We start from the raw sequence: 1,142,004 nt of genomic DNA on the forward strand, positions 1-1,142,004 counted from the left end.
TCAGCACATGGCCCCCGCGTGGTGGCACTGTTTGTGGCGATTGTGAATCTTTAGGGTGTGGGGGTCTAGCTGGAGAAAGGAGGTTTCCAGGAAGGTGGGGCTTGGGGCATATACCCCAAACCCCTTTCCTGCCCGATCCATTTCTTGCTTGGTACTATACAATAAGCAGCTACCACATGCTCCCACAACCAAGGAGCCACCCGTCACCATGCCTTCCCTGCCATGGCACATTGTGCCTCTTCAAACCATGAGCCAAAACAAGCCCTCTTCCAATAAGTGCCGTCTTGTTAGGCTAATATTTGGTAACTGTGATAAGGAACTGATATATGCACTGTATTTTTACCCCTCCCCCGAAATCGCTGCCTTTGTCCATTTCACGTTGCTGTAACAGTGTCTGAGAAGGGGTAATTTATAATGACAAGGAACTGATTACTTACAGTTTTTACATTACTTACAGGCCAAGGGCTCCCACGTCTAGTTTGTTTTCTATTTCTGTACTAAAGGCCACGACCAAAAGCAACCTGGAGAAGAAAGGGTTTATTTCAGCTTACAACTCCCAGGTCACAACCCATCACTGAGGGAAGTCAGGGCAAGAATCTGGAGGCAGTACCTGAAGCAGAAACCATGGAGGGATACTGTGTCCCGGCTTCTTTCCCATGGCTTGCTCACCCTTTCTTTTTTTTGTTTGTTTGTTTGTTTGGTTGGTTGGTTGGTTGTTTTTTTTTTTTTTTCCTTTTTGTTTTTTTCGAGACAGGGTTTCTCTGTATAGTTTTGTTGACTGTCCTGGAGCTCGCTCTGTAGACCAGACTGGCCTCGAACTCACAGAGATCCACCTGCCTCTGCCTCCTAAGTGTTGGGATTAAAGGCGTGCGCCGCCGCCGCCGCCGCCGCCGCCGCCACTGGCTTCACTCTGTTTTCTTAAACCACACAGGACCACTTGCCCAGAGGTGGTACCACCTGCTGTTGTTTGCTTTTAACTCTTTTGGTGGGGTGCCCCGCCACTCAGCTCCCAAATAAATCACACACACACACACACACACACACACACACACACACACACACAAAGGCTTATTCTTAATTATGATTGCCTGCCTTAGCTTGGCTTGTTTCTTGCCAGCTTTTCTTAACTTATATTATCCTGTCTACCTTTTGCCTCTGGGCTTTTACCTTTCTCTTACTTCTGTAAATCTTACTGTTACTCTATTACTGGGTAGCTGATCCCTGGGGTCCTCCTTTTCTGGCTACTTCTTTTTCCCAGATTCTCCTTCTATATCTTCTCTCTGCCTGCCAGCCCCACCTATCCTTTCTCCTGCCTTGCTATTGGCCATTCAGCTCTTTATTAGACCATCAGGTGTTTAACACAGGCACAGTAACACAGCTTCACAGAGTTAAACAAATGCAACATAAACAAAAGTAACACACCTTAAAATAATATTCTACAACAGCCCACAGAAGTCTGGGTCCTCCGACTCCAAACATTGATCAAGAAAATGCCCAATAGGCCAGTCTGATGGAGGCATTTTCTCAGCTGAGGTTCCCTCTTCCCAGATGACTCTAGCTTGTGTCCAGTTGACAAAAAGTTAACCAGCACATAGGAAAAGGGCCTTCTGGGTGGTACATCATTCAGGGGTGGAAGAGAGAAAGGCATGGAAGGGAAAAAGAGATAGCACACATGTGCAAGAGGGGTGAGCTTGTCCTCTATGAGGGGTCCACTCATGATAAGTCTGTGGTGAGATTCCATTCGTGAAGGTGGTGCCTATTGCTCCTAATACCGCAGCTGGGACTGATTGCCAACACCGCTGCATTAGGGATTAATTTTTGCAACATACAAGCTTTGGGGAAACATTCAAGCTAGAGCACCTATAAATAAAAAGACATAAACACCTCACGAAAGACTTACTGATGGTCAGTAACAGGAAATGGTGTTCCATGTCATCTTGTTCAGGAAAATTCAAATTAAAACTGTTATGAGCTGCCAGTATATCAATTGGAAGATGAAGAATGGAGAGAAGCAGCCAATACTGGTAAAGTCTTGAAGTCCTTGAACTCTGCATGTTATGGTGGGGGTGGGCACTGGTGCGGCCATTGCAGATCAGTGTGTGCTGATTCCTCCATGATCCCAAGACCAGGCATTCACCCAAGACAAAAGGAAACCAGCTAGACATGGTGGTATATATCTGTAATCTCAGCCTTCAAGAGCTGAAGCAGGAGGATTTCCAGGCAAGCCTGGGCCTACATAGCAAGACATTATCTCAAAACAAAAAAAAAAAAAAATTAAGGAAAACGTAAGCCACCAAGAGGGCTTTTACAAGAACTTGTCATTTGTAACAATTCGCACTGTACAAAGGAATTCAGTAGTTCAAAACTGGCCATCCCCTTGTTCCATTGCCAGGGGAAGGCAGTGTGTTTTACCCATGCAATAGAGCAGAAAGGAAGGAACACAGATTGGCACACTCAGAAACATGAGTTCCAAAATACCATGCTGCATGAGAAAGTCAGCCCAGAGGGCATGTACCTTACGCCAAACTCAAAAAGTAACTAAAGCCATCTATGGTGATGGGAATGAGAACAGGGGGCTCTGAGGAGAATTGCCTGGGAAAGAACTCAGCAAGATCTGGGGAGGCAATGAAGGGGATTTGAGATGCAGACACAGAGAGGTGTCTAGTTTGTAAACGATTAGCCAAACAGAGTACAAGAGGGTATTTTGTGAGTCATATTTTATTCGTATGGTCTGAAGGTCTCCCCCAAACTTCATATATTGAAACGTAGTTGCCAATGTGATCATTCTCAAGAGTAGGGTCTTAGGGAAGTGATGAAGTCCTCAGGGTACCTCACTCCCCCTGCATGAATGGATTAGCATCCTTGCACACTTCTTCCCTTGCACTAAGTGAAGACACAGCCTGCCAGTCAACACCTTGGAGGTAGACATGGGTCCTCAGCGTACATTGTTCCTGCCTTGACTATGACTCTGGCCGACAGAACGGTAGGAAATTATTTGTTACAAACTACCCAGTGTAAGGCAGTTATTTTAGCAGCGAGAACATACGAAGGTAGTTATATATCAACGTGAAGAGGAGTTTGGGTAGAGTCTGATATCATTATTTTTCATTTTTTGAGGTCTCATGTGACCCAGGTTGGCCTCTAACTCCACATTGTAGCCGCAGAAGATCTTAAACTCCAGATCTTCCTGCCTCCAGCTCCTAGGGATTATGGGTATGCACCACCATGCCGATCTAGGTTGACAGCTCCCCCGTGCCCTCCTGCCACTGTGTTGTGTCTGTTTGGTGTGTGTGTGCATGTGCACACCCTATGTGTATTTGGGGATACATGTGTGTCACAGTGTACATGTGGGGGTCAGAAAGCAACATGGGGAGCTGGCCCTTGCCTTCCGCTTTGAGACAGTCTCTTGTCGTTTGTGGCTGCATGCACCACACTACAGGCCCATAGATGCCCAGAGATTCTCCTTTCTCTACCCTCCATCTTGCTGGAGGATCTGTACCACTTCATCCAGCTCTGGGTGGTTCTTAGCTAGCGTTTCTATTGCTGTGGGGAAACACCATGACCGGAAGCAACCTGAGGAGGAGAGGGCTTGTTTGGCCTGCACATCCTGAATCACAGTCCACTGAGGGAAGCCAAGACAGGAACTCAAACAGGGCAGGAACCTGGAGGCAGGAGCTGATGAAGAGGCCATGGAGGGGTGCTGCTTACCAGCTTGCTCCTCATGGCTTGCCCAGTCCACTTTCTTATAGCTCCCAGGACCACTAGCCCAGGAGTGGCATGCCCCATCAATCGCTAATTAAGAAAATTCATTATAGGCTTCCTACAGCCGGATCTTACAAAGGCAAAACCTCAGTTGAGCGTCCCTCCACTCTGATGACTACGGCTTGTATCAAGTTGCATAAAACTAGTGAACACAGGTGGGCTCTGTGGATCCAAACTTGGGTCCTTACACTTGTGTGTCGTGCGCTTTACCCACCCTTCGGCCGTCTCCTCAAGCCTGGACCTGTAATTTTTTTTTTAAATAATGACTGTATTTATTAATCCAATAGAAAATGTCCCTTTACTCATTGCAAACCAAGGCAAGAGTAAGATGCACGGCACAGGAGTTCCTCCTGCACAGGCCATTGGGATGTTCAGGAAACAAGGGTGGTGAGCTCGCTGGCCCTGCATCCCTCTCCTGCATCCCTCTCCTGAATGACTCTCCCCTCCTCGGTGCAGGATGGGGTCACGGTGTCACTGAAGCTCAGGTAAGCGTAGGACATGGCTGTTTTCAAGCCAGCCTGGGTGGCTCCTGCTGTTTCTGCCACTAGCCAGTGAGTGAACCCAGGTTGTTATTTACTCTCCCAGGACCTTCCCTTGCGGAAAAGAGGAAGTGATGGCTATCTGCTGGAGGGTCTTAAAGACCAAGGGCGTTACGTTGTTCCCTGGAGATGTTCCGAAGCAACCTCAGGTGCTGTAGGGAAGTAGAGCCTGCATCTACGTGTGGGCTCTAACCCCAGGCGTCTCTGTTATGAGTGGTGTGTTCGTAGTGGGTCCTAGGCTTCTCCACTGAAGAGATGGAAGGAGAGCCACACCTGGCACTGGTCTGTGTGTGACCTTGACTGGGCTCCGGTCCCTGGACCAGACAGCTGCCATGTCACTGTTGTAGGGACGTTGTTGTGGCTTAGGCCCATTATCATGTCACTTGACATGAAGGAGATAATGCTAGAGAATCATTCTGAAGCCTCCCCACGGCCAGAGAGAGTTCCCCTGTGGATGGGGGCTTTGACCTCACGCCAGACCCACGCTCTAGCCTCCTTTAAGTAACCCGCACAGGCAGGCCCACCACCTGCCCCACAGAAGCGGGGTCCTGGCCATGACGGTCTCCATGCTGCGCTTTTGCCGGCTAGGTTCCCCTGTGCCTTGGCTGACAGGCGTGCTCCCGGAATACCGACCCTGAATGTGTCTCACAGTGAAGGGAATACATGTCTGCGGTTGTTATCGGGTAGGTGTGGGGAGGACAAGGCAGGCTTTGGAATCAGATGCCCGAAAGCCGCCGCCTCCGCTGGCCTTTGCTATCTCTTGCACAGAGCAGGGTTACTACACCCTGGTGTAGACTAGAATGCCGACAAGGCATGGCTGGCTGGGCCTCTGCCTATAGCAAACAGCAGAGGGACATGTTAGGTTCACGGCCTTGGGGAACAATCAGCCTATGAACCTCTTGCCTACGAATCCTGGTAAAGACTGAGGTAGACACATCTCCCTCCAGAATTGCTCCTAGACAGTGCCCCGGTTTGTATGGGGTGCCCGGGCCTTGGACACACCCAAAGGGTGTGCTTATTCAGCGTCATTCTGAATTATACTTGGAGGCCCCCATATGAGTCTGTGGAACATGGAACCAACAGGGCACTTCCGTACAGAGCCTCCGGCGGCTCGTCAGGACTTGCAGTCTAGGCCTCTGCATACTCCCACAGAATTCAGAGGGTGGGGCATGCTGGAAGGATGCTGAAAAAAAAAATCCTATTCTCATATTGCAAATCCAGTCTTTGCCTCCGCACTGAGGTCCAATCTGGCCTCCTAGCCTCCACAGGTGACCTAACAAAACTTTCCCAGGAGTCCTGTAGATATACAGCTTGGTGACTGAAAGCCTGTGCCTGGTCACAGGCACTCAGCCTGGGTCCTTCCTACTCCACTGCAGCTCTTGTCCACATACCTATGGAGCCATGATGGGTCATCCGGGCAGGACCTCAGGCAGAGATGACAGCCTGAGAGCAGACAGTAAAAGACAGCGCCATGCTGCACGCCACACAGCCCCGTTCTGGGTGTCTACGGAGCTCTCAGCCCTTATGGAGATTCCAAACACGAACAACTACCAGGACAGAATCATTGCCAAGCATCGGTGGCCGGCAGCCTCTGAACGGCAGGAGCTATCCTAGGGAGGATCAGGTTTTGAGTGGGCAGGTGGTCCTAAGGACAGCATGGGGATGTGATCACCCAGGAGACACGTGGGTTTGGGTGAGAAGCAGTGCTCCCTCTCCTGCGCAAGTGACACCCACAGCCCTCTAAACTCACCGTGATGCACACGGAAGTCCATCTTCTGTCCCATCTCCCTCAAAGCCATGAGGACGGTGAGCTGAACCGCCTGGAGGGATGCCGTTTTTGTCTGAAAAACCTTTGGCGAGCCAACCTCAGCAAGACCAGGGCACTACTGCCCTGAATCCCCTGACTGTTCCCATCCATGGGAAATGAAGCTGGTGTGCTAGGGCTAAAATGTCATTATGTTCTGGGGGCCAGAGAGCAATGGGCACCTCTCCCAGTAGGTGACCCTGGGTAATCCAATAGCCATGTTCATGACATGGGTATCTGCTAGCTTGTTGGTGGAGGGCTTCTCTCCAGGTTCCCCAAGCCCCGCAGTCCCACAATCCACGTATAAAATAATCACTCAGACGCTTATATCACTTATAAACTGTATGGCCGTGGCAGGCTTCTTGCTAACTGTTCTTTTATCTTAAATTAACCCATTTTTATAAATCTATACCTTGCCACGTGGCTGGTGGCTTACCAGAGTCTTTACATGCTGCTTATCCTGGCGGTGGCTGCAGTGTCTCCCTCCTCAGCCTTCTGCTTCCCAGAATTCTCCTCTCTCCTTGTCCCACCTACTTCCTGCCTGGCAACCTACTTCCTGCCTGGTCACTGGCCATCAGTGTTTTATTTATATAGAGCAATATCCACAGCACTAGCTTCCCAGGCCAAGGCCAGAATCCCTGGACCGTAGGACCAAATGTCCCTGGATGCCACCTGCCAGACACCCTTGCTGACAGCCAGAATACCTCCAAGCCCTCTCCCTCCATCTAGCTCACGGAAGCTACCTCTGACGCAGCTACTCTTCATCTTCCCCTCAGGACAGGCTGGGGACACTTCAGTGGAGACAACAGGGGGTGGATGCTACAAGGAAACTAGGCTTCGAACAACAGGACGTGGACGCTACAGGCACGTTCAGACTGGGAAGGTTGAGCATACTCCTTGTGTGCCCTCCTAAGGGGTCATGCCGTTCAGGGATGAAGCCGCACAGCTTAAGTGGCCAGTCCCGCCTTCCACAGAGCTCTGAGCTTTATACAAGCCTCCTCTCCTGTACCCGGAGTCTCTGGGTGTGCCACCAGCCCGGGCTCTGATCTGCTCACTGATGCATGTTGGTGAGCCAAAGCATCAGTTCTTCTCCGTGTTCCAGGCAGAGGCGGCAGCTTGGCAGGTCACGTCCTTGGGTTTTCTAGCCCTCGAGATCTGTTTCTGTCCCTGCCCCAACCTAGTCTTCCTGTGATAGACGGAGGCCAGAGAGAAAAGGGAGGGATGCCGAAAATATGAACCAGAGATGACTTTGGGACCATGTAGATAAGGCCGGCTCTCACTGGGGCTCTTTCAGTAGATCTGTACAATGCCGTGGGAGAAGGACGCATTGTCCCTGTGGGAACAGTGACCTTCTGTTTCCAGAGCTTCTGTAACAACTGCCTGTTTTCTTGCTTTGCTCATTCAAACCGGGGGGAGAGGCAAAGAGCAGAGACACCCAGAGTAGCCAGTGACTCCTCAGAGGAACGAAAGTGCCCCTGCCGGCGTCGGGGTGGTGGTGGACAGACACCTCAACTAAACGTTTTCCATTTCTGACTCCTCATGGCCCAGGAAGGCTTTGAGGGACTACGCCCTCTTCACACAGGCACACCCCAATAGCCTCCGTCCTCCTGGCCCTCAGAGTGCCCCCCGGGTCCTCTGCTCTGTCCAGCCAGCCTCTGCCAGCACAGAACAAGGACTGGGCAGCTGGAGGGGGCAGTAGTGGGGGATGAAGGAAGGAAAGAGATGCCATAATACCCCTGTCAGAACCAGCAGAGTCCTCTGTACCAACAAAGCTGGCAGGAAAAACAAGCAGCCCGGGCAGGGCAGCCACGCTTAGCCTGCGGCAGGCCAAGGACAGACAGTGTGTGGTGTTTTCCGGCCCCATCGCCATGAATTCTCTGCAGCTCACAGTGAGGCAATCAGCTCCGGCTCTATCGTAGGCATACTTTCTGGAGAGAGATGACAGTCTCGGGGCCACATCTGTGATAAAGGTTCAGCAGACAGAGTGACTCGGACTTCATGGCTGTGGAGAATTCGAATGTCACAGACAGAGAGCCGAAATTATCGTGAGCTGTCTTTCGTCCCCTTCACAGACCCTCACTTCCACCCTCGGCAGCTGACTTAAACTCTGTGAGTTTAGCAGGGGAGACAGGACCCAACATCTTCTCACCAGATAGGATGTTAAAGGCAGACAATCTCACCCAAGTCTATCTGGGTGATGATGCCCCGGGTTTACTGGGGTTACTTCGAGGAGCATAGATGATGACCCGGAGGCAGCTAGCTGTACTGCTGACCTTCCACCTGAGCGCAGGGGATGACGACTCACAGCATCTGCATCCTTGGAGGCCCCTGCACAACCTGCAGGCAGAAGCGTTTCCTCTCTGCCTTTACAGCGCTGGAGAGAGGCTCCTTGACTCCTGTTAAGTTTCCTTGGCCGCTGGAGCTCTAGGACCTCCCCCCGCCCCAGAGGAAATGCTTCAGTTAGAAGGAAATACAGATAAAAGAGGTTAGAATGAGATCACCAGCGTCCACCAGTGCTAAAGCCAAAGTTATCCAGGAGCACCTGAAACCCCAAGCGGGATGTCCTGCCCATCTAATCGGGGGTCCCTGTCAACGCGTGTGGCAAATGCAACGATTCACGACTTCTTTTGTTCTGTGACAAAAGTTACTGTAGCCTTCTCCTACAAACCCGAATCTGTTTCCCTGGGCCATAGGATAAACTACTTCTTATTCCACTTTGAGGTGAGAGCTGTGTTTTGTTTCCATGCTGGGGTCACACGTGCACACCAGTAACCCTAATGATTCAGGAGTTACCAGAATCACATCGGCTGCTCAGGACCTTTCAGGAAGAGGCCCAAAGACAAGTAAGTGGCTTCTAACAGGGTGAGGAGGGCCACTCAGAATGCGGGGAAGTTCAGGGGAGGGCTCTGGGAGTTCCGGAAGTGGAAGTGTGCGTCAGAATGCTGGAAGCTAAAAAAAAAAAAAATATTCACAGCTTGAGAAGGCCCATAGCACAAGGGCTGACCTCTACTTCACCTCAGGAAACGGAGGCTGAGGTGTGGCCTCCTTAGTTATGCTGTAGGCAACAGGGAGCAAACTGTGTATCCAGCCCAGCTTGGAACATCCTTCTCCGCTGCATCCAGAGTCCAGCCTAGAGTTTCATCACCACCATTACGAAACAAACACACTAGCGCCTTACCCTTGCCCTCAGAAGCTCCCTGACTTGCTAATCCTCTATGTTCATACTGAAGCCTCATAGGTCTGTGTGTCCCTGACTCCAACGCAGGACCTGCCTTGGTCTGAGTTTCTATCAAATCAGGGCAGACATGGGGACCCTACTTGAACGCGTTCATTCAGCACATGCTTCAGTATTTCTGTTTTTAAGATATTCTGAAACAGACACAACAGGAAAACAATTTCCACTGACTTACTTCAAGAATTATTAGCTGGGGCTGGAGAGATGGCTCAGTGGTTAAAAGCACTGGCTGTTCTTCCAGAGGACCTGGGTTTGATTCCCAGCACCCACGTGGCAGCTCAAAACCATCTGGAACTCGTTCCAGGGGATCCACTGTTCTCTTCCAGCCTCCTTTGGCACCAGGCATCTACGTGGCACATAGAAGTGTGTGGTGGTTCAGATAGGAATGGCCCCCAGAGACTTACTTGTTTAAATGTTTGGCCCATAGGGAGTGGCACTATTAGGAGGTGTGGCCTTGTTGGAGTAGGTGTGGCCTTGCTGGAGAAAGTGTGCCACTGTGGAGGCGGGCCTTGAGTTCTTGTATGCTCAAGCTATGCCCAATGTGGCAGTCTCCTTCTGCTGCCTTCGGATCAAGATGTAGAACTCTCAGCTCCTTCTCCAGCACCGTCTGCCTGTAAGCCGCCATGCTCCCCGCCATGATGATAAAGGACTAAACCCCTCAACTGTAAGCCAGCCTCAGTGAAATGTTTTCCTTTATAAGAGTTGCCATGGTCATGGTGTCTCTTCACGGCAATAAAACCCTAAGACAGCATATATGTAGTCAAAATAGTCATACACATAAAAATTAATGAATCAATTAAAAAGAATTATTAGCTGGTTGTGGTGGAATATAACTATAATCCTAGCATGGGGATCCTGAGGCAGGAGGATGGAGCTTTTCCAGGCCTACCTCAATAAAAGCCCATAGCTTCTTAGAGGCTATTGCACTGTATTGTCTACAACCCTAGATCATTGTTAAATCACTTCACATTTCACATACACAAAGGAAAAAAATCATGAGCTGTATCTCCTACAAAGCCAACAGCACACAACTAGAGCATATCCGGAGGAATCTCAGTTTCCTTGCTCACTGCTCTGAGGAAACCCAGGAGACGGGCACAGGGGAAGGAAATGGGTTTATCTCCTTTGGCTCAGAAGGGGAGGGGACAGTTCCTAATCTTCACCTTGCTAACTGCAGTGTACCAAGGCCAGGAAATGCACATGTGTGGATTTAGCTGTAAACCTCAATTATCAGACCTAGGGGTATTGCTCACTGGGATGAGTACCCACTGATGCCACTAATTATCCTCATTCCCCCAAATGGAATTTTCTAGAGAAGCTCCGATCCTTATTATGAGTTCATAATGCCAGTGCCAGGACTCAGGGGCATCCAAATGACAGCCCTCCCCTGGCTTTATCTGCATGCCAACTCATGATCTCACCCACTTCCTGAGAATTCCCCAGAGCAAGGGCAGATCAGACAGACTATTCCACTCTGTTTAGGGAATTCCACACAACCTATGTCCAAATCACTCCAGCTGCTTGTCTTAATCAGGTTACCAAAATTACCATCACCTCTTCTGTGGAGGGTCAGGTCAGATAAAGACCTCTGACCTGACCCTCCACAGAAGACCAGACTTACATAGTACTCTAGTCAGAAGTGTGCCTTGAACTCAGCCTGACCAACATCACACCAACTAGAAGAGGGACGGCGTTAACCTCGCCAGCTGGTGCAGAGACTGAGGAACCACAGCAGGTTGACTGACACAGGTCACATGACTCATCGGCCCTGGAGCGGGAGAGGTGGGGGGTGGGGTGGGGACGGGACACGCAGGAAGGAAATGCCAGGACGGAATTAGACAAAGAGCCTGTACTCCAGCGGAGTCAGTGTAGCTACACGTGAAAATGTGTCTGTCCTTATGAAATAAGCACTGAGTATCAAGTTCAAAGCCAGAAGTGATGAACCCCAGTCGTCTCAGCAGGCAGGAGGGCTGAGGCAGGAGGATCCCTTAAGCCCAATTTGAAGCCAGCCTGGGTAATACAGAGAAACCTATTTCCAAAGAAAAAAGGGGTGGTGGGGAACAAAGGGAATTTCACAAGTTAATGACAAGGAGAAAGGAAACTGGGGAACAGAGGGGGGAGGCAGAGAGAGACTGGAGACAGACAGGCAGGAAGGACCTCTTTAACGTGGGACAGAGTGCTAGAAACTGGCAAATCTGAATGGGGGAAAAAGTAAATGAAAGGCATTTTGACTTCTGTTTTTATTTCCCCAACTTTTCTAATAAACAAAAGTGTCAGAAATCAAAGAAAACGAAACCGAGTAACTTGCTTAACTCAGCCTAGCTCCTGAAATGACAAAGGGAATTCCGAAAGGTCAGCAATCCCATCCTAGAAGTTTCCTCTGAGAGCAATTGTTCATACTGTAAGGGGCTGGTGCAGCTCATCAGCAAGCACATTCACATCCTGGGGGCGGGGGTGGGGAGGGGGTGGGATGGGGGAGGTGAAGGGGAGCCCTGTGTTGCTCTTAGTAGGGTAGGTGTCCAATCTTGCATCCTTTGTCACTGCCTGTCCCTCGGGCAGGTCCTTGCAGTGACAAGAGCAGATGGCCCTGCAGACAGAAAGGACCAGGAAATGGGGAGGCTCTCTGCTTTCCTGGCTCCCCTTCCTGTGGGAAGAAAAGCACACCATCCAGGAGCCCCTCCATGCTTGCTGGTCAGTTCCATGACCGGTGAACGAACACAGGGGCAGCCAGGGAGGCAAGGAACCACCACAGAGTGTCAACATGTTCAGTGTGACTGCACCAAGCAAGAGCCCCTGGATTAAGAAATGAAAGCCACAGTTTGGTAAACAGCTTCGTGGCGCTGTGCTTTTGAGCCAGTCACTAGCTAAGGAAAACACACGTGGGAGGAGCCTGCCGCCCATCTCTGGCTCAGCAGCGAGCTGGGGCTGTCTCTCCTCTGATGGTTTTGTGTGGAAACAATGTTTCTGGGTGGACCCGCGAAGTTCCTCGAGAGGAAAACTGCAGCTGACTGAGATGCGCTGTGCTGCTGGGATTCTGTGGCTCACACAGCTGTTTTGAAAACCAACACCGTCAATGTTATGAATGTTACAGGGACTGCAAGCAGTTTTCTTTTAAACATTTGGTGGGGATTCTTTTTTTTTTTCTTCCCCCCTCCTCTCCTCCACCTCCCCACCCCTAATCCATTCCTCCCCTGTAAAAGCTCAGAAAGGAAGCTGGCGGTGGTGGCACACGCCTTTAATCCCAGCACTGGGGAGGCAGAGCCAGGTGGATCTCTGTGAGTTCGAGGCCAGCCTGGGCTACCAAGTGAGCTCTAGGAAAGGTGCAAAGCTACACAGAGAAACCTGTCTCGAAAGAAATGAACAAACAAAAAACAAAAAAGCCCAAACAAACAAAAAAGCTCAGAAAGGGGCAGGCCCCCCCATGAGCTTCAGCAAAGTGTGCAGCTCAGCACATCAATCTTGGCAGGGGGTGGTTAGATGGGAAGACTTTGCATGTATAACTTTTAGCAATAGCTAAGAATCTTAGCACTCCGGTTCATTTTTGAAATATTTTGATGAGTTTGGGGCTGTTTGTTTTAGCACAGTGAACTAACAGGAAACGCAGAGCTTCCACCAGACTGGAGCATAACAATGAAATCACCAAATATAAATCAGCATGATGGCAAACAGAGGAGACGTACAGGGCCAAAGGTGAGTTCTCAAGGAAGGTTCCAAATCAGAAGCTAGAGCGCCCAGTGTCTGTGAGACATCCAGAACCCAGGGCTCCAGAGGCAAGCGCTCCAAGGGCTCAGGCTACACCGTGAGAGATGTCACGACAGAGGCAATCCCATCCACTTGGAGTTACCAGAGAAGACAATAAAGGTTTCTTTCTTTAATATCTATCCTCTATCTATCTATCTATCAACAGAGAGAGAGAGAGAGAGAGAGAGAGAGAGAGAGAGAGAGAGCGAGAGAGAGAGAGAGAGAGCTAGGCAAATACATTTTGGGTTGTCTTTTTTTTTTTAAACCCACTATTTTTTATTTGTGGTTCTGCGGCTGGAGCCCAGGGTCTATGGTGTTGAACTACATCCCTAGTCCTATGCAAGTAAAACTTGTATCAGAAATAAACATGTACATAGCATATGCCAGTACTGAATGTGGGGAGGGGTGTGGGGTTCACAAGGAGGAACACTGAATTAATATCCTGTGTTATTGAAAGAAAGAAAAAAATTTAGACACAGAGTTGACCTAAAAGTACCCAGTATTCATGACAATTGTCTTGTGTGGATCTACTGCTAGGTGAGTTAAGAACACGCCTTATGGGGGCTGCTGAGCAGAGATCATAGCGGGCCCTGGCTCCCTCCGGCAGCTCTTCTGATCTAGGCCTTTAGATGGCCTGGGGACCACAGGCAGCCACTGCTGAAGGAGGGCAAAGCTCAGGCATGGCTTGAGGCTAGAAGCAGACAGCCCGGTTCTCAGGCAGCCTGAAGACAGAGTCAGCAGCCTTAGCACCCACTCAAGGGGGCAGCTTCCTGCCACATAAGCAGTTTTAGACTATCCCCAGCTAACAGTCACACTATCATCAACCCAGAGCATTTTAGTTTGTAAATCACCTGACATGTTTAACAAAATAAGTATTTCCTAGCTGGGCGGTGGTGGCGCACGCCTTTAATCCCAGCACTCGGGAGGCAGAGGCAGGCGGATCTCTGTGAGTTTGAGGCCAGCCTGGGCTACCAAGTGAGTTCCAGGAAAGGCGCAAAGCTACACAGAGAAACCCTGTCTCTAAAAACCAAAAAGCTCAGGTAGAGATACGGCCTCTGGCTAGCAGCGTCACTGTGGGTGGTCACCAACCTCTCTGGACCGCGGGAGCAACAGGGCCTCCTGAGGAGCTCTCTGTGTAAGGAGGGCCAGGGCATCCAACCGACGTCACCAACAAAGGTCCGGGCACTGGCTGTGGCGCACCGAGTCCAGCACCACTTGGGGGAGCCTGTGGCACGCTGCACGAAGAGCTGGTACTAAATTAAAGGGGCGGGGCCAAGGCATCAGTGAGCGCTGCGGAAGACGCTGGGCCACTCGATACCCCCGATCCATCGTTCTCTACGTTTGAAAACAACTCGGGTGTACAGAATGTGTCCCCTTTGCAGTAGCTGAAGACAGAAAGCAGGCAGGGCCCCAGACAGGCTACATAAGCACGCTACCATCAAGCAATACCACGCCCTGTTCTAATTCCAAACAGATGATGCGCCGGTCTCGTGGGGCGGGGCGCACATGCAGCTGAACCTTGGCCCATGTGAGCCACAGAGCAGGCCAAGCCTAGGCTCACGTCAGCGTCCTCCTCACCATGCCCCTCTCAGAGACCTGTCCGGCAAAATCGTGGAAACCACAAAGGTGCTATACCTAGAAAGGGTGGCCGCTCTCCAGGAAATAAAGGCAGGGGCTCATGGTCACATCACCCCAGAGCCTTCTCATCGGACACTCTCGCCTCCAAAGTCCCAGGGGATGTGTGGGGAGCAACCAGGGGCCACTTGAGCTATGGCATGGCGCCCAGCTGACACACATCGAGACAGAGGAGGCAGTGTGAGGTCACGCTCCTAGTGTCGGCCAGAGAAAGTCTGCTCAACTTTCCAACTGTGTTCTGGTCATCTGAAGACATGCTCTGGACACGGAGTGTTCTCAGACGTTCCAATGGTGAGTCTGAGCTCACGGTAGCAGACAGGAACTGGTACGTGTTTGGTTCTGTAAACAGCTATAACTTTATTATGCTTCTGCCCAGTTAACTGTCAGGCCCGTGCCTGCACAAAATGGGTATAGGAGCTACAGGGTTTTTAGCTGATACTGATAAAATAAAGACCTTCGTAGAATGAAATAAATAGGCATCATACATCCTGATAAAGTTAAAAGCACTAGTATTCAAAACATGCTGTGAGGCCCACGATCCATGGCAAGCATAAGTCACACATGATTTTCAAGAGCAATTACCATTTCAAAGGTGGTTTTTGTACTTTAATTGTATACTTTTGGGGAAAGTTTCCGCGTCTGCCGATAACACTGGCAGCCGGTGTTTGGATGTCCCACCCACAGTGCGGGTAAGGACACTTGCCGATGGTCACATCAAGCAAGCTGCCTGTTTGTTCTGTGTTCTGGCAACTCGGGCCGAGCATCTCTGGGTACAGGGACCCCCTCACAGCCCACAGGGGGAAAGTCACTGCCCTGCCTTGAAATTGACAGAGCAGAATTGGGGGCTATGCTAGCCAGTTCGGTCAATTAGAAATAAGCTCGAAGATCCAGGAGGGACCACTCAGCTATTGAGAAAAACCTTTTTACCGGAACTGCGTCCTTCCGCCACTTGCCACTAGAGGGCGCCGCTGTGTCACGGGCTGAAAATTCCACGGGCTGGGAAATTGTAACGATCAGCAAAAATCACATTTTCTTAGGCCAGTTCTTTGTAATGAGAAAGAACGTGACTTCCAAATAAGGCACACAGACTGTGAGCCTGCTGACTCGTCCACACCCACCCGGGGTCCTTCCTAACGCGGTCCTTTCAAGTATTCAGGCTGGCCTCGTTTAGCAGCAGCTTTGCACACCTGGCCACCACAGCTCTTCCCCTGACCCTGGCCCTGGCAGACACAGCATGGCTGAGCCCACTCCAGAGGAATCAGAAGACGACCGTGACGGCCGAGACCTCCTGCAAGGCAGATCAACGTCCCAGTAATACTTCATGGCTACTTCAGAACTAACACTAAAGGACAAGTTAGTATTCACCTACGTAACGAGTGTCTTCACCTCGTTCACGAGCTCCTCGGGAAGAGTCACCCTCTGTGGAAGCCACGGGGTCCCCCGGAGCGCTAGAGCCTCTTTTTCTGAGGCACCTGGCCATTGGTCCTTTCCTGCCTGCTGCCCTTGGTTTCGGGCTGGGCGAAGTTCCAGTCCACGGGGTTAAGAAGCTGCTGGGTCTTTTTGTGCGTCCAGTAGGGGTTGAGGATGAGTGTGAGCAGGGCCAGCCCGCAGAGGAAGAGCGCAAAGTGAGGCAGGTACAGGCTGCCGACCAGGGCGCCCCAGTGCTGGAAGCACACCCACCACATGTGGTAGGTGAGGATCATGCGGCAGTGAAACATGTGGATCATTAACCACTGGTTGACCTTCCAGAACAGGGAGTCTGACCAGCCAGCCTGTGGACGAAGCGAACACGGTGTCAGTACGGGAGGCGACAAGGTTGTGCGCCCTTTACGCCCCATGAACTCGGATCAAAGCAACAACAGGCTTCTAGCCAGCGCCTGCTCTCCCGGGCTTAATTCTGAAGGAAGATGTGAGCCTGGGCCAGCGCCCCATCAGCGGGGCCTGCCTGTTCTGTTTACTTCCTGCTCCCCAAGGCAAAACTCAAACCTTTCTATCTTGAATTAGCACCTATCACAAAGCAAACGGGCCCCATTTATCTAGCAGTTTGGAGAGAATGTATGTCCTGGTTCCCTTAGCTCTTTCATCTCGGAGGGCCTTGACGAAGGCTAAAATGGACGTGCTGTAACACCGTGCTATGAGCACAGAGGTGAGTTTCTGCAGGTAGAGCCGAGGCTGAAGCAGCACTCGATGCCTTGCCATGAACATGAGGCCAAGCCTGGTCACTCCACATAGCCCAGGAGCTCCCTGGCAGCAGCCTTCGGGTCTCCTCAGACTGCCAACCCCAGATGCGGACGTGGCAGCTGTTCCCTCCTGCCAGGAGGAGACACGACCCTGTATGACAGAATTTGGGAACTCGGTGGCTGGGGATGGGGCTGCTAGACGCAGGGCCAGCTGGGAGAGCGGGAGGCTAAGGTGTGAGCTACTGTTCTAGAGGCAGGACCACTGGTGTCCGACTCAAGGCTCGCTACGAGGCTGTGTTATGTCACCTCCAGGTGGACCAGGAACGACCTTCTGAATCCAGCAAACTAATAAAAGGAGAGTTGCTCTCACACTGCCATAAAAATGCGTGCAAAGCTGGGCGGTGGTGGCGCACGCCTTTAATCCCAGCACTCGGGAGGCAGAGCCAGGCGGATCTCTGTGAGTTCGAGGCCAGCCTGGGCTACCAAGTGAGCTCCAGGAAAGTCGCAAAGCTACACAGAGAAACCCTGTCTCGAAAAACCAAAAAAAAAAAAAAATGCGTGCAAATGCTGTGATACACCTGAAGGCTAAGAGTCACCGATTTAAGGGGTGGCCTCGTGAGTGTCTGTACCATCACAAATAGCTCTCTTTGGAACATTTTAAGTATTGAAGTAAAACCATTCTTCCTAGGACATGTGACACTAGTGACTGGGTGTCCTAGGAGCCACTGAGCTGTCCTTTAACTCAATTTCGGGAAGCTGGAGTTCAGCCAGGTGATGTCTCCGCGGCACGGCTGCCTCATGGCAGGTGCCGGGGACGCTCCTCGGGGACACTCCGCAGGCGGCCACGGCACTCCCCACGTCCCCCTCAGGGAGCACCCACCTTCAGGAGCATCCAGGAAACGCAGGTGAAAGGTGTGCTCATCTCCAAGAGCAACGTGGTCATGGCCAGGTAGTGGCCGGCCCTGAGATTGACCGACGAACCCAGGAACCCAAGGAAGGCAAAGAGGTGGTGGACAGCCAAGAACGCGTCGAACGTCCGGAAGAGCAGGTTGGACAGGTGGACGGCCGCGTTCTCGAAGAGGAAGAACCCAGTGGCCGTGGTGACGTGAAACCAGCACCAGTTCCGCTGCCCCAGGGCCTTGTCGGCGTGGAGCACAGGGTCCCCCAGCAGAGCCCACAGGCCGGCGGCGGTGCTCTGCACCCCGAAGACGGCGCGGGTGGCCGCCAGGTTCCAGAAGACCTTCTCTTTGGCCAGCAGAGAGCGGTAGGTGGCATTCAGGGAGGACGACAGCTGGTGGCAGACCACAAAGACGCCCAGGTAGAAGACAAAGCCGGCTACCGCTAGGGTCGCGCGGATCTTCCAGGAAGCATAGTCCAGGTCAAAGATGCTCTCCGCCATGCCGTGACTGCTCCCAGGAGTCATGATCCTAATCTGGACGCCAGGGGTGTCCCCCCGGGGGGCCAACACCGGGCAGCTGGGCCTGACAGCGCTCCTCCCTTTCAGTGAAGCTGTCTCAAGGATCTTCGGCCATCCATCCTCAATCTGAAGAAAGAAAATTCACCTTGGGCTGACTCAGAAGAAGGGGGAAAGGAAGACACATCACTGCCTCCCTCCCACACACAGTCTACTCACGCCCACCTTCACCCCAGGACAATGAGTGGGGAGTATGTCTTAAGCTTTCTACCTCACTTTTTTTTTTTTTTTCTGGAGCTGAGGACCAAACCCAGGGCCTTGCGCTTGCTAGGCAAGCACTCTACCACTGAGCTAAATCCTCAACCCCTCTACCTCACTCTTAGGCTTACAAACATACATGAACCCTGCAAGAGACCTCCAGACGGCACAGGAAAAGGAAAGAAGATGATCCCCGGGATGCTCTGCCGTGAAGGGAGGCAGACACGTTCTAACAGACTCGGGCTATGCTCCTTCCCGCAGGGCTCCAGCCTTTGCTGCCGTCTGGAAATAAACTACATAATCCAGAGGCCGAACAGTGACACTACGTTCTGCAGAGGCCCCTCACCTCTGGAATCTGAAATAAGAATGTTTCCTTCCTGTTCTGGGTTTGGAAAAGCTGTTAATAAAAATACCAGGATCTCTGCCAAGTGCATGGACACAGACGGGGTCAGGAATACTGGGGTTCAAATCCTACTCCTGCCTATACTGGACATGTGACCTCTGGACATTTCTGGGACTCAGTTTCCCTAAGAGGAGAGGAAGACCATGGGCATTGGAGAGCAGCGGATGCTATGTATGGGATGGAAGCAAGGTCTGGTATGTGGTATAGGTTGAAAGTCCCTCATCTGGAACACCCTAAGAGTTCACTTCCTGAGATGGCTGTTAATTTGTTTTATAGTTCATATCAAGAACCTGTCCTGTGCTGCTTTTCCTGACTTTGGCTCCCCTGTTAAAGGACTGAGCAGGGCTTCCAGAATAAGTCTAGACTACTACTGCCCGGGTTTGAGTATGACCCACTTCCTTTCCCGGGCCCCAGCCTCACATTCTCCTGCACCTTGCTCCATGCTCTAGCTCTCAAGTCCTGAGTTGTAACCACCCTGCCGATGCCTCTGGGCCTGACCAGCCAGCTTAAATCCAGCTTCAATAGCTCTCTGGTCTGTGCAGAAGCACCACACACTGGGCCAAATATCCTTCGGACAAACCCACGTGCCCCCCTGCACTCTAGTGCTCGGCCCCAGCCTGCACACCACCAGCCCTCTGAGGCAGAAGCTCAACCTGCTCATCTTTATAACCCCACCGTATGGTACAATGGCTGGCACACATGAAATACTTGCTGAATGCATGCAGATTCCAAATTGTGCTTAGATGGCAAAAGGTACCTAAATTGGATCTACTTTGTGAAACTGTGAAAGTCAGAACGTTAAGACTGGAGGAAATCTAGCCAGGCAGTGGTGGCGCACACCTATAACCCCAGCACTCAGGAGGCAGAGCCAGGCGGATCTCTGAGTTTGAGGCCAGCCTGGTCTACAGAGCGAGATCCAGGAAAGGCACCTAAGCTACACAGAGAAACCCCGTCTCGAAAAACAAACAAAAAAAGATCGGAAGAAATCATGAGACCTGACGGGCCTTTCACTTCTAGAACCAGCTTAGCAGTCACAGAAGGCCAGTCCCACAGCAAGGGGGATGAACCCTGACCCTACTTCCTCAGAGCGGGGTGCTTCCGGACACGGACACACACTTTGGGGGATGGAGGCAGAACGTCACAGCAGGGCTGTGCACTCATCATCGTGGAGACCCGGAGCACTGTATTAGCTCCTACACTAATTCACTCGCTCTGTAGCCGCAGAAAGCCCCAGACCTTGAGTGCTAGGCCCCTCCACAAAGGACAAAGGACCCTGTAGCCCTCATACTCCTATTGGCTGTGGTCCCATAACTAAGGCCAACATCCTAGATGTGCTGGTTTTCCCCCAGATTTAACACAGGGACACAGCTGTGTGGGCACAGCTCTCATACCCACGTATCCCCCACAATCCGGGAGCCCCATGTCACTGTCCCCTGATGGTGGTTTTCGGACACACGGACATGTTCTCTGGAGATGACAACCTAGAGGCTGTTCTGTGCACAGCCCACACCGGTGGCTCATGCCTCCGCTTGGAACACCACCAGCTTATTTCACATTTCCCACGACTCCAATGTTACTCTGGGGGTTGGGGATTTAGCTCAGTGGTAGAGCGCTCGCCTAGCAAGCGCAAGGCCCTGGGTTCGTTCCTCAGCTCTGGGGGAAAAAAAGTTACTCTCACGCAAACAAAATTTAACATGGTCCCACAGGGCTGGGGCACTTGGCCTCGGTGTGGCTCTGCATTTCTTCCCTTTTTTCTTTTTTCTTAGAAAGAAGCTGGCTTTGAACTCATGATCCCACCAACACACACACACACACACAGCTGAGTACTTTACACCTTCTAACCCAGGCACATTAAAGCCTAGTATAGTACTACAAATGAAGGCAGATCTTCCTTCCTGAAACTGGAGAAAAAAAGGCCCCCATTCTGCACTTGTCTACAAGTCATGAGACAGGGTACAAGTTCCCGTTTTACTGTGATTACATCACTGTATCAGTGGCCAAGATGCCAGCTACTGTGGGGCCTGGACCTCGACTCTGAAAATCTCTATTAGGTCCACTTCCTAAATCAAGGGACATGAGAACTGTCTCACAAAGGCTCTGGTTTCGACGGAGCGGGAGGAACCCCAGAGCATCAAGATCAGTGGCTCAAAGACAACCGGGCTGAGTGGGTTCTCCCAGCTTCAGTGAGCATGGGGGCTGACCCCCGGAAACAAAACACACGGAGATACAGGACAGCGGAGTGGGAAGCACCCGCCATGTCAGGCACATCCAACGAGTCTGCTGCTTCTCCACCAGAGAGAGAATGGTTCCAAATCTTCAAGGCACCTTTTAGAGCGAGGGCGTCTAAGGAAGCACCCCACATCGGTCACTGACAGAGTTCCTGACCATTCCAGAACAGGTGCCAAATAGTTACAGACACCATGAATTAATTGTACCCCAGAACGCACACACCACGCTTCAACCCCTATCCCCACTTCCCCAGGCTGGTTCGGAGCTCAGCTCTCCATAAAGCACCTGGGCGGCCTGTGTTGTCTTGGCAACCAACATCACCAATCAGCATCCTTCATCTGGGGAGGCAGCAGCAAGGTAAACTTCAGCGTCCTCAGCCATGAGAATAACAGGCCAGATTCCCCTGTGTGGTGTTGGGGGTCCAGCTGGCCATCCGTCCCTGGGGTCCTGCAGAGCCCTGCAGGGTCCCTCTGCAGAGTCACAGCTGCGCCTTGTAGGCAGCTCAGCTGTGTATGGGACCAGCTCAGTTCTCTTTTCACATCTATTTCTGCTCCTCAAACTAACCACATCCCTCTCACATTAGAAAGGCAAAAAAAGGGACACCGAGGTCAGTCAGTCCCAACCATTCATTCCCCTTCTGTGTGCCTGCCTCACACCAAGCCCGACTTGAGGACCCCTCCATACTGCTACTGTCACTCGTCCCTCCAGGTAACAGTCAGCAGCCCTCGGTCTCCATGGAGACCAAAGGCAGGACCGAAGGACCTTGCAAGGGCTGCCCCCAGCCTCAGCCCGGAGCCCATTGCAACTCATCACCGATCCTTGGGAGTGGAGGGCGTCTCTCCAGAGCTCATCTCATTCTAGTGCAGCCCGAGCTTTGCTTGCACTGAACCTCGCCTTTTAAAAACAAAAACTCGCTGGGCGGTGGTGGCCCACGCCTTTAATCCCAGCACTCGGGAGGCAGAGCCAGGCGGATTTCTGTGAGTTCGAGGCCAGTCTGGGCTACCAAGTGAGTTCCAGGAAAGGTGCAAAGCTACACAGAGAAACCCTGTCTCGGGGGAAAACACACACACACACACACACACACACACACAAAAAAAAACCCTCAAACGTACATAAACAAACAAGAGTGTCAGTTTAGTGCTGTGACCAGAGGGCCACATCACTGGGAGCTTAGATTCGGCACCCAGAGAACCCTTCTGCTTTCTGTTGGCATCTGTGAGTTCCTCCAGACGGCCAGGTATAGCAGAATTTTTTTGTGTTTAGTTAGGATAATGGACCCCAAACTTGGAACTGCCATCAGAGGGAATAATGAAATGGCTGTGTATTTTCTTTCAGAACACCACCCAGAAATTACACCACGGCTAGGTCTCAAACCCGGGGACACAGGTGCCTATTAACACATCAAAGCTGATGCTGGCTGCTAGCTTCTCCCAGCAGTCCCTACCTGTTACAGGGTTCTCCTGGCTGGCATCCTCACCCCCCAGCCTAAACTTCTCCAGCCCAGGGGCTGGGCTGCCCTTCCCTATATAACTCAGCCATTTTGATCACACAGCCCTTTTCACCTTTCTGGTCTCCTGGTGTCCTGGCTCTCCTCTCTCCCCTCCCCTCACATGGCCTGGCTCAGGATCATGTTCACTCTGGACTCTCCCAGATGCCTCTGCTCTCCCTGTATCTACAATAAACCTTCTCCTCCACCATCCCCTCGGGGCAGTCATGTCTTCCTTTTTATTTCTTTTGGGCATCCAGCCATCAGATGCACTGTTTCCCACTAACAGAGCAAGTCTAGTCGCTTGACAATCTCCAGTCAGATGTGGCCTCTGTAAGCTTCCTTGATTTCTCTTCCCATGGGGGGTGGGGTGGTGGTGGTGGCGGCCACGGCCCCAAAGGCTGTGGTTTCACTGCACCCCAGAACACTCACCAGTCCTGTGTCTAACTCACACATCTTAGCTCACTCAGCACTTCTTTGGGTTCCCCACTGCAGAGACCCTCCCTTTGTTTTCTTTTCCACACCGGCTGTCACTCTCCCTTGACGTGATCAACAGAACATGCCCATGGACCATCGTATCGGCTGGAGAATTCCCCTAACACTTCCGGAATCACACACAGGTGGGGGGTGGAAATATTTTCCCAACATCAAAACAAATATATGTGCTTAAACAAAACTGACAAAACATAAGCCTGAAAATGGAGAAATGAAACCGTATTATCCCCCGAGCAAGCTCTAAGCAATACCAGTGAGTTTCTGGCACATGCTGAGTCAGTCCTTCCCTAGATAAAAAACATTTCCTATTTTTTTTTTTTTTTAAAAAAAGGGTGGGGGGAGATAAACGCATGTAAGCTGTTTACTGTTGCTTTGCCTTGAGCAGCACATCAGTAAATCCCCCTCACTGATCCTCTTCCATGAGGTTCTCGGTGGCCTAGGGGACACGAGACCAGGATGTGTGTTCATTTACCCATCCAGTGTCCTCCAGTTTCTCATTATCCTAAGATATTCTGTACCGAGTATCTCAGGGAACCTGTCCCGGGAGAACTTTCATGGGGCCTGGAAGGGAGGCCCAGGTCTAAGTGTTGTTTCCATAACAACCAGAGCCTGACGGCTAGGGCAGGTCTACTAGCGCTAACAGAAGACCCGGTGGGTGTGGAGGCGTCTCATATTTTCACAATATACGATGTTTCCTTAATCATGGCCTTTTCCAAATGCTCACATTCTTCCTGAAAAGCTTAAGTAAAAAAATACAAAACAAAACAAACAACTATGGAAACAAATCCAGTGTATAGCTACAGATTTCATATATTCAAACAAGGGAAGAAAATGAATAGTGACACATTCAGACAGTACTTAGCAACTGCCACCTGCTCCCAGCCACTCCGACAGCTTCTTAAAGCCTTCTAAAAGGCCTCAGGCACCCACGACCAAGCAGAGCTCCACCCTGTCCTTATCTGAAGCAGCACCCTAAGCCCCAGGACCTGCTATCTCCCGTAGTGTGTTGACTCCAGCTAGGTGTTCTATTCCTCTTCCCCCTCACTATATGCTGACACCACCCAGGGCCACCTCCTGCCCATCAGGCCAACGCCGCCTTTCCCCCTCTGGTCCCATGATGATCCATGCTCAAGCTCTCCAGTGCCTAGCACTGTGCTGACCTAGCCCGGCGTCCTGTCCCGCTTCGCCCCAGACTGGTCCGGCCCTTTGCTGCTCCTCCTCGTACCATGTTCTCCCGGCGTCGTCCTGTGCAATCGCACCCAGTCTGGCCCGTCCACTCACGCCCCCGCTGGCCCCATAACCTGGATGCCAAACCCAAAGAAATGCTTCCTCCTCGGGTGGCCAGGCTGACGGCAGCCCCACTGCAGGAAGGTGCACCCAGGGCGCCCTCCACGCCTCACCTGCATTCAGGTGAGCAGAAGGGGGGCACCGCCTCTTGGCCCATCAGCTGCTCAGACTCGGCGTCCCAGGAGCTCCCGCGCCGTGGACACTCCCAGTGACATGAACCAGACAGGATACCCGCCGGTGGGTGGCACCGGAGACCAGGACCCCACGCCCACCTGTGTCCCCGCCTCAGCTGGCGCCCGGCTTTCGGTCCGTCCCGCCCTTACCCCCGAGAATCACCTACGACACTGTCGCGAGCCGAGCAAACACTGCCCACCGCGCACGCGCGCCGCGGCCCACCGCAGACGACAAGCCCAGGCCCCGCCCCCGTGGGACACTACCAAGGCAGGCGCAGGGGTGCGAGCCGTACCACCCAGCAGCCGTGGGGGCGTCTGGAGCGGGCTGCGCCTTGTGCAGCGGGCTATGCTGGATTGGACTGTCGTGACTCAAGCTGGCACTGGAACCCTGAAGAAGGGTAGGCTGGGGTCCGTGGGGGAATTCCTCAAGAACACTCAACTGAGACCCTACTTCTGCGTGGACCTGCCCCCAAGACCGTCCCTACCTACATCCGCCCCATCACCCCGGGGTTCCTTGGGCCTCTGAGGTCCCAGATCGGTGGTGGAAGGCAAATGCCCCCGTGCGTCTCCCGGTTGGTGTTGCCGGGTTGTGGGCCAGCGCTCGGAGCTCCCGGCGAATGGTTCGAGCCAGCAGATTGCGCTCAGGCGGGCCGAATGGAGCACAGCGCGTCCCTTACTACAACAGCATTGTCTTCCAGGCAGTGGCACCCGGCTCCTGTCTACACAGTGGGTTCTGCCCAAAGTCAAGGACAGTTGAGGAGCTGCCCCGTGCTCCTGCCAACAGCCAAAGCAACTTGGCCCTGGATCCCTAGAGGCAGCATTACGGGAAGGGCAAAGACCTCCTGACCCAATTCACCCATGCCGTGCACCTACCAACGACCTGAGGCCATTCGGAGAGCAGTGGCTGGAGCAGAATCGGCCCCCTCTCTCTGAGCAGATGGCCCACCGTGGCTCTGGAGTCACACAAATGGCCTCAGCACTTCTTGCGCAATGCCATCTAGTCAGGTGTTCTCAAATTCTTATCTCTCATCCAGAGAGCGCAGCTGCCCATCCTACCCTGGTTTGTATCACACCTCACCCTGAGGTAGGGTAGCTAGTTAGAGAAGACTCTAGAGGGAATAAATTCCCGTACTTACCCCACCCTCCTGGTTCTGATTTTTGTCTCTGGACACAAGGAATCTCAACACAGTTAACTAGGCCACCTGCAAAAGAACCTTTGGGAAACACCACACACAAGATGGATAAAATGGCCAACGATCTGTAATTTAAGCCCTATGTCCCTGTGACTCGTGCATAAGAGTCCCTTTGGAAGTGTCGTTGAATCGTCTGTTCAGGAGAAAGATGTATATTGACACTCAATTTTCGTGTTTCCCCTTGATGTTTCATTAATATTTGTGGCACCCCTGAGCCCATGGTTAGCGCCTCAGTTGGTGCCTCCCTGCTTTACTGTGGTAAGCAACCACAGTAAAGACCATCCTGAGCTACATGAGACCCTGTCTCAAAATAACAGCAAAAAGTGAGCTGGGTGTGTCGGCATTGGTTTGTAATCCTGACCCTTTGGGAGGTGGAGATAGGATGACTAGCCAAGGCTGATGCCTCCTCTAAGTACTCTAAACTTCCTGTGGGCCAGGTGCCAACCTGCTCACTCATCCATTCAGACGTTACAGAGCCTGCCCAGGCACCGTGAGAAACACTCCAGGGGAGGAAACCCAGTGAGTGCTCCTTGACTGAGTCTCGAGGCTGCTGCCCTCAGAGGCTGTGCCACAGGCCGTTTGGAGAAGGCAAACTGGAATGAGTTTGACGGAGGTGGTGCTAAGGGGCAGTTCAACATCATTTCCTGGGATGGTAGCAAAGTGCGCTCATGCCACGTTTCATTGTTTCGAGACGGTTTCCTTCTACCACGTGAGTCCTGGGTATGGATGTCTGGTGTGGCATGCTCGGGAATACACACAAATAAAACAATAAAAAGGAGGGCCGGGCTGTGGTGGCACATGCCTTTGATCCCAGCACTCGGGAGGCAGAGACAGGCGGATCTCTGTGAGTTTGAGGCCAGCCTGGACTACACAGTGAGTTCCAGGAAAGGCCTGAATAAAAGGCAGGGGCAGTCAAGAAGCTGTGGAAGGGAAAGGGGTCCCTCACCCCAGAGTCTGAGTGAATTCATTGTAAAGATTGCCTACAATATTCCTTTTTATTTTATTTATTTATTTATTTATTTATTTATTTATTTATTTATTTATTTATTTATTGTGACAGGATTTCACAGTCCTGGCTGTCCTGAAACTCGAATTGTAGCCCAGGCTGACCTTGAACTCACAGAGATCTGCCTGCCTCTGCCGTGCCTCCCGAGTGCTGAGATTAGAGGCATGCTCGACCACCGCCTGGTGCAACATTCCTTTTCAATAGAGATATTGCAAACCACACTGTTAAGATAGCAATGAGCTGTACTTCAGGTCTAAACACGAGTGGTCTTGGAGTTTAACTTCACTCTTCTTCCAGCCACAAGCCTAGAGTTTCCTGGGCAGTTCACAGACAAGATTGTGAACTTTGTCCACAGTCAGGCAGGCATATGGCTTAACTCCCTTGTGTCCTAATAAAGATTTCTTCCACCCTTGTGACCTGTGTTCTTACTTTGTCAGGCTGTAATCTTGTTCACTGTTCCTCAAAAACTGTACTATGACTTCATTTACTAAGAGAAAAGTATAATCCCAGCACTTGGGAGGCAGATCCAGGACACCCAAGGCTACACAGAGAAACCCTGTCTTGAAAAACAAAACATTTTTTTTATAAGTACTTGACTATTGACACCCAAGCTTAAACCTATATGAAAGCATTTTTCTTGTTGATTTTTTTTTCTTTTTCTTTTTTCTGAGACAGGGTTTCTCTATGTAACAGTCCTAGCTGTCTTGATACTGGCTCTGTAGACCAGGCTGGCCTCGAACTCATAGAGATCCACCTGCCTCTACCTCCCTAGTGCTGGGATTAAAGAAATAAGCCACCATGCCCTGTCTAAAACATTTTTCTTAATAAGCCTACAATTCTGCTTTATACTGACTTGTTCTGAAGCTCTTTTCTTTCTTCTGTTATGACAATAGTGGCAGCCTCACTTTTGATGAGGCCAGTGCTCACCCCTTTCCTTAAGCTCCCTATTTTCCAATTCAAAATTTGCCTGAGACTCTGTACTCAGTCTGTCATTTTTTATTTTGCCTGCATGTATGTCTGCATACCACATGAATGCAATTCCTGAGGAGGCCAGAAGAAAGGGTCAGCTCTCTTGGAACTGGAGTTACAGACTGTCTTAGCTACCATGTGGGTGTTGGGAATGGGACCCAGGTCCTCTGGAAGAGCAGCTAGTGTTCTTAACCACTGAGCCCCTGTTATCTGTATAATCGCTGGGACAAGCCTCCTGACATCCAGTATCAGATGGAGCATTACACTGTTGGAACCCAGGTTTACGATGTGTCAAAGGCTCAGTCACGAGCTCCTCTTTGCACTTGGTCATTCCTAGGGACACATTCCAACCCAGTTCTCAGCAGGATCCTGCTTTGTGTTCAAGGTCCTGACCTTGGGCCAATTTTACCAAGAATTCCACCAAGCTGGTAAAACAATCCACCCTTGCTTTCAGATGAAATTCCTGCAAAAGGCAGCTTTATCATCACTTGGCCTGCCCTCAGGGAGAAGCCTCTTGAGTCCATGTAGCAAGATCAAAGCCCTCGCCTGGATCTTCATTTCTCTCTGTAATTTCCCACTGCAGACTCCCACCTAGTCCCACTGCCCTCATATTCAGCTTGAGTCCATTCTGCTTACTACAATAGAACCTCACCACGGGGTACCCCTCTTTCCCCAACAGACCTCTGGGGAAAGCCTCACTGACTGTTCCTATTTTTTTTTTCCTTTGACTATTGCAATTTTTTTTTTTTAAAAAGATAGGATTTCTCTGTGTAAAACCGGCTGTCCTGGAACTCAACTTTGTAGACCAGGCTGGCCCCAAACTCTCAGAGATCTATCTGCCTCTGCCTCCCAAGGGATTAAAGTTGTATGCCACCATCGCCTGACTGACAATTGCAAAATTAAAGCTCCTTTCAAAAAAAAAAAAAAAAAAAAAAGTCATATAGGGAAGCATCTCTTCCCAAAGCCTTCCTTCCAACTGATGTGAACATACACTGTGTCCATTTCTTTACCTAAAAGCATTGTCCTCTACAAACCTGATGAGTTCTGAGCCACCCATGAGGCACAGTGCCTGCAGCTGGGAATGGACCTTCAGGCAGGGAGTTACTGGTTAGGTGACCTTGTAGCACCAGAGCCTTCCTGAGCCAACCCTGTGATTGCAGGGTTGTTGATCTCCCTGGTGAGAGGAGGAGTGGTCTCGTGGCTCCAAACCCTTTGCCCAATGAATGTCAGCCACACGGCATGGGCGGGGCTCATGGGACGTGGGAGGTTCATGGTTACAAAGACATTGCCCTGTCAGTCAACATACATATCCTGACAGTGACTTGCACGGCTCTAGTCTGGGTGACTTACTCCTGTGGGGACATGCGTCCATATCTAGGGGCTTTTCTTGGTTTTTCACAACTTTGGAGGTAGGGTGGTGAGGTGGTTTCTGGCTTCCGGAGGGGAAAAGGTACCAGTGGTCCTAGAGTGCCAAGTCAATCCACAGCAGCAATTATCGTGGAGGGTAAAAAGCCACATCCAGGAAGGAGAACACCCCCAGCTTAACACTACAATACCACTACCACGTTTAGTGGTCATGCCATTTTTGTAGGAGTCATGGGTGGCAGAGGGAACCTTCAGTGGAGGACACTGTGCTCCAGTAGGAATTGTCAGGGGAGAACACCATGCTTCAGGGGGACCCATTAGGGGTGTGCTAGACTCTAGGAAGAAACTATGAGGATGGGTGCTGTACTCCCCGTGGGCTTTCCACTATCCCACAAAGGACAAAGGTCTGTGCTGTACTTCCTGGGAGGGCACCCACCAGGACTGGGACTCAGGAGACACAGAAGGTTTTCTTTGCTTTGGTTTGCTTTTTGTTTTTTGCTTTTGGTATGCATTCTTACACAAAGAATATATGGAGACCAGAGGAGGACACTGAGAGTGCCATTGGTCCTCAGATGCCTTGTGAGGGTCAAAGTTGACATTTTAAGTTTTAATTACTATGCCATAGAGATCCGTGAAACAAAAATACATCTGATGTGCAAGCCCCTTGCCCAAGGACAGAGTTCCTGAAACGCTGGAGGCTATCGATTATGGGAGATAACAAGCCACATGTGTTCACTCTCCTAAACAAGTTTGTTTGACCCATCTGTACCAGATGTGCTTGACCACATGTGGGCACAAGATTCACAGGCAGGGAATATGTCAGGATGTATGCTTGTCCCTGATTGGACCTGATGGGAAATACTTAAGCCACTGCAAACCAATTCAGGGCCACTTTCTGGAAACCCAGAGATGGACCTGGCCAGAATCCATCCACCAGGCCGGTATTTAATTAAAGCTTGCTTCAAATTAGGCTTTAAACTGTGGTAGTGGTCTTATTCTTGACCAGTGGGGTTAACAGCCTTCCACCTTGTATTTGAAACTGATTCTTCTTAATCTGGAAGTTTGGTACATAGGCCAGGCCAGGCTAGCTGGCCAGTGGGTGGATTGTCTCTCGTGTCATTATTGTTGAGCTTGTGGGGTATGTGCCACCACAGCTGGCTTTTTAACAGGGGCGCTAGGGATCCAGATTTTGTCCACATTCATAACTCAGGCACTTTACTGACCGAGCCAATTCCTCAGCCAGACCTAGAGAGGTTTGGGCCAATTTTCTTCTCTTTTTTGAATTTCTCCTTCCTCTTCTTTTCTTCACCAACTTTTTCCTTCTCTTTATTTTCTTTTCCCTCCTTCTCTCCCTGTGCCTCCTTCCATGATGCTGGGCAAGCACTCTCAGCCCCATTTCCAGCCACAGAAAAAACACATCATTTTCTTTTTTCACAGACAGGGTTTCACTGTCCTGACCAGGCTGGTTTCAAACTCCTAGGCTCTGTAAACCCTCCTAAATCCTTCTGCCTCAACCTCCTGAGTGCCTGTGATGACAGAAGCAAGGGCATATGAAAACATTTAGTGAATTACAATATAATACCTCCCCTGTGTCACGAGTTAGTTAGACTGTGATAAAGTAGGCAAGATCAAGAAACAGTAACAGGCCGGGCGGTGGTGACACACACCTTTAATCCCAGCACTCGGGAGCAGAGCAAGGCAGATATCTGTGAGTTCGAGGCCAGCCTGGACTACCAAGTGAGTTCCAGGAAAGGCGAAAAGCTACACAGAGAAACCCTGTCTCGAAAAACCAAAAAAAAAAAAAAGAAGAAGAAGAAGAAGAAGAAGAAGAAGAAGAAGAAGAAGAAGAAGAAGAAGAAGAAGAAGAAGAAGAAAAAGAAGAAGAAGAAGAAGAAGAAGAAGAAGAAGAAGAAGAAGAAGAAGAAGAAGAAGAAGAAGAAGAAGAAGAAGAAGAAGAAGAAAGATAACAGATGCTTCGGACAAAAAGGATTCCTACAGGAAATACTGTAACAACTTAGACTGGAATAATGTAGCAAAGATGTTTACCTAATGTTTAATGGCTACCCCTGAAATCAGAGCTCCAGTGAATAGTGCTTGCGAGGTAGAGTTGGCTCAGATTCTCAATCGATCTTCAGAGCAAACAGATGACCTCTAACCTCAGACCTGTATTCTCTCAGCCTTCCCCCAACTCTTAACAGCCCATCCATTTTCACACAGTATTCCAAATTCTAAAGAAAGGGGCGTCTGTAACACACAACACCCGATCCACCCGCAAACATTGACTGACAAAAAGTTAATGGGTCTAAATGGAAAAATTAGGGGCACCAACTCAGGAGGTGTGGGTTGACTTGATGTTCAAGGAAAAAGAGAGGAGGGCCTCCAAACAAGAGGAGAGACGACCTGGAGTCTAAAGGCTGCATAGAATGGGCTCCATTTCTTACCTATCGCCTCCATTAAAAGCACCCAATACCTAGCTAACTCCCCCAGCTACCCACCTAGAGGGGGTTTGAGATGGAAAACCGTACTTCATTGTCAAGATTGGACTTGGATAAACTCCCTTCCTTCCGTCCAAATATTTCCTGGTTTTCCGAGAGGCAGTGAGCAGGGAATATCCTCAAGCTCTTATAACAGCAACACACAGTTTCTTCTATTTGTTAATTGCCAAACTGAAAACTTACCTAAATGTTTTCTTTCCAGCTTTCTCATCACAGGCGTCTGCCTGGCCTGCGGGTTTGTAACTGAGGGATCATGCTGAACCAAAGCGGCTGACAAACCAGGAACCCAAATCCCAAACAATCCCAATGGTGGAGAGAAGCCAAGGCTCCTGATAGCCTCCCAGCCACCTGGAATCAGGGCATTTCCTGCTTCTCAGGAGGCTCACAGAACGAGGCAGGCGAGGTAATTTTAATAATGACTTTGTAGGCAGGGCTTCATCAGGAATGAAGCCCAAGTCATCCTACATGAATGAGCATCACAGGGTGCTCTAATAGGAAGCAGGCCTGTTACCAAGGGATGCAATCATGGCCTGCCTGCTGCTGACCCTCATGACGTGACCAGCCCGAGCCCAGTTGTCAGACCTGTTGTGTGAGCTGATCAAAGTAGAGACTGTCACATGATTCAGTGTGATCCAGCATCCTGTCAGACCTGTGTGGGCAAGCAGCCTCCCTAGACAGATGTGACCCAGTTGGTAAGTGTAGAGGGAGAGCCACACATCCCAGCAAGGGTACACACAATTAGCTGATTTCTAAGCACACAGCAACAACACTCTTTTTAGGGGTAGGGGGTGGGTAAATGCTGAAAGATCAGAGACAGAACAACAAGCCACTAGAGAAGCTTGTCACCACTACCCAATCCTCAGGCCAAAAGGGAAGATCCTGTCTCCACAAATCCTCAGACTGAATGCCCCTGAGTCCTCAGCTGAAAAGGCAAGATCCTGTTTCCTCCCACCTTATATTCCTTTCTCGGCCCTGCCATATCCCTTCCTGTCTTAACCTTCCTAGTGCTGGGATTAAAGACATGTGACTCGCAAGTACTGGGATTAAAGGTGTGTCCCACCACTGCTGGGCTCTGTTTCTCTTTTAGACTGGATTGGTCATGTGTAGGCCAGGGTGGCTTTGAACTCACAGAGATCCAGATGGATCTTTGCCTCCCGAGTGCTAGTATTAAAGGTGTGTACCACCACTGCCTAGCCTCTGTGTTTAATCTAGTGGCTGACTCTGTTCTCTGATCTTCGGGCAAATTTTATTTGTTAGAGTACAAACAAATTATCACCACAGCACCATGTCTGCTGCCATGTTCCTCACCATGAGGATAACTGAACTTCTGAAACTGTAAGCAAGCCCCAATTAAATGGTTTCTTTTTTAAGAGTTGCCATGGTCTCTGTATCTCTTCACAGCAATAGAACACTGACTAAGACACCCTGCAAGTCTGTCTTAGGGGGTCCCGAAGTGAGGTTAAAGTTTGAATAGAGGGCCAGAGAAGAGATATGCACATCCCGGCAGTCTTGGACAAGGTGTGATTCCACCCACCATTGACCCATGGTCTGGGCTTCAATCTCATCATGTATGGTGACATGTATGATCTGACAAGTTGTTGAAACTGTGAAATGTCTTTCTGGGATGCAAATTTTCCCTCCAGCTGGGGCTTTTTTCTCCACCCCGTATGAGATTCCTGGGGAAGTCTCATTAGGGGGCAACAACACTCTTATCAATACATAATTCAGCTTTTTTTTTTTCCTCCAGAAATTAACCATGGTTTATGTTAATAGCCACCAAGAAACAGGCAGTGTCTACTTTGTAGAAAACAGCAGGACAGTTCATGTAAGTGTTCTCCATTGCATAAGCCGTTCTCAGTTTTAGGCCTTATGTTGGTGTGATATTTGTACACTGGCTGCGGTTTTCAGGTTTTCACTTGCTGTGTTGTATGTGACTTCAGATATCCTTGTGGCCTGGCTATACACCCAAGTGCACAGAGGTGGGAAGATAACTAAGGGCTTTCCATAGGCACAGGATTAACCCAGAGTGATGTGATCTGCCCTGTCTATCAAGCTCCTCCTCCCGCCCCTGCTCTCTAGCTCCGCCCCCTGCTGCAGCCTTAAACCTTGGTCCCTATTCTCTGCCAACTTCCTTGTGCTTGCAGGCTGGCTGGGTGCTCCTTGTTACCTGTTTGGTGCAGTGTCCCTTCTGTTTCTGTGTGAATAGTTTTTTTTTCCCCCCCACAATAGTCTTCTATGCCCTTGTCCTGCCATATGTGTGAAAAGCAAACTCTGGGTACCTTTTTAAATGATCTGCTAGACTCCAGCAGTCTAGATCACCTAGAGTCTAGGTGAATGATCCTTGGCCACCAGATCTGAGCAGCGGTGGATGGACACTAGGTTCTGTGGGCAAGAAGACCCCTCGGTGGTCTAGACAGGAGAGCAAAATCTGTGCTCCAATGGCTGGGGATGGGGAACTCTGGAGCTCTGGACTGAGCCATGGGGGTCCAGGTCTCTTCTGTTGTCCTTGTCTAGTTAGATGTGGGAGAGAGGGGCATGGAGAGGCTGCCATGCACCTGCCACGGTCAGCTGTATGCCACACAGCAAACAGCACACTACCCGTCAGCCCTGGCATGCTGTGGATTCTGCCGGTGTGACTGGCTTCCACTCTTTGGGCTCTGTGAGGCTGCAGTCTTCCAGGGGCTCTTCACCTACACAGCTAGTGCACGTACCTAGGCCGCTGGGGGAGGGAAGGTGTCTCAGCTCTAACAACTCCCTCCACAGGATGGATGCCTGGTCTTCTTGCTATGTGGCTGCTGGATTCTGTGGGAAAGTAGTGTCACAGAGCAAGTACATATGGCCTGCTGAGACGGTCACACCATTCATTTTAAAATTCTTTAATTTTGTGGGTTTCGTATGCATGGATGTCTGTGTAACATTTACATACCTGGTGCCTTCAGAGGCCAGGAGTAACTATGACCTCCTGGAACTGGTGTTACAACAATTGTGAGCTGTCCTGTAGGTGCTGGGAATCAAACCTGGATCCTCTGGAAGAGCAGTCAGTGCTTTTAACCACCACACCATCCCTCCGGCCCCTACGCTACTTACTCTTTTAAATGACCAGCATGCCAAAGGCAGCCACGTGGCTAAGGCCTCAGTGGAGGGAAGGGATAGCATCAATGGACACCAATCCAGTCATCTTGTTAGACTCTAGGGGCTTCTTAACAGTTAGATGTTAGGAGTTCAGGCTACAGTCTCAATGTGTGCCTTTCCCCCAATCTCATGAAATCCTCACCTACAAGGTGAGGTACTGAGGGGTCTTTTTTGGAAGTTTTGAGATCAGAAAGGTACAGTTCCATGTTGGGATTAGAGTCCTTATGAAAAAAAAACCCAGGGGGCTGGAGAGATGGTTCAGAGGTTAAGATCACTGTTTGCTCTTCCAGAGGTCCTGAGTTCAATTCCCAGCAACCATGTGGTGGCTCACAACCATCTGTAATGAGATCTGGCCTGCAGGGATACATGCAGACAGAACACTGTATACATAATAAATAAATCTTTAAAAAAAGAAAAAACCCAGGATGGTCTTTGCCCCCTCACTGTGTGGGGACACAAAGAGAAGACAGCTGGCTGTGAACCATGAAATAGCTGTCAGCTGGAACAGGGTCTGCCATGCCCAGCTCTAGGGGGCCCAGCGTCGGAACTGTGAAGCAAATGCTTGGTACATAACCTACCGGCTAATTAATTCTATCTGATTGACACCGTGGGTTCGCAGAGGGTTGCCACCTTTTTCTATTACTCACTAGGGACATAACAGACTTGTGGCTCCAGAAGGGCCTAGAGGGGAGGGGATGAGATCCCCCTCTCAGGTCTGTTTCCACTCTCTCCCAGCCTTGCGGGGAGCTCTGTGGCTCACTGGCTGCACCATACTCCTGATGGTGGTGGTCTCTGGAGCCTACTGCCTACTCCAGCCCCTGGGAGATGGTCGGCCTCAGGAAGGAGCCTCCCTTCGGTCCTCAGCTATATAACCTTACCTCATGGATTGGCCTAGAAGCCCTGGAAGCCACATAACTCCTGCTTCCCCAGGATTATTCTCACAGTGAGCTCTGTGCACTATGAAAAATGAAAGTTGCTTAGGTGGATTGGCCGCGGTCTTCATAGGAAACCCTACAGGTTCCTCATATCTGGGCTTTTAGGCTGTTTCCGAGGGTCAAGCAGATGCCACCAGACGCTGTGTCTACAGACCCCGTGCTGAGAGACCCCAGAGTCCTCACACTGGATGCCTTGGAACCACTGCCCTGGGACCAGACAATCTCCGATGGCCTCTCTCACAGCTCCTCTGCCTTCAAGGATGCAGAGGCGTTCTCAGGAATGAGGATGCAAGCCTCTCTCCCTGTCTTCATCTGGTGTGTAGGCTGGTGATGGAGGAGTAGGTCTGGCTGGTATGGGGAAAGCCACCTTTGGGAGGAGGTCTAACCTCTGGCTTATTATTCAGCTTTAGAATGCGAGGCACCGGAAATGCCACGTCTCCAGATGTAATTCATGACATAGTTTTCATTCTTCTTGTCTCACTGCGTAACTCGGTAGCAGGACCGTGCAAATGCGAACTGTTTTTCTCTTGACGGCAGTGCTTTGGTTCTGTTCAGGGGAACTGCCTTTGGCATGTGTGTGTGTGTGTGTGTGTGTGTGTGTGTGTGTGTGTGTGTTCTCATGCGTGTGGCTACACAAGCATGCAGGTACATGTGCATGTGTGTGGCAGCCAGAGGTTTACACTGGTTGTCTTCCTTGGTCACCCTTTGCTTTGGCTGGTTTTTCCAGCCATCTTGCCCCAGGGATCCCCTGTCCTGCCCCACCGGTGCCGGGATTACAGGGGGGGGACGACACCCAGACCTGCCAGATGTTTCTATGGGTTCTGGGAATCCGAACTCTGACCCCCTCGTCTATGCTTCTATTGCTTTTTGTACTGAGCCACCTCCCCAGCCCTAGGAACTCTTTTTTTAATCTTTATTTTTTCATTCATTTTTAGGCATTAAGGGAACTAGTCTTTCTCCTGAAAACATCAGTATAAACTCTAGCACAATGGTCCTCAACCTTCCTAACACCGCGGCCCTTTAATACAGTTCCACATGCTGTGGTGACCCCCAACCATACAATTATTTTCATTGCCACTTCATAACTAATTTTTCTACTGTCATTAATCATAAGGTAAATATCTGTGTTTTCCGATGGTCTTGGGTGACCCCTGTCCTGACCTTGCTGACAACCACAATACCCCCAAGCCCTCTCCCCTCCATCTAGCTCAGTGTTCAGCAGTCAGGAAAATGCCAAGAGCTTTGGCAAAAAGCCCAAGAGCTTCCCATAGAAGGACCCAAGTCCCCAAAATACCAGCCGGAGTGCTCACTAAACAGATGAGCTAGTGGATGTCAGAGCAAAGCCAGAGCTCCGTGAGGAAGCTCCAGATGCCAAGATGATCTACTCAGAAGGGAGGGATAAAGTTTGAAAACACTTCCCAGAATTCCCAAGGAAACCTATGATAAATCAAGCCGGGGGAGGTCTTTAAGATCTTCTGGGCCTTATAGTAACCAGGATCCCTGCCCCCACCTGCTGTCACTTTATAGTGAAAGAAAATGATATCGTGTGGCACACAAAGTTCTTTGCACCATTATCGAGGACTGGGGGGGGGTGGGTGTCCAGATCCTCGATAGTACCCTCCCAGGGTCTGGGAAGAATCTACAACCAGCTGACAATTAATCTTTGGTGAGAAGAAATGAATCTATGTACACGAAACTCCTTAGTCCATACACTTCATTATTCTGTGCCAGTTCTCTCTCTGCAAGCTTCTATTCGCTTTTAGCTCCTTTCTTGCCTGATTTCTCTCTATATTTATCTACTGCTCCCTCTAAGTTCTATCTTAATTCTCTCATCTTAATTCTGCCTCATCTAGGTCCTTTTCATATTGTTCTTACCCAGCTAGTACTTCCTTATCTGACTCTTCCTCATCTTCCATCTCATCCACACATTCTCTCTGGTCAAAATCTTCCTTATCCCTCTCAGTTCTCGGCCTCTAGGTTCTCTCAGTTGTCTATGTTCCTCCTAAGTCTCCCCAAGTCTTACAGGAGTCCAATTATAAATCCAAGCAATAGCAATCCCCTGGTCCAGCAAGGTCACCAGGCTTGAATTCTACAGGGTCATACAGGCAGGTAAGAATTTTCCTCAGGCAGTGACCATCAGGCTTTCTTTTACAATTCAAAACAAGAGTGATAAAAGAGGAGGCCAGCTGGTGCTAATGACCAGTTAGTACATCAAAAAGGAGATCTATGTGCTCAGTCTACATTCCTAGAAGTGGTTAGGTAAGAAGTTGGGGGTCTATTAGTAAGGTTGTATAAGAAAGGTGGGTCTCACCCTAAATTGCACAAGAAATAAAGCTATCCATCTGACCTAGGAGACAGGTGTTGTTTTGTTTGGCCTTGGATTCTTGATAGGCATTTTAGATAAATACAATGTTAGGAGTTCTTAGAAGTACACAAGGAAATCATTTTAGGAACCAGCTAATATATATACACACACATATATTCATAAAAAGCTAAAATATCACCAAGACCTTCTTTTTTTTTTGTGATATATATTTTTTATTTTACAATACCATTCAGTTCTACATATCAGCCATGGGTTCCCCTATTCTCCCCCCTCCCACGCCCTCCCCTTACCCCCAGCCCACCCTCCATTCCCACCTCCTCCAGGACAAGTCCTCCCCCGAGGACTGTGATCGACTTGGTAGACTCAGTCCAGGGAGGTCCAGTCCCTTCCTCCCAGACTGAGCCAAGTGTCCCTGCATAAGTTCCTGGTTTCAAACAGCCAACTCATGGAATGAGCACAGGACTTGGTCCCACTGCCTAGATGCCTCCCAAACTGATCAAGCCAGTCAACTGTCTCACCTATTCAGAGGGCCTGATCCAGCTGGGAGCCCCTCAGTCTTTGGTTCATAGTTCATGTGTTTCCATTCATTTGGCTATTTTTTTCAATAATTGAGTAAAACTGAAATTTATTATATGCCACAGTCGTCCTAGGGACCTCCATGTTATATATATAGCCTCTATGGTTCTATGGGTTGTGGTCTGATTGTTCATTTTATATCTAGAATCCACCAATGAGTGAGTACATACCACACCTGTCTTTCTGGGTTTGGGTTACCTCACTCAGGATGATTTTTTCTAGTTCCATCCATTTGCCTGCAAATTTCATGCTTTCATTGTTTTTCTCTGCTGAAAGACATTTAAAGAAATGCTCAACATCCTTAATCATCAGAGAAATGCAAATCAAAACGACTCTGAGATACCACCTTACACCTGTTAGAATGGCTAAGATCAAAAACACCAATGACAACCAATGTTGGAGAGGATGTGGAGCAAAGGGAACACTCCTCCACTGTTGGTGGGAATGTAAACTTGTACAACCACTATGGAAATCAGTATGGCGGTTTCTCAGAAAATTAGGAATCAAACTACCTCAAGACCCAGCCATCCCACTCTTGGGCATATACCCAAAGAATGCTGATACATACCATAAAGATACATGCTCAGCTATGTTCATAGCAGCACTATTTGTAATAGCCAGAACCTGGAAACAACCTAGATGCCCATCAACGGAAGAATGGATGAAAAAAATGTGGTACATATACACAATGGAGTACTACTCACCAAGACCTTCTTTTAAAAAATAATGTATTTAACTTTGTTTTATGTACACCAATGTGAAGGTGTCAGATCTCTTGGAACTGGAGTTACAGACAGTTGTGAGCTGCTATATGGGTGTTAGGAATTGAACCCAGGACCTCTGGAAGAACTGCCAGTGTTCCTAACCCCTGAGCCATCTCTCCAGCCCCCCCCCCCCCCCCCCCGGCCATTTATTTTTAAAAATAAATATTCTACCACCTTTTGTTTGCTCATTCATAAGGGACGGGGTGATTTCTTCCTTTCTTTCTTTTCTTTTTTTTATTTTTTTAAAGATTTATTTATTTATTATGTATACATAGGAGGGCGCCAGATCTCATTACAGATGGTTGTGGGCCACCATGTGGTTGCTGGGAATTGAACTCAGGACCTCTGGAAGAGCAGTCGGTGCTCTTAACCTCTGAGCCATCTCTCCAGCCCAATTTCTTCCTTTCTGATTGTTCTGGACAGTGGTTCCATGAACATGGGCACATTTCTGATTCCCTGACTTCAATCCCCTTAGTTATATATCTAAAAATTCACCAAGACTTCTTAAGCCATGGCTTGACCTTTGGAGAAGTCCTTGAATTTTCCAAGTAGTAGCTTTTGTGATAGTAGCTGAATTCTATTACGTTTTCCTGTGGCTTGCAGCACACCATGAACGAATGGGACATGGGATAGTGTGAACTTTCTGAGCATGCCCAGCATGCCTAGCAGGGTACCGTCAGCAGGACTCTTGGGCTAATTCAACTGTTCCTGTGACTCTCCACTACTGGAAATGTAGGTGTTAGGAACAGGTTAGATAATACCACCTGAGCCTGGGATGTGGCTCAGTGGTAGAGAACTCATCCAGGCATGTACACAGCTCTAGGCTTGATACTCAGCAATGCAAAAATAAACACAGAAAGTGATGCCATGTGTAAACATTAAGTCGGACCACTGGGCTTCTGTTTGACAGTCCTATATTATGAGAAGAAAGGCAGAGGGGTGGGGGTAGTGCACACCTTGCCTTCAATCCCAGGACTAGGGAGGCAGATCTCTGAGTTTGAGGCCAGCCTGGTCTACAGAGTGAGTTCCAGGACAGCCAAGGCTACACAGAGAAACCCTGTCTCAATAAACAAACAAGAAAAGAAAGATAAGATCATAAGGGTTAAGTGAGAAGATAAAGTAACCCTGGGCCAGATGGAAGATGGAATTTCATCTCTCTCTCTCTCTCTCTCTCTCTCTCTCTCTCTCTCTCTCTCTCTCTCTCTCTCTCTCTCTCTCTCTGTATATGTGTCTGTCTGTCTGTCTGGATGAATGTGAGCATGGAGTACTGTGTGAGGGTGTTAGTGTGACAGTGAGTCTGTACATATGTCTTGAGATTTTGAGCTTACGTTTAAAGGTGTTTTTAAATGTCGGAATGAGCATGTAATGATGTCAGGGTGTGAGAGTATGTGTGTGTGTTTGAGGGTGTGGGAGGGTGAGGGTATGTGTGTGTGAGAGAGGGGTTGGGTGGGAGGGTGAATTGTGTGGGAGTATGGTGTACAAATGATGGAGTGTGGACATGTGTGAGGCAACAGGTTCTGTGCCACGGCACCCAGTCCAGAGGGCTCTATGGGAACGCTGCTTGCTTCTGGTTCTCACTTCCTTTTGCTGTGGTTTGGATGTGGTTTGGGTGTCCCCAGGGAGTCCTATGTTTTACTTCACTCTGCAGCAGGAGGTGCCAAGAGGGTAGAAATCTAAACTTAAAAGTTATATTCTGGAGGGGCTGGAGAGATGGCTCAGCGGTTAAGAGCACTGACTGCTTTTCCAGAGGTCCTGAGTTCAATCCTCAGCAACCACATGGTGGCTCACAACCACCTGTAAATGAGATCTGGTGCCCTCTTCTGGCCTGCAGGGACACATGCAGGCAGAACACTATGTATAATATATAAATAAATAAATCTTAAAAAAAAACCCAAACAAACAAACTCATATTCTGGAGCATAGAGACAAGGCTTTCAGGGAGGGGCTAGGGTTAGATGATGCCCTCCTGATTGACTCCTGCTGACTTTTGAAGGCACAGAAGGACCAGAGGACACTCCTGTGAGGGCTTCCTGCTTCTTAACCAAGTGGTTCCTTGAGCTGCCTGGGCACATTGTCACCTAGAAGTCATTGTCTGATGCAGCTCCAGACCTTACCAGAACTGTGACCCCAAATGAACTTCTTTCATGAAAATGTACCCAGTCTGTGGGGTTGTGCTACTGGTTACAGAACACACTGTTCCTTTAAAATGCAGCCGATGCCTGTGGAAGACTCTGGCTGGGAGTCTGGGCTCAGCACACAGTGGGTAGCGGGTTGCTGAACAATCTGAGAACAGAGGGTATACCCTATGAAGATGGCAGTCCTGGGGGCACCTGCCACAGAACACTGGGCAGGAGCATCCAAGGGCAGCAAGACCCAGCCCACAATTTGGTCCCAGAATTCTGGCTTCCAAGACTGGAAGAGAATGTGATTGTTGTCTCAAGCCACCCAGTATAGGACACTTTGAGGCTAGTTCAGTCTTCCTAAAGATAGGATTATGGAGAGGAATACACAGAACTCTTGCATGAGAGGCATGCGGCCCAGGTCTTTGTTCCACTTCTGACTTGAACACAGTGCGGCCATGTGGTTTCTTTCTGTGTTGGCTTCCTCATTGGACAGGTGTGGAGCTGAGTGTGGTGGGGCCACCCCAGGGTGTGGGAGGTTGAGTCAGGAGGATCAGGAGTTGGAAGCCATCCTGCCAAGTATCAAGATCATGACGAGCTTGTGTTACATGAGACTGTCTCAACAAACAAACAAAATACAGGGCTGGGATGTGGCTCAGTAGTGGAATACTTACCTGTTGTGAAGGGGCCTGTGATTCAATTCCAACCACTACCAAATAAATAAATATATATACATATGAAGGCCCAGCTGGGAATTGACGGTAACTGCTTCTGGGAGGTCCCCAGTACTGGGTACTCTGCTCTCTAAGCCCTTGCACGCAAGATTTAACTACAAGGAATTTCAAGACAGGCTGTCTAGAATCTGTGAGTAACATTTCAGAGACTCAGGGCCTCTGGAGACCTTGTCTACTCTTCAATTATCTTTTAACTATGCACTTCAGTTAAGAACTTAATTACTTCCACATTAACCTTCTGTCTACCCTTTTAACAGAAAACACACGAAGATTGAGTATCAAATCTTCTCTAACTTGACGGACTGACTCCAAACACTCAGGGAGGGCAGGGGAGGGTAGGGATCTTCTCATCTCCTCTCTGTGAGATACAGTAACTTGGACTCTGAGATTCAAGACTCCATGTATTTACCCATCCTTCCAGCATAGTCTGGTGCCTGAGTCCTGGGGACACCAGGAGTTCGAGGGAAATCAGCACCTTCCCAACTCAGGATCTGTGTCCAGAAGCCCCTGGTGAGAGCACTGTGTGTAATTAGGAATCCCTCACTACCACTGGCCGAATTTCAACTGGACCCTTTCCAAATGAGGTACAGTGGCTAGGTCTCCAATATAGCTCTTTTACGGTGCACATAATTGAACCATAACAAGGTTTTCATCCAAGTCCAGTGGCTTTCTGAATCCACACTCACCTCTCAATGTCCCATTCCATGGATTCATTAGATGAGGCTAAGGGCCCAGCGTCTTTCTGTGAAGATGGCTGCTCACATCTGCGCAAACTCAGCAAAATTCTGATGAGCAATCCCGTCTTCCGCTTCGCCACTACGCGATTTTTAACTATTGCCTACTTCCTTGGAATGCTAACATTCTTCTGAGACAGGGTTCCTCTGTGTAGCTTTACGCCTTTCCTGGATCTTGCTCTGTAGACCAGGCTGGGCCTCAAACTCAAAAAGATCCACCTGCCTCTGCCTCCCTAGTGCTGGGATTGAAAGGCGTGCGCCACCACCGCTTGGCGGAATGCTAACATTCTATAAATGCAGCCTAATTCTACCCATGTGCTTTGGAGCTGGTGTGAATGCAGTCTTTGTTGCTAATGTTGCACATCAGAGTTCTTCACTTACTGACTACCACGGTGAGTTCATCTTCCTCTCCAAACTCAGAGATTCGCAGGAAGCTCCCCAGGCAGCATCTTATGGGATGCTTATCCCATGACTTATGGGAGTCAGGGCGGGAACTCAAGCAGGAACTTTAGGCAGGCATTGAAGCAGAGACCATTGTTGTAGGATATTATTTTAAGGTGTGTTACTTTTGTTTATGTTGCATTTGTTTAACTCTGTGAAGCTGGGTGACTGTGCCTGTGTTAAACACCTGATGGTCTAATAAAGAACTGAATGGCCAATGGCAAGGCAGGAGAAAGGATAGGCAGGGATGGCAGGCAGAGAGAAGATATAGGAGGAGAAATGTGGGAAGATGAAAAAGAAGAAGCTAGAGAAGGAGGAGGACTCCAGGCCTCAGCACCCAACTACAGAGCAAGCCACGGATTAAGAGCCCAGAGGCAAAAGGTAGATGGGGCTAACTTAAAGTTAAGGAAATGTCAAGCTAAGGCCAGACGTAAGTAAGAATAAGCCTCCATGTGTGATTTATTTGGGAGCTGAGTGGTGGGCCCCCAAAGAGCAAAAACAAACAACAGACCATGGGAAAAAATGCTGCTTACTGGCATGTTCCTCATGGGTTGCTCAGCCTGGTTTCTTATACAACTTGGACAACTTACTTAGGGGTACAACTGCTCACAATGGGCTGGTCTCTCTCACATCCACCACTAATCAAGACACCGTCCCACCGACATGCCTACAGGCTAATTTGATTGAGACAATTCCTCAGTTAAGGTTCCCTCTTCTGTTTGGTGACTCCAGCTTGTGTCCAGTTGATACAGACCAGCGGTTCTCAACCTTCCTAATACTGCGGCGACCCTTTAATATGGTTCTTCATGTTGTGGTGACTCCCAACCATGAAATTATTTTTGCTGCCGCTTCGTAATTATAATTTTTCTACTGTTAGGAATCACAATATAAATACCTGTGTTTTCTGTCACCCTTGTGAAAGGGAGTTTGACCCCCAAAGGGGACTGTGGGCACCAATTTTAAACTTCAAACAAGTTGGTGAAGAGTAAGACTCCACACCCGCTATGCAGGGTATCGGAGTCAGGGCGGGACTCAGTGGGCTGCTTCTGATGGGACAGAAGTTGTAAGGGGGCCGAGAGGTTCTAGGAGGAGTGGCCACTCTGTGCGTCCTGTGAGTTTTTTTTTTTTTAAAGATTTATTTATTTATTATGTATACAGAAGAGGGCACCAGATCTCATTATAGATGGGTGTAAGCTACCATGTGGTTGCTGGGAATTGAACTCGGGACCTCTGGAAGAACAGCCAGTGCTCTTAACCTCTGAGCCATCTCTCCAGCCCTCCTGTCGGTTTTATTAGCTTAGTTCTGTGCCTTAAACTGTTTTTGTTGGTGGTGGCTTTTTTTTTTATTTTGTTTTTTGTTTTTGCTCCCTCAATGACAACAATCCAAGCAAAAGTATAAATGGTTTTTTTTACTAATCTCCTATTTTGAGACCAAACGCCCATGAGGAGTAAGTGGGAAATAAGAGTTTTAGATACTTTCCACTGTGCAGAAGGCATCTGACAGCTTTGTCTCCCCACCACTTCCTGTGTCTGCCTCTCTTTCTTGGTCTGTTGTTCCTTAACCCGTTATATCCCTGCTGTGTAGAATGGTAAAGATGGCTGGCACTTGCTGATGAACCCAATAAAATGGTTAATGACTCAGACTGAGACCTCAATCTAACCTGACCTACGTCACAGAGCACAGGGGCCTGTGTGGGGACTCCAGGAGGTACGCAGCAGCATCATCATCATGTGTGTGCATCCACCACACACCCCTGACAGACAGAGTGACTTCTCCTTGGGCAGTGGAGGATGCAGAGTGTTTGTCCTGGTCCAGTGCCAATTGGTAAGCATTTTGCACACACAAATTTTGCACACACAGCAGGGAAGATGAAAAAATTGATTAGTAATTTGTTGTTTTAAATCATGTATGTGTTGTATGTGGTTTTGGCTCCCTGTGCAAGTTTGTATAAAGGCTAGAGGTCAACATTTGGTAACTTCCTTCATTACTCCTTGATTAGACAGGGTGTCTTACTGAGCCCAGAGCTCAAGCTTAGCTAGGCTGGCTGGTCAGCAAGCACTGGAGATCTACCTGTCTCTGTTCCCTGTCACCCGGCTCTAGAGTTACAGACATGCACTGTACTGAGCTTTTACAGAGGTCCAGGTCCTCATGGTTGCAGAGTAGGCACTTTACTGGCTAAGCCCCTCCCCAGCAACCCCCCCCCCTTGTTGTTTCGAGGTAGGGTCTCCCTAGGTTGACCTTGAACTTCATGTATAACCAAGGGCACACTTGGATTCCTGATCCTCTGCCTCCACCTCCCAAGGCTGGAATCGTAGGCTTGAGACACCATACTCAGATGACTGGTTACTTTTGAGTAAGGATTAAAATGAAAACCGTTCAGCCACTCCTTACTCTGATGTACCATATTTATCTTCTTCTTATTCTCTCCTGAAACTTTCTATGTCAATGCCCATTCCTTCAGACAAGAATTGCTAGTTACTGGAGATACTCAATATTTCATACTTAGCAGGCAGCTGTGACTGGCAGCTTATATCAAAACCACTCATATTTAGAAACACCACGCTGTTTTATTAATCCCTGTTTATTCGGGATCTTTGAGCAAGACTCAAAGATAAAATCGGCTTATGTAAGTGAATTGTCTCAATTCCTGTTGTTGAATGAAGCAGAAGCAGAGGTATAAGAAAAACCCTTGGCTTGGGATGTTGGCACAGTGCCCTCTTGTGAGACATCTTCAGTGTAGCAGAGGTTTTTTTTTATTTTTTATTATTTTTTATTTTTTAACTTGCATCTAATCTGCACAGTCTAAATCAGTGGTTCTCAGCTTTCCTAACACTGCGACCCTTTAATACAGTTCCTCATGTTGTGGTAACTCCCCACCACAACCATAAAATTATTTTTGTTGCTGCTTCATAACTGTAATTTTGCTACTGAGAGGTGTCTCAGCTCCTAAGACAATCAGAACACGTGTTCTCCAATGGTTGTAACCCACAGGGTGAGAACCACTGGTCTAAGCAATTTCACTGGCCAGGGGCCAAAAACAGCCTTAGGCATCTATAATAAAATGTTTGACTTTAGAGATAAGTTGACGTCTATTTCTCAAGTTACTGGCCGCTGCTTATAGCTCTCCCTGACACAACTTTCTTGGTGCTAGTTACCAAGGTCCAGAGAGATGTCCCTGTGTCTCTTCATATTTATGAAGGTAAAGCCTAGTTCGGCATTTAAGAATGAGCTGGGCCCGGTGGTGGTGGTGGTGGTGGTGGCGGCGGCGGCGGCGGCGGCGGCGGCGGCGGCGGCGCACGCCTTTAATCCCAGAACTCTGGAGGCGGAGGCAGGCAGATCTCTGTGAGTTCCAGACCAGCCTGGTGTATTGAGTGAGTTCCAGGACAGCCAGGTTATCCAGAGAAACAAAAGAATGAGTTGGGTGGAGAAGGAGACTCAAACGCAGCCCCCTGTCTCATCTCTGAAAGGTTCCATGGATCATGCTTCAAACAGAGATGACCTAAGGATATTTCACGAGCAGTTCCTAGTGCCGCTCCTGTATATAAAGCCCCTAGAAAATTCTGGAGTGTCTGGAATAGCTCACGTCATTACGTTTTCAAAAAATACACTTAATACTTCCAAGGAAAAAGTACAAACAGCAGCAACAACAAAAACCCAACACAAACAAAATTTAAAACTCACCTCCCTGATACAGCTTGAATACCTTATTGTAACTAAGCTTTGGAAACAATGGATATTTACAGAATTCTAGGCTAATGTTCTTAGGACGCACAAGAGTCATTGAAGCCCAGGCTAGGGTTCCTCCTTCCTCTGCAAAGAGAGAGGAGGCCCACCGTGTATTTGAAGCTGGGAGCAGGAGCCCACACCTGCAATCCTGATGGTTAGGGAGGAGAGTGTCAAGTTGAAGACCAGCCTGGGCAGTGTGGTGAGTCACTATGTAAGTGTAAAAATGAAAGGACCAGAAGTGGAGTTCTAGATGTTAGTAAAGGAATCTGAAGCAATCATGGTAGTGCTTGCCTGTAATCTCAGCATTTGGAAGCTGAGGCAGGAAGACCAGTTTTTCTTTCTTTCCTTCTTTCCTTCTTTCCTTCTTTCCTTCTTTCCTTCTTTCCTTCTTTCCTTCTTTCCTTCCTTCCTTCCTTCCTTCCTTCCTTCCTTCCTTCCTTCCTTCCTTCCTCCCTCCCTCCCTCCCTCCCTCCCTCTCTCCCTCCCTTCCCTCCCTCCCTCCTTCCTGTTTTTCAAGACAGGGTTTCTCTGTGTAACAGCTCTGGATGTCCTGGAACTCCTTGAACTCAGAGACCCATCTGCCTCTGCCTCCCTTTTCTTTTTCTTTTTTAAAGATTTATTTATTGATTATGTATAGTGTTCTGTCTGCATGTATGCCTGCAGGCCAGAAAAGGACACTAGATTTCATTATAGATGGTTGTGAGCCACCATGTGGTTGCTGGGAATTGAACTCAGGACCTCTGGAAGAGCAGCCAGTGCTCTTAACCTCTGTATTTCAAAGCCAGCCAACATAGTGATTTCTAGGCCACCTGTGCCACATGAGACCTTATCTCAAAAACAAACAATCTGGGTCCTTGAGTATTTTCACTCTTGTGGTCCACGGCTGATCTTTTCTATTGCTTTGCTTTGAATATTGTTTCTACACTACTTTTCAATCTGTTTGGGGTTTTATTTCCTACTTGAATAAAATGCCAAGAACCTGGAAATATCTGGCCCAACCAGCTACCTGACCACAGTTAACATGCCCGTGCAGGAGTCATGATTTGTTTTTAAACTACAGTATTTTTAGTGTAGTGCTCGTAACATAAAAGTTGTTTAAAAAATGTTCACTGACTCAGCATCAGATCCCCAGGGGAATATCCTTTATATCCTTTCTGGGTAGGCTCTGTTGATGTCTGAGAAACCCTGCATGTGCCTTCAGGACCTTCAGACTTACCTTAATTAAGGTGAAGAAATAAGAGAGCGATATAAACAGGAATTCCATGATGTTCACAGTGGATCACACGCCAGTTAGCAGAAGCTTCCTGCGTAGTGGGATGCCCCGTGGCAGTCATCAGGCTGAGTGACACTATGCAGAGGTTGGAAGTGAGAAACTCACCTGTGGAAGGTGAGGATATAAGAGGAAGCCATTGAGGGCACTTGTTGAGTCCCAAGGACCAAAGCAGTGAGGACAGTTCTCCCAGAGTCAGGGCAGGATCCTGAGACTGACGGACAAAACACTCTGGCGACATGTCACAGCTAGGATGTGGAGGTAGTATGTGCAGGAGGAGGAGGAGGAGGAAGAGGAGGAGGAGGAAGAGGAGGAGGAGGAGGAGGAGAGACACGCTCAAATCTGTGACCTCCAGGAGGTACCACTGCAGCATCTCGGATCTCAGGCACAGCAAGCTGGCAGCGACTGGGACGAGGTCCATTGCAAGCTGCTGGTTTGGGAGTGTGAGGAAGGGCCAAGAGCCATGGGCGGCTGTGATCAGGATGCCAGGCAACCGAGGAGGGCCCAGCAGCTGCCTGGAGCGCAGGTGCCCACCCCAAGGCACAGTCTCAGTTCCCAAAGACTTGGGGACTCAAGATGGGTTCTGTGTTGAGGAGGCAGGAGGCAGGTGGTGCAGTGGCTAAACCAGTAGGACAGACCTTCAGAGACCCAGAGGAGGAGGCTGGCTGGGGATGTTGACGGGCCTACTTTTGGGCTCCTCCACACCAGAATGTCTGTGTATGCAGAGATGGGGAAACAGGACAAGGTCCAGCCAGCCAAAGGGTGGGGGCTGTGTAGTAATAATGTGAGTTTTAAATGTGGTCTGCCTCTTTACTTAATCCTGGGCATGCTAAATGTGTTGATAGAAGATTGAATTTCTCTCACTCCAAGTTCACGGAGACCTTTCCAGTGCCGTGAAATCATTCAGAAATGGGCTTTCATCTGTCTTGGACTCTAATTGTTTAGGCAAAAAAATCCATGCAGTCGATTTTAACTCTAACGAAGGCTGCAAGGAGCAATCCCAGGAACACGCCGTGGCACTGGGCTGCAGAGCTCAAGCCAGTAAGCATGCTCTAAAATCTTTTCCTCTTTCCCGCAGCACATCGGTGAAGTGCTCTCCACTTAATTAAGAAGCAAGTAACCATCTTCAGAGCGTAGTAAATGACAGTAAGGAGAGAGCTCGCAGGAAAGAAAAAAAAAAAAAAGACTAATAAAAATAGGGGCGAGAAATCCCCGGAGTCCTTGTCTTCACAAGGTAGCCTATTCAAAATGTCAGCTATCGGAAATGAGCGGAAAAACCTTGAAATTGCTGCAGGTGACATTTTCCAAACATCACCTCTTGTATTGTTTCTTCTATGCAATAGATCATTCATGTGGTGGCTTACATGTGTAATCCTAGCACTCAGGAGGTGGAGGCAGGAAGAACAAGAGTTTAATATCATCTAGGTGTGTGTGTGTGTATGTGTGTATGTGTGCACGCATGCATGCATGCGCACATATATGTACACACACACATGGATTAGATTATCTTTCACTAGAAATAGGTTAGTTCTACAAACAAATTGAGCAGAAAGGTCAAGGGGTGTTGGGGCCCACAGAGGCTTCCTAGTGAGATCTGAGCTTGCTTTACACAGCAAGGCTGCATTACGGCATGACTTGACCACGTGCATGGTCCAGGTGTCTGGATTGGTCTGCACTTGGCTGTAAGGGGTCTTTTGCCACACCCCATTGACATTCCTTTAGAAGCCCTTTGGCAGAGACAGTTGGGGCCCGGTGGATTGAGGATCCAGGCCCTCCCGAGGCTGTTCTGTGTTTTCTGTCTGTTTCTCTCCCCTCTAAATTTCTAATATTTTCTGCTGTTCCTGCTCAAGAGTACCCTGGGGGAAAGTGGGGATGGGATGGCCCCCCACAAAGTGGTTTCTGTTGACCCTTCTCTCTTGTTCTGATTTCATTCCTGTCGCTGTAACAGAAGGAAAACTATGCTAGCTCACACAGAGACGAGGGCTTGAAGCAGCTGGTCAAACCCCACCCCCCAGTCAAGAGCAGAGATAAATAAATGCACGCACACACTTAGTTTGTGTTTTCTACTCTCACATAGTTCAGGAGCCTAACTGAGAATGGTATGGCTCCCAGCAGTCCTGGTCACCTTCCCACCTCAATTAACACAAGAAAAATATTTCATGGGCATGCCAAAAGCCAACCTGATGTGATGATCCTTTCTTGAGACTCTTCCCCAGGGGATTCTGGTTATACCAGAGCTCTTGAAAGAAATACCATCCACAGTATATAGGTGTTCTGGACTTATTAGGTACGTCCTCAGATTTTTTTTTCTCTTCCCTTTTCTTTTCTTGAGGCAGGGTCTCATGTCATCTAGGCTGGCCTCAAACTTGCAATATAGCTAAGGATGCGTTTGAATTCCTGCTCCTCCTGCCTCCCACATGCAGGGGGTTATGGGTGTGCATCACCAGTTCTTCAACTCAATTTCTTACCTGCAAACTTTCAAAAATCATGATTGTAACTGAGCAAAATAAGCAGAAAGGTTTTGTTGATGGATTCATTTCCCTTACAGTCTCAGAATCCACACCCTTCATCCTCTTCTTGCTAGAAATTGTCAGCCAATTGCACCAATCTCATTGGAAGGGACGTCTCCACCCCTCTGACAGTCATCTACCATACCACCATCAAGCTTGGTGGAGTCTGGAAGAGGCCAGGACACTTCCTGTTGGGAGGGCTTTGGAATGGGTGTGGTCTTTCTCCAGAGCTGCTGGGTCATGGTGCCTTGGGGGCTGGAGAGTCATGATCAAGGCTTGGTGACTTCGATCACTAGCAATGGGTAGAAAGGGTAGGAGTCAGCAATCAGAATCCTCATTGGGTTGGTAAGATCAGCTGACAACTGGCAACAGGGAGAGATGGAGGGACCACACAGGGCCCAAGCAACTGGAAGGGATGGAGTCAGCACTTGGCAAGAAAAATGAACTCCATCTTCATCCCTTAGGAGAGACCTACACCATATCTGGGCAACTTGGGTCCTTGGGTAGGGGAGCCTTTCTATTCTTCTACACAAAGGCCTGGGCACTGTGCCACCAGCTCCCAGCCCTGTCTCACTGCAGGCAGAATGTATGGGTCTTTGTAGTTATGTGACCCTCGTCTGTTTCCCCTGTAACTTAGCGGTGTGTGAAAACCATTAACTAAACACTGCAGTGTTAGCTGCAGGATTACGTTAGCCCATGCCATTTCACACGCACATTAAATGCACAGCAAGGAGGAATGTCTAGTTCTTTTTATGCATGTGCATGTATGTATGTGGGGGGGGCTGTATGTGTGCATGTGTGTATGCATGCGGAACCCAGAGGTTGACACAAATGCTTTTCTTGATCAGTTTCCACTTTATATATTGAAGGCAGGGTCTCTCACTTGAACCCAGAGCTCACAGATTTGGTAGTCTGTTAGCTAGCCTGCCCTGGGGACCCCCTCCCCCCCCACATCTGCCTTTTAAATACCTGGCATTCACATGGGTGCTGGGGATCTGACCTCCGATCATAAAGCCTGCTTGGCTTCTAAGTTATCCCTCTAGCCTTCTATTTCATCTTAATAGATATATCAAGGATATTAAAAAAAATAATGGAGGAAGAGTGTAATTTTTTGAATAAAACCCTCTGATCTATATTTTCTGAATTTAAAATAACAAAGAATTTACTCCAAGAAAAGTAAATATTTCTTTTCTCAAAAAATTTAATCGCAGAACTATTTACAGGAGGTGAATATTGGCGATACAGACATCAAATGAAAGAGAAGTTATCAGAGAAGAGTTCCAGACAACAAAGCTTTTCCATGGTCACCTAAGAGTGAAAAGAAAAAAGTCACAGGAGAAAGAAAACACAAACAAAAGGAGCAGTCTTTTAAAAATGACTTAAAATAATGACAAACCCTTAATGAGAAGGAAGAAATTGTGTCGGTGACAAGAAATACATCCAATAGGGTACTGCATGCTGGGAAGTAGAATTTATCAAAAGAACCCCAAAAGCATGAGTGAGAGAATTACATAAAATAGTTCTGGTGAAGGTAACTCTGTACAGATTTGAATATTTGGCACTCTGTCGATCCTCATCGTGGGTATTATTTTGTATGTATATTTATTTATATATATATTTATATACTTTTAACCTTTAACTAAATCGCTAGTCTCCTGCTCTGGCATTCCTTGAATCCCTATAGGAGGCATTAAACTCAGTCCTTAGGCCACACCTGGGTATTTTGGCACGTAGTATGGAGGGAGGGCAGAGGGCTGTGTCTCTACAGAAGGGTACCTGGCCGGAGGTAACCGGCTTATCATTGGGAATAAGTATCCCCGTTCTCAATGCTCATTCCTGAATGCAGCAAACTAACCAAAAATGGAGGAAGGTGACAATTCTCTGGAGCCCTTTGAAGGTGACCGAGTTTTTGAGATGGCTGGAGTTGGGTGGGGTAGTGGAGAACTAGGGATTCTGGACAAGTGGCTTCCTAAAGTCCCACAACCGACCTTGGCTTCCATCCTTGAATTTGCAGACATGCATCTGAGTCCCCCCACGGAGACCACTGCTCCAAAGATAAACACGTGTTCAGGAATCCTGCCATAGCTTCCTCTGTGACCCTCTCTCTTGCACGGCACATGGGAAGTCTTGGAGCCCAAGTCTTTCAAATTCAGAATAAGCACCAATGATTAAGAGTCTCCTAAAATCTAAGAAAGTTGGGAGGTAAACCACTGTTACCTGGGTTTGTGTGTATACAAAATCCTTTAAAAAGTAGTAGTTTTGTAGGTAACTAATATGTCCTCAAGGAGTCAGCTGTCAGCTGTTGAGACGGAAGCAGGGTAATTTTTTTCTTTTTTTTCTTTTTTTAAACATTGGATCAAAACGTCAGAGTTAGGACAGCAACTCATAACACGGTGGTGTTTTTCGGTGTGGTGAGAATGGAAAGGCGGCTTCTCAGAGTGTGTGTGTGCTCATCTCTGCAGCGGGCAGGGGAATGATGGCAGAGTCAGGGGCTTGGGGCGGAATCCACACCGCGGCAGCGACTGTGGTGCAGGTCTGGGTCCATCCTGGTGCTCGTCACATGCACATCCTTCTGTTTCCCATGCTCTGTCATCACGTCTCCTTATAGATAACATCTGTTCCTTTCATCTAGGAGGGAGCTGAGCTGACGAGATGGTGAGAACGTCGCGCAGTGCTTGGTGGGGGTATTGGTTCTTGTTCGTGGAAGAATATAGAAAACGGAAGTCCCAGCCAGCAGGAAAAGAAGTTCCTGGCGCTTATACTTCATTTCTGTGCCCTTCTGCATTCTAGTTTGACCTCCTGCCTAGGCAGGACAGGACCCTAAAGCAAACGTCCCTGCCTCTTGTGCCCTGGCTGGCTCTACCAGCCTCCTGCACAGAGTGGGACCACAGCACACATAGTAGGGCCAGAGGATGAATCCCAAGCAACAAAACACATTCACCATACACCTCTAAGCTTAAAGATGCCAGAGGCTGTATGTCATCAATCCTTACATTGTGTCTGTCTGTCTATGAGGGAGGTAGGGACTGTAACACTAACGTCACATGGAAGAGAAAATGGGGGCCTGAGTGAAGACAGGTTACTAGCCATTGCATGCATACATTCTGGCAGCTTGGCTGGGCCTCGGGGCTTCTGGCACCTTCTTGCTGACATCTCAAACTTCCTGGAGCCACTCCATGTAGAGAGCATCTAGCCTGAGAGGGAAGTGCACAGCCTTCAGTTTGCGGCACCTTTCCACTCACCACAGGAGGCACACGCAGCTCGAGGGCACAGGGGTGACGTCAGCTGATGTGGCATGCTCATGACCGGCAGTTAACGGGGGATGAGTTAGTGCAAAGTTCATTGCTCACCCATGTAGCTGAGGCCACTGCTAATCAGAGGCCATTCTAGTCTCGCTCTCCTAGGCCTGTGATTGACTGGGTTTAGAACCCCGGGTTTGATCCACACCTACTTGGAAGTATCAACAGCGAGTGGGTAGAAATAAGAAACTTTTCCAAACTTCCAGCAAATATAGTTTGAAAAAAAACTATAAAAATGACAGGGGTAACCATGAAGGGAGTCATATGTTAAATTTGCAGTAAGAACATGAAGACGCCCAAGGCTGGAGAAGAAAGTGGCTGGGTGAGGCAGCGAGCACGCAAAAGCCCATGACTTGGGGCAAGTGTCTGTGCTTCAAGTCTGCAGCTGGTGGGGTGAGCATGGTGCTTCAGTACCCCCTCATGCCCAGTATTGCTCCAGACAGCCAGCTTCCTTCTAGCCAGATACAGGCCCTCAGGGGACTGCCACCGCCGCATCTCCAACATTTGAGGGAGTTCCTCTGCCAGCAACAGGTTCAGTCCTGCTAACCTGTCAGCCTGAGTCTATCTGAGCCGCCACGTGTCAGCGTCTGTCCCTGTGGACATCCTGGAGCTGTGGTCAGGGAACCCTGAGCAAGGTGACCAACACTGTGGGAGAAAGCAGCCGAGACCCGACCTGTGTGCCCCTCAAAGGGTGACTGGCTTCCAGGTCTTCAGAGACACCAGAGGGCCGGCTCAAACCTGATTGTCCCACCATCCATCACTAAGTCCTGTATGCCTCTCTCTCTCATTCCACTCTATCCCTGCTGCCTAAAGTTTTGGATCAAGGCTGGGTGTGATGGTGCATGTCTATAATCCCAGCACCCAGAAGAAACAGGCAGGATAATTGCAAATTTGAGGCTAGCCTGTACTATACACAGTGAGACTCTATCTTTAAAAAAAAAAAAAGGGTTGGCCCAAACCAGACAGCTGTTTCTAAGGCAGGGAATTCTATAGTTCTCCAGGCACGTGGGCCATGTGTCTGTGACATCACTGTATTTCCACAGAAATCTCTTCCTTGGGGCCCTGGGGTTGGGGGTGTGTGGTGAACACACAGAGGCAGCAGATTTAAGTTAGGATGGTTAAAAACAGTGCACGCTCAATATGCTAATCAAAGGCAGAAATCAAGATGGGGTGCACTGGGACAGACACCCCAAGAAACAGGATCCATCATATGCATTGCGTACTTTTGGTGACCTTCTGATCATAGCTTGGACATCTCCATAAAGGCGGGCTGGAAGTCGCCTCCACTTTGCAGCTTCTTGTTTTGGGTCGTTTTCTGAGGCAGTCAGAAATAATTTGTAATTTTTTTTTCCCTAAGGATTTACTTCCTATTAAATGCTTGAAGTCTTCAGATGTGGTTTGAAGTTAAAAGTGTGGGCATTTCCTTTTCAGTGAGATGATTTCTTGGTATAAAACAAGTTGGCTGCTTTCTACACTATTCTAGGGTGACAATAAAAATATGGCAACAATAATCACCGCAGGAACAGAGAGAGATGTGCGGGCAAGTACATGGAAGATACTCCTGTTGCTCAGTTTCGTTCTCTGCCCCTGGTCCTGCTCTTCAGCTGGGCCTTCTCTCCCACTGTTCCCTAAAGCTCAGCACTGCAGAGTCCACAGCAGCCCCAACGGTGTGAGAAAGGGATTCTGAAATGACAACACTCAAGTCTCTCAGGTTGTCGGAGGCATCTCTGGGAACACAGGTGTGCTGGGACAGACAACATGGATGGCACCGTGTTGCAGCCACGTCCTTGTACCAGTTTTTCATTAATGTCCTATTTTGGATGAGATGAGAGGACCACAGGAGAACGCCACACCATGACCCTCCTGAGCGCAACTGAAAGATAAAGGAGCCGGAGGAAACAGCGTGCCCACGTGACCAATGCCGCCGGCCTTGGCTCGGCTGACGCAGTGTAAACATGGCTTATCTTCTTGTCCCACGGTGGCATGTCACCCGCATGAGAACCGAAGGTATTGCACTTACGAGGGGACTCGAACAGCTAACACTCCATCAGAACTAGCAGCACGTGTTGGTTCGGTCATTAACGAATAATCTTTGGAACCTAGTGAACCAGATAGGGTACATTTTTTTTCCCCACTTCAAAGAGGGGCCACCATGCAACTCAGGGAAGGAAGATTTGTTCAGCTAGGGGAAGTTTAGGCCAAGACTTTGGGTAGCATGGGATGAACAATGAACATAGGCAACATAATTAACTAAAATCGAATGGATACTTTGTGCAAGTTGGGTCCATAGAATTTTGGGCTTAAGACAAGGATTGTCTAATGTTACAATTTGTTTCTATGTGTGTTGTGTACGTTTGAGGAAGTGATAGGGGAGGCTGCCAGAGACCTCATGGGTGTGGGCAGCAGGGACTTTTGCTTTTTGCATTTCCTTCAGCCAGGGGGTGTACATCAGACCTGCTTACCTCTGATTACTACTACATAGTTCCTCTAGGATACATCACTTTCAAAGTCTGAAGTACCAGTGCTTACAACATATATATATATATTTAGCACAGTGGCATGAATACAGGAGGAAGCATCGTTATTGTACTATTTAGGATTTACATATTTATTTAGGTAGAAAACGCTTTGAACACTCTGGGGAAATAGGGTTCAGTGATAGAAGAATATTTTGGGGAGTTTTTTTTTTGCATTTTTTTTAAAGGATATACATTCGTATGATTTTTGCTTCCAAATATATTTAAGGCTGTTTGGTAAAATATATACCAGATACAAGGCTCGATTTATAGGATTTTGCTATTACAGGGAATTCTTAACTACTCGGCTTAAAAAAAAAAGTAAAACTGTGAGGCTTGACATGCTGTAACATCAACCGTGCCCCCCCATGCGTAGAGGAATGGAGAGGATGAGGAAGAGGCCGGTGTCATCTTAGCAACGCCCCAGCTGCAAGGCTGCCTCGCTGGGTACCCACATGCAGTGACCAGCGATGCAGTCGGGCTGCAGAGGGGGCCCCCGGGGACCGTTTAAAGTGCAAGTCACAGGGAGAACACAGACGCTACAGGGATGTCGAAAGCTTTTCTCCTCTGGCTAAGTGCATGGTGCTCCTTACGTATTAAGAGGGGAGGCCTGGGATGGGGTGGGGCCCTGCCTGAACTTGAACAGCAGAGAACTCTGAGATCAGGGCCATGGGCAGTCTGAGCGCTCGGTGTGGCATCTGAACTTCTGTGCAGAAGTCTGGTAACAACGCCTCTAAACGTGTAGATATGATTTACACGAAGCCTGTCAATCAGAGCCAACCTTTCTCTTCTGAGCATCCTCAGAGTCATGACTACGGATAACCTTTCTTAGATTCCACGGCTGGAAATCACCATGCATGACCTTTTCCCCCCCTCCCATTTTCATGTCTAACACAGGCAAGAAATATATTCTTAATTCAGCAGTACTGCATAGGACCAAAAGAATTCTGGAAAAATACAAGTATAAACTAATTTTCTTCTTCTTTACCATTTTAACTGATATACTTACCACTCACATTCATATTTCTTATATGTTTTACAACATCACAACTGTCATCATAAACAAGCAAACTCCTTTAAAGGTACCCTGGAAAGTCAAGTGATAGCAGTTTGAGAACGCATGTAACATACATAAAAAGTACATGTAGCTTAAGCAGTGAAGTTTAAGAAAATGCTATGTGTAATGGTTTAGGTTACGAAGGGATAAAAATACCATGACTATTTCTTAGTTTTTTTCCCTCTTTGTATTCTCTGGGCTTCTGCCAGCCCTTTCCATGGGTTCCTCTCTTAGAGGAACATACAGCTGAGCTTTGACTATAAAGATTCTACGCTAGATATTTTTTGGGGGGGTGGGTGGGGTTCAGCCTTGTCATTTCCTTTTGGAGAACCACATGGTGGGGACCTTGGAGAGACCCTCTTCTGTCGTCACAAATGTCAACCAAGGAACCGAGTGCTTCCTGTGGTGGCGGGACCAGTGAGGACAGCAAGGTCTTGGGGCAACTGAGCTGGGGAGAGTAACTCAGATGGGAGGGAACAGGTTTGTCTGTCTTTCCTGCCCTTCGAATTGTAGCACCTTCCACTTGGATGTCTAATGCCTCTCGAGAGTGGGGAGATGCACCCGTTTGTAGTGACCTCTAGTTAATCACACAATTTATAAAAATATAAATAACAAAGTGAAAGCTAGGTTCCATCTCAAGAGGCCACTGGGCGGCCCTCTGGGAACAGGGAGGTAAGTCAGGGCTCACCCAGCCTGTTCCTCAGAGCCGATGTCCTTCAGAGTCAATCTTGCCATGAGCTCAGCAAACTAGGAATCCGAGTGTCCACTGTCTACGGTGCAGAGAACACGGCAAGGGCGAATCCGGTGGAGGGTGAGACAGAAACTACCAGGTAGGCAATAAACTGTACAAGCATTTTGTGTAAAAGACCAAAACCAGGCGCGTGTGGCGGCCACCTCTGGTCCTCAGAGCCGCGTCTGGGCCTCGGGGATGTAGATCTCAATGCTGTCTGCCCTCTCGGTGGCGGAGTTCTGGCGGAAGGAGGCGGCTCTCTTGGCTGCCATGAGCCGACGCCGGGCTTCTTGGCGCTGTCGGTCCGGCAGGTCCAGGGACTTTTCCCTTGTGATGGGGAATTTCCCCTTGGGGGGCTTCTTTGGTATTGGAGGGGGGATCTTCCTTTCTTCCTGAAAAGCATCACAAGTCAGACTAGGTCAGGGAAGGTCATGGAGAGGTCTCGGAGGCAAGTAGGAGGAAGTCTGGGGAAGGTTGGGGGAACATCAGGAACGAGAGGTGTGTGTGTGTGTGTGTGTGTGTGTGTGTGTGTGTGTGTGTGTGTGTGATGGGGAAGTGGAAGGAGGTCAGAGGAGAGATGGGAGGGGTCATGGCAAGGCCAGGAGGATCATGGAGAGTCATGAGAAGGTAGAGGGGAGGTCATTAGAGGTCAAGGGGAGGACTCAGTTAAGTCAGGGGGAGGTCAGGGGCAGACCAGAGGTGCCGAGTCCTGAAGCCCTGGTTCATCCAAGTTCTGTTGGATCTCCTGCCCTGGCAGGCACTGACAAATTCACCCCCACCGATACCCAGTGGGGCAGCTTCATCTTACAGCATTCACTTTTTTTTTTGGGTCACCTTCCTAAACTTGAGATTTTTTAGTGGAGCCTGAGGAGTTTAAGGCAGTGTCTAAAGATAAGAAAATAAGCTGCATCTCAACACAGCCATCCCCCTAGCTCTGGCATACTGCAGTTCCCACTCATCTCCATACTTTCCAAAGCACTGTCCTACCTGAGTGGCAGCAAATGCCTCGAGGGAGTGTGGAAGTGGTTGCCTGATGTTTGTGGGAGAGGAAGCATGTTCATGAAAACCATCTTATGTGGACAGGAGCCCCCAAGGATCCCTGGGCTAAATTCTCAAACCACGAGCCTAAACGCACACTGACTTTACTGTAAACGCACATATAATTACATATCTACGCAATACAGTGTGTCCCTTAGCTTCAATTCTCAATTCACATCCAAAAAATATACATGCATCTGGAGAGAAGGAATTTGGACAGATTGGAAACACATGCGATGCAGAAGGCTTGCGAACTTGAGCGCAGGGCTTGCACTCTGGGACGGTGTTCCTGAGAGCCAATCTGGACCTCCCCTGGCTGTCGTGAGATTCCTTCTGCCTAAGTAGAGCGATGTCGCCTGAGTCTCCATGTTTGAGCTGTGTGTGGTACAGGAAGCAGAGGGGCGTGTGCCCGTGCCCACAGTGGCTGGATGTTGGAAAAAGCGAAACGCTGCCTTGGTGTCTGAAATTTGTTCCTAAGGTCGGAAGCTATGGCCCACTCCTGACTTCCTGGTGTGCCTCTTAAGCTACTTAGAGATGCGGCTCTCACATGGAGGACACAGCTGTTCATCTCTCCCTCTCTCACTGTAGCAGAGGGGTGGGGGTGAGGTTTGATAAGGACCTTGCACGGCTTGGAACTCTGTCTTCAGAAGTGCCTAGAAGGGACAGGCTTTTCTTGAAGGTGTGGGACCTGCCGCTCTGCATTGGGGTGAGTGTCCTGAGCAGGAACACATTCCACAGGAGACTTGGTCCGTGTGGGCTTCTGCTTGCCCCTTGGTCCCACAGGGGCGGCTGCCTTTGTGTGGGCTGGATTGGGAGCACTGCTTTCCTGGGAGCACTACTTTCACAGGGAGCACTGCTTTCCTGGGAGCACTACTTTTCGTGGAGCACAACTTTTTGGGGAGCACAGCTTTCATCATTCCATTCTTGTGCCATCCTCTCATTTCCTCAGAATCCTGGGTAGTCTGGACTTTCTTCTGTGTCCCGACACCCCTCCTGTTATCTGGTGGGAGGAGTTTGATCACCGACCTCAGGGAGATCTATGGCTGTTGGCTTTCAGCCTCACTAGCCCCCGGCAGTGACTTTGAGGAAGTCCAAACAGTGAGTAGTGAGTGGCCTCACTGGCTTTCATTCTAATCACTTAGCTACCCATTCTTGCTCACACGTGGAACAGCACTTCCCCAAACTATGAGTAATCCGGTTTCCTTGTAACTTTGTTTTCTTTCATTTCCAGACAGAGTCTCACTATTTATTCTAGGCTGGCCCCAAACTTACAACCCTCCTGCCTCTGCTTCTCAATGTTGGGGATTCAGGCATATACCCCAACATCTAACTGGAACTTAAACATAGTTATTCAGCGTGTGTATGCATGCATGCTTGTGTGTGTGTGGGGGGGGCAGGGGTTGTACATGTGCCACAGTGCACTCGTGGAGATCGGGGGACACCTTGTAGGAGTTAGTTCTCTCCTCTCGCCAAGTAGATCATGGGGTCAGCCTCGGAGCTTCAGGGTCAGTGGCAAACACCTTTCTCTACCCACTGGGCCATCTCACCAGCCCCTGTAGCTGTAACTCAGTTTAATGGACAATGTCTGTCTAGAAAATTCAGACCATGATTACTTCTCTGGGGAGCTCGTAAGTAGGTGCATGTACTGCTGACTTAGACTGTCTTCCGGTGCTCTCCTGAGATGATCTCATCACGAAGCAGAGAGCAATATTCAGATTTAATGCAAATTTTCAGCCTAATTAAGGATGGGGCTCCATAGGAAGATCACACCCTCAGACTGCTTGGAAAGATTTAAATGATGCCTTGTCCTTCACTCCCAACATGCACCAGGGAGGTATATTTGACTAGAGGATTGTCATCTTAGCCAGACCTAAGATCTTACCAGTGGGAGATCGTCTAAATACAATCTAAGTAGAAGTCAGATGAAAATGAGCCAGGATTTATCCCTGGAGGAAGCTAGATGATAGATGTAGGGATTTTTAGTGGTGTGTCTGAGACGTTTGTGTACTGGAGATAGAGCAAGACACCACTGCTATTACCAGGACCCAGGACCCCATTCATACATACACACACACACACACACACACACACACACACACACACACACACACAGAATTCGATCCTGTATCAATGACTAAAGACAGAGAAACTGGCTATCATCCGGCACTACAGCAGATACCGGAAGCCCACAGGCACAGCGCTCAAGACCCACCCAGCACACCATGTGACTTCATTACCTTTCTCTCTGGTGACTCTATTATCTTCCAGTCATTGAGCTTCAGCTGGTGCAGTTCATCAAACTTCATGCTGACATCCTCCACAGACAGCTGCAGCATATCCCAGTAGCCAGCTAGATCCTGCGATGTTGGCCTTGGCATGGCGCTGGGGTCCTGTGGACACACAGGGACATTACGGGGCCAGCTCTTTCTTACTACGTCACTCAAGGAGTCCGACTAGGAGGAACTCCACTCATTTGAGACAAGGCAGGAGACGCTCCACGACCCCATAGAAGTTAACCTTAGCACAGGCATGTGCCAACTGCTTAAAACCAGGCAGTATAACCCTTCAGTGTTTCAGCTTGAAAATCCTGGAGGCTAGGATGTCGCTCAGTGGTAGAGGACTACTTGCCAAGTATTTGCAAACTTTCTGGGTAACACGCTTCAAACGGTTCGCAGCTCATAGACATAGTAGAGCCCCATGGCTTACTCAGAAGGGACAGAGCTGCACGTGTCTGGTGCTGAGACCACTGGGTTGCAGACATTTATTTCATGGTGTTTATTTTGATGGGTCCTAGCTCTAGTTCTGAGGATCAAGTATGACTTCAAAAGGTAATGTGAATGTGGTTTCCTCCCATGAAGAGCCAAGCCAATCTCTTGAAGGAACAGAGATTCAAGAACATCCCCTCCCCTGCAACTTAGCCTGCCCAAGGGGTACCACTCAGCTACCCACAGGCAGCTCCTGGTCTGGTTCTGAGTCCAAGATGCACGTTATTTCTGCAGAATGTATGGTCCAATCGGTTCCTACTCTGATAATCGAGTGCTAAGTCTGTGTGTGGTTCCCTTGATTCAGTGTGAGGCTGACTCCTACTGTGGTCTCACAAAATCAGACATTTGTTTGAATGATTAAAGTATCCAACTTTCATCAGTAGTTTGAGTGGAACATTGTTTGGCTCACAGTTTCTTTAGCTCATGTTGATGTTCACATAGAAATTATACCTGTTTAGGCACCATTGCAGTCTCACAGGTACCCAGATAACAGCTTATGGCCCCAGGGAGGGTCACAGGGGTGGGGCAGGGAGTGGGGATAGAAGGTAGAACTCACAAGGTGTCTGTCCCTTCCTCCTAAGTAGGATCCAGAGCTGGGCTTTGCTGTTTGAGCCTGTTCTTACATTGAACCACTAGAGGGCGACTTCTGTCCACACTGAAGCGGCATCATATACTTCCTTCTGAGATACTGGGGCTTTCTGTCTGTCTTTTTTTGCTTGAGTGTGTAGAGGGAAGAGCTAAATCACAAACTGCCCACACCTGCACAACTTCAAGACACATGTGTGTGTGTGTGTGTGTGTGTTTGTCTGGTTTTCCCTAGTGTTATTTCTTAGACTTCATGATTGGCAAACTACCTAAAATATCTACCACCAGCAGAATCCCCAGCAACTGTGAACCACAGCTTGGAGGGCAAATAACATTGCTCTGTCTTTTGCCTGTGTCTCCTGACACCATTCCTCAACAAGGGTCTTAGAGATCCCCCAAGAGAAGCCAAAAGAAAAAAAAAAAGAGCCAGCCAGATGCTTTTGAACTTGAGAGGCATCAAAGATGGTGAGGGTGGATCAGGTGCATCCAGTGCAGAAGGGGTGAGCATTTCATAAGCTGAAGGGTAAGCTTGGTCCTGATGCAGCAGGGGCTGTACCAAGACACCTCAGAGGCTGTCAGGCCACCCTGACCACAACTGCATGGCACACAGCATTCCTTACGATCCAACTGTTCGTCTTGCAAAGATAGTATGTTGAGGAAGGTAGCGCTACACATAAGAGCCAAACATTTATCTACCCAGCGTCATCTTTCAAGGTGGCAAACCTTCCAGATCATCCTTTAAATGTCGACCAAGCTTCACACCAAAGGTGCCATGTTCTAACTCTACACCTCACGATGACCTTTAATGGGCTAGCTGGAAAACGTTAGAGAAAACATTATCCTTAATGACCCCGATGAAAGACCTGGATCTGCAGCTCTGAGGGGCTGCACTTTGCATATGCAGCAGGACATGTAAGTTGATTGTCTGCACACACGCTAACAAGCAGGGCGCCGTCAGAACACCGGCTGCCTCGGCCATGACAAGCGCCGCAGCGGCTTTTGCCTTTATGGAAAGTGTTTGGCATTAAGTATCTGGATTGTAAAATTGCCTAGAATGGTGAATACGATTCAGCTGTTTCTCATGGAATTATATGCGTAATTTAGTCAGACAGAAGCCAAACATTGTGTGGGCATGCAATAAATGGGTATACATGCATGTGTTGGTATATGATGATTTGTATGCATGAACATACTTACAGGTATATAAACACACACACACACACACACACACACACACACACACACACACACACACACACACAGGGGTTTCTCCTCTCTTTTCCAGGAAGACCCAGCATCTATGCCAAATGCATTCATAAATCTAACTCAAGACACATTAATTTCTGTCCTGCCTACAAGATATGCAAAGACCAAACGACTTCTAAGATCTCTTCTTAATCTCTTCACATGAAAATGTCTTTGCTCAACATCCTCATAGATGACTTTCTTTACTTGTGACCTTGGCCATCATATGAATTTCCTACCTCCTCTTCTGGGATTTTTCTGGGAGAAGAGCCAGTAGTGGAGGTACACCCAGACTCTCTCTCTCACCTGAATGCTCTACTCAGCCCCAGCCCCAACCCCAGCTTCCAGCTGGGTCCTGGGCCTACCTAAGGTGTGAGTTGCTGGAGCCTGAATGTAGATAACTAGGGGTAGGTGTATGAGTCCCAGATGGGGTGTAGGTCCCTAGGGATGGGATGTTGGTCCTTAGAGATATGTGAGTCTCCAGAGCAGAAGTATGGGTCCCCAGGGCAAGATGTGTGGGTTTCTGAGGCTTGGGTGTGTCTCCAGGGCCAGAGTTTAAGTCCCCTGAGGTGGAGTATGGGTCCCTAAGGCTGGCGTATGGCTCATCAGAGATTATTTGTGGGTCTCCAGTGTTGGGAAGTGGGTCCAGGGCTGGGTTATCTTCTCTCTCACCCATCTTCCTGCTTAGGGGCATGTCAACCGAATGAGGAGTGTGGGGGTCTGAATGAAAACACCCCGTGGGGTCGGTCGTATGTTTGAATACTTGGTCCACAATTGGTGGAACTGTTTGTGGGAGGACTAGGAGGTGTGGCCTTGTTGGCAGAGGTGTGTCACTGGGGGTGGGCTTTCAGGTTTTAAAAGCCCGGGCCATTCCCAGTTGGCTCTCTCTCTGCCTCTAGCTTGTGGATAAGGATATATAGGCTCTCAGCTACTGCTCTAGTGCCCTGCCTGCCTGCCTGCTGCCATGTTCCCCAACACATGAACACGCCCTCTGAAACTGTGAGCCCCTGGTAAACGTTTTCTTCTACACATTGCCTCGGTCATGGCGCTGTGTCATGAAAAGTAACAAGGAGTCCGTGAGAATGCATGATGCATGCACGCCGCCACATCTCCCCCCCCCCCCCCCCCCCCCCCCCCCGTCCCCACCCCTGGGGGGTGGGACGACCATGCTACTTACCATATTCTGTTGACAAAGCCAGTAAAACTGCTGGAACTTCTGGGACATGAGCAGCTGGGCACTTCCCACGGCGCTCCTGATCTTTCCTAGAACTGTGAGACACAGGGCAGATCAGGATCCGGTCCGACAAAAGGGAGAGTGTGCGGTGTCCAGCGAGCTGGGACCAGCACGGCCGTCCATGCCTTTTTTCCTGGGCCTGGAGCTTAGGGTGGACCATGCTGAACACACCCATCAGCTGAAGTTTCCATTCCTTCCCAGCTCATGAGAATACACGAAGTTAGCCAAATGCCAGCTGTGAGGGTGTTATCACTGGGTCCTGGGGACGGTTTAGCTCACCAAGGCGGTGGGCACTGTAAGATCTTTTTTAGGCCCTGAGTTTGTTTAGCTCTGATGCTCAGGTGAGGCCTTGTTGAGGAGCCATAGGCTCCAGAAGACCCAGGGAATAATACTGAGATGGTCACTCCTCAATTTTGAGAAAAGCACATTGGTTATCTTCCATCTCATTGGGTTTCATTAAATACTCCAGTGAACTGAGGGTACTATCTCATGGCAATGACATGAGCTGTGTCTCAGATGCAGAGGAGCTACACAGAGGGCAGCCACACGTGAGGTCATGCCACACCTCGGAATCACCCAAAGGGTCATGAGTCACACAGTAGGTCAGACTCGCTGGCTTATCAGACCCTTGGTGAGGTTAACGTTACCTGACTAACCATGCCTCCAGCGGGACTTTGTAGCTTTGGGCTACAAAGGATTCCTGATCCTCAATGGCTTTATGTGGGAAGCTAAATATTAACTTTTAAAAATAGTAAAGAATGTGTCTTTATCCACGCAAAGGATTTAACACACGGCAATGGCTTCTAGATTTAGACTGGGAAAATGGAAGGCTTTGTCTAGGAAAGCATAAGGGACAGAGAAGCTATGGTTCTTGCCCTTGAACTTCCTCATTGTCCCTCCTCTGCTTTCCCGTGAGTGCAGCACCGTCCGGAAGACAGTTGCTTTGTGGACCCTGGCTCACATAGGCCTCAGAGTCATCCGGGAGCCAATGGGAACCTTTGTTCCTGTTGGACCCTTTTATCTCTGCCCAGCTTCCTTCACCAGCTCCCGCTCATACGCCACCCTCAGAACTCATACAGTGCAGTTTTCTAGACTTCTCTGTCTCTCTCTCTGTCTCTCTGTCTCTGTCTCTTTCTCTGTCTCTGTCTCTCTCTCTCTCTCTGTCTCTCTGTCTCTGTCTCTGTCTCTGTCTCTCTCTCTCTCTCTCTCTCTCTCTCTCTCTCTCTCTCTCTCTCTCTCTCTCTCTGTGTGTGTGTCTGTCACTACTTGATTAGGAGGCTTAGCCGCCATCTGTGAGTTTCTCCTTCAAGCTTCCATGCTGAGCACAGACATCCACCCCATTCCAAGTACTTGAAACGAATTGTTGCGGGTTGGATCCATTCTCCCAGGCTTTTCTGGAAGAGAGCTGTGATTAGCATCTGTCTGCTGTGTGCCAAGGTTGGGAGGGGCGTGGGGGACAGGTGTCCTGGAGGGAAGCATAGGCAGAGGACCCATTGCTATGCCTTGGAGGGCCGTGCAGTTCAACTGGCTGTTCAGACTCGTGAGGTTTTATTGAGTAAAGACAAAAGAACTTCCAGATCAGTGGGAGACCAGCAAGCAGAACCTAGGGCAGTCTATGGTGCTCCCTACCACCGCAGCCCAACATCCATCCCCAGGGGATGAAATTGAGGGCCAGAGACAGGGACTGAGTTACTGTAGTTTTACTCCCTGCAGCCAGCTCCCCAAAGACCAGTGGCGGCTACAACCAGTCCCAGGGCCAGTTATTGGAGGGCTGAGGATGCAGTCGGTGGAAAAGTCCACTGTTAGCATTAAGTGAGGAATGGCTTTGAGTACCAAGAACGCAGAGACAGAAAGAAACACCCTACATGTGCCCAACGCTGGCATCTGGCATCAAAAACTCTGACCCGACAGGCCAGCTGGCACAGCCGCTTCCACACTCTTTCCTGGCCAGACTTGAGGCCAGAAAGAGCGAGTGCTCAGAGGAATGTGTGGAGACTGCTGAAGACGATGCTTGCAGAAACAGTGGGCTGATAAGAGAGGGAGTGTAATGGCAGGTGACTCAGAGGGCAACTGGAGAGCACTGTGCAGAAGGCATCCTTCGCCTGTTCAAAGCCAGGGTCGACCGCTGGACATCATGTGCTCTTGAAAGTGATTAAACACTTATTTGGATGTGTTTTCTCCCTCCCTCCCTCCCTCCCTCCCTCCCTCCCTCCCTCCCTCCCTCCCTCCCTCCCTTCTTTCCTTCCTCCCTCCCTCCCTTCTTTCCTTCCTCCCTCCCTCCCTTCTTTCCTTCCTTCCTCCCTCCCTCCCTCCCTCCATCCCACCCTTCCTTCTTTCCCTCCCTCTTCCTCCTCCTCCTCCTTGTACATTTTTATTCTCTAAAAATTGATCACGGAAAATTCCACATTTGTGCAAGATCAGGACAAGGAGTCTAGCAAGCACCTCTGTCTGTATCTCTTACAGCCACAGCCGAGGCTGTGAGTGACTCATTAGCCACCTGAAAGCATGTTTTAACCCACACTTCACTTTCACCTTGTTGAACGGCACACATCCTCACTTCTCAGCACGGATTGATTGCCCGATAGGGTCTAATTCTAGATTGCTTCTAGGATGTCCAAAAAGGTAAACCCCAGAACATTTCATCAGTGGGTGAATGAAACCACACTGGTTTCCTTTCAGCTACAGGTCTTGATATGTGGATCTTCATCAGACTGTGATGGGAAGAAGGGAGGGGGAAGAAGGGCTGGGATATGGAGGCCCCTGGAGATGGTTCAGGTCCAACATCCCTTTTTGGAAATGCTTGGGGAAGGAGAGTGGTAAACTCAGATTATCTTGGAGTTGGGGATGTTTGCTTACACATAATGAGACATTGAGGGATGGGACCCAAGTTTAAACCACCAGATTCACTTAAGCTTTAGTATGCCTTCTCCGCATGGCCGGCAGGTGCTCCCTACATCATATCGGCATTCACGTTTTGCCTGTGGCCTGTCCCGTGAGGTCAGGTGTAGAATCTCTCACTTGTCAGATCATGCTATTGCTCAAGGTGTTTTGAATTTTTAGATTTGGGTTCAGGCCTGTAGTGGGGGGGGGAGGGTGTAGGGATAGAGAGGTGCGTGTGGGCAGCACTTTGAGCAGAGTCTCAAAGAAGTACAGAAAACACATCATCCCTCATTCACACCTGATGCCCTACAGGAGCATGATGAACAGTCTTGGTGTCCAGAAGATGAATGTTTTGCTTCTGGAAGGTGGAATTTCTGTTTCATTCTATCCTGTAGCACAAGTGATTGATAGTATTTAGAAGGGCTCATTTTAATCAAACTTGTGCTATAAAATTAAAGAAGCCATGAATGCATGTATTTGTTTTACTGACTTCCTTTCTTTAAATTGTAATAAAAAGCTGATTTGTTCTACAAAACTTGAAGCTTAAACACCTAATCTTTGTGTTCCTCTTAAAACAGAATTCTGCTGAAGTATCCATAAAAGACTGCGATTTATAATCTTTAGCACAGTGTGAATATATGGTGATTCTTGGTATGGATTAATGTGGTGCGGTTTTTGTCGCAGGTATAAATTAAACAGTGCCACAGAGATGAAGCATGGTGGAACGGGGCTAATGAGCAGCTGCTAATGGTAGGTGAACTTGGCCGCTTAGTGAATGGGGGCGATCCTATCCGAGGCCTATATTGTAAATAGCTTCCTGTAATTGCAGGGAATTTGAAGCGAAAATTCAATTTATTTTTTACCACTATACTTGCCTAATTTTGTCAGAGTTTCAACAGTGTCCTCTTAAGGGCTGCAGATAAGGACTGGTACTCATCAGAATGCAAATTTTCAAAGAACCTGATGTAACCCTGGCCTTTGGTGTACAAAAAAAAAAAAATGATTAGCTAACTTGGCTCTTTGAATTTATTTTTCACCTGTCTCATCTAATTTCTAATTCTATGAAAATTTCTTATGGAATACTGGCACCTCTCTAAAGATCTCAAGTGGACTTTTATAGAATTTGCGAAGTTGAAAAGGATCGTCTGGTGTTGACAGCCTCTCTGGGGATTCCCTGGCGAGTAATTTTGCAGCACTGGAGGTGGGCACTGCTCCCGAAAATTTCCCTTCAGGTGCCAGGCCTCCTCTCTTTCATGGCATGAGCATATAACTGAGTTGTTTAGTTCCTCAAGGTTCTCCTCACACCCTTAGTAAGACGCTGGCCAGCTGATGACATGGCCAGCCTGACCCCCAAGCTGGGCAGACTCTCTGGCCTGGCTCCTGCCAGAAGTCTATAAGCAATGGGTACCCCATCAGCTTATGCAGGAACTTGCATATAACATGCACGCATCCTCCCCATACTTAATGCGCTGTCTGTACCCCGGAATTTGGTTTGCACAGAGGCCATCGTTACTCTCACCCTCCAGTCTGTTTTCTCCCCCATCTGCTTCAGGTACCCTGGCCAAATGGAGAGGGGTAGAGTTTCTCTTCAGCGCTGTGCTCCTTACCCGTGTTCTGTTCGTCTCACATCTTTCCTGTCATTTGCTTGGTCCTGTGGAAATGTGCCCTGTAGCTGGGCATTCCCATCCATAGACCTTTGTACCCTTCATGGAACATGGCCCGGGAGACCCTGTGACAGGCATCTGATCCCACTGTGGTATGATGTGACCACACTGGTGGTCATTTGTCCTGACTATGACAGGGCATCGGAAAACTGATCTCTAAAGGTCCCTCTGATTGCCTGGAGCTCTCAGCCTCCAACGGGGGAATGCTCCAGTGAGCAGATGTTTGGGGTGGGAGGAGTCATCTAGTCAAGGAGCCCCGACACCCATCACAAGACCTGACTGTACACGTGCTTCTGTGTGTGTGGGGGTGTCTTGAGAGAGCCCCAGCTCCATGCAGTGACCAAACAAGGGATTTTTGTTTGTTTCAAAAGACTTAGTAAGTTTGGGCTTTGCTTCATATCCTTACCCATTTGGTTTAGTTAATACAAAAATACCCCCAACTCTAGTTCTCCAGCCCTTTCAGCAGCTCCTAAGTATTTCCATTTTTGTATTGAAAGTATGAGGCCTGCACGGCAGGACTTAACCCGAACCAGTCTGTGTTTGGCTCTGGCTAGCCTTTATTAGCCACACAGTGCTGAGTAAACTAGATCCATTCATTCAGTTCAGTGAACTGTGATTACAAAATTACAGTTTGGGCAAAAATTATTTCATGTAATGGAAATTTCAATATTCAGAGCTCAGAGTTTTGGCTTAATAAACCATTTAATTTAATCTTAATTTTAAAAGTGTGGAGACCAATGACTGTTGCTAAAATGAGAACTAGACTTGGAGGTTATCTTGCTTGTAAATATTGTTAGGGAAAGGTGAACTTGATTAATTCTGGGATAGTTGTATGGGCAAGTCATGCAGGTGGGAGACACAGTTAGTCATGTCATCTCTGCTCACAAGGAGACACAAGTGTCCAAGAGATTAGAATTTAGGAATGTATTAGAGTTTGCACTCCCTGTCCCCCATGCTCAAGGCTTACAGTGTTGAAGTCATGTTCAGCGGAGAAAAGAACATGTAAGTCAAAACCAATAGCTGCTATTTCAGGGTTAGGGCCATGTGATGCTCCCACCCCACCCCTGAGGGCACAAACCAATGCCCTGGCATTCTAGAAGTGCTTATAGAAGATGGGGAGGACCGTGAATGTTGCTGGTCATGAAGCTTGCCCACCTTCCCACCTTCTCTTTCTTCCCAATTCTTGTTTGCAGAGGTCTTTGTTAAGGTACCAAGGATGCGTACAACACACCAACTGTTGATCTCAGCATTCAAAGACCCAGAAATCTCCAGGGTGGTGCAAAGGCAACCCTTGAGAAACATCAGTCCCATCACGGTACTGACACTTCAGCCAGGCAGGTGTAAAGGGCAATGCTTAGAGTGGTGGTCTTTTCAGGAGCCAGGCTACAGCTTCCTGCTTCTAAGCTCCGTGTCTCTTTTGTGTCGGAGTCTCTCTCTCTCTCTCTCTCTCTCTCTCTCTCTCTCTCTCTCTCTCTCTCTCTCTGATCCCATCTGCTTTCTGGGCTCTCAGAGTATAACACCAGTCCACTTTGTCCACAAAGTCACCTAGGGGCTTCCACATGGGAAGCACCTCTTGGATCTCTGAGTTTTTGAAGTATTTTATCCATGCTTCTCTCATTGTCCTGGTGTCCTGCTCCTCCTGCCTATGGCTTCTCCTGGTTCTACTTCCCTCACCCCTACCTTCTATGCTGAAGCCTACTCATTCTTGTATCATTCTGGCCTACCAACAGTGGCTAGCCCATGTGAGTACTCAATAAACACCCAATGACCATAAACGTCACTGACAAAGAGTCTAGAAGATGACACTCAATCAAAGCCCCTTAAGTGTTAAATAGCATACTAAGAGAATGTAACCAGGAGGTAGGGGCAGTTTACTCTGATCTACAGTTGGCCGAGAGGGGCGTGCTTTCCCAGAGCCAAGGGTAGTCAGGAACATATCTCCTACACGGCACAACGGTGATGATGGATCGTATGGCCACTTCAGTTACACAGAAGCACTTTTGGGACACAACAGGAAATTCATAGTTTTCATGGATTCCCTCAGAGAGAAGAAAATTACAACCTGTGGACACGCCTCAGCCTGGACACTTTTCTTCTCAAGTCTTCATCCTTCATTTAAGAAGGAACTGACCTCCTGTCTCTGTATTATTTCCACAGCCCTGTTGCAATGACCTAGCAGCCTAGGCATTCTCCATGGACCACAGATGGTGTCTCCCAGCAGTGGTCAATCATAAAGACATATACTGTATTGGGGGTAGTGGCTCCATATTCTCTGAGACAGCAGAAGAAAGTGGACACAGTGAGGGTGTCTTCAGACACAGAGCATTGAGATTCAGAATTGTAAACATGCGATGCAGACACCCAGCATGGGGCAGGGTGGAAGGTGAGAGGGAACCCCCAGTGCCTTCCATGTTTTGCTGGTAACGTCATCTTCCATCTTGTAATGGTGAGCACTAAGACGAGTATGTGACATGGTTAGCACAGATCTTGGCAGGCAGTGCAGGTCAACAAGCATTGCCTTTAAAGAATGTCCAACCCTTGGGAAAAGTAAAGCATAGACTAAGCATGGAGAACAAAATAAGGAGGGACCTGTTATTCTACAAACAGAGCAACCACTGTTTCCACATCTGCTCGTGCAAAAGCAGATCGGACGGAACCTTGAGGAGGTACAAGAAGGGCGGAAGGTCCAAATGGTGCAATTGTCCTAGCAGGTGAGGAGATGTTCTAAAGACATGGATGCCCCTCTTTGGTTGTCAGATTAATGGACTCCAAAGAATTGAAAAAAAAAAAAATGTCCTAGGAATCCCATGATGGCAGAAAGGAAAGCCTGGAGAGCTGGCCGGAGGAGGACCTCACACACAGTTCTCACAGCCTACACGGGCACACTCACATCCTCTGGTCTTCGTTTCATCTTTTCTACGAATGTGACATTGCTACAGAAAAAGCTGAGAGAAGCCAGGAGCTCTCTCTTCTTGATTTGGCCAAATTAACGGAATCCATTTTCCTTGATCAACGTGCTTACTAACTTAAGGACGGGTGGGTTTATTAGTGTAGCTGCCTCATAACAACGTCAGGATAAAGTAGAGGTAAAACAACAGTTTCTGAATCCTGCTCTTTCTGTCCCCCCTTCTCCTTCCTTACCCCCTTTCCCTCTCTCTTCTCCCCCCCATCCCTCATTCCCTCCATGCCTTTCTCCCTCCCCATCTCATTCTTTTCCACCCCCTTCTCCTCTTCTCCCTCCTCCCTCCATCAATTTCTTTTCCTTTTCCCTTCCTCCCACCCCACCACCCAGCCTCTGGGGAACACATTTCCACCTTACATCACCTGATTCCACTTCTTGGTGGTGCATTTCTTCAAGTAAGAGAGAGGGAGGTGGAGAACGAGTCTTTAACTCTCTATGTGGAGAAGCAGGGACCTGAGAGCCTGAGGGTTTGGACAGGTCTGCACTGGGCATGCTCAGTGGAGGGTCCCATGGGTAGAGCCCTACTGCCCCTGTAGTGGGGAATTCTTGCTTAGCTTCAATGTTCCTTTAGCATAATGTTGGGGATTATAAAAATGGGACAAATAGCTGGGTGGTGGTGGTGCACGCCTTTAATCCCAGCACTCGGGAGGCAGAGCCAGGCGGATCTCTGTGAGTTCAAGGGCAGCCTGGTCTCCAAAGCGAGTTCCAGGAAAGGCACAAAGCTACACAGAGAAACCCTGTCTCGAAAAACCAAAAAAAAAAAAAAAAAAAAGGGACAAATAATAAGGATGCTGCAAATTAAGTGATCAGAGAACTGGTTAGTGGAATAAGAGGTGTAGCACACCATTAGGAGAGAGTTAGTGCAGTTAATCTCATACTCAACCCACCTAATGAAGCAAAAACCAGCCAAAGGGAGAGCATGTCCCTTGGAGCCCGAGAGCTGCCTTTCCTTTCATGGTTTATGTTGCTTCTCGGGATTGGGTGGGGGCAGCAGAGAACATTTTGTTTTCCTGGGCTCAAATGTGGAAGAGACATCTCCCTATTGATATATTGACATTTGTCCACTTGCCTCCCTGAGAAATCACCAGTCCGACATACTGTGAGGAAAGACAAACTCTTACTTTCTTCCGAGAGGTCATTCTCCTCCGCTTCTCTCTCCATCTCTTTACACCAGCCTTCCATCCTTTTCGTCTCCGTGTGCAGCAATTTCAGAAACCACGAGCCATCCCTGCGGCATGGAGACATCCTCCCGCTCTCCACTGTGTCCAGTGACGGCTCCAGCCAGGGATCGGGTGGAGGCAGGGTGGAAGTGTCCACCTGTGTCCTGTAGTCCTCCCTGTAACTGAAGAGGCCCTGCGTCCGCACAGTCCTCAGGGCCCCGTACTGGGTCGGGGTACTGGGCTCTGAATGTCGCTGGAAGGAGGATCCGAACTGCAGGCCCTTGTCCTCCATGGTGATGTGTCCAGGGAAGCCCTCCAGCTCTAGGTCAGCCTGCACAGCAGCTGTGACACTGTTCGAGCGCTTGAAACGACCGTGTCTGGAAAAGGAGGGGAGGAGAGAGAAAAGATGCGGCCTTCTTCCCAGACCTTTCACTGAACACTCCCGATCCCCAGCGCTAACACCGACTGACAAGTTCAACTCAGTGTGCTTCAGTGTCCCCGTGAGGAACACAGGGTGTGACAAATGAATGGACCCATTTACCATCCAAGTACACTGAGTGAATGAGAATGGTGTTCAATGGCTACCTTCTATCCAGCACAATGGTTCTCAACTTTCCTAATGTTGTGACCCTCTAATATAGTTCCTCATGTTGTGGTGATCCCCGCCCCCCCCCAACCATAAGATTAATTCTCGGCAACTTCATAACTGTAATTTTGCTACTGTTATGAATCATAATGTAAATATCTGCTATGCAAGATAGCTGATATGTGACTCCCCAAAGGGTCACAACCCGAGGTGGCGGGCCACTAGTCTAGTCTAGAGACATGCTATGTTTAAGAACTGCAACCTATAAACCTATATATATATATCTGTAGATCTCTAGGTTATAATCTGGATTTCTTGCCAGTTCACATCTTTCTGGTGGGGTCCTGAGACCCATCGGGGAGGACTGTCCCCAGCACAGTACCTAGGAGAGGGCACCTGAGGCTGTCAGCATAGAGCCTGGTACTCTTCTGCTGCTGTGTAGTTGGCAAGTATGTTCCTTGATACTAAGACAATCATTTTTCTGCACTGGTTCAAAATAATTCACCTAGCCAGCACAGTGGTGCACACCTTTAATCCCTGCACTTGGGAGGCAGAAGCAGGTGGGTCTCTGTGAGTTCAAGGCCAGCTCGGTCCACAAAGTGGGTTCCAGGACAGCCGGGGCTACACAGAGAAACCCTGTCTTGAAAAACCACACACACATGCACATAAAAATAATAATGTCACAGATGCACAGGTGTGTCCTATACTTTTAGGTAAAACTTGTGAAATGGAACAATTCCAGGACATGGCTGACGTCTGGCTTCCTCCTTCCCTTCTTCCTGCCTGTCTGTGTTTCTCTTTCTCCCTTATGATTTCCAGCATTAGGAGGCGAGACACACATCTGTCCTGCCTCCAGCCTGCTCTCCATTTGAGAATGGATTCTGGATAAAGGACTTTGACCTTCCAGGTCTGTGAGCTATGATGCAATTTTAATAGGTGGCAAATCACTTTGAAAAGAATTATTCCCTTCCCTCTTAGAAAGAAAAAAAAAAAAAACAAGACGTGACCCATGTTCATTCATACTTGAGCGACATAAATGGGGGAAAGCAGAAATGAATGGCCTGTCTCTGCAGGCAGCATGAATTACTGATGGCCGGTGCAGCGGGATCCGGACTCTTACAGCCCAGGATTAGCGAGCAGCTGGCTTGGGGGACACAGCCAACCTGGGGGGGGGGTCGGTGGGGGGTGGGGGAGTTACCGCTTTCCGTCTTCTACTTGTACACCAACAGAGTGGTACTCCCGTAGGCCTCTGCTCTCCGTGTCGGAATCCGTGGCTGTTTCTACCTAATTCAACACAGAACATCTCGCTTTAGACCTGAGGCGGGGGAGCTGTTCAGTGACTACATTTTTTCTTGTTCATTTGCTGTCATTAACTGTGTATTTGTTTATCAATGCAGAAATGCACTTGATCCAGTTAGAGAGAGAGAGAGAGAGAGAGAGAGAGAGAGAGAGAGAGAGAGAGAGAGAGAGAGAGAGGCGCGCATTCATTTTTGTATAATTATGTGGCTACCAGGGTTTCATTGAATTTTTACATAACTGCTTGAACTCAAGGCTGCACTTGAGTCTTTTAGACATATGCAGATAAAATTGCTTAGTTGAGCTCAGGCAAAAAAAAAAAAAAAGAAAAAATATATATAATATAAAAGTCTGCTGAGTGCATTGTCACAGGACGTGAAAGCTCTTATCACACTGTGCAGTGAAGGAGGTGAGGAGCGTGTGACCAAACGCAGCTAACAATGACAAATAAGCAGTCTCAGAGGAGTGGACCGATGGCTGCAGCCGCACACAGAACGACACAGCACGGGATGAGAGCACCTTCGGGGACGTGAGGAAGCCTTGTGGTGGCTGGGATGGCCAGCAGGCTGCTCAAGGTGACAACAGAGACAGGCGTCGTGAAGAGGATGCTCACCACGGCCCCTGTTTGCTAAGAGGTTCCCGCAAACCCACCAGGCATTTGAATGACTGTCAGCTATGGGAGGCTGTCACACAAGGGGTCCCCGTGGCAGGAATTCTGTGAGGCCAAGGCTGGTGAAGCCGTGGAGATTCTTCCAGACACCAGACAGCCTCCGCTTTACCCAAAGCATCATCTGAGGCATTGGCAGGATGGTTGAGCGCAAATCCAAATGTCATAATATAAAAACACATTTTCTTAAAAATCTAACAGTCACTACCAGGGAGTACAAAGCAGTCAGCATCTTGCCACTGTACCATGTGTTGAGGAGGAGAAACCACTGGTCCAGGGCTGACGGTGATCTGTGGCTGCTCCTCCAGGCCCCATGAGGCCAGGGGATGTAGTGGTCATGTTTGTGCATAATTTGCTTGAGTGAGTAGGAGCCAGATACTGACTCAATGTCCTAAGTTTTTATCTGTCTGTCTATCTATCTATCTATCTATCTATCTATCTATCTATCTATCTATCTATCTATCTATCTATCATCTATCTATTCGTCTACACAAAGACCCCAGTGGTGTTCCTAGAGGACCAGGAAAGGTGAGTAACTTGCCCAAGGGTACTCAGCTTATTGGAGGCAGTGCCAGGATTCCAGCCCAGGTGCCCGTGACCTCAGAGCTCTGCTCTGCACCCCTCATGGCCAAGGAAGTCTCAGAGCTCCTGCCATTTCTAATCAAAGGGTGGATTTGATTAGATTTCCTAGCCCCACGAGACAGCTTTACAAGGAGACAGATGCTGGATGAGAGAACAGTGGTGCCAGGTTCCGACAGCTGGAAGGAGGGAAGGATCAAATGCAGAAAGAACATTCTGGAATGTTCTTCCTGTTAGGGGGGTCACCCTTCTGCCTCCTATTTCTAAGTGATCATGGCCCTATTCAATTGTATGTGCCTTGCTGGCCATGCAGATTACTGGTACTTCACATGAAAGATCTTAATATAAATGAATATGTTTAAAATTCTATGTCAGGACACAGGGAGCTACCATTTATTCATTCATTTATTTTGCCAAGGGTAGAACCCAGGGGCTCTGCATACGCTAGGCAAACACTCTACTCCTGAATTCCACTCCAGTTCTGCCTTGTGTTCTGACTATCTACAATTCTATGCTGTGAATGAAACCTAATTTACTTATTTAGTCTTCAATGGGGGGATAATTTGGTTAGTTCTAGCTTTCTGACATTGTTTATGATGACTCATATAAATGTACTTGAGCAAACTTTTGAGAACATCAAAATGATGAGAACATCGTATGATGCTCTGTGGCTGTTGAGTCATTTTTACAGCTTTTGAAGATTTCACCACTTATTTTTTTGACACCATGGTCTTACTATGTCACCCAAGCTGGTCTCAAATTTAAGATTCTCTTGTCTCAGTCTCCCAAGTTCTGGCTTATGGGCATGCACCTCCACGTCTGGACTTATATTGCCAAATTTGAGAGATGAATAATGTGAGTGACATAAATTAGCATGAGTCCTCTCAGAGAGATTTTTGAAGTGGAAACAGCATACATTTTTATCATAAAAATATTGAAAATAGTTGTCTAATTTACTTCACTCCTGGGAATTCAGCTGAAAGAGATGGTGATACATTCTGACCCATGTGAGGTCTTCATCGCAGTATTATTTGTAAGGGGAAATATAGGAAAATAGAGGCTGCGAAAGGACTCTTTAGTAAATCATTATTTAGTCATGATGATGGATGTCCTGCAATTATTTAAATGATGGCTGTAAAGTTAAAAATATAAAAAATGCTTTTGATGGAGTTAGACTAAAGTGTATGGATTGGCAGGCATCACTGGCCACAGTATTAGGAGACATATGTACACACACACACACACACACACACACACACACACACACACACACACGGGGGGGGGGGGAAGAGAGAGAGAGAGATGCACACACACAGAGACATATCCTACATAGTGACCAAAGAACGATAGCCAGGCGGTGTTGGTGCACGTCTTTAATCCCAGCACTCTGGAGGCAGAGGCAGGTGGGTTTCTGAATTCAAGGCCAGCCTGGTCAACACAGAGAAACCCTGTCTTAAAAAACAAAACAAACAATCAAGGGGCTGGAGAGATGGCTCAGAGGTTAAGAGCACTGACTGCTCTTCCAAAGGTCCTGAGTTCAATTCCCAGCAACCACATGGTAGCTCACAACCATCTGTAATGAGATCTGGTGCCCTCTTCTGGCCTGCAGGGATATGTGCAGACAGAACACTGTATATATAATAAATAAATAAATCTTAAAAACAAACAAACAAAAAGAACAAGACTCCCCAAGCCCAAAAGGAACTCAACATCTGCCAACATCTGCCACCCCGGGAGGAGAAAGGCCGGGGAAGGAGAGAGCTGCTATGATCACAGTGAAGAGAAACCAAGGAGCTTCCTGAGGAAACTTGCTCACCAGTGTGGATAAATCAAAAACATGGTGCAAAACGTCTGCATAGATCCATGTCGAGAAGATCCCCCTAGGATGGAGAACTAACCCAAAGAAAGACGAATCAATAAAGCCCTTCTGAGTAAGGCTGGAGGCAGGAGCTGTATTGGGGTGGGAGTTCCCCAATTAACAGTGAAGAACACCACATAAACAATTCTGAGGTGACTGAGAGTACCTTTACACTCCTAGGAATGGCTACTTCCAGTTCTTGCAGGGCTCTATACAGAGGGAAGCAGTGAGCGGGGAGCCATGAGGCTAGGGTGAGCATGGCATCTGTGGATATGATCTGCTTGAGAAACAAGCAATTTGATGGAGATGGTCTACACGTGTCTCTGAGTATGTGCATGTATGCACACACTGTGTGGATGTCTGCAGGCCCAAGAGGAAAAGTGATAAGGCATAAGCCTAAGGAATTCTTTCCTATGCCCATGTTTTCTCTCACACCAGACCAGGTTTGGCACCAAACTGTGGCAAAGTAGTCTCAGCCTGAACTGCTGCTGGATCCTGAGGCAGAAGCCCGGAGTACACCTGAGCTCCCAACTGGAATCTTGGCTCTCCAAACAAGCTCTTTGGGCTCTATCTTGTAAGCCTTCCTCGAAGCAAGGCAGATGTATTGCTTTTGAGATTAAGCTCATGTTTCCTTCAGGGGTCCATTCTAAGTCCAGGAGCCAAACAGGATGGCTTATGGAAGAGCTTGGGGTTTCCAACATAACAACAATGGAAGCGTGTGTGTGTGTGCATGCGAGCGCGCGCCATGTGCTGAGTGGAGTGTAGGGACAGTCATCTCAGTAGGATCCCCCCCTCCCCCCACAGGAATTGTCCCAAAGGCTTCCGGCGATGCTGCTCACTGTGGCAGCTTGGGAAGCGCCTTGTGGTGATTGTTCCCGTGACAGAGATATGCCCAGGCCCACGGGAATGAAGACTTCCTACATTCTCCCAAGGTAGTTTCACAAGTACACACACCCACACAAAACGAAGACCTGTCCACAACAGACACTCCATACACTGATAAAACCGAAAACCAAACCAAACCAAACCAGACAAAAGGAAAGGGTTAAATAGGCCCTTCATGGTGAAGAGTGAGGGAGCCAGATGACAGATAGCTCCAGGTCTGATGACCTGTGAAGGCACTCCAGAGGACACAGCCTCTTCTTCTCACCCCAGGGCTGGAAAGGTCAGCTCCAGATCTGGTTTAAAGTCCAGAGCTCTGAAGAAGCGACCACATGTTCCTAAGGCTGAGTTCACTGTGTTGGGTCCAACCATCTAAGGAACAAGGAAGGGGTGTGGAGTGCATGTTTACTCTAAGCTGGGCATGAAGGGAGGATAGGGTGAGGGACGTGGCCATGGAAAGAGCACTACAGGAACCACACTGTGCAGAGCCCCGCAGGCTCCATTTAGATCCTGGAGCCTAGTCTTTAAACAGTGATCCTTTATTTTTAATTCTGTGTAAGTTTGTGTCTGTTTGTGCATGTGTGCATGAGTGCCGTGCCTGTGGAGACCAGAGGCGCTGGATCTCTTGGGGCTGTTCTAGGCTGCTGTGAGTTGTCTGACATGTTCCTATCCTCTGCAAGAACAGTGCATGCTCCTAATCACTGAGCCATCTCTCCAGGCCCCTGGATCTTAGTTTTGACTATACAGGGTCACATGATATCTGTAGACTAGGAGTGGTTACTCCAGGAGCCAATGGGTCATAATGTTCATCAGAGAGGGCGACGTTTACCAACTGTATGCTGTGTGCATTCACAGGCTCTGCCCAAGTTTCCCCAGAGAAGGAAGGCTCTGGGGATGATGGTTTAAAAGAAAATGGCCCCCAAAGGGAGTGGCACTATTAGGAGGCGTGGTCTTGTTGGAGGAAGTGTATCACTGTTGGGGTGGGCTTTGAGGTCTCTGTCCTCAAGCTTCACTGAGTGTGACAGTCAGTCGACTTCCTGCTGCCCCGAGTCAAGATGCAGGACTCTCAGCTCCTCCAGCACCATGTCTGCCTGCATACCGCCATGCTCCCCACCATGATGATAATGGACTGAACCTCTGACACTGTAAGGGAGCCACCTCTATGTTTCCTTTGTAAGAATTGCCATGGTCATGGTGTCCCTTCACAGCAATAAAACCCTAAGACACTGGGTAACTGGGCAGGGGTCTGGACCAGGCAGGAAGCAGTGCCCTTCAGAGCTGGACACCATGTGGACGGCCCTTCTCCACAAGCCAAGGACAGAGAAAGGCTGTTCCTGGGTCAGGCAGGGTGGATGATCCCAGCAGGGTACATGAGGGATGCTAAGGCAGGCTCCTCTGGTGCAGAATTACTTCCCAGTTTAGTTTCTATTCTCTGGGCACCATAGCTCTGTCAGGGCTGTGGGAGGCCACTTCCCGGGCTTCATCCATCATGGTGGCACTGCACAGCCATGTACTCTCAGGGCAAGGCACTTACCCTCCCTGGTCAACTGTTTCCTCTCCATTGGTTGGGAATAATGACACCTGGTCCACAGGGTCACTAGAGAGGATTAAGTGAGGACATGGCAGAGAGTCAGGGGCAGGCACAGGACACAAGCTTCTTCTCTATGTCCGCTTCATGCCCCCCAAGCATTGGCTTGTCTCTAGTGCCTGGATGCCTATGAAGGGTCTTTCACTTCTTTCAAAGGCTACTCCTCTGAGTCTTCACTCTTACTGGTGGAGCTGGGACCTGGCCACATCTCCTTGTTACTCTGACATTTATGTTTCTCCGACTAGATTTTGAGTTTAGCTTTTCAAAGGATTTTTATTTAGACACCTGTGAAGTTCCAGGTTCATGTAATTTTTTTTTCTTTCTCCACAGAAAAAGGAAGTCGAGTGAGTTTACCACCTGGTGTCATGGCGTTCACGCGTATCTCCACTAAGCATTCACCACCAATACAGCCAACCACTCCATACCCAACATGAACTGAGAGCTGGCTATGAGCCAGGCACTGTGCTAGGTGCTGGGGTACCGAGAGACAGGAGGCATGGGCCCAGCCTCCACAGAGCACAGTGAGGAGGACAGTGCCTGGAAACATTCACCGAGGCACAGACTTGGCCAGAGGTGTGTGTGGTCCAGCCCTGAGGAGGAGACACTGTGTGTGAGTCCAGGTGCAGGCCCAGCTAGGAGGAGCACCAGGAAGTGTTGTGTCCCTTTGGAGCATGACGATTCGTCTTTATAAGCTCCTTTTAGTTTCTCAGAGGTGGGACTTTCTCCTCAGTCCTAGGGTGGGCCGCGGATGGACAACCGTGGCAAAGAACACCAGGGAGAGTTTGAAGACCTGGTAGTGATATGTCCTGGTGTATCTGGGGAACTCTGGCTCCTTACTACAGATGTGCCTAGAGAGAGAGAGAGAGAAACGGCGAATGTCCCGCACTTTCCCTGTGTCTAGGACCCCTCAGGCTTTCAAGTTGTGTGTTTACCTGGGGTTGGGGCTGAGTTATACCTAAGGCTTGGCAGGGTTCTGTGCCACCATGTAAAGCACCCAGCAAAGTGCCTGGCACATAGAGCCAGGACAGAGAGGTGACGAGAGCAGTCATAGGAAGAATCCAAAGAAGAGAGAAGAAAAAAAAAACAAAAACAAAAACAACTTCATGCGAACTTGGATTTGGAGACGTTGGATACTTACATCTGACCTTGGGTAGGGTTGATGATCAGGGAATTCAGAATCCTAAACAAAACAACGAAGCCACAGTGTGGAGACCCGGCTCAAGGACCCAGGCCAGTGGGCTGACGCCCCCCTGGTTTCTGCCTGTCCCCCCCCAGGCCTGTATGGGGCCATTACTTCCAGCTCTGTGCACCGCCTCCTTGTAGTGTGTGTGTGTGTGTGTGTGTGTGTGTGTGTGTGTGTGTGTGTGTGTGTTTAGAATTAACCGTTATGACTTTAAAACCTGCCAGACACAGGCCGAGTGGAGGTGCAAAAAGCAAGAGGCAAATTCCGACAGCAAAGCTTGGCCTGGGCACCCAAGTCCACGAGGGCTTGGATGGAGGAGGTCACCTGAGGCCACTCGTGAGGCAGGACCCCTCCTATTCCGTGTTAAGTGTGCTTCCCTACACCCAAGCCAGGCTCCCTGAGTCAGTGGAAGAGTAGCAGGGCCAGCCAGGTGGGTAGGCCTAAGGGGACCGTGGGGCAACCTCGCAGGGTCTGAAATGGCAGGGTGTTGCTCTTATATGTAGAGGTCTCTGGGGCAGACGGCTGTGTGAGAAAGGGCCCCGCCACACGCCGCCCCAGTGGGGCACATCCTTCGCTCACCCCATAGCACCTGGATCTGTTTGCTTCATTATTCTCTACACTCCTTGAGGATTGGAAACTGAAATGTTTTCAACAGATCGCTGTGGCAGGATCCCCTCACCCCCTTTACAGGCATCTGGATAATCTATCCACATCCGCTACCTAGCCGTCAGCCCGGAGGGCCACACTTCCAGGGGTCCCTAGGTATCGGGGCATCTCCTCTCCGTGGACCCTGCTCTGGGCTCTCTCATGCTGTAGCAGGCATGGGTGGCCTCTCAGCCTTGACTAGCCTGCTTCTGTTCAGGGGCCAGACTTGGGGGCTGTGACTTGAATTTCGGCTCAGCCTACGCCGGTGCTAGAGAGGGTGGTCAGGGGAGACTACCTGGACCCCGATGGAGGAACAGCGGCTTTTGAGCAGTTCTTCAGCCTTGGACGCCAGGATCGCCTTGTCGCTGGTCCTCGTGGAGCTGCTCTGAGCGTCAGCGGCATGGCGCTGAGCGGCAGCTGTCTCCAGGGCCAGATTCAAGGCCTTGTTGCTGTCCAAACTGTCCATGGAGTTGTAGAGGCCACGGCTATCCTGGGGCCACGGGGACATCCTCTGGGCACGGCCGTCCTGGTAGGCATCCTGTGTGGATTCTGTGCTGCTCTGGGCCGTCACCGAAATCAGAGGCTTGGAGGTGGTCCGCGGGGGCACCGGGGGAGGTGTCTTCTTATAATTTGTGTAGGAGACAGCTGTAAGAGAGAGAGAGAGAAAAAAAAAAGGCTCAGTCAGTTGAATTCCTCCATGGAGCTGGTCTACAGCTCTGACATGCACGCTCCTCACAGCCCAGTTAGTCTGTTTCTGGATATCTGGCCTTAGGAAATCAGGCAAAAAAGAGGCAAGATTCTGTTGTGCTTAAAGATACCTGTATGGACATACGTAATGATAGAGAAAAATTATAAAAGTACCTAAGTATCCAGCAACACAAGTTAGAAACATGTGTGTATGTGTATGTGTGTGCCCGTGTGTCTGTGTCTGTGCAAGACAGAACAACTCTACACTACTAACGTCACAGAGGTCATGGTGTTGTGCTAAAACCCCCTTTTACCACACTAGGTGGGGGAAGCAGGCAGGGACCCACATCAGAGACAGAAATGCAGTGCACACGCAGGGAGTCCCTGGTGTGAGAAACCCATGTCAGGCAAACAGCTGAGTGACAATATCCGCCGTTTTCTCTCTTCTGATTGTGTAGTCTAGAAAGATCTTTATGATGAGTAGTTGTTACTTAACACCGACAGATGAAGTGTAGTGAGCTTATCATGGCAGCGTGTTAAAGCTGATGAGTGGGGATTTTTTTTTTAAAGAGCACTGTGGGAAGAGTCAGGATAGAAACTGGTAGAGAGATGGCTGCCACAAATCACCCTGAGCTTTGTCTGCCCCAGAGGAAATACCTGAAGTTCCTTTTCTTTTTCTTTTCTCCAAAGATCTTTTGCTCACAGGGGTTCATCATCCCTTAAGGAGAGGTATTAAACACTGAGAACATTCTTGATACCATTTTCAGATTCAGATACATACATGGTAAGATTCCTGCTCCACCCATGCTGACATCGCCCCATGGCTACCTTTCATACATACCCCAAGACTCACACTCCTCACGCTCTACTCTCTTGGCCCCAAACTGGAAGGCCCGTGCATGTGCGTGTTATTGTCTGCAGTACCATTCCCTGCCTGTGATTCACCCCGTGGGATGGCATCCCCCTTGGAGATTTTCTGGATGTCTCTTGGAATCCCAGCCCTCCCTCGCCTCACACTAAATTGGTTCTAAAGTGTGACCGAAGGAAACATCTGTGTGGTGTCTCTTTTGTGCCTCATTTCTCTGGTCGCAGAGTCTGGGGTCCATGTGACCAAGGGTCCTGGGATGGGTGGGATGTCTGGGCTTTTGAACCACTGCCCTGTCCCACATCCTCCCCAATCAGCTCTGGGAGCTTCCTGTCACACCAATGTTCTTCTCACTCTACTCCTTCTCCTTAGAATGTTTCCTTTGCTGTTTCCCGTCTCAACTCTGCCTCTGACAATGCTGTCTCCCCAGGCCTTTCCTGAGTCCCTCCACCAAAGACCAGCACCCCTCATTCATTCCCTCCTTTACTGGTGACCATTTGTTGGGGTCTGGGCTCTTTTTAGTCTTGGAAACACTGACCTTGGTTTCCTCTATGCCCCATGGGTGGAACATAATTACAGCCCAGATTTGCTGAAGATCCAATAACTTCACAGTACAGCCAAAGTCACCAAGCAGAAGACCACAGGAATCCCAGAGCTTAATTCTAAAATAGAAATGCTGTGCTCTCAATGTGGGACACAGAGAAAAGCCACATGCCTTGAAAGGTGATTTTTTTTTTTGTCTATAAAAATTTTGAGAATTGGTTTGTGCTTCTCAGATAATGAAGGTAAAAGGCAGTAGCCTCAACATTTTAAAGCTCATTCAGAACACGTTTGGGGGGACACGGGAAAAACACCACAAAAACGCAAAGTCCAGCTAGCCAACTGATTAGGCTAGAGAGGCTGGCGGCTGGAAACACACTGCTGGTGGGCATAGCCTTTGGCCTCTCTGAGTCTCCACAGGGTATGTGTGGTCCAGGAGAGTAGAGAAGGTGTAGGAAGGTGTGATCGGGTCCCGCTTCAGAGGTCACCCTGAAAAGGAAGGTCACCCACTCAAGCACACATAAGAAGAGACTTGGGTGAGCCGGGCTCTTCCCCATGGATTCATGGGGCTCGGTCACTGGCAGTTTCTGGGAGGAAGACTCCAGCATTTGTCAGGGGTTGGAGCAGAAACAAGCTGCTGGGCTAGCTGCTGGACTCTGAGAGCCCTATTCGGAAGCCTTAGACATCAGGCTCTATAACTGCTCTGGCATTGGTGTGCCTTGCCTGGGCTCTGGTCTCTGATCAGATTTAAGCTGGGTTAGAAGAAGGCAGGCGTGCACAGGTAGTGACCTGTCAGAAAGGGACTGGCCCAACTAGTAGGACACTTGGGGACTAGGCCAGGCTCCTCCTTTCATGAATATACAAGGGCACAGAACACATCTGCCAGCTACCACAGTCTCTCACTTGTGAACTTGAGTGGGATTTGGGTTCAGCGGATCTATGGAGAGGCAGGGCCACTGCCCTGTTGCCAGCTCACTTCGTGTGGGTCAGGGAAGGCCCAGAAGTTCTTGGTCAAGGTGCAAACAAACAAGGCCCTGTCCGCATGGAGCTTTCTGGATGGGTCTCCCACCCTTCCATGCTGGAAGAACGTATGTGCACAGATGTGGTGTGTCTGTCATACCTTTCCATCAGGTGACCTTGGGAGAGTCTGGTGATGCTTCTGAGGATAGAGATGGGGGGCTCTGGCATCTCTTAGATAGAGCCTACTGATACTTCTGAATACCTTGGGTATTTGGATCTACCCCACCATGGGGACTTCTTCAATCCAAATGTCAACAGTGATGAGGCTGAGGACCCCAGAGGAACCAATCACTCTGTCTTTCTACATGACTCTTGTGTTCTGAGGTCAAGTGTAGGGACACATGTGTACAGGCAAATCACACTGCCTCCTGGCTCTCAGCTTGGTTTACAATGGTCAGCATAGGTCTTTCCAAGTGTGAGCAGACTGGACTGGAGCACATTCATGCATCCTTGGAGGCCACAGTCCATTTAGAGCCTTCTTTTCATTATGCCCTTGATAGCTTTGTAGTTTATTTATCAAGGACACAAACACTACTTGCTCACACTCACAGGAGAAGTGGCAGGTCCACCTTGGAAGAGCACTTAGAGCAGTGATCCTCAACTTTCCTACAGCTGTGACCCTTTCCTACAGCGCCTCATGTTATTTATGGTGACCCCCAACCATACAATTATTTTCCTGGCTAGTTCATAACTGCAATTTTGATACTGTTGTGAATTGTAATGTAAATATTGTTTGGAGACAGAGTTATGCCAAGGGGATCATGACCCACAGGTTGAGAACCACTGACTTAAGCGTGTCCACATAAAGCACTGGGAACTAAGTAGCCATCTCCATGCCACCCCCTTTGATGTGGTTTGTGTTGTAGGAGGAGAGTTGATCCTTTCTGGGTGCATTTCTGTCTTGCTTGATCTCATGTCCCCACAGATGCTGATGGTGAAGAACACAGAATCATGAAGCATCAGGAATTGGCATGTAGGGCTGGTGAGAAGTCTCAGGGAGTAAACCACCTGCCATACAAACATGAGAACCTGCCTAATCCCCTAGGACCATCTAGACAAAAATCCAGGTACAGGGGATCATGCCTATAATCCTAGAACCTGGGAGGTGTAGCTACGAATCTTGGGGTCTAGTCAAATCAATGAGCTCCAGATTCAGTCAGAGATCCTGTCTCTAAAAATACAGTGAGTTGAGGAAGGCACTTACTTGCCTTCTTGTTTCCACATGGCTCCAAATCCACATGTGTATGCACATGGACACACACATGTACACATGGACAAACACATGAACACACACATGTGTATACACACGGACACACACATGCACACACGGACACACACACACTGTGCATATCAACACGGTTAAATGTTTGTGTCTGTCCTATAATAGTTACATTTATCTTCACACATGCTGGAGAATATCAAACCTCCTATCAGGCGAACTCCAAGAAAACGAAAGTTGCTTGCAGTCGGCCTTTCTAGGAAATTTGAGGAAACACTCAAATTCTACTTCATACCAATCCGAGAAAGCACCCCATACCCCAGCTCACAATGCAGAACCCACTGTGTGTGCTTAAGTAAAAACCAACATCGGAAAAACAGAACCACCAAAACTTGGTTGCTTCATGGCCCTTTAGCAAATCGGTAACATAATTATGGGGACTCTTAGGACAGACCTTAGAGAGCCCAGAGAAAGCAGGCACATGCCTTCCCACTGGTGACACACTGACTGCAGGGTAAAGATAGGAATCTTGAACCTGGCCCTGTAGAAGAGGAGCCACGTAGCATATGGGGCTAATGAATTAGCGGGCATCTCTCCCTGCTGAACCCGGAGAAGGGGCTGCTATGCTCTAGCAGGGAGGCAGGGGCGGCGACCTTTCCTGAGTGACAAGAAAAAAAAAAATAGCCTGGCAGCTTTCCGAGCTGTGTCTGTGCGCTGAAAGTCTGTGTGTCCCGGACTCAGGCTGGGACACAATGCCTGGGTAGAGGGGCAGAGATCATGTCTACCTGGGGCCGGTAACACAGTGTCAGGGGATAGCCTTGACTGGTTACAGTCAGAACATTTGAAGAGACGGCCTTCTTACTGCAGCAGTACAATGCATTACTTCAGCTACCATATTTTCCTATTAAACCTTTTTAAAAGTGAATCCAAACGCATGCGTTTTTAATTGCTAGAAAGTACTGCAGCAAAACCATATAATTACTAATTTTCACAGTCAATCTATACCTGAGTGCTTTTTCAACCTGCCTGAGACCATAGATGCCATCCCTGTGACATCCACAGACCCAGGTGAAGGGCCCAGAGACGCCTGAAATCTTTGAGGTTTATACAACAGGCCCAGACAAAAATGTCACAGACATCACATGTGGGAATTACGCTGTTGATTTCAGGAAACATTTTTGTAGGGCCCACGACCCTTCTGCTTTGATACAGTTTAAAATGTTTATTATTTTGATACCTTGAATTAATTAATTATTATAATTGTTCAGCATTTTGAGAATGACACGTTGTTTAATATCTGAGATTCACCTCCATGTAGTCACAATGGTAGAATGAGGACAAAAGACAAGTTATGACTGTTAGGCCAAAGCTGAGCCACCCTTCAAGTACGCTGTATACACATACCACCTTCAGCAAGGCAAGCTTCATGCACCTCCTTGCCCGTGCTGTGAGGAATAACTACACCATCCTTTCTACAGACATGAGATTATGTGGTCTTGCGGCCTTGGAGAAATTATCCCCTTTCATCTCTGTGCTTGCCTATGTTACTGTTAAGCACTCAGAAGACCATTGTTATTCCATGGTCACCTAATGCCTCTCATGATCCATATTCCTCAAGTGAGCAGGAAGAATAAATACCATGGCAACCTGGAGCTTGGTCTAAGTCCTTTACTTCTTCAGAGATTGCTATCAAGTTACTACATGTGTATTTATGAAATTCAATCATAAGAAAGAAAATTCTATCCATGCTACTAATGGGATACTTCCAAACACACACAACATGGCTCCCGAAGAACACCCTCAACACACACAGCATGCTTCCACTGGGGATAACCTCATACCAATGTGGCTCCACTTGGGATGCTCACACACATGCAGTGTGGCCACATTAGAGACGCCAGCATGCACAATCTGACTCCACTTGGCACACCTATGCATAACAGTGTGACTCTCTCCATGCTTACAAGCATAACTTCGCATTGGATTAACCAAGGTCTGGGAGGAGAGTTGAATCAACCCCCTTTGTTGGAAAGAAGTTAATCTGAATGAAATGGAACTAATGGCCCCATTCTCTTTTCCTATAACAGTGCCATATCCTAGCTTTCTAAGTTTATTTAACTATCAATCTATACCCAGACTCCAGGAGACCACTTCTGAATTCAAATCCAGAATGCCATTTGCAAGCCAGTTCTGGTGGTCTGTGGTGTGAAGCACAAATATATAATCAATGCAGAGCATATTCTGAATGGCAGGCATCACCATTCTGTCTGGATGTACACACCATCCTGTGAGTCACAGCACTTCCTTAATTAGATCTTTAAGTATAGCAGCATAAAAAGAATTACAGTAATCAAGCCCAAGACTGCCTAGATGAGAAGAGGAACTGGAGAAACCAAACTTTGAAGGGAAAAAAATTGACATAAAAGATTATAGACATTTTGACACTTTAATTAATGTTAGTCTCAAAACATAAGTATAAATCAACCAAGACATTGAAATCACTTCCCACAGGCATTTACACAATGGTTCTCCCTAAAGTTTTAAAACAATTATATGGCCACACAAGTTTTGGGGCCACACTGAGGGTTAGCAGCTAAGATGCCTGTTTAGAATGTGCTAATTAGCAAGAAATTATAGTGTAACCGGTGCTCGGCATCTCCCAGATTGGGAAATGAGGCGATGGCAGCTGCTTTACTGTTGAGACACTTCCTGTTTGCGTTTTAACTATCTGCAAATCAATCACACCACACAGAAAAGGCTTGGACGGGAATCTGTGATGTGAAGAACCAAGCAATTTTACTTTTAGTGTACAGAATCCACTAAGGGCCAGGTAACCCAGAAGGGACTTCACCAGCATCGCTGGCCAGCAAGGAACTTTGTAATGAGACCATTGCGCAAGAGAAGTTAAAATTGAACAAGCCACATACACTGTCTCCCTTCCAAACCTACAGAGGGATGAAGGTCATGGGTACAGACTAGAATGGGTAACACAGTGAGACTGTTTCAAAGAACCAAGGATGTTGAACAGTGGTAGTCGCATGGAAGGTCCTGGGGCTGATCCTCAGTGCTCACAAAGACCTTAAGCTTATATGGGAACATGTGAGAAAATAAACCCAGGTATAACCCACAGGTTGATAACCGTGACACATTAGGTGACAGCTGGGGTGGGGGCGTGGACTGTGTTGGTGACAAGTTTTGAACTGTGTGGTGGTCAATAGCCCTGCCATTTGTCTCACGGTGTGTATCGATGTGCACACACCTTAGTTTCACTCAGACCCTTAATATGAATGGAGTCTCTATTTGAGTGATTCTGGAATCCTATTTGTCTCATGGGAGTTTTGAGGGAAGGCTACTTCTGTGTGGATCTTTGCTGATTTCAACTCACAGGTGCTACTGACCTGCAGAGGCAAGTGTATCTAGATATTAATGTCTCTTAATTAAGGAAGAGGTGACACTCTACAGAATTCATGAACAATAAAGCAAATGCGTCTTGCATGGGCAGATCCAGTGCATACCTGACTTCCTGATGTTTCAGAGCAAAATCAACATTACCAAATAATGTCTGTTTGGAGGCCCGAAGCAAACACCAAGGACTGCATAGTCATAATTCCAAGGTGACTAGAATGGAAAGGAAGATACAGATATTGATTCTCCCTACGGCACAGGCAAGTGTTGATTAGTCTTCTGCCTCATTGAGACTGTCTGGGCAGACAGCCGATGTCAGCTGTGACAACAAATCAGTGTCCTTGGAGTGTGGTCCTCCGAGAATCTTCAAGGCCTGGGTGAATCAATACATGCCATCACTTTGAGATGGCCAAGCATGGCCGTCCAGTGGTCTGGAGGCCCACAGCTGTTAAGAGAATGAGGGTGCAGGTGTTGGAAGGCAGCTGACTTTAGACATCACAGGTATCATGGCTGCAGACACCTCACTGTGAAAGGTGAAGGGTCATGGCTCTCTTGCTGTATCCCACATGAAGTGCTAAGACAAACTCCGTGCAGATCTGGAGCATCCTCACAATAGATACTTTCTGTACCTTCCAGCTGTTCCTTGGCAATGGAAGTTTATAGGCTTAAAATTCTCTGCTCACTATGGCACCATGAAAAAAAAAAACCCAGGGCTTTTCACAGGATAGGCAGGTTCATCACACTCTCAGTCTCTATAAAGTCCAGCTCCTCCCTGGCCCAGGCAAAGGGGACTTGGGCAGAAGATGGAGTCCTGGAGACAGTGACTCATCATGGCTCTGCTTGGTATGGAACCTGGAGGCATGATGTATGGGCCAAAGTGGCAATTTGCTGTGCAGTCAAAGGGGCTCTTGGTGCTGTCTGCCAGCTGGCTCTCCTTATGTCGCAAATGTTATTCTTTATTTAAGAAAATCTGCCTCTAACCCCAGGGTATATAGAAACAAAGATGCGAATTCATAATGAACTATAAAGAATTTCTACAGAAGCCCACACACAGGAGTAGCTTACCCATAGCTAATCAGTCCACAAATCCCAACATATAAGGGCAGTCTACTGTATGCTGGGTGCTATAGACAGAATAAGACACTAGGTCTTCCTTTCTCTTGCTTCTCCTTACCTCCCATCCTCTTTATTTAGAAAACTTATCCTTAAAACCCACAGTACCTGCAGCTTATGCAAGTCTACACAGAGATGGAGAAATCCCATTCATTCATTCTTCATTCACACATTAATTTATTCACTATTTCATTAAGTAAATACACAAAAATTTAGTACATTGCTATAATATGCTACATGCTATTTCAGGTACTATGAATGTTGTTGCAAGAAACATCCTTGCCTCACAATGCTCAAATTCTAGTGGAGGAGAGAGAAGGTTAATAAAGAGGGTTAGTGAACTGTCTGTCCTAGGCTGAAGGACACATTGGAGAGTCCAAATGCTACTGCACCAAACCCTTGGCAGGCATAGGGCATGTGGCACCTTGCTGTCTTCCCTGCTAAGTAAGGGTCTGACTTACTGCCCAGTCAGTCCTAGATGAATAGAATTATTAAAGAAAGAAAGAAAGACACATGCTTTTCCCAGTTCCAAAGCTACTTGCCAGTGAAGACGTGATGAAGGAAACCACTTAGTTCCCAAGGCAAAAAGGGAATTAATTACCGAGCAGATGGCTCTACAACATGAGCTGGGTAGGCATGTTGGCTTTATGCCATGGCTTTATGAAGAGTTATGTTCCACATGAAATTTAGGGACTAATAAACATCTGGCCAGATGTGGTGCTAGCTTGTTTTGAGGTAGTCACACCCTGGAAAGCATCTCATCTTTTTCCTTTCTTACAAAACAAGTTTACTTCTGATAAGCACCAATCCAGACAGGGAATGGCAACAGAGCTCTCTCTATAGCTGGGATTTGTCTTGCAAAGCGGGTATCATTCCATGCTACTTGACACAGGAAAGACTTCATTTTTAGGAGTTGTATGCATGTATTAGTGGGCATAGAGAAGAAAAGCCACATATCCAAGCACCTGGTGGCCAGACAATGGCTCCAAAGGTTGTGGCAGGACATTTTCCAGAAGAGCTGTTTGCCCTGGGGACCACGTGTCTACTCCTGCTGCATCTACAATTGGGGACAGCGTGATGGAGCTCCTATTTGTATTCATCATGTTTATCTGGGATGGGCTCAGTCCCGAATACATCTAGGAAAGACAGAGATCCTATCAAGTCCTTATATGGAGCAAATGCTGGGTCTCTGAATGATCTGTGGGTTCTGGATACCCGTGAGAATGTGGCCACATGTGGATGTGCGGAGTATCTGGGAAGATGGGGCCACAGAACTAACGAGACCATGACTTTCAGCCACATTCTCTTGTCCTTCAGCAACTCTGGCTTCTTCAACACTGGCATGTCCTCAAAATGTTCCAAGAGTGTCCAGTCCCAAAGGTTTGTGAGGGGGATTTTCTGAGGTATTCATGATTCACAGCACCAGCAATAGGGGTCATGGCCTTGCTGGTTTGCCCTGGGCATCTTTCTAAAAGCATCCAGTGTTGCACCCCTAATGACCTACCATGCCTACTAAGTCCCAACAGCAAAGAAAATAAACCTCGGAGGAGCCTCACAAACGTAGGCCTGCTTTACTGCCTTAGGATTTCTATGGCAATGATAAGACACCATGACCAAAAGCAACTTGGAGAAAAGGGTTCATTTCATCTTACAGCTTGCAGTTCATTATCCGGGAAAGTCAGGGCAGGAACTCCAGGCAGGAACTGAACCAGATACTATGGACGAGTACCATTTTACTCCTCCCCAATGCTTGCTCAGTCTGCATTCTTCTGTACTTGGCACCACCCATAGTGAGCTGGACTCTCCCACATCAATAAGCAATCAAGAAAACGCACCACGACCTTGTTCACAGGTCAACACAGTGGGGACATTTTCTCAATTGACGTTCCCTCTTCCCAAAGGACTCTAGCTGGTGTCAAGCTGACACAGAACTTGCCAGGACATCTACAGAAAGGGGCTGGGAGGGAACACTTGTGTTCTTACAGTTAAAAAATCCACGATCTCAGCTCACCCTAAAAATATGCATAAGCAAAAAGAATTTTGACCACATTGTGAGTCCTAGAGCAATTTGTAACAATTGACATTAATTAGAAGAAAAGATTAAATGTCAGCCAGCAAGCATTCATATAGATGTTTCTGAAGGTAATGATTATTAATATATTTGTACATGTCTGCAGCTTCCAGATCTGTCTCAAATCTCATTTGGTTTCCTTTCATTCCATAGAACATCCTTGCAATATCTTATGGACATTAGGTACTAGGTAAATATTTGTAAATTTGATTCAATCAACTGTATGATTGATTAGAATGGCAGTGAAGCAATGACCTGCTATAAATCAACACAATGAAAAAGAAAATGTCAGCTCTCACTAGAGAAAGCGAGGAAAGCACACACTGGCATTTACAAACTCAGATGAGCGAGCTTGCTCATTTTTGTGGGCTGGGGCTTTCCTCCTGGATCTCAGCACCCCTTGTGGGTACCTGCATCAGCCAGGACCAGTTAGGTGCCTTGGATGCTCTTATTTATGGCTGGGACAACACTCATATGACTGATCAGTTCATTTTCCTTTCTTTTTTATTTTATTTTACAATACCATTCAGTTCTACATATCAGCCATGGGTTCCCCTATTCTCCCCCCTCCCACTACCTCCCCTTACTCCCAGCCCACCCCCCATTCCCACCTCCTCCAGGGCAAAGCCTCCCCCGAGGACTGCAATCAACCTGGTAGACTCAGTCCAGGCAGGTCCAGTCCCTTCCTCCCAGTCTGAGCCAAGTGTCCCTGCATAAAGACCTATATGGCAACATCAGAACCTAGTGGTTTATTTTTCTTTATTGCTTTTCTTACTCGGCACAAAAAATAAGCACATAAATGGACGGCTATACAGAGGTGTTATGAATATTCTTAGTGATGATTCCCTGATGCTTTTTCAAAGCTTCCCTAGCACTTGTGTTGAAAAGACACACTGTGCTACTCTGAGGTGACTCGGTCAAGGTGGAATAAATCGGAAGGCTCACTCTAACAAGGGCTGCTTCCCACGTGCCCACACACACCCCTTTCTACATAACTGCTTTCTCGCTTTGTCTTGCTGCCACCTTTTCTGTCATCAGGAAATATCAACCGTGGCACACATTTTACAACTCGAGTCCCTAAAACTGTTCACCAAGTCACCATGCATTGCTCAGCACTCTATGCATCTGGCGTTTCAAAGGGACTGAAAGACAAATTTCAGAGTAATCAGCCTCATTCAGCTCTTGCATCAGTCTTGGAAATACTAAGTTGGCTTGAGAGAGTCTGTCTTAGCTCAGTACTCTGACTGCCGTCAATAACAGCTGATACTCACAGAGCGTCGGGTCTGACATTCCCCATGGCTGTCAAATGCAAAAGGAAGTTATTATGGGTTTTTGTTATATTAATGTTTTTATTGAGACATGGTTTCAATGGAGTCAACAATCTTCTTACTTCAGTCTCCCACGAGATGGCACATGCCACCACATCTAGCTTAAAATGTTTTTGAAGCATTTGCTTAACTTTTAAACAAACATCTTTTGTTTTAAAGAAAAGCAGTTCAATCCAATTAAGTTCAGGCCTCTAAATAATTAGTACCTTTCCAGAGCATACACATGACATTTTGAAGGGTCTGAGGCAATGGTTTTGCAGCAAGGAGGCTACTATGAAATCTGCATCAAAACTCAACTCTGAGTCAAGAGTTAGAGTGGGCTGCTGTTCTGGGAAAATCCCTGCCTTTGACCTTTATGCTTTTGTGTGTCCCCGTGGAGTTGTACCTACCTCCCTCACCAACCTTCCCATGTCAAGTGGGATCAGGGGCTCCTCGTCAGTGTGCTCTTTTTCTGGGAAAGATGATGTCTGTCCTGGTGAAGATCACCTGATCTTTGGTGAGAATGCAAGGTTCAGTGGAGAGGGGAGAGACGTAGAGGGGGGAGGTGCAGAAAGAGGGGTCACAGAGGGAGGAGGCACGGGGGGAGGAGTCACGGATGGAGGAATCATGGAGGGAGGAGTCACGGAGGGAGGAGTCATGGAGGGAGGAGGTACAGAGGGAGGAGTCAGAGGGAGGAGGCACAGAGGGAGAGTCAGAGGGAGGAGGCACAGAGGGAGAGTCAGAGGGAGGAAACACAGAGGGAGGAGTCAGAGGGAGGAGGCATGGAGGGAGGAGGTACAGAAGGAGGAAACACAGAGGGAGGAGTCAGAGAGGGAGGAGTCAGAGAGGGAGGAGTCAGAGGGAGGAAGCACAGAGGGAGGAGTCAGAGGGAGGAGGCATGGAGGGAGGAGTCAGAGGGAGGAGTCATGGAGGGAGGAGTCAGAGGGAGGAGGTACAGAGGGAAGAGTCAGAGGGAGGAGGCATGGAGGGAGGAGTCAGAGGGAGGAGGTACAGAGGGAAGAGTCAGAGGGAGGAGGCATGGAGGGAGGAGTCAGAGGGAGGAGGTACAGAGGGAAGAGTCAGAGGGAGGAGGCATGGAGGGAGGAGGCACAGAGGGAGGAAACACAGAGGGAGGAGTCAGAGGGAGGAAACACAGAGGGAGGAGTCAGAGGGAGGAGGCATAGAGGGAGGAAGCATAGAGGGAGGAGTCAGAGGGAGGAGGCATAGAGGGAGGAGGCACAGAGGGAGGAGTCAGAGGGAAGGGATCTTGTGGACAATGAAGCAGGCTGGGAAAGGCTGCAGTGGAGCTCCTGTGTCTGGGTACAGCCCATGCAGACACAGTAGACTCACAGGGTCCCATGCAGAAGGAGGCACTGAGAGCCTAGGAAGGCTGCTGTGGCCAGTGGGCTAGAACAGGAGGTCTCCTTCGGCCTGGAGGCCTCCTGGGGCTCTCAGTGATGATGTCATCCTACATTCACCTGGGATGATGGATGCTGAGTTTCTTCTGGGGCTCAGAATGGGAATCAGGTGACTTATAGAAAATAGTCCTACACTGTTTCTTGAACATCATTGTCTCAGAGGGTAAAGTCATAGTCCTTACAAAGAGAGTCTCTAAAGAGAACAGCACACCTCGAGGTCTGAGACAACCACGAAGGACAGTGGAGTTTAAATACTTAAACACAGAGGGACCCACAGACAGTGTAAATCTTGGTGTAAGTGTCATTATACATAAATTTTCTTGTCAGTCACTCATCTTGCATCGTATGGGTATCAAGAGGAGTTAGTATACATCTATGCATCTTTAGAGATGTCTTTAGCACAGTAATGGCCTGCTTAGTGCTATGAGAGATGCTACCCCCCCCCCCCCCATTGATAAGGCCTGTGGCTGTGGGATGGATCATCCACCAGCCTGTGAACTCAGTATTGTTCAGTAATCAGAATGGGACACATTTTCTAAGTGGCCTCATAAAGCCTTGTAGATGGAGGCTGGATCCACAGCTGCTGGTATCTATAGCCAGCTGCTGGTATCTATAGCCAGCTCCTCACTATGGCATCCTCACCAGAAGCCAAATCCTGCCTTTGCACACCCAGGCACTTTATAGAAGGTGCCCTGAGACCTGGACACACACGGTATGTGTCCAGAGCTGAAGGACCTTGAGATGAACTCACACCAGTCTTGGTCATTCTATTCCAACACCCTTAGACTCTAGCAACTTTTTGTACAAATGCAACATGCTCCAGTCCTTAGTCCCATCCTTCAAATGCTTGGATAACCCTACAAATGCATCAAGATGGTGTTTATGTGCAGGAAAACGTGAATGACTTGAAAACAAGATTACACGGAAATGTAATGATTAAAATGTTTAAATTTCTGTGACACGTATGTGTACATTAATGTGGCAAATGAAGAGGTTGCTATGGACTGAATGTCTGTGTGATCCACTCAGTTAAGGTGCTGCAGTCCTCCTGAGCCAGGTGGTAAGGGAAGAGGAGCCATGGTGAGAACTGTAAAGTACTCACATGCACTGCCATGAGAACACAGGCTGGAGTTACAGGAAGGTTAAGGATTAAAACAGCGGGCTGGAGAGATGGCTCAGAGGTTAAGAGCACTGACTGCTCTTTCCAAGGTCCTGAGTTCAATTCCCAGCACCCACATGGCGGCTCACAACCATCTGTAATGAGATCTGGCGCCCTCTTCTGTATACATAATAAATAAATGGACTGAGGAATCTGAAGGCAGACATCCACGGCTGGTCCCCTGGTGGAGCACTGGGAGTCTAATTAGTGAGTAAGAAGAGGATTTATATGAGCGAGAATTGTTGAAGCCAAGGTTGGATAAAGCACCGGGACAAATAACCAAATGAATGGAAGCACAGGACCTATGAACCAAAGGCTGAGGGGCCCCCAACTGGATCAGGCCACCTGAACGGGTGAGACAGTCATTTGGCTTGATCTGTTTGGGAGGCAGCTGTGCATTGGTGCCAGGTCCTGGGCTCGTTGCATGAGTTGGCTGTTTGAATCCTGGGACTTATGCAGGGACACTTGGCTCGGTCTGGGAGGGGGGAATGGACCTGCCTGGACTGAGTCTACCAGGTCAACCCCGGTCCTCGGGGGAGACCTTGATCTGGAGGAGGTGGGAATGGGGGGTGGGCTGGGGGGAGGGGTGGGCGAGAGGGGGAGAACAGGGGATTCTGTGGCTATTATGTTGAACTGAATGGTGTTATAAAATAATAATAATAATAATAATAATAATAAAAAAAACAAAAACAAAAACAAAAACAAAAAAAAAACAAAACAAAACAAAAAAAATCTTAAAAAAAAAAGAGTTAAAACAGTAGATTCTGAAGCACTGAGGAAGAGGAAGGGAGGGACTGTAGATTTAGCTGATTAAACTAGACAGACAGGAGGACAGGGCTCTGGGCCAAAGATGAGAGGTCAGTTGGCCCCCAAAGGCCTTGATGAATACATGCAATGCACTATGGTCCTTTTCTAGATCCTTGCATCTAAAGAAGGTAATTATGACACATTAAATTCTAAATAAGGATGGCTTCTAATGAAGCTTCCACCTAGGAGGCCATCTCATCGACAATGAGCTAAATGTGAGGTAACCAAGAAAGATCACAGCTACATCCTAGTGGCTGAGACAGAATTATCATGTATCAAGCTCATCATGTGAACGTGAGAACATGGGGCTGCGAGGTTGGAGGGGAGTAATGCTGGCGGAGAAACTAACAGCTAGCAGATGGTCCAAGTCAAAACTGGAGTCACAGATGGACGGAATGGGGCTTCACCCACCCTACCTTGCTGGGAAGTGCATGCACAACACATTTTAATTTCTCTGGTTGGGCCAGAATGATGGGCATAGAGCACGTGGGCTCTTCATTGCCTTGGCCCACGGTAGCCCAAAGAACTAATCAGTCTCTATTAATAGAGATTTTTGTTAAGTTTCTGCCTTTGCCCCATAAAACCCCTAGGCATAGGAAATCCAGTGGCTTTTACTCCTTCTTGGAAATCTGTCCCGTTTCTTCAATTTCTCACCTTTCTTGAATAATTCTTAATCAAGTTTGCTTCCTCTTTGATTCCTGCCATGGCAGTCCATGTCTAATTTTCATTGGCATAAGACAACTGTCTCGCCGGGCGGTGGTGGCGCACGCCTTTAATCCCAGCACTCGGGAGGCAGAGCCAGGCGGATCTCTGAGTTCGAGGCCAGCCTGGGCTACCAAGTGAGCTCCAGGAAAGGCACAAAGCTACGCAGAGAAACCCTGTCTTGAAAAACCAAAAAAAAAAAAAAAAAAAAAAAAAAAAAAAAAGACAACTGTCTCAGGTTGATCCTTGATGACTACAAACATCTCTAACATCTTAGGTCCTTGGGTAATGTACAGCTGGGCCATGACCATCCCGAAGTGACGGTGTTAGGGGGAGACATTGAAATGAAGCCACAAGACTGGAGCTTCATTGTGGGATTAAAATGTTAAGACAGGAGTCCCCAAGAGCTGCCTTGATCTCTGGGCCACATGAGGGTACATATGTCATCTATGAGCCAGTAAGCAGCCCTCACCAGATGGTGATCCGGATGCTCCCTAATCTCAGGACCTCTCCTCCAGAGCTTTGAGAAACGTGCTCTGTTGTCCATCGGCTGGCAGTCTCTGGCCCAGATGGGACAAAGACAAAGACCTGACCATGATGTAGTAACTGCTATGACACTGAATTATGTATTCATGCTCTGAGTTCACTGCTGATGAGGTACTAGAGTTGGAAGAAGCTCAGGTGAAGTTCACAGTCAGCAAATGGGATATACACTTTTACCCTAGCTAAGCTTGGGTTTGTGGAGTCTTTGGGGGGATCTCTATGGAGTCTATAGACAGGGGTCAGGATTCAGTTCGGAAACCATGTACTGCTGTGAGCATGTTGTACTTTGGCTTAGCACAGCTGTTACTGCGAGTGTTGTGGTCTGGATATGAAGTGTCCTCCAAACGGCACATGTGTTAAGTTTGGCTCTTGTACTGTTGAAGCTGTTAGACCATAAAGGAAGGCTCTGACCCACTGTGTGACCCACTGAAGGGGGTGTATTGAATGGTCTCCTTGAAGGTGGGGTCTGGTTGGAGGAGAGGGGTCACTTGAGGTGTACCTTTGAATGGTCTATCTTGTCCTTAGACCTATCTTCCCTCTACTTCTCTGCCTCCTCTCCCCCATGATTCTCTGCTCTACCATGCACTCTCTGCCAAGATGTTGGATTTGGTCACAAGGCCAAAACCATGGGATCAAGAAACCCTGCTGAATCCTAAAACTCTGACCTAAAATAACCCTTCTTGCCTTTAAGTTGGATTTTTCACAGCAACAAAACCCTGAAACACAGAGACCTTCTTGGTAAGGGAAGCAGTCCCTGCACAATTATTTCTTCATTGCCATGACTTCTGAGCTCCTATGGCTGTGTCAGATGAGCCACGGCCTGAAGCCCGTGGCCATGGGTGCTGACCCTCCTCAGTGGCTGCTTCTCTCAGTCCCTGAGCTGCAGCCTCTTGCATCCCCCTCATGTGATGGATATAGACTTTCCCAGCTCACCCTGTCACATCTTGTTTCTTAGTAATTTCTGAAGGCCATGCTAACCCGTAGCCCTGACAACAGGACCTGCCTTGGACCTGAGTTCAGACACAAGAAAGCAGCCAGGTCCCTGGTCTTAAGTATATTTATCTAAACTTCAAATACAGGGGAGAGATTTTAAACACGTGTTTCAATACAATACAAAGATCCTCCCGGAGGCTTCTCAGGATTCCCAGAAGCGATTGGTGCTGGCAGCTTCTGAGAAGCCGAGAGGTGGACCATAGCAACTGCAGAGACACCTTGGACACCCACGGGAACTCTTTGGACTGCCCTCTGCATGGGGTCATCACTTCAGGGTCTATGATTCACCACGGACTTAAGCTGCAGGTAAAGGCAGAAGACCTGGTGGGGGCAGAAGTTCTGATAGCATGAGCAGGAGGAAAATATAAGAGTTTTACCGTGTGGGCTCTGACCTCACAGGATTTTAGGTTTTAATCCTGAGTGTATTTTCCAAAAAGAAAAATGGGCCCCTACATACGAGTGTGGGAGAGACAGCCACACTCACACTTGTTCCGATTTGCAGAAGACCTCATTCGTGCACACGCACACTCGCCTAATGTTTCCTGAAACATACTGAGTTAGACAGATACCTCCACCCCAAACCTGCCATGTCTACAACCTGGAGCCTGGAACTGTGCACACGGGGAATGGAACAGAGGTGACTAAGTGCAGGGTCTTGAGATGGCACATGGTGCTGGCTTACCTAGCGGCCCACTAACATTACCGGGTTACCACTTGTAGGGGATAGGAGGCCAGAGTGAGGAGGGAGCGGTGGCTATGAAACATTGAGGACCGTGTGGCTGGTGCTGCAGGAGGCAGGAGACTCCACTGGGTGAAAGGGCAAGGAGGGGTTCTTAGGTTATCATTTGGATCCTAGAGAAACAGTGTCTGGCTATCACCTTGAGACCCAAGTTAGATATGGGATCTCTACGGTGGTCATGGGATGGGTCTGTGTGGCTCTCAGACACATGTTAGAGCATCAAGGCTTCCTCAATCCCAGTGCCTTTTTGCTGTTCCGGGTCCTGCAGCTGTCCAAGAGATACTGGATGATCCCAGACTGGCTTCATCTCTGCAAAGATCTGCACTGTTCTACAGAGGATCTATGCTGTCCAGGCCCTTTTAGCAATCTTTCCGACTTGTCCCATTGCCAGAGGCCAGTGGCAACCTTGCCTCCTGGGTTGTGATGGGGGCCCTGTGCTCCTTCTGGTAGCCACATACCTATCTGTGAGTTCCCCTCTCTTGTAGATAGCCTTCAATGGTCTCAATGCATCGAAGCGGGAGCTCTCTCTTCTCTCACATTCTCTGCCTCTTCCTTGGGGCAGCTCCACGCTTCTAGACATCCACGCTTGTCACTGAGCATTAGGCCCACCTTGATGTGCCACTAGGGGATGTTGCGAAGTGTTCTCTATGAATTTAAATGTTCAGTTCTGGAGGGATTTCTTAATACTCAGAGAGAGACTAGAACTTCAAGGTTTAGGAAGTTACTGAAACACAAGATTTGTGAGATCCCCTTTCCCTTGCGCTATATAAGCAGTAATGACTGATGGAGATTCGGGGAGTGGGGGGCTCTCCTACCAGCTGAGCTGTCTGTGAGTCATGCAAGGGGCTCCAGGGACACAGCCTGTGTGAGCTGTCACCCATGCCGGGCTAAGCTTTTCTGTGATGCCTCTGCCTTTGAGTCCTCAACCATGCTACTGTAAGTTAACACCTTACCCACACTCCTCATAGGGAACCCCAACAAATTTCCTGGTTCACCAAGCTAGGCTTGGATGGATCTTTCTTTGGTCTGTCATTGGTGCTCTGTGTGGGGTGACGTCACATGTCAGAGCTGCCTTAGCTTTCATAGATCTCTCTCTCTCTCTCTCTCTCTCTCTCTCTCTCTCTCTCTCTCTCTCTCTCTCTCTCTCTCGTTCCTAGCCTCCCACTGGTGCTGTTTGGTGAGGGTACCATCTGTACCCAGCACCCAAGCTGTTCCCCAATCCTTGGCACACCCTAAAGGAATTCTCTTCTCAGGATGGAGCTAGCTGCTCCTTGTGTTCCATCCTGTTTCTGCACTCTGACACTTTCAGCCCTGCAGGGTGACTTTAAAAGAGGGTGGCAGTGGGCCAGCAAGGCCAGTCGCTGGATTTAGTTCCTCTCCTGTTTCCCTCAGCATCTGGTCTGTCTCCATTTGGAGCTGTAGCTCCTGCAACTACATCTGACAACTGGGTAATTCGTCTTCCTTGATGACATCATCCATGTCACCTGGCCAGCAGCCTTTTTGAGTCTCATGGGGACAGAGCTGGAGGCTAAAACTTCTTAAGTGTGTCCCAGACTGTAACCGATTATAAAGGAGCATCCTCCGTAGGCTGTCCCTGTCCCTGCTGCTCTGTGCTACCTAGCCCTTGTCCCTTTTACCTGTATGATTAGGTTTGGCAGTCGTCTCTAGAACTTTCTATGGCAGGGCAAGGTCAGACTCTTTTTTTTTTTTTTTGGTTTTTTTTTGGAGACAGGGTTTCTCTGTGTAGCTTTGTAGCCCAGGCTGGCCTCGAACTCACAGAGATCCGCCTGGCTCTGCCTCCCGAGTGCTGGGATTAAAGGCGTGCGCCACCACCGCCCGGCCCAAGGTCAGACTCTTTAACTCTTTTGTGAACATTGGCTTTGGCTGCATGAGAAACTATAGCCTTGGGCCATTTTTTTTTCCAACTAAGAAGCATGCACTCTGAAGTTAACGCACCATGGTTGGCTCCTCCTTAGGCTTCTTGTCTTGCCTTGCAGTTGACATTTTCTCTGTGTCCCCATGTTCGTTCCCCTGTGTCCTAATACCTTCGTCTCATAAGTTCCAGCCCTACTGGATAAGGGACACCCAGGTGACCTCATTCTAGCTTAAGTATCTCAGCAGAGGCCCATCTCTAGTCCCAAGCTAAGAGCTTGAAGGTAAGGGACTTGACAGAGTTTCTGGAAGACTTTACTCATACTGTAATTCTCTTCTGCTGGAAGTCACTCAGCCATCTCTGAACTGTGACAGTGCTGATCCACATTGCAGGGTACCTGCTCCACAGCTCCTGAACCCTTTCTGCCATGCTTGGTTCCCCTCTCCTCCTGCTCAGTGCTTCTGGACCCCTGGCATCGTGGACCTTCTTGGCTCCTGGCTTGTGTGCCTCCCTCTGCTGGCTCACACTACCCACTCTTGGACTTTCAGTCAGTCTCACTGCAATTGGAGGATTCTGGATGCTGCCATGGTGTCGCAAGCATCCCTTTGACTTCCATCACCTTCCAAACACATCTTCTTGATCTGAAGCTGGGGGATGCAGATGACTGGTGCATCACCTGCAGCTGTTCCCAGGCTTTATGTCTGAGGCTGACGCTCAGACCCAAGACAATTCTACATTCAAAGAAAGTTATCCATGACCGGAACATAGTACACACCTCATAAATGCTATTAATCTAAACATAGCACAATGTTTTCTTTGATTTGTAAGATGGCTTTATTTTATCTTGGACGTTTGTATCTTGAAATTGAAAGTGATCATCTGCGATCTTTTGTCAATGTTCTGTGATCATTTGTTTATTAAAGTATTTATGATTCTTCTTTACTTTATCAGGAAGTGCTTGGATTTGAGGAAGTTGGGGACTATGTCACAAAGCTCCAAGCAACTCTCAGGCCAGAAATTTGGCATACCTATCTGTAAAGATCTAATGTTCACACAACAGAGACGTTTGCAAAGAAGTACAGGGAAAAAATTCATAGCATGGAGAACAGTTTTCCCTCTGTCTAATATTCAAGACACAAAATATAAGGATTGCTTTCTTCTGGTGTGGTAGCGAAAATTTGTCTTGGAAACAGAGTTATTATGCACCCTGGAGAGAGAAGTCACTGTTGAAATATGAATAATAAGATAAAGTAGGTCTGTGCTGCTTCCTCTGTCATCCCTGTGTGGCTTTCCCTTGGTTCTGATGACTTCTAGAATTAGCTGTGACATGTGTGGAGACAATTTCTGACCCAGAGAAAAGCCATTATCACCCAATTTTATACTGCTTCCCTCCCCAGTACCAATATTGTTCCTTCCCTCAAAAAAAAAAAACCTGGGTGAAATGAGTATTTAGACAAGCAAATCTACCTGATAAATCATTTCATAGATGAGAGAGAAACCAAGTGTGAAATGGAAGGTAGACGTTTTCAAAACCACTTCATTTTAGGAGGGGGTCTATAATCAACACCCACTGCTTTTCATAATGAAAAGCATGAAGGCTGGGGATCATCCTACCTAGGGCCGTGTTCCACGCTTTCTGGGGACCACAGAGATAGATGAGTGAAGCTTGGTGGCTTGGACTCCCTGCTCCCCACATTGCAGGTGAGAAGAGAGGTGACCTGATGGGCACATGGGCTGGTAGCATGCACCCACCAGGGTCTAAGTTAAGCCTGTCTACTATGCTCTTAAAAATCTATAGTAATTCACTCACCTGTACGTTTGACATTTGATTTATTGCATGAGCACTGTGCTTCGAGATTTACATGTTTATAAGGTGAGAGAATCTAATACTGCCAGCCTTCATTTTTCAAGCCTCTGTAAAGAACATGTTTAAATGTATCTTATACTGCAAAACAATCACTTTAAGATGATTTTGAAAGTAGATTTTCTTGAGCCATAAAAGAAAAGCATTAAAAAAAAAACCCTTTCAGTCCTGGGGACAAATCCCAGAGCCTCCTGTACTCCAGATAAACAGCCTACTGCTGAGCTGTACCCCAAGTATCCCAGGATGATGTAAGAGTGTTGATTCACCAAAATAATCTCCCTTGTGAATGAAGGTAGCCATCAAATGCTAGTATAAGAGTTTACAAAATCAAGAATTACAAATAAAGTTACTTAAATCTGCCTGCCTTGCTGACGGGAAGCTCTGATCATAGGTGGAGTTCAGCTCTCACTATCAGCATGGGTAAAAAGAAGGCAGGAAGGAAGCTGATCTGGTTTGCCTGCCACATGAACTTTATTATCAAGTCCACAAGCAGCCATGTGTAGCCCTGAAGGGAGAGAGGCTGAGCCCTTGGGTCCAAAGAGCAGCTTGACAGGTGACAGAACTGTCATGGGTAGCATAAGGGAGATACTGAAGGGAGACATATGCAGTCCCAGAATATTGGAAGAGTTACAGTACCATGGCTGTAGGTGGCCATAATGGGGCCGTGAATGGAGAGGCAGGTGACTCAGATCCTTCCCTTACTTCCCTTCCGATCTATGACACAGGGAGTTTCTCCATCTTACAGATTCCCTGGGATTGAGGGTCGGGGTAAGTTCTGCATGGAAGTCACAGGGCAGGAAGGTGATGGGAACAGGGGAGAGAATCGGCTAGGCAGTTTAGGGTAAAGGACTATGCAAGTACACTTTTTCTTTGACTAAAAGTGACAAGTGTCCTCAGCCCCATGGAGACCCCCTTGCCCTTGCTACAGGCAGGAGACACTAGAGGTGCTTAAGTCAAATGTCTTTGGTTCTGCCTTGGCTAGAGACCTGGGATGGCAGAACAGCCTGAGTTTTCTGTATCTTACTACCTAAATGGGTATCTTTCCTGAAATCCACATGGGAGGGCATGGCAGAAACCCGCAGACATTGAATAGCTGAACTGGGCACTTGACTGACTGGCTCATCTCCCCTCCCATGCCCCCATCAGGTAAAGCCTTAATGACTCCAAGCCATTGACCTTCAATAGCATCCCACTCTCCGGGGATCTCTCCTGTCATCTTTCTTAAGCTCCCAACAATAAAATGCTTCCTAAAACCCATCTTCTTTCCAATTGGAAAGGCCAGAACCCGGAGGCTACTGACTCACTCCAAGTTCTGTGTGAACATGAATGTCTGGCACCCTAACTTCTGAGTGAAAAGCCCACCTAAGAGCTGAGAAAGGCTTTGTTGCTCTCCAAGACACCCCCAAATTTTCATGTCTCAAAGGCGCCAGAGAAGAGGAGAGTATAATTCAAGTTGTCTTGAGTTTTTGCACAGCTGCACGGGGCTGGAGAAGGCAAGGCCACAGCTTTCGTGGCTCGCCGGCTCTCAGGAAAAAGACTATTAGGGCTATATGAGGGCTAAGAGGTAGAGCTGCTAGGTCTGCAATGTAATAGTAAATCTGAATTCTGTGACTTGGAGAATTTTCCTCTATACTGCTTTTTCAGATGAGCAACAATCTTTGACATGGTTCATAATCTTATTAACCAGACCATGTCATGCGTCACTGAGCATCTGTTGAGTGAAAAAAAAAAATCTTTAGCATTTAAGGGGCTGTGCTCAGAGTGGCAGCGGTGGGTCTGGGGGTGCGCTGAGCTTTGGCTTCTCACAATGGTGCCCGTGCTGCCCCATGATGTCGGCATTCCTCTCGCTGCCCACCTTGGTGCTTACCTGACCCTCCCCCCCCCATTTCTTCCGTGAGGCGGATATTTATCCCATAGTCTACAAAAGATTTTGACTCGGTAACTAGGCCAAGATCCATTGGAAACTTTGAATAGAAACATTTAAAAAATTTATTTTGTGTGTGGATTTTTGGAAGGCGCAGTGTGCCTGGGAAAAGTGATTTACTGTGTACATAAATCAGAACTTCAGCCTGAGTTCGGTACTGATTCTTATATTATCTCTGTGAAATCTGTTCTATTTCTATTCTCTCCATAACGACAGCTCTAAAAACAGCAAAGCCATTTTCTACCACATAATTATTGTTTCAAAGCCTTTCTGAAGACCATGAAAATGCTTAATTGTTCATTTGCTTGTAGGGGGCACTCAACAAACACTAGTGAACATAAGTAATTCTCTTCAAAGGGGTTGCCTTTTGATTTAATTTTTTTTTTTTTTTTGAGACAGGATCTTACCAAGAAGTTCAGGCTAGTGTGGGACTCATTATGTAGCTCAGGTTGGCCTCAAACTCTCAATCCTCCTGCCTCAGCTTCTTGGATGCCAGGGTGACAGGACTACACTTCTCAGGCCTAGCTTCCAAGTGTTGCTTTTTAGTGTAGTGATTGCGAATCTCATTCCTTCACTACGTTTTTAATTAGCTCCATTATCACTTGTAGGTAGAGAATGAGCAGCAATCTATGACATCACTGAGGCAGAGGAGCACATGACACAGGACATCTGAGAGAAGAACCAAAGATTGCAGCTGCCAGTCTCAAGAATCCCATGACTGTGCCTTCCTGTTGACATGCACAGTTCTGCCTACTTCAGGTCACAGACCTGGGCTGTGTCTCCTGCTCTCCACAAAGCTCTGATGAGAATAGAGTGCCATGTTCCACTGGGCATCTCTCATCAAGGCCCAAGGCTTATGGTTCAGTGTTCTGAAAAGCCTCTGTTGGGGTCACCAGGCCACAGGAGAAGACAGTGAGTACAAGGAGTCTTTTTTCTGTCCTGACAGCCAGCTCTCAAATAATGGCATGGAGACTTCTTATTAATTATACAAGCTCATCCTATAGCTTAGGCTTGTTCCTAACTAGCTCTTGTAACTTAAATGAACTCATTTATATTCATCTATGTTCTATCACGTGGTGTTACGTCTCTTTGATCTTGCACCTCTTGTTTCCTCTCCACGTCTCCTGGCTTCTCCTGAGAGCCTAGATTCCTCCCCCTCTCCCTTTCTCTTCCTGGAAATCCTGCCTATACCTCCTGCCTCGCTATTGGCCATTGAGCTTTTTATTACACCAATCCCAGCAAATACATCTTCACACAGTGTACCAATCTCCCACAACAAGAGAGTTTCCCCTGCTTCTGTAGAACCCATCATGTTCTCTGGAACACGTTACTCATTGTTATTACTTCTTCTGAAGACCTCAACAACGGACTCAGAGAAATGAACAAGCCCAAGACCTCACCAAGGTAAGCAATGGAAAGAAACTTGAATCAGTTTATTCCTCATAGACTCCAGAAGGAAAGATTTCCTCCTAAAGTGCAAACCACGGCTCCGAATGTACCCCACGACAGAAATCCTTCAGCTTGTCATTTGGCAGTGTGCGGGTCCGTGGGTCCTGGCTCACATCAGCACTGAACAAAGAGGCCTGTCGTGAGCACCCTGCCTCCTGCCTTCTGAGTTCTTGTTCTCGGCACATCCCCTACCTGACTTTCGGCTCCTGACATCATCTAATGTGGACAAAGTACGCTCTTTTTCTTCTTAGGACTGTATTTTAAACTCTTTTGATATGGCCACAGCAGTTTGAATCTGAGGCTATCCGAGACACCTCGTTTTGTGACACCGGGATGTTTTACAGCTTCTCTCCCCAGCCTTCACCTGAGTGTGGCAAACTTTTACTGCTAACTGTGTTTTATGGGTTTCTCTGGGCCATGTATATTCATTGTGTTATATAAATAATAATTGTGCAGTAAACTAGTGGGCAGTGGTGTCTGGTCGAGGCGGTAAATCATCGAAGGGTGGATGTGGTTTTCCGTAGGAACTGAAGGAAACTGTGACAGTGAATCCTCCAAGCTTAAGTCAGTGAGGGAATTTACACTAAGCACTAACTGGCTTTGTAGTGATGAATCACAGTTATGGATCTGCTCCTGAGCGGCAGTGACTGGGCTCTGCAATGCAGACCCACTGCACGGGTCATTGCATATTCCACCCAGGCTTCACTCCAGCCTCCTGAACACTGGCGTTCAGATGCAAGTACTGCCCAAATGTCCGTACTTACAATCTTGTCTGCCACAGAAACCTTAATGAAAGTTTTACCTGATTGTTTTAAAGAGAAAGCTTGGTAATTTATAGAGTTCATCCTGAGAAAAAGGCAAGGTTATCTTTGAAAGGGATGCTTCAGAATGCTATTGTGAATGTCATTATGTGATGCATGATCATTTCAGTGAGTAAACTTTACCTGTGGGTGAAGGTATATGCCAGCTCCCTTCTAGGAAAAACACTTAAGCACACCTGTAGGTAGGCGAAAAAGGGCGTTCTCTTTACCTGCTGTTGACCTGATGGTTGAGGTCATGTTGGAGGGTGTCATCACGGGAATACATTCATCGTCTTGGGAGTAACCAGCTTGGATGGCTCGAAGGTAACTGTGGCTCCTTGTTCGGAAACATCCAGGAAGGTCAAGGGCATCCATGGCCTGAGATTCAACTTCACTGAAGACAGATTCACACACTGACTCGAACTGCCCATTGACCTCTGCTTCACTCATCTAGAAGAGCAATAGCACACAGGTGATGCCAGGTTCCATCAGGGTGGTCGTGCCCATGTCACACAAGAACCGGGGACAGAATGCACTCACAGTCCTCGGTGACAGCTTCCTAGTGTCGGCGCAGCTAGTTTTGAAATCCGCCCTGGGAATCCGTCAAGCTTGGGGGGATGGCTTCTTAGGTTCTTTCTTACGAAACAGGAAGGTACCTAACTGGCTACAGATGGATGGAAGTTCTGTGGACTCACCAGGCTGACAGCCATCACACAGACTAGGAGACAGGGCTGGCGAAAGCCTCCCCAAACACCGAGTATGCAGCCAAGGTCCACGCTGTCGGGCCTTCCTCCTTCCCCAGTGACCCTTCTGGCTTTCCCCAGCTACCTACCGCTCAGGCTGACTCTGGGGCGGAGGCTGGAGAAGTAAGCACACCCATTCGAGCGCATCAGCTACTTTTAGTTCATTTTCAGGACGTGAGAGTCAGCTGCTGCTCATTGTCATGGAAACGAATCCCAAATTTGGCAGAGGCATTCCTGCCCTCATCACCATTACAGCATCATGAGCAGAGTCAGGGCGGGGAAGACATGGCTGCCTGGGAGGAGTGCGGGGCGCATGAAACATGGTATGTGGACTTGAATCTCAGGCACGCTTCCCCCCCTATTAGCTTGAGACTTGCAAGTGCAACGGATAAAAGTAATAAATTTTCAGCTCGTGCCTTGAGTTGCGTATACCAGTTTACCGTAGGAACTTAACTTTCCCAAATACTCTAGAAGAAGCACCGCGTTGGGCCTGTCAGCCCTGGTGAGACCACAGGCTAAACTGACATGGCCTGAGCTGTCAGCTCAGCCGCAGGGACTCTGTTTAGGGTGGGCCGCCCAAGGAGACATGTTTTTCTTGACATGTCCTGATGGTGATGCTCGTATACACACATCATACACTGTTCACGGGCTGAAACTAGAGATTTTAAACTGGAAATTCAGTCAAGGGAGCTCCAGAAACCAGGCTGAAGGGTTAGGTGGGAGAGTGAACTCAGGGTTCTGTCCCGTGCTGGAGACAAGAGGCTGGGAGCTCAGTCTGTGTTCATCCCGGGGGGGGGGGGGGTGTTCTCCCCGCTCACTGACTCGGTTTTGGCAAATGTCTACTGAGATGGTAGACAGAATCTGGAGTCCCCTGGATAACGGGCTTCTGGGCGTGCTTGTGGGGAACTACCTTAACTGTGTTTATTGAGTCGGGGAGACCCACCCACTGTGGGCGGCACCATTCCCGGGTTTGGATCCTGGACCGCATTAATGGAGAAAGGAGCTGAGCAGCAGCGAGCGTTCACTGCTCTCCTTGCTTGTGAACCATGTGACCAGCTGCTTAAAGCCCCGCTGCCTCGACCCGTCCACAGTGATGGACTGCACCTTGCAGCCGGAACCAGAACAGACCCTGTCCCCTTGAAGTTGCTTCTGTCAGTGTGTTTCATCATGGCAACAGGAAAAGAAACTAAGGCACAGTTACCCTCGAAGTTCTCACACACTATGGGTCTCTCTCTCTCTCTCAGGCGTGTCCTTCTATATTGACACACATGTACAGATGGGACATTGGTCAGTGGCATGATGGGGATCTCTGGGGATGCAGCCAGCCAGAGTTCAGGACACAGAATGGCACCTCTGCTTGCTATCTGTTCCCCTATCTCTCCAGTTCCTCTTTCTGTCCCATCTCTCACACCATGAGCTTAGTGAGGACCTACATTCTGAGATCTGGTGTTTAATCTCAGTGCCTGATGGACACAGGCAGACCCATTTGTCTGTCTGGAGTCTTAGATGGCCATTCTCCATGTTGGCCCTCACCTTTTCCACTACATCTTTCTAGCTGACCATGACAGAGTCTGTCTCAGTGAAGCCTGTCTCAGAATCATGTCACTGCACACAAGTGTCTTTAGCTATGGTGATCAGGCTTAGAACAGATTCTTAAGTGTGGCTTTCCATGATCCAGATATGGCCTACCCCCATGCAGACTTCCTAGTCTACTCTAACTGAGCCACAGGCTAAGGTCATGAAAATATTCTCCTCTAAGCTCCTCCTCTCTCTTTAGTTCAGAGTTTGAACATGTCTCCCCTCTCTGTCGTGACCATCTCTGCTTCAAATGCCTCACTAGACAGTTGTAGACCTGCTGGGGTGTCACTTGGCCAGATCCAGGTCCACTGGGTTAGGATTCCCATGCGTTCCCCATTCCAGTGGGACGTCTTTGCTCCCAAGGCCAGGGAACTCTGGCTCTTCTCTATTCAATGTCAGGTCCAAACCAGATTTCATCCTGTCTTTTCCACCCCTTCCCTCCCCCCATCTTCCAGTGTTACCCCCTCCACAAACATACACGAACAGCTGAGAACTAAGATTGTTTTTCCCTTTCTTGTTCTTTCTGGTCCACTGCAGCTGGTCCACCACAGCTTCTCAATACTTGGATCATATGCTGGCACATAGAGTAAAGGAAGACCCTACTTTAAAAGTCTGCCCGTCAAAGACTCGGGGGCAGGTTGGGGGTGATTCATGAAGCCAGTTGTAAGAAGGATGGAATGGATCAGAGCATGGCTCACCATCAAGGTGCGTGATATCGATTAGAGACAGACCTCTCAGAGGGGACAAGCTACAGCATGCCACCATGAAAACTTCAGATCACAGCAAAGCAATACCCAGAACACATGGCTGAAACATGGATAAATCTGGAGAACAATGGGCTTAGCAAAATAAACCAGTCCCAGAAGGATCCCTGCTGAGTAGTTACACTAATGCCAGGTGTCTAAAATAATACAAAAAGTAGAATAGGGTGGTCATGGGCTGGGGAAAGGAGATAGGGCTTCAGTTTGGGATGATGAGAGCATTCTGGGGCTGAATGATGGTGATGGTCTGTGTGCACTGGAACATGGTTGAAATGAGACATTTCAAATTATGTGGCTCTATTGTGTAACAACATTCCCTTCTGGAGAACCCAGGGAAGCTCTTAAGACTCAAGCAACAAACAACTAACAAGTCTCAGCAAGTTCCCAAAACTTAAAAGATTTACAAGACTACTCAGCAAGGTTATATAAGTGGTAAGACTTCTCTGGAGGAGAGACTTTTTAATCTATCAAGCTGACTGCAAATTGTGCAGGGATCTCCAGGGAGGCAGCATTCCTGGGTCGTTACCCAGGCTGGGACAAACATTTTAAAGATGGGGTTGACTTTCAGCTACCCATGCTCTGGTAAGTAACTCAGATTAACTCAGTTTGTTCTCCAAACTGGATTTTGGCAGAATTGAAGGGCGGTACCCTTGAGTGTGGAGGAGACTTTTTCATCTCAGGTAAGTAACCCAGTAGTCAGTGATTCTAGGTCCCTGTCTCACAAATTTGAAAAATAAATTTCATGGAGAAATGACAGGTGGGTGAGACTGAAAGAGGACTTTTTTTTATTATTATAGAAAGAAAGTTTAAAAGAGACAAATTAAAGATTTATGGTTGAGTTCACGATTCTTCTGCCTCAGTCCCTGAGTGCTGAAGTTACAGGCATGTACCATGACCAGCTTCATAGCTCTACTAAAAATTGTATTTGGAAAGCTGGGCTGCAATGGCACACACCTTGAATCCTAGCACTCGGGAGGCAGAGCCAGATGGATCTCTGTGAGTTCGAGGCCAGCCTGGTCTACAGAGTGAGATCCAGGACAGGAGCCAAAAAACTACACAGAAAAACACTGTCTCAAGAAACAAAACAAAACAAAAATTGTATTTGGAGGGGCTGGAGAGATGGATCAGTAGTTAAAAGCACTGCTTGTTCTTCCAGTGGATTTGGGTTCAATTACCAGCACCCACATGGCAGCTCACAACGGTCTGTAATTCCAGGATCCAACACCTTTACACAGGTATACATACAGGCCAATGCCAATAAAATAAAAAACTGTATTTGGAAAATGAATTAACTGTAAGGGAAAGTGTTGTAAGCTGGGCGGTGGTGGTGCATGCCTTTAATTCCAGCACTCAGGAGGCAGAGCCAGGTGGATCTCTGTGAGTTCGAGGCCAGCCTGGTCTATGGAGCAAGATCCAGGAAAGGTGCAAAGCTACACAGAGAAACCCTGTCTCAAAAATCCCAAAAAAAAAAAAAAAAGATGGGAGTCTACCTCAGCAATATTTTATCCTGGGATGGGAGCTGTTACAGTGTATACCGACTTCACTTGACCTGTGAGTACCTTCCAAAGCCACATTTGACCCTTCTGTGTGGAAATGGGGAGCTTTGCTGGTGAGTTGGGCCACCACAGTAGCCTAATTCTTAGGATCTGAGCGTGTTCTAATAGAATGGCAGGAGTGGTAGTTACAGACATAGGGGTCCCCTTCCAGGCGGCCTGTGACTGAGGACATGTAGAACATGGGATTTTGACAGCTAAGCCCCCACATTCCTGACTAGCAGAGTAGGGGCAGTTCTTCCCATGTTAGTTTCCCATGGCAACACGACCTAGTTTCTAAGAGGAAACCATCACTAAGGTAGGCTAAAGTGTTAAAATCCTCAAATTAAGCACAAGGGCAAGACGCCCACCCCTCCGCCCCGCAACAGTGTTAGAGGAAAACCACCCGAGTGTAACTTTCTGAAGAGAAGGGGTTGTAGGAAAAGACTCATTACCCCTGGCTAGTCAGCACTGTCCATGGCCAGGGGGATGGATGTCTTAGTGCCTGGGTTACATGCCAGGGCGATTTATCATAGTCATAGCAACAACAAACAGTGCTGTTATCAAATGCTTACTGTTTGCAGGACTCTCCCCTCATCAATACTCAAGTCCATTGCCTTCCTTGTTCTGCCAACTGCAAAGAAGAGGGACCCCTGGGCCCAGGCTTTTCCGTTCCTTGGCAAGAAAATCGTGGGTAAAGCTAATGGTAAGTATAACCTCTGCCATTTTTCTTTCAAATTTTAAAATTATTAGAATTATTAGTTTTCCAGATGAGGCCTTGCTGGTGGGCTGGAATCTCTGCTCCTCCCACCCCAGCTTCTTGTGCACTGAGATTATTGGCATTTAACTTCTCTTTTTAATAGCAGTTCCCACGAGTAAGCAGGTGTTTAATCAAAGCTTGGAAATTCAGTTCTCATTTGCTGCACATCACAGCACACACGACACCAGCATTTCCTGCTAGTTATTAGTGTGTGCTATATGGTCTGTTTACCCAAGTGAAAAACCTCGTGCTTCTCCCTCTGCTGGGTCCAACCCCTATGACGCCGTGGAAACCCTGGATCCTGCTTTGAGACTAGGTATCTGGCGAGAGATAAGACCTGTCCCAGGAGCAAGTGAGACCCAGTTCCTCTGTCTGCAATGCTGGGCTGTTAGAAAACCAAGGCCTTGCCTGTGCCAGGAAGATGCCCTCTGTGGTGTCCCACTGCAACCTGTGACAACCACTAGATTGATGACTCTGTTAGGAAGGTGTAGCATAAGCCAATGAGGCCATTTTGTTGGAAGAGGAAGAAAGTCCACGCTAAATCAAGAGAAACGGTTGCATGTTCTTTGCAGGAAGAGCGCTGCCCATGGGTGCCTGGGCACTGTCTCCCCATGGAAGCCTCTTACTCAGCACAGCCCCGAGACTGCATCCTACATAGAAAAGCACAGAAGAGGCCCCACCTGGCTCACACAGCTGGCCTGGCTCAGGGTGCTCACGGCCCGCATGTAGCTCTGGTTTCTGGACCGGAACTTCGGGGAGTTGTAGTTGACTGATGGGTCCAGGCTGTGACCAACAGGCACCTCACTGGCAGCTTGCAGGTAGCTCTGGCTATAAAGACAGAGAAAAGAGAAATGTGGTCTGTGAGCATCCGGGGAAGGGTGGGCGGAGATGGCTGCCAGTCGACACCTCAGCTCCACACTGTGGCTGGTGACACTTCCAGCTGAACATCTTTGTATGGATGACTTTGCTTTATGCAAATGTTATAGGCTTTGCATCGACAGATGTGAATTCCGTCAAAAGTTACAGGGCAGGTAATTTAGCAAATTGCTTTGCAACCATTTTTTTTATGGCTGGGCAGTGAGGTTAAGACCATCGTTCGTTAAAGAGGAAAGAAAACAACAACAAAACAAAAATGGAAGCCCTCATAACTCAGACAGCAGAATAGCAAACTCAGTGTCTAGATTTAAGCCAGATTCCTCCAGAGCCTCATAACAATCTTGCTTGCTTACTGGCAACTTTACATACTTGGAATAAATAAAGGCACCACTTTAGTTTTTTTTTTTTTTTTAAAAGATATGTATTTACTTTTGTTTCTGTGAATAGATGCCTACCTGTGTGGGAATATGAGCACCCGAGTGAAGGTGCCCAGAGAGGTCAGAAGAGAATATTGAATTCCCTGGAGCTGTAGTGACTGATGATTGTGAGTCACTCAACATGGTTTCTGGGAACTGAACACCGCAGGAACAATAATGCTCTTAAATGCTGAGCCATCTCTCCAGCCCCTCAGTTACTTTTAAAGTGAGCAGATTATACAATACTAGCACAGAGGTACAGCAGGGAGTTTGGACCAATGTGTTCTCATGATAACCATTTCCCCCCCAAGCTTCTTTAAAAGCAACACTTTCCAAGTTTTCCAACTTGCTGTTTTGTAAAACATTCAAGCGTGGGAAAACACCGAGGATGTTCAGCAGCTAGATCTGCTTAGCTTAAGTTTCTGGAAAATTTGGTACCTTTCCTTTCAAATTCTTTTGTCAAATATTCCACTGTGCCATGAAAATTCATGGAGTAGTGTGGGAAGACATTATCAATCACTTCCCCCCTGATTTCGAGCATGATGGAGCATTTGGTTTGCCGGTGCAGTTCATATGCAGAAATACTTACAAATACTAAACAGATTCTGACCCCATGCCTGGGCAATAAACTAAATACTTTCTTTCTACGGTGACTCTTTATATAGCTTATTTTATTATTTATTTCTTTATAAGTGGGGCACCAGGTGCTAATGAGAAGGCTCAGCCAGAAGGGCTGGCCAAGCCCCAAAGCCTCAGTGTGGTCCCAAGACCCGCGTGGCAGAAGGAGAGAAACTGTTCCTACAATTGTCCCCTGACCTCCACATGTACCATGCATTCTCTCCCACAAATAACAAAAAACAGAGAAAACACGATTTTATAAAATCAACTTGGTAGCGCTTACTAATTGTAGACTTAAAGTAATTCTGTTAAAAGTAATTTCTTCTTCGTGTCTCTTTCTTCCGGAGTTTCTTTTGGACCTCTCATTTCTTACTTGTATGTCTACCAAATGCTCCTGGTGTCTTTTCCATTAGATTTCCCTACTGATTGATATCACCATCCATACCATCCAACCATACCATCACCATCCATACCATACCATCACCATCCATACCATACCATCACCATCCATACCATCCAACCATACCATCACCATCCATACCATACCATCACCATCCATACCATACCCATCACCATCCACACCATCCAACCATACCATCACCATCCAACCATACCATCACCATCCATACCATCCAACCATACCATCACCATCTAACCATACCATCACCATCCATAACATCCAACCATACCATCACCATCCATACCATCCAACCATACCCTCACCATCCAACCATACCATCACCACCCATACCATACCATCACCATCCATACCATACCATCACCATCCATAACATCCAACCATACCATCACCATCTATACCATCCAACCATACTATCACCATCCAACCATACCATCACCATCCATACCACCAAACAACCAGGTTGTTTCCAAGTCTGAGAACCATAAGAAGAATCAAGTCCTCTGGACCTTGGTACCCTCTGCTCCTAGCCAGTGTCTGGAACCCCAAATGAGTGTCAGCCTCACAGCATGGCCAGATCCCTGCTGGTGTCCTATACTAGCATCTAAGAACACAACATTCAGGATGCTGCAATGCTGTGTTTCAGATAAAGTTCTAAGTTTTTCCAAAGTTCAGTGAGCACCTGAAGAAAAGCAGCCACTGAAAAACATTTAATAAATAAATGTACAATAGTTACCATTTGCTACCAACTATCACAGCAGAATCTCCACGGGCATTTTTTTTATTTAGTTTTTTTGAGACAAGGTTTCTTTGTATAGTTTTGGTGCCTGTCCTGGATCTCATTCTGTAGACCAGGCTGGCCTAGAACTTACAGAGATCCGCCCGGCTCTGCTGGGATTAAAGGCATGCACCACCACCACCTGGCCTCCATAGGCATTGAATTAAGCTGTTAACGTAGGTCTAGAGACCACATTTCAGGGAAATGGTAAAACTAGACTCTGAGCCTGTTCAGGCTGGATGCAAAAGCTCACCTTTTACTCCAAAATGAAAGCTGCTGAGTCAGAGCCAGAGCACTGGGGTCCCGTCCTGTCACCACGTCTAGCCCTCCCTCTGCACCTGCAGGGAACTGGTCCCAGGACCCCAGGATGCCAAACTCCAAGGATGCTCCTACATATTTCCTTGTCCATTCACTAGTCATGTCCGATGACTTACATGCTGACATCATAGAAGTGGCCTGGCATCTGCACATAACATACTCACATCTTTCTATACACTTTAATCATCGTCAGATGAGTAACGTGCCTAACACAGCATAAATGCTAGGTGGCTGTCGGGCATCATTTAGTAATGCGGAGAAGTCTCTTTATGTTGGGCACAAGGGCTGTGACACAGGTGGCCACTCGAGCTGAAGTGTCAAGGGGCCACAGCAGGATGTGTCTGCTGGTCACTTCCCTCTCCCAGTTCCAGCAAACCACTTCCCCCGTGCTAACATTCAATTTTGCTTTTAGAACTTTCTGGAATTTTATTTTATTTTTTTTAATATTTCTGTCTGTGGTTGGTTGAATCCATGAATTGGAACCCAGGCAGAGAATGTTGATTATATTTTTAAGACAGCAATAAAACCCCCTTTAATCCCATTAGGGTTAACAGTGATTTTGAAAGTATTATAATGGTTTACCTTTGTATAATATTGTGCCTCAGATGCCACCATCAGGGTACAATGGCTCACGGTCTGTACCTCAGCACACTGGAGGCAGAGGCTGGAGGGTAAGGATAAGTTTGGTGCCAGCCTGGCAAGAGCCTATTTCATAAAACTAAAACCAACGAAACCCCAAACAAATAAAGAGACATCACATTCCTGAGGACTGAACACCATGAGCCCACCGTGGGAGGCATGGTGAAGGCTGAGTGCGCACAGGGGAGGGTCCTTTGCACATCATGGGGGTGGCAAGTCTCACGCTCTCTCTGACAAGGTCTTGCCATTGCTCATGCATGGGAGATTGTCCTGGAAGCCCTCTGACACTCTGAAGTGGACTTTCTCCCCCTTGGCCTATTCAAAGTGGGAATTTCTACTTTGTCATCTTGGCTGACAGAGCCTTGGAAAACAACTTCCTACATGGACGGGTGGTAGCTCTGGAAACTGCAGAAGGAGACCGTTTTTCTAGAATAATGTGGGATATTTTTGTTCTAGCTTTTGCCTTTCAAATGTTGCCCACATGAGATCATCATCTATGCATAAGTGAGACTGGAACCTCATTTTGGAAAACTTCAAGTAATCATCTGAAAGAAAATAATGGGCTTTCTAGCATTTTACCATATTTTCCCCCATTTGTAAAATTGTTCCAGGTTATTTACTGGATTGTAGGACCACACACTTCAACTGTAATTTGAGATCTTTGTAAAAATGAGTTTCCATAACAAAATATCTGTGTGTGCAAGCCTTTGAATATGGCTATTTAGACCCGGGTTGATATCCTTGAAATAAAGACAAAAGAAAACACCCTCTTCGAGTCACCTTAGAAAGCAGTCAGGGGTAATACTAAGGAGAAATATAAGAAAACAAACTTTCCGCACTCAGTGTATTCATTGCAGATGCAGAGAACACCTTTTCACGTTTATAAACGGAACAGGACAGGAATAGTACCCACTTACAAACAGCCACGCTTCCTGCGCTGCCTTAAATGGAACACATAAACAGCATTAGGTGTGAGTGGGATTCTTCCCAGAAAGCGGAAATTCCTCTGTCTCTTAGCACACATTTTAGAGAAACCCTAGGCAGTCCCGGTCGGTCCTCAGGCCATGGCATTTTCCTATATCATCCAGGCGCTTGCTGCACAGTTGGTGGTCGGTCCTGGCTCAGGGTCCCTGTGAGTCCAACCTGCCTGCTGCCACTTCACACGTGACCTCAGGTGAACTCTCCCACCATGGTGCTCAGGGAATTGTTCCACTGTTTTTGCTACCCTTGTGGGGCGTGTGGTGCACAGGTCACAGAGGGCCTGCTCATTTGATCATTGATCAAAATCAAATGCCTTGAGATGTGTGTTCTTTTTCCTCAAAAGACACACCCCTCCACTCTGGTGATGGCTGATCTTTGAGAATTGGGGCTTGCAGCACAGGACGAGGGCTCAGCCTCTGTATCTGGAGTACAGACTGGCTGGCCATGGTGCATGTGCGTGTACCTTCCCAATACAGAGGACTCAGGGACTCAGGCCATGGGCTCCACACTCACTGCTGGGACATCTTCAACAAGACTTGCAATAAGAGCATCCTGGGCCTGGGGGTTCCAGCTATGACCAAGGATGCTGTGACAGGAGGCCTCCCCAGAGGGACAGCAGTGGCTATGGGGTACAAATCCTTTGTAGAGCCATCTATGGGAGCTTTGGAGGCAGAGCTTGGAACTAAGGTTCCTGATCTTAGGTGGCGCCTAGACGAGTGTTGGAAGAGGCACTTCACCCTGGAAAGTGTCAGTGATGCAGCAACAGAGAGCCTCATGAGGGATGAGAACGGGTCTCCCTATGCTCAGCCCTACCACCCTCCCTACTGATGACCTTAACCCTAAGCCTGACCCTAAGCTTAAACCTACGTCTAACTCTGCACCTGAACAAAACCTTAACCTGACCTGAACGCTAACTCCGTCTCTCTTTGCTACACCTCTCTGGTGCTTCATCTCATCACCTGGCTGTCCTGTTTCTGTGCGTGGCATACTGTGTCACCCCCATCTCCTGTACATTCTGTTGCAGTATGCAGAGTCATCTGCCCCACAGAGGGAAATTCTGTAGAGTTGTCCTGAGCCGTGTGCTAGAGTTGTCCTGAGTCATGTGCCAGGCACGGGGCAGGGTGCTCAAAACAGCTGAAACCATAGAGGTTCCACAGGAACCCAGTTGTATTTGGGTTTCAGACGAGAGATGGATCATTTTGAAGTTCAGATGTTATCCCAAACATTGCTTCAAAAACGCCGCATAGTGGACATATTGATAGGATACAAAATGTGTCATTTTTTTCTGAAGTTTGAATTCACATGGGCATCAACCTAGAAGAACTAGGAAGGGAGGACGTTCTCTCTTCTTAGGGAGTTGTCACTGTGTTGGGACTCAGATGGGAACAACAACAAACAGAAGCTCAGTGTATACTGGCTCGGGGTGGGATGGGTATTAGGACAGCAGAAGTGTCCAGCAGAAGTGCCAGAAGAACACCATGGGAGAGAAGATTGGAAATAGGTGTGAAGACTACCCCAAGGAGTTTGAAATTCGTAGCAAAAGTAAGGGTAAATGAAAGTCCACACGTTCGCCCCCAGCCAACGAGTAAAGCAAGAGTGTGGGAACTCCTGTGTTGGTCCTGGGGTTGAGGAGGAGTAAGAAGAGGAGACGGAGACCCAAGAGACACCATGGGACCAAAGTTAAAGTCACTTCATACAGGACACTGCTTTGGGGACACCGAGCATATGAGAGTGCCTTGAACTAGGAGCTGACTGGCTGGACATCGAGGAAGACAGGAGATACTTTACATCTTCTAGAATTTCCCTAAGTGTGTGACAGGCACATCACAGGGAGAGAAGCAGGGCTGAGGTTGGACATCGTGAAGCATGCCCATTCTGTTGCAAGAAATATATATATAAAGCCTGATTATAGAAATTCAAAGGTTTTTTAAAAAGGATGTTAAGCCTTGCTTTCACTGTCTTTCCTTCTGTGTGTCCACATCATTAACCATCAAAAAATTGAGACAAGGAGCTTACGAACCTCTGGTTCAGGTTGACTTTTTTTTTTTAAACATTTATTTATTTATTATATACACAGAAGAGGGCACCAGATCTCATTACAGATGGTTGTGAGCCACCACGTGGGTGCTGGGAATTGAACTCAGGATCTCTGGAAGAGCAGTCGGTGCTCTTAACCTCTGAGCCATCTCTCCAGCCCCTCAGGTTGACTTTTGATGATCCCTGATTGCCCAGCACCTAGGGCCCTGAGGCACAAGCATCTGGGCTGAGAAAGGCCCTGTCTCAAGGATGTGCATCACACTCATGCTAATGGTTCCCCTTCTCACAATAGTCAAGTTATGGAATGAGCTTGGTTGGCTGTGTATGTGTCTCTACTGGTCACTAGCCAGGCATATGTGTACCTATCAATGATGGAGTATTATTCAGCCACAGTGAAGAATTATATCCTCCAATTTCCATCAGAATGGATGGCACTGGAAAACATATATATATTCAGTGAAATTAAGCAGATGTAGAAAGACAAATACCACATGCTCCCTACCATCCACTGAAGATTAAAAACAAGCTTACTTGGCGATAGGATAGCGAGTGCTAGAGCCGGCAGGATATCCAAGACCAAGATGGGTAAAGGAAGCAGGTAGGATCAGTGTATGTGTGTGTATGTGCTGAAATGCCACAGCAAACCCTAGTGAGTTAGACAGCTGATATAGCATGCTAACCAAAATAAAGCAATTAGATAACCTTATCCTTTGAGAGCTTCAACTATACAATGACTGTTTTGTATCCTGCAGGAGATTATAGCACCTACCTACCTTAGGGTTTTTCAGTTATTCTCAGATTTGTTTTGATTGGGCCCTTGCTTCCTCTTCCCTTCCTTCTTCCCTTCTTCTCTTCCTTTCCTTTCCTCCCTCCCTCCCTCCCTCCCTCCCTCCCTCCCTCCCTCCCTCCCTCCCTCCCTCCCTCCATCTCTTTTCTTTCTTCATAACAGATCCATTCGGTAGAGGATCTGGACTTTGTTCCTTTCTTCTTAGGAATGCTGTCATTCACTCTGGTGCCTCGAGCTCCCTGGGCTTGTGTTATGTGAAATACGTCTATGGGAGGCTCCCAGCGTTGCCCAGCAGACACTCACCATATTTTCATTCTCTATGGCCCTCAACTGAGTCCTAAACTTGGTTTAGTGACACACATTTTTTACATAGGTATTAGGGTCTTCTCCTGTGTGGTTTCATCTATCTGTCCATCTTCCTTGTCACTATGGCAGCCTGAACGCCATCCTTTAATATATTAGTCCAACAAGACAGTGGCTTCTGCTCAAGCCCTTGCTGCTTAAACTTCCTGAGAGAGGAAACATGCAGGTCTACGACTGTGGAGAGCAATGAGAGGGTAGGGCGTCTCTCTTCCAAAATAAGAGCACCCTCCCCTCCCTGCTTGCTTATGCTTTGAACCAGTGTGGGTGGATATTCCAGAGTTTGTCTTCTGTAGGTAGGTTAGTTCAACACAAGCCATTATTCTAGAATCCAATCTACATTTTAAAGCCATGTTGGCATTTGCTACTTGTTTGGGCGGCTTCATTTCCATTATTGGCTGGCCTGTTGTGTGCTGATTTTAGGGAAGCCTGTGCTGATTCCTACCATAGACTGAGGTGCTCAACGATTCCTTCTCCTTGTGGTGAAGTTTGGACATGTGTCAAAGTCCCGCAAGGTGTGTTTGTGCCTAGGCTTTGACAACTTGTCACATGAAACAGAATTTAGCCATTGATCAGAGTCAACACACACACACACACACACACACACACACACACACACACACACACACACACACACACACACTATGGGTGGCTATGCCACCAGCTCTCGCCTTTGTGTTCCTGTGTGACTGAGGCCAGCAACCTTCCCTGTGAGAACATCACCCACGCTGACAAACTGTGTACACTAAACCAACTCCAAGCTGACTGACTTTCCTGGTCCAAAGCCTTCCAGCAGGGCTGTCTATGGAGGTCCCTGGGAGTTTGCCGAGTCCATCACAGGGTCCTCTCCTGCACGTTCAGTCTGTTCCCTTTCTGCTTAGCATCCTGGCAGAGCCCACACGTGCTCCTGGAGGACATGTGTAGGGACCAGCTGGTTTCCTAGACAACAAGCTCTTGAGGAGGCAGGTAACAGCGGGCACTGTCTTGTCTTCGGAGACCCCTGGGCTCTGCTAAAAGGCTCCCTTAGGTCCATTTCCACTGAAAACACTGTTGACTCCAAGACCTTTTGAGTCAGGCCTCACAAAACCTGCCTCACCACTAATGCCTGTTGAGCCGAACTCGAGCAGAAGGCAGAAATTTAATCCTGTGACAGCCATTATTTCTGAGACATTTTGTAAAGATTCAACTTGTGAACAACTTTCCCTATAATCTGTTTTTCTAGGAAGGCACAACATAGAGAAGGGAGTTATTATTAAACTATATAGTTTCCTCCTTTGAGAGTGGATGTGACCTCAGTGGAAGCTATATCCAGTCTGATTTTGTAGAAAAGAATGGCTTCATTGAGAGGCGACCACATGGTTGAGTCCCTGAGCACAGAACAGAGCTGAGATTTTGCCATAACAACTGTGTAATTTCAAGTTATGTTTTCACACACCTGCAGTGGATGATCATGGCTACATGGTGAATTAATAACTTAATGGGCAGAGACAAGCCAGCAGGCTGTCCCCAGAGCTGAATGGTACTGGCCTTAGCTCACTCACTGCTGTTCCCTTCTCTGTGGCTACACACTCCATTTTCCCTTTAAATAGAAATGTTATGTCCTGGGTCATGGGTTTGCAGATGGAGTAGCCCTGAAATGACTGGGGCATAAAAATCCTAAGTTGCTAACTGAACAGTTCATCCCGAATGATACCCTAGGGCAAACAAGGCCACCACCTCTGCCTACAGCCAAGCATCTAGTGTGTGCTGTCTCCACTTGGCAACAGGCTGCCATACTAGTGAATTCAGAGCTTTCTTTACCTAGTGCCTAAGTGGTGAGAAGACCCTCAGGAAAGACAGAAGCTGCTTGATTCTTTGGGTCTTGAAAGATCATCTGAAAATCCATGCCAACGTCTGCTGGAATGTGGCAACCAAGTGCAGAATGGCTTAACTACGTTCCCTTCAAAGGTACAAGGAAAGGGACCCCTAGGGTGAGTCAGGGGATACGGGCAAATCTTGATCAGCAGTTCCAGATTCCAAAGAAGCCCACAGTTCCACAGGGTTTACCCGAGTCCCCCCTTAGGGTGCAGTTTTTGGGTAAAGTAAAGGTGATACTTTTCAACAGTGGAGGCTATGGAACTCCCACATTGCAGGGTGATGAGCTAGCTCTGGCTGGCCCTGGGACTATGGCTTCTGTAGACAGAGGTGTTGGCACCATACCATCTTGTCACAGGTTCTAAGAAGGAACAGGAAAGCTACAGTTCCCTGCAGCAGCACTGTGTTCAGGAAATCCTGTTGTCATACCAGACCTGCCATAGACACTTCCCACTTCCAGAGGGGACATGGAAGGGTATGGCATGCCCCCATACTCCTTCTTAAAGAGACATTGCAGGTAGTTTACAGACCAGACCACATGTGAGGAATACACTCTACTTAGATAGACTCCCAGGGAGCCACTTAGGGACTGTTCAGAGATCTAGATTTCTTTTTTTTTCTTTTTAAATCATGTCATCTACAAATCATAACAAATATGTGGAGTCTATTTTATGGTGTTGGGAGGTGAATTTTTTTTTATGCATTTATAGGAAACAATAATTCACTTAAGATGTTTCCCCTGATAGGAGAGCTACATTTCCTGGAGAGCATGCAGATCTGGAGTGGTTCAGAGAGCCACCACAGCACACGAAGGGAGGAGACAGCCACTGGCTGCCTCTCCTTGCTAGTCTATGCTTTGCTCTCTGCACTATCTGATCCAGCTCTGTCTCAGGCACCTGCAGGGAAGGTGGGCGCTGGGATACAGGCAGGGTTGATGGGAGTCTCCTGGGCTGGGAACACAAGACTCAGAAGACACTGCACACGGAAGTTTAATAACTCATGGAATCTCATCAAATATTAAATGATCAAATATTGAACCACAGCTTCCTGCCAGGAAACTCTTGATACAGAAGCTTCCTACCCCTCTCCAGGCCCGCTCCTTGAGAAAATATCACGGAGATGGGAAATCTGAATGGCTCGGATGTAGGAGCTGTGATCCAGGCCCATCTGTGTGTGGGACCCCAGGAAGCTGGGCAACCTCTGCTTCCAGGCTAGTGTGTGGATATAATGATGGCTCAGCAATGACATCAGTGTCTCATCTGAAGGCTGCCAGCCTCAAGCCAGGTCTCAAAGTGTGGTGAATCAGAACAGACGCACAGTGAGATATAGTTCTCAGAGCTCAGAAAGGCTGAGGGATGGAGGATTTCTGTGACCCCCATCCCTCCCTCATAACCATACTCATAACTGAGGGCAGCCACGGACAACCCTCAGTAGGTACTGCTGGCCAGAAGTCTGATGACATAAGCAGTTGTGAACCACAGTGGACAGGGGGATGAGCTCACAGAATACTTGCCCCTGATCTTCATAACTGGCTAGAGACTTGGGGTATCCACTCTTTCCATGTAGTTTGATTCCTTTTGACTTCATTCGATTTATAGTGAATGGCTTTGAAAAGTGTTTACATGGTCCCAACCAATACTTGAACCACAGACACAGTCCTAACCATCCTCTACCTCACTGTCCTCTGCATGCTGGAGGCTTAGGTATACTCCACTGTCTTCTGCAAGGCTGAGAAGACTATGTCCATCCCATTGTCTCCTCTTCGTGATGTCTATACCATTGCAAAGACTGAGACATAAGTCTACCACATCATTCTCTGCAAAGCCAAGGCCCCTGCCTCCCCATGGTCCTCTGCATGGTTGAGACCCCTGCCTGCTTCATTGTCATTTTCAGGGCTGAGACCAACAGCCATTCCACTGTCCTCTATAAGGCTGAGGTCCATGTCCACATTTCTGACGATGGTAAGACATCTGCAGTGTCTTCTCCTGCCTATTTAGGCTTTACAAACTGAGCCTGGGCTCCCACATTTCCCACCTAAGGTCTTTGATTCAGGGTCCCTCTATCTCTTGTTTTTGACTGAGGTTCCAAGCCTTGGTATCGTCACTGGTTCCTTGTTTCTTGCCTTCCTATCCAAGCCTTCAGGGAGGTCTTCTGGCTTCATGGTCACAGTATCCACAACACAATACATCCCATTTCTTTGTCGGCTGTGCTGGTGAGGACTCTGTCACATGAGGAAGTGGGTCTGTGTTACTGGGGACCCTACAGCTGGCTTCCTTGCCTCTGCCCTTGTGGTTTTCTCTAATATTTTCACTGGAAGACAGTTCCCATTATAATTGGAACAAGATGCTTATACCAATCTTCTCTAATCATTGGCTCCTTTTCAACCTCCAATGAAGATGGCCATGGGTATGCAAGAACAAGACCAACATACTCTGTTCTTCTACCTCCAACCTGCTGTGTTTATAACCATTGTCAACTACAGACTCCTTTGGGGGTAACTGTTCTTATCAAACTAGACTCTTCCTTCCTTGAATAGAGAGATATTCTTACCTTGGGTCACTGGTTACCATGGACTCTGACTCCCCTGAGCAGTGAGGCTCATTCTCAACTTCAGTCACTGGCCACATTAAACTCTACCTCTCATGAAAGATGAGGTAGGTTCCCACCTTGGGTCACTGGCCTTGCTTGACTCTGTTTCCCCTGAATAATGAGGAGTATTCCTATCTGAAGGCTCTGTCTTCTCCCTGGAAATATCCAAAGGCTCAGATTCCTGTGCTCAATGCCACCTATATAGTGAGTTCCAGCAAGACTACACTATCTCATACTTCTCCTTTCCATCCCACACACTCACTTGAGCTGGCTTGATTCCACCACTCTGGAGCTTTCCCCATGCACCTTTAGCTTCAGGATTCTCTGGACTCTATATGGATTGTTCCTATGTTCAATGCCTGTTACAGTCAGTGACTTTGATGGCCGAGATTTGTCTATTCAGTATATGTTGAGAGCACTCTAGCCTTTGTGTGACATACAGGATTTTCCAGGAGTCAGAACACTATGACACATAGGAACTGAGTGGATGCCTATGGAATGAAGGAACTAGCTGCTGCTCTTTGTCAGGGAAGATGTGCTCTGCTGTGTCAGTCTCTGAGCCTGTAGCCTGGTGTGGTAGTTTGAATATGAATGGCCCCCATAGACTCATGTTTTTGAATGCTTGGTCCATAGGGAGTGGCACCATTAGGAGGTGTGGCCTTGTTAGAGTAGGTATGGTCTTGGGGGAAGTGTGTCACTGTGGAGGTGGGCTTTGAGGTCTTACATGCTCAAGCTATGCCCACTGTGGGACACAGTTTCCTGCTGTCTACGGATCAAGATGTAGAACTTTTCAGCTCCTTCTCCAGTACCAAATCTGCCTGCACGCCACCATGCTGCTGCTTCTGCTTCTGCTTCTCCTCCGTCTCCTTCTCCTCCTCCTCCTCCTCCTCCTCCTCCTCCTCCTCCTCCTCCTCCTCCTCTTCCTCTTCCTCCTCCTCCTCCTCCTTCTTCTGCTGCTGGGCTAAATATCTGAAACTGTAAGCCAGCCCCATTTAAATGTTCTCCTTTATAAGAGTTGCTGTGGTCATGGTGTCTCTTCACAGCAATAGAACCCTAACTAAGACACCTAGAATAGTTAGTAGCACCCTGCCATGGCCCAGGCAGGTCCGATGAAGCAGAAGCATAGGCAAGAAGAACTAGGGCCAGGCAGCCTTGTCTGAACTAGGAATTCACACCTCCAGCTGCAGATGCCTTGGACAGTAGGTTGTAGGAGCTTGCCTGATTCCTACTTTGTTTGGGACTTTCATTTTCAGAGTCAAGAATCTTTTTTTTTTTTTTTTTTTTTTCCAGAGACAGGGTTTCTCTGTGCAGTTTTGGGGCCTATCCTGGATCTCGCTCTGTAGACCAGGCTGGCCTCGAACTCACAGAGATTCACCTGGCTCTGCCTCCTGAGTGCTGGGATTAAAGGTGTGTGCCATGACTGCCCAGCTCAGAGTAAAGAATCTTGATAATATACAACCTGTCTGGAAATGAATTACTTTAAAAGAAACCCACTTTCAATGACATCTACTGGCCACAACTTATCATTAATAAGAAATATCAACTGTTCTCTAAGAAAACAATACCCTACTCTTTATGCCACATAAATACAATCAACAAAATTTGCTGAGCATTGGCCATATGTTGTGAACACGCTGGGCCTCAAAAATCTATTAATTTCTTCTCTTCATACATATTGCTTATTTACTAAGAGCCTCAGTGCAGTCTACCTGGCTCCAGGTACACGAGACAAAGCAATAGACGTGACAGATGAAGTTTGGAGTGGGGTAGGTACACAAGGACAACCAATAACCAGGAGACTAGCAAAGTAGAACAAGCGAGCAGAGAGAGAGAGAGAGAGAGAGAGAGAGAGAGAGAGAGAGAGAGAGAGAGAGAAAGAAAGAGAGAACACAACAAAACTACTACTAAGATCTTTATGATAAATGGCCAAGAGCCACAGTTACTCTCTCCATGTTCCATTTACATGGAATATCATTCTCCACTCCTTCTTTCTTTTCTCTTTCTTTCTTTCTTTCTTTCTTTCTTTCTTTCTTTCTTTCTTTCTTTCTTTCTTTCTTTCTTTTTTTTGGTTTTTGAGACAGGGTTTCTCTGTGTAGCTTTGCGTCTTTCCTGGATCTCGCTCTGTAGACCAGGCTGGCCTAGAACTCACAAAGATCCACCTGCCTCTGCCTCCCGAGTGCTGGGATTAAAGGCGTGTGCCACCACCAACCGCCTGGCTAACTCTTTTTTTTTCATCCTTTCTCTGACTAAATTATTTGTAATGACTATGTTTTTGGATTTTGCTTGGCCTAGTCTGCTGTGGAATCCTCAAACAGCTTCAGTTCAGTTATATTTCATGATGCAGTTTTATGCGTTTTTTCTTCTTCATATGTTCACTTTGTTGAAAGTCACATTCGTTTCCCATTTTCTTAACTATGGTGATAGGCACTTTCATGACATGTATTTTGAATTCTCTGTCAAATAAATCACGTAACTCTTTTTCACTGGTGTTTGTTTCTAGTTCCATTGTTACTTTCACTTTTTGTTCCTTGGCTTTATAATTGGCATCCACACAATGTGTTTGTGTTTGTGTGTGTGTGTGTGTGTGTGTGTGTGTGTGTGTGTGTGTGTGTGTGTGTGTAGGGGGTGGGTAGGGCTCTTCTCCTAACCTTGACTCACATGAAAAGAACTTCAGTGGTCTTTTTGACCAGAGATTCTGAGAGCCTTAGCCAACCTTCCCTTTCCAGTGAGAAGCAGGTTCCTTTGGCCCTGCTTGCTTTCTGCTGAGTGGGAGGAAGGAGCCATAACATCGATTAGCTCAATTCATTAACTCTCTTCCAAGTTAGCTAGAAGTTGCTGGACCCACCAAAATTCCAAGTGTTGAAGAGAGATACTAGCCTTAGCAAAGTAGGAGCACTGGGAGCATGCGCCAATTCTGCTCCCCAGAGGAAGGTGATTGCTGGTATTGCTGCCATGTGCTTTTCGCTAGGCAGGGTGTGTGTGTGTGTGTGTGTGTGTGTGTGTACATTTATGCCCAATCCACCATTTCCATCTTCTCCAGGCAGCTGGATTATGTAGATCATTCAGATCTCCAAGGATTGCAAGTTAGAAGCCAGACCTTTAGGGAACCAGCTGGAGAAGCTGGGGTGGTGTCCATGTCAACCACCCCTTTTCTTTCCTGAGATGAGAGGCAGGAATCTCTTCTAACCTTGTAGTACTGTCAAGGGCAGAGATTCTAGGGAAACTCTTTCTACCATCCTCCCAGTTTGGTTTGAAATGTTTTTTTGGAGATGTTCAGACAACTTTCTGTTAGTTTCTGGATTTCTCATTGAGGGGAATTATCCATAAGTCACTCCAAGATTGTGTTTAGTATAGCGTTATTTAATGACAAATGCTGAATTTAATAAATAATTTGCATAATCCATACCACAAATGTAGGGGCCAACAGCAGGAACTTCCACCCATGCCTTCTACGTTAGATGACCAAGTATTCACTCAATATGTACACATTTAAGCTAAAATGCCATCGCATCACTATAGCAAAGCCACTATGCTGCTGTAGTCACTTGGCAATGCCCCTGAACATGACAGCCTGACAGTGACTGTGGGAGAGAGAAAGAAATGAGTGCACACTGACTTTACATCCAAAGAAGTATCCATTTCATCAGAAAGTAGAGAGAAAAACTAATGAGCCCAGCATGGCGCTGCAGAGCTGTAATCTTAACTCTTGGAGGCTATGATAGGAGAATGGAACATTCTAGACTAGAAGGACCCTGCTTCAGGAAAGAAAAGGAAAGATAGAAGGAAGACTCCTGTAACTAAAACACTACAACCACACTGCATGGAACACTAGGAGATGATAAGGAAATATTCACAGTAGAGACATCTCCTTTGGAAATCCTGTGTAAGAAACAAGGCCCTGGAAGGAAGCCCTTGTGGGAAGCCCCAGCTGAGGACAGGTGTTACTATCCTCAAAGCCATGCCTGGATGGGATTCTGAGATGCTAGGTTGAGCTGTGAGAGACCCTGTGCTGTGTGATCATTTTAGTCTCAGGGATGACTTTCTCAAGTAAAAGAGCAGGAGTAACGTCAGGAGAGATGTCATTTTGGGGGAGGAAGGAGAGAGGATTCTGGGACACTCATCATTCCATAAAGACTTGAGAAACTGGGGCTGGTTTCTAATTCCCTCATGGTGATGGAGCCAGGAGAGAGCTGGGGGGTATGGGCATCAAATGGGTCTTCCCACACTGTCTAGACTGTTGAAAGCCCTAGGTTCAATCACCAGGACCGGAAAAAAGAGACACATACAGAAAAAGAGATGATAGAGATAGAGAGGGGACGAGAGGGAGGAAGGGAAGAGGGAGGGAAGGAGAGGGGAAGAATGGAGAAAGAGAGGGAGAGAGAAAAAGACACACACACAGAGACAGAGACTGGAAAACAATGTGTAAAGATTTTGCACAGTTTTTTTCCCCCAAGACAGGGTTTCTCTGTGTAGTTTTGGTGCATGTCTTAGATCTTGCACTGTAGGCCAGGATGGCCTCAAACTCACAGAGATCCACCTGGCTCTGCCTCCTGAGTGCCGGGATTAAAGGTGTGCACAGGTTTCATGACTGGAGAATTTTGCTGAGCACAATTGACCATAGGGTAGTAAGAAAAGATAAAAAGGAGAATTTTGTGAAGATCTGTAATAAATACAAATTGGTTAGAACCAGTAGATGGAACAATCAGAGAGCTGTGACCACAAGGCCCCCAGCTGTTTGTGAAATCAGCTTGGTGTGTGCTGAGAAGCTGTGGCCAAGGGACCACCAAAGCTGGACACAGAAGACATCAGGCACAAGGGGACGTATATGGCTGGGAGGAAGAGGATGTGTGAAGATACACAATACATGGATCCACGGTACCATTAGGTACCAGATGGAATGAAGAGGGGAAAGAGTTCTGGTCTAGAAGGCCCAGGTGATGCCCATCTTCCCCCATCCATCCCATGGTCCCACTGTCTCATGTCTGTGTAAAGAGGTCTCTGCTCGTCTGTGAGACTCAGAGGCTCTTGGCGGTGATACTTTCCAGGGCATTGTTATCTCCAACCAAAGCATCATAATTAGGTATATAGATGCAAAAGTATAAAGCCCAGAACTATCAGTGTATGTTGACAAAGTGAATATAGGGTTCCCTTAGTTTGGTAAAGTGTATAGATCTGATCTTGAAGGTGAGCTGGGGTCCTGCAAGGTAGGTAGGGACAGGCAGGTGGCCATAGGTACCTGCAAACTTGTCTGTGTCCTCCAGGGCACAGCATCCCTGTATACATTCTACAGAGGTCACAAAGACACAGAAGAGTGTCTGGGTTTGAGCCACTGCCCCATCTTGCTGGGCCTAGCATGGTGCTGGGAGCACAGGACTCAATGATGCTAGGGGAGGGAACGCTGGAGGTAGCAGTCAGGAGAGAGGTGCTGGGCAGGAAGGAGAGAACAGTTTTCACGTTGGAGTATGAAGAGTAGGAGTGCTCAGGCGGCCATGCGAGCAAAAGACAAGAGACAGACACAGGCAGGTCTTGGGAGATGAGGCCAAGACTTGTGTGCTATGGCTACAGGGCCCTGCTGCTTGAAGGACCAAGAAGGATAATTCCTGGAGCCTGTAGAGGAGCTGGCACAAGCGCACCCAGACCTGGGGCATTGGGACTCCAGAAGTGTGGAGTCTATCCAGTGTAGATAGAGGACCATAGAGTAGGAGGGGCTACTCTGCTCAGCAGTCCCCAGAAGCCAGGATAGGCTGCCTCCCAAAGTGGTGGCCATGGAGGCTTCTGGCTCAGCCCCATCCCAGCGTTTATTTCTCTCCCAGGGGAGGCTACGGAGTCCCCGTTTCCTGGGATACACGTCTGTCTTTAGTGCTCTCGCGCTTCCACAGTGGTCTTGGGGACACAAAATGAGGCCGTGTCCTTGGAAGTCAATCTCGTTTTTTGATACTTCATCATACATGCTTTAGATGACAACTCTGCTCATAGCTTCTAAAATGTAATGTGACTGTCTGGGAAACATATTTACAGGTTACCCATATCTCAGAAGACAACAGTCTCCTCTTTAGTATCTTGTCTTATGTTAACACGACACACATTTTTGATAAAGTAAATAAATAAATAAAAATTAATAAAAAGGGAAAACAATGAAAAGGAAATAAAACTCACTGGCTAATTCACCACCCAAAGACAACCATGGTTGAATTTTGGTACCCATTTAAGTTGATTTCCTAGAGTCAAATATGATTTCAATAAAGCAGATGACCCTCTGGAATGGGCTGGGGGACTCATCCAATACTCATCAGCAGAGTATTTAAGAAAAAAAAAAAAGACTGGATTGCCCAAGCAAGAGGGAATTCAGTCTCTGAAAAGCCACTGGCCTTCAGACTCAAACCGCAACATCATTTCTTCCTAGGATGGCCAGCCCGCACCTACCCTGTGTGTTCAGACTTCAGCCTTTGATATGCACAAGTTTCTGGGCACATTTCTCTGGATGCACACTCACCAGCTCTGTGTGCTTCTGTCTCTCTGTGACAGTCATGCCACTGAGTGGCAGGTTCTAGGCTCTGCAGCCTGAGCTGATCTGTATAGGAGCTCAGTGTCGTAACCCTTTTCTGCACAGGATCAGGCTCCCTTAGGTCACACAGATGGGAAAAACATTTGCTTTTCTGTGTCCCCTCCCACTCACCAGTGAATATGGATGTACTACTTCACACCTGGTAAACCAGGTCCTTTCAGACCTAGGGACCTCAGATTTTTTTCTACTTGGACACACATCTTTGAGGCAACAGCAGTGGGACATGTTCTTCTCCTGTATGAATATCTACTTCCTCTCCGGCTGCCATGACAAGGCCAGGGTCCCCAGGACACTGCTCATATGTCCTATGGTGTACTGAAGGAGTTATTTCTGATCAAGATGCTATCTCTATCCTCACTGAGTACCCTCAGGTTCCCCAGTCAAGCTTTTCACAAAGCCTTCATAGTTCTCCCAAACATATCCAAGGTGATCAGCCCTTAGCAAGGTGGGGTTGATGGTATCCTCAATATAATAATGTCACAATTTTCTTCATGATAGAAATATTTAATGACCTTTGGAAATTGATCACAAATAAATGTGCCATCATTTCCTAGCCCAATGAGGACTAGTATTTCTAATTCTTTATCATAAATAACAGTGAGAGATTCAACTTCTGTTGAGATTTTCTGCTTTGCTTAAATATTTACTACAGTCTTCCTGCTTCCTTAGGATCCAGAGAGAAATTAAGGTGTGCATTTTAAAACACAGGTTGCCAAACTGCTTATTGGAAGAGACTTTGAAAGCAGTTTTAATTCAAGTCAAAACACTTACTTCACAAAGAGAGGCAATTATTAAAATTTCACTTTTTTAAAAAACTGTGAAGATGGCTTTTGTCATTTTTAATTGAGTATCTTGGTGTTGGTGCCCGGCTAGCGTTCCCACTGCCTTCACACTTCTTTACTGGCTTATTCACGTGATGGTTTATAAAGTCAGTCTTTAATGCATTCTTAGGTTCTGGATGAATAAATACATGAGTTGGTATAACTAGGTATCATACTCCAAAGGTGACAGTGAACTAACTACACAGATCCTGTTGTCTTGACCATTCAAGCGAATTCCACATAGTATGACTTGGTAACACCCACCACTGCTTCTAGCAGTGGGTTTACTATCATTCTGACTATGCCTTAATCTTATAGTTTGATGCTGAATCCTTTCTCAATGTCTTAGCTGGAATCTTGAGGGTCAGGCCTTCAATAACCATCAGGTTACAGGTCATTAATAGAAATCCTAAGTGCGTGGCCTCTGCCAGACATCGTGAGGGTCTGTGAAACTAGAACATCTCACATGTCACAGGTAAGGAATGTGGAACACTTCATCGTTTGATTTGACTATATGTATGCAGCTATCCGCCAGTCATCTTGGGTGAGCCTCCACGGGGCTGGGTCCCCTGGAGAAATATATAAGTTACTAGTAGATGAAGATAAGCCAAAACATGTTCACTGCATGATCGGTGGCACAGAATGCATTTTATAGCTGTGAGTGTCACATGAATGAAAAATTAGGACCTTGAGTTGGATCAGAAGAAGAAAGGGACATTTTATGTAATGTATCTAAACAGATTTTCCTCTGAGAGGGTTAAAAAGAGGCACGTATTAAACACATTTACATTTCTATTGGTAAAGATAATAAAAAAGAAGAGTTATTAAGAGTGGGGTACTTCCCCCAGTACTTCTAGCTCACCTCCACTTATTCATTTAATCCCTCAGTGAAAATGGACATCAAAATAAAAATTGCAGAATATCTAGAAAATAGAAGCATTGCGTGCCAGTGCATCTGAGATCTGCTAAAGATGTATCCCTAGGAAGATTTATAGTCTTTAACTTTTCATAACAAATTAATTACTAATCACTCACATCTGGCTGAAGAACAAAAGAGATATAAAGAATTCACAAAATGGGTAAATTAGGAAACGGGAAAACAAAAGAAAATTGGAAATTCAATCTGAGCTGGTTATGTGATGTGGTCCTTAGCACTGCTGCTCCTGGCCTCTCCCTAGAAGGTCACTTTTCCTCTTGGGATAACCTCTGAGGCTGACAGATCACTGCAACCAATGTTATCTCTCCTCGGAAGCAAGTGCAGAGGGAGGTTCAAGGCACTATTTTTTATTTTTTATTTTTTATTTTTTTTTTATTATTCTTTTGGTTTTTCGAGACAGGGTTTCTCTGTGTAGCTTTGCACCTTTCCTGGATCTCACTCTGTAGCCCAGGCTGGCCTCGAATTCACAGAGATCCGCCTGGCCCTGCCTCCCAAGTGCTGTGATTAAAGGCGTGCGCCACCACTGCCTGGCACTATTTTGTTTTTTATTAAGAAAATTTTCTTAATAAATTTAAAATTAGATTTTTTTTCAGTGGGAAGGGGCTTGGACCTGCCTAGGCTCAGTGAGTTGGGCTCTGCTGACTCCCCATGGGAGACCTTGATTTGGGAGATGTGGGGATTGGGGGGTAGCTTGGGAAAGAGGGCTGGGGGATGGGAGGAGGGTGGAGGGGGGGTCTGTGGATAGCATGAGTAAAAATTTCTTAATAAAGAAAAATAAAATAAAAAATTATAAATTTCTTTTTGTACCTGTAAAAAAATAAAATTAGAAAATTTAAAATTCTCTTCCCTCCTCTGCTACTCCAACCTCCCTTCTCCAATCAATCCCTCATTCCCCACTACAAGAAGGTAAGGCCTCCCATGGGGAGTCAGCAGAGCCTGGTACATTTAGTAGAGACAGGTCCAAGCCCCTCCCCTTGCCTCAAAGCTGTTCGAGGTATCCCATCGTAGGTAGTGAGCTCCAAAAAGCCAGCTCATGCACCAGGGATGGATTCTGATCCTACTGCCAGGGGACCCCTTAAGCAGTTCAAACTATACAACTGTCTCACCATGCAGAGGGCTAGGCACTGTTCTTAGGATGGAATGATTTCTATGGACAGATGAATTGGCAATGGGTTTCTGCAGAAGGACAGATATTATGTCCAAAGCTAAATGGCCTAAAAATTAAGAGATTCCCAAGATGCTCTTCAGCACATGTATTTCTAAGAAAGCACCTTGTTAGTGATTTCAGGGAGATAGGCAGTCGGCCAGCCTGGGATGCGTCTCCGTCCCTCTCCCTCAGGACTTCACAGAGACAAGGTGCTAAGCTGTGGATGCATTAAGCCATGTGGAATTGCTTCCAAGCTATCCAGAGCCTTCTCCCTTCCCCTGGCAAAGATGAAAGACTTGGAGGTAGACACACCCCAGGAGAATTCCTTTGTTGTGTTGCCAAAGGGAACTGTGCAGGTAGTAAGTAGGTCAGCATCATTCACAGCATCACTTGCAGCTCTGTGGGCCATCATGAAAACTTAGAGGCAGTTCCCCAGCAGTGAAGTGCGAACTTAAATTACAGCTTAGCTCTTCACTGAATCCAGATGGGGCGAGCTAGATTTACAGGCTGTGTGAGAAGGCTGCTCAGGGTTGTTGAGGCTCTGACCTTATGACCTTCAACTCTCACTGATGCCATCTACAAATGTGCCACAACTAGGTGGCCGGAGGGAAGACAACTAGATGTAACCAAGGTCCTAATCAGCAGACTTTGAAATAGAAGAATAACCCAGATCATCCAGGTGGGACCATTGCTCTCTCAGACACCCCGAAATCAGAAGAGGAAGACAGGAGAAGCAACATGGAGATGATGCAGGAGAGGTCTGAAGGGTAAAATGGGTATTCCCTCTCTAGCTGGCTGTGAGTATGAAGCTGAGGCCACCAGCCAGAACATGCTTCTGTGAGTGCCTCTACAAGTGGGGGGCTAACCCTGGGTGACTGTCAGCAGGGACTTGAGGGTCTCCAGCTTACACTGCAACAGCTTGACCCGAGGAAAAACCGGCCCCCTACCCAGAGCCTCCAGTAAAGAGTGAAGTGTACCGACACCACCACGGATGCCACCCAGTGGGAGCCGTGCCAGGCACAGGACCCAGCCTTTTCCGACGGTAAGTCTGCTTCGTGTTAAGTTGCTAACGTGGTAGTGTGTTGTAGTTGTAGCTGAAAGTTAATAAAACAGTGGAGAGGAAAACAGGGCACAGTACACTTATGATCCCATCTTAATTTTATAATTTATACCTGCATGTACATGCTTGCATGCACGTGAGAGCATTTGGTGGTGGGATCCATGGAATGTCAATGACACAGGCACACTCAACTTCCTGCAATTATGTTTGTGCGAGGCTTTTGCCATGAGTGTAATTAAGTTCACAATTTAAACAATTGATTTAATAGTTCATTTAGTTAGCTGGCTCATGTGTTCTGAAGCAGGCCCTGATATGGCACAGAGGGCTGACACTGTGTTGAAGAACTCTCATGACCTTGGGTTTCTTACAGACATCCCTTTGGGAGGATTTCTCACTGTGACTAACACATAGGACAGACTTCTTATGCTGCTCTTTTGGTTTGTCCCTGAGTCACACAATGGGTCAAATGTGACATGTCTTGACAGACTATAGGTCTGAAGTATGCATTACACACATGGGTTGGATAGTTAGTGACAACATCTGCTGTAATCAGTGCTGTGGCTTTCTTGTATTTTAAAAATGTTTAAATTGCATTTATTTATGTGTGTGTGTATGTGTGTGTGTATGTGCGCGCGCGCGTGCATGCGCACGCACACCAGTAGATGAATGGATAGTGAAAATGTACATTTGCACAATGAAATCTTGTCTCACTGTTTAATAAAACCAACATCAAATTTCAGGTAAAGGGATGGATGGAGTTGGAAACAATCATTTTGACTGAGGTAACCCAGACCCCAAAAGGCAAATGTTGAATGTTTTCTCTCATTTTTAAGATGTTATATTTGAATCTTCAGATGTGTGTGTTTCAGCTGGAATATTCATAGGGACCAGGAAACTAGTAAGGTGCCATGTGGGGGCTGTCAAGGGAGAGAAGATAGAACACAGTGATATGAAGGCGGGTAGGAAAATAATTGAGCTGAAGGTGATTAAAAAGGGTGGGGTGGGAAGGCAGGGTAGAGGAGGTAATACAGGGAGGGGCAATTAACATTAAATACCTTTAGACATTATCATATGGAAAACAATACTGCAGAAGCTTCCATATACATATGTACACACACATGCATCCATATATAAAAGAGATTAAGTAGAGTCACCCTATAACAATGTCCTTACTAGCTACCACAGGCGAACAAATAAAATACTGGGTATCAGGAATGATCTACCTCTTTTCAAGGTTTTGACAAGTGAGATTCTGTACACCCCTAAACATTACAGACGAGCGCCATCGCTCTTTGTTACCCTCTAGAACTCGATGGTAAGACTTATTGCTGGAGCCACCATCAACTTGAGTTGCCGAACATGGGAAGTCAAGCTGGTGTTCACCCTGTAGCTTCAAAACTACTGTCTAGCTCTCAAAGTGCTGAAAGCACTGTCACACTGCCAGAGGAGAAAAGGAAACACCAACCTTATCCAACAGTGACCCCCATGAGCTGTGACAATGACTGGCCTGGCAATACATGACCACTGGCACAATACTGGCATGAATATCATAAAAGTAACCAATTACTTTCTGATTGGATTTAAGACCTGCTTCACAAGATAAAATGTGTACCATTATCAGTCCAAGAACTTGTGGCTAGACAGGTCATAGGCACTAGAGGAGAACCTACTATTATTATAGCAAATGGCCATAGTATTAATTGACGTCTAATGTCTTATTGCTATACTCTTAGATTAATTCACCTCTCAAATCCCATTAGAAAGGCGAAAGTAAATGGCAGTTCACACAGAGGCCCACAGCTGATGAAGGTTTGCAGAATAAGACTAAGGAAGGTTCAGTCCTAAACAGGCTATCTCTAATATACCCCGCATCCCAAGGCTCCGAAATCACTGCATAAGAGAGAGAAGGGGTGCACATAAAAACTGAAGTCAGGAAGCCTGTGGAAGATCTATAGAACAACTGGAATAAGGTCAGAGCTATGCAGTCGGGATGCCTGGAACAACCAGGGGACGAGACCCTGGCAGCACAAGACCACATCCCGAGGTGCAGACCCAGTGTCACAGACTGCCAACGGTGCCGAGGCATTGCTTCCTGATGGCAGGGACCTGAAAGACATACGCCAAGTGCTCAGCCACCTCACAGAAGCCGTGTTCCTGCTGGGGTCATCATGAGCTGCCTGGCATCGGAAAGCTGGACTCAGAGACGCAAACATGGGCACAGAGCTGGCAAGAGCTTCACACGGCCTGGCACTGAAATCCACCCCGGTCTCCAACAGAAATTATGAATCTGGAAGCTATCAGATAGCCATGGAAACGTTGGGAGAGGAGCCTTCCACCGGGGAGCATATGGCTTCCTGCTAATTGAAACACTGCCGGTCTAAGGTGTGTGCTACCTGGGAGGCATCGGCTCCCTTGACTAATAGTACAGAGTGTAAGAAGCTGGCAAGTGTGGCTTGGATGCACAGGCTTCTCCTGTCCTGATGGTTACTGACAGGTGTCTCTAGTAACAGTGTATTAGTTAGGTTTACCGGCAATGGTCCCTGCATGTGATTTCTAAATTACTACTTTTATATATTCAGTAATAAGCTGAGCAATGAGCCTATGACAGCAATGCTGTAGAAGATGGTCCCCGCCCTCCTTGGTGTGTGGACTCAGGGGAAATGCAGAAAGCAGGTGCGCTGGTTAACTTTAATTGTCAACTTGACATGGCCCAGAGTCATCTGAGGAGGGCATCTCAATGGAAGAATTGTCTAGGTTTGCCTGTGGGTGTGACTGTGGGGGGATTACCCTGTTGGATAGTTAAGTGAGGCAGGAAGACCCACTCAGAATACAGGGAGCATCATGTCATGGGCTGGTCCCTGAACAGGGCAAGAATGAGGAAAGACAAGCACATAAGGGTGCAAGGATGCATTCATCGCCTTCGCCACTGACTCTGGATAAATTGCAGGTAGCTCCTTGAGTTTCTGCCTCAAGTTCCCCCAAATGATGGGATGTTACTTGGGCCCATAAGCCAAGTAAACTGATTTCTCTCCTCCATTGCTTTTGAACAGGATATTTTATCAGAACAACAGAGAGGAGACAGGATAGTGGATGGACATGACGGGCTGTGTTCCCATGGACTAGATGGCAAGGGAATCTCCTTCAGAGTTTCCAAGAGGACCATCCTGAGCTTGGGGTTGAAAGGAGTGTTCTCAGGAAACAGCAGGGATCAGGTTTGGCAATAAGGACGAATATCCCTCAGATCCTCGGAGGTCAGACAGCTCATGAAGAATCTGCCATGAATGGTGCAGGGTGCTGCTGGGAATGTGGCTGGTTAGAAACACAAAGATGAGAGATCAGCCTGTGATTCGAGTGTCAGGGTTGGGGGTACCTGGGGGCTGATTTGAACAAGGCTTTAAAATTTTTTTTTATAGACAAGAGATAGGATCTCATGTAGCCTAGGCTGGCCTCAAACTAGCTATATAGCTGAAGATGACCTTGAACTTCTGATCTTACTGCCTCCTCTTCCTGAGTGCTGGACTACAGGTGTGTACCACCACTACCCCCAGTTTACATGGTATTGGAAATGGAACCCAGGACTTTATGAATGGAGTCAAGCGTTCTGTCCACTGAGCCACATCTTCAGCTCTTGAAGGTGGCTTTCACAGCCCACATGTACAATGAGGACCCACCAGAAAAAGCAAGTGAGTCAAGGCTGTTAGAATTTTGAAGGGATTGCCAATTCACCATCCAGGACAGGGTCTGAGCCAGGGAGGAGTCTTTGCAAGGCTGATACTCAATCTGGGATGAAACCCTTCACTATTCATGGCAGATTCTTGACAAGCTGATTCTTTCTCAGCTTTTTGTTTTATTTTGATTCGGGAAGTCTTCATAGAAGGTAATTTTTGCTGGGTCTAGGATAGAGTATGTCTAGTAGACCCCCGCCCTGCCGTGCTAGAGATGTCTCTTCCATGCCTTCCAATCTGAACAGTTGGCCATGAAATGCTTGCTGCAATTCTTTGCTTCTCTGTGTTCAATGTGTCGGTTGTTTTTCGCCATATCCTTTGGTTCTGATACAGTGTGATGTGCATAACTACGCTGGGGTTTGCATGGGCTCTGGTGTCCATCAGAGATCCTCACATCTCACATATTTCTCTGTATCCTTTGGTTTTTGATACAGTGTGATGTGCATAACTATGCTGGGGTTTGCATTGGCTCTGGTGTCCATCAGAGATCCTCACATTTGTTGTATCTCATTAGTCTGGGGACTTCTCAGCCATTATTTATTCAAGTGTCCTCTGCCTCACTCCCTTTTTGTCTCTCTGGCCTTCCCACGGTGTGTTGGACCACTGCACGTCTCCCACATTTCCTACATGCTCATCTCCGCTTTTACACAAAGGCAGTTTTTCTCTTCCAGCTTGTTTGGTGATTTCTTTCTATTCTGTTTGTTAGGTCTCTGTACCCGCTCGCATCTGCTGTTGGAGGGAGCCTCTCTGATGACGACTGGACAAGGTATCGATTGATGAGTACAGCAGACTATCATTAAGAGTCATTTCACTGATTTTCTTTTTCCCAATTGTGTTTGGTTCTACCCTAGGTCTCTAGTCTATCCAGCCTCTGGTTCCTGGCCATCCAGGTAGTGTAGGGCATGGGCTCCCTCTTGTGGTGTGGGCCTCAAGTTAAGCCAGACTCCCACAATTCTGTGCCACCATTGCCCCAGCACATCGTGCAGGCAGGACAGGCTGTAGGTGGAGGGTTTTGTGGCTGGGTTGGTGTCCAGGTTTCTCTTCTCCCCACTTGCAGAGTACCCTCCCACACCAAAGAGACTAGAACATAGGGGTGAAGGCTCCACGTCTCTGAGTTCAGTGAGCTGTGTGGATGTTGACCTGGGCAATAGCCCTCCCCCAATCTGTTTAAAAATTATATGTCTGTATAGGTATGTGCACAGCACATGACAGCAATTGCACGTGGAGGCCAGAAGAGGGTGTCAGATGGCTGTGAACCACCTGATGCCTGGTCCAACTTGGGTCCTCTCTCTGAACAGTTGAGTCATCTCTCCAGCTCCTGTTTGGATGATTTCCTAGGTATCCCAACTCAGGTCTTCATGCTTGTGCTCCAAGCAGTCCATCTACCGAGTCATGTCCCCGGTTCATTTTCCCCTAAATTTTGCTGTCATTTGAGGAACAGAAAAGTAAGGTGAATGGTATTCATGCTTGGAGGTGGAAATGTCCCGCCCCCTGCTCTGCCAGGTGCTTGGCGCTTATCAATAGGAGACTCTGGCCAAGAGCTGAGCTGGTAGAGTATGCCATTCCTCGGGTATAGGAGCCAGCTTGCCCATTTCCCTGCTGGGGGCTACCCTGCTGAGGTTTGTCTTCAGCAGCACGCTCACCCACCTACCCCAGGATGTGCACTCAGGTATTCCAAAGTGGCTTCAGGAGCACACAGTCAAGCAGAGGACACTGTTATCTTCTTTTATGTTTTTATAATCTTTTATGTTTTTATAATTCAGAATAAATTTTAGGCCGGGTGGTGATGATGGTACACTTCTTTAATCTCAGCACTTGGGAGGCAGAGGCAGGCAGATGTCTATGTGTTCAAGGCCAGCCTGGTCTACAGAGTGAGTTCCAGGACATCCAGGGCTACACAGAGAAACCCTATCTCAAAAAAAAAAAAAGAAAAAAAAAAGAAAAAAGAAAAAGAAAAGAAAGAAAATAAATTTTAGGGTTTTCAGTTCCAAACTCTGTATTCTTCAGAAAGATTTAGTTATTTATACTTGTTTTTATATTAACTTCTTTTTTGATTCTAATTTATGTCTTTATGTATTAAGAATATGAGCATGTGACTTCCCATGAAAAGTTTCCTCCCAGGTTTTTTGTTGTCATTTAGCCTGGGGACAGCACTTCTGGTTTGCTTGCTTCTTTGCTTTGACCTTGAATAAGTTTTTAATTGTATTAAAGTTAATTCAAATTGGTCAGTATCTTATAGCTTTTTCTCATGTAAAATGTTTAAACATTATTCTCTAGTCCAAGGCTATAAAATGTGTGTGTGTGTGTGTGCGTGTGCGTGTGCGTGTGCGTGTGCGTGTGCGTGTGCGTGTGTGTGTGTGTGTGTGTGTCTGTGTATCTATATTAGGAATGGTCCTGTAAAGGGGCAAAACTAAAAGGAAATACATACACACACACACACACACACACACACACACATATATATTTGCCCATATTACTAATTGGCTTTCACATGGGGCTGGATAGTCCAGCAATGGCAGCCAAACGAGGACACTCAGTAGGTTAAAGGAAGTGCTGAAGGCCTGGAAGCTCCCAGGAGAGTCACTGGCGTTGAGCCCACCATGGAAGGTTGGAGAAGCTTGAGTCTGGGGTCTGTGAAGGACTGCTGTAGTCACAGACACGCTTGCCCAGGAAAGAAAGCAAGGCAGCTCACATGCTCTCCCTCAGCCTTTGCTTCCATCTGCGTTGTTTACTAGAAGTTTCCACCCACCTTGGGGTGTGGGGGCTGACCCTCCCAGTCACTGCCCCTCATGGCTGTCCTCACCAGTCCTAGTCATGTCTCAGTTCAGTCCCGTTGACCATTAAGACGGAGCCTCACGGGACTCAGGTGTCTCCGCAACCACAGGGACGCATGGGTGAAGACTGATGGAGTTCAGAGTGTGGCTCTTGAGTAAGCCTTCCTTTCTCTGCAGATGTAAAGCACTGCCTTCACCTCTGAATGGCTCAGGTAGGTTCAACATTATTAGATTTCTGATTTTTAATTCAACTAAGCAAAACAAAGCAAAAGGCTCAAATTAAATTATTAGCTCTACTTTTCATAATAACAGACTTGAATTGGTAATTCAAGTATCTCAACGCTGATACGTAAGCTAATTAAAAAGTGCAGTAAATTGGATTCAGTAGTAGCTTGGAATTCATATTTAAATGAATTGCTAAGAACTCTGGTTGGTACTCTGCACACAGCAGGGGCTGGCGTACAGATGGGCAGGCCTCCACCTGGCCTCAGGCAGACATTCGGATCGGTGAACCCAGAAGCCAAGAGACATGTGCTCCAAGGCATGAAGACAGTGGCAACAAGGATTTCAGTGGTCACTGTTGGTGATATTTTTCTTTGACGAAGACTTTCTAGGATCATGTTTTAGAGACATTTCTGGAGCTGTGAAAGTGCCTTTGTGAATAATGTGGATGCACTGTAACTCAGTAATGAGGGGACTGATTCACTCATGATGAAGGACAAGAGAGCTTTCAGCAGAATAATTCTGGTGTTGTTCCAAGAGGTACGGCCTCAAAAGCAGAATGTCCGTAGCTTTCACGGAGGGGATTTTCTATCACATAGCTCAAAAGAAGATGGATAACTGATCACTAGAGTCCCAGTCTCCACCTAGCCACCCCACCTTGGGCTAGGCAGCTTTAACAGCCTGCAGATACCTTCTAGTGTACGGGATTGCACAGCGATACAGGAAGTACCAGGACACGGATGGTCCCAAGAGTGCAGAAGGATGAAACCATGACAAGACTTAAGACCCTTTCCCAGCTAACTGCCAAGTTCATCCCACCATCACATTTGTTCTCTTAAACACTGCCAAAGGTAACCAAACTGCTTGTGCATAGAAGAGAACAGAATCTCACAGAGATGAGCAAATCCTTGTGCCCGTTTCCAGCCTCCGGATCACTCTGTATCTAGGAAGTGTTTGAGAGTCACTCCTGCTGGGAAATTCTATAGTGTGAAAAGGAAATAATGATGAGAGCCCTGTCAGACCCAGTTATTTACAATTATATTTTGAATGCCATTTTAGAATAATCAATTGCATTTGAAACAGTCTTTGAATATAAATAAACTCGAGAAGAAAGATGGTCTACTTATGTAGCTCATTAGAAAACAAAAGCTTTGGTTAACTTAAGTGGTTTCTAGGTCTGGCCTCAATGCAGCCTGGAGCACCCTCCTCCTCCATACCAATGGCTCCGCCCCCAACTCAGTTGGACCTGCAGGTAAGTTGAGGGACAAGGTTAGTTTAAATTACACTAAGCACCTCTATGTTCTTCAAGAAAAAGGGTTGCTCTTATGGGCCACCCCAGGCTGCATGGCTCCCCCAGTAAGATTCTGCGGCAATTCAACTTTTCAGTTTTCATTTTGTAAGCCAATGCTCCTGAGTTATTGGATTTAATGGGAGAAATGACGGTAGTATTGCCTTGTTATAGTGAGTCTCAGGCTAGGGGGAGGAGACACCAAGGTGATTCCTCTGATTAGAGCTTTGATGTCTCACTGTGCAGCGCGGAGAGCTACTCTAAGGACACACAGAACCCTGAGTGGCTTGTCACCTGTTGCTGTCACTCACACAGGACAGGCATCTATCTCAAAATAGGAAGTGAGGTGGCACCAGGTGCCTCTTAGATTTTACAACCAGACATCCTGGGCAGGCCATCAGGGAGGTGCTGAGAACAACTGTGGTTTGCATAGTTCAACAGCTAATTTCCCAAGTGGGTTTTAGCTGTTTATATTATCAATGGTATGCCTTTGAACACACAGACTAAGTCTACTGATCTTGTGTTTGTGAAAACAAGCCATTTCCTTCACCTTTACAAAAATCTGTTCTCTACCCATGCACTTCTGAAGTGAGAGTCTACAGAAAAGCCCCTGTTCAGATATACCCTCAGACATTCACACACCCACACTGTCATTTGAATAGACACATGTCCCTCTTAACGCAAACGTTGGAGTGATGTGTCAGGTCCTGATGCATAATGGATGCTTCAAATCAGACCTAGGTGGAGGTAGGAAGATCAAAAGTTCTGGGCCATCCTTGGTACATAGTAAGTTTCAGGGCAACCTGGGCTACATGAGATCCTACCCCAACAACTCCTCAAAAAACAAAAACAAAAACCAATCAGATACAAAAATTGCCCAAGCATATTTCCACAGTTATGAAATAAACAACCAAAGGTCTGATTAGTCATCCAACTGGTTATCCAGTACCAAATGATCAGCCCTTAAAACACACATACAAATAGCATTATATAAACTGAGCAGGTTGTACTTATGAAACAGTTAATGAAATCAGAGGGCACAAATTTGGAAGAGAGCAAGGAGGAGTATATGGGGGGGGGGTTGGAGGGAGAAAAGGGAAGGAGAACATGATACAATTACATTATAATCCTGCCAAGTAAAAGAAATAATTTTTTTAAATATTGTACTAAAAATATCATAAGATATCAACGTGACAAAAAGGATGTGGAAACTGAGGGCTCTAACACTGTCCACTTAAATTCAAAGTGAAGATAGCTCACCCACGCACGGCTAGCCAGCTATGAGGAGGGAGAGAGGAGGTCAGGAGAGAGAAGACATCTTTCTTACGTTTGGTGGTCTCCAAGTGGTCTCTGGACAATGGACTTCAGCAGGGGCTCTGGCCGGAGGGCCACCTTTGGAGATGTTTTGGGGCTGGAGTCTGACTCTCCACTCTCCTCATCACCCATGGCTTTGATGTAGCTGCCACTTCTCATCCTACGGCAGGGGATCTCTTCCTCTTTGCCACCTGTGGGGTACGCACCCCAATCATCCTGAGGCACCTGGGAGGGAGCAGAGACAGCACATGTCAACTGTGCCCTTGAGAAGTGTGTCCTACAAGTTCTTGGAGACATAGCTCCTTTGGCTATTTATCGTTTTTTAAGTCATGCACACAGAAAGATGTGCTTTTTCATAGTCTTCCAAATCCTGAAAGGTTCTTAATAGGAAGTCGTTGATTTTTTTTCCCGCTTTGTAAAAGTAAGAGATAAAAATTATGGAAAAAGTTGGGAAGGTACTAGGAACATAGAAAAAAGAAAATGAAGAAATGGAAGAGAAAATGATGGTGATACCTACATTATTGCTAAATGCCTTTTAGTGGTAAATGTTAATAAAGATGAGAATTAGTCCCCAAAGCAGAATCATAGCACATACACAGAACACATGCACTGGCCGATAAAGGAAGACATATCTATCCATCTTATGTACACAGAGCTTCATAACCCTGCACAGTGAATTCCAAAGAAGACTTAAAGTACGACAACTCCAAACTTTTCTCCTGTGTTCCTGGCCTAAAGGCTGACTTGGTCAGTAGTTGACCAAGCTGGTCAGCATTCTGGCTCCACACCGGCAACTCAAGAGTTGCCTGTCTCCAATAAGCTAAACCTCATAGGAGTGAACATGGTATTTCTCAAAACAGCAGTGCCCTCCCTCCACACCCCCTCCCACTCAGTGCAGCTCCTTGGTGAGACACTTGGCCCAGTGTGGGCAATTCTGCCAGCAGCTCCAAAGACTGGTAAAGGGCAACCCTGGCTGGAGAAGAGGGGTCTCAGCTGCTAGTAATGGAGGAGAATGATAAAACTCCACACTTAAAAAGTCTTCAAAGTGGTTTTTTTTTCCACTGTAAAACGTTTAGATTTTCTGTAATATTCTGAAATTGGCCTGTGAAGGATCCTGCTTTCCTTCCAGCTCCAACACTGCATGAAGCCAAGCACTCTGGCCTTCTCACAGGAACCCATATGGCTGATGGGATGGCAGACTTTTCAGCAGACGGGCACCAGGGTTCCTCCCTGGACAGCATGGTGTGTGTTGTGCCTGTAGATCTTATCACTGTGCAGATTGTTCCTACAGCTAGTCTCCACACCCGGAGTCATGGAGAAAGGAGGCTGCGGCCCATGCATGCACCAGCCCCTAGACTCTACATCTGTGTGAGCGCTGATGGTAGTCAACGGGCCTGTAGGGGTCCAGACCTAAGTGGGGTCATGATATCTTCCATGTTGGAGTCAGGACTTGCTCTGCATTCTTCTCCCAGGCTGTACCTCCCGTTAGGCTGGTCGGGCAGGACTTGCACTTACCACTCATCCTGTGTGGCTAAGAATAACATAACACTCACAAGGTCTAAGAGGGCATGGATGATTCAGCTGGCTCTCCCTGATCAGACAATGAAGCCCACCAACTCTGTAGCCAGGCTCGGCACTGCTAGATGCAGCTCTTGGATCGAGGAGAGGGCTTAACAGACAGAATGTTGTGGCCTCCCTACAGGCCTGAGCTGGGGTAGGTGCTGCTGCTAATAGGTTAAACACTTCAACACTGTCATGACCTGGTTCTGTGCCACACTATGCACAGGTCTAAGGGAGAATGCAGACCATCCCAAGAGGGCTTGGAAAACATTTAATGACCACATCAAACACCAGCCACACGGATCGCACGCTGGAGCAGCTGAAGTTTTAGGCAGACTGACCTGGAGGCCAATGACATAGAGGGATTTTTGTTCAGCATGTAATAGGTATTAACCCACCCATGGAGAACCTTGGTTTGTAGGGAGATATCATGTCCTGAGAGTGAATATGCCTCAACACTGGGAAAATGACACAGGATGTGTGCAGAGTTCACTCTTGGGGCACCTGACAGCTCTTATCTGATGCTGTCTTACTCAAGGCCTCTTCAGTAACCGTACACTGGAAATCCAGGCAGAGGAATGTCATCTCTGTGGCACTAACCAGAAGACCAGGATGTTCACACGATGACCAGTGTCCCTGTTTCTCTGGCAAAGTGTGGCAGCCCATTCAGGCTCTGTGTAAACCTTGTGAGTCAGTCACCAGGACAAAGGGGAGAAGCCAGGATGGTAGTCCGTCCTCGGGAACGGCTTCACATGAACTCTATTTGAATTTCAGAATAATCTGTCCCAAGCTCTGGAAGATGGTTATGAAGGCATCATGGTCTGTTGACTACCCTGTCTCTGAATGTCACAGATGCAGTAGATTTTAAAGAGGTTGATTCAATATGTAGTTCTGGAGGCTTAGAAGTACAAAAGCATGGTGCTGGCATCTGTTCAGTCTCTGGTGAGGGCCTTTAGTGAGATGGGGCAAGCAAGCCTCTCCTCTGCCTCTTCTATACTACTAATTGCATCATGTGTGTCCTATGGTCATGGCCACACCCAGGACAACTTATCGCCCCAAAAGGATACCTCTGAATACCATCAGCATGTGAATTTGAGAACTCACTTTCCAACTCATGAAGTCTTGGGGATGTATGCAAACGACAGCCGGGGAAACAGAAAGCTGACAGACTTGCCTTCATGTAGGAACACAGTGGTAAGGTGCGTGGCAGGTGTCAACAATGGGACAGGGGGAATGGGGACTTTTCGATGATTTCCCCGTCTAGTCTCATTTTCTAAGCTTTCCAAAGCTGTATATTAGTTTTGCCAGAGCCCCCAATGTCACAACATTTCAGTGAAGGTGATGACTATGGTGTGACGAGGCCATAAGCAAGTTAGGGTAAGTGACAGCTCCAGGGAAAGCTGGTGACTGACTGGTGGCCAGGAAAGGCTCCTGGAAGGGAGGCATCGGGGCCACTGGGTCTGAGCTTGGCCAGAGGAATGGTGTAGGCAGAAGAAGTAGCATAAAAGATGTGGTGGCCAGCCCCTGGGCTGGGCCAGGGAAGCTTGCATCCTTCATCTCTCAGTGAGCACTCAGGTGGTGGTCACAGAGAAAAAGACAGATGGAGGAAGAGGCCAGCTGTCACCAAAAGAGAGGCTCACACTGTCAGGTTTATGGAGAGTTGGTTTTTTTTTTTTGAACCAAAAACATGTTTCCATAAAGAGCAAGGTAAAGATTGTTTTTTATCCAGCAGCCTACAAATTAACTAACAAATGAGACCAGCTTGTATGTTTCTGTTTCTGATTTAAGAAGCCAATTTCACAGCCTTTGACAGAAAAAAAATTCAATACAGAAGGAGTGTAAAGCAGTCGGTTTCCAGAGCATATGCCTGGGCTATGAAAAGCCACCAAGTCTCAGTAAATAAACCTTCCCCTTATGGTGAAACCGTTAAAAACCCGCAGCAGAACGCAGAGGAGTGGCCAAGTGTGCACCTGGCACTCGCGTGTAGCAGCTTCTCAGCCTCGGGGAAACAAGCCTGAGGCATCCAGCCTCTGCAGAGCCAACCCCAGCCTTCGCTACGCCAAGGCGATGAGCTACCCCCGCCGCCGCCGCCACCAGCACCATACCCCAGTGATGAACAGCATTCATAAGTTCCATAAAAGGGGCATTCTCCTGCGATTGGCATCTGCGTGTGTTGTGATGCTGCGCTTTAAGCGTGTCTTAACACTACACATGAAAACGTCTTTCTTTCAACTGGCGAGGTGGAGCATTTTATAATAAGGTTCTTTTTAGGTGAACTAAAGGGAAATGCCATCCAAAGCTGTGTTCTCCCTCCGGAAACATTTTCTTCATTCCGTCAACAACGTGTGTGTGTGTGTGTGTGTGTGTGTGTGTGTGTGTGTGTGTGTGTGTGTGTTTTAAACAAGTATCAAGTACGTGAGCCACAGGGGAGGGTAACAGAGCAGGACAGCTGGGCCCTGCAGGCTGTGAACAGAGGACAGATGAATGACAAGGGACCTAAGGAAAGCATCCCATGGAGTCACCAGTCATTCTGGAGACCCATCTGAGGAAATTCAACTCACGCAGGGAGTTCATTCACATACCCTGGGGTCCAAAGATGCTTGTTATATGGGAGCCATGTGCAACCCCACCCAAGGAATGACTGCCTACATCCCGCACAAACCTGAGTCAGCTTTCCTTGAACCTTGCTACGCTTTGTGTGAAAATCAGGCTTTTTGTTCTAGCTGGCAATTTTAATGAGCGATGGATTTTATTTTTCTAGAATATAACTACCATGTAAATCAAGGGGAGCGAGAACGCTGCTCAGTTGGCAATTTACCAGGAACTGTTTACCGTTTCCAAATCCCCCAGGGCTGGCAGAGCCTTGCTGGAGTCTGATTCCTCATTACAACACTCCTCTGTTGGTCTAATTTGTAGCTCTCCAATTACTGCGACCCTTCACTTAGAAACAAACGCGAGAACACTTCCTTCTGCACAGATTTGCTCTGCCCCAACATTTTTATACTAAAATACTTTCACCTAAAAGTTACTTTACTTTTATTTCTTTTACATGAGAGACCAGGCCATGTGTACATATTTATCTCTCTCCTTCCCTGCCCCATCTGCTTCCCCTCAATGATGTGTATCTAAATAGGTTATACGAGCTTCCTTTTAGAATAGTCAGGGAGATGTTGAATGCCTGGTAAGTTTGTGAAGAATTACATGGGCAGAGAAGGAGAGTAAAGTGTGCAGATAGCATTAACTGCTAACTTGACACAGCCTCGCATCACCTCACCTGAAAGGGCAGTCTCAATTGAGTAATTGCTTTTATCGGGTGGTTCTGTGGGCATGCCCATGAAGGACTGTTAATTAATGTAGAAAGGTCGAGCCCACGATGGGGGCGCCATTCCTTGGGCAGGTAGTTCTAGGCTGCATAAGAAGGCTAGCTAAGCACAAACTAGAGAACAGGCAAACAAGCAAGCAGGCAGCATTCTTCCATGGTTTCTTCTGCACTTCCTTGGCTGTGAGTGAGTTCCTTGGTTGGAGATAATATTGCATGGGATAGCAAGTAGCCCTGCCTTCAGATTCCTGTCTTTAATTCTTGCCCTGACTCCCCTCAGTGATAGACTACGACCTGGGGAGTGTAAGCTGCAACAAAGCCCTTTCCTCCCCTACATCACTTTTTATCGGTGTTTTCATAACAACACAAAGGAAGCTAGAACAGGATGCATGGATGTATCCCAAGGGCAAGGAAACTGTGCAGAGCTCCTGCTTGTGAAAAGACTTCCAAGGCCAAGATCGTCCTAGCCAAGCTGAGAAGTGGAGATCTGGTTTGTGCTAGTGAGTTTTGGTTGATGCTGAGAGCTATAAGGTTTCATATATATATATATATATATATATATATATATATATATATATATATATATATATGTGTGTGTGTGTGTGTGTGTGTGTGTGTGTGTGTGTATATATGTATATATATGTATATATATATATAATGTAGGGCATCTAGGGCTGGAGAGGAGGCCTTTGGTACCCATGGACACTAAGAAATTATGTGGAGAAAGATTATCTATGAAGGCCAGCCTCAGACCCATGTCTGTGTTTCTTTCTACACCATGGTGTGAACAAGCAAGTCTCATCTCCATAGATACATTGGAACTTGAGTGCATGCAGAATCCATCCCTCCAGGATCTGGGCATCATCTTCTTGCTCAAAAGTCATTTTGAGTCATTAGCTCTTGGCTAAATGTTCCTTCTGTTCCCTAGGAACTCTCTGTCTGTCTGTCTATCTGTCTGTCTGTCTGTCTTTTGTTCCTATCTGTCTCTCTTCCAGTGCTGTTTTGGAAAGTCATTCTTTGGGCATCACTACTACAAGGAAATGAGGCCCACGGGAGCCTGTGTGTGGGTTGAAACTATTCTTGAGACAGTAAATGCAGCTCCACAGCAGGCCCATGCCGAGAGGGCTGGAGTGCTCAACGTCAATCAACTCTTGCCAAGTGCTGGAGGCCTCAAAGTAGCTGGGGTGGTACCTGGGGTCAGAGAGACAAAGGAGAAGAGCTTGTGGGAGGATTGTAGGTCGACAGTCCCTTGTGACCAGAGGTCAGCAGTGACTGAGGACACACGCTGAGATCTCACCTCTGTTCTTCACGAGAAAAGCGGGCCTTAGGTAGCCTGGGCTGGGTACCTAGGTGGGCTCTATGGAGAATAGGCAGGAAGACAAGTGACATGGGTTCCACATTTCTGAGTCAAGGATAAGTTGGGGGCAGTGCTCACATCCTCTTTACTGATTAAGCTACAGAGGGGACCTATTTCCTAGGCCTCCATGGAGAATGTCCAGGAAGAATCTTTGATGCGCTCCCCATATCTCTGAGCCAAGGTTAAAATGATGGTGCTCATGCCCCAGCTTTTTCTTTCTAGGCCATGTGGGGACACTTTGCTCAAGGTAACTCATTGCTTTGGGGCTTCCCCGTCTTCTTTGCATGTCACCTGACTTCCTCCCTAGGGATGCCACCATGCCCTTGTGTGTTAGACCTGTTTGCTTTCAGTATTTCATGGTTTTGAAAGCCATGGAAATACAGCCTTATTCAGGGCTTGTCAGAGTCAAGAGATAGTAACTTTCAAGCTCAATTTTTACAGCAACTTCATAAAACCAGAGTGTCCACCCCAATCTCTCCTGTGGGCCCCACACTGAGGTCACTGCCCCTCTGCTGCAGACACTCAGGAACGGAGCTTAGAGTCCAAACTGAACTGTCCTCTCCTCACACGACCCGCCTTGCCTTTCCTTCCCATGGGATCACAAGGCTTCTGTGAACACTCCCACTTCCCCTGACTGCCCTGGTGTGGCGCTCTGTGCTGAGCCAATCCACTTCTCCTGGTGTCTGTGATGAATAAGCTATCCTTATAGTTTAATGCTATTTTTAGTTAAGCTTATTAAGAATAAAAGGAGAGAAGATGAAAATAAAATCAAAGATGAAAAAAGAACACATTACAACCAGTATCCCAGAAACACAAAGGCACTTTATAAAAAAAATGACAAACTGTATTCCTGACAAACTGGGAAGCTTATGAGATGTGTATGAATTTCTTAATACATATGCTCTACCAACATTGAACCACAAGGACATAGGAGACTTTAATAACCAAAAACAAGAAAAAAAAACCCAGTAGCAAAACATCCCCAAACAAAGAAAAACAAAACCAACCAACCAAACAAAAAAAACAAGATAAAAAACTCGATCCAGGACCAGATGGATTCAGTGCTGAGTTTTAACAAACTTATAAAGAACAAATGTGAATGCTTCTCAAAGTAATCACAAAATGGAAAGACAGGAAACTCCATTAATTTCGTGAAGCCAAACCAGACACACAGAGCACAAACAAACAAACAAACAAACAAACAAACAAGGTCACCATCCCTGACAAGAACACGTGGAAACATTCTCAACACAATAATTACCAAATCCAAACAAACATCCACAGCACGTTTAGCTCAGTCAAGAGACATTTATCTCAAGAATACAAGGATGGCTTAACATGCAAACCAATATTCCACTACATCAACAGAAGGCAGGAAGAAAACCACGTGACGAATGAGCCCAGTAAACACATCTTCTAGGTCTCTTCATGATAAACCTCAATAAATCAAGTGGGGGGGGGGACACATGCCTGAACATAGTAAAGACTGTATATGACAAACCCATAGCCAACATCCTATGGAGATGGGTCAGGGAAATGTTGAAAATGTTTCAAGAAGGGTATCTATTGAGATTGTTCTCATTTGGTATAGTATATAGTCCTGGAGGTCTTAGAACAATTATGTCAGAGAAAGGAATGAAAGGTGTGAAAGAAACCAGGAAAAGTAAAATTATCCCCCTTTCTCCATGTAGAAAAAGCTCAAGAATCCACCAAAATCCTGCGAACACTGACAAATGAACTCGGTAAAACTGCAGAATACAAAGCCAACATGCAAAAATCAGCAACACCGTTACAAATCAATACAAACTCGCTAATAATAAAGCCAAGAAAGTGATCTTATTCATAGCATCTGCAAGAAGATAAAATATCTAGGAATAAATTTAATGAGGAAATGAGTATCTTCTATAATGAAAATTGTAAAGGGCCAATGAAGGAATTTGGAGATCCCTCTCTCATTCTCTCCCCTCTCCCCAGCAATGTATAGGTATAGACATTCACACAAATGGAAAGACCTCCCATGTTAATGGGTTAGAACAATTAATATTATTAAAACATATATATGACCCCAAAATACACAAACCAAAGCAATTAATAGATTCACTGTAACCATCCCCAGAATATCCATGTATTACTCATTAAAAGAGAAAAAAATTCCTAAATTACAAAATTTACTGGATAGTAAAGGCAGTTATTGTGCAAATGAGCAATGCCAGAAATATCATATATACTACAGAACTACAGCAATCAAAACAGTATGGTAAACTCATTAAAAACTGACACAAAAATCAATGGGACAGAATAGAAAAATGAGAAATACAGACTGGGAGCTTATTGATTTTTGACACAGATGCAAATAACATATACCAGAGAAATGGTAGAATCAACAACCAGTGGTACCTGGGGAACTGAATAGCCCCCTGCAGAAGAACAAAGCTAGAGCCCCCCTTTTTTTTTGCCTTTTTATCCTCAGAACTTTATTTTTTTTTACAACACCATTCAGTTCCACATAATAGCCACAGATTCCCCTGTTCTCCCCCTCCCGCCCCCTCCCCCTCCCACCAGCCCACCTCCCCATTCCCACCTCCTCCAGATCAAGGTCTCCCCTGAGGACTGGGATTGACCTGATAGACTCAGTCCAGGCAGGTCCAGTCTCCCCCTCCCACACCGAGCCAAGCGTCCCTGCATAAGTCCCAGGATTCAAACAGCCAACTCATGCAATGAGCACAGGACCCGGCACCACCGCACAGCTGCCTCCCAAACAGATCAAGCCAAATGACTGTCTCACCCATTCAGAGGGCCTGATCCAGTTGGGGGCCCCTCAGCCTTTGGTTCATAGTTCATGTGCTTCCATTCATTTGGTTATTTGTCCCTGTGTTTTATCCAACCTTGGCTTCAACAATTCTCGCTCATATAAACCCTCCTCTTTCTCACTAATTAGACTCCCAGTGCTCCACCAGGGGCCCAGCCTTGGATGTCTGCATCCAGATTCCTCAGTCCTTGGATGGGGTTTATGGTACAACTATCAGGGTGTTTGGCCATCCCATCACCAGAGTAGGTCAGTCCCGGCCATCTCTCGACCATTGCCAGCAGTCTTTTGCGGGGGTATCTTTGTGGATCTCCGTGGGCCTCCCTAGCTCTCTGCTTCCTCCCCTTCTCATGTGGTCTTCATTAACCATGGTCTCCTATTCTTTGTTCTCCCTCTCTTTTCTTGATCCAGCTAGGATCTCCCGCTCTCTTTCCCTCGACCATCACCCTTCATTGCTCCCACTCATGACCAGGCTGTTCATGTAGATCTCATCCATTTCTCCGTGTCTTTTTTGGGATCCCATTTTCCAGGTAGCCTCACTGGTGATGTGAGTAGCAGTCCAGTCATCCTTGTTCCACATCTAGCATCTTTCTATGAGTGAGTACATACCATATTTGTCTTTCTGAGTCTGGGTTACCTCACTCAGGATGATTTTTTCTAGATCCATCCATTTGCCTGCAAACCTCATGATGTCATTGTTTTTCTCTGCTGAGTAGTATTCCATTGTGTATATGTGCCACAATTTATTTATCCATTCTTCAGTTGAAGGGCATCTAGGTTGTTTCCAGGTTTTGGCTATTACAAACAATGCTGATATGAACATAGCTGAGCAAGTGCTCTTGTGGTATGATTGAGCATTTCTTGGGTATATGCCCAGGAGTTAGACCCCTATCTTTAACCCCTAAGATACACTCAAAATAGATCAAAGACCTAAATGTAAGATTTGAAACTCTGAATCCAGAAGCAACTCTTAAACTAGAAGAAAACACATGGGTAACTTCAGGTGTCAGTGTGAGAGATGGTTTGTATATGATTCACAGACACTAGAAATAAGAGCAATAACAGCAAATGAGATTATGTGACACTAAGATGTTTCAGAGCTACAAAGGAAACAATCAACGGAGAATAAAAGCAACCCACACACTAGCTGTTAGCTCTCCATCTGTGATGGTTAATATTGATGTTCAACTTGATGAAATCTGGAATCAACCAAGAGACACACCTGTGGGCAGATCCATGAGGGCATTTTCAGGAAGGATTACCTAAGTTGAAAATACAATCCCTCAGAGTGGGCAGCATCTTCTAGTGGTGCCCCAGGCACAGAGACGAGACTCAAGCTGTGATGCTTGCCTGACCACCTTCACTTCTCAGTGGTGAGTGCCTCGACTCTGCCATTATTGTCCTCAGTTGGCATCAGGCTTTAGCTCCTTCAGCCTTCCAAGCAACTCTTTAGGAATCTTGAAGACTCTCATCACTGGGTTGGAACCGTGGAGGCATCCAGCTCTGTGAACCCATCAGCTAATATGTCCTCAGCTTCTGGAGTGTGCAAACAGCCATTATTGGACTACCCAGCCCCCATCACATAAGCCAATCGAATGGGTCTCCTTTCTAATAGGAGAATATTTTCCTCCTTCCTTCCTTCCTTCCTTCCTTCCTTCCTTCCTTCCTTCCTTCCTTCCTTCCTTCCTTCCTTCCTTCCTTCCTTCTTTCCTTCTTTCCTCCCTCCCTCCCTCCCTCCCTCCCTCCCTCCCTCCCTCCCTCCCTCCCTTCCTCTATCCCTCCCTTCTATCCTTTCTGAGGCAGAGCTTGGAAGTCACTATGCAGCTAAGGCTGGCCTTGAACCTCTAATTCTCCTGCTTCCATCTTATAAGATCTTGGATTACAGCCATGCAGTATCATGCACAGTGATACATTCCAAAATACACAAATAACTCAAATAATTCAACAACACCCCCCCCCCATGATCCTATTAAAAGTTGGAGAAATTAACAGAGCAGTTCCTATAGAGGATAGTCAACAAGTCTATGAAAAAGTGATCAATGGCTAATCATCAGGGAAATGCAAATTAAAACAAATGTGAGATACCAGCCTACCCTGCCTGACTTTTCCTGAAGGTAAACAAAACCACAAATTTGGCCAAGGGAACAGAAGGGCAATGGTCTTTGTTCACTGTTAGTGGGAATGTAAACCAGTACTGCCATTATCAAAGACAGAGTTGGAGTATCCCCCCACATCCAAAATTAGATCTACTTATAAAGCACTCGCATTACTGGTATATACCCAAAGAGAATGAAATCATATGTTAAAGGGCTACCTATAAAACCATGTTTACTGCAGCCTAGTTCCAATAGTGTGGAATCAATATAGGTGACCATTAACTTATAAAGAAAATATAATATATTAATATAGGGAATATCCACTGGTATACACATAAATACAGTGGAACACTGTTAGCCAAAAATGAGGAAGTCTTACCATTTGCAACAATATGGAGTATATTACGGTAAATAAAACAAGCCAGGAAAAGAGAGATGCACACCACATATCTCACTTATTTGTTGAAGATAAAAAAAAAATTGATGTCCAAGATGAAGACAGTTGAGCAGTGATTAATGAAATCTGGGAAGGGAGAGATGAAGGGAGAGAGGGAGGACAGGCAACAGGTTTAGTGCAGGAGGGGTAAGGGCTAGTGCTATGCAGAGCACAGTGAATGCCCATGGCTTACATCAGCCTCCGATCCTTAGGAAGTCAGGTAAGAGGAACCTGAAGGCTATGAACACGAGGTGACGTAGACATGGAGATGAGCTACGCCTTGATCTGAACCCTGTCTATTTCTATGTGTTGAAGTGTCATACTATTCCCCATGAATACAGCAACTGCCTGTCAGTTAAAGAGAGGAAAACAAGATGAAAGGGAAAAAAAAGGATACAGGAGAGGTTCTGGGAAGGCAACAAACAAGGAGACATGATGTGACCGTGTAGGGCCTCTGCTGGGATGCTCAGAGCTGCCAACAGTCTTCGAGTTCACTTCTGGGCTTTGTAGAAGCCAATGGCCAGGGCTGTGTGCTTCCTGATATGTTGATTGAAGCAAATTTAAATGTAAATGTAAATGTGAATGTGAATGTAAGTATAAATGCTGCTGGGATGAGCAAAGTAACTGGGGAAAATGGGATTTTTAAGCTGTAATTTTTTTTTATGATAAGTGGAGACAATCTTCCAACTGTATATTCATCCTGGGCCCTTGAAGGGAAGGAGCTTGAGGGGCTAAGGCCCTTTTCAGTGTGTAGATGGAGGGGAAAGAGCTCGGGAGGGCAGCAGGCTGTGAAGACCTGAGAGGAGAGAACACTGAACCCTGGGTAGAAGCAGAACGCTCCCAACTACTCAAAGGGAACGGCTCCCCAGCCTTGTTCCATCCATCATCTCGCGAGCTTTCAAAACTTAGGAGTCTCATTTGTTAAAACAAAACAAAACAAACAGAAAACCAAAACATGCCTGGCTACAAACACAGTGAAACAGAAACCACGATGGCTTTTCTTCACTCGGAGGGGCCAAAGAAACCAGAGTCACATGGTTACAGATTACAGGTGAGGAGATGCCAAGCCAGAGAGAATATGGGGGCCACAGAGGGAGGTGATAGGGGGCATGGGAGAGGCAGGGGTGTTGTGCTCATAAGAGTCAAGGGAAGAAAGTATTTCCCACAGGGCAGAGCAATTGCGACCTCCTTGACTGGTACCAGGTCCCCTCCAAGGCCAGTGTCTCCTCCTCAGGACATAGGGAACCGCTTGGCCCCTGAACAGAATGTAGTGAATCACTGGCCCACATGCCTGCCACCTTATTCCAAGTTTGGCCTTAAGACAGTTTGTCTGCTGAGGCAGAAAATACAAGAACAAAAGCCTTTTCAGAGAAGAACACGGGCCAGAATTCCCCGTCAGTTCCATTTGCTGTGTTTTGACCTACTTACAAACAAGAGTCTTCCTTGAATGTTAAGTACATATTCCATACAAGCCAAAGGTGGGTATAGAAAGGTGTCCTTTTATTCAACTGCAAATCTCTAGTTTGCGGTGAAAAAAAAGAATGCTGCCCCTGGGCACGGACTTCTGGCCCTTTTAGACCATGTCCTTACAAAGCACCATGGGCACATTCCTTTAATTTTTCTTTGATTCCCAACGCTGGTTGTGAAATGAAGTCTGGGCTTGTGAGGTCCAGAGCTGGGACCTTTCCACCGGAGGGGCTGACGTGACTTTCCTCCGGCGTGCGGGACAGCCCTGCGAGGACACCTTTGAATGCACCCAGACATCAATTCAGCTGGGTCTGGGGACAAACGCTGCCGGAGGAGCTGTGTGTATTTCATAAATCTTCCCACAAGTGACAGGGCATGACAGACAGAGGACAGAAAGGAAGGGGAGAAGGACTTCATGGAGAGGTGAAGACAGATGGAGGATGGTGTGTGAGGGAAGTTTCTTCGTAGATGAGGTATTTGGGGCTGGGGGAAGAGGGCCCCGTGAAAGCCATAATTTCCTTCAAAGGTCCTTAAACCTCCCACCCTACAGGTTTACCATTTAGACCACGGTTGTCCATATGAACAGTGGGAGGAGAGAGGTCTGTGGCCCCTGCAGGTGCCATGCTTACCAAGGCCCAGCCGTGGCCACCACGAGCCGCTGAGGGACTGATGGAGGTTGAACAGAGGACTTGAGACGGTTGGGGCTTGTAGGGAGGGTTCTAGGACGGCTTTCCTCTTCTTTCCAGCTGTACCCTGCTATAGTTCTATGGCGCACCAGGGGAACTTCACTTTCAATGCAGCTTTCTATTGAGTCTCACCCCTTCACAGCACCATGCCAACCTATTTGGGTTTTGCATGCTACTGTTAAGGGGCACGAACTGCCAACGACGTTTGCAAACTACGTTTTGGTAAGGTAACAGCTGGACCCGTCACTGACTGTTTGGCCCACTCTCCCAATTGGTGTCTAGCTACAGGCAAAGAAGTAGGCAGATGGGGTGGGGCTGATGTGACTTTTACCTTAGGCTTGGAGAGGCGGGCTGAGAAATGACTGATTACAATACCCAGTGCTCAACACACAAGCACAGCGAGAAGCCATTGAGGCAGGGAAGTCCACAAGCTGGTGGCTAGCTCCGGGCCTGTGGAAGCTGGATACCAGAGAGAGGCGTCTGGGACGACACCCAGACCGCAGGGGCTGGTGGAACAAAGACTGGTTCCAAACCCAAGGAATTTAAAAAGAAGTCCCAGAGTGAAGGAGAGGAGAGGCAGAGGGCGCTATGCAGATCACAAGGTGCGGACAACAGGTCTGGCCCAGGACAGAGGTCCGTTGTGTGGCTCCCAACTCAGGAGCCACTGGAGAGAAGCGAACCCTTGATGAGGCCTGAGGAATGACTGACGTGTGTCCAACAGCATGGCAAGATTCTTGCTTTTCAGTGCCTGGCCACACAGTAGAGATGTTCTACCTAAGCGGGAGTCTGTATCTTCCTGTGTGCATCTTCTTTTTATATGTACATACATGATCATGAGTGCTTTCATGTGTGTGTACTTGCACGTGTGTGCGCATGTATGAGGAGGCCAGAATTCGATGTCAGGTGTCTCCTTCATTTACTCTCCACATTATATATCGGAACCCAGAACTTGCTCTTTTGACTAGTCTGCCTAGCCCGCTGACTTTGGGGATCCCTGGTCTCTGTCTTCTGAGTGCTGGGATTATTAGCAGTCCATCATGCTCATGGGTGCTGAGGATCTGAACTCTGGTCCTCAGATATCTGCGGGAAGTACTTTGCCCACTGAGCGGTCTTCCCAGCCTGGACTTTCCAGAGACAAGACTATGGGGTCGTTACAGGTGCAATGATGTCGTCTGTGGGGCCCCTTTCCACCTCACCCGGCAGGGAAGGGGTATGGTGTAGAGAAAGGAAAACCACCAGAGTTATAAAGGGGGTGGAAAGTAGAAGGTGACGTCACACTCCATCTTTGGATACGACTGACATTCCACACACAGAAGCACTGGACAGGGTGATTAGAGGGTGGAGAGAGCATGCGCAGCACTGAACCAGGTGACTGGAGGGCGGGAAAGAGCATGTGCAGCACTGAACCGGGTGATTTAGAGGGTGGGAAAGAGCATGCGCAGCACTGACCAGGAGGGCGGCAAAGAGCATGCGCAACAGCAGGGACGGTAAACCCAGGGCTGGGGGGCGATGAGCAGGTGAGGGTGGTGTGCGGAGCAGAGAGCTCAGGACTGGAGTGGGGAGAAATGCCACAGTTACAGCCCTGCCTCATGCTCAGGGAACATTGCAGCAGAGAGTTCCTAAGCACAAAGAAGAGGAAGAAAAAAGACCAGATTTTTGCTTGTACAAGAGTGAAAGAACCAGAGTGAGCCCCAATTTTACTCACTGTGTTCCCTCAGATAAGCAGAGAGAACATTTTACATTTGGATGTCATTAAGGTTTGCCAACTACAAGCAAAATTTAAGCCTTTTCTACTGCTATAAAAATAATACTTTATCTAACTACCAATTTGTCTCTTTGAATAAATCTGTCTATACAAGCAATTTGGTTAGCATCTCCTTTCAAAACAGAACCAGTGAGCCTTGGACAATATACCAGGAGGAGCTGGCGCTGCTGGAAGCCTCTGCCACCTGACTCCCAGAAAGATTCACAGTTGTTCATCTGTTTCGTTAATTGGCCACTTGATGACGCAGCCGATGATTAGCGCCATTACTCAGGATCTAGGAGGGTGTTTCTAAGCCAGCACATGGCCAGGCCAAGCCTTGGTTCTTACAGGGTAGGGATTTGAGATTTGTGAATTGGATATATACTATTTATCTTTGAGGAAACCTGAAGTGCTGAGGCTGTGTTAATGCCACCGGCTGGTAGGAGCTGCAGAGGCTTCCTCAGGAGCGGCTGTGTCTTCGGAGGCTAAGGCCTGCCTCTCCTGTTCTTGGTGAGAGAACTATCAGGAGATGAGAGGGCAATTACATAAAATGCAGAACTGCACAGTGCTCTGGATCCCACCAGCATGGTCTGTAATATGTTTTTGTCTTTGGTGACTCCATCTTACCCACACCATTGAGGACAGTTACCCTCATCACAGACAAAACTTCCTGTCATCACCACATGCCACACAGCTTGGGGATGCTGTTGTGACATGACAGGAGTGATCTCGTTCAAAAGGCAGACCTATGGGCTCAAGCATGTATGTGTTCAGGATATTTGTGTTCTTCTGCTAAGTCCCTGGCACCAAGGGATGGGTTGTCACATTGGAGTGATGTTTCCAGGGACATCCCAAAGTCACCCACGACCATCTCTTGTCAATCACATTGTGGCTCTGTTCACAGAAGCCAAGGCAGGGGATCAACCTGATGCGCATCAGTGAGTGGCTTGGGGAAGGGATGCATATATAACGTGAGATGCTGTTCAGCCTCGAGGGAGAGAGGAGTCCCTGCCATTTACAACAGGCACAAGCATGAAGCACAGTACACTTAGTGAAACAAACTAGACTCAGAAAGACACACTCTGCCCAGGCTCCCTTGTGGTGGTATTGTGTTCCCCAAAATACTATGCACCCCAATAAACTTATCTGGGGTCAGAGACAGAACAGCCACAATATTAAACATAGAGGTTAGGCAGTGGTAGCACACGCCTTTAATCCTAGCATTCCAGAGGCAGAAATCCATCTGTTCAAGGATACAGCCAAGCATGGTGACTCATGCCTTTAATTCCAGAAAGCGAGCCTTTAATCCCAGGGAGTGATGGTAGAAAGCAAAAGGGTATATAAGGCGTGTGGATCAGGAACTAGAAGCATTTGGCTGGTTAAGCGTTCAGGCTTCAAGCAACACAGTTCAGCTGAGACCCATTCTGGATGAGGACTCAAGAGGCCTCCAGTCTGAGGAAATAAGACCAGCTGAGGATCCGGCAAGGTGAGATAGCTGTGGCTTGTTCTGGTTCTCTGATCTTCCAGTTCACCCCAATACCTGGCTCAGGTTTGATTTTATTAATAAGAACTTTTAAGATTCCTGCTACATCTAGTGCCCAACGGTTGGTTACATCTACACTCCCTCATATGGAAGCTCAAGATCTGGGGTGCATAGAAGCAGAGAATAAAGGATGGTTATCAGGGCTGGAGTGGGAGTTGGGGAGTACTATTAGAAGGATGCTTGATTTCAGTTACAACAGAAGAGTTCATCCAAGAGATCCATTGTATAGCATGAAGACAGCAGCTAGCCTTGGCCTTGCATTATATACTCAGGAATTCCTAGACAATCCACAAGAGTGGGGGGGGGTGTTGAACATGATCAAAGTATTATGTACATGTAGGAAAATGTCATGAGACCCATTATTATGTAAAATTCATATATACTAATAAAAACTTTAAAAGTTATGGCAGGCTGAGCCAGACATAGTGGAACACACTTGTAATCCCACCCAGGCTGAGGCAGGAGGATTGCTGAGAGTTCAAAGCCAGCTTGGTTTACATACTGAGTTAAAGGCCCGCTTGTATCACAATGTGAGATTTAGTCTCTAAAAACAACCAAAACTTAGCCGGGCGGTGGTGGCACATGCCTTTAATCCCAGCACTCGGGAGGCAGAGCCAGGCGGATCTCTGTGAGTTCTAGGCCAGCCTGGTCTCCAAAGTGAGTTCCAGGAAAGGCGCAAAGCTACACAGAGAAACCCTGTCTCAAAAAACCAAAAAAAAAAAAAAAAAAACCAACCAAAACTTTTAGCAGGGTAATTATTAGTTACAATAACTTCTAGTTCCAAACAACTGGGGTGGGGGAAATGCTGTCTAGTCCCCATAAAGGTGACCCACACTGAGGATCACCATGCTTGCGGCATGTGTACCAAATGACTGCACTGTACAAATAAGATGTGGATGTAACAATATTACGTCTCAGCCATAACATTTTCGAAGGGAGAACCAGTTCTGCCTCCTGTCTCTGGGGTTCATGTGGACTCGGAGAGTTCTAGCTACAGCACAGAGGGATGGAAAGCAAGCACTCTGGCTTACTTTGGAATCCTAAAAGGCAAACATGCCTTCAAACTTCACTTTGTACGCCACGCGTTGATATGATCCTTTTGGTCAACTACAAATGGCAGCAATGGCTAAAACCTTCTGCACAAGGACACAGTCACCCGGGCCTTACCTGGAGGTAGTGGCATGGCCGTAGCGAAGGCTTGATCTCTGGGTGGACCAGGGGCTTGTCCAAGTTCAGGGAGCTCTTGCGGTAGGCCTCCTTGGCCTGGCTCACCGTGAGAGTGGACCAAGAGCTACGCTTCATGTACCTGGTGTCTGGCGTCAGGGCCAAGCCTTCACAGGCTGAGCACTTAACATCACTGTTGCTTTTGGAAGTCTTTAGCGAGAGGTCCCCAAAGGGGCTCTGCAGCGCCTCGGGGTAGCAGTGAGAGATGTGGTCCATGTGGTGGCGGGTGGCCACGCTGGGTGTCCGGTATGTGCTGTCACTGTCCAGGTTGTCGTCAGAACTCCACCAGCTGCTCACACCGGACTTGTGCTTGCTCTCTGGCTTCCGCTCCTTGCTTTTGCTCCTTTTGCTGTGTTTGGAGTGGTGGCTGTGGTGGTGGTCCTCCACCCGACTGTCGCTCTTGGTCCCGTTGACGTTGCTCTTGGACGACCCCTCCAGAGAATGAGACTTGGTGAAGAGCTTCTGGACGGAGTGGACCAGATGCCGGATTCTGCCTGGGCTCTCATTTCTCTGCTCGGTAGCAGCCGAGGCCCTCTGGTACTGCAGTGTGTGGAATCCATCCCGGTGCAGGGGCAGCTGTTTCTCAAACTGGTCCAAAAGGTTGGCGGGGATGCGATTTACCTTCGTGTTTGTGTGGGACATGGCACAGTCATCCCTGGTGTCGTAGTGTGAGCTGTAGTGCATTCTGGGGAAGGTGCTGCTGGACACGTGGTCGCCCAACATCACAGGCATCATCATACACTCTGAGTGGACGGAGCTCCTGGGCGAGCAGCGGTGGTGGTCCATTGGGCAGCTCTCAGCTGGGCTGAGGAGGTAGGGTTGCCGCACATCCGGCCCATGGTGCATGTGATCGTGGGGGTGCTCGCAGTCATCTGGGGGTGACAGGCCGCAGGTATGGCCCGCACATATCTGAGGCTGGTTCCGGCTTCCAGTTAACCCTTTCATGTTCCTGGGTGCGGGTGAGTACCTCTCCTCATTGAAGTGCTGCTGCGTTGGAGACCATGAGTACTGTTGGTCTGTCAACAAAAACAGAAATGGGATTTAGTGCCTGGTGAAGCACTGGGGTGTGACAGAGACACAGGAGTCGCTCTCCCGGTAGCCAGTGCCTGAACTGAGTGAACAGCCACAGGGTTTAGATTACAGTGACTCCTCGGGATTCGGGGATGCTAAGAAGCAGACACTTGGTTTTTCCCCACGAGAGCATCGGCAGCAACAGGTACTGAACATCTGGTAGATGCACTGAGGCTCTCAACGGGAAGACTATGTGATCTGAAAAACCAGGGGTGGAGAGGGTAGCTCAGTCAGTGAAGTGTTTGCCTGCAAAAGAGCCCCAGTTCAGACTCCAACACCCACACCAAAGCAGGGCACAGTGGTGGCATGTGCTTGTCATCCCAACTTTGGGAAAGCAGAGTCGCGGTTCCACTGAGGGACACTTTAAAAAAAAAGGTGGAAACACACCCCTGAGGAACCACAGCTGACGTTGTCACTTGGCAACTACATGCATGTGTATACATGTGCACATAACCCTTATATACAGGTGTACTCATACCCACACGTGAACAAGCATCCATGTACTTATATAACACACACACACACACACACACACACACACACACACGGAAAAATATAGCTGTAGATCAATTATAGTGGAACATTTTGGTTTAGCTTAAAACATTTGAAAACTAACACCTGATATTTAATTAGTAACACTGACTGGTGAAGTAATGTACAGAACTAATGAATTAATCATAAAATCATTGTTTAATGTCACATGTTACCAGAAAAGTAAGCTGTGGAGGCAGCTTTCTCATCCCCAGCTCTCTACAGTTTAGGGTCCTGGACAGAGAGGCCTGACTAGGAGATCACCATGTCTCAGTGCTTCCCCTAGATTCTGCTCCGTGAGTGACACAGCCGGGGACCACCGGGCACCCTCACACAGCCGGGGACCACTGGGTACCCCCAAACGGCCAGGGACCACCGGGCACCCTCACACGGCCGGGGACCACCGGGCCCCTCCCCCTCCACACAGCTAGGGGACCACCGGGCACCCCCATACGCCCGGGGACCAGCGGGCACCCCCACACAGCCGGGGACCATTGGGCCCCTCCACACAGCCGGGGACCACCAGACACCCCCAAACAGCTGGGGACCACCGGGCACCCCCACACAGCCGGGGACCAGCAGGCCCCCCACACGGCCGGGGACCACTGGGTACCCCCACACAGCCGGGGACCACCGGGCACCTCCACACAGCCAGGGACCACCGGGTACCCCCACACAGCCGGGACCACCGACCGGGCACCTCCACACAGCCGGGGACCACCGGGCCCCTCCACACAGCCCCGGACCACCGTGCACCCCCACACAGCCCCGGACCACCGGGCCCCATACACAGCCGGGGACCACCGGGCCCCTCCACACAGCCAGGGACCACGGGGCACCTCCTAGAACATCACTGTGAGTTCTTCCCGCATCCTGACCCCAGGCTGGAACCTCTCTGAGCTGACTCAGTATGGTGGCCGAAGTCAACTGAGCCTCGGCACTCAGGCCCCTTCTTGAGTAATTGGATGTCCCCACCAGCCGATGCTCAGACAGGAAGGGGAAATGGCTTTCATCAGGAGGCATCTGTGACTCTCAAGTGTCAGTCCCAGTCAGTCCCCACTGGGCCACTGTCACTCGGACTCTTCCTGCCCCATCTCTCCACGGACTCTTCTCCTACACCGATGAGGCTAGTAATCCTAGCTTCATCATTTCCACCTAGAGTTCACGGGGAGACCAGGGAGAGCCCTAACCACATGCCCGTGAACCCCCGAGACAGCAGGCAGAAGCGGTTCTCCCTCTGTCCATCCCAGCTGCTCCTCTCATGGCTGTGAGGAAGCAGAAGTGACCAGCAGAATTTGGCCAAGCAGCCGCTCTAAGGCACGGCCCAGAATGCCCTGTGTCAGCTCCAGAGTTCAACTGTCCAGACCAGCTCAGACACAGGAAGGGGCCTGAGTGTCAAGGCTCAGGCACTGGGACATGAAGGGCGACCATGAGAGTGCACACCACTGTTCTTGGAAGAATCCTAACAGATGGCTGCAGAGCTGGGGACAGGTCCAGCCCCTTGGGGCTACAAAGGGGTCTTCCCCTTGGCATGGCAAGTGGTTGCCAACTCAGGGGTGACTGAGCTCCAAGGAGGGCTTCCTGGGTGGTGGCCTGAGGTGTCCCTTTGGTACTGCAATGGCTGGAGTGGGGTGCCTCTAAGTACCCTCCTTCTTCCAGCTAGGATCCAGTCATAGCACTGATGTCTCAGGTAGGAGCCATTAAAGAACGCCACACTTACAATTAAGAGGAAGGTTTCAAAGGAAACCGAGAGTTAGTAAGTGGATAAGTTGCAGGACCATGCTCTGCAATCCAGACTTAACCACGCCACAACGTTGTTGCCCTTTTATCTTTTGCTTTATTTTTCCCATTATCGTGTAATTTAATACAGTCCCGATCTCTTTTCACACTAAAAGCAAAGCCCATTACCGCTCCACTCACATGTCTTATTTCAGCCCGATAGTCAGCCCAGCAGCTCTGCTAGAAATGTGGCCACATCAAAGAACAGTGCGAGAGATAAAAATTTAGCTGGCATAATTAAATTTGATTATGCAACGTGTCTGCAGCGCCGTCTCATTTCAGCTGTATAGACCTGAATTTCCTCATGTAGGCGTGGAGTCCCCCACCACCTTTCATAAGCCTCACAATAACAAAAAATGAGATAGTGATGGGCTGTGGATGACAGTGGCTCTGTGGAGCATAGTAAGGACACATGCTGTAGGTTTTTTATGAGTCTATGTAACAGATAATAAAGTCTTAGGAGCCGTGTATTATTTCTTTTTGTGAAGATGAGGTAGCAAGCATAGGGTGTACGGAATCTTAGTTGCTTAATCTCTAGCTATTCATAGCAGCATTTTGTTATTAGGAGAAAACAGCAATTAGAGGTGTCATTCAACAGCACACTCGTGTCTCTGCACATTGAAAACAGAACATCAGTGAGTCTTTTACACCAGGACTTAGGAGAGCATGGATCCACCCGTTCCACAAGTCTGTTGTCGGTTTTACAAACATCACTAACATTTCAGTGCACCGGACGTGTGCCACGGGCTTCACTGGGACATCTGCCTGAACACAGAGCCGACCCTGTCACAAGCTGAGGAACTAAAGGCTAAAGTCAGGGAGATCTTCCACGAACTCATCAACCGACCAACCCTCCTCAGAGCTTTCACCTGGAGTTGAAGATCGTGAGGTAGCCTTGGTCGGCAACTGTCACCACACCAACCCTTTCTCTGCCACTCCCGTCTGCTGCAAATGTTATCATCCTTCCTCAGTTTCCCAAGGAGCACGTGCTCAGCTGAACTGTCTCATAACTCCCATCAGCCTCTCCCTCTGGAGACGCAGGAGCAAAACACAGTGCAGACCAAAGAGCACAGAAGGAGGCCACTATGTGAACCTTGTGCTCTACTCATTGTACTGGTGTGAAGACAAGTCCCCACACACCCCGGAGGAGCCTGACCTCAGCCCTACTGAAAATGTTTCTCTAGGACCTGGGGAGAAGGGGTGGGTAAAGTGCTTGCTGTATAACAAGAAGACCTGAGTTCAGATCCCCTGAACCCACGTAAAAAGCTAGGCGTGGCTGTACTTGCCTGTAACCCACTGCAGAGGCAGCAGGCAGATCCTCTGAGCTCACTGTCCAGTCAGTCAAGGCAGTGACCACCAGGTTGAGTGACCCTGTTTCAAATCCTAAGGTGGAGGGCAGTAGATAGACACCCAGTGTTGGCCCCTGGCCTACACACACACACACACACACACACACACACACACACACACACACATACACACACACACACACACACGCATGCATACACGCATGCATACACACACACACACACACACACACACACACACACACACACACACACACACACACACACACACACTGGAAATAAAACCAAATAGGGAGGAAGCCTAGGAGTACTGTGCCTATGCCTGGTTAGAAATGTCCCCATTCCATAGGTAAAATGCAGGTAATCCAGATACCTACCTCCAGAATTAGTAGGAACAACAGATAAACAAATTGAACAGATGTTTTAGACCATATCAGGCCCACACTAAGCACATAAAAACATTGTGGTCATCTTTCTTCTAAAATTACCTTCATATGTCCTACGGAGCTTGTCTGAGACCTCCTATGGGGGATTAATGTAGCTGTGCCAAGTGAGGTGTCTGAACTGGAATGAAAATAAAAGGTAGTAAAATGCAGGAGAAAGGAAGTGGTAACTTAGAAAAAAAAAAGGAGAGCCAAGAATATATATATTTAGATGGAAACTGCTGAGAGCAATAAGGCCAGGGCTGCTCTTTACAGCATTTCTCAAAAGAGTGTTCCTAGGGGCTGCCACTGCCATACATGACCCTCTCCTCAGCCCTGGCCAGTCACGCCTATATACAGGACCTTACAAGTGCTATTCATAGCTCCATGCTTAAACATATCGCTTTAGGTTGAGATGCTGGAGAATCCCATAGCAGTGTGTCCCCTTTCTAAGGTGGACAAAAGGACCCTCCCTGTCCAAATAGTCATGTCAAGGGTAATGTGTTGAATGCCCTAAAATAACCCAAATTTACCCAAACCCATCATATCATTAACTCTTTTCATTACTACAACTGTATATCATATCAGTATACTCATGTGCTTGCACACACACACACAAACACACACACACACACACACACACACACACACACGAATGATTCCTGTTGGTTCTCTGAGCAGCAGATTCAACAGCAGCATCAATGATTTGTAAGGTGTACAAATATCTTTAGAAACAAAAGTCCTGACTGATTCATATATCAAAGCCATAATACAAAAAGAAAACCCGCACCCAGATGTCCCCTGGTAGCACAACGTGAGTCCTGAGAGTATGTGATTCTGAGCTCAGGTGTCCAACCTTTCAGCTCTTTCTCCTAATTGCATTGGTGTTTTCTACTGAGTGGAATAGTGAACGCATTTGCAACATAACTGCACTTAATTACCAAATGACATCTTATTTATGGGCTTAATAAACAGCTTTTAAACAACTCCTCATTGTAACATTAAAAAAACAATGGCTTCCAAAGCACAGCGGAGAATTACTGTTTGCTGTAAAACCTGGTCCCATTATTCTCGAGGCCAAAAGCCAGGATTTACTTTCTGTGCTAGAGAAATCTACTCTGAAATGGAACTTCAGGGTCACAAAAGTAATTATAATCATTTTGTAAACCATTTCTCCTATCTGGATTCCTTTTCATAGAAATCAGAGGCTTCCTCAACTTTAACCCACCAGCCTTCTCTTAATTAACTTTTACTTGGTTTTGGGGGTTATTTTACATTTCAGCAATGGGTTGATCCTGAAGTGCATGCTCCAGAATCCAGCAGCAAAAGAGGGCTTCCTCTAAGACAGCTGCCCTTCTAAGACAGTTTCACAAGCAAATAGAATTTGGAAATACAATTCACAAAGTGGTGACCCCAACTTCCTTATTTTTAAAACATAAACTTTAAGAAAGCAAGCCAATGGTAAGTTTTACTATAACAGATGTATACTACAGACTTTGGCATCAACAGTGTGACTGGACATGAACATTTTTCAACCTGGAAGCAGCTGGATGGTTGTGACTTTGTGTTGAGAAATACACAGTAACATTTTAGAAGCCCCGTACTCTCTCACTAAACTGAGAACTAACTAGGGGATGTTAGTGTATACTCATATATTCATGCTCTAATCTTATTTTTGTTATTTGTGACTGTTTAAATTTTTCATTTTATCTATCTATCTATCTATCTATCTATCTATCTATCTATCTATCTATCTATCTATCTATCTATCTTTTTTTTTGAGACAGGGTTTCTCTGTGTAGTTTTGCACCTTTCCTGGATCTCACTCTGTAGACCAGGCTGGCCTCGAATTCACAAAGATCCAACTGCCTCTGCTTCCCGAGTGCTGGGATTAAAGGCTTGTGCCACCACCGCCTGGGTCTGTCTGTCTGTCTATCTATCTATCTATCTATCTATCTATCTATCTATCTATCTATCTATCTATCTATCATTATTTGTGTGTGTGTGTGTGTGTGTGTGCGTGTGTGCGCGCGTGCGCGTGTGTGCAGGTACACATATGCTGCAGAGTGACTAGAGAGACGGCTCACTGGTTAAGAGCACTGGGTTCGGTTACCAGCACCTCTATGGGATCTGACTGCCCTCTGCAGGCAGTGCACACACGTGGTGCAAGACACACACGCAGGCAAAACACCTGTACACACATGCCACAGTATGCGTGTGGAGGTCAGAGGACAACTTGTAAGAGCTGCTTCTCTACGTCTGCCGTGGGTCCCAGGCATGGCAGGTGCTTCTACCCGCTGAGCCAGCTCGCTGGACCTAAAGTGTTTGAAAAGGGGAAACTTGTTAGGGAGAGGGCAGCTAATTTGGAAATGCATAGGTTAGGCCTGTGAATGCCAATGACTCATTGGAAAGTAACGGGTGGATGACAGGGTAAGAGGCCCATACCTGCTGTACCCCAAGATCATGGGTGCTCCCGCTGCTGAGGGGTGGGAAGAAAATAACTCAGACACCACACATAAAAGGCCATCCTCGGTGTCTGAGTGTGACTTATATTTTCATTCTAGAAAGAGCCAGCCTGGGAAATTCGAAGCCTTGAAGATTCTCGAGAGGATTGGAATGGAGATGTCAGGGAGGTGCCGCCATGAGACATCCTTTCCAGCCCACCCATTTAAAAATATCTGTTGTAAATTGAGGTTGAAATATTTCTTAGAGTCAAACAGGCACATTAAAAATTAAGGTGTGCTCTGAGGTCACTGCATGGCAAAGCATGGGTCTCTTGTTACTTAAGGGCATTTATAACTGAGTGTGACCCAGGAAATAAATGAGGCAAAAATCTGAGAAGTTGTAAAGTGTCCATACCCGTTGGCAAAGCAATTACAGTTACTCTATGTTTAAAAAGAAAGGAAGGAAAAAAAACCACTCTTAAATGAAACAAATCACTCTGCACAGAGTGTTTCTATAGTACCAGGAACCAATTTCATGTTGCTTACTTGTTTATACACTGCCACCATCGCCAGAAAATTTAACCTGATCTTACAGATGTTAATGGGAAAGTAAGGTGAATTACTGAAGTGCTTTTATAATGAGGAAGAGAAGGAAGGTGAGGACTGTGTTTCAGAACCTCAGGCAAGACTTGCAGGCAGCTTTCAGCCTTCCTCTTTCTATAGCCAGCGGGAGTAGAGAAATAAATATAAATCACACTAAGCCCAGAGACGTGGTCAGAAAAAAATATGGTTTCAAAATCAAAGAGGGTCTTCTTAAAGAATATAAAAATATAGGGAAAGATTCTCAACACTGTTGTTACTGTTTAAAGTGACTAAGGAAGGATCTCTGTGAGTTCGAGGCCAGCCTGGTCTACAGAGTGAGTTCCAGGACAGCCGGGGCTGTTACACAGAGAAATGCTGCCTCAGAAAACAACAGCAACAATGAAAAATAAATAAATAAATAAATAAATAAATAAATAAATCGCCCATGGAAATAAGGACTGTGAGTTGGCTTGGGGTCAAGGACCTAAATTCAGATCCCCAGCACCCATATAACAACAACAGATCACACATCTGTCACCACAGTGCTAGCATGGTAGAGACAGGCAGATCCCTTGTTCTCCATGGTCAGCAAGCCTAGCTACTTGCTGAGCTCCATGTTCAGTGAAAGACCCTGCCTCAAAAATGACACAGAGAGGGAGCCAGGATGGTGTCTGGTACTGGTCTCTGGCTTCCACATGTACACATGTGCTTATGCACGCACCTACGTATGCATACACATCCACATGTATGCTGCAAAGAGACATCTCAGCCCTGGAGGGCGAGGTATCTCAGACCCCTTGAGCTGCTCAGGACAGCTCAGCCCTGGAGGTGTCCTGGACACCTGGAATTGCTTAGGACAGCTCTGATGGCTGGAGCTGCAAAGAGACAGCTCAGCCCTGGAAGGCGAGGTATCCCGGACACATATTCACACAAACACGTTCACACACACAGGCATGCACACATGCACAAACAGGCATTCATTGGAATAAAGAAAGCATTTTCTCTAAAGTGTTAGTAAAGAAATGAAGGGCATCTTATAGACACCAAGATGATATAAATTACAGATATGTGAAGAGGTTTCAACCTCTCCAATATATTATGAAACTATAGGAATAAAAAATATTCTTTTCAGAATAGATCCATTTAATTTGTCCTAGGAAAGCATCAGGACAAAGAAAGGAGGAAGCTGTCATTCCAGCATAATCATTTGTGAAATATTTACCAGGCTAAAACCACAAAGATAGACACGACATATGCCAGTTCCTGGATGGCTGGTTAGCGTTTTCCTGTGGCTGTCATGGTTTTACACTGGGACTTACAGTATCTGCTCCACGAGCCCAAACTTTCACATTGTGCAAGCTAAGCATTGCTCCTGAATGCTCACCACCCCACAACTCATGCAGTCTTAGCCCTTTGGGCCCCACCTGGAGAGGGCACTTTGCAACAGGAGGCCAAATCCTAGCAGTTTTCTGACACAAATCAACCACCCCGTTTTCACAGCTCCACGGTGGACCAGTCTCAACTCCCCTATCATCCTGGGGCCTCAGGATCCAATGATACAGGGAGCACAGCTAATACATCCACAATAACATGAGTTTAATAACAAAATGTTTGCTGTGCACATGGCATCAGGGCAGAGCGGGCAGGATGGCAAAGCTGCTGGCTGAGGGTTGAGAGAATAGTACTGGCATGGTTCTTGCTCTGGGCCTTGGTCACCTGGATTCCTCCGGGCTGCTCTTCTGTTCCTAAGGAAGCTGGCTGTGGTTAGCTTTGCCCTGTACTGACAAGTGCTGGAGTATCCACCTTTCCTTGACTTTCTCCCTAATCCATGCAGAGTTCATGTCACTGAGCTGCCATGGAAACTGTTTCCTAATCCCCACAATATAGGCCCAGGATGTGAGCTAACACTGTTCTAGGCTCCCAGTTCCCTCTCTGAATACGCTTACACCTGGCCAAGATGTGGCCAGAAGACTTTGAGAGGAAACCTGGCAGGTGTTGGGGAATCTGCAGAGTACTGGCCTGGGAGAAGGTAAGCAGGAGTGTAGTTGTGTCCCTGAGCCCCTCCTCTTGAGAGGTGATGCTTTTCATGGTTAAAGCATCGGTAATTATTCAGAAAATGCCCAGGAAATTCATGTTTACTACATACAGTCTGCTGAATGCTTCCAAAAATATTTAAAATCATAGGCTCAGACTTACGGCTCATTGATATCTGTCTATCTTACATTCAGGCCTGTTCACACAGTTTCCACCCTAGACTGGGCACTGATGCTTCTTAGGGACCAAGCAAGTGTCAGTGATGCTGGGTCACCCTTTGTTGGTAGTAGCCGAGTGAGTGACACTTGGCTAAATAGACGTAATAGGTCACTATTATAAAAAACTAAATCAACTAATAACTGAACCCAGGTCAACGAGCATAAACCTATGTTCCAGATGAAGAAGGCAACATGCAAAGAAGCCAGTGGCCTGATGCCACACAGATAGCATGGGTCATTTTGTTTCATATGATGAGGCTCAGACAAATCATTCAAATAGAGACTGAATTGGAGAACACATCCAGCATTACCCTCAGAGTACGGTTTTTGAGATGCATGCTATTTCTATCACATACTTGTGGTTGTGTTTGGGAATTCCTGAAGTCTTGGGAGAGGCCACAAATTCTAGTGTCATTTCTGTTGTTGTCATAAAATACCCTGACAAAATCAAGTGTTGGAATAGATGATTCTAGGTCATAGTCCACTGTAGCATGGAAGTCAAGGCAGGAACTCAACATAGCTGGTCATGTCACATCCACAATAAAGAGTGGAGAGAAATGAATGAATGGATGTGTACTTATTTGTGCTTAACACTCTACACTTTACAGTCCAGGATCCCTTGCCTAGGGAATGGTGCCACTCATTGTGGGTCTTCTCACATTAATTAACGTAATCAAGACAACCCCCCATAGAGAATGCACACAGGCCAATATGATCTAGATGATCCCCACTGAGATTCTTTTCCCAGGTGACTATATATTGTATCACGTTGACAATTGATCACGTCATGATTTCTGCACAGAGGAAGCAGCAGGTCCTTTCCCTATGTCACTCCAGCTCATTGCGGTCGTTGCTAGAAGTGGACAGCAATGATTATGACTGATGTCAGACGATAACTGCCATGCTTGAAAAAAATGTGGAAAACATTCTTGCTATTCTACCAGCTTTAACAGAAATATAGCTCAACAACTCACCTCACAATCCAAGCAAAAAAGTACCTCACTCTAGATCATAGGCTTGGATCCTCAACCTGTCCTAAAGTGAGTTTGTTCTTCAGATTTCCAAAGGTACCATGTAAAGGGGGAGTTTCACAGCTCTAGAAGCAAACAGTGAGCCCCTTTAACACCACTGAGGGGGGGGACTAACAGTGACTCAGGGTCTAAGAGCTCTGTAAAAGATCAATAAATCTGACTATATTAAAAACACTTTTGCGGGGGGGGGGGCATGGCACAGGGTCCAAATGGAAGCTAAGTGACGAACACGTGGAGCAGTTTGCTACTCAGATCACCCACAAAATGCCAACCCTCCTGAAACCTGCTGAGAAATTGGGAAGATAGAGCTCAAGGAATGAATTAGGAAAGTAGGCAAAGAGCACGGTGTATTCACATAAGCATAGAAAATCAGTGTCCCTTCAAGGCTGCAAAGATGTTCAGTTCAGAGACCGTCAGAGCTGCGGATGGTCGGATCCTGGGACAGGCAGACCATACAGTCCCATGCTATATGGAAGGACTGTGGCAAGAGTGACGTGGGAAGACAGCTGCTCGTTTTCACCCAGTGTCCTCACTCTCTCACAGAAATGAAAGCAGGGTTCTTTCTGTAATTATGCAGGAATGGTGGCAGGATCAGGAAGCTGGTAAGAGCAGTGGTGGGATGGGAAACTGCTCTGCTTGCTCTCCCCTGCTGTGGACACTTGTCCTCTGGATACAACACTGGCTCTTCACTTTGCAATAGGAGGAGCTGTCTACTTACATAGACACTCACAAGAGCAAGCCTAGTACATTCTGTCACAGAAGTGGGGGTGTGGCATCAGACCCTCCCCTGAGATTCCAGCTGCATGTGGTCTTCAGAGATTGTTAAGTATCCCATGAGGTAGGAGGCTGACTGGTTTGAGTATCCTAGAGACCCAGCGTCATTCCTCATGTTGGGGTGTGGCTTTGCATGTTGCAGATGCCTGAGTCACCCATACTCCTGGAAGTAAGCTCCATAAATTCATTGGTTCTCCAAGGAACATCACACACTTCCTGAGCCCAGGCTACAGATCCCTCTGACTTTTATGGCCATCCAAATGGCTGTTGTTGACATATACCCACTCTGATAGTCATGGAAAATCTCACTGTACAGCTAACACATTAGTGATCTGGTTTCCTGTTGCCACTTGACCCCCCTCTTTATGTTGTCTGACACATTTGCAGGTTGTCTAGGACCAACATCTGGGGTGGGCCTTTATCTGTCGCATTGTTTTCATATTGTCATCTCCCCCTTCATACTTCAGAAGCCATTTCTGGGAGTGTCATCATGGAGGCTCCCCCTCCCCCTAGTGCTTGCTTGTTCTGCCTGGCCATAGAGAATGATTCCTCTCATGGTGACTAGTTAAGCCATGGATGCACAGATCTGGCTGAAGAATTTCCTTTATGCTTATGAAATGCATTCATCAATTATGATGATCAAACACAGTATGCATCTGACCCCAGCAAATCCAGGGAGATTGTCCTTTCTGCAGGGTCAGGAGGAGGCCACGGTAGACCTCTTCATCATGCCCAGCCCTGGCAGTTTCTCTTCGGGCAGCTGAGACACTGTCTTTCACAGGCTGAAATGGCATAGGATGCTGACACCATAGTCATACCCTAGACTCTGGTGTGAGGACAGACTCCAGGGATCTGCTCTGGGGTCTGGGATTCCCTTACACCCATTTCCAAAGGAAGAGGTTGAGCCTTCCAGAACTATTTATATTGGTGTGCAAAACATACATCCAGCCTGGAGTCAGAGAGACGCCAGGGCTCTTCTACCCACTCGGGATGAGAGTTCTGGCTTTGCTCAGCCAGCTGTGTGTGGAAGCCTGGTCCATACTGAGCCCACAGACTTGGCTTTTATGGTCCAGGACACTGACTCTGTACCTGGAAGAGGTAGAGGGAATGGCAGAAGAGGGAAGAAACAGTGATCCAGGGTGATGAAGAAGCTGACTGGCCTGGGGTTCTCCCCTGGGACACAAGGTGCCCATGTGGTTTCCTGAGCAACAGTTTTTGTTGAAGGAGAGATCAAATGCTAAATGGAGAAGAGTCTTCAACTGGTCTTCTCAAAGGTTCGAACTGTGATTCCAGAATCCCTCTCTTAGGCCTGCATGGGTGTTCCAGAAACATAACTTGACTTTGCACAAATCTTGAATTCAGGTAGAGAAAAAAACTCAAGCCACTGTATGGAACGGTACAGAGTTCCTACCCTGACAGTTTGAAAAGATTTCTATGTAAACATACCTGCTCACTATGACCTTTTGGTTTTCAGATGTATGTACAGAAACACATATGCAGATATATTGTTATGGCACAATGTCCTCTGAATGAAACATTCCATCTTTGAAGGAGAAGGATGTGAGGGTATGGCAGAGGAGGGAGTGAAAGAAGGGATAACATTAAGAATGCTTTAAAACCAAATGGAAACCTACAATAAGCACACATACACACATATAAAAGAGTTTCATTGGAGCTACCCTAGCCAGAGGATAATACTTCTATTCCTAGAAGCCATAGTCTGCCAAGTAAAAAGCCCACTGCCAGGTATGGGATAGCACCCCTCAAATTGTTGGTAAGGGTTATTTTACAGACCCCCTCAAACAATACAGGCTACTGCCATTGCTATTGGTTGACCACAAGAACTTCATAGTATGTACCTCTTGCTGGAGATACTTCATACTGTGGTCACAGGACATGGATAAATTAAGTGGTTTCTGACAGGGAAACCTCCTCCCTTTTGTCTAGCTTTTATAAAGTGAATGTTCTATGTAGTGTGCTGGAGGAGAGAGGTCACAATAGTCTTACAACAGCTATGAACCCTGCCAGCTACAATAATGACCATGGCAAAACATGCTCATGGGTATAATAGTTACACAAATGTTTTGGGGGTGACCAGCTATTGTTTGATTGGATTTATGGTCTGTCAGACATGAGAAAATACATGCCTGGTACTGTAAACTTGACCAAGTACTCATGGCTGGGGAGCTCATAGGCCTCAGATATGAACCTAATACTATTATTTTGCTAAATGGACATGGTATCAAAATATCCTTTAAATACTATCTCTATACCCACAGATTAGCACAGGTCTCAGACCCCAGAGAAGCTTCTTTGTGCAGAGGATTGTGGCTAACTCAGAAACTCACAACTGGTCAAAGTGAAGAGAGTTAAGTATCAGTGGAGTGCTCAGCCACAAATGGGACACCGACATCACATTTACTTCCCCACTAAGGCTTAGGGAACATGACAGAACATGACAGAGGAGGCAGAAAGACCATAAGAGCCAGAGGTTTGGAGGATCAGGGAAAAACAGTATCTTCTGGACACCACAGGACTGATGTTCTCATGAACTCACACCAAATGTGATTGCCTGCACAAGACCTACACCATATCAAGCTCGTCGGCATTCCAGGATGAAGGGAGGAGGGGCTCATGGGTTCCAGTTCCTAGCTGAGGGCTGTTTATTGATAATTGATGACTACTTTGTGGGGGATAGTCAATTTTATAGGGTTGTGGCCTATGGTAGGTCAACCATGTTCCAGTGGATGACCTCCACACCCATTTGTATATAGATGGTACAAACTTGACTGAGTGGGTTATCAAAAAGAGCGAATGAAGTTGAAGTGGGGTGGATTCTGGAGGAATTATGGGGAGCAGTGGAAAGTAAACATGATTAAAATACATTACATGCATACATGAAATTCTGAAGAGTTAATCAAAATATTAGATGCAAGACTTAGGATACATACAATTCATGAGTCTTAGGAAGTTCCTGAAACATACAAAACTCACAAGGTTGCTCCCTCCTTAAGGATATATAAGCAGTAAGTACTGCTAGAGAAAGGATATTATATGATCTGTTAAACTGTCAGTGTATCGTGAAGAGAGCTGCCAGGATGAAGCTTTTATGATTAATTACACAGGCTGGAGTGAGCTTTTCGGTCATGTAACTGCCACTGAGGAATCTATGCTCTTGTAAGTAACCCCAATAAACTCACGGGTTCACCAACTTGAACCTTTGTGGAATTGTTTATTTTGTCTGTTGTTGTTCTATGTGGGGTAAGAAAACATTTGCTCATATCACCCCAGGAAAAGTCACACTACAATGAACCACTAAAACACTAATTAATTAAAATTATTTCTAGTAGCTGAAACTAATTAGAATAGAAATCCCTAGGATTGGTCTGATTTGACTGGCAGAACAACTATAAGTTTATGCATCATTATGACAATTTTCAGAAACTAACAAAAACAAGTACCAAAGATTCAATACCGTAATAACTGTAGCAGATGGCAGGGAGACCGGCGTTTATATAATCTGAGTTCAGTTCCACAAAAAACAGCAATGGAGCCAGGAGGCCTGGGTCCAAACCACAGCTTGCTCTCTTATCAGCTGACGGGTATGAGGAGTCACATGACCCTTTAGGTTCCATTCTTTATATGCAAGAGTGACTGTCAACCCCACCATGTTGCTGTGATACACATTCCAGCTCTGCTCCCTGCACATCACACAGACACTATCTAAACATATACTTGCTTTTCCCCTTTGTACAACACAACCATACGTGGTCCTCCATGGCCAGAGAACAGACGGTGAAGACAAAGACACAGGAACTAATGCACTGTGCCCTGGCCCAGGAGGGTGTAATTCACAGACCTTTCTGACCAGAATGCAATTTGGGAACGGCAGGCGTTCCAGTGAAAGGTACACATCAGCAAACTTGATTTTGTGCCTGATTGGGAGGCTAAATAGTACAGGCAAGCTGCCTAATGCAGAGATGTCATGCTGCATAATGCTGACATATCCCTCAGCTGGTCTCAACTGGGGCTGCCTGAGATACACCAGACTCCATCATCAGCCAGGCTGCCAGCTTTAATGACTTTCTCTATGGACGTCATTTCAAGGACAGTCTACGAAGCTGCCTTGACTGAAATCCAGTTATTGTGTTGTTACTCAAGATGGGCGGATGTTCCTTTCAGTTGCCCGGAGCCGTCACTGAGTGACCCCTAACCCCCATCTCCATTTCCTTAATCTCCAAAGACACATTGCGAACGCTGGGTCTTGTTTTCAAAACAATCTCCTGATCCGATAAGCAACAGGATGTCTACCACCTGTCTCACTTCTAAACATACCTGCAAGTCTTGGTCAAGCCCCTCTGCAGAAGTAGGGACAACCATGTGCCTATGCCCTCTGTGTTTCCATACAGGGCACATTCTGAGAGTGTCCCTGTATGCTCTGGGAGGGGTCCCTTGCTATTGGATGGGACAGGCATCTGACTGGAGAAGAGTTGCTATGAGGCTTCTCAAAGGTGAACAACTCTTTTGTTCTTTTTCCTTGAGGCCACACAGAAAAAAGCATGAAAGGAGGCACTGCCACCAGGGCTACAGTTTGAGACCCCAGGTGAAGCCACAAAGGGAGTTCCTGTTCCCTAGGGCTCCAGGGAGGAGAGAGGATCACTTTGGAAAATGATGTGTACGCATGAAACACAGATGGGGGCACTTCTCTATGGTGGGTACCAAAGGCTGCAACCTCCACAGTAACTGCTCACACACCTACTGTATGCACTGGCCCCAGGTTCCTCCTTCTTCCTCACAGACCCTGCCTAGTTCTGATGGCCCTAAGGCTTCCCTCGATGGCTCCATACAAATCAGACTCCATGGATGCCTCGGTGCCTTCTGCACCATGGCACCAGAGTTCCTGTCCTGACACAGTTTGCCTTACAGACAGGACACTAGCTACCAGTCTACAAATCAGTATGAGTAGGCGACTCATCCTGTGACTTTATGGCAGGGGCTGGCATGTTTATTCCAGGAGATACAAGGTTCCTTGAGGTGATTTGGTCTTAGGAACAATTTCTCTAGGTGATTCCCTTTCCTCAGTTGAATTGAGCTAAGGAACTGTGGCCATGAGCTCCATCTGAGACAGTTAATTCTCACATGCTGGCCAGGAGGCCAGGAATCCTCCTTGATCAACTGCTCAGTCGGGTGTGCACTCTGTCCTGGTAACATTGGCTGGAAGTGGCTATGACATTGAGCAGTGCTCATGGGTGCTCCTTTGATCAGGGCCATATAAACTTGTACATGGAGGACACAGTTCTTCAGGAATTTGGGGTATGTGTCTAGTGTGAAGAGTCATACATGGCTGATGGTGGCTGTACTGGATGGTACAAAAAGTATTTCCGCCATCTCAGAAGGTCTGTGCCAGATAGAGTTATCTGAAAGGAGGGAATATCAATTAAGAAAATTCCTCCATAAGATACAACTGTGAGGCATTTTCTTAAGATTGATGTGGGAAGGCTCAGCCCTCTGTGGAGCCATCCTTGGGCTGGTGGTCCTGGGATCTATAAGAAAGCAGGCTGAGCAAGCCATGGGGAGCAAGCCAGTAAGCAGCACTCCTCCATGGCCTCTGCATCAGCTCCTGCCTCCAGGTTCCTGCCCAGCTTGAGTTCCTGTCCTGACTTCCTTCAGTGATGGACTGTGATGTGGAAGCATAAGCCAAATAAACCATTTCTTCCCCAAGTTGCTTTTTTGGTCATGGTGTCTCATCACAGCAACAGAAACCAAAACTAAGACAAGGTCCCACATGGCAGTGCCCAGAGGCAACCAAAGTCCACAGAACAGAGAGGCTCTGGCCTTTCTCTGGGTCCAGCAAGTACCTTACACCGTCTTTGGAACCGTACACTAGAAGTGATCCTCTCACTGCTAGCTGGATGGAGGGTGCATACAGCTGGCCCAAGGTTGGAACCAACTGTGTTTCCACACCAGCAAACAAGACCACAACGGCTCATGGTCTCCTCTGTAGGAGAGAGACTGGACAGGTGTGGCTCTCCCTCCAAGTATGTTGGCTCAGCAGTGCATGTAGCATGGCTTCCGTGTGCAGCAGTCTTGGCTGGCTGTGTGAGAGTAGAGGATACTTTTATGTCTCGTGTTATCTTATTTCTGAATCAAGAGTAATGCATCATTCATCAGCTAGCGACTGCAGGCTTCAGACTCACAAAGAGATTTTATACAACAAAGGCAGGAGCCTGGTGGCCATCAATGCCCAGGGCTCAGCAGGGAGGCTCCCTCAGACAGTGAGGAGGTGGTGGAAGAACTGTCACAACCTCTTCACTTCAGTGAAATGTTTGCGCTTTCTATCTTTCTCCTTTTTAGAAAAAGGAGGTTCTTTTTCTATAAGGCTCTTATTACCATGTGTCCTACTAGACACACCGGCCTGGCTTCTGCCTTGTCAGCCTTTCTACAGATGTCCTGTGGCCACACTGGCTCTGCCCCAGTCACCTCCCCTTATGCTAAGATCTGTGACTGCTCCTGTCCGGGCCACATGGCTCCTTGCTGAAGTTGGGGGTGGAACAGGTTGGAGAGACTTCTAGTCATGTTTTCAAAGTGTTTTTAAAGATCACGTTGAATACTGTTAGGATGAGGATCAGTTAGGCATAAGGATGGAACCTGACACATGCCAGTTCCATGTCTTCCTGCCTTCTTGAACCTGAAACTTTAAACAAGCCCAGGCCTTGGTCGACTACAAAAGATGGGATCAATGCAAGAGCCTGTTACAGCACTGGGTAGATAAGAATGGGACTAAGACTCGTGGCCAAGTAGTTAGTGTGTATGCCTGTGTACCTCTGTGCATGCATGTGTGATGTGCCTACATGTGTGTCTCTGTGCAAACATGTATGATGAATACATGTACCTCTGTGCATACATGTGTGAGGTTTATACATGTGTCTCTGTGCAAACATGTATGAATACATGTACCTCTGTGCATACATGTGTGAGGTTTATACATGTGTCTTTGTGCAAACATGTATGAATACATGTACCTCTGTGCATACATGTGTGAGGTTTATACATGTGTCTCTGTGCAAACATGTGAATGCACATGCATACATTCAGGTATTTGTGTATGTAAGTGGCTGTGTGCACATATGCATGTTCACACATATATACATTTGTGTAAGTGCTCATGTGTGTGCCTGTATCTCTGTGTGTATCTGTGTGCACATTCTAATATACACACGTGTGCATGCTTGTGTTGACTACAGTGTCTCTTCCTCACTGTGCCTAGGAACCCTTGGTGGTTACTCTTGCTTCATAATTTTTGGTCCATCTAGTAAATGGAAGATGCCTTGGCCATTCACTCCCTGCCATGGTTTGGCTGCTCATCATCAGAGAAATGCCACGTCTACCTCCTTGTTCCTCCTATGAGGTCATTCACCACCTTCTAGACAATGTCTGCATTCTCATCATGCTTCCATGAACATTTGACCTTTGCTAATGTCACAGAGGTCTCACCATACTTTCCTCATCATTGGGTGCCAGGTACATCTCTATCAGCACCAGAACAGATGCCATAACCCAAATGCCTTTCCTTGATGCCCTGTAGGTGACCAGAACATCTATCGGTAGAAGCTCTTGGGCCCTAGAGTGACCACTATACAGAAACACACACATTGCTGCGCTTGCTGGTTGTGTGCCTGCCGCCACTGTGGATATGATGAGCAGTGATGCAGTTGGTGGGGTGTTCAGGGCTCTCTACTGTCTGTCTTTGATTCCACTGGCTTGTATATCCAGGACCGGTTTAGCTGGATCATACTGCAGTTCTCGCTTTAGTTTTGATGGACGTCTATATTGATTTCCAAAATGTCTGCACTCATTTATATTCCCACCAGCAGTACACAAGGGATGCTTTCCCCTGACTTCCTCAGGAAGATTTGTTGTTTTCTTGATTAAAGCATTCTGAGAGGTAAGATGCAATTTTAATGTCATTTTGACCTGCAATTCCTTGAAAGCTGAAGGTGTTGCACATGTTTTTTCATATATTGATTGGCCATTTGTATTTTTTCTTTTGATAATGACTGGCTAATTCATTCACTTTGTATTAATTTTGAGTTCTTTCTATACTGTGGACATTAACCTTTCGGGTGAATGTTTGACAGAGATTGTTTCCAATGTCCAGGTTACGTCTCCTATGTTGTCAAAAGAGTTTTTTTTTTATTTGTTTGATGTGATTCCATTTGTTGATGTTTTGCTATTTTATCTTAAGGGACTAGAGTTCAATGGAGAAAGTGTTTGTCTAGCTTCTAAAGTATTTCCTTCTAATACTTTCAAAGCTTCTGGTCTTACCTAAAGGTCTTTGATGCCCCTTGCATTGATTTGTGACAGGATAAAAGGCAGCGCTGTAGTCCCCATCTTCTACGTGTGGCTCCATTTCCCAGCACCACTTGTTTCTGGGATCTTAGTCAAAAAGCCAGATGACTGTATATGTGTGGCTTTCTTTTCTTCCATTTACTTTAAAAAATTTTTATTTATGTGCACTGGTGTTCTGCCTGCATGTAAATCTGTATGAGAGTGTCCAGTACCCAGAACAGACAGTTGTGAGCTGCCATGTGGGTGCTGGGACTTGAACCTGGGTCCTCTGGAAGAACAGCCACTGCTCTTAACCACTGAGCCACCATCTCTCCAGCCCATGTGTGTTCAGTCTAGCTGAAATCATGAGCTCCAGGTTGAGTGAGAGGTCCTGTCTCACCAAAGAAGGTGTGGAGTGTAGAGGAAGACAGGAGCACACCTGATGTTAACTTCTAGCTTACACACACACACACACACACACACGCACACGCACACGCACACACGCACACACACACACACACACACACACACACACACACACACCCCTATCATTTTGTTATGTGTATTTCCTCACGCCCATTTGCTTCTTCTCCAGTTCTCTGGGAAGCATTATTCTTTCCAGAGTCTCGTGTTGTTCTGATTTCTTTGCAGCGTTCCTTTAAATAGTTCCTGCGGTGCCAGCATAGCGGTCATGGGTTTCTTTCGTTTGTGTTCATTACAGAATGTCTCTATTCTTCCTCCTATTTGAAAAATAGTTTTCTCGGATATAGTAATCTAGGTTGGCAGTTAGATATTTTAGGTCTTGAAGAAAATTATCCCATGCCCTCCTGGTGCTTAGAATTTCTGTTGAGCAATCTGTTGTTGATCTGATGAGTTTGCCTTTATATAAGATTTTATGCTTTGGTTTCCTTAATCTTTAGGTTCAGAAATTTTGCCTAGTTATTTTCTAGCCAATATCCGCCTCTGGAGACTGGCTTGTGCTATGTTAGGATAAGGCAGTGGCAAGCAGTGGTATTCAGAGGGTCGACATGGGTTTTCACCTGTCTTCATCTGACGTTGCTGAAACATACAGACCTCCCCATGGCTGGGCCTGTGTTCTTGGACCAACTTCTGCACCACCACTGGGTGGGTTGCTGAGATGCCAAGGCATATCCTCCTAAAAGGTGCAAGACAGCAGTGTTTGAGCTCCAAGTACTCACTCTCCAGATTCAGCGCCCTGAGAAGCCATACTCGGAAACTGAAATTTGAATTTTTACCAAAGAATGCTAAAAAACAGCCATACACTGGTCCAGTGAATCTTCAGAATGTACTAGAGCTTGAGGAGGTCTCTTCATGCACACAGGGTATTCAGGCATCTGCATTCAGACATTTCAGAATCATCATCAGAACAATTTCTTGGCTAGATCAATTTCTACGCTACTTGTTCTTAACAACCTGGGGGTTTTCCTTGTTGGTTCAGGTTGTTTACAGTTGGGACTTCACTTGTGAATGTGTAGGAGTCACAGAACAACTCCTGGGTTTGGAGGCTGGGGTTCAGTGTTCTCTGCTCAGCTTTAGATTGGAAAAGCCTCAGAGGGTCGGATGGAAGTGTCCTGTGTTCACTACTGAAGCATGCCTTTCCCTACCACCATCCCCGGCACTCAGTTAGCACACTCTGTTATGATGAATTTGGCTATTTAACTGGAGAGTCTCCTCTTATGAAATTGTGCAAAAGAAGCAACTTGAGTCATGTTGTCATGGTAGGTTATAAAATTCATGAGTTATTTAAAGAGACTTTATTGCTGTCTTTGAAATGTTTGTGTTGAGCTCAGGTTCTCTTCTGCGTGGGATCTGTGCAGTGTGAGCAGGTGACCTCAGATGCGTGTGTCTACTCCCCTCCTTCTCCTGGGAGACAGGGAAGAGATAGGCTAAGGAGACCTCAGGTCTCAGTCCTTCCTCTGAGTCAGACAGCTCTGATCACAGGGGACTTCTAGAGATGGTGAGTTAAATGTCCAATTAGTGCTAATTATAGCTGGTTAACCATTGTTTATCTTATGTCACAGTCAGGGTTTTTGTTAAATGTTAATAAAACTTGGAGAGTATTATTTCTCTTTTCAGTTCCTAACCAGATTTAAGGGTTCACACTTGTTCACATAGCAGATTAGTTATTATAAACTGCAAGTTCTCATTTCCAAGGAAACTGGTTTCTTACTAAGGAAGTTTCACATTTGTAGCAAAAATGCTGGTGCTTCCATTATGAAAAAGGTCTTAAGCTGAATTAACTAATGGACTCAGATGAAACATTGAGAGATTTATACTGAGAATTTAGTCAACTCACAGATGCATGCCAAATTGATTTAGCAAGAAAACATGCATTGCATGTATATTGGTTCTGTGTTTGTTCCAAGCACACCTTTTTTTATTAATTAGATAACACCTGATTCAATCCCATGTGTCAAATACACTGAATGCTGTGTATAAGCTGGATAGTAGAGAAGCATGGGTACTAGAAGACCCCACAAGGCCTCTCTTAGCTCACACCCGGAATAGTCACTCACCCATTAGTGACCGTGGACAAAGCTCTAGTGTTGTACACTCCCACTCTCCTGACTAGTGACTACTGGACAGTCATTCACTATACTCACAGGCTTGCCTGGAATGGAACATGCTGACCCAGGGTGCCCGGATCATACAAGGTGCTCATGTAATACTCCTTGATAAGCACCTGGGACCTTTTCACCCCTGCCACTCCTTTCATGGAAGCCCAGACACATCAAATCTGACTATACTTAGATAGTCAGACTCTCAAAATCTACATCTGCTGCTTTACTTTCCCACAAACTACAAAGTTTCCCAGAAGTTGAGGATGTGGTGGCAAATCCTGGCTTCCTGCTCCTGCAGAGACCTTTGCTTGGGTCTGGAAGCCATTCTCCCCAAGCACGGCCAGCATCTTGTACACCATCAAACGTGCCATTACTCTCCAGAGAAGGCCCACCCAATTCCATCTGTTTCCATCTGGAGGATAAATACCTTGCACAAATGTGATCTTGGTTTTGAACACTCATTTTACGGTAGCCTGCCAATAACTTGAACAAGAAGCAAACACCTGGTTGTAGAGGGTATTCCAGATATAAAAACGGCATGCGAGTCCAGGTTTTCAGACATTTCAATTTGCAAAGGGCCTCAGTCATCGTGGAGGAAGCAAGACAAGTGCCTGATGGGGGCACTGAGCCATCTTCCTTGCACTGTGTCTACACTGTATTCCTGCAACTCTGATTGCACTGACTGCTGGTGATGTCAGAACATCTGGCCATAGGGCAACAGCGATGCAGAGACAGTGGCAGTGAGCCATACCCTGTCCTAAGGTCTTGGTTTTTCAATCTATCTATCTATCTATCTATCTATCTATCTATCTATCTATCTATCTATCTATCTATCTATCTATCTATCTATATCACCCATCTATCTATCATGTATCTATGTACCTATGTATGAATCTAAGTATCTATGTATCTGTCTATGTATCTACCTACCAACCTATCTATCTACTATATGTCTGTCTGTCTATCTATCTATCTATCTATCTATCTATCTATCTATCTATCTATCTATCATCTATCTCTCTAGTGTGTGTATGTACTATGGTGGACAAGGGACAAATTGTAGGAGTCGGTGTGCAATGCTTGCTTCATCTGAAATGATGCCTTTCCATGGGATCAGAGCTAGGTGCAGAAGACACACTTCTGTCCATACAGCTCAGGTAGTACATCCAGCACTCAGAAATGCAGACAGAGGTACCCACCTCTGGTGTTCACACCTGAGATTAATAGGCAAGTGGGCCTCAGAGATGCATGAGAATGTGGAAGTCACTGTCAGGCAGAGTGCACCTGAGGCTCTAATCTGGCTGGCTGACTAGTCACGGAGGGAAGGGAGGGAAAGGGAGTCCCCAGGGCACACACCCTCTGGTGTTAGTCTTGTCTCTTACTGACAAGACAGGTACAGCTTACAAATTGGGGATCTGTAAACACCGGGGACCTCGCTGACTGAGCACAGTCCACCAAGGACTTGCAGCTTGCATTGGTCTCTCTCCTTTCTGAAGGACTCTAGGGGAATCATATAAAGTTGTTTTTCCTTTACTTTGCAAGGGCCTGCAGTTGAAAACAGCATCTGGCTGATGCTCCCAAGGAATCCTGAGTCATCTCTCCCTCTTGGCTCATCCTCTCTGTCTTCTGTCTCCAGGGCCTGGTGAGCATACAGGCCACCTGTTCCAGCCCTGGTCATGACATGACCTCCAGCAGAGCACAGCCGTGTGTGGTCCCTCTGGAGCTCTGCTTCAGAAGGTTAACCCAGCAGCCAGCACCACGCCATACCCAATGTTGTATCATCCTGAACTTGGTCTTCAACATTCCCAGATGGACCCTGGGATGACTTCCCTACTGTGACTGCAGGTATATACACAGAGCTTATGCATCCATCCCCAAATCAAACCATTGCCCACAGGAGACCCCTTCCACCTCAGGCTCAGCTCCGACTGCCTATCTATATACACAGGCCTAGTGGCCTCTAGGGACACCATGACTTCCAGAAAGCCACTCATTCCTGCAACTGTCCTTGTTGCTTTCCTGTACCTTCTTGGGTCTCAGCTCTAACTTGATTGCTGGAACCTTTTCCCTTCCCAGACTCGACTATGCGCTAACTCTCCTTACAAGTCCTCTGTTGCACTGAGCTGCCAGCCTGTCCTCTGCACTGCCATGCCGACTCTGTAGCTGAAGCATGAGGGAAGGAACCAATGAAGGTCCTGAGGGGCGAAGGGAGTCTGAAGCACCACACTGGCCAGTGGTTGAGGCTCAGTGCAGCCGGAAACTGACACTTGATAACAGAGTGCCAGTCAACGAAGACTCCACTCTCCGGACTTCCCTAAGCATTCCACATGCCCGCCTTTAAATTCTATTTTAATTTCTTCACATGGGGACAAAACTGCAAAATGGAGTTATGAGCTGGGCGTGATGGTTTACAGCTGTCATTCCAGCCTCTGGGAGGTTGAGACAGGAGGGCTGCTGTAAGTTTGAGGCCAACCTGGGCTACACAGCAAGAACCTGCTCCAAAAAAAAAAAAAAAAGTTGAAAATTTAAAAATTAAACTAAAATGGAATAATGAAAATAAGTACTCTTGAATTACCCAACTGGACCTCCCCTGGGTAAGCTTCCCACTCCTTTTCCACGGCATATGACAATACTGTGTCCCATATCACACACAGGGTAGGGGCTTTCTCTGGAGATAGCGTTCTGTAATCCCATTGGTGGTCTAGGGACCAGGAAGCCATAGAGTAAAACCGTTTGGAGGAGGAGGAGGAGATGGGGCAGGGCTGTGTGAGGCAGAACTGGGGATGCTTGGTTGTTGGGGTAGAGGCTAAGTGAGGGCCCTAAAGAGGATGGTTACCTTCCTGACAGAAGGATGGTACTCTACTACTTCCACGGACTCTAGAAACTGAGCTGAAGAATAAGTGTGAGCATTTAAAAATGTTACAAAGCTATGTGGTTATTGTCTTTGTTACTATGATGAAATACCCCGATTACATAAAGAAAGAATGGTCTATTTTGGCTCTTAGGTCACATTACAGTCAATACATGGTGAGGAAGTCAAGCCAGCAGAGGTTTGGTCACATGACATCTATGATCAGGAAAGAGAGTGATACTTGTATGCTGTTGCTCAGCTCCCTTTCTCCACTTACACAGTCCAGGATCCCATCTGGGGAATGGTGCCACCCAAAGTGGGCAGCATTGCCTACCTCAACCAACACAAGATAACCTCCCAGAGGCCTGCTCTTCAGTGGTCCTAGATTCTGTCAAGTTGTTAGTTAAGGCTAACCATCACAGATATCTATGCCTGCTTATAAAAGAACACTGACATGGTTGTCTGAAAGGGTGTCCTTGTGAGATAAGGTAAGCATCCTCATTACTGTGGGGCATTCATGCACTGAGTACTAGACATATTAAGATGAAGCTGTGTAAGGTCTCATGGTGTGAAGATGTCTTTTGTTCTATTTTCATGTGTGTTATGGGCATGTGGAGGTGTGAGGTGGATATTGAAACTCATCATTGATTATGCTTCTACCCTAATCAATGAGGCAGAGTCTCCCAATCAAAACCAGAGTTTGCCAGTAGCTTATTTTGTTAGCCAGCTTGCCCTGGGGGCATATCTCCTGTTTCTGCCTTCTGAGGCTAGATTTACAGGCAGACTGCCATACCCACCCAGTACTCACATGAATTCTGGGTATCCAAACTCTAGTCCCTACACTTAGGCTGTAAGCACATAACCACTGAGCCATCTACTCAGCCCTGAAGATTTCACAGTGTGTATGGTTGCCCTAGAACAGACTCTTAATATCAGGAGGTGTCATGTTAATGTATTTCAAAGTTGCAATGTGAGCAAGCCCTCCCACTTTTAGTGTTAGGTTTCATATGTAGTATGATTTTAAGAATCTTATATCTTGAAAGTTCTTTTCCCACTTTACTTTGCCAATAACCTATCAATACAAACTGTGTATGCTCATAACACTCCTCATAAACATCAACAAGCCACAAGTCCTTTACAGTTCAACACAATACGCCAGAAAGTGAAGAAACATCACTTTTAGAACTAGAGCTAGCCTTCCATATTATGGGGGGATGGCTCCAGGAGCACCGAGAACACCCAGCAATAACGTCCAAGCTCCAAGTAGGACACACAATGTAAACGCCAAGCAAAGAGTTGCTATGTCTATTGTTTTTTTGGAAAAGGACAAGAAAGGAATCTGCATGCGTTCATCACAGGTGAAATGATTCTCAAATACTCTCCAGCTGTGGTTGGTTGATTCCACAAGTGAGGACGGCCAACTATAACATCTTATGAAATAAGCCAAATCTCACAAAAGTCACCGGGAGATCAGTTTAATACCCAAGGGTGTATTAGTTAATTTTCTCATTGTTATGACAAAATGCCTGTCAAAAGCAACTTAAGGAAGGAGGAAGGAAGGAGGGAGGGATTGATGTTGGCTCTCAGTTTGAAGGCCATAGTCCATCATGGCGGGGAAGGCACTGCAGCGGAGTGTAAGGTAAAACTGCTCACACCGAATCCTCAGGTGGAGCAGAGAGATAATGCTGGTGCTCAGGTCACTTTCTCTCTCCTTTCTTCCTTTTCATTCAGCCTGGGATCCTGGAGCATGGGACAGTGCATCCAGAGAGTCTTTCTCCTCATTCACAGATATCTCTGGAAACATCCTTATAGATACACCCAGACATGTGATACCTCAGTGATTCTGGATCCAGTCAAGCTGATAGGGCAGATCAACCATCAGAGAGCAGCTTCCATAGAGATGGATTTTCTGGGAAAAGCAAGTTTCCATCTTCATTGCAGTCAATTGTCAATGAGTCCCATCAGTCCCAGTTACCAACACTGGAGGTATATGCTGTAGAAACCTGTATCCTCCTGAACCCTGCAGCTCTGTATCACAGGATTATATGTCATACAGGAGCATCAGAGAGTTCAGATGCTCTCAAATGGAAGAGACACTTATTCAGACAAGAGTTTTAGAAAACACCCTTTACTAAAGTAAAACATAAGAATATCTTAGTTTTTTTCCAGTTGATTGGAGTCTTCTCAACTGGAAACATCACATGGAAGGTTCCTAAAGAACCCTGGGTGCATATTATCATCACATGGGATGGGTGAACCAGTGCAATATTTCTGGGTGCCCTTCTAAAGGAAATAAAGTTGGCATGTTTAAATGATACCAACACTTCAGTGTTCACTGACACTGTTCACAATAGCTAAGAAATAGAAACAACCCAGTACCCATCAATAGATGAGAGAACCAATAAAATGTATGCATATGCATCCACAGTGGAATACTATTCAGCCTCAAAAAGGACAGGAGCCCTACCATTAGTGACAACATAGAATAACCCAAAGGACATCATGCAAAAGGAACCAAACCAGACAGAATGACAAGTACCTCATGGCCCCACATAGATGCGTCACCTTTAAAAGTTGATCTTGGAGAGTTGAGGACAGAATGTAGCCACCAGGGGCTAGGTAGAGAGTAGGGAGATGCAGTGGCAGAAATCTCACCATCTGGACCGTAACTATAGTGGCACATTGTATACTCGTAGAAAGATGCTACAAGATTAGTTCTTAATTTCCTCATCACAGAAAATATTCAAGTATGTGAGGTGACAGGTTAATGGTCTGGATTTAATCATTATTCAACTTAACTGTATATTGATAGTCACACCATATGTTGCAATGTATATAATTTTTAATTTTCAATGTTAACTTAGGAAAATAACAAGCAAAGAGAAGACAAATGCAGGGTTTCCTTCAGCAAAAAGGCAAGTAGAGGGATCTCTGGAGATAGCAAGCCCCAGGCACTGCCCATCAGATGCAGCAGGGCTCCACAGCCATGGTGCCTTAGTTAGGTTTTATTGCTATGCTAGAATGCCATGACCAAAGCGACTCGTGGAGGCAATTGTTTGGCTTACACTCCTGCCTCACAGTCCATCATAGAGGAAAGTCAGAGCAGGAACTAGAGGCAGGAATCAGAGGCAGGAATTGAAGCAGAGGCCACGGAGGGACACTGCTTACTGACTGGCTCCTCGTGGCTGGCTTAGCCTGCTTTTTTTATACAACTCAAGGCCACCTGCCCATGGGTGATACTGCTCATGGTGAGCTGGGCCTGTCACATTCATCATTTATCATTAATCAAAAAATTCACTACAGACTTGCTTACAGACTATCTGATGGAGGCACTGTCTCAACTTAGGTTTCTCTTTTCAAATAATTATAGCTGTGTCATTTACAAAACAAAACAAAACACAAACAAAAAACCCCCACAAAAGACTCAAAATAAACTCAACAAAAGCAAAAACTACCAACTAACTAGCATAAATGACTCCTTGTCAACTCGACACACAAACTTATCACTTATTAAACCAGGACCTTTCCTTTCTGATCTATATCTAATATTAAATATCAATATCAGAATATAAAACACATATCAGCTTTTAAAAATCCCATAGTCTCCCAAAATTCAAACAGTTAAAAAAAATTCCCTCTCAATTATCCAGAGTCTCTCCACTGTGGGCTCCCGTAAAATCAGAAACGGGTTAAGCAAGTTCTTCCTCCTGGAGGGAAGGATGAGTGTGGAGTCTCAGTCAAAGCAAAGGCCCACAGGGCAAAAAGCTCAAGCTTGACATCTGGAATCCACTTGGATCCTCTGGGCTCCAACGGGCCTGGACAGCTTCACTTCTCTGGCTCTGCCATCCACAGCACACACAGCTTGTCCCCTAGGCTCAGGCAGGCTCCGCTCCACAGCTGCTGTTGTCTTTGGCAGTCAACACATGGCACTGGCATCTCCAAATGCTGGGGTCTCCACCGCCACTGGCTTGCACCCTCACCAGTAGCCTCTCCTGAACTCTCTTCAGAGACTCTGACCCTGACACGTGGTGCCAAGCCTCAACTTCTCTCCATGACCCCTTCAATGCTGGGTCTTCTACTGCACCTTCCCCCGTGGCCTCTTGCCACCAATGCCAAGCGCCAATGGCTCTCCATGACCCTGTCACGCCTTCAAGACTAGCAGTACCTGAGTAACGCTCACACATCACCAAGTGGGGCTGCCGATATGTTGTACATTCCTGGTCAGCTCGGGACCACAGCTTCTGTGGGCTGACTTTGAGGAAACACTCTCCAGAAGATTTCACCTCAGTGATACTGGTCTCTTCTTAATCACAGCTTAGCCCCCACTGACCAGTACCAATTGTCCCAGGAAACCAGAGGCTTCACTTTAATGGTTATGAACTCTTGTTAATCACACACAATTCTGCAGCCCCAGCTGACCAGAACCACAGATCCCCCCTCCCTCTTTTTTTCCCTGAGACAGGGTTTCTCTGTGTAGCTTTTGGAGTCCATCCTGGAACTCGCTCTGTATACCAGGCTGGCCTCAAACTCACAGAGATCCACCTGCCTCTGCCTCCTGAATGCTGGGATTAAAGGCGTGCGCTGCCACTGCCCAGCTGAACCACAGATTCTTAATCGAAAATATTTTAACAGCCCCATAGGGCCTCTCAAACTTCTCTCTGAAACTTCTTAAGCCAGGCCTCCATTGTCTGTACTACTTCTACGTTACATTCTAAGATCCCACAACAACCTATTAAGCTCTGTGGTGGTTTGAAAGAAAATGGCACCCAAAAGGAGTGGCACTATTAGGAGGTGTGACCTTGTTGGAGGAAGTGTGTCACTGTGGAGGTGGGCTTTGAGGTCTCTTTCTCAAGCTTCTCTCAGTGTGACAGTCAGTTGACTTCCTGTTGCCTGAAAGATGTAGCACTCTCAGCTCCAGAACCACATCTGCCTGCTCACTGCCATGCTCCCCTTCATGATCATAATGGACTGAAATTGTAAGTGAGCCACCCTCAATTAAATGTTTCCTTTATAAGGGTTGCCATGGTCATGCTGTCTCTTCACAGCAATAAAAACCCAAACTAAGACAAGTTTTGAACACTCAATATCTTTTCTAGCCCAAAGTACCGAAGTCCATTCACAAAATCCTCTGAAAAACATGGTCAGGTCGGTCACAGCAATATCCCATGCATGTAGGACCAATTTCTGCCATAGTTAGGTTTCTATTATTATGATAGAGCACCATGACCTAAAGCCACTTGGGAAGAAAAAGTTTTATTTGGCTTACACTTCCACAACACAGTCTACCATAGAAGCCTGTCAGGACAGGAATTGAAGCAGGAACCTGCTGTGGGATGGTCTGTATGTCAAATTACTTTGATTGGTCAATAAATAAAATACTGACTGGCCAGTGGCTAGGAAGGAAGTATAGGCGGGACTAACAGAGAGGAGAAAAGAAAGAACAGGAAGGCAGAGGGAGTCACTGCCAGCCGCCATCATGACAAGCAGCATGTGAAGATGCCAGTAAGCCACAAGCTATGTGGCAAGGTATAGATTTATGGAAATGGATTAATTTAAGATATAAGAACAGTTAACAAGAAGCCTGCCACGGCCATACAGTTTGTAAGCAATATAAGTCTCTGTGTTTACTTGGTTGGGTCTGAGAGACTATAGGACTGGTGGGTGACAAAGATTTGTCCTGACTGTGGGCCAGGCAGGAAAACTCTAGCTGCAGGAATCTAGAGGCAAGAACTGAAGAAGCCACAGAGGAATTCTGTTCACCGGCTTGAGGAGAATGGCTTTGCTCAGACTGCCATCATCTACAACCCAGGACCCCCAGCCTGAGGTGACACTTGCACATCAGTCATTAATGAAGATGCCCTACAGATGTGCCCACAGACAATCTGCAGGAGAAATTTCCCCAACTGAACTTCTTCTTCCCAAATAACGAACTTCTTCTGTCAAGTTGATAAAAACCCTAAGCAACACACATGGGATCTGAAGGGGGGGCGCTGGGATCTGGGGGTTCAGACAGGGCTCCCTGAACATCCGCTTCTCTTCGGGGCCTGACAGTGTTGTACAGGCACAAGCTTACTCCCCTCCTCCAGACCCCCAGAAAGCCCACTTGTGCTTTTCCTAAATCTGTGACATCCCCCCGCCTCCTGCCCTCTACTCCACTTCAAACAGGAACCCTGGGAGAAGGTGGAAATCAGCAATCACCACCCCCCACACCCCCTGCTTCTTTGTTCCCGAAGCTTCCAGAACTGACTGCTCCTTCGCATCCTCACAATGACCAGTGGCACTCTATCCCTGATCAGAAGGGTGGGGCCCGAGGACAGGGAGCTTAGGTTTCTCATGTAGATACACGAGATGGGAGCAGAGCGGGAGAGACCCTGGCACACTGTGCTCATGTAGCTCTGTGCACAGCAGCTCAACTACTGAGACAATAAAATGGCTCTTGATGGATGAGCCGAGGAGCACAATGCAGCCCAGACACTGTGGGATGGATATTACTCGGCTCTAAATATGAAATCCTGCCACATGTTACCACAGAATAATCTTGAAGACATCATGCTGAGTGAAACAAGCCAGTCTCTTAAAGACCAACACAGTGTGACCCCACACATTAAAGTTCCTAAGTGTAGGCACATCCATAGACACAGAAAATAGGGATGGTGGGTCCTGGGGCTGCTGAATGGGGACACAGTTTCAGTTGGGGACAAGTGGTAAGCTCCGTAGACACACAGGGGTGGCAGTTGCATACTGTGAGCGTATCATGCCCAAAACTCTACAACAACAACGGAATTAATGGGCGTGGTCAATCCTGTTCCGCCTCTGGCATCATGAAGTGCTTCTACTCCAGCAGCCAACCTGTGCCACACTCTCCGCACGTGATAACAACCCCAGCTTCAGGCCTCAGCATTGCTCTCTGTGATTCTGGGATAAGCCAATCCTCCTCAGCCTAGGCAAACACTGGCTCCTGGCTTTCCTGAGATCCACACTCTAGCTAGATTCCTGTAGAGAGGCTGGGGATCTTGATGTTCTTCATCCATACCTGTCCCTGGAGACCAATGCGCCAAACCACAAGCTCCTGCTGCCTGGAAAACTGGCCCTTGGGGGAAAATTCCCACTTGTTTTGTCTGTCACAGGGAAAATGGGGAATTGCTGCTGCAATGGCCATTTCCGGTCTCAATGAGATAAACCATGTATCTGATGCTCTTCTGGTGGGCTCTAGAGCCCCCCTACTACCATGGGTTCCCATTCTGTTGCAGACCTATACACCTACTCTATAAGTTTAAGCTAAAAAGCAAGCTATTTTGGAATGTGGACGGGGCAAGGCTTTCGTTAAAATACACCTCAGTTCATGCAAAGTGGGCCCCCTGAGTATCCAGTATTCCTTTATGTCAACAGACAAGCCACACAGTCCTCACATGTGGTGGTCTGAAGAAAACTAAGAAAAATCCCTATGGAAAGGTTTGCTGAGATGGGGTGTGATGGCTCAAATCTGTAAACCCCAGCTCTCAGGAGCTTGTGGTAGGAATGTTACACGCCTGGGCTGAAGTATAAAACTCTGTCTCCACAAACAAACAAGTCGGGGCTGACTCCACGACGTACCTGTGTAGCCTAACGGTCTGGAGTCATTCAGGGAGCACCTGGCCCTGCAGGTCTACACCCAGAATATGAAGTAGGACAGAGCCCGGAGCCACACAGGGGGTCTCTGACTGATGTTTGATGTTGGAGTTACTCAACTTTCTGCATCTCTGACCGTGGTGGCTGCCCTGATGAGTGGAAGGCGAACTCCCTCTCAATTGACCAACCCCCCAAAGTGGCACCAGCCCCTTGTGCCTGGAGTGACATCAAATGGTATTCCCACATGGGGCTGACCTGAGCACTTGGGGAGGAGGGGCCAACAGTCACTCTTGTTCTCCAGGAGAGAAGGGACCCGATGAGCCAGCATCTGCCTCAGCCTGCGTTGTGCTGGCCCAAGGGCATCAACTTCTTCCAGGGAAGAGTGGAACTGCTTGCTTCCTTAGAGCAAAGGAAGGCAGGTTCCAGCCCAGAGTCAGAGGAGGGTTTTTTCCTACATGTAGCCTCTGCATTCTTATGTCTTTAACCTATCAACACGAGGGCCCAGGGAATTCCTTTCTCATAAGGGACTCACAAGTTGTTTACTATTGAAACACATCAGCATGGCTTCTTGCTTCTCACTGGTACCATCTCCCAGGCCTGATGTGCTTAACAAGTTTAGTGTGAGTTTCCCAGTGATGGGGTGTGATAAAGTGAGCAGGATTCTGGGCAGTCATTGCAACTCCCAAACCCCCACCATCCGATTTACTCTACCTATGTCTTCTTCTGCTGGTCCCGGGAAGCTGAGGCCCGGCTGGGCCAAGTCTCCTCCTTCTTCCTCTGCAAGACACAAGCGAAGACATGCTTACTAGTGTTCCGCTGAAGCTGCAGCCATTCTCCATGCCTGAGACCCTTGACAGGCACTGTGGTTCACGCACAGAGACACTTTTCTGTTTCTTCTAATATTCGTGCTCAGAGCTCAGTGTTTTGCACTAACAACCTCAGAGCGACTGTCACTTTCTGTAACAGCCCCGAGATCCCACTTGTGCCCCCCCCCCCCGTTCCTCTTTGAGGTCCCTGCACAGTCAGCTTTTGCAAACACACCTCAGCTTCCCCACATAACTTCGGGTTTATCTTGTTAGCACCGGTATAGACTGTTGAGATGGCCTGAGCATTGCTGGTCTGGTTTCCTTGGATCAGTCACATCCTAAGGAATCTGAGTCATCCCCAAAGAGAATCCCCCACTCTAGTGATTGCAGTTGTATGCATGCCATTCTTACACGTTCAAAGTCTGCAGTGGCTGCTGCAATGTGTCCTGTAAGTTCATTCTGGGTGGGTTTGGCTAGCAAATCAATATCTCCTTTTGTGAAAGGCTAGCCTGGGCTCCTATGCTCACTCTTAGTGGCTTTCTCTATCTGGTGCAGCAGAGATGCTGCTGCATTAGCATGGGCTACCACATGGTCATGACACCAGGGTCATGTCAGCTCTCTACCCTGCAAATATGGGGATACTGGGTGGGAAGGTGAATGCATGTGTATTCATATCCAATCCGTCCCCAGGGAGCTGCACTGGGTATCTGCACCCCACCTCCATCTCTGCACAGGACTCTAGAGTCTGGTTTTAGGAGCTGCCATGCACCCACATGTGCTGAGCTCAGTGTCTGGCTGCCCTGCATTGATATGTGATTGGCAATATGCAGTGCTCATCTGAACACGGCGACGCAGCTCAGAGGATCTCCTGTACCACATTGCACACATATAATTGTCTCTATACCCATGGGGTGTGTATCAAAATTACAGCATCATGTATACACAGATTCTGGCATACATTTAAAAATATAAAATTGCATTTTTAGACTCTAGTATTTGTGCATTCATGGAGGGCTTCCAACATTGGTGGGGAGGCTCTGAATCTGAATATACACCTCTTCTGGCATTGAACACCACCAATCATGTTATAGTGTGAACACAATCCATATGAGTGTCTCATGATTGGATCTACATACTTCACTATCATTACCCCGAGTCAGCTCATCACCACTTGTTACTTCATAGAAAGAACTAGGAAGAAAGAGGCAGGTTTGTCATGGAGATGCTAGAGTGTCCTCACATAAAGATGAAGTCAAATGTCATTTCATGGGTTCTCCTGACACTGAGAAAATAAAGGTATACAGTAATGACCATTGGATTCAGGTTCAGTGTTTCATTAAAACGGTTCATTGCAACTTTGTAGCCATCTACGTAGCCTTTCTGCCTGGCCAACAGTGCTTTCTACATACTTTCCCATGTTTCCCTACTAGCAGGTAGACATGCCTACTAGGGAGACGGTGGGTCCTGAGACCCCACTAAGGACTAGCAACCCAGACCCAGCACCGTAGCCAGTGCTAACCGAGGACAGTCTCCTTGGAGACAACTCCTACAGAGCATTATCTCAAAGCCAGAAGGAACTCTGCGACAGACCCACAGACTTCAATCTCACACATTCCCCCATTTTAAACACACATGCATATGCAAAGTAAGAGTTTTAACAAGGACGATTTGGATGTGAGCTAACGGTACATTGTTGAATGCTTAGATAACAACAACGCTAAGAAAACAGACAGAGAGAGCGTATGGAAAGGACAACAGCCTGCACACTGAGCACACCATGGCGCTGGTGTCACAGCTCACAGCCCTCAAGGGGGAAAGCGACTGTTTACTCGGAGAACAATACCCCAAGGAGGGTGGGCAGGTGAGTTTTACGGCCAGCTCTGAATTTTTGGCACAGGACTGACTGTATAATTTCCCTTGGCCCCTGTTGTTCAGATTATGCTAACAGGAAGTCTTGGTATGTGGTTCATCTAAGGCCACGGGTGGAAGGTGAGCATACAGAAGGTCTTCGTGTCTGGTGTCACCTCATAGCTAACAAAGCTTACCTTGGTGTAGATATGATATATGATGGCCCTTCCATGTCCAACCAGGCATTAGATTTTCAGGCCAGGTTTTATTTCTACCACAGTCCTACTCCAAGTCCTGATCTGTGCAGGCAAATGTCCTGCTCTAATGGAAGGCCACAGATAAGACGAAGGTCCTTGTCTTTCCCCTCCCTACAGTTCCACGGTCTGTACAGTGGGCACCAATGGGTGAGGGGTGGGATGGATGACTGAGACAGGAAGGATGCAAAGCATTGCCAAGTCAAATGGCCATTCTGATTATATCAGGGGTCCCATATCTGTCCCTTTATGGGCTAAAAGACTGCAAACACTGACTGATCAGCACCTCTCTCTCTCTGTTTCTCTCTCTCTGTTCTCTGTGTCTCTGTCTCTGTCCCTTTCTCTCCTCCCCTCTGTCTTTATACTTATTAAAGGAAACTGCTTCACTCCAACTTTAACACAAAAGGTGAGCCATACAATCTAAGAGACAAGCGGTGGCCGGGCAGGAGAACAATGGTGCCATTAGCCGGGCTCTCACGCATTCCGAATCTGGGTGATTGCAAGCCTCCTTGACCCAGCCTCCTCATCTTCCCATGTTCAAGGCCAATAGATCTTAGACAGGGAGACTGTGTGTGGGATTAATCAGTGCTATAAAATTAATAGTGCCCATATCTGACACCGTGCTCAATTTTCTACCACATTCTTAACAAAAATAGGAACGTGCTCTCTACTGAAGGTTCCAAAAGCCACTCGCTCATCCATTAGACCGAATCTAATGAGCATCGGTCCACACTGAGGACACGTCACCATCCTGGCTCTTTGAGTTTTCTCTCTTCACATTGCTCCCTTGTAATGTTTTCTGGCTAAGTTTACTTTATAACTTATTTTTCTTTCACACTGGAACTCCATGCTGGCTGTGCTTGGAAGAGTGCAACCGGAGACTGTCTGAGTCCCTTCTGTGTGGGAACAGGCCTTTCTAAAGTTCTGTCACAGTCCCTCTTCCAACGTTCAACCCTCCAACTCCGGGAAAAGTGCTTCTCCCAGATGCTGCAGCAGGAAGGAGCTGTGGACAAGGTGTTTCCAGAGCATCCATATGACAACAGACAGGTGATGCCATCCTCCAGACTGGGGGCACAGTTTCAACTTCTTCCCTCTCTGAATATGTCGCACATTTTCTCCTTCCTTTGGATACAAGGCACAGGTGTGTTTTCTCAGTTCTCTGAAGCCCATTGGAAGTTACAGGCAAAGGCTCTCCTGCATCACTAAGTTCTCAAGGTTCTCACACAGCTCTGACATGAGTGAAGACCACATCTAACAGGATGTGGCTCCATCTGGCACTGTAGGAGCACGCCGAGCTTGCTTTCACTTTTCACAGGATGGGGTGTCCAACAAGACTATCCACTCACATGTGGAGGCCACAGGCACCGTATGTGATGCCTAGGCATCATGGGACATCTGAGATGTCCGAGTTGTGAGTCACGGTATTCATCTTGGACACTAGCACTGCATATATCAGGATGGCCACTGTACAGGGACCAGCATAGAACCCGTGACCAGAGCTATGGGCTGAGCCTGGGTGACAGAGGCCTGTGCTGTGGTCCCTGTGCCAGCTGTCTCTCAGCCTGGTACAGGCAGCATCTCCTGTACCCAGAGGCTTCCGCGGGCACGGAGCCGCCTAACACAAGCGCCACTGTCTGCTCCTTGGTATGTGGCCTCTGGTGAGGCCTTGCCTTGGAGAGTCGGTAGAGAAGAGTGACCTGAACAGCCGCTGTTAACCATTTACAGATGCCCCTGCTGCCTCACTTTACTGTCTGGTCACTCAGTAGTCACACCGGGAGTCATCATCACCTCTCCTGCAGATGGAGAACAGAGACCTCATGGTTCCCTGCGGCACAGAGCTGACAAGCTACCATGAAGCATGGCCTCTGGGTCCAGATCCAGCCTCCATTACGCTTTCCTGTGGTGTCATCTGTGTGTGGGGTCTGCACTAGTGGTTCTCAACCCGTGAGTCTCAAACCCTTCGGGGGTCAAATGACCCTTTCACAGGGGTCACCAAAGACCATTGGAAAGACCATAGAAAATACAGGTATTTACATTATAAGTCATAACAGTAGCAAAACTACAGTCATGAAGTAGCAACGAAAATAATTTTGTGGTCAGGGGGTCACCACAACATGAGGAACTATCTTAAAGGGTCGCAGTCCTATAGACCATCCTATATATACTATATACATTACTGTAGAACCTGTGAAGAGCCAGAAGAAAGAAGAGACATTATTAGCAGTGCTCTTGAAAAACTGAGGTAAGAAACCAAGTGGCTTGGGACATCCATCACTCTTCCTGTCCTCTGGCTCCACCACTTCTCTGCTGACCCCAGGGCTGCATGGCACCAACCACTGTCAACGATGAGGGTGGGGTCAACCTAGAGACATGATGGAGTCAACCCAGAGAAGGGTGAGATCAATCCAGTGAGAATAGAGTAAATTCAGGGAGAGTGTGGAGTTGACCTGGGCAGAGTCAACTCAAGGGGGAGGAGCTATAACGTCCAGGTGGAGGGCAGAGTCAGCTCAGGTCAAGGTGATAAGCCAACCCAGGTAGAGGGCAGAGAAAGCTACAGGAGAGGGCATGCCAGCTAGGGGACAGGGCAGAGTCACTGAAGGCTCTTGGCTTCTCTTTGTTTCTAGAAGGTAGGCACTTCATTTAATTGCTGCACGATAGATTTTTGGTCCAGTGTCCATCTTCGTTCACACTGGTACTAAGATTCAGAACTTCTGCTGCTAAATTGAAGTGTCCAAACCTGACTGGCCTGCATCACTCAAGGCTGGGTGGGCCCTGTCCCTGACTCAGTTGTATCGCCCTCCCTTTCCTGGAGGATGGTTCTGTAAACTGTGTACTCCCGGTGTTTGAGCTTCTTCAGGGCTCTATGGCGGTAGGGAGGAGAGGTGCCTTTGCTGCTGTGGTGAAGCTTCTGAGCCCCAGACCTCTACTGTAGCCTTGGGCCTGCTCAGCACCTTGATGCCTGACTGGCACAGCCCTACCACATCCTTCAGTCTGGCACATTCTCTGCCTGCTGAGGACTTTGCTGTGGCTTTTCTGAGGAATCTCATCTTCTATTTTCTTATAAGGCAGAGATGGGAGAAGAGGGTCAGGCTGAGGTCAGAATTCTACCCGTGAACCATGCAAACACACATGTGTGACACGGCTCTTTGAGCCGTTCCCATGTCACCGCCCGTGGTTACCTCACATATCTCTTTTCATTTCAGATCTCTCGTGTGCTGTGTAGGGGGTTCTCTACAAGAGAAGTGACCTTACAGGTTGGGGATCTGTAACTACGTATGCCTCCTGGCATATCTGCCTGTATCCTTGCCTATGTTCATGAAACTCTCATCTCGGTGCATTATGTGGTCCTGGGGATGGGGCCGTTAAGCCCCTACCAGCCGGGGCATCCTGCTCTGGGTGAGCCACATGGGCCATGGCCATTACCAAGCTTGCAGGGAGCCGTTCACACCCAGTTTGCTGACTCTTTCACCTTGTTCCACAGACTAGTTTCTCTGTGTTCTCTGAAAAGTTTCCTCTGAAGACAGCACACTCAAGTCTACATTTTGGCCAATTTGCTAATGATAGCATTTGGAGGTTGCTTAAATGAAGGCTTCATCTCGGCTCAGCTAGTACAATGACGCTGATGAGTCTTAATGCTGGTTTCCTCTCGCATTCCAGCCACAGCTGCACCGCCAGGCTGCAGCCGGCCTCTGCCTCCACGAGAAGAACCAGGGCCTTTTATTTTCTTTTAATTTTTTTTGACAACACAGAGGGCTCATCATTCTATTTTGGACTGAAGATTGAGTCTCAGCTGAAGCTGCCCTGAAGTCTGCAGAATCTTTACCAGGAGTTCAATGTCACTTGAATCAGGCTAAGAGGAAAACTCAAAGGCCCTGATGAGGCCACTCCACTTGGCTGAAGATGACAAGGAGAGGCTCTCTCGCACGGCAGGTGGCATTCAGCACTGACAGCTGAATGCCAGCATTCCAACCCGCACATGGGAGGGTTGCCTCTGGTCTGGTTTCCCAGCTTTGAGGGTGGGTGGGTCTAGTTCGGGTAGCCTGACCTGACTGTGCCTTCAAACAGGCTTATAAAAAAGCTCCAACTAAAAGCAACACACACTTAATTTTGAATTTCTCTGGACAGGAGAGAGAGAGAGAGAGAGAGAGAGAGAGAGAGAGAGAGAGAGAGAGAGAGAGAGAGAAAGAGGAGCTGATGTTAAAAAGGCAGACTTTGTTATTTAAATGTCTGAAAGCTTCAAGAAGAGATTATGTGTCTTCAGTTAAACTTGAACACTATTCACTTGAAAAGTGACATTAATTATATTTTATATAACATGTTTTACATCCAAGTTCCAAATACATGAAGTGTTAAGTTCTTTGCACTACCTCAGTATTTAATAGGGTTTTACATCAAAGATGCTTTGAAGACATGCCTATCATGTCTGGGTAGAAAACACAGGTTCACAGCCAGAGCAAAGGTCATTTCACAAATTTGGGAAGCACGGTTGTTTAAATGGAGTCACTGCTGTTCCGGATGATGCCATGTGACAATCTCAGGGACCAGAGTGAGGGGTACTGAAACTGAACTTGCTCCTTGTCTGAGTCAGGAGTGGGCCTAACATCATTCACATTAGCAGGTCTGCCTTAGCCAGGATTTCTATTTCTGTGATAAAAAACACCACGACCAAATGCACCTTGAGGGGGACAGGAATTATTTTAGCTTACAGGTCTTGATCACAGTCCATCACTGAAGGAAGTCAGGGCAAGAACTCAAGCAGGGCAGGAACCTGGTGGCAGGACCTGAAGCAGAGGTCACATTACTTACCGGCTTGCTCCTCATGACTTGCTCAGCCTGCTTTCTTAGAGAAGCCAGGATGATCAGCCCAAGGGTGGCACCACCCAAAGTGACCTAGGCCCTCCCATATCAATCATTCATCAAGAAAATGTGCCATAAGTCTGCCCTCAGGCCAATCTGGTGGGAACATTTTCTCAATTGAGGTTCCCTCTTCCAAAATAATTCAACTTGTGTCAAGGGGGACATAAATCTAGCTAGAATAAGGTCCTAGGAAGGCTGCTGGACAATGTACAAGACCTCAGATATATCACATTTCAGGAATGTGAGTTTCGGAATAAGTATGAATATCCCATATAGTATGAGATGAATGTAACTGGGAGTCCATCATCATCAGTGGCTGAATATTGTCTGACTCTTCCTGCTTGCATGGAGGAGGGCCTGGGAAATTCCTTTAATGGCCACAGAGAAGAACCTGAGTGTTCAGGGCTGAGAGTCACTAGCCAGCCACATAGGCTTCACTTTCTCTAGAGCACCCCTTCCCTGAGCATGTTGTAGTAGTAACCTGAAGCTGGATGGAAGCCTGAGCTCTCTAGTTCAGTCCAGACCCTCTCTGCAACACTTTGCAGAAAAGCTACCACACGCTCATTTTCTTTATTACTATGGTGGTTTGAAAGAAAATGGCTCCCACAGGGGGTGGCACTATTAAGAGGGTGTGGCTTTGTTGGAGTAGGTGTGGCCTTGTTGGAGGAAGGGTGTCACCGTGGGAGTGGGCTTTGAGGTCTCATATGCTCAAGCTACCCATAGGGTGGAACACAGATTTCTGCTGCCTGCAGATCAAGATGTAGAACTCTCAGCTCCTTCTCCAGCACCGTGTCTGCCTGCATACCACCATGTTCTACCATGATGGTCATGAAATAAACCTCTGAAACTGTATGCCAGCTCCAATTAAATGTTTTCCTTTTTAAGTGTTGTTATGGTCATGGTGTCTCTTCACAGCAATAGGACAGAAGTTGGTACCAGGGACTGGGATATTGCTGTGATAGGCCTGACCATGCTTTTGTTTGGAGGAATTTGGACTTTGGGAGTTTGGATTAGAAAAGCAGTTGAATGCTTTAAGTGGGACTTAATGGGCCATACTCATAGGGGCATGGCAGACATTGGTGCTGAGTGGGATTTGAACTGTGGCGGGGGTGTGGGGCTGGCTCAAGAGGTTTCAGAGGTTTAGAGAATTTTAGTATGTTGCCTAGAGATTGCTCTTGTGATATTTTGGTCAAGAATGTCTTTTACCCTTGTCAGAAGAGTCTTCCTGAGGCTAAAGTGAAGAAATTCAGATTAATTCCATTGGCAGTGTATAAAACAGCCTAGTATAGACTCTGTGGTATAGTTACTAATGTTCATACTTATAAAGATTTGTAATGAAAAGGAGCAAGCTGAGCATGGGAAGTTACAAAACGTAGAGATTCAGGACAAAAACGGCACCAGGAAGTGGAACAGAACTAAGTCCTGTGTTCAAGGAGAAAAACAGATTAAAAGTGGAATAAAGGAAGTGGTGATCTCAGGGCAAGACCCCACCCAGCCAAGCTTCCAACTCATGAAAATGAATTAAAGAAAAGCTCAGAGCCAGGTACGGTGGCATACATCTTTAATCTAAGCACTGGAAGGCAGAGGCTGGCAGATCTATGAGTTTGAGGCCAGCCTGGTCTACAGATCGAGTTTCAGGACAGCCAAGCTTAGACAGTGAAGGAAACCCCTGGAAACAGAGAGCTGGTGAAGATGTAATTAAATGAGGGGGCCATGTTCCAGACCCAGAAAGCAGCAGAACTTGGCAGCTTCAGCCATGTGGTTCTGGCTTTAGAGTCAAGGATAGAAGAAAGGGGTTATGGAACCTTCCTCCATGACTAAGAAAAGCCAATGAGGCCAGGCATGTGTCAGGGGTGTCCCTGCATGGATGCTCAGAGAGCCCATTGCATGAAGCTGTGAACTTGAAGCCTGGATTGCCTTAGAGATCCCAAGATGTTGGAGATACCAGAGCCATGGGACACCTGCTGAGGGCAGCTGCTAACAGGGAGTGAAAGAGAGAAAGAAGTGTATTGCAGTCAATAAAGCTGAGATAAATTGAAGATCTGAAGAGCATTTTGACATCAGACACGGAGATGCAGAGTTTGGAGTTTGCCTGTATGGTTTTTGGTCTTGGTTATGGCTTAGGTCCATATTTCCTCACTATGCTACTTTCCCTATGTTTTGAAATGGTAATGTATATCCTGTGCCATTATATGTTGGAAGTATATGATCTTCTTTTTGATTTTGATTTTTACAGGGGATTACAGTTAGCAGATTTCATGAATCTCAGAAGAGACTTTGAACTTTAGACTTTTAAATAAGTTTGAGACTGTTGTAGACTATTGGGACTTCTTAAGTTGGATTGAAAGAATTTTTGCATTATGATATGGCTACAAGCCTTTGGGGGGCAGGGAGTGGAATGTGGTGGTTTGAAAGAAAATGGACTCCATAGAGAGTGGCACTATTAGGAGGTGTGGCCTTTTTGGAGTAGGTATTGACTTTGTTGGAGGAAGTGTGTCATTGTGGGGATTTTGAGGTCTCCTATGCTCAAGCTACACCCAGTGTGGAACACAGACTCCTTCTGCTGTCTGCAGATCAAGATGTAGAACACTCAGCTCCTTCTCCAGAATCATGTCTTCCTGCACGCCACCATGCCCTGCCATGATGATAATGGACTGAACCTCTGAACCTGTAAACCACCCCAATCAAATGTTTTCCTTTATATGAGTCATGGGCATGGTGTCTCTTCACAGAAATCCCACTAAGACAATTACATAACACGATTTCTTAAAGTTTTGATTGGGAGCCATGCCATAACCTTTAACAGCCAAACTATCTCTCCAGCCCATGACATGCTTTCTGAAAAGAAAATTTCAAGCTTTTGACAGGAAAACCAGCAACAGTAACATTTGAACACACTTGAATCCTTAATTTGAAATACTATACATATGCTCTTTCTTTCTTTCTTTCTTTCTTTCTTTCTTTCTTTCTTTCTTTCTTTCTTTCTTTCTTTCTTTCTTTCTTTCTTTCTTTCTTTCTTTCATAAAAAGATCTCATGTAGTCCAGGCACACTCCAAACCCACTATGTAGCTGAGCATAACTTGGAAATTCTGATGATCATCATGGCTCACCATGCCTGGTTAATATGGTGCTGGGAATTGAACCCAGGGACTCATGTATGCTATGCAGGGAGTTACTAGCTGAGCTTCATATGTTACCCTGGACATACTGTCTTAATTTTCTACTTGAGGATGCCTGGACACTAGCACCGCCTCTTCCACAGGTGTGAGTGACATTAGCCTCTTGTGGGTATCATTGTATGCAATGTGCAGGTCTACCCAAGTTATGTCTCTCTCTGGATTTGGGGCAAGACCTTAGGGTAACTTAGAATGTTTCATTTTTTATTTTTATTTATTTTTATTTTTACAAAAAAATGGCAAGTCTTGATTTTCAAAGGTCCAATTAAGGCAGAATGGGCAAATAAATGGTAGCATGATTACAGCATAGAATGCTAAGAAGCTCCAAGCGATGTAGAAACTCCTAGCACAGTGTTAGTAAGGACACCTACGAGGAAACGGTTCTTTATGACCTGGCCTCACTGTGAAAAGCAGACCAGAGGCGATTCACGGTGCTTACAGCGATTCTCTCTGATTGGAGGAATTATGGCCACGTTTTACTTCCCCCTTGTAAGTCTTTGCACTGTCTTCAACAAGCCTATATACCTTTTTATAAGGACTGAGAACACTTGAAGTCTTTGTTATTGGGATTTGACGGTCTGGCAGGAGAATGGCTGGAGGTGAAGATGAGCATGGTCCATCTCCTCTAACGAAGATCAATATCATTGCCTTCTTTCCTCAGGGATGCAGCAGCGGAATTCAGATTGAGCAGGAAACTCACAAAGTCAAGGCTGCTCACTCATTCATCCACCAGGTTCTCGATGCTACTAAAGAGTTGACATTATGTCAAGACCTCAGTAATCACTGAGGACAGGATCAGGTTTCTGCTCTGGAGCAGTGAAGCCCTGTTTTTCTGTGGCCTCCATCTTGCCTATACCAGGCAACATATAGGCATACAGCTCAGAAAAGATGCCTTCCAAGTGCTCACTGCCAATGGCACATGAGAGGGACACAGGTGCTGGAACTGACTGGGGTTCTTGGGCTCCTTGGAGAGCAGATGCTCCACAGCAGAGGTGCCTGCCTCTGTCTGGAAGGTTCTACCTCGTGTTTTTCCAAGGGTGTGTGGAGGAACACGTCATGTTCTAGTGATGGATAACATACTCCCCTACCCTAAATCCAGGACCTTCCATGCACCCTTCTTGTTCCAGCTGTCCTGGTACAAGAGTTGACCTGTCACCCTCATGTCCCAGCTGTGGACCCTTTGCTACACAGCCTCAGAGAAAAGAGTTCACATCTGAACATTAAAATAAAATGCTATGAAAACCAATTGCAAATGAGAGGTGGTGTGTAATTAACCTTATGGCGGACAACTCGGCACAGGTAAGAAGAGACCCTGAGCTCCAAGTCCACACTTTTCCCTCGGCCTCACATAGGTGTGAGAGGCTCACCTGGCTGCCCGCACTGCTGCAGCGGCCCCGGGTCACACTGGCTGTGATCAGGATGAAGCCGGTGTGCTGTCACCTTCCTGTCATGCCAGAGGGTGCCTGAAGGTACTTCCCCTTCATTCTTTAAATCGTTCTTTGCCCCAGCACTGACATAGCTCTAAGGTGCTAAACTAACTCATCAACACTCATGGACAAGTGGGTCCCACTAAAGCCCCCACAGATAGGAGTGCTGAGGGGGTTCCGTGTTGTAGGAGGCCAAACCTGTAGCCCTGTCTCCATGCTGAGTGAGGTGAGGTGACGTGTGCTGTGTGGTGCAGAGCTGTAGTATACAGAGCAATGACAGAGCAGATTCCTCATGCCCTTTATCCAGTGCTTCTCCTGGGGTTTCCTATCAGTGGATTTGTTGAAAGAAATCCTGAGACTATCAGGGGTATGGTGTGGAGCCACTGTTGGAACTGAGTCCCCTGACCTCACATGAAGTACTCACATGAAGTAGGCATTAGAATTATATATATATATATATATATATATATATATATATATATATATATAGTGTGTGTGTGTGTGTGTGTTTGCTTGCATGTGTGCGCCACAACATATCTGCAGGTACCCACAGGAGCATGGATCCCTTGGAGCTGGAATCACTGGCCGTGGTAGGCTGCCTGGTGATGTGGATGCCGGGAACTGAGTTCGGTCTTCTGAAAGAACAGCAAAGTGCTCTTAACTGCTAAGCCATCTCTCTGTCCCCCTGAAATTCCAGTTTGAAGATATTATCTAATAGCAACAGTAATGGTCCCATACTTCTTAGTTCATGAAATCTAGTGTGTCCTAGAAATGGATGTGGAGAGGGCTCATCTAAAGCGTGGCTTTAACCACCTCTGTGGACAGCTGGTTTACAGGGTTTGTTTAACTCTTGGTATCCGCTAAACACATGGGATGTGGTGTGTGTAGGCACACAGTAGTGTATGAGGAGGGTGCTGTTTTGGGGTTTCTGATCCCGCACAATAGTATGCACATAGGTGATTCTGCCCCAAGCAGACCTTCATGCCACCTGGCAGAGGGGATGACCTCACATGGTGATTGCAATTTTAAATATAAGCTCTCATCTTTAGTAACACTAGTTAAAATATATTCAGTCATTACATAGAATTGAAGAAACTCAGGCAATGACATACAGGATTCATTATATTAAATCTCTAGATTAAAATATCTCCTAGCTAAAATACTGTTGGTTCACTCTCATTTTCTAAAAGAAACCAACTTCAGAAATAATGATTTGTGGCTGTTTCATGCCCTGAATCTTTGCAAATGGCCACTTTCAGTACTACTGAGCTGAAACCCTGAATTTTGATCTATATCCCCGGGCCTCTCCGTTATTCACCTATTTCACTTTGGATATTAATAAAACGAATAACATTTGTTAAAAAGTGACAGACGAAACTGGTTACCTATTACTCATTGACAAATCATGCCCAGGCCATCATTCTTCTTTTTCTAAATACATCACACACTGGGTTTAGTGCAGGAAACCAAATAAATACGAGCCGACGCAGGAACAACAAGATGGCAATTCATTTTTTAAAGTCCTTGGTTTCTGGATCGATTCGGTTTAACAAATTTTATAGTTCTTGACATAAATGCAACCTCCCTCCCCCACAAAAAAAATAACTGCTCCATGCTGGGGTGGTTTGCTGGTCCTGGTGTGTTTCTGCCTCCTCCTTGTTGGCGATGCCTGAAGGCCACATCAAGGCAGGGGACAATAGAGACCACTTAAGAGGCAGAACCCAGCTGTACAGCAGGCGCCTCGGAGCTTGGCAGCCACAGACATGCACATATTTTAATGTCACCTTGTGACTCTCACAGTGGTGTCCACATGGTCAGCTTCCCTGGCAATCTCTGCTCTTTCAGCATCTTAGGATTTTGCTAGTGAAAAGCCCTGGCAGTTTCGGTCCACTTGGCACGAGCCTCTCAGATGTTACTCAGAGCCCCAAGAGAGAAGCACAGCTCTGTTTCCATCTCTGGTCCCCTCTGACTCAGGGGTCACAGAGCACCCCAGATGACCCTGAGTTGCTCTCGAGGAAATCAGGTGCCCAGAACCACTGCCTTGAATGTGCAGAGCGAGCAGCAACGCTCTCCTCTTTAATGTAGTTGCCTTCTGGAATTATCTGAAAGCAAGACACTTTGTAACCAGCCTGGGCAACAGTGCTGAGTCACAGAGACCCTGTCCCTTCAGGAGCTGTGGCTCTGCACCTTCCCCAGAGACTTCTTGGCCCCACCACTGCTGTGTCTTAACTGCATGTTCCCGTGACTGGCACAGCTCCCATCTGCCGCACTGGCCAGCTTGGCTTGCTCACATCCAGGCTGAAGCAGTTTCCAAGCCTCTTCCACTTCGGTTGGCCCTTATCTGTAAAGCCCAACAATATCACTCCTGTCAGAGGTTTCGGGCTGAGGGAAAAAACACACGAGGGACCTTGGCAGAGCAGCGGGCATTTAGCAGACATGTCTCCAAACAATGTCCGCAAGGGGCCGATCACTTCTGAAGTCCCTGCCAGGGTGAAAGCTCAAAAAGACAGGATGTCCTTGGCTTTGGGAAGCCTGGAAGATGGGCATGTATGTGGCCTGCAGATGAGGAAGACACTCACTGTGCCTTGATTGGCTTCGTGGGGGTGCCTGTGCCCTCCGAGGGCTTCCCCCAGCCCTCCATCTATGAAGCAACTCCGTGTTCGAGACCCCTGCCCTCTGTCTGATACCTGCATTGGAGCTCAAGTGTTCGGAGGAAGGAGCATGTGTGGTTGCCACACTGCCATCTTAGCATGCAGATGTGAGGTTACAGGCGCCTCCATATTTTACTGTCCCCAGCATGAGAGTATATGTTGTTAAATAAATTGCACAACCACGTGCTAGTTGTCTTTGCTTCTTGTTCATACATGGTGGTCACAGCTACATCTCTCAAGTGGTTCTCCATGAATGCTGAATATGCATGACCGTTCTTCAAAACATTTTCTGCATTTCAGTAATGATAAGTCCTGCCCTGCCTCTAAGGTGGAAAAACTATATAAAAAAATCTGCAATTCATTAACTTCGTTTATAGCAAGAGCAGGCCTGGCTAATCAACCTCATCTAAATTATACTAAAAGCTTATAATTATCCGGCAAGATGAGAAGAAAGAATGCAGAAATAATTTCACAGCAAAGTGGCAGGGCAGCGCATTAAGGCATCTCAGAATCCAAGCTCGTTTCTGAGCCTTCCTGTCAAGGCGTGCTTCTAAACGTCCACATGATTCTCTACAGCTCTGTGAAACAGGCCATGCAGATGCCTGGCGTTAATGCCTGATTTTTCACCCTCAGTGTGTCCATTCTCATGAAAATGTCAGATTACATCTGATGCGACGGCCACAGCAGCCAATGTTGTTCCAGGGCGGCAGCAGAAAAGGCAACAATGAAGTTGAGAGCGACGTACAGAGAGCTGGCAGGAGAACTAATCTGATTCCCTCAGGAGAGGTGTGGACACAGCCAGGGACTCAAGGAGATGGGCATGCAGAAGCCACTAGAAGACCTGCTACCATCTCCATGAATGTTACGGGAGATTCAGGTTGGCTGAATTGTTCATAGATCTTCCACAACAGTTTATGAGCACGGGTGTTTCCTACCGGGTAATGTGGCCATTTTGGCCTGAAGTTCTGGTCCAGCCCATGGCTCCCATCTCAACCAGTCTCACCCTGGTGGTTCCAGACCCTAGGGCATCCCTTATGAGTTGTATATTGCTGTTCTGGAGCCCTATCAATCGATGCTTCCATCATGACCCCTGGAATATGGCTCCACCGAGGAACCTCGTGGCTACCTGGCAGGGCCATCCCCTAGGTTTCCAAGGTTCCTTTTCCTTAGAGTGTCTTCCACAAGGAGGATCCATAGACCCCACTCTTAATATTTGTATTGGAATAAGCTTTGGCTAAGTTTCTTTTTAGAATTGTAACTGCTGAGTTCTGGAATCATGAGGGCTATTCCGTGGGGCTCAGGCATTCACACAGGGGTAATACTGCAAAGAGCCACTGGCAGGTCATCCTTGTGGCTGAGCTAGCTCACTGTTGTCCACATGTTCCTGGTCTCCCAGATGCATAGCACAGCGCCCTCCTCCCTTCTTTCCTTCTTCGCCAGCTCCAGTTACTGTCACAGTTCATTTGGGGACCAATGCTTTGGTCTTCCTTGTATATCTGCATATCTTGCATATCTAGAGAAACATTTCATAAGGCTCTGGTCTGATGACCCCCTTGCAAAGTCCTGGATGTCCATACAGCTCAGACTCCTTTAGCTGCTCAGGGGGCTTTAGACTAACAGAAAACACTTCCTTCAGAGTCTCATAAAGCAGCTGTGCTTACTGAAGACCTTGCTGATCTCTTGGCAGGTCACAGAGTGTGACAAGCCACACTGGAGAGGTAGTGTGTATTTCCCTGTAATTGAAACATTACTTCCTAAAGGAAGGGAGAGGGATGCTCATAAGAAGATGAAAGGCTCATGGAGTAAACAAAACTTACAAGGCACAGGAATATCCTTAAAGTTACAGGATTCACTAGGTCCCTTCCCAGAGTTATATAAATAGTAACAGTTGATGAGAAGAGGGTACTCTGATTGTCTGATCTGAGGGCAGCTTGTGTAGGGAACTCCAGACATGCAGCGCTTGTGAGTCAGAGCCCTTGCTACTGTGGGATTTGGGGTGATACAGATCATGTTTGAGTAAGGAACCCCAATGAACTCAGTAATACACTAAGCTAGAGGGGTGGAGTCATTTCCTTAGTCTGTCATTGGTGCTCTGTCTGGAGCCAAATGAGCCACAGTGGTGAGGGGTATTCAGTGAAAGACTGCCCTGGTGGGGTATGAGGACAAGGACACACTCCTAAGTGCATGAGTTGGGAGACACTGGTGACGAAAGTGATCCTGGGGACACAGGGGAACCCCTCCAGCCCCGGGTATCTGTGCCCTGAGAAGTCATGATCCGCATGAGTCACAGACAAGGCCAGCCCGGTGGGCCCAGGAAACAGTGTTGTTTCCAGGGCACCCAGTGAGTCAGACGTGGCTTCATGCATCGTCTGAAAATTAAGTATCTTCGAAAATAACATCTAACAGAAGAACATCATCCATTGCTCACTTTCCCCCCTGACATTTGTTCAGAAAAGCCCTATTTACTGGGTCAGATCAGAAGAATCTTTCCCATTTCGGCTCAAGGCCGCAGCATTGGTCAGTGGCCAGACTCATTTGTTCAATGTCACTGCACATCAGCGTGCAAGGAGATCGTAAACCTTACTCTGGCGACTTTGAAATGCACCTTTCCCTTACGCTTTATTTCTGTCGTCTTGCTGTCTCGTTAATGTGAACTCTGCTTGACAAATTATTTATAAATGATTTAATGGATCAGTAAATGAACTGTTTTCTTTTTGCATATTTGCTTGAAAACTATTTTCTTTCTTGGTGTGAACTGTTGTTTTAATGCAAAATGTGTGTATACATTCTTTGCACAGTGGCTGTTATGTAAAAAACATGATCTTGTCCAACGAAGATGAGTCATGTGAGTCCCCAGATGTCCCCATCATCCATTCTCTCCAACTTTCAAGGAAACACAGGCAAATTCATTTTTGAAGAGATGGGGGGGAAAAAGCTACAGGCAGCCTCTGTGTCATCAAAGGTGACACCATGGTTAGGGGTACAGTCCCTGCCGTCATCTGCTGAGATCAGCCCTCCACGCTCTTCTCATATCCCGGTGGGATCACTGTACCTATCGTATAGACTGCTTGTGAACATTAATATATGTAAAACAGTCAGAGCAGGAACAAAGCTCTTAAGGAAATTAAAGTCACGCTAGCATAACTCAATTTAGATTAGCAACTGAGATATTTTACAATAAATCTTACTGGGACAAATAATTATAGCGTTCAAAACTTCTATCCGAAGAAAGGTTTCCACGCTAAAATTCTGCTTGCTATTCATATTACTTTATTGCAAAGTGCAGACACCAAAAAATTAAGAGCCAGCATGGACCACAGGAAGCCACTGATGAGATCCAGGGAGAAGGCTGGCTGCCTTGAAATCAAATGTTTTCTCTGCTACTCAGCTAACCGAGGTTTGACAACAGGGATATTATGGGAGACAGAATCTGGCGATGAATCAGAAGGAAACAGAGAATCTCACTGCCAACTGTTTCAAATATCAAAAGAAAAGGCAGCACATACTTTTCTGCTCTTGGTGAGTTTCTTCCTGTATCAAGCAGGCACTATCTATCCATCTGCCTTGAGGGATGGGCCCAACTTTCATATCTCCATTTCCAGCTCATTAGCAAACCCTGTATTTTAGCACCTTGTAAGTCAACCCTGCCGGCTCTTCAGGAAAAACTTCCTCAGGTATAAACACACAAAAGCCATTTTCACACTAAGAAGTCAGTCCCTGGCAGAAGCCACCCACATTCTGCTGTTTCTGACGCTACATGTCTTTCTCTGCGTGACCCGATGTTGACATTGGTTTAGGAAGCCCCATTGGTTTTGCAATGGATTTCATCTTGAATTTGATTGGCTCTGAGACCTGTGGTCTCTTTCCTTCAAAGGTCACTGAGAAAATCCTCTTGGATCCTTTGGGCTCTGTGGTCTGAACAGTGCTCATCTTCTTCAGTTCAGTCCCTTTGTGCTACTGTTGGGCTCTTTGTGTCCTACAGAGCCTGTCTGCTCTAGGTCCTCTGGTTCTATTTAGACGGTCTAATGCAATAATGTTTTCCCAGAGATTATTTTCTATGGCTTGCATGGGACTAAACATGCACATGCCATGCTGGGACCTGCTCGTTCCTGGCGCATACACACCCTCTTCTCCTGAACTCTACCCTGTCCCTATTATACCTGCCCCATGTCTTGCACCCTCCTTCCATTCACCATGTACTGAACAAATGTCACTAGAGATTAAGCAGACATCAGCCCCGCCTTGATGAAGTCCTCCTGAATTACCAGGCAAAAGGACATAGGCTTTGTCCACGAAGGCTACCTCAGCCACAATATCATCATGGAGAGAGAGACACAGTGACAGTGGCCCTGAGGAAGGAGAGTGGTGAGCAGTGGGGCCAAGTGAAGAGAGTAATCACTGTAATGAGCCAGGGAAGCCGGCAGGAATCTTCTGGACTGCCAGGCAAATATACCATTCCTCCACACCACGCTGCATGTGCATTTGGCAGGCCCTTGCTCTCCCCAAGGCACAGATGTCCCCCCTCCCCCGGGATAGCAGTCCTCAAGGAGGAAGGACAGGGATGTGCAGACAGCACCTAGAGTCCTGGCCTGAAACTGATACTCACTGGGAAGAGAGGGCAGAATGGCTCTTACCACACAAATGTAAAACTAGAGTGTTGGGGTTCAGAGCAGAGAGTGGATCAAGGGAACAGCTTCTCGGGCCCAAGGAGCCAAACTTCTAACCCCAAATGCCTAGGCCACAGCTTGCAAATTTGTACCATTCTGCAGAACAACACGTGAGGGTTTCATTTAGAGCTGGGCCGGAGACCCTGTCAGCCTGAAAGAGTCTCCTTCCCAAATACCATTACCACACCCATGTGAGTTACCATCCACTCAGAACACATCCAAATGGACTCGGCGATTTCAACTGACAGGTTCAATCAGGTTGATTACAGTAAATCTGAGCTTCAGAGAAACTACATGGCTGGAGCCTAAAGTTTACCTGAAAGATTAGAAAGAGCACAGTGGGTAACGCCCAGGGGAACCCCCAGAACCAACGGCAGAGATGTCTCCTGGAATCCTGATCCACATGCCTGTCTGACCAGCCTGCCCTGCTAGTGAGGACTGAGGACTCCAGCAAGCTTGACAGAACCCAGGTTTACTCCACAGGCGCGGGTGAGCATTTTGTTTGGTAGTATCTACTCTTTCCCATCTTCAAAATCACTGCGGCCATATCATCTAATTTCATATGGGCTCTGAACCCGTGAACCCACATTGGTCCATACGCTTAACCACAAGGAACTAGATGTCAGTTAGCTGCTTCCGATCTGCAGCCCCCTGAGCGGATGGAAGAAGACTGCTGTTTGTCACTGCCACAGACAGGTGACTCGGGAGAACTCAGATGCCACTCTGGACAGATGCTCTAAAAGCCATAGTGTCGCCAATGGCTGGTACATATTGAAGAAGTGTTTTTGGGACAGAATGTCCACCAAAGAGTAAGCTTCCTCGGAGATAGGAATTGCTAGAGGAAGTTCTCTTGAGCAGAGCCACAAGATGGGGGCGGGTGTGTGTGTGTGTGTGTGTGTGTGTGTGTGTGTGTGTGTGTGTGTGTGTGTGTGTGTAGGACAGAGGCTTATGAGAGGGAAGGAAATCTTGGTTTAAAAGGCAGAAGCATGGGATATAGAGACAGCCAGATCTCTATGGGCTCAAGGCTAGCCTAATCTACAAAGTGAGTTCTAGACCAGCAAAGGCTACATAGCTGGACCTTGTCTCAAAAGAACAAAAGAAAAGAAAAAGGCAAACCAGAGTGCTGGAGAGACAGGCCAGTAAAGTGCTTGCCTTTGTGAATGAGGATTCCAGTTCAATCCCAAGAATCCGCGTAAAAGTGCCAGTTATGCTGGTCCCTGGCTAGTTGTGCTGGTCCCTGGCCAGTTATGCTGGTCCCTGGTAGTTGTGCTGGTCCCTGGCCAGTTATGCTGGTCCCTGGCTTGTAATCCCAGCACTGGGGAGAGAGAGTCTCTAGGGCTCTCAGACTGGCATATGTGGTGAATTTCAAGACAGTGAGGAACCCCGTCTCCAAACAAGGTGTAGAGTACCTGAGAAGTGATGCTGAGGTTGTCTCCTGCCCTCCATATACACAAACATACATATGTATGTATGTACACACACACATACCTGCACACACAGGAACATGTGTGAGTGTATGTGCAAACACACACAACACAGAGAGAACACATGTGCATACACACAACTCACAAACACAGAGTGCATGTGCACACATACACACAACACAGAGAGTGCATGTGCACACACAGAGAGCATGTGCATACATACACACCACACATGCACACACACGTACACATACACACACACACACACAGAGAGAGAGAGAGAGAGAGAGAGAGAGAGAGAGAGAGAGAGAGAGAGAGAGAGAGAGAGAAGGAGAAACAGACTCACTCAGGCACTCATACCAGGCATAAAAGCTCCACGTGTCTAGACTAGATCTAGCACATCTGTCTTGACATTCAAGTGATAGTCTGCCCCTTCCATTCCTTAACCAAAGACTATGGCCACATCCAGAGGCTTGAACTTGGAAATGAGCATGGGGCTCAGAGCTTGGCTACATGTGGCCAAGTACTTACCTTGCTCTGGGCAGTCCACCTCACTGCACCCCACCCCCAACCTACCATGCTTCCAGTGGGATGAACCAAACCTTCCTAAGCAAAAAAGGCTCTGTCTAGAGAGAATGGAGCAATTCTGGGCACAGCAGATGTTCTATTCTGCACGAGTTATCTAAAAATCAACCTTTCTTTACAGATATTTGGATCCCTGGAGTCCGGCAGGAAGCAAGTAGATTTCCGAGCAGAGTTTGACTCAGCAACACAGCTAGGGAGTTAGATGAGAACTCTCAGCCATCACGCTGGCCCTTCCGCAGGGAAGTCACTGAGGGGTGACACGGACTCCTCAGGAGCATCACGCTGTGAGGACAATACTAAAGTTACTAAATTTTGCAATGGGGGAGGAACCGAGAGGAAGTGCATGATGAAAATACCCAGGCTGGTCTCAGCGGAAATTAGCTTGACTCAGCTCAAAATACACATGCTGTGCTCAGCTGAACTACAGAAATTAGTGAGAACATAGGGAATAGACGGCGGACATCTCCAGGAGCTAGAAAGAGAAGGCCATTAGTATGACTAGAGTAACTTTATTTTTTAATGTGGCCGAGCATGTACTTACAAAGCTATTATGGAGATGGCCATTCTTTCCTCTAACAGATCCAGATGTAGACAGGACTGTGGAAGGAGCTTTACAAGCGTCTCTTCAAAGGGTTGTTAGAACTGAACAGTAAAGTCAGAGGCAGGGAAGGCGAGCTGAGTGCCAGGAGACCTCCAGGGAGTTGTCACGAATGAGCCTCTTCTCTGGTTTTGTCAAAAACTTCCCACCAATGACAAAAAGCTGGGGTTTGTATGTTCCTTTTCAAGGATATGTTTGCCCTTGGGACTCTCATTGCCTCTTAAACTAAAGGAAAATTGGCCAGCTCTGTCTATCACAAGATCAAACTTAGGAAGCATAACTTAAAATATTTTTCACTATTTAAAAAAAAATGTAGACTTATTTATTTTATGTGGGCGAGTGCTTTGCCTGCATGAATGTCTGTGTACCACATGAATGCCTGGTACCTGTGGAGGCCAGAAGAGGGTGTCAGATCCCCTGGAATCATGTACTTGGCATACACCCACTAGCTGTCTTAAGGCCCCTGGGAGCTTCTCCTAACATGCATAGACCATGCAGAGGACTCGGGTTCACCTCTGGTATGGGCTCACCCTGCAGTTCAGGGTTTATGTGGGCCAATGACATTGTGGCTTTGTTGATGAATTGAGTCGGCATGGAAAGCAGTTAGCTCTGGACCTTCATTGATCCTGATGATTGATCCAACAACAAAGTAAAAAGTCAAGCTAAATTTTTTCCCACCCGACTCACAGTCACCATGGTACAGCTTTGCATGCACAGGGTGCTTATTGAGAATAAAGATGACTGGCTTCTCTGTATGGTTTTCAGAGAAGTCATTGGAACCACAGCACCAAGGTGACTTCTGGTTGAAGTTATCCATCTATATCACTTATATCACTGAGCTATCCTTTCTCTTTGTGTGTGTGTGTGTGTGTGTGTGTGTGTGTGTGTGTGTGTGTGTGTGTGTGTTTTTAGATAGGGTTTCTCTGTGTAGTTTTGGTGCCTGTCCTGGATCTCATTCTGTAGACCAGGCTGGCCTCGAACCCACAGAGATCCACCTGCTTCTGCCTCCTGAGTGCTGGGATTAAAGGTGTGTGCCACTGCCACGCGGCTGAGCTACCCTTTCTTAAAAACTAAACAATACATCAAAGGCAGATATTATTGATGAACAGAACAGCTTGCATTCACACAGCTTTTATTTCAATGGAGAGAGAAAATGCATATAGTGATGATCGACCTGAGTTAAGATGGAGAAAAGAGTAACAACACCCATGGGAATACACCAAGAACAGTTGCAGGACAGCTGTCTGTGAAGTTAGTGATGACAGATGTACCACTAGTTTCAGAAGCTAAGAAAGGAAGGAAACTTCAGAAAGCAGAACAGAGCAGGAGTGTTCAGAGTACCTTCTGGAGTTCAGGCAGCTGCATGCTGGGAGAGGAGCAGTGACCAGAGAAGGAACACCAAAAAAGCCAACGACTCAGAAAGCACAATCGACGCTGGTCACATCACTAAGCAAACTTGCTGTCTTTGAGGGTTTGCACTGCAGTGAAGAAACACCACAGCAACTCTTCTAAAGGAGAACGTTGAATTGGGGGGCTCGCTTACAGTGTCAGAGGTTCAGTCCATTATCATCATGGTGGGGAGCGTGACGGCATGCAGGCAGGCATAGTGCTGGCTACATGTTGATATGTAGGCCACAGGAAGTCGATCGAGACACTGGGCAGATTTCTGAGCATAGAAACCCTCAAAGCCCACCCCCACAGTGACACACTTGCTCCAACAAGGCCATACCCACTCCAACAAAGCTACACCTCCTAATAGTGCCTTTTCCTATGAGCTTATGGGGGCCAATTACATTCAAACTAACATATTTGCATTCCAACCAGACAGAAATCTTGAGGTCAGCACACCATATTAGATGCTGGGAAAATCCTTTCTTCTCAGCATATGGGTAGAGTAGTGGTAAGAAGCAATTAAAAGGACCCCTGATGAATCAGCAGCTAGATGGCCCTACAGGCAAAAGTCCTTTCCTGCATGGTCCTCTCTGGGACCTCAGGGCAAGTGTCAGGGGATTATTACCTTAGTCTTGGTGTGTAGAATCCCTCTAACAGGTTGGGGGAAGCTGAGTCTGAACCATACAATGTCCCAGCGGGTAGAAATCTGAGCAAAGTGATACTGATTGAGTCTGGAGTGAGACTTACTAGCTTCCAAACTGACAGGTTCCATAGATTCCCATTAGATTCTAATGAGAGTGATTTAGATGAAATCCCAGACAAAGAATTAAATGAATGATTATAACAGACTCTGAGAATTGATGAGGATTAAAATGTCCTGAAATTAAAAGATTTAGAGATAGCCTGTAGAATGAGATTAATATCTAGAGCATTTAAAGAGAAAGAAAAGTCATCTAAAACAAAGCCCAATAAACAACACAATCCATGAATAGGCCAATGAAATGAGCACACAGTTTTCAATAAAAGTCCAAATGGCCAATACTCATATGAAAAAATGTTCAACATCCTTAATCATTAGAGAGATGTAAATTAAAACTATTTTGAGGTTCCTCCTTACTCTTCAGAATAACTATTACTCAAGAATAAAAATAACAGTAAATGCTAATGAGGATGTGGAGAAAGGGGAATCCTTATACAATACTGGTGGAATTAATTGGCCCAGACATCATGGAAATCAGTATTAAGTGTGCCATAAAATGAAAAAAAAAATAGAACTATAACGTAAGTCTCAGCTATACCACTTTTGGGCATATGCTTGAAGGGTTCTAAGTCAGCATGCCTCAGAGATACCTGTACATCTATGCTTACTGCAGCACTAGTTATAATGGTTAACCTACAGAATTAGCCTAAACATCCATCAACAGATGAATGGCTAAAGGAAATGTGATACACACACACACACACACACACACACACACACACACACACACACGGAGCTTTATTCAAATAGGTCACAGAGAAGAATGAAGCAATACTGTCTACTCGAAAAATGAATGCCACTAGATCATCATATAAAGTGAAATATTTGTCTCACAAAGACAAATACTAGACTTCGTAGGGATTCATAAAACCCTATACATGGCATGAAAGCATTAGGAAGACCAGGGTAAGGGAGGAGAAGACTGGTGGGGAGTGGCAGCGGGTGGAAGAAGTGGTGGAAACACACGATACACATGAAAGAAATTGCTTTGTGAAACCTGAAGGGTAAAAAGGGCCAGTGAAAGAACACCCTGGCCCTGGGACCAGAGCCTAGGAAACATACCCCTACCCCTAACCAACTCAAGAACTGAAATCTAACCAATCCCTGAACACAAAAACCAAGTAATCCCAGAGCATGAAAACCAACCAATCCTAGAGCACTAAATCCAACCAATCTCTGAGCTTGTTCCAAGATCAGGAATTAAGATCCTACCAATCCTCCACCCTGGAAAGCTCCACCCCTAAGAAACCCTATATAAACCCTGTACCTGTTCAGTTTGGGGTGCCTTTTTCCCACCCTGGCAGAGGCAGCCACTCTTCTGGATTCCTTCCTCCCAATAAATCTTTTGAGTGAGGTTTATTCTAACAACTTTTGTTTGCTATAGTGGAGCAGAGTTGTAACAACTTTCTCCAGAGCAGAGCTGTAAGGGCCCTGCCTAGAGCCAAGTGGAGACAGAGCAGAGCAGAACTGCAACCCTTTGGCTGGGCAAACTTTCCCTTGCTGGAGCCGAATTGTTACACTTTGGGGAAGCTGAACAGAGCTGTAACACTTCTCAGGTCTCCTGCTAAAGCAAATATTTTTTTTCCAAGAGCAGAGTGGAGCAGAGCTGTAGCAACCTGGCTGGGGAAACCCTCTCCTAATGGAGCAAAGGTTACACTTGCATTAAGGAAAACCTTCTTGGAGCAAGCTCTGTAACACTTTGCTGGGAAAACTGTTCCCCACCTGAACAGAGCTGTAATACTTCTGTTGGTATACCTTTCCCTTCAGAGCTGTAGATATTCCTTGCCTTCCAATTACCAGGATACCTTTTCCTTCAGAGCTGTAACACTTACTATATACTATATGTATAAGACAACCCCAGGCACTCTGCTAATCTCTGTAGTTAACTTGGCTATATTTAGAATCATCTAGGCAATGTTGAGACACATCTTTGGCTGTGTCTATGTGAGCATTTCCAGCAAGGACTAACTGAGGGGAAGACCCACCTTGGGTGTGGATGCTACTATACCCTGGCCTGGGGAACCACAATAGAATTAAAGAGGTGAAAATTAGTGGAAAGGTGGCCCTTTCTATTCTTCCTGGTCTGTGTGATGTGAACTACTGGACCATGATGCACACTTCTGCTGTAAGACATCCTACCCAAGTGCATGGGGTCCAGCAACAATGAAATGGGATCTGAACCCAAGATCCCAAATAAACCTTTCCCATTTTAACATGTTTCTGTCAGGTACATTGGCCATAACAAATAAAAAATAACTAATACAGAAAACCGGTGCCCGAGTACAGAGGCCACTGCTGTGACTGGACATAATCATGGGATCCTTAGGCACTTTGGATTGGTTTGTTAGGAATTTCAAGGAGTTTCGGCTAAGCAAGCCTTACAATACAAGAGGCAGAGTTTTATAAGCCACTATGGTGGGAGCTCAGCGGACCAGAACACTGATTCAAATGCAGTCAGGAAGATCTGTGCTCATGAGTGTGGCATTCCTTTCTCTCTTCTGGGAACCAGAGGTCATTCATGCTCCACTCCGACAAATAATTTTTCCATATCTTGAAAATTAAGAATAAAGCTGAATTCAAAAGGAGAGGAGGAGGCTTCAAGATCACACCGCAGTGATACTGTTGAGGATATCACTGGAGGCTTTTACGTGAGTTTACAGTGAGGACTGGCCACAAACATGGAGCAGAACAATGTAACAAACATACTTTAAATCATAGAAAGAACTCATCTAAAGATGCAGTTAAGAGCCCATAGCTGTTAAAGAAAATGAGTACAATTAATGATAAGACAGACACTTCACACTGCCACAACAGAAAAGGTGATGAGAACTTTAGGAGGTGGAGAGACCCTTACCCATCATGGCTCCAGAGTGTAAAACTGCAAACTCAGCTGACTTTTCTTTGACACAGACAGAGTACCTGTCAGACACTGCTGGAACAGGGCAGCCTAGAGGAGTATTTTCAAGGGCTCAGCTATCAAAGGCTGCTGAAGTTGTGGTCCAAGGGGTCCTGGCTATTGCTTGAGTGGGCAACAGAACTTGGTGTTATCACGTAGTGCTTATTTTGAAGGCACAAAGAATGCAAGAGTGATGAATTGATGGAGGCATCCACCAGGATTCTAGACAAAAGTCTGTGAGGATAAGCAATGTGCAGCAGGTTAGAGTCCTTGCATAGAGTTCCTGAGAGGACAGTGTAGGAAGCTGTGAGGGTGAAACTCAAGTTGCAATGGAGACCCAAGGATGCAGAGTGTCTGTTGAAGGAAGCTGAGGATACTGAGTGAAGTCAGTCTAAAAAAAAAAAAAAAAAAAAAAAAAGGACACGTGGGTTGAGAATGGTAAGGCCATAGAAGAAAGAACACTCAAGTATGCTAGAATTTCACTGATGCTACCATGTGCCCTCAATTATGGACATGGCGTCAGAAGATATAGGGCTTCCTCTGCTGGATTTTGGCCTTCTTTGGGTCTCATTATTCCTTTGGATGTCTCCATGCCTCCCTTTTGGAATGGGGATATTTACTCGGGCACATTGTATGTTGGGGGTGTATAACTTGGTTTTGTGCTTCTATAATTTTTATAGTAGCCCACAGCTAAGAGTTGTCTTGAATCTCAGAGGAGACTTGGAAGTTATGTTTTCTGAATAACAATGGAAATGGTAAGATGGTAGACTTAAGGATACAAGCTGAACCATTTTTGCATTAGAGACAGAGGTAAGCCTTTTGTTAAGGTCAAGTTGACAAGGACTTACAATAGCTAATTTCCATTGTCAACTTCATTGGATTTAAAATCACCTAAGAGACAGTGAAGCAAACATCTGGGTATGCTTGTTAGCAGTTTCCACTGAAGACTAACTGAAGGAGAAAGATAGATCCTGTACAGAGGTCCTTGACAGAATAAAATGGGAAAAGAGGAAAGCTAGTGGAAATCTGACATTCCTTGCTCTGGCCTCCTTGTTTAAGTGATGTAAACAGCCATCTCCTGCCACATACTCCTGATGCCACGATTCCTTTCCCAAGTGCATGGTGCCCAGAGATAACAGAACAAGATTCTCTGAAGCCATGAGCTAAAATCAGCCTTTTTCTTTTAACTTGTTTCCCTCAGGTGTTTTTTTGTCACAGAGTATAAAAGTAACTAATGGACCACAGAGCAAACATAAGATGGTGACAGGGTCTGTCATCACAATGAGGACGATGACAACACCAACTAAGCATTTTCTTGTTCTACATGATGAACTCTGAGCTTTATATGATCTTTGCATGTGACTCACATGATCACCCTAGCACACAGGTTGCCCTTGGTTCCAGGTCGTAGACTGAGCTCACAAGGCCAAGAAGGCATATATCTATGTTCAGAATGCATACAGAGACCAAAGGAAAGCTGCTGTTCCACCTTCCAGACACAGCCCAGGTGTTCATGGGGTTGGAGCATGACATTCCCTTGAGAAGGAAGATATTGCCAAGTTTCATTTCTGAAATGAAAGCAGCTATCATCTGTTGAAAGACTTCTATGAATCAAGTCCATTATACCATGAGCTCATAATAACTCTCAGATGTCGACATGACCCCACTTATGAAATGAGGAAATTGGAGTCTAGCAAGGGCAGAAGAACATGGACCTGGGGGACAGTGTGAGAAAAAGTGCAGAGCAAATCGCTGTCACCAAGCCTTTTCTTTTTCTTTTTTTTTAAAGCCTCTCTCTGCAGCTAGCTCAGAGGGTATCACTCCCCAGGTTTCTTGCCTCACAGTAAGCCTGCATCTCCTCCTATAGGAAGAAACAGTGAAGGGATGGTAGGATATGTTAGAGTAAGGCTTTCCTAGGTATAGTTGAAATATGAAGAGTGTACCTTTTCCGGTGCACGGAGATATGGATTTTGGGCAGTGCAGACAGTTGGGTAACCACACCATTGTCAAGATCTAGCACATCCCACAAAGTCCCCTTACACAGTTTTTGGTAGTTGATTTCCAGTTCCTGGAAACCATCAAGATGTGTTTTATTGCAATTGTTTTGCTTTTTCAAGAATTTAGGCTAGAAGCACATAATCCATAGCCTTCCTGCTCCTTAAAAGCACCCACCACTGCAGGCTTTCCATACAGAGCGTGTGTGTCTCCATGCTGCATGTATCAGTGGCTTGTTCCCCTTACCACATTGGATAGGAGCAGTGTATTTGCTTACCCTTTCATCTACCAAAGGACGGTGGGTGGTTTTCAGTTGGTGCTTAGAGATGCAGTTACTGTAAGCAGTCACATAAAGGATTTTGTATGGACATGCCTCTGCTTATTTTCGGTTAAGCATCTGCGGAAGGAATTGTTGGGCTACACACGTTAGGGCATCGTTAGACATGGTTCCACTCTTCTTCCTGTGGACACTTACTGGCTTCCATCCCTGGCATCCCTCAGCAGTAGCTCTTCCAATGTCGGTTTAACAAGTTCTGTTCTCTGCATCGTGCTCCTGGCTGGCCTCTGACTGTCTATGCTTAATTTGGAGAAAGTATGTGTGGAGCCTGAATTCTGAAGTCTTGTGAAACTGAACAACTGTCTCTACACTTTCCTCCATGGACTCAGTGTGATCTCCTCACAGCTCTACTGTGGGTGCTCCGGGCTCAAGACACTGCCATTTGCTGCCTGAGGACACATCGCCCCGACCCTCCCTCAACGTTGTTTCTTTAATTCTAAAGCAAATGACGTGTGAATCTGATAAAACATATGCCATACCATATCTTTATTGTTAAAATTTTATATATATATATATATATATATATATATATATATATATATATATATATATACATATTCATTCTAAAAAGGCAAAGCAATGTCCAAAGTTGGCATTCAGGGAGACCTGATGCTGGTTCCTCATTGCTCCTTTTCCTCCTCCTGTGTCTCCGCTGAGGCCATTCTGCTAGGGCTACTCTAGCTATGATCTCCTCAGACTAGTGGTACCTTCCACTGATCTTACTTCAATGGTACCTTCTAAGCAGATGCCCAGCCATGTCTGAAACTGCCCCCACCTGCCTGTCCTTCTTTGCACATTCAGGGTGTGAGAGTTTGAACAAGAATGCCCCCCTCCCAAATGGGCTCATATATTTGAATACTTGATCCCACACTGGTGGAACTGTTTGAGAAGGATTGAGAGGTGTGGCTCTGTTGGAGGACATATATCACAGGGTAAGGGGTGATGAGTTTTGAGGTTTTAAAACCCATGCCATTCCTACTTAGCTCCATGCTTCTTCTGTGTGCCTCATGCCTATGGATCAGGATGTACACTATGGCCTATGCCTGCCTGCCTCTACGCTCCCCACCATGGTGACTATGGGCTCCAACCCCTGGGAACTGTGAGCTCCAGGAAACATTTTCTAAGTTGCACTGGTCATGGCATCTTATCACAGAAATAGAAAACTGGCTAAGACATGGGATCATGGAGGACATTTGGGACACTTAACCTAGTCATATGGAGACAGATGCAAGGACACGGACTTATCTCAGCATCACTGCTAGACCATATATCATGCCTGGCATTGAGTGGGCTGCTAAATACCACTCCCTAAGTAAATCAATGACACCTTATTGGATATAAAAGTGGAAGAGACAGAATCATTCACAGAGGGTAGAATGTATGGGGCCTGATATGACCATCACAACAGCCTAGAAGGTGGAGAAAGAAATGTCAAGTTGGAGAGTATATTTGAGTCAACATAGCATAAGGTCCCAGAGGTAGAATCTGAGGTCAGGAATAAGAAATGGACTACTGTAACCGACACACTGTCCTTCCAAGACATCGTGCCTGTCATATCTTACTCATATGGCCAAAGCCCTTCTTAGTATTGAAGTGCCATCCCTTGCAGGAGTCTGGTACCAGAATCACAAGGGATGGTCCAGGTGGACAGGGAGGCATAGCGTTCACATGATATAACAGGTGCTATGAGAGAGAGGGGAATTGGATACTCCAGAAGAGAGGAACAAGGCAGGCCTGAAAAGGTCTAGTCTGGAGGTGGGCATGAGACCTTGTCAATGATCTGGTGACATGATGGTGGTGACCAATGCCTAGGTCAGCATGCTGATGGGACAGTGGAGACAACGGAAGAGAAGAAATGGTTGGGAGGTAACGCCTTCATCAAAGAACCGCAGCCCAGAAGGGAAGACTTGGAAAGTGACTGTCACGTGCTGTCCCACCAGCCACTTCCACTCTGACCCTCTTTAGCTAATATTACCTAGTGACTTGGAGAGTTAGTTGAACATTGACTATGTAGACTGGCGTGAGCCACTGAGGTTACAGGCTCCCTGGTTTAGTCACTGGTGCTCGCCGACGGAAGCATTCGGAAGGGATGATGTGATAGAAAGCTACATTTGGAAGAGGTGATATTAAAAATATTTATCAACCATTATGTCACAGCGCCAACCTGGTAGATCGAATTCCAGCTTTCCCTGGAGGGGACACTGGTCACAGGACTGGATGAGGCCATCTTTCATCATGGAGCTGGAGGGTGACACTGGAAATGAGGGGTGGAACTTGCCAGACCATCCACTGCTGAGAATCTCATTTGGTGGAGATTACATAAAAGAAAGACAACCCACAGCACAATGGTGGGAATCACACATCCATCACACAGACATGATTAGCTTGACTAGCCAGGGTTGACTCTTACAGGATTTCTTACTTGTATAGTTCTTGGATAAATAGTCCTGGGCCATCTGTTATTGTGGAGGTCCAAAGTGGAGTTTCCAAAGCTAGTTCCTTTTAGTTCTAAAACACCTCAGAAATACCTGTTGGGGTTTCCTTCTGGGAACCCAGTGACCAACTGAGCAGAATTACCAAGAAATGAAGAGCAGGTATTTCTAGCCTTGGAAACAGTCTTGGGGTAAAATCAGAATATGATTATACTGCATGATATGTGTATATTGTTGGAGAAACTTGCAGGAAAAAATTATCCAAGAGCAGATGAAAACCTCAACATTGGCCATTCATGTACAACTAAGTCCTATTACCCTCTTAAAAAATAAACAAGAAAAAGAAAAGAACACTTTTTCCCAAAGTCTCCTCTAAAAATCTTACCTGGATAGACCAAGTGTGAACCATAAGAAGGTAGAAGGGCCCCCAAATCCTGCCAGTAGTAGCTAAAAAAAAGCCCTTCTGTATTATTGGCCAGGATTCTCCCCATACACTGTACATGCAGAGTCCATGGCCATCCCATGCTTCATGGAAATCCAGCTGCTCTCAGTGATATCAACTGCTCCAGTGCCCTGGGCAGGAACTGGGATGAGTTACTCACTGCAAGCCGGAGCATCCACCAAGCCATCATGGGGGTTGGGAGCTACATGGGCTTCACCTCCTAGCCTTCCCTGCCTAGTATGTCTTTTTCAAAGGGTGCGTGGTAGCATACCATGTGCCCAACTCTGCTCAAAAATATATATTGTAGCCTTCATCTCTGGCACCCGTGATACGACCTTATTTTTTTTGTGTTATCCAGACCGGACACATAGGACAAAGGTGATTCTGGTTAATAACTGGTATTCTTATAAGAAGGGACCCATAGAAAGGCAATGAGAAGCCAGTGGCAGAGGTGAGGGACAGGTCCACAGCTGAGGGACACTTAGGAAGGTTGCTGGAAGCACAGAGAGCTGGGAAGCGAACAGATCTCAATGCCCTTTAGGTACCACTTGCCAATACATAGTTTTTTTGGCTACTTGGTTTCTATAATTCCAAAGGATTATATTTCTGCTATATAAACTACACAATCTATGGTCATTTTCTATGGTGGACTTGAAAAGTACAGTTAGGGAAGCCCTGGCATGTGACACAGGTCCCGGGGCTCCTTAAAGAGGACTGGGTATGATAAGAAGCCCAGGGTGCAAAGCCAGACACATGGCTGCGAGGCCTCTACCTTGTGCAGCTGTCCCCTCACATGGCCTCCGGGCTCTTCTGTCTCCCTCTGATTGCCACATTCAGATCCAGCAGAGATTTTCTCTCGTCTGTTTCCCAGCCTTCTGAAACTTCAGAATGTTTAGCCTTTTAGCCATGTTTTCTATTTAGAAACGTCTAAAAGAGAATTCCCTCATTAGCTCTAGTTGGAAATAATTTCTAAAAGACAGGTTTAGATTGTAGTTTAAGAAAAAAATTTCAATGTATCAAACAAATCCACCTGCCCCAATGTTAGCTCTGATCTATACTATGGCCAGCACAAAGAGAATGGCTGTGATACAGATGTCCAGTCTCACTATGATCCTGAGACCATGAGGATTTTCTCCTCAGAACATGCCCTGTCTAACAGAGAAACACAAACCAGGTAGATAACACGGCTATTACTTTAAAATTTTACCACTCTGGATTTTAGTTAACTACCTTTCACTCTGTCTTGGTCATTGTTCTGTTGCTGTGAAGAGATGCATGACTACTATGACAACTCTGGTAAAAGAAAGTATTTAATTGGGGCTTGCATACATGCTCAGAGATTTAGTCCATTATCATCATTGTGGAGAACATGGTGGCAGGCAAGCTGATATGGTGCTGGAGAAGTAGCTGAGAATTCTACATCTGTATCCACAGGCAACAGGAAGAGAGAGAGAGAGAGACTGGGCCTGGCTTGGGCTTTTGAAATCTCAAATCCCACTGCGGTTGATATATAGTACACCCCAATAAACTTATCTGGGGGTCAGAGAACAGAACAGCCATAATATGAAACATAGAGGTTAGGCAGTGGTAGCACATGCCTTTAATCCTAGCATTCCAGAGGCAGAGATCTGCCTGGATCTCTGTGAGTTTAAAGCCATACTGGAAACAGCCAGGCATGGTGACTCATGCCTTTAATCCCAGGGAGTGATGGCAGAAAGCAGAAAGGTATATAAGGCGTGAGGACCAGCAACTAGCCTGGGTAAGCTTTTAGGCTTTTGAGCAACAATACAGCTGAGACTCATTCTGGATAAGGACACAGGGGCTTCCAGCCTGAGGAAACAGGATCAGCTGAGGAACTGTGGAGGTGAGGAAGCTGTGGCTTGTTCTGCTTCTCTGATCTTCCAGCATTGACCTTAGTACCTGGCTCCAGGTTTGTTTTTATTAATAAGACTTGCTAACAATTTGTGCTAGACCCCACCCTCAGTGACACATTTCCTCCCAAAAGGCCACACCCACTTTAACAAGGCCACACCTCCTAATTCTTCTCAAGTAATGCCACTCCCTGAGGACTAAGCATTCAAATATATGAGCCTATTGGGGGGGGGTGCCATTCTTGTTCAAACCACTACACACTCACATCTTCCAGGAAGAGCTAGAACTAAGATTTAGGCAGATCCTGAGCATTAAAAATACGTTGTGAGGGCTTGGAAGAGTGGATCAAGGTTGACAATTATTATGCCAGGTAGATATCACGCCTCTGGTGCTGCTGCATCTTCACCCTGTCCTGCCATGCTCAGCTCTGATGGGCAGATTTCCAATGCAGAAGAGAAGTGTGTACTTGGCTGTCAGAACACGGAGGCCAAGGTCAAGTGCACCCTCTGTTACTGCTTGGGCGGCGAGCATGGTTGGTGCCAAGCTGTCATTTTAAACTGTTCAAGTCAACATGGTACAACCTTTTCTGGGGGAGCAGCAAAGTGCTTCCTACACGTTAGTAAATATTGTAATGCGTTCCTTCACTATCTGGTTTGACCCTCTGACTGCTTTTCCATACGGCTCACAGGATGCATGCTGGGTAAAAGCTGTGCACTGATGTACACATGTCTAATTGATTTCGGCCACCAGCAGAAGGGCACTAATTGTTTGTGAAGAGTGGTTCACTTTCTTCGGGGACACTTTTTCCACGAGGTCAGCTCTTGAGCTCTAACTAGCACTTTCCTGTTCCCCCACTTTTCTCTTTCTAAGCTCTGCATCTCTCATGTTAGCAGGGAAAGGCAGGGGACAGGGCATGGAGATGTTTACAGTGAGGATGCAGGAGCTGGAGGAAAGCTTTCTCTCTGAATTCACCCCAGGCCTGTCCTGAACTTAGTGTTCTGTTTTCATCTCTTGCAACGAAGCCCACTGAGGCTGGACATTCACTGCTGCCCCACAAAGGTGACTTGTGGGCACCAACACATCTGTACTGACTTTATTCTTCTTTGTGTTTCTCTCCTGAACTTTGGCTGTTTCCCCCACAATAACAAGGCCTGAATGTTCTTTATTTCCTTGGAAATAGTATTAAGAGAACCTTCATGTTTCTGAAGGTCTTGGCAGCTTTCTGCAGTGTTTAGGCAATGGGAAGAAACTCACAAGATATGAGAACAGTCCAAACAGTGCTATTAGAACACCGCTGGCTGGGACTTGGTCCTTCCTCCACCTTCCACATGAGCCACGCTCATCCTGCACAGAACTGTCCTGAACAACATGCTGCTGGCCAGCTGCTCACTGTATAGTCATACCAGTCCTCAGATGGTTCTAGAAGCACTTGGTGGGTGATTTGTGGTATGGTGATATCAGTCCTGTTGACTGGATCCAATGGTCTTGTCTGACTCTTTCATTCTACAACCTGTACCCTCAGTGAAGTCTGAGATACCTACCAGCCCTATGGAGCAGAAATATATGAGAACCATCAAGAACCATGTACTAAAACTGCCCCCACCTGTTTCTGTTCCCATCATGAGTAGATATCACCATACCACAAATCACCCACTAAAGTGCTTCTGGAACCATCTGAGGACTGGTATGAATATACAGTGAGCACCTGGCCATCAGCATGTTGTTTGGGAGAGTTCTGTGCAGGATGAGCGTGGCGCATGCAGAAGGTGGAGGAAGGACCAAGGAGCCCATGGGGACACCTAAAAGGACTCCTGGGAGCAAGCACAACCGTGGGATGCAAAGGATTACACCAGTACTTTCTCTTGGCTCAGCCTCTCTCAGTTGCTTGTGTGCATGTGTTGAATACACACACAGCACAGCAGTTCCATGATGTGTGTTACCGCCAATAAACATTCTCTCATTGGATCCCTCATCCACCATAGCCTTGCTAGATGCTCAGCTGACTGCAATGTTTCTATGAGTCACTTGAGGGAAGAAGTATTTCCTTTGCAGATGAAATGGATCCTGCGCAATGGCATCCATAGTGGCCAGTAGCTCCCAAGGCAGGGAGTCTGGAGCGTTCTGCAGAGATAATGTCTCTCCCAAGAAGTGGCCAGCGAACCATGCTGGATGTGGTTCCGTGCCCGTTTCTTCATCCTATGAGCACCTGTTGCCAAGCAACGTGGGCTGTGGAGCTGAGCCTGCTGGCTGTGTGAGGTGGACAGAAGAAATCAATTGGATTACCCCCACATCTGCTTCTGTGCTGCTGGACCTAGGGTAACAGCATTCTTGTTAATGAGACCCTGACTAGCATCTCGGCTTCATGAGCCCCTCTAGCATCCTTCATCCTAGGAAGCATTGCCAGCCATTACTCATGATCAGCAGGCACATGACCTCCCTGGGTTTATGAGACAGAAAACCCAGCTGTGGTTTCCCCACATTGTCATGCTCTATGTATGGCTGACTGAGGGCCCCGAAGACTTCATGCAGAGACAGCAAAGAATGCCACACAGGCTGCACAGTTGAGCAGATGATTCAGCACTGCAGTCTCTACCTGCAAAGCAAAAATCACTCTGGACCTCAGATTCACTGAAGATCCTATGCACAAACTCTGAGATACCTGCACTTGAAAGCGGAAATGTTACAGACAGTTTACAAAGTCGATTTATTGAAAGGGTCAAATGTGACATTCCAAGAAATTAAAGCTCTGCCACTAAAACCATAAAGAGGTATCACCTATGATGGTGGCTGTAACCTGTGTTGCTGGCAAAAGCGGCAGTTGTGGTCAGGTGGGAAAGAAAGGTGCTCAGTCCATCCTACACTTATCGCTGCAGCCTGCAACAGGATTTTTCACCTCTTCTGGTCTCCACTGGCTTTGCCAATAAACTATACCAGCATGCTTTTCAAGGGGTCACTTTAAGCACTATGCACAATAAGGCATTAGAAGGCCTGGCAAGTGTTTGACTATATATCTGCTCCATAAATATAATACAAGTTTTGGAGTTAATAGTCCAAATTTCTTCACAGCTACTCAAAATAATGAGCAACAATCCCCATATTGAAGAGGAAGCCTCTGGTACACAGGGGAATTGGGAAAAGTACAATTAAGCAACTAGTCTTGAATATGACAAGCGACAGACTCCTTCATTATACAGACAGCACTTTCTGTTCGAAGGTAACATGAATGGGACCAGAGCTGAGCAATTATCTCTGGCCATGTGTGTAAGCTTGTTCTTGCTGCGTCATTGTTTATCTTCAGGGTCCCAGTGCACCAAGGCTTCCCACCCACACCGCAAGGCAGAAGCATTCTCTGATTTCTCTATTTACCAAGAGACCTTAAGGGACATACCTCTGTCAGCTCACTTTGCTTCCTATTAAGAAAGCAATATAATTATAAAATGCCCAGAGAGGGACTCCTGTGTGAAACTGACATGTTCTCCCGAGTGCCGCCTCTGTTCATATTTCATATGCACATGCGATTAATCAATTTTGCAAGTGACACATGCTTGGTATTGCAGTTAATTTGAGGAAGCAATGACTTCAAGCCCACTTAAGGTTTTCCTGACAGTGACAAACAGTTGCATGCGGAATAGTGGGTTTTCAAACATTTCTCCATGGTAGTGTTCACTGGAGTCTCAATGTCAGGACTTCAAGACAGTTGCAGATATGCCTGGTGAGTGTACATTGTGGTGCTTAAACTTTATGATGCTAGGAAGATGCTGCCCCAGGCACAGTTTCTGTACTTTTAAGTTCTCTCTAGGGCAGGCACATCTTCCTCCTGGAAGTGGTGGGAAGGTCACCAGGCCCAAGAGCCATGTAGAGCCTGCAAGGTGCATGGTCATTACAGGAGACACTGGCCTTTCATGCCGTCCTGGGCCGCCCAGGGCTCTCTTCTTTCTTCCTGGTTGAATTTTTTTTTCTCTGAACACATGATCTATGTTCTCTTGATAGTCCAAGACATCACAGCCACATCCCCAAGGCTAAGTGAGGATGCTGCCTCCTGTGGGAACACATCACAACCCTGGGCTCTGCCTAAAGCCTGCACAACACTGAGGTCTACTCTGCCAAAAAGCAGAAGGCCTCCGAGAGAGATAAAATGCCACACATGTTACACACCAGTTTGCAGGAAATCTTTAACTTCCTGAATCCCAGCCATTATCCTGAATAGCAGTAATAGCCATTGTATAAATATATTAGGTTGAGCTATAGGAAGCCACCAATTTTGAAAGTCAAAAACAATGAATGATCAGTCATCACATTTTGTCAAAGGCAATGAAAGAGCAGGCATTATACTGCGAGAAAGAACCAAATGCAGCAAAGGTTTGGTTCCTGGCTGTGCAGAAATACACATGTATTCAGAGCAGTAAACCTAACTGGCCAAGTTACTAAAAACGCACAAATTACGTGTTTCCAAACACACTCGTAGGAAGACAGCACAGAAGGTCACATGAGGGGCCGAGAGTGAATACGGCGTGTGGGAATATTTTGCTTTTATAGTTTCCCTGCACCACAGTGCAAAGTACTTTTATGAGCTATTGAAATACACATGCCTTTGAAAAACAGGATGAATGGAGAAAACGGCAAAGAGCAGAGTCAGTGAGTTTCCAGACCCCAGCCATGCTGCTGCTGTGAGCACACGCTGGGAAGACAGGGAGCACCAGGAAGAAGCGCGAGAGAACGGGCATGCAGGGAGGTGTTTGGCTTTAGCTGGTAATGTTACACATTGCCTCAGAGAGAAGACAAACACGGCAGGAGATGTATATGAAGAGAAGTTGCTTGAAAGAAGACTTTTTAGAGTTAATATCAATATCATTTTTTTTTCAAAGTGAGGTGGGTTTAAAACACATTTGCATGGACGACCCGTCTCATCAGAACTGAAGTTCCGTGCAGGGCCATCTGTTTGTCCTATTCATGTTAAGGATGTTAGAGATGCTAATTAGGACACAAACTCGTGTTTCTAGAGACAGTATAGACTCACAGCTACGGTACATCTCTCATTAAAGCCTTCTTCATGCACACACAACTTCCACGGAGATCAGAGGGCTATTTCACAGGGACAAAAAAGAAATCCACCTGGATTCTATGCTCTCTTTCTGCAAAGACTCTCATGCACGCCAACCAAGGAACTCATTGTAGGTTTTGATTATCGCTTAAGAATAATCTCTCCAACTCAGATATTTAGTGTAAATATCTAAAACAATTAAGATGGAATGGAAAAAATCCCAGAAGTGTTCAATTTCATCTATATGCTATGTTTGAGGTCAGGAAATTAGTGAGGGGCTATGAAGTTAGTGAGGTGGTGGAATTTCAAGGGATGGGGATGGACAGCAGTGGTATAAAGGAGTAAAGGAGACTAATGGAACAGGAAGGATTAAATGGAATTGGGAGAGGAGGGCAGGGTAGAGAAAGGAATAAGGGAGGGGCAGCTAACACTAAAGACATTTTGAAAAAGTGTATGGAAGCCTACTACTTGAGCAGATTCCTAAATACACACATGCACACAGGTATATAAAATACTTTAAATGGAGTCACCCTACAATGGTTCAACAATGTCCCAACTAGACACTACAGACTAGTAAACAAAATACCCAGTGGTTACTTCTTTGGGAGTTGTTGGTCATTGAGGTCCCATAGATCCCCAAATACTGCAGGCCATTGCTAGTGATGTTGGTTACCCTCCAGAACTTGGTAAGTCCCTATTGCTGAAAACAACATATACTTGGGTCATAGAATCTAGAGCTACCAAGCTGGTACTGACCTGGAAGCATCATCCTTACTAGTTAGCTTTCATGGTGTCAGAAGGTGCTAGTCATACTACCAGAAGATAAAATTAGCCACCAGGCTTACACAGCTGTGAACTCTGGCTCTATAGTAATGACTGGCATAGCAAGACATGCCCACGGGTGCAATAATGGCATGAATGTCATGGGAGTAACCAACCACTTTATGGGTGGACTTAAGACTTGCTTTATAAGATGAAACCCATACCTGGCACTATTATCAGAGCTCAGAACCTATACATAGACATATCACAGGCTCTAGTGGAGAACCTACTTTTATTACTCTGCAAAGTGGGCATAGCATTAAACCAACCCCTAATGACTTATCATTATATCCATAGTTTAGTGCAAGTCTCAACCCTTATCAGAGAAGCTTCTTTTCTTTTTCAGAAGGGGATTGATTAACACAGAGACCCACAACTGGTCAAGGTCCAGAGAATAAGGTACTGTGAAGTGCTTAGGACATAAACAAGATATCTGCATCATACCCCCCTCCTAAGATTCAGAGCTCATAATGGCATAAAGAGCGTAAGAGCCAGCGGCTGTGGATGTCTACAGTGAGACAGTATCTTTCAGATACAACAAAGAAGTCACATATATGAACTCAGAAGCTGCAATATCCTATCCAGGACTTATGGAAGCTAAAGCCAGGCAAAATTCAGGCATGGAGAAGTGAGGTGAGAACAGAGTGTCACCCATAGCTGAGGAGCTATTGGCAACTGGTAGTTTTTAGGAGAGTCATTTTCCTTTAAGAGTGTCGCCCCTTGTACATCAAACTGCTCCAGCAGACGATCACACAGCCAAGAATATACAGGCAGCGCAAATTGCACTTGATGGGTTTAAAAGCAGAGAGGACATAAAGTTTGGTGGGCAGGGAAGGGGAAGCGGATCTGGGGAGAGTTGGGGAGGGTGTCAAATATGATCAAAGTATATTGTATAAAATTCTCAAAGACTAATGATTTTAAATGTGTGACTACAACACACACATACATACATGAGAGAGAGAGGTGTGGACAGAATAGGAATCCTGTGTGTAGGACCAACCAGGGGTATAGAGACCGAAAAGAGGCTACTTTGAATGGAGCTCCTGGTCTATAGGCCTGGTGTGGCAGGGGCCACTGGGCCCAGGAAGGGCACACTGCAGTCTGCTAGCCAGTGCTCACTTCTTCACTGCAGTCATGAAACCCAGGACTCCTGAGCCCATCATTGCATGCAGACTCCTTACAGTGACCTCATTAATGCACAGACCACTATAGCTCAATCACAGAGTCATGCAGTAGTTGGCATTTACTGAGCACTCATTTTATGTGTACGAATGTCTACGCTGTACATGTGCATGTATGAATGTGCACCACATACACGTGTGTAATGAGGCTGGAAGAGGGCACCTGATCCCTTGAAACTGGAGTTACAAAAGGTCGTGAGCTGCCGTGTGGGTGCTGGGAACTGAACCTGGGTCCTCTGGAGGAGCAGCCAGTGCTCTTAACTGCTGAGCCATCTCTCTAGTCCCCATCTTCATCTCTCTTTTTTGTTTTTGTTTTTCGAGACAGGGTTTCTCTGTAAATAGCTCTGGCTGTCCTGGAACCCACTCTGTAGACCAGACCTTGAACTCACTGAGATCCACCTGCCTTTGCCTCCCGAGTGCTAGGATTAAAGGCGTGCACCACCATTGCCCAGGTTCATAATGTATGGGGCTTTCTGGTTTTGGTTTGTTTGTTCTGAGACAGGGTTTCTCTGTGTCACCCTGGCTGTCCTGGAACACACTGTAGGCCATGCTGGCCTTGAACTCAGAGATCCACCTGCTTCTGCTTCCCAAGTGCTGGGATTAAAGGTTGTGCGCTATCACTGCCCAGCCATTTTCATTTCTTAATGAAAACAATGTATTTCTTTAGATGTGTTTTTCTTTAAAACCTTTTATTTATTATGGTTGTTATTCTGTGTGTGTGTGTGTGTGTGTGTGTGTGTGTGTGTGTGTGTGCACGCGCATGCGCGTGTGCACATATGATGTGCAGGTATGGGTGCACCCATGCCACAGGATCTGTGTGGAGATCAGAGGACAACTTTGCAGAGTAAGTTCTCTCCTTCCACCTTTACATAGGTTCTAGTAATGGAACTCAGGTCATTAGGTAAATGCAGCAATGGCTGCATTGGGCCATTGAGCCATCTTGCCAGCCCTCAGGATATTTTTCTATTACTTAAAATAGCCAATTTACTGGCTGGGTGGTGGTGGCGCATGCTTTTAATTCCAGCACTTGGGAGGCAGAGCGAGGTGGATCTCTGTGAATTTGAGGCCAGCCTGGGCTACAGAGTGAGTTCCAGGAAAGGCGCCAAGCTACACAGAGAAACCCTGTCTCGAACCCCCCCCCAAATAAAACAAACAACAACCAAACAAATAAATAAATAAATAAAATCCAATTTACTGAACAACAGGGAAGATTTTTATAATTTGTTCCCCCTTTTTTCCATTTAAAAAAATGTAGCCTAGGTTGGCCTCAAACTTACATCCCTTCTATTCCAGCCTCCTAAGAACTTGGACTATAAGTATAGACCATCATGGCTAGCAATGCTGGCAAGTTCTAAAAGAACAGTTTCTACTATTAAATTGGCCACTTCTGAACCCACTATCTCCAGAGTCCTCTACTTGCCAGAAATGAAATAGACACCACGGTGGATTCGGAACAGCTCCGGGGCTGCTGAAGGCATGCTGATTCAGGAGCCACAGGACCATCTCCATCTGGGACCCTGGTAGGGCTCCAGCCATTCTTCCCAGGATGCAGCACATCTAGCAACATGGAGGCTCAGAGAAGCGATCATGGCACATATCCTGCCACGCTTCTGTCATGGAAAGACATGGTCTTCAGAGGTGAGGCAGCAGAGTACCGAGCATTTGGGGAAAACACAAGACACTAAACCCAATCTTTCTGATTTCAAAATGTTGTGGTGCTCTGCTCTCTTGAAAAAGAGGTTCTTCAAGAAGCCAGCAGGGTCACTTCTGAAGTAACTGTAATGTGTGGGCATTTATACCATCGATGTCTGCCGGCAAAACCTACCAGCCAACCAACATGATTCCTCAGAATGACATCAACAAGAAACCCTTGGGCCAATAGTCACGGTCTTGTCAGTTCTTTAGAACCTAGGTGACTTGTGACAGATCTGAAGCCACATGATCCAGAGCCCCCCAGTTGAACTTCTCAGGTGCATGTATTGATCTGGAGCCCGGAAGAGGCTCTGATCACAAGCGAGTGGTGTAGAGTGCCTGTCTTCATGGAACCTGTGGTCTAGCTTATGTCAGTGACATCCCATGTAAGCAATTGTGTAAGCTACTATGTAATGCAGCTGAGGCCAAGAGTCACAAGTCCTGCTCTGTGAGAAGTCATTCAACTCAAGGTATCTCTGTGCCTCTGAGCTGTGGTCCCTGGGTGGGGGAGGGGGGCTAGGGGACATCCAGTGCATGACAGAAGGGTGACACTCATTCTGTCCCAGGGAAACCTGGTCACAGGAAGGGGAGAAACAGCTAGGTGCATGAGAAGGCTGGGGCTCGCACATGGTTCTTCTTATTCTAAAATCAGCTATCACGGAGGACTAGACAAAAGTCCCCTGGGACCTTGTCTTAGTCAGGGTTTCTATTGCTGTGAAGAGACACCATGACCATGGCAACTCTTATAAAGGAAAGCATTTAACTGGGGTGTTTCCCTTATAGTTCAGAGGTTCCGTCCATTACCATCACGGTGGGGAGCATGGCAGTGTGCAGGCGGATGTGGTGCTGGAGTAGCTGAAGGTCCTACCTCTTACAGGCAACAGCAAGTCAACCGACAAACTCACTGGTATCCTGAGCATAGGACACCTCAAAGCCCACCCCCACAGTGACACACTTCCTCCTGCAAGGCCACACCCACTCCACCAAAGCCACACCTCCTAATAGTGCCACTCCCTATGAGATTATTATGGTGTTCCAACTACCACAGACCACTCTGCTCAAATGTGCACACTTGCATCTCAGATCCATTTCCCAACTCTTAGGCCTCACAGTCAGGGCTGGCCTGGGGCCTGGGACACTCACTGAGGTTCATTAGTTGGGCAGTGAATGTATGGTATGCTCCTGCTGGCCTCTTCTGTGACTGAAGAAGCTTTCCATAACTGACTTTGGGAGAAACAAAACCTCAGCTGAGAGTCTAAGCATGCAGGGGAAATGTGAGGTTAGCACCACCACTGAGGTATCTGGAATGTCCCATCCATTTCTTTTTGGGACCCTGGAATGGAGCTCAGAAATATGGAGGCATTTGATTTCAATGGATTTCAGGTTTGCTTGGGGTAGACAGGTACTCTAAGAGATCTGAACACACCTATCCCAACATAATACTCTGTTTTAGGTAAGTTTTTTACTGCTGCAATGAAAAGCCATGACCAAAAAGCAAGTCAGAGAGGAGAGGGTTTATTTGGCTTACACTTCAGCATTGCTGTTCATCACTGAAGGAAGTCAGGACAGGAACTCAAATAGGGAAAGACCCCGGAGGCAGGAGCTGATGCACAGGCCATGGAGGGGTGCTGTTTACTGGCTTGCTCAGCCCACCTTCTTATAAAACCCAAGGACCAGCAGTCCAGGGATGGCACCACCCACCATGGACTGGGCCCTCCCCCACTGATCACTAAATGAGAAAATGCCTTACAGCTGGATCTCATGGAGGCATTTCCTCAACTGAGGCTCCTTCCTCTGATGACTCTACCTTGTGTCAAGTTGACACACAAAACCACCCAGTGCATGCTCCAAGGCTGTTTATTGTGACACTGAGATTTCTGGACCACATCCTGCCCTGGCTTCAAGGTCCCCTTCTCTGTGCGACCTCACATTAGCTGGATGAAGGGATTATTTCGTCAGGCAAGGCAAACTTGAGCTCTGCCAGCTTACACAAGGGCAGCAGGTCTGAGGAGGGTCAAAAAAGGAAAATCAAAAACTTTATGGAAGAAATCAAAGCTCACTGAAATCAAGTGTGGGCCCAACTGGGACTCTGCCATAGACTCAGTCACAGACGTACTTGTTCTATGGACACAAGGCACATACATGTACAAGCACTACTGCCTATGGTCTACTCTCATGAAGCCTGCAGGGTTTTCATCCCGAGGCAGGTTCTGAAGCTGCCGTTCAACAGTGAGAGTTTCATTGCCTTGCACTGGCTTCTCTAATTGCCACCTCATAGGCTGTACACCACATCTGGCTTTTTGTCTGTGCACATGTCCAAATTCCAAGACATGCAAAAATTCCAAAGACAAAAATATCTGCATGTATCTGAATATCCAGTTTCTATGGAGACTGAAATCAAAGTGAACTGTCTAATGAGAGGTTTTCTCCCATTTTTTTAAAAAAAGACATAATTCTTGCCTGATGCCTTACAGTTTTGGAGCATGTTGAAATGCCTGCTGGTTATTATTCCAAACACATTTTGCTAATATGCAATTGCATATTCTAATGAGAATAGTTGATGACAGCTCATTTTCATGGCTGTGCCCCCTGGGACCCTCACAAATTTTCTGATTACATGGAAAGGCAGTGTTTTCAGAACTTCTGGAACTCTGAAGAGGCCTTCTCTCAGCCTGGATGGAGTACTAGTCTGGGTGGACGCTGTCTTTGGCACAGATTGAATTATGCTCACCTCTTTGAAGGGACCCGAGAGACATTTTGTAAGTTGTCACAAAATTCAGTTTGCAAATGACTTCAGTCAAGAGTAATCCACTTAATTCCTGGGTGCTTCATTTAGAATGCATAACGATTTTCAAAGCAACCCCATGAACACACTGGCGCACGCTCAATTCTGTCACTTGTGTGTAGAGGAATTGGATTGACCCTACCAAGAACCCAGTTAGAAAAGTAAATTTCATTATGGTCTGCACGGCCCTCAAGCTATCTTTGGGGACACACAGAGGGTTGCCCCTCACACTCTGAGGAAGACGTATCCTCCCTATGGCTGCTGCTCCTCTGACCTTGGGCAGCGTCTCCTCTATCTCAATATCCTGATTGCTTGGAACAACCCCGTGCCTACCACAATGCTACAAGCTCGACCTTACGTGACTGAAAACCACATTCATCCCCTGGGTCACTACCTGTCTCCAGATCTCTGCCCAGAATGTCCTCCCTTCAACCCCCTGTGGGTACTGCCAGTCCTCAGCAATGACACATGGTACCTCTCATGGAAGACTTTTTTCTCCCTGTCACATGGGTGCTGGTATCATGTGTGTTCTTAGAATACACACAGTGCCTCCCTTTCTGAAACTATGTGTGCTTCTTGTGTTATTTCACATTGGTACCCAAGTTCCAGCACAGTCTTGGTAAATGAAGATTTATCGGTTTCATGGCACAGGTGGAGAGGTCTGTGCTTCCAGTGACATGTCTACCACCCCTCTCACTGACATGGTGGCTTCTGGCTATTAGTTTCCCAACTGGGGGATTGCTGTCCATCTAAGGAATTCATGGGGTAGCAGAGCTGGTCTAAAGACCCCACTTTGAGGACTCAGCCCAGCTGAAGGGCTATGTTAGAATGCCACACGGGCTATCCTAAACATAGGATGCTACTATAAGCTGGCTGTATGAGGGTCTACTGTGGTCCACCAATCCATCCTCGTGTAGATTAGATAGGACAGCTGAAGGATATGACTGGGTTGGGTTGTTGGCAGGTGTGTTCATTCTGGTGGAGGAAGTAATGGAGGCAATAAAGTCCCCATGGGGGTGGGGCATTGGCCTGTGATGGAACATTTAAGAGTTGCGTGATTTCACTTGCCCCCATGGCCAGGGAACTATGGTCCACAATGTACAAGTTCCCAGAGGAGAGGGTGAGAGGCACTGAGCCTGGACAGACACAAAGACCATTTATGAGCGAACCCTGGGCAGACATGAGTCTCAGAGCATATGAGTGTACCTCATCCTCTCCAGAGGACAGAATTAACTCCACAGTCTTCCCACGGCCAGGCTGAGTCATGATCGAGGGGATAGGAACAGGAGCACTGCACAGAGAGCCAATACCGAGCCGTGCACTCAGCAGGCCACCTTCCCTGCATTGGTGCCACAGCCATGCTTCCTGACAGATAAAGGAACGATGGCACTGTGGAGGGCTGAGCATGCTGCAGGAGGTGGAGCTTGCCGAAGACACGTTTGCTAGACATAAAGTCAGCCTCTCCCTGCCTGTGCTCCCAGAATGCTCTGCTGCACAAGGCTGTGTTGGGCTGAGCTGGCATGGACTACTCCAGAGGCCCCCAGAGAGGCTCATTGCAAGGGCATGGGCATAGGAGATGAAGAGGCTTATATGTAGCTAGATCTGGCAACTGCAGAGCATGCTTAAAACAACAACAACAACAACAAAAACAAAAACAAGCATCACTTCAGTTCAGTGGTGGATGGTGGTGGTCTGTCCTCTATACAATTCACCAAAAGAAAAGAAGATCAGGTCCTGGGATAGGTGGGTTAGGACTTCTCTAACCCTGTGGACGCGGAGAAAACCTCAGTCGGTGAGCCAGATGGTAGCGGGTACACACCAAGGAGGCTGGGACAGCTGCAGTGAGGTGGCCTGGTTCTGTCACAGGGCCCCGAAGAGACACGGAGTCTTGGTGTCTCTGGTGATTTGCCCTGGTTTAGGCCATACTGACCTGAAAGGGGAAGTTTTAAGTCAAGGCTGAAATATTGGTTTTCCTCCTTGTAGGATTTAAGGGATTTGGGGTATTATTAAACCCATAGAGCCCTTTATATATGACCATATCTCGATGTCTTCACTATGGGCAGCAATAATCCAGACATTAAGGCCACACTGCTGCTCATCCAGCTTTGTCCGTTTGTCTTGACTATGCTCATGCATGAGTATCATCTCATTAGCCCTTCCAAGCTCTGGCAAGCTAGCACTTGTTCTTATCCATGACCCACTACATTGGGAGCTGAGACGATTACAGACTATGGGGCAGCCATCCATTTATCCAGGTGGCTGCCCCATAGTCTGTACACCACATCTGGCCAAGGGCAGTGTGTAGGAGGGGCCTGGAACTACATGCTATCCCTGGACTGCGTTGGGAAGGCCTTGGGAAGAGCAGTTCAGCAGTCTAAGCCTCTGGTGGCTGAATCAGTGAGTTCCTGGCCTCTCTCTTCTAAGTCTGAGGTCAGACTTCCCAGGAAGCATGCCACTGCCTTGTGAGCCCCTCCATCAGGGACTGATTCTATAGACACCAAGCCCTTCTTATGTGTGTGTGATGGATCAAAAGGAAAAGAGTTTAACAACGCTTAATGTACCACTAAAGGGACACCTAATGGCTTTGTTTATCCATGTCTGAATAAACAACACTCTTAACGTAATTAGCGCCGCAGTAAGTCCCTCACTTACAATCCCTCTGTGTAAATGAAGAGTTCTCCACCCTCTGAAGTGATCCAGCCTCTCAAGCCATCCAAGAAAAAGCCCCCGTCTTCTCTCCACTAACTCAGTGTGTGTCTGTGCATGTCCGAGCACGGGAACTGGAGCCATGTGGAGACACTGAGTTGGTCTGTTTGCATAGAAGAAGAAGAAGAAGAAGAGGAAGAGGAAGAGGAAGAGGAAGAGGAAGAGGAAGAGGAAGAGGAAGAGGAAGAGGAAGAGGAAGAGGAAGAAGAAGAAGAAGAAGAAGAAGAAGAAGAAGAAGAAGAAGAAGAAGAAGAAGAAGAAGAAGAAGAAGAAGAAGAATTAGGTATGGAGCACACCAGGCAGGATGGTGCCCATACTGACCACAAGAGAGCAGAGGAGGATGCCAGGGGAAGATGAGGGCACTAGTGAAGCCCAGGACTCCTGGTAAGGGTTGGAGCACTGGGCACCTGACTTGGGTCAATTTTATTCAATTGAGCAACACTCATAAGACCACAGAAGAAACCCCACTGCTTTCAATACCAGACCGTAGATGCTCTGTGGCTTTCTCTTAGATTGTGTGTTGGGGCTCAGCCAAGCACCAGAAGGAGTAGGGCTTGGAAATCCACGCACCATTTCTGCACATCTGTTTTCCAGATGCACACTTCACCACCCTTATCATTTTCCCTATTGAACCCTCTGTGGCTGGTGATCTCAGTGCATCATCTATCCTGTTCTTCCCCGAGCACCTAACACTATGCACCCGTCACAATGCTACAAGCACTTCCTAAAATGAGTGGCTGAGAGTTCACTGGGCAGGGTGGCTCTCCTCAGGAAAAGCACATGTGCATCACATGTTTAGGGCTTTGCAGGGGTTTCCTGTGGCTCTCCAGGCTCAGTCTGACTGATCCACATGCAGGGCCCCAGAATAGCCAGCTGTACCTATAACACCCTCTGGATATATCCGTCTCAATTAGAACCGCCATTATCTTCACCTAGAAGCACATTTACTTAGGCCTTCCCAGCAATTATCTCCAACTCAGTACCAGTTTTGGGGGTTTGAGAATCCGTGTTCTGGTTCCAGTGTCTCAGTCCCACCTGGCTGCCAAGGAAGGAAAGACCCAGAGTTTCACGTCCACTGGCCACTGTTGGGGCCCCTAGTTTACTGCCAGGCTTCTGTGCTCTTCCTGGGTGTGACCGACGGCACAGTGGCTCTCTGCTATTTGGTACTGTCCTTACATAGTTACCTGACAGCACACTAAGCATGAGGCAGGGGGTCAGCAACCCTGGAGGGTCCTCAGAAGAAAACCTCAGCTATCCAGAGGATGGCAGAGGGCGGCAGCTCCACATACAGCAGACGACCGTGAGCTGAGCTCAGCTCCGACAACAGAGAGAGGATCACCAGCCGCGGCAGCCGATCTCCAGATATACGGAAAGATGTCCTACCTAAGGGTCATTATCCAGTCATCTTGCTACATGCTACTCAGAAACACCAGGGCAAAGACAATGGAGAAGGAGATGCAGAGTACACTGGTTAAGGGTACAGCTGCAGGGTCAGCTGCACCAAAGTTACAGCCCACGGTTTTCCGGGAAGGGACCTGCAACTGCTATGCTTTGAGCTTAAGTCCTTTGAGGAGGCCACCACTGTCCCTCCCCTACTGGAGACTGGAACCATTGGATGTAGCGATACATGTACAGCACCCGGTAGGGCATGTCCACTGTGTGTGCTGGCCCACCTGCAGGACATGAAGATGTCTTCTGAAAAGGGAAATGGCCACTGACCAGTCCCACAAAGTGGAGACACTGTTATCTCATACAAGGCCTGGGTGGTAACCTAGGGTGGGAGGCTCTGTGTAATTCTTCTCTGATTTGTGTAGCTCAGGGCATGTGTTACTGCTCAGAAACCTCATATGAGTGAGTTCTCTAAAGGCTCTGGAGTCTACAAAAACCAGACCTTTAATTTTATAATTCCAAAGTAAAACAATATTCCACAGGGGTTGGGGGAGGGGACAGAAATCACATATAAGTCAATGTACTAACTTAAGAAAACAACTCACACACAGAAAAATGTTGCACTAAGCAGAAACTTGCTCCGGTTGTCTCTTCTAAAATAAAAACTTTACCCTTTGAGCCTTCTGAGTTCTCTGGCTCTCTCTGAGGCTTCTGCCTAAACAGCACTTTTTCTGTCTCTCAGGCTTTTGAGCAAGAGATAAACATCAGACAAAACATCCTTCGCCACTCAGTGCCATGATGACTGACATCCCCACACAGCTCCACTGCCAGCATTTCCTCATCTGACAATAGCAGGAGTATCTATTATTTAGAACTACAGCGGCTGGAAATAACAGCACAGGGCCTGTGGGTGCAGGGCATGATGGGAAGGAAAGCCAGCACCGTGAGGAGGATGGACAGAAGGAAGTTTCCAGGCAGCCTCACGAAGCGGGGAGGCGGTGAGTGAAGACGTCCCCAAGTGGCCTTGGCTGATGTGAAGAGGAGCAGGCCATCGTGATCTTGTCTGTCTTTGTCATCCCACACCTGTGGACACTACCTCTCTGCTCTGACAGCTGCTTCCAGGGTGGGTTCTTCACAGCTCACTCTTTTTTGCCTTTCCGTACCTGCCACCACCATCTGCCTAGCCTTGGGAGGCTTATGCCTGATGGATGGCAGCTCTCTGGATGTCCACTGCTGCCCCTAGCTGGAACTTTTGTCTCTCAGAGGTACTCAGGAAGCAAGCAGCCAAATGAGCTCCCCCTGACACCTCCTGCCAGAACCTGTGGCAAGGCAGGGTCTCCTGAACATTGTGAGAGCACTGACCACGAGGTGATGTGCATGTGAGCTGTGGTGCCTTTTTCCACCATCTGCCCTGCGAGCCAAAGGCTCACACAGCTTCATGCATCTCAGGTCACCCTGCAAGGCCCGGCTTTCCTAGCTTCATTTCTGCTGTCATGACAAACACCCTGAAGAAAAGCAACGTAATAGGAATTTACAGTTTGGTTTACAGTTCCCCATTTAGGGGAAATCAAGGTAGAAACCCAAGCAGCTAGTCACATCACAGTCAAGAGCAAAGAGAAATGGATGGGTCTGTGGTGGTATTGTGTTCCCTGAAATATTGTGCACGCTAGTAAACTTATCTGGGGTCAGGGAACAGAACAGCCACAACATTAAACATAGAGGTTAGGCAGTGCTAGCACACGCCTTTAATCCTAGCATTCCAGAGGCAGAAATCCATGTGTTCAAGGATACAGCCAAGCATGGTGACACACGCCTTTAATCCCAGGAAGTGATGGCAGAAAGCAGAAAGGTATATAAGGTGTGAGGACCAGGAACTAGACAGGTTAAGCTTTTAGGCTTCTGAGCAACAGTTCAGCTGAGATTCATTCTGGATGAGGACTGAGAGGCTTCCAGTCTGAGGAAACAGGATCAGCTGAGAAGTTGGCCAGGCGAGGTTGGCTGTGGCTTGTTCTGCTTCTCTGATCTTCCGGCATTCACCCCAATACCTGGCTTGGATTTGTTTTTAATAATAAGATTTTTTAAGATTCCTACTACAATTGAGTCGTTGCCTGCTGCCGTTCTCATCTCTCCTTCTATCGTATACAGTTCAGGACCCTCTGATTAGGGAGTGGTGCTACCCACAATAGGCTGGGTCCTCCCACACCAACTAGCAATCAAGACAATCCCCCACAGACTTCCCAGAGGCAAAACTGACATGGAAACTTCCTTATTACGACTTTCTTCCCAGAGACTCTAGGTTGTGTGGAGTTGACAGTTAAAGACTAACCCGAGCCCTGGCTCTCTGCCCCCTCTTTGAGGGGGTCTCTGAGCTGAAGCTACCTCTGCCGCAGTTGCTGTCTTAACCCCATCACTGCCCTGACCCTGGCAGGGCAATGACACCTGCGTCCTTGCATGAGGATGGGCTGCCGGGCGACTCTCAGCCAGGGCCTGTCCTGAGGATTATGAGGCATGGTTGGGTGACTGTGGAAGCTATTTGCTCAAGCAGGATACACTGAGAAGAAAAAGAGCACCAAGAACCATGATGCAGACAGTGGGCACAGCAATCTGTTCTGGAAATGGAATGGTTAACACGTGTGTGCTGAGACATATGCTGTTTTCTCTTGTTCTCAGGATATGTTGCTGCCTCCCAATTGAACGGGACCACTGAAGAATCAGACTGGTTCCCCACAGGACCTGGATATATCCAACACAACTACCACAAGACCTTGGCTCAGATATGGCCTTGCTGCCCAGCTGTCCTTCAGTGGCCATATCAGACTCCCGCCCACTGTTTGGAGAAACAGACACAGCAAATCTAGTTTTCAAGTAAAAAAAAAAAATACAGGCAGAGAAGATCAAGGCTGGCTGGAAGGTGACCCTATGACAATGGGAACACAGAGGCATTCTGGAACAGGTATATAGGGAAGAGACTGTCTAGCAATGGTGATGTTGTCTCCAATATTACAGACCATTATCCTAGAAAATGAGGGGCACACTAAAGAGAGGTGATGGGAAAGGGTGGAGTCTTTCCAGGGTGTTCTTTAGGGGTCCCTCTCCTCTCCTCCCCTTCCCTCCCCTCTCCTCCAGTCCCCTCTCCCCTTCTTTGTTCTCCTCTCCCTCTCTCCTTCCCCCCTCTATCCCTCTTTCCAATGAATCACCACATAAATAGTATCAGATGAAACACACCAAAGAAAGCCATCAAATACAGAAACATTTATAATATTAATTTCTAGAACAGAAAGCTAAAAAAATTTCCTTTTATGTAACAATGTGAGCATTTGGTGGCATTGTTAATAGTTAAAATGTCAGTGCATGCCAGCCTTGCTAATAGAGATGGGAGGTCCTTTAAGTCACACTGAGACCAGAGCAGATAGAGGCTTAGGGGATCTTGTCCTCTTTTCTCCATCCATTAGCTAATTCTGAATGGGGACATTTATAAATACAAGGAAAGTTGCAGAGATGCCAGGACCACACTACCGACAAAGCCCAAGCTCTATTCGCTTTATTCAGGAGCCCAAATGAAGGCTTTAAAAAAAATCAAATTCAGCTTTTGCTTTTTATTGGTGCCACTTCCAAGTAACCTGATCCTGAACACTTTGGACATGCTGTGCACATGTTGTGGGAACATGAAAAGACAGCCATAATAAGTGATAATAGTAGACATAAGGAATGGTATGTATGGGATGGATGATAGACCAAAAACACCAGCATCCTAATGCTGACTGTAGCATTGGGTGGCCCTGTTCTATTTTCATGTCTTTTCCTGGTCATCCATGTTTTCCAAGCTCTTCTGTAATAACTTCTGTGATAGGAAAACATTCTAAGTTATTTTTTAAATTGCACACTGGAGTTGCTCATAGATATTCAGCATTAAAATGATAATTAATGGTTGTCTTGAAACGTAAAATGCATTAAGTGTTAAGTGAATGATAAAAGAAGTCAACTTCAAATCACAATTAGAGGCACCACAAACAAACAAGCACACCAGTTTTAAAGCCCCCACTTCCGGGAGAGGGCCCGGGTACATCTCAGGTCCCTGCGGTGAGACTGGGATAATGACAGTCCTGGAAGTACAGACCAAGGGCAGGCCTGCCAGTGCCAGGTGGATGCACATACCGTTAGGTCTTCTCTTTGGCTGGGCCAATTACCTATCTGCTCTCCGGCCCCAAAGCTTAAGAGTTCATGTGATTGGCAAACACATGGTAGCTTCCATAAAAAACGGGTGCCACCCACTGTTGCCCATCTTACATACTTGGGAAACAAAAGGACCCTGAATACGACTTTCCTCTAAGTGGGGCCTTATGTTAACAACTCTTTGAACTAGTGAACATTCAACAAAAGTGGAGGCTTAAAGACATTTCTATTATTTAATAAGCGTCTACTTAACTAATGTAATTTTATGCAAATTTTAAATACAATGATAAATAGTGCATACATAATTAATTCTTCTAGAATTTATGAAAACCAAAAATGCATCTTAATGAGGAGATTAACACAGAATAAACATGGCACATCAATTTTATTAATGCATCTCTTCATTCAAACATCCTTCCTCAAAGCTGCTCTTCCTCGGATTACATCCCTAATACACACTTTCCCTTTCAGAGGTTTCCGCATCCTAAGAATCTAACCCCTGAATTTATTTGGTCTTTCTGAGTAAGTCTTAGCCACCCATTTGGAAAGATCACAATGCAGGGATGGCTGACTGCAGTCTCAGATGCTTTTATCCTATATTCATTTTCATAAAAGATATCCCAGAAGGTTGCCCTCCAAACTGGGCACAGAAGCAGCAGTTTAAAACAAGTAATTACAAGAATGGTTATCAAAGATCTATGCTATAAAACTGTAATAGGAATTCTAATGAACTTAGCCGCAAGAAGATAAAAGAATGATTCTTTGGTATAAACTGACCGTTTTCTACAATCTCATCCACAGATGCTGGCTCATCTGCTCTGAGCACCTTTTGTCCTCACTGGCAGTCACTGCTTTGTGAACAGATGTGAACAGTCACCATGAGCCTGAAACAATGTGGATCTAGAATGTCTTCCAAAGGCCCAAGTATTGTAGGCTTCGTCCCCAACTTGCTGATATTGGGGGATGGTGAAACCTGGAAGGCGCATGGCCTAGTGGAAGATCTTAGGGCCAGTGCTTGTGCCCCTAAGGAGCTTTCCATCTTGCTCATGGCTGCGAGGGGGGTACACTCCCACTATAATGCATTGCTTCCCCACAGCCACACACAATGGCCCCAACTGTTTACAAGCCAAACCTCAATATCTGCAATCCATTAGTCATTAGTTCCCCCTCTTGTCACTGTGACTAAATGCCTGACAGAATCACTTACAGAGGGAAGATTTATTTCAGCCTAGGGTTTTGGAGGCTTCCCATGCACAGAAGGTGGAGGGGGACAGGGCTTCTCATCTCATGACCAGGAAACAGAAGTGGAATAAGAAGAGGCCATGGGTAGGCATAGTCCCTAAGGACATGCCTTCCTGCATGACTCCCTTCATCTTGCCCTCACCTCTCATCATCCTACCACCTTCCCATAGCCACCTCAACTCAACAATCCATCAATATGGTGAACCACTGACAAGGTCAGAGCCTGATGAGGTGATCTGTCTTGGGAGACACCATCACAGACAGACCCAGAAGTGCACTTCACTAATCTAGACGTTTCCTGATCTAATTCCATGGACCACCAGGATTAACAGACTTAAGATAACCCTCTTCTCTTTGTACATGTCTCCATTTCATTTCTTGTTGCTCTGATAACAGAGGGCAGGAAGGGTCTAACCTCTGCTCACAGTTCAAGGTTACAGTCCATCACTGTGAAGGACAGGTACAGGATCTTGGAGCAGCTGGTCATTACACAACCAGAGAACAGTCAACTAATGTATGTATGCTCTCGCTCAGTTCATGTTCTCCTTTACATCCAGTTCAGGACCCAGCCAATGGGGCTGCCTACATTCAGGGGCAGTCTTGAACCCCAATTAAGTCAATTAAGAAGAAACAGACATGCCCACAGGCAAATCTAATCTAGACAGTTATTCATTCTCATTCCCAAATGATTTTAGCTTCTATCAAACTGACAGCGAGAAGTAACCCCCACAGTAGCTAATACCACAGGTGTTGGCTTAGTGAGTGAAGAGGAGGGACACACAGCCATTGCCACGAGTCTGCTGGGCACACGGAACACCACAGATGGTGGCCCATTCTAGGCTGGTCACAACTCACTGTGTTTCTGCTCAGGAGGCCAACAGTCCTAAGGAAGGCTAGAAAAGAAGGTGATGTTGGACAAGGGTAGACCTGTATGTTTGAGTCAGCACAGTGACATAATACCTCTGTGGCTTTGAGAGTGTGACTAATGTGACAGCCAGCTCAGGTGAGGAGGTAGGATGAGACACTTGCCCAGAGGGTACAGGCATGTGGGCGGGCCTCAGGAAAAAGGAAGTCAACTCAGTCAGCTCAGCCAGCCTGGAAAGCCCTCTCGGCTCTTCCCTCCTGCATCTCGGTCACATGCCTGACTCCATCACCATGGCACACAGGTATCCACAGGCTGCTTCATATACAGAGGTGGGGATCCAACCTCCTCCACATCCCCTGATCCCCAGGCTGTGTGGATTTCACTTTTTCATCTACTTATTTAAATTTCCAATAGCTCAAACTGCCCAGCTGAGGTTTAGCGAACCAGCACAGAAGATGGAGTCGCTAACGTCTAAGACTAGCTTGGCCTGTAATTTCCCATTTCTCTCTTTTGTACTTATTAAGTCTAAACGGAGGAGGATATTTCTTTATAACCAAAAGCTATTTTTAAGTGGAAAGCTATATTTTAACAGAACATTCCTATTTTCATATTGATGCTTAACAATTGTGGAAATGATGTTATTTCTAATAAAAAGTACCACGGAGGCTATTAATATCAGGATATTGGTATTAGATACCATTCAAATTTGACTAGAGTCTGCCTGGGAACATGGTTCCCATGACAACCAGCACTGTATCTTACAGAAGGCTGTGGTCCCCATCCCAAGAATTCTATCATCATCACAGTCCCAAATGCAAGGGTAATTTTCTGAAGAAGCTCATATTGTGAGGGTTCAAATACCACCCTGGAAAAAAATACTTAGCATTTCCTTCTTCATTGTTAGTTTCCTGAAAATATTTTAGACACAATTAATTATTTTTTTTAAAAAGAAAAATTTCCTGGTCAAAAGCTACATGAGTCACCACATGCATGTATTGAGGGTTCTCTTAATAAAGCCACGCTTTTATGTGTCTTGCTATCATTAAGTTAGATGAATAATTTTGTTCTTTTGAAAACTCCTCAGCAACCCCTTCAGTGCTTCCTGATTTGGACAAAGGGTTTGGTGGAAGGAGACAGCACGATACAGCTGCTTGTGGTGTTCAGAAATGAGAGACCACATAGGGTTTGAGAAAGAGGAGGGGCCATGCTGAAATGTGATGTTAAGTACATGTTCCTCAAGACACCAGGATCATCACTCTTACATCTTTGAAGTACTTCCTCCTCACCTGTAGGAAACCCCAATATCCCGTCCTGCATGGGCACAGAGTGGCAGAACTGTAGCATGAATTCTAGCTGATCTTAGTAATAAAAACCTGGAGTCAGATATCAGGGTGAAAGCTGAAAGATCAGAGAAGCAGAACAGCCAGCCACTAGTTCTTACCTCTACAAAATCCTCAGCCTGAAAGGGATCTGAGCTCCTATCTCCTCCCACCTTATATTCCTCTTTCTGCCCAGCCATATCACTTCCTGTCTCCACCTCCCTAGTGCTGGGATCAAAGGTGTGAGCCACCACTGCCTGGCTCTGTTTCTCTTTTAGACTGGATCAATCATGTATAGCCCAGGGTGGCCTTGAACTCACAGAGATCTGTCTGCCTCTGCCTCCCAAGTGCTGAGGTTAAAGGTGTGTGCCACCACTGCCTGGCCTCTATGGCTAACTAGTGGCTTAGCTCCACATGCTGGTCTTCAGGCAAGCTTTATGTGTTAGATCACAAACCAAATATCACCACACAGAAGTCTTAGCCAAAGAGAGCAGAGAGCTAAAGAGGAAATAGCCCAGGATTTAACAAATCCTCTAAACCAAGTGTTTAATTTAGGTCTCTTTCCCTCATTTTGGCAACAATACTCATGTTGAGTGCACAAACTGGGTGCTAATTAGCAGGATTAAGTTGATGGATGACATAATATTACCTCATACTGTCAGGAGCTGCAGTGAGAAGTGAGTGCCCTGAGGTGGGGCCCCCCATGCTCTCGCTCTGCCAGGCCCCGAGACCAGAGGAGTTGTGCTCCCATAAGCCTATTTCATCTGAACCTTAGAAGCGCGGTCTCATGAGGAGTCGAATGCTCTGAGGCAGGGTGGCTCCTGCTTATCACGATTAGAAATGATCAGTGTTAATGAGGATGGTTGCAGATGTTATCAGGCCCTCGGCTCCTGACTGCTTTGCCTACGCCACCTGTGCCACAGGGGAAAAGACATCTTTGCTTCATCACAGTGTGTAGAACCTGCTTAAGCCACAAAGCTACCATGGAAAACCTGGGGTTTAAGCCTAAATACCTTGACCCAGCAGTGCGTCTGTACTTGCTATGAGAAGAAAGAAGCCCAGCACAGGGTCACAGGGCACAGGGCTCCAGATCCAAAATACCCCAGCATCCCATAGTGGTCACGGATGAGGGTGCCTTCTCTGACGTTGACAAAGCTGCAGTCTTAGTGAATGAGGGTATTTTGTATATATGTGAAGATGGGATGTATAGGGAGGGAGTCAACACCCCTGTGAAAATATGCTATCAGGATATATGGGGCAGAGGGAAGGAGAAGGAAGAAGAGATGAGGGAAAAGAAGAGCTAGAGACGAGTGTAGAGCACATGCCATGTTTACAGAATGCCTCTGTCGGTCCAGATACCTCACACTCATGGGTAAGCTGCTCAAGGCCCCGTTACCAGTATGGAGAAGGGTTAAGAGCCCCAACCACAGAAGAGAGAGAGAGCTCAGCAGGCAGAAAGCTCACAGTCTGACTGTGTGTGTTCTTCCCATGATTCTAACTCAGGTGTTTCTCTCACATCTCCATCACCCCGCGCTAACGCAAGGGCCCTCTCCATGGACTACAGCTGCTAGGCACCAGAGTAGGTTTTCCTGGAGCCGGTCCACCTGCTCCACGCTCAACAAGAGTCAGCCTGCCTAAGAAGAAGACACAGCTGAGCAGTGCAGTTTCTTCCGAACAAACAGCACATCTAACTGCCCCAAGCTTGTCCCGAGGCCGTGGGCAGAGACCCAACTGGGCTCTGTTTCTTTAATTACCTGCAAGAAATGATTTGGAAAAATCAGAGGGGATCGGCGAGGTTCTCACTTCTCCTTTTTTTTTTTTCTGGTAATATTTACCTACAGAATTTGAGCTTGTTTCCAGAGAGGTAGCATTCCCTCTGTTTCTGACAGCAGTAGGGTTCCTGGGAGCCTGGAGGCCAGTCCTAGCTAACTACACTCCCCTGGTGAGAAACCGAGGGAACAGGCAGGCCTGCTCTACCCACTGCCAAAGCGACTGCATCTCCCAGAACAAGAATCCAGTTTGGGCTCTCCTTTATTTCAGTATCTAATACAATGCTAGGCATCTCACCATGCTTAGGTGTTTGCTGGATGTGTGTCTGAAGACGTAAGAAGAACTCCAAATTGTCTGATCTGCTGCTTGCATTGTCCCGGGGTCAGGAGCTCTGCCCTGTTGATTACAACTCTGATGTAAGTATGTGGGCCAGCTGGGTGACACCCAGGGCAGGCTCACAGGTCATCAGGTGGGACTGGCTGACAGTGTCGATGACCTCTTCTTTCTAAGGCAGACTTAACGGTTGGCTACGGAATCCTTCTGCAAAATAGTCTCTGAAATGTGCTCTGGAGGGACCAGGCCCTGGCCAGCTGTGGGGCAGTGAGACACCAGGGAGCCAACACGTGATTGATTGTTTACTCTCCACTAGGGGCATGTGCTTCACAGAGGAAACTGTACACCCTCTCAAGAGGTTTACACACAGGCAGTGTGGTTGGGGGTTATTTCCAAGGCATGCTTCTTTGAGAGTTTAGAACCTTTACCCAGCAGATCTCACGGAATGAGAGAGTGGGGAATTAGAACTCACTGCACAGCCCCCCTCTGCCTGCTCTGACAGTCCCAACAACTGCCATTGGAAGTCTGTGGAGTGAAACTTGACTGGATCATAGGGTGCTCTCTATACAGAAGGACAAACATCCCTTGATGTAGGAATCTGGGTTTCCTCATACCCATGAGCTTGATGTTTCATGTCCTGGGCACAATCAAGTTGCATTTCATGATCCAGATACCCAGGTCCCAGCACTGGGTTAGGCTAGCCCACTTCCACTGAACCAGATCTCAGCTCACAGCGGGAATTCCAAATATCTGCAGGCAACAGGCAGTGGATGGGCCATGGCTGCCCCATTCTTTTGTTCCCTCAAATCATAACATTACCAATATGACAGATACAAAAAGGAGCAGCATGATGCAAGTGCTTTCAATATGATGCTTTTTTTCCTTTTTTTTACCATTAATAAACAGTCCTGAATTTAGAAATACAAAAAGAAGATACAGTTTAATAACTTCAACATCTTTCACTCCCTTCCCATCTCTTTTGTCCCTCAGACAGCAATTTTTAAAAGAATATGCCCCACAGATCTTTCTGGGGCAATTAAGAACAAATGTTTAGACAAGACCCATCTCCTCAACGGGGCTAATCCTTGGACTCTAACCCCTTGAATTCAGCGCGTGCAGCCTGTCTGTGTGTTTATCTGAAGCTTGGAGCAGCTCTTGAATGCAGAGACCATTCCTCAGACTAAATTTGGCAGCTGCTTTTGTGGAGAAAGCAAAATAAATCCATGAAGAATGTTGAGTGCTACAGTCTTCCATTTCACAGCTGGTCTTTACAAATGTCTATGCCAAGGGGGAATGGGTGGCGGACAGACATCTGTGCTGGTGATGAGGATGTGTGTGGAAACCGCACTGCACGTTCAGAACACCAGATTCAAGTCCTCCTGACCTCTGTGCAGTGACCAGCCTATCCGAAGGCTGTGGGATCAGGGTTGCCGACAAGCATCGAAGAACACATGGGATGGAAGTAGTGGCAGCCATATTTTATACATGGAGACATGGCATGCATAGAGAACAATTGAGGAAGGTGACCAATAGTATACAGAGTACAGTATGGAGGGAAGTAGATGCTTGCCTGGCCTTCTGAGTCATATATATCTCATATATATGAGATACTAAGACCTCATCTCAAACATGTCAGTGAGTCTGGTGACCACAAATAGACAGTAGGTCTCCAACAACTCAGAGGATGAAGGTTCTCCACCTCTGCCCTTGGAGACAGCTTGCATCGAGAAGGCCTGAGCTTCACTGGTAGAAACAGCACCTATAGCCCTTGCTTCTTTCCTTGGTGCCCCACCATTGAGGGAGTTGTTGATCCATGGTATGGTAGACGGAACGTAAATGGCCCCCAAAAGCTCATAGGGAGTGGCACTATTGGGAGGTGTGGCCTTGTTGAAGTAGGTGTGGCCTTGCTGAAGGAAGTGCGTCACTGTGGGGACAGGCTTTGAGGTCTCTTTTGCTTAAGCTTCACTCAGTGTCACAGTCTATTTCCTGGTGCCTTCTGATCAAGACGTAGCCAGCACCATGTCTGCCTACATGCCACCATGCTCTCCACCATGATGATAATGGACTGAACCCCTGAACTGTAAGCCGCCTCAATGAAATGTTTTCCTTTATTAGAGGTGCTGTGGCCACGGTATCTTTTCACAGCAATAAAAACCCTAAGACACAAGGGTAGAACCTACTGTCCAGCAAGGGGACTGAACTCACACAGCTGGATGCTGAGAGCTGTTTCTGTCAGTCATCCCATCAATGATCATGGGGAATCAAGAGAAATAGACCCACACTCTACTACTAAACAATCAAATTTAGTGAGTTTAAGTCTCTAAAATGTTTTAGAAATGAATCAACGCTTGAACACAATGATTCTAGTGATATATGTCAGGCATAAGATCTAACTGTTAGAAAAGGCTGATAGCTTGTACAAATGACATTTCAGTTTAGTGATTTCCACTTGAATAACTGGTATTCTCCTTCCCAAGAACTGGAAACTATAATACGGTAATGACGGTGGATACTTTGGCTTAACACCATGCCGCTCCAGTTATACCTAGGTCTAAATACTTCCTTGGTCTTCCTCCACTGTAACTGAGGTATGCTGGCCTCTTTCCAGGTGAATATCCCCAGAAAGCAGCAACAATGCCTTGACAAAGTCCCAAAGATCAGAAACAGTGGAGTGAGGAGGAGAAAGCTGGACTCTGACAGTTCACTCATTACTTCTCATGCCTGCTCTTCCAGGCTGGGATGAAAGTGTATACATAGTCTTTCATTCCAATCATCCACAAAGATCCTATTTCTAACCATTAGTGTCGTTCCTGTTGCTTGTGGATCCCCTAGTATATATGTCCAGAGGAAATGGGTTTACTCTGGGTGTTGCTGCCAAGGGGTGTGTGGGTCCAGGTTTTCTGAACATCTAAATCTAGGCTCCACCCATCAGAATGCAGTCCACCACCCACAGCCCTCAGTCTCAGGTAGCTGCCTAAGTGACCTTGGGGGAAAATGATGCTCTCTTTGCATGTGAGGAAGCACACGACATTGATGTGTAGAGGTAGCTCCTGTACTGGAAGTAATGAGCCTCTTAACATTTAGTCAGCATTATTATTTCCCTCTTATTTTCAGCAAGGATGATTTCAAAAGCTTATTTAGAATCTAAATTAAAATCCAACCAAAGGAACCAGAGATCACTGATAACATATAGGGATTAAAATCTTTTTGCCAAGAATGTCATTTTGAAAGTGAACACTGAAGCCCATTAATGAGCTGTAACATTACCCAAAGGGCAAAATTCCACTTCGTGGTTTATTTTACCTACCGTAACATAACTGTTCTCATTAAAAATGAATTACACTTTTGTGTATCCACTGAATCTCCCTTGTCTGTTCTCACTCTGTGGTACAAGGGTTTCTGCTGAACATCTCCAAATTAAGAGGAGTGCCAAGTACAACTATTCTAAAGCATTCTCATTGTGCCCCCTCACCCTACGGTCACGGGCTACTCAATGCCAGAGTCATTTCTAAATGGACAAAGAGGGCTCTTCTGCCTTGGTGGGAAATGGGTATGGGAAAGAAACCACTGAACATGACCCAGTGTAGACAGAGGCACCTGACCTGCATTCTGGAGGAGGAGCTTATGGGAGGAGAGGCGACAGAAGACACCTGCTACCTTCCCTCTATACTACAGCCCAGGTATATCCATGCACACAATTGACTCCCTATTTTCTATCTTCATCTTTGTGGCTGCAAAAGCTTACCCTTAGGAATGAGTCTTCACTAAGCTCTATGCCTTTGAAAGATTAGCATTCTACCTCAGAGTATAACTTCAGTTCACATATCAAAAAGTTATTCTGGAATATCTTCTTGGGATCTTCATCTCTTGCCTCCTGGCTCTTCAGGACTGGGTCTGGCCCTAAACCACAATAACGAATAAGACAGCCTTGAGATCATGAGTTCGCAGCAGGTGAAAGAGACCACTGTCTTATAGAAAATGTAACTGGGAGCCGATTAAATTGGGATGATTCCAATGACCAAAGCTTCCATTATACAAACAAGCCCAGTGGAGAGAGTAAATGGAAACTAGGGGTGTCAGCATCAGAAACTGTAAGCTGGCTCCTGACCAGAGCTCTACCAACCAGGACCATAACCAATGACTGTGGTTCTACCAACTAGAACCCTAACCAATGATGGGATCTCTATCAACCAGAACCCTAACCAATGATGGGATATCTACCAACCAGAACCAGAACCAATGACTAGATCTCTACCAACCAGAACTCTATCCAATGACTGGATCTCTACAAACCAGAACCCTAACCAATGACTATGGCTCTAACAACTGGAACACTAGGCATAGACTAGAGGTCTACTAAAATCAGAACCCTAACCAATCATGGGAACTCTACCAACCAGAACCTTAACCATAGACTGGATTTCAACCAATCAGAAGCCTAACCAATGACTGGAGGTCCACCAACCAAAACCTTATCCAATGACTGTGGCTTTACCAACCAGAACCCTAACCAATGACTAGAGCTCTACCAACAGAACGCTAACTAATGACTGGAGCTCTACTAACCAGAACCCTAACCAGTGACTGTGGCTCTACCAACTGGAATCCTAACCAATGGTGGGGTCTCTACCAACTAGAACCCTAAACCATGACTGGATCTCTACCAACCAGAACACTAACCAATGACTGTGGCTCTACCAATCAGAACCCTAACTAATGATGGGATCTCTACCAATCAGAACCCTAACTAATGACTAGATCTCTATCAACTAGAACCGTAACCAGTTACTGGAGCTCTACCAACCAGAAATATAATCAATGATTGGGGCCCTACCAACCAGAAACCCCCAAGTAACAAATGACCGGGGATCTACCATACAGAAATCTCCAAGTAACCAATGACTGTGGCTCTACCAATCAGAAACCTCCAACTAATCAATGATTAGGGTTCTACCAACCTGAAGTGTTCAAGCAACCAACCCTCAGGGCTGTACAAACCAGAAACTTCCAACAACTCTTATTAAAGGCTTTCTCAAACCGGAGCAACCAACTCCCCTAACTGTAGCCACACCAAAGAGAAATCATCAACTCAACCCCCTAATAAGGCACTTCTTCCTTCTATAAATATATTTTTCTGTGACCACCTTAAATAACATTCGATCTCTATATTTGATGGCACACATGTATCATATTACATTTGTTCGTGTTGTCTGAGTCTTCTGCCCAACTGGTCTCTTGGAAAACACACTGGATCACTCATCTACTATTTCTGCTAAGTTCATTCAAGCTACGTGAGTAAGGTGGTCATAGCAATGCTTTCTGCACTGCTTGGTCATTTCGGTTCTTTTTGAACCCCTGTATTTGTGCTTTGTGAACATCCCTCCTCAGAGGACAGGTACGGACAGGGTATAGGGACATGAGAGTCACTTTGAGGAAGATTAGGCTTCGTGGTTTCTTCAATCACATGGGCTGGCTGTTCCTGCTGCCTGTACCACTCCAGGCTTCCCACCGACTTCTCTCCCTCCAAACATTTCCTAAATGTTTGTTGGCGGTATTCACAGCTGCTATGAACTTAATTGCTCTGAGCATTCAACTTGGAGAGAGCAGGTCTTGCTAATCTCAGCTACTCAGAATCATGAGCAGTCTTGCTTAGGGCTGAGTTTTCTGAACAGCTCAGGGTCAGCACTTCTAGAATATAACATGACAGAGCTAGCCTTGAAAGCACTGGACCTTACCTTGCTGGGGCAGGGGTACAAGAAGTGGCTGACATTAAGACAGCAGAGTCAACTCAGGCTAGATATCAGCAAGCCAGAAATGGTGGAAGACTGAGATTCCTCAGCCCTTCCTCGGTCAGAAATAGGGTGGGGGTTGGGGAGAGTGGCCAGATCTACATCAGTTCCCAGGCCTCCCTTATTCAGACACATTGTCTCCGGGAACAGTTGAAGACTGGCAACATGGAATGGGAAGAACAGAGGCTAACCTGTGCTTACAAGCCCTGCTCACTTTCATTTATGATTAAAAAAAAAGAGAGAGAGAAGTAAGTTCTCCCAGCCAAACTCCAACATGTAGATAAAATCACCACTGAGGCTTAATTATTCATTCATTATTTTAAAATAGATTCCCTAAAAGACCGTTCCTTGTCTACATTGTGGGGGTCACCCAAACATCTTTACCTTGATGATTAAAAACACTTGTGTTGCCACGTTATGAATGTATATGTCTTCAGGGAACACCTCACTAAATGTAGGATGTGGCATGTTCGATGCCGGGGGAGTGGGGGGTGGGGGGATGCGGGGGTGGGGGGTGGGGTGGGGTGGGGGTGGTGGAGCAGGTGAGGTGGGAGTGGGTAGGAAGGCCTCTGTCCTGTTGTGGGTACTTATGGGGCACCTTTGTGCGCAGGAACACTCTCTACTTGGCTTTTCCTCCCTGAGGATAATGAGAAACTGATTGTCTGTGGTGAGTGGCCTACATATCTATGATTCTTTCAATTTCTTAGCCTCTACCTGGGAATAAGATCTCTAGAAAACATTGCCAAAGGAGGAGAGAGAGTGCTCAAAAAGGGCTTCACTGTGTGGAAAAAATACTTTAAATCAAGGAACAAAAAATTCACAAGTTGAAATATCCAGGTCCACGGTAAAATTAAAGAGAAATAGAAAACAAATAGGACTTTTTTTTTTTTTTTTTTTTTTACCTTGGTGGAAACTAAGAAAGCTGAAAGAAATGTTTCAATTAGGAAAATCAGGGTTCTGCAGTAAGAATGCAGTCGCTAAAGCTTGTGGGAACTGGCGAGGGCTGCTGAGAAAGCAAAGTGGCTTTATGGGCTCCTGGAGCAGACTTCCTAACGAGAGAAGCCTAGGACTGCATGCAGATGGGATCTGATCCAGGGACATTCATGAGTTCTCACTAAAGGGAGGATTCTGGACCATCACCCTGCAAATTATTTATGACTTGGAGGGATCATCTTTTACCTGTATTCTAGGAGAACTAAATAGAAGACTTTAGGATTTATTTAGTGTACGCCAGCTGATATTTTCAGATATTCAGCACAAAATGCAGCATATGTGCTACTGTAGACTCTGAGGGAGGCACACGGGTGCTCCTTGAACTTTCCTGAATGTCTCTTTCCATGTAAAAGTTTGGGATCACATCTCCAGGGAGGGGTTTGCTCAGAGGGAGTCACTTCCTCTCCTAGACCTGTCCATGATCTCACAGATTCCTGAGATTGTGAGGTTGGTACTATCTTGTCTTTTTCAGTGGGTCTTACTTTCCCCCAAAGAGTTGTGATTCTGTGGATGTCCACCTTAAATGTCCTAACCAAACACCCAGGGGCCTCATGGCACCCCAAGCCTATAGCCACTAGCAGCAAAGCTTCAGTTCTGGTAGGGGTGCACATTTCATAGTGGAGCTTCTTCTGGTCTGGGATCTAGCAACCTGGCTGGGCTCACTTCTCACATTCTTCTTGTGAGAATCCCCCACAATCAGCACTATAAGAGTGGAGATCACATGCAGCCTGCCTACCTCGCCCATCATCTAGAAAACTGTCAGTGGTTGGTAGATGGTTCTCCTCTGTATACCTCGGCCAGCAGGCACCCACCACCATTCAGAGTTTTCTCAGTCCTGCTTTGAATGTACACAGTCCAATCCATACACTGCCCAATCCCTATACCATTCAATCTGTGTGCTCCAACCACTTAGTTATTGAATTTAAAGATAACAGGACTCCACCCTCAGTATCTCCAACCCTCAGCAGTTGGCGATCTCAGTGGGGATCAACATGCCCACCCCAAGCTTTCCCTGTGATGAGACACCATGCCCCTCTGCAGCCCTGCTGGTCACTCCTCAGCTTTCCTGTGTTCCTCGAGTACTTAGTGGGTACGCTGTGCCCAGATATGCTGGGTGGTGAGGACACACGCCACTGCTGGTGGAGGTGGCAGAAAGATCTCAGCATCAACCCCAGTGTAGTGTCAATCACAACCACACACCACTTCCCTTGCAAGCCTCTGTCCAGTCTCTACCTTCATGAAATGACTTCGCACAAGGACATTCCATTAGAAAACTGTGAGTGAGGTTCATTTTCTTAGCAATCCCCAAGAAGAAGCTTCCCTCAGCTACTTATTCTCAAGGGACCCTGTGGGGTTCCTTTGTGGTACTTGTGCCAATCTCAATGGTCACTGCTTTTCTTTCCAGACATTCACGAGGCCTGTCCTCAAGGGGGAAGGAGGGCAGAACCCCAGTAATGGCGGACATCAGTGTTGTGCTTTTGGGATGGTAGAGATTGGGCTGTTACACTCATCAGGATGAAGTCCTTGTCCTACCATCTCCATGACTCCCACTCCTCCCACTCCCTCTACCCCCCCACCCCCACCCCCGCTTAACATGTGCTAATGAGAGGCAACATGGAGGCTCAGCAGGACTCCCTGGAAAGGGGAGGAACAGCCCCCAACAACTTGCATGATGTCCTGGGGGCCATTTGGCTGGTGAGTGTCTTCAACCTAGTGCTGTGCATAGTGGACACAGTGAAGTCAGTGTCTCTAGGGACCCCCCCCCCCCCCCCCCCCGTATACTAAACACATGCTTGCTTCTACAGCTTCAACTTTCAACAAAATAACTGAAGCCCTCCTCAAATCATGGAGTATGTGGGATTACAGTAAAATCAAGTAAATAGCACTAGATTGGTTCTATATTTTTGAATTCTGTTGCCCTATCTACGATAAAGATATCGATATATTTAGTTGGCCTTGTTACTAATGATATGTGACTTGTGGCAATGTCATTACCTCTGAGGAGTTGGTGATAATTGGTGGATCACAGTCTAAACTTTATTCAAGGTACAGAAGACTGGCGTATGTAAACAGGACACTTTCAGGTTAAAAGGCACTTGGGATAATTAAGAGTGAATGGCAGGCTCTTCTCACAAATGACAGCTGCTACTGCACACGGGACCAAAGAGCTCAGATGATAAACGGAGCTTCTAGGAATCTGACTAGGATTCCCACTTCCTAATCAGGAAATTTGAATATCAGAGGTGCATATTTTAATAAATTATTCTGTCATCTTCAGCTTGGAAGTCTTTGGAGTGACTTGTGGTTAGTTTATTGTGATGAGATGAAAAGTTCACAGCACGACTTTCGTCTGCAACCTCTATGAAGAGCCCTTATCTCTGGGAAGCTGATATTCGGCGTAGCCTTAAAATGACTGTTCAAATGTCCAAATAAGAGATAGAAAAGATCCATGCCAAAACACGGAGGCTCAGATAATGGCAAGACCGCATGGGAACGAGCATGCTGGGAATGGCCCCGACAGGTTGAATGGAGATGATCACAGAATTTTAATCAAGATGGAATCAGGAAGGAAAGCGAGAAAGAATCAAAACAGCTGTGGATATGGTGCATTTGGGAAATAGCAGGTGGGTTTTGCTTGAGTAAAGGGTGTTTGGGTAGAGAAAACACCACAGTAAAGACCAGTGGAAATGAGAGATTTTTGACTGTAACCCAGGCTAAGGTATCAATGATAAATGAGAATCACTTAGTATAGACTATGGTTTTGTCAGAAATTTCTGAATAACGACATGGATTAGTAAGAGAGAGAGAGTACACAGGAGGGCCTGGAAAAGGAAGACATCTATGATGGCGGGTGAACAGTGGCACCTGCATGGACAGAGGTTGCAAGACAGAGGTTTTGTTCGCATGCATTAATGCAAGCACCCGTGACACTGGGGCATCACAGCGCACCTATCAGATCTTTGTCCCTGTTTCTGGCCAGATGTCCCGTAACTTCCTAAGTGGAACCAGTTATGGACGTGAAAGGACTGTCTTGTGTCGTCATAACAACCCCTTCAGCTGTATGTGGTAGGTGGATCCTTTTATTGCCATCATGGATGGGGAGGCAAGGAATGGAGGAGATGGGCTCCAGGGAAGCAGCCAGGCTACTCACTGCCCACCTCCAGAGAGGGCAAAGGGTTATTGGCTCAACTGACTCTCAGGAGTCAGTCAACCATGCTTTTGAAGTCTCCATGAAAACCTGAACAATGGGGCTGGGCAGTTTCTTGATTGTGGACCATACAGAAGAAGGTAGGGATGGGAGATGCATGGATATGCCATGTCCCCCCCCCACCCCAAAACAACCACTCAAACACTTGCATATATATACTCATTCACCCCAGAGCCAACAATGGAATACAGTTATCATGACACTCATTGAACAAGTTACAGGACACTTTAAGCCAAGACCTGCTGAGAACAAAACCCACTGAAACTTGAGTGGGCACTGAAAGTCCTGAGACTATAGCTCACAGGGCACAGCTTGGCAGGTACCCTTCTCGCTTCCATGCTGACACTAGCCTGACCTGCATCAGTACTTGACTGACCCTGACCTTATCATCTAGTTGCAGGCTCACCTGGAAGTGTTCCTGTATGGAGCTGAAGCTTCTAGCCTTGGTGTCCCACTGTCCATTCAGGGGGTTGACCACTGAAGAAATTCCAGTCTTTAGTTGCATGCTCAGGAGAAATGACTTTTTAGGAGCCATGCTCTAGCATTTCTTTCATTAGACATGTTACGCCATCTCTGACTATTCCACTTCCGCCTAACCACCCACCCCTGACTCTAGAAGTCCTAGTGAACACCTCCCTACATGGAAGCATAAGACTATAGCTGTTTTAAGTCTATCTCTTTGGAAAAGTAGCCTCTTTCTGATGACATGTGTTTAGGGAATGGGTTATAATGACTTAGAGATTCTTTTTGAGGAAAATAGGCCATACAAGGGCCCATCATTCAGTAAGCACACAGTTGATTTTGCATGTCTTCAAGGGGCCATCATTCAGTGAGCACACGCACACAGTTGATACTGTTTGTCTACGAGTGTTTCTCACACTGTGTCCCTCCTGAGGACCACCACACATCTGCCTGCTTCTTGTAGCTTTCTCAGGCTCTCCACATCATCCTGTCACAGTGTTCAGGAGAACTACAAATCTGGGACTCTATGGTGCCCTTCTGACTCAATAGCATCCTCACTCGGGTGATGAATCACTGAGTGCTTGGCTCCCTTCCGTCTCTCTTATTCACGAGAAAGGACTCCAGCTACTTTGTCTTTCCTGATTTGAAGGCAGTATTTATTTTTATTTTTTGCATGGCAAAGTATTTTTAAGGTTTCCAGAACAACTTGTCTGATTTAATATGAAATAGTCAAGAGCTTTTTGAGACCTGGAATAAAAATGCTTGTCCTTCATTTGAGTGATCTGGAAACATCTGTTTGGTTTTTTTTTTAATGCCTTTTCAGTATCTCAACTGTATTTTCCTTTCTCTGGTAAGATTCATTTTTCACAACATTCATTTCTTCATCTGTTCTTATGCATATCCATCCATCTCTCTATTCTTCTATTCATTGGCTGTGTCTTTTATTTACTTTATCCATGAAAATGTATACTAAGAGTGGATAGTGAAGGAACTGAACTAGGCTAAGGGTTGGAGTGGCGAGGAAGACCCCCACAAGGACTTAATGAAAGTACATAAAGGGGGCTGGAGAGATGGCTCAGCGGTTAAGAGCACTGACTGCTCTTCCAGAGGTCCAGAGTTCAATTCCCAGCAACCACATGGTGGCTCACAACCATCTGTAATGAGATCTGGTGCCCTCTTCTGGCCTGCAGTCACATATGCTGTATACATAATAAATAAATAAATCTTAAAAAAATAAATTAAAAAAAAGAAAGTACATAAAGAAAGCAGACAGGAAATGGGTGTCATGCTGTGAATCTTAGAACAGTGCCCCCTGCAGGGAGAGGGTGGGAGCTCCAAGACGGTGGGGCTCCTGTTGCTAAAGGACAGGAACCTTCCACAGGGAAGGAATAGTCGAGCTGGGAGTGAAAGGATGCATCCCCGTTTGGAGGAGAGTCCAGACAAAGCAACAGTAGCTGACAAAGTACTGCACAGTCAGGAAACACGAGGTCCTGGGCTTTTGAAACCTCAGGGTGGCACATGCTTTTGATCCCAACACTTGGGAGGCAGAGGCTGGTAGACCTCTGAGTTCGAGGCCAGCCTGGTCTACAGAGCAAGTTGCAGGATAGTCAGGGCTATACAGACAAACTCTGTTTTGGGAAAAAAAGAAAAAGGAAATCTCAGGGTGTAGATAGGATGCTCCAAGTTGAGGAACAAATACTGGGGCAAGAAAGTAAGTGCCAGGCAGGGACTGTTTGGTGCCTAGTAGGCTCTGTTTATGTAACCAAGTCACTGCCCATGTCTCCTCCCTCTATCTCCACACAGAGCCCTAGGACAGGTCAGGACAGGAAGCCAGAGAGGAAGCAGGGGGCGCAGACAGTAGGGTCAAGGTTGTGAAGGATTTGTATGCAATCTAAGGGATTTCTCCCTCTTTTCTGTGGGTCAAAGGAATCTATGTGACTGGATATAAGCATTTGATGTTTTAAAAAATGACTCAGTGGGAGGCAGCTGGAGAACCATGGAAGCAGAAATGATTTCCAGAACCTTCTAGAACCTCTACCTCTAGAAAAAAGAAAGAGGAAGGACCGACAAGAGATGGGAGGCTAAGAGGGAGAATGTTATCTCTGAAGAATGGAAGATGCAGCGAGGAGGGCAAGCTTTAATTGGAATCTAACGTTCATAGCAAGAAGGCAGGATGGCAATGCCCCCCAAACTCCAAGGTCCCAAGGACTGGACAATTCAGCAGAAGGCAATGGAAGCCAGCCCATTGCAGATTAGGGGTTGATATAAGGACAAGTAAAAGAGATGTCTGCACAGCTCTGTCTGGAAGGAATGTACTGGCCAGAATGGAGCTAGGCATGACTGGGGGAATGTCACACTGGAGTGGACCTATCAGAATGGAGCTAGGCATTGAAGGGGGGGGTTACCTCACAGTAGAGTGGACCTATCAGAATGGAGCTAGACACTGACTGAAGGAACCTCACAACAGAGTGGACCTATCAGAACGGAGCTAGACACTGACTGGGGGAACCTGAGTGTAGTGGCCCCATCAGATGTATTCACCCTCCTAAGCATCCTTGGAGTTCTGCTGTTTCTCTCAGGTTTTAGGAGCATGTGATCAGCTGGTATACACTGGATTTCTGACATGTTCACAAATGGAGCTGGGACCCAGGTAGAAGAGAATATATTGCAGGTTTGGAGGCAGAGCTGAGCAGGAAAAATAAACCACTGTTAGGCAGAGAGTCATAACGTTTGGCTTTCCACACATTGGAGTTGAAGAAAATTCAAGAATAAAATTTTAGAAGGCGCCTCGCTGAGACAGACCTAAACCAGCGGGCTTGTAACAGGAGCAATCCCGGGCACTCTTTGAAGTTTAGCAGAGGGTTCGGAGCAAAAGGGAAAGCAGTGGATAAATTTGGCAAGGAGAGCCAGGGTCACAGCTGCCCCTTGCACTGTCTCACTCAGAATCCCCTCGTTTGATCTGCCAACACTGACATCACCAACTTCCTTCTATCCTGAAGGCACCACACCTAGGCTTCAGACAGAAAGGAAAATGGCGGGTCAAGTGGTCAATGTCCTCCTCCACTTTTCTTTAAATGTAAGGTATTCGTTAACATTAAAACCGCCTGCTTTTCCAAACTCTGTAAAAGTTTTTTGGTGCTTTGATTAGCCCTAACTCTGATTTCTTCAAGCTACAATGGTATCTAACCTAGCTATTTGTTGCACATATTAAAATAAGTTCAGACAAATCTAAGGATCACTTTTCAAATCAAACTGGAATGAGGGGTTGGATACTTTTTTTGTTAAGCACAATAGTTATTCTCCAAGAATAACTATTAATAACTATTAAAGAGAAGCACGGTTTCAGGGGTGGGCCACCAAGGACTCCAAGTATGGTTGCAACTGCAGGTCTCTTGGGGGTCCTTGCTCCTCCCATGCTCTGTCCATGCCTCAGAGTCTTCATGTGATCTGTGAATGTGTGTGTGTGTGTGTGTGTGTGTGTGTGTGTGTGTGTGTGTGTGTGAACAACTGTAGTGTCATTCACTGTGTGGTTTTTTTTGCTTGTTTGTTTGAGACAGGCTGTCCTGGAACTCACTCTGTAGCCCAGGCTGGCCTCAAACTCAGAGATCCACCTGCCTCTGCCTCCCGAGTGCAGAGATTAAAGGTGTGCGCCACCATTGCCTGGTCCACCTTGCTTTTTTGAAACAAGGTCTCTCACTGGGACCTGGAGCTCATGGATTCCACTGGGCAGGCTGGCCGGTGAGCCAGGGATCCGTTTGTCTCCACCTCCCCAGTCCTGGAATTTCAAGCATACCACTAAATCTATCTCTTTCACGTGGGTGCTGGAGGTGGAACTCAGGTCCTTGCACTTGTGTAGCCAGCATGTTACTGAGTAAGCATCTTCATCACTTTTCAGAGAGTCTCTCATACACTAGAGCTCAGTAAAGAAAGGCCAGAGAAACAGTGGTTTATCAAAGGATGATATAAAACTATGGAGCTAAGAAAAAAACCTATTGGATATCTTGAAAACCTGTTTTTACATCTCACTAAATCCAAAAAGGTATTTTCAGGGCCGACAATTTAGGACAGGGCAATAAAAATTAACCACTATGGAGCAATACAAGAAAGTTTGATGAAGGACAGCAATTTGAGGAAATTCACTGAACAAAACTAAGCAAAATACAAAAAGATTCTCAGCAAGTAATAGTAGACACAAGTCACGGGGTATTGGTGTTGTATGAAGCACAAATGTGCACTACCAGCCCTTTTTACTTAGAGGTTATTGTGGGTTCTTACCTATTGTTTGCTTTTGCATGCTGAGGATCAAGACAGTGAATCTCACATTCCAGAAAAATGCTCTGCCACTAAGCGACACTCCCAGAACCATTAACAATGGGTTGGATACATGTCACTCCAAGAACAGAAATGCTTACTTCGTGACCTTATAATGCCTGTTCATGACTGAAGAATCAGCCTGCAGATAAGCACTAGGTAGAAACATTGGAAAGAAGAGGCCATGGGGTCAAAGGAGGCCCCTGAGTCAATGTCTCCAGTATGTAGAAGCTGGTCAACACTGAGAGCTTGCACTGTTTGCTCTGCTGTGAGCTCCTTCCTCACAAGGGCAAAAATACTGAACAGTGTTGTTTCCACAATGCTACTTCTGACATTCTCACTGTTATCTCTCAAAAGGCTGAAAGATACTGTTTCAAGCCAGCAGGATTCTGGCCATTCTCCTGAACGACTGGGTGCTGATTAGAGCCTGAGGTCACAGGAAACGGCACGCACCGGAAGGTCACCTCCCTGCCCACTCTGTGTGCCAGCCTGTGATGCTCCCGGGAGAGAAGATGCTTTCGCTGATAGACTCACTGTACTCTCCTGCTTATGGAGGGCCTGCATACCAGCAGCTGTTCATCAGAGCTCTTTAGAGAAATAGCACCCATAGGAGACATAGAGATAGAGAGAGACATAAATACTGATTCAGGAACAGGAGGGGTGGTGTGGGAACCAGCTCACATAGGTGTGGAAGTGGAGAGGCCCCAGTAACTCCTAGCTGCAGGCTGGAGAGTCTGGGAAGGCAGTCGCCCGATTCAGTCCTGGAGGGGTGCTGGACTACAGAGCAGACGATGAATGCCCAGCTCAGCTCAAAAAGAGAGTATGCATGTCTTCTTCCATTACACTATGATGGCAATTTCCACCACATCGGTGAGCGCCCATCTACTTAATATTCAATTCAAGCCTTGTCTTTTCTGGAAATCCACAGATGCATCTGAAAATCATGGTTCCCCCCCCCCCCCCCCCCCGTTATCAGGGCTCTTAGGTCCATCAAAATGATTCAATAAGCTCACCCTTACATAGTACATCAGACTGGACGGGGTAGGGCAGGCTCAAGCCCTTACACTGTCTTCTTCTCTCTCCCTGAACTTACGTTTGGGGAATTTCTGAACTGGTGTTTACAGAGGTTTCTCCTACCCCCATCACAATTTACCCTTCACTCTGTCCTCGGGACAGTGCCTATCAAGAGGAGACCAATTTGCCATAGAGAGAAGGGCAGGGTAGGCCACTGAATGTTGGAACTTCAGCAAATGTGGCCTGTTTTCCTCGACGGGCTCATGTCTTAGGAAGAGCTAGTGCTTCGGCAACTGAGGACCATACCATACCCATTTTCTTCAGTACAGCGGTGGGCACCAGGGCCTACCAGGCTATCAGGACATGTGGGCTGCTGCGGTGGGCACCCTGCCTTTGGTGCCTGTAAAATCTCAACCTTAAAGCTACAAATCTTCTGATCCACAAGATGCCAGCAGAAGATGGCATCATCCTGGTAGAGCTGTGCTCCCTGGCCTCAATCTCACTGGGAAAGCATGTGCATGTCTGTGAAGATGCTTAATACTAAACCCGCTAGTAGGTCATCAAATGTCTGAGATGTGTTTTCAAAGTTGTGGGTCACATGGTATTGGATTCAGCATTCAGATTGCCACTTCCTGATGGTCAAAACAGAACACATGTATGCCAGAAGCCCTGGATTCCAGGAAAACAGTATCTCAAAGATCTTGAGAGCTTAAAGATTCTGATCTGCCATTGCCCCCAGAAACCCACCAGCCTCCTTGATGTGCTGTCAGTACTGCCAATGTATGCATTGTACTAGGGCTCCAGGTGCCCGAGGAACCTAAAGGAAATTGGTATTCCTGGAGGTGAGCGGGGGCATCAAGGGATCTACCAGCCTCTGAGGACATAAAATGTCTTTGCAGAAAAGGGAGATCATTAAGCACTAAAAGAGGGAACCATCCAGGGTAACAGGAAGAAGAGGGGTTTTAAAATGGCACATGGATGTTGGGATATGCTGGATGAATGAGGCTAAGGGCACACGAGCTCTTTTGCATTCCTGGACTCCTGGAAGTAAGTCCTGGGGATGAAGGTGATCTGGAAAATCGGCTACACCCAAGCATACATGGGTTGTTCTACTGGAGATGGTTAGACCCTGGGGGGTGCTGGTAACCTCTGGAGACAGTTTTAATTGGCACACAGTAGGTAGCTAGTAGATGGAGTCTGGCAATGGAGCTGAGTGCCCTAGAGTATGCAGGCAGCCCTTCACAAAGGGTTACCCACTCTTACCTATTGATGGTAGCAGTGCCATTCTGAGAGACCCTGAGCTCAGTCAGTCAGTCCTCAGCAATCACTCAATACGTGATTTTCTATGACAGTGATGCTGTATGAAATTTCAACAAGCCCCAGTCCCTTTGCTTTATGTTTATGACAAGACTAATCTTTCTGCATGTGGGGAGAATAGTTGGGAGGATAACAAAGAAACACACCCAGCAAACACACACTTGACAAGCGCACGCACACGTATAGATGCGCAGTTTGGCGAAATCACACCGCAGATGCCCCGTGGCACCAAACTGCAATTGCTCACAAGAAGGAGCATGGCGGGGGGGGGGGGCAGGGAGGGAGTGGGGGTGCAGCTCGTGCTGTTCAATTATCCAGCACAAGCCAGTGCCTTTGCAAAAGCAGAGAAGTGCTGACCAAGGGCTTGTGAATCTCTCGAGACGAGGACAACTCCAGTTCATTAGTAGGGCAGTGTGATGCCCAGTTGGTTTCCACAGCATGGAAGGTCAAAATTAAAATTCAAAGCTAATATGAAAATTACCAGTCTATTTGAAACAATTGCAGACCAAGTCTATTTGCCTTCGCTCGGCTCCATCAACAAAGGTGGTTCTCAAGCTCGGCCAGGAAAGGGCACCAGAAGCAGGATCCTGCGACACCAGAGACAGTAAGTACAGGGTGGCTCAGACTCTGTGGTGACAGGAGGCTGATTGGATACGGAATTACTTTCAGAGTGCTGAGAGCTTCCAGGAGCAAGGCGTCTTTGATTAGGAACCAAGAAAAGGATATCCACTGTACCCTTGTGACTCAATCTAATTGACAGGCATCATTACTCACTCACCTCCACAGGGTGGAAATGAGAACCAAGCTTGGAGTCGGGAAGGCTCTCTAACCCCTCTGGCTTAAGAAAATGGAATCCCCTCTAATCCAGGAAAGTGATGATCCTCCCATGGAGGTGAATGATTCTCTGAATACTGGGATATTTCAGTACTCAGTGCTGATGCATGTTGGTAAGAGTATGTTTGCAGAAAGAAGCCCTGTGTTCTGCAGGTGCTAAAATCAGCACAGTCAATATGGAGCCAGCATGTAGACCCCTACAGAAATAAAAAACAGAACAACATGACCCATGGCCCCGCTGCTGAGTGTTGATCCAAGGGGTATGAGGTTGCCACCTCTGAAGACTTCCATCTACTCATGTTCATTACTGCAACAGCTTTTTGACCAGGATATGGAAGCTGCCTACAGAGAGAGGTGTACATATACAGAGGAATATCAAAGAGTCTTCAGAAAGGGGAGAGTCCTGCCGATTGTTATCATACAGATGGTCCAAGTGAAAGAAGTCAGATATAAGGACAAAGCCTATGTGGACTGACCAATATATGAGAATTAAAGGTTAAAAAGGTGTCAAAGGTACTGAGAAAGAAACGCCGTGACTTCACATCGGGTGTATGAACCACTGTTTGTGAACTCACTATATTTGAACCCACTATTCAGAGGGTTCAAGGCAGAGCCCTGCAGGACGGACAAGCTGGAGAGCTGGTGTGCAGCTCGAGAGCCACAGGAAAGAACAGCACCGTGTGAGAGGGCTTGTTAAACAAATGGATCGCAGCTACTTGTATCACAAAAAGTAACTGTGAGATGATGATAAGCCAGCTGACTTCTCCATGGTAACCTTTTCATTGTGTATCTATATCCCGCAGTATCACTTTGCAGCCCTCTAATGCATACAATACAATTTATTTTAAAGATACCGGAGTATAATATCAAGAACAGAAAATCAATCCCCAGAGTCACCTATGAATTCATGAGTTTCCCTTTTGCCAGGCCATCACGCAGTAGCTGGAACTAGCTTAGTGGTGTGTTGAGAGTGCACTGTGCGGTACCGTTCCTGGTACCAGTTCTCTGCTCTCTCAGGTCTCTATTTGATGTTCCACAGAATGTAAGGTCACAATTAAAATTCAAACCAAATATATAAAATAATAATAATAACAACCCCCCCCCAAACAGTCTATTAGAGACAACTACCGAAAGAATGTATTCACTTTTGTTAAATTGCATCCTCACAGGTGACTCTCAGGCTCAGCAAGGAAAGGGCCATGCTTATTTTCCCCATTTGCCTCCATGTTTCTCTGAATTTAACATCCCAGAATCTTATTATTCATGCACCACCCAGTGTTCCAAAGGTGAGAACCCTGCTCACCCCCATAGAGTGCATTCTGCAGCCTTGCATGCCTCTTTCCCACTCAAAGATCTTTACCACATCCTGATGTCTAACCCTGAGCCTCAGAGTATTAATCTTTGAAACAAATCCTAGCGCCCTGGTGTGATACCTACTTTTGAATGACTCCAGTTCCGCACCATACACACTCCAAAACACTCAATGCCTGCTGTACCTAGATTCCCCTGCCTCAGAAGTGAATCCTACTTATAAGGGGTCCTCTTTCTTTTGATATCTTAATGCAACCCATTTCTTGAGGTACCTGCTTCAAAGAACCCCAGCTTACAGCAACTGGTCCATCTGCATCCCCTTAAGTCACCCACTGCCTGACCCCTGACCTCCAACCCATGGGTACTTCCATCTGGTCCCTGGGTCACATACCTATTCATTTTACGAGAGCTAACTATTGTGTTGCAATCACTTCACCTCTCACACAGCATTCTTTATGGGCTTTGTCTTTTGGCTAACAGAATGACAATATGGTTTTGCAAAGGAGGGTTTTGCTTAAGTCTGCTGATGGTCTTCTAAGGCAGAGCCTCCGCAAAAGAAGAATGCCCCTGCCCATTGTACTCCGCCAGCAGTTCCGATGTAAATGAGGTGATGAGGTAGAAGGAGGGTCTGCCAGCACAGGGCTGAAGTCCAGTCCTCGGGCAAGCAAAGTACCCACACTGGGCGAGCAGCAGCTCTCTGCCACCGTGGGCACACAGCTCTGACAAGCTGTTTCTCTAACTCCAGGGCAGTGCAGGATGCAGGGGATTGGGAAGGAGAAGGAAAGGGTAGGGGTGCACCTGAGTCCAACCCTGATACTCAAGAGTTCTTGGCCATCTGTGTCACCTTGAGCCCCCATCAAAACAGATCCATTAACTCTAGGAAAGGGGATGGAAGGCAGAGGGAAATGGTACTATTTTAATAAATTGATTTTTAAAAAACACATAGAACAGTTCCAGAGGGAAACACAGTTTGTAAACTGTAGGTCACATAAATGTCTCCTATGTCCACTACAGAAGTCCTGGGAGGTAAAATACTCCAACTAACATTGCTACTTTAGGCCAAGATCATTCCAGATTAAATTGGTTTGTGCCTTGATAGATCACACAGCAGGTCAATTCACTTATTGATTTTGGAATGACTTCTCCTGTAAACTAGACACTCCACAAGAGGGTTGTGAGCTCTGTCCAGGAGTTGAAGTATCTTCCTGCTGACTTCTGCTCTGGAACTTCCAGACAAAAACCGTCTTGACTCCTCCATGGTGCATGCTAGCGTTCTACGATTCTGTTGCTATGCAGTGATGAGAGTTCCGTTCCCTGTGTCTCCTTTCCAGGGGGGACCTGGGCCCAGCTCTGTGTGTTTCTGGTCCCACCTTTGGGGAACTGGGGAAGCTGATCCCTTAGCAATTATGTAACAGGAGTCTGCTGTAGGTGGCTCTGGGCCCATGTTCCCAGAGAGCTCTTGCTTTGGATCTCACTATGACCACAGAGCCTCACATTGCTCAAATGTCACCAAAGGAAAGCCAAAGATAAAGAATATTTGATGGATAAGCAGTTCTTGTCTTTCTGTTCCCTTCATTCTGCAAACTCTGAGGTCAGGAAACACTAGCCATTCAGCACTTCCTACTCGGGATGCTGAGCCAAGGGGATGGAATTCACAAGCTGTGCAGGCTGATGCCATCCCGATCTGTGCTTCTGGCTGCTGTCAATAGCACTCCCATCCAGTATGTTCCTGCTAAATGTTCGCTTCTTGGCCCACCAAGGCTCATTCCAAATATTTACCTTTTTCTTTGGTCAGTACTTTAGATCCTTCTGAGTTCCAAAGATTTTTGTACGTGACAACCGCTGGTCCTGGCCTGTGTCCCTTCCTGTCAAGGAGAAAGCCACCTCCCTCTGAATCCTCCTCTGGCCCAGGTTGCCCTTCTGTTTCTTGTCCCTGTAAGTATGTTTAAGTCCCTGAGCCATGAGGAAGCCAGTTCTATTCGCAGGCCTTTATCCTCCACTGGAGTATCTTGCATTACAAGAAGACTTAACCCCACTCCTCTGTTTCTCCTCAGCTCAACACTGCTCCCTGCCCGCCCCCCCCCCCAACACACACACTTCTGGCCCTACCCTAGCTGCATGGAGAGAGTTCCTTCTTGGCAAGCAAACACACTAGAGCACTCTATGAGCTCCATGTATAGTTTGTGTGGGTCTCCTATCCCACCTACCCTCCCAATGGGCTCTAGACTCACCTTGTGACTGCATCAGAGCATCAAAGCTTTGATTTGCCTCTGACTCTCATGTGATGTCACTGACAAGGACATCGGATACTTCCCTCTGCTCTTCTCCTCTCGCCTTCCTACTGCAGTGAGAGCGGCTGCCCAACGACACGGAGTAACACTCCTCATTAAACTTTGCACCTTGGCTCCTTCACCATGCACCACTTCCATGGGGCCCAGACTCAGCTCTGTTTATTACCCATTTTCTCCCATTGAGTGTAACCATGCCGAGGGGCATGCAAACATGGAAGGGGAAAGTTCACAGGGCCTCAACCCTAGACAAAGAACTATGGGCATGTAGGGAAGGTTGAGAGTGGGAGAAATGGTCTTCCCTAGAGAAGAGATCCCCAATTAGTTGTACAATACCAAGCGTTCAGCCCTAAGACCATATACATACAGGTGACATCATATGAATGAAGAAGGTTGCATTTATGTATTTAGGAATGATAGAGTGCACATATAAATAAATAAATATGCACATACTAACAATTAAAGGGGAAAGGCTATGAATTTGAGAAAGATCAAGGGGGTGCATGGAAAGGTGGTAGGAAGGAAAGGGGGAAAGGATGTAATTATAATTTCAAAACCTAACACACACACACACACACACACACACACACACACACACACACACACACTGCAACGCTTGCCATTTTTTCCATCTCAAAACGCAAAGTTCAGTGGCACAAGGACATTTGCACTAACGTGACACTACCAGCACTGTCTATCTCCACGTCTGTGTCCTAGACTGGAACTCCATTCCCACAACTGAGGCATCCCAGGAATTTTCTACTGGACACTGTACACGTCATCTCTTCACTTAATCCCGTAGCCACTGCCTACATTCAGCCGTCCTCATGCCCTTAAAATTTATTTCATTCTCATTTTAAATTGGACTTTTCATCCTCAGCCTATTTGGGGTATGTGTGTGTGCTTTTGCACAAATCCAGTGATACTGCAAGGCGGATGGACTCAGCAGAGCTGCACCCCAGACCTCCAAGGTGAAGTCCCAAGGCTGTGCATCTCCTTCCTCCCAGTGCTCCTCTACTGTCCTCCCATGCCCTGCAACCTGCAAGGCCCTGTCGGTCAGCTCTACTGATTTTTCTAGAATTTCAAGCAGATGTAGATTCTCTGTACCTCATGCTCCTTACACAATCTTTCAAGTCGTGAGCCGGAGTTTACAGAAAGTCATTTCTACTCCTAACTTTCGTACTTATCTTTGCTTTTCTCCTATTTCCCCCAACTCTCCCTCGCAACATTTCTAGAACCGTATCTCTAATTTCCAGCAGTACTTGCCTGCAAACTGGTCAGAAAGTAATGTAAGGGTGATGCCCTTGGTGGCATCTCATCGGCTCGGAGGAGTTGGTGTGTACACAGTTAGGTGCTGGTGGGTAGCTGGGTCGGCGACAAGGATTCAAAGACAGGGCTCTGGTCACAGTGCAGGCACAAGTCATTCATTAGGCCCCTTCCCCTTCAAACAGAAGGCCAGCCTTAGAAAGTCCCATCTGAGGCCAGGATAGCACTTAATAGCGACAACTTCTTTGGTCACAACAGTAATGTGTACTGTTATATAGAAAAGGAGTGCCGAGGCAATGAATTCACCTCTAGAGTTCTTTGTCTATCTGATTTTCCCTTAATTGATGCTCAAAGAAGGGAATATTCTTTCCTAACATCTGAATGAGCCCTGAGTAATGAAACCCCCTTTCACACTCACGGCTCTATTTCACATAAACCCCAGAGGCAGTCACTAAGTTACACGCAGGCTTATGGAATCTTCCTCCTGAATGTATTGCACCCCAAGAGGACAGTGGGAAGCAAAATGACCTTCTATCCAGCAGGATCCGCTGCCAAAGGCATTTGCAGCTACAGCCCCGTGCCCTGTGAACAATCAATAGGTTTATTAGCTTGCGTTACTGGAGGAGGTTTGCTGGCAGCTGCTGGTGGTCCTCTGACTGCAGATTGACTCCATCTCCCTTGTCCCTATAGAGTTAACAGGGCCCTGCACTGCTAACACGGGCCATGTTTGGGTGACCTTGGAGGGAGAGTTTGTTCCTCTGCGTGTCCAGGAAGGAAACACTTGGACCGATATATCCAGATGGTTACAGGCCATGTAGCCCTTGCACTTGCCAAACAAGACCTCAAAATCAGGGAAGCCAGGACCTGCTCAGGCTGCCCACACCACACGGTCACCTCTCAAGTTGTTTCTGTGAGCTGTTCTTGAGAATTCTGGCCATAAAAGCTTCAGCCATCCCATCAGCTTCTTACACAGACAATGGCAGTGCATTCTTACACATTGTGCCGATGTCAGGACCACACAAGGCACACGTCTATCAAGTGATCCCACTTTACACTTCAAAAAACAGTTATGCTCACTTTAAATTGCCAAGCTGACCCCCAGACATATTTAATGTAGAAACCTTCAACACAAGGCAGCTAGCTCATTTCACGGACTTTGCTAACACTGGCTGTGAAGACTGTTTGTCAGCCTGACAGGCAAACAACGGAATCTCATTTTAAAGCACAGAGGCAATTAGAAGTGAAGTTGACTATCTTCCTGAATGCACTGACTGCATGCACTAATATTCCAAGGCTTCTCATCATCTGCCTGTTCTTGCCCCTTGGTGGTCTTCATGCAGTTTCTGCTGGGCTCTTCAGCAGGTGTGCGGGGTCAATTCTTTTCCAGAATGTTGCTAGCAACTCCTCTACTTGCAATCTACCTTTAAGTCTACTTTTAATGAAAGAACGATTCAGTATTATTTTATGGGGTCAATGTAACACCTTCTATCATTGTCTTTGGAACCATGCTCAAGACATCCTGATGTGCTAAGACAGTACAAATGGTCCCACAGTATCTTGCTTGATCTTATTTTAGAGCTCCTGTAACTTAACTTGACTTAACTCGAGGTTAGTAACCCAGTGCCCACTCCCAAGGAACTATGCCCTTGTTCTATTTAACAGTTAATAGTTAGCATTTTTATTGATCATGATGTGCTTTGGATACAAAGTAACCCAAGCCCCAGGCAAAGGCGCATGTGCAGAAGGCTTAGTCCCTAGCTGGTTTTATGTTAGAGTGCTGCCTCCATCGACAGAGTAATCTTTCAATGAACTCACAGCTGAATGGACCATGAAAGGGCATATCCTGGCTGGAAGAAGTAGGCCACGTGGGGTATTTTTTGAAGGACATAGCTTGTGTCTGGCCCCTGGGTGTCTCTCTGCTTTCTGGCTGTGATGAGGTGAGCCGCTTCCTCTCCACTTTGCCCCGACTGCCCTAACTTCATCCTCACCAAAGGCTCCAGCAACACAGCTCCAAGAAGGCATGGGCCCAAACACGGCTCTCCTCCTTACATTGCCCTTTTTGGGTATTTTTCACTGTGACACAGGAGGATAATAACAAAGCCTTCTGAAGTAGCTGAGTGCTGCTGGAAGGCTCACTGTGTTCAAGTGTGTGGGTGCCTTTTATCTCAAGAAGTGACTCTGAACACTGAAGCACTGATCTCTCACACGGCTCCTTGATTCATGACATTTTGTAGTTGGGGACAGACAAGAGCTCTGGTCTCCACCATGGAGTAGACAAAGCATTGTTGACAGCGTATCTTCTGAGCAGATCATCTCTTATAGCCACATGGTGAGGTTTTTTGCACTAAGTTGTGATTTCCCAAAGGCAACAGCTTAATTTGACCCAGAATGGAGACAGGATATTTCTGAGAGAACTTTTCAAATACAGGTAACCACTGTAACTGCTAACCACTGGTCAGGCATAGCTAATTTGTAATGAGGTAAGACTGAATCCATGCTCCAGAGCTACACCAAGCATGCACGTGTCTGGTCTTTATAATGCTCTGTGGTGTGGAGTGTCCACGATTCCTCTCATTCCTGTATGTGCTCCAGGGCTCTTTTTAAACTCTTTGCACAATTTTGTTTGTTTGTTTGTTTGAGACAGCATTTCTCTGTGTAGCTTTGGAGCCTGTCCTGGAACTCACTTTGTAGACCAGGCTAGCCTCTAACTCACTGAGATCCACCTGCCTCTACCTCCCGAGTACTGGGATTAAAGGCATATGCCACCACCGCCCGGCCCTCTCTGCACAAACTTACTTGAAAGCATTTATTGAGTTATTACTGGGGACCATCTGCTCGGCAAGGTCAGGGACACAAGGAAGAAAGAAATGAAGAAATGGAGGTAGCTCTCGCCCCAAGGATTCCAGGTAGGTAGCTGAGAATTTCTTGTAGTCTGGATAAGAATGCTGGCGCACGGCAGAGTAAGCACACCCTGGAAGTCAGGAGGCATGGCAGGGTTATCACGTGTGAGCTTCTTCAGAATGATGGGGCTCTGTATGTACCGTGCATAGTACCCCTCCTTCACCAGAAAGCAAACTTACCCAAGGCCCACACTGAATTTTCCCATCTTTGCAGTGCAAGGATCTGGGAAGGCTGTAGATGTTAAAGTGGCCATCATGACTACGGAGAGCCAAGGAAGGCACCCCAGGAACCCCTGGATGGCTGAATGAATGAGAGAACTGAAGGCGCTGAGAATCCCGGTGGGCAGAGATCTCTGCAGAGGAAAGGTCACTCCTCTGCCTCTCTCCATCTTTCAAATGAGGGTGACGTATGTGACTGACGCATGGGATGGGTGTGCCAAAAGAAGAAGCGATGGAAAGGAAGCGTCCAGGAAGCTCCTGGCCCAGAGTCTGCGGTCTGGTCTGTGAATACAGCGAGCCTGGGGTGAGGCTGCACGGGGGAGGCAAGTGCCTTGGGTGGGCGCCGCTCACTCAGCAGGGGCAGCGCCTGGCCTTTCAGGCAGGGGTGGGAACAAGAGCATTTCTGCCAATCTATGCTCCACAGTTCACGGTTTATAGTCATAGAAACTAACTAAACCTTTTAGGGAAAGGAATTGATTTTTTTTTTTTTTTCATTTTTAACTCAAAAGGAAGCCTAGTGTTAGCCAAAGGGAAGGAGTACTTCGGTGGATCCCAGAGAGTACCTCGATCTTTCCACAGCTTTGAGTTTGTAGCACAGCAGGTGTGCCAGCTCTGAGCTCAGGGCCAGCCCTACAGCAGGTGAGAAGCTCTGTGTGTGCGCATGCCACAGAGGCTGCTTGGAGCAGCCCCCTCGACAGGCCCACACCACTTCTTTCTTAGACCTGCAGCTCAAAAGTACAAGCAAATGGGTAAAAACAAGTACCTTGGCTGGGCCCCTCTACACAGGAGGCAGCTTTCCTGGGACCACAGACAGACAGGTCTGGATTTGTCACTAAGCTAGGGTGACTCACTCCTGTAGGACTTACCAGGATCCAGAACCGCTGGTGACAAGCAGTGGCCCATGGTTAGAACATCTGGCTTCAATTTTGGTAGCCTGGAGAGGGGACTTGAGGATCTTTCCAAGCACAAAGGGTGTTCTAGAAATGACCATTACTAGGGATAGTCCTAGTGGGCTGAGGTTCCATTCATAAGATGAACATATCATTACTAGTGGGCTGAGCTTCCATTCATAAGATGAACATATCATTACAAGTGGGCTGAGCTTCCATTCATAAGATGAACATATCATTACTAGTGGGCTGAGGTTTCATTCATAAGTCGAACATATCACTAGAGTACAGAACAGAGCCGTTTGATTCCCTAAACTAATGCAAACTTGTCAATTAACTAACCAAGTATTTTTCAGTGATTGCAACAATCTAATATAACCTTCCTATCTGTGCTTTCTTAATATAAGGCGAAACCAATAGACTTAGAGAAGATGAGTAATGGCAGAATGTAAAACCCTCAGAGGTCAACTAGGAGCACAATTCCTTGGCTCCTCAACTGAGGCATATTTATGAGCTGTATGTACAGTCACAGTAGAAACCAGGTTTAACCATGAGATACATACAGCAAGTAATACAACAGAAGCTCCTTCTCGATGACCCTGGATCTGAAAGTGGAACTGAGGAGAGGGAGCGAGAGATCCATCTGCCAAGAGTGATCCCTGGCCACCTGAAGGAAGGGTAGAATCAACACTGCTCCATGGAAGAGTCAGTCTTCAAGAGGAGTCTGCCATAGTGTCCCAGACATTGAACACACCCATCTAAGAAGGACACCAGCCACAGTGAGCACATGCTTTGGGGAGTTTGGGACACCAGCCATAGTGAGCACGTGCTTTGGGGAGTTTGGAAGCTGTGTCCTGGTCAAGCAGAGTTCCAGGTCATCCATGGAGAACAAATCATGGGCAAGTGTCCCCATCCCATCTCATGCCTAGGTGGGACCCGGTGATGCCTCATTTTGCAATGCAGACTTGGCTGCCCTTCTGCTTGGAATGACTTCTACAGACTGCCCTGGCGTTTGCCCTACACATGCCCCACTTTCAATCCTGTAAAACCTTCTCCAAGCTGTACTGGGAATATGGCCATGCAGATGAGAAGTAAAGAAAACCCCCATTTGGGAAGAGACCTTCCTCTTAGGTGCTCTGCCTGCTGTATCATCAGACACAGCAAGGAAGAACAGACAGCATAAAGCTGGGCCAACCAACTTCCTGATTAGCAGACATCTAGTGGGTGCAGAAATACTACCCCCTGAGACAGGGACTATACCCAGAAGCCAAGTTTGAGTGAAGAGGGGGGAGGGGCTTAGTCTTTTTGTTGGTTAAGTAACACCTAAATGTTGACCAAAAATACAAAATGTCATTTTGGACTAGGGAGCAATCTTCCTCTATAGACTTGGTGGGAAGGTATGTTCACAGGCGGCACGTATCTAATCCTAGACATGGCAAACCAGGTTGGGTCCCAGATACTGGTGCTCACACATGCTGAGTAGCAAGGCCCCATGCTACAGGGACTCGGCTTTCACCATTGCTCTCCAGTGGGCCCTGGGCAGGCATACATGACGTTCTTCAAAGGCGAGCTTCCGACTTTTCTATGTTCCTGGCCCTATCCCCTCTGTGGGGCACTCAGATCACACATATTCTGTATGGTGGATCCCCAAGGTGAGGCCTCTCCTCAGCATGAGCTCATGGCACACGTTCACTCAACTGAACGGAAGTAGAGCCAGATACTGGCAGAGCCAAGACACACTGTACTTCTTAGAGTGTATCCCAGCGCAGCCCACTTAACGTGAGCAGGGACTCGGGGACTGCTCCTAGATCCACTCCTAGGTCTGCAGAAGACGTGACAGGACAGACACAAATTAGGTCTCCAAGGAACCCGACATCAGAGCTTTACCATCACTTTGCACAAACCACATACATTTATGTCAAGAAATAACCCTGCGGTTCTTTCTTCGCAACACTAACCCACGTAGAGCATCTTTTATACATGTTTAAATCAAACTACCATTCACACCCAAGAAGAACACACAGGCTAAGAAATTCTTCCACTGGCATGAATTCCAGCGTGGTTGTATTTCCCATGCCTGCTTGTGAAAAGGCACTGCCTGCCTTGCAACACAGAGAATAAAACTCCAGCAACGAAAGTTAAGAGATGTACTAGAGTCTTACATCTGCACTCCCTGAGCTTTCTCTAGCCTACACCATTCGTCTTAACGGAAAAGAGTTAAGCTTAAGAGTTCCAGGGCTCCTAGTCCAGTCCTTCACTGGCCATCATTAGCCATGTAAGTCTAGGAAGTGGGCAAAAGTTCTCCACCTTCATAGCCATGTTAGCTCTGAGGCATTCCATGATGTTCATGATGCACACATGAGTTAAGAACACGCCGGCAAAGCAAGGCTAGAAAGCCCTTCTGTCAAGTGTGCCTGCTCAGTGTCTGTCTGCCTCCTACCACTGAGAACCGGGACTGCTGGTACACCATGAACATCAAGAGAATAAGAGGAGCATCTAGCTACCTCTCTCTCCACAGCTTCTCTGGAGCCTACTGACACATAGACCTATTCCTCTATGCTGGTTGCTCCCCTAAGCACTGGTCTCAGCGTGCTTCTCCTGGGCCTCCAGCATCAACCTCAGGGGATGAACTGGACACGCCAGCTGGAATCCACAAACAGGTCTTGGTGGGCTTGGGAGTCTGGTCTGACCAGTTCTAGGAAAAAATTTGATGTGTACTGAAGACCAGGAGCCATTGACTAGAGTTCTAGACCTCACAATCAGACTACCACATGTCTATGGTATCCGCTCATATCTAGAACTATACCCTTGGCTCTGCACAAGGGCGCTCACAGTGGTCCCCAAACACCATGGCGTTTCCCTTGGGTCTCATTGTGGACAGATCTCTCTGATATCAGTTGTCTTTTCTCCTTGGCAAACCCTGGCCTCCTATAAAGAGTAAACACCACTCACAAAATGACACATTACAAGACAGCCTGAGGAACCATTGTTCCTTCTGGTTTCCTACACCACACATTGGCTCTTCCTCCAAGAAGGCAGGAGAACAGACTATTTAGACCTAAGTAGCATCTGCAAATCTTAGACTCTAGCACTCAATACAAGGGGGCCTGATAACATCCAGGATTAGACAGATACATGAGTGGGACAGACACACAGACTGTTATGGGGCATTATGGACATAGGAACAGCCCACGTAGTATCAACATGACATATATACAGCATGATACAGACACAGATATGGTGATGTGACCTTCATCACTAGTTTTGTTCTCTGGAAATGAAGGAGAAAGGGCAGAGAAGGAGTGAGTGAGTGAGGGAGGGAGGGAGGGAAGACTTTCATAAACATAAAATTTAATTGTTCCCATTTAGCTGTGCACATTCATTTATGATATGTTTTGAGCAAAAGTTATAAAATTGGTACCCACAGAAAGTATTTCAGAAATCTGCAGCAAATGAGCCTCATCAGATATCCATTATGACATTTTTGATTGTCAAAATGATTGATGATCCGGACACAGTCTATTAGAGGTCCACGCCAGCAGGTGAGGTCACCTCCGTGCCGTCCACCTGTGGGCCAAGTCGCCTGCAAAGCAAAGAGCCCCACACTGCTGAGAGTGGAATGTGGTCTGTTTTTGTAAGAAAGCTTTTGTCTGTTGGCTGGCTCTCGTTTTCAGAGCCAAGGGGCATTTTAAAAGGAACATCCACTCAGGTATGTAGTTGGCCATGAGATACCAAGAGATCCACATCCTAATCTGAAACAGGACATGAACCCCCCTTCTCCAGAGGGTAAAATATTCTTGCAACACACTCAGAACAGGGAAGACATATGAATACTCATACCCTGATCTTCATAGCAGTGACAGGATCTAAATGCTCTTACCCAATCCTAGTCTTTCAGTCTGAATCCCTGGATATACTGTTATCCATAATTTATTTGTCTAACATCGGCATTCAGTCTCATTACCATTAAACCTGAGAACATACAAAAGAGCTTTAAATCCCTCCTTTTCCAATTAGTCACAGAAAAAAAGAAAACAGAACTCCCCTGAAGAGATTACATTAGAAATGCCAAGACGCAATAAGGATGTTAGCCCTGGGCGGTCAGGCTGTGAGCTCACAGGGCCACTGGGGGTCTGTATCTCCTCTTCATGCTGCCTAGTGTCAGCCTCTGAGCTCTCCAGTCTATAAACACAGTCCACACTGGACACAGGACCCAGCCAGCATCAAGTCTACCTAAGGAAGAAAGTGCACGTTCGTGGCTATGGCAATTCTAAAGTTCAGGAGAACCACTATTTCAGTTCCTTCCAATCCTCCTAGGATGGACTGCTGGGTGCTGGGCCATTCTGAGACTCAGGGCAGAAAATAGAGAATAGAAGGGAAGTGTGTTCCATTTCTCCTCCAAGAAGCCCATGTGCATTAGGGAGAAAAGACGGATATAGGAAGCAGTGAGGAGACCAAACAGGGTGAGTGTCACTGCAATCAATGCCCATCTCACGGTGCCTGCTGTCTATGCAAAGTACCGAGTACTTTGTGCTAAGTACTAAATGCGCGCGCGCACACACACACACACACACACACACACACACACACACACACACACACAAATGTGGTTCTCAGAGCCACCCTGCACTGTGGGTATCACTCATTCACACCCGTATCAAACATGGGCACTGAGGGACAGGGGGTTGTGATACGTGGCTGAGACCAGATGCCAGTGCAGCAGAGTGACCTCACACTAGCAAAGGAGAAAAGAGAAGCCGAGTGGGTGAGAGGTGGGGCAGAGACCATTCATGGGACAGTCCCAGAGCAGATGTCCCTTTCTTCCAGCCCCTTGCTTGCTCACATGCAGCAAGGGAGGCCATGGAAGATAACTCTTCTTCCTTCTAAATTTCTTCCTTCCTGTTTTACTGCAAGCCGAGGAAACAGTAAAAAAAAAAAAAAAATCTGTGGCTTCATACTGAAGCTACAGCTAATAGAAGGCAAGAGAGAAAAGAATCCTTGTTCCTCTTTTAACTTATCATCCCAGGCATGCTACAGAATGAATGACAGATGGCAGGGAGGTCCTCTGGGACAGGCAGATGGAAAGCTGGAAAAGTCCCACTCCTCCAGAAGACAGGGATACTTGACTTGATATTTCAATATTGACCTTTAAGGATCTGCCCAGCGTGACCAGGACCTGTGATTGGCTACATGAGTCCTCCATTGTCTGGGAAGTGGGGTGAACTAGTCTGTCACTTTAAGGGACAAGACTGAGGATACTGGGATCTACCATTAGCAGAAAGACTAGGGCTTATTTCTGGAAGAGCTTCTAATTACCAAAGTGTATAAAGATACATGGGGGAGAATGAGTGGCTTAGCCCATGTTAATCTCCCAAGAGATATCTAGAGCAGGCTGGACCATATTTAGGAAGGATACAATACCTCTGGTCTGAAGTACAACCAAGCTCAAGGTACTTGGTTGCAGCACCTTGAGATGACTGAGACAGTTCCATTGCATGCCACATGGCACAGAAAGCTGAGTAAGCTCACAACTACATTAGGTACACATTGAACTACTTTTCAATCAATAGCCTCCTGAGATAGGCTCACTCTAGCCCTGAATTGAGAATCCCCTCATAAGTGTTGATGGGGGGGGGTTCTTTCCATGTTTGTTTCCACAAGGACTCCACAGGATGAGTAGGAGCCCAGGAGCTTGTTCAATATCCCCAGGCAGTCTATAGAACTCAACACCCCAGAGTCTGTAAAATTTTAATAAACAAATGAATAAAATCAATGCTCATAGGAACCACAGAGGCTGAGGCTGGCATGGTTTCCATATACTAAAAAGAAAAAGGGAAATCAAATTCAAAATAGAGCAATCTCCTACCCACCACTGAGAGCCCCACCCTGGTCTCCAAGGGCCATACACTGTAGATGCACACTGTAGACACACACCATCCCCTTGCCCGGTGAACCTCTGTCACTACTGCTTCCCCTATCCTTTCTTGCCAATTTGTATGTGACTCACATCTGGACATAGGCTAAGTAAGCAGCTTGCTACTTCTGATCAAAATTTGACATTCAAGCTGAAACACAACGTGAGTACTTGTACCACTGTGCGATTTTCTGAGCCATGGTAAAGAATGTAGATATGAGCTCAGACCTTTTTCAAAAGCAAATGCTAAATGAGACACATTCTCATTCTTTTTTGTTGTAAGACAGAGCACAGGTTCCGAGCGCAGCAACCCAAACTGCCTTTCCAGATGCTTTCTTTTTGGACACATGTGAATTGTCTTTCATGATGGTTAGCACAGCAGGGGCGGCTCTTGAGGGAGTGAGAGGGGTTCCCCTGTCCTGCTCAGTCTCCAGCAGGGAGTATGTCTACTTCCAAGGTTTAGGCTGCATCTCAAGCAAGGCTAGGCTTATTAAGTCAAATTTTTGAGTTTGTTGATCGGTGAATTTTATGAGACAGATGTTTTCAATGGGTTCTTAAAGACCTTCGAGATTCAGAAGAGAATCCAAAACAGGAGGCCATGGACACCCACTCCCACAGGGGAACTGTTAGGATTACTCATCCAGCTGTTCTGTATTGTGTTGTCTCAACAACATAGACAATTCCTACACAGCCAGGCTCTTGAATCTTGTTTTAGAATACAAACTTCTTTCCTTACTAACATGCTCAAAATGAAGTGTGCAGTTAGTACACCTAAAAGGAACAGGTGTGTGGCTATACAGGGAGGGAGTAACAAGTGTATTTACACACCCCTTACTCCACAATATCTCCTATCTCAATAATGCACACTCCAGTGTTATTATCGCTTTCCTCCTCCTCCTCCTCTTCCTCTTCCTCCTCCCCCTCCCCCTCTTCTTTCTCTTCCTCTTCTTCAGCTTTAGCAAATAGTTTGAAGAATATTAGGAACCAGGAATCTCAAGGATGGATACCTTCCTTCAATCTGGACCACTCTGTCCAGCTCACGTCTCTCCTCCTCTTTCGCTTCCTGGTGCAATTGCACACAAGGAATTCTGGGTTCCCATGAGCCATCTAGGTCCACATTCTACAGACCTGGCCAGATATCCAGAAACCCTCAGTCCTTTTGCCTCCTCCTCTGGCCTCCAGTCAGTGCTGGTTTCTCTCCAAAGCCTCCTCCCCCAAATTCCCGGCTCAGACCGGATCCCACATCTGTTTGGTACAGTTCTGTCAGTAACCAACACACCCCTGCAGAAATTATACCATCCCCTCACCAGGCACCGACGTGGCCAGCCCAGAAATTTCCTGCAGACACAAAATAAGCCCTTATTCTACCGGATCCCCAACCCTTGGTCCTGGATCTGGTACTAGTTTGTGACCCATGCCTGTTTTGTGGAATGACCAATGCACCAATGTCGATAATTCAGAAAATAGGATATTGGAATTCATTTAAAAAAAAGGGGGGGGGGACCTAAAAAGAAAACAGGAAAGGCTAAAGCTCTGTGGTCTTTATGGGTTTCCAGAGCAGAGTCTGATTGTCCGGACACACAATGGCAGACATCAGACTGGGAGGGAAGGCTTTAACTTAAGGTCCTGCACTGTGGCGGCGGAAGTTGTCTGAGACTGTGGGTCAGACTGGATGTACCAAGAAGAGAGCTGGCCAAGCTCTCAGGTAGGAGTCTAAGCAGCGGCTTTGTGCCCGGCCACCTCTTATTTTTCCTGCTGGGCAAACATTTGTCCAGGGCATCGAGGGAAAAGTGACACAAGCATTTATATCTGAACCCCTGTGCTCCTCCGGGCCCGCAGCTCAGCGGCGTGGAACTGCTCCACCCTCCTGTGCCTTTTTATGGGTTCCTCCCTCACCCCTCCTTCAGCTCCAGGAGCAATTCAGCAGAGCTGGCTGCATGGCTTTGTCTGCTGGGACCCGAGATTGATTTTGCTCCGTTTGGCACGCCTGGATACTTGAGTTTGGAGACAGGTCAATGCCGTTAATAGCTGGAGGACATTCAGGCAGCAGCTTTTAGTTTAGCGAGAATTATTTTATATGGGTGAGCAAACTTCCAGAAGCTAAACTCACTCATATCCCGAAGCAGTGGCCAAGCCTCTCCTAGGACAGCTACTCAACTGTAAGAGCTTTGGCTGTCTCAAAAAGCAAGCAGTTGCATTCAAATGAGCTTCACAGGCCCTGTGGCTCCCACTAGGTGACCGGAAGCTCTTCAGAAATACAGGAGATCAATGTTTATCTCAACTAAGAGTTCCCCATGTGCCTTGCTATTTCCAATACCTGGGTCCCCTGCGGTGCATTTCCTGTCTCCCAATCACCATAGTGTTCCGTCTAGTGACTTTTCGTAGTGGCCAGACTTGTTCCCACTCAGATACGAGAACAGACCTCTTCCATCGTCTAGTGAGGACAGTGTTAGTGAAGAAACAGACTAGATGGCAGGAGGAGGACCTATATGGCTACTGAGCCTCTGTGCAGCGCTCCACTCTGTACCGTAACCGTGCCTGAGCCAAGGCGAGGGTCTGAGCCTCAAGGAAGGGTGAACAAGGTTTTCACAGGGCTCAGGCAGGAGCATGGCAGTCAGTGGGGAGTTAGGAAAGGGCACCAATGACAGGAGGGACCAGATGTAGGGGTGGTGGAGAGGGAGGCCTCTCGTCCGACACTACAAAAAAAGGTACAGTTAGGCCTGCTGCACTTGTGGTCCCCAGCCCGTCCCTGGGTGCCGCTTCCTAAGGGAGGTCTGTGCTGACCTATCTTTGTAGAAGCTGTACTTTCTTTCCCTCACCCAGGTAAGGAAGCACAGGGGCCGAAAAGCGCTGGGCATTGCAGCCTGAAGAGCTTGTGGCCCATAGTAAATGGGAAGCTGGTGCCAACCTTTCACCTGTATCAGACTCAGCAGAGCATCTCCGACAGTGTTGGCGTTCTTCAGCTGGACAAAGCAAGGGGACGCAAGCCGAGAGCTCTGCGGGACAGCCCTCTGTCCCGGGGCGGCACTGAGGGGCAGAGAGAAATGCTTCTGGGTGCAGGGCAACTAAGCCTCCTCGTCCTCCGGGCCAACAGCATTGCTCTGGGAGGAAGCTTTCTGGGGTTGCTCCTGGGTCTTTCCCTGGCGCCATCTCCCCTTCTGCAGCGAGGAGGGAGGTGGGCTGGCCGGCAGCCGCTTCTACCTGCAGATGGATCTCGTCTGGCCCATTTTTATATTTTAATGACTCGCCAACATTTAAAGGGAGGAAACGTCACATTCAAAAAGAAACGAGGTTGCCACCTTCCTTTAAGGCTTGGGGGATCTGGCAGCATTGTACCTGGGCTCTGTGGGTCTGAAGCACGGTGTGTGTGTGTACTGCCCACTGCCCCTGAAGAATGCCGGAACAGCAAACAGACATTTGGAAACCAAGAGGAAGGAGACGCAGCAAGATAAACCAGTTACACACTTTGAAATTGCACTAAACTAAGAAAAGCCCAGGAATTTGTGAGGCCATGCATCTTAAGCTAAAATAAATATCTGGAAGACATGCATGCTGGTGCTCAAAGCTAAAGTCTTAGCTTCCCTAATTAAAACATAAATCTGTGGAAAATCAATGTGAATACTTCAGTGCTCAGCAGGGCCCCCTGTGAAGTACTTTCCAAGAAAGTGACATCAGTGTTCTCAGGAGAGGGAGAGAAGGAGAGAGAGGGAGAGAAAGGGAGAGAGAGAGGGAGAGAGGGAGGGAGAGAGGGAGAGAGGGAGAGAGGGAGAGAGGGAGAGAGGGAGAGAGGGAGGGAGGGAGGGAGAGAGGAAGGGAGGGAGGGAGGGAGAGAGGGAGGGAGGGAGGGAGAGAGGGAGGGAGGGAGGGAGGGAGAGAGGGAGGGAGGGAGGGAGGGAGAGAGGGAGGGAGAGAGAGATTGATTGCACCTCCAGGCAAGGGTTCTCTTGGTGGGAATGGGAATGTGAGGGAGACAAAAGGTGTCAACAGCTCTGGGGAAAACTAGAAAGCTCCATACATGGATGGGATGCTGCAGGCTCCTTCCACTCCCGTTCTTCATCACAAGATCATAACTGCCCTCTGTGGTTAAGTTGTGAATATCAGACTGAGAGATGCTATGCAGTGAAGGTGGGTAGACTGGAGCCAGACCTTACTGGGGCCATCAGGACTCAGACTTGATCTCTTCTGTCTGTCCTGGTCCAAGGCTGTGCCCATCGAGGGGAGGAAGGTATATCTATGGGGGCTCTTTCTCATTTCCTGTCCCTCTCAGTGTAGGTACCACTGTATGCTCCTCAGAGGGGTCTCAATACACACCTGGCTGTGGATAACCTTTCCCTTAACTCCCGAAGGCTCACTTCTTCTAGACCTCATTCTCCCAGGATTTCTTGGCATGTCGTCTCAGGACCCACTCTCCTTCTGCTTCTCTTTATGGTTTAGTGAGAGGAAGCCCACAGGGGCCACCATGCAAAGAAGAGATCTCCGTGGCAAACAGATGATCTCCGTGGCAAACAGATGAGGCGCCTGGCTCTGGCCCACAAGTCAGGGTGGCAATTCCTGCCTATAGTCACGCATTGGTTATTTTGTTATTTTGGGGTTATATTGATGAACGAGGTCTGGAGCGTATCATGTCTCATAGCAGAGTTCTGAGCGGGAATGCCGCTAACCGAGACTTCTCCACTAGCTCAGATGCTATGGCATGGGAAGAAACAGGACATTGGCTCACTGAGCCGGGGTGAAGAAGCAGCTGCTGGCAGCTTGCAGATGGATTTCTGTTTCTACTTAAGACTACGTAGCGAGCCGAGAATGTAGCCAGCCAAATAATAATATAATTCATTGGATGCCATTCGCCTAAAATGATTATGGCCCAGCAGAGGTTGACGTGTTTATGTATCTTGCAACAACAGGCAACTGGCTACAGGGCTGGGTGTTTGAATTAATTCTGAAGATAATAAAAGGAAAAATAGAGATAAAGAAATTTTTAAAGGCAACACACATATTTCCATTTTTTCATAAATCAGTAGGGATGATAAACATACATTCTGTGACTATGCCCTACAGTAGAAACGTCAGATGAATTTGGGTCATCTTAGAACTTTTAAGTCCTCCCGTGTGGGGAGAAGCTGACCCATGAAATGTCAACTGAGAGAATAGGGCCATGCTGTCCTTGGGAGTCACCTTGTGTCTGGGGTGCAGTGGAGACGGAACACTTTGGTGCCAGGTGGGGGTAGCAATATGCTGCCACAAATTTGCTTGATGAGGATTAGGGGCGGGGGCCCACAGCAGCCTCCACTCTGACAATGCTTTGTCTGTGGTGCTTCCTGTTTCATGGACACCTTCTTACCACCTTACCCAGTCCTGCAGAGGCCGGGAGCACATCTGGACACCTATCTGCCCTGCCTCAGACAGCTGAAAGAGTAGTTCTGCAAGGGTCCAGGGGACCTTGAGCAGAGTGAGGAGGGGCCCGGGCCACTGGGGAGAAGAGCAGGGCTTCGTTCTACAGCTATTCCGGCATCACAAGATGCAAGAGAATAAACGGCCACAAAATATTCCACTGGAAAGTGCTTGGAAGAGGGGCGTTGGGGGTGAGTTTGTCAAAGCACATCATACGGATGTGTAAAAAAGCCAGAATGAATCCTGTTTTCTGTACATAATAAAAGTAATTATAACTATTACAATTATAATTAATTATCATATAAAATAATTAAGATCCCTTTTAAACAGGGCCAGGAGCAGAGACCCCCCTTGTTGTTCCACACAGCCACTGAGATGATTCCAGGTCCTCTCAGGTGGACAAAAGCAAAGTGACCCTACAGAGAGGGTCTGGACGCTTTTATTTTTCCACCACATAACCTGAGCCCTGGCAAACTTCTCCAGTGCTTGGCGGTTGGCCAAGCAACTTCTAGAAGCCTGTGCTCATTTGCTGTGGTTACTAGATGACTTTGCAGCACCAGTACTGAGATACTTTTTCAACATTCTGGAGTAGATGGGTGGGTATGGGACTCAGGCCCCAGAAGGGCAGGGGCTGGGCATGTGAGGACATCCTGTCACCTCTGGAACTGCATTGAGAGATGTCAGAAAGGCTGATGTCTTCAGCTGTGAGAGCTGCATTCAGTCAACGGGTAGAGTTTTCCTTTTAGCTATTTTGGAAAATGCGCAAGAGCTCATAAGGAGTGCTTCCTGTGGAAATGTTAAGTGTCAGGGCACCTGGGGGCAGGGATACTTACTGTCGCCACTGAAGCGGCCTCATTACTATCAATAACAGGGGGAGTGATGGTAACCGTGTGGTACAGGGCTCACCACGGCCGCAGAAATCGGTCTAATAATCAAGCTAAGCAACACCCCCCAGGAAACCCTGAGTCTGGGGGTGTGGGTGAACAATGGCATGTGTGCCTAGTAGATTTGACGTAGACTAGCCTGGCTATGACATCTGGCTCCGGAAGAGCCACCCACTGATGAGCGTGACTTCTCTCAGGACTGAATCCATGCCTGAGAATCCCAGTGTCCACACCAAGTCCAAAGGACCAAGCCTGACCTGAGAGCGACTTACCCTGAGGTCCTTTGACGGCATCTGCATCAGTTTTCTCTGAGGGTAGTTTGTGTTTATTGTAACACGGCTTGTGTTCGTTAATGTCGCTGGACCGCAGTCCAGAGACAGAACAAGAGCGACGGAAGGATAATTTTGCTTCTTTCATTGGATTCTAAGATCTGTATTCTCTGCCTGGCATGCTCCAGATGTTAGCTGCGCTCCCTCTCCCTGCGCCAAGCCACTGCTCAGCAAGTTTGCTGAATAAGGAGTGGAGAATGAGGGAGGCTGGGACAGAAAGTCACCCCTAAAGACGGGCTGCTTCCTCATCACAAGGACTGGGAACAGGGCTGTCTGCTGGCTTCTACCGTCTATCACATTTGTTGGGAACACCACTGAGAAACTCTCAGAGTTCTTAGCATCTGCTGAGGCTCAGTCCTCCAGGTTTCTATTCCTGTGAGAGCTTCAAGGTGTCTTGTAGAGAAGACAAGGAGGAAGAGGTAGTCTTGGGTCAACTCTTAGACTGAGCAGAGTAGAGATAGAACCAGAGTCTATGAAACCTCACTGCTCAGCCTCTGCGCTCCGTGCCCCCAACTCTCATGGTTTTGGATGGTTGCTTTGTTGTTTCTTGAAGGCTTTTGCTGAGGGGTGTGTTGGCATCTTTTGCCTCTTTTGATAAAGATTTTGATTCCTTCTGGCAGAGGAATGTTCCAGAGATGACTCCAGCTACAGTCCTCTGGAGAAGGTGTTCGGGGGCTTCTTAGAAACATAAGTAATGAGTGTGAGCCATGTTGCCACCAAGCCAGGGAGGGCTAGGGAGTCAGTGGAACATGCCAATGAACTAACAGGGCCAGCTGGTTTGTTGACTATGCTATAACCAAGGCTGCATACTGGGACACTGATATTTGACCACATAATAGTTAATTCTGAATGTCAACTTGATTGGTTTAAGAAGCACCTAGGACATCTGTGAACCATGCCTTTGAATATGTGTCTGAAGGTGTTTCTAGAGAGGATTAACCGAGTGGGCACCTGCCTGGAATGTGAGCCATGCTGTCTCATCGGCTAGATTTCCAGAGTGACTAACAAGGGACAGAGGCAGCCTAGCATCACTTTTTTATGTGCCTCCTTATCTGCCCAGATGTGAACAAGCAGTATCATGTTCCCACGGCCTCATGGTTCTCACCAGTCATAGCTGATCCTGCTACAATACTAACCATATTGTGACAGATTTGATCCACTTAAACTATGAGACAAAACAAGCTCTTCCTCCCTTAAGTTTTTTTCTTATATTTGTCAATCATGAGAAAAATATCTACTACAGACTACAAAGCCACCATCCCTGCCCTTAACACAGTGACCCTGAAAACTACTAGCCCTGAGTGCCACACAGTGACCCACAATGCCACTGTCCTCAGGACTCATGGTGATCTGGTTGTAGGGTGAAAAGGAGTGAGGAGGTAATGCACATATAAAAGAAGGACCCCTGGTTTTACAGGGGTAAAGGACTGGACTGGGCCGCGAACACTGGAATGTGGGGCAGAAGGGAAGGGGAAGGTTATCTATGGATATCTATGCTCCTGACAGGCTTTGTGGAGGAATTTGGGAGGTCTGGAGATGTTTCAGACTTGTCTATACCAGTATAGGCTGTTTTTCACTCAGAGCATTTCACTTGCCCATCAAACAAATGTTTTTACAATAAGGGCGAAGGCAGTGGTTCTCGACCTATGGGTCGAGACCCCCTTGGGTGTGTGTGTGTGTGTGTGTGTGTGTGTGTGTGTGTGTGTGTGTGTGTTGAATGACCCTTTCACAAGGGGTCATATATCAGATATCCTGCATATCAGATATTTATATTATGATCCATAACAGTAGCAAAATTACAGCGATGAAGCAGTAACGGAAATAATTTTATGGTTGGGGGTGGTCATAACAATATGAGGAACTGCATTAAAGGGTTGCAGCGTTAGGAAGGTTGAGAACCACTAGGCCAAGGCTTGGAGGACAAGGTTTGGAGGCCAAGGTTTGGAAGGTGGACCCAGTCATGGAGAGGTGACTAGATCACAGACAGGCCTTTGACCTCATCAATGGGGCAATACACTGACTGATGGGTTCATACTCTGAGGGCATTACTGGGAGGTGAGGCTACTTAGAGGAAGCAGATCATCGAGTGTGTGTGTGTGTGTGTCAGAAGCAGGTCTCATCCCTTACCCTCTCCTGTCTCTCCCTGCTTCCTGACTACCTTGAAGTGAGGAGCTTCCTCTACCACACACTCTATGATGCTCTCCTTCATCTCAGCCCCAGACAAACAAGCCAGTAGCCTGGGATCAAACCCCATGAAACTGTTAGCTAAAAATCAACCTTTTCTCCTTTGAATTTGTTTCTATCAAGTATTGACCACAGTAAGGAAAAGCTCCATTTTGTTAGTATATTCACTAAAACATAAAGGCAAAAAGTATCCCTCAAACCTCACCAGCTAGTCAGCCCATTAGTTTTGGGTGCACTAAAACACTCTTTTTTTTTTTCTTTATAATGTGTGCTCTTATATAAATGTGACTCACGCCATGATGGAATCAGCTTTGTTTTGCTCACTTAAAATACCAGCTCCCAAGTTTTCCTGATTTGCCCATCCATGTACAACATCACCTTACCCCTGCATAGTCTTTCCTTGGTATCAGCCATACCCCGGCATGGCACAGATTGTTTTGAACCCATCGTGCTGGCAGAGTGCCCATGAAAGTGAGCTTCAGGGCTTAGACCTTCAGAGTCTGGTAAATGAGCATGTGAAAGGCTCTTGATTCCGAACTGTCTCCCAGAGGCAGCGTCTCCCTTTCCTTGTCTAAACAGTGATAGATGTTGAAGCATACACAGTGAGTAAGCATTCCCCAGGCAAGATAGCCCACCGTGAAATCTAGAAGGTGTGGGTGAACACTGGTGGTGCTTGATATTTAAACGATCTTCCATCAAGGTGACCTTGATAAGGTTTTAGGAGATAATTAAAGGCGTATCTAGAATGTCCATAGGGAGATGCCACAGGGTCCTCTGGGCACAACAGGGGGCAGTAGAGAATGGCAAGTGCCACAAGCTGAACACAGCCAGGTGCTCCAGCCACATTCAGAGAGCTGGGTCCACAGGCCATTGCGTCAATAAGCCATTCTCCAAGTGGGGTCATTTATAGAATCCCAGCCATGGCAGCTCTGTGGAGTCCACAGCTGGTCTCCATGGTCATATTCTTGACCCTTGGAGAAATTCTACGATTTTCTTCTTGGAGTCATTGCTTCTTTCTACCTTCTACTTCCTTTCTGTAGAACCATCATTGACATCATTGACGAGGAATGTGCTCATTTACTTTAAAAAACCTCTGAGGGAGGTATTAAGAGCATCATTATAAAGATCATTATTTTTTTAAACTTTAGGAAAATTAAATAACTTGCATATGAAATAATACTAGTCTAATTCCAAAGTCTTAGCTTTTAATCACCAAACTGTATGTGGCTCTGTGTGTGTAGAAGCCATCGCCCAGGCTTCCTACCTCTCACATTGCTACATACAGACCAAAGGAGGCACAGGAAAAGCCACACAAGCAATGGAAGTGTATTTATGCAGTGTGCTGAGTTTCAGCTTCAGTGTTATTGCTAACAAGAAACATCTATTTTAAAACTAGTTTTGTAATGCATGATCTATTTATTGAGATGGTTTATCATTTTAAAATGTTTAAAACAGAAAAAAAAATCACCCAAAGAAACATCAAAAGCTATTATCAAGGAGGGAGAGATACTTTAATCTTCAACTGAAGTGAAATGGTTTATATTTTGATCTCCTCTGTTTAGACTGAAGCAGCATGGCAAATGAGGGAATAATAAACTCTCCACAGTGGATAGAAGAAATCCATAAATGTATTTGTAGAGGGGCACAGAAGATCTCACCTTCTACTCTTGGAGAGCTTGACCCTATACCTCCCAGCCAAGGACACAGCTGCAACCTTCTAACTGTGTTATATAACATGTCACCCCCCTGCTCCACCAAGGATACTTTCTAAGACCCTATGGGTTGCCTGAAAATCCTAAAATTATAATCATGATGAGGTGAGCTGCATTGAATAAGAATCTCCTTTATTCTTGAGTGTATACCCCCTTCTGTGGCTTCATGGAATGGATGCTGTTAGAGTACAAATGTGCAGTAGTTTGTGTTCATTTCCTTACTAATGAAAAAAGATGTTGGGAACTCTACATTAGACTCAGATTCTGGTGGAGACTTTTTGCTCATTGAGCATCCAAGTCTGGCTCCACTGTGCAGCTTCTCCTGTATGTTCCCTACTGGAGAACACACAGGTCTTGAGGACAGCAGGCCTCCATGCTTAGCTTTTAGATACTAGCTCCTATTTCCCTTCTGTGCTGTTAATGTCCTGCTGCTGACTGCACATCTTCCAGAGGGTTCTGGCATGTGTCTTTTAGAACACCACCCTTTAATCTGTCATGGATATGGTTGAACGTCCACCTGGCAGGATCTCACAACTGCTTGGTCTTGAGAGGATTATGAACACTCAGAATTGCCTCAATCTCACCTGAAGAGTGTGGCTACCTCCCACTTTCTTTGGTGAGTGTCATGAAGCTGCAAGAGTGTGATTCATGAAACAGCTGCATGTCTGCAGGGACAAGTGTTACGTAACACAGTTAGAAGGTTGCAGCTGTGTCCTTGGCTGGGAGGTATAGCGTCAAGCCCTCCAAGAGTAGAAGATGAGGTCTTCTGTGTCCCTCTACAAATACATCTCTTTTTTCTTTTAGTAACAGGAGTGAAGATCTTGTGCCCTGAGTCTGGGTCTTGGAGTGGACCTCCCACAAACAGATTATTTCTGTTGATTGACATGTGACCTCTCAGGAATCATATCTTGACCCTCCAATATCTGCTCCTTAGAATAAAACTGTTCTGGGAAAAATGGACCTATAGGTATTGTGAAGCTGACATGGAGCCCTTACAGCTGGGGTATCAGCCCTGCATGACTGCGTCTATGAGGAGCTGTCAACACACAGGGACATGACCATGACAGCACATGGGGGAGCCCCCACTTAGGCAAGACTGGGATAAAGTCCTCTGTGGAAACCACACTGCTGTTCTGTGATCTCCCACTTCTGGCCTCCTGAGTAGGAAATGACACACTGGCATTGCTTAAGATGTGGCATTTGCTATGGTGATCCTGGCAGACTCATGTAAACACCTCAGATGGAATAAACATACATGTAATCATGATACAGTGCCAGTGACCCTGTGCGTTTCTTTCCATGTCCAACACCACTAGGGAAAAGCATCTCCAATACAATTCCTGGCACTTCCCATGCTTAGCCATGGGAAAACTACAAGAACCACTGTTAATGCAAGAAGAGAGCCCATTTTTACAAGGGCATGCTCTGAAACATCTGGGGACACATGTACACATTTCCTCTGTCCTAACATGCTCTACTACCAGGAAGAAGGTGCTGGTGACACAAGGGAGGAGAAAAACAGCCCCCCCACCCCCCACCCCCCCACCCCCGCTCATGAACTGGAACATCCATCTTGACTTGGCTGGCTGGAGAATGAGATATAAGAATGTGCACACAGCACAAGGTGATGAGTCAACTCACAGGACAATCTCAGCTCTTCACTCTCTTGCTCACTGATACTGCAACAATCTTCTGGTGCAAATCCCTCTGGAAATAAACCACTCAGAAGTCACACTCCCGTCTTCACTGAGGAAAAGCACCACTGGCCCTTCAATGCTGTTACACTTTAGATATGAAATGTTCTTTCCAAAAGGATAGCTGTCCCGGTGGTTACTGAGAGCCAATTAGACTGTGAAGATGCCAGCTTCATTAATGTGTGGTGATATATTGTGTACCCTAGTAAACTTTGCCTGAAGATCAGAGGACAGAACAAGCCACTGGATTAAACACAGATGCCAGGCAGTGGTGGTGCACACCTTTAATCCCAGGAAGTGATGGCTGGGCAGAGAAAGGTATGTAAGGCGTGAGGAGACAGGAACTAAAGCCTTTTTGGCTGAGGAAGTTCATTCGGCTAGGGGCCTATCGGCTGAGGCTTTTTCAGGCTGAGGAGTTGGTGAGGTAAGAGGTAGTGGCTGGCTGTGGCTTATTTCTTTGTCTCTCTAATCTTTCAGTATTTATCCCAATATCTGGCCTTGTTTTTTTTATTTTATTATTAAAAGACCTTTAGAAATTCTTGCTATATTAATGGATGAATCAACTGAGGAATTCCATAGCGGAATAGACTCCTAGAGAGGGGACTGGTTGGGAAAAGGGAGCCACTGAAAACATGCCTTAAAGTACTATTAAAAAAAAAAAGAAAAGAAAACATGTCTTAAAAATGTATGTTCCCTCCCTCATCTCTCTCCTCTCCTTCCTCCTTCCATTTTTTCTATATATGTGAGACACATCCACTCTCCCTACACCAACCATGATATCCCAAATGGCTTTGGATGGGCAGGGAGGCAACAGACCCAAGTGGCACACGCCAAAAATCTCTAAAATGCTGTGCCCAAAATAAATCCTTTCTTTCTCTCTAGCGTTGTCTTCTCAGAGAGTTGGACATAGAAATAAAACATGGTTAGCACATGTGGTATTCATTGAAGGGTAAATAGAGCAGTCTGGTGTTCGCACTCCGCACATCCAAATAAGGGCTGCCCACCTGAGGCTTCCGGCTCATGGCATCCAGCATCTGGTGGTTACAGAGCCTCGGGCACCCAGGCTGGTTTCAGTGACATGGATGATGCGGGGTCAGTTCTGCTCCAGTGGTCTAAAAGGCATGCATCTAGGCTTAGTCTTAGGTATTTAGGCTCAGCAGGTGCAAAAGGCGGCTAAATAAAAGCACCGGCCACAAGCTGGGTGAGCCCCCGTGGGGTCAGCACTCCGAGTCTTGTCTATATTTCTGCAGAGTGAACTGTGCTATTGATTTCTCCACAAGGGAGGCCTCTGGACTCTCTGGGGCCTGCCTGCTGCCTTCAGCCTCTTCTGATTTTAACTGACACCTTGGCTGTAACAGAGAGTTTTTCTGAGTCACAGCAAAGCTCGAGTTGCAGCTGGATTGGTGAGCATGAGTAACCACTTGTCCTCCGTGGATGCTGGCGCACTGTGGGCTCGTTAGTGGGAGCAGGAGCAGAAAACCAAAGCAGGGAGGAGGCCAGAACAAAGTTCTCAAGAATACAAGTTTCCCAGCAGCACCCTGCATGTGTGGATACTTGTCAAAGCCTAATATTTCAAAGAAGAGAAAGCAGCCAGACCCATGGCCCTGGTGTGCCATTTTGCTTTCATGTCTGACAGGATGGAAAGCAGTTCATTCCATGTGCAGAAGGTAAAGAAAAGACTCTCGGAGCACTGTATTTAGAGATACCATGTTAGCTTAATCGATGGAGATGAAATGCCAAACACGCGGCGTACGACTCCGTCTGGCATTTTGACAAAAAACGCCATATTTTACAAGCTCATTAATTTTCATTTGGAAGTTCTGTTTAGTCACTTTCAATTAATGTTAAGGTGGGGGGGATAAAGCTAGAAATGAGAAACCTCATCAGAAAATTCAGCATTCATAAGCGAAGAAGCTCTTACTGAAATTCTACCATAGCCGTAAATCCATCTTTTTTCTACCTGGACGTGTAAGGAATCGAGAGTGAATGCGGATGCCCCAGACCTGCTGAGAGTATGGAAAATAAGCAAACAAAACCCAAGGCATTCTAATCTCAGTAAATAGCACATGGGTGCCGGGATGGATGACCAAATTTGAGGTAGGACGGCAGAGTCCTACGGAGGCTTCCCTTCTCTGCATCTGTTCCTCACCTCAGCATTTTATTTTATGCCATTACTGAGTATATGTGTTGTGTAGACCACAGGGGTGTGCAGATGAAAACAAACAAACAAACAAACAAGAAGAAGCACCTACCACCCTGTTCTCTGTGCATGCTTCTTCATTGTATCCATGCTCACACTCCCACCTCTGACCATACCTGCCCTCCCTCTGCCTTCACCTTATGCCCTGTTCCCCATGTCTTCCACATTCCAAATGCCCCCCATTCTTTGCTGCCATGTAACAGTGCTCTCAAAACCTGTCTCTGCCTCCCACTTCATCCATCTCCTGCCCCACTGGCTCACCTATCACTCATTCTTTAGTCCTAGGTTCCGAGAAGCCCACAAATATGTCCTCACTGCCTTCCCTGGTCCAAGGGGCAAGTGGATCCCCTGAGTCATGGCTCTCTGAGAAAAGGCATATATTTCTTCTTTTCCGTAGAGCATGAGGTGAAGCCCAGGAGGAGCTGAGCTACAAGTCTCCTGGGAGCTAGCAGAGAGAACTCTGCAGCCAGCCTCAGAGGCCACAGCAGCTCACACTTGCAGACTCCTCCTGGAAGACAAGCCTCATACCAAGAGTACAAAGGTGCCTGGTAAAGACCATGCTGGCTCCTTTGCATTTCTCCTTTATTCCTTAGGAAGTCTACGATGGATGATACTTGCATTTTAGAGGGCTCGCACTGATTAGCTGATGAGAAGTTTGCAGGGTAAGCATTATAGCCTTGATTTTAATGGGAGCAGAGTATTGGGTCTGATGATGTGGATACATGGAGCTTACCCACACCCTTACATAACATAGCTTGATGCTATTTTCTTTATTCCAGAGGCTCCTGTGGCTGTTAGGCTTTAGATAGGTGTGCACCTGAAGTCACTGTGGAAAGCACAGGTGACAGGTCACCAAGTCCAAAGTGACCTCCAGGCCCTGTAGCTGCAGGGCTGATGTGATGTGTGTCCAGAAGTGGCTGTGCTCACTAACCACACACAAACTGAGGAGTTGAACCTACAGAGGTGCCAAACCCATGCAGGGTGAACTCCAAACTCTCCATGTGTTACACTGGGTCCTCCCAGCATGCCAGGCACTGACTTGAATATCAGAGCTTCCCTACTTAGGCGCCTGCTTTCGATAATCCTTTAAGAGATAAAGACACTGATGAAAACCTGTATGTGCAGTTGAGAAGGCACATTGGCTCGGGGGTGAGAGAGGCCTGTTGAGAGGTGTGGATGAGCATTTCTTGCTCAGTTCTCCCCCACTTGACTGGTTCTCCCTACTGTCCTTAATCAGCCCATCATCTGATGTAAGCCCTGGGTCCCCCTTTACTGACCTTTAAAGTCAGATGCCCTAGCCAGCCAGGAGCTGGGTCTCCTCTCCCCTCATTACAATCTCTTTCCAGCTTTACTTGGATGGTAAGTCTCATCTTTCTCTCCTCTCAGCATCTTCCACCTTGGCCTTCTTAAAGCGTGGCCCAGTTTGAGTTTCTGGGTAAATGGGTAAAAAGCAGGTATGACTAAGACTTTGAACCTTCAGGGCAAAGATAATTTTAAAAAGTAAGTTTAGAGATATTCTGTCTATGTAATTGCTCCACTACTGATGGCATCTCTGCTCTAACTGCCAGTGAGACAACTCAGCAAATAAGCTTAGGAGCTCCTCCCTCCTTAGGGATGGATATAGTGTGAAAAGGAATCTTTTTCTGGAGGGGGAACTTGGGGTGCCAGGGCAGAATAACTGAGTGCTACAGAGTTTCCTCCTCTCCTCTAGGATCTTCCCAGCTCATTAATGGAGACCTTGCTCAAGGTGTGAGTGCTTTTCCTCTGGTCCATCTTACTCAGTGTCACCTACATCCATCTGTCTGTCTGTCTATCTATCTATCTATCTATCTATCTATCTATCTATCTATCTATCTATCTATCTATCTATCTATCATCTACCTGTCCATCATCTGCCATCTATATTCTATATACTTATTTTTTATTATCTAGTTATCAATCATTTATCATCTATATCTACCTCCACATATTACTACACATCCATCCATCCATCCATCCATCCATCCATCCATCCATCCATCCATCTCATCAATCTGTCATTTACCTACCTATCTGCAGAGCCACACATTCACATCCACACCTCTTTGTCTCTCCATCTCTTCCCAAGCATCTGTCCTCTAATCAGGAGGGAGGGCCACTTGTGGCTGTACGAGGACAGAGGAAGTGCAGCACCACCCACCACAGCTGAGTTTTCTGCAAAGATTTCTCCAGTGAAACTTGATCCTCTTTGGTCATTTAAGCAAAGAGACTGAATAGGATTTAAACAGACCTTCAACACAAAATTAAATAACTTTCAAAACAGGATTTCATTCTTGTCTGGAGGAAATGCTTGCAAAGGGATATAGCTCATAACCACAGTGAGACTTAACACAGTCCTCCGTACAAATAGCCTGTCTCTAGCAGTTCTCACCATGCACTTGCTGAGCCTCATGCCTGGGTACCACCCAGCTCAAGTGGCCTCTGGTAACCAAGACGATATCCAAACATTGTAAACACCTGCCAGCTCCTCCATCTCATCCTGATCCTGTCCCATCACTAGCCATCCCTTTTCTTTCTTACTGCTGTTCGGTCTGCTATACCAGTGGCCTTTTGCAGATGAGCCTCCTGGCCCAGGCTGTCCTTGGGCTCATTGACGGTCTACATTGCTGTCCTGTCTCCACGTGATAACTATTCACCTGTACCTCTGCACCTGCCCTCCTGTTCCCATATGTGCTGTCTGTATCTCTTCCTGAAACATAATTCCCATGAGTCTCCTTTGATCGGCTACTCTGAGTCCCTGGTGACATCCTAGCCAGACACTTACAGGTTACTCAGGGATGTGAACAGCCAAGGGAAGGTTCGTTTTCTTCCTACATCCTGCCAGGAGGGACATATGCTTCCCTATAATTCTCTGATTTTCATGCTAAGAACTCTGGCTTGGTAGCATTCCCAGCCAATGTACCATAATCTCACATAAGAACTGATAGGCAGTCAATAGTGCAGGAAGTTATCTGATGGGCAAGTGGGTCCTTATAACAGAGAGTTGAAGAGTATTTTATGACACATTGAGGTAGAAATTAAGGAAATGCGACCATTATAAGAACAAGATTACTGTTCATTCAACCATTATACACACTTGACCTTCAACTAAAAGTTCCCTTTGTAGTTTCTCTTGGTAACCACATTAAAACCAAACGCTGGAGCTATTTATTCAAGGGCATACTCACTTACTCCCACTGAGTGGAAGATGTTAAAGACAAGACACACTGCTGGCCCTACTGTATAACACATCACAGTGTATTTATAATGGAACATAAAGGAACAGCTCTGTATCATAAATCCCCCTATCAGAGGATGGCAAACCATGGCTTCTCAGGGGCCACTGCTTGTTATTTTTAAATAAAGTTTTATTATTACCTGGTCATGCTTGTTCACTCATAAAGTATATAAGCTGTAGATAGCAGAGGTAAGTCAATGTGACAGGCTAAAATACCAACTATTCATGCCCTTTCATAGAAAAAGTTTGCTGAGATGTGCACAATAACACTTAGTAGCAATGGAGGGGTTCTGCTATCATGTATGCTATTCAGACATTTTAAATTAAAATCTGGGGACCTTAACATTTGCCACAGATTAAATTCACCATGTGTGGCCCACAGTGGTTCATTGACTTTCTGGGATTATTCAAGGTTGGGAAGTTTGCAATTCAGTCTTGGATTTATGTGGCGCAAGTCAGTTAACATCCTGAGCACTCATCTCCAGTAAGAATCCCAATGTGCTCGCTGATGTAAGCTCTCCCACCATCGTTAGTGTATAACCCATGCAATAACCAGCCCACGGCCTCTGCAGTATCAGTCAGGGCTTTCACGGGGGACTACTCGGCGGTGTCTGTGACGAGGGAGTGGTTCTGCTGGTACACCTTGGTCATTTACCCCGGGGAGGCAGCCAAAAGGGTCACCACAAGGTCTACATCACCTTCCCTGGAGCTCTTGACGCTTGTCTGACTGAAGGATGGCCCAAGTTCATCCTGTAAGAACTCGGGGGACAGCTGACAAAACCGACTTCTGTACTAGTGCAGCACACTCTTTCCTGACTGGCTTTTCTGAGACGTGACCTCTACTACCACATCAAATCCAAAGCGTGTGTAGAGACGCTGAGCAAAGAGCTCTGTCACACACACCTGCCTATGTTCTAGAGAACGGCACCCATTGAAGAGAACGGTGATGCTCAGGAATAATGTAGCTATAAAGTGCTTCCTGACAAGAATTATCAGGATAAATTAAATGTCCCGTAAAAAGAGAGTCCACTAGAGGATGGACTATAGCTCTACTAGAAAGTGTTGGTGTATGCAAAATGCATTTAATTTCTTTTTTAAAAAGGGAAAATATTAGAAAATTCACATGTGTACCTTTGGGATGTTTGGATGTGTTCCCCATCCAGTGTGCACACAGTCATGTGATAATAATGGGCAGTCACCTGTAAACACTCCTGAGGGGAGACTTTTCCTACCTTTGCCTATCATCAGAACGCCTACCTACTTTCCCCCGACAGAGCTGAAGATCTTCCACATGTCACTCAGGTCTGTACCACGGAGGCACAGAAGGCCACCGAGTTGCTCATCTGCTCTTGCATTGACCTCACTAAAACTCTACATTCCAAGACATCTCAGTAGTCACGCTCCCACCCAAGTCTTCCTGAGGCCTTTGCCTCCCCATTTGAATGTGCTCACACTTCTGTGTGTAGTGTTTGCTACATGAAGTAGCCTACTTGTGGTATGCCCTGGCCCCTCTTGCCTCCTTATAAGACTCTATGTTCTGTATACTGCATAGTTTTAATCTTTTGGTTTGATTCGTAGTTTTTTTGTTGTTGTTGTTTTTAGATTTTTAAAACTGAGACCTTGATTTCTTCTAATATGATTCATATGGTGGTTTTAATGTACTCACAGAGTTGTGTGATAATTGCCAGAATGGCTGTATTTTTTTTTTTTTCATCAACCCAAAGGAGTATTGTGCTGGTGGGCAGTTATTTTCCGTTGTTTCCCACCCAGTCTAGGCACCACTGATCTGTGGATATCTGCTGTTCTTCACATTTCACATTAACTAAAACCACATAATATGTGGCGTTCTAAGCCTGGCTTCGTTCACTAAGTACACTGTTTTCAAAATTTGTGCTACTTAGTGAATGTACCATGGTGTGTTTATCCATCCAATGCCGATGGTGTCTGGTCAGTTTCCACTTTCTAGCTGTTAGAAACAGGGCTGCCATGGGTATTTTCATATGAATTTTTGGGTAAGTGTTTTCATTCTTCTTGGTTATATTCTTAGAAGTGAAATTGCTGGGCCATTGCTCTGGTTACCTTTAACTGTCCGCTTTGACTCAACCTGGAATCCCCTGAGGAAGGAGACGGCCCAGATCAGATTGACCTGTGGGCATGCTGCGAACTGATGTAGAATGACCAAGCCCACTGTGAGCAGCACCATCCCTAGGCAGGAACTCCTAAATTATATAAGAAAGTTAGCTGAGTAAAAAACTAGCCTGCCAGCCAGTTGGAAGGTAGCAGGCAGCATCCTCCACAGTTCTTGCTATGAGTGAGTCCTTTGGCCAGAGATAATGCATCATGGAATGGCAAGCAGCCTTCAAGTTCCTGCCTTGACATCCCTCAGTGATAGGCTGTAACCTGCAATATGAAAAAATCCCATCCATTCCCACCCCCCCTATGTTGCTTTTGCTCAGTGTTTTTTTTTTTTTAAATCAAAGCAACAGAGAGGAAACCAGAAGCTAGTCGTGATGTAGCTCTATGTTAGTATTTTTTAGAGAGCGCCTGGTTATTTTCCAGCGTAGTTGCACCATTTTACCTCCCCTGTGTGGTTCTGACTTTACCATCTCTCCTCCAACAGCTATGGCTGCCCATGGTTTTGCTTAGATGGACTGGTTGGGTATGTTGGATTGGGATTTGTGTTTTTCTACTGGTGGAACATGTTTCCATGTACCTACCCCGCTGTCTGTGGATTTTTTGTAAACAAATGTTCTTTTCAAATAACGTGTCCACTTTTATTTTGATGTGTGCTTTTCTGCTAGTTCACTATTTGGGACATTGGCCACTTGTATGATCTGTAAACATTTCCCATTCTGGGTTTTTGTTCCCATCGTGCATTGTGTCCCTTGAAGATGATGAACTGCAACCTGGCAGGTTTCCTTTCCCGTGTTCCTGTACGGTGGGTGTCACATCTGAGAAGCCCTCCCTGGTTAGAGGTTCTGAGGACTCCTGCCTGCGAGTCCTTCTAAGGATGCTGCTGTCTCTCTTCCGTCTATGTCTTGATTTATTTTCAGTTCATGTTTGTTTGCATAAAATATGCCCCATTTTTTTTAATTTTGCCTTTTATGCTTAATCTCTTCATAAGGAGCAAGCACTCTGGGGCTTCTGATTCGTATCTGTTGACTATATCCAGACACCGGGACGCGAGGAAGTGCAGAGTCTGCAGCTATTGGTATGTTTTGAGTTACTGTTCCTATCGCTGTGACAAAACACCCAGGCAGAGACAAATGGATGTGGGTTTACCTGGCTCATCAAGGCAGACAAAGCTGGACGGTGGACACTGTCCATGGCAGTGGGTGTGTGACATGGCTAGCTCCACTGTTGGGAAGCAGAGAAAGCTAGACCAGATCCAGGACTGGGCTACAGCCTTCAAGGTCTGTACCTACTGACTGATGTCTGCCATTTAGAGTGCACATACCAAGTGGGGGCCAAACATTCACGCACAGAAGCCTGTGAGGAACATTCTAGAGTCACATCATAATACTAATGACATTTAAATTTGGCTTTTGAGAGTTTATTACAGATTTTATATTTATATATATACATATATGTATATATATATATATGTGTGTGTGTGTGTGTTTTATATATCCATCCATAATTTACTCATATATATTTACACTGCCTCCCTATGAATCCATCCATATGTTTAAGAAAACAACAATATGTTTAAGATCCAGATGGATCTCTGTGAGTTCAAAGCCACCCTGGACTACATGAGATTGATTCAGTCTAGGAGAGAAACAGAGCCAGGCAGTGGTAGCACACACCTTTAATCCCAGTACTTGGCACCTTTAATTCCAGCACTTGAGATCTCATGCCTTTGCTACCAGTATTTGGGAAGCACACATGCCATTAATCTCAGCACTAGGAAGAAAGTGAAATGGCTGGGCAGAGAAAGACATATAAGGTGTGAGGAGACAGGAACTAGAGGCCTTTTCGGCTGAGGACTCGGAGGCTTTCAGTCAGAGGATTCATGGAGATAGGATCTCGCCTTCCATTTGGTCTGAGGATTTGGTAGTGGTGAGAAGTTTCTCTAGTGGCTTGTTCCTTTGTCTCTCTGATCTTTCAGCAATTATTCCAATGCCTGGTATTATGATCAGTCCACGTGTGTCTATTAACTGGGTAACAGAATTTATTAAGATATAAATTGAGGAAATACACTCAGGAATACAGAACAGAGTAGACAGCAGAAGTCGTCCTCTGATCTGACTGGGAGCAAATCCACCTCCCAGGCAGGAGCAGGCAGAAGGGGCATGTGACCCTTCCTTCTCCAACTCCTTATAAGAGTTCGCATAAATTGGCAGGAAGCACTACCTGCCTCCTTTGGGCCATACAGCTCAAGGCAATGGGTGGAACAAATACCACTACAGTCTGGTTCTGGGATTATTATTATTATTATTATTATTATTATTATTATTATTATTATTATTATTATTATAAGACCATTTAGGAAGTCATGCAACAGAAATACATGTGCAGAGTTTCTCATTGCTCACTTGGTTATCGTGAGCTATTGGTTCTAAACATCTGGAAGGGAAGCACAGTAGAACCCATGAAGAATGTCTCTTAGCAAGCATTCATACTGGCCTGGGAGGGGAAGGCACCTGCCCTCCTCTGGGCAGCACTGTCCTGGCCCAATGGTTTCTTTCCTCCTATGACTAAAGAAGTAAAAAGCATTTTTTACTTTGTGGCAGAAAGGAGCCCATTTCAGACTCCATTCCAGCGGCAATGTCCCTCTGCGCAGCATATCCTGGGTCCAGCCCTTGTGAGTTTCTAAAGCAGCAAATTGAGGGAGAATAAGCTGGAAAATTACCTACAAGTATAGCCTGCTCCTTTCATGTCTGCATCCCTGGAGTGAGAGGGAAGCACCCCTAGAGCTTTGGTCCATCAAGGGGTTGCGTCGTCTCCTGCCCTCTGTGTGCTCCAGGCTCTACGGAGGCAGCTGCTTTCTCTACTTATATCCCTGGTGCCTGCGGCACATCTCTCACACTGATTTCAGGAATGGACCGGAGGTGCCGGGATAATCTGGGGAATAGCAATGAATTCAGAGCCCTGCACTGCAGCCCTCATCTGTCACTGATGTGTGGACCTAAGAGCTCACTTCCTGTATTCCTGGTGCCCAACACCACCACGCTGCCCAGTTAAGTTGACTTGTGCGTGAGTGAGTGAGTGAATAGTTGAGGAACCCCAACATGCTTCCCCTTTCCCCTTAGGGCTATCCACTGATGAAAGGGGATGGTCTCCCACCGCCACTGTGCTTTGGTAACAAACACTGGTTGGTTTGGTAACAAATACTGGTGCATCTCCTAAGTGGCAGGAGACAGGAGGTGGAGACACAGCAGGTATGCAAACCACCGTTCTCAAGGATGCAAACACACACACACACACACACACACACACACACACACACACACACACACACACACAGAGGGAGTGAGAGACAGGTTTTGCTTCTTCTTGAACATCACCTCCTCCCCTAAAGAAGTACTGAAGAACACTAGTGGTTCCACAGTCTGTCCTGGGACGGGAGGAATGCCCTTGACTCTCAGCAAACATGCATCAGAAAGCTGTGCTGTGGGCGGCCAGCCTGCTTTGCAAGCTGCTTCTCTCAGCCTCCTCTGGGCTTTTCCATCTCCCGTATCTCCCTGTTTGCCAGCCCGAATGCAGCCATTTAAATATTCACTTTGTTTTTTGTCTAGGAATCTCTTACAGCAGAATTGACATTCTACATATTGGGGAGAAAAGATCTGAATACCCAGTGACATCCCATTCCCCATGCCACCACGCTCCCTCAGACCTCATGCAAGGGTCCAGAAAATGTGATAGGCACTGGGGATGGCCAGTCTACGTGGTTAGCTTGATCGGATTTAGAATGCATAGGAGACATACATCTAACCATGTCTGTGAGAGTATTTCCAGAAAGGTTTAACAGAGAAGGAAGAGCCCACAGAGAGTGAATGTGGGCAGCACCATACTCTTGCCTGGGGTCTCAGATTGAATAAAATGGGCAGAAATGAGGAAGCCAGCTGTGCACCACGATTCATGTCTCTCAGCTGCTTGGTCTGCCCGAATACAAGAAAGTGTAGATTGCTCACTCTTGGGAGCTGCTGCTGCTGCTGCTGCTGCTGCTGCTGCCGCCTCCGCTGCCGCCATTATTTTCCCCTTGCCATGCCTACTCTACCATAAAGGACTCAAACCACGAACTAAAACACACCCTTCTTTCCTCAAATTGCTTATTTTCAGGTATTTGGTCATAGCAACACAAAAAGAAACAAATATGCCAGCACTACCATCCATAACCATCATCATCACCATTACCATCACTAAATCACAATCGTCATCATGATCATCATCATCATCCTCGCCATCACCACCAATACTCCACCTCCATCAGCACCATGACTATCATCATTACAGCCCCCTCTTCCTCTGGCTTCTTCCACCTTTCTCTCCCAGTATTCCCTCTCTTCTCCTCTTCATCACCTTTGCATCATATTCTCCAGGTACTACATACCGACCACCAAGTACTGTCCTGGGAACTTGGACACGCTGTATTATTTCCTGGCCTTCTCTCATCAGTCCTATCTGATCAGGAAGAGCTCTACTTTATAGGATGAAATAACCTGAGTTCACAAAGTTCGAGGTCATTTTTTTCCCTAGTGAAAAGCACTTCCCCACACCCCCCGAGAGAAGAGTCACTGCATTAAAATGACATCCCATATTCGCACATGGAAAAACTAGAAAGAAAACATGTTCACCTGCAGTGAATGGTGTTTCAAGAGTGATGGGAAGCTAAGTGCCCGAGTCTGTTGCTTTGCTGGTAGACCATGGAGTCTACCCCTTCCTTCACTGGATAAGCAAGGACAGAGGCCCTGGACACTCAGGCCTCTGAGGTCTAGAAAGACCCCTGCAGCAAAGAACAAGGCATTGCCAAAGGGCGAGCAGGGTAGGGAAAGTCCCATCAGGCAACACGACCAGCCAGTAGGGGTGCTCACGAGGCCCTCCTTTTAAACCTCATCAGCACATTCGTCATTCTACATTACTGCTCCTTTCCTGCTCCGGGATAACAAGAAAAACTGCTGCAAAAGGCATGCTGCATTGTTGCTGTGGCAACCTTTATCTCGGACAAGATCTCATGTTGCAGAGTACTGCATGGGTTATTCAATTAGATTGGCCATATGGTCCTCAGCCTGGTCTCCTTTGTACCAGGCATAGAGGCGGGTGGGAAAACTTCTGCCTCAAACACATCTGTGCTACAGATCCCTCCTTGGGGAGCCGCTTCGTGAACCGTACCAGTGGATTTTAAAGATTTAGTGGAAACAATAAGGTAAAAATTAAAAATCCAGGGCATGCTGTACCAAGCATTTCGGTAAAGTTTTTCCGCTCCTCGAAGATCTATCCTGCAGGTGTAGATGGGTTTGTTTCGCTTCTCAGCAGAGGATAGCAGAGGAAGGGAGAATGCAGAGAGACTAGGTTTTTCCACAGCTGGAGGCTTAGCCCTGGCTGAGCTCCTGACTGAATGATTTCTCAGTTTAAACTGTTCAGGTTTGAGGCCAGCAGGCTGCCAATTTCCACCTCACTCAAAGTTTCTCTATAACCTCATGGTAGCCTGGCAGAGCTCCCAGATGGTGGAGGTCGATGCTATAAAGCCCACTCAGCACCCATGAAGTGTGTCTGTATGTGGTCTGCTGGGACAGACATCCCTTCGTACAGGGTAACTTCTTACCCCCAACATCGTACCATTAGGATGGCAGCACATGTAGTTTCTAGGGTCTCCTCCCTCCATCTGTAATGTTGGCATTCTGAGGGATAAGCTTGAGAGAATGGAGGCTGAGAGAGCCTAGAATGTCCTTTCTTTTCTCTCTGGATTGTTAGAGGAGCCCAGATTGGGGCCAGCATTCCCTTAGCCTTGGAGACTCTAAGAAAGACCCGCGTATAACTAGTGGCGGTAGGAGCTACACGGAGTGGATTTAAGACAGATTTCACAGAGCAATACAATCTTTCCTGTGATTACAAAACCCTAAGATAGTCACACACATCCCTATATGTTAATAGGACATGGAAGGGACCCACAACTCAGATGGGGGGCGACAGCTGGAGGAATAGATCCCCACACATAGACATCGAGCAAGCTTGTGCCTTGAAGCACTTGGCGAAGCTGAATCCCTTTGGGATTCTGCACAGGACTGGAACAGACAGGCACTCACTAAGCATTACTGATTGAAGCTCCTCAATGTTCGAACTAGAATTCACCTTCTCTTTAAACACACACACACACACACGCACACACACACACATACACCCTGACAAAGAATAAATTTATGAAGATAAAATTGTAAAAATTCAAAAATCATCATTACATTTGTGTTAAAATGACCCTTCCAAAAATAATCCACTAATTACTTAATCTCACTAATTACTAAAACACTGAAAGCATATTGGTGTCTACAATGAATACCACTTACTCCCAGCTGCCCAGAGTTTTGATGTTGGTGTACTCCTTTGATGGGTGGAGATTTCCAGAAATCAGAGGCACCTTCAAGAGGAACTCCAAACCTTTGTGCTTTTCATCTAATGTTTCTCTCAGTTCTCCAGGACTCACGCTGACAGTGGTCTACAGTTTTGAGACTACAGTCTACCGCGGTTTTCTGGGCTTTCTCCCTGCCTATTGCTGCATGCTTGACCAAGTTGCCATAGATGCGGAGTGCGCAAGTGCTCATCTCTCCCAGGCAGCTTCTGTGTATCTACAGTAACGTCCACTCCATGCAGGGATGCCGGGAGGCCCAGGAACTCACCCTACTTCCTTGAAGTACCTACCTACCTACCAGGCTCCTCAGGAACAAGACCATCCCTAGATGGGCAGTGTTGCCCACATTTATAAGACATAGCATTTGAGCATAAACAGTCCCACATGCAAGCCAACATTTGACTTCCGTCTTTGTCTACCACTGCGGTGGGACATTTGGCTCACTTGTTCTGTCTTTATTAATAGCTTTCAAGAAAAAATGACATATGGACTTAGAATATATATTCACTTGAGAAGGCCTCCACTGCAGAGCATTCTCACACACAAACCTGGAATTCTGCTGTTTTTCAGAGCTTCCATGAGCAACCCCCACGCCCTGAAATAATGGAGGAAGGCTAAGCTAGAGTTTATAGAAGAAGGAGAAGTTGATTTATTTACAAGTGTGGAACTTTATGAGCATTTTAGATCTGTTCTTCTGGAAATCAAAGCTGCCAGAATTCTCCCGGTATGGAATGATCTCTGTGACCAGGACTGACTGATTTTTCAGAACTCAAGGAGGCATGAGATGCAGGTACCCTGACAAAAGTCATAAAAAGTTCCATAATGGCAACAGGAAGGTCATGAGATCCAGCAAGGCCCTTGAACATGAACCTTTGTCTACTGTGCAAGCTTTAAGCTGGTGGATCTCTTCTGCATATCTGGGAAGACCAGTGCCTGGGCCTGTGTCCTACAGCATGGGGAGTTGCTGCCCAGGAGCAGAGATGAAGACACTGTAGTGGAGGGAAATGTTACTTCTTTTCTCTGTAGCTGTCATTCAAAGTTATAATCCCCTTATGATGGTCTGAATGAAAATGGCCCCCAGAGATGCATAGGGCATGGCATTATTGGAGGTATGGCCTTTGGGGAGGAAGTGTGTCACTGTGGGGGGTGGACTTTGAGGTTTCAGAAGCTTAAGCCAGGCCTAATGGCTCATTGTCTTTTCCTGCTGTCATTGAATCTGGATGTAGAACTCTCAGCTACATCTCCAGCACCATGTCTGGCTGCTTATCACCATGCTTCCCACTATAATGACAATGGACTAAATCTCAGAACTGTAAGCTGGTCCTCAATTAAATGTTTTCCTTTATAAGAGTTGCTATGGTCATGGTGTCTATTCACAGCAATAGAAACCCTATCTAAGATACCTCTGCATTAAAAAATGATCCATATCATTATTAATTCCAAATCATTCTTTAAAGAAGTAAATACATGGAACTCATGTAAAATGCAAGCTGTTTTCCCCCCCAGAACTCAGCAGCTCTTCTGTTTCTGCTCCAATGGTAGAGCTGTGTCTTCTTCTACTTCAAGCAAAACCATGACACTCTCCCTCACATCCAATATATTATTTTTTCTGTATAATTAAAGTGGACTATATGGTTTATGTTACAGCACACATATAAATACACTCATCCAAATTCATTGTATTTTTTCCTTTTTATTTTCTGCTTTCTAATGATGATTTGTTCTGCCTAAACCTGTCATATAGGAATCATCCAATTTTATCATATATTTGGTTGGCTTTACAGTGACTAGAATTCATGGAAACATCTATTCCTTGCATTTCTCAGGGCTGAGAGGCTATCTATATACTTCTCTCCAGCACCACAGAGTGTAACTGCCCAGTAGCTACACATTACTCTGCAGAGCTTCAAAACACCACACACAACACTTGAGTAAAGAAAGAATGTGGCCAAGAAAACTTGCAGCATAAGCGACCAGCCTTCCGAACATACATGGTGAGTCGGGGCTCACACAGAGGGCAGCAGAGTCACCCCAGACTCCCTCGTATTCAGTGACAATTAACCTACAGAAGGCCACCTGCCTTAGAGCCTTGGCTGAGTGTTGTTGTAAGTGTGGGAGGCTCTGTGGGCTCTGATGCTTCCTTCTACTAAAAAGTCTCCTTCCAGTTGACCCTATGTGCTTAAAAAAGAAAAAAACAAAAACCACAATTTCTGTTTGCTAAATAAGACCAGAGTGTAGAATAAACATTGACTTGAGCATGGCTGCAATGAACTCAAACTCTGCTATGACCCTTATGACCTTTCAGGTAAAACCCACAGGCTGTGAAATGCAGAATGAAGTAAAATCACAACCTGTCCCATCAGCTGGACGAGCCTGCCTAATTCACTCACTTGAGCTGAGCGTTGCCTCTAAACCCAGTCGTATCTTCAGAACACTTACCACCCAGCAGAACTACCTGGAGGGGTACCCGACACACGCTCCCAGAAGAGCATCTTGTGTTATCCCTCCATGTTGCGTTTTCTCTGGCCACCCTTGGGAGAATGAGAACACAGGCTCAGGGGTGACCTAGATGGTGCCCGGCTCAGCCTGGCAGGTCTGCCTTCGACTCTGGTTGTGTGGACCTTGCCATGGTGATGTCCCCTCCCGTCTTAATCACCACAGCTGTTTAACTGCTCAAGATTCTTTTCATCCGATCAAAGGACTTAGCAGATAGTGTAGAGTCATTTTTTCCACCCTTCCCAATGATCTCTTTATTTAAACATTTTACAAAACATTTTGCATTAAAAAAAAAAAAAACATGGGGAGGGGGTAGGGTCTGCACCTTGAGGCTTCAAAATCAAGCCTAGTTAGAGAAACCGGATTTGGGGAAGGCCTCCAAGTTAGTTTTCTTAGATGGAGAGAGAAGCGGGGAATACCAAGGTTCAAACACTCTTCTTTAAAGTCTTTAATTACCAAAGTGGAAATTCTTTCCATCAGCGAACATGTATTGAGCTAGTGTCCCAGGTACAATAGGCTGGCTCCATGGGGCCAGCTCGAGCACCTGTGCTGGCTGGTGAGACCCTCTACAGCTGTGGTTCTCAACCTTCCTAAGGCTGCGTGCGAACCTTTAATACAGTTCCTCATGTTGTGATGATGCTACTTCATAATCACAATTTTTGCTACTGTGTTGCTATATTTTTGGAGAGAGATTATTTCCTGTGTTCCGGCCTGCCCTCAGTCGGGACAAATCTCTCTCACTTGCATCCCTCAAGTAAACATATAGAGGCTTATATTAATTATAACTGCATGGCCTATGGCTCAAGCTTTTTGCAAGCTCTTATATCTTAAATTAGCCCATAACTATTCATCTATGTATCGCCACATGTTCCGTGGCTTTACCTGCGTCCCGTTACATGTTGTTCCTTGGGCATCTGGCTGGCGTCTCCTGGACGTCTTCCTGTCTCTCTCTCTTTGCATTTCCTGCCTGCCTCTAAGCTACCTTACCATATAGGCCAAATGGCTTTTTTAATCAACCAATCAGAGCAACACAAATTCGCAGCCTACAGAAAGACATTGCCCCATCACTCCCCCCCCCCTTTTTTTTTGGAGAGGTAAGGCTGGTGGCTATCACTATTTCCCTGATCTCTAAGGTGTTCACCCCTATATTTGGCTCCATGTTTCTTATTTAATAAGACCGTTTAGAAATTCGTCTACAGAGGTGTGCTAGAGAAGTCGCAATCCACAGGTTGAGAACCACAGCTCTACAGACTCTGCCCTGAGCCAGTCCCTGGGATTTGGGCCTTTTGCTGATTTGAGGCTCTGTGATCACACCTTAGAATACCTAATAATTAACCTTCAATCTTGTGTTTTGTAAATGAAGCTCAATGGAACAATAATGCGGATGATGCAGGCGCACCAGCAGCATTCTCTCTCCAGTCCAGAAAGTGTCACCATGGAGACCTCTCCCCAGCAGTAGAGTACATGTCACTGGTGTCCTTCTTTTCCCCCAAATCTGTAAACATAGACCTACAGCTGTGGGAATACAGCAAGGCTTCCGATGAGCAGAGGGGGAGTTCGGTTGGGTCTGATGGTCTGGTGGATGCTCAGTACAGTCCCAGGGTACTGTGCGCTCTGCTTAGCCCACCTTCGAATGCTTAGGAAAAGTAATGATGGCCTAAGAAATCAATGATTCTTTTTTTTTTTTCTTTCCACCCTGCTTTGCCTTCAGCAAGATCACAGGATGCTGCAAGCAGATGGAACCTCCAGACGTGGAAAGAAAGTGGTGAACTTCATTTGGTGACAACCCTGTCCAATTGCAGCCCAGTGATGGATCACAAATGGCCACATCTCAGGGACCGGACACAAGTTAAATGGCCTCCTTATGTTTACATTGATGTTGACAATGTAAAGGCAAATGCTAAAATTATGCTAATAATAAACATGCTAATAATTTAAATATTTATATTTTTTCTTTATTTAGAATGACATTAATGAGTAAAGGAAGGAAAGGAACAAGGAGGGCAGGAAGGGAGGAAAGGAGAAAGGAAGGGAGGGGGAGGGGAGGAGGGAGAAGGGATGGATACCCAGAGGCAAAACCAAATAAAACTCACAACTGTAACAAGTCAAACGAGACCACAGCAGAAAGGAAAAGCTTCATATTAATCCCTTTCACTGCATCTTTTCCCGTGTACTGAGCAGATGGTGGTCCCGGATCTACATTGATATTCACATGGCCCCAGGAAGTGGGGGTGTGAGAAAGAACGAAACCCATGCCTGGTTACAAACATAAGAATCTGATTAAACCTTAGAAATCTTAGGACACGCCTGGGGAGAACACTTCCATCTACCCTGTACAGAAGTTCAACAGTTTGTCTTTACAAGACACCAGGCTTGAGTCTGACATAAGATTTTGGTGGTGGTGGTGGGGGGGCTGTGGAAGGGTGGGTGGTTGGGGTGGGAGATGCCTATCAAAACCGCATCACCTGCCCAGAGACAATGAATACACTCATGGGTAAGCCCTTGCCCACGGCATCTCCACCTGGCTTCTCGGATACTTCTTCCAGCTGCTAAGAAGAACTCCCTCCTTTTCTGGTACTTCACAAAGACAAGAACACAGAAGCCATGCCTGGCTGAGCATAATGTGTATTTTAAGCCCCCAATAAGTAAAGGACTGAGAACTGGATGAAGGCATAGCAGAAATTAACCCTGACCAAATGAGATTTCTTTTCTAGAATAAGTCTTTCTGCTCCCCATATCATGACAGTTGAAGAAAAAAAAAAAGGAAAACAGACACAATAATATAATGATTAAGATTGTGATAGAAAAGTCTAGAGATAGTACAGTGGTAAATTGCTTGAAGTACAGAGACCTACATTTGCACCCAGCATTCATGACAGGGTGGAGGGGCAAGACATGGTGGTACAGGCCTAGAATCCCAGCAGGGAGATAGAGAGAGGTGGATCCCGGGAGCTCCTGGCTAGCCAGTTGTCTACTCAGTGAACCACAGGCCAATCAGAGACCATGTCTCACAAAACAAGTCGGACAGCGCCTGAGGAAGAACACTGGTTCTGAGGAAGAACACAGGGAGGTTGGCCTATGACCTTTACAGACATGCAAACGCAAGTACACGCACATGGGCACTTGCTCACACACATAATTACTGTGAGAAGAATATCCTTGCTCTACAAACTAGAACATGCTGAACGGATGCTATGGAACAGAACAATTGAGACAGCAGTGTGGGCAGAAAATCATGTTCTGTTATAAAAGGGCACTGGTCTTATCCGTCCAATTGTCTGGCAGTTGAGGACTCGGGGTCAGGGAATGGAGGCACAGTCAGCAGGAGACAGGAGAGCAAGCGCAGACAGACTCCCCTGAGGACGTGAGGATATGCGCAGTGGTCTTGTTTTTGAGCCACACACATTGATCTGTTGTTATTGGGCACAATGAAGGTTTATCCTAATTTAGAAAAGGTTAAGTAATGCTCAGAAATGCAGACAGCAAACAACATATGTCACACAGAGAGGGAGCAGCAGTCTGCCTCACCCAGTTCCTGTCTCTTAACTCAATTGAGGACCCTAGTACTGAGGCCTGGGCCTGACTTTTCCTACGGGACTCATCTCAGATGCATGCTTCCTCTTGCCAAAAGAAACCCAATCCATCCAGTATAAAACACACCAGCATCTTCATCTACTGAAACTCCATTGATCCCGTGAAGCATCAGGACACAGAGCATCAACCGTGAACAAACAGTGGAAAACAAGACCCGTGCAACAAAACACATTGCTCTTCCTGGGTCAGACCACTACCAGCAGGACAGGCAGCTGAGCAAAACGGCACATGAAACTCACCTCAGAGCACCACAGGGAACACTGCCCTCAGTCACCAAGACATCCCCAGCCTCCCGAGCAGGCAGTGCCCCAGTTACCTCTGATGATTCTCAGTTGTTTCATGACATTCCACCAGACAGCGGCTGCCTATGACACCACAGAGTAAAAAGGCAGTGTGGGCCAATCAGTGTTCCCCCAATTCTCCCCCAAAAGAAACTGCTGAAATGGAGTAGGGATATCTCTTGTCATCCACAAAGTGAACCAGGACTTACAGACCAAAAAGTATGTGTGGCTCAGACTTGTTCCTTAGGGTTAAGCTGTATGTCACAGCTGCTTTTAAAGGGTTTTCATTCTTTTATTTTGATACTGTCAAACATCAGATGCCTGTGGACCACATGGACAGGCATAAAGGTGAATTGCTTCAACTGGAAAGCCTGCTTCCCAGCAGTTTATTACCTATGGGGGGGGGCAGACACATATAGTGACCCACAATTATAACTATCATACTGTACTGGGTGAGTAGCGCTGTACACACAGATGGGAAGGTGAGAAATATTGCAAGGGAGTAACTGTCTTGGCCAATCATGGCCATGAGATAGGGCTTGTCTTGGTCTCAGAGTGGGCACAGAGCCACTGCCAGCTGGAAGAATACCACAAAGTCAGAGTCTCCCTATAGCATCCCCATCCTTGATGGATCAGCCAAGGTTTTTCTACTGGATATTTCTTTGTTGCTAAAGTTTCTGATGTGCCTCAGCTGTACATAATGTGTGTGTGTGTGTGTGTGTGTGTGTGTGTGTGTGTGTGTGTGTGTGTGTGTGTGTGTAGAGGGGATTCCTAACAGTGGGAATGAGTGTATCTCTTTTGCCTGCTCTTGAGACTCTTTTCCTTCTATTGGATTGCCTTGTCCAGCCTCGATAAAAGGGGTTTCCGCTTCATTTATTGTATCTTGTTTTGTCCTGTCTGGCTGTTGACTCTTGGAGAACTGTTCTTTTCTGAAGAGGAAACAGAGGAGGAGTGGATGGAGGGGAGAGGGGAGGTGGAGGGAGGAGCTAAGAGGAGTGCAGGGAGGGGAAACTGTGGTAGGGATGTATTGTATGAGAGAAGAATTTATTTTCAATAAAAAAGAGAACGAACATTTTTTTTGTTGTTGCTTTTTTGTTTTTTGGTTTTTGGTTTTTGGTTTTGGTTTTTCGAGACAGGGTTTCTCTGTGTAGTTTTGCGCCTTTCCTGGAGCTCACTTGGTAGCCCAGGCTGGCCTCAAACTCACAGCGATCCGCCTGGCTCTGCCTCCTGAGTGCTGGGATTAAAGGCGTGCGCCACCACCGCCCGGCGAGAACGAACATTTTAAGAGTGCTAATTTTTCAGTGAACTTGGCTTTTATCTGAATTATATTTCAAAAATGTGAAACACCATGAATTCTTCATTGCAGTGGCTGTGTGAAGTATTATAGTATACTATACTCAAACTACCAATGTATTCATATTGTGCAATGGGCCCACACTTGCAGTTTAATACATCGCGCTTAGCATGTAACACTCACTCTCACCATGTTGTATTCACACTGTCAAGGGTTCACACTCAAGGTGTAATGGATTCACTCTCACTGTGTAATAGATTCAAACTCTGTGTTCATCCAGCATCACAAATCCCTCTTTATCATTAGCTCAGTCTTACTTGAATCTCTGCTGACTGTGGGTCTGATTCACTGTCAGAGCTGTGGGAAACTACAAATCCTAATCCACAGAATCATAGCACAGCTTAGGGTTTATGCTATGAAGGAAAATGAATGCCTGTATTTATCATCAGTTTGCCTTGATGCTTTAGAAATGAATGAATGGCTGAGAAAATTAATTCCATGAATCAACATAAAAGAACTCCTACTCATCCAAAGCCCAAGGAACCACCAAGAACTATCTACTACAACCTCCTACCCAGCATCGGAGAAGTGGTAAGTTTGGGGTACCAGAGACAGAGAAACTGAGATTCAGAGAAACTCCACCATGTTTATCTGTATTTAGTCACTCTGGAAATAGCTAGCTGCTGCTGTTTTAATACCAGGGAATAAGTAATCCACTCATAGAGCATGAGCCAGTTTTAGTGGCACCCAGATGACCTCCCTACCCCGACACTCCTCAGGACCATGTCTGCTTCAGTAAGATGGGTTCAAATCGTATGTCACTGGAGGGGAGTATAACCCGAAAGCATAATCTGCCATGCTGTAAGCACAGAGGAGCAGGAAGTGAGCTGTTGTGGCTCCCGCTGCCTCTGTCCCTCTTTCCCCACACGCTGTCTGCAGAGTGAAGCGCAGTAAGATGCCAGAGAGTGTTTATGTCAGCCACTCCACTTCCATCTCCAAAGTAACAGAGTGGTGTGGTACTCAATAGTGCTCAATGGTGGCCGCACAAGAGACCCACTTTCCATACCAGTGACTCCTAGGAACTCACAGTGAGCGCTGGCTGTGGGCAGAGGTCAGCACGGGTTCCACGTCCACAGTCAGGGATGACCTGCTACAGGACGGACCCCTCTGCTGCCAATCCCTGAAATGGCACTCACGGATATGAAGAATGTAATGAGCTCTTATAGAGAGCAGCTCTGTGAGGGAACACATCATCTATTTGCTTTGAAAAACAGCCAGAAGGTAACAACCAGGCACCGCTCAACGATCTGCAAATCAAGTTTGTTTTCACTCTGCTGCTTTGATTTTGAGAAGTTCAAGGCTGAAATGGGGCAGTTCAAGGAGTACAAATCTAAAACAAGAGAACCCACTTCTAAGCAGCTGTAGAAGGGCTCTGCATACATCCTGGTTTTGCAGTTAAGAACCACCCATTTTATCTAGTGCTGGGAATTATTCCAAGTCATTCTCTGGCATCTAGGAGTTTCCTTCTTCTCAAGATGTGGCTTTTAAGCATGGTCCCCCGCTGTCATTTTCCAAGAGAGCATTTTTTTTGCAAGGTATTGCTTAAGAAACATGGCAAGAAAGTGACACTCCAGCGTCCATATTAGTAACTGCAAAATAAATGTAGCTCCCGACCCGTTGGTACATGAGAAATGAAGAAACCGTCTTCAATATTTGGGACTTCCTGGAGAAATGTATGGGAGATGGCTTGTGTTTCTTCTATACAGAACCAGTGGGCATTCCTCAGGAGCCCAGGAAGAGGGAAAAAGTCAGAGATTATCACCACCTGCCCCCAGATGAAGAGGTGGCTGGGGAGGGAGCCTTGGCAGTACAGACACCTCACAGAAGCCAGGGAGGGAAGGATGAGGCCTGTGTACAGGGGCTGAGCCAAGCTCTGTAGCCATTTCCGTAACCTGCTTCAACACCGAGCCCAGTGGGAGGCATGATGGGTCAGAACCAAATCAGCAGGGTGCGGCTGACAGGTCACCGAGCCTGCAGGAAGGCGCTTCTGAGAGAAAATCCCACAAACGTTTCCATCACAAAACAGACAGGTCCTGGTGTAATTCTATTAATGGATTTTGAAAATACCATATGCCTTTGATCTCTTTACCGGCAGAGAGTATAATGTGCTTTTAAGGTGAAAGTGTGTATCAGAGACACTTCTTTTTTTTTTTTTTTTTTTTTTTTTTTTTTTTTGGTTTTTCGAGAGAGACACTTCTAATGGCTATTTCATGAATGTGGCTTCAGTTTGGGAAGAAATTCCTGTTTTCAGAGTGTCATTTACCAAAGTAAGCCATATGTTTAATTAACTTGGCAGTGACCGTGTTAAAAGGCCCATATTGCTAATCCTAACATTAACAAACACGGCTGTACTGTTTTATCATCTTCTGAAGAGAACTACTCGTCAGTGTTTGGAAGTGAGGTGGATTTTGAACCTCTAGCGTTTAACTACTGGCTTGACAGAAATAGTTAGAGAGACCCAGCCTCTGCTCTGGGTGGGTCTGGGTCTGCTTCCTTCTCTCCTCACTGTGTGACTCAGAATTTATATCCTTTTAATCTTTGAAAAACATGAGCATTTTCTTGATTGAAACAATCCCATTTATGTATATGAGACTAAAAAACTAAATTCCAGGACAGACAGACAGTAGGCATGACATACTATACAAATCCCCTATAACATCTTCCTGACTGAACTCAGAGTGCATCATGTCCCATGGGTGAAAAAGGACAAACATACCACGGCTCATCTATCCTCACTATTGAGTGATCATTCCTGATTTTTTGTAAAGGACATTATTAACTTTGAGCCAGACCCAGAGTATATGCAAACAGGGATAGGCTGGCAGTCACCTGCAGAGCGAGGCTGTGTTTACTCATGGATGGAGTCCTGAGGCATCTAAGTGGAGAGGATCAACGACGCCTTATTCTAAAGTGACAGCGGTTTGCTTTATTTGTTAACTCAATATTGAATGCTAACAGTGCTTGTGCATTGTAAAAGAGGAGACGTAAACAATAATCTGGCTCCTGGGGATGGGGTCTACGGGCTCCTGGCCACCGGCCACTTTTGTGTCAGACTCTTGGCTTTTCATTTTCGAAGAAATCCGGAATCTGTGAAGCACACAGATAACAGACATTTCCCCAAGACACAGTGTTCAGCATTTGTCTCTGACCTTTCCCAGGCAGGAATAAGTGGTACCGTGAAGAGACCACTGTGCACATGCTCAGTCGAGCCTCTGTCCCATTTATTCCGAAGGGAGCACAAGTCAGGCATTAAGTCTGCATCAAGCTTTAGGAAACAGTATCCGTGAAACCAATCCATGCATTATGGTAGTTTGGCCTCACTCACCCTCATACTACCAGTACCTCAGCTGTCCCGGGAGCAGACACAGAGGAACAGCAAAGTAACAGTTTCCTCTATGTGGACACCCAGCTCATATTCCATTTTTTATTCCTACGCACCATGGTGAGAGAAAGAGCTCCCCTCTGTGCTTGTGGTCATATGTGTGTTTGACAATTCCAAGTTCACACGCCTGGTCGAAGGGCATGAGTGTTTTATTTTCCCTTGTAAAACATTTTTCACTGTAGTAAAACAAAATCTGCCAGTTCACCCATTTCCAGTGTTAAGTACATCACTGAGCTGTCAGCACTGTTGGAGTTCTCATTCTCTGACATGGAACCTACATACCCCAATATGCAGTAGACCTTTCCCCTAGAACCAAGGAGCCTCTAAACATCTGCCTGCGTGTTTAATTTATTAGCCCCCCCAGTTTTGATTTCTTTGTACATTTTAGGTACAGTTCTTTGTAGGATATGGGATTTACACAGATATCCAACTGTTGGTTTGTTCTTTCATTTTAGCAATGTCTTCCACAGAGCAGAGATGCTAATTTTTAACGCAAGTAAAACAGTCAATCTTTTCTTTTCTTAATCGTCTTGGGTATGACAACTGAAAAATGGTCACCAGACCTGAGGTTCCCCCTCCCACTCTCCCCTATGGCTGCTTCGAACACACAGTTGTAGAGTTGCGTGTTCTATGTTTATGCATGTGACCTACTTGGAGTTAATGTTCAGCACTCTGTCTAGGGTCTGGGGCTGGGATATAGTCTGTCCTGGTATGTGTATAAAGCTGTCATCAGATGCCCATCAGCTCTGATGATGGGTGGAGCCCTCCCTGAATTCCTGGATGTGCAGAGGGCAATCTCCAGCCACGGGAACAGAGCCGTCCAGCCCGCCCGCCTGCCCGCCTTCTGCAGCCTTTGCTACACGCATTTCAGTCCCACGTTCTCAGCTGCAGACACAGGGGCGTTACGGTGTTTCCGTGACTGCGTTGTCTTTGTATTGTGCTGAGCCAGAGACCGGCTGTATCAGCTGTAGGGTTTCATAAATATGCTTTCTTAGGTTGAAGAAGTTCCCTTCTAGTCCAGCTTTCTGAGAAAGTGTGTGAGTTTTCTCGGCTGCATTTCCTGTGCAGGTGAGATGTTCAGGTACAGTTTTTCCCTCCTAATATGATGCTGATTGATGGGCTTATTTTCTTATGTGGAATCTCCTTCACATGCCTGGGAATGGTCCCACTGGGCCACATGTTTCACCCAATCAATAGGCTATAGCACTAGGTTTGATACTGTTTGGGGGAGGATTTCGGCATCTATGTTCACAAGGACTATTGGCCTGTGGTTTTCTTTCCTGTAATCTCTTTATCGGCTTTGATTTCAGTATGACGGTGACCTCCAAGGATGTAAGGGAGAATGTTCCTTCTTATTCTGATCTCTGGGAGAGTCAAGGGGGATTGGTTTTTGTTCTTTATAGATTTGATGGAATTCACCAGTAAAGCCATCTAATCTTGATGTTTGTCTTGGGAGATTTTGAAATGAGATTCGCTATCAACTTGTAATATGCCTATTAACATTTTCTGATTATTAATCATGTCAGCAATCGCTCATTCCTGAAGGGATTTTCCCCCGTTTAATCCAGATTTATGCAACTGTTCACATCACAGTTTTTGAGTCCTTACTTGTATATGACATGTTGTGATAGCTCCACCTTTGCTCCTGTTGTGTGGTGTGGAATGACATCACCACCTTCCACACTTCTGTAGAGTGTACAGTGACATCTCCCCCTTCCCCTGTTCTGTTTACACATTGCTCTCCTTTCTCCTGACCACTCTGCTCAGGCATGCTAATGTTTTCACCTGCTCAGGTTCTTCTCAAGAACTCTTCGCGAGTTCCTGTTGGTGTTACACCATTTTTCTATGTACTAAAACTGTCTCTGATTTGGATTTTTACCATTTCCTTCCTTCTGCTAGCTTTGGCTTCTTTTTAAACACCACCTTTGGTGTTTGGAATGATGTCTGGGTAGTAAACTGTGTGGTGTCTTTAGTTCTACATGATATAAAGTTATCTTACTTGTGATCTCTTTCTTCTTTTTAAATGTAGGCTACTAGTTTCTCTTTGAGAACAACCTCTGTACGAGTCTGTAAGTTTTGGATATATGGCGGGTTTTGTTTGTATTCACCTCTAGGTATTTTCTGATTTCTCTTGTGATGGGGGGATAAGGGATATGGGAATGTGACGGTGTAAATAAGAACAGAGTATAATGGCAGGAATATAGGGAAATACCATAAGAAACCCATTACTTCGTATGCTAACCAAATGCTTTTTAAATGTAAAAACAATTTCCTCATGACTTATCCTCTCACCCAGGGCTCCCCTGCCATTGTTAAGTTGAATTCCACTTCCTTTGGGTTTTCCATTTCTCTTTGATAACCTATCTAGCAGCATTTTACTATGATTGAAAAAAAATAGTCTCTATGGATTCAATGTTTAGCTCTTACTTATCTGTCTTTGGCCGAGGGAAAGGATGCTCTCGGGCTGCTGCACACAGGGCGGTGGGGAGCCCATCTTCCCCACAGAGCCTGTCCAGCCCTCTACTATTTACTGACCTCTGTGTGTCTCATCTGTTTGGACAGCACGTATTCAAGTCTCCAGCCCTTACCACTGAGCTGTGCATTTTCTCCAGTTCTGCCGACATTTCCTTTATACATCCATGAATCCAGGTTTTCATTTTGCGTATCTACATTTAACATCATACACTCGGGGGGAGAGGGGGAGCTTGATCCTGCCGCCACTATATAAATGCCCTTTGGGTAGAAACTATGTTTTGTCATTTGTATTTCATGAGACTTAACTTCAATAATATAAAAACTTCTGCTCCTATAGTTCAATTTCTCATATGTTATCATCAGAAGTTATCTTTATACACTGTGTGCTCCACAACAGGCTTACAACAATCTTTGTGCATTTATTTTTTAATTCCCGTAGTACTTACGATTAGTCACCAACTGAAACCACAGCAAAGCTAGCTTGCCTGCTCACCCTAATCTCAACGAGGCTCAAGCTCTCTGCCCGCTGTACTGTACTCTTTTATTTAAACTTGGTGCTTTTTTTTTTTTTTTTTTTTTTTACCTTTTGTGGCATTTCTAGTAGAGTAGTTCTCAATGTTTGTTTATCTAAAACATTCTAATTTCTCCTTCATTCAGAAGCATACCTTTAGTGGATGTAGGATTCTTGGTTGCCTTTTTTTTTTTTTTTTTTATTCCCTTAGTACTTTAATTACTTCAAGTATTTTGTCCCATCATCCGGTATCCATGGCTTCAGACAAGAAGCCAAGAGGTAAAGTCTTCACACCAGCAGTCTCCTCCTTCTCACCTAAAGCTCTCCTTTCTGATCTCCTGTTGTTTGTTTACGGTGTGTCCTTTTGTAGACTCTTTTATATTTATCCTCCTTGCTTTGAGAATACAATTATCTGCTGGCAATGCAGCTTTCACCTCTTGAGAATATGTCCAGAAGTCACAGTGTTAGACTACAGATAGATCATTTCTTAAGTTTTTAGGAATTGTATTCCATAACGGACATTCCCCTAGATGACCAAGAATCCAGTTTTTTCACCTCTGTGCCTACACTGTACCTGTGTAGTTTTCTGGTGTGTGGTGTGGGGCTGTGCACCTATGTGTTGGGTGGTGCTTATATTTAGGAAACCATCCTAATGTGTGAACTGTTGTCTTATTGTAATTTCCTCTACATCCCCTAAGGATAAGTGATGAGTATTTTTCACACAATTATTAGCAATGTTTAAATCTTCTTGGAGAAATGTTTTCATTCTTCAGTCCCTTAAGAACTCTTTTTTAGTGTTTTGAGACAATATTTCTTTGTGTTTTGTTCTTCTAGACTTAAGCTCATTATGTAGCTGAAGGTGACTTTGAACACCTGATGCTCCTGCCTCCACTTCCCGACAGATGCTCATTGTTAAATCCAGCTATCTGTTTTGTTGTTGGGTTGTGTTCATAGCATAATCTAACTACTTACAAATTTCAGGCAGATTTATATTCGCAGACATCCTCTCCACCTCCTGACCTTTTCCTCTGGTGACAATGACTTCTCTAGAATGAAAGGCTTACTTTTTTAAAATTTAGATATGATGACATAAAATATATTTTGAAGATATTTTTTCTTCCCCTGCTCATGTTCTCCCAGATCCTCCTCCACCTCCTGCCCACTCAACATAAAAGGTTTTAAACTTTAAATTCTGATTTATCTTTTCTCTGTTGCTGTGTATATATTGGGGGTCCTAACTAGGCAATCACTGGCAAATCTGATGTACTGAATATTTCCTCCCTATTTTCTTCTAAGTTCAATAGCTTTCAATGCTGTCCTTAGGTTTTTAATCCATCTTGTATAGGTTTTATTTATGAAAGAAAAGAGTCCAGCTCTGCAGCTCTGCATATGGATTCCCCATTTCTCCACATTATCTAATGGTCAGACCATCCTCCATTGTATGATCATAATGTCCTTGATGAGAGCCACGTGTCCATGTGGAAGTGATGCTCTAGCCATCTGCTCCCTCCCATTGGTCTAGATCAGTCTACACAGATGTCTCTCCTCATACAAATAAAGCGTCACATTGCCCCATTCACCACAGCTCTGGGATACATCCTGAAATTAGGAAGTCTAAATCTCCTATTTTGTTCTTCCGCAAGATGGTTTTGTCTATTCGGGGTCCATGCCAGTTCCAAGATGGCTTTTCCTATTTTTAAATGAAAATGTCATTGGAGTTGACAGGGATTATACCGAGGTTGAACACTGCTGTGGTTGTGTGGACATCTTAACAGGATTGTCTTCCAATCTGTGAACATGGACACCTTACTGCTGCTCCCTTTGATTTCTCCTAAGAGTGCCTTTTAACTCTCAGTAGGCAGAAGAACTCTGAGTTTTTCTCCTTCATTATGTTTATTTTTAAGCATTTTTGTTTTTCTTTTATTTATCTGCAATGATGAGGACTGAAGCCAGGTTAGGTCAGCCGTCTACCACGCCACGGAGCTACATCTCCAGCCATTTTTTTAATTCTTTCTGATGCTATTATAAACAGAATTTTAAAATCAATTTCTATTTTGGATTGTTCATTCTCAGTCTTTGGAATGCACTGTTTTGTTTTGTTTTGTGCTTTCTTTCTTCCCTGAGATTCAGCTCGAACTATTTGTAAGAGCCACGGGGTGGGGATTCTCAGTGTTTCCTATGAGATTTTATCATCTACAAACAAATAGTTTAACTACTTTTCCAGTTTGGATGCTTGAATTTTTTTTTTTTTTTTGTCTAATATCTTCGATTAGAGCCTCACTGTTGTGTTGAGGGGAAGTGGTCTGAGTGGGAAAACTTGAGTCTCTCACTGTTGAGGACAATGGCAGCTGTGGGCATGCAGGTGCTTTTGATCGTCCTAATCTCTAATCCCTCCCCCCAGCTGCTGCCCCAGGCCTGGGGTGATGCACTGTATGCTGCCATCTGTCTTTTTATCTCAGGTCTGGACAATATTTTTAGAGTCTCTTACTGCCTGAGCTCTAGGTAGAAACCGAGACCAGGACCTTGTTAGAGTCCCCTGCCACACAATGACATAATGGAGGAACATAGAGCCTTATGAGCAAAGTGTACTTTCCTCTTGCACAGCAGTGCTGGCCCACTGGGAACATGGTTCCTCTCTCTTCAAGGCTGCCTCTTAGGGACAGAGTTGGGGAACCCGCCACTCCTTCCTTCCATGATGCCCTCCCTTTTTTAAAAAAGTATTTTCCTGGGCGATGCAAACTTTGGGTTACTTTTCAGAGTTCTGATAAAATTCTTCCTGATAGTCTGCTTATTTTCCAGTGGGTTTTTTATTTTTATTTTTTGAGAAGACAGAGGGTCACAGGTGTCTGGCACCTTAGGCACAGGTCTCTAAGGATATCACTGTAAGTCTCCTTTCAGAGAAAGGTCAGTTATGAGGAAGTGTGTCTACAGTTCACATACATAAATGTCATACACTAAGAAATATTTCAGTATTTGCCAAATCTAGTTTTTAAGAACTTTCTACTTTTTATTTGGTTACTAAGAGGCTGAGCATCTTTAAATGGTACCCCATTCAGCCATCCATCTAGAAGAAGCTCATCTGCAGGAACGAACCATGTGCTAGTCCAGAGTTTCAGATACCTGAAACTCAAGTATCAGGACACTTGATAACTCAAGTAACTCAAGACAGGAAGGGCAGGTCGGATGCAGTGGATGCAGATACACGGGGGGCGGTGGCGATGAAGGAACCATGTTTATGGCACCACTCTAGGTGACCACTTTAGGTGACCCTCCAGAGAAGCCACATCAATCAAGAGACAGACTGGCTCCCCATGGATCTGGAAAGGTTCCAAAGACAGAAACATAGCAACTGTCCTTCAAGGACGGCCAAGGTTCGGGTGCAGGAGAGAAATTTGGACTTACTACTGCCCTGCGGGTCTCTGTTTTATTTCTCCTCACACAGTGACATCTTTCTCTGGAGATTTGAAAAGGTAGTCCAAGTCTGTGTGAGTTGGAATAACCCTGCCATCTGGCTGAGATGCATGCCCGAGTCACTAAATCCAGGGGACAACTATTGGGGGACCAGAGCTGCCATTGTGTGGCCGTCATCCGCTGATGTCCTCAGGTCCTCATTGTGGTGTGGTCTTGGTAGTGTGTCAATGAGACCCTCAGTTGATTGGGAATTTTAACATCACAATTTTCCCCAGGAAGCGCAGAGCCAACGCTGGGTGAAACAATCACATTTACAAGGCCCAAATAGACGTTTTGATTTAACGTCTGTCTCCAGTGCAGTAGCAGCTGTTGGCTGTAAAAACAAACCCACAGCACATAAAATAATCCTCGAGTCAGGCTAGAAGACTAAATTCATATGCAATGTGATAACTGGCTGATAAAAATCCAGTAAATGACTTAAGCATTTAGGGATACATTAACAAACCAGCTTTGAACACTGATTATCTGTGCTACTTTGCCAGGAGCTTTGAAGAATATGGAGCACAAAGGATACATTTTTCTTAAAGGAACAAAGATGTTATTAGCGACAAGATGTGATGATCCCATGACATACCGTCAGTCATGGCAATGTCACATGCTAGAAGCCATAGGATGTTTTTCCACACTCATCTGCATGACTTCCCACTTTACTAAGGAGAAATTGAGTCTTAGGTGTCAAAAGAACTTGTCCACGACAGGACAGAACCTGTCTTTTTAATGTCCAAATTAATTTTAAACAAATTACGTAATTTAATATTATGTTTCTGTTCTATGAAATGGCGAAGAATCCTTTCTCCTAAGCAAAATGAAGAACAAGTGTGATCTATTTAAATCAGAACAAGATAGTGCTAAGACCTCAGCTCAGTCATCCCAGGGCTACTATGTATTGAGAACCCTACGGCTACTATGTATTGAGACCCCCACGGCTACTATGTATTGAGACCCCCACGGCTACTATGTATTGAGACCCCCATGGCTACTATGTATTGAGACCCCCACAGCTACTATGTATTGAGAACCCCACGGCTACTATGTATTGAGACCCCCACGGCTACTATGTATTGAGACCCCCACGGCTACCATGTACTGAGACCCCATAGCTACTATGTATTGAGACCCCCACAGCTACTATGTATTGAGACCCCCATGGCTACTGTGTATTGAGACCCCCATGGCTACTATGTATTGAGACCCCCATGGCTACTATGTATTGAGACCCCCATGGCTACTATGTATTGAGACCCCCATGGCTACTATGTATTGAGACCCCCACGGCTACTATGTATTGAGACCCCCATGGCTACTATGTATTGAGACCCCCATGGCTACTGTGTATTGAGACACCTCCCCACCATCATGCTTACTATATGATGAGACCAATAAAGGGCAAGGACATTCGACTGTGCTGTTCCGACTTCCACCTCTCCCTGGGCCTGATGGCCATCTTCATTGTTCAAGTCTTAGAGGTGTTAAGATGTATTTGAAGGCTATGGGTAGGAAGGAATGGGCAGACCTGTATACAAGTCCGGACAACTCCAAAGTCTCCATATGCTTTGATGTGTCAGATGTGGGCATCTGCCCAGGGCTGAGATGGACACCCTGCACAGCTGTGCTGGGCTATACTTGTCTGACCCTCGTCTATCACCTTTCCACGGGGCATGTGTATTATCATCAGTGTGTGGTGACCTGAGCCCATGTGGGTGACAGGTGACAAGGCCAAGGTGATTTGGGAAGCAGGAATTAGGTCTTAAACTGAGCCCTGGGATGTGGAGGAGTCCCGCATTCAGTTAACCATGACCATGATCTTCAAGGCACTGACCAGTGGGCATGCTGCCCGGGGTGTGTATATTACAAGCTCATATCTCGATCAGTCCCTCACTCACAGGTTTCACCGCATTCTTCTTCTTGAAGCTCTCCTCAAGGTATTTTAAACTTTTATTTGTATTTGAAAGATAGCTGTGTAAATTTAATTTACTTTGTGGATTCAGAAGAGAACACTTGTCTCTTTTCTGATCCCATTTTTTCCTTTTAAAATAAGAATAGCTGAACTTTCTCTGTTGTTAAAACATGATAGGGGCATTTCTCAAAAATACGCCACTTCCTGGAGAGTTCTGCTCTGTTTTGAAGGCATGGGGACTGCTGCTCTCTAAGAAACTCCAGAACTACTTCTGCCCTGAGTGGAAGCCCGTGAGGTGAGTCCGGCTTCCCCCTGCAAGGCTCCAGGTCTAAGGACCAGGGTCTTCATTATCATGCCCTCACCATCATCTGTGCATTTTTCGGGTCACACCACCTGGTTCCCTGCTGAGTGGCTTCAGGAATGTTGCCACCTGCAGTCTAGACTATTCCTTCGGATGGAGGATGGAGCTTTCCAAGTATTTTAGCTCCCTTTTGAAGAGGCAGGGCCAGCTAGAACTGTCACTTTCCCATGGCTTAAGATGCAACTCATGAATATTAAAATGGCCTCTACGCCAGAGAACACAGCGAAGAACTAAAAAGCTCCTCCGGCTGGGCTGCCAACCTGCCCAGTCTGCAGGAGGCTGAGTTCTGAGCGTCTTCTGAATTTCTTTCTCTGACCATGAAGAAAAATTCTGCTTGTTGTTGTCTTCCCTTGAAGAAGCATTACCACCTCACTTACTAGGATGAGAACCGTATCTCATGAGCAGTACATGGAGTTCCAGTGGGAGAGACAGCATGGCTCCACACACTCAGAGTGCTGGATGGAATCTCTCCATCATCTATGGCACCCCTCAGCAGGTCATGAAAAAGCCAGTGAGACCAGAGGTAGGACTTAATACAGCTCATACCGTTAGAGCATTAACCCCCCAAGGTGGGCGTTGAGTCCCGGGGGGAGCTGTGTTCTAAGTAAACTGCTGAGGAAATAGGGGGTGTTTCTACCTTCCAAGGGTAATTTGTCTACATCAAGACCAAGAACCAGAGAGGAGAGCACCATTGTGTGCATGTCATGGATATGAGAGCATAAGGGAGGAACTGTCTGCTGAGCAGACTGTAGGGACTTCTCATGAGGTGGGTCAGGAACCGAGATCCACTTCCATGGGAAGGACTGGACATGCTACCAGGGGACACAGTGTCCTGTGGTAGAGGTTCAGGTCTCTGCGGTTCTACGAGCCCGTGGGAAACACACCCTTGGCTTAGAGGAGCTGCAGCCTTGGAGGGGACAAGGGAGAGCTTGGTTAGGAGCGGAGACAGCCTCACCAGCACTTTCATAGTTCAAAGGGACAAAATACCACTATGGGTTGCTCAGCTTCAGAGGACACTTGAGCTCATACAAAACTACTTTCTACTCAAGAGAAGCAGTCCTCACCTCCAGAGAGCAGAGTGGGGCTGGACAAGCTGCTGAGGTCATTGCATTGACGGAAGAGTCCAAGTTCAGGTCACACCCCAAGTTCAGGAGCTGCTTTGCCCGACAGCAGTTTAAGATAAAGCTTGTGAAGAGACCAGAGAAATCTGTGCTGGAGTGCGGGTCTGTGCCGTTATCTCACAAGCCAGAGGGAGTGCTGGGCCAGGGTGGGCTGCTTACTGTTTTCCCACAATTCTAAGGGACTCTCTTGCTCATGCTGCAGTCCTAAGACAGAGAGGACCAGCTAACATACGCCCTAATCCCAGTAACCCACACACCATGGTCCCCAAGAAGTTAAACACTAGATAAGCCAGCAGAGGAGTCTCAAAGTTGGTCTCTGTTTTCCTACAAAAAAATGTGTTCCTTGTCTGGGGCTCTCTGGTTTCTGTGGCATCTTGACAGTACACCAGGCAGAATCTACTGCATTCTGTCACTTACCACCAACAGGAGACATGTACCCTCTCTAGCTGTTGGAAATGCAGATCTCTGAAACACGGCTCTATGTTTACCTCCCACTCGGCAGTGACAAGCTGGACTTAAAGGCACGGATCTTGCATCTGACAGGTGCCTGGAGCTGACACTAGCTGGGAGCTTGCAGCCCTGAAGGTCCAACCTGGGTCTTTTTCACACCTGCAACTTTAAGCACCCCCAAAAGGTCTAGCCAGGACCCAACTCACTTATGGATTCAAAAAGGGGTGGCTTTAACAAGTCCCTCCCAACATCCCCAGTGTGACTACGGAGGGTATGAAGCAGAATTAGACTAAATGTGGCCACAGATAGATAAGAACCGTGTCCTCTGGGGAAAGAGCCCCACCCAGAGCCCCACTCTTTGGGCTACTGTGTGCACAGCTAGTAGGTGGCCAGGGGCCAGGCCTTGCCAGAATGAAATCTTCTATGAGTCCCTCCCCCGCCCCATCTCTGCCTTCTCTCCAGACCTCTGAGAACTATGGCTGTGTTGCCATAGCCACCCAGTCTGGGCTGTCTGTGATAAGAGTCCCAGCAGAATAAGGAGGCTGGATGAGCTGCCTTTGGAATTTTACTCACGACAGCAAGGTTGCTTGGGACCAGCTTCCAACCTAATTCAGCGTGTGGTCCAGTGGGGGCACAGATGGGCACGTCACCATGTCATCTTGGCTTTCTACAGTACTCGCCTTCAGGGAGTGCACAGCACTTTTTGAAACACAATGTAGAAACATCAGGTAGGGGACAGCCTGATTACTTCTCATTTGTAACTAGCACTGGAACATGGGCTCTTAAAGTGAATGTCCTGGGGTGAACTCCGGTGTTAGTCACCAAGCTAGAGAGTCAGATGTTTTCTACAATAGTAGAGTCTATGATGGAGTATTTTGCCACATGCTTTTAGGCTCCATCCCACAGCTTCATGCCGCTAAGATTATCATGAGGGTTTTTTTTTTTTTTTAAACATCCTTGTAATTTCACAGAACTCTAAAGCCCAAGACAGGATAGAAATGAGCCCCATCTTGGCTCTGGCATCGCGTGTACCAGGTCACAAAGAGGCCAGATGGAGAGCCCCTTACACCTATGAGATTCTGGGATGGCAATGTCCCAAGTAATGTTTGCAAGTCACAGCAGCCACCAAAGAAGCTGGGCCAGTATCATCCAATATGGCGGACACTGGCCCCTTCAAGAATTGGGGTGGTGGGTGGGGAAACTGAACTTAATTCTGTCTAGTTCTTTGTACCATTTCTACATGTAACTACCAGAAAATGGAAAGCTATCTATGAGTGCAAGTCTTTTCTCCACGAACAGCAAAGCTGACAGACAGAGAGAGTCTCTGACCCACCCTGCCTCTCTGGCCTCCTTGGAATCAACCATGTCCAGAGTTGGACCTTAGCCAGCAGCCCCATGGACTCCCACCCCCACACTTCCTGTTCACAGCAGTGTGTGCTCACATTATAGTCTCTACCACTCCTTCGGGGGCTATCTCTCATCTATGAGCTTCCACAGTTAGAATTTTGCCGCCATTCAAGACTGTCCTGGGGGTGGAAAGAGAAGACATCATTTTAAAAATTCTCTTAGAGGTTTTTGGTCCCCTGGACAGTGTTCTGACGTGATCCAAATCATCTTGTATATTGTACATCTGAAGTGATTATGGAGTGATTCACAGCAGGGGCCGTCACCTAACTGTTCTCTGTGTGTGTATCTTCTCATGCTCAATGAGCACACTGTCATCTCTGGACACGAGACTGCAGGGTCACGCGAGGCTCAACTCCTCCTTGGGTCTCTGACGCTTCCTTCAGGCAAGGTCTCCCTGTGTCTCCACTGCAGCTCAAGAGGCTGTGTTAAGTAGAACTCCTGCCTGTTAGAGAACGCAGACGCGAGGGGAACGGGAAGAGGGAGGGATGAAGGGAGAGGTGAGTGCATGAGGGCATTTCGAAGGGAAGCCATGAACCACAGGAGAGGTGAATGAGCAAGCAATTTTGCCACACGGGCTTCAAGGCTTTGGAGTGCATTGCTTCTGCTTCATCATTTACAAAGAAGGTGACATAAAATTGTCCCCAAGGACCCTCATTAGCAATGACTCTCTGCCCTCGTTGCCTTGATGCTTGCCAAATTCCCTACATGAAGTGTGTGATTTAAGGTTTTCAATGCGCTTCACTTGTAGAAGGACAGCCAACAACACAGAACATCGTCATCCTAAATGCAAGGGGGGGGGAGGGGAGGTTTCCCTTATGTCTGTCTGTTAGCAGTGTTAAGACTTGCCCGAGGATATAAACCACCACCTTTCAATAGGCGCTTGCAGCAGATGCCCGGTTGTTTTAACACGTGCTAATCTAATCTTCAGACTGTTCCCCTTAGAACACCCTTACTGAAGTACCCATCTTTCCTCAAGTTCATGAAGTCACCCACAGAGGTGGGCCATCAGACAGAGAGTGGGGCGGAGTATGACCCTTCGCAAACGCTTCTTTCAAATGCATCCTTCAACAATCTACATGGTTGTCAGTGCTCTGTCTTTATACAGCATCCTACACTCTGCTGGAGATGACTCACCCAGCACCATGGCGGCATTGGTCACACATGTATGGGTTCCTGTGTCCCAGGCCTGTGGTACAGGAACTGCTTTCACTCACCACACTGGCTCCCTGGAGGGCTGAACTAGATAATTACAACTGCTTGTACCCAGGAAAGGGAGCCAGGGTCTACTTCTTTTCTAGTTTCCCTTTAAGAGAGAAGGCCCCTTTCTTTCTTTACAGGATCCATCAAGATTTAGAATTCAGAAGACTTCGTAGAGATTATAAAACTAGCTTTTATGCTGCTCCAAGAAAATGTATATTCATGCAGACTCTCAGGAGAAATTTCACAGAAACCCACTCTGCAGATAAGCTATGGCAGATTCACAGAGACAATCCCACTGCTCTCCTTCCGGATGACGTCCCTGAACACAGCTGAGAACTACCAAACACCCTTGACTCTTACTGTAAATGTGACTTTGGGAAGTTACAAAGCACAGGCAATCAGAGTTCTGTATGTGATTAAAGGCGCTGTGAAAATCTCCCCAACGCTCATGGAATTCATTTACAGGGTTCTAACTGAGGGTCTAGGGAGACCCTAGGCAGCTCAACACAAAAAGGATGGTACGGAAAGCTTCCCACGAAAATGGGACGCCATCAGAGGAGACACAGAGTCCACAGCAGCCACTCAGACACCACCAAAGCATGCCATCAGTCAGGAGCAGAGGCCAGCTTCTCTTCACCTAGTCTGTGGACTCTCACACCGTGGCCACCTACACGTTCGGGAACAGGCCATTCTGACATCTGCCTTGACGCCCTGTCAAACACTTGAGGGACTTGGAATAAAATTATACTATAGACTTGGGTGTAGCATTGCCAACCAGTATGAAAAGGAAGGGCTGGGCTAATGCAGCTGGAAGGGACACAAGGCACGGGTGGACTGTGGTGAGGCAGTTCCCCTGTGTGAGCAGCCTGGCCCAGAGCTCTCATTTTGGAAGTGGCACTGGGTCTGGAGCACACTGTCACGTTCAGGAGAAGGAGTTCAACTTCAGCATCCACTTGCAAAGACTGAAGCCTTGAAATCTGCCTCTCTAGTCAGGGATCCTGGAGCCCACCAGTCTCCCAGCTTTAGAGACAAAGAGGCGTGCCACCACAGGCAGCAACCTCTAAAGGTCACTCCACAGGACAAGGCCACCTCCTTGTCAAGATGCACCCTTGTTTCCAGAGGAAGGGGCAGCAGAGAGGTTGTGTGTGGTGTGTGCCTTTCTGCCTTCTTGCAGCCGACTGTCCCATAGCCAGCTTCTGGGACTATTTCTCATGTGAGCAAGTCTTTAAAGAACAAGGATGCCCTGGGGGAGGGGCTGCAAGGGTGGAGTGATTGGTGCACACTGTAAACACAATGCCACCGCACAACAGAGCATGGCTGGGACAGCACACTTTATGCAATGTAGATGTTTCCTTAATGAAAAAACAATGCCATTCTTGCAGATCTTTCTTGCCCAGAAACCTGTTTATCACTAGTTCTGTGCCACCCCAAGCCCGAGTGCAAACCTTGATGCACAGCGCCAAGGGCTCAAACCACATGTCTCTTGAATACAAAATGTTCACAGTGTCTAAAATCACCCCGGAAAGCACAGGGACATATACCGGTATTAGAGCCCTGCCCCCCCTGCCAACCTTGGCCTGTCTCCTCTCTTCCATGTGGGCAACTGTCTGTAGCAGCCACCATCTAGTGACCTCTCTTTTCCATAAAGACTAAACTCTGAACCCTTCAGATTGCCTGTGCAGTTACCATCCTGTGCCCCGGCAGCAATCAAAAGCTATTAAGTTACATAACAATGGTTGACTAGCTGAGGTTTGGAGCACAGCTCTGCTTGGGAGATTCTGGAATTAAAGCTGTTGTCTCCTTTGTGACAGGAGATATGTTCAGACCCATTCCTCATCCACCAGCGGCGGGGTGCTGTAAGCAAGAAACAGGAACTGTATGCATGCCGAGCTATCTGGGGACTCAGAGGACATCTTTGTTTTCCTCCCCTTCTCAGCCTTGCCACACTCATGGCATTATTTCACCTGGGATTGGCCAAGTCTTCTTGTACGGGTCACACAGGACAGTAAGCCTGGCACTCCGTCTACCTTGACCTTGTTATCTAGAAGGAACAGGTCGTTGACACTAACTGTTCCTGCCATGCCGTGATAGACTTGTAAAAGTTGGTAGCTCTAGTAATTCTGGGTCATTAGACCTTGATCAGTCACCTCACCCCATCATACCATAGCTTCTCCACTGCTTGGTTATTTCTTAACTCCCATGTATGGCCAAGATATTGGATAAAACCATCAGAACCCATTCAAGTGTCTCAGGAGAGATTTCCTAAGCTCCCTTTGCAACAGAGACCATGAGCAGACTGGATTGCCCTTTTCCTCACCTTCCTGCCCGATGATGGTACTATCAACCCATTACACCAGGAGGCTCCACTCCACTAGGTGGTAGGACCTGGTACCCCAGAGGCTCTTCCATCTGGATGCCACATAGTGGAGTCTTGGAAGCCCATTTCAAAGGCAGCAGGAAAGTGTGTAAATAGGGTGGTATAGCCTGAGTTAGCAGGTGTCCCAGGGGTACACCAGGCATAATAGGCAAAGACATGTGGAAGGACTTACATCCACAACCATGAAGCCTCACTACTCTGCATACATGAACACAGCCAGTACTCCACACAGAAGCCTGAAAATGAAGAGGGTGGCCTTACCACACTAAAAGGCCTGAGAGTACTAGCCACACAGCTGCTGATCTCAGGACCAGCATGCAAATGCTGAGTTTCAAACTAAAAGGCATGCTCCACGAAGTGTGCTTTACACTATACATGTGAAGTTATACACATGATTTTTATTTCCTCTGATTTGTGGGTCATATAAAAGATTATTTCCATATAATTGTACAAAAACTGCTACCCATGGCCTCAGTCCTCAGATGCTCTACCTAGAGATGGCTCTTACGGTACAAGCACATGTAAACCCAGAGACTCTTTTCCTGCAGGTGGAGAGGGGTCAGCGCCTGGTGCAGCACCTGGCACCAGACAGCTCCCTGCATCAATGCAGGGAAGGAAAGGCTCCAGGAAACTTTGTCTTAAACTCAGCAACTCTAATGAAGAGAAGATTAGAATCTTCCAAGTCCCTTGCTTCATGTCAGGAAACTTCACACAGCTTTCTACAAAGGAAGATAATAGGCAACATGACTAATTTGTAGATTAAGGAGCAGCGAATATCTTATCATATTTCTTCTCCCACTATTAATAGAACCACACAAGTGTGACGAAGTGTATGTGCAGATGCACACACACATGCACACACAGAGCAAAACATAACCAAACAAATAAAGTGATTTATACTGCATTTTTTACATATGTGTACATAAGTATGTATGTGTTTGGGAAGGACTGAATGTGTATGTTTTGGGATGATTGAATGTGTGTGCATGTGGGGACCAGGGGTTCAAGTCAGATATCTTTCTTAACCATTTGTCACATTATCTTTGGAGACCGTCTCTAACGGAACCTAGAGCTTGCTGATTTGACTACACTGGCTGGCCAGCAAGCCCCTGGCATCTCTCCATCTCCCTGCTTCTTCCGAGCTAGAATTAAATGGTCTACACAGTCATGCTTCAGTCCAGCTTTTTAAGTGAGTTCTGGGCTCAAAACCCAAGTCTTCACGCTCACATTGCAAACACTTTTCTGAGCCATCTCCTCATGCCCTACTTCGTATTTCTTCTAAAAGTGATTATCTAAGGTTGATTGTTTGCCTCAAACCTCTGTTGGTAAATTCAAACAGAACCCCTGCCCCCATCCCATGGCAGAGTATTTGCCTTTCTGATAGACTCAAGACCTGGAACGTAGTTGGCAAATAGGGACAGTGTTCAATATTATCTAAAGAGCTCTGCAGTAGAGTAGAAATATTTGAGTGGATCAGCAGAAGCTCCTGTCAGGTGCACTTTATTGCTCACTGGGGGAGAGAGGGCTCTCTCAGCAACACTGCATGGCAGAGTGAGCTTTATGTCACCTGTAGGACACCTTCTATTTTCAGATATGCTCCTTTCAGATGGCCTCCAAGATTAACCCATGTGCACGACACCGCCTTAACTCCCGAGAGTCCTTCCTGAAGTATTGCTTGAACTATTTGGGAATAAAAGAACCACAAGACATTTAAAAAGCAATGCCCCAGCTGCTTTTGTAACTGAATTATGGTAGTCCACTCCTGGGGCAGATATCGGAGAGTTTCACTATAAGTCTATCATTTATGTAAGTTCATCAGACGCTGATCCCACCAAGAATGAAATCTACAATGGCTCTGAGCACAAGGGGATGCTAATGTCAATCCTAGTTATTACATTAGACCTTGACTGAATTACATATAAAATCTGGTAGAACTGACACGACGTATAGCCTGTTAGAGAGCCTAAGCATACTAAATGGTGGCCAAGTACCACAAGTCAGGGAAGTAGAACAAAAAGTGATTGAACAGAGGTCCAGCCATGCATAAATTTCTAAGCCTGGGGAACCTGGTTAGCCAAAATAATAATAATAGAGAAGAAGAGAGAAGAATATGAAGGAGAAGGGGAAGGGGAGGAGGAGGAGGAGAAGAATGGTATTTCGTGTTTCATTGATGAATGGGGGAGGGCAGCAGACACTAGGAGATGGATGAGTTGACCAGTGTCTGATTGCAGGGGTTGCACAGGGTTTTTGTTTTTTTTTTTGTTTTTTTTTTTTTTTGAGAAAATCTTATCTGCATGTCCTGATTTTGGAACTGCTAACATGCCTGTCAAACATACATGCTCTATTTTCTTTTCATAGTGAACCCCGATTACACTGATAACATCTCTTTTCTTTTTGTGAGACAAGGTCTCTCCATATAGCCCACACTGGCCTCTCCAGGGGAGGGATGACAGGTATGTACCCCCACATCCAACAGATGATAGCATTTTACTGGATTTTTCTGAAGCAATTCAGGAAGTCTCTAGTGGAGCCGCAAGCCTACAGTGCATTGGAAGAATAACCAACATTGACGGCAACCCCCTTCATTAAGTCTCCCAGATGAGAGCTGTGGATTCAAAAATGTTCCAGTGTATCCCTTCATGACAGTCGAAGGGTCTTCTCCCATCATCAGGAAAGCCACACACTTGCCACAGTAAACTTACAATTTATGAAACCTAGAGCTGTATTTTAAGAGACCATTGCTTTCGATATTGCTGGGCTTTATGGACAATCTTTCAGTGCTACTTCAAAGCAGAATGTGCACTGTGGCATTTCATGAACTTTCAGAAATGTTACAAAACATAGCATTTAAAGGCCATGTATGATTTTAACAGATGGTGATCATGACTTATCAGTTATTTCCTCTCTATCAGATACTGGGTTGGCTATAACCATCAGTTTTGATAAGCAACACCACAGTAAACACACTGGTACTCAAGTTTTTCCCGAGTATCTGTTTAGTCACGTGGCCAAACTGCTGTGAACATTTTCAAGATTGATATCGGGTGACAGTCTTCTCTGAAGGAATACTGAGTGATCAATGGAGGTTTCATTAGGGCTATCATTTTTTTTTAACTGTGAAACAGATGGCAGGCCTTAGATAGTGGTAGAGCGCTTGCTTTACATGCATGAAGCCTAAGAGGCTAGGCAGGGAAAGTGTAAGCATAAGGGCCTGAGTGTAGATCCCCAGCATCCACATCAAACAAACAAAAATGCAAAAGCACCAGGTGTGAGAGCATATACCTGCTCCCTCAGCGATGGGGCAGGGGAGGAACATGAAGACGAGTCCCTGGCTCTCCCTGACCAGCCAGCCAAGCTAAACTGATGAGCTTTACATTCAGTGAGAGACAAAGTCTCAAAAACTAAAGGTGGGGGTCAACCAAAGAAGGCACCCAGTGTTGACCTCTGACCTCCACATGCACTCACATATCCATGTGCACACAAGCAGACATATATACAACTATGCTATCAAGCCTAAACAGCACGCACGTGCCACATACACAAAAAAAATTTAAAAAAAAATTGAAACAAGGAGAAAGCATAACAGAGCAAATAGATCAGCATGGCCGTAAGTGACTGTTTTCCACAACAAAAAGGATTATCTTCCCAGTGGATCAAGGAGGATACATCTTTATTATAAAATAACTAGAATTAAATACATAGAAAGAAATACTGTCCAGTGACATGCACCTTTTTTTATTATGAACACAAGAGGTCTGGGAAGTGGCTGGGGGTGGGTGGGATAAGAGAGTGCAAATCCCGGGTACTGAGTGGGGAGCACGTGTGTTCGTCATGGTGTGTCAAAGTATGTGCATGCCTTAAGCGTCAGTGACTGGTCAGCCCAGGATGCCTTCCTACGGCTCTAAAGCTCCTCCTGGAGCCGATTAAAGACAAATACGACAAGCCAGAGTCCTGGAGGAGTGTCACTAGGGGGCGGGCCCTTCTCTACCTGACCCGGCTTCATGTGTATGGCAAGCTTCACTCTCGTGAACACCTACCACAGTCTTTCCTGCGAACATTTTGTTCGTTTGCTTTTAACACCTGCCAAACGCTGTTAAGCTCAAGTCTGTCAGTACAGAGCATCCCACTTCAATAAACGTCTCTATCTGAAGCAGGCCTAAGATAGACTATGCCTAGGACAGAACAGCTTGGAATCTAGACACTTGAATACTTACAGATCATTAATTTTAGGCTACTAGGAAACTTAAAGAGCAAGGGGCCCCTATCAATGTCATGGTAACAATAAAAAACTTCGCCTGAAAAGAGGGGACAGAGGTCTCTACATCACATCTTTATCTTTCTCAGAACTAATGGGCACACGGCTAACAAACCATATCTATATGTCTGTAGGGATATGTACCTGAGGTACTAACTGAATAAAATCCATCACACACACACACACACACACACACACACACACACACACACACACACACACACACAGAGACTGAATACTTTTTGTGTGAGGAGAACTGGACACCTATAATTTCTTTTAAGCCCAGGACATCCTCAGCGTTGAAGATCTTCTATCCCAGCTATACCTAGAAGACGAGCAAGTTCAATTCGTGCCCAAAGATTCTAGTTTATGGCCATCTGACTCCAAACTCCAGTTCCCCCACAGCTTCTGATACAACCCAAAAACACTTCTCCCAGAAAACTGTGACCCCAGAAACAGACTGACTTTTACCACAGGGATAGACATAAAGATGCCCTGAGCCCTGGGCATGCTCATAGTTCTGCTTAAGAATCACTGCCCAGTAAACAGCTTCTCAATTCGACTCTGAGCTAAGGTCCAGGCTATCACCTCCCGCCTTAACCGCTGCAGGATCATAACAAGTTATCTCACATTCTTCCACATCTGTAATCCATACACTTGATGGTATCACTCCCCTGTCTAGGGAAGAAGTGCTGTTCTCCATGGGACAAAACCCCATTATCACTAGACACATCGAACACCACTCCTAAGAAGGCCCCTTTTCAATTCTGAGTTCCCAAATCCCTTCTTCTCTACTCCCAAGGTATGACCTACTCAATGGCAAATCCTCTAGTCACATACTTGCCTGATTAAACACCTAGATTGGTATGCACTTTCCTGACACAGAGAAAACCAACTGCTGTTCATTTACCAAGTGGAGATAAATTGGTATCATGATGCAATCAGTTTTTTTTTCCCCTCTCAGAAAAATATTCATGGGCCACCCTTAATCTTAAGGAAATATATGGAAAGGAGCTAGGGGTATAGCTGGATTGTAAAACAAATGTACTATGCTGAATCATTAGTCACAGTACTCATTGAGATGTAACCAAGAAAAGAAGGAGAAGGAGAAGCCAAGATGTAGCTAGCCCGGCTTAACCAAGCTCCAGAGTGGGCATCAACTGAATGGGAGGGATTGTGAGTCCCTTGAAGCCACATGTGGGTACCAGAGTGAGAACACTAAGGACTCTTAAAGCAGGGGTTTGCGGAAGTGTAGAGACTACGTGAAAGTTATCCATGCATCTCTCCTCCCCACAGTCTGCACTCCCCACCGCTGAGCTACGGTTCCTGCTACCTTTTCATATGTAGCATGGGCTGGACGGCTACCATCATTGTGTTCTGTGATGTGCCAGCCTGTGTAAGTGCGAACAGAAAACCGGGGACTTGCTTGTGACTGTCAGAGGGTGTCAAGGTGACGAGTGACCCCTGGGATGGTGCTGCTATGAGGGAGACACTCTCTCCTGTCAGTGGACTCGTTCTAAGTATCTGCCTCAGGCTAACAAAGCAAGGGGCCATGAATCTTGTTGCTTAGAGGAAATGAATCATAGGGAAAGCTCCTGAGCTTATAGATAAGGATGTAGCCTGGCCACAGGTGGGGCTCAGCTAGGCCAGGCCCCTGACTCAGAAGCCACAGGACAACAAATATGTGTTGTCTTACGCCTCTGTGTTTACGGTGAGTTATCATGCAGCAGCAGAAAAACAATATGGCTAGAAGTCTCATTTCCCTCTGCGACTTGTCCTTTGTATACTAATTAAGACGCTTCTTTCTCTCTTGCAGCATAGTTTTGGACAAGTCTAACATGTTTAGTTCTTGATATAATCAATTATAATGGCCGGTATTGATGTCCTCATATTAACATGAAGTCTAAAACAGAGCCCCATTCACAGTGAGCAATTGCTAAATAGGTAGAAGAACTGGAGCTGGAGAACATTCTGGAACAGAGTCAATAAGCAGACAAATACTAAGATCAAAACTATCAGAGCAGTGTACAGCTGTCTTACAAAAAGCTTTTGAGGTTGGGAATGCCCCAGTTTAAAATGGCTAAACAATGACTGTGAATCCACAGGGAGACATCTCAATTATCTGCAATTTTGCCTGTTTCAGTTAGAAAAAGACTGTGTTGTTCTTGTTTTGAAAATTTTTGCAGTTAAAATTATTTCTGGGGTAGATATAGTTCATGTCCCTCAGGTAATGCTCATGTCCCATCTGGTCTGAACTAGAAGAAATGTCCTCTGAATAAACCCAGCTCAGGGGTTTGTTACTATGAAGGACATAGGTGCACAGTCCTTATCCAAACACCAGACTGACCAAACAGCCAGCCAGTCGGCAGCCTTCTCCTTCCCTGAACAGGCCATCGGATAACACAAGGGTGTCTGTGTAGCTCTGGGTTTTTGTTGTCTAGAGAACCTTCTTAGAGCTGTCCATCAAACGCCGCCAGTGTGTGTCCAAAACAAAAAGGCTGATGGCCAAACCACAGAGCACGGATGAGGGTGTCTCTCTAAATACAACCAGCTACACAGAGATCTCTTTTCTTCAATAAATCCTTGGTTAGACTGAGGACACACACCACTTTTATTAAAACCATGATTTTATTAAACGTGCCTTTTAAAGAAGCAAATAAAATGGCATGGGGGTGTTTGTTTGTCTGCATGTTGTTAGCATAAGGATCTAGTAGCATTGGAATTCATTTATTCTTCCTGGCAATCATTCCTTCAGCTAGCAACAAGAACAGTAATTGAGTATCGACCATGTTCACAATTATGCAGATGATACGAGAGCCAAGCCCTGAAGACCGTGGTCTCCCCAGAGACAGAGGTCACGCTGTAATTTGGTTCATTGAACCGCTGGAAGGGACCACAGACAGTATATAGATTTCTTCTTTTACTTCGACATGTAAATGAGTTGAGTCCAAAGGAGCCTCGCTGTTCTCCAACTCTTCAGTTGTGAAGCACGAACACACCTCCCTGACTGCTGACTTCTGCGTCTGTGTGGGGCCTGAGAATCGAACACACTATGGGTCAAGATCTGTGGGGTTTGGGAGAGACGTCTGCTTGGGTGGGAGGGAAAAGCGAAGACCACACCTTCCGCATGTCGGAATCGGGGAAATTATTATCAACTAGAGGAGACAAAGCAAATCCTTTGCTCTTTGGGGATTTTGTTGAGTTTCCTGAAACTGCCCGTTTCCTCCTTGGACTCGGCCACAGATCAGACTGAATCAACTGAGAGCCCTTTACCCAGATGTGTTCTCCTTCTCCAGACATATCTCCTAGACCTTCCTCAGATGACAGTTGTTCCATCACTTGGAGAAGTCAACATCCAGAGGGAGATGAAATTGTTGCTTATTGGCCTCAGTTACACCACAGACCTGGCCCTGTCTGGATACAGATAATTTATCTGACTGGCTATCATGTGGAACCAAGGCTCAGCCAGGAATCATCTATTTTATAATCATTTCTGTAATCTACCTGACGTCTGGTAAAATTACTATCTTCCTTTTGACTCTACAAAGCCATCAAATACTCAAACCATTTAATGCATGTATAATTTTTAAAATTTATTTATTTTATGTGCACGGGTATTTTGTCTGCATACATGTCTGTGGAAGCCAGAAGACAGAGACAAATCCTCTGGAATTACAGCCAGTGTGAGCCACAATGTGGTTGCTGGGAATAGAACCCAGGCCCTCCGGAAGAAAAGCCAGTGTTCTTAACCACTGAGCCATCTCTCCAGCCCTTTTACTGTATGTATTAATATATATATTCTACTTTCTTAATTCCTATATCCCCAATGCTATTTTTAAATTTTTGCTATGCTAATAAAGATTCCATCAAAAAAGCTATCCAGTCAGTTTTGCAATAATAATAATAATAATAATAATAATAATAATAATAATAATAATAACAACAACAACCTCCAAAACACTTGGGAGATGGACATAGCTACATCTCCTCTCCAGGAAAGCATAGAGCATGACTCCTGAGCAGCCGACACTTATGGGAAAAGCAACCATGTTTTGAATTAACTGTATTTCTAAATCTCTATGATTTAGCCAGAGGAAACAATCATGAGTGAGCACACAGATAAAGCTATGAATATATTCATAAAGGTAAAATGTATATTAGTGAAAAAAATTAGAACCAGCTTATGTAGCCATTAAAAGGGGATTAATTCAATAGATCACAGTACACTCATACAATTGGGATAATACATATCCACTAGAAACGGTTTTCAGAAGCATCTTTAACGCTGTGGGATAGCTCACAATTCACAGGCAAGTGGACAGTGTAGATCACAAGGGATGGCGTGTGATGGGACTTAGCAGGAAACATCCATCCCTTGCTGAGACATTCCTAAAAACCCCATGATGCCAGAATCTATCTAATGAAAACTGAATCATATTCATTTTAATGAGAAAATGATACTATTTCCTCCTAATACAAGACACACAGATAATGCTCACCAATGGAAAACCATGAGTTAACTAACAAACAAATGTGTGCTTGTAATAAACACTACACTTAAAGGAGAACAAAACTGGCAGACAAGATGTGAATGAGGCTGTTCACTAAGGTAGAAATGATGGGGGAGGGGAGGGGAGGGGCAGGGTGTGGCATCATGCTTTTAAAAGAGTAGTTCTCAATCTCCCTAATGCTGTGACCCTTTAATACAGTTCCTCATGCTGTGGTGACCCCCAACCTAAAATTATTTTCTTTGCTACTTCATAACTGTAATTTTGCTACTGTTATGAATCTTAATGTAAGTATCTGATATGCAGGATAGTGGATATACAACCCCGTGAAAGGGTCGTTTGACCGACCTCAAAGGGGTTGTGACCCATTGGTTGAGAACCACTGCTTTAAAAGGTCAAGATGGAAAAAAATCAAACAAATGAACTATGGTCACAATGTCTGGAGTGCCATGTCCTCATGTGCTCAACCTATATTTAAAAATCACAGCAAGAATTTCATTTTAGGGCAAAATAAAACATAAATACACTGTGGTAGTTTGAAAGAAAATGGCACCCCAAAGGAGTGGCACTAATGGGAGGTGTGGCCTTGTTGGAGCAGCTGTGGTCTGGTTGGAGGAAGTGTGTCACTGTGGAAGCAGACGTTGAGGTCCCATAATATGCTTCAGCCATGCCCAGCGAGTCAGACCACTTCCTGTTGCCTGCAAGATGTAGAACTCTCAGCTCCTTCTCCAGCACCAAGTCTGCCCTGCATGTGTCACCGTGATGATAATGGACTGACCCTCTGAACTGTAAGGGGGCCACCCCAATGAAATGTTTCCTTTTATAAGAGTTGCTGTGGTCATGGTGTCCCTTCACAGCAATAGAAACCCTAAGATACATACCTTTGCGCTGCTCATACAGCACCAGGAAAAGTCGATGAGAGGCCCCTGTCCTGAGATAACCCCCAGCAAAACAGGACAACTCTACTCAATGGAGGCCCAAGACATGTGATTATGTCTCATTGAAATCTGCTGTTCCTAGGGAACCCTCATGCTGGTCTGAAACGATAAAGCTGAAAGGCCACTGTGCATAGTTTTTTGAGTGGGAAAGTTACGATTTTTTAAAAAGAGATATAACATTTCAGGAGCTAGCTGAGTGAGTGGATTAACAGGACTGTAAAGTAAGTCAGTCTGTAAACAATACCTGAGTCTCAAAGGCCTGGGAAGGAGGTGGGTATTTCTGTTTCCATCCCTTGCTGAGACACACTGGGCTCCATAAAACCATGGTGGCACAGTCCAGCCCCTGGCCTCATCTGGCTAAAGCTCTCTTCTCCCCTATGCGCCCAGCTGATGCAAGACTGTGGACACTTCTTCTCCAGGTCATGAGCAGGCTTGTTCCTCCCTCCCCTCAGTCACCCCTGTCGCTGCTGTGAGGAGGGAGAGGGACCCAACTTACATGAATGGAGTTGAAGGCACCTGGGCAAGGGTTCTTCTGCCTGACACAGGTGTGTGTGTGTGTGTGTGTGTGTGTGTGTGTGTGTGTGTGTGTGTGTGTGTGTGTGTATGTGTGTTTGTGTGTTTATGTGTATGTGTGTGCATAAGTGTGTGTTTGTATTGTGTGCATGCATGTGTGCGTGTGTGTACACACCTCATCGAGGAAGTTTCTTTTTACAATAGAGACTACTACTGAAAACCACAACCAATCAAAATGCCGAGTTGTGGAGCCCAGTCCCAATGGACACCTCTACAGAACACTCCTACACCAGAGGCTCAGAGAACATTGAGGAAGAGGGGGTGGAAAGATTCTAAGAGCCAGAGGATCAGATCGGGGAGTTTGGTGTGAGGTTGTGTCTCCTGGTAACATCAGAAACTATACCCCTAAAGTCTCACCAACATGGCAACCCAAACATGAGCTGAACAAGGATCACACCAATAAACATGCCACACTGGACATGGAGAAGCCCATGAGGTCTCAACTCTACACAAAGCACTGCAGGCAACCAAGGAGAGCTGGGAGTGGGAGAGGTCCTCTTCGGCCGGGAAGAACACACCAATTGGCTGTCGAGTGTAAACGGTCAGACTTTGCAGCCTACGTACGAGTAACATTCACTGGACAGAGCAGGTTATATTTAGGAATATGCATGTATTTGCATACGTGCAGACAGTAACAATTAGTGAAAAAGAGGCCACGAATTCGAAGGAGAGTGGGGAGGGGCATATGGGAGACTTTGGAGGGAAGAAAGGGGAGGGAGGAATGCTGTGATCTGTCATAATCTTAAAAGTAAAATAAATCAATCCTGAATAAAAAGAATCTCTTATTCTTTTCCCACACTATGTTCTTTTTGTGCTGTTCAATAAATACATAGCAAAGCTTTTTGTTAAAGACAGATAGACAGACAGACAGAAAGACACACACATACACACAGAGGCACAACAGACATGCAAACACAACTCACGGGCAATAGAGGCGGACAGACTAAATACACACAACAGATTACAGACACCCAGTAACTACAGACCATACACAAATGGAAAACACAGAGAAGTAGAGAAGCCAAATTTGAGCTCACTCATAGTCAAATTGAAAAAAACCTCATGTATTTTCGGATGTTTATTTTTATGTTTATAGATATAATATATATAAATAGTAAATGCATACTGATATGTATTTGATAATGTATTTCCTCTCTCCCAACTCCTCCAAGATCTTTCCCGCCCTCCTACCCACTCAAATTTGTGTTCTCTCTCGTTCTCCAAAAGAAGCCAGAAAAAAGCATAAAAAGTAAAATAAGCAAACAAAAAATAATAATACAAAAACTACCAGAAGAAACAAACAAATAAAAAGCAATCATAAAAAGGTCTCATTTTGTGTTGGCCAATTACTCTGGGTCTGGAGCCTACTCTGGAGTGTGGTTGATATACCCAGGGCCACTCCATTGGAGCAGGTATTAATTGCAGATAGCTTGTTGGTGAGGGTTGGGACTCTGTGTCCACTTCCCACATCTTTTGCTTGTTGTCATAGTCTCCATGAGTTCTAGGCGCACAAGTCCTGCTGTAGCTGGAAGAGGCTATTTTCTCTGTTGCCATCCATCACCTGGCTCTTATCATCTTTCCGTCTCCTGCTCTGCAGAGACTTATTCTTCCATTCTTCCATATAGAGATACATAGTTGTGTCTGTGTGTGATGTATAAAATCATTCCAGTGTCTTTATATTTAAGGAAATGAGCTCCCTATTTTAAATAATTTTGTCTCAAGTAAATTCAAAATTTAAGGTGCAAACATAAAATTAAATGTTAATTTGGGTGAAGATTTAATTCAAAACATAATTTAAGAATATACTATTCATAACGGTGGAGATGTCTTGTTACTGTAGATTGACTGGTGATAACGCTATTGGATTGAGTGAACTATTACCATAAGTGATTTTACCACAAAGCTGTTATTTAAATCGACAAGACTTTCATAAAAGAAAAATGGTTTTTGAGTGACTCAGGTTTTGAATTGAATTCAAAATCATAAAGAACACGCCGTGGCTATATTCAAAGGTGTTGGCATCAGAGAATTTCATCTGGGACTCACTCTGAAGACACTACTCCCTTCTGAACAGAATTCCAGCTCCCTGGCCTGGACAGCCTAGGTGAATTATCTCAGTTTAACATGCAGGGCAGCCCCTTCATTAAAGGCAGCTAGCTTCAAGCTGGAGCGCCCACGCTGGCTAGAGGATTTGGATTAAATTCAAATTCAGACCAGCATGTGCATGCAGTAAACTTCAAGGGCCTGAGATGAGCCAAGAGGCCTCCTGCAAAACCTGTGGGCTGCTTATGCAAAGGCCTCGGTGCAATATCCAAGTGGATGATGCTAGAACATTCTTCCCACTGGGCATACCTTCACGTAGGGGGGGAGGTAGCAGCTGGATACTCTAATCACCTTCTGAGTATGGACTTAGTCCAGATGCTGGGCCGCAGTAGCTGCTGCTGGTGAGGCCTGCTTCCTGCTCTATAGGGCTCTCTTGAGTTCACAAACCCCTACCTTCCAAATCTCCTCACCATCCCAGGCCAATTCCTTTTGTACTAAGGGTCTGCCTCAAAAATGACACCAAAACAGCCTCCAAAGAGAGCTCGCTACAGTTCCGTAGAGGTGTTTCTCAATTTATCCATTTAACTATAGGGATAAGCCTTAGATAATAATAGAGGTGCCGAGATCAATACTCAAGGTTAAGCACATTTTTATCAGAGGTGGTCTGATGGCCCTGACTTTAATACACAGTATTTCTTCGCAGAATTCCTTAACCTACAGAGTAGTAGCTGGTTTCTTAGAAGCGGATGAGACTGCAGCCTTGTCCCTCAAGCTCATATAGATGGCTGGGTGAGACCTGCAAGCAGTTTTTGGTGCTTACAGGTCTCGGGGTTCTGGATCCCCTTGCAGAGTGAGGCTGAGCATCCACAACATCTAAAGAGCCATCCACAAGTTGAGTTCCAAGAGTCTAGCTCTCAGCTATGGCCTTTACGTAGTCTCCTATGCCCTGGTACCCTGGGTTGCAATGCCTTCCTGTAGCCAAGGATTTGCAGTGACTCTCCTCACAGTTGGAGCACCTTGCTGGATTCAACTGGGCTCTATCACAATACATAGAATGTCACAGAACATACAGTATGACGATGACTTTTTCCTGCTAGCTCTCTTGCTTTGCAAAACCCATGGCTACTAGCACAGTGTCACAGGCACACTCTGTATACACAGGCCACATGAGCTAAGTCACTGTTTCAATAGTCCCAATTTAAAAAAAAAAAAAAAAAACAACCTCAACAGACATGCTAACTGAAGCTGCCCAACTCAAGCTCAATGTGCTGTACATTCGTCCTAAAATGAGGATGCTGCAACACTTCTTAAATGTGATTATAACTCCCCATTTTTTTTTGTCTCACAATACCTAAGAAACTATCCAGGATTTGACAAAATGGGGCATAATGAACTCACTCTCATTTTATTATTCAAACGCAAAATCATCATGACTATTTTAAAGAGTAATGTGAGGCCAGCTTTCCATATATATTCCAGTTAGATCACTCAGCAACAATTTTTAATCAGCATCAAAACTGCACTCAAGATTCTCAATGTCGGTTTGGTTGATTCTAAGGATTCATCTTCCATTATATCCCAGAGCCCCTAACCAGACATTCTCAGAAAGACCCAAGTAAAAATCACACTCTGCTCAGGTGTCTCTGGACACTTGTTCAGAACAGCCCACACCCCTTGTCTGGCCTCTCTTCCGCTGCTAGTACACCCCGCCACAGCGGAGGTGAGGCAAGTCTGGGGCCAGCACCTTCCCTTTGGGGTCTCCATACATGGATATCCTCCACTCTGCTTTCTAGACATGACTGTGTCAGAACTTAGGTTTGGATGGCATCTCCTCTCTAGGACTCCATGGGAGGAGAGTTGCAGGGAAGAAATCTGCAGTGGGTTGGCAAACAGCTGCCATGCTCCTGCTGTAGCAGCTCCCCACACATGGCACAGATGCAGCAATGTGTCCACTCTGCAACGCTCCTTTTGAATTTTACAGTTCTACTGAGGAGCAATTGTGAGACCTGGAACACATTCAAGGTACATGGTGTGACATTGTTTCACCCATGTCTATTGTGTGGAATTACAGCCACAACTAAGATAATTAGCACATCTGTCACCCTACCTGGGACCTCATGTGCGTGTGTGTTATGAAAATATAAAAGGTCCCCTCTCTTAGGTTCTACAACATAGTCCTGTAATGTCAACCTCCATTACAACATTGAATATTAGACCCCAAGAACAAACTTATGGCTACAGGTTATACCCTCCAGCCAACAAGCATCCCCAATTCCTCTGACTCAACCCTGATGGCCACCAGTCTACTCAACTTTCTAACATGAACTTTTTCAGCTCTCACATTGCTATGGCTTAGACCTGGACTATCCCTCAAGCTCATGCGTTAAAGCTTTGGGTCCTAGTGCAGTTGTATTCTAGGTGAGGCCTTTGAGAGCTGTTGGGTGGAGATGCTGACCTCATGGATACATTCATGGTTAAATAGGCTATGTAGTGGAAGCTGTAGGATGGAACAGGTCACGGGGCATGTCACTGAGGGCCACCTTATCCTAGACTGGGCCCCTTCCTCTCTCAGACTGTTCCAAGGCTGCCATGAGGTAAGAAGCTTTCACAGTGCCATTCATTCCAGTTGTGATATTATACCTCACCACAGAAACAACAGGACCATCTGACCTCTGGAGCCATGGGCCCAGATAAATCTTCTATTTTTAAGTCAGTCTCAGGTACTCTGTCATGGCCATGCAAAGCCAATTCAAGAACATGCCATATTTCTTTTTGGTGCCTGACTTGTTTAACTGAACAAACTGCCCTGGTTCCCCATGATGTTATAACTGACAGAATTTCATCTTATCTGTGCTGAATAGTCTCTCTCTCTCTCTCTCTCTCTCTCTCTCTCTCTCTCTCTCTCTCTCTCTTTCTCTCTCTCTGTGTGTGTATGTGTGTGTGTGTGCACAAAAGGGAGAGGGAAGGAGAGAGAGAGAGAGAGAGAGAGAGAGAGAGAGAGAGAGAGAGAGAGAGAGAGAGGAGAGAGAGGAGAGAGAGAATTTTCTCCCAAGGAGAAAAATTGTTCTGAGAGACAGAGGTAAAATATTTTTATGGCTATACCTTAAAGAAATAACAAGTGTTAAAGGAAATGAAAAGAATCCATCCATCTTTCTCCTTCCATACCTGAAGCCTTGAAGTGTATGATTCAAAGACAACCCCCCTAGAATCCATATAATCTACTTGGACATCAAACGTCATGATTTGGCCCTCAGATTTCTAAAACAACATATTGATAATATTCATCACAGACTAAGAACGATCCTGTTCACATCTGCTTTTCCCCCACACCTAAAATGATGCCCAACAAACAGGCTTGGAATAAAGAACTGAAGCTGGTTGATCATCAGTAATAGAGACGTTTATAACATCATCAAATATGGCAGCCACTGAGTCCTACCATTTCTCAGTCTTTGCTCTGATACTAAAACTGTCAACCTGCCCTGACACAGAGGCACTGTGTCCCGTCTTGTGGGGCAGCTCATAGGACTCCATGACCCTGGGTCTTTAGGTAATAAAGGGAGAAGGCCGGATTCTAACCAAGCTTGTTCAACTCAGCCTCTGTGTTTGCCTGAAGCAGGACCAGGACAGGCACCATTCTAACAGGGATGGAGGAGGGGCTCAGGAGCTTCCAATGCTTCACTGAGGTGCTGTGGACAACTGACGGCTTCCGGGGAGAGGAAGAGTTGGGTTTCTTTAAGGGTAAGGATCCTAGTAGATTGGCTACACTCTGGTGAGTGGCCACATATCCAGGAGTATACAGGCAGCACAAGTTAAAATGGATGGGTTATTGTAGGGAGGGGGAGGGAGGAAGAAAGAGAAGTGGGAGGGAAATGGCAAAAAAGTGTGTAGAGGTAGGGAGGTGGAGATGGAGACAGCCAGAGATTGGAGAGGACTAGAGCAAAACAGTGTCTTCTGTTGGGGGAAAGAGGAGGGGGTGAATATGATCAATAAACAATGCATGACATTCTCAAAGAATTAATGAAGATATTTTAAACACACACACACACACACACACACACACACACACACACACACACACACACATAACCAAAAAATCCCAACCAACTTCAAAATAAAGGCTTCAGTCTGTAGATACATGCGAATACCAAATGTCAAGGCCCAGAAATATTAAAATAAGAACATGAAGCCCAAGAAGCTATGTTCTGTAACTCATCTCTAGTTAAGGCAAAGTCGGGACACTGGCTCCCAGCTGCTAGAGCAACTCTTTGCACTACATGTGGAACTTGTGATTGCTCCAGGGAAGGTGATGGTCTCTGACGTGAGGCAGGAGTCCCGATAGAGGACACAGACAACAGAAGAGATTCTATAGCAAAGCCAGTGTGTGTGTGTGTGTGTGTGTGTGTGTGTGTGTGTGTGTGTGTGTGTGTGACTAAGTTCCTAACAGGTGAGTAATCAATGTTCACATTTGGTGGATTTCTCTTCCTAACATTTTATGTTCTACTTTCCTTTTGATTTCTAAAACTCTCTCAGTGAACATGCCTAAAGAAGATTCAGGGTTCAGTTCTCCTCGAATTATGCCATTTTTGCCTACATGCTTCAAAGCCTTTCCATTCTGGCGCAGTTAAACCACCACTCTGAACATGGCTCCCTGTTTGGTGCAGCCACCAAATGGGTGGTTGTATCCATTTCTCTGCACCAATGAAGAGGGGAGGAATATTTAGCTCAAATGTTAGAAAACCAGCCATCTATCCAGTTTGCCTTTGGACCGCCAAAAAACACCATCCATGCACCACACTAGAAGGATTCTCCTGTACCTGATGCATAGTGTCACCATTTGCCAGCCTACGTGAGTGGTTTACTTATTCTAGGCTCAGAGCCTGAGTTCTGGGTCCTTAGATCACAAGATTAGCTTGGTGCTGGGGGGAAGGAGAGACCAATAATTCTGCGATGGGCTATTCTCATTCCAAGGTCATTCCACACACAGAGAGATCTGAAAGCCTCAATCATTCAACACTCATATCACCGCTAATGAGATGGAACAATCAGAGAGAAAGCACCACAATGAATATACTTCCATATCAACATGGGACCTGGAGAGGAGGAATTCTCCTGTCTGCCATCACATGAAAAGAGAAACTACATCTAAAGCTCAAATTTATAAACTCATCATCGAGGACAGCAAATAAGAGGTAGATCCGACCGGGCTTACATCACCTGTCCTTCATGTGCTGTTACAACTGCTTTGTTCCATGCGGAATGACTTTTTAGCACATTCCATGCACACTGTGGCATTTCATGTAGGCTGTGAATTTCTGAGTTCATCTTCTCTTTCCACTGAATTTTTTTTGTGTGTGGATTTATATAAAGCTATGAGGTGCAGTCAAGAGAACACAAAATTCAAGAGAGGCAGGGGGCATCCACCCAAAGGCAGAAGAGAAGGGCAGGAGGCTCACGATGGTACAGGGAAACAGGGAAGAGTATAGCTTAAAATTCTAGTTCACCGAGGTTCCCAAACTCTACTGTTTAAACAGGGGTTGTTTCTTTCATCTCCTGTCTCCTCCAAGAGGGTCTCAGGCCAGCGACCGATGCCAAGTTTCTCTGTAGACACCTGAGGGATAAGGTTGGAGCCCCCAACAGGTCTGTGGGACGCTGCCAAGGTTACCCATAACGTAAATGCTTCCTTGATTTTCAAAGAGTTCTGGCACCTGCTACGGTGCTTGCCAATGGGATGCATCAAGTATTCAGGTGAAAAGTGGAAGGAACATGAGTTGTAAGATGAGACACTGAGCTTCTGCTGATGTCTTCGTCTCAGGTACACCCGGCTTCTCAGTGTTTCTGAGAGCTGAAGATCATTCCTCCCAAGGATGCTAACTGTGCTGATCAGTAGAGCGATGCTGAGTTTGGAGGGCTTTATGCTCACCCTGGGATGTCAAGGGTCGCTGCATTTCCTTCCAAAGTGACAACCTCTGACGCAGAAGACAGAGGTCACCTACTATCCTGCACTGAAATTCTCTCTCCAGGGCCACTGCTTTGGGTATTGTGGAAGAGCTTATTATGAATTTCTAGGAGTTCCTCCGATACTTGTTCTTTATTATTCAATGGCATCATCTATTCTGAACACATTTCCCAAATAGGATTCAAAATGCAACCATCAGACACAGTAAGAAAACGGACAACACTGCAACCATACCCATCCTGAGACCTGATATTTAAATTAGCCAGTGGCCATGATGTTCCTGAGCAAATGGATGAGGGAAAATAGTCATCGTACCAGCTGACTGTCTACATCTCAGATTCTGGATATTATTTATAAAAAAGAAAGAAACTCAAAAATCAGAGCTCATTTGTGCATTTATATCATTCGGCATAAATGCATAATTGTCCCAGTCTCAGACAGCAGATGCTGTGCGCAATTCGTCCTCACTTTCGCTTTATCTTATCACATTTAATCTGTGGCTTCAACTAATTCTAAACGTAGCATTTACAAAATTGCCTTGGTTGTTAGTAGGATCAGGTATCCTAGCTATATCCATTTTCCCAGAAATACACGGCTATGGGCAGGAGGGACTGGGCCAGGTACTGTGGAGGTATTCAGTTCAGAAACAACAAAAAAAGCATGTTGGAAACGCTGTGCTGAGCTCAGTGTGTGGCACCCATTATACTCCCATAGGTACTGCTGGAAGAAAGCTGGAAGCAATGTGTAGTTAATGTACCGCACAGAGATGTGGGATGAATCCATGCAGTGCGGTGTATCCATGATGGAGAGCTCCCAGAAAAACCCACCTGGAGCATGGAGACTGTGCCAGTCAGGAGATCTTTGCCTAGACCATTGTTCTCTACTGTGTGTGCAAACACTAACCTCTGCTGAAGTAGTGTATGCAAAGGGTTCTGTGCATCCTCAAGGCTCTTCGCCAACATGCACGCACAAACACACACACACACACACACACACACACACACACACACACACACACACACTCCTTCCTCTGTTCTTTCATCTTCTACCATAAAAGCCTTGACATACCTACTGCATCTGCTAACTGTGGGTTAGCATGTGGCAACCAGAGAACTGGCAGTGTTTAACAAGTGGCCAGGGAGGTGAGAACGGCAAGCCAGTTCAAGTGGTGGCAACTTTGAACACAGAAAACACCCTGTGGGCAAGGAAGAGCCTGGATAAAACCGGAGGACTTGTTTGATCTGACCTACACTTTAGAAACAGTGGCTTACAGCTGGCCTGAGAGATGTCTTTCTGAGCTAGAAGGGCCTTAGGGAGGCGAATCAAGAGATACTGTGCCCCACCTTGACACGGCATCCAAGCCCACCCGAACACCAAGCGAGGCTTGAATTCGTGCAAGGGTTCCCAAGAAAAGCATGAGTGCTTAGATGAGTGCCTGCTAAATGTCACCCAAGCTGCTACTTCACAAAAGCGAGAGCAAGGAGCCAGGTGAGTACTATGGGACAGACTGTGAGCAGGTGACACCGTCCCCCTGGGCTGCTTATCATCTCTCCACTGCGGTGACAAGCTTCCTTCGAAGAGGCCCTGGATCCTTTCAAGGCCACCTCCCCTCACACTTTTTGATTCATCGTTTTCTCCTTGTAATCCTCTTTTCTTTATCACGTATTTTGAGTCAATTAGAACATTTAAAATCGGTGTTGCTCTTCGGAGCATCAACCTTTTATCAACGAATCGAGCTTCAAGTGTCTGAACACTTGGTGTGGCTGCCTCTCTGTTTCTAGTCCTCTTTTCCTCTTCTTACTCTGCTTCACATGGAATTGTATCACTTTCTCCAGCCTGGACTCTCTCTCTGCAAGTGTTAGTAGATCTGTCAACTTGAAAGGAAAGGGTCCCGGGGACTGTTGTCTGTACGTTCTCTTGGCTCTATTCAAGAGTATCTCTTTGTATCACACTCCTCAACTTCATGTGGAGGTCCGAGCATGTTTTATTTATTTGGTTTCAATTTCAGGAACCTTCAGATCGAAGTGGCAATATACATCTTTATTTCCAGGTGGAGGCAGGGAGCAGGGGGGTGAGGATCTTAGCCTTGGCTACTTTGACTCATCCTCTCCCTATTCCCCTCCGTTCTCAGCTTTTCCCATGGTCACACTGTAGCATGTCTGTAGTCATCTTCCATGCATTTTTATATTACCTTCTTACTTTCTATGTGGAGCTCCGGGCAATATGCTCACACCTGTTTTCTAGTTTGCAAATTCTCCCTTCAGCTCCACCTGCTCCGCCCTACAATTCCTCCAGTCGTCCAACTGTTTATTTTTCACTCTTTTGTTCTGTGATCATTTCATACCTGCCACTTCTCACACTGGCGTTCCTTTCCTTTGGAAAACCTATTGAGTGGTTTCAAACGTACCCGATACCTATGCTCCTCCTGTTTCTAGTGCTTTGGTTGTCTGCTCTACTGCTGTCTCTCCCCTGAAGTATGTTCTCAGGGTTTATAATGCGCTTGTGTCTCTGCTTATTTAGGGGGTGGTTCGTTTGCCGAGAAGGGGCTGTGGTTTTGATCTGGAGCACTTGGGTCCCGACAAAGTCGAAAGAGCTTTCACATGAACTTCATCTTGTTTCCCTTCCCCACACAGGTGAGAGAACCAGCGTTGTACTCATGCTTCAGACATCCATTTATGGCGAACAAGATGTTCCACCAACAGCCTCAGGTATGTAACACAAATTGTCCATCTACCATTGGCCAGTGTTTTCAAAGCTCTGTCCTCATTGGTGGAGAAACCTCTAGGCTTACTTTGAGGGGGGCTCATTTGCCTGTCTCTACCACCCAGTGTTCTAAGGCACAGGTCATACATTGTATCTACTCAGGTGAGGAGAACTACATCCTCACCCCGGGTCTTTCATTGCTCAGTCTCAGATCATGCTTATTCCCCCACCCTGTGTGTGTGTGTGTGTGTGTGTGTGTGTGTGTGTGTGTGTGTGTGTGTATCTGTGTCTTTCTCTCTGTCTCTCTTTTTCTGTCTCTGTTTTCTCTCCTACCCCCCCCCACACACACCCACGGCATTGAAAAGATTTCTGCTATGTGCTCTGAAGCACCTTTCTGGGCTTTGATCGATTGGAAAGAGAGACCTTGTGCATCAGCCTAGGTTTCCTAAGTCCTGATCTCCTCCAGGGCAAACTTTTATACCCAGTCCCCACACAACCCCAGCAGGTTCCTTCAGGTTTGCACCAAACCACGAACTATCCCATGTTCCTGGAAGACTGGCTGGCTGGCAGAGGCCTCCGTTCCTAGGCAACGCTAATTCTTTTGGAGTGCCTGGCTCATGTCGAGAACTTAATAAAAGCTGGTTATCTTCTATTCACTATCCATGAACAGCAGTTAAGTAAGGCCACTGTTATCCAAAGCACAGAATTAAAAGGTACACCCTTAAAGAGAGCACACGTACAGCAACCACATCCTCCTCTCTAGTGAGGCAGAATGGGCTGTGGGTGGGACAGAAATGTTTCTGTGTCCATTTCTCAGAAAGCACCTGACTCATTAGCCCCATTGTTTAGAAGTCTTGAAACCCCAGGACTGATGACACCCATTTATTGAGGGTGAAGAGCAGTGGGGAGATTTTCCATTGTTCAGAGTCACTTATGGGGAAAATCTTGGAGTTCTTGTACTAAAAAATCAAGAGTACAATGCTCCTAAGTGCATTACTTCTTAGTCATGCTTTATGAAGGAAGGAGAGCAGAAATAAAAGATTCTGTATGTCTGAACAAAATTCTCAGAGAAATGTTTACTTTTGTGTGTTTGGATGATCATTATATAATAACAAATAATAATGATAAAACCAGAGAGAAAACATTTTACCATATGAGTTTAGAGATTATTTTAAAACTTAAAATTTTCCTTTGGGCTGAAATTTCTAACAAAGAACATTACCAAAATGTCGACTTACATGACCACCACTACATCTTTAAGTTTACACTCAAGGGCTCTTGTTGGAGAATGCCTTGTACTAAAATTCCATGCTGGCACTTTTTAGAATATGCCCGCATGGAAATTACTTCATAATAGTTTGGTTTTTCCTTTTTAAATAGGTTACATGGTGCGAGCCTAAGAAATCTCTAAGCGAATCACCATGGACCTGACAAGCTTTCCCAGCCCACCACGACGCATTTTCTCAAGTAAAACCCTTAACGGTAAACAGACAAATCCATGAACCTGTGTATATGTAGCACCTTCTAGCATCCATATTTTTTACTGTGCTCATGCTAAAAAGCAAAGGTTAACACACACCCACCAATCAAGTCCGAAAAGGGTGATATACTCTTAATTGCCTATGTTAAAGTGACAGATTATGTCACACGTTGATTTTGAAATGTCAAGATAAGCTAACAAGCAGTCGACAAGGCAATTGAGACAGTTTGAGCCTTAGGTTGGTTAGCTATTGCCACCCCTGAGATTCTCACACTCTCCCTAGTATGCTTACTCCTTTGGGGGAGGTCTCTACATGGGAACACACTGTAGCCTCCACCTCCTGACAGCGCTAGCAGACAGGGATAATCAAGTCGCCCTGCACTCAGGTTACCCTGCACTTCCAGGGTTCACAGCGGAGCCACCTCCCTGTTCTTGCTAGGAAGAGGGTGGCAAACAGCAAATCCATACATATCCACCTCATTAAATACACAGCCTCCAAGATCCAGAGCTTCACAATATAGGCCATGCAGGCAATTTGCATATTGAAGCCTTGATCTACATTTCGTATATGATTAAAATGTTGGGTTCTCTGAAAAACTCTGGCTTAGTCATTACAGGGACTCACAGCTGGAGAATTCCGAGTCCTCTCAGTCAACTTTGCTCCCAGTCTCATCTGTTTGACAGATACTATCTGCTGAGATGATGCTAATTATTCCATTCCTAGGAAGAAACAGCTCTCTCCAAAAGAACTAACCATTAAAATGCAAATAGGCGTTCCCCACTTCACTGGTTAGCCAGGAAGGGCTTTAACAGCTTTCTGACAGGAGGGGGAAGCTCCCTCAGCCGCTTTTCAACCTGGTCCTTTCAAGGAGGCATGTCCAGCTTTGAGCCGTGTACTGCAGAGTCCTCTGGCTCTGATGATCCCTTCTGTGTGGTGGCATTTATAAGTGAACGCATAGACACCACTGAAGGAAAAAAAAAAAAAAGCTGATTCTGAATTCTACTCACTGTACCCGGCCAGCTCTCACTTAGACTAATTACTTAAATGATTTAAAAACCTATGAATATTCATACGCTGGTGCTTCTGAAAAACAAAGCCCAGCTGAGCCCAGGCAGCCCCTCCTCCCTTCCTCTTGTTTGGAGCAGTTTGGCTTGCACAACTGAATCAGCCCCCGGGAGGGCCTCAGAGGAGTCTGGTCAGGAAGGCAAAAGCAGCCAGTTTCACCAAGACATAGACCAGGACCTCCACTTCGGCTGGAGGTCCCTCCTACCTTCCAGGTCCCTCCACTTGGACAGCTGGAGCTACTCTTACATGAGGTCCAGCCTGGCGCCTCTTAAATATTTACAAGTTGATCCATCCTGGAGCAATACACACTGTGGCGTGTGCTGACAACATCTGTGATGTGCAGGTTAAACAAGGACAGGCATGGGGTGGTACCCTCGAGTGTCTAGGACGAGATGAGGACCTACCCTCCAACATTGCTGGGGGTAGGGCCAACAACTCTTACCATGCAGAGACTTGGGTCCTTCCTGGACACAGTACCACGGTCCTGGGAAATCTCAAAAGGAATCTATCTCCCTTCTTAGCCTATAATGTTCCAGCCATGGCCAGCCTACATCCAACTTCCAAAGCATGTTTTACCGGAACCGGAAGACACCGTTGGGGACAGCACATCACACACAGTGCACTACCCCCAGCAGACGGAACACTTGTTATTAGAAAAGGCAGATGAAACTCCTTTGAATCTGTCCAAGCTGCAACACAGGTTTACTTCCTATCTTCTCTAGGACTCACAGCACACTGGAACTTTCAACAGGAAGTGGGGAAGAGGACAAAGACATCGGACTTGAAGCTAGAGCACAGTGACTGCTCCCAGGCTTGGAACAACACTGAAAAGCTATAATGATAAGAAACGATTAAACTCCCAGTGTCCAAGGACCAAATCAATTAGGGATTCTCACAGCATTCGTAAGACAGAGGATTGTCCCTTTGAAGGACACACTTCTTATCATCCTGGAAAGACCAGGGACAGAGATTCATGTAAACCACCAGACTTCATCACAGGTGAATCTGTGTTGTACAGTTAGTGATGCAAAAAGAATTTGGAAAATTTTGTCAAAATACTCCTTTGTCACCAGACCGAAGATATTGCCTACCAGTTCGAACTTTCAGATTAGCTCTGTATTTGCTGATCTTCTGACACCCAAGGTTCCTGGGGCCAGTAATCTCATACTAGGAGAGGGAATAGGGGCTAGACTCTGACCCCAAGACAGCTCCTGAGCTACTGTGTCTCCCCAGAGGCCCAAGGTGGCTAGTTTTGTAGCTGGTAGGCCTATTTAAAACACAAAATCAAAACCCAGCTTCGGGAGTCCCCAGGAATAGGGGCAAGATGGCTCCTGGACTTTCTTTCTTCTTCATTACACTCACTGAAACGCTGTGAATGTGCTTTCACTATTTTGAAATGTAGTTTCAATAGCGGATCAGCCCAGGAGCCCCACTCCCAAATGTTTCAACGACAGAACTTGGCTGAAATTTCTGTTAGGACAGACAGCTTGTTCTCACTGGCACATTCCCTCAGGTTCAGTCACTAGCAGTTAGGAATAATTTCACAAAGCCTCATTTAATGTGAGCTTCATCAGAAGCTTTGGGTAATATTTTTAAAGCTAGCAAATGCATATTGACATCTATTACCCGGAGAAAACTGGCTATAATTTCTAAGTACAATACAGAAAAGAAAATATTGCCCACGGGTCGCCACGTTGATTTCTTATTAGAGAGAAACTCCCGCCTCCCACTCATGTGTTCTGTTCTGCGTCACTCAGGTTTCCCATCAACACCACAAACAGTACACTTTCAACTTCAAAACCGTCGCACGCATCCATTGAAGCAGTGTGTGACCATCAAGCCAACACATGGGACACTCTGGTGCCACACCCACTAGGGCAGAAGAGAGGTACTCACCCTCTGGCTCTCCACAAAGCGTGCACTGAGACTCTGTGAGGAGAAGAGAGAGAGAAGGGTTAGTCATGACTGTGACTGCAGACTGCCCACAGATGCAGGGCAGCCACAGCAGCCTCACACAACTGGAGCTCCACTGCCCAGAGTCCCCGAGACCTTAGCACAGAGCTGCTCTGGCCTAGCCGTTCAGCAAGTTTTAGCTAAAACCCAGACTTGCAAATAAATGCCTTGGCCATTATACTTTATATAAAGATAACAACCTCTCTGCCATATGTGTAAGTGCACATCAAATATGTTTTCATAACTGTACAGTGCTCAACACTTGCAGGCTACTTAGGTGAAATTAAAATGGCGGTGTTACTATTTTCCATAGCTAAACATTTGACTACAGTTGTATTCGAGTTGCCGTTGTGATGATGATGACCTTTAGATACAGAAAGTATATCATATCTCAACAAAGACACTAAAATCCACCAGTTCTGACTGAGTTCTCCATAAATAAGTCTATTGTTGGTTCTTTGGAATGGACAGAGATGTTTAGGACCATGGTATCTGCAGTATATAACACTGGGAAGTCAAGGCACCTATAGTAAGTGTAGGAAGACATATCACTGCTTCCAATCTAAAGTTAACCTAAAACGTGTACACACTATCCATTCCCAGAACTCTAGGACATGAGAAAGCCAAAGATATCCCTAGGGAGTTTGACTCTCTGGCTGACTATAGGGTACACAGAGCATAATGGCGTTCAGTTGCCCCAGGCACACATAGGGTAAGAGGACATGGTGACCTGGGTGTATATGCAGAGAGTTTGGAATGCACAGGCATGGCAATTTCTGTATCAGTCATATACATTGGGATACACAGTCATGGTAACCTTTATATGTCTGAACACATATAAGGGGGTACCCAAGGCATGGTGACTTCTATATCCACCTAGACACAATGTTGGGGTATACAGGCATGGTGACCTCTGTGGGTTTCCCCACACACTTTGGGTACATAGACATGGCGACCTCAGCAGGTATCCAGACACATACCCGAAAGTACGACGACATAAAGACACACAGTGGTGTGCAGAAAGCCCAGTGGTATCCCGTGGTATCCCACGGCACCCACGTGATACAAAAGCAGCAGGCAGTGTGCAGTGTGTCGACTCTGCACACACCTTTTGGGGGAGATGCAAATCTGGCAGGGATCTACGAGCCCCACTGGAAACAGACGCTAAAACTTACATGGAGGTAGTTGACAAATACGCACGAGGCCATTAGTGGGACAATGCTCCCTTTATGCTGACCCAGCCAGCAGGAACTCCCACATGAAAAGCCAAGAATCAAAAACATAAGCTATTTCAGCTTCAACGTCCACCCCAGCATCCAGGGGTTCGGAGCCGTCCTGGCTGGTGGCCCTGTCCCATTGATCTCAAGCAGAAAGATACAGCTGTAAAAGCCTAGGCTAGGCCAGCTCCATAGAGAGGGTAACGTGTTTGCTGTGTAAGCGCTACAGCCTGAGTTCAAATCCCCACAACCCAACAAAAGCTAGAAGCAGCAGCACACATATCTTTAATCCCAGCACACCCCCACAGAAATATGGGGGGTGGAGACAGGAATCATATGGGCCAGCTATCCCGGCACATGCATCAGTGAGCCACAGGCACCTGTCTCCAACATGGTGGAAGGTGGGGACCAACACTAGGCACTGTTCTCTGATCACCACATGTGCTCTTCTCTGCACTCACACTCATGCACATACAGACTCACTCACTCATACACACACACAGACACACACAGAACCTATGCTGCCAGTGTTTTGTTTTGTTTTCAATGCTCACACTCAGGCCAAGATACACCCATACAGGAAAGGAGTCCCTCAACTGGAGCATGAAGTTTCTAAACTAAACCACAAGAACTTTACGTGATGCCTAGCTAGGTACATAATGCTATGCACACATAGGTAACTGTCATGTTGGGGCCCAGACCTCAGGAGAACAGTGACAGAGCACAAGGCAGCAACGTGCCCTACAGGGCGCCCACCATGGGTAACTACAGCCTTATGCATGGAAGAGCAATAGCCAGTCCTACCTTCAGCAGTAACCAACCCATTTCCCTGCTCTGTGGGCCTGGAGCCAACGCTGCTGCTTTCCTGGTGTGTGAACTGGACCTTAGTCCTGGCTCTGTGCCATGGATTTCAATGCCAAGAATCCACGCCAGCCATGACCCATGGTTAGGATCTTTCCCCAGAGATTTAACCTCATCCCAGCTGATACACTGTGACAGCACAACAGGGCGGCTTTCCGTGAATTCGAACCTACAAGTCAAGATCACTCAGAAGTCCCCAGAATCCAGGTACCAGCTCAGCCAGTGTCCTATTAATGTCCTCAGGACAAAAGTTTCCAGCAGGTGCTACTTGAAGCTGAATTATTAGTGCATCTACATCTCAGGTTTTAAAATATTGTTTCCAAGAAGATCCCAAGGACGGGTGATGACGCTCATTACTCCTGAGCACATTTACGGTACGTGTCTCCAGGAAAGCTCACAGCTGGCATCTGACAAGTGGCAGTGACAGGTTTGATGGTACTTGCATCAAACACGTCCTTGAAATTTGATTGAAGTAAATGACTCCAAGTGTCCATTGTTCTGGGGTTTCCAATGCAGGTGTCATATACTGACATGAAAGGACTATAATAGTCCATACGGAGAAGGCACATTGGGCCAAAACCTGCTTCTACTATTCCAAGTCACATTCTCTGGACAGCAACATCATGACCAGCAGAAACATCTGGAACAACCACATGAGCCTAGAGAACCTGGTGCTGACTACATCTGATAGTTGGGAGTCTGGTGAGAAGTTCATATAGCTTACAGGGAAATGCACCATGGACAGCAAGGACTTCACCAGCATAGAATAATGAGGCCCCAAGCACACTACACAGAAGCTCTTGGCCTGTGAGGACTTGCAGGGAACTGCTGAGGCAGTCCAAAGAGACTCCGGGGACTTCCTGGAAAGGAGCTGCAGGGAAAGACTGGCTATTGCAGGGAGAAGGCACTGAGGCCAGGAGCTGGAGGCTAGGGAGGAGGCGAAGGGCTGTCTTTGCTTCTAAAAGATGCTGGGGCCAGGCTTGGACCTGGCATCACCTTCAGTACCAAATACCTACCTGCCATGGGTCAAAAGCAGATACACACAAAACCTCCACTGAATATATGTATCACTAAAGGCTTCTTCCCTTCCATATGAGAACTTTGAACACTGGTAATGGAAACAAAAAATGTGAAGTACATAATTCCCTGATATAGTAAACTTAGGATTGAGTAAAACAACCTTAAAACAGTAGATCTGGGTACAAGGTAGTAACAGGCAAGATTGGGTCCTATGGAATGGAGATGCATAAATTAGGAAACATTAAAAAAGAAAACTGCTTAAAACTAGGAAAGCCTTTCAGCAAGTGCAATTTAAATCCAGTGGGAATAAACGTCCAAAGCTCCTGGAGTGAGTTGGGGAACACATTATGTGGTGGGGGACAGAGAGATATACCGTGTTTCCTGTAATATACTGTGAATCCAGACCGCCACCCAAATACCCAAGTGCTGAGGGCTTCTGGGTCCTTGCTCTTGGCATTACTGGATCACAGCGGAACCTTCAGAAAGAAAGTAGGGCCCAGTGGGAGGAAGTCGGATGTTGTGTGCATGTTCTTTTAGGTAATTTAAGACTCCAGCCATTCCTATCTCTATGGCCACCTTGAGGAAAGAAACCTTTTCTACCATGTGTTTCCACCACGGAGCACTGTGCCACTACAGGCTCAAGGCGATGGGGTCAATGAGCATGGACCTCTCACATCACGGCTCAAAGTAAAACGTTCCTTTTATCAGCTGATTGTCTTGAATATTTTGACACAGGAGCATAAATCTGAATGCTGCGTTAGGAGCACTGGGGAGATGCGGGAAGTGTTTCCAAATGGAGAGATATGAGTATTCCTGATAAGATGGGAATGGCCACGTGGTAAGCGGAGTGCAGGTGATAGAGACCTTTGGAGGTCCTTCCTCTAGGTGAATGGCTGTTAGCACATGTTGGCATGGCAGGACAGGCACACTTAGTCCACACCTGTGAGTTTCAGCTACAGAATCAGGAAGCCAGGGGCCAGTGGGTAAGACAATAAGATCTGGTCTAAAATGGTAAGACATCTCAATCCAGCCATGGCTATGCAGAGGGAAACCAGCGTGGCTAACTTCTTTGCTCACTGTAACTCTGTCCTCTGACTCTAAGACCCCAGCGGAGGCACTGGGAGAGCGATGGTGCTGTCCTTTAAGTATACCTCACTAGGAAAAGTGACCATTTTACATGCGGGTGTGACACCGACTGAGGAGGAGAGGGGAGACAAACTGGCTACTTAGAGGGTTCAGCATCTGGCCTGCCAGGGGACCAGAGATCCTGGCTCAATAGGGATACTGACCTTTCAGAACCTTGACCACTCCTCTTTCCCTCATATGGAAGGATGGATGAGCTGCCACATGCAAGGCAGTGCATGGACCGAGCTGTTATGAGGATGTACTTGAATTTGACTCGTATGGTGCAGTACAGGGTGGCCAGTACTGGACCTTACTAAATGGCAGCTTGTGTCCCACCAACTCGAGTTACTGAGCAAGGATAAGCAAGCTCTTGCCTCCCATTCTTCCCTAGCCCTCCATCCTTGGCCTTTGACTTCCTCAAGCCCAAAAGGTTGACTCCCATAGGAGTCCATGATGATGAACAGTGCCCCCATGGACTCCAGCAGGACAGGGTTTGGTCTGTGGTCATTCTTTCCAAGGGACACCTATTTAAAATATGCAGGGTATGATGAGAATTGATCTGTATATACTGTGAATTCGTCACCATTACTGGACTCATTTAAATAAGGAGACAACTCTACAAGGTTATGGTCAATTAACACAGACTGAGAAATCTGTCCATGATTTCACGTGCGTTCTACACATACCTGCACCAGATGCAGCCCCTCGAGAATCTGGTTATTCCCAGAGCTTCGGAGTGTGAACAGACAGAGCCAAACCCACTGTTCCCTGGCATATGGTAAGTACCTTATTTTAATCCCTCAGGAAAGAAGGAACCACCTCTGTGAATTGCGAAAGCACCTATCTATAGAAGGAAATTTAAGTGCACCCACATATTTTAACAGAGGCCCCTTCCAACTCTATGGGAAGCAACAAGCATGCCCTCTCTATGCTTCGTCATGGCAAGAGCCCTAGACACCTGCTTTCTCCTGACCACAGAGCCAGCCGGGGGTGAGAGTTACAGGTGGTGGTGGCTTAAGGGATGGGAGAGATGAAGCCGCTCTATCCTACCCCAAGCCCATGAGGAAAGAACTTCCGAGTGCACAGAAGGCCCTGTGCATGGCTGCTGACTCAGATGCAATCTCCAAATCTAGAATTTCTGGCAAGAGCCAACCAGGAGCTGTCTCATCCCTGAGGTTCATTCAAATTCATGTTCCGGTCGGTTCTGCATGCCACAGGGGACACCGCTCTGAGCAGGATGCCCCTCAGGGTGATCCCCAGCAGTGGGAAAGGCAGAGAAAGGATGGCAAGAGGAGGCACGGCATATGGAGGTTGTGGAAAGTGGGTGCACGAGGTCAGACATGGAGTGCTTGGCAATGATACTAATTACCCTTTCCATGCTCTCTTCCATTCCCTCCATCCCTCCTGAGATGTGATGACCGGACATGTGGGTGTACGGAATACTGCCGATGTTCTTCTTCATCCTGTCTAACCCAGGCAATGAATGCCCCAGACTGACTGCCCCTGGACATGAAGAGCAGGAGCAAGAAACTGCTGCAGACCCCAACTGTGATTTGGCCAGAGATCCACAAACCAGAAAAGCCTTTGCTGAGACCTGGGGCCAGGCGTCACTTGCCCACAAACTCAGTATGATACGGTTACATAACACACGCATGGCAGAATAGCTATGTCACACACACAATCTTCTAACAACACAATACGATCATACATCCATGTGACTGCAGAACAAGAGGACTTGACCTAACAAGTCGGGGAACCTAACTAGAAATCAATGCGACAGTCCTGTGAATCATCATAACTGGTTGTTATAATAGGGCCTTTTGGCTCATGCGGAACATTTCAAACATAAAAATATAAGGAGAAAGGGCAAAACACTGGACTTTGTTTTCAGTTTCATTTGAAATGTTTTTCTTTTTTTTTCTTTCTTTTGATTTTTTTTTTTAACATTGTATCTATTATTTGACTGCGTATGTGTTTATGTGAGCATGTGTGAAGGTGTGTCCAGGCCACAGTGCAAGTGTGGGGACTGTAGGGCAGATTTCAGGAGTCCTTCCTTTCTACCATATGGGTCCCAGAAGTTGAACTTGGACTGTCAGGATTGACAGCAAGCACCTTTATCTGCTAAGCCATCTCCGGGCTCTACGTTTGGAGACAATCTCACATAGCTCAGGCTAACGTCAAACACACTATTGTCGAGGCTTGCTTTGAATACCCCATCTTCCTTCTTCTCTCTCCCAAGTGCTGAGATTACAGGCATGTGCCACCATGTCCAGTTTACAGTGTTGTGCATGCCAGGCAAGCAATCTGCCAACTGAGCTACATCCCCAGCTCCTGAATGTACCTTTAGTGTTCATTCAGTATATTTTCATAAAACCCAGTATGTGACAGATGTGTGTGCTGGTGACCATGTGTTTGCGATATGCTCCTGATGTACACTTTGGACATGTGCAAGGAAAAGCCTGGTGTTGTGGTGATATATTGTACACCCGATAAAACGTATCTGGGGATCAAAGGACAGAGCCAGCCACTAGATTAGACATCGAGGCCCGACAGTGATGGCACACACCCTTAATCCTATCACTCGGGAGACAGAGATCATCCAGACCTCTGTGAGTTCAAGGCCACACTGGGAACAGAGCCAGGTGTGGTGGCCCACGCCTTTAATTCCAGCACTAGGAAGGAAGGAAGATGGCAGGGAACAGAAAGGTATATAAGGCGTGAGAGTAAATAGGAAGTCTTGCTCTTGAGGCTGAGGACTTCATAGAGGTAAGAATGTGACTGGCTCGTTCTGTTTCTCTGATCTTTCAGCTTTCACCCCAATATCTAGGTTTTTTTGTTATTATTATCATTATTATTAATAAGACCTTTTAAGATTTGTGTTACATGCCGTGGCAAACAGGAGGTTCTCAGAAGCGACCTCTAGGTAAGAGTTGTGGTCCAGAACTGTGGGACTGCACGGTAAGAGAAACCAGAAAATGAGTGAGACTTTTAGTCTACTTAGCAGTTTCCTTTGGCAGTAACTTCATGCTTTGTCTATTTTCTGTATGCAGCAGGCTTTACTCAGTCATTTACTGAGTAATTCTAGAAATAGATGAGATGATCTTGGGTCCAAACCTAGTGTGTTCCAATCACTTGCAAATGTTAGCAACTTAAAGACAGAATTCACTGGTTTATAAAGCCACATTTTTCTTACTTCAGGAGGTGCTGTTGGGAGAGACTCAGTCAATCATACCATAGTAAGAGCGAGGACTCTGAAAGACAAGGCGTGTTCTCAGGACCCACAAATCCTCCAGTGGCACTGGACACAGCAGGTCTGTGAGGGTCAGGGAGAATCAACTGGAGCTAATCAGAACAGTGTGTGGTGGGCATGGCCTTTCCCAGAAGAAGAAAGCCTGGGTCTGGGTGACTAGTGGGTCATCTTTATGGACACTATCTGAGACAGAAAGAACACCAAACTTGGAAAGCTCAATTTAAGACTCACACACAGAAACAGTCCACGTCAGAAAGGAAGTCCTTAGGAAGCTCCAAACAGGGAGGGGCCCCATTGCCTACCGGTAAACACAGTGAAGGGAGGCTCATCCATTGTAATGATGGCATGCAAATAAAATTCTAATTTGGCTTTTTAAGTGAACTAAAACACCATGAAGGTAAACCCAGAAGTCAGTGGCTCTAATAAAGTAACAGCCATGGGAACCAACTGTACAAAGTCCCAGTGGCTGGCAAAGCGGTTAGGCTGCCTTCTTCAAACAGCACCTGTCCCTGGGCTCCAAAGCAGGAACAGGGAAGCGGACTGGCCACTACAGAGCAGGCCCTCAGTGAATGACTTCACAGCCCCTCCTCCCACCCCACCCCCACCCCCCCCACCCCCCCCGACTCCCCCCACCCACATTCCTACCACTGATTCTGAGATGCCTCATTTGCTGGAATGATTCTGGGGGCACATTTATCTGACTCAGAGTTAAGACTGGCTTAAGAATGTTAAATAATTATCAGACTCTCCGGGGGAAACAGCATCCGGTTATTATTCAATCCAAATACGTGTTCCCTCCCGCAGACTGCACCTGGGATTCAAGATCAGCAAAAGCTAGTGGCTTCCCAAGGAAAATCGATGCTTTATTTTATTTCCACACCACAGTTATCTCCGGAACTGGATGGTGCTCATGACTCGGCTGTATCCATCCTGAGATGCTCCCGTGTGAGCAACCAGCCCTCTTATTTCTCCCTTCAGTGAAGGAGAGGATTAGCAGCTTGCCTGTGCCCAGCCACGTAGTCCTGAAGGAAACTGCTAGTTTCTGACAAGTTTCAAAATATTTCATCCAGCAGAGCACTCTAGCTTCTCCCCAGCCTTTGACAGACACCCCAGAACGACACAAAGTGCAATCAAACTGAAGCCGCATTCTGGCCTCCCTGATAACTCACGAGCACAAAGGGGTCCATCAAAAGCTATTTAGTCAGGAATTCCACTTGTGGTCCTTGTGTCCACTTCTGGGCAGCTGACACAAATGCCTCACTGTCAGCCCACAGGTGGAAGTGGCAGTATCTCTGATGGGCCAGGCTGCTCTGGGACACGGCCGTAAGATCTAAGGCTCCTTAATGACGGTAAGGCCATGGCCCTTGCCAACCCCTACCCACAAACCACAAGGATACAGCCGTCTTTTCCGGTTAGCCCACTCATAGTCAAGAAACACACCGAGCAAGCGCCCGCCATCCTTGCCTTCTGATCCCAGTCCCACTTCTCACTATCACAAGTTGTGCTGGTGAGCCTGAGGTCAACTTGGCACAAGCTAGAGTTTCCGGAAAGCAGAGAACCTCACCTGAGAAAATGCCTCTATAACATACAGCTGTGAGGTATTTTCTTAACCAGCAACCAATGGGCGAGAGCCTAGGCCATGGTGGGTGGTGCCATCCCTGGACTGGTAGCCCTGGGTTCTATAAGAAAGCAGGCTGAGCAAGCCATGAGGAGCAAGCAAGTAAGCAGCACCTCCTCCATGACTTCTGCATCAGCTCCTGCCTCCAGGTTCCTGCCCTGACTTCCTTCAGTGATGGAGTGTGACCTTAGAGTTGTAAGCTAAAGTGAACCCTTCCCTGCTTTGGTCATGGTACTTCATCACAGCACTAGTCACCTGACTAAAACACAAGTCAACATGAGGAACCTCTCCCGAGGCCGTGATCCCTATCCTGATCTTGTTCATTCCTTTGTCGGGTTTACTCACTTGGTTCCATACCTCTGGCTGCCATTCCCTGAGGTCAAAGGTTTCCAAAATTCACCTTCCTAACCCAGATGCTGGCTGGAGAAGCCAGTGAATGATGACAGAGTTATACATTTGGCTCCATGATGGACCCAGCAGCCTCTCATCCGCCTTCTCCTGCCACCTCCTCCTCTGGCATCTCTTGCAAGTATCTACAGCTGTCACTGTTCAAAGATCAGGGCCAGGTTCTCAGTGTTCTGTCTGCCCAGAGCTGCTGGGCAGGGCCCCATTGTCCTTTCTAGTCACCATCAAGGTAACCCATCAAATTCACGCAGGGGTTGCACTGTGCATTAGGACAATGGCACTTCCCCTACTTGGAGCTATTATTTTTCTCACCCCCCCTCCAGCTGATCAAGCCCAAACTAGACCAGAGGTTCTTAACCTTCCGAATGCTGCAACCCTTTACTACAGCTCCTGTTGTGGTGATGCCCAACCATAAAATTATTTTGTTGCTACTTCATGACTGGAATTTTGCTACTGTTATGACTCATAATGTAGATATCTAATATATAGGATATCTGACATGCAACCCTTGTGAAAGGATCGTTAGATTCCCATGGGGACTGCTACCCACAGGTTGAGAACCACTGCTCTAGGCTTTGTCCACATCTGAATCACCTCAACTAAGTCACTGCCATGTGAAGGCAGCTGTGGGGGTTTTTCACTGTATTTGGTGTTTTAGGAAGCGAGTGGTCCAAGCCTCCATGGAAACAGCACTGTCTACATGGCGAATCAGGGATGAATCGGGAATGGGGCCAAGCTTTCTACCCATAGCCCCTGTATCCAGCAAATAGCCAGGAAACCTCTCAAACCCACAACTCAAAAATCTACCAAAACAAACAAACAAACAAACAAACACCACCAACCACTCCCATGTCTTCCTGACAGCACCTTCGTCAGGCTGACACCTGACACTGTAGTGAGCCGGAGTCCCCTGGAAGTCATGTTTCCTTTCTGTTCTCCTCAGAGGGTATCTCACAGTAGTGGTCCTCTATCCCTGGACTCTGCCCCTGGCTCAGAGAACAAACAGGCAAAGCCTGACGTCTCCAGGGCCTACTCCTTGGCTGATACACAGTTGGACTTGACTTCTAAATATATGTAAATGTCACAAATATAGAGAAGGACACATAGACAAAAACATGTGTGCGCTGTGATTATCTAAGTTACAAGGGGACAGTCACCAGCTGCTTATGAATATTATTAATGCTTTTTAAAACATGTATTCAGCTCTATTTTTAATTTTTTTTTCTGGTTATCAAACACAGAAAATAAATACTGATCTCGAGAGACTTGGCCCAATTTTCTCATTATTCTCAAAATAAAAAACTTTGAATTGTAAAAGCTGCCAGTAGTCCCCCAAGGTCTGTGACATGCAATGGCTTGGGGTATGCCTCCCAAACCCAGACAGTCGCAGGGGTAAAAAGGAACCCCGCCTGGGCTGCACCAAGGTCACATTCGGTTCCTTCTGCCACATCTCTTCTCCCATGGACCTCTACATCAAAACTCTTTCCTGTCATCGCCTATCGTGTCCTTAGTTTGTTCCCAAAGTGTCAGCAAAATATCACTTATTTTTCAGGCTTTTTCTTTGTCCATCGCAGGTGCTCATTTATTACAGCAAGACTCACAGGACTCCACAGCACGCATGATTTAGTGCTCTGTGTGCAGGCTGTTATTTATCTGTCAGGCCCGAGTCCCTTACTCTGCTGCTTCAGGGGAGGACTCCGGGGGAGACACAGGACTTGCCAGTGCCTGTCACACTTTAACTTTACTTGAAGTTGTAGTTTCTATTTTTTTATCTTTTCTTTTTTACTTAGTTGTTTTTTTTTTCTCAGTACTCATGACTGGATTTAGGGCCTCTCACATGCTAGGAAAGTGCTCTATCACTTAGGTAGCTTCTCATGTCTCTTTCTACTTTTGTTCTTATTTTGGGTCAGAGTCTTACAAGGTTTCCCTGGATGACCTTGAACCTACTCTACCTCAACTTGAACTTTTGATCCTCCAGATCCAACTTCCCATTAACAGCTTCAGCTCTAGGTATATTCTCTGACCTACCACAACCCATTCCCCTCACCCCCCATTTCTCTCACTAGGAATTCAGGGTAGTTTGCCCAATTCCATCGTAAAATGGAAAGGCAATTAAACATTCTTGAAAAAGTGTAGAGTCTTTGGGACATGTTTTAATCTATGCTGAATACATTCTTCGTAGTAAATCTTTGAAATGGCTTTTAACTCTACAAAATACTTTTAAATTGGAGCCGGAATCAGAGCTACATTGGGGAGACGTCTTCAGTTCTGAGAAGCTGATACTAGCTTTAAATATGGGTTCCTAATCCTCTAATTTTACAACTTGAGAGAAGAGCATGAATGAGCTCTGGATTTAGGGGCTCTGCATCACTGCCTTCAAGGGACTGGGGTGAGAAGAGCCAAGAAGGCCAGAAGTCCATGGACTTGGGCAGCCATGTTCTAGGACAAAGACAGAGGAAGTGTGAGGGATGGGATTTGACGAACTACTAATGTGTTTCCTGAATCTGGTAGGGAAGTAACTTTCCCATTTCCAGATTTGACAGAAGATGGCTGCAACTTCACAGTTGGTTGGTTGGGAGGGTCTCTTATGAGTTATAATTTAATTTCCTAGTCAGATCAAACGTCATAAGGTGGTTACAAAGTATACAGAACATGCCTGCAGGAATTCGACCCCCATCAATCACAACGCTTAGTAGGCCAGCTGTGCTATCTCAAGTTGTGGATTACTAAGTGGATAAAACAGCAGGAACAGCTCCCACAGAAAGGTTCAAGGCAGAAGGGAGAAGTGTTGCCATTTTCCTTGTTCCTGTCAGGAGATTCACTTCCTGAGGTCAAGCCATCCCTTCTCACTAAGAACAGAGACACCTCCGCCCTCCTGGAGTAGATTCCAGACCACCTAATGATGTCATGCTCAGATCACACCTGGCTACCACCATCTCTGTCCGTACCAGTGATTCTCAGTACAGGGAGTATCTTCCTTCCTGGCTCTGCCTGGAAAATGATTACTCATTCATTTTTTTTAAAGTATCATTCATTTATTACATGATAAACTCATTTAAAATATGGGCTCCTAAAACCCATATTCAGTGATGTATTTTAAAACATCAATTTTAGAGCATTTCTACTACTCTACAAAGGAATCCAGACATTATTAATGTCTTCTACGTTTATTTGTATGTGTGTGCACATGCACACAAGTGCCACAACACAATGTGCAGGTCAGATGATGACCCTCAAGAGTTGATCTTCTCCTTACATCATGTGGGTTCAAGGGTCAAACTCAGGCCCCCAGACTTGGCAGCCAATCCCTTTACTCACCAAGCCATGTGCCAGTTCCAAATGCACACTCTTTAACCACTGCCAGTCTTTACCTGAGGCCCCCAAACCACCGATTTCTGTAAGATTTGCCTACTCTGAGCACTTCATTTAAACGGAATCCTACATATGTTTTCTCTTCCTGGCTTTGCTCACTTACAGAAATGCTTTCCAGGTTCATCCATGTTGAAGTACACATTGGTATTTCATTCTTTTTGATTGTCAGGTAACACGTCATTGACTGGATTTACTAATCTTTATCCATCCCTCGGTTATTTGATAGGTTTCACTTTTTGAATAATGTATTCATAAACATTCACACACATTCTTGGGTATTGGGTATACAACAGGAAATGGACTTTCAAGTCATAGGCTAACCTAATATGTAATGTTTTCAAAGTGGACACACTATTCCCCCTACCTGCCCACCTACCCCCACAGTGGTACATTACGCTTCTGGCTTCTCTACAGTGCCACGAACACTTACTGTCTTCCTTTGATCACTGTCTTTCAATGGCTGTAAAGTGGAATTACACGGCTTGGGTTTGCATTTTCCTAGTTGCCCGCCATGGGTCTCAATGCAGTAGATGTTTGTACATCTTAGAGAAATGTCTGTTCAAGTCCTCTGCTTGTTATTTGATTGGCTTGTCCTTTTATGATTGGGCATTATGGGCATTCTTTGCAATTTATAGATAGACTTTTTTAGATACATGATTTGTCCCCAATTCTGAGGCTTTTTATGTCACTTTATTGATGGTGAACACAAAACATTTTGACACACAGACACTTTGGCACATGAACACTTTGACACATGGATATTTTGACACAGACACTTTGACATATAGATACTTTGACACACAGACAGACACTTTGACACACAGACACATTGACGCACAGTTTAACACACACAGACACTTTTACACACAGACACTTTGACACATGGATGCTTTTACACACAAGACACTTAGACACATGGACATTTTTACACACAGACACTTTGACATATGGACACTTGGACACACAGACACTTCTCACTTTGATCACACCAGCTGACTGATATTCCGTTATTGATCATTTACTCTACAGTTACAAAAATGTGTGTTTATGCCATTTCACAATATTAGTTCTTACACTTTGGTTCATTTTGAGCTAATTTTATGTCAGTAGGTAGGAGTTGAAATTCATGCTTTTATATATGTCTAGCCAGTAGTCATGTGTTAAAGGCTAGCCATTGTTTGAGATTGTTTTTAACACTGGAACTTGGAGAAAATCAGCTCTAAGGGCATCTTTTTACAATGCTCTAATCTCATTGTGTCCTAACTGTTTTTGTCTTTCTTCCCCAGGAGATGAGTCAGCTGGCTTCAGGTCAGTAAAGTTCGGTCAACAATGTAGTTAAGTGACATGATTTGTAACCACCATTCATTCAATGGTCACTTATTAGGCATGCCACACATTGTACCGAATGCAAGGTTTTGACCATACAATGCTTGGAAGGGACAGACAGACAGACACACACACACAAACACACACACACACACACACACACACACAGAGAGAGAGAGAGAGAGAGAGAGAGAGAGAGAGAGAGAGAGAGAGAGAGACTTCAGCCACACCAGAGAGCTCCATGATTTGTAGGCTTAGCTCAAAAATTTATGCTGTATCCAGAACAGAAAACTGGACATCAGGAAGCCAGGTAACACTGGAGGTGTGTGATCAGTTTATTTCCACAAAGAAGAAATGATAGGAAAGTTGCCTTAATCAAACAGGCCAGGAAGGCTATGTGGGAGTTACATAATACACTTGGGTTATTGGAAGGTTTCTCTGGTAGCAGTGCATGATGGTCTGAAGGGTGACAGAAGAGGTGAAGGATTTATGATGAAGACCCTGAGGGATGAGGGACATGACCAAGGCCATGGTTGTGGGGATGGACAGTCTCTGTACAACTGGCAGTGAAAAATGGGGAATGTGTGGATTGATTTTAAAATCTGATTTTAGAGAAATGGAGAAGACCATATGGAGAAAAGCCAAAAAAAACTATTCAGTGACTCTGCTTTTCATATCATGGGAGGAAACTAGGTTAAAAAAAAAGCCTTTGCAATTTATCATGAGAGGAAGAAGGAGTAATTAAATAACGATGGGACAATTGCAGTGGGAAAGATCAAGCTGTGGGGAACCAGGGAACACAGGGACATAACATGACTCCATGTCAGCACATCTTTTCAAAGCAAAGAAGCTCCAAGCAAAGCATCAACCCCACCAGAGAAGGGGCGCACGCCTGTGGACCCAGCCCTCAAGAGGCTAATGCCTGAGCTACAAAGTAAGAACCTGTCCCCATAAAATGAAAGCAAAACAGGACACACCAGTGAAGTCCATCCCTTGGAGGACTCTGAAGAAGAGCCATGGAACTGAGCCCTGCCTTCTCAGGCCCAGGCTACCTGGGACCACTTGAGTGATGCTGTTTGTTATTCCTCCTCCAACAGGAAAAGTCAAAGCAGTTTTCCATAGCCACATGGCTAGCAAGTGGGAAATGCTCACTACGTGAGAAACCATGTGACCTACCCCTAAGCTTATGTCTGCAGAGGTACCTTGGTGACCTTCCACACCCTCAGTCCCTAACTGCTCCCCACTGGGTGGAGAGTCGGGAAAGCTGAATGCAGTGAATGACCTCAATGCAAGAGTGTGGGTTCCTGAGGGTGTGTGTGGATGTGCCAAGGTGCTCATCACATACACAGACACCCTGAAGAGCAGAAGGGCATCAGTATCCTGTTGGCGATGACTTTTCATCCCAACAAACAAAACAGCAGAGTAGACATTTATGACAACCTGAGCTCCTGGTCCTTATTCTCCTCAGCATCCACTGATGAACACTCATTTCCTCGACCCACAAGAAGTAAGTAGAACCTCTTTTCACACACACACACACACACACACACACACACACACACACACACACACACACACTAGAACAAAATTAAATGGTGTAGGGAAATGGGGGGAAGAAGGACCCAAGTTTGTCCAGGAGATCAGAAACATCCCTATAGAGAAGCACTTGTTTAAGACTATGCTTGAAGCATCAAGGGAAATGCTTCTCCATCCATTTATTCATTCAACCATTCATGCATCCATCTACCCACTCATGGTAGGCCCCTCCTCTTGGAGTGTACCTTCGGGTGAGACAAGGATTTATCATAAGAATCAACTACACAGTGTCAAGCTGGACAGTGCTCCAAGGGGAGCTCGTCTAAGAGAAAACCTAATTCTGCAGTCAGGACAATTATGTGGAGGATGTGGAGTGGGTGTAGGACAACACATCAAAGATAGAATGTTTGGAAGACACAAGTGGAGTCAGCTCTACAGGAAGGCCTGGGAGAAACTCTGCAGAGCACAAACCCCCAGGGGCAGGCAGGGGAAGACAGACAGAGCAAGGCAGGAGCCTTGCCCAGCCGGCCAGGTCCACAGCCCCTCATTTTGATCTCAGGCTCTCGTGCCTGATCCCCAGTTCTGCCCCTCCCACCTCTGAAGCCTCTCACAAGTCCACAAATTGGAGAAACTAATTAGCACTTCCATGTTAATATGTTAATTAATTTTCTGTTGCTTATGTAAGCTATGAGATTTCTGTTCTCCTGATGATCTCTTTAGGTAAGTTTATCTACAAACAAATTAAATCCCATTATATCAAATAATTGTAGAATGTCAATCACGAAAGCAACATCTCAATGCACAGTTTTGCCCTCAGTGCCTCTAGAGATGGCCTCCCACCATGAAGAACTATTTAAAAGACAGGAAGTGTTGATACTGAGGGGCTGTACATTAGGACACCAAATTCATTTTTTATCAGTCATTTTAACAGTGTGACAAGTGTACATTTGTCTATTTCTCAGTGGTATGCAGGGACTCACCAGGCAAGGGTGTGCATGTCTCAAATATTAAAAGTAAACAAGGTTAGGGATGGGGAAGTAATTCAGTTGGTACAGCATTTACCTTGCAAGTGAGGCTGAGTTCAGGCCCCAGTACAAACACAAAAAAGCTGGAGATAGTAACAAACACTTGCAACCCCAGCACTAGGGAGGTGGAGATGAGATCCCAGGGTTCACCAGCCAGCCAACTCTGTTTGGTGAGTCCCAGGCCAGTGAAAGACTTTGTCTCAGAAAAACGATGTGTACACTTCCTGAGGAAAGACAGCTGCGGTTGCGGTTGCCCCCTTGACACGCAGGTGCCCACAGACGCGCAACTATACACATAGAACCACACACACAAAGTAAACAGGGCCACTACGATGCCTCCATGATTGCACCGCCATGGCTTAGACAGGTTCTACTAACCTAAGTCAAAATTCCGTTCCTGCTGGAGAAATGAGCAGCAACAGTGAAGCGTCATTTCTGATGATAAACAAGAGTGTACAACAGAGGACTGAGCCCGGGTGAAGAGTATCCAAAGTTGGTAGGTCCTCAAGGAGAGGACAGCGGCAACTGCCTCAAAGTGAGCCATAGTCTACTTGATTTAGCTGTATGTTCACTGCTTGCGCGGGTAGAGCTCCAAGGAAGAAATGACACAGAATTGAGTCTCGGAGGTTTGGAAATACAGTGTTAAGTATTAAGAACGCAAACAGGAGACTGGAGAAAGGACTCAGTGGTTAAGAGCACTGGCTGTTCCTCCGCAGGACCTCAGCTCAGTTCCCAGCACCCACATGGCGTCTCACAACCATCTGTCACTGTACTTCCTGGGACTCTGATGCCTTCCCCTGACTTCCACGGGTTCTATGCGTGCCAATGGTGCAAAAACATATATGCAGGCAAAACACTCCTACACATACAGTAAAAATAAATAAATCTGGAAAAAAAAATGTGAGCACCATGAGTGAACTGATGAAGGCTCTTGAGGCCCCTGTCAAGGGCCACAGAGATCGAACCATAAGGGGGCTTTTCGGGTCATTCCCTGACAGTCATATTTCAAAATTAAAACAGGTGCTATGGGCTGACCTCACGAGCAGAGCCCCAAGTCCAGTCCTGAGATCACAGCCTTTCTAGCAAGTTAAGCCACTGCCAACATTCATGGCTAAGACGAGGCCCGGCTCATTTTACTGGGGTGACTTCGAGCCACCTTGACACGTGTCCTTATAAAAGGAGACCTTTAGGCACAGACACAGAGAGGAGCCAGAGAGCATACACTTGTTCTCCCTACACTGTTTACGTGATCTTTCCCACAGCTTTGGCCACCCCCAAGGAGGGCATCTGTCCAGAGAAGGGCACTAACAATGAGAATGTTTCCCTTAAGTCAAATATTTACTTAAGACGCAGGAGCAAGATTGGCACTCACTCAGTAATCCTGACTCTCCCCGAGGGAGCCCCTGCTGGCCACAACCATGACCTGTTTGTTGTATGTGACAAAGTTTATGTGGTGAGTATCAGAATTTTTGCCAACAGGTTAGTAACTGTGAATCTTCCTGAAGGACACTCTGCTGGTCACAGTCATGACCTGTTTGTACATCATGCTATTTGTATCATCGGTGTTGTCTGAATTACAGCCATGCACACACACTCACAAGTTGCTTACCCAGTGTAAAGAACCACGACGCAGAGTATAGACTAAAGCATCACCTTCACATACAGAGTTAGGTCACTCTGTGTTACAAGAACAGATTGAGCTTGTGGGGACCTTATAATTATCCTCATGGTAGTCAAAAAGTTGACAGACAGGTACTCAATTAACTCTGGTTGACCAAGGTCAATAACTGACATTTCTTTCTTTTTTAAATTACAGCAGCAAACAAAAGCAAAACAGAAAAAAAAACAGAAAGGGAATTCATCATATTTTCAAAAGTTGTGAGGTGGGAAACATGACTGAATGATTGACACCTGGAATTTGATAAACAACATGATGAAAGCCTTAAAATGGGAATTCCAAATGTTGGCTTGAGTGAGTCTTTCTTTTCTTTCTTTTTTAAATTACTGCAGCAAACAAAAGCAAAAGCAAAACAGAAAATATAGAAATGGAATTCATCATATTTTCAAAAAGTTATACATCGAATTATAACATTAAGAAAGCAGAAAGACAATCCAAAAGATTAGAGAAGGTCTTTACAAGTCACATATCTAATAACTGCCAGACATTCTGGGCTCCACTTTAAAATGGTTTGACTTTCTTGAGTCCATCTGTCCATTTCTTTAAATTTTTTTAAATTTACTTGTATGCTGAATATATATGTGTGTGTAACAAGAAAGTATCTGGTGTCCTTGGAGGTCAGAAGTGGATGTCTGATTCCCCAGGACTAGAGCTTACAGATGGTTGTGAGCAGCCGCGTGGGTGCTGAGAATCAAACCCATGTCTTCATGTCCTCTTAACTGCTGCGCCATCTCTCCAGCCCTTCATTTGTCCACTTCTGAAATGCAGGTAGCCTAGGTCCTCACAAGGACTTTTAAATCTACAGATAGACTTAATTTGAGTAACGGTCAATTTATTCAATACTTACTTTCTTTCAACAATATTTTGAGCTTTTCGAGTATCTATTATCTACTCTTGCTATGTTTTCATATTTTGTTCACTTCTGGATTAGTCAGTGGAATCACATATGAATACAGTGACTTGTTAAAATCTGATCTTTCTACCCTGCTGAGGATCTAACTCAAGTCCTCATGCACACTAGATCATGCTCTACCAAGGATCCATACCTCCTAAAATTGATTTCACATGGAGATTTTGTGTCCTACAACCTTGATGAGCTAGTAATCATTTTTATAATGTTAATACAATCCTTACTGTCTCCACGCTATTTCATGGCTGCAGACAGGTGCAGCTTTCTTTCTTCTAGCATGTACAATGTACTTACTCTGCCCACCTGCCTGTCTGGCCAGGATTTCCAGCACAAAGTGGAACAGAAGGTAGGATCTCCCCTTAAAACTGAATAACACCCCACTGTGTGTGTACGCACGTAAGTACTACAGTGTCTTTCTTCATCCACTTCTTTTTTTTTTCAGAATTATCCATATAGTTGTTCTATTCATACCATTCTTTTTTTCCTTTTATTTTATTTTACAATACCATTCAGTTCTATATATCAGCCATTGCATCCACTTCTTTGCTAATAGCCATGCACAGTGGGGCTGCATTTGGGCTATCTGTGACTCATGTCATGGTCACACAGTGCAGGTACCTTTGTGAGGCAACGAACTAATTGCCTTTTGTTACATTCCTAGAAGAGAACTACTAGACGACCATGTTAAAAGCCACAATTTATAAAGACCTCAGAAAACTCAATAGTAAAAATCAAATGACTTCATTGAAAACTGGACAAGGGAATCTGAACAGGAATTCCCTCAAAGGAGATAAAAGTCAGTGTGTAACAAGACGCTCAGTGATATTAACTATCAGGGAAATAGAGATTACAACCCCAAGGAGGCATCTCTTCCTCCTGCAAGGATGCTGGTTATAAACTGTGGAGATGCCACCTGCAGGCCGGGGTGTGGAGAGAGCAATCCCTTCCCTGTGTGTGAGTGGAAAGGAAGTCAAGTCAGCCCCACACAGAGAGGTCAAAGGTACTTCAGCCTCATGTGTGGTGGGTAATGTGAGGCTTGTGTATCTGTGTGAGGTAAGACAGCCAGGTGGAGCTGCTTACCCAGCACTGACCGCTGTACTTGCTCTGCTGTGGTGAGAATACCTCAAACCTACTTTCCTAACCTTTGATCAGAAGGCCGGTGCCACCAGCTACACTTGTCCCCAAGCCGTGTCTTCCTGTGGACCTTGTGTGTTATGCCCTCTGACAACCGCTTCCCAGAGATCCCTGTTTGGATGTTTGTGGCTGTTGAGGAGATCTGTCTGTTCCACCTGGGTTACTGAATTTATTGGCCTAAACTTCACCTCTCCTGATTCTCTTTACAAACAGTTTTTTAAATAAATGTAAACTAAACTGAACACATTATTTGCCATCAGAGTGAGTAGGAGTGACACTGTGCCTAGTGCATGCCCAGTGTGACTCAGCCTGAGCTCTGCTCCTCCTGAACATGTTGAACCACACCAAGGGAGTCTCATATCTCACTCCCTACCATATCCACTCTGTGGCTAGAATCACCTCATAGGCTCTGGATCTGTTATATAATCTGGGACATTTCATATCTGGTTTCTTTCACTTCATTAATTTCTGCTCCATACTCACACAAGGTAGCTATAAATGCAAAATAATGTTTTTGAGGATCCCTACTGTAGCATATGCCCAGACTGATTTGCTTTCCTGGCTGTATAATATTTCATCCCATGCATATGCCATATGTTGCTAAGCTGCTGTCAGCTCACGCTCAGTTTCCACCTCTGGCTACGGTGTGACTAGAAATGTGTTGCAGGATTTCTACAGGTTCCTGGTTCCAGCTCTTGTACAGTAATTCTAGGTTTCTGGTTTCATGGACAGCTAACACTTGAGCTGTTTTCATAGAGGTAAGCACTCAAACAGTCCCCCAGGAGGGCACCAAGGCTGCACCTTCTCCATGTTGTCCCTCATGCTTATTTCTGGGCATGTGATGCCATCTCCCATTGTAGTTTTGAGATGCATTGCTCTTATGACTAATGATTTTGATCAACTTATCACAAATTTGCATCGCTGTATTTATTTTCTTAGAGGGAATGTTTGTCCAAGTCATTAGCTATTTTTAAATCATGGAATTGGAGGCATTCTTCAAAGAGTATGGATAATACTTTACAATTCTCTGTTTCTATAAGGTTGTTAGTATGTCTTTTTTTAAAATTCTAGATTTTAGTCATTTGAGTTGTTCCTTATTCTCTTCACCAGTTAATTAAGGTTTGACAGATTAAAGTAGGTTAATCTTTTGAAGAGCCATACTTTCCTTTCACTGTTGTCTATAATTTGCTTCATTAATTTCTGTTCCATACTTACACAAGGTAGCTATAAATGCAAAATAACATCTAGGAGATTAACAGGCCTTTACAATGAAGTAGATACCTTCTGGAAGTTCTGAGTTCTTAGGACAATATAGAAAAGTGTGTTCTAGGCTGTGGTACTTACAAATAAGGTCTCTCACTTGTGTTTCTCATATGGAAAAACAAACCTGCCCGACTCATCCTAGTATTTCACCTTGCTGACTACAGTAAGGACCTGGGTACCAGAGAACTGTTAAGTGGCCGGGGGATATTTTTGCCATGTGCTGCTACCCTGGCTATTCTTTCTACACCACAGGCTCTCTGGGAGTGAAACACCTCTTAAGACGCCATGCAGTTTAAATCTGGCAACCAGGAAGCCTCAACATACTACATGCCAACTGTGCCCTCAGTTCACTGCCTCCCTTGAATTTGCCTTCACATCTTTACATCGAGAGGACAGAGGAACAGGCATGAAAAGTAGTAGATGTAGGAGATCGTCCCTGGTGCTTGTGACAAGGGTGCCTCTTCCACCTCCCTCAGGGATGGCAAGCAAATCTGACTACAGATATAAACAGGTGTATAGATGCTGGGTAAGTGCTGGTGTAGTCGGCATTTTCTTTGGGCTGCCAACCAGTTCCCAAATTAAGACATGGAGACTTATCGTTAATTATGAATGCTCGGCCTTCCCTTTGGCTTGTCCCACTAGCTCTCTTAATTTAACCTGTTTCTGTCCATCTATGTTTTGCCTCAGAGCTTTGTACTTTTCTTTCATTCTGTACGTCCTGCTTTCCTGCTTCCTCTGAGTCTGGTTGGCTGGCCCCTGGTGTCTCTTTTTCTTTCTTCCTTTTTGAGCCTAAATTCCTCCTCCTACTTACTCTCCCTGCCCAAAAGTCCGGCCTATACCACCTCCCTCACTATTGGCCATTCAGCTTTTTACTAGACCAGTCAGGTGCCTTCGGCACATCTTTACATAATTAAATAAATGCAACACATCTTTGCATAGTTAAACAAATATTCCACAACATGCCAGTGTCCCCTGAACGACTCGCTTCTATCAACTGAGTCAGTACTTGCATACCAGCAGATTAATTGCCCCACTGCATTTTGGCAGAATGGAGTGCTCTCATGAAGCCCCTCCACAGTGAAGGAAGGAGAACAGACACCCATAGAGAGGCATGCAAAACAACGTTCAGAATGTTCGCACTTCCTTTTGAAAATCACTGGGGGAAGCCAAGCGGGCCAGCGCTTCTCTGTGCATGCTTCCCTGGCATGTGGGCTGCTTGCCCCTTTGATAAGTCATATTTAAAAAGGAAAGAGGAAGCCAAGATCAACACCCATGAAACTCTTTTCCTCACTGGTCCTTCTTATGTAATAGGATTTTTTTTTCCCTTAATATTTTAAACTTTTAGTCATGGTGAGGAGGAAAGAGAAATGTCACCCTCCCACTAATTGGTTCACAGTAATTCTTTCTGTCCCCGCCCTAAGCAGCAGTCTCTGGTTGGGGTTACAGAGCTTGCAGGAACATGGCTAGCCGGCCTGTGTTCGATCAGGCCTTTTGTTCACCTTGATGGTTTGACTATTTCGCCCCCAACTAAGGCAGAATAGAATTTATTCTGGAATTCTGACACTGCTTTTGACTTCTAGCTCAGGAAAATAGGAGGTTTTGGTGAGAAGAGATATACAAGCATCCAGTGGTGAGAAACTTACTTAGTAATGGGGATTATATGGCGCCGTTTAGGGAGAAAATTTAAATATATATAGAGAGATAGGTAGGTAAGTAAGTAGATGGATGGATGGACAAATGGATGGATGGATGGACAGGTGGATGGATGGATTGATGGGTGTATAGTTAAATATAAGTATTAGTAATTAAAAACCAATTCAGGAACCCAGGATCCTGAGGCAGGAGGATTGCATGACATACCATATAGAAAGTCACAGGCTCTCCCACCTGAGGCCAAGACAAGCTGTTCTGTCGTCACTGCTGAACCCCAGGGTGAGGCAGACTTTGCCCCTGACACTCAACCCTGAGGTTGCTCGGAAAGCTCAGCAAAATGTGTATTGGGCACACACATCACCCTGCCCAGAAACACTCTTAAAGACACGAAGAGGTGCTGCAGCCTCCTCTTTCATAGATTCAGAAGTCCATCTACTACTGCTTAGGACCGACTACAGCCACGCATACTGCTTGGTCAGCTTCCAGACTCCGTCCTCAGCATCCCTCTCCAGGCCAGTGGACATAGGCAGGCTTACTCCTGCACCAGGACCTCCGATCATCCATGACAGACAGAGGCATGCCGAGGCGGCAGCTGAGGCAAACGTTGCTGCAGCCTGAGTCTCTCCTACTCACCGAGTCTGTATCTCGTTTCCCAGTTTGATGTGGGCAATTTCTATTCTTCTCCCTCTATTCCCACTCCTTCTGCATCATTTTTTATGAAGGCTCCAGAGCATAACCTCCTTCACGATGGTTTTGCTGCTTCCTGTATGGATCTAGGTTACCCTCCCCTCCCCCCCTATTTTTGTTACTTTTACTGTTTCCAGGAGACACTGAGAAGGAAGCAGGGAGTGCATCAGGAGTGGGCCTCTCTCTTGAAATAGGGTTGCTCTGCACTTTAAGCATATGTTCTGTGGGAGGAGGTGCGCATATGCCCCACTAAGATTGGGTTGTGGCCATATGTGGAAAAACATCAGCAGCAACATATGGCTTTTAATTCATTAGAGACTCTCGTGTGTAACTCTGGGGCAACAGTGGTGGTGGGGGGAGCGGATATTTACGGGCCCCTTTCCCGTGTGCGGTGTCGAGACTGCCTCCGCACACGCGCTAAGAGCCAAGAGCAGCGTCAGTGAGCGATGCTTCACGTTCCGCAGAACTCGGCCTCATCAGACACAGACAACGGCGGGGGGGTGGGGGGGGGGTGGGGGGGGGAGGCACTGTTCATTAACCGAAAAGGCAGCAGAGCAAACAGGGAGGAAACACTCGAAAGAGCTACGGGAGCTTCTAGAACCTACCGGGCTTGCCAGTCTGGAGTCTGACCTCTGCTCCTTGCCTCAGTTTCTTGTTTTTACGGAAGAGAACACAGGGGTGTTTATGGACACTTGCGCAGATGTGCCGTGGACAGCCAGTGCTCTCAGGGCCTGGGTGTGTAATGCATTATAACTAAACTCTCTGCCGGATGAACAGATAACTGGACACCTGTAGGTTGGGACCACCCCAGGTTCACCCAGGGCCTGCAGATAGACGTTGATGCTTCTGGGTCTCGACCTAGAGGAAGGACATACTTCTCTTGTGGGACTGAGAACATCTCAACACCATCTTCTGTCAGGGCTAACTGTCACATGGATCCTACGCAATACGGACTCTTACCTGCCTAGACTCTGCTGAATAGATCATGGGCTCTAAGGACCCTGGGCTGCAGGGATTTGGTCTGTGGGAACTCTGGGGTACACAGACCATGGCCGTGAGGAGCCTGGGGTATACAGACCCTGAATTGTGAGGACCTTGGGCTACACAAACTCTCAACCCTGGGCTATAAGTGCCATGGGAACACATTCTCCTGGCTGGGCAGTTCTATGTAACTTACTTAGGGAAGGTGTCATTAAGTTGGGTCTGACTCAGTACCTGTAGGATGGAGATACTTCATACATTTTAAACACAGGAAAAGAGAAATTCTGGTTCAAGTGTCTTACTGAACATCATGAGCAGTGCTGTAGTTGCTGAGATTAGAGAAGTAGTGTCACCCTTCAGTGGTGGTGAAGACTCCAGAAAACAACCCACAGCTATCAGCGCTGTCCACCTGCCATGAACGAGGGTGGCCGATGACAGGCCTGGCCTTACACTGAGCAGGTTCCGAGTGTGTGGATGGAAATAAACCCATCCCCACACAGAGTCCTAATATCATCCAGTGGAATGCAACAACTCCAGATGCAGCAAAGAAAACAGACTGTCAACATCACACAAAATAAAATCTCTTTAACAGCTACTTCCTGGAAAGTATTTCAAAATGTTTTTCTTTGATCATTAAAGTAACTCATTTACTGATAACATCTTCAGACTTGAGTAGCTGTGTCTAGACTTGGCCCTCACGCCCCACCCTACCCCATCACCAACTGCAGGCAGGGGATGACAGCCCAGCTTAGCCTATATGCAGAAAGGCCTATGACTCTGGGGTCACAGGGGCCCGTGGCAGAGCTAGCTACCTGCAGCCTTCATGCAGGAGTCTCAGAGGGAGGTTTGATAATTTAGTTGCACAAAGGTCTAAAAGAGCCACTCTCCTTTCCCCCCATTTTCCCTTTACTGTGACAAAGCATAGAAATCTTCTGGTTGGCTTGATGAGCCCACCCACTTGCTCCTGATGGCCATTCCAGCCCCATGCTCAAGAGGGGCCTAGAGGCGAGACAGGACCCCATTCATCTAGTATCTGTCCCTTATCCACATCCATGGCAGAGCTGAGAACAGACACAGTGGAAGAGAACTCCTTGCTGAGGTCACGGGAAGGGCAGCCAAGCTCTGTGCCACTCGTGAGCACAAGGTGTTCCTTGTAGCTTTGCTGCAGGGACATCTCCCAGGGCTCACTCCCTCCGATCTGTAGACGTCTACATCCAGCCTGGTGGAAGGCAGCAATCTGAGGCACGTGGTCGGTGACTGAGCTCATAGGGCTCATCAAAACATGGTGGCCTGGGGCAGGACGCAAAACTTCCTGAAATTTCCAACCACGGGATCCAGGGACATTGGCGACAGCACAGAGAGTTCTCATTTCAATACGCAGATTTGCATTTTTCACTTGGTCTTGATGCTGCTTTTAGAGATTCTTATACTCATCTCAAATAAGACTCGGGTGGATTCACAGCTACCCCCTTCTCTAGAAGGGACTCACTGGAAACTTTTCCTGAATATCACCTTGGTCATACTTCCTCCTTAGTATTCAGTCTATTACAGCTGGGACAGGGTTTAAGTGTCTCCTTCAAAAGCCCCAGGGTTGCGGGGGGTGGGGAGTGGGGTGGGGGTGTGTGCACGCCTTTAATCCCAGCACTTGGGAGGCCAAGGCAGGTGGATCTCTGTGAGTTCGAGGCCAGCCTGGTCTATAGAGTGAGTTCCAGGACAGGTGCAAAGCTACACAGAGAGACCCTATCTCTAAAACAAAATAAAACAAAACAAAACAAAACAAAAAAAGCGCCAGGGTTGCAATGTTGGAAGGTAGGGAGACTCTCAAGAGGTCCCTAGGGCCCTTGAGTGGGGTGCTTGGTCCCTTGGTCTCTCTTCTTACCAGACATTGCAGAGCGGTCTGTTACTGCAGCCTGAGTAACCCCTGAGCCTCCCTCAGGCTTGGTGATGTGGTCTTCCCTTCCTCTCAGACTCTGTCCTCACTGCCACAGTCATCAGTGACACAGTCAGGAACAGCACCCGAGCCTGAGCCTGAGCCACGCTGCTTCAACTGTGAGCCACACTCCAAGTGGGAAAAAGCTCCCACGCCTCAGAGATTTCCTGAGACCAAAGGCTGACTAGCACAAATGTATGGTCCCAGTGGGTGTTTATTAATATGAGTGTTTTCTTTTTATTTAATGTTTAACTGGTATTCATGTAGCTGGGTGATTTTGGTGTATTTTTGCTGAGTGTGTGTGTGTGTGTGTGTGTGTGTGTGTGTGTGGTGTGTGTGTGTGTGTGTGTGTGTGTGTGTGTGTGTGTGTGTGTGTATGTTGGTGGGGTTGTTCTGTCGCATTTGAGATCACAACAACATGATGTCTCCTGACCCTGCCATTGTCCATGGACTCAGTAGATATGACTCAGTCCAGTGTCCAGCTCTTTAGTTGAGATACTTCCTCCTACCTGAGTCAATGTCGGACCAAGGCTGCCCTAGCATATACCTCTCTCCACAGTGCACTCAAGAAAAGTGGACAGTAAGTTATATCAACTACGAGCCGGAATAGAAAATAACTGTTGACCATTTTCGCTGGAAATTCATTTGGATAGTCTAGGCTGAAGGTAATCTCTGGAGTTGGCGGCTTCAAAGAGTGAGTCCAAGGGATGTGGGGGTGAGCCACAGGGGCCTGGTGGTTCAATGCTCAGCTAGCCTGTGCCACTGCAGACCAAGCCACACATCTGCATGGCAGTCTCTCTTCTTGCCTGACATCTGTTCATGTACCTATGCACTTCCCTCCCTTCATCCACATTCGGTATGTGCCAAACACCACTTCCAGTGCAACTCAACTCCTCTATGACAAAATTACCACCAGATCCTGGTCGGGGCTGGGAGAGGTCTGACCTCCTGGAAGCTGTCAATGAGAGAACACAGGAATAGAACGAAGCAATGTACAGAAAGATCGGCAGCCAGGCTTACATTCTCTTTAAGGAGTCTGGAACCAGGGTCAACGAGAGGAACCTGTGTGAGAGAGGTGTGAGGAAGGAAGACAGGCACAGTGCCACACACCTGTCATCCCAGCACTCGGGGACAGCGATTGGGTGGGATGGAAGTGATCTGGTAAAGATATGCATGTATAAGAGAGGATTCATTTGCTTTCTGTCTGGGATGCCTGTTATACAAGGTCTAAAGCCTCAGTGTAATAGACGGAAGAATGTCCCTTCAACTGATATCCCAGTCCTGATCCCGACGGTACTGTCTGGAGACAGGCCTTGAGAAGATCACCAAAGCCAAATGAGGTCACAAATGTAGCTTCAGTCCAGCCTGACTGAAGTCCTCATCGGAACGGAAGGCACTGCCGGGGTACACAGTTAGGGGAAAGGCCATGTGAGGACACAGGCAGACAGTGCTGTCACCAGCCAAGGAGGGAGGCCGGAACAGAAACCAGCCCTCCATATCTCAGTCTCAGACTTCCAGCTCCAGGACAGCGAGGAGACAAATGACTGTTTATTGAACAGTGCAGGGCACAGTATACTGTCATAGCCTAGCTGACTAGCACGCTTGGAGTTGTGGGAATTGTCTGCTATATTAATGAGCTGACTCACAGTGGCCCCCGATGTTTCAGGATTGGACTGGCTAGCAGTGAGAACGGGAATATGAGTCGATGAGAGAATTATGGTTTTGAATTGGAGCAAGTGACAGGAAGAAGTGGCTGGAGATGGGTTCAAGTCATGTGATTATCCATGTCTACATTCTGGAATTCCCATGAGAAACATGGGCACCCAGCTCTTAGGTATACCCCCCACTGGTATACGCTGAGGCTTTCTAGACTCTGGAACCCAGCATGCACCTCATCAAGTTCAGAGTAAAAGATTCCCAGTTACAAGCTTCATCTTCCCATGGACTTTAATGATTTCAAAATGTTTCCATGCAATGTACAATAAAATTAACATTTGTAACTCAGCTCCAAGAAGTGCTACACAATAGAAATCCTCGGGCATTGTTTGACTTGTATGAAGCAGGTTTTGCCAGCCCAGGCTTCACTGGAGGGAAAGTCAAGTTTAAAGAGGGGCAGCCATATGCCCAAGATCTCCCCATGGAAGAGAACCACTGATGACCTTGACCCCCTGACCAGATCCCAAGGTTAGCATTATTTGCTCAACACAATTTTCATTGATCTACCCAAGTCTGAGAATCAAACACTCAAAATATTTCGTTGAGTATCTGCTTTCATGGAAAAGAAGTGTTTGTTTGTTTTCAATTGCAGGTAAGACAGACTTCCTGTCTTTCTCTGGTCCTGTCTCAAGAGCAGCAGAGCCAAGTGGGAGACAGTACCTGTACACAAGGCCGTGGCCTCCTAACACAAGTGTGTCTTAGGGAACAAGCCTTTCCTTTGCCAAGGCTGCACGAAGAAGTGCTCTCTGAGTCCTCTCCAAGATGGTGAATGCTACTCATACAGCAAACAGTGAGTATTACTTAGAAGACAAAACAGAAATCATGGCTTGATTCAGCGACTCAAACAAACCCAGAGACAGTGGACACACAGAAACATTTATAGGACTCACGGGATATAAAACCATGCTAAGGAAAGCAGACCTGCTCTGCAACGTTCACAGCTACAGCACCAGACTATAAAAACGACAGGGCGGGCACTCACATCGGTGACACCCAAACTGTAAGAACTGAGATACCCGGATTTGTGAGCCAAACAATGTAAGAACGATGGAGTGCCCAGATCTGTGGCACCAAAACTGAAAGAGCTACAGAGTTCTGAACAGTGGTGACAGCTGCTAGGGCACCCAAATCTGTGATAGCCAAACTGCCAGAGCTATGGAAAGCCCAGATCTGTGACATCCAAACTGTAAGAACTACGTGGTACCCGGAGCTGAGATGGTTAAACTGTAAGAGATATGGGGTATTCATATAAGCAACACAGATGTACAAGAGGGTCGGATGGATTATAGTCATGGGTGTCACTATCCATTATTTTTCTGTTTAATTTAGAATTTCAGAACACTGCTATAACTATGATAGTGTAATATCAGAGTGGAATATAAATTAACTCTCTTTCAGAGTCCTCTACAGATGTGCACTCTCGTGGATAACACAAACACCACTGTTGTGGAGGCTGTTTTTGCTTGAGCAGAATGAAGCATCCATGTAGGTGAGCTTGGAAATTGCTCACTCAAGTTACCTCCAAAGCCTTGTTGTCTTCCTGGAGAGACTCTTCAGGAGGAGCTTTCCAGGCTCAGCTCTGGAAACCCCTGGCATGGTTTGGCTCCCGCCAGCTCCAAGCTTAAAACCTGCTATCACTGTGGACCTCTATCTCCTCCAGCACTGGGTTGTTCTGTGCATTTGAAACCAGGGGAAATAGAAAATGGAGTCTCTCTGGGAATCTCTGCCAGCAAAAGAGCGGATGGACACCTGGGAGGGTGGTTGGCCACAGGCCATCCCAGGAAGAGTCCGTGTTCCTCCAGGGAGAGAACCACATCTGGCACCCACTTCATAAGCAGGAAACTGGAGGGGGGGAAGGGGAGGCCTCACAGACGTGACATCAGTTTGAGCGCTAACCTTTTCAAACCTGTAACTCATGTCAGCAAGAGGTTCCTGGCAACGGTACACCATGGTGACTGAGCCACATATCTGTCAGAGTTTAAATCAGTCATTTACTGTTCAACATAGAACATCCAGATACGGCTTCTTTCCTTCTGGACCAATGGTGCTGAGCTGGGTTACAGTAGGAGAAGAAGGCAGAGGCCCTGATTGTATGGCATCCTCCCCTGGTTGTGTGGCAGCCCCCTACTTGAGCTTCAGGGGCTGCTTCCCTTAGTTTTCTTAAAAAGAAAAAAATCAACCACATTTCCCTGGAGGACGAAGGCCACAGAAGTGAGGTGAAGCTCATTCTGGCTCGAGCTCAGGATAGGAAGTTCTCGAGGTCACATCGACCCTGAGCATCCGGGGAGAACAGCCTTAACTCAGCTCCTCAGGGGCCAAGGCACCATCCTTGGAAGGACATGTTGCCTTGTGGTGTTTACCAAGTCACAGAGTAGCAATCCCCACACACTACACATGTTCAGACTGTGTACTCCTTGTGACTGGCGCTGGAAACATTAGTGAGATTTAGCCATTTCTCCTCTAACATGCACATGATCCGAACCCAAGGCCACAGGAAAATGTATGAATAGAAAAAAAGGTGTGATTCAGAAAACCCTATGTATCCACCTCAGCTTCCTGTGAGTCAGGACGTGACAACAGTTTCCTGACTTTACGAGAGCCTCTCAAGCCGCCTCCCCATCCCTGCCAGTCCTGCCTTCCTCAAAAGGAAAGGGAGGCTCATCCAGAGCCTCTGAGAAGAGAGCGAGCATTCCTAGACCTGGCAGGTCCCTGGAGGCCGTGTCAGGACACTCTCAGGCCCTGGATTCTCCCAGACCTTGTGGACTTGTTCTCATGAAGTTGCTGTAGTCCACAGGGAACATCAGTAAGTCGGCATGCCTCAGAATCTTGTAATTGATGAATGCCTTTTACTACCATCCCAACCCTGAGACAGTACAGAGAACGGAGGCATTGGCCAGGAGCCTGCCTTGGCCGTTCTGAAGATGAAAGAGAACAGAATGATAATGAGAAAGAGTAATAACCATATAAAGCTCGGGCAACAACAGATGTGATCTTCTGCTGTATTGATGGGCCGTATCTTTTTCCCCTCAAAAAAGCAGGGGCATGTAAATAAAATTAAAGGTTTTTAAAATTTCAGACGAAAAGTTTTTTTTTTTTTCTTTCAAAGCCAGGCACGCTAAGCTTATCTTAAGTGAAAGATAAGTGATTGGAAAAAAACAACAAAAACCATGCCCAGTACTTTTCCAGTCATCCCTATTATACCCCTCCACACATGGGCAAGCATCTGGAACCAACATGGAGGCCAGGCCACCGTGATGGCGTTGCCAGGGGTCCTGCTCAGCTTTCTACGGCAGGGGATTATGTACTCCTCCAGCCGTGTCTCAGGCTGAGTGGAGATGGATAAATTGAATAAGTACTTCTGATCCTGGTTCTAAACCAGGAAACTGTAAACACTGAGCTGTCTTGTAACAGGAATAAAATGAGTGCGTGTGTAATACAACATACTGTGCAGGGAATTAGTTCTGTGTATACGTGTATACTTGTGTATGTGCATATATTTATATTCGTATAGACAGCTGATATATATGCACGTGTATGTGAAGAGTGTGGGTATGCATAACATGTGTGGATTTTAAGCATTTATATGTGGTATACCTGCACCTGTGTATGTAAGAGCAAGTGGATTTAGGCATGTATGGGAGTTATGTACATGTGTGCATGAGGATGTGAGCATATGTATGACCACATAAATGCATCACAAGACTATACATCTCGTGGATGCATTTGTATGACAGCACATGTAATGGCAAGTGGGTGTGCATGCACATGTGTGTATTGCAAGTATATATACCTGAAATACATGAATCTCTATGTGTATTCAGTATGTGTGTACGTATGTATGCACATAGGAGCATGGCTGTATAAATACTTCTTGGCAGAGATTCAGGTCATTATATATCCCCAAGTAGTAACTCTCTCTCCATTCAATCCAAGCCTCATTCCCTATATCACTCCATTGGTTATTTATGATTTTCATTATAAAAAAGGTTTGCAACAACCACTAACCAATCGAAAAACAAATCAGAAATAGTGGTTTCACTTCGCAGTCCGGGAAACCAGCATCTTTGCTCTCCTTTTTCTGATGAAGGGCCATGCTCATTACCACCCTTCTGTCAGGGGCTGGCCACTTCCTGGTAACCCTGGGTTCCTGTCAATCATATCCCTTCCAAATCTCCTGAAACAAACGCATCACAGAACAGTAGATCATGGCCTGGCTGGAGAAAGCCCTCCTCTCACAAGGCTACTTAGTTGTATCCTTCTTGCTTCAATAATTCTTTTCTTGTTGTAACCTCGAGGTAGAAGGTAAGGTTTGGGAGAAGCTGACCCTGTCTTTGGATTTATTTATTTATTTATTTATTTATTTATTTATTTATTTATTTATTTACTCTCATAGAGAGTCACTGCTGAGCACTGATATTGCTACTTTTAAACCAATGTCCAAAGTGTGTTAGAGTTGTCTCTGTATAGTAGAAAGAATTAAATTAAGAGGCTCGGGGGCTTGGTTTCAACTCTTCAAACTTTGTCCCAAGTGAAACTCTTCACAGTAAGATGGAATGGATTTCTCATTGGGATTCTTAGAATCTAACAAGATTTCAGAAAACACGGGCATTTAAATGACCTTGGCAAAACATGCAAGGTGATGTGGCGTGGACTACGGCGTGGATGTGGATGACGACCCCACACTGCAGGGTAGACCAGTTGGCCCACAAGCACACTAAGCTGGGGTTTCAGCAGAGACCTCGTCATTGTCATCAGCCCCACCCATGGAAAAGCAAACAGAAATCTCCCATGGAAGAGATCTGGGACCCCAACCCTGGATCTCAGAATTCTCATGGGTTAAAACTGTGAAAGAAAAGTGAAACAAAAATAATATGATGGCATTTAAGGTTTTTAAAATGTAAGCTGAAAGAGTCCTATTGGAAGTGGAAGTTATTCTGATCCCAAAGCACCTGATATAGCTCTGGACTTCAGCTTCTTGGGATGATCAGATGGTAAATATGAACAACTAGGGACAGGTGCTATGAAGGAGAGGTACGGGAAATGGGGGATTTAACTGAGAAGGGGCTGAGAGGGCAATACAAAGGGAGGGATAAAGAATACTAAAGATGTTTAAAAACTACATAGGGAAATAATACTATTATATGTTTCATTCAATATGCACATGTAATATGCACATATAATACTATTTATACATGCATATGTATACACACACACTATAACACAAATCCTAATTGGTCTTATTAATAAAAACTCAGAGTCAGACATCAGGGTGAAAGCCAAAAGATTAGAGAAGCAGAACAGCCAGCCACTCATTCTTATCTCTATGAAATCCTCAGCCAAAAGGGGCACCTCAGCTCCTGTCTCCTCCCACACCGTATAGTCTTTTCTCTGTCCAGCCATATCACTTCCTGTCTCAACCTCCTTGGTGCTGGTATGAAAAGTGTGAGAGCCTAGTGCTGGGATTAAAAGTGTGTGTCATCACTGCCTGGCCTCTAGGGCTAACTAGTGGCTGGCTCTGCCCTTTGATCTTCAGGCAAGCTTTATTTGTTAGAGCATACACAAAATATCACCACAACACAGAGTGAATTTTTACTACTTAGGTGATAAAGGTCTCCCTAAGCCATATATTATACAAGAAGAACTCCAGTGCCAGGCATTGGAGACATTGGAGACCCCCTTTCAAGTTGTTGGTCAGGGGAGTCTAAAAGACTTCCAGAATAATATAAGCTACTTATATTGTCCTTGGTTGCCTTCCATAACTTGAAGGTAATACACTATTACTTAAGACACCATACACTCTGGACACAGGACTTGGAGGAATTGAGCTGGAACTGACCTGGAAGCCTTCCCCTGAGTACTATCTCTCATAGTATCCAGAAGTGCTATTCAAGCTGCAAGGGAAAAAGCAATCGATAGTTCTACCCAGCCATAAAACCTACAAACCACAACAATGGCCAGGAAGGCAAGATCTCCCCAGTGGTACATAGTGATATGCATATCTTGTGAGCAACAAACAGTTGTCTAATTGGACTTAGGCCAGCTCATTGGGAAGGAATTCATGCCTGGTACTGTAAACCTAGCCTCACTCATGGCTGGTGAGGTCAAGGACCCTAGAGAAGAACCTATTACTGTCACCTTCCTAAATGAGTATAATTCTTAACTATATTCTAAATATATCCATATATATATTTAGCTCTTGCCTCTTCTTTTTTGCAGCTAATGGTGATTATTACAGAGATATACAAATGGTCAAAATGTGGAAAACTTATAAAGGGATGCCCTAACCTCAATTGATAAATCTGTAGCACAACATCTACACTCAAGGCTCAGGGAACATCATGAAAGTGTGAGTGGAAAGACTGTAAGAGCCAGGATGTCTGATGTTGAGGGAGTGTCTTCTATATATGAGAAGGAAGCTAGGCCCACAAACTTTCAACAATACCTGTACATGACAACACCAGTTGACTAGCCAGTGTGGGTGGGAGAAATCTCACTAGAGTCCACCCAAGATGAAGAGCTACAGACAAAGAATGGCTGCTGAAAGATGGAGAACCCGTCTTCTCCAGAGACAAGACCCCTGAGAAGTGGTAAGCCTAAACACATGTACGTATGAGCGACACTCAGCAGGTTGTATTTATACACACACAGGTGCACACATAATAATTAAAGAAAAGGTCACCTGTTGGCGAGGGAGTGAGGGCACTGATGGAGCTGAAGGGAACAATGGAGGGGTGGAACTGGTGTAAATACAGTACTCGGGTATGGAATTCTCAGAAAGTTAAATAAAAAACAAAAACATATGTTAATGAAAAAAGAAACATGCTGGGCTGCAAGAATAGACCCAAGGATAAATAAAGAAGAGATACTTCCAAAAATTAACCAGAAATACTTGGAGAGAAGATGGTTTATTCCTGAACATTTTAAAGACAGGAATAAGCTATTCAGTAGAGATGAGAATGTCAAGTTAGAAATAGCTAGAGAAAGAATTAGAGATCTAGAAGACATGCTGAAAATTAAGCAAAATGCAGCCCAGAAATGCCTGGTGAATGAAAGACATATTAATATCTATGCTTTTTAGAAGGAAAGCATATATCTAATCTAGGTCCTAGAAGGGACACTACAAATGGCCCTCATGGTGACAGAATTAATGAAAACAAGGTCTCAGGGTTTTCTAGAACCTTTGGAAAACATTGAGGCTTCCTTCAACCTGAAGAAGTACAACTTCTTCAGATGCAAATGGAATCTGTTAACCATTGCTCAGATGGAGCTAAAAATGACAATGACATTGTGAGAGAGCCTGAGAGTCATATCATAGAAGACAAATGGAAGGCTTGATAAAATGCTCCATAGTAACCATGGAAACCCAGACACAATGACCACAAGGAAAAATAAGCACCAACTCTAAGTTCTGCATCTAGACAAAGGGTGTTCTGGAAACAAAATGAAATTATCTGTATAATACAACAGAGTTTCTGTTTCTAGGAGACTTTTCTGGGGCAAGTTACAAAGAATGGACTTCAGGAAGGAGAATGCCCTAAAGAACAGACCCAAAATCAAGAAAAAACAAACAAACAAAAAACACTTGACCAATAAAGCTAGAAGCGAAGTAGATGAAGGTGGATCACAAGTTAGCATAAAACAATAACTATGTCAAGCTGATGGATGGGGGGCGGGGACAAAAGCTGAAACAAGCTACTTGGCCAGGAGGAAATGTTAGAAGTAAATTTCCTAAGACCACTGTGTGACTTACAGACAGGGAAGAGGAGAAGCAAAGAATTTCACTCTTTAAATTATCCAAGTGGGTATCCCGGATTTCTTCTGTGCTGTTGATATGTTCCCCCACTCTATTCTGCTGGGTGCCCAGGGCCTGAAGGACAATGTTAGAGACAGGTCATAACCAGCCCAGTTCTGAAACAGAGTAGAGCACAGAAAGCCAGAGATCGAAGGGAGATCAGGCCAGGGGAGGTATGTCAGGCCACTGTCACCAGCACTGAGACACGCCATTGACAGTGAGTGAAATAGAAAACTCCAATATAAAATAAAGGAATCTCAAGGTCAAAGACTGGTTATTTAAACTGACCAACTGGAACACTCTCTGCCTACTATTCTCTTGTCCTGGAATACAATTCTCCGGACTTCATAAATAGGGTATGGTGGTGGCACATACTTATAATCCCATCTCTTGGCAATTAGACGCAAGAAGGTTAGAAGTTCAAGGTCATCCTCAGCTATACTGTGAGTTCAGTGTCTGCCTGGGCTACATTAGACTCAGTCTCAAGAAGAAGGGAGATCATTCTAATTAAACAAGTTCAGCCAATGTCAACAACGATAATGCCAAAGAAATACTGAACTAGAAGGGAAAGATGGTATCATGAATAATATGAGAAAATTTCAAGAACACAGTTGTACACAGTGAATCTAAGTCCCACACATCTATCTGTCATAGGATCCCATTTTCATAACCCATAAAATCATAAGTCCCACTGAACCTCCTGATACAACATATGGCGGTTACCTTGGAAGAGCAAAGTACATTAGAACACAATTAAGCAGTATGGCTCTGGATGGGTGGGTGTGGCTCCAGCAAAGGTGGGTGTGGCTTCAAAGAATAGAACCTGAGTGGCCCCCCTGAACAATGAAAGGCTTGAGTCCCTTCCTTGCCTGGAGATTCCCTAATATTCACTTTACAACAGGATTTTGTGATATATGTCCATATATGCCAGTCAACTCAGCTGTCATATGAAGTTCCACAGTCTAGATGGCTTATATTTGAAAAATATGCACCTTAGGGCTCCACGCCCATGGCAGGGCCCCCACTCACTTGGTTCCCAATGAAAGCCCTCTTCCTGCTATGGAGACAGTTGACTTCTTGCTGTGTCCTAACCTGGTAGAAGGAGATAAAACTCTGGCCTCTTCTAATATGGGGTCACCTTGACAACTCCATCCAACTAGTCACCTTCTGAAGGCCCTACTTCCTGATGCCATTATACTGGAGCTAGGGTATCAGCGGAGGAGTTGATCTATTGCAGAAATGTGTTCATGAGTCAAAATGACCAAAAACATTCACCAAGCAATTATGGGATATCTATTTGCCATGTTTCATGAAGGAGGCTAGTGCTGCCTGTACCAGAATGAATAGTGGGCTCACTTGCAGTGCCTTTAGAATTCAAAAGTTAGGGGAGGAAACAGCAAGTGAAAAATGGCCATCAACGGGGAAGGCAAGTTGAGCAGTACTGTGAAAGACACCAAGGAGATGATCCTGAGACATAGGTAGGCTATGAACTCCACGAGGGGTGTGGCAGCAGATGCCAGGGAGCCAGCCCGCACCAGGGATGCAGAGAGAAGAAGCAGCTGGAGTTGAGGTAAGAGTGATGGTCCAAGGCCTGGATTAAAGATGACTGGCTCTTTTGACCAAGCATCCCTCACTGAAGGGCTTGGAGGGAGGGTAGAGTGCCTCACATGAAGCTATGGTCATCTACAGGACAGCTGTCAGCATCAGAGCATCAGCATGGTATCTTCCTTCCCAATACTCCTGTAAGTCACCAAGATGTTCAAATAACAGTGTGTGTGTGTGTGTGTGTGTGTGTGTGTGTGTGTGTGTGTGTGTGTGTGTGTATGTATAGTGGTTTATAGGATTTTAAAAACTGACAGACATCCTAATTACAAAGGCTGACTGAACTGTTTGCTTACTTTGCAGATAAAATCCTCAAGATCTCCCTTCCTTTTTGAGGGAAAAAGGAAAAAAAATCCAACAAAGATTGTGTTTGCTCTCAGTGAGGCTGTGAGTGAACAAAGTCCTAGGGATCCATCTTCCACATAGGCAGAAGAGTGCCACATGAAAAGAGAGACATTGACAATGTCTACGAGCATGGCTACCATCATATCCCCCTATCCCCCTAAGTCCCCATCTTTCTAGTGAAATGGAGAAGAGTCCCACACAGGCTGTTGTTCAGTTCCACAAGGGCAGTGTTTCAGGGATGGGAGTCAAGATTTTACAAGTAGAGCCTGCCTGTCCTCTGGATGTCAGCGGGGGGGGGGGGGGGGGGGGGCTTAGGTCTCCCCTTTCAGTTCCAGATGCTCACTCAAATATAATCCCACAGAAAAGTACTCAGAGCTTCTCTAGGACATACTCTAGGTCTCAATGGGCCTTCCCTCCCCAAAAAAAGCCAGAGAGTATACCCAAGTATACCCATGGCTTGGATTCCACCACTATGGCAGGATACTAACTTGCCATCCTTAAGTTCTAAACAAGAATAAAATGTGTTCCTCTTGAAGAATCAACAGTGCACAGACCACCAGGCCTTTTTCCAGGAAGGGCATGCCTGTCAGTGGGAACACGGATTTAGTTCACACCACTGATGGACCAGGGACACACATAGCCCGGCTCAGTCTGATACCACACTGTAGCCACAGACCCTAATGACTGCAATTATGGCTTCATTTTACAAATAAATGGCCATCCATGACAATGGAGCTGTCAGCCTTACTGGATTAATCTTGGAGGACTGTTGTCATCCATTTCTCCCTGTTCTGGGCGAACACAGCCTTGTTGGCCCTGGGACCAAATCCAACTTCCATAGAGGGTTGGTTTTCAACACCATTCATAATCCAGCTCAGCCTCGTAAATCTAAACTTATCTCTCTTTCCACTCTACTTCCCATATGAACCTCTTCTCTCTCATCTGGATTGTTGTCTTCCCACACCTCATCTATCATATGCCCTGTTTTCAAACACATGTCAAGGATCTCCTGCCAGAGCTGTGGGGAATGAACTGTCCTGCAAAGAGCCTTGTTAGTGGCTAGTACACAGCTCCACCCCACCCCTCTGTCCTCAAAACTATATATAACTGTTACTCCATGCTTTTATACATGCATGTACACACACATATATATTCTCTGTCCCATTTTCCTAGTTGGCAAATATACCTCCTGTGACACACAACCATTAACTACATCTAAGAAGACTTGAATACATGTCTACCACAATATATAATCATTGATCTCCAACTCCACAGTTCCCAACATTGTGATCCCTCTGTGCCTGCCTCCTTCCCTCTGTGGCTCTGCTGCTATTCTCTCCTGGCAACTTCTGATCTCAGAGACATTTATTTTTAATGTTTTACTGTACTTGGCAACGTCTGGACACCCACTGAAAGCTTCTGGAAGCAGAAATCAATTTAGTGTTCTGCAGCAGATATATCTAGCCCCTTGCTGTCTTGGCATATCACTGACACCCACTGGGTCCTTTTCAGGGTCATGGAAGCTCAGGCCACACCCAGACCCCGTGGTTCAGAATCTCCATTTCAATCAGATCCTTGGGCGGGCATCTGACACTATGTAGAATCTGGAGAAGTGGAGATTTAGGAAAGCCTTTTTGTATTTGGCTTGTTTCTTGACATCTGAAATGCACACACCTGTGGGAACTGTGAAAGTGGGTGTGCATATTCTCTACAAGAACATTCTGCACCCCAGGTGAACGACCTCATTTGCCTGTGGTAGAGGTCCTCAGTTGAGAATATAATTTTTAGGTGGTGTTGCATCTGAGAATAACTGTTATTTTATTACTGGGACATCAGAACAAAGAAATAATTTGTAGATGGAGTTGGGAACAGGGCCAAGAATAAGAGACTTTTTTATATAGCCCTAACTGTTGGCTCCGTTACCGTTCCTTCTTTGATATAAATACAGCTCTTTCTGCGTGCAGGGTGTGCTTTCAAATGAGAAAATGAAAGCCAAAGAAAGAGAGACGAAGCCACTAGATGAAAGAGCACGCTTAAACCCAGCTCTGCGGGGATCCTTACAAACCTCATGCCTGCTGGGGACACACAAGGCAGACAGGAAGGCCCTTCAGAGAAGACATCTCTTGCCTTCAAAGCCTGGATTCTTGGGATTATAAACCTCACAGCTGATACTGCTTGCATCCCTGTGAGACATGCATGTATGTAACTTCAAGGTGTAAGATAAACATGGGTGGGCAGGGACAAGCACCCTTCTCCTGCTGGCCCAGTGTTCCTCTTAGCCACGTCATCCATCCAACATTGGGCTGCTAGCTGAATGGGTAGGAGCCCTGGAGAGCTGTCGGTAACCCCACCACCATGGTACATACACACACCCCCTCTGTGTTGGAGGTTACATGATGGTGCCAGAAGTTCCAGGGTGGTGCAGTGAGTCCTTCACTAGTGAGGAAACTTCCAGGACAGCAGTGGCTCAAGAATTTGGGGGACCCAAGTAGATCTCATGTACAGCCTGGGTACAGTTGTGCTTGCTGCTTCCCAGCCCCTATCCAGACATGGAAAACAGCCTCTGGGCACTCAGCTCCTAGGATCCCACCAAAGTGGCTTCATTTACACATCTGTGGAGACCCAGGAAGGAATAAGGACACCTCAGACTCTCTGATGGGTTGGGAAGGCCAACCACGCTGACAGTTCCCTCCTGCCGAGCTTGGGAGTATTTGAAATTGGACCCTAATCCCTTCTTGACTTGGGCGACTGGGTGGCTGTAGGACCTGGCTAGGTAGCCTTCTTAGAGGAAAAATTACATCTGCCTCTGCCAGCATCTGCTTGAGGCCATAAGGCCAGGGACAGAAGCATCTGGGGCTTTTTCTTGTAGATAATTAATGTCCACTGACAGAATAACAGACCTAAAAAAAAAAAAATCCCTAAGAGAAATGATGAGGCCCATCTGGGAGAGCAGACGACATTACAGCAGGCAGTGGTGCTGAGGGCCAGGGGCTGCAGAAGGGCAGGGACTCAACCACTGGGGCAAGCAGAACCCACGTGTGCTGTGAGGCGCCACTAGAGGAAACAGATGTTTTGGGAAGGGCACCGAGCGCTCAGCAGATCATCGCTGAAGTCTATGCCTGGCCGTCACCTTCATCTCAGGACCACTTCTGATTCCACTTGCTCCGTGGCTTGAGAACTGTTATCTGAGTAGATGTGAGGTCAGTGACTGGGCCATCTGGGCCTCACACAGGCTCCAGGGAGCTGAGGACACAGGAGAATCTTTGCTTACAAGGTCCTTGGGGTCTAACTCTGTCCTAGAGAACTCATGTGGGCCCTACACGCCAGGGCCATGACAACATCCCCATCCTGATTCTTCCACACGTCTGTCAACTGGGGGTTCTTGTGCATTCAGCTAAATAATGGGCACAGAAAACATCCCTTGTCTGTCTGTCATCTCTGTATTTTGTAATATATTGACTCTAGTTATCAAAACACCCAGACCTGCATATTCCTGCCTACATTTCACCTCACCCATCCTGTTCCCAGTGCTTCACTAGTGAGTGAAGGCCCTCCCTACACACCTGTCTCAAAGTCTAGCTTAGACTTCCTGGCTGGACTGGGTTCCCTGACCACTGCCGGTCACTGCTTCCGCCACTCAGGTTCAGCTGTCTCTCTGGATTGCCCCAGGTCAGATATCTCCTTACTCTGTACAGAATTTGAAATGGTTGGTCTTCTCAAAGCCAGGAGCCGATGAGGCAGACAGAGAAGGGGTAAGAAGGGACATCAGAGAGTGAGAAGACTTGGTCCTCCAAGTTAGCCGAAGAGCAGTGAAGATCCTAAGTGTATGGTAGGTGGCTCCTTCTCTTGCTTATGGGTTGGTAGGCCCACCTACCACAGATTACAAAAGGCCAGAAGGCCTGTGAGGTTCTAGAAGGGTCAGAAGGCCTCTGATGACTCGCCATCATAAACTGGTCAAATTCCCATAGACTGGGCAACTGTACTGTTGGTTCTCTGTTGGCTTTCTCCTGAGCAACTCCCAGAATAAAAATTCATCCGCCTCTTGGGCATAGAAGAATTATCTATGCTGTCCCATCCAACCCTCTGTCTCCATGAATGAAGACTAGGTGGGGTGCCTTGCCTTGAGCCCCCACAAAGTGGTCAAATAAGAAATAAGCCGCCTGTGCTCTGGAGTACTAAGTCATATCCCCTGCTCATGCTCTGTGACATTGCAAGCCTCGAGGTGTCCTCTGTGGACATCTGTGGGGGAGTGAGTGTCTGTGCACCTGACCCATTGACCTTCTTAAAAAAGCATTTCCATGGGCTTAAGGTCATGTGAAGAACATGTGGAGACCAATCAAAAGGCTCGAAGTCGTAGCTGGGTGACTTATGTTCTGGTTACCACCCCACAGCAGGAAACAGTATTGCTCTCAGATTATCTGAAAAAGCTAAGGTTTCACTTCACGGAAGAGTATTCAGTGCTGGGACCACTGCTAGAAGCTTCCTCATATGGCCTTGTCGTATGGCACAGGCACATACACACGTGTGCATGAATACACACATGTGTGCATGAATACACACACAGTCACACCTTAGCATATATGCCATGCACACTTATACCCATTTTCCAGTCTGTGAGCATCACTGGATGCCGAAGTGGATTTGAATAACATAAACTATTGCCACTTCAAGCCGTGGTGTCACTAACCACCTGGCCTGCACCATATCAGACTCTGATCGGCTGCTGGACCAAGAGCTCAACTCACATAAACTTCCGTGCATTCTGAAGTCCTCCCCTCTCCTAGGTGTAACAAATCAGCAAGCCGCTGCTTTCCATTCCAAGCCCTAGAGTTCTGGATGGGTCTCTGGAGTAAAACCTGTCATCTTCAGGCTGTTTTCCCACAGTGGCTCAAGGGACTTTTCATCTTCCAAGCTGCCAGAGGTGTCTGTCCCTCCCGTCCCTCCAGTCCAGTTCTCCCAGCTGCACTCTAGCTTCCTCCTTCATGACCCTGAGATGACAGAGGTGCAGAGGATCATCTGCCTTCTGATTACCCAAGTAACCGCCGGGTAGTATACTCTTGGGCTCTGGGCTCAGGATGGAGGTGACCTAGGTGTTGGAGCCTACTAGGTTTCCTAGTGGCTGCACCCAGCAGGACTGCGTAAGAGGTTGATTGGACCAGGGGCCTGGGTACCAGACGTTTGTAAGGGGCTACACTTGACTGTAACTAGCAAGGAGGAGGTCTTTTGCTCCACCCCTTGGCATTGTTATAAATAGACCTTTGGAATAAAGCTCTGGGCCCATGGATAAGGATCCAGGCCCACCCGAGTCTATCCTCTTTTCTCTCCTCTCTCTATTTCTAAGTCTCTTATCCCTCATTCCTCAAGAGTTCCTGGGGTACATATGTGCGGGGGCTGGTCCTCCACACCCAGGAAGCCTAATTCCGCCTCACACATGGAGAAGCTGCTCATACAACCCTCACAATGACCTGGGGAAACTGCACACACTCACTCACAGTGACCTGGGGAAGCTGCTCACACAACACAACACTCACAGTGACCTGGGGAAGCTGTTCACACAACACAACACTCACAATGACCTGGGGAAACTGCTCACACAACACAACCCTCACAGTGACCTGGGGAAACTGCTCACACAACACAACCCTCACAGTGACCTGGGGAAGCTGCTCACACAACACAACACTCACAATGACCTGAGGGAGCTGTTCACACAACACAACACTCACAGTGACCTGGGGAAACTGCTCACACAACACAACACTCACAATGACCTGGGGGAGCTGTTCACACAACACAACACTCACAATGACCTGGGGAAACTGCTCTCACAACACAACACTCACAATGACCTGGGGAAACTGTTCACACAACACAACACTCACAATGACCTGGGGGAGCTGTTCACACAACACAACACTCACAATGACCTGGGGAGCTGTTCACACAACACAACACTCAGTGACCTGGGGAAACTGCTCACACAACACAACACTCACAATGACCTGGGGAAGCTGTTCACACAACACAACACTCACAATGACCTGGGGAAGCTGCTCACACAACACAACACTCACAGTGACCTGGGGAAACTGCTCACACAACACAACACTCACAATGACCTGGGGAAGCTGTTCACACAACACAACACTCACAATGACCTGGGGAAGCTGTTCACACAACACAACACTCACAATGACCTGGGGAAGCTGCTCACACAACACAACACTCACAATGACCTGGGGAAGCTGCTCACACAACACAACACTCACAGTGACCTGGGGAAACTGCTCACACAACACAACACTCACAGTGACCTGGGGAAGCTGTTCACACAACACAACACTCACAATGACCTGGGGAAGCTGTTCACACAACACTCACAATGACCTGGGGAAGCTGCTCACACAACACAACCCTCACAATGACCTGGGGGAGCTGCTCACACAACACAACACTCACAATGACCTGGGGAAGCTGTTCACACAACACTCACAATGACCTGGGGAAGCTGCTCACACAACACAACCCTCACAATGACCTGGGGAAGCTGTTCACACAACACAACACTCACAGTGACCTGGGGAAACTGCTCACACAACACTCACAATGACCCCGGGTTCGAGACCCTGTCATTCAGGCCTCATTTTCCTTCTCCATCTGCACTCAACTTTAAGAACATGGCCGGGTCTTGTCACCCTGGCTTAGGGACTCTGAGACCTATGTAGAAGTACCCAGAGCTCTGGAAGAGCCCAGACTGGGCAGACACTGCACTCTTCCATGCTCTATAGACAGGGACATTTCTGTCAGGGAACAATGAGGCACTGGGCTCAAAGAGTGTTAGAACTTTCCTCCCTTTCCAGAGAAGATCCCACCGACATGACCAGAGGTCATAAGCATCGGCCAAAGTGAAGAATAACCACTAAGAAATGCCTGTCCTTTGGTGACCACAGCATGCCGACAAGTGACAAACTCAGCCCATTCTCACCATCCTGCCCACCCCAGGGCCTGTACCCAGGGCTCCATCGGTGTCCTGACAAGGTGGTTTTGGAGCCAGATGACTCACCTACATGGGAAATGAAGGCTTTCACACTCTCATATGTAAACATTGTAGATCTCATTTGTTCAGAGCCCACTGACTATGATGGAGCTGAGTATCGAGTAGGTGTGAACATGTGATAGAAGGCTCATGTTTGTAAAATGTGTGTCATCCCTGTGAGGTACTGACTCTGCTATTCTATTCCTCGATCATGGCCAGTGAGTCCTGAGCTCCCCATCTGCAGCCTGCCCTGCTCACCGCGTCCTTCTCAGTCACAGAATCTGTACTGCCAAAGTCACCACTCCCTAATATTCATTGCCCACACTCACAGTTCCATGCTGGTTCTCGTGGGCCCAATGAGAATGGAAACAACCCAAAGAGCACTGTGCCAACACTACCAGTAGGCCCAGCAAGATAATGCCACACCTCCATGCCAGAGCAGTGTGCAAACACTGCCAACAGGACCAGCAAGATGATGTTCCACCTCCATGCCAGAGCACCATGAATGCACTGCCACCAGGGCCAATAAGATGTTCTAGTCTAGTCGCCACAGGGTGAAGTCGCCTTTACTCTAGTCGCCACAGGGTGAAGTTCCTCATTTGTTGGTAGCTAAGTACCATGTTGATACTTTTGGTTGTCATCCACACTGTTCAAATGGCCCCCAAGCATAGTGCCTAAGAACAGGAAGGTTACAATATGCTTTATAAAGAAAGCATGTGGCGGGGGGGGGGGGGGGGGGGGGGAGAAGCTTTGTCAGTGTGAGTTACAGTGCTGTTGTGGGGAATTAGATTCTAACAAATCAAGAGGAAATATTCAATAGGGTGTATTTAAATAGAAATATGCCCACCTATCAATCCACTGATAAAAACATTGTAGCCAGAGGCTGTAGGACATACCCCGAGTCTTCCTAGGTGCAGCAGAACATAGCCACTGAGTGAGTGCCTATGAGAACCTTACAGAACATGGTCACTGAGCTAATGAGATCTGTGCCTCTGTGGGTGCCTATCTCATGCTCGTCGATCCTCTCTATCTTGGGGCTTCCTCCTCCCTTCTATTCTGTACATTTACTCTCTCCTTTCTCCTGATCCTGGGTCAACATTCAACTGGATTGGAACATCAGGCCCTGTGTGCGGCAATGGAGCCTCAGAACCAGCTGAAAGTGCCTGTTCCTGGCTATGCCTGTATCTCTCAGGGCTTTGTGGGGACAGGCAGGCACTGGCAGGGTGACACTGAGGGTGAATCTTACATGTCAACCTGATCAGGCCCAAGTGGCCCAGGCAATCAGTCAAACATTATTGGCATGTGTGAGTGAGAGAATTTATGGACAAGATTCACATTTCAATCAGGAGACATAATAAATAGTCCTAAGGTGGGTCACATCCAGTCATGCAAATGTCCCTCCCTCAACAAGAGAGCATTTCCCCTAACCGAAGGGCCTACAGTTGAGATACTGGCTAGTTTCAGAGTTGAGATGATGCCAGCATTATGGGGTTTAGACATAGTAACCCTCCACAATTCTGTGAACTGACAATTCCTTAATATATATGTACCCAGAAACTCATATACATATATGCATGTAGGACTCTTCCTTGGCTCTGCTCTTAGGAGAGTCCTGACCGATACAAAGGTCTCTCCTTGGAGGATCATGCTTCCCTTGACTCTAAGCAACTTTCCTCTCACTGGCAGGGGCAGAATGGCTCCCCACTACACTGGGCTCCAGCCTCACAGTCACCCTTGTCCTGTGCTTCTCACCATCTCCCTCTAAGTGCTCCTTCTCAAGGCTTTTCTCATTTGCTCACATTTTTCCATAAAGGGGAGAAAGCCCCCAGAAAGCTCCACACTTACCAATTTGGGGGGGGGCACCACATGGGGGTAGTGGGAAAGGCAATGGGATCGCCCACCACTGCAGATTTGGCAGTGGACATCACTCAAACTCAACGAACAAAAAAGCCCAGCCATGCTGTCTCTGAGGCCTCCCTATGCTCAGTTTAGCAAAATCAGCAATAGGTTATAAATAGGCATGAAGGTGTGTGTGCACTCAAACTCAGCTGTCTGACTTCATCTGGTATTTAGGAAGGATCTGGGTTTTGCAGCTAAGCATCACACACTTTGGAGGCATACTCCTCCCAATTCGCTGTTGATGGTCCAAATGAAATGACATCATTGAGGTGGGGGGGCTGCAATATGGTACGATAGCTTTTCCTAGGGTCACAGGATATCAGAGGAGGTCAGCAGTGTGTGGAACTTGGCAAGAGAACAGCCTATAGTCTCAGGGACACTGTCCCCCAGGGTGCAGGAATCTAGATAGATAGCTTTATGATGAATAAGCAGTGTGGTCTGAGTGGAGGCACCATGAATCATTTCAGAACAACTGCTAGACACTGCCCTTGAGGAGGTAAAGTGAAGGGTTTTATAAGCACCAGGGACAAATTAGGAGCCAGAGGACAAGAGCCACATTAAAGGATAGAGCACAGAATTCTGGAGTGAAGAGGATGGAGATGGGGAATAAATCCTTGCTGGAAACTGAGGCACACAGATGAGAGATGTCAAAATACACAGAGGAAATTAAAACAAGACTCCCTTACTGAGCAGAGGGGTCTAGGGTCAGTTGAGTTCAATCTCCATTCAGCCTGGTAGAGACAGTTCGGTAAAGTCAAAAACCCTTGTCTTGGGTTTCTATCCCCCATGGTCTCACCAGGTCTAATTTTCCTACACATTGTATTCTTTTTCAGGGGTCATTTCTGACTTCTCCACTTTTTCCAATAAAGTGGAATCTTGCCAGAAAAGAAATGCACAACTTGAACCTCATTATACAGTATCTCCACCAGGTTTTTTGTTTGTTTGGTTGTTTGGTTGGTTTTTTTGTTTTGTTTTGTTTTGCTTTGTTTTGTTTTGTTTTGTTTTGTTGGTGGGGAGAGGTGTCATGGAACTACATGTCATAAAGCACAAAGACTCTGGTCTGCTGACACCCACTATATCTTGTCTTTAAAACTTTTTGCCATATGTTTATCACAACAGTTTGTACTCTATCCCCCAAGCTTGTATTCCATGCAAGGTTCTGGAAACCAAACTTTGCAGGCATAAATCCTTGTGTGAGAGAGGGCTGTTGGGCATGCAGCTCTCTACTGCGACACCCTTGTCTTAGGGTTTCTATTGCTGTGAAGAGACACCATGACCACGGCAACTCTTATAAAGGAAAACATTTCATTGAGGTGGTGGCTTACAGTTCAGAGGTTCAGTCCATTATCATTATGGTGGGGAACATGGCGGTATGCAGGCAGACATGGTGCTGGCTATGTCTTGATCAGAAAGCAACAGGAAGTAGACTGTGACACTGAGCAAAGTTTAAGCAAAAGAGACCTCAAAGCCCGGCCCCACAGTGACACACTTCCTTCAACAAAGCCACACTCTTCAACGAGACCATACTTCCCAATAGTGGTGCTCCTTATGAGCTTATGGGGGCCAGTTACATTCAAACTACCACACTCCTCTACCAGACAGGAACTGGCCACTGGCCTCACAGTGCAAGGACCCTGGAGATCGCTGTTTTAAGGTCTCAATTCCTTTCTAAGGAGGTCAGTACTTGTGCCTCTGACCCAGATGGTGACACTGGCCCACCTGAGAGCTCTGGACTCTCTCCTTGACCCTTGTGACCCCAACGGTGTGGGTCTGTGCTGTATTCTTTAATCTATTCTGTCCCATGTCAATGGATGATAATATACAACCTATGCTCATTTCTACAGCCTAGAATCCATTTTCTACAATATAAATACAAGGAGAAATTGCTATATAAATTGAGAGCCAAACTGCATTACAAGGGAAAGCCTTAACCAGCTCAAATCTTACAACGTGTTTATTCATTTATTAAAGTGAATTCCTAAACGATATCTGTTCAGCCAGACTTCCAATTACTCTTTCTGAAGGTGAAGGCATTACAATTTCATTTCTATAAAATTTTATGTGCCAGAATTACTTTCAATAATTCAGTTTATGGTGTGTGTGTGTATGTGTGTGTGTGTGCGCGCGCGCGCATTAAAATTATTTCCAGGAAAAGTGTTAGTATTCCAATGAACTAACAACCTTCTCAGAATGAGCCATCAGGAAAGGTGAGCATCATCTTTGTCCCATCATGTGATCTTTCTATAAAAGATTTCGCTTACTGTTTGGTTGGTTTTGATACAGGGTCTTGCTATGCTAGCCTTCTGCTGCCTGGGCTTCCTGAGCACTTAAAGTTACATGAACCATTACACATGGCTCACGGTAAGGCAAGATTTAAGCAGAAAACCTGAGACTCAAATGAGGACTGGTGCGTGTTAGGGACATGCTCCTTCGCTGTAAAAGTAGGGACAAGCACTTTTCCATCTATGACAAAATACAAGTTGAAAATTCATCTCTTCCAGCCCGCTGACCTCCAAGGCTTATGGCAAAACACACTACAGAGCATCTTCCCCTGGAGACTTACATGGCTGAGAGAGAGTTGCAGGTCTCTGCCACTGTCAAGTGCTATAGACAGACGATCACACTACATATCACCAGCTACGAAAAGGATCAAAACTCCAAACTCTATTGAGTTCCTACCATTTTTCCGCCGTAGGAAAGTTAAAAGATCATTAAGTCAAACCATGTAAGTCAAGAATCATCTGTCAGCTTCTAGCCAAGGAAGCCTAACTGCTGTTCACCACCACGCCTCTTTGCCCGATTTCATCTTCAGAGAAAGGTGAATGGGTAAGGTTCACCAGTTCACTGGGGCCAGTCACTGATAGCTCCATGGTGGAAAAACCAGCCCAGCATGCTGGGAGGGCAGAGCTCAGACCCATATACACCAGGCCACCCATGCATAAATGTTCTGAGCTGGCTAAACCTCACTTTGTAGCCTCGCTTACCACAGACCCCCACATGGACAAGTATGCCACCTTGACAGAGGGTAGAGATTGGAGGTCCTACAGCGAGGTGCTCTTGGGGCTGGCATGGTGACACCAGCCCAGGTGTCAGTCATGCTACTCATAACAAACACTCCAGGGGAAAGCAATAACTACCCTCAAGGAGCTTTCACTGAAAATAGCATCAAAATGCAATGAAGACATCATCAACAACAGAAGCTATATTGGGTGGCATGAATGCATGGACAGCCTCAAGTGCTCGTGAGGGGAATCAGTCAGTTGTCCCTGCTCATGTACTTTCCTTAACTTGGCTGATGGTGCCGTTAACAGCCAGCTGGATCAAAACTCCCAGGCGAGCCCTCCATGGCCACCAGGGTAATTTCCATGTAAACTTTAATTGATTTGTTGACATTAATTGATTGACTTGTCCAGATGGAAAAGGCAGACCTCCAGCTGGAATTATTTTTGCAAAATTCAATAGTGAGAAGTCTGGGCTTCCCATATGTGCAAATATTTCTTTTAGATGTGGCTCAAAGATGCCACTCAGAGCATCGGAACTCAGACTGGTACTTGGAAGTGACACTCAAGGAAGCTACAAGAGAAAATCTTGGCGCGACTGGCACACGGTGGATATGAAATGTGGCAAGATTCCCCCCTCACACTTCAAGGTGCCATGTCATTTCTTCTCGATGCATTCTTCAGAAGACCACCAATGCATTGGCCTCCCTCAGCAGGAGAAAGACCATCTGGCCGCCTCTTTGTACCTGTGTACCCTCATATCTCCTCCTAGCCCTGGCTGGGTCCTGAATATAGCTTTGGAGAGAGGGTTAGAACACTTCTCTTCCTTCTTCTCTTGCTGTTCTCTTCCTTTAGCCATTTAACTGCCTTTCTACTGTTCTTCATGGTTGTATCCTCAGCAGCTCCTCAAGCCTCATGGGGATATTTCTGTGACCTTCCTTTGTGGGATGTTGACTAGGTGATCTGGGTATGTTCTGCATCCAAACAGAACTGTTTATCACTGGGGTCCTCTATCCATCCAGGTCACGTGTGAGGATCAGCCCCATAGCTCAGTTCTGTCCCTTCCATCCTGACCAAAGAGGAGCTCATGAGGACTCTTGTGTCATCACAGTCTGTGTGGGGACACATGTCACACTGTAGCTGCTCTGCTCTACGAACCAGTTCCAACAGCCATCAAAGATAGATCCCATGTACTTAGCCTGCACTAACTCTGCTGAAGCAAGAGGTATAAATGTCTTGTTACTGTGGGAAACACTTTTTATTGGAGTTCTGCTGCCCCAGGGTCTGACCAGAGTGTTACTGCAGTAGTAGATCTGTCAAATTAGGTGTGAGGTGTGCCTGCCCCATAGGTGGCTTGAGGCAGGACCTCCGCTTCTCCCCCTCTATGGAGTCTGTCTGCCCCATGACAAAGCACACTTCAGACCACAGTTCTTAGCTTCTGCCAGGGTCCTTCGCAATCCATGTTTTAACTAAAGGGTGGGGGCAGGAAGGGGTAGGAATGAGGCCAGACAGGCAGGCACACAAACAGCCTAGGTGGCAGGTCTCCGAGACTCAGCTCAGAATACGATGGCACCGGATGCAGGGTTTCAACACTGAGGCTTTAGTGATTCTGAAACAGGAAGCACTCTTGTTTTGATTTCTGGTTACAAAGTGGATGCTGACAGAGATGTGCAGCACTGATGCAGGATTAGACAGGATGGAGGGGTGTGAATGAAAATGGATTTCTCCCCTGGGTAGCTGAAGTTTTCTCCAGTCCTGCCTGGCCCATGGTCAAGAAAAATCTCTCTCACCTGCCAGTCCCTCAGTTGCTCAGACCCATATTGCTTACAAACTGTATGGCCGTGGCAGGCTTCTTGTTATCTAGTTCTTCTATCTGAAATTAACCCATGTCCATAAATCTATATCTTGCCACACGGCTTGTGGCTTACCAGTATCTTACACGTTGGTAGTCACGGTGGTGGCGGGCAGTGTCTCCTGACTCAGCCTTCCTGTTCACGGAATTCTCTTCTCTGCTTGTCCAGCCTATACTTCCTGCCTGGTTACTGGTCAATCGGCATTTTATTTATACAGAGCAATATCCACAGCACCTCTGACTCAAACTGAGCCCACCACCCCACAGCAGACAGGGTGCTTGCTCTATAACACACACACACACACACACACACATGTAGGTACACATTTACACACTACACACAGAAATGAGGGTGGCAGCTGTCACACTTGTCACTCTCCATGGAAAGCTTGGTGGCTTTGGCAGCAAGTCTCAGGGACTCCGTGAGACACCCAGCTTCCTTTGTCTATGCTTTTCTTGGTCACAGCCCCATCATGACCGGAGTCCAGGTGACAGAAGAAGAGCAAGGGTGGCAGAGGCCAGAAGGATCTGTGGCCACTCTAGACAGAGTCCCATCCATCGCGCCCTCCTAGTTCCTGCAGAGAGCCTGCGTTCCTATTAGTGCCATCGGAAGTCAGTAAGAGGATACAGAGGAGAGATGACTCTGGCTTGGGATAACAAGGAATTATAAGGAAATGCAATAGAGTAGCAAGCACAGGCCAGATGCGGAGGGGCTCTCTGACTTCCAGCGAGGAGCATAAGGAAAGCACAGAACTGCAAACGGGCCAGCAGAGATCTGTCGGTATGTTTTTCTTCACACTCCAGTAAATTTTAGAGGCTAACTGTATACTGATGCTTCTCCCCACTCCCTGGAAGCCAGATCCCCCAGGCATGGCTGTGAAGGAACCAGGGCTCTGAGAGCTGCCATGTCGTCAGATGGACACGGTTTACTCTGACTTCCCACATTTTAACTCTCAGTGATTCAAATCCCTCACGCTACCTGAAGCACAGGCAGGATGCACTCTGCCTGGCAGCCTCTTGGTTATTCTGTTGAGGAGCTGACACACACCCAAGGTCATGTTCTTTGTTTTTAATAAACGATGTAGCGAAAGCCACACTGCTGTGCCGTACGGAACGATGTTGCCTGCTTGGCTGGCTTTGAGGGCTGGCTCCAGCCCTGTTGCTTCTTGAAGGAAGGACCTCTCAGCTGGCTTCAGGAAGAAACATGTCCAAACTCCAGAGTAATGCCCAGGTCAAGAGTCCAGGCACAATATTTTAGTGACACTGGCTCGTGTGCCCATGTCTTTCTGATGGCCGAGAAAATGCAGATGTTAAAGACAGAGGCTGGTTTCTAAATCACCAGTGTCTTTGGTATGCTGATTTACAAAACAAAAGGTTCGTTACTTCACACATTAAAACCTGAAGACTGCAGGGCAAAGTGAGAGAAATGAATTTAAATTTACTATGCAACTGTATCTATCTAGTACAGTATTGTATTGTATCTTTTCAAACTGTTAATGTCCACTTCAATTACATTGGGAGCTGGGGAATGTCTTTCTGTGGGCTGTGAATATGTGTTGTTATGATTGGTTAATAAAGAAGCTGCTCTGGCCTATGGTAAGTCAGGTTATAGCCAGGCAGGAAATCCAGCAGAGAGACAGGAAGAGGAAGGGCTGAGTCAGGAGTTGCCAGCCAGACACAGAGGAAGCAAGATGACAAGGCAGAACCGAGAAAAGGTACCAACCCATATGGCTAGACATAGATAATAAATGGGTTAATTTAAGATGTAAGAGCTGGCCAGTGAGAAGCCTGAGCCATTAAGCCATATAGTTTTAAAAAAAAAAAAAAAGACAGGCTGGATCTACCCAGACAAAAACAGGGTCCTCATAAGGGGACACACACACACACACACACACACACACACACACACACACACACACACACACACACACACAGAGAGAGAGAGAGGGGGGGGGGGGAGGGAGGGAGGGAGGGAGGGAGGGAGGGAGGGAGGGAGGGAGAGAGAGATACCACATGAAGATACAAGGGAAAGATAGCATCTATAAGCATCGGCGCAATTTCAGAAGATGCCAGCCTTCCCACACCTAGACCTGTAGGATTGTACAGAATGGTCCTCATGTCTTGAGTTCAATGTAATGCACATAGTACATTCTTGTAGCCACGCCCATGGAAGGACTATGGAGGAGGAGCCTTCCACACCCCTCCTGACCCAAACTCCTTCTTCTTTGATTGGTCTCTGCCCCACCAGTCCTTCCTCTACACCACGTTTTATGTTTTCTTCTCTTCTCCCACTCTGAGTATGTGTGTGTGTGTGTGTGTGTGTGTGTGTGTGTGTGTGTGTGTGTGTGTGTATGTTCATGAGGGTTGTACACACATGTACATATCCATGCACATGTGTCTGTACACATGTGTAGGACATAGATCAATTTTGGATACTGTTCTTCAGGTTTGGTCCACCTTGATTTCTGATACGAGGTCTCTTAATGGCCTGGAGCTTCACTAGGCTAGACTGGGATCCTAAGGATCCCAGGGATCCACCTGTTTCTGCCTCCTCGGCCCTAGGCTCCCAAGTTCATACCACCACACTTTGCTTTATTTTCATGGGTTCTGGGAGTCAAACTCAGGTCTTCATGCTTAAATAACAAAGACATAACTAACTGAGTCACATCCCCAGTTACACTTTATGTTCTTTTAATAGACATTTTACTGGTTAAAATCATGAGTTGGTGCAATCATTGTTTCAGTGTCTAGAGCCACACTCAAGACTCTGGTGTCACGTAGGTGGTTCAGCTGGCACATCCTTTAGATGGGGATGTAGCATTGTCCTGTTGAGACACTGAGAGACTCAGGTCACTGGACACAATGTCCTTGTTTTCCTGTATTTGAAAAAACACCGATGTGTCACCAGACTCGGCTGATGACCATCAAATTCCTGCATCAAGCTGTCTCCTTGTGTCCTATTGCAAGGATGCAGGTTTCCCTGGTCCAGAACACAGGACCTGAAGGAGCAGAAGCTGCTGATCTTCAGGCTGGAACTCAATGTATATGACTCTGACACTGTATTTAAGTGGATATGCCCAAAGGGACACTACCCGCCTTGTCTTCAGGCACCAGAGAGGAGCCCCAATCCACTCTAGAGTTAACAAGAGGCTCAGTGCATGTGACATGGTGGAAAAAGAACATGTGAGGGCTCTGATGAGGAGAGTATCTGGAGATTTACAGACTCTGCACTCCCACCGTGTGTGCATGCGCGCGCGCGCGTGCGTGCGTGCGTGCGTGTGTGTGTGTGTGTGTGTGTGTGTGTGTGTGTGTATGCACTTCTGTGTGGATGGGTGCACATGTAAAATAAATGTCAAATTTATAATAAAATACCTACTTAGAAAAGAATTTGAGACAACTTAAAAAAAAAAAAACCCAAACATCCAAGTAGATGCACAGTCTCTAAAAAGAATCAGCTGCTGGCCTAGACAAGAAGTGGTCAGGCCCAGGCCTTCCTGATCTAATTTATGATAGATGATTTGAGGCTGTGTCTTCATTTCCCACTCTCTCACATCATAGTGACTATCTAAAAGGTGCTTCTGTGATGAGCATCCTTCTCCATATGCCCCAGATAAGGTGACCCCTATCCTATTTCAAGAGCTCATGTTCGGAATGAATCGAATCCAAGATGTGGCAGCTCTGTGCCTGGTGTCCCACTGTGCTCCAGCCGACGGATACAGCCTTGATAACAAATCACAGAGGGCCCTGACCTTTCCTCAGCTAACTCCTCAGTCATTTCTCCACTCTGGTCATTAACCCTCCATAGACACTGTCCTCCATGTTCCTTCTTCTAGAGTACCATCCCTTTAACATTCAGTTTTTTACAAATGGTCATGTGTCTTCTATATAGCAGTCTATATGGCCATGTTGATCTGCATCACAAATCAATGCAACGCCTTGGTTCTGCACCCTGTCAGAACCCTAAACTCACCCCACACCTCACTGAAGGCCACTGCTTCTTCCCAGGCATCTGTTGTAAGAGAACTTTAAAACTATAGTTCCAGTATTAGCATGGGGCTCAAACTCCAGGTCCCCATGAGCAAATGGGTATTAGTGTCTCCAGTACTAGTTTTAGTGGCTCTAGAGAGCCAGCTCTCAGGTGACTGAGGACCCTGTGCTATGAGGTGCTTTTCTCTTTCCTACGGGACTTGATGACCACAGGAGCTGGCCCGGGTGCTGTGACCTTCAACCACGCACACGGGACCATACACCAAACAGTTGTTGATGAGCCAGGCAATGAGCTGGGCTCTTTCAATAGGCATTCATTTTAATCCATTGCCTCTCTTTTTTGATCAAGGAATTATTGGGTTTAAGAACAGTCCTATGAGTAGTGTATGCATTTCCATTTTGATACAACAAAAAAAAATCTGTAAATGTATTTTTAACATTAAAAGCAAAGCACTTGTATGAAATACAGCGGTAATTGTGAATCAGCTTTCTTAATTGACAGGAAGTCTCCGTATTCACAGTCTACAGCATGATAGTTTGAAGTATGTACACATCGTACAGTGGATGAATCAAGCTGATTAACATACACACGGCCTCATTAGCTCATTTTCATTTTGGTGAGCATTGAAAAAAAAATCTACTCTCAGCAACTTTCAAGAACACAGTTACTAACCATTCACAACTATGCTGCATAGTAGGTCCCCAGAAGTTACTTCCCTAGTTAACTAAGCCCTGTGTGTCCCCTGGGGGAACCTTGCCCTTTCTCAGCTTGTGGTCTTTACTTCTCTGAGTTAGACACTTTAGGCTTTATGTGTGAGTGCAATTTTGTGGCACTGACTTATCTTTCTTGCTGACATCTTTAAGTTAGCCTAGTGCCCTCCAGCTTTTTTCATATTCACACATAGCATGATGCTCTTCTTGTTAAAGGCCATCACTCTCTCTAGAGATCAGATTTTCCAGTTACCACTGATAGGAGCTTAGGGATTGATTCCATGTAAGGATTAACTGGCCACCTCCTCCATCCTTCTGAGAGTTGAGCATCGTCTACCTTACTCTGCACACAAGCTTTGGGAGGCAAGCAGCTCAGCTGAGGTGGATCTACTTGTTTCTGCCACGAGGGCTCTGAGGATGCTGCCGTGCCAACACACCTGCTTGCCAGAAGGAGTGCCACAGAAAAGCTTCAGGTGGCCGTACAGATCACGGACAGGCTGTCCAAAATGAAATGCTTTCCTGAGCTCTTGGTGATAGACCTCTGTTGCATGATTGGAGGAGAGTCCACACACATGGTATGACATTCAGGTGAGTGCGATTTGACATTGGGTCCTACTGTATGCAACGTGTGGACACTGGAAACTACAGACTATTAAACATGAATGGGCATGGTCCAAGTTTTCCCTCAAGGGCAGAAATCTTGTAGAAGACACAGGAAATGAAGGAGACCCATGTTCACAGAGGTACACAGAGTGAATGTGTGATGGTTTGAACCATGCATTCCAGAGATGTTGCCAGTCGACAAGACTAAGTTCCCCCTGATGGTGGGGCAAGAACGTCCATGCTACTCAGACCATCCATAAGTACTGTTTATGACACTCCAGAGGTGGTAGCATGAGGGGCTCTGGCTGTCAACAACAGACTGGGAAGTTGCTATTCAAGGTCACCGTCCTTGGGCCTGGCAAGAAATCCTTGAGCACTGGGCTTGAGCTGGATCTGGACTTCAGGAAACTCCAGAGCATCCCCCACAGTTTTGGGGAATGAGGGTCCATGCCCACTGGGAAAAAGAACAGTGGGCAAAGACAGAGTTTGCTAGTGGGAAGAGCCACTGATCAGCAGAGCCTATGCACTGTGGAGTTTCTGTCACGGAGGGGCTTTAGCTCTTCCTCTTACTCGAAGTCTGAAGTGGGGCGTAACTCTGTGCTTCATCCAGATATGTAAGTGTTGTTCTTGTTTTCAAAACAGACAAAGGAAATTCCCAGTGGCCCCAAGCCCAGCCTGGGCAGGACTTACCCACATGGTTAGAGCTGTTCAAGAGGAGTGAGTGGAGCTGGATGACTAAGAGCCTGCACTGCCGTCTATATTTGGAGTTGTTGTTTTTTTAAATAGTTTGGAGTGACAAATCAGTGGTTCCTAAGAAAGGCACATCCTGAGGGTGTGGGAGGTGGGCATCTCAAAGCATCTCTTCCATGCGTAACAGGGGTGTCTCTCCAGATGTAGGCACCTCAGACACGGTGCTGGCGATGATGGTCCAACTACTCACTGAAAAGGGAAGCAGCGTACACTGAATTCCCTCCAGACGGCTTGTCAGTGAGTCACCATGCCTCCTGGGAGCTGCTCTGAAATTTCAGGAGGAGGAAGCACCACGCACATCCCAGCATTGTTATTATGACTATTTTTACATTACAGTCAGCACAGCCCAAGCTATTCTGGTGGCACCATGTCATCTCTAGAACAGAGACAACCAGCCGTGTGCGGCACATCAGCCAGTCGGGATGAGTCTCAAGCTCCTTTCCCAGCATGAACACCAAAGCACTGATCCACATTTTCCACAGATGCTCCCCACTGCTTGTATCTTGAAATAGTGATATACAATGTGCCACCGGTAGGTAGCACACCTTGTTTTAATATTCTAAACTGCATGCTGTAGAATAGTTTGGAATGGTGAACAGTGGGCACTCTATCATAGAGAGAGGACTGAGCAATTCAGACATAACCAATGGTTCCAACAAAACCAAACATTAGCTTCCTAAGGTTTCCAGGCACCCAATACCAACACATCATGGAATGTTCTTATCAACAACAGTCAAAGCTACAGAAGTCTTCTATCTGCCAAACACAATTTTCTACGCATAAGATCTTTTAGTGATCATTCAATAGTAGGAGTTATTGTTCTTATTTTATGACTCAAAGATGTATGATTAAATATCCTGGGGCACATGGTGCACTCCAAGGATGATACAGCAAGCCTCTGTGCCTGCTAGCTTACAGGACATGTTGTGTACTATGCTGTTCAACTCAGAATGTGAAAACAGTCAGCGCCATCTACAAAGACACACCATGAAGAGGAACTTGTGCTCATGTGGATGACGACTTAGAGGGGATTTGTTTTCCTTACTGAGTTGGGGCTGCAGTAGAGGATAGGTGGGCATCCATGAAGGAAGTCAGAAAGAGCATGGCGCTTAACTGTCACCAGGGATGCTCCACGGCTAATTCCTCCCATTTCTCCCCTGCACATCCACCTAAGAATTCCAGAAAATGTGTTATTATACAGCAAAGAAATACCCGGGAGCACAGTGGCACCTGCTCAGCACATTTACAAACCTCCCGCCACCTACATCATCACTGTGCCCGAGAACCGCTTAGCACTGTGTCCCAACCGTGCCCTGCAGGACGAGGGCACTGCTGCAGCTGTCCAAACACTGCAATGATGACTGGGTAACAAGCCTGACTGCAGAGCCTTCGTGGCAGAAAAGCACCACAGTTGCTCGGTGCCTCGGACAGCAATATCTGAACTCTCAACGACACAAAGCACTGATAAAATAGACATCTAGAAATACGTAGTCTGGGGGCTGACAAATCTCTCATCTTCCCCGCTATTGTTATTCTGTTGGTTACCATGACATTGGAGCCCTCTCCTCCCAGCCCTCCACACTCTCCACCTGCTTCATGCAAGAGTCCCTCAGCTCCTTCAGGGTCCTTTACCACCCAAGGGGCCCACACCACTGTACTCTCAAATATCCATCCCTGTATCTTCACATATTTTATGGCATTCCTATGTGCGTTTACAGGGGTGAGGTGGAAGGTATTTCCCATGGAGCATCCCTAGAAACAGGGAAGCACCATGTTACTTATGTCTTCTTCATGGATGACCACCCATCTTCTACGGCAGCCCTGCCCTGCCAAATCCTCATCCTGAGGCCCGTCTCACCGCTTGTTTGGGGCCATCTCAGAGAGCCACAGCTGTTCATGTTCAGTATTGCATATGTGGACAATTGTCACTGCTAAGAGTCAAATGGTGTGTCCTCTCCTACATGAATTTCCCCACAGACCACAAGGACACCACAGGCATCTTGTTTCTTACTTTACATATATGACACAAAATATCTAGATAATCTATGGAGAGGGGACTCAGAAGACTGCTCCTGGCTCAGGGCTCAACCAGGAAGGGCCACGGGGAATTTTACGGAGTGTGAAAAAGTCTGTACCTGGCGGGCGTGTGGGTGGAGTGAGGATCTAAATACTAGATACCTGGCCATTTTACTGTATGCAAATGATAAGTTAATTAAAAATCAAATCTGGCTGTGAGAAAAATTATCATTTAGATCGTAATTAGTTTGGAAAAGGGGGGGAGCTCATGTTACTGCAGAGGCGTATCTGTTTTGATTTATTTTTTTAACTTTACAGAATTAAAAGGAATATGGTATGAAGGCTCAGCTCTTTGCGAGTGTTTCTCCATTAAAATAAAAATAAATTTTTTGATGTTTTCACTTCGATTCTCTAGTATAAACATCAAATATTTAAATTTTTAATTGCATTTATTCCAACAGGACTGTATCTTTATATCCCAGGGAACATGTTCCTCTTCGTGCCTGCTCGTCACTAGGTTTTCAGTACTTGTCACCTGAGCTGATACATACGTTGAATAATTTTCAATCTGCTCCTGGCGCACAGAATGTAAATTGAAGTTCCTGCTATTCTTCTAGTTCTATTGCTTAAGCCCGAAGAGCAGCAAAGGAAACACCTTGAGGTTCCTAAAGTCTGTATTTCTCTAACTCCCCCTCCGCTCATCAGTGATTGGCTTTTCTGTTGAGCTGTGAATGACTGAGGTCATCCATTATTCTGGTGAATGCCGGAGTGAAGCAGAATGAGGACTGTGGATTCGGCATTTGCTAAACACAAGCACAGGGGAATTTGCTGCTGGCCACCACACACTCTGTGGAAGTCTTTTTTTTTTTTTTTTCCCTGATGAGAAAGAAACAATGAATGGCCTGCTGGCCTCACTACCAACCCTGATAAAGTAGAGACTGAGAAATCATTGCTGAGAAACAGCAGAGTGTTCATCTTTGAGCAAACACACACCTTCTTGAAATCACCTCTCACTGCCTGCAGGTCAGCCTTTGGGTGCTAATGATTCTCTGGAAGGCCTTGTTGACCATCGTAATGACACTCTGATGGCCCTTAGATCAGGGTCAAATGCACCGTGTCCTATGAATGATGAGGCAGCCACCAAACAGGTCAAAACCACAACCTTTACTCACAGACATTTTTAGACAAGCCCTAATTCAATAGCACTAGCTGATACAAGCAGCTTTTTGTGGTCCAACTATTGCTAGGAACCCAAAATCCATGTGCTGAAACCCAAGCACCGAAGTCCAAAAGTGAGGCCGATGGGAGGAGAGGACATAATGGGTTCGGAGAATCCTCATAAGTGGGATTAGACCCTTAGAAAAGAGGCCTCAGAGAGCTCCATGCCCCGCCACATGTGGACACAGTGAGATGTCACCATCTAAGAACCAGCAAGGAACCTTCCCCAAGACACAGAATAAGCAGACTCCTTGATCTTAATCTTCCCAGCCTGCAGAATAAATCAAGCAATATACTTCTATGATTTATAAATCACCCAGGTGAAGGTCTATTGCCATAGCAGTCCAGATGGACTAAGGTTGGCTGTCTTATTTTCTAAGGGTAAAGACATAGGCGAACAAAACAACACAATGACAAACCACTCCTCATGGTTGACAGTGACACTATGTGCTCAGAAGTGGCTAACCTGCCTTGGCTCCAGTTTTCATGAGAGATGACAGATATGCAAGAGGTTTTGAATCAACAGAGGATCCCAGGCTGGGGACTACATACTCTTTAGTCTGTAAACTTGATAAAACAGCTAGGCATATGATGTAATACCTCCCCTGGGCAAAGCCTGCTCTGGAAACATATGGGGGAAATATAAATAAATGTATGGCTTTGGCAAAGAACTTGAAAATAAATACACATGTGAGACAGACTCTGAAGGCAACCATTGCAGTTCTGCATTTAGGGAGTGGTGCTCACACCTACTACCCAGAAGGCACCACTCTCAGGCTACATGCATGATAGATGAGGCTCTATTAATTATAGTTATGTCAAGACAAGGTAATGCTAATTAAAAAATAACAACTCTAACACGAACAAGGGTGATGAGGGCTTAGTGATTTTTCCTGCCGGTAGAAAGCAGCTCATGACTTACATCTGCTTCAGGTTCTGAGATCTCTCTGAGTCAGCTGCTTGGCGACTTGGGTTTGGAAATGTGGGTCCAGCTTGATTTGGGACATATCTGGTTCTTGCTTCCTTCTGTCCCCGTGAGAAGTGGAACGTGCTGTGTGGTGGGAGTGTTCCTGGAAAGGATGCTATCCGTGTGCCCACCTCACATAGGAGAAACAGGAAGATTGCATGTACATCCAATACTTAGTTTAAAATAAATTTCTTTATGATTTATGATCAGTGACTGGCTTTTCAATTTATCTTAGATCCCTATATATATAGAATCATGGAGAAATTCCTCATGCAAAAGGTTTTGAGTGGAGAAAGTTTAAGAAGCCATGCCCTAAAGAAGTTCACTGTCATGATCATTAAAATAAGCTTAAGATCTGGTCAGTAGTTCAACTACTAACTCAGTTGGGGCTGTTGATGCTGATCTGATTGTTAGAAATAAGCTTCTAATTCATGCTTAGGATTCCTTGGGGCCACAACAGAGTTTAATTCATTCATAGTTAAGCACTATAGTTAACACTGATAAAAATCCTGCTTTGTGAGCAGCTATGGCACATGACCCATCCAGTGTAAGATTCCTCATTTAGTACTTACTCTCAGAGACTCCCTACTGATAGCACCTTAGTTGGCTAAAATGGTGTGCGTGAGAGACCCACACTTGGACAAAGAGAGTAGGAGTCTTTGGAGAACTCGGTCTTAAACAGATACCTTCACCAGAACCCTCTTCCTAAGTCTTGGGGACTTATGTGGGAAAGGAGGAAATATGGTAAGATGTAGAGGTGGTGATGAAATTCAAGGCAATGGCCTCTTCTAGTCACAGCAGGACTGAGGCACAAAGGAACTCATGGGGACTGTGCAGTATACACAAGACCTGCAGACGTTCACACCAGACACAAAGCCCGGCCCTGAGAAGGGGAGTGGACACGAAGTCCCATCCCTAGCCAAGAAGCTACTCACAATCAGTACCTGCTGGGAGATGGAAAAGCACTTCTGTCCAGTGGACAGTCACTGGGTGTATCGAAGACCCCAGGGCAGGCTGTGATTGAGGAGTTGGCCAACACAAAACGGACTCTATGTTGTTATCTTTACACACTTCTTGTTTCATTGTGTTTTGATACTTTTGGTTCGTTTTGATTTTCATTTCTTGTTTTTGAGAGATCACGAGGGTGGGAAAGTGTGAGAGTGGAACGGGTCAGGGACAGAGATAGAGATCGAGATGATAGAGAGAGAGAGAGAGAGAGAGAGAGAGAGAGAGAGAGAGAGAGAGAGAGAGAGAGAGAATGGATAAGAACATGAGGTTGGGTGGGTAGGGGTGGAGGTATTTACGAGGAGTTGGGGGAGGGAAATACGATCAAAAGATATTGTATAGAAAAATATTTTAGATAAAAAATAAATGAATGGTATGTATGATCCAAGCAAGCCACCGCTTCCACAGTTCCTCCGATATGGCTGTGGCCCAGCAGTTTGGTGACAAGGCCCATGGAACGAAAGCCTTTGTGAAACTTAGTCTTGTGAGTTTTATGTATCTGCTTACTGCCCCCTCCATTTTTCACTTTGGTTACAGAAGTCAGAAAGCGTTGGTACTTGGAGAAATACTCTTTTTTATTTTAAAATTCACTATTTATTTAAATGCCATTATCCTTATCTATTCATGGACAACCACAGAGCCATGACTACTACCCTTACTGGGAACCATTTCTTCTTGGGTATGCATTTTACTTATTTTGACACTGGTTTTTAATTGATAAATAATAACTACATTTTAATATAGTGGGATGCCTTGGCAATATAGAATGATCAAATGAGGCTGTTTTTTTTTTTTAAAAAAAAAACTGAGATACTGAAGTTGTTACATGATATTGACTGAGGATTTAATGTCATCAGGAAGCAGAAAAATAAGTGCAAAAGATAATGAAATCTCATGACTATTCTGCTTGCTGTAAAAACGAAGCCATATTGGACCAATTAGCCATGTGAAAAGAACCCCTGACTTACTGTTAAAATTTTGGGGTTTCTCATGGGTTGGCCAAGTTCCTTCTAACTATAGCCAGAAAAAAAATATCAACAATAATTCAAGAAAGAAAAGAAAGAAATGGTATAACTGATGGTGACTAAAGCTGAACCTAATAAAATGCTATTTTTTAGGTGTCAGAAATTTTAACCTTCTTGAATAAAATAATTGATGTTTTTTTTTCTAAATTTTAATGTGGAAGAAATTGGACTTGGGAGAAATAATAGCCACAAAAGAAAGTTCAAAGTAACAAGACCTAAAATGTGAAATATGCCTTAATAATAATGTTTTCATAAAAATCTACTTAGGAAATCACTCAGCTAAAACCATACTTTTAAGTAATGGGGGGGGGAATGAGGATTATTTAACAACTATACCTATCAGCTGACCAACCAACCCCATGAGGTCCGGGACCACCTTCTACTACGCCACATTCTACTACCATGGCAACAGAGAACACTGAAAAGCGCATCTCATGAATAGATGAATGACTGAATACGGTTCATATTCACCAAGACATGTGACCACACACTGTGAAAACTAGGCTTTGTCCTCAGCCTCTGTCCACAGAGCTCAGACAGATGAGGGTATTCCTGATTTAGGGCTGGGCCTGATGAATGAGGCCTTTTCCTCACCTGGCAGCAGAGAGAGGCGGTCAGGATAAGAACCATTAGCAGAAACAGACTCAGAACAAAAAGAGTGTTTGCACCACACTGGGATAGAGAGGTGTCAAGGCCTAGCCTGGCCTAGCCTGGGAGCCAATGTGGTGGTATTGTGTCCCCCAAAATATTGTGCACTCTAATAAACTTATTTGGGATCAGAGAACAGAATAGCCATAATATTAAACATAGAGGTTAGGCAGTGGTAACACGCCTTTAATCCTAGCACTCCAGAGGCAGAGATCCGCCTGGATCTCTGTGAGTTCAAGGCCACACTGGAAACAGCCAAGCATGGTGACTCATGCCTTTAATCCCAGGAAGTAATGACAGGAGGCAGAAAGGTATTTAAGGCGTGAGGACGAGGAACTAGAGCGGGTTAAGCTTTTAGGCTTTTGAGCAGGAGTTCAGCTGAGATTCATTCTGGATGAGGATTCAGAAGCTTCCAGTCTGAGGAAACAGGATCAGCTGAGGAATTGGTGAGGTGAGGTGGCTGTGGCTTGTTCTCCTTCTCTGATCTTCCAGCATTTACCCCAATAACTGGCCTTGGGTTTGTTTTTATTAATAAGAACTTTTAAGATTCATGCTACAGGCCACCATCCTTTAATCCCTCTGCTAAGGTGGTCCCCACTTCTAGGTTTCACTAGAAAAGCTTCCAGCATGAATATCCTCTAGTTTCAGAACTGAGAATGTCATAATTTCCCACAGTTTTTATATCACATGTGGTTTTCACGGGGTCCAGGAGGTCACGGAGAACAGAGCTGCCCCTAACATCACTGCACTGTGGCAGGATCACACCTCTCCCAATTAGCTCATTTCCCACCCAGAGAGTCAGAACTCCCTGGAGAGTGACTGCATCTGACATAAATTAATAGGAAGGTTTGTAAATGTATTTCTGTATTTTGGCCTCTAGAGTCAGCAAGATGGAACTGTGTCAATCTCATCTGATTGCCAGGATCCCATCTGAAAGATTCGTCATCTCAAATTCCCTGAAGTAGGAGCATTCCAGGGCTACACAGAGCCTTCAGCCTAAGCCTGATTCTTCTTGTCCAGCTGTATGAAAAGACCAGTCATCCTGAACCCTGTTCCCAGCAACTCCCTATAATGTCCTTGGAAGGATGGCAGCTATTACATAAAGGCTTGAATCCATATCAAGGACCCCAACCTGACAAAGATCCCACTATGCGGTATTTACAGGGGCTGGCACCTATTAGCTCTATAGCTTTGTTCCTGGGTCTCTACACACAGCTACTAGATACTCAATGACAGATGCAAACCATAAAGTCCCTGTCAACTCTTCAAGCCTTAGTACAGGATTTCGAAGCATGTGTTCACATCTCACATTGCTTATACTAAATGTCATCATATGGGACATACTGTGAATTTAAAACCCATGTAATCCTCTCTTACACTTTTGACCTTTACTCTCAATGATACAAATGAATGATGTGTATACTTTTAGTTAGCGGACTGCTGTAAGATGACTACTTTTCTTTAGAGTATTCTAGTTCTTGGCCAGCATCTAAGATGTCGATATCATTGATGTCAGTTGTATCTCAGCCACTGCTCAAATTACAACTATGAGAAGTAAGTCTCTGATGAATTTAGACTCACCCACCCTGACTAGCACTGAGACACAGCAAACGCTGCACAAATATTTGCTGTGTTAGTTAAGAGGGTGACATGCTCATGGGCCGCAAGTGGATGGTTTCTCCTCAGCTCTCCACCTTCTGCTAGAAATCTTCCCCAGTTCCCCTAATCCTGTTGAAGTCCTGCACACGGGTTTGTGCACAATAGTGGACAAAAGACCCAGCCATGGTGTGCACGGCAAATGCAGGTCCTCAGGCTTCCCTCCAGGATGTTCTGCTGGTGTGTGCTGAGAAAGATGTAGAAACCGGACAGTGAGGATCTGAATCACAGCTTGTGTTAAGTCACGGTTGACTTGACCTAAGTTTTTTCTGAGGTGCCAGCTCTGGGAGGTGAAACACTTGTAATGTGTTTCACCAGAGAGTTTCCTTATAAACCCATAGAAACTAAAGCCATGTCTACCCTGCATGGCCTCCTTCAAGATCCAGGAAGCACACTAGGAAAGGGCTTCTTCTATGTGGACACTCTATCTGGTAGACTGTGTAGGCTCTAAGGCAGTCACAGGGATGCTGGCTGTGGCCTGCAGGATGGGCTTCATTCCTCAGCTCTTTGAGCCTGCCTGCTCACCAGGCTATTGCAGGACCAATGTACATATCTTCTTAGAAAACAGCAGGCACATCTACACCAAGCAGCTGAGGGCCACTGCACGGAACTTTCAGGAAAATGCTTCCCACTGCCACCAGTGAGCTTAGCCTCTGGCAAGATCCCCACAGATTGGCGGGCCTTTAAGTTTTCTGATCTTTGTTATTGATACAACCTATGATAGGTAAGTTGGGAAGCCTAATAAGATTGTTTCCTTGGCCTAAGAAAACGTAAACTCACCTACCATTTATTCTGTCTTAGTTTCTTTTTTCATGGCTATGATAAAATTACTACAGTGAAAACAAATGAAGAGATACAGGTGTTTTTGTTTTTGTTTTCTCGCTCACAGTCTACTGGCACAGTCCATCTTGAGAAGGAAGTCGGGACAGCAGGAGCTGGAAGCAGCTGGTCACATTCGCACTTGGAAGGGAGAAAGCAATGACTAGGTGCTGTTTCTCACTCCCCCTTTTCCATTTCCACAGTCTAGAATCCAGGCACGGAACAGTACCACCCAAAGTCTCCCACCTCCACTAACACATCCCCACAGGCATTTCCAAGGGAATCTAGACTCTGTCAAGTCGACAACTGATACTAACCACCGCATTCTCCTACCGCTCTTAACAAATGCCCGTAAGTTAGTTAGGGTCTCACTGTGGGTTATTTGAATTGATGGTCAATTTTTATTCTTATGAAATAGATAATGGCTTTTTCCATGGGTTCTCTGTAGATGGAGGGATAAAAACATTAAAAACTGATAATAAATGCATGACCCTTCTTATTAATTTTTAGATGATAATGTAACGACAGCGACCAAATCCTACTATAATATACCAACCACCACATCCTACTCCTTCTTTAAGTACCTTAGGGACAAATTAGATATATTTTTAAGGATGCACTGAAATGCTACACAATTACAGAGAATATTCACTGAGGGGCTCAGCTGGCTATTTTTGCTATGGCTTTGGGGAATAAAGCAATCATTCATTAAGTGAAAATGATAATATTATATAGGTCTGCACTTACCTTAGTGCTAAGATTAGGTTTAAACAAGAGACACAATCAGACTGAAACCAGAGCACCTGCCAGACTTCAAGACAGAGACAATGTTGTGCCTGCCATGCCTGCCACATAAGCATGCCCCCAAAGACCTGGGAGGGGCTCTGTGTGTCTTCGAGCCTTTTCATTTGGAGCATGGCGGCTTTATGATCCCCCCTCTCCTAGAGTGAGCCTTATTAAGCACACAGATTTAAGTACAAGCTAGCATTGCCAGATGGAGAACAGCCGACCCTACCAGGGTCTGTGTAAGAGCTAGGCGGTTACTACAAAACTGTAAAGGATGGGCACCAAGCAGAGGCATCTGCAAGAAATCCTCACTGCTCCTTCCATTTCTCCTCAGTGCATGGCTCAGCCATGACTGCCAAAGCCTCACCTCACTGGCTAAGAAAATCTCCAAGGCCAGAGAAAGGCTCATGTGCACTTCCACAAGAGAAAGCCCGGGAATAGAGCCAACACCTTTCCACCCCAGGCCCATGGGTCATGCCATCCTCCGGTGCCACAAGAAGCTGCAAACTGCAAGTCAAGTGGCCAGAGGGTGGGAAAAGCCAGCTGTCTACAACCAGCAGGTCTGCTCAGGAGGGAAGGGAGTTCTCCCTGCATGAACCACCAACTTCTAAGTAAAAGCTTGAATTTTAATGTTGATTCAAAATTCTGGGACCAGCTTATGTGAGCTCAGGGCCTTGGAGGCCACAGGTCTTTGATGCTGGTGGTAGTCTTGTTTTGGTTTCATTGTTTTGTTTTTGTTTGTTGGTTTGTTGAGACTTACACTATGTAAGTACCTCTGTCAGAAGTAACGTGGAAAACATCACACTCCCACACGTACACGGTGTGTCCGTATTATGAGTGCTCTGAGGCTGTGCCCACTTGAAAATTCATTTTAACATCGGAAGGTAGCAAATGGCATTCTAGGCTGCCTTGACCAGGGGGACCCTGGTCATCTGTGGGACCAGTTGTAGAGCGGTCTGCCGCAGGACTGGGCCTGTGAGCTTTGCTCGGGATACTCATCTTCCAAGTAGTCCCTGGAATACACTGCTGGACCATTTTAGTCTGTGACATAACTCAAATAACCAGTCCCCCGACTACTGACTATGGACAGATAGACACAGGACTGGCGTTGCTAAAGTAGCCACTACGCCAATTTTGAGGCAGTTTGGATGGAAACTGGTATTTTTCCTTTCTCTCACACAAATGTAGATACAGAAAGCAAATAAACCACGTGCTGGCTTGTGGGGTCACCACAACTACATGCTGCTGTGGGATGTCTTTCTGTTCGCTATGAATATGTGTGGCTTGGACTGGTGAATAAATAAAGCTGTTTGGCCAATGGTGAGGCAGAATAAAGTCAGGTGGTACATTCCAACTGGAGAGAGAGGAAGAAGAAAGGCAGAGGCAGAGGCAGAGGCAGAGGCAGAGGAGACACCATCCCAGGGAGCAGATGTAATGGCACTCATGTAAAGCCACAAAACATGTGGCGACATACAGATTAATAGAAATGGGCTGAGTTTAGTTATAAGAGCTTGCTGGCAAGAAGCTTGAGCCAAAGGCCATGGCCATATGTTTGTAAATAATATTAAGCCTCTGAGTGATTATTTTGTAAGTGGCTGTGGGACAGCGAGGCTGGGCGGGACTGGACAAAACTTTTGACTACAACATGCTGTGTTAGAACCTTGGATAACTAAAGCACGGTGCAGGCGTGCCGGTGGATGTGAGGTAAGCGGTGTGTCTCAGGAACCCAGCCTGAGCTGTGCTTTTGATCTCACAGAGGAAAACAACTCTCAAAGAAAACAACTTCACAGAACTCTCCTTTCTCCTGACACCTTCTACACATTGATTAATCGCAACCGTTTTCTTAACAGATCAAAAATATAAAACAAAACAAAACAAAAAAACAGGAGTCGCCTCAGACACACAAAGTGGTAATTTGATTCTGTAGCAGGAACAAGAATGATAATAATAACTTTTTTTTAAATCCTCAAGGAGGCACTACTTTAATGAAAATTTAACCCTTAATTTTTTCTGTGTATTTTCAGTAGAGACATCCTTTTTTTTTTTTTTTTAAAGTCCTACACAATTCTGATAGGCCTCAAAGAGCAGGGCTGCTTCCTCCCTCATCACCTGGGACAGAGCGGTCTCGTCTCTCAGAATCGGACCTGGCATTAGTATCTCTCACACTGTGTGTGTCCGCTGCTTCGTACAAGACAGACAAAGGGAAACACACTCACAGAAAGTTCCATACCTTTGAACAGAGTCAGTCCATGAAAGTTGCCTTTGAGCTTAGTCAACCTCAGCTCCATTGGGCAGGCTCGACCTTCTACACATGTCCTTTGGGAAATGGGAAGTTAGGGTCCCACTACAGTGATCCCTAAAGTGATCAATACACAAGAAAATGAACTGTAGAGGAGCCAAGGTGTGGGGAATCTCGAAAGGGGTCTGTATGATTCTGGACCAGTGGTGACAACATGAGTCTGCACTGAGCCACTCTGCACTGCTCACAAGGGGCAGAGCTGGCTTCATCCATATTTGACAGGTTAAAAGGAAACACAGGCAGCAGTCTGTGCCTTTAAAGAACTTGGCAAAACAGGACAACTTAAAACAAAGCCAATTGTTTTGTTGTTATTGTCCAACAGTCACCAAAGAAAGGAACAATCTCTAGGCATGATTTTTTTTTTTGGAAAGTCACTCATACATACCCCCAGAAGTGTGCAGTCACGTGCTTTAACTAAAATTAAAAATCATTCAAAATAGAGTACTAGTAATTGTTAAGGACACAGTAAAAGCTGGCATTTTCAAACATAAGGTAAGTGAAGTGTCTTAGTTGGCATGCATGGTACTATGAGGGAAACGACAGCTCATATATGTATGCAAACACATACATGTATGCACATATCCACACACGGTGTGTGTATACATGTGATGCATATATGTCTACATAGGTATGCATATAAGTGTACATATATATGTATACATATATATGAGGGAACATCTGCTTCTTGTCTCCATGTACTGCAGCATGATACAGTCAGTTGTTTTTAACATTGCCATCTTTTAAAAGGAAATTTCAAAAAGTTATGTGTTGGCCAAAAAGTAATTACATAACTTAGTTAACTAGACACTTTAGACTGATCAAATTTGACTTTGGTAACAGAAGCATTCCATCCATGAACAGCTATGAATTCATAGCAGCTGGGCTCTGTGCAGCAGTCATAGTTCACAACATGGGTGGCAGTCTGAGCTCTTTGGCACTCAGTGTTGTCTTCTACAACACGGGGGGAGGGGGTCCCCCCGCTTGCATGGACACACCCTCAGCTCCATCCTATGGCCAGTGTGAACACAGTCTGTAGCCGTGAGGACCATGGTGTGCTTGCATGGGCATCACTGGCATGTTCTATACATTGTCTTGTGCTGTGTGTACTAAGGACCTATTATTATTTTTTCCGGCATGTTTCATTGTTCGTCTCCAGCCAAAGAGGAATTATAGTGAGAGCATCTCCAAGACAAAGAGAGTGCCACTGCCCCAGCAGCTGGCCTGCAGAGCAAGCCAGAGCAGCTCCTGGGTGGCCAGTGATGCTCCAGAGCTTAGACAGCCAGAGCACACAGCAACATATCTCAAAAAGCAGCTGACAATCACTCACCATCAAATGCTCCAGAAACTATAACACATCAGAATGACATGGAGGTAATGACCTCCATTCCACCTTGGAAGTAGGGGAGATGGAAAGGTAAGACTTTAAGAAAAGATGATGAAGCAGGAAAAAAAAAAAAAACTTAGATCTTTGCATAAACAGTCTGTCGTGCCTAGAGTCAACCTCGTTGTCCTCATGACAGAGAAAGACGCTTCTACCTGCACCGTGGGGCTCCTATGAGGGCAAACAATGAGATGCTTGAGAACAGCGCATATGAAAGGAACGCGCATCAGTATTCATTAAGACCACTGAACTGGAACACGCAGACCCAGAATTGCAGGGCATGGGTCAGCCTTTCTAACGAAGATTTGTATTAAAGGATCTCCTATGCGGCGTAGTTTAGGAAAAGTACTTTGGCATTCAGCAGTCTCGTCTTTCCTGGCTCTTCCACCAATCACCCGTACAACCCTAGCCAAGGGACCACACTGAACTTTGGCTTTATCAGCCATAAGATGAGAAGAATATTCTGTGTCCACCACTTAGACAACCTGAGGCCAAGGTATGGACACACAGCTCAGTCCTGGGCACAATATGGGGAATGATACAGAAGACCTGTAAGTTCACTGTCACTCACTGCCTGACCCAGAACAGTATCAGAAGGAGACATCTGTACTTTCTCATTGCTTATTAAGTACGCTTGCCTTTGCGTGCTAAGAACTTATGACTACCTCCTAAGGGAAGGGAAAGACTATTAAGCCCATTAAAACTGTTCTTGGACTAGTGAGATGGTTCAGCCAGCAAAATGCTTACTGGCAATCCTGACAAGCTGAGTTCAACCCCCAGGTCCCATATAACAGAAAGAGAGAACCAATCCCTACAAGATGCCCTCTGACCTACACACACACTATGGCTTGTGTATATGCACACGCGCATGCGCACACAAACACACACACACCATACACACACACACACACACACACACACACACACACACTTACACTAAAAAAATACTTAAAAAAAAAACTGTCCTTGCAGGGACTTTGAGAAGCCTGTGTGGTGTAATTCACACCAGCAAAAGGAGGGAGGAGCTGGTGAATAGTCAGCCTAGAATGAAATTATTTCTGAATACCTTGAATGCTGTTCTGTGAGACAGTGCTTTACATGTGTATGTACACACACACACACACACACACACACACACACACACACGCCCATGCGTGTACACACACACTTGCACACACACATGTACACACACATGCAGAGAGAGAGAGAGAGAGAGAGAGAGAGAGAGAGAGAGAGAGAGAGAGGTCTCCTTTTTAAATGGTTCTCTACTCTACTGAGAATGCTGCTCCCTGACAGAGACGGAGCTTCATATCATGCATATTTGGGAAGGAATAGTGGTAGCCACAGTCCAAGTGAGCTTCAGAAGTGAAGGCCTTGGGGTCCCTATAGAAGAGGGTTTCTCAATGTCCTTCTCATCAAGATATAGCCAAAAGCACTTAGCAGCAGGCACCAAGAATAGAGCCTGGTTAGCCTCTGTGAGGATGGACGATCTCTGATGGTACCCGAACTCCTGGTGTTTTCATCCCTCCTGCCTCCCTCTTCTGGGACACAGTTGCTCTGTCTTTTCTTTCCTCTCCTTGTTCAGTTGTTCCTTCATTCAGTACTTGCTCAATCATTACATATTTCCTGAGCTCCTGCTGGGATGAGCTACACATTCTGTTCGGTGGGGATGAAGACAAGCCCAGAAGGTCTAGGTCTCAAGGAACCCCCAAGTAGAACAGGATGCAGGAAGTCGTTGCTCACATGAGATAGAAAGGATTTTCAAAATGTGAGCAGTACCTACACATAAGTGCCTGTAAGACCCTTGACCTACAGGTGGCCTGAGGTGAGGGGGGTGTAGGGCTTCCCAGAAGTCTCTAGATGGTGAAGTGTTCCTACAGAAGAAGATCCTTCAGAACGGGAAGAATGGCATGTGTGTCTCACAGAGAGAAGAAAAGCAAAGTGCATCTCAACTACAGAGGTACAGCAAATAGCTATTGAGTTTGCCCAAGGAGTGTACAGGAGCAGCCGGTGGGGAAGCAGGGGGAAATATGGGCCCTAGAAAGCACAGAGCTGAATGCCTCTACCTCTGTCTTCCAGCTGTAAAAATATGAGAGCTACACCTGCAGACACAGCTGAGGCATTGGTCTCTAGATCCCCTCCATGCACTGATGATACATCTTCATGTACTCTACAGTCCCTGCAGATTAATATCTGTTGTGCATTGTTATGAGGAAACCCTATGAAGACTGATGCCCTTGCCAAGTTCCACAGAACAAGTAGGCCAAGTGCTGCCTCTGGACACCCTTCATGAGGCTGACAGGGTTTTAATCCAACAACTCTTGGTCAGCATCATGATTAAATCTCTCAAAGCCTTACTAGTTCCTGTCATGTGGAGATAATCTGAGTAGCGGGTCTCTGTCCCCAAGGACAAAAGTTGTTGAAAGCAGGACTTGGCACACACTGTCCACTCAGCCAGCATCACCACCTCATGTTCTTATTCCCTATTCACACTGATCACCACCTAGTCATAAGGGAGCTTCACTTAGGAAAGAGAGGACAGAACACAGTGGAGAGGGAAGAAGGAGAGTAGAAGGGATCTAAGGAAGATATGCAATGAATCTGAATCTTTGAGAAGGATGTGGGCAAGTTAGAGATGTCCAGGTATCTCTGAAGCAGGTGCAGCATATTTGATAAAGACAGAGAGGAGGGAGAGAGCGAGAAAAAGTGTTGTGGAAAACCATATTTGCTTAACTATGTAAAGATAAGTTGCATTTATTTGTGTTGCAGAATCACTATTTAACTATATAGAGATGTGTTGTATTTGTTTATGCTACATCTTTTAACTATGTAAAGATGTGTTGCTGTTTCACCTTGCCTACCTAAGGCACCTGATGGGTCTAATAAAAAGCTGAATGCCCAATAGTTAGACAGAGGAGGGATAGGCAGGGATGGTGGACAGAGAGTAAAGGGGAACTAGCCAGCCAGATACAAGGAAGCAGGAAAGCAGGATGGACAGTACATAGATAAGGTAAACAAATCTCAGGAAAGCACATAGAGTAATAGAAATGGGTTAATTTAAGTTTTAAAAAAGCTAGCTAGAAACAAGCCTAAGCTAAGGCTGAGCATCCATAATTAATAATATCTCCATGTCATGATTTGGGGGCTGGCAGTCCAAGAAAGCCCACTATAATTGGCACCCAACATGGGGCACATATTTCTATGTATGGCCTGAGAAAGATGGGGGAGGGGGAGAGAGATGGCTTCTAGTATCCCAGTGCTCATAGTGTATAGAGGCATGACTCTGTCATACAACTAGCACTTGAGAAGCCAACACGTTAAGTGGAAACAAAAAGTTAAGTAAAAATGCAGGCACCAACTTGCTAGAGCTGGGGCAGTTAAATGCAGCCCCCAGTTAAACACAGTGCCCAGTTAAACACAGCTCTTGGCCAGGCCCATGGAGCACAAAGCTCAGCTCTTACAGACCCCAATGGGGCAGAGTCAGCTGCCAGAGCTGCATGGTGGAGGGCCTAGCTGCTGCTTAGCAGTTTAAGATTTGGCTCACACAGTCAGAGAATGCTATTGGGCTACTAGTGTACAGTAAAGCAGGTCCAGACTGAAAAAAAAAAAAACTCTAAACAGGTTGCAGTGCATTTAAAAATGTATGTAGGCACTTAAGAAAGACAATGAAATTGGTATAAACAGTCATAGGGAAAATAGTTTAAAAATAATGAAGTCTTTAAAGAGAGAGAGAGTAAAGTAATATAAAGGAAAAAAGACACGTAAATATGGGAAATACACAGGGAGTCTGGCCCCTGTGTGGTGATGTGTTGACTTTGAATTTTTTTGAATGCTGATGAGTGAATGACAGCTGCTTAATAAAAATATTGGTTTGTAAGAGGGACTGCTGAATTAAAACAGCCTAGGTACTTGAGGGATGTCTTGACTTTAAAATGGAATTCAGAAAATGTATTGCATGGGGGAAGAGGTTATACTTTTGTTTCTACAGAAAATGAAAGGCTGTGGATTCCCTCAAGGTTACTAGAGATAAGGTTTGATTGGAGGAGACCTCTTGAAAATCTTAGCTACAGACATAAAGAAATAAACCAAGAAATACTATAAGACAGGTAACATATATACTGATACCCCTGTATGGGAACAGTTCTGAGATTGGACAACAAATGTTACAACTAGTTTTCCCAGGACTTGACCATTATCTCAATTTTCTCAGAGTCCCCTAAAGATGCCGTCACCCCCAGACAATAGGAAGTAGTCTAGAGAACACAACACACCTATATTCTCAAGAGGTGGGATGGGTGGGTTTTGGTCATTAAGTGGATTATGGATGTTTGTCATTGTTTAGGGGGGCTAGAGGAATATAGGATAAAAAGACAACTATTAACCTCAAATATTTTACATTGGTATGGATTTTGGTATATTGATACAAATTTAAAGTTATTTTTGTTATACTATATATATATGTTTCTACTTTTGGGGGGTATTTTGCTTATTTGACTCATTTAAAAATGTAATGTATAATTAAGAAAAGCAGGTTAGTAGCTTAGTCATCTATAATAACCAAACTTGTAGTCATACTAGTTATGTCTTCAAGGTTAAACAGATATATTTTAGATAGGTGATCTTCAAACACTTCAGAGACCTACAGAATATGGCATTTAAGATATTTAATAATATAAGGCTTTTTTGTGACAGTGAGACCTGTCTGCTCTAGCAGTACCAATCTACTTCATAAAAGGATGATAGGAATCAAAGAACCTCCATATGGAATTTGCTTTCATCGTGGCAAATCTAGTCATTTGGGCAAGAAACTGTCCTTGCCTCGACTGCTGACAGTATACCGTCCAGACTGAACTATCAGGACACAAAGGAAAGTGACTGCTAAACTTTGCCAAGACAAGGTAGGACATTACTTCAAAATCCCTGCTTCATAGAAAAGTCTGCCAGATATTCTGCAGGACACAAAGGAAAGTGACTGCCAAACTTTGCCAAGGCAAGGTGGGACAGTGCTTCAAAATCCCTGCTTCACTGAAAAGTCTGCCAGATATTCTAGGCCTGTATGCCAAAAATGGTGCCCCAACATTGTAGAAGAACCTTGGGGGACTGTCTAGGCAGTCAGATGTCTCTGTCATTTCTATAATTTTGGAAATAGCTTGCACTACACTTTGTGTTTACATAGGTAATATTTTATCTTTCTGGGGTCTTTGATGGACTACATAGTTACAGTTACAGTTTTTGTTAGTTATGATAGAAAGTAAATTGGGTACAAAACTTTAGACTCACTAAGATAGGATACATAGTGGAGTGTTTTATCTGAATTTCCCAAATGCAAATGGACTGGATATTGTAATTTTTATTTGATAATTGTTCTTATTGTATATAGTTTTACTATGTTAAAGTTAAAACATTTCCTTTTTATTTAGACAAAAAGTGGAAATGTTGTAGAATAGATTATCTGTTTAACTATGTAAAGATGTGCTGCTGTTTCACCTTGCCTGCTTAAGGCATCTGGCTGGTCTAATAAAAATCTGAAAGGCCAATAGCTAGGCAGAGGGGGGGCTGATGGGCAGAGTGAAAAGGGGAGCCAGACAGTCACCTGGGGGCCAGCCAGCCATGGAAGAAGCAGGAAAGTAGGATGAACAGTACATAGATGAGGTAAATTAGTCTTGGGGCAGCACATAGATTAATAGAAATGGGTTGATTTAAGTTTTAAAATAAAGCTTGTAGTGATATTGTGTCCCCCAATATATTGTGCACCTTAATAAACTTATCTGGGATCAGAGAACAGAACAGTCACTAGATAGACATAGAGGCCAGAAAATGGTGGCACACACACTTTTAATCCTAGCATTCCTGAGGCAGAGATCCATCCAGATCTCTGTGAGTTCAAAGCCACACTGGAAACAGCCAGGCATGGTGACACATGCCTTTAATCCCAGGAAGTGATGGCAAGAAGAAGAAAGGTATATAAGGTTTGAGGACCAGGAACTATAGGCTGATAAGTTTTTAGGCTTCTAGAAGCAGTTCAGTTGAGATCCATATGGATGAGAATACAGAGGCTTCCAGTTTGAGGAAATAAGATTAGCTGGCCAACTGGCAAGGTGAAGTTAGCTGTGGCTTGTTCTGTTTCTCTGATCATTCAGCGTTTACCCCTAATACCTGGCTCTGGATTTGTTTTCATTAATAAGACCTTTTAAAGATTCATGTTACAAAAGCTAGCTAGAAACAAGCCTAAGCTAAGGCTGAGCATTCATAATTAATAATGTCACCATGTCATGATTTGGGGGCTGGAAGTCCAAGAAAGCCTGCTTCAATGAAAGAGAGAGAAGAGAGAGTGAGACAGAGACAGAATGGTTCTAAGAATATCCCCAGAAGTAAGAACAGATTCTTTCCCTGGTGTTTTGTAAACTTGGAAACCTCAGTAAAAACCTCCTTTGATTTTTCCAGTTACCTTTGCTTTCTAGATCACTTACTGTTTTAGAGGAGATCAGGCTCGCAGTGGCCTGAAGAAAGGAGGAGGGCAGTGTAGCCCTGTGTGCTCAACATGCACAACGTACGTACAGCATGCTGCCTGGAGCCAGAGAGACATGACCGGTCCCTGAGTGTCTGAACAGAGAGGCTGCTTGTAATCATAAGGAGGGCAATGTGCAAGGGTGTGGGAGAAACCCTTGTCAGGGAAGCTTGGGGCAAGAGAAACTCAATATTTTGGCTTGTGGGATGAGAGAAGAGGGAACTCCATAGGAGGTCTACTGTTCTAAAGCTGAGGTGCCTTAACTTTCAATGCCCGCTTTATCCAGGGATCAAAACCCTATCCCATCATGCCAGCAGGGGGAAGGCACGGCGAGACTCCAGAAGCAAGTTCTGAGGTGTGTCTAAAGAAGCCAGGAGGGTATATACCAGAGATGCAGAGGGCGGGAGGGCTGCTCTGAGGACACCCTGAGGTAGAGGAGAGAAGCAAGGGTGAGAATGGCGGGAACAAGCTACAGGGTCATGGACGCTACATTTTCAGTGGCAGAAGCCCACCATGATTCAGGGGATAGAAAGCAGCCATAAACGTGCCGATGTCTCGTCTATAACACTGCAGAGGACCAAAAAGCAGGCAGCCCTAGTCACATGACACAAGGGACAGTCTGAGGTAACAGAGCAGGTAAGTGGCAGGCAGCGGTGAGACACTCTGCTGTTCCTGGTCTTCCAGCCCCATCCTTTAGCACCTCTTCCCCTGTGTGTTCGCATGGAGGTGCGGCTTAGATAGTGCTTTCTCTCTAGTCCCAGGTCTCTTTGCTGCTAGTTGCTCTCATGCATACCATGGGGGTCATGGGAGCTGGACTAGGCCACATAGTCACAGCAGCCCTAGGACGAGAGAGGCCGCTATGCACTGATGTGGGTGAACTCTGTTATATGTGTGTGTAGAAGGTGTGTTCCTTCTCAAAGGAAGGCAAGGGGTTCCTTCCCACCAGTGACTAACAACTTCTTTTGACTACGGTCAGTGCACGTTGTCTCAGAAAGCCGTTCCTGAATGCTCATGAACTTCAGCAGCTGAGTGTCACGTGGCGCTATAACGAACAATTGGATTTTTCAGAGTTACAATGAGAGCAATTATATTTGAAGCAGACACAATCTGCAAAGCATCAGACCTTGCAACTGTCCTGTTTGTTCCTCCTGCTTGTGCTCTCAGTCGGGCTACCTCTGTGCCGTCCCCAAGTCATGGGAAGCTGTAGCAATACCCACTTATCATCCCCTCACTCCGTAGCTGGTGACACTGGGAACCTTGCTTGACGTCAGCCGTGGAGGGGGCACTGACTCCAAGGCAGGGGTGAGCCCTGTGAGTTGGCATTCCCTTCCTGGAGCCAGCAATTCCCAGCACACATGGTTTCCTCAAGGATCAGATGCCTTTGTGTGGCTCTTTGAACAACAGGGAGTTCAGAGGAGCCAGCCAAGTTTTCTCGATGTAAAAACAGCCTGCAACATAGTCTTTACACCTTGAAAACCAAGGCCTCGGGATGTTTCTCTGTCCACATGCTGAGATGCCTCCCTGCCACATCAGCTTCTTTCTATGTGTGCCCCAAACAGAGCTTTCTGCCTTGCCCAGGGAGTGACAGTCAGGCCATGCCTCTCCCTGCTCTCTGCCTAGAGAAGATAGGGCTGGACCTGGAGGAGTCACAGTTGCCTAGCAACCTGCCCACACTGCATCACAAATCTGCTACCTTAAATATCCGGCTGCCACAGAGGCTTTTTTGGAAAGTTCCGCTGAACATTTATAGAATGAAGTCTAAGGTTGCCAAGTGAAGTGAACACAGATGCCGGGGATCTGCAAAGGACCCTCCACCTCACAGCAGCTCCTGTAGATGCTGGGGATCTGCACAGGACCCTCCACCCCACAGCAGCTCCCCTAGACACTGGGGATCTGCACAGGACCCTCCACCTCAGAGCAGCTCCCCTAGACACTGGGGATCTGCACAGGACCCTCCACCCCACAGCAGCTCCTGTAGATGCTGGGGATCTGCACAGGACCCTCCACCCCACAGCAGCTCCTGTAGATGCTGGGGATCTGCACAGGACCCCCACATGATAGTAGCTCCCCTAGATACTGGGGAGCTGTACAAGGCTTCCCTACACACACACACACACACACACACACACACACACACACACACACACACACAATGCTAGTGTCATGTTCCACATGGGGTAGAAAACTTTGAAGACAAGGACAGTGGTCCTCTGAAACCACACCCTAGAAAGAGACAATATGGTCAAAGTGCTTTGGAGGACAAGTTTAAGCATGACATGAAAGCAGTAGTTCAGGCACCTATGTGCTTAGCTAAGTAATGTGTTCAGAAAGCACAATGTACTGATTACTGCTGGGCCTGGCAGATCCTTGGCGAACCAAAGACATGGCCAGCCCTGCTTAGAAAATTGGCATCAAATCCACAAACGGCTCAGGAGCCCGTGTTGTGATAGCCCTGACAGGTAAAAGAGGGTGAGGTGAGCGCTCACACCAAGGAGTCTGTCCAGGGAACGCTGTATAGATGAAGGATGTAGGGGTTATTTTATATGACATTTGGATTGTTTTGGCAAACTAGGAAATTTCTCAAAAGTGCAATGTTCTTGCATACTTTAATTTTACATGTATGGTTGTTTTGCCTGCATGTATTCTGTGCACGATGTGCATACAGCACCCATGGAGGTCAGAAAGGGCACTGGATCTCTTAGAACTGGAGTTACAGACAGTTGTGAACTCCCATCTAACCAAGGTCCCCTGCAAGCATAGCCAGTTTTCCTAACTACTGATCTGGCTCTCAAGCCCCAAGAAACACCCTTTCCCCATCTCCCTACTCCCCACATTGTTACAGGTGAGAATCAAGAGAAGCGGCAGCCTTCTGAGTCTGGATGAGATTAACATTAACATGAGACTGGCTCTAATCTAGCAGGCGACGAGAATTTCTCCTGCTCTCTTTGGCAGAGGTATCTGAGTCTAGAAGAAGGGGAGGAAGAACAGAGTATAGGGAGAAAGCCTGGGGACACTTGAAGACAGGAATTACAGGCAAAGACCATGTGATTCTCAGGGGCCTAGGAAGCTGACACCATTGTCCACAATGCCACTGTTCTGTTTCCACTGCGCCCTGATCTGTGTGCACTCATGTAAGGCAATCATTCAATACACATGAACAGAAAGGTTCTCTCACACACAGAGCATGACTATGTGAGTTAAGTCAACATGACCAGTAGCAGGCAGCTGTGTGCCCTGACATCCCAGCAATGGGTGTATCCACATGGGCTCCAGAGGCTGGCGTGGCTTAGCTGTCCATACTGGTGCCCTAGAGAAGAGGAGGGAGAGGGCTAAGCACTACCACCTCTGTCTACATTCCTCACAGGCTTCATCTGTCCCACTTAATACACCTGTATCAGAATCAGACTGGCTCTGATTTGGGGCCAGCAGGTACCCAGTACTCAGAAGTAGGGGGTACATGTCACCTCTGACCAATCCAATGGGCTGTGTCTTTGGATTTGGTAAAACACTGCTCTGGGAACATGAAAATCACCAGATTTGACCTCAAATCTAGTGAGGTAAGAACCATTCTTCCAAAACATAGACTAAATCCAGTTGCAAGGATGCTTAATTTGTAAAGGGTACCTGTGTGGGGTGGCATCCGAGGAGACAAGATGATCTTGACCACCCTGTGCCCTCAATGAGCTCAAAATCAAAGCTAGATAGCAAGGGAGGCCATGCATGAGCATCCATGTGCAGGCATGCGGGCTTGAACATCCTCGGCTATAAGTGTCCCTTCTACTGTCAGAACAAGAGCGACAGTTGTGACTCCTAATGCCTGGAGCTCTTCTGAGTGACCTTAGTGTTTACAAGATGCGCTGTAGGCAAGAAAAGCATCCCAAGGAGAGAGAAGGCCTTTCTCCTTTGGAGGAGGACAGGAGGCATCTAGCACAGACCACAGTGAAGGCATCATCAACCATGAATCCTACCATGTCCACCTCTCCACACAAGGCAAACACTCTAAGAAGGTGGACCCCTGGACAGCTAATGTCAGTCAACCCTCGCCCCAGGACGGGGGTACTTTGGGTGTATCATTACAGTGACAAAACTCTGTCCTGTCACCCCACTGCTGCACGAATCCTAAATGGTCTTATAATAAAAACCCAGAGCCAGATATTGGGGTCAATGCTGAAAGATCAGAGAGACAAAGGAACAAGCCACTGGAGAAACTTTTCACTACTCCTATCTCCACGAATCCTCTGATTGAATTCCTCTGAGTCCTCAGCCAAAAAGGTTCTAGCTCCTGTCTCCTCATGCCTTAAATGTCTTTCTCTGCCCAGCCATTTCACTTCCTTCCTAGTGCTGGGATTAATGACGTGTGTGCTTCCCAAATACTGGAAGCAAAGGCATGAGATCACAAATGCTGGGATTAAGGGCGTGTAACTCCCAAGTACTGGGATTAAAGGTGTGTGCCACCACTGCCTGGCTCTGTTTCCTCTCCTACACTGAATCACTCTCATGTAGTCCAGCATGGCTTTGAACTCACAGAGATCCAAATGGATCTCTGCTTCCGGAGTGCTAGGATTAAAGGTGTGTGCCACCACTGCCTGGCCTCTTTGTTTAATCCAGTGGCTGGCTCTGTCCTCTGATTCTCAGGCAAGTTTATTTGCCACATCCCACGGACAGGTTAGCAGAGTTGCTGAGCCTAGTAAAACCCTGGGATGTTACATCTAGCTTCCAACTCTCCATACAAGCAGAGAAGAGGGAACAGAGGCAGCTCCCTCATGGCTGTGAGTGCAGCTGATCTTGGCCATGCTTCTCTTGGCTTTGGGTCTGAATGTGTCTTTAGACTAGAGAGGAGCAGGCTTAACATCACTCTTGTCCCCAAGGCATGGAAATGTAGCATGTGTGAGGGCTCTGATAACTCACTTGTCTCATTTACCTTTTCATCTCTCCTCCATCCTAAGCAAGACTTTATCATCAGCACCAGGTCCCCAAAACCCCTGTACACTGTCACCCTTTCTCACTCACTTTGTAGACCACACATGATGCCCAACATAGCTTTTGGCATCCTATTCCAAGGGTTGGAGGCAAGGCTAAGGACAGAGGTCCACATGCTGATATCTCTGCCTCTGAAGGGCATCCCCAGTATTTTGGGGGCTCCTGTCTTAGGACCCACAATGTATGAAAGACTGGAGGATACTTGCAATCAAGAAGATTAAGCAGGGAAAAGACAATCTTTATGCATCACTGTGACAGCTGGGGACTAGTGATAGACAGTATCATGCTGTCTACCTGGGGTCCTTGGGGACCAAATGACAAAGTAAATACTAAAGGGAAGCAGATGTGAAGGAACAGACTGTCAGTCGAGATTCAGGTCTTCGATGGATAACTTGGCCACTGTCATATGTATCCTAATCTCAGAAGCAAGACAGGAAGCCCGGAGCTGCTTGCTACCTCGGGGCATCTGACCACAAGCCTTGGTGTAGAAGCCCTCCTGCCATTGGCCCAGTGTCTCCCAAGGAAGGAGGGAACGGGAGCTGGTTGGGACCTCAAGGTGGTTGAAGCCAGCATGCCAACATTCTCCCTAAATTGATTCCCTGCACTCGAACCTTGAACAACTAAGATGAACATTATGATACAAGGTACACTTTCTTTTAGAGAGGGTATTTTGAAATGACAGAAGTAATGGGTAGAATTAAATCACTGTGGATTCCCCAGTTTTGACAACCATTAAGTTACTATCATACACTTAAAGGAAAAGCCAGTCCTAAGAGCAATTTCCCCATCTCCCTGAGCTCACACAAACAGAGGTGGCCCTAGCATGTTCCTAGCTGGTGAGTCCATTTCTGTCTTTTCTTGTGACTGTGATGAAAGACGGAAGTAAGCAAGCAGAAAAGGGAAGAAAACAGAAGATTGCCTGAGTAGAAGTGTGGCCCTGGTCACTTTTCTCTGCCTTGTTGTGAACAGGGGAGGTGCTCTTTACACAGATAATTCACACCTTGATGGGTGACACCCTGTGGCGGATGGGTTAGAATAAATGTATCATCCAGATAGAATCATGAACGTGTCTGGGGACAAATGCCAGCTCCCCCACCCCCTCCCTCCTGGTTGGCCTCCATTGCTGTGATGTTTGCTGGGCTGTGTGGGGAGTTGATAAACACAGTCCCCTGTGGGCAAATTGTCTCTTTAAACCTAATATCAACATCATTTGTCTTGTTGTGAGTTTTTATTTTGCTTGAATGACTTTCACAGTCATTTAAAATCACCCTTTCACATTACTCTGATGTACCCAATCTTTAAACCATCTTAATTGAGCCAACGGCTTGCTATCGTGGTAGTCCACAGAATGCACATTTCCCCTTATTTCCCTTCTCTGCTTGTTTATTTCCTTCTTTCCCTTTCAAATGCTTTTAAGAAAATAAAATTAGTTTTGAATAGGACACACACACACAAAAAAATGAAACTGCTCGAAAATGAAATCACTGAGAATATGCAGCAGCCTGTGAAGAGAGTAAATGAAAAATATTTACACAGGACCCAGCGCCACTCGGAAGGATTTCGCTTTCACTAGCACTGTGCCAAGGAGAGCCCTAGATATATTCACCGAAACCTTAACAGGTGCGAGTCTGTCACTTTGTCGCATCCCCCCAGGTGACCTAATGATGACTGCCCTAAGTGCCTGTGGTATTCCACCCTCACAGTAAGGACGCTGTACGAGCCAGCTCTCCTGGAGTCACCCCCCCCCCACACACACACACACCTGTGAAAAGTCGGTCTGGGGTTGGAGAGACAGCTCAGTCGGCAAAGGACCTGCCCCTGGAGCATAAGGACCCGTGTTCAGATCCCCAGGACCTACACAAAAAGCTGGGCGTCCTCTCACATGCTTGCAATCCCAGATGTGTGGAGTTGGGCAGACACAGTGGATCCCTAAAGCTTCCCAGCAGGTCAGCCCAGCTGAAACAATGGGCTCCAGGTACAGTTAGGGAGCCTGTCTCAAAAATAGAGCTGGAAAGCAATCTAGTAAAGGCATTCAATGCTGATCTTAAGCCTTCACACATGCATACACACGTGCGTGTGTAACACACACACACACACACACACACACACTGGAAATAACATGACCTGAGGCTTTCACATGGTATTGGCTAATTATTTTACTCTGAAGCAGAAATTAAAAAGAGGATGGCAGGGGTGAACTAATGCAGACAATATCACCCTCATCGGCTTCCTCAGAGCACCATCCTAGGTCCTAGAAGTAGGGGCAGCTCTACACTGAGACAAGGTCATGAGGAACTTTCTATTCATATACTCCAAGTACAACATAAAGCACCTGCCCTGGCTACATCTATGTGACAATATGGGAACAAACCAGGTAGCTCCAAAGTCAACACAGAGCTGTGTTGTCAGCTCTTGAGATGTCATGGGTTTGATGGAAGCAGAGCCAACCCCAACAAGCTGCCTTCGTTGATGAAAAGTGATGTTTCTGAACCACAAGGATTCACTGTCCTGCCTGGTGCCATCCCTCGCTGTCCATAAATTGTGTAGAAGGAGGAAGGAAGAGATGAAGCATGTCTATGCTGTGATCCTGAGAACCAGCCTTTTAAAGGCACTCAAGTAGCCAAGCGGGTACACTTTCTTTCACGTTCTGTAGAATGGCTTGCACGTCTAAGGACCAGGGTCACTGTGAAGCCTATTGTGTTAGGGTGGGCAAGCCTCCTCATTTGAAAGAGCAAGATAATTCATTTCTGAAGTTCTATGTTCAAGAGCCAAGTGCAGAGTAAGTGCTGATCCATGGAAGAACATGGCGGAAGCTTCTAGACAAAGATGTGGCTAGGCAAAGCACATCACGTGGTTTTAGAAGGGTCCATTAATGACAGAAGCTGGCAGGAAGCTGCTTAGAAGCTAGTATTTGGAAGATAGCAAAGACATAAATAGATTGAAAACCTGTTTCTCCCACCCTCCACCTCAGTCCTGAGAAGTCTGTACAAACTCCCGAGAGGGCTCTTTTGTAGCCAGCCACACAGCCCTCTTCCTCTGAGCCCTCAGCTGACTGCCGTACCAACCTCCCCCAGCTTGGTATTTCTTTAGTCATCATAAAATAATGCTTGGGGAGAAAATGAATACAGACTTTCCCATTCTCCTAGAACTAGATAATAAACTGTAATAAAAATCACTACATGCAGCTTCCAACAGTATTTTATTCCATTTGAACATTCAATGGCACTTCACTGAGGTAAAACGTTCCATTCAGTTTATACTCTAAGTACTTAGCAAGTGAATGGTATGTTCCAGAGGGAAAGTTAAAAATATATCACAATCCCAATATGTCAAAAACAGTATTTACATAATGAAAAGGCAAAAGTCCAGCTAAGTGGAAACACATTTCTAAAGATAACATAAAATGCTAGCATCAACAATGTATGGAAATTCTTAGAATACAATGAGAAAATGGCAGACCCCGCAGCACGGTGGCTGGCTGTCTACAACTGTAATTCCAAGAGGACAGAAAGAGCCAGAAATGACTGCAGCGTACACTGCACCTCGGGACACAAGGAAACATGAATTAAAACAAGATAGAATGATTGCTTTTTATTTTGAAAACCACTAGAAGTGGACTCTAATTTCATGTTAAGGAGGTGATGGTGAGGAAATGCCACCAATTTCCCATAGAAACAGAAATGTATTCAAATGCATAGGAAAATATTAACCCTTAGATAACAAGACCACTAAGGTGTTAGATAACGTGACCCACAGTTAGGCTACAGACACAGCTAGGAGCAAAGCTGACGAGTTGTGTGGGAAGGAAGGTAAACTGCGGCAGAACCACCCAAAGAGCTGCTGTGGGTGAAGGCCACAGAAGCCAACCCCAACCTTATCCTGAGACCTTGGAGGATTTTGAGTACAACAGACAAATCCTGCACAGCCCTGAGTTCTTGAGAACAGAGAATCCCCGGCCCCTGGCCCCTGGCCCCTGGCCCCTGGATCCTCACAGGATGGGCATACAACCAAGCTGGAAGAGTGGCAAAATTCCTCCAAACAGGCAAGTCACAGACAGCAATGTAAGCCAGAGGAACGCAGCAAATGAGCAAGGACACTAAGCACAGAGGATCCCCATCTTCAAGAAGGCCACGGCACCCCTATGGCCCAAGGAAAACCCCACCAAAGGCAGGGAGAAGATGCCTCTAGGCAAAGAGAAAGTGAGAACATGTGCAGTCAGGAAGCCCCACAGAGCAAAGTTCAGGGGAGTCTTTTAATAAAGGTAGATGATGATCCCTCACACAGGGAAGGGATAGACGGAGAGAGGAGAAAAGTAGGCACGAAGTAAGAGCATCCAAGTTAGCAGCAACCTATAAAATGCTAATAGTGCTGTCTTCTGAGATTAGAAACATGCACGATTAGTATCTACAACTAAACAAAAGGTGGACATATGCAGGAAGGGGTTCAAAGCATTCCAAGGTCTTACTTAGCTTGTCTGCAGAAAAAAGCTGCACCTGGGCTAGTGTCTAAGCCAAGAATGGAGACAGGAATCCTCAGAGACTCGCTTAAAGAGAAACACTGAAGCCCACACATCATCCCAGAGAGGAAAAACAGTAAAAACAACTCCTACTTATCACAAGGGCATGCAAAGAAATAATACATTAAAAACAGGAATAAAGCCGGGCGGTGGTGGCGCACGCCTTTAATCCCAACATTCAGGAGGCAGAGCCAGGCAGATCTCTGTGAGTTCGAGGCCAGCCTGGTCTATAGAGCAAGATCCAGGAAAGGCGCAAAGCTACACAGAGAAACCCTGTCTCGAAAAACCAAAAAAAAAAAAAGAAAGAAAAGAAAAGAAAAAAAACAGGAATAAAATTAAGAGAAGTGACACAGTGAGTTTAAATAATGAGGTGTCGACATTGTATTTAATAGCCCCCTTTGATATGTGACAGTTCATCTTCATTGTCAGCTTGACTGGATTTAGAGCCTCCCAGGAGATACAACTCTAGGTGTATCATCTATGAAAGTTTTAAAGTGAAGTTTAGCTGAAGACGGAAGACTATCCCTATGGACTGGAGGCTCAGATTGAACAAGGAAACAAGAAGAAAGGCAACTGATCACCAGCATCCCTCAGTCTCTGCTTCCTGACCATGTATCACCTGCCTCTGCCTCCTCTTATGGCCACCATGCATTCCTACCATGTTGCCATGCCTTTTTACCATGATGGCCACCATGCCTTCTTACCATGATGGACTGTATTCCCTCAAACCATGAACCAAATAAAAATTACCACAAATTTTTTTTGTCAGATATTTCATTCACAACAATGAAGTCAGTAACTAACACAATGGCTTAAATATTTGAACAGAGACATTTGGACATAAAATGATAAAAGAAGAAATACCATGCAAGCACCAACTCAAACTAACTTGGCAGGCTTAATGTTGAAGTAGGTTTTAAGGCAAATAGCACCAGGTAATAGAGGTTATTTCACAATAACAAAATGGAAATATGCCCAGATATAATTTATGTCTCCCATTACATGACTTCAATATATAAGATTAAAACCTGACAAATCTGAAACAAAAAAAACAAGATATATCTGATAAAACAGACATACTAATTAGAAATTTTTAGTTAAAACAGAAAGATGAATATTATTGAACCATGAAGCAGAGAAGAGGAGGAGAATTTTGTTTTTAGATATACACAGAGCACTTGCCAGAGACAAAGAACAGAAAAAAAATGGGAAAAAATTCTATCCCAATTTACAAATCTGATGGGGAGGGGGAAAGCCTTTGGAAAACACAACTTAGAGAAATCTGACTCAAGGAGTACTGAAGCTTCACCTGAAGGAATTGGGGGTAGAGGTAATGCCTCCCAGAATAATTGCAACACTCTGAGAATAAAGGATGGTGATTACAACAACTTCAGAGTGGGGTAAAAGAGTTGCTTCCCAAAGTCACTTTGAGGCCAGGGTAATCTTAGTTCCAAACTGAGCAAAGAGATTTAGGAAACAGTCTGCACTGAGCACACGTGTGACACCATGGGATTCTGGAGCATTATCAGACACTGCACAGTGCAGTACAAAGAGAGTAGTGAAATACTGTGTTGTGTTTCAGGAGCCGCAAGCTGAGTTGTCACTCAAAGACCAAGTCAATATCACACTGTATTAAAGAACTAAGAATAGAAAATAAGTATTGTGGTAAGAAAAAGCATTAGATAAAAATTGACTAACAATTAAAACCTTTAGGGGTGGGTGGTGGTGGTGGCGGCAGCGCACGCCTTTCATCCTAACACTCAGGAGGCAGAGGCAGGCAGATCTCTGTGAGTTCGAGGCCAGCCTGGGCTACAGAGTGAGTTCAAGGACAGGCGCCAAAGCTACACAGAGAAACCCTGTCTCAAAAAACAAACAAACAAACAAACAAAAAACCTTTAGTAGACTACAAGCAAAGAGAAGTTTTCTTATCTGAAGATACACACACACACACACACACACACACATACACACACACACACATACACACACACACACATACACACACACATACACACACACACACACACACACACACACACACACACACACACACACACACACACAAAGCTGTGGAACAAAAATCCTTCTTAACACAGAAACACTGGAAGGTTTCCCTGAACTCAGGGCTGCAACTTGACATCCTCCATAGTGATCTCTACTCAGCCCAGTGCTGGAGTCCTGCCCACTACAACCACGCTGGACAAACTAACAGAACCACTCTGTTGTAGAATATTTAACTATGCAAAGATGTGTTGCATTTGTTTAATTAATTATAAAGATGTGTTGCTGTTTCACCTTGCCTGCCTAAGGTACCTGATGGGTATAATAAAAAAAGCTGAATCTGTCGGGCAGTGGTGGCGCACGCCTTTAATCCCAGCATTTGGGAGGCAGAGGCAGGCAGATCTCTATGAGCCTGGACTACAGAGTGAGTTCCAGGAAAGGCGCAAAGCTACACAGAGAAACCCTGTCTCGGGGAAAGGAAAAAGAAAAAAAAAAGCTGAATGGCCAATAGTGAGGGAGGAGGTATAGGTAGGACTTCCAGGCAAGGACAGTAAGTAGGAGGAGGAATTTAGGCTTGAAAAGGAAGAAAGAAAAAGAGATGCCAGAGAGACACCAGAGACTAGTCAGCCAGACATGGAGTAGGACATATGGAATGTAAGAAAGGTAAAAAGCCCCAAGGTAAGATGTAGATGAATAGAAACACATTAAGTTAAAAGAGCTAGTGGGCCAAGCCTAAGCTAAGGCCAACCATTCGTAATTAATAATAAGTCTCTGTGTCTATTTGGGAGCTAGTTGGCGGCCCAAAGAAAATTCCAATTACACCACTCTAAATCAATCAATCAGTCAATCAATCAATCAATCAATATGGGTACTTGCAAACATTGTGTTACGGCTGCAGATAATCTTAGAAATCTACAAAATATTAATTAAAATTAGCATATAAATACAGATCAACATACAAAGTTAAAATTTCATTTCTATGAAACAGCAGTAAGCAATTTATTATTTTTCTCATTTGTGAGTCTTTATTATGGATATCAAAATAAAGAAGAGAGTAAAATAATAAGGACCTTTCTTAAATTTGATGAAAGATTTTCTTTCTTCTTTTGCTCCTTTACTTTGTCACCTCCAGACTCTTGACAGTCATGACACAAGGAAATGACACCAAAGTCACTGACTTCTGTCTTCCAGGATTTGGGGGGCAGCCCATAATACTCAGTGTGTCCTCTCCATTGTGTCCCTTGTGTGACATTCATGGTGGGTAACACTGGATGATCCTATCAGCACAGATTCCAGACTTCAGATCCCCATGTACTTCTCTTACAATGGCATCTGTTACACATCTGCCATCACTCCCAAGATGCTGCAGAACTGAGTGTATTCTGGGCACTATTTGCATGTCTGGTACCAGAGGAGAGCTTCAGATGCCCTGGAACTCTGGTTCCTGGCCATCCAGCCAGTGTCAGGTATGGGCTCCCTCTTGGGGCACAGGTCTCAAGTTGGACCAGTCATTGGTTGGCCACTCCCACAAGTTCTGCACTACCATTACCCCAACACATCTTGCAGACAGGACAAATTGTAAGTCGAAGGTTTTGTGGCTGTTCCCAATCAGTGCAGGGTGGGCGTATGGCTCCAGTGCTCACTGATGCAGCAGGGGATTGTTAGCTTGGCTGCAATCAATTATTTTTAAATTCCATTTTATGTATATAAAAGCACCATTTGTAAATGATTTATTTATTTTTATTTCATATTCATTGGTGTTTTGCCTGCATGTATGCCATGTGAGGGTGTTGGGTGCCCTAAAACTGGAGTTACAAACAGTTGTGAGCTGCCATGTGGTGCTGGGAATTGAACTTGGGTCCACTGGAAGAGCAGACAGTGCTCTTAACCACTGAGCCATCTCTCCAGCCCTCCTTCCCAAAGCAGCATTTTTATTTAGATGGCATTTACAAATTCAAATGCTGGCAGTGCATCTGATGAAGATGTGCAGACTACGCAGAAGTGAATGACAGAGGAGGCACGTCAGAATGTCCAGGTGGAGGAGTATGAGCCAGCGACGGGCAAACACGATAAAGATGGCCACTGTCTCCACAGTAATTCACACAGTCACAGACTCCCTATCAGCGGACAGGGATGCATGCCACATAAAAAGAAAGCTGATGCTAACTTGGAGATGAGATCACAAAGACCACCACAGAGAGGAAAGATTCTGTTAAATCAAGATAATTCAGTGACAGTGATCACGGCCACGTGAGGCAGGGGCTGAGCTGGCACAGGCCGCCCACACAGAGCCACTGACCACGAGAAAAGCTGTACTGTCGACAGTCACCAGCGCTGCACACTGGACTTTCCTGAGGAGAGTCTCTCACACACACACACATACACACACCCTTCACAGCGCCACACACATGCTCACATGTACCACATACACGCACTCTCCATATAGTCAACACACGGCCACATACCACACTCATTCACCATACACAGTGTACCCACTCACACATACACACACATCCTTCACAGAATAACACACATGCTCACATATACCACATGTACACACTCTCCATATACTCAACATGTACATGTACCACATACTCTCTTAGCACACAGTCACATACATACACACTTACCACATAATTTCTTACCATACTCAATCATACACATGCTAAAATACACTCACCATACTTAGAGTTACAAACATACATACCCATTCACCACACATATTTTTTCTTTTTTCTTTTCTTTTTCTTTTTTTTTTTTTTTTTTTTTTTTTTGATTTTTCGAGACAGGGTTTCTCTGTGTAGCTTTGTGCCTTTCCTGGAACTCACTTGGTAGCCCAGGCTGGCCTCGAACTCACAGAGATCCACCTGCCTCTGCCTCCCAAGTGCTGGGATTAAAGGTGTGCGCCACCACCGCCCGGCCGACTTTTTCTTACTACATATTTACACGCACAAACTTCACACACACACACACACACACACACACACACACACACAATCTCACAATACCCAGTCACACACACACACCTATTGCCCCCCCACAGTAACAGATACACACTGACACACATACTCATCACACAGACCCCACACACACACCACACATTCAGCACACACACTTTGTCCCATGGCCATCACACATATACACAATCACTCAACACACACACTTCCTCACTATACACACTAATACATGTATACTGATATATTTCACACACAGAAGTCCAGAGATGCCACAGGTGTGAATTAAGGGCAAAGAACATGGCTTCTAAAGTGTCAAAACCTCTAACTGTAAGGACAACAGGGAGGAACTAGGCTGGATGACATTTGTGAATCTGTCCCCAAAGGTTCCATTGGGAGAATAAAAACGCAACTTTGGAGTGAGAGGACCAGTACAAAAGCCGCCTCGAAAGGGTCTCCACATCACACCCAACAAACATGATAGGAACATGGGCACACAGCCCAGTCAGGTACAATCTGACACCTCCCAAAGGGACAGTAAAGACAGGAGAAGGAGCTGGTCCCCGCAGAGACATGTGAAGACCACTTGTGACATGACCACACACATTCAAAGTGGCTCACACACAAGGGTCGCATGATTGGGTGTTGACAGAGACACTTGGGCTCCGGAGCCTCCCAGTGGGCACATGGAGGGGTGGCACCAGTATACACCTGAGCCTGGCAGCGGGCACGCAGAGGGATGGCACCAAAGCCAGAGGCATACACCTGAGCCTGGCAGCAGGCACGCAGAGGGATGGCACCAAAGCCGGAGGTATACACCTGAGCCTGGCAGCCTACTCAGGCTTCTGCACACGGCAGGTGTACCTGGAAGGATTCACAACAGTTATTATTTGTGACTTTATTAAAAAGAAAAAAAAAGGGGAGAAGGAAGGGGGTGGTGTCCACATTACAATGATAAACAAACCATGAGGCCACTGTACAATTAGAGGCAACAGACATTTCCTAACAGCACAGACACACACCAAACAAAGGAACCCCATACCCAGCCTCCAGCAAGCTGCACACCATCCATCCACCCACCGGAGATGGGAAGCAGCTACAGGGGGCAGGTGTCTGGGTATGAGGGAGGCCAAACCTAGTTTCCCTATCTGCACATTCGGCTCCCTCTGTGCTTCACTACACAGCTTAAATGAGACTCCAGGGAAACAGTAAAGCTGTGTAGTCACAGTGTCCCCAAGAGCCATCCAAGACATGCTTCTCAGGACTCGCAGACCTGAGCGGGCCCTATCAGCCTGCCCTGACCACATGGGATCCTCAAACCTGAGCAATCCATGCCCACCTCCCTTGCCCACATAGCACCCTCAGACCCGAGTGGGCCACACCCACCTATCCTAACCATGGAGGACCCTCAGACCTGAGTGAGCCATACCCTTCTACCCTGATTGCACAGGACCTCAGACATGGCCTATCCATGTCCACCTCCCCTGATCATTTGGGGCCCTCATACCTGAGTGGGCCACGCCTAACATGCCTGACCACATGGGACCCTCAGACTAAGTGGTCCAGGCCCATCTCCACTGACAATGTGGGGCCTCAGACTTGAGCAATCAATATCCACTTTATCTGTCCACACACGTGCCAACCATCATGAGCTCAAGGAGAGAAAATACACTCAGAGGAAATGACAATGGTCCAGAATTAAGTTTCCAGTATTTGTGGGAAAGGGGTGAAAATAGGAACTCCCTGATTTTTGGAGCATCCAGAATTGGTCAGGATCACTGGGATGATAAACAAGGCCTTTTGCTTACTGGGTAACTACAGCCAGCATGATGCCGTGGTCAGAGTAGTGCACAGGATGCAGAGCAGCTTTGGAATACCAGGACAGAGGTCCTGCACATCTGTACCCTTCAACCTCGACATCTTGAAGCATCTCTAGATTTCTGCAGTGTCCTGCTCAAACAGAATCCTACAAGCTTTACTGGGTGGCTGATCACCTCTCTGGTTCTATAAACAGCCATTTTACCTGATGTTTATTTTTTTTTCCTGATCATTCACCCTGTTCCATTTTTTTTTAATCTTTCCACATCATGTGAATTCATGTCCATAGCTTCAAAAGCACTCTTCCTCTTCAGTCTCAGAGTTCTCAAGGCTCTCCCCTCCATTGACTCCTAACTGCTCACATCCTGAGGTGGGGGAAGGTAGTGTGAACACTCCAGGATATGCCCTAGCAGGGTCTGTCCTAATTACAGGCCTTCTGAAATCTCACTTTGGTCAAGTCACCTTTCCTCATCTGGGACAACACTCACAAAACACACAGAAACGTCATCCTACAATCTACAACCTACTCCAGTCCATGCCAGGATGACTTTCATAGAGTGTGAACAGAGATTTTCAGAGTAAGAGGGCTGGGTTTATGAGAACAGAGTTGCAAAAGAAAGATCCAGTGTGGGCAGCATGCAGAGCACATGAGATAAAATAGGAAGATGAGGGTGTGAAAGAGGCGTGGCACAGAGGTCTGACATTCGGGGCCACGTGGAAGGAGGAATGTCTGCCTCACTCCCAGAGGGCTTGAAGTTACGGTGAGAACCAGAGTCTGAGTGGGATCAAAGGAATGAAAGGGATCCAGATTATTAAGTATTCACAAGAACAAGAGAACTGATGGGCCCTGGAGGATCCACGGGATCCAGAGTGCTAGTGGGAGGCAGAACAGTTGTGAGACCCAGTGTATCAATGGGACCAGGAGAACTAAAAGCCCCCCCCCACACACACACACACACTACGAGAGCCAGAGCACGGCTTTGGTGGCTCTCACTGCCATCAACAACACACTTAAGATTCTTTTCCTACATCCTTAAGCCCGGTGCTACAACAACCGAGAATTATCCCATCTGTGGGTCTGGATGAAAGAAATCCACAATTTCTTTCAAAATGAGAATTTGATGGTGCCATGAAGAAAAAGAGTTCCAGCAACTGAAGACTCCAATGCAGAGATCCTGGGGGACTTCTCTTCTTGTGCACATCTACAGATCTAGCTGAGGAGAATGGCCCTGTGTCAGGACATGTCTCACTGTAGTTCATGGGACCTTTTTGTCCCTTCAAAAGCTACCTTGCATTTCACCTTTATATCTTTGTGTGAGGAGTCATGACAGAGGTGGATGAAATTACTTGCCCCGACTCCCAGGTGAAATGGGGAATGGTGATGAAAAGTGGATTTGAATTTTCAAGGTCCCCTCTCTACCCCCATGCACCTGCCTTGTCCTCACAGGCACTGTGAGCCACCTGTGAACCACGGCGCAGGAAGAGGGTCTCCGTCGATTCAGCTACAATTAGAAAAAGAAATCTACTCAAATGAGATGCATACACAGGAAGGAACGGAAGTGGTGATGCTCCGCTATAGGAAATGTTCCCATCTTCCCATCCACTTGACTTCATGTCCTCTACCTTCTCCTGCCTCCTGACTTCCCCATGCTTCATTAGAACTTAAATATCTCCTGTCTTCAGCATTACAGACAGAAATGGTAGAGACCCTCTCTTTCTGTGCAGATGACAGATTTCAATGGCTCATAGAGCAGACACTACACACCTTACCCTTGAATAGCAGCATGTCACCCAAATATTTCCCATAGGGCTTTGAGAAAAAGCACAGTCCGGTATTTGCCCTTTTCATTCTGATAGGCAGAAATGTCACATCTTATCTACTTATAGCAATTTTACAAAAGACACTCAACTTGAGTTCCAAGGAATTCACCAATATCATCTATCAGAGCCCTTTCATCTCTATGTGTGGGACTTCATCTGCTTGCTTTCTGTCAATCTCTATATCCAGGGGATTTGCTGACTAAGTCTACAGACTCGTTTCTTATTAGATTTAAAATTATGAGATATGTAAGGCTCAGAACTCAAGGTTTAATAATTTATTTGACATTTTTCTTCAGTAAAGAAAGAAAACTTGATGTAAAAATTGATGTACCCCATCAATTTGCTGGTAACCCACCACTCAACACTTAATTTATTATTCAGTTGGTAGACATGAAATCTATATGACCATCTCTCAGAACTTGAAAGATCGTCAGATCCCTGAATTAAAGAAAATAAAGTTTCTATTCAAAGCCTTCAAAAAGACTCCTTGTGACAGCTATTGTCCAAACTGCAAGACCACAACAAAAGAATATATGCAGACAGAATACGAAGACTTCTCAACCCTTTAGGAAATAGCAACATACTTCAAGATACATATTTTTAAATTATTTTAAAATAAATAAGCTACTTATTTTTAATTTTTCCACATGTAGCTTTTATAGCATTCTTATTAAATGAAAACTTAATATGAGTTCATTTTAGAAAATTCTAAGATCATCTTGAAAATTGAAAAGAACAGAAATCATGTAAGGTTGAAACATGAATATCAGTTTTTGTATCATTAGTATTTATATTCAGAGTTGAGCAACTATCTATATACATTCAATATTAAACCCAAGTTCCTTCTACATTAAGTATTAAATCCCTGCCATCAAATACACCCCCAAGTGTGATTTGGGGGTGCCAAGCTCTGGCACTGTTCAATTACCATTCCTTTAAACCAGAACCACCAAGGTTGTTCCCAGTCTGTCTAGACCACCAGAAAACATTCTAATCGAGGCCGAATCTGCATTAGGTTTGAGTTCTTGGTGGTGTTTGTAGAAGGTACCACTGAACCCCTTGTCCTTCACATCACCATCACTGGCCAGCAATGTTGCCTTTCTTCTGGACACTGAACTTACAAGTATGTTCATCTACTCATGCCAAGCTCTTCAAATATTCGGAGCAAATCCGGTCTATTGGATTTCCTTAGTCCAAATCCAATTTTGCTGAGAAATTTAGTTGTGAAGTTTTAAGACAGTTTCATTTAAAATGCATTCACCTGTCAAGGCTCACCTAAAGCCCATGTCTTTCCCTACCACTACCTCTCCTTGTCACTCTATAGAAATCTTTACCATTTCACACTCCAATTCCTCAAAAGGAAGCTGTATGACTCTACCCTTTCATCCACAGCACATTGCACAGCCTGGAACCATCCAAGAAGACGGGCCCAGTGAAACCAAAACACATCCCCACCAAACCTCAAGCCCAAAACAACTCAACAGCAAGATCCTGAGACTTCTGGCTACCAGGACACATCCAAGAGTCATGCCTTCCATGCCCGACACATACTGAATTCAGCAAGGTGACCAAAAGTGACCATGAAGTCTGCACCCTGACTAGGGAAGCAAGGGATCCAGGGCTTAGGAAGGTCTTGGAAGGGTGGGGAAGTATGGGGCAGAGGACCTCAGGCTTGGTGCTGAGTTCCCAAGCTGGTTCCATGGTGAGGGAAAAAATGTCCTTGGGGGCAACTGGAAGGGTTTGAGGAAAGACAGATCTAGGTTATTCATCTCTAGATGGAGGGGAAGCCCATAGGAGGACATGGACATGTGGACCAGTGGCTGAGAGCCAAGGTCTGGCAAGGGGCAACAAGGCTGCGATCCAACCAGTACATACAAGCCAAGCACCCCTGTGAAGAAGAACAGAGAGTGACCAGGCTCCTAGTCTTGAGCTGATTGTGTAGCATACCTGTCTAAATCTTGGTTTCCTTATACAGAAATGAGGAAAGCCCATTTCCTACTGGGCTGATGGCAATATTACTGTGGTTCACACATGTTCCAACTCCAGGTCTGCAGAGGTACAAGGCTAGCTAGATCCAGTGTGTGTTAGCTCTGCAGCCCCCAGGGACCCTTCCATCATGTCCTTTCTTGTAATGTGGGGTCATCGAAGGCACCTGTGTCACAAGTTTAAGGTGCCTTCAATTTAGATTCATGTCTGGCTCCTCCAGGCCATGAAAGAGCACTCAATGCCATCTTGACACTCTTTAGTGAGGGTTATAAAAGGTAGTGGTATTTCAGGGTGAGACACACCTAGGTATTGTTATTGCCCCTTGATAAATCATATCTTTGCAATGGACTTAATTATAAATTAAGAACTTCATGCTATCTATGAACTGACTCTTTAGGCACCTAAAATTCATATGTTGAAATATTTATCCCCCAAGTAATGGTGTTAGGAGCTGGACCTTTGGTCAGTGATAAAGTCATGAGGGCTTAGTGACCTTCTAAAAGGAACCCCATGCAGAAGGCACCATCCAGGGACTTCCCTCAATGGGCACTGAGGTCCACACCTTGACTGTGGACATTCAGCCTCCAGAAGTATGAGGAATAAATGTCAGCTGTTTGTAAGCGGCTGGTTGTCATGGCAGAATGAAGGGACCAGGCGGTGATTGTGATTTCTGGTTTCCTTAAGGCGATCTTAAGCAGAGGGAGATCTAGGGAAATAGCAAGGTCCAGTATCAGCATGCCGTGTGCACTCCCTTGACCCTCTGTGCACAGGATCTCAGAAGGGAACTGGAGTCTTAACGCACAGTGAGTGCACCAGCAGGCTGCAGGTCAGTGACTGCTGAGCCGGGAGGCTGCAGCTAATGCCTGCGACTTTCAACAATTGCTCTGCAAGTTTACTCCCACAGAACAGTGTGACTAACAAGGAAAAGCAGACATTTCTCATCCTTAAATGGGGAGAAAACAAGTCAAGTCAGGAACGGTGCACTGCAGCCTAAACCTCAGCCGCAGGCCAGAGAGAGAGAGAGAGAGAGGGAGGGAGAAAGGGAGGGAGGGAGATGGAGGAGGAGAAGAAAGAAAGAAAGAAAGAAAGAAAGAAAGAAAGAAAGAAAGAAAGAAAGAAAGAAAGAAAGAAAGAAAGAAAGAAGGAAAGAAGGAAGGAAGGAAGGAAGGAAGGAAGGAAGGAAGGAAGGAAGGAAGAAAGAAAGAAAGAAAGAAAGAAAGAAAGAAAGAAAGAAAGAAAGAAAGAAAGAAAGAAAGAAAGAAAGAAAGAAAGAAAGAGAGAAATTAACAGATTTCTTCCCAGAATGTGGGCTTCCACTTAAAGACAGAATTCATAAGGAATTAAATTTAGCTCTCTTTTTTATAGTTAAAAATCCCAGTGTCTCTTTTTATGCCTCTAATGAACTTTGACATTGTCTATAATTTCCTGGCCTCTTTTCTTTTTACATAAGAAACCCTATATTGGCCTCTGGACCTTTAGGGACAGATGTAGGCTGGGCTGATAATGGGCAGTGTTTGTTCATCCAAGGGATCTGTTTCTCCATAAAGCGACGCCTGTCCAGCAGCCATGGGAAAGTGTGTACTCACTAATTATAACAGGGGTGTCCACAGAGCAGCCATCAAAGCTGTACTTTATCTTTCCTTGAAAGACTAGCCCGGTCCTGTACACTGCCTCCATGTTTATAGAATCCCCTCTACAGCCTTCACTGAGTAAGGAAGGCTTTGACTTCCTCCCTGTAAGGTGCATTAGAAGGATAGCAGGCAAGGTTAGAATTCAGACTCCATGAGGAGCATCCCTCTGGAGAAGGAACATGTTGGGTGGGGTGGGTGTTGGGTCAGATCTAATCAGCCTCCAGCTTGAGCCATGCATTAAAGGATACTCAGGGTCCCTGACCAACTAGCTGGGAAGGATTTCTGCATTCCTGCTGGACAGAGCATGAGGGAGCTGTATTTGATATGCTGAACATAGATAAGAAAACTTTAGGATAGTAGGTTCAAGTTTGTTCGGAGTCAAGGACCTACTGTGCACCAGCACCATGTTGGGTGCTATCCATACCATCCAGAGTCAGCACCAAAGTGGGCAATGACCACACCATCTACAGCAATGGATCTCAACCTCCCTAATGCTTTGACCCTTTAATACAGAACCTCGTGTTGTAGTGACCCCCAACCATAAAATGATTTCATTGTTACTTCATAACTGTAATATTGCTGCTGTTATGAAGTGTAATATAAATATATGATATTCAGGATATCTGATAGAAGATATCCTGCATATCAACCTGTTCTCAACTCACAGGTTGAGAATCACTGATCTAGAGTCAGGCACTGTGCTGGGTACTATGTACACTATCTAGAATCAGGTATGATGCTGGATGATGTCCACACCACCTGGAGTCAGGCACCAGTTTCTGGATGCTGTTCACATTGTCTAGACTTGCAGGCATGTCCAACCTGTGTCCCATGGGCTGCATGAGGCCACATGAGCATGGCAATGAATGTTACCATGCACAAAAACTGCAAACTACTTAAGACATTATGAGGATGTGGGGGTCTCTTTTTTTCCAGTTATATGGCAATTGAGCTTGAATTCTGTAGCTTAGAATGTCAAAAGATGGGGCATAAGTGGCAGAAGCAGACACTTGCCTGGCTGGTGCGGTCTCCGTAGCTTGTAAAGAGGATGGCCAGAAACTGCAGGCAGATTCGCGAAGCCCAGCACTATGGAGACTGTGAAAACAGCCAGGGGACAGGGCTGCCCATTCTTCTCAGCATACACCTGTTGCTTTAAACAGGATGCTTTCTTGCAACCAAGAGGAAGGTTGATTCCTGGGGTGACAGCAATTTGGGAAAATCCCTCAAGCACAGGGAGTGGATGGAGTTCTCTAACAGGATGGGGACTCTGGAAGGACACAGCTCATTGAATCTTTGTCTGCAACAACAGGCAAACCACAGGACAATCTTCATCTTGTTTCTTAATTCTAAAGAGCCACTGCTTCTGATTAAATGACTAAACAGTCTTTCCCACCACGACTCTTGCTGGCTCCCAGAGCGCATAGCAGGGTTTTCTCTCTAATTGTTTCATCCTCATGAACATCCATCTCCATGTAAGCTTTTCTAGCAGGACTGTGGCTGGCTACGAGTGTCTCTGAAGCGGTTGTTCCTGTGTGGATACGCCTGCACTACGGAGAGAGGTCACTATAGAGAGAGGTGTCTTTCTCCAACCACAGCCTCCAAATGGCACCCCCGCACTTACATGCGGACCCCAGCAGGGTGGGAACAAAATGGTGCCTACCATGCTTGCACACAGACCCAACAATGGTAGCAGAAGGTCTCAAGCCAAGACATACATTTGTTTGTTTGTTTGTTTGTTTGTTTTTCATTTTCTGAAGCATCTTGATGCTCCTTTTAGAGTCCGTTATTACACAACCAGCAAAATAAAACAGGTTCTCCGAAGGCCAGGTAGGAACGCTGTGGGGACACTGTTAGTCACGTTTACCTAGTTTGTGGAAGCCAATTCTGGTTCCCCAAGCCAGGTCTGCTTTGACAGCTTGCGGGTCAGCTGGCCTCACTTGCTTGTTCGGGTGTATGTTCCCATAGATGCTCATTAATTTTTGAAACTGGTTTTGGGGCTGAATGTTTTGCTTGCGTGCCGTAGAAAACACAGCCTGACCTGCCTTCATACAAAACAGAACCAAACACTCCACTGCTCTCCCTGGAAGAAGCACCTGTACTTGTAAATCTGTGGATGATGCCAGCAAGAACTGTACAGGAAACATATGAATGTCTCACAGATGAAGGCGCTAACGTCGTCAGGGAAGGGGACTTTCAGTGAACGGGGAATAATCATTTCATCAAGATTCTCTGATCCTAAAAAATCATATTAAAGGTTAATCAAACAAACTTCTCTTTCTCTATAATCCTATTTTCAGATTGCTCTAAATTGCCTTATGTACATTAGTATACTTGACATTAATTTCTAATATTTGTGAGGCTGGCTGAACTAGAAATTGATGCTGAAATAAAATTTGACTTCTAATTATACGACTCATTGGTTAAAGTTTGGGGATCTAACCCTTTCTAATTCCTACTTAAGCTCATACTTTAGGTAAAATAATCTATTCTAGATAAAGTTGGACTTAATTTTTCACAGAATATAATAATCTATTAGACACAATGCTAAATGTTTTTGAAAAGGAAAGGGTGCTTTTGGTTAATGCATGAATATGCATTTCTCAAGACGATTTCTCCTATCAATACTCAGCATGATTTAATGAACACCTATGCACAGGCTCCTGGTTTTAAGAAAGATGGACTTAGTCATGGTATCCTTCAGAGAGGTGCGCACATCCCTGCCACACAAGTACACACTGCCAAGGAGATACAGCAGTTAGTATTGACTACTGACACTCCACCCTGCCCTTTTACAAGGCAGGTGAACACCCTCAAACTATGGGGATCCACAGTCAGCAGCCTTCCCCTGTTCACCCATTGGGAGCTCGAGGGTGGTTCAGGAGGTTGAGTTTTCTGTTAGTACAAAGGACGTGAGTCACTACAATGAAAAACCATCACCAAGAAAAAGGAAGTTTAAAAAAAAAAGAATCTACAGAATTTAAAAGTTAATTTTGAAAAACATTCTATATTTGCAATTTACCTCTGTTAAGATACTATAGGTGCTTTCCACACCAAGGCTGATGGTTTAGCCGTTAGCAGGTGCTGTGGAAGCCATTGCCCCTTGAAGAGACCCCTGCCCCCATCTCTCCACTGGTGGTGGTCAAGGCATCTTCTACTAGACCATTCAAAGGACCATTGGCCAGTACGCTCTACAGCTCCGTCATGGATACTCTCAAGTTGACAACAATCTCACTTGTGACACAAAATTTCCAAACTGGGTATTTGCCAGGCAACTGAAGTGGGTTGTTAAAGAACTTGCTGGGTTTACTCCAGACACAGGGTGAAACAGTATAAAAGGATGCTTCCGTTTGATTGACAAGTTGAGGGGGATGAGTCTTATAAAAGTTCTCCTTGCCAGGCATGGTAGCACACACCTTTAATCCCAGCATCCTGGAGGCAGAGCGATGAGGAGCTCTGCAAGATCAAGGCCAGCCTAGTCTACATAACAAGTTCCAGGACAGCCAGGGCTACACAGAGAGGCCCTGAATCAAAATACAACTTTTTAAAAAAAATTATCCTTAGTTGCAGAAATAGCTCAACTGGCAAAGGTTCACCTTACAAGCTTGAGGACCTGAGTTTGATCTCCAGAACTCCCATGAAGAAATGCTTGGTATGGTGGTAACACACTTATAACCCCAGCACCGGGGAGGCAGAGAAGGGCAGATCCACGGGGCTCACTGGCCAGCAGTGTGGCTGAACTGGCAGGCTTCTGCCCGATGTGAGGACCTGTTTCAAAGAACAATGTGGAGGCTGCCTAAGGTACAACAATCAAGATTGTGCTCCTACCTTATTCATGAACATGTAAGCCCCCACACACAAAGGTGTTTTTTGAAAAGGCATGAAATTCAGAACATATCCCCAATAAAGAAAAAGCTAGAGATCAAAGGAAACAGCTGTAACTAAGGAAAACAGTCTACAGGGAGATGCTGGGAGCATGCCTTCCCACCAAAGTCACTTGTGTGGATGAAATGTCTGTGCCCCCAAGTTTGTATGTTGCAGCCCTGACCTTAGGGTGAGTTGTGTATAGACAAGTCCTCAGGGGCGTGACAGGACAATAGGAGGGACTGAGGTAGGCTCCCAGGGGAGATCAGTGTCCTGAGAGCCATAGCCTATTACACAAAGGAACACTAAGCGATGCCGACACCAAGGCAGACAGGACACAGCCCTTACCAGGAGCCGCATCGGCTAGGGTTCCACCTCCAGAGCTCTGAGTGTTGCGTCTAGGTGCTCCAAGCTGATTCAGCTTCTTCTTCCCATATCTGAGAGCCACTGGCCGCTCTCAGCAGCGTTTACTGACACGGCCTCTCAGACATCAGGGCACAGGTGACAGATTCTAAGTCTCTTCGTGTAGTTTGTATTGTTGCTTTTTATTGTTTTTTTGATATGAACATATTTCCTATTTCTTACGTAATTAAAAGTAAGCACAAAGCTGTCTCAAGATTACAAGTGTTGATGGTGAGTGTTAATCATCAACTGGACAAAAATCTGGGATCATCCAAGAGAAGGCTTCTGGGCATACTTGTAGAAGATGATCTTGATTTACATTAATTGATGTGGGAAGACCCATTTTAATTGTGGGCAGAACTATTCCCCAGACAGGAGATCCTAGACTATAAAGTAGAGGAAATGAGCTGAGCATGCATTCATTGCTCATTCATGGCTCTCTGCTCCTGACTATGAACTGGGCGTGACCTGATCCCTCCAGCTCCCGATGCTTTGATGGACTGTAACGTGGAGCTGTGAGTGAAAACCAACCTTTTCTTCCCCATGTTGCTTTTGCCACGGTATTTTATCACAGCACCAGAAAAGAGACCAAGATACCAAGAAACCTGGAGAGGAAAAATCAAAGCAGGCTGAGGCCCCATCAGGACTCACTCCTCAAGGGTACTTATGCCAGGAGGGTACTTGCTCGGGAGGGCAGCCTGTGGTACCCAACTGGTCCCTCTCCTCATCCCCAGTCTCCCTTCTGTGGTGTCTACCTACATACTGCATTTCTTGTCTTTCTCCCCGATACAGTTGCTCTGAGTGTCATATAACGAGAGACCTCCCATACAGGCTGGGACACCCGCCTGGAAGACGGGGCAGCTGGGCTGCCATGCTTACAGTGACACTGCTGTGCTGCCTTTGTCCTTACAGTATTTTAGTCTTCTGTGAAAACTCAGGGACACACTTCCTTCTTGTCCTGAGACTAACTCTACCTGAGCCACAGAAAGCAGAGTATCTGAAGCTATCTCGCGGATACTGTGAATCATGGACCTGAGCCGCCCCCTACTCTGCCCGTGAGCCGAGTCTCATGGCCTGGCTTGTGCCAGGCAGCCTGACCTTTTCCTGACGGTCCCTGTACTCTTGCTTTGTGTCTTCTGAGCTGTGGTCTTCCGAAGAGATGCTAGCATGTCTATGAGTTGCTTTTTGTTTTTGAGTCAGAATGGTCAAAACTAAGTCAATATATACAATCATTAAAAACAAAATCCAACATCAATATCCACACCACCTGAGCATCCACTTTTCCAAACAGTTCTTCATAAGTCAAAGTTATGAGCTTATGGCTGTCTGTTGATCAAAGGTTTGTTCTATGCCAAACTAGTTTTTAAAAATTCCTTCATGCAGCCAGTGGCAAAGAGCTCACCACAGTGCATAGCAATGAAGGTGAGCTGAGATTGTCAGCCGCAGAGTATGGCCTGCTCTATTATTACTTCACTTTTCAAATGCAGGTTAGTAGGTAAGAGTCTTAGGAGATAGATGTCCACACTCTTATACAGAGGTCTTGGCTGCTCTTGATTGGCTGTGCCCATTGGGGGGGGGTATGGTTCCTCCAACTATTATCAACACATAAGAAAGCACATGCACCTGTGTGCCATAGGGAAATGTGCCCACAAGTCATACACAGGATGGCTTAGTCAACTTTTTAAAAATGTAAAATTCAGTTGGTCTCAGCAGATGTCTAGGAGACATGCATGCCATGAGGCACAACCTCTGGTAGTGGTGCCACCACTGTGTCCCCTTGGGAGTTTTGACATTTCCTCAGAATTACAGCTGCAAATGTTAATGGTAGTACTTTCCCAAGTTCCAGAAGAGCATAAAATTGCCTTTAATATTTAATTAGGTTGAAGCGTTATTCTAATTAATCGTATCAATAAGAAATCAGGAGTCAAATATTGGGGTAAGAACCAGAAAGATCAGAGAAGCAGGGAGCAGCCACAGTCGCTTCCTACCTCTCCGGTTCCTCCAACCAAAAGGGTCGAGATCCTCTCTCAGCCCTGCCTTACCACTTCCTGTCTCCTCGCTCTACAGTCCTCCAGACCTCTATGGTCAGAAGTGACTAGCTCTGCCCTCTGACTCCAAGCAAGCTTTATTTGTCAGAACACAATCAAAATATCACACAACATCAAGTTTTATTTTTTTTAAAGCAACATTAAAGACAAAATTCTAACTTTAATGTCAGGTATGCCCATGAAATAGAATTCTGAGTTGACTTTGATCTGCCATGATCTGCTGTTACTAAAACATATTGCTTTGTATGTTAACAGAATTTTCAAACAGCAGGCACTCTCCAATGCTCACTAATGTCCCTAAGCACACACATACAGGCCAGCCTGCCACCATATTTCTCAAGTATTCAAGCATGTCAACATACATTATGTCTTCATGGTTTACTTCCATCATTGACTGACCCCAAACAGGTAAAGACTACACCGCCAGCTCTTTAAAAATAGCTAGCTCCGATGCTGTGATGTGGTCAGTGTGTGACTATGAGCTTTGTGAGAACCCAGAAGAGAGTAATTCAGTGTAGGTATTTCACAATATTGGCATACTCCTTGGTATATACATTAGCACATTGCTAAAAATTAAGGTAGAAACATAAAAACGAAGAGCTGGTTTGTTTTATTTGGAGACTGGTAGTTGGTGGTGTTTTTAAACCATCTTTAAGATTTACTCACCAGTAGAAAACAGAAATTCTCATCCTCTCTTCTTATTACTTCCGACTCTTCACTAAATCTCAGATTGTTAGTCCACCCGACCACATCCAAACAGTCACACAAAAAAGTGTTTTTTGTCACACATTACTACAAAGACCTGGTGCCGTGCTGTTCCCTCTTTGGGCCTTGACATTTTCTGAGTGGCCTTTTCAAGGCTGTGTCTTAAGCCAGAAAAAAATGCTGCCCTGCAGAGAAAGGAGACAGGAAAGAATAGCCTATGGTGCTATTTTTCTTTCATGGCCAATGAAGGAAGATTCTAGAATATAGCTATGTCCCTTGAGGTCAGGTGGGTCGGGAAAGGTCTTAGGCCATAACCTATCTGACCTGCCTAGGGTCAGCTATATCCTCTAGGAGAGCTTTAGGGGGTCAGTATTGGTCAGTGGAAAAGACCTTCATGAGAGGTACAAGTCTAGGACTCCAGTCATGCCTACTCTTCAAGATCACCCTAAAAATGAACCCCTCCTGCTTAACTCTGAATGCCCCACTATCATTGCTCAGAGCCCCCCAGTTATTTTCTCAAAAGAGATTCTTTGAAGTGTGACCAGGGAACCTCTCTTTCCTTACGCCAACCCCTGTCCATAGAGTGATGATGTTTAAAGCTGTATCTAGGCACCAGGAATCTAACTTCCTCCTGCCTCCCCCTCCTTCCACGAACACGAGTGCACCCAGGATGATGTGAACTGCTCTCTGTGGTCTCCTGCTTCTCCCCCTTTCCCTGCCTCCAACTAAATACAAATGCATCTTGATTTATGGGAAAGTTTCCAAAGATATACATATTCTTAAAATCAACTTGTTTTTCTAGAATGAAGGTATGAAGTTGTGAAAGCTTGTGCCCTGCCATAGTCATTCACACTGAAGGTGGCCAGTTGGGCAGGGTAGGACTCAGGGCACTCTCTGTTCAAATATATGCCAACTCCATCTGGTCCATCAACCTTGAACTCCTCCATCACCAACTCTTTTCTCATCCTAAGATGATGCCTCCTTCTGGCATCATCTTAAATTCAGACTCAGAACAGAGATAGTAGCACCTGCTATACCTTACCTGGACTGAATGGATATCCACAGTGCTTGCACCATGGGAGACCCATCCTAGATGCATGGGCCCACCTCTAGTCTCCCACAGGAAGTCCAGGAACACAATGTGTTGTCACACTGTGCCACGATCCTATCTCTAGAAAGGGCAAGAAAAGTAACAGTGACCTGTTGAGAATCTACTTGGGAACACACTGTACTCAAATGTGTTCAGGGGGAATTAATTAATTAATTAATTAATTAATTGGTTTTTCGAGACAGGGTTTCTCTGTGTAGCTTTGTGCCTTTCCTGGAACTCACTTGGTAGCCCAGGCTGGCCTCGAACTCACAGAGATCTGCCTGGCTCTGCCTCCCAAGTACTGGGATTCAAGGCGGCGGCCGCCAACCACCGCCACACAAAATTTATTTTTTATAAGACACAGTATTTTGGCAAAAACACAGAGCCTGGATGCTAAGAGTGTGACATTGACTCTGGAAATCATGTAAGTGGATGTTAATGAGTGTTCAGGGCAAAGCCACACATTTCAGGTATGTTCCAGAAGCAAGTAGAGGGAGTATGGAGAGGTCACAGACAATGCAGGACAATGGGCACAGGTGAGATATTTCTATTACTGTTTTCTTTAAGGATGATAATTTCTAAGCTATTTTGGAAAGCTTGAAGGTCATGCATACCATCTTCCCATGTTTCTGTATTAATAACTGATACTCATTAATGCTTTTCTCCCAGAATCTTCCATGATAAAAGTCTTCTCCCATGGGATATAGATGGAGTATTCACTGTTCCTGGATACATTTGGTGCTTATCATGTGTCCTGGCTGCTCCTGTGGCAAGGGGGCTTTAGGAATAACACAGTGTGTGGTCCAGAAAATTCAAGGCACCCCATAAGCATCCATAGAAGAAACAAAAAGAGCTACCATGTAAGTTTTAGGTTAATGTGAATCACTGTCTGCTGTTCCTTTCTTTACACTTGGGAACACAAAAGTTATGTTCAGTTGAAATTGCTGTAGACAAAGCTTAATGGAGGCACCTTTAGGTTCACAGTTCACAGTGTGGTTCTAACGATCCTTCAGAGCCAATGCCTTTTTCCGAACTCTGAAATACCTCAGACAGAAAAGTTTGTGCAGTTATTTAAATATATTAGAAGATTCAGTGACCCCCAAGACAGCCTGTATAATGATTTCAAGGTATGTGGTTATGTTAACTGAATCTGTGGGTCTCTATCTGTCTGCCAACCTTGGAAAAATCTCCCTGCAGAGCCCTGCTCTCAATAGCTGGCAATGTAGGCGTCCCTGGGCTCGTCCAATTCAATTTAGAACCTGACAAATCTTTACCATCAAATCTGAAAGAAACTGCTGGTTAGGGAAAATAAGAGAAATGGTGTTTTTGAGACTGAATGAAACCTACGAAGAGATCTCCACAAAAGAGGAGGCGAAGGCAAGAGGAGGAGGAGGAAGAAAAAAGGAAGGAGCGAGAGAGATGGGGCGAAGGCATCATGAAATTCTAACCACTGAAACGAACTCTTAGAGAATGCTGCCAGATTTGACTTGATATGAAAAACGATGATATGCATTTTCGAGAAATGAGCTATATACATACTAAGTAGGAGAATATACATAAATATATTTACCAAAGAGAAACATGTTTACCAGAATAAAAATGGTAAGGACAGCAAGACTGTTTGTTCCCAATTGCTATTCAGTTAAACTACTTCAACAGAAGGAATGTGATCTCCCAGTTGGCATTCTCCTTTTCAGCCCATTGGTGAAACTCAATCTGCCCTAGTGAAAACTAAAATTCTCACATCTCACCAGAGTGCAAAGATCCTTTGGCCTTCACCAAAACTTGATATATAAAAAAAAGATGCATTTGAGATGACCTAATAATCCACAACAAAAAGGAAGAAATAGTCCATGTAGTCATATATTTTATTCTTCTCCCCACCAACTGGGACTCCTCTGTATAGGTAGAAGATACCAACAGCCATGTGCATCTCTGATTATCTCATGAATGCCATGGGAAAGGAGACTCTGTAGTTGGCTCAATGCAGCCCAAGATCCACAGGATGTTGACTCCACACAAAAGTAGCACTCTACCCAGGAGGGCATGTCACCTGGAAACTTGAGTCTGAGCTCTCAGTCAGATAGGCAGGGTGTTCGAGACTCTGTAGGGATTGGGAGAACACCAGAGATGCTGCACAGCAGTGTTTATGGGTTCCTTGGGACTAGGAGGTGATCACTGCATCTGTTACAAGGTGCTGGAGGGGGTCTCTAAAGAAGCCCCATCATATACACCTAGTCAAAGAAGTAAAGGCTACCATGAAGTAAAGACCCTCATACATACGAACTTGCTGTAGATGTTGGTGTCATTTCAAGGAAAGATAACTACCTAAAGGATGTTGCCAGCTAGAGAGTGGCCAACATAAGCTCTCATAAAGATTGCATTTCTGCCCTTTGACTTAATTTAGACTCAGAAAGTGTGTCACTATGTAGTACTCACATATTTAGCTACAAATTCCTTCAGTTTCCAAGTCCAGTGTAGTCATTTTGAAGGATGCTTTAAATGACAATGGATGACATTTAAGAAAGTGGCCTTCTGTGTGGCTGGTATACATCTTTGGGATTCAGAGTTCCTTTTTTTCTAAACACACAGTCCAGGCCACAGCTTCTATAGTCCACTGACCTATGGCAGGCTTTGGGCCCTGAAGAAGGCTTAGGTTTTTACTAGCACCCAGTGGACAGTTTCAGCCAATAATTGCATGGGACCAGGAGAAAGGCAGCATCTGGTACCAGTCTGTCTGTGCTCGGGAACATGGAAGGGGCTACATCCTGGTTGTTGACAAAGTCGTGGCTGTGACCTCCCCAGTCTCTGGAACCTAGCTCAGCGCCTTAATGATCCTAAAGGGAGCCTTTTCCAGAAGCAGAACACTAAGCTGTGCTAGAAATGTGAGCCACGACTCCTGGACAAAGTATGAATGTCCTCTTGAATTGCAGTTGAATTCCCCTCCTTGGCCCGTGGAAGCTGAATCATGGAGAGCTGAGTTCATCCAATAACTTCAAGGGACCAACATAGGGAAGGTGCTTTATGATTTCCCTGGCTGTGTTTCATCTGTGAAGGGTACAAATCCATGAGCCTTTCTTTAAAATGCTTTCCATATCTACACCATTGATACTTGCTGTCTGTAAGCACCCGTAAGACTTGTGCTGTGTCACAGGCCTGCATCATGAACCCAGGATAGACGGCAGGGAATGCCTTCCCCAAATGCCTTCCTAATACTGGGTGCCAGGGTGACCAGATGGCTGCAGCAGGGAACATTCAAACTCATTACTTTCTGGGCTCTGCAAAGAAGTACTGGGTTTATCTGAGGACTGCACACCAAGATTGTCTTTCAGCTTTCTCTTGGCAAAAGAAATGTTGGGATTCCCCAACATGTTCAGCCAGGAGCTGCAGGTACTGGAAGCCCTGGCTTTGGATTCTGTGCTCACATCCTCCAAGTTCTGTTCCCAGACAACTGTTGTTTGGTCATTTCTATATCTGAGGTGCTGTGTGGGATGTTCCTTAGCCTGCCTCATTCTCATTGTGAGGGTGCGTCACCCCTATTTTACAGATGAGGAGGCTGAGGACAAAACAAATGCTTAATGAGCCTTGTCTTCCAGGCCAAGATATTGACTCTACACACAATGAACCTTCCCGTCCTTAACGTGGCTGAGAGTCCCTGGAGTTCGGACCAGCTCAACAACCATCAGTCAAACAAAGAAAGAGAAAACAGAAATGCTGCTGGATTTATTATTCTCTTCAGAAATCCAAGAAGTCATGATAGGCCCATAGGACAAGGAATACATCTGTGGGCCACACACCCCTTCTCCATGCAGGATAGGCTTGGAAGGCAGAGTGGCTTGTCCTCCTGGAGTGCATGTGGGGTCAACAGGCAGCAGAGGGCCATGACTGACAAGTGGGCAGGGGATGGTGTCTCTGGCACAATTAAGGTAAAAATGGAGAAAAATGTGTTCCTCAAAAAGCAGTTCACCTGGGGAGAGCACAGGAGGAACGGGAGAAAAGGTCCGGGAGTCCCACACATGTCCTGCTGCATAGAAAATGCCCCCTTTCCTCCCAATCCCACTACCATTGCCCCTCACGTTTCCAGGCTTCAGGATTTGTAGCTTTAAAGTAGCAAACTGAACTTTATACATCCCAGATGCCCTGGCCTTCCCTCCCAGGAGTGTTTTCTAAACACTCATTAGCGGTCCACATTTATGGTGAGGATTGCCAAGCACTATGAAGCATCCATCAGTTGACTCTGGGACCACCATACCTGGAGTGAGGGGTGACAGGGACAGGAGGTGGATCTCAAAGAGAGACAAGGAGGTCACTCCATGTCCAGTTTCCCATCGCTGGAGAAGGAGCAACACTGTGGCATCCTTGTGCCTTTTCATGCCTTCTTCACAGGCAAGTAAAACTGAATCTCAATCTCAGGTCAAAGTACTAAGGTCACCGAGGGGCACAGCCCTGATGTCTCCACCACCATGCTCTAAACACATCATTAGTTTCTATTTTTCATGTGCATTGTGATGTTTGACTGATGTTAGCAACTCACAAATGTTCACACTTTCACTAGGGCAAGAAATCCACTCTGGTAGAATACTGAGTAGACGGCAAGTCTAGGTGCCGTGAGCTGATGCACTCAGTGGACTGTCTGTCCTCACTCACTGACTGGCAGGACTCTTCCAGGAGGAAGTGTGTCCCTGAGCTTTGTGCAGACAGCCTCTAGACTCAGTGCTGAGGAGTGTAGATGGCCTCATTCCAAAGTCTCCCTTGGACATATCTGGTCAGAAGGCATTAAAACCGATTATACTCTACCCTATCAGAGTCATCCTTCACCAAAAAAGTCACTTGCAAAAAACACTTGTCCCATTACCCACGCATGTCTCCTTGTCTGTGCACCACTTTGCTCAAAAAAGAAAATGAAGAGGTTGGGGACATGGCTCAGTCAAGTGCTTGCCTTATAAGCATATGATCTCAAAGTCATGATAAAAAAAAAAAAGGCACGGTAACATGCGCTTGTAATCCTAACATGGGAAAGGCTGAGATGGGTGGATTCCAGACTTCACTGGCTGGCTAGTCTAGTCTAATCTATGAATTCTGAGCCATTGAGATTGTCCCCCACCCCCGCCCCCAAAAAAGAAAGAAAAGTATACAGTGCCTAAGGAACAACACCTGAAGCCTGCTTCTGGCTTCTATATGCATAAGCACACATGTCTGCATATACATGTGCACATGCACACGCACATGCACACACGCACACACACACATACACACACGTTCAGCATCACTCCCCATCAGGGAACAGGGAAATGAGGGTCCAAACCACAGTGGGGTGACTATTTTAAAAGATAACAGGCAGGTGTTGTGAGGGGTGTGGTTTCGTGGAGCCCGGAAGACTGTTGCTAAAGGATGCAGCTGCCATGCAAAGCGGGAGGGAGCTACTTCAAAAAGTTAAAAATAGAACTACCTTATGTGCCAGCATTCCCACTGTGGGAATACAGTCCAAAGAACTGGCAACAGAATATGGAGGGATGTGTGTTCTCCCAGGGTTACCGTCCTTCCTAATAGCCAAGAGAGGAATCAGCCACCGTCCATCAGCAGCTCACTGGATGAAAGGGAAGGTCCATATACAGAGAGGATGAAGCCATGCAGTGTAAACAGAATCACTTAAGGGAAGGAAGGGTTAAGAGGTAAGTAGATGGTGGAACAGCCCTCTCAAATCCCGAAGACAGCGCCAGTGTGAGTGTTGCTGTGGGTAGCACCATTGTGTGGCTGCGGGTCCTAGTCCACATGCTCTGCATGCCCCAGCCCCACAGAGTCAACGGCATCTACTCTTTCCATCCTCCTCTTTGTGGCCCTAGGCAGGGTGGTACTGTAAGTCGGAGCATCTGGAGGCCACAGCCAACTGCAGCTCCTCTACCTCTGTACCAGATGAGCAGCGAGAGCAGTCTGTTCAAAACGTTTGCAGCCACTGGGCGTCTGTGAGTGGAGGACTCTCTTGAGTCTCCATTCCTCTCTGGCGCAGGCTGAAGCCTGGCTAAGGGAGTCAAGGCAGAAGCAGGTGTGAGAGCTGCCTAAGGCCTCCTTACCAGCAAGCACTGGGCAGAGCAACAGCAAGCGAGTAGACAAAGAGGTGTTAGCCGTGTTGGGGTCCCGTGTCATCAGGACCTCAATCTCCTTGATGAGACCTATCAGCACGGGGACCTTTGTCAAGTGGGTGACTCACTCCCAGAACAGCCCTGAGTAAAATAGATGGTGTGCAAACTCAAGTAGGGGGAAGGGTATGTGAGATATGCTGTCCATCACTCTCAAAGCCCATGAAGTAATGAGTTCCAGTCCCCCAGAAAAAGTTGGCTGTCTTATTTCCTCAACCCTTTAGCCATCTGCCCAGCCTACACTTGCTGTGACTGTCCCCAAGTAAGAAGCTTTCAGTAACTACATAGACTTGCTCTCTTAATGTCTAGAAATAGCCTCTACTTTTTGTTCCGTGTTCTTGCCCAGAGCTCTAGCCACTCTCCCGAGGCTCTGTGACAGGTGAAGATCCAGATGTCCATTTCTTGATCCCGATTTACTCTGCCACCAATGACTCCCCTCATCCAGAGACTCGGTACCCTCTGTACGGCCCAACCTGCAGCACAAAAGACAGATTCCTGCATATGTTCTGTGATCACTCATGTGGGGGGTGAGCAGGCCACCTGGGACCTGCCGTGTTGTCTAAACTCAAGCGCTGATGATAACCCAGGAAAAGGACCAAGAATGGATGACTGATGCTTAGAGGTCTCACATGTACTGCCTTACTTTAGCTTCTCTCTTAGTTCGGGTTTCTATCGCTGTGAAGAGACACCATGACCACAGCAACTCTTAGAAAGGAAAACATTCAATTGAGGTGGTGACTTACAGTTTCGGAGGTTTAGTCCATTAACATTATGGTAGAAAGCATGGCAGCATGCAGGCAGACATGGTGCTGGCTACATTTTGTTCAGAAGGCAACAGGAAGTGGACTGAGACACTGGGTGTGGCTTGAGCATATGAGACCTCAAAGCCCACCCCCAGAGTGACACACTTCCTTCAACAAGGCCACACCTAGCCCAACAAAGCCACACCTTCTAATAGCGCCACTCCTTTTGGGGATATTTTCTTTCAAACCACCACAGATTCTTCCTCATACAACTCCCGCTAAACAGTGGGCCATGGTGTCCAGGCATACACTGTGATCTTATCCCTCACAACTACTCCCTCACAACTGCATAATACCCACAAGCCCTGAGATAGAGCATGCACCTTCCAGAAGCAACCATTAGCAAGGCTTCGAATGTAAGAAGTCTGGCTAGAAATTTTAGCAATGAACATACTCCAGAAATCCTGGAAATTAGAGTTGTAGGTCAGAATGGACTGAGAAAGAGCCGTCCCGCTGATGGCTCTCAACACCACCAAATATAACTGAAGCCAGCTCTGTGTGGCAAGGATATAGGCAACTTCCCAGAGATTGTAGTTCTGTCCTGAGCCATCTCTTCTTCCTGTGCATCCCTGAGAGACAGATCTAGAAAACCATGAAGACCTACACAGTGTCCTGCCAAGGGTATGTTTCTGCTCCCTATTCCTTTGTCTCTAGCTTTGGACACACAGGGAATTTTGCAGAGAAGTATCTGCAAAGCTAAGCCTGGGTTTGTTATAGCCAACCCCCTCCAGCTGCAGACAGAGCATGCTGAGCTCTTCTTCCATTTACAAGGCCATGCAGCCAATGGATGGTCCCATTTGCCACAGTCAGTCAGTACACAGCAGACCCAGCACTGAGATGTGTGCTTTCTTGAGGTTGCGGTTTTCTTTTGCAATAAATATAAGCTCTGCACCTGTCTCTACCCCTCAGGACATGATATTCCTGGGCAGTGGCACTGCAGATAGGAGGAGAAAAAAACAAGGAGTTGGCCGAGGGCTGCCTGGCACTCCCAGGCCCCTTGGGGCCTCGCTTTGAATGAATGGTAGGGGCAATTCTCCGGTATTGAACAATTTCACAAACCAAATTTAAACTTCATTCTCAGCTTGAGACTTCGCAAAGTAAAATTTAGTGACATGAAATCAAACAGAGAGCCTGGCCCTGCATTTCCTGACAATGCCTTCAGAATTTCATAGAAAGAAAACAAACAAAATATATGTATAGTCTTCAGAAGAACATGTCTACAAGCTTGTATAAATATACAATGCTAAAAGCAACGATTCACTCTCTGAAATATTGCTAACAGCTTGAATTTCCTGAGATTGGTGTATCTTTCCCCTGACCCTGTGATGATACTTCAGCTGCTCTGTGTGATTCCATGCTGCTGTGCACAGAAAATGTTATACATAGACCATATATGACATTAAGTTCTTATTAACTCTATTTTAGTACAAATCACATACATTTATTTCAAATCACATATATCATCCTATAGTAGGGTTATGTTAATTTTTTCTTTTAATGATAGATTTTTTCCATACAATATATTCTGATTATGGTTTCTCCTCCCCCAGCACTTCTCAGTTGCTCCCCGATTCCCTTCCCATTTCAGATCCACACCCTTTCTGTCTCTTGTTGGAAAATAGGTATCTAAATGATATTAACAAAATAAGATAAAGCAAAAACAAATCAAAATGGGGCAAAAGAAACAAACAGAAGGAAAAAGAGCCAAAAAAAAAAAAACCATAAGAAACACACATAGATGCAGAGACTCACATGTTCGCACACACAGGAATCCTATAAAAACACAAAATTGGAAGCCATGCTACATATGCAAAGGATCTGTAAGGTAGAAAAAAAAAATGCTTCAACACAATATTATGGGACAAAGAACCTCTAAAGATGCCACCGAGTTCACTTTGTGTTGGGCGTGGGGCCTACCCTTGAAAGTAATTTGTTTCCCCAGTGAGACTTCCATGGAGGGAACTCATTTCTCATTTGCCAGCGGCTATCAACTGGAGACAGCATCTGGGTTAGGGATGGGGACCTGGGTCCACTCCTCCTCTCAGCTCTAGGACCCCATCTAATGCAGGCTGGCGCAGGCTCTGTGCATGCTGCCATCGCCTCTGAGAATCCAGGGTGCTCTCAGAGACTATGTGTGTCAGGTGTACTCTTACATTCTTTCTGCCTTGCCTTCCACAGTGTTCCCTGATCCCCGGGGGGAAGGATTTGATGGAGACATCCCATCTAGGACCGAGTGTTCCAAGGTCTCTCCCTCTCTGCACATTGTCCAGCTGTGGGTCTCTGCATCAGTTCTCGTCTACTTCTCTGATGACGGCCAAGCAAGGCGCTGGTCTGTGAGTACTGCAGAATGTCAATAGGAGTCATTTCTGCTGCGTTCCTTGAGCAGAGCAGTAGTATTTGCTCCCCCACCCCACCCCATCCCCCGCGCCCAAGCCCCTGGCCTATCTAGTCTCAGGTTCTCAGCTACCCAATCAGTGTCAGGCCTGGGTCCCATCTCAGATCTTGGTTGGTTGCTCCCACATTCTGTGTGCCACTGTTGCATCAGCATATCTTGCAGGCAGGTCATCATTGTAGATCATGAGTCTGTAGCTGGGTTGGAGTTTACCTTTTTTCTCTGGTAGTATGCAGAGTACCTTCCAGTACCATAGACATTAGCCCATGAGAGTGAAGGCTTGAGCTTAATTAAACATTTTTAACACAAAATATAAAAACTCTTCATTTTTGTGGGAAGTTATACGATTTTGTTTGAGGTCTCCCTATTTGGCCCAAGCTAGCTGCAAGCCATGGACACCAGCAAACCTGTGTATTAGAAGGCTATAGGTAAATCACTGGACCTGCCATCCATGTGATGCTTTGATGTATAAATACACTATGTGATGTTTAAAGGCAAACAGGCTTGTCTTCTTAAATATTTACCACATCTTCATGGGGAAGATGTTCAAACCTTTCTTCTCATTCCTCTGGTTCTTTATCAGCATCTAGAATGGCCCTGATGCCCAATGGCCCCCAACACTTGTCACTCTTGTCTGACTAGAACTTACCACCCACTGGCCTATCTCTCCTCACCCTCTCTTTTTGCCTAGATGATCACCATTAACCCTTGTGATGGCTATTTTTGGTTGTCAACTTGACTATATCTGGAATTAACTAAAACCCAAAAATGGCTGGGCACACCTCTGTGGGATTTTTGCTTGTTAGATAATCTGAAGTGGGAAGATCCACTTCTGATCTGGATTGTTGAAGCAGGAAGACCCACCTCTAACCCAGATCTTTTGAAGTGTGAAGACCTGCCTGTAATCTGGGCCAGGCCTCTGCTGGAAGCCTACATAAAGGACATGGAAGGAGGAAGATTTTGCTCTTTGTCTGTTTTCTCTAGCCTTGCTAGCATGTCCATTCCTTCACTGGTATTAAATGAGTCCACTTCTTCAGAATTCCAGTGGATAATAAAGACCAGCTAAGACACCCAGCCTCGTGGACAGAAGAACTTTTGGATTCTTGGACCTTCCATTCATAGGCAGCAACTGTTGGATTAGCTGGACCACACCCTGTAAGTCATTCTAATAGATCCCATATATATGTGTGTATATATAATTTATATATGTATATATACGTATATGTGTATGTATGTGTGTGTGTGTGTGTGTGTGTGTGAGAGAGAGAGAGAGAGAGAGAGAGAGAGAGAGAGAGAGAGAGAGAGAGAGGAGACAGAAAGAGATTGATTCATTCTATAAGTTCTGTTACTCTAGAGAACCCTGACTATTAACACTCTGGACTGTCTGTGAGGAGATTACACAGCCCAGATCATGCTGTCTTGCTCACCATCACATCCTTGGGTTCCAGCCACACAGGATTCCATTCTTCTGGAGGACTGAAGAGTATTCATTTGCATATGTGTTACAGTTTTTAATCCGTTCACCAGATGACAGGCACTTAGGTTGTTTCGCTTTCTTGACCATTGTGGATTATTTGACAGTGATCATGGACTGCAGGTGCTGAGCTAACATGCTGACTTCATTTCCTTTGCGTATGCACACATTAGTGAAAGTGCCAGGTCACACCGAAGTGCCGTTTTAATTGTTGGGAGATCACCACCTTGTGTCCACAAGACTCTGCTGATTCACAGTCATGCCAACAATTTGTAAGGCCTCGTCCCCTCTGCCTCCCCAACACCTGCTCTCCATTTAGTAACTGCCGTTTTTGCTGGGACAATGCCTCACCCTGGCTCTGACTGTATTTCCTTGGTGATTGGTGATGTGGAGCAGTTTTCATACAACTGTTGGGCATTTCTATATTTTCCTTTGATGAATATCTATCTCCTTAGGTGTACAGCCCATTTTAAATCAGTTTGCTTGACTTTTGCTATTGGGATTTTTATATACGTAGATTTTTTTTTTAGTTTGTTGAATATTCTTCTTTTTGTAGTAAAGTGTTCAAAACATAAAAATTACATTTAGTTGTACAGCTTGGTGGTGATTACTGTATTTACACATGAAGTCATGCCACCATCCATCTCCAGGACATTCTGCTTCCTAAACTAAAATTTTGCCACATTAAGCTCTAATTTCCCACTCTTCCTTCAGCCTCTGACAACACTATCCTACGTCCTGTCTGAGTGTGACCATTCCAGAGCTGCCTGTGAATGGAACCCCGTGGAATTTACTGACTTTGTGGTCTATTCACTCAACATGCCTTAAGAAACTGATTTTAAATGTCATCACCTATAAGAAATTGGAATCCATTTTTTCAAAATTAATCTAATTTTATACAGCTTTAATATCACTTGTTATATTTTATATCACTTTTTCAATTGCATATCTTTGTTGCCTGGCTCTGTGCTTAGTTTTTAACTGATCACTGGGGTCACCAGTGGTGTTAGGGGGTGATACACCCCCAAAACAATCATACAAGTTTACTATGATTGTCCATAACGAGGTCTGAAGTTTTCTCTTTCAAATAACTCTTCAGTTTACTTCTACATCTGAATTTTTCTGGTGTAAATATCACAACATAATATGGGCAATGTGTTTTCATTGAAATAATGAAATTATTTCATTGAAATAACGTTTTGCATGCATGTCTAGGCATGTTTAAAGAAATTATTAAAAATTAAGAAAAATCCTCTTGAAAATATTGAAAGCTGGGTAGACATAAAAAAAATCTGTGTTATGTATAAATACTGTGCACACTACGTTTTAGTACTATGTGTCGGGCTACTTCCCACCAGGGGACCACCTGAGTTCAAACAAGCCATCTGCTCAGTGCATGTGCAGAGCTGAGTATGATGGCAGAAAACGCTCCCCACACTTCGAGGCTGCTTCAACATCCTGTGAGCAACTGTGCCTATCATGGGATCTTTCTTAACCTTCTGGGAGGGGACAAACGGCCATTCCTTAAGGAAGCAGAGCCCCGTGAACAGGCTGTGGTGAGAACAGCGGCCTGCAGGAGGCCCAGCACGGTGCACTGGCTCTCTTGGGCCTCCGTGAGTTGCTGAATGAACAAGACTTACAGGTAAACTGCCTAATGGTGGCTGATGATCAAATACTCAACTCTTCACCTTGGGGTCACTATACAACAAAGAACTGCTCCTTGTTTTCCTTTCATCGGCGTGAAGTTTTTCAAACTCCTAACAGGAATATGAATTCCCAGAAGCCCTCCTCAGGAACACACAGCAGCTGCAGGAGCTTTGACAATCCGCCAACCCAGTGAAGACGGCACAGGCGCAGAAGAGCTTTACCAAGCTCGAAGCCAAGAATGGGAGAACTCGGGTTACTCTGTTTAATGTTTCTGCCTTCAAAGAATCTCTTTCAAATGTCATAATGCTATTATTTTCTAAAAGTTGCGCTAACTCCAGAGGAGCCAGTCCTGAAACACATCCCTTTCTGCATGAATGACGGGTGAATGATAGATGGGGAATACACCTGTCCTGAAAATTCCACCTAGAAACATGGCTGGTAAAAATTATTTCTAGGAGTTGTTTAATATGTAGACCACAGAGGAAGGTCTCCTGTCCAAGGGCTGGTAGCAGACTGTCTGTCTGTGACCACTGCAGTATGTTGACCCAGCCAGGCCCAGGGAAGCTCTTCCAAGCCAGTGAATACCTGCCTGCATATCTTCTTATTTATATGCCCACTATGAGCACACTCTGAAAAATACCCTCATATTTTCCACAATTGTAAAAGAACACACCTGCCCTAAAAACATGCCTTTGGGGAAGAAAAGCTGAGGGACTGCCACAAACAGGTAGCTGCAGACGCAGGGCAGTAGGAGTTCTCATGATGTTGAAGAGAGCTTGAATCTGCCCATCAGGCACCTGGGCAGCGAGGAGCCAGACTGATGTTTCAAGTGAACATAGCCCTCTATGGCCTCCTGCACTCATCAAGCTATCAAAATAGCCAACAAAGAGGCAGCAACATAGAGGGCCAAAAGGTAAGTGAGAGCTAGAGCAAAACCAGGCACAGCCCTGAGCCACAGAGACACCAGCCAGGTTCCTGTTCAGGCCACAGGCCTGAGTCAGCTCCTCCCCTGAGTGGGAACCAGCCATGCTCTTTCCTTATCCTTTGCCCTGACACATGCTCCCATGCTCCCTGGTACAGGCCTGAAACAGACTTTCTTAGACACAGTGGCTCACCACCCAATAGCAGCCTGTTGACCAACTTTCCACCAAGGGGCCTTCAACTAAACAGACAACTTGGAGTTCACTAAGTAGTCCATGTGTTCCTCAAGAGTTCAAGAGATAGCAACTGGGTTGAGCTGGCTACCCAGCTTAGGAGAGTGGGCCCTCGCACAGCAAGAAAGTAGCCCCAGTTGCGAGCCACACATCCAGAACACAGTGTCTGGGAAACTTCCTGGGGAAACGCCATTTCTAAACAAGCCAATGTTTTTTTTAACTGTTTCTATTGGATATTTTCTTCACTTAATAAGAAGATATTGATTGTCAAAACGTATGTTGACTTTATTCAAAATATGCAAAGTTTTCTAAAACTGTTGACATTCCTAGTGTGGGCTGGAGCATGCCCTCCAGGGACAGGGAAATCAGCAAACATTTCTTAGACCTCACGTCCTTAGGAGTCATACTGAGAAATTAATTAGCTCTTATTAATGTCTTAAGCCCTTTATTGCTCTTTTACCTCATGTCCTAGAGTCCTAAGGCTTTTTAATATAAGGGGGGCGGGAAGGGCATGGCTTCATTAGAATTTTCTTCAGCTCAAGATTCCTCTGTTCTGAGAACAATGGCACTGGTCACCACACTAGGAAGCAGCCTTCTTATTGACTGACTGTGCCCAGCACCATCGGCGACTTCCTGACTCCACTGAGGGCCTAGATGAGGGGCTCCACACTCTCCCACTGCTGAGTGACAGCAAGCAAGACCCAGCGACTACCAGAAAACTAAGGACCAAATCAAAGCCTGACCAAGCCCTGTGCACAGTGACAGGAAGGAGAGGTGAAGCAGCATGGTACAATCCCAGAGACCAGAGCCCTGGCCTCCAGGAACGAGAGTCCTAAAGCAAAGGATGATCCCACACACTCCCCTGCAAACTATAGTCCCAAGAGAATGTGGGTCCCACCCAGAACCCAAGAACCTCCAGTCTCAAAGAGGGAGTCCCTGCCCAGACCTTCCTAAACAAGGAGTGTGGTACAGTCGTGAGTACACTGTTTAAAGAAAACCAAGAAATTGAGGATGGTGGGACCCTCATCTCCCCATGAAGTGACAGAAGGGACCCACAGCCTCCATAGAAGAAGAGTTCCAAATGACTGGTCACCTGCTACCATGTAAGGAGCCACATCTACAGAGACTCGGCTGTTCCGGCTGTTCCTACTCACATCTACGAGAACAAACCCCCAAAGATGAAGGACGGACACCCAGACTCACAGTATGCTGGATAAGCATATTTTGTGCTTGTCTGCTCCTGCTGTCTCAACATCCACACGCTGTATCTGATGTCATGCCCACACGAAAGAGAACCTGGCAACTGCGCTTAGAGAAAGGGGAGCAGGGGCCCATCGTGCGCACATAGAAGAGCACTCGATGGACACTAACGCAAAGCTCTTTGTGAAGGCTCTGGACCAATGTCAAAGGGAGCCCTATGGCTTGCCTAGAGAATAAATAGGTGGGTTGAGATGAGGTCTTACTTTGTAGTTCAGGCTAGTCTCAATTCCATGATCCTCCTGCCTCAGCTTCCTGAGTCCTGGAATTATGAGCATGTCTGTCATGCTGTAGCTGTGTGATGTAATGAACTGATGAATTCGAGTTGCAGCTCATTCGGTGTCGCCATGGAAAGGAGACATACTAGAAGCCGCAACATTGCCAGGGGACTGAAAACGAGAAGCCTCAGCAGAGAATGGGGGAAAGTAGTTAATGGTGGTTTTCCTTTTATTCAGAAAAAAAAAACAAAATTAATTATTCATTCTCTGTCTTGGTTTCACTAAAAGCATTTGTTTCTCAGTGCCTGCAATTAATCACCAGCCACCTTACAAATGTGTACACTCTTGCAGCAGATTGGAGAAAACTCATTTTTAAAGCATAAAGTGAAAATGCCTGAGCTTATTGGGCCTTCAGCGGGTGAAAGGTTTAATCGCAATTGGAAACACCCCTACACCAAGTTCTTACAGGCTTTTGTATCTGGGAGTCCCCACCTGATAAGGCAGACCCAAGGCCTCTCTTGAGGAGCCAGCAGGTCAGGGCCACAAACCCTCCTGAACACCGTGAGAGTCACATCCAAGATCTGTGCCATCATTCTTGGGCCTCGGCCCTCCTCTCCACATCTGATGGCACCTCCAGTTGGTGTCCTTCGACAATCCCTGAGGCCATGGTCCCATCCCTCTTTTCAGATGCAGAAGCCCAGGGCTGGGAGAAGGGAGCCTCTTCCCATGATAGCTCATGCTGCACCCTCTTGGCTCGACTACGCTGCCTAGACACTTAGCCAAGCACCTCAGTGTCGCCGTGGTGTTTCACAGATGGGATTAACATTTAAGTCAGCAGACTCTGGAGAAAGCAAGGGACCCTCCACAATGCAGGCGGGCCTCATCAAATCAGTGAGCTGAAAGCCATCAGAGAAGAAGACTGGGGTGCCCGAGGAGTCTGCCCCCCACTGTGTTAAAACCTGAGCCACAGGTCAGATCTCCAGAGATCCTGACTGTGGTCCACCTCATGGACTTCATCCTCTACAGTCCCCACAGTTGTGTAGATGAATTCCTTAAAATCAATCTACCCACATCCTACAGGCTCTGTGCTCTGACCTACAAGGTCCCCAGGTCTACCATGTCCTATATGACTCCTCATAGTGGCAGGTACCTGCCCTCAGCAGTAGAGACGCTTTACACCTCACAGCCAGTTGGGCTCCAGCCCCACAAGAACCTAGGTCCTATCTTCTCAAAGGCTTTGTATCCACGAGATCTGAAACCTCTTGTGATACCAGATAGTTGCCACTCATGATGCAGCTGTGGCTACAGAAATCGCTGGAAGAACACAGGGCTCTTTTAAAGCCAGGTCCACTTGGAGACACTGGTGGAGGTAGCCCCAGTGACCATACCACATCCCTTTCCCTTTTCAGAGACCTGCTACACATAGCCTCAGCCTTGAACTACATGCATCCATTCTAGACCCTTTGGGGGCTACATTTGGCCAGAAAGAGGGGAAACACTGTCTCATCTTATGGTCAGGCAACTTCCTGGTCATCCATTTCAAAAGCTCTGACACACCTCAGGGGGTCTGAAAAGTTCATATTCTGACCAGACACAGGGCTTGTGTGGCCAGGCAGGATGAACACACCACTTCATACTGGACAATGGTTTGTGAGCCATCCAGAGATGCCTGTTCAGGGGATCAAGGGCACCCTTAACCCTTCCCTGCTCAAAGAAGGCAGCAAGCCTGGTGCAGATGTCCTCACAGGAGTCACCTGATAGAGCAGGTCAGGTGGGTTTCCAAAGTGGAAAGAGAGACCCTAGAACACTCTGGTTCTGGGGGAAGTCAGCCATACCACTCTAGTACCATAGTGATCTGGTTAGACAAATAGAAAACAAAATAGAGAGGAGACCAGGAGAAGAAATGGACTCTGGAGGCTAAAGTTGACCTGGCCCTAGATGATGAACTATGTATCACAAAGGACAGTGAAGGGGCCAGGCTCTGGCAAAGGCCAGAGAGGGGAGCACAGAGGAAAATACACGGGTGAGCAGGGGAGGAATGGGAAGAAAAAGGACTGCCAATCTGTGGAGGAGGCTCAGCTGTGACCTCACCGTGTGAGAGACACCAACCACAGTCCAGCCACAGCATGCAAACCATGACTCGGCCACAGAAGGGGCAGATCCAACAACCTGAACCCCCATCCACAGAGCTGGTGGAACATCTCCCGATTCCTCCGTGGTCTGAATTTTTACAACATGGATCTCCATTCAGTGTGGAAAGATGATGCTGGTTTAAGAATATAAGCTCCTACTAAGTGTTCTGGCATTTCTCTCTCTCTTTCTTTGATTCTGAGGTATTTATTTAAAACTTTCCAAACTTCTCCAAAATTACTGTAAAAGTTGGTAACAAATTACTTTGATACTAAACTTCCCCCAATTGTTTTCTCCTCCTCCCCCCTTTTATTTAAAATAGATTTTTCCCTCACATAGTATTTCTGGATTACGGTTCCCCTCCTCTACCCCCCTTTCCCCTCCTTCCAGTCTCTTCCCAACCCCACCCCCTATCTAGACACACTGTGTTTCTGTCTCTCATTAGAAAACAAACAGACTTCTAAAGGTTAATAAAAATAAAAACTAACACATTGTAATAAGACAAAACAAACAGAAGGAAAAGAACCCCACCTGCCCCCCCCCAAAAAAGGCACAAGAAACAGATATAGAAGCAGAGAATAACTCATCCACACTCAGAAATCCCATAAAAACACTATTTTAAAAAAAAAAAAAGAAATAAATTTAAAAATCCTTAAAGCCATAATATATATGCAAATAAACTGTAGGATAAAAAGAGAGAAAATGTATAAATAAAATAAAACAATAAGAAAAACTAAGAAAGAAAAAAAGTAAAACAAAACAAAAACCCTGACATGGTATTATGAGACAAGGATGCCATGGAGTTCATTTTGTGTTGGCCGTCTACTGCTGGGCATAAAGGCTACCCCTAAGAATAGTTTTTTAGAATTTAGAAAGCAATGTCTTTGCTTTCTCTGTTTCAAGATTGCAGATTCTGAACATTCCCCTGAGAAAAACACCCAAAGTTGACTCTGGGAACATGAAGACTGGTACATACCGGGTCTTTGAATGGGAGCTGACACTTTGGTGAGGGATTTAGGATTCAAAAAGAAAAGCAGCTTTCTATGGTGACCAGCTCATATGGAAACCCTGACAGAGAACCAACATCTTTAAAAACCACAGAAACTATGAAGATGATTTCAACTTGAGTAAATACACTTTGATACAAATTCTCCATTAACCGGAGCCTTCAAAGAAGAGAGAATTATACTGCATTTTTATTCCTTTGAGCATTTTTATGGAAAAACAAAACAAAACCCTTATGTCATGGAACAAACTAGAAAAAGTAAAATATCAGCTCCTGGAGTAGCCTAGACCAGCAGAAACTGGACCTTGGAATTCAAGGCCTGGAGTCTGCAGTGTCTTCCCTGGGGCCCAGGAAATGCTTAATTAGCAGGAAGCTGAGCTACCAGCCTCCCCACTGTACCAGCTGACACTGTCAGTGCCCAAGCCTAGCTCTGTAACACTGAGTTTCCCAGGGGACCTGGGAGCAAGCATGATCCTCTGCATTGATTGCTTGGTCAGAGCACCTCGGTTGGAAAATGGCAGCAGATCCCAAGAAAGAACTGAAGCCTACAGGTCACAGAAGAGTAGTCACACTCATGTCCCAGGGAAAGAAAGGATCACCTCTTGTAGACACCCTCCTTCTCTGCCACTTCCTGTGGTGATATTGTGTTCCCCAATACATTGTGCGCTCTAATAAACTTATCTGGGGTCAGAGAATAGAACAGCCACTAGAAAGACATAGAGGCCAGAAATTGGTGGCACACATGTCTTTAATCCTAACATTCCAGAGGCAGAGATCCATCTGGATCTCTGTGAGTCCAAAGCCCCAATGGAAACAGCTAGGCATGGTAACAAGGGCCTTTAATCCCAGGAAGTGATGACAGAAAGCAGAAAGGTATATAAGGCATGAAAACCAGGAACTAGGCTGGTTAAGCTTTAGACTTCTGAGAAGCAGTTCAGCTGAGATCCATTCAGATATGAGGACACAGGCTTCCAGTCTGAGGAAACAGGATCAGCTGAGGAATTGGCGAGGTGAGGTGCTGTGGCTTGTTCTGCTTCTCTGATCTTTCAGCGTTGACCCCAGTACCTGGCTCCAGGTTTGTTTTTATTAATAAGACCTGTTAAGATTCATGCTACAACTTCCTGTGGTCGCCCTAGCATTCCTGCCACAGCCATACAGTGCAGTGTCTGCGACTAGCCCTGGGTGGAAACATCATCTTTATGTTCTAATAGTCAAGGTCAACAAACAGGTGATGAATCACCCGTTATAAACTAATGGAGCAAGTGTTTGCAAAATGTTCTCCAAAATTCTCCCCTTTTTTTAAAAATAATATCCTTTGACTTACTGTGGTAAATGATAAAATCCTTAATAGAGTTTTGTTCCTTTCCTTTTATACTATCCATTCTTCCTCACTGAGTTACTATCGGTGTTTAATAAGAGTAACATAATTACTTTGTCTACAAATCAGTAAACACCTTTGAGATTTCAGAACATTAGCAAAATACTTACTTCCAACCCATGTTCTGAACTAAGGCCTTGGCATTGCCACAGACTCAACCAAGAGAAAGGGCTGCCAGAGTGCAGAGACCTGGGTTGAGGGAAAAGACCACCAAACACAGATACAACTGCCCAAGGCCCAAGTACACTTCTGATCGAAGGAAGGGATGCTTCAGCCAGCTGTAGTCATTCACTTTTCAGGAACGACCATCAGGCAGCTTCTGGTTAGGGAAATAAATCATTGATTGACACGTGCCATGCCTGTGCAAACCAAAAGCAGTCCCGAGATTGGTAAGACCTGAGGGTGCAACTTTTGGTTCTGCATTGGTTGGTATGGCTGCAGCAACTGTAGAGACTGTCAGAAAAGACAGGGAGGAAGCCACAGGCTCTTTTGCCTATTTGTCCCAAGAGAACCCCCCCAAGGCTGTGTCTCAAGTTCTTTCAGTCTGTGTTGACACCATATCAATCTCCCTGCCTAGACTCTCACACAAGCACAAAAACAGACCCACAGACTCAGCATCCAGCTGTTCCCTTGTGTCTTGCTGCTTCGTGACTTAACTCCCAAAGACAGTAGCAGAAGACAACTGCACAGAGAGAGGAAACAGCTGTCTAATCTGGCTTATGAGGTTGTGTATGATCTTCAAGCCCCTATAGTCAGACAGTATAGGTTAACTTTTCGGGACCACAGAGTTTGGAGGTCAAGCCATTTACTAAAATCTGTGTGGAGGGTGCATGAATCACAAGCCCTACTGGGGTGGGAAAAGAGTAGTGCCTCTAGTGATGCTGGAGCTGGGCTTCTGGGGAAAGCTTGCTGCAGAGAGCTGGTTTGGGATGCGATGTGAAGGCAGAGCTAGAATAGGAAGGACCAGCCAAACCCATGAGACAGGGACAGCAGCAGAAGTGGGGATCTATCCCAGGGGTGGTGACAAGACATGGCCAGTCCATCAGCAGGTGCCTGAAGGACAGATGGAAAGACGGAGGACGGAGAGTAGGCAAGAAGGATCCAGGGCTCCCAGCCCGGGCTTCTGCACGTGGTACCTACGAGAAGAGGACAGGCTGCTGAGGGTTGAAGGAGGAGGATGTGGGTTTGGCCTAGAGCAACGCGTTCGTGCGATGATGGATAGTCAAGGTGAAAACTTGCCCAGACTCTGAAAGGGAGCTGACAGTGCGCAGACACGTTAAGGCTGGTGTCCCGCTTTGGGAGATGAAAGTCACTGAGGTGACAGCTGGAGAAATGAGATCGGATGACAGAACTCAAATGACAAAGAGGACGAGAGGACACTGGAAAGTGCTCACCTGGGAATAAAAGGATGAAGGGACGTGATACATGTGGCCGACTTAGTAACTCAACAAAGTGCCTGATACTCCACAGAAATCACACAGATGAGATGGAGCCGTGCCCTTAAAAACGAGGGCTGAGCCAGGAACCCGAGAGGGTGGGCACAGTACCTCACAAGGGGTCCAAAGAGTGGAGGAGACGGAGCTTCTTTGGAAAACAAATCTGAAAGAAGAAAGGTTCAGAGTGGCATGGACTTCCGGGCAGAAGCTCTTGAGAATACTCAACAGACCCAAACAAGAGGCAGGAGGCAAACAGAGGTTGAAATTGCCAAGATGGGGTAACTTACGAGATCCCCCAATGGAGCAGACGAGAATGCTGATACCAAAGACTGCCAGACCTGAGCACTGTCTGGAAAAGATGTGCCGCATGCTGGATGGTGGAGGGGCCGTGTGGTGGTTTAAGCGGTCACTGTCCTGCATCGTCGAAGAGATCTGAATCGTCAGTCTCTAGTTGGTGGCACTGTTTGGACAGGTTGAGGATGTCTGGCCTTGCTGGAGAAAATGTGTCACTGGCTTTGAGAACTGAAGGCTTCACCTTCCTCCCGGTTTGCTCTCTGCTCCCTGTGTGCATTCAAGATGTGCGCCCTCAGCTTGCTACTCTAGCCGCCATGCCCCCTGATTCCCAACATGACCGAGTCTTATACCTCTGGAATGGTAATCCCAAATAAACCCTTCCTTGGCCATGGTGTTTAATCACAGCAATAGAAAATCAGCTGATGCAGGCAGAAATCCCTGCCTACAACATTCTGGAAGCTACCAGTGTTGAATGGGTTTTTCCATCCTTGGCAAGGCCAATGGGTTTTCATGACATAGAAATTTTGTTTTATTTTGTCATAAAGAAAGACACTTTCACCATGTGCTGAAATCACACTTAGGCAGACTGAGAGGAGAGACCTTTATCAGCCCCTTAGACATGAGTCACCTTTTATATTAAGAAAACAACCCACTGTATGTAAAACAAAACTTTCTTTTCTTGTGGAGGCAAATTCATGGCTTTGGTGTCTAACTTTTTTCACACTGCTTAACTGTTGAGTCACATGCTGGTGCTTGCATAGGAAATACTCTCTTCAATCTCTCTACTGGTGACTACTTCAAAACACTATAGTATAAACTGCTCCAGCTTGGCTGACCATTCACCCTGATTCTCCCTATTCATGATGTCAGTACAATTAAAAGGGAAAAGTCATCACTCAACTCATACCTTAAATGTCTGCAAAAAATACACTTCATGGAATGAATGAGCTCAATCCAAACATTCAGCTTAGAAAAATTTGGGTTAAAATGATGATATCAACTCAGGCTTCATAAAAACCATGACTTCCATATCTCCCATGATATCTGCTATTTCATAAACCAGTTTGACATGAAGAGTGGCAGCTGCATAAGACTCTACAAAGAACCACCTCAGGTCATGGCACCCTTGGCCTTGGTCAGTAGAGGCATGTGCATGAGAACAACGGCCCAATCCTTGCTAAAGAATCATGTGTGCCTCCCAGTATCCCCTCAGTTGGGTCTTATGAAGAAAATTCCTTTTAAAATATAGTATGCTCCTGTCTAAAGTGGCTCTTTTTGAAGGAAGGGTATCTTTTTCACTGGTCTCTTTGAGGCTAGACTGACAGTTGAGACTCAAAAGTCAAGTCTCACAGCCAAGTGATCGGTCATGGTGAAGCTAGATCTTCCTTTGTAGTGAACTCTGAGATACCTTACGATTTCAACATACTTCAAGCCCCACTTTCTCTAAGTGAATGAAACTAGGAAAAACATCATCCAATCACTCAATATCACTCAATCTCACCCTACCCAACTCAATGGCTTTAGCAAATGATCTGTCTTAATTCCATTTTTTTCCCAGATAAAATCAGCTATATTGATGATCTCCACTGAAGAGACGTTTGTCCTCCCCAGCTTTTGCATCCAGACGACAGCTTGGAAAACAGAGATCACCAGTCCTTCCTCTGTCCCAGCTGCTTGGCCTCACAGCACCCCATAGATATGAACCTATGAACCTGATCTTCTCCCAAAGATGGGATGCCAGGCAAAACAGGCTGATACCACTTGCAGCCATGCTGTGCCCAGGCACTCATGCCAAACGCTGGCTCCTTGGCAAGCAGTCTCTCAGGACAGGTGCATCTTCTTTGGGATTTAATTGCCTGTGAGAGTGTTGTTACATCTCCCTCCATAGCTCCCTCGGAGTAGACATAAGTTGTTCTCCATGGGCGTCCTAGAGTCACTGCTTCTCAGGTAGAATGGCACAATTAACCCCGAGACCTAATTTTACTTCTGGTTTTCAAAGATACGGTCTTTCTACATAGCCCAGGGTGGTCTCCAACTTGCAAAATTCCTGTTTCTGCCTCACGAATGCCCTAGCATATTTAGGCCTGAAATAATTTTTTCTAAGTAAGAGAAATGTAGAAATGTGTGAGCCTAAGTTAAAGAAGGCAGAGAAACAAAGTGTTTGAAAAACACTTTTCTTGTTTTTACTTAAAAAACCGGAATACTGTTTTCAAATGATGAACAAACTTCCCATGAGGGTTCTAATCTAACATTTCAGTGATAGTTCCTCCGAGCATATTTGTTTGCGTTGTTTGTTTTTTTTATCAAGGACAAGACGATGTTCGTTTGAACTGCATGCACTTTCCAAACTTAAGGGCAGAGGAACTACAGAACTCACAGTGGTAAAAGTGTGTGGTTACCAACCAAGCCCTGTCTCGGGCTTCCTCTTCCAACATCACTCATGGGAGGAGGGTGGTGTGACTAGTAACAAGACACAGAAACAGCCCTGATGTCCATTCACTCCACAGAGACCACAGAGTGTTTGCTGGGTGTTGTTGCACTGGCACTATGGGTGACATTAAGTTTAGAGAATGTTCCTAATGTTACAAAGTTCCAGTACAATGAGCATCCTCCACGGAGCAAAGAGTCCATAAATAATGAGTAAGTAGAACCAATAACCCCAAAGGATAAGAAACTGTAGGCATTTTCTCTTTAAAATTCAACGTCCTATGAACCAAACGTTTAGTAACAGAGTGAGGATTACGGAGGCGTATTTATGCGGCTCTGACCTATGTAAGAATCGGTGTGTAGCTCATATAAACTAACATATTCAACACGGCTCATAATCCTCTGATGGAAATACAGTCTTAGCACTAATGCCTCCATCATTATTTCAGAAATTATTGGGTATTCAGAAATATGGCAAGTTCAAATGAAATGATATAAATTGCAAAAAAAAAAAGTGGAACAATCACTTACTGAAAATTTAGTTTGTGATCACCTAAATGAAATCACACTTTATTTTTTTATTTATTGTGGTACTGGAGTGGATCATGCAACCCTGTACATGTTAGGCAAGTGCTCAGCACTAGAGACTGTAGAGCTACCCTCTCACCTTTTAATTATCTTTCTTGAGATAGCATCACACTATATAAATTACATAGTTGGCCTTGAACTTCTGATTCTCCTGCATCAGCTGCTTGAGTAGCTAGAATTACAGGCCCATGCCCAATGTCTATTTTAAATTTAAATGAATTAATACCAAGCATAGCACTTTTATGTGCTGATGAAATAATACATGTGTCACTTTATATTGTTAACTTATCTGGATAGTGATGTCTTCTCCATCTTCATATTTTGGTTCTAAGAATTACAGGCAATGTATTATTCCCTTAAAGCCTTATTTAATGCACTAAAATTTCAGAACAAAAGAACCCAAACAAACAAACTGGGTAACTCTTCACAATACTAGTCAGTGAATTTTCCCCAGTTTTGCCCTGCATAGATTTGCCTTTTAAAGATTTTGAAAAGAAAAAAGAAACAGCGTCCATGCTGGGCGATGGTGGCACACACCTTTAATCGCAGCACTTGGGAGGCAGAGGCAGGTGGATTTCTGTGAGTTCGAGGCCAGCCTGGGCTACAGAGTGAGTTCCAGGACAGGCTCCAAAGCTACACAGAGAAACCCTGTCTTGAAAAAAACAAAAAAAAGAAAAGAAGAAAAGAAAAAGAAACAGCATCCATGATTCATCCCTGTAAGGAGGGAGTTAGTCAGAGACAGATGTATGGTGCTCATTGAGAGTGCTGGTCATCACCCTCTTCAGCACAAAGGACAGAGTCTGTGTTCAGCACAAAGGACAGAGTTCTGTCCTCACCCTGTTTCTCTAGCCTCAGAAAGCCTGTTCTATTTGAGACTGAGCACAAAGCCCCACAGGCTACCAGCATTCCCTCATCATCACTAGTACCTCTGTGAAGAACATCTTTTATGAGAGTCCTAAAGGTAAAGTGGCTGAAGGAGCTTTAACAGGACACTTGAGAGGGAAGAGTGCCATGGGAGAAAGCAGCAGACAGCAGTGCTCAGGATGAGAGCCGACACGGGGCCCACAGTCTGCTGGCCTGCAAGTTGGACACAAGGAAAATGAAGACCCAAAGAGTTCTCATCAAAAAACCCTACACCTTTCAAAGGTGCTTTTGTCCTAGCCACGGCACGAGAACCTCACTGGTCAGTCACAACAACACTCCCTGCCTCGGGCTCTTAGCATGCACTTCAGTCCGCCCTTCCTGCGCAGCCTACACACGTTCCCTCTTAGAAGTTCACATAGTTATCTGCAGAATCACAAGAGGAATAAATTCAGAACTATGTGGGAAACAATGGCTAAGTGTTCTTCACACTGCCACAATGTCATGCTTGTAGCAAGAATGTCTCTTATCCTGGTATCAAGATTCCACCCACAGGACCAGAGAGATGGCTCAACAGTTAAGAGCACTGGCTTCTCTTGCTAAGGACCTGGGTTTGATTCCCAGCACCCATGTGGCAGCTTGTAACCATATATAACTCCAGTCTCAGGGAGTCTTATGCCTTCTTCTGGCCCCAGTGGGCTCCAGAAACATACAGTACACAGCCATATATGCAAGCAAAGTACCCATACATAGAAAATAAAATAATCAGTTCTCAAAAACCTACGCATGTGCTTGCCATGCTATCCAGCAGTTATGTTCCTTGGTATTTACTCAAGTGAACTGAAAACATTCTACCCAAACAGGCTGACAACAGTAGTCCACAGAAAAGTCCATGCACTGATATTTAAAGTCGCTCTATTTATAACTGTCCAAACTTGTAATCCACCAAGATGCTTTTCATGAGTACATAGATGTGATGGTTACTCTTCATGTCGACTTGATGTTAGAGCATTTCCCAAGAGGACTAACTGTGGGAAGTTAACATAGGCGGTAGCATGCCCTCTCTTGGGTCCTTGAACTAAAGGAAAAAGAGAACAGGCACCTGTGCACCAGCATTTCTTTCTCTGCTTCCCAACTCACTGAGAGGTGAGCAAGCAGCTTTGTACTCACACCACCACAGGGACACCTGCCACCGCCCCTTCCCATCATGGTGGGCTGTATCCTCAAAATAAATCCCCCCCTAAGCCCCTTTGGACAGGTATTTGGTGACAGAAAAGAAGAAAAGTAACTAACACAATTGATAAACAAATCACTGGCCACAGAGAGAATGGAACAAGCCCCGGAGCCAAGAAAAGTCACCAAGGAACCTTCAATCCATATCACTAAGCAAGAGATGCCAATCTAAAGAGGCCACTCACCATTTGATTCTGACAGGTGACATTCTAGGTAAAGCAAAGCTCCAGAGATAATTAGAGACCAGCGGGTTGAGGCTAGGGAGATGGTTCTCTGGGCAACGGTGCCGACCTACAAATGAACTGAATCCCCAGGATCCATCCGGCAAAGGAGAGAACAAATACAAGGGGTCGCCCTCTGACCTCCACACAAGTGGTCTTTGAGAAGGGAACATGTTCTGTTTCGTCTACATCAATTCTTGTCCGTTCTGAGATCATGACCAATGGTGTCACTCGCTCTGTGCCCACACCAACACTGTGACACTCGTAAAAACATTGTTAACATAATCACTGCAACAAAAGTCCGAGCACTTAAGTAACTGTTGGGGGGGTGGACAACAACAACACAGAATGACCATTTATTAATCATGTTATCTGTGAAACTTTATAGCACCATATCATTTAATAAAGCAAACAAGCTGACTATATCCTATCCAGTTCTAAAATTCTAGTGTTCAGAGTACACTGTAAAAGGAAATATAAATCAATGCAGGGAGGATTGCTTCCAACACATTAGTTGGTATAGAAGGTTGAAAATGCACCTAGGTGTAGAAATTTCCTCAGCTCAAAATACTGCTGTGGTTTGCCATCCACAGCTTTCCCCACTGAGGTTAGAGCATCTTCTGCGAGAGGAGAATCAAGGTCAGGGGGCTGAGAGTAGAAACTCTGACACACCACAAAGGAAGTCCTCAAGCCCGGAAGGCAGAAGCATTCCCTTGGTAATGACCTCAACTGCAATCCACAGGAAAACCTTGGAAACACAAGGTCCACAGCATGAGACCCAGCTCTGCTTGAGCTCTCTGACCCGGGATGGCTGCATCAGAGGCCCCTTGCTTAACATCAGACACTACAATTCTCTATTCTACATAAAACTCACTGCAGCCAAAGGCATATAGAATGACAGTGTGCATTAATACGAGCCATCTCTTCCCCCAAGAGAGTGTGATAGTTAACAGATATGTCCAGCTTCATGTTACCAAAAGAAGAAATAAGGTCCAACTATACTATGGATCTATCCAACAGGCACTGAGTGCCCAGGAAAAAGGAATCGGGCTCTGCAGGACACTCGGAGAGAAGTTTACAGAGGTTCGGTGTTCTGGCAATACCTTAATGAGGGGATGGCTTCTGTGTTTCAAAGATCTTTCTCACATCCAAGGACACCAAAGGAACAGTTCAACAAAATCTTGTTGGATTTCCATGCTAATCACATATGGCAACAGGTGGAAAATTCATGAATGCTGTAGATGAACAATGAGTGAATGAAAGTTCCAACAGTCATCACAGAAATGGAGGGGAAGTGGGAAGAACAGGCGCTGTGTTTCAGGTTCAGAGCGCTATCAAAGCAAGAGGTCTGGCGAGTACCTCACAGTCTCTGCAACGGTGTTTGCTCACAGAGGAAGCTTACTTCGATCTACTGCATCATCCTTTCACGCGTGCGTGCTTCAAGGCTGCTGGGTGTAAGGACTAATCCTGAGTGTGACGGGACTAGAATGAGACCCTGTCTCAAGGAAGATCTGATTCCAGATCTGTGCAGCATCCAGCACACACTTCTGGCCCCAGTGCCCAGGCAGCACTGATTGACCGAAAGACGGCATGCTGGTGAGACACCACACACAAACAAAAGAGTCTGCCAGTATTCGATCCCAAACAAGTTCTCAGTGGGTTCCTGGGACTCACATACCATGTGGCCCTGCCTGTCTTTTGGGGCCATGTTAGAAAAGCACATTACTGATTTGAAGAGCTCCTTCCTTGATAAAAACAAAAACAAAACTGATCAAACATCTTCATTTCAATGAGAGTCACACAGGCTACATAAAATTAAAACATATGCATATTCATTTCATTGACAGTACACCCACACACTGAGGCACACACACTAGAAAAATGAATCTAAAGGGCACACCATGGACAGCACAGTGTAGACTGAGGGAAGAGAGGGACAATGCTCACACATGCTTACAGCTCGGTTCTAGAGACTGGAATGCCTCAGTAAACAAGGCTAGCAGAAAAGAGAAACTAGATACAAACAAGTGGAAGCACAGAGGAAACACAAGCGTTCTGTGTGTGTGACCTGCAAGGGCGTCAGAGTGCACCGAGTGAACGCTCCCTGTGTCAGAGCTGAAGGAAGCGGCCTGCATCAGTGCCTCGAGCTGCACCTGGATATGAGTGACAGTGGATACGTCTTCTCGACACCCAAGAAGCCACCTTGAAAGTTGCCAGCAGAAGGGACCCTCCGGTGGGCATTCCTGCTAGATTCCTTCAGGCATCCTGTGAGCTGTGTGCTGGCTTTAGTTTGGTCCTGGGACCATCTACAGTGGAATATTTCTATCATCCCACAAAAGCGAAAACCACAGAAGAGCACCTCGATTCTCTCCTTCTACACTGCACCAGGGTGCAACCCATAAAGAAATCAACACAGCGTGCCCAGCAGGAATAGTCCCTTTGGAACTGTGACCTGCTTTCCAAGCATGGGGTCTCAGTCCACAAGGCAGCCAGCCTGCTTGCTGACAGCAAGTTCCACCTTCCCCAGACTGCCCCTCAAATGGCTGTCAAAGTGTCCTCTGAACATGAGCAAGAGCTGTATCCAAAGAAGGATCAATCACCTTGCACCAGGGTCCATGCGGGTGCTCGGTGACGGTCACAGGCCTCATCATAATGGCAAATGGGCACAAACAGAGCAGTGACAGCCCTTGTACAGCAGCAGAATGGCCTGTGCGTGCACAGAACAGCAGCTTCATACACATATCCTTCTGCATGCTAGTGAAAGGGTATAAATGCTATCTTCCCCTCCATTGTCTTCTTTAGAAATGAAGGAAATTGTAAACAATGGGGAAGGTGGCAAAAAAAAAAAATGTATGACTAAGTCTCTCTCCACCATTCTCCCCAGAAAGCATTAAACACACACACACACACACACACACACACACACACACACACACACACACACTAAAAGTTAAGTCTTGGTTTCCTTTGCCTTAGTTTTTATCAATGTACCCGTGTTACAGTTTACTGCAGTGGGTCTCACCCTTCCTCACATCATGACCCTTTCCAGTTCCTCATGTTGTAATGACCTCTCAACCATAAAACTATTTTTGTTGCTACTTCATAACGATAATTTTGCTACTGTTTTGCATCATAGTGTAAATATCTGATCTGCAGGCTATGTGATATGCGACCCCCATGAAAGGGTCGTTTTACCCCCAAAGAGGTTGTGACCCACAGGTTGAGAACTGCTGGTCTACTGGCCGGATGGTGGGACCTGGTACATAAGGATTTGTTTCTCTCTTCATGGGATCCAGATGGGGAAATCAGGAGCTCCATCTCTTCCAATATGTGCTCAGCTCTGTCTCTGCTGACCCTCACCTGCCCTCCAGCCGGTCCTTTCAAGAAGACTGGCCTAGAAAATGTGAATAGGGGACCAATCGCTCCTCCAGAAATATCCATCTGGGCTGCATCATTCTTCTAGCAACTAAAAATGTTGTCATTGTGTCAGCAGCAACAAATGTGTGTGTCTGCAGCACAGAGCAGGCCTATCTGTCATACTCTAGCTGGGCATTCCTAGGGTTTGTTTTTGCTAGCAGAACTTTATTTCCAGTAGGTATACTCTGTGAGTCGTTTAAGGTCTGGGTCCAACCAAGACAGGAAACACTGAAGAAGACAACCACCTATGTGGAGCCCTGGCACTGTGTGGTCCCCCTGCTTTAGATCCACTTCAAAAGCCCCCATTCTTGGGGGCTGCCATCTTTAAAGACTAGTGAGGTTCACTGTCAGAAGGAGCAGTGGTAGTTCCTCTGGCCAGGGGTAGATCCCAGAGTGGGGACAGGGATGGGAGCTCTGCAGCCACTCCACGGGACTTCCTCCCCTTGCCCTTTCCTAATCTCTTCCTCTCCGGCTTCCTCCCTTCCCTTCCTTGCACTATCATCTCCCCTTTAGTACTAGGAAAACACTGCCCAAGCAATGAACATGGAAACCCTGCTGTCAAGTGATGCAACCTTAGCTGTGACCACACAGCCAGGGGAAAGGTCCAATCTGAGAATGCGGAGCTGCTCGATGCTAGTGAGTGTCTGTAACAGCAGGAACTCTCTTCTCTGCTTATGGGGATGCAGAAGACTATGGTCACTCTGAGGGGCATCTTGGAAGACGCTCACAAAACTATACATGTCAAGAACACAAGCTGGTATGGGAGCTTCACTCATAACTGACCAACTGGACATCCTTTAGTGGATGAGTGGCAGAATGACATCCATCTGGAGAACAGAACACTGCTCAACACTGGGAAGAAATAAGCTAGAACCATGGGAAGTTAATAAAGGTTTGACTTGAGCCAGAAGGTACATGTACCAGGTAGCACATGTAGTCAAAGGTGGTCACAGCACCCTGCCCTCAGAACAATGGGAGAGGCCCAGCTCTGGTGCCTTCTACCCTGTGAATATAAAGAAAAAGATCAAGATATACCCTTCACCCACCTAATTCAAACACAGAAAAAACAGAGCTGGTTATATACACAGATGCCAGAGCAGCTAGGCTCCAGACCAACACACCACGGACTCTAGGCCACTTTGTTAGTAGACAAGAAGCCAGGGAGACCAGAGGAAAGAACTGTGTATATGTTGGTGGTTATTTGGGAGTGTGACAGAGACCTAGCATTGTCTAGTTTTTGTGAACTTGACACAGCTAGAGTCCCTTGGGAAGAGGGAACCTCAACTGAGAAATGCCCCCACAAAACTGGCCTGTGGGGCATTTTCTTGATTGACAATTGCTGTAGAAGGATCCAGCCCATTGTGGGAAGTATCACCTCTGGGCAGATGGTCTTGATTTGTATAAGAAAGCCAGCTTAGAAAGCCACGTGGAGTAAGCCAGTAAGCAGCACCTCCCCACGGCCTTTGCTTCAGTTCCTGCCTGCAGTTCCCTGCCTTGAGTTCCTGCCGTGACTTCCCTCAGTGATGGAATGATCTGGTAAGTAAGCTGAAACACACCCTGTCTTCCCCCAGTTGCTTTTGGTCATGGTGTTTATCGTGGCAACAGAAACTCTAAGACAGGCTCTGCTGAAACACATCCCACTAGGATTCAGTCTGGGGACACCCTACTGTCCTCTTCCTGCTGAGGATGCACTCTCTCCGCCTTGGGAGCAAATGCTAAGGATGAGAGGTTGGAGGGAGTTGTCCTTATTAACCCATCCTGCACCCTGACCCAGCAAGTCACCCAGGTCTAAGTGCCTGTACTTCAGGGATACCATCTATGTGCAAAGTCATACCCTCAGGCATAGGACTGGGGCAAGGAACTCAGGAAAGGTCCAAGGAGGCCTCCGCATGCTCACCAGAGCTCTGCCCAGAGTGTCCTCTTAGACCAAAAATCACAAATGGCTTAAGACGATATCTTGGAATTCCTAGAGTCCAAGTTACTCAGATATATTAGTGTATACTACTGTATTTGTGTGTGTGTGTGTGTGTGTGTGTGTGTGTGTGTGTGTGTGTGTGTGTGTGTATTTGTGTATCTATGCCACAGCTCACATGTAGAGGTCAGGTGGAGGTCAGAGGACAAATTTCAAGAGTTAGTTCTCTCCTTCTACCATCTGAGTCTCAAGTATCAAACTCAGATCATCAGGCTTGGTGTCCAGTGCCATTATCCACATAGCCTTATCACCAGCCCCCGCCTAAAGCACTATTTGTGGACTCTAGCAACCAGGGTTTGCCATCTCCGTTATGGAAGAAGAATTTACAAGAATGAGGGAACCAGAAATAGTGGCCCACAGCACATGATAATCTGAGAAGGCTGCGTATGCCCAAAAGGTACTGAATTAGAAAAGAAGACATGAGCAAATGCTTCTTCCTGTGACCACCTATGACGGGTTGCATGTGCAGATCTCTGCGGTTTTGTAATCAATACTGAGGCTCAACCTCAAGGCATGCCATTGCAACTCAGAGGCCAGTGTCTAAAGAAAGTTAAATTCCAAAGCCACACAACAAGACGTAGAGGGTTTTTCCACAAAAGAGAAACAGAGAATTCTTGTAAAACTGTTTTACCCTCACCTTTACCAATCAGCATACTTTTAACCGACATATGTGGACAAGAAAGCAATTTCACAATAGCCATTCTTCACAAAGAAATGTTATGACTTCATTCTCGATGCTAGTCACATGAAAAAAATGCTAATTTTACTACCCGTCATGAATAAAATAATGATCTAATAAGCAAATTTCAGGTAACAGCTGCTTCCCCGTAAACAACTTCCTGATTTGAAGTGTGAGATCAAGTCAATGAGTACTGTGTGCACAAAGCCTGGGGTAGAGAACTGTGTTTTCAGCTGCTGGGTGCATAAAGGAAGCTCACCATTAGCATGTGGAGGTGTGATTGATTCAGAAATATCCCACACACTGTACACTGGCTGGAAACACACAGTGTGTAGGTGTCTGGTTTTATCTCAAGGCTCAATACCAACAGTACCAATAGCATCCTTCCTAACTGCCTTTTCACCTCTAACATCTGTACCCATCGTTGCTCTTTTCAAAGACTATCTACACGGGACATCAGGGACCAGGTGTGTGTAGGGTGAGGTGAGGCATGCTTCTGGCAGTCTGAAGAAAGATGATGCTAGAGAGACCATATTTCTAGCACAGCACAGAGGACTGCAGAGCTCCCCGCCTCCCCCCTCCAAGTCAGGGGTACTGGGAGTTCAGTGGCCTGCAATGACTACATCCCCCACAGAATTCAGTGTACTTCACTGACAGACTCGCTCGCTTATGGAGAAACAGAAAATCAAAGCAGGGCAAGAGAGATGGCTCAGAAGGCAGAAGCACTTGCCACATGAGCCTGATAACCCTGAGTTCAATCCCCAGAACCTCTGAAAAAAGCTAGATGTGCAAGTATGTGTAATGCCAGCACTCATACAGGGAGACAGAATGTGGAGCCAGGAAAAATGGCCAGAAACTCCTAGGCCAGCTAGCCTGGTGTACCCTATGCACTGGCAGAGACAAGACAGTCCTTGTCTTAACAAGAACTCATTCCCCCAAAGTCCCCCTCTGACCTCTGCACATACACACGCACACACACACACACCACTCCACACAGACATGCCACAAGATTTCAGAAATTAAAAATAAAAACAAAAGCCACATTTTATTTAAAGTAAAAATGACACTATTCCAGAGAACAAAAAACCACACGTGATTTTGAAGTCATGTTTTGATAGACTGAGAGTGAACTAAAGTTTGTCCAGAAAATACACAATGGCCTTCAACACACAGCATCACAGTCTGGCTGCGAAACGTCTGTCAGCTGTCACGCCAGAGACCTACGTGCACATCCTGTGGGTTACGTTTCCCAGTGAACGCTGTCACAATGCAGCACTTCATTTCTACTGTCCCACTTTGTGCTTTAAATGTTTTGAAGGGGTCTGGTTTAAAACAAAACAGTATTCATTAGTTACAGACACTTAGTGTGGAATAACTGCACACGTGAAGGCAGGGTCTAAACTTAGTGAGAAGACTGTGGCCTGCTTCTCTGGCAGAGGTCTGACTGTGCTGTGATCTGAACATCTCTCTATGCTTACCCAACAGCACTCTCTAACTTGGGCTACAAAGGCTGGGACATCCATGCGGTTCTGGGATGTCACATGCCACCCTGTGAGCCCCCTCGGATGAAGGGCAAGGGTGACAGGTGATTGTGGGTAATAAAATACTTGTTGCTCGATAAAGCATGATTCACAAGACTGGGTAAAGTCCAAGTGACTGGTCCCAGTATGGGAATAGACTTAAGGCTACAAAATCGCCTTTGGATATTAAGCTCCTGGAGGATGACAGACCTGAGCTCCGGGGATGAAATTATGAATGAAGCAGTCAATATCCACCTGGAAACGGAGAAGCCAATGGCAGCTTCTCTCTGGACATGCTCAGTCCTTTGCAGAGTGTAAGCCCTCCCTGTGATAACTCGGCCATTTGTAACAGAAATGTGTGCGGCCAGCGGTCACCCAGATGCGGAGGCAACAACAAGTCTCTCTAGTGACGTGCTGGAAAGGGGCCAGACGTGGTGGCAGTTCTATTTAGAGAGGTGTGTGTATCTTTTCCCGTGGAAGAGCAAAAACAAAAGGAAACACGTCAACGGAGCACAGAGAGAACGAAGCATGTGGGGAGAGACTCCACCAGGCATACCTTGCCACCTTCATCCCTATGGCTCGCTCACCCAAGGCTGGTGACCAGCCACAACAGCTGTACCGGTTACTCTGCCTCACTGGAAAAAAAGGGAAAAAAAAAATCCTTCCTGGCTGGTGGGTTCTCGGAGCTCCTTGTCACACTGTGCATGCCAAAAGCATGCTTCGTCCAAAGCCTCGGCAATTCCATGGCACTTGCACACCATCTCCTCCCACCAAGCAGAGGAGGGCTACTTGGTGTAAGCACTAAATTAGTGCTTTGGAAGGGGCTTTGGTTATAAAGACGGGCAGAGACAGCACTTCCCAGCAGGTACCCATCCCGGCACCTCTCTCTTCCCTTTCATCCTATTCAGTGCAGCAGGGGAAGAGCTCAGAACCCCTCAGTGCACTCAGCAACACAAAGGAAGCCCTCTCCGCAGGCTCCTCTCTCTTGCTAGCCCATGAAACACAGGTTTAATAACCTCTGGTCCCGGGATTTACTCATTTCCAGAGGATCACAGAACCCACAGCCCAGTTGCCACCTCTTTGCTGAAATAAAAAGGCGAGCCAGCCAAAACAGAGCTTGCATTACAGACCGATCCAGGATTTGGTGGTTATCAAAATGATCGCTAATTGGAAAGGAGACAGAACTTGTCTGTCTATAATGACGATACTGTAGTCCTGGATTGCTGTGCAAGACCATCTGCCCCAAGTCCCCCAGGGCAGGAAAGATGCTCCCTGGATTGCAGTGATGCTAGTCTCCTGGCTGCCACTACTGTCTACCAAGTCATGAGTATTTCACTTATGAAAGCAGTGCAAACCAGGTCTATGAAACAGGGCAATGAAAGAAAGATGAAAAAAAAGAAAGAAAGAAAAGAAAAAAGAACATGCTGCAAAGTACAGAGAGGTAAGCAGCTACTGGGTTAGCTGGTCGAGTGCTGATCAGTTAAGTATCATTTCCCAGAGGCCACGGCACTAGTAAAGTATACATCCAAGACACGAAAAGTAAGAAATGAGTCATCCTTGACTTACCAAAGCAAGACTCCTGCTGCACGGCTGGTTTGCAGCATCCAAATGTGAAGCGCCACCGCCAGCTCCTCGGCAGATGGGGAGCTGTGTGTGCAGGGGCACTTCAACCTCGCTGCAAAGGAAGGTGGCGGCCGGGGTGACCAAGTGAGTGGTCACAGCTCCAGGCAGCCTCAGCTTGGACTAGGCTGCCACAGCACTCTGCAAAACAGGCACACTGCAGCAGCACGGTGGCAGGCATAGGATCGCGATGCATGTCCCATATAGTCAAGCGTAATAGAAAACATGGATCTGGAGTGGATTCCATGTGGATATGGGGGCTGCCTGGCACCGAGCGGAAAAGGCAAGCTCTCTGCTCATAACGAAATTAGCCATGGAGATGGACGCCTTGATTAGAGTGCAGTGTTATCCCTCCGGGACATCAATTACCAAGAGCAGGTGCTCTGTCTCCTGCTCTTTCAGATAAATGCCTATAATCTCATTTCACAAACGATCCCTATTTAGACAGGAGCCACCTATTGTGATGATATCATTTGCTCTAGTAGCCATAAATGGGCAACTTCCTACGGAGCGTCACCGAGCTGACGACACAGGTCTTCATAAAAGTGAGTGGGCAGGGTGTTCGGAGAGGCCCGTCCACATGGGTAGCTCATGCAAAGAATCTGCGCTCCCTGGCATCTGAAAAGTTGCAGGGGAAGAGGAAAGCCTTCCACTCTAGTCTTTCGGTATGCTGACAGAGATAAGAGCCAACTCTAGGTTGGGGGGGGGGGAGGGCAGGTCAGAGACCCCTGGCATGTCTACATCCCTATACCTGCCTTGACTGGAGGTTTTTTGGTAGAAAATAACCTTTGGTATTCACAACAAAGGTCTGGCCATTTAGTCATTGATGTTCTCTGAAGTACAGAGACTCCACCCCAGGAGGCAAACACTGTACACATGACTCCTCAATGGAGACAGGAGGTTGATCTGGAAAGGTAATGAGAGTCTTAGGTGGTAGACAGATGACCAAACTACTATGCCTAAAGCCTCACTATGGCAAAGCAACCTTCTCTAAAATCACATGCCGAATAACCCAAGAGTTTGGATTATTAGAGTTTTGGATTCCTCCACTATCGGTGTACAGGGATAGTGGCTGGTGAAGACCAGGCATAAGAGACTAGTTGCTGAGCCTAGAAACACTGTCTTTGTAAATAACTGGGTCAGGCCCTCTGAATGGGTGAGACAGTCAATTGGCTTGATCTGTTTGGGAGGCATCCAGGCAGTGGGACCGGGTCCTGTGCTCATTGCATGAGTTGGCTGTTTGATTGGCTGTTTGAAACCTGGAGCTTATGCAGGGTCGCTTGGCTCGGCCTGGGAGGAGGGGACTGGACCTGCCTGGACTGAGTCTACCAGGTTGATCTCAGTCCTTGAGGGAGGCTTTGCCTGGAGGAGGTGGAAATGGGGGGGGGGGGTAGGCTGGAGGGAAAGGGAGGGAGCGGGAGGGGGGAAAACAAGTGAATCCTTGGCTGATATGTAGAACTGAATTGTATTGTAAAAATTAAATTAAATTAAAATAAGTAAATAAATAAATAAATCCCCTAAACCTCCACAAACTACTCCAGAGGCCCAAACAGCTCACATGTAAAGAGTCAGGGATTCTACCAAACAATTCACTGCTCCTAAGACTGGCTTTGTACAGGACACACCATGTTTACACCAACTTAGGCTAGCATGCTCCCGAAAAGCACTTCGTGGTTCGGTGACTTAAGCTGCAAAGTTGTAGTGTGCTGCTGCTGGGCTGAGGGGATTTGCTTTTGGACCCCATTAGGAAGATGTGTGGTGGTCACTCAGGGCAGAGAAGCGCCCAAAACTCACAAACCCCTGCTTTAATATTCGCTACAAAAACAGTAACTGATCCAGGCCTCCTTCAGTTTGCCTCAGCACCAGACCAGGGTACTGGAAGGAATAACTATAGGCACGCTACCTCTCAGCGACGCTGAAGACCTCTTTTGGGGAAGTCAGCTGCCTGCCACAGGATGTGCTCATGACCCACAGCAAGGGTGTTGCCTCAACCACTGGAGTAGGTTAAATGCCTTCCCCCAACCCCACCCTGCAAATCTGTGTCTATTTGGATGCTCAGAAGGTGATATTATTTGGAAACAGGTCTTTGTAGACATCCTTTGTGGATCTTGAGACGAGATCACTCTATAATTAGCAAAGGCCAATGACAAGCATCCCAGAACACTAACATCGATGTGAAGACAGGCAAACTGACAGCGAGACTGATGGGACTACAGCCAAAGAATGCCAGGGTCTCCAGTGACCACCAAGTCCCAGAAAGAGGCATGGTGTGCACCCCTAGAACCTGCAGAATAAACCAGTCCCTCAGCCTCCCCCTCAAGTTCAGAGTCTGACCTCCAGAGCCAAGAGAGAATTAGTACCTGCTGTCTTCATCACAGGTATGGTGCCTTTCCCTCCTGGGCACTCGGCAGTCCACTTCTGGCTCTGGAGCATTTTATGATGACGTCACAGAGGAAGCATCCAAGCAAGACTCAGATCCAAGAACCGACCCTTCATTCACTACAATGTCTTGTCAGTGGCTCCTTCTTGTATAGATGTCTCCTGGTTCACTGAAGACCACAAGATTAGAGGCTCCAGTCGTCAAAACAACTGACTCAAAGTCCAAAGAAAACGGCAGTGCTATGACCCCACGGTCCTCCATGCCCTGCTGACTGCTGGAGTACTTTTCTGTTTTGGGGAGTCACCTTCTCCTGGTAGTTCATCATTGTCCAGAATCTATAGGTAATGAGTCCATCCTCCAGTTCTCCATGAGTGGGAGGGATCCCAGACAACACTGAAATTGGAAGGTAGGGCCTCAGATACTGATGAAATGGGAGAATGGCGACCTGAGGTTCTGTGACAGCAGAGGGTGAGTCCTGAGGAGCTGACATAGGAGAGTGGGGTCTTACTTAAGGGTGACAGTGGGGAGGGGGCCCTGGGGTGGTGCATAAATAGGAGGGTGGAGCCTGAGGTAATGATGGGTAAAGCTGACACAGGAGAGTGAGCTTGAGATAAGAATGACACTGGAAGGCACATGGGGTAAGGATGACACTGTAGGGTGAGGTTTGGGTCAGGAAAAAGGATGTCACATTGCTGCCTTTATTCTCAACAGGTTGTCTATCAAGTGGTGGGGAAAGAGGACAGAAGAGATCAGAGCAAATCTGCTAAGTGTACTAGGAGGAAGAGGAGCATCTGTCCAAGAGGAAGAGGAGCATCCGTCCAGGAGGAAGAGAAGCATCCGTCCAGGAGGAAGAGGAGCATCCGTCCAGGAGGAAGAGGAACATCTGTCCAGGAGGAAGAGGAGCATCCATCCAGGAGGAAGAGGAGCATCCGTCCAGGAGGAAGAGGAGCATCTGTCCAGGAGGAAGAGGAGCATCCGTCCAGGAGGAAGAGGAGCATCCATCCAGGAGGAAGAGGAGCATCTGTCCAGGAGGAATAGGAGCATCTGTCCAAGAGGAAGAGGAGCATCTGTCCAAGAGGAAGAGGAGCATCCGTCCAGGAGGAAGAGGAGCATCCGTCCAGGAGGAAGAGGAGCATCTGTCCAAGAGGAAGAGGAGCATCCGTCCAGGAGGAAGAGAAGCATCCGTCCAGGAGGAAGAGGAGCATCCGTCCAGGAGGAAGAGGAGCATCCGTCCAGGAGGAAGAGGAACATCTGTCCAAGAGGAAGAGAAGCATCCGTCCAGGAGGAAGAGGAGCATCTGTCCAGGAGGAAGAGGAACATCCATCCAGGAGGAAGACAAATGGGCACCTTGTACTAAGGGGTCCGCAGGACCATGTGGTTTGCTCATCTGCCTCCTGGTAGCCTAGAGGATAGAACTATTTGTATCACGTTCCACAGCAGAAGAAACCAAAGCACAGCTGAGCCATCTGGAGCAGACATAGTTCTAGAACTAATACGCTCCTGTCCAACACACACTTCCATACTACAGAAAACAGAGACCAGGGTGGTCTGCAGCACACCAGGCCTGGTAAACAACTGGATTCTTCTGGAGAGAAGGATCATGAAATCATTGTCACCAGGGTGGCTTGAGGCACCTGGCAAATGCAGGGCCAACCAAGCACAGCTGAGAAGAGTTGTGGCATTGCTGGAGTTGGGTTCCTCTAAGACCAAGCCAGGTGTATATGAACTCACTCATGGGGACATGGTGAGGAGCTCTGAGACCTCCTTGGCTTGTCCCCCTAACAGGAGCTCTGCCCACATCTCAGACATTCCCTTTCTCTAAACATCTAGTCCAGCTATAACCATGAGATACTAAATAAGGATTTGCCAGGTATTTTCCAGGCTTTTCGATGGCAGTTTTGGTGAAAACTCTTTGGTCTCTTCTGAGGCAGACACAAGTGCACGTTATGTCGGGGAACCCAACAAAGCTGTTAGGAGTCTGCACACAGCCACCCAGTGGGCTCCTTGATTTCTAAAGCAGTAGTCAGATGTAGGCTTAAAATATCACCAAAGAGTAGCCGGGGTCTTAGCCTGTCTCCCTTAGATGTGACTCCAAACAGCTCTAGTATGGACAAGCTGGTCAATGACCAGTTAAACAGCCAGTTCAGGTGATGACTGTGAAACTGTTAGCTCACTTTAAGAAGCCAGTATGGCCACACTCAAGTAAATCTCCTTTTTTGCCCTTTGCTTACCCAATTCCCATTGCTAAAATACCTCTAAGGCTGGTTTGGAAATCACTGTTCAGGACTGACTGCACAAATCTACTCCCAGTATTCCATGGATGCATTTCACTGCTCAAAGTGAGTTCTGGAGCTGGATATTCAGTAGAGCAGCCTACCCTAATGTACAGGGCTGTGGCATGGGGGCAGGGCAGGTTTCATCAAGAATTCAGCTGCTTCTTACAGCTCAGCCCAGGTGACAACCTCCTTGTAAAGCACCCATGTTAATTTTTTATTCCTAGGAGGAAAGGAAAAATGAAAAACCAACACCCGTTGCTGGTAAATTAGGTCACAAGCCAACCACCCCTGTGCAAGGCAATCCTCATCTGGAGCCTGAACAAGGGTATGAAAGATCCAGCCTTAAGAACCTCTGAGTTCCTTGGAGCTCGCTATCAGTAGACTTTTCACAATCAGAGATTCACATAGAACCACAAGGAAAGGAGACCACGTGCTCATGTTTTATGCAACTGCTGGTGTCTGGTTCCTAATCCAGAATGAAGCATTTACAAACTGGTAAACAAGAGAGTTGGAATGTCAACACCTTTCTTATTTTCTGTAGCCGTAAGCATCGAAGTCTCAACAAGTACTTTGTTTTGCTACATTAAATTAAAGATTAGCTGCTTTTTGTTTTTCTGGTAACACATTTTACCCTCTTCTGTTGGTATCAAATGAACATATTCACAATTTTCAAAGATGAAAGGCCACAAGCTGCTTGCAAATAAATCTCACTCAGAGCAAATCGCCCCAGAGGATCTGGTTTTCCTGATCCCTGTTTGCATCGCCAGAAAGGCAGCACTGATGCTCAGAATGGAGATTCCTAATCTTCTTTCAGAAACAGATATGAGAAATCAAGAGCCAGCACAACCAGTAAATAACAAACACGAACCAACTACATGGTTCTTAGGGCAATGCCTTTTAGATCTATACAGGGGGAGAATAATTAACCAATTAAGATTTATCCCCCTACTCACATACAATAAAAAGAATAATAAATAATAATATAGTGATCTTGAAAATCCATACAGCATTTAAATATTTAGTTAACATAAGTTGCATATGTAAGTCAACTTTACCTGTGATGATCAGAGTACATTTTAATTGATTTGTGTTTTGTGATCTCCTATGTTACCAGCAGTGGCTAATGGCCAGTTCAATTTATCTTAACTTCTTGCATACATAATGAGGAATATGAGTGTCCTAGTATCAAAATTATTCTCATATTAAGGACTTTCACAGGTTCTAAGTATGAAATTTCATAACAATAGCTTCATAGCTCCAAGGTATTTTTCTACAATAAGGAGTAGGGTTTGTCAACCTGAGAGTGTGAATCTATAAGTTCTTAGGACTACCAAACACCATCTCTCTTCAGTTTCTTCAAGGGTAGTTATAGTTGTGACTCAAAGAAAATGAAGACAGAAGGTTGAGACTGGAGTTTGTACTTATTTATTGAGCTGGTAGTTCAATGCTCTTGGAAATTCAGAAATATATCCACATTAATTCACCTGTTGCTAATATGGGCAGACAGTATTCTTCTCCAAGGGGAAAATCAGAGCTGTATGGGGGAAAATGCCACTTGTGGAGCTACTATTTGGCAAAGACAAACTTAATACCCAGCCTGACCTGGCCAGAAGGTACAGACTAAGGTATGATGTGAGTGGGATTCCTTGGGTATATCAATCAGAGTCCCACTCACCCCTGAGCCTGCCAACATGACCACATCATACCTTTCCAAATATTCTTTTATATAAGCAAACAAATTGCCGCTCCCTGCATCTGAAGACCCAAAACACCAGGAAGACATTGGATGGTTCCAAATTATTGTCCTGAGTTAAGGTGAAAACATAAGTCAGTTTGCTAATTCAACAAGTTGAAGATAAAATTCTTTTTTCTTCTCTTTTTTTGTTTGTTTGATTTTGTTTTGAGATAGGATTTCTCTGTGTAACAGTTCTGGCTGTCCTAGAACTTACTCTGTAGACTGGGCTAGCCTTAAACTCACAGAAATCCACCTGCCTCTGCCTCCTGAGTGCTGGGATTAAAGGTGTGCACCACCACACCCGGCTGGAGATAAAATTTTTAATGAACTTGTCTCTACTTTATGCACTAAAATGCATCCTATGATCAAGTAACACATGCTGTGATGATCTGATTTTACTAAGATATCTGTTTCGTGGGGTTAATTCTTAGCACAATGCTTTTGGGGAAACTGATAGTGGTAAACATCTGAAATGTTCCTAATAACATGAGTAACATCTTCTGTGCATGTGAACTTTACATTTGCTGTTACTATATGTAATTTTGTATGTGAAATTACCATTTAGTGAGGAGAAAACTATTTTGTGTGTTATTGGCTAAGAAGGCTGTTGTTATTTTGTTCTAGTACTTTTTCTAAAGCAAATAAAAGCATTAATGAAAACATTTGATAATAAGAAGTCTAGGTGAATGATGCTTCTCCTCTGTAACTTGGTCATTTGGAAGTAGCTCACTCTCCATACCTAGAAAAGTTTTTTTTTTTTAAACTTGACCAACACAGCAGCAAAACAACACTGCAAACACCACAAATTCAAATATTCCTAATGATTTCATTTCTGCTGACAACAGCGCTTTTTTACCTAAATTGAGCATTTAACCATTATCTAATCATTCAGTGCAAAAGAGGGAGAGGCAGAATGACAAACGCCATGTACTTTCTTTTTAACTATATACCGATAAAGAAACCCACGGAATGTACAAAACCTTATAGAACTGTAACATAATCTCCTAACTATAAATCCAAGGCAACACATTTAATACAGATTTTAAAGAGGTGAAACTTTCTATAAATACTGGGTTTGACTCAAACCTCGATGCACATATTTGAGTGTGTGAGTGTGTTTAATTTGTGTCTGCTCCCGCCCTGAAAACAGAATGTGCACAGTAAGGGAAGTTTTCCAAAAACTGGTGGTGCTCCTCTTCAGCGATGCTTTCAGCACTTTGAAGGTGGACAGCTCCAAGCAGTCTTTTTTTTTTTTTCAATTTTAAAAACTATTCTTTTTTTTAAAGAAGTTTTTATTCATTTTACATACCAATCACAGATCCCCCCCTTCTCTCCTCCCACCTCTGCACAGCCTTGAGGCAGGGGGAGGGTCTTGGACCTGCCTCTACTGAATGTACCAAGCTCAGCTGACTTCCCTTGGAGAGAATGGGGGTGGGGTTGTGGGGGGAGGCTGGAGGGTCAAGAAGTAATTAATGTTAAGTGAACAGGAAAAGGAGCAGGAGTCAGAGCAAGTTTGTTGATGAATTTACCACACAGTTCATTCCATAAAAAAGTCCCCCAAAGTAAAATTACTAAAAAAACAAACAAAAAACCCACTTTCCTTCCTTTGAAAAACATAAACCCAATAGCATTGGTCCTAAAAGTAAAAGTGGAACAGAAATGAAATATTCAAGCTTGAGTTCTTAATTTTTTTTTTTTTTTTTTTTGCTGCTTACTATCCTGCTACAGCTACTTGCTTTGTTGCTATAGCAACTTGCAGCTAGTATCCAGCATCTGAGGCTATGAGACTATGGTTCTTGACAATTACATCCAGGAACTATATTGTTTCTTGATACGATACACAGTCACCAAATTTCTATGGCTATCAAGTCTCTGCTTAGTGATTTTTCCAAGATAAAACCATCATTCTTGAGTCCCTTTTCCCATGAGTTACATAAATACTTTCCACTTCCTGTATTTTAAAATGACTGTCCTCAAAGACTCCCAGCTGCCTGAGACCAGAACCAGGTTTAAAGGATGCCCTCCCTGCAGATTCTTCCTCTGGGGAGGTTGACACTTCCCACAACGCTTCCTTCTAAATCCATGACTCTCTAACTTTGAGCACATAGGAAATGTTTTATTGCATGTTACCCAAACTTCAGTTCATAGCAAATTTATGGAGAGGAATTTGCATACTAGAGACCCAAGGGAATCAAACACTGAGTAACAATTTTTCCAATGGATCATCCAGTCTACAAGACACCATTCCAGATGCAACCCCGTCCATCAGGATCCATCCTATTATTTCCCATCACGATTCTTCCAAGCAAACCTAAATCACAAAGCACACACCTGTAAAGTTACTTCTCTCTCACTGTGTTCTAGGTTGTGGGCTGCAAGATATTTAACCATGAATATTAATGGCACTTAACGTCATCCCTTACCAAAAGTAAGTTCTTAGCTTTAGGGAAAATAATAATAATAAAAACACACAACAACTGAGTATGGTAGGGAAAGGGACAGGGAAAATATTCTGTGATAGTAGTATAGCTACTGAGAGGTACCTGACTGCAGACACCAACCAAAAGCAAGACAGGCTTGAGATGGACTGACAGAGTTCTCCTTCCTCTGGCATGTTGAAAGGAACAACGATCCTGTAACAAACCCAGCAGCAGTGGCGTGCGTTCAGAGTGAAACCCTCACCCGGGAAACATACCCCACAGAGGTCCAGAGTCCTCAGCACACTGAACATGTACAAGGCCCCTCTGCTGCCAGACCCCACCTCTCCTCATGGGCTGTCCATGACACGCACCAGGAAATAAGAGAAAACACAAACTCATGTCATCCCACCACAGATTTCCAGTGAAAGCCCTGATGGTGAGCTGTTCAACACAAAAATCCCCAAGATAATTTAAGGGGCAAGGTAGAAATAACCTGAATATCAAGAGTGTTGTTGAGTTTTTTTTTTTTACTCTTTTTGGGGGGGCCTGCCACCCAGCTCCCAAATAAATCACACATGGAGGCTTATTCTTAATTACGAATGTTTGGCCTTAGCTTGGCTTAGTTTCTAACCAGCTTTCCTTAAATTAACCTGTCTACCTTTTGCCTCCAGGCTTTTCCTGTTCTCTTACTCCTGTGAATCTTACTCTTACTCTGTGGCTTGCTGTGTACCTGGGTGGCCGGCCCCTGGAGTCCTTCTTCTCTGGATCCTAGATCTCTCCTCTCAGATTTCTCCTTCTATATATTCTGTCTGCCTGCCAGCCCTGCCTGTCCTTTCTCCGGCCTTGCTATTGGCCATTTAGTTCTTTATTAGACCATCAGGTGTTTAAAACAGGCAAAGTCACACACCTTCATAGAGTTAAACAAATGCAACATAAACAAAAGTAACAACACACTTAAAATAATATTCTACAACACTAGGGGTCTGGTTTTTAAAAATTATACCATATACATGGAACATTATATAACCATTAACTTCACATAGAGTAAGTACATGAAAATTTGCATGTCTATGTGTATAACTTAAGGTTAATTTTTAAAAGCTGCCTGAAACTGCACACATACTATTAGCTTCTTTGTTCTCTGAAAAAAATTTTTTTTATGGATTTGTGCATTAATATTCGTGTGTGTGTGTGTGTGTGTGTGTGTGTGTGTGTGTGTGTGTGCAGGTCTGCACTCATGTTTGTGAATGTCTGTGTTCATGCATTTGAGTGTTTTTATTCATGTCTGCATTTGTGTGTTCATGGTGTTGTGTCTATGTGCACATGGGTCATCATGTGTGTTCATATTCACATGTGACCTTATTTGTGCGATGTGCTATATGTCAGTCTTTGTGCATGTATGTGCCTAAGCTTGGTCTACATTCATATGTGTATGATCGATATTCATACATGTATGTGTCTATTTGTACACATGTGTGTTCATGTGTCTGTATCTACTTTCATGCACGTGTCTACATTCATGAGGGCTATACCAGTGTTTGTGCAAGCATGTGCCTATACCTACATGCATGTATTTGTTCATGCTCCTGGGCCTATGTCCAATTATGTTGGTATTTATGTGTCTGGGTCTATGTTCTTACCAGTGCCTGCATTCACATGAGTTATGTCAGTGTTCATGCATATATGGATCTGTGTACATGTATGTATGTATTCATATGTATGTGTTAATGTTCCTGTATGTGTCCATGTTTACACATATGTGTTCTTGTACTTGGGTTTATACAATTGTCTGTGCACATATGCCTGTATTTATGTGTTTATACTCATGTATTTGTCTCTGTATACACATGTCTACATCCATGTGTTTGTGTGTTCATGTCCATGTGTCTATGTGCACATATATCTACAGTCATGTGTTTGCCTGTGGTTTTTTTTTTATTCTGAAATTAAATTTAGCAAACTACCTCTCATGATTATTTTGTAGTGACAGAATATATAACAGGAAAGTATTTTCTTTTCCTGCGTATCTGATCTTTATAAGCTAAGGAATATTTATATAACCAGAAAAAACCCACAAACTTGGTTTCTACAAAGAGGAAAGGAAGACTCAGTTTTATCTCCATGATGAGCTATGGAGAGTATTTAGAACAAGACATTCAAGCCCTGTTTGCTGAGCACACAGTGAAGCATCTGAGGATGCCTCAGCTGAGGGGACCTTATGGAGCAAGTCCCAGAAAGAAGCAGCCAGGACAGCGGACTCTGAAGGCACTAGAGATGGAGAAGCACTTCCATTTTTAACACTTCCCACAATTCATTAGAAACTGCTTTGCCTGAGTGATTTAATGGATGAAAACTATAAAGACCCGTGTAATAAAAACAGGACGATACCTAGTCCGTACCCAATGGAGTGCCTTGCCAACAGTCTCCTAAAGGTTACTCATGACATCCTCCAAATCTTCACCCTTAAAAACACTTTTTGGTCTACTTCTTGAGAATTCATCCCACAGTGGGAAGGAGTTAGTCAGTGACATTCAACTTTATCAGCCTCTTAACGATGACGCTTGGATATTCTGTAACTCACCACACTTCTTGAAACTCAGCTCCGACTGTGACTCCAACTGTAGAACCAGAGCTATTTTCCTACCCTTTAGTCTGCTCTTGTAGTTTTAAATACGGTTGTGAAATCACTTAGTCATATTTATAGGCAGATTGAATTTTAAAGTCAGAGTCCCCTGGAGAATATCTAACAAGTTCCTTATTTTATAGAGGAAAAGAGAGACACACGAGGTGAAAGAATTCATCCCCAGATCTCTCATCATGGTGGCATTACTGTGGGCATAGCAGAACTAGCTGGTGTCCCATCCAGGCCCAGGGTCATGTGGGTCATGTGACCTCCTCTTCCTGCTAGGCAGCCCCTCAGTGCCTGAGTGAAAGCATTGGTTTGTACTTGTTATATCTAAGCTGTTCGGCCAAGTAAGTCAGAATGGATTCACTACTACATCCCAATAGCTAGATTCATCCTAGGTAAAGAGGCAGGATGTTGTCAGAGGACACAGGAGCTTCCAAGGAGATGAGGGGAACTGTAGAGACTTCCAAAGAGGCTCAGCCGACTCTACTGACAGGTCAGGAGCAAGATCATAGGTAGCATCACTAGGATATGAAGCACAAAGGCTCTGTCAGTGGAACCAGACTCTAATCCCTACTTTCTTTGCTTTCTTGCTGTAGCTAAGACTATTGCACAGTTTCCATGAGCTTTAGTGTCCATGATACAGGTATAATAACCTCACAGGACCAAAGTCACATAGGAACATGTATGCAATTCAATGCTTTTCATATACTCCCCCGCTTCAAGTTCAAAGATGTCTGACTCTTCAGAGGGAGGACCCCCCCGGCTGCAGAAGCTGAACAACTTGCTCAAAATCAGTTTCTGATTGAGCTCACACCCCTGCATCTGGCCTCTGAACTGTCATCAAGCCAGAGGGTCACAATCTGCCCCCAAACGCCCACATGGCCTAAGATGTTTTAGCATAGAAGAAAAACAAAATTGCTTCCCCTTACACAGGTCATGGAGAGCTGTGGGATAAAGCCCAGACCCAAAAAAATAAGACATCAAAGCTGACATGTATTGAATGTTTATACTTCCCAGAAGTCAAACAGCAAAACCTAATCCCCAAAAATGACTTTATTACATGTGGGACCCTTGGGAAGTGATGGGGCTATGAGGGTAGAGCCCTTGTGGATGGACAGAACGCTTCTTCATCCCTTCCACCTCATGAGGAAGGTAAGAAGACATCATTATGAACCAGGAAGCAGGCCTCTCTAGACACTGGACCTGTCGGTGCCCTAGTCTAGGACTTCCAGTCTCAAGAACCGTGAAAAGCAAGTGTGTGCTTTTTCTACCGCAACCCATTTGGGAATTCCAACACAGCAGGATGAGTGAACTGAGACAGATGTCAAAGCAATCCAAAGGGAAGAGAGTGTTCTTTCCACAAGCACTTCTGTGACAACTAGAAAAGCATGGGAGGGAAAGAAGGTTGCATCCCAACCTCACATGATAACGTATGTCAAAAAAAAGAACTTAGGCAGGCTTGGGTGTACGAGCTACAGAACTCAGAACACAGCACAAGAGCTGCCCCTTGTGGACAGAGGTTAAACAGGGAGTTCTCAGACAGGGCACTCCCAGCACTAAGGACAAAAAGCAAGCAAGCACAAGGGAACTAGATTTCAGCAAATTCAAAACTCTTATGCTGCAAAAACACCATCAAGAAGACAAAAGAAAAACCCACAACTTGGAGAAAATATTTGAAATTCCTATAAATAAAAAGGGACTTATATCCAGAATATTTAAGTTTTGACAACTCAATAACAAAAGACTATCATTTTCAAATGGCCAAGATTGGAGTCATTTCTCCAGAGATGATAAATGAATCTCTGATAAGCATATGAGAAGACAGTCAATGTATACAGACATTATAGAGAGGGAAGCTAAAGGTGCAGTAATGTACCCCATTCTCTCCAGGGTGTCTGTAAGACAGAAGACACACACTAACCAATGCAACTAGTGTATAAAGAAATCCAACTTCATCTACTACCAATAGGAACAAAACTGATGCATGGGAAGCAACCTGGAAACGGATCAAAGAAACAGAATTGCATCAGAACTCCAAAGATTCCTCTGCTGGTTATTTATCCAAGAAAAAGTAAAGTGTGTATAGGATGCTTTATATAGACCAGCATTGTGGATAACTGGGGGGGAAAAAGAAACAAAATGTCCCTTGGCTGATGAATGAGTAAATAAGCATGGTGTATTAGTACCTGAAATAAGCAACTGTGAAGGTATCTTAGAGCATAAATTAACTTTACAATACTTTCTTAGTGAAAGAAGCCAGACCCCAAGACCATTTATTACAGGACACATCCAACACAGAGTATCCAAAACGCGCCACTCTGCAGAGACAGGAAGTAGATTTGCCTGCCAGAGTTGCCAGGCAGGCAGAGCAGCAGTGACTGCTAATGGGTCCCAGATTTCTTTTGGAGTTATCAAAAATAGTGATCAAATCTGTCATTTGATAGTGCAGATGGTTGCACAACGTTGTAAATATACTTTTGAAAAAAAAAACATTGAACATTAAAACTAGTTGTTAGAAAGACGTAACTAGCTTTATAATTTAAGTTTTAGAACATAAATACTTGCAGCTTAATCTGCACTGACAATGATTGTCGAAGCCTAGAATTCAACATTTACAAATTCTCATTCACACACACAAGCCACACTATTATCACACAACTTATGTCTTGAGAGAATCTTCTGCTTTTTAAATCTTTGGCCTCCCAGTCAATCCTAAGTTCAACCAACTTTTCCGAGTTCTGGTAGTTACCTGAACCACTGAGGCATTGCCACAAGACTTCTTCTCTTTTAAAACATCCTTTTTCTCTAGATATTAGGATAGCTACGCCAGCTTGCCAGCAAGAAAATATAACTTAAGATATTTGAAAAAAACAAGGTGAATACAGGTTCAAAAATAATTAAGATACATTTTCTTAAAGCTACCTAGAATTAGGCTTTAAAGAATTCTACCATTTCAAGTTTACCACTAGTTACTAGATACCTATTTACAAACAAGATGTTCACCTTTTTTGTTCCTTTATCAAGAGAAAAATCTACCTTCAGATTATGAGGGTGGTGATGGGGAGGGACTAGAAAACAAGATTCAAACAATCCCATGTAAATATCACATTTTTCAAATGGAAGAACTCCAAACTGCACTAGAAGATCCAATCACTAAGACACTTTCCATTGAAATGATTTAAGTACAACTACATGGCACCAAGGTTTAGGCCTAATATAGCCTGACAACCAAGTCCTTGTTTTCTGGAAGAAAGGCCTCAAAAGTCCCACTCAATTCCACATAACAATACTTCAAAGATCAATTAAGTTTTCCTTTCCTTAATATTTTTGTTTTTGACTTCTAATCTTAAAGACTAGATTAAAACTTAGCTCATTTCCCAGAAGGCATTGCTTCCCTTTGCTCTATGAAAGAGTCCACCAAGACCTCTTCCTCAAAACCATCTAGCCCCCAGCCTCCAGCCTGTGCTTTCTCAACATCCTGAAAAAGTAATGTAGGTAAAATATGCTCATGAACATTAAAACTAGTCAATTTTATAGACTTTACAGTACAATATGTGTTCCTTTTCTGAGGCAAACCAAAGGTATATTTCTCAAGGTTCTGCTGCTATCAGCTGCGTTGATGGAGGATTTTTTATACATTTGTAATAGATAGGAATAAACCAGAAAAAAAGAAGAAAAAAAAAGTGGTGGAGGAAAAGGTGAACACTGCAAGAATACTCAAAAGGGCTGAGAGTTGCAAACGCCAAGAATGGCTTTGCATAGTAAATGGAATAGAACAGCTCTGAACTATAGCTTACTTTTCCTGGTTTGGTCTGACAGAATGATTGAATGCTTTTGTACAAAAATCAGAGCCTTAAAAACAAGGATTTGGTGAGATTGTAAAATGGTGTGCCACTTTGGCAAAACAGTTTGGTGGTTGGTCAAAATGCAAAACATTGTTACTCTGTTACTCAACAATTCTACCCTTAGGAATATATCCTCAAACTACTGAAAATGTGCACCTATGAAACATGTACATGAAGGTTTACAGCAGTGTGTTGCTAATAGTAAAAAAGTTAAAACAACTCAAATAGCTATCAAATACTGGAGAGAAATAAAATGTGGCTTATTCATACAATAGAATATTATTAAGACATAAAAATGAATGAGAAACTGACAGATTAAATGACTTTGGTGAACCTTCATAATTTCATTTGTAGATCTTTCCATTTCTAACTTATAAATACATTTGGGGTTATAAATTATAAATGTACTGCCTCCTGTCAACATTGTATACTTCTATTTGATGATTTCTGTGTCAAACATTATATGGAAATGTTTCCAAGTATTTTCTGTATTAACTGTGAATGAATAGAACAAAATAAATTGCCTGTGATGGAAAAAAAAAAAAAAACATTGAGTTTGATATTTGAAACAAGTGAATCTTACATTATGTGAATTAATTTCAAAAATATATTTTCAAAAACAGCTTATGTCATCGCATAATAGAGACAGAAATCAGGTGCATGCCAGGCCTCTGGACCTCTCCATACATTTAACAGCACTTACTGTGAACAAGATCACAACCCAGGGGGCTGGATAGAAACACATAGGAGTGTGAGATGAAATCCACATTCAGCAGAAAGTTAAACAGACCAGATCTCTCATTCTATAAGCAATTCTGTTAATAGGAAGCTAGATGGAGGATCCCACTCTATTGCCATTTGCCAGATGGCTTTAGGATACCCATGCAAGCAGTGATTGTAGGCAGAAGCTGGGTTACTATTCGTACACCCACAGGCACTCCCAAATCTTGGCAGCCTTTCCAGGCTACTGAGGCCAAGAACATGCGCATGTGCCATGTAAGAAGGCCTCAAAACCCTCTGTCTGCCTTTGCTTAGGTCCTCTTCCGTTCCTTCTCTCTCTCTCTTCCTCCAGCGGGACGAGGCCTGAATCACCCCTTCTCTACTATACATCTACAGCTGCAGAACAACACACATAGCCGGGGTTTGGTCGGAAGATTTAGGGCAGAAAATTCAAAAGAGCAAACTGGACACATGTAAGACGCACACCTTAGTCACGTCCCTCTTCATAGAAAAAGGTCCCAGAGGAAACGTACGGATTCCATCATGCCGAATTAAAGACTGCATGGGAAATGGACAAAATGACAGCAGTTGGAAAATAGAGGTAATTAAACTCAGATTATGCTTCAAAAATAATGTTCTTTTAATAACAGCCCGACTTTATTCTATTTGCCGCTAATGAGTGCTGAATGGACAGCGCTTCACTGCTGGCCCGCTTCTCAGGATTTTTTTTTTTTTTAATAGAAAAATCTTCAATAAAATCAAATAGCACATTCCTAGCATTCCCCACCCACCCCTCCTTAACTATTCTGAACCAGAAAAAAAAAAAGTTTCGTACTTCTCTCCACTCTAAAATAACTCTGCCCCAAGCCCTGCAAAGTCTGGGTGTTTGCCCACAAGCCTGCTATCCGACACTCAGACCTGCAGAAATCCCAGCCACGAGGGTCTGCCTGCAGAATACTTGGGCATCTCACTCCCCCCTTGCAGTGGGTGTTTACCGAGTGCTTTCTTTGTTAAAAGTTGTTTATTTATTTAGTGTGCGAATCTGTGTGTGTGGCACACGCTGAGGAGGTCAGACATCAACATGCACACACATCTCTTTAGAGAGGGATATCTGAAAAAGGGACTCTCAGGAGGAGGCCACAGGTGGTTGTCAGCAGTGGGTGGGGACGGGCTGATGTCTATCGAGGGTGCATAAAGCTCCTATTAGGAGGAGTATGTTCAAGAGATTAGCTATGATATACAGCATGCCTTGGTTCGCAGAGAGTAAATCTGATGTTCTCATCACATAAAAACAGTAAATACATAAGCAATCCATGTTGATATTTACAGACCAGACATTTCACAGTGCACCCATCTTTCAAAACACATTGAAAAACAATTGCATATTGCAATTTGAACCTGACAACTGAAAATAAATTTAAAATTGATGCACGCTCAGAACAAACTAAGCTTTGTGCATACTGACTCACGTAGCTGACCTCCACATCGAGATCGCTCTTGTTCCCTTAGAAACAGGGACGCCAGTGTGCAGAGGAAAAAAATAGGAAGTAGCCTTTGAGTGTGCACCAGGAAGTCAAGTCCAGTGTTCCAACTGGGAAAACTCAGAGGATGACCTGGGCTTGGCTGACCCTATTGAGCTTATCAGAGAACAGTAAGTGAGATCATATGAGGGCAGATCCCTCCACGTTCTGTATTTTTACTCTGAAAATCCTTATCAGAGGCCTGGGTGATGCTCTTATATCTGAGACTAATAACTGTCCATACCAGTTACATTCTGTGAGTACTATGATCATACTCTGTACCAACCTAACACCTTTTCTAAGGCCAACCCTGGGCTTTCAGAAAGAAACTAATATGAAATATATCATGACTTTTATATGACTGATTCATCTATGCAGAGTGTACATTGCATTTTGTTTTACATTTGCAAATTTTAAATGGGAGCTATGTAATAAAGATAGTTGTACTTTCAAATAGGAAAGCTAAATGACTTATCGAAACTATTACATACTAAAGTTTTTATTGACAGCATAAAATGCAAAATTATTACTAAGTACTACTGATGTTGCCAATTAATAAGTGGATATTGCATCAGAGTATAAATTAACAAAGTCCCTGACCCATTGAGACAATATTCTAGCTAGGAAAACGAGCAAAAAGCAGTGGGTAAATGCTGAATAAAGTCATGTAGGAAATAATGCCAGGGGTAACAAAACACATAGTAGCTGGACTAGAAGTAGGGCTCTTGTGGAGCAGGTATTGCAAGGTCTTGCTGAGAAAGGTGTTAAGTTCTGAAGAAGCCCTGCGGTCAAGCTGCCCTGACACTTCGGGGGAACAGAGAGTCTCGGTCACTGAGCACAGCACCAGGGAAGGCAGCTAGCTGGAAGTTCAGCAGGCACCATACTGAGTCCTAGGATTCTAAGATGGTTTTGTCTTTCCTGAGAGGGAAAAGAGGACACTGGTGCATTTGGTTCTTAGGAGTGATGGGAGACATGCCGTGTGTTCAAAGGACACTTGGAGCTGTTGCTGGTTGAGAAAAGGAAGGGCTGAAGAGAAGAGTATGACCCGCAGGAGGCAGAAACTGGGAGGTCCTAGTGAGAGATGCATGGCTGCATGCTGCCAGAGTAGGCAGGTGGGACTTAGCCTATGATGTGTTCTAAACTAGACCCAGTAGGATTTGTGGGTGGGCAAGGCGTGGGCTGTGGGATGCAGAGCTAACTGTGCTCAGTCACCAAGCCCTGGGGAGAGCAGCAGGGGACCCAAAGCAGGCTCCAGCTTGGGCCAGCTGAGTGTGGCCTGCCTCCCACGCGCCCCGAGGAATTAGAGAGGAGCATGTAGAAAGAGGAGCTTGGAGCAAGGGCTGGGCAGAGATTAACAGTGACATTTAAAGCCCTGACATGGGACTCACCTCTCCAGCGATGACAGCGAGGTGGAGAGAGCGACTGTATATAAACGTGGAGATCAAGACCCTCGGGGAGCTGGAGGCTGAGCAGCAAGAAACAACCAGAAAAGAGTGGAGCACAGGAGGGTCCGGAGGTCAAGGAACGTCAAACAAGTGGACAGTGATCCACCCCAGAACCCACTCTGGTTTTATACAGAAGGCCACTGGTGACCCTGAAGGACAGGATCATGGAGAAGAGCTGGCCGCAGACACAGGGATGAAAAGGAAGGGTAGGAGGGAGAACTTTTAGGAGGGAAGCAGAGGTGGCACCCGAGAGGGTGGTAAAGATGAGGTAAAGTTCATCACTGAGTTGTGACGCAGGCCAGGGAAACATCGACAAGGCAGCTGGAGCAGGCTCGCACAGCATGGTGATGGAAAGGGTCGGCTGTGCCACAGGCAGGCAGGGAGACGCAGGGTGCAGTACTGTGGACACCCCACCCGACTGCTGTTGCTTTTTAGTGACATGACATGATAACCAGAGTCTGCTTGAGCTTGAGACTAAGTGCTGAGGCCCAGAGCCAGATCAGGAAAGGGAGATTAGCAACATGGCCCGCCTGGTAGTTCCGGAATCGGAGGCCATGATCCCGGCAACCAAAATTCTGTATTCTGAAATCTCAAAAGATCACAGTCTGCAAGGGGGTAAGCCCTGAGTGTCAAAGCCACAGAACTATCACTCAGGAAGCAGCTTAACAATTACTTACACAGCATTTATTACTGCTAAAAGGACATGTACACAAGAGACAGAAAGCCATAGCAGAGCACTACCTAGTCTACCTGACGCGATAATGTAAACTTGAATCGACCACACATTTGCGAGTCAAACACTCAGTCTACACACAAGTCTCACAGCCAGAGCAGACAAGCCACATGCACAGAGACACAGTTCTGACCCAGAAGCTCACCGGCATTCATCACCGTGATTGGTAGCTGTACAACAAGTTTGTATTTCATGAAGCACCAAGAATTTTAGTGCAATCCATAAAATAATAAATATATACATAACGAAACCCTGAGGTGGAACATACAAGTTCAGACACCCAAAGAGCTGCTGCCTCTGGATGTTTCTCTGCCACAAGGCCATCTTTCTTTACCTGCTGAGGAACTTTTGAGATTTTCACAAACATGTGTGAGGCACTCTGCCTAGTGTGAACTCATCCTGTGCACACTCGGAGACTCAAACTTTGAGTGATCCATCTGTCCCTGTGAGCTGAGCTGCCCTGTCTGTTCACTATGAACTGTGTTCTAGCTCCTCACTCGGAACTCTGTTCTGGTCTTTGGTGTGAGCTGTCCTGTGCCCTCACCATGAACTATGTCCTGTGACCCTATTGTGAGCTATGTCCTCTCCCTTTGCTGTGAACTATCCTGTCCCCTCACCGTGAGCTGTGTGCAGTCCTCCAGCTGCAAACACCCAAGTGTGGTGCAGTTAAGGTACAGGCTGAGTGAGGATTGGTTTGCCACATGAATATGGCAATCAGAGTTTGGTGGAATAGTGTCTGGGGAAAGAGTCCAGTCCATGGACCTTGTCTGTCTATCTGTCCTTTGCAGTCCTGCACATGTCCTTCATTTGTATGAGTGACAGGTCCACCACAGCAGGGAGGCCCTTTAGCACTGACACTGTTCTCACAGAGCAAGAACCTCGTCCCTCCACAGGGCTGTGTGAGGAAGCAGAATGAAGGGACAGAGTGCTGAGTCTTTTCTCTGGAACTGAACACCAGCAGGACAGAGCCTTCACATGGTCACCCAAGGAGCAATGGGATCCTGTGCTGAAAGATGTTCATGGGCTGGCTCCTTCCTCCAGGAAGCCTCCTGGACTGCACATACACTGATACCTAACACCAGTAACGACACTGCAAGCAGCTCTTCTCCAGCTGAACCTAGGCGTTCTTCCTCTATACTTCGCTCGTCCAGCCTGTCACAGAGGCAGTCACAGGTTTCTAAGTGTCCCGTTCTCTACTGCAGCTTTCGGAAGAGAGGCTAAGAGGCACTTTTCTTCCTCTTGGTACCCAAATCACAGGGAATCTGCGCCTCGTGGAGGTTTGCTTAGCTTACCATTTGCAACCCAACACACCTAAATGTCCCTCCACTCACACCTGACATACACCCACATAAGCTGGTCCCAGTCATCCGAGGGTCTTACCTGCCCTGCTCCATGCCTTCCCCTACTGTGGTATTCCCGCTGCCCGCCACTTCTCTCCAGCATTAATCGGGCATCTCCATTAACCGTCACTCCCTGGAGATCAGTTTCACCCACAAGGTGTAGCGCTGACTTTCCACAGGGGGCATCACCCTGAGGCACCGGCAATGCCACTCCACTAGATTCTTCCTCACCTGTCCCAACAGCAGGTAAGCTGTCACGCTGGTGCCACCGTGGCCTTCAGCCCCCACAGATCCCCAGATACCAGATCTTCCCAGGCACATGATGGACATCTATTTGCCATGTCCCAACCCCGTTTTGTTAATGCGGGAAGTAGTTCCACGTCTTTCAAGATCCTGGAAAGGTGATCCTTCAGCAAGCTGTTGTCAGGCCTTTCAGAATTCCCATGACTTTGCTTCTTTCTGATTTTCATTTCTTAATATATACTGTCAAGTGCTGTGATGAAGATGCAGGTTTGCTTCCGTATCCAGCCCCTGCCTCGATGTGAGCCCACGGAGCTGCGCGTACTTCCGCCTTCATCTCCTGGGGACCCCAAGCGGCACTGTCACAGCAAATGCCTCCACAGATGCAGCCTCACTCCCCTGAGCTCAACTCTATGCCTTTCCTCCCACCACCAGCTTGAGTAAAGTGTGACAAGCCTCAAGTTGTCCTTTGAGAGTTTGTGTTTACAAGATAATAAGTGAATTTTTTTTTTTGCCAGAAATTAAAGTGCCAAAAATTTCACTCCATGAAAGCTCTAAGGCATTGTACGTTTTTTCCTGATACCTCTAAGAGTTGCCCTCGGTTCTTCGGGAGCCACTGTATTGATTTTCTACCACAGAAGCCATGACCTTGAGACACATCACACTCTAAACTGATGTTGCCCCTGCTCTGAGCTAACGACAGCTTGTATCTCCGCGTCCCTGTGCCTCTGAGTAGTGAGTAGTCCCCACAAGAAAGCCGATCCTGGCTCACGGCCACTGTGCAGATAGTGAAGGGTTTTCCACACCAAGCCAGAGCAGATTACACACTTGTTCTCTTACCCCAGTGTGTGCAGCACCTCTGTGGTCTCTGCCTTGCAACGCGGGCGCACGGCTCCATCTAGGGGACAAAGCCACTCCAACAGCTAATGCTCAGAAATGCCTAGGGTTACCTAGAGCCTCAGAGAGCAACATGCACACACTGTCAGTCATCCTCCTCCTAGGAGAATCCAGCTGAGACCTTGGAAAGCTCCCACTGGGGCCAGCAGAACAGAGGATAGCAGAACACAACGCCACAATCACAGAGAGGCAGTACTGCATCCTCACCTCTGGCAACACAGCTGGGGTGGTTTGAATGAGAATGGCCCCCATGTGCTCAGATGTTTTAATATTTGGTCCCCCGTTGGTGGAACTGTTTGAGAAGGATTAGGAGGTGTAGCCTTGTTGGAGGAAGTGTGTTATTGGGCATTGGGTTTTGAGCTTTCCAAAGCCTGATGCCATGTCCATGGTTCCCTCTCTGCCTTGTGGTTTTGTCAAAAGATGTGAGCTCTCGGTTGTTCCTGCTGCCATGCCTTCCCTCCACCATCACAGACTGACCCACTGAAACCAGAAGCCCAATTAAACACTTTGCTTTATAAGTTGCCTCGGTCATGGTATTTTCTCACTGCAATAGCAAAGGGACTGATACATCGACTTTCAGAGATCTTTGACTTCCTTACAAGCTTCTTGGGTTTATGGATGTAGAGATGCACACACAATTCAGGCCATGGCTCCCAACTCAAAAGGAAAGCACCTCAAGTAGACGGGGATGTAGGTTTCCATCTCCCCATCTATCCTCAATTGGAATGAGCTTGATGAAGATGTACTACTATATGTACAAGATGCTCTTCGTCAAATTGGTTTTAAATTCATCAGAACATTAAAAAGTGGCAAGTATGTTAAAGAAGGCATATTGGCACGTGGACAGCAAGATATAACGTCGGAATGAGAGTGGGGAATCTGATGGGAAAACAGACACACCAGGCCACCAAGGACATAGTGGAGCTCCCAAGGTCGAACATCAGCCCCTAGAAGTAAATGAAGCAACACCTTGAGTTTTATGTGATTTGATTGTAGTAGTTCAATTGGTACAGTGCTTACCACACAAGCTTGAGTACCTGAGTTCAATTCCTAGAACCCAAGAAAAAACAACCAGGCATGGTGGTCCATGATTTTAATCCCAACACTGGGGAGGGGGTGGACACTGGCAGATCTCTGGGCCTTACTGGCCAGATAATCTTGACTAATTAGCAGGCTTCAGCTGAGTAAGAGACCTGTCTAGATGGCATCTGAAGATTGACAGCTGAACTCTGGCCTCCACACACATGGGACACACAGATACATGAACAAACAAATTATGTCTCTGTGACCCAGTGCCATTTAATCAGGAAACGGTGAATGGCTTCCCTGGGGCAGAAGGGAAGGAATATCTGCCTCGTGGGCAGATGGGAGGCTCTGGGTTTCCCATCGGTGTGCTGCACAAATCAAGCCCTCATAGCTGTGCCCTACTGGTGGGCAGAGTGTAGGATGGGCTGTGACAGAGGCACGATCTCTCTGGTCAGAGATTGGCCCTGGTTGAGTATAGAAAGCACTGGGCTGCAGTTCACACATTAGTGAGACAATGTTCCTAGTCTTCTATGCTTCCCAGAACAACAACAACAAAAATAATAATAAAGAGAATTCTGACTTGCTGAGCTTGGAGACATGAGTGAGAAGGTTTTCCCTCCTTGAACAGTCATTAGCGAGGCACTAATGTTGGTTCTTTCTGATTTGGGACAATTCAAATATCTCATGCTTATAATTTCACATTTAAATTGTATTTAAACCAACCCTATCCAGGGCCAGGATAGATCCTGCCCCTCAGGAGAGGGGAGGCAGTTCCACAGCATGTCTGGATTCAGTAGTGACTGTTGACCCCTTACAGGTGGGCCTGGAGTAGACCTCTGCAAATGTCCCACAGGCTGACTCATGGGACCATGCTGTACTCAGCAAAACAAGAACACATGAGCTGTCAATCACAAACCGTGTCAAGGCAGGTCACCAGGAGAAAGCTCTTCCCACAGAAGCAAGGTCTTATCTTGGAATTGATAGTGGAAGCTGTCCTCTCACTAGAAAGGGACATGACTAAACATTCCTTGAGGATTCCTTCACGTGGGTCTCACTCAAAGGCAGCAGCAGTACAGGAAAGATGCTTGAAGCTGAATTCGTGATAAAAAAAAAATCACAGAAGATCACTGCGTGCTAAGACCTTTGTGCAGGTGATGTCACTGAAGGATTAAATGAAACCCAGAGAACACAAACACCTGACTTGAATGCACAGGCACTCTGGGAAAACTGCCAAAATCTCGTGCACAGTGCAGAGCTGTATCCAGTTCTCAGCAGTTTGGTTTTATCATGGTGAAGCCCCTGGGGCCCAATGAACCACATGTGTGGGAGCCCATCTCATCCGGAGACCCCTTACCACCTCAACCACGTCGCATTTTGCCTGAGTCTTTTTATGCCTCCAGCCCAAGTTTCACATGGTCTTCTTCAGAAATACAAACCATGGGGAAGAAAACAGAAATTAAATGACAAACTACAGAGGCCTTTAGAGCTGATCTCAATTTACAAATTCAGAACGGGGCTGTTTCTTGAGCACCACCACTAACATATGATATTTAATCATGGCCCCTAAAATGTCACTCAAGAGTTCCTCTTTCTGAACTGGGTCCCCACTTTCATGTGCGGCAGTCTCCAGTGGATGCCAAAGCCACACATTTCTATCCCTTTGCTTTGGGGAGCAGCCTCCTCTGGTGTCTGATGTTTGCTTTGCAGTGATTCACACTCAGGTGTCACAATCGACCTTTGACTGAACTGCCCCGTGAGCCCAACAGCATGCACAGGAGACAAAATTTGTCTGGCCTAACCATGGAGCAGAGGACCTGCATGAAGTCTTTGGGGTCCTTATATTAACAGCAACATACCTGAGCTATTCTTCAGGTCCCTAACACATCTGTGAATATGGTCACAGGATATGCACCACACCTTGTGGGGGCCCACAGAGACCCCATAGTGAGGCCTTATTCCATCTTGACTCAGGGTCAGAGTCTGAGTTTGCTTTGCCCCACAAGGCTTCATAATAGGATGTTTTGGCCAAGGGCATGGTTACCAGGTATCTTATACTTCAAGGCCAAATTACAAGAAGCTTTGTTGTAAGGCATGGTTACCAGGTGTTTTGAAAATTAAGGAAGCGTCTACACTTGTTTGTACTTTGTACCTTGACCTGGAGAGGGCGAGGTCTTCTGCCTCTCCCCTTGCTGGTGTATAAAAAACCCATTAGGAATAAACTGGAGGCAACTGTGGTACTGACCCAGAGCCCTCCCGAAGCTATCCTGTGTCTCTTTTTCTTTTACACCCGTTACACTAGGTGTTATCCTTTATGTCTCTATCTTTCGTATGTATTATTTCTTAATCCTCATCCCTCCCTTCAAGGACTGTTTCACAGTTGGGCTGGTCACCGACAACACCTGATATACTGGAACATGAAAGCTTATGAATGACAGCTTCCAATGGTTCAAGCATCTCCCTGGGCTTCCCCAGACACCAAATGAACGCATCTCACTAGGCATGGGCAACCTACCCTCCTTTATGTCCACAAAGCTGTTGCTCAGACCCTTGGTTCTCAAACTTCCACCTGGACCTGGTAAATCTGAAAACAGCCCTGAGAGAACACCATTTGGCAGAGTTCACAGTGATCTCCGAGTAAGTTAGCATGGTAGAAATACAGATGAATGTTCCTATCTAGTAAGTACTTGCCTGAGAAAGGCAGCACTCATAAAGCAACCCTCACACTAACAACCTTAGGGGTGTGTGTGTGTGTGTGTGTGTGTGTGTGTGTGTGTGTGTGTGTAGTCTTGCTTTGTAGAGATCAGAACCACTCAGCACACTATGCCTTTGAGGTTAGTGTCCATGTAACCTGGGGGCCCAGAGCTGATGCTGTAGCCTTGGTTCCAAGACAGCCCATCTCAGACATGGGATACTCAGGTTCTCTTATGTACACACAGCCAAATTCTGCTGGGCTCTGGCACAGAAATGTAGGAGAGGCTTTGATAAACTAATAGTCAGCCATCACTTAGGAAAACCTGGACCAGAGAGAGGACTGCTAGAGCCACTGAGGGGTGTGGGAAGGCCTAAAATGCAAGGATCCTTTTGGGTTAGGTCAAGGCTTGAACATAGGGTGACAGGTATGCATAAGTAAACAGTGAACCACACATGAGGAATTGGAAGACCATAAAGGGCTGGGCTCACAGGAAGCTTCTGAGCCAAAGCCACAACCCCCCTGGCCATGGGGTACAAGGGCTGGAGGCACAGCATGCCTCTCTCTGCCCCTACAGTAATGAAGCTGGAGCCTCTCTGCCAGGCAACAGCCAGCTTGCCATCATGAGAACACTTCCCATGCTTGATTAAACAAGAACACACCAGAAATCTCAGGCTGCTAGTAGATTTCAAGAGACCTTGGCAGTTGCTAGCTTTCTTAGTGGGAGATAATCACTGACTCCCAGCCAGGACCAGCAAGAAGGTGAGTGTGCAGCCATGTCCAGAAAGGCAGCTTATTTCTCAAGAGGAGACTGAGACAAGCCATGGATTTCTGCTGGGTTAGGAAACTTCGAATTCTAAGCACGCCACTGGTTACCCAGCTTTCAGCTTCCTCTTTAACTCCAACTTTTCCCTGTGCCCAGAGACATATTTCCAAATACAGGTTCACATCCTGCCCTCTCCAGGACTCACAGGACACATCTACTCATGGTACAGATTGACATTTGTCCCTGGCCACACTCTCAGTGATCAACATCCAGACAGAGCTGTTCACAGCTCCCTCATGCCCACAAAGGCCCATCTTGGGGGTGACTAGTGAGTCCCCAACCCCAAGCATTTCTTCCTACCATGCTCCTCAGTGACCTGTCTTCATTCTCAAAAGAGAGATATCCACTTTTAAGTCAACACCAAGGGACTGACTTTATTACTTATACGCCTTGACTTGGCCACTTGGAGCCAAAGCCACCCAGCCTGGGACTAAGAAGTGCTAACTCTCACATGGAACTCCCCTGCCTCACAGCTCCCCACACTTCTCACAGGTATTCATCTCCTCTAAAGATGAAATTCTGTCTTGGGAAAAGGTCTGCACTCCCTACATCAGCAGGTGTCCAGTGGTCTGCTCCGGACACACATGTGGCGGGGTAGACAGTACAGTGTCTGAAACCCATGCTGACTCTGATCCAAGTGCTGGGTTTGGCTACAGTGCGGCCTTCCCTGAGTCTGTATTAGCCTTCTTTCTTCCTCCCTAAAATGAGTTAAGATGCCAACCTGTGACTGTTAAGAGAAACAAGGGTTGAGGAGCTTCCCCAGCCTCCTGCTAATGGCCCACAGTCATTCTATTATGGACAGCTGTACTCCACAGCACAGACCTCAGTCTACATAATGATTATCCATGCCATGTGTACTAGTTAGTTTTTTGTCAACCAGACAGATGCCTGGGAAGAGGAAACTCAATTGAAAAAAAAATGTCTTCATCAGGTTTCCTGTGGGCAAAACTATGGGGCATTTTCTTGGTTAATGATTGATGTGGGCAGGCCCAACCTACAGGGAGAATGGTGCCATCCCTGGGAATGTGGTCTTGGATTGTATATGAAAGCAAGCTGAGCAAGCCATGAAGAGCAAGTCAGGGAGCAGTGTTCCTTCATGGCTTGTGCTTCTGTTCCTGCCTTGAGTTCCTGCCCTGACTCCTTTCAATGATACACTATGATGTAGAAGGGTAAGCCAAATAGACCATTTCCTCCATGAGTTGTTTTTGGTTATAATGTTTTATCACAGCAATAGAAACCCCAACTAACACATGTGGTCAGCCACACCAGGCATTTGTCTGCACAGAGAGCGACAAACACAGGGGAGAGAGAAGCACAAAGATACAAATATAGCCATAGTCATGGATTCATACACAGAGAAACACTGAGACAGAGAGGCAGGTAGAGAAATATAGAGATACAGACACAAAACATTGATAGAGAAAAACAGAGAGAGAAAGACACAGAGATACACAAAAAGACATATGAGATGAACACAGAAGCACACACAGAGATACATAGGTAGGTAGGTAGAGAGAGAGTGAGAGAGTAAGAGAGAGAGAGACAGAGACAGAGACAGAGAGAGATGACAGGCAGATACTCCAAATCCTCCACACTACACTGTGGCAGAGTTGTGCTAGCTCCCACACTTATAGTACCACCTTCCAAATCGGTCACACACTTGCTATCCAAGTCACCCTGTGCACAGGACACCAGCACACAGCTGCTGAGCAGAGCACATGGTAGCAGATGAAGGCACAGTGATGCTTTAAATGTCACGAAAACTGCCCTGCTAAATACAGCATTGTGAACAAGTCTTTTCCACATTTGAGCTCCAGATCTTAACCCTACCTCTCCTTCGCTCTGTGACACTCCTTTGATAAGGAACCACAGACACATGCATAGAAACATGCTACATATGCCCAAAGACCAAGATCTTATTCTAACCTAGTAGTAAGTTCGGGTACAGCTGAGGCCATGTGCTTAAGCTGAAGAATAACACGAGAATATTCTTGGACTTTCCTTCTTGTCCATTGCCAACATCTTAGTTTTAGGACAGGTTAAAAATCCCAGCATATAACAGACCATAGTAGGAAATAGACAGAGAGAGAGAGAGAGAGAGAGAGAGAGAGAGAGAGAGAGAGAGAGAGAGAGAGAGAGAGAGAGATATGCATTCATGCACACTTTATCATGCTGTCCATTCTCACTTAGCCCTGTGGCATTTCAGGGTCATGCTTCTTGGTGGCTTAGGCCATTCCTTCAGGAGGCCTTTGCTCAAGATATGGGTGTGTCTCATTTCTCAATCATGCTAAGCACAGTGTGTGGATTGATACAGAGGGTGGTCTGCCTCTGAGTCTGCAGTAAGACATGTGAACTTTAGGTTTAACACCTTTGGACACCCAAGGCCCTTCAGCACTCCAGAGCTCCCTTGGCCAACAGTGGAGAAAGACTTCATTCCAGTTGACCTCAAGTTCCTCAGCTGCTACACACTCTTCAGTTTCTGAAGCGCAGGGCAGCCCCGCAGACACTGCATCCCTAGCAGCCTACGACAAACAGAGTCTGGGTGAGCACAAACTGATTAATTAAAGCTGAGCACACAAGATGCTAAGTTAGTAACTGTGAAATCAGGGAAGCTTAACTAGATTCTGGACTCAGACATGGCCACGGCAGATGTCATGGGAGAATAGGGTAATTACATCTAGCCGCTGGAGCATGATCCTTATTTGCTTTCAATTTAAGCACACAATGCAAAGTGGCTTAACAATTTGCAAAATTAGCATATCTAAGAACAGTGGACATTGGAATGTATCTGTTGGGGGTCAGTTACAATATCATTTTTAAACTTGTTAATTTTGCGGGCACTTTTTAAAAAAAAATTTATGTAAAGCACAGAATAAATTAACCTTATTTTATTGAAGTAAAAATTGGTCATAGCCAATATGTTTTATGTTAATTTCAGTCTTCCATGTTTTCCATTCAAAATATCTAAAAAATTAACAATTGTCTTGCTTTTTTTCAGCTATTGTGAATAAAGTTGGTTTCCAGACATGAGATAAATATAGAGAGAAATTAAGAAAGTCTTTTCAATGTAAGATGTCCTCTAAAGAAAAAAAAAATCCCAAGAAATGTTCCTGGTATAGCCAGCCATTCAGAGGGCACACACTGTCTACCAAACTGTAGGTATCTCTGTTTGCATGGAGCCTAAAATGTACACAGAACAGTGTCAGTCATGACCCTGTGCTCTGCCATCGTGCTGTTTGAGGTCATGTTGGTGCTAGAGAGAGGCAGGAGACACAGTCATGGGAAGGCATTGGCCACATCTTGGGGCTGAGTGGCAGGTGCTGGGGAATGACAGTAGACAGTCATCATCCTCTGTGAGACCCTGAAACCCACACACTGACTGGTCTACATGATCTAGGGCCATCCGGACCAGCTCACAGCTGGCTGGCTTTCCCACACCAGCTTGTATGAAGTAAAGAGGAGATGCACAACACACAAGGAAGCCAACTAACCCAAAGTGACCTCCACACTGATCCACAGGGTCTGTAGCCACCATGATCAGTTCCCAGCTGGCTGGTTTCTTCACACCAGCTTGTGTGAAGTAAAAATGAGAAGCACAACATGGAAGGAACCCAAATGGCCTCTGGTGGCACAAATGACCCAAAGTGACCCCAAGTGAGCCAATGCTGACCCAACTGACATACTACAGTGACCTGGCTGATCTGTCTGGCTCAGGGCAGTTTCAACCCCCCACCAATATGGCCACAGTTAAACAGATGTGGCCTCAGATGATCCAGAGCTGCCTGACCTGCCTGTGTTTTCTGAAGGACTGCCTCACTGCCCACCTCACCAAGGTATTTCCTAGTCATTGTTCCCAGAGGCCTCATCCATGAAAAGCAGCATGTCATGTCCCTCTGAATACTCAGCTATTCCCTGCTAACACTGAAGCTGGAGTGAGGCTAGATTACCTTACCACATGACCAGTGAGAGCTCAGGTAAGACAAGACATTTGTCTACAGGACTAGAATTCTACACAATCACTCTTGGCCTTTTCCTGACATATCAATCACTTAAATAAAGAAAGAGCACTTGCTATTCAGCTGTCAGGAAAGCCTTCTCGCCGTCCTCTCGCAGCATTGATTTCCTCCACACCGAGATTATTCTCTTGCTGTCCCTTTCTGAGCATACAGTACATTCCCCGGGAGTGGACACGTGTGCTAGCCTGTTCTCTCAGGGCCTGCTGTATTGCGAGATCACGGTGATTTGTGAGCAGAACCCAAACCAAGATGAGGGCAACCTCAGGCACAGGGCTGTCACTTCATCTGACAGAGTACCTATGTTTGGGGTATCAATGTGCAAGGCACAAGCTCTAACCTCCATCTCCTGGGCCCAACCAATCTTGCCTCAGCCTCCCACAGTAGCATGTCTGTGGCTCTTCACGAGTAAAGGAAACAAACCTACGTACGTACCTCCTGGGCTCAAGGCTTCAGGACTCAAGAGGGTCTGCTCGCTCCTTTACTCTGCCTCGAGCCCAAAGTTAGACATTAGTGCTGTTCAAAGGCAATGGAAATCCTGTAAGGTACCCATACTATGGAAGGTAGAAATGAGACAGAATTGTACATCCATGACACTAGAGCTTCCAAGACTTTCCTGGAGTCACTGGGCTCAGAAGTCAGAGGTATTTACAATGGGTAGAGGTTCAAACACATACCCTTGCCACAGCACATGGTACCCCAGCAGAGAGTAGCCCAGAGACACCTGAGGTAGAAGGATAAGGAAAGAAGAAGGACAGGAGATGGCCATAAGCAATCCCCTTTATGATAAACCAGGCAGCCAGATCTGAAGTGTTGGAGAGATTCCTCACAAAAACTATATCTAAAGTTTGAGTATTTCGTGATGGTAGTCAGAGCCATCTAGACACAGCAGTGAAGGTAGGACTGAGTTAGGTCTACCACAGTTCGCTGAAGATGATAGCCAGGTCTGATGGGCCACCTACACACAAAGGCACCAGGACTGGCTAGCCTTCAACAAGGTTGCCTATGTGGATTGTGGACAACAAGCTGATTTGGAGCTGTGCGTGACTGGCAGTCATCTCTGGGCCCTCACACAGAAGAAAAGAGGGGGTGTATGGTGGTTTGGATAGGTATGGCCCCCATAGACTCATGTGTTTGAATGTTTGGCCCATAGGGAGTGGCATTATTAAGAGGAGTGGCCCTGTTGGAGGACGTGTGTCACTGTGGGGAAGGGCTTTGAGGTCTCTATGCTCAAGCTATGCCCAGTGTGGTTAACAGTCTCCCGCTGCCTACCAATCTGGATGTAGAACTCCCAGCTACCTCTCCAGCACCATGACTGCCTGCATGCCACCATGTCCTGCCATGATGATAATGGACTGAACCTCTGAAACTGTAAGCCAGCCCCAATTAAATGTTTTCCTTTATAAGAGTTGGTGTAGTCATGGTGTCTCTTCACAGCAATAGAAACCCTAACTAAGCCATGACGTTGATCCCAAACCTCAGAAACCTATGCACACATAACACTTGGACACAGGAGCAGAACTCTCACTTTAGAATCTCCGTTGACTTGTTTTCAGGAAGTCACATTGCTGGATACAAAATAGCATTCTTCTACACACGCGTAGACAGAAGGTGCCCATCCCAGGTCACCCTCACTAAAGGAAGCTGATGTCCTAACCCAGGCTCTGACGCATACATTAGAACATACATTGATTCTCCTGTAACAGACAAGACCAGGGAGAGAATTCCTGAGCCTTTACAAGGACTTTTACCTGACATTTGTGGGGCCATCATTCTTGAGTGATGACTCCCCAAGCGAGCTGCTGCCTATCCCAGATTCTGTGATGACTGGCAATAAGGGTTCCTATTCGCTCTGCCTGGGCAGTGGACAAGAAAATCATTTCCATTGGCAACATTGTATCTTTTGGAGATTTGAAAATCAATTCCATGCTAATGTCAGAGGCAGGGCAGGAGTGTGGACCTTGATTTCGGCATCAGAACCCTCAACCTCAATGGGATTTTGAAAGGCCTCCTCCACTGCAGACTGCTCCATGCTAAACAGGCCCCCACAGGGCTGAGGGCTTATGCTGCAGCATCAGAGACTGATAGTTACTCAACATGTTGTTTCTCATTCCAAAATTGCCACTTTGGATACAGGCAGCATTCTCAGGACAGTGGAGATGATGGAGATAAGGGTTCCCACGGTAACCAACACAAGCCTCTCGACGCCCAGGCTGGGGTGGCTATCCTAAGAAGGCTTCTTGAGTTGTCTGGCTGCATCCCTGCCCTCCTCGGCTATGACATCGAGTTTATTCTGACTATAACTTGTACAGTCCTTCTCCTCTATCCGACCACTGCTTTTCCTGTGATGCCTCTGCATCTGTATGGACCGTGATGGTCTCAGTGCTAAATTCAAGCAGGAACTCTTCCCAGGAGTTTGGGAAGATGTACTCAAGACAGCCTTTAGAGACAGAAGAGGAATCAGCCATTTCTCTTCTCCCTGAAACAAGTGCTACGCAGACCCCAACCCACCACAGAAAACAGACATTGGCTTCCCCTCTCTACCACTCCCAGTCTGTAACTGGCTGGTCAGCGGGATGGGAAATCCCTCAGTCAGCTGGTCCAAAAGCATCAGTTGAGACCAATGTGACTAACTGCCCTCCCATAAATGACCTTTTTACTTGAAGTCAAACAGGAACAAGGCATAGTCCACTCTGATGGTCCTAGTTCCTCACACACACTGGAACAAAGCAAGTCCACCCAGTACTGCTTCTCTGAACACCACTCCAAATATATCATATTTTTTAGATAATAGCTTATAATTACTGCATCCTGAAAGCTGAGAAATCCATGCACTGGGACCCACCCTATGCTAATAGCAAAGGTAAGTCTTCGGTAGTTAAGACATATCACCATGATGGGGTTGGTATCTGTCAGTCTGTACTCATCTGTGACTAGCTCAAGGCTATATAGTACTTGGGTTTCCACTCCATTTTGTTTTGTTTTGTTTTTTGTTTTTTGTTTTTCAAAACAGTGTTTCTTTGTGTAACAGTCCTGACAGTCCTGGCACTCACTCTGTAGACCAGGCTGGCCTTGAACTCACAGAGATCCACCTGCCTCTGCCTCCCAAGTGCTGGGACTAAAGGCATGCACTACCATGGCCCGGCTCTACTCCATTCTTAAAAGTGAAACTTCAGCTGCCATTCTGGATCTCTTCCGTTTTGATGCTGCCCTCCTAACACAGACTGCTCAATTTGCCTGCTGTGGTTAGTTTGAATAAAAATGGCCCCCTCAGGCCCACAGGGAATGGCTCCATGAAGAGGTGTGGCCTTGTTGAAGGAAGTGTGACTCACTGTCACTTCCTGATGCCTGCTAATCCGGATGCAGAACTCTCCGCCCCTTCTCCAGCACCATGTCTACCTGTACACAGCCATGCTTCCCGCCATGATGATAATGGACTAAACCTCTGAACCTGTAAGCCAGCCCCAGTTAAATGTTTTCCTTCATAAGAGTTGCCATGGTCATGGTGTCTCCTCACAGCAATAGAACATCGACTAAGACACCTCTCAAAGACCTGGATGAGAACCACGCAGATAAGGGAGGAGAGGTCAGGCTGGCCTAACTGAGCAAGCTGGACTCCCTCAGGAATTCCAGGTGCCCAGACATTCCTTGGTCTCTGGAAACTTGTCCTCAGGTACCCTGACTCCAGAGTTGCCTGGCCAAACTCCTGTATCCTCTTCCCTCATTTCTACAAGACTCTCCCATCACCTAGATATCCCACCTCCGTGGTTTGCACAACAGTGTGCCCAGGTTTTGGTTCCTGTAAGCTTAGAGATTCCTGAGACCAGAGGATCACAATTCCCAGTGTGGGCAGCATTGCCAGCTAATGCCAACTGTCCCAAAGACATTAATAGTGTCCCCTGTCACTCCAAATAAGTCAACACTAAGTCAGTTGTCTCAAGCATATCATTCAGTTCACTGTGAAGTCAAGTGAGGTGATGTGCCTAGAGATACTCGGCCGGTTTCTAGGCTATTCTACCTAAGTAACAGGAACCTTTACTCAGAAAAGTCAACAAGCACTGGTTGGAGGACAGAGGTTTGTGTGCCAGCCAGAAGGGTTCTTGAGAGCCTGACCAGACCAGTGAGGAGCATCCGCAGAGGCTCTGAGTTGTAGGCAGTTAATAGCTGCTCTCTAAGACAGCTCAGTGTCCCCATCAAAACCAGCTCTAGACAAGCCAGGGACCAACTGCAGTAGCACTCACCCCCACTGCTTTGTCCTTGACACGAGGACATCAGGCAGGGACAAGAGACCCTCTCACTCTCGGTAGCCTGTCTACCTGAGTGCAGGGATGAGCCCATCCCTGAATTTACTCTGGGTTTAGCTCTTGGATGCAAAAAAGCTGAGAAGTGGAAATAAGTAACCAGGTTATTTTAAAACATATTTTATGTATATAACTGTTCTGTCTGCAGGTATGACTGTATGCCATGTGCATTCCTGGTGCCCAGGAATGCCTGGAGAGGTCACCAAATTCCCTGGAACTGGAGTTAGAGATAGGAGTGACCTGCAAATTGTGCTGGGAACTCAACCTGGGTCCTCTGAAAGAGCAGCAAGTACTCTTACCTGCTGAGCCCTAACCAGATTTTTACAGGTTAGAAGGGAATTCCAAGAGAAATGGCTCTTTAGCTACGCTGCTCACTGAAAGAAGTCTCTTGAAGTCACAAAACGTTCCCAATATTGATAATGAACAAGACCTAGAACAAGGTGTCCAGCTAAATAGGAAATCTGTGATCTTTATTTAAACATCTTGAGTCTGCTCACTTAAGGAACGTCAACGTGCTTGTGAGGTTAACCTTAGTTTATCCATAGTGATGAAGCTTACAGACCACATGTGCAGAGAGGAGATCAGAAGCCTGCACTGTGTGCAGGCCCTCGGGCTGCTGGCCTGCAGCCATCTTTGCCAATAATGGACTGACAGTGATGTGCTCCTAGGAGAGCTGGAGGCTGGGGGGTGAGTAAACAAAGGAGTCCACTTTCAGGATGATCTCCTGGCTCCACGACACCCTGGGGTCAAGTTAATTATTCCCATTTCTTCCTCATAACCAAATGTATTCACATAATGAACAGACCTAAGTCAGTTCTGGGAAAAGAAAGTCCCGACTGTAAGTAAGTAAGTAAGTAAGTAAGTAAGTAAGTAAGTAAGTAAGTAAGTAAGTAAGTAAGTAAGTAAGTAAGTAAGTAAGTAAATAAATAAATAAATAAATAAATAAATAAATAAATAAAAATAAATAAATAAAGCATAGGACCATGTCTTGACTTTCCAGAGCTAGTGAGCTAAGACCATAAACTTAGCCAGGGGCCAGAGACATCTGCAGTGAAGAAGAGGACTCCCACCATAAGGCCTTGAACATTGCTTCATGCTGTGTCCCCACCTGGAAAGCCCATTCCTCATCTGCCAGCATTATCCACTTATCTCCTTTAAGATCCAGTTCTTGGGTCTCTCTGTGCAGACTGCAAAACCACAGTGACAACAAGCCAATGTGAGTCCCTCTCCCTCTCCTGCTCCTCAGCTCTTTACATGGCCTTTTCCCGCCAGCCTACAGAACCCAGGGCTCAGTGTGCTGCTGAAACTGCACAGACCCCAGGACATCCCACTGTTTAATCAAAGCTCCTTCATTCTCCCATATCAATAATTCAGCTCAAAAGGTCAAAGTGCAGCATCCCCTTAGCCTCTGGGGATAAAAACCCATGACCCTCCAGATGGCATAAAACCCTGTGCATGTGGATTTTTCTTCAGATACCCACACTCACAACAAATCTTAACTTATAAATGAGACACCAAGAGATTAATGAGAACTTATGAAAATGGAGCAGTTAAAACAATATGCTATGATACCATGACAAGTTCATAGCTATTCTTATGCTTTGGGGCCATTAAGTAACTAAGGGTTCCTTGAACTCAAGCATCATGAGCCACCATAGTTCACAGGAACTGAACTTAATACTCAGGGAGCAGCCAATGGTCAGTGTATAATGAACAGATGCTCTAGGCAGGGTGCAGAGGGTGATGACTACTCTACTGCTCAGACTAAAACGTATGAACTGTTTATTGCTGGAGTTTTCCTCATCTAATATTTACAGAGCAGTTGACCATAGGAAACTAAAAGCAAGGAAACAAAACCTCAGATACTGGGGTGCTATCATTTTACGGATAGCTCCTCGCTGCTCAGCCTCATGAAAACAGCCAGTAGCATGGTCTCTTCAAGGCATAACTGCAGAACCAGGAAAAAACACCACTGAGGATTAGGAAGGACCCTGGAGTCTCGCACTTATTAGGTACAGAAGGTGGAAAATATGCCTGCCTAGCCCGGTAGTTGGACTTTCTTCTCAGAACTGGAAAAAAAAACTACAGGGATGGGCTATCCTTTGTGAGAATGAGACTGAGGATTTACCTGCTAGAAAGTCAGGCTCATAACGAGCACACTCTGTCACCACGGTTCTCCTGCACCAGGTAACAAGGAGAGGAGGCAGAGAGATGTGCGGCCTGGGGCCAGGGGAGCTGGTCACAGAGTACAGTCCCTGCAGACAGAACAACTGACAGACCAGTGACTTCGCCCCTGGAGCCCCACCTGGGTGCCAGAAAGCACTGTGGGCTTTGTGTCACAGAGGCGCCTATCTTCAGCAGGTTCCCAGGAGCCTTTTCGTCACTGTCTGAAATCCCTGCAATGGAAGGTCTAAAGGGGGTAAGACAGGGGCTGAAGCGAGTGAAAGGCAGAAAGCAAGCAGGGAACCTGAGTGTCAGGAGAGCGAGGATGACCATAAAGGAAAAGACACTGGTTTAAAAGAAATGGCCAGTACATCCTAGACCAATTACATAGCAAAGAGAAGGCATGGTGCTCCTCACATACTGGCCTCTGCCTGGAGCCCAGAAAACAGTTCAAAGACCTTTTTGTACCCAAGCCCATCTGCACCTGGGGCCAGCAGGAACCATCTGAGTTCCAGATGCTCACGTCTGTGAACACAGCAGGCAAGAGGAAAGACCTGGGACAGCGTACAGCATGGCTCCGGGGAAGCTGTCTCAGTCTCCAGATTCTCCCATGCCACCAATCACTGACTCCTCATCTCAGGCTTTATTCTGAGCTGACCCAGACAGAGGAAAGCCCCACACATTCAACTAGGGACTCTTAAGATCAACAGGTCTTCAAGGCCTTATGGAATTAACTTTTAAAGGAGAACATGGAAGTGAAGGGCAGGAAATCAGCAGCAATTCTTCTCCCGAGCCTTCACATGGTGCTCTGAGGGGAATGCTGAGGAGCAATGCCACACCCACTCTGCAGATAACAGCAGTCCCAGCCACCTGCATTGACATGTGTCAGTTAGCTGTATCATTCTAAGAAATAACCAAAAGGGATGACTCAAAAACCGTCAAGGTTCCTGGAGCCCATGGTTTTAGAGGTTCAAGGCCAACTGGGACTAGCATGTCATTAAAGCGGGTCTTTTGATATACTGACTTTTTAAAAGCAAAACCAGTTTAGAGTTTAATCAAATCTAAGTCTAATTTTACAGATTACCTGTTTGTTTCTACTGTCTCCTTCTACCTGGATCCTAGAGTAACTCAGAGCAGGTCTGATGTTAAAATACCTGTAATTTTGCATCCTAGCATCTTTCCTTCCCACAGAATATTCCTTTCCTCATTATAATCCTATGAAGTTCTTTTTAAAATAATAAACATATGCCACCTCTAAAAGAAAAAAAAAAAAAGCTAAGGGCAGACTGACTGTATCAGTCATGATGAAGATTGCCAGTGCCATGTCAGGAGCAGCAGGTGGCAAGTGAAGTTGAAGATGTCAGCCCACCAGAAGGAAAATCTCTAATAGGTCAATCTTGGATAGGCAAGGCCCCAAAACCATAAACCCTGGAAAGTCTTTTGTTTCTGTTATGTCTTTACATGTTTGCTGCCGCCATCTTTCTCTGGCATCTGGCCTGATGTGAATGGGTGTGTGGAGAGCCATACTGCCTGTAGTGTAGTGTGTTTATCTCATGGAAACATCTCATTCTACTGGGCATTTTTACCTGTAGATTATTATGAAGATGATTCCTTCCTAAGCTGTACTGCCTGATAATAATGTTACTTTATACAGAGTTTTGATGAATAAAAATACACACAAGGAGGTATCGTACAGCTAGAACACATGAGTTTCTATTGAAGAGTCATAGACACTGTGCCTTAGATTAATGATTAAGAAAAACAACTGAGTCCCAGTAGTCCAACTAGCTTAAATCTTTTAACCTTAATGTTGGGAGATGTTTTCACAGGTTTCAGAGTGCACCATAGCTGAAACAAAGCTTTGAAAATAACTTAAAGCTAGACCAAGATGTTTTTGTTGAACAGCTTTGAGGTGAAAAACCCAAGAAGACAATCTAAAGTTTTAGAAAAAGCACATAGTTGAATGAGGAACTCATTAAGGTCAGGGAGAAAGAACATAAACAGCCCAATTATCATTAGCTGATTATTATTATTATTATTATTATTATTATTATTATTATTATGTGCCTTTCTTTCTAGGGTTGTTTGATGACCAAAGGTGATGATTAATTCCTTGTACCCATTCCTGCCCTCAGTCTCCTGATATAAGAAATTATTAATGAGTAGGTATGCAACCTAAAGGTTTAAAGTAGAGCTGACTCATTCTTTTTCATATATAAAAGTTTAGGTATGTGATTCCTTTTGGCGCACGCCTTTAATCCCAGCACTCGGGAGGCAGAGGCAGGCAGATCTCTTTGAGTTCGAGGCCAGCCTGGGCTACCAAGTGAGTTCCAGGAAAAGGCGCAAAGCTACACAGAGAAACCCTGTCTCGAAAAACCAAAAAAAAAAAAAAAAATCTTATAAGATTGCTTTTCAAGATAAGTAATAAATTGGCCTTTCTTTGTAACCGCAATATGCAGCCTGCCAACAAAAGAGTTGGCTGAGAAAAAAAATGCTGTTTGCTCATGTTCTGTTAATCTGTAACAAGTTACTTAGATGTAAATGTATGTGGGTTATTGGGGTGACTTTGTTTTTAATCATGTAAGGGAGATGAAAAACACCTTTTTACATGTACTCATTATAATCATTCATTTGAAAAATAGAGTGTACTCACACTGTAATTCCTATATTGCCTGAAAGATTTTGCTCAGGTATATAAGCTGTAAGAGAAAAAATGAGAGTTAAAATGAGTTGGAAGAAAAACATCAAGGATGAGAGAATTAGAAGTGAAACATCAAGAGTAAAGATAGAATTATACAGAAAACATCAAAAATGAGAGAATTAGGAAGAGAACATCAAGAGAGTTAGAAGGAGAAGGAAAACGTGGAGAGACAGAAGGGACATTTCTGGATAGAGATAAGAAAAGAGAATACAGAATGAAGAATAGAGAAGAAAGAAGAAAACCATCAAGAGAGTGTGGGTGTCCTTTTTCCCTAACCCCCCTCGAGTAGAAAAGTCAGAGAATGCATGGACTCTGTGGATTCCCTTTGATTCCTGTGCTGATGGGGGCTGGCCCCTTAGCAATGAAGAGGGTAATGGCAGGAGTTCACATTGGAGGGAGTGCTTATGTCTAAGCTGGGAAGCAGAGGCAGAGGACTGGCCAAGGTCCCACCAACCTCGTCCAGGCTGTGTTCTTAACAGCCTAAGGACTTTCCACCAGGCCCATGTCCCAAAGCCTCCCAACTGCACCAGTGTGCACACAAAAACCTCTAATCACAATGGATGCTATGGAGACATCCCAGCTACAAAATAATAAATATAATCTAAACCATTGCCAACTTCATTAGCAGAGCCCGGCTGAGGACCCTCAGCCCTCCCACTACTGTGTGTATACTGTGTGTGTCTGTTTATATGCACACATATCTTAAGTGGTTTGTGATTTTCCAATTAAGGAGTATTTTTAGAAGTTTGATGAAAGGACTAAATGTTCTGCTCACTGACAGTAACCATGACACAGAAGCGGTGATGCATTCCTGTTCCTTTTGACACGGCATCATGCCTGGGAGCCCACAGAAATACAGCTGTGCTTTCTCTCCTCAGATGCACAGAGGAAAGTTTGCAAAAACACAAACACTTAACTAGCTCAGGGAAAATCTACTTCAAACGCAGCTGTCTAGGCAGGTATTTTGAAAGGACACTGGTTTTATTCCTATAACAGATAATACTCTAAAAAAACCCTGACTTCCTTTTTTTCTCTGCAAGCACCGGGGGAATGTGTGCAAGGAGAAGCATGTTTAAGGCTGGTGGGAGGTGCTTCACTTTGCACATAGATGAGTTAAAATGAGGGGCTAAATCTGCCATCATTTACAATGCAAATTCCTAGAAGAACAACAGCTAACCTTGAATGGAAGTCTAGCTCATAGATTTGTCTCCCATTGACAGAGGATATAATTATTTCCCTTCATCCACTTCCATAATGCGCTATTTTAGCTGAAAAAAGAGTGCATCCAATGTGCAAGGTGTGAGCCCAATGCCTTCACCTTGCCTGGAACTTCCACCCCTCTGTCCACACTAAAACATCCTTCAGGTCTGTTCTAGGGCATGAACCTTGAGTCACAATCTAAAATTTCCTAATATTTAGAACCTCCTTCAAATGTGTAACTTGTTCCCCAGGTCACAGGGGCCATTGTGGAAGGATCCAGTGTTGATTCACAAGCAGCCCCACGCCATCCATTAAACTTCCTAGAGAGTGAGCAGAGTGCCTCTCCAGTGCCTCACACATTGTGAGCAGACTCACTCACAGGAGCAAATCAATCCCACAGGAGAAGGAGAAGAAAGAGACCTGTGAGGAAGTGGCTGTGGAGGAGGCACCTTGAGTGAGGAATTACCAAGCCAGACGCATGTGCTGCAGGACAAATGTAATTAGTTACACCGTCTGCACAGGAGGCAGGAGCTGAGGCCAGGACCGGTGAGTCTCACTCTGGCAGCCCCACGGCAACATTCCTCATCCTGCCATGAAAATGATGAGTGGAAGTCCTGAAGGATAAGAAATCCATGACACTGTCCCCCTGGCCCAGGGTCTCACTCTCATGGGACAATGGAGCAGAGCCGTAGCTCAAATCCCATGCACACACTCTTGAACAGGGCTGATTTTCCACTCACCAGGGAATGGTAGATTGAGAACAACCAAAGGGACCGAGGAGGCCAAAAGCAGACGTCCCACTGCACCTGAGAGCTTGAGATCATATATTTATGCATGCTCTCTCCTGTGCAGACTGACCTCTGAAAGTGTACTGCACAAGAGGAAAATGTGACTTCATACACACATATTTACACCATCCCCCTTTTAAAGAAAACAATTTTTTCATTAAAGGAGTTGCCTAGTCCTGGAATACAGAAAACAATTATGTTCAAAGTCATCACAGAACTGATTGCATTTTTTTCACTACTCACAGCTTCCTATGGATGCTTTGAACATGAGCTACAGTAGAAATGAACACATGAGAAACTGAAATATTTAACTTCTTAATAACAGCTATGAGAATCCAATTTTCAAATGACCTTTCTTTGTCTTAGCAATTATTCTAAGTAATAACGACTGACATTTATTATTTTAATCAAAGCCATAATTTTTAAAATATTTCCTAATTTCAAAAATAAATCATGTCCAAATGGCATGCTATATCAGGATCTTGCCTTATTAATTAATTTTGATGAAAAGATGGAAGATATCTAAAATCTTTTTCTAGCCTGTTGAGTCCATGTCTTCTGCCCCCACCCCCGCCCCCCTCCCCCGGCCTGTCATAATGAGGAGTACATCATGGTACACATGGCAGGTGCCTCTCACAGGCATGTCAGTGCCTGTCTGCTAAGCAAGCACCATGGAATGGGCACATTTCTCCCCACTGTTCTCTTTTTTTTCTTGTATTGAAAATAGTTTATATATATATATATATATATATATATATATATATATATATATATATATATATATATTCTGATTACAATTTCCCCTCCCAGAATTCCTTTGAATTCCTCCCCGTCTCCCCTCCCATCCCAACCTAAACTCTTTCTATCTCTCAACAGAAAACAAGGAGACATCTAAGGAATAATAATAAAATAAAATAAAACAAGTCAGAATAGGACAAAAACAAGCAAAAAGAAGAAAAAGAGCCAAAGAAAAAGCATGAGAAATACATATGGTTGCAGAGATACCCACATTTGTACATAGAGAAATCTCATTAAAATAAAGACACAGGGATCACCCAATGACGGAGAAATGGATGAGATCTACATGAACAGCCTGGACATGAGTGGGAGCAATGAACGGCGAGGGTCGAGGGAAAGAGAGCGGGAGATCTCACCTGGATCAAGAACAGAGAGGGAGAACAAGGAATAGGAGACCATGGTAAATGAAGGCCACATGAGAAAAGGAAGAAACAAAGTACTAAAGGGGCCCACAGAAATCCACAAAGATACCCCCACAAAAGACTGCTGGCAATGGCTGAGAGACAGCCAGGACTGACCTAGTCTGGTGATGGGATGGCCAAACACCCTAATAGTTGTGCCAGAAACCCCATCCAAGGACTGAGGAATCTGGATGCAGACATCCACAGCTAGGCCCCCGGGTGGAGCGCTGGGAGTCTAATTAGCGAGAAAGAAGAGGGTTTATATGAGCGAGAATTATGGAAACCAAGGTTGGATAAAGCACAGGGACAAATAGCCAAATGAATGGAAACACATGAACTATGAACCAAAGGCTGAGGGGCCCCCAACTGAATCAGGCCCTCTGAATAGGTGAGACAGTTGATTGGCTTGATCTGTTTGGGAGGCATCTAGGCAGTGGTACCAGGTCCTGGGCTCGCTGCATGAGATAGCTGTTTGAAACCTGGGACTAGTACAGGGACGCTTGGCTCAATCTGGGAGGAGGGGACTGGACCTGCCTGGACTGAGTCTATCAAGTCAATCTCAGTCCTCGAGGGTGGCCTTGATCTGGAGGTGGTGGGAATAGAGGGTGAGCTGGGGGGAAGGGGAAGGAGCAGGAAGGGGGAGAACAAGGGAATCTGTGGCTGTTATGTAGAACTGAATAGTATTGTAAAATAAAATAAATAAATAAATAAATAAATAAATAAATAAATAAATAATACTCTAAAAAATAAAAAAAACTAGAAATCATAATACATACACAAAGGACCTTTCAAGGTTCAAAAAACATGCCATGACACAACATTATGAGACAAAAAAGCTCTCAGGATGCTGTTCAACTCACTTTGTGGTGGCCATCTAGTGCTGGGCATGGGACCTACCTTAAGAGTAGTTTGTCTGCCCAATGAGACTCCCTTGAGGAAAACTAATTTTTCATTTATAAGTAATTATTAATTGGAGATAGCTTCTGGACGTGTGTCCATTCTCTTAGTCTAGGACCCCATCTGGTGCAGGCTCTGTGCATGCTGCCACAGTCACTGGGAGTTCACATGTGCCTAAGTCCTGCTGTGTTTAGAGTGCCTTCTTTCCAGGTGTCCTCCATCCCCTCTGCCTCTTACATTCTTTCTGATCCTCTTCTGTAGGGTTCTCTGGTCCCTGAGGGGAAGTATTTGGAGGAGACACCCCACTTATGACGAAGTGTTCCAAGATCTCTTACCCTCTACACATTGTCTGGCAGTGGTTCTCTGTATTTGTTCCCATCTGCTGCCGGAGGAAGCCTCTCTGATGATGGCTGAGCAAGGCACTGATCTATGAGTGTAGCAGAATGTCATTAGGAGTCATTCTATTGCTATGCTTTTTATTTTTTCTGGAACAGTGGTATTTGGTTTTCCTCCAGGTCCCTGACCTATCTAGTTTCAGGTTCTTGATCACCCAAGCAGTGTCAGGTATGGGTTTCATCTCATGGAGTGGGCCTTAGGTCAAATCAGTTATTGGTTGGTTACTCCCACAAGCTTTGTGCCACCATCGCCCTAGCATATCTTGCAGATGGTACACCATTGTAGATCAAGGGTTTCTGGCTGGCTTGGTGTTTGCATTTCCTTTTCAATAGTGTGAGAGTACCTTCCTATATCAAGGATGCTGGAACGTAGAAGTGAAGGCTCTACATAGGCATCAGCTTAACATCATCATGTTCAGTGAGTTGTGTAGGTGCTGTCTTCAGCAATGGGGCCTTGCTCTCTCTCAGTTTGTGGAGAGCAGCCTATGTCTTGGAAACAGTCTGGGTTGTCTGGGGATTTCCATGGGACCCATTTGTCTAAAAGCTCAATTAGAGGTAACTCAATCCCAGTTACTGGAAGCTTCATTTGGTGACAAGAGATGGCCAGTTAGGACTCTGTCTCCCCCATTATTTTGGCAATTTCATTAGATCACTTTCATGTATGTATATACTTTAGGAAGTCTCTAGTGTATTAGGTTTCCATACTATCCCTCAAATTGCCCTTAATTTTAACTGTCTCTACCTGTATTCCCTCCCTCATCTCCTTCTCCCCTCACCTCTGTGTGTTTGATCCTCCTGTTTCAATCCCCCCATCCATATACAACTATCTATTCCATTTTCCTTTTGTAGGAAGATTCATCTGTCCCCACTAGTCTCTCACTCTATACCTAACCTCTGGTTCTGTGGATCATAGCTTAATTATCATTCACTTAACATTACCTCACTCAACATGATTTTTTTCTAGTTCCATCCATTTACCTGCAAATTTCAGGATTTCACTTTTTAATGGCTGAGTAATACTCCGCTGTGTAAATATGGCATATTTTCTTTATCCATTCTTCTGTTGAAGGACATCTAGGTTATTTCTAATTTCTAGGTATTATGAATTCAGCAGCAATGAACATGGTTGAACAAGTGCCCTTGTGGTAGGATGAAGCATCCTTTGGATATATGTCCAAGAGTAATAAATATATCCATGTCTTGAGTCTTGAGGCAGATCTGATTTCCATAGTAACTGTACAAGTTTGCAGTCCCACCAGCAATGGATAAATGTCTATCTTACTCCACATCTTCGCCAACATGAGCTGTTACTTGTTTTACTAATCTTAGCCATTCTGATGGGTCTAAGATGAAACCTCAAAGTAGTTTTGATTTGCATTTCCCTAATGACAAAGGATACTGAATATTTCCTTAAGTGTTCCTCTATTGAGAATTCTCTGTTTAGATCTGCATCCCATTTTTAAATTGGGTTACTTGTTTTCTTGACATCTAGTTTTTTTGAGTTCTTTATATATATCAGATATTAGCTCTCTGTTGGATGTGTAGTTGGTAAAAATCTTTTCCCGTTCTGAAGGCTGCTGCTTTGTCCTAATGGCAGTGTCCTTTGCCATGCAGAGGTTTTTCAGCGTCATGAGGCCTCATTTATTAATTGCTGGCCTTAATGCCTGTGCTGCACAGAATCTGCTTAGTCGCCTGGGGACGGGGGCAGAGAGCAAGGAGAGGCTGCAATAGGTAGTCTGCTAGAGGGTGTGCATAAGACTTAGGGATTGGACTTCGAGAGATGGAGAGAGAGGTGTGGACCTGCAGTTAGCCTACCTGCTTCAGGGCTAGAGTGGCCTGGACCTTTCCAGGGAATGCCTGTTGGAGCTGGGGGTGGGAGTAGAGCAATGAATGAGGACAAGTTAGGAGGAGAAGATCCGTGTGGTCGATGGAGATGAGCGAGGGGAGAGGCTCCAGCAGTTGTTTCCCTACAGAGCTGGGGATGAGACTGGAGGAGTGGATTTGGAGGAGCGAGGCTAGCTTATGATCTGCAGTTAGTCTACCTGCTTCTCTGCCTTGAGTCGAATTATGCTACCTTTGAAGCTACAAAATCTATGGCAATGATTGACATGACAATTAAACTAGAATTCTGCACCAGCAGGACTCAGTTTGCTTGTGCAATGCTGAACTGGTATTGGACAAAGATTCTGTGTTTACTGGGACATAATCATACATCCCTATGAAAGTGAATTGGTTGGAAATTAGTCCTGGACTATATGACTGACTCAGAATCATAGAGGTCATAATTCAGCTCCTTGTCAAGGGACTTCTTTAAAAATATTTTAAAATGTGGTATCTCAGAGTTGTTTTGATTTGCATTTCCCTGATGATTAGGGATGTTGAGCAATTCCTTAATTGTCTTTCACCCATTTGAGTTTCCTCTGTTGAGAATTCTCTGTTTAGTTCTATAGCCCATTTCTTAATTGGACTGTTGGTTGTTTTGATGTCTAATTTCTTGAGTTCCTTATATATTCTGGATATCAGTCCTCTGTCAGATGTGGGGTTGGTGAAGAGACCATGGTAAATGAAGACCACATGAGAAAAGGAAGAAACAAAGTGCTAGAGAGGCCCACAGAAATCCACAAAGATACCCCCACAATGGTCGAGAGACAGCCTGAACTGAACTACTCTGGTTATGGGATGGCCAAACACCCTAATAGTCATGCTAGAAACCCCATTCAACGACTGAGGGATCTGGATGCAGAGATCCATGGCTAGGCCTCGGGTGGAGCTCTGGGAGTCTAATTAGTGAGAAAGAGGAGGGTTTATATGAGCAAGAATTGTTGAAACCAAGGTTGGATAAAGCACAGGGACAAATAGCCAAACGAATGAAAACACATGAACTGTGAACCAAAGGCTGAGGGGCCCCCAATTGGATCAGGCCCTCTGAACAGGTGAGACAGTTGATTGGCTTGATCAGTTTGGGAGGCATCCAGGCAGTGGTACCAGGTACTATGCTCATTGCATGAGTTGGCTGTTTGAAACCTGGGACTTATGCAGGTATGCTTGGCTCAGTCTGGGAGGAGGGGACTGGACCTGCCTGGACTGAGTCTACCAGGTTGATCGCAGTCCTCAGGGGAGGCTTTGCCCTGGAGCAGGTGGAAATGGGGGGTGGGCTGGGGGAAGGGGAGAGGGGCAGGAGGGGGGAGAACAAAGGAATCCGTGGCTGCTTTGTAGAACTGAATGATATTGTAAAATAAAATAAAAGGAAAAAAATATTTTAAAATGTGTTTTTTGTCAACTTGTATATAATGTATTCTGATCATATTTACCCCCTACCATCCTCCTAATCTCCCTCCTCCTCCCTCTGGACTTTCCTTCTTACCACCAAGTATCTCTCCTACTTTTTTTTAAATGACTCATTGAGTTTAATTGGGATTGCCTGCATGAACGTGGGTGAGAGGCTATTTGATGGACCATAGGTAACTTACCAGTGGCTATGCTACCAAATAAAAATGATTCCCCACCCCCAGCAGCAATTAACTGTCAACAGCTCCACAGGGAAGGGTGGGCCTCATGACCCCCATCCCCATTCTCCACAGAATCTTGATGGACCCAACCTGTGTCAGTAACCACAGGTGTGAGTCCAGGAGTGTGACGGTCACGCCATGTATGACAGCAATGTCTCACAGCACTCCTTCCCATTCTCAGGCTCTTAGATCCTTCTGTTTCCTGAGCCTGACAGAGGGATGTGGGGACACAGTTCTCCTATTTAGGACACAACGGGACAGTCACTCACTCTCGGCACTTTGACTAGTCACGCGTCCCTGTGTTAACTGTTGCCCACTGTAAGCAGAAGCTTGTCTGATAATCTACAAGAACATACACAGATAGTCAGAAGGCAATTATCAGGGGGTTGGGGGGTGCTACTTATGTCTCATCCGATCCAAAATACAGCTGACTCAACATCGAATACAAGATTTCCAATGAAAACACAAACTGCTTAAATGTATTTGGTAAGCCCGACGCTTACCTACTTCATATGGCCAGTAACAATAATCTCAGAATGCATATTAAGGCATAATGAAATGTCACTTGAGACTATCAGAAATCGTGAAGATGAAAGACAAAATTAAAATATCCAAATGCAGATTAGGTCACTGTGTTTGCCAGTGCCAACATGAATCTGCACGAACCCTGGGGAGTGAGTCAGGAGTGTAATCCATCAGCATACCTGAGCTGCAGTCCCACTTCCAGGAACAATTCCAGGGGAACATTAACTAATGCAGGAAAAGCTTTCAGAAATTAAATTTTGCTCCAATATTTTAAAAGTCATAAAATGAAGACATCTTAGCTGTCAATTCAGTCCTAACAGCAGATACTCACTGTATGCCAGGCTCTGTCCTGGGAATAAGGGGAAATGGTTCATTTGAGTTGAAATAAGTGTCTTTCTAGGAGAAAGGACTCTTTAAAGTCAAAATAAAATAACATGTAATGGTAACGAGTGAGATGTCCATGTGGCCCTCGGGATGAGGTGTTGGTGAAAGTTGTGTGACCTTTAACTCCTGTTCTGCACCCAGCCTCTGCACTGATGCAGGCTGTTCAAAGAAGCCACATGAAAGGGACTGAGGTACCCAGTCAGCAGCCCCAGAGTCTCTCTGAGCCCCAGCCAGGCCTCTCCGGAGCAACCTTGCACATGATCAATTGTTATCACCAGACCTCAGCTAGCCTTCTATCATGAGAAATGATGGACAGCACGATTATTCTAAGTCAAAGGTATACTTCAGCTTATAACCCAGGAGTGGGGATAGACAGCCAAATGGATAGATTTATTGGGGAAACATTAGAAAAAAAAAAAAGAAAACTACATCCACCTACGGATCCTTCCATCACCATTGTGCAAAAAGGGACATCGACAACAGAGTTCAGGGTTCACTGACAGAGGGATGATGGAGAGACTTTCGTGGACTCTTCTAGACTACCAATCAAAGTTGGAAGTCACCCAGTGATAACATCACCATGGGGACTGAGCTTTAGGGGCACGGCAGGAGGTGGTGTGCATCCCATGTGGCCAATGCACACTCGGATGACAGGCTGTGGCCGCTTCCATACCAGGGGTAGCAGAGGCAGCCCTGAGGCCTACCATTTGGTAAGTCCCTCAAGCTATGTCCCCACACACCCTGCCTGAGGGGCACATCATGGAGGACGGGGGTAAGTGTGAACTTGTGAGGCAGCTGTCTCTACAGGCAGAAAGAGGTGAAGGCAGATGGATAAGGAGAGTCCCTGCTGCTGGCTCCGGGGTCTTTGCAGGCCCCAAATCCACACCAGGGCTCCTCCATGGAACACAGACCATAATGACACATTCTAAGACTCTACAAAGGCTTTGTCACAATGGGGCCAGGAAGACCTTCGAGTTGAGTGTGGGCCTGACTTATCCACTCCAGCTATTCAGAAACAACAACGGGGTCTAGCCACATCTGACAACGGCCTGGGTGTGATGAAGGGGCTGCCCCAGTGCAGGGCATTGTTGACATGCACTGGCTCCTTTTGCTCACCAGTCCCTCATGGCTTCTCAGCCCTGTGTTTTCTGCCCCCTTTTAGACATGAGAGTGGGTTTAAAACTCAGGGGGCACCGGACCCAAGCTCCATGTCACACACCATTGCCACCAGCCTCGGTTCGGCCTCCAGTCTAGACAGCAGTCAACCACGGCCTCTTACGCCCAGCAAGAGAAGGAAGGTATACACACAAATGGCTGACTGCTGCCGCTCCAGGTATCACCAGGCCCCACGTCTGACAGGTTCTGCAGTAATCACTGAAGAACATTTCACTGAATAATCGTCTCATTAAAAGCTAGCCTCCTCTTTAGGCTTGGCTCTTTTTAAGTAACAGACTGTTCATGTCTTACCCTTTTCTCAGCATGCATTTGGTTAAGCAAGTTAAATGTGATGATCTCAATTAGATCTCTTGCCATTTAATTACAGATGAGGTCAAAGGGCCATGATGAAAAGCTCCTTTGAACAACAGCTGGAAAAAATCCTGTCTATAAAGTGTGATCTTTGATCAAACAGGGTGGGAAACAAAGAGCCTGTGGTGTGGATTCCAGGGAGCAGGTCCTTGCCTCCCCACTCTCCTGCCCCGGATATGGGGCCACAGCTAGGGCTTTACCCCAAGCACCTAGGTTCTTCATTTGAAAAAACGGGACAAGGACAGCTGCAGGTTTGAATGAGTTTTAAGTACGGCCAGCATAAGTCCCTAGAAAATGGTGGCCTTGTTATGAGTTTCACAGGAAAGTTAGACTCTTTCAGAAAACTTACTTGTTCACACTCGCACTTTTCAAGTTCACAAAAGTGTTTAAAGCATCTACTCTCTAAATGATTCCTATTTGGGGCCTTGGAGCATCTGCAGGATAGTTTCCCAGCTCCCTACTCAGTACCCATCAAGTTATGAATTACAGAATCTTTTCCTGGCTTCTTCATCTTCAACTAGTAACCAGAGTCTTGGGAAAGATTTGAGTTTGTAAACACTCTAGAGCTGTAAAGGATAAATTGCAGCTCCAAACTCATCACCCTTGGTGGTTTGGAGCTATGATACTTTCCAATATGCTGAAACTAAACCAATGCTTCAATCTTAATTTGAAAACATCACCTCCTGGTTGGACCAGAGAACAACCCAGCTCCCTCATGTCTCCATGGCATTCTGCAGATGTCTCCTTGCAGGGATTCAGGATAGTAATGTTACAGAGCTTTATTTCCTAAGTGCTTGAACAGTGTAGTAATTTCACATCACAGTGACTTTTTCAAGGTGAGTGCTGTGGGATGGTCTGTATGTCAAATGTGTTGCTCTGATTGGTCAATAAATAAAACACTGATTGGCCAGTAGCCAGGCAGGAAGTATAGGGAAGACTAACAGAAAGGAGAATTGAGAGAACAGGAAGGCAGAGGGAGATACTGCCAGCTGCCGCCATGACAAGCAGCATGTGAAGATGCCGGTAAGCCACGAGCCACATGGCAAGGTATAGATTTATAGCAATGGATTAATTTAAGATGTAAGAACTAGATAGCTAGAAGCCTGAGCCATTAGGCCAAACAGTTTAAATAATATAAGCGTCTGTGTGTTTATTTTATAAGTGGGCTGTCGGACTGCCGGGGATTGGCGGGATCCGGAGAGAAAACTCTCCAGCTACAGTGAAAAGTTTGGTAAATGATAAATTCTGGTTAAACTGTATCAAAAGACTAGCCTAAAAAGGGTAAATATTATAGGAAAAAAAAAACAGATGGAAATAAACACAAAAACATGTCTTTATGCAGAAAGTGCCTTTCAGGCTTCTGATAAAAATCTACCAATTGTCCAGGCTTCTGGGCCACACACAGGGTATCCCTGTGGTCATCACAGAGTGACCACCGAAGAGTGACCTCTAACCCCCCAAAGAGAGGCAAGTTAGCAGTCAGCAAAGGAGATACATGCTCCTGGGAAATGTTGCTATCAGAGAGAAGGGTGGAGACGTGGCCATGACACCAAGTCCCCACAGTCCTCAGAAACAGGAGTGTGGTCAGTACATTGCAACTCTCAGTAACATATTCTAATTTAAAAAGATACCGACCACTGGGGCCAAGAAGCAACCCAGGCCGACTCCTGGGGCTGCTGGACAGCATGAATCCATAGGATTAGCACCCCGAGCTGCACACTGAAGAGCAAAGCAGGGGACGATATCTCGCCCCGTCTTCACTTTCCTCACCCCTCCAATCTACTGGCATGTGTCTCTAGGAAACAGGGGGCACAAGAGGTCTGCTCGGTCCTCTGTCCCATCCCCGTGCCTCCGGGTACCATCTCCTCCAGGAAGAGTACAAACAAGTGAGCAGCAGACTGCAGCAGAACTCAGGGCAGAACTGAGCCGTCCATGTCCCAGCACAGAGAGACCGAAAAGTGTAAGGTCATAAGAGAGCCCCGAAACAACAACAACAAAATGTTTTAATGAGGAAATAAAACACATATGCGGAAATACACCTCAATGCCAGAGCAGGACACCCGCAGCCACCACCCTGCCCTTCTTTGGAGAAAAGCCTCGACAAGCACATGCATCCCAGAGAGCAAGAGCTCGAAGCTAAGGTGGTAACGTAGGTAGAAAGGAAGCTTTGGAGGAAGGGACTAAGCTGAGAGCCTGGACACCACCAGGACAGCAAGAGGAGGTTCAGAGCAGCTGTCACATAGGCATGGGAGGAGGCAGAACCACGCAGACCATACAAGACCATCACGGCGAATTTAGAGGGAAAATTAGAAGTGTCAGCAACAACGACAGCTATAAGAAGGATAACTGATGTGTCTATCGAAGAAAATGCCAACCGGGCGGTGGTGGCACACACCTAAATCCCAGCATGCGGGAGGTAGAGGCAGGTGGATCTCTGTGAGATCAAGGCCAGCCTGGGCTACCAAGTGAGTTCCAGGAAAAGGAGCAAAGCTACACAGAGAAACCCTGTCTCGAAAAACCAAAAAAAAAAGAAAAGAGAAAAAGAAAGAAAGAAAGAAAGAAAGAAAGAAAGAAAGAAAGAAAGAAAGAAAGAAAGAAAGAAAGAAAGAAAGAAAGGAAGGAAGGAAGGAAGGAAGGAAGGAAGGAAGGAAGGAAGAAAGAAAAGAAAAGAAAAGAAAAGAAAAGAAAAGAAAAGAAAAGAAAATGCCACACATGAGTGAGATCAAAATACTCCAAGGATGGGACAGGAGGGAGCAGCTTTGCCACAGAGGAGCTAGGACGACCACAGTTAGAAATGATACACTGTAACTCAGCTAAACGGAGCCAGCATCCAAAGCTAGCCCAACTGTGCTTGCTTACTTCAGGTGTATTTTCTCTAGAACACCACAGAGACAGCAAGTGAGAGGGTGCAGTGAGCCTGAGCTGTGTCTGCAGAACCACGATAACTTTACAAGTGCTAAGGACAAACACAACCCTAGCATGCACAAGCAGCCCGCCCAGCCCAGCCCTGTAGAGTGCTGTAGATGGGTTTTCGGGGAGGAGCCACGGTTGCCAGGAATTGGAAAGGAGTAAGAGAGGGTGGCTGAGTGAGAATAATCAGTACATTAATACATGTATTAAACCGTCAAATCGAAAAATTTGTTAATAAAAAAAGCTGTTTGAGGGGGTATAATTCATGTCTAGTGACAGCAAATAACTTTTTTAAAGACAGTCCATCAAAAATTATGTTACCTGCTATCGATAAAGCATCCTGACCAACAAATTCATACATATTTGTAAGCGTGTGTATTTGGATACATGGATGTGTGTATGAGTACACCCATGTGCGTATATATGCATATACATGATGCATTGCATATATGCATGTGTTTACATATATTTTACGGAGGAAGGAGAAACAGGAGACTTTCAGATAGTTTCATGCTTCCAATACTTTATTTGCAGTTTTCCTTTATCCTCAGGCCATCTAAGAACTCACATCTCCTGGAATGAGGAGACATTCCCATGAAACACACACTGATTTTCTTTCTACCTCAGCTTCTTAGCTGGAATACATACAGTAAAATTAAACACATTCTATATTTCGTGAGCAAAATCTGACATACACCAACATTAGAAGAGGCTCTTTAACCTCACACTGGGTGTCCACTGCCTGATGGTGGCTGCTCCTGGGGGTGGGAGGTTTATGACCATCTGCTGACCTCCTAGCAGCCTACTCTGCCAGGTTAATGTCTTACCATGTAAACTGCTTCTCATTTTAGAAAAATGATCTAAAAGATAGGAGGAGATATCAAGTTAAACACTGTAAGCTGTGTGGCTTCGTTACAACATTTCAAGCGTCACCATGAACACTGATAAGGGCTCATTTTTTGAATCTGAAAAGCAGACACCCAAATCCTGCATCTATGTAAAGTTTACACAGAATCTGGCTGAATCCATAGCAAAGGAGAAGAGATAAGTATGCAGAATTTTGATTGGGCGTGTCTGTGTCCCAGTGATTATTTCCAGTTAACTTGGATACAATGACTAACACAGTCCATCACTGAGGAAAACAGTAGTTATTAACTTGTGTCTTATTACCTTGTGTCATAAATTCTCATCTGCATGAAATACCTGCAGATGGATTCCTGGTATACTCTAGAAGTGGCGTGACAATAATGACCTATGTGTGCATAACCTGGGATGTTTTTTGACAACAAAGTAGCAGCATTCGTGCTCAGATAGAGGCTGCCATGTACATTCATCCCATAGATGAAATTTTCTTCCTGTTGTTGTGGTCCATGCTAACAACCAACACACACTGCAGAAGTGAATGGGACAGTATGGGACAGTCTCATCCGTGAGATATTTTAAAGGTCACTTTGTCTTCAGGAGACCATGGACACAACTAACTCTTCGAATCACTTTTGAATCTTCCAGGGGTTTATAACAAAGCTTGTGTTTCATCAGGGAACACACTCAGAACAGACTCTCACAGAGAAGACAGTTCAGCAATGTGCCACCTCTGCATCTTAGCACCCAGCCGCACTTCTGGGTACTCTGTCCTAACAGCACTCCACCAGCATGGAGCTGACAATGAAGACAAGAGCCTTGCATGCTGATGTGAAAACATGTCCTACAGAAGCCATTCTGTACCACATCAGAGTGTTTCTTCTCTCGATGGGTGATGCTTACACTGCTGGAAGAAACCTGAACTCTAAAGCAACATGATTGATCCCCCAAAGCACCCAGGAGCGGTCTGTGATGAGGAGCACACATCTGCCATTTCCCAGTCAAAGGAAAAAGAGTTAAGTTACTGGTACTAAAGCCTGTGTCTCATCCAGACAGTCCGGCTTCCTGAGAGCTCCGCCCCCAGAGAAATTAGGAGTAGGATGAGGTGATCCTTGGGCCTGAAGATCTCACATCGCAGGTGTAAGGCACATGCCAATGACAGTTAACTGTCTGTTGACTACCCACCCACCTCCACCTGCCTTAGAACAGCAGAGTCGAAGGGTGAGGGTGCTGAGATCCCAGTGGAGCCCTCGGCATGGTGGAGAAAATAAACATCCAACATTTCCCTGATGTTTTTTTTTTTCCCAAAGCCCATCTAAAGTTCACCCACAGGTGGGACACCCACATCTCACTGCTCCGAAGAACAAAGGGCTCAAATGATTCTTGTTGCAGTACCTCTAAACCAGAGAGAACCCCACTTATGACAATCAGTTGAGCTCTTTCAGTGGTCTCCGCCACGGTGGCATTCTTCTTTCTGTAACAGTGAGCAGTGGCAAGCAGCCAGGGCTGGATCCTGGCAATCCTGTTTCTATATGTGTGCTGTTACTCACCTCAAGTCTTAAATAGAAGTGTAAGGTTACAACTATGTATATACACGGGAGAAATACTGACAATTACCAGTGGTAACTGAAAGAAAAAAGCATTAATTAGAATGAAATTTGGGCTTCCAGTAGCAAAGAATGTTCATGTTGTTAATTAGAAAATTCTCCCAATAAGTAAGATATTTAAGTGTAAGTTCCTATAAAGTTTAACTGATATCCAGTAAGAAATGCTTCCATCAAACACAGCTGCATTTTAACTTCTCAAAATTATTAAAAATGCATGAAGAAGGGAGAACTTCGTGCTATGTGGCAGCTGCTTACTCCTATTTAAAGTATTTTACACAGTAAATCTGAATTGTTCCAATTACCCAAAATAAAATCACATCTACAACAATAAAAATACATGACTTTAAATTCCTGGGTTCCTGTTCATTTTATGAATCCACTCACAGCCAGGCTCACGGACTCAGAGATCACTGCACTGAGCAGAGTAGCTGGAGGATCTATTTCAGGACTCTGATAGGTAAGTCCCACACATCTATTTCAGGGACTCCCCACGTGGTGTGAGTGTGAACCAGCTCTGCTGCTGCCGTCTGATGAAGTTTACACACTCTATTTCCTAAGTCATTAAGGCAAAATGCACTCAAATACAGGATGAACTAGTGTCTGCAGATTAAAATAGAATGGCTTCTTAGTCTGTGGGTATATATATAACTTGAATCACACTTTTGGGATTCATTTCTCCACCATGAAGTGACTGGCCTGAGCTAGAAGTATCCTGGCTCCCCTCAACTTCAATGTACCAGATGACACCCTATGCAACAACTATGGGTCACAGCTCATACCAGCCAGGCAAACTTCTCTAGATAGTCTAGCGACAGGGCAGAATCCAGCCAAGTATACAGCTCTGTCCAGGAGGTACATCTCCAGGTAGGTGTACAGCACCTATAGGACGGAGCAGCTCTACCTAGGCACATAGCTATAGAGTAGAATCTAGCCAGGTGTGACATTTCAGCCCATGTGGATCTCTAGATAGATGTACAGCCACAGGACAGAATTAGTCCAGGAGTGCAACTCCTATGGGGCAGATGTGAAAATATCCCTGAGAGAGGGGACTAGTCACATAACATTGGAGTAAGCTTAAGTGTAAGCTACAACAAGTGTAACAAGACCATAATCCTTGAAGCTTGTGGAGTCTAGGAGAATTCTCTGAGACAGCTAGTCACCAGAGGGAAGCCTGGGTCAAGGCAGTGTCTACTTACACCCAATGACTCCCCAGTAACTATCCCAATGACACTGTGGGCTACAGTGAGTTACAACCAGCCCCAGGAACACTCTAAAGCATGGCCCAGGCAACTCTTCTGAGGATTATCTCTCATGCTCCAGGAGTGTGGTTATGACAGGCGGCTAACAGTCAATGCTCTGTCTTTCTACCAAGTCTCCTTCAGAAGTCACACCGAAGTCTGACCCCAGACTCAACCAGCTGCTTGGAGCCAGCTCTGAGAAGCTGGAAGAAAGTGCTGCCTGGGGAACAGGTCATCTAAGGTCCTAGACTGCCCTCAACGATAGCAAAGCAAACCCCGGCTCACTGAGGTCTGAGATACTATGTAGGGTAGCCTTGTGCTTTGCCTGTGGCTTTGTCAAATGTGTATTTCTCCCCTTGGGAAGAGCTTCAGAAGCACCATGAAGAAGAGTGTAATAAAGGAGAAAGATTTGCCATAGCAACAGGAACATGAAACGTGAGCAGAGATGAGCTGGAGGCATGAGACCTCCAACAGCCAGGGGCCAAGCTTGGTTCAGCTGCATCATCTAAGGATGGGGCCCAAGTGAATTCACGCAAAAGCTACAGAAGGTTGGTATCCAAGACTGGAAAAGCAAGGCCTATTTCAACAGTAAAGAAATAATACCAACACAGGTAGTAAGTAGTCAAGGCTTACACTATCTGATCACCTAAGAGAAGATGGGTACGCCACGGATGGTCCACGCATGAAGCTCTACAGCCGACGGCTCCTCTGTGCAGACAGAACCAGAGTACTATTGCCAGGAATCCAGGAAGGGAGATGAAGGCAGGGGGCCAGAAGAGCTTTCTGACGGGACGGTAAACACTTTCCTCATCATGCATCCACACACTCAAACGTCACATTACTGTACGTGAATCAAAATTCAGTTATGAAAACATGAGAAAAATAATGGGTGACATTTTTAAATTTTACCCCACAGGATATGCTTGGGTTTGTTTGTTTGTTTGTTTGTTTGTTTTTTCAACAGGATTCTGCCCCAAATTGGTGACGAAGCCTGAACAAGTGCTGGCTCTTGAATGCTAAACACCCAAACGTTGTCTATTTCTTCAAAGTCAACTAAACCTGAAATCCACTTCAAATAATGAAACTCACCTTGAAATTTTAACAGTCATTTAAACATTCAAGCAGTTGTTTCCTAACTTTCCAATGGACTGGGATTAAGCCTTGGGGGAAGGGAGAAGGCAGCCTAACACTGCCAGGACTTATAAAGATTCTACAACAGCAGGGCGGGAGAGATGGAAGAGCCAAGCAGAGCTCCTGTGGCCAGATGTTGGGCTCCACAGAACCAGGGGTACGGGGGTGGGGGTGAGGCCAGCTCTACTGAGCCACTTAGATCAAAGCCTACAGAAAGGTGTGGGAAGGGCCCCTGCTGCCACCAGAGACATGTTCCACAAAGAAGGAAATCACATTTCTTGTCCTTTCTGTAAAATGAATAGCCGCGGAAATGAAATCAGGCAGGTAATAAAGCAATTTAAGAAGAGGAAAAATAAAAAGGAAAAAAAAACTCTTGAGAACTTACAGCTAGGTTATCCCAAAGCCTCAGAGAGCAGAATGAAAAGCCACATTCTTCCAAGGCTCTCACCAGGCTCAGGATTGTGGATATCGGCACTTCCTAATTCCAGGAGCCCCGAACAAAAAATTGATGTGCTCCTTCAACATACACACCTTAAAAATCCCGGTTTTGCATCTGGAGGGGCCACAGATTGGGACCTGCTTCCCGTGGTGAATTCTAAAGAGTGCTGGTCAGTGAAAAATAAATGTATTCCACGTGAAAGACACACAATTGTGTACCAATTTGTGAGACTAGGGAGACCACGGAGGAAAATGTAACTCTCACTAGCACCCATGGGACTTGGAATAGAGCAAGAACACTGAGGATGATAAAACACCTGGCTGGGTCACCTAGGTTCATCTCGTCAACATGCAGTCAGAGGTGATCTGAGCCACACACAGGAAGGGTGGCAGAGAGGCAGCCACAGTGCTTCAATGAGATTGTTGTGGGTATAAAAGCCTGTCTCAGAGCAGGGCTTTGTAATTCTACTCCCATCCATAGACCTACAGAAAGCAACTGAACGATGGGCCTCCAAGAGCTTGGGGTCTGACCAACCATCTCTGCTCAGGGGCCTTCCAGTTCCCTGGGGTCCCTTTGGGCACTGACCATTAGCAACATCAGTGGCTTTCATGTGGCCAGGGAGCTATGTGGCACCATCAGAACCCAACTTTCAGCTGCAGCAACTCAGTAGAAAAAAAGAAAGAAAAAAAAAGAAAACAGCAGAGAATTGTGGGACAACAGGGGATGTCCAAAGAAGCATGTAAAAAGGCCAGCCTTGATTCAGAACAAAACCAGAACTTGAACGTGATTTCCATAGCTGCTACATGATGACAAACTGCCTCCTGGTGGATTATGGTGCTGACTGCATAACACGCATCATTACATACACAACGTGGTTCTTGGCAGGCAGTGGGCACGCAGCAAGCACACTGTTATCTTGTCCCTCCTTCAAACCACCTCAGCCACATGTTGTCTGCTGCACACACCTCCGAGCCAAAGCTCCTGCCTCTGGGCAGCAGAGTTTGTTTTCATAGTGTTTTCTTCCCATTAAGTCAGAAATGATCATCATCTATCCAGGAGTCAAGACACTAGATAGCAATCAGAAACCATACAACAAGGCACTGATGTCTCCAGGGCGATGGTTAATGCGGCTCTCATTAGCACAGTAGCACTGCACACAGAGCCAGGGAGGCAGAGGCCATTGTGCGGGCCTGGAGTTCCATAGGGGCTGAGCTCCCAAGCTCCCTCAGTGAGATGCTGCCCCTTGAAGAATAGCTTCGAAATAATCTGTACTCTACAGGACACCCCAAGGGAGGCAGGGCTTGCCAAGGCACGTAGGGCTTGGGAATTGACATCAGGATATCCAAGGATGCTCCAAGGGTACTTGTTGAACCCCATACCAAGTCTACAGATCTGAGGAAGCAGGAGACTCAAAGGGCCAGGTGTAAGAGTTGTCTTAAAACACTTTCTATTGACAACGGGCCATTGGGGGGTTATATTAACAAAGGATGCCCTTTTCTTAACTACTGAATGATTCTAAAGAATTTTACTTACAAAATATTGTGAAAATCCTATTTTAATGGGATCAATCTTCTCCTTCAAAGTATCTCTCTGTTAACCACATTGACTCTGAAAAACTGGGAAAGAGGCATCTTCGAAACTACTTCTGAGCTAACTACAGGTCATTCTACTTAATCCCAACAATGCTGTGAGTTCAGGGCTCTGGCCCATTTCATAGCTATTAGAACACAGCTCTGAGGAGATGCTGACATGCCTCCCCACCTCCCAGCCCCATCCCCACGTTACCTCAGATCCCAGCACATTCCTGCTGTTGAGTTGATGGGCTCATCAGGTCAGAAGTGAGCTTCAGAGGCCATCAGCTATGAAATGCAGAAGTAGCAGTCACACTAAGCTCCTAACCTCAAGCCTCACCCACAGACCTTTTTCTTCCTAGTGGCCTTCCTGGAGATGGTGCTAAGTACCAAGGGCAAAGGAGTCATTGGACCAGAGTCCACACAGAAACCATCAAGACACAAATGCGTGGAAATACTGGACAGATTGCGAAGCGCTTTGCAAATATTTGCTTTTGCCTCCCTCTTGTGATTTATTTGAAAGCAAGTCTGACCCATGCAGCCTCTGCTCCAACTGAGCTTACCATTCAGATGAGAACACACAGGAAGCAATTATTCTGAGAAATGCTCTATTATCTGGGCTCTTCCCTATTAAGATGATCAAACAGAGACAAAGGCTTCTCTAGAAAGACATGGGCCATCCCTGTTCTATGACCAGAGAAGAGTCAGGTGCATTGTGGGTACTACTTTCATTTACTATTCTTACTGATTGCTTATGAGGAAGATGCAGAGGAAATTAAGAATCATACAGTTAAAAACATGAGCACAGCATGGTGATGGTAGCTCTGTATTTCAACGTACATCATCAGGTCATGCTCCGTGGAGTCAGCACATTGAGTGGGACGCTGTGGGTCTCCTGCTTTTGCTCCTGGGTGAGGATAGGCTTCTCAGACTCATCTTCACTAACACTATTTGTCCTTCCTCAGTGGTTCTTCAAAAACAAGATGTCAGTCCAAGGCCACTGTGTCCTTGAACCAGTGCCATGGGATGAGCTGCTAGAGGCTCCTTGGAAATGAAACCCTCCATCAGTAGCCAGCCTGAACTGGAGCAGGCACTCTAAGCCCTCCTAAATTGCAAGGTTAAAAGAATTCACTAGATAATGCTCACATAGTGAAAATGAAAGCAGGTGAACCCTGGGACTCATAGACACAGAGTCAGGAGAGATTCCAACCAGCCTGCCCAGTCAACTAACTTAAATCGGGGAACATGGCAGGAGCAAAGTTGCCATCAGCTCAAGGTTGGGCAGTGGCAAGACTAGGCTATAACCCAGTATGCCCACATCTCTATTTAAGGACCTTTTCGTGGGGGGCCACAGAGGTTTCCTAGTGAGGTCTGAACTTGCTTTAACCAGCAGAGCTGCATAACAGGATGACTTGACCATGGGCGTGGTTACCAGGTGTGTGGAAGGGTCTGCACTTGACTGTGCAGTGTGCTTTGATCTAGCAAGGGGGAGGTCTTTTGCCCCACCCCTGGGCATTGTTATAAAAAGCCCTTTTGAAAAGATAGAAGGGGCTGGTTGATATTGATCCAAGTCCTCCTGGAGCTATCCTGTGTTTCTGTCTGTCTCAATCTCGGTTATCTTTCTATCTACAAATTCCTTATGCCTCTCTCCTCCTCATAGGACCCCTGAAAAAAGTGGGACCTGGCTTCCCACATCTTTTTGCTAGGATTTCTCAAATGCACACCTTTAGAAGCCCTGCCAATGGCTTCCTGATGTAACGGGAACAGATACATAATTTCTACATCTCAGACACCGCACGAAGCCACCTAAAGGACCACTGACACAGGTTCTGTACATTTGGCATCTTCTGCAGAGACTCTGTTAGACAAAGATACCAGGAGAGAATAGTGTGGTGCCTTCATATGGCAGGCACCACTCCAGAGATTACTAGTGCCACCTCCTATGACCTGCACTTTCCCAACCACCGAGCAGGGGTGTGAGCCCCTGAGACATTTGGACTTGGACATTCCTATTCAGGATGTGTATGGCACAGGAATCAGGAATAAGAGTGCCTCAGTACACACATTCTAGGTGCTCAAAGACCCATCCTTGTCTCATTTTTATTTATGTGTGTGTGTGTGTGTGTGTGTGTTCACATCTGCAGAAGTGTGCCTACCCATGTATGGAAGTCAGAGGTCAATTTCAGGTGTTGTTCCTTGGGTGTCATCTAAGACAGGCTCTCTCACTGACCTGGAACTCACTGGTTAGGCTAAGCTGGCTGGCCAGCGGAACCCAGGGACTCCTGCTTCTGCCTACCCAGGGCTGGGATGACATGTGCATTCCACCAGGCTGGCTGGCCAGCAGAACCCAGGGACTCCTGCTTCTGCCTACCCAGGGCTGGGATGACATATGCATTCCACCAGGCTGGCTGGCCAGCAGAACCCAGGGACTCCTGCTTCTGCCTACCCAGGGCTGGGATGACATGTGCATTCCACCAGGCTGGCTGGCCAGCAGAACCCAGGGACTCCTGCTTCTGCCTACCCAGGGCTGGGATGACATGTGCATTCCACCATTAAGCACCTCACCAACAAAGCCATCTCCCCAACCTCAGTGTCTGATTTTGAAAGTGAACAAAATCTAAATGTCAACCCTCAACTGTGTGACTAACTAGTCAAACACTTAAGCCACCACACACTGACGCTGGGTCACATTAGAAATGAACAATGATTTTTATTCTTTTATTTCCCAAAGAACTTACTGTATGAAAAGAGGTCAGATACAGAAATAGAAAAACATTGCATTTATTTGAGGGGGGAAAAAGGCGGTTACTCCTGTGCAAGAACCCAGGAAGGAATCTTGAATGTAAAACAAAACAAAACAAAATCCCTCCTCCTTTTAAAAGGCTCATGGTATCTGAGTGCAGATCAGCGTGGGTGAGGCACTAACCCACTGAGCAAGGCACAATTGTAGCCAGCTGTGGCCAGCAGCAGTCTTGGGGCTTGAAGGAGGCCTCCTATGGGCACAATGAGCCTTTGAAGTGGCCAGCAGGCCCTGTACATTCGTGTGGGTATCAGACTCAAAACTATTCAACTTCGTGAATTCTGTTGGGAGAATTTTATTTTATAGCAGAGAACCCACACTTACCCAAACCTGCCCACTTCCACATCTGTCAGGAGTACAATCAGTTTTCTTTATAAGGCTGTATTTTTTTCCTTACAAAGAAACAGTTTCTCTCACTTCATAAAAACTCTTTACAGGCTCTTTCCGGAAAATTCACAGTGTGTTGCAAGGCACAGAAGCCATCATTTGAAGCCTTGCTTGACTTAGGAGCAGTTCCTTGTAGTCGCAGAAAAAGGAACCGGATCAAAGAAACAATGAAATACCCAGCACTCTTCAGCCCAGCTGGAAACAGAAATAGTAAAACCAGCAGTGGGTCCCGAGTGCTTCCTGAGCAGCAGGTCTGTTGTGAGGGATTTATCTGCACTAGATCATTAACTGGAACAATGATGCTATGAGCAGGTAGGTCACCACACCCCCATTCTGAGTGAGGAAACCGAGATAGAGTTTCTCACTCTAGAGGGCACAAACCAGCATTGCTGATCACAGAGTTGAGCTAACCACTAAACCAACCTGGGAGTATGCACCTGTACATGAGACCAACCGCTGCCATGGTGTGATGGCAGAAATGAGGAATGCTGTGTTTTGTCTATCTGAAAAGACAAGCAGAGAAGAAACAGGCTTCAAGACTCCTGCATTTAGACGTAAGGTCAACACTTAAACTTCTCATGAAAGGGCAACCCACAAAATGGGAGAAAATGGTTCCCAAAGCATAGACCCAAGAAGCAATTGTTACTCGTAATATACAAAAAACTCCTGTGAGCAAAAGTGACAGACCCACCGACTCAGAAATGGACAAAACACTTGAGCACGCATTTCTCCAAACACTCACAGATGTTCAACAAGCCCATGAAGTGCTATAGCATCGCCAATTATTAGGGAAATGCACAGCCAAGACATGCCCTTGTGATGGCTCCTGTAAGGGGAAAAAGATAGACACTAAAGGAGTTGGTGAGGACATAAGGACTAAGAGTCCTTACTCTGAGTAGGGGTGCAACATGACCATGTCATCCACCACAAAAAAAAGTGGCTGATGCTCTCAAAGTCAAGTACAGAGTAACTGCTCATCAGCTGATCCCAGGTCTGGGCAGAGGTAAAAGCCTGGCCCTGGTGTTCAAAGTTACATGACTCACAACAGCCAGAGGCAGACAATCCATAGCACTCATTAAGAGGTGAAGGGATAAACAGGGTGCACACCTGCAATGATGTGCTACTCAACCTTCAGAGGAACGACTTGGAAACTGTGCCAAATGTACAAATGCTGTAAAGTTCTCTCACAGCAGAGATACACACCAGTGGGATGCATGGAATGATTCACAGTGCCTCTGAGGTTACTAAGGATGGGGGAGGGAGCATGGGAGTTCACCTGGATGGGTACAGGTCTATTTGTAAGGATGACATGATGGAAAGATTTGGTTGGATTAGTTACTTTTCTGTTTCTCTACGAAAACACTACAGACTAAGGAGGTATATTAAGGAACAGTTTTAGGAAGAATATACTCTTGCAGTTCTGACAGGACAGTCCACAGCGATGGAGGAAGCATGGCAGCCAGCAACCAGAGCAGGAAGCTGAGAGATCCTATCTTCAACCACACATCTAAGCGGAGACAGCAAACTGCAAAGTAGGACAAGACTAAAAACTCTCAAAACACAATGTCAAATTTCCTTCATCAAGGCTGCATCTCCTAAAGGTTCCATAACATCTGCAAACAGATGTTTGCCATCAATTGGAGACCAATTACTCAAATATGTGAGCCTATAAGGGGCATGTCTCATTCAAACCATCACAATGGTGGTGACTCCAAACCACTGTGAGCATGCTTAATATTACAGAGTTATAAACGGTTAACAAGATTATTTATATCATATATATTTTAATCATAAAATTTCAAACTCCAATCTGGGGATCCAGACCTACTGGGTGGTCTCTATCTACCACTTAATCCAGACCTACTGGGTGGTCTCTATCTACCACTTAAATCTAACTCTCCATTCTTCTCTGTCTTTAGATCCAAGCGCTTCTATGCCCACTCTCTGGCAGGTGTAACCTTGGCTAGGAATGCAAGGGTGATACAAGGTAACTTAAAATGTTATGAGAGGTTGCCTCGTTCCATGTGTTATTTTGTTTGTGTTCTGATGAAGCTTGCCTGGAGATCAGAGGGTGGTGCTAAGCCACTAGTAAACCACAGAGGCCAGGCAGTGATGAAACACACCTTTAATCCCAGCACTTGGGAAGAGGAAGAAGGAAGATCAGGAGTTCAAGGCCACCCTGGGCTATACAAGATTGAACCAGTCTAAAAGAGAAACAGAACGGGACAGTGGTGGTGCATGCCTTTAGCCCTCATTCAGTCTGATGATTTGTAGAAGTAAAAAGTATCTAGTGGCTGCTGATCTGCTTCTCTGATCTTTCATCTTTCACCCTTGATATATTTGCATGGAGCAAAAGACCTCCCCCTTGTTAGTTAGACCCTTACATGTTACCCAAGCCCATGGTCCAATCAACTTCCCATGCAGTCCTGCTGGGTACAGCCACTAGGAAACCTAATGGGCTCCAACACAAACATGCATGGGGGACTGTTGACAAGCAGGACCCTATATAGAGCACATGAGCAAGATCAGAAGACTATGGGTAACTTGTATGTCAGAGAACAGGGGGGCATTATGGAAGTAGTATGAAATTATACAATAATTAGTTTTCAGAGTTAGCACTGAGTATCTCTTTCTGCTCTCCATCTACACTTACATTAGAGTCATGCATCCTGATGACAGATGACACTAATGCTCATTCATATACATTATTCATGATATTTGACATGCCATGTAGACTTAATGTAATAAAAGTGAATTATTATTGTAGGCATTCATCTCTAGGGAAAAGTGTTTTATTATAAAAACAGAAAGACTTATAAACACTGAGATTTTTCTGGAGGAAACAAATGAAAATATTTGATCATTGTGAATTTTCACTGAATTCTGGGATCTCCTGAAATTAATTCTTTGAAAAATAATTACTATTTTTGTTATATGTGTGAGTGTCTGTGTGTGGGTATGTCCATTATGAATGCAGATGCCCATGGAATCCAGAAGATATTGTTAGATCCCCTACAGCTGGAATTACAAGCAGCTGTACCTGACATGGATGCTGGGAACCCAACTCAGATCCTCTGTAAGAGCTGTAGGCACTTTTAATCACTGAACACCTTTCTAGCCCTTCTTGAAATTATTTCTTTTCAATTCAAACAGTGAGAGAAAATGCTATGGGTTGTCTACCAATAATGTGTACCTCATAGAATAATCATGGTACTTAGAAAAACTGTCCCTATAACATGTGAAGTCTCCTGAACTCACTCTTTCAAGTGAGCTTCAAAGGTGAATTCTTCCTACACACAAAGTATTCTCATTTTCTTGGAATACTTTCCTTACTTTTGCATGACAAGAATGGAAATTACATCAGTAGAGGACTTAGGCATCACTGGCAATGAGGTCAATGCTGTTATCAAAAACCACTACTGAAATTCTGCCGGCTTATCTATTTCCCACAGGCATTTGTTTTCTGCTTCGGGTGCTTCTTGGAGTGGACAAACACTCAGCGCTTTTTTTTTTTCCTGAAGAATGGCAGTTGCCCTGTGCCGATACCCCGAGCAAAGAGAGAGAGAGTGAGAGCAAGTCCCAGTGGCAGGGCTTGGCTTCTGCCCTTCCAATTAATCCTGACTGGAGATTACCTGCATTTGTTGGTTTAGACAATAAAAAAAAAAAAAGCTCACCTCTGCCATTACTAAATTCAAATCAGTTCTCTCGACATTACTTCTTCCTCAGGTACTACAAATGATCCATTTAAATCTTATTTTCTTTGGCTTTCTGTTTCACAACTCTAATTTTGCTGCCCAGTTCCTGAAGGTTTGAGTTCTGTTTCATCCCTGGATATGAGAATCTGAGTGTCATGTTCAATGACCAGTGAGGTTTTTATCCCGAATCTCTGGATATGTGGGCGTTTATGAATATTGTTGGACATCTCCTAAGGGAAAGGTTGGTGGGTGGAAAAGCCTGGGTGTAGAGTCCATGGCAACAATGGTGTTGGGCTTTAAGAGACACAAGACTAATGGCCACAGTGAAAGCAGCAAGTCTTTCCAATGACCTCAGTAATGTCGATTCTTTCAAGTCATCCTGTGTGGCAGGCCACATGTCATTCTAACACAGAAATTAGATCCAGGTGTCAACAAATAACCAGGAAATCACTGTTTAAAGCATGCCATGATCTTCACCAAGGTTGATTGTATCTTCTTTTTCAATTAACTAAAAACTGTTGAAGTGAATAATCTGGTGCACTTGGGTATACTGATGGAATCAATTTTTAACAATCAATTTTGTGTTTTTAAAACACCTTCACTACTCAGTATGGCATTTCTTTAGTATGGTTCCTCTGTCCTCAACACTCCAATGCACTATTTTCCAGGTCATGAATCAAATGTATTAATGTCCCAAGATCCCACCGATGTTTCCCTCTCTTGAGAACAGGCCATGCTGCAGGGTCAAAGTCAATGACCACATGGGTAGCCTGTGTCCCATCTGGACTGAGATTCACCAGTTGCTCATTGGCTTCTTGTGGGATGACTCATCCCTAAGAGGCTTGAGGGCCAGCCGGCCCAAACCAATAAAAAAGATACTTTCTGAGAGCCAAGCTGGGTGTGCCTAAGGGCCTTAGCAACAGCAGCTGACACATGATCTGGAGATGACCTGGACCAATGAGAGGCAGCCATCTCACACCAGCAGATGCATATTCTCAGACCTTCCCCTACAGTAGGGTGGAGCTTGTTGTTTCAACATTCTCCCAGAGTCTATGTTGTTGACTCTGCACTTACTTAACCCCCTCCCCCAAAGGGAACAACAGTACAAGACCCTGCCACAGCCTCTAATTATTTTTCTCTCAGAGCCCCAGCTTCAGTGACAATGGTATCCTACATAGGGTGTTGCCCTTTCCCCACTGCTGAGGCCACAATGTCTCCACACCTGTTTCAGACCAGATGTAGTGTCCCTCAGACAAAAGTCAACACAGCCTTTAGGATCTCTACTGTCCTGCATCCCTTCCTCCCAGCTCTTCTCTGGACAGTCCATATATCCAGCTCCTGGAATAGGTAGCCTGTGTGATCAGTGCCTATCCCTTCTTCTCCAGGGCAAAAACATGAAACACACACATTGATGATGATGCTGACTCTTTCCAAAGTGCTCTAGCCCCAGACAGTAAGCACTGTTTAGGTATGCCGTGTGCCAGGTATCACATCTCAAATCGCATAGTCCTTCTTTAAGAATGCATCTGAGCACAGGCTTGCACCTCAGCCTTAAGATAGCAAGTCTTAAGTGTAGATTGTGTGTAGATTAGTGGTTCTCAACATGTGAGTCACAACCCCTTTGGGATCAAACAATACTTCACAGGGGCTGCATATCAGATATTTACAATCTATAATTTAGCAAAATTACAGTTATGAAGTAGCAATGAAAATAATGTTATAGTTGGGGGTTACCACAACATGAGGGACTGTATTAAAAGATTGTGGCATCAGGAAGGTTGAGACCCACTGGTGTAGATAACGGACGCTCACACCATAGAAATATGTCCAGGAACCCCAGTCCTTCTTGGAGCTAGGGGTTATACCTTTCAAAGCAGAGTTGTGTGTTTTCTAATGAGAAAAATTAAGTCAACATGTGCTTTTTTAAGTATAAGTTTATCTCAAAACTATGTATGGGTGCTTTGTCTAGTTCCATGCTCATGTACACGAAGAAGAAAGTATCCGCTATAACCTTAGCCAAAGCACATTTGCAGAAAAAGAATAAAATGACAAGCCATTTATTTTTGCTCCTCTACCAGGCCCAATCATACACTCTCTTCTACATGTGGTGGATGGATATTCAACAGGATTCTCGCAATTTTCAACTATCTGGATATCAGCATATTTAATGCTGTAATTTCCATTTGCTTAATGTTTTTATTATTTTGCCATTATAATCCCATTAGAAGTGATTCTCACTGTCATTATGGTCCTTTGTGGAGTCATTTTGACTGCTTTTGAAGGATGGCAATAATGCTGAATTCATCTGTATTTGAGAGCTGCCATCACCCCAGATTTAAATTCTACTAATAATCAGAAGTAGCATCCACAGACTCCTTTCAGAGTCCAAAAAGTGGGGTGGTCTATCTAGAGTGCAACTCAGCTCCTAAACAGAATCCTTCTCAGGTTATGTTCTGTAAGGCAATTCACACTGGTGAGTGAGAGGCACAATCATCATCGGAGTGGGGGGGTACAGTTATTTTTGTTAAAAGACACTTTGCACACTTTTGGCTACCAGCATCCGGAATCAGTGGCATTTTTATCTTGAAACATGTAAAGGAATCTGGTTTTGTCAAGTACATCAAAAGTTGATCTGTTTCCAAAGGTTTTTTTAATTTAAGGAGGAAAATTCTACCTTTGAAAGCCATAGGGTAAGGATAAAGTCTAGATTATAAGCAAGACAAATACTCCAGTGCCCCACTCTTTCCCAAAGAGGCTTCCCATGTCCCTAAGATTTACCAGGCTCTCTTGGTGGTTTCCAATCGATCTGTTTCACAAAAACAGGCAACTTTTTACTTCTGTGGACATGAGCTGAAACCTTCACTATTATAGCTCATGGGGAAGCCCACCAGATGCAAGTCCCTAGACGTGACTCCATAGAAGAAAGCCTGGATTTACTTTGCCCATGTCCCCTCTGGGAACTGAGACATGCATCTAGCCACTGGAATATAAAATCCATTAACTGTACAGAGAAACCCGTGTCAACCTGGTTGTTGTAAGAAGCAAATAGCCTGGAAGCTACTCCCAGGACTCACCTGTGAAGAAATGTGTATATTCATTTTTTTTTCTGGATCTTGAGACCATCTAGGGCAAGAATAGAGCAAAGAAGTAGTCTATGGTTGCTTATCATCCTATTGGGTCACAACAGCTGCAAAAAATTGGGTAGAAAAGGGGGAGATAAAGGAAAGAAGATGCAGTTTCTGTTATTGCTAGGAAGGTCAACTTTGTTGACAAATAAAATCATGGTCTTGTTTGCCAACCAATGTCTTAAGTTGGTTTTTGTTTTGTTGTTTTTGTTTTTAGAAAATAATTAACTGACTCTACCATTCATTCATACAAAGAGCATAACAGTTTTTAGTGTGTCCACAAACTGAGCAATCCTTACCATAGTCAACTTCAAGACATTTAAATCAGTCTACAACGAAGCCAATACACAAGAGGTGCTTGAGCTGGCCTACTCTGGTGATCGGATGGCTGAATACCCTAACTGTCATCATAGAACCCGCATCCAGTGACTGATGGAAGCAGATGCAGAGATCCACAGCTGGGTCCCAGGCCAAGCTCCAGAAAACCAATAGATGAGAGAGAGGAGGGATTCTATGAGCAAGAGATATTGAGACCATGATTGGAAAAAATACAGAGACAAATAGCCAAACTAGTGGAAATGCATGAACTATGGACCATTAGCTGAGGAACCCCCATGGTACTGGACTAGGCCCTCTAGATAAGCAAGACAGTTGTTTAGCTTGAACTGTTTAGGAGGCCCCCAGGCAGTGGGATCGGGACCTGTCCCTAGTGCATGAGCCGGCTTTTTTGGAGCCCAGTGCCTATGGTGAGACACTTTGTGCAGCCTTGGTGCAGGGAGGAGGGGCTTGGACCTGCCTCAACTGAGTGTACCAGGCTCTGCTGACTCCCCATAGGAGACCTTGCCTTGGAGGAGGTAGGAATGGGAGGTGGGTTGGGAGAAAGTCTTGGGGGCAGGAGGAGGGAGGACAGGGGATCTGTGGTTGGTTTGTAAAATGAACAGAAAATCTCAATAAAAAATGAAGCCAATACACATGCAGGTACTTTTCTGCTACCTTAACCTGTCTAGACACTGCTCCATCTACTCTCATCACACAGACTCTCCAGTTCTGACATCCCATCTGAAGGAATCCACCAAGGGTGTGCCTTTCTGTGAGCTCTCACTTAGTATGGTACTTAAAGACCGGTCCATGTAGGGGTCAATCAACATTCTATACCATTTCAAGTAACAGGCCACAGAAGCACCATTTCCTACCTTATCTACTGATTCATCAGCCAATGAGAATCTGAGTTGTACACACAATTCAAATAGGCCAGGATATTTTATCCAAGTGTGAGTTAGATATCATTTCTTTGGGGTGTGCCTAGGAGAAGTACGGCTATGTAGCAAGGCATAGTCATTACTTTTTATCATTATTTTGTCGAAACACCTTACGAAAGCAACTCAAGGAAGGAAGGGTTTACTTTGGCTCACAGTTAGCAGTATAGTACATCATGGCGGGAAAACATGATAGGAGGAATATGAGGCATCTGCTCATACTGCATCTACACCAAGGAAACAGAGATGGATGCTGTGTTCATCTCACTTTCTTTTCAGCTAGTCTGAGACCAGCCCATGGAGTGATGCAACCCCACAGTAAGTACAGGGTTTCCCACCTTCATTAACCCAATCTAGAAACTCCCTCATAGACAAGTACAGCTGTCTGTCCTCTAAATGACTCTAGATTCTGTCAGGTTGACAACATCAACAATCACAAGTGGTAATGCCATGTCTAATATACTGAGTAAATAAGAGATTGTTTAGTTCTACTGTGCATTCCTGTTAGTAATGGACAAGTCTGTAGAGTCTCCATAGTCTCGCTAGCCATGATTTGTTTTTGTTTTTGTTTTTTTCAGCTCTTTATAAACTGCCAGGGCTTCAGATGTGGTTCAGTAGTGAAGTACTTGCCTAGCATGAATGAAGCCCCCATTCCACCCCAGTGCCACAAAACAGAAAACACTCTTTTAGTGTGGGTAGCAGGTGACTTAACATTTTCCAATGCTGATAAATGTGAGGAGTTCTCATGTACTACTGGTCATTGGACATCTTCTTTAAAGAAATGCTTACTCAATTTTTGTCAGCTGTTATACAAAATGGTTTTAGGATCGTGAAAAACTTGATGGGAAAATAAAGTTTCTATTTGTCTCCTTGACACCTTGCTCTCCCTTCTCCACAATCCTATTAGTAACATCTTCATGAGGGTGGGATAATAGAGTTGGTGTTGATGTAATATTGTTAATTCTAGTTCAAAGTGCCCACTAGGGTTCACACTTTGTGTTGTGTCCTACAGTTTGGGGAAAGAACACAATGACATGTGCCCACCATTGTAGTGCCCTACAAAGGAGTTTCACTAGCCGGGCGGTAGTGGCACACGCCTTTAATCCCAGCACTCGGGAGGCAGAGCCAGGCCAATCTCTGTGAGTTCGAGGCCAGCCTGGGCTATCAAGTGAGTTCCAGGAAAGGCGCAAAGCTACACAGAGAAACCCTGTCTTGGGGAAAAAAAAAAAAAAAAAAGAGTTTCACTATCCTAGACTTTCTCCATATCAAAAGGCTCAGATCCGGGCTTCCTATATCAGGACCTCCATTTGTAGTACGTACATATTTGTGTATGTGTGGCTTACAGCCTGAAAAACTCCTGAAGTTTAGTTTGGCTGTATTTTAATTTGCTGTCTCTTACTTTCATTTGTTTTTGTAGTGTGCGGATTCAATAAAATGCATTGGTCACTAAAAGGGGGGCCCTTTTGTGTTTTTCCTATATACCATCCCTTCCCAGCCCCTCATCTTCTATTTCTGTAGTTTTGTTAAGAACTTCACACACTTGCAAACATATAGCACATACCTTTAAAGCTTAGGCTGGTTTTTTTTTTTTTTTGCAAGGAGTATACATTTCACATTCACCTGTGTTTTGATGGAGCCACATTGAATTTCTTTCTTAGGACTGATTAATTAACTAGATCTGCCATTGTTTATTCAGTAACCTACTGAAAGTTATCTTGGGTGCTTCCAAGTTTGGGCAGTTTTTACAATGCTGCTATACACACTCATGGTCCACATTTTCTGTACATGAAAGTTTTAGAGCATTTGGCTAAATGGTAGATGTAAGAATCAAACAACCCACAACCATTTTGCACTGTGGCTGGCAGGAGGTGAGTGTTCCCCCTGCTCCACATCCTCCCGCAACTGGAAGTCTGCTGTAGGTCTCAGAGGACCTGGCAGCAGGTAGAGGTGTTTCAATGTTTTGACTTGTATTTCCCTGATGTGTGGTGTGGAACATCTCTCCATATGCATCTTCCTCAGGGGGGTAATTGACAGTCTCTGGTCCTTGAGTTCTTTGTAAATTTTGGATATCGGTCACTTATTGGATCAGCGATATGTAAGTATTTTCTCTAGTGTTATCTGTAGCTTGTCATGTATTTTTTTTGAACACCATCCCTAACAGAACAGGAAGTTTTAGTTTTAAAATGAAGTTCCATATGCCAGTTTTAAATTTTCACAGCCCTTGCAATTGTACCCGGGAAGTCCTCACAATCACCAGATGACCTCGGCAGCTCCTGTTATCTTGCAGAGCTCTCTAGTTTTGCCTTTTACACATGAGTTTCGATCCATGTTTAAGGGTTCAGGGTCTATATCTAGATTCACTCTTGCCTGCAGATGACCAGCTATTTCAGAACCACTGTTTGAAGACCGTTCCATCTCTTCTGGGTTGCTCCTTTTTGAAGAACCTGGGGACCACGGCTCTGTCGGGTCTATTTCCAGCGCTCTATGCTGTTTTGTTGACCTCTTGTCTACACCACCAGTACTACTATGCTCGGTTACTGTAGCCTTAGAACAGTTCAAGACTTACAGTAGTACAGCTTTTCAATTTATCCTACTTATTACTGGGCTATTCTTTTTTCCTTTCTCTTAAATTTTAAACCAGTTTAATCAATATCCAAAAAATAATTTACTGGAATTTTCAATGAAATTCCTTTTAATCTACACAAAAAGTGCCACATTAGCAATACTGACTCCCCCTATGTATAAACACAGAATATTGATCCATTTATTTGGAGCTTTGATTCCTTTTACCTGAGTTTTGTAGTTTTTCTCTTAGGGATCTTGTAATATTGTCTTAGACTTATTCTTATATATTTCATTTAAGTTTTGATGTTGATCTTGTGTCTTTCATTCCAATGTCTAGCATTCCATGGCTGGTATTTGCAACAGTAACTGATTTATACACAATAACCTTGTGTCTTGCAGCCTTGCTACTACTGCATAGTAAGTATGGGATGTTTTTATAATTCTTTAAGAATATACATGAGCAATCATATCATCTGTGAAAGAAAGATGGGCCTATTTCTTCCCTCTTTATTTATATACTGTTCATTCCTTGTCTTGTTTTATTGTACTATCTAGCATTTACAATGTGATGATAAATAGGAATGATTAACTTCTGATATGGGAAATCTCTCCATTTTTTACCATGAAGTATAAGGTTAGCTTTAGGAATTTTTATGGCAGTCTTGCCTTCATGTGCATGCAGTGTCATTGGAGGTCAGAAGAGAGTGTTGGATTATCAACTACCGTATGTGTTGGGGATCAAACCTGGGCCGTCTGGAAAAGCAGGCGATCCTCTTAACCATCACTCCAGTCCCAGATGTAGGGTGTTTGCAGGCCTTTGAATAAGTTTGTCAGTTTGAACAAGTTCATCCCCTCCTACTCTGCAGAGTACTGATGATGCATGAATATTGGATTTTTGCCCAATGCTTTCATAAATGTATTGGCATATCTTTAATTCTTCAGTTTGTTGATGTGATTCTATCAAATGATTTTTCAGATGGTGAGCCAGCCCTACATATTTAGGATAAATCACTTTGGTCATGATGTAGAAATTCTTAGAATTGATTTACTTGTTTTATATTGAGGCACTCACCTATGCGCTCAGGAGAGGTAAGAATTGGTCATATTCCTGCTGTGTAACATCTTTGTCAAGGCTTGGTGTTAGGGTAATGCTGATCTCACAGGATGCAGGAAGGAGACTTTCTTCTCCTCTGTCTTCTCAAATAGATAGCATAATACTGCAATGATTTTCTTCCTAAAATATTTGATAGAATTCAACAGTCCATTCTGGCTTGGTACAGGCTATTCTGAAGGGTAATTAACTGTTAATTTGATTTCTTTAATAGATATAAGCCTATTCAGATTATCTTTTTTTTTTTCTTGGCTAAATTTAGAATTGCCTTTCAAGGAATTTACCCATTTCTTTCGTCACATATCTGAGTTCAGGGTTATTCATAACACCTGTTAAGATCTATTTAATGTCTGTGAGATTGAAGGCAGTTTTCTTTCATCTCTGATATTAGTAATTCTCACCTCCTCTCTCGTTTTCTAACTATGGCTAGAGGTTTAGAAAAACTTTCACTCTTTTCAAAAAGCAAGCTCTTTGTTTCACTGTTTTCTTTGTTAACTCCTTGATTTAGGATTGATTTTTCTTAACTCATATTTATTTTCTTATGTTTATTCTGAGTCTAATTTGATATTTTCTGAGGCAAAGGTTTCAACTCTTTTTTTTTCAATTTTTTCATTTATTTTACACCCCAACCACAGTTTCCCCTCTCTTTCTTCAATTCTTACATATGCATTGAATGTTATAAAATTCTTCTCTAGTCAGTGTTTTTTGGGCATCACATAAATTTTGGTAAGTTCTCTATTTTTTTATTTAGCTCAAAATATTTTATTTGGAAATTTGTTTATTGATCAAATAAATGTATTTATTGACAAAATGCCAGGTTCTTGGGAGAATGGTTTACTAAAATGATTCAGCATGAATCATGAATTACAGTAAGAGAGAATGCAACAGAAGAAACCAGCAAGAGTTCTCAAACGGGTTTGTACTTCTAAAAAGATCACTGTCACTACTGCAACACCTTGTGAAGAGAAGAAAGGTCAGCTGTGGTAGAGGTGGAATAAGAGCTATGTGTCTGAGGAAGAAGGATAGGGGAAAAAATGTGACACCAGGTACAGGAGGTAGAAAAAGTCAAGGCATCATGCACATTCTTGTAATTTATGTCAAAGTGCCTTCAGTCTAAGATATATTGGTTGACACTGAAAAAAATAAGCATAAAAGTATTATAATCTAAGGATGAGATAGAAATACAGCCTTATTAGTTACTGGTGTTGTGAAATGGGAAAGAAAGGAACCAGTTAAAAGTGTATTTTTTAAGTGTATCTGGAGACTCCAATCTCCCTTTAACATGTTATTTAGAAGTATTTGATTTAGTATCCACACATTTGGGGATTTTCTGTCTTTCTGTTATTGATTTCTGGTTTAGTTCTGTTGTGGTCTGAGAGCAGATACCATGTAGTTTCACGTTTTTTTACCTTGTTAAGGTGTGTGTGGTCTGTCTTGATGAGCAGTCCCTGGGAGTTTACGGAGAACAGTGTTCTGTGGTTGGATAGAGCAATCGCTGTACAAACTCTACGCTGGGAGTTTTCTTCCAACACTTTAAGTGACTTTCATTCTACTCTTTCCCACTTGCAAGGTTTCTGAAGACTAGATGTCTGTAATTGTTAACCTTCTGCCGCTGCCTTAGTACTATGCCTCTTTCATGATTTTATATCTGATTTTCCACAGTTGGACTCCGAGGCACCTCCACCCAGCTTCCTGGCCTGTGGTTAGTGTACACCATTTTCATTGCAAACACTTCCATTATTCCTTTATGTCTTTCTTCCCCACCTGGCATTGCTGTTACCTATGCTATGCCCTCTGTCATTCTCTCACTGCTCTTCGGTTCTCTGCTCTGCTTTTTCCAATCTTATTTTCTTTGCTCTTTGGTGTAAAAGTATCTACAGGCACCCCGCAAGCTCCCGGTTCTCTCCTTGGTTGAGTCTTTGTTGTACCCATGAGGCATCAGAGCTGCTTCTCATTTCCATCATGAAGGGCTTTGCAGGAAACAATCCCTCTGATTGTTCTTAGAAGGCTCATCTCTCCTGTCTGTCCTAGCGATCATGCCCAATTTCCACTAGAGTTAGTGTTTCCATTCTGACGGTTCCAAAGATTCTGTCATCTCCCAACCTATTCCACTATTTGAGTATTATTTGGGGAAGTCTATTTTCTCTCTGTGTGTCTTGTATTATTTTATTATATATGAATATGATGAGTTAAACAGTACTTTTATGTGTGGTTCCACATTTAGAAGTGCAGAAATCAAGTTGTGTTTAACATTTGCTGTAACACTAGGTTAAGAAGCTAAAATCTCCTCTGGGGCCATTCTGTGTTGCTGAAGGGCTTCTCTCCAGGTTCCCCAAGCCCCGCAGTCCCACAATCCACTTATAAAATAATCACTCAGACGCTTATATCACTTATAAACTGTATGGCCGTGGCAGGCTTCTTGCTAACTGTTCTTTTATCTTAAATTAACCCATTTTTATAAATCTATACCTTGCCACGTGGCTGGTGGCTTACCAGAGTCTTTACATGCTGCTTGTCCTGGCGGTGGCTGCAGTATCTCCTCCTCAGCCTTCCGCTTCCCAGCATTCTCCTCTCTCCTTGTCCCACCTACTTCCTGCCTGGCTACCTACTTCCTGCCTGGTCACTGGCCATCAGTGTTTTATTTATATAGAATGATATCCACAGCAATTCTGTCTCTCCCATTATCTTTTTGTCACTTACAGACACTTCCACAAACCAAGTCTGAATTAGCAGTAACCCCTCCAGCTCTAATTTCCAGTATCCAGACAGGAACACTGTGAAGTAGCTGTAAGATATGAAGAGGCTAACTAGCCAATAATGCTTTAGTCGTATCACAGTTGTTCAGTGAGCCTATGCTCCGGGCTGTGCTGTTCATATGAGTCAAGTGTTTCTTTTTTAACTTTCTCTCCAAACTCATGTGAGAAAGTCTTTCCCTCCATCCCATTCTCATGCTTTTGTAAACTCACAGGATTGGCCATGTGGACTGCTATTGACAGCAGACCATATTAAGAACAACAGAAAGCTCTGGATGTTTAAAGCATGTCCTCCTAAGACCCCACCAGCTCCTGGATGTGAAATGGGCCTAGGTGGAGACAACTCCTAGACTCTCCTCTCTATGGCCAGTCCATGCTCCAGCTGTGTGCTTTACCAACCATCATCTCCTAGAACCACATGTTTTCCAGCCTTACTTTCTCTTCCGGTGCTCTGGGCCCTGTGTCCCATCAGAGGTCAGGTCAGGACAGCAGCTTTCCTCTGAGCTTTGCTTCTCTGCTAGACATCAGGGCAGCTGCATGTTTTCAGCTATTTATGCTTCCACCACTTGGGCTCTAAAGGGGATGCATAAGCATTTCAATTCTGCACTGTGAGCAAAGAGACAACTGCTAACAAAGCCCTGCTAGCCTTTGGTCTGACGGATGGGCAATTCTCTACATATTTCAGATGTGTTGCTAAGTCATGTCTCCTGTTCTGAGCACTGGTCTGCTGACGTGCTGACATGCACATCTGGATGAGAGTGCTTCCTGTCTGCAGAGTGAACATTGATGTTGTGAAGAACTCACAGCACAGAAACTTTAAACTTTGCCCTTTATTCAATATATAATATATCGACAACTTCAGTGTGATGAATATCTTGTGCACACTTGCCACCATCCTTTACTTTTTCCTTAATTGAAAAGATTTTTCTCTAATACAATACATCCCTGGCACAGATTCCCCTCCATCTAATCCTTCCAGATCCCATGCATACATGTGCACATGCACGCGCGTGCGCGCGCGCGCGCGCGCGCGCACACACACACACACACACACACACACACACACACACACACACACTTCCCCATCCCCCCTCTGCCTACCTTCAAAAGTGAGAAGGTCTCTAAGAGACAACAGCCAAACAGGGCAAAACAAAATACAATAAGACAGGGCAAAAAGCCCTCATATCAAGGCGGGACAAGGCAATCCAACAGGAGAAAAAGAGTCCCAAGAGCAGGCAAAAGAGTCAAAGACACACCCACTCCCACAGTTAGGAGTCCCACAAAAACACCAAGCTAACAGCCACAACAGATGCAGAGGACCTGGCGCAGACCCCTGCAGGCCCCGTTCATGCTGCTTCAGTCTCTGTGAGCCCATGTAAGTGAGCCCTGCTTAGTTGATTCAATGGGCTGTGTTCTCCACACCCTCTGACTCGGACAATCTTTTCACCTCCTCTTCCTCGGGATTCCCCAATCTCTGAGGGGAGGGACCCAATGGAGAACTCCGATTCAGACCCTCTCTCTCTGCATAGTGTCTGGCTGTGGCAATGTGAACAGTGTCTCTGAGTAAGGAGATGAGGCTGGCTAATTGCTGACTCAGCAGACTCTCAACAATGAGTGTGGGTCAGATGGGGACCTCAGTGGGTGTTTCATTAAGTTAACAGGCAATGTAACTGTAGAAGTACTAGCTAACCTGGTTTCATTAACTTGTGAATTCTATGAGATTTTTTTTTGTTTTTGTTTTCACTGAATCATGACTCTTCCAATTGGTTTATTTATACATAGTCCCAAAAAAAAACCAGATCTTAAAGAACTCTATCAGTTGACAGGGCTGGTGGTGTAGGCCTCGAATCCCAAGTACTCATGAGAATGAAGCAGAGGTATCAGAAGTTGAAGGTCTACCTGGGCTACAGAGAAAGTCTGAGGCTATCCTAGGCAGTTATTAAAGACCTTGACTCAAACAAAAAGGAAGAGCGTGGGATCGGGATGTAGCTAAGTGGTAGATTGCTTGTCTACATGAAGCCCTAGGTTCAAATCCCCAGAACCACACACACAAACAGACCTTTACCAGTAATAAAAATAGAGGAGAAGGAATAAAAAGCAGACATCTGCTATACACTCTTAGCAGGGAAAATGCTACAAAGAGGTATATACTATTCAGATGCATCAAAAATACTTACTTGTCCATTTCTGTTTCTTATAGTTGGAAGACCACAAGCTAAATCCTGATGGTGTTATCTCCAGCAGAGTTTTATTACCTTCCATGTGGCGATCACTATTTCCTGAATGAATTATCTACAACAAGCATGCAATTTTCTGTGTAATTAGAGTAATTAAATAATTTAAAAATACTTAACTAAAAACACTGAAGCCATCTTCACAGAGCAAACAGATTTCTTTAGTATTGTTAAGCATAAGAAAGGATGTCTGACTTGCTCCTGAACTGACCATGGATGCTGGAGGGAGGCTTCAGCTTCCTTGGGGACAAATATTAGAAGTGATCACCACAGTGTGGTGTGTTCCCACAGTACCTGCTCTCTCACGTGGTCTGAGTCCCACTCACTACACAAGCTTTCATCACCCCACTGGACTGCCTCTGGTCAGCCCCTAAACAATGAGGCTCACTCTATTGCCAGCCACATCGCAGAGTTTGGACCTGACAAGGTCCATGGGCACCTTTGTTGCCCCCTTTCCGCTACAGACTCACAGATGATGCCCAACTCTGCTTCCAAGTATGTGGTTAAATTACTTTTGTGCAAATGGTCACATCGGGAGATGGACAGGCAAGATTTCCTCTCTGCAAATGCTTTTCTTCTGGCTTCTCCTGACAGCCATGAAGGACAAAAAAATGCTCTTTCCCCATGACATCAAATGACAAGGAATTTCCACACAGGGAGAGAGCAGTAGAGAGGAAAACCCACCAGCTCACTCCCCACACTTGGGCTTGGGTAAAAGAAGAAAAGAATCCAGAGTCATTTGGAACTGTGACCTAGACCTCTCTGGGTATCCACCTTGATCATCAGAGCTGTCAAGACAGACTATGTGTGGAGGTCAGGCTTGACCACAGGGAACACACCAGTACACGTCTCATCCACAGGCAGGGCAAAGCATCACCCTGAGGACACATGGGTCCTGTATCTACTGCCAGAAGCATAGACCAAGAGGAGAATGTATATGGCTGTGGGTTGTGGAAGGGAAGTGTGGGACAGTGTGTATGGAAGGGGAAATTACTGGGGCTAGATGGGAGGCAGAGAGGCAACAGGAGGAAGCTATGGCAAGAATCACCCAGAGGTTGAAACCCAAAGGACAAGATAACCTTACCTGATCTCACATTTCTTGTCCATGAGGCAGGGTAAATACTTCAGAATATTTTTCTAAGGATTTAATTGGCATTTCCAAAGAACACCTGAACTTTGAGATCCTGTCTAGCATGCTAGAAAAGGATGTCTGATATATGGTGGGTGCTGCATAAAAACCCAGAGAAGATGGACTTTGTATGGGGTATGAGAAGAGTTTCTAGCCAGGGAATGTGAGGACATGTCTCTCTTTTGGAGCTCTGAAGACAAGATAATACGGACACTTGGAGGACTGGCAAGAGGCTAAGGGTGCCTGTGAGCATGTCTGAATCACAGCCACCACTACCCTCAATGCCCTGGTTCATCTTCAAGGTTGCATGTATCCAGACACTTACTTCAAATTAATGCAAACCCTAAACACAAGGCTGGCTTGAAAATTGATGTTTAAGAACAGCTGTGTCTTCTTGGGTTTACTGCAGTGTAGAATAAGACTCAAACCCATATCTTCCTTTAGACAAGGCTTGACAAGGCTTGACTTGGGTTTCTAATAGACCTGTGAACCTCTGGACTATTCTGCATAGCTTGGTTAAAATGAGGTTATAGGAGATGCACATTCTGAGTGAGCTAAATTGAATTAAATGAACAATCTACAGATAGAGAAAGCAGGAACTCGTTCTGTTGAGCACAACAGGACGTTTCAGGGCATCTGGGCTGGATTTTATACCCATCACGACTGGGCAAAGACTAATTTACCATTGCTGTGCCACACTTCCAAAGCTCATACTGGTGGTGCTGGTCTCTCATTAACATGTAAGTCCTAAGGTCCATAAGTAATATCAGGATCTTGAAGCAATCTTGAAGGATCACCAAGTTAATGAATGAGAAATCTTTGGTTACCTTAAACTATTTTAAGTGAATTAAAGTTCACACCATGAGAGAAAGAGAGAAAAAAAGGTACTAGATTGCCAACCACAATTTTTACTGCTTACATTTTCTCTGAGTATAGTTCCAATTAGGATGACAAAATGAATGTGATTATCCTTGCCTACAATACGTTAGGAGTAATTACATTTTTAAAGCTTGCATTACATAATATTGTCACCTAACTATGTGAATATTTTTTAAATGTAAAAAAAAAACACATAAAAGCTATGGTATGCCAGGTGTGGTGGCACATGCCTGCAATCCTAGACCTTGGGAGATGGAAGCAGGAAAATCAGGAGTTCAAGGCCCCTCTCATCTACATAGCAAGTTCAATACCTGGGCTACGTGACACCTGGTCTCAAAAAAAAAAAAAAAGGAAAAGGAAATAGAAAGGAAAGGAAAGAAGGAAGGAAGGGAGAAAAGGAGGAAGGGAAGGAGGGAAGGAAGGAAAGAGCTATAATAAAGTTAACAAAAAAGCACACATAAGTGCCTATATGTGTACATGTGCAAAAGGAGAGTTGTTGCTTCAGAAGTAACGCTCAGACAGGAAGAGGTGGTGCTCAGGGAGGAGGAGGTGGTGCTCAGGGAGGAGGAGGCGGTGCTCAGACAGGAGGAGGTGGTGCTCAGGGAGGAGGAGGTGGTGCTCAGACAGGAGGAGGTGGTGCTCAGGGAGGAGGAGGTGGTGCTCAGACAGGAAGAGGTGGTGCTCAGACAGGAAGAGGTGGTACTCAGACAGGAGGAGGTGGTGCTCAGGGAGAAGGAGGTGCTTGGGCAGCAGGGAAGCTTCCTGCAGAAGTCTGGGTATGCCTTGGAAAGCACACCTCCCCACCTTTGAAAGAGTCCGCTTTTCTTGTACTGACAGTGTGTTTTAAAACACTCGTTTTCAAGTACTGCATGTCTGAACCAAGCTGGAAAAAAGGAAGCCTGTAGCATTCCTGACGACCAGAGGCTCCTGCCTACACTTGCGATCATCCTTCCATAGTCCCCGATGATCCGTCTCTCCCAGGATCAAACCCTGTGTTTGTGATATGCCATTCCCCAGGCCTGCCGTGATTATTGCCCCCTGCCTCCCTATGGATGGCAATTAGCCACAGAGCCTACTCAGCTGCTTACTGAAGAAGGGATACAGGGTTACGGTGCTCTTTTAGAGTCTTCCTCTCAGCAGCCCTCCATTCCAAGGCAGCTGGAAAGGTAAAGGAAAGCTGAATCCTAGAGGTATGAGCAGGGATAGCTGCTCTAATGCTATGGCCCTGTGTGCCTCCAGAGATGTTTGCCAGGACTGGCATTTGGACCTCGGGACCTTTGTCTCAGGTTTGTGAGACTCTGGATGGCTCACGGCCATGGTCAAAATGTTCTTTGCTATACATTGGGGAGTATGGACACTCCCACCACCACCATGGCTGTCCTACTGGAATAACTGTGGCCCCTCTATAGAACCAGAGGGCATTCCAAAGTGGACTCTGCCCTGCCCGGTTGGATGGCATCACTGCTATGCCCATTAGCAGGAGCTTAGAAGTACCTTTGGGAACAGAGCATCAGGCAGGCAAACCCCACGTGGTGGTTTGAATGAAAATGGCCCCATAGACTCATAGGGAGTGGCACTATTAGGAGGTGTGGCCTTGTTGGGGGAAGTGTGACACTGAGGGCAGGCTTTAAGGTTTCAGATGCTCAAGCCAGGCCCATGTCACTCTCTCTTCCTGCTGCCTGTGGATCCAGACATAGAACTCTTGGCTCCCTCTCCAGCACCATGTCTGCCTGTGTGCTGCCATGCTCCCTGCCATGATGGACTAAACCTCTGAACTGTAAGCCAGTCCCAGTTAAATATTTTCCTTTATAAGAGTTGCTGTGGTCATGGTGTCTCTTCACAGCAATCAAAACCCTAACTAAGACACCCGACTAGGGGCTGGCACAGCACATGCAGTCTATGACCCCAGGACAGGATCAGAATTCCTGAATGTTTCAGCTTCAGAGACAGATGTCTTCTAAAAGGCAACCGATGTCCCACGATTAGTTCCAAAAGTCAGTGATGAGGAGCAGACAAATCTGAGCTGAGCCAAGACAGACTATTTCAATAACATTCCTCTTGTCTGGGTCCAGAAGGAAACCTTTACCTCACTTTTCTGTCTACCTCTCAAGCTCTGCTGACTTGTCATTTCATATATTGCTAGGAGGCTGTTGCTCTGTTTTTTTTTTTTTCCACCTAATCCCTTAGAATTCAGCAAAAATTTCCCACAAAAAGCTGTTGTAACTGACAAGATAATGAACTTCCAGGGGATACAAACACGATGGCTATTACAATAAGAATTCAAAAGAAATGCTTTTTGCAAGCGTTAAACTTAGAAATCTCATTAACATGCATGTCTAAATTGCACTCATTCCAACCGCTGTTTATCTCTAACAATCAAATCTGTTTTATGAGTAGCAGCAAGCCAGTTTGTAATGATTCCAGAAAAAGTCCACAGGTGTTGACCAGCCCAGCTGGCACCATCTACCAGGGCCCCTTCAGCCTGTGTGTCCTCATGAGTTTTATAGTATCAAAGAGGACCTAGCCTCCTATCTATCAGGAATCAATAAAAATGTAGAACAAGCAAAATATGTAATTATAACAATATCAGAATGTCAGTATAAAATTATTCTTTCTTACATTTTATAATCTTGAGATACTTAATTGTTACCTAGAAGGTGTGTTCATTTTAATGTCTTCTTTTCCTTTTTGGTAACCCTGTGAATCAAATCCACAGCCCCATGCAAGGCAGGCATTCTACCAACTGAGCTATAGCCCCAACTCTAACTCTAACGTCTTAATAAACAGAAATGTTCATGTATAAAGCAAGTAAACAAAAATCTAATTTAATAACTGACAGTGGGAACCCCCTGTCCCAGCAGAAATGAGTCTCAGGAAACCCCAAGAAACAGTACCACCACTGGGGTTACATTTAAGCCTAACAGACAGACACAAAACAATGTCCCTGTTGTAGATTAGCTCTGGGATCTAAAAACCTGGGAAAGGAAGGCCACCGTCAAAGGCGAAGTAGGTAGAATCTAGCAGGACAAACTGGAGTCAAATTTCATAGAATCAAAATGTTAAAAATGGGCTCACAGGGGTTGTTCTGATGAGCACCCACTTCTGGCATCACCAGATGAGATTAGCCTAATACAAAGTCCAGGATGTCTTCAATCCAAATTCTTCATGGTTGGGTGATGCCTATACCAGGAGGCACATGGACACTAACTGGCCCCTCTCCGGGTATGTGCAGAAACACATCAAAGTAAACCTACCTGGACACATGGGACAATAAGGCCAAGGCTCACAAATGAAGCAGGGTGGGCCAGCTGAATTGGCATCACCATGGTTTTTACTCAGAACTCCTTCTCCAAATCAGAAAATCCGTAGTTTGGGGAAGTATCAGTGGCTGTAGAATCACTCGTGGGAATCATGAATGAATCAGTTTCATAAATTGAACTATCAAATGTCTGTCCCTGTCAGGTAGACATGCTTACTCAACACTGATCATGGTCTGCTCTCACAGTGAGGGCAGCCTTTTGTCATCATGAATAACTATTAGAGACTGTGATCACAAAGACATGCTTGAAGATTACCTAGCATGTAGAAGTAAGTGAAAAACGATGCATGACCTTCTAGGACTACTTGAAGATGTTATCCAGTGTCCCAACACAGGGTGGTGGGTCATCTTTGGAGATGTAATTCTGACTGGCATGCACGGCCCTGACACCTTCAGCCTGTCTGGTCACAGTCTACCTAGCAAACACATAGAACTGATGACTATTTTCTCAAGACTGGAGTGGGCAGCAATCCCCAGTGGTCACTCACTGCATTCCAGGAAATGAACTAGTTCTATACCATCCTACTGCAAACCCCCCCTCTGCACTGCTTAAGTCCTTTCTGAGGGAACTGTTCACTCAACTATTTGCCTGGCAATGAGTTGGTTTTGTTTTTGTTTTTGTTTTTTTACCTATCATACACAGATATGGAAATCAATGTGTTTAACAACTTGAGGATGATGTTTTATGAGCAAATGTAGTCATATATTTATTATTTCAAAATAAAAATAAGCAGTAGATGGATGAATTACTTGCTCTTAATCCAGCCAAACCACCTATATTTCATCCCCTGCAATCCAAGCTAATGCCTGCAATATCATATGATGGGTTATCATATGGCCTGCCCTGATAAAAAGCACTTGAGTTCAAGGGACTAATACTGGTATGGTAGGCAAGTGTCCTACAAGGAAGCCAGACTCATAACAAAAGGCTCAGTGGTCCTGGTTCTTCTAGGTTGTTTCCTCTGCATAGATGTGCAGCAGGACCTTTGGGCTCGTAAACACTGTTTTCTAGTAAGTTTATCAAGGCACTCCTGAATGTAAGGCTGCACAGTATCAGACAGGAGAGGGGCATTTCTGGACAGCGAGCAGTCTCCCATGCCAGCACGGGGCTCCGCAGACATCATATCTCAACAGAAAGTAACAGAAACATCTAAACATGATCAGGGGCCATATCACCAATGGCTGAACTTTCCTCTAAAAAGGGTTTCCTGTCCATCTGTCCCTCTAAAGATAGCTCAAAATTTATGCAAGATAAGAAATGGTGTTTCTATCTAACTATCACACCAGTAATAGTCACTGCTTAACATATTCCTTATTAGTTTGGGGTCATATGCAAGCATCCCCTGGAAAGCTAGAATTTAAGTGTACAGAGCTGTTACCCATATCCTGCTCTTTACTGAATTTGTATTATACACACAGAACAATGTTCTTGCTGCAATGTCGGCTGCACCATCCACATGTCAAAGCTTCCCGCCAAAGCATCTACTTTTAAACTTTATTTGGTAAAATAAAGTTGTGTTGATCTACCTTATACTTTTACTGCATAGCTTATCAATGTTATTTCATCAATGGGATAGGGAGGTCTCCCCTGCTCAGCGAACCCCCACTAACCAGCAGCAGTATGATGCATTCCCCTTCCTCTACCACTAACCCCATTCCTGTTCTAAATTCTACAAGGTCCTAGGTTCAACTACACTCCTGAAACTCTGCTTAGATTTGGCAGGTCAGATATACAGACATGCCTACACATATGCGGTTTTGTTTTTCTTAGATCCCTCTTTCCATTATTATCTCTGGGAAGATCACTGAAGTTTTACTCTAGTGATAGCATTATGATTATTTTAATACCTAAAAAATCTACTTGTAGAAAAATGCCAGTGCATGCTGCAGGAGGTTCTCCTGGTGCACACCGACCCTGAGACAGGATCATACTATGAATGAGTAGCCCACTCCTTGGCATGCATTTAGAAGTGATAACAAAGGCTCAAAGACATACTAATGAGCTGATGGCCATTGCTGTGCTATGCATAAAAACCAACTATGGAAGCAACCCAAATATCCAGCAGCAAATGAACAGATAAGAAATAAAAAACACAACACTGGGGGAAGCTCCTCCCCACATAAAAGGACCTTGAAAATATCATGGTATTCAATAAGCCAGACAAAAACACAAGTATTATCATGAACCCACTTATACAAAATAAAAAGAGCTGGAAGATCCATTGAAGAACAAAGCAGAATGGAGCTTGTCAGGGCTACAGGAGGGGACTATGAGGAGCTGTTTGATGTGAATTTTCTGTTAGGGACAATAGAAAGTAAAGGCACAAACAGGGATGATCTTACACCACCCTGTGAAGACATGTAAAGCCATTCAAGTGTTTACTCCAAGGCGGGTTGGATGGCAAATGCTGTGTTATATATATTTTACCACCATAAAATTATTTTGAAAATAATACATATTTTCATGCATATAATCTCCTCTCCTAGTAAGACTATTTAGATGCATGTAATTATCAGCCTACATCTTCTTTAAAATGTTTCTTATGCCAGGAGAAAAGAGAAGATTTCCTGAATAGCGGGTGTTTCTGAATACAAAAGCTAGAAAAGGTTTGCATTACTGATAACAATTATGTAAAAATGTTCCTGACACCATTTCAATATTTAAACCTTATGGAATTCATGCTAAAGAAATGCACAAAGATGTTCGATGCTGCCTTGTTTATAATGTCACAAAGTGACAACCCAAACATAACCAACCCAAATACTCATCAACAGTCGCCAGATTCTTTGACAGGATATTGAATCTGGCATTTGTGGAAGCGAGATCATTCCGAGTACAGAGATGAATTGCAGATGAAATGTCTTTTAGCCTGTTTCTAGACCACAGCATCTCTTAATAATCTATAAATCTATGAAATAACAAGTGTTAGTCCCTGACTTCATAGGGTCAGTGGAAAACTCCAGGTGTCCCCAGTTTCCAAGGACTTCTGAATCCCATAGGAGCCTCCATGTACCCTACAGTGCCATCCCTAGATTTAAAATGACAACTCTCCCGCTTCTTCCACTCAGACCTGGGCCAAGACTCTCTCCATGGCCTATAGAGGTTCTACCACCTGGACCATCATAAGCCAGTTCCCACCAGAAACCTGGGCCCCTCTGCTGATGAGAGGCCCCAGAGTCCCTCCCCAGAGCTAGACAGAGACTCATTCCCTCCTCTTCCCAGTGACTTTGATTCCTCTCCCCATGCCTCCCTCAAACTGTTGGGAGGCCTTGATGGTCAGAGGCTGCAGTCTACCATGGGCTTGGCAACATGGAGGACTCCCTCCCCATCGTGGGAAGTGGGGGAGGGGGACTTCCTGCTCTCTACCTGGCTTTATCTGAAGAATGTTTCTTGGTCAGGTTTCCTGACATCTCAAGTGTGACCCTTAGCTTAGTCCCCTGCCGAAGCTTTCCCCTGCTGCCCTTATGGTAATTAGACTTGTGCTAGCAGCTTTATGATAGGAGCGTGCTGTTTAACGCAAATTAGGTGATGCCCCAGTCTCTGTCACCATCCTTTATGATCTCTCCTCTCTCTGGAATAAAGCTGAGCTGTCTCACAGCAGGTGTCTACCAGAAGGCTATCTCCACTGTGTTCACAGGCTGTCCAAAGCTGTCTGTCACTGCTTCTGTCCCTCTGTCCTCATAGACTGGTGGCCAGTGCACCATGAGGAAAGAGGGGAACCCACAACAAACCAGCTGAGCTCTCTTGGAATGACAGCCAGATGTCTGGCAGTAGTGATACTCCTGTCCTGACTCCCATCAGCCTGGAAAATAGAGAGCAACAGGTTTCAGAGGACAGGAAGGAAATATGAGAAGATTAAAGTACACTGAATGCATGCATAAAAGTGGCAAAATGGAACCCCATACTCTGTATAATTAATATGCATTAATTAAAAAAAATCAAAGTCCATCCATTTACTCATGGGAATGTCTAAGCAGGGACAAAAGCAAGTTGTAGGCCACCCTTTGTGAGATGACCTGCTTCCCTGAAACAGTGCTCAGATAATAGTGCATGTACACAAAGATATTTTTTAAAAACCGTAAACGTCAGTAATGATTTTACCTCAGGACAGATGGGAAAGGGCTCTTCCTGTCTTAGACACTATGATTTTTGCAATGTTTGGACTGTTTTGCAAAACCATGAATTGTATTTGTAAACCCAGTGTTTGTGTATAGATAAATCAAGTATATGAGCCCACAACACCAGCTTTAAGGGACAATGTCAAAAGAATGGCCTTATAGCTCTCTTGCTTACATGGCACTGATCTATGAGCCCATGGCCAACTGCTCTAGAGACAGGCAGGAGGGCAAATCACTTCTCAGAGTAGAAAGGATGAGGTCCATTTAGCCATCTCTGGCTACTTTTGTCCAAAATGACCCAAGTCTCTCTTCCAACATTCATAATGACCCTGTCAATACCATTCACTTGGCAGCTACTACTATCTGTCCTGGGTTTACCAGAGCTTCTACGACCTCAGCCTGGATCTGTAAGATAGCAGCTAGGACCCTGATGCTGTGCATCCCCCAGTGGCACGTCAACTCTTCATGAGGCTGTAGTGTCACATCTGCACAGTACAGGAACTAAAGCTTGTTAGAATAGCCATACCAGACTGCTGGCCCCATGCACAGAATATACCCTGTGCACCCAGCCCATACAGATGCACAAATACAGCCTGCATCTCTAGTATCCTCAAAAGAGCCCTGCAAGGAATTTCCTGTCCATGTGTTTTCTTCTACCACTGACCCCATTTGGGGCTAGGGGGATGAGGAAGACAGTGGAGAAACAAAGAGCCAAGAAATCCAGAAGATTAAAGCAGGTGATTATCTATGTCCATGGCAGTGCATGCTGCTTGTTCCCATTCCCACAGACTTTCCGGATGAGCACATACCAGACAGGGAGCTATATGCACAAAGCCTCGAGCCCGTGGGTGGTGAGGTCAGCTAGAATTGATAACAACTCTCCCTGAGGTGGTAAAATCAATACAATACCAGGTACAATTCAAATAGGGATGTCTAAGGAAGCTGCTATGGTCATTCACAAGTTCATCTGGAAGGGTGAATAGGTGAGGAAAGCCTCCGTTTTCCTGAAGAGAGAGAAAAGGGGAGAAGTACCAAGCCAGACCACAGTATGTATTATAAATGAGTCACATACAAGTGCGCAGTGGCCTCTGGAGATGAGTAGTCATGAGAGATGCCCTCTTCAGAGACCCTCAAAAGCTGGTCTGGGTGTTAAGGAACCCAGCACAAAGAAGCACGTGGGAAGAGACTTATTTTCAATGACTTGAGGATGAGTCGGTTTTGAGGAGGAGTGGGGGTCAGGGTGTGCCAGACACGAACTCAATGGAACTTGATGAATGAAAAAGTAATTGCTTACTACTCGTGACCCAGAGGAGGGCTCTGAGCCACAGAGAGAGGTGGTAAAAAGACTCATCTCACATTGAGTAACATAAAGATGAAATGTGCTGAACCGGCAAGGATTATCCAAGGAAGCAAGTGTCTCAGAGGCTCTGCGAGCAGCCTCACGGGGCACACTCACACACCACACAGGCTACTGAGCTCTCATCACCCAGAGACCTGGCGGGCAACAACGATAAACCTCCTTACATTCTTTTACAGACGTCCATATTGATCAAGCACTCACAGGTACAAGAGGCTCTGGCAGCTAAGCCTTGATAAAGACTTCTGGAATACTCTTGCTTGCTCGTCTTTAAAAACCTTCATCCTTGGTAAGTACTTAGTGAGCAAGGGAGACCATCTGAAAAGTTGAGAAGGTTGAGATTTTACCATTTACTTAATTAAGCTCGGACAAAAATGAACCGATATCTGCATATCTAAGGAACTGAAAATAAGGTCCTACCCGGGGGTCTCCTGGATTGATCCTGCTGTAATCCCTTGGTCATTATTCCCTCTCCTTCCCCAGCCCACCTTCCAGGCTCATGGGTTTTGTGCCAACTGCTCCCCTTGAATGCCTTTATAGCCTTATCACTCAAGTAACTATAACTGGCGCTTATTCTCCGAGCTCTTAGGCTTAATCGGATCCTGTTCCATGTCTGCTATCCAGTCTCCACTGTGAGATCTGAGCTCTGCCCTTCGTGTACACATCTTTGCACCATGTGCTCGTGTGTCCCTGCCAAGTCACACCATACTCAGCAAATAAAGGGCCGCATTACATCTCCTTGGATCTTTTGGGAAATGTGTTTCAAGAATTGTACTGTGATCACAAATTAACATCAGCCAGTATGAGCTGGGAAGCCCAGCGCTGAAGTGGGGTTTGGCCAACTTTCCAGCTCTAAGGGTCTCGGCTCTAGTTACAATGCATCCCAGGACCCAAGAAGAGCCACAGGGCAGGTAATCCAGGACCCACGGCCCTCCAGACAGCCACAGGGACCACGCTGCTGCACATGTCCACCCTCACCCTCAGTGCCTTGCTTAAAATAGGTCTTTTAAAAGCAAGGTGGTCTTCCCCAGCAAAGAGAATACGATTGGTTGACTATTACCAAATGGTCAGCCCTGAAAACAACATACATATAAGTAACATATACAGACTGAACAGTGTGTGTGTGTGTGTGTGTGTGTGTGTGTGTGTGTGTGTGTGCATATACATATATGCATGCAACAACAGTCAGCGGGGAAAGAGGCCATGAATCTGAAGGAGAGCAGGGAGAGGTACATGGGAGGACTTGGAGAGAAGAACAGAAAGGGAGAGATGCTGTAATTTTAATCTCAAATATAAAAAAAGTTAAAGCTGTTGGATCTTCCATGGCTCCTATGTTCTCTTAGCAGAAACTGCTATTTTCACACATCTGTACTCACAAGGGAAGCCACCTGGTTCCAAGGAGATGAAAGGCCTTGAGTGGCCTATGTGCTGCAGATACCTGGAAGCGACTCTATTAGAACCCACAGTCCCGCCAGAGTTCATATGTATCTATTCACACGTGTGCCCTTGTGTTCATGTGTCTACATACATGCATACTAACATAAACATACATGTTCACTGTGCTATGAACCCTTTGTTAAAACCCTCACCTTTAAGTAAAAGGAGACTCAGTCTGACTAAAGTTGTGACATATGTTTCCAGAGTACAACCGAAGTAGCTTCCTGCACAGGACCATGTACACATGTGGCCAGCACTATGGACACAGAGACAGTATCAAAAACACCACACGCAGCTCCAGCTACACACACAGAGGTCACCAAACATACCCAGACATGCTGTGCACATGCACCTAAGTGCCTGTCCAGCTTGCCCTTTTACCTCACCACCTCTCACCACCGAAGCCATCCCCCTCCTCACCTCTTCTCCTCACTGTGACATGCACTCTCTCCTGGCTTTCTCTGTGCAGACCTTCCTAGCAGAATGTGAGGCCCTCAAGAGCTGGCACTCACTAGATGTGCTGTGCTGTGCCCGGGGGGGGGGGGGGGGGGGGGGGGGCACTCACTAGATGTGCTATGCTGTGCCCGGAGGGTGGTGGGGGGGTGGGGACAACTGCCTGACACACAAATTATCAGTCACTCCATACTACATAAAACACAAGGTATTTAAATTTACCTAAGGCAATAAGTGGCTCCGGGTGAAACGAATGAGCATATAAGCCAGTGGTTGGGGGTGTGTTAGGAAACAGCTGGCAGAGGAGGGAGTGGATTAAATGTAGTTTATACCCAATTCACATGTATCACCGAACTGTGGTGATATTGTGTTCCCCAATATATCGTGCACCCTAATAAATTTACCTGGGGTCAGAGAACAGAACAGCCACTAGGCAGACATAGAGGCCAGAAAATGGTGGCACACATGTCTTTAATCCTAACATTCCAGAGGCAGAGATCCATCCGGATCTCTGTGAGTTCAAAGCCACACTGGAAACAGCCAGGCATGGTAACAAGAGCCTTTAATCCCAGGAAGTGATGGCAGAAAGCAGAAAGGTATGTAAGGAGTGGAAACCAAAAACTAGGTTGGTTAAGCTTTTAGGCTTTTGAGCAGCACAGTTCAGCTGAGATCCATTTAGATGAGGACTCAGAGGCTTCCAGTCTGAAGAAACAGGATCAGCTGAGGAACTGGCGAGGTGAGGTGGCTGTGGCTTGTTCTGCTTCTCTGGTCTTTCAGCATTCACCCCAGTACCTGGCTGCAGGTTTGTTTATATTAATAAGAACTTCTAAGATTCGCGCTACACTGAACTGTCTGAGCATACATTGCCCTGGGTAACAAACAGGCTCATTTAAGCAAGGTGGTGTTTGAAGGTGACACAGTTCTCTCGGTGTCTTATCCCATTATACTTGTTCTTGTGTATGCTGGCTGTTGGCTCTTTCGGGCGTTCTCTGAGGGTTCCATTTACTCTGCTTATCCACAGATGACTGCTGTTAGCATGACTTACCTTTGTCATGACTGCCCAGACTCATGCAGCGTGCTGCTGGGACGGGCTCCAGGACCTCTGGACCAGGCCTGGCATTCAGGCTTATCAAAGTCGATACACCCTGCCGTGGTCTAGGCCAAGGCCCAAGACAGCAATGGCTCAACCTTTGATGGCGTCAGCAAAGTGCCAGACAAGAGTCTGAGCCCTGCTGCCTGTTCACTGCCTGTGCGGCGGCTGCAGGTCAGAGGCCTTTTCCTGACCCCACAAAAGCTTGAGGTAGAAAATGGCTGACAGTTGCATTACTTAGAGCCCACTGCATGGGCATGAGCCCAGAGAAGGTCATGACGGGAGTAGTGGGTGCCCTCTCTACAGATCGGTGATGGGCTGGAATGCCCAAGTCGGCTAAGGTTTGGACATCAAAGAGGAGGAGTTAAGGTGGATGGGCAATGTAAGGATCAACAGCAGTCAGGCTGGCCATCCTGCCATTTCTCCCCCACAACCTGAGGATGCAGACGACACAGTCGGATCCTGACAAACTAACTGCAGACACATAATATAAAAGACACTTCGTGCACTGGTCCTCACCTGCCAGGTGAAGCAACTGAGGTCCACAGGACAATGCTGTGGGTCCCAGCAGAGCAGACAAAGTAGCACCCTCATTCGGCATGCTCAGATGAGCTCTCTGCCCCAAATGCCTGCGGGGCTGAGGCTGAGGAGCCAGGCTTCCGAAGCTCCAAACCTCAGACTTCTTGTGTTTTGAGAATTAAGGTAGATAACAAGTAAGCCTCAGCACGTGGCACATCACAAATTCCCGGGACAGCACAGTTGTTAGGCACACAAATATAAATTGCCGTTTCTCTGTGTCCAACTAGCATTATGAATTCTGCAACTGGAAATCCTGTTGATAGGAACTTTCAAGGCCTCCAGGGTGCTGGGTTCCAGTGGGCTTGTGACATTCACAGAGCTATACATCGCCATTTAAAAATCTATCTATCACCATGCCACACAGTGCACAAGAGCTGATGGACAGGATTCAGAGCCATGTGAAGCGAAATACTAACTTATCTCAGCCACAGAAGCCCACACCTCTGCAACTCAGATGCAGGACTGCTGTGCTTGGCTCCCACAGGCTTAGTCATGGAGACCTGCTGGCCGTTCCTGAGGACACAGGTCACAAAATCACTCCATAGCCATCAAGGGAGCACATCTACATGATCAGGACATTCGTCTGTGATGGGAAAGACAAACTGGTGCACACTAGGAGGTCCAGAGTCAATCTGGGCAGGGCCTTCCACAGCTGGACCCCAAGAGCGTCCCAAAGGAGGAGGTAAGCTCACAGTGCCCACAGACTGTGTGTACCCCCTGATGAAGAAGAAATGAAGCCACCCGGGGACTGTGTCACCGTGTTCATTATGGCTACTAGAGGATTTCTAAACAGGGCATGAGATAAAGCAAGGCTCACTCCTCTTGGTCACTGCCATGTCTCTATGTTTTTAACTAAAACCTGTGTGTGTGTGTGTGTGTGTGTGTGTGTGTGTGTGTGTGTGTGTGTGTGTGTGTAAGATAGAGACAGAGGCAAAGAGACAAAGTCAGAGAGGCAGAAAAGGTGATACAAAAGGAGACAGAGACAAAGAGATCGTCACAGAAGGAGACGGGGCAAAGTGACAGAGGAAGAGTAACAGAGAGATACAAAGACATGAGGAGGAGATAGACAAAGAGAAGAGACACAAAAACAGAGACAGAAAAGCAAATAGATTGAAAGACAGACATATCAAGAGACAGACATAAAAAGACAAAGGAAGTGAAAGACAGAAACAGACACACAGAGAAAATGTGGATAGAGCAAAACCAGTGAGAGAACTCATTAATAAACTTAGGGAAATTAGAAAGCATTCCCTGTAAATCCTCCTATTCCGGATACTACTAGAAAAATGACTCTGGATCAATGGTCCCCTTTGCAACATACAGGTAATGCTTTAAATCAGTGGTTCTCAACTTTCCTATGTTGCAACCCTTAAGACAGTTCCTCATGGTGTGGTGACCCATCAACCATAAAATGATCTCATTGCTACTTCAGGACTGTAATTTTGCTACTGTTATACATCATAATGTAAGTACCTGATATGCAGGATATCTGATGTGTGACCCCCAAAGGGGTCACGCCCCACAGGTTGAGAACCAATGCTTTAAATGTTGGTCTTTCAGATGTACCAGAGTTAGAAGAAAGGACAGGGGTGATGAGAGAAGGGGATGACAGCAGGAAGAGGCTGGGCTCAGGCTAAACTCTGACTGCTCCTGAGTTCAGTATTTCAAGCTGCAAGAAAAGGAGGAAAAAGTGACTAGGACCTGGCATAGGCACTCCTAAAGCACACGTGTGCTCAGGGCAAAGGTGAGACCGGGCACAGGTACTAAAGCATGTATGTGATCAAGGTCAGCTAAAGCATGTGTGTGCTCAGGGCAAAGGTGAGACCGGGCATAGGCACTAAAACATACGTATGATCAGGGTTGGCTCAAGTAGAGTCCCAGAGACAAGAGATACCCTCCCCAAACCCATGACCCTAGAGGAGAGAAGGCCCACAACAGACCACAGAAAAGCCTGAAGGTCTGGGCACCAGGAGGAGGACACTGGTCCAGCTGCAGGAATTTGGGAATAGGAGCAAACAACGGCTGATGTCATGGCTCTGCAATACCAGTCATGCCTTTCATAAATCAGAGGAAACATTACAACTGGAAGTAGGAATTTCTGAGCACCCTTCCTCACTGTCTCTAGCGTAAGCTCTTATCACAGCACCTCCCCTGAAGAAACTATAGGAAAGAAAGCTTGAAAGATAGCGCAGACTGCTCTTGAATTGGCCCAGATCCATGCACAAGGCCTACAGGATGTGTCAGATAAACGTCCGGGAAGAATCGGCCACCCCAGCAGGTTGCTACAAGGGTCCTCACCACCCACAAATGAGGAGAAAAGTATTTTCGATCAGCTCAGTAATTCCACGTATCACTCTGAGATGAGGAGAACCAATTCTGTATAGTTAAATGCCAAATGCAATCAACGTCCAAACAGGTCACAGATGTGAAAAACAAAGCTATGTTTATAGTAAGCTCAGAGCTAATCATCTGCTTAATCACACCAGGAAACTTCCAATGCTTTCTCGACTGGCATCAGGGTGGATTCAGATACCACTCTACAAGACTCAGGCTGACTTCCTGGAGTTCAACATGCTAAATTTAGAAATTGGTTCAAATATTTCCATTGACTTCCAACCATTTCCAACTTAATCTATAATCTCTGACTAGGCATTTCTGTTAACTGTGCATTTTTAGTTCTTTCACATGCTCTCACAAAGTGGTCCTCGGTGCTCATATTGAAGTGTTTTCTGTTGGGAAACACACACTCTACAGCTGCACTTTCCAGTCTCCATGCAGCTACTGTAGCACACTTGACATGTGGCTTCTCCAAGCTGTGATATTACATAATGAAGACACACATGGAATTCCAGAGATGAGCAATGATTAAACACCTGCCAAGTATTATCTTCCATTTCTCTCTTGATCACATATCATAGAGAGAGGGGGGAAAAGAATACTTAAACTGGGCATGGCAGCACACACCTGCAGTCTGGCACTTGGGAGGTTGAAGGAAGAACAATTTTAAGTTTGATACCAGCCAGGGGTACACAGCAAGTTCTAATTGGGTAGGGCTACATGGAGAGATGCCATCTCAAAATCCAAAAAGCAAACAAGCAAGAAACAACAACAACAACAAAATCTTCCATGAAACAATAGCTTTGAGGACTTGATTAAAAAATAGTCCTCATGGTAGGAGAGGACATAAGACATTCTTTAAACATGGTGGTTGGGGACACCTGCTTTCCTCCTGGTTCATCAGACAGGTACAATGTAGACACATGGCCAGTTCCAACAGAATCCCACCTTTAGGCTCAGGCTCAACTGACCTCCTTAAGACTCTCTGTTCAGGGTCTGGGACTGCCCATGTGCGCCCCCCAGGAAAGGCCTCCTGACTCCTCTGGACACTGTGCATGCACCTATTCCCAGGCTAGCTTTCCTTCCATCCGGGCACTGACATTCATGTCATCTGTGAGTAATACTGCAAGTGTGGGCTCACACGTTCTCCTAGCAAGGCACCCGAGCTCCAGCTGATCTCAGTGTGACGGGACACCGACAGAGTTGCCGAGCTGTGGGAGGAACGGTTGATGAAGAGGATGAAGGGTATAGGTGTAAACAATAGAATCATCCGTGGTACAAAACGGGAGCTGAGCTGGCGCCTACCGTAAGCGGGAAAGCCATTTCATGACACCTACAAAGGACAGATCCAAAGCAGGGGAGTCGGTCCTGTGAGTGCCTGGCCTTGACCATCCCGGACAATACGTGGTACCTTTGATGTGTTTCTCTTTCAAGTGGTTGGAGAAGGACCCCAAATATTCTTCAACTGAGTTTGGGGTCTACCAAAAGTACTAAAGATTCGGGTGACGGTCCCTTCCTAGCAAGAAGACGAGAGGTTAAGCCAGGTCACATGACTGGAACAAAGCACTCAGTTAAGAAAACAAATAAGAGGAAGGAAACCCCTGCAGCTGATGATGAGTCCAGCCTGTACGCAGAGCGGTTCCACTAACCTTGTAAACCCTGAAGTCAACAGCACATGTTTGGGTAAACGTACAATAAAGGGAGGGAAAAGGAGGGGACTTGGAAAGTTTTATTTTGTGGCTATTTAATCAAAATGTAAGATAAAACCAATATAAATGCCATATGCTTCCAATCCCACAAGTGCTGGAGGGCTCATCCAAACCAAGGGAAATCTGTAAAAAGAAAGTAATGACAGACTCCATTCCTTGTGCCCGTCACTGGCGGCGTACTGAGATTTAAGCTTCTTGAGAGCTGGAAGGAGACAAACCCCAAGAGCTGTGATACTGGCTATTTTTCCCTGTTGAGTCTGCAGAACGGTAGTCTCCAGATGGAGACCACTGTCTCTGGAGTTGTCAAGAGCAGCTCTGAGCTGCTAATGAGCTCTGGCTGAAATCAGATCTCTCATTCCTAGAAGCTGATGCTTTTCCAGCCCGGCAGGCATGCTTACGTTCGAGTGCAAGCTGCAGAGCATCAGACTGACAAATGGAAAGACCTCGTTCTAGGATCAGGCTTGTCCATCACCCCAGCTCGGGACATACTGTCCAGTGCTGCTGCAGCTAGCCTCAGTTGTGTTCCAAGAAAAGTGCCGTGCATTGCCCAAAGTTCCTTGGGCCCACAGCTCCAAAGTGCCCAGACCTCACTCTGCTAACACCTGGTAGTGTCTGCCATGAGCAGTCCCAGTCTCAACACTGGCCGTGCCAAACTGAAATCAAAAGAAACAGCTCTACTCCACAGACACAGCTTGAAGTGGGCAAGTTAGCAGACCTAAGCAGTGCTTTGGAGAGTGCGCAGTAACAGCATGAGGGCTGGCTCATGGCAGCCATACTCACCCTCAGGGTTAGCCAGCTTGTTGACAGGACCTTTGAGTCACACTTCCGACCATCTCTACATTTCTGACTCTGACCTCCAAATCAAGGCCTGGCTGGACTATGCTCTGCTCTTCTGTCCACTGCTTCAGGACCACTGACCACCGGCCTTCTGCTGCCAATGTCTTGTGCGTTCAGTTTACCCCCAGCAACCTGGAAAGCTATGATCAGTTGTGACCCCTTTGGATCTTTTCTGACTATGCACTGGGTAATGATCCCTAGACGTGAGCTGAGAAGTTATGAAAAACAGTGTTTTAACTATTTGTGAAGATTCAAGGTTCATGATGCTCCAGTTCTTTTTCTTCTTCCCTTTTTTTTTTTTGTTTGATTTTGTTTCTGTTTTTTGAAGATAAGGTTTCTCTGTGTAATCGCTCTGGCCTCGAACTCACAGAGATCCACCTGCCTCTGCCTCCCGGGTGTTGGGATTAAAGGCATACGCCAATACTGCCCAGCTATTCTGCTCCATTTCTGAGTATCATATGTGTGTGTGGCTAGGTCATCAGAAAATCCAGTCTCCTAAAGATGCTTTCTTTCCCTACCTTGAATATAATCTTTTCTGATGAAAGGCCTGCGTGAATAAAAATGGTGAGAAAACATCCAGAATTATGACAACAGAATGGGGAAAATTTATTTTCCGGTTATGAAGGTCTGGCATATGAAAATCACAGGGAGGATCAGGGCCAAAGGCAGGGAGGACCCTGGACAAAGGGCAGGCAGGACTCTGATTTCCAGTAGCTCCTAAGGCTGTCACTTTCTGCCACCTTTCCAAACCTTCACTGTTGCTCTTGTCCTACCTCTCCGAAAGAGAGCTACTTCCTGTGTGTCTGTCTTTTTATAGTGTTTCTGTTCTGCCTTCTCATTGGTTGTAAACCCAACCACATGACCTCCTAGTCACTGCCTGTCTGTATAGACCTCCAGGTCTTCTATGGTTGGTATTGAGATTAAAGGCGTGTGTCTCCAATGCTGGCTGTATCCTTGAACACACAGAGATCTGCCTAGCTCTGCCTACCAAGTGCTGGGATTAAAGGCTTGCGCCACCACCGCCCAGCTTTCGCTGTGGCTTGCTAACAGCTCTGACCCCCGGGCAACTTTATTTATTAACATACAAATCACATTTTAGTACAAATAAAACATCACCATAGTCAGTCTTGATGTTCTCTCTATAATCCAGGACCACACATGTGAGGTGCCCAGGGCTTCATGCCTAGAATACTAGGCGCCCAGAAGGGAAGTGCCAATCCTGCCCCACGATCTTTGCATTTAGTTCTAGTGAGCTGCAGTTGTCAAACTCAGTGTTGGTGTAGGAAGCCATTTGCCAAATCCCCACTCGCTTTTGGATCAGGGCTGCCCCAGCCCATTGCTCCAAGTCTTTTCAGAATGGGCTGGGAAAACAAGCCCGCTAGTCACCAAGCTCTGCTTTGGAAGTCCCAGGGTCTTTCTCCCAAGGTGTGATTGTTATTATTAACATCATTATTTTTTTGGCGATGGGGTCTAAGTAGCTCAGGCTGGCCTTGAACTCATGACAGTCCTTCCTCAGCCTTCTGAATGCTAGGATTATGGGCATTTCCCTCATCATTCCTGGCTATAAATTGTTAGGTAAACTTTCACTTTTTATCTCTGGCTCCAGGAATTGTTTTAGGCAAAGCCTAGCTCCTAGGACCATAATGCTTTGTTGTAGCAGCCAGGAGAATGCTGAGGGATTCCACCTGTGAGTGACTCAGCATTCTAGAATCAGAGGCTCTCTAGTGTTGGTTACTCTAAGCCCAGCAGGGCCTAAGTGGTCTCCCACCGAGGCCCTCCTCTGGGTGACTGGGCCAGTTGTGATCGATGAGTTTAGACCCTGGGTTGAGAAGGCAGTCTGTGGTAGGCAGACTTCATCTACTGCACATGTTGATGTCTGCTGATGCTCTGTATGGGCAGAAAGGAACAGCCACATCTGCCTTCTATGGTCAGGTTCCATGGCTGCTGTATTTAGGAAGGGTAAGGTTTTTAGCTCTTAGCTATTGCTCTGACCTCTTGGGCTTTCATCTCTGCATTGGCTCTGTTTCTTATTTAATAAGATGGTTACTTCTACAACTGACTGTATATATGCCTCCTCAGAGAAGGGACTATAGCACCTCTGTTAGCCCCCCTCCCTCATGTTAACTCATTTCCTGACAGTGTTTTGTGTCCCTATGGTAAAAACTCCCTATATACATGTACATTATAGACCATATGTTGATATGGATGATAAAACTCCAGTCTGTGGGAATCTCAAAGATCAAGTGGCAAAGACCCCACGCTGTGGATCGGAAATCTGAGCCCCGCGAGGTAAATGCTACCCAGGGTAACACCACACAGTGCAGCTGAGTCTGACTCACTACTGAGTCACTAGATGCCCCCACAGAGTCTTCTGCTTCTGCTCCCAGTTCCCTCAGCCTCATACCAGCCACCCAAGGCTGCTCTACAGCATGAGACCTGTTCTCTGTGCGCTTCCCCATTCACGGTGCTTGGCCATCTCCTGATAGTGCCATCATTAACCCAACTCTCAAGGCAGAATGAAAACTCAGGGAATGTAAGTAAATAGCACACAAGCAGCAGAGCTCATACACTGAGCCCTGTCTTCAGGCCCTGAGTCCCAGGGCCTCTGGGCCTCTGCGGCCTTCATTTACATTCCAAGCACCTCAGCTGCTAAGAAGCTGCTGAAGGCATTTTGATCATAAGGATGAGCCTGACTCCCTCAGACTCTGGGATTTCTTTAGCCTTTTCAGCCTGGAGGTGTGCGCTGATGAGCACAGATAAACACAGGCCAGCCCCCACAGTGGACTCAGATGCTGCTCCATATCAGGACCACAACGCAGACTGCAAGTACTTGAGTGACTGCATCTGCACAGCCCGGTCCTTACACTAGGGTGACCCTGACAGTCGCAAAGATCCACCAAAGACGCTCCTAAATGTGAGTATTTCTACACCCAGAACACACCTGCATTACATTACACCTTGATCTCATCTTCATACTGCCCTTAGACTCTACATAAAGGTCACTGTGGGTCTCCAATGTGTTTTCCTTAACAGCTCCCAAATCCTCTCCCCAGCTCCTTGCTGGAGATGGGAAAAGGTGTGGGGCTTGGGTTTACTCTACATACCGACTCACTTGGGCCCAGGGTCAATGAAGGAGAGCTATACGGACCCAGGGCCACACTCAAGGCTTCACCTCCAGCCTTAGGGTTTCTGAGTCTGAACCATGTTTCTTCCCCATAGGCTGAGAACAGCCTCCTTCCCTCCCCCCCTCTGGAAGTTTAACACTGTTGTTCTCTCCAGATTGGTATCTCCTCCGTTTCTCCCAGGAAACTTGCATTCACTCTCACAGCCTGATTGATCTCCGTGGGAAGTTCCTGTCCAAGTAGAAACGGCACAGGGTACTATGGATCACACCATCTGCCTCTCCCATGTGCTCATCTCAGTAAGAGCTGCTGTTGTTTGTCCCCAGAGGCCCTGAGCTCTTTGAGCGCAGTGGTGCAGGACATGTATTACACTCCCAGATCCTGGGACAGAACAAAGTGATTCCAACCCCATGCTAATTTCCTGTCTCACGCCAGCCATCACCACAGTCCAGAGCCGCCTGAGTGCCAGCAAGGCAAAGAAGGATGGTGTGGGAGAGGCACCCTGCATGCATTCTTTACTGTATGTGAACATGCGACTCGTCCCACAAGCCCACAAGCCTGGGGGCCCTTCTTCAGTGGCAGTGTTTTCCAAGACTAGCCAAGCATCTGCATCAGCACCCACCTCAAGTGAACTGTGCTGGACTCAAGAACAGAGTTAGCAGGGGGCCTTACACAGACCGAGTCAGCCCCCCCACCCATGTGACATTTTCACTGGGAGATCCATGAACACACCTTTCAAATGCAATCACCCCACACTGGACACACAGGAGAAACCACCTTCTTTGGAGTCCTGCAGAAAATGTAAATGGGCAGGGATTTAAAAAGGGCAGTATCGATCGTGCTCCACCCCTGCCCAGGAGAGAGGCTGGCAGAATGTCCAGGAGGGTTAAAGTGGCTGACTGGCACGCCACAGGAAACACTTTCCCCCTGTGGTCAACACTTTAATTTGATTTTTCTTTTTAAATAAAAAGCTGATAAAATGTCTTTCCCTTCATTTTCAGGAATCAGCAGGACAATCATCCAGGCATCCATCCCCTCAATCCCATACTACCCCCATTGGCTTAACAACTCAGAAATTTAAAAAAAAAAATTATCCAAACAACCAGCTGAAGCCTGTCATCATGGCCCTTGGGAGGCTGGGGCAGCAAGTTCAAGGCCACCCTGGGTTACACAATGAGACCCTTTCAGTGAGACACCTACCTGCCCCTGAAAATACCATGGGCCTTCCCTTGAAGCAAGGCCTGTCTGTGAATGCATATAACATGTGACATCAGACCCCCTCACTCAAATTCTTCAGAAAAACTGTTCCATGGAGGGAGTGTTGCAAGAGACCCTCAGTCAGCACACAAACATCCTTCCAGATTCACGCCTTGCCTGGTGTCTGCAGGTTTCACCTTTTCAAATTTGGAAACTTGTGCCAGGACAGGCCCTCCCTGGGGCTTGTAGGGAAACTGTCAACTGTAGCTGTCATGACCCTGGTCTCCACTGATCAGTACCCCCAGGTCCTATTCAGAGAACTGCTGTCCTAAGAACACCGTATACACTTACCATGCATCTAGCACACAATACGGGGATCTATGTACCCAGTCGGGCCATGCTGGCAGGTGTCCATGCCTCTTTGGCCTTCAGCAGATGACTACAAATCCCAGCAGGCTGGGATAGGGCTCCTGGACAGCAGCAGAGTCCTCTGTGAAGTCCTCATTCTCAGCACATTGTCCCCTGCCTTTCATGGCCCCTCCTGGTCTCATTAGGCAAACGTGGGAAATAATTTATCTTTTTTTTTATTTTGAACCTAGCACCTAGCATGTGTTAGGGTAGCATTCTAATACTGAACTATATTCACATCCTTTAATTAATTAGTTTGTTTATTTATTATATTTTGAGACAAGTTTAGCTATACAAGCTGCCTTAGAACTTGTCCTATAGCCCAGGTGGGACTTCAATTTATGATCCTCCAGCTTCTGCCTCATGAGCAGTTGGGATTACAGGCCAATAGTTCCAAATGTAAGTTTATAAGCACAGAAATTCTATCCTCCTCAAAAAGAAAAAAAAAAACCAAACCCAAATGTAATATTAAATGCCATCTTATTTTCAACAGGTGAAAAATTTTATATGGAGGAGAGTTATGAAATGGAGCGATCAAAAAATCTGGGCTCATGGAACACGCAGAACGCCACAACGGTATCCTGCTGTGATCTGTGCTCTGCTGGAGAGATCCATAACTGGAACTGCACAGCCTGAAGGAAGATCATCAGAGCCATACCCAGCTTTTACATTCTCCACTAACCACATTCAAAAGTAAAGGGATGCAGGGATAGAGTAACTCGAGTAAGTTTTATTTTAATATAATGCATTCACTATATCATCATCTCTTCCAAAAGTTATTTATTTTGTATGTACGGAGTGTTTTGTCTGCATGTATGTATATGCACCGTGCCCATGCCTGGTGCCTACAGAGGCCAGAAAGGGGGTGTTGAATTTCTTAGACACTATAGTTTCAGATGGTTGAGCCATGTGCGAGCTAGGAACTGCACCTGAGTCCTCTGCAAGAGCAGAAAGTGCTTTTCACTGATGAGCCATCTCTCCAGCCCCAAAATATCATCATTTTAACATGGAACCTGCATGAAATATTACTACTTATATGTTTCCATGCTAAGTCTTTGGAGGCTGTGTGTATTTTGTCCTGATAGAACTTCTCAATCTGTGGGGCCATGTGTCAGGGCCCCCATAACTATATGCTGCTGGCAGCCACCACAATGAAGTCCAGGTGGAGTGATATCTTTCTGGCTACAAGACCCTAAAGGAAAAAAGAAGAGCTCTGATCTATACCTAGAACCCAGGAGGTGATGGCCTCAGAGTGGAGGTGTGACCTAGACACTCATATCGCCCAAGAGGACACAGCAGAAGTCACTGTTAGCAAGTATGGCAGACTTAAACATCACACAAAACAATCAGAGCTCTGAAGCCTGAAGTTCTGTCCCCTGGAGTAAACTTTTCTATAGTAGAAGCCTACAAAGACTCATTCTTGGAAACCACCCCCTCTGTGGGCAGCATCATTCTCTGGGCTTGGGATCCTGGAGGGAATACATTAAAAAGAAAAAGATGATGATGATGATGTGATGGTGATGTGGTGATGTGATGATATGATGATGATGATGGTGATATGATGATGATGATGATTTGATGATATGATGATAATGTGATGATGTGATGATCATGATGATCATGATGTGATGATGGTGGTGATGATGTAATGATGATGATATGATGAAGAAGAAGAGGAAGAAGAAGGAGGAGGAGGAGGAGGAGAAGAAGAAGAAGAGGAGGAGGAAGAAGAAGAAGAAAAAATTGGGAAGAAGGTATGTTTGAAGAGGCCAGAAAGGGTTACATAGAGAAAGATGGTGGCTATTATCAACATACATTGCATACAAGTATGAAATTCTCAGAGAATAAAAAAACTATTATTTTTAAAAAAGAGAAAACTAACCAAACCCTAGCATATATGCATTCATTCACGGCTTTCCACTCTTGTAGTGGGTAGCCATTCCAACCTTGATCTGGAAGTTCCAACCCCCAATGAGGCTTCGGTAACTGTCACGCCTATAAGGCAGGGCCAAGAGAGGATGCTGAAGACCTGAGATCCGGATGCGCCATCTCTCTTGGTTCCTGAACCCTGGACGCTGGAGGTAGACCGAGCAGAGTTCTCCAAAGAACACCGCCAGACTGTGCTGTGTCTTTCCCAGACCCTGCAACCTACCTATCCCTTCATTTGTAAGTTACACCACTAAATAAATCTCCCTTTTAACTATGTGGAGTGGCCTTAATAATTTCACCAATACACTCTTGACTGTAGATGGGGTATGGCTAGCTGCTTCAAGTTCCTGTTGCCTCAACTCCCTCACAATGATGGTCTGTAACTGGGAACTGTGAGCCAGATAAACCCTTTGTCTCTTAAGCTGTTGGGGTATTTTTATCACAGCAACAGGAAAAGAACTGGGAGAGAGGACATCTCACCATGACATCTATGAAGGGCCAGGGAGGGTCCTAGAGAACTTGAGAAAGAGAGAGGGAGAGAGGGAGGGAGGGGGGGGGAGACATCATCAGAAGCGGGGGGGGGGGGGGGGTCTAAAAACAGCAACAGTCCTTAGGACTCCATGGCTGCTGGCACCCTTTATGCCACACATGTACCTTCCTGATCATGTCAGTATGTTCAAGTGCTGTGTGGTGACCTGACACACACACTAATCTACAGAGTTCCTAGTAACATCAGGAATTCTCACAACTCAGGGTAGCCAGAGTTTTAACGTGCCTTAACACAGCTTTTTCTTGCTTATTCCAGTGAGAGGGAAGAGTGGGTTCCTTCCCCCACTACCCTGCTTGCTTGGAAAGCCCCTTCCCTTGGCTGTGCCAGGCATCAGGGTGTCCCACATTCCACAACATCACACTGCCTCATACCATCAGAGCTGACTGAGCACCTGGGAGAGTCCTTAGGCCTCCATGGCTGCTGGCACCCTTTCTGACACACGTGTACCTTCGTGATCATGTCAGTGGGTGGGTTCAAGTGCTGTGTGGTGACCTGACACACCTGACTGTGACTCTGTCCCCTTGATGGCTCCATATGTCTATGTCCTGGTCCTGTCTGTGAGCAGGAAAATTCCCAACTCTGACCCACATCTCCATGTCTCTCCATCTGCATATGTGGTGAGAACACAGAGCAACAAGCAGTCATGGCATACTTCTCTGAGTGATAATACCTCACACCTTGCTCTCACAGCCCCAGCTCCCCTGTTAAGAGGCAGGACAGCCCAGAGATCCAGGATAGAACCAAACACAACTGGCAAAACAAAAAGTCAATGACATGATTCTTAATGACATTCTGCTATACTCTGTGCCTTAGCCCGATTGTCATCAGAGAGGCATCATCCAGCAACTGATGGGAGCAGATGCAGATCCACAGCCAAACACTAAGTAGAGCTCAGGAAACCCCAAGAAAGAGGGGAAGGAAGGATTGTAGGAGTCAGAGGGGTCGAAGACACCAAGAGAACACGGCCCACAGAATCAATTAAGTGGGGATCACAGGGGCACGCAGAGACTGAATTGAAAATCAGGGAGCCTGTATGGGTCTGACCTAGGACCTCTGCATATATGTTATGGTTGTGTAGCTTGGTGTTCTTGTGGGACTCCTAACAGTGGAGGCAGGGATGTCTCTGACTGTTTTGCATGTTTTAGAGACCCTTTTCTTCCTATTGGGTTGCCTTGCCCAGCTTTTATATGAGGGTTTGTGTCTGTCTAGTTTTATTGTAACTTCTTATGCCATGTCTGGTTGATATACTTGGGAGGCCTGCTCTTTTTTTTTTTTTTTTATGAGAAATGGAGTTGGAGTCAGAGATGGGAGGTGGGGGCAGGTTGGGAGGAGTAGAGGGAGGGGAAACTGTTCAGAATGTAATACATGAAAGAAGAATTAAAGGAGGAGGGGAGGGGAGGGAGGGAGAAGAGGAGGAGGAGGAAGAGAATGAAGAGGAAGAGGAGAAAGAGGGGGAGGAGGAAGTAGGAGGAGAAGGAGAAGAAGGAGAAGGAAAGGGAGAAAAAGAAGAAGAAACGCCTTGCTATTATGTTATTATGTTCCACTTAGGGAAACCTCAGCTGCAGAGGTCAGAACCTCACCCAGGGATCTGCCTGAGTGGGGGAGGGTTAGAGTCAGCCCTCGGCTGCTCTGAGACTGAGCCAGCTACCCCGTGGCGTCCTGCACATACTTTTCCCGAGTGTTTACCTTACACATGCGAGCAGACTCAAGAGCCTGAAGACCTGATCCTTAGCACCTCCAGTTACTTTCAACCATTCAATTAACACAGTTAGGTAACCAAAGATTTGCTGCAGCAACAGAACCTACTGAGTTGAGTACCATTACCATTTCACTGTTATTTTCAGTCAATAAGAATTCCCTATAGTAGATCCTTTCTGAAGGCAATGTGCCTACCTCCAAAAGGACGTTCCCACAGAGCATCCACCTTCCTCAACCTTGCCAGCCCCGGGAATGTCCATCACCCACTTCTTTCCAATTCCCCGGCCGTTCCTTCATAGCATGCAAGCCCTTGGTCCTGGGCTCTTCACTCAGCTTAAACAGAACAGCTTTTGCTCAAGTAAACCCCACTCCCTCTTCCTGGCTCGGTCCTGATAGTGCTGGGCCCCCTACATCATGCAGCTTCCCCGGTATATGAGGAGCTTCCTGGGCTGTAGCCTAGAGCCAGCCTAGCTGAGGAGGAGATACCTTCTCTCCTTTGATGCCAAGTCTTGTTTCCAGCCTTGCCCCACATGCCAACACCAATGATCTTCCTGACAGGCTCACGGACTCCACCCCCACATGGTGCACGGCCAGCTAGTCTGCCTCCTCCTGCCCACTTGCTCAGCTCTGATCCAGGCTCCTGGTCACTGGCCAGCTACCCACTGTAACTTCCTGTTTGTCCACAGCAAAGCTTCTCCTGAGGAGGGGGCCATTTAGACCACATGGGGAAGCAGGAGGCAGATGGGAGGCAGCAAGGAGAGGGGAAATGCTGACAAGAGCCTTGGCCATGGCTTCTCAGAACGGAGTGGGTACAGCAGGGCTAGCAGGTAGGTGGGACCGTCTAGTTGAATAGTCTCAGAGGGATATGAGGAACTGGGACAGAGGAGTATAGGCCCCAGACAGAGGGCAGAGTGAGCACCGTGGGACAAATGGACAGTAAACCCCAGTGTCCTCCCACAAGGAAGAGGTGAGTGTCCTGGCTAAGAGTGTCGCTGTGAAAGATAATAGTGTCGACAGTCCCTTGGGAATCTCTGGGAACTAGCTGACCCGGGATGAGACCACCCCAGAATCAGCAAAGCTCTGGGCCTAAAAGCATTAGAAACAGAAGATTAAAGGCATGTTACAAGCTGCTCTTCACTGACCAGAAGACCCAGGCTCAAAGGACGCTCTCTGCTGAGCTGGGGTTGGATTACGGCAGCAACGATATCAGAGGCAAACCCCTTCCTTGCTCCCTCCAGGATGTGTACAGGTGTATCACACACAGCTATACACAAGCACACACATTCCACACCCTCACACACCCACTACATACACACACACACACACACACACACACACACACACACACACACACACACAACCTTGGCTGCCCCACTTCTCTCAAGAATTCTGATCAACACACTTTCAAAGAAAGATCACGGGATAATCTTACCTACCATGTGGACATCCTGGGTTCCTCAGGGAACTCTATCTACCAGATCCATAGGGCTGTGCAGGTTCCCTGGTCTCCCTAGTGACACCTCTTCCAGCATCCCACATGACAGCTCCCTGTCTTGGCCAATGCATCTCAGTCCAGATCGCCGCCCACTGACATGTAAATGCAAAGCTTCCTACACTGAGGCCTGCTGCCAAGGCCAGCATGCCCCTGACACTCCATCATCATGAAAATGTAAACAGCTCACAGTTGTTCCCAGGAGCCCAAATATAATAAACAGAGACCTTCCTGGGGCCGACAAGATAATACCTAGAGGGTGCACTTGTGAATACCTCAGCAAGTAATCCCAGTAGGCTCCACTGCACCTGGCTGCTGTTCATCCCAGTGATGCCCCTCCTTTCTTAACTCTGACTACCACCCAGACCCCACAAGTACATCCTGGCTGCCTCCACCCATGTCTAGGCACAGGGCTCTCCGTCATATCTCAGGACAGCACCAGCAGTCACAGGTATTGGTACAAAGGTCTCACTACGAAACACAACCCCAAGGACAAAGTCCCATGGGGTACCACACCTGGGGTTAACTCTCTAGAGCACCCAACATCAAACAGCTCAGGACTCTAGGGCTAATGTGGCTCCCAGGGACAGTCTCCCATAGATGACTACAGAGAGGCACTTTCTTTTTGCTAATGCTTACACGCTGATTGCACAAAGGCTTCACTGGCGACTTTGTATGCAGATCATGCACTCTGATCATTCCCATCCCTGATACGTCCCCTTTCCCTCCCATCTCCCACTGATCTTCTCCCCTATGGTCCCCTTTCTACCTCATCTTTCTTTTTCTATGCGGAGACTAAATGTGGAAAAATACAGGGTACTTCTCTCTCTGAGTCTGTCTGATTTCACTTAACATGATAGTCTCTAGTTACATCCATTTTCCTGTAAATGACATGATTTAGTTCTTCTTTATGGCCAAGTAATGCTCTATTGTGTGTGCATATGCCACATTTTTCATTCATTCTTCCGCTGACAGACACCTAGGCTAGATTCCATGACATGGCTATTGTGAATAGGGAAGCACTAAACATCGGTATGCAGGTGTCTCCACTGAAACACTTCAATACACAACGTGAACGGTGACTTACTGAATAGGACTCTGATAGCTCACAAAATCATAGCAAGGGCTGACAAATGGAATTTCATCAAATTAAAAACCTTCCTTACAACAAAAGAATCAAGAGAACAAAGAGACAGCCGCGGAACAGGAAACATCATTGCCAGCCATTCATCCAGCAGAGGACTAATAGCTAGATATAAAAAGAACTAAGAACAATTTAGTAACAAAGGAGCAGGTAATCCAATTATTAAATGGGTAAACGAACTGAACACTTTTCAAGTTTAGACGTACAGATGGCCAAGGTATATATGAAAAAATGCTCAACGTTTTCAGCTAGCAGGGAAATAAGACTCCATCTCCAGCAATCAGGATGGCTATGATCATGAAAATGAACAGCAAATGCTGGAAAAAGAGGAATCTTCACTTACTGCTGGTGGGAGTGTAAACTGTTGGAGACGCTGTGGAAATCAATTTGGAGGTTCCTCAAAAACCTAAAGCTAGGATGACTCTATGACCCAGCTAAACCAATCCTGGGTGTATTGCTGAGGGAAGCAAATCCTAGAGGTCTCACTGTGAGCCCTGCTTCTGAGTGCACATTCTCATCGGCTCGCACATCTGAGGCACTCGCTGCAACTGATGCTCGATTGTGGCAGATCCCGGCAGCTGCAGATCCCAGAGCAGCGTGACTAGTGCTGCTCATTCTCTCTAAGAACACGTAGGCAAGCCCTCTCTTTAGAAGAGGATTTTTTTTTTCTGATCTGAACTGAAATACAGGGGCAACTTCAGCCTGCCCAAAACCACTACCTTCACTCCACAGCATCCAACAGGCCCCCGATGCTGGCCGTCCCGCACTGATTTTGTTTTTCTCCATGCCCTCTCTACAGGGCCTCGCCATAATTAGTTCACTTTTCTCCCACACCTCACTCTCTAGCATCAGGCCCTAGGCCTCTGTTACAAGCACCTGTTCTATGTGGCTGAGTTAAAATGCTCCTAATACCTCCTTCCACATGCCTACCTCCAGGAGTCGAGCAGATTAGTCAGAAGCCTCTCAACTGTGGAAGCCCTGCTTGAGACTTTCCAGAGACACGCTTGAATGTCACCAACTGTTTCCTCCCAGAAAATATCCTACACAGACTCTTCAGAACCTGGAACTTCAGGTAGAGACTTCATTCTGAATGTAATGAGAAGCCGTTGGGCACCACCCCCTCCTGGGTGAAAGGGACCCGGTGATGACAGGGAAAGTTTCTGACATCAGTGCAGCGCTCCTGTGCCTATTCTCCTCCAGGTCCTTCTCGGAACTCTCCAGAGACACCAGGCCATTGCAACAGCTCCAGAAAAGGCTGTCTGCCAATTCAGACATAGACAAATCCCATCCACAGCCACAGGGACACCTGAGGGAGGTCTCACGATTTCTTCCAGTCTGTGCCACAATATAGGATGTGTCACGTAACAGATTCGTGGGAACATGCCACACAGTTACCACACATACTAGACCCCAGGCTGCTAGTGCCCAGACCAGGCCCACTGCCTTTTAACTTCAAAAGTCTCAGCTTCACGTTGCCGTGAGAAACGCTTTCCCTTCTCAGTTTCATTATTTGTGCATCAGTCCTTAATATCTCTGCAAATTAACCCCAACTCCTACCTGAGGAAATGGCTGCTATAAATCAAGTGGTGTGAGTGTGATTTATGCGTCGCCTGAAAACTGTTGAGCAATGAGACTGTGCTATTAAATAAGCCAGCCCCCGTGGGAAATCCATCACTGTCTTTCGGTGAAGCCGCAGCTCAGTGGTAAGGGAGGGAAGCTCAGCATGCTAAGCTGGGTGTGGCCATGGCCATGGGAACCAAGGTCTCACCATTCAAGGAATCTACAGTGGACATCCGGGTCTCCATACCAGGTGGTACCTAGGGCCATTTTAAGCTTATCTATAAACTGAATCAAGGGAACTAGAGAGATGGTTCAGTGGCTAAGAACACTTACTGGGCTTGCAGAGGATCCAAGTTAGATTCCTAGCACCCCACATAGAGCACCTATAACTAGATGAGAGATAAAGTTTCCTAGGAGAACACATTGTGGGAGGTACAGGAACTGGCTCGGAAGTTTAGGTCCCAGTAAGAGAGTGTCAGAGACACCAGTGCAAACATGAAGAAACAGAGACACAGACACTGTTGACTGGGGCATCTTCACACATCCACAGCAACCTCATCCTGAATCACAGGACTGGTTCTCCTACACCTTACATAGCCGGCAGGCCGGGTTCTATGCTGCAGGCTCCTGCATGGTACATTCATGGGGATCCTGTGAGGCCCACAATTACTTCATTCACACATGCCCCCTCTACATATTTTTTTTTATGCCTACAAGGCCAACTTAGCTTTCTTCAAACACCACAATTGGCAGTTTTGCTCAGTCAGGGTAGAATATGTTTGCCCTGTCCAACACTCTGAGGCAAATTCCTACCCATGGAAAGTGCTGCAATAGCTCAAGGCTTCTAACTATGTGTGTCCCATGAGGAAGCCCCCCTTAACTTTAAGGGGACCCTCTACATCTGGAGAGACTTGGTACCAAGAGTCTGAGCAGCCTCTAGCATTCCATTATTGTATTAACCAATAAAAGGAACATTTATCTGAGCACAGCCCAGGGTGTGGAGGCCATGCCACAGCCACAGCATCACAAAAACCAGGGATGTATTAACCCTTTCCACCCACCCTGGACCCACACACTCCTCTTCTGTTTCGTGCCCATTGCCCATCCCCTGTAGCACCTTTGGAAATGATGCTCATATGCAAACCCCCAAATCCTTAGCAGTGATTTGAAGCCATTTTCCAACTTCAGTGCTCCGCATCCAAACACGGATGGATGTGTCCTTCCTACTCTCACTTGAGTGGCAAGCTATGAGAACCTGGAGATTCTAAAAGCCCATGAACACCTCCACATTTCCTCTTAGCCCTTCTTCTGCCACAGTTGCCAAGTCCAGAAGGACAGCCCCTCCTGTTCCTGATGAGGAACATGGCCAAGTCCTAGGATGGGCTACTCAAGTCACCTGTGTAAGCTGACTAACCCAGCTCTCCGGGAGCTTGGCCCAACCAATTAAGAAGAGAGAGAGAACTGCTAGGTTTCCATTTTATATCCATGCCTCAAGAGAGACCAACATTTTTATGCAAAAATAAGAGGCACTGCACCTAAGGCCACCCCCCATCTTTGGTGCCTTAGAGGTTAGACCATACCTGGTGATCTGCTGTAACGATGGTGTCGTCCTTCATCTTTGTCACAAGTTGTGTGTGTGTCTGAATGCACATGATCTAGACGTACACTACCATGACTTTAAGGTAGCTTATAAATGAAGGGGTAGAAAAAATATGGTATAATTAGGAGAAAGAATAGGGAGTGTTCAATGAGGCAAGGAGATGGTTAATACACCATGGACAGAGGTACAAAGGTACAGAGCAGTGGGTGATGTAGAGCATGGTAGACATGGAGAAACTGCAGACAGGGTGTATAGTGTATATGTTTACTGTTTATCTAGAAGTGAGTTGTGTATCAGTCACATGGCACCAGATGCCAGCAGGGTGGGGGTGGGCTGTGCAGTGCTGCACCGAGATGCTCCATAGTGTTCCCCCTGAAGCAGAGAGCCTCCTGAGATATTCCTAAGATAGTAGGGTTTTCTAAAAGAGCATGGATGGAAACAGGGATGAGACTCCCGGAGGAAATCTGTCAGCCCCACAGTGGACTTCAGAGTATCCAACTACAAGGATCATCCTAAGAAACCTCTTGCCTATGTACTTTTTTTTCAGCCTAAAGAGCTTTGAAAAACTCTAGAGCACCTTGAACTGCATGGTCACTTCCTCTCAATTACCTGGAGTACATTCTGAGATGTTAGTCAAACACACGGTGCTAAGATTAGAATTCATCCACTTAGGCTTGGAAAGAACAGTGACACAGGGTAAGAATCATCTTCTCTCACTTTCTCAAACAGGAAACTGTAGGCAGGACAAGCTGAGAGCCTCCTCAGGAAGTTAACTTGGCTACTCCTAGCCACAGAGAGCTGTGGTGGCCTGCACAGGGTGGCCTAGTGACCTCATGGGATATTATTAAGGCACATTGTTCAAACTACAGGGTGAGACTGAAACCTCTCAAAGGAGAAGAATTAAGAGCATTTGACCTTGGGCCTCATGGCTTCTCACCTTCACACCAAGTCACCACCAACAAGGACCCTAAGTGAAGAGTACACAGATCTATGGGGCCAACCTCTCAGGTTCCATACAGGAGACCATTGCAGAGATGGGGCTGAACACAGTTCACTCTGGGCTGCATTTCTACTGAGGCGCACAGTTCTCCACTTTAATGGAAAACTGCCATATAATATACAATGAGACCCTATAGGTGATGAAAAGCCACATTGAATAAACCAAATTTTTGTCCTAAACTACTGACCTATAGCCTTACATTCTGGCAGTAATTTTGTAGCACAAGCAATTTTCTGATAGAGTCGTTGGCAGTTTATGAAATTAAGGCCTTTGATGCATAAGAGGGTTTTCTTCTATCTTTGGCTGGTGGACAAAGGGGGGGAGAGCAGGAACACGAGTGTTCTGTTCACTCCACAACGGCACAGGGTGCTAGGAGACAAGAGAAGGCGAATCTCCACAGCTTACAGCGTTTACTTTCTCCATTTAGCTCAGAGCTCGTTATTCTTAGTTTATGAATCATATCATATGGCATTCTATTTGTACAACCTCAATTCCTTTTTGAAAATGAAAAGGTAGTATAAATAATTGCAGTAACTGGGGGAGCAAAAGCTCACTTGAAGCATTTGGCCTTTCAAAGAATAAACCTCCAACCCGTGACATTAAAAATGGCATCACTTGGCACTCTGTGTCCTTGTGTGTCCACTGTGTCCATTGCGCATCCTTCCAGGACCCTTCCACGCAAGGTACTTGCTGCCCTTGCCCCAGGAGCTGCACCAGTCACCCACGGCCCCTCTTCTCCCACACCGGCAACACTCTTCCTCATCCACATCATTTTGCCCTGCACTTGGTTAGACAGCAACACATGGATAGAAGGATTTCCTGAGGTTCCTGTAGCATCGCAGACCAACCCAGAGTAAGATGCAAACTGGGCTGCAGCAAAATGTTCAGCAGCTATGTAGAGGAGCAAGCCAGGAACTGAGGTCTGCGTCCTTATCATCGGAGGAGGGCAGTGTCTTTCCTACACAGGCAATAGCCAATGCTAATGTGAAAACCCTAAACCAGAAGGCCTGCAAGGCCACTGTGCAGGGTATCCATTGCAACAGCAGGAAACAGCATGGCTGCCACATCGGTATGAGCCAGGTGCATTGTGCCTACCGCCAGTCACTTCAAGTCATGTTCCAAGCTGTGGGAAAAAGAACCGACTGACTCATTGGTTTCCCCTTATTTCTTTACTGTGAAATTACAAGCTGTTGAAAACCTTAGGCTCATGAGAAAACCAGGAGATGTAAAATTACCACCCTTTCCTGCCATTTCAACAAAGATGTCCGTCCCCTCTGTTTCTTGAACTAAATATGCAAGTTCACTAGCAGTAACTCTAATTTCAACAGCCCTCCTATTCCTTGGATGGTTTGATGATGCATAATTTAAGCTGACTGCCCTGTAGGCCTCTAAAGTTCTATGGAGTAATGCATATATAATATATATATATATATATACACACACACATACACACACACACACACACATACACATACACACACACACATATTTAAAAAAACCTATGTGCTCAACCTATGTGGATACTGTAAAATTAGGAATCCTGTTTCAGACACTAGATTTTAATCCAAGATTCCATTCGGCCCAAATACACTAAGCAATCTGCACCACATAGAGACCATGTTTAACCACAGTCAGTACCACACACCAAAAACCAGAGCCTCCACCTGTCTGGGGGACTGATCAGAGTATGGGCACCTCCCAGCCTCTTCCCAGGACGTTTATAGCAGAGCTGGGAACTGGCCATGGTAGGAGAATTTACAACACAGAAATTGGCAAACACTAGGGACTAGGCTCCTCCCCTCCCCAGCATCATCCTGCTGAGGAAAGCTGGCTGACCTCATCTCAGCCAACCTCAGACAGGAATGCTCAGGTGTTTCAGAAGTGCCACTATGAACCGGCAAAGGAGCAAGAATCACGGCCACACACGTGAAGAAGATCATAAAACTCTTTCTGTTCAGCTTCTACGGGAACATATTTCACAGTCACCTTTCTGTGACTTTGGAATGAAATAGAGCCCAAAGCCTATTGGATCTCCCTGCGTGTGTAGTCTGTGAGGGGCCTGTCACTCCGTTATTGTCAGGGCCTGTGGGGAATGAATGTTTTTGCCATTTTACAAGAAGAATCTGTTCCCAAAATGTCTTCATTCTTGATGGCAGAACAGGCTGTCTCCTGACGGACACAAACACCCTGAAACAGCCAAGCCAGAGTTAAGTGAACGGTGCCCTAGACTTCTCTAAAGCATGTGACCACACTGAAACAAACCGCCAACAGCCAGGAAGAGAACCCAGACATGAGAACTAAACAGATGCCAGCATCTGCTCTGCCTGTATCTCACCAAAAGGGAAATCCACCCAGTTGGTTGCCACTGATAGCTTCCCCATCCATACGCAAATCTTACAAAGAAAGAAGAACGGAAGAAAATTAAATAGTTTTTACTGTTTGCTACATTTTCCATCAGAAATCGAAGTTCCCATGCCCCAAAAGTTAAGGGCATAAAGTGTTTAAGAAAGACATGAGACAGCCGTAGCTTAGAGTGCTGAAACCAGACTGCCTATAAAATTGTAAAGAAAGGTTAACTTTTATCTTGGAAATCGTCAGCTATAATCAAATGATGTATGTGAGGAAGCTGCTGTTCAGAAAAGTTTATAAATTCGCCCAGCAGTCAGCATGCCCTGTGGGTCTGCATCCACCTAAGACCTGTCAGCTTGAATATAGGTACATAGGAACCAGTCCTGAGGGAAACAGGTGGTCCCCCGGAAGTTGGGACCACGGACGCTTCCTTTCCAGTTAGTAATTCTTTTACCAACAATGAGTTTCAAGGGAGAAACGCAACTGTACTATTTTGGCAGCAAATTCTAACAAAGGGTGGCTAGATTCAAGCCAGAGGCATCAACTGGAATCCTAGTTATCAACAGATGTCTCTGACCACCTGGGTCAGCTGCCATGGTCCAGTGCACACAGCTGTTTGGATGGGTTTACAAGGTACACAGGTCTCAACCTAAAGGCAAAATAAAGGTTTCATTACTAAAAATCACTGAAATTGGAAAAGGGAAATAGTGTCTGAAAGCAAAAACTTAATTAAACCGGGGCCACAAACATACTGGAAACTCTACCACCACGCCATACCTCAGCTTCAGCGTGTTCTGGCAACGATATGTTTCATTCACCTTTGTGCTTCGAAAAGCCTCATCATGCCTGTGGTTTTCCTTCACAAAACAACAAAGGCAAAAAAACTGCGCAACTTGTGCCTCGGTTCTTTTGTGAACCAAATCCAAAGTGAGGTCGTAAAGAGAAAAGAGGTTAATGAACTAATCTACCTTTTTAACTCATTCACCAAAATTAACACAGGCGATTGAATTAGGCCAAAACCGTGATATATGCTATTTCAAAACCAGCCATGTTTAATCCAGAAATGCTGAGCTCAATGTAGGCAGCATCCCTGCGTCTAGGAGCCAATAAGCAGCATTCTTAGGAAATGAAAATAAAGCATCTTGAAAACCCTGTCTTGGAAAACCAAAAAATAAAATAAAATAAAGCATCTTGAGATGGCAACATCTTCCAAACTCACTTGAAGCTCTGTATACAGCAAAGTGTCTCAAAATACCCAAAACTCATTTCAGTCCTAAAAATCCACTGGGATCTTCATGTACCAGACCTTAGCTTGTCATCATTGCCTTGATGATGCTGGCAGGATGGCACAAGCGACTTGGCCCCTGGTCCTCCTCACACCTAACACTGTGCTTCTTCTTCACAAGACGTGCCCTGCATCTTCACTACTAACCAAGCCTGCCAGAAAACACAGGCTTACAAAACATCCAACTGTGTTGTAAGTATGTTTCTCTATAAATATAGTAAATAAGATACAAATATGTCTCAGTGGCAAGAACAAACTCTTTGGAAAAGGATGACATCAGTAACACAATATATCCACATTTCTTAATTTTAAAAAAGGAAAATTTGTTTGCCCCAAACCTTTGTGTTTACATTGATTATGCAACATCAACAGGACCCTCAGCCTATTTATATGCATAGTGTGGCAGTGGAAATTTCACCAGAGCAAGCCCCTGTGTATCATCATAGAAGACAAACTATCTAAAACCTCTGTTCCATACCCAACAAAAATATCCTGGAACGAGCCAAGCATGGTAGTGCACACCTTTAGTCCCAGCACTTGGGAGGCAGATGCAAGTGGATCTCTGAGTGCAAGGCCAGCCTGGTCTACAGAGCGAGTTCCAGAACAGCCAAGGCTGTTCTACAAAGAAACCCTGTCTCAAAAAAACCAAATATATCCTGGAACACGCACTTGTATTTGCAGAGATACAATGGATTTTAAGGACGTACAAGCTGTGCAAAGCTCTTTGGAGGTAGCAGCCATATCCACTGTCTGCTCCTCGCATTCTGAGACTTTCATTTTGATGAAAGTAACTTCAGTGAGAGGCTATCTACATCGAATAATCAAAACACAGATCCACAAGATAGCACACCTTACATTCTCCTTTTCAATGTTAAAACAACCAAGCTCCAAAATGGCTCTTAGACCTCTTTCTCCCCAACACATTTTCTTAAAAGCAATGCAGAGCACTTAACGCTCGGCCCACACCATCCACCCAGGACGCAAAGCTGCAGAACAACACACGTGCCCACCGCAGAATCCCTACTCTGCCCGACTCCCGGAAATCCCAGAGAACATGCATACGGCTAACTCCACCCTGATGACCAATGGACATCGAACACCCCAGACCCGCCAAAAACAAATAGTGCTGTTTCTAGTAAATGAGTATAATAACCAAACAAAACAGCTTTGGAGGTGATATATTCAACTTGATTTAAAAAAACAAACAACCAGCCAACTTCCCATAAAAATCCAAGATTATAAACACCTGAATCCATTTCTTTGGCCAGTAAAAACAGCAACCTGAACTCAGCTTGTAACTCGACACAGAACTGAGTATCCCAACTTTCAAATAATCATGTATGCACACGAACGTCAACTGCAAAAAGCCCACCCGACATCTACCTGAAGCACCGAGCTTCTTTGTGTCCCTGACACAGAACCTATGGCCTCTTTCCAGGAGGAGGTCGATCATACCTGTGTTCCTGTCTGGTAAGATGCAGCAATGCTTCTGCAGGATGCCGGGCAGAACCTGTTCCAAAACAAATAAATAAAATGCACTTGGTTGTTATTCAGGCAGAGGTGAAAGCATCTCATTAACTGCTGTGAGAGGTTTTCTAATAAGATCATTCAGTGTTGCACAAAGTCATTGCACCCAAGATGGTCTCAATAATCAACCCTTACGGAAAACGCTGATAACATACATTTTTCATCCAACAGGTTAATCAAGTAAGTGTGTTGATTGTATACGGTTCTCCTGGGATGTGGCTGCCACTGGGTAATGTACACCCTAATGGGCCCTAAGAGATCTGGGACATGGCTCTGGAGGGACTGCTGTGTGCAGGGAAATGGGCACACCAATTTTCCTGGTGGCTTTTAAAATATTAGGTGCAATTAGAGCCTGACAATGGAGCTTTGCTGGGACACTGTGCCGGGTCTTCATTGAGGACCTAAGCTCAGCGGCTCTCATCCCTCATCCAGAATATTTGTGAGGAAATAGAAAACAAAAGCTGTGTTTAGACTCTAACCTTGGCAACAAAAAGTGAAGGAAGTTTCTCCTTTGATTGCAGGGTGAAGACATCAGAAACCTGTTTCGTCAAGAAAATTCTACAACACAAAGCTTCTGCAAAGCACGGGCTGGAAAAAAATCCACAGTGGGGATTCTCAACAGGAAATGTACATTCCTGCTTCCTAAGCCACTCAGAGAAAAGCCGACCTCTCACATGCTCCACAAGACCAGGCACGGCGGGCCCGAGGCCAGCAGTGGCAGCTGTCCAGAGCTGTCTGTCAGCCAGGAAGGCTTGTGTTGCCTCAGAGCAACGAGTTCCACACAAGTGGCAGAGGTGTCCCAGGAACACACCAGGAGGCTGACATCCACTTTTGGGGACTTAGATGAATTTTTCTCTGCCTTAGCCAACCTGGCTTCCTCCACTTCCTCGGAATACCTTGCATGCACTAAAGAATGCTTTTCATCCTAATATAATTGGCTGCACATAACAGCATGGACAATTTTTTTTACTCTGGGTAAAATCTGAAAACAACAACAAAAAGATCAAGTCAAATAAAGCAATAAGCAAATCTGTATCTAGCAAATGCTATGTAAAACATGGAATGAGAATTCAAAAACATATTCTGACATTCGTGGGACATGTGACCTTAGAGACTGATCAACCCTTCCCGGGGGCAGCCACTCTGAGTCAAGCTCTCTGGGTCAAGCCAGGTGGACAACCAGGTCTGGAGCACTGGTGACTTCATACTGAAGCTTCCTGCTTCCCCCAAGGGCTCCCCCAAGCTGCTGCTATCCCGAAAAGCCACCAGCACACTCCAGGAATCTCACTGATGATCCCTTTGAGGCAACACTCCCTCGCTGCTGCAGCCTCAAATCTTTTTTTCTTTCTTTCTTTCTTCCTTTTTTGGAACATGTCAAGTAGCTTTCATTGGATCCCAAACAGGAAAATATAAGGAGCCAGAAGAAGTCATAAACAGTCTACGGTAGAATTCACCTTGACTTTCTCAACGGCAGACGATTTGTGTTCAAAAATGGCGCCCATATCTAATCTTGACAGTCTCCTCCCAGCCGTGGTCCTGGGTAAGACACCTGCACTAAATCTTGGATACAGCCTCAGGCTCTCAAATGCCAGGCACACATCACTTCCTCGCAGCCAGCTTAAGGGAACAGCCAGGCAGGACCGTAATGGGTTTATTTCCTTCTCTCTGAAGGATTTACAGAAGGCAGCAAAGGAGAATGAAATTATCTTGCCTGCCCAAAGGCACTTTAAAAAGTTCAAACCTGCCTATTCTTTGAGAGCATTTAACTGCTCAAGATAATTGGAGACATGGTGCTCTGCTCTCCAGAGTCAGGAGAGAGGGACCAACAAATCCAAAGACCCCAAGAGTCCCCATTAGTACCACCCAAGGTCTTGGAGTGTCCATCATTCTACATTTCTGAGGAGACCCCTGTTGATAACCATGACTGTAGGTGCAGATTCTTCCAAGTAGGAGATCTGCTTCCTAAATAAGAACTCCAAAGTCTCAGTTGCCTGAATCCTCCTTGCTCTCCAGGTACCTTCTTAGGTCAAAGACAAAAACATAAGCCCACAGGGAAACTGACACTTCTGCAATATTAAGCTGAAGGAAATTAAGAATTCATGTGTCTGGTGACTCTGGCTGCATTTCACATACTCCAGGCTACACTGCCATGGAGTCACATTTAACAGTACAGACACCCAACACCTCTTTTCTTTGGGGTAGTGATGCCCAGAGAAGACACAGGGCTCTGGCCACCCAGGCAGTACCTCTGGGCAGTCTTACGTCATCCTCCTCTCTCCAGTCCCAGGTGACTGTAGCCTCTGCCTGTCCCTAGATACCCAGAACACATGCTTTCCTCTGTACCCCCATTGACACCTTTAGGGACTCAGTGGTCCTCCCACCTCTGACCCTCCCATCACCTCTGGCCTCTGAAGTAGGGAATGTAACAGTTCATCTGTTTGAAGTCCATGTGATCTGGGAAAATCCTCCTGGATAAATCATCAGTCTCTCAAAGCAGATGTGACAGGTGCCACTTATGAGTGGCTTAGAACACTTAAACATCTTGCCACAAAGTCTGAGGGCCTGAAATCCAAAGCCAAGGTATAGGAAGAGTAACACACCAATTAAAGACTCCAAGAATGGCTGTTTATGCCTCTGTACTCCTTATGGCTCCTGGCACCCTGGGTTTATCGCCACATCCCACCAACCTCCACTGTATCCACATGGCTTTTTCCCTATCGCTCTATATGGTCTTCCCTCCACAAGTATGTGCCAGCTAAGTCTTCTCTCCCCATGTATGCACTAATATGGCCTACTATTCACACTTGCTCATGGTTTTCCCTCCATACATAGGCACCCACATGGTCTTCCTTTCATACATGTGTCCACACTCACATGGTCTTCTCTCCACACATGTGTGTTCACACTCACATGGTCTTCCATACATGTGTGTCCACACCCACAGGGTCTTGCCTTCACATGTATGTCAACCATACCACCTCCTCTTCTCCTGCATGTACCCACATGTTTTCTCCTGCAGGTCCCCCTGGGTCCTTCTTGCAAACAGACATTCCAATTCAATTAGAGCCCACCCTCATGGCCTCATCTACCTTGGTAAAGTCTTCTAGGACCCTGCATCCAAGCTGAGGCATATTCTGAGATGCATAACATGCAACAGAATCCAACCCATAATATGCTAAAACATTGCAGTTAGGGAGGAGTCTTGGTGTCACTGATGCCACTTAATCGGCAAGTCATGGAGTTCTCTGTGCTTGAATCTGCCTCAAGATAATAAACCTAGGGCTTCTGCAAAGTGTAGCTTGGCCTCTGCTGGCTAGCAGCAACCTTTGTTCTCTCAGCATCACAGTATTCTCCAGTCAACCTCCTGTTCTCTCAGCCCAGTCTCCTTGTTTCCCGATGCTTTCCCTTCACAGCGCCTTTGGGGTGACAGCTCACTCACTCATTCCCACATAGGCATCATCGAGAATAGAGCACGGCCCAGGCTTTCCCCCTTCCCATGTCCACATGCAGCAAATTCTCTTGAATGTTCTTAGGTCCGTCCCCTTCCCCTGCTGGTGTGAGCTCATCTTTACCTTCAGACTGCCTACCCATGATGAGCCCTCACACCGGACAGAAAACCTCACGAGTGGGTGTCTGGTATGTTCTGGGGACTCGGAAGTCATGTGTATTGGGTGTGTGCTGAGCAGAGCTCAAGAGAGGACGGTGGTTCTGGCAACAGTCAGAGGATCCTTGGTAAGCGACCTGAAGATCCTACCATTGTTGTGACAGCTTGGCCTGCATGCTGGAACCAGGACATTCCTGACAGCCCACTTGCCCCTGAACCCTCCTCATCCAAATAACCACAGGATACTAGAATTTCCTCAGGTAACCATCACAGGAAAGTCTTAAATGGAGATAAGTGTAGTTGTTGTCTTCTTACTTTTTTGGGGGGGCCACCACCCAGCTCCAAAATAATCACACACAGAGGCTTATTCTTTCTTATGAATGTTTTTTTGTTTTGTTTTGGTTTGTTTTGGTTTGTTTTGGTTTGGTTTGGTTTGGTTTATGAATGCCCAGTCTTAGTTTGGCTTATTTCTAGCCAGCTTTTCTTAACTTAAATTATCCCATCCACCTTTGCCTCTGAGCTTTTATCTTTATTTCTGTATACCTTTTTTTTTTACTTCTTTCTTGTGACTTGCTGTGTGGCTGGATGACTGCCCCCCTGGAGTCCTCCTCTCCTCCTTTTCTTGCTCCTTGATCTTTCTCCTCCCAGATTTCTCATCCTATTTATTCTCTCTGCCTTCCAGCCCTGCATATCCTTTCTCCTGCCTCACTATTGGCTGTTCAGCTCTTTATTGGACCATCAGGTGTTTTAGACAGGCACAGTAACCCAGCTTCACAGAGTTAAACAAATGCAACATAAAGGAATGCAACACATTTTTGCATCATTAAACAAATATTCCAAAGCATAAACAAATGTAACACATCTTAAATTAATATTCCACAACAGTAAGGGGCTCCCTGCCTCCTTCCTTCATCCATTCCTCTGGCCAGACTTCCTCCTGCCAAGCTCTCACTATCCCTGGAGACTCTCGAAGATTCTCGTAGCCTAGCTCCAAATTGGGCCCTGGGACCCAACCAAACACTAACAGGAATCTGTTTCCCTTTGTGAAACAGGTCCTGGAGCATTAAGGGCATGGGGCACACGTGACACTTGTGAACCACCCTGGCCCGAGTTAGATGGCTCCATGTCAAAAGATACTACTATGTGAGGGTGAATAGCCTCAAAGGGGGTTGGGATCCTCCATATGCTCATTAGAACCCATTCCACAAACCTAAACGTCTGCTCCATACTGTCTATGTGTTCTCTCCCATCCCATGGAGTTACCTCTCTAAGCTTCCGAATCTACATCCTGATGACAGGTGATGACCTGGTTCAGTTCCTCTCTGAGACGGCTGCTGCCCTCACACCAGGGTCTAGTCTCTTCCCAACAATGAGCACCTCCACACTCACTGTTTCTCAGCAGAAGGATAGTCTACTTCCTATTCATAAAGAAGTTATGTGCTCATCCTGAATTACAGCTAGAGTGGGCAGGTAAGGGACTGTCACCCTGCAATTTAAGCCTGTGGGCCTGATGGACCTGCACTCCAAATCTACTTGAGTGATGACGGAGACTCGCACGCTCTAATTCTCAGAAACTCTAATATTTCTTTTCTGTTTCCTCTTCCTGGAAATTCCATTACTTAGGCACAGGGATGTGTGGATCTAATCACTGTTACCACTCTGTTCCTCTGCTTTTTTGTTACACTTTCATAAAATTCTCTGTTTTGTATTCCAACCCTCTAGTGAATGCCTCAGGTCTGGCCATCCACTGTTATTTCTCAGAGATTTTCCTTTCTGTCAATGTTACTTCTGTACATTAGCTTCAGCTTGGCTCTGGCTCTTCCCTCCCCGAGGACAGGAATATTGATGACTCCCATGCTTTGGGCACAGTCTCTATTCTCAGTGACATCATGGCTGTAAAAGCTGATGCTCCGTGGTCAGCTGCCTTGCTTAATATCACGGCCGATTGATGTGTTGTCATCTGATACCCACAACTGTTAGCATGGGTCAAACCAACATCCTACATTCCCAGTCTGGAATAAATGAGTGATGGGGAGCCAGGTATCTGTGTGGCCTCTCAAGATTTCTAGGACCACAGGGTAGGCAATAACTGTCATCAAAGATCACCTGCTCTCTGAGTTACAAAGTTAACCTCAGAGGTGAAAGGATGTAGCCTCAGGGCCTTTGATAGATCCAGTGTACATGGCATTTTGTCCTGTTTTTTAACCTCTTAAAACATTAGTAGATATTATTCCCAAATATAGGCTCTTAGGAAGGATCATTCTTTCTCCCCCTCCTCCTCCTCCTCCTCCTCCTCCTCCTCCTCCTCCTCCTCCTCCTCCTCCTCCTTCTCTCTCTCTCTCTCTCTCTCTCTCTCTCTCTCTCTCTCTCTCTCTCTCTCTCTCTCTCTGCCTTGATGCCCTTCCTTCCTGGGCAGCAGGATGCCGAGACGAATGGGTCATGATACTTGGGCATTCCCAACAGTCTGAGGTTTTGCAATTTGTACAAGAGATCAACACTGCAGCATTTAAAAACTAGAAGTGACATTACACAGTTTAACATGCTTCTTAGAGGACACAGGCCCCAGAGACATAGACACATTCTTTAGAGTGTCAAGAACATAAGTAAGTATTCAATTAACTATTCCCAACCAATTGAACTGTGAAGAAATGGCCTTAGGTTTCTTTTTAGAAAATGTGGTATCCCGTGCCTCTCAAGAGAGGACACTCAGCAGCATCTGATTTCCATCTGGAGATGCTGGTCTTTATGTGTGTTGGCCCACCCTCTACTTCTGCCTTCCTCTTGTAGTGTTGACAGAACTGAGAATACTCCTCAAAGGCCAGTCACAGACAGGACAGGACAGATGCACACCTCGGGATTTCCCTGTACATTTCCACATGCCTCCTCCATGTTCAGCATAAGATGGGCAGAGATCCTTGACTTTGTCACTGTAAGCAGTCATACATGCACCGGAACCGTGTATAGAACTGCAACCTCTGGGTTGGGTGTGGACACCAAGGGTGGGCTGCCTGGGTGCTGTGCAGCTTCTTCGATTACAAGAACACCTGTTGATGGGAGGCTCTGCCTCAGTGCCCAGCTCTGGGTGAAAACACTCCTTCCAAGCAGACTAAGGGGAATCAGGAGTGAAATTTAAAAAAAAAAAAAAAAAAGTCAGCCGGGCTCCACCGCCTCGGCATTAGGCATTTGCCTTCTATCTCATGGTTCTCATGCAGAGTGTCGTGGTGAGCAAAGCCAGAGTCTAGAACACAAATAAGGATCTGGCACCGGACAAGCTGTCTTCGGTGCCCTCGTCTGTGTCATCCGTGAAAAGGGGACCACTTCAGAATCCAAAGGGCATTATGCTCCATGAGTCAGTAGTGACTGTAATCTGCCTATACCAGTGCTGCTTATACATACAAGGATCACTCACATGGCATCCTGGTCCCCAAATGGGGCCAGGAACGGAATTTCATGTTCCCTGGAGATGCTGCACCAATAATCCAGGGAACAGTTTGAGAACCATGAAAGCAACATATCACCACCAGCAACATCTGTCCATCGACTTCTCATCCATCGACTGTCCCATTAGGGTTCATGCAATAGAAACATCACGTCATTTGACAAAGGGGCTGACGGGGGATGGACAGCAGAACTGCTGTGCACAGAGAAATCAATCTCAGTGTGCGTCCATAACATAAAGAACAGATGGAGGGCTGTGGTTGATGTATTGTGCACCCCAATAAACTTATCTGGGGGTCAGAGAACAGAACAGCCATTATATTAAACATAGAGATTAGGCTTGGTAGCACACGCCTCTAATCCTAGCATCCCAGAAGCAGAGATGCATCTGGATCTCTGTGATTTCAAGGCCACACTGGAAACTGAGCCAGGCATGGTGACACACACCTTTAATCCCAGGAAGTGATGGCAGAAAGGTATGTAAGGTGTGAAAACCAGGAACTAGAGCTTTTTAAGCTCTTAGGCTTTTAGCAGCAGTTCAGCTGAGAACCATTCGGATGAGGACTCAGAAACTTTCAGTCTGAAGATTTGTGGAAACAGGATTCAATGAAGAGTTGTCAAAGTGAGGTTAGCTATGGCTTGTTCTGCTTCTCTGACCTTTCAGAATTCACCCCAATACCTGGCTCCAGGAATCTTTTATTAATAAGACCATTTTAAGATTCATGTTGCAAAGGGCTACTCAGAGGAGCTGGAAGTATTTCCAGAGCAGACTGCAGCTAGGACCCTTAGCTTAGCGGTACATGGGATCCCAAAGGGCAGAAGTGATGCAGACAATCAGAAATCTACATCTAGACCTATGTCACCTGCCAGGCCCCTCACTAGCGTCAGTACCAACCCCTCTGCACGTGGACAATCTACTGCTGCCTCCTCGGACCTAGACTGTTCTGCTAATTTGGTCCTGTCAGGTTCTCATCATCTCTGGTTCTTATACATGCATGCTATAAACAAAAGTAGTCTTAGGAATATCCAGGAAACTAACAGGAGGAACCAGTATGTACAGGTTTGGGCACAGAACCCAAAGACATAAATACACATGAACCTCAGAGAACCCTAGGATGCAAACACACATGACTATCACCCGGGTGCTGGGCCAGCCTCCACGAAAGCCAGCATTCCCAGAATGAGCACAGCTGGACTTCACCTGCCTCATCCCTTCCCCATCACAAACAAGAGATGTGAAATGTCCTTTTCTGTGGGGGACCAGCCCCCACACTTATTTACCCCTGGAACTCTCGAGGAATGAGGAATAAGAGACTTAGTTAGAAATAGAGAGGGGAGAGAAAACAGGGTAGACCTGGGTGGGCCTAGATCCTTATCCGCTGGCCCAGAACTTTATTCCAAAGGTCTATTTATCACAATACCAAGGGGTGGAGCAAAAGACCTCCCCCTTGCTAGTTACAGTCACCTGGTACCCAGGTCCGTGATGCAATCCATCTCTTACACCGTCCTACTGGGTACAGCGCCCAGCAGAGCTAGTGGGCTCCCTCTTACACAGTCCTCCTGGGTACAGCCACCAGCAGAGCTAGTGGGCTCCAACACTTTTCTCAAACCATTTGAAGCAAAGCACCTACAAACACAAGATTCCCACTCTGCTGTCAGCAAGTCCCACCTGCTGACAAACGAGTGCCTCCCATGAGTCCTTCAGAGCCTCGCAGGGAGTGGGGGCATTCGAGGATCACTAGATATTAGCAGCAAGCTTCCACTGTGAGAAAGACCAAAGTTACAGTAGCAAGAAAGAATTTCTGCAAGAAATGAGACATTTAAAACATTTAAAAACAATGTAACTATCAACATTTCAGAATTCTAGAGACGGCATGGATGATGAAGTTGTTGAGACAAGGCCTCATTATGTAGCCCAAGCTAACCTTGAACTCGTGCCCCCCCCCCCTGCTTCAAATTCCCAAATGCTGGGATTAGAACAGAGGCAAGGCCCCATGCCTAGCAACACTAGATATTTATGTCTGACTAGAAAGTAGGATGTTACACTCACAGAAGCAAAACCCAGAGAAAGACCTGTTGGAAGTCAGAGTCAACCAGCATTCCAATAAAATGCTTTAAAAAAGTACATTCAAGACATTATCTCAGAATATAGAGAGAAAAACATATTAAGAATTGACAGAGATAAAATAAACAAACAAACAAACAAAAACCCAGAAACTTAGTTCTGGAGCTTTCTACCTCACTGTGGGAGAGCCTATGTAAGAGACCCAATGGGGGATGAGCCAAGCAAGCCAGCCTAAACCCACAGACACACGGGAACAGACTCAGGACTTAGAAGCGCACAGAACACCCAGCCACATCTTGGTGACCAACCCAGTACACTACAGTAAAAATGCTGACGAGAAGGAAGACCCTAAACACAACCACAGCAAAGAACTCTGGGAGCTGAGAACAACAGAGCAGGGGGGTGGTGGGTGCTTTGGAAAGTATGAAGAAACATCTCCCCATGACAGGCTGTCCATGGAAGAGGACAGCGTCGAACACATTGAGTGAGAGCTGTGGCTTCCCACGATGCCCTGTCTCTGCTATCAGGAGGCAGGTGGAGAGCACACTGCACCATTTTACAGGAAAAAGAGAAAAGAGTATTTGGTAAGAGTGGCTAGGAAAGTAACCAATACAGAGGCCAACAGAAACACTGGTGAACCGGTATAAAAACGGTTCAGCACAGACACACGTCCATCCACCACTGTCTGCAATCACATGGTCAGAATGTCAGCACGGCAGGTCAAACTAGACTCTGTCCACTACTACAGGAAAGGACACTGAGATGTCCACAGAGTCCCAACAGCCACAAAAGTGACCCTGCCACACTCAGAGCCCACAGAACCCCTTTTCCCATGACAGAAGTGACATTCCCATCTTCAGAGAAGCAGGAGTCACATAATCCAAATGACACACCGGCAGGGGATGGAATTCTCTAAGGCACCGGGTCAGAATGTTCATTTCTGCCTCTGGAAAAGAAGCAGAAGCAGCAAAGTAACAATGTGTCCTGAGAGTATGGTAATGCCTTCCATCATAACCATGTGTTCCTATGACACAGACAGCTACAGGCTTCACAAATCTTTAATGTAGGCATCCAGGGACCCACAACCCCATGCCTCCTATTAAAAAAAAAACACATGCTATCTGGAAAAACATGAGCAAGCAGTGTTTGAAGATGCAAGCAAAGAGAAGCAGCAGGATTGGGACTAGCTTTCTGGTTAGAAATACCATCTTTCCACACCACCCCCAGCAATATCAATCCACTCTCATCCCTGGACCTCTCCCTCCAAGGGCCCCACTCATCCCTGGAGATTCCCCATAGCCAGGGGCACATCCTGACATGTATCCTGCAATTAGGAACACAATCCCCACAGGTTTTTCTAGCAATACATCAACAGACCTCCAACTCTGTTGACCCAAAGCCCAGGTTAGCAGCTTCCAGCTAATCAGAATCCTCTGATCATCTGCTGATGGCCCAGAAAAAAAAAACTGCATCTATAGAAGAAGCCCTTCTGGGTCTCAGCCAAGAAATAAGAACCTTTGCTGGGTCCTAGTGGGTCAAAAAGCCAAGACTCTCCTGGGGAGGGATAGGAGGCATCATCTCTGATTGATGCCACTCCTGTCCTTGATGAGCTGGTGGTACACTCCTCCAGATGTGGCTGAGACAATCCCTGGCTTACGAGACTCTGGACCTGGGCACTGCCCAGAGCCTTTGGGCATAGGGCACTCTGCCTCACCTGTAGCTCAAGCCCAGATCTCTGTCTCATGGAGAAGGCCAGTCTGCCTTCAAGAGTCAGATCCAGGCCACTCTTTGCAGCCCTGTGCTCTGTCTTTACAGAGAACATCCACAGTCAACCTGATCACTTCCATTATCTAAGAATTCCCATCATCCCCATTACAGGTGGGAAAGAACCAAAAACTCCATAGACATTTCTCTTCTTCTGAGAGACCATTAAATTATTTCATGGAAGTAGCAGAAGTCTGCATGTACTGATTCCCGACGGCTATAACACAGCCTTTTCTGAGCTTCAGAAACCACAGGCAGATGAAGCCAAGAACTGGGGAAGAGGCTGTTTTCCCACAAACAGATGTGAAACAATTCAGATGATGAGAGAAGTCCCATTTCTGCTCCTTCTTAAGTTCCCTAGAAAGGGTGAGGCCATCAAAAGCACTGGCCTCAAGTGAGGTCATCTCCCCTGGCCAGAGCCCTGTTATAGGCACAGCACATTCACCTGTGAGTTAGCGATGGAAGCCCTAACTGCACAGCTATTTCTAAATCCGTGCAGTGGGGCTCTGGGTCCATTCACCTCCCACCACAGACCCTGGACTTCATGCTCTCTGCTCTGTTTGTTGTCTTGTCTGATTTCGGAAGCATGCGTTGAGTGGCCCACTTGTTTCCAGCATTTAGACATCCTTAGACATCTTTAAGTGAACATGTTCCATGTAACCGACCCTCAAATGACACGCCTCACTATGCTGCCTCATCCCAGCTTCTGTATCAGGTTCCTCCACCTCGCCTGTCTCCTCTCCATGCCAGCCCTCAGCCCACCAAGTCCAGCCCCAAATCCTCAAACCAAATAAGCACCCTGCACCCACCACTGCTACCCAGACAACATCCTCTCCTCCCTCACCTTGAAGCGTCAACTTTGAAGAGCCTCCAGAGCTCCTGAAATCTAGTCTTTGGGGATCTGCCTGAACTAGTTTCTTTTGATGAGTCTGAATCATCAACTTGCCACAACTCAGAATCACCCGAGAGCACCAGCTGAAGACTGACAGAATCAGATTGGTCGGTGGACATAAACCGGGTTGGGGGTGCTATCTTGGTTGTTAATTGACAGAAAAGATCCACACATCCATACTGAATACAGACAGTACTATTTCACTGAGCTGGGCCCTGAACTGTGAAAGAATGAAGAAAGCCAGTTGAGCAGAGGTGCCATGCATGCACAGACCCATGCATTTATTCTCTCTGCTCCTAATGATGCATGTGATCCATTAAGTTCCTGCCTTGAATTCCCAGCAAAGATGAACTGTAATCTGGAACTGTAAGCCAAATAAACTGTTTCTCAAAAGCTGCTTTTGGTCATGGTATCTATCATCACAATACAAACACAACTAGAATAATCTCTCCATTTAGAAGTCGTGTTCTACTAGCCTTTTGCCCAAAGCCTAACAACTCCCCAGAACACTTCATCCTTAGAGGACCGGAAGGCCGGACATGCCATAGTCAGGGCTGCCAATCACGGCCTTGCTCAAGGTCTGCTGCACTAGTCCTTCACTGTCCCTTGCACATATTACATGTATGACCTCAGGTTCTTCACAGAAGAGATTCTTAGTGTGGGAAGACGCGACAGGACATCTCAGCTCAACTCACACAGGACACTTCAGAGACTTCTTCTCTCATTAACTGTCCCTGGTCTCTAACCTGCTTCTGCATCCTCCTCCATGGAGGGTCCTTGACATGTCTTCTTCTCTCTGCCTTCCTCTGACTCACACAAATGGGAGCTCTGTGAAGACCGGGAACTGAACTCTGATCCTCGGGAAGAGCAGGGAGTATTCTCAACCACTGAGCCATCTCTCCGGCCCCTTCACCTTTTTTTTTTTTTAGGCAAAAGTTGTTCACTGAATCTGGAGCTCACCAATAGGCTAGGATGGCTGGCCGGTAAGTGCCCAGGATCCCCGTTTCTGTTCTTTTAACACCAGGGTTGCAGACTCATGCCATGGTTCCTGGCTGTTACATGGGATCTGGAGATCCAAACTCAGATCCTCATGTTGGCAGACCCTTGACCAACTGAGACATCCACTCCCGTGTTTTTACTTCTTGTGGTCCCGGGGCCCATTACAATCTAGGCAAATGCTCCTCCACAGAGCCAGGACTCTGTTACACTGCAAGGGTCTCATCCACCGCAGTAGCAGTCAGTGCCCCAGTCTGGGGGCTGAGAGCCACGGAGCCCTGTGCCCATTTCACTGCAGGTGGTCATCTTCAGCCCAGGTGGGGCTGAGCCACAGGGTGCTCATCTGAAGCACCAAAGGAGAGGGAAGGCTCAAAGGAGTCTCAGATCACATGGTAGCACGTAAGACTCCTATACAAGGACATTATATTCCAAGGCATGAGGGAGAAGGGCCACCCTGCAGGCTGCAGAGGAAGAGACAGGGAGCCACAGAGAGTACCTACAGCTCCTGGAGCAAATACACTGTGGATCTGTGCTTCAAAAGCTGACTATCTAATAAGGAAATGCCTAGTCTCCCCAGTAGATGCCTGCATCTCCCTTGGCTTGTCAGTTACCATGGGAACCCCACACTCTAGGACATCTGGGTACCACATCATCACAGCCTTTGTCCTAGTTAGGGTTTCTGCTGCTGTGATGAAACACCATACCCAGAAGCAAACTGGAGAGGAAAGGGTTTATTTGACTCACTCTTCCACATCACTGGTCATCAGTGAAGAAAGTCAGGGCAGGAACTCAAGCAGGGCAGGAACCGGAAGGCAGGAGCTGATGCAGAGGTCACGGAGGGGTGCTGCTTACTGGCTTGCTCCTTGTGACTTGCTCAGCCTGCTTTCTTATAGAACCCAGGATCACCAGCCCCCACCACCACTACCACCACCATGTCCTGGGGGTCTGGGAGAGCAGAGCAGAGGCTGTACTCTACAAATTCCACTCAAAAGAACAAACAGAGAACAGACACGGGGCAGATCTCTGTACCTTGCCATGAACCACAGTGTCACTACCTTACCGCCAGCAGACTGAGCCCCTAAGAGCTTCCCTTATGGCCACCTGGGCTAGGAAGACTCAAAGCAGCAGGAGGGCAGATGCCTGCTCTCCTCAGAGCACTTGGCCTTTCCTGTGCCTTCCTCTTCGCTGACACTTCCTACTTTTCTGCTGTAGAAAAGGCAGACCATATTTGCTCCATCTATTTAATTAATCTAATTAAATTTATTGGCAGCAAGAAAATCTGGTGCACAAAGAATAAATGCCTGAGATAAATCATGAATACGTCCTGAGTGAATCGATCGTATTGGCAAGAGTCTCCAGGCTGGATCCCACTGTCAGTCTCCTTCCTTTTGAGTAGGGGGAGGGGGGGACAATAAATGGAGAGCCTAGAGCGGGGATTTATGAATCATCATCACTGCACTCACAGAAAATTGACCAAGTCACCATGCTACCTGAGTCTACAGTTTGGTAGGCCTCCGAAGTGGTACTGTGCGGGGCTCTGTTCCTGCCATCCAAGGACATCATGGCTTGGGTCATTGTAAAAGGTGAAAGCACAGGAACTTGTCAAAGCCTAAACCCTGACCAACCATGGGCACACAGAAATTCCACAGACTTCACACTTCTGCAGCCTGGAGGCACTGGGCACCAACTATCTAATCCACCGCAAACACAGTTAATACCACAACTCCGTGCGTGCAAAGCATTTGTGACCTGTGCTCAGACCCAGGACAGGGAGGTTATGTTCCTTCTGCATTAAAGAAGCAGGCTAGGCTTTGAGGGACTTGAGGCAGCAAGGTGTCCTGGGTGACAGAAGATGGTAATTTTTTTCTTTATAAGCAAATGTCTTGTTTCTTCATCTAAATATACCCCTTTACATTCCCTACCCGACCCCCTTTCCCTGACACCCACCATTCCACTCTAATAATGGTTCTAATAATAATGATTCCGGCAGGATTTATCCTCTTCTGACTGGCTTATCCCACTTATCACAAGGCCACTGAGGCCCATCTACACTGTGGTCTGTATGGGGATGCCCTTCCTCTATAAAGCTCAATAACAAACACACCGCACAGATGGACACAGAGGCTGCTTCCATTTCTTCACAGACAGCGATGCTACAAACCCAAGTGTGCAAATATCCCCAGACTCTACTTTCAGTTTTTGAGCGACTACTTGAGGGTGGAACTGCTAGACTGTGGTGACTCTACTTTTAATTCTCTGACTTTCGAGTTTTCCACCACAGTTGTACTGCTGTGTATTCCCACCAACACTATAGTCTTTGCGAGTCTCCCAGTTCCTGCACATCATCCCCAACTTGCTGTGTTGTTTTGTTTCATTGGGGCGGGGGGGTTCTCCCATGAGGTATGAAGTGGTATTTATCAGTCCTCTCAAGGGCACACTTACACACTCATGGGAAAACACACCTTCTGCTGTGACATGATGTACTGTCAGACCAGGCCCTCCCATCCCCCATCACAGAGCCTTCAGGATGCTCCCAGGTCTCTGCATTCCTTGGCTGACCAACGTCATGATTACTTTTTGTTCCAGGATAGAGTTTAGAATTCTCACTGTAGCATGGCCCCCATATGACAAGAATTCTTTTATTATTATTATTTATTTATTTAATTCATGTCTGTATGAAGGTGTCAGATCCTCTCGAAGTGGAATTATAGACAGCTGTGAACTGCCATGTGGGTGCTGGGGATGGAACCTGGGTCCTCTGGAAGAGCAGTCAATGCTCATAACCTCTGTGCCATATCTCCAGCCCCAAGAATTCTTGTTTATCACTACTTTAGACACCACAGTCCTCACAATTATCCTGCTTTCCAACACTGGACACGTCTGAGGTGTCTCCGCTGTCCACACCAGGCTTCTAGACTGCTGGGACACAGGCTGGCCTTGGCTCCCCACAGACAGTCTACCTCACCCCCCCCCCAGGACCAGCCCCTTGTCACACCCCAGTTTCCAAGTGGAGAATGGGAGTCAGGGTTGGCACCAGCTGATGGAGAGAAGTCACAGTTTCAGACAACAGGGGATCCCTTGTCTTCCTGTCACACACTCATCAGATGAGCCGTTTCATTCTCAGACTCTGCTTCCACGCCAGCGGCCACTAGGCACTTGCCGTGTTAGTCCCACAGAGGGCCTTTGTCCCACCTTTCGCAGAACTCTTTGAGCGCTGTACAGAATGAGAAGAACCGAAGAGCCCTCCCCCACCTCTCCTGTCACATGGTCCTCAACACCTGAAATTTTCAACATCATCACCCATAGCACGCTGTGTGAACTGTGTCCCTAACAAAGAGCCTACCTGGGGACAGGAATTATGGCTCACCCATGTGTGCCTTAGAATGTCGCCTCAGCTCCAGACAGGAGCAGCCACACTTCATCAGCATGGGACGGGTTACTCATTAGAGTATAGAGATACAAAATCACATGATCTCTCCGGCCCTCTAGGAGGATCCCTCCTCCTCTAGGGAGGAGCTGGAGTTGAGAGCATTGGTATAGCAGCCTGCAAACCCAATAACAGACCGTTGGGAGGTAAGGAAAGAAGTATATTGTTCGGGGCCTGGAAATGGAGTAAGGTCCCTCAGGGTCACCGTGAAACATCTAAAATTATAGTTTATCTACCAAGGATATCCTTATAGGAGAAAGACTCTGGTGGCAGAGTGTTGTAGAATATGATTTTAAGATGTGTTACATTTGTTTATGCTGTGGAACATTTGTTTCATGATGCAAAGATGTGTTGCATTCTTTTATGTTGCATTTGTTTAACTCTGCGAAGCTGTGTTACTTTGCCTGTCTAAAACACCTGATTGGTCTAATAAAGAGCTGAATGGCCAATAACAAGGCAGGACAAAGAATAGGCAGGGAAGGCAAAGAGAAGAAAAAGAAGAAAAAGCAAGAAAAGGAGGAGAGGAGGGTGCTAGGGGCCAACCACCCAGCTACACAGCCAGCCATAGAGTAAGAATGAAAGTAAGATGTACAGAAGTAAGAAGAGGAAAAAGCTCAGAGGCAAAAGATAGATAAGTTAAGAAGAGCTGGTTAGCAACAAGCCAAGCTAAAGGCCTGGCATTTCTAATTAAGAATAAGCCTCCATGTGTGATTTATTTTGGAGCTGGGTAGCGGGCCCCCAAAGAGACAAAAGAGTAAAAACAACCAACGACAACAGACTCTAGGGATTGTGAGTGAAGACACTGTTGAAGTCTCATTTTGAGAACCTGTGAAGGAATCCATGGAACAACAGAAGCTGATTTGTGTCTAAGAGTCACAGGGGCGGGGGACAGAGAAGTGGGAACTGATGCTGCAGGGACTCTCTGGAGACTGACATAAGACACAGTGAAGCAGTGCTGAGGAGCAGGAAGGGAGGAAAGCATATGGGATTCCCAGGGAGGAAACCGTGAAGGGAGGAAAGAGAATGGGAGGAAGGTAGGGGGCCTGTGTCCCCATCATCAACATCCCAGTGGAATGGAACCATAATTCCTGAACTATATCAGCATGGTAGAATTCCATGTTCATGGACACTAGAGCACTGAGTGCTAGAGTATGATAGCCATTGCCACACCAAAGGCTGAGCAAACCTGCAGGTGGATCAGTAATTCCTGAACTCTACCAGCATGGTAGAACTCTCTGGAATGTGATGGCCATCCATCCACACGTCAGACTGAACACTCTTGCAGAAAGTCAGGCTATGCGTACTTAATCCTGGACAGCTTGTCCTTATATCAGAACCCAAGTGTACAAGGGACCTTATTCTAGACTTTAGTGCAGGCAAAGAACCCAAGCAAGATAATCTTGAAAAGTACACTCCCCCAACCCTATAGAACAATGGCCCCCTCCAGGGGTGCTAAGCAATCAAAGTCACCCAAGGTGGGAGATGGCTGCTCAAGCCATGATCAACAACTATTCTTTCATGAGGAGAAGCAGGACAGAACCCACGCCAGAAACACAGGAAGCCCTGCTCAGACAGGTGACTGATCCAAAGGCAGAACACGGAGACCCAGGAAGACAAGGCTACTGGTCAAGGCACCGGGATGGAAGAAGAAACACCACCAGCAGTACCCTGGAATAACCTGAGTGGTTACACACACGCTGAATGAGCTGAGACTGCACCAGAGAGAAGACTGTCACAATAGAGCATCCAGAGTAGCAGTCCTAAGAAACAAGATCCCAGGCAGAGAATACAAGCCTGGGGAAACAAGTCCGTGGAGAGGGGGCAGATGACAGTAGAGATGAGCTGCAATATTGCTGCACACTGTTCTCTGTGGGTCTCACAGCTCATTCTCAACATCCTTGGGTGCTGCAAAGACTCAGACAGGGTACAAGCCAGTAGATTCTCGTTCTCCCTTTGGAAAGCGGCATGTGACACAGTGACAAGTCTGCATGTGGAGGGATCTACATTTCTGAAGGAATCAACTCAACCATACCAGGCAGTGGTGGGGAATGTTTTCTCTGCCTCCGTTCACAGTTGACTGCTGGGAACAAAAAAGAGATGGGAAGGAGAGAAGGGGATGAACCCATGTTCACTCACTCATTTCTATGGATGGGTAGGTACACAAAGGTGCTCCAGTTGCAACACTGTTTGCAAAGTATAACAAGAGCAAAAAGAGAACCAGGTCCCATGGTAAAAATGCCCTGCAAGTGGTGAAATCCTGGGGACAAGTGTCTTACGCAGCAAGAGACAGGAGGCATGGCCCAGCTGAGTTCCACTCTCAGAGATCCACAGATGGAGTACTGACGCTAAGGCAGATGCTATGGGTGAACACCAGGTCTCTGCCCTCAAGTACACAATGTTCCTCCAGCACAGTGTACCACTACAGTCAGCATCCAAGAGCAGAACAAGTACTTTCTCCAGACTCACAGTGAACGGATGGGGCTTCAGAAACACTGAGTGAGCAGACTCCTCTCTGCCCAATATCACTGGGAATCACTTTGGTTCTCACTTGTTCTTTGGGGAATAAACTGGTCAACCCAATGGCGGCTTCTGAATCCCTGCTAAAGTTCCAGACATTCCATGAACACAAGAACCAAACATGAAAGGCAGAGTGGAATTTTTCACACACCTGAGTAAGCACTGATCAAAAATAACCGAGGAATAAGATCACTCCAACCCCAGGACTCTTCTTGCCATTTTGGAGGACTGAGGCACGCCTTGGAAGTAGTGACCCTAAAACCTTCCTGGAAATGTACCACTTATTCCTCCCTCAGCTGTAAACCTCATGTTCAGAGGACCTATATGTAACTTATCCATGTCTTATAGTCAGAGCACCTGTGTGTGGTCTACCATGATCCTTGGCATCATACATTCAGAGTACCTGTGTGGAACTCACCCACACGTCTCTAATCCTGGGGTTCTGGCTGTCTGCATGCGATTTTATGTTCCATAAGTTTAGGAGATCTTCAGCCATCATCCTGTGGCACACCTTCTCTGCTGCCTGCTCCTGCAGTGCTGCAGCTCCTGTGTGCAAAATTCTCAACGTGGTGAACATGTCACAGTCCACTTACTCCGAAACTTCACATTTTCCCAAGGAAAACATAGGCAAAGAGATCTACAAATGTATAATACCACAGGAGAAAGTAAGAGGAGTCAAAAATCAGGAAAGCTGCATGAGAAAAATGACTTGCTACTCTCAAGAGAAACCCAATCAAGCTGATGTCTGGCTTCTCAGAAGAACCAAGAGAGAAAATGGTAACAACAACCAAAAAAAAAAAAAAAAGGTGACAGGAATGTTCAAAGTGCCCAGAGCAACGAAAACGAAACTACCAACTGAGGATCCCACAGAAAAGCTTTCCTTCAAAACTGAAGACAAAATAAAGCATCTCCTGAGAAAGCAAACACTGAATTCATGTTAGCTGATGTGCTTTCCAAGACACTCTGAGGGAAATCCTTTACGCAGAAGCAAATGAGTCCTGTAGGTAATCGAAGTCCATGTGGACAGAGAGCTGGTAGTTAGTTAATTACAGAGAGAATAGGTGTTTGTGTCTCTTCTCATCTCTCAATGCATATAAAATAAAATTGTATAAAATAATGTATGGAAAAATATTGCTAAGCCTGTAACACAGAGAAATGAATGTGTGACATTTTGCCAATATCGGCACAAAGGGCATGAATAAAAGCCATGCTGTTTTACTGTGGAAATGAAAACAGATGGCAAAGTGAAAATTTAACAAGGTACCACTGGGTTTATAACAAAGATATGTAAATAGATATATAAAAATACTACAAAAAAGGTAAAAACACAGAGACATGTAGGAGTAATGTTTCTAAATATGACTAGAATTAAGCCAGCATAAGCCTAAAGTCGCTGCTAACAAGTTAAGATATACATAGTGAATCCTAGCTAAACACAAAAATACTCAACAGTAATTACCTAAATTATAATGCTATATTACAAAGTATTCACTTAATCCAAAAAAAAAAAAAGCCATAGGATGAAAAAGAGATGAGCACATGGGAATTGTTAAAAGCAGTTTAAGTACATCTCTGCTGACAGACACATTAAATATAAATGGATTAATAATGCAGCCAGAAGGAAGAGACTGCCAGACTAGTTTTGAAAAAAGCAAAATCCAAAGACCCAACTCTATAGTGCCCTAAAGAGATACACTTTAGATAAATTTAAAGTATAAAGGATAGCAGCATTGTAACATGAAAAAAAGAAACAGAAGGAAAAAATGGATGGCTATACTGACAACAGACAGAATATTCTTTGAAATGAAAAGTGCTACTAGAAACAAAGAGGGCCATTTCAACCAACCCAACAGAGATATGCGGCAATTACAGAAATACGTGTCTTCCCCATCACAAAGATCACAGGTCACAGGACTCCACCCACACACCAAGCAGAACAGGAAAAACCATGACACAGAGGTGGGCTGTTGACACAGGGGGCCACAGTGAATATGAAGATGAGAACTCAGCCGAAGAACACAGGCTCTCTCTTAGGAAATAAAGATTTCAAGTTGTCTGTGGGTGTGGCTGAACACTTATCTGTGAACATACAGGAAGGTTTTGGACTGTGCTTTTTTATTGCTTTTATGTGTGCATCTCATTTTAACCTTCCTCAATAGAAATGAGTTTGTAGCTAAAAGGTTAGTGTAATATTTCTACTGGGTTTGAAATTAATCAAAAATAGGTTTACTTATTTTACTCAAAATAAATTTTAAATATTATAAAAGCTGTTTTCCAAATTCCTGAGGCTTGATAAGAAAAAAAAATACACTCAATACATGCATAAAAGTTCTTTTAGCTGGGTGTGGTGGCATATGCCTTAATCCCAGCACTCGGGAGGCAGAGGCAGGTGAATCTCTGTGAATTCGAGGCCACCATGGTCTACAGAGTGAGTTCCAAGAAAGGCTCCAAAGCTACACAGAGAAACCCTTATCTCAGAAAAAAAAATTTTAAAGTTTTTAAGCAATAAATACAATGACATAAATTTGATAAGGAACAATTCAAAATATAAGTTATAATCAGACATTAAATAGGATGAAATAACTCAGGAAGAAAAGACACATAGTATGTCAAAAACTGAGATCCAATTTTAATGTTTTCAAAATAAACAGACCAAGACAGAGTTGAAGTATTATCGTGACGATCCTAGACATTAGGGAAAAACTGTCAAACAAGGGAAAGAAATTCCATAACTGGTAAATACTAAAAGCCAAAATCAGTCATTAATCTAGATGTACTGAAATGGCTAAGGCATAAACTGTAGAATATGTAGGATGATGAGCAATTGATATACAGAGCACAGAGAGGCAGGATGCACCACTCAGTTCCCAGGCTGAGTGACAAGCATTCCCTGAGGCAGGAAGAAAAAGTAAAATGCCCCTGATATGATATATGAAGACATAATGAAACCAAGCCATTTCCATGCCAAATTTGGATGGCCAGGTCCTTCTGACTGAATCCAACACACAACACAACCAGGTCCCAGCAGAATACTTTGACTCTGAAGTTTACCATGATGAATAAATATGTAGAGAAATGAGGAGAGGTAGATTAATATGGAGGATTATTCTGTAAATATAAAACTAATTCTTAAAAGAGTATGGCATTGCCTACCCACTGGACATTGTCCATCGAGACCCACTCTGCCACTCAACATCAAGGACCTAAACATCCTCCCCATGACCAGCCCTAACCTACAACCCCAACAGACTACGCAGGCATAGGAGCAAAGCATACCAATTGGAAAAACAGGTGAGTGACTGGCCTCTCAGCTGGACTGCCCCAAAGTCCAGACCCTAATTAAATCCCAGGGCACATTCTGTGCCCCTCCCCCTCCCATCCCAGCACCAGCAAGGGAGCTGGACCCTGCACCTACCTCTGATGGAATCTACTGCTCTGCTGCAGTCCCCACCAGCCTGCAAGCAGATGAGATACCTGCCTCCAGGTTGCACCCTCACCCTTACCACCCACTGAACACTGTCCCACCAAGACCTACTCTGCTGCCCAACCCAGAGCACCTGAATACCCTCCCCATGGCCAGCCCTCTGCTGCAACCCCAGCAAACTACATAATCACAAGTACAAACCATGACAGTTGGAAGAACAGGAACAAGCCACACCAGTTGGGAAAAAAGGATGAGTAAACGCTGGTGTAAGAATATATTCAACAACCAAAAGCAATATGGCACCATAAGAACCTAGTGATCCCATAACAGCAAACCTGAACATTCCAATGCAGCTGAAACACAAGAAAAGGACCTTAAAGATTACTTTATGAAGATGATAGAGGGTCTTAAAGAGGAAATGAAAAATTATGTGGAACAATTTAGAGAGTATTGGTATTAACTCTTCTTTGAAGATCTGGTAGACTTCTGCGCTGAAACCATCTGGTCCTGGGCTTTTTTTGGTTGGGAGACTTTTAATGACTGTTTCTATTTCCTTAGGGGTAATTGGACTATTTAAATAGTTTATCTGGTCTTGATTTAACTTAGGTATGTGGTACCTATCGGAAAAATGTCCATTTCTTTTAGGTTTTCCAGTTTTGTGGAGTAGAGGTTTTTGAAATATAACCTTATAATTCTCTGGATTTCCTCAATGTCTGTTGTTATGTCCCCCTTTTCATTTCTGATTTTGTTGATTTGGATTCTCTTTGTCTTTTGGTTAATTTGGATAAGGGCTTGTTTTATCTTGTTGATTTTCTCAAAGAACCAACTCTTTGTTTCATTATTTTTTTGTATTATTCTCTTAGTTTCTTGAGACTGCTTCCTGAATAGAACACCAGCAGCACAGACACCATGATCAGCAATTAATAAACGGGACCTCCTGAAACTGAAAAGCTTCTGTAAGGCAAAGGACACTGTCAATAAGACAAAATGGTTGTCTACAGAATGGGAACCCTCCACATCTGACAGAAGACTGACATCCAAAATATATAAAGAACTCAAGAAACTAGACATCAAAATATCAAATAATCCCATTAAAAAATGGGGTACAGATTTAAACAGAAAATTCTCAACAGAAGAATCTCGAATGGCTGAGATACACTTAAAGAATTGTTTAATATCCTTAGCTATCAGGGGAATTCCAATCAAAACTACTATGAGATACCATCTTATACCTGTCAGAATGGCCAAGATCAAAAAATGACAGCCTATGCTGGAGAAGATGTGGGATAAGGAAAACACTCCTCCACTGCTGGTGGGAGTGCAAACTTGTACAGCCATTTGGAAATCAGTATGGTGGTTTCTCAGAAAACTGGGACTCAATCTACCTCAAGACCCAGCAATACCACTCTTGAGCATATACCCAAAGAATGCTTAACCATACCACAAGGACACTTGCTCAATTGTGTTCATAGCAGCATTATTCATAATAGCCAGAACCTAGAAACAATCTAAATGTCCCTCAACTGAAGAATGGATAAAGAAAATGTGGTATATCTATACAATGGAGTATTACTCAGTGGAAAAAAAAACAATGGAACCATTAAATTTGCAGGCAACTGAATGGAGCTAGAAAAAATCATCCTGAGTGAGGTAACCCAGACCCAGAAAGACAAACATGGTATGTAGTCACTCATAAGTGGATATTAGATGTAAAGCAAAGGATAACCAGACTACAATCCTCAGTCCCAGAGAAGCTAGGTAACAAGAAGGATCCTAAGAGGGGCACATGGATCTCCCTGGGAAGAAGAAATAGATGAGATGTTCTGGGTAATGTGGGGGTTGGGAAGTGAGTAGAGGGGAGAGGATGGGGAAATGGAAACGTGAGAGATCAGAATAGTTGAGTGTGGGACAGAAGGGGAGAGTAATAAAAGTGATATCTTAGTATAGGGGGCAATTAAGGGGTTAGGGAGAAATCTGGTGCCAGCAAAACTCCCAGGAAACCACAAGGATGACCCCCAGCTAAGACTCCTAGCAATAGTGAAGAGGGTACTTGACTACCCTAATTGTCATCATAGAGCCTTAATCCAATACCTGATGGAAGCAGATACAGAGATCCATAGTGAAGCACTGGCTCCAGCTCTGGGGGTCCAGTTGAAGAGAGGGTGGAGGGATTATATGAGCAAGGGGGGTCAAGATCATGACAAGAAAACCCACAGAGACCTGAGCTTGTAAGTACTCATGGACTCTGGACGAACAGCTAGGGAGCCAGCATGGGACTGACCTAGGCCCTCTGAACCTGAGTGATATTTGTATAGCTTGGTCTTTTGTGGGGCCCCTAGCAGTGGGACAAGTACCTGTCCCTGATGCATGAGTTGGCTCTTTGGAACCTATTCCCTATGGTGGGATGCCTTGGTCAGCCTTGATGCAGGGAGGAGGAGCTTGGTTCTGCCAAAACTTGATATGCCATGCTTTGTGGATTCCCAAGGAAGACCTTACCTATCTGAATGGAGAGGGAAAAGGAGTGGATGAGAGGGTAGAATGGAGGTGAGGGGGGAAATGGGAGGAGAAGAGGGAGAGGAAACTGTGGTTGGTATGTTCAATAAAATAAGGAAAAAATTTTAGAAAGAGTACGGAGCTGCTATAGAAATGGGAGGAAAAGGAAATCCAAAAAATAAGTAAAAACAGGAGTGGAAATGGCCTTTCTGTTAAAGTTCCTTCTAAAGCTCACAGTTTGGACAGAAGAAGGTCTAATCAATTAACTCTAACTCAGGTGTGAAACAACAGAAGCACCAATGGGAGAAGAGATAGTGGATGCTTGTGGTTTTCCCAGAGGTGTGACTGTCCCTGCTTTAGTGAAGAAGAGAGAAGGGATCCATGCCATAGGTGCCAACATGGACACCTATGTTGTCACACCCTGATGCTAGATGAAGACATATGAGGTGTCTTTAGCTATCCAAGTATTTTGCTACTATCTAGCAACATAGGGGAAATCAGTGGGGCCATACAGATGCCCTTATTCACTCTGAGAATCAAGGGGAATATAGTACTATGCTTGGATGCCAAACACATCTGCTACTGCCACAGAATTGCAAACATGACAGTGGGGTGAATGTTGGGACCCACTAGTAACCACGAAACCATTCTCAGATATCTCAATGTTCCAAGTAGGATACAGACCCCAGACCCAGGCCTTCCTTCAACCTACTCCCTTCCTTTCCTACTCTCCTCCACTGACATGCTATAGTGCCAGGAAAGAGCATGTGGAGATCCACATCAGAGCTGGCAAGTCAACAGTAGTGCTGGGATGTGGAGATGGTTCTAAAACTTCACACCAAAAGGATGATGCATGGGACACAGTGATGACAGTGTCAAGGTCTAAAAGGGTGAGGCTCCTGTGGAGACTATGGGCAGCCCAAGGTGATATGAAGGCAAAAGCAGAAAGTACAGAAAATATATAGCAAATTTGAGGTATCAAGAAACAGTTCCATCAGCACAGGGAGATGGCTAATGGCATCAGAGAGAGAGATGACAGGTACACTAAATGGAAGGCACTTTGGCTAGATTTTGAGTCAGAAGCAGATGCTCATTATCTGTAAAGAGGTGATGTCTCAGGCTGTGAAAGTATGAAGAGCCAGGGAGCCAATGTCCAGAGACACACGTTTGGATATTCTGAAATATCCAAAGGGGCAACACAGTGTTACAGAAGGATGGGGAACACCCTTAAGAAAGAAATAGTTCTGTATATGTAATGGCTTGGTGTATAACAAGGAGACCAAGACCAGAAACCTGAAATTAGCATTCAACCATCTGTAAATTAGTCATGACACCCTTTTCAGGTTATACTAAACCTTCTGCCTCCCAGGAACCCCTTGTCCCCTTGTTCTGAAGTCTGGATTAGTTCCCTTTGGGGATCAGGGCCCATACAGTCCAGACCTGATGGCTTCTGGGGGCCCATCAGAGATTACTTCATCTCACTACATATCACACATTGCCACATGTGCAGATACAGCAACATGGATCAGGAAGGAACCTTCTGAAAATCTCTGGAATGTCCCCAATAGGATGCAAAATCCTCACACATTCATTCCTAACACAGAGAGCTTGGTTGTAGCTGTTGTTGTTGTTTGGATGATTAAGAAACCTTGGCCATACTGAGGTCACTGTTCCTCACAATTAACTGTGACTGACCAGCATTCCCACAGAAGAAAATTAAGAAAAAACTGTTTAAATTACTGTACATTCAAGCTCTCAGAATACAAATACAAACCAAATTTTCTTTACAAAAACAAAACAAAACAAAAAATGACTATTCCCTTGGTTAGAGAAAAAGAACTAAATGTGGATCTCATGAGACAGAGGATCTGAAGGTACCACTCCCATGACGAAAGGCCCCACCCCCTAAACTATGGGAAAGTATGCCAAATACACTGATGAGCAACCCTGTCACAGGAAGACACTCTGCTGTGAGCCTCATGTTGAGGACATACCATCCTTTTCTACAGACCAACTTCTTCTGGACTCATAGAGCACATTCTGAGTCATAAGTGACACAGTGACAATAGTACCTGATTATATGAGTATAGCATGTGACAATTTAACAACAGTCACAATATGGGTCTCCTGACAGCGAGCCAGGCCTACAGCTGTCCTTACTGCAAGAGACCACATGTCACTGGCTAATGGAATACAGTGTGGGGCTGTGCAAGAATGCACAAGCATACACAAGCTCTAAGGATAAGCAAAAACAATCCTCTTCCTCACCTGTGTCCCTTTCTTGCTGCACACATATAGGTTGATTACCTTCCTTCAATGTAATAAGGGACAAAATGCAGAACCATGCTAAGTATATGAAAATAAGGTATATATTCATTTTGAACACCGACATCTATAAATAGTTACCGAGTATTTACATTTGAAGCAACCAACCTGTTGGGAAAGATTGTGAATTTTTAAAAGGCACCACCTAAGATATAAACAAAGCTTTCCAAAATTAGTACAATTACCATAAGGAAGGTGATCAGGTACAAACACTGTAAACACTTGAGTATAACCAAGGTACTATGTGAATAATTGCAGAACACTGAGTTTTACCCACAGTTTTACTCACAGAACCTATCCCATGATTCTTTTACCCAGAAACCTGCAAAAATGAGACCTGCTTTCAGAAAACCTGAGACAGTTGCCACAATGCGAGTTGCAGATGTTCAGGTAGCAGTGATGCTGTGATCATCGATATTAATCGTCAGCTCGACTGTATCTAGAACTCACTGAGAGATGTGCCTCTAGACAGGAAGGACTATGAGGGCATCTGCAGGAATAATCAACTGAAGCGAGACCTTCCCTGAGGATGTGCAGTACCTTCTGCCTGTGGCCCGGCTACAAAGAGGTAAAAGGGAAAGTTGGAGCTGCTGGTCTTACTTCTTTACTTACCTTGCTACTGAGTCTACTTCATGGCTGCTGCTGCTGCCATTCCCCTCTGCTAATGTAAGATTCCAGCTTCCCAGCTGAACTGAAGACCAGTGGCTCTCGGGGGAGTCTTCCAGGCCTCTAGCACCAGACTTGGACTGCTGAGGCCTCCAGTCTCAAGGGCTGAGAAGCTACCAAGTTCTCAGCCTCTCCAATGTGCTGTTGGTCATTGTTGAACTCCCCAGCCTCTATCATATGAGTCAGTGTAGGAAATCCCCACTGATAATATATATATATTTATCCTATTGGAGCTATTCTTCTAGAGCAGTGGTTCTCAACCTGTGGGTCATGATCCCATTGGGGGTCAAATGATCCTTTCACATGGGTTGCCTATCAGACATCCTGCATATCAGACATTTACATTATAATTCATAGCAGTAGCAAAACAGCTATGAAGTAGCAATGAAGTAATTTTATGGTTAGGGGGTCACCACAATGTGAAGAGCTGTATGAAAGGGTGACAACATTAGGGAGGTTGAGAGCCACTGCCCTAGAGAACCCTGACTAACATAGACACCTTCCATTAAGTATGGAACTAAGCCATAACCAATGTCACTGTGGCTGGTCACAATCAGTAGAGCCCTGCTCTGGAATGTCCTTCTATATGTTGTGAATATGTGTTGTTCTCATTGGTTGATAATAAAGATGTTTGGACAATGGTAAGGCAGAATAAGTTTAGGCAGTACAATCAAACTGAAGATGGAGATAAAGAAGGGCAGGTAGGGGCAGATGCCAGTCAGCCACCAAGGAAGCAAGACATGCAGAAAATGAGGTGACAGGCCATGGGCCAGATGGTGATGCATAGAATAATAGAAATTGTTTAATTTGAATGTAAGAGTTAATTAGTAATAAGCCCGAAACATCATTCAAACATTTCTAATTAATACAAGCCTCTGAATGATTATTTGGAAGCAGCTGCAGGATGGGGTGGGAGAAAGAAAAGCCTCCGGTTACATAAGGCATCCAATGCGGGGCAAGGATTTCCACATTAAAAACTGAAAAAGCTTTAAAAAAAAGGATTCTAAACACAAAAAGAACAGAGTCAAGCACGGCTTCTTGGTAGCAACATTTTCTTGGGTAGGCTCTATTTGCTAGTGGCAAGCAGGCACGGCTCCTTTAAGATGCAGCTTCTTGGTTTGTGCCGGCGGCATGGCCAGTTCTTTTGGGAGGTCCTGCTATGGAGCACTTGAATGGGGTTTGTGAGTGGTGGACTGCATGCTTCTTGGTGGCATCATGGAGCCAACAGCTTCCTGGAGTTGGAGCGGTAAGCGTGACTCTCACTGAGACCTCCACCATGAAACTAGATTCTTAGGAGGCCTGATGGGGCAGAACCAGCTATCAAAGCTGTTGGTTTTGGTCCTAGCCATGCCCACTTAGCAGTTTAAAGACTCATGTGGTCAGAAGAGGATTACTGATACACAATAAAGACAGACTCAGATGGGGGAAACCGCTAAACTGGTTACAGTGTGTTTAAAAACTGTGCATAGGCTTGAGAAAGAGAAAAAGTATATACAGTCTTAGATTAAGCATATAGATTTAAAATAATAAAGTCCTCAGAAAGGGGTGTAAAATAATATAATGAAAATGAGACACATGAGGATGGAAAATACACAGAGAGTCTGGATGATGTATATTGTTGTGTTTTCTTTGGATGTTTTGATGGTTAACAAGCTAACTGCTGAGAGACATTTGATTGTGGGGACTGCTAGGTTAAACCAACCTATATATTTTCAAGATATTTTGAAAATATCTTGACTTCAAAATTCGAGTCTGTGGATATGTTGCTTTGGGAAGGAGGTTCTGCTTTTGTTTCCATAGAAGGTGAGAGGTTATGGATTCATTCCTGAAAAATCAGGTTTGATCAAGGAAGACCCCTGGAAATCCTAACTACAGACATGAGAAGATAAACCTAAAGAAACTACAAGACACATAACATATATTTTACCTGCTCAGACATAAACCAAAAAATTATCTTTGACTGGCTTATGTACAATGCACAGTTTATATTTGTATTAATACAGACATATATGTTACCTTTAAAAGTTTATATATTTTCAGAAGTAGGGGACCAAACACTGATAAAAACAGATGGCCCAGATGTTCCAATGTTTCAATACAATTATGTTTCCTCTGAGTTCTGTATCCAAAACAGCTTTGAGGCTGCTGGCTGAGATGGACCAGTCATACAAAATAACCTAGTCAAGACTTGGCCATAAGTCTAAATTTTCTCAGGGCCCCCACAAAATTATTAGTGCCTCCAATCAGCAGAAAATAGTCTAGAGAACTATGCCCAAATTCCCAAAATACTATTTATGAATGTTTGATTTCATTTAAGAGGAGTTGGTTATAAATTGTTAATGGTCACAATCAATCTCTTTCTGAAGAAGAAAGGGTGATATGATATAAAAATGATGGGGGAAATGGTAGATACAACTGTTAATCTCAAAAAATTTTACATTGGTATGCATTTTAGTTTACTGATATAAAATTAAATTCAATTTTGTTATACTGTACATATATTTCTACTCTTTTTAAGGTTGTATGTTTATGCAGCTCATTTAAAAATGTAATATATAATTTAAAAATACAGATTAATAGTCATCTATAATAGTCAAACTTATAGCCATATTAGTTAGGTTTTCTAGGTATACAAAGATATATTTTAATTAGGTAGGTATTCTTCAAACACTTCCAAAGACCTACAGAATATGGCATTTAAAGTGTTTTTAAGAACTTCGACTTTTCTTGACAGTGAGACATGTCTGCTCCTGGCAGCACCAATCACTTCAAAGAGGATGATGAGAATTAAAGAAACTCCTTATGGAGTTTGCTTTCAATGTGGCAAGGCCAGCCATTTGGCCAAGAAACTGTTCACACCTGGACTGCCTGACAGTATGTTATATAAACTGGACATACAGGACCCACAGGAAAGTGACGGATGAACTTTGCCAACACAAGGCAGGATGGTCCTTCAGGGTTCCTGCTACACAGAAGAAAATGCCAGACATTCTGAAGAACACAGAGGAAAGCAACTGATGAACTTTGCCAATATAGGTGGAACAGTCCTTCAAATTTCCTACTTCACTATCTGCCAGATACTCTAAGCCTGTAGGCTAAAGATGGATGCCGCAATGTTACAGAAGAACTTTGGGTGACTGTCAAGACAGCAAGATGTCTCTGTCATTTCTACAGTATTGGAAGTTGTTTACTTTGCATTTCCGGCTTACTCAGATAATATATCTTTCTGGGGTCTTTGATGGAGTTGAAGATGAAATAGTTATAATTATAGTTTTCCTTAGTTATGATATAAGGTAAATTAGATATGAAACTTTGTACTCACCAAAATAGATAATTGAATGCTTTCTCTAATTTTGTGAAATACAAATAGACTTAAATATTGAAACTATAATTCTTGCTTGGTAACTGTTTTGTTATATCTAATTTTACTATGTTAAAGTTAAAACCTTCCTTTTTGATTAGCTAGAAAGGGGAAAATGTTATGGGATGTCCTTCTGTATGCTGTGAATATGTGTTGCTCTTATTGGTTGGTAATAAAGCTGTTTGGCCACTGGAGAGGCAGAATAAGGTTAGGAGGTGCAATCAAACTGGAGACAGATATGAAGAAGGGTAGAGTCAGCACAGATGCCAGCCAGCTGCCAAGGAGGCAAGACATGTAGAAAATGAAGTAACAAGCCACTGGCCATGCTGCAATACACAGATTAATAGAAATGGGTTAATTTAAACATAAGAGTGTTAGTAATAAGCCTGAGACATCAACCAAACATTTATAATTAATACAAGCCTCTGAGTGATTATTTTGAAGCATCTGCGGGATAGGGCATGACAGAGAAAAGCCTTGAGTTATTGAGCCCAAATCTAAGTCCTACAGACACGTGTGGATGTCCCTGAGACCACATTATCTGGCACAGTTGAATAAGCGGCAGGAGAATCCATAAAGGGGCACAGATATGACAATACTGCTATTTATTCATTGCTCTCTGATATATTGTATATCAGAACAAGATAATGAAACATAACAACTAGGCACCTGTTAGGAGATTCTACACTTTAACTCTGCCTCCTCCTCCAATAACTCTGTCACCTTCCCACACCAAATGGGGAAATCCAAGCCCTAAGTTTTATATTTGCTAATGAAAACTATCAGAGAATAAAGCTTATATAATTATACACCCTTGAACTCCACACATTCTTTTTTTTTTCCTTTTATTTTATTTTACAATACCATTCAGTTCTACATATCAGCCACGGATTCCCTTGTTCTCCCCCCCTCCTGCTCCCTCCCCTTCCTCCCAGCACACCCCCGTTCCCACCTCCTCCAGGGAAAAGCCTCCCCCGAGGACTGCCATCAACCTGGTAGACTCAGTCCAGGAAGGTCCAGTCCCCTCCTCCCAGACTGAGCCAAGCGTCCCTGCATAAGCCCCAGGTTTCAAACAGCCAACTCATGCAAGGAGCACAGGACCCGGTACAACTGCCTAAATGCCTCCCAAACAGATCAAGCCAATCAACTATCTCACCTATTCAGAGGGCCTGATCCAGTTGGGGGCCTCTCAGCCTTTGGTTTATAGTTCATGTGTTTCCATTCATTTGGCTATTTGTCCCTGTGCTTTATCCAACCTTGGTTTCAACAATTCTTGCTTATATAAACGCTCCTCTTTCTTGCTAATTAGACTCCCAGAGCTCCACCCGGGGCTTAGCCATGGATCTCTGCATCCAGATTCCTCAGTCCTTGGATGGGGTTTCTGACACAACTATTAGGGTGTTTGGCCATCCCATCACCAGACTAGGTCAGTTCCGGCTGTCTCTCCGCCATTGCCAGTAGTCTATTGTGGGGGGTATCTTTGTGGATTTCTGTGTGCCTCTTTAGCACTTTGTTTCTTCCTTTTCTCATGTGGTCTTCATTTACCATGGTCTCCTATTCCTTGTTCTCCCTCTCTGTTCTTGATCCATCTGGGATCTCCCGCTCCCACAGGCTCTCTTTCCCTCAACCCTTGCCCTTCATTACTCCCACTCATGTCCAGGTTGTTCATGTAGATCTCATCCATTTCTCCATCATTGGGTGATCCTTGTGTCTTTCTTGGGGTCCTGTTTTCCAGGTAGCCTCCCTGGTGATATAAGTAGCAGTCCAGTCATCCTTGTTCCACCTCTAGTATCCTCCTATGACTGAGTACATACCATACTTGTCTTTCTGAGTCTGGGTTACCTCACTCAGGATGATTTTTTCTAGATCCATCCATTTACCTGCAAACCTCATGATGTGTCATTGTTTTTCTCTGCTGAGTAGTATTCCATTGTGTATGTGTGCCACAATTTATTTATCCACACATTCTTAAAAACTGTGAAAAGCTGGATCTTGCGGGAGATTGATTCCCAATTTTCTAAGAAAGCGCCATATTGATTTCCAAAGTGGTTGTACAAGCTTGCATTCCCACCAGCAGTGGAGGAGAGTTCCCCGAGTTCCACATTTTCTCCAGCATAAATTGTCCTCAGTGTTTTTGATCTTAGCCATTCTGACAAGCGTAAGGTGGTATCTCAGAGTAGTTTTGATTTGCATTTCCCTGATGATTAGGGATGATGAGCAATTCCTTAAATGTCTTTCATCCATTTGAGTTTCCTCTGTTGAGAATTCTCTGTTTAGTTCTATAGCCCATTTCTTAATTGGACTGTTGGTCTTTTTGATGTCTAATTTCAAGATCCAGCTATACCACTCTTGGGCATATACCCAAGAAATCCTCAATCATACCACAAGAGCACTTGCTCAGCTATGTTTATATCAGCATTGTTTGTAATAGCCAAAACCTGGAAACAACCTAGATGCCCTTCAACTGGAGAATGGATAAATAAATTGTGGCACATATGCACAATGGAATACTACTCAGCAGAGAAAAACAATGACATCATGAGGTTTGTAGGCAAATGGATGGATCTAGAAAAAAATCATCCTGAGTGAGGTAACCCAGACTCAGAAAGATAAATATGGTATGTACTCACTCATAGGAGGATACTAGAGGTGGAACAAGGATGACTGGACTGCTACTCACATCACCAGTGAGGCTATCTGTAAAACAGGACCCCAAGAAAGACACAAGGATCACCCAATGACGGAGAAATGGATGAGATCTACATGAACAGCCTGGACATGAGTGGGATCAATGAACGGCAAGGGTCATGGGAAAGAGAGCCTGTGGGAGCGGGAGATCCCAGATGGATCAAGAACAGAGAGGGAGAACAAGGAATAGGAGACCATGGTAAATGAAGACCACATGAGAAAAGGAAGAAACAAAGTGCTAAAGAGGCACACAGAAATCCACAAAGATACCCCCCACAATAGACTACTGGCAATGGCGGAGAGACAGCCGGAACTGACCTAGTCTGGTGATGGGATGGCCAAACACCCTAATAGTTGTGTCAGAAACCCCATCCAAGGACTGAGGAATCTGGATGCAGAGATCCATGGCTAAGCCCCGGGTGGAGCTCTGGGAGTCTAATTAGCAAGAAAGAGGAGCGTTTATATAAGCAAGAATTGTTGAAACCAAGGTTGGATAAAGCACAGGGACAAATAGCCAAATGAATGGAAACACATGAACTATAAACCAAAGGCTGAGAGGCCCCCCACTAGATCAGGCCCTCTGAATAGGTGAGATAGTTGATTGGCTTGATCTGTTTGGGAGGCATTTAGGCAGTGGTACCAGGTCCTGGGCTCGCTGCATGAGATAGCTGTTTGAAACCTGGGACTTATGCAGGGACGCTTGGCTCAATCTGGGAGGAGGGGACTGGACCTGCCTGGACTGAGTCTATCAGGTCGATCTCAGTCCTCGGGGGTGGCCTTGATCTGAAGGAGGTGGGAATACGGGGTGTGCTGGGGGGAAGGGGAGAGGGGCAGGAAGGGGGAGAACAAGGGAATCTGTGGCTGTTATGTAGAACTGAATAGTATTGTAAAATAAAAGAAAAAAGAAAAAAAACTGTGAAAAGCAAAAGATGGTTGTGCCTAGAAATTCTTCCCTTGCATAGACTAAGAAAAGCCCTGATGGAGGAAGTTTGACTTAGGGTTCTGCCTTTGAACTGAGCATTCACCAAAGGTCACCTATTCAATGGGGACTGTAGTAAACCAGTCACTAGAGTTTCCAAGTGAGATGGATGACAGACAAACAAGACGGAATGCAGAAACACAGCTTGCATGTTCCTCATGTGGGAAGGAGGAAGGGTGTCATATTGAGGGAAACAATAGCCAGAGGGGAAATCACGGTACAAAACCACTGGGATCACAAGAGCTCTGCTGCAAGCTCAGGGAAATTAGGGAAACTAGGGAAATTAGCCTCTATGTATAGAAGCCAGAGAATCACCACTGATAGGTTCTCCCAGAAGTCGCAGGAATAGAGTCACATGGAGCAAGAATAGTCACACAGAGCAGGAACAGTCATACAGAGAAGGAACAGTCATACAGAGAAGGAACAGTCACAGAGAGCAGGAAAAGGAACAGAGGATGAAGAGATGAATGGGTTGATTCTAGGAATGAATGACTTCAACTATCTGATGTTCACTGTTAGCCAAAGTCTGCATAGAATACTTGGAAACCTCTGAACATGTCCATGAGGAGCTGCCACCAGCTCAGCTGAGGGATGTCACAGCTTGGTGGCACTTGTCCTCTCAGACGGGTTGTACCAGTACCGTCATCCCCGTCCAGTACCAAGGACACACTCTGCGTGCTGTGATCCTGTTCCTCATATACTGTTTCCAAATAAACCAGTAAACAAGGCCTTTGAGGGCCGGTTTTTCCCAAGGTGAAGGGACAACAAAAACCTCAGGCAGTCGGGATTTAGACTGAGGTATTAGAGACATACCTTTGAACAAGCTGCCTGGGCCTCTCACAGACATAAAGCCACATCAGGCCTCACCTGCCCAGCACCTGCCACACAGCAGGTGGCCACAGAGGCTCCCAGAGGAGAAAACCGCATCCCTGCAGAGCCTGGGACACTGTGCAAGAGAGAGCGGCGCGGTGACCTAGTTCAGCATCACAGACTCGCAATCAACCTCAAACAAAAAATTAAGCTACTTTGAGAGACGGCTGAAGAGGCGCCAGGAGCTAATGAGCCAGAATGCTGAAGAGCACAGGAGGCTGAAGGCCTTGTCCCTTCACTGTCCTGTCCTAAAACAGTCAAATGCTATGGGCCCTAATCTTACATCCTGTTCTGAGAACAAGTTTCTTTTGTGTTATAAAAATTAAGGAGGGACGCCTGGGAGTGTTTTATTAAGTGCTGTCCCAGTCACAAGGTTTACACACAGTCTCTCATTCTCATACACAGCCATTGCCAGGAGCTCCTCACCAGAGCACATGTGACATTGGTACCATGCCCTGGAGCCTCCAGGGCTAAGTAAACCCTTCTGGTCATCAAGTTACTCTGCCTCAAGTAATTCATTACAGTAACGAAAAGTGAACTACTATGCCTATTAAGCACTCCCCTTAGCCCACTTTTAGCACAGATTAACAGGGAGGGGGGTCAGAAGGAAAGCAAGGTTCTTATTTTAAGTGAGCATGTTAGGTAGCCCTGTCCTACTGTGTGGACACCACCATGCTTCTGCCTGTCTTTGAAGAGAGAATCCTGGAGAGTAGCCATCTTGGCAGAGCCAGCAGGTGTGTGACAATGTCCGGGAAAGTTCATCCCCGCTAGGAGGGAAAGGACCCAAAGTTAGATACCCAGGCAGGTCAAAGGTCCCCTGATGAAAAGAAGAGCAATGGTTGGTAGCGTGTCGGCCGCTACCACGATCTTAAAGCGACAGTGAGCTCTGCTCTTTCTCCTTCCTAACAAGGAAAACGGCATAAATGCACGGGTGTGCTGAAGCAGCAGAGCAGGCGAGGGGCGGGATGAAAAGACAGATGGAGAAGTTAATGATCACGGAGAAACACCACCACACAAGGTAAACTTGGCTTCAGGCATGTTACAGAATCCGATCGGTGCAGAGACCAGTACAAAGCTTAACAGGGGCCTGAAGGTAGAACCGGCTCCGTAAATCAAGGTGAGCCCCCAATGTCCAGCTCTAAAGTGCAATCTAAGAATCAATCACCACCTTCAGCAGCCAATATAAAAGCATTAGCTCACAGCACGAGATCAGCATTTCGAAAGGAGCAATAACTCTGCTCGGAGGCATTCTGTATTAACTAGGCTCCCAGAGAGACAAGCAGAAGAGCCACTGAAGGAAATTTCCATGCCAGGACCCTGCTGATGCCAACAAGGGTGAAGTACATCCATGAAGGTCAAGGCTACCAGGCAGGCATGTCTGGATTGGGTATATGCGAGGGCTCGTCTGGTATCTGAACACTGAAACACATATGTGAGAAGGGAGAAACGGTATTCAAGTTAAAAGCATCAAATAATCATCCCACTGTCCAATTGTCCTATAAACAGGAATACACGATTCAATTTCAAGGAAGAAAAGTGGTCTAAAAAGTAGTACCCAATTTATCTATTCACTGTAAATGACAACACTGACTGGTATAAATACTAATTGTTATTTTATAGTGCTTTATTTTATTTTAAATAAACACTCGGGGAAAAAAATAAACTACTGATGTTAATGCATGGTGGAGCCTGCCAGCAGCTAAGGCTTCCTGCCAACAGGTCAAATGTGTAACAATATCCAGGAAGTACTTTGTGACTGTATTTTGATACTTCTTACTTGTAGTTCTAATTTCTATCTTCATTCAGTCATTGTTAAAATTTAACATACCATAGAACAGCAGTTCTCAAGTTTGTGGGGTGGGAGGGTGTCAAGTGACCCTTTCACAGGGGTCATACATCCTGCATATCAGAAATTTACATTACAATGCATAACACTAGCAAAATTACAGTTATGAAGTAGCAGCGAAAATAATTTTATGGTTGGGGGTCACCACAACATGAGGAACTGCCAATAGAGACTTCTGGATAACTGCCAAGCCTCCTCTGCAATTGCTAGCTGAGCCTCAGAAGTTTTGCTGCCCCAAAGATACTCCAGAGAATCAGAATTTTAATTCAGAAAGAGGTAGGACCCCACAAACCACCAAAACAAAACAAACATAAAAATAAAACAAAACGAAACAAAACAAAACCGACTCTGTGTCAGTCTACATTGAAATGAAAACTGGACAGCCATCTACCTCCCAGACCAAGGACATCAGCCCTGAAACACCAGAGACTTAAATGCTGTTTGTGTGGAGTACCATCAGCCACTCCATCAATGCCAGGGCTAGTTAAAGCTCTGGTCCCCTGAAGTCAGAAAACAATGCCACTGGTATCAGTTGCAACCTCAGGCAGTCCTGGTAGAGAAGTAAAGGAAGATAAGATCCCAGCATTCACCTGCTCCACAACTGAGTATCCATGAACAAGAATAATGTGTGTCTACGCACTCAGGCAGGATGGTACACACATAAGCAACTGAACTCACAAAATGCTAGACTCTGGAGCCCATATGCCACACTAGCCTTCAGCTTTCCTGATACCTAACATCGCTGTAGAGAGTGTAGGATGTCTGACTTTCTGAGTCCCTGAGTTCACCTCCAGAGATACAGTTTACATGGGAAGCTAACACTGATCTCAGAACAGTGGAGAGGAGAGCTGAGGATCTCAGAGCCAGAGTGCAGACATCAGGAATAAAGAGAGAACAGTTACAGATAGGAAGGCAGCCAGACAGGGGAATGACTTCTCATGTGTAGCACTGTGGGTAACTGATATCAACACAACCAGTCAAACATCTCAAAGAACATGTGAAGCAGATTTTAACTACTCTCAACCAAGGACATGATAAAAATCTGGAATGACCATATGCACCCACCTATCACCCCACTATCCACATTCCTTGAAGGGTAACACTGTCTTCCACAAACATATACAATGACTATGAGTCAATCAAAATGACATTTTAAAGCCGGGGCTTCAAATCAAATCATTTACATGTGTAGCTCAAAACTACATTGTCACAGAGATGATGTGCGGCATGGCTTGTTCTGATTCTCCAGTTCACCAGATGCAGAAACTAAGGCTAACACAGAATACAGTGAATTTCTCAGACTTCACAGCTACTTCTAGAGTAAACTTTGAGTTCAATCTCATCAATCTTTCTGTATTCAGTCCTAGACAGCCTACAAGTCAGCAGTCAGTAACGGGACACAGAGCCTCTGCCTCAGTGGACAACTTAGCCTAGGATTTACTTCTGCTTCTAAATAGGCTCAGAGGTCTGCTGCCCATAGGCCAAGGCCTTCTCATCCCTTCTGCAGACAAATACAAGCTGACCAGTTTCTAAAGAGTTGTATGTCTTACTGTGACATACATTTCCACAGCTCAAACAGTAGTTTTAAATATTTAATTTATTTCAAATTCAATTGTATTTGGATCTACTGGCAGAGCAGAGCCACAATTTAAATAAACTCTTTGAAAACATGTAATGATTATTTACACATACATCTCAGAAGGACTATGGAACATTAAATTGAATACACTGATACAGAAGGCTGGGATGGGATGAGAATTTACACAGAGCTTCCCTTTGAAATAATGTCCTAACTATTTCAAAGAAGGTAATTTGAGTTTATTTATACTGAGCCACATATTACCTGGAGAATAAAAACCATGTGAATCACTAACAGACACCTAAACAGCAAAGTATCCAGCAGTAGAGTCTTCCAGAAGCCAGATGTGCCCTACTTACAAAATGACAGTCATGACACCTCTTTATTTGTTGGAATCGGTGTGGATATTCCAGTACTTCCGCAGACAAGAGACATGCCTAGAGCGGTCAAGCACATGTTCTGCTATTTTCTGAACATTTCCTTACCTGGTTGGAAGTTCTATATTGGTTTTATACTAAAAGTAATAGAGTTTGAAAAGTTACTATAATAAAAGGCACTTAACTGAAAAGAATCTATTCATAGAATCCCGTTAGTGTTATAGCCATTTAGCTTGAATCTCCTCTTTCTATATCAACTTTATATATTCACCTTGAATTGTTTCTTTATCCTACATATATTTATTTATTCTCTTACTCAACAAGGCCTACAACACCACAGCACTGCTTACAATAATGTCTACAGCAATGCCTATAATGTCTGTAACAGTGTCGATACCTTTGGAAAAACCTACAGCAGTGTCTATGATACCTACAGCAATATCTAAAAGAAATACAATGCCTTCAGCAACATCTAAAGTAACATCTACAGCAATGCTTATATACCTTCTTCAATATCTACAGAAATATCTACAGTAATGCTTACAATACCTTCATCAATGTCTACAGAACTATCTAAAGCAACACCTATAATACCATCACCAATGTCTACCATACTTAGAGCAATGTTAACAGCAATATCTGTGACAGTGCCAATAATACCTACAGCAAGGGCTGTGAGAGATGCTACAGATCCCAGAAATGTTCTTTTTAAAAAAAAAAAAGGCAAATTCATCCAACATTAAAGCTTTAGGCTCCTTATACAAGTACTAGACACACAGCCACAATGTGAGAATCATTGAAACTCCAAGCTGAGTAACAGATGAATGAAACTCCAGTGTTCAAATTCTTGTCTTGTTTTACATTTCTGTTGTAAATTAATTTTGAGAGCAAAGATTGCTTTGTTTGCAAATGCTACCTGCACCCGTGGTTCTAACATAATCTGTGTGCACACAAATCAGAGCAGAGCCAACATCTCCTCCTAAAAGTAAGAAAGGAAACTAGCCAACACTGTGATGTTAGAGTACAAAACCGAAAACCCGAAGCCAGCAGATTACAGAAATATGTGCACTCTCTACAATAGCCCAGGTGTGGGATGAGCCTTGGTGATGACCTTCAACAGATAAATGAAGAAAATGTGATGTACGCAACGAGGTCACTCATGAAGAAAGTATGTTGTTTGCAGGAAAATGGATGCAACTAGAGATCATCAAAACCACGGATACTGCATGTGTTCTCTCATATGTGGAACCTAGTGGGGAAAGACACAGAAAACCAGGGAAAGGGAAAGACAGCGACAGAGAATTGGTAACAAAGGAGTTAATGGCAAAAAATTATCAAATCATATGTTAGGCATTTATGAAAATCTTGCAATTATATGTGTTTTGCATGGCTAGAAAGTGCCAATGAAAGACACAATCCTGGTGACTAGGCTAAAGTTTGTCATCTCAAAGTCAGTGACTATTCCAATGACCCTTTTCTGCTCTTTCAGTGACAACTTGAGTTCGATTCAGTTTGGTTCTGTGTTTTCTGCAGAACAGGGTGGTTAGAAGAGTTGTCTTGCAGACTAGGTACTTACAAAAGCTGAATCAGCCCCCCCTCCCCACCCGCCTCCATGGTGCTGTGTCTAAGGAGACACATCCTCTTCTCTTCCTCTGCATGTTCTGAGACCAAGAGCATATTTGGAACTGCTTTTGTTTTGTTGGTTTGCTGGCTTTGCTTTGTTTTCTTTTGAAGTTCTTCGTAGACCAGGTAATACAAGCTGTTTCTGAATCACTGGGCCCCATTTTATTTGTAGTAACATCCGAATGAGTGGGTGGTGTTTCTAATCAGGTTCATCAGTAAGTTATCAGATGGGAACTAAAATGGCTGCACCAGCTTGTTTTTAACACTGTTTCCAACAGCTTCGGCTGCCCATAGATCTAGGAAATACCACTTCAATGAGTCAGAACTATTCATTTAATGAACCTCATAACCAATATTTTTTTCTACCACTAATACAAACTCCCCTAGAAACATGAGTTCACAGCTTTGTGATTTTTGGGTGCTGAGGACATTAGAGTCTCATGAGTCAAGTCCCTGAAGTGAGCTCTGCCCAGTAATTCATGTGATTTAAATCACTCACCATCCAAGGAGTTCAATTCCTCTCTAACAACATGAAATAAGGAAGATAATCAAGGAGACCGGTGACACATTGTCAAGGTGCCCACAAGGGCTGCCACGCTATGCTCACTTCATGTATGATCTGCTTTTAGCTTTGCAGTGTGTGTAGAATAAACTCCCTGTGAATCGTGGCATCCGAGGACAGTTCCCAAGGTATTATCTGCTCAGGTTGGTAATGCACAGCCCTACCCAGCTCAGGCTCTAAAATAAACACACGGGAAGACAGTACTGTGGGCTCCACTCAGCTCACTACTTCCTTGTGATATACTTAATAAACCATCCCTCCTAAAATAAGTGAATAAAATAAATATACAACAGGCAAGAGCTTTGCCTGGTACAGAGGGGCGTTCCTCCTGCCCACTTCATTACGACTCACTGTACAAAGTCCCTGACTCTCCTCTATCTGGGCTCCAAGGGAAGCTGCCTGAACTTGTCAGAGATCTGAGGTCAGCTTCTTACACTCATTCTTTAGCTTTCCAGCCAGAAGCAGAGAACGATGATCTTTTTGTCAGTTTTATATAATGACAAAAAAAAAAAAGCTTTTTCTCAGTATACTCTTCATTCATAAGGATTATATTCCTAAATAATGCTTTTAAAAAGTATAGTGAAATGATTACCTAAATCAATAGCAGTCATTTTGATGTCTCCTGAGCATTCACTAGGAGCTGCACTTAATTCCATGTGTTATAGATGATTACCATCATTCATCCACGTTGATGGTCCACATCGATGGGTTAACTGTGGCACTGCCACGCATCCTATCTCACCACTTTCTCATAATCCTTTACTATCTCTTCTTGTTCTACTCCCCCCCCCTCCGCCTTCTACCTCCTGTCCATCTTTTAATTCTACCTTCCACATTTCTAAGAAGCTATGTGATATTTCCCTTTCCAAGTCTGGCTTACTTTTGCCCAATATTTCCATTTCCACTCACCTTCCTAAAGAAAAAAAAACACAATCTCATTCTTTTTGTCTGAATGAAACTCCATTGTGCATACTGTGTACACATATAATGCATAATGTGTACATACAATTATCCATTGATGGGCACCTAGGCTGACTCCCGACAGCCACTGTGAACAGAACAATGATAAACCTGGCTATGCAGATGTCACTACTAGATGCTGACTTCATTCCTCAGATACTTTGGTGTTTTGATGGAGAATGGCCTCATTGACTCATATGTTTGAAAATCTGGTCCCCAGTTCATGGAACCATTTGGAAAAGCCTAGGAGATGAGGCCTCATTGGAGGTATATCACTAGGGGTGGGCTCTGGGGTTTCTAGACTCACTAGATTGGCAGTTTCTCTCTCTCTCTCTCTCTCTCTCTCTCTCTCTCTCTCTCTCTCTCTCTCTCTCTCTCTCTCTCTCTGCCTTGTGGTGGTGGATCAGGATGTGACCGATATCTCAGATGCTCTACCACCACAGAGTGTAACCCTTTGGAACTATAAGCCAAATCAATCACTGTCTATTATAAGCTGTCTTGGTCATGTTTTATCATAGCAATAGAAGAGTAACCCGGACAAATGCCAACCCAAGAGTGGGACAGCTGGATCACATGGCAGCTTTTTGAATGTTTTTGAGGTACTTCCATACTCATCTCCTTGGTGGCTCTGCTAATTTATATGTCTGCCAACAGTGTAGAAAGTTTCCGTATTGTGCTGGTATGGGTTTGTTTATATACTATTTATTGTGTTGACATATGTTCCTTCTGTGTCTAGTTTACTCAGAGTTTTTATCACAAATAGGATGGTGAATTCTATCAAAGGCTTTTTCTGCATGTATCAAGATGATCATGAGTTTTGAAATTCTTTATTCTATGGAAGTGTTGCATAACGCTTATGGATTTGCATATTTTGAACTATCCTTGTACCCATGAAATGAACCAATTTGATTACTGTGCATGATTTTTTTAACTGTTGTTGAACCAATTTCTAAGCATTTTATGGAGAATTTTTGCTCCCATCAAGGTTATTAGTCGTTACCTTTTGTCATTGTGACTTCATCAGGTTTTGGTAATTCTGGCTTCACAGAAATTATAAAGCAATTTGAGGAACACTGCTATTAGTTCTTCTTTAAGTGTCTGGCAGAGTTCTCAGCTGTAAATTTTAATGAATTACCAGCTTGATTCTACTCAAGCTTCAGAGAATTGTTCCCATCTTTCTCCTACCAGCTTAATCAACTGTCTGCTTACAATGAATAAGCAAATTGACACCTTTCAGCCTTGGAAGCTGTAATGGAAATTGAAAGCAGAGTATTATGCTTTCAGCAAACAGTCTTTGCACTGATTATTTTTACCTAACGCCATGTGAGCACCTTGGCTACTTAATCATTTCATGTTCATGAAGGCAACAAAATGTACCAAATACCAACAAAGCTCAGTGTGCTCCTGGGAGAATCAAAACTACGGCTTTACTTCCTTAACACAAAACGAGATTATTTTACTCTTAACTTTGTGTCATTTTTTTCCCCCTCTGCAACAGGGAGGTAGGTACAGCACAGATGTTGCCGCACGCTGGATAGGGCTCTTCGGTTAAGATAAAGACCACCTGTTGCTACCTTTGCATCTCTGCCTCTTTTGCCTTGGTGGGATGCACGAGCACCCAGAAATTCTGCTGGGGAGACACGGGGTGCAGCTTGCTCCAGGAGGGCTAGAGTGAGAAGAATGTGACAGAGGCAGGGGTAGGGCACACTCACCACTGGCGGCTTGTCAGAGGACATGAGAACTCCCCCAGATCACTGAAGGGAAAGGAGCATTGCTGCTTCCACATTGAAGAAACAAGGAAGTCAGGGTAAGTCTTTCTGGGCTTTCTGTCCTCCAAGGCTTCACCAGTTCTGGTGACAGCACCGACCACAGCCTTTCAAGTATGACCTTCGTTATGTCCTTTCCCAAGTGTATTGGTTGGAAGAGCATCTGGGGACAACTTCCAGGTTTTACAGAAAATCACTTTCATCACCAGTAACTGGTCGTTGCCGGTGGGTCCACTGATAAAATCAAATGGCACCACCTGTCTGTTGGCTGCCGCAGCGAAACAGCCTTGTTCTCCAAAGATCTTTCCAGGAGTCACCGGAACTCCATCTCCTTTGCCATGCTGACAGGGTGAATGTTTTGTCATGCACTCGATGGCTTCACAAGGGTGCGGGGAGCAGGAGGGACTAGATTCCTCATACAGTTCCAGCCCTGTGTTCTGCTCATGCGTGATGAGAGCAAGCTATTACAGAGCATCACCTTATTCTCTTCCAATCTCCAGCCTGTCACATTGTATTTAAGTCATTTTCCTCTTTCCCTTCTTGGCACAACTATAAAGATAATATGTACGTCTTCTTTTGTATTCTCATTTATCCCATACTCATTTATTACTGATCCGCATGCTGGTTTGCTGAGGATGGGAAGAGGGAGGTAAGGCTGCCCGCCAATATACAGTGTAGCCACTGAGACTGGCCAGGGTTCAGCAGACAGAGGATATGGTGGTATCACACAAATTGCAATGTGTCTGGGGAAAACGTGGACGAAAAGGGTGGGGAGACTTCGTCTTAGCTATGCAGAAGGCATCTGACAAGAGCCCTCAGGGGTCTGAGGACGAGAGCCTGAAACTGTGCCACAGCACATGAGTATGGCACCCAGAGGGAAGCTGGTGTGCTAAGGGCCAGGAGCTGACTGTGTGTGACTAAAGAACAGCTGTAGATGAGGGGTTGGGGAAGGTGCAGCCAGAGAGCACAGCCCTTCCCATGTACTGGGGGAGAACTAACTTTTAGTCTCCTCTTGGCAGCCTTCAGCAAGGAACACATTGCCTGATTCCCCTTTATCCCTTTACCACTCTGATGAAGGAGCGGAATGTTAAACAGCCACAGGGAAGGGACCCACAGAGCAGCTGCAGGTGTAGAAGGTGGAGGACAGTTGCCTTCCAGCTGCCTCTGGAAGGCAGACATTCCCTCACCTGACTGACTCGGTACGGGGGCTACCTCCTGTGATGCTCATGGCTGTGCTCTCACCCGGTCACCTGACACATCTCCCTCTTCAAAACTTGCCTTTGAAGCTGCGTCTCATTCTCATCTTGCCACCATTTTCCACGAGGAGCTTCAGCAGGTTGCACTCGGGCTAAGCACCCCCCACCTCCGCATTTTTCTATCATTAACACCTCTAAGTTCTGAGGATTCAGACCTGCTTGGCTAGTGGCTCTCCACACCTGGGAAAGGTCATGACCCAGCTGTGCCTGACCTGGAGTCAAAGACTGAGGTTTGCATCTGCACAAAGGATGAACAGTATCTGTGCCCTGACACAAGCTCACTTAACAAAATGCTCCTTCACAAAGGCCCACTCACTGGTGCGTAGTTAATTCTTACACAGTTAACCATGGAATACTGTTTTCTTCCGTTTGCTTTTAAATATTCCAACTACACACAGAAAGATAAAAATTCTCCTAAACTGGCTGCTTATATTCATTAACTCTAAACAATGTTTGTATCCCTAAGACACCAGGTATTTTGTGGACATGCAGGTCTTCTGTCTCTTCAGCCCCATTACCTTATTCCTCTACTGGAACTGACCTGAAACAGGTGCTCGCTTCCAGCCATTCCTGTGCATGCTCCTGCACGCTTCTACAAATACTGTGGGAGCTTCCAGGCATGCACATCATAGGTGCACGTTTGTATGGACACATTTAGTTTAAATGTGGATAGATACACAGCTGTGGCACTGTGGGGTGATACAGCCACTCTTTTCTCTGCTCAGTTGTTTACAAAGCTCCTAGTTAGGAGCTGCACGACAGTGAATCAGCCTGTGTGTCTCTGGAGACCCCCACACAAGTCCACAGTGTAATAGTTCTCAAGGTGAGGTGTGGGGCTGGCAGCCTCCCCAGTGCTGTGGGATGTAGTTGGAGTTTTCTCCAGTCCTGCTCAGGCCCACTGCCGCTCAGACTCAAGTAAACACACAAAGGCTTATATTACTTATAAACTGAATGGCCATGACAGGCTTCTTGCTACATAGTTCTTATATCTTAAATTAACCCATTTCTATAAATCTATACCTTGCCACATGGCTCATAGCTTACTGGTATCTCTACATCTTACTTCTCATGGCAGCGGCGGCTGGCAGCATCTCCTGACTCAGCCTTCCACGTCCCAGAATCCTCCTCTCTGCTTGTCCTGCTGATACTATGCTTCCTGCCTGGCTACTGGCCAATCAGCATTTTATTTGTCAATCAATCAGAGCAACACATTCACAGCATACAGAAAGACATCCCCAGCAGTGGGAAGTCTTTCTGTATGCTATGAATATGTGTTGATCTGATTGGTTGATACATAAAGTGGCATTGGCCTATGGCAAGGCAGCTTAGAGGCAGGCAGGAAATCTAAGGAGAGAGACAGAAAACAGAAAAGCAGAGTCAAGAGAGATACCAGCCTGCTGCCCAAGGAGCAACATGCCAGAAGACAGGTAAAGCCGCAGAGCACATAGTGATACACAGAATAGTAGTTATGGGTTGAGTTAAACTATAAGAGCTAGCTAGCAAAAAGCCTGCCATAGGCCATACAGTTTGTAAATAATACTAAGCCTCTGAGTGATTATTTTATAAATGGTTGTAGGACTGGAGGAATGCAGGACTGTGGGGCAGGGTGGGACCTGAAAAAACTTGCAGCTACACCCCAGTCTCAGCACCCACTACACCCAGTGAGAACTGAGACTCACAAAACAGAGACCTAACTCAGACTATGGACTTGGGAAATGTCTGTGCTTTATTTAACAAGCACTGTTGGATTCTGATCCAAGTTCAAGTACCTGGTTTCAACTCACAAAACACGTCAGCAGTCTTGAGTCTACTCCATTGGACGGAGAGCTCCATTAGAGACAATTGGTGGCTTGGTGTTCAGTTCCCATGGGACCCATACAATGTTTGTCTTCACAAGCCTGTACATCCTCGACATCTAGAGGATATCTGTAGTTGAAGATTTCCTGTGTCCTGCCCGGCCCATGGTCAGGACAAATCTCTCTGACCTGCAGTCCCATAGCTGCTTATAAAATAATCATTCAGAGGCTTAATAGAAAAAAAAGCAGAGTTTGGGGACATGTGAGCCAGCCACCAAAAGAGCAATATGTAACGATACACAGGTAAAGCCACAGAACATGTAGCAATACATAGATTAATAATCATGGGTTGAGTTAAGTTATAAGAGCTAGCTAGCAAGAAGCCTACCATAGGCTATACAGTTTGTAAACAATATTAAGCCTCTGAGTGATTATTTTATAAGTGGCTGAGGGACCATGGGGCTAGATGGGAACTGGAGGAATGCAGGATTACAGGGCCAGGTGGGACCAGAGGAACTTTTGACTACAGACATTCTGTTGAGTTCTCCACTAGTCTTTGTGCATCTTTTGCTGGGTTTGCACATGTCTTAGCTCCAGCCTGTATAGTGAATGGGATATAAAACTCTCCTGCCACTCAGGATGTCTGCTCCCTGACATGTGCCTTGTAGAATGTCTCCTGATTCAGTGCCCTGCCACCTTGGCTACTAATTTAGTTTGTCAATAGATTGTTCTGATCTTCTACATGGCTGTATCAAGTATAATTTTTATCTCATTAAAGATGCTGAGTAAACTTGCATTGTGCATATACACGAACACTCCTTGATGGACACTCAGGCTGATGCCATACCTTGACTTTTTGTGAAAAGTGCAATGAACAGAGATGCACAGGTATCCCTGTGGAGGGCTGTCTTTGATCACAGGGATTATTTTTAATTAAGGTATTTACAAGTATCTCATAGCTGGAAGCCACAACAGTGTGACAACTTCTCATCCACTAACATCTCCTTTATTAAGGTGGAAGATAAGAATTAATAAAATTAAAATGAGACTGGAAATATATAATGCAAAGAAAACCTCTGGGCTTTCACACAATAAAAGAAACATTTTCAGAGCTTCCCCAGTGGTCAGCTCTGGGAGGGAGACATCTGCCGGAGAAGAAACAAAGGTTAACAAATGAGAAGGTACAATTCTGACATGTGGATCCCCAGAGTGTGGAAGTAACCTTCTACCATCTGTCTGCCCCAAAGGACTGGAGGGCACGGCTCTGCCAGAGGCTTCTGCAAGATTTTCATGAATCTTAGCTCTTGTATGGATGAAAACATAGGTCAAGGGGTATTATAAGAGGAAAACTGTGACGAGATTTCATTAGCTTGTCTCTGGGCTGTTCAGGTGAAAAATCACTCTTAACTTGGTCTCCAGTGTCACTGAGAAAATTACAGCAAATTAAACACATGGCATATTTTCAGAAGGAGGCTAAACGCAGTCAGGTTAATTTCACATTATTGGGCCAGGGAGATGGCTTAATGGGTAAAGACACTGGCTGCCAAGCCTGCCAACCTGAGTTCAATTCCCAGAGCATGTTCCGCTGTCCTCTGACCTCCACCTGCTCACCATAGCACAGTACATTCTCATTCTCATTCACATCCCCTCTCTCTCTCTCTCTCTCTCTCTCTCTCTCTCTCTCTCTCTCTCTCTCATAAATACATGTAAAATAATTTAAATTAAATGTTCACACTATTGTAAAACAATTACAAAGTATACAAAGGCCACCAACTTGTACATTGTTCCTTCTGGGCTCTGATTCTGTCACACAGATAGAACACAGCGGGGTAGCATCCAATCGGATTACTCAAGCCCTACTCCCCACACACATCACCTGCATGTGTACACACAGACAGAAACCAACCTGAAGTGCTAAAATACAAGTCACAGCATGCCAATATAGCCATATGAAACACATAAAAAATTTCTGTGAAATAGCAAAATTTGGTGCGTTAATAAAAAAGAAAATAGCATAACTTAAAAATGAATTTTCCAGGGGCCAGTAAGATGGTTCAGAGGGCAAAAGCACCTGCCACACACGCCTGACTGAGGTGGCTTTGGTCCTCAGAGTCCATGTGAGGATGAAAGGAGGGAACCAACCCCACAAAACTGTCTTCTGACCCCCACGCACACTCTGTGCCATTAAGCACACATGACCACATGCACATAACACACATGCAAAAATAATAATCTTCAAGTTTTTTGAAGTCAAAATTTCACATGGAAGTGTGATTCCTGTAAGACAGAGGAATAACTTGTTCCTTCTCTTAGCATGAGACACATCATCTCATCCCATGTTACCAACCCACCCACTTCCTAGAAATAACATCCAGAGGATGTCGAGCCACATAAAGCAGCTGCTTCAGATGGGGTGGCTACGCCAACTCCAGGCTAGACATCTCCCTGCTGCAGAGTCAGATCTTCAAGGTTTTGACACACGAGGTGTTTAGCAGGTTACCGTAGAAACTCCAGGAGGAAGTCATTGGGGAAAGAGACGTAACATACATACCAGAAGAAAACCAAAGCACAGAAGCCGGAAGAACCCATGCCCTCCCACCCACCCTCTGCCTCCCTTTAGACAGTCCGTTCAGCAATGATGGATTGTGTCCCTGGCACTGCGCCAGGCTTCCTTCCCTTACTGGGGTGTTAAAGAGAGGGAAGAAGAGACACAGACAGACACGAAGCATCCAGCTGGTACCAAAAAGCCAGGACCAGCTGCAAGGTCAGGCAGCATGGAGAACAAAGTAGCCCCGGAGCTGGGAGGGGACACTGGAGACGAACAGTAGCAATAGTGAGGCCGCCTGGGAAGGAGCCAGTTCTTTACAATAGCTGGAGTTCCTCACGGAATCCCAGTGAGAAGAATAGGAGGTGCTTTAAGAAATACACAACTGAAATCCTGAGGAGAAACAGAACCAAATGTCCACTTACTGATCATAACACACACACACACACGCACACGCACACGCACACGCACACATTTTATATATATATAAAATTACCCCATATATATGGGGTAATTCTTTCTTCTGGTAACATTAGTCTGCTCAGAAATTAAAATTACTTTCTTATGTCTAACTTGAAGAGCAGAAACTGAATTAAGGTTTGAGAGAAGGAAATATATTTTGAAAAAGTGGAAGCCATACAAGAGCAGAAAGCATCAGACATCAGCAGCTCTAGGCATCACACACATCTGGCCAGATGGAGGGCCAGCCCAGCACTGCATCCAGTACATATGTGCTAAACTACCACAATGTACCCCATAAATATGCATAATTAAAACACCAATCAGTATTAACAATGAGTGGCAATAAGGTGGCAGACACCAGCTGTCACTGAAGGAAGTATGCTAGAAAACGACACACTGGAACGAAATTATAAAGAGGAATGTTGTAGAATATTCCCTTCACTGTGTGAAGATGTGTCACTGGGATTGGTTTAATAAGAAGCTCAATGGCCAATCTCTAGGCAGGAGGTATAGATGGACTTCTGCACACAGAGAACTCTGGGAAGAGGAAAGGCATAACCAGGATGAGATAACAAGCACATGGAAGAACATAGATTTAAAAATATGGGTTAATTTAAGTTATAAGAGCTAGTTAGAGACAAGCCTAAGCTAAGACCGAGCTTTCATAATTAATAAGAAGTCTCCATGTGGTTATTTGGGAGCTGACTGTTGGGACAGAGAAAGATTGGTTACAGAGGTAAGCTAGCCACATTAACTCTACCTCTAATTGTCAGGAGATAAATCTCTAAAGGGATACCCTGTTGAAATAGACATTTTAAATTTTATTATCATCATCATTACTATTATTATTATTATTATTATTATTATTATTATTATTACTATTTCATGTGTATGAGTACTTGCCTACAGGTATGTCTGTGCACTATGCATGCAGTGCCTGCAGAAGCCAGAAGACAGCATCAGATTCCCTGGAACCAGAGTTACAGACAGTTGTGAGGCACCATAAAGGCACTGGGAACTGAACCCCAGTCCTCTGGAGAGCAGCCAGTGCTCTTAACCACTGAGCCATCTCTGTAACTCCAATAGTGTGAAAAAAAAATCTTGTCATGTTAGCAGACCATGTCAGAATATTGTAATAAACACAGGACATGCAACCACCACCACTCCCTGCAGAAAAATAAATAAATAAATCCAAGCATCTACTAGCAGGAACATGAAACTCTCATAGTGAACACCAGCTTGGCTCCATAGATGGGTTAATGGCAACAGCTCTGTCTGAGTCCCCAGATCCAACACAGAAAGTCCTTCACCTATAAGCTGGCCACCACCTACCCCTGCAATTAAGTCCTTGGGAGACAACATACTTCCCCAGCAAACTTAAGTCTCCAGCATTGTAAATGCTGCATAAGTGCCCCCAGCTCCAACGTTCTGATGGGCTGTAAAATAGGAGGGCTTAGAAGTTTGGGGAAAAAAAAGAAAGAAAGAAAAATCTGATATGTGACCAACAGTGTGACATTCCACATCTTTATGCATCACAATTTCTGCAGAGATGCTCTGGAACCCAGAGCTGGTAAGAAGACTTTCCAAGCTGAACACAGTTTATACACCATGGCAGGAAGAAACCTGATACAGACCTTCTCCTCTGTAAGTGACAGAAGATCTGACAAAGCTATGAACTCCCCATGGAGGCGGCTTCAGGGGAGATGTTGGAGGAATGGGCCACAGGAACCTTTCCAGGGTAACTCAGGAATCCAGAGGACACAGAAGGACCATGTAGGCATATATAGACACAAACATGCCTACCTCCCTGTTCTAACACCCCATCTTTCCTAGAGAATTTTGTTTCTTCCAGCAGGGGCCCTCCATCTACCTCATGTCCCTCTAGTTAAGAATCTGGGCCTCCAAGTTCCAGCTGGCCCTCTGAGTCACTAATCACAACCTAAGTGACATTCTGTTCCATCGCTCTGCTGGTACCAGGTTGAGTCCCAGGCCCTGAGCATAGAACTCAGAAAGCACAGATAATGCAATTCCTCCTCTATGCTCTCTATTGGCATGAAAGGCACTATGTTGTTTTTGTCTATATTTGTGAGTAAGTTCAGAATACAGCGCTTAAGAGGATCTATTCCATGAGAACAACCAATTAAACATTAACAAATTGCTAAGCGTTTTAATTGGTAGTTAAATGTTTGCAGAAGTTTTCTCTGTGAAATCCATAATCCTTTTATTAACCATGTATATAATGCATGGCAAAGGTTGACTGCTTAATGATAAAATAAAAATCAATTATTTAATAAGTGCATTAAAAACTGAGTATTAGATTAAATAAAAATTGAGTAATCAGTCCTCATCTCAAACAAATCTCTTACAAATGAAAGAGTTTATGAATAATTAATGAACATTCTCTTCCAGCAGTATAGCATCTGAAACACGCTAATTAAACCTTATATTACAGACACACATTAAGGATAAGACAACTTTTAAATTGTTTAAATATACTCATGTGTTAGAAAGTAGAGTCTTTAAAAGATCAGAAAGTGCCTGAATAATTTTCAATAAATAAATATCAAGAGAATGAAAAGTACAATGAGAAAAAAAAAAAGGTGGGCACATCTGGGAGAGGACAGGTACTCAAAATGTATAAGGAAGTGCTAAAATTTAACAGTGTGAAAACAGACAGCCTATTTCAAAAATGGTCAAGGCTTTAACAGACACATCACCAAAAAATAAAATAAAATATATTTAAATGGATGAATGGTATATAAGCATAGGAGAAGTTACACCATATTCTATGTCAACAGGGAAATCTAAATTAAATATCTCTTGAAGAGTCTATAAAAAATGTCCAACCATCCAGATGTTGCCAGTACCAAGTGCTGATGAAGACCTAAGACTTAGTCTAGCAGTTACAAAACCCAACACACTCTTACCAAAGGAGGTAAAAACTGGGCCGCATAAACACAATGAACACATAACCGATCATTGAAGCTGCATTTGACATTGTGAAAATGTGAAATATTTTGACACTTGCTAAAACCCATAAAATGCACAGCACCAGAATGGACCCTAACATACAGCACTCCATACACCATAGACTCTGGGTGATTGACAGGCTACTGCAGATCCATGCATTATCTATAAGTCAGGGATCCTGCAGAAAGAGACTCGGTAAGCTGGAGAGACATGACTGGTGGTACACTGGAGGCAGAGAGGCCAGAGGAGCACTGGTTATGGAGGCTGAGGCTAAAATGCTGCCCAGGAACCAGAAGCCAAGACTCTCCCTAGAGTCCCTAAGTGACTAGTCTGAAGATCTGGAAACCACCCTCCCTTCCATGGTCTAGGCATATGATGACAATATGAGAACACGGGATGAGTACTGAACATGGCAGTCTCTCTCACAGGCACAAGTACAGGCAAGAACTGTGAGGTACTGGTGAGGACAGTCAGGTCCCAGGTAGAAAAAGAACATCCAAAAGCAAAGGTAAACAGAAGTAGCACTGTGCCTTCCACACCCACTGCTCACAGCCTCGAGAAGCAAAAAGCGCTCAATGGCACCTATAATTCCCAGCATTCCAGAGAGGAGGCTGGGCCCCACATAGAAATACCTCTCAACAGAGAGGACAGTAACACTTCAACCTGCTTGACTTACTAAGACTTGCCTTCTCTCCAGCTTCAGAATCCACGGCAGAGGAAAAGGTGGCACCAAGTGGAGGCGTATGTATCCATCCCCATCACAGCACTGACTGGTGTGTTTTCTTTCTTGTTTGCTTCTACTCTTGTATTTCGGTTGTTTACTTATTTTATTTCAGCTTACATCTTCCCTAGGCTTTATAATTGTCTCTTTCCTTCTGCCCCATACTATATTTTCTGTGTTGATATTCAGGACTCTAAGTCTCTCACCTGCCCTTCACTATCTTTCCTCTTTTCTCCTTTCCTTACACCCTCCTATTTTTCTCTCTTCTTATTGATATCCTTAGGTCTAAAAATCTATGAGCTGCGTTTTCTCCAATCAGTGCTCTAGGGCTGCTGTCTTCAAGGCCTACTGGAACACAAGGGAGGCACACAACTGTCCTGCAGTGCACAGAAACTCTGGGTCTGATCTCATATGGTCTATGTCGTCACTGCGATCCATCCTTCAGAACAGTGATGCAGAACATGTAAACATGAGTGAAGATAACTCATCAGAAATGTGCCACATAAAACCAACAAAAGGAGTAGAAAAAGAGAGTACATAAAGCAGGGGACACATCTATCCTAACAGATATGTAACACACACACACACACACACACACACACACACACACACACACACACACACACAAGCACACACACATGACACAACCAGCAACTATGACACTTCTAAAAACTCACAACTCTCCAATATTGGAAACCAGAGAGGAGAGCTTAAATGCTAAGAAAATTTTGGTACCTGACTTATTCAATGGATCAGTGACCACACAGAAGACTCCCATGAGCAGATGAGTAGAGTAAGAAAATCAATACAAGACCCAGATGTGAAAAATTTTTTAAAGTAATTAAAAGGCAAGCAAATGGAGGACAAAACTCTTAAAGGGAAGAATTCAGCAAGGACCTGAAATTCTGAAAAATAACAGGAAGGAGATATTGGAAATGAGTCAATCAATCAATCAAAAGGACGTGGGAAGCTCATGATCAAATGAGAAGATTCTTTGGTTGTCCTAGGTCTTTTCCATTTCTGTGAAATTTAACAGTATTTTTTTCAATTTCTGTAAAGAACTGCACTGGGATTTTGATGGGGATTGCACTGAATCTGCAGATTGCTTGTATAGTGACCTTTTCACAATATTAAATCTGTCAGTCATGAATGGGGGAGGTATTTTCTTCTTCTGGTATCTTCTTCAAGTTCCTTTTTTCACTGTCTTAAAGTTTTCATTTTATTTTTTCCCTCTTATTGAAAATAAACTTTTTTCTCACATTATATATCCTGATTATGGTTTGCCCTCTCTCTACTCCTCCCAGTTCCTGCCCTCCCCTCCCATCCAGATGGATCCCTTTTTTTCTCTCAATAGAAAACCAACAGGCTTCTAAGGGATAAAAATAAAACAAAACCTAACACGTTAGAAGTGGATAAAACAAACAAAAGCGGAAAAGAGTCCAAGAGCAGGCACCAGAAACAGAGACCCACTCATCCGCACACTCAGGAATCCCATAAAAGCACTTAACTGGAAGCCACAATGTATATGCAAAGGACCTATAGGGTAAAAAGAGAGATAATATGTATAGATATAGATATATAGATATATTATTTATTTTTATTTTTTTTATTTTTATTTATTTATTTTTGTTTGTTTGTTTTTTGAGACAGAGTTTCTCTGTGTAGCTTTGTACCTTTCCTGGAACTTGCTTTGTAGACCAGGCTGGCCTCGAACTCACAGAGATCCGCCTGCCTCTGCCTCCCGAGTGCTGGGATTAAAGGCGTGCGCCACCACCGCCTGGCTGATAAATTATTTTTAATGCATGTTAAAAAATAAGAAGCTTCTTTTAAAAAGGAAAATCATTGACATGATGTTTTAGGACAAGGAACCTCCAAAGATGCCACTGACTTCATTTTCTGCCGGCATCTACCACTGGACATGGCAGCCTTATCCTTAAGAGTAGTGTGTTTCCCCAATGAGACATCCTTGGAGAAAACTAAATTTCATTCACAAGGGGATATAAATTGGAGATAGCTTCTGGGTTAGGGATGGGGGCATGTGTCCACTTCTCCTTTCAGCTCTAGGACCCCACCTGGTGCAGACCAGGCAGGCCCTGAGCATGCTGCCTCAGACTCTGTGAGGTCACATGTGCTTCAATCTTGTGATCTTGTTGATTTCAATGCCCTACTTCTTTGGCTAGCTCCTATCTCATCTGGTTCTTACACTTTGGAGTCTTCATTCTATGTACTATTCACTTCCTTGGTTAGACTTATTCCAGAAAATTTTTCAAGGCTATTGTTAATGGGACTGCTCACAATAGTCAGGAAATGGAAACAGCCTAGATGTCCATCAACTAGTGAATGGGTTGAAAATATGGCATACTTATATAACAGAAATATTATATTTAAAAAAAAACAAAATTCCAACATTCACAAGTAAATGGATGGAGCTAGAGATAATCACTCTTGAGTAAGATAACCCAGACTCAGGAAGATAAACATTACATGTTTTCTCTCATTTGTGGATGTTAGCTTTGGATCTTCAGATACATGTGCACCATTTGGAATACCCATAGAGGTCAGGAAATTAATAAGGGTGTGAGCTCTCAAGGGAGGGGAGTTAGAATACACCGGTATAGAGGCTGAAAGGAGAATAAAATGGAACAGGCAGAAAAAAACAAAATTGGGTTGGTGGATTTAGGGCAGGGAAGGGGAGGGAATATGAGGAGAAATAAATAACACTAATGACGTTTTTAAAAGTCATATGGAAACCTACTACTTTAGAAACTGCCTAATGCGCGCACGCGCGCACACACACACACACACACACACACACACACACACACACACACACAAAGATGGAGTTACCCTATGTATGGTTTAAAAGAAAATGGCCCCCAAAGAGGGGGGCACTGTTGGGGAATATTATTTTAAGGTGTGCTGTTTTTGTTTATGTTGCATTTGTTTAACTCTGTGAAGCTGTGTTACTGTGCCTGTCTAAAATACCTAATGGTCTAATAAAGAACTGAGTGGCCAATAGCAAGGCAGGAGAAAGGAAAGGTGGGCTGGCAGGCAGAGAGAATTAATAGAAGGAGGAATATGGGAGAGGTATGAAAGAAGGAATGAGAAAAGGAGGAGGAGGACATCAGGGGCCAGCCACCCAGACACCAGCTACACAGCCAGACACAGAGTAAGAAGGAAAGAAAAGTATACAGGAATAGAGAAAGATAAATGCCTTAGGACTAAAGACAGACAGGATAACTTAAAGTTAAGAAAAGCTGGCTAGCAACAAGCCAAGCTAAGTCTGATCATTTATAATTAAGAATAAACCTTTGTGTGTGATTTATTTGGGAGATGGGTGGCAGACGCCCCCCCAAAGAGTAAAAAACAACAACAACATGGCACTATTAGGAGATGTGGCCTGGTTTGAGTAGGTGTTCTTGTCAGAGAAAGTTTGTCACTGAGGCAGCAGGCTTTGGGGTCTCATATATGCTCAAGATACTGCCCAGTGTTTTAGACTACTTCCGGTTTCCTGCAAGATATAGGACTCTCAGCTACCTCTCCAGCATCATGTCTACCTGCATACTGCCATGTCCCACCATGATGATAATGGACTGAACCTCTGAACTGTAAGCAGCCACCTCGATCAAATGTTTCCATTATAAGAGTTGCCATAGTCATGGTGTCTCTTCACAGCAATAGAAACCTTAACTAAGAACCAGGTGACAATACCTCTACTAGACACCACAGGCTACCAAATAAACAGTTCAGTGCCAGGAACGGGTTATCTTTTTTGGAGATGTTGGCCAGAGAGGTCCCATGACCCCCAAATATTACAGGGTATTGTCAGTGCTCACTGTCACGCTCCAGTATTGAGGGTAAGACCTTATTGTTGAAGATACCAACATACCTGAGTCATAGATCATGGAGAAAGTAAGTTGGTACTCACCTGGAAGTTTCATACCTATTGGCTAGCTTTCATGGTGCTCGAAAATGTTATACATACTACTGGAGGAGAAAAGTAAGAATCAATCTTACCCAGCAATGAGCACTGTGAGCTAAAATAATAACTGACCTTGCAAAAATACGCCCATTGGTGGAATAGTGACACCAACACCATGAAATTAACCAACTATATTCTAACTGGATTAAGGCCCAGTCCACAGATGAAACCCTTATCTAGCACCACTATCAGAGACAAGAACCTTTGTCTATATAGGTCACATGAGAAGAACCTACTATCATCATTCTTCTAAATGAACTAGTATTAAAATGAATCCCTAAGATTTCTTGTTATAGATTTATGCGTCTTTCAACACTCATCTCAGAAAATTCTATATGGTGATTAACACAGAAGCCTACAACTGGTCACAGTACAGAGAATAAGAGACTGAAGAATGCCTAGACTTAAAAGGGACATCTATATCACACCCCTTTTTTCACGGTTCAGAGATCATCATGAAAGAATTGGAAGAAAGAGTTTAAGAACCAGAGAAAGAGCCCAGCAGTGGTGGCGCACACCTTTAATCCCAGCACTTGGGAGCCAGAGGCAGGTGGATCTCTGTGAGTTCGAGGCCAGCCTGGTGTACAGAGCGAGTTCCAGGACAGCCAGGGCTGTTAACACAGAGAAACCCTGTCACAAAAAACAACAACCAAAAAGAACCAGAGGTAGTAGATGACTATAAGGAACAGTATCTTCTACATACAACAGAGTAACTGCACATAGAACGCAGAGTGTGTGCCCATTGTGCATGCCCACACCAGACAAAATTCCAGCACAAAGAGGGGAGGTGGACACAAAGTCACACACCTCTCAAAGGAGCAATTAGCAATTCATAGCTGCTGGGAAAGGGAAAGTCAATTTTCTTCAAGAGTGTAGACCATACTAAGTCAACCACTCTACAGTGGAAGGCCACACAGCCAAGAATATGGACATAACAAATTGGACTCAGTGAGTATTAAACAAACAAATGAAAAAATAAACAAACAAATAAATAGATAAATAAATACATAAATACATAAAAACAAAGAGGACACAAAGTTGAGTGGTTAGGGAAGGCAGGGTAGATCTGGGAGGAGCTGGGGGGGTGAATATGATCAAAATTCATTATACGAAATTCACAAGGATCTAATAAACCATTTTTAATATGTTTTAATTAAAGAAACAAATAAGATCAGCAGTAGGAAGAATATCAAGAACATGGTGATGTAATATATTCAGATGAATATAATGAAAAAGGTAAATGGCATGACCAAATATGACCAAAAATCCCAAGAACTGTGAAATCTGTTCAAGATATTAAATTTAAGAATCTGCAGTGGAGAAAAAAATGCTGATAGTTACAGAGAATCTATTCAATAAAATTACAGAAGAAAAAAATTCCAAAGAGAGAGAAAGAACTAGGCATCCAATGCCAGGGTCATTTAGAACCCTTCTACAACATGTAGGCCAGGATGTCAAAATACAAAACTAAATATCAAAGGCTGTAAGGGGTGGGAGTACAAATTTCTTTTCCTTTTATTTTAATTTACAATACCATTTAGTTCTGCATATCAGCCACGGGTTCCCCTATTCTCCCCCCTCCTGCCCCCTCCCCTTCCCCCCAGCCCACCCCCATTCCCACCTCCTCCAGGGCAAAGTTTCCCTCAAGGACTGAGATCGACCTGGTAGGCTCAGTCCAGGCAGTTCCAGTCCCTTCCTCCCAGACTGAGCCAAGCGTCCCTGCATAAGCTCCAGGTTTCAAACAGCCAACTCATGCAATGAGCACAGGACTTGGTCCCACTGCCTAGTTGCCTCCCAAACTGATCAAGCCAATCAACTGTCTCACCTATTCAGAGGGCCTGATCCAGCTGGGGATCCCTCAGCCTTTGGTTCATAGTTCATGTGTTTCTATTCGTTTGGCTATTTTTTTTCAATAATTGAGTAAAACCGAAATTTATTATAAGCCACAGTCGTCCTAGGGACCTCCATGCTATATATATATAGCCTCCATGGTTCTATGGGTTGTGGTCTGATTGTTCTTTATTTTATATCTAGAATCCACTTATGAGTGAGTACATACCATGACTGTCTTTCTGGGTTTGGGTTACCTCACTCAGGATGATTTTTTCTAGTTCCATCCATTTGCCTGCAAATTTCATGCTTTCATTGTTTTTCTCTGCTGAGTAGTACTCCACTGTGTATATGTACCACATTGTTTTCATCCATTCCTCCGTTGACGGGCATCTAGGTTGTTTCCAGGTTCTGGCTATTACAAATAGTGCTGCTATGAACATAGCTGAGCATGTATCTTTATGGTATGAATCAGCATTCCTTGGGTATATGCCCAAGAGTGGGATGGCTGGGTCTTAAGGTAGTTCGATCCCTAATTTTCTGAGAAACCGCCATACTGATTTCCACAGTGGTTGTACAAGTTTACATTCCCACCAACAGTGGAGGAGTGTTCCCTTTGCTCCACATCCTCTCCAACATTGACTGTCATTGGTGTTTTTGATCGTAGCCATTCTGACAGGTGTAAGGTGGTATCTCAGAGTCGTTTTGATTTGCATTTCTCTGATGATTAAGGATGTTGAGCATTTCTTTAAATGTCTTTCAACCATTTGTGATTCTTGTTTTGTGAATTCTCTGTTTAGCTCTTTTGCCCATTTTTTAATTGGACTGTTCAGTATTTTGATGTCTAGTTTCTTGAGTTCTTTATATACTGTGGAGATCAATCCTCTGTCAGATGTGGGGTTGGTGAAGATCTTTTCCCATTCTGTTGGCTGTCTTTTTGTCTTATTGACTGTGTCTTTTGCCCTGCAAAAGCTTCTCAATTTCGAGAGGTCCCATTTATTAATTGTTGTGCTCAGGGTCTGTGCTGTTGGTGTTTTATTTAGGAAATGGTCTCCAGTGCCAATACGTTCAAGAGTGCTTCCTACTTTCTTTTCTATTAAGTTTAGTGTAATTGGATTTATGTTCAGGTCTTTGATCCACTTGGACTTGAGTTTTGTGCATGGTGACAGATATGGATCTATTTGTAATCTTTTACATATTGAGATCCAGTTATGCCAGCACCATTTGTTGAAGATACTTTCTTTTTTCCATTGTATAGTTTTGGCTCCTTTGTCAAAAACCAGGTGTTCATATGTGCATGGATTAATGTCAGAGTCTTCAATTCAATTCCATTGGTCCGTATGTCGGTTTTTATACCACTACTAAGCTGTTTTTATTATTATAGCTCTATAGTAGAGTTTGAGGTCAGGGATGGTGATGCCTCCAAAGGTTGCTTTATCGTATAGGATTCTTTTAGCTATCCTGGGTCTTTTGTTTTTCCATATGAAGTTGAGTATTTTTCTTTCCAAGTCTGTGAAGAATTGTGTTGGGATTTTGATGGGGATTGCATTGAATCTGTAGATTGCTTTTGGTAAGATTGCCATTTTTACTATGTTAATCCTACCTATCCAAGAGCATGGGAGATGCTTCCATTTTCTGATATCTTCTTCAATTTCTTTCTTTAGAGATTTAAAGTTCTTTTCAAAAAGGTCCTTCACTTGTTTAGTTAGTGTTATCCCAAGGTATTTTATATTATTTGTGGCTATTGTAAAGGGTGATGTTTCTCTGACTTCTTTCTCAGCCCTTTTATCATTTGTTTATAGGAGGGCTACTGATTTTTTTTTTTTAGTTGATCTTGTATCCTGCCACTTTACTGAAGTTTATCAGCTGTAGAAGTTCCCTGGTAGAGTTTTTGGGGTCACTTATGTATACTATCATATCATCTGCAAATAGTGAAAGTTTGACTTCTTCCTTGCCAATTTGTATCCCTTTGATCTCATTTTGTTGTCTTATTGCTCTAGCAAGAACTTCTAGTCCTATATTGAATAAATATGGGGAGAGTAGACAGCCTTGTCTTGTTCCTGAATTTAGTGGTATCGCTTTGAGTTTCTCTCCGTTTAATTTGATATTTGCTGTTGGCTTGCTATAAATTGCTTTTATTATGTTTAGAAATGTTCCTTGTATTCCTGATCTTTCTAAGACCTTTATCATGAAGGGGTGTTGGATTTTGTCAAAGGCTTTCTCAGCATCTAAGGAGATGATGTGGTTTTTTTCTTTCAGTTTGTTTATATGGTGTATTACATTGACTAATTTTCGTATGTTGAACCATCCTTGCATCCCTGGGATGAATCCTACTTGGCCGTGATGGATAATTGCTTTGATGTATTCTTGGATTTGGTTTGCCAATATTTTGTTGAGTATTTTTGCATCAATGTTCATGAGGGAGATTGGTCTGTAGTTCTCTTTCTTTGTTGCATCTTTGTGTGGTTTGGATATCAGGGTAATTGTAGCCTCATAAGATTTTGGTAGTGTTCCTATTGTGTGGAACACTTTGAAGAGTATTGGTATTAGTTCTTTGAAAGTTTGGTAGAATTCTGCACTGAAACCATCTGGTTCTGGGCTTTTTTTGGTTGGGAGACTTTTGATGATTGTTTCTATTTCTTTAGGGGTTACTGGTCTATTTAAATGGTTTATCTGGTCTTGATTTAATTTTGGTCTGTTGTATTTATCCAGAAAATTGTCCATTTCTTCCTGGTTTTCCATTTTTGTGGAGTACAGGTTTTTGAAGTATGATCTGATGATTCTCTGGATTTCCTCGTTGTCTGTTGTTATGTCTCCCTTTTCATTTCTGATTTTGTTAATTTGGGTGTTCTCTCTTTGCCTTTTGGTTAATTTGGCTAGGGGTTTGTCTATCTTGTTGATTTTTTCAAAGAACCAACTCTTTGTTTCACTGATTTTTTTATTGTTCTCTTGTTTTCTATTTCGTTGATTTCAGCCCTCAGAGGAGTACAAATTTATATAGCTACTACAGAAACCAATATGGCAGATCCTCAGAAAACTGAAGCTCAATCTACCTCAATACAACTCCTGGACACTCCATCCTACCACAAGGATACTTGCTCAACCATGTTCACTGCAGCTTTATTCACTATAGTCCAAAACTTGAGACAACCTAGATGTCCCTCAACTGAAGAATAAAGAAAATGTGGTACATTTACACAATCAAGTATTACTCAGCTATTTAAAAAAGATGGCATCATGAACTTTGCAGGCAAATGAATACAACTAGAAGAAAATCATCCTGAATGAGGTAATTCACACCCAGAAAGGCAAATATCATATGTATTCACTTATAAGTGAATATTAGCTGTTGAATAAATTATAACCAAGCTACAGTTCACATACCCAGAGAAGTAAGTAAGAGGGGACTCTGGGAGGAGGGGCGCATAAACCTCCACGTGAAGAGGAAATAGAATAAATTTTGGGGGTGGACTGGGGGTGATTGGGAATGGGAGAGGGATCAGATGAGGAAGAGAGGAAGAAATGCTGATAAGAATGCAGCATATATATTCAATGGAGTTTTATCCAGCAATAAATAAAATGAACTTAAGTTACTTAGAGGGTGGAGTGGGGGGAAGTTTGGAGCTGGACATTATCATTTTAATTGAACTACTTGATACTTATATGTAGAATCTAGACTTAAACAGTGTGACTGTGTAAACATGTATGTCTGGCAAGTGTGTGTCTGCATATTAATGAGGCTATGTGAGTGTGATATGGATCTGTGAATCTATGAGTATGGCTCTGTATGAATTCTTATGTGTGAGGGAGAGTTGCAACTGTTTGTGAATCGGCCTATGAGTATGTGGGAGTGTAAATGTGGGGGGTGAGAGAGAGAGAGAGAGAGAGAGAGAGAGAGAGAGACTGACTGACTGACTGACTGAGAGAGACTGTGAGCATGCAGGGAAAGATGCAAAATACTGAGCTCTGAAGAACAAGTCCAAACTCACAGAAACACTATATCCTAACAGCAGAGACCATCCAAATGACAATGCACCTTATGTAATACTCCCATGCAGTTAAAATAACAAGATAATGAATAAACAAACAAGACTGAGCATCCAAACATCTAGAAAAGTAATCATGGACTATCATAAAGCAAGTGAAGTGAGGTTGTAATAAAGATAACAAAATTAAATAGAAAAATATACACAATAGAGAGGAACCAACAGCAAAAATAATGGCGAAATTCTGGCCAGCCTCACATAGGCAGAAAGGGAAGTGTGTAAATAATGCCCCATTAATCTGTTGCTACAAGACTGCTTCATTTTAATGAAAGCCTGGGAAGTTTTACTACAAAGTAACAGTGACAAATGGAAAGCAACTTACAATGATGTGGAGATGAGCTGCCCCAGACACCCTAAAAAAACACAGTGATCTACCCGTAAGTTTGAAAACTAAGCTAAGGGTTTAGAAAATCAAGGTTTTCCTGATATGTGTCTTGAGAATAAACAAGAAATCTGAGAACTCTACAGTCCTGCATCTAAAGGTTCTATATCTTTACATAGTCCAAAACATCAGGCCCATGTGATTTCAATGACAATTCTACCACAACACTTGAAGTGCCTCTTAAAAAATCCAACTGAAAAAAAAAATATATATATATACATAAATTAATAAAATAGAAGTATTTATTTTAAAAATCCAACTGTATGAAAATGATTTCATAGTCAGCAAAGCACCAATGCACATTTCACTCCATGTATCTGGATTAAATTTAAGAGTCAATCCTAACAATATGAAAGCAAAATTAGACACTAATATATTGAAAGAAAATGGATTAAAAGACCTTAACAAAAGCAAGCCAGATAAGATGCATCAATTTTTTGTTTGTTTGTTTTTTGGTTTTTCGAGGGTTTCTCTGTGTAGCTTTGCACCTTTCCTGGAACTCACTTGGTAGCCCAGGCTGGCCTTGAACTCACAGAGATCAACCTGCCTCTGCCTCCCAAGTGCTGGGATTAAAGGCATGCACCACCACCGCCCGGCCAAGATGCATCAGTTTTTAATTGGTTCAAGTAGAGCTATATACCCAAAATGCAAATTTAAGATTAGAAGATGTACTAACATTCGCAACAGTAACAGACTGAAAGAGAACACTCTATAATGCACATCAGGAATCAAAAGCATTTGTGGCAATTCAGTATCCACTCATGACCCCTTTGGAGGACCCAGTACCTAGGAAAGGAGAGGCCTTTCAGACTTGGTGAATCACAAACAATGTTCTCTGTTGATGAGAAATCAATACATATGTGCCCACATGTACCACAAACAGATACACGTCTGGCTTCTGAGACAGGCAGGAAGCCCTGGTGTCTCAACGGCTCCAGCACCCACCCCGGAAGCTGTTCTTCAGGAGCATCCCTCTCCTTGTCTCCAGCTCCAGGATAAGGTACAGGATGAAGCAGAACTAGAGAGTCATTTTGCTTCCCTCCCTGGAAGTCAGCAGGTCTGGAACAGCTTGTTACAAATTCAGAAGTGTCGCTGACACAGGCTAGACCCACAGCCCCATCCTGAAGCACCCTCCTCCTCAGACCACTGACATCTTGGGCTCCTCACTCATCCCTTCCATCATCCAAAGTTTAATCAGAGTCCTTTCAGAAGCCACCTGCTTCCCAACAAGAGCTATCCTCTAGCCACAAAGTAAAAAAAAATCAGCAAGTAATTTCTTGCTAGGAACCTCTGTTCATAGAAGGGGGAAAAGGTATTAAAAATGTCTATTGTGGCTTGTATAAATGACACACAACTCGAACCCCAAACATTAACAATTCCTAAAAGTCAGCAGCAAAAAGGACAGCCAAGTAGAAAAAAAGACAAGTGTTCAACAATCACCATAGTTCAAAACAGCTACAGGCAAAGAATTCCAAGTCAACATATCACAGAGATACCTGCACACCAATATTTATCAAAACACTAGTCATAATAAATAATGGGACCAACCTAAGTGTCCAGTAACAGAGGAACAGATAAAGAAAAGGTGGTTGACATACACATGGTTTTTTTTTTCAGCCACAGAGAAGAATAAAGTTGTGTTGTTGGCAGAAAAATAGATGCAACAAGAGATGACCATATTAAGCTAATGAAGACAAATACATGCTTCTCATTTGCAGGTCCTTGGTCTTACATAAGGTTACATTAAAACATGTATGTGCATTAGACATGACTGCAGAAGTGAAACTGCCTGGGAGAAGAAAGGGGACTATGAGGTGGGGAGGGTATAAGCATAGTGTATACCTGAATGTAAACGTCCTTATGCAACACAGTACCATCTATAGAGGATACATACAGCGACACTGTTTTTAAAGAGGCATTTGGAAAGGTGCAGTGCAGATGTTGGAAGAAAGAGTTCTAGACTAAAGAAAGTAAAGAGGTAATTATATTGGTGAAGCTATCACTATTTCCTAGACCACTGAAGTGGCCCAGGACTCTCTCCCCAGTACCCAAGTCTCCTCTGCCATCCACTTCACGGTCCAATTTTGTTTGTAGTAACTCCTTATCTTAAAAAAATCTATTCAGATAAAGTAAAAATGTCTATTAAATACAGCTATGGCCAGAAATTCACACAGAGAAAGACAGAGACAGAGACAGAGAGGCAGAGAGAAGAATACTCACAACAGCACTGAGTGTGAGAGCATTTTGAAACATTCTGGGAACATTTCGAAAGCTCATGGAGCAGACAATGGGGAATAAGTGTATTCAACTGGAATCCCTAATGAACAAAACTCACAGATGTATCTTGAGAGCAAAGCACTGAACACACCAAGCCAGAGGTGAGCAGTGTGAGTCCATTTATATGGGACCAAACATTTGTCCAATTAATTCATTCATTGAATAAAAATGCTTTTAATGTATCTAATCTCTTAAGGCAAGAAGTTACCTGTAAGAGGCTCGACGGATCAATGAAGGGCCAGGGAAAGCTTTGACAAAGTCATGAAACCTCAGTTCTTTCTTAAATCACTTCCTTTACCATATGGGCTGGCTAGTGTGATGTCAACTTGACACAAGCTGGAGACATCAGAGAAGTGGGAGGCCCAACTGAGAAAATGCCTCCATAAGATCAGGCTGTAAGGCACTAATTTTCTTAATTAGTGACTGATGGGGAAGGGCCCAGCCCAATGTGGGGGAGGTGGCTATCCCTGGGCTGATGGTCCTGGATTCAATAAGAAAGCAGGCTGAGCAAGCCATGGGGTGCAAGCCAGGAAGCAGCTCCCCTCCGTGGCCTCTGCTTCAGCTCCTGCCTCCAGGTTCCTGCCCTGTTTGAGTTCCTGTCCTGACTTCTTTGATGATGAACAGTGACATGGAAGTGTAAGCTAAATAAACCTTTTCCTCCCCAAGTTGCTTTTGGTCATGGTGCTTTCATCACAGCAATAATAATCCTAACTACGACACAATATTTCATACATATTTCAGAAATACTTGTATATATGAATAGTACTTAATAGAATACATGAATAATGATTAAATGGGAAAGATATTATTGCCATCACAAAGAAGAGGTAAATATAAAGACAGGCGAGAAAGAAAAAGCAGGTAGTAGGTGTCTCTAAAACCAAAAATGAAAAGAGTGGAAGAGTAAAAGTGCCAGCAAACATAGCTGAAGAAAAGTTGGCTAAAATTGAAGTCTGAATATGTACGGAAGGACCACATCACATACTGTGTACCAGAGGAACTATGTCAGCACAGTAAGCTCTGAGACACACAACACACACACAAGTTACTGAGCACGCAAAGAAAGATCTGTTGGTATCTGAACAACGCAAGCCCTAGCTGTTCCCCCAGGAATGTCTAGAGACAAAAACTACTCTAGCTACAATTGTTATGCGCCCTTGAAGTGCTACTTCCACGAACAAAACAGGGCTCTTCAAACACAGGTCAGAAAGTGGCGGCATAAATGTGCCACAGACAACCAACACTATGTCAAAAGGACTCAGGGCCAAAGAGAACCAGTCACACTGATTGATGACAGAGAACCCTCTGAGGATCAATATGGCTAAAAACTACAATGTAGTTCAAAGGCACAGCAGCTACATTGAACCGTGAGTGTATAATAATCTCCTACGAGATCAGGTCTCACTTCCATAGCTGAGGTTAGCCTTAAGTTCACAAACCTCCTGTCTCAGCCTGAGTGCTGGTACTGCAGGCATATGCCACCATGCCCAGCTAGAACATTTTTAATAAACTGATAATCTTTTGAAGGTGGTTGGGAGAATATTAGCTCTCCTGTATGAAATGTTTCCACCTGATGATGAACTAGGTAAAGGTGCATCTCATTATATAATCTTAACTTTCAAGTTATCAGACACAGGCAAAACCTGATTGTACTTTGACTGACTCCAGGGAATCAGTGAGTATGAATGCATTGCCCATCAACACCTCATCACAGAATGGGAAATGCCTCCCGCCATTCAGACCTGCCCAATATGATGTGTGGTAGCCAATGTGTGTCTCTCAACGCAGCTGACAACACACAGGACACAAAGACAAAGGAGTACAGTGGAGTCACGTAAAGGCACATAAAACAGATACAAGACTATAAGCGTGTAGGCCAAAGGCCATGAGAAGAGCAAGAGAGAGCGGTGTTGCCCCATGCTTAAAAAAAACACTTCAATAGGAAGAAATAGATCCTGGGGCTGCACAGTGGGGTGAAGAAACTATGGAGAGACATGGAATATGGCCATGACATGTAAGAGAACACCATTATGGGCAGAAGTAAGGGGGTGTCCTCTGGTTGGGATGAAGCATTGAACATCATAGCGATACCCCATCTCTGGACAAAGATGCAATCACAAAAGTACTTCCAGGGTCTAGAGAACTAGCTTAGGCATTAGAAGCACTTGCTACTCACCCAGAGGCCCCGAGTTCGGTTCCTAGCAGCCATGCTGAGTAGGTAACCATCTATAACTCCAGCTCTGAGGGATCCAACACCCTTTTCTTACCTCTGAAAGCACCCACACGTGTGTATGTCAGACACACAGACATACATATATACCCATAAAATAAACATTTAAAAAGTAATTTCCTTAAAAATGATGCTTAATGCACACTCCATCCATTTATCTCCTACACCTTTCTATTTCTGTCTTTAAATCTATCATTCTCGGTACTTAGAATTGATGTCATCTGTGTACTTCAGTTTTACTATCATAAAACTGCTCACGATGATGATCACATAGCCACAGAGAAGCAAGTAGTGGTGTCATCAGTGAATAGGGTGGGAGCTGCCAGGTTTCCTTCTCAGCTGTCACCTTGTGTGGCACTTTAGATCTCAGAACTCACCCAGCTCACACCTAAAACTCTGTGTCCTTTGGCAAACATCCCCCTTCGCCAGCCTGGCATCTCATGGCCCTCCCTATGATTCTGTGAGGCCAGCCTCGCTAGATCTCACCAAGAGTGCAACCAATTGTCTTTTTGTGCCTGGCTTAGTTCACTTAACAGTGTCCTCTAGCCCCTGGATGAGGCAAGGGACAGGATTTCCTCCCCTGTGAGCTACATCCTTTATCCATTCATCTGTAGCTGAGGAACACAGGTGGATTCCATATCATGGTTGGTACAAATGGTGCTACAGATAAATAACTATGGATGTGCAGATGTCTCTTCCATGCACTGACTCTGTCTCCTTTGGATATTCCTGATAGTGGAATTGCTGGATCACACATTACTTCCATTTTTGTTTTGCAGAAAATTCCATAATGTTTCTATAATAGCTGTACCAATTTACATCCCACCAACAGTGCACCCAGGACTCCCTTCCTACGCCTACTCACTGACCTTGGAGTTTTGTTTTTAATAACAGCCTTCTCAATGGACTGTGAGTGCCTCCCTAATTGAATACAAACTTTTTGACGTAGCAAAATACTGTATGAACTCACCAGTGAGTGTCCGGGAGCATCTGATTACTAAGGGAACTTGTACTCATAGTGGCTGGAAGCTGGTCCTCACCCTGAAGACACCAGTGTTGACAACATCACTCTTGCTCCCTGGATGCTGGGCAGAGGTTGTCACTGCCCCACTCACATCCATCTGCTTCCCCCAAGGAAGGCACAAACAAGAAGCCCTTTCCTCCCAGCAAGGAAAGTCTTTCACAGCCAGCTCTTCTCAGCCACAAGGGACCAGGTTGAGGTCACAGTCCTGCTGCACTGACAAGACAATATTTCAGGGAAAAGCCAAGGGGTTTCAGAGCCTGGCTCTGGCTCCTTTTCTTAGTCTCAGAGAACATGGGCCAAGCAACACACTCTGGGTCTGCTAATCAAACACACATCCTATTGTCCTATAGATTGAACAAAACCCCCAGACACACACACTTGTCTCTTAACACACAGTGCTGGCTCACAGGCCTGCCCGTGCCCTGAGATGTTTAAGGGAGTGTTTTTCAAAATGAACTGATACTGGATGAAAACCCCAGGACAAGCAGATCTGCTTTGTACAAACAGAACACGAGGAGTTACCTTTGTTTCTCATCCCAAGAATCCTACACAGCACAGGGGCTAAGGACCACTCATACCAAAAGGGGGAAGACTCTGATCATGTCTCATTTTTTTACCAAGTCAACAAGTAAAAATAATAACTATAACCAACAGAAAACTTTAATTTTAAGGGCTATACTGTAGTCAGAGGGAAGCAAAAGGAAAAGGAAGAAGGAAGGAAGACAGGCAGGAAGAGGAGAAGAGAGAAAGTGAGGACGAGAAAAAGACAAATGATGAACATGAACATGACTGGGGGCTTTTTAAATATATTTACACCACATTCGCGAGGACGTAAGCACTTACTTCAGTTTCCATCATTTCCTACAAGTATGTACATCCGAGGAACTCAATGAACATTCATTCAATAAATACTTATTGAGTTTGTACACACCGGCAATGTGGTAATGATTCTGACTACAAATGAGAAGACAGGCATGGATCCTGGCCTCCTGGGTCTCACAAAGTAAACAACAGAGTCATGCTCAGTAACCAAGGGAAACCAAATCGCACACCAACATCCACTAAGGAAGAAGCAGTGATACGGAATGGGGCTGTTCACAATTCTGAAAAGGAGAATTCTCAGAAATTAAAAAAGAAAATTACAGTAACCAACATTCCGTCACTGCGCTTAAGAGTTTACAGTATTGGTCAAAAACTTAACAAAGTCAGTGTACAGAATTATTTGCCTATCATCACCAGGGCAATGCTAAAAGTCAAAAAAAAATGAGCCAAGTCCAACCCTATCTATCTGTAAGGTACCACACTCACCCTGCAGGAAGCCGAAGAGGCTCCCTCACAACACACTACAAGGAGAGCAGGACACCTGGCACGTGGCAGCTTAGCTTTACCATGTTAACCCATTTGATTCTCTACAATGTAGGCAAAACCACTTCCGCTCCACAGAGGCTGCTGCACGACAAAATCTTCCCTGGGGAGAACCCACTCACATGTCTACTCAGCCAAGACAGGGAGCCCAGAACAGGCCAAAGCACAGGTACCATCCAAGTCCAACTTGATGAACTATGAATGTCATTGGCGTTATTTACAGGGATATGGGTAACGGGGTCACTTACAGGAGTAGAAATGATCCAAAGACAGCTGCATCACCAAGGCCCACCCCAGTATGGGCTCACAAAGCTGGGAACCTGCAGCAGACTGCACAGTGGGCAGGCAGATCAACAGGTTAAAGAGTCCTTTCTAGATGACTCTTTGTGTCTAAACCTCTTCCAGGCAACTAGGCTGGCTTTTGCTTCTTCCAAGAAGCAAAACTGGACTTCAGAGTCTTCTTTGCAGCTTGAATTGTCTGAGAGGGACCCTCAGTTTTTATTGCTTACTCTGTCAGGGAGGAGCCTAGTTTCAGTTTCAGGGACTTCCTGAAGCTACTTTTAGTTGTTTACCTTCCTCCTTAAGCTTCCCTGATGGATGGAATGTTTCCATCTCAGAAGAAACATACACAACAGAGGCCCAGATGGGGAAATTATCTTGTGGAGAGATATAACTGCAAGACACAACGCAAGTCTAGGTAACTTGTCAGATCTCTGTTTCAAACTCAGCACTATCTGGCCAAACAAGAGGAGAGGAGTTAGACAGTCAGGAGCAAGAGCATGGGGTAAAATCTCCAGGATGACAGTAGGGCTCCACATGGCCCAGCAGACAAGGAATGGCAACAGGGTGCCTCTGTATCAACATGGGAACGTGACACTATGCCAAATGCCACCATCTTAGTTCGGGTTTCTATGGTTGTGAAGAGACACCATGACCACAGCAACTCTTATAAAGCAAAACATTTAATTGGGGGTGGCTTACATTTCAGAGGTTTAGTCCGTTATCATCACAGCAGGAAGCATGGCAGTATGTAGGCAGACATGGTGCTGGAGAGGTAACTGACAGTCCTACTCTGGATCCGTAGACAGCAGCAAGAGACAGCCACTAGGCCTGGCTTGAGCTTCTGAGGCCTCAAAGCCCATCCCCAGTGACACAGTTCCTCCAGCAAAGCCACACCTACTCAAACAAGGCCACCCCTCCTAATAGTGACACTCTCTATGAGCCCATGGGGTCATTTTTTTTTCAAACCACCATGCAATCCCCTAAGCCACACAGCTCTAGCACTTGGACTTATTTCTCTCCAAGTCCTCTCAGGCATATCTCAGACTCTAGGAGCATGTATGCCCAGGTCAGCCTCCTGAGAGACCTTGAGTGGGCCTCAAGCATATACATCTCTACTGAATGGGAACACACAGAGTCCATACCAACAACACCTCCAATTCCCAAACTCACTGGTTCTTAGAAACTCTGTTCCCATGAGATCTCCATCAGCATAGCTCCACAGAAGTACCAGGTCCTGCCACCCTGCCAGGTCCAATTTCAAGATAAAGCCTCATTCTGACCTAATCCCTCTCCCTGGTTGGGCTTGTGGGGACTTCCAGACACTGTTGTCCATTGATGCACTTCAGGACTTGGAGGACTCTCCTCCAAAGGCCCAGGGCCAAGCCACCTCCACTGCCTGTCTGTCCACTGTTCCCACCAGAGTGTGGCCAGTCCCTTCAGCCATATTCCCAAACTGTACCCTAGCTCCTGCTTCAGAACTACAGATCTCAGACAGCACAGGATATCCCTGCTCACATCATTCTACCAAGGATGCCCCAAAAAACAATGTGTCTTAAGAGTTTCTCAGATCCAGATGGAACTGGATCATCCTGCCCTCACATACCCAGACCACAGTATGGCTTACAGAGCCCACAATGTATCATCTCTCAAAATCCCCCACTACCCTTATGACCACAGCCCAGGTAAAGAGGCTGAGCGCGAATCTGCCCAAGAAACTTAAAAGAACAACCTATATAAGCTTCCCTATGTTGATTCTGAATACCTATGACCCAGAATAGGCTGACCCTATGGTAAGGCCAGCACACAAGACCTGGAGTTGGATATGGCCTGGCCCAAGATGGCTACCCAGAGCCATTCTCTGAAACATCATCGGGACATCATGGAGGAATTCATCACCAGAGGAACAGGGCCTCCGTGGACAGCATCAGTGAAAGACGCTGTTTCTCCCAGGGCTGTGTATCCATGAACCTTCTGGATAGGGAGCAGTGTGCTTTTTCAAAAAACCGAACAGCATGCATCTCAGGCTGTGAGGGACTCTGCCTCACTCTGTTCTTGTCTCCGGAACAGCTGGATGCCATGGCAACAAGTAAAGGAAACAGAGCCATTGGACCTTGGGTTTGTTTTTTGTTTTGTTTCGTTTTAAAGAGTTCTTTTCAATGGCTTCCTGTTTAGGCTGTTGCTTTTATTTTTTTTTTTTTTTTTGGAAGTGGGGGATGAGGTGGGGGGTAAGGGTTGTCACAGAGGCCCTCCATGTCCCTCTTCTCAACTGTGCATCTGCACTCATCAATGCCACTGCAAAAAGTAGCTTCCTTGCTCTTTACAGTCAGTGGGAGCATGGATCATGGGTTTCCACATGGTTTCTGCTGACAGCTCAGACCACAAGCACAGCCCCAGGTTGCAGAAGGACCACGGACACCACCATGACTCAGGTGGCAGGGCAGCCCACTCACATCAATGTGGCCCCCAGTGGCAGCACAGCCCACAGACACCTGCATGGCCTTCAGTGGTCACACGGACCACAGACATCTACTACACAGACCCTGGCTGTACTAGAACCAGGGACTCAGACGTGGCCCTCGGTGGCGGCAGCGTGGCTCCAGACATGGACATGGCCTCAGGTGGCAGCACAGGCCACTTATATCAATATGGCCCCCAAGGCAGCATGGCCCAGGGACATCAACACGGCTCCAGTCAGTGGCACTGACCACAAACCCCCACGTGGATCTTGGGTTTCATCATAGCCTGGTGCAGCAGCTCGGACAACAGATACCAACATGGCCTCTGGTGGCGTCATGGACCACAGTGATCCTTTGAGGAGGTCCAATCCAGAAAGAAAACTGTTCCTCATTTCAGGCCTCTGCTGTTGCCCAAGCCAAGGTGATCCCACAGCCGGTGACATGTTTGGGGGGGTATGTTAGTAGTTAGATCTTTCCAGCTTGCCCACCTCTGGGCCCTCCATTCCAGGGCCCCCTAAAACACTGTATTCTGTCATCTCCTGCAAGCCTTCCCATTCCATGGTGTCTCACAAACCCTCCTAATCTAGAACCTGCTCACAGATCCTTCTCCAGAAAGGATGTCCATAAGCTGCCTCTGCAAGAGTCAAACTCAGCACTCTTCACTGGGTAGACATCAGGACCTGGGTGTGAACCCTCAGAAGAACTCTATGGGTACCCAGGGGATGTGGAGTATCAGCAGGCCACGGAGTAGAGCTCAAAGGAGAAGCCCTGCCATACCTCAGTGCTGACCTTGCAGCCTTGCAGCCTGAGGACAGTGTTTCTTCCTAAGTCACCAGGTTAGGTAGTTTGTTTATTTGTTTGGTTGGTTGTTTGGTTGTTTGCTTGGTGTTGTTTCAAACTATTCCGCAGCTAAGGCTCACACCTCACAGCAATTCCCTTACCTCACCCTTCTGAGTGTTAGAACTATAGATAAGAGCTACCAAACCAGCCAAACAGGCTATGATTTCAGACTGGGGCTCCAGAAGATCAATACAAGAGGGAACTATGTGTTAGGGTCTGTAATAAGTCCCATAAGAGACCACCAGTCACGTATGTCATCAGCAAGAGCGTTTAATAAAAAAAAAAAAATTCCAGCAGGCCAGGGTCAAACCATCTGACAAAGTGGCAAATGGCGACCCCAAGAGAGGCTCACAGGCTCCTTTTAAGCAGGATTAGGGGAATTCCAGCTGTGGTCAAGTGTGCTTTGAAATGATTGGGTATAGACTCTTACTGGTCCAGCAATCATTTTACAATTGGCTCATGACATCTGGTCAGTAACTGTGTCAGGGGTCTGTTTGCTGTGTCACGGGTCTGTCTGACTGAAAATACCAAGAACAGTTCCTGTCGGGTAAGACCCTGATTGGCTACCAGACTAGACATACTTCCTGAGGGTCTGGTCGAAGCCAGATATGATTCAACATAGGATAGTAGGGTAATATGGGGCAGAGGTCTTAGCAAACTGGCCCCTTGACAGGGGCGGGGGCGGGGGGGGGAGGACAACTGGCCCTGTTAGGTTTCAGTTCTGTTATAAGAGGGGCTGGCCGCTTCACTATGATCACAGGATCCCCCCTGGGTAGGTCCAATCTTCAGTTAACTAAGTTTCCTGTTCCTTCATAATTTCTCATCAGAGTTGAAAATATCTTTAAGCACCACTAAGGACAAGTGCTCATTGCTTTTAAAAAAAATTGACTTGTGTAGCACCAGACAGAAGGCGCCTTTCCTCAGAGGCCTGTGGTTCTTTTTCACACAAAACGTGCAAGCTCTCACTAGGAGAGACCTTCATTTCTCTTTTTTTTTTTCCCTAGGGTTCAGGCCAAATTTGCTAACCTTGTTCTCTGAAATTCCCTCTACTTCCTACCCAATCTCTCTTTGGGAACTTTGACCAACTATCTAGTCTCCCAACCCAGCATGTGATCTGACAGATCCACACACCATAGATGGCTAAAACCCACACACTGTGACAAATGGAATCTTGCATGAGTGTAATTCCAGTCATGTGGGTGTTACGATGACCTTAAGATGCATTGGTGGCTCCTGATAACTGAAGGGTCACAATGGCAAGTAATAGCATAGTATCTGTTTCACAGGAAGGAAGGTCCCTGCAGACATGGTCCCTAAGCCTCTCTCAGAGCCACAGAGTCCTGGACCAAAAGTATCATGGCACATGCTGAGTTAGCAATGCTGCATCCCTGGCCTTCTACTTTGGCTTTTCCCTGGGAGTTCACAAGATCGACGTATCTAAACCAGGACCAGAGAGAGAGCCTTCTGGACAACATGGCTGCCATGCTGTGCTCTGCATATGCTGTGTAAGATCTACTCACCCAGGAGAGACAAAGGCCTCAGAAGACAAAATCCTCATATACAAACATACGCCTCAGACCTAAGAGAAAACACGCTTGTTTGATAGATTCGAACAATGAAGCCTGCTAGGGCAGGCACCAAGAGGAACCTGCAAACACCTACGAAGGTGCCATGTACCTGCAGCCAACTGACCCAAAGACATGTGAAGGTAGTGATGTGAGTTGTGAATTACAAGATGTTAACAAAATCAGAAACACAAGCTAATTACAGCAACATTTTCTAGTATTCAAAAACCTGAGGAGTTGACCTTGCATGGGAGAATGCAGAGGAATTCCAGTTGACGAACAAAACCTGAACCTTGATGTATCTGTTTGCCCACAACTCAGGGAGCTCAGTCGGAACATTAAGCACAGTATGATCCTGTCTCTAAAAAAACACAAATGACCTGAAGTTCACCAAAGGAGCTTGTTCTGTGCTGTCCTTAATCCCACACAAGACGATTGCAAGGGGAAGTCCCTGGGCTCTTAGCCTGGGTAGCCAGAAAACAGCTGGCCCTGCTTTAGAGACCCCAGAGGGACTTTTTACTGCAAAACTGCTACAAAACACTAACATTTTAAGAGCTCGTCACTTGCTTGACAGAGGAAGGGTGAGAAATGAGCAAGCTCAGACGATGTGTGACACCAGCAGGTGGATTATGGAATCAGTGCCTGACCCAGTTTGATCCAGCTGAGCCCATGATCTGAGTGGAGATAACCACCATCCAATGAGAAAGTACCACAGGGCCACACACATGCAAACACATTCTCTCTCTCTCTCTCTCTCTCTCTCTCTCTCTCTCTCTCTCTCTCTCTCTCTCTCTCTCTCTCTCCTCTCTCTCTCTCTCTCTCTCTCACACACACACACACACACACACACGCATGCATGTGGGCAGACACATGGCATGAAATATGAAATCATGCTTGAGTCCACCAAGTCTTGTTCTTAAATTTTAGATTCAGCTGCCTAAAACTAAACATGTGTGAACTTTCGGCTAGTGAGGTCGTGGATCTTAGATGAGAACATACAACTGCCAACTCCCCTAAAACAACTATAATTCCTTGCATTCTAACTGGGTGTCCTTATATTCACAGATACGGCTCTCGCCCTGCCCGTATCAGAAAAGCCACTTTTTGCAGCAGCTGGAAACCAGTGCAGAAAGCTGTCCTTACATTACACGAAGAATCAACAAATAAAATGGATGGAAGGGAGCATCCCAAGCCACAGCCTGAGGAGAACCCAGCCAAAGGGGGCCACAGCCAAGCCCTGCAGCTTAGGCTGTTTCCTTCCCTTATACCGATTTGATAAATGCTTTTTCACCTTTAGTATAAAAATCATTCTTTTTTTTCCTTTCGTATTAAAAAAGCTGCAAATAAAAAAATGCTTTTAATTTCTTTTGTAGCTCTTTTTTTAAGGAAGAAAGTTGTAAGTATACTAAAGAGGCATGAGTAAAAAAAGCAAGTAAGTGGAGCATGGCAGTGAATTGAAACTTAAAGTTTTTTAAACTAAAAATTGTTCATTCTATTCAACAATACATGCAGAATCAAGTGCTCTTGGCATTGAGGGATAATGGACTGGCCACCTCAGCCCACACTAGCTCCAGCCACCCTACCACACACCTCCCAGGACTGCTGGCTGACTTCCGGCTGGTCCTGTCCCTGTGGTTCATGTTTTACATTCACAGCCCATATTGAAACCACTGCGCTCTGCCGTGGGTGGTAAGTTCACAGACCCCAGGTGAGACACAGCGTTCCTCGGTGAACGGCCCTGCCTGCACTTTGCCCCAGACTGCTTCCTTCCAAGGGGGAGGTGCAAAAGGACTTCATGCAGTCATACCTTCAACTGGCACTCACACCTGCCGATCCCAAGCTGCTGAGGATGCGGTCCCACTGGGCTTCTGTTTCTGCCTTCGCGGGTCCTATTCATTGGCTACTGACTAATTTTTACGTGTGAGACATTCTCATTATGACTGTCTATGTCCAGGAAGATGGTGCACCCGTTGTACCAACAGCAAACATGTCAATCCAGGAATAATGCAGGGACACTGGTCTCTGGGAATAATGTCTGTCTTTTCACTGCTTTGAAAGTCCCCACCTGTTTCTCCTAAAATACGGGAAAAGATCAAAAGTAACTACTCACACAAGAAATGTAGAAATTTTGTTCAAATCCGCAGTAAAAGCAAAATCTCCAAAGATGAAAGCTAAATGTGGATTTAGATGAGGGAGGGGGAACTTCAGTAGCAGAGTAATGACACCAAAGGGTCATTATCACCCATTATTATTACCCATTTTCATTACCCATTATCACCCAAGTTCCTGCAGCCTGGAGACCTGTGAAGTCACATGATAAAGACTTCACAGTTGTGGCGAAGGATCTGGAGATAGAGGTGACTCAGCCTAGAATGTCCCTAACAAGAACAAGAGGGACTATGTGATAGAAAGTCCCTGGTTTGCAGACACGATGTCCTAGAGGAGGACAATGCACAAAGCAAAACCCTCCCGGAGGAGACAGCCCTACAGACATCCTGACTTCATCCCACACCCTCCGAATCGACCTGAGCTGCAGAACAGAGATAAAAGCATAATGGACGGATGATTACCAGAGGCTTGTGGGAGCATCACGACAAGGTCTGAATTAAGTGTTTACTTAGCAGCTACCGCTCCGCCAAGGGGTCCTCTCAGGATGTGGCAAGGTCAAAGCCTCCCTGACCTCTCAACAGAAGTGACACAGGAACCACTGAGGCCCTGATCGTCATGCAAGGCATGTCACCCCAGGCCTGTGACTAGAAAAACAAGATGTTTTCCAAGGAACTGGCCAGCTGTACAGCTATGTAAACTTCAAGTATAGATTACTATAATGGCTGACGATACCTCCACCAGTGCTTAGAAAAGAGAAAAAACAAACTGTTTGCCCAAAAAAGTCAATGAAAGGAAACAGGATGAGGGAGAATATGGGCTCAATATTGCAAATAGCAAATGTTGCTAATAGCAAACCAGAAAACGTCACAGCACTATCCCTAGTCAATGGTTTGATGATAGATGGCCAACCAAATTGGTGGAAGAATCAGCAGAGACCCTACTTTATATCTACATATAAAGAGAAAAAGTCTGAAAATAGCGAAAATTAACAAAAGTGTAAAAGCTGAATGTGTATTTATGTTTGTTTTTTTTTCAAAGAAAGGTTTTTAAAATGTAGCATCAAAGTCAGAAGTTGCAAACAGGTTTCTAGATGTGACTTATAAGATGTATTATGTACAAAAATGATAAAGTGAAAATCCAATTACAATTGGAAAAGAAAAAATTCTAGTAATGTTGATATGAGCTAGAACGCCAGACTATACAACTCCTTCACTGAAGAAGAGGAAAAGCAGGAAATGTCACCTTGCAGCTCAGGAGACAGCATGATGGAGCTTTTCAAGTCATAGATGGACCAGAGGTCCCAAGCAGAACCCAGGATAAGGCTGCACCTCAGTCCTGGTTGGAGCACAATGGCAACAAGACACACTTCTCTGGAAACCGTATGGAAATATACACTGAAAAATCTTTAAAACTGTCATACTTTCTAAAACATTTGCATAGCCAAAGGAAGGGAATTTGTGAAGGATCCATTACTCCAGACTCAGACATTCATATGGGGCTTGGCACACAGTTGCAGTAGGTCCACAAAACAGTGTGCTTGATAGCTTTAAGACATTTTGATTGAGTTGTGAAGAAGAGTTACACTGGGGATGCATCTCACTTGGTAGAACACTTGCCTAGCATGCACAAGATCCTGGGTTTCATCTCCACATAAACCAAGCATGGTGGTGCTTGCCTGCAGTTTCAGCACTAGGGAGGTTGAGGGAGAAAGATGAGAAGAAGTTTAAGGTAAGCCTCAGCTACATAGGATACATAAAGGCAGCCTGGGCCACATTAGAGCCTGCCTCAAGAAGCAAACGAATCAGCAACATATGTGCTGTACAAGCATGAGCTGGTTTTGGATCTTCAGCATCCATGAAAGTCAGGTTTGACAGTGCACATCTATAACCTGGGGATAAAGATGGGCATATCCCTGGAGCTCCCTGGCCAGCCAATACAGACAACTGGAGAACTTCAGGTTCAATGAGAGATCCTAGATCCAAAAATAAGGTGGAGAGCAAGTTAGGAAAATAACCAATGTCAGTGTCTGATCTCCTCCAGTACACACATGTGTGCACTTGAACATGTACTTGTACCATATTCAACTCCCCCAAAAAATACTTTAAAAGTTATTATAATATGTTATTAATTTGTCAAACATGTTATTGTAACAATGTATGCAGTTTTGCTAATATAAACTAGGAAATATATAGATGCAAAGTGGCCAAAATGTCATAAATACCACCTCTGAGCTTTTCTTGTTGGGTAACTTTTCTATGGTTAGACATATTAGATTTTTGTTTGTTTGTTTAGATTTTGTTTGTTTTGTCTAAAGGTTTATTTCATTTTTACTTGTGTGTGTGTGTGTGTGTGTGTGTGTGTGTGTGTGTGTGTGTGTGTGTGTGTGTGTGCATGGAGGTCCCCTCCGAGGCCAGAAGAGGGTGTGAGAGCCCCTTGAGCTGGGGTGACAAGTGGTGATGAGTACCCCCACACAGGTACCAGAAACCGAACACAGGTCCTCTGGAAGAGCTGCATCCTCTTCACCACTGAGCCATCTCCCCAGACTGTGCTTAGATTCTTCTTAAAAAGCGAACAAGTAACGTGCAGATTCACAGTGAATGTTACAATTCTACAAGGCAAGCCTGGGTCGGCCTGATGGACGAAGACACTTCTGCAATTGACTCGGATGATTTCTTTCTAGATGGACATCTACTCCCTGACTTGCCGCAGTGAAGAGTTAGAACTGTTTGATTGTGAACGCAGTGGTATTATTGTCCCACAGCCCAGAGATCCTTGTAAGAAGACAGTATAACTCAGGGTCGCAAAGAGGAGGAGCTAAGGTCAGGGCTCATCAACAAGAGGACATGAGAGACATGATGGTGTGAACTCCGCCATCATCAAAGAGGAAATGCCAAGGGACCTGCCTTAGAATGTGGGTTTCCACATGCTGATCTACATGTCTACGTCCCCTACACCCCACTGAGCTGCCATAATCCCCCGCCAGTGTACTAGCTACAGCTGAGCCTGCAAGGTTTCCATTAAGAGATGCCTGGGCAAGGTACTGCCTGTTTCTCCTGCTTAATCAGTGCTGCCAAACTGGATAAGGGATCAATAAAGAAAACAACCAAGCTTGCCAAAGTTAAACAAATTTTAAGAATCAGAGGATTTTCTCTAAACCCTAATTAAGAAAAAAAACAATGATTTTTTTTTTCACCCAATGGAAACAAACAAAGCTGTATGTTCTGGACGTGGCTTTCTTGGCCTTGAATCTAGTGCATTTGCACATTGGGGATGATAAATGAGTCCTATTCAGTTTCTCTTCCTAGGCAGTCTCTATTCGTATTTACCTTGAAGACTAGACTTATTTACCAAATAAGTTGCATTTCACTCTTCAGGGTTATTTGTGATTGGACCTGAAGCCAATGCTGAGAATCCTGTAATGTCTTACTCTAAATGAGACAAAATCCCGCTGGTGTAAGCCCAGCGGAGCTTACTCACTCTCCCAGCCCCAATGAGGATGTGACGATGACATCACTGGTGGGCGGCTGCAGTATGAGCTCACAAATACATTAGCCACCCTCAGTGGATGATTCAAAGACACCCCCCCCAAGTCAAATGTGCATTTTAATTATAATCCATTTAAATGGCCCTGCATGCAAACTTGCCACACTGTCATTTCCAGGGGAAGAGAATACCCAGACACTGAAGATAAACCATTCTCTGCCAGGATTACGTTATTTCCTCATTGTCCTTATTTAGACCCGGGGAACACCTGAGAATCAAGAGGTTAGGTTAGAAGTATAAGACAATGTGTCTTTGACATTTTGATCCTGGTAACTCTCTGTTTTGGGGCCATCCTATGTACCAGAGGCTGCCCTCGGCATCCCTGACTTGTAACTACAGGACACTAGTAGTGAACTCTCTCCAGAGTGTCAACCACAAACGTCTCTAAACACATAACAGTGTTTCCTGGAGGAAGAAACTACGTCTATTTAACCATCGCTACAATAAGAAAAAAATGAAGGCTTCCCTATGGAAGATTTGGAACAGTCCTGTCACCAGCTCTAAAACACATCCCCTCTAGTGAGAAAGATGAGAAAGACTGGGTCTTTCTAAGGAAACATTTAATGAGAAAGGTAGGCTGGACACAGGGCAATGGGACACCCATCTTGGCTTCCTCTCCCTTCTTAAATCCATGCAAATGAGTAAGGCTTTAAAACAAGGTTAGGTCCCAAACATGGCTAGAAAATAAGAACGTACTACCCAGTACACAGTAGGGTCACTCTGAAACCAGAAAACAGATCCAGTCTCGGTAGCTAAGTGAAACCCACATCCCAGAGCCTGGGTGGAGACTGGGGGGGTGAGGACCAGCAGCATCTCGGGGAACGAGAAGGGCTCCCGCAGATCCTACCCCACAAAATGCAAAGAGATGATACTGTTTCCAAGCAGCTTTGCCACCTCTCCGAAGTATTTATGGAAATACAAAAATATCTAGCACCCAACAAAGTAGAAAACCAAAGATAAGTCTACAGAACCTGGGGCCTCTTTGGAAAAGAAATCAAGATCCAAATCAATGGCTGAATTTTTAACCTTCAAATTTTTTTTAAAAACAAAGAATGAATTAAAACCAAAGATAAGTAGAAGAAAGGAATAAATAAAGAGCAGCATCAACATCAGCTGAGCGGAGAATATAAACTCAACAATGAAAATTAGTGGAACAAGAGCTGGTTCCTTGGAAAGATGAATAGTCAGCAACCTGCAGAATGAAAAACAGGGAGAGCCAGTTGGTGGTGGCCCATGCCTTTAATCCCAGCACTTGGGAGGCAGAGGCAGGAGGATCTCTGTGAGTTCGAGGCCAGCCTGGTCTACAGAGTGAGTCCCAGGAAAGGCACAAAGCTACACAGAGAAACCCTGTCTTGAAAAACCAAAAAAAAAAAAAAAAAAAAAGACAGAGAGAGAAGACCCATGTCACCAGCACACAGAGTTGGAGGTCATCATTGATGCCACAGGCACTAAGGGCAAAACCAGGGAAAATTATAGGCAACTTCTCACAGACGATGATGTTTCTCAGTGGATCAGAGGTCTAGCGATGTCTTACCACCCAGCTAGAGGCCAGAATCTTGAGGAGACAGGGATGCCAAGGTGATAGTGTGCTGTCAGAAAAGCCCCATAACACCAAAACCTGATCCACATGTGTATACCTGATCCTCACCCTACATCTTTAGGATCACTCTCGGGCTCTAACAGGACATGTCAATCCTAAATGAGGCCAGGAAACAGGCCAACAAGAGGCTGAGAATCCTGTGTGGGCCATCCCGATATGCTGCGCAGTAGAGGGTCCTGCCAGACCATTCAATGGCCCTCAGAGGAGAGACTTGCAACTCCCTTCCAAGTCAGATTTCTTTGGAGTGCTAAGAACTGGCCTAGAAGCCTAGAGAATGGAGTTGTTTCTCCTACAGCGGGAAGAAGGGACCTAGGAACCAAGAGGTAGACAGAATCTTCAAATTTCTGCCCTCACTGCCCCGCCCTGATGCTCTGCTGCTTCAGAATCTGAATTTCTATGAAGGAAACGCACTGGGAGATTCTGGACACCCCAGTGAACCCAGCTGGCCTGGAGCTGAGGTCTAGCTGCAGGACCCACAGGACAACAGGGTCTCAAAACTTAAACATGAATAACAACAAAATGATTTTACCATTAAAGCTCACCACCTCCCTAAAAAAAAAACAGACCAGCAGTACCACAGCAGCAGAGACCTCAGCAATCATAGATGTCTGCAGCATCTGTATGCCATGTCACACCTACATTCATTCATGAAAACTAAGCCGATGTGTGCCCGGCTTCCCAATGGGCTCACTGACAATGCTTTCATCTGCACCAGGTCCTGGGGTTGCAGAGCCAACACTGCAGACCAGAAAAGGATTTAGACTAGGATTAGTACCCCTTGGGAAGCCCACATGAAGACAAAGGAAGTCACTTGAAAGTCTGAGGAAGAAAGAAGGGGGTCGGGAGATGAACAGCCTTCAGTGATCTCAAGGACGCGGGCCTAGAGGCTGCCCGGCTCTTCTAAGCCCACCTCCCTAAGCTCCTTTTTCTTCTTTTTCATTTATTTTATTCATCTCTATACCACTGAGGGCTTCCCCCATACTGCCTGTAAACCCCTCACAGGGTATAATAAAAAATAAATGTGAACAACAAAAAGGTTTCTCCAGCCTTTCTGGCAGCTGGAGGCAGGCATCGACTGCATGCTCTATCTCCCACATGCCTTTCCCACAGGTAAACGAGCCCAGGACTAAGCTCTGTGCTGAGCAACTTTATCTGGTGTTGTGAGAGATGCACAGAATGCCAGTTTCTGTTTAATGAGTTCCTTTTCTGGCTAAACCAGCTGGTGAATTTTGTTTATTATTGGGAAGCCTTATGGAAGAGCTATGGTTGGTCTCGGCAGCATGAGGAAAAGAGGGAGGGAGGGCAGGAAAGAGGGAGGGAGGGCAGGAAAGAGGGAGGGAGGGAGGGAGGGAGGGAGGGAGGGAGGGAGGGAGGGAGGGAGGGAGGGAGGGACACAGAGACAGACAGATAGAGCCTGCCTCACACCCCTTCCAAGCCTCTCTGCAAACCTTCCAAGATCCCAGCAGACCCAGCGAGTGCTCTGGCTGTGGAGACTGACCTACAGCCTGAGGTCGACACCAGCTTCTGAGACTATGAAATCCTTAAGGAAAGTATTTGAATCCTGAGTCAAGAATGTCTGACACCAGAGAAAAGGAAGGAGATTATCAGTCAGGATAGTAGTGGCAACAAGGATCCATCCAAACGCAGGACATTTTTCATCAATCTAAATCTCTTCGGGAGCAAGAAATAAAATTACATTCTGCATAAGCATCACTGCCCTTTGACAAATGAAAGGAAATGCCTCTCCCATGGAGATTCACTGGCTATCTGATTTACTCCCTGGCAATGAGGAGCCATGAAGTTACAGTTCTGCCCTAAACTACATTCCAGAGGTCTGAGAACTGGGTGTCATGTTCCTAGAGGTTCCTTGGGTTGCCCCAAGATGAGGCACTGAAGTCAGCAGCAGTGGGAAGGATGCTATCATTTAAGAGCTGTTTTCCTGCCAGATCACAACCCACCTCTTTGGATGCAGAACTCCACTTACCTTACACACACACACACACACACACACACACACACGCACGCACGCACGCACGCACGCACGCACGCACGCACGCACGCACGCACGCACACACTCATGCGCACACACCAGCACAGCTACAACTAACTACCAGATCCCACAGAATAGCCTTCTTAAAGCCAGTAGGAACCTGTGTTTAGATCCCTGTCATCTCTACATATTCAGCTCCCTTGAACAGACCACTCAGCAGGCAACACAGCAGTAGCAGATACTATGGAGGGGCCTCACCAATGTCAATATTACCTTGGCCCTTACTTAACTATCACACACACACACAGACACACACACACACACACACATACACACAAACCCACTGAGTTTCTGATAACATTATTAATGCCCCGCTATTTGATTAGCAAACACTGCCCGGAAGCACCTGGAGGGTTTGGGGCATGCGATGCTACCATTACAGACATCCTTGGCTCACCAGCTCCTCCCCTGTTTCCTTGGGTCCTTTAGCAGCTGGACTTTGGCCCATCCCCCTTTATCCCCTTCCTGGGACAGAGGCCCTATCTCAGCAGGCAGTGAGGAATTGCTTGAGAATGAACAAACACAGAAAGGAAAGAAGGAATAGCGAGATCTCACGGTACCTGAGCTGTCCCCATTATGGCTGGCAGGGTGCAGGCTGGGGATCCAAAGCTGCTGGGAAATCACGGAGTACTATGGCCGGGCCTCAGATGGTGGGGAATCCTAAGATGAGGAATGGATAGAAATGGGGATAAAATGATAAAAAAGGGTAAACAACCTCCCCCCAGGGGAAAAAAAAAACACGGAGTATACATTAAAAATAAGCAACTCAGTAATAATTAAGTAGATTAAGAACAGCCACAGAGAGAGCTATGCACATGGCATGCACAGTTGTGAAAAATATCTCAATTTTAAAGCAGGATTTGAAATGATAAATGGGTTTAACAACTTCAAAATATTAAACCGGAGAGGAGAAGAAAAACTACGCTTTAAATCAAGATTTGTAACTCCTTCTGCAACTTGGTGATTAAACCAGCATTGGGAACCAACCCACGAGCCAGGCACATGGAGAGACGGGAGTGATATCAAGTGTTAGTCACAGAAAAGGACTGCAACCCCCAGACGACATGGAAGGTTGCGCTCACTTTAAAATAAGTGCTAATCCATGTGTTTGACGGATTTCAAAACTCCTGACGTGTTCCATGCCTTGCATGCCAGCACATGAAATTGCCACTGTACCAAACACAAGCCAGGTGACAGAGTAACCGTGGCTCCATAACATACTAGAACATTCGACATTCTCTGTCTGATAGGATCACAAAACACTCTCCTACGTGTACTTTATGAGACTCTTAAAAGTCATAATCATGACACGTTATTCTGAAACTTATGAATGCTGTGTGGTGTACAATGCCTTCTGAAAACTGTTTTGTCACCTGAATCTTGGGCAAACACCAGTTTGATGATGGATTACTGGGTGCTAAGTAAATACTTATAAATGTACAATGCTAATCAGCCAAGGATATGAATTTTTAACAAGTACATTTGGGGCATATTCATTACATAATAATGTAAACACTCAGGGTCAGTTTTACTCATTTCTCCTTACCAGTTCACACAAACCTTTCATGGCTGTCTATCCATGTCAACTCAAGTCTAGACATCAATCATCAGGACCTTTCAGAGTGGACCTTTACTTACCCCATCCGCTTTTCTCCACATTTGTGAACACAGAACTACTCAGTGTTTTGTTTTGTTTTTTCTTGTACTAAAGGGTCACAGTTGGACTGGGGAGTAGGCTCAGTGAGAGAAGCACTAACTGCCCAAGTGTGAGGACTTAAGCTCGGATGCCCCAGAACCTACACAATGCTGGACCTAGTATCGTGTGTCTATAATTCTAACACTCCTACAGAAAGATGGGAAACAGAGACAGGCGAATCCCTGGAGGGCCATGGGCCAGGGAGTCTGGCACAGGCAGTGAAAAACAAGAGATCCTGTCCCAAACAAGGCAGAAGGCGAGGACCAAAACATGAGGCTGTGTCAGACCTTCACACATGCTCCACACATGCTTACGCTGATGTGAACATACACACACCCATGTGTGCACAGAGAGAGAACACGCATCATAACTGACCCTGCAAGTCCCGCAGTCTTGGGTTTTGTGCTGTGTCCAATTGCTAAGAACTGTGCAGAAATTTTTATATGCTTTTCAGTTTAGTTTACCCAGAACATCTCTAGAAATGCTACTGTGGAGTAAAAGGATGTGCACATTGTTCACATAGTAGTCTACCAACATTAGTCTCAATTTACATGGTCACATATTATAAATCTTTGTTGTTTTTTTCTCTAGTGGAAACAAAGTTTCTTGTTATTTTCATGGAGTCTGGGAATCGTTTAAATTGGTTATTAAGCAAGTGTCTTTTTGTGCAAACTGTGTTCCTTTGGTTTTCCTTCAGGGTGTACAGTTTTAATTACTGTGTAGGATATCTTTATATATGTCAGACCACTCAACCACACTATCAGTTGTAAATGTTTACCTTTTATTAGGTGTGTGTGTGTGTGTGTGTGTGTGTGTGTGTCTGTGTGTGTGTGGTGTTTGCACATTCATATATATGGGGCACAAGTGTGTACCCCACAAACATGTATGTGTATGTATGTGCCTATGGAAGACTGAGATTGATGCTGTGTCCTCCTCTATTGTCCTTGGCCTTATATGCTGATGCAGGGTCTCTCACTTAAATCCAGAACTCAGATAGTCTAGCAAGCCAGCTTGCTCTGAAGATCTGTGGTGGACCAGCCCCACTTTTACAACCAGGATACTCTTGAACAGGGAGAAGAGAGAAATATTTAGACAGAAAGAGAAAAGACAAAAACATAGGATAGGGTCAGGAGGGCCTGGGTCAAAACCCACCAGCCCAAAATTTTATTCAAAAGAACTTTTTATAGCAATGCCAAGGGGAGGGGCAAAAGACCCCCGCCTTGCTAAATACAGCCAAGTGCAGACCCTTCCAAACACCTAGTACTAGCTAGGCCCATGGCCCAATCATCCTCTTATGCAGTCCTGCTGGGTATAGCCACTAGGAAACCTCAGTGGGCTCCAGCAGAGATCCCTTGTCTCTGCTAGGTGCTGGGATTATGTGCTGGGATTGCAATGGGATTACAGGCAGAACATCATGTCCATCAACATTTATGTGAGTGTTACAAATCCAAATTCTAGACATTGTGTTTGTATAGTAAACATTGTATCCACTGAGCTACCTCCTCAACCCCATGCAAATGTCTTCTTTAAGTTTGCCATTACCTACTGACTTCCTTAATGGAATTTTTTCCAATAACTGAAAAGATAATGTTTATTTGAGTGTCCAAATCTGTCAATTATGAATTATGTCTTTGATGGCATTTGGGGTTATGGAGATATTCTCCATGCTAACATTTAAAAAGCACATCATATGAAATTGTCCTTTTGTTCTTTACTTTCTCTACAGTCATTTACTATATCTCCAGTGTATGTGTGGGCGTCTGTCTGTGGGTAGGTGTGTGCATGTGAATACAGCACCTTGCAAACAAGAGGTGTCAGATCCCTGGCAGCAGGACTTGGTGGATGTGGGCCACCGGACATCAGTGCTGGGAACTGAACTCGGCAGTTCTTCTAGAACATGCTCTTAGCTGCTGAGCTGTCTGGCAAGTCCCTAAGTTTTCTTTTAAAATTTCTATAACTATTTTTAATTACTATATATGTAAGGTACTTAAAATTTTTAAGCTGTAAATTAGAAATTAATTCTATTTCTCTCCAGTAGACAACCAACTATTCCAGACATTTTATTAAATAATCTGTATTGTCTTAATTTGAAAGTACCATTCATATAAAAACATCCACAGATTTACTCATTGCCTGTAGCATTGGTGTTTCTCCTAGCACTGAACCCACAATTCAGGTTTTTCAAAAACTCACTGTTGAGCAATCTTGCAAAGTTATTCTCATGAGTCAGTTTTACTGCCCCTTACTCAAGTCACCTCTTACCCACTTCAGTGTTGTTCGCAACAGGAAAATCATCTGCCGTGAACTAACCCACAGATACGCCCACGTGCAATTACACACGGGGACAAACACCCTCAGAGTGACATGTGTTCACAGTGAATTTGCCATTTAAACACCTCTCTACTGACAAGTTTATGCCCCTTCCAGTGGTCCAAGGTGCCCCTTTCTCATCCCAAGGCGTTTTGTGAGGCTATGGTTTCTGACATGGGACCCGGTTTCCCATTACCTTATCATGTGCAATACCATTGGTGATTTTTATCTAGTGATATTGTATTGATCAAAGTTCCTATTATCAAATAGATCTTATATAGACTTCTATCTTCCAACTGATTATTCTCTAACCTCATATATTTTCACAAAACAACATTTGTACTGGAATCATATGGGTTTGCAGAAGCAGTCCTAAATTTCTCAGACACTCCACAGCACTGATAAACTCCCTACTAGACTAGAGACTCCTGTCTATGTCGGGGACACTTTCTGTAATTGCCAGATGCTACATCCATTTATATCATTTATATTCATTTGAAATGTTCCCAGAAATGGCTATTATACTATATCAAGGTCTTCCATTATCTAATGATATAATTATGTTCTTTCTCTAATAAGCTCACTTCATGCATTATTACAACCAAGATCTTACTACCAAATATTTCACTTATAGAGCAATGCCTACTTACTTATATTACACATCTAGATAGACTGAATTAGCTTGTATTTTTTAGGATATTATCTACAATCTTAAGTGAGATGATCTTTTTCTGCTAAATTTACCCAGTTTTGAAATAACTAAAAGACAATGGTGTTTATCACTTGAGGCAAGATTAAATAACATAAAATTATCAGTTCATAAAACCTCATGTGGAATGTATGAATCATGAGACGGTGATTCTTCTAAGCAGGCCTTTGAAAACTTGCATCTCTGGCTATGGCCCATTAAAGTCATCTGACTTTAGCTGGTGCTCATCTCTTATAGTCAATGAGAAAACCAAGCATTTCACCTCAACTCTCAAATTTCTTACAAAATAATCCCTACAGATTAGTATCTCAAGGCCCTGGCAAAACTCCTGTAAATCATGTTCTGTTGGTCTAATCCAGTCTGAGGATGCTCTGGAGCCATGGGTGACAGGAAGTTACTTCTTTAGCAATTCCAATCAGCATGGTCTTCCCAGGCATCACTGGAGAACGCTTCCTTGTGTGTGATGTGCCCATGTTTTGAGAGAAAGAAAATCTCTAATGACTTTACAAGCATATACATGTGTGTTCAAAATCATCATTCAACGGAATCAACATGGTTTAAATAGCAATTTTACTAAAGGTTCATTACCATGGTCACTATTTTGTCTTGAGTTCCGTACTCATCTGCTCCAAAGCTGGCCATCACGATGTGGGTCTGACTTTACAATTCAGTTCTTCCTAACAGCTGAATGCTAATCTGTTGATCTGACTTTAGCATACAACCAATGCAAGGTTCTCTAGCCACCTGAATTCCATTTGTTGGCTGTCTGATTAGTTTGTGGCATGCTACTCTGTAGCTATAGATCCCACTGAAAATATGCTGGGCATCTAATTATCGGCAACAGAATCATCCTCCAACGATCCTATGTCTCTAACAACAAGAGACTTCACTGCCCTGCACTGCCACACCTATTTCTTCCACTGCTGTTTCCTGGAACTCTGTTTCCCATGGGAATAATTCGTGCCAAGTCACTGGGAGACTGGGACAGAAGATGTCCTCTGAGGACACTAGAAGGCACAGGCTTCCTGTGGCAACTGCCTTTAAGTTCAGGCCTCTCATGTCCTCACATGGGATGAACCAAACAAGATCATGAGGGAGCTAGCAAGTGCATCAAACCGCAGCATCAACAACTCACCTGTCTCCTGGAGACCCTCCATGCAGATTCTAGACCCCAGCATCTGTGACCCCAAGAGGCTCCTCATGATGAATCCCCCTCTCGCCTTTGTTCTCCCAACAGACACGGAAACAGATGTGCGTCTTGTTCAGCACCGTCCTTTGGGGAACCCTGACTGACAAAGACAATGGCAGGCATCTGGAGAATCCACTCCCTGTGGCCCTTCCAGACCCTTGCAATGAACTGTAAGTGATGGAAAAACTAACTCAAGCTCTTCACCAATGTTAATTCGATTAACTGCTTCCATAACCATCCAAGTCTACAGCCCAGGGCAGTCTGATTCCGTGACTCCATAATGCTGTGGGGTTATTCCCGCCTCTTCCCACAGACTGTCCTCATCTGGATGCTAACCACACCCCCAAGGTGTCAGGAGGACTGACCAGAATTCTCAATGATTTTTTTTTGATGTCTTCCAAAAAGTGTAATCATGAAATTCACATGATCAGAAATTGCCTTGCAAGTAAGAAGAGATCTTGTCTGTAAGAGGTCTGCACCTAGTACAAACCCCATGGCCACTAGTACAGCCATCTTCCTCCAAAGTGCCCAAAAGCATGGAGACAACGGTACAGCTGTAGACAACTGTAGCAAGAATCTTAAAGAGTCTTATAAATAAAATCAAACCTGAGGCCAGGTATTGGGGTGAATGCTAGAAGATCAGAGAAGCAGAACAAGCCACAGCTACCTCACCTTGCCAATTCCTCAGCTGGTCCTGTTTCCTCAAGCTGGAAGCCTCTGAGTCCTCATCCAGAATGAATCTCAGCTGAACTGTGCTGCTCCAAAGCCTGAAAGCTTAACCAGCCAAATGCTTCTAGTCCCTGGTCTTCATGCCTTACATACCTTTCTGTTTTCTGCCATCACTCCCTGGGATTAAAGGTGTGAGTCACCATGCTTGGCTGTATCCTTGAACAGATGGATTTCTGCCTCTGGAATGCTAGGATTAAAGGCGTGTGCTACCACTGCCTATCCTAAGTATCTAGTGGCTTTTCTGTTCTCTGACCCCAGATAAGTTTATTAGGGTACACAATATTAGGGTACACCACAGACAACCCAACAGTAGTCTCCAAGGATTGGATGTCTGGAGGATGGCACAGGATCTTCTACTTGCTTAATATGCATCTGCTTTGACAGATCAGGCAGCCATAGACAGCACTCACAAACACAATGCCCCTATGTTATGGATATCGTTCTGTATAAATAAAACACTGACTGGCCAGGTAGGACAAGGAAAGAGGAGAATTCTGGGAACAGCTCTCCAGCTACACCCCTAGCTGTTAAGAAGGACAAAGATCACCTCATCATTTACATTCACACATGCATCCCTAAGTAATGCAACTACCTCCCCAAATATGAGAACTACTGGAAATTGAGTTCAGGCACCTTGTTGGCACAGTAAGAAAACCCGCACAAACAGCAGCATGAGGAAATTGATTCACAACTTGCTAGGCACCATTTTTCTTCCTCTTCTGTGCAGTTTTAAAAGCCATTGATAAACAAATTGGACAAGAAAACTCAATTATGCCCCTTTTGCTGTTGATTATCCTATTGAAAATACCAATATAACTTAGCAAACAAAGGTTAGGAAAAATTACAAGATGTCATGTGCCATAAATGAGGATGATAGAAAAACAATTTAGAGTGCAGTGAAGTTTTCATTTACAGAACATGCTTCAAAAACAAGGGGTGGCGAAGAGGCTTGTGTGAAATCCAATTATACGAGGATTGGCCATCTACCACTTCGTATCTGCAACTGTTTCGTAAGTACTGCACTGCCATTGGCACAGACGTGCAATGGTTTATACCAGGTTGGCTACACTATATTTTGCCAAATATTTTAACTAATGATTAAAAAACATAATAAATAGCATTTTGGTATAATGTGAATTTGAGCAAAATCAAATTTCCAAGTGAAATAGTAAAATTGGAAGAATTAGAAGACAGGATTGAGCGATGGAAATGACGGGTGGGCCACAGGTGCCTGGTGGGCAGACCATGTATTTCACAGAGAAAAGAAGGCAGATCCAATAGCAGGAGTCCTACAGACCCTGAACGGCATGGTAAAAAGGGTGCAGGAGTGGGTCCAGCTCCAACCCCGCGCTCTGGATACACTGACGCCTCTGAGAACGAGGATCTCCCCGTGAACTGTGTCAGCTGTGAGGCCGTCCCAGACTCCGGACTTCCGGACATCACGAGCCAGGCATGTCAGCACTGGGGGCTGGGGAGCAACTCAGACAGACACCCGGCGCTGCTTCCTGGATGAGTCACACGACAGAGAACAAGGCAGACCGGGAAACACAGATAACTACCCTACAGCACCTTGAGAACTGGAGACTCTTCCCACTCCGTGGGGAATGTGAGGAGCCATTCGGTCAAGCAGCTTGTTTCTTACTGAGGAGATATGGTCACAAAAGCTTTACTAATCTCAGTCAAGTTGACTCATGCGGGAAACAGATTCTTACAATAAAAAGAAGAGATTTTATCCCCCCACCCACCCACTCCAATGCCACATCATCAAGGAACCACCCTGAACTAGACAGGATCATGGAGAGCAAAAGTCAAGCCAAGAGTACCTAAGACATTAGGGCTACATGAAAGAGCTGCCCAAAACTGTGAGGGACAGAGAGGGGAAGGTATGAAGAGAGGAACAGGAAGAGAGAGAGACACCCAGATGACCAAGACAGAGATGGGGGCTACAAGTTCACCTCCAGAATGTTACTAGTGACAGGTCTTTAGCCATAAAATTGACATGAAAATGAATGTTCTAGGCAAAAGTCAACAGACTGATCAAAATTTCAAATAGAGAAATCCTGGAGGTCCACTCCAGCCAGACTGCCTTGGACCAGGACAGACGGTCCCTCTAACGCTGACTGCCTGCAACCCTTCCAGCCCTGGAAACCCTCATTCAGCTTGGCCCATGGACCAGTGACCTGTAAGACAGCCCCTCTTCCCTGAGCTCCTCCATCTCCTCCGCTGCTTCAAGAGCCCCCTCTTTATCCTCTAGCAGCCCAGCTAAACAGACCCAGTAAAGCAAGCCCCTCATCCAAAACCCTCTCTGCACCTTCCTTTCCTCCCCAACCCACCCAGACTGACACTCACTCTACTCTCCGGCCTGGTGGGCTGAAAACACAAAGCAAAAGACTCAACCAAAACCTAACTCCAGATGTCCAGGTCTCATTAGAAAAACAAAATCTGTATGAAAAACTAAAACAATACCCTCCCCCAAAAAAGAAAACACCAATCCCATAATAATGGTCCTCCATGACAACAACAGAGATGAAATTCAAGACACAGAATTCAAAAGAACAATTATAAATACGTTCGGAGAGTTTAAAGAGGACACAAGCCAACATCCAAATGAACTGAGAGAGGCGAGAACAAACTGATTAAATCCCAAGGAAACATGAACCGCTAAATGAAATAAGGAGGACAATTCATAATATGAAAATAGAATTCAATAAAGAGAAATACTGAAGAAAACACAAGCTGAAATGAAGATGGACATGAAAATTTTAATTTCTTAGATAAAAAGATCACTAGAAATTCTCCCCAACAGAGTGCATTATGAGGAAAAGAGAGTACTGGCGCTTGAAAGCAAGGTAGGGGAGTTGGATGAGTCAGTCATAGAAAATGGCAATTATTTTTCTAAAACACACAAACAGAACACCATGAAAACACCAGGGAGAATTGAAAAATTATGGACATAAAAAGAGATTAAAAAGAGGAGGCATAACAAATATTTTCAATAAAATCATGAAAAAAAAAAAACTTCCCAAAGCTTGAGAAAGCGAGGCCCACACAGGTACAAGAGACCTACAGAACATCTATCTGTTCTCAGGGTGCCAACAAGCCTCTGGGAAAGGCACCGCATCTGCCGTAGTCAGGTGGCCCTGAGACCAATCACACAAAATGACACGAATTAGCAAGAGAGATTCATTCCTTGACCCTGTGAATGGCAACCATGCTGTCATTAGCTTCATTAGCTGTTCAGTAATGAGCTTCCTCCACCCCACGTCAGCACTAGCTCGTCAAGCTTTGGTCCTCCTGCCCGAAGAGAGCAGTCAATCGCCTCTCTCCTCCTCCACCTCCTCCTTGTGAGACGACACCCTCCCATTTCAAAAGAAGCCTTAAGCATGAAGGAAAAGGTAGAAAAACAAAGCCAAGTGTCCTAGAAATCACAGAGTGTGTGCATCTGACAGATATGAGACAGATAGGGGGAGAAAGGAGATGAGAAGGAACAAGGATTTATCTACATCTTCCTTCGACGCAGAGCAGAGGGGACAGCACAAAGGCTTTGTGCAGCAAAACGTCTTTTCATCAAGAACTGTTTGAGGACCAGCAAGATGGCACAGGGCATAAAAGTACTTTGAGTTCAACCCCCAGAATCCACAGTGGAAGTAGAGAACTGACTCCTTCAAGTTGTCCTCTGACCTCCACATCTGCCTGAAGTTAGACAGTCAGTCAGTCCATCCCTTCTTCCCTCCCTCCTTCCCTCCCTCTTCTTCCTCCCCACCCCTCACATACACACATACACACACAAAAAAAAAAAACTAATAAAGGAAAGAAAAGAAAAAACAAAAAGAGAACTATTTGAAGGTTCTCACTGAAGGCAGGAGATCACAGTCAGGGGCATGCCCTGCAGAGAGCAGAATTCTACAATCCCAACTATGATGACGTTAAGTATCATTTTTTTCCATTGCTGTCTATCTTGTTATGACACATGCAGGTGATAACTTAGTATGTGTTCTTTCAGGTATTGTTCTCTAATATCTATAACCTCTTGAGCAAGAAGATTGATGTTACATTGAGAATTATGCAGAAAAGCGGGACAGTCTACAGTTTCACTTAATCATGGTCCTGGAAAGAGAAACTGCTCCATCAATCATGCTTTCTCCGCATTGTACAAAAAAAAAAAAAAAAAAATACACCAGAGGAATAACTGAGCTCTGACATGCCAACACCCACTCCAAAACTTAGAGCAAAGACCTTGATAAATAACCACACAGTGAAGACTGCTGGCAAGGATGTCACCCCACCGATAGCCACCACCTGCAGAGTCAAACCCTCCTCCTGTGGCCTACTTCCACCACCCTTGAAGAATCACTGCCCTACTCCACCCTTGGGGGATTTGCCATGTCCATATGATCCAGAACTACACATTTGGTGTGGCCTGTCCGTCATCCACAGGGACTAATCTAAGTTATGCACATGACACAGTGACTTAAGGACAGTCAACAGTGTGGTTTCTACTGGGAAACTGGGGGAACACTGTGAAGATACTGGAAGTAGCAGCTGCCACAGGCTCCCATGTGACAGTCACTTGGGTGCAAGCCACAGGCTATGATGGAGCACAGTGCTAAGAGGAGTATGAGAACCCACACCCTTAACATATCACTGCGGCCTTCAGGCCGTTTCTACAAGCACCATCTGCATTTATAAGCAGGATGAGGGTGTGAGAGCAATCTGGCTGTGACATCTGTTACCCCATTGATCACCAGGGTTGACTCAGCTAATCTGGCCGTCTAGGAGGGTGTCCCCTTCCTCCCTCACTGTTCCATGTGCATCCCTCCCAGAGCTGCACACTAGATCAAAGAGGACCGCCTTCCTGGAATAAAGGAGGGACTGGTCTTGAGGTAGGGGTACAGGAGTAGCTGTGCCCCCCTGCTACAACCTCCAAACAAGCTCTCGGAAATCAAATGAGCTGGGGCTCTACCACATCCACCCAAATCAATCCTAACTGACTACACAAGCTTCAGTCCTAGCCCAGTCACTATTGCCCTGCATCTTCCTGGAGTTGTACAGTAGTGCCATACCCAGCTTTCCATAGGGTTTCCAAATGGTCTTGGCAAGTGTCATGTGATAAATTAGGAAATGATTGCATTCTACCATTTTCTTCCATTACACGGGATGATCTAGTAGAGTAAACCCAGCGGAAACTAACAGACCATGCTGAAATCCTTAGTGTAGTTTTATTTCCCATAGAAATGCGATTGTAAGTGTTGGTTATGTCCCCAGGCCAGATCACAACCAAACAAGGTTGAAACAGGATGATTCATAACACATTTGGCCACGATGGTTATAAATGGGTACAGAGACTTCTTGAAGCTGAAAAAGAGAAAAACCACGCAGGTGATGTGGGAATTCAAAACCAGGTACACCGAAGGACATTCTGAAACATGACTCCACTGTGAGCAGGGAGCCATCATGGGTGTGGGCTGCAGTTTGGAGAAGGGCTGAGCCCGGTGAGCATGCAGGGAGACGGCTAAGAGTTGGACAGAGGCTGAGGAGGGGCTGTGGCGGAGAACCTGAACCCCACTGACAATCCTCAGCACCAATGTAGACAGCTGTGCCAACCTGTAAGGATGGTTTCTGCGGAAGAACTCCCCTGGAAGAAATGAGAGAGACATGGGAGGAGTGTGGGGAGGAGCAGGTTGAGGAGCCGGAGCAAGTCTTCTCCCATCTCCTCTATGGATGCACGTACCCCCTTTGTTATTCTGGATCTCCTAAAAGGAAGAAAAAAACACGTCTCCTGCAAGACAGGTGTCATTTGCTGGGGGCAAATCACTGATCAAAAACTGCTCAGGCCGGAAGCTGGATTTCTCCATAGAGGAAGGTGATTTGATAGAGGTCTGTGGGGAACAACCAGGGCTCTTTCTGGATACTATAACTGAGTTTGAACTTTAAAAAAAAAAAAAAGTGTCTAAGAAATTTTCAAACATTCTTGGGAAAGGGAGAAGAAATAATTAAATTGATTTCTTCTCATGGTCTTACGCTGACATCTTCCTAGTCAAAGTGCAGGCTGCTGAAGCCAGCACCGATTTCCTCAAATGCGCACAAATTGGAGATTACAGAACACACTGTAAAACGCCAACCATTTCTCCTGTCACTGACAAGACTTTGGGGCGGAGGAGAATCAGAGGTCAGCCTGGGCCCACAGAGCCGGCTCAGCTCACCAGATCACACTCAATGCTGACTGGCAGAAAGGCTAACAAATGCGTGCTTCTTTAGAGCCATGGAGTGCCCACCGAGATTAGCTTCTCCTTCAGATAAGCTAAGAGGATTAACACGGGAGCGCCAAGGAGGTAAAGAAGACAGGGCCTGCTCCAAATCAAAACCAGCAGACCTCGAGCAACCCCAGGAGCGGGGTAATAGTATCAAACACATGCGTGGCCTTCCCGCAGCCCTCTGCGAGCATGCTTGACTCCATCGAAGTCACATGGAGAGGATGCTGTTCTCTGTTCTGAGCCAATATCCCATTTGCTGCTGTTTGAATTCACAGCACGTGCCTCTCTCTACCCTAGCAACCAAAGAGCAGCTTCAGCTCACTGGGGCTGCAGGTGGAATGCATTTAGCAGGCCTGTCTTTTCTATCCACAATCTAATGTCAGATTCCTCATGAAATCCCTCAGTTCTTCGGTTACACTTCCTTCCTGATGCTAGCAAAACGTTAATTTTTAATCAATAATGCACAAATTTAATGTGCTCGTTCATTATGCTTGTAATTGTGGCATAAGTATGGCAAAGTCCAAGGGATGGTCTATTTCTCTGGCTGATTTAGAATGCAGTCCCTTTTGCCCAAGCATTTATATTTCTGGGGAAGGCTGGAGTCCTAAGAAAATTGATACAAACTGGATTTTGTGGGATCAGCTTTAGGAAAGAAGAAACTGGTCACTAACAACAAGGGAAAAAAATTCTCTGGCTGTGGATACTGTACAGTCCTTCCAGAAGGCACCTCCCTGGCAACACAGCATTGGCTGGGGTTTCAGCAGCTAGGGGGCCCCAGGTTCTCAGAACCAATGCATCCCCCATAGGAGCAGCTGAGCAAGTGGTAGCCTTGGAAACTGTCTCATCTTCCACCAGTAATTCTGTACCTTGTCAGATGGTAAGAGGTAGATTTTAGGGGCTCTCCCTGAACTTATGGTTATGCTAACCTGCTTTTCTACACTAGCCTTTGGCCACTTGTGATCATGAAATTGTGCTGTAAACTCCAGATGCGTACAATAAAGTTTATGGGTAAACATTAATAATTACTGCTTTGGGGCTTATGATGTACCAGACATGATGCCACGTGCCTAAAATCTCAACACTGAGGAAGCTGAGGCAGGAGGATCATTCATTGTCACAACACGGTTCAAGGAATGAAGTCCTGCCAGAGGAATTCTGAGTGCTTGTGAGAAACTCCAAGAAAATAAGACAAGAGTCTTATGACCTCAGTGTCTTCAAAAACACAGAATTGTTCTTGGAATGTGTCTTCCATGGCCCACTCAGGTGTATTGGATAGGAGTGAGTTTACTTCAGATCATTCATTACAACTGGCTATTGTTATCTGTTTATATGGCTCTATGGAAAAACATGTTTTGTATCATGTGAAGCTCGTCCTTGTGGTTATATACAGCTTGAACTCATGAGAACTTTATTCATGTGACTCTTCTTAACCCTCAGAGTTGAAACTGACTGAGGCTCTGAATAAAGTTGGCTATGGCATGAGACTCTAGTCTGCCTCATTTTTAGGCTCCATTCTCCCAGGTTCCAAGGCCTCTAGAGAAGTAGCAAACAATACATGTCTAGAATTCCATGGCATGAAAAGGAAGTGCTCAGAAGAGGAGGAACCAGATGCAGCCTCTTGCTTGGTATATGTACATCCAAGCAGAGAACACCATTATCAAACGGACTCTTGAGAGCAGTAAGCCTAGAGAGATGATGCCTTTAAAAGACACCCTGCTGCAGAGAGGTGACAGGCATTCAGGATGCCACCAGACAGGAAGAGTAGGCAGCACTCCGAGGACAGTGGCAAGGCCAGGCTGAGGGAAACATCACATGGAAGAGGCAGGATTGTGGACTCTGACCTCCTTCTAACAAATGCCACTTCCAAATACAGCACCACTTATAGAACACACAGACACACAAACATACAAGTACATACACATATGTAAACACAGGTACACAAAGACACCCCCGCCCCAATACAGACTTTTCATTCATCAACAAGGCTTCCTGCTCTACCAGCGTCAGTTTCCTAGGCAGCAGGACTTGGGCCCTACCCAGCTAGGGTTGACAATTTCCATGTGGATGGAGGCCACCCCACTGTAAGAGCTAAGAGCCAATACCTGCATCCCTTAGTCACAACCATGTGTCCTTGGCTTTTCCAATTGTCTAAAAGCACAGTACAGATGCAGCCCGGGTCTCCCAGCACAGACAATTATGAGCAAATGTCACAGAGGTCCTTCAATGAGCCTCTCCACACAGGCCTTCCCATCTTTGGAAAACACCATCCTGGGGCATCTTTCACATGTAGTTAAACAACTCTGGCACTTCTTAAAACCACATGAAAAATCCTCCTGGGTGTAGAGGTGCTGAAGAACCTCCTACCCAAATGCCATACAACTGCACCTCCAGATCTACTTGCCATTTGTATGGATAGGATCCAGCAAAGGGCACAAACAGCAGCCGGGGGTGATTTTCTCTAGGAAGCAGGCCCATCTCGAAGGTTGTTAATAACATCCCGAAGTTTTCAAGGTTTTCTCTGTCTGCGATCACAATGGCTTTAATTAAGGCATGTGGGAGTGCTCATCCAATCACCATAATTACAGCCGTAATTTGAAATATTTAACTCCTTTTAATAATTCAAGTAAGTTCACAGTCAGTATCGATTATTTGATATGTATCATTAGCAAAATGCACTTTTGCAGAGTATGCCTCATCGCTGTGATTGCAATCAGGCATGCAGGGCCAGCCCTGAGCAAGGCTGGAGCCAAGCTGGATTCACAGCCTCAGATCCCAACCTGTCTTCTTCCTCTTCACCAACTATTGGGACAATCTCAACAATAGGCCACTGCCCCTGCCGCCTCCGCTGCTGCCTCCTCCTTCTCCCCCCTTTGGCACAGGACCCAAGGCAACCACAAAGTCATGCTTCATATGACATTTGCTGAATATGCTGGGAGCAATCACATGCTTAGTGGAGGGAAAAGGGTTGGAGGTAGTTTTCTGAGTGCAGCTCCCCCAGGATTCGTATACCCTGAGGAAACCAGCTAACTCAAAACAAGTCATTGCTGAACATCTACAGGTAGAGGGTAGGATGCCAGGAGTGATGGGCAGTGTGTGACCTCATTAATCAACGCATATCCACCTACTCCAGTCACTGGAGTCCAGAGTCAAGACTCACAGTCTAAAGACAGCAACCATCAGAAAGATTAACAGTAAACACTTTGGGGGAACAGAAAACAGCACCTATCACATGCTCAGTGTCAGGTATGTGTGACCAGGTACTCAGTACAATGGTGCTGAAGTCAGAGGAAAAACAGCTGTCACTGTTTAGGTAGTCTGGGGGCTGACAATGAAAAACTACATGTCAACAATTTCATTGAACCATGATTGCTCCGGTCCTCTTGAGCGGATAAAATAAACAGACTCATGCTTCTGAATGCTAGTGAGAACTGGAGCTCCAGACAGTCCCCTGCATCAGTTAACAGGAACATAAAGAAGGCACCTGCTATAGTGAACTGCTTGCCAGCTTCTTAAATATGGCTTTGCACACTCACATCCGTGGCACAGAAATCCCACTCCTTTGTAGTTACCCCAGAAGAATGACATGACCACAAAAGACCTGAACAAGTATTCACATGATGTTACTCACAGAATCCAAACATTGGTGCAGCCAGGAGCCCATCAACTAGAAGAAAAATCCACAGCGTCTTATTCTGAGTTCACTCACTGGATATTAATTAGCAGCAAAAGAAAAGCAACAACTGATATATGTTGATATATGCGTGTCGATAAACTTGAAAAATACTGCGTTGCATTTAAGACAACTCAAACATACATAGTGTAAGAAAAGCCATTTTTTCCCAAGAAACAGGCAGAATTGTTTGACAGTGCCCAGTACAGTTTGTATCTGAAGAGTCCCCAAAGACACATGTGTTATCCGCCTGGCTCTGGGTGCATCTTTGTAAGTGACTGCATCATGAGTCATGGATGGACTGACCTACTGATAAGTTCACAGCCTAACAGGATTTCACAGGTTTGTAAATCAAGCAAGCTCTGGTCCCGTGAAGAGAGGTGCTCAGATTTACTGTCCACTCCCCAAGATGACACACTGCCCTATTGCAACCCAAGAAGAAGAAGTCAAACAATCTCAAGTCAAAACTTCTGAAGCCACAAGCCAAGGTAGCCCTTTCCTCCACTCAAGGTGTTGACTCAGAGTCAGAGCAATGCAAAACTGACAGAAGTCAGAAAGCCATGAGCTCTGGGACCATCCCTGGGGAATTTATCAGGAACGGGTGTCAGAAATCTTGCTGGGTGCTGGGATACCTGCGGCTCACTGTGGGTGTTGACGACATAGTATGTGCTACTAAACATACATAGTATGTACTGTTAAAACTCGGCGAACTGACATTTATTATCCATCCACTTTATATTCAGTTGTTCCGATAGAAACCTGAAAGAACGTGATAGTAGATCCTGCCACAAATTCCTGTTCCTAAGCTGGTATCCATAGGCAGAGTCTGGGAACTGGGAAGCCTCATAGCCACCGGGATACTCCAATCATATCTTGGTACATGCTTGCCAAGCAAAGTAAAGGGCAAGGAGTACAGCACTGAATATCACAAGCTCTCAAGAGGAGAAATGTGGTCCCATGATGGCGACACATCCATCCCTGGTATAGTAGGTGGCTCAGAGGGTGGGCGAGCACCAGAGAGACACAGCTGCTGTCCAGCAAGGGTACCAAGGGCAGTAGAACTGGGCTTGAGGGAGATGTCCGATGCGGAACAACATGATCAGCTGGTAGCTTTAAAAGGGCATGCTAGCTGGTGGGGAGGATCGGCTGAACCACCAACAGGAGTCCACCTAGACGGGCAACAATCAGAGAAACATCCAGAGTCTCCAAAGGAAGTAAGCAGCTACCGGGACCATGAAACACTGATATGGAAGGCCCTTGTCTCTTCTCTCTAGCCCCAAATCTCCAGACATTAGAGAAAGCATTTTTTTAAGGAAGAACACAAAGAGGAAGGGAGGGAGGGAACAGTAAAGAAAGGATAGGAAGAGGAAGGTAAACATGGAAGTCTTAAGGGCTCCCTGTGAAGCAGGCACAAAACGGGACAGACGGCAGGCCCTGGATCAAACCATTTCCCAGGAGTAGGTGTTCAGAAAGACAGAGGAGCTTAGACCAGAAAAGATGAAGTCCTTGAGCATCCTGACATGTTCTAGCCTTGTCATCTGCGGGTTCTCTTCTAACTTACTTCCTCGATAAAGTTACTTGTAACCCAAACCAAGTCTCCCATTAGGCACACATGCACAGAGACAGGACAGAAAGCTTGAGGTCCCGGATGAGCATCTTCCAACAGAGGCTGAACAAGGGGACGCTCCCCTTCCTGTTTCAGCTCTGGTTCTAGAAACCAGTGCCTCTCTGCTCCACATGGGGCCACCCCACTGCTGCCTGTGCTTCCTGCTGGTGACATTACTGTTTATGACGGCCAAGTGTGGTACCCAGGTGAATCTAATGTCCCCAAGTGCAACAATGCCACAGCCACGTAGGAAGCTGTGATAGAGAAGCTTCACTCGGCATGAATGGTGGTGCGCTGGCTCCAAGTTCAAAGCTAACAAATCAACTACAGACACTCTAGACCAGGTATCTGTGGCTGGCTAGGCCAGCCTGAGTGTGCCAAGTCTTATCTGAAGCTAAGAAAATCAGTATTGTAAAGGAGATATTAGGCCAAGTCTCTCAAGCAAAAATAACCCTCTATGTTGACTATTTAGTAGAAATGGCATGGTCTCTGGGGACCCAATCTCATCGTTGCCAAAGAACTAGAGCTCAGATTCTACACTTCAGAATTCACACAGTAATTCAGCATACAATTCTAAGCATCTACACTGTAGTCAGATCACCGGAGAAAGTAGGAAAAGAGCATCAATTACTAAATCCTTGGGTCCCCTTAGATACACAGGCTAAAAGTCACAATATACCAGTCTCTCTCCAGGCCAAGAGAGGCATTCAAGACAGGGCAGTAATGATGCCCATTAGCTGACCCCTCCTTTCCCGTAGAGATGTGGAAGGCCACACCACAGGACAGGTCACTGAAATCTTGTAAACATTATCTATCATCGGGTCAACAAGAGGTCATCAGAATGAAGCAACATGACCACCCAGCCATTGAGGAAGGCACCTCTGTGAGGAAAGCTCACCTATGGACCATCCAGCCATTGAGGAAGGTACCTCTGTGAGGAAGGCACCTCTGTGAGGAAGGCTCACCTACGGACCATCCAGCCATTGAGGAAGGCACCTCTGTGAGGAAGGCACATCTGTGAGGAAGGCACCTCTGTGAGGAAGGCTCACCTATGGACTGAAAGCACATAGACACAGGTGGCTGACAGGAGCCCTAGGCCGCTGCAACCCTGCAACTGTTGCCCGCATAGAGGTAACAGTTACGAGCAGAGAGCGGGACAAACAGGCCACACAAGAACACAGAAGACAGTCTAGATCTGACCCAAGGTTTCAATCAAAAAATCCCACAAAAGACCAACATGTGACACAGGCAAAGGAAAATGCCAGAATGTCCAAGGCTCATGAAACAGTTTCAGGAGGAAAGACAGAACTCAAGGAGAAAAGTTCCCAAAACTAAAGAGAGATGAGCGTAAGTGAGGTGTCCACAGAGGGCCCCAGAGTATAAACAAGCAAACAGGTACAAGGGCCTCAACCAGGCTGAAGGATGGGAGGGTAGGCTCCTCACAAGGAAGGACAGGGTGACTAGGAGCAACCGTCCCCTCAGCTGGGCAGCCACAGCTTTGAGGGAAATGGCTGTGAATTGAGATTCCAGCACTCGGTAAAATTAGATTTCATGTGAGAATCACGTATTTTTAGACATCCAAGGATTCTGAAAGCTTACCCACCCACAGATGTTAACAAAGAGACGCTGGAAGACATGCATTGGAGAAATGGAGAGCAAATCAAAGTTAACAGGGAAGACACAGGAGATGAGCCAGTGTTGAGAGGAAAGGGGGCACAGTGAGCTACAACTAAATCCAAGTCACCGCGAGCTCCGCACAAGCCAGCCACACACCCCGCAAGCAGCTCACGTCCCCACATCAGGCAGGGAAGAGGTGACTGTCCTGGGGTGGAGCACGTGTCCATGCAGGACACAGACAGGCAAACTAGACTCCAGAGCTGCTGAACTGAAACACACTCTCCATCATCACAAGATGCAGAAACTGTCAACAAAAAATACCAGCGAACAATCTGGCAGTAGATTAAAACGACATGACATTGCTATAAAATAAGAGCATTCCGTGAACACTAGCTATAATTTTATTTTTTTTAAAAAATGTACAGAAAAGAGAAACCCATGTGGACCGGTACTGAATAAGCACCTGAGAAATCCAACATCATTGCTTATCTTTTGAATAATTTGTAAACTGGCATTAAAGGGAAATGTCTTTAACGTGATGAAAAACCATTCACCTTATCGCTACAGCAATCACCCTGCGAAGAAAGATGGAAATCATTTTTTATTACAATCATAAGCAAAAGGACACTCGTGATTAATTTTAGTATGCTGCCCAAGGCTGCATGCTCTCAACTATAAAATAAGACAAAAAGTGAGAGGGTAACCAAGGTCAGATGGAGACCGTGACCCACAAAGGTCAAGACTGTCTATCCTGCTTCTCCCTTCGTTTTCCAGTATTTTCTGAATGTTCCATAATGGGCTTATATTCCTTTGAAAACTAGGTAAAAGATGAAGTACAAATTAAGAATAATAAAGGTTGGGTGGAAACAGAGGTGGCTGGGGGAGGGGGGAGAGGAGGGAGGGGAAACTGCAACCAGGATGTAAAATAAATAATTTTTCAAAACAAGTAACAAAGGTTAGTTCAAAACCACCCCAACCAAGCAGTACAAGTGCCCATGTTCGAGGCTCAACACTGAGAAACGGAAGTGTGAAGAGAAGGTGAGAGCGAAAATGTACAGGTAGGAGTAAGATCGAGTGATCAGATATGGAGTTCTCCTCGGCGCATGTCTAGGGCCACTTATCTGTCCCAGTCTTAAACAAGAGATGAGGAGGAGGTGACATGGAAGGCACGGATTCCTGTCCATCTCCCTGTAACTATTCACACAGGTTTCAATGCATCCTGATGTTTATGTTTCAGCTTTTTATGAAATACTCTCCAAAAATGAATATAATAAAAAAGCATGCAAAAAAAATGTATCGCTGCACAACTGTACTGCTTGCTTTCCTCATTGCTGTGACCTTACAAAAAGCAACATAAGGAAGACAGACAGTCCCTCACAGCAGGATACGGCAGCTGGAAGGCAGAAGCCTGAGGCTGGTCACACTGTGTCTTCAGTCAGGAAGAGAGGAAACAGAGCAGGCTGTGAAACGCAAGATCTGTCTCCAGTGACCTGATGCTTCCAGTGAGTCTCCACCTCCTAAAGGTCCCACGATCTTCCCAACAGCACCACCTGAGTCCAAGCAGTGAGCATATAGGGCCTATGGGGCCCATGGCACATGCAGACCACTCTACCCAAGTGTCAGAGAAACAGAGCTAAGTTCGGGATATTAAAACTTCAAAAAAAAAAAATTCATCCTAGTCACATCCTTGGTCATCACTGTCAGTGGGTCACACACTCTGCCTCCCCCTCCCAGGGAGACTTTCCCATTCTTGCCTTGAAATTCTCCTGATGGTTCTAGCCTCTGAGGCTGCCCTGCCCAGTCTCCACCCCCTCCACCTCTTCCTCTGAAGTTCTTCTCTAAGGCCCCCAGAGAGTCCATACTCCCCCATGGTCCTCCCTGTCACTCCTCAAGTGATTTCTGAGCTGGCTCTAAGGAAAAGAAGGAGAGATGTGGGATCCCCATCACACATGCCACACAAACCCATCCTGTCAATTCCTTGACCTTCACCACAGTCCGGGTGAGGCGAGAATCTTCCTACTCCCTACAGGGAAAAAAGAAAAAGATCTCAGAAGTAAGAGTGTGATTCTATGGGGCAGCAAAGGTGCTAACTGACTTCATGTTTCCAGCTCTCATGACCACAACAGCTTTTGAGGAGCCAGTCATGTTCTTCCAAGCACAGGGTTTTGCCCTGTACCACACCAGACTGGGGCCAGTTCTGCTTCCTATGTAGTCAATGACGTCCAACAGCCCCAGAACACTCTAGAAGCAGAAGTATTCTCTGCTTTTCATAAACAGAGTTCGTACTCGCGTGCTTCCTATAAAGGAGTGAGCATTTTCTTTTTTTTTTTTTTTTTTTTTTTTCCGAGACAGGGTTTCTCTGTGTAGCTTTGCGCCTTTCCTGGGACTCACTTGGTAGTCCAGGCTGGCCTCGAACTCACAGAGATCCGCCTGCCTCTGCCTCCCGAGTGCTGGGATTAAAGGCGTGCGCCACCACGAGCATTTTCTAACTACGGGTTCAGGTGACCACAAGCCTGCAGGTGCTTCTTCACAAGAGTCAGTGAAGAGACTAAAAGACAAGCCCCGGAGACCGGGGAATATCTGCAACGGAGAGTCCAGGGCCATCATGTCTAAAAAGAATATGAAGCACTCCTAAGTGGAAGTCAACAGATAGCCTGACCTTCAAACATGGGCCAAAGTTTTAAATCACTTCTTCAAAGAGATGAGGTAAATGGCAAGGTGCGGGCATCAGGAAGAGGAAGAAATCTCCGACCAGGCAGAACCCACCTGCCTTGGCTAGAACAGTGAAAAGGGGGATCACCAAAGGAGGGTACTGTTTGGTATGTTTCTGTCTGTCTGTCTGTTTTTGAGATGGACATGTACCTCCGTGGCTGGCAAGAAATATCTTTAAGAAGCCTTCCTCACTGAGCTGAACTTATGGGTGGGTATACTATGACAACTGATTAGAAAAATGGTCCCTTCAGCATTTAGAGCGCCGATGTCATAATAGAACTGAAACCACATGCACACTGAACACGACAGCCGATGCGAAAGCCCCGTCATCCTGCACACACGTCGACTGTCCACTCGCAAAGGAGGCTGGGAAGGCTACAGCCGGAGTGGAAGGAAAGGCCTTCAATCTCCCACTGATCCCTTAGCTCCCATTTCCAAACTAAGACAAGCACTGTAATCCTGGGAGTTACTATTCCTCCCCACTTAGGTATTTCTTCCTTTTCCGTGTGTGTGTGTGTGTGTGTGTGTGTGTGTGTGTGTGTGTGTGTGTGTGTGTGTGTGTGTGAAGGAATACAGGAGTTGGCACTAGCTTTCCAAGACATTTGCCCAACACATGCATTTTTCAGGATCTAGGAGAAATATTACAATATGTTTCTAACCCAGTTCGGGGTAAAAGTTAAATTCTTTTTCATAACTTTAAAAGATATGAAATCTTGTGCAAAATTCACTTGACATTTTGAGATGCAACTGTTATATAATCCTCTAAAAAGTATCCTCTGGGATCTAAACACTATATCAAAAGCTGTCTCCATTTTAAAAACATAAATAGGACTCTTATACATGGGCCCAAACATTACAGCATTCACATCTCTAAGCTTTCTCTTTATTTCTCTTTTACCTTTGTCCTTCTATCTTTTTACCCACAAAGCTGTGTTCTACCCAACATATGCTTGAGCTCTGGGGTATAATCTCTAGTCTTGTTCTTGTTCATATTCATATTCTCATTCTCTCTCTCTCATACACACACACAGAGAGAGAGAGAGAGAGAGAGAGAGAGAGAGAGAGAGAGAGAGAGAGAGAGAGAGGAGATAACAGCAAGAAAGTATTTTTTTAACTTTCTGTGACAAAGGTGGTGTACAATATAAAAAAAAAATCTCTGACTTACTCTTAGAGGTGACCCTTTAATAGAAATGTTATACATCTTGAAGAATAAGTATCAAATATAGCTACAAAAGTTGAGTTAAAGAAATTCCTCACAATGAAACGGAGACTCGACCCAGATCATTAATATTTCCACGGACAACCATTGCTTTTGAGTGGAAGGAAATGGTCTCCCACTTGCCTTTCTGTTGCTGTGATAAAAACACCCTGACTGAAAGCAACACCGGGAAGGAAAGGGTTAACTTGGTTTACAATTCCAAGTCACTGCTTGTCTTTGCAGGGATGTCACACAGGCAGGAGCTCAAGACAGCTGCTCACACTGCATCCATGGTCGAGCAGAGAGGCGCTATGTGCCCACACTGTCCACTGGTTTCTCTGTTCGCTTGCTTCTTAGGGTCCACAAGCTTTCTTTACCATGAAACATGCAGTTCAAGGCCCAGCCCACGAAATGATGCCACCTACATCCAGGGTGGGTTGTCCTACCTCACCAAGACAGCCCCCCACAGACATGCACATAAGCCAACCCAATCTAGACAATTCATTAAGACTCTTTTTCCAGGTTGTTCTAGGTGTGTCCAGGTGAGAGTTCAAACTAACCAGCAGACACTGAGAACCACATCCTGGCTTTTCAGCTCCACCACGGCAGAATTTGGGCATGTTTGTACTTGAGTGGTAATGCAGCATTTTGCCACGGCAATAACACTTTGTTCTTGGAACTCCCAGAGAAATCAAAATGTTTATTAGTGATTTGCTGATCACTTTATGATGCCTTCTTTCAATTAAATTGGAAGGAATAAATTGGAGGCCAAAAATAAGTTCTCAATGTTCCTCAGCTTCGAACCTGTGAGCAGCAAAACCATGCTGCAAGCCGCTCTTTCCCTAACACATCTCCACCCAGGCCACCACACTGAGGTCCAGGCGAGATGACAGCCTCATTCCTTCCTCTCAGGAAGGAGAAAACACTCGCGCTCAGCTCAATCACTTCCCCGCAATGAACACTCCAGGAAGAAGTGTGTGGACGTCACAAAAACCCGGACTTTCCACTGACATATGAGCACCAGGGTCAAAAGATGGCTGCCATGACAAGTAATAAGGTCCTTTGCACATGGCATCAGGAAAATCGCATTTGTCTTTTGCACACAGCTGTCTGGGCTCAGTAAATAGTCATATGAGGCATTTCACCACACATATAACATTGCCAGAATTCTTCTAAAATCTGAAAACAAGACTAAGCCAAGATGAATGGAGGAAATGTTGGTGTATATTTTAACATCCTTAACCTTGCTCTCTTGAAAACAAGTTTCCAAGGGAACAGAAGAGCAGGTAAATCACCTTCTGTACCGTGTTTGAACAAATGTAGGTTTGATCTGTCCCTCAGCAGCAGCGCAGACAGAAGCTGTCAACACTGGGCTTATCTTAGGAGGTCAGGGGGTCAGCGGTGAAAACCTACACCAGCCAGACGATGCTGTCACCATAAAATGATTCCAGTAAGTGGCTTCTTTCTTGTAACTTTGGAGAATTGTACATCACTTCTAGGTGCAAGGGCAGGCCCCCCGAGGAGCTTCAGACCCAAGGCTCTCTTCATTCTTCCCTCCTCTTAGCACCAATAAATACTGTCTCTGAGCTCCAACATGGTGCTGTGATGTGTGAGGTGGGTACCTTATTATCTTATCAGTTGACCTCAAAGTAAATACTGAAGGGGACCTAGAGAGAGAGGTGGAGACTGTGTAAGATCCCTGTAGTGGCCAGGCGGTGGTGGCGCACGCCTTTAATCCCAGCACTCGGGAGGCAGAGCCAGGCAGATCTCTGTGAGTTTGAGGCCAGCCTGGACTACATAGTGAGTTCCAGGAAAGGCGCAAAGCTACACAGAGAAACCCTGTCTCGAAAAAAACAAACAAACAAAATCCCTGTAGCTCAAAATGTTGAAGGCAGAAATGGGTTTGGGAGATGGATTCTTGGGAGTAGCCCATTATGAACAGCACATTGGGCAAATGTCATCCACCAGATAATTAGCCAATATAACTGGGGCTGCACGATGGGCTGTTTGGGACCCTCATTACCTTGCTGCCACATGTTGACCATGACGAGGAAGGGCCAGTGGGAGCCTCGACACCTCATCCCCACATACAGTCTACGGCTCCATTTCTTTTCACATATGCTGATCGGAATTGCCCATAAGAATAATTTAAGCCAAATTGTTTCTCAACTCTCATTATTCTATCAAGAAATCATAAAATATTTTAGCAAATATTCAAAATTAATTGATGCATACAGACAGGCAGATAACTGAGGACAGTTGACCTTAAAATATTGACTCATTAAATGATACTGAATCTTAGTATAATACTTAGTTATTCATAAATAATTGACTAACGCAAACAATATTAGGTCCAGCCTATATTGTTTGCTCCCAGGGTCCATGGAAGAGTCTACCAACCAGCTGAGGATTCTAATCTGAGGGAAATTCAATGAATCTAAGCACACTGAGTTCTTTAGTCCATTCACTTTATTCTTCTATGGCGATTCTATCTGCACAGTTTCTTTTCTATTCTCATACTTAGCTCCTCTCGGTCCCTCCTGCTCTCAGTCCCTTCTGCTGTTCTCTCATCATTCTGTCTAGTTCTTTCCATCTCCGTCCTCATCTTTGTTCTTCTCCATCAATTCTCCCAGTGCTCTCTGAGAAGCAGCCTATATACCCACACAGTAATTCTTCGGTAAAGCAATTCGAGACTTGAAGTTTTCAGGGTCGCAGAGAGAGGTGATAAGGACCCACACATAAAGCAATTAATTGTCAGCTTCCAATCACCCAAAAGGGGAGTGACTAAAGGAGAGTTCTCTGGTAGGGTCAACTAAAGGCTAAGATCAATTAGGGAATCTATGCGCTCAAACTATAGTCTAGAAATGCTAGGTAGGATGTTAGGGGTCAATAAGTCACAAGAAAGTAAACTGTCTTTGGTGCTGCTTTTCCAGCTCCGCCCGGCTGCAGCTGCTTTCTGATAGGGAGGTGGGTAAGCAACCTCTGTCAGAGCATGTAGTATTTGGTTAATAAAAGCACTTTCGCTCAGAGTAATTGCTGAGGAGAAAATCTAGGAATAGCACCTGGCTGAGGAGGAATTAAAACTTAATTTGCATAAGAAAGATGCTTGCCATCTATCGCCTGTCTGGCCTTGTAGGCAATCTCCTTGGGTCAGTGGGAAGTAACTGCCTTAACTCAGTAACTAACAAATGGTTAAAACATCATCCTAGGAATGGGAGCAGTAAACCTCTTAAGTTAGGGTCCTGTGTAAATAACCCAGAGTGAAGGTAAGGGGTTGGGGATTTAATTGTTAGTGGTTCTTTTCTCTATCTGTGAGTGAGATGAGCTAATGTTTATCTATGTGCAGTTTTGTCCTTGGAAAAAGGTATCTTTGTTGAAATACTTTTATCCGGAGAATGGCCCTGGCCTGATGTATGTTAATGAAAAATAAACACAGCTGGAGACAGTTGTCCAGTTACCCCAAATGTACAGGGAAAGTTGTGCCCAAGATTGAGATGCATTTGTGAGATTACATGTACATGTAACATGGAGATTCACGGTAAATGGGGAGAATCATAGCTGTTATTGCACAAGAAGTTTACAACAAGAGACAGCCAGTTCATTCAAAAGGCAGTAATTCCATAACGCCTTGCGTGATGGTTTCCTCTAACAGCACCCTCAGTTCTGACAGGTTGACCTTCTGAGCTCTAGTTATCACTGCTGTATACTCCCATGGACTTTCGCTACCAGCGGCTCTCAATAATCGACAGTCTAGTAGCATGGGATATTTATTAATATCATCTGTCATCAGTTCCAGGTGATCTGCAATCATGCGTGGTTTGCAGGAAATATTCAGGATGCCGTCCTATCAGATTCCTCTGGGTCTTAGGAGCTGGGGCATTCAGCAAGCGGAACTAGTGCCTCCCTTCACCAGAACAATCGCCATATTATCTCCTCCTAAATGCATTCAGCTTCTTGTTTCTGAGCAAAAGAAACAAAAAATATAGCACAAATCTAGGGTTCAATAATTGTTGTTGCAGAAAATTCTAACAAACTTCTGTCAAGGAATGAAGCCAGGGTTCCCATAGCAACTATCTCAGGGCCATTAGATGGACTCCATGTGAAAGTCTGTGTGGCTCTGAGCTGGATTCCTCAGCATACCTCCGAGTGTCCAGCACAGCCATATCAGATGGATTTCTTCTCCTTTGCGCTGACAGCGTTCAAGCTCCATACCCCTTCATCTTCAGCCACTCAGCCCTGACAGGCCTCCTGGCAACACCTCACTTGAATGGGGCTCCAAATGCCAGTCTAGTTCCAGCACTTATGGTTGGAGTATGTGTCCAAATGCTTTCATGTTTTCATTCATAGTTTGCATTTTTAATCTATTATTTTTTTTTATTTTTTTTTGTTTTTTTTTGTTTTGTTTTCAAGACAGAGTTTCTCTGTGTAGCCCTGTCTGTCCTGAAACTCACTCTGTAGACCAGGCTAGCCTTGAACTCTGAGATTCACCTGCCTCTGACTCCTGAGTGCTGGAATTGAAGGTGTGTGCCACCTATCAATTAATAGTTTTTAACCTCGAGAAAACAGTACTTATTTTCTTTAAAGTTCTTTCCCTTCTATCAATAGCATTAGGAAGTAACTCTTGCTGGCAACTTCAATAGCTTCTTATTGAATTCAACAACTTCTTATTGACAACTTCAATTAATAATAATAATAAATGTCACAATGACTGACAGAGAAGACAGAAGCAGAAACTCTGAACATCAACAACAAAACACTTAATATCTAGTTGATCTAACACTATTATAAATATGGTACTGTGGTACTACTCCATGGCTTGTTGATAACAAATATTTTAGGAAAATTAAAATCAAACACAAGCAGATTGAAGTATCTCAAGTGACTAGGCCAAGAGGGCGTAAGAGGCCTGACTCCATCTCTTGTACTTCCCTGACTCTGTGCAGCAGTGATTCCCAGCACACACCACAAATCCTGCCAGGCCCCAGCTCATGACATCCAATAGTGTACATGCTGGACGCTGTGGCTTTCACGGCGGCATACCCACGTCCCAGAAGCATGGGTCACATGAACCCAATTCCCTTACTTTGTCTTTGTTCCTGCTCCTGCTCCCTTCCTGGGACCCGCCTTACAAATATTCTTACAAGATAGCTTGCTACCCTGCCTACATCTTCCTAAATACTTGAGAAACAGTGATCTGAGAGCCGTAGAGGCCAGGCCTGTGTGGCAGAGGAGTCCCTGGATGGAGGGCTGGAGGGCCCATGACATAACGTTGTGGAAAGTGAAGCCTGGATTGGAACTAGCCCAAGAGAGAGAAGTGTATTATAGTCTTCAAAGCTGGGAAGGTAGCGTGGTATGGTACTTTTACTTGGGAGAGGAGGGACAGTGATCAACAGCCATCTAATTGGACTTAACTCCTGCTCAACAGGAGAAATTCTGTGTCTGATATGGAAACCTAGGTAACTACACACGGCTGGAGGGGGATCCTGGGTCCCAGAGGAAAAGCTACAGCTGCCCTTTTCCTAAACCAATGCAATCCCTAACCGCATTCTAAATATTCACCCCTATGCCCACGTAAGGGTGGCTCTCCCCTCTCATCAAAGAAGCTTCTTTTTGCAGAAGACGGAGACTGTTACAAGTGCAGAGAAGAAGAGTCTGTGGGGGCTCAGATGCAACTAATGCACACCTACAAAGCAACCCCGACACCTAAGGCTCTGGGGAAACTGAGGAAGAGGGGACGGAAGGATTGTAAGAGCCAAAGGGTCAGGGTGCCTGCTGCTAGGTAGTGTCTTCTGGACATGGCAGAGAAACTGAACCTGTAAAATCTCCACGCGGTTGCCTCAACAAGACCTGCATGATGACAGCACCAGCTGACAGGCCAACCTGGTTGTAGATGAATTTCTGAACAGTCTTATTAGATAAGAAACACCGAGCCAAATACAGAGGTAATAGCCGAAGAGATCCGAGAAACAGCGACGAGCCACGACTAGCCTTATCTTACCACCTCATGGCCGTCGCTTCCCCAGAGAGAGAGAGCTTCTTCCTGCCTGACCTGTGCTTTTATTGCCTTCCTGTTCTGCCTTCTCATTGGCTATAAGCCCAACCACATGACTTCCTCGTCACTGCCTGTCAATACAGCCCTCCAGGTCTCTATGGTTGGTACTGGGATTAAAGGCTTGTGTCACCACGCTTGGCTGCTTCTAGTGTGGCTTTGAACTCACAGAGATCTGGATGGATCTCTGCCTCCAGAACGCTAGGATTAAAGGTGTGTGTGACACCATTTTCTGGCCTCTATGTCTATCTAGTGGCTGTTCTATTCTCTGACCTCAGATAAATTTATTAAGGTGCACAATATATTGGGAAACACAGTATCACCACATTTCCCCTTTTTTGTCTAAAATTTTAAAAAGTTTATAACTAATACAAGAAAAACTATATCCAATAAGTATATACAATATATACAGTCAAAAATTACATTAACAATGTCCAGTCCATTAACATTTGACAGATTCAGACAAAAAACTTCATTACTTATCCTATTTAAAACAAGTAGTTTCTTTTTTAAAAGTAGATTCAATAATCTCCCTTTTTATCTTATCATATCCATATTCTCTTCTTTTTTTTTGAGTAGATCCAAAGATCTACCTTTTATCTTATCATTTCTATATCTTTCCTTTTTCAGAGTAGATTCAATGATCTACCCTTTTCTATATCTTCTTTTTTCTTTTTCTTTTTTTTAAAACAAGAATCCTGTAGCTAGAGTTTTCCTGCCTTGCCCACAGTCAGGACAAATCTTTGTCACCCACCAGTCCCACAGCCACTCAGACCCAACCAAGTAAACACAGAGACTTATATTGCTTCAAACTGTATGGCCATGGCAGGCTTCTTGTTAACTGTTCTTATATCTTAAATTAGTCCATTTCTATAAATCTATACCTTGCCACGTGGTTCGTGGCTTACCGGTACTTTACATCTTCCTTGTCCTGGCAGCGGCTCCAGGCAGTCTCCTTCTGCCTTTCTGTTCTTTTATTTCTCCTCTCTGTTAGTCCTGCCTATACTTCCTCCTAGCCACAGCCTATCAGGTTTTATTTATTGACCAATCAGAGCAACACATTTGCCATACAGACCATCCCCCAGCACAGCCAAGTGCAGACCATCTCAGACACCTGCACTCAGGCCCGTGGTCCTGATCATCCTCTATGCGGACCTGCAGGGTAAAGCCACGAGGAACCCAAGAATGGGCTCCCACAGGACATATAGAATATCCCATAGCAGAACCCTGTATCTAATCTCCTTTGCTTACCTTTTTTTTTTTAACCATTAAAAATTAACAACTTGTAACCAATCATCGTAAACAACAACAATTATCCATAAGCCACTGAATGACCAAAAAACACCCACCCCACCTCTTGGGAATATGGGTGTTGTCTTCTTAAAATTACTTCCTGCTTTCTGGGGTCAAAGACACCTTTATTCTGTGGAAAATGTCACAAGGCCATATCCCCTGATAAGAGCTACAGGCACTCAATGGCCGTAAGAAGGAGAATCTGTTTTCTTCAAGGATGAACTCCCTGATAGGTTATCCAGTCCCAAGTGCTCAGCCCTAAATACATGTCCACGACACTAAATGAATTCAATAGTGTGTGTGTGTGTGTGTGTGTGTGTGTGTGTGTGTGTGTGTGTGTGTATGTGTGTGTGTGCAAATAATAATTAAAGAAGAGGTCATCATGCCGGCCGGGTGGTGGTGGCCCACGCCTTTGATCTCAGCACTAGGGAGGCAGAGGCAGGTGAATCTCTGTGAGTTCGAGGCCAGTCTGGTCTACAGAGTGACTTCCAGGACAGGCTCCAAAAGCTACATAGAGAAACCCTATCTCAAAAAAAAAGAAGAGGGCATCAATTAGGGAGACAAAAGGAGACATGGAAAGACCAGGGGAGGGGCCCCAAATTGATATTAATACCATATTTGTATATGAAATTCTCAAAATAAACTAAAAAGTTTAAACTAAAAACAAAAAGTAAAAATAAGAATACACAAAAAACAAGTTAGTACAAAAAAAAGAGAATAAACTTCTTTAATCTTTTTATAGTGACACAAATGAAATTTTAAATATATTGGTCTGAATAAAATATGTGACTTAAATTGCTTATTTTAAATTTTTAAATTTTGTCAATCAGCAATCTTAAAATTGATAAGTGCCTAAAATTATGTCTCTGATGGTGTCAGGATGGGAGGCACTGACCAGGCTGTTAACAGCAGTGTTCTCTGTAGAAGAGAATTTGGGCATGCTTTAGTCTGTGTTTTTATGTGCTCTTTTCACTTTTATGCTAAATATTAATTGCTTTCGTAAGTATTTTTTTGCATTCTGGGGATGGAACCCAGAGCCCTATATTTAATAAATAAATTCACTGAGCTACACCCCAGCCCCACTCCCATAATGGTTAAACCAAACGGCTCTTAATAGAGGTTTCTGAAGGTGATTCTGTTTTCAGTCAATACTGGGACAGATCCCAGAGGGACCAATACTGTGTCACACTGGACAGCAGGGAGAAGTATCTCACTGTCGAGTGTCTAAACCACAGTTAACCAGCACTGGCAGGCTTTTGTCTTGGACCAATGTTATCCCTGTACTCCATAAATTGGAGTCTGAGAAAAGCTTGTAGGCCTGGTTTAAATGATGCTGCTGTATTAACTATAAACACTGCTTTGGATAACTAGAGAGGGTCCAAGCCAGTTAGTTAGTCTGTAAGGGCTTCAAAGGGCATTTCCATCCACTCAGAGGGAGATCTATAGAATGTATGTTAATTTGGATGTCAGCCAGGTCCTCAGAGTTATGAAAAAAAAAAAAGCATTTTACAGCTGGAATTAAGAACTTGACCTTTGAGTTTTGAGCATTTTCAGAAATTCCCTGTAGTGTTTGCAGGTAATTGTGGCCAGCAAAGTCGGAATAAACATGATGTAAAGTTTAGAGTTTGTGGAGACTTAAACAATTGCCAATATAAATTGATTTTGCAGTTTCTGCTGAATCCCAACCCACGCACGGGAGGAGCCGCGGAGTAGAGGGATGTCCACAGGCCCACGTCTGCTGACCAACACAGCTACGTCCTGTTGCTGGTACTTTCTCTGACAACACTTTTAATTTTTTTGTGTACAGAGCTTCACAAAATGAAGGATCACTGAAGACGGTATTCTCAGGAGCCTCTGTGTTGGCTGGGGAGCCAGGACAAGGCAACTCACAGAAAAGCAAGATGCTCCTCCTCCATCTGGTGAGAGAGCCCTTCCACATTGCAGAACATGTTATTTCTAATTGTGGATGTCATGTGGGATTCCAGAAGAGAGAAATGAAAACCATCCCTGCCCGTGCTGTGCTTGAGCCCAGCCACAGTTGTCCTGCCTCCAGTTCAGGTTACAGAGCCCACAAGCCCTTGAATTTGTCACACAGTCCATGTTCCCACACAGCCAAATTAGCAAGGAAATCTTCCCCGCCAATAGGAGACCAGCACCAAGACGGAGCCGCCTTTGGGTCAAAATGAAACACATTCCGATGCGGCTCAGAGCCCACAGGGAACACCATTGGCCCCAACGGGCGACACACACCTGCAGTCTCAAACATGATTTTGGGTGCGGTTCTGGCCATGCGACACGGAGATCTGGTTCAGTGCCCGGAGGCCACATTTTAGAAAATCCAGACATGGTGCAGGGACTTGTCATCTCAGCACCAGGGAGGTGGAGACCTGCAGATCCCTAGAGTTCACCAACTAGCCTACCGATTCAACTCGGTGAGTCACCAGCCATGAGAGATCTTCATTCATTCATTCTTTCATTCATTCATTTATTCATTCTATAGGGAAAGCCATGCCAGATGGAGGTCAACCTTACGTCACAAATAAACTCACCGCACAGGCACCACAATCACATTCAGTGTCTTTCTGCTTGCAGGGGAGAGGTGGAAGGCATGAGGGAGCCGGCTCTCTCTGAACTGGGTATGAGGTGTGGAAAGTCCATGGGACGCTGTGTTCAAGAGACGATTGAACAGCTGCACAAGCTGCAAGCACCTGTTAACGGTGCACTAGATTGGACCCACAGCAGGGGTCTGGGCTTTTGCTACAGAACAGGACTCAGTCTCCATCTATGGCAGGTAGTGTCACATCCCCTTTATAACTCCTATTTGGAGGCCGGGGTGGTACCAGTATCAAACTACTAATGATCAGCCTGACTCAGGCACCACCTGAACACAGGACGGGCTACTAAATCCCCCCCTCCTCCTCCCACAGCACCTCTCACTCACCATTCAGCACCACCATTTGGAAGGGAAGCATCTTCAACTGTCGTCCACCCTTGTGAAACCAGGAAGCCCAGCCTCTCAGGGCCAGAATGAGACAGCTCCACTTCTTTGTCATATTCCACGTGACAAAGGATGAGAGTCACCTTACACTTCCAGACCTCAGTTTTCCTACTGTCTTCCTGTAGAGCGGGATGACTTCTGCATTCTAGAAAGAGACCTTCGTCATGCTCCTCTGTGACGGAAGTCCAAAAACATTGTCGCCCTGGGTATTCTTGGAACTTTCTCAATTCCAGATATACTCACAAGCTCAGTGCCTGCTTGCTGTAGTGCCCTGAGTCCCCAGAGTGTGCCACAGCAGGGAGCAGAGCCAGATGCTCTGGGCTCTGAGGGGAGGCGGTACTAGGCTCTGCCTGATGCTAGAATGACTCTTCCCCTGGTGAGGGATCATTCCAGGCATTTGCTCCCTTGAATCCCACACTGAAGAGATGATAATGGGTCTGTTCAATTCTCTCCTAGGGTTCCAGCTGCTGGTTATAATGAATCTCAAGTTCGTATTTCTCCAGAGACCTCCTAAAGAAGTCACAAGAACCTTCTTCACATTCCATAATTAGCCTGGATCCTGGGTTAGGTGTTCTTCAGCTCTGTGATTCCCACCCCCTTGCCAAACCTGGATCTTGGGTTAGCTATCCTTCAGTTCTGATTACACACACACACACACACACACACACACACACACACACACTGTGGCCCTAGGCCAGGTCTCTGTCCAGGAGACCTTGCCATCCCTCCAAGTGGCCACAACCTACACACTAGGCTCTTTAAAAAATACTGCACACCATTTTCTGTTCATGGAAATGAGTATGACAGCCAGTCTACCTTTTTAGACCTCCTTTGAAAAATGGTGAATGATCACTGAATGAATGCACAGAAATAGGAGAATATTCCCACCAAGGGAAAAAGTGGGAAACCCAGAAACAGGGCCAATGAAGTACCAAGTCATACCTTCAACTGTTGACAATCTAGTTCAAAGTCTATCAAATCAGACACCCGGGGAAAGGCCAGCCAAGGGTGAGAATCAGCTGTGAACAAATGACAGTGTCCCAAAGGGGCAGCCCGGCCTGTTGCCACCACAGGACTTAGAGACAGAAACTGTGTGGAAGGAAGGAGGGGCCCAAAGGACCTCTGCAAATCATCACCGTCCTACTACTAGAGACACGCAAATGTGAATCAGCAGAATTTGTCATTTGCTCTAGTCAATTTTTAAAAATGTTTTAATTGAAATAGAATTATGTAGCTTTCCCCCTCCCTCCCTTCCCTCTACCTCTCCCAGCTACCCTCCAACCTCTCCTCTGCACCCCTTCACACTCTCAAGTCTACAGCCTCTTTTCCTTTGATTATTATTGCTACATATATATGCATGCGTGTGCATGTATAGAGATCACCTGCTGAGTCTGTTTTTTTGTGGTTTGTATGTAAACGCCTTCAGGGATGGCCACTCTGCATTGAACAATCAGTATCGGGGTTCATCCCTGGAAGAGGCTAATTCAGTACTTCTTTGTCTAGGGATGGGACCCATGAAAATGATCCCCTCTTATGTTAATATATCCACTTATATTGCCATTTTCCAGTCTTGTCTATGCAGTCATGACCAGGACAGACTGCTTCACTGTAGACTTCCTGGTATACTGGCTCTTACAATCTTTCTGCTCCTTTTCAGAGCTATAGATGCGGGAGTTGACATGCAGGTGTTATCTGTTGGAGCTGGGCTCTTCACAATCTTTTGATCTCTGTATTGTGTCCAAGTGTCCAATAGTGTGTGTGTGTGTGTGTGTGTGTGTGTGTGTGAGAGAGAGAGAGAGAGAGAGAGAGAGAGAGAGAGAGAGAGAGAGAGAGAGAGAGAGAGAATATGTTGGTCTCCATTGGCTGTGAAGAGAGGCTCTTTGATGGATGGGGAGTTGGTAGCTACACTCATCTGTGAGCATAAAATTAAGATGTAGAAGGTAGTAAGCAATTGTGCTGGTCTAGCAAAGTGGTGGGAATAGGTTCTCTTCTACGATTCGTGACCTCACCAGCCCCAGGAAGCTGGCTAGATTGTCAGTACCTTCCTGTCGAGTGGGCCTCAAGTCCAATTAGACAGTGATTGGTAACCACTGGCATGTGAGTACCACGTATACAGATGACCTTGCCATGCTGGTCATTGCCGTGGCTCACTGGCATTACAACTGGGTAGGACTACTTTAATTTCCTCCCTCACCTGACGGCTTGCATTGGGGGAGGGGGTTGGACTTCAGAGGAAAATACCAGGATGCAGGTGATAGGAAGCAGGAAACAGAAAAGCAGGGAGGGGATTCCAACTGAAGAGGAGGGAGGGAGTCAACACAGACAGGGAGGGCCAAGGGACAAATGACGCCAAGGTTGTTTGACAAAATCTTAAGAGATTGTGTTATTTTATATTTACCTAAAATAATTATACATCATTCATGTAAGTGTATGGGCATACATATATGTATACATACACCAAGGTGTGTGTGTGTGTGTGTGTGTGTGTGTGTGTGTGTGTGTGTGTGTGTGTGTGTGTGTGTATTAAAGGAAGTTAAACCACTTGGGTTGACAATGTTTCCTACAAGAACCAGGAAGAAGAAACCTCCTTTAATTGGTCAGGGTAGTTCAAGAAACTCCCAAAACAATACAAACTATCAGTGTAGCCCTTGGTTACCAATCAGAGGTAGAGGGTGGGCCCCAGTTGCTGAAAACACCACACACTTAGGACACAAGGATGATCTGAAAATTATACTAGGCAGCTTTCAACATGAGCTTACTTGGAATCTGATGGTTTTGAGAGACTGATGACCCCTGAATTCTCAGGTCCCTTTCTGTCAAGGCTGGAAGAAACAAACACATCTTCCAATAATGGTGCTCCTTTCTCTGTGGAGAACTGCGTATTCAGTCTTTCAGTAGATTGTACCCTTGAGTCATTTCCTATGAACTGAAAAGCATTAAGAGCCAATGACATGACTGTCCCTGGTCTCCTTGGAAACCAGTGGTTGTTACAACCTTTCCTCCCATTGTGAGCCCTTCAGGGCCTCTTTGGTACCTAGCAGGAGAGCACATGAAGAGCCACCACAAGGAGAAAGAAATATCACGTGTGGCAAGGAGTCACCCTAGTCTCGATATTTCTGCTGCTAACTTCAGGCTTCAATGGGATCTTATATTTTCAAGTTTTAAAACAGACTAATGTACAAATGAGATGCCACAGTGCATGATATTGGACCAGAGAAAACACCTCCTGATTTCTTCTAGGGAAAGAAGGGAAATGATGCACTGCTTTTCTGTTTCCTGCTTCCTATCACCTGCATCTTGGTATTTTCCTCTGAAGTCCAACCCCCTCCCCACTCCAAGACAGGCTGCAGGAGAACACACTTCACTACACAGTCTCACACCCAAATTCAGGGTTCGTGTCCAGGAAGAGAGGCTCAGTTCAGGCCCACAGACATGTTCGTGTAGACATGAACTACTTCTGGCCACTCTCCTGTAGCTTTTCAGTCCCTGGCATGATGCTCAAAACAACTTGGCCAATTCCCCTAGACAACAAATTCTAAGGAACCAAAATAAAGCCATGACCCGTTTTTTAACTCCAGCACATGGACCCTTCCTTTGTGGACAACTCCACTAACACACAGAAATTCACAGGGATGGTGAACACACGTAAGCGCAGAAGCCATTTCATCTGTGGAAACCATAAGTATATTCACCAGTGTGTGGACTCAACTATGTCCTCCAGGAAGCCCTGCATTGAATCCCTACCAGCCAAGTCACCATACTTGAGACATGGCCTTTAGAGAGATAATTAAGGTTAACTAGGGACATAAGGAAAAGAGCCACTAACCCAGCCACACCTTAATGTCAGACATCTAGTGCCCCAAGCCTACAAGAAACAAATATCTAACATCTAACAGGTAAAAAGAAAAATAAACAGATTTCCTTTACATGGCATTATGTTCTTAACAGGCCTGTCTGGTTCCATTGACTGGGTATTAAGAACAAAAAAAAAAAAATAGAATTGGGGCTATAACTCAGTCTCAAAGTGTTTGCCTAGAATGAATGATGCCCTGGGTTCAGCTCCCGGTACTACAAACAAACAAACAAACAAACAAAAAAAAAAAAAAAAAAGAACAAATAAAATGAAGAAAAAGTAATCTTTTTAATTTAAAGTAAAATTTTAATTTAAAAAAGATCAATTGTGCGGGGTGGTGGTGGCGCATGCCTTTAATCCCAGCACTCAGGAGGCAGAGGCAGGCAGATCTCTGTGAGTTCAAGGCCAGCATGGTCTACCAAGTGAGTTCCAGGAAAGGCACAAAGCTACACAAAGAACCCCTGTCTCGAAAAATAAAAATAAAAAAAAAAGATCAATTTTGTCCTCATTTTCTCTATTATTAATTTTTAATTAAATGTGCCCAAACTGATAGCCAAAGCCAAAAGTCATTTGCAAACAAACTTCTGTCCTTTGAACCAACAAAAGTCAGAGATACTTTAAAAAAAATAAGAACAGTATGCTTAATGTGATGATGGATGGGAACCAGCTGTCAAGAGCAGGTGGACTTCTGCATCACCTCACACCTCACACCTCACACCTCACACCTCACCCCCCACCCCCGCACCACCCCTGCGCTGGTGGCAAGGAGAAAGATGCTTTCCAGCAGCAGAGGGCGCCAACGGCACACTTGCCACTGCTGCAGACCTCAACTGTGCAGGACCCCTGTACAGCCCTCCCCAGAACCTCCCACAACAGCCCACAGTAAGAAGGCACCACCGCACAACGAAAATCCCCCCCTTTGCCCGCCTAGCCAGGATCACCACAAACAACTATGCAGCAACTTAAAAGGGGGCCGACGATTAACAATCGATAGCACGTTAAAAGCGAAAAAGGGCAAAATCAGTGTCAGCAAAAGGCAGCTTCACCCAAGTGCGGTTTAGGTACGAATGGCGCCTGTGTACGAACACAGCCGGGGACCCCTCTCCTGGATTTGCTCAGAGCCTCCCCAGGCACACTGTTGAACAGCAGATTACTTACTGATGAAGCTTCATCCCATCCCCTGGCAGCCACTACAGCACTCCAGTTCCACAAGTCTACAGGCCTGCTTCAGACAACTCACCATGTGGTCCTTTTCGTGGCTGCCACAGCCACGTGGTCATTTTCGTGGCTGTCTCTTTTTGCTTAGCACAATATCGCCTTCCATATGGCTTTGTCGTGAGCTTCCTTTTCTTCTTAAAACTGGTTTTGATTCTCAATGGCTAGACACACAGAGACTTCACATGTGACACTTGAGTTTTAGGTCCCAAAGCCACATACCAACAACATCATTCACAGCCAAGCCAGCTCACAAAGGCACACAGACACCATCTCTGTGTGATTAACTCATACTTCACTCCTACCAGAGACGAGTCACCAATGTCAACTGCAGAAAACAAGACAAGTGTACTGGCTAGTTTGATGTCAACTTGACACAAGCTGGAGTCATCAGAGAGGAGGGAACCTCAATTAAGAAAATGCCTCCATAAGATCAGGCTGTGCACAATCCTGTAGTGCATTTTCTTAATTAGTGATTAATGGGGAAGGACCAGCATATGACGGGTGGTGCCATCCCTGGGCTCGTGGTTCTGGGCAGGCCAAGTGAGCCAGGTGGTGGTGGTACACGCCTTTAATCCCAGATTGCAGGAGGCAGAGGCACGTGGATATATTTTGATGGTATATATTAAATATTGTACCTTTATATAATAATATGAATAGAAGTGTAACATACAATTGTAGACCACACAGACTATGTCTGTCAGCAATGTATCATATATGTGACATGGTCCCATGAGGTAGCAATGGGACTAGAACGGGAATGCATACATGAGAAAGAGAGAAGAGGGCAGCACATGAAAAGAAAAAGAAAAATCCCTAAGTGTAGCAGCGTTGTTACAGTTCTCAAAAAGTTCCTGGTAAATGAGAAACCCAAACCCAACCCTGAAAGATTTCAGGACAGAAAGAACACTTACTTCTGCTGCACTGTCTGCTGCCAACCAATCCATTCAGAAAAAAAAAAAAAAACGAAGCAAAGCAGGCATTGGTATATTTCTGGAAAGAACAGTTGGTCCATCTTCGAGAGGAACCTAAGCACGCCCCACAAGAACGACTCCCAACACATGGCTGTCAACAGGAGGCCAACATTTCATGTATGTCCTGTTGAAAACCTCCTCTGGGACAGGACATGGAGGTGGGAGCCAGAGACATAGGTAACCCTGACTTACGTAACCCAGACTTGTGGACGCATGTATGTCATAGTTATTAAGAAAAAGTTAGCTGGGCGGTGGTGACCCGTGCTTTTAATCCCAGCATTCAGGAGGCAGAGGCAGGTGGATCTCTGTGAGTTTGAGGACAGCCTGGTCTCCAAAGCAAGTTCCAGGAAAAGTGCAAAGCTACACAGAGAAACCCTGTCTAGAAAAACAAAAAAAAAAGAAAAAAAGAAAGAAAAAGTTAAAGAGATAAAAACAAAAATAATACAGAAAAAGAAAAAACATATAAAATAAGGAGATGAAGAAAAATATATTGTATAACTGTGAACAATGTGTTTATATTTAAGGCTGTTTTATCACAAATAACTTAAGACATTTACAATTACAGAAAGCTGAGGCTAATTTATTATTAAAGACAGAAGTAGTTTACGAATAGAATATAGCTATATGTCAAGTGCTTATAAACTCCACAATAACACAGTCTCATCTCACATCAGACCATCACTCATTCACCAAGAGCAACACATATCTACAAAGACAGGCACCCCAAGTTAACTCACCAAGAGCAACCTGCATTCTGCAAAGGTAAGAACCCCAAGAAGGTGTGCCATGTTTTCCTTCTATGCGGTGTTATCATTGCACGTGTGTGTGTGTGTGTGTGTGTGTGTGTGTGTGTGTGTGTGTGTGTGTGTTTAAGGTTTAGGTACAAATACCACTGTCTCTGAAGCTGCAGCCTTCAGAAGACTCACATGCTCTATGTGTCTGCAGCCAGGTGTACAGTGTCCTGTATATCCCAGTGTGTGTAACTCCAGGACCACACACATGAAATCTCAGAATGTATCCCCATGACTAAGAGATGAATGGTTATAATATGAACTTAAGAAGCTTATGCTGAGAACAGAAGACAGAAGGCCCGTATGCATACATGAGGATGTGTCAATTGTACTGACGAAGGGTTTACGTTCTTGAAGATAGGAGACCAGAGTCACTTGCTTTTGTCCCTGTCTACATTTTCTGTGTGTGACTCCTTCATAGACCCCTTAGAGAGGACTGAGTTTCCATCCACACGTGCACCATCACTGTAATAATATTCACACTGGACACTATCTGTGTTCAGACCACACTTGAACCCACAGGGTTTAAATGTGAACATGCTTGAGCAATGAAAATCTGTGCTGCCTCTCACACCAGAGAACATCTAATTTATGGTTCCTCTTTCAGAGAAAGGAAGGGAAAGAGACTGGCAACGCCCAGCTACATCACAAAGGCCAAAGGTGATTGCCTGCAGCCTCGTTATAAGCCTCTGGGAAACCTGCCATCGCATAGAACCTGCCAGCCAGTGGTAATCTTGCCCACTTTGCTCTATCACATGCCTCCTCCCCTTGGTCATAAGCAAATTCCAGGGACACACAAAGCATTTGTTCACTCTGGGTGCTTTGGAGATGTTTTGAACTTCAGAGTGGGGGGTGGAGGGAGCATGGCCAAATACAGAGAGCTTTGAAGTCAAACATGCCTGGACTTTAGTTTTCCATCTGTCATTTCCTGGCTTCATGGTCCAGGTTACCTTATGACCTCAACCTCACCAACCTCATACAAACCAAAACCAAAACTCTCTATCCCGTGGTCACCAGCAGCATCACCACTGTTCCCTATGCTCCTGCCACCAGGACCAGGACCACCAGGGCCAGTGCATTGAGAGGGCACCAGCACAGACCGGGACATGTGAATGAAGAGCTTGGTGGCCCTTTCACTGTGGTTTCCCTTTCTATAGTTTTGGTTTCCTGAATCAGAACATATTAAATGGAAATTGGCAGAAGTAACAGTTCTGAGCAGTGGGACAGAATCTCATGCTTACCTGCTCTGACCTGCCCAGAATACAACTCGCCACATGCCCCAAGTCACTGAACACCAGACTCTGATATCACACAGACTGCTACAGTCACCTCACATGGCCACGTGGTACCCTTACACTATGTCACAATACACAAGTAACAACTCATCTCCATCATGTTAACCCTGCAATCTCCCCATCACAGAAGGTGATGCGAAGGACAGAGGAGATATTTTGAGGAAGAGACCATCTCACACAACAGCATACTCTTCTATTTTATTAATTGTTGCTAATCACCTATGTATTGAGGATATTAACCTAGTTTATTAAACTACCACAAGCATCTATGTAAAAAAAAAAAACAGTACACATAGGTCCAGTACTACTTAGAGTTTCAAGCATATGCTGGGGTCTTAGAAGGAGTCGCCCACAGGTCTAGGGGTAGAGATAATTACAGAGCAAGAATCCTTTGAGATACACACTGGTTACTGTTGCTCATCTAAAGGTTCTGCATCTGGGGGGACAGGACAAGTCACACCTCTGTCCTGTTCCATGTTGTTGCCCTTTGCCATCAGAAGTTATTAAAACTGATGAAACACAAGACACGTTCACTTCAGATAAACTGCTTTTCCTGGTGATCAAGAAAGCCAAAGCTAAGGGACATCACACAAGTGCGTGAATCTCCTGTCGGGTTCGCCAGGCTCCAGTCTCTTTTGTGGTCCTCACAGTCTGGCAGGAAGGACAGGCATAGCCCTGAATGATGCAGTGGGAAAAGTATGCATGCACAGGAAGGCTAGAGGTCAACACTGAGTGTCTCTCATCTCTCTTCATCTTATCTTTGAGAAAGGGTCACAGTGAACCTGGAGCCCACTCATCAAGGTAGACCAGTTGGCCAGTGAGCTCCAGCTGATCTCTTGTGTCTGTACCATCCCAGATCCAGCACTGTGGATGTGTGAAGCTACATCCAGTTTTCTATGAGGGTGGCAGGTATCCGAACTCGAGTCCTCATGCCTACATGTCAAATACTTTACCAACCAAGCTATCTCCTCTTCTTCATTTTTTTTTTCATTATTAAAAATACTGGGGGAGTTCCTGAAGTGGGCTCTGCACAGCCAAAACTCAGAAACACTTTTAAAACCATGATGACACCAGCTGGGAGGCAAACGTGGATGGAGAAGTCTCACCAAGCCCTGCCCCTAGATAAAGAGCTTCTGAAATAGGGAGAATCAGTCTTCCCCAAGGAAAAGCACCCGAATAGGTCGCCCCACACCATTATAGAAGTCGATATGGCGATTCCTCAGTAGGCTGAAAGAAGAACTTCACTAGAAGCCAGCTCTACCACTCTTGGGTTCACACCCAAAGGACTCGAAGGCTGAGCACCACAGAGACACTTGCACGTCCACATCTACTACCACACTATTCACGGAAACTGGAAAACAGAACTGGGCTAGGTGTCTATCAACAGATGAATACATGATGGAAACGTGGTACCTGTGCACAGTGGTATTTTAAGAAAAACAAACTTATGACATTAGTATCTTGAGATCATTAAATAAGATAAACCAGACTCGGGGGAATGAAGAGCTCATTTTCTCTCATGTGTGGACCCTGGATTTTATTCTTCATGCATACATATGTGTGTACAAATGAGAAGGGAGACGGGGAAGTAGACAGAGACTAATGCAATATACACACATCAGAAAAGAACATAGGAAACTATTGGGAGAAAAGGCAGAATCAGTGGGTATTGGGGACAGGCATACTGAGAAGTGGTGTGGGACAAGGGGACCAATAAAAACAAAATATATGAAAAATGTCATAATAAAACCCACTACTTTGTATGCTACCAAAAAAAAAACAAACAAAAAATCTAAAGGGCAGAGGGAGAATAAGAAGACAATGAGGAAGAGAAGGAGAAAGAGGAGGAGGAAAAGGAGGGGAAAAAAAGGATGGAGGGAGGTGGGTGGGCAGACACTTGGGAAATTAGTGAGACATTTAGATTCTCTTACTAACAAATAACCAAAGAATCGCTGTCATGATTCAAAATCTAAAGTTTTTAACATGTGCGGTAAAGCATGCAAGTAATCCTAGCATTTAGGAAGTGGAGGCAGGAGATTAGGAGTTAGGGGCCAGCCTCAGCATCATGAGACTCTCAAACCAAATGGAAATACCAAGCGCGACTCTGTCACCTTAGTGTCCTCATCTTGACCTGTGATGATGTATAATCACAGCACCTACTTGTGAAGTTGCTTTATAAATAGGAATTTATAAATTCCCAAACAACAGGAATTTGCCATCCCTCCACTCCCAGTTTCTAGTAAACTCTATTATACTCTTTTTTGGAAAAAAAAATTATCTATTCTAGGTTCCTCTCAGAGCTGAAAACATTCAGTATTTGTCCTTTTGTGTCTGGCTTCCTACATTTGTATAATACCTTCCAGGTTTATCTATGCTACAACGTGTGCCAGAATGTCATCCTTTTTCTGGCTGAATAATATTCCTTGACACGCATTTACTCCATTATGCTTATGGCTTGAGGTTTCATCCCCTACTGGGCACCTGAGTTGATTCTATCTTTTGGATCTGGGACTAAAGCTGCTCTGAGCACTGGTGTTAAAAATATTGTTGCATCACTATTACCAATCCAGGGGCAACACTTCCCAATTCTCTGTCCCCTAGCCCAGACTTCTCCCTTCTGTTGTTTCAACAGCAGCTGGAGTGGGTGCAGAATGGCATCTGTGATGGTTTTGCTTTCATTCACCTGATGGTGCTGAGCCTGTGGCCATGAGCAAAGTGCTAGTTGGAAGAAATGTCTATTCATGTTCTTTGCTCATTTCAATTGGGTTATCTGCCCTTCTGTTATTGAGTTGTAGGGGTTATTGCTATATCCTTAACACTAAATCTTTATCATATGCAGTTCATAAATGTCTTCTCTCATGTGTTATACTGTCTTCTTAGTACCCTTTATTCTCAGGTGTTTCCCCTTTCTGAGTCATGATTTCATTCTTTGCAGCTGAATAAAATTCCATTGTGTGTATGCTCTACTTTCTTTATCCATTCATCTGTTGCTGGGCATCAAGGCTGGTTGCATATCTTGGTTGTTATGAATGGCACAGCCATAACCATGATATTCCAGAGTCTCTGTGGTGCGTTGGCTTGGAGTCTTTTGGGTACATACTCAGAAGTGATATAGTGGGTATATGATAGTAAGGATAAAAATATCCCATGTTTTATCTCATACATGAATCTAGATTTCAAGTTATGTATGTGTGTGTCTATAGGACATAAAAACAGAACAGAACCTTTATCAAAAATAAACCTTCTACTGTCATGGTGGCTATCTGTCAATACACACAGGCACTGGCCTCCTCCTCAGTGTTAGGAGTTTGCAGAAGCCAAATTAATCCCTTTACATGTGTAGGGTTTACCCAGAGCTGCCATCGGATCTTGGGCCCTTCTTCAGTCAGAAGGTTTTGATTCCTGATTTAATCTCCTTAATGACTACTAGGCTCTTCAGACTTAAAAACCCTTTTCACATTCAATCCTGATGTACCTCTAGGCATTTGTCTATCTCTTTTGGGTTTTCCCGTTTGGTGGTAGACCACTATTCATGGTATTCTCTTACAACCCTATTTGTTTCTACCACCAATAGATAATGCTGCCATATTATACTAAAGTGATTTAAATAAACTTCTTTTTTCCAAAGAGCAAAAAAAAAAAAAAAAAAAAAAAAAAAAAAAAAAAAAAACGCTTTGATTTGATTCATTGTTGTCTATCATTTTCTGCTTAGTTTTTTAAATTTATCATTATATTTTCTATTTATTTTGTGAATGCATGTAGGAGCGTGGGTTGGTGAGTGGTTACACGTGTGCCACAGCAGCATGCATGTGGAGATGAGAGGACAATCTTCAAAGTCCCTTCTCTCCTTCCACCCCTGGGAGTCATCAGGCTTGGGGACAAGCGCCTTTCCCCGCGGAGCCTACCCCAGCTCTGTGTCTTTACCTCTAATCTTACTTCCCTTCCCTCTTCTAACTTGGAGCTGAGCTTTCACAGCCTGTCCTAGTTCTGTAGTTTACTGACCTGAGATCTCCCTCATTTTAATACAAGCGTGTGCAGCTAGGTGTGTTCTTCCAGGGTGCCTGGTGCTGCATCCCTGCACCTTATTGTCTCCTCTGGGCACCTCATTTCCTCTGCAATTTCTGTTTTGATCCATTGGTTATTTACGAGTAGATTGTTGAGGCGGGAACAGAGATCAATGGTACAGCACTTGCCTAGCATGAGTAAAGGTCACAGTCTCTATCCCCAGCTCTACACACACACACACACACACTGATTCTTCAATTTCTCTATATTTGTGGTCATACCATTTTTCTCTTCTGTTACTGATTTCTATTTTCATTCCACTGTCCTCGGAAAGGATGCATCATATCCTTAGATAGGAAGAGCATTCTTCTTCAGCATCCTTCCTCCTGATGACTAGGAAACAGTTTAGATGGTAGAAGCCACTGCATCCTTCTTGGTCAATGAGATGGATGATCAAAGTTAAAGATAGGCTAGCAACAAGATGAAGTCCGACTCCCCAGGGGTGAGGAGTATCACATGGCCCTTTGGCCTAGCTTAGGTACTTGCTTATATTACAGAAACAATCTCTCCCTTAAGTCACTGTTATTTCTGGCTTTCTCTGGGGGATGCTGCATAGAATGCACTATATAAGGTATGCACTTACATACCTTAAAAACTGCTGTGTATTAATGTCATTTAAGTCAGTTAAGTCAAATGCCACATCCTTGGCAAGTACCTGTTTTGTTCCTAATATAACAAATGAACAGAAATTGCCTCTGCCAGCATGTGGCACCCACACTGCAGGAATCACTTAGTGGAGAAATTCTGTTGTAAAATTTTCCATTCACAGCATGACAGGCCTAAGGATGTTCTCAGCACACACAGACACAAAGGAAAACCAAAGCTTTCCTAAGCAGAGAATTAAAAGGCATGGCCTGGGCTGCCAGGGTGGCTCAGTGGGTAAAGACGCTTGCCACCAAGCCTAATGACCTGAGTTCCATTCCAGAGACCCACAGGATGGAAGGAGAGAACCAGCGCCCAGAGTTGTCCTCTGACCTCCACGCATGAATCGCGCTGTGGCATATGTGTGTACATAATATACACACACACGCAAATTAGTGCAAATTTAAAGCTTTTTAAGGAAAATGTATAGATTATCAAGCCACTGTAAACTCAGCATGAGTCTTTGGAAATTACACGGCTAATGTTACCATGTTTGCTGCGATGAGTTATATTTCAACTGCACTTGTGTATAAAACCCCGGGATGAAGGGCAGAAGGAAGCTGAGAAGGCCCCACTGGAATCCTGAAGTCAAGCGAGGTTTGGTCCCAACTCACCTGGGCCCCCTAACTCTCCAAGCTCCTGAGAGATGGTAAAGCTTTCTTAAAAACTTAATGCATTGCTGGCCAAGCTTTCCAACTAAGTCTGTGTGCCACTAATTACTGTCAGATTATACTAATGAGGGCCCAAGTTTAATTGAATCTATTCTGGTCACTGAAAAAAAAATTATCTCTAGTCTTTTACTTGGCTTTCAGCGGGATACGTATCTGGATTCCTGGGTAAATTCTGATAGGCTTTTTTTTTTTTTTTAATTCTCGTAACTAGTATTTAGGTGAGTGCTACCGTTCTGTGTCCAGGGTCTGCTTCCATCCATGGGGTCACACTGAAGTCCCATACAGAAGGCAGCGTGACACTTCCTCACTGCAACCCGGCCCTGTTGCCATGAGGTACTTACAGATAGGTGATGGGCACGTCACAGAACTGCCAAACTAACCCCCTAGCAATGTATGGGACCTCGCATCACTTCACACCATGTGAGCCATGTGAATCCTGGGTGACAAGGCCCACAGCAACAGCAGCACAAGGACTCCACAATCACAACCACTAGGCTCTGTGTCCAGAGACACACCAGGGGGTTTTAGAAGAAACTTCGAGCCCTTCTGCAAGGGCATGACAAAAGTCCATCATCGGCATGTATGCAAGCTTGGCCTCCTTCCTTCTCCCAGACATATAGGAAGTAAAAAATAATAATAATAATAACTAAGTAGAGGCCTTCAAAATATGGTGATGTACGGGATCCAGGAGATCTAAGGTGGATCTGGCCTGAAAATTACCCCCTGAGTACTAGCTTTCATGGTACCAGAAGGTTCCACGCAAGCTTCCAAGAGAGGGAAGCATCCACTAATCCTACGCAGCTATGGCACCTGTAACTGTGGCATTGACAAGCATGGCACTGTCACCCTAAGGGTGCAATTGTGGTATAAATGCCCTAGAGGTAACCAACAGTTCTCTAACTGGACTCTCTAACTCAACAGAGGGAAATCAGGCCTCGTCCTGGAACCCTAGCCAGCTACCTTGGACTAATGAGGCCATGGATTGTTGAGGAGACCCTACAGATGCTACTTTACTAATACAGCATGATTTCTAAGTACATCATAAAGATTTATCCTTATGCTTGCAGATAAGTGTAGTCCTCTCTCCTCTCATGATGGAAATTTCTCTATGCAACAGAGGCATCGACCATTACAGAAAACCACAACTGATTAAAATCCAGAGAACAACTGATTCTCATGTTCCAAAGATGGTGCCCAAGAGAGAGCAGAAAGATTGTAGGATTCAGAGAAACAGCTGTGAGATTGTGTCTCCCAGAAATAACAGGGAGTTACACTCATGAAGTCTCAACAATATGGCTGCCTAAACAAAACCTGAATGATGGCACCAATAGGTATTTAACATAAAAGAGAAAAATCCCATGGGGCCTTGACCCCAGACAAAGAAATACAGCAACTAAGAAACATCAAAAGCTGGAGAAACAGTCTTCCTCAGGGAAGAGCACTCCAACTGGTTATCCAACACCAAGTGGTCGGCTCTGAAATCATACACAAACAGGTAATTATATGTGGACTGAGAAGGCTGTGTTTGTTTATTTATGAATATATATATATATATATAATTTTGATATATATATCAAAAATTAAAGAAAAAGAGGCCATGAATTTGAGAGAGAACAGGTCAGGGGGTACGTGGGAGGATTTAGAGGGAGGAAAGGGAAGGGGGAAATGCTGTAATTATATTTTAACTTCAAAAAATTTCTAAATCAAAAAAGAAATTGGTGATGGAAGTAATTCCTCTAAATTGGAACAAAAATAAAAATGTTGCACCACATGTTCCTCCTCTTTATGAGGCAAGGAGCCTTAGCAACTGTGCAAGCTGAGCCCACACCCATGCCTGCTCTTTGTCAAAATGAACCAACATTGGTGGCAGCAACTCACACAGCAGGACACACCCTGGATTCTGCACTTGGGCAGAGAGTCACGCCTTCTGGAGGAAGAAATCGTGACTCAGCACCTCACCGACACATTTAAACCATAAAAACTAAAGCTGGTTATATACTAGGGACCCATGAGGCATAAACATGCCATGGGAACAAACCATGGCCCCCAAATGAGGTTCTCCAATTAAAATCCGGAAGTATAACCAGAGATGCAAAGCACCCGGGACTCCACGGACCCTGGGCCACCTCCAGATAGTGATACTGTGGCTTTTGTGTAATTCTAAACACTCTTAAAGTAAGAAAGTATCAGATGAGGCTTAAGCTGGAATTGGGACTTTCCATTTCATGGTCTCCCAGAATCCTTTGTGTTTCTAACTCAGCTGGCATGCACCAACTCCTGTGTCTTACGTGTATACCTGGCATTGTGATCCATAATCACTTCCCCTGTGAGAATCTGATGGACCTTGAATGGGGAAGCACGCCAAGCCCTCTGTACTTTTCTCAGCAAGATCCACATCCCTTTGCTCCATCTGTCCCTTGGCTCAAATAGCTCCTGCCATTCATCATGCATTTCTATAATTACAACTTATAACTCCATATCTCCTATTCTTACGGAATCCTTTCTACAAATTGGACTAGCTATGGTTTCTGGAAAAGGGAATTATATAATGAACAAATTGCATCACAGACAGACTTACACACCCTCCTCTCTGCATTCTCTCCCTTAATAGGTCTGCTCTTGTGAGAACGGGACCTCCAGGTGCCCACTGAGGCCCCCTAGGACTACAGCAGTCTCATCCCCTGTCTACACAGAGGATGAGCCATCCTGACACCGCGTCGCTAGGAAACAGCAGCGTTGCTCTTTGCTGCCAGACCAGTGACTCCTTTAAAATGAACTTTCTAAGCAGGATGCAGAGATAAAAGGTGGGGTCAGTCCAAACCTCCTGCAAACCCAACCACACCGCTGTCTCCCCCCAGTCCTGAGCATCACATCCCTTCTGAAGCACAGCAGCCTGCTTCCGTTTCCGGTGTCCTCAGTACTGTTTTCCCCAGTCTCAAAGCTCCCAGGCTCCTGAATGCCTCCCTCTCCAAACCATCGCCCTGTTTCTCCACTCCGCAAACATCACACTGCTAAGTCACTACCCTCGGAAGAGTTGTGGGTGACCTGGTGAAACCTGGCGAGTGAACTGCTCCCTAGTATAGTGTAATTACTGACATTTTAAATAAAACTATTGCTTTATTCACTTAATCTCTCCCCGTACTCTCTAAAGACACCTCCACTGACGGCCCCATCTTGGAACTGTTCCCGTGGTGAGATGATTCTGCCCTGCAAGCTGATGGAGAGCCCCCCAGGGAACATCAGAGCAGCTGCTATGAATGCAGGTCTTTGGTTAGAACTTTTACACTGTTGTCTTTCACTCTCCTTCGGCTTTTTTTTTTTTTTTTATGTGCACTGGTGTTTTGCCTGCATGTATGTCTGTGTGAGGGTGTCGGGTCCCCCGGAACTGGAGTCGCAGACAGTTGTGAACTGCCATGTGGGTGCTGGGAATTGATAGCCTGGGTCCCCTGAAAGAGCAGTCAAATTAAATCGATTTAAATACCTATGCCACAGGCTCAAGGTATTTTATGCAGATACTGAAAGAATAGTGAATAGACTGGACAAGAACATTCCAGAGATTAGCAGATGAACAGTAACAGCAATGGAAGACTGGGACTGTCCGATCACACCTGGGCTTCCTTCAACCAAGGGAGCACGCTCAAAAATGGCCTTCCTTATATGATCTCTGGAGAGAGAACCACTAAGTAAATGACCCATACAAGTTCTCAAACACATCACACACGTGCCCCACCCCACCCCAATGCCAGTCCTATCCTCTCTGTGGCCTGAGCCAAGCCACAGGCCACACATAGCTGGTGCATCTCAAAGCTGGTTTATAGGTCTCCTTCAATAAACTATCTCCCTTCCTTTAACTATCCATGCATCTCTGTGCAGTGCAATGTCCAGAAGCACAAGAACCTGGAAACTCCAGTAGGTACCTTCCAGATTAAAACACACACCTGTAAATGAACTCAATACTACATTAGTAACTTAAACACAGAATGGAAACATTATTACCCAACAGACAGAAAAGCACCTTTTCCCCCATGAATCCTTGGTGAATGTTACTCTTTGTTGGACTGAGAAGGGCTCAGCGCTGCTTCTTGACTGGTTTTTTGTTTGTTTGGTTGTTGTTTTTGTTTGTTACTTTTTTGTTTTGTTTTTTGTGGGGGTTTTTTGACATCAAGTCTGTAGCCCAGGCTGGCCTCAAACTCTTGATTTTTCTACCTCCTCTGGGATTACAGGGCTTTTATTGTGTTTTTCCAGATATAAGCATGAGAAATCCTTTTCACATAAATGGTGCCAACTGTAGTTTTGTTATAGGAATGCCTCTCAGACCTCTGACTCACCGAAACCACAAGATAAAACTCACATAAGTATTATTAATGGTCCTCCACTGACAGCCTTATTTAGACCTGCCTTTGGTGTTAAATGAGCCAAGAACCTAAAGTCACATGACTTTCTACAGAGGTCCCCAAGCTCTCGCAACACCTTCTGGGGTTCTTCTGGGTGCTGCCACCCCAGGTAGAAGACGGACATGGAAGGAAGGAGGAGGTGAGGTTCACCTCAGGCACTTTCTCAAGCACTAGTCTTAGGAAAGAGAGAAAAACCTGTGTTTTGTTACAGGCTTCACCATGTCCTGTCTTTTATGCACAGAAATAATTCTACACCGTGGCTTCAAATATATTTCTTTTCCACTATCAGACAATGCTCACAGAGGGAAGCATGTGTACAAATACCTGCTGCTCACCCAGGTCAGAACCATCGCACACTGACTTCTCAGCAGTCCGTGTTCATTTACGCAATGATAAAATCCACAGATTATTTCCAACGCCAGGTAGAGATAGAAAAGCCCATAATCTAACACACTGTCTGGCCATTATCATTTGAATAATGTCAGAGAATTAGATTACATTTCAACCCCCAAAGCCATGATAAAATAAAACTCTACTGGGCTTCTCATTGGAGGTGGCAGAGTGGCCATATAAATTCACCTTCTCCTCCTTCCGAGATGCAATTAAGTGACAGTAGCGGAGTTTAGGAAGAAAGCAAACAGCAGGGCTGAAAGAACAGGAGTGGGCAGGACACACAGCGCCAGTAAGTTCAACTACTCTGCAGGAAATGTCAAGTGCAAGGTTAAGGCGGGAGGTGATCTGTGAGGCAGGGACGTGGCAGGACAGAGAGGGACTAAAGTACCTGTGCAGATGACGGGACGCCTGCCCCAGTCATTCCAGAACACAGCCAGTGGGTGGAGAGCCTGAGCTGGGGGGGTTCAGGCACAGATGGGAACAGAGCCTAGCGGCAACAAGCACTCACAGCATGCCTATCAGACCCCCTAGACGGGCACCCAAGACACCCATTGCCGGGCGCCTCCCAGCTCCCATGGCGCTAGAATCTCCTTCCCTTTTAAAACAATTGCAATTTACCCTAAACAGAGACTTGAGCTTGGGGGTTAGACTCTACAGCAACATGGTCTACTGTTTGTCCAGATACCCTAAAAATTAACCCACATGACAACACACAGCTGGGGTCAAAGTGAACACAACAGACGGCCTTGGTGTAAAGGAGATGTAGAGAATCCTAAGAGTTTTGATTAGAAAAGCAAACAAAATCATTTGTGCTGAGAAGATACTGGGCCACCTTAAATAGACATGGGGAGGAAATTTAAATAAAGTTGTTGAGACTGAAATTGTAAGTGAAGTGTTGGAAGACAAAATCAACAAAATCTGCCAGAAAACGTGGGGAGCGGGAGACGCACAGTGGGAATGTCTACATACACAACCCACAGCGGGAAGATCACATGCCGTCCTCGAGGTCGTGAGCATTCCGGACACAAACGAGAGAAACTGGAAGTACCCAGAGTGAAGAACCAATTGTATCAAAGGAGCATCCCAGACTCTCCAGAGCGGACACTGAAACACAGGGAAGCCGATCTTAGAACCTGGTAACTCAACTCGACTTTCTAACGTAGAGTGGAACCTCCAACTGGCAAGATCAGAAATGTGCCCTCCACTCTTACTATTCCCCAGCATCGCTGAAAGGTTTTACATCCACAAAGTGAAGGTTTGTGATCTTCTGAAGACAGAAAAAGGCAAACTCAGGAAATAAAAAATATATGACCAGAAAAGACATGAAGTGTTAAAAAAAAAAAAAAAAAGCAAGCTCAGGTCTCAGAAACTCAGTGATTTATCAAAACCAGTCAGTCAGGAAGAATGGAAACTTGAGGGAGTTTATATATGAGACATATAAATTATCCCCTGAGCCTCTGGGATAGCTTTAACAGGCAAAAAAAATGCAAGAAGCTGGGCTGAGTGACAGACACCTGTAATCCGAGTAGTGAGGAAGCCAAAGAAGAAGGACTGTGAGGTCAATGACAACCTGGGGATACACAGGGGGATGACAGAGGGACAGGGGAGGAGGAGGGGGGGAAGGAAACATCTTTAGGAATTCCAGGGACCTATCTGAAAGAGAAAAGAGCCATTATGCACTGGGCAGCCCTGCCAAGTACAATGAGTACCATGTAAACATACGTGCTTACTTCTGATGTTCAGCCAACAGCGAACGCACCCAAATTAACCATGACTGCTAAACATAACACGCAGAGCATCAGCCGCGGTGAACGATGGGCCGCGAAGAGACACAGGAAGTTGAGTGAGCTCAGAGGAGCTGGCATCTCTTCACACACGGGCTGGCTGTCAGGTGTCACTGCCGAGAGTTGACAGGATGGGAAATCAAAGTACGACTCACCGCCAGGGCTAAGGAGTGAGCAAAGCAAGAGTCCAGCCACAGGCTAAGCGGCCGACAGCAGAAACACACTGGTGAGGAGGAGGCAGGGAGCTGTGCCCCATGGCGACAGATCAGCACCCAGAAGCAGCCAATCACCAGAAAGCCAGGCAGCACATATACCCGGCTGAACCCAGAGTATGGGCACATACTTCCGGATGTCTGTCCAAGTCCACAAAACAAGTAACACAGCAACAGCGCAGAGTCCCCTTGTATCCTAGTCAGGGTTCCTGTTGCTGTGATGAAACACCATGACCAAAAGCAATCTGGGGAGGAAAGGGTTTATCTGGCTTACACTTCCCCATCACTGTTCATCATCAAGGGAAGTCAGGACAGGAACTCAAGCAGGGCAAAAACCTGGAGGCAGGAACTGATGCAGAGGCCATGAAGAGGTGCTTCTTATTGGATTGTTTCTCATGGTTTGCTCTTCCTGCTTTCTTATAGAACCCAGGACTGCAAACCCAGAGAGAGCCCCACCCACCATGGGCTGGGCCCTCCCCCATCAACCACTAATTAAGAAAATGCCCTACAGGCTTGCCCACAGCTGGCTCTTATGAAGGCATTTTCTCGGTTGAGGTTCCCTCCTCTCAGATGACTCTAGCTAGTGTCAAGTTGACACAGAACTAGCCAGTACGCCATGTGAGCCATGGGTTCTGGTTGGTGAAGCTGGTACAGGAAGACTCTCTCAGATGGGAGAGGGACATTGCAGGAGGGGCTGTCCATTGTGGAGGCGGGAAAGTCCACTCTGGTATGCGATGAACTGAGAACTCTTCTAAAAGTTTTTATTTAAAAAAAAATGGTACCCACCCACCTTGGGCTGGCAGAGAAACAGAGCAAGGCACCCATCCTTTTCACTGTAATTCCTGGTGCACTGTTGCAGTTTTTTAAAATGAGCAAATGGTGGGGCGGTGGTGGCATACACCTTTAATCCCAGCACTCGGGAGGCAGAGCCAGGCGGATCTCTGAATTTGAGGCCAGCCTGGTCTACAGAGTGAGATCCAGGGCAGGCACCAAAGGAAACCTTGTCATGGAAAAAAAAAGCAAATGGCTAAAACTCTCTCACAAAACACACACACACACACACACACACACACACACACACACACATATATATATATATAAAATGTTATCTTTACACTCCTTCATTCAACACACCTAAAACTGAACAGTAGGAAAACAAGAGCTAAGTTTTATCTCCCAACTCCACTGTTGTTTCAATTTGCACAGGAAGCACTAAAGATGCACTACTGAGTTTTTAGCAAGAAAATCATAATAAGGCCTACAACATTAGGACACTTCATGACGTCAGGATGCTTCATTACCCCTCCAGTGGGGCAGATCACCTGGTCCACTAACCAGCTCAGAAGCCAGTAGTCATCACCCTGGGGCTCTGGTGCCTCCTCTGTGATCCAGGCTGATGAACCACTTCCAAAAGAGCTGGGAAACAGGGAGATGCCGTATCTGCAGCCTTTAGCAGCAGGCCTGTGCACTCACTTGTTAAATGGTATGGCATTTGAAAATAACTTCATCACAGGAAAAGCAAACCAGGGACAATTTCGCTGAACAATTAAATCCAAGAAATGCGGAAGAGAAACCGAAGTTTAGAACGGTAACTGTAGGCATCAGCCAATCCAGTTCTATCTGCTTCTGCACAGGGAACACGCGCCCCCAAGTGAGGCTGACTTGCAGATAACCATGGCTCTTCAGAGGAGAGGCCATCCTAAAAGGAAGTGGGAATGTCAGTGTGAGTGCTAACTCAGCCACCTGCATACTGACAGACGTGCCTTGGAAAATAACCTGTCCTAAGAAAACGCAAGTTAACATATACATGGGAAGAGAAGCAGCATGAACATCAAAGGGCCTCTCAGTGATATCATCAGAAGCTACACTTGTCAAGTGCAATAGGATACTTGGCTGAGTGGGACAGATTCACCCTTGTCTGAGGATACAGTTGGGAAAGAGACATCACAACAAGAGACATATAGGCACTGTGACACTACTAAGTGTGGCCTTGCTGGAGTAGGTATGGTCTTGTTGGAGGAAGTGTATCACTGTAGACGCAGGCATTGAGGTCTATCCTCAAGCTACACCCAGTGTGGCACACAGTCTCCTTCTGCTGCCTATAGATCAAGATGAAGAACTCTCAGCTCCTTCTCTAGCACCATGTCTGCCTCTGTGCCACCATGTCCCGCTATGATGATAACCGGCTGAACCTCTGAAATTGCAAGCCAGCCCCAGTTAAATGTAAGAGTTGCCGTGGTCATGGTGTCTCTTCACAGCAACAGAAACCCTAAGACAGACACCAAACTGGAACACTCATTAGACTCAGGTGCAGAAGTAAAGGGGACCCTTGTCTGCTCACTGTCTCCCCCGATCTAGATGAAGAGGTTAGTTGGACATAGGCACAGCACTTGGAGATCCAGATTTTAAGAGCTAATGCTAGCTTGTATGTGTTGAAAATCTCTAGGAAACTTGTATATAGACTGAGCATTCCTAATCCAAAATTCTGAAATTGTACACCTGACCTCACAGACAACACAGAATCAAAATTCAGGCACAGTGAAAATGTGACAAAATTATTACTTGGGGTTATGCATATATGAAGCATAAATGAATTCTGTACTTAAATGTAAGTGTCACTCCAGAGTACCTGACTATATTTAGATAAATATCCCCAAATCTGAAAAAAAAAAAAATGAAGTTCAAAACTCCTCTGTCACAAGCACATTTTAGAAAGGTGTCATCACCCTATGGTAAGACTTTAGATATGCCAGCTGATCATTTCTTCACTATTTGTGGTTTGTATGTGTATGGTTGTATTAGGTGAGTATGCGAATCCATGCAGTATGAGCACACATTTACATACAATGCATGTGAGCGCCAGACTATACCTCAGCTGTTCATCTTCAGGTGCCATCAACCTCAGTTCTTCTTTTTAGACAAGGTTTCTCACTGGCCTAGAACTCAAACTAGGCAAACTTGCCAGCAAGGCCCAGGGATCCTCCTGGCCCTGCCTCCTCAGTGCTGCGTTGACAAGCACATACCACCACACCTGGTCTTTTCTCTTCCTTTTATGTTGAGTTCTAGGAATCAAAGTGAGGTCTTCACTTCCTAAGCCATCTTTCCAGCCCCAGTTCTGATTTTAATAGCAAGATACAAAGATTCAAAAGCATAAAAGAGCATGTCACTCACAGAGGCGGCTGGGTCTAAACAAAGAACAATTGGAAAGCAATAAAACTGTCTTCTCTATGAACGAAAAGATGCCCAGGCCTGCCTTATAAATACAGTTTTTCGTGGTTTACAAAACTCTGTCATTGGGCACCTGAAAACAAGACTCAGAAATACACTATACATTGAAGCGCGGGTGGATCTTGGTAAGAACAGCCCCCAGCTGGCTTCCTCCAGACTCCACAGGCCTCAGTAACTTCAGCTTGACATTGATCCTTGACAACCATGTGCGGGGAGAGCAAGACAATCCTAGTGCCTGTTTCATAGATAAAATAACTGGAGCCCAAAGACCTTAAAAAGCCCAGCCAAAGTCCACAGAGCCCACATTACACCATGCAGTCAGACCCATAAACCCAAAAACAAGGAAAATACTTGAGGACACCTGGTCCACATGCCCCAAGAACTTAATAAACAAATAGACAGATTCAGCCTCTGCTCGGTGACTTTGATGCACAGATCTGGGCAACTCAATACAACCTCATTACCACCCAAATTCTGCTAAAATCATAAATGCAAAGGAAGGAAATGAAAGACACATGGCCTTTAAGTCAGAGCCAGCTCAGATGCAGAATGGTGTGACTCCAAACTCCTTCTCTTCCTGTGGGCCACTCGAAGTGACTCAGCACCATGAACTGGCTGCTGGGAACAGCATAGGATGCTGATGGAGCACCCATGGATCCAGAGGAAGGATTTGCTGCGGTAAGATGCCATTCCTGAGAATCTAAGGAATATGCTACCAGCCAGCAAGGCGTGGGTGTAGCTTAACACAGAGCACCCTTCCTTAAAACTCTGGTGAGACAAATGGCCATGACGTGACCACACAATTACCAGCACACATCGGAAACCGTTTTCCAAAGCAGCCTCACAGTGGTGTTCTACGGAGCATGTGTGGTCTTTGTTGTGTCGTTGTTTGTCTGTTTCGGCTTTCCGATTTAGGTAATCATATGACCACAGGTTGGCTGGGTGATTATATTTTCTATAAGAGTCTGTAAGCTCAATAACTAATTGCTAAAGAGGACCACACGGTAAAGGGACGATTAGAATGAGGGGAGAATTTGTAGCAGTGAATTCAAAGAAGAAAAAGGCTGCGAGGTGAAAAAAGACACGGAAAAGTGAAGAAAAGTAACACAAGACACGGATTGTTAAAGAACACTTCAGGAGGGTACAAGGCTCATACAAAGGCCCAGCAGTGGGAAATAGCAAAAGGCCTGGGGAAATCACACTGAGCAACAATACGAGGCGGCTTCCCATGAAGGCTCCTAGCGAACCCTAGGAAAGAGGACATTTTGCAGAAAGCCCTAAGAGCCAGAAAGGAGAAATCTGGATGTGACAAAAGGCAACAGAAAACATCGTGCCGAGAAGTGACATGATAAAAATGGCTTTAGAAAGATTATCCCAGCAGCTGTGTGTAGGATGGTTTCAAGCCGAGAGAGACTGGAGGCGGGGAGATCTGCTGAAAGAATGTTCTCCTAATTCAAGCACAGTGTGGGGAGGCGTGGTCGGGCGCAGAGCCTGGGTGGGAGAGCAAGGCATTCTGGGATCCGACCTCAGTTTCCCTGCCTATAAAATGTGAGGCCTGACCAGCCAGGGCTCAGCTTTGTGCGCTTTTTGACTCAGCAGAATTTTGTCCTGAGATGTCAGTGAAATCTCCTGATGAGCAGAACATGAATATCACATCAGGAAGAAGAAACACAAAAATCTCAACTTCACACTTAACATCAAGGCCCACTTTGGCAAACTCGAGTTCATGCATTTTTATTATATCTTAAAAATCTCAAATATACAAGATTGCACCATACTAAATAAAAACAGTAGAGAACATTCTCAAAGAGTAGGTAGATGGCTGCCCACCCTCCTCTTGCAGGCAGAGGCCAGGAAGCCCTGGAGTGATCCCCACTCTGTGCCTCCTCCCTGTCTTAGTGCAACCACGTCATTTCTTAAGTAGTGCTCATCCATCACCCTCTCCCACCTCATTCACAAGCATCACCCACTGAAGGTGCCACTCATCTTCTAGACCTCAATGTCCCCACCCACCTGTTCCTCACACACCCACTAACATGAGAGTCCGGCTGTACCAGCAAGAAGTCCTCATGATCATCGGCCTAAAAACCCCCACGAGAAGCACATCTTGGGTTAGGGAGATGCCTCAGTCTTGTGAAAGCCAGAGAACCTGAGTTCAGATCCCCAGCACCCACACACAAACCCAATCGAGGCGGCATATACCGGTAGTCCTAATGCAGAGACAGGCAGATCCATGGAGCTCAATGGCCAGCTAGCCTAGTCAAATCACAAGCTCCGTGTTCAGTGAAAGAGCCTGTTTCAGAAAAGAAACCAGGGCAGGCAAGACGGCTCAGCCGATTCCTACAAGTTGTTCCACACATGTACCCTGGCTCATGTACACACACACACACACACACACACACACACACACACACACACTTTTTAAAAATAAATATAAACAAACAAATAAATAATAAATTAGAGTGACTAAGGAAGACATCCAACACTGATGTCTGGTTTCTTCAGTCACGTGTACCTGAACACACACATAAGCATGCATACACACACACACCACATACACACACAAGAAGCACACACTCAAAGGCTCTCCTCAGCCCAGCATCAGCCTCACCCCTCAATAATGATAAAAATTCAGTGATGGATGACCCTCAACTTCCTTGAGCCCTGGTCCAAACTCCCAAGCATAGGTGGAACCTGTGTGCATTAATCCTGAACCCCACCACAACCTGAGGTAGCCACCCTTACTATCTAATACCACACTAGCTACCAGCTCCTAACGTGACATGCGCATAAGCCTGGGTGTGCTGTTCCGACCACTTCAAAATTCACATCTACAATCTCCTGGTGAAAGTTCAAAAAAACCAGCAGTGTGAGACATCCAAACATCAGTAGTCAATGTCCTAACCTAGTGAACTGACACAGTTTTCATGATGTTTGAACTGATGAACCACAAAATAATTCATAGCAGCTCCCAGGCTGGTCCCCTTCTGCGCCTCCATCCGATGTTTCCGGGAGTGCCACTTCCTCAGTATGTTACCCACAATGCTGTGCCTTCCATACCTGTCCCAGGCTCAACACCCTCTGTGCCCTCTTACCTTACAGAATCTATCAATTCTTTCCCTAAATGAACATTTCAACCAAGTATAATTGTGATTTAGTTCCTGTTCTTCTATTTAATGGATACCATGATCCCCCCGCCCCCCCCCCAGGACATCACTATAAAAATAAATCAGAGCTGTATTAACCAAAAATACACAGAAGAAAATGAACGGCCCCTAAACGGGATGGTTTTCTGAAGTATTTTTAAGTTATTGTTCCGAGGTACATTGCAGCCATTCTTCAGAGAAATAAGCCTTATCCTTTCTCTATAGGGAAGTAGTAAGATCTATGTGTATTGTTACACCAGGTATAAATTTTCAGATTCATGCCCCATCATAAAGATTGCATTTTCAATGTGTCTGTATTCCTATCTGTAAAAGAGAGATGGCCATCCCTGACTCAAGTCCACCAAGTTCAAAGTCTCCCTTAGTTTGGAATGGCTTGCTCTTTTGAGGAAAAGAATATACAGAAGAAACAATCAGCACCATGACTGCTTTTTGGCATATTTCCTAAATTAACAACTGGGAACAGGGATTATCATGAGTATAGTCTCATATTTACCCATCACCCTCTCCCACCTCATCCACAAGGTGCCACTCATCATCTGGACCTCAGTGCACCCCAACCTGTTCCTCACACACCCACTAACGTGAGAGTCCAGCTGTACCAGCAAGAAGTCCTGGTGATCATCAGCATAAAAACCCCCATGAGAAGCACATCTTGCGTTAGGGAGAAGGCTCAGTGAAGTATTTGGTGAGCACTATTTTAAAAAATGACATGGTGCCTTGGGAACACCGAGTGAGCATCCTCTTTTTAAGATGTTGCAGAGGAGGACACAGAAGGGTGGTTGCTGTCTGTCTGGCCATGCTGTCTATGAAGGTCTCGATGGGACACGGGCCTAAGCTCCCAGATCACCTTACTCCAATGCTTCCAGCCATCACTTCCATCTCATTTATAAATTTCAAAGGAGAAGCCAAGACCTGAACCTCCTTGGCAGAACTCGATACACTCAGCACAGAACACACGGTCAGAAGTTTGAAGCCAGGAGGACAGGGCTCCTCAGTGTTGCCTCCCACACGGGAACAGGATGCCCAATGCTGATTCTCTACAGCAACTCTGCCAGGCCGGTTCTCCTGGCCCTGTGCCCAGGCAAGCCTCCAGGCCCCACCCCTCCACTTGCCATGGGCTGTATACTTCATGCCTGCACTTCTCACCTGACCATGGGATGTTCAGGCAGGGATGGTTGGATTCATCTTCTAACTACTACTGTGTGAGCCCCCTAGATGCTATCTCATCCAAGGGGGACAAGGGACAGGTGTAAAGGATCAGGGCTCACTGCTCATCATCCCACTAGTGGCAACAGGAAGTCAGGGACGAGTCAAGGCCCAGCTCTTGATTCTGCAACAGAGTCACCAGAAACAGCCTGCCCACGGTAACCCAAGGTGTCAACGCGACAAACCTGGACTGTCAAGGATGCAATACTGTACCAAGGGTACAGGACTCAGCACCTGTCCCACCTGAAGTAGCAGGAAGAAAAAAACGGGTACTCCAGAGCCTAGTACTCACTCTGGCGCTATGTACAGAGATGAAGATGGTGTCCCTTTTGTATAGTAAGAGTAAATGACTAGTTCTTCACAAGGAAAAAAAAAAGCCTGAGAAAAAGAAGCCAGGCATAACAGAAACTTAAAAGTTAGTGGAAGAACAATGCCAAAGTCTAAGAAGGCTGATCTCTCCTAGCCTTCTAACAACATCTTGTGATGTCATCAAGCAAGAGACGCCAGAAAGTGATGAGAGTCCGAAGAGAGCCAGGAGTAGGTAGAGAGAACTACCACTGCAAATACTCAGAGGGGCCGGGCGGTGGTGGCACACGCCTTTAATCCCGGCACTTGGGAGGCAGAGGCAGGCGGATCTTTGTGAGTTCAAGGCCAGCCTGGGCTACAGAGCGAGATCCAGGAAAGGCACAAAGCTACACAGCGAAACCCTGTCTCGAAAAAAAAAAAAAACCTCAGAGGGCAGAGCACCGCTGAGACTATTTACGAGCAGCAGGAGCTGTCCAGAGGGAGCGGGTTAAGCAATACCTGTTGCTGGCAGATGGGAAAGGGAAGAAACTTCAGCTCCTGACCATCTGGCCAGGGCTCCTTCCCAGGTGGAAGAGTGGGGCCCTGGGGTGAAGATTTCAAAACCGATTTGTTTCCAGACTGGACACTGTTCAGAAACTAAATTTAGCCAGCTCGAATTCTTTTTTAAAGAACGCTATCCCATTAAGCCTTTTCATAGAGGAAGTCTACATTTCATTACAAAACAGAACACAGCGTTCTCAGATCAGCTGGAGGCACAGGAGGAGAAGCTGCAAGGTGCACACAGTTGGCAGGCACACAAGTGCATCCGGAGAGAAGGGAAGTCTCCAGGCAAAGGAACCAGGGGACTCGAGCCCTAGTCACCTTGAACGTCAAACATGAATGGCGTTATTTTTAAAGGTAACTCATTTGATAGTTTAGACAAAGTAACTCTTTACTTGCCTCTCTGTTACTATTCCTATCTGACTCAGACCTTTCTCCAATGCAGACCCGCTCCTTCCTTACCTGCCAGTTTCAATTCTTTGATCCTTTACTGATAGATAAAGCCTGTTCTCCTCCCAACCGTAAGGGTGGTGCTGCAAGGGTCACATGCATCGTGGCCTTATCTGGTCCGGTACAAACACATTCTAAACATTCTGACATCTCTCCTGAGCTTTTATTTTGTTGCTCAGAGCCTGGCTTCCTTTGACACTTACAGAGTCCTTGCCTATACTCATATTGGCCTCTGTTATCCCTGTGACCGCAGAGACTGGGACAAAATGGGTATTCACTTGAGAGAAGTGCTGGCCTAGGACACAGTTGGGTAATAGTTTCAAGGTTCTTAGGAGTGGCCATGTCATGGGAGTGACCAAAGTCATCCCCCGTGAGTTTATATCAAATTCCTGGAGCCCATAAATGTGGCTTTATTAGGGGAAAAAGTCTCCACAGGTATGTGCATCGAGGACTTTGTGATGACAAGCTAATCCTAGGTTGCTTTGTAGGCCCTACGTAGACAAGAGGTGTCCTGTGTCACAGAGATCTACAGATCCAGGAGGAGAAAGTGTATGAATGGAGATGCTTAGGAGATTAGATTGATGTTGTCACAAGCCACAGAACACCTGAAGCCACCTGAAAGAGCCTGGAAAGATCACAGCTTTCAGACACCTGGATTTAGACTCCTAGTAGCCAGAGCTGCAAGACATGTTTATGTCACTGCATGCCACCCACTTACTGGCAATTTAGTATAGCATCCTCATAAACTAGATACACCTTTAACCAATTTACTAGAGGAAGATTATCTAGAGTTTCAGAAAATAACCAAAAGAATCACAAAGTGAAAACCAATTTTTGATATAGTAACTTAAATTTGAACAAAAAAAGAAATGGTTGGCCTATATTACGTACTAGAATATTCAACACAGGCTAAAATCAAACTGTTGACAGCATTTTAGGTCAAGTTCTTAGCAAAAAAAAAAAAAAATGAAAAACATAGTTATCAACTTCGATTTAAAAATCAAGAAGATAATTGTAAAGAAGTATACCGAGAAACAGATTATACTTATTTCTAGGCCACAGAATTAATGGTGACTCTTAACACATTAATTTATGCTTCTATAAATATTTAATGGATTATGGAACCAGAAAAAAAAAAAAAGAAAATGCATGGAAAGAGCCCAAATGGTCTCCTATCCCATCCCCAGATAAGGGTGAGAACAAAATACTTCAGAGGAGAGAGAACTCAGAAAGACAGCAAGAGAGAAGCTAACAGGGGAAACAGATCTGGCAGCTAAGAAAAATCCATTATCAATTTGTACAATAAAATACTGACCTCTGGGTTCTCCCTATTCTTGTTCTCTTGAAACATACAAATGCATTTCAAAGAGGAGCCTAAAAGTATTACAGAAGAAAGATTTAAGGAAACAGAGCAAACAGTCATAGGCAGAACCAAGAGAACTGCACACAGCAGGCGATTAATACCTTAGATGTCGGTCGGCAGTGCTATTAGCAAATTCATATCCTTGAGTATCTGGACTTTACCCAGTGCAAACTCAAGAATTTTCTTTTAAAACTACAATGTTTCAAGATGGCACAAGACAAGGATCTTGGGGCTCATGAGATGGCTCAATCAGTAAAATGCTTGCCATGCACACAAGAGGACCCGAGTTTGGATCCTCAGCAGCATGTAAAAAGCTGATAATGGTAACACATCTGTGACTCCAGCACTGGGAGGGCAGAGATAGGCAGATCCCCAAAGTTTGCTGGCCTCCTAGTCTAAGCAGTGAGTGAGCTTCCGGTTCAGAGAGAGACCCTTTCTCAACAGAATAGATGGATACTGAAGAAGACACCCGACACTAACCTCCGGCCTCCAAACACATATGCATCTATAATCACATGCATGTGGATTCACAACACACACACACACATACACACAGAGAGAGAGAGAGAGAGAGAGAGAGAGAGAGAGAGAGAGAGAGAGAGAGAGAGAGAAAGTATTTCTTGCCTCTTTTGTCATTTGGACTCCAATGCTCATCAAAGGAAGAGAAGAAAGGGCTCCCTCTCCCTCTCCCCTCCTCTTGCTCCTCTCCTTTGTAAACTGGTTCTCTTCCCTAAATCCAGCATTCTCTGCACTCCTATAAAACATGTGATGATTGTGTTAACAGTTTTCTCTGACATTGAAACATTCCATCCAGCAAGGAAACTACTTAAGCCTGAAGGTAAACAACTCAAAATAGCTACAGGAAGTCCCTGAAACTGACCAGATTCACTAGGCCCCCTCCACGCCAGTGTAAGCAATAAAAGCTGCAAAGAAGACTCGGAGAAGCTGAGCTGCAGACAAGACTGAGACCAGACCTGGAAGAAGCAGAAACCAGCCAAACTGCCTAGAAGAGGTTCAGAGCAACTGAGTCACTTGGAAAGGACACTCCAATCTGTTGAGCTGCCTGCAGGCTGTGCAGTGTGCTCCAGGTTCCCAGCTTTTGTGAGCTGTCACCCATGCTGGGGTCAGCCTTGATAATGCAGCAGCTGTCTTTTGAGTCATTTCTGATCCTGTAAGTAACCCCTCAGACATATCCCTGTAAATAATTCCAATAAAACTCATTAGTTCACCAAATTAGACTTTAGTGTTATCTGTACTTTGGTCTGTCATGGGATCCCTTTCTGGGATGAATACATGTGTGTGCTGTGTTTCCGTAGGGAAAGTTTTGTCACACAACAGTGACACACAGAGCCAGCTTTAGGAAGTTCACAGACGTGGAGAATGGTGCTTGTCAGTTCACCCTATGACTGAAATGTCAGGGACCTTCTCTGCCTGTACCTGGTCCCCAACATGAGCCATGTCCTTCCAACATGTTCCCCACTAGCTGTAGAACTACAGGTTTTTAGCTAGTGAATCCAATCATGTGAATGGGCCAATGGGAAATCATGAGTTTATTACAGTGGTTTAATGGACTCTCAAAGGAAAGTTCTACTTCCATATATACTTATGGTATTGAAATCTTCCTTTAAAAAATGCATACACAGAAGCCATTCACGTAAGACCTCTTGAAATTACAAAACCATCACTTGCCACAGGTGGGAGATAAATCCAGAAGCGCATCGGGGTCTGCTGGCTGTAAACAGGCCCTGGTCTTCCTGATGTTGAAGAAGCCCAGTTTCCCCCAGGGATCTGTCCTCTACACAGGTACAGGGGACTGAGGGACAGTTGAGCATGGAAGCAGATGAAGATTAATCAAAGCCCCAAACAGTGGCTCCTGGTCTGGGCGGTAACTGGTGTAGGTGTGGAATATGAAACAAAGACGTGCAGAGATTATTATCAAGGCTTCTTCCCTGCAAAGGTGAAAAAGAGACCACCCAAACTCTCTTCTTCCCCTTCTGGGTCTGTTCAGGTCTCCACCCTGCCACATCTGCTCATAAATGTGACAAAGACAGAGGCTGACAGAAAATGAGAAGGCTGGGCATACATTCTTCCCACACCACACTCTGCACGCTCTCCTCCCCTACTGAAGATCCACTAGATGCCCATGGACACCTCTCCTGACCATGTCAGAGCCACCAACGGAAAATGACGGAGTACAGCATGTGCACTCTGGGGGAAGTCACCCACAGAGACAGGCCTGGGGAGCCCGTGTGAAAGTTTAACAGAGCCAGGGGCCTCCTTGCATCACATTGGCATCAGCTCGGGGTGGTTCCAGCACTTGAAAACCAGATGGCTCAGATGCTGCTGCTGGCTTTTGTCACACTTTTCAGTGGGGATGATGACACCAAGACCATGGAAGACACCACGGACCAGAAGATCCAAGATGACACTTTGCAGCTACCAAATACTCTTATTCAAATAGTTTTGGTGGGATTTTTCTATACATGAAGCCAAATGTATTTTGATATGGATCAAAAAAAAATTATGAATCAGTATCAGTTCAGCATTTGTATATGCATGGTAAAATTTCTGTCTGAATCTATTCATTCATCAGTTCGTTCATTCAGCAAATGTTAGGATGCCTCATGCCCAAGAATGTGTTAGGTGTTTGGGTGACAGCAGTGACCAAACTAAATGAAACCTCTGCCCTCTCAGGGCATCTATCCAAACAAGAGGCTACAGATTTCAGCCACGGAGCCAACCCACCACACTACAGTATGCCAGACTATGCCAATGACCCACAAAAATGCAATGCATTCTCTCTTCCTGAGCTTTCTATTCAGCAATGTGCAGATGTACTGGCCTCACCGTACTCTTCAAAAAAAAAAAATTAACTAACACTGGTAATTTATTTAAGTAACATTTAGAATACTTGGAAAACAGTAAGCACTCAATACACGTTACCCATTACTAGGCAAACATTACAAGTAAGTAAGTTACACAGCATAGGAGAAAGAAGCAAGGAAGAAGGGCTCAAAGCTTTGGTCTTGACCTTGCTGAGAGGCACAAGTGTAGGAGGGAAGGAAACAGTGTGGTGGGGAGGTCATTGCGGTTGGCAAGCCATTGGTGTTAAGTACTTGACTATGGATGGTCAGGGAATGTGGCAGGCTGTTGGTGTGAAGTCCCTGGCTGTGGATGTAGCCATCGGTGCAGACTAGCCAGGAGGCCGTGGTGGCAAAGGGAATTGTTAAGGATAGCAGTGATATGGCTGATGGTTGTGCAGACTCCGGACAAATCACCCAGGAGACAGGACTCACGGAGCCGAATCCTTGCTCTGGCTGCAGGGCACCCTCCGGTCTCCCTTCCAGGACCAAGGACAGGAGCTCTGAGACATGGAGGTTGGAGCATGCTGCCTTGTCCTCTGTTTCCTTTACTTCACAGTATAGGGAGATCATGTTGTACTATTAAATATTTAAGTCCCATCTTTTTATGGCTGTACATTTTTATATTGTGGCTACGTTGTAACAAATTTATCCCATCTCTCATTTTTCTTCCATTCCAGTATCATTCCAGGAAAACAAAGCTGTAGTGAGTGTTTGATAGCTAATCATGCTAGTCACAATTATTTCTTTAAGATAAGCTTCCAGAAGTGAACATCCCAGAACTAACTGCATGCAAACAAAGTTTTCTTTTGATTGAGTGTTGTTGATGTTTAAGAAATACCATTATAGAAACAAGAAAAAGGGTAAATTGAAGAAATTTACTAAGTATTTCTACCGTTTGTTTGCCTGGAAAAAAAAAAAGCTGCATAACTCATCTTTCACAACAAAAATAAAACCTTGATTCTAATGATAGTGATGAACCAGAACATTTTGTTTTAAATTCAGAAATGGTGTATATACTAAAATGGCCCCAATATAATCTTGAAGCTAACTTTCAACCACTTAGGAAAATTTCTACATTTCCAATAATGTATAGCTTCTACACTAAGCTTTTATCAGAAAAATAGTAAAAAAAAAAAAATTTGCTCAGAAACTGCTAAAATGGTAGTGTCATAAAATATAAATTATTTTAAAGAGCCCAAAGTTTCATGTTAAAAGCAAATAAACAAGTATATACAAACCCATTGATGTGGTGATAAAGTTTCATATCTCACTTATACGCACACAACTCTGAAAAGCAATGGGTGATGATCTGACTGAGGACCCCATGGTGGCTGTACAGCTAGGTCAGTGGCTATGGATTTACTTATCATTCTGATGTTTATTGAGCAACAAGGTCCACAGCACTATGGCAGATATTGAAGACTGGCAGTTCCGTCCCTTTCATGGCTATCTCTCCAGTACCAAGGACAGCGAGTGGCCCAGGCATCCCACTGTGCTTTCCATGGTCTGTACCCTCCTAGAGTACAAAGCAAGGACTATGAGGATGACGCCATCTGGCATTAGGCCTGGGAAATATGCCACAGGGAAGCAACTGGGTCTGGAAAAGGAAGTATGAAAGATGAAAAATAAACCATTATTAGGAGTGGGGGATATTGCTCAGTGGTTAGGAACACTTGCTCTTCCTCCAGAAGACCCAAGCTCAGTTCCCAGAAGCCATATGGCTGCCCACAACTGTCTACACATTCTCAAGGATCTGATTCCCTCTTCTGGCTCCAAAGGCACCAGGCATGTACATGGCACACACATACATGCAGGTAAAACACATATAAAAATATTTTTCTTAAAGAAAACATTATTAAGTGTGGTTTTAAAAAAAAAAAAATGTGGTACCTCTGGCCAAATCAGGGACAAAGAACAACACAGAGTTACAAGATAGAGTGGTCCAGGAGTGGGGGGGGAGATTCTAAGCACCACAAAAGATAGAATGGTAACAGAACAAAAATGAATTCCAAGTCAGAGCTGGGAAAATCCTGCCCCTGTGCTCAGTAGAATGCAGCTCCTGGGCTCGTTCACAGATGCAGCAGATCTTCCTGAGTCAGGAGCAGTAGGTGATTAAGACCAAAGCTACCATCTTGGCAGATTTGGAAACGACCACAGTGTAAGGCATGCCACAGGACATGTGCTGGCCCAGGGAAGACTTTCTGAGACAAACACCTCCTAAGCTTCAGTGGGTGAGGTGGGAGAGCAAGGGGAAGTGGCAACGAGCCAGAGATGAGTCAGTGGGAACAAAGCTTGTCTCTAATTGGCGATGGCTGGGTTTACAACTTTTCAACTTCATGATGATACAGAAGGGTACCCATGCCACTCTTCCATTTTTTGCTTCCAGTAGAGCTACTGGATGTGTTATGATACACCCAACCCTAAAACACACTTTTTTATTAGATAATTTTGCCCAGCTGTAGGCTAATGCCAATGTTTTGAGCACATTTAAATCAGGCAAGGCTAATCTATAACATTTGGTAGATGAATTAAATGCATATCTCGCTTTTTGGTACTTTTGGTTAATGAAGAGCCTTCAGGTGGTAGGCTCATCTTAATTTTAGAAGCACTTGTTAAGCATAAGGACTCTCTCCACATGCTGTTACCATAGACATGCTATGGCTTACCTTACACTAAAACAGCATGTACCAAGACTTTAGGAAATATGTAGATACATAAAACTCAAAAGCTTCAGCTCTCCACAGGGTGGATATATACCATGGGTCACATGTATCTTTAACATTAACTATATTTGTGAATGATGCAAAAGCATGAAGACCCAGCCCTGCCTGTCTGATGGTCTTCTCACTGAGATTATGGATGATTAACGGACAAACATGTGGGCCCTCTTCTAGGTTATACTTGTGGGTTTTGTCTCTGGTTTCCATCTTAGTGTATCATAAGACACAATCAGAAAGAAGACTTCTGCATTTACACAAGAGCTACTTTATTACACCCCCAACCCTTCTGTATATGATCTGCTTGAGAAATAACCTTCATGATTTAGCACTAGGGAAAGATTTTTTTAATGTATTTTTGATGTCTACCCAACAAGGTAACTAATCAGGTAAGGGTTTATGTATTTTAGGTTTTGCTGAGTATGACTCCTAGGGAACTCATAGTCAAATATAACATTCAAAAACTTCTTTAATAGTTGTCATTTTGTTGGCCCTTTCTATTTTATTAACATTTCTTCAATGCCATTATTGGTTAAGTTCACTCAAATTAGTTCCTTGAAGGATTGACAAGTAAATATATAAACAAGCAGGAGTATTACAGTACTCTCAGGGTTATTTGATAACTTCCAGCACTGGTGGCTCAAACTGAGCGGGTACTGGCTTTGTTTCTCCACAATTGAAAGAGTCAAGACATACTGAACAGTCTACACCATTCTTGGCACAATGCTATGGCCATCAATTCATTCAATCTATGTGGTCATCCCACCAAGTAAATATTATATTATCCCCCTTTTGGTGAAGGGTAACTAAAACACAGCAGGGCCAACCAGATTGCTAAGTGCCACTCAGTTGCGTAGGCAGGTGACAGCAGATCTTCACTCAGTCATTCTTTACACCAACAAGATGAAATGCCACTTGTCACCTTGTGCAGAAACAGCAGGATGAATGTTGATTGAGCACAAGAACATCCGTTTCCATACTGGCTACTCTATTGGTTCTACAGGACAATGCCATTCTTTTCTTCTCCAGCTGCATTTTGGTGCCTGTTCGTCAGTCCCTCTCTATATGCACAGCATGGGGTATCATTTTAAACCAATGGCTAATTACATACACAAAGTTATTCTAATTTTTTGCTATAATTTTATTGATGGGGTGTTTCCAATTGTCTATTCCTTTTAAGAAATAATTGGTTAAGATTTTTCTTTTTGGAGAGAATCAAGATGGCGGAGACAAGCAGACGCAGGTAGGCCTGTGGCAGCGGCCCGCGGAGGTGGACGGCCGACAGGGACATTCAGGCCCGGCGGCGGTCCACAGAGGTGGACAGGCCCTGCAGCAGAGTTAAGCAGACGGAGGTGGACGGCCCGGCAGTGGCAGCCAACAGAGACATTCAGGCCCGGTGGCGGCCCACAGAAGTAGACAGGCGGACCCAGGTCGGTGACCTGCAGAGGTAGACAGGCCTGGTGGCAGCAGCCAACAAGGACATACAGGCCCAGCGGCAACCAGCAGAGACATACAGGCCCAGTGGCGGCCCGCGGAGGTGGATGAGCCCGGCAGCAGTGACAAGCTGAGGTGGGTGGGCCCGCTGCGGCAGCCGGCAGAGACATACAGGCCCGTTGGTGGCCCACTGAGGCAGACAGACCCAGCGGCAGTTGACAGGGACATACAGGCCCGGCGGCGGAGACAAGTGGACGCGGGTGGGCCTGTGGAGGCGGACCACAGGGGTGGACAGGCCCGGGGACGGAGAGGGGCGGACGCAGCCTGGAACGGGGACACCCTAGCCCCAACACCTGGGGAAGAGGCTATCTCCGTGGGTCGGAACCAGGGCGAGTCTGGGCACTCTGTCTGGGGACAACCCAGGGCCCAACTGCTGATCCTGTGAAACCCAACAACTTGGAGGTGTTGGTGAGACTACCTTGCTCAGCTGAAACCCATCTCGGAGAGGATTCAGATGCCTACAGTTTGAAGTCTGAAGAAACAAGATCAGCTGAGGAGTTGACAAATGAACAAAATGTGACCTGGGAACACAGAAAAAGGCGCTACCCAGCCACTAAACCAGATCACCAGAATCATAAGTATATAATTCACCGACTGAAACCAGCTGTCCCTGAAGAAACAGCCCAATAGTACCAATTTAACCAAGAACCCCTACTAAACCAAGACTAAAAATTAGAACAAGAGAGGCACTTTCAGACACAGACACCACCTGCACCGAACAGAGGAAGATGAGTAGACGCCAGCGCAAAAATACAGGCAACAACATAAAGACCTATATGGCAACATCAGAACCTAGTGATTCTACACCTGCAAGACCTAAACATACTATGACAGAAGAAATAGAAGAAATCAACCCTAAAAATGACTTTAAGAAGATGATAGAGGCCCTTAAAGAAGAAATAAAACATTCCCTCAATGAGGAAATAAAAACTTTCCTTAAAGAGGAAATGAAAAACTACCTTAAAGAGGAAATAAAAACTTTCCTTAAAGAGGAAATGAAAAACTCTCTTAAAGAGGAAATAAAAACTTCCCTTAAAGAGGAAATGAAAAACTCCATTAAAGAGGAAATAAAAAACTCCCTTAAAGAAATGGAAGAAAAAACGAACAAAAAATGGGAAGAAATCAAATCAAGCCAAGAAAAAGCAATTAAACAGATGAAAGAAACATTCCAAGATCTGAAAAATGAATTTGAGACAATAAAGAAAGCACATGCTGAGGGAATGCTGGAAATAGAAATCCTGACAAAACAAACAGGAACTACAGAAACAAGCATAACAAACCGATTGCAAGAGATGGAACAGAGAATCTCTGACACTGAAGACACGATAGAGAAAATAGATTCGTCAGTCAAAGAAAACACTAAAGACAAAAAAGTCGTAACACAAAATGTCCAGGAAATTTGGGACACCATGAAAAGACCAAACCTAAGAATAATAGGGATAGAAGAAGGAGAAGAATACCAACTCAAAGGCACAGAAAATATATTCAACAAAATCATAGAAGAAAACTTTCCTAACCTAAAGAAAGAAATACCTATGAAGATACAAGAAGCTTACAGAACACCGAATAGGCTGGATCCAAAAAAAAAGTCCCCTCGCCACATAATAATCAAAACACTAAACACACAGAACAAAGAAAAAATATTAAGAGCTGCAAAGGAAAAAGACCAAGTAACATATAAAGGTAAACCCATCAGAATAACACCAGACTACTCAATAGAGACTATGAAAGCTAGAAGATCATGGACAAATCTCATGCAGACACTAAGAGACCACGGATGCCAACCCAGACTATTATACCCAGCAAAACTCTTAATCACTATAGGCGGAGTAAACAAAATATTCCAGGATAAAACCAGATTTAATCAATACCTGTCTACAAACCCAGCCCTACAGAAAGCACTAGAAGGGAAAATTCAACCCAAAGAAGCTAAACACATCCATGAAAAATCAAGCAATAGATAATCCCACACCAACATACACCACAGAAGGACAACACAACACAACCACAAAAAATAACAGGAATTAACGATCACTGGTCATTAATATCCATCAATATCAATAGTCTCAACTCACCTATAAAAAGACATAGGCTAACAGAATGGATAAGAAAACAGAACCCATCCATCTGCTGCATACAAGAAACACACCTTAACTTCAGATAGACACTACCTCCGAGTAAAGGGCTGGGAAAAGGCTTTCCAAGCAAATGGACCTAAGAAACAAGCTGGTGTAGCTATCCTAATATCTAGAGAAAAAGGATGTTTCAAAAGAGAAGAAGTCTTGTGGCAATGCCTCAGTGGTCCAGGTAACTACCAGAACTCGGAAATCCGCGACGGAGACTAAGGCAGCAGAGATCTAGAGTGGAGTGCTGAGTTCTGGCAAACAGCTGCATCTTTCTTCCGGTGGGTGCCTGGGCAGGGCTGATGTGAATTGTGTACAGTCCAGATTTTGAGAATCGTGCTCTCTCAGGGATCTCCACGGACTAGTGGGTATCCTCCCTCACTGCCCCTGTGGGACAGTCTCTGTGCGGGAGAGGCCTCGCGTGACTTTGTCTCTGGTGTTCCTCTGGGGACACCTGTGTGAGAGACTGTATGCTCCAGAACCAGCTCTCGTGTCCTTTGGCCAATGCCGGAGTGTGAAATAGTCCAACGTGAGAAACAAAAGATGATTCCAATCGAGAATCGTGACTTTTTTTTTTTTTTTTGGATGATGGTCATGTTCTGTTTTGAAATAGCCTCTGTGTATTTCATTTGTTTTCTTTTACCTGGCGATCTCTGAGCAGGCTTCAGATTTTGACAGTTGATGAAGGATGTGACAGGCATTAATGTGTGGGTGAAAAGCTTGGTGAAATTCTGAGTGAAGTTTTGGTTAAAGTTGGTTGAACTTGGGATTGACTGGGAGGCCAAAGATTTAAGGAGCAAAAGATTCTCTCAAGACACAGGTTGTGTGATAATGGTGTGTTTTGTGTGTGTGAATGAGAATTTGTGAATGTTGAATTCTGGGCTTCGACAATCATTGTCAGTACAGATCAAGCTGCAAGTATTTGTGTTTTGGAACTTAAATTATAAAGCTAGTTACGTCTTTCTGACAGCTAGTTTTGGTGTTTGTGAGCATATTTTACCTACATTGCCTTTTCAGGATGTTGAGAAAGATGCATCACAGGCACAGACTGGAGGCTGGGGGCTGGATGGTTTTGAGGAAGAGGTCTTGGTGGACTCTTTCGTAGAGCAAAGGGAAGCAATGCCTTCTGGGAAATGAGCTGAGTTTTAATCTAGTCTTTAAGATTAGAAGTCAAAAACAAAAATATTAAGGAAAGGAAAACCTAATTGATCTTTGAAGTATTGTTATGTGGAATTGAGTGGGACTTTTGAGGCCTTTCTTCCAGAAAGCAAGGACTTGGTTGTCAGGCCTATGTTAGGCCTAGGCCATGGTGCCATGTAGTTGTACTTGAATCATTTCAATGGAAAGTGTCTTGGTGATTGGAACTTCTAGTGCAGTTTGGAGTTCTTCCATTTGAAAAATGTGATATTTGCATGGGATTGTTTGAATCTTGATTTCTGGTCCCTCCCCATCACCACCCTCATAGTCTGAAGGTAGATTTTTCTCTTGATAAAGGAACAAAAAAAGTGAACATCTTGTGTGTAAATAGGTATCTAGTAACTAGTGGTAAACTTGAAATGGTAGAATTCTTTAAAGCCTAATTCTAGGTAGCCTTAAGAAAATGTATCTTAATTATTTTTGAACCTGTATTCACCTTGTTTTTTTCAAATATCTTAAGTTATATTTTCTTTTTCAGAGCTGCTTCTTATTTGGGGCTACTTTTTTTTTTTTAATTGAGGAGTAATTCATAAAAGGGTATATTGTTTTGATGAGATTTTTTACAACTATGGCTGGATGTCTTTCTTTAGTCTTCCAAGAAGGGCCATTTTACTTTTTTAGAGTTACTTTTTAAAGTCATGAGGTCAACAACTTGGACTACTATGCATGTAAGTGCTAATGCAAATTAAAACCCAAGTTGACCTCCAGCAGCAGTTCATTCTATGTTGACAGTGAGAGAACACTTTGCCTGTTAGGATACAGTTACTCGTGGACTGAAATGCTGAAGAAACCCCTCCCCCTATTTTGTTTTTTGCAAAAATCAAGGTATATGCTAGGGTTTCCTGGTTGACCTCAACAGATAAACTGAGATGATAGTCTTAGTTCAGAAATGATCTGAATGTAGATTTACAGTCTACGTGTACAGCTGGCTAAGTGAGATCACTTTCACAGTTCTGCATGTATCCCATTGGCTCCCCATTAGTCACTGAACTCTTAAAACTGGTATTGTAACATTATCACAATGTTTTGCGCCAATTTTATAAACTTTACAGTGCAATATGTGTTCCTTTTCTGAGGCAAACCAAAGGTATATTTCTCAAGGTTCTGCTGCTAACAGCAGCGTTGATGGAGGATTTTTTTATACATTTGTAATAGATAGAAATAAACCAGAAAAAAAGAAGAAAAAAAAGTGGTGGAGGAAAAGGTAAACACTGCAAGAATACTCAAAAGGGCTGAGAGTTGCAAATGCCAAGAATGGCTTTGCATAGTAAATGGAATAGAACAGCTCTGAACTATAGCTTACTTTTCCTGGTTTGGTCTGACAGAATGATTGAATGCTTTTGTACAAAAATCAGAGCCTTAAAAACAAGGATTTGGTGAGATTGTAAAATGGTGTGCCACTTTGGCAAAACAGTTTGGTGGTTGGTCAAAATGCAAAACATTGTTACTCTGTTACTCAACAATTCTACCCTTAGGAATATATCCTCAAACTACTGAAAATGTGCACCTATGAAACATGTACATGAAAGTTTACAGCAGTGTGTTGCTAATAGTAAAAAAGTTAAAACAACTCAAATAGCTATCAAATACTGGAGAGAAATAAAATGTGGCTTATTCATACAATAGAATATTATTAAGACATAAGAATGAATGAGAAACTGACAGATTAAATGACTTTGGTGAACCTTCATAATTTCATTTGTAGATCTTTCCATTTCTAATTTATAAATACATTTGGGGTTATAAATTATAAATGTACTGCCTCCTGTCAACATTGTATACTTCTATTTGATGATTTCTGTGTCAAACATTATATGGAAATGTTTCCAAGTATTTTCTGTATTAACTGTGAATGAATAGAACAAAATAAATTGCCTGTGGAAAAAAGAAAAAAAAAAAAAAAAAAAAAAAAAAAAAAAAAAAAAAAGATTTTTCTTTTTGTTCTGGTAGGTACATATAAGAAGGATACCAGACAAAAACATCACCTAGTAATGAACAAATCTTGCTCCAAGATGAAAGTTTTTACTTGCAAATTTCTGAATCAACTAAAAACATACCTATACCGCTTGACTGTCAGGGAAAGAAGACCCCACTCAAAAGGAGAATTTTCACATTTACATATCTGGATCAATAGGTTAAGAGAGTTCTCTCAAATTACCTAGCCCCTCTCTCCTCCTTAGATAGGGGCTGTAGGATATAGGCTAACTTTTTTAGAGAAGTTGTAAGTTGGCTACAGCAACTTCAAAGTTTTCTATCTTTTCAACTTTTCTTCCTAAAATGTCTCTTTCCTTAAAAGTTACGTAAGATTTTAGGTCTGAGTAGAGTTCTGTGTTCTTTAATGATCCAAATACCTAATAAAGTCATATAACCTATGACAGGCCCAGCCATTCATTCATCCCACTGCTGGACAGAGGTGGCCCACCGCAGCTACACCCTGAGCATGAGAAGAATCACCAAAGCATAGGGAATAAATTCATACTGCATGTCAGAGATACTGGCAATCACTGAGGTCAATAATTCTTGAAAGTTTAGGCAAGGAAGGCTGGATAGTAAAGCACTGGCTTTTATCACACAAGCATGAAAACCTCCCCAGTAACACCAGATGCAAAAGCTCTCACAGGGTCCTGCCTCTCTAGGGCCCCTTGAAGGACAGAGAACAACAGTTGTTTTCCTGAACCTATAAAAAGGGACACTATAAAGAAACCCTGTAGATTGCTTTTGGTAAGATGGCCATTTTTGCTATGTTAATCCTGCCAATCTATAAGCATGGGAGATCTTTCCATCTTCTGATATCTTCTACAATTTCTTTCTTCAAAGACTTGAAGTTCTTGTCATACAGGTCTTTCACTTGCTTGGTTAGTTACACCAAGATATTTTATATTATTTGAGGCAATTATAAAGAGTATTGAGTCTCTGATTTCTTTCTCAGCCTGCTTATCGTTTGTATATAGGAGGGCTACTGATTTTTTTTTTTTTTTTAGCTAATCTTGTACCCAGTCACTTGACTAAAGGTGTTTATCAGTTATAGGAGCTCCCTGGTAGAGTTTTTGGTGTTACTTATGTATACTATCATAACATCTGCAAATAATCATACTTTCACTTCTTCCTTTCCAATTTGTATCCCCTTGATTTCCTTTAGTTGTCTTATTGCTCTAGCTAGAACTTCAAGTACTATATTGAATAGGTATGGAGAGAGTAGACAACCTTGTCTTGTTCCTGATCTTAGTGGAATTTCTTTGAGTTCCTCTCCATTTAACTTGATGTTGGCAATAAGTTTGCTGTATATTGCTTTTATTATATTTAGGTATATCTCTTGTATCCCTGATCTCTTCAAGACTTTCATCATGAAGAGGTGTTGGATTTTGTCAAAGGTTTTTTCAACATCTAATGAGATGTGTTGATTATGTGTTGATTATGATGATTATGTGTTGTTGTTGTTGTTCATTTGGTTTATATGGTGGATTATATTTCTTGATTTTCATATATTGAACCATCCCTGCATCTCTGGGATGAAGCCTACTTGGTAATGGTGGATGACCTTTTGATGTGTTCTTGGATTCAGTTTGCCAGTATTATGTCTCTCAACTGAGGAATGGGTAAAGAAAATGTGATAACATTTACAAAATAGAATATTACTCAGCTGTTAAAAACAAGGACATCAGAAAATTTGAAGGCAAATGGTTAGAACTAGGAAAAAAAATCATCCTGAGTGAGGTAACCCAGACCAAGAAAGACAAACATGATATGTACTCACTCAAAAGTGGATATTAGCTGTAAAATAAAGGATAACTACGCTACAATCCACAGATCTAGAGAGACTAGGTAACAAGGAGGGTTCACGGCGAACACCCAAATCTCCCTGGGAAGGGGAAATAGAAGAGATTTACTGAGTGGACTGAGGGCAGGTGGGGCTGGGAACATGAGCAATCAGGTTTGGGAAGAGTACTGAAAGAGACTACTGGAAAGGGGGGCCCTTGGGGGTGAGGTAACAACCTGGTGCAGGGGAATCTCCCAGGAATCTACAAGGAAGACCTCAGCTTAGACTCCTAGCAATAGGAGATACATAGCCTGAACTGGCCATCTCCTAGCCAGATTAGTGCCTAGCCCACTTGTCATCAGAGAGGCGTCATCCAGCAACTGATGCAGACCCACAACCAAATATTGGGCGGGGGTTGGGGAACCCTACAGAAGAGCGGGAGAAAGGAGTGTAGGAGCCGGTGGGGGGGGGGGTGTGTGTGTCAAGGATACCACAAGAAAACTCACAGAATCAACTAAGCTCATAGGAGCTCTGAACTGACAACCAGGGAGCCTGTATGGGACTGACCTAGGCACTCTACATGTATATGACAGATGTGTAGCTTGGTCCTCTTGTGCGACTCCTAACAGCAGGCACAGTGGCTGTCTCTGACTTTTTTTACAGGCCTTTGGGACCCTACTCCTCATATTGGGTCACCTTGCCTAGCCTTAATTCAAGGGGAGGTGCTTAGTCTTACTGACTTGACATGCCATGTTTTGTTGATACTCATGGGAGACCTGCCCTTTCCTAAACAGAAATGGAGGAGGAGGGGATGAAAACAGAAGAAGGATGGGGGGAAGGGACTTGGAGGAGAGGAGGGAGGGGAAACTGCAGCTGGGATGTAAAATGAATAAATAAATTATTTAAAAAGAAAAAAGAAACCCTGTTACTAATGGAGAGGACATCTCATTTCAGAGAAAATGGCAGGATCAAGGAAAATCAGCTGGTTAATTCCCATCGCTTTTGCCAAAGAGAGATTAATTAAGAACCAGATATATTGTCTGCCACTGCTCTGAAGCCCTGGAAGACAGAGCTGACCAAGGGCGGCTGCAGGATTTATACCAGCACGGGAACCTGTAATCCCACACCTCATCAGGATTAGAGCCCAGACACTTGGCCTCCTAAAAACCCGGAATGCTTTAGTTATGAATACAAGCGAATTGCCATGCTTGAGATTTCCGTACACAGATAACAACAACTGAAAATATTTCAGTAGATGCTAATAAAATGAGTGCTTATAAGATGAAAAACAAAAGCTAGTTAAAACTATGGTTGATTAAGAGCAATTTTAACTGCATAGAATGTTTTGCCCACTAACTTCCTGTGTGGTAAAGCTCTAATTCTTTTATAGCCAACGTACTGCAATGCTCTAAATATGACTTCCATCTGGCCAAAATGATGAATCACAGCTATTTTTATTGTAGCCAATGCATGATCATGGCATATCCATTCCAAGGGTCAATAAATAATATTTAATTAACTTCCTCATAAATTCTATAATCGAAGTGTACATCATTCTATTCCTTGGGTGACTGAGATGGGAGATTTTTCCCCCTCAAATATAATTATAAAAGAATATTATAGCATTAAAAAAATCCTATAACACTTAATAAAATACTAGAACTTTTTAGTTTTGCAATTGAGCACATTCTTGGTACACGAATTAAATTCTAAGATGCGGATTTTCGCTTCTAATTCAGTTTGGAATTTCTATCACTGTCAAAAATGAAGTGGACAAAAATAGGAGAAGCAACAGATTGCCACAGAGGAACATGCTTACGTCACTCTGGAGAAGTCACCGCCCTGCTGCTGAACTCCCTGAATCCCATGTGCCCTCGGTCACAGCACATCAGGTATCTGCACAGGAGGCTCTGGCCTCCTCCAGCAGCACCCGCTTAGGCTACCTTCACTATGGCTGCAGAAGGCTGGGGGCTGCAAAGGGAACAATGCTCCTCGCTGCTCAACCTGGAAGGTCGCTCCAGGGAAAACAAAAGTTCTGGGCTGGGGTGGGGCAGGGAATAATTTTAATTATGTTCCTTTGAGTTATTTGGCATAGCAGTCACCATTTGGTGTATTACCCTTTGGCCTAAAAACGCAAGGTATTTACAGGCAGGTCAGAGCAGAAGCATATGGCCCACTGACTTAACGGAAGAGATGGTTTCGGAAGAGAGCAGAGGAACAGGACGTAGCACATCTCAGAGAACAAACCCCACACTGACTAGATCACCCCTGTGGAGTGGCTGGAGAGGCCGTGCTGTATCTGGGGACTACACCCTGTCTCCTTTCATTAGGTTTATGTTTTCTCCCAGCCCAGATGTGTTTGAGCAGAGGACTCCCTGGTGCCTGACAGCCGTGCCTGCCAGATGTGGGGCATAAAATATTCTCATTTGTTCTCTTCTAAGTAATGAAAAAGTCACATCATCTAAAAGGAAGTGGTATGCACACTCTACAATTACCATGGAAGCCAAATCTGTGTGAGTCACCCAACTGCCTGCACAAGACAATTTGGCTACTGGAAAATCCTGATTAATGGCATTTTTTAAACAACAGAGTAACAACCTGACCTGCCAAAAAAATTATTATTTTTTCATCATATCACCAGTATTTTTTTTTATTTTTGGTCTTGGCTATGTAGTACCTCCCACAGCGAATATGAAGACGAAAATCATGTTGTACTGCACCTTAACTTTAAGTCTATATATTGATGGGGAGGTTGAATTAAGTAAGTCAGCTTCGGACTTATACACTGCCCTGAACCGGTCGTGGACTACTTTGGACCACGCTGAGACTCCAGGTTCTTTTCTCATTCCAAATGCAATTGGTTCATGGACTGTACAATAAGGCACTCACATAGGTAACTGGGATCCAAGGTAACGGTCAGATCTCAAGGTTGTAGGCTGATGTACCCGCACTGGCCACTAACAGCATTCCCAAGGCTCCAAGTCCAGATAGCTCCCTCTCGCCTCCAAGTAGGAGACACCAGGAGGAAGAACTAGCTGCGCTTTAATCTCCAGCCCTGAAACGCCCACAGCCTAGGCTGGCAGAGTTCATCAACACCGAGGGCGAATTGGCTGCCCGTTGCTTTTATTTTCTCATTGATACAACACAGCCGATGCTGATTAAGTCAGTCACGCATTTGGATTTCGACCCGGGCCGGAATCGACATCCATTTGTAGGAAAAGCGACCTGCGGGCGGCTCGCACCACATTCCCGAAGTGTAGGAGCGCCACACAGGGTGTTGTGAGTTTCGGGTGCGGATCGCTAAGCAGCCGCGGCGCTCCGGGTTCCCCTCCACCTGCGACACCCTGCACCCGCCTAGACGCCGCCCGCGGCCCTTGCCCACCTCTCCTAACTCGGTCTAGAGCCCCAGCCCCTATCTCGGATCCCAGAGGAGCACCTCCCGCCGCCCTGCCGCTCCAAGAGGGTAGGATAGGAATCCCCTGCCCCGCCCGGCCCCACCTGGCCGGCGCCAAGCCGAGGAGCCCGGTGCCTGCCGCCCCCCATCCCTTCGCGCGCAGGGCTGTAATAATTACATCCTCATTATTTCTTCTGCGATCGTTAGGGAAAGAGCCCGAGAGCAGCAACAGCAGCTGCCGGGGGAGGCTTAGTTACAAAACCCTGCGCTGGGTAGCGCTTCGCTTAGCAACCACCCCTAAAAAAGCCCCCGTGCTCCCGGCTCGCACTTGGAGAGCCCAGCAGCGGCTACCCCCTCCCAACCCCTAGGCCCAGGCCCTGCTCGTCTCGACGGCTGCAGCAAAGGGCACAAGTGGCCCCTCCCCGCCTCCGCGACCCCAGCGCCCTGTAGCACCGGCTCCTGAACACCTTCCATTCATTCCCAGTCTGAGTCCCGGGGGCCACCTGGGCTTGGGGGGAGGGGGAACTCGGGTCGCTCCCCACTGCCCCACCAGCCCCCTCGCTGGCCAGCGCCCCAGGCTGCACCCCGTTACCCGGCCTCGCGGAGCGGGGAATTTCACACCTCCGCCTCGCTCCTGTAGCCGGGGAGCCCGTGTGCCAGCAACCCTGCCACCGGGCTCTGCAGCCCGGAAGGAAGGACCCCAGCGGCGGACCCCGGAGCACCGGCCACCCCTAAGGTTATCTCTCACTCCCGGAGCGTGTTCCTAGTAGCCTCCTACCCCCAACACAGCCGCCTAGGCAGGGCCCACGCGGGTCGGTCTCGCAGCACCGCCCCCTCCCTGCCCCGACGGCTCTCGCCACTTAGCGCCCCGGTCCCCGCATCCCAGTCCCCGCGGCCCCGCGCGTCTCGCACCTTCCTCAGAGCGGACATCCTTGGGCTTTTCCTAGTTCAGAAGATGCCGAGCGACATAGCAAGGTGGCCACCCTTCAGGCCAGGCGGCGCGCACAGCACTGCCGCCAGCTCCCAGGCTCCAGAATCCTTGGGTCCGTGCGTCGATCCGCAGTCTGTCTGTCCGCCGCCGCCGCCGCTGCCGCCGCCGCCGCGCGCTCCAACCCCGTTCGAGCCCAGCGCACGGTCGGTCCTCACGGCCGGCGCCTGCGCACTCGGCGCCCGGGGAGGCACCGGCGCACTGGGGGGCGGCCGGTGCGTGGCTCCATCTGAGGAAGGGCCCAGCGCCGCGCGCCTAGGGGGAGCGCTCAGGCCGCTGTGCGGCTGCCAATGGCAAGCCTGGCCCGGAGATCGCATGGCGCGCATGGCCCGGGAGCCCGCGCACAGCAGGTCCCAACTGTTGCGCGCAGAGCACTGGGTCACTCGAGGACAGAGAAGGTACCGGGCGGGGGAGCAGAGAGGTCCCACACTGCAAGTGTTCGGCGTGTTTGTAGGTCAGCGTGCGAGCCCACACACAAGCCAATGCGCCTGGAAAGGTCTAGCTCCATCCGAATCAAGATGTGGCATCTGCAGACGCATTGGGTGCACCGGACTCTGCCCGATGAAGTCCCCCACATCTGTTGGGCTCCCAGGTCAGAGAGAGGGAGCGTTAGAAGACAGATCTGTTACAAAGCTTCTTACAGCCACTGAGAGTGCGCACACAGGTGCTCTGGGCTCTGAAATACAGCCTCTGTTTCCACCTGTTACCTGCCCGCCCGGTAAACTGCTCGGTGCTGTGCTCAGAGGAATCAGGGATCCTCCAGTGGCACCCCTGGCACCTCGAATAACAATCCTCATTAATAAACCTGGTCTAGACACAGGGAAAAGAGATGGTGTCAGCCACTTGTTTGCTGCAGCAGCATATAGATAGACGTATGAAGTGTGAAAGTGGAAGCGAATAATAATAATAATAATAATAATGGTTGTTTATCCTTTTATCTCAGATAAGTCAGGAAGGCAACCAATAACAGTCTGGCAAACTTAGCAAAATTAGCCACGTTGTGATGGAACCTAGTTAGATTCGTGGGAACATCCTCCTCAGATCTGTCAGCCTGTCAAGAAGAAAAGTTATTGTGGCCTAGAATAAAATGCCCTGGCAACTGAAGGCATAGTTTGAGACTGGACTCTGGGGCACTACCATTACAACTAGCTAACCTTGGGCAAGTCACAGGGCTCCATGTAAACGTAAATGTAAAAGGGGGCTTTGTCTCCGTGGTTAAAATGTGACCAAAACTTAATCAGCAAGGTGAATATTTACAGAAAGATGGACAGGTGTAGAATGGAAGAGAAGCACATGAACAACCCAATAATTTCCAAAATTCCAAGATCTTTACATAAAAACAGTCTCCATAAAATGTTTTTCATATAATCAGTCAAGAACTTCAGTGTACTTTAAAAGCAAAATACAAATTGTTAGAGATACATAAATGACTCAAAGAAACCTGACATACTTTCTTAGTGTCTTTAAAATATTCCAATGGGTTTCACAGTGGAAAGCCATATTTCACATAATTTTCACGTATTTGAAATATGGCTTTCCAAAAACCTCAAACCAAAAATCTAGATGGCATATGAAGTTTTAAAATTCTAGTAACCATTTTCTCTCCTCCTCTCCACCCGGGTCCCCATCTTCCCATTCATTTACTTGTCATCTCATGCAATGGTAGCAACCAAAGAAACACAAGTGATACTTAGAATGAGTGCTTACTTATGTGTTGTGGACGTGTGAACAAAACAGAAAAAAAAAAAAAGATTGTCACTGGGCACACATCCCGTCTTGGGATGGAGCCACACTACAGTTATGGGAGTATACTCGTGGATTACATTTGCTTCTATGAAGGAACTGTACTGTGTCATTGGAAAATGAAAAGGACAGTGAATAGTTTACGATGTTAAGGAAGTATTAATGAGGGTGCCATTACATGAAATCTTCCTCTGGGTTTGCTTCACAGGAGGTCCCAAGACATGGTTTTGAGTGTAGGTCATTTATTTGAAAGCCTTAATCTCTGGAAACTAAACGGGAATAGAAAGCGTGGGAAAGGCAAGGAAAAGTAATAAAGGGTGTGTCATCAGGGTTCTCTCTCCTTCAGGCAGCTGGGGCCAATCCTATTGAAGTACAGTCTGAGATGTACTTCAGAACTGCCTCCATCCTCCCCCTCCCCTCTGCTTCCCCTGCTGAGCAGCACTGATAATGTCAAAGAAAGCCACCTTCAGAGTTGACTATGGATGAGGTGAAGCCAGAGGTTGGCTTCTACCAAAGCTCCCAAGAACAGGATGGGGCGTGCGGTGAAGCGGGGGGTGGGGGTGGGGGGATGGATGGATTCTGGCAGTAGGAAGAACAGGCCTGACGACCCAGAGACATCCAGAGACTTGCCTTTTCTTGTCAATGACTAGTTAGATTAGGAACTGAGAGAGACCATCCTGAATGTGGGCTAATAGACAGTGCTTGGGAGGTTTTGTAACACACTTAAAGGACTTGGAATAATGTCTTAGATACAATGTAATTTTATGTGGGATTTTGACCAGGACATTAGGATTTTCTTCATGACGCTTGCCGACAAAAAGACATTTGTATTTCTTCTTTCTTTTTATTTCCTTTTCTTGTCTCATTACATTAGCTAGCATTTCTAGTATGATATTGAAATCAGTGGTTAGAGGGACTATCCTTGCCTTTGTAGGAAAGCTTCTAATTGTTTTCCCCCCCTTGATGGTGATATTTGCAGAATTTTTTGTAAATGTTCTTTATTAAGTTAAGTAAATTATCTTTTATTTATTGTTGACTGAGAGGATTTTTGTTTGTTGTTTGCTTTGTTGTTTTTATAAATCATGAACTAGTGTTAGATTTTGTCAAATGTTTTCTCCATTTTTTTTCTCTTGACTCTGGTCCTGTAATGGGCTAGAGGGAGTGAGTTTTTAAAATGTTTATTTTGTGTTATGTGCATAAGTATGTTTGCCCAAACGTGTGTATGTGCACCAGGGTGCATGCCTGGTGCTTTCGGAGGGCAGAAGGTATCAGAGCTCCTGGAACTTCAGTTCCAGATGGTTGTGAACCACCATGTGAGTACCGGAAACTGAACCCAGGTTCTGCGCAAAAACAGCAAGAGTTCTTAACCACCGAGCCATCTCTCCTGCTCTGCAGTGATTGTTTTAGATTTTTAAAAAGACCTTTTTGGTTGCAGTGAACAGAAGAGGTGGAATGGTCGTGGGGTAAGAGTTGGGAAACAGCAGGAGGGGTAGGGAAGAGATCAGCGTTCAAATGGAATCTCCATGAGAGGTGGGGACATGAATTAGATGTGACCTTTCTGGATAGGTCTGTGGGCGAAAGAGAAGGAAGCAATTGCATTTCCCAAGGCTAGCCTGGCTGCCCAGTGGATGGTGCCTGTGGCTGACGGGGAGTGATACAGGAGTGCTCCTGTCTGCTGGAGTTCTGGGGGAACTGTAGCAAGCAGAAGCTGGCATAGTGGTCTGCATCCAGGATCCTCTGTTTTCTTGAACCATCATCACACTTTCGTGTCTTGTAGTCCAATGAAATTCATTGTCACCAAAGACCGTCAAGACCTGCCCTCGACAAATCCGGCTGTTCATTCAAACGGGTAAACCCCCCTTTGACGTGGCTGCAGGACAGTTGTCACTTCTCGTCCCCTGTAGTCACACCTTCCCTTGGGCCAGAGCTGGAGCCTCTTCATCTTTCAACTTTCCAAAGGTGAGAAGCCGTCGTGGCTCAGTTCTTAGCCACTCCTCTGGCCACATTCATTCCCTCCACGGTTTCCTAAGCTTATGTATCAAACGCTGCTCTGCACCACTTAACAAAGGGCCTCCCAAAGGATTCCCATATCAGCCTGAAACCCCAACTTTTCCAGTTCTGAACCCAAATCCTGAACCCATTCTAGATTTCCCCTTTTCCATCACAGACCAATCTGAGGACTTGGAACATCTCTTTTGCTTTGCCTTCAAACGCATCCACACCCTGACATCTCCTCTCACAATCTTCAGTGTTGCAGCCCAGATGCTAACCACCAACATTCTCCTTATTGCAACCGCCGCACAGTGGTCCCTTGCAATGCAGTTTACTCTCAGTAGAGAAGCTGAAGCCACTTCTTGAACATTTACATCAGATCATTTCACTTCTAGGCTCAAAACTGATCAATTTTCCACGTCTCCGTGAGACGTTCAGTGTTGCTTCTTCCATGATCATCACCGGCGAAGCAGAATAGGGCAGCAAAGACCAATCATTAGGTACTGATCTATTGATTTATTTCGTGACTTACTGAAAGCACTGCTTGTACTGCCTATTTGCCAAGCATGCCTTCGCCTCCTGCCTGGAACAGAATGACCATGACCAGGAGAAACAGTGGTAACATTGGGTCATGTTGCCCTTAACAACCTGCAGACTGCCATTTAGGCTTCTGTACAATATCACTCGCTTGCCCCCCCTCCGCCCCCCACCTTGTAGTTTTAGAGTATAAAACGCTAATACAAACTGGACCCCAACCGAGGCCTTTCAGGAACTATCCTGGCTTGAGTTCATCAGTAACATCTCTGCCCTTCCGCTCTCACTGATATAGGAGAGCTTATTCCAAAGAGTCCTGACACACCCGAGGCCGCGCCTTCTCTCCTCGCTGATCCCTACCGGCATCAGATCTCCCAAACAAAGGCTGGCCGGCAGGCACTCTACTTGAACCATAGCTTGTCTTCTTTTCTGTTTTGAGCATTTTCTTCGTAATATCAGGTCTTGCTCGTTCATCTCCTCAAGTCTGTGCTTGTTAACCTCCACTAACCAAAGAAAGACGTCTGCTTTGTGTGTTTCGTTATAAACTCGCTGCTTATAACCCTGCGTTATTTCTCTTCGAAGAGCTCGTCTCTTTGGGATATGGTCCTTACAGTCTTCTTTGTCCTGCACCTCTCTTGTCTGACCTTTCATGGACGTCTATTCCAGCTTGCAGGTCGTGCAGACACTCGGCAGTCATGCTTCCGAAGAAGCAATTCCAAGGACGGAAGAGTCAATGTCAGCAGGGGACAAGGGTCCCAGCGCCGTAGCACCGCCGGGCTTTAAAAGCAAAGTGCCTTGGGTGCAAGACAACACAAAGAGAGGCGCCGGTAGACGCGAAGCAGAGGGGAGGCGCTGTCGGTGGGTGGGCACCGCTGGTGTGCGGGCGCACCATTCCCCCTAGCAGACATAGTGACAGGGAGCGCGGGACCGAGAGCAGGTCGGAGCCGAGAGAGGGACCTTGTCTTGCCTCAAGCTTCCAGTTCTTCCTTCTCTCCTCAGCAACCTTTCTCCAGCTTGCACCCCAAGTTCCGCAAGTGTGCAGAGCCCGTACCGTCCCCAGCTGTGTCTTGGCCCAAATCCATCAGAGGGGCAAACCCTGGAGAGGCCGCTGCGGTGCCCCTTACCTTCCGCGCAGGCTCCAGAGCCAGGCTCCTAGAGGCAGAGCTTAAGCCCCGCCCAGGCCCCACACGAACCAATAAAACGCTGTATATGGATGATTGGCACCCAGCGGCGGGGAATTCGGGTCCGGATTAGGCATTGCTAATATTGTGGGCGGGCCTACACGAGAGGAATCCGGAAGCGCCGGGCGCTGGTCTGGCGGCCGCTGGGGCCCAGGATCCCGGCTGGGGTCCAGGATGTCTGCTCATCGGAAGCACGGTAGGCAGGAAGGGCGGCACGTGAGCGGAAACTGGGTCTGAGACCCGCAGGGGTGGAGGGTGTCCTCCTGTTGTGACCTGCGGGCGTGGTAGGCTGATGGGGGGGATCGTGGGTCTTGAGGGACCTTAAGTATCTAGGGCAGGGCGGGTATGATGGGCCCTGAGGGGGCCCGGGGTGTGTGGGGGGACGTGGAGTGTGTGGGGCCCGTCTGCTGTAGTGGGTTCCTCCTGCTGCTGGCTGGGTCGGGAGGGTGTCGCAGCCATTCAGGGGTCTTCGTTGTCTCTGCGACCTCACTGGTGGAGCAGAGTCCTCCAGAGCCTCGATGTCCTCACAAGCTGGGGCGTGGGAATAGGGTGTGTTTTGGGGGCGGTGGGGAGTAACACAAGACCTAGCCTCTGGAGGGCTGCCTCCACCCACCCAGGGCAGCCAGGGCAGCCCTCTGTTCCTATGATCCTCATCTCTGGGTTGGCGTCTGCAGGTCCTGGAAATGCAGATCTTGTAATGGGAGTGGAGACTATCATGCTTCTCTGTGTTTAAAACATGCTTCTCCTATGAAAGGAAAAAGGAAGAAAAGAAAAAAAGCCAGTGTCAGCTGTATATAGTTTATAAATAGCTACTTTAAAAGTAGGAAACTAGTTTCTCAGCAAGCGAGAAAGGCATGAACGAGTTAGTAAAAATCCCCCGTCTGTGTATTTTTTTTCCTGTGTAGAAAATTGTACTAGTGACCACCCACTTCAGCCCCAGGGAGTTCCCACTTTCATCTAATTGCCTCCCCCAAGCCCCAAAAAAGTAAGACTGTCTCAGGGGTTAGAAAGGACATAACCATTTCGAAACAATCAGATGTGGTGTTCCCAAATGGACATCAGGGTTCTTTAGCGTGTAGCAAAACCTTGCTGTAATCTCCCACCGGAAGAGAGTCCAAACACTGTACTGGTTAACATATGTTCAGCTGTCTCCTGCATTCTGAGTTGGTGCCACACCCCATGCTTCATCTTCTTGCTTTCCCTTCTATGTCTCAGATGCTTCTAAACCTGACGTTAAATGCTTTTTCCTGAGCAGAGTAAAGCAGCTAGCCAACTTGAAAAACCTTTATAGCCTCGCTAAATTCAAATAAAATGAAGGGAATTTTTCTGTTGTTTTCATCAGTCACTAAGCTACCCCCTGAAAATAGTCTCTTTTTCTATTGGAGAGAATATATGACAGAATTATCAGGTGCAATTTAAGTAGCTTAAGAATACTGTGTTTGGCCGGGCGGTGGTGGCGCACGCCTTTAATCCCAGCACTCGGGAGGCAGAGCCAGGCGGATCTCTGTGAGTTCGAGGCCAGCCTGGGCTACCAAGTGAGTTCCAGGAAAGGCGCAAAGCTACACAGAGAAACCCTGTCTCGAAAAACCAAAAAAAAAAAAAAAAAAAAGAATACTGTGTTTGCAAAGATACCCCCACAGAAAACTGCTGGCAATGGCCGAGAGACAGCCGGGACTGATCTACTCTGGTGATGGGATGGCCAAACACCCTAATAGTTGTGCCAGAAACCCCATGCAAGGACTGAGGAATCTGGATGCAGAGATCCATGGCTAGGCCCCGGGTAGAGCTCTGGGAGTCTAATTAGCAAGAAAGAGGAGGGTTTATATGAGCGAGAATTGTTGAAACCAAGGTTGGATAAAGCACAGGGACAAATAGCCAAACGAATGGAAACACATGAACTGTGAACCAAAGGCTGGGGGGCCCCCAACTGGATCAGGCCCTCTGAATAGGTGAGACAGTCGATTGGCTTGATCTGTTTGGGAGGCATCTAGGCAGTGGTACCAGGTCCTGGGCTCATTGCATGAGTTGGCTGTTTGAAACCTGGGACTTATGCAGGGACGCTTGGCTCAATCTGGGAGGAGGGGACTGGACCTGCCTGGACTGAGTCTATCAGGTCGATCTCAGTCCTTAGGGGAGGCCTTGCCCTGGAGGAGGTAGGAATGGGGGATGAGCTGAGGGGAAGGGGAGGGGGGCAGGAAGGGGGAGAACAAAGGAATCTGTGGCTTCTGTTATGTAGCACTGAATAGTATTGTAAAATAAAATAATAAAAAAATATAATAAAGGGAATAAATGCCACTAAAAAAAAAAAAAAAAAAAATGAATGCTGTCTTTGAGCCGGGAGGGTGTGTATGCCTTATCCCAGCACCTCGGAGGCAGAAGCAGGCAGATGATCTCTGTGAGTTCAAGGTCAGTCTGGGCTACCAAGTGAGTTCCAGGACAGGCTCCAAGATACACAGAGGAAACCCTGTCTCAAAATAAATAAATAAAAATAAATAAATAAATAAATGTATTATGTTGTGTTTGGAGGGAGGAAGATAGATGATGAATAAATCTTGAAAGTACAAAGTGGAAGTGGAAGAGGCTGGAGACATGGCTCAGTGGTTAAGAGCACTGGCTGCTCTTCCAGGTTCCCAGTATCCTCATGGTGGCTCCTAACTTTCTGTAACTCCAGTTCCAGGGGATATGGTGATATTTTGTTTGTGATCTAACAAATAAAGCCTGCCTGAAGATCAGAGTGTGGAGCTAAGCCACTAGTTAGCCATAGAGACAAGGCAGTGGTAACACACACCTTTGATCCCAGTACTTGAGATCTCACGCCTTTAATCCCAGCACTAGGGAGGTGGAGACGGGAAGTGATATGGCTGGGCAGAGAGAGGAATATAAGGTGGGAGGAGACAGGAGCTCAGATCCCATTCAGGCTGAGGATTCCCTAGAGGTAAATCTTTCTAGTGGCTGCCGCTCTGCTTCTCTGTTCTTTCAGCTTTCACCCTGATATCTGACTCCGAGTTTTTATTATTAAGACCAATTAGGATTCGTGCTACAAGGAAATCTGTCTGGCCTCCTACATGCACCAGACACACACATGGTACACAGACATACATAAAGGCAAAACACCCATACATGAAAGATAGATAGATAGATAGATAGATATGTTTATGTGTATATGTATATATTTATTTAAACAAATACAAATACATATGTATATCTATATTTTATATAGCTATAATGTAATGGAAAACAAAATGTTAATTTTTCTTCTTTTCTAAACATGATTGGCCAAAGAGCCCTAATGCTGGGAAACAAGCTCTGAGACCTGAGTCGGAATAAAAATGCTAAGCACTTGCAATTTGTTAAAGCAAAAGCATGGAACCAGAGCTGATCTGTCTTCAGCCTGTCACTGGCGGACCCTGCCCTCCCACCTTGCGTGCAGACAGAGATAGAAAATGCCTGGCAGATGGAGACATTGTCACTGGTATCCCTTGTAGGCCAGGTCCAGCTGTTCCTCGGGGACGTTGGATCTCAGCAGTGGGGAGAGGGGTAGGGTCTTTTCTACCTTTAGAGATGGCATCTCATTCTGTGGCCTGGGCTGGTCTTGAACTCACGGTAATCCTTCTGCCTCTGTCTCCCAAGTGCCAAGGTGGTGAGCACAGGTGCCCGACTGTTCCGTGTGCTTTACATAGAGGCAGGAGATATAGAGAGTGCTGGACCAGCGTCCATTCAGCCAGCTAGTGTTGGTAGAGCACCCAGCGCTGATGTGAGCTGCCTCGGGCATTAGGGATACTGCAGGAAATCCCCCTCCCTTACAGAGGCACTGGTGTAATTAGTTCAAGGCTATGCCCCAGTGTAGAGAACGGTCTAAGGGTGCCAGACTGTTCCTTCCCTGGGCCCTAGAAGAGGCAGGAAAGCTTGTAAGGCATAGGCGTAGTTGAAGAAATGACTGTGAGTCTTTGGATGACTCTGTTGCTGTCTTTCTTGCTTCTGTAACAGACCTGCTAACACTTCCATCAGCTTCCTGTTGGAATAGACTCAGCTCTGGAATGAGTAGGAGCCTGGGACTGAGAGCAGAAACTCAGGCCAGGTGCCAGGTTAATACTGGTATAGCTGGAGACTGTAGAAGGAACCCTAGAGAAGACAGTTGAAGGGCCACGGGCGCTCCTGTCTCCACCACCCCCACCCCACCCAGGCCAGCACCTAGGGATAGGAGGCGGAGTTAGATGAGCCCTGACTGACGTCAATCTCACCTGAGCTGGCGCCTCAGAGCTGATTGCCTCCAATCGTTGGGGCCTTCATCTTTTACACAGGGATAATAACAGCAGTGCTCTGTGAGGATCAGTCTGGTAGCCCACATGATGTGGGTGCGGGTCTGTAGAGACAGCTAGCAGGTGGGTGTCATTTTTCAGGGCGCAGGAAGAGGCAGAAGGTTCCTGTAGAGCAAAAGCCGTCAGGTGATACCAAGTGCATGAGGCTTCCGTGCTGGCTTGTTTAGAATGAGGTAGATGACGGCTGGGCGGCGTTGGCCTTTAATCCCAGCACTCCAGGAAGCAGAGGCATGTGGGTCTCTGTGAGTTCGAGGCCAGCCTGGTCTACAGAGCGAGATCCAGGACAGGCACCAAAACTACACAGAGAAACCCTGTCCCGAAAAAACTAAAAAAAATGAGGTAGATGACTACGTGTTTGAGGGACAAGAGACATACAAAATGCCTGAAAGATGCTATGAAGCCCTGCCCTAAAGTCACAGCCTAGGAAGTTGAGTTCATAGGACAGTGTGGATATTGGGGAAGTGACACTGTACGAGCAGCCTTTTTTTCTTTGATAGCCTTCCATCTGCCAAGCCAACAGAACCCCCACATGAAAATAAGTGATCCTCAGCCTTCCTAAGGCTGCTACTCTTTAATACTTACCCCCAGCCGTAAAATTACCTTCATTACTACTTCATAACTGTAATTTTGCTGCTGTTATGAATCATCATGTAAACATCTGTGTTTTCCAGTGGTCTTAGGTGACCCCTGTGAAAGGGTCGTTGGACCCTAAGGTGTCATGTCCCCCATGTTGAGAAACACTGATCTAGATGCTTTTCTAGTCTCTGCTTCTTTATGTTGGACTGAAAATACGTCTAATGTAAACTAGAGTCACTGGTATAAAATTACACTTTATCTCATGTCTTCATATCTAATAAGTACAGCTTACTGACTTGCCTTCAGAGCAGCGGCTGGCATTCCTCAGCGCAGTCTGTTTCGGGGAGAAGGCACACTGTGAGCTGAGCGGTTTGTAACAGTCCCATTATGGCCTTTGACAGAACCAGCCCAGCCTCCTGGAAGTGCCCTTTGCTATCTCCCTGCTACAACTTACTTACCAGTCTTAATGAAAACGTTTGCAGCCTTACCTGGGACTTAACTTGTTTATAGGTAGTTAATTGTGTGGCAAGTGCCCTTAAAAACCTCTAAGAGAAAAAGCTTTGGACAAAGCATGCTTAGAACATTTACTTCCAATATTTTTTTAGGCACTAAAGTATTTGTAAGTGGATTTGGGGTGTTTGTTTCCGAGACAGGGTTTTGTTGTGTGTTGTCCAGGCTGGCCTTGGACATGATTAGAATCTTAAAACCCACAACCTCCCCGTCCCTGCCTTGGGTTGCTGAGTTGCAGGGATGTGCCACAGTGCCTGGCTCTCTAGTATATTTCTGCTGCTTAGAGATTCTAATCATGTTCCATCCGAATCTTTTTCTGGAGTACTGTTTTCTTTTAATTAATATTTCATAAAGCTTGCCAACTCTTGCTTAAATCTCACCTAATCATTTTCTCCACCTATAATTCTATCATTTTATTGAATTAACATACTGTACTGAACTTGTGAAGTGACAGCGTAATCAGTTTATTCATTTTTTTCCCTAGATTATAGGCAAATAACCTAGATTATAGGTTAAATACGTTGGCTTTTTATAGGAATAAAATGGGGGAAAACTATTATTTTTAGGAACTCTACATAGGGCCAGCATATATTCAGTCAGCACGTCTAAACTAGTTTTTACCGAAAAGTCTTGCGGGCCGCAGAAATATATCATAAGAACTCAGCTGGTTATGGCAAAGTCACTACCTGGAGGGATCAGGGAATTCCTCCAGAGGAAGCCAAATCCCAAGGAGTTTTTGGTGTTACTTGGCTTGTTATATATCAGCTGTATTCTGTTATGAAAATCATGTGTGCCTTCATAGTTTTCCCAATTGACTTTTCCCTAAGAAGAGCTAACAGTGTGGACTGATCACTCTCTGGACATACACATTCCAAGCATTTTGAGAACAGCCTCAGGAAAGGCCTTCTCTGGAATCAGATATCTCCCCTAGCCACTTTCAAGGACTAAAGGAGACATCACCCAGGTGGTCACCCAACTTCCGAGGATTAACAGTGATAACAGCCCACAGGCGAGTCTCCTGACTTAAAGTAAATTCCACAAGGAGACACCGCCCAAGTCAGGTAGACATTAAGTAATAGCTTTACACAATTTAGCTCAGACCCCTCCTTTCTTACAGCCTTACTAACTTTTTAGATCTCTAATTACTTACCTAACCACTTCTAGGAATATTTAGATAACCTTCTGTGCTAACAGCTATGCTCAGCCAGAACTCCCAGTTCAAGCTTCCCTGTAATTATCATTATTGATAGCATCCAGCCAGGTCCATCACCGGATGGAGGAAAGTACCTTATCAGAGATACCTCTGTACTTTCTAAGAACAGACTTAAGCATCCAGGCCACCTGTTTGAAAACGCCTGGTGGATGTGCTAATTAAGCTTAACTTCCTCCTTTCCCAAACCTTACCTCCAGTTCCAGATCTCCCTTTAGCTATCACCAGAGGCATCTAGCTGTACACAGGTTGCCTAGAGACTGAGCACACTTTCCCCCACCCTGCAGAAAAACGGCAGACAGCTTGGACAGATAGGAGCCACAGGAAAAAAGAAGACAGTTTTATTTTCTCCCATTGACCTAGCAACTTATAGATTTTTAACATCTTTTACCAAACACATTTAAGGTTATAGTTGTGCACGTAAGACCCCTCTTCTTAGATATTACCCATATTTAGCCTTTAGTTGATTCATTAGTCACTTCCCCTTTGGGTCACAAATGGTAATTAACAACTAGTGCCCTTCTTTGTAATTCTTATCAACCCTCCATTTGATCCTGATAGTGGACAATCACTGCCTGAGGAAGTTCAGGCTGAGTGTCCTGGGTGGAGGGAAGGATTGTGATTTTGGGGAGATATATAACTGTAAAGCAGAGGACAGAGGAGGAAGAGAGAAGAGAATGGAAGAACGAGATGGGTAAGAACTTGAGAGGAACAAACTGAGATGGGGAAGAAGTAGATTGAAGGGCTACAGGAGAGTACTAGAGGAACGAGATGGAAGATGAGGAAGAGCCAGATGAGAGAGAAGGAGACGGGAGAGGAGATGATATGGGAAGGAACAAGATGGATGAGAACCTAGAAGGGGCAGAACTAGACAAAGGAATTAAGATAGAACATAGAGGGGACAGTAGATAAATATAGAGAGAAATCAGGCAAGAAAGGAGCTAGACATGAGAACAGAACTGAAGCTGTGTATAAAGGATGTTATGCCAGAGGAATTAAAGCAAGTGGACTATGGAACTCGGTGTGCTGAGATTATATTTCCTGATAATAGTTCTCGCCGTTAGTAGTTCTCTCTCCTGAGCCCCTGGGATGTATAATATTGGGGCTGGTTCCTCAAATATTATACAAGAGAAAAGAAAGAATTGAAAGTATCAAATTTCCATAAACAACAACAAACCTGGACAAATTAAAGTGCCCTGTAAAATGAGGGGTGTGCATGCATGTGTGTGCATATATTACAAAGAAAAGGAAAATAACCAAAGCTGGTGTTTACGGTAGAAGAACTTTGCAGAGTGTAAGTTGGTGAAGTAACTTGATCTGTAATTTGTGTTGTAGCTTTGGTAATAATAGTTTAAGAGCTTTTTCTTCACACAACAGAGTGAGGCGAGGAGACGTCAAACCATGGTGAAACTTCCTATTTCTGTCAGTTCTGATGGTTAAAAGCCTCATGACCCCCATTTTCTCATCACAAATCTGTCTTAAGTGAAAAGGGTCTGTCATAGACCCATTTGTTCCGGGTGGTTTTCTCTGAAAATGCAAGACCACGAAGTTAGATTTTAAAGGTTGTTTGTTGGTATTTGCTACCCGGGTCTCTTGCCTCACTGTAATTTCTGTGAGCATATGGCTCTATCAGTGTTACAGCTTTTCATGAACATTCCATTTTGAAATAACTCTCTGAACTGATCTCACTCCTCATCTCTAAATTAGCAGCTGTTGTGTGACCAAACTTTTCCTGGGGAGACAGAACACGCACATCTCACCCCAGATAGGGACCCACAGCAGACCAAAGTATGGATACCACTGAAGTCCAACTTGATGAACCAAATGAGTTTTATTGGAGTTACTTACAGGAGTATGGATGAGGAATGTGGTTGTTTGAAAGAAAATGGCCCCCAAAGGGAGTGGCACTATTAGGAGGTGTGGCTTTGTTGGAGGAAGTGTGTCACTGTGGAGGTGTGGCCTTGTTGGAGGTCTCTTTTCCTCAGGCTTCCCTCAGTGTGACAGTCAGTCATCTTCCTGTTGCCTGTAAGATGTAGCACTTTTAGCTCCAGCACCACATCTGCCAGCATGCTGACATGCTCCCCTTCATGATCATAATGGACTGAACCTCTGAAACTGAATGTGAGCCACCCTCAGTTAAATGTTTTCTTTATCAGAGTTGCCGTGGCCAGGGTGTCTCTTCACAGCAGCAGTAAACCCATCACTTCTACTTTCCAGATGTACAGTGCATGTTCAGTAAAGTGAAATTTACACATTTGTTCTCATTTTAAATAAGGCATATCATACACAGAGATAACAAGGGGCAATAGTTTCATGATCAAAATACAAAAAATTTAAAATATAAAAATATTCATTGAATTTATAGGATATGATTTGGTGCTCTTGAAGATTGTAGAATCCCCTTTTCTGTCATACAGTTTTCATTTTTCTTTTTGCAGAATATTACAAAAAGGAAAATTTGTATTTCTATATTTGGTTTGTTTTTACATAAGAGCTTTTCAAATCGGAAGTACACACACTCTTATGATTAGTGAAGTTCTGCCACTAGAAGCATCATGCTTGGACATGGAGGGCGCTGTGCTCAGTACAATAAGCCAAATATTGTGCATGTGTTTTCACTCACTTGTGGCATCTGAAAAGAGTTAATAGCATAGGAGAGTCAATAGTGGTCATTGAGGCCAGGAGTGAAGAGGCCTGTGAACTGGAAGGTGGCTAGGTTACACAGTAGATATCAAAAGGCAATCGGGAGGAAGGACAGATTTTTTTTTTTAGGGTGTCCCTTTTGTTTTCAATTATGTATGTATACATGTATGTCTGAGTGTGGGTTTGAGCATGTGAGTGCAGTGTATGGGGAAGCCATGTTCCTGAGCTAGAGTTACAGGCAGTGCTGAACATGGGTCCTTTGCAAGAGCAGTACACACTCTTAACCACAGAGCCATCCTCCCGCTCGGGGAGAATAAATTCTATTTTAGGACGCAGCAGGATAGCTATGGTTTGCTCTGCATTGTGAATTTTACAATATCCTATCAGATCCTTTATAAAGAACAAGAGGTTCACAAAGGCCCCGAGCACAAAGGAATAACATGAAGATATTTACTTTGATTTGACTATTACCTGTTTATATGTATTGAGATGTTACAGTGTTCTCCATAAGCATATAGCCGTTATGTGTAAGGTAAAGGGATAAATAAAATAGAAAGGGAAGTTCTGCACTCATATTCTGTTTATAATAATAATAAAAATGTAAGTTGGGCTGTGAAGCTTTACAGAGTGATGTGACACTTTCTTATTTTCTCTTCTTTCTTGCGGAAACTTGTTAGACCAGTGGTTCTGAACCTTCCTAGTGCTGTGACTTTAGTACAGTTCCTCATGTTGTAGTGACCCCCAACCATAAAATTATTTTCATTGCAACTTCATAACTGTAATTTTGCTGCTGTTATGAATCTTAATGTAAATATCTGATATGCAGGACATCTGATGTGCCACCCCTATAAAAGGGTCATTTGACCCCTGGGGGTTATGACCCACAGGTTGAGAACCACTGTTAGACACTTGCTCTCTATACTAGCGCCACAGTTAAACAGAAAAAAATAATTCCTTGAATGCAGCCATTAACGCCTTTGTTAAAAATGGGGAAATGTTCAGTTTATAAGCCAACCCTTAGAGTTTTTAAATCAAGTAACTGCATTGAGTAAGTACTTAGGTCCATAGGTTTGTCCCTGGCACTCAAGTTTCCTGTTCCTCTATCTGAAATATATGTACTTAACAGTTTTTTCTATAAGTGTCTAATTTCCAAAGGACACTGAACTAGGAAGGCTTATTTTCATTTGGTTTCTGCCTTTAAGTTGAAATAGAAATATAGAGAGTCTTTAGTTCTTTCTGAAAATTATATCAAAATAAATCAGTTCCCCTGTGGGAAGGAGACTTAATTTCTGTGTTTGGTGTTAGAACATATTAATTTTAACTGGGATGTTTTCTTTCACATTGGCCTTTTTCTCTATCTATCATTTCCTGATTCCGATTGCTCGGTCAGCTTGGTAATTGTGTTTTTTCCCCTGCAGGCTGGGTTTTGTTTTTTTTTTTTCAATTGGTATTAAACACCCATTCCCCTGCTCTTCATTTTCCTGTGATTGCTTTTTGACAGACACTAGAGTTTCAAGATAAAACTTGTTTGTTCCCACTGCTAGAAAAAGAGGATGTTGATGAGGTGTGAGCAAGACAGAAGGCATCCTCGCCTCCAGTGCCTAGCCGAGGCTTGGAAGAATCTCTTATGGCCACTAAGCAATTCTTATTTTATTCACATAAAAACTCAGAGCTTTTGAGCCTTCTGGGTCCTAGGACAGGAGCCTGCCTCCCAAGGACTAGGTAGATCATCCAGCTCTGCTTTTGTGGGGTTACTTTAATTTTTTTTAAAAGCACATTAGAATTTAAACAACAACAAAGAGAGATTCTTAACCATTCACTTAATTTGTAGGCCCATATTTATAATATGTAAACACACACATATACATACATACATACATACATACATACATACATACATACATACATACACATATACTCAACAAAACTGTCATGTCAAAGAGAAGCATTTTAACGAATTTAATAATGCTTTTTTTTTTTGGAGACAGTCTCATATATCACCGGCTGGCCTTGAAGTTACTTTGTAGTCAAGGATGAACTTGAATTTCTGATAATTTTGCCTCCATTTCCTAAGTGCTAAGGTTATAGGAATGCATCATGGTGCCTGGTTTTATGTAGTACTGGGAATTAAATTTGGGGCTTTGTGCATGCTAGGCTACCATTCTGTGAGCTGAGCTACATCCCCTGTCTAGTGCTTGATTATATGTACTGTGTACTTACACACTAAGGCTGAGTCTACAAAAAAGGATAGCATGCATTTGTGTCTGTCTGTAACGTTAATCAAACAGTAAGTTAGAAAACATACATTGTTTGCTAAAGAGATTTATTCATAGGAAATGGTCAAGCCGTTTATAAGTTGTTTTGTTTTAACCTGGAGGTTCAGTGTTAGTAGTGAGTACTAAAGTGTCTGTACAAAGTCATGATCTAAAATAGCTAATTATTCTGTTTTAAGTCCGTGGCCCAAACACTGTTAGTGACGGGAACGTGATTTATTTTGTCTCACACTTGTAGACGGTGAGTGCCAGCCTGATGCACTGCAGTGGCATCCTCCCCCCCCCCCTTGTAAATCTATAGGATTATGTTTACTGTTGTTCTTAAGCATTGTAGGGGGAGAGGCAACACATCAGGGCAAAGCACAGAATGTTTTGTTTCAGAGGACAGGGTTTTTAGATACCAGGTCCAGTATCCACAAAACTTTGTTTTCAGGTTCAGCATCCACCCTGTGATCTCAAGTGCAAGGGTTCAAGCCCATGAATAAACCTTCCAGCGATATTAGTTGGTAGAAAGTCACCAGTGATACTTTAATTTTGCTCTATAAACTTTGTTCTTTTATAAGTGATTTGTACATTAAGATCACATTATTTTCAAATAATACCTTATGCTTCATATTGTAGCACTTGAAAATATTTACATATTTGTTGGCAAAGTTATTTTAGATGTCAAGATATTAGGATTAAATCGGATTATTATTTATTAGTTAAACTTAATGCTAAAGACAGGAGCCTCCCCTTTAGAAATGGGACACCATTTCGACATCGCTTTGAGACCATCTGCATTTATGCTTATTCTCAGACTTCCTTCCTAAATCATGCACGGAGCTGGTGTGTTAGCTGCTCCTCTCCTCGCTCTGACAAAATAAGGAGCAAAAACAACTGAAGGGGAGTTGTCTGGGGTCACAGTGTGCGTCTGTGGCGAGAAAGGCAGGGCGGTGAGAAAAGGTCTGGCTGCCTCAGCAAGAGCGTGGGATGGTTAGTGAGGATGCAGCTGGGTCTAGGAAGCGTGGAGCAGTAAATGACTGCTGTTGGTTAGTTCACATTCTCGTTTCCTTTAGTTCAGTCTGGGATCCCAGCCCATGGGATGGTAAGGACTGTCCACATCAGCGTATGTCCTCCCTCCTCAGTTGTACCGCTCAGAAAAGCCTTTCACAGACAAACCCAACACGAGTCTCCTAGGTACCCCTGAATCCAAAGTTGACAATGACGGTCGATAATCACAAGTTCCCCCCTTGTCAGTTTCATGCCCAAACACATCAGCTTTCATCTACTTATTTTTATTTTATGTACATTGGTGTTTTGCCTGCAGGTCTGTCTGTATACCAGCATCAGAGCCCCTGGAACGGGTTACAGACAGCTGTGAGCTGCTGTGTGGGTGCTGGGGATTGAACCTGGGTCCTCTAGAAGAGCAGCCAGTGCTCTTAACCACTGAACCATCTCTGCAGCCCCACACATCAGCTTTAAATGATACCATTGCCCTCCTAGCCCCCTTAGGCATATGGCCGTTTTGTAAATTGCATTCATTCCAACTTTAAAAGGCCCCATATTCTTTTTTTTAATTTATTTATTTTTATTTTCTTATATGAGTGTTTTGCCTGTTTGTACGTATGTGTACCATATGCATGTCTTATGCCTGTAGAGGTGAGAAGAAGGCATCCGATGGTTGTGAGCCGTTACATGGGTGCTATGAATCACGCCTCAGTCATCTGCAAGAGCAGTGAGTATTCTTACCCTCTGAGCATCTCTCCCATCTCCAAGTCCCCATATTCTTAAGTCTCAGCATTGTTCAGAAGTACAGACTCTCAGGGCCAGGCAGTGGTGGCGCACATCCTTTATCCCAGCACTCAGGAGGCAGAGGCAGGCAGATCTCTGTGAGTTTGAGGCTAGCCTGGGCTACAGAGTGAGTTCCAGGAAAGGCATAAAGCTACACAGAGAAAACCTTGTCTCGAAAAAACAAAACAAAAATACAGATTCTCTTCTGACTCAAGACGATCTCAAGGGGGAAATCTTGCATATTTCCAACACAGTGGCATAAACGAAGCATTTCTGTTCTAAAAGGGAAGAATGGGAGGACATCAAGGGAAGACAGGACCCAAGCAAGATGCAAACCCAGGAGAACAAACACCAAATGCCATAGGTCCATGTCTAGCATCTGAGACTTGCAGGGGCATCATCTGGGCCCTCATAGCCTTGGGCATCCTGCCCCTCCAGTTCCGCCACCTCTCTCAAGTCCTAGAATGTATCCACACCTTTCCTTGGTGGACTTCCTATGATCCTGGCATTTCTGACATCCTGGAGTCACCATTGCATCTTAGACTTCAGTTTTGCAGCTGTATTTAGTGACCCCTGAGGGTTTTCTCATAGGAAATTCAACTCTACCACATATTGTTTGTCCTCAGCTGCTTTCTGAATCTTGGTACAAGCCTCCACAAGCCCATCAGTCCTGTATTTTATATACTTGCAAAACCAGCACCATGTGGGAAATCCTGTCAAGTTCTTGTAATTTTGAGATGCAACCTGGCCTCCTACCATATCTGTAGCGGTCTCTGGGTGCCTTTGTGGATGACCCTGGGACTCTCCCAGGCAGTTTGTTTATTTGTTTGTTTTGTTTTTGCTCTTAGTCCCTTCAACCACATCTTCATTTGAGGCTCTCTGAAATAAATCTTCATTTTTAGAAGTTGGGTCTTTTGATGGGTGAGGTCTTTCCTTCAGGACACATGTCTTGTTTTCTCATTTGGGTTTCTCTTTAATGACTGCTTTCTTCTCACCTGCCTTATTTGCAACTTTAAGCTGATCTATGCTCTCTTCCTCACCAAACTTCTATACACAAACCACACCGCACACACACACACACGTGCGTGTGCAAACACACACACACACACACACACACACACACACACACACACGTTACATTCTTCATCAGAATGTAACATAATGCGATCTAGTCTTGTTACAAATAGAGCCCTTATTCTCCTAGAAAGCCTCACGACCTGGGCCTTCAGTATCAATATTTCTCTTAGCGTTCTGCTTTTTTGAACTACTGGAATGGCCATTTAAGCTCTCCTTATAGCACTTTCTGACTTCTCTAGCCCAGAGCTCCAAACTCCCACCTACACCCTTCCCACAGAGCGGTTCCAAAGGCCCGTGAACCAGATGATCAGGCTTGTCACTGCAGCGGCCCCACTTCTGATACCAACTTTCCTCATTTCTGTGAGGAAATGCTAAAAGCAACTTAAAACGGTGGGGTTATCTTGGTTCACTCTGTGAGAGTCCAGGCCATCCCAGGGTGGGAGTTACAGCCGCAGGAGGAGGCAGCTGGTCAAATGGATTTGTCGGGGATCTGGGAGACGTGAACACTGATGTTCTGTTCGGTATCTCACTTCCCACGGATGGATGGTACCCTGACATCAAGGGGGATCTTCCTTCCTCACTTAGACCTCCATGGACATGCCCTCATAGGCAAAGCATGTGTTTCCTAGGAGATTCTCAATTTTAGTCATGTTGAACCTACGAGTTAGCCATTACGGATAGCAGGACATAAAGCCATCATCTGCTAACATTTAATATCAGCCTCATGCCTTAACTCCTGGATTAAATGTTCATTTTGCTATAACGTTTACAGCAGGATGGTGGTGGAGATGGATTTCCAGAATGCATGCCACTCACAGAACATGTCCCTCTTACAGAGAGGTGGCTGGAAGTCAAAGATAAGCTTGTGAGTGATAAAAATCCTTGCATGTCATGAAAGTCACAGTAACCACTTGGGTTTACAAAATACTTACTAATATAATTTGGAGCAATGAAAGGTCTCCTCTTTGGTTTTTATATTGTTTTATTTTGTTTGAACATTGTTCAATTTCAATTCACAAAGAACAATTGCCCCTCAGTCCTCTTTGGTTAATGTATATTTAGAAGATGTCTTGACTGTTGCACTCTTGAAGTTATGTGACATTTTCCCATTCCTATCTTCTATATATAAACTTGAGGTATAAACATTAAGGACTTCCACACTTAAATTGTGTTTATGCTTATTTTTAAAATGCAAACTCATTTTCCTGCGTTCTTGCATCCTTCTATGGTCTTGTTGATAATCCAGGTGATACTGGCAGTATCAGCTCTGCCTTCTTACATGATGAAGATTGGCGTGGCACGGGTGTGCCTCTTTTTGATCCATCAGCATTTTTGCTGTTAGTTATATCTGTGCTGCCTCAGTTTACTATCCAGATTTCTAGGGGTTTTTTTTTCTTTCTTAAAGACTCCTTTTCTTTTGCATTTATTTATTTGTTTATTATGTGTATACACACTTAGAGGTGTGCGCCCCCCCCCACACACACACACAAAACAACTGTGGGAGTCCTTTCCCTCCTGCTGTGTTCCAGGGAGCTAACTAAGGTGGTCAGGCTTGGCAGCAAGCTCCTCTACCCTCTGAGCCGTCTCACTGTCCTTCTGGTTTGCTTTGGAGACTAGACAAGGCTTTCTGTGCCCTGCAACTGCTTATTCCTACAAAGCAGTCAGTAGTTTTTAAGCAAAGCGTAAACAGGAATAGATTTGTATTAAGAAATGAGCAGTTATCTCCTCCTGTCCTGGTGGCAGAGAGGTCCTGACTACAGGTCCAGGCAGGGAATGGAGGATACACTGCTGTGGCCTGTGGAATATGGTGACTTGTGTGTTCACTACAGTGGAGCAGACCAGAGAGTACTGGCCCACACTGACGGAGCACACTGCTACCACAGAGCAGTCTGAGCCAGAAAATATGTGAAAATAATGCAGAGCTATAATCCTCAGAATAAATGAATGTCTATTAGTGCATAAATGGATGAGTAATAAAAAGTAATAATCCCTACTGTGAAAATGTAAATAGCTTCCTTGAAGAAGAATTCCATATACTAAATATAGAAGGAATGAGAGCATGAAGCCAACATTGAATCCATCGGCTGTGCCATAAGCAGGACCCACAGTTGATTTAACTGACTTAGTGGAGAAGAGGCATGAAGCCCCAGAATCTCTCCCGCAAGATACTTGTCCACTGGGAAGGGAAACACAGTAACTTTGCAGGAAGAAATCCCAGCAGTCTTACCCAGGCATGGTCGAGGTTAATGTCAGTGGAAAGGAGACAGGCTAACAGCCCTAGTTGATGCCTTGAAAACAGCTCCCCATAAATAACACTACTGTCCAATTTTAAAACTTCAGTCTGACACCAGGCAGACCAAAATTAGGAATAGTCTACAAACTATCTGACATTGGTCTTCAAAAAGCATCAAGAACATAAACAACAAGGAAAACAGGAAAAGTGAATGCTGGTTTATAGGACGTGGGAAGGAATGAGGGCCAGAAGAGGTACTGATTGTGCAAGCTAGTAAGATGCAGCCAAGCCCGTACCAGCACGTGCCAGTGTTGACAGTGGTACCATGTCAGGTAAGAAGTCTCAGGGGACACTGAGGTGTACACAGGGCTTCTCTGTTGTCCATGCTTTTGTAATGGAAAGTGGAAAGCAAATCAAAGCTCTTGAAGATTTCATTATGGTCATAGGGAATGATCGGTTACTGAAGACCTGAACAGATGACATGGTGGTTGCATTGGCCAGGGTTCCTGTTAAAGATGTGGGGGACAGTGTGGGCTGAGGTCTCTAGACCACTGGGAGCCAGCAGATGCCTTAGCCAAAGAGAGACTAGCCTTGGAAGGCACAGGGTTTGAAGAAGAAAAGGTAAGTTGAGGCATGGTTGTTAAAATACCAGAGAGTAAGGGGGCTGTGAAGTGTGTTGATGGGCAGGCTATTAGAAACAGGGGTCGAGAAGCAGGCAAGCCTTTGAGGAGATGGTCCAAGCATGTGAGAACTCGAGCAGGCAGAACATACAGAAAGGAGCAAGGAACACAGGCAAGGTCCAAGAGCATCCTACCATTCCTGGGGGTTACGGTGGGTGAGAAGAGGGCAGGCAGACAGACTAACCTAGAGAATGATACAGAGTGATGAGGAGACTCCTGGCATTTGGAAGCTCTTCCAGGGTCTCATACATGACCCAGACCACCCCTACCTGTCTGAAAGTTATTCCTGAGATAAGATCCATCTTTTCTAAACCCCTAGAAAAAGTGCAGCCAGCTGCAGAAGTCACACAGGTGAAAAGTGAGAAATAAGGTGAGTGAAGAAGCCAGGCCTTAGAATTCTCTGATCTTGACTGTGATAGCAAATTCATTCTTGACTTCTTCCTGTGGGCACAGTTAAGAGATTGCAACTCGTCTCTTCTGTCTTCTGTACTGAGGAGGCCACAGCCACAGTTTCCAGTATGGCCTACATTGTATTGATCACACTTTTCAAAGAAATGCCCACTGCCAATCATAGCCTTGTTCCGTACTTTTACCTTATTTTTTAAAGTTTCCGTGAGATTGACACATCTGTATTAATTATTTTTATTTGGAGCATTTAATAGTTTTGTCACAAAACTGACATTAATTAAATTCTGTGGAAAATGCTTCCTAATCTTTGCTCTTTAGCACATTCTTATCACATTGTTTGTGTTTGCGTTGACCCAGAAATCTATATTAGAAAGCCCTGGCAGGTGAATTGATTTGGAGGTTTCACACTTCAGTCTATACCTAGTTTCGTGTGCGTGTGTGTGTGTGTGTGTGTGTGTGTGTGTGTGTGTGTGTGTGTGGCAGTTTTTTGCTCTTTTACCATTTGAAAGAAATACCCATGACAATTTGGTTTTTGTGTGAAAATTTAAACTTTCTTTTAACTATGCTATAGTATATTGTTAGAAATGTTTCACAGACTGCCTGGCTCTACCCTATAGCCTAAAACATTCTTTGCAGCTTGGGTGGCCACAAAGGTATATTCCTTATGTGTTGTCCCACACATGGCCCTTCTGCACAGAGACCTTGGTTCTGCTCATCCTCAATAGATTATATGAGAACCACACTTTGTCAGGGTCCAACATGCTAGTTCTAATTTTATGCTATACGTAAAACTAGTCTGTAGGAAATCTCTTATTGCCAGGACCTCACAATCCATGGTCTTACGTGACAAAGTGACAGCTCACAGTTTCCACCCCATCCGAAGTGTGAACTTCCACTAAAAGGAACGGTTCCGCACTGAGAGGCGCTGCCCTACAGAGACCTGCACTAGGAACAGCTCTGCTCACGCAGCGTCGGTGAGCACGTGTTCCCGCGAGGAGCACTCTTTGGGTTTTGAGAAATTATATGAGAAACCACTGAGAGTTGTAGTTATAGGGTACAAAGAGCCTGCCTGCCGTCTGTCTGTCTGTCTAGCTAACTAACCATAATATGTTCGTTAATGCTTTGAGGAATTCATACATGCATGCGTGTTTTGATTATATTGCTCCTCACTCTTCCTGCTACCTCCCAGATTCACCTTCAACCCTCCCAACTCTGTCCATATCATACATATACATATACATATACATATACATATACATATACATATACATCCCACCAAGTCCAATTTGTACTATTCATGTCCAGAGCCCCAGCCTCTGATTCTTACAATCTCTCCGCCACCTCTTCCTTGATAATCCCTGAGCCTCAGGGGCAGGGGTGTGATATATATAGATGCCCCAGTTGTGACTGAGTACTCCACAGACACTTAACTCTCTGCAGTGGGCCAGTTGGAAGTTTTTGCAGGAGCTTCCTCTGCTACATGAAAGAAACTTCTCTGATGAGGTCTGAGAGCTGTACTAATTCATGGGTGTAGAGATGGGACTTTAGAGAGCAGTTTGGTACTGTGTCCATGCAGCAGACTAAGAGAAGGTTCACCCCCTGGTGCCTGTCATTTCCCTAACAACAGATTCTTGGCCAATACCAGGCATGACTTTGCTCATGGAATGGGTCTTAAATCCAATCAGAAAGCAGTTGATTACTACCAAAATATCCATGCCTCGATTGCACCCTTGGGCGTATCTTGCCATGCTAGTATTATTGTGGCCCTCAGGGTTCACAGGTGGGTAAGACTGTTGATGACCCCCCACCAGCAGCCTGCATAACTTCCAGCATTCTGAAGCTAGTCAGCAGTCAGGAAGCTTCCTGGTCCATGTCCTGTGACTGAAGTATGTGCCGTCTTCAGCAATAGGGTCTTACCATCAAGTTCTTGTGGGCAACCAAGAGTAAGGGCAATAGCCTGTGTTGTTTGGGGGGTCCCTGGGACAACCTTGACCAAGAACTCGGGGAGAAGTCACCCACACCGTGATCTGTGCTATTCATTTGGCAACCTGTGGGCTCTGGGAAGAGCATTATCCCCTGTGTAGAGTAATTTCCATTAAACTGTGAGAGCTTTTCCACTAAGATCAGGATCATGACAAAGATGTTCACTTTCTACTCCTGTTCAATGTGGTACTTGAAGTCCTAGCTAGAGCAATAAGACATGGGAAGGAAATAAAAAGGGTAAAAATAGGGAAAGAGGAAGTCCAAGTATCCCTATCCACAGATGACATAAGAGACCCCAAGTGCCACATCAGGAAACTGCTGGAACTTATAGGCACTTTCAGCCAAAGTGATGTGTAGTTATGTGGGATTTTTCTGGTTTTTGGGGTTTTTGTTTTTGTTTTTGTTTTTTGTCGATTGTCATTTATTGAAGGAGGGAGGAGGTCTTAAATACAAGCTTACAGCACAATGGGAGAACCGCGGAGGGCAGAAATTCACTACTGATATTTTACAATCTTGCATCTAAGCTGTTAATGCCCATTATGCAGGATATACAGACAAGGAACTTCCCTTAAGCATTCAGGAGGGTAGAACCCAGGAGGGAATTAGCATAGGGGTAATATCAAGGTCAAGGTCAGCAAGCAAGGCAACAGTTACCCAAAACGGGGGTCAGGGCCCTACAGGTCCCCCTTTTACTAATAAATGAGCTTCTGACTTGGGTTGCGTGGGACATCAGCAGGTCACCTTACCTGTCATGGAGACGCCTGCCCAGGCCATACAGGAGCTCTGTCTTAGGTTGAGGAGCGCCCCCCCCAGGTATTACCCGTCTTTGAATACTCATTATCATACAGGCTCAATCGTGTGTGAGCTGCAGAGTTAACTGCTGCCAAAGATCTCAAAGTGGAGCTAGGCTTGCAATCTGTGTGTTTAACACAGAAAAGACCAACCGAAGTCCTAACCTACCTATAGCCAATAGGCTAAAGACAACTGAGTCATTCCCTTCCTTAACAAGCCTTACTGCAAATTGGAGTCCTTGTAAGATGGTATCCCAAAAGCAAATGGAACTTGAGTTTATAAATTTATAATTTATTTATTTATTTATTTATTTATTTATTTATTTATTTATTTATTTTACCCTTTGGGAGTCTGCCACCCAACTCACAAATAAACGGAGACTTATTCTTACTTATGAATGCCTGGCCTTAGCTTGGCTTGTTTCTAGGCAGCTTTTCTAACTTAAATTATCCCATTTCTCTTTAACTACATTTTATCTCTGGGCTTTTTACCTTTCTTGATTTTATGTACCTTTCTTTCTTCTTACTCCGAGGCTGGCTGTGTGCCTGGGTGGACCCTGGCATCTTCCTGTCCTCCTCCTTTTCTCTCCACTTCCCCTCTTCCCTAGATTTCTCCTCCTATTTATTCTCTCTGCCTGCCAGCCACAGCCTGTTTCTCTCTCCTGCCTTGCTATTGGCTGTTCAGCTCATTATTAGACCAATCAGGTGTTTTAGGTAGGCAAAGTAACACAGCTTTTGAGTTAAGCAAATGCAACATAAAAAATGCACCAAATCTTTGCCTCGTTAAACAAATATTCCACAGCATAAACAAATGTAACATATCTTAAACTAATACTCCATAACAGTGGTAGGTTACAAAAGTAATGTCTAAAAATTAGTAGCTTTCCCATAGAGCAAGACAAATGGACTGAGAAAGAAATCAGAGAAACAGTTCTGTTCCCTAAAAATAAACAACACACACACACACACACACACACACACACACACACACACAAGGTGAGGGAGGGAAATAGAAGGAGGGAGGAAGGGAGATTACATGGTGTAAAACAAACCAAGCAAGTGGAAGACTAATACACTGAAAACTTTAAAACACTGAAGACGCAATTGAAGACACCAGCGGGTGGAGAGACCTCCGTGCACATGCATTGGTAGGATTAATATTATGAAAATGGCTTCCTATCAAAAGCGGCCTACAAATTCAATGCAATCTATCAAAATTCTAACACAATTCCAAACAGAAATTGGAAAAAAAATCTTAAATTCACATGGAGACACAAGAGACCCTGATAGCGAAAACAACCTTGAACACTAAGACTGCTGGAGATGTCACCAGTCCCAATTTTAACACCACTGAGTCTCAGTGGCAGAGCACCGTGGTACCTGCACAGAAACAGACGCACTGACCAAGGGAATAGAGTTAAGGACCCAGATCTAAGTGCAGCCACCTGATGTTTGATAGAGATGCCAAAAATACACATCCAGGGAAAAAACAGCATCTTTAACAGTGTGGGGAAGACAGGATGTTTACATGTAGAAGAATGAAATGTGGTCCTTTGTTCTCACCCTGCACACAAATCAATTCCAAACTGATCAAAGATCTCAATGTTAAACCTGAAACAGAGACTTCTAGAAGAGAAAAAGAATAGCAAGTACCTTTTTTAAAAAAAAAAAACAACAACATTATATTTGCTCCCACTGAACTACACTCTCCAGGGTTTCCTCAGCACAGATTCTTATCCCTGTCCTCATGTGTTTTGAGTCTACACCTTCCACTGCCCATCTGAAGTTCTAAGATGCATCGTAAGAGTGCAAGCTAAAACCAAGTGAAGAATTTCCACACTCACGCTAAAGCTGTTAGAGCTGTACAGTGATACTTGTCAGCCAGTTCAAAGGGGAGAGATGTTGGAGAGTGTATTGCCCTTCCATGCCCTGCTGGTCTCCTCATAGCTGGTCTGTCATACCTCAGACTACAGGAGATGTCCCACCTGCACGTGGGCTGTCCGGCCTAGCTGGTTTCTGGAACGAGTGTCAATTCCACTGGGTGGTGGCTCATTGACTGTACTCAGTGTAGGAGAAATGCAGTGTAAGGCCGACCCCCATCAGGGAAAAGTAGGGTCACGTAACACAGGTGCCTCCCTGCAGGTGCAGTAACAGGCAGACCCCTGAGTGCTCTTCATCTCTGACAGGCCTAGGATCCTTCCCTATCTGCAAGTCTGTGCCTCGAGAAGGCCAACAAACACAAAAGTGGATCATCCCCTGAGCAGTGGGGGTCATTTGAGGGGCAGAGGCCATGGAAGTCCATTTGAAGCATGGGGTCTGGGAGGGCGCCTGCCAAGTCGTGTCAGCACAGTGGCCTGAGAGTATGTGCCTAGGGATTTTCTGAGGGCTAGTGGCCAGTGTTGGAGCCAGTCGCTTGGCTTTGGGGTAGTAAGGATGCCTTTGTTTTGAATGAAAGCCGTGCCGTATGTAATTTAAGTAAATATAGTAAATCATTTCTATGTTAATCTGTTGCCTTTGTAGTGTTTACTGAAAAAGTGCTGAAGAGACTTTTTCCTAATGTTTCAAGTGGCGGAGATAAGGGGACACCTCAGACTCCTGCCTTGGAGACACCACCTAAGAATGTGACCCCTGAGGCGGTACAGCACACGCATGATCATAGGCCGACAGGTAAGGGCGGATTACAGGTATCAGTGTTTCTCTAACTCAACATTAGGTGTATATCCCCTTTGCCTGGGGCTTCTGTGGAGAACACACTTCAAGTCTTGACAGCAGTTTGTGGGGACAGCCCCATTCTCTACACATACTGTCTGAGTATATAAACACAGCCTGCTTAGTCCGTACACTGTTGCCTGTAACAGCCCAGGAAGCTGGCTCCAAGACTGCAGGACAGGGCTCAGAGAGAAACCTAGGGCTTTTACATGAGGGCTTTTGTAGGAACGGAATGAATTCACACGCAGTCTGGTGGTTCCTTTCTTTATTCTTTCATGTTGGTTCCTCTGCATCTGTTTGTTCTTCACAGCTGTATATACCCAGCAGAATCTTACAGGCAACACAGAAGTTCATCTGAAGGTCACATCTCATTTGCTCCCGCCGACAGGGAATGAAGGTTCCCTTCTCCCTGTATCCTTGCCAGCATTCATTGTCTGTTGTTCTGTTGATCTTGGCCAGTGTGACTGGAGTAAGATGAAATCTCAGAATTGTTTTGATTTGCATTTCCCTTATTGTTAGGGATGATGAACATTTTTTGAGGTGTTTCTAAGCTGTTTTTGTTTCTTCTATTGAGAATTCTCTGTTTAGATCCAAAGCCCATTTTTTATGGGGCCATTTGTCTCTTTGATTCTTTGTTTCTTGAGTCCTTTGTACATCCTGGATATTCATCCTCTGTCAGATATGTAGCTGGGAAAGATTACCATTTTGTGAGCTTCTTCATTCAATTATTTCTTTAGCTGCACAGAAGCATTTTAGTTTTATGAAGCCCCACTTGTCAACTGTTGGCTTAATTCCTAGGCAAATGGGGTCCCATCAGAGAACCCTCTCCTCTGCCCATGTCCTGTATTGTGCTGTTTTCTTCTGCCAACTTCATTGTTTCAGGTTTCACATTAGGTCTTTGATCTGTTCAGAGCTAGTGTTTGTACAAGAGGATCGATTCCAGGCTAATTTTGGTCTTCCACATGTGGACATCCAGTTTTCCCAGCACCGTTAGCTGAAAATGCTGTCTTCCCCAGTACGTGGTTTGGACGTCTTTGTCAAGCATTAGACGGCTGTGGTTACACATGCTCATGGACACAGCTAACACAGTGTTGTTCGTGTGTTAGTAATTATAGTTTCATTTTTTTCTTTCTACACCTTCTTGGTTATAGTCATTTCTCTCTTCAGCCCAAAATACTGCTTCCTGTGTTTTCTTTAGGTTTGGTCTGTGGGATGTAATTTTTTTAAGGTTGTTTGTATCATGGAAAGTTTTCCTTTCTCCCTTAACTATGGCGGGTAGCTGGTACTGTAGTCTAGGTTGGTCATCATGGTCTTTTGAATGCATTGCTCATGCCCAGAACATGTTTCATGTTCTGTCAGACCACAGGTACCACAATCTGCATACCTCATTCTGGCCTGTAGTCATGGGAACCTCCCAACTGGAAGCTGGTTTCCCACAAGTGGTATACTTTTGGAGTGGCTGAGGGTGTGAATCTTGGTAGGAACCCAATTTTTTTTAATGGTTAGGACAATTTAACAAGATGCAGGAGGAAAGGACTGGAAAACCATAAAGGCAAAGTCTGAGGAGTACATGATCCAGCACTTACTCCACAGCTGCCCATTAAAATCACACAACTCTTCAGAGGCTGAGCAGGACATGATCCGACACCTACTCCACAACGGCCCGTTAAAATCACACAACGCTTCAGTGTGGGATAAGTGACGATCAGCATCTGCACTGACACAGCACAAGGGAGGAACAGCTTCCGTAGCCAGGGACAGGGCAGATGATGAGAAAGTGTTGCCTGGAGGTGTTTGCATCTTGTAGGCGGCTTTTGACTGTCATGGGTCTTGTAATTTGGGAGCCTGAGCCAACTTTCCTTCATTCTCTGAGATGTGGGAGGGGGGAGAAAACTATCAGGCTACTCTCATTGGAGCTTCAAGTTATAAAACTGAGTACTCAACATTTGAAATCAGTTCTCTGTGGTATATTCATAGGATGAAATGCTCTTCATGCATTAAAGTCAGGCTATTTAGTATGTGAGTGGATATCGCTGGATAGGAGAGAAATGCATTCCAACCATGTGAGCAAATTCAAGTTTTAAATATTCTATTGAGTTTCAAACGTGGCCATTTTATTGAAGGAACTGTGGGAAATATTTACTCTTTTCCTTGACTAATGGCCACGCTTGCTGTAACATTTTGAACTTTCATGTTATTGTTTTTTAAGGTACAATAGCCTGGTCCTCAGCCACTAGGGAAATACAAAAGAAGGTGATGCGGGGGGAGAGAGGCATGATATTGCATGTTTTATCCCATGCAAAGGTATATTTAATTGCACACGTGTGTAGTGTGTGATATGAAAGCGAAAGAGAGCTCTCCGGGAAGAAGGGCAGTGGTAAGGGAGGAAGTATGGGAAAGACTGTGGAAGTGTCTTAAGGGCGGTGTGCAATGATCTGTATATGTGTGCAAGGAGGGATGCTAGCCGAAACTGTTTTAAGAACTCAAAAATATTTACATGAGGGAAAACCCAAAACTGGTTTTCAATTTTTCTTGAATAATCCCTGATAATCCTGCCTGTCATTAACATGAATAGTAAGTGGAGAAATTAAATGCAGTATGTTCATTTAGAAGAATGTTATAATAAGCTCTTTAAGTCACCAAATTCCTTTGAGCATCACATTAAGGATGACTCTGTTGGGAAAGTAATCACAGGATACATGTAAGTATTTCATTCTCCTATAGAAATATGCATGAAAACGTATCACTTGGGGTTTAGGAATCCCCCCTGGAATTGCATTAAGTCACAGTCATGTAAGCGCTAACACCTCTCAGAGTCTCCCACAGGGTAGTGTGTCCATCTTCCGTTGCTACATTGGATCAGGTCACCTTGCTCAGAAGGTCAGTGTACACTCTCATTTCTGCATCTTCAGAAGTTCGGGTCTGTGTTGTGGAAGTCTTGACTATCCTGATCCTTATGGCCTTTCCTGGAAAAACTACTTCATTCAGTAAATGGCACGTGAATTTGTCTGGGGGAGTGCAAGCAGCTAGAAGACAAAGGGACACCAAGTGTGAGCTTGCAGCAGCCACAGAAGGAGACAGAGTCCCCCCCTCCCCATGTCTTTCTGTACTCTGCTCATTGCCAGTGACCTCCTGAGGGCACTGTTAAATGTTTGTAGTGGGTTAATTTGGTCCCTGGTGCAACCTCCAGCATAGGGGTGCTGTCCTTGGTGCTGACTCCAGCCTAAGGGAGCTAACCGTTATCCAAGGTGCTGTCCTTGGTCCTGGCCTATGTCTACAGTGCTCTCTTGGCTGATGAGCCACTGGTGTGCCCGTGATCCAGTTCTCCAACAGCTTTTTCAGGGAGACACTCACTCCAGGAATGGGAAAACTGGGACTCACACTACATGGCTAGTCATGATGAGTCCTATCCTAACCTCGCTGTGATGTTAGTGCTTAAAATCATGTTGGGCCCAGCAAATGCTTTTTCCTGCCCAAAGTGGTGCTATAGTTCCTGGATTTATAAATTCTGAGCAGTTTTGGTAGAGCTGTAGAGCTCCATGGATCAGAGTCTGGAATCCATCACTATGTTACAGAAGCAACACTAGGAATTACCAGTCAGGCAACACTTTCTCTTATAAACATATTTATGATGATTGTAAATTACAGAATAGCAAAACAGACACATTCTGCCAAGCTTAAGCTCACACTTTACTGGGGGACATGATCAAACCTGTGAATAAGTAATAGAAAATATGAAAAAAATGTAATAAAACTGTGCCCAGAGTATGACTGGCTACAAATATTTCCATAGTTTCTGCAAAGAGGAAATTGGAGATATAGCATAATGCAGGAGGCAGCCACAGAGGTGCATTTGAAATATAGTACACACTGAAGTCCAGCAGCAGACTCTACAGGGAAGGGACATTGTGAGGACAGTCTCAGCTGAAGAACCAGTGTGTAGTCATTATGGTTATAAAGAACATGGTGTACAGCATGAAGAAGGAAGAGCAGTGTAGACAGACGGGACGAGAGTGTGAGACAGACAGACCCTCACCCAGTGAAGTGACATGCCCCAGTGAAGTGACATGCCACTCTAGCCTTTCTTTTGTTCAGGGTGGTTAAGTACTGACTTCAGCCTTTGCCTCCATTCAGATGGTTAAGTTGAAACTTCATTTAGTTTAAATTAAAATTTCTGTCTCCTGTCATGCTAGCAGTGTGTCCAGCACTCTCCATTCGCCTGGGATGGCTGAGGCGATGGACACTCAGCTATAGGGACACTCGGATGACAGAGCAGCATGCTCTGCTGGACCTCTAATCCACAGAGCACAGTGGGCCTGATGAGTCAGGGACTTGTGATTTTTTTTTTTTTGTTTTGTTGAGACCACCTGCATAGCTAAGGAAAAATGAACTAACTGAATTCTAGAAGCATACAGAATTTAAAACTGAACATAAATATAAGGAAGTACTCAAGACAACATAGGAGAATTCTTTCCCTATAAAGTTATACATATGGCCCAGGGTCATAAAATTGTTGATTATACTTGATAAGACTCAGAAGTATACATGCCAACTTGCCACGTGTGAAGTCAGAAAACAAATAGTGAACTAAGAAGACAGTGGCAGCTGATAGAATGGATAAAGAATTCATTTATTTAATATATAAAACCCTCATGTGTTAGTGGAAAAATAAAAGGTCAATACCTCAGAGAAAAGTGGACAAAACAGGGTTATTGGCGTTTCACAAAACAAATAGGCAACTCTCTCAACACCAAAGAGAGTGCTTGGCTTCTACTGAGGAGAGAGACACAAATTAAAAGTGACTTGTAATCCCCTTTTCATCTGCCCTGTTGTCATGGAGTCATAAATCCATGTCCTTTGTCAGGCTTCCAAGCCTGGCTGTCACGACTAAAGGCAGACAGAAAATACGGTCAGCTCCAAATACACCCACCTGGGCCCAGAAGTTCTCCGTCTAGCCAGTTCTCCTGTGAACTAACTCCTGTGTACTAAGATTGGCACGCTCTGAGTTATTAGCTGTGACATTGCTCACAATAAAGAGAGATTAGAAGTCTAAATCTTCACATTGAGGGCTTAGTTCAAACCTTTTTTACATTTATTCATGTTTTCATGGGCAGAGGGAGTGTGTTCATGTACCACAGTGTGCTTGTAGCAGTCAGAGGACAACGTACAGAAGCCAGTTCTGCCCACTGCGTGTGTTCTGGGGTTGAACTCAGGTTGCCAGGTTTTAGCAAAAGCACTTTTACCTGCTAATAAGCCTCGCCAGCCCTGGGGCAGGAACGGGGTGGAAGGCTGATTAAATGATTTGTGGCACACTGTTCCCTGGGAGGTTGCACTCTTCAAAAGGCATGCAAGCCCCTAGGTGGTCCACTGGAACGAGAGCCAGGGTGTGTTAATCAGGTGGAAAGCAAGAGACAAAGTTTCCCATCAGTTCCACTGCAGAGGCTGAGGCAGGAGTAGCATGTCGGTCATTCTGTTTGCGTGTTCGCCAATAGCCTTGCAGAAACCCACAGCACATGGCAGCATCCGTTGCTTTCCTGGAAAGGACCCAAGAGGTCACAGTAGGAGGGGACTTACCAGGCTCACATGTGTCCTCCTGAACTGTGGCATGGTGCCCCCTACGATGTAAATGTAGTGTGGCATCTTGCAGAAGGGAACACATGAAGATATTTTCAGACCTGCATCACTTAGGCATTTTCCCAACCACATGCCTATCAAAAGAACATCCTGTATGCTTCAGCAAAAACAAAATTCAGCCTACATCAGGAGGCAGAGATGACGGGGAATAGCAGTGAATATAGAAATTGGTTTAAAAATTTTAGTGATGTGACCAAGTGTTGACTATAATAAAGAGATATAATAATCTTCGTATGTTTCACGAGGTCTATAAGCCACTGTAGCTGCAACAGCGAATCTCACAGAGAAAGGAGGAGGGCCACTAGGGCACTAACTAACTCTGGATGGAGGTGGCCGTGGCCAGGGGCAGATTGGACGGTACAGCGATATGACCAAAGGCATTTTGGCCGCTCTTCCTGTGTGTAATGTTGGTAAATGCCTGCAGAACTCTTTGGTTCATTTTCATGTTGAGGCAGAAGTAAGGGCCACTAGAGAGAGAGGAGAGCAGCAGTGATTGTGGACAGCACCAAGGACAGCAGGATGCCTGGGCCCGGGCTTGGTCTGGGTCCAGGTGGCTTTGGGGAGTTTCTGATTAGACATTAGCTGCTGAGGAGTCACTCAGAAGAGGTGAGGGCTCTCTAGTCACCAGCACTGTGGTTCTTCTGGGTGCCAAGACAAGAGGGGAGTCAAAGGAGCCATGTTCTGTGGGCATAGACACGCGAGGAGTTCTACCAATCCACAGCCGGGAAGGAAAGGAAAAGTGGGTGTGGCTCCACGTGAGGATCCCCTGGCAGTATCCCACAAGTAAATAGAGCTGCTCAGTGCATTCCTTCTGCTTAGGGATTGCCAACCTCACCAGCCTCCCCTGTGTGTTATTAGAGATACGGGAGCTGATGACTTTCATTAGCAAAGAGGAGATGCCCACTTGCCTTCCTGTGTCTTCAGTCCTCTCTTGGGGAGACCAACAGTCCGGGGAGCTGTGCTCATAGAAGTAGCACGTGCTGTACCTCATGAAGATGATGGGGTGTAGAAAGAAGTGTGCACTGGCCATGCCGTAAACTGTAACCCATCTTGTCCTTGCTTCCGCCCCAGCAAAAGGGGCGTTTGAGTGAGAAAACGTATAGAAAATTGAAACCAAACACTGTTGTCTGAGCAAACCGAGGCCCAGGTCATAGCTTCCCACCTCTCCTGGACATCCCTGGCTATGGCGGTGTTATCATTTGCGGCTTAAAACCATCTGTAGAGTTAGCGTGTGGTTTCCAACCAGAGGAGGACTATCTCCTGGCACGTTCCACTTCCAAATCTGTTCTTCGATGTGTCGCTATTTTTCATTGTGTGACTCATCTCACGCTTCACTTCCATAATACTTTCTATATCCAATCCAATAATTTAAGTGAACAATGACATTTCTAAGTTCTGTTTAACTTTCTTATTAAGAAAGATTTAGTGGTTAAAAGCTTCCAAAAATACCCTGTGAAAAATGATCAAATGTTGATGTTCCACGATAGGATTAGTATACATAGAAGCATATCTCCATCTGCCCTTGATTCCAGCAGGGAATGGCGTAGTAATTAATCAACTGTGTGAATCAAATTAACAGAAGAACCAGAATTCTGGCAACATTCTGAATACTTACCCTCCAGAGAGTGGAATATATTGATGGCAGAGGAATTTGAGAAGGTTTCATGTTTTTTGTGTTTAAATGTCTTAAAAGCACATCTTCACTATGTTATTTTGTTCTGTCTTGATCTGTTAGTTTAAAATAAATTGGTAGTTGTTGGTTTAAAATAAAATGTTAGTTATTCTGTGAAAGACTAGCGGGAGTATCCATTTGTGTTTGCCGTGTATATGAGAGTCACTTTAACATGTTATAAATGAAAAGACGAAACTTAAGAGGATTGAAAGGAAATATTGAAGAGTGTGGGAGAGAAGATCCCTTATCTGGTTTGTAAATATGAAAACACAGCGAAAGGTTCAGACTTTTCAAATCAGCAATTCCATTTCCAAGAATTTGTCAGAAGAAACGAAATGGCCAAGCCCGCAAAGGGATGCAGAGCAGGGTGGAATTGCCATTCAGGTGTCTGATACAGGTTCATCACCTGATGGCACTGTTGGGGACCCTGTAGAAGCTTTGCGAGGTTGGGCTAGCTGGAGGAAGTAGATCTCTGGAGAGCAGGCCTTGAAGTCTGTAGCCTTGTTTCTCTCTGTGTCCTGTTTCTGCTTCTTGCTCCATGGAGAAGTGCACAGGTAGCCTTATTTTCCTGCTTCCATGGCTATGAGCTACTTCTCCCCCTTTCCAGCCATAACAGACTAACCCCTTTAACTGTGAGCCAAAATAAATACTTCTTGCTTCAGATACTTGTCAGGTACTTGATGACAGAAGTGAAGAAAGTGACCAATGCAGATGGCCGTAGCCACTGTTCATGACAGTGACTATTCAAAGCCACCTTTCATACACAGATTTTCAGGACAGTAATCAAAAGATCAATTATAATTTGTCCATAGCATAGAATATTTTGTACTATTAAAAGAGTATGCTGGCTAAAACCCTATACACTGTGCTGTATTATTTTATGATATTATACTCAATTTTAAATTCTCATGTAATACACATAATCCATGTGAATTATGTATTGTGTGATGTCAGAAGGATATTATATGTATAATGGATCTTTTAATCACTGTCTGAATTCTACATGTCTGTGTATCTGTAGGTACTTGTGACTTAGAGTGTCTGTGTGTACATGTTGATCTGAGAGGGTGTCTACGTTTGTGTCTATACATGGTTGTGTCTTGGTATGCATGTATGTGTCTGTAGATTTGTGGGTGGGTGTTTTAGAATGTATCCACATTCTCTGCACATGTTACAGAGAAAACATGGAGACGAAATTCAGGGGGAACAAGGTACAAAAATGTCAGAAGGTTCATGTTATGATAATAACAAATATGTTGTTTGTACTGTTTATATTTTTCACATTCCTGAGTTAGTTATAGTTCATATCATCTTACAAAAACTCACAAGTTTACATTTTTACTAACTTAATGTGAATTTAAGTAATTGTAGATGGTCCACTTGTCACAACTGGTCATATAGCTAACTTGCTTTATTGACAAAATACTTGGCTTTTTAAATGTAGTGTTTATGAAAGTGATTCGGTTTTATTGAGTTACTTGATTTCTTGTCTTCATTGAATTTTATTGGAGAAACAGCACTAATATGATCAGGCCAAATAACTGTCTGCTTGTGTTACATAATATTTACTAGTGCGTGCCGCGCCCCTTTCTCTGCAGATGGCGACATTAAGACCCAGCCTGAACGTCGGCTCTACACTGTGAGTTTGCCTCCTCCAGGGTATATTCCTAGTTTGCCGGAACCTACCAGCTGTGCGAACTCTGAAAATGCTTCCAGTGGCGGCGACACAGAAGGTACAAAGTCTGGGCAGAGGAAAACTGAGTATTGTTTCCATCGTCATTTTCTAGTATTACGCCATTTTCCAATCTTGCGAATTAGCGTTTAAACTTACAATTTGATGGATATGGGTAAGCATAGCATTGTGTAACCAATCATGTAGTAGGCTGAAAAAGCTGAACCAAGCTCATAGGAGCGCATAAACCATAGACCGACAGCTGTGGAACCTGCATGGGACTGGACTAGGCCCTCTGCATGTGGGAGACAGTTGTGTAGCTGGGTCTGTTTGAGGGGCCCCTGGCAGTGTGATCAGGATCTATCCCTGGTGCATGAACCAGCTTTCTGGATCCCATTACCTGTGGTCAGACACCTGGCTCACCCTTAAGGCAGAGGGGAGGGGCTGAGTCTTGCCTCAACTAAATGTACCAGGCTTTCCTGTCCCCCAATGGGAGAACTTACCCTTTTGGCGGAGGGGATGAGGGGTGAGTGGGTGGGGGTGTTAGGTGGGGGTGGGGGGAGTGGGAGGAGGGATGAGAAGGGGATCTGTGGTTGATATGTAAAATGAATAAAAATTTTTTTTAAATAAAAATTTTAAAAAATAATAAAAAATAAAAGTCTGGCCAAGCGGCAGTGGCGCATGCCTTTAATCCCAGCACTCGGGAGGCAGAGCCAGGCGGATCTTTGTGAGTTTGAGGCTAGCCTGGTCTACAGAGCAAGATCCAAGACAGGCACCAAAAACTACATGGAAAAACCCTGTCTCGAAAAACCAAAAAATAAAAATTAAATAAAAAGTCTGAACTCACCAAAAAAAAAAAAAAAAAAGGTTACAAGCTTGTAATAACAGAAGAGAACTCGGGACAGAGAGTTAAAGCTTGGCAGCTTTATGAGCATATTGGGAAATGCATGAGCAATCTGGAATTAAATACATCACAGTGCTAATACTTGGTTTAGTAGAATTTTTGCCATGCTTTTCTAAGCTTTTCAAATTTTCTAAAAATTATAAAGTGAAGGAATTACCATGTCCTGTATCTCTTTTGGGAAAAGATTAGCCTATTTTAATTGTATTTATTGTTGAATGTCTTATTGAAAGAGGGTATTCCAGTACTACGCAGTTCATTATTGATGTGGAAGTACTGGTGTTTCCAAAGGTTGTGATTTTAATCTTACCATCAAAATGGTTGGTGTTCCCTTTGAATATTCAGTTTGAAAACTTTTAAAAGAAAAACTTATAATCTTTGAATAAAGATTCCCCCACTCACCCTGGGATGATTCCTATCAAGTATAAAGAAAGTCTGTGCTCTAATCTTAGTTAATTTGATTATCAAGAAATTGTGTTTTCCTAACACATTGATCTTTCTGGTTTTTTTAATTAAAAAATCAGAAACTGTAAAACCAGAGTTGGAATAACTTAGAAATAATATATAGTCAAGCCCTGATGGGAATGTTTGAAATATTAATTATCAGAAAGTGTGTTGGGCTCATTCATGTGCTGGTAGTGCAGTTGTCTCTCATTTATGCACCCCTGTGTACAGTTCATTCACTCCCTTGCCTCCACGTACAGTTGTTTTATTCTGTGTGGTTGATCCAGGTGCTGCTGCTTACCTGTGCTTTTATACCCAGGTGACACTCACTCAGACACCATTGCATCGAGTTGGCTCTCAGTGTGCTGTGGTGTAGCTGGCTGTTACCATGCCACTGTATACATTTACTTCTCGTTCACATATCATTGTATAGCGAGTGTTAGCTCTCACCAACTCCCTGGTGCGTTTAACTCGCACGCATCTCTGTATCGTTTGCTGTCATTTTTGTGATGTTGTGTACAGTTTTTTTCTCACGTATTTTTATACACATTTGGCCCTCAGATGCTGTTGTTACGTAATCAACGTTCATTCACGTACTGCTGAATGTAGTTGCTGATGCACATAGTTGTTTACTCTCATGTATTCAGTTGACTCCATTGCTGATATTTTCGAGGGCGGCCTAATGCCGGGAACTGTGTCAATCAAGAACGCCTCCCTTTGCTATGACCATGCAGTCCATCCTTCTAGGCTGATGGTTGAGACTATTCTAGGGTGAAACACATTGGTGCCAAATTGGCAAGTAAGTCTTTCTACAAAGGTTTTTTTCTGTGTGACGAGTGTCCCCGGGCCCTTAAATAGTTACCTTCTTCCTGTGGCCTACAGCTGTTGCCACCTCCTGCAGGCAGGATGCTGGAAACTGGTGTCGCCTGGCGAAAACAAGGTAGAGTTGAGTTCTGACATCCGGGCATTAGGGTTCGTTCCGTTGAAACTACAATGGCAGTTAGACGAAGTTTATGGTGTTACTGTGGCTTGACTAGCTATTACAAGTGACATTTAGTTGTTAGTCCAAGTGTTTCTGCTATTTCTTTTCTTCTCTGCTTCCTTCCTGTCTCCTGTAAGGTAAATAGAGTCACCTTTGTTGTAGATGGGGAGCATGGTGAAGATCACACCTGCCCTGGAGCAAGGGGGCCAGGGACATGGGTGGTAGAGCAGGCCGGGACCCTGAGTCCCAAACTTCTTCTTCTCCTTTTGTTGTTGTTGTTGTTTGTTTGTTTGTCTGTCTGTCTGTCTGTTTGTTTGTTTGTTTGTGGAGAGTCTTGCTTTTCTCCCAAGCTAGTTTCAAACTCACAACCTCTCTCCTCAGACTCCCCAGTAGCTAGGATTGTAGGGGTGTACTACCATGCCCAGCCCTCTGCCAGTTCGCTGATGGGGCCTCCACTTCCCTAACCCAAATGCCACCTCTGTCCTGACACCTGGCCTGGCCCTGCCTGCAGAGGATCTGCCAGAGACTAGACTGCTGCTGCCTGCTTTACACACAAGTCCCTGCTAGAGGGCCTAGTAGTCTGTTCACGAGTCAACACGAACTAAGAGCATCACCCCAGTTTCTCAGGGTGCCCTTGAACAACTCATGGCTCTAACTCAGCTGGGAAGTTGATACTCAACTTGGAATGCTTATAACTTATACCCAAATGTTTCAATTCTTTGCTTTCAACTTATTTATGTTTTTCATCAGAAATTCCGTAAAATGAGTATTTAAAGGTATTTGAAGTGGTGGGGTTGGAGAAAACAAAAGAATCCCCACTGTCTACTCATGTTGGCTGTTCCTGTCCTCCATAGTGCAAGGGTGTTAGGAGTCCTGGCCTGCATTGCACCAGGCTGGGGGAGATTGAGTAAATCCTGCACCCCACACACTTGGCTTCGGTTAATACATTGAACTCCTCATATTCCTAAGGAGGTCCTGCGCATTAGGGACGAAGGCTAAAGGACCTAGCTCAGCTTAGTGCAGCGTGGGGTCGACAGAGCTGAAGACGAGGTGATGTGGTAGGTACTGTTGGCTGTGGCCCAGCTGAAGACTTCACTCAGTGTCCTGCAGGCACAATGACACAAGAAGTAAGGATTCCAGCATGGGTGCAGCCACCAGACTCACCTCCCTTTCCTGGGACTCGGGGCTTCTGGGAGTCTGGAGGAGTCATTTTCCGGTACCTTCATTTTCTCGTAGTTAGCTCTCCCTCTGTCACACCCTTCTTAGAGCATTGGAAAGGTTGAGTTTTCTGAGTTGTAGCTTATCCTTTTTGGAAGTACAGAGTAAGCAGGGTTCCCTGTGACTAATCACTTCATGAAATGCCTTTTTCTTTTCTTTCTCATGTTACAGTTTTATTATTAGTCTTAAGTTAACGTGTAAAGTAATGGGCTTCGTCATGACGTTTCATACACAGTCTGTTCTCCTTTGTCTCCCATGCTGTCCTTATGCCCCTGACTTGCCTGTTCCCTTCCTCCCTGACGTAGTCCCCCCCCCCCTTCTCTCGTGTCACATGTATTGTCCAGGAATAAACTATTAAATGCCTCTTGAAGTCTGTGTTGGGGATTGCACTCAGGTCCCAGTGTGATGAAGGCAGTAGGTAGGGCCCTTGTCATCCTGACATTTGTCGTGGTTGGGGCTGTTCCTATGCCAGCTGCCACAGTGGTTGAGTTGTCTAGAAAAGTACTGGGGGCCAGCATAAGAGAGGCAGAGTAGAGCGCATGGACACAGAGCTGGTCCTGAAGTACCAGTGGGCCAGCAGATAGATGCCGGGCCACTGGGACCTCCTAACACAAAGGTACCAAGAAGACACCCACCTAGTGGGTGGGGACAGATAAGCAGGGAGTGAGTTATTTTGGACCAGATTTTCAAGCACCACATAACACCACACGCTTCCCCGAGAATCCAGTGATGGCGGATCCAGATTTGTGGTGGTCATTCCTCGGGGAGGGAATGAGGAACTTAACAAGTGGCAGAGAAAATGCAGGGGTGTTTTGAAGGTGCTTCTGCGGTGTGAGCCATCAGATTTGGCAATGCTCTACCAGCATGAGATGATGGGAAGGGGGTGGGTGGTAGACCGGGATTTCTCAGTTGAGCAACAGAGAGGTGCCGGCAGCTTATACGTGTGCTCAGGCAGGCGAGACTGCCCTTGAGGCAGAGATGTCCATAGGAGCGGGCTGGCCAGAGCCACCTCTTCCCGTCCCAAGAGCGTCTTGTCTCTGAATAAGCTCACCTCATGTCTGACAAGCTCACAACAGTGACGGCCGGAAGACATGAGACTCTCAGCAGTTAGGGTCGGGTCTGTTGAAAACCTTGTAAATCATCTGGAGCCAGAGCAACTAACCTATTCCAAGAATGATGTGACCGTGCTCGTATTTCATGTGGGGATGTTGTATCTATTGTGGTGAGTTGGTCTCCTGGCCTGACCCTAGCCTTGGACTCCTTCCTCCAAGATCCTCATGGTGTTTGTTTGAAAATCTGCTCCTTCCCCTCCCATTTTGGAGTGTCAGCCATGTGGTATTTGTTCCCCCCGACACCTGTCAGCCTTGACCTGCTCACACTTGGTATAGCACTCAGCATGACACTATGACGTCTATCTAGATGTCTGCTCGTCAACCAGAATGGGTATGTACTGGAGAAATATCTCTTCCTGTCTCTTTTGTACATTTCTTGTGTTCTCTGTCACTGATTTATACTGTGTAGATCTGTGTTGTCTAACTACTCCTCCCAGTAAGAAAATGTCAACCTTGTGTCACATTAGCGTTTTGAGAAATCCACCTTTCACTGCTGAATACTGATGGCTCAGTTTCTGACTCTCATGCCCTACATTTGCTAAACGCTTAAGTAGCTGAACCAAGGATGCAGCTTTGCAACGGATAGCAACAAGCCTTGATGCCTTGCCCCGTCTCCCTAGAAACAGCATTGTAACTATGCTCTCACATTTCAGTCCCAGCTCTCCGGTGAACCCCCAGGCATCCAAGGAGCCTGCTGTCTTGCACGTGTGTTACAGGAAATACCACCGGGTAGTGTCTGGAGTGTGTTCAGCTGGCTGCTAACACACCTGTCCTGAGCACCACGCTCTTCACTTCAGTCCTTGTCTCATTAGCAAGGATGTGTCGCTTGAAACAAAGTAAAGTGACAGTTATTTGAGAGGGTGGCAAGCTCCGGTGGCCCTAGGGCAAGCCTCCTGACCCACCATCGTGGGCTGTGGCTTCTGCGTGGTCTAAGGAGGGCACAAGCCCCGCCTGGTGGTGGGACCAGACCAAGTCCCAAAGCATCAGCATCTACATAGAAAGTCTGCATTTGCAAAGTAGAGAAGTGGAAACCTCGGTTGTGTGACTAACTAGCTAACTAGCAGGCCAGTCTTTGGAAGGAGTGCCTTTTCTGTATGCTCTAATATTTGGTATTTTTTCCTAAATAAAAAGAAATGTCTTGGCTATAAGCAGTGCTAGTCAAAGGAAAGTGAAACATTATAGAAGATGTTTAAGATGTAAAACATCATCTCAGAGCACAGCACTAGGCAGGTGTAGTACATATCTATTAAGAGCTCTCCCTGTACATATTAATGTGTATATATACACACAGGTTTTATACAAACTGTACTCTTAATATATTACGGAGTTTGTTTTTTTTTTTTACTTTTCGGTGTATATAACTATCATTTTACAAGAAGAATAAAGCCTACTTTATGAGCAACTTCTTTTATAACTAGCCCCCCTTTTCTCTTTGAACATATAGAAGTTTACATAGTGCTACACTAGCATCTTCATACATGAACACTATTACATATTCACATATATCCCATTGCATTAAACCTGCTGGGTCAGCTCCTAAAGATAAAGATTCTTGGGAATTAAAAGTCCCGTGTTGCCTTAGTTAGGGTTTCTGTTGCTGTAATGAAACACCATTACTGAAGCAACTTGGGGAGGAAAGGTTCATTCAGCTCACACTTCCAGGTAACAGTTCATCACTGAGGGAGTCAGGACAGGAACTCAAACAGGGCAGGAACCTGGAGGCTGCAGCTGATGCAGAGACCATGGAGGGGTGCTGCTTACTGGCTTGCTCATCATGACTTGTTCAGCGTGCTTTCTTACAGAACCCAGGACCACCAGCCCAGGGATGGCTGAGTCCACTCCCACCCCCATCAATTGCTAATTAAGAAAATGCCTTATAGCCAGTCTTATGGAGGCATATCTATCTATCTATCTATCTATCTATCTATCTATCTATCTATCTATTCCTCTCTCATTCAGTATATCCCAACTGCAGCCTCCCAGTCTCCCTCTTCCCCAGATCCACTCCTCCTCCATTTCTGTTCAGAAAAGAGCAGACCTCCCAGGGATATCAACCAAACATGGCATAACAAGATGCAGTAAGTCTAGGCACAAACCCTCACATCAGGACTGGACAAGAGAACCCAATTGGAGGTAAAGGGTCCCACAAGCAGGCAAGAGTCAGAGACACCCCAACTTTCACTGTTAGGAGTCCAACAAGATCCCCAAGCTAAACAACCACAGCATGTATGCAGAGGGCCTGGTGCAGACCCGTGCAGGCTCCATGGCTGCCACTTCAGTCTCTATGAGCCCCTCTGAGCCCTACTTAGTTGATTCTGTGAGCCATGTTGAGGTTCCTTCCTTTCAGATGACTCCAGCTTGTGTCAAGTTGACATAAAACCAGCCAGGACACAGGTTTTAAAACCACTAGCAGAGTCTTTTATTTTATGGTTACATGATGTGTATTTTGTGTGTGTGTGTGTGTGTGTGTATGTGTGTGTGTGTGTGTGTGTGTGTGTGTGTGTGTGTATACACGTGTATACACATACCCATACATCTGTGTAAGTGCGTGTTTGCCATGGCGTGTATGTGGAAGTGGGAAGACAGCCTGCAGGAGTTGGTTCTCTCCTTCCGCCATATGGGTTGCAAGGATCGAACTGAAGTCATCCGGCCAGATGGCCAGGGTACCTACTGAACTGTCTTGAGTGTTCGTAACAGAGTCTGTCAGGCAGTTGCCCCAGTCCACATTCTTAGAGTTGGCCCAAGCGTTTTCAACCTAAGCTTTAGCCAATTGTTTGGATAACATACCTCTTACATCTTCATGTCAGGAAATTATCCATTAGGGAACCTTTTTTCCTAAGCCTATCAACTATAACTTACATATTTGAGTATGAAGAAACTTAAAGTATCTTCTCGACAAAAGACCCTAAAAAAGTTGAAAAAGGAATAAGGCGGGGATTGTTTGCACATTACATGATTTGCAAACCAATGAGAAAAAGTGTGCTGTCTGGTAGACTGACATAGACTGAAGAGCTGTGCAATTTTTATATTAAATGTATAAGCCATCCTTTTGTGGTACCTCATTTCTACATATTTCACATGAAATATTTGATCCACCTAAAATAAATAAATCTTTTCTTTTTAAAAAAATAAGCTTACTTCTTTGAATCCAGTGCCTTCTCTTGGGCTGTTTGTGTTCTTTGGCGTATTTAGAAAACATAACCATTAGTTCTTCGGTTCCTACGTCTTATTCTTGACTCTCTTCATTCTTGTCTGTCATAACCCAAGTCCCTCCCCAGATGAGCTCCAAGTGTTTGGGACAGGGATGTGCACATGTGAACATGGCCCGCTTTGCGTTCCCTGAGGTGCCCCAGCCCATGCCTGCAGGAGCCATGTGTTACGTCAGCGTTCAGTGAACCGAACTGAATAACTATTTATACAAACAGCCTGTTGGGCAGGTATCAGTATTTCCTTTGGTTCAGAAAGGCATGTGACTGTATGGCGTGCTCTTTACACTCAGATGCAAGTTCCTGTGGTTATTGTTCCGGAAGCAGTTGCCAAGTGAAGTGGGTTGTCCACTGCCTGGCTGGAAGCATGAACAGTGTGCATTCCCTGTGTGTGCTCTGAGGGTTAGACACCTGTCTTTTAAATATGTTTAGACAGAATCAAGCCTTCATTTCAAGACAGACACGTTTAAAATCTTATTGGTTGTGCTTTGGCCTTTGACTCACCTCTTGTCTTTGCTGAGGAGAGCCTGAGCCAGGACTCTGGCCATGCAGCAGGTCGATAGAAAGGTCGGTTTGCCCAGGTACAGCCAGGCCCAGCAAAGCCCTGGCTTGGCCAGGAGTCACATTCCCAGGGTCTGAGAACGGCTCATTCTTACTGTGTGTGGACACGAGGCAGAACATGTATCTCTGTTAACGCCTGACTTCTCCCACAAATGAGGTGAGGTGGCTGTGAGTGGAGCTGCTGATGGAGACATCCCCAATGAAGTCATGTGGTTTGAATGAGAATGGCCCCCATAGGTTCATGTTTTAATACTTGGTCCCCAGTTGGTGGAACTATCTGGGAAGGACCAGGAGGTGTGGCCTTGTTAGAGAACGAGTGCCGCTTTAAGGTTTTAAAAGATGCTCACCATTCCCAGCTTTCCTCTCACTACCTGCCATGGTGTAGGTGAGGAAGTGAAAGGCAGCTTTGGAGAGATGGTTCTCTCCTTCTATATGGGTTCTAGGGCTCCAAGTCGGTGGTCAGGCCTGAGGACAAGCACCTTTACCCACTGGGCCATCCTGCCAGCACTGTGCATCATTCCTCTAAATCATCCATGAAATATGGAAGGAAAGATACCAGGCAAGTGTATATGGTTGTTATCAGCCACAGACACAGTAGAAGCAGGGCCATGGTGTGGGGATTGCTGAAGGTTCTGAAGTGCTGAGAAGGAGGGGGAGAACCTGGAATATCAGTCACCTCCATGGTCTCCATGTGCCCTGACAGCTCTTCCTATCGGGGTAGTCACAGCTTAGCAAGGAACACTGCTCTTCAGTAAGAGCTGACGGAATCAGCTAGCAGCTTACCCAGCCGACTGTGCAAAGGGCCTTACAGTCCACTTCCACCAGGTGGCTCTCTTGCCCTCCTTTGTCCATGGCTCCTGGGACTTAACTCCTCCTGACAAGAGTGAGCTGTAAGGTGGTTTCCAATGCAGAAGTCATGGGATTTGAGTCATAAAAGAATTTTTTTTTTTTTACAAGATTTCCGTTTCAAAGCTTTCCACACAAACGGCCTACTTGGTTCTATGATTGCCGTGCCTGTATCCACTGAACTATTCAGCCAAGGAATCTTGGGACTCACTGTGTTCTCGGGGGTTGTAGAAGCCACTGGCTGTGTGATATGGATTGACTAACTGGTAGCTCAAGGGTTCCAATCTTCAATTCACCCTAATCTCTCTGATTGCGGGCATTAGAAAGCCTGAGCAAAAGAGACCCTTTTTGGTGACAGATACCAAGGAGTGACACTGATGTCCAGTAGGTCTAAATGGACCAAGTTTACTACTTTGGGCTCCAGAAGTCATTGGCTCGTGTTTATGGGGATAAACAAGTCTATCCTATAATTGGCTTTCAGAATTCAAGGAATTCTGCTGTGTGCTCTTTATTTCTGCCTCATCTAAAGTCCAAATTGTTTGAGGGCCTCCCATGCAGATGTTGGAAATGCAGAAACACCTGTGACAGGACCCTTCCTCGTAGAGAGCTCAGAGTTAGTCAGAAGGAAAAACAACACACTTCATCAGTAATGTAGACCATGTGTAGTGTCAACACAAACAGTAAGTGGAGTCGACTCTGGGGAGTTCAGGCAGGTCTGATGAAGGACTGCAATGTTAAGCTCATGCTGTAGAGGTAAGAAATTGGCAGGTAAACAAGAAGAATGGTTTGAGTGTAGACAGAAAGCAAATAATTGTGAGTGATAACCTTGTTTGGGGTGAAAACTACCCTGAAGGGTCAAGCTTAGCATGTCTCCAAGCCTGTAAACTATCCTCCTTTGCCAAGAGTTCATGGTACATAGGACCCAGTACAAAACTATATTTAAAAAAATAAATTGAAAAGAATCTTTAAACTATTTTTTAAAATAATGCTCATATGTAAGACATGACTTTTGCTTGACAATGTAATATTTAACACCAAAGAAAAAATAAATGGGTCTTGATGTAGGATGCATGCCTTATATAAACATAAAGTACTGTGTGCAGAAGAACCATTAAACCATGTGTCTAAACTAATGAGGAACTCTTCAGATTAAATAGCACCAAAATGTTAAACTTAGGAAATAAATATTAAAGGTTTCTCTCTAGAGAAATCATTTCTAAGCACCCGACAGGAAGACAGCACTTTGTGAGAAGGTGAGTCTGGGACAGTTGGGTTTTCTACAGTAGTGTGTCAGAACTCCACACGAAGAAGATGAGAATCAGGAACAAGCGCAGCGTATTGAAGGGCCTTGAGGATTAGCTGTTATTTCTGATTAATTAGTTGGTTCTGTTTACTCCCAGAAAGAGGGAGGAAATGCAGCTTGGCAATCTATTAGTCAATACCAGGAAGAACTCAAGTATCCTCTAAGCCTAACTGATTAGCAGCTTAAGGTGGTAGAAGAGCCAGTCACATCATCCTAGAAAAATGAGTATGATGGAAGAATGTACTTGAAGTTGTTCTCCAGAGTTGAGAAAAGGTACCTGAGCAGTTGTAGTATGTCCTAGGCTATGAATGTCACCTCCACTGTTCTGGGGTATGGGCATTATTACCTCCAGTGCATCAGCATTAGGCACTAACAGCAATAGGTTCCAACATGGCAGGTGCACAGGTTCATGCTCAAGAGTTGTAGGTTGTGTAGGAATTGCTCTGGCCTGGGCCTTTCTTGTTTCAATTCTGGTGTTTGTTTTGTTTGTCTATTCCATATTTTGCCAATGCCCCTTTCTGGGGATATTTTTACCTCTGCTTAAGTCCCATGTGGTCCAAGGCTTTGTGCTGGCAGATGTGGAGTTGAACATTATTCTAGATCACCCTGATAATGTCTTTGGAGACAAAAGAGATAACCTGGTTTGTCCTACTGTATTCTTGAACTCGAGATGCACATAGCACACCCAGCACCTGGTGCATCTCCATCAGACACAGAGCACACGCTACACCTGGTGCATCTCCATCAGAGCACAGGGCACACCCAGCACCTGGTGCATCTCCATCAGACACAGAGCACACGCTACACCTGGTGCATCTCCATCAGAGCACAGGGCACACCCAGCACCAGGTGCATCTCCATCAGAACACAGAGCACACCCAGCACCAGGTGCATCTCCATCAGACACAGAGCACACCCAGCACCTGGTACATCTCCATCAGAGCACAGAGCACACCCAGCACCGGGTTTTCTGTACACATAGCTGTGTGTCTGTCCTTTCTTCATCATTTTCCCAGTCAGGTCAGGACCCAGGTGCTCAGGTCTCAGCACTCTATAACATAGCTTGCATCTGTGCTCTATATTGTGTAGTCTAGAGTGGCAATCCCTCTAGTATTAATCTTTTTACTCAGGATTGTTTTAGCTATCTGGGGTCTTTCTGGTTCTATATGCAGTTAGGGATTTTTTTTTCCTTTTTCTGTGAAGAATGTTGTAGGTATTCTGATTAGGATTACATTGATTCTGTAAATTACTTTTGTACCAGCTTACAGTATTGACCCTACCAATCCACAAATGTTAGATGTCTTTCTGTTTTTAGTGTTATTCTCAATCTCTTTCTTCAGAGTTTTGAAGTTTCCTTCGTAGAGATCTTTCACCTCCATGGTTAGGTTTATTCTAGTCTAGCTATTTCAATGAACTTTAGGTTCAATGAGAGACTCTGTCTCAAAAAAACAAAACTAGATGAAGAATTATTGAGGAAAGACATCTAATATCAACTCTGGCTTCTGCACCCACCCTCACATACATACATGTTACACTCATAATAACAAATATGTACACCACATATAAAGGAACACATACGCACTTTTACTCATGCATTTAATGAGCATTTGTTGAGCAGCCTCTATACATACGGGGTTTTCTTCCTTTTTATTGTTTTCAGTTTTCATTTCCTCTCACAACTCCTCCCAGATCCTCTTCCCTCCTACTTCTCTTCATCTTCTTTCTCCAGAAAGAAAGAAAGAAAGAAAGAAAGAAAGAAAGAAAGAAAGAAAGAAAGAAAGAAAGAAAGAAAGAAAGAAAGAAAGAAAGAAAGAAAGAAAGAAAGGAAGGAAGAAAGGAAGAAAGGAAGGAAGGAAGAAAAGAAAGGGAGGAAGAGAGAGAGAGAGAGAGAAAGGAAGGAAGGAAGGAAGGAAGGAAGGAAGGAAGGAAGGAAGGAAGGAAGGAAGGAAAGAAAGCCCCCAACAAAATCAAAACAACAGACACAGAGTCTCTTTTCTGTTGGCCGACTGTTCCTGAGCATGCAGTCTGTCCTGGTTGATATGCCCAGTGCCACTTCATTGAAGAAAGTGGATTCTCATTCTCCCAGCAACTACTGGTTGTACATAGCTTCTTGGTCAGGGTGGGACTTTGTGCCCATTTGCTCTTCTCTGTCATGGGAGATTGTCTAATATGAGCTTCACACAAAGAGAATTAAAATGTTTATATAAATATTAACCTAGAAAAAATGGACCTTACTTCAGCATGTCAGAGCTTTTTCAGGAAAGAATTCAAAAATTAATCCTATTGAAAGTAGTTAAATAGTATATATTTGTGCCCATACTTATCAAATATTCATAAAGTAAATATTTAGCTTAGCAATGAAATAGTGTTTCTTCCTTAATAAGAGCTAAAGTCAGTCTTTCTTTAGATGTCATGTGTCCTGGTTAGATTTCTTGTTGCTGTGATAAAACACTGATCAAAACCAGCTTAGAGAGGAAAGGGTTTATTTGATTCACAGGTTACAGTGCCCCATCAAGGGAAGCCAGAGAAAGCATTGAAGACAGGAATCTAGAGCCAGGAACTGAGGCAGAAAGGCTGGAGGAGTACAGTTCACTTGCTCCTGGATTTCTCAGCTGCCTTTCTTATATAGCCCAGGCTCACATGCCTAGGGATGACCCCGCCCACAGTGGACCGGGCCTTTCTGCGTCAGTGAGCAATTGAGAAAGTGCCCCATAGCTTTGCCCACAAGCTATCTGACGGAGGTAGTTCTTCAGCTGAGGTCCCCCTTCCCAGTGGTGTCAGCAACAAAGCTAACCAGAACAGTATCTAATTGTCAGGCATCAGCATTTAAAATCAGAAAACGGTCAGTGTCTAGACTGTCATTTTAACTCCTACTCCCTTCTCATATCCCATGTCTTCTTTCAGGGTCATCCAGAAGTAAGAGCTGAATTGAATTGTATCCTATAACCAAGACCATTTTAAGCTGTGAGAGTTGAAATGATCAAAAGACCATGGCTATTTTTAGTACCTGGTTCTACCCCACCCGGCAGTTTATCCAGAGTGTGGGTGCCAAACAGCAGCTAAGAGAAGTGCAGCAAATTTTGATGATTATTTTTTTTAATTATAAGGTCTTGAGAGGTATGTCTTGGGGATAGCAAAACTTGATGCTTCAGAAATTATAAATAGCCAAGCCTCTCTGGTTCCCTCATGCACATTTTCTTACAGCTTTTATTTGTCTTATGTGCAGAGGGTCGGATTGTGGCCCTTTGGAGCTTTGAGTGGACACGTAGATAAAATCCCCTAAGAAGGGAAGCCAAAAGGCTGCTTAGCGCAGCCCACAAGCCTGCGTCTCTTGGAGAGCAGAAGAGAAGGGCTGGGAAAGGCTTCGTAAGTCGCTTATGTGAAGCTTAGTTGTTATCACCTCTTGACTCTTCTTGCTGTCTGCTGTGACCTTCCTGGCATCTGGAACATGGAGTCTGGGATGCTTTTCTTTCATTCACGTCATCTTGACTCCTTTGGCCAAGCTTAGCAATAAAGAGTCAAGAAAGCCCATCCTAATGGAGACCATTAAGAGAGCCACAAGTGGTCAAAATGCAGAGAAAAACTGATTGTGGGGTACCTGACCCCAAGTGATACATTTACAACACGACCCCCACACCTGAGACTCAGCCATAGAGTAAGGTATGGCTTTGTACTGTGTGCTTTTATGGAAAAGGCTCCAGTGGGCTCCTGTGCAGCCAAGGCGCTCAGCTGATCTTCCGTGGTCACTGCTCCTGAGCACTTGTTATATAGACAACAGGAAGAGCCCGCTCAATAGCACAGATCATCTTGTCCACCTCTGTGTCCACACGGAAAGTGTGAATTGTCCAGCCCTTATGTGACCTCTGGTGAATGGTGTGAACAATGGTGGCTGGTGACTGATGTGCCTTCTGGGGTTATGTTTATTGTACAGTTGGTGAGAACAGCTATTTCCATGGTGGGAAAACATACACTCCCATCTTGGCAATAGGAGTGGATTGCAAAGAATAACAAAGAACCAGAAATGGCTTGACCTTAGCATTGGTGTGTGCTGATTGCCCCTGTGAATTCAATGCGTAGTTGGCTTCCTGGTCTCATGAGATCTTCCTTGCGCAAGAGTTCCTCTTCTGCATGGAATGTATTCACCCGGCTCTGCCCACCCTGTCCCTGACAGCCAGTCCATACCTCCCAGGAGCTCTGAGAGCCTGCTAGCAAGTGTCTCCACATCTAGGTCTTAACTTGTGCTGCTTCAGATGGAGAACTCCCGTGAGTGTTCTCTTGATGGAAAAAGAGAAGTCCAGAAAGCCCCTGCCTATTTCGTAGAGTCCTTGAGATGGTTACCATGGAGCCATCCCTCCATTTTAGCAATCAAATAAAATAATGACTTTTTTCTATTTCCATAATGTTTGTATCAAATAGACTTTGTTTTCTGAACGCAAGAAGAATGCTATATAATTTATAATGAACAGCTATGTGTTTGCCTCGTGTTTCTGGAGCCTGGGAACTCTCCTTTTTTTTTTTTTAAGATTTATTTATTTCTTACGCATGCAGTGTTCCATGCATGCCTGTATGCAGGAAGAGGACATCAGATCTCATTATAAGTGGTCATGAGCCACTGTGTGGTTGCTAGGAATTGATCTGAGGACCTCTGGAAGAACATCCAATGTTCTTAACCTGTGTCATCTGTTGTATATTTTTGCCCTTTTGGGGGCCCGCCATCCAGCTCCCAAATAAATCACACACAAAGGCTTATTCTTAATTATAATTGCCCAACCTTACCTTGGCTTGTTTCTTGCCAGCTTTCCTTAACTTAAATTATCCTATCTACCTTTGGCCTCTGGGCTTTTCTCATTTTCTTACATCTGTAAATCTTACTCTTACTCCGTGGCTCACTGTGTAGCTGGGTGGCTGGCCCCTGGAATCTTCCTCCTCCTCTGGCTATTTCTTCTTTTCCTTCCAGAGTTCTTCTATTTATCCTCTCTGCCTGCCAGCCCTGCCTATCCTTTCTCCAGCCTCACTAATTGCCATTTCTTCATTAAACCATCAAGTGTTTTAGACAGGCACAGTAACACAGCTTCACAGAGTTAAACAAATGCAACACAAACAAAAGTAGCATACCTTAAAATAATATTCTACAACAGCCATCTGTCCAGCCCACCTGGGAACTCTTAAGAGCAAGAGGCCACAGGTGATGAAGGCATTTGTGTTGTACTATCCATGGTGGAATGCAAGGCAACATGGCCAGGAGGGAGAAGAGGCTAGACACATCCTTTTAATAGGAGCCTACTCTATCAGTAAAGGCAGAGTCCACTCTCAAAGGCAGAATTCTCATGGCCTGACCTCTTCCAAAAGGTCCCAACTCTTTATATTGTGCTAAGAGTTGTTTCCAACACAGAAACCTTGGGATGCAGTCACATCATTTGGAATATGTTTTAGTTATAATGCTATTTCTTTTTTTCTGAGTTTTGCTTTAAAGTTTTACTAGAGAAATTCATATTATGAATTTATATGGTATAAATTCATGTATATGGTTATTTAAATGGTACTATACATGAGAAAGCTATGTACATAAGGAATAGAGTATTACAGTAATTTTGGATTTTGCACTAATACACAGGAACTAACCCAGCAGCACCCAGAAGACAAAGTCAGGGGGACCTCAAGTTCAGTACCACAGAGCTGTGTAGTATATACACACTGTCTTAAAATGGGCAAAGCGAGGGAGGCTTGTGTAAACATGGTGGGGGGGTTGTTTTGAGGAATTAGAGAACAAACTCGGGACTTCACAAGGCTAGAAAAGCACCCCTCCACTGAGCATCACCCCAGCCCTAGCCAACACTGTGAATGCCTGTTTACATTTGGAATGTTAAAAGTCAAGATGTATTAAATCCAGTAATAATGGTTTTATCCTCCACAAATATTTTTTACTGACTACATCTAGTATCTCTCTCTATCTATCTATCTATCTATCTATCTATCTATCTATCTATCTATCTCTCTCTATCTCTATCTCACACACACACACACACACACACACACACACACACAGATTGTGCAATATTCCTTTACACTGTGTAAAGATATGTCACTGTGATTGGTTTAATAAAAAGTTAAATAGCCGAAAGAGAGAGAGAGAGAGAGAGAGAGAGAGAGAGAGAGAGAGAGAGGGAGAGCGCACCTTCAAATGTGATCTGTATTTAGAAATGATGAAGGCGCATTCAAGCACCCTTCTTCAGGATTCTGACAACATGCTTTTCCTCCTACAGCTCATCTAGAGCTCGTGCCAGACCCTTGGCCAGGGTCAAGTGCGTCTCGCAGCAATGCTGTGAGCTCCGAGGAGAGTAACTCACAGATGCCCCCGCAGACCCTGGTCAGGGATGGTGTGCTAGCTGCTTTTCTTGTCACCATGACCAAATAACTGAAAGATGCAACTGGAAGGAAGACAGATTTCTTTCGGCTTACAGTCCAGAGGGCACAGTCCATCACGTGGACAAGCGTAGCAACAGGAGAGGGCCGGGTCTGTGGCAAGCTGCAGTGACAGCTTCTCACATGGCACCAACCAGGGGACAGAACGCTCTGGCCAGAAGCCGGACGGGCTATTGCTGGGGAATATTATTCTAAGGTGTGTTACTTTTGCTTATGTTGCATTTGTTTAACTCTGTGAAGCTGGGATACTGTGCCTGTCTAAAACACCTGATGGTCTAATAAAGAGCTGAACGGCCAATGGCAAGGCAGGAGAAAGATTAGGCGGGGCTGGCAGGCAGAAAGAATTAATAGAAGGAGAATTCTGGGAGAGGAGAGATGTAGGAGTGAGAGAAGGAGGAGGACATCAGGGACCAGCCACCCAAAGCTACACAACCAGCAATGGAGTAAGAAAAAAAGGTATACAAAAATAGAGAAAGGAAAAAGCCCAGAGGCAAAAGACAGATGGGTTAATTTAAAGTTAAGAAAAGCTGGCAAGAAACAAGCCAAGCTAAGTCCAGGCATTTATAATTAAGGATAAGCCTCTATGTGTGATTTATTTGGGAGCTGTGTGGTGGAGCCCCCAAAAGGGCAAAAACAAACCACAAGCTATAGCTCTTAAAGTCCTGCCCTCAGTGACCTACCTCCACCGCTCATGTCCCTCACACAGAAGTCCCACGACTTCCCAAAACAGTGCCACCACTGTGGGGAAAATGTTTAAACATGAGCCTGGTGGGAGGACATTTGACATCCAGACTGTAAACAGATAGGGAGTGTAGTGGGTCACTGTCACTGTGCAGACCTGTGTGCTCATCTGGCAGCATGGTGGGTCACTCTCGCCATCTGGGCTGTGTGTGAGACCTCCAAGTCTCTATTTGTTCAGTAGGAACTCAGCAACATTAGTCACTGAGGCAAGCATTTAAAGATGAAAATTGAATTCAGTAATGTAATTTATGGAATGAGGTCTTTTATTTCTGTTTATTTTATCCTCTCTACTCTGTTTTTAAACAGTCTCCATGTATTTGATTAATGTTGTTTCTTTTCTGTGTCATCCGCTTGATCGTGCTCAATGCTAAATGAATGTTTTTATCACTTTGTCATTGTAGATAAAGTAATGCAATTTGTTAGCCTAGAAATAGAGTCATCTGACGTTCGCCTATGAATTACAGTGGAATCACCATTTGGTACCATGAGCTTCCTGGTCAAACTTCCCATCCTCAGAGCTGAGCATTTCTGAGATGTTCTTTTAAAAGAGATGTGTGTAACTTGCTATTGGGGTGAGGGCGGGGTCACTTGAGTATTTAACAGTTTTAATCAGAACTTCCAGAAAAATTCTAAAATTTATTTTTACATTTAAACTGAGAGAGAGCATCAGATAAAAGTTTGCAAATTCTATAGAATAATTCTTCTTTCATGATATTAAATACTTTCTAATCATTTTCTATGATAAAACTAACAAGCAAATTTCATATTCTAGTTAGACACACAATTAATTTTGTAGGTTTTTACCTGTAAAATATAAACAAGCAAATAAGCCAAATGACTATTTAAAACACACACACACACACACACACACACACACACACACACACACACACTTCAGAAATGATGGCTTACCACAAAAATCCAGATGTGTGGTTGTACTCAGAGGGTGGACATTGGTGTGCAGACCCAGGGACAGTGAGTCTCAGCACAGGAGCCGTCTGGGCACAGGCTCTGCTGGTGTGAGCCCACTCTAGGAGCTCAGTGAGTACCTGCTGTTCATCTTTTCATCTTTACTTCTATCTGAATGGTGAGATTCTGTCAGGACCTGACAGTTAGGCGATTGGGTTCCCGTAAATGTCAAACAGGGCTGGAGAGATGGCTCAGTGGTTAAGAACACTGGTTGTTCTTCCAAAGGTTCTGAGTTCCCAGCAACCACATGGTGGCTCACAGCCATCTATAATGAAATCTGGTGCCCTCTTCTGGCCTGCAGACATACATGCAGGCAGAACACTGTATACATAATAAAAATAAATCTTTAAAAAAAAAATGTCAAACAGAAGCACGCCAGTTTTAGTTCAAGCTCCAAAAGCATTGGGTGCTCAGAGTACAGACAACAGTTGAGATCCTTTGGTTGCTGTTCAGGCAGCTGGAGATTTAATAGGAGGATGGGGAAGGGGTAAGCATGGGCTCCACAGAACTAGGGTGGGGAGTGAGACTGGGGGCTCTGCATCTCTGCATACATCAAGTAAGGACAGCCTTGTATGCCAGCTGGCCACTGTGAAAGTCAGCCCCCTGCCTACCCACAGTGACTAGGAGACGTGACAGAGCAAAGTTTCCTCTATCTTGTCTCTGCTAGAGCCATCTTTGGTTGAACCTGAGACTGACTCCCACACACACCTTTTCTACCCCCATTATGAAAAGTCCAGTGGGAAAGAACCCAACCCCATTCAGAAACTCGGGGTCAAAATGCACCAGCTATCAAGGCAAACCCAATTTTAAAAATGGGGTACAGAGCTAAACAGAGAATTCTCAATAGAGGAAACTCAAATGGCTGAGAAACACTTATAGAAGTAGTCAACATCCTTAGCCATCAGGGAAATGCAAATCAAAACTACTTTGAAATTCCATCTATACCTTCCAGAATGGCTAAGACCAATAACACAAGTGCCAGCTCACACTGGCAAGAATGAGGAGCAAGATGAACACTCCTCCATTACAAATAGGAGTGCAAACCTGTACAGCCCCTATGGAAATCAATATGGCAATTCCTCAGAAAATTGGGAATTGATCTACCTCAAGACCCAAAGGTAGATATACTACCTTTTGGTATGTACCCAAAGGATACTCCATCCTGCCACAAGGACACTTGCTCAACTATGTTCATTGCAGCCTTATTCATAATAGCTAGAAACTGGGAAAAAACTAGCTGTCCCTCAACTGAAGAATGAATAAAGAAAATGTGGAACATTTACACAATGGAGTATTATTCAGCTGTTTAAAAAAATGACATCATAAAATTTGCAGGCAAATGGATACAACTAGAAAAAAAATCATCCTGAGTGAGGTAACCTAGAAAGACAAATATGGAATTTATTTACTTATAAGTGGATATTAGCTGTTAAGTAAATGATAACCAAGCTAGAATCCGTACACCCAAAGAGGTTAGGTAAAGAGAAGGGGTCTTGGGGGAACACAAGGATCTCCCTGGGAAGAAGAAATAGAATAGATTTTATGTGTAGACAGGGGGCAGGTGGTCTCCAGAGCAGGAGGATCAGGTAGGATGGAGTGAGAGAGTCCTGGGAGAGATGCTAGAATTGGAGGACATTCGGAGAATGGTGTGGAAACTTCCTGGAATTTATAAAGGTGATCCTAATAAGGACTCCTAGTAATAGGATATGGGGATACAGAGTCTTAACTAGCCATCTCTTATAACTGGGCAAGGCTTCCAGTAGTGACACTTCATTGCATTCAGTTGAGTTGTTGGCAAAGGGAGCCCCTTGGGAATCCCCAAGCAACCCAGGCTGATGCTAAGACAAAAGGTTGCTCTCTGAAAACTGTCAGTGGGGCTCCATTACTGAGGGCAAAATTCACACAACTCATTGAACTTGGAGAAGTCAAGCTGGTACCTACATGGAGCCTTCACTCCTAAGTTCTAGTGTCTTTGGTACAGGAAGGTACTCTAATGTGTATACTAGTAGAAGAAACGTGTCCAGTAACCCAGCCACAAAACCTTTGACCTACAATCCATATGCCTACAAAATATGCTAGGGCAATGGTGGCACAGAACACGTGGACGTCGGCAACCAGTGTCTGGTTTGACCTAAGGCCCACTCCATGAGAAGGAATCCATACCTGACATGCTTGAGTAACCAAAAACCAGAGACTAGATAGCCCAGAGGCCTAGGGTAAAACCAAACGTGACTGGTCAAAATAATTAATTAAATAAATAAAATAAAATTGCTCCTACTGATATTCTGCTATACTCAGAGATCAGTGCCTTATCTAGTCATCATCAGCTCAGCTTTCTCCAGCAGCAGACAGGAACAGATGCAGAGACCCACAGGCAGACATTATGTAGAAAGAATCTAAATGGTATGTCTCCATCAAATCCCTCTCCTCAGTGTTCAGAAAACCCTGCAGAAGAGGCAGAGGGGATGGAGGACACCAGGAGAACAAGACCCGCTGAATCAACTAAGCAAGGAGCATATGAGCTCTCAGAGACTGAAGCAGCGAGCACAGGGCCTACATGGGTCTACACCAGGTCCTCTCTGTATATTTTATAGCTCTTAGCTTAATATTTTTATGGAACGTCTGACTATGAGAATGAGTGGGTTGCTGACTCTTTTGCCTGCTCTTGGGACTCTTTTCCTTCTGTTGGGTTGCCGTGTCCAACTTCAATATGAAAGTTTTCGTTCCATCTTACTATATTTTATTTTGTCATGTTTGATTGTTATCTCTTTGAAACCTGTTCTTTTCTAATGAGAGGCAGAAAGGGAGTTGATCTGGAACTGGGTAGGAACTAGAAGAAGTAGAGGAAGGGAAGACTATAAAGAGGATGTAGTATAAGAAAAAAAATCTATTTTCAATAAAAATTAAAAATAATAGTAAAAGAAAAAGAAACGCCCCAGCTAACTGCATGCTTTTGGCTTCTGTTAAACGTCTTGCTTGCTTTACTCTCCCTGCAATTGCCAACCAGGAAGTGGTTTTTCTGTTCTTTGCCTTTAAAAGCTCCCTGTAAAATGCATTTGGCACTGCTCTGTGAGAAGTGTTTCTCTCCAGGCAGTCACCTGAGGCTTAGTACAGACTCAGTTCAGACTGTGGTCCTCTGAGTGGTCTCTGTAGCTCTTCCTGTAACAGAAGACTGGCTCATCCTTCATTAACAGTTCAGAAAAAAGATGCCCAGGCCTGGAGAAAGCCCTCAGTAGTCTGGAAGTGCTAGGAAAGGAGGCACACCGGAGAACCCAGCAAAGAAGGTAAGACTGTCGCCCAGTTAAGTTGGACCAACTGCGTTCTTCAGATAGCAGATCATTTCCAGACAAACAAAGAATCAGGAACATGGCTTCCGATGTTAGAAGCACACCAGCAGTTCTCATAGGGCTCTAGAATAAGTCAGCACTTCTATTCGTGTGTATTTAACGTGAAGTTCTGCCGTGAAGAAATATGAGAGAACCAGAGTAGAATTCCCAGGTCTGGGTTTAAAAATGAAGACAGAGGCCATCAGTCCCTCTGGGACAAAACAGGAAACTCTTTATTGTGGCTGTATCTGACACTTCTGATGTGCAATGAGCAGGAATTCCAATCTATCATTACTTTAAAAAAAGAAATATGCTATTAACTCTGCCTTAAAGGCCTGTAGTTAAGTGAAGGGGGTTATAATTTCATCTCCTTTGTGGCCAGAGTCCTGGTGACTGTCATTCCAGGCTTCCTGTCCGTCCGGGGTTCTGTATGCACTGGTTGTCTCCCTTGCTCCTGTGCCGGGTCACATTTCTGTTTGTGAATTACCTGATACTTATTTTGTGATTGCTAATTTGTATTATCATCCTAGTTGGGTTAAGAAATACCTAGGGCGTTAATCAAGCAAACGTCTGGGTGTGTCTGTGAAGGGGTTTCCAGAGACAGGTCTGAAGGGCTCTGAGCTAATCCATTGATTGATCCTTGATGGGTTCATATGATGGTGTTATTGGAGGTGGAGGAAGGTGGGAGGTGGAGCCTTGCTGTAGGGGTAGGGGGTGGCATCCTTGGGACAATATCTTACTCTGACACCTTCCTGTGTCACCAGACTTTCTTTGCATACTGTCTGCCAAGAAGTGAAGAACAGCTTCCACCACATGCTCCCACGACCATGATGCTCTGCAAGAGCCCACATCTCTCCTCTGAACTGTGGGGGGCGTTGGTGGTAGTGTTATAGGGACACAGAAGTAAGCAGTACGCTTGGTTTCTCGAATGCTTTTAAAACAGATGCCTGTAACACAACATCTAAACGGTCTTTTAATAAAAAAAACCCGGAGCCAGATATTGGGGTAAATGCTGAAAGATCAGAGAGACAAAGGAACAAGCCACTACCATGTCTCGCCTCATCAACTCCATGAATCCTCTGACTGAAATCCTCTGAGTCCTCACCCGAAAGGCTCCAGTCGAAAATGCCTTCAATTCCTGTCTCTTCACGCCTATGCCTTTCCCTGACCAGCCACACATATCACATCCTGTCTCTGCCTTCCTAGTGCTGGGATTAAAGGCCTGTGACTCCCAAGTACTGGGATTAAAGGTGTGGCCACCACTGCCTGGCTCTGTTTCTCTCCTAGACTGAGTCAATCTCATGTAGTCCAGGGTGGCTTTGAACTCACTGAGATCCAGACGGATCTCTGCCTCCCGAGTGCTTGGATTAAAGGTGTGTGCCATCACTGTCTGGCCTCTATGTTTAATCTAGTGGCTTGTTCTGTCCTCTGATCTTCAGGCAGATTTTATTAGGGTACACAATATATCGCCACAGATGCCATCTTTGACAGTATGGTGAAAGTTTTCCCTTAATTGGTGACGCAATTATCTTTTTGTCTCTACTCAAAATTCTAGCTAATGTCCCAGAACAGACTTCTTATGGTTTCACCCATCATCAGCCTGTCCAGCATAGCTGCCTCTGGCCACCTGTGGCTCTTGTACTCGATTAGGAAGAGTGAGATCTACAGGTTGTCCCTCCTGTCACACAAGCCCTACTTGGAGTACGCACGCATTTACTTGCAGTCGGTGGCTGCCATGAGGGCAGTTCCCCATGACAGAAGGGCAGCACTGTTCGCATTTCAGAGCTGATGGGAGGCCACACTGGAGTGAGGTGCTTTGGACACAGTGTGCAACAGAAGCCGTGATATAGTTGTTGATTTGCCTATTGAGGCTCTTGGAGTCACATGGAGGGTCAAAGGAGGATTCCTGATGCGGGCCCATCATTAAGGCATGTGGACACAAAGCTGAAGAGGGCTTCGATGTGACCACAGTCAGTCAGTGCAACTGGACCCAAGAATTTCACATGCAGACCACAGGAGTGATGCTCTGCCTGATAATGCCTGGTGAGCAGAGAGATGGGGAAGGCAGATGAACCCATCCCCACTGAGCCCAAGGAACAGGGCCTTTCAGTCCAACATGTCATACAGGCGTCAGCCATGACCGTCCACACACAGACACACTGTGGGACCTGTGACCTGTCCTTTAGAAGCAGACTTCTGATACAGAAAGCTCACTTTACATTGCTTGACTTCTATGGAAACCTGACTTCCCAGGAATCAAACTTGTGACTTAGTTTTTCCTTAGGATCCCTGAGCAGATGACCCTGTCAAAGGTTATAATGAAACATTTAGGATATACAGAATTATTTAAAAAAAAAAAAACTTTTTAAAAATTATGATTTTCCATGATTAATCTTACATGAAAATTTTTTCTTACATGAAAAATACTTGATACATAAGTATTTGCATCTGGCGTGTGTGTGTGTGTGTGTGTGTGTGTGTGTGTGTGTGTGTGTGTGCATATATATAATCTTTCTTTGAGAAATTTAAAGCATGAGAGAAGAAATTACATCAGGAACTAGGTTGAAATTGAACTGTGTCATATTCCTTCAACGTCTTATTTTTGTAGGAATTCTTATCTGGGGTTTATCTGAGAACATAATTGTGGTCATTTCCCTCTGGTGAGACTTTGGGGAAGCCAGGGGTTGTGATTGTGAGTTATGTCATAATATTAAAGAAAAAAATCATGAATGATGCTTGTTTATGCCAGACCTGTGTTTAGGACTGTCTTAACGGGTACACGCCACTCCACAGGAGCCTCCCAGGTGTGGGGGAGGGTAGACTTAGCCTAAGTGAGGGTTTCAAGTTAGGGAAGGGGGCGTGAAAATATGAGTGTGTGGGTGTGTGTCACTAAGAAAATATCAGGGATGAGAGAGATTCTGTCCAAACCAACCTAACAGGATTCTTGCTGAGGGTAAGGCAAGTGAGCAGACATCACCTTGGAGTTGTAGAAGGTAAAGATATGCAAGGTGAGCAGGTATGAGGAGGGAGTTATGGCCAGTCCAGCCTAGCAGAGGTCTTGCTTGGGTTGGATTTTAGGTAAACATTTGCAGGCCGGCTCTGGAGGAGGGTCAGGAGACTGCCTACAGTTGGGCCAAGCAAAGAATCTTTGTCAAAGGGCTTTTCCACTGTGGTGAAAATATGACTTGTATTTAAGGAGTGTCTTCAAGGTCATCATGGAAAAGGGCGTGAAAAGCATGGTTCTGAGATAGGCTTGTCCAAGTAGACTGAAGGTCAGAACCACAAGGTGAGTGAACTGTGCCTCTCTGACACTGACTGCTGTCACGCAGCTTTGCCACACCGTGCTTATAGTTTCTTTCTTAAAGTATATTTTACCCTTAAAGACTTTCTAAGATTCCCACATCCCCAGGAAGTGTTTCTCCTTTAGCTAATATATGAAAATTATGCACACACACATCTTATTTTCTCAGTTGCCAAATGTGTGTGTAAGCCACACTGCCGTAGGCATGTGTTTTAAATAAGATAGAGGCTACAGTTTTCCTGTATGAACGTATATGTAGTATATTTTATACACTGTGTGGTGCTCTACAAACCTGGGAAATTCTACAACCTAGGGGATGCATAGCCACAGTGAATGCAAACAATAGAGGCACATCATTGAAATCTATGCAGCAATCCTGTGGGACCCCAGGACAGTGCAGAAGTCAAGGTATAATGTGTCACTCCTAAAGTCACCATTAACATCTAAATAAACATACTCTGTAAGGCCCCTGACCTTGATCCTGCCAACTTGGGAGCCCCAGCTCAGCCTCCTGTCCTTTGATCCTGACCCAGTGGGGTTGTGGTGGTTGTTTGGAAGAAAATGTCCTCCAAATAGTGTGGCACTATTAGGAGGTGTGGCCTTATTGGAGGAAGGGTGTCACTGGAGGTGAGCTTTGAGGTCTCCTATGCCCAAGCATGCCAAGCGTGACAGTTCATTTCCTGTTGCATGTGGATCAAGATGTAGAACTCTCAGTTCCTTCTCCAGCACCATGTCTGCCTGCCTGCTGCCATGCTCCCCGCCATGATGATAATGGACTAAGCCTGTGAACTGTAAATGAGCTACCCCAATTAAATGTTTTCCTTATAAGAGTTTCCGTGGTCATGGTATCTCTTTACAGCAATAGAAACCCTAAGACAGACTTTGGTACCAGGGACTGGGGGGTTGCTGTGAGAGACCTGATCGTGTTTTTGTTTGAAGGAATATGGACCTTGGGACTGTGGATTAGAAAAACAGTTTAATGCTTTAAGCATTGCTTAATGGACCATACTAGTAGGCACGTGGAAGATTTGAACTGTGGGAGCTGGCCCAAGAGTTTCAGAGGGGAAGAATGTTAGTATGTGGCCTGGTCTTGTGATATTTTGGTGAAGAATGTGGCTGCTTTTTGTCCTTGTCCAAAAGTCTGCCTGGGGCTAAAGTGAAGAGTTTTGGATTATATCTGTTGGCAGAGGAAATCTCAAAACAGCCTAGGATAGACTCTGTCTTGTGGTTACTAGTGTTCATGCTTATAAAGATTTATAATGAAAAGGAGCACCAGGAAGTGGATGGAGCTAAGTCCTGTGTTCAAGGAGATGAACAAATGGAATAAAGGAAGTGGTGGCCTCAGGACAAGATCCCACCCAGCTAAGTTTCCAACTTGTGAAAAGGAACTAAAGGAAAGCTTAGAGCTGGGTGTGGTTGTGCACACCTTTAACCCCAGCACTCGGAAGGCAGAGGCTGGTGGATCTGAGTTTAAGGCCAGCCTGGTCTACAGATCGAGTTTCAGGACAGCCAGGCTTAGGCAATGAAGGAAATTATCAAAAACAGAAAGCGGGTGAAGATGTAATTGAATGAGGGGGCCGTGTCCCAGCCCCAGCCAGCAGCATAACTTGGCAGCTTTGGCCACACGGCTCTGGCTTTAGAGTCAAGGATAGAAGACCGGGGTTTTGGCTTCCTCCCCAACTAAGGAAAGCCACTGAGGCCAGGCATTTGTCAGGGGTGTCTCTTAATGGAGGCCTAGAGAGGCCATTGTGTGAAGCTGTGAAGGTGAAGCCTGGATTGGAAACCGCAAGATGTCGGAGATGCCAGAGCTGTGAGATGCCTGCCGAGGAGAGCTGCTAACAGGGAGTGGAAGAGAGAGAGAGGTGTACTGCACTCAACAAAGCTGAGAGGAGTTGGAGACCTGAAGAGCAATTTGACATCAGATATGGGAGATGCAGCATTTGGAGTTTGCCCAGCTGGTTTTCAGTCTTGCTTTGGTCCAGCATTTCCTCACTATGCTCCCTTCCTGTTTTGGAATGGTCCTGTATATTCTGTGTCATTGAATGTTGGAAGTATGTGATCTGACTTTTGATTTTGATTTTACAGGGGATTTCAGTTAAGAGACTTTGAACTTTGGACATTTAAATAAGTTTGAGACTGCTTTAGACTATAGGGACCTCTGAAGTTGGACTGAATGCATTTTTGCTTTATGATATGGCTACAAGCCTTTGGGGGCCAGGGAATGGAGTGTGGTGTTTTTTAAAGAAAATGACCCCCAAAGGGAGTGGCACTGTCAGGAGGTGTGGTCTTGTTGGAGGAAGTGCGTCACTGTGGAGGTGGGCTTTGAGGTCTCATATATGTTCAAGCCACACCCAGTGTCTCAGTCCACTTCCTGTTGCCTGTGAGTCAAGATGTAAGCACTCCCAGTTCCTTCTCCAGCACCATGTCTGTCTGCACACTGCCATGCTCCTCACCATGATGATAATGGACTGGACCTCGGAAACCATAATCCAGGTTCAAATAATGTTTTCCTTTATGGGAGCTGCCATGGTCATGGTGTCTCTTCCCAGCAGTGGAAGCCCTCACTAAGACGGGGTCATGTGATTTTTTTGTATGCTGGGAGTTGGTCTGGGGTCTTCTACTCTGTCTCCTTACTGGTGATCCATCTAGGCATACACCAGCACCACATTCTTCCTCCTGTGAACATAGTTCACACTTATTCGTGCCCTTACCTGTTAGGAAAGAGCTCATCCACAGGCTTTGGGATTTTCTTTATATGCACTAGCTGTTACCCCCTTTGTTCTGCCCGGGTCCTGAGGTAGAGCTGATCACAAGCACATGGCCTGACATCATTTTTTCTTTCTAAGTCAAGGAAAGATTTTTAACATGCCAGCATGGTGTATGGCAGTAGCAGGGATCTTTTAGCTACTCCTTAGCATGTTTTGAGTTTTCCTTCTTGAATTTTTTTTCTCGTTTTTTGAGACAGGGTTTCTCTGTGTAGCTTTTTACCTTTCCTGGATCTTACTCTGTAACCCAGGCTGGCCTCGAACTCACAGAAAGGCGTGCACCACCACCGCCCAGCCTTCCTTTTGATTCTAGTTGGACCTAAGACCTTATCATATAGTAGTACCAAATTTTACCAAGTAATTGCTATCATGGGAATCTTTTTATTACTATCATTAAGATTTTGATCAAGTTTTTTTTTTCCGTCTCTCCCCTTCTGTGGTGGTTTGAACAAGAATGGCCCCACGGGCTCATGTGTTTGAATATTTGGTCCCAAGTGGGTGAAACTGTTTGGGAAGGATTAGGAGGTGTGTGTGGCCTTGTTGGAGGAGGTGTGTTACTAGGGGTGGGGGCAGGGCTTTCAAAAAGCCCACTCCATTCCCGGTTAGCTCTCCCTGCCTTGTGATTGTGTAATGCTCCAGAGCCATGCCTGCCTACTTGCCATGCTGCCATGCGTGATGGCCATGCACTTTGACCCTCTGGGACTAGGAGCCCCAAATTAAAATCATTTTCTTACAGGTTGCCTTTGTCATGGTATTTTTTTTAATGGATCAAGAAACAACATTTATCTATCTACTGCCTACCAGAAACACATACTAGTTTGTTTGTTTGTTTGTTTTCTAGTATTTGTTGGCTAACTAACGACTTTTTTTTTAGTTTTGTTTTTTTTAATGCCGAATGCTGTTTATTGAAGGAGGGAGGAGATCTTAAATACAGGCTTACAGCACAATGGGAGAATCCCGGAGGGCAGAAGTTCAATACCAATGTTTTACAATCTTGCATCTAAGCTGTTAATGCCCAGTATGCAGGATACACAGACAAGGAGCTTCCCTTAAGCATTCAGGAGGGTGGAACCTGGCAGGGAATTAGCATAGGGATGATATTGAGGTCAAGGTCCACAAGCAAGGCAACAGTTACCCAAAACGGGGGCCAGGGACCTATAGGTCCCCCCTTTTACTAAAAAAAAAAATGAGCTTCTGACTTAGGTTGCGTGGGACATCAGCAGGTTTCAGTGCAGAATTCTACCAGACTTTCAAAGAAGAATTAATACCAATACTCTTCAAATTGTTCCACACAATAGAAGCAGAAGGAACACTACCAAACTCTTTTTATGAGGCTACAATTACCCTGATACCCAAACCACACAAAGATGCAACAAAGAAAGAGAATTACAGACCAATCTCCCTCATGAACATTGACACAAAAATACTCAACAAAATATTGGCAAACTGAATCCAAGAATACATCAAAAAAATTATCCATCACAACCAAGTAGGTTTCATCCCAGGGATGCAAGGATGGTTCAACATATGAAAATCTCTCAATGTAATACACCATATAAACTAACTGAAAGAAAAAAACCACATGATCATCTCATTAGATGCTGAAAAAGCCTTTGACAAAATCCAACACCCCTTCATGATAAAAGTCTGAGAGATCAGGAATACAAGGAACATTCCTAAACATAATAAAGGCAATTTACAGCAAGCCAACAGCCAACATCAAGTAAACGGAGAGAAACTCAAAGCAATACCACTAAAATCAGGAACAAGACAAGGCTGTCCACTCTCCCCATATTTATTCAATATAGTACTAGAAGTTCTAGCTAAAGCAATAAGACAACAAAAGGAGATCAAAGGGATACAAATTGGTCATGGTATCTTACCATAGCATTAAAAAGGAAGCAAGACATCTTGCAATGTCTTTGTCAAGTTTCAGAGTGGAGAACAAACTGTCTTTTCTACTCTCCAGTAATAGTTCTGCGAGATGGACATAGGCTTTGTTGTTGTTGTTGTTGTTGTTGTTGTTGTTGTTGTTGTTGTTGTTGTTGAAGTGTTTAATAGGATTCACAGACGAACCTAGATTTGGCATTCTTTTTAGTTTTGATTTATGTGCATGGATGTCTTGCTTTCACATGTCTGTGCACTGCTTGCATGAAGGGCCTGTGGAGGCCAGAAGAGAGCATTGGATCCCAGGGAAGCACAGTTACAGACAAGTGTGAGCCACCATGTGGGTACTGGGAACTGAACCCTAGCCCTCTGGAAGAAGAGTCAGTGCTTTTAACAGAGTTATCTCCCCAACCACTACCCATTTAATTTTTAAGAATAAGCAACTCTTCAGGTTTTCTGTTTCTTCGTCTCTTTGGTAAGTTGTTAGTAAGTCTGAACTCTCTATTTCTTGCAGGTTGTCTAGCCTGTTGGATGTATGGTGTAGGTCAAAGCATCCTTCAGCTGGGTCGTTGACCGGAATGAGGTGTCCTCTAGTGTGCTGTGTCCTGATGTTGCTAGCTGTGCCTTCCTCCCGCTCTCCTTGACACATCTCAACAACTGTCAGTCAGGGTTTCTTTAAGACGTCAGTGATTATGGCTTTTTCTCTATTTGCTGTTCTTGTGTTTGTTTTCCTTCTAATTTGCTGTTTGCTTGCTTGCTTATGTTTTTTGTTTATTGTTATTTTGAGATCAGATCTCACTACATAGCTCATACTAGTTTAGATACTACCCACTGTCCTTCCTTAGTGTCTCCACTTCTGGGATTATAGAGATTCATACCACACCATGGAGAAACAGCCATCCACATACATACATATGTGTGTGCATGTATATATGTATAAACATATTATATAAATATAAACATAAACATATATATTTGTTGTTCATTTTACTTTTCATTGCTGGTGATAACCCAGAACCTCGTTTATATTAGTCAGATACTTAACCATTGAGCTATATCCCTGTCCACAGTTTTGTATCCCTAGACCTCTACCTACTTAAGATAAATGCTCACTATTGATTTTCTTACCTCTTGACATAGTTAACATCTACATCTAAGAAGGACTTAGTGGCAGTCTATACATTTTGAGATGGCATAATTTTAAAATAAGTTTAAACTTAGTATTAAATAATAATAAGTTTGAACTTATTATTTAAATATCAAGTTTAAAATAAGCTTTCCTCATTGTAAAGCAGTGTATGTTCAGTATTCCAAACATGGAAATAATATAAGTACAGCAGGGTACAAGCAATCTGCACTCATCTCATCCCGAGTGACCGTAGTGGACTTCCCACGTCTGGGTTAACAGTGACTTTTTAAGTTCTCCTTTTCAATAGCACACATGTATTGATTTGAAAATAGTATAGTAAATACATCATTTGAGACCTGTTTTGCTACTGCCGCCTTTTAGAACAGCTACTTTATTGTCTTTTTTTTAAATAGCAGATCAATGTTGTAATCATTCTCAGTGTGACCGCCATTCATATTATGGTATGACCGCTGGAAGAAGAAGCCACAGAGGACAAAGCTGGCAGCTAGCTGTAGTCCTGGAGGTGGCCATGAAAGCCTGAGGAGCACTGAGGAGCCTCTGCCCCCCTCCTTAGTGAGCAGTGAGGACTCACACACCGGAGACTGTCACACTGGCTCCCAAATGTGCCCTTCCTTTGAGATGATAAAATATCTCTAGATTCCCTTCTCCAAATTAATGACATTAAATATTTCTAAAGATACCAGTAAGAATTTTTTTCCCTATTATGAAATGAACCCAAGAAAAACAGTTCCACAAACAGCAGTCACTTTGGTGCTATGAATATTTAATAATGGTCAGGAATTCAGTGATACTTAAAATCAACATTGATCTGTAGCCACACTTAGCAGGCCCCTGATTTCAGTGCCTACTTGCAAATGAAATGGAAACGTACTCTATTCAGAAATCCACCCGTGATTAAGGAAAGCAATTTATGAGCTAGACCGTAATCTAATACCCTGATTTCATGAGCAGTAGTTCTGGCCTCGTGTCAAGTTTGAGATAGCAGTAGGTTTCATAGATACCGTTGCTAAGTGTGTCAGGAGAAAACTGAGAACTTTCATTCAAAAATAGCAATGGGATTGTTCACCGTTCCCACAACACAGCATCTAACCCGACAAGGACACAAAGCTGAGGGGTGATTTATGTCAGGTGAGAAAGAAAGGTTCACGCTCACTCAAAGACATGTCTTGTGCATTTTCACGGTGGATAAGGCACACTGAAACTGCTTATGCATCTCCTTGGGAATTAGCTGCACATAAAGATTCCAGTATGCAGACAGAGAAAGGGACCCTCCAGGTCATTTCCTGTGTGGTCAGTAAGAGCACTTTGGTTTATCTTGGTTTCTTAAGAGTGTACAGCTCAGAAATCTCAAACAAGAATTTTCTAAAACTCAAAACTATCTGAAAAGCAAAGCACAGGGTATAGGCAGGCTTTGCACTGTGGATGTGGTCAGGCAGGGCCTGTAGTTCATGAGTTACGTGTGATGAGAAGAATGTGGCGTCCATGCCTATGTGCTTAGTGACCTTCAAACGTGTAAGATGTGTGTGTGATGAAATGTAGAACTTTGTGTCATATTTTTTCATGGTCCCCATATATATTCTCAAGAGTCTCCATATACATTCTTCAGGAGTCTCCATATACATTCTTCAGGAGTCTCCATATACGTTCTCCAGGAGTCTCCATATACGTTCTCCAGGAGTCTCCATATACGTTCTCCAGGAGTCTCCATATACGTTCTCCAGGAGTCTCCATATACATTCTTCAGGAGTCTCCATATACGTTCTTCAGGAGTCTCCATATACGTTCTCCAGGAGTCTCCATATACGTTCTCCAGGAGTCTCCATATACATTCTCCAGGAGTCTCCATATACGTTCTCCAGGAGTCTCCATATACATTCTCCAGGAGTCTCCATATACATTCTTCAGGAGTCTCCATACACGTTCTCCAGGAGTCAGTTCTGTGCTGCGGACCTTCCTCTTGTTAGTAACTGCACATACACTGGATGTTCTCCCACCTAACCCCGCGTGCAACATTTCTTCCCTGTCACTGTGGAGGACTGTGCTGCTCGTGAGATAGCTCTGTGTTTCTCATTGGTAGATTACTCATACAGCTCCTGCAGTCAACTGTAAATGTCTGTTCCCGCTCAGCACTACAACACTCACATTCTGAAGGCAGACAGCTAGAGACTGAGGCAAGACGATCTCAGATTTAAAGCCAGCCTGGTCTCAGCTACATAGGAAGCCACTATCTCAAGAAAAATAAGTAAGCAAATAAATAAGAAGACTAAGCCAGGTGGTAGTGGCACACGCCTTTAATCCCAGCACTCAGGAGGCAGAGCCAGGTGGATCTCTGTGAGTTCAAAGCCAGCCTGGTCTACAGAGCTAGTTCCAGGACAACCAGGGCTATTACACAGAGAACCTGAACCCTGTCTCAAAAAACAAAATAGGTAGGTAGGTAGGTAGGTGGGAGGGAAGGAGGGAGGGAGGGAGGGAGGGAGGGAGGGAGGGAGAGAGGGAGGGAAGAAGGAAGGAAGGAAGGAAGGAAGGAAGGAAGGAAGGAAGGAAGGAAGGAAGGAAGGAAGGAAGGAAGAAAAGTTCATACACTTTTATTCCAGGACCATGGGAGATTAAATTTTTCACTAATAAAATAACAATCATATCCCTAAAAAACGCACTAGATGTCCCAATTCTAATTGCTGTGAGTGTGTATATTTTTTTTTGGTAGGGCAGGGGGAATCGGCTAGTCATGTGAATTGTAGTTTATACTGACTAAGGTTTAAGTGGTATGATCACTTAAGGTAAAGTAATCACTGAAGGAAGTTGTTGGAATTTCTGTAAAAATCCTGGTGGAAAATGTATTAAATTAAATGTGGTTGTTATGGTTCTGTTATACTAAAAATTACCATATTTGAATTTTTTAGCAGAGCCGGATCACCATGATCAACCAAAAAGGAAAAGAATTAGAAAACGCAAATCCAAGAAAAACGTTAAAAACCTCAATGATGTTGCTATAAAGCAAACAGAACTAGAGAGGCAGCCAGGTCTCTCACAAGAGAAAATGCATCCAGAGCATCCGGATGCCCCCAAGATGAGCAAAAACAAGAGAAGGAAGCTGAAAAAGAAGCTGCAGCTGAGGAGGAAGAGAGCGGCCGGCTTAGTCAAGGCCTTCGGGATCACCTTCCTGTACCAGCCTGAGAGCAGCAGCGAGGCAGACGGTGAGAGAGGAGAGGCCGAGGGTGACCAGCAGGGCTCCGTCTCAGGCCCCACCCAGGAAGACATCGAACTCGCCAACAGTAAGACAGACAGCCTCCTGAGTTTCCTCAAGTCAACACAAGAAATTTATTTTTATGATGGTAAGTGTCCCTATCCGTGTTTTCCTTTGAATAATGACATCCACTTAGTATTAGGAAAAATAACTAAGTGTAGGGTTGGGGATTTAGCTCAGTGGAAGGCCCTGGGTTCGATCCTCAGCTCCAAAAAAAAAAACAAAAACAAAAAACAAAAACTAAGTGTGGTAAAATACTTACACTGTTACTGTATAAAACACATGCAAATATTAGTCTTAGTTATTTTTCTCATTGCTCTGATAAGATGCCTGACAGAAGTCACTTAAGGAAGAAGAAGGGGCATATTGGCTTTTACATGTTATTTTACATATAATGAAGAGAGGTCTTCACGGAAGTCGGAGCAGGGGCTTTAGGCAGCTGGTCCTATGGCGCTCACAGTCAGGAAGAAGGGACAGTGAATGACTGTCCTCATCTCTCTTTCTCCTCTTTATACAGTCCAGGGTCCCAGTCTGAAACAGTGCCCACCCACAGTGGGTGGATCTTCCCATTTTAATTAGCCCTAATCAATAAATCCATCATGGACTTGCCCAGAGGACCATCTCACAGCTGATTCTAGTTGACAGTTTGGATTAACCATCACAGTATGCCAAGTAAATAGTTAAGTTTCAAGTCAAAACCCAGAACATTTCAACTCTTTCTAACATGTAACTATATTAGCCCATGACTCCTACATGTTATTTCTCCTATTTACTTTGTGGGAAACCACAGCCAGTGCTGTGAAGTTGGGGCTCCCACTGTGAAGTTGGGGCTCCACGTGCGGATTGAACTTGTGAGCATTACCTCTCTAGAGTTAGGCTTTGGGATATGTTGGTGTTCGAGGCTGTGTTTCTAAATGAAGAACATCCCAGCTGGCAGCTTTGAGTGGCTGCTCATTTTATTAGCCACCAGAAAAATAAAAGAGCCATGACTTTTTCCTGGAGGCACACTTACTTTTACTTTTCATATACAGCTTGCTGGCTTGAGTTTTCAGGAAGCATTTTTTAGAAACTATATATATATATATATAAAGGTTTATCCTCATAGTTGACAGTTGTTCATTTTCATACTATTTTATTAGCAGTTGACCTAAGGACCAGAAAGAGCACGTGCCAGTCAGGATCCACCATGATCACACTCAGAATAAGCTGCACTGGAAGTTTGCACTCCCATTTGGATAGTTTCACTGGGGGGTCTAGGAAAAGGTAGTGGGCGTACTAGATGCAAATTTCAGCCAGATCTGAAATGTTCTTTGTTTTTTTGGTTTTTTCGAGACAGGGTTTCTCTGTGTAGCTTTGCGCCTTTCCTGGAACTCACTCTTTAGACCAGGCTGACCTCGAACTCACAAAGATCCACCTGGCTCTGCCTCCCGAGTGCTGGGATTAAAGGCGTGCGCCACCACCGCCCGGCTTGAAATGTTCTTAAGAGTACAACTGAGAAGTATATAGTCCTGTGAGAAGTGACTGTTTAAATACTAATGTAAAAATAGTCGTGTAATTGTTTGTGAAATGGCCCAACACAGCAGGTCTAACGCTCAGATGACTGTAACTCAGGAAGAGGGTAAACAGGGCAGGAGCTGTTTCTAGAGATGATAACTGGGCTTCTCAAAGTGATAAAGGACATACATACTCCAGCAGGACCATCTTCTTCAGTGTTCTATTGCTGTGAAGAGACACCATGACCACAGCGACTCTTATGAAGGAAAACATTTCATTGGGCTGCCTTATAGGTTCAGGGGTTTAGTCCATTATCTTCATGGTGGGACATGGCAGTGTGCAGGCAGACATGGTGCTGGAGAAGAAGCTGAGAGTTCTACGTCTGGATCCTCAGGCAGCAGGAAAAGTGTGACACTGGGCCTGGCTTGAGCTTCTGAAACCTCAGAGCCCGCCCCCAGTGACACACTTCCTCCAACGATGCCACACCTCCCAATAGCGCCACTCCCTGGCGACCAGGCATTCCAGTCTCTGAGCCTGTGTCGCCCATTACCATTCAGACTACCACAAGGACTAATACAGACACCATCACATATGACACACCGGCAGCCACAGAAAGCCCGTGGCAAAGAAAACCCTGATATTGGCCGAGAAAATATGGTGCATACTACAGTGGAATTGTGTCCAGCTGCAAAAAAAGATTGAAACTGTGCCCCTTACAGGAAACTGGAACTAAGACCTTCGTGATGCTCAGCAAAGCAAGCCAGACTCAGATATGCAGACGTTGCCATTGTTTTTCCCATACGGAAATATGAATTTGTGTGTGTGTGTGTGTGTGTGTGTGTGTGTGTGTGTGTGTGTGTGTGTGTGTCCAGGACATGGGAGTAGAAAGGGGACCATGAGGCGAAGGAAGTGGGGAGGGGGGACAGCAGCAGGTGCGGAGAACATGCACCATGGAAGCAGAAGGAGGACAAGTTAGGAACCAGCAAGAGTGGCGATGGCTGCGGGCAAAGGCAGCGGTGAGGCAAATGAGCGCTGGGTGTGCCTGGGAAAAATAAGTGAAACCCATACTTAGTGTGCTGACCAAAAATAGTAAGTAAATAAACGGAAAGTTTAAAGACCTTAAAAGAGCCAAAGGAAAAAAAAACCCATTATCTTTCTAAGACAGCCACCTAGCTCAATGGCCCTTTGGAGAACAAAGCTGGCCTCTTGGGTGGGTTTTCTATTCGTGCTGAACAGCCGGAACTCTTGGTCTGTTGCCAATGGTTGTAAAGCCCCATAGCATGACTTTGAGCTTGGTTTCCCTGTCTGTTTTTTCCTGCTGTTGTCTCTGACTCGGAGCACTGTGTTATGCTTGGAAGGCGTTTAAAAGATCAGACACACACAAGCTGACTCTGCAGTGTCGTTCCAACAGTGGCACGTTATTGTCTCTTTCCAGAGTTCTATTCCAGCTCTCCCCTGGGAGCTTGCTCTATCTCACTCATCTCATCGCAAGCGGAACGTGTGTGTGAGGGCTCTTAAGGAAGTGAAAGTTTATCTTGACTCTAAGATCCTGCGTGACTTCTTTCAGATACTTCCAAAGACATCGATCCAGCTGTGTGTGTAGAAACCACAGAAGAGCTGCTGAGCCTCCTTGAGTCTCGGAGCATGCCTCCCTCGGATGTGCTCATTTTGGACCACATGAAAACTCTGCTGCTCCTGCAGGACACTGAGAGGCTGCAGAGCGCTCTGAAGATGTTCCCAGAGCACTGCATGATGCCTCCTGGTAAGTAAGTACTGCAGTGTCTACTCAAGGACTTCCCCCGGATCTGAGCATAAAAAGATACTTGTAGGATAGAACATTCAGAGAAAGGGGCTTCATGTGCTTCTGGTTGGCATAAAAAGATGCCTCGTCGTGTATGCAAAAACATAAATGCCATCTAAGTTTTGGCCTTTGAGTTATCAGTTTTGGGGGCTCTGAATTTAATTGGGAGTGGAATACTTCATTTTTCTTCTTTTCTTCTCTGTCAGTTTGGCAGAGGGTGAAGTTTTCTGTCTTCTGAAGATCTTGATGCTGTATTAAAATCTTATCATTGGGACGGTTAGGACGAGTGTTGGATTACTATGGTGATCTTTCCTTTTCTCACTTCTCCAATCTTTTTCGGTCCCCACTCTATGCAAACTGTAGTATGTGGGTATCAGGCCTGGTGTGTGGTCTGTCTGTCCAGAGGGATGGATAGAGGAGTATGAGGGTCTGTGGTCACCTGGATGCAGCTGAGGGGAGAGGAGAGGACAGAGGCTTCTTTGTGACCATGACTGAGGAGTCCTGAGGGGCTTGAGCAAAAATGACCTGCGACAGGCCAGAGAGGAGACGGCAAAGAAACTGAAGGAGGCCGTGGGGCCGGAGAAGCTCATGGGAAGTCCAGGTGTGTGCTGGGGAAGACAGGGCCTTCAGATGCTCCCCTGAAAGCAAGGACCGCCGCCTGACAGGCCAGCGGCCGGTTGCCTTATCATGCCTATTGTATTATTTGGCAAATTTAAATATCCATAAGAAGGTTTTATGCGGAACTGCAAAAGGTTCTATTTAAAAAAAAAATCAAGGTTAAGGAGATGGCTCAGCAGGTATGAGCACTTGCTAGATATTCATGGGGGCCCAGATGTGAAGCCCCAGGCCCCACCTAGAAGGATAGGAATGAACACATCTCCGGGAGCCAGCACAGAGATGCGCAGATCCCAGATCCTTGGCCAGCCAGCCTATCCAAATGATGAGCTTTCATTTCAACAAGGGGTGTTATCTTAAAGAGTAAGGTGGGAACCATCAGGGAAGACTCCTGAAGTCTCCCTGCAGCTTTTGTATGCACACGTACAGGTACATAACCACACACACCACACTTACCACACTACACACCACACCACACAACACATAGCCACACACATCACACATACCACACCACATACCACAGATACTATACCACATAACCACACACCATACACCACACCACCACCACATAACCACACACCACATCATACCACACACCACATCATACCACACCACCACTACATGACCACACACCACATCATACCACACCACACACCACAACACACATACCACACCACCACTACATAACCACACACCATACACCACACCACCACCAAATAACCACACAACACATCATGCCACACCACACACAACACACATACCACACCACCACTACTTGACCACACACCACACCACATGCCACATAACCACACACCACACCATCACACACCACATAAAACCACACACACCACATAATCACACATACCACACACCACACCACACACACACTCCAGAAGTGTTTTTAAAAACAAACTATATAAAGCTAGGTTTATTAGGTTAAACCAATGGGAATTTTTTATGAGATGAAATTAATTTTACTTGTCCTGCTCTGGCACTTAAGACTTTCATGTGTGTATCCTGAACACATCTAGAGTGTGCTCACGGGGAGACTGCATGTGAGTCACTGGTTCTTAAGATCACTGGATGGATTAGATTTCAGGCACATTTGCCACAAGCACCTGATAGAACTGAAATTTTTGTTTGTTTGTTTGTTTGTTTGTTTGTTTTCGAGACAGGGTTTCTCAGTGTAGCTTTGCACCTTTCCTGGAACTCACTTTGTAGAGTTGGCCTCTAGCCTGGCTCTGCCTCCCAAGTGCTGGGATTAAAGGTGTGCGCCACCACTGCCCGGCAGAACTGAATCTTATACACGGACCTGTTTCTGTAACGCAGGTTCCCTCAAAGCATGGGGTAGGCTATGCACTTAAAATTGTTTCAATGTCAAGCTATTTGGTGAAATAAAGTTTCACAACTAGACGATATTCTTAAATACCAGGTTTGCCTAAGGAGATTTGGCCAGTGTCACTCTTTGGAATTAGGTTTTATTCTTTATAAATGAGCCTATGAAGTCTGATAGCTGTGTCTGCCATCTCTGGGGTCTGAACTTGAAAGCAGGCACATGTATCCTGCCCACCATATCTCCTTTCTCTCCCCGCAGCTTGGGGATTCTCTTCTGAAACGACAGAGGCTTTACTGGAAAAGAACTCCACACCTTTCACAGGCTCGCTGCCTTCAGGATGTTAGGACCATACAGATGCTAACGAAAACTTGGACTCACACCCCCTTGTTCTGTTGTTATCATAGACCCCTTTATGAGCCAGGCTGCCATTTGCTGAGCTGGCCTCTGTCACACTCAGACACTTAGGGACAAGGTAGGGATATTTGCACTCAGCTCCCTGTATTCAGTGTGTGGAGTTTCCTTACATTATCCCAACAGAGAAAAAAAGAAACTTAGAGAGGTCAAACACCTTATCCCTAGGCAAAAAAAAGGAAGAAAAAAAAAGTTTTAGGAGGAGCTCAGAGGGTTTACAGGAAATAAAGGGGAAGTTGGACCAACCCACCCCACCCCACCCCACCCCACCCACCCCACCACCACCACCCCACCACCCCCCCACCCCCCCACCCCCCCACCCCCGGCACCAGATCTCCCAGATACTAGATACTATGTGGTTTGGAAGTAAAGATTCAGATGGACCACATCAAGGGTAGCCCAGGGTTTGGCCAGACTGGGGGAGGAGTCCCCTCTGCCCCCACCCTCCACCTCCAGACTTAGAGTTAGTTTGTATTCTCTGTAGCTGTGGACTGCAGAAGGAGAACCATCCTAAACTAAACTCTAGATGTGTCTATTCTGGGACCTGTGACTCGCGTGCAGCCAGGTAACTAGAAAGGCAGGTATCTGAGAAAAGCCTTGAGTCCTTCGGCAGGAACAGGACGGCTGGCAGGTGATGTTGGCTGTGTACCCTGTCTCCTTAGCCGAGTTTTGGCTGTCCTGGCACAGCTTTGCCACCATGAAAGCCAGAGGCTGTGCGACTCCCGGTACACACCACTTGAGATTCTGATTCTTTCCGTGACCCAAACTGCTATTTTCTTTATATTTTTGTTTGCAGTGTACCATCGTCAGCTGATTTTTATACCGAGATGGCTTTTTATTAGATGATTCAGGGTTTTCTCAGGGTCCAAAGAGCTAAAACCTATAAAATAATGATTATTTATGATTTTATTCTTTGTTTGTTCTGTTTCTGTTTTTGCCTTACAGACCATGCCAGAGTAATCTCAGCTTTCTTTAATTATTGGATCACACATATTCTTCCTGAACAAAAAGCCAGTGAATAAAACAGTACCTCTTTAAGAAGAGCTATCTACTATTTACAAGAAGATGTTAAATACAAATATGGGTGAACTGAGACTTCATTCTTGTACATAAAGATTTATTTTCTTTGTGAATCAAACCGGAGACATTGAAGACATTTCTACCTTATTATTTATTTCTGTGTTTGTATATAGTTGGTAAGATGTTAAGTGAGAAATTGGGGTAAAATTGAAGTGTTTCACTTGCTTATTGTTACATATGTATTGGGTTATTATATAAATAGATTTTTTCTAAAAAAAAAAATAAATAAATAGATTTTTTCTAATGCTTGTAATAATTTAAAACAGACATTTTATTAAATAAACAATATAGTTTAAAGTTATCATATTTGTTATAAAAAAAATCACCTTGTGTCTGAAAACCATAATGCCTAGGGAGGTGGCCCAGCGTGTAAGGACTCTAGCTATGCAAGTGATGCTGGGGGTTTGGTCCCCGAAACCCAAAGCTCTTGCCATGGCACACATCTGTAATCCCAGCATGCCTACAGCAAGATGGGAGATGGGAGAATTTCCTGGAGGTTCCCCAGCCAGCTCACCCGAAGTCTGCAGCGCAGCAGCAGAAACAGAGACCCTGCCTCAGCAAGGCGGAAGGCAGGGACCTGCTCTCAAGAGCCTACTCCTGAACATTATTCTCCGATGTCCACTGTGGCGTGTGTGCACCTGCACTCACAAACACACATGCACACGCATGCACACACGAAACAATACTTCTTAAAATGCTATATGGCATTTTAAATACTTTTTAAATACCATATTAATCACAAGTTCTACCTGGCTACCAAAAAGTTTAAATAGTTTGGTTATAACTGAACTTATTCTCTTCCCTCTTGTCGACATTAGAAATGGTATAAAGAATCTGTTTTTCTTGTTTTATCTTTCTTTGTATCAAGGCAACAGCCACCAGTTTCTATACGTTGAGTTCTAAAAGCATTGGTCACTTGACCGCGCAGGTGCCGGGGAAGACACAGATTCACCAGTCATTAGCTCTATCCGTGAAAATATAATATGAATAAAATGAACTTCATGTCTACTCATTTTGGAGTAGTAATGAGTTCTCCCTGGCACCACGGTTGACCCTGCCCTGGCATTATAAGTCTGTGTCACCATCCTGCTCAATTTGAATCTTTTTTTTTTCCCCTGGAGACAGGGTTTCTCTGTGTTGTTTTGGTGCCTGTCCTGGAACTCGCTCTGTAGATCAGGCTGGCCTGGAACTCACAGAGATCCGCCTAGCTCTGCCTGCCTCCCGAGTGCTGGGATTAAAGGTGTGCGCCACCACCGCCCCACCTCAATTTGAGTCTTTTAAAAGTGAAACGTTTATCGGAGGTGTTCAACACATAGCTCAGAGACTGGCTGCCCAGGACAGTTAGGAAGGTAGCCCAACACAAAATTATAAATGAACTTACTTAAAACAATAAGAATGTTTCCTTACTTCTTCCTTTTATTTATGTTTGTTGTTGTTGTTTGTTTGTTTTTCAAGACAAGGTTTTTCTGTGTAGCCTTGGCTGTCCTGGAACTCACTCTGTAGACCAGGCTGGCCTCAAACTCGCAGAGATCCAACTGCCACTGTCCCCCGGGTGCTGTGATTAAAGGTGTGCACCACCACCACCACCACCACCAACAGACTTCTTTTTTTTTTTTTAACTTGGAAGCTTAAGTGTGGACACTATGAATGACAATATGTGTCACATGTTGTACGTGTTCTTGATACCTGGACACATTGATGGTTTTAGTTCTATGGGGGTGCTGTCTCCCACACACAGACAGTTGGGTTAGCGCCGTCCATCAGTGTTGCAACATCTCCTGGTGCCTTGAGAGTAGGATGCAGCTGTTATCAGTGACGTTTTCATCGCCTGGTGCAAACGACAGGTGTTCAGCGTTAGAAGACAGACAAATGTCCTTATCTGAGCAATAAAGGTATTTCTGCCCTCAGCCACGCCATGCGTCATCCACCGCACTTCACAGCCCTCACTTCCCCAAGCCCTCCCTGCCTTCTTTTCCCCGTCAGTTCATTTTCATAATAAAATTACATGTAGTCCCTTACCTGTTATCGTTTTGTTAATCCCAGCATGGCTTCTACAGCATCTAAAACACAGAGGAAAGATTACGGATGAAAGGAGTCTGTAAACAGAGGCCAGGTGACTGCTTTTCTCCTTAAGTCAAATAACCGAGAGAGCACCCTTTGAGGGATATGTTCAGATTCGCAACAAATAGCGTTGGAGTGCTCGCCTGACGCATGTCTGTGCCTGGTGCCCATGGAGGCCAGAAGAGATCATCAGATCCCCTGGAACTGGAGTTACAGATGCCTGTGAGCCCCTGTGGGTGCGGGGAATGAACTCGGGTCCTTGGGGGGAAAGAGCAGCAATTGCCCTTACGCACTGAGCCATCTTTCCAGCCCCTTAACCCCCTCCCCAAAAAATTAAGTTACAACTCAAACAGATTCGATTGTAAAAGCTAGTTAGATGGTTACAACTTTAATGGCAAAAAGGGAAGGGGGCAAAACCATTTTCTGATATTGAATTTGTTGATGAAGGGAAATCTTGGTAGATATGATGTGCAGTGAGGGGGCGTGGTCCAAAGTGAGTTGTCTCACTAGACTATAGCCAGACAGACTGAAAAGAGGGGAAAGTCTCTTGAGAGAAGTCTGGAGAGCCGGGGTGCTAATTTTACATCAGCTTGGCGATGGATGACCATATCAATGCTGCCAGTGCCTCTCAACCTGCCATTTTTACTGGAGGGATCGATACTTAGTATAATGCCGTTAAAGAAACGGCTTCTTTAGTTGTGTTAAAGGACACAGCTAAATCAAAAGGTTTACATGAAGCAATATAACATGTTGAAGCAGGTGCTGGAGAGAGATGGTTCAGCATTAAAAAGTAGTCGATGATCTTCCAGAGGACCCAGGTCCGGTTCCTAGTACCCACATGGTAGCTCACAACCATCCATAACTCCAGTTCTGGGGGATTGGATGCCTTCTTTTGACTTTTGCAGACACCAAGTGTGCACATGGTGTGTGTGTGTGTGTGTGTGTGTGTGTGTATAAAACATTCATGCACGTAAAAAGTTAAAGCAACAATTTTTGTCCATGGTCAGCATTTCTTGTATAGTTATTGTTAGTGTCCTGGTATGACTGATAAAAGAGAGGGACTTATAAAACTAATCAAAGATGACACAATTTCCACCCAAAACTCACATTTAATGAGGTGTCATGACATAATACATCAAGAAAATGTATACACAGAATCGTTAAAAATGGACAACAGCATACAAATCATCATCAAGACCGACTTTCATAAGAACCAAAGACTTAAGTCATGGCTGGTTCCAGGAATGCCTTAAGGTTGTTGGTGCTGACTGCCAATATCACTTGCTTTTCGGAAGCAAGATATCTAAGTTGAGGCCAAATGTTAAAGAGATTTATGACTTGTAACATATCATCAAATCTTTTATGATTTCACAACAAAGTTGGTGCCAGAACTTGACAATGAAACTGGGTTTACAGATTTAGGGTTTTTATTGGAGTTAACTGTTTGTCTAAGTGAATTAAGATGAAAACAACTTACCGATACATTTCAAATCATGACAGCTTCCAATGAAACTGAAATTATGGCAAGTTCCAATTAAGGCAGTTTTACAGATTCTGATACATTGACTAAACGTAGTGTTGTGGGTGGAAAAATGTAACCTCAGTCTTTTGATATTAGATTTTTAAAACATTTCTTATACTCCAAGAAATAATCAGTATTTCAGTATATTTATGAATCCATTTCCAGTTGACTTAAATATATTACCTGTCAATTTTCAAACAGATTTCAAGTGATTTTCAAACCGCATAGAACTGCAGTCTAACATTCAAACTAAAGAAAAAAAATTTTGAGACAAAGTGGCCTAGAGTTTGCTCTGTAGACCATGCTGGCTTGAACTCATGGAGATCCATCTGCCTCAGCCTCCCCAGTGTTGGGATTAAAGGTGTTCACCACCATGCTCAACAGGAAAAGTTTTATGTCTCTCTTTATTATAAGTTCCATCCTGGAAACAAATACTCTTTCCTTACTTCACAATCATGCCTTATTCATGTCATCCTATTTTGGCAGCACATATATGTGAGCAACTGTTTTCAAGAATGGAACATACTTAGAGTGAAATTAGAGCAAAATATCAGATGAGAATTCAACCTGGAGAACTCACTGAGAACTGCAAATGTGTCTATCAAACCAGATATTTATGCCTTCATTTCTCAAATGTCAAGTATCCCACTGGTTTTATGTTGCCCTCTTTGATAGTAAATTAATAAATAAATGAAGTTTTATCAAATATATATATTGTTTTCTTTATTAGTGATAGCAAACTTGGGACCCGCTTTCTGTACAGGGTGCTTCATGTGGGGCATTTACCCACCACCCCCACAGCTTCCCAGAGTTTTCTTGAGTGCAAGCAGCAGGAAATATTAGATAGAAGGATTTATAGCGGAGAATCTTGTGGAGATAAACAGATAGAAAATAAAGGATAGCCTCGAGAGGGCCTGGAACCTATTCCAACGGGCCCCGAGTGTCTCTGGCCCAGGGTTTTTATAGAGACGCCAAGGGGTGGAGCAAAAGACCTCCTCCCCCAGCACAGCCAAGTGCAGACCATCTCAGACACCTGCACTCAGGCCCGTGGTCCTGATCATCCTCTATTCGGACCTGCTGGGTAAAGCCACGAGGAACCCGAGAACGGGCTCCCACAGCTTCATAATTATTATTTGGGGTCTTTTATCTGTGGTGGTGATAGAGATCCTGAAAATTATACACAGACCTTTGCATTGGCCTTTGTTAGTATTTTGTTTATTTAATATATGCTTCAAGACATGTCATCCCTTGTGGCCCATAGAAGTCGAAAGGTTGGACACCCTGATCTATATTGTCTTGTTCAACAAATCAATGCACTGTTGATAGGCAGGGCATTCTAAGCCATGGTCCCTTCACTTGATTTTGCAGAAGCTTTGGGTTCTCTTCTTCCTGTATCAAATCAAATTTTCCTTTGTGCTGTCTCTTCATTCTCCCAACCCTAAAAGTGTGGAGATACCACTTGGAAAGATGAATGGGATAGAAGAAAGGGGAAGGAGGGCAGGGAAGGGTTGTGGGATATTTGTACACTATGTGAAGATATGTTGCTGTGATTGGTGTAATAAAAAGCTGAATAGCCAATAGCTAGGCAGAAAAGATAGGCAGGACTTCCAGGCAGAGAGAGATCTCTGGGAAAGAAGAAAGGCAGAGTCGCCAGCCAGGCATAGAGGAAGCAGGATGAGTAATACAGAGTAAAGGTAACTGAGCCACATAAAGGAACATAGATTAAAAGATATGGGTTATCTTAAGTTATAAAAACTAGTTAGAAACAAGCCTAAGCTAAGGCTGAGCTTTTATAATTAACAATAAGTCTCTGTGTCACTATTTGTGATCTGGTGGACCAAAGAAAAATCCATGTATATATGGCGCCTAACATGGGGCTCAAATATCTAGACAAAGGGCCTGAGAAAGCTAAGAAAAGTTCTGGGCAAGGAGCCAGATGTGGCTTCCTAGTTCTGTAATCTCTCAGGCAGGCAATGCTCGATATACAGATGCACAGCTACCAGCCATTGCCTGTGGGCTGGAGCCAGAGCGCCATGCACTAAACTGAACAATGTGGCAGCTGACATGGCAGTTTAAGATTTGTCTCATGTGGTTAGAGAACACTACAGGCACTTAGTAAAGTCAGGTCCAGACACAAACTCTTAAAAGGTATAGTATGTTTAAAAATATGCTTGGGTGCTAAAGAAAGAAAAGAAAATGGGTATAGACAGTCATTAAAAAATAGTTTTAGGGTAATAAAGTCTTTTAAAAAAGAATAAATATAAAAAAAAAATAAGCCACATAAAGATGGGAAATACACAAGATATCTGGATCCTGTATGGTGTTTTGTTGACTTTGAGGTTTATAAATCCAGCCGGGTGGTGGTGGCACACGCCATTAACCCCAGCACTCAGGAGGCAGAGGCAGGCAGATCTTTGTGAGTTCAAGGCGAGCCTGGTCTACAAAGCAAGATCCAGGAAAGGCGCAAAGCTACACAGAGAAACCCTGTCTCGAAAAACCAAAAAAAAAAAAAAAAAAATGCTAATGTGCAAAAAAACAATAGCTACTGAGAGACATTGGATTATAAAAACTACTAAATTAAACCAAATATATATATATATTGGTTTTTCGAGACAGGGTTTCTCTGCGTAGCTTTGCGCCTTTCCTGGAGCTAACTTGGTAGCCCAGGCTGGCCTCGAACTCACAGAGATCCGCCTGGCTCTGCCTCCCAAGTGCTGGGATTAAAGGCGTGCGCCACCACTGCCCAGCCCAACCTATACATTTTAAGAATGTCTTAACTTCAATGTGAAAGTCAAAAAATACATTGCCTTGGGGGAGAGATTATGCCTTTGTTTCCACAAGAAACAAAAAGTTATGGTTCTCTTCAAAATTAATAAAGATCAGAGTTGGGGGAGACCTGAAAATCTTGGCTACAGACATGAAAAAAGAAAACAGAAAAAGACTACAAGACAGGTGACGTATATGCTGACCCCTCTTCTATAGGAACAGCTCTGAGACTGGATGAGACATGATAAATCTTGTTGGCTATAGAGTCCTCATGACTTATTACATGACATCCTTTCATACAGCATGGACAGAGGTTTGGCTATATAATCCAAACAAACTTATGAAGTTTATTTTATAAAGTTATATAGTTGACAGATACCTTTTACCTGCAAATACATAGAGCAAAAAATCATCTTTAACTAACTTGTGTACACCACACATTCCACACTTGTGTTAATACAAATATGTATGTTACCTTTAAAAGTTTATGTGTTTTCAGAAAAATAAAGGGGGGGGAAGAACCAGACATCAATAAACACAAGTAGCCCAGGTGATCCAGCCTTAATAATAAGTCTCCGTGTCGTTATTTGTGATCTGGTGGCCCAAAGAAAAATCCACCTACAGGGAAGGGTTATGGAAGAGTGCCCGTGACCAAGGTACAGAATATACATACATGTGATGTCATATGGATCCTATTATTCCCCACACTTTATGCTACCTTTTAAAACAGCCTTAGAAGCCGGGCGGTGGTGGCACACGCCTTTAATCCCAGCACTTGGGAGGCAGAGCCAGGTGAATCTCTGTGAGTTTGAGGCCAGCCTGGACTACCAAGTGAGTTCCAGGAAAGGCGCAAAGCTACACAGAGAAACCCTGTCTCGAAAAACCAAAAAAATACCAGCCTTAGAAAGGAGGGGGTAGGTTGTGAATGATAGGAAAGAATGGTGAGCTAAAGTCAGTCCACCTGGACCTGGTCTTTAGCCATGAGTTCCTTCAAACCTCAGTCTCTTCTACACATAATGTCCCATTTTTGCTTCTGACTTAATACATTTGATTCTCAGTTTTAGCTTCTGCAGCATTTGTCCTTGGTCATGTCTAGGGAACGTCTCCAATTTAAAATGAGGTAACTCTGATGACTTCTTTCCTGGTGGCTGCTGGTTGTTTCTTCAGGCATCTATGCAGGGTGACACATCAGTTTGGAGCGGGGGAGGGTGTAATGAGACAGGGACAGGTGCAATAATTATAACTCATATCTTCTGCACATAATTCTATTCCAAACAGAAAAATATGTAGAAGCAAAGCTTGTCAGTACGATGTTAGCATAACCATGGCTAATCTGTTTATCCTGCTATGATTGAAGTCAATAGTAATGAGATCAGTTTCTGTCCTACAGTGTTGCAAACTGCCTACAGCCCTCTTAATCTCTGCAAACCTTTCAGATGACAAAGAGAAGGGGGAGCTCTTAAGAATACAGGGAAATCTTATGAGATTTCTAATGATGATTAGGCTTCAAAAGCATACCAAGCTCGTCCATACTCAGCTGGTTGATGTGGGTGTTATTTGGAGCCGTAACGGCAGGTGGAAACGCCTCCCCAGTTGTGCTGGTGCCCAGCGTTGCTGCTTCCATAGATGAACTGTGCTGAGCCCACACACGCTGGGACCACTTGATCCATTCTGTGTTGTCCTCTACCTACCCCTGAGTATGTCTTCTCTTTCCAGGACGACGTATTCTGAAACCCTGACAAATGCATTTCTCTTTCTCCAAACACGGCCGTGGAGCATGCCCATGCGTACTTCAGCCAGAGTCCTTTGCAATTCCAAGGGGGCTTTACACACACACACACACACACACACACACACACACACACACGTGGTGATAATCTAATTGTACTGAATTATTAAGAAAGATCAAACAGAACTCTAAAGGATATGCTAAATAAACAGAAATGGGTAACAAAAACCCCCAGAAATAGACTGCATAATGCTCTTCTAACTTTGAATTTTCTGAATGCCAATGAGAAAGGAACAACAGCTGCAGAGAGACATTGGATAATAGAGAAAACTACAGAATTAAATCAGCCTATATACTTTAATGATGTGCTGACCTCAGAATGGAAACCAGGGTATGTATTACATTGGGGACGTGGTTTTGCTTTTGTTTCTACAGGAGAAGATAAGCTGTGGGTACCATCAAAATTGATAAAGGTTCGATTTGAACAAGAGAGACCTCTTAATTAGAGGAGGTGATAGTTCATCAACCAGCATGAACATCCAATTTAAACTAACTTGTATCAATAAAACATGCCTTTTCATTTAATCAGATAATAACTTGCCAAAAAGGAACATCCCCAAAATTAGTCTTGGGGAAAGGTTTTTGTTTTTGTCTTTTAGGAGAATGAAGGTTAAGGAATCTGAAGAACACTGGACAAATGAGACAACTGAAGAAAAGGGACAAATCATCTATCCCAAGAAACAGAGTGAAACGGTGTATGGGTATATATTATCTAAAAAAATTTTATGTCTTCCTAAATGTTTGTTTCTGCTTTTCTCTAAAGATTTAACACTCTTGGTTTTCTAATAGTCCCAGTTCAATTAAAATTTAAAGCTGACTTTGGAGTTGGAGAATGGCTCTCTCCTTCTTTAAAATCAAGCATGTTGTTAAAAGGAAAATGCAAACTCCCTGTATCATGCCAGAATAAGAGCCATCTTCTGCTATGGTACAGGACAAAAGCAAAATTAATTAAGGGACTATTCTATTACTAATCTCAACTCTTTGATTCTATTCTGATTCTTTAAACTTTTCTCAAAGTATAAATTTTATATCAAAATTTACAAGATTAATATATATATATACATTTTAAACTTTGTTAAGATATGAATGGTCACATAGAGTACTAACTAATTCTAGAAAAAAGGCTAGCTGCATATATATGTTTTTGTGTTCGAGTCTCTTATCAGTTTTCTGCAGGAAATCATGGCCAGGCCTAACATCAACTGAAGTCTCCAGAAAGAAGATGGGGCCCCACAACAACAACAATTCCACTTGGACAATAATAATATCATTAAGCTGACAAACATCATCCATAGATCAGCTTTGAACTATAAGATGCTCAGAGCAATTTTGAGATGACTAGCTGAGATGATCCAGTCTCAAAGACTACTTGAATAAGGACTTGAGATAAACCCTGAACTTTGGCATTATACACAGACTGGATAATGAAGGATATAGTTACCTCTCTTAGAATTTGACAATTAACCTAAAATTTTTCTTTCAGGATAAAACTTCGCCCATACCCAGCAGGAAGCAATTTTAAGAATACGACGCCCACATTCCCAAAGAGGTGGTGTGGGGCGGGTGGTTTTTTGGTCTTTTTAATGGGTTTTGGGTCTGGGATAATTTTCAGTATTTAGGGGGGTTGGTTACAAGTTATTGTCAAGGGTTAGGAAAAAGGCTAAGCAAAGGAGATTAGATTTAAGGTTCTTGTTTAAAAAAAAGAAAGAAAGAAAGAAAGGAAGGAAGGAAGGAAGGAAGGAAGGAAGGAAGGAAGGAAGGAAGGAAGAAAGAAAGAAAGAAAGAAAGAAAGAAAGAAAGAAAGAAAGAAAGAAAGAAAGAAAGAAAGAAAGAAAGAAAGAAAGAAAGAAAAGAGAAAGACAATTACTAGTTTTAAATACTTTACATTGGATTGGATTGTTTTATATTGTATACAAATTTGAAATTGATATTGTTAGAAAATGCTATATGTATATTTCTAATTGTATTTATACCATTCATTTAACAATGTAATGCAAATTTCTGATCCTTGAATGTTATTATTATCAACTATTAGGATATAAAGAAATGAAAGTTAGTAGTTAGACATTACAATAGAACTTGTAGTCATATTAGATATGTTTTAAAAATTGAGCACAGATGTTTTAGACAGGTCATCTTCAAACCCTTCAGAGATCTACAGAATATGGCATTTAAAATGTTTTAATAACTTAGAAAATTTTTCTTTTTTGAGACATGTCAGCTCCTGGCAGTACCAATCTACTTTAGAGAAAATATGGGCATTGAAGAAACTGCATATGGAGTCAACTTTCATTCTGGCAAAAGTTAGCCACTGGACAACAAAGTATCCTCGAATCAACAGGACAAAATGGACAGACAGATCACGAAACAAGGGACTACTGATTCTTGCCAAAACAAGTGTGGTTATGGCTTTATCCAAAGGCATCTTCTGAGGCCAGGACAATATGGCCCCATCCCTGAAGTGGCCTTCACATCCGGAAAAGGTACGGTGCCCTTTTCTTCGAAGGCAGCTTAACAGGCAGAGGGCCGATGGATTCTGTTGTACAATGGAACAGCAGCTGAAAGCTCATGCCTCTCAAAAGTAGACTGGCATTTAATAGAGGGATGTGGAGAAGAAGGGGATGCTGAGATGAAGCCACATATACACAGCCAAGAAGAATGGACAGCTGAATTAAAAAACTGTCAACAATTTCCAGAATTTAAAATCCTGAATCATGACAGGACACTAGTGGAATTCAGGTGTTTCTGGTACGTGGACTGCTCTCACCCAATGTGAGGTTGAACTGTTGACCTTGTGTACATCCTACTTCACAAATGAGTCTGTCAGATACACTAAGCCTATAGGCTGAAGATGATGCCCCAACACTGCGGAGAAACCTCAGGTGACTGCCCAGGCAGCTGGCTGTTTCTGTCAACTCACAAAATTTTTTGGAAGTTGCTTGCATGCACTTCCTGTTTTTATTTTTGTTAGCTACTATTATTCCCTTCTTGGGTCTCTGAGGGAGTTGAAGATTAGTTAGTTATGGTTGAAGATTTGTTAGTTATAGTTGAAAATTAATTAGGATAGAAAGTGCATTAGATACATCTTGGATTTACCAAAATAGGATAGATAATGGAATTGTTTTCTCTGATTTGTCAAATACCTGTTTAGGTATTTATTACTTGTATATATTGTATATAGTTATTGTACTTTTGTATATAGTTTTTCTTTTGTTAGTTATAACCTTTTGCTTTCTTTTTCTTTTTATTAAAATAGAAAAGGGGAAATGTGGTGATAATCTAATTGTACTGAATTATTATTTTGATTGTATGTTAATAAATAAAGTTGTCTGGGAGTCAGAGCTATTAGAGCCATAGCAAGAGTGCGGCGGTGGTGGCACACGCCTTTAATCCCATAGATATCTGTGTGTTCAGGGTCAGAGCTATTAGAGCCATAGCAAGAGTGCGGCAGTGGTGGCACACGCCTTTAATCCCATAAGATCTCTGTGTGTTCAGGGATACAGCCAGCATTGGAGACATATGCCTTTAAGACCTAGGGGGCTGTACATTCAGACAGTGACGAGGCAGTCATGTGTTTGGGTTTACAACCAATGAGAAGGCAGAACAACATACTTTAAAAATACGAACCGACAGGAAGTAGGTCTCTTTTCGCGAAGCTGGGACAGCAGGAGGAAGGGTGAGATTTTAGCTCTGAGCTCTGACTTCTCGGCTTTCTCTTTTACATTGTTTCTGTGTTTCTTATTTAATAAGACGGTTGGTTACATCTACACACACACACACACAGAGAGAGAGAGAGAGAGAGAGAGAGAGAGAGAGAGAGAGAGAGAGAGAGAGCCTTTAAACAGTGTAGTGTTACAATTTCTCTTCTGCTACCTAATAAATAACCAGAAATATCCCGTTTTAGACAACACTGTTTTGCACCCCACAGTGTCTACAGGTCAGGTCTGTTCACAGTTAGACTAGATACTCTGCTTGGGGGTCCTGAAAAGACGCACGGGGTTGCATGGCTGCTTCAGATTCCACTCCTGTGATTGTCGGACCGGGGTCCTGTTCCCTGTTGGACTCTCAGACCTCCTCTCTCAGCTTCTTGAGGCTCAGAGTTCAGCCACGATGCTCTGGGGAGACAGTTCAGTCCAAAGCTCTGGGAAAGGCTGAGAAAAGAGTGCAGATGGGAAAGAATCGGGCTCTGGTTAGCAGCTTTCATCTGCGGGCCTCCTCTTTCTAAACTCATGTCGCCAGCGCCAGGTATTTTACCCCTCGGCCACACAACAACCTCAAAATGCGCTCCTCTTTCCCTCTTCCCTGGCTCTTCCCCTCTCTCACCTCCTCCCTGCATGGCAGTCACTGCGTTCTCATTGGACTTTGGTCCTTGGTCCCTCCAAGCCCCAGAGTCCCCATGAGGGCCTCAGGCTGATCTATTGATCTGGTCTCCAATAAGCTGAGGTTGCCCTGAGCTGTGCTGTAGTTCATTCCCTAGGCCCGCCTACCCAACAACTCCTGATGGGACGTCTAGTTGGAGAGTATTTTACTTGAGGCCCCTAGCGCTTGATCGTGTGCCCCTCGGTGCAGCCATGTTATCAGTGATGCCGAACGAACATCCCCAGTAAGCAAGGAAGGCCTCCAAGTCCAGAGGCCACATGCCAGCGTAGCAGCTAGGGAAGACTGGCCTCTGTGAGATGTCACCTGCTGGTTTCTGACAGAGCTCAGGTCCCAGTGCTAACATCTTTCCACTTGTTCACAGCAATTCCATTTAGCGCCCATGTCTCCTTTGAGACAGGACAAGCCACTTAGCTTCTTATGCTTTTCCCCCTAAAACATGGCTTCATTCTTGTCAAGTCAAATCAGATCATGTCCATTCCTATACAGCCCCCTCCAGAAATAGAGTTCCTTGGGGGCTGCGATGATGTTGAATGAGACAGACTGGTACAGAGGCAGGGTACATGAGCCAAAATCCCCCCCCAAGTTGTTTCTGGCAGGACATTTGTCCCAGCAGTGAGAAATGTGGCTAAGACAGGGAGGGGACAGGAGTGGTAGGAAGTGTCTGGATCTGATCCGTGCCTGTGCCTGTGTTAATGTCACACTGAAGCTCGTCAGTGGGTACAATTGACACATTACTCAAAATAGCGTAAGATAAAGCAACTGTTGGAGTTAGTACTGTTTATGTCGTTCCAGGAGGAAAGGAGGATTCTAGGGTCTTCATCGATAGAGAAAAAGTAATTTTTGACATTTTGGTGATTAACTGTGGCCTTTAGCAGCTGAACCATTTCTCCAGGACTAAAGAAATTTGGGGGCAAACTGATCAGGTAGTACCTTTCTTAGTTCCTTCTTGTGACTGGAAAAATAAGCTAGCCCTAAGGTATAGCAGCTTGTTAATAGAAATCCTTTGAGAAGGGGGCGTGCTCACTTAGGCTTCTGTGGGCAGCAGGTGTGGATGACATCTCAATCCCAAGTCTCCACGCGGTTCAGACTCCTGACATGACAGCCCCCACCCCGAGTGTGTTATTCTGAGTCTATAAAGGTTGTGGTTTAGTGTGTTTGCTTGTAACCACACATCTTTGTTGTCAAAAGTGTGGTCATAACTTGTGGTTGTGAAATCACCACAGGTTGAATGTGAAAACTTTTTTAGAGTTAGGGTGCCTTGGAAATTGGAAAAGCTTCTACCCATCAAGATAAGTGCACTGCTCCCTCAGAGGGCAGGTGGCATGGAAGCCTCCACCCCATGTGCACACTAGGCCTGCTGTAAACAGCCCATCTGTCCAGACAGCTACCTGAGCTTCGGTTCCCACTCGAAATGTGGGGATAGTAATAGCCTAACGTGTATGTCTTAGTCACTTTTCTACTGCTGTGTTAAGACTCCATGACCAAGGCACCTCATGAAAGAACACGTTTATTGGTTTAGTTTCTGAGGGTTAGAATCTGTGACCATCATGACAGGGAGCATGGCAGCAGGCAGCAGACAGGCATGAAGCTAGAGCAGTGACTGAGAGCTCACATCTTGATCTACAAGTAAGAGGCAGAGGGAAACTCTGGATGGCTCAAGCCTTTTGAAAACTCTAGTTCCACCCCTAGTGGCACACCGCTTCCCACAAGGCCACACCCTCCTGGTCCTTCCCAAACAGTTCCACCAACTGGGTACCAAGTATTCAAATATAGGAGTCTATGGGGGCCATTCTCATTCAAACCACCACAACTGGAGAGGACCAAATGGGCAACTCTAGGGATCACTGAGGCTGTTGGGAGGGTCTGAGACACTCTGCTGCCTTCCTTCCTGGTTAAGCTTTGGCAGAGGAACAAACATCGTGTTTTCCCAGCAAGGCAGAACATTTGGAGTCAGGCCCTGCTCTTGTAACCCCTAGAGAATCTCATTCATTTGGTGCTGACAAAAAGTTCTTAAGAGGTAATTCGGCGACTTAATATATTTCCTATATTACTGTTAGCAGCACACCCACACGCCATCTCACGCTGTTCATATCTTGGTATGAAAAGGCTCTACCTAAAACTGGTTTCTAGTCTGTATTTTGTTAAATGTCAATTTAGAAAAATCTTAATCTTTGTGAGAGCCAGGAAGCTTTTCCAGGTCTCTTCTTGTTACTCTTAATAAGAATCTTCTTTCTAGTTTGTGGAGAATTATCCTGAATACATAAGGTTATTGCAGGTAGGGAAAGGAATTCGAATATTTTTTTTCTCCTTTTGAATTAGAGCATTTGCAATGCCTTTCTGCTCAAATCATTCTGGCTTGTAAAATGCTAAAACTAATTTGAGTCAGCATGGACTTCACCTAGCTAAATCTCGTAAGAGTTTAGGGAGGTTTTAATTAAGCACCTGCTAAAAAGTAAATGGGTTATGATCATTTTTGATAATAGCTATCATTTTAAACAGATAATGCCAAACACTGGAAGAAGAATTGAAGTATCTCCCACTTAATTACACATGTCTCCATTGGACTCCCAGTAAGGTCACTGAATACAGGAGTTGGAGGAAATTCAGAAACAGGGCCTAGAGCCCAGGAAGTGGGGTCAACATATCTCACCCATGTGGAGATCTGGCATTCACCTCTTGAAGTGGCATCCACCTGGGCAACATGACAACTCAAACTACTGCCAAGTTGCATTTCACAAACAGAAGACTCCAACACAAACCTAGCTTGAAACTGATAATATGGTGCCAAACTGCAATGAAACTCTAAGCTGGAAGCTGAAGATACTCAAATCTTACCAGCTCTGAGGCCTCCTCTGCCCTTACCATTTGCTGTCCTCGCCTGAGGTCAGCCTACTCTGGAGTCGGAACTCAAGAACACAAGAGTCAGACCACAAAACACCCTCGGGGTCACAGTGAACCTTCCATGGTGTCAAGGAAGGGAACTGACCTTGGGTTCCTGGTTCCCAGGAGTGACACCCGCCCACCCCCACACCCCTCAGGAGTGGCTTAAGGCAACCACAAGTCTTGGACTCTTGACTCACCTTGGGTAAATACCTTGTTACACAGCCAGCCCTGCTTCACTGAAGGCAGAACTCAGACAGTTCTGTGCTGGTGGGTATTTGACTTGGGCATTTTGGAGAGAATTCACTTTCAAACAACAAAGGGAAAGATTATGTAGAGAATGGTTATGAGAAGAAAAGAATCCATGCTTCTTGGCCTCCAGGGTCTTTATCAGCAACTATCTCAAAGTCAACCATGCCTCCTTATACACTACACAGCTTCCGGTAAAGTTCAATATTTGTTCCACGTGCAGGAAGACACTGCTTACCTAATATCACTGAATCTTTCCTTCCCACCTGCCTTACCCCAGGACTGAACTCCCTACTTGGGGCCCAGAAGACCATGGGCATTCATGGCACATCATGTCCTCTCCTGCATTCAAATTACTATAACACTTTTAAGCAAAGGGACATTGACATTCGCAGTACTGACGGGCTCTAGCCCAGCCACCCACCAGATCCACTTCTTTTAATTGCCTACCAGAGGTTCCATAACCATATACCCTGCTTGTTCCCACATCCTCCCAGGAGAGGTGTACATGTGTTTGGGGTAATAGTGGAAACAAGGGCCTGTCCTATGGTTCTGAAAGGTGTTCTTGCTTGTAAAGGAGCAGTTCCCATGTGCCAAGTCCAGGCAGAGATCAGAGCTCCTGATCGACCAGCCAAACAACATAGATAAGGACCTAGGCCCACAGGCACTTGAACACATCCTGCTCTGCGCTACTGCTGTCCTGGCATCCATTCTGAGGCCTGGCTGGGATCTCCAAGAGCGACACTGTACCTCATTTTTTCTTTTTGACAGGGTTTCTCTGTGTAGCTTTGGAGCCTTTCCTGGAACTCACTCTGTAGCCCAGGCTGGCCTCAAACTCAGAGATCTGCCTGGCTCTGACTCCGGAGTGCTGGGATTAAAGGCGTGCGTGCGCCGCCGCCGCCGCCGCCGCCGCCGCCGCCGCCGCCGCCGCCGCCGCCGCCGCCGCCGCCGCCGCCGCCGCCGCCGCCGCCGCCGCCGCCGCCTGGCTATATCTCATTCTTGAAGCTGACAAAAGAGTGCCAGCATGTGGGGAACCGAGCTGCTCCACACCTCAGGGGCAGCAGCTCTTCCTCCTATAACCTCTCCTTCCTCGCCTGCCCCCTTTGGCAGCTGCATTACGCCTCCATAGGTCTTCACGGGGGGTGATGCTCAAAATGTCCAACAGAGAGACGCGCCGAGCAGTTGAAACAGTCATTAGCTTAGGTACAAAAAAGTATGGGCTGACGCCATCTCCTAGAACCAGGAAGGGCCCCTTTCTTGCTGGATCTTTGGGTGACCCAGGGTCCTAGGTGGTGATAACTATGAGGATTCCGTCTGCCGATCATGATGCACCGACATACATTCACTGGGCTGCAGTTCAGCAAATGCACTTGGGTCTCGCCAGAGCTACTGAGCTCTTCGGTCCTGCCGGGTGGCCTGAGGCTTTGATTCAGATATCTACCATCACAAGCACTAATGTGTTCTGGGGGTGCAAAAGATGTCACTGATTCAAAAAGATGTCTGTTGGTTTTAAATGTGGTGCTTGTTACTCTTTCGAGAGAGTGTGGCCAGGCTTGTTGGAAGGACACATGGGGAGAAGGGAGAGAGGTAGGAGAAGGAGAGAGCAGAAGAGAGAGGAGTCTGTGACTGGCTTTTTAAGGATTTCCCAGCACATGTGCATGTGGACTTATGGAGCTACGCCATGGATGCGCATATTGTGTGACCACACAGTGCATGGATGATGTAATATGTAAGGCCACTTGCTTAACTACTGAACTGGGCATGTGCGGTCCTACAGCTGGAGGAGTGGCAGAATCCTAACAATGTCACCTCTGAACAGGTGAGATCTACAGAGACAGGAACCAGTACTTCACAAGGACTAACGGAGGATAGCATGAATGTGAGAAAAATGGACTGAGACCTCATTCTAGACCCCACATGCACTAATCAATGTTTACTGGTCGGTAATGTTATGAACGTTGCTTCCAGACCATAACATCCTTTTCAGGAATGTTCTCATGTGCTGAGATATTGGAGCAAGCACAGCCTGCTGTGTGGCTCTGTGGGATTATTGAGTAGTCCGTGAGGGTGTATCATCTGAGCTAGTTGCCTTGAAACCATTCTGGATGTTGGATCATCTGGGCCATGGTGTGTCATTGGAGACCTTTCAGGGGGTCTTGGCTGGTCAAACCTGATGTATCTTAATCTGAAACAAATCCATAGCCTCTGGCTTTCTGTGGAAACAAAAGCAGAGCCTCCTTTCCAAAGCAATGTATCCTTACATCCAAATTTTGAAGTTAAGATACCTTTAAAATATACATATTGGTTTAACTAAACTGCTTTTATGATCAAATGTTTTTCTGCAGTTAAAAATATCAAAGACAACATAATGCAGATTCTCTGTGTGATATCCATCTTTACGTGGCTTATTTTTATATTAATTTTACTGTCTCTTTAAAGACTTTATTTTGTAAAACTATGTATTTCTTTATATAACTATATTTATCACCTTTTTTGTCTCTTTCAAGACAAAATGTATATTTTATACACATTGCAAACTATCCCATCTGAATCTGTCTTATTGTGAACTTTTTGCTTTCAAATGCAGCATTCTAGGACTGAAATGGCGCTGTGGCTGCTGGCTCCGCCCACCTCAGCTTCCCAACATGGCAATGGTATGTTTACCACCAGCTCTGGGTCTGGAACCATGTGTGCCATCAACTATCAGAAGCAGTTCTATCAAAGCAGCATGTAGCCCAGAAACCTCTTTTTTTTTTTTTTTTTTAACTAGCAAAAACTATATTTAACACACAGCATAGTGCACAGCTTGGAGACACCTCTGTGTAACATAGCGTAGATCAAGCTACAAACCCGCCACACAGAGTAGCTCAAACCCCAGGCTGCCGCTAACTTGAAAGAGACAACTAGGAAGCTGTTTTTAGCTCCATTTTAGAACCTTTTTCTCAGGTTTTAGGTGGAAACTCTTGCCAACCCATTGGAGTGCCTGGGTTCACCATGTCCAAGCCAGGGGCTGTGGATCGAAAAACAGAGACAAGAGACAGCGGTTCATTCGCCTCAGCAGAATGCCAAATGCCGTTTATTGAAAGAGGGAGGAAACCTTAAATACAGGCTTACAGCACAATGGAAGAACCCCAGAGGCAGAAGTTCGCTACTGATGTTTACCATCTTGCATCTAAGCTGTTAACGCCCAATATGCAGGATACACAGACAAGGAACTTCCCTTAAGCATTCAGGAGGGTGGAAACCGGCAGGGAATTAGCACAGGGAGGACATCAAGGTCAGCAGGCAAGGCAACAGCTACCCAAACCGGGGGCCAGGGCTACACCTACACCTGGGCTCTTGAGTGAAGCTCTTCTCTTGCCTTCTGTCTCCCACCACTCAGACAAGGTACAAAAAGTGTCCAAGAATCCCACGCACATCTTGTAAACACTCAGCAAAAATGAAGTACTCCCTATGGGCTCTTCCAAAAACGGTCCCTTAGTTAGGGGTCTGAAAGGATGAAGTTGTGTCTGGAAGATTTTCTCACGCATCATCATTCTTGTTCTCTGTAGCCTGGCAACCCTTCCTCTCCCACAAACACCCAAAACAATGCGTCTTGTCCAGGGCCACAGGGCTGATCCCAGTGGATGGTGGAGGAGAGCGTAATCCTCTGTGAGGGAAAGAGGAAAAGAGATTATAAGAGATGCTACTGAACAGAGACACTCCATCTGCTGGGCTTCTGAAGGCTTCACAGGGATGAAGTGTTGGGGGAAACATGGAGATAACAGAGTGCCTGTAGATGGAGAAGAGGGAGATTCCAGAAGATGATGGAGCCAACACCAGCAGGTCTGAGAGTGCTGCCTCTATGCACAGGAGTTAAACAAACTCAGACGTGACACGTTTTTCCCCTGTGCGATAAAGCACTGTTATTGGCTGTAACTGGGATAACCCTCGGAAGGAGGTTTTGTGGATAAGGAGTGAGTGGGGCATCCTAAGAAGCACTTTAGAGTGTGCGCTATTAACCTTCACTGAGCTAATGAACGCCTTCCAGAGTCCTAAGTGTGATGTTGCTTCCTTTCGGCTTCCTAAGTAATACTGCTTCAGGACACTTGGAGAGTCCCTTCGCTTTTATTTTTGTTTGAACGTGATACAATGCAGCTTATATTTCGCCACAAAGGGGCATCCATCCAGGCAGTGAGCTCCATTTCAGGTGGTGGGTCTTGTCCATTGAGGCGACCCACCAAGGTAGGCCCAAACCAAGCTGACCACTGTCCCTTTGAAATAATTAATTGAAGAAATTTTGAAAAATAAACTTAGTTGGCTCTGAAAGGTAACCCACTATTTTACAGTAGGGGAAACGTGGATTAGAGGGTGGAGGAACCGCTTGGTCCTCTGCCTCCCGTGAATGAGAAGTCATATATGTCTGGAATGGAGCCTGGTTCTGATTCAGACAATCACTTTGCTTTTGTTCTTCAAGGACAGAACCCAGACAAACCCCCACTAGGTTGGGGGGGTGGGGGGAACTGGAGTGCTTTTCTGGGTGTCAAATCTTCCTCCAAACACTCATTTTCCCCAGAGGAACTTGGTTGGAAGTTTTGTTGAAACAAAACTGAATTAAAAAAAAAAAAAAAGTCAACTATCTCAGGGTTTTATTGGATTATGTCAGAATCTAATTGGAACAACTCTATAACCCCTCCCCACCCCCATTGTATAAGAAGTGTGAAAAAAAATCCAGTCTGTCTCCAGGTGACGTGAGCCTCTGAGGTGTGACCAGTGTTGTCTGTCTGGGTTATATCAGCATGTCTTAGGGCTTAGCAGCTGAGCACATGCTTGTCCAGGGCCCGAGGGTAGGAGGACTGAGTCCTGTACCAAGCAGGATGGCGCCACCCCACAGTGTGTGACTAACCCCTTAACCTGATGTATCATGGAACTCCAGCCAGAGAGACTCTTCAAAGAGCTGAGAAAGGAGCTAGTGACTCTGTTCACGGGGTGAGTTTGGACTCACGAGAGAAGCAACATATACAGGTGGAAGTACCTTTTACCACAGGGTCTCTGTGTATGAGGTAAGAGCGAGTCTCTGTTAGAGCAGCATCTTGCTGACTCCTGTTCCTTGGCTTTGGTGTTTTCAGAAGAGCAGGAGTGGGAAAATCCTATAAACATGAAGAGGCCCCCGCTTGGACCCTCCAGGGTGTGCCTGACTCTGAAGGAAATGAGCTAGACCTAGGGCAAGACATCTTGATTGGAGAAGAGCTTCTGGAAGCGCTTTGGCTTTCCTGACGCCTGTGTGAGAGACAGGCTAGAGCAGAGCCCTGACCAAGGGAGGGATCGGTGCTGAGGCTAAAGGAGCTTGCAGGCCAGTGACCCCGGAGAATAATCAAAGAGAAAGCTTTTCAAAATGCAGGGGCATATTTTGAGGTGTTTGCTTCGTTTTGTTTGTTTGTTTGTTTGTTTGTTTGTTTGTTTGTTTGTTTGTTTGTTGAGACAAGGTCTCACTATGTAGCTCTTGCTGGCCTAGAACTTACAGACTGGGCTGGCCTCAGTCTCAGAGATCTGCCTGCCTCTGCTTCTGGAGTGCTGCAATTAAAGGCGTGGGCAACCACACCCAGAAGTTCTTGGTTCTTGAAGCAGTGTCTTGCTCAAATATTCAGCTGCAATGACCTCTGGCCTTCTTAAGCAAGCGGTGACTGTTACCCCCAAGTCATATCCACACAGTCCAACAATTACCAGTTATCTGTGTGTAAACGGTTCATTGCAAGAGAACAATGTAAGGAAACAGCTCATCTCGTCAACTCCTTGCTTTGACCCACCAGCTTCTCTCCAGATCCAAGCCCTCCAGGAGACCCACTGCTTAGGATTTCAAAGCATGTTAGGAATGCAAATTCTCCACACACTTGCTGGATCACTGCCCTCAGTGGTACGATGTACCCCTGAGTGTTACAGAATGCCCAGATGTCTACAGCCACCTTGTCTATGTGACAAGGAATACTCAGGCTGTGCATCCTCACACTTGGCTAAATTTGAATCCTGGTTGCCCCACATACTCAACACATACCCAACAGCGACAGAAACCAAATTCTCCTTGTCTTCTCGGCATACAACACAACCAGAATGCTCCCAGTTTCCTCGCGGTTTATTTATGCAGCCATGCAATAAAGCTGTCACCAGCAGGGGGAAAGAATGCTGCCCATCCAGACTCACACCCAAGCGTCCCTGCCCTCTGCTCTTGGGTTTAGAAAATGCTGAGCAAGGTGACTGATTGTAAAAGCAGGTCCCCTTCCTCCAACTGCTCGGTGAGTGACAGATCATCCTCTGCAATTAGAGCTAAGATGAAGTTGAGGTCTGTCTGACGGACCATGTGCCAGCCATAAGGACCCAAGAAAATTAGGATTTGGAAGTGGCAAGCCACTCAAGAAAATCTGAAGTGCAGGACACTGACAGCTCTGGGCAACTGAGTATGAGAAGACTGGCCAGCTCGGACAGTGGGAAAATACCTGGTGACCCTAGAGCTGGCTCCCTGGGAAGAAAGGTAGAGGCCTCCAGGGCTGGGGCTCTGCAAAGGTTTGGTGAGGCCCAGTGTGCAGACCGTTGTCAGGGTAACATGTTACTCAACAAAGATGGGGAACCACCATCTCTACAGACTGCTAGCACTGCCCTGGCTAAAAACTGAAACCCTTAGAGTGGGAAGCCAGAGGAGCAAGACTTGAAAAACACCTTTACTCAAGTGGACTTCCGGGATTCACAGTAAGGAAACAGTAGTCCAGGGTAAAAACAAAGTTAAGAATGAGTAATATAGATTTGGGGTCTGGTTAATTTTGGTGCATGATGTTTTCATTTATATGCATTTTTTTTTAAATAAAGCTTATAAATTTAAAAAAGAATGTGTGTGTGCACCCTGCCTAAGCCTGATTGTCTCAGCTGGAGATGAGTTTAATGAACAAAGGAACCTGAGGTAGGAAACAGGGGCAAAAGAGGAAGTACCCAAGAAGGCTGAGAGATGTCAACCCAGCTTGTCATCACCCCAGGAGCTTACTTAAGGCTCAGCGTGGTTTTGGATTCTGGCGTCCACCCTAAGTTAACTCTCCGGGCCCCAGCAGAATATGGATTTCGATGGTTGTAAAGGCTCTCAGGGTGTTTCCAGGGAGTGCTATCCAGAAGTCAAGTTGGACCCTGGAAAAGAAAGCAAAGCCAAAAGGTCACCAGCCGAAGTGTCCTGCCGTGGACCTAGGGTCCATGAAAGAGTCCACACTCGAGATTGTGTTAGCACTGTGGCTCATGCCCCTCTATTTAGACTGGAAATTTATGTTACAAAAAAATCTTTTTCCCGCTTAACCACTTATATGATTAAGCTGGGAGCCGAGAGTAAACAGTAGCTTGTGCTCAGTTTAATATGCCCTTATCCAGAAGAACTACCATGGACCTGATTAGAACCTGAATTTGCTGAATATTGTGCAAATGGCCTAAATTTTTTAGCTAAATGCAATAATAGGGAAAAACTCTGGGTTGTCTCCCTTGTCCTGGGGACAAGAGATAGTCATTCAGTGACCAAGTCATAATTGAAGGTGGAATATGCTCCAATTTCTCAGCTTCCTGGGCACACAGCTGACTCCATCTCCAAGCTTTCTTGGCACCTCAGATGGTCTTCTGACGCAGTTGCACCAATAAGCTGCAAGCAGAGCTAAGTCGGGTAGGGAAAGGTCTCGAGTGGGTATGGGGAGTGGAGTTATGATCATAACGAGAGTTATGATCAGCAGGTGCCGCATGGGATCCTTGGCTTGTGTACTGTGTGGATGCCGTCCACAGAGAACGCCGCTTCCTTGCTCCTGTGAACTCTCCCCTTCTGTATGTTGTTCATAGATGATGCCTGACTTTGGCAGGGAGCTGCCTCTGACTGGAACTCTCGTCTTGTCTGCTCATCGCCAGAGAACGTAACTGCTCTGGATGCTTTGTCCGCTGAAGAAATCCTCTGAGGTAGAGTGGTAACAGAGCCGCCTCTTTAGAGCCTTTGTACTGAGACGTCAGAACAGCTTTGCTACCCAGGGCCCAGAGCAAACGCATCACTCAGCTGTTAATGCCCTCCTCCGTGCTCAGGAGAACTTGGCATTCCTCAGGTTCAATAGTTTACCAGGGGAGCTGTAGAAAAGTACAAGGTAGACATATCCTACAAGAAAAATCCTGGAGCAGGAAGACCAAGACATAGGCGGGACTGTTTTCCTCCCCAAGGTCACACTTTTTGGCTCTCCCTCACAGCCTCCTATGGGCATTTCCCTGGCACATCCTGCCATTAATCCTTCTCCACTGCCAGCATCTCCTCCCCCTTCCCATTGTCCTCCTCTCCCTGCTCCTTCTAGAAAGACACAAGGATACCAGTCCGTTGGATCAGGGCCCACTGTAACATCTCATTTTACACTGATGAGCGCTGTAGAGATGCGTGGTAGCTTTCTGGGGGACTAGGGGCTAGAATTCCCACGTCTCTTGTAGAAAGGACACAACTCAACCCATAACAATAGGACATTGAGTTCTTGAACTTGGGCCAGGGGAAACTTGGTGAAGGAGGCAGAGCAAAGCTCTGTTGAACACCGGTTTGCTCCAGCCCTCCATCTGTCCCTTCATGGACACTGCTCAGCACCCCACCTAACGCTGAGTATGTTCTCCACCTCACACACATTCATCATCTCAGTTCTTGGGATCTGTGGAGCTAAGATTCAAGCTCAGGTGTAGGAGTTAACCGGGGCCCCGCGATTGTGCCCTCAGGCAGGCAGCCCCTTCTAAGTGAACTGAAGAGTGTATGAAAGATAGCACCTTTGGTTTCTTTTCAGCCGGACCGTCTAGGAGATTGGGGGGGGGGGGTGCGGGAAGTTGGTCGTTGTTGTTAGTTTGAAAATATTATCAACCTGTCAATCACTCTGTTGAGGAAAGTCCCAAGCTTGGGCTTCAATCAATACAGCATCTCACAAAAGCATCTTATTTATTGGAGCCCAAGTTCTGTTAGTTTAAAGATTTACCTTTCCTCAATGTAAGTGGGGTTGTAAAGTTTATACACCAGGTTTTCAGATACAGATAGATATGTTCAAATTTTGATCTGTTCTGTGATATTTATATGAAATGGCATTGTAGGTTTTTTCTTTTTGTTTTTTGTTTTGTTTTGGTTTGGTTTGGTTTTGGTTTTTCAAGACAAGGTTTCTCTGTGTAGTTTTGGTGCCTGTCCTGGATCTTGCTCTGTGGACCAGGCTGGCCCTGAACTCACAGAGATCCGCCTGGCTCTGCCTCCCTAGTGCTGGGATTAAAGGCATGTACAGCCACCACCCGGCTAACATCCTAGTTTTGATATTCAATTTTTAAACTCTTTAAGTCGAAATTGAGTGGGTAAATTTCTCTTTCTTGTGTAGCAATCTAGTGACTTCGAAAAATCTCCTGAAAAGAAATGAGATATTTTCATTTGGAAAATCATTTAAACACACTCTCCCATAAAAAAAGAAGGAAAAAAAAAAAAAAGACATCCCTAGTCACATAGAAAATGTGGAAGGTGGTTTAGCACAAAGTAGCAAGAAAACCCAGAGGTTAGTGTGTCTGTCTGTCTGTCTGGACACTGTTGTGTTGGGAGGCCCTGCTGGTCAGAGGTTGCAGTCTGCTGTGGCCTGGCAGCTCTGAACTCAGGACAACATGGAGGACTCTCTGCCCCCTCCTCCCCCTCCCCCCAGGCCCCAGCGGAGACTTCCTGCTCTCCACCTGACTTTATTTGTAGACTCTCTCTAGGCCCAGATGCCTGACTTGTGACCCTTGACCCAGTTCCCTGCAAGAGTTTTCCTCCTGCTGCTCATACGGTAATCAGACATCACGTTATGAGCTTTGCTCTATGACTCTGCGGCCACATATGGAGCCTTATGATAGGAGCGTGCTGTTTAATGCAAATTAGGTGATGCCCAGCCACTGTCCCCGGCCTTTGTCACTCCCCTCACTCTGGAATAAAGTTGAACTATATAACACTGAAGCAGTCTCCAGGAAGGCTATTTCCACCGTACCACAGGTCATGGAAATACCCCGTGATTATGAAATACAGATCATGAAAATTCGTACCCCGCTTGCCGCTTCTGCCTTCATGGCCCCGTGGCCAACAGACCACGGGGAAAGAGGGGGCCCGCAGTTGCTGCAGACTGTCGGGAGAAAGTGATGGCCAGAGGTGTCTCAACTCCCAGCCATGCATCTCTTTTTTTTTTTTTTTTTTTTTTTGGTTTTTCGAGACAGGGTTTCTCTGTGTAGCTTTGCGCCTTTCCTGGAACTCACTTGGTAGACCAGGCTGGCCTCGAACTCACGGAGATCCACCTGGCTCTGCCTCCCGAGTGCTGGGATTAAAGGCGTGCGCCACCACCGCCCGGCCAGCCATGCATCTCTTAACATCCAAGTTTCCACTCTGGTTCAGGTTAGAGTGGACCTGCCACTGATCTCAGGCCCCTTGCGGTCTTGGGAAATTGGCTGGACCTTCAGCCTGTACCCTGAACGCATATAGGGCAGGTAGGCAGCACACAGTTCTCCCAGACTTTTCAGATGGAAGCAGGAAGGTTCTCAACCAAAGATCATTGTTTGAAGACACTGGGATAGGACAGAGGGGTCTCTGGGGCTCCCCAAGTGGAAGACCCAAACCATCTCTAGGCCAAAGAAAGGGGAGAAGGGAGCTGAGTGACATTTCCCATCTCCCCTCTTCATTTAGCTCTCAGAACCAGCCAGCTTCACCCACATGGATACCGGAACCCTCAGCCTTAGTGACCCCACCATGATCTCACCATGCTTGTGTGGTCACTCTGCTGGGTATGACCTGGGTCAGTGCCTGGCCATGGGACCATGGCATGAGAACAAGCAGCCACATGTCCAGAGGACATGGAACAAGTAAAGCCACGCTCTTCATCATCATGTTACCATCTAGGAGATGCAAAGTATCGAGAGCCTTCAAGAAGCAGCCCAGGAAAGCAGCAGTTTTCTCAGAGGGTGGGTTAGGATGCAGCCCTAGTGACCAGTACCACAAGGCTGGCCAGGATGCTTCCCACTCACCTCTGCCTAACAGCATGGTGTGGCCTCACCTCGAGGGCCTGCAGGACTCCAAATATCATACCCAGTAATGTTCTGCCCAAGGACCTTCCCAATGACACCACGATTAGGCTTTAAGAAAGATCTCAAAGCTTAGTTTTGCTTCCTTAGAGCATGCAGCTCCCTTTCTGAGCTCCACAGAAAAGGCAACAGAAGAGTCACATCGATGAAAAGAAGAGGGAACAAGAACTATCTGCTTCCTCTAAGGCTGTGGAGTCCCTGTGTGCCCAGACCCTGCCTTCAACCCCTTGGACAGGACAGAGCTGGATCTGATGGGAGCCTGGTCCTCTGTCCCCCTCTCAGTGTCACTGGTTTATCCAGCACTTGCTGAGCTGACTTGTTGCTGTGATGCCAGAGATGTGTAAAGATGTCGTCTGAACAGAGGCCAGAGGCCAACCCTCATGCCGTGCATGGACCTATGGGTAGAGCCACGCCTCTCAGGGGGATACTGACGTCAAGCACAAGGATAATGTCAGGTTTGTAAGGTTACACATGCCTTATCAATCCTAGAGGGCCAGTCCTGCTGTTTACAGTTGAGAAATATGAGACCCAAGAGGCTAAGGTCCCACAGGACTTAGTGACTAAATGCTGACCTAGGCCATTCCTGAGATGACACCAGCTATCCAATAATACTCCTGCAACTGGAATCTCAGGGCACTGCTTGCCACTTTAAAAAAAAAAATCATGAGAAGGTGTTGGGGAATATTATTTAAGGTGTTACTTTGGTTTATCTTGCATTTGTAACTCTATGAAACTGTGTTACTTTGCCTGTCTAAAATACCTGATGGCCTAATAAAGATCTGAATGGTCAATAATGAGGCAGAAGGAAGGATAGGCAGGACTGACAGGCATGACAGGCAGAAAGAATAGATAGAAGGACAAATCTGGGAGAAGAGATCAAGGAGTCAGAGAAGGAGGAGGACTCCAGGGGCCAGCCACCCAGCTACACAGTGAGCCACAGAGTAAGAGTAAGATTTACAGAAGTAAGGGAACAGGAAAAGCCCAGAGGCAAAAGGTAGACAGGATAAGTTAAGTTGAGGAAAGCTGGCAAGAAACAAGCCAAGCTAAGGCCAGGCATTTGTAATTAAGACTAAGCCTCCATGTGTGATTTATTTGGGAGTTGGGCAGTGGGCCCCCAAAAGGAGCCAAAATAAAATCCCCAGCAACAAGAAGGGATTTTGTAAAGGATAGGAGTTTATGTATAGTCCTGACTAGAACTAGGGAGAGAAAATTTCTCAGTTTCTCTCCACCTACAGATTAGAGAAGTACATTGCAATTTATAGAGGAAGAAAACCAGAAACCAGAAAATATACATACGTAGTTTTGGCTGTTAGATAATTTATCAGAGTTGTGGGATGGTGTAAGTTTACTGGGAAAGCATCTACCTCTGGGAGCTCCTTTGGCTTCAGCCCATCTCCCCTTAGTATGGAATTTTCTGGAGAAAGTTTGTTTCAGTTAGGACTCTTGCACATGGGTGGTGAATCCCTGCACCTCCTTTGAGACAACCAAGCCAAGCAAGCCACTGGAACTAGAAACTCAGCTCTTGCACTTGGAGGATTTATACAGAGAAAGAGAAAGCAGAGGCTCACAGAGAACATTTGCTACTGTACATGCCTAAAAGCTGAGGAAAAATACTCTTCTAGGCAGACTACACACCGCACTAAAACAGTGTGTTACTTTCTGAGACACGGAAAAAAAAGAGCATTTTTTTTAATGGTATTTCTGCCACAAGCCATTAGGGGGGAAAAATGTGTTCTTAGCCCAAGGTAAAAGGTACATTCTGTTACAGGAAATATATCAGCACGATGCTTATTTCTCACCAGGCTAACAGAACAGGCCAAGGAGTCCTGCAACCTTTGGAAATGGGATTAACATTTGGCACCATGTGAAGCAAGTCCAGATATATTTGCTGTTGTGACATCAAGATCTTGTCTAAAGCTGCCTGAGCCCGACTCTGCCGTTACTTATGCACCTGTACCTAGATATGCCTTGCTGGCTATAGAAATCCACTCCAAGTGCCAAGTTCAAGGACATTTAGCATGTTCACAGAACCTTGCAACTAGTGCTACAGTGAATGATGAACCTTTTCTGTTGTCCAGAAGAAGTTCCATGCAGCTTAGGCATCACCAGCCATCCAAACCCATCCCCTCAGCTCTCTCCACCCTTTTCTAATTTCTTTCTCTATAGATTTATCTTCTCTGGACACTTCACTTCATGTAACTAGGGTCAGATATACATGACTTGGCATATCCAGTTCCTGTCATTCAGGAGATGGGTTCACGTTTGGTTTTTTGTTGTTGTTGTTTTTCATGTTGTAAGTAAATCAGTGCTCTCTTATGACTACATAACCTTTTGCTGTATGAACATAATATGTTTTCATTGTCCTTCTTTGGGGAATAAGCATCCTGGTTACTTTTTTTTAAATTTAGTAACCATGCAGGTATGAACATTTATGTCTATGCCTCTGTGTGGTTTTCTATTACACTTCTAGAATCTCTACCCATGAGTATTGAGTCACACAGCAACTCTGTGCTTACTTCCTGGATGTAGCTAGATTGTTTCCAGAACTCTCTCATCATTAATATTTCTCATTTTTACCTGTTCTTCGTCTCAGAAGTTCAGTTTCTCCACATCCCTGCCAGCACTTAATATTTTCTTTTTTGCTTCTCCCCCCTACCCCACCCCTCTACCTCACCCCCCCCCCCAGAGCTGAGGACCGAATCCAGGGCCTTGTAATTGCTAGGCAAGTGCTCTCTCACTGAGCTAAATCCCCAACCCCATATTCTCTCTTTTGCATTGCAGCTACTTGGTACTTGAAGCAGAATCTTACTGTGGTTTTGACCATACGTCTTCACATTGAATGTGCTGTGACCATTTACGGACTTTATTGCCATGCATAGTTTTTCCCATTCTGTGGGTTGTTTTCTTAGTTTGGTAATGGTACTATTTTCAACAAAAGTCTAAATATTAATCAGTTTGGTGTATCTATTTTTGTTGTAATTGTTACTTCATATAATCTTATCTTTTTGAAAGATGATGAAGTTCAAAAGCCAGGCAGGTGTATCTTGATAAAGATATCAGTGTTGTCATTGAGTGTTTCTGGTTCTCTTCATTCCCATAGCTTCAGGACATGATCTAGATCAGTGGTTCTCAACCTTCCTAATGCTGAGACCCTTTAATTCTGTTCCTCATGCTATGATAACCCCTCAGCCATAAAATTATTTCATTGCTACTTCATGACTAATTTTTGCTATTGTTATGAATCATAATGTAAATATCTAAGATGCAGGATATCTGATATGCAACCCCTCTGAAAGGGTTGTGTAACCCTCAGAGGGATCGTGACCCCCAGGCTGAGAACCACTGATATGGCTCCTTTGCTTAGTTCAATAGGCTCTGTCTTCACCCACTCCTCTGCTTGCACCCCCAGTTTAAGCTGCACCCTGCGACCACTTGTTTTCAGTGTGAGACACACCCTTCTCCCTGTGTGAGTGAACCAGGTGGTGCACTCTCTGTCCTTGTTTGCCTGGGTGTCATTACTGGAAAGGTGGCTGTGCTGGGTGTGAGATTCCTGCTGGATGCTGCGCCTCCCAACCCTCCGCCTGTGAATGCTTGTTCGTCACAGCGATCCCAAGGATTTTCTTCTTTGCTTTTCTGCATTCTGACTGTGTCCTCTGGCTCTCATTGTGGTTGGGTTTACTGAACTTTTTTGTATCGTGGATTAATGCTTTCCATCATACTTGGGAAACTTTACCCTTTAAAAAATATTGTGTAGCTAGAGTTTTCCTGCCTTGCCCACAGTCAGGACAAATCTTTGTCACCCGCCAGTCCCACAGCCTCCCAGACCCAACCAAGTAAACATAGAGACTTATTTTGCTTACAAACTGTATGGCTGTGGCAGGCTTCTTGCTAACTGTTCTTATATCTTAAATTAATCCATTTCCATAAATCTATACCTTGCCACGTGGTTCATGGCTTACCGGTACTTTACATCTTCCTTGTCCTGGCTGCGGCTCCAGGCAGTGACCTTCTGCCTTCCTGTTCTTTTATTTCTTCTCTCTGTTAGTCCCTATACTTCCTGCCTCGCCATGACCAATCAGTGTTTTATTTATTGACCAATCAGAGCAACTTGACATACAGACCATCCCCCAGTACAGCCAAGTGCAGACCATCTCAGACACCTGCACTCAGGCCCGTGGTCCTAATCATCCTCTATGCGGACCTGCTGGGTAAAGCCACAAGGAACCTGAGAACGGGCTCCCACAGGACATACAGAACATCCCACAGCAATATTGTCTTCTCCTTTTCTCTCCTCTCTCTTCGGGTCACCCCATTACACCAGGGTCACCAGTTGTGTCTTGGCCGTGTCCCATATTTCTTTGGCTATGTGCAGTTCTTTGGATGTCACCTTATAAAATCTCTTTCATTTTACTCTCAGTTTCTGGTTCCTCTTCCAGCCTAAAGCTGCTATGAGCTGACCCAGTGACATTCCAGCTTAGTCACTGTGATATTCAACGCCAAGATTTCCATGTGGTCTTTAACATTCCCTTTCTCTTATTGCTACTCTCTAGTTGACAAGATGCTATCAATAGGATCTTTAGTTCCTTAGGCACAGCCTGTTTGTTTCATTGAACGTGGTCTTCCATTTCCCCCAGTTCATCACCACCCACCTAGAAGTTGGCAGCTCTGCCTCTCTGCCTTCAAATATTCCCAGACTGATTTCCTTATGGATGCGAGTTCAGGGAACTAAATTCTTTGGATCCACCATGGATCCAAAGGTCCATCTTCCAGAGACAGGAGCTTTGAGGTTGCTTCAGGGAATACAGTCTGTGACAGAAGGACGCTGTTTTAATACTGGCTGCTTAGCATGAGGACACTGTTGACAGTCCTTTGCTGTGGTGATCCGAGTCATCCGAGCCACAGCCTCAAGAGGAAGCTCTATTGGTACCTGCTCTGTGACAGGCCTGGAAGAACCTAGCAGATGAACATTTAAAAGAAAACCAAGCAGGTCGGAAAAGCTAGAACAACTGTATCCAGGGATGCATTTTTGTCCTTTCTGGACACAGCTGTGGCACCCAGGGAACGTCTTGGCTTAGGAAGCTCCTCAGCACTCTAAGTATTTCCTGTTTCCTACAGATTCCCCTTTGTGACACACTCAAGTGGTCCAGCCAAGTGTGGCCCGGTGACACTACAGTTATAGTACATGGACAGGAACAGCTGTGGAAACAGCTGTCCCCCATGCAAAATCCATGTCACTTTCAAGGCTGAAGCCTCCATCATCAGCGAAGGCTCATGTAAGACAATGGCCTCTACAATCCCTTCTCTCTCAGAGCTCCACCTGGGGCTGGACTGGCTGTTTGGAGCCTGGGGCCTATGCTGGGACACTTTTCTCAGCCTCCATGTAGGGAGGAGGGGACTGGACCTGCCTTGGCTGAGTCTACCAGGCTAAACTGACTCCCCAGGGGAGACCTTGCCTTGATGGAGGTGGTAATGGGGGGTGGATTGGTGGGGAGGGCCTCTCTGCTCCTGGTCTCCTTTGAGTCAGGGTGATCATGCAAGGGACCTGAATTTTTGTGAACCATGGGAAAGATGAAAGTATTAATCCCCTCATACAAGATCCTTAGTATACTGTGTTCATCGTCAGTATGAAACAAATCCTTGACTGAGTCTGTAATTCTCTGCCAAAGAACATTGAGTGGGTGGATCTGGCCCCAGGAAAAATGAAATAGTAGAAGTGTCTTCACAATTAACACTGTTTGCAGTGTTGGACCTGATAAGCACTTGCCAAAAGAGCAAAACCAGGTGTGGTGGTACACTCCCCATTCTCTGGGCTGAGGGAGAGAGGCCTTGAGCTTGCAACTGGTTGGAGATACACAGCAAGATCAAGGCTGCTGTAGCTCTTGTTATCCATCTCAAGTCCCTGTCCAGAAAGCAAGAGCAAAAGAGAATCAAAAGGCCAACTCAGTATGCCTTTTAAAGTTGTATTCTTTTGTTCTCTGGACCCACATCCATAAGAAAATCAGTCTGGAAATATTTGAAGGCAGAGAGGCAGAGCTGCCAACTTTAAAACATAAATAACTTTGCATGCCTTTTCCCTTCAAATACATTTACTAGATTGTGTCTCAGGGATATTAATATTGTAATTTTAAAACATTTATTTCTGTTTACACATATGAAACTCAACTTGTCATGCATTTTATAACTTAAATTTTTCCCACATAAGAAGATCAACATATTTAACATCTACCTTATTTCATTACTATGCCTCATGAAAAATGTTCTTTCATTTGGGGACTATTTTGAACTTCAAACACACTTTACATATATAATGAAGTTCCTTATTCATTTTCTAAATAATGCCTTAACTGTGTCTCAGTTAACATACCTAGCTGATTTCAGATTTCATTCAATTGCCATCTTACTTTAAACAAAAACTGGAAATCAAGTGAAAATGAATCGTCTCACTTAGGTAAGTGAACACTAAAACACAGCAATTTGCAAAGACTTCTCTCATTCATGGAAGCAGGGCCGAGTAACGGGGTAACGCCTGTGGGGCGATGCTGGCTATCTTGTCTAACAGGTGGTTCAAATCCAAGTCCCTTCTACCTGTGGTGCTCACCCTGCCTTCCCGAGAGCCGGGGTTGAAGCCTGCTGTGCTTCTGGTTTTATTCTGCGTGTCTGAGCAGAAAGTGTACACCTCCCACGGATGGAGAAGGCTAAACCTAGCTCGTCCTTCTGTCCCAGCTGTCCTCTCTCTCCTGATTGAAACAAACTAAATTGAAAGAGAGAGGGGGAACTGGCTGGCGGCGGTGGTGGTGGTGGCGGCGGCGGCACCACACACCTTTAATGCCAGCACTCGGGAGGCAGAGGCAGGCAGATCTCTGTGAGTTCGAGACCAGCGAGATCCAGGACAGGCACCAAAACTACACAGAGAAACCCTGTCTCAAAAAACCAAAGAGAGAGGGGAGCGGATTTCTAAGAAGGGATGAGCTTCTACTTTAGAAAACTGGTTTATTTTGTACATCTCTTGGTATTAGCCATTGAAACAGCTTGGGAAAGTGTCATTCACACAATGTAGTGTCTTCATGACCCTCAGAGAAAGCCCAGTTCCACTGCACCGAGGGGCCTGGAGGTAGCCCATAGCTTTGCAGAGCCTTTCTCCAGCATCCACCGACACACGGGCACTGTCCTGGTTTGATTCTCAGCCCTTGGGAGTTCTGCAGCCTCGCCAACAGCACCTCATCCAAGGAAGCCTCTCTCTTCCTCCTCAGGGCAGTTTCTGTCTCCACATTTGCACAGATGGACAGGGCGGATGACGTGGTCTTAGTAAACCGAGCTTCATGGATGCGGGGCAGCAGGATATGCTTGGAACTGAGCTAGGCTTCTCCATCAGTGTGCGTGCTCAGCACCAGCCTCTGTGCCTGCTCCTCACGCCTCACCCTCTACCCCTTCTGAGCCATTGCTCCTGTCCCCAAGTCCTCTCCTCCCTTCTGTCCTTCTATATCAGGGCCACCTTCAGTTTAGAGTCCCGCTTTCTTTCCGTACCCCATCTCACCTCACTACCTGGACTGTGCGACATCTGTCCCTGCATGAACCTGAAAACCAGTGGTCTCTGAGGCTCTGCCTCCACCCCTCCCTCTCCCACTTCTTTCTCTTGAAAGAGGGTGTCTTATCCAGTGACCCCCTCATGACGTCCCCGCAACAGCATCCTCATTTCTTTCCTTGTGAGGCCACCCCCTGAATCAGTCGCCTTCCCTCTGCTTTGTGTTGGCATGCCCTGCCTCATGTTTCCTCTCCCACATTCTGCCTCGTCCAAGTGATACCCAACTTTCACAGTCGCATCCCTGGAATGCACTCAGAACTAATCTTGACTGCCTCCCAGTGACCTTGGGCCTGCTCTGAGCACAGCTTCAAGGACATCAGGCTTAGTGTCTTTGCTCCTGTCTCTGTTGCGAACATCTCTCATCTTGCCCATCCTGATGGACACTGGCCTTCCTCGGGGCTATGCACTTATTCCTCGAAGAAAGAATCAGCATGACTGCATTAAAGAAGGAAAAATAAGCCGGGCATTGGTGGCGCACGCCTTTAATCCCAGCACTCGGGAGGCAGAGCCAGGCGGATCTCTGTGAGTTCGAGGCCAGCCTGGGCTACCAAGTGAGCTCCAGGAAAGGCACAAAGCTACACAGAGAAACCCTGTCTCGAAAAACAAAAAACAAAAAACAAAAAAAAAAAAAAAAAAAAAAGAAGGAAAAATATGTCTTAAGTGCTTAATATGGGGAATTGAGAACTGCTTCTCCCTGGGACAGGGGAATACCAGCCCATGGTGGTAGTGAGCGTGGCTCAGTGTGACCCATGTGTGAGCTTTCAGCATCCTGGCCTCCTTGGTCTATGCCCGAAGGCCCTTAATGAAGTTCTTTCAACACTAAGACTGAAGAGTGACATTCATCATCCACTTCACCGTGGAACATCCTCCTAACTTAAAATCCATATCCTCTCTGACCCCCTGATTGTCCTCCCCCAGGACTGTGCCACAAACCTCTCAGATCTGTTCATTTAACATTCCTGGTCATGTTGGATAATCCCTCTAGATTTGCCCCTGTGAATCTCTCTTCCCTGGGCAAAGCAGAAGACCCATTACATTATCTTCTTCCATAAGTTAGAGCTTTCCCGTGGCCCAGCAAGTCTACTCCTAGGAAAATACAAACTGAACGTCTATGTGTCCAAACGAATCTGCACACTACGGAAGCCGGGCAGCGATACGGAAGAGTCACCACATCAAGCACACGCTCCATAGAAACATCTGAAAAACAAGCAAAACCCGTCAGAGCCAATTTTATCAGAAGGCCTGCATCGGCAAGGACTTGTAGCACCCAAAGAAAGGCGTTGGAAGGTGTGAAACCTCTGGGTTTTTACTTACGGAACTCACAGAGATGGAAAAAAAGAGCGGGAGTGCCAGCGCCTAGGAGAGAAGAGTGAGGAGTCTGTGCCCTGGGAAGTGAGAAAGTCCTGGCAGTGATGGTGACAGATGATGGCGGCAGCGGCGGCGACAATGGCAAGGCTACGTGACGGCCTGCAACGCCACACGCTTGCATGTCAACAGGCTTCAGCAGTCTGAGGATATACAGGAAGACATACTCATGAGCTCAGAACAGACTTTGGGCAACAAGCATGTGGTTTTTTTCCCCTACATATCAAGCAGTTTAGCAGTTCTTGGCAAAGACCAGCAGGGCCACCTTCAAGTCGATTCTAGTTTGATTCTTCCAGGAGGCAAAATTGAACACCGCAGAGCAGGGTGCGGGCCTCCAGATGGCCTCTGGATTGCAAACCAGGCCTCCAGAACTTCTGACTTACCAGCTGTCAAGGCTCCCATGGCCCTTCTTCAGATCGGATTAATCTGCTAGACCTGCTCATAGAATCAAGGAAACATGCTTTCTTGTTTATTATGAAGAGTACTTTAAACAACACAAATAAAACAGCTGAGGAGACATGCAGGTATCCTTCTAGAAGGGTCCTTAGCATAGGTGCTTCTATCCCCCAGGGTATCATAGCCCTCCTGGTGCGTGAGCAAGTTCTTGCTCACCTCCTGAGAGCCTCCCTGTATTCAATGTCCAGCTCTTCATAAACACTCCATTGAGGTCACGACCCTTCATGGACAGAGGTGTAGACAGGTTATTGTGCAAAGGGGCGTGGCTTTAAACCAACTGAGTGGAAAGACCCAGAAAGTCCTGTCTGTTCAGATTCCTGACCTCTGCTCAGCATTTCTTCCTGCTAAGTTTGAGGCAGGAGCCTATGAAATGGGGTCTTGTGATATGCTATCACTCCCAAGTAGGTCAGAGAATTTCTTTACGGCTAGTCCCAAGACAGAAGGCAGGATCAAATCGAGTGTGAAACTATACCCTGCCCTCAAAAGAGAGCAGAACTGGTGCAGAGATGCGGAGGGGGAGTTTGCGCTTTCTGGGGCTGCAACACTCCAAGCGTTATCACAAAACCCTTTCTCCTCATCACTGCCAGAGCTGCTCCAGAGAGCAAGGGCAAAAGGCAAACGCTTTAACAAAGACGCACTGACTGATCCAGTCATTTAGCAAATAACCAGAGCTGTAGAGGTTAGGACATGGACAAAACACAGCGTGTGTGTGTGTGTGTGTGTGTGTGTGTGTGTGTGTGTGTGTGTGTGCATTCTACACTTGGCCAATTGCATGTTATCTATATCGTTGTGGCCTAATTGCTTGTGTCTACTCCCAAAAATTCTTATGTTGACCTCTTAACCTCAAGTAAGGCTAAGAGGGTGGGTTCTTTGGGGTGATTTGGAAATAAGGGGGTTACAACCTTATGATTAGATTACTGCTTTTATAAAGGAGACCCTCACCCATGTGAGAAAACATTAATAATTAGATCACACTAGACATGGAACTTGGTCCCTTGATAGTGCATTTCCGTGTCCAGGACTGTGAAAAGTAAAATGTCTATAGCTCACAAGTCTACAGTATTTTATTATAGCAGCCCTGAATGGACAAAGGAATGTATTTCATCACAGTAAAAATAGTTAAATATTAGGAAAATAAGGACAGAGATAAAGGTATGACATGATGAACCACCCAAGCAATAGCTACAGCCCGTGTATTCACTTCAGATGGAAGCTCGGATGCTTCTGGTGGATCATCACGAATGTTCCCAAGAGTCCATCCAGGACCTTAAAATCCTGAGCTTGGCCTGTCCCTTGGTCAACACCAGTGTCTTACCTATCTAGCCTTTATCATCACCAATGGTTGGAGGCCAACAAGTACTGGTTACAAGTACTTTGCCCGCTGTGGCTGCAAGGACACCGTACTGGCCCTGAACACTTCTACTAACTGGGCCTTCCCTCTGCCGGGCACGAGGCCCTCTGAGAGACAGAGCTTTGACCCAGCTGCACAGGGCTCCCCTCAAAGGTCAGACATGAGCTGTAAGAGCTGAAGGACTGCCTGCCTGCCTACCTCATGACCCACTGCAGACTTCACTGGGAAGAAGAAAGCCTACCTCTTCCCACCTCTGCTCTGCTCTGTTGTCCCATTCCATAGCATCATAATCAGAACAGGATACTCTGCCATAGCAACTTCTAATACACTCATAGCATCCCATTGTTAAAAAAAAAAATACATTTCCTGGAATGACATTTCTACAGAAAATCTGACATCCTCCACCAGCATTTCTCCTTTGTGCCTTACACAGTTGTCCTGGTGGCAGGCCACACTTAAGGACAAGGGGAGCAGAGTAGAGTATGGGTGATGTTATCTTGTCCCAGCTAGGTCCTTCTTAGATCTGAGTTTACATTAAAAAACAAAATCACATACAACAATCATCTCTCAGCCTGAAAAATAGAAAACAAACAAGTAAAATGTTTAGACTCATCAAAATTCATGAATGTGTCCAGACTAGCACTCTGTTTTCTCAAAACTCACTTTGGGACACTTGATATCCCCATATCAGATGAATTTCCTGAGTATTCCTAAGCCAACACAGGATATCTAAACATTGCTTATAAAAGTTTTAAAAGGTCATTTTAGTCTGGTGTAGTGACACATACCTGTGACCAGCCTTTGGAAGGCTCAGGGAGAAATACACTAATTCTAGGCCAGCTGGCACATAATGAGACCCTCCTTCTCAAAATACAGTTTTTTAAAAATCTTGGTAATTTTGCAGTTAAGTAACCTTCCATCTTCACAAATAAGAAATTCAAACACACAGCATCTCCAATTCAAGAGAGGTGTTATCAGTGGCTTCTCAGCATAGAATGCTCTGAAGATGGGCCGTGCGCTACACACAGACTAAACTGTTAGGTACAGCGACACTGTGGTAAGGCTAATTTGCATGGTAATTCCCTTTTGAAAATCAACTTGACCACTGAAGAAGAAAAAATCGGCTTTTGCCACAGCTGGCCAGCTGCAGCCTGCGTGTTTTCAGACTGCCAACCTAGAAATCTGATTGCAAATACTTAATTACAGGGCCCTTTGTTTTAGGAAGTAAAAGCTAGGCTTAACCTTTCTTTTACAGGAAAAAGGGAGATAAATTTGATGCTTTGAAAGGTGGATGATTCATGGAGAATAATTTTACTTTGTTTTAAGGGTGTGACTGTGCTCAGGGCAGGCTTCACACCCAGGAGAGTTTGGGTGACATAAATCGGACTCCATGGTTTGGAGAGAGAAATGACAGAAAGAGTTGAGTGGGTGGGGAGAGGAGGAGGGGAGGGAGAGTCTGGAAGGAGATTATGATAAAAGTATGTTAATTTCACAAACAATTAATAAAATGTTATTTTTTTAAGAAAGTGATTAAGAGCTGGAGAGCTAACTCAGAGTCTGAGAGCATGAGCTGCTCTTGCAGAGGTCCTGAGTTCGGTTCCTAGCCCCCTCATTAGATGGCTTACAAACCACCTCTAACTCCAGCTCCAGGGGATCTGACACTTCTTGCCTCTGTGGCCACGTCCACTCATGTGCTCATACCCATGCATAGACACACATAACTGAAAAAATAATGAAAATAAATCTTTTCTCAAAAAAGATTAATTATCACCCTAGTTACGTGTTGTAGTAAATGTTCAGCAACAATGTTAACCACAGGGCAGGTGGAGAACTGTCAAGGATCCAAGTTCTTTGCTCACAGTCCCTGGAATGCACCTTCTTTTTTACTTATCCATTTAAAACAATTGCTATAATCCTTGATAATATGCTTAATTGGGTTCAAATAAAAAATTAATTATTTTGAAATACTACTTCAAAGAGAGAGAGAGAAGAAAGAAAGTTACCCTCTACACAACCAATAAAATATCTTCCACATTTAGGTTTGTACCAACACTGTTTGCTTAGCAAGTTGAATGAACCTAACATTTTACTAAGTTTAAAAATAACTTGAGAGGGCTGGGATACAAATGAGTGACAGAGCACTTGTTCATCACATTCCTACTCTGGATTTGTGTCCCAACGCACACACAAAAAGAGTTTTGCCTTTTTGACAGCTCTAGTAAACTAGCAGAATGAACATTGAACCACAAGAAAGTGTATGAAAACTACAGACAGGTAGACATGAAGAACCAATGACAGACAGGTAGACATGAAGAATCAACCACAGACAGGTAGACATGAAGAACCAACCACAGACAGGTAGACATGAAGAACCAACCACAGACAGGTAGACATGAAGAATCAACTACAGACAGGTAGACATGAAGAATCAACCACAGACAGGTAGACATGAAGAATCAACCACAGACAGGTAGACATGAAGAACCAACCATAGACAGGTAGACATGAAGAACCAACCACAGACAGGTAGACATGAAGAACCAACCACAGACAGGTAGACATGAAGAACCAACTTCAGACAGGTAGACATGAAGAATCAACCACAGACAGGTAGACATGAAGAACAACTACAGACAGGTAGACATGAAGAATCAACTACAGACAAGTAGACATGAAGAATCAACCACAGACAGGTAGACATGAAGAATCAACCACAGACAGGTAGAAATGAAGAACCAACCACAGACAGGTAGACATGAAGAATCAACTACAGACAGGTAGACATGAAGAATCAACCACAGACAGGTAGACATGAAGAATCAACCACAGACAGGTAGACAATGAGGAACCAACCACCGACAGGTAGACATGAAGAACCAACCACAGACAGGTAGAAATGAAGAATCAACCACAGACAGGTAGACATGAAGAATCATAGACAGCTTACCCCAGAGCATCAGTTTGCAGAGCAGAAATGGCCCTGCACTACGCTGAGAAATTCGACTTTACAATAAAACTGACAAATTCCCAGTTGTTCAATGCAAGTCAGCTTGAGGGCTGTATGGAGAACCATAGAAATCCGCATTGTTATTGGTTTTACCTCCAGGAGCTATCCTAGGTTGTCCCGGTAATACAAGAAAAATCCCTTTATAGATTCAGCATCAGGAGAAAAATAGACACATTGCAATACATATAGAGCACTTTGACTTTTAAAAATTGTTGTCTTTTACTAGAGGCCTCTCCTAAAAGATGGTGTGTGTGTGTGTGTGTGTGTGTGTGTGTGTGTGTGTGTCTGTGTGTGTGTCTGTGTGTGTGTGTGTCTGTGTGTGTGTGTGTGTGTGTGTGTCTGTGTGTGTCTGTGTGTCTGTGTGTGTGTGTGTCTGTGTGTATATGTGTGTGTTTTCCACTGCTGGGGGTCAATACCAGACCTTTGCATATGCTAGATCAGCACTCTATACCTCTAAAGCTTGTTGTTTTAAAACAAATTATTTTCCCAGTATCCTGTGGAAAGCCAGAGTTTCGTGTGTGCTAGACAAGCACTCTAGAAGTTGAACTACACCCCCAGCCCAAAAGCCCATTCATTTTCAAATGCAATAAACAGTACCATAGGGGGACTGACCTCAGTTATATGTTTAGATCCTGGAAAAAAATACATTCAAATGGTTACTTCTGATAATGGATTGCTTCTTATTTTCTTCTGTGTATCTTATTGAATTTTAGTATTTTTGTGCAATGAGGATATGATTCTTCATTTAAAAAAAAAAGGGTTATTTGGCTGGGCGGTGATGGCTCATGCCTTTAATTCCAGCATTTGGGAGGCAGAGCCAGGGGGATCTCTGTGAGTTCGAGGCCAGTCTGATCTACGAGTGAGATCCAGGACAGGCACCAAAACTACACAGAGACACCCTGTCTTGAAATGCCCCTCCAAAAAATTATCTGATAGGGGAGACACCATGATTGTAAGAGTGCCCCACCACCACCACCACCACCACCACCACCACCACCACCACCACCACCACGGCTGTCATTGCAGAGGGTATACAACTCCTGAGATGCTCCCAAATGTGTGAAACTTGATTGCCCGTTTTGTGTCTGGGGACTGTACTCATGCCCGCCCGTTTGAAAAACAAATGTTGATATTGCTCTCTCTCTCTCTCTCTCTCTCTCTCTCTCTCTCTCTCTCAGTATAACTGTACTTGGGGGAAAATATAGTCTCTCCAGTGAACGTTCTTGGTTAACAATAAGAGTTTTTAAATTGTTAGTGACGGGGAACGTATAAGGATGGCGTTTCTGCTATGACGTAGATACCAGTTCACGTTCTCCAAGGAACAACACTGAAGTGAGAGCAGATGTTAGACAAACTCACGTGTCTCTTGCTGTTTTAAGGCAGATGTGGGGGGATACGAGAAACCTCAGTTTAGTTGCTCAAACTGTACTAGAGAAAAGGGTCCAGGATCAAATCATCGATCAGAATAAAAATGATCTTAAATCTCTTTGAGGGTGTGTGTCTAGGGCTAGAGAGAGCCTACAAGGTTCCCCGCTGCTCGTTGCTCTGTACAAAACAGTATCCCAGGCATTGTCTTTTTTTTTTTTCTATGAGTTAGAACACTGGGGGTTAAATGTTTTTCTATTGTTGCTGTTTAAAATTGTTTGGGGTACAGTGAGGGGGTTGGTCAAAAGCTGTCTTTTATTTCTTGCGTTGAGTTTTGTCCTGTCCTTTGATTTCCCTAAGTGACTCCATCGACTTCAAAGGTTCAACATGTACTCTGCAGATGCCATTCTGGGTTTTCAAAAACTGTAATTTTCATGGCTGTGAGACTCTGGCTACAGACAGATTGAACTGGTGACCTTTGGCAGCAGACACAGTGTTAGGTGGAGTGGGAAACATTCGGAGTGGAAGGAAGCAAAGTGCCCACGTGAGAGCTGAGAGGACTGTGTCTGGATCTCCGGTCTTGGGGAGCTGCTGGAGTCTGGGTGATACTATTAATGCCTCTTGACCTGGTCTTGGCAACTCTAACAAGCCATTTGCTCTATGACCTATAGTAAAGCACATTCCCTCAGGGAGCAACAATGAGAATAAAGAGGTTGAGCTGGCTCAGTGGTTTCCACAGTGGCATTTTGGCCATGGAGCCCTGTGTTTAAATGAACTTAATTGTACAGCAGGCCAGCCAGGCAGAGACTGAAGAGAAGCCACAGTACTTCAGGTGGTGGCGTGAGCCTTGAAGTCTGGCACCTTCCTGTCACCAAACAGTCTGGACCCTTGTTTTCCACATGGCGTCTAGATCTCCCTTCAGCTGCGGCACAGCGGAGAAGGGGGGCTTCATCCTGAGTCGGCAAGGCTGTACCTCTGGCCAGCCACACACAGCCTTAGGCAGTTACTTTCTTCCAATTTAGGCACTGGACAAAACAGTCAAGATGGTAATAAAAGGGAAATGTGGGATCAAGGTGGAAGGAAAACCGCTTCTCTTACCACTCCAGGTCCTTATGCTAGTCTATGAATTCATTTTAACATGATGTAGTAATAGGAGAAAAGCATTGTAGTCTGCACACATGCATGGAGGTTCAGGTCGCTGGAGCTTGAATGATACCCAGAGGTATGGATTGTCAGGGATGCCTAGGCCTCAAGATGAGCTCTCTCAGATGATGCAGGTTGTCTGGAAGCCACTCTCTTCCTGGCTGGACACATTTGCTGGCAAAATTTCTTTTATACATGTGATCAAAGGGAAACCATGCATTTTACTGAAGGCAAGAGAGGCGGAAGTAGAATTTGTTCAACATTGACTGGTTCTCACTTTCTTTTAAATCAAAGTCATCGATATGTCAAAGAGGCAAGTTTGGGGGGTGACATATTTGGATCTTCTTCCGGTCGAGGTGGTTGGGGTTGGTCCTAACCTAGCCCCTGAACTCTGGTGTTTGATGGCAGCGTCAGCTTTTCCTCACTCACCGGCTCTTCTGGAGAACGCAAATGACAGCGGTCCAACCTGCCAACCTCACAGATGTGAGAAGAGACTCCAGTCAAACAGATTCACGAACTCAGGTCCGTCAGCATCTATCGATTATTTGCTGGATGAGGTCTTGTGCTAAGAACAGAGCGGGGTTCGGCAGTCACTAAGTGCAGCTCAGCTCCAGGGTGGCTGCCATGGTAACCCTTGTGTGAATGTCGGGTACCAACCTTCCTTACAAATCAGAGTGTGCAGGGAGAAAAACAGCAACAACAAAAACCTCACCTCGTGAATTTAAACTGACATCACGGAGCACAGGAGAAAAATCAGAAACATTTCTAAAGTTGCTTCCTAGGAAAAATCCAACCTGTGATCAAGATTATAATATACCGGAAGGAAAAAGAAGTAGGTTGGGGGTGTGGCTCAGTGGTGGGGTATGCAGTTAGCAGGTGAAAGCTCTGGGTCTGAGCCTCGGAACCACAACAAAGCAAAAAGAAAAATCTCCGTTCTGCATATCAGCTGCCAGCGGAATTCAAAGCATTCTCGATAGCAAAGGGCCTTTTCTGAAGAAATGGATGATTACGCCGCAAGGAAACGACTCCTAGGACTTCCACCAGTGAGAAGAAGGAGTAGAAATGTCTCTGCCTGTTCCTAACACCGAGTTCAGCTCCAAAACAAAACAAAACAAAAAACATGGTGTACATAAATGAAATGAGAAGGCTGGAGGACAGAAGGAAACAGTCCGACGAAGAACTCCTTCCAGGCAGACGGCACCATTTTGGCCTCAGCTCCCGGGTCCTTGCCTGACACCTCGCAGACTTGGAACTGAGACCAGCAGCTTGCTGCACCACGAGGGGAGGCAATGACAGTCCCTGAAGAACCTATCCCCTCCAACTAAGGGACAGGAAAGGAAGCCTAAGAAGTGGTACTAGGAGGAGACACTCCACTGCGGACCTACACCTCAGAACACCTGGTCACAGCTCACTCTGGCAGCCGCAGGAACCAGGCCCTGGCTGCCAGCCTTGTGGACCTGGGAGTGCCAGACCAACAAAGGTCGACTTAAAATGGTGGGAACAGAAGTTATCTCTGCATCAGGTATGAAGTGAAGGGTACTCCCGCAGACATCAGAAGCAGAGACTTATGCTATAATAAACACAAATCTAGGCCGGGCAGTGGTGGCACACGCTTTTAATCCCAGCACTCGGGAGGCAGAGGCAGGCGGATCTTTGTGAGTTCGAGGCCAGCCTGGTCTACAGAGCGAGATCCAGGAAAGGCACAAAGCTACACAGAGAAACCCTGTCTGGAAACCCCCCCCCAAAAAAAAAAAACCCACAAATCTAACCGTGTTTGTGTATAGATGGAAACAGCAACACTAAAAATGTAGCAGCATTCATAATTGCCAAAAAAGAAAGATAGCATGTCATCACTTGACTTGTATCCTGAAAACAACACTGATGAGAAAGAACCAAAGATCTACACAAGGAGACGTCTCATTGATGGACTAGAAGACACACATAGTAAAGAGACCAGTTCTCCAAAACTGGCACACAAGCTGAACAAAATCCTTATAAAAATCCCAGTCACTTTGTGGAGATATAGGCAACATATTTCTAAAATGTATATGGAAGGGAAAGGAATAGGAAGAACTAAAATTCTTGAAGAGAGTCGGGTTGAGGGAAACATTTCATCCAATTTCAAGTCGTGTTTTGGATGTGCAGTAATTACAACAGAGTGATTTTTATAGAGATATAGCCCCTGGATCAATGGATCAGAACAGAGAACCGGACATAAACCCATGCAAATCTCTCTAGTGGACTTTCAATGAAGGTTTGACACACTCCAATGGGAGAAGGACATGGCTCAGCTGTGGCTATGGGGATGGTAAATAGTGTGGATGCTACTTGACAGTTTGGGGTTTTGTTTTTGGGTTTTTTGTTTTTGTTTGGTTGTTGGTTTTGGTTTGGTTTGGTTTTGGGTCACTAAACAAACCACACTATGAACTGAAGTCCTCTGAAGAAGCTCCATCCATGCAGACTTGAACCCCAAGATGTGGAGAGGTGGAATGTGGGAAGTTGTCCCTTTCAGTGGTCCCTGGTTTTCACACGGTGTCTGACCACTGGTAAAGCTCTTAAAATGTATCTCTAGTCTCAGCTGACCTCCTGTGTCCACCAACCCTAAACCTAAGAACATTATAACATCTGAAACCTATAGGAGAGACTGCATCCATGCTGTCCTTGTCCACCGTGCCCACCATTGTATTTGGTAAGCATGACAATTTATGACCTTATTTGATCCGTGGTTATAAAAGTTTGCACAACCTCTTCTACAGTGAAACATGTCATTCAGGACAACTTCTGAAGCTGCTATGAGTTTCTTCTTCTTCTTCTTCTTCTTCTTCTTCTTCTTCTTCTTCTTCTTCTTCTTCTTCTTCTTTTTCTTCTTCTTCTTCTTCTTCTCCTTCTTCTTCTCCTCCTCCTTCTCCTCCTCCTCCTCCTCCTCCTCTTCCTTCTCCTCTTCCTCCTCTCCCTCCTCCTCTTCTTTTCTTCTTCTATCAAATACTTTGTCGAGTTTCACTTATTCTTCCATGCTGTGAATTTCCCTCTTCTAGTTGGATTTTTTAGAACTCAACAAAATTACTTTAAAACTAATATGCAACCAAAACTGTCTACTAGATGCAGTAACGTCTTTCTATAGTAGTCTACTGACACATGGACCCATGGCCACTGAGAGCAAGGAAAGGTCTAAGTGTTCTTGGAACTGGGGGTGGTTACATGAGCTTACCTGTGAGTCTCTCTTCTATTGTACTTGTAAATTTCAATGATGAAAGACTTTTCAATTTTCCTTTTTAGTACTGACAAAAGAGCATATTCCCTGATGAACAGAGCAAGGAAAGGTCAAATATAGATCCATATAAATGATAAGGACTATATCATACAACATTAGGAAATAGTAATGGAATTTAAAAAATAAAACAGTATCTGGATATAAATAAGATCAATACCAACACATTACACAGCATGAGAGGTACATTCTCGGAAATTAAATCTTAACAGTTAAAAATAAAATGAAAGCCAGGCATGGTGGCACATGCCTTTAATCCCAGCACTTGGAAGGCAGAAGCAGGTAGATCTCTGTGAGTTCAAGCCCAGCTTGGTCTACAGAACAAGTTCCAGGATAGGCTCCAAAGCTACACAGAGAAACCCTATCTCAAAAAACCCAAATAAAATAATAATAATAATAATAATATCAAGGTGCCTGCCATAGGGCCTTTGTGGATGGGTAAAGGTTTTTAAAATAAGAATTCCCAACCATGATTGCTGTGGGATGGTCTTTCTGTATGCTGTGAATATGTGTTGCTCCCATTGGTTAATAAATAAAGCTGCTTTGGCCTATGGTAAGGCAGGATAAGAGCCAGGTGGAAATCCAAGCAGAGAGGGGGAGAAGAAGCACAGAATCAGAGCAGATGCCATGAAGCTGCCCAAGGAACAAGATGCCAGCAGACCAGTAATGCCACAGCCATGTGGCAAAATATAGATTAATAGAAATAGGTTAAGATGTCAGAGCTAGCTAGCAATAAACTTAAGCCATAGACCAAACAGTTTGTAATTAATATAAGCTTCTGTGTGCTTACTTGGGACCAAGCAGCTGCGGGACACAGGAAAACTTTTGGTTACACATGAGATCCATAGTTTAGTGAAACAAAACAAAACAGAATCTACCGTCAACTCAAAAAACATAGCTCTCCCTAAAGGGAATAATGGCTAGCCTATCAGATATGAATGACCACGGCCCAAGAACATGGATTCAGACTGCCCCAAATACCATATTCCAGCATAATGGCTTCATGAAGATGTACAGTTACAGAGCCAAAGGAAGCCAAGGTACTTGTCAAACACATTGGTGAAAACTCCAGGAAAGCAGATCACTCAAAGACAGACGGTCACTGCTGCATGCTTCAGATGCCTTCAATGATGACATCCTTAACTCTGGAGTTGGTGGAAGCTGGGGGGTTGTTGTCAGTATACCTCAAAAAGTCTCCCACAATCATCACAAGACTGTAAGGTCAGCACAGAGGTGGGCAATGAATGACTATTAAAAAGGGCCATAGGCAGTCCAAGATAGTTTGACTCTGAATCTGCAACATTTCACTGCTCTGCCATGGAAAAGTCCTAATGGGTCATTCAGGCTCATACATTTTTACAGGTGTGAATTTTCTCTGGGGACCTCGTATTAGCACCAATTATTTCCATACAGTAGAAGCTGTTGCATGTGTTCATAAGCCTTTATAGAGCTGGGGCAGGGTGCTTATATTACTGCAAACAACCAAGACGGTGTTTAAGTAGTTCCTGCAAACCATCAAGAAAATGACAGAAAATTCAACAGAAGAAAAAATGAAATGATGTAGAGAGAATGATGATCCCAGGATGCCTGCATCTGAACTCCGGAATCTAGGAACATATAGTGTCAGGGACTCCACAGATGTGGTTGAGTCGAATTTGGGATGAGATTATTGAGTATCATCCTCTGGGCAATGTGATTGCCAGCGTCTCCACAGAGGAGGCTGGTGAGACCAGAGGCATGAGGGTGGAATCCAGCAGATGCTACACCACCTCCAGGAATGCCCGCTTGGAGGCTAAAGAGGCAGGAAGCATCGCTGGCTGCCGGCTCCTCCAGAACCCAGGAGAGCCTGTGGTGATTAGAAGAGCAGCCAGAGGAGACCAGATCGGGAAAATAATGCTCGGTGTGCAGGGAGCTTCACCAATCCCTAGAAAGAGAAGAAAGGCAGAATTTAAAACAACAGGGAACCCCCCCTCCTCTGCTCTGTGTTATGAAAGCTGTGGGGAGACAGATCCGGACCATCTGCAAGATGGTAGCCACTCAGCTGTCCATTTCAAGCTGTGCAGCATCCTCTGTGGTTCCATGTAGGATGTCCAAGAAATTGGTGTGCTGCCCTGGGAGTTTCCAGCATTCTTAAATGTGTCTACGCACTTGTCTGTATGTATGTTGCTCACTAATACGGGGAAGCAACTGTCCACCTGGGAGGAGGCAGCCACCTGACATGTCCAGACTGAACTCAGGGACCAGGTAACTATCTCCTCAGATGGCAGAGCCGTGGACACAGGCAGTGACTTGACCAGGCCAGGCAACAGGCAGCAACAGCAGCCAGAGTGTAGACGTGGTGTGTGGTGGTAGTCAGAGCTGAAGTGGGAAAAATACCTGCCAGTGACTACGATCCCCTGGAACCAGATTTCCGGGGGCCACATGCTGTTTCCTGAGTCCTTGGTGACTTGGTGCCTTTGGATCTAGACTCCTTTACAGTGTGCTTTGACTCCCACTGAGCAGAAAAGATATTCATCTTTACATGTCTTCTCACTTACGAAGTATTGTCTTGTTTAATGCGAGTTCTATCGTGGAGAAATTCCATTTGGAATCAAATGGCCATCCCCTCCCCCTCATTTCCTAGCCCAATTCCTCCCATGGCAGGGACTCTGGAGACCTAGAAGAGGCAGCCCCACTGTTTTTCCAAGAAAATCTCAGCTGTCTTCTCCAGTACTTCTGGGTCCCTTTAGGTACTGGATGGTTTTGTGTGTCAATTTGACACAAGCTACAGTCATCAGAGAGGAAGGAGCTTCAGCTGAAGAAATGCCTCCATGAGCTAGAGCTATGAGGCATTTTCTCAATTAGTGATCAATGAGGGAGGAAGCACTCATAGTGGGTGGTACCTTCTCAAGTAGTGATCAATGAGGGAGGACTCAGCCCATGGTGGGTGGAGCCATCCCTGAGCTGCTGGTCCTGGGTTCTATAAGAAAGCAGGCTGAGCAACCAAGGGAAAGCAAGTCAGTAAGAAACACCCCTCCATGGCCTCTGCATCAGCTCCTGCCTCCAGGTTCCTGTGCTGTTTGAGTTCCTGTCCTGACTTCCTTCAGTGGTGAACCGAGCAATGCGGAAGTGTAAGCCAAATAAACCCTTTCCTCCCCAACTTGCTTTTGGTCATGGTTTTTGCTGCAGCAACAGAAACTCTAACTAAGACACTTTATGATAGGTGTGACTAGTCTTGAAACATGATCTGGCCAAGGCAGGAAGGAGCCAAGCATCAAGGCCTGCTCAGCTATTCTGACAGATCCCTATAGAGTGGACCTGACTTCCCAGGCATTTATAAAACTTTTGAGAAGTTTAAGTCAAAGATGAAGTCACCTGCAAAGAAAGGAATTTGTAGACGGTGCCTTCTTGCTGCCAAGGATAACTCTAGTCTCTTTCTCTTCACATAGGGACACTCCACTGTGAAGGTCCAACCATCATGCTTTCATCCGGTCTCTAGGAACCTCCCAAAGCCCTGTCTCAATGTGCTATCCAATACACATACCACAAAGGAAACTGGGGAAGACCACACCAGACCACAGTTGTACTGTTACCACCTCTGTGGATCCTGAGCTAAAGCATGGGAGAGATCCATTTCATGGTGAGGGCAGCCACTGAAAAAGACCACCGTTGACTAGGATCCTGGAGTCTGTGAGCCCCATGATCTGCTCCAGGGCTTCAAGGCAGGCACTGAGCGGACTCGTGGGGTAAAGGCACCACGAAAGGAGCTGCTGTGCTATACGTGGCACTGCCCCTCACAGAGGACAAGGTCACTCGTGATTTCATCTCGGGCTGTGTTACTGTTGATGTCTTTGGTGATCCTACGTCTGTTAACTGCTGAACTCCACAGTATGTAGCCTACCAGACCAGGAGCTGCTGAAAGGTCATAGCAACCTCCTGAAGAGCTACAATAAGATACAAGCAGGGCATGCACAGTGGCCCCGTGTTCATTTCTAGTTAAGACACAGGTCCACGTGGCCAGGACAGATTACCTAAGGTTCCTGTGCAATGGAAAAGGGCTGAGTTATTTGAAAGAGGGCTGTGTTCATGGTATTGTAAGACTTGGACAAACAGAAGCATTCGTTACATGAGGGGCAGGGTGAGGGATGCTTTTTCTGCTTGAGTTTAAATATTGACCTTGAATACTGGGGTCTGCCATTCCTTGCCCTGCAGGCTGTAACCTTAGCTGCTTTTGGGGGGAGACAGATCTTGAATTCACCATGGAAAGTATTGTAGACTCCATCAAAGAACCACACCAAGATCTGAAGGATTTGGCTCAGAGGTAGTGCACTTACCTAGCATGTATGAAGCCCTAGGGTCAATCCTCTGCACTACAAAGTCACAGAAGAAATTAGCCCTGTGAAAAAGAACTCCCCTCACCCCATTGTGTGACACCGTTCCGGGGGTTTCTGAACGTCAAAAGTACAATTGGGTGTTGTGTCAAATGTCCATGTGCCTCTATCGTCTCATGTCTCACCTGGGTCCCTTGTTGGAGTCTGAGCACTTGGGCTGTGGTCTCCCCGGGATGCTCTAAGGTCATGAAAAGTTGCATTCAGCTGTGGTCACTGAATTGAGATAAAGTCCTGCTGCCCCAGAGCACATTGCCAGGATAAGAGTCTATGGAAATAGTGAGTCTGAGGCACTTACATCCTGAAGGACCTTCTGCATCTTAACATGTTCTTGGAAAGCATAAATAAACAGGACAAGAAGCCTTTTAGGGACCCTCCAGGCCAAAGTGTCCTTGAGAGCACCTTCTCATCGCACACTCAGCGGAGAGTGCATTAGTATTTGGAACAGCGGGTTGGGGATGTAAAATGGCAAAGTTAGTAGTCCAAGTGGGCAGCAGGCCTCTTGTGAAGGCTTCAGACAGCCAGGAGTGCCCGTGCAGTTCCCTGTATGAGTCTTGAAGGCCAGCTGGACAGCAGTGACATGGGTTGGTGCTCTCTGTAGGTCACACTGCCCTGCTGGTAGCAACACGCACAACTTCCCAAGCAGTACAGCAAGAAAAGCCATAGAAACAAATCCAGCATTTCTGTCACTGAGATGCTTAAGAGTGACCTATAAGACCCCTGGAGCCAGTGCTGACTTTCCATGTCCAAGAGAAACCTTCCCAAATCACAAGTGATGTGACTTGTTCCAGTAAAAACAGAGCATGCAATTGGGGGATACACATTCCGGGTTTCTGCAATCGTGTTTGGGAGTGTCCAAGCAGATGACACTTCACAGCCATGGGTCAACGTACAGGAAACTGTCACATCACCACACTGCTCACCTAAATGCTCCACTGGCGTTGACCTTGCTCTGGGGACACTTGCCGGGTGTCCTAAAAAAAGGAGAGGGGAAGAGTAACTATCGTAAGACAGAGGAAACCCATGGGGAAAAAATGGTGCCTTTGGCACAGAGATAAAAGACCTGGAAGCCATGGAGTATGATTTTCAAACTAGAAAAGTGGTTTTGGTTTCTTTTGAATTAAAAAAAAAAAAAACTGTACTTTAATGTTGGTTCTGATTATTCAGTGCACTTCATATGCCCCTGGAGTTCTCAAACATTATTTATCATGAAAATAACACAAACATAGAACTCTAGGGAAAGAAAAGACACCAGGCATTGCTGGTTCATGGCTGAGACCTCTATGCCAAAGGCAGATTCTATAGGAAAACAAAGGCAACCTCGTGTTCTTGGGAGCAAATGAGGACATCTGTGTGCCTTAATGCTTCAGTCTGAGGGAGAGGAGACAGTCCTCCTGAGGACAGATAATTCCGATCTAGCAGCAGCAGCAGCTTGAGATGGAGCAAGGCCATGTGTGCAGATCCTATCTGCGGCACTATGTTTGAACAAAAAAGGCTGTGTCTCGGGGAGCTATGCAGGGGGAGTAGGGGAGTCCAGATCTCTCTGCCTGTTTCTGGCTGCCTTGAGCTAGCTGCATCCCGAACTAACTCCTTGTCCTCCCTGTGGGAGTCACTAGCTCCTCAGCCACAGAGCAGAGACCACATGGATACCTGGCCCCTGGGATCCTCGGGCTCAGGGGCCAGAGTTGGTCTAGCACTGACTTTTGCCCTGTTTGCAACTGAGGACGAATCAGAGAAAGGTCAACTGTTTCTCCCATCCGCACTGAGGCCTTTCCAGTGAGGCCCCAGCCCAGGGCTGAGCGCCCACCAGGACCATGGCGCTCTAGCTACTGCAAGCCTTTAGTTCAGATTACAGACTCCAGGAGGCCACTGGAGTCTCACCCTCTGTGGCCCCCCACCCCAGCCGGCTACAAGAGTCTGCCCGGTACCAAGCATGATATTAATCTCTGCCCCCAGGATCTGTTCATTTTCACACTCTGGAACACATGACTAATCTCTGTAGGAAATCTTAGTGAAGCCTGGGCGGGTAAGATAAAGACAATAAATAGGAACCTAACTAAAAAGAGTGGCCCTTCCATGGTGGCCCTGCAGCCCCCTGGGGCACACGGAAGTTGCTTTCACTCCTGTATTCATGATTTCTCCCAAGACATTGTCACCAATACAATAGGGACCTAAAGTATTTGTAGTTAGCATGTCTGACAACAGTTCCCTTTAATTTGGGGGCGTGGAGTTGTCTCTGACCACCACAGAGATATTGCTGCCGACAAAGAGCTCTGTTTTGCCAAGAACTTTCTTGAGAGGTGTTTCCTAGATTTTAACCATCAGGAGTATTGTCAGTATCCTGGAAGAAAATGAGCCTGTCATTGGGAATGACCCAGACAGCTGTGTGGGATACAGAGCCCTTTTGTAGGTTGATATTATAGGTGTATAATTTCAAAACATTCCAATCTGCAGATATAACGTCCCATATTTGTTCTCTCTCCTCCTCTCCCTCCCTCCCTTCTCTTCCTCCCTCTCCCTCCCTCCCTCTGATTTCTACACTTTACACGGTTATCCAGTAGGAATTCAGAAGGGAATGAAGCCGGGCGGTGGTGGTGCACACCTTTAATCCCAGCACTCAGGAAGCAGAGGCAGGTGGATCTCTGTGAGTTCGAGGCCAGCCTGGGCTACAGAGTGAGTTCCAGGAAAGCAGGAAAGGCACAAAGCTACAAAGAGAAACCCTGTCTCAGGGGAAAAAAAAAAAAAGGAGAAGAAGAAGAAGAAGAAGAAGAAGAAGAAGAAGAAGAAGAAGAAGAAGAAGAAGAAGAAGAAGAAGAAGAAGAAGGAGGGAATGAAATTGGGGGAGGGTCACCCCTTGCCTTGGTTAGGGTGACTATTGCTGTGACCAAACACCGTGATCAAAGCAACTTGAAGAAGAAAGGGTTTGTCTTACATGTCCACATCACTGTTCATCACTGAAGGAAGTCAGGACGGGAACTCAAACAGGGCGGGAACCTGGAGGCAGAAGTTGATGAAGGGGCCGCGGAGGGGTGCTGCTTACTGGCTTGCTCCTCACAGCTTGCTCAGCCTGCTTTCTTATAGATCCCAGGACCCCCAGCCCAGGATGGCACCACCCACCATGGGCTGGGCTCTCCTCCATCATTCACCAATTAAGAAAACGCCATACAGGCTTGTCCACAGCCTGATCTTACACGTAGGTTCCCTCCTCTCCCATGACTTCAGCTTGTGTCAAGTTGACACAGAAGCATCCAGCACAGTCCTGAAGGGGCTGGGTGAGAGCAGCCCAGAATCTCCCACACTCCGCTACTGCCCTGGAAAGGAGCCGCTCAGAAATGAGCCGCACTGTAAACTGTGAGCAGGGGTTTCCCTCCGAGGCAGGTCCTTGGCTCAGGACCGGGAAAGGGGTTGGTTGTTCATTTTGCTTTGCTTTTGTCCTGTGCCCCGGAGGCCTAGCGCCTGCCAGGCAAGCACGTCACCACCGCGGAGCTATAAATTACAAGAGAAACGAGGTCGTCACGGAAGCTCCTATCGAAAAATCAAAGACACAGCCGTCGGGGCACCGGCCCGGGCTGAGCCTCTTGGTCCGGACACACTCCGCTTTGACTCCCCTTCTGACGGCGCTGATTCCCACCCCTCCTCCCAGAACCTGTGTTTATACAGACCCGCGATCCTTTACAGGCCATCTGACCACATCAAAGCCTGCGACCAAACAGGAACCCCCACCCCAAATGCTTGCAGTCTGCTCAGATACGGAAACAGCAGGTTGCAGGGCGCCCCCCCCCCCGCAGTTCCTCAGATACCGACTTCTGAATGTTGCTTTGCCTTTGTCAGAGTTGCGGATCACTCGGAAAGACTCCCTTCGCCCCTTCCCTGTCCGCTTTCCTCTCTCCCTTCTTCCTTCTTCCCTCCCAGTCAGCCTTCCCCCCTTTCCTTTCCGAGACCTCTCCGGAGAGCCTGGCGATCAAAGGTCCCGGGAATAACTGCATTTCGTTCAGTTTTGTGAGCCGACGGACCCACCTTCCCTAGACACCACACAGGCAGCTGACTGAAGGAGGAGGGCTCTCGGGGCAGGCCTCCGTGACTTCGCTTTAGAAAAATCAAAGCTGTCTTGCCTCAGACGACCTTGGCTGTTTGTACCCGCCAAGCCAGAGTCTGCTATCACCAGATCCGGGTGGCTAGTGAGACTTCAGTGCGGCTGTGGATTTCTACTTTTTACCTCTTACCTCTTTTTTTTTTTTAATTCCTTTATTTAAGGGAATAAGAAAAAAAATCTAAATATCTATTTTTATATTTTGTTTTACAATGATACAAAGTATTTTTATAATTATTTTAAAGCTAGCTTCTTGTTAGGCCTCAAACCCAGGGCAAATGGCCGAGGTGCTGATTGAACCTATCAGCGTGGATCTGTCTGCCAGGGTCTCCCAGCATTCCTCAGTCCCTACCGGTTACAGGGTATGGCTAGCATACCCTGCCCCCACTGCCCTGAAATTCTCCAGCCTAGGGGCTGGGCTGCCCTTCCCATATACCCGAGCCATTTTGGTTGCCCGACCTTTTGTCTACCCTTTACCCTCCTGGCCCCTTGTCTCCTGGTCTCCTGGCTCTCCCCTCCCCTTCTCTTCACCTGACTCCGTCAGTGTCAGAGTCACGTTCACTCTTGGCTCTCCCAAAAGTCCCTGCCTCTGACTATGCTCTCCCTTGTATCTACAGTAAACTTTCTCCTCTGCCATATCTAGGAGCAGACCGGTCCTTTTTTTTTTTTTTCTTTTCTTTTTTTTTTCATTCACTTCTAATTTTGTCGGTTTGAGGGCATTTCAAGATGTTTCCCATGAAAGACACCGGCTTACAAGTTTTCGTGGATGCTTACAAAGTATCTAAAGATACTATTATTGTGATGATGAGCCACAGCTTACTATGAAATTCCATGAATTTGGAAACTTTCTTAAGAATTACTATACTTTTTTAAAAATTCCTCTGACATAAATAGGTGTGAAACCTAGGTATTGGCTAAACACTCCTGGTTTAAGCCATTTTAGTCAGAATTAAAAAAAAATTTTTTTTGGTCTGAGTCCCAGAAATGAGACCTAAAGGAAATGCAGTTTCCTTTCAGACATTTACAAGGAAGTTCAATCTCTACCTAAGCTAGAGAGCGTTCAGCCCTTTGCCGCTGTGAGCTGCTTACCTGTGGGAAATCCGAAGTGCTCCCAGTTATCATAGCTCTGTTCCCACGCACCACTTCAGTTACATGGCAGCCCCTCTGGGAAGTAACATATCCATGCATATGATGAACTCACAGGGTGCTCATGATCTGCAGCTGATCTCTTTTTACAAAGACCATTCATCTCATAATAAGTGTGTCCTATTCTATTGCCAAATTGTGAGTAATAGTTTCTCCTCTGGATGTACACTCGGCAGCCCTCACCAACTAATACCCCGATAATAGGTTTCTCCACCAACGCAGTAGGCCAGATCAAGCTGGATTGAAAAAGCAAAAGAACAGGTTTGTTTGAGCAAAGCGACTCCCGGGTGTCTCCTCCAGCCCCCAGAGATCCCGGCAGGGCAGGGGCAGGAAAGAATGGTACGGGGCGGGGACTCGGGGCTCTGGCAACTTCGGGAGCGGAGCTACCGCTAAGAATGCAGAACTGGTCTTTGGCGGCTTTTCTTTATTGGAGATTCTCTGAGGACTGGGTTTGGAGAGGGAGAAAAATGGGGCTTCCCAGAGCGAGCTGGAGGTCCGAGCCAACACCCACAGCTGCTTCTGTTCGTGTTGTCCTCGAGTCCTTGGTTGGATGGTCTGAGCCTCACAACAGCCCGGTCATCAGAATTCCTGGAAGCTAGCAACCTGGTTAGGTCTTGGTGTTGCAGAAGGTGGATGACAAAGTACAGCATGCTTTTTTTTTTTCTTTTAACCTGAGTTTCAGAGCCACCAGGAGCTTCTTCAGACAGAATATTGCCCCTTGAGGTCCTGATATGTGGACCAAGGTGGGCCTAGCCAAATTGATCACAAGCCTGAAGGCATCCCAGCCATGTGATCCAAATCGCTGTCCCAGGAGTTTTATGTTAAGGAACTAGTTGTCTTAATTAACCAACTCAAACATGGATATCAGATAATCCACTGGGCCTATTGTGGGAGTTTGAATGATGAATGTCCCCCAGAGGCTCAGCCATTTGAACACAGTCGTGGTGCCGTTGGTGGTAGTTTAGGAGATAGGGCCTTGCTGGAGGAAGTCTGTCACTAGAAGCAGGCTTTGAGAATACATAGCCCATGCTACCCCCAGTTCTCTCTGCTCTCTCTCCCCTTCCTGCTTCAGCCACTGTCCCTGCTGCTTGCTGATCAGCCTTACCGCCATGATTTTCTCTTAGTCCTTTGTAAGCAGAGCTATAAACGCTCCCTAAGCTGTTCCAGGTTGGGGGCGAGGGTGTCACAACAGAAAAGTAATAAATACATCTATCTTGCAATGACTTTTCTGAACCCAAATCCCAGACACAGACACGACAAGCATGCATGTCTCAGGTGGTTTCTGGTTGCAGGAGGCATCACAGGAACCCCCTGCTCTGGGTAGTCCTATTGAAGACAGCCCTGGGCAGTTCCCTAGTCTGCAGAGTTCACGTTCTACTCTGGGTCCAAAGAGAAGACACCGCACAGCCGTCTGCCTGGCTAAGCTCAGATAGGGCAGCTCCACCATGGCGGTGGGAAGGTTTCTTGACTATATACATCATAAGGAGTAGATGCGAAAGAAAGAGCCCATCTCCTCCTCCCTCTTCCTCCTCTATCCTCCTCCTCCCTTCTCCTTCTTCTCCTCCTCCTCTTCTCCCTCCTCCTCTTTTGGCTTTGAAGTATTTCCTATAGTATTAACTGACTTCAATGAAGTCACCAAAGTATCTTCAGCTGGTTTTTGTCTGGGCAAAGGTCCTTTCAACTGCATTCTAGAAATTCTGTGTTATCTTATCCCTTGAGGCATCCAGGGACATTCCACTTTTCTCTAGAGTAGGCTTCAGTATCTACTACCCCACCCAGGTTTCTTCCTGAAAGATGGACTGAGCAGAGGAGAGGCAGGCCAGGAGGGGGCCCTGCCTTGAGCCATGCAGTGGAATCTTCCTAGAGCACCATTCAGTAGCAATTGTCTTCTGCTACAATACTTGACTAAAAGCAACATATGTTGGCTCACCGTGTGAAGCTCTAGTCTCCCTTAGTACCCTGACTCACCCTAAAACATCCACAGAAACACATGGACAAACCCCGAGGGAATACACTCCAGCTCTCTGGAGTCCCCCACTCAGTCAAGTGGACACCCAAAATGAACCTTCCTAAGACCACACTGGACTGAGCTGACGTGTCTAGGCCGTCAGGAGGGAAGTTAATGGCTCTCAGAGCCGGTGGCCGGAGACTGTTCCCCTGCAAGGGACCAACAGCAACAGGAAGGTTCTGGTTTTGTCTGCAAAGCTGAGAGCTCTTTGATGATTTCTGTTAAGTGGCTACACTATTGTAAAAAGAAACAAAACATTGGTCTTTTCTCTCTTCCTGGTCCCTCCAAAACTGAGCAATTCCGGAGCATTCTTCTCCTATCAATACAGCGGCTTGCTTGAATGCCGTGGGAATCTCTTGAAAAAGGACATAATTAGAAACACAGGTTGTATTCTCAAGGCTTTGACTGGAATGGTGGTAGGAACGAGGCCAGTGTGAGTAGACTGTCACTTTTGCAGCTCAGCTGACATTATAGACCGAATGCTTCTGCTGGTCTAAGTGGTAGGCTCTCAGCCTTGCATATAGCTCTCACTAGCTGGCAGGTTGAGGAAGCTTCAGAGTCCTTGGGCCCTGGTGATAAGACAGGAATCCATCCAAGTTGCTTGTGCTAAAGGCAAAGCCTGGTGCTGAACTCTTCATTTTTGTAGTCCCAGGTAGCTTTTCAAAAGACAAATCTGAGATTCCCTAGATAGACAGGGATGGGAAGTGGGGTTCCCACAAGCAAATTTAAAGCAACTTTCTGATAAATTATTTCTCTTGCTATGGTCGGCATGTTTGTGTTCTCCTGGAATTTATAAGTTGAAGTTCTAATCTTCGAGGAGATGGTGTGAGGAATGTGCATGCAGCCTTCAGTCATGGGCCAGAGCCTCATAATGGCGCTGGTGCCCTGAGATGGGAGCACCAGAGAGCTGCCTGCTCTTTCCCACTAAGAGCACAGAGAGGAGGCAGCAGACTTTCTGTGACCAGGGAATCTGCTAGTCTCCAGAACTCTGAGGGGAAAAAAAAAAGTACTCCTTTAGGCCACTCAGCCGAAGACGTTTTGTTATAGCAACCTACACAGCCCCAGGTACTGCACTGTGTAAATGACTAGCAGAAATCTAAGGAGGACAGATTTATTATTTTGTGAGTGGAAGTAACTGAGGCCGTGCAAGGACAGAGTGGTACAAGTCCCAAAGTGCAGCGGCTTGGTTTATATTTGACCAACACGGAGACTGTACGGACAGATTTTGTTTCCGTGGAGAACTGTGGCGCTCCGCAGCGTGGAGCCTCAGATTGCCCCGTTTCTTCCCACATCCGCTGTAGCACTCCAAATCTTCCCCTACTTTGCCCCCTCCTGACTTGGTGACTGTGTGAAAGCTGCCATTTTCCCAGAGTCATAAGCAGAAGTGGGACCTGGATATAAGCATACCAGGTAAGCATAGTAAGCTCCCTTCAGACTACCCAGTGTCCACCTCCAGGGCATGCAAACCCAGTCTCAGATGCCCTATGGACTCAGATAATGCTTGACAACCATTAGCTGCTTTTTTTTTTTTTTTTACATTTCTGGAAATGCCCTTCATTAAATACCTGGTCACTGGCAAGTCCCAGATAATATCCCAGACACCAATCCCAAGGAATGTTTAGCTGGTCCTTAACAAACAAAAGTGGCCTGATGGGAAATATGTTCAGAAGGGACCTTGGATCGTGGATTCTACCTTGCCAAACTCCAGCCAGCATCTCTGAACTCTTTGCTTCAATAGGTCAGGCCCTGAGCTTCACCCTCCAGCCTTTTAGGGTCCCATATTAGCAAGAATCCTGCTTCAAAATTTGTATGTTGGGGTGGGGAGTGTAATTTGGGATGAAACTCAGAGATAAGAGTCTGTGTTTATTATATACAGGTGCTGGGTTCCATCTTCAGCACTGAAGCCAAGAATCCTGTCGATTCTGTTTATCCAGAAGCCTCCTTCTGGACACTTGATCTATTTCCTCATTCTTTACAACCCCCCAGGTAGTGTCTTCTCCCCTTCCCCACCTTCAGCAAGAATCCTATAAGGTCAGTTTAGCTGGAATGTCCTCCCACCCACTCCCACCCCCATGTCTCCTCTTAGTGACTTTTACACGTATGCATGCATGCACACGTGAGCACATGCAGGCTCTTTGTATCTAAATCCCTGTTTGTTCTCACTGTATTGGGTTGGACGCACACTTTCCCTCTGTGAGACCCCCCCTGAATACAGCTGCCTCACTGTTTTAACAAGTGCCATGAGTAATTTTTTACACCTTTAAAATGATTGTGATATTTTTAAAAAAAAAAAAAAAGGAATAAATATTACCCTTGATAGTGAAGATTTGAGAAATGATTCATATAAGACACCAGGCACAAAAGTGCTTTAAAAATAGCATCTGCTAAGGAAGGGCAAATGTAGTTACTATTCTTCTTGGTATTTTATTATAATCATATAATTTCCTGAGGAGGAAATGGGAAATAATGAAAAGGCCTTGGCCTTTGGCTGGTCGGGGGACATGAAGGGAGTCTGAGTTCAAGGAGGAAGCCACTGGCCCTGGCTTGCTGGGGGAGGAGGCCTTCAAAGGATGTGGGGGACTCTTCCACGCTGCTTTCAGATTGCTGGCAGTCAGTGCTGTGAAGAAAAAAAGCGGGGTCCATCACTGGCCGGCAACCCTTGCTGGGTTAACAGCTTTGGTGACTGTACTCCTGTGGTCATCCTGGTCTATGGGAGATTCTGTAGGGAGCAGAGGAATCACGCTCAGGTTACCCTCGGAGGGAAAGGACCTCTGTGCTTCCCAATAACTGCTCATGTCTGGTTTGTGATGGCTGAATCCTCCTATCTGTGAACACTAGTTCTCTGCAGACGCTGTCTCCAGATTAAAGATCCTGCAACTGCTGACCTTGACTTTATAGAGTGTCATGACTGTGGAAAGATGGAGCGTGGCGGGTTGAGAACCAACTTTATCTTGGGTTATTGTAGTCTTTTTAATAATCATTTACCTTTTGTAGCTGACCTAACTTTTATGGGACTAGGAACATTGCCAGATGTATCACTAAGCTTAGCAGACCTGTGGCCTCCTCCTTCAACCCTAAGCTAACAAGGTCAACACATCAGACTTTTAGAAACTCATCCTGGGCATGTGGTACCTTAGCTCATGCTCCACCGATATCGTTTAAAAAACCAGAATGACCTACTTAGCAGAGAAAAACAATGAAAGCATGAAATTTGCAGGCAAATGGATGGAACTAGAAAAAATCATCCTGAGTGAGGTAACCCAAACCCAGAAAGATAGTCATGGTATGTACTCACTCATAAGTGGATTCTAGATATAAAATAAAGAACAATCAGACCACAACCCATAGAACCATGGAGTCTATATATAGTATGGAGGTCCCTAGGACGACTGTGGCTTATAATAAATTTCTGTTTTACTCAATTATTGAAAAAAAAAAAGAGCCAAATGAATGGAAACACATGAACTATGAACCAAAGGCTGAGGGGCCCCCAGCTGAGTCAGGCCCTCTGAATAGGTGAGCCAGTTGATTGGCTTGATCAGTTTGGGAGGCAACTAGGCAGTGGGACCAAGTCCTGTGCTCGTTGCATAAGTTGGCTGTTTGAAACCTGGAGCTTATGCAGGGACACTTGGCTCAGTCTGGGAGGAGGGGACTGGACCTGCCTGGACTGAGTCTACCAGGTTGATCGCAGTCCTCGGGGGAGGCTTTGCCCTGGAGGAGGTGGGAATGGGGGGTGAGTTGGGGGTAAGGGGAGGGGATGGGAGGGGGGAGAACAGGGGAACCCATGGCTGATATGTAGAACTGAATGGTATTGTAAAATAAAATAAAAGGAAACAAACAAACAAGCAAAAATAAAAAAAGAAACACACACAAAAAAAGAACTACCTCGAGATACTCGTTTTCCATACACCGCAAAGCAAAAGATACCAAAGAAAATCTTACTTCAAGCAAAAGTCTTATTTTTTCTACAGCTTATATATGTTCGATCACTGAAAAGGAAGATGATTTTGTAGTTATCACACTGAAAAATCACTGGCTGCGTAGGGTCACTTACTTCTGTGCACATCTAGCATGAAGCCATGAAAATGGACCCATTTTTTCCTCTTCATTTCCACATAAGCATAAAACATGTCCATCACCATTGTTTTCCCTGTACCTTAAAAATAAAAATAAAAAAATTTAAGAATACCATTTAAAAAAAACAACCAGAATGACTTATGGTTTCTTTTGCTTTGTGACTATAAAAGTTTGTGTCATTTCTTCCACAGTGGGGCATGTCAGTCCAGGAAACACGAATCTGTATTCTGAGCCATGTCCACTCATCTGCCTCAGCAGAAATTCTTACTCTCTTTGGAGCAAGGGTTGTGTTGTACCAATTCATTAATATCTCAGTAAGTGGAGCCTTCTACGTTTTGAATTCAGAGTGAGGCAACACAACTAATAGTTAAGTAAAAAGAATTTTGACCCCAGTGAATTCCATCTTATTCAGTAAAGGCAATTCAGTCAAAATTTCACAACAAAGAGCTTCCTCCAACTGAATGTTCAGGAAAAGATCGGTTAGCCAAGATCGTTCTGAATCCCAAAATGAATTTGCATGTGTAAAGATTGTTTTCATGATGCTGTATAATAATCCTCTTACAAACTTTGACAACAGGATGGCCCAGAGACGAGAGGATGAGCCACATTAAGTTCGTGGAACCCCAGAGAAGTCCTTCACAGAGCCAATCATCTCTACGTCCGTGTCTCCCCGGCTCTCCGTTCCTAACCCGTGGTACTCGTCCACAAAAGGAGTTTAGTGACGTTTAAAGGGTTTAGAATTTAGCATTTCGGCTACCAAGCCTGGCCTTCAGTTCTCTGGGGATTGCAGTGTGCTTTAACTTACTGATCCTGACAGATGTAGCCTCAGGGGAAGCCTGTGCTGTGTCTGTAAACAGGCTGTGTGGACTGCGGTGTTGTGTTTTCCTGGTTTGCTGTGTTGATTTGAAAGTACCTTGTGACTACTTGCTCTTTGCTGCAGCGAGCCCCGAATTGTCCCGGGCAAGCCAGGCCTGAGCTGACTTGAAAAGGTCCTTGACTCCTTGAACACTTGGAGAACACGAGGAAGGAATTTCTTACCTACAGTACTTGTCTTTTCACAAAAACATGCACTTGTGGATAGTTTGTTATTTGTTATGTGTGTATAGTGTACGACTGAGTGTAAGTATAAGTGCACATGCGAGTGTTTGTGAGGCTGAAATCAAATTAGTGTCATCATCACTTTCCACTTTTTTGGGGGGGGAGCGGGGGTTTGAGACAAGGTTTCTCTGTGTAGCCCTGATGTCCTGGAACTCGATCTGTAAACCAGGCTGGCCTTGAACACACAGAGATCCAAAGTGCTGGGGTTAAAGGCACGTACCTACACCGTCCTTACTTCCACTTTATTTTTTAAAGATAAGATCTCTTGGCCCAGAACACACTGGTTGGCTACACTGACTGTACATCAAGCTCTGGGCATTTGCCTGTCTTCTGCCTACCCCATTGTGCCACCATGCCCAGAATTTTTATTTTATTTTATTTTTTTCTGCTGGGGATCTGAACTCAGGCTGGAGTTGCCTGAGTGGCACCCTGAAAGAGGATGGTCTGCAAGAGGACCCCTGGAAACAAACCAAGGGTGAGGACCAGGTCCAGCTAGCACTGCCAACTCCCCTACCTCGTCTCTTCTGGACCCCTGGCCCCTTCCCTGAACCCTGATTGACTCTTTTCTCCTTTGGTCAACATCTGTCCATCACCCCATCAGCGTAGGCCCAGGGCAGGCCTCACAGCAGTGGAAAGTGACCGTTGCCAATCCAGGAACCGTTCTCTTTCCCTAGTACCCCTTCCCCTCCCCAGGCGCCTCCCCTCTTCCAGTGGCCCATATCCATTAATATTTCATAGACTTTTTGGAGCAGTTTAGACCCGCGTCCCTTAGCCTGCAGTCTGCGAAACCCCGCCCTCGGCCCCCCGGAGCAGAAACGGGGCGAGCATGCGTATTGTGCGGCCCCACCTCAGCGTTGCCTTGGTGATCCGGGATGGACCACGCCCATCGGGCTGAGTGAGCTTGAGGGTCCGGGGTCCCGGGGCCACGGGTGTGACATGTCATATGCTTTTGGTGCACCCGGGTTCCTGGTCCCTGGGTAAAGGACTCGGCTGGCTGGATTTACCCCAGGGGACCTCCTTAAGGAGGTTGGGGCGGTCCTGGGGAGGTAGGGGAGGTCAGAGACTGAGGGGACACGGGCGGAGTGTCGGGGTGGAGGAGGGCTAGGGGACAGGGGACTCGAGGGACTCGAGCGGGCAGAAGGGCTGGAGGAGGGTCTGGGGGCGGGCCTGGGGGCGGGGAGGGGACGGCCGCCCGCAGCTGACCGCCCCTCCCCGCCCAGTCCTCCGCACCGTCCCAGAGCCGCGGGCCGAGCGTCCTCCCCCAGTCCGGGAGCGACGCTGCGCAGAGCGGTCGAACCCCCGAGATGTGGAAGCTGAGCCGGAGCCGGGTGCTTCTGGACGAGCCCCCCGAGGAGGAAGACGGGCTGCGCGGGGCACAGGCGGCTGCAACAGCCGCCCCGGCGCCGGTGAGGGCACGCGTGGGGGCGCAGGTGCGGGCCGCGCGCGGGGTGCTCCGGGGGTGAGGTGCAGGTGGATGGGGCTGAGTACCCGACGCTTCCCGGGGCTATGAGGTGACTTGGTCCTGGAGGACCCCTCGGATGAGTGGCCCGATCCTGCAGATCGCGGGCCCCAGAGCCAGCCTGCGTGGGTTACCGCGGGGCGCGCACCCGGGGCACTTTCCGCACTGGCTGGCGACGCTGCCCTTCGCTCAGCTGCCAAGGGCTCTAGGGTTCGCCTGGGACTCCAGGGACGCGGGGTGACCGCTTCCAGGCCAGGTGTTTCTATTCCGGGTGGGAGAAACAGAAGTCCTGAATCATGGTTCCCCGGGACCGCGGTTCGCTCACACTGAAAAGCTTTTGGTGACCATAGCACACGCAAAGTGTGCTAAATATTTATTTGCATAATACGTATTTCCTTTTTTTTTTTAATGCCTTTGATTCTCTCCCCCCACCCCCATGCTCCCCTCCGGAAGAAAAGATCAGAGTCCTTTATACAGAAAAGGCTTTGGCCCGACAAGTGTAGAGATATGCTTGGAATGTCTAGAATTTTTTAATTAACGTGATTCCAGGTGGATCTGTAGGAAGCTTCCCCACCTACTTTTTCAGTGCGGGTTTTCATTCCCTTTCATGTACTATGAAATTTAGGTCACAAAATAAGCCAATTTTAAAGCATAGAACTATTTTGTTATGTTTTTTGAAATACATTGTGAAAACTGTGATGATATAAATCTTTCCAGAACTTGGAAATAGTCCCGAAACTGCTTCTTCCCTAGTTGGAGCAAAAGAACATTTGTTAGGAATGAAGTTTCATTTAAAACATTTCTTGGGAATTTAATAACATTGCCAACTCACAGACATCCGAGTTGACGACTGTAAGCGTTTAAGTATGGTTTCTGTCGGAATTTACGTTTGAGAAGTTACCTTTTGGTATTCCTAGTGCTTACCTACTTTGTATTTCTTAGCCTTCAGATTTTTATAGCTAAATGGCAACTCTTAAATGCAATAATGAACATTTGTTTGTGGTCTTTGGATTTTTTATTTTCTTCTAGCCAGTGATATGTGTTTAAGATTGCTTCGTGCGTCTTTTCATGGTTCAATATTACATTTATTTTGGGTGCTGGATAATATCCCATTGTCTCTGCAGACCAGTTCCCCATTTACCTGCAAAAGGACATGACATCTCTGTCATGCTTCCAATCTTGGACAGTTGGTACTGGAGCCTCTGTAAATGAGCAGGGTGGGCTTTCTGTAGGCGCACCATTTCAGCTCTTAGTTAACAAAAATGGGATTGTTGGGTTGTGTGGTCAGAGTGCATTTTGTTCTAGTCTGTGTGTGTGTGTGTGTGTGTGTGTGTGTGTGTGTGTGTGTGTGTGTCTGATACACATGTGAGTATGGACAAGTGTGCATGTGGAGGTCGGAGGTCAGTTCTTGCTTTCCACCTGCTGGAGCTGGGTCTCCCTTCACCTTTTTACCACACGTCCACAGCTTACTCCAGTCTAGCTGGCCTGAGAGGCTCTGGGCCATTCTCCCATCCCCCATCTCCCATCCGAGGGATGGAGGTGCAGATGCACAGCTCTGCGTCTGAAATTGACCTCTGGTCATCAGACTTGCACAGCGGGCACTTTGACCTGCTATGCCATCTCCCCCACCCCGGATCCCCACCATCAGCAAATGAGGAGCCACTGTTGGTCTGTCTTGACCTGCATTTGGCATGTCGGTGTTCCTGGATTTCGGACATTGTAGTAGGTATAGAGTGGTATCTCACTGTGGCTTTTAATCTTAACCCCCACCAAGATGTGGCGCATCTATTCTCATGTTTATTTGTCAGCTCTGTGCCCTGTTTTTAAATCTGGTGACTTGTTGTCTTATACATTTTTTGGATAATGGTCCCTTATCATCATATGTGTATCTTCAAGAATTTTTTCCTCCTCCACGGCTTATATTCTAATTCTCTCCACAGTGTCTTTTGCAAAGTAGAAGTTTTTCAGTGAAATCCAACTTACCAATTATTTCTTTCATGGGTGTCACGCTATTGTTATATCCAGCTTATCAATTATTTCTTTTGTGGCACAAACCATTGCTACGTCCAGCGTCGATCTAAGTTAGTTAGTTCCTGTTGTCGTCCAGTTATGAGCTGTGATTTTTGTTTGTTACATTATTAAGGATGCATATAGTATAATGTGTTGAAAAGATGATGCTGTAGAAAAATAGGTAGCTGGGATGGGTGGTGCTGGCCTGTAATCCTGGCACTCCAGGGACAGAGGCAGGAGGATCACAAATTCAAGACCAACCTAAGTTATACAGCAAGATGGAGGCAACTAATGTTCTGAGACAGATTTGGAACTTAGGAGCACTGATCTGAACCAAAGCTAACTTCTTTGAGAATGAAATTTTAAAATCCATGACAAATCCATCATAAAACTGCTTCCTACAAAAAGTGGAGAAAAAATAGGAATTAATATGTGGATAGGATTGACGTTTCCTCTCATGTTTAAAATATGTTTTCTGATGTTTCTCTTTTAGTCCTTCGACTCTTCCTCCCCCTCTAGAGAAGGTTAGTTCATTGTTGGAGCGTGCGGATGAAGAGCAACATTCTGATTCTAGAAAGTGCTCAGTTACATCCGTGTTTGTCCTGTGCACTTCCTTGAAAAGCAGGCCAAACAACTATGGCCTGCTTCTGGTGTGTGTATGTGTGTGTGTGTGTGTGTGTGTGTGTGTGTGTGTGTGTGTGTGTCTGTGTCTGTGTCTGTGTCTCTGTGTGTGTCTGTGTGTGTTGAAGAAAAAGTAGAACAATGCTCTGTTCTGAATAAGTGTGAAGTGTGGGACACTCAGTAAATAATAAATAAGTGTGTTCTAAGTAAGTGTGAAGCTGGGCAGTGGTGGCGCACACCTGTATTCTCAGCACTTGGGAGGCAGAGGCAGGTAGACCTCTGTGAGTTCAAGGCCAGTTTGGTCTACAAAGCAAGTTCCAGGACAGGCTCCAAAGCTACACAGAGAAACCCTGTCTAAAACAACAACAAAATAAAAATAAATAAATAAATAAATGTGAAATGTGGGACATTCAGAGTCACTAACTCCAGCTAGTTTTATACGTGGGAACAAATTCTCTGCACTTTAGATTACTGGCTTTTTGTTGTCATTGAAAATAAATGTCTTATGGGTAGCACTAATTGGACTTTAGTGAGTTGTCAAAAATATGGACATAAAGTTGGGAAGGGACTGTATTGGGTTATGAGCAAGTTAGAGAGGAATTGGGTGGGTGATATTGCATTTCATTGTTTGCATGTTTGAAATCTTAAACAATAAAAAATATAATTGAAATAGAAAATAAAAGATTAAAAAAAGAAACATGTCTGCATTAAAATATAAATGTAACTTAATATAAATATATAAGAAATATAAATTAAGTGAGGCTCATAAGGAGGCCTATTCATTGCAGCCACTCTGTAAGGGGAGATATATTTTAATGAATCTGGTATTTACTTTAAAAATTAAAATTGATGATGTGTATAGTACAAGATCTCTGACTCTTGTCAGGCTGTAGCTTCTTTTTTCTGTCTCAACAGATGCATTATTAAGGTTTTTTATATATCCATTAAACATTTATGGAAATATATAAATATATTTAGAAACATGCATTTGCTTTTCAACTGTAGACATTTATATGTATCTTGAATTGCTCTTTCTCATGATAACCGGTCTAATGAAACACTTCCTGTGCTTAGCATCACTAGCTAAAAATCACTCAAGACTTTGTGGTACCAAATATTATTAAATAAATTTGCCAGTATCTGTTTCGGTCTCTTCTCAAAGATTTGAGTCAGTTTTTAAGACTCCTTTCCTGACAGGTTTTGTGGACCACAGAGTATGTAGAGATACCCAGTATCGGCACGATTTAGACAGGCTTCTCCCTACCTCTGAGCTAACTGGGAATTCACCACTTAAGCTATAAATTAATGAATGCCCTTATAAACAAGCTTTGGGAAAACCATGACACATTTTCATGTTAATTCTTTGAAGGTTGAGGTGTACTTACAAATATTGACATAAATCCATCACCAATCAGATATTTTAAAATTAGATTTGATGATGGGAAGAGCTGGCGTGACCATCTTTGTTCAAATTGCACACACCATCCTTTCCAGGTGCTCCAAGGGCTCTGCCGAAGGAGGCTTATTAAAGTGGATTTGGGGCGGAAGGATGGAGGATTGTAAACTGTAACGTTTGTGCTTGGCTTGACTTCTAAGTCTAGCAAACCAACGCTGGTGTCCTTTTTGATGGAGTCAAGTGTAAGATAAGGATAAGACACACAGTTGTCCTTCTGTCCCCACCTCGCCTCTATAGCTTACACTTTATTCCATTTTCCACGAGCTATTTTCAAAAGCAGAAGTGAATACAAGTCCTTGCCAATGCAAGATCAACCTACGGACGCCAGATGAAGATTTCCATCAGTGCCAAGTGCCCCTTCATTCTCTGTGTGTTTCTGTTTTCATGGTGTATGATTGTCTTGACCCATCTGGGTGGCCTCAACAAAAAGATAAGCTGAAAGCTTACACAGCAAACATTTATTTCCTGGGGTTCTAGAGGTTCCAAGGCCAAGATTAAAGTGTTATAGATTCTTCCTGTTTATGTTGTATGATTATTCTTCATATAAAAAGTTAGCAAGGCATAATTATCTTAGTCCTCCTATAACCTGCTTTTCTCATTTAACTTACTCTTGTTAAATAAATGTGACAGTGTCTGTCTGTTAGGTCTTCTCTCAGGGTTGTTGAGCATAGTGAGTTGGTTTTTAAAATTGCTTCCTTTACAGTTTTGTGGTAGTAAAGACAAGGAACCATCGAGGGGCCCAGACTGGCCTAAGCCGTGTGTGTATGTAATGCAGGGTGGATTGGAACTCCTGTTTCTGCATTCCTCATTGCTGGGATGACTGGCTCGCACTGCCGCACTGATAGTCTGTGTGGCAGTCTCCTTTCTAGACTCTGTGTGACTTCTGGATCAATAAGAGCAAGATCCTCTGGGGGCCTGAGCCCCTCAGCATTCTGTTTGCCTGCCTGCATTTTCTGTAAAAGCACTGCTGAGATATCGTTCCTGTAACATCCTGTCTCACCATGCTGTGTGGCAGTGTGGTGGTTTTTGAATGTGTTCACCAGTGCAGTCAGTTTTAGAACCTGGAGGAATGCTGTGCTCCGTAGCTGTCACCCTGAGTCTCGCCTTTCCGTCTCTCCCCACAGTTCTGCCGCTGTAACTTTTCGGGAATTTCATCAATCTGGAATCATGGGGTTCTGTGGGGTTTGTGACTGACTGGGGTCTGTGACTGACTGGGGTTTGTGACTGACTGGGGTCTGTGACTGGCCTCTTGTACTTTGCATGTTCTATCACACAGTCAGCACTCCATTCTGCTTTGTAGCTGAATACTCCATTGTGCTGATGTACTACGAGCTTCGTTTACCCTTTATGTCCTGGTGGGTGTTTGCACTGTTTCTTCCTAATTGTCGATTACAAATACTGTTGGTGTAACCATTGTGGACAAGATTTTGTCTTGACCCGTTTTCGTTTTTGTAGCCATGTTCCTAAGCATGAAAACGGCCCTGTCTGAGTCAGGGTTTTTGCAGCTTCAATGAAACACCACGACCAAAATGCAAGTTAGGGAGGAAAGGGTTTATTTGGCTTACACTTCCGCATCGCTGTTCATCGTCAAAGGAAGTCAGGACAGGAACTCCAACAGGGCAGGAACCTGGAGGCAGGAGCTGATGCAGAGGCCATGGAGGAGTGCTGCTTACTCCCCTTGGCCTGTTCAGTCTGTTTTCTTATAGAACCCAGGACCACCGGTCCATGGGTGGCACCCCCCACAATGGGCTGGGCCCTCGCCCATCAATCACTAATAAAGAGAATGCCTTACACCTGGATCCTGTGGAAGCCTTTTTCTCAGTTGAGGTTCCTTCCTTTCAGATCACTCTAGTTTGTGTGTCAAATTGACAGAAGACTAGCCAGCACAGGCCCTGTGGTGATTGCATGTGTGATTATGGAGGAACTGCCATCCTCTTTCCCAAAGGCTGGACCAGTTTCCATCCCCACCCGCAGGGTGTGAGGATTCCGAGTGCCTTGTGTTCTTACCAACCCTGGTTCTTCACTGACCTTTTATTCTTTGTTTGTTTGTTTGTTTTTGTTGTCTGTTTGTTTTTTCAAGACAGGATTTCTCTGTGTAGCTTTGCGCCTTTCCTGGAACTTTCTTTGGAGACCAGGCTGACCTCGAACTCACAGAGATCTGCCTGGCTCTGCCTCCCGAGTGCTGGGATTAAAGGCGTGCGACCCACCTGGTGACCTTTTTATTAACTATCCAGTGTGTGTAAAGTTGTTTTCAGTCTTGTTTTCTGTTTCCTTCATGACTATGGAGGCTTTCTATTTGGTCTTCACTCACTGGGAAGACAGAGTGGCTCATATTTTTGTTGTTGAATAATAACATCCGTACACGTTATAGATGAAAGTCTCTCGCCCCGCCTGTATCAAATTTTGCATTTACTTCTTTCACAGTAGATTGTCTCTTGATTCTCTTAATATCATTTGAAGCATGTTTTAACTCTTGTTGTTGGTATTGTTTCTGGTTTGAATATCTCTTCTGAGAATCACTTTCCAAATGCAGGGTCATAGTTACCCAATTGCTTTTCAGAGTTTCAAACCTTGAGCCCCTTCACCAAGGCCTTTGTGATATGGGAAGCCAAAGGATCACTTTACCGTTTATTAACAAGCAAAATCCATGCACAATTATCACAAGACAGAATGGGGAATCTGACTGCACATTCCTCATTCCAAAAGGTCCTGCGCATCCCTGGGGCCCCGCCTTATCATTGGGCCGCATCCCTTCCCAACGAAAACTCCGCCTCTTGGACCAGATGCTCTCTTCAATTGATTAGCCGACTGGTAACAGGGTTCCCATAACACCTTTGTTCTTTTGTTTTTGTTAGTGGAATGAAGTAAGGGTCTAACCGAATTCTTTGGCAGGTAGGTTACTTGTCACATTTGTTGAAAAGATGTCTCCTTTTTTAGTGAATTGTCATGGTGCCTTTCTGAAACGTCAGTTGACGATGTGTGTACCATCCCTTCTGGACCTTCAAGGCACACTTGCTGGTACCTCAGTCTTGATCACTGCTCGTGGTAGAGCAGATCTTGAAATGAAAACCTTAGCTCTTACGTGTTCTTTTCTAGGCCGTTTTTGCTGTTTGGGATTCTTTGTTATTCCATGCGCATTTTAGAGGCAGTGTATCCCTATTGCAGAGAAAGCAGCTATATCCCATAGGGACCGTGTTGAGTCTGTAGACCAGTTTCAGGAACATTGCTATGTAAGCAGTGTTTTCAGTCCTCTGATTCATAAAATAATTTTGAGATGATTTTTCATTTGTTTAGACCTCACAGAACTTTAAAATATTGTCATTTTCATAAACTAAAGATGAAATCTTGCCGTCTTTATTTCAAGTTCTAGTATTTTAATGCAATCATAAATAGAATTGCTTTAATTTGATTTTTACATTGTTCATTGCTGGTGTATGAGAACAGTATATTTTCATATCTTGCTTGACTATCTGATGATCTTATCTCCTTTATTAGTTGTAAAAGATAATGCTTCTAATGTGGGGACAGGTTTGACTTCTTCTGCAGTCTCCATGCCTAGTTTCTCTCTCTCTCTCTTTTTTTTTTTTTTTTTTGGTTTTTCGAGACAGGGCTTCTCTGTGTAGCTTTGCGCCTTTCCTGGAACTCGCTTTGGAGACCAGGCTGGCCTCAGACTCACAGAGATCCACCTGCCTCTGCCTCCCGAGTGCTGGGATTAAGGGTGTGTGCAACCTCACTTGGTACTGCCCGGCATTAGTTTCTCTTCTTGACTAATTGCCCTCTGGGGCCCTCCAGCATTCTGCTGAGCAGGAGTGGCTAGCCTCCTTTGCTACTTCCCGATCCTCCGGGGTAAGCCTTCAGCATTTCACCACTGAGGGGGAAGCCAGCTGTGGCCTTTCCTAAATGTCCATTGCCAGCTTAGAGCTGAGTGTTTCTGTCATGAAAAGATGGTAGATTTTGTTATGGTTTTTCTGTGTCTGATCATGTGGATTCTGTTTCTTATTGTCTTGCTATGGTAGATAATTGAATTCCAGATGTTTGCCCAACTTTACAGTCCTGAATAGCCACTTGACCAAATGCATGATGCTTTTAATAATTGTTAGGTTCAGTTTACTAGTTTTTTGTTTGGTTTTGTTTTTGAGACAGGGTCTCACTGTGTAGTCCTAGCTGACCCTGAACTTGGTATATAGACCAGGCTGGCCTCAAACTCACAGAGGTCCACCTGCCTCTACCTCCTGAGTACTGGGATTAAGGGTGTGTGCAACCTCACTTGGTACTTCACTAGCATTTTGTTGAGGGTTTTTTTGTTTTGTTTTGTTTTGTTTTTGTGGCTACATTTATGGCATATGGTCTATAGTTGGCTTTTCCTGTAATGTCTTTGCTTTGGGTATCAAGATAATACCAGCTTCACAAAGTGAGTTAGGAAATGTTCCTTTTCTATTTTCAGAGACCTTTTGAAGAATTGCTGTTAATTCTTTAGATAGTTGGTAGACCAATATTGAACAAGTCTAGCCTAGTGTTTTCTTTGGGGGCAGTTGCTGTTGTTGCTGAGTTTTGTGTTTGTAGCTTGCTCTCTTTGCTTGTTTTAGATCTTTTCAGTTTTTCTATTTCTTCTTGAGTCATGTTTAGTCCTTTGTGTGTTTGCAGACACTTACCCATGTTGTCTGAGTTCTCTGTTAGTGCTCAGTTACTTACTGTGTTCTGGAGCAATGTTTGATTTCTTGTTCTTAGTTTGAGCAATGTGAACCTTTGTTTTCCTAGTTTAATTAAAGCTCTCAGTTTTGTTGATACATTTTTGAGTCAGAGTATCCATTTTTAGCCAGGTTCATCTTGAATTTATGGGCTCAAATGATCTTCCTGCCTTAACCTCCCAAGTAGCTGGGACCACAGGTCCATGCCACCAGATTCACACACATTTTTTTTTTTAATTTAAAAAATGTTGGTTTTGCTGATTGCTCCTGCATTATTCTCTATCCATCGATGCCTGTCCTCATCTCGGTCTCTTCCATCCTGCCTGCTTTGGGTTTCATTTTTCTCCTCCAGATCTTAAGGTAGAAGCTGAAGTTACTGGTTTGAGATCTTCCATTTCCGTCAGGGTTTGTCCGTTTGCTGTGAGATGTCTCTGGCACAGCTCTGACCCAGGACTGAAGGGCTTCAGTCACCAACCGTTCTTCAGTAGAACTGGAGATGGGGTTGCCATGGTTGCTGTGCCTGTATGCTGTGGTTTTCGAAGGGCATGGAGGATTGTCTGAAGATGTGTGATTATCCTTACTCCTCTTTTGTCTCATAAAGTGTGCTCGTCTTACCTTTTCAAGTTCATTTTGTAATAATAGATTATTGCTGTGATGTGTAAACATAAGCTACCTTTGGTCTGTGTTTTAGATGTGATTTATTTTCGCATTTTTATTCAACTGACTTCTTTGTCTGGCAGTACAATTAGGTTCATATTCTAACTCTTTATAATATTGTGGTTGCAAATACTTAAAATGTGAGTGTAAATGAAAACTAGTTCATCTCTCACGGTGGGAACTGAGAACAGAACTTTGTTTTGTTTTGTTTTTGGTGAGAGTACAGTTGATTTGTGCTCTGAACTGGCTTGCTATTGCACGAGGAGCCTGGAGAAGAGGAACAGCGTGGTCTGGCCCTGCCGTTTGCTGCGGATGGCGGATCCCGTGAGCTCCTTTCTCCTTCCGTCTGTCCCTCGAAACTCTGTTCCTTTCCGGTTCCTGCCTAGGTACCCTTAGAGTGGGATGGAGCTTGGCTTTGCCTAGAGCAGGAAGACCATGTGGATGGCTCGGAACACTGGGGTCTGGGCCAGGAATGTGGTGGTGGTTTACAGTAGGAGGAAAGAAAGAAAAAGGATCCTGCCAAGGCAAAGTAAGTGGCCTGCCGCCCCTGCGCAGGCATGTCAAGTAAAGAAAGCAAGTTAATTTAGAAAGCTCAAACTAAGTTATACCCTCCATGCAACCTTCAGGCAAGAGGTGTAAAACAGCTGGGAACACAGGACATAGGAAGAAGAGCTGCAGATGAGGCCAGCCCCGTTGGCAGGTCAGCCCTGCCATCATCTGCTCGTCAAAGTGGCAGGAGGTGGGCCCAGAGGACCTGGAGCTTCAGTCTGTAGGGAGCCCTGGTCATCATCAAGGCTGAAGGTGTGGGCTCATCCTTACCAAAGGGTTTTGCGAGGTGGAAGCCACTGATGCAAGTTTGTGGTCCTCCCTCCCTCCCTCCCTCCCTCCCTCCCCATTGTTGATACTGTTGCCTGATAATCTATCTCTATTGCCAGGCCCTTTTGGGCCCCAGAGCTGCTCTCCCATTGGGCTTCCATGCTCCTGTTTTGTTTGATTTTGTTCTTTTCTGCTTCTGCCTTACCTGGCGTGCAGAAGCCCTTCTTCCATTCTTCTGACCCCCTCCTCCCGCAGTTTCGATTTACTGTTTCCAGCCCAGGAAATCTGGATCCTTTTCCTCTCTCGTTTTATCTTCTAGTGAAATCAGCCAGGCCTATTTACATAATGCTTTGTTTAGAGAATGATATTTATGACCACTGGAAGCTCCGGAGCCCTGGGTGCTGGCCTTGCCTTGGCCCCAGGCAGTGAGGGGCTGTGATGGGCATCTGGTGGTTTCCCCTCCATACTCTGGTGTTGCTCATTCCTCAGTCGGCCCCTGTTTATCCTCTTCCTCCAGATGCCTGACTCCAGCTTCCAAGACTGCCAGGTCTTCCTTTGATTGTGAAGCCTTGCAGCCCTCACATCTTTGCCTGTTCTACACTTGCTGCGCACTACCAAATGTGGCTGCCTTTCCTTGTGTGCATTCTCACATGATAGCTAATGTAGCGAAAAGCAGACGATCCACAGTTTAAAGATCAAACACAATGAAGGTTTAATTCTTGCCTGGGGCACAGCCCCAGGGGGCCTTCTAGGTCTGTGGTGGTCCTGGCTCACTCGCACTGGCTTGCCAGACTGGTCTAGCCTCAGGGGAGCCAGCACTTCCCAGGGCTGGGCTTTGGAATTGCACACTCACTTGCTCAAGAGGCCATGCAAACTCCTGAAGCCTTGGCAGCTGAGAGGCTGGATGACAACTGTGGGCTTAGTTTCCTCCTAGTTATTTCCATGTTCTGAGTCAGTCGGGAGAAATATGACCCGGAAAAGGGAGAGAGACGCTGTTCTCTTCTGCCCGAATCTATCTGTCTGTCTGTCCTTGGCACTCATGTGCATCCCTCTTTCATCTTACTTGGTCACTTTGTTACTGAGCAATTTCCATTTCCTCTCACGAAAGAAAGAGGATTCTAGAACATCCGTTTCTTGAAAGAGTAGCTAGTTTAAATCTTCTCTCTCTGCCTCATAGAACAGAAAGGACTTGTGAGTGTTCCTTCTGGAGGTTGGGGGGTGGGCAGCAGGAAGCCCAGAGTTCCCCCGAACACCTAGGAGCTGTCTGCAGGGAGCCCAAGGCCCATGGCTGAGGGACATGAGGTCCTACCTGAGCCTCAGGACATCCCTCTGACTCTGAGTGTGATGGTGGGTTTCTGTGACAGCCTGTGGGTGCCGCTCCTGCTCCAGGCAACCTTGGGGATACCCTGGAGCAGCCTGGGTTATTGATCTGAGGGCGTTTACTCTCAGTATAGGATTTCTCTAAGCGACACGGGAGCCTGGGCTTTGAGAAGAGCCCTTTGGTTGTTCCCAGCGTAAGTGTCTGTGAAGTGCTGGTTCTCTGTTCACATCCTGGTTCTGTTTGGCCTCTTAGGTCAGGACAGGGCTGCAGCAAACCCCAGCGCCCCTGTTAACCCTCTTTAAGAGCTCAATAGAAAGCAGTATCTTTAGCGGACTGCTTTCTCTGCTCTGGAGGACTGAGTAAACGCTTCCTGTGGGTTATGGCACTTATCTACTTTCTAACTACCCCCTCCACCCCCACCCCAGAGAGGGTTTGTCTGCATAGCCCCGCCTGTCCTGGATCTCGCTCTACAGAACAGGCTGGCCTCGAACTCACAGAGACCCTCCTGCCTCTGCCTCCCGAGTGCTGGGATTAAAGGTGTGCACCACCACCACGGCCCGGCGCTTGTCTGCTTCCTTAGCTACTTGTTCTCCGTGGGTTACAAACATGGCTGCCGTTTTTCTGTTGTTTCTCTCCTTCCCGTGTTACCTGTGGTATAGAATCCTATTCCATAGACCGGACTCTGTTCGGTCTCTCACCAAGGGAGTATTATCTGACACCTCATAGCTCTCCCGGTACACATGCCTTCACTGTCACCTTTATGGTCTCACCAGCACTCTGTACTATGGAATTTGGAGATGCTTGTTGTGACTTGGGGGCTATCCACATCCACCTTCAACCATGAGTCATCCCGATACTTCTCACGGAACAGGACTTCGCTGAGGTCCGCCCCAGTCTTTGTGGGTTACTGTCGGTGCATCTGTGTGCCTGGTCCTTTCCTGACCTGCTTATCTGGGTGCTGGGAGCTAACTTCATCTCCCTGTGGCCTTTGCCCCTCCTGTCCTCCGAAGAGGGGGAGCTACTGCTTCTCTCTAGCTGCAGCTGCCCCCCTCCTGCCCCTCCTGCCCCTCCTGCCCAAGGTTGATAGGGTACCATGAAGGCTGAGGTCGTAGGAGTCGGTGAGCAAACACCCCCCCCCCCGCACCCCCCCACCCCACCCCACCCCACCCCCCGTGCCTACAGCTCAAGTGTGGACATGGACGTACTTCAGCAGGTGCCCCGGGAATGGCTGGTTTTGTCTGTCAACTTGATACAAGCTAACATCATCGGAGGAAGGAGCCTCCATCGAGGAAATGCCTCCTTGAGATCCAGCTGTAAGGCATTTTCTCAATTAGCGATCAGTGGGGGAGGGCCCAGCTCGTGGTAGGTGGTTCCAGCCCTGGGCTGCTGGTCCTGGGTTCTATAAGAAAGCAGGCTGAGCAAGTCATGAGAAGTAAACCAGTAAGCAGCACCCCTCCATGGCCTGTGCATCAGCTCCCGCCTCCAGGATCCTGCCCTGTTTGAGTTCCTGACCTGACTTCCTTCAGTGATGAACAGCAATGTGGAAGGGTGAGCCAAATAAACCCTTTCCTCCCCAACTTGCCTTGGGGTCATGGTGTTTTGTCGCAGCAACAGAAACCGTGACTTAGCCAGCCTGTCACAGAGTGTTCCTCTAGAGAACCGTGCACTCACATCTTTTTGTTATTGGCCGGATGAGGGTTTTGCTGAGAAGTGCTGTAGTTACTTTGTTTCCACGGAGTGGCCAGAGCTGATACATTCCCTCAAGGGCAGCAAACTGTCCCTCACCTCTCTTTTCCAGGCCTCCAATTCTCTTCAGCTAGCCACCCTGTTCCTCTCCCAGAGACACTGTGCACAGGAGCTTTGACTGGCTGTAGAATTCTTCCTCTCTCCCTCCCCCTCCCCCTCCCCCTCTTCCTCCCCCTCCCCCTCCCTCTCCCTCTTCCTCCCTCTCCCTCTCCCTCCCTCCCTCTTCCCCTCCCCCTTTCTCTCCCCCTCTCTCTCCATCTCTCTCCCTCTCCCTCTCCTTCTCCCTCTCCCTCTTCCCCTCCTTCTCCCTCTCCCTCCCTCCCTCTCCCCCTCCCCCTTTCTCTCCCCCTCTCTCTCCATCTCTCTCTCCCTCTGTCTCTTTCTCTCTCCCTATCTTTCTCTCTCTTGTGTGTATCTCCCTGTCTATCTCTTTCTCGTGTATGTGTGTTAAACACACACACAGCCGTAACCATGAGAGCAGGAGACAGCAGACTCTCGGGTGCCCGCTCTGTTGAGCATCTTAACCATAAGCCTCTCATCTCAGGAGGCTCAGCTCTTGCCCTGTTTGAGCTGCTCACATCGGCTGTGTGTGTGTGTGTGTGTGTGAACCCGGACACAGGTGTCTCTCATGGTTTATCTCGGTAGACAGGAGTCTGGAAGCAGCCTTCTCTGTCTGGGGTCCAGCACCACCTCTCGTTCCGACCCTAGCTTCACGAGGTCAGCTGTGGGACCATCCCACCCTTCTTTCTTCTGAGATGTTCCGAGCTGGCCAAAGTCTCGTGAAAACTCGCCTGTAGCCTGATACTCTGGTTCTGATAAAACGGCCTTGGGTTTGATTTCACTGTTGACCTAGAATCCTAAATTTCTCCAGAATACCCGTTTCTCACTAACTTGGGTGTTTTCTCGTAAGCTAATCTGAGCTCCAAATTCAGAACTTGGGCCGTCTCTCTACGTCTCCCTTACATCATGATCAAACACAGCCTGCCTGTGTAGGTGGTACAGCCTGCCTGTGGTCTAAACATTGCTCCCACATAGCAATCATGTCCACGTTGATCCTAGAGAGAAAGAGGATGCTGGCAGCTCCTGATGGAAGTCTCCAGGAAGACTTGCTTCTATTCCCACAAGGTCACTCCCTTTCCCTGGGGATATATAAACATCTCCCTCCTTCTGATAGTGTACCACCAACAAACCGAGCTCCAGTTCCATCAACGTCCGTCTTGGGGAACCAGTAAGTTTACTGAGCTCACTTATAGGCAGGGGTGACTCCAGAGAAGCCAGCTAAAAGGTCCCACCCTGGCATGAATAATGCCTCGATGGAGTCCCTCCCCAGTCAACTTTAAACACCCTGTGTATTTCAGCACTTTCTGAGATCATGAGGCTGGGTACACTTAGGACAAAATCACATACAGCTGGCTGGGAGATGCAGGCGGGAGAGGCCCAGCTCTCAAGTGAGAGTCTGTCCCATGACTTTCCCACTCCCTCCTTCTGTGAGAAAGTGTCAGCCCTCAACAGGCTCGGTCTTGGGGGTGTCTCGCAGGTAGTCAGCTGCTTGGGTGAAAACGATCACTGTTATGCTTGGAGGATTATGTTTCACAACATCCCCAGACAACTGGTCCTGGTGCCCAGAACAAGCTGCAAGATACATTTCTGTCCTCTCCTTGCAGACTGGAGGCCTTGTATAGAAAAGGTCTGGAGTTGAGAGGAGCCCTAGCACAGTGTAGTCTCGGGCAACTTTAGCTCCGTGTGTCTGTACTTCCCTCTTGGCCATCTACGCAGGGAAGTGTAGTAACATCTCATGACTGTGGGACCAGGGCATTCTCTGGAGGTATATGAACAGTGATCCCTTCACACACTTGTCCTTGAAGGATTCCCAAGACCTCCAGAAGATGACTGTGATAAGGTTTAGCCTACCTTGTCGGGATAGTTGTTTATAATTGTGTGAAGATGTGTCACTGTGATTGTTTAATAAAAGGATGAATGGCCAATAGCTATTCATGTCATCCGTACAGCATGCACATGCTGGAGGAGGGGCTGGTCCCAGGGCTGGTGGGTAATCCATACATATGGCATGGACATGCTGCAGGAAGGGCTGGTCCTGGGGATGGTGGGTGATCCATATATATGATATGGACATGCTGGAGGAAGGGCTGGTCCTACCCCCCACACACACACACCGTGAGATGGATTGGAGCAGCTTGAGACTCAGCCAAGCATAATTTAGAACGATGACTGTGTATTTCTGGATTTCTCCATTTGCTATCTGTAGACCACAGGGAACCTGCGGAAATCAGAACTTCTGATGAGAGAAGGTTGCCATGGGCCATTTGTGTCTGTTGTCTTGGCTATGATATGAGGACCATGTTCATAGTAACAATCGAGACCATGTGACTTGAGGACTTCCCAGCTGACATCTTAAAAAGCATACTTAAGTTAGGACCGTTGGTGCATACCTGTAGTCTGAGTCTCTCAGAGGCTGAGGCAGGAGAATTACGAGTTTTAGGTCAGCCTGATCAACTTAGCAGGAGCCTTTCATAAAATAAAAAAGTGAAAAATGGCTAGGGCTGTAACTCATCAAAGAGTGTTTACCTGGCATCAAAGGCCCAGATTCAAAGTGCATACACACCAAAGTATAAACATAAAGTACATGCACACCAAAGTATAAACATGAAGTTACTTTTGTTGGTGGCATTGCTAGGCATTAATGAGTTGCATGATACTCACAGGATGGTTAGAGCATCATGTTTGAGTCCCACCTGGACTTCTGCTCACGTGTTCAGAGAGAACATGGCTGCCTTTACCCACTGTGTTGAAGCACTGTCTTGCAGTCTTGACGTACATAGTTTGCTGTGGTAATATATACCTGGTACTCTGTGATAAGCACCACATGGACCTGCTGTGGAACAGACTACTTGCCACCGTCAAGTCTCAGGAAGGGGCACCACTGAGATCCACTTTCACATACACTCCACCGAAATGGTTAACCCCTAAAGTTGGAGTTTCATAGTTAAGGGAGAATAGAAGAAATGCTGTTCTGTTTTGAGCTTTGGGTAACCTGGGGGATATTGTCTTCAAAATGTTGATTAAATTTTGGTAGTGGTGCTACATATGATAAGTAGCATAGTTTGGGAAAACGGTTTAGTAGTGCTTTGTGTGTGAGAGAGAGAAAGAGGAAAGAGAGACAGACAGACAGAGACTCATCTTGAGTCCTGGCTGGCTTTGCACTTCTCCTTAGCTCAGGCTGGCCTGGAACTCTCAGCCTCCCTCGGGGCCAGTTTTGAAGTTTTCTTGGCTACCTCCCTGTGTCCTGTGTTCGTGATGCACCCGTGGACTTGCAGGAATCTCCAGGGCTCTTCTGCATCCTTGAAAAGGCCCGTGGCTTCACCTCCAACAAGAGTCCCGATGAGCTGAGTGGCACCCTCCCACTCCCGCATGCCAGCTTATCTGCTCGGACTGAAGAATTGCTAGAAGAAAATGGTTTTCCATTCCGCGGATGGGACTCACACCCTTGTTTCTGTTGCCTCCTTTCTTCTTGCCTTGCTGACGTCACTGTCACCGATTTCCCGATTTGGAGGCTGCTGCTTAGGTGTGTCCTATCTTCCTTAAGAGTAGCCAAAGGACAGCGAGCTCAGAAGAGGCTTTCTTAGTGGCCACACAGTAGAGGGTGCACAGTTACCCCACCGAGGCCAGCCCCACCTCAGGTCCACATCTTAGGCCCCTGAACTATTAGCGTCTTCCCCAAGGCCGCCCGCTCCACCACGTCTGTGGGATGTTCCTGTGAGATTTTTTTTCCTTGGGTGAAACACAGGGAAGGCTCCTCCCGGAGGGGAGGTGTCTGAGCTTGGCATGCCCTTCCAGGATCACCGGGGCAGGGCAAACGGGCTCGCCTGATCAAGGACACTGCAATGCCGTCTCTCCCCCAGCAGTGAGGAGGGTCAAGACCCATTACCTCAGAAGCCTTTTCTGCCTTTGTGTGTGCCGTGTAGGAGTGTCACAGGACTGAGCAGGGCCTTGGCTGCTGGGCCGACCCAGAGCACACAGTTGCTGTAGCAGGGCAGTGGGTATGGAGCCACTGATGTTCCCATAAGCTGGGATGGGGGGCGGGGGGGGGGGGGCGATTCATAGATCCACAGAACACGGCATCCAAGGGATGGAGTTGCCTGGAGCCCCTGAAGATGATCCCTGCCCTGCTCCCATAGCAGGTGAGAATGATGTTATCAATGGAAGTCTTCTGTGCCGGCTGGAGATTGGAGTGTGGTACTTTAGAGCTCGTGACCTACGAGGGATCCCGAAACTTGTGCACCACAGTAGTGGGGGCACCCAGAAGGAAGAAAGAACAGTTCTTCTATATATCTCCACCCTCTGGAGAAGCTGTTCTGCAGCCCGGGGGCCAGGGAGTCCGAAGCACCGCCCTGCCCGGCAAAGTGCTGGGCGCTGATGTGTGGTGAGAGCCCCTCGCTCTCAGCACGGCAAGTGTGTGGGCGAGTGCTGTGGTTCAGAAGCCTCAGTGGTGGTTCATTGCCGTCCCACCATATAAAGTTCTTAGCCATTGGACTGGTGGCGGAATCCAGACTTTGCTCCTCGAGGGATGTGCCCTGCACAGGGACCAGGGAGCACTGGTGCCTTGTTAGCTTTGCGAAAGTTCTTGTCTGGTATGTTTGGTCAGATTCTATGAATTAATGTATTAACAGATCTTCTCATGGGGCAGGGATGGTATGATACGGCTGCAGGCTTCTTGCTGAGATGTACTCCGTTCCTGACTCCTAGGAGACTCTTGCCCAGTATCCTCAGCTGTCTAGGGCATTTATGTGGCTTTAGCCTCAGGGTCAACTCCTTCCCCGAAATGCTTTGAATGACTAGTATGTAACACTTAGTGTTTAGGTAAGGGCTTGCTCATGGTGTAGATGTGGCAAGCTGCTGTGGGGTCTCCAAAAAATAGAACTAACCCAAGGGAAAAGCAGCAGCATTGAGTCCTGATCCAGGAAGATGTATAAACCTAACAAATGTGAATAACCCCTTCAGCCTGGGCAGACTTGACACCACACAGGATGTAGCAGCCAGCAATCTGGCAAAGAGTGTTCCGATGCCAGGCGAGGGCACCCCTCACTGAGAAAGGACCCAGAGAATGTCCAAGTCCAAACCCCCAAGACTGGGCATTTTGAATGAGAGATGATGGGAAAACTGACTGAGGTGTTTCTAATGTGTGTGGAGTTGATAAGAATGCTAACAGGCCAGAAGAAGTGGGAGGAGACGTCTAGCCTTGAAACCAACCCAGGGTGGCTTAAGCCATCCTGTTCTGTGTATAAACTCTGCTACCCTTGGCATGGTGCATACTTGAAGTCACCCCAGAGGACTCTGGGAAGGCCCACCTTTAGAGAACTCTAGCTGGTGAAGAGGCAGGTGGACAGGAAGTACTGCAGCCTCCAGCTGCCCACAGCTGGCCACTGGCCCTCTTAACCTATCGGAATTAACTACAGCTGTGACATCCTATTGGATGTGTGTGACGCTCCAGGGCTCGGACTCTGTGTTCGCTCTTCAGACTCTGAGGGAGGAACATCCACTCATCCTTCCCGAGACGCACTTTACCATTCGCTTTATTTCTAGGAAGCTTTCCTCTCTGGGTGTATTTTCCCCGCATTTGTTCCGTCTCCCTCATCAAGGCTACTTGTTTCAATCCCATTGGCTGCAGGCTGCGTCCTAATAACACCAATGGAAACAAGCGTTGGGCGGCAAGCATGGTTGCCCTCTTTTGCTGGCTTGTCTTACAATGCTGCGGACCGGCTCCCTGGCAACCATGGTCAGGGATCCGTGGAATGTGCAGCCCCAGCTGGGGAAGGGCAAGCAAGCAAGCGAGTCAGCTGGCCTGGCTTGGTGGAGGTTTGTGCTTTGTGGTGTCTGCCCTGGAGGGTCTGGGCTTGCTGGACATAATACCCCCCAAAGCACTTGGTTCAGGCTTCCTGTGCTTTGTAGATACTGCTTCAGTCGAGTGACTTGAGGTCTCACAGTTTGTGTCCTCGCGGGGAGTCACGGTGTTTGTTTTGCGGGTCTCTGACTGGATTCCAGAGAGGTGCTTTGGGGACAGTGGGTACTAGGCACAAGTGGATCAGACCTGGACTCGGTGCCTGATTCCTGTAGACTGATGTGGCCCCCTCGCCCTGAGCCGAGGATCACAGAACAGACACAAGCCTCCCACGGCAGTGCTGTGACTCCCGAGGCTCCGTAGGTGTCTGCATCAGGCACCTGGACCGGCAAACCAGCGTCTCATGCCTACGTTTTTGTTTTTGTCTCTGCTGCAGTGATTCCTTTGGCATGGCTACACCACTTAGGATTCTAACACAGGGGGTCTGGCGGAGGGCCTGATGGCTGGAGACGGACCTTTGCCCAGAGGGCATCCCTAAAGCCTAGACTGATCAGGGCAGAGTGAAGTCGTGGCTCCTGGGTGTGTTTTGACGGCTTTCTACTTGTGCTGCCTTGATGGGTTCCCTGAAAATTTATATTATATTGTCTCACATCAGAGTTCTCCACAGCCTCTCGGTCCCATTTTTATGACTCTCTCTTTGTATTTTTAACATTTCAAAATATTTTAGCCAGGCATTGGTGGCCCACGCCTTTAATTCTAGCACTGGGGAGGCAGTGCCAGGCGGATCTCTGTGAGTTCGAGGCCAGCCTGGGCTACCAAGTGAGTTCCAGGAAAGGTGCAAAGCTACACAGAGAAACCCTGTCTCGAAAAACCAATATAGATAGATAGATAGATAGATAGATAGATAGATAGATAGATAGATATAGATAGATATAGATAGATAGATGATAGATAGATAGATATAGATTGATAGATGGATAGATAGATAGATAGATAGATAGATAGATAGATATAGATAGATATAGATAGATAGATGATAGATAGATAGATATAGATTGATAGATGGATAGATAGATAGATAGATAGATATAGATGGATAGATAGAGAGAGAGATGGATGGATGGATAGATAGATGGATGGATGGATAGATAGATAGATAGATAGATAGATAGATAGATAGATAGATAGATATAGATGGATAGATAGAGAGAGAGATGGATGGATGGATAGATAGATGGATGGATGGATGGATAGATAGATAGATGGATAGATAGATAGATAGATAGATAGATAGATAGATAGATAGATATAGATGGATAGATAGATAGATAGATAGATAGATAGATAGATAGATGATAGATAGATAGATAGATAGATAGATAGATAGATAGATAGATAGATAGATAGATATCCCCTTGCCCTATGACAGTTCCCTTTACTCAAGCCAGCAGGGATGCTGATGCTGATGTGGGAGATATAATAAAGTTAGACTTCCAGGGAACCTGGGTCTGTGCATATTTCTTTCTGCCTAGTAAGTTACTTAATAGACCTACAGTGATATTGGTTGTACAATCCTGATTTCATAAATGAAATTGTATAAAACGACTTTTCCAGAATCAATAAAACCCATCGTTTCTTCTCCAAAGCTTGTCTTTGTGGAGGTTGAAGTGAGCATCGCCATCCCCTCAAGATGCTGGAGCCTAGAGCTAGTCAGAGCTGCTGGGGCCGGAGACCCCCGAAAATAGCATTAGACTCCTTCAGTGCCAGGCTACCTGGCACCAGAGACTAGATTCCTTCCTGTGTTGGAATCTTCCTCAGGCCATAACTAAGCTTCTTTAACACGACCTTCCACAAGTGGAACATAATTAGTGGCTAGCACATTACAGGATGTGTTTTCCTGGAACACGGATGAGCAGGTATTGTGTGTAGATGTGGAAGGGTCAGGGTGTGCCTGGCCCTGGACATTCCTGTCAACATGTCCGTGAGATTATAATGGGGCTGGAAGTGCCCTTTGCCAGTTATGTTGTGGCCGTGGTCACCAGCAGAACACATTCCTTCCATGGTGGCGGTGATGGTGTGGGCAGCCACGTGATCCAGCCCACTGTTACAGAGCACAGAATGCAGGTAGTCATGTTTGAAACCTGACTCAGGAATGTCGCCTGTTATCTATTTACTGTGCTCAGCTCTTGTTTTTTAGTGGGTTCATCCACAGCCTTAGGATATATATACATATATATATATATATATATATATATATATATATATATATATATATATAATCTCCACCATGTGGTCTAAGTGTGTGTCATAAGCTATACCATTTAGGTGTGAAAGAGCCACTCTATGACATTAACATGGTGATAAAGTCACCTGGTGCTGGATCTTTCAAGGTGTATCGCCATCATTAATCCATACATTGACTTGTTGGGATAGGAAACTGAGATCTGTGGATTCTCGGCATCAGGTCTGACATGTCTCCTTACCTTTCACCTATTCAGGGAGCAAGTCTCAGAGGTTGGAAAGAAGTAACTTCTCTGTTTAATAAAGATGACGAACAGCACCTGATCCAGGCGTCCAAATCTCCCAAGTCCAAAGGGTGAGTCATAAGCAGCCATCTTGAGAGGGTGACATTACCAGCAAGGCAAAGAGATTGCTGTGATAACCAGAGGGTCCACCATCGCCTCAGGAGAGGCCTCTGCTGCCCTAGGCTGCAGGTCCAGGCGAGCTGTGAGATGTGAATGCTAGAGTTCTCTACTCTGTGAACACAAAGAAATGGAGTGCACTCTGTGGATGCCCTGGGGACAAGTGAAATGTACTTTGGGTCGGGGTTATGTAACCAATGAAACATTTTGAAACGCTAAAGCAAAGGAAAAAACTAAAACTTGTAAGTTGAACTCACTAGCCATAGCTAGCCTGCAGCCATGCTTACGATTTTTCAGAAAGGGAAGGGAAGCTCTGTGGATACGTACAGGGTTGGGTCTGAGGTATGCTGTGGTGGTGGAGCACTCACTGGGCATGCCCACGGGCCTGGTTCGATCCCAGCACCATCAAAACTAAGTAAAACCACAAGCATTGTTTGGAAACCACAAAAGATTCTAGAAAGTTAAACCAAGTATAAACTGATATGTTGTTGCTACCATATTATAAATTCACCAGAATGTTAAAAGTGCATTTAGAGGTAAAAATGTAACTTTAAAAAAAATGTAACAGGACTTCCTGTTGATAGTAAGATAGTGACCTTGGAAACATGTAGCTGCGTTTCCTTCTGGCAGAGGACCACCTATGGCTGAGGATGTCAGCTCTTCCTCACTGAGGCAGATGAAGGGCTCCTGGGGTGGGGAGGGGGGCGGCAGTGGCTTCACAAAAGGTCCTCTCAGTCATTAGGTGATGTGCTGATGGGTCTAGGACAGCTGTGTCCCAGTGTCTGCAACAGTGTCCTGAGTGACGCTGACTTGTAGTCAGTCAGGACACTAATGACATCTTTGTATGTTGGAGATTAGCTTTCTCTATGAGCATCCCTACTGAAAACCCACTTCCTGGATAGAATTTCCCCTTTATTTGTAACCTAAACTAGTCCTTGGTTTTTCGTGGCTGGATTGTCTGGGTACTCCTTCGTGTGGCCTTTGAGAGCTGGCTCCTCGTGACAGTGGCTTCAGTCTCCTGTCTGGGAACTGGACCTTTGTTCATGCTTTCATGGAAAGCCAAAGTGTGGCTTCTATAAGCTTACACTGGCTAACTTCCCCCTGTTATTTTTAATGTTTATCTCAAACTCACGCACAGGTGTCTATTAGCTTTCTAAGCACGTTAAGATTTTTAGAAAAGGGCTTTATCAATCAAAGTGACAGATTTATGAGATCCATGTGACCCAAACTAAACTTTTTACCTACAGAAATAATCTACGACTAAAAGAAGAATTGAAGGCCGAGAAGAAATCAGGATTCTGGGACACTTTGGTTTTGAAACAGAATATCCAGCCGAAAAAACCAGACCAGATCGAAGGTTGGGAGCCTCCCAAACTTACTGCTGAAGATGTGGCAGCCGATGCCGAGGATGGTATAAGTGGCTGCCCACCCTGGTCTGGCTGGGAAGATGATACCAAGGGCTCTACCAAGTACACCAGCCTGGCCAACTCAGCTAGCAGCTCCCGCTGGAGCCTCCGGTCAGCAGGGAAGCTGGTCAGCATCAGGCGACAGAGCAAGGGCCACCTAACAGACACCTGTGAGGAGCTGGAATGAACCGAAGGAGCTTCACTGTGACATCACATTGCTTTTAGGGTTGGCCAAGCCCGGTGGCCTTCTACTAGTGTACCATTAATCTGTTGAGCCCTCTCATAGTCAAGGAACGGGATCCACTGAGTAGCTTGTGTTTCGCGCTCAGTGACCCACATGCGCCATGGCTTCCCGGTGACGTCTGGTTGCCTTATTGTGGAAACACCCACCCACTGGGTGCACGTGCATTGCAGACACTGTCCTGTGAGGTCGAATAATGACTCACAGTCCCCTCTAAGCTTCATACCAGCCTCAGTCACTTCTCTCTTAAGAACCTCCACATCTTGTCCATGCATGTGACCTGAGCGTGAACGTGGCCTCTGTGGTACCTTCTCCCTTTGTCAGAATACGAGAAGCACCTTCCAAAGTTACAGTGATTCAGTTGAACAACAGGTTCATTTTTCCCTGACTAAGAACAAAACAAAACAAAAATCTAGATGCTGGAAATGACTGAGGCGGTTTGAAGTAGAATGTCAGGGCATTTTGGGTGGCCCATCTGCTGCTGAGGAGGAGTGAGTGGCCTCCAGTGTGAGCTTGGGTGGCAACTGGTTCTCTTACAGAATTTTATTTTTACTTTTGGACTTTCAAATACCGATCTTTGTTTTCATCAAAAAAAAAAAAATGTTGATTTTCAACTTAAAGATTAAAGAAATACTATGAGTGAATGTTAGTCACCCAACAATCTTAGCTTTGCTCAGAAAACATCAACCTGCTCACTGTAGAGTTAAAACTGTATAAAATACTGAAGTGCCTCTTTTCTAGTATTCTCAGATGTTTAGTTTTTCAAAATGAGATACTTTTATGACTGACATTAGAGCTATAAGAAGTCTTGTCTCTCGCTCGCTCGCTCGTCCTGCCTGTCTCACACTGGTGACTGTCCTCGCTCGTGGTCCTGGGTGTTGGCAGGATTGGCATCTCTGTAGGGGGACAGTCCACAGCAGGTGGTGCACGTGTTTTTGCTCTTCGGTTACAGTGCTTTGACAGAGGAGGTGTATTTCTCTTTGTTTTGGTTAAAAATTAATAGCCTCCCGCCACACTGTCCTTGAGTTTCTCAGTGTGATCGGTTTGCTGCTTCACGTAACTGGATGTCCCTCTTAATGTCCTGTGGCACAGTGGAATGGCCTGATGCATATGTAGTGTCCGAGTGTCGATGTCTTTAACGGAACAAGTTTACGAGATCTGTCCACAGCTACATGTCTGTCCCCCACCTCGCCAGCCAGCCAGGTGTCTCCATTCACCTGTCCACCTGTCCACCCATCAGTATAGCCACCCATCAACCGAGCTGTTGATCTTTTCAAAATAGAGTAAGTTTACTTACTGGGTTTTGAGAGGGATTTACATGGTGTTCAAATAAAAAAATTCTTAACACCTGGAAATTGTGAAATTATGGAGATTTTGATTCGTAATGCAAAGTGTACAATTTTTACTGTAACACGTGAGTTAGGAAATCTTAGGTATTCTCAGGTAAACAGCTGAGTGCATGAGCTCTGACTCTCCTGTGGTCTTCAAAAGCGGTGGGTGGGTAACCGCAGGATAGGACAAAAGAGCAGGCTCCCGCTGAGGTCCACAGCGGGAGCCACTGGTCTGTCTGGCTCACTGCCTGTGGCACAGGAATACAAAGCCTTGAGAATGTAGGAAATGAGCTCTTGGACACACAGTCTCTGCCTTCACCGGGCCTGTGGTGAGTGCTAAGTGCCTGTAGCTCCCTGTGGCCCTGTGCCTGAACGCAGTGACACATGGTGGCACAGGACCTGTACACTGTGCCTCTCAGAAGGTGAAGACGCACTGTACACCAGACTTCGTTTTTTTAATATAGAAAGATTAACTGAAAATGAATTTTTCTTCTGTTGTATCGAATTAAAACATCTTGTGTTTGAGAGTCTTTCATATAAATATTTATTGGTATGCTTTCAGGAGGAAATCTCTTGAAAGACTTCAAGGAAATGTGTCCTTTTAAGACGCAGTTTGCAGCATAACTGTGATTCTGGGGCCAGGAGAGGGAAGACACGTTTTCGAAAGTCTCTACCTAGTACTTTGTTCTGGTCTTTTTAACAGGGATGTGTTTGGCTTCAGGGAGGGGCAGAGTCTTCCTTAAAGCTAAGGATTAAAGAAAAAACAAAAAGATGTGTCCGTCTCCTTGATTGTCAGAGCTGACAGATGCTTCCCTGACCTTGTAATCTTCAAAGATGCGGCAAGTCACTGCTTCATAAGTAAACCAACAGTTTTGCTGAAATTATGTACGTGGCTCTTTTCATGTTTGAGCTAACCCTGTTAGGCTGTTTCCTGGAGGGTGATGGGCACTGGGTGCCCTGGGCTGCTTCTGGGCTGCTGCCCTTGGTTAATGAGTTAAGTAAACCCCTAAGCAACTTGATACCTTGGCCTTCATCCGAGAAACATGAACATACCAGAGATAGTTTGCCCTTTTTTTTTTCTTCACTTACCTGCTCTCTGTTTAATATATGAACAAGGACCGGGCAGTGGTGATGCACACCTTTAATCCCAGCACTCGGGAGGCAGAGGCAGGCAGATCTCTGAGTTCCAGGCCAGCCTGGTCTACACACTGAGTTCCAAGACAGCCAGGGCTACATAGAGAAACCCTATCTCAAGAAAAAATTAATTAATTAATTAATTAATTAATTAATTAATTAATGCCCATAAGGACTGGACCCCATGGGGGCTCCCGCAGACCCATGCCCCTTTCTTGGCTATTGATGCTTTGGGGATGAAGTGAGGTTTTGAGCACCTCTGCCATTCACGGTTTACCTGGTCCTAGAGAGACTCATTGCAGCCCTGCTGGGAGGCTTGCACTCAGAGGGTTGCCTCAGTGGTCCCAGGAGACTCCCAGCTGGCTCTGGTGACTTTACTCCTGGCTCTCTGGCTGTCTCGGCCATTCAACCACTGGGATTCGATTGCCGGAATCACCAGGAGACAATGTTGAGAGGAAAGATGGCTTCCTCTCAGGTTTTGAGGAAGAACCCCCCCCCCAAATTCACTTTAATGTAAGGGTGTGAAGTGATGCCCACACCTCACGTGCCTGGCCCCGACCCACCAGTCCACCTACTTGAACTCATTCCTACCCAGGCTATGTTGGACTCAGCTCAAGGGTCAGTTCCAGGGTTCCCATGTACACCCCTGGAAGTGCTGGTCAGGGGAAGCTTGCTTCATTCCTTTCAGGTAAATGACTCTGTAGGGTGGCCCAGCAGGTGTCCTCCTTATTTCAATGACGAGGCTGCTGGTTCTTGCCTCTGGGATTTCTTGGAGCGCCCAGAAGTAGGATGAGCCCCTTCCTTCCTCTGGCATGGGTCTTAAGATACAGTAACCATGAGGGAGGCTCACTCAGAGCCAGGCAAATGTATCATTCAAATGGAACATGCTACTCCATTACTGAGCATGCTGAGAGGGGAGAAGATGCTGACATTGTTACCTAATAGGGAAAGAGCATATAATCTACTGGTTGGTAGCTGTGTTAGTAAGTGCAGGTGAAGAGCATGCAGTGGGGCTCAGAGACCCTTTCTCCAGCCCTGGCCTATACAAGCCTGCATGGAGGAAGCGGTACCTAAGGCTGGTAAAGCTGTGAATATTCCCTGGCTTTCATCATAAATTAGTGTTGACTATAACCAATGGCTTTGTCCACTAACTATTAACCACTATGGCTGGGACCTTGTGGTCTGGGAGGATACAGCCCATACCTGCCAGCCTCTGTGTACTAACTAAGAACTCACTGGTTTAGTTTTGTTTGGCTTTTTGCCTTGGCTGTTTTCTCTGGTCCTGTGCTATGGTAAAGATGTGGGGAATCCCTGGTAGACTTCACAGCAGGGCATATGTTCAGTCCGTGGGCAGTCTGTCTTCATGACCTTCCTATCCTTCCTGGCTCCCACTGGGGACAGAAGGGGCAGGCACTACAGGTACTCTCTCCTCAGGCTTCCAAAGAGAAGCCCAGAAACGTGGATGCCGGGGAAAGATCAGCGATTGCAAGGTCGTGGTTTGGCACCCCTGTGCACAAGGAAGGCTTCTTCCTAACTGAAGGTGTCTGGGGCTGAGCCTTCCCCGGGCATCACAGGGATCCCTTTCAGTTTCATCGCAGGGAGGAGTTTTGTCTACTGCTCTGGTTTACGGTCTTTCCACTTCTATTGGGGGAGGAGACATGAACTGTGTGGATTACCGCCAGGCATCACATCTACAGACAGCCTGCATCAGTCAGTGCAACCCTGAGAGCACATCCTCCTCCTCGTCTGTGTAGACTACATCGTCAGCATCCCAGGGCTTATCAGAAGTTCCTCCCCGTAGCTGATCCACCAAGGGCTGGTCCTGCCGTGAGGGATAAGGCTGACACAATGGCCGCAGCAGGCAGGTCATCCACAGCAGAGGGAACAGAGCCGCAGGGCCCACGGATGACAGGGTCCATCTGGTGGTGTCGCCAGCCTATACTTTCACTTCTCTGCTACACAGAGTCCTGAGACCGGAAGAAAAAGTGCTGGCGAGGAGTTGCTTCACTGCTCTTACTGTGGCATATCGTTAAAACACAAGCCGCTCCCACTGCAGCTAGCGTACCTGTTGCTTCTGCGTTCCTCCTCACGTTATGCTCCGACGTGGACACATCACGGTTGGAACTGAGAGCCCCCTACTAATATCAGACCCACAGCGAGCGGAAAGCAACACCGGACACATGGCAAGCGACACATGGAGGAGTAGGGATGTGGGGTGACTTTTTCCTGCTTTTTTTTTTTTCTGGAATATACTAAACGTATCCTAGAAAAGAGCACAGAAAATACTAAGTGCAATGTGACCCAGTGCAGTGAGACCGTTTATTTCTCCTTAGACATACTGGTTTTTATGGTGGGTGTACATAAAAATGATTCTGGAAGTTGGAAAAAATCTCACACATTCAGGGAAGGAGACCTTGAGGGGTGAAGCACCCGGTCCCCACACTTGAGACTCCACTTGCTACCATGTCTGACATCACCTTCCTCCAGCTACTCCTGGGTTCAAAAGAGAAGTGCATCCACACGTGGCATTGTGGCAAGCCACCAAGCCACCAAACCACCAAGCCACCAAACCACCCAGCCACCAAACCACCCAGCCACCAAACCACCCAGCCACCAAACCACCCAGCCATCAAGCCACCCAGCCACCAAACCACCCAGCCACCAAACCACCAAACCACCAAGCCACCAAACCACCCAGCCACCAAACCACCCAGCCACCAAACCAACCACCAAGCCACCAAACCACCCAGCCACCAAACCACCCAGCCACCAAGCCTAGTGTGTCCTCACAGTGAGAGGCAGCAAGAGACCATTGGTATAAGACATAACTGTTATGACCTCGCTTGGGTTCAAGTGAAATCAGCAGGTCAACCTCTGAGGTCTGCGTTCTCCTTGTGGCCATGTGTGGAGATGCCATCTGTGAACAGGAACAGTGACTGTGACATAAGCCAGTCATCCAGCAGGAAATCAGCCGCAGACAGACATCATGGCCAGCCCTAAACTTTTTGTGGGTGTGGCAACTCCAGGGAGCTTCCTATCTGAGCAAATCTAAGTGATTGGCTGGACTTGAGAGGCTGAGACATGATTATGAATTCAAGGCCAGCCTGTGCTGCATAAAGCCTGTCTGGAATACACAAACAAAAACCAAACAAAACCAAATAAGAAAAGCCAGCATTTCATAAAATGAATTTTTTTTTTTTAAGAAAGTATCTAGTATGGGAACAAGAATATGGCACCCACTGCCAGCTTCCCACAGGTTGGTCCTCTGTAGTCTGTTCTGCATCTTTGGATGGGCAGAGTGTAGCAAATGTGGCCTACAAACAGGGCTTGGTTTGTCCTTGGAACTCAGGGGACACTGGTGAATGTTAAATGCTTACTGTGGGGTCTATGAGCTTGCTGCCCCATGCTTCTCCTACCATCAGGTAGGTGGTGGCTATGTCTCACTACGGAGTCTGGGAGAGCTCCGAAACTCGCTGGCCACTCCCTGGGTTCTGCTTGGTGACCCTGATGCATGCTGGGAGTCTCTGCAGATATGGCTTGGTTTGCCTTGTCCATTTCATGGTTGTGAGCCATCAATCTGGAGGGATGAGCTTATGTATTTAGAAATTAATGTCTTAGCATGATTTCAGTTGCAAATGAATTATTCTTAGTTATAAAAACTGGGTAGAATTTTAGCTTTTGAAACAAATGGTTACATTTGTCCTTTTGAAATTCTATTTAACTGTTAATTTTCTTACAAAGTCAAAATTAGTATTGGAGTTTTAGGGAAATGCTTTTGTTATTTTAGGTATCTCAACTATTTTCAAGGGAACTAAAATTGTTGTATTAGTCAGGGTTCTCTATAGGAACAGGACTAATGTGATGGGGGAAAAAAACATAAAATAATTTGTTAAATCAGCTTATGTTAAAATAGTAGCAGCTGAATCACACCTGGAGGCTGAGGAACTAGCTGTTGCTCAGTCTGTACAGCTTGGTGCCTCAGCGGTAGGAATAAATCCCACAGTAGCTGTCTCTCAGTGGGGCAACCCCACGGTTGCTCAGTCCACAAAGCTAGGTGCCTTGGCAGTCCTAATTTGGCACCAGAAACCTGGGAGGTTCTTGGAGAGCCGCTGGTTTCTGGTGCAGGACGGAAGCCTGAAAGCACTCTTCTGTGATTCAAGACAGTCTCTTAACTGTGAGTCCCTGCAAAGTCCAAACAAAGCAAAAGACAAGCTACACACACACGGTGTGTCACGGCACAGATGCAACATCCCCGTTCTGAAAGGAGGAGCGTGGCAGGGAGGGTTTAGACCAAAACCAAACTGAAACCCAGTCGGGTAAGCAGTGAGCCTGCAGCTCCGTGTCCGGCATCCGGAACTCAGCATGGTGTCATCCGGGTTCCGACAGGCTAGGGGTCGACGTGCCTGCAGCAACTGTGACCTCTGTCTTGCGTGTCGCTTGGTCACTACGGCCTTCTCCAACTGCCATCCTGTAGTAGGAATCTCAAAAGTTCTTATTAATAAAATCAAACCTGGGGCTGAGTATTGGGGTGAACACTGGAAGATCAGAGAAGCAGAACAAGCCACAGCTACCTCACCTTGCCAGTTCCTCAGCTGATCCTGTTTCCTCAGACTGGAAGCCTCTGAGTCCTTATCCAGAAAGAATCTCAGCTGAACCGCTACTCAAAAGCCTAAATGCTTAACCAGCCAAATGCTTCTAGTTCCTGGTTTTCACACCTTATATACCTTTCTGCTTTCTGGCATCACTTCCTGGGATTAAAGGCTCACTTTCTGGGATTAAAGGTGTGAGTCACCACGCTTGGCTGTTTCCAGTGTGGCCTTGAACTCACAGAGATCCAGACGGATCTCTGCCTCTGGAATACTAGGATTAAAGGCGTGTGTGCCACCATTTTCTGGCCTCTATATCTAGTGGCTGTTCTGTTCTGTGACCCCAGATAAGTTTATTAGGGTGCACAGTATTTTGGGGAACACAACACCACCGCACCATCCCCTCCACGCTAGCGTCCCTACTGCTTCTTGGGCTTCCCTGTCCCAGCGTCACACAAGAGTGCAGGGAATCTGACCCTGCTACGCCTTCCTTGGCCTCAGCACCTTTCTGAAACCTTGGTGAAAGCCTCTGTGATCCCACAGCCCTTGAATTTTGTTGTCTGAAGGATCGGCACTGCTCGAAAGTGCCACCTCAGCGACTGTTATGTGTCTTCCAGGCCAATCCTGGAAAAGTACTTCTCTAGTGGCCCTGCTAAAGCAGGTGCCCTCGGAAGGTCTCTCCGTCCAGTCACACTTCCTTTTTTTCACTTTTTAAAATTATTTTATTTTTATGTTATATGGGTATTTTGCCAGCATGTATGTCTGTGCACTGTTATGTGCTTGGTAGAGACCAGAAGAGGGCGCCAGTGTGAACCCTGGGAGCTACAGACAATTGTGAGCATCCATGTGAGTGCTGGGAAGTGAACCCAGGTCCTCTGCAAATGAGTTTGTGTTCTACTATCCCGAAGCTCAGTGGGCAGAGCTTTGCCTTCACGGTACCTTTCCTACTGTCCTGTGCACTGCGTGGTTTCTCTTGGATTGTACCCATCAGTCTCTTTACCATTACAGCCGCTTTCCCAGTCCGGCGCCTCTCACAACTTTTATCCCACTCAAGACTTCCGTCACTGCACATTTTCCCCTTCCTCCTTTCTCTCGCTGTGAATCTACCTAACAGCAGTGACACCACTTAGAGGTTGTGCTATGCTAAAAATTTCCTAGGAAAAACTAAAATTTTGAATTTGGTCTCATTTTAAAATTTCAGGCTATGAGCAGAACAGAGATTCTTTGTCAGACCACAACGCGAATGGCCTGTAGTCTAACTTCTGGCAGAGTGCTCCTTTTCCTCCGACTTCACATGAGCCCGGCCTTTACTCTCTGGGTCTCTGTCAGCATCCATATCTTCTGTACGGCTCCCAGAATGACTCATTAAGATCTGTTTGTAGCATTCTGGGAGGCTGGAGCCTAAAGTTCCACTCTTCCATAATCTTGCAAACGAGTCCCAAAGACTCACAAACTACATGGTCAAGTTTATCTCAGTAATAGTTCCACTTCTTGGCATCAACATACATATCAGGCAGAGTTCTGTAGAGGAATAGAACCAATGTGTGTGTGTGTGTGTGTGTGTGTGTGTGTGTGTGTGTGTGTGTCTGTCTGTCTGTCTGTCTGTGTCTGTGTCTGTGTCTGTGTGTATGTATGTATGTATGTATGTATGTATGTATGTATGTATGTATGTATAGATGGTTTATATAATTGGAGCTGTATAGATGGTTTATATAATAGGAGCTGAGAGTCCAAGGATGGCCGTCTATACCCTGGAGAGGCAGAGAACACCGGTAGCTGCTGACTACAAGAGGCTGGATGTTTCAGCAGTCCCAGTATGACCCCCAAAGTTTGGATTTGCTGCTGTTGAATCAACATTTGAAAGGCCAAAGAAGCTGGAGTCAGCAGAGGTTCCCAGCATCAGTGACAGGCACACTCACTCAGAGAAAAGTCACAAGAGGGCGGTAGCGGCACATGCCTTTAATCCTAGCACTGGGGAAGGAGATGTAGGCAGATCTCCGAGTTTGAGGCAAGTCCCGGTCTACATAGTTCGAGGACAACCAGGGCTGTACAGAGAAACCTTGTCTCAAAAACAAAACAAAACAACAAAAAGAAAAAGAAAGAGAGAGAGGGGAGGAAGGAGGAAGGGAAGAAAAGGAAGAAAGGAAGAACCAGCACAGGCATACTGCACTGCCCTTTATTCTTAGCCTCTTCGGGGCCACTCAGTGGAATTCACAGATCACACTGAGGATGGGTCTTTCCTTCTGATCTCTCAGGGGACGCTCCACAGAAACAGGTACACTTAATATCAGTCCAGGGACAGTGACAACCAAGACTGACCCTCACGCTATATTTGCAAAGAACATGACTCAATACTTAAGAACCCTGATTTCATACACAAAGCCAACAATTAAATGAGTGGATACATGCTGTTATTGGTATTTTACTCTTTTTTTGGGGGGGGCACCACCCAGCTCCCAAACAAATGACACATGGAAGCTTATACTTAATTATAAATGCCAGGCCTTTAGCTTGATTTGTTTCTTGCCAGCTTTCCTTAACTTAACCGTCTGCCTTTTACCCCTGGGCTTTTCCCATTCTCTTACTTCTGTAAATCTTACTCTTATTCCGTGGCTTGCTGTGTAGCTGGGTGGCTGGGTGGCTGGCCCCGGAGTCCTCCTCCTTCTCTAGCTACCCCTCTTCTTCCCCTCCCACATTTCTTCTTCTATTTATCCTCTCTGCCTGCCCCGCCCCCCCCCCATCCTCTTTCCTGCTTTGCTACTGGCCAGCTCTTTATTAGACCATCAGGTGTTTTACACAGGCACAGTAATAACAGCTTCACAGAGTTAAACAAATGCAACATAAGCAAAAGTAACACACCTTAAAATAATATCCTACAACAAGTAAAGTTGCAGGATACAAAATCCTGAAAAATTAATTTCACTTTTTGTGCAGTAATCAAAAATAAAATTCATTTACAATAATTAAAAAAATTAAATACTTGGGAAATAGATTGGAAGTCTTTGCCAAGATGTCCATTCTACCCAAAGCCATCTACAAATTTAATACAATCTGAATCAAAAGTCCAGGGGCATGTTTTGCTGAAATGGAAAAATCTGTTCTGAAAACTTATGAAGTCTTAGAGCCCCAAATAACTAAAACAAAACAACCTTGAACATAAAGTATACGTCTCCTACTTCACTTCAGAACCAACTAAAATGCTAAAGTCATCAACTGTGGTGCTGGCAGGAAGACGGGCTGGCCAGCCGAATAAATCAACCCCACAAGACCCCACAAATCAACATGTATGGCCAAGAGATGATCAACCAAGCTGTCAAAATTGGGAGGCAGGACAGTCTTTTCAAGTTGTGCTTGGAAAACTGGCAACCCATGTGCAAGGGATGAAGCTGGACCATTTCTTTATATCATATGCAAAAGTATTCAAAACCTATCAAATTTTTTTTTAAAAATTGTGGTATGTGTGCATGTGTATGTATGTGCACGCATATATGGGTATGTACACTCGAGGCCAGAGCAGGTTGTTGGGTTCCCAGTTGTGAGCCAGCCACCCCATAATGGATGCTCAGAATTGAACCCATGTCCTCTGGAAGAGCAATATGCACACTTAACCACGGAGCCATCTCTCTACGCCTACATCAAAGACCTAAGAATAAGCCCACAGAGCTGAGATGGCTGAGTCAGGAAGAGCACTTATTATACAAGCCTCATTTCCTGAATCCAGTTCCTGAGATCAGTGGTGGACGAAGAGAGCCAGCTCCAAACTATTGTTCTTGAACTTCCTCCTGCGATGGCATGAACACACACACACACACCACACTGGCGGAGGGGGGGGGCAGTGATAATTTCTAAATTCATTCTTTTAAGGCTGTTTTTAACCTGATAACAAAACCAGACAAAGACATCACAAATAGAAAAATACTAAAAGCCAGGTGGTGGCGCATGCCTTTAATCCCAGCACTCAGGGGGCAGAGGCAGGTGGGTCTCTGTGCGTTGAGGCCAGCCTGGTCTAGAGCTAGCTCTAGGACAGCCAAAGCTACATAGAGTAACCCTGTCTCAAAAAACCAAACCAACCCAAAAACTATAAAACACTAGGGCTTTTTATAAACTGTTCATATAAAACCTCTTATGAACATACATGAAAAAATAAAATGCCAGCCGGGCGGTGGTGGCGCACGCCTTTAATCCCAGCACTCGGGAGGCAGAGGCAGGCGGATCTCTGTGAGTTCGAGGCCAGCCTGGGCTACCAAGTGAGTTCCAGGAAAAGCACAAAGCTACACAAGAGAAACCCTGTCTCGAAAAACCAAAAAAAAAAAATAAAAATAATAAAAATAAAAAAATAAAATGCCAGTGGACTACTCTAAGCTCTAGCACAGTTTTAGAATATGGACTGCAGGGAGGATGAAAATCAGGGTGATAGCATTGAAAATGATAAAAAGTCCTTTAGCCTATGTTTATCATGTGTTTATTCCTCCTTTAATTATGACAAATAGCCTCGCTGGGTGTAGCGGTCTCGGTTGGCAGTTACCTTTCAGAACGGGGAATGCTTCTTCCCAGGCCCTCCTGGGAAGCTTCAGGAGCAAGTATCTTGTTTTTCTTCAGACATGTCTTTATATGACTTGATTCTTGTGTCACCCCAACCCACTTTTTTTGCTTTGTATATTTAGTGTTTTAATTTTAATATGGAGAGAGGTTCTCTTGGTGATCTCCTCTGTTTGGTGGTCTAAAATGCCTCTTGTCTCTAGATTGATATATTTCTCCCTAATTCTGGGAAACTTGGTCACAGTTCTTTTGAAAATGCTTTCTACACCAAGTGAGCTCATTCCAGTGCGTTCAGAAGCCACAGGGGTGACTTTTTACAGAACTGTGTAATTTTTTGTTTTGTTTTTTTGAGACAGGGTTTCTCTGTGTAGCTTTGCGCCTTTCCTGGAACTCACTTGGTAGCCCAGGCTGGCCTCGAACTCACAGAGATCTGCCTGCCTCTGCGTACCGAGTGCTGGGATTAAAGGCGTGCGCCACCACCGCAGGCAAAACTGTGTGTGTTTTGACATCCCACTTGTGCCTTCCCTTTGTTCCTGGTGCGTTACCTCAGTTCCTCTGCTGTCTTCAAGATCAGCTATTCTGTTCCATCTTCCATCCACTCTCTTGTTAAGACTTTCCATGGGGTTGATTTATTCTCTCCCCAGCCTTTCTTTTTTTTTTTTTTTAAAGATTTATTTATTTATTATGTATACAGAAGAGGGTGCCAGATCTTATTACAGATGGTAGTGAGCCACCATGTGGTTGCTGGGAATTGAACTCAGGACCTCTGGAAGAGCAGTCAGTGCTCTAAACCTCTGAGCCATCTCTCCAGCCCTCTCCCCAGCCTTTCAAAGGGGGTTCCTTCTGCAATCCTTTCTATTGAATTCCGCTTTCCTATCTTGTACCATCCTCCTTACTTCATTCGGCTGTCTGTGTTCTCAACTAGCTTACCTTTGCCAGGTATGGCGGTGTGTACGTCTTTTTGTTGTTGTTGTTTTGTTTTTCAAGACAGGGTTTCTCTGTGTAGCTTTGGTGCCTGTCCTGGATCTCACTCTGTAGACCAGGCTGGCCTCGAACTCACAGAGATTCATTCACCTGACTCTGCCTCCTGAGCGCTGGGATTAAAGGGGTACGTTACTGTCGCCCAGCACGGCGTGTACATCTTTAATACCAACATTTGGGAGGCAGACAGGAGGATCTCTGTAAATTTGAGGTCAACCTGGTCCACATAGTGACTTCCAGGTCAACCAGAGCTACAAGTGAGACCAATGAGACCCTGTCTCAAAAAAAAAAAAAAAAAAAAGAAAGAAAGAAAAAGAAAAAGAAAAGAAAGAAAAAAAGCTCCTCTTCTTTAAGCACGACTATAGCCATTTTTCAAGTTCTGTCTGGATTATCATCTAACCCACTTTTACTGGATGCCATTATTATAGGATTAGTAATTTTTGGAGGAGTTATACTGGGTTTTCATGCTTCTTACATTACCACACTGGATTTAGATTTACACATCAGGGATTTCATGTGTATCTTATTGTTTAATCAGCTACATTCTTTCAGTTGAACTTGTCACAAAATTCAAGTGGAACGTGGATGGGATATAGTTGAAGTGTACAGTTCAAAAGTGGTTCCTCAGTGAACCTCTGTATTCCCTGAGTATCGACTATTAGCCACAGCTGCTGGATAGTCCTACTCTGTGAATGTTGTCCTAGCCAGTTAACAAAGTGGCACCTTGGACTTCAATAGCTAAACAGGGACAGGGAGGCGTGGGTGAGAAGAGCTGGGGAGTGAATATGACCAAAACAAATATGAAACCCAAAACTCTCATTAAAGAATATAAAAGACGTTTATATTTATTTTGCCCCAAACATGATGTTTTTTAATAAACCTTGTCTTATTCTATTGCTGTGAGGAGATACCATGACCAAAGCAACTTAGAAAAGGAAGCCTTTAACTGGGGGCTTGCTCACGGTTTCAGAGGGTTAGCCCATGATTACCCTGGTAGGAGCATGGCAGCAGGCAGGCAGGCATGGCACAGGAGCAGTAGCTGAGAGCTCTCATCTGATCCACATTACAGGCAGAGAGAGAACGAGACTGGGCCTGGCGTGGGCTTCTGAAACCCCAAAGCTGACCTCCAGTAACACACCTCCTCCAACAAGGCCACAACCACCCTATCCTTCCCAAACAGTTCCACAAACTGGGGACAAACATTCAAATCTACGAGCCTATGAGGGCATCCTCATTCAAACCACCAGAGACCTGTATTTTCTCACTAGCTGTGTATCACAATGATTGAAAAGTATGGCTTTTTTTCAATCTTTTGCATAAATCATACTGAAGATTCCCAAAGGGGTGAGATTATAAAATGTTTAAATACAGGGTAGATGCATGTTACACCCATACCTGAGAATCTATGTGGTTATATGCAAAGGTAATTTAACTTAAAACAAATTTTGTACATATTTATAATGATGCTGAATAAAATAGTTTTGTTACAATCCAAATCCTTGTGTGTGGCCTGTGTGTTCAACAGCTAAAATTTAGTAGTAATAAGCAAGGAAATTATGCTAATGAAATGCATGCTTCTTTGGTTTTAAATAGGTAAACCCGATATCAATGTGGATACTTTTTAATGCTGGCATAATATTTAATAAAAGAGGGGGAAGACAGAAATGCACAACTGGTCAAAATATAAGGGACAGGTGTCAGCGGAGAGCTCAGCCACCAACGGGACACTATGTCACAACCGGTCCCAGGGCCCATCCCAGAAGAGGCGGGAAGACTGTAAGGGCCAGAGGCTGGGGAGGACCGGTGCAAACGGGTTTCTGAACAGAAGAAAACCGCTGTCCTCATGAACTCAGCAGCTGTGGTTTCTAGGACGTCGACATCCCAGCATGCAGTGGGAAGGGGTCATGAGCCTCCACCTGTAACTGAGGAACTATGGACAGGTGATGGCTCCGGGGAGTCGGTTTGCTTTGAGGCTGTGGCTCCTCGTAGGTGGACCAAGCTCTGGTGGAGGGCCCCACACCTGGGAGTACATGCGCAGCTCAAATGAGGAGTGGACGGGTTATTTAAAGAGGACACAGAGTGGGGGTGCTGTGGGAGCTGGGGCCGATCTGGAGGAGTAGGGTGAACGGGATCAAAATACATGTGTGAAATGCTTAAAGAACTGATTTTTTTTTTTTTTAAGGAGAAAGCAAGCAGAACGTGAACACTTCTGTTTCCTGACTGATGTGTCAGCGGTCTCCTGTGCCTCAGTGGACCAAAATAAACCTTCCTTCCCTTATTTGCTCGACATGTACATAGTCACAGTAATAAGAAAAGTAACCAATTAACCTCTTCAAGAAATTAATATAAAGCCAGGCAGTGATGGTGCACGCCTTTAATCCCAGCATCTTGGAAGGCAGAGGCAAGAAGATTTCTGTGAGTTCAAGGCCAGCCTGGTCTACATAGTAAGTTCTAGGACAAGCAGAGCTGTTACACAGACAGAAATAACTCTTTCTCCAAAAACCAAAAGAAAAAAAATTAATATAAAAAAAAAAAAGAACAAGTCCCTAAAGAAAGCAGACAGGCCCACAGGAAACACAGCCAAGCAATATGCAGATGGTACATTCAGTTGGTGTCACTTACAGAGCATGGGACGCACCCCACCTGCTGCGCAAACGCTGCTCCATCATGTGTTCTTGTGAGGTCAGTGGGAACAGGTTCTCAGACAGTACTGAATTCTCTGGCTATGAGTGGCAGAGGATGCCGATGGTTTTAAAATGCTGAGTAGTGTGCGTGAGGAGACCAGGCGTCCGCACTGTGTCAAAGAAACTAAGTTGTCAATTACAGACGTTCTGAGCTGCTGTCAGGCGAGGACAGAGGGTGAGGCTGGAAAGTGACACTTTTGATCTGTGTCTATAAACACGCAGCTCTAAATTGTAATGCCCTGAGAAAGTGCTTGGGGCCCTGACTCCACTGAAGATGAAGGTCACAGCAGTCCACCAGGGCCACCACTGCTGAGGGGACACTACAGCCTTTAGTCACCACTGCTGAGGGGACACCACAGCCTTTTAGCAAACACAGTTATCTTTTGGGGAAGAACTATATAATTTTTTTTCATATACCTTTATTTTCAAAAATTTCTAAAGTGCACATGCATTATTTTTAAAATAAAACATCAATACTGTAAAGACAACACCATTCAGTTAGATGTAAATTTGATGAAGCTGAATCAGTAGATCAACATGGTTTATTCCTTTACTCTGACAGTAATTTCCACATGTCAAGGGCAGGCCTCCCTAGGCTGTTGGCAGCTCCTCGGCAGAGGCTGTTCTGGTTTGGAGCCCACACTCCATGTACGGATCTATGACGGCCTCACGGCAGGGTGCTGCTAGCCACGGGCAGTACACAGCGTTCACGGCCTACCCACTGTAGTGAGGTACAGCCTGCCAAGCATGCTCCTCGGGTCATCTTGTGTTCAATGAGGACTCGTTTGGGCACAGCCACAGAGGTTGTGAAAATACATTTTAAGAAAAATAAATATTCTGCATAATGTATTTACAGGGATCAACTGTCTGGTTCTCCATCCCAGTTGCTCTAGGATGGAAAACTACCACTGACAACTAAGAACCACAGTCTTGGTGTTCATGTCGGTCCAGCACAGGACGTGGGGCTGAATCTCCAAAACGTTTTCTGATCCATATTTAAAAATATACAAAATGCAAATTGTAGATGCTTAGAAGAGGTTCCAGAAAGAAGTACAAATGGCTTCACGGCCTCCACTCTTTCATGACGCCGCAGAGCTGCCAGGGCGCCTTCCATGTGCTCTCAGGTTCTCCCGGAAGCAGGGGCCGCACAGGTTTGCCAGTCCCAGACCCTGCCATCGCTTTGTGTCAAAGAAGACTTACACCAACTACAGGACACACAGAACGCACGAGGGACAGGTGTGGACAAGGGCACAGGGCTGAGGGCACCATTAGAACTTGAAGAGGTCGATGAAGTGCTGGGGAGACACCGGGGTAAAGCAGCTGTCGGGGTCAGCCGCGGTGCAGGGGTGTCCCGAGTCCTGAGGAGAGGAAGGAGGGGTGGGTCAGGACACACCGCGACACTTTTACAGAAACAGCACCTGCACTTTAAGTGGATCCCAGTCCCTTTCATGCCAGACAGATGACTTAGCTGGGATGGGTACCTGGGTGGCCCCAGGGGTCTAACAGTGACAATACTTCAACTCTAGTCACCCCGGAAGACATGGACGCTGACGATCTCTGCCTCCTCCTGCCCACCCCTCCACATCCTGCCCCCTTCTTCCTCTGCAGGCTTCTGGGGTGGGTAAGTCGTCTCCTCCCACACACAGAGAGGATGGGGCACCACAAGCATGTCCCGAGGTTAGGTGTGCAGAGTTGGTAGTGCCACTACCAAGGAGCTGCACTTAGTTTAGCAGAGGTAACGAGAGAAATTTAAGATGTGCAGAAAGCTGGCCCCGTCTGGAGAGGCTCAGTGGCTGCAGCTGCTTCCATGGCCTCCAGCAGACCACCCTGAGGTGCATGCATGGTCTGTCAGCCCAACAGGGATAAGTCTACTGTTGCCGGCCAGAGCTGAACCTTATCAAAGACGCCCCCTGGACAGGACAAGGACAGTCCATGAGATGGACCAGCACACCGCACAGGAAGTACCTTCAACAACCAAGCAAGGTGGTAGTCCTGGACACCGTGAAGAGGCAGCGAGGGAGCAGCAGAGGGAGGAAAGAGAGTCAGGGTTAGATGGAGAAGGAGGAACCAGGCCTTCAGGTCTGAAGCACACACTGTGAAAAGAACTGAGGCACCGGGCAATGTAAAATGTTCTCAAAAGACAACACCACTGTACCTGACACTCGGACAGTTCAAGACAGCCTAGGACAAAGCCAGGCGTGGCAGCCAGTGCCTCTCACCCCAGCACTCGGGAGGGAAAGACAGGTCGATCTCGTATGAATTAGAGGTCTACATAAAGAGTCTCAGGCCAGCCAGGGCCACAGAGGGAAAAATGTTTCAAAAATAAAGAAAAAGAAAAAGGAAAGAAAGGAGGAAGCCCAAGGCAAGAGAAACAGTCCCGTTTCCACTTAAGTTTCCCAAACTGACAATCTGGATGACCGTAACACTTAAGTATTAGTTAAAATGCACAAAGCAGTCCTCATATTTCCATGAAAAAAAATTCTGGGGTTGAGGAAACCCCTGTCTTTTTCGCTGTCCTGGGGTCTGCTCTGTGATTAACTACGTAGCTGACTGCAAACTACATACACCCTGAGGCCCTCCATCTATTTCACACCTCATTTCTTGCAGCCCACTACCATCTGCTGTTGCTTCTGTGTGCTCGGCAGCCCTGAGCTCTAACTGGAGGAGCTGTCTCTGCCCTGCTCAGGAGTGGGACGGCATTTCAGCTCTGCTCATTCAGGGTAGGTCACAAAGACGGCCAACAGAGAGAGTCCGGGAGCTCCGCCTCATCACTGGTTCTGGTTGGTCTGGACCAGGCTGGTCTGCCTCCAGAGACCTCAGGGTCACTGCTAAGTGTCCAGTCCTCTCTTGGCTGCTGAGATACTGAGACAAGAACAGAACGCAGAAAGGCCAAGTCCCCATTCTGGCTTCCCTAGCTCTCTCTCTGAGCCCACACTTCTGACAGGGTCTGCATCATCAGGAAACTGAGTAGGGGTGGAGAGATACGTGTGCACACTGACTGGCCTTCTCAGTGTGCTGGTCACCTGGGTGGGAACAATGAGCGGGTCTTGAGCAGTAGCTGGAAAAATTAACAAGAATCACTCCAGTATAGTGGAACTAGAACAGATGAAAAACCAGCTTGGGAGGAGGCACAGGATCCCCACAAGGACAGGTGGTCCCTGTGGAACATGCCAGGCATAAGACAAGAAGCAGCTCAGCCACAGTGTGGCTCTTGACCATATCCAGGCTCCAGTGAGGACTAGCCACCCCTCTTCTACATTCCTAACAGGCGTGAGGCTCCCTCAGTGTCTCAGTCAAGAGTACTGCCCAGGAAGCTGAGGCAGACATAACAGCAGGCACCATGTTCAAAGCCACAACATGTTTCCATCGGTCAGGTCATGTTACCACACCCGCAGCACACTGGTCACCTGGCCCTCCGACTGCACACCACGCTCTCCCAAGGAGAACGCTGCTTCTGGACAGTCGTATGCTGTGGCAGAGGACTACCTGCCAGCTGCGGGGATTAAAGAAGGTGGCTTCCTTCCATTTGCACACTTCTGTTTGGGAATGGATCCTCAAAGGAGCAGGGTCTGGAAGGATGGCAGGGGGAGAAACTGCTAATACGGCTCCCCGAAGCCTCAGACATCCTGCTGGGTGATGCCACCCTCCATCCATTTGTCTCCCAGAATGGCAAAGACCAGCAGGGGTCTGCCTTTTCATAATGTGATCACTATGGCAGGAGAGGCCGATTCTTTGGAAAAATAAGTCATCTTTCTGCTAAAAATAACCAGAGCTTCTATATTTCAGGAAAGCTGAGCAGCACATTCCCACACTGCCCAACAACAGAGATGGTACAGAGAAGGGAAACATGTTTCTTTGTGCTGTTTTCTTTTTTTTTTTTTTGGTTTTTCGAGACAGGGTTTCTCTGCGTAGTTTTGCGCCTTTCCTGGAGCTCACTTGGTAGCCCAGGCTGGCCTCGAACTCACAGCGATCCGCCTGGCTCTGCCTCCCGAGTGCTGGGATTAAAGGCGTGCGCCACCACCGCCCGGCTCTGTGCTGTTTTCTTTAGCAGATAAGAAAAGTGCCAAATATTCTTAGATACTTGTCCAAGAAAAACACTATCACATACAAAACTAAAAGCCTTCAATCCCATGATTAGTATCCTCCCTCACACAAGCATCCATATCTTTAATGTCTCTACAGTATAAAATAATCTTGGGAGAAAACAAAAAGACAGTCTCTAGGAGATGTATCAATTCACACTGAACATTACAGTCTCACCTGCTCTGACTGGGACACAGACAGGTCCTTGTCTTCTCAGGGCACCAGTGAAGTGTCCCCTGCTCTGACTGGGACACAGAAGAGGGAACACCAGAGGGCTGTCTTTTGTGCATGCATAAACTCACCAAGGAACTGAACATCAGCTAACCCTGTTCTAGAGAAGTGTCCTAGAGAACAGACTGCTGCTGCAGAGACATGTCACACACTGGCATTTTTAATTCTGAGAAAGAAGCGACAAGGTCAGAGAGGACAAGCCTCCTCAGCTGTTCCTGCTGGAGACTCCAGCAAGTACTGCTCAACACCTGTCGGAATACCCCCATCCTCAGCATCTACTCCTCTGCACAGCTCTGGACCATTGTAACAGGAGGATACGAACTAGAAACGGAGTTTGAAATGAAACATTTTAAAGTGGTCCTTTGCCAACAATTTAGAGCTGGCCTTGTACTCCATTTGCTAACAAATGTAGATATGGGTGTAAAGCAAAAGTAAACATCACAGCAGCTACCAGGGACAGGAAGTGACACACGGGGCTCTGCTCTGGCTACGGGAAACACGTTACTGTCACTAGGTACGGGGGTGGGGGGGTGGGGGGGTGTGGATTTCAAAACAGGCAACCCAGCAGGATGGAGGACTCCTGATTTACTGTTTGGATATGAAAATTTGCTGATAGAGACATTTAAGGTTTTCACTAAAGGATCAGTTTGTGCATAAAAAATTACAGGCTTGTTAATTTTGCACGTTCCCTTTGAAGTCTGTGCTTGCTGTGGCCACACTGCCTAACCTAAGAACTTGGCTTTGAGGGAAGAGGCCGAGGCCGGCCCTGATCCCCTGCAAAGAGTGGGCCTGACTCCCAGGTGTCTCAGAGGGCTCAGGCAGACAAGGGCAGGTTCTTCAGGCTGGGTGTGAGGCGCCCAGAGCCCCAGTCAGGAGCAGATATGCTCAGGAGCCTTATCTGTTCCATCAACCTTCTAGACCTCCATCAGCAGCAAGGACAAGGATGCTCCCACTGAGAAGGGCAGCACTTCCGTTTCCAACAGTGATTACTACAACACAAGTGTACGTTTCTATAGATGCCCCCAGCTCCCCTCCCAGCAACAGTCCCATCACAAATGCTGTTTCCAATTCTTTTCTCCCTTTCTACTTAAGATCTAAATGAGCAGTTGCACTGCATCCCAGTCCTCACGTTCCAAGGGTACAGTTTAAATCATTACCTTCCAGAAAAGAATGCTGCAGTGCCGACAGAAATGTAGAGTGTCTCCATACTGTTCTTTAGTCGGGTAATATTTCTGAAGTGTGAAATACATCAACTTCCATTCGATGTGACCTTTCTCTGAAAGGATCAAGTGTCTACAAAACTAAAAAAAGAAAATTCTGTTCAGAATTATTAGATGATTTTTAAAACAGGCACTAGGTACATATTTTTTTTAAGACAGAGCAGAACACGAAACGTTTTATGATCTGAAATTAAAGTCACTTGGATTAAATCAATGAGGAACAAGTCGAGCAAATCATGGTGTTCCCACACGGCCACACAAGCAGCTGTGAGACAGTCAAGAGCTCTGGAGTGAGGTCTGTGATAGCTGAAGATGCCATATTTGCTAAGAGACGTGTATGCAGGATAAATAAAGAAGACCTCCTACTTAACTTGAGGACAATAAAAAGCATTTATACTGCCAAGACACACAAACGGTTAATGTCCTTATGACAAGATGCCAAGCACCTGAGGTGGAAAGACACGCCACCTGGTACCGTCTGGGACAGTGACAATTAGAGGGTCAGGCAATGGCAAGTGCTGGGGAGGATGCAGGCAATCAAAGGCCTCGCACACGTCTGGTGGGGATGCAAAGTGGTGTGGCCACAGTGAGAGCGGTGCAGCTTCTCCAAGGACTGAACACAGAGACTGAACGGTAATTCCACCACTCGGAAATTACTTTAAAGGAACGAAAAAACACGCCCCCACACCAACTCAGCATTGGATGTCCACAGCAACGATCCTAACAGCCACAAGGTGCAAGGAAACCCAGGGTCCACAACCAGATGAATGGGCACACAAAACATGGTGTGTCCAAAAAGCGGAATCTTTAGTCCCCAAAGGACAGAGGTTTGGATTCCCAATATAGATGAATCCTGAGGGGCGTCGTGCTGAGGGGAAGGAGGTGGTTACGAAGCCTGACCGGTGCATATTCTGCTCACACCACACACCCACAACAGGAACTCCAGTCAGAGAGTGGTTGCTTAGAACAGGAGAGGGACTGAGAGCCGAAGGGCACCAGGCTCCTTCTGAGGCAACATGTCCGAAAATGGACCACAGTGACGGCGATAGAAGCTGGATAGCGTCTTGATGAAGGCATTCCAAGAAAAGGACTGAGCAATATAATGGTCAAGAGAAAATAAAGCAGAAGGCCAGAAAAGTTCTCTGTGTGCGTGGTGTGTACACAGAGAACCGTGGTTCTGTGTATGCGGTGTGCAGATAGAGAACCGTGGTTCTGTGTGTGTGGTGTGCAGATAGAGAACCGTGGTTCTGTGTGTGCGGTGTGTACATAGAAAACTGTGGCTTGATAAGCCTGTCCTTGTTCATGTATGAACAGATGCATCATCTATGTTTGCTTCTGCTCTCTTAGGAGAATCTGGCTTTGTACACCTGAAAACAACCACTCACACACATGTCATCAGCCACACCTTCTAGGGCTCTGTTTGGAAATGATAATGGAACCGACGAGGGAGTCTTTCTTCTACTGCAGTTTGAAAAGAAGACAGTTTGAAAAGCAAAGGAGACCAATCAGAGGTCTGCCTGTAGCCATTTCCGCATCCTTGAGGCACCATGGAAACATCAGTTTCTAGAGATAAGACCGCCTCTGCCTCGTCTTCTCCTCCCTCCAGCGTTCACAGGAGGAGCACCTACATCCCTGGAGGCTTCTCTCCTACGTAAGGTCCTGTGGCCTTTTTGTTCCTCCAGGCCCCCGTCCACAAGAGTGCTCACGGCAAACACGTCTTGCCAATGGCTCCTTCGGAGGTCACTATGAACTGTGAGTCCAAGACCTACACAGCCTTCAGCTCCCACTGAGGTGCTTCCTAACCTATACTGCTAGTTTCACTGAACCCTACTCTCCCGCTAATCCTGAGAAATCAGGGTCCTACTATTGGTCACTCAGAAGAACTATAATAACATCTTACAGATTCAGTTTTGGAATTCAATCAAGAAAATATGCACCAAAAGGTGTACACAAAGGTGCTAACCACAGATTCTAACCTAACTTCTTATGGGGCATGATACTGGTGCAAACGGACCTTTAACAGACCTTTAACCTCTTTAAGGCGTTTCATCAAGGGACTCAGGGCTCACAAATGGTCAGCAGATATCCTAAAGGTGTGTTTGAAATCTGGCTCTCCAAACACCTGCCAGGCACTCTGGTAGCACAGCCTGAACAGAAGATGCAGGTTGTTGGGGGTCCTGGTCCCTCTCCCTATGGGTATCCTTGGACACCCATATAGAACAACTGTGTGATGCATAAGCCCCATCCCAGACATACTTTCATCCATCATTTTTTTTTTTTTTTTTTTTTTGGTTTTTCGAGACAGGGTTTCTCTGTGTAGCTTTGCGCCTTTTCCTGGATCTCACTTGGTAGACCAGGCTGGCCTCGAACTCACAAAGATCCGCCTGCCTCTGCCTCCCAAGTGCTGGGATTAAAGGCGTGCGCCACCACCGCCCGGCCACTCATCCATCATTTTGTCCCTGGTTCTAAATCTTCCCTCCAAAGGATTATTCAACCTCTCCTGCATTTCTGATGCCAACCCAAATCCAATCTCCAAGAGGAGAGAGCAGAATCATGGTTGCCAGCTGAGAAAAATGGTAACACGGGTATCAAGAGACAGGATGGCTAACAATCCAGGGGTGCAGTGGACGTTCCCTCCTGCTCAGATGAACAGTCCACCCAGCAGTTCTCAGACCCAGCCTCTGCAAACCCCAATGCAATGTACCATCTGTCCTCCTAATCCATCTCTACGTCTAGATCCAGATCTTCCTCACAGACCTGCTTTAGGCCCCTATAGGCACTTCCTCAGGTCTCTGCTTGGCCTGTCCTGCTCAGACCTTCCCTGGGGAGAACCAGCTGCCTCGCCTGGGGTCCTGGCTGGACCTATACATACCCCTGACCACCACCTCTGCATCTCTGGGACAGTCTTAATGGGCCTCCTCATGCCCACAGTGTTTCTCTCAAGCAAGATCCAGAGGGTCATTTAAAAGGTGCCATGTGTTCCATACAATTCACTGGATTCTCTAAGCCAGCTGGATGAACTTTTGAGTGTGTCTAAGACTCTTGATTCTTCCTTCAAACGGGACCTGTTTTCGCTACACTGCCCATGCTTGCCATGAAACGGGCACAGTTTTACCCCCAACTTCACAGTGCTCCTGTATCTCAGTCATATCCCTATCTACAAGATATACAATGTATCACCTGCCCCTTCTTATCCCTGTATGGAATGGGTGCTGTTCTGTGCAATAGGCCAGGGACACTTAAGACTCTGCAGGAGCAGAGCAGATGTCATGCAGAAGAGAGTCAACCAACAAGACACTGAGGACCTGGAGACAGTGCCACCAAGTGGGAGGCACAGGAGCTACAAGGATCCACTGATCTTCCAGGACAACAGGCTGACAGGAGACAGAGCTAGAACGTGACTTATTAGGTAAAAGAACACAGTTGGCGGTGGTTTTTTAGCTCTTTACTCTTTTGGAGGGCCAGCCGCCCAGCTACACAGCAAGCCACAGAGTAAGAGTAAGATTTACAGAAGTAAGAGAACAGGAAAAGCCCAGAGGCCAAAGGTGGATGGGATAAGTTAAGGAAAGCCGGCAAGAAACAAGCCAAGCTAAGGCTGAGCATTATAAGTGAGAATAAGGGCTGGAGAGATGGCTCAGCCGTTAAAGGCTAGGCTCACAACAGAAAATACAAGTGAGAATAAGCCTCTGTGTGTGATTTATTTGGGAACTGGGTGGCGGGCCCCCCAAAAAAGTGAAAAACAAACAACAGAACACCATGACCTTTGACCACTAAGTGTGACACAGCTCAGCTAGTTAAGCTTTTTGGTACCAGGCCATTTTTAGAACCATGATTCTTTCTCAATATGAAAAATGAACCTTACAATTGACAGAAGACAATTCAGAAGCAACTTCGGTATACTCTCGTACTATCAAGTCTCTGGACATGGAGTCCATATCCTCCCCAAGCTCCCTAAGCACAAGGGACTGCACCACACACTTACCTGCTTCTCTGCAAAGTGGTACTGACAGAGCTTCTTCCACAGCCGCCTGTCTTCACTGAGCATATACAGGGTTGGTGTCACCTGGCCCAGTGTGACAATGTCCCAGCCATCTGAGAAACGGTACAGGATGTTGTTCAGCATGTGCAGGGGCAGGTCACTGAGTGTGAGGCCAGAGTTGACCTGCTGAAAGGGGACACAACAGTGTCAGATGGAGAGAACACAGTGGCCACGCTAGACAGACAACTCCCATGTGACCACAGCAGGGAAGTCCGTCTTTTAATAGCCACTTCAACCTTCCCTCACTACTGTGCTTGGTGGTCTCAGCGGGGCTGGCACGTGGCAATTTCCTGTGCTCAGGAAGCTGCACCCTTGGACATGCCCAGCTCTATCCTAACTAGAAAACTACCCAGGAAATGGTGCATCTAAAGTGTGATCACGAGGTGGTCCACACCATGCCTCATCCAGCGACAGATGGGGTGTCTATGAGGTCTCCCCAGCTTTACGTGCATCTGTCTTTCAATCTGAATTTTCTCTCCATTGACAGTTTAACACATATTTATGATACATAATGTAGTGTCTGATTAACATAAAATAAGTTTCTGTATCAAAAAGGAAGTAGAGATTGAAAGGACACCCAACATGGAAGAGAATGCCTGCCAGCTATTCATCTGACAGGGGCTAATTTACAAATGCTAGGGAATCACAGAACTCGATGATGAAGGACCCCAATAAACCCTATTTAAAAGTGGGTGAATTAATTGGACATTTCAAGGAGGATATGCAAATAGTCAACAAGTATATACAAATGTTCAATATCACTAATCATCAGAGAAATGCAAATCTAAATCACAGTGAGGCACCCTCCCACACCAGTGAGAATGGCAGTTACTAAAGGAGCAAAACACCAAATGCAGTGACGGAGAGACAGGGACCCTACACACTGTTGGTACAAATGCTAGTGACGGAGAGACAGAGACTCTACACACTGTTGGTACAAATGCTAGTGACGGAGAGACAGGGACTCTCAGACTGTTGGTACAAATGCTAGTGACGGAGAGACGGGGACTCTCAGACTGTTGGTACAAATGCTAGTGACGGAGAGACAGGGACTCTCAGACTGTTGGTACAAATGCAAATTAGCAAAGAGAAGAGCAGCCTGAGGTTCCTGAAAAACACAGAACCAGAACACCATAGGACCCGGCAACGCTGCTAATGGGTGTGCATCCAAAGGAACTGAAACCCCCGTTCATGCAGCGGGAGTCACAGTAGCCGAGACATGGCATCACCCCAGTGTCCATTCACACAGGACTTAATAAAGAAAAAGTGCTATATATGATTCAGCCACAAAAACAACGAAATGCTGTCATCTTCAGAAATATGGATGGAACCACAGGTAATCCTGTTATGCGAAAGAAGTCAAGAATAGTAAGACAAAAACACGTTCTAAGTTACATGTGGAAATGAAAAGGCAGGTCTCCAAGCAAAGAAGTTGACAGTGGTTACTATAGTCTGGGGAAAGATAAAGAGAAGAGGTAGAGATGATAAAGAGAAGATGGCTAATGGGTCCAGGAACACAGCTGGACAGTAGGAAGAACTTCTATTGCTCATTAGCACAGTGGTATATAACTATGGTTGGCAACAATTCATTGAGAATCTCAGAGAACTGGTAACGTATGAGGTAGTAGTCACCAACTACCCTGACACAGTCGTTACACACCACAGATGTGTAATTATCACACAGCATCTCTTAAGTACATACAATTACTGTGTCAATTAAAAATAAACTTAAGCCAGATGTGGTGGTGCTCACCTTTAATCCCAGCACTGCACAGGTAGAGGCAGGTGGATCTCTGTGAGTTCAAGGCCAGCCTGGTCTACAAAGCCAGACAGAGCTACATAGTAAGATCTTGTCTAAAAAAAAAAAAAAAAAAAAAAAAAAAAAAAAAAAAAAATCAAACCCAAACCAGGAAAACAAAGAGACATATACCTTAGTCATCTGAAGATTCTGCAGCTGCTGTTGCCAGTTGAGAACAGTTTCTAAGCGGCAAATCCAAATGTTGATGTTTCCCACCAACACTGACTTCCCCACCCCTCTCACGAGGATACAAAGGGTGGAGCTTAAGTCTTGAAGAAGGTCTTTGATAAGGCGAGGATTCTGATGGTCGTCAAGAACTGAAATAAATAAAACAAGCCACAGACTGATACAGCAAATACCACTTCTAACAGCCTTCTAGTTTTATAACCCAAGTGTCCATCAACTGAAGGAGGAGAGCAGAATGTGATCCCATCATACGCTGGGATACCACAACCTAAAGTGAAGGAGATTCTGAACTGCTCCATGGGGAGGAAGCTTGAAGATGCAGGACATGGAAGGGAGCCAGTCACAGAAGGACAAACAGAGCATGACCCAGAGCCACAGACAGAGAGGCAGTGATGGAGCATGGGCATGGCACTGGCCGTGGGAAGCTGGGTGTCACCTGCAGAGTGTTAGGACAGGGCAGCAGCTCTGGAGATGCAGCGAGGACTGCACAGTATACAAGCACGCAATGCTTTGAACGTGAACTAAGAACTGATGAAAATGATACATTTTATGTCGTATGTATTTTTATCACATTAAAAACCAAGGATCTGATTTCATGGCAATTAAAAAGTGGCATAATTTTTTAGATGTCAGAACTATTAACAAGAGTTTTTAAAGTTTTAAAATGCTTTCTGGCTAAACTTTTAGATGAGTCTACAATTTTAAAGTAGTCAGTGTACATTTTCTTTTGTGCTTATGATAAGAAGAATATTTAAAATGGCTCACATACATGGTCACAAATTATTGGATGTGTATAAGCTAATGGTATAAAATAAAAAGTTCCTTTTACTAATAGCCACTAATTGGTAAAGGTAAGCCTATTAAATTAAAAGGAAGATTATGACTCATATGGTGTCTAAGTCAAAAAGCCACAATCTTACTGATTCTAGAACCCAACAGCTGAATGAACCATGACTGGTTAACCATGAGAGAACAAAGTCTTTGTAGGACTGGGTCCTATACACATCTGGCACACATCTGTACTTTTAGCAGCTGGTGGGATCCATCTTCTGGCCTGGTGTCACAGTACTCACATTATTATTTTTGAATGCATATGTACTGTGGAAAGATAATAGAAAAAAGTCCCTCTCCTTGTACAAAATTTCCAATTAACATCTAGACTTAGGATTTCTGGTGATGCTGGTGCAATAGTGGAATGCCTACCTTTTGGGGAACAACCACCTCCTTTCTAACTGGCAAGGGGTACATGCCTGGTACTGCGGCTAGGGAAGTCCTAAGCCCTAGGTGGGGACCTGCTACTGCTGCTCTGCTCAAGGGACATGTCAAACTGTTTCCAAACATTTATGTTTATGCCCACCGCCGCCGAGTGCTGCTCTCAGCCTTGTCCGGAGGAGGTTGTTTTCGCAGTGGGTAGTAGTTACTACAGAGACTCTTCACTAGTCAAGGTGATGAGACTATGCCATTATGAAGTGCTCAAACCTGAAAGAAGTGAGACCCCAGGGGATAGGAAAGAGCACCCTCAAGTGCTGCCTTCTGGATAAACCACAGCCACTGCTATAAACACACATCATCAACACACAGCAAGTATGGTCACTGCCCAAGTAGGAGGGGAACTGGTTGGGAAGAAGGTGTCAGCCAATGTCTTAGGGTTACTATTGCTCTGATGAAACACCGTGACCAAAGCAACTTGGGAGGAAAGGGTTTGTTTCCTATTACGACTCTAAGGTCACAGCCATCACTGAAGGAAGTCAGGGCAGGAACGTGAGGGCAGGAACCTGGAGGCAGGAGCTGATGCAGAGGCCATGGAGGAGTGCTGCTCACCGGCTTGCTCCTCACAGCTTGTTCAGCCTGCTTTCTTATAGAACCCAGGACCACCAGCACAAGGATGGCACCACCCACAATGAGCTGGTCCTTCCCGCATCAATCGCAAATTTAAAAATTGCCCTGCATTTCCTATGGAGGCATTTCCTCAGTTGAGGTTCCCTCCACTCAGATGACTTTGGCATAAAACTCCAGCACGGCAGGGGTGGGAGAGAGTAACAGGAGCAAATACAACCCAATACCGCGTCGGACTGTCAAAAATGTTATGAAACTAAAAGCAGCGATGGCTGCCCAATCCTATGAATACACTGCCCTGAAAACTACTGAATGGTGTCAATGGTCAAGTTGCATACTATGTCTTATTTATCAATAAATATTTTATTTAAAAAATATAACAAACGTCCAATAATAATCTTACCCTTCTGAACGATTTTATCCAGAATGTTGAAGTAGTTCTTCTGCGCCACTCCGCTCAGGGAGGTTAACTGGGACTTGGCAATGAGCTGCAGTAGCTAAAGGTAAGAAAGGGAAAGCTGAGCTGTGGTCCGTGAACAATGGAAGCACCATGAGCATACACCGGAGCACAGTGTGAAAGGGACTGACGTACTGCAGCGAGGGGCTACAGAAGCGCTGCTCTCTACGTGAACCGAGGGACCTCACTCCAGCTGCTGAGGCAACGGCGAGTCTGTTCTCCTGTCCTGCACAAGAACCCAGTCGGGGACGCCCACTCTCAACAGGCCCGCTGCAGGCCAGGGAGAGAAATAAATGCCTTCTCGCCTTATACTTCACCTCAGCAGGGAGCTGTGGAGTATCCTGGTCACTAACAGACTTTCATCATGCTCCTTCATGCTCTGATCCACTTTCTAAAACTGCCGAGACAATCAACAGATCAACAGGCCCTTCCTTCCATGTTGAAATTGAAAAACACCACTTCAAACACATCACAGAAAACCTAGGAACCAAGAAAGGTCACTGCAATGGAAACTAAGTGGTGCCAATCCTGGTGATACAGAGACGAGGCCATCCTGATGCCTGTGCCTCCCTCGGCCCTACGACCCTCTATTATAACAGACCCCTGCTGGTGCTGCACCAGGCTGTGTCCTTCCATGCTTTTTGTTCTGCTCCATTTTGTTCATATTTTCCCCTGTATCTTTCCCATTCTTCTATTCCCAACTTCAGATCTCTACATTCTGGGGACTGACTGTATAACCTGGAGTTGGACTGTGCTTTTGGCCCAACATAGAAACACTTACTGATACAATAAAGGTTTGGTCTTAATTCTGACATGGTTTTATAACTAAAAAACAAAACAGCAACAACAAAACTCCTTATTCTTTTCCTATAGTTCTTTCAAATCTTAGGGGGGCTTACATTCTTTTGTCCTGGTGATGCTTTGGTAATGTAGTTCTACATGACACTCACCCTCAGGCCTGTTCTAAGTCATAATAAACCTGCCGCCTTCTTTTCCCTCCTCCTTCCCACAGCTCCATTTTAGGGAATCACACTTGCAATCACAGGTAATACAGTCAGCTATTTCTCCTCCCCTCCCTGGTACAGCTGGCTACACTACTCCTTTATCCCCAGGGTCTAGGACATTCAGCACATTCTGCTTGGCTACCCTGGTCCACAGTGTGCTATCATCTTAGACCAGGACTGCATCATGAAGAAAGAGAACCTCAATAACTTGTAATGGGTAACAAGCAGTGACGAAAGCCCTCATCGCTGAAAAGCCCAGGACCAAATGGCTTTGCTCTGAAGTCTACCAAACACTTACAGAACCAATTTCTTCTCAAATTATTCCAAGAAGGAGAACTCCTCTAAATGCTTACCATGAAGCTAGCAGTATTGATACCAAAAGAAAATCGAGATACAGCAACAAAACACTACAGGACAAAATCTCTGATTTAAAAAACAAAAACAAACAAACAAAATAGATGCTAAAATCTGTTCACCTGCCCAATTCCAGGAAACAGAAACCAACAGAACATCAAGATGATTCACCACCACATGAGGTTCATTTCAAGAACAGTTTCACACAGGCAAACCAGTAAGCCTTATACACATCAACAGTGAAGGGAAAAAAAAAAAAACAGCATAGTTGTGGGAGCCCACAGAAGTTTCCTAAGTGAGATCTGAGCTTGCTTTACCCAGCAGGGCTGCATAAGATGGAATGACCACGAGTGTGGTTACCAGGTGATTGGAGGGGTCTGCACTTGGCTGTACTAGAGGAGGTCTTTTGCTCCACCCCTTGGCATGCCTATAAAAAGCCCTTTTGAAAAGACAGAAGGGGCCGGTGGATAAGGATCCAGGCCCTCCTGAGCTATCCTGTGTTTCTGTTTCTCTCCCCTCTATCTTTCTATCTAAATCTCTTATCCCTCTCTCCTCAAGAATACCCCGGGGTAAAAGTGGGAGCTGGTCCCCCCCACACACACACACACATAATCATCTCAATGAGCACGTAAAGAGCATTTGCTCAAAACCAACAACCTCTTGTGATAACAAATGAAGAAGGGACAGGAGTAAACTTGGGGACACAGAAATAAGCCCAGGGTTTCCAAGATGTCCCAATGAAAGAAAGGCCTATCTGTTCTTCTGCCTTGTGCATTCATCTTTTCAGGGCAATTAGGGCAACTGTTAATGATCTATTTTTCCTAGAAACTTGCCTTCTCTGCTTCCTCAAGAAACAGATGCCTGAGGTCTTCAGGATGACAATTAACCGGAGGCTCCTCCCCTCACACCTCCTGCTGAATGTGAGCCCACCAACTCCCGACTCCCCCTTCCCCATGTCGTCCCATGCCCACGGGAAGTAGCCAGACTTGAACCAGTGCCCCTATACCCAAAGAGTCTGGAATGTTTGGGTGGGAGCTCTACCTCAACTCCCCTCCTCCATTTCTTTTCCCAAACCCGCCACATCAAAGCCCGCCACACACAGCTCCTCCCCCAGAGAGGCTCAAGACCACTCCCACAGGGTATATAAACTGCCTCCCAGAAAACAGACACATGGTTTTCTGGTCTCTCCTCCCTGGGGGCCAGAGAATCACCTAGGAATGCTTTACCCATTAAACCTGGGCTTTTTCTAAAAAAACAAAAGAAGGAGGAAAAGGAGGGGGAGGGGGAGGGGAGGGGAGGGAAGGGGAGAGGGAGAGGGAGAGGGAGAGGGAGAAGAGGGAGAGGGAGAAGAGGGAGAGGGAGAAGAGGGAGAGGGAGGAGAGGGAGAGGGAGGAGAGGGAGAGGGAGGAGAGGGAGAGGGAGGAGAGGGAGAGGGAGGAGAGGGAGAGGGAGGAGAGGGAGAGGGAGAAGAGGGAGAGGGAGGAGAGGGAGAGGGAGGAGAGGGAGGAGAGGGAGAGGGAGGAGAGGGAGAGGGAGAGGGAGAGGGAGAGGGAGAGGGAGAGGGAGAGGGAGAGGGAGAGGGAGAGGGAGAGGGAGAGGGAGAGGGAGAGGGAGAGGGAGAGGGAGAGGGAGAGGGAGAGGGAGAGGGAGAAGAAGGTGGTCCAGGGCTGCGCAGCCCAAAAGAAACCCTTCTAAAAAGCTACCGACCATGCAACGAGACTTTTCTGGAGTTCTAGTTTGTGTACAATTCCTCTGGACTACTAGCCAGTTGCTCCTTTGTATATAACAAGGCTCATTCTAGGTGAATACATGAAGTAAAAAAATGCAGATGGAGTAGTCATCAGAGACCCTCCTGAGCTCAACTGTCTGAAGTGTTTTCAAGAAACATCTTAGTTCCCACGGCCTCTGAGGAGGAAGGTCTCACCAAGCTTGAGACCCGCACCTGTGCCCTCAGTGTGGCAAGCACCGCGGCCCCCCCCCGCCCCCCCCCCCAGTGTGGCAAGCACCGCGGCCCCCCCCTCCCCCCCCCCCCCCCCCCCCCGCCTTCTCCCGAGGAGCGCGTTCCTTCCCTTTTCTATTGTCAACAGCTGAACCTTATGCAGCTCTCAAAGGCACCTTGAATATCTCACATTTGTAAGCCTGAAAAGTAACTCAAGAGTCTTCAAAGCTGTTTCTGAAATAACACTTACTTTGACCACGTACGTGAACCTTCTAATATCCTGAATTGCACTTAAGAAGTCTAGTCGGTTGAAGGCTTCTCCCAGGGTACAGTAGCCATGCCTCTAGAAAACATCAGACCAACAGTGAGCTCAACCAGCCAAGTAAATTGAGCTAACAGGTGATGTCGGTTAGGGAACATAAAAAGCACTGTATTCATTCTAAAAATTTATGTCAGATATAAATGAGAATAGAGCGAAATATAGCAACTCTAAATTTAAACCAGCTGTGTGTAACTGAGACACGAGGCACTGATAATATGCTCACACTGCTGGTATAATGATAAAGAGAAGTGAGTATTCACGAAACACCATTCTGCTTTCTGTTGCCGGGGACAAGGTGGGGTGAACATGAGGCCTCAGGATGCTGATGTTGTACACACGCAGCCATGTGTCTCTGCAGGGAGCTCTGACTGCCACAGTGGACATGTGCTCGACCACGGAGGAGTAAGCCTGAGAAGGGCAGCGCTAAAAAACAGCTGTGCGTACGGCTGAGGTTCTATGGCCCAAGCCTGGCAACGGCTGCTTTCCAGGCTGGGATCGCGGGCACTGAGCAGCCGGAAAGCCAACTGCTATAATGAGATGCACAGGTCTGGAGATCAAAATGAAATGCAATTTCTCCTCGGTGTCATAAAGTTGGCTGTTCTGTCTGAGAGGTCTTTGGTCTTCTATATCAGTCTGTCAGATTTCACCTCAGGTCAGGAAGGCGCTTAAATCCTACCTTCTGCATCTAAAACACGTAAATCTACAAACAGATGTTCAGTTCAGAGTCACAGGGGCAGATACACTGGAGGACAGGAAGGAGCCACAAGGTTCCTTTGTGACAGACGAGTTTGGGTTTGAAACAGGTCAGCGGCTGTGGAGGAGCAGCGGAGACAGCATGGTGTCTGGGGCCTCCAACAGTCCCAATGTATACAACCCACAAAACGTATACACTCACACAAAACACACGCCGCTGTGGAGCTGTGGGGAAGCAGAGCACAGAGTACCAAGTATGACCTGAAATGCATCTCGCTTAAAGGGACGAAATTCTGACGGTGGTGAAGACACCTCTTTGGGTTAACTACTGTTGCACATGGAACAGGGTGGGGTGCACACTCAAGGGCATCTGTCTTCAAAGGCTGCCTTGGGTCAGAACCAGAGGTAAAGAGGATGGCACAGGACCAGATACAGATCCGACAGCTAGCCCTGGGTTCTTTGTGAGCCTGCCAGACCCCATCCCAAGAAGCCACAGGATATCCTGGCATTCTCCTAACACAGTCCTCTTCCTGCTTTGCCCAGCTAGAATCCACATGACTCACAAGGTAGGTGAGATATTTAATCGGCGTGGCTTTGTACAAATTATGTTAACTCCATCAGTCTTTCAATGGCATGTTTGTCAAGGACTGGACTCATGCTGTGCCCACTTGACACTAACCATCACCAAGTCAGCTTTCTTTCTCACAATCAAGTATCTTCATGGAAGCTGAGATAGTTTAAAGATGTAATTGGGTAAGGTGCCTGCCACCAAGTCTGAAAACGGGTTCAATCCCCAGGACCCACAGGGCAGGAGAGAGCTGACTCCTACAGGTTGTCCTTTGACCTTCCTTTCCCTGGCCTAGTATGTGCACGCACGCACGCACGCACACACGCACACCCACACACTCTGAATGAGTGTGATAAATTAAAAACTGTAGGACTATTATTAACATCTCTGGAACACTTAACTAACCCTAACCACATGATCATGTAATACGAAATTGCACCCTTGGTATCTTTCTCCCCACAGCTGTAAGATAAAGCAAATGCAGATGTTCAAGGTCTGTGAAAGGATCCAGGTTTACTTAAAACTAAGTAGAGAAGAAAGAAACACAGTGTAGCCAATTGGTTTGTGTGATGACTCCTAAGAGAGCTTTAGTCAGCTCAGCAATCAAAGGCAGAGAAAAAGCCCAAAGTGTCCTGCAGAGCCAACTTATGTCGTTCCTATGAGCCACTTTGCATCAGGGAAGGAGGGGCTCATGGGCATCTCAATCCCCAAATACACAAGGTAAAGGAAAAACAGCAGCAGCTGCTGCAGCTCACATTGCCAGAACATGGATCAAACACACAGGCATGTATGCTTGGTTATAAGAAAGACACACATCCAAACTCATGAACCACACACACTACAAATACCACAATCACACAGTCCATGAACAAATATATCACAAACATGCAGTGCATACTACATGCATGTGTGCCATACATGTTACATAAACATGCCATATACCACACACATGCATGTATCACATATACATTATATACCAAACACATTCCATATATACAAATATACAACACAGCACTCACAGGTACACAGTATATGCCATATATATGCCACACACAGACATATGCACATATCATACACATCCATCATACTGCACAAACACATACCACACAGTTCATAACACAAACATACTACATGCATTACACCACAAATACATCTAACAGCACACACACCTATACCACACACACCCAGTGCACAGTCGTACACATATCAATGAATACATGTACACAATTACAGTCACTGCTGCAAAAAGCTGTCATTTACACACACACACACACACACACACACACACACACACACACACTCATCGGTTAGAATGTGACAGACCTTGTATTACTAAAGAAATAAATTAGTTTACAAATTCAGCAGAAATAATACAGTATACACCCTCCTAATGACATACTTACTTCTTTTGTGCTTTCTTTATGGACATAGATCCATTTTTCACGATAAAAACCTAGAACAAAAATGAAATGTCTTTAAAATCTGGCAAACCATTTCGACCTCCAGATTTTAAGGAAGCTGTGAGGCAGGACAGAATAACAAGATGATCTTCCTGATCCAGTCAGAGAAGCATCGGCTTGGGTAAGTGTAAACAGTACACTTTGTTCCCTAAGATCACCTAAGTTCTCAGATACCTCTACAGGAAAAACACTTTTTCATAGTGCCGTATCTTATGAACTTAGAAAAAATTGATAGTTATATCAAATGTAAATGCTGATAAAAATCCTATAATATTATCTCTATACCATTATACACATAACAGAAGGCTCTGGTCTTTATGCCCTGTTACGGCCACACATGGTACACGTACCTAAGATCCTTGTGCTCTCTACCTTCTTCACCCTTAACAGGTATTCACAGCATGTGCCAAGGTGGGCAGGCTGTGACAGAACCCACAATTCCCTCAAGCCCTTCTCCCGGTACATCACTGCCCCTTGTCCTAGCTCTGCTCGCTTCTGGCTCCTGTCCTTGCTCCCCAGTGGCCCCACATCCAGATCATCCCTCCGAGGGGCCTTTCTGTTTAGGAAGGAGCTCAGTTTGGGACTGCATCTGGCTACCTAGAGACGTGCTTCAGGCTTGCCGCCTTTGACTGTGCAGACCTCACCGACCAGGAGCTGACTGGCAAGCTGTCTGGGTACCAGACAGACGGATGGAACTGGGCACAGAGCTTGTTTGCACACCTCCATCACCCTGTGCCTCCTGAGAGAGCACTGCCAAGCACTTCATCACGGCAACATACGTATCCCACAAATAAAGGATTATCAAGTTATGAGTGTGTCAAACACTTACTGTGAGCAGCTGTATTGTTTCCAAAATGTTCCTTCTTCCTCTTTTTGGCTGCATATTCACACTCATTACTGAATATTTCTTCTTCGCCATTGTTTAAGATACTGAAACAAAGATACTTCATTAAAGTAAGTTTTTCACAGAGAACTTCATTTAGCTTTTCTTTTGTAAGAAAATAAGTATTTGCTTAGTAATCTGGGGGATCAAAATAAAGACTGTTAAATCCTGGCAAGTACTAACTAAATTTCAGGAAGTCGTGCGCTTGGAACTCAAAGAGTAATAGCTACATTCTCTTCATTTTGAAGGAACTAAGATTTATTCTTATTTCTTCTTAAAAATGTCACTCTAAAACGCGCCAGACAGGCTTAGACTCTCCCAAACACCAAAATTCTTTAAAACCTGAGCATTCTAAACAAAACCATAAAAGCTCTGAAAAGAACCCAAGTAGCATCATGACTATGGGACTAAAACTTGCTATGTCCCTAATCAAAGTTGAGTAAACATTAACGTTCTTGTTACCAACTACATGTTTCAAATATCTGGCTGAAGCTGGCTCTTGCTGCATTGTGTATTTTCTTAAGAAGCTTCTATCAAACATGCCAAGGAACCAGCAGATGAAAGTTATACTTACAATATTTAAACACATTTAAAGTATTTCAGTATTTTTTTTTTCATTTTTATGAAACAGGAATTCAAACCAAGCAGTAACAACTCAGACAGCTTTTCTTTATTTTTTTTTTTCCTCTTTGTAATAAAAACTATACCAGACTGGTCTACAGAGGGAGTTCTAGGATAGCCAGGGCTACACTGAGAAACTTTGTCTCAAAAAAACAAACAAACAAAAACAGGAAGAAAGAAAAGAGAAAGTATAAAAAGCAAACCACATTATAAACACTAAAAATGCAATTTTTAAACACACTTAAAAGCTAGTTTTCCGCCTTTAATCCCAGCACTCGGGAGGCAGAGCCAGGCGGATCTTTGTGAGTTCGAGGCCAGCCTGGGCTACCAAGTGAGTTCCAGGAAAGGCGCAAATCTACACAGAGAAACCCTGTCTCGAAAAACCAAAAAAAAAAAAAAAAAAAAAGCTAGTTTTCAGCCCGAAAGCAACGCAGAATAAGTACTATAGAGATAAGCAATCCTCAAAACTGAGGATCTAAAACTGCTTATTTCCCCCTCACTGGTCTTTTTCTTTGTTTAAGGGGTTTTTAATTTTTTTAATTTATTTTTATTTTGTGTGCATTGTGTTTTGTCTGCATGTATGTCTGTGTGAGGGTGTCAGATCCCCTGGAACTAGCATTACAGACAGTTGTGAGTTGCCACATGGGTACTGGGAATTGAACCTGGGTTCTTTTTTTTTTTTTTTTGGTTTTTCGAGATAGGGTTTCTCTGTGTAGCTTTGCGCCTTTCCTGGAACTCACTTGGTAGTCCAGGCTGGCCTCGAACTCACAGAGATCTGCCTGCCTCTGCCTCCCAAGTGCTGGGATTAAAGGCGTGCGCCACCACCGCCCGGCCAAACCTGGGTTCTTTAGAAGAATAGTCAGTGCTCTTAGCCGCTGAGCCATCCTCCAGCCCCCCAATCACTGTTCCCTGATGAGAACTAAACAAAAGCCGCTTTTCATCCACCATCAGTATGCACTTGTAATAAAACAACTTCTAATAAAACCGTATCAAGTCTGCTCACTACTGCCACAACTAAACAGCACAGACATGGCAGCAAATGGTCCAGGCAGCCAGAGAGCATCTACATCTCACAACTGCACTGTCACAGACATGGAATGACCCTCTGGAAACACAGGGGTCCTTGACTCTTACAACCTCACATTTACTCTCATCTTGGTCTGTTATCATTGACTCAGACACTAGACGGAGATACTTTTGAACCTGAAAAAGCTTTAACTAAAATCACAAACTTATCAAAGGAAAAACAATACTATTGTTCTCCCATGTCACAGAAATGAGAGACAACAGAAAAGGACGGCCAACCAGCTTCATAAGCCGGGTCTCCCTGCAGTCTAGCCATGGGAGGGTATGAGGCAGAGCATAGCTTGCAGGCACTCATGGACATATCTGACACTCCACCGTCAGATGCTCAGACTCCTTACCAGGCTACCTGCAGCAGCAATCCCAGACCTGGCTGCAGCTCCCACATCAGCTGACTCTGCTGATAGAATGAATGCCCTCCTTAGGTACTGTCGTGTGCCTCCTACACTGCCCAGGGTTTGATGGGAATCAGGGGACTTGGGAATGAGCCACCTGGAGACCCAGGTCACAACCACAGGAAAATGCCTGGGAGACTGCAGGCCGAGGAAACCACAACCAGCTCCTTGTCCAGAACTTTGCTTAGCTTTCTCAGGCCCTTTGTCTGGATATGTGAGCCCCGTGTTGGGCACCATATGTAATGAGTCTTTCTCTGTCCCATCAGCCAGCTCCCAACTAATGACACAGAGACTTCTAATTAATCAGGAAAGCTTGGCTTTAGCTTAGGCTTGCTTCTAACTAGCTCTTCTAACTTAAGCCATTTCTACTAATCTGCGTGTTGTCACGTGGCTCGTGGCTTTCACCTCTCCTTCTACACGTCCTGCTTCCTCTGCGTCTGGCTGGGGACTCCCCCTTTCTTCTTCCCAGAGCCCTCTCTGTCCAGAAGTCCTGCCTAGTTATTAGCCATTTAGCTTTTATTAAACCAACCACAGTGAGATATCTTTACACAGTGTAATTAAATATCTTGCAATAGCAAATTATTAACTAGGTGCTATTTTTATGGGATATTTTAAGGTAGAAAGAGGTCATACTTTTTGGTGATGGTTTTTATGCTGCCAGGTATATAAAAATGTAAAATTGAAGGGAAAAAAATGATTCCAGGATTAAAAATTTAACCTGGACAAATTTAATAAAAGTATTAATATTGTACAAACTTTTCAGTTCTTCATGTATATAAACTATCAGTCAACTACATTTCAGAGCAAACACTTCCTATTTTTACAGCCTTTGGTTTTATGATCAATATAAATAGCCTTTATCCCACTTTAAAAAAAAAAAAAAGAATCTTCAACAATAAACCCCCCAAAAGACAGGCAGAGAACTTTAATTTGCCTGAGGAAGAAATGCAAATGGGCTACAGATGTAATGAAATGTGTGCAACATCATTAATTCCTAGGGAAACACAAGTTAAACTGCCATAAACTTTACACTCTTCAAGACGGCTACTGTCTAAAAGTGCAGAAAGTACGTGTTGGCAAGGACGTAGAAATGGAACCTTAATGCACTGGTGGTGGAAACAGAACACGGTGCAGCCAGCATGAACAGTATGGTTAAGGACCTGTATATTGAGCAGATTACCGTCTAAACAGAAAGAACTGAAAGTGGGGTCTTGAAGAGATGTCCACACTCCTACATTCATGACAGTACTAGTCATGTGACATGTCTAGGCATTCCCCATGTCTTTCAACAACTGCACATATAAACAAAACATAACCAATCCATACAACAAATACTCAGTCTTACAAAACAAAGGGACTTTACCAGTACACGCTAAACACACCGGGATCTGAGGGCATTATTATAAAACATAATCTAGTCACAAAAGGACAAACAGAGAAAATATTAAGAGTGGTGTCAGAGTCTGAGGGAAAGGACAGAGTTAATATTTACTAGGGACAAGGCACTTAGGTATGTTTCCGATGCAAGCTTGGTGCTGAAGTGATAGCTCGGTGGCTAAGAATACTTGCTATGCAAGCATGAAGATCTGAGTTCAAATCCTCAGCACCCATGTGAAAGCCGGGTATGGCTGAATGCCCCTGTAATCATGACTGTTGGGTGGAGACAGGCACACCACAGGAGCCGTCTGGACAGCAGGCCTGGCCAAAATAAGGGGCAAAACTGCAAATGACAGAGCTCAAGAGTGACCCGAGACTCACATGCTGTGGTTGATGGTGCACTGGCTATTCTCACTCCTGAGCTCTTGGCTACAGGAGTCACACCTTTTCCATCCATCCTCAGTTTTAATCCAGCTCCACCCAGGGGATCTCCAGTCCTGACCCAGAAATGGCATAGTTATCCTGTAAAAAAAAAAAAAATTAGTTTACATTAAAAGTATATAGATGCATAATGAACACCAATTTCTTCTCACTGGGTGGTGGTAGCGCACGCATTTAATCCCAGCACTCGGAGGCACAGGCAGGCAGAGCTCTGTGAGTTCAAGGTCAGCCTGGTCTACAGAGTGAGTTCTAGGACAGCCAGGGCTACACAGAGAAACTCTGTCTCAAAAAACAAAACAAATAAATAAAAACCAAATTTCTTCTCATATGGAACCAAAGTCTTACTTAACATGTAAGTGTGTATCACTTAACTTGGCCAGCTGTGGTAACCAAACAGTGATAACTATATAGTACTCTGGTCGTATAAAATGATAACTAGGTTAAGCGTAGGTGGGCCTTACTACGCAATAATGTGTGGTGAAAGGCTTACCCCAGGACACCGGAGTTTGAATCTGAAGAAGCAAGTGAGCTGAGGAACACCACTCTAACAGCCCCCCACCTTCCACCCTGTGCAGGAGTGTGAGGCAACGTAACTGAACCACAGTCGCACCTCACTCCGGAGAGATCACTGTGGGTGAAGGCAAGGAATACAAATGGGATAGGGTCAGGAAAGACGGGGAAGGCATGGTGGCCAGATGAGGAAAGGAAGGAGCTGGGCTTCATCCTAAGAACGACCAGGAGCCAAAAAACCAGGAGGTAAACGATTTGCTCAGACTTCTGCTTTACAGGGCATAAAGGCAGTGGATCTTCAGAGGACTGGAGGTGCAGCCACAGCCACAGCCACACCGAGGCAGCAAGGCAAAAGGCTGCCGTGTAGGTGGTGCCTTGTAGGTGGGTCTTCTGGGGAGCAGCAAGCACTCTTCCCACTGAACGCTAGAGGCACACAGCAGAAGAGCAGGCTTGGGAGGGGCAGAGGAAGGGATGCTGGGCAGAGTGTTCTGAAGGTCCAAAGGTGATTCTCAGACACAGCGATTGTTAAGAACTGCTCCAGATAGTCATGTTTACATATTCAAGATGTCACCTCCCTACAAAGGCTTCATGCAAACAGCTCCCTTCTGACATCTCTACCCCATTCATCAGTGTACCATCAACCACCTCTGCCACTGTCCATTATCTGAAATTATTTATGGACTCACCATTTGTTCTCCTCCAAGATGACACAATGACTTGCTCAATGTTACATCCTCATTACCCCAGATCGATGTCAGGCATACAGCCAGAGCTCAATAAACATCTATCTATTGACTGAATGGATGACTATATAGACCCATATCTCAGAAAAGAGCTACACTGGAGAGAAAAATTATCAGCATTCAGAGCAATAAAAGATACAGACATAATATCATATCAAGATGGCCAAAGGAAGAACTCTAAAGAACGCAGATGGGAAATGGGCAAGTGGATGAAGACAGGCCATGGAAAGAATCTAGAGGAAGAGTAAAAGCGTGGAGTGACAGGTGGGAAGTGGATAAAAAAATGCATTTTAAGAAAGAAACATAGAGGAGATGTCAAGAGCCATAAAACACAGGAAGGAGTTGAAAGGTGGGCATTGTTTATATAAAGGAAGGAAGCTGACCTTTGCCCAGAACTTCAGCAGAGCATTTACATCAGAAAGGGGTGCTCTTTTCCCATTCAAAGCGGACTGGGAAGGTGTAGCTTAGGGGCTGGGCCTTTACCTGGTATACTTGAGGCCCTGGGTTTAACATTCCCAGCACTGAAGAAAGCAAGTGAAGCAAGGCAGGCTTGCTGTGTTTCCTGACATGCATGTTCCACGGCTTTGAGTACTTGGGAGACCTCAAGCTCTATTTAAAATAACCAACCAAGGCCAGGGTATCAAACGGGCACCTATACCATCTTTTATAAGAGACAAACAAAAAGGAAAAATGTAGATTCCTGGCCCAGTGTGTGAAATGCATGCTGAAATAACTTTTGCTTTTTATACCAAAAGGATCGTAAAACCTTTCTAAACTAGTTTATACTCAGAACACATCTTTTTCTCTTACATATCGATTATAAAAAGAGCCGTCGTGGCATTTCCAATTACATTTTGTTGTCAACTCAATACATATTGTAATTCATCGACTGGACAATTTGGTGAGAAATAGTTTGGTATAACCCTTTCAATAGCTAAATGGATTTTTTTTTAAAGGCCTGGTAGCTAGTAAACCACAAAAACCAAACCCTTATGTCCCGGATTTTTCAACCTAGAGGAAAATATTTGTTCGTTTAAAGATTTATTTCATAGACTTGTCATGACACAATCTTGGGATCGTGGTATTAGTTCACTATTTTATAGCATAAGCTATACAGTTCATAAACTAAGGCACAGATTCTAGAAGCAAATTTATTAATAAATAGTAACAAAGGCCACTAGGATACAGGGCTATAGGTCAGTAGTACAGCACTTGCCTAGTGTTCATAAGGCCCTGAGTTCAATCCTAAGCACCACTTAAAAAAAAAGTCACTGGGGCTAGGTAGGGTGGCAAATACCTGTCCACCTGTAACCCTAGCACTGAAGTATCTGAGGCAAGAATTCAAGACCAACCTGGGCTCCAGAGTGAGACCCTGTCTCATAGAGCAGAAGGTAAGCTGCACTTTAAAAAGTGACCAGTTTGTTTTTAATACAACATGAAGCACCTGTTTGTATATGAGAAAATAGAGTCACTGAAAGATTTTAAATGACAACAACCCCCTTTTTATGGGAATTTATCTGCTTGGCTAAAAGACATGAATTGCTAGAATTTCATTAACATATTTAAAATTAAGATTAGCTTTATTTTGAGAATTTGCAAATGCTAAGGCCGTCTACTTTCTTTTCTGTTGCTGTGTTAAAATAATCTGACTAAAAGGTTGACACAGGAAAGGGTTTATTTCATTTCACGGGTTATGGTCCACCCTCCGGGGACTTCAGGGTAGGAACTCAAGCAGAAACCACACAAGAATACCACTTACTGGCTTTGCACCTTGTGCCTTGCTAAGACAGCTCTTTTCATACAGCCCAGTCCCACCTACCACCTAGGGCTGCACAACCCACAGTACACTGGGCCGTTCAAGAGATCAAGAACGGAGCCAACAGACATGCCCCAGAGACCAACCTCATGGAATTCATTCTCAACTGAGGCTCCCTCTTCTCAGGTGTGTCGGGCTGACAACCAAGATTAGCTATCATGTAAAGTAAAAACCATAAACGATTTCTGAAAAATTAATATGTGTATGCGTAACGTCTCCAAGTCTGCTCGGCTGAGTCACAGCTTGTATAATCTGCACTTATTTTTTAATATATTTAATTTTATTTTATGTGGATATGAGTGCTTTGTTTGCATGGTTGCAAGTGCACCGTGTTCATGCAGCGCCCAGACAAAGGCATCATATCCTCTTGTAACTGGAGTTAGATGCAGTTGGGAGCCAGCATGTGGGTGCTGGGAACGGAACCTAGTCCTCGGCAGGAGCAGCAAGCGCTCTAGACTGCTGATCCAGCCAGCCAGCCCCTATCTGCAGGAAAACTTAAGCATAGTAATTGCTAACTAACGCCAGAACGCACTTGGGATTCAACACCTTTACGACTTTCCTGGGTTTCTATTTCACACTGCAAGACAGGAAGGTGGGGTACGGCAGGAGAACAAGATGAATTCGTCAAATTCATTTCCTAGTAAAAACTCCTAAAGCCAAAGAGCCTGAACTAAGGAAAAAAATAAGCTTTTTTCCCCTTCTCCTTCAACAAACACATTTTCTCCTTCTGAATGAAAACAGTAACAACAATAGAACTCAGAACGGGCCAGGCACTGTGAACAATTCACGTGAATTACACCTAGTTTAGTCCCTCACACTAACCTGTAAAGTAGGAACTACCCTCATTTTACAAATTTAATTCTCTATTTCAAGGCTCAGTGCTGGAGCACTTACTTGCTTAGCATACCCGAGGCCCTGTGTCCACCCACCATATCCCAACAAAAACTCTCTATTTTATACATGAGAGTACAGAAGCAAAGAATTCAATAGGATGGGATTCAAAATTATGGACCCTGATTCCACAATCCATGCTTTTAGCCACTATATTTATAGTAATCCTAACAGCCTATGAAAAGAGATTCCAGGAAATTACAGGTTTGGGTGTTTGCTGTTGTTGTCTTTTTCTACATATATATGTGATGCTCTATTTGTAAATTACATGAAAAATAATTAGAACGTGCATCAAGTTATGTTTAACACAGCCTTTAATCCCAGCACTCTAGGAGGCAGAGGCAGGCGGATCTCCAGTGAGTTCAAGGCCAGCCTGGTCTACAGAGCGAGTTCCAGGAAAGGCTCCAAAGGTACAAAGAGAAACCCTGTCTCAAAAAAACCAAAAGAAGAAAAACAAAAACAAACAAACAAAACAATAAAAGCTTCGAGTGTATGGCAAGCGTATTACAATAAAACAAGTTGTAACAAAAACAGAAAGGCAAGCTAAATTCTGGAGGAAAAAGCTTCACTCTTACTTTTAATTTTGAGAAAGATAACTTCCATCGTTCTGGGGTAAGAATGAATGAATGATGTGGGAATAGAGAGATGGATCGGCAGCTAGGAGCACACACTAACTGCCCTTGCAGAGGACCCCAAGTTTGGTTCCCAGCACTCAAATCAGGCAGCTCGGAACTGTTTGTAACCCCAGTTCAACAGTATCTGACACCCTCTGTTCTTCTTGGGCACTAGTGCGCATGCCACACACAAAATTAACAATAATAAAAAACCCTTTTAAAAAATGATGAATAGTCTTCACCTAATAAGCATTTGATTTTGCCGCTGATCAAGTTTTTCTTACAAAAATTTTTTAAGTCAGTTAAATTCAGACAACTTGGATCAAATGTGAAGTCTGTAAATGTGGGTGAATGTGATTGTGAAAGATCCTGAAAAAGCAAACTGCCTATTTCGGGGTGCATGTCAGAAATGGGGCGTACTCCAAGGAATCCGGAGAGATCATCACAGATGCGTCGAAGTAAGACAGCATGCCCCCGAGCGAAGGAAAATGGAATAAGAATGGGGGAACCTTTTCTGATCATGGTGGGAAATTAAGTCTTGGGCGCTGCATGCAGGGGGGAAAGGGCCCTTCACAGGGCCAGCTCTCCAGATGCTTGAGTTCAGGGGAGTTTGAATAGGGCCCAAGGATGGAGACGGAACCCCACTGGAACAGAGGCAGAAATCAGCCGTGAGGATACAGTTGCAAACCGCCCTGTGTCGAGCGGCGAAAGCGCTCGCCGGCCTCAGGGATGGAGCCCTGACAGGTGTGCAGGGAGGAGGCGTGGACCGGCAGAAGGCAGGCCGGCGGGGGTCGGGGGCGGACGCCCGGATCCCCGGGGAGGTGGGCGAGCCCACAGCCCGATCGGGGCCAGCGGGCAGCACGGCGGCCAACGGAGGGGTGGGCCGGGGACGCCCTGCCTGACAGCCCCTCCCCATCCCGCGCCCCTCCTCACCTGCGGCTTCCCTCGCAGACGAGACAGCTACCAACCGCACCCAGCTGCAGCGTCCAATTATTGCCGGAAGTCGCCCGCCTCCCGCCGAGGGGCACCGCTGGACGCCCCGCCCTGGGGTCCCGTGGATTGGCCGGTGCGGAGCCACGTGACGGTTGTGTTGCTACCCGAGCTCGGAGGCCTGGGCGCGCGCGTGCGCAGTGAACGCAAGCCCCACCCACCCATCCTAGGCGCCCGCGGGCCCATTGTGGTACCCTCTGACTCGCCTTGCTGGCGTTGTCCCGGTCGTCTGGCCGAAACCATTTGGTTAGCCACGGTCTCAGGACGGCCGCTCCGGACCTACAGACCGCCCCGGCGCCGGGCTGCTGCGAGCAAGGACACCCGCTGGTATACACTCACCCCCCTCACCTCACTGTCCCATTTTCCAGCCTTGCCAGCTGGGCAGCTGTGGATGCAAAGGCCTGGTTTGGGCTGCCCCAAAACACGCCCGTGTCTTCCCGCATGTAGAGCCCTGGGGCTCAAAGAAGGTCTTGCTGACCTGCCGCCTAGAATAGCTTTCAATTCCTAGAAAGCTGAAAAAACCCTAGAAAAGCAGTGCCAACCAACGGGCGGAATGTTTTCCAAATAGGTAGCGTGGGTCTTTTGGAAGAAGAGGGCAAATTGGACCACTGCAGATTAGAGGGGCTGCAAGCTAGCGCTCCTCAACCAGGGCTTGCTTGCCCAGGAGTGTTGCTGGGAAGGTCTCAGCCACCGGTGTACCCCTTGAGTAGCAAAGCCAGCTAAGAATGGTTCTTACCCGAGTAAACAAGTGCAAAACATTTCAGAGTGTCTGGTTCAGTTTAGTCTTTTATGCTTTTGAATGATGTAGGTATTCATATTTGGAAAATATTTATGTAAATCGCTTCTGATGTGCTTATTCTCATAGTGTTTTTTTCATTACACACTTTTTAAAATCATAGACCAGTTAACGGGTGGAAGTCGGCATTATTCCGTCCACACACCTAATTTAGGCACCTGGCTCTCACTTCTAAACCGTGCCCAGTGGCTCTGTGTTTTTGTTTATTGACCTTTGCAAGGAAAGGATAACCCTAATTCAGACTGTATGGAGTTTTTGTTGATGTTACCAAGCTAAGATACTACCAGAACAGAGACAATAAAATATACCTGCTCAACTTCCAGTGGGCTTTATCCTGATATGCCATGCAAGGTGAAAATCCTAAGTCAAAAATGCATATGGAATACACCCAACAGCAGTCTAGGTTACATTACACCTAGCCTATCATAAACAGTCTCAGATCATGTATGATCAAGCAAAATCATCTAATGAGGTCTGTTTAAAACTTAGTTTAGAGCCAGTGAGATCGGCTCAGCTGGTAACAGAGCTTGCTCTGCAAGCCTGATGACCTGTGTTCAATTCTGGAATCCTGGGATTGATGGGGGAGAGCACCGGCTCCCAAAAGTTGTTCTTTGTACACCTTGGCTCGCACACGCCCATATTCACACACATACACACACACAGATATATATATATATATATATATATATATATATATATATATATATATAGAGAGAGAGAGAGAGAGAGAGAGATTAAAAAGCTTTTTTTTTTTTTTAAGTATGTTGAATATATTCTGTAGCTATCTATTTCTTCTGAATTGAAATCTTCCCTCCTGGAAAAAGGGCACCTAACACTCAGGTGTCAGGGTCATGGTGACAAGGTGGGTATTGCTGGGCACAGGTACCTTGGTGTTCATGCCTCCTGGGGCATAGCGTGGTGGTAAGCTAAGGACCTGTGTGTCCTGAGGGTGACTTTGCATGGCCTTGGGAATAGCCTTGTTTTGTGTTTCCTCTCTGGAACTCGGAGCATAGCATATTCAATGGAGTCTTTACTCAACATGCAAAGGCTACATCTTTCCATATTACATTAATGCTGTGGCAAGAAATAAACCACCCTGACACCTTGACATGGGACAGGGACCCACGTTCCATGTGCCCCATACTGGGATTCTTGAGGGATGTTTAGCTAATGACCCCAACTTGAAACCCCATCTAAACAACACACCTGTTCCTGACATGCCAGGAACACATCTGGATTTCAAGGTCACATCAAGCATGGTATCAGTGTTCACTTGTGTATTTATTGTTTCCATGGCGATGTTCTTATCTCATTACTGTGTTGCCTTGAGATACAAGCAATAAACTAAGGAGCAGACTCCTTTGAACTGAAAGGGACCATTGGCACAGCCTTGTGGCAAATAAAGCTCCTGGCTTAGTGGAGTATATGAATACAGGGACAGCAGGCTGCTCAGAGCTGGAGTCTGCACTTCAAACGTGGCTTTCTTTCCTTCATACACCAGACGGGTTCTTCCCTGTGGCCACTGATCCTAGAGTACCAGAGCCTGCTCCTGTTACATAGTTACTTGGCACCCTGGGTTGGGCTTTGAGGCTAAAGTTATTGTTGGTTTTTTTTTCTGTCTTGTTTTGTTTTGTTTTAATGAGGCCAGAACTTCCTTCAGTGCATATAGGACCCAAGTTCATTTTTTATGGCTAATGGCACGGAGGGAGGCACTTCCAGCCTGGTGACCAACCCTCCACCTCTAGTACACAACCCTCCACCTCTAGTCTAAGTATTTTGATCCACCTCTGGTGCACAAGTAAAACAAAGAACAGCAAGAAGTCAACCATTTTGTCTCTTTATTTTTGCCCCAAATGTAGAACCCAGTGTATATAAGCGATACAGTCCAGCCGTGAAGGCATTACTACTGAAGGTCCAGCATGTAGGGATAGAGAAAGACAAATACCAAGTGTAGCTTTGTGAGTTCTCTGCTGGAATAATCTAGAACTTTTCCACTCTCCTAAACTAAAGCAACACTAGGCCAGGGGCCCAGATACATCTGCATGTTTCTTGGTTATCACAGAAAAACTTTAAGGCAAGCCAGTTTGGAGAACCCAGGGAACTGAGCTTTGCCGGTAGGTCAGGAAGCTACTTAGACTAACTTCAGGTTCCATGGAAAGGACCTGTTCAGAGCACAGGCTGCACCCTGCTCCAGGTTACCCTGTCTTATATAAAAAACTGTTTTTTCAGACCATGCCCTGCCCTGAGAGACTCCGTTTTGAGGATGGAGACTAAGAATGTACTTGAGCACACAGGTAAACAACAGTGTCTGTCCAGGACCATCCAGGCAGCAGAAACTGATAAATGACTTTTTTTTAAGAGTCAAGTAGGTTCTACTCTTTGAATTTATCAGGGTGAATTGAGGCTGTAAGACTACATGGGCATATTAAAGTTATATCGGGAAGTTAGGCCCAGGAACTTGTGGGACACATTAGATGGAAGAAATGGTGTGACTCCCTCACCTGGACCTCATAAAGAGGTGGATACCCAACACTATGATAGTAATGGCCCCGACCTGTCATCTGACTATCCAGGGCAACTCATGACTGTCTTGAGTGTCTTTGGAAAGTCAGCTGTTCTTGGACCCTGGTACTGATGTGGCCTATTCAACTACTACCTGACTTTCTATTTTCCTATCTGGACCTCCCATCCATCCATGCATCCATTCATCCATCTGTCCATCCATCCATCCGTCCATCCATCTATCTGTCTATCCATCTGTCTATCCATCTGTCTGTCCATTTATTCCTCCATCTGTCCATCCATCCATCTGTCCATCCATTCATCTGTCCATCCATCCATCAGTCTATCCATCTGTCTGTCCGTCCATCCATCCATCCATCCATCCATCCATCCGTCTGTCTATCCATCTGTTCATCCATCTGTCCATTCATCCATCCACCCTCCTCCTCTCTGTACATTCATTTGGTCCAGGTCCTTCCCTTTGATCTCTGCAGCCAAAGTAAACCGCACAGCTGTGCTTCAGGAGCAGCCTGACTCGAGAGGAGCAGCTTCTTCACCACAGCTGGTGTGGATTGTTTTCTTATCAAAACAGACTAATCAGCCTACATCTGAAACCACGCAGAACTTACAGGAACCTTCTTCACGTTTTGCACACATTGTATAAGCCACCCCCACCCCACCCCACACACATACAGATACATTTGCTGTGTGATACGTGATATGAGAGTTAACGTGAGGAGGGGAATGAAAGAACACGGGTCAGTGCTGAAAGCCAGATGACCCAGGAAAGCAGGATTAAGTAGAAATTGATGCCATCCAAACTGCTGTACCTTGTGAATTTATTGTTATCCAATAAACTCTAACATTGTTGAAAGACAGAGGATCTTTGTTTCTGACACAGCACACTCACACTAGGAGCATGAAAAGACAGTTGCCATTGTTGACTGCCTAACTTTTGTACTTAATGCATCTAAAGCAATTTGCATATCTGATTAACTACTGACGGGGTGGCAGTTCCCTCCAGCCATGAGGAAGTAGGTTTATCTGCCGAGATTTAGCTATGAGATGTCTTCCCTTTCTTGCCTTTTATTCCCACATGATTTTAACAAATTAAACCATATTTACTCATGTTTAAGGAGAGAAAATGCATATGACTGGATCTGCTCAGGGCACTGACATCACAATATACCCTGACCATCGAAGAGGAAATGGCAGAGCAGTGAGAACATAACTCAGGGTCTCCTAGGGTCTCCTTGAAATGGGCAGACTGATACAATATGATGGTTCCACCTGAATGTGAGGATTCTCTGTGAGCATCCTCCTGATGTTAAAAGACAAAGAAATATGAGGAGAAAGAAAGTTGGATTTCTCCAGCTGAACTCCAGATAAGTGTCTCTTGGTATCAGGACAGGCTCCTGAACGACCCAGTTCCACGTGAGCACAGGGAGAGGCCCTAAGCCTCAGTTACTGGGAGGGGACTTAATGGAAATGCCAAAGTTCAGGACTGCAGAGAACAAGCGGGGTGCAATAAGGAAGTGGCCCCGGGAGTGCCCATGTATGGACAAAGCCTGGCCTGCTGGGTGCTAGCTTGCTTTCTCCTGTTGACCTGTTCCTGGCTGGAAGCTTAAGGAATGAGGCATTAACCCTTCCTCATTGCTTTTCATTTCTCTAACAAGTCTACTTCTTCTCATGTAGTGTGGCTACTCTGTCCATAGTGAGAGCCCCGTCATGTGATAAGAAGCAGAGGCAAAAAGCAAAAAGAAAGATGAGTATTTCCAGATACGATCTCGCCTTGCTAAAAGAAAAGTGCGTGGAGAATACTCAGCTATATTTAAATCTAGAGAAAGTAAATAACATACTTTGTATAGATGTTCCTCCTTTGACTGAAGGGCAATCGAGCCATTAAAGCCAACGTACTTTGTGGTTCCTACTATTACAAGTGACATGTCTTCCTGTGTTGCTACCTATTAGCCTGTCATGGAGAGAAACTTAGTGGCAGGCTGGCAGACTCCAGGGGAGAAAGCTCTGCCTCCAGTGGAAGCTGGTGTGAGAGCGGTCCTTTCTTGTCTCATTTTCATCTTTTTAATTTTGTTGTTGAAGTTAAGACAAAGTCTCCCTAGGCTGTCCTAACTCAATCCCTTCTGCCTTAGTGTCCGGAGTGCTAGGATTTCAGGTGTGCACTGTGATGCCTGGTTCATACTTGCCTCTTTTTAAGTCCATAAACTCTGTTCCAATGTCTGAGTTTTCAACTGACATGTAAAGAAAACAAGTAATGGAAAAGGAGCTGGAGAGAGAGCACATTGGTTAAGAGCGCACTTTGCTGTAACAAAGAATCCAAGTTCAGTTCCCAGCACCCACTTCAGACAGTGAACAATTAATTACCTGTCACTACAGCTCCAGGGATCCAGAGTCCTCTGCGGGCACCTGCACTTGTATGAGCATACCCACAAACAGACAGACAGACAGACAGACAGACAGACACACACACACACACACACACACACACACACACACAATTAAAAATAAAAGTCTGGGGCTGGAGAGATGGCTCAGCGGTTAAGAGCACTGACTGCTCTTCCAGGGGACCCGGGTTCAATTCCCAGCACTCCCATAGCAGCTCACACCGGTCTATAACTCCAAGATCTGAGACCCTCACACAGACATACATGCAGTCAAAACACCAATGCATATAAAATTAAAATAAATAAATTATAAAAACATAAATAAAAATCTAAGAAAGGAAACTAGTGTTTGGATGATAGCTTATCCAGGAAAGGTTTGTTTGTTTTTGTTTGTTTTTCCAGACAGGGTTTCTCTGTGTAACAGCTCTGGCCCTCCTGGAACTCGCTTTGTAGAGCAGGCCGGTCTATGTTGCTATGTGAGTTCCCTGAACTCACAGAGATCCACCTGCCTCTGCCTCTCAAGTGCTGAGATCAAAGGCGTGCGCCAACACCGCCCACCCATCCAGGAAAGATTTGACCCCTGACCCTACCCTCACCCTCACCTCACAGGTGAAGCTGTTTTCAGCTAGGGCTGAGCTCCAGCCTTCCTGGAGTCTGTACTCCACCTCCGTCTTTACCCTCCACACAAAACCTGTAGAAGCTGGGAGGGTAGCTAAGCAACAAGCACTTGGAGTGAATCAGGTTCACTCTAGGAGTCACCCAGGTCCAGAGCCTGGCCAGGATGGGGCCAGAACACACCACGGACAAAATGACAACGCTTTGGACACTAATAACTTTCTCGGTGCTTCGACAAGACCTCTACCAAAGCAGCTTAAGGAAGTGGGGGTTATCCGGGGTCACGGCTGGAGAGGGCATTATAGCCCATCATGGCGGGGGACGTCATGGCACCGGGAACGTGAAGCGGGTCATGTGTCTACAGTCACGAAGCAGAGAGAAGTGCCAGTGCTCAGCTCTTGGCCTCCTTGTTCTTTAGGCCAGGACCACAGCCATGAGTTAGTGACCCCTACATTCAGAGCATGTCTTCCCTCCTGAGTTAAACCTCTCTGGAGAAGCCCTTAAAGACATGCTCAGTGATGTAATTCTAAACACAACCAAATGGGCGATGCAGATGCAAAGAAGTGTAGTTCCAGCAGATGCTACACGTAGCACCCTACCACTCACTCTCTGAAGCAGCTAAACCTTGCCTGTCCCTGTGTGCTGACCCACAGCCACCTTCCAAAAGGTCCCTCACTGTAGAAACAGGAAAATGGTCCTGTGCTTTAGGTAGTGTTTTTATTGAGAAAGAGGGAACAGCTCTAGGGCAGAGTGACTGAAACATAGCCAACAGCCTCCTGCCGGCCCTCCAACTTTGGCCCAGGTGTGGTATCTTGTGGCTTTGGCTTTGATGTCACCTTTGACCTTCTCCCTTCTGCAAGAGGAGGTGGACACAGTTCAGTGAAAATGCACATGCTTATGCCAATGAGGTCATGTCATAGTACCAATGGATGTGTGACCAACCAGACAGCTCCTTAAATGGAATACAAAGAGATCAGGGTCACACGTTGAACTCTGCCTTTTTAGGAGTGGCCCTCTTAGCAGGAAACCAACAGACATTCAGGTTAGGGGAATGTGGGACCATGCCAAGGACACTGCTGAGCCCAGGTGACATCACTTCCCTACGGACACTGAGAAGAGGGAATTTGCTTACATTTCTTTGCATGCAAAGTGTGAACTGTGGTTCTTTTTTCAGGGCTTTCACCTGGGCAATGTGCAGAACGTGTAACCAGCAATTTAATCTCGGGTCAGAGGGGAGATCTCTGTCCCCTCCACGCACGCTCCATATAAGGAAGGCAGCTGCCCTGGGATTAGGAGAGTGGCATTTTTATTATGGTGAGTGTCAGGGTGGCGCCTACCCTCCCGCCCAGTCAGAAAGAGCCCTTGCGATTACCTTCCAGGTGTCCCAGATAATGGCTTTCCGTGTGCTTGCTGCTCAGTTCCTGCTTCCAGTGGGGGGCAGAAAGAGGAAATGCGCTAGGGTGGGTGTTCTGGGGGTGGGTGTTCTGGGGGTGGGTGTTCTGCCCTTAAGTGCTTTAGACTTTGTTCAAAGCAGGCTGCGAGGCTCTGTGAGGCGCTGCATGGAGGTTGAACAACTTCTGTGGAAAGCAGCCTCAGTTAAGAACCAAGTCTGGTGCTGTTGTTAGGGGGGTGGGGGGTCCTCCCCCTGCATGGAACTTGATGGCACTTTCCTTCTATTTACCACAAAAACTTCAAGGGTCAGAAGAAAGAAAAATCAGAGAGTGTGGAATGGGACCCCTCTACAAAACTGCATCATTAGTTCAGTAATGTTTTAATGTTTTTATTTTACTCACCATCAGCACATCTTAGCCCGTTGTAGCTTTATGTAGGCAGATGCACATGTAGGTGAGCTCTCTCCTTAGCTAGGCTAGGGAACAGGAAATGCCTAGCTGCCTTTCTGGTGAACAGCACTGTCCCACCAAAGGACAAGCATTGGGCTGACATTTGAACGGTGGTGTGTGTTCGAGCAAAATCGATGCCAGAGCCATCTTTCCATCTAGCCTGTTACTATAGTGACTGAATCTTGAGGAAACGAAGCAATAGGGATGAGCCACGCTAGGTGACAGGGCCAGAGCGCCTCACCCTCTGTCCACAGACCTTCTTAGAGCAGCAGGAGGTCAGAGGGGCAGCCATGCCCACAGACCTTCTTAGAGCAGCGGGGGATGAGAGGGGCAGCCATGCCCACAGACCTTCTTAGAACAGCAGGGGATCAAAGGGGCAGCCATGCCCACAGACCTTCTTAGAGCAGCAGGGGGTCGGAGGGGCAGCCACGTCCACAGACCTTCTTAGAGTAGCAGGGGATGAGAGGGGCAGCCATGCCCACAGACCCTCTTAGAGCAGCGGGGGATCGGAGGGGCAGCCAAGTCCACAGACCTTCTTAGAACAGCAGGGGGGTCGGAGGGGCAGCCATGCCCACAGACCTTCTTAGAGCAGCGGGGGATCGGAGGGGCAGCCACAGCTCTTCATAGCTCTGTAGTTACCAACATTAGCTGCTGATGACTGGGCTTACAGGCCATGGCTCTTCTCAAACAGCTCACAGCTCTCTCCTCAGCACTAGTCTTTAAATCTCCAGGAAATGTGTTTTCAGAAACAATTTTATTTCTTAGAGAGGCTATAGGACAAAGATGACTATAAGGTCCATTCTTAGATGACAGAACCCAGTGTGACCAGACCAACAAGCCACGCTGGTGGAGGGAGGCTTCTCTCTGCTGTCCTCACAGGACTGTGGCACCTGCTTCCTCCCTGAGACTGAGAAGAAGCAAATTTTGAGCATGTTTCTTTTTTTTTCTTTTCTTTTCTTTTTCCTTTTTCTTTTTTTTTCTTTTATCTTTTTTCTTTTTCTTTTTTTTTTTTTTTTGGTTTTTCGAGATAGGGTGTCTCTGTGTAGTTTTGGTGCTTCGAGATAGGGTGTCTCTGTGTAGTTTTGGTGCCTGTCCTGGATCTTGCTCTATAGACCAGGCTGGCCTCGAACTCACAGAGATCCACCTGGCTCTGCCTCCTGAGTGCTGGGACTAAAGGCATGTGCCACCACCGCCCGCCTGGTGGGCATGTTTCTATGGTTTTGATGTAAAATAGGATTGCAGTTCTTACACCTTGTCTAAAGTCTTGGAGAAAAACCATAATTTGTTTTTATTAATTCGCAGAATGGTTTGGTGTTGGGCACACTCAGAAACGTGCTTGGATTTGACTGTCTTGAGGATCAGCAGATATTAGATGTCTTTTCGTACTTGACCTATTGTCTCATGTACAGATCAGTATGATAATGTAATAATGATAATAAGTCAAGGAAAAGAAGACCGTTGAGCGATGTGTTGTTGGTTTCCGGTGGCCACTGTAATAACCCCCAGTGAGCTGTATGGCTTAAAGCAACATATTTATTATCTTGCAGTTCTGGGACTGGAGGACCAAAGACGTTCCTGGAGTAAAATTAGCACATCTGTGCTCTGTGGTGGAGGAGCCCAACAGGAATCTGTTGTCAGAGGTGCCCGAGGTCTGAGATGTCTCCAGGCAGAAAAGATCTCAATGCTGAAGGACAAACACATACATTACTAAAATTAGCACTTTACACAGTGAGTCAGCCGCCAGCGTGGTAGCCAGGGGTTGCCAGCTTCACAATAATCGACTGTTGTGATCACTGGAGAGAGAGCTCTCCTCAAGCAGAACTCACCTAAATGCACAAAACATCAGGAGAGGTCCAGGCCGTCAGAGAACAGGAGCCACCTCTTCTGGCAGACAAGCATTACAGCAACACGTGAGAGTCGGGAAGAAACCCACCCGCTAATCCTCCCTTCTGAGATACGCTTTCTGATCCTTTGTCTGAGAGCGTGTTCCCCTACTGTTGAAATGTTTATTGGTTGATTAATTGTCCCACTATGGAAGAACAAAGCATGGTGGTCTTTTGACATAAATGGTCAGACAGCTAGAATAGGGAGTGTCAGGGGGAAATGTCTGCAAGAAATGAAATAAAATGGTTCATTTCTAAGTCAAAATACTCAGTTAGTTTAGGAAGAGCCACCAAAGAACAGGAAATGCTGGCCACCTACTGGCAGCTTGCCAAACTTGCTATCCCAGCTCAAACTCCACTAATACCCTCTTCACCATCAAAACTAAAAATTAAACCAGGCAATGGTAGAGCATGCCTTTGACCCCAGCACTCGGGAGGCAGTGGTAGGCAGATCTCTGAGTTCGAGGCCAGCCTGGTCTACAAAGTGAATTCCAGGACAGCCAAGGTTACATAGAGAAACCCTGTCCAAGAAACAAAAAACAAACAACAAACAAAAAAACCCAAAAATTTAGAGTAAAAGATTATTAACGGCAAAGCTTGCCCTGCAGATGGACAATGTCATATGGCTATCAGCTTTAACATAAGCGGCATATAAAACACAGAGATGAATCCATGCATAGTGGTCGTCAAGAAAGAAACGAGTGGCAGAGGGAACGGTAAGACCTGGATGGCACGTAAGATTGTACCTGCCTTGTTACTCAGTCAGCGAGGAAAAAGAAGGGACCTGTGTTAGCGTTGTAAATACGGATCTCTGTGCTCAATTGGTGCGCCCACCATTGTGGTCTGATGCCCAGTTTACGAAGTTGGAAAATCAGCTACTGAGTCTCCAGGGGTCTTTTTATGGAGTGTGAGGAGGGTCCTGGTTCCCAGTGATGCTTTGGGGAATCTCAATTCAGTGGGCCTTTGATCCCAAGCTCCTGTACTCCAGAGAAAGGGACTGCATCAGAGACACGTGCTTAGACTAGAAATAAAGACACTGACTAAGAAAGGAAAAGCACTCCCAGGAGTGGAAGTTGGCCAGTGTGCTGAGGAAGAGCTGGAGCACAGACCCATGTGGTGTGGATCCTCTCAAACACACTTCATAGCCCCCTCTCCTGTCCCGTTCATGGGCTCCCATGCCATCCCCTACCCACTAGCTGACGGAGAGACAAAGGCAGGTAAAACAAAGGGTGTGCAGTCTTGCTCTAAAAACTGGGTTATTTGGGGTTGGAGAGATGGCTCAGCAGTTGAGAGCACTGGCTGCTCTTAGAGGACCCAGGTTCAATTCCCAGCACCCACATGGCAGCTCACAACTGTCTGTAACTCCAGTTCCAGGGGATCTGACACCTTCACACAAATGCACATAAAATAAATTTAAATAAAAAAATTTTAAAAACCTGGATTATTTTATAAATTAAACTTGATGTTTCAATTCTGTCCCTATTTTTTATTTATTTATTTATTTATTTATTTATTTATTTATTTATTTTGCCAAACTCTCACCATAAGATCCAGCAATCATATCCTTGTTCGTAATGTAAACAAGTTTCGAGCAAGCTAATATCTGCACAGAAAGCATTAGGTTGATTATGGGAGCATTAATCAGAATGGCTGAAATTCAGAAGCAATGAAGACATCTCTTGGTTAAAAATGGGTAAACTGGGCTGGAGAGATGGCTCAGAGGTTAAGAGCATTGACTGTTCTTCTAGAGGTCCCAAGTTCAATTCCCAGCACCACATGGTGCCCTCTTCTGGCCTGCAAGCATACATGCAGACAGAACACTGTATACGTAATAAATAAATTAAAAAAAAAAAAAAATGGGTAAACTACGGTCCACCCGGATGAGGTGAAATATTATTTAATCACAAAAATGAAAAGAACACAGCAAGCAATGGAAAGACAGAAAACCGAAAACGTATCTAATTCTGGAAACTTGTATTCTAGCAGGGGTCGGGGTTAGAATTAGAGAGTTAGGGTTAGAGGTTAGGGTTAGTGCTGGGCTAGGGGTTAGGATTAGAGAGTTAGGGTTAGAGGTTAGGGTTACAGTGGGTTAGTGTTAGGGTTAGAGGTTAGAGTTAAGGCTGGGCTAGGGGTTAGGGTTACAGTGATTTAGGATTAGAGGTTAGGGTTAGGGTTCCAGTGGGTTAGAGTTAGTATAGGGTTAATTTCAGAGTTAGGTTTAGACAGGGTTACAGCTAGGGTCAAGATTAGGTTCAGGCTTAGAGTTAGGATTAATGGTTCCTGTAAGGTTGTGTTTAGGATTAGAGGGATTAAGGTTTATGCTAGGGTTCTGCATTATGATTTGACTTAGGTTTAGAGGGTAAGGTCCGGGTTAGTGTTTTAAATCTATACATGTTAATCCACTATACTTCGATGTTTTTTATGTCAACTTCATACAAGCTAGAGTTATCAGAGGCAGGAGCCTCAGCTGAGGGAATGCCTCCATGAGATCCAGCTGTGTTAAGATCAATCTATGTGAGTCTACTTAATGAATAATAGGGATTTATTAAGATATAAATTGAGAGCCTGGAGGTGGTGGTGCATGCCTTTAACCCCAGCACTCGGGAGGCAGAGGCAGGTAGATCTCTGTGAGTTCAAGGACAGCCTGGTCTACAGAGGAAATGCCAGGACAGGCACCAAAACTACACAGAGAAACCCTGTCCAAAACAAAACAACAACAACAAAAAAGATGTAAATTGAGGAAATATACTCTTGAATACCTATTGGAGTAGACAGCTGAAGTCATCCTCTGATCTGACCAGGAGTCAATTCACCTGGCAGTTCGATCAGACCAGGAAGCAGGGAGAAGGGAGAAGGGGCTCATGACCCCTCTCCCTTTCCTTTAAGAAGTCAAGTACAATGGCAAGAAGCATCGCTGCCCTTGGGTCCTATAGCCCATTGCCATCGGAGGAGCAAATCCCACTACTCAGCTGTAAGGCATTTTCTCATTTAGTGGTCAATGGAGAAAGGCCTACCCCATTGTGGGTGGAGCCATCCCTGGGCTCTGTAAGAAAGCAGGCTGAGCAAGCCATGATGAGCAAGCCAGTAAGCAGCACCCCTCCATGACTTCTGCATCAGCTCCTGCCTCCAGCTCCTGCCCTGTTTGGGTTCCTGTCCTGTCTTCCTTCAGTGATGGACTACAGTGTGGAAGTGTCAGTCAAATAAACCCTCTCCTCCCCAACACGCTTCCTGGTCACTGTGTTTCACAGCGGCAATGGAAACCCTAACCAGCATGGGATATCGTCCTGACAGACTTGACCATGCTTTGGGAGACTTGTTGAAGGACTTTGAAACTTTGGGCTGGAAGAGCCATTGAATGTTGAGAACTCAGTGGGATGTTTCATGAGAACTTGAAAAATAAGAATATTGGGGCTGGAGAGACGGCTCAGGTTAAGAGTGCTGACTCTTCTTCCAGAGGACCCGAGTTCAATTCCCAGCACCCACATGGCAGCTCACAACTGTCTGTAACTCCAGTTTCAGGGGACCCTGACATCCATGGCAAAAAAACAAATGCACATAAAAATAAGATAATATATATATATATATATTTTTAAAGAAAAATAAGAATATTAAGTGATGATGGCTTCAGGGGTCAAGATTTGAATGTACTTCCGTTTCATAGCCTGTTTCTGATAATTTACTAAATTATGTCAAACTTCCTGGTCTACTTAGTTTACATTTACTAATATAATATTATTTTTACTCACATCCACAGATTAAACCCAAACTTTATTTTAAAAAATATTTCTAAACCAGTGGTTCTCATCCTTCCTAATGCCACGACCCATTAATACAGTTCCTCATGTTGTGGTGACCCGCAATCATAAAAATTACTTCGTTGCTACCTCATAACTGTCATTTTCTACTGTTACGAATCATAATGTAAAAATTTTTTTTGGAGACAGAGGTTTCTTAGGGGCTGCGACCCACAGGTTGAGAACCGGTGTTCTAAACCTTGAGTTATTACAGGTCTTTTTATTAGTGGGAGGAAAGGACTCTGGAAGGTAAAGTGGGGAAACCTTCACTGCTCGTCTGTGTTTGCCTCTGACACACCTGTGACCAATAGCCCAGGCTGCTGGTGTTACGGGTGTTATGGGTCCCAGACAGCAGACACAGCTGGGTAGGTGTGGGTCTCGGTGGCAGCAGGGCCTCCTCGAAAGAACTGTCACTGGCAGGCAAAGGATCTCTGTGAGTTGGAGGCCGGCCTGGTCTACAGAGTGAGTTCCAGGACAGTCAAGGCAACACAGTGAGATCCTGTCTCAGAAAAAGAACCAAAACCAAAACCAAACAAAAAAGAGAACTGCAACCAGGATGGATCTAAGAATAGGATCAGGCCGGTGTCACTCAGTGTGACTCGGCCAGAAGGCTGGCATGCCCTTCCTGCAGGGCGGTGAGAATCCTCTCCTAATCAGCACAGACTAGAAGCGAAGCCATATTTGATTGTCTTGGGAGGAACCTGTCTTTGCAGTGATACGTCTTCAGAGCACGACACTGGGTGGTTACTTTCTGACATTTTATAGTTTCAGCAGGTTCTTCCGCCTCAAGATTTCTTGGGCAGAGTGGAGTAAAGGTGCCAAAGGCCCAACAAGACAGGGAAGCAATGTGTGAAATACTGGCTCCTGGTTCAGGGCCTTGCATAACAGAAGCTGTGTATATCATCGTCAGGTGTCCCCAAAGCACTACCAAGTGGCATGGAGGAGAGGGCTTTGGTATCTGGGAGTTTCTTAACAAATTCTCTCTCTCTCTCTCTCTCTCTCTCTCTCTCTCTCTCTCTCTCTCTCTCTCTCTCTCTCTCTCTCTCTCTTTCTCTCTTGGTTTTTCAAGACAAGGTTTCTCTGTGTAGTTTTGGTGGCTGTCCTGGAACTCACTCTGTAGACCAGGCTGGCCTCAAACTCACAGAGATCCGCCTGGCTCTGCCTCCCGAGTGCTGGGATTGAAGGTGTGCACCACCACCGCCGGGCTCTCTTCTTTTCTTGTAAGATGTAGAAGGCTATATTAGCCCTCAAGGTTTTCATCATAGTAACTCTGATGGATACATACTTGAATTTTGTTTCTCAAGCTGTTTCTAGGCTGTAATATAGGCTGGAGGTGGGTGAAAAAGTCCTCACATTTGAAACCATGTCTAGTCTTTCTGCCTGCACTCAGCCCTTCAGTACCAGGTTATGTGTATCATAGGTAATATGTAAGGAAGAGCCCTCAGGCTCTTAAAAAAAAAACATTGTGTTTCCTTGATTTTTCTTTTTATAAGCAGTAAAAGCCATTCATTTTCATTGTTGTCAGAGGAGATAACTAAGAATTTATTGTTATTGATCACTGTAATCCTATCAAGGAGAAAAGCACTATTTATATCATCTTGAGATACGTCTTATATGGTTGAGATTACACCATAATCACAATTGTGTATACTACATTTGTGAATGGACCTTTGCCTGTCCTTTTCCCCTTCCAGTAAGAATTCTGATGAACATTTACGGCTGTCATCTTGTCTCACACCTGTAACTCCAGCATCCGAGAGGCTTAGGCAGGAGGATTTTTGTGAGTTCAAGGCCAGCCTGAGCTACAGAGTGAGCTACTACAACAAAAATAAACCAAGAGTCACTCATTAGACACAGTCATATGGAGTCACATAGTGACACACACCATCAGTCCCAGGCACCAGCTACTGGGTAGACAGCAGCAGGATTGTTTGAATGCAGGAGTTTGAGAAAGCTTGGCTGATGTTGGGAGACCCTGTCTCAAAGAACAACACCCAAAACAGCTGTGTGGTATAACAAGCTGTGAATGTGCCATAACTTCTTTGTATACAGGAAGTAGAAATACTGTTTGTCCATATTGGAAATTGGCTCCTTAGAATATATTCTTAGAAATGGAATTATTGGTCTCCCAAAATGCCCTGAAATATAATTGGATTAAGATTCTAAACATGAGCCAGGTGATGGTGGTGCATGGTTTTGATCCCAACTCTCAGGAGGCAGAGACAGGCGGATCTCTGAGTTTGAGGCCAGCCTGGTCTACAGCACGAGTTCCAGGACAGTCAGGGCTACACAATGAAACCTTGTCTCAAAACAAACAAACAAACAAACAAACCAAACGATTCTAAACATGAGCAAGAAGAGAAGAGGAAGAGATGTGAATAGGCCAGATTATTTCAGGGGTGGCTAGGGTGACTAAACACTGAGTGAGGCAGGGGAATGGCCAGCTGCCAGTCCCATTCCTTGCACTAATTTGCAGCTGGGTCCTCATGAAACTGTCTGCTACAGAGTGGCCTGGGTGTTTGCTTATATATGTATATGAGCTGCACAAGGCTTTCTGTCCTTGTAGAAGAAAACATTTCATCCTTTAGTTTATAGGAAAACTATCTTTAGTCTTTTTTTTTCTTTTTCAGGAAAATCATGTTCAAAAAGAAGCAAGTAAGTGATCTAGGCATTTCTTGTCCGGGAAAATGGATTCGGAGTTTCTATGTTACGACAGCGCTTATTTTTAAACCTTGTTATAATTCAGTGCAGATTTCTACTTCAAGCAGAGTGTGGTGGCTCACACTTGAAATCCCTGCACTTGGAAAACCCAGACAGACAGGAAGATCCAGATTTCTAACTGAATTTGGGCGATAGAGCCAGACTCCCGTCTTAACATAAAACAAAAGGTAAGTGACTATTTCTGATCCCTTAGTCCAACCCTCTCCCTTTAGGAATGGTAATCAGGCAGAGGGGCTCAAGGCTCTCCCTGGGGAACACCTGACTCAACGTCTCCTGTCACAGGCCTTCCTTGCCAGGCTGCCTCAAGTACTGATGCTGCTGCCCCTTTCCGTGCCCGGTTGTCTTGTCTCAACCGGCACTTAGTTACTGTTTCTTTTTAGCTTTTTGTCTTTGTTTTAAGATTTATTTATGGTCTGGCTACAACGTAGTGTTGCCTTCAGAAGCCAGAATCCCCTGGAACTGGAGTTACAGACGGTTGTGAGCCACCATGGGGGTGCTGGGGATGGAACCATGATCCTCTGGAAGAGCAGTCAGTGCTGCGCTCTTAACCACTGAGTCATCGTCCCAGCCCCTGTTTCTGTTTTTATAAATGGAATCCACGGGACGGTGGATGGGGATGACTCAGATAGACACTGATGCACAAAAAACCCAAGTGCAGGGGTCGAGGTTGCAGCTTCAGTATAGACTGACGGACTAACTCACAGGAAGGGTGGCTTTGATTTCCAAGACTGAATAAAATCTGGTCTGGTGGTGTACACCTGTAACCCCAGCATTTGGGAGGCGGTAACAGGTGGATTGGAAGTTTTAGACGATCTGAAAAAAAGCAGGTGTGTTTGCAATCTATCACATTCCTACAGCCATACTGTAATTCTATTTACATGGGTGTATATGGTTTTATATTGTTATATTTCTGTTTTGTCTTGAGATAGGGTCTTGGGTAGCCAAGGCTGCCCTCAAACTTGTTAGGTAGTCAAGGATGACCTGGAACCCTGATCTCCTACCTCCCTTCCCTCCTAAACGCTGGGATTACAGGCGTGTGCCACCACACCCAGCTTATGTCGCACTAGGAATCCAAGCCAGAGCTTCATGCATGTTAGGCAAACATTCTACCAACTGACTGAGCCCCATGTATCCTTACATTTCTAACTTTGGCGTCATATGTGGGTTACTTGTGTGTGTGTGTGTGTGTGTGTGTGTGTGTGTGTGTCTGTGTGTGTCTGTGTGTGTGTGTGTCTGTGTGTCTGTGTACGCATGCATACATGTATGTTTGTACATGGTGCATGCTTGTATGTGAGTTTGAGCATGTCTGTGCCCTGGCCAACATGTAGAACTTAGAAGATAATCTTGCGTGTTGGTCTTCACCTTCCACCTTATTTGAGGCAGGATTCTCTTGTTACTTGCCACTGTACTCAATACTCCAGCAAGAACATGTTTCAAAAAAAAACTTTGTTTGAAGATAAATGTAGCGTGCACTTCAAAACAGCTGGAATGTAGCATGCACTTCAAAACAGCTGGAAGAAAGGATTGTGAAATTTTTTATATAAATAAATATTGAGTAGATAGAGGTTTCAAGACAGGGTTTCTCTGGGTAGCATTTGGAGCTTGTTCTGGATCTCGCTCTGTAGACCAGGCTGGCCTCAAACTCACAGAGATCCGCCTGCCCCTGCCTCTGAGTGCTGAGATTAAAGGCGTGTGCCTGCAGCACCAGGCCGAAATATCTTTTTCAGTTTTAAACAATTTGCACATACATAATGAATGGTCTGTGTTAATTATCCATTTGACAGAGTCTGAAATAACCTGAGAGGCAAACCTCTGGTCACATCTGTGGGGAGCTGTCTTCCTTAGGTTAACTAAGGTGGGAAGACCCAGCTCAGGAGTGTGCAGAGTTGTATCCCGGGCTGGGGCCCTGGACTATACAAAAGGAAAAAGTGACCCAAACTCAAGCTTTCACTGCTTTATGCTCCTTGCATGTAGGGAGCCGCCATTCTAAGATGGCGCTGGCTTCCTGGTAGCCTAGCTGTAAACAACTCCATATTTGGCTATGATGCACGAGTATGGTAATTGGCCTTATGTCCTCAGCCTATCCCGTGGCTCCCCGTGCTAGCATTCTGGCGGGACCCAATCACAGTACGGCACGTTTGCCTGATTCCCTATATAAGCAGCTGCAGTTTAGTCCTGGGGCCCCTCACCTCCCGCTCTCCCTTAATCAAGAGGCGCTCCAATAAAGTGTGTTCTGAGACGGATCCTCGCATGGTGGTCATTCTTCCTCGCTGGCCGAGGAGCGCGCCGCAACTGGTGCCGAAACCCGGGAAGGAAACTTGGGACACCAGGTGAGGGGTCGAGGAGGATTCAGAACTCAGCACACGGAGCGGTGACGTCGGTGAGTTCTCCAGGAACGGTGACGTCGGTAAGTTCGCCAGGAACGGCGGTGACGTCAGTGAGTTCTCCAGGAACGGTGACGTCGGTGGGTTCGCCAGGAACGGCGGTGACGTCGGTAAGTTCTCCAGGAACGGTGACGTCGGTAGGTTCGCCAGGAAAGGCGGTGACGTCGGTAAGTTCGCCAGGAACGGCGATGACGTCGGTAAGTTCTCCAGGTATGCTGATTGTTGGGATAAATCCGTTTGTGCTTGCTTTTGTGTTCATTCCTATGACAATTGTTGTTCTTCTTGGCTGTTTTGTATATGCATGTCTCAAGGAAGAACGCAATGTGGAAATCATTAGAAAGGGACGCAAGGCATTAATTAAGCACCAGGATAGTCTATCAGAATCAGACGTTAAAGGGGAGAACTTAAGTAGGCCTAAAAAGGAAGGATATCCAGTATTAGACGGTGAGTTAGACCCTGATGAGGAGGAGGATTTAGAGGAAGCTGCCGCTGAATATGAGGAAGAGAGACATGGGCGGCAGCGACCTCCTCCTTATAATATTTCTGCTGGGGTGAATGTGGAACCAACGGCGCCTTCGGGACCACATCCACCCCTGGCAACACCTTCGTGCCTGCAAACAGGTGGAGGTTGTCATTTTATCAGGAGAGACACCTGGGCGCAGCTAGCATCCGCGTTTCCAGTCTTTGAAGATCCGCAAACAAACAACAGATATCATGAACCTGTGCCTTATAAACAATTAAAAGACCTGGTAGAGGCTGCTCGAGCCTACGGAGTAACAGCCAGTTATACCTTAACATTATTGACTAGGCTCACTACTCAGGCTATGACTCCAACAGATTGGTTCGAAATAGCCAGAGCATGTTTAACTACAGGACAGTATCTGGATTTCAAATCTATAGTTACAGATAGAGCCCAGGTACAAGCTAGAATTAATCTTCAGAATAATCAACCACAGTGGACGGCTGACATGCTACTGGGTCAAGGACAATGGACTGTAAATCAGACGGCATATCCTATTGAAGTTTATCAACAGATAAATGAGATTTATTCTAAAGCTTGGAAATCATTACCAAATAAAGGAGAAGTTTCAGGGAATTTGACTAAGATCATTCAGGGACCTAATGAACCTTTTTCAGATTTTGTAGCTAGAATGATGGAGGCAGCAGGAAAGATATTTGGTGATGTAGAAACAGCTATGCCTCTGGTTCAACAATTAGTATATGAGCAAAGCACAAAAGAATGTCATAGAGCTATTACCCCATGGAAAGGAAAGGGATTAGAAGCTTGGCTAAAAGCCTGTCGGGAAATTGGGGGACCGCTAAGTAATACTGGCCTAGCGGCATCAGTCCTTGCGGCCACACGAGCTGCACGAATGGATGCTAGCTGCTCTGACGTAGCTCCTTTAATTATGCTCCAAGGAGGGAATTATGGTGTTCACACATTACTTGTTATTCTAATCATTCTCAGAGAGGTTATGGGGAATCCTTGTGCTGGCTGGGGGCCAGGTGCTAGGCATCACCTTTGCAGTGGAGGTTCAAACTGCTGCAGCTGGTCCCTGTCTCCAGAGATGCAGGCTTGGCCATTTCAGCCTCTTCAGGTGGAAGGAGTTAATGGCTCCAAACCATCCTTCATACCTCTACTTCCCTAAATGACAGTTGAAAGGTGGCCTTATGGTGCTTAACCAATGCATTGACTTGGTACAAGAACAAGTTGACATCCTTTGGCAGCTGGCCCAATTGGGCTGTGAGTGGAGAAGGCCTGGTTTGTGTCACTAGTGTGCAATTCCAAAATGGTTCCCGAGCAGTGAATTTGTCTAAACGATTGTCCAGTTATCTTATAGGAAATTGGTCCGGAGAATTTGAAGAGACCTTGGAGAAACAGAGTGGCGGTGGTGACCATCAACTCCACACGAATGGACCTCAGCATGGCAGAGGGACTGTCCTCCTGGATTGCTTCTACCTTTTCCCTGTTTAGAATGGGTGGGGGTAGGGTATATTTTGGCATGCTGCCTTGGAGGATGTGTGTTTTGTCTGTGGTTGGTCTGCCGTTTGCGAGCACGTACAAAAAGGACAAGGGCATTATCACTCAAGCATTGGCCGCTTTGGAGTGTGGCGCCTCCCCCCAGATACCTAATATCCACACAGCCTTTGCACCCCCAGGACTGGTTAGTCCATTGCACTCCGGAAGGTGTGTGGACAATTAAGCACAGGATGCCAGGCTCGTGCACTGCACTTGAAGTGTAGGACATTTTCCTTCCTTCAAGGAGAGCAAGTCTGACTGCACATGGAGTCACATAGCCTTTGCACCCTTAGGACTGGTTAGTCGATTGCACTTGGGAAGGTATGTGGACAATTGTTACATGCATAGCCTTTGCACCCCAGGGACTGGTTGGTCCATTGCACTCGGGAAGGTATGCAGGCAATTATGCACAGTTAACTCATCCTCGATCGGTCAACACATCATGAGGTGGGGACCTGATCGGATGAAATACTTGTGCTGCAGAAATCAGACCTATACTCTCTCCTGTGGCTTAATTAATAAAGAGGGGGGAGATGTAGGGAGCCGCCATTCTAAGATGGCGCTGGCTTCCTGGTAGCCTAGCTGTAAACAACTCCATATTTGGCTATGATGCACAAGTATGGTAATTGGCCTTATGTCCTCAGCCTATCCCGTGGCTCCCCGTGCTAGCATTCTGGCGGGACCCAATCACAGTACGGCACGTTTGCCTGATTCCCTATATAAGCAGCTGCAGTTTAGTCCTGGGGCCCCTCACCTCCCGCTCTCCCTTAATCAAGAGGCGCTCCAATAAAGTGTGTTCTGAGACGGATCCTCGCATGGTGGTCATTCTTCCTCGCTGGCCGAGGAGCGCGCCGCACTTGCACGTGGGTGTTTTACACAGGCAAAGTAACACAGCTTCACAGAGTTAAAATAAATACAAGAGAATGCAACGCATCTTTGCATCATTAAACAAATGTTCCACAGCATAAATGATGTAACACATCTTAAATTAATATTCCACAACACTGAGGTATTTTTATCCTTGTTCTCCAGGTGAGGAGGTGTTGAAGTTCAGGTCTTCGTCGTCGTCCGATTTAAAGAGCTTGCTAACACTCACCTACTAGGGTGTGTGCCTTACTCTGCTGTAACAGTTTAAGGTGGACAGAATGACTGTGTGCCAGAATTCAGATTAGAAAGGAAGAAGTTGTTGGTTGTGGCGAGTAGAACTTTTTCCACTTACGTGTTTATTTAGATCCCCCTCATCCTTCAGACTTTCAAATATTGTTTCCCATGAAGCAGCTCACGTTCTCAACTGAAGGAATTTTCTCCATGCCATCGAGCCATGTGCTTTTATGATTGACACTTCACTCTGGATCTCCTTCCCCTTTGAACACCTAACAGATAGTGACGAACCGGAGGGTTGAGATGAATTCATAACACTCAATTGTGGTTGTTTGTTTTTAATGTTGGCTTGCTTCTTCTAAGATTTATTGGAGAGAGAGAGAGAGAGAGAGAGAGAGAGAGAGAGAGAGAGAGAGAGAGAGAGAGAGAGAGAGAGTTTTATTTTATTGGTATACTTCTGCTTTGTTAAGATAGGGTCTCCCACTTGTAAATGGGCGAGCAGTGATGCTCTAGGATCAGCAGGGGCCAGAGCTGAGACCCTGGTTTGGGACGCACTTTAGTCCACTAACATTTTCTCATTTTCATGGGAAATTTCATCCCAAAATGTTCACTCTGGGTATTTCTGTTCCTTGTGCCAAGCAAGTTCATTCAGCCGTTATATTAGTGAATGCTCTCAGCTTCCACTGGTTTATAATAAAGGTGGGTGACTGTAACCGAGAGAAGACGAGTCATAAGAAACCCAGTGATGCCAAGGAGCAATAAAAATTCTAATGTTTGTCAAAACAAAAAAGATAGGGTCTCGTGTAGCCCAAGCAGACGTTGGTCTCCGTTCCCATCTCACTGTAGGGCGATTGAACTTGGGTTGCCACGGTCACAAGTGCTTTTCCTGCTGAGCCATCACGCCGGGTCCTCCCTTGTTTTGTGCATATGAATGCCGACATAATTTTATTTCTAATGCTGTCCACAAGCCCATGTACACAGGTTCTTCTCTTCAAAACTCTGTATGGAAGATTTGCTTGGCTTGGTTCTCTTTACAAGAAAGAGTTATAAGGAAAAGGTGAACAATGTCGGTCATTAGTCATAGTAGATGGTGAGGGAGGAGGAGAAATGGAGTTACTGGGCACTAGGTTACAGTCAAATTGTGTTAAGAAGTTCTAAATGTAGCGTGCATTTCAAAACAGCTGGAAGAAAGGACTGTGAAATTTTTTATATAAATAATATTGAGTAGATAGATATACTTAACTTGATTCAAATGTGATACAATATATGCCTGTATGAAAATACTACACTTACCTCACTAATGTGTGTAAATTTCATTTTAATCCTTTTAGAGTTGTTTCTTTTAAGTGCACGAGTGTTTGGTTCACATCTATGTCTGTGCACCACATGCGTGCCTGGTGACCGAGGAGGTCAGAAGAGGGTGTTAGATCCCCAGAACTGGCACAATGGACTGTTGTGAGCAACATTGTCAGTGCAAGGAATTGAACCCAGGCTCTCTGCAGCACGTGCTCCTGGCCAGGGGGAGGGGGGGAGCTGTCTCTCCCCAAAGCCTCACAGTGTTTATGTATTAGTTAAGAAACCTGTTTAAGAGGATGGCGAGGTAATGGCTCGGGGATTAAAAGCATGCCACCTGTAACTCCAGCTCCAGGGGATTTGAAGCCAGCCTCTGGCCTTCTGGGACATGGACACGTAGCCACACAAAGGTACAGAATTAAAAACAAAACAGGCCAGGCAGGCAGTGGTGGCGCATTCCTTTAATCCCAGCACTCGGGAGGCAGAGGCAGGCGGATCTCTGAGGCCAGCCTGGGCTACAAAGTGAGTTCCAGGACAGCCAGGACTGTTTTACAAAGAAACCCTATCTTGAAAAACAAACAACAACAAAAAACCCTTATTTTCCTAGAGTTTGGTGTAAAGCAGCCAAGACAGGCGCTGTTTCACACAGGGTGCTAGGAAGAAAACAACAGAGATATATCTTAGGACTCTTAATTAATATTAAATAACTGAGCTTGCTTAATAAGACTGTCAGAGATCTAATTTTGTCTACAGTAAACTTTAGGTTTCTTTTAAAGAGCCTTGCACTTCTAGATTGCTGGGAGGAACTGAACCCCTCCCCACGCAGACCTCACAACTGCTAATAGATCGATCTACCCATGAGCCATGAAAGTGTGGTCAGAGCGACTGGAGCCCAGCAATTGCTAGCCAAGCTCGCTGTGTGTGTGCCTCAGGAGCGCAGGTGGCTTTGTACACAGTTGCTCAGCAGGCCCTCTAGGGGAGGTGTTCAGAGACAGCGGGCAAGATGGCCGACGGGGTTTGAGAGCTGGTGGGTAGTTCCGGGAAAGAGAGCTGCTTATGGAGCGTGTGCTGTTGAGCCAGACTACAGCTTTAGGTTGGCTTCTGTCGTGGTTGGTTTGGTTTTTGAGACTTAAGTTTTTGAGTCTTAAGAAGCCTAGGCTAGGGGCTGGAGAGATGGCTCAGAGGTTAAGAGCACTGACTGCTCTTCCAGAGGTCCTGAGTTCAATTCCCAGTCAACCACATGGTGGCTCACAACCATCTGTAATGAGATCTGGTGCCCTCTTCTGGCCTGCAGACATATGTGTATACATAATAAATATATCTTAAAAAAAAAAAAAAAAAAAAGAAGCCTAGGCTAGTCTTGAATGCCTGATCCCAATCCTCCTGCCTCAGCCTTCCATGTGTTGGTATTTTGGGCAAGTGCCAGCATACCTAGTCTTACCACAGTTCCTAAATGTTTTTCTCAAAACACATGGAAGTCATACAACTGATTTTCATGTATTGACCCGCATTGTGCATGTGTGTGTGTGTATGTGTGTGTGTGTGTGTGTGTGCACATCACATATCTCTAATGTAGACATGGTGTGGTGGAGCCAGTTAAAATGGATGAGACAGTATACTTGTCTCTGATCTTTCCCGATTATAAAATATGTGACATACATTCAAATACAGAGGAAATAAGACAGTGTAGAGAAAAATGAGAGCTGATTTCTACCTAGAGCTGAACTCAGCCGTTTGATTTTCTTATTCAGAATTGGATTGGTTTTTTTTTTCTTTCTTTCTTTCTTTTTTCTTTTTTTTTGTTTTTTTGTTTTGTTTTGTTTTGTTTTGTTTTTTGAGATGGTTTCTCTGTATAGCTTCATGCCTTTCCTGGATCTCGCTCTGTAGACCAGGCTGGCCTCGAACTCACAGAGATCCGCCTGGCTCTGCCTCCCGAGTGCTGGGATTAAAGGCATGCAGCACTGTCACCCAGCTTGGATTGGTTCTTTTAGATCATTCAGTCATTCAAGAAATAGCTGAGTGTTCATCACTTATAGAAAAGAAGGAAAACTTTAAGGGGTGGGAGTTGGGAATTGGTAAGACAGCTAAATATCTCAAGAGATCTGTTTCAAACAACAGAAATGGAGGTGTTGGGGGGGGGCATCCTTGAAGAAGGCGTAGACAGTGTAAAGTGTATTTTGTTTGTCCCAAGGACTGATCCACAAAGGGCCGTTTACATTTACAGGCTTGGCAATAAAAGAAGAGCACCAGAGAGGAGTGGATTGGAGCAGTAAAGAAGGGCCTCATGGGGAGGCTTAGACACAGCAGAGAAGGGAATTCTGATAGCATGGAGGACGCATTCATCCATTTGAATTCCATCCTTTAACTTAACATCGTGCCGTCACTGGAGCAACAGTCAATGCAGTTTTACTTAGCATGAAGTTTCACTTACTGGGGCTGGTGAGATGGCTCAGAGGTTAAGAGCACTGGCTGTTCTTCCAGAGGTCCTGGTCTTCCAGAGATCCTGAGTTCAGTTCTCAGCAACCACACCGTGGCTCACAACCATCTATAATGAGATCTGGTGCCCTCTTCTGGCATGTAGGCATACATACAGGCAGAACATTATACATAAAAAAGTTTCACATAACAGTATGTTGTTTCTCGGGCTGGAGAGATGGCTCAGCAGTTAAGAGGACCCAGGTTCAATTCCCAGCACCCACATGGCAGCTCACAACTCCAAGATCTGACAGCCTCACACAGACATACATGTAGGCAAAACAGCAATGCGCATAAAAATTAAAATAAAGAAAGCCAATATGTTGTTCCTATAAATCACTGAAGACTCTTAGGGGCTAGGGAGATAGCTCAGCAAGCAAATGCTTACCATACAAGAATGATGATAGCAGCCCTATGAAGAGCCCGGCACACCGGTAACAGAGCATTGGAGAGACTGAGGCAGGAGGGTCCCTGAGGCTTGCTAGAATCAATGAACTCCACGATCAGTGAGAGATGCTGTCACATTTAAGGTGGAGAGCCATAAAGATCCTGTGGTTGGTGGCTTGAATAAGATGGTCCTCATAGGATCAAGGATTTGAACGCTTAGTCACTAAGGAAAGATTAGGGGGTGTGGCCTTGTTGGAGGAAGTGTATCACTGGGGGTGGGCTTTGAGTTTCAAAAGCCCCTGCCAGGCCCAGTGTATCTATCTTTCTGCTTGCGGATCAGGATGCTGCTCTCAATTACTTCTCCAGCACCATGCTTCCTGGGCCCGCTGCCATGCTTCCTGCCATGGTGGTGATGGACTGAACCTCTCTAACTGTAGGCAAGCCCCCAGTGAAATGCTTTCTTTCATGAGAGGTTGCCTTGATCATGGTGTCTCTTCACAGCAATAAAATAGTAACTAAGACAGACACCCTACTGTGACCTCCAGCCTCTTCACACATGCACACACACAAGAACTCACATAACACACACACACACACACACACACACACACACACACACACACGCACACACGTTAAAAACACATGCCTTCTAAACAAAATATTCCACCACAAAAGTAAGTGATGACTTATTGCTGCAGGCCGCAGGAATACATCATAAAAAATCAGCTGGTTATGGCAAAGTCACTACCTGGAGGGATCAGGAAATTCCTCCAGAGGAAGCCAAATCCCAAGGAGTTTTTGGTGTTACTTGGTTTGTTATACATCAGCTGTATTCTGTTATGAAAATCATGTGTGTCTTCATAGTTTTCCCAATTGACTTTTCCCTAAGAAGGGCTAAGAGTGTGGACTGATCACTCTTTCCAGGTATTTGGAGAACTGCCTTAGGAAAGGCTTTCTCTGGAATCAGATATCTCCCTTGGCTACTTTCAAGGATTAGAGGTAATAACAGTCCACATGAAAGTCTCCTGTGTGGTGGTATTCTAATTGTACTGAAATGTGATTTTGATTGTATGTTAATAAATAAAGTTGCTAGGGGGTCAGAGCTATTAGAGCCATAGACAGAGTGTGGCGGTGGTGGCGCACACCTTTAACCCCATAGATCTCTGTGTGTTCAGGGATACAGCCAGCATTGGAGACATATGCCTTTAAGACCTGGGGGGCTGTACATACAGACAGTGATGAGGCAGTCACGTGTTCAGGTTTACAACCAATGAGAAGGCAGAATGACTATGAAATGACTTACACACAGGGAAATAGCTCTCTTTCGGGAAGCTGGGACACCGCAGGAGGAAGGGTGAGATTTTAGCTCTGAGCTCTGACCTCTCGGCTTTCTCCTTTACATTGGTTCTGTGTTTCTTATTTAATAAGACGGTTGGATACATCTACACTCCTGATTTAAGGTAAATTCCACAAGGAGACACCACCTAGGTCAGGTGGATGTTAAGTAATAGCTTTATACAATTTAGCTCAGACCCCTCCTTTCTTACAGCCTTACTAACTTTATAGATTGCTAACCCCTTACCTAACCACTTCTAGGAATATTTAGATAACCTTCTGCGCTGACAGCTATGCTCAGCCAGAACCCCAGTTCAAGCCTCCCTGTAATTATCATCATTGGCAGTATGTGGCCAGGTCCATCCCCAGATGGAGGAAAGTACCTTATCAGAGATACCTCCGTACTTTCTAAGAACAGACTTAAGCATCCAGGCTACCCATTTGAGACGGCCTGGCGGATGTGCCAATTAAGCTTTACTTCCTGCTTTCCCAAACCTTACCTCTAGTTAGTTCCAGATCTCCCTTTAACTATCACCAGAGGCATCTAGCTGTACACAAGTTGCCTAGCGACTGAGCACACTTTCCCCCACCCTGCAGAAAAACGGCAGATAGCTTGGACAGATAGGAGCCACAGGAAAAAAGAAGACAGTTCTATTTTCTCCCATTGACCTAGCAACTTATAGATTCTTAACATTTTCTACTAATCACATTTAAGAGTTTAATAGTTGAGCACATAAGATCCCTCTTCTTAGATATTACCTGAATTTAGCCTTTAGTTAATTCATTTCCCCATTGGTCACTTCCCTTTGGGATTGCAAATGATAATTAACGGTTATTGCCTCTCAATGTGATTCTTATCAACCCTCCGTTTGACCCTGGAAGCCTGGCTTTATATACCAGGACTTTCAGGGCACGGGGAGAGAAGAAAAAAAGAGAATGGAAGAACTAGATGGGTAAGAACTTGAGAAGAACAAACTGAGATGGGGATGAACTCGATTGAAGGGCTAGAAAAGAGTACTAGAGGAAGGAGATGGAAGATGAGGAAGAGTCAGATGGGAAAGCCCTAGCTGGGTAAGAACAAGGTAAAAAAGGACAAAGTTGAGGCAGAATTAAGATAGAACTTAAGAGGGAACAGAGGGAAATCAGGCAAGAAAGGAGCTAGGCACGAGAACAGAACTGAAGCTGTGTATAAAGGATGTTATGCCAGAGGAATTAAAGCAAGTGGATTATAGAACTCGGTGTGCTGAGATTCTGTTTCCTGAAAATAGTCCTCGCCGTTAGTAGTTCTCTCTCCTGAGCCCCTGGGATGTATAATATTAAGGCTGGTCCCACTAATATTATACAAGAACTTATCCTGTGGCTGGACCTTGTCACTTTTAATATTTGTTAAGAATGCCGTTGGTAAAGATTTTTCTTGATCTTTGGTCACTTTCATTGATGCTTTCCTAGAAAAAATCACATTTGACAGAATTGCTAGACCAAAATATGTAACCAAGGATATTGATACACATTGCCAGTTTGCTCCTTTTTCCAAGCAATGTATGGAAGGGGCAACATCCTTGACTACACTGAGTATACATTTTTTTTTTTTACTTTTACCATTTTAATAAGTGAAAAGTGATGTCATTTTAAAATCATTTTTTGAGATTATAATTACATGATTTCCCCCTTCCCTTTCCTCCCTCCAAACCCATGTTCCCCTCCTTACTCTCTTCCAAATTCATGGCCTCTGTTTTCATTAATTATTGTTGTTGTTGTAGGTGGTGGTGGTGGTGGTGGTGGTGGTGTGTGTGTGTATACCTAAATACAATCTGCTCAGTCTATGTAATGCTACTTGTATGTAAATGCTTTCAGGGCAGACCATTTAGTATCGGATAACCAATGGTGAGCCGTTCCCTGGGGAACACTTTCTCCCACTCTCCACATTCCTTAGCTGCCTGTAGTTCTTTGTGTAGGGTTGAGGCCTTGTGAGCTCTTCCCCATGGATCTACCTTAGGGTGTCTACAGCTATCATCTTTGTGCAGCTCATGGTTAGGCAGTCATGTTGGTGAAGCTTTATGGATGTAGCGTCTGACATTCCTAAGAAACACAATCTCACAGAAAACTTTCAGTCTCTCTGCCTCTCACAATCTTTCCACTCCCTCTTCTGAGGTGACCCCTGAGCCTTAGGTGTGGGAGTTGTGTTGGACTCAGTTGGGACTGGGCTCCGAAACCCTGCATTTTGATTGGCTGTGGTTTTCTGTAATGGCTTGTGTCTGTTGCAAAGAGTTTCTTTGATGAGGGATGAAAACTGTACTTTCCTGTGGCTATGAGGACAGATATTTCGAGTGTAGCTAAGCATTGTGCTGGTTTAATAAGATGGTGGTTATAGGTTCTCTTCCAAGATCCACAACTTCACTAACGCTGGGCAGTTGGCTGGGATTCTAGTACCAAGCATGGTTCCCCTTTTGTTGAGCAGATCGTGGGTCCAATCAGAGAGCTGTTGGTTACCGCCAAGGTATGCAGGCCACTACCGCTCCCCGAGGGTCGTTGTGCCCTGCTGGCCATTGTTGTGGCCCACAGGCTTCATAGCTGGGTAGATCTGCTGGTGGCTTTTCTCCTCTGAGTTTCTTTTCACATTGACCGTATTTTAAATGCTCAGTAAACACGCCGTTACCGTGGCGGACAGCACAGATAAAGAGCCTTTATTTCTATCATAGCAGAAGATTCTTTGGGCAGCGCTGACCTAGAGTCTGTTAGATTTGAAGACAGGACAACGGAACAGAACGCACATTAACTGGCCATATTCCTCCCTCTATAGGAACGACTATGGAAAGAAAAAAGAATGAAATATTATGAATCAACTTTACCTGAAAAAAAATGTGTAACGCCTTGTGTCATTTACAAACAACATACTATTTAAGGGAGATGAAGAGGCTTGTGTCCCAAACAATGTTATAAGGTGACTTGATGAGCATGGAATCCCAGCTTTCCTGGTAACCATGCCTTGAACTGGTTTGTTGAATTTAGGTTGTGCTGGGGGAGGCAGTAAAGGCTGTCTTTACAGCTGGGTTATTTAGATCCATCCATACACACACACACACACACACACACACACACACGCATACGTGCACTCTATCCACGGCTAGCTGCTGACTTATGTCTCTGAAGAAACCGGGAAATAATCAGATTGGAGACTCTTTGCCCATTGAAAGATGGAGGTTTGGTCAACTTCTACTGGCCAACTGTTACTGAACTCCGGGGTAACAACCTGTGCCCCGAGTCAGGTCCACCTACCCATACTCAGTAAGCCAATAAAAATAGCCAAACTATGTGGTGGTATTGTGTTCACCAAAATATTGTGTACCTTAATAAACTTACCTGGGGTCAGAGAACAGACAAGCCACTAGTTAGTCAGTGATAGCACACGCCTTTAATCCTAGCATTCCAGAGATAGAAATCCCTCTGGACGTCTGTGAGTTCAAGGCCACATTGGAAATAGCCAAGCATGGTGACACATACCTTTAATCCCAGAAAGCCAGCCTTTAATCCCAGGGAGTGGTGGTAGAAAGTAGAAAGATATATAAGGTGTGAGGACCAGAAACTAGAGGCTTTTGGCTGGTTAAGCATTTGGCTGGATAAGCATTCAGGCTTTTAAGCAGCAGTTCAGCTGAGAGCCATTGGGATGAGGACACAGAAGCTTCCAGTCTGAGGAAACAGGACCAGCTGAGGAATTGGCAAGGTGAGATAGCTGTGGCTTGTTCTGTCTCTCTGATCTACCAGCATGGACCCCAATAACTCGCCTCGGGTTTGATTTTATTAATAAGAACTTTTAAAATGCCTGTTACAATACTAGTCGTGGAAAGAAGGAAATGGAGACTTATCCAACGTAGTCACATTGCTGACTTGGAGCACAGATTGTGACCTCGATAACACAACGGCAGAATGTTTCTGGGCGGTTACGTTGTTTTGGTCGTTTATCCTGCCTCCTAATGGATTGACTTCAAAAAACGATCATTAAGCCAAGGTGGCAAGTCTCCATCCAGGTTGTCGAGTTCCTTCACTCATTGTTGGATGCTGTAGTCCAGCTGCAGCCTGAAATCTGGAAAACCCTGTGTTGGGGTGGAGCGAAAAGGGATGGAGCTGCAGTGGCTCTGACGGCGTCGACCCCGGGTAGACTGCGGTCATTTAATACTGCCACGGGGGAAGAAAGCCCAGTCCGGCCTAGGGCTCCCAACCAGCGCTGGACGGCAGACAGAGCCTGGGAGCCGGCGGTCCGGGCTGGACGCAGGTGGGCGTGTCGTCCGGCGCCGCTGCCCCTGCGCCGCCCCGCCCCGTCGGTGGCAGCGCCGCGCCCATTGGCCCGCTCCGCCGCCCGTCGGCCGTCACGTGCCGGAGCGTCCCGGGCGCCTGGCTGTGGGCTGCGGGGCATGGAGCCTCGGGCGGCCAGCGGGCAGGGGTCCGGCGAGCCGAGTGCGCGGGAGGTCCGCAGCGCGGAGGTGAGCGCCGCGGGGTCGGGGGAACGCGGGCACCTGCCACCACCCGGGCCGGCCGGGCGGCCGGCAGCCGCGGGGCTCGCGCGCTGCCGAGAGGCCGCTCACCCGGGCAACGCTCGCTCCGGGGCCCCGCGAGCACGCGCCGAGCCTGGCCGGTAACGGCGGGAGTGAATGGAAGGAAGGAAGGTGGAGCTGGGGGCCGGGGTCAGGTGGGAACGGCGAGGAAACGGATTTTTTTATTGTTATTAACTTGAGGACCTCTGGCCAGTGGTGGGGGTGTGCAACTGACCTTGGACGCCAGATGCCACCGGTGCTTTTTCCCATTTGATGAAATGGAAAGGCCCCTGTGACACGGGGCTTCCAGAAACATTTTTGCAAGTGGCCACAATTCAGCCTTTTCCTATGACCCGTCCTTATTCGGCGTCCACCTCTACAGTGAGCTTGACTGTAGGCATCCTATTCACCAGAAGCCACGCCTTGTGCCTGACCCAACGTATATGCTAATTGCGTGTGTGAATGGAATGCTTACTTGCACGTCAAAGATGGTACTTGCAGCAACAGTAGCAATAGATTCGCAAAGAAAATTCGTTCTGCAGAATAGGAGGGCACTAATTGTGTCAGGGTGGAGCGGGAAAGGATGTTCTTAGATAGAGGGTAGTGGCCCAGTAAGGGCCCGGAGGTCAGAAATTGCCAGGCAAATGGCCTTGGAGCTTGGGTCCTAGAGCAGGCCTTTCACAGAAAGAGATCTATGTTCAGCAAGCCGGTGAACGTGAGAGGCAATATGAATGGCATTGCTGGGCTGTGGATGGCTGTGGCGGGCCCACGAAGGCTTGGAGTAGTGACTGCCGTTTTTACGACTGAGCAGGAGTGGAGTTCAAGAAAGAGGTCTGACACCTTGGGGTGGGGGGCGGCAGTGAGCTGCTGTTCTGGGGTATCACTGACCACAGAAGGCGGAATCGAATCATTAAAAGTCCAGGCATGACTGGATAATGAATGCTGATTAGGGTGTGTGCCAAGTACAAGTGTAGGATGAAATGTCCATTTAAGACTGGAGAGCTAGCTAGGGGGTGGTCTTACAGAGTTTGGTTTGGTTCCCAGGCATCTATAACTCCCTCTCCAGGGGACCCAGCACCTCATGGTACACTCACACACGCAAATATATGTAAATGAATAAGTATATAAATAAAAATTTTTTAAAAATAAAGTGAATTTAAGTCAAATGCTACTTTTCTGCAATCTAACAGGTGATTTTGTTATTGTTGTTGCCTTTATTTAATTATAGTTTTTGAGACGCTCTCATGTAGCCCAGGAGCTCACTCTGTGACCACGAATGACCTTAAACTCCTGTTCCCCCCCACCCCCACTTCCCAAATGCTGAGATTACGGGCCCGCACCACCAGGCCTGGTTTTGTGTAGTGCTGGAAAATCAACCTGGGGCCTTGAGCACCCTGGGCAAACACTACCAACTGAGCTCCAGCTCCAGCCTGTATTGGTATCTTCCTAAATGTTCTGTCAACATAGGGCCCCTGCAAGGTCAGAACCCCCCCCCCCCCAATTTCCAGGGGTCATGCCCTGAGCACATGGCAGGGCCAAGATTGAAGTCTGGCCTTACCATCCAAGCTGTGGACATTAACTGGAGAGCGATCTTGGGGTTAGTAGTTTTGGGAACATTGAAATAGTGGGGCATAAAATTACCTAGTTGGAATGGTTCCAGTGTTTAGGAACTAAAACTCTAGTTCCCCACATACCCCTGGGGAGACACTGTTAGAAGGAGCTGTTAGATACGAGATTAAGTCACTGAAAGGGGGGAAGGTTTGCAGAGAAGTAGCAGGTGCAGGAAACAGCTCCCAATGCTGGCCAAGAAAAAGGGATGAGGCTAGAGAGGTAATAATGGCAGAGGAGAGGGTTTACACACAGACCTGGAATCAGGAGCTGTCCAGATGGGCTCCAGGGTCCCTGAGCCTGGAGAAGTCCTGGTCCCCAGACTTCCGAAGAGGGTCCAAGGATGAGAGCAAAACCGGCCGCTGTCAGTTCCCGGTGGTCTGGGGGGAGGTTGCTGGGGTGATGCCCACAGGCTCCCCGCTCTCTCCAGCCTGGCTGCAGTGGGAGGGGCACTGTGGGAGGGCGGGCTCAGAGCTTCAAGGTAATGACATGCCCCAGAGACCCAAGTTCCTGGTAATGATTTCTCCCTCCACAGGCCGGCTGTGCCGCAGCTGACCTCTCCAGGCAGGAGACGGAGACTGAGATGGCCATGGACCGACTAGGCAAGTAGACGGCAGAGACGGGGGTGGACGCTGGAGGAGATGGAGAGAAGACAGCGTAGTCTTTGTCTCGCGTACCTTTTCTTGCTAGCCAGTCCTCTTTGCCAGTGAGTTACCTCCTTTGCCAACTGTTTCAAAGGGACCCTTCATTTGGAAGCTTCAAGGAAGTACTGGACTTGGTATGGATCCAAACCACCCTATTTCACTGGGAGGAACAGCTTGAGTTAGTGAGAAACACACAGAGCATGTAGCCAGAAAAGCTTGTTTCAGTTCTAGATCCAGTTTTAGTCCTTGGACTTGAACTTTCCGTCCTTAGATAAGTCACTTAGCCTTTCTGTATTTTCTATTTATTTATTTTTAATTTATTTTATGTGCGTTGATGTAAAGATGTCAGATTCCCCTGGAAATGGAGTTACAGTTGTGAGCTGCCATATGGGTGCTGGGAATTGAACCTGGGTCCTCTGAAAAAGCAGCCAATGCTTTTAACCGCTGAGCCATCTCTCCAGCCCCTCTGTATTTTTTAAATGGTGTGATAATACTTCCTAGTGTTGAGGGAGAAGGTGTGTAATGCACTAGCCACTGTGTAATTATAGTGAGCACATGTGATGTACTGATGTATCCTGGAAGAGAGTTCTGATGGTTAGTGCTGGTTGATAGATGAAGCATGGGATGGCTGTGATCGTAGCAGCTGGCAGGTGCTAAGCACTTGCTGTATGCCAGGCACAGTTCCTAGTGCTTCCTTTTTTCCTTAAATAAACGCACAACAACCTGGTTGCTGTTTTACTGATGGGAAACTCAAGGCACATAATAAAGTCTTAAAATGTGGCGAAAGAGAAGTACTGTAAATTTACCATTCGGCTGTATTGAAGTGTACAGTCTGGGGGTGTTCAGGCCAGTGACAGGGTTACACAGTTGTCACCACTAGTTGTAGAATATTTTCATGACCCCGGAAGGAAATCCTGTACCTGTGAGTAAACACTCTCCACTCTCCAGTTCCTGAGCCCAACTCCTCACCAGCCTTTCCGCCCAATGATTACCTGTTCTGAACAAGCAAATGCGAATGTACAGTAAATGAAATTACACAATACATGGTCTCTTGTGTCCGGCTTCTTTCAACTCAGTACATTTCCAAGGTCCATCCGCGTGGCAGCAGCCATCGCTCATCTGGCTGAACAGTGCCACCGTTGGGTAGACTGCATTTTGTTGATTCCCGATGACATTTGCGACTGTGAATGGTGCTGCAGGGAACATTGTGTGTGTGTGTGGTGGTGGTGGGGGGGGGTCTGGGATGTTTTTAGTTCTCTTGGGTGTACTGTTATGAATGGAATTGCTGGGGCATGCCATAGTTCCGTGTTTAAGTTCTTGAGGAATCAGTTGGATGAAGGTTCAGTGGCACACACATTTAGTATTTGGCAGGACAGATCTAAGATAACCGGATTCCATGATGTCACGTGTGTTTTACAAGACAAACGTCTCGACAACCTTAGCACCACAGCTATTTTCAGGCCAGTTACTCCTTACCTCAGCCCTGGGATCACCACAGGGCTCTGGGCCTTGGAGGTCCATTTGTCTCATTGCTGTGGGGCTTCCCCGAGTTGAGGGAAAGATCGTGGGGACTGGATGGGCCTGTTCTGTTTCCCTTTGTACAGGCACCCACTTCTCACGAGCTTTAAAGAAAGTACAACAGGCTTGAATTTTAAAAGTACATCATTTGTCAGAGGCCTTGGGGTTTGTTGACTCGTAAATGACCTGAAAATATTGCCTGTGCAAAGGCCCCTGTACTTAATGGCCTTGTTTAAGACAAACATTGGAAAAAAATAATAATCAACCCCATTTCTAAAATATAAACTAAACCCTGGGAGTGTTAAGTGCTCACGTCACTAAAGAGCTACGTCTAGATTGTTACTCCCTCTTAGAAGAAGGCTACCAGAGAATTTCTAACCCCATGAGCAGACATCCAGTTTTCAACAATTTTAAAAAATTTCTTTTGTTGATTTCATAGCCAGTGGAGCCCAGAGCATCTCTAGCGACATTGCTACCCATGCGAAGGGCCCAGGTTTGGAAGAGGAAGGCTTTGCTGTGGAGGAAAAGGAAGCCGATGGGGAACCATATGCCTGGGAGCTGTCAGAAGGACCGCCCATGGAACAGGCCGCCAATCTTTTTAGCGAGGACTGGGACTTGGAGCTGAAAGCAGACCAAGGGAATCCTTACGGTAGGTGGGGCGTGTCTGAGGGCTGAGCCACAGCTGCTCAGACTCCTTCACACTGCCCCTAAAGGCAGATGTGGTTTGGGAGTAGGGTCACATACATGAGCTCAGCCTCATCTTTGGTCCAGGTCTGGAATTTCTGCTTTTTTACATTAAAAAAAAAAAAGTTCCACTGGCTCCACAATGCATCGATTTGTTTTAACAAGAAAATTCTCTCCTAAGTCTCTGAGCTGAGCCGTGCAGACAATAGTACTTTGCTAGCCATTTGTCTTCTTCCTTTTCACTTCAGAGAACTTGGAGAAGGATAATGGGTTGTTCAGAACACTTGTTTGTATTGCCTCAGGAAAGGAGGTGTGTCTGTCTGTTATTAAGATAATTACAGGTCTTCCCTGTGACATTTTTTTCTTAATGCAATCCAGGTTCACTTTCCCCCTTTCTCTAATCTGTCTTTTGAAACTGTCTGCAGATGCCGATGACATCCAGGGGAGCCTTTCCCAAGAGATTAAACCCTGGGTGTGCTGTGCCCCACAAGGAGACATGATGTATGACCCCAGTTGGCACCATCCACCTCCACTGATACCACATTATTCGAAGATGGTCTTTGAAACAGGACAGTTTGATGATGCTGAAGACTAAAAGTTTCTGCCTTGTGGGAGCTCTTGTGTTCTCCAGATCAAGGGTTGTTTCCTGTGTTTTCAGTGAAATGTCTTGTCCCAGGCAATGTTCCCAGTGGCCCTCAGTATGGGCCACAGACAGGCTAACTGGGTCCTGCTGCTGCCCCGTTTTTTGTTGTTACTGTTGTTGTTGTTGTTGTTAGTGGATTCTTTGTCAGAGTTGTGTTCTTTATAAATAAAGGGAAAAAATAACAGTCTACTTTGTCTACGTTTCCTTATGATGGTGTGCTTCTGACCAAGGCTTGTCCTTCACTGGAAGTCTTTGAATTACATTTCAAGGATGGAAGTATTTAGAGACCCAAACTACTCTGAGAGGAAAGCATCTTAGCTTTGCTTCTGCATTTCTGGCACCCGGAGTCGCTGGTGACTTTGTGGCTTATGTCTGTTCCCCTGAAGGAAAGGCTAAACATTGAGTTTACAAGTGAGACTGGAAACTAAATGGCATGTGAAGCCAGCAATCCCATAATTCTTGGTTGGCATAGAGTTCTGTTTTTACACTCTGTTCTCTTCATTGGCTCTGTGTGTAAGTGTGGTGGGGAGGGGCGCCTGGAGTAGGGGAGGATGGGGAGTGATCGGCCAAAGTCAGTCAACTTTGACAGACAGGGCTGGCTTCTTACCCTCTCGTGATTGAAGATAAACAAGTTCCTATCTGAAATACAAGTATCACAGCACTCAACTGCCTTAACTATTTTAACTACGTCTCAGAGCCCCCACAGATGTGTGGACCAGGAGAATCGTGGGAGGGAGGTGGCAGCCATTCAGTCAAGGTGTTCCTGGGGAGAGAAGATACCTTCCCCTGTCTCCAATGAAGGGGCCGATGTGGCCCATATCACCACATCACCACAGGCCCTTCTCTTTCCTCTTCCGCCTGAGGCCACGGTGATGAGAGCACGATGTGTCTGGCCTGAAAAGTCAATGTGAGAGCCTGGAATGTGGTGGGGGCAGAACTGAGAAGCCATTTCTCCATGCGTTCTGAGGCAGCTACCACTGCCATGTAGGGAGGATCACATGGGGCCCCGGGAGGAAGCAGAGTTCAGGACCATGAAGCAAGAGTAGCAGGTACAAAAGTCTGTCCAGCTGTGATCCATGAAAGGTAAGAATTTAGGCATCTGGCTTTTGAGTTCATCCGCAAGCCTCTGCCTTCCCAGTGCTGGGATTAAAGGCGTGGACCACCACACCCAGCTCTAAGCTTTTCTTTAGTTCCTTTTCACAAGTTGGAAACTTAGCTGAGTGGGATCTTGTCCTGAGATTGCCACTCCCTTTATTCCATTTCTTAATCTGTTTATCTCCTTGAACACAGGATTTAGCTCTATTCCACTTCTTGGTGCCCCCTTTCTCAGTCTTTACATTTTGTATTTTTATTTGCTCAGCTTGCTCCTTTTCATTATAAATCTTCAATAGAGTTACCACTAATAACCGCACAACAAAGTCTATACTAGGCTGTTTTGAGATTTCCTCTGCCAACAGAATTAATCCCAAACTCTCACTTCAGCCTCAGGCAAACTCTTTGGACAAGGACAAAAATCAGGCACATTATTCACCAACGTATCACAAGAATGATCTCTAGGCACCATGATAACACCCTTCTCCTCCGAAACCTCTTGGTCCAGCCCCCTCAGTTCAAATCACTCTCAGCACCACTGGCTTCCGAGCTCCTACAAGGATGGCCCATTAAGCAGCACTTAAAGTGTTCAACGACTTTTCTAATCCACAGTCCCAAGGTCCACATTTCTTCAAACAAAAGCATAGCCAGGCTTATCACAGCCATACCCCAGTCCCTGGTACCAACTTCTGTCTTAAGAGTTTCTATTGCTGTGAAGAGACACCATGGCCACAGCAACTTTTATAAGGAAAACATTTAATTGGGGTGGCTCATTTACAGTTTCAGAGGTTCAGCCCATTATCACCATGGTGGGGAGCATGGTGGTGTGCAGGTAGACATGGTGCTGGAGAAGGAGCTGAGAGTCCTACATCTTGCAGGCAACAGGAAGTCAACTCAGACACTGAGTGGTATCTTAAGCATATATGAGACCTCAAGCCTACCTCACAGTGACACACTTCCTCCAACAAGACCACAGCTACTTCAACAAGGACATGCCTCCTAATAGTGCCACTCCCTGTGAGATTATGGGGGCCAATTACATTAAAACTATCAAAATAATTCAAATATCAATGAACTGCTCTTCTAAAAATTAAAGAATCTAGAATATTTTAAACAATGGACTAACCCTCTGAAACTGTAAGCAAGTGACCAGTTAAATGCTTTCTTTGTAAGAGTTGCTTTACCCAGAGGTAGGCGGATCTTTGTGAGTTCAAGGCCAGCATGTTCTACAGAGCGAGATCCAGGAAAGGCGCAAAGCTACACAGAGAAAAAAAAAAAAAAAAAAAAAAAAGTTGCTTTGATCATTGTCGGAGTGTTCTGTGTTGCATGGGTCGAATGAAGACAGGTCACTCTTAAGATGAAATTTTAAGGCCTGTGTGGTAGCAGGAAGGTCCAACCTCTAATGAACTGAACCTTGAACAGTTGCACAAAGGCATATTTATTGATTGTTACACAAAGTTGTTTTTTGGGTGAAGTATTTCCTCCTACCAAGGACCCTAATATGGTGATATTTTATTTGTACTGAAATATGATTTTACTTGTATGTTAATAAAGTTGCCTGGGGGTCAGAGCTAATAGCAAGACACAGCAGAAGTTGGCCAGTGGTGACGCACACCTTTAATCCCGGCAAAGAGCCAGGCGGATCTCTGTGAGTTTGAGGCCAGCCTGGTCTACAGATCAAGTTCCTGGATAGGCTCCAAAGCTACAAAAAGAAACCCTGTCTCAAAAAACAAAACAAAAAACAAGCAAACAACAAAACAGCATTTCTTTCCTAATTCTTGAACACTCCCATCAACCCCGGAACATGGCCATGATTGCTGTGTGAACTCACCAGAATCTCCCCAGTAAGCCAGGTTTTCACAAACAATGCAGTGACTCCAGCAGCACAGCACGAGGCTGTCCCCGTCCTTGTAGGTCCTAGACGCCCTGCCCTGGTTAAGAGGGTCTGGCACCACAGCCTTCTTCGGCCGTCAGTCTCATGGCACACCTGGTGTACTTGAGAGGGCATTTTCAGGAGTGGGTCATGAAGGCTCTGCTCCAGCCAATGGTTTCAACCACTAGATTAAAAACTGAATCTACTATTGGGAGGCGGCAGCACACTTGGAGGAAGGCACATCACTGGGGATGCACCTTGGCCCAGGCCCTTCCCCATTCCTTTCTTTCTCCTGGATGCTGTGAGGTGAGCAGTATTCCTCTGCCACACCCTTCCTCCTTGCCATGGGCCTATAAGCCATTGAAACCTCCCAGCCTATGAGCTAAAACAAGCCTTTCCTAAACTATCTTCCTCAGATATCTGTGACAATCAGAAGTCTGACTATACCGCAATTATTAAACGGAAGCAGTATGAAGATATTAACATGAAAGCCTTTTTAATTTGGTTGATACACATTTAACAAAATGTGTTAGAATAATAATTCATGAAGAGAAACAAGGTATTTACAATGACAAAACTGTGAAACAAAATCACAATGTTTCGACAGAATGCTTTCTGAGCAGGCTTTCACTGTACTGCCCAGGCTGGGCTCAAGTGACCCCTCCACCTCAGCCTCTCAGGGGACAGGCTAGTGTGCGCTGCCTCACTAGCTCCATTCATTCATTTTTAACTGGGAATCTGGAAGACTTTCAGCAACTCCTGTTACCCTGGTCTTGAGCCCCAGCAGGGAGCACGGGAGGCCCGGGTAGGAGGTGCAAACTCTATCACGGTTTGGCAATTAAAGATCATCTGTTAATGTGAGCTGGCAGGGAAGTGAGGGGAAGACTCCATTGGAAATAACTACAGACAAGCAAGCATGACCTTAATCACATGGCCCTCTCAGTCTTTGCAGAAAATATCAAAACTGCTTTAAATATCTACTCAAATGTCCTGTCAGCAGAAAACCAGTGACCCCTAAGACTCCAGCTCCCTACAACATAAAAGTTAATGAACATTGAGAAAAGTATTAAAGATTCTTGAACTCATTTTACATGAAGAAAAAGAATATAAAACATAATTTAAAAGTACATTTAAGGTTAACAAAATTTTTCTCAGGTTTCCTTTTCATGCTCAATTTTCAAACAGTCCTTTTTTTTTTTTAAAGGTACTGGGGATTGAGCCCTGGGACAGTCACTATGGAAAACATGCTAGGCAAGTGCTCTAGCAGAACCCTCTACCTAACTGTTATGATCTGAGATCACATACACACACACACACACACACACACACACACACACACACAGAAAGGGGAAGAAAGGTTTTAGTTAGGTTTAAACTTGCTTGTTTACTAAATGAACCTGCCTATCTTCCCCCACTCCTTATGACTAAAATAAGCTTAAGGATAACGAGTTATATCCATCTGGAATACGTAACAGAAATGTATTGACTTATAAAACAGCCAGCCATATCAACGAGATCCTATGGAAAAAGCAGTAACCAAGTGCTTATTCTGTGTAACACTATCCAGACGGACAGGATACAGCACACATACACAGTCCACAGGCTACTCATCAAGTACAAGTTTGGCAAACACTGCAGAGCAAGTATTGTCTGGAATCACATCTGTGGCTCTTCCAATGGCGACTCAAGAGCTTCCATCAGCTTCTTGTTTGCCTCTTCATTGTGCCGGCTTTGACAATGAGTTAAATGTTTCTTAAAGCCTCTTGGGAAATTTGATTCAAAATTACAGCGTGGGCACTTAAGTAAACTTTGCCCATGAGCTGCTACATGATTTTTAAGGAGTGACTCCAAAAGAAATGCTTTCCCACAGATTGTGCACTTGTACGGGCTATGGACATTGTGCTTATTAACCAAGTGGTGCAAAACAGCACCCTTCTTCATGGCACGACAGCAGCAGATTTTGCAGTAATATTTCCCTTTTCCACGCTTCATGTACTTTGCGATCTCCTCCTCAGAAATGAATGCCTCCTTCTCTTCAGTGAACTGAAGCACATTTTTGGACTGCTCTGGACTACTCATCTCCATTTTGTTCTCTTTGCCAAAATCAATAGATTCTACATCCACCTGTTCTTGGTCGCTGCTTGACTCCTGGCCCTTGATGTCTATGTTGTCTAAATCTGTTCTGATGTACTCACTGCTACTGAGCTCAGCATCCGAGTTCTCTTGGCTGTCTTTCTTGAGCTTCTTGGAAGCAGGAAATAAAGCATCCTCTAACAGTTTCTTAGGTGTAGCCAGAAGCCCTTCCTGGACCAGAGTACCACATTTTGCATCATCTACAGCTTCCAGCTGTAGCTCATCACTAAGCTCAGCGGCCTTCTGAGCATCGGAGAACACAGCAGATTTGGGAAGCTCAGGGAAAAGTGCATGCTTCCGGGACTCCGGGAAAAGTGCACGTTTCCGTGGCTCAGGAGAAGCAGGAAGGACTGTTTTGGTGGGCTCAGGAAACAGTGTGGACTTCCTAGGCTCGGCATCAATAGAGAGGACAGGCTTCCAAATGTCTGAGGCCACCTTTGGGGGCTCCGATGAGCCAGGAGAAGCATGTTTCCGTGTCTCGGGGAAGACGCTAGGCTTCTGAGACTCTGTAATGAAGGAGGACTTCCAGAGGTCAGGGGAAACACGAGAACTTTTCTGGGACTCGGAGAAATCAAGTGAAGCAGGAGAACTTTTCCGCTGGTCAGGAGAAAGCTTCCAAAGGTCTGGTGACCCTGAAGGCTTCCTGAGCTCCGGAGACCCTGCTGGACTTCGGATCTCAGGGGAGAGTGGTGGGCCTGGTCTGCGTAGCTCCGGAGACACCGGGGGCACAGACTTCCAGGGTTCAGGTGACAAAGCTAGAGCTGTCTTCCGGAGCTCAGGGGGACCAGACTTCCATGACTCTGGAGATGTGGGCGGCGTTTTCCAGGAGCCAGAGGAGACTGAAGACTTCCAAGATGCAGTGGACACAGAAGGAGCTGGCTTCCAAGGCCCAGGCGATACAGACGGTATTGGCTTCCAAGGCCCAGGCGACATAGATGGAGCAGGTTTCGATGACTTCCAAGGTCCTGATGTTGCTGAAGGACTGGATTTCCAAGGCCGAGGAGAGCCAGGTGGCCCTGGCTTCCAGGCCCCTGGTGACACTGCCGGAGTTGGTCTCCGTGGCTCTGAAGTGAGGGCAGGGAAGGACTTCCAAAGTTCAGGAGACTCTGATGGGGACGGCTTCCTTGGCTCAGGAGAGGCAGTCCGTGCTGGCTTCCGAGACTCTGGAGATGCAGTCAGGGATGGCCCCCAAGGCTCAGGGGATGGGGTCAGAACTGGGGACTCTGGAGACAAGGCGGAAGGGGGGGCTCCCGTGTCTGCAAAGGGAGAGTGCTTCTGGGGTTTGGAGCTAACAAGAGCAGACTTGACAGACTCCGGGGAAGCAGGGGCAGGTTTCGGGACCTCAGAAACCACGCTGGCTGGGTCTAGACATTCAGGGGAAGAAACAGGAGCAGTTTTTGAGGCCTCAGCAGGAAGACAAGGGGCCTGTAGCTCAGGAGAAACAACAGGGCCAGAGTCCTGAGGCTCCAGAGCAGGAGGACCAGATTTCTGTGATTCTGGAGACAAACTCGGACCAATTTTCTGAGTTTCTATGGGGAGGGTCGGAGTGGGCCTCACTTCTGCTGAGTCAAGGGCTGTGCTCTGATGTTCAGGAAGGGCGGGGCTCTTCACAGACTCGGCCTCTTTGCTCAGCTGCTCCTTTGTCTTGTCACGCCACTTCTCTGAGGCAGCGTGTTTGGCTGTGATGTGATAGTACACATTGGAGTACATCTTGCTAGTGAAAAAGCACTTATGGCAGTGGAAGAGCTTTGCACTCTTCTGATAAAATATCATCTTGCCTAGTCCTCCAGCATCCATGTCATCACAGAACTCAGGATGAATGGAGCCCATGTGGAGCTGCACTGTCTCATAATCAGTGCCTCTGAAGCCACAGTGGTCACACTCCAGGCTTACCGATGGCTTGTGCAGTTCCTGAAACACTTCCATCTTCTGTCAATGCAAATGGCTGCGCTTTAAAGGCTTTCCGCCCTGCTGCAACACAGAGAGAGAGAGGTTATTGCAGCAGACACTGTGCTGGGCAAACCCTCACTGCACAGTTTCAAGTCCAGGCGGCAGCCGCTTCGGCACTAAACAGGAAGCACCAAGGAGACTGATTCTGACCTGAGTCACAGCACTCAGTTTTATTTTCTATAGATCATCTCACTTAATACTTGAGTGATGACGGGGTTAGGATCATTTTCATTTCTAGGTGAATAAACTGTATTTTTAGAGAAACCAACTGACTGACTTCCTCTAGCCCAGGTTTAGGACTCTCAGTTTCTCAAAAATGAACTTTCTGTAGCTTTGCACTTGGATCCTAAAAAAAAATCTTGAATCTACAAGCTGTGAACACACAAAGGTGATAATAGGTATCTTAAACCTAGGAAGAAACTTTAGATCCTTGCTGTGGAATGGTCTGTATGTCAAATTACTCTGATTGGTCATTAAATAAAACACTGATTGGCCAGAGGCTAGGCAGGAAGTATAGGTGGGACTAACAGAGAGGAGAAAAGAAAGAACAGGAAAGTGGAAGGAGTCACTGCCAGCCGCCACCATGACAAACAGCATGTGAAGATGCTGGTAAGCCATGAGCCACGTGGCAAGGTATAGATTTATAAAAATGGATTAATTTAAGCTATAAGAACAGTTAGCAAGAAGCCTGCCATGGCCATACAGTTTGTAAGCAATATAAGTCTCTGTGTTTACTTGGTTGAGTCTGAGCAGCTATGGGACTGGCGGGTGACAAAGATTTGTCCTGACTATGGGCCAGGCAGGAAAACTCTAGCTACAGATCCTTTCTAGGAAAGTATTAAGTCTAGCTATGGAAAGGTTGTTTTACCTGGCTTGACTTTCTATCACTTTTTTTAATATTTTATCCATCCTAGGAATAAAGGATGACAGAGAAGCTGTCAGAAAGGCTTTTGAGTAAGACCCTACAGCACTCAGACAGGAAACATTATGGAGGTTACAATCTTAAGCTGTTTTTCCCCCTGTAGTTACGTGTTACTGAGGCAATTGTTCCAGACATATACAAGTACACAGTGTTTTACACACATGGCTCATACTAAACCTATTTGTGTCTAACTAATTTAAGAACCCATCTAGGACATTTTTACCCAGAGAGTAAGCAGAGAATTCCCTTCTAGTCTTTGTATACAAGAGTGTTTCCAGGGGCTGGAGAGATGGCTCAGTGGTTAAGAGCACTGACTGCTCTTCCAGAGGTCCTGAGTTCAATTCCCAGCACCCACATGGTGGCTCACAACCATCTGTAATGAGATCTGGTGCCCTCTTCTGGCCTGCAGTCACATATGCTGTATACATAATAAATAAATCTTAAAAAAAAAAAAAGGATTTCTGTAGAGAATATTTCCAGTAGATTACTTGGTTCAAAGTACTTGGTTAAATTAAAAAATATGCCAAGAGTATAGATGAGAAAGAATTCCCCAACTCCTCAAAAATGAGTAAAATTAAAACTCCTTGCTATACATAGGTGGTAACTAGTATCTCAATACTAATACATAATGTTTTCCTTTCTTCTTTGAGTTTGTTTACTTCCTTTTTTTTTTTTTTTTTTTTAAGCAGGGTGTTGCTAGGTAACACTGGCTAGCCACCTGAAAACTCAGGACAATCCTCCTGCCTCAACCTCATGAGTACTGGAATAACAGGAATAAACCACCACACCAGCTTTATTGTGCTTTTCTTTTTGGTTTTTCAAGACAAGGTTTCTCTGTGTAGACCAGGCTGGCCTTCAACTCAGAGACCCACCTGCCTCTGCCTTCCAAGTGCTGGGATTAAAGGTGGATGCCACCAGGCCGCAAGATCTTGACCTGCCTGCCTAGACCTCCCACATGCTAGGATTACAAACACAAATCAGCACACTTAGCTTAAGTTATGCTTTCTTACCCCATTATTTTTCAGTCATTAAGTATGTTTTTTTCTAATTTTGATTGTTTTATTCTTTGTAAACATTTCTGTCCTTTAACTTTTTTTTTTAATTTCATAGATATGCACTATCTATATTTACACTCCCTCCAGTGTTATCCCACCCCGTATCAAATTCATGGCCTTTTCTTTAAGTATTACCTCCCCCACACAAATAAATATATAAATACAATAAGCCCATTTAGTGTATCATGTATGTATATTTTAGGGCCGGTCACTTCATATTGGATAACCAATTAGGGGGTTCATCCCTGGGGAAAACTGCCTAGAACTCTTCATGTAGGGTAGAGCTGTGAGATTTCCCCATCCACATTTTGGCTTAGTTTTGGGGGGTGTTGCGAGTCAAACACAGGGCCTTGCACATCTGGTAAATGCTCAACTCTGAGTTCCACCTTCACCCACATTAAATCTGCATCTTTAGTCTACCTGGCAGGAGGAGGGAGGGATCCCGAGTCAGCTGTTTCCACTCTGACTATACAAGCCCCTTCTTCACTTAATGCGTGATGCTTCATCCAGTATCTACTGAATTTTAAGTCTATTCTGAACTCGTTTTTCAGCATTTTCTTCACTATTATTTCTCACCACACTTCATTATCCACTCGGGCACGTTACACTCTCGGCACAGGAGCCAGCGACTGGTGAAACAGATGTGTGACTATCACACACAGTAAGCTCAGTCACACCCTTGTCAAGTGCAGTAGTGTATGCCGGCAGTCCTGGCTGTTCAGGAGCTAAGGACAAGAGATCACCTGAACCCAAGAGTGAGTTCTGAGGCTAGCCTAGGGAACACTCTCAGACCGGGTCTTGAAAACAAGATTCACCATTTACCTAAGGTACCAGTCCCCGCTGAGCACGTGTGACAGGCTCTATGACAGAGGTGATGGTGCAACCATGTTCCTTCCATGTCCTTCCTCAGTGAGGAGCACAGATTGCAGCATTGAAAACTCATAGGATAGCCCTCATTTCAACAACAGTGCACACAACAATTTAACAACATTGTAAATTTGATAAGTCCTATTTTTAAGATATTATTATTGGTATTGTTGGTTTGGACTGCCCTGGAACTCTCTATGTAGACCAGGATGGCCTTGACCTCACAGCAATCTTCCTCCTCCTGGCTTCCAAGTAAGTGCTGGAAGTGAAGAAAGGCTCACTGTTTCCTGTCACTTGCATTAGTGGCATCTCATTTGCTTTTTGATCAAAAGCTTTAAAAAAGGTGACAACTGAGACAGACGCTTTTGTTTAACAAAGCATTAATTCCTGATTGGTTTGGCCAGCTAGCAGTTAACATTGTCTTTTAGAAAATGCTTTTAGGACTAAAAAGATTGTAACAGAACAAATAATTTAGTACTAGAGAAAAATCTCTAAAATGATCCTTAACTTACAAACACAAAGAAAACATGTAGGAAAAAAACCGCATTAACTACAGCACCTAATATTCAATAAAACTAGATGGCGTCAGAGGAAATACAAAAGCTGTCTTAATAATTTCATGTGGCTTCAAGTGGCAATAGTCAACAGCCAGGAAGGAGGCAACCTTCCATCTGTGCTCCTCCTCTCCTGGCCACTCTCCTGGCCAAGGGCAAAGACCCACCCGACCCCATACCTGCCGCGCCCCACAGTCTCCATTATACTCCAAGAACTTCCTACTTATTTTTTTTTTTTTTTTTTTTTTGATTTTTCGAGACAGGGTTTCTCTGTGTAGCTTTGCGCCTTTCCTGGGACTCACTTGGTAGCCCAGGCTGGCCTCAAACTCAGAGATCTGCCTGGCTCTGCCTCCCGAGTGCTAGGATTAAAGGCGTGCGCCACCACTGCCCGGCTTGAACTTCGTACTTTTAAAAGTTCTTTAGAGCATGCGATAGAATTCTCAAATTCTACCGCAGATGTGGACATTGAGTGTGGAAACTGTACCAAAGACACACGACAATCGGATATTATTCGTGTATCTAGCACACAAATATTACAATGCTAGAGGTAGGAATATGCTTTTTTCATTTTCCTCAAGAATTACAAGCACTTTAAATTTTTTCTAATCATAAAAAATTATCATTATTAAAAGGAAAAAAAGAAGGCAGTTAGCGGGGCTCGGTGGTGAACTGCTCAGGACCAGCCTGGTCTACTGAGAGTTCCAGGGCAGCCTGGGCTACACAGAGAAACCCTGTCTTGAAAAACCAGACAAAACTGGGTTTTTTGTTTGGTTGGTTTGGTTTTTCAGACCTCAGCCTCCTGAGTGCTAGGCTCACAAGCATGTGACACCCTGCCTGGCTGAAAAGGTGAGAAATGTGAAAGACAAATCGCATATGCAAATGAATTCTAGCAGAACAGTATCTTTAAATCCCCAACAAATACTTTCAGAGCTAAAAAGAAAACACAAGGGCAGCTTTTCCAGCTAGAAAGTGACATGCTTTTTGACTACGTCACCGAAAACAGCCTATACTATACCAAGATAAACAGAGAAGTTGAACCTAAAAAAAAGGTAATCTCAATTGTATTATAACAGACTCCTGTGCCTGCCTTTCATAGTGAGGACTCCTCCAACCATATCAGATCAAACCCAGCACAACTGGACACTGGTTTTACAGAAACAGATCCCAAGCCTGTGGAAGACACCAACTGTGATACTATCAGCTCATTTCATACGGCAATCTTGAACTATTAACACTTGCAGAATTAGGCTCTTCTTAACTTCACGTTCTCACTTCAGCTTATGTAATTCAGGAAATATTAACCCTCATTTCTGACAAGCATTCAGATTGTTGGTGCCATGGGGAAAAAAGACAGCCGCAGAGATTCTGTCCATCTCAGCCATCAATGGCATCCAGCTTCGAGCATTACATCAAGAGGACCAAGCAGAGAGAGCTCTTGGCAGGGACTGTTCTGGCCCCTTCTCCCGAACACTGTGAAAAGGAAAGCTCTATCTGGCCACACAGACAACCCCTGACAGTGCACACCTGGTGAGCTACAGCACATCCCCAGCCCTTCCCCCATCACACCTCTAAGTCACCTCCCAGACTCAAAAGCCCAGTCAATGTACACTGCTCCCAATTCCTTCAGTCTCCTAGACATGTTCGGTATAAATCTGAACATGGCACGTGTCGTTCCTTCGTCTAATTCCTCTCTATTCTCAAGTAGTCACATGGAATTCCCTGACTCTTCAGACTGCCCGGAAAGCACAGGCACATTCCCCACCTCCTCCCAAGGCCCTTCCATCCCAGTCAGATGCATATTTCCCACACAGCAGTCACACCTGTCGTCTCAGCTGGACTCTAAGCCAGGCCACAGCTCTTGGAGAGCTAGGACAAGCCATCCATTTGTTCACTTCCCTAACCCTTTCATTTCCCTGGCAGCTTGTGCTCAGAAAGTATTTTGTCAGTCATAACGCTGTTCTGTGGAGACTGGGAACTCCCCAACATTAAAACTCAAGACTTTAAAACTAGGGAAGACCTGTGTTTCGAGAATCAAGAGCTTGAAGGAGGATCAGAAGTTCAAGGTCCCCCTCAGCTACACATTGTGTTCCAGGCCTGAGATACACAGAACCTGTCTCAAAAAAAAAAAAAAAAAAAAAAAAGCATCAACAACTCCAATACACAGCTGAGGAAACTTAGCACTAACATTAAATGGCCTATTCAACACCAGGCAAATAAGCAGGACCTGACAAAACAAGATATCCTAGGATACCGGATCAATCTAGTACAGAATAGTCAATGCAGTCAAGCTTTGTAATTCAGCTATCAACTGCACAAACCCAGGGCACTCCTCCAGTCTCCAGCTCTCGATAAGCACACACTCCTCCCTCCCTACAAAGACGGTTTTTCTGTGTAGCCCTGGTTGTCCTGGAACTCACGCTGTAGAGCAGGCTGACTGCTGCCTCCTGAAATTAAAGGCGTGCACCACCACCTCATAGCGGGCAAGAATATTTTTAAGAGTCTCTAATAGAGGCCAGTGTGTGGCTTAATGCAACAAAGGGAACCTCACTTTCCCAGCATGTGTAAGGCCAAAGGCTTGATTCAATCATTAGCAATGCAAAGAAGGGAGAGGGGATCCCAGCAAATATGCAAACCTGTTGACAAGCAGTATTAAAAACCAATCACCTATCAACAGACATGTCACTAAGGAAAATTTATGGACAATATGGAAAAGTTTCACTTTTTAAAACATTTATGTATTTATTTTGCTCACATTTATGTCTGTGCACATGTGTGCCTGGTACCCATGGAGGTCAGAAGAGCCCATGGGACCCCCTATAACTACAGACTGTTGTGAGCTGCTATCTGGGTGATGAGAATGGAACCTGGGTTCTCTGCCAGAACAAGTTTTCCTAACCTGAGTGTAACACAAATCGCTAGATGGTCTTATTAATAAAAAACTTGGAGCCTGGTATTGGGGTAAATGCTGAAAGATTAGAGAAACAGAACACGCCACATCCAACCTCACCTTGCCAACTTCTCAGCTGATCTTGTTTCCTCAAACTGGAAGTCTCTGAGTCCTCATCCGAATGGATCTCAGCTGAACTGCTGCTAAAAGCCTAAAAGCTTAAAAAGTTTCTAGTTCCTGGTCCTCACGCCTCACGCCTTATATACCTTTCTGCCTTACCTTATATACCTGGTCCTCACGTCCTCACGCCTTATATACCTTTCTGCCATCACTTCCTGGGATTAAAGGCGTGTGTCTTTCCCAAGCAAGACATGAGATCTCAAGTCCTGGGATTAAAGGTCTGTGCCACCATGCTTGGCTGTTTCCAAGTGTGTCCTTGAACTCACAGATCTGGATGGATCTCTGCCTCCGAATGCTAGGATTAAAAGGTGTGTGCAACCACTGCCTAACCTTTATGTCTAATACAGTGGCTTTTCTGTTCTGACCCCCAGATAAGTTTACTGGGGTGCACAATATATCAACCACAACTGAGCCAGCTCTCCAGCCCTAGAAAATAGTTTTATAAAATGCTTTATCATGAATTACAACTCAGTGTTTTATCAAATAGTACCACAATGAGAAATCAGCAATCAATACAGGACCAAAATGGAATAGAGGACATGGGCCCAACCTCTTCATTTTACAAAGGACGAAAACGCTGAGAGTAACTCCATCTTTTGTTAACATTCTTTTTAGCTGAAAAAAATTGTTTTCATATAATATATTCTGATTACAATTTGCTTTCCCCCAGCTCCTCTCAGATCCTCCCCACCATCCCAACTCCATATACTTTCTTGAGGAAAAGTAACTTTTAAAGGCCTGATTCCCGAAACCTTTGCTAACAATGTGTCCAGGCTTCAGTCTAGATTCAGCACTCCTAAGACTACTGTAAAAATAACTCACTACAGTATGAGTTCGAAGCACTGGTGCTGCTGGTCAGCTGACCACACAGCTTTCTTCAATGCAGTGGTACTGTAAGGTACCTATCACACCTCTACTCCCACACACTTTCTTCCTAAGACCTAATACTTTTTTTTTAAAGACAAGATCTCTCTACATAGCTCTGGCTGTCCTGGAATTCACTATGTAGACCAGGATGGCCTCAAACTCAAGAGATCCACCTGAACCTGCTTCCGAATGCTGGCATTATAGGTGTGCGCCATGCCGCCCAGCCTTATTGATAGTCTTTTAAAAATATATTTTGATATTAAAACTTCAACATAGAACCTGGCATGGTGGAACACGCCTTTAATCCCAGCACTCAGGCAGGCAGATCTCGGTGAGTTTGAGGCCAGCCTGGCCTATAGAGTGAGTTCCAGGACAGGCTCCAAAGCTACACAGAGAAACCCTGTCTCGAAAGGCCCCCCCCCCCCCCATCAATACAAAACACATGTAAGCTAACTGCTATGTAAGCTATACTGGCTGTCAACTTGACATACTGGGAAAAGGAGCCTCAACTTAAGAACTGTCTGATCGGCTGTGGATGTCTGTGGTCATTTTCTTAATTTCTAATTGATATAGGAGGTACTATCCCTAGACATGTAAGCCTTAGCTGTATAAGAAAAGGGAGCTGAGCTGGGCGGTACACATCTTTAATCCCAGCACTCGGGAAGCAGAGCAAGGCAGATCTCTGTGAGTTCGAGGCCAACCTGGTCTACAGAGTGAGTTCCAGGACAGGCACCAAAATTACACAGGAAAACCGTCTCGAAAAACAAAACAAAACAACAAAAAAGGGAGCCGAATTGTGAGGCTGGGAGCAAGCCAGTAGGCAGCTCTACTCCGTGTTTTCTGTTGCGTTCCTGCCCACAATTCCCTCCACAATGAACTATAATCTGTAAGATGAAATGAACCATTTCCTCCCCCAAATTACTTTTGATCACAGCAACAGAAAAGCAAACCAGGACATTGGTTCTACTAGTCTACATACACACTACGTACCACTGTTCTTTATGAGAAGCTTTTGTTTTTTTGTTTTTTTTTTTTTGAGACAGGGTTTCTCTGTGTAGCTTTGGAGCCTGTCCTGGATCTCACTCTGCAGAACAAGCTGGCCTTGAACTTGGAAATCCGCCTGCCTCTGCCTCCCAAGTGCTGGGATCAAAAGCGTGCCCGGCTGTTTTATTTTTTTAAGGTTACAAACTTGACTGGTTTTGTGTGTAAAGAAAAACTGAACAGAAACCACAAAGAACTCCCACGTTTCTACACACTTTCCGATTCTATTAACAATTTGCGTTAATTGGTGGGGTAATTTGTAACGACTGATACTTTTTGTTCCCTGGGGCCGGGATGGAACCCAAGGCCTCGCTCTTGCTAAGCAAGGGCTCACCGCCGAGCCGCAACCCCAGCCTAACTTAGGACGCCCACAGTTTACAGGAGAGGCCGCTCTTGATGCTGCAGAGTTGCATGTCACCTGTGCACCATTAGGGTCCTCAGAGTCATGAACTTCACTGCTCTCAGAGTTCCTCCCGTTCCGGACAAGCACGATCTGTTCACCTGGGGGTAGAGCTGTTGGGCACCGAGCGCCCTTCCGTTGAAATGTGAGGGCACGCTAGAGTGGTACCAGCTGACACTCCACGGCCAAGTGCCAAAGCGCTGGCCCTTGCTTGGCAACACCGAGCTCGATTGCTACCACCCGAAAGGCTCCCCTGGACAAGGCTGCCCCTGGACTTGGTCCACGCCGGGGGTGTGGCTTCTGCTGTGGGTCACCCAGCCTGGGGGACTTGGGAGAGTAGCCCTACAGCCAATTCGAGACCGACGCAGACCCGTTCCAGACCGCGAGCGACAGGACAAGGGGAAAAAACCAACCGGCCACCGAGGCGGAGAGCAGGAGAAGCCCACCGTTGCCCGGCCTCCAGGCCGCGCAGAGCGCACCCAGGCGCCCGCTCTCGCCACGGCTCCCGCTCGCCCGCCCGCCGCACCCCGCAGCCCGTACCGAGGCGCCCGCCAGCTCCTCACCCTCCGGCAAGGTGTCCTGGAGTGAAGAGGAGGAAACGCCCACAGGAAACGCCTGCCCGGCCACACGGCCTCGGCAATGGCGGCCGGACCCAAGACCAGCCGGGAAGTCTCGCACGCCCGCACCGGAAGTGCCTCCGCGTGCCTCCGGGTCGCCCCCTCCCCCGGCCCCGAAGGTTCCCCGGCTGGGCTGGGCTGGGCTGGGCTGGGGGAGGCAGGAGGTGCAACCCCAGGCATGGGCTGGCTACTGTCTCCACGTCTTCTTTCCTTTCCCCTTTCTCTTTTTCTCTTTTGTTTTGATCCTTCTGATGAAGGACGCATTCGTTGGCATACTGTCCATCATAGAAATACAAGACAAATGCAATGCTTTTAGAAGACAGTGAACAGGTTTCCTAGCTCCAAACTTAAAACTCCAGAAATCGCCTTCAATGCGATTGCAATGCATTCGCCTTTCTTCTTAATGTTTGTCTGAAAGATTGTGAAGTGACCTGGCTTACATTACTTAATACACCTATGTAATTTCTTAAGTTTTTGCTATTTTTTATTTTGGTTTCTTATGTTCTGGTTTTGGATGTTGATAGAAATGAACCCAGGGCTTTCTCATTTAAGCAGCCCATGCTGTCAGATACAAAAAAAAAATCATGATTTTTGATTGGTTAGTTTACTTTTTTAAAGACAGGGTCTCTCCTTAAGTAGCCTGAGAATCACCTGTCTCCGCCTGCCAGGTGCCGGGGTCAAAAGCACTTGCCACTTTTGAGAATCCACTGTCCTCACTGAGTCATTATCCAAGGGTCAGCTCACTTCTTGGTGTTCCTCTTCACCACCACCTTCTGGTGTGGCTCTCTCCACATTTGGAATCAACTCTTGTCAATCACTGGGGTTGGGAGATCCTTGAGAAGCTAGAGGTAGAGTCAGAAAGCCTATGGGTAGAGAAGAAGAAGGGCTACCTGGCAACTCAGGGAAGTGAGATTCTGGAGAACCCAGGAAGCCTATGGGGTGGGGCAGAGCAGGGTCTAACAGAAGCAGAGCATCGAGATTTGGGGGACCTATGAGGTGAAAAGGAGCAGGGCCTACCTGGCAGTACTAGATATGGTTCCTTGTTAGGATATAAAAATGCAGCTGGTTTTATTTGTGACCCTGTATCCTGCTACTTTGCTAATTTATTTTATTAGCTCCTGAGAGTGTTGTGTGTGCATGTCTGGAATCTTCAAGGACATATAAAATCGTATAACCTGAAAGCAGAGGCTTTTTAAATTTCAATTTAAGGTTCCTTGATGTCTTGTCTTGTTTCTTGGTTGCTGAGATAAAACACTAACCAAACAAGTTGGGGAAGGAAGGGTTTGTAAGATACTGAAGAAAGTCAAGGGAGGAACTTAAGGCAGGAACCTGGAGTCAAGAACCTTGAGTATGCAGAGACCATGGGGGAAATTCCTAGCTTGTTTCCCCCGGATTTCTTGGCTACCTTCCTTACAACTCAGGCCACATGTCCAGGTATGGAACAGCCCGCAGTGGGAGGGGCTCTCCCCACAGCAGTTAGCCCTCAATAAAATGCTTCACAAGCATGTCCATAAAACATCAGATGTAGAAAATTCCACAATTGAGGCTCTCTCTTTCCAGGTATGTCAAATTGAAAACCAAGATTAACCATCACACTTGCCTAAGTTCAAGCTAGAATCTTTTATGTTAAATAGATATTGTAAAAGCAAGACTCTTTGCACTGTCACTTACATTAGAAGCTTTCAGTTTTTCACCATTGAGTGTGATGGACTTTTCACAAGTGGATTTTCAGACTGAAATAGTTTTATCCTATTCCTAGTTTTTGTTTTGTTTTGTCATTTCTAATGTATTCATCATGAAAATTGAATTTTAGTAAGTTGTCTTTCTAGATCAATTAAAACAATCAAGTGACTTTTTGCTCATTCTAACAATATGGCACATTGTAGTGATTTTTTTTTGTTTTGTTTTTGTTTTTCAAGGCAGGGTTTCTTTGTGTAGCTTTGGAGCCTTTCCTGGAACTCACTCTGTAGTCCAGACTGGCCTCAAACTCACAGAGATCCGCCTGCCTCTGCCTCCTGAGTGCTGGGATTAAAGGAGTGTGTCACCACCACCCCATTGTAGTGATTGATTTGTATATATTGAACCATCTTTGCTTTCCAGAAATAAGTCCCGCTTAGTTGTGGTACAAAGTTATCTAATGTGCTGCTGAATTAGATATGCTAGTATTTCACTGAGGAAGTCTACATCAATATTCCTCTCCTAATAATATTAGGCATTGATTTTTAGTTTGTTTTTTTAATAATGTGATTGTCTCAATTTTGTATCAGAATAACCTCATAGAATTAGATAGGATATGTTTTCTCCTCTTCAGATTGTATGTTTACATTATAAACAACACAATTTTCTTTAATTTTGCTATGTTTGGTAGAATCACCAATAAAATATGTACGACCACAGTTGTTATATGTTTGGTGGCTTCTTAAATACTGATTTCAACCTGCTTATTATGTATAGGTCTATTCCAATGTTGTTTGTTTGTGATATAGTCTTGGCAGGTTCTGTGTCCCTCTCAATGTTCTATTTGTTGGCATACAGTTGTTCACAGGACTTTTGAAAATTCATTTAGTCTTTGGAAATGGGTAAGATGGTGATATTTTCAAATAATGTCTTTTGCTTTATTGGGTTTTGTTTTTCTAGTTCATTTTTCTCAACTCTATTCTTTATGACTTCTAGCTTTTTTTAAAAAAAAGATTTACTTATTATGTATACAGTGTTCTGCCTGCATGTGTCCCTGCAGGCCAGAAGAGGATGCTAGATCTCATTATAGGTGGTTGTGATCCACCATGTGGTTGCTGGGAATTGAACTCAGGACATCTGGAAGAGCAGTCAGTGCTCTTAACCAGTGAGCCATCTCTCCAGCTCCTCTTTTTTTTTTTTTTTTTTTTTTAGACAGGGTTGCTCTGTGTAACAGCCTTGGCTATCCTGGAACTTAGCTTGTAGACCAGACTGTCCTGGAACTCACAGAGATCCACTGTTTTGTTTTTTTGTTTTTTTTTTTTTCCATATACCTAAAGTTGTAAAGTTATATTGTAGATTCGGACTTCTGTTTCATGTGTTTATGGCTACGTATTTCTCCTTTGACACAGCTTTTGCAACAGACCTTAATTTTTGGGTTGTGTTTTCTTTTTCTTCATGTCTAAGCATTTCCTAATTTAATCTCTTGTACTGTTTAATTTCCACGTGTGTAAATCTTTTACTTTTACTTCACATTACTTCCATCTTATCCCAGTGTGGTCTGAGATGATGTGTAATATTTTCTTTAAAATCTACCGGTACCTGGTTGTCATTTAACATGTTTTATCCTGGAAAAAGTCTCATATCATTTTAAAATGATGTTTGCACCTTCGGCTGGCCCATGTTTTTTTAGATCTCTATATTCACTGTGCTCATGTCCCCTGTTCCGTATGTATGTCTTCTATTTTCACCCAGTCTTAGGTAAAGAGGTATTGATAGTCCAATTATTAACACAGAATTCTCCCTTGGGCTCTACCATTACTTTGCTTCATATGTACTGGGTGTGTAATTATTTATAATTATTACATACTACTAGTGTTGTTAATTTTACTGTCTTTCTTAGTTATTTATGACCTTCCTCTGAAGAACCTGCCTTAGTCCGTTTTTAGACAGGAGCCACTATGCTGTATTTTTAAAAATAAGTGTCTATTTACTATGAGAGTTGAGTCACTCTTTTCCTGGAACTTGACCTTCCCCAACCCATGACCTTGGTTTGTTTTTGAGAATACTCTCACCCTCCTTGGCCCCTCCCTAATCACATAGGGATTACATAATTTTTTTTCTGTAAAACTACTGGTGATTTTACTCTTTAAAGGGGCCCAAGAGATGAATTCGGGGCTGCTCTCTTTAACCTGATTTAGGAGGCAGCTGCTGGCCAGCTCTTGGGTGCACCCCAATTAAATCAAGTTTACTTCAAAATGTGGTAGTGGTTTTATTATTGCCATTGGGATTAACACCTCTTTTGGTTAATATTTTAGTCATTTCCAACCTATTTGTCTTTGGGTCTATAGTTAATCTGTATTTTTAAATTTCACTTTGTTTTCAATTTTTGAGGCACTTAAAATCTAACCCTTGTTTGCTGAAGTCCTGCTTTGGTGGGGGTTAGGTCCCAAAGTGGATGTATGGAGTTGGTGGTGGGGTGGGGGTAGGTGGGTGGGCACGAGGGTGATCCGAAATCTGGGTGGCTTCCAAAAGCATTTATTAAAAAGAAGAAAAGCATACAGCTTTTATACTCTAGAGTTAGTTGCACACCAACTAATTTCATAGGATTAAATGGGAGGAAGGGAGCATGTGAGCTTGGGTGTGGAGTCAGTTCAGGAGGTGGGGAATCTAGCATTGACCTTGACAATAGGCAGTCAGTCATATGTTAATGGAGGGCCTTAAGAATGAGTGCTTCCATACTTCATGCCCTGTACCTCTTATCTCTTCATCTGACTCTCTTAGGGTAAACTGGTAAATAGAATGTTTCCCTGAGTGCCCCTTTTATGGCCTGTGATGGTTTGAATGAGTGATGGGAGAGAATGGCCCCCAGTGGCTCATATATTTGAATGCTTAGTCCCTGGAGAGTGGAACTGTTTGAGGACTAGGAGGTGTGGCCTTGTTGGAGTAGGTGTTCACTGGGGGTGAGCGTTGAGGTTTTAAAAGCCCACACCAGGTCCAGTCTCTTCCTGCCTGCTGTATTCAGATTAGGATACAAAAGCTCTCAGCTACTGCTCCAGCACCATGCCTGTCTTCCTTCTGCCATGATGATCATAGACTCATCCTCTAAAACTGTAAGCAAGCCTTCAATTAAATGCTTTCTTAAAAAAAAAAAAAAAAAAAAGAATGAGTGCTTCAGCAAGCAGGAACTTTCCTCAAGCCCCACTGACAGCATCTGAGTCCTGAGGCAGGTCGGAGGATAACAAGTTCCCGGAAGGCACCTAAGCTGCTGCTGAGTAGAGAAGCCCACTGAGGATTACAGTGCGGTGGACAGAGTGGTATATTAAAACAATGAAGGGCCCCAGAAATGGCTCAGTAGTTAAGAACATTGGCTGCTCTTCCAGAGAACCTGGGTTTGATTCCCACCCAGCACCTAGATTGTTGGGAGCCAGGCCAATCCAAGGCTTTCTCAGAGGTCCTGATGAAAGGACAAACGGAACCTATTCGGAGTCCTTGTCCAGTGGCAAATTTGGTAAGGTCCGGTCTGGGGCTTGGAGCCAGGACCTCAAAGGAGTTAAAAGTTTCAGTTCCTGGGAACCCAGCTTCACCCCTGGGCTGTGGTCTTAAGGCAGCTGAGTCTGAGACATCCTGTGCTGTGTTCTCTGCCAATATTGATTTAGCTTTCTGTTGACGGGGCCCATTCCCCCTACTAATAGTATATAAGATGCTGCACCTCCTAATAACCTTGCTTGCCATAAGAAGTAGCTTGTGCTAGACCTCCTGAGTCCAAACTTTCCTGTCTTCTCATCCCCTGGTCCTTCTCAGGAACCTGTCACTGAAAAATGACCTGCTGGTCCAGGTCACATCATAGCTCACAACCACCTGAAAACTCCAGTTCCAGAGGACCTGACATCTCTTCTGGCCTCCTTGGGTCTCAGGCATGCAGAGACATGCACGCAGGTGAAATACCCATACAGACACAACAAACAACAACAAACCCTATGCCTACTGGGGACCCAGGCTCTATCCATTCTGACATCTCCATTCAAGAGATGCCACACTTCCATGATCACACTTAGGAATGCTCCCTAGAATGACAGAGGTCCTACACCCTGCCCTGGGGGCAGAGACAGCCACCAGGCCAAATGAGCACAAAGTAGTTTATATTCAACACCCTAATTGATCTGGACTCCCTATCCAGTCCCATCACTATAGAAGGTAAGTGAGTATTAGAAAGACAGAGCTAGGTGTCCTGAAGACCATCCACTTTCACACGTGGAGGTTGGAGGACAACTTTCAGGAGTCTTCTCTCCTTCCAGCGGGAGGCTGTCAGGCTTGCATGGCAGGGGCCTTTACCTGATAGGACGTCTCACAGGTCCCTGGTGCCTGTTTTAGCTAATAAGTTGTTTGTTTGTTTGTTTTTTTCCTATAACACAGTCCCATTGATTTTGTCAGAGAGATTGATGGATAAGCTCATGTGGCATCATTGTAATTTTTTGAATTATTCCTCTAAGGATCTGATGAAAGGTAAGAGGGAGCACTTTATAGAAAAGTGTATGGCACATTTTTGTGCATATGCGTGTGATAGACACTAACCATGGATACCATTTTCCAGACACCATCACCTTGTTTTATGAGACAGGCTTTCCCACCGGGACCTGACACTTGCCAAGTAGGCAAGGCTAGCTCAAGCCCCAGGGTCCTTCCTGACCCTACCTCCCCGGTATTGAGAGTCAACTGTGTACAACCATGCCAGCTTTTTTTTTAAAAAACATGGGTCCTAGGGGTTTGTGGTGATATTTTATTTGTGATCTAACAAATAAAGCTTACCTTGAAGATCAGAGTGAGGAGCTAAGCCACTAGTCAGCCATAGAGGCCAGGCAGTGGTGGCACACAACTTTAATTCCAGCACTTGGGAGGCAGAGGCAGATGGATCTCTGTGAGTTCAAGGCCACCCTGGGCTACACAAGGTTGATCCAATCTAAAAGAGAAACAGAGCCAGGCAGTGATGATACACACCTTTAATCCCAGTACTTGGGATCTTATGGCTCTAATCCCAGCCCTTGGGAGGTGGAGACAGGAAGTGATATGGCTGGGCAGAGAGAGGAATATAAGGTGGGAGGAGACAGGAGCTCAGATCCCATTCAGGCGGAGGATTTCATAGAAGTAACAACTAGTGGCTGCTGCTCTGCTTCTCTGATCTTTCAGCTTTCACCCTGATGTCTGACTCCGGGTTCTTATTAATAAGACCAATTAGGATTTGTGCTACAGGGGTTGAACTCAAGTCCTTGTGCTTATGTGGCAAGAACTTTACCAGCTAAGCTATCTCCCGACTCCTTACAACACTGAATACTAACCTGAGGAACACTGGACAGTCATTAGAGCATCACCACCCGCAATGTGGCTTTGGGTTAAGGCACAGGCGTGTGCACAGGTGCACGCTCGCACATGTGTGTGGGCCCAAGGCTGATGTCGGGTATCTTCCTTGATCACTAATATACTGAGGTGAGGTCTCTCAATTGAACCCAGAGCATGCTGATTTGGCTAATCTTACTGGCCAGCTTGCTCTGTAGAGTCTTTATCTCCAATCCCTTCACCCCCACCCCACCTCTGCCACTGGCCATACAGCTCAGGCCACACGCCCATCTAGCTTTTTTACATGGATGCTAGGAATCAGAACACCCACTGATTACCCAGAGTCACCTCCTCAGCCCTCGTGTCCTTTTTATTTGTAAGTGTGGCTCTGTGACATCAGAGACGGTGTGCTCAGTGCCTAAGAGGCACCCAGTGAGATCACATTTGAAGGGAACAGCAGTGTTTTCAAAAGCCCACTATTAGGGACAGTAGAGCTTCATGACTTGAAGACACCATCACTTCATTTACACAGTGAAGGATGTTTTAGGGAACAGAGTTGTCTCCGAGAGAATGCAGCTTTACCTTAAGGATAAGAATAGCCCTGTGGCTGGGTGGTGGTGGCACACGCCTTTAACCCCAGCACTGGGGAGGCAGAGGCAGGTGGATCTCTGTGAGTTTGAGGCCAGCCTGGTCTACAGAGTCAGTTCCAGGACAGGCTCCAAAGCTACACAGAGAAACCCTGTTTCGAAAAACAAAAACAAAAACAAACAAACAAACACAAAAAAAAGAATAGCCCTGTGAATGCGCACAGGAGTATGGCTTTTAAAAGCCAGAGTTTGGGTTGTTGTTACCGTTTTTAAGGAGCAGGTGGGAAAAGTGTTGGCTTGTCACAATCTAGTGTCTGCTTGTCTCTGATCTTTAGGGAAAATACACAAAGCATTTGATTAGAAAAAAGGCTTTGGATTATTCTTTGAACCTGTGACAGGAAAAAACGATTTGTTGGTTCAAATGCCTGGTTGGCCACATATCACATGGATAGTCTCTCTTCTTAACTCTGATGATGTTCGGCAGCTGTCAAAACCTGCAAGAAAGTCCAAAAGGTAAACCCTTAACATGTTTTTTTCCCCCCTTGCTGAATTATCATACAGAATAAATATCAAGGAGGAAGGGAATGACGTAAAAAAAAAAAAAAAAAAAAAAAAAAACCTTCACTTCCGGGCAGAGATTGTAGCTCAGTGGCCACATATCATTTTTAATATGTACAATGACTATAGATTCAATAGCCAGCATCAAAAAGCCAGGCATGTTGGTACACGCCTTTAATACCAGCCCTAAGAAAGCAGAGGCAGGCAGATCTCTGGGAATTCAAGGCCAGCCTGGTCTGGTCTACATAGTGAGTTCCAGGCTAGCCAGGACTACATGGAGAGACCCTGTCCCAAAAACCAAAACAAACAAATAAACAAACAAGCAAATAGATTATAACTTCATATAATGTCAGTATTTTTGTTGCTGTTAACCCACGACCAAAGGAACTGGTTATCTTGAGAAGAACTCCTAGCATAAGCAGACAGAAACACAATGTTGTAGTTTTTACATAAGGTTAAAAAAGGGGGCGGGGCTGGGAATGGTTTTAATATCTGCACTCCGGAGGTGAGTTCAAGGCCAGCCAGGAATGTACAATGAGAGCTTGATTAAAAAATAAAATATCAAGCCGGGCGGTGGTGGCGCACGCCTTTAATCCCAGCACTCGGGAGGCAGAGCCAGGCGGATCTCTGTGAGTTCGAGGCCAGCCTGGGCTACCAAGTGAGCTCCAGGAAAGGCGCAAAGCTACACAGAGAAACCCTGTCTCGAAAATAAATAAATAAATAAATAAATAAAATAATAATAAAATATCATCCCTGACCTCAAACTCTACTATAGAGCTATAGTAATAAAAACAGCTTGGTACTGGTATAAAAACTGACATACGGACCAATGGAATCGAACTGAAGACCCTGACATTAATCCATGCACATATGAACACCTGGTTTTTGACAAAGGAGCCAAAACTATACAATGGAACAAAGAAAGTATCTTCAACAAATGGTGCTGGCATAACTGGATCTCAATATGTAAAAGATTACAAATAGATCCATATCTGTCACCATGCACAAAACTCAAGTCCAAGTGGATCAAAGACATGAACATAAATCCAGTTACACTAAACTTAATAGAAAAGAAAGTAGGAAGCACTCTTGAACACATTGGCACCAGAGACCATTTCCTAAATAAAACACCAACAGCACAGACCCTGAGCACAACACTTAATAAATGGGACCTCTCTAGCCAGGCGGTGGTGGCGCACGCCTTTAATCCCGGCACTCGGGAGGCAGAGCCAGGCGGATCTCTGTGAGTTTGAGGCCAGCCTGGACTACCAAGTGAGTCCCAGGAAAGGCGCAAAGCTACACAGAGAAACCCTGTCTCGAAAAACCAAAAACAATAAATGGGACCTCTCGAAACTGAGAAGCTTTTGCAGGGCAAAAGACACAGTCAATAAGACAAAAAGACAGCCAACAGAATGGGAAAAGATCTTCACCAACCCCACATCTGACAGAGGATTGATCTCCACAGTATATAAAGAACTCAAGAAACTAGACATCAAAATACTGAACAGTCCAATTAAAAAATGGGCTAAAGAGCTAAACAGAGATTTCACAAAACAAGACATAAAAATGGCTGAAAGACATTTAAAGAAATGCTCAACATCCTTAATCATCAAAGAAATGCAAATCAAAATGACTCTGAGATACCACCTTACACCTATCAGAATGGCTACGATCAAAAACACCAATGACAGTCAATGTTGGAGAGGATGTGGAGCAAAGGGAACACTCCTCCACTGTTGGTGGGAATGTAAACTTGTACAACCACTGTGGAAATCAGTATGGCAGTTTCTCAGAAAATTAGGAATCGAACTACCTTAAGACCTAGCCATCCTACTCTTGGGCATATACCCAAGGAATGCTGATTCATACCATAAAGATACATGCTCAGCTATGTTCCTAGCAGCACTATTTGTAATAGCCAGAACCTGGAAACAACCTAGATGCCCATCAATGGAAGAATGGATGAAAAAAATGTGGTACATATACACAATGGAGTACTACTCAGCAGAGAAAAACAATGAAAGCATGAAATTTGCAGGCAAATGGATGGAACTAGAAAAAAATCATACTGAGTGAGGTAACCCAAACCCAGAAAGACAGTCATGGTATGTACTCACTCATAAGTGGATTCTAGATATAAAATAAAGAACAATCAGACTACAACCCATAGACCCATGAAGGCTATATATATATAGCACGGAGGTCCCTAGGATGACTGTGGCTTATAATAAATTTCAGTTTTACTCAATTATTGAAAAAAAATAGCCAAATGAATGGAAACACATGAACTATGAACCAAAGGCTGAGGGGCCCCCAGCTGGATCAGGCCCTCTGAATAGGTGAGACAGTTGTTTGGCTTGATCAGTTTGGGAGGCAACTAGACAGTGGGACCAAGTCCTGTGCTCATTGCATGAGTTGGCTGTTTGAAACCTGGAGCTTATGCAGGGACACTTGGCTCAGTCTGGGAGGAAGGGACTGGACCTGCCTGGTTTAAGTCTACCAGGTTGATCGCAGTCCTCGGGGGAGGATTTGCCCTGGAGGAGGTGGGAATGGGGGGTGGGCTGGGGGTAAGGAGAGGGTGTGGGAGGGGGGGAGAATAGGGGAACCTGTGGCTGATATGTAGAACTGAATGGTATTGTAAAATAAAAATAAAATAAAATAAAATATCCCCATGTAATGTGTAAAGCATTAAGTGAAAGAGGGTTTGTTTGAAGCAAAGGCAACTACAGACACAGACAATCTGTCATTCTGAACTCAGTGTAAGCTGGAAAGAGAGGAAGGGAGAGAAAAGCAACTATACAAGAGTTTTAACTGTAGATTTCCCTGTGTCTTTCTCTGGGCTATCTGTTGACTAGTAGAGAACTGTGGGGAAAGAGTAAGGTCTCACATTCCTGATTGGATTGGTTATTTCAGACACGTGTGGAGTCAGTGTGATTAGGCTATGGATCCATTGAGATCTTCTGTCCTCTGTAGGTAACAGCTGTGCACATGGTACACAGACATGTAGGCTACACACACACACACACACACACACACACACACACACACTCAATAAAAATTAATTAAAAAAGCCACTCATGGTGGTGCACACGTCTGTAAATCCAGCACTTGGGAAGGAAGGCAGATCAGTTCAATGACCTCTTTGGCCCTCCAGCAAGCTTGAAGCTAGCCAGGACTCCATGAGACCCTGTCTGCACCCACTGTCCACACACACACACACACACACACACACACACACACACACACACACACACACACATTCACTGAGATTTAAGTGGTTTAACTAAAAACATCCAGCTGATGAGAAATTCTGGACGAAACCCATAGTATTTGTAAGACAAATGTTTGTGCAGGTTTTCTGATGTGTGCCCGGAAGACACTGCCTTCCTGCTCATGCCTGCACCTCCCAGCAGCCACTACCATTTCTCTGGGTGCTAGATACCCTGTGAGGAGAGAGCACACTCTGCCACGAAAGAACTCAGTCCGAGTTCATGGAGTTTACTAATTTCACGGACAGGCTAAACCGATAAACAGTGCCCCACAGGAAATAAACAAGCTGTTACGGAGGGACACTCCATGAACAAGGGACAGGGGAGACTGTGGGTGAATGGAAAGGCTCTGGGGTCTCCTGAACCTAACGCTGGGCTGGGGGTGCAGCTGCAGGTCCCCGTGTTAAGAGGAGCTGCAGTGGCTAATATTAACTATCTACTTGACAGAACCCAGAATCACCTGAGAGGAGTCCCTGGTGAGCCTGTGAGGGATTATCTGGGTTAGATAACTGAGGTGGGAGGGGTTGACACCTCTCCCAGGACTTGAGTCTGGACCACATCAGAAGGATGCTAGCTGAGCATCAACCCTCATCTCTGCGCTTCCTGACTGTGGACACACGTGACCAGCTGCCTCACGATCCTGCCCTCACGCCTTCCCCTGTGACAGTCTGTATCCTGGAATGGTGAACCCGAATAACCCCTTAGGATGCTTGTGTCACAGCATCACATGACTAATCCAGGAGGCTAGAGGTGGGGGGTGGGGTCAAAGACTCCCTACTTGCACAGGACTCCTGCTCTGCCAGTGTGGCTTCTGCTGAAATCTCTCCGGGTGGCGCCAGAGGAGGCTTTCTTGCTGTGTTCTCACCAGCAGAGGGGCTGTTCTGATCTCTAACACTGTCATCAATCAGTCAGACCAGGGCCCACTGTCCTCAGCGTATGTGACCTGCATTACTTCCTTACTCCAGTGCAGCCATATTGGATAAGGACTTCTACATATGAATCTAGGGCCAAGACAATTCAAGAAAGGCCTGACTTAAAATAGCATGGCTTCTGTCATCTGCCCAGGAGCCCTAAACTACCAGCAGTTAGCTGGAAATGCCTCCAGTCCCCAGACGCCCAAAGTGACCCAAGAATCCTCTATCAAGACTGTCGTCCATGGTGGCAGTCCTGTAAAACCTGGACCTCATCATGTAGGGCCGTGGCCATGGTGACTTCCAGAGAGTAATTCATGGCAGACCGCTCTTCACTCATGCTGACTGTCCCACACGACCACTGAAAAATGACAATGCCATTATCATTGATGATGCTGTCCCTTTAACAAGTGGACAACTGAGTTTAAGTCGTCTAAGACTTGTCCTTTTATGATATAACATTACTTACATGGCTGTCTTTGTTCTTAGATGTGTAACAGTGAAGTATTCTGGGAGAAATTCAGAATCTTACAAATGTTCTCTTGATACTAAAATCGGGGTGACAACTTGTAAGAAGTGTCTAGATTTATACCAAATACACAGTCTAGCAAAAACTCACCAAGAGACAGTAGACAGCATTTTTCAAAATTTAACTAAATTGACAAGATAAAAAGGATTGAAATTGAATTTACATGTAACCATTAGAGCAGTGGTTCTCAACCTTCCTAATGTTGTGACCTTTTAATACAGGTCCTCACGTTGTGGTGACCCCCAACCATAAGATTATTTTCACTGGGTGGTGGTGGCACACATTTTTAATCCCAGCACTCGGGAGGCAGAGGCAGGTGGATCTCTGTGAGTTCGAGGCCAGCCTGGTCTAAAGAGTGAGTTCCAGGACAGCCAGGGCTACACAGAGAAGCCCTGTCTTGAAAAACTACACAACACAAACAAACAAAAATACAAAAGGAAAGTTTATTATCAGTGCTGGGATTAAAGGCATGCGCCACCACCACCTGGCCCTTTCGTAGTCTTAATAATCTATTAACACAGAGCAAATGGTTGATCAATTCTCAACTTTTAGCTCTAACATGGCTTTAGTTCCAAAGATAAGAAACAGAAAGCCAAGGTGCTTCTGTAGGAATCCCATCCTCTTCTGGAAGGCAAACATGCTAACATACTAACACAAGAATTCAGTGATAAGAGACAAAGACAGTAAGGCCTTTTCACCGGTGTGGTGTGGAGAAAGCTATGCCCTCTCATCTCGCCTCTTTCTACAGAATCTACCCACCCCAGCAGAATTCAGCTCAAGGTCCATACCTATTACGGCTTGGGGACCAGTTGGGTGTTTGTCAGTGAAAGGTCCTCCTCCTGGGACACTGGAGACACCTGTATTCTACTGAGAGCCTGATCCCCCATTAACCCAACTGCCTCTGTCACCAGAGGCACCTCACTGACGGGAGAATCATAAAGTATGGAGAGATCACTTGGTGAGCACTATTACGCAACATGTCAGCAAGTAAAAACCTATTTTCAAAGACAATGAATGTGAAATTTCACAACAGATGTGAAGACCCCTTGAATCCACTGCCAGATGCCACTTACTGGCAGGCTAAGCAACTGACACTGATAGCTAACTGTCCTCCTTTGTGAGGTTCATGTTCAGAATAAAATTATTGATACCATCAAGGAGTCAAAAGGCCAGGACTGAAAACAAGAAATAACAGAAACTTTAGAAAAATACTTCGTTAAGGAATTACAAGCCGGGCGGTGGTGGCGCACTCCTTTAATCCCAGCACTCGGGAGGCAGAGGCAGGCGGATCTCTGTGAGTTCGAGGCCAGCCTGGTCTACAGAGTGAGTTCCAGGAAAGGCGCAAAACTACAGAGAAACCCTGTCTCGAAAAACAAAAACAAAAACAACCCCCCCAAAAAAAAACAAACAAAAAAAAGGAATTACTAAAACTCCAAACAGGAGGCCATCTCCTCATAGTTTTATGAATTCAAATGAAAACTTGGAATGTCTCCCCATACACATCTCTAATTCTCGTTGACAGACCTGATATGCAACTGCTTCAGGGCACAAAGACACCCTAGTCAAAACAGCAGTCCCTGAGGGCGGCCAGCACTGAAGGAGAGACAGAGGGAGACGGACCCTGTTCCCTGGTAGCTGAAACCTCAGGCAGGGACCCTTCCCAGCATCCTTTTCATGGAGATGATTTTGTTGTCATGTAGGGGTAGGGTCCTTGTCCGGTGTCCTCTTCATGAGGATAACTTTATTGGCACATCCTGCCAGGAGTTCAGATTAAGACTCTTTGGCCTGTAAGAATGGAAAAGGCCTGAGGTAGGAAGTGGACACTGGTATGAATCCCTGAGGTAGATGGGGAGCTCTTGGAGCCAATATGGCTAGCCTCACTCTCAAGACGACATCCGCATGTACACATGGAGAATGCAGTCTGATCCTTCTAAACAACACACTGCCAGGCCTCATAGGAACGAAGTACTGTGTCCAAAGCAAACCCAACAGCAGAACAGGATCAATGAGCACGCAGTTGGGGAGCACCATCTACAGGTCTCAAATACCCCACTGCTCAAACAGAAGCAGCTGAAAGGTCAGGTGAATGCCTCTCTCCAATAGACCATGGTTATGCTCAGGGTCCCCTAGGTTACAATGACCCCAGGAATCTCTGGGCACTAAAAAGTTGTGAGTCATTTCTTTTGGCCGGTCCTGAAAGCATTAAAAATGAATGTCACCACGGGACACAGACAATCAATTAATATATACGTTTTTTAAAAGGCCGTCAGCAGTGCCCTGCGCCGTCAATGGATCCAAAGGCAATCAGTAAGTGAAGAGAGCCAGCCTCCAAGGTCACACTAGTCTGTGGCCATTTGTTCACATCGTGAGTCCTGGTGAGCATGTGCATGAGGCTGGCCCTGGACGTGAATGCCACTCAATCCTTGTTCCAGGGAAGTTATTCTCGGAAAGCCTTCCCTTTGCTAGCATCCTACATGGAAGCTACAGCTAAAGATTAAACTGTTAACTGCTAAGTATTCTTCCTTTAGAAACATTTCGAGAACCAGAACACTGGCTACCTCCGGAGAACTTCAAACCAGGTAAGGAAGACTCACTGTTAGTCTTCAGTTCTGTATGTCAGCTCACACAGAGCATGTAAACTGATGTGAGGTTTAACTTACAGAGAAGGACGCTCCTGTCTGAGGAGACTGTAGGTACTAGCCCTGGGACACTGCGTTTCAGATGTTCTGGCCACAAGACAAAAAATCAAGACACACATTGCTTGGCAAAGACCCACTGTCCACCACCTTACCATCCTTCCTTTCCCTTGCCATAAAAGACCTCTGTTCCTGAGTCCCCTAAGACAGGCTTTTGGGGGTGGTGCCCCCTGGTCTTCCAGCATGGCAGTCCTCTGTTAATATGACTGACTCTTTTTCCCTCAGCTCTTGGCTCCCAAACATTGGCTTTCCAGTGACGAGCAACCTAAACATGGACCCAGTGGCATTAACCCCCTCAATGGGTCTCTGGGAGCACGTGACCAAACAGAAGTGATTGTCACACTTCTGAAAAAAAAACAAAAAAAACAAAAACTGTCTTTTCACTGGACTCAAGGGAACCTCGAGGCTGTCTTCACACTCAGGCAGAACTGCTTCATGAGCTCTGAGACTATTTATTAGTCAACGACATCCAAGAGAGCTCCACAATATGCTGTTTTCCTTATTATCTTAAGGCTACATTTTACAATATTAATCTCAAGTAAATGATTTATGCTAAACAATTTTTCCTGGTAAATAGAAGCTTGATTCTTTAAAAAGATGACAGTATGTTGTAAAATAAAAAAATATATATCACAAAAAAAAAAAAAAAAAAAAAAAAAAAAAAAAGATGACAGTATGTTTTATTCTGAGTTTTAAGTTCAGTGTACCCCAGGAGAGCAAGAATACTCTAGAAGAAATGGACTTTCAAAGTCAGCTCACATGGGCGTGTGAGCTGACAGACAGAGTGCAGCCCTGGACCTCTACACACCTAGGCAGATTCTTCTTGTCTCCTTTTATTTGGGGAAAGCCGCCATGAGACTTCAGAGGCACACTGTGTACTCTTGGCACGTATCGACAGGCAAGTCGGGCCCAGGGGACTACAGAACCTTGTTCCCCAGGCGCTCCTTTCTTAGGCCCAGGCTGTCACACTCCTGTCCCTTGCTCGCTCTCTCTGCCTTGTCCACAGGGACCCCCCCATCCTGGCTCCCTTTCTTCCCTCTATCCTGGGTGAAGGCTTTCCCCCACTTGGGTTCGTCTTCAGTCCTCCTGGAAAACCTGGCAAACTCAGAGTGACTGCTGTGCTTTCTGCAACCATCTGGGTGACATCTTGGAGTTTCAGGTTCTTTCTCTCGATATCTTTTGTCCCTTTGCTCTTTATCACTGCCATCCTGTAACCTGTGAGTCAATACAAACGGTCAATAACTAACTGTAGGCAGATGGCTGATTATCTGTCTCCCTTCTAGACTCTGAATGGGGTGCCAGGACCTGAGCCCATCACTACAGGGGTGCATAGACCTGAGCTCATCACCACAGGGGTGCACAGACTTGAGCCCTTCACTACAGGGGTGCACAGACCTGAGCCCATCACCACAGGGGTGCACAGATCTGAGCCCATCACCAAAGGGTGCACAGACCTGAGCCCATCACTACAGGGGTGCACAGACCTGAGCCCATCACCACAGGGGTGCACAGACCTGAGCCCATCACCACAGGGGTGCACAGACCTGAGCCCATCACTACAGGGGTGCACAGACCTGAGCCCATCACCACAGGGGTGCACAGACCTGAGCCCATCACCAAAGGGGTGCACAGACCTGAGCCCATCACCACAGGGGTGCACAGATCTGAGCCCATCACCAAAGGGGTGCACAGACCTGAGCCCATCACTACAGGGGTGCACAGACCTGAGCCCATCACCACAGGGGTACACAGACCTGAGCCCTTCACTACAGGGGTGCACAGACCTGAGCCCATCACCACAGGGGTGCACAGACCTGAGCCCATCACCACAGGGGTGCACAGACCTGAGCCCATCACTACAGGGGTGCACAGACCTGAGCCCATCACTACAGGGGTGCACAGACCTGAGCCCATCACTACAGGGGTGCACAGACCTGAGCCCATCACCACAGGGGTGCACAGACCTGAGCCCATCACTACAGGGGTGCACAGACCTGAGCCTATCACCACAGGGGTGCACAGAGCTGAGCCCATCACTACAGGGGTTCACAGACTCGAGCCCTTAACTACAGGGGTGCACAGACCTGAGCCCATCACCACAGGGGTGTATAGGAGCTGAGCCCATCACTACAGGGGTGAGTTTAGCACCATGGGCTCACAGTAAGCATCTAATAAAGGACATGGAAAGATGGACAAATATATCTGCTACTATATCTGAACGACAAGTTCGCAATGACATAATGCTGAGGTATGTGACACACTGTCCTAACTCTCGCAGAGTAAATGCGGTCCCCACTTTACAGCTTAACTAAACGAGTGACAGCCTAGGTTCCCAGACGTGCAGGCGACACAGTCCCAGCAGTTTTAGTCTGCTCTAAGCACAGCCGACTGAACTCAGGTTTAATAAGGCCAGGTGACTGACTTAGGCACATCTAAAGGCTAAGTGAATAGTGAGCAAGCACATGGCTACTTGGTTTGGGGTTCTTGAAGTCTTTGCCTCCCTGAAGCATGGGTACAAGCCACCACCATGTCCCCTCTGTGGCTTATCCACATGGGAGGCATGGGGACAATTGAGGACTTAGGACAACAATAACAGGCTATACCATAAACAATGACACTAAAGTACTCCAACCCGAATCAAAGGGTAGAGATATGCTCCAAGAGTGGTAGAAACCCCAGGTCGGGCAAGCCCGGGTGTGTATGGCAGGTGTGGTAGTCAGGGCAGGGGGCTACACCTACCAGCTCCACGGCTGAGCTCTTCCCATGAAACTGTGTCATGAGCAGGTAAAGATAGAGGCAAGACCAACAAAAGACAGACCTAACTAGGAGGGGATTACACTATTGAAGGCCTACTGCTCCACCACAGAAACAAACAAACAAAAACCCCAAACTGGCCAGCCCGAAAAGATGGGACTCTGAAATTTGTAGTTGTAGGTAGCTGAGATTTAATCACAGATTAACTGTAGGGGAGCTGGGATACAAATGTGTGAGAAACCTTGAAACACAGAGGGAAGCAGTGACCAGGAACAAACCACACAGAAAGAAAGACTGAGAGGCAGACCCTGGAGACATACGTCCAGGAAGGAAGTCTTATGGAGGAAAAGGAAGCCGCTCAAGAAGTGATATAAGGAAGCCCCAGGACCCGCTCCTCATTTGAAGAGCCACCGAGACTGCTGACTGGATGCTTACTAACTCCTGGCAGGGTCAACAGAAACAAACATGCTAGCATACTCCAAGGGCAATGTGAAGAGCACACCACTTGTACTGACGCTGTGACTCCAGACTGGGGGCAGGAGGCAGTCACGGGAACGAGAGCATGCTCACCTCTCCCCAGGCGTCTCCGGCAGGCCTTCCACTGGCCGGGCTTCCTGCTTCTCGTCTCCAGGACCAACTGAGTCACCTCTTTCTTTGGGTTTCTCTGTGGTTGCTTCTTCTCCTGTTTCCAGCTTTTTAAGAAGCTGAGAAATTGTAACATTAATAAAATATTACTCAATTATCATAAAAGAAACTGTTAAATAATTAAGAATATATACCAATATTGAGCTCAAATGTTAGAATAGCAAAGGAATTGTTGTAGGCCCAAATATCAAAAACAAGAACAACTGCAACCCAGCTGTTTTGGGTTTAATACATATGACACTATCAATAAAATCTTTACAATTATGAAAAATGATGTAGGATTGTTAAAATAATGGCATCCAATTTAACAAAAGAACACTATAAAACAAAATGTGTACTATTGATCTGAGGCCAGCTCCCACCTTTTAAAGGGTTCCTCTGAGGAGAGGAGAGGAATAGGAAACTTGTAGATAGAAAGACAGCAGAGAAGAGACAGAGAGAAACACAGGATAGCTTCAGGAGGACCTGGATCAAAATCCACCGGCCCCTTCTGTCTCTTCAAAAGAGCTTTTTATAATACCAAGGGGCGGGGCAAAAGATCTCCCCCTTGCTAGATCAAAGCACCCTGCACAGCCAAGTGCAGCCCCTTCCAAACACCTGGTAACCACACCAGTGGTCAAATCATTCCCCTGTGCAGCCCTGCTGGGTAAAGCAAGCTCAGATCTCACTAGGAAACCTCTGGGGGTCTCCACAGTGATCCAATTTTGATTTACGTTAGTACACACAGACCCTGCTAATGGAGCCTAATTCTGAGCAACACTTTATTAGGTGGTTTCGTCCTTGTGCCAACATTAAAGTGTCCTTACATGAAGTCACTATACAAGTTAATCTCATAGTCACTGTTACAGTCTGAGTATTAACTTTTCCCAAAAATTCATGTGTTGAACCCTTGGTCTCCAGCTAGAGGTATTACTTTGGAACTAGGTCATTCGAAACAAGCCCTTGGAAGCTCTGTCATGTCCCATGTCTTCCTTCTTTGTCTTCTAATTCTTGTCTATGTGGCAGCGAAAGCCTCCACCACAGGAACCCACATCTCTCCTGCTCTTAGCTAACCAACGAGCATCTCTCCAGCCCCGCCCTTCTGCTTTTCTGAGACAAGTTCTTGTATCTAACCCAGCCCAGCCTTGAACTGCTGAGCCCCCTGACTCTGTCTCTCAGTGCTAGCAATACAGGCTTACGCTAAAACACCTGGCTTATGTGGTACTGGGATTGAAAACCACAGCTTAACCCATTCTAGGCAAGTACTCTATGGACTGAGTTACATCTCTACCCCTTGTGAGCTTTGTGAAGACTATCCCAGTCCATTAGTCTTCTGCTCTTACAGCTTTGGTCAGGTTCCCTGACTTCACTGCTACTATGATACTATGCCGTTTTTAAAACAACAGATCTCATGGGGCTGGAGAGCTGGCTCGGTGGTTGAGAGCACCTGTTCCTCTTGAAGAGGACCTGGATTAGGGGCTAACACCCACATGTGGCTCCCAACCATCATTAACTCCAGCTCCAGGGCATCCACTGTCCTCTTCTGGCCTCTGCAGTTACCAGGCACTATGTGGTGCATACACACAGACTTTGCTAACCATAGACATGTTCCTTATGTATTACAAGTTACAGTTAATGATAGCTGACACTTTCTTTATATTATACAGTTCTTCAGAACCCTAATAAGTACCTTAAATCTTCTGTGGGGTAAGGTGAAACCATGCCGGGCTGAAATCTCAGTTTAAAAAAAGTCCTAAGAAGGGTTGATTCCAATTCTGACCAATATTGAGGAGAAAATCTCTTCAATCAATGTGAATGATGCATCAGTCATGGGGAAAACTGGACATGAGGGTGAAAGTGATGGGTGGTACCTAGTGCTGAGCCTTGGGTGTGAGTCCGAGTTCTGAGCTGCTGAGGCAGGACATGGAGAAGCCCTGCCGGAAGTTCTCTGGAAAATCTAAGGCAGGGATTGGGTGCTGTGACCCATTCCACACTGGGAGGCCCGAGCCTCAAGCCTTCCGCCGCCTCAGCACCCGCGGGCTGTGTAAGGACGCCTGAGCCTAGGGGGACGTCTGAGGCCACTGCTGTAGAATGGGTATAAAGCGCTGATGAAGGGCTGGATTAGCTGAATACTTAGATGGCCTCATCACTCTAAGAGAACTACACTGCAGGGAAAGAAGAAAGGTCTCCCCAGTATTACCTTAATCTTCACCTCCTTCTCGGTTCTCTTCTGCTTATCTGCCTCTTTCCTTTTACATCTCTCCTCCTCTCTCCTTCTCCTTTTCTCCTCTTCCCGTAAACGCTTCTTCTCCAGCTCCCTCCTCCTCCGCTCTTCGCGCTTTTCTTCTCGAAGTCTCTGAAGGTGTAGACAAACACGTATGTAGATTTTGTGGATGGAACCAGCGAGCACAGGACAGATAGTCATCAGGTAAAACGTCACCCACCTGCTTTTCTAGTTTTCTATTTTTAATATATTCCAAAAGAGGTGTGGTTCTTCTGGCTAAAGAACAAAAATTGTAATATATCACAAATCACTTCTAAATTGAGATTATTTTATATTCTTGTTTCCAATTTAGTATTAAAGTAATTAGGGGAAGAATACTATCTCTAAAATTTACATGGGTATGCGCTGTACCCAGGGGCATTCTTATTTTATTATGACAAATGTAAGTAATTTGGAGGTACTGATAATTCTGCACATAGTAGGCATGCCATTCTTTTAAGCCTTTTATTAGCATATACCGATTATAGACAATAATAGGTCATTTTGACACTTTCATACATGTATACAAGGTATTTCGATCACATTTACACTCCATGACCAGCCCTTGACCCCTCCCAGTCCTGCAGTCCCTTTTCTCTTCCCAGCTAACCCTCCGACTTCCACGGTCTACCTTCCATTTTGTGGTGTGGTGACCCAGTGAGTTTAACTAGGGCTGTTTATAGGACTATAGGTGAGCGGTTGTTTACGGGGGCACCGGCGTCAGCGAAGAAAAAGACACAAGATTCTTCCTCTTCAAGCAGTCATTAATATTGCTAACATAGTTGGCAAAAAAAAAAGTAGTATGTGTGTGATAATCTTAAGCTTCTCAAATATTACTAATATCTTTTTATGCTTCTGAAGAATCATAAATAGCATTTACATACTTACTTGGATGCTATGCAAATTGTCAGTTTTTGCTTTTCCAGTTTTTAATGTTTTTTTCTTTTAATGTTTATTTAGTTTTACTCTATCTGTATGAGTGTGTGTCTGCATGTATGTCTATGTACCCTGTTTATGCCTGGTGCCTGTGGAGGTCAGAACAGGATGTCAGATCCCCTGGAACTGGTTAGGAATGGTAGTGAGCTGCCATGTGGGTGCTGGGAACTGCTGGGGTCCTCTGAAGAAGCAACAAGTGCTCTTAACCACCCAGCCATTTCTCCAGCCCGATAACACAGAGCCTTTAATACATGCCAATCTAGTTCAAAAATCCCAAATCTGAAATGCCGTCAACCAAAGTTTTGAGCACTGACATCATGACCCAGTGGGAAAGTCTACATGTGATGAGATGTGTCAGTCAGAGATGCATTACAAGTGTACAAAACCGCCTTCGCACTGTGTGCTTAAAATACACAGAAAACACATTTTATCTCTAGACTTGCGTCCCATCTCCACAATATTTATTACAGATATATAAACATCCCAAAGTCCCAAACAGAACATTTCTGGTCCTTATCATTTCAGATATTCAATCTTTTTATACTCAGTAAAATCAGAATAATGTGACATTAACTGCAAATACTAAAGCTTAGAAAATGATTCCTTACGGCACTGCTGACCACCAAAAGCACCCATTGCACTTGTCTAAAGAGCACACCCACAGCTTCTACCTCAACATCACCTCTCCTACTCCTCACTCCTCATATCTGATTGGTATGTCAGGTGCCCTGGCATGCTACAGGCCTGCAGGTGTCTGTCACCAGAGGGACCAGCTCCCAAAGGGAGGAGTTCCATGACCTCCACATGTAAGGACATGGTGAGAAGGTGGGAATCGTCTGGGTCTGCTCTGCAAATCTTCAAGATCTCAGATTGAATGGGACTGTGAAGAATCCTTGGATACACCTGAGAGTTAGCATGACATTTCCAGAATTGTGAGGTCCAGGAACTAGTAGTAATTTGTGAGAAAGCCACTAGACGTGGGCCCCTAATTCAAACCAAGGACTTCTGATACCCTGACTTGACAGATCAAATGGTACTCAGTCTCGAGAGTAGACATGGTCAGAGGCCCACACTTTATGGCAGGTGCTGTGGCCATGGATGTAATCAATCTGGCAGAAATGAATTCATTTCAAAGAGATACTTTGGCAACAGTGGATCCCAAGATAAAGTTTAGTAACATGGATACACTTTCCTCCTCCTTCCCCAATTACTGTATCACATTTTACAAGGCTCAAGGAGGTGATGAGGTTTGCTGAGGTTATGAAGTACCAAGTCTCAGAGCTAATCCTAGGTACGTCCATTCCAAAGACCTCCTGCCAATGACAGTTTATTATGATCTTTTTTTAAAAAAGATTTATTTATTTATTATGTATACAGAATAGGGCGCCAGATCTCATTACAGATGGTGGTGAGCCACCATGTGGGTGCTGGGAATTGAACTCAGGACCTCTGGAAGGGCAGTCGGTGCTCTTAACCTCTGAGCCATCTCTCCAGCTCCCAAGTTATTATGATCTTATTCAAACCTTATTTGTTAGGCTTGTTCATGAGACAAGGTTAAAAGTTAAGAAAATATTGGCAGCTCCTAGCAATTACGTGGTGAAGGCTGAAACTGAAAAGCAGAGCAGCAACTACAGCAGCCTCCAGCGTCCATGTCTGGGGTGAGTGAACCGCTCACCTGAGGGCTAAGAGTCAGCCTGGCATTTGTGTCAATATGTAAGCACTACTGGCAATATACCGGGCACCAAGATGACAAGGACAGAGGCCCTCTGCGGGAACAGAACTAGATCTGACCCACAAAAAGATATCTCAAAAGTGGCCTGTAGTGACAGACTCTGTAACAAGAAACACTTAAACAGACCAAGAAAGATGGAGGAGGGGGCTGGAAGGTGAGTTTTAAAAATACCTAATTTGCTTTTTCTAACTTTGTAAGTATAACAAGTTTTGAAATCAGATCTTGACTTTTGCCCCCAAAGTATCTTTCTCCACCTTCTCTATGTATATGTTATATATGTACATATTACACATGCAAATATATATATATATATATATATATATATATATATATATATATATATATATATAAAACTAGCCATCTTCTCGTCTTAGATCTCTGGTCTTTAGTTCTCTCTACCCCTCAGCCCCCTCACTAATCTGTCTACCATTCCCCCCTCCCCCAATGTTTGACCTCTAAAACATACACTCATCATAATACAACAGCCTTCCCTGGGGAGCAAGAGCCATCAGCCAGTCCCTGCTTCTTTCTGGCATTCCCCACCCACTGTGGACAGAGCAATGATCCACTCCCTGACAGGAATCCGGGTCTCCAGTCTCAACACTAGGGTTTCTTACATCTCTCAATTATACGAGCTTACACTCTGTTTCTATAGCTCCGGACTCTGTGGTCTGTTCATTCACTAGATACTCAATTTCTACTGTCTCTTTCCTGCAGCTACAAAGATGACAATGTATTTCAACTATGGGAGTGGGGGAGGAAACTGAGCAGGGAATTCATGTGGAGACTAACGAACCAATTATACCTGAGATGTTAATAAGGTACCGTCTGGGGGCTGGGAATCCAACCTGGGTCCTTTAGAAGAGCAACTGATGCTCTTAACCTCCGAGCCATCCCTCCAGCCCCTTGAGAAGAGGTTTTTGATCCTGAGACCAGTCGGAAATGGAACATTCAGGTGCGTCTGAGACTAAACCGGGTGGGCCTGGTGAAAAATAAAGGAGCTCCATGTCTGCATGTGCATTTTCTGGGGCCTATTATGGGAGACAAACATTTCTAGCCACTCCACTCTAGGAGGAAGCGTGAATGGAGTTCAAGCAGACCCCGGCTGCTGGCTGCGCTTATGCACAGACTGACTGCTTAGCTTCCTTGGAAGGCTTGCTGCTCTGCCGAAGCTGCAAAGCAGGTCTTGTCTCCAGAGGCTCCCGAGGTCCTCTCGTGGCTGCTGACAGTCAAAACTGTGACAAACGTTCCTCTCTGACCCAGCCAAGAGCACACATCTGTCTTCCAAAGCGTCATCATTTCAAATACGACCACTAAACACATCATGCTTACCAACAAAGGCTGAGAACTATTTCCCTGCCCTATCACTCTTTTGTCGAAAGTAGAAAATACTGTTTCTATCAAGCCTGTAACAGAAAGAAATCTCACCCTCATCTTGAAGAAAGGAGAATTAAATATATATATTCTATTAGTAAGCATCTCAATAAAGAAACGAGCAAACAGACCGAGGAGTTCTCTTGTCCTCACTTCGATCTCTCCCAGGAGTGTCTCAGGACTAGCACCGGTTTTTTCTTCCTCCAAACTGTATGTTTCCAGAAACTGTTTATATTCTGGATCTGTAAATTTAAAACAGAAGGAATGAATAAATATATCCCCCCTCTCCAACTGCAGGCAACGTTTGATCAGCACAGTTCATCTGTGGGTTTATAATTCCGCTTCAGAAAAGGGCTCACCATCTTCAATGCTTCCAGTCTTGGCGTCTTTCTTCTTCAGCTTCTTTTTGGCAATCTTCTGGAAGGGAGCAAACTCCACCACTGCAGGATACTCCAGGCCTTTTATGGAGACAGAGTCCAAAGATGACCGTGAAACTCTACTACATTCACTTTGGAAAACAATGATCTAACTTACATGGAGTCAAAGGATGATGTCGTCAAGGTAACTGCTTTGGGAAGAGCAGGAGGCAAAGAAGCAACACTCTGACATGATGTGGCCCTGAGGACTCACTCACGACCTCCACCACTCCCTTGAAAAGGGAGGAAACTAGCTACTCCATATGACTTCCAAATAATTTATGAAGGAAGAATCACCACTCAGTTATTGTTGCTGTTGTTTTGGGTTTTTGTTGTTGTTATAATCAACTATTTTAATTTTAAGGTGTTATAGGCTAGAGAGAGCTCAGTGGTTGATAGCATTTGCTGTTCTTGCACAGGACCTGGATTTGGTTCTAAGCACCTCACATTAGGTGGCTCGCAAACACCTGGAACTCCACTTCCAGGGAATCTGATCCCTCTTCTGGCTTCTGAGGATACCCGCACACACATTTATATGTACATACACTCATGGACACATACATACACATAAAATAAAAATAAATAAAAAAGAATTAATGTTAAGATGTCAATTCAACTATCAAACTGTTATATAGACTCAAGGAAATTGCTTAAAAGAGATACAGGGCTTTAGGGCTTGGAAACTTCAAGGACATGTACTGATCTATGTAAGGTTTGTTTCAAACAAAAAGGTGAAAAAGGAAGCAGCAGGAACTGATTTTATTGTTATATGGGAAGGAAGATGAACATGTAAAGAAATGTTCTCGTTAATAGACTTTAGCACATGGAACCCTCTGCCTCAGAATTAAACCCACTGAGCTCTATCATTTTAAAGCTTGTGAGTAATGCACTCCTCTGGTGTTAAAGGTCGAACTTACTTGGAATATGTTTTGGGCTCACCTCAACTGTGCAGAATGAACATGGGACAAGAAGGGGCTGGGGCCGGCAGGATGGCTTAGTGGGCAGCCATACTTGTTACCAAGCCTGGTGACCTAAGGAAGATCCCTGGGACCCACACCGAAAGGAGAGGACTGACTCTGACAAGCTGCCTTCTGATCTCCATAATTACAACACGACACAGAAGTGTACATATACACAGAGGAGTGTACACACACAGACAGATACACCAGTGTACACACACACAGAGAAGTGTACACACACACACACACACACACAGATAACAAGTGTATACATACATAGAGGCATATATACACAGGAGTATACACACACAGAGGAGTATATACACACACAGAAGTGTACACACACAGAGGAGTCTATACACACAGAAGAGTGTACACACACACACACACACACACACACACACACACACACACACACCCTAACCTTTATTGCCAATGAAGATATATCCATCAAAACGATCTCTGAACAGAAGGATGTCATCAGGGTTCCGAAAATTAATGTATGCTCTTGAGTAGAGATGAGGATAGAGACTGAAATATGAGATAACAATAAAAGTGTTAGTAAAACTGCAGGACTCCTTCAGTTTTGTCTTATTTATCTTTTATTAACATAGCAAATACTTTTTATGCCAAATAATCACTTCTCAGCTAATTATAACAATTTGGATAGTCTTTTTGTTTTTGTCTTTGTTTTTTTTTTGAGACAGGGTTTCTCTGTGTAGCCCTAGCTGTCCTGAAACTCACTCCATAGCCCAGGCTGGCCTAGAACTCAGAGATCCACATGCCTCTGCCTCCCGAGTGCTGGGACCAAAGATATGTTCCACCACTGCCCAGCTCCAATCTGAATATTCTTTAGCAAAAAACAAAACAAAACAAAACCCCAACCATGAAGTGAAGCCTTGATTACTCAGGAGCATCTCTACTGTCATAACTAAGATTAAATTACTAGACTTCAGCTTGGCGGTGGTGACTAGATCCAGCACTTGGGAGGTGGACGCAGGCAGATCTCTGTGAGTTCAAAGCCAGCCTGGTCTACAGAGTGAGATCCAGGACAGCCAGGGCTACACAGAAACCCTGTCTCTAAAGACAAATACTAGACTTCAGAAGTCAACCAACGGCCATGGACATTTGGACATTTTTTTTTTTTTTTTTTTTTGGTTTTTCGAGACAGGGTTTCTCTGTGTAGCTTTGCGCCTTTCCTGGAGCTCACTTGGTAGCCCAGGCTGGCCTCGAACTCACAGAGATCCGCCTGGCTCTGCCTCCCGAGTGCTGGGATTAAAGGCGTGCGCCACCACCGCCCGGCTCATTTGGACATTTTTAGTCATTCCTGGTACATCAAGAATAAGAAGAAGACTAATCTTGGCTCCTTCATGGATGAGGATATAGTACTATGAGGTTCTTTTCAGATGGGTAGGCCAGTTTCAGGTGCGTTGGTACTTAGAAAAGAATGAAACCATTCTCCCTCTCAGTCACACTTCTTTTCACAGGTAGGAACTCTTCAATTCCATTTCACAGAGACTATTAAAGGTCAGAGAAGTTTGTTCATAGGGAGGGTGCAAGTTACAAGGAGGGGCTGGGAATGTACCCTAAGTCACTCCCTGTTGTTTTAACTGTTTTTTTTAACTTCAGCCATCCGAAAACCACCTGTGGTTTTCAAATGATACCCGTTTAATAACTACTTGTATTTTTATTTGAAGACGATTTTTTCTTTCTTTTTTGCTTTTTACAAAAACAGGTATCCCAAAGTAATTTCTATATGACATAAACGAAAACATAAAAGTATATAAAAACATCGTGAAAAATCCCGAATCTCAATGGCACTGACATCTGCTGGTTAGGCCAGCCCCAGTTGCTCCAATCACCACAGACAGAGAACCTGTCTGACCGGGTGGTGCTGCCCACAGGAACACGGTGGCAAATCCACTTCTCCGGGCTCAATTCCTGGTCCTTCACTAGCGAAAACACTCCAGACTCGCGTGTATAAAGGATGCACTCTGGTTTTTCTCATCATACAATTTATTAAAAGCTATGTGGAGGGAGGTCTGGAAACACAAAGGACACAACGTGCGGCGCCACCGGCGCACCACGGTCCTGTATAGAGTGACAACGTCATGCCCATCCATAACGGGCGTGCACAGACAGCTGGAAGGGGGACAGATGGCAATCCCGAGCGCCACCGGGTCCTCAGTCCATCACCCGGGTCCCCCGGCAGGTCCTCACCTGAGGTCCGCAGCCACCACCTCGAAGTAATCGTGCGCAGGCAGGGGGCGCAGTTGCTCTTCCAGCTGCTCTTTGGTGAGGCCGGGGGGCAGACGCCGGAGGACCACCTGGGATGAGCATGGCTCGTCATTTAGATGCTGCCGCCCGCCCGCTCGGGGCCCGCCAAGCGCGACCACCGCCGCTCCCGGACTCTAGCCGGCCTGGGAGGCGGCGTTCCGCATCCCCATAGCAACGCCGCGGCCGAGGTCCCGCCCCTAAGGCCAGCGCACCGCCCCTCTCCCCTCAAGCCCCGCCCTCCTCGGGCTCCCAGCCGTGCTCTCGCGAGAACGGCTGGCCCCGCCCCGCGGCGGGCTCTGGACCAGTCTCCCCGCGGGAGGCTGCGAGGCTCCGCCCCCACCTTGCTCAGGGCCGTCCTCTTCTCCTCGCGAGGCTTGCCCGCCCCGCTCTCGCTGAAGGCCGGGGCCGGCGCCACCGCGGACTCCCTCCGCGGCGACTCGCGGCGGAACGGCGCCTCCGGGCCCGACAGTTTCTCCCTCCAGCTGGGAGCCCGCGCAGGAAGGGCTTCACCCAGGCCTCCGGCCCCCTCTTCCGAGCGCATCCCCACCGGCCGCCCGCCCGCCCGCCTCCACCGCGAGAACGAAGCCTCGCGAGGACTGGGCAGCCCCTCCCTTGGCATTCGGTGTCCCGCGTCCCCTCCCCGGGCCTGCCGCGGGGTGGGGCGGGGGGAAGGGGCGGTGCCAATGCTGCCCTGCGCCGGGGGTGGGCAGCCTGGCGGGCCCTGAAGGCTGGCGGTGCCCCAGGGTTGCACGTTTCCAAAAACATGCTCGGCATCCTCCGACAGCGACGGTAGGGAGTCGACACTGTCACGCCGTGCACGGAAGACAAACGCACGTTCCGTGGGCTGCTGACCTGCGATGTGGATGGCATGCATCCGTGAGAGTCTGGGGCTGGGAGGCCCCCGGAACCCAGAGCCATTTCTGGCCCACTCAGTCTCACCAGGGCAGCACCGAAACTAAAAACCATTTTTCTTCTACAGACCTACAAGCAACAGTTTTCCTAGGTGCTCAAATTTGACGTGCCGTTGGCTGTAGTTTTTAGTTACAGCACCTTTCTCCTGAGAAAATTTCAGAAATGTATTTACAGATTGTATTGTGAAGCCTGTATTGATATTGACACTCTTGAAATGTGACGTTTTAAATAGGCCAGAGACTCAAAAACAGTGTACAAGGCCTCAAACATCAGCCTTCTATAAAACCCATGAGCAGGGGCAGTCTCTACTATTTCATGGTTCCGAGGAAGCCTAGGATTTGGAGCCCACTGTTTGAACCTGCTCAGTTTGGAGTAGCCAGTTATGCTGACCAAAAGCTATGCTGGCCTGTTAACCTTATTAGGAAGAAAATGTGTGTTTGAGAGGCTGATAAAAATGTGGAGACGAGTTGTTAGGAAAAAAACAAAACACAACCCCACACCCAGATGTTAGATTGTACAGAGCTGATGGATAGTAACTTCACAAGTAAACAAAGTTGGATTATAAACTCAGAGCCAAAATTATCAGTCTAGCTTTAGCCCCCTTAACAAAGCCATTGATTGACCTAACACCCTCTTAACTGTCCTGTAAACTGCCATGTTAGTTTGATTAGTTTATATCAACTTGACACAATCACTCAGTTGAACTGAGGTGCTGCTTTCATCAGATTGGCCTAGGCAGACAGTTTCTTGACTAATGACTGATGTGGGAGGGTCCACCCACTGTGGGCAGTTCCACCCAGAGCAGGTTGTTGGTTGTAATAAATAAGCCAATAAGCAGCATTCTTCTGTGGTCTCTATCGCAGTTCTTACTTCCAGGTTCCTACTAGAATTTCTGCCCTGACTTCCCCTCAATGATAGATTGTGACAAGAGCTGTAGGAGCAAATAAATCTCTCTCTGCCACAAGTTGCTCTGAGTATTTTCTCACAGCAACAGAGATCTAGGATAGAAATTGGTACTAGATAGTGGGCTATTGCTGACAGACCTGACCATGTTATTTGGAGGATTATGGAAGTGTTTGGTGCTTGAGGCTGGAAAAGCTACTGAGTGCTCAGAGCTCAATGAGTTGTTGTAGGGACAGAAAGATGCCAATGAGAGAAATGCAGGTGATAGAGGCGTTCATAAAGTATCACAGGGTCATAGAGACTATCAGGGAAGCGAGTGATGGCGGCGCACGCCTTTAATCCCAGTATCAGGGAGGCAGAGGCAGGTGGATCTCTGAGTTTGAGGCCAGCCTGGTCTACAGAGTAAGTTCCAGGACAGGCTCCAAAAGCTAACCAGAGAAACCCTGTCTCAATAAAACTCAGCCCTCTGAAACTGTAAGAAATAAGCTTTCTTCAGTAAGTTGCCCTGATCATAGGATTTTATCACAGCAACAGAAAGGCAACTGATACACTCTACTATCTTAGAAACTTCTCAAAAATTATTTCAAAGTATGAGTTTATTCTGAAAAAGACACAATGAACAGTTTGCTATCTTTATTCTATTATGTATGACTACTTTGTAGGTTCACAAGATCAGCAAACATCTGCTGTCAAAGTGTGCTATCCCATCTCTTAATTCAGGCCACTGGTCCTCAACATAGAGATGTAGTTTGGATTCACATTAGGAAGCGGGAAATTCTTAAGACTAGCACGGATACAAGGGAATACTGACCTACATAGCACGTGGCAGGGTGTGGGGTGGTGGTGGGGGTAGGTCCTGGACCAATGTCTTGAGTTAAGTGCTGTGGTCTGACATAGATGTCTCTAACATCATGTCGCTTTCATTCATTTCAATTTCAAAGGTTTCTTCCAAGGAAGGCCTGGAATCTGGAGTTTTATTGGCATTTTCCAGAGGTGCAAGTCCTGCTTCCTCTGTGGTCGGTTTTTCTACTTCAAAGTCCCTGAAATCCCACGGAGGTGAAATGATGTTTTTTAGTGTCTTCATTGTATGCACATCAAAGTCATAACATTTTAATTTGTCTTTAATGTCTGCTCCTAAAAAGAAACACCATAATTAGAAAACGTGAAGTTTCATCATTAATAGTTACGCTACTGCCACTGAAGCCCAACTGTACTTTAAAGAACATGGACACAGGTCAGAAGGGGATGCCATTCTTCTCTCCTTTCCTTCTTCATCTCCACCATTCTCAACGGAGATGCTGAGACATTCTCAAAGCACATGCAGTCATGGCTCCTTCCTGGCTCCACAGCTAACGATTCCCAAAACCTGTGTAACTCTACTCCTTAAACCATGTTGGGCAGTCACTCATAGAAACTGATATATAGTGTCAAGCTATATCAAAGGCTATAAAAACATTAAGATTAATATATATTTGAGCCAATCTAATCAGATAGATTAGGTTCAGTAATTTCTGACATAACTGAAAACATTTTGCATTTTATACTAATAGCTTTCAAGACTAGGTACTCTGGCAGAGGATGACATAAATACCCTAAAATAGCCGGGCGGTGGTGGCGCACGCCTTTAATCCCAGCACTCGGGAGGCAGAGCCAGGCGGATCTCTGTGAGTTCGAGGCCAGCCTGGGCTACCAAGTGAGTCCCAGGAAAGGCGCAAAGCTACACAGAGAAACCCTGTCTCGAAAAACCAAAAAAAATAAATAAATAAATAAATAAATAAATAAATAAATAAATAAATAAATACCCTAAAATAAAAACAGTAAGTATAAATTATAACTGGAACCTGAATGTGTTGAGAAATACCTCAGCGATTTCTAAAGTACACTTGAGGTGTATCTGTAAAGGCAGGTTTAGGAGGAATAGTGAAGAGCAGAGGACCTGCTCTGAATACCCCTAAGCTAGGGGCCCAGACGGGAGAGGAGAGAGAAGGAAAAAGCCAGCAAACACAGCATTTTCTCCCTTGGCTTCCTGGCTGTAATCTCTCTGTTTCCTCATGTCTTAGGCTGGAACTCCTGAAACTGCATCACAATAAAACTTTTCTGAATTGCTTCTATAAAGTAATTTTGAATTGTTTCTATGAAGTAATTTTGACACAGTAACAAAAAGTCTGACATAGAAGCTAGAGCTCAGACGCGCCCCCAAAGTCACAGGGGATGCCTACTACTGGTGGTAAGCTTTTTACCTTGGGTCTTGGGTGTGTGTGTGTGTGTGTGAGAATGTATATAGTTCAGCATCCTTGACCTACGATAAGCCTTCCTCCAACAGTGACTGAGATTAATTATGTGGTTTGTTTTGATGAACAGAGTATGATGAATGTGATGTGCAACTTTCAGGGTCTTGAAATTTAATTCCATCTCAAATCTCGGAGAGCACCTACACTGTTTAGTAGCCTTGGATGAAAATCTCAGGACTTGGCTGTCCAAGCTGAGGTCCTCCACCCACTGGTGAGCCCATTATAGAACCGGTCATACACAGCCACATGAATAATGAACCAGAATGCCCGGGAGAAGGTCACTCAAGTGACCCACAGAACTCAACCATTCATTACTGTTGATTAAACCACTGAATGTGGGCAGCCTATTACTCAGCAACATTTAACTGGTAACTTTGGCAACACACTGGATAGTTTTCCAGATTTTATTCATTCCTGTCTCTACCATAATCAAAACCACAGAAATGTCAGTTGTTCCACATCCTCACCAATACTGTCCAGATGGCTCAGTGGTTAAAAGCACTAGCTGCTTGGAAGCTGCATGGTGGCCTCTTATGTCAACAGCAGCTCCATTCCCAGGTAAGAGGTGTTGCTGAATACCTTCAATGTGCTTCCTAACTACATGCCACTCTTCCAGTGTTTGCCCCTTTTCATGGGCAGGACACGGACGGACGGACGGACACACACAGACACACACACACAGACACACAGACACACACACACACACACACACACACACACACACACACACACACACAGTGGAATCTCAGACTGTGTATATAGCTCAAGCTGACCTGCATCATCTTATCTTCCTGTCGCAGCAATCCAAGTGGTAAGATTACAGACATGGACTACTACCCCTTCCAGCATATTTGCCCATTTTTAATGCATTTTTTTTCTTGCAGGATTTTTGTTTTATTCTAGATATGAATGTAGACAAATTTCTAAATGGTCTTATTAAATAAAAAACCCAGAGCCAGATACCGGGGTTAAAACCTGAGATCAGAGGAATAGGAAAAGCCACAAGCCAACCTCACCTTACCGACCCTCAGCTTCCAAAGGAGCCCTACTTCCTGTATACCCATGCCTATATGCCTTTCCGTTCTGCTATCTCATTTGCTGTCTCTCTTTAGCTACATCATCATTTCCTTTTCCTGCCTAGCTCTGTCACTTCCTGTCTGTCTGTACAGACCTCTGAACCTTTATGGTTAACTAGTGTTGGAATTTAAGGCTCTGTTCCTAGTGTGGCCTTGAACTCAGAGATCCAGACAGATCCCTGCCTCATGAATGATAGGATTAAAGGCATGTGCTACCACTGTCTGATTTCTATGTTTAATATAGTGGCTGGCTTTTTCCTCTGATCCTCAGATAAACTTTATTGGGTTGCACAAATAAAATATCACCAAATTTCCCCCTTTTTTGTCTAATAAAAAATTTATAACTAAAGCCGGGCGGTGGTGGCGCACGCCTTTAATCCCAGCACTTGGGAGGCAGAGGCAGGTGGATCTCTGTGAGTTCGAGGCCAGCCTGGGCTACCAAGTGAGCTCCAGGAAAGGCGCAAAGCTACACAGAGAAACCCTGTCTCGAAAAACCAAAAAAAAAAAAAAAAAAAAAAAAAAAATTATAACTAATATAAAAAACTATATACAATAAGTACAATAACTATATACAATATATATAAGCAATAAATACATCAACAATGTCTAGTCCATTTGCATTTGACAAATTCAGCGAAAATATTCCGTTATTTATCCTATTTTGGTGAGTCCAAAATGTACCTAATTCACTTCCTATCCTATCTTGTATTACCAACAGAAAACTATTTTATGATGTCTTTCAAATTTATACACTTTACACCTCTTAGTGAGTTTCTTTTCTGAAATTTCTTAACAAGGGAAAATATAACTATCTAATCTTCAACTCCCTCAGAGACCCGAGAAAGAAATAATATTACCTAGTAAAACAGGAAGTGCAAACAAGCGACTTCCAAAAAATGTGAGTTATGACAGAAACAGCCAGCTGCCTGGACAGTCACCCGAGGTTCTCTGCACGCTGGGGCATCGTCACCTTCGGCCCACACGTGAACTTTCTGACACGCTGTGTTGTGAGTCGTTTCCTCCAGTTACTGGCATGCCTTTCTCTCTTGTAATGGTGTTAGTTCTGCATCTTATTAACGTTCAATTTATCATTTCCCCCTCTCCATGTTTCCCTCTTTCAAGTCTCTTAAAGAAATCTTTACCTACCCCCAGGTCCAGATCCTAACATATAACCTCAATGTGCTCTCCTGACCTCACAATACTTCTTCCTAAAGAAGTGCCAAGTATAGCAATTGTATTTAAAATTGTCTTATTGTTTATCGTTATAAAAGTACTTCAAAGTATTATAAATCACTATTTACTAAATAAAAGGTATCTTAATGTTCCATTAACTTGTAGATTATTATGTTGTGTTCTGTATTATAAAACAACAAGAATAAAGTCATTCATTTGCTGTAGAGTAACATCTTTGTGATTTCCTCAACTACCATGTAATAAGACTAACTCTTTGGTACACCATGTTTCACAAATGTTCTATGTATAGCAAGTACTCAACTTGAAATGAGCAACTAACTCATATTACACTATTCTGACAAGTAAGTTCCTTAAATTCCAAACACTGGGTGAGATTTCAAGAGACCAAACAGACAGCGTATAACACACTGCCAGGAGAAGGATTTAATCTTACCAATATAAGCTTCAGAATCACCAATGTACATCTCAATGCAATGACCCAGCATCGTAACAGAAAACGTGTCGTCTCTCCTAAGACCAAGAGCCTGCCAAAAGAGACCAAGCATGGTTACTAAAATGTTATCCCTTCCCTTTTGTTAGCAAATACTTTCACGAAGCATTCTGAGGGGTCCAGAATAGGGCAGACAGGTACTGGTGAGTACCTCGCTACAAGACTGGGCATGAGCTGGTAACTGCTAACAGCAGGTGAGGGTCAGGGATGTTCATCACACTTTTCCACTCTTGTCTCTTCAGAGTTCTGTGAACCTTGTGCATTAACTGAATTAAAGATTGGCTACTTACATTAATATTCAAATGTATACATTCAAAAGATCATGTAAGATCATAAAACTTTCTGAGGGTAAGCTCAGTCCCATAGCCATAGGGCTAACTTTAGGACTTCATGTAGCCTGAAAATTGCTACTTGATCTTTAAAGACCAGTTATGAACCTATTACACCAACAAATCTATCTTTGAATTACGGTAGCCAGGTGGTGCACACCCTTAATGTCAGCACTCGGGATGCAGAGGGAAGGTAGATCTCTATGAGTTTGAGGCCTGGCCTACAGAGTAAGTTCCAGGACAGCCAAGGCTACAGAGAAACCCTGTCTCAAAAAACTAAAAGAAGAAAAGAAGTATTGCATTGCTTCATACATTACTGTCTCTCCACACATCATTAGTGAACTGAGCTTAAGGCCCACATGGTCTCAAATTCTAATGTTTCTAAACCATGGTGTCTTACAGCTGGCAGTACCTCCTGCTGCTATGACCAGGCACAGCTGTAATACGGGTGCCTCGCCTAGGAAGGGTGTAGCTCATGGTCAGGAGGGAGAAGACCACATGAAGACTATGTAAGGGTAACCTAGGAACGGTGTGGTTGTCTAAAACCTTTTGACAAGTCAGCAATCTGAGAGCGTTTTATAAGAGTTGCAAAACAGTATCGGCAGCTCGTGAAACCCAGACTCAAGAAGAGCTAGGTGTGCTGCCACCAGGACACCGTGTAAGGATGAAATGACACCGCCTGCCTAGGCTGAAGACGGAAACCATTTACTTCATTTGTGTGTGTGTGTGTGTGTGTGTAATGCATATACCAGAGTGCCAATAAAAACTTAACGACTAGGTACAGAAGAGTACAAAAATGATAGGAGATAATTATGATAATTTTTTTCCCTCTGAGGTCATTGTGTTTATTTATTAAAGCTCCGTTTATCACTCCCCCTCTTTTTTATGGACCTTCAAAAAGACCTACCTCAAACTCCAGATCTTCATGAAGTAAGGTATGTGAACTAAGACAAGACTCTTTGTTGTGATAAATGTGTGGAGTGTTTTTGCTCATCTCCCAAGGGAACACGGAGTTAATGGTACAAGTTCTAAGAAGGAAGACAGGGAGTTCTCAAAGGCTTTTATGTAAATGGGAATTTCTGCTCTTCTTCCTTGGACAAAACCCAGATGAGACTGAATGACAAATACCTTAGTGCATATGCAGGACCAGTGCTGTGGGATGTTAATGTATGTCCTGTGGGAGCCCTTCTTGGGTTCCTTGTGGCGTTACCCAGCAGGTTTGCATAGAGGATGATTAGGACCATGGGCCTGAGTGCAGGTGTCTGAGATGGTCTGCACTTGGCTGTACTGGGGGATGGTCTGTATGTCAAGTTGCTCTGATTGGTCAATAAATAAAACCTGATTGGTCGTGGCTAGGCAGGAAGTATAGGCGGGACTAACAGAGAGGAGAAATAAAAGAACAGGAAGGCAGAAGGAGACGCTGCCAGCCACTGCCAGGACAAGCAGCATGTGAAGATGCTGGTAAGCCACGAGCCGCGTGGCAAGGTATAGATTTGTAGAAATGCTTTACTTTAAGATATAGGAACAGTTAACAGGAGGCCTGCCACGGCCATACAGTTTGTAAGCAATATAAGTCTCTGTGTTTACTTGGTTGGGTCTGAGCGGCTGTGGGACTGGCAGGTGACAAAGATTTGTCCTGACTGTGGGCAAGGCAGGAAAACTCTAGCTACAGACCAGCCTCATATTTACTACTAATTTGATGAATACTATAAAATATGCATACTTTCTCTGCAGAGAAAAGAGTAAGTACAGAGTTACTAAAGAAGTTTAAACCTGTAAATAAGTAAAATGTTGCCTAAGAAAGATCTTCTGAAAACAAGGAGCACATATTAACCATATTCAGAGTAAGATGTAAGTAAGTTAAAGACGTACTGTGTGGAAATAGTCCACAGCATTTTCGAAGTTGCCCATCAGACTGTGGATGTATCCTATAGCAGAATAGGTGGATGCATTCTGAGGGATTAGCACCAGTGCCTGCCTGTGGTAATCCAACGCCTCAGCATATTTTCTGTTGAAAAAGGACACAGGAAGAGGAGAAGGAGGGAAGACAATAATTATTGGGTACAATAAAAGAGCTAGTTAAAAAATTCCTATTTGTCAGGCTGAAGAGATGGCTCAGAGGTTAAGAGCATTGGCTGTTCTTCCAGAGGTCCTGAGTTCAGTTCTCAGAAACTGCATGGTGCCTTCAAACCATCTATACTGAAATCTGGTGCCCTTTTCTGGCCTGCAGGCATACATGCGGGTAGAACATTGTATACACAATAAATAAGTAAATCTTTAAAAAAAAAAAAAAAAGAAAAAAATTCCATTTGTCTTTGTGAATCCACAGACTTTCCTCAGAGATATAGTCTAGAATGTTAACTAATCCATATTTACTTTTATAGATTTCAACATCGTAAAATACATTTTCCTGTGGAGTATGGTGCCACACACCTTTAATCCTAGGACTCAAGCAGCAGAGGCAGGCAGATCTTTTAAGTTTGAGGCTAGCCTGGTCTACATAGTGAGTTCCCGCACAGCCAAGGCTATTTAGTGTTTCAAAAAACAAATCAGGATGCTTGTTTGTTTATTCATTCATTTCCTGGAATGTCATTCATTCACTCATTTCTTGGCATGCCCCTTAGCTGGAAGAGAAACTCCAGCATAAAACAGCTGTCCTCTGTGCCATATGAGGGGACACCAGTCAGAAAGTCCCTGACTCTCAGACTGAGCTTCACCACACACCAATATTTCCTGATATATAACCCTTCTATACCCAGACAATCAAAAACAACCAAGAGTTTTGCTTTATGTCTTAGTTAGGGTTTCTATTGCTGTGAAGAGACACCATGACCATGGCAACTCTTATAAAGGAAAATAATTAATTGAAGCTGGATTACAGTTTCAGAGGTTCAGTCCATCATCACCATGGCGGGGAGCATGGCAGCATGGCAGCTGGAGAAGGAGCTGAGAGTTCTTACATCTTGACTTAGAAGCAACAGGAAGTGGTCTGAGATACTGGGCCTAGCTTGACCTCAAAAGCCCACCCTCACAGTGACTCACTTCCTCCAACAAAGCCACACCTCCTAATACTACCACTCCCTATGAGTTTATGGGGGCCAATTACATTCAAACTACCACACTTTAACATATAAATTACTTGGAATAGCATTTTCCAAAGTTCTTGGAATATTTGCTCTGTAAGCATCTTTTGTGAAAAGGCTTCCCACTTAGTGAAAGTCTGGGAAATGTTAGTGCTTCAACGGATAGTCAATACTCAAAGAAATTCTCCAACAGAACCCCTCCTGCCCCGCCCAACCTCCACCACTGTATTTCAGTTATTTTTAGCGGCAAGACTCTTGTATTACATAAGGATATTTAGGGGTATCCCTACTCCAGCCTTTTTCAAAGCCACTTCCATGTGTCTGGTTTTTGGAGACAGTTTCGCTCTATAGCCCAGGCTGACCTTTAACCCTGTGGCAATCCTCCTGGCTCATACCCCGAGTCCCGGAGATCACCTGTGTTAGATGTGTGTCGGCATAGCTGGCAAACTTGCTAGCTGCTGAACAATCTAGAGCTCCCAAGACTTACTTCAAACAAAACAGCCCCCCCCCCCCATGTATTGTAGGCTGGCCCCCAACTCACAATGTAGCCTCGATGACCTTGAACTTTGGATTTGCCTGTCTCCACATACTTAGGACTGGATTACAGACACGTCACCATGCCCGGTTTTACACAAGGCTGGAAGGCGAACCGGGGCTTCTTGGCAAGCACTCTATTAACTGAAGTGCATTTCCAGGCAAAGAACCCATTTTAACTGTCATCTGTTATTATATCATGAAAATTATGGAGAAACAAAGCCAGAATATGGGTATGGTTTTAATTAGACTTCATCATTCAGGTGCTTCCAAATTAATTTTGAACACTGAAGTTTTTTAACGTAAGGGAAGAAAAACAAAGACGTGGCTATATTTCTGAATGTTTCTAAAATAAAAGCATACAACTGAAGCAGGAAAAGGGGATGACGGTGCTTGCTGCATCTGAGCAGCCAAGTACAGGGACTGGAGGACAGCATGGAATGAAAACACAGAGAGGCCGTTCAAAATAAACCAACTTTCAGTCACAAAGAATGTAACGGAAAATGCGCTACTTCACTTACTTAAGTTTTCTGCAGACATGCCCCAAGTTGTTCAACAAAGGTTCCCATTTGTCAACTGTTACCTAAAACAGAGCAACATCAAGCTCCACGTCACTGTTCAGCCTAATTTGTTTGTACAGAATCACTTCACATCCCACAAGTCACGGGCTGGGCTCTGTCCTGGCAAGCGCCTCCTCCACTGCAGGGCAGCATGGCTGGATCATCCGATTCTCTTCACTATCAGCTGAGACTTCCTAGCACTTTACCGTAACTAGCACAATTCTGTCCCAAGTCCACCCATGCCAAAGACGCTTGCCGCCCAGAGCTCAGTTTGAAATCCTGGATCTGGACAGCCATCTGCCTCCTAAATATTTCTAACTAGAAATGTTACAGCACTTCCAATTCAGTGTGCCTTATCAATTTATCTTTCCCTGGTCATTCAAGCTCATCCCAAATGTCCAACCAGCCACTCAATGGAACAGGACATCCCAGCCTTTCTAAGACTCCCCAGAGCTTGTTCAGTTTACTTGGCAGGCACAATTCCAACTGTGTAAACCTTGGCTTCCCAGTGTCAGAAGGCTGGCCTGAGCACCTATCCTACGAACTTAGCAATGGATTCTTCTTCTGAAACTTCACATTAGCCTTTTCCCAGGATAATCTGCCAACTCCCCAACACCATTTTCAAGGCCTTTAAACACCCATTTAACCTTCCTGCTCCATTTCTTGATATCCTCTGAAATGTCAGATCCAAAACAAAATGAATCAGCTAGATTTTTGCATATGCCATTTCTGCCTCAGAAATACATTACTCCTTCTTTCTGTCTAGCTAATGTCTGCTTACTAAGGATGGGGTGTGTGACACACCCCAAACCCTTCCTGGACACTGTCACATTTGGGTAACAACCCTTGCGTGTGGTATCTTCATATCCTTAATCATACTGCTTTACTGCTGCAAATTACCTACTTGTATTTTCTAGTGGATCTGAGGGCAGGAAATATGGAAATAGTTCTTACTGTATCTGATGCTTAGTTCCATGCTCATGGCTGGTACTTATTAAACACATGTTAAGCAAATAAAGAAACTTGGGCCACCTTTTCCAATGCTTTAAGGATGAGATTTAGGAGCTCAGCCCATGCAAACAAAAAATCCTTTTGAGATTCTTAGGTATGAGTGTTTCTCTAGTTAGTTTGACAGCTGATCATCTGATGTAGTTTCTTTCTTTTTTTTTTTTTTTTGGTTTTTTGAGACAGGGCTTCTCTGTGTAGCTTTGCGCCTTTCCTGGATCTTGTTCTGTAGACCAGGTTGGCCTTGAACTCACAGAGATCCACCTGGCTCTGCCTCCCGAGTGCTGGGCCTGATGCAGTTTCTTATTAAAGCAAAACAGAATTTTCCTTTCTTATAGCTTTTAATTGGCATGCTGGTACTTCAACTGTAATATGCTCTTATACTTAAGTTTCTGTAAGATTGCAAACTGCCTATGAAAGAAAAAACATTTTTAGGAGTGGCTCAGGAATGTGCTTCTCAAATTTTCTTATCCATGAAATTCTACTCAGAGTGTTGCTAAAACTGTAACTTGTATTAACAGGTCTTAGGACTGTATTTGTAACCAGCTCCAGGTGATGCCACTGCTGCTGGGCCAGTGGATGGCAAGATGTTTAATTGTCTCAAAGATGGGATGTGGTGAGTGGTAAACCTACTCTAACAAAAACACTAGTATTATTCAGAACTATCCATGACTCAGTTGAGGAAAAGACATGCTTTACAGACATACATGTGGAACACACAGAAATATGTTTGTGAGTCAAATGATAAACAATAAAAGACCAAAGCAAGGAGAGCTCAACCTATGGGGACAGGCAGACTGTCCCTGGTGGAGCCCAATGAAGCTGTGTCTGTCAGAGAGAGAGACAAACGCAGAAGAAGAGAGCCCATGAGCACAAATGTACAAATTAAAACCAGGGTGTGGAACTCTGACAGAGTAAGACTAGAAAGACCGGTTAAAGAAACTAGAAATCAGAAGAGCAGCCACATGCACATCTCTTAGGTACACACGCTTCCATTTAAAATAACCACTTATGAGCAATACCAGTGTGTGCACAGCCTTACCACTGGGAAGGTTAATTCATTCGCATTAATTCAAGAAGACAACAGAAGGCCTGAGTTTGAGTGACACCTAATTCTACCGAGGTGGGGCTCCTGGCAAACTGCATTCCTTACTGAATCAAAGAGGAGGCTCTCTGAAGCTCTAGGAATGTCAAATACACGACCAGCATTTCCACCAACCATCAGAAATCATTAAAAACAAACCCACCTTGTGTGTTTTGATTGCTGCCCTGTCACACCCAGTAACTGCTCTTTAAGAACCGATGAGCTTATGTCTTCTGTGGTCTAAATGTCAGCTGATAAGCATAACACTGTCAGTTACTTGTCGGGTCAAACATTAGGCCGCTCTCTTCCAGGAGAAGCCTGCCCGCACTTCCCACGTCCCACAGTAACTGTGCTCAGGGGTGTCTATGTGTGTCTGTGCAGGTATCACATACAATACCTCGTTTCCAATTGCTTTTATTTTTTCCAAAGCATCGAGAAACCACTTTTCTGCTGTTTTCCATCTAAAATAGAAGGGGGCGGGGGTAACAGTTATTTAAAATCGCAAGGATAAACACTGAGGAAAATTTGAATATCTCTAGTAGATAACATGGAAACTGCTAAAAATAATCCATGAATAAAAACAAGTACAATGACACACATACACAAAATACCATAATGAAACTCATCACTTACGATAACTCAAAAAAATTTAATGCAAAAGAAACAAGAAAGTAAGAAAAAAATTGAGCCAGACAAATAGCTAATTGTATGATATTAACATCACACAGGTTCAGGATTTAGGGGAGAGAGTCCATTCTCGTAATCAGTGGTATATAGACTGTAAACAATGACTAACCTTCTTTAACATATACTGTCCGTTCACTAACACTGAACCTAAGCCAATAGTACAACCACTCACCTACCATTCGGCTAGTGCACATTCCCTTGGAGGCACATGATGGCTGCTTAGGTCTCACCAAAGGCAGCGGTAAGTTTGGAAATTATTTTAGATAATAAAGTTAGCAACAAAAACACTGAAAACCACAGCGCTAAACAGACTACAAAAACAAAAAAAAAACAAAAACAAAAACAAAAAACAAAAAACAAAAAACACTGAGCACAATCTGTGTGAGATCAGCCAGGAACGAAGTTTCAGGGGACTTGGGCTTTTCACATCCCATGTGTTAAGGTTAAAATCACTTTGAGTATTGGTTTTGGGGAACAAGGGATTTTTGTAGGCCAATTCACAGAAAAAGTACTTGTGAAATTTGAGGAGGAAATACATTAGATATTATTTACTTCCAAAGTTCCATGGGGCTGGAGAATTGGTTCAGCAGTTAAGAGCACTTGTTTCTATTGTAGAGGATCCAGGTTCAATTCCCAGGACCCCCAAGGTGGCTCCCACCCATCTTGCACCTCTGGCCTCCGTAGACAGCAGGAACACATGTGACATGCAAACATGCAGGCAGACACTCAGAGACATGCAGTGATGAGCCTTATTTCTAAAGTCATAAGCCCTCTCCAGAATACCTGCATAACCTAACTGAAAACTTTCAAAGATTTATTTATTTTATGCGTCTAAGTGTTTGGCCTGCATGTGTGTAAGGGCACCACGTGTATGCCTGGTGCCTGCAGAAGTCAGAAGAGGGCACTGGATCCTCTGGACCAGAGTTACAAAGGGTTGTGAGCCACCATGTGGGTGCTGGGAACTGAACCCTGGTCCTCTGCAAAGGCAGCAAAGTGTTCTTATTTGCTGAGCCACCTCTCATAACCCCATAACCTAAATTTTAGAACACAACAATGAAGATCTGTGCTTACATTGATGTATAATATATAATGCAACGTGTAGTTTTCTCTTTGAGTATGACTCCAAATTGCTTATTCTACAGATATTCAAGCTACAGAAAAGCTACTCTGAGTAAACTAGAGACTGGATTACTCTAAGTGGTCTAATTTTTTTGTCCTAACAATAATTAATCACAAGATAATGTGAAAAACTTTCTCAAATGTGTGAATCGAACATCTAGTTGACCAAGACGACTAAAGATTCTGTGGGCCTCCAGGCCACACGTGGGTACTGGAATCTGTGGCAGCTCATATTAAAGGAGGACCAGAACATAGTGTAGTGTTTGAAGAGACTCCAAGAAGAGAATTTCTACTTTTGAATTCCTCCCTGCCTCTTAAATCTAAAAATAAAAATCCACTGTGAGCAAGTCTGGTCAGTGAGGTTTTAGGGACCAGGCCCCACTTACAAAGAGCCAACTCAAGGGCTGAGGCCTCTGGTACTTACTCTCCGTTCTGAAAGGCAACCACTCCAACCTCATGGATGACAAAGGGATCCTCCGGGGCAATGCTCAGAGCCTGGCCAAAGAATCGTTCAGCCAGTTTAGAGTTATTGGTCAAACCATATTCTAGTCCAATATACAGCATTGGCAAGTGACACCTGAAAATATTTGAAAGTTTCACGTATTCAATAATCAAAACTTTGTAATGCAATGGAAATTTGTCAGTTTTACATCCTATCATTTACTTCTTTCTAATTCTAAAGTACAGTCCAAACAGGAAAAGAAGGCAGTCAACAGAAACCATCCTAAGAGAAGATGAAATGTTGGACTTAAAAGACAATACTTTAAGGCTGGGTGGCGATGGTACACGCCTTTCACCCCAGCACTTGGGAGGCAGAGCCAGGCAAATCTCTGTGAGTTCAAGGCCAGCCTGGTCTACAGAGCAAGATCCAGGACAGGCACCAAAACTACACAGAGAAACCCTGTCTTGAAAAAACAAAAGACAATATTTTAAATAAGCTAGCTTAATATTCAAAGAATTATGTTTATAAAATTATGTTGCAAAATTAATGAAAAATATAAGAACAATGCCCCATCAAAGAATAGCAATAAAAAATTAATTAATTTTATATATTTATATATGTTGGTGACTGAGTGTATGTATGTGTACAGGAGCCGTGAAGGCCAAAAGCAGACACATTAGATTCCCCTAAACTGGAGTTAAAAGCAGCTGTGAGCTGCTATGTAGGTACTGGACACTGAATCTGGGTCTCTGCAAGAGAAATTAAGTGCTGAGCCATCTCTTCAGGGTCCCCAAAATGGAAACTGTAACAGAGAACCAAACAGCAATTTTGGAATCGAAAAGCACAACAAATGAAATAAAAAACCTTTGCTAAAAGGGTTTATGAACACATTTAAATAGGTAGAAGGAGCCACGAGAACAAGGCATAACAGAGAGAATCCATCACTAGTAGATCTACTGGAGAAACTAAAGCAAGTTCCATACGTGTTAACAGAGGGACGCTTCCAGTAACTTGTATTTACAATCAAAACTGAGTGAGTCTGGTAGAGGTAACCACAGTGGCAAATAGAAGGCAGTGTAAATGTACTTGCAACTCTTCAATATGACTGAAAGACACCTGAGAAAACTCCAAGCCTTGGTAATGTATGGTGTGAGACATAGCTTGAATGACAGCCACAGTACACAGGACGTGGGCAGTGACAGTCTCTCGCTCGTCCACACGACAGTCACTGAGGACGTGACTGTAAAGAAGTAAAGCACACACACAGGAAGTATCTAACAAAAGGAAGCAGGAGTGCGTAGCAGGAACAAAGACACGACAGGCAGAAAGCACGGTCCAGCTTCCCAGTGATTACATCACATGCAAACGGAATACACACTACAGCAGACACACAGACAGCTGGTTCAAAATGACTTAGCTGTGTGCTGTCTACAAGAGACACACTGACTCACAGACTACAAGGGACACAGCTCCCTAACTACCAGTCAGTTTCACAGAACTACAAGGGAACCTGAAAGGACGGGAAAGCAAGAAATCAGAGAGCTGGTGTGCCCACAGTACCAGATAAAATGGACCCTCAGACAACAATACCAGGGACGAGGAGGGACATTCTGTATGATAAATAACTCAGTGGATCAAGACAACGCAGTAATTACACCATACCTAAAAACCAGCAGAAGTTCAGAATCCATAGAGCAAAAACGTCAGAAATTGGAGGGAGCGAGTTACCATCACTGGATCCTGCATATACAATCCTGACACCTCAAAGAGCAGCAAATGCAGTTCTGTAGCACAACCAGGACACACCGAATAACTCGGTAACAGATAAGACATCCTGATTTTACTATGAATACTCCCATTCTTCATGAGCATGTAAATAAAGGGGGGTGAGGGGCTCCCCAGTTCACCTCTCCCCTTGGTCTCATTTCCGAGTTTCTTGCACTGACTGAAGAGAATCCTGTCCCCTCCATAGCCACAGATATTTTATAAATACAGACTGTTACCTAAGGGACAAGTGTTGACATTTTGTTTAATTCAGGAACCAAATGGCACTAATATTCCTAAGGGAAATTTCGCCTCACTTCACAAGCAGAGCCCTCCCCTGGCATTTGGTCAAGGTGCTGTGCGGTGCGTACCCTTTCATCAGCTGCGCGGCTGTGAAATAAGCCGCCATGGCTTGGTCATGCTCGCTCTCCACAGCAAAGGAGTGCCCATAGGCGATCCAGGCAGGCCCATAGGTCTTCTCCAGTGTGGTAGCTTTGCTGAAACAAAATCAACATTCAGTACTGTATTTGTTCTCCAACTTGAGCTTTCTAAGTAGATGGTGTCAAAACATTAATGACATCAAGTAAATAAACTAACAAACACGGACGATTGTTAATGCAGCTAAACTAAGACAATATACACATTCTAAGGAACTTTAGGAGTCCTGTGCTTTTTCAGAGAATGTAGCTGAACTCATTAGCATACTGTGTGCAGCTTACAAATACTACTCCTGCAGTAGCCCACTCTGTGACCGGGGTGACACTGGTGCCACCAATGGCCACGTGATGTGGGCCTGTTCTGAGCCAGGTGCCATGTTGGCACCCTGGGGCAAGATAAGCCAAAACCACAGCAGATCCTTCCCGGAACCCACTTACTCCACGGTCACACTGCGTTACCCTAACTCACTCAGAGTCGAATGTGTTTTCACTATTAGCAAAAGCTAAGGCTGACAGTGTAAAGGACAACAGCCTTTCAAACTACATCATTCTGTTTCCTGTTCTCATTTACAAATAAAACAACACATCTAAAAACACATCTAAGCTCTTGGAGCGCAAGGCCTGGACCACTGCTTTATCTCCCCACACCGCATCCCAATGGACACTCATACAAATAAACAATGCACATGAACGAAACTGGCCCAAGGAAGTATTTATCCATCCTCACTACTTTCAACACACCTATAATATGCATGAAAGCTTATGATCGAGAATTCCCTTCTCAGAGGGCCACTACATAGAGAAGAAAACAAATTCATACCTGAGATATCTTCTGGCATGCTCATTTTTATGACCAACCATGAGATAGTAACATCCCACTGCAAACCAAGATACCTAAAAAGTTCAATATTTACTATAACCAAAGACGCTTAATTTTGAACTGGAATCTAATAAGGTAGGCTAGACAGAGGGTAGGTTAGATGCTCCCAGGTCACATATTTTCATCTGAATTAGGGATTCTCTGAGATCACACATACATTTACCGAGGGCCTGTGTAAGAACAGATACTCCAGGTTTCTCAAGGTGGCTTCTACTGAGGACAAGATCCTAAGGGCACCTGCCTATGAGTTCTGGCTTGGCCCTGGCTCTCCCTTGCCTTCTAGCTGGGTTCTGATTTTCAGTTAGTTGGGTTCCCCTACACTGGTTTCTTGTCTGAGGCTCAGTCTCTGCTCGCCGCTTTTGTCTACAAAGACACATTTCCTGCCTGCCTCTGATTCCCACTCTTTAGCTCTCTATTCTGATGCTGGAGGTGTGGGAGCAATCAACACGAGCTCAGTGGTGATTCACACATGCACACAGAAGGCTGTGAACAGTTATATCCTTAGGAGTGGGAAGCATGTGGTAAACTCAGAATTTTGTGTATCTGTACAGCATATTAAAGGACTATGTATACTTCTAAAATCAGAGAAAAAGTTTTTACTCTAAATTATTGCTTTAACGTAAGTAAAAATGGCTTCGTGGGAAAGACATTAAAGCCGTTTGCTATTATCTCAAGAAGATTCTGTCTCAATGCTTTAACATAAACATTACTTGCTTGAACTTAAAAATATAAGCTACTATCCATATATTAGCAAAATATTTTCTTAAAGTTTAGGCAAGAAAAAAAATTGTACTACTTACAGGATTACCTGGATATAAGTCCACCAGTTTGTGAGAAAGATAGAAAAGTTCTGTTTTAGGAAAAAGGGAAAAAAATGTAGTTTGATATGAATAATTTCAATTTCAGCCGTGGCCTTCCACCCATCAACCATTCTCACGCAACAACCTCACACCTTCTCCCCTCTAGTGCAAATCCGCCTGGCACACACTCTGCTTCAGTCCCAATCCAGGCACTGAGCACTAGCTGAGAGACTGTCTAAGTGGACTAAGGATACATGGTGGGTCACATGAGCACAGCCGCCCCACCTGAGCACTTAAGGTGTGGCAGAGGTTCGTCTAAAACATCCATCTGAGAACTCATGCATCTCATGCCACAGGCTGGGATGGAGTGTCACAGTCACCTACAATCAAACTGTTATCCAAACCTTCATGTTTATCACAGAAACAACAACAACAAAAAAGATAGGAGCCAGGCAGTGCAGAGCCTTTAACCCCAGCACTTGAGAGGCAGGGGCAAGTGGATTTCTGGGGTTGAGGCCATCCTGGTCTACATAGTGAGTTCCAGGACACCCAGGGCTATACAGAGAAACCCTGTCTCAAAAATTCACACACATGGGGCTGGAGAGATGGCTCAGAGGTTAAGAGCACTGGGTGTTCTTCCAGAGGTCCTGAGTTCAATTCCCAGTAACCACATGGTGGCTCACAACCATCTGAAATGAGATCTGATACCCTCTTCTGTCACGCAGTCAAACATGCACTGTATACATAATAAATAAATAAATCTTTAAAAAAAAAAAAAAAAAAAAAAATTCACACACACACACACACACACACACACACACACACACACACAAGACAGGAAGGAAAACAGTCAAAACTGACACTTAATAAAGCTAATACACTCTGAACCACAAATCACATTTGAGAAAAGGAAACAGGAAGCAGGGAGATGGGAATACTTTGTTCTGCCAGGAGACAGATCACCAGTCATTCTGATGATGGTATTACTCCTGCTGTGGGGCTCTGCTATGCTGTATCTTAAGTAGCCAGGGTTTGCAATACAAAATTTCAGTGTTTAGAATACTCTTTTTTTTTCCTTCATTAACGCCTGGCCTGGTGGCACATGCCTATAATCCCAGCATTTGGGAGGTAGAGACAGAAGGATCAGGAGGCTGAGGTCACTCTCAGCTGGTAAGATTATGGGACTGGAGATGTAAGTCCTCACCATTTGCTTTGTTCAGCTCCACGAGAGTTCCTATGTGCACAGGCAAACAGTTTGCGTGGAAAGGATCTTTCTCCATCACTCTGAAAGTGGAAGCAGCACATTACTACCTGGAGGGCGGTAGGGCGGCATCTTCATCACCCACCAGGCTTAGTTGTTACAAAGTCACATATGATGCTGCAAACTGTAACCCTTCACTTTGGTTAGAGCAATGCTTACGTTATCAAGGAAAGGGAAGCCAGGCCTCACAGTGCATACCTACATTTCCAGCTACTCAAGAGGCTAAGGCAGAAGAATCACAAGTTCAAAGCCAGCCTGGGCAACTCAGTTAAAACCCTGTATCAATATAAAGGTTTGGGGCTCAGGGGCAGAACACTTGCCAAAAATGAACAAATTCTAGGATCAATCTCCACTATCACAAAATAAAATAAAAATTATCAACTAGTTCAGTTGGAAAGAATAAAAATAAACTTTAGCCTTTCCATTTACTTTAAAATCAACAGAATTTTAATACATAGTCTAACTAGTTAAAAAGAATATATAGTATACATTTTTAAATAGATCGCAAGTATTTATTGACTAATATTTTTTGTGATTTCAAACATTGAAAAACAAAAACAAAAAACCAAAGCGTCACAAAAATCTCTAAAATGTAATTTAGCTAAGATGTCTGAAGAGGTACAATGGAAAACTAGTATGTGGAGGAGATGGTTTAGCTAGGAATATGCAAGACAGAGGACTGTTAGAGCCAATGGTAACACATGGCGAGTTTTACAAAACCATGGGACAAATGGTATCTTCAAACTATGACCTCTTGGGTAGCATGGACTGGTTCTACCTTTTGCTTTGTTATTGTTTATTTGATGTATAAATTTCTATGTTTTAGTAGAGTAAGCCCAGGGAAATTGTCATTCCCGAGTCAGCAGATGGCTTGGGAAGACAGACATGTATATTCTTCCCAAGTGACTATAGCAAGCCTACACATATCAGTAACTGTGTGTCTGTAACCTGTTCTTTAAATACAGCAACTTGTTCAGTACTCTAGAAATGGTAAAGGTCACTTCAACTATCAACAACTAATATGAGACTGTCAGAGCACACATCTGTGAATTAGACAGCTATGGACTGAACCACACATTCTTACACAAAAACAGTGAGTATACTTACGCAGAAGTGAGCTTGTAGCACATCTTAAAATCACAGTTATAATAATGTCTCTCAGCTAAAGACACTACAACATCCAGATTCTCTTGCAAGCCATCTACCGACTCAGGAATGACAGTTTCACTGGGCTTATTATACTGAAACAGAGAAATTTATACATAAAATGAACAATAACAAAGGCAAAGGCAGAATGAGTCCATGTTTTATCTAAGACGTGAAGACACTGCATGAGACATGGTTAACCTCGGGTTCTAGTAGTCCTCCTCTCAGGAAGTTTCCCTTTTCAATTTTATCAGAGTTCCGTAGTAGTAAATATTTTACATACAAGTTTAGAAAACAGCTACTCAGGAAGCATTTTCATATATTTAAATAATCTGACTATTTTGGCAAATGCTACATTAATAAACCATTTCTTTGAACTGGATCAGGCTGGGCACAACACACTTGCTGTGCAATCACGAGGCCTGCATTCCAATCCCATGCATGTGTGTAAGGCTGTGCATGGTCACAGGCCTGTAATCCCAGCACTTCCCAGCACCCATATAAAAGCTGTGCATGCTCACAGGCCTATGATCCCAGCACTCCCCAGCACCCATATAAAAGCTGAGCATGGTCACAGGCCTGTAATCCCAGCACTTCCCAGCACCCATATAAAAGCTGTGCATGCTCACAGGCCTGTGATCTCTTCCCATCACCCATATAAAAGCTGAGCATGGTCACAAGCCTGTAATCCCAGCACTTCCCAGCACCCATATAAAAGCTGAGCATGCTCACAGGCCTGTGATCTCAGCACTTCCCAGCACCAATGTAAAGGCTGAGCATGGTCACAGGCCTGTGATCCCAGCACTAAGCAATAGGTGAATGCTGCAGGCTCAAGGCCAGCTACTCTAGCCAAAGAGGCGGTTCAATGAGAGAATCTGTGGAAAAGTGACTGAGAAAAACACCCCAACTTCAGCTCAGGTCTGCATACACCCATTGCATGTGTGGGCAAGAGCACATATATACACACATGCACATTATGTGCACATACACAAAATTAACTAATAAAAGAAAAAGGCCAATGTTAAAGAAGTTATTTACATAAGGGAAATGTCAGCTCAGATTTTTACCTTTTTTAATTTGTTCTCAAACACAAATCGGAGCAATTCTTGTTCTTCAGCACAGAGCTTGCTGAGAGGCAGTGAGTCAAGAAGTTCTTTTTCTTAAAAATGGTAAGAAAAAAAGAAAAACAAAGTCTTCAAAACACTCACAGGAAAACAGCAAATTGAAAATAAATACTTTTATAGTTCGCTATCTATGTAGAGCAAGTCAGGAGAAAACAAAATCAAAGTAGAGAATTCAGACACCGGAAGAGCCGGGCCAGAAGACCTCCAGCTGGTCCTCTTCATCAGCCAGGTGAAAACACAGGCCTTAGGGAGGACAATACTGACACATGGCCGCTCTCTCTGTGCAAGGCACCTGAGCACAGCAGTAGGTCGTCGGGATCCTGGGCCTCTACTAGATGCCAGCAGCCATTTTCCTAACTCCACCTGTCCCAAGGTCTTCAGAACTGCCAGTAGGCCAGTGGTTTACGAAGCACTCACTATTTTGGCTATGTCTGGTATGAGCGCCATTACCATACCAACTCTGTTTTTCCTGTTCCCTCGATTACCTACTTCACACATCATCAGTGGCTCTCAGTCCTGAGGTAAGTTAGAGTCACCTGGCAGCTTTAAATCGACTGCACACAGAGCCCAGCTCTAGAGATTGTTGGTGTAATGCTCTGACTTTGGGACTTGGAAACAAGGGATTTAAGGTGTGGCCAGGATGAAAATCACGGAATCGTGGTTTACAAGACCCCTCATGTCACTCCTCAAGACTTCACGACACCACAGCCCCAAGACTCTCAGCAACAGATACTGCACTACACTGTGTTCGTGATGTGCTTCGTACCTGAAGGCATTAGGGAAGTTCGCAGGTCTGTTTCAGCCTATCGTGTACCCTGCTCTCAATTACACAGATTTCCGGAAATAAGACAAACTAAATAGTATTAACCATTCCTCACAACAACAACCAACGCAGGAGTTCCCAGACCTTCTTGTGCTGTCAACATGTGGTGTGATGTTAAAAGATCAAATGCTTCAAAGCAGTAGACATCCAGCTTCAAAGCCTCTTTGTAACTGTAGGTGGCCAGGGTGCGGTTATCTAGAGCGTCATAGATTTTCCCTCGGAGAAGACAAATCGAACTCTTTATCTGTTGGGAAAACACAACCGGTTACACACTAAGTAAAACTAACTTTTGACTAAGAGACATGTACTAGTAAAAGACTGAGAAGTCTTTACTATGTCCACAGTGTCATCCCAACTGCCAAAGTGCAGCATAAACCAACAGATAAACAGCAGCAAAGCAAAGTGTTACTCTCACCAGGCCAGAATCCCAGCACCTGGGAAACTGAGGAAGGAGGATTGCAAGTTCTTAAGGCCTTAAACCTTAAGAAACATGCTAAGTCACTGATGACTCACGATAGGCAACTAAAGCCACAAGTGGCAAAAATCCATAAATCAGTATTTAAAATATAATGGCCTTTGGAAGAGAGTCTTAGACGTGGGCAGTTTTCTCTGAGGTGTTTTTAAAAAGTAACTTCATAAAACAAACAATGCATTATAAGTATGCCATGCATTCCTAACAGGTAACAGACAAGACCCAAAAATAATAATCCCAAGATACGAAATATACGCATTTCCTAGCAGAAAATTAACATAGTTCTAAGTACATTATATTAATAAAGGAAGAGAAAGGGAAGGAAGGGGAGAGAGATACCCAGATGTATAATATTCTTGCACTGTCCTAGTGAAAAGCACAGTAACCAAACCCAGCTCCCTCGTAACTACACTCTGAGGGAGACAGGTAGATCTGGATTAACAACCAAGTAGTACAGCTCTCTCTGAATGATAAAAGTGCCCTCAAGTTGCTGGAGGTAAGGCTGGCACAGGCTTACCACACGAAAAGCCACGGGCTGTACACTTACAATGGGTGCAACTGCATCTCAATAAACTGCTAAAAAGAATAATGAGCCAAGTTAATCTAAGAATGTGATTAACTGTTACTATAAGTCCGTTTCAATTTTGTGGAATTACGAATAATACAGACTCAAACATAGCAAACGACACTATTATGTGCTATCAAGTAAATAACAAATTATTTTCTGTGAACAATCAAAGCTAATTAAGATTCCCCTGCATATGCACAAATCACAGAAAGGAGAGGAAGAGGTTTCCACCCACTGTGTGCAGTTCCAGGCGCCTGTGAGACCACAGCTTCAAACTGGCATGCAGTCAGAAATGCCTCAGTCTTCCGTTAGTTGGCACAAGCAGGTAACTCTAACTTCTGTATGCACCATACACATGTAGAAGGATTTCTGCCGTGTGAGGCGGGCATCTTCCGCTGCTGTTGCTGAAACGTGCTAATTACACTACTCACCGAGGACTGTGACATTTCCCAGTCACTGGAAGGGTCCTTCGAACCACTCTCATCCTTCAGGTATTTTTCAAAGAGCCTTCTGTTAATTGGTTCCTCCATATCAAGAATGTCAAGAGCCTGCTGGTGCTCTTTTGCAGCATACTAAGAAGAGAACGGAAGAGCCATTCATCACTTATGGCTTCTAGACTTTAAAAGGGCAATGAACACCGCATCCATTATTTAAATTTAAACACCTACACTACAACTTTCTCCATGCACATCAGCTTTTTATGAATTAAGAATCAATATTTTATAGGAAATACTACTGAAGAAAAAAACATTCTTTATGAAATGTTCCACCAAGTCACCAAGCTTCAGCCTCCAGAACACAAACAGCCACACATCCATGAAGAATGCATACTGCTCATATAAGTCAAATTTTCACCAAATAAATGAACTGAGCACACTTACGTGGCATCTAGCTGCAAGGTATCGGCATGCTTCATACAACTAGAAAAGAAAATAAGGCAAAAAGTAATCAAACACTTCACATGTATAACATGTGCATGTAATATGTAAAATAACACACACCTATACTTTAAAAGAAAACTATAAACATGAACTAAAGAGCTGTATTTCTCCTTTACAGCTTTAAAAAAACCCTTAGATGTTTTAGCCCATATCCATCATAAAGATGTTACGGTGCAGGGGATCCAAGGAGTGTGCACCTGTAATCCCAACTATGCAGGAGGCTGAGGCAGAACTGCCCTGAGCCTGGGAACTGGAAACCAGACCAAGCCAAACAGTGAGACCTGATCTCAGAACAAGCAAACAGGGCCGTCAGGACAGCTCAGGAGGTAACGGTGCTTGCCTGAGGACCAAGGACCAGAGTCTGATCCCTGGGACCCACACGGAAGGAGGACAAAGTCCCACAGGTGGTTCAGGTGCCTGTCTGTGTGTGCTTGCACACACAGACACACACGGACGAACGGACACACACGGACAAACACGGACAAACACGGACATACACACACACACACACACACACACACACACAGATTATATAAACAAGTATAGTATTTAAAAGCAAAAAAAATTTTTTTAAAGCAAAATTTAAACCAAACTAACAAAAACACAATATTGAGAACTTAGAGATTAGATTAGTGGGCAAGTGAGGGAAATAAATGATTGAGATTTAGAGTGAGAAACTCTCTCTTGGGCTAGAGAGATGGCTCAGCAGTTAGGAGTGCTTGCTGCTCTTCCAAAGGACCCAAGTTTGGTTCCCAGCACCCACAATGGGCAGCTCACAACCAGCTGGTACTTCAGTTCCAAGGAATCCAATGTCCTCTTCTAGTTTCTGGAGGCATCCATACTCACAGGGCACACACACACATACTCAGAGGGCACCCACACTCATCTCCCCACTCACACAAATAAAAACAAAAAAATATTTAAAAACTGTCTCTTCACATAAAAACAAACAAACTCATTTTCTTTTTAATATTAACTCAAAAACAGAGCACATACCCAATATAGGAACCTAACAAGTATGTAAAATAAATGCAAAAAAATTAATAAAGAACAAAACAAAACAAAAAACCAGATGACCTGAGCTCGTGGGACTGACAGATAAGGAGCCTGCATGGGACCAACCTAGGCCCTTTGCATGTGGGTGACAGTTCTGTAGCGGGGTCTGTTTGTGGGGCTCCTAGCAATGGGACCAGGATCTGTCCCTGGCTCTTGAGCTGGCTTTTGGGAACCTATTCCCCATGCTGGAATGCCTCACCCAGCCTTAATGCAGGGGGAGGAGCTTGGTCCTGCCTTAACTTGATATGACATGTTTTGTTGACTCCCATGGGAGGCCTGCCCCTTTCTGACTGGGGACAGACAGAGGAGTGGATTGTGTGTGTGGGGGGGGAACAGGACACGATGACACACAGAGGGGGGAACTGTGCTCGGTATGTAAAATACATGAAAAAATTAATAATAACAACAACAATAATAAAAAGAACCTAACGACACCTTGTACAGTTGGGGCACTCTGAGGCCCACAGTTTCAGTACTCACTTTGTCCAGTTTTCTCGAGCGGAGTGCATGGGCTGCTCTGTGATACTGTGCTGTGAGGTAAAGACACTGAGCCAACCAATAAACATCCTGGGGTTCCTCTAAGGGGCAAAATTACACAAGTGGTCAGAGGTTCGTGGAGAGATTTCTAAAGATTAGTTAGGGGGAAAAAATCGCATGTCACTCACCATGAGAGAGTGAAGCTACCTTGTCTGCCCAAAACAGAGCACTCTGATACTGTTGCTGCATACAAAAAGCAAACACAGGGTGATTGCCATTGCTCCCACAGTTCTGAACAGATACCTACTAGTCTAAACCCACAAAACCAACAACTCACTACAGCAAGCTCTAAAATGGAGCAAGAGGCCCATCAATTATTGGTATGTTACAGCTCAGCTAGTATGACTCTTAGTCCATCACTGTAAGACCTTTATAAATACAATTCAAGATAGCAGTTTAATGCATACACTACCAAAAAAATGTATCAGGTAATAGCCAAAACAGTAAATAATTTAAGCGATTATTGTGCGGTCATCTACTCTCTAGGGTACTGACATTTATGTAGTAATACTTTCAATAAGCTAAAATGAACCCCAAAGTAGAATTTAATAGCGCACTCGATTCCCAAATATTTCAAATGACCATGGGCAAATCATCTCCTACGGCCAACTCTAACAGAATACTATGACAGCGGAAAGACACTCATGAATTTGTCGTGGTTAGTGTTAATCGCGGGCTTACTGCCTTTGCCTCGGTTCCCCAGGATGCAATCAGAACAGGGTTGCCAAACAGGTGGACAGGAGGAAGCCTTGTGGAGCTGAGACTATGCCCAGAACAGATGCCCCCGGAGTGGAAACCAGGCCCACATTATCCTCTCTACATCTCAATGCCAAAGAAAATAACCACAAAACTGACTGCTGGTTAACACGCAGCCTACCAGCAAAGCACAAACAACTGGCCAAATCACTTAGCATCAATTCCGTTTCCCATCTATCGGGAGAGCAAGCATTTTAGCAAAAAATCCCAAATGACGTCACGATGACGTGACTCCAGAGACACACCCTTTCTTAAACACTCCCTGTTGTCCACTCGAGGGAGGTGCAGAGGCTGCAGATGTAGTATTAGGTATTGTTTAAGTCCTAACTGGAGACAGCTTGCATGTATCACGACTCACACATAGTCAGCCAAGTAGGAACCACAGCGAATCCTCCCAGAGACATCCGGCCGTCCGGCCAGATTCCAACGCCACAATGCACACCCCCCAAGCCAAGCCCGCTTCTGCAGTCCACGCACGATCTGAGCTAGCGGCTGCGCAATCCCGGCCAGGCCCCGCCAGGCCCCGCCGCCCCGCCACCCAGCGTCCGGCCACCCGCCGCGCACCTGGTCCAGATACTGCCGGACGCGCTTCCGCAGCGGCTCCAGGTTCATGGCTGCGAGGCCAACACAGGCGCCTGACACCCACCCGACCGTCCGCGCGCACCCTGGGGCCGAGGGACAGAAGCCTGCCGACCACCGCCCGGACCAGACCCCGAGCGCCACACGGCACTTCCGCTCCTCACAGGCCCTACCCCGGAAGTCCCCTTGTGAAAGCGGCCCCCTCTAGGGTGTGCCCACTCGATTGGTTCCGCGGTATTCCCGGGTGCTAGCCGCCGGTGCCCACCGCCTTCGCCTCTGTTTGGGAGGCCGCGCAGGGGATCTAGCGGGATCCCATGCCTTCAGGGAGTGGGAGAGATGCTTCTGTGGCGACACCCCGGCCGCCCGGGATGTTTTTGAGACGGCATTTCTCTCTCTCTGCAGTCCTGGGTGGTCCAGACCGGCCTCTGATTATCAGTCCCGTTCGCCCACTGCCTCCCGGGTGCTGCAATTACAGATGTGCACCGCCACGCCGGGCACTTTGTGATTTTAAAATTTCATTCCGTGCACGTGTGTTGCCTCTTGAACGGAACTGTAGAGAATGTCACCACTCAAAAGGTTCTGCTCTCACTACTATGAGCAGTTGGCTGCATCCTTTTCCGTGAATGTATACATATATGTGTGACTATATAATATTTAAGGGGGATCTATCACCCCCCCACACACACATTTTCCTTTCTATCTTCACCATTCTTAGGTATTGATCTAACTCGTTAACTTGAGATGGGTATGTGGCAAGATAGAGTTTACCACACTTACAGTTTTTCTATCCATTTTATGAAAAGAATAATTTTATAAAGACAATTTGTACTGTCAACACAATGCTAAAGAGCAGAGATGGGGATTAAATCTTTAAATTATATGTTATTCAGAGAGCCAGTGGTCGGAGAAGGCAGTGGATTAACATTCTAACACCCTGTTTTATAGCTCATCTTCAGCCAAGAAGCCTTATAAGGATTGGAAACAGAGGCATTTATACCAAAGCTTAGTATTGCCTCTCTGGTCAAACGGTCAGCCTTACCCCTGGCTGGTGTGTGTCTCCTCATGTGTCCTGAATTTTTCCTTCATTATCACCTCATTGTGCAGCTGGGTTTGCACAGTCCCAAGGCTGGTGGGAACTTCATTCTTCCAGCAGAGACACTTGGGCTGGGGTTAACATGGAACAAACCAACCATTAGCAGTATGTATGTACTGAGCTATTTGCACTATGTGTTGCAGATGCCTTTCTACCGTACGAAGTACAAACCTACATTCACAGAATACTAAGGTGCCCCACCTGCCACTCCTGTCTGTGGTGTATTTTCCTGAATTGTGTGAGGTTCCCATGAGTGATCTCTCTGCAAAGACTTCCATACCATGGAGTCCTTCTTCTTCCTTGTCTCCCCGATACAATGACTGCACATATCCACCTAACACATTCTCTGCTATCTCCCTGTACTTTATGCATACTTACAAATATATCTCCTTTCCTACAAAAAAAAGTGGAAGGTGCAGTATTTGATTCCAAGATGTCTCTTTTCTCATCGGAACCCACCTTGTTCCTTTTTTATGTCTCATAGAGTTCTCCAGCCTACGGTCCATGGGTCCCATGTGACAGAGGGGAGCTATGAATGTGTCCCAACAGAAGATTATAAACGTCCTTAAAACATTATGAAATTTGTATGTGGCTTGTTTTGTTTGTAATTCGATCATGCACTTCTTGAGAGTGAACTTTGTATATGACATCATTGTGCCTCAGTGTCAACAACACCTGAATGTTTCTTGTCACATCCGCCAGATTAGGTTAAGCTAGGGTGCAGTCCAAAGGAATCCTTTATCTCTTGCCTGAGGGGCTAGGATGCTCAAGGACTGGACCACTGGTTGCCCAGGTATTTGGGAAACACTGCTCTAAGTGTATTTGGGTGGGTGTTTCTGGATGTGACTAACTCTGAACCAGTGAACTGAGGAAAGCAGAATTCCTTTCCAATGTGCATGGGCCTCCACATTCAACCCATTGAAAGGCTAAATAGAATGAAAAAGCAGAGTAAGTTCAGTTCAATCTCTGCCTGGCTGTTTTAGATGGAATGTCAGTGTCTCCTTGCTTTGGACTCAGCTTTTGCTTGGGCTGGAACTTATATCAGCAGCTCTTGTGTTAATTTTCTTCTTACTGTGACCACATGATAAAAAGCAACTTAAGGGTGAAATGGTGTATTTTAGCTTACACTTTGAGAGGACGTACCCTGTCGTGGTAGGGAAGGTGTGGTGGCAAGGCTGTGAGGGAGCTAGTCACATGCCTGCAGCCGGAAAGCAGACAGATAAATGAATGCAGCTGCTCAGTTCTACTTTCTTTTTTCTTAAAGATTTGTTTATTTTTTGCTGGGCGGTGGTGGCGCACGCCTTTAATCCCAGCACTCGGGAGGCAGAGACAGGAGGATCTCTGTGAGTTCGAGGCCAGCTTGGGCTACCAAGTGAGCTCCAGGAAAGGCGCAAAGCTACACAGAGAAACCCTGTCTCGAAAAAAAAAAAAGATTTGTTTATTTTTATGTGCATTGATGATTTTGCCTGTGTGTATTTCTGCTGTGAGGGTGCCAAATCCTCTGAAACTAGAGTTACAGACAATTGTGAGCTGCCATGTGGGTGCTGGGAATTGAACCCGGATCCTCGGGAAGAACAGCCAGTGCTCTTAACTGCACAGAGCCATCACTCCAGCCCTCTTCTTGTTCCTTTTTTTTTGTTCAGTCCAAGACCCCAGTCTATAAGATGGTTCCACCCACATTCAGGATGAGTTTTCCCTCCTCAGTTAAGTCTCTCTGGAAATATTTTCACAGACTCAACCAGAGATTTGTTTCCATGGTGACTCTAAATTCAGACCAGTTGACAATCAAGATTAGCCATCATAGTTCTCCTGGGTCTCCAGCTGGCTGACTATAGATCTACAGACTATGGACTTTCCAACATCCATAACTGTGTGAACCAATTTCCTCTAATAAGTCTCTCTTCTTCCCTACCTCCTTCCTCTTGTTTCTCTAGACAAACTAAACTCATCCAGTGACCATTTCCTCCAGGAAAAAAAATTGAGCTCCCCAAATTGGCATTATAACTTCCCTTTTTCCTTTCAGTAGTAGTGATGAGACCTGAAGTTAAAAGCTGGTCAGGATGTTTTAGGGCAGGGACCTATAAACCATCAGTTCTGTTCTGGTCCTTGACCAGAAGGCAAAAGTGTCCTTGCTTCTGTTCTGGCCAGAAATGCCAAAAGTGTTTGGGCACCTATCCTAGTTTGTCTTTCTGTTGCTGTGAGCAACACCATGACCAAAACACTCTAATGAGATGATGTTGTAGAATATTATTTTAAGGTATTTTACTTTTGTTTATGTTGTGTTTGTTTAACTCTGTGAAGCTGTGTTGCTGTGCTTGTCTAAAACACCTGATGGTCTAATAAAGAGCTGAATGGCCAATAGCAAGGCAAGAGAAAGGATAGGTGGGACTGGCAGGAAGAGAGGCTATATAGAAAGAGAAATCTGGGAGGAGGAGAAGAAAAGAGGTAGCCAGAGAAGGAGGAGGACTTTAGGGCCCAGCCACTCAGCCACACAGCCAGCCATGGCATAAGAAACAAAGTAAGGTTACAGAAGTAAGAAAAAGGTAAAAGCCCAGAGGTAAAAGGTAGCCAGGATAATTTAAAGTTAGGAAAAGCTAGCAAGAAACAAGCCAAGCTAAGGCCAAGCATTTATAATTGAGAACAAGCCTCTGTGAGTAATTTATTTAGGACATGGGTGGTGCCCCCCCCAAGAGCAAAAGAGTAATAAAACAAACAACAACATTTTGGCATACCAATGTGTGCCAAATTTCCATGTACATCCTGAGAAAGCTGAAAAAAAAGGAAAGAAAGAAAGAAAGAAAGAAAGAAAGAAAGAAAGAGAAGAAAAAGAAAAAGGACAAGGCTCCTTTAAAAGGCGCTGCTTCTCAGCCAACAGTGCTAAATAAAAACAGTAAACTTAGTAAAAAAAATTGCTTCCTATAGTTAGAAAGGTTGAATGCAGTTCCTGGGCACACACCTCTGATGGCCTCAAGCTTTAGACGGGTGGAGCCAGCACAAATAGCTTCATGAAGGATCCAGGTGTTGCTTAGCAGTTTAAAGTTTGCTCTTAAGGTCAAAAAAGGCTAAAAGATACACAGTAAAAGAGGTCCAGATGGGAAAAAACCCTCTAAACAGGTTCTAGTGTGTTTGACAGCATGAATAGGCTTAAGAAAGTAAGAAAAAGAGTATGGACAGTCATAGAAAGAAACAAATAGTTTTTAAAATAATAAAGTCTTTAAAGAGAGAGTAATACAAAAGAAAAAGCCACATAAGATGGGAAATAAACAAGGAGTCTGGATCCTCTATATTATTGTGTTGATTTTGAATTTTTTTGAATGTTGATGAGCAAAAATAGCTGTTAAAAGACATGGGATTGTGAACAGGACTGCAAGATTGAACCAACATAGATACTTTAGGGCTGTCTTAACTTTAAAAAAAAGGAAGTAAAAAATGTATTTTTCAAATGGAAATCAAAAAATGCTTTGGAGAAGAGTTTTTGCTTTTGTTCTCACAGGAGACAAGAGGTTGTTTATTCCTTGAGGAATAATATGGATCAGGTTTGATCAAGGGAGACCTCTTGAACCTTGACAGGTGATATCCATCAACAAAGATTATAGCTGATCTTCCCAGGACTTGACCATTATCTCAAATTTCCTCTCTGGGACCCTAGAGATGCCTTTGTCCACAGACGGCAGGAAGCAGTATGGAGAAAACTACGCCCAGATTCCCAAGAGTTGGGAGGGTGTGGGGGTGGATGGTTTTTGGTTATTTCGTGGGCTATGGATGTTTGTTATTGTTGTATTTAAAAACGGTGTGGGGGGGCAGCCTTGGTGAGTTGGAGGCAAGGGACACGGTGGACAGTCACTCACACCATGCACACGGCATTCATGTAGAGGAGTTTATCGAGGGAAGGGAAGAAGAGATAAAGAGTTCGACTCGAGATAAGAGAAGAGGAAGAGAGAAGAGATGGAAAAAGGGGAAGAGAGGAGGTGCAGAAGCAACCTTGTGGGGAGGGGGGGAGAGAGAGGTGGGTGGCACCCACCTCTTAAAGGGGGCTTGGTGCATGCACAAACGGGTATGTAGGATGATGTTGTCAGGACCCTGAGCAGGTTAAGGTACTGCCTGTTTACGGGCAAGGTTCCCAAGGGGCCAGCCAGGTAATGCTTAAATGCTAACAGTTATCATTTAGGGGAATATAGTATATTGATAAAAATTTAAAGTTATTTTTTACACTGTATATGTTTCTGCTCTTGTTTAAGGTATTGTACCTATGCAGTTCATCTAAAAATGTAAGGAAAAGTTCTAGTTTTTGAAAGCTATAAACTATTCAAGATAATAAAAAAACATAGGTTAGTAATTAGTTATCTATAACAATCAAATTTGTAGATATGTTAGGTATGTTTACAACATCATATAGAGATATATTTTAGATAGACAAATGCTTTTCAAACATTTCAAAGACCCACAGAATATGGCATTTAAAATGTTTTGTACCTAAGGTTTTTAATGACAGTGAAACACATCTGTTCCTGGCAGCAACAATTCACTTCAGAGATGATGGGCATTGCAGAAACTCCTTATAGAGTTTGCTTTCAATGTGGCAAGGCTAGCCATTTGGGCAAGAAGCTGCTCTTGCCTGGACTAATTGATAGTATGCTCTATAAACTGGACATGCAGGCCCCACAGGAAAGTGACCGCTGAACTTTGCCAAAACAAGACAGGATAGTTCTTCAGAGTTCCTGCTTCACAGAAGAAACTGCCAGACATTCTGCAGGACACAGAGGAAAGTGAGTGACAAACTTTGCCAATATAGGTGGGACAGTCTTTCAAAATTCCTGCTGCATTGAAAAGTCTGCCAGACAGTATGGGCCTGAAGGCTGAAGATGGATGCCCCAACATTGCTGAGAAACTCTGGGTGACTGCTAGGCAGTCAGATGTCTCTGTCATTTCTAGAGTTTTGGAAGTTGTTTGCAATGAACTTTTTGTTTACTCAAGTAATACTATATCCTTTTGGGGCCTTTGATAGAGTTAAAGACTAGATACTTAGAGTTGCAGTGTTCCTTAGATGGAAAGTAAATTAGCTATAAAACTTTGTATTCACTAAGCTAGGACAGATAATAAATTATTTTCTCTGAATATGCTAACTACAATTAGATAGAATATTGTAAATGTAATTCCTACTTGGTAATTGCTTTTATTATATGTAGTTTTACTATGTTAAAGTTAAAACCTTTATTTTTATTTAGAAAAAAAGAGGAAAATGTAGAATGTTATTTTAAGGTGTGTTAACTTTTGTTTATGTTGCATTTGTTTAACTCTGTGAAGCTGTGTTACTGTGCCTGTCTAAAAAACCTGATGTCTAATAAAGAACTGAATGGCCAATAGCAAGGCAGGCGAAAGGATAGGTGGGGCTGGCAGGCAGAGGGAATATATAGGAGAAATCTGGGAGGAAAAGACAAGTAGCCGGAGAAGGAGGAGGACTCCGGGGCCCAGTCACCCAGCTACACAGCCAGCCACGGAGTAAGAGTAAGATTTACAGAAGTAAGGGAACAGGAAAAGCCCAGAGGCCAAAGGTAGACAGGATAATTTAAGTTTAGGAAAGTTGGCAAGAAATAAGCCAAGCTGAGGCCAGGCATTTATAATTGAGACTAAGCCTCTGTGTGTGATTTATTTGGGAGCTGGGTGGTGGGTCCCCCAAAAGAGTAAAAACAAACAATAACATACTGTAATCAGTAATGTTATTCATATGGAAAGTAATTGTTCTTACAAACAAGTCTGAGAGAAATGCTGGACTCCTGACAATCCACCCACTCACTTCCATTCATGGTCTCTGTGTTGACTGTGCTTGTCTCTCCCTGGACTGAATGACAGTGACCAGATTGATAAGAACTTCAGTCAGGCAGGAGTTGACCAGGTTATTGGTGGTGGCGGGGATGAAGGCATAGTTTTGTGATGTTACCCACAACAGCCTCATTTTTTTTTTCTGAGACAGGGTTTCTCTGTGTAGCTTTGGAGCCTGTCCTGGAACTCACTCTGTAGCCCAGGCTGGCCTCGAACTCACAGAGATCCGCCTGCCTCTGCCTCCTGAGTGCTGAGATTAAAGGCTTGCGCCACCACTGCCTGGCGCTACCTCAATTCTTTTAACCAGACCTCAGGTCAGATTAAAACTGGATCCTTGGCTTCAATCCAGAAAAGAATTTCAGGACGAGCTATTAAGAGTCAGAGTCCAAATTTATTCAAAATGGAAAGAAAGGCATGCAGAGAAAGAATAATGACCTGGAAACACCAGTGTGGATTTCTCAGAGAGTCTTCCATAAGTGTCTCTTAGTGCTCATCATATAATACCTTTTTAGTGGTTCTCAATTTACATTGAGTTGCTAAGAAACTTTCCCAGGTAGTCTTTCCTCCTTTTTAAAAAAGATTTATTTATGTATTATGTATACAGTATTCTGCCTGCATGCCTGAAGAGGGCACCAGATCTCATTATAGATGGTTGTGAGTCATCATGTGGTTGCTGGCAATAGAACTCAGGACCTACTGGAAGGGTCCTGAGGTGGCCTTAACTGCTGAGACATCTCTCCAGCCACCTCTTTCCTCTTTGTGATGAGTAAGATTATAGAGTGACTCCAGAGGTGTGGTAGATGGGATCACTATTTTCCAAAGGTTAGGACATGCACTTTCATACTGTAAACAGAATTTCTGGTGAGATTCCTGGAACATTTCAGATTTACAGCTGAAAATTGAGAAAAGTCTTGTCTTATTTTCTTTTTTTGTTGCTGCGATAAATTACTCTTTTAAAAAACATTTATTTTTAGCATTTTAAGTGTTTGTGTGTGTGTGTGTATGTGTGTATGTGTATGTGTATTGTGTGCACATGAGTGATGTTGCCTTCAGAGACCAGAACTGTCATGGATCTTCTGGAACTGGAGTTACAAATGACTGTAAGCCACCCAGTGGGTGCTGGGAATTTAATTCGGGTCCTCTGTGAAAGCCACAAATGCTCTTAACTACTGAGCCATCTCTCCAGACCCTCCCTACACAATTTAAAATTAACCCTGTGTCGCAGCTGCCTCTTATTTGATGTAAGTCATGGATAAGATTACAAATATAATCTAATATTTTAGGTCAGACTCGTATTTGTATTTTATTTTTATGTGTATGGGTGCTTTGCTTCCATGTATGCCCATTCCAACATGTGCATGCAGTACCTACAGAGTCCAGAAGAGGGCATTGAATCTCCTGGAACTGGAGTTGAAGATGGTTGTGAGGCACCCTGCGGGTGCTAAGATGGAAACCCTGTTCTCTAAAAGAACTCTCAGTGCTATTAACTGCTGAGCCATCACTCCAGGCCCCAGTTCACTTTTGGAAAGGCACGATTAAATGGTAAATTTAGCTTGGAGTATGATTCCTTAGTAGCTGAATCATGCTGACATTTCCTAGATATGTTTGAAGTTCATAATTTAAAACGAATTTGTCTTCAATCCACTTTGTTGCAAACATCAAAGGGAAAACATATCTTGAGAGCACATTGATTACGCAGTTCTTTCCCCTTCTTGATTCCGATAGTGGCAAACAGAGTCCTTCCCATGATTTCATTGAGACCACATAACATTTGACTGGATTGGATACAACAGAATCTCTGAATGTTTCATTACAAGACCTCTACCTTACCTTGGTTATCTTGGAACTCATTATGGAGACCAGGCTGGCCTCAGACTCATAGAGATCCAGAATCCCAGATTCATCTGGGATGAGAGGTGTCTTCATCATACCTCATTTCAAAATCTTAAGATGCTTCAAAGAGACCAGCATCCCTACAAGAAAAGCATCTCAGTTCATTTCCATGGACCATTCTGTTGAGTGCTCTTGCCATCTTGTGGGGGGACTGGCCTTGTGTACAAGCCTTTGCACGAGGGGGCTGACTGGATCTGAACTTTATGTGTTTCCGAGTCACTGTTGACAGCACACAGAGTGCTCTTGAGTATACTAAAACCTCTACCAACAGGTTCCAGAATATTCTGTCCCTCCTGTGATGTGAGCCCCAGGTTAAGCTTCCTGGGCTTAGCCTGATGACACACACAGCCAAGAGGACATTGTAGCTAACACTGCTCAGGAATGTCAGCCTGGACCTTGGGGATTAGCCAGCAGCTTCTCCTCTCCACGCTTCTTGGGGATGATGCCCTGGTGGGGTGGTGGTAGCTGTCTGTCCAGGTGAAATTCTGTTGGGCTATGGGGATTCTGCAGAGTGTACCAGTCTCTTCATTCCCCTGCCGTCCTGAAACTGCATGCCAACGGAGCTGCGGCAGTGCCTGAGCAGGCCACACCGTCTAGACACAGCACAGTGCCCTCCTTGAAGCAAAGGGCTGTTGGGGAACATTATTTTAAGGTGTGTCACTTTTGTTTATGTCACACTTGTTTAACTCTGTGAAGCTGTGTTACTGTGCCTGTCTAAAACACCTGATGGTCCAATACAGCTAAACAGCCAAAGGCAGGGCAGGAGAGAGAAAAAGAAAAAAGGGGGCTGGCGGGAAGAGAGATATGTAGAAGGAGAAATCTGGGAGAGGAGAGATCTAGGAGCAAGAGAGGAAGGAGGAGGACTCTAGGGGCCAGTCACCCAGCTACACAGCAAGCCATGGAGTAAGTAAGATTTACAGAAGTAAGAGGATGGAAAAGCCCAGAGGCAAAAGATGGGGCTAATTTAGAGTTAAGGAAAGCTGGCAAGAAACAAGCCAAGCTAAGACCGGGCATTTATAATTAAGAATTCATCTCCCTGTGTTATTTATTTGGGAGCTGGGTATTGGGCCCCCCAAAAAGAGCAAAGCCAAATGACAACAAAGGGCTCCTTTTATGCTAGTAAGCCATGATGGTGATGGGTGCTGTGTACACGAATCTGTCACAGCAGATTGGCAAAGACCGCCAGTCTGGTCACCCCTGAGGCTGTGTTGGTGCAAAAGCCAGTTCAGAAAAGCATTTTTAAAAAGCTGGTTACCTGCCCGAACAAATCAAATTAGCCGAGTGACACCACCACCTAAGTAGGCAGATGTGTGCTTTGTTATCAGTCAGTCGTCACTAGTCCTGATTTTGACGGCAAATTCAGGAAAAGAACTTTCGACTAGGAAAGCCACGAGTGTTGAGATCTCAGTGAGCTGTTCTGTAGGACCTTGGAAGACAAGAATGTTGAGGGCAATGCAGACAGTGGGGGCCTGGCTTGTGAAGTTTCAGAGGGAAGTTTAAAGACACTATGGGGCCATTGGTTATTTTGAATTAACATTCTGTGGTTCTGGTCAGCTGGGGCTAAAGAATCAGCTGTGGTTAACAAGACACCAGAACTACCTTTACTTTGCTGGGATACTAGATGGTGATTAGCTCGAGCTAAGAAATTAGCAGTGACTAAGAAGAGACCAGCATCACTGAAGTGAAATCTTCTGGGATATTTTCTGAGAGTCCACACACAGAAGTCATGTTCCACATATGGCCAAGGTTGTACTTTGTGCTAGCTGCTGAACTTGGTAGTATAAGAGTCACCCAGATGGCGCTGATTTTGAAGGCGTGAAGGGACCTGGAGAACAGCTGAGGCCTGGCACTGTGTGGCAGGGTTCGTGTCCCTGAAGAGAGCCCAGGAACGGCAGGCTATCAGTGAAAGTAAAGAGCTCAGATGGAGCAAGAGCCCCGGGAATTTTGGAGATGCCAGGACCATGGGGTAACCACCAAGGACAGCAGCAGCCGTGGAGTGGAGCCCCCTGGAGCCCAGAAGACAAACTGTGTGTGCTGCAGAGGGCGGAGCCAGAGAAGTGACCTAAGCCCTTTGGAGGAGCCCAGAAGATCGTGAGTGAAACCCAGACATTGGGCATTGCATTATTAACACTGTTGGGAGTTTGGTTTTGCTTTGATCTGATTGTGACTGTGCCCTGGTTCTTCCCTCTTGAAGTAAGAAAGTATTTAACTTAATTTTGATTTTTACAGGAGTCCATAGTCAAAAGACTTTTAACTTTTAAAAGAGATTTTGGATTTTAAAAGAGACTGGATATTTTTTTGGGGGGGGGGGTTCGAGACAGGGTTTCTCTGTGTAGCTTTACGCCTTTCCTGGAGCTCACTTGGTAGCCCAGGCTGGCCTTGAACTCACAGAGATCCGCCTGGCTCTGCCTCCCGAGTGCTGGGATTAAAGGCGTGCGCCACCAACGCCCAGCTTAGACTGGATATTTTAAAGGGACTGAACTTTTTTTTTTTTTTAATTCTTTCCTATATTACATCCCGACTCCAGTTTCCCCTTCCTCCCCTCCCGCCAGTACTTCCCCCACACCTCCCCTCTTCCTCAGATCCACACCCCCTCTGCTTACCCTCAGAAAAGAGCAGATCTCCCAGGACGTCAAATGAACACAATATAACATGTCACAACAAGACCAGGCACACCCTATCACAGCAAGGTTGGACGAGTGAGGCCAACAAGGCCCAGTGAGACTGAACTTCGAATGTGTCTGAATTTGTGAAGACTGCGGGACTTTTAAAGGTATTTGTGTTTTTAGTGTGAGATCTTGGGGACGAATGAAAAGGGAAAGCTTGTGGCTTAACAGTGACGTGTTTGCCTTTGTCAGGGTGACAAAGGGTCAATTGTGCTGGGCGGTTTTATGTCAACTTGACACAAGCCCGAGTCATCTGGGAGGAGGGACGCTCAATAAGAAAAGGCCTCCATTAGATGGGGCTGTGCACAAGCCTGTAGGGCATCTTCTTAATTAGTGATGGATGTGGAAGGGCCCAGCCCATGGTGGGTGGTGCTGTCCATGGGCTGGTGGTCCTGGGTTCTATTAGAAAACACTTAAAATCACTGAGGTGTACTCAGACATAAACTGTACCCTTAAATCCATGCATGCCACATACAAAGACATCATACTCTTCACACTGCACATGCCACAAAAACCACACCTCACACACTCCACATATAACATATGGACCACCTTAAAAATTTTCACATCACATATGCCACACATGACAGACTTCATGCTGCACATGCTCACTGCACATACCACACACACCATGCCTCCCCACACCATACTCTGTATTCACTATTTTTACCTACACTATGTGCACCTCCACATACACCACACTCTACACACTGCACCTTACCACACATACATTCCATATACACTGACACATATACCATACACAACATACTTTTCCTATCATATAGACCATAGCCTGTACCACATGTATGCCACACCATACTACAGACAACACACAACATCTACTGACACACACCATATCCCCACACCACATACATTACATACCACATACTCACTAAGCATACATATCACGCCAGACACACACCAGTCACATTGACGTATACACCACACATTTCTGTACTGCACACACCACACTACACATACCGCATGGTACATAAACCACACAACACATATACCACACGTGAACAATGCACACAACACATAAATGCCCCACAGAACACATGCATGACATACATACACCACACCTAAGTCACACATACAAACACACCCAATGCATGCCATAAACACCTGTATTCGGAGTCAAAGCCTGGAAAATTTGGCATACACCAAGTGATTGAGTTGTAGTATGGATAAAAACTGATTTATTGACAATGGACTCCCGCCCAACCCCCACTATTGCCACCTCAAATATTTGTTATATTTTGCTAGCAAATGCTTTATTAGCAACTCCATTGTGGTGGAGGACCCACAAGGTGTCCTGTTCAGGAAACATGGTGGCTGAACTGCTAATTAGGGCGAGGGACCGGTTTACCATTAGCCTTTGGTTTTGTTAAGTTTGAGATGTAAGCTGGGGGTGGAAGCAGAACTACCCCGGGCATCGGGAGGGAGTCTTTGTCAAATGGCAGAGAGAGAGAGGAGCCGCAGACACAGAGGCAGGTGAGAACAGAGACATACTGAAGGTCTGAAGGGCTGTCCTGAGCAAGGTTTGGCATGTGCTTGCTCTCTCTTCCTGGCAGGTTGTGGGTGGCGTCTGCACAGGAGGGAGCCCCCTTCCCTGTAGACTGAAGTGTGACAGCACAGAAGGCAGAGTGGGCGGGCTAGTCCACTCTGCGGGAAAAGGAGGCGACTAGACCTCTGAGCAAAGATGGAATCAGTCTAGTCAAAGGCCGCAGGGTCCTGGAGATAAGCACCAGTGACCGTTACCAGGACTGCAGGCAGCCTGTGTGACGGGGGCGTTCTGTTCTTGACTGCACAGAAAGCGTACATCGTGCCAGTGGTGTGAGTTACCATGCAGACATGCAGATGGAGACTCAAAGCAAAGCGAACAGTGTGGCATTGGCTTGCACTCCACTGCACTCCGTCAGGTATGAGCTGTGATATGAAGACAGGACTTTGCATGAAGACTGGGTGATGATCTTACTGTATTGCTTCCTGACTGTGATCCTGTGAAGCTCCATGGGAAATCTAAGGTTATCTCAAGTTATTTTATAGTTTGAAGACTCTCACAAAAGCCCATATCTAATGCTGCCAAGGGCCCCTAACTCAGCAAATGATGCACTTGGTGATTGGATATATTTTTTTAAAATTTTGACATTTTTTATTCTTTGACAATTTTTATTTTTTGACAAATATATATATATATATTTTGAGGGGTTTTATATTCCCATTATTCTCTCTTATCCCTCTTTCTCTCCTACTGAAATCCTCTTTCCTAACATGTCTTTCTACTTTCCTCTTTTTTAAAGATTTATTTTATTTTTGTTTTGTGTATGTTAGTGTTTTGCTGCATGCATATCTTGAACCACATGCAGAGTGCCCATGGAAGCCACAAGAGGCTGTTTGAGGCCCTGGAACTGGAGATATAGAGGTGTGTGAGCTCCTATGTGGGTGCAGGGAATAGGACCCGGGTCCTCTGGAAGAACAGACTGTGCTCTTAACCACTGAGCCATCTCTCCAGCCCCCTTTCATGTCTTGTCTTTGCGTGTTGAACCACTTTGTTGAGTTAGAGCCACTTTCATGAGCACACACGGGAAGTTACTCACTGGAGCTACTCCACAAAAGAAAACAACATTCCCAGCAGCCATAAATTCCCAACAGTCCTTAAGTGAAGGCTGGGGCCCCAGAGGCCCCTTTCCTATCCACGATTAAATGCTGCCTGGCCCGGTCTCATGCAGGTCTCGTGTAGATAACCCCAGCTGTAGTGAGTTCATGAATGCAGTTCTGTCATGGCCCAAAATGTCTTTTTGCCACGTATCTCCCATCCTCTGGCTCTCACATTATCTTTTCCCCTCCTATGATGCTCCCTGAACCTAGGAGTAACCGATGTACATGTTCTGTTTAGGGAGACGCACGCCACCATCATTCATTCTCCACACTTCGGTCGATTAGGATTCTGTTTCCATTGCTGCCCATTGCAGTAAGACACTTCTCTGAACAAGGACAAGGGTAGCACAGATCTGTAGATATAAACGTACGTCGGAGGCAGTTTGACAACATGGCCATTTAACAAAACAGCTGTCGTGGGTCCCTACTAGGGCCTGTGACCTCCCTGACCCCAGGCTCTTGATAAGGTTTATAGCACCTGGAGCAAGTTCTGTCCTGTGTTGCATACTCAGTCCGATCAGAAAGCGGTTGGCTGCCTCTGTAACAGTCATGCCACCCTTGCCTGGCAGATCCTAACTGTGGCTCACAAGCTTTATAACGGGGTAAGATTGCTGATGGCTTCTCTCCCCCAACAGCCTGCATGGCACCTCCTAGCTCTATGAAAGCTAACCAGCGGGGAGGAAGCTCCCAACTCAGTTCTAGCTAGATTTCTACACGTCATGCGACCGACGTACCTGGTGTCTTCAGCAACAGGGCATTACCATCAAGTTCTCAGGGGCAGCCAAGAACAGCGGTAATGGCCTGTGATGGTTGGAAGGTCTCTGCGGGCTCTCAGATCTTCGTGGCATGTTGCCACTGGTTT

General features: G+C 45.5%; 9 protein-coding genes and 4 long non-coding RNA genes across 40 annotated transcripts; 6 read left to right on the forward strand and 7 right to left on the reverse strand.

Annotated features, from left to right (window-relative positions):
* Window positions 1-15,208: 15,208 nt before the first annotated feature.
* Window positions 15,209-32,027, reverse strand: Cln8 (CLN8 transmembrane ER and ERGIC protein). Of its 8 annotated transcripts, none has more exons than XM_076553678.1 (3): window positions 31,853-32,027; window positions 17,777-18,439; window positions 15,209-16,488 (listed from the first exon to the last, which is right to left on the reverse strand). In XM_076553678.1, the coding sequence occupies exons 2-3, from the start codon at window positions 18,317-18,319 to the stop codon at window positions 16,165-16,167; spliced, it is 867 nt and encodes a 288-aa protein (XP_076409793.1). In that variant the 5' UTR covers window positions 18,320-18,439; window positions 31,853-32,027; the 3' UTR covers window positions 15,209-16,164. The 8 variants fall into 8 exon arrangements, with proteins under 8 accessions (XP_076409793.1, XP_006994841.2, XP_006994840.2 ...); XM_006994779.4 differs by lacking the exon at window positions 31,853-32,027 and adding an exon at window positions 25,515-25,661; XM_006994778.4 differs by lacking the exon at window positions 31,853-32,027 and adding an exon at window positions 24,582-24,857.
* Window positions 32,028-56,823: 24,796 nt separating this feature from the next.
* On the reverse strand, window positions 56,824-803,193 carry Dlgap2 (DLG associated protein 2). Of its 7 annotated transcripts, XM_042262959.2 has the most exons (17): window positions 759,154-759,320; window positions 756,820-756,986; window positions 720,591-720,690; window positions 634,406-634,460; window positions 370,021-370,053; window positions 200,265-200,330; window positions 165,935-167,007; window positions 147,767-147,978; window positions 115,910-116,057; window positions 110,086-110,305; window positions 83,653-84,002; window positions 82,668-82,709; window positions 75,858-75,943; window positions 74,035-74,450; window positions 65,351-65,442; window positions 61,816-61,968; window positions 56,824-58,932 (listed from the first exon to the last, which is right to left on the reverse strand). In XM_042262959.2, exons 3-17 carry the CDS (start codon window positions 720,603-720,605, stop codon window positions 58,714-58,716), a joined length of 3,180 nt encoding a protein of 1,059 aa, XP_042118893.2. In that variant the 5' UTR covers window positions 720,606-720,690; window positions 756,820-756,986; window positions 759,154-759,320; the 3' UTR covers window positions 56,824-58,713. The 7 variants fall into 7 exon arrangements, with proteins under 7 accessions (XP_042118893.2, XP_042118892.2, XP_076409795.1 ...); XM_042262958.2 differs by lacking the exons at window positions 756,820-756,986; window positions 759,154-759,320 and adding an exon at window positions 803,068-803,193; XM_076553680.1 differs by lacking the exons at window positions 756,820-756,986; window positions 759,154-759,320 and adding an exon at window positions 762,135-762,174.
* Window positions 615,346-617,219, forward strand: LOC143269076 (uncharacterized). The gene is made up of 3 exons (XR_013045418.1): window positions 615,346-615,575; window positions 616,337-616,530; window positions 616,922-617,219. It is a non-coding gene; the product is annotated as an uncharacterized LOC143269076 (long non-coding RNA).
* Window positions 803,194-808,691: 5,498 nt separating the features above from the next.
* On the forward strand, window positions 808,692-883,291 carry Erich1 (glutamate rich 1). Of its 4 annotated transcripts, none has more exons than XM_015999765.3 (6): window positions 808,692-808,789; window positions 831,590-831,736; window positions 840,683-840,817; window positions 874,792-875,223; window positions 878,197-878,391; window positions 881,738-883,291. In XM_015999765.3, the coding sequence occupies exons 1-6, from the start codon at window positions 808,768-808,770 to the stop codon at window positions 881,812-881,814; spliced, it is 1,008 nt and encodes a 335-aa protein (XP_015855251.2). In that variant the 5' UTR covers window positions 808,692-808,767; the 3' UTR covers window positions 881,815-883,291. The 4 variants fall into 4 exon arrangements, with proteins under 4 accessions (XP_015855251.2, XP_006981334.2, XP_076409799.1 ...); XM_006981272.4 differs by having other exon boundaries at window positions 874,795-875,223; XM_076553685.1 differs by lacking the exon at window positions 808,692-808,789 and adding an exon at window positions 808,818-808,877.
* A 17,187-nt stretch (window positions 883,292-900,478) lies between these two features.
* On the forward strand, window positions 900,479-911,781 carry LOC143269077 (uncharacterized). Its single transcript, XR_013045419.1, has 3 exons — window positions 900,479-904,239; window positions 905,353-905,466; window positions 910,401-911,781. It is a non-coding gene; the product is annotated as an uncharacterized LOC143269077 (long non-coding RNA).
* Window positions 911,782-942,150: 30,369 nt separating this feature from the next.
* LOC121823385 (uncharacterized) lies at window positions 942,151-945,906 on the reverse strand. Its single transcript, XR_006064811.2, has 3 exons — window positions 945,769-945,906; window positions 943,801-943,902; window positions 942,151-942,363 (listed from the first exon to the last, which is right to left on the reverse strand). It is a non-coding gene; the product is annotated as an uncharacterized LOC121823385 (long non-coding RNA).
* Window positions 945,907-946,193: 287 nt separating this feature from the next.
* On the forward strand, window positions 946,194-972,053 carry Tdrp (testis development related protein). Of its 2 annotated transcripts, none has more exons than XM_006981273.4 (3): window positions 946,194-946,327; window positions 968,051-968,148; window positions 969,442-972,053. In XM_006981273.4, exons 1-3 carry the CDS (start codon window positions 946,226-946,228, stop codon window positions 969,785-969,787), a joined length of 546 nt encoding a protein of 181 aa, XP_006981335.1. In that variant the 5' UTR covers window positions 946,194-946,225; the 3' UTR covers window positions 969,788-972,053. The 2 variants fall into 2 exon arrangements, with proteins under 2 accessions (XP_006981335.1, XP_015855252.1); XM_015999766.3 differs by having other exon boundaries at window positions 946,220-946,351.
* A 13,552-nt stretch (window positions 972,054-985,605) lies between these two features.
* On the reverse strand, window positions 985,606-1,015,719 carry Fbxo25 (F-box protein 25). Of its 4 annotated transcripts, none has more exons than XM_015999772.3 (11): window positions 1,015,594-1,015,719; window positions 1,010,027-1,010,167; window positions 1,006,116-1,006,216; window positions 1,005,230-1,005,279; window positions 1,002,494-1,002,586; window positions 998,893-998,986; window positions 996,600-996,784; window positions 994,613-994,792; window positions 990,568-990,711; window positions 987,062-987,088; window positions 985,606-986,454 (listed from the first exon to the last, which is right to left on the reverse strand). In XM_015999772.3, the coding sequence occupies exons 2-11, from the start codon at window positions 1,010,158-1,010,160 to the stop codon at window positions 986,365-986,367; spliced, it is 1,098 nt and encodes a 365-aa protein (XP_015855258.1). In that variant the 5' UTR covers window positions 1,010,161-1,010,167; window positions 1,015,594-1,015,719; the 3' UTR covers window positions 985,606-986,364. The 4 variants fall into 4 exon arrangements, with proteins under 4 accessions (XP_015855258.1, XP_006981336.1, XP_076409801.1 ...); XM_006981274.4 differs by having other exon boundaries at window positions 994,613-994,795; XM_076553686.1 differs by lacking the exon at window positions 987,062-987,088.
* A 105-nt stretch (window positions 1,015,720-1,015,824) lies between these two features.
* Window positions 1,015,825-1,027,122, forward strand: LOC121823590 (uncharacterized). Its single transcript, XR_006065109.2, has 3 exons — window positions 1,015,825-1,015,977; window positions 1,023,140-1,023,279; window positions 1,025,354-1,027,122. It is a non-coding gene; the product is annotated as an uncharacterized LOC121823590 (long non-coding RNA).
* A 20,408-nt stretch (window positions 1,027,123-1,047,530) lies between these two features.
* On the forward strand, window positions 1,047,531-1,053,014 carry Coprs (coordinator of PRMT5 and differentiation stimulator). Its single transcript, XM_076553688.1, has 4 exons — window positions 1,047,531-1,047,677; window positions 1,049,872-1,049,942; window positions 1,051,942-1,052,147; window positions 1,052,608-1,053,014. The coding sequence occupies exons 1-4, from the start codon at window positions 1,047,609-1,047,611 to the stop codon at window positions 1,052,775-1,052,777; spliced, it is 516 nt and encodes a 171-aa protein (XP_076409803.1). The 5' UTR covers window positions 1,047,531-1,047,608; the 3' UTR covers window positions 1,052,778-1,053,014.
* Window positions 1,053,015-1,056,261: 3,247 nt separating this feature from the next.
* On the reverse strand, window positions 1,056,262-1,069,354 carry Champ1 (chromosome alignment maintaining phosphoprotein 1). 4 transcript variants are annotated; one of them, XM_015999775.3, is made up of 2 exons: window positions 1,069,210-1,069,354; window positions 1,056,262-1,059,891 (listed from the first exon to the last, which is right to left on the reverse strand). In XM_015999775.3, the coding sequence occupies exon 2, from the start codon at window positions 1,059,847-1,059,849 to the stop codon at window positions 1,057,447-1,057,449; it is 2,403 nt and encodes an 800-aa protein (XP_015855261.2). In that variant the 5' UTR covers window positions 1,059,850-1,059,891; window positions 1,069,210-1,069,354; the 3' UTR covers window positions 1,056,262-1,057,446. The 4 variants fall into 4 exon arrangements, with proteins under 4 accessions (XP_015855261.2, XP_015855260.2, XP_006981338.2 ...); XM_015999774.3 differs by having other exon boundaries at window positions 1,056,262-1,059,894; window positions 1,069,210-1,069,341; XM_006981276.4 differs by having other exon boundaries at window positions 1,056,262-1,059,894; window positions 1,069,187-1,069,339.
* A 7,268-nt stretch (window positions 1,069,355-1,076,622) lies between these two features.
* Window positions 1,076,623-1,098,731, reverse strand: Upf3a (UPF3A regulator of nonsense mediated mRNA decay). Of its 3 annotated transcripts, none has more exons than XM_042262956.2 (9): window positions 1,098,497-1,098,728; window positions 1,098,100-1,098,206; window positions 1,096,304-1,096,410; window positions 1,094,864-1,094,962; window positions 1,094,636-1,094,746; window positions 1,090,644-1,090,699; window positions 1,090,400-1,090,555; window positions 1,088,146-1,088,279; window positions 1,076,623-1,077,352 (listed from the first exon to the last, which is right to left on the reverse strand). In XM_042262956.2, the coding sequence occupies exons 1-9, from the start codon at window positions 1,098,695-1,098,697 to the stop codon at window positions 1,077,346-1,077,348; spliced, it is 978 nt and encodes a 325-aa protein (XP_042118890.1). In that variant the 5' UTR covers window positions 1,098,698-1,098,728; the 3' UTR covers window positions 1,076,623-1,077,345. The 3 variants fall into 3 exon arrangements, with proteins under 3 accessions (XP_042118890.1, XP_042118889.1, XP_006981341.3); XM_042262955.2 differs by lacking the exon at window positions 1,076,623-1,077,352 and adding an exon at window positions 1,083,745-1,083,910 and having other exon boundaries at window positions 1,098,497-1,098,729; XM_006981279.4 differs by lacking the exon at window positions 1,076,623-1,077,352 and adding an exon at window positions 1,085,639-1,086,036 and having other exon boundaries at window positions 1,098,497-1,098,731.
* A 1,818-nt stretch (window positions 1,098,732-1,100,549) lies between these two features.
* On the reverse strand, window positions 1,100,550-1,127,189 carry Cdc16 (cell division cycle 16). Of its 3 annotated transcripts, none has more exons than XM_006981278.4 (18): window positions 1,126,995-1,127,189; window positions 1,125,803-1,125,857; window positions 1,125,618-1,125,715; window positions 1,124,022-1,124,060; window positions 1,123,572-1,123,712; window positions 1,122,185-1,122,344; window positions 1,121,221-1,121,312; window positions 1,120,115-1,120,248; window positions 1,118,951-1,119,030; window positions 1,117,747-1,117,796; window positions 1,116,887-1,116,960; window positions 1,116,001-1,116,126; window positions 1,113,848-1,114,000; window positions 1,112,015-1,112,078; window positions 1,109,490-1,109,551; window positions 1,107,224-1,107,359; window positions 1,104,966-1,105,056; window positions 1,100,550-1,101,105 (listed from the first exon to the last, which is right to left on the reverse strand). In XM_006981278.4, the coding sequence occupies exons 1-18, from the start codon at window positions 1,127,040-1,127,042 to the stop codon at window positions 1,100,846-1,100,848; spliced, it is 1,863 nt and encodes a 620-aa protein (XP_006981340.1). In that variant the 5' UTR covers window positions 1,127,043-1,127,189; the 3' UTR covers window positions 1,100,550-1,100,845. The 3 variants fall into 3 exon arrangements, with proteins under 3 accessions (XP_006981340.1, XP_042118887.1, XP_076409804.1); XM_042262953.2 differs by lacking the exon at window positions 1,126,995-1,127,189 and adding an exon at window positions 1,126,789-1,126,907; XM_076553689.1 differs by lacking the exon at window positions 1,125,803-1,125,857 and having other exon boundaries at window positions 1,126,995-1,127,185.
* Window positions 1,127,190-1,142,004: the final 14,815 nt, after the last annotated feature.

The sequence above is a fragment of the Peromyscus maniculatus genome, chromosome 17 (assembly GCF_049852395.1).
Source record: "Peromyscus maniculatus bairdii isolate BWxNUB_F1_BW_parent chromosome 17, HU_Pman_BW_mat_3.1, whole genome shotgun sequence".
NCBI lineage: Eukaryota > Metazoa > Chordata > Mammalia > Rodentia > Cricetidae > Peromyscus > Peromyscus maniculatus.

Bases quoted from the DNA above. Each gene is read 5' to 3' on its own strand.
- Cln8 (XM_006994778.4), bottom strand. The intron at 16,489-17,776 runs GTGGGTGCTCCC...CTTCGTCCACAG, and splicing joins TTTCCTGGATGCTCCTGAAG to GCTGGCTGGTCAGACTCCCT.
- Dlgap2 (XM_042262958.2), bottom strand. The intron at 110,306-115,909 runs GTGGGGCCTCTT...TTGCTCTTCTAG, and splicing joins AGGCCAGCTGTGTGAGCCAG to ATGAGTGAAGCAGAGGTCAA. The intron at 75,944-82,667 runs GTAAGTATCCAA...GTGTTGAATTAG, and splicing joins AACCCTACCCAAGGTCAGAT to GTAGAAACAGCCACGGATTC.
- Erich1 (XM_015999765.3), top strand. From the start codon at position 808,768: ATGTCTGCTCATCGGAAGCACG. The intron at 840,818-874,791 runs GTACAAAGTCTG...TGAATTTTTTAG, and splicing joins CAGTGGCGGCGACACAGAAG to CAGAGCCGGATCACCATGAT. The intron at 875,224-878,196 runs GTAAGTGTCCCT...GACTTCTTTCAG, and splicing joins AGAAATTTATTTTTATGATG to ATACTTCCAAAGACATCGAT.
- Tdrp (XM_015999766.3), top strand. From the start codon at position 946,226: ATGTGGAAGCTGAGCCGGAGCCGGGTGCTTCTGGACGAGCCCCCCGAG. The intron at 946,352-968,050 runs GTGCGGGCCGCG...TCACCTATTCAG, and splicing joins GGGCACGCGTGGGGGCGCAG to GGAGCAAGTCTCAGAGGTTG. The intron at 968,149-969,441 runs GTGAGTCATAAG...TTTTACCTACAG, and splicing joins AAATCTCCCAAGTCCAAAGG to AAATAATCTACGACTAAAAG.
- Fbxo25 (XM_006981274.4), bottom strand. From the start codon at position 1,010,160: ATGCCATTTCTGGGTCAGGACTGGAGATCCCCTGGGTGGAGCTGGATT. The intron at 1,005,280-1,006,115 runs GTAAGTGTTTGA...TTTTTGTTCTAG, and splicing joins AAACAATACAGCTGCTCACA to GTTTTTATCGTGAAAAATGG. The intron at 996,785-998,892 runs GTAAGATTATTA...TATTTATTTCAG, and splicing joins GGATAAAATCGTTCAGAAGG to TTCTTGACGACCATCAGAAT.
- Coprs (XM_076553688.1), top strand. From the start codon at position 1,047,609: ATGGAGCCTCGGGCGGCCAGCGGGCAGGGGTCCGGCGAGCCGAGTGCG. The intron at 1,047,678-1,049,871 runs GTGAGCGCCGCG...CTCCCTCCACAG, and splicing joins GGGAGGTCCGCAGCGCGGAG to GCCGGCTGTGCCGCAGCTGA. The intron at 1,049,943-1,051,941 runs GTAGACGGCAGA...TTTCATAGCCAG, and splicing joins GCCATGGACCGACTAGGCAA to TGGAGCCCAGAGCATCTCTA.
- Champ1 (XM_015999775.3), bottom strand. From the start codon at position 1,059,849: ATGGAAGTGTTTCAGGAACTGCACAAGCCATCGGTAAGCCTGGAGTGT.
- Upf3a (XM_006981279.4), bottom strand. From the start codon at position 1,098,697: ATGCGCTCGGAAGAGGGGGCCGGAGGCCTGGGTGAAGCCCTTCCTGCG. The intron at 1,094,747-1,094,863 runs GTGAGCCCTTTT...TTAAATTTACAG, and splicing joins GACTGGAAGCATTGAAGATG to ATCCAGAATATAAACAGTTT. The intron at 1,090,700-1,094,635 runs GTCTGTTTGCTC...TTTGTTCTTTAG, and splicing joins GAGGACAAGAGAACTCCTCG to CCAGAAGAACCACACCTCTT.
- Cdc16 (XM_006981278.4), bottom strand. From the start codon at position 1,127,042: ATGAACCTGGAGCCGCTGCGGAAGCGCGTCCGGCAGTATCTGGACCAG. The intron at 1,124,061-1,125,617 runs GTGAGTACTGAA...TTTCTTTTCTAG, and splicing joins GCTCGAGAAAACTGGACAAA to TTGTATGAAGCATGCCGATA. The intron at 1,114,001-1,116,000 runs GTACGCACCGCA...AAATATTTTCAG, and splicing joins GCCGCGCAGCTGATGAAAGG to GTGTCACTTGCCAATGCTGT.